This window comes from Rhodnius prolixus, unplaced genomic scaffold (assembly GCF_049639745.1).
Source record: "Rhodnius prolixus isolate KJV_2025 unplaced genomic scaffold, Rpr scaffold_8, whole genome shotgun sequence".
In the NCBI taxonomy this organism is placed as follows: Eukaryota; Metazoa; Arthropoda; class Insecta; order Hemiptera; family Reduviidae; genus Rhodnius; species Rhodnius prolixus.
In genome coordinates this window covers 976,090-1,811,943 of record NW_027411593.1, presented here as the reverse complement: position 1 = coordinate 1,811,943, position 835,854 = coordinate 976,090, and the positions used below count along the sequence as shown (strand labels likewise).

Sequence of the window (835,854 nt, the reverse complement as noted above, 5' to 3'; positions counted from 1 at the left end):
AAATGTGCCGCCTCACACGGCACAATTCTCAAGGTGGTCCCAGACACTTCCTCCTAATTTCCAGAAACTTATCCATTTCTTACAGTAGGTAAATTTAAAATTATTTGTGATATAGCCGTGGCAACACTGATAGATGTGTGTAGAGAGGGGATGATAGTTTTTGATGGGGTGAGTAGTCTTTATGTAAACACCTTGTGCTTTATGTGAACGTTAATGTATTTTTCAGTGAATAAACCTAACCTATGTTTAACTTGTGTTTGATTCAACCCTTAAGAAAAGAAATGAATCTATAAATTTTTCTCCTTTACATTACTAACATTATCATTTTCTAAAACCTTATATCATACTAAAATGACCTAACCATGCCTCATAATAGCTCTAAAACCAAAAATGAATCAACTAAAAGTTAAGACTTGATCATTTAATAGCCCGAACTTGGCAGACCATCAAAACTTTCATGAAACAACTAGTTAGTGATGTACCACGCATTTCTGAAATCAGTTGCAATCTTTACAGCCTGAAAACGCTTCGTCGAAGAACCATTGCTGCAGGTAACTAACTATACATTACCACCCATTCTTCAAGGATTACTATCACAAAAGCTCATCTTGATAAAAAAAAAAAGAATTTTATTCTCTTTTGCTGGCGACCCGAATTCTTTTTACCTTCTATTCCCCAGACAATCGCCGTCGACTTGTGCTCGATTTCCACGTCGATGGAGGTCAGTAAAAAAAATCAGTGAAGTGTTAATTCCGTTTCAAGGAGTTTGATTGTTAACTTTCCGTCAGTCTCTAACCGAAACATAGTTTCCACTTCCTGCGATTTTTCATATTTCGTGCACATTTTCTAAAAACTTGTACTTCCGTTAAAACGTCATTGTTGAAAAGTTGTCATGTTCGTGATGCTTCCGCTGAAGCATAAAGAATAAAGAGAAAGTCAGCCCGAGGTGAATTTCCATGAACAAGGCGGATATTTATGTAAATATTTCCGCCTAATGATTTCCCAGTTGGGAGTGGCATTTAAAATAAGAAATGAGCGGATACTAAATTTCGCTTGAGCGTGGCCATTTTTTCCGCTACACGACTACTTGATATGGGCATAAAAAGCAAGGGTTTGGCAGATGAGAGAATGATCTTCGACGGGTTGTACCAGATTTTTTGTTAGGAGATCCTTTGAAGGATGTCGTCCCCTTTTTTTACTCGGCCCGATTATAAATCCTGTGTAGGACATGGGTCAGCCCTTCTGCCTTTCCTAAAATTCCTATCTCATATTTATTTTAAAAGGAAACCTACCTCGATGATTTTTTTTTTTTGTAGGGGTGTGCCCACCGACTGCCTCAGTCATTAGGGGCTTTTTAATGAGAAATTTTATAGTGATTAATTTTAAACATAATTTATTCTATCATAATATTAATATTTTAATTACTACAATTTTACTTCCCTAATTACGGACCGTCTTTTTATGACTGCTCGGTTTTGCCTCCATCTGATGAAATATTTTTTATTGGCTTGCAATCAAGAACCTGCTAAGAACTATCCACTTTGTTTGATTGGCCAAGAACTTGTCTAAGAATGGGAGGTTAACTTGGCCAGTCATTTGGAGAGAATGGAAGATTAAAGAATCCCAAAGAGATCTTTTCCTAAACTGTGGACGCTCAAAGAACCGAAGGAAGACCACAGGATACAGGATTATTAAATTATGTCGAAGAATATGTTGAGGTCTACGAGAGCTAAAAGATGATTTAACGCTTGTCCCCGGCAGGGTGAAATGGGTAGATGTCAAGAAGAGGAATACTGTAAACGGATCCAGTAGGGAAAAAACGTACTTCTTGTGAAAATTTTTCTTCGAAAATTAGACATTATCGCTTTGTCTTACTCCTAGAGAGAGGTAGTCAAAATATATTTTCGGGGTAAACACAATTTCAATTTCTCTTATCTATTGTTACCATTACAGTAACTGGAGGGGCAAAAAATTGAATTTGGGGCGCTCTGTGATCAACAATGATGTGTGCTCGTTGGATAATGGACGGCGCCCCAAGGAAGGCCGAAAGTGTGGTTGCTGAAAGGACTGTGGAGGCGGTAAAAGAAAAGGCATTGCAGCCCCGAGCAAGATTAATGACTGCATATAGCTCTGCGTAAACAGCATTCCCTGACGAGCTGCTTGTATCTGGTGAAGGGCGTACAGTTGTTTATTACGTTCCAAGACCATTGACTGCATGAGTTCTGGGCTCAGAAAGATCCATCACGTTATTACATTATAATTAATGGCGGGTTATAGAATTGGTCACTCCCACAACTTACACTTATTCAATTCTAATTTGAGTTTCGAAGATTTTTTTACTGTTCAAAGAGATTCACAATATTCATTGCTTAGAGTTGTGCGAACTGATCTTCGTGAGGGTGAGGTGGACTAGTCAATTCTTCAGGGTTCTAGGCGCCCCTGTGGGTATCCTAGTCTACACGAACTAGAGACATACACTGACATTCTAAACACTCACTAATACAAGTAGTACTGACCAGGATTGTTGATGTGTGCCGCAACTCAAACTCTAAATTCCACATCAAAGACCACATCTATCTGCACAACTGGAAGCTGGGAGGGGGGAAATGAAGTGCACCCACACCAAAACTGAGCTCCGCTACAGTCTGGACTGGAGTCGCAGTCAGCATGTTTCGGAAGGAGGTTATGGCTCCTCGAACGTGCTGGAAGATAGTATTCCCGTTTGCTCATTGCTTCCTGATTTGCTCAAATCAAGAGATGCGCTAGTTAGCAATATGAGTAGCAGAGCAAATAGTATGAGAAGTTTAAATTTAATTAAATTGTTGGATCCATTTTCAAGAAAATCTGGAAAACTCCCTTGCAGAAAAGCCGCATTTTCACGCCAGTGAACAAACAAAAAAAAATACATTTTTATTTTCCGACAAGGAATATAAATATTTTGTTGACACTATTTAATAAAATATTACCAGGCAGAGGTTGTGTCAGCTGATGACGGACTTTAGTGGCCTATAACCTGGTTTAGCTCGCCGCAGATAAGAAAGTAAACAGTCAGAAAGGTGGTTTAAGAGATGTGTATGTATACATATATTTATGTATTGTTTGTATGGTTAGTGTGAGTAAAGAAGGTTAAAGGGTATGGGGCAGAGTCCGTGCCACACGCCACCAGAACGACTTGGGCTACTAATTTTTTTTTTTTTTTACTTGCCGCCGCGGAAAGTGGCGGGCGGTAATACCAGGAGCTTGGCAGTGAGGGCAGGAGTTTGCGCGGCGGCTAGTGGTGCGGCCTAGCGGCCTTCTCACACTTCAGTACTTCTTGAGCGCTCAACTCGCGCGGTCTATTAATTAAAACAAAAAACAAAAATCAACGATTAAATCAATTTCACGGAGAATTTTTTTTTTTTCATTTTTATAAATTTTTTTAAATAATTTTTTTTGGGGGGAGGGGAGATTCCTGAAGGACCTTCTGCGGCTCAAGATGCCTCCTCCTTTTGCTGTAGTTTCTGCGTTGGCTGCTTTGCTAGCCACTTCTGTTCAAGGTATGTCAGATTTTTTTTGTTGGTTTTGTTTTGTAAATCAAAATTTAATCATAATTATTTTTTGGCATAAATAAAAATTATCGAACAAATTTAACATTGTTTCCTTCATTTATTTTTATTTGAAACAACCTAGGAATTGTACGAATAGAATAAATAATGCTGATTCTTTGCTCTTGGAGGCTGACCGATTCTTCTAGGTGACCTAGTACAGCAGAAAAGCGCCATCTATAACCAGTTTTCCTTCCACTAGGAAAATAAAATTATCTCGGAAAACTCAAAAGATAAATGTTTCCAGAAGGAACTTCCGGCCACGCCATTTTCTCCCAATTTCTGAATTTCCAATATACATTTAATCACTTAAATGATAAGAACCGAGAAACGTAATTAAAATGGCACTTCGTAGCAAGACTTTTCGAAATTTGATAATAACTGTGGGGGGCCGATCCGATTCTCTTTTGCCACAATTTTGTTTACTGACATTTGTGCAAAAATAATTCTCTGAACCAAAAAATGTATTCAACAAAGAGATATGTACTTCTGCTTTGCCCATTTTCTTCGTCGGATTTTACTTCCAACTTGAATTCTTGGTGGCAATATACTGTGCACTTTCAATGACGCTTTACAGAAAAGTGTGATCTTCTTCCAAAACTATTTTAAGATGCATTTTCTTGGATATATTTCAGACAAGTTTTACTATCGCTTCATGGTCTTCTCCTCTAATACTAATTGCCATTATTGTTACAATTTTCCGAAGATCTTTGCTGATTCTAAACTCTTCTCAGCTTCTTATAAGATGATAATGGTATCCCCTTCATACGAGTTACAATGACAATTCTCGAAGTTTTTCTTCTGACTTAACCAACTTCTCTAGATTGCCAACATCTCTCATGAAAAAATCAGTTTTCACAAAACAAAGCGTTATGACTACAAAGTCCATTCCAAAAATACGCCCTACCTGTCACGGCATAACCATTTCATTAACTCCTAGTTAATATAATTGTCAGGTGATTGGAGTGCAATTTTGTACGAAAATGACCCTAAAAACCTCGCCCTTTGCCCTGCTGAAGCCCTAGAGAATTTTAAGCGGGAAAATTGTTCAAATCACCGTTCTTTACAGGGTGATTTATATTTTAGGTTTGAAGCAAATTTTAAGAGGGTTTTTTTCGGCGAGGGGATAATATAAAAGAAGTCGTTGAAAATATGTTTAGATGGGCAGTGCTAGATCTTTTTGACTTTAGGCGTTCTACGCATGTTTATGGCATCTCTGATCAATTTCGGACTTTTGTCCACCATTAGAGGTAATCAGTTTGGCGTAGAGATTTTCGACTTCACTTCCGTCTCTTGCTGACTCTCAGTTGCAGTTTTCTCCTTAACCCCACTAAGGTTCCGTGAGAATCTGTTTCAAACCAAAAGGCGAAGCTTGGGAAACCTTTTGAGTAAATCATTCTCTTCCTAGGAAATTAAAGAATTATTCAAAAAATTAAAGAAGCTGTTCTGTACAATTCTAAAAATTGAAACACCTTTTAAGAACCAAACCTTTCTAGTTGGTCGCTTGGTCTTGAACCGAGAGTATAGACTAAGTCACGAGCCCAGATGTTCTAGAATTCTATCGTTCATAAATTGATTTTAGTAATATTTATTCAAGTTATAATAGGTTGATTTTTTTTTTTTCAACTATAACAGATGTAGAAATAGTTCGTGCCGTAAATGAGGATACTAGAGCAGTTGCCCAGGCTTCTGTGAGCCTGACGTTTTCGACTTTGATTAACAGCGTTTTTCTAGTCACAGATCCACCCTTTTCAGGCTCCTCCTCAAGTGCGCTGCTCTAGGTATCGTGACTGAGTCTAGGAAGCTATTAGTAACGGAAACTGGCGTGACCTCACGGGGGATTTAGTGACGTGAGAGGATAGCGCTCTGCAAATTACAGTAATTTGTTTTTTTTCTTGGCGGAGTGAAAACATTTTCAGGGAACAATCAATGTGTGTGGACGGGAGAGAGAAGGATCGACAAAAAGATATTTCAGTAAAAAGGAATTAAGGATAACCCGAAATAAGGAACCTGGACTTATTGCTGTTCTAAAGCTACTAACTTAAAAATTATTGAAATGTTTTTGGGACTAAGTGAGATTGATTTTTCATCAGAAATATCTTCTTGTAAGTCTCAAAAAGTGAGTTACGTTTGTAAGTGTGAGAAGTTTAGAGCGAAAGCTTAAATAGTGGAGCTTAAATTTGGCAATAGCGTGTTATCCAATTTAAAATTTCTGAAATTTCCAAGATTTTCGACATCACACACATGGGACAGTCTGACTTAATATCTACGTATTCAAACTTGGGTAATTGAAAATCACAGGCAGCTGAAATTTGTTAACAAGAGTGTTACTAATTAACTGAATTTGGTTTTTTTGTAACTTTTGGAAAACTTTTTTAAACATGGCTCCTACTATATTCTCTGGCATAAACTTCGTATTTGCTATATTGATAGATTTATTTTAATATTTTTCAAGAAAAATGTGTTTTCAAGGCATTTTGTAGAGGTAAGATGGTATGTTTAAAAGTGTCATGTCCAGTTTTACAATCTGTATAGTGTTTTAAAATTAGGAGGTTAAGTTAGAACCTTAATAATCTCTTACAGTAGGAGAAATTGTGAGATAAATACTGGCTAGACAAAAAAAATCTTAACAAAAAATAAATAAGCCATGATTTAGCGTGTTAATTTAGATTAAATTAGAATTTAGTTGGTAATTTAGAATAAAGTTCTTGTTTATCTAGAATGTCGACAAATTTACAGCTGGCTTGTAGCCGCGGTCGGGTGCATGTAACCTGCCGCACTGTCAACTTCACTACCGCCGATTAAACGTACGATATTATTACTGTAACGTGTCTGGCGTTGTTTCTTAATCGATCTCTAGTCGGTAACTTTGTAAGCACCATCTCTTGTAGCCTAATTCTTTCTCTTATTTCTTCTTAAGTGGAAGTTAAAAGATTCCAGTCGAATTTCGTAATTTAAACTCTCTGGGAAATGGAAGAATATTAGTGTTGGATGAAACTACTAAATATGGATACAATACCCTATTACAGGTTTGGTATCAAAAAAGCTTTACAATCGCTCTGAATATCTTTTAGACGTTTTTCATTATACACTAACGTAAACAGCATCTATTTTTATACACCCATAACCTTCCATGACTTTCAACTTTTCTAGCCTACTGAATCCAACCAACATGAACATCCTTTCTTTTGATTAGGGCCAGTCCTTGTAGGGGAGATTCTTCTGGAACCTGAAGAGGTAGTCGATATGTGGGCAACTAATTGGTCTCAGCGAACGCACAGGCAAAAATTGAGCTCATCATCAAACCCATACTCATTCTTACACTTATAACTTCTGCCTTTTTTCATACGTCTACCTTTATGCGCCTGACACCTCAGTGAGTCACAATGAATCTCTTTTTAGGCCGCGCTGGATATATTCCACTTCATTTCTGTATCTACAATCTACGTAAGGCTTTGTAAAAATGCCAAGTTTTAGTAATAATTATCTACTTTATTTCTATTTACTGCAGAGTGTGAGGAATCATATTTTCTTTGAAACAATCTACTAGAATAGACTGTGTGGTCTAAGAGTTGAATAGACTTGTCTTCATTCGTCTTCTTAATGATTTATGTAACCATTTTCGCTGGTATTTAGCTCATTTAATCTTGGTCTACAATGGCGACTCAGTAATTAAATTGTTTCAGTGTGTATATACGACGTATATGCTCGTATATGCTACATACACATGCTCACTTGTTTATTCTCTGTTGCTCACAATCTTTATTTATTTTATTTAATATATATATTTTTTTTATATATATATGTATAAACCCCATTGAACTGTCCACTTTACAGATTGCCCTACACAGTTAGAGGTGTAACTCTAGATTTCAGAATAATTCACAGCCCTTTGTTAAAAGCTTCAAGGGCTTTGTTTGCTTTGAAATTGATTAAATAAATGTTTTAAAGTAAAGACAAAAACTTTTTACCTTTATTTTTTACACTTCAAAGTAAATTGAGTTTAAAAAAAAACTACCGACTGAAAGAATTCCAGCTTATCGCCTACATTTTGCGAATTTTATTTTTTTCCATTCATTTACTAACAGTGAAATGATGTACTGGGACCTTGTAAAATGTTTAAATTCATTTTTTTTAAATGATTTACTTTATGAAGACCCTTGAGTTCGAAAAAAAAGTCATTTCAAACATTTCTGAGAAACTTTTATTTTAAAGTAATCTTGTAAACCAACTGATACGGAGGTTGCAGTAACCTGTTCCCCCCAGATCTTCTATGGATGGGTAGTTGCAGGAAGAAAGGGGAATCTAGACCGGCGCCTCTCAGATCAGGTGTCACATGAATCTCTTCTCAGGTATACCAAAACTGGTCCCAAATTAAACGTGTTCTGAGGAGGGTGTGCTCCCTCCAAACCTATTAACCTTCTAGGGTCTCTAGGGATCAGCTAGCCGGAATATTACGCTAAATCATTCCTTGGGGCTCTTCCACACTTCTTCCAGGGTGGGAAAATACCGGCCTTTAACGTCAGGAGAGCCGGAGATTTAAAACCACACTCCCTAAGGCTATGAAACCTATCCCCAAAAGACAATACATCCTTCTGCTCCGCATTATATTTACAAATGTCAAATGCCCTACAAGGCCAAATTTTTAACTAGGGAATACAACTTTACTACTCTGAGCAGATTCCCGGCACCAAGAGGCTTCGATTCCGAAGTGACTCGCATCAGTACTGGTAGCATGACGCCTGATTTCATATTTCTATTTCCTTATCCAAACCTCTGCCACAGATGTATCAAGAAATATTTCCCTATTTCCTACCCCGCAGTGAGTTGGAAGTTTTAGGAGAAATAAGGATCACCCGTTCACAATTACCTATCGACTCTCACACCGACTCTTTTAGCTTGCACCTAGGGATGTCTTTACAGTACAAAGTACAGTTTCATAAACGGTATAACGTTGATGATAAGAATGAAATAGTTCTACAGAATTCTGAACTAGAATAAAATGCGCCAAAACATTGTGATTAGTTAGAGAAAAACCGCGGGAAAAGCCACACTTCCTCTTCCTAACTAGTGAGAAAATGAACTAGAGCTTGTGACATTTTCTCCGGAACTTGAGCTCTAATTAACCTCATTAAATGAATAATCGACCGTAAAGTGCTAGATCTAGTAAGCACTTCAATTATGCGTACATACTTTGCAGATATAATAATTCTGCGTCGTGGACTTTAACCAAGCAAAGTAGACTACACAAACTAATATACTAACTTTCTGTTTAACTTTTTAGGCTTTCAACGGAAATCGATTCATGTTTGCCAACTACTATTCATGTGGTTTAGCTATAAATTCAATACGCTCAGATTAATAATATTCTGCTTTATTTCACTTGAAAAAAAAGAAAGAAAATTTACGTCATTTTCCAAAATATAACCAGAATATTACCTTCACCATGAATAAATCTGATGAGCACACTCTCATGACTCTCTCTTGCCGCTGTTTTGGCCAACGCAAAAGTGATTGGTAGCATTGTTGCGTATCTAGTAAAAAAATGTATTTTGATTGGTTCTTTTCATAACAACCAAAAATGTTGTCCAAGCGCGAGATCTGTTGGGGGGGGGGGGTTCACAGACCTGCCCAGTCCTGCAAGAACAGGAAGTTACGACGTAATAAAGCTGTTCTAAAACTTTTTTTAGTTCTACTTTATTTTTTTTAAAAGTTAAGTTTTTACTTTAAAATATGTCCAAATTATGTGACATCCTTTAAATTCTCCGTAAAAACATTCATTCATTTCATCCCAAGTAATGTCTTTCTTCCCCGTTTTCATCTAGAATTTACACTTTTTCACTTTTAATTCTCTTTGAGAATAAAACTTAAAAAAAAAAAAAGTTCTTTGAAACTTTGTAAAGTACATTTTAACTGGCGCATATTTCATCCCGAAGTTATTAAATTTTTTAATATAATTTTTGACTTTTTTAAAACTTTTTTTAAATTTTTTAGCTTCTCATTTTATTAACTTCAATACTAGGGCTTTCCAGCTTGGTTATTCAAGCTCGGTTATGGTAAAGTATTTTTGTTTTTTTGCAGACGATGAAGAAGTTCAGTTGTAGGGAGAAGCTTTTGAAAATGGCTTCCCTTAAGTTCGAAAAAAAGCACCCCTGCAGTCTGGACTGCTATACGCACACAATTCCTCAAATAACAGAATCTCCTGAAAGTTCTAAATTGGTATCCCGAATTTTTTGTTTGTTTCATTTGGCCCTTCCAAGCTTAAAACACCCCCTGTTTTGGTGATTGGAAAAGAAAACTCTCTCTAGAGAAACTGGGAGAATGTTACCAGCTGTGAGAGAAGTCACCAAAGACAGGGGACTAGTAGAGTGGAGTTCAGAGAGGAGGAATGGCATCAGGGAGTAAGCCAGGATGAGGGAACCATCCTGAACGAACCAGCTCCAGACAATGGGAGAGCTTCCTCCTCTGCGCTTACAGAACCAGGACAACCACTCACTTTGCTCATTCCCGGGGGCCTTTGCGAGTTATCTGGGCGAATTGTTCTTAAAGCTTGTATCTACATGACTCCTTTGGACTGAAGCGCCCTCATAATGCGTTATTTTTGAAAATTGGTTTCAGGAATTTCCCCATATCTGTTACTTGAAACATTTTTTCCAGAAAAATTTGTTTAAGCAAAAATTCCAAGTTGAGGGGAAAAAACTATCAGTGACCTTGAAGTGCGTCTGTACAGAGCTTTGCTCCTCCTCGGCTATTCATTCTGATAGCTGTCGAAAGGTTTCTCATCTGAACTTGAGCTTAACTTTTAAGCCTATTTTTCTCTTTTGGTCTGAAATTTCTTCTCAGAGAATATTGTTTGTTTTTAAATTCTGTGGGAGCGGAAACGTCACGATTCTTTACGGATGTGATATCGACTCCGGCTGACGGACTAGTCCAAGCCGTAAAATACGTTATTACCATTTGTATTCTTTTACTAAGAGCAATAATTTTTTTTTTTTTTTTTGGCGCATCAACAGCTGAGGTTATTAGCGCCCGGAGCTTTTTCCAGTGCACTGCCGGCCTCCGGACAGTGTTCTCTCGTTACAGACAACACTGTCCATCACCGGACAGTGAGCTGTAAAGAAGCTCCTAGGAAGAGAAAATCTAAGGGTCAGCTGCTGGATTCGAACCCGGGACCTCCGCGTGGGAGTCCAGTATATTATTATTATTATTATTATTACTACTATTACTATTATTATTACTACTACTCAGATGGACAGCAGTCCTGCTCCCAGATGTCAGAAGTTGGGTCGGTAGGGGTTTTGGTGAGGTGGACTACTACCTCACCCAGCTCCTCAGCGGACACGGTTACTTCCGGGAGTTTCTCCGGAAGATGGGGAAGCGGTCAGAGGGAAATTTTCCCCACTGCACAGGAATGAGAGACGACGCTCATCACACATTTTTGAAGTGTGAAAGATGGGGTGTTGCCAGAAGGAATTTTGGAAGGAAGAGTGGGCCAATGGGTTCCCGAGCGCTTCCAAAGCATAATGCTCCCTGGCAGGGCGCAGTGGAATGCTGTGGCGATTTTCACAAGGGTAGTTCTAACCCTAAGAAGGAGAGATTTGGACGGAGAGGAGGTTAACCCCCTAGTGGGTGAGGAACAGGAGTCTTAGCCTGATGTAATGCTGCACAAGCGAATACGGGCTAGACTTAGCGGAGAGGAAGGAGGTGTTTTAGGCCGCTTAAGTGGGAGCCGGATTCGAATCCGGGACCTACGCGTGGGAATCCAATACGCTAACCGCATAGCTTACCTTACTATTATAATTGTGATTATTACAAATGTGGTGAAGAAAAGTCGTATGAATGTTCATAATAGATTTTGAGTTGTGAAAGAGGGTGCTTACTAATGAAGGATCCAACCTACGGGATGCAGCATCCTCGATTCTCGCAGTTGCTTTCCCCGTTATCATATCCTTACAGTAAGTACCGTTCTCATTTAGAATTAATCCAAGTATTCTTCTTCAAAATGGATGCAAAAATACTCCATTGTTGCCATTATCCAACCGAGTTAATGATTAATTAAAGATGGTGGCCCCCTCCACCACCGCCTAGTTTATCTAACGTATTAAAATTATTATTTTTCGTTTTCTCATCGCTTCGTCTACTTTTCTTTGCTTAAACTTTTGTAATTAAAATTTAATTTGTACGAGGCGATTAAAGACTTATCTTTTTTAAGAAATTTAACGGAAAAATAAACAAAGGAAATATAATTCTGTTTACCAACTTTGCGTGGACTTAGACTTTACATTTTATAGTTGTTAAAAATATAATCCTAGGATTATTACGAATTTTAACTAATTATAAACTTAAACATGGATGAAGTTGTAAACTCAGTAAACTATCTTTTAAGTTTGGTGATGAAAAACTAAATTATTCATAAAACTCCTAGCGTACTTAGCGTTTGGACTGCCTTAAATAGTGCGGCAGCTTAGACCAAAGGGAATTTTCTTTCTGGTGGATTCTCTCCTTCCCTCTCTGGCTGTGTGTGTGTCCATTATATCCAGTAAGCCAGAAGCCGCACGTCTAGTGAAGGCACCATTTCTATCGATTACAGTTGAATAATTGAAGAACTAGAGTAAGGCGTCACGGTAGCCGAGCGGTTAAGAGACTAGACCCGCAATGCTAATATGTATTGTTGTTTGGTGGGTTCGATTCCCCCGGTCTTAGGCCTTGGATTTTATTTAATGGTTAATATCAGAAATTTACAGTAAAGTATGTTTGCTAGTCGCTTCCGTCCTCGACACCTAATTGGTAGTTGGACGTAAAGCCCGCCTGAAAAAATAGGCAAAAAAAAAACTAGAGAAGGGGAAGACTGGGGTGCATGAAGAGTGCTTGTTGCTTGGTTCAGGCAATAGCATAACTACCAGATATTATATATCCGGGTATCCCCATGAGGGAAATATTGACCATCCCCAATTGGGGGATATTGACTTACAGGCAAAGCTAAAAGATAATATGCAAGTTGAGAAGGACTTCACGATTATGGAAAAAGGATGATCTATCTTTCACCTAAGATCATGGAAATCTACACTTTTCTTCTAAATCTGTTGCCTCCCGGTTGATCTTGTTGCTTCTACCACTTTCATCAAGAAGTGAGGATCAAACTCCGCCCATAGGATGTCTCCAACTCGTAACTGTCCGTGGCGTGTCACAACTTTGCTGAATATAATCTTAAAATACATTATGATCTTAAAAATTTGAATGAGATTATGGAATGGATATTGAGATCGTTAATCCCAACTAATTGTGGACATCAAAGGCATCCTCAATATCGTGCCGACATTCACGACTTATGGAAGTCTTACTCGGCCAGAAGTCTTTACAGTCTGGGCAAAACTAGAGTCGGCTCATACAGTCCTTTGATCATGGTCCCGTCGCAGGCTAATTCATATAAGGCGCCATAGTCAAATGTATTGTGATTTACTGGGTTCTATTCCTGGGTCCTTGGATTTTATTTAATGGTTATTAAGAAAATAGTGATAAAGCATGTTCGCTAGCCGCCTCCGTCCACGGTACCTAATTTGGTAGTTAAACGTAAAGCCTGCCTGGAAAAAATAGGCAATTCCTTTAAGTGAATGGGTTCTTTGTTTATTATTATGTTGTTCTGGTGCTCAATTCCCTCTGTGACTGTATCTTTACTTCCTGTTTCTCATAGAGCTTTTGCGAAGTTTGTCGCTTTCATACAACTTCCTTTTTTGCAGTTCGCACGAGATACAGACTTTATTATTCCATAGCTCTAATCCGTAACTTATTCTTGAATGGATTAGCGCGAAATAAGCTCTTCTACTGAGAGCTTTCCTTCATCTCTCAGTTTTCTGGGTAGGTATACTGGAGATAGTTTAAAGTTTATAGTTTAAAGATAGTTCAAAGATTAATTGCTATTCGTATAATTAAAGGTTATAGAACTATTTCCTATGAAGCGGCTTGTGTTATAGCTAATGTAGCTCCTATTTACCTCAAAGCAAAAGAGAGGGTTGCTTTATATGAAAGAAACATTGCTTGTTTTAACATGGAGGAAACACATTTTGAGAATGTGGAGTTAGAGCGTCCTGTGCCCATCAGGGACTGGCTTCATCCAGGTCTGGTCTCTTTAGGAACATCTCAGGAGGTGTGCCCAACATACAATGTCTACACTGATGGAAGCAAGTTTGAGGGAGGTGTAGGTTGTGCTTTCGTAGTGTACAACGGGCAGGGTGACATTGTACATCAGGAGAAATTTAGGCTGGCCAAATTTTGCTCTAATAATCAGACTGAGTTGCTTGCGATTCAGCGGGCTTTGATCTGGTTGGAACAAAGATATGAACAACTTGAGCGACGTTCTTCTGTGCTGAATTCGGACAGTCGGGTCTCTCTGCTAAGTATTAATAATGCTAATAGGAGGGAGCCATTGTTATAGTGTATCAGGGGATCTGTTTATGCTTTATCTGCTGATGGATGGAATATAGCCTTTCTTTGGGTCAAGACACATTGTGGAGTTGAAGGGAATGAGCGTGCAGATATGTTGGCGAAGGAAGTTGCATTAAGCACACTTCCTGTATCTTACGCCAGAGCTCCTGTATCTTATCTCAGGGAAATTTGCAGGCAAGCAGTGTATGCTGGATGGGAGGAAAGATGGTACAATACAGCGAACGGAAGCGTTACAAAGCAGTATTTCCCTCATATTGTTGACCGGCAACGTGCAGTCAATTTACCATTGGGATACATGCTCACTCAAGTTCTGAGCGAGCATGGAAAACATCGAGCTTATCTATATAGATTTTGTTTGGCTGATAGTGGGCTTTGTTCTTGTGCGGAAGAGGTTGAACAGACATGGGACCATTTGATATACCACTGCCAAGAACATGGAAGAGAAAGAAGTCAGCTGATGCGATATGCGCTTTCAACAGGATCAAGATGGCCGCTACAAAAGCAGAAACTGATATCGAAACAATATGTATGCCAGTTTGTCCAATTCATTAATAAAATCAAATTAAACAACTTAGATTAATGTATTATTGTGTATATGAGAGACAGTGTATATGGGAGACAGTGTATACGAGTATAGACAGTTTGATGAATTGAAATAATTCTTCAATGTTTATTTATTTATTCATTTATTTTCTTTTTTGGTATCTGCTAGTACTATATGTTATGCAAATGTAAATCTGGTGATTATGTGATCTTTAATACTAAGTGATAGTAATATATACATGTAATATGTAAATGGAGCATGTAGAAAAAAAACAAAAAACGAGATAGTGTATTGTTCAGAGAGTCAAGATGAGATTTCCACAAGAACTGTTATCCCTAGAAAGAGAGCCGAGTCATTGGTGCCCTCTTTCTTTACAGATGCTTAATAATATTTTCTTTGCTTTCCTCGCATTTAGAATGAGCTTATTTTTCTTTAGTTCTACCATTGCGGAGACGTGGCAATTTGGCTTAAAACCGCGTGATTTTGAGCATTGGATCTTCCATGATTCCTGATGTCAATAAAGCTGCAAGCTGCTGCTACATGTATGGGTAAATTACGGGGAGGGGTGTTATTTTAAAGGAGCTTTACAGGTTCTCCGCGAATTCCTGAAGGAGCAGCTGGTTTTGAAAGGAGAACCTAAAGTTTTGCTAGAAAAGAATTGTTAGAAGCCCTGATAGATCATTGTTTGTTCACGATCACCAGCAACCACCAGAGTATCATCGTGGTTATGCAGCGTCCAAGATGGCTGACTGATTTAAAAAAAAAAAACCTACCATAGCCAACATGATTAGTTATTTTGCTGTGTTTAAAGTTGCGCTTGGTAGAATTTTTCAACATTGAACAGTAGCTTCTAAATTATTAAGGACAATCATCATTAAAACGGACTTAAGTACAAAACTTTTAAGCCTCTTTTTTTTCTCCTTCCACAGCCTCCCAGTTCGAATCCTTAACTAGCTGCTAGTGTTGGGTAGAGTGGGATAAATTTCCAGGTTATGGGAAAAGTTGGGTGAGCAGCAAGGTAATGTGTGGTTGAAAAACAATCTGGGTCTGGAAAAAAGTTTAGATTTTTCAAATTTAAATCCACTTTCTTATTACCAATTTTACTTAATTATAATTTTAATTATATTGTAATACGAATCCAGTATTTTGTAAGCTGATTTACCCATGACTGGTTATAAACCTTAATTTATTCACGTTAAAAAGGCGCCACAGTAGCCGAGCGGTTAAGAGAATTGACCCGCAATGCTAAGATGTATTGTTGGTTTAGTAGGTTCGATTCCCGGTCTTAGGCCTTGGATTTTATTTAATGGTTAATATGAGAAACTTACAGTAAAGTATGTTTGCTAGTCGCCTCCGTCCACGACACCTAATTTGGTAGTTGAACGTAAAGCCCCGCCTGAAAAATAGGCGATTACTTTACTTTTACTTTTTTACTTATTCACGTTAAAATATTTAAACAATTTCTGCGTACTAACACTCGACTTCCCTACACTTCCGTAGTTACGCTACTAATTCCATCTTCCTTCCTGTCACAAACTTCTCCTTATTACTGAATATTACTGGATTTTTAAGAACATCTGGAACAGGAAGCTGATACTTTATAAGTCAATTGAGCAGGATTTCCTTGTAACTTCTTCACTTTGCCACCAAAAGATACCTCAACAGAAAGAATCAATATTTTGAGATTTTGTGGATCTAAATGCGCTCATTTCACTAATGCGGTGAAAAATTGAACTAAAGTAAGATCGTATGCGCGTCACAGCAGAATTTTTAGTCGATAAGTTTATTGTCCATTGAACGATGAGCAAGAGACATTTTTGTGGAAATATATATATAAGACAAATTCTATACAAAAGTCTTGTTGAAGAGAAAGTAGAAGGTAAGGTTAAACATTGTCATACAACTTTATCAACACCGGAAGAATGTTGTTATTCGTTTCCTTTTTCTACCTCGTGAATCGTTAAATTCCTTGCCTTTTACATTTTTGACGATTTTCACTATTCGTATAATATTTCGTAAAGTTTTTTTATGAAAAATATCTTAACTCTTTTTATAATCTATAAAAACTTTATTGTTATAGATTTGCTCCTCCATCTGCAGCAGGCCTCATAAAATTTTACTCGGCAATAAATAAATTTTCATTTTGTTCTAATTGGTGGTCGTTGTAATTATGGCCGTATTTAATTGGCTAATTCCACGAAACACTCAAATTATTGGAGTAAGGTAAATTATGTTTAATTTGATAAAGTTTATCCAATCTACATTTTCAAAAATATTATTTATTTACCATATTTCATGCGTTTTAATTATTTAAAAAAAAAAAAAAACTAAGCAAAATCTTTACAGCAAAATTCTCATTAAATTAATTTATAAAGCACAGCTGATATAATTAGAAATAACCTAACCTAACCAGCTGAGTATTGGAGCTACAATGGCGTCGGGATATCATTGCTGATAACCAAGCGCCTGATTGGTTGAAATCATTGACGTGGCACAAACTGATTGGCTGTTAAGTTAGCGAATGAAATTGTCATTTTTAATACTTGCCAACAGTATGCTTATTATAAAACTGCAAATGAAGCTGCCCGGATTGATGGCAAACGCATCAAGAGGGAATGTTTTGCACATTCAGAATTTTTCGCTAGACATTTTATTCTTTATAAACAATGAAGACACTGACTGTTAGACTTCAATGTTATTGTATATGACTCATAGACATTAGGGCAGGCGTTCTTAATCTATTTTGTTGCACAGACGGTACAGTAAACAGCTACATAACCTCTCGTCATAAACATATGTTTATGACATTTATTTTATGTTTATGTCATAAACATAAAATAAAATTACTATTTGTTTACCCTCCGGCGGGGCTCCTGTCCACCTGTCCTCTTCAACAGCAATCCTCTTCCTTGTACAGATCTAGCTACCTTGGGCTCTACATAGAACAAACGACTCACGTGGAACCCACACACTAGACTTAAAAGACAAGCAATGGACGAAACGTGCGAAACTGCTTTGCAGACTACTCGGAACGACGCTCCCAAATTACCTATTGAACTCAAACGCTTAACATACAGTACTATTCTCAAACCTATGTGGACTTAGGGACTAGAGCTGACTGGGGTTCAGCCAAACCTACAAACATACGGACTATACAGACATTTCAATCAAAACTACTTCGACAGATAGCTGACGCTCCTTTCTACGGTGACTAACCTCACTCTTCACAACGACCTCAACATTCCCTTCATAGACCAACTCGCCAAGACTAAATATCAAAAATACCATACTGCTCTCTCCACTTGCTCTAATCCTCTTGTACTGTCTCTCGCTTCCTCTGACATTCCTAACTATACTCCTCGCCGACTGAATCGCCAGTGGCCCCGCGACTTCCTTGAGGTCTGATGAACTAAATCTCTCCTCTCTCCCACTCATATTCTCCTCTTCACATTCCCCGCTGGGTAGCTTCTCTCCTCCTGCTCTTCCCGCACCAGTTCATCTCATTCACCTCCTATTTACTTATTGCATATATTTATACAGATTGTAAATTACAAAATAAATTAAAAAAAAAAATGTTTACCTGCTTAATCGAATCGATTTTCTTTTTTCATTCGAAGAATACATCTCTTTTGTATGCATTTTCAGAGAAATTTTTGTATTATGAGTTAAATTTTTTATTTAATCATACATTTTCTTGATTATAAATTGCTCCCAGTTGCTTTTTACCTTCTAAGTTTAGTTAACTTAAAGTTGACAAAATTATTGTTACAGGAGTACGAAAAAGTAGAAACTGTGTAATGGTGGCCAACCATAAAAGATAGAGTTAATTAATTTCAGGTAATTAACTACCTGGCTGGTGAAATGTTGGTAATAACAGACAAAAGCGCAAATATAATCACTTTAAAGGCAAGAATTAGAAATTATATATATATATGTATGTATGTACTTGGGATAAAAAAAAACACAGAGCGCCTCTGATATATAGGCTCCCAATTATAATCATGGCAGCTCCTGCTCACTAACTCAGCTGGATAACACATGGCAGTCCCTTTGAAATGGGAAAATTAGCATTCAGGAGATGTGTGGCTCGGCGTGGTAACGAGATGTAGTAGTCCGCCGCCAGTGACGAACTGAATTTCCGCTTGGATATGTTCGTCTATTTCCTCCAGCTCCAGAGCTCTCTCTCGGTTTCCAAGTTTTTTTGTAATTTATTTACCCCCTCCCCAGGTCGCCCCATTACTGACAAAAATTATTACGAGAGTGCCAAATTTTCGGAGTTGTTATCTTTTACTTCAAATTTACTATCCGATTGATTAATGGGAGAATTTTTATACGGTTAGCTAACTTTTGGGCTTTGAGAAGTTCGAAACACATATAAGGAAATCAGGCTTGGCTGTATTGGTTTCAAAAGCAATAGGGCTTTTAATGCAGGAAAAGGGAATTGATCTAGGCAAGTGCTTCGTAAACTTTTTGCGACCCTTCTTAAAGTTACAAATTTCTTGCTGACCTCTTTATAACCTAAAACCTAATGTTTGGGCTTTAAGTCGATTTAAGGTTAAAAAATAAATTAGTAAATACAAGAACTAACAATGCTTCCTCAGAGATTGTTGGATATTCTCTTTTTTAACTCCAATCCAAAAAGTTGCTAAACTTTACTTGGGAAATTCAAGTTTAAGACTTCAGCATCAGCAGAAAGTTCTGCCAATTCTTCGTGTGCCATTTAGTGATAAATGTTGCACTTGATCCACATTTCTCTCAGGAATGGTTTCAATACCCAATCAAACTGATTAGATACAATATCTGAGTGAAAATATTTTTGAAATTGATTTTCTAAGTGGTCCAAATGATCTGTACTTCCTGAAGACAGCTTAAACTTAAATTATTATCAATAATAAAGTCACTGATGCTGTTAAACATTTCATAGGTGTTGCTCTTTATTTTAGTTTCTCAAATGAATAATTTTTTTATGAATGCTTTAACTTTATTCATCAAATAATAGAATGTGAATAGGAGAATGTTAGTATTTTCTCCATGAAAAGACAACTTACTTCATTTATCTTCTCAAAAAATATTATTGTAGTGCAAATTTTTATTGCATAAACTAATTCTTTAAGAAATACCTACGGAGGAAAAAATAGTAAAAAAATTCTTAATTTAATTGAACTAATTGACATTAAAAATCCTAATGGCGGAACGAACAAGGGTCTAGTGGGCGTGTATACTGGGCCAATAGAACCGTGGGTAGGTGGGAGTAAACCACGCTCAATTACACGCCCACATACCACTTCCAAGTTCCACCATTAAGACTTTACGTATAGGCTACTTTTTTTCATATCAAAAATGTACTCTAGAATTTTTTTTCACTATTTTTTCCTCCATAGGCCTTTATTAAAGAATAAAATTATGCAAAAACAAAAAATAATTTATTTTAAAAGATTTATATTACGTTTCACCATCAACTACGGTTTATGAATGATTGCTGAATATGTTTTGAATATGAGAAGCACTGCTCTAGGCCAACAGAAGCTTTCTGCTTCTCGAATCTGTGTGTCAATAGGGCACCAGTACAAGACTGGTAAGAGAAGACCTGTAAGTTTGCTTACGTCAAGCTGTAAGTTACTTCTTTGATCACCAAAAGCTTAAGAGTCTGCGCAGATTAGCGTAGCATATATTTTTACAGGCTCCAGTTTGTAATGATGTTGTAACATTAATTCTTTACCCAAGTAAGTTGTAAAAGTAATGCGTGTTGAATTTTACATTAAACTAGAATGGCACTCTATACTGCCTTTTTTTTCGTACACTCCTCCCCTTTTCACCATGAAATTTTCCGAAGAAAGTTTTCCAAAGAAAAAAGCGCCATGTTTGAAGAAAATCATTACAGCCTTATTTCGTTAAATCAATTTTTAAATGAAACTTGAAAATCAATTCTTTTGAGGTAAGTTTGGTAGATCTAATTTGAACGATAGCTGTTTTGTCACGTTTCCTGTGCCACCTATATACGATTTTTCCTTTTTTAAGTTGAGCTTTTCATACACAACACATACACACTAATTCGTAAAAGCCACCGTTTCCAACTTAGAGGACTTTAAAACTTATTTCCTTAGAAACATCTAAGTGGGAAAACCTGCAGAATCTCAAATTCTCTTTGTAAGAGATTTGAGCTAATGAAAACCCATAATTTTAGGAATAAATTATGAAGTATCTAAGTGTGACAGGCATGGTCTTGAGAGTTCTGGAATATCCTTATTTCCAGATATTGCTTACTGTTTATTCTTAGGTTATATGATTGCAGATATAATTTTGATAAATATATTTATCCAAACTTAATGAAATGGAATTTAAATTTTTAAATAAAACAAAATTAAAGAAGAGAGAATAATGTTGCTCTAACAAGAAGCCAGAATGAAGCAGCACGTACTGTATGGATTTCTGGCATCCCTCTTTTACATTGTATTTTATTTTATTTTTTTGTTATTGAAGAGAAATTTGTGATAAAAACGTGATCCAAATTTTTAATGAAGCAAAGGGAGAAAAGCTCAGTTTTTCCGTTCACAAGATTTCCCAATCAAAAAATTGTCACGCACTCTATTATTATTACATTTATTATAATATTTAAATGATCTCTTAGCAAGAATTTTAGAGATTAGAAATGAAGCTGTCAAATAAGACACTTTTTCAGAGATATTTATTGAAATGAATTTCAACGAAGCCAACGTAAGTCAACTTACGTTCAAATCTATTTCATGGCTACAAAATAAAAAGCCGATGTCAAATGCATTAAAGCGAAATGTAAAATCTGATAAAAGGTAAAGTCGCACTTCCGGCAAAGTTTTGTCCAGAAAAAAAGATGATTTTTGGTGGAATGATCACAAATGAACATTATGTTATTTATTTAGTTTGGAACTCTCAAAAGATGAATAATAATACACAAAATAACATTATCATCTTTTGGGAAATAGAATTACTTCTCGATTGATGTGATAAAATTTATTGTAGCATTTAATTTTATAAGAAGGAAGTCCTCAATCAAATCAAAACAGTTCAGAAATTTTAATTTTAATCCCCCCCCCCCCCACGATTTGTAGACAAAAGTCTGCCTTATATCTGAGACAAATAGCAATGTTTTAGTGATAACAGTTATTGAGATATAGAAGGTTAAAGTTTGGTGGTTTTTAAAATGGTTCCAATTTCAAACCTCTATATCTCTGTTTTGTAATGTACCGATTTTAAAGAATTCTTGACCAAATTGTAGAGAAAAGTTTGCTCTGTAACTGATATTAATTGCAATGTTTCAGTGATAATAGTTAATGAGATATGGAAGGTTATATTTTAGTGTTTTTGTAACTAGTCGAAATTTCAACCCTGTTTTTCTCTCTTTCTACTGTAAAGATTTTAATGATTTTTATACCAAATTGTAGAGAATAAACAGCTCTATAATTGACATTAATCGCATAGTTTTAGTAGCAATAGTTAACGAGATATGGAAGGTTATAGTTTGTGGGTTTTGCAACTAGTTGAAATTTCAAACAGCTTTTTCTCCCTTTCTACAGTACAGATTTTAATGAGTTTTCTACCGATTTGTAGAGAATAAACAGCTCTATAATTGACATTAATCGCATAGTTTTAGTAGCAATAGTTAACGAGAAATAGAAGGTTAAATTTTGGTGGTTTTGCAACTAGTCGAAATTTCAACCCTGTTTTTCTCTCTTTCTACTGTAAAGATTTTAATGATTATTACACCAAATTGTAGAGAATAGACAGCTCTATAATTGACATTAATCGCATAGTTTTAGTAGCAATAGTTAACGAGATATGGAAGGTTATAGTTTGTGGGTTTTGCAACTAGTTGAAATTTCAACCCTGTTTTTCTCTCTTTCTACTGTAAAGATTTTAATGATTATTACACCAAATTGTAGAGAATAGACAGCTCTATAATTGACATTAATCGCATAGTTTTAGTAGCAATAGTTAACGAGATATGGAAGGTTATAGTTTGTGGGTTTTGCAACTAGTTGAAATTTCAACCCTGTTTTTCTCTCTTTCTACTGTAAAGATTTTAATGATTATTACACCAAATTATAGAGAATACATAGCTCTATAACTGACATAAATCGCATAGTTTTAGTAGTAATAGTTAACGTGGTTGTCGTTCTTGACGCTGAATGCAGTTGAGGAGAGACGGTTGCCTCAATAAAGTAAAGGCTTCTCTAAAACTACTTATTTTAATTTTTATTTTAATTTTAGCCCGATTTTGATAACGTTTGTCAGGAATTTAGGGTTTTTTCTAGATGACATTTAATTGATCTCTTGCTCTTAGAAGGCATGTACTACAAACGTTCAAATTATCGACGCTTTAACCGAGTTACCTCAATGAATTGACCATCGATACGAAATCGTTTGTTGATACAGTTTTTGTGGATCTTGACGTCTACAACATCAAGAAGGGATTTTGCCCCACTTAAGGGTAAGGCCTCTTTTAAAATACGAGCATTATCTATAATCTTCGCCCGATTTTGATTAAATTTGCAGTAAAAAGTTGTTCGAGCTTTACTGCGTTACATAAAAAGAGCCATTTTACTATTACAGTTATTAAAGGAAAGTATTGCAATGGTGCTTATTTGATGCATTCTTGAAAAATTAGCTAAGATTATGGAAACGAAATTTATGTTATTGGATCTAAATTAAATCATAAATTTAAGGAATTTACAAATACAGACTCTACAAAATTTGGAGAACCAAATGTCTTGGAAATTAATGCTATGATGACCTATGAAAGTCTATCTAACAGAAATCAATATCTAAGGTTACATTAGCTAACCTAACCAAGTGGAAGATGGTATCTGTATTCTCTCAAAATTTTCGTAGATTTGTTTTCTTTGTGCAAACAATCACAATCATCGTCATCTCATTGGTTAATAGTAATGGTGCGTAGCAGTTTCCTCGTTGGGGAAACTTCACATTGGAAGCTGTAAGTCGTTGGAGAAACAAATACATATTTCTATTTAAACAGATTCTGTACCAAAGTCTGTTTTTTTTGTCAAAATTTGGTTTGTATAATTTATAGATTCTTTTGAGCCGTCATAACCCCTTCCCAACCTGTGGTGTCTTTTTTATGTCGATTTGCATCTGAATCTGATGGAATTTTTTTTACAAGTTTCGATAGATCGCATTCTAAACTAAGTAATGCCTACTTTTTCAGGCGGACTTTTCGTCCAACTACCAAATTAGGTACATCGCGTTCTACGTCACTACCAACATAACTAATTCTTACTAATTTTACAAAGAAACCGTTCAGAACACTCACACATTAGACGAATGCCTACCTGGAGGGGAAAAAAAATTAACATTAATTTTAGACCTTTATCTAGTTAACGTTCTAAGTTTAGACGGAAAACCGAGAAATTTAAGAACAAAAAACTGTTCGAGAAACACGCATTTTCTTCCGCTTATACAATTTCCTCCTACTTGAAGTAAATTAAAGAAGACGCGTTGCCAAACGTTTCATTCTGGTTAATTACATTACATGTGATGAGATCGTACACTTTGCTGCACTAGCACTTTAGTGTAGTCTATCGTAGTAACTACTTCCTTTAAACGAGTTTTCCTTAAAAATAATACTAATAAAAGTTACATATTACATTTTATGTAATTAGTATTCGAAGAGTTTAAAATCATATTTTAAAACAGTTCATAATCAAATTAGCATAATCGTACTTCCGGCGATGTATGACCCCTAATCTAGCAACCCGTTTTCGAACTCTGAGGACCTCAAGCCAAGCTATTTCCGATGATCTGGTGAGAACCCCCAAATACTTCCACTTATACTGTTACAGTAAGAAGAATATGTAAAAGTACCCTCAGTTGGGGGCTGACGGCAACGTGACACTGCCTGAATGATAGGTTATAGTCTGGGAAGATTTAGCGTCACTTTAGAGTGTTTACGTTACGTTAGAGTGTTTTCATAGTGTTTAACGACGGTGACATATAAACTGGTAATTTAATTTGTAAGACGGTTTTTGAAACAGATTTTATTATTCTGAAAAGAATAATAAAATCTGTTTCAAGAACCGTCTTACAAATATTTACACCAAGTTGGCCGACTTTTATGCAAAGTTGTTTAAAATTGATGATCAAAATTAGGATGTTCATAAAATATTATTTGATAGCATATCATTTATTCCCATTTGGAGAATGTTTGTTAGATAAGTCCTTTATCCTGTGGCTGATAAGCGGGATCGATTGATATTAAGAAATTAATGCACCGTGTAATTACCAGGACTGCAGTTATCATTACCTTTAATTGCCTAATACTAGGTTTACCTCTCTGCAATACTAGGTTTGGAACAGCCATTCAAACCGAGATGTTTTTATACTGAATACCTTTTGTAGTAGGGGGAATTCATTGTTTTAAAATCAGCATTTCAGAACATTTTGATGGACTTCTGTACCTCAAGGATCTTTAAAGATCTTCAAGAATCTTGGTGTCCCTTCGGGCATACCAGCCTAACATGAAGAACAGCTGTCAATCACTCCCTACACCCAAAGCCTGCTGAGATAGCCTGCACCTAGTTAACGAAAACTCTAACTCGGTTTAATCATGGTATCATGTGATCAGTGCTGAAGGAGTGACTAAGACAAGTGATTAAGGTCCATCAAGGGAAGAAGCGCTTCCTTGAAATGAGTAGTCTTTCTTGTCTTACATGAACTTAAGGCTTACCCTAGAATGCTTGCGAACTTACCAAGTGAGACCCAGTGATGTCATATGGTACAACAAGTGGATGCGTTACCTTGGGGATCAGGACATAATCCTTGTTTCTGCAATATAACAGGTTGAGAGGGGAGGGATTGGCTGTGTGTTTAGCATACTGGATTCCCACGCGGAGGTCCCGGGTTCGAATCCAGCTGCTGATCCTTAGATTTTCTCTTCCTAGGAGCTTCTTACAGCTCACTGTCCCCGGTGATGGACAGTGTTGTCTGTGACGAGAGAACACTGTCCCCGGAGGCCGGCAGTGCACTGGGCGCTAATAACCACAGCTGTTGATGCGCCAAAAAAAAAAAATAAAATAAAATAAAATAAAAAGTCAAAGGACGACTTACCCTATTTTTTGAGAGGAGAGTGATGTTTAGGTACCAGGCAGTGGTTATTCATATCTTTCGGCATCCCTCGCTTCCTGGGGGACATCCCTAGAGAGCCTGAATGGTAACCATAGAGAGGAGGTAACCTTGCAGCTTCCAGCTTCCCTATTTGGGCTTTTAAATATATGAATATCTAGAAAGATCACAAGAGCGTGTTATTTCTGCCTTCCTGATTCAGCACTTCCTAGAAAGCCTCGGAAGCCTGGTTGCTTTAATTTATCCCATTACACCAAACTTGCTGTTCAACCGTGGGTTTCTTTAAAGGGCCATCTAGTTACCAGGTTTTTTTTAGAGAGAAAATCTAGGGGGGGGTCCAAGAACTGGCAGTACTTGCGTACTAGACCCCTCGCGGAAATTTCTTGCTAATATTTGCTAAAATCTGACTTTGCTGGCCAATGAGAGTTGCAATTAGAAACTTAATTTGACTAAATATTGACGGCAAAGCTTATTCCCTTCACTTGGTCCAGGCTACGTAACATTGTCAGCCGATAATTAACTGTCTGGACCACCTGTTGCAGGAATGCCCTACTTTACCCGAGTGCAGACTGCAGTTCTTAGATCCGTTATATTGATGGAGTGAGTAGATCCTCCATGAGTTTAGAGAGTTTAACAGTAACATTCCATTGTTATTGAACATTTGAATAACATATCCAGAGATTTGCAAACTGTCTACTCAACTGGAAGTGACTTCATCGAGACGGCATTAACAATAACAACAAGTTAGCTTCGAGGTACATTCAGTTTCTGTCAGTTTGTCTGTCTTTGGGTGACGCTTTTTTTTTTTTTAAGTAACTTTGTCTGTCTGTTAGCTATTATCAGCCTCTTAACCTGTTCAATTTAGCTGTTTACTTCTCTCTGTTTTACGCTGTTTTATCTTATTCTTATTGTCTACTTCCTTTTTCTTGCACATTGTGTGTTAGGCTCAACAGTTTGATTTGAAACCTTTTCTCGACGTGTACATCAGTATTGATTTCATTGGATTTTGGGGAATGCTGTGAGGTCAGCTTCCTGCCTCAGTAAAATTGTAAATACTAACTACCTTATCAGTATGAATACTAATTTATGAGGCTAACTTTTTACATGCGGTCTGACAAAGTCGTGAACTAAACATGGTTTCCGAACTAGAAAAAGCTTGGTGGCCCGGCAAAAGTAAACTTTTCCATTTGTGTGTTCCTGTATGAAGTGGGTAATGGTGCAGATTATTTAAAATACATGACAACAGCTCTGGAGCAACATTAGGACAACAAGAGAGGTTGCATTTACTCATAGGAGTGCATTTTAAACACAGGGCGGGTAAATGTTATCCAGTGTTTGGGGAACAGCTTGTACATCCTGTTTTTGGTGTCCTTCACACTTTGTACTCAATTCAGTATTCACTGGCTCTTCCAGAATGACCCCGTCGGAAAACTAGGAATAGATTTTTGAATATATTGTAAAGTTTTTTGTCTTTTTACTAAAAACTTTACTTACAACTAATGACTGCCATTAGTTAATTTAATAAGTGTGGGCTTGATAAGAATAATAAAACTCGCTAAACTTATAAGTAGTAACCTGATTTATTAACACATTTACTAGCAACTATCGCTATTCATTACAGTTACCATTTACAACAGTCACAACAGTTTACTGTTACTTACACACTACGTAACACCACAAAACTGTTCCACGACTGACCCCTGGTCCGCACTGCACCGAATTGCGCTAGACTCAACCGCACTAACACATCTCGACTCACTAACTGACTAACCGCCAAACTGGCTAACTCTGAAGCACTCCGCAACACTGACTCTCTCAAACTCTGTGTCTAACTCACCGGCCCATCGACTAACCAGCTAACAGCCCAACTGGCTAACTCTGCAGAACTCCGACTCAACTCTGACTCTCTCCAACTCTGTCTTTTTTTTCACTCCAACTGCGACTCCCCACTCCAACTTCGACTGTCTCACTCCCACCTGCGACTGTCTTACCCCCACTTTCACTGGGGCCGCTCCTTTAGCTTTTACACAGTGGTGGACCGTTATAGACTTTGGTCAGCCAACTACCAGAACCATCCTTAGGCCTTTCTTCTCTGGCTCAAGTCAACTTCGTTACAATATCATCATTTTCTCTTGTTCCCAAAAACAGGAAGTCTTCAAATCGTTTATAATTGTTAATTTGTGTTTTTACCGGAAATACTGCGTACTTTAACTTCCGCTTTATATTTGAAATCAAAGAATCTTTTGGCGCGTGTAGTTTTGTAAACAGAATTACTCGAAATCAAGAAGTTGTGCAAAGCTCTACTTGCAAATAAAAGCAAAGCTTTTTCAGGTCTTGCATATCCAATTCCATTGTCAGAACGTACTCAAGATCATGTAAAAGTATTAAAGGTTAGAAAAGAAAATTGCGGTGGTAAAAAAAAAAACAAGTTCGAACGTTTATAACGATCCTACGATGAACATCGTTGGGTTTAACTGCTTCGTGGCCAATTTCGTACGAGAGGAGAAAGAGCAATATTGTCTTCGACGGAATATTCCGATTGGACATTAAGTGCTCCAATAACCGAGCGGAAGGCGTAGTTTCCATTAAGAGTTTGGACTGGATCCAAGACGCTAGAAACTGTTTTTCACTAAACGTTACTCTTGACACTTTTCCCAGGGCAATTGTGGGGAAATCATACAGTTCATCTCCCCCGCCGCATTGTGAAAATATCTGCAAGACTATAAAGCTGTGAGTGGTGAGACTAGAATGGTTGTAGTTATCTTGATGAGACTACAGTCACACGCATCAAAATAGCTTGATTGCATTCAGAGCGGAAGTGCTCATTTAATGAGGTTTGATGTTCGAAAGAAAAATTAAAATATTTTCGAGTGAATGATAATCAGACAGGATTTTGTTTTAAAGTTTAAAATTATTTGTTTTTCTAAAGAGTAAAAATCATTTTACGAATTTAGAATAAATACGTAGTTATAACAGGAGGCTGTTTACTGTTTGGCCGTGGAAACTACGTGAGAAAAGTTTGCTAAATTCGATCACTTCAGCGCACAAAGTTTATGGAAACTTCGGTAACAGCATTACGCACTCATATTCATGGAGTTTTTCATTATCTTAGAAACCTCTGTCATGTTCACATGGAACTTTCTTCAGACTTGGTATTTTTTATTTTTTAACCTTCTGTTTTAGCTAGTAAATGAGAAAGTTTGGCAATGTTATTTCTTCATGGTGATTTAATAATCTTTATAAGTGAACCTCGACTAGAAATATGTATAACTTTAGGCAATAAGATTCACAAAGCTTGTAGGTCTAATTGCTAGTACCTTATGAATAAGGACCATGGCTTCCCACCAGTCATTCTCTCGTCATGGCGTAAACGAGCTAAGTGTTAGAGACTTTTCTTTCCTGAAGAGACACACAGCGGAATACCTGGCAGAGATGTATGCTCACCTATCAGTTGGGAGCAAGTAGTTTCCACTTGGAGCACTAAGTCGCCTGACTTGACCAACAGTGTCTAGCAAGATGGACTTGTATGACGTATGCTGGCCTTAAGTAGCTGACCCCTCTAGCTCCAAGGGCTGTAAATAGAAGGAAAGTACCCCTCCAATCAACCGTCTGTCTTTGCTACTCGGCCCGACTGCATGCCCTAACCCAGGAGTTGGCAACCAATTTTAAGTCGAGAGCCATTTCTCCTTAAATAATTTTAATAAATTTTACCAAGAGCCGCAAGGATGATAGTGTAAACAACTCTGTAGATCATTTGTATTAACAAATTATTATTTTATGATATTCAATAACATTTAAATGTTTTAAAACTGTCCGGTAGGACAGTGGTAAAAGGGTTAATCATCAAAAACTGCACGAAAAAGCGTAACGGTAAAAAACACCCAACTTTGACAATTTAGCTATTTATTTTCACATATTGCAAAGTAAATAAACGAATAAACCTATATTTGAATGAAAATGGCGGCAGTCCTATATATTACGTACTGTATTTTAATATAATTCTATTCAATTTCAAACCTATCACATTTAACATTCTTTTTGGAAAAGCATCTTTACTTTAATAAATGAAATTTCCATTTATTTCAATAAAATTGGAATATACAATTTATTTTGGACAGGCTGAAGAGCCACAAAATTTGGATAAAAGAGCCGCATGCGGCTTGCTAGCCGCGGGTTGCCGACCCCTGCCCTAACGCAATGCAGAATGCCTGGCGGACCTCCTATGAGACTTTTCATATCAGGCCCAAAAAATTTAGGAAGCCATCATTCCAGATTTGAAACCTAGTCCATGAAACTTCTTCCTGAAAATAAAGAGCGAAGCCTGAAGCTAGTTATTGCCCGCCAATGCCTAACTGAACAGCTCCCAAGAGGTCTCAGGAGAAATCAGAAGACGGCAGTTTAGAATAACCACTTCCCGATGCTAAAACTCCCTTCTTTAAACGCCATCCCTGCACTAATACGACCTCTAAGAGCATTTAGGGGTATTCTAGTCAGCTGACTAGCCACCTAGTTAATCCGAGGGAGCTTCTAGAGAGAAAGAGGAGAGTTAGGGGATATCAGGATGGCCACTTCCGTCCAAATCGTATCCGCGCTTTTTTGGATAACGCTTCCTCCGTACACCTTTTAGGTGGCTCAAGGCATAGATTTATTTATGGTTTCGAATTCCCGGATGTGTCAGAGCTCTGTTTGTTCGTAGAAAGCTCTGGTGTTACCTTAATTACGCTACCATACTGTTAGTTCCTCTAAAGTACAATTTTGTGGTGCTGAGCTTACATACTCGTCTTATTAAAACTCGAGAGTTTGCAGGAAATTCTTCTACTCCCGGAAGTGCCTCGTTACTAGATGGATCTTTAACTTTTTTGAGATTACCTCTCGAAAATAAAGGCAATTTTGGAGTAATACGTAGTTTTATATCTCGATAATGTTAATATGATTTACAAATCGAAGTTTGAGAAGTGTAGGTCAGAACGTCGATAGTTGTTACAAGTGGAAGTCGTGAGAGTGGCCACATCAGAGATATTTCCTTTTTAAATAAGAAAATAAATAAAAATTACAGATTAAGGAAACAACTCTTGCGTAATTCCAAAATAATTTCTCTTACTAAATGAAATAAGACGGAACTTTGACATCAAATTAAAATTTCCTACCTAAAATGAGAATTATACTTTTATGATATTAGATTTCCGGCGGTGGACAGTGGAATTAAGTTCTGTGATCTCGTTAAGAAGTTGGAACATTTTTGGCAGAGCTTGTGCTCTCTTTCTTCTTGCCAAATTAAAGTTTGATTCTTCCAGAAATCCTGCCGAGAAGTAAATTACGAGATCGTAGATCTAATTTATTTAAGTCAAATTGGCAAATTATGTCCTAAAAAAACAAAATGAATTTTAATTTAGATATTTTAATTATTAAGAAGAGATCGTTTTTTCTTTTGCTTATTCTGGTTTCCGTCAGTTACTTGAGATCTTCCTAGTTGTTGATTTAAAGGAAAAACTGAGGGAAAACGGACATGACTTTTTCTTCTGCATTTTTAAAGTTCAATCTTACACATTTTCTGCTTAATTTGGAACAGGTTGTTTTTTTTCTTTTTGACCTGAATACATCTTTAAATTTGCTATCATATGGAGGCAATCCAAATAACCTAATGATAACAAAATCGGGGGATACAGTTTGGCATTATAGTTTCGAAATCTATCGTCTACATCCAAAATTAAATTAGACCACTGGATAGCTAAAGGATCAAAGAATTCATTACGATAAGCGAGAACTGTGACGCATCGCGCGCGCGGTGGAGGGGGAAGCGCCGCCATTTTGACATCATTTTGCTGCGTATCGAGACTTGCAACTTTGTACAACTTTTGACTCGGAGAAGATACGATGTTCGTTTAAGTTTTAATAGTCAGTAGTCGTCACAATCTATTGATTGTATATAAAACATTAGTGTAAAATAGTGAAAGTGAATATAATAAGGTGTTAGAATAAAAAAATATTATCAAAAATATATAATGTCGGCCTATACGCGTCGAAAAGCCAAAACCAAATACAGAGATCGTACACGGTTGGAAAGGGCTTCTCAAGAACAATCGAATGGTAATAATAAAACACCATATTACCCGAGTCAAGCTGTGCCTAGGAACGTAAAAGAATGAATACGGCCGAGCGGATCAACGACGGTGTCCAGTACATCTGCAGCTGGGGCGGTTGAAATTATGCAAGTGAATGATGATATCGCTTCTACATCGATAACGGACTGTATAGGCATAGATTGTGTTCGATGGTCGATTTGTTTCATTGATTTCATCCTAAACACATTAATAAAAATATTTTATATAAAAAATATAACCCGTTATATAAACGTATTTACATAGAACACACGGCCGGGTCCATGACACAGCCACAGTTTTTTTTTTTTGTCGTTTAGGCGCATCGCCATCCTTGGTTATTAGCGCCTCATCAATTAAGAGGAAGCGACAATTAGGGGTTTGGTGAAAAAGCAATCAGCCGGAAATACTTCTTGACTCAATCAATTTATCAGTGGTTTTTTGTTTTTGTTTCTGTGAGTTTTCCCTTCACTGTTACAACAGGAAATGGCCCTGATGTTAGGTTTGGAGCTCTTTGCCGGCAGTATCCGTTTTGTGGTCTTCTAAGTCAGAAAGAAGTTTTTTTTCAATTGGTCTTGTGTATGTGTGTCTATCGGTCTGTTTTTGTTCGTTGTCTGTTTAGCCAGCTTAACTCAAACACGAAAAAAATCACCGGAAGGTCAAAAATTAATTCTTTCCCATTGATGCCAACAGAGGAAGCCATAATAAGGTTTTGGTCCAGATCGACCAACCGGAAATACCACTTTACCGTATACATTTTTCAGCACTTTTTAAAGATTGACTCGACAAAGGCTTCTACAGTATCACTTAAGCTTCGTTTAGCGATCAAAAAACGACCACAACTTAAAAAAAAACGGAAATTTCATTAAGAGTACTTCCGAGATTCTCTCTAAAGCGTCGTTTTTCTCTATCAAACATCCGGTCTCTTTTTTAGTATTAGAATGTTAAATTGAGTTTAAAGAAAATTCCACTACCGGAAGTACGCCCTTTATTCGATGGATTCTACACTTTGGCTATTTCCGTAAACTTCATAATGATTCAAGAATATGCTAATCTGTAATCTTGTATTTCAGTGTTACGTATGTTGATAAGAATTGAATTATGGACTCATGTATTGGGTGTGTGCAAAAACTTCGTGGGTTCGAAGCCTTGAGAATGGTAGATACAGGAAATCCTGTGAGTGTTTCTTAATTGTTTACTCTTTCTTCTTATAGGGAAGAATTGTAATCGTGCGGATTCAATTTCCAAAAAAGAAATTGTCTGTTTGTGTGTGTATCGATACTCTCGATACACATTGTGTATCCGGAAAATCCTGGAAAGTTTAAATTTGATATTTCGTTCAGGTGTCATCAGGCGGAAGGATGTATTCAAAATTGCTAATTCAGTTTAGAAATTACCGTCTGTCGAAATAAATTTAACATTAAATTTGTCTGTAGATTTTATTAGAAAAAGGATCGGAAAAGATAAGTGCAATTTTAGTTAAGAAATTTAATATAGCCAGTGAAGGATTAATAAAGTTGGTAACAGTGGCGTTAACAGACAATATAAAGATCAGCTGGAGTGGGCAGCAGCAGCAGGTAGACAGATCGACCCAGTTTTATTTCCGGTCCGATCGGAATGAGCTGGGGATATTGCAGGAATTGTAATGAAGCCGCCTGAATTTGGTATTGTGGCCCCCCCAATACTGAACACTTCCATTATCGCTAATCGTGATCACGTTTTATTGTGGATAGTTTATCCGGAACATTTTTTATAATGTGTGGCCCTGAACAAGAGCATCATACAAATAACGGCGAATGAAATCCAGGAAGTGTAAACAAGAGAAATTATTTTTACATTCACACCTCAGCCAATCATTTCAACCTTTTCCAAAGCCTGGTTGGCCAATCAGAAACTACCACTCTCTTAGATGTTACGTTATAGAAATCAAAGGATTTTTTCCCGCCGTTGATAAACTGCTTTACTCATTCATTCATTCATTGCATTCAGCTCTTTTTGATTCATTCACTATCTCAAAAAAACAAAAAATCTTGAATGAACTCGCTGCAACTACCTTAATTAAATTTTTCTAGAAAATTTGCCATTTATACTGCAATGACGTGTGCTTTCAAAATTACATAAGTTTTATTTATATAAAAAAAAGGTACGTTGAAGAAATTGTGACGTCACCGCTCCCCTAGAACCCCTTTAACATCAGTATTCTCTGGGAAAATGTGCACATCAAAGAGATAGATACTGGAGTACTTCATGACCAAGTTACTCTGTGGCCAATGCCATCATTATCTGAGAGATATCTGTACAACTTTCGGTCAATTGAAATTTTAATTCGTTATTTTTTAACTTGCGCAATGTTTAAAGAAGTAAATCGTAAAAAGCAGTATTTTGTAAAAAAAACCCTGCGCCATTATGGATGATATTTATCTCAAGAAAAATTGTTAATAAAAATGAAGAATTTGGACAATAAGGGATGTGCAATGTGCTGGCAGTAATTCTCCATATTGATTACGACTTTTAGTAAGACGTGGTAGTAGAGATCGCAGGCCCCACAGACCAAAGCCAACGTGTCCAACTAGGAGATATATTGCTGTAAGGTTGCGTATTTGGAATTGTAGAGTGTGTATGTTAGTATATGCTGCTGGAAATGAAGGTACTTCTGGGGTGAACTAGTGATACTTTCTGGGTAGGTTTAGTGAACCCATTTAGGGTAGGAGACACTAGGTGCTTTCTGGTAATACTTGGACTGAATGTTGCTCAAAATGAGCACCAGAGAGTGCGCGAGAGTATTTAAGATTTCAAATGATGTCATCACTGTAATTGTAGACAAAATGACATCAAACTTGCTGTAAGCTTCTTTACTCCTTGCATTTAGGGCAGTTTTGTAGGTGCAAGCTCCTGTAGCTTGAAAATTGATAGAAAAAAAAGTCTGCTACCCAGATGAAATTGGATATAACCTGGTTTTAAGAGCTTTCTTGTCACAAAGTGAGTGCTGCGAACTACCTACATTGCTAAGTTTACATTCCACTTTATGCATTTCTCTTGAAAGATAATGGAAAATCCATTCACAGACTCCGGAGTTGCCTCAATACTCCATCACATGTTCTCAGAGAAAGAACGGATACACAGCGTTCATTTCTTAACCAGAAGGATGGCAAAACGGGAAGACTCTTACTGTTTTTTAGATCATGCTGAAGAAATTAGAAGAAGGTTAAAAAGATAGCCGAAAAAAAGCGTTGTTTTTGGCGCGACTTGGTTACTACTTAGTGAGGTGGCAGGGGAGAAGATGGCGCCGGGTCAGACTTAGGCCCTGAAGGGTTGGGGAGGCTGGAGCAAAGGAGAGTAAACACAATATAAGGATAAAAAAAAAAATCAATTCGACAAAATTAAAATCTGGTTACTGTATTATATATATATATATATCGTCTAGCTAAAAACCGCGGGAGATGGGTGCTCCCAATCAATGCAGGAACAGGCCCCTTCACTTTTCCAATTTCCTGTTTCCACTGGATTTTCATATAATTTAAGATTTCTTTTTCTTTTTGTTTCTTGTGCGTACACTTTTTTTTTTTTTTAAAGATAAGGAATAGTTTTTCCTGGTGACTTTCCTGATCCATTTTCTCCAGTTAATAGGATTAGTTCCAGGGAATTTTCCTGTAAATATAATAAATTTCTAGTGAAAATATTTTTGAATAAACTTTTTTAACATAAAAGTCACGAAAATTACTTTGTGATCAGGCTAAATTGTTTTGGGTTAATGTGAAACATCTAAAGGGCAAAACAAAACCAAAACATTTGGTGATCTTAAACACTTTTCAAAATAAAAATTTATTATTTTCTAAGGTGTCACTGTAGCCGAGCGGTTAAGATACTAGACCCGCAATGCTAATATGTATTGCTGGTTAGTGGGTTCGATTCCCGGTTCCCAGATCTTGTATTTTATTTAATAGTTAATAAAAGAAATTTACAGTAAAGTACAGTTAGCTAGTCGCCTCCGTCCACGACACCTAATTTGGTAGTTGGACGTGAAGCCCACCTGAAAAAATAGGCAATTACTTAAATCTTTTTCTAAAGAGCAGCTCACTCATCAAAACAATACTCGTATCTATACACCCATACACACATAATCGGGGAATTAGTGTTGGTTAGCAATTGGCTTTATGATTCTGGAATGTTGAATTATTGTAGTGATGGTCGAACGCCATTCGACAGGAAATTAGGCAACGCAATCACATTTCTTATCTCCGGACGCTTGCCACTGCAATGAGAACTTGAAACAACCGGTCGGCCAGTTGCATTTCGAGCTGGTCGTTTCACATAAATGTAGATCAACGCTCTCCTCAGAATTATTGCAATTGATTGTGAATTGATATTTAAAATTTATATTTTTCTAGTATTTTAATGGTTAATTAACTTTAATTTTGTTTCTGTTCCAGGTAGGTCCGATCTCTTGCTTGAAAGTATTCTCCTAGAAATATCGATTACCTGAATTTATTATTGTAAGTACTCGTTTGAGCTTATGTTTTGGTGATTACCTCTTTCACAATCAGCTGTAATAATAGTGAAATAAGTAGAATCCTGTATAATTAATTGAGGATGCAAAGTCGGATTGTTGTAATGCGGCATATTTGTGTATGCACTTCCTTTTTGGAGTTGAAGAGTAAATATTGAATAAACAACGGTGGAAATAGCTTTTAAGACTAAAATTAGCACACAAAGGCAAGAATTAAGATGATGTCTGAGGCCTAACTAACATGAATAGAAAGGAGGCTGTTGAGAACGCAGATAATATATTTAGTGGAAGAATGTTCTCAAATCAACAACACATAGCTGTGAAGTGAACAATGATTATATGAATAGGGTTGGTTGGCAGCGGCCGGGCGTGATGCTGGGATGAGGCCACGCCTCTCTCTCGACCCTCGGCTACATGTAGGTCGGCTTCAGTCGGCTTTGTATAATAATGGGGCCCAGAGGCTCTGGAATGAGGCTGGAGATATAGCCCGGACAAATAACTGACTTATTGTCTAGCTTTTTATCACCATCACCAGAAGAAGAGTAGCCCACAAAGTGACACACTTCGGCCAATCGCACATGCCTCAGCGTTCTTTTCATCTCATTTTCTCTCATCCTGGACTTTTACAGGAAGTGCAGGCATTCATGTAGGATTAACACAATCCCTAATTCATTTTTTTTTGTCTCAGCTTTCTCTCTGGAAAATGATTACTTTTCCACTTTCACTTATTAAAAGAAAATATTGAGATCGTATCAAATTTCCCGAAATTCACTTTCCACAGGAAATAATTATTTTTATTTCCGCTAAACACGCAAAAAGAAATATTTTCTATTGAATAGCAGTTCTGCTGCCAATATTGTTAAAATTTTAAATAGGAAGAAAAGTTCAGTTAATCGGAAAAACGATTTTGCAAAATCGGGTTCTGAGTTTTAAACATTTTTCCGGAAATGACGCCAGCGATATTAACTAGTGAAAAAAAAAAGTGATTAGGTTCGCAATGTCAGAATACATTCGTCACAGCTGACGTGTTTTTTTTTTTCATTTTGACGTGAATACGTCTTTAAATTTGCTATCATATGGAGGCAATCCAAAAAAACTAATGATAACAAAATCGGGGGATACAGTTTGGCGTTATAGTTTCGAATCTATCGTCAACATCCAAAATTAAATTAGACCACTGGATAGCTAAAGGATCAAAGAATTTATTACGATAAGCGAGGGCTGTGACGCATCGCGCGCGCGGTGGAGGGGGAAGCGCCGCCATTTTGAGATCATTTTGCTGCGTATCGAGATTTGCAATGAGTATAACTTTTGACTCGGAGAAGCTACGATGTTCGTTTAAGTTTTAATCGTCAGCTGTCGTCTCAATCTATCGATTGTGTATAAAACATTAGTGTAAAATAGTGACAGTGAATATAATAAGGTGTTAGAATAAAAAAATATTATCAAAAATATATAATGTCGGCCTACACGCGTCGAAAAGCCAAAACGAAATACAGAGATCATATACAGTTGGAAAGGGCTTCTCAAGAACAATCGAATGGTAATAATAATACACCATATGACCGAGTCAAGCTGTGCCTAGGAACGTAAAAGAATGAATGCGGCCGAGCGGATCAACGACGGTGTCAGTACATCTGCAGCTGGGGCGGTTGAAATTATGCAAGAGGATGATGAAATCGCTTCTACATCGACAGCGGACTGTATAGGCATAGACTGTGTTCGTTCGTCGATTATGAAGTCACATTGTTTCATCCTAAATACATAAATAAAAATATTTTATATAAAAAATATAACCCGTTACGTGAACGTATTCACGTACGTCTCACGGCCGTGTCCATGACACAGCCACACATTAATTTTAACTGATTTCGGATTTTCAACCATCTTCAGAGGTTAATCTATCGATTTGCTGAAAAGAATTTAATTTTGGTTTTGAAACGCTACTCTCACAACATCCCGTATTATGTACATTATATATTTACAGGTCTTTTTAGATCTGGGAAGGTTTAGGGATACGCAACACTCTAAAGTCTCATCTCAGCGCAGTGTACGGTTATACAAACAGAGTCAATTTAGTAAGTAGTAAAGACATTTCCAAAGTTCACTAAGAGAAACTCGTTTGATTTCCATTGTATATTTTTCGTGTGTAATTCTGAAATTTTCCGCTCAAAGCTCTGGAGTATAAGCAGACCTAAATTGCTTCATGCAAACTAAAAAACGAAATACGGTAAAGCCAAAATGTGACAGTGGCCTTGTAAGACCTTTTTGGTGACATCATTTATGTCTATCTTACAGCCGAGTCCTTTGATCCAGTATATAAATATGGCTAATTAGGGTATCTCAGGTATCCTTCTGGTCCAGCTATCGCCCCCTGTACTTTCAATTAAATCTTTGAAGCCTTGTAATTAGTTACACCTCATTTATTTTCTTAATTACATTTCTCATTTCATGCTTGTTTGCCCATTTTAATTACAGGAATAAATATCTATGTGCGTACTACTTCCTTTTACGATCGGAAGTATTGCGATCGATATTGAGTCATTGCAGGAAGTCTCTGTTTTGTGGTCGCCTCAATCCAAAAAGATGAAACTTGGGTCGTATCCGACTGAAACTTAGCGGACCAAACATTTAGAGTTCGAAGAAAATTTGTTCGAACCTTGAGAATCATTGTGAGAAAAAGTCGTGTGGGTGAACAGATCAGATTTTTTAATTTGTATGAGTTTTGAGTATGAATATAGAAGAACACCTTTGTGTAAGTATTTTACTCAAAAGGAATAAAGAAATCTAATCAAATGAGGACTTTTTGGTTAAAATATGAGTAACTAATTCTATAATTGCGGGAATTATTACCATTGCAGGTACATTAATGGAGACGTAGTTGAATTTTACCTGTATATGGATGTGAAATTAGTCTCAAAACTTTGTGACGTAATATCTCGCTTCCTTCTATTCAGAACTCAATGAAATTTTGCCCAATTAAAAACTACTTCCAACTCTGCAACTAAGAGAAATATCAACTTTGCAGATAGAATAGTGGCAGAGAGATGTTGAATTTTAACTATGTATGGAGTTAGACTGTGACGCAATACCTCCGCTTCCTGCTATTCAGAATTCTAAGAAATTTTCTCGAACGAACTTCCTGAATAAGGACACTCTAACGACTTCTTCTTACCGCTTTATTGCTTACGTGATTAATTTCTTTGAGACCTGTGATTTTTACTAAAAAGTAAATATTACTAAATATGGGCACTTTAAAAGTACCATTTTCTAAGAAAACTCACCGTAATTTGAACTTCCGGCCAACCTGTTGATTCCAAATTTGGAATTCCGGGGCACCGGTGTCCACAATTAGAAATTCGCACGACTCAAATACCCAATTAAAGTATTATAAATGAAGATTTTCTTTTAAGAACTTAACAGAATTTGTATTGTGATCCATTACATTGAGATCACACGACACTTAGTTGAGCTAGTTAGCGAGCGTAGATTGGTTAAAAATATGGAACCCGGGATTCCTCATCATCTCTATAACTCGCACGCTCCACTTCCCCAACATCTCCCCAAAAAAATGCTGCCAGTTTCCAATATTAATTGAAAGCATGACCTTCTTCAGCTTTGTCAAAAATCCACTCAGTAGTTACCAGTATAGACGGGCGGGAAATGGTCCACTAGATGAAACAGGGATGACAACAGAAGAATAATAATTGAAGAGCCTGTTTCCTGTTTATTTAAATTAATGTCCGTTTCATTCAAGGTGCCTAAATATATCCCAGAGTTTGCTGCCCTCAAAATTGGTACCAAAAATGTGAATAATGAATGTGATGTGGATTCCCCAAAAGCTCTGCTATCCTGTCGATATTCGGGATCTTCACTATGGGCACCAGTTGTGATAGGGAACAAAACAAATTTTGCATCTAATCTTTACTATGATAATTTTATGAATACATACAAATCATAAATAGTAAATTATCTTTTAATACTACGCAATAACCGTATGTTTTATGAGCTACAAAATATGGCTTACCAAATTAAAAATTAAAGATAAAATTCTTGGAAGGTACTGATTGCTGTGATGCTGGTAACCAAGCAGCCGAAAAGAGAAGAGGGATAAACCTTCCAGGTGACAGAACGCCTCTCCCCTCCGGGCTACCCTTCTCTCCCCACAAGAGAGAGGACAATCCTGCCCTTAATTCTATATGACAACCTTTTGGAATATAATAGCGGCCCTCCATAGCGAATAATTTGAAAAATAATATTTCATTTTGCGAGGAGATTATTGATTATGGGAAATGCACTGACGCACAAACATAATTATTTTTTTTATGATTTTTAAGGCGCGTCACATCTAAGGTTATTGGCGCCCGGAGCTTTTTTTTCAGTACACTGCCGGCCTCCGGACAGTATTCACTCGTTACAGACAACACTGTCCATCACCGGGAACAGTGAGCTGTAAGAAGCTCCCAGGAAGAGAAAATCTAAGAGGTCAGCAGCTGGATTCGAACCCGGGACCTCCGCGTGGGAGTCCAGTACGCTAACCGCATAGTTAATCCGTTCCCTCACAAATATAATGTTACCAGAATATGTTTTATTATTTCTAAAACTAAACTCTAAACTTTATTTTCAATAAACCAGTATTAAATACCATTACTGTTGGTATGAGCCGCATGTTGTTTCGCCTGCCAGTTGGTTAATTAGTCTTTCACTTTAAATAAATTTCAATGAAACATTTAATTGCCAATAAAATTAAAACAATTAATAAACTAACGAATGGAGAAAATCTATAATTTATATTTATTATAGTAATAAAATATTACTAAATTACATATATTGAAAATTAATAGAAGTTTGAACGTACCTTTAATTTTTCTTACAGAACTAGTAAAAGGAAATATTGCAATCATATCAAATAGTTAATATGGTCTTTTGACGAAATATCCATCCGTGTTTGAGTTGTTTGTGTAGGAGTGTAAACACAAAATCGCAAAACGCTAGATTTTATACTTTTTTTTCTTTGGCCTCTCATTGGGCTAGAACTCGGAAAATAGGTAAATTCTTCCCCAAGCGGAAAGGTTTTCCCATAAAAAAAGAAAAGATTTTCTTAAAAATGGCGTTAATCGTTTCCTTTTACATTTCGACAGGAAAATTCTATTATCAGCACTTCTGGGAAACAAAAATTAGTTGGCTTCCATGTAATCTACTATGTTAGTACAATATAAGGTTCTCTCTTTTATACATTGTAAAGGAATTAATACTCTTGAGTCTGGGGAAAATTCCTAAATCAAAAGTATCACTTTTTGATTGGATTTTTCAGATTTTCTAGGAAACTGGTTCCATGGATTTCCTCTAAATTTCACTTTCTGGATCAACGCACACACACAATACACTATGGTTTTATGGCTGCTTGGTTTTCCAGCAATCGTATTCCAGGAAAATTCTTTTAAGGGCATTTCTTCGTGATGGGAGATAGTTTTCAGCTAGAGGGCCATATCAGAGCTTATCCTCCAGGTACCGAAATAGGAATCGAGAATCTTAGGAGGGCGGCACCCTTTTTGCTATTTATATATTTTTACGAATAAAAGAAAATTTGGCAGAAATACTGAGCTGAGATCCCCCCACCCCCCATTACACTAAATCCGCCACAATCATTGAAGGCGCCAAAACATGGTGAGCAATACCTAAAAATATTCTGGTTTGTATTATTATATTGTAAGGATACCTGGAGTGAAGCTCAGGGTAGAAACTCAATTTCCAGTATACGTCATGATGCAGTCCTCTCTGATCCAGAATAAGGAACATTTGACAGGATAAAACCTTCCCACCCAACCAGGGATCTAGTCTTCATTTCCACCAAAAATACAAGTCCTATAAATATTATTTAGAGAGTAAAGTAAAGTAATGCCTATTTTTTCAGGCAGGCTTCACGTCCAATTACTGCTTTACTAGATGTCGTGGACGGAGGCGATTAGCTAACTATACTTTACTGTAAATTTCTTTTATTAACCATTAAATAAAATCCAAGGCCTAAGACTGGGGAATCGAACCCACTAACCAACAATACATCTTAGCATTGCGGGTCTAGCCTATAACCTCCTAACATACTTTACTGTAAATTTCTTTTATTAACCATTAGATAAAATCCAATACCTAGAGCTCGGGAATCGAACCCACTAAACCAACAATACATCGTAGCTTTGCGGGTCTAGTATCTTAACCGCTCGGCTACCGTGGCGCCTATATAGAAAGTGCCATTATCTTAGATTTTCTCAATTTCTCGTACTACTGATAGTTAGCAGAAGGATTGTAATTTTGGATTTCTATTTTTCACCGGAAATATATGTTTTGAGGAAGCCAGAGTCAGAAAAAGGTTTTCTTTTTTCTTTTTACAAAATGGTCTGTTTGTGGGAGTCGGTGTCTCAAAAAGGAAGGAAGTGTAATCACAGGAAGTTCCAAATTAGTCGTAATGAAAATATCTTTTATTATCAAGAAATTCAATTAAACAAATTCAAATACAAATGCATTGATTGAGAGAATACTTCTTGTCGTTAGACACAATCTATCAGAGTTTATTATATATATACCTGCTGAGTACGCATGCGTCAAATTTGGTAATTCGCTTATATGCCAATAGAGAACACCACAATCTTTTTTTTTTTTTACAAGATTGGTGAACCGGAATTATGAGTTTAAAAACAGTTTTAAAATATTTTAAAAGATTTCCTAAAAAAAAAAAACGGCTTCTAAGACTTTCTTTAAACTTCCGGTAGCGATTAAGAGCAGCTAAATCTACACCTTCTATTTGAAAGTGGGTGCCATTCTCCTGGAAAGGACGTCCTTATCTCTTGGATACTTTTAAGGACAATTAGATCGAGTTGGGAGAAAATTCCTCAGCCGGAAGTAGCCCTTTATTCCATGGATAGAGTTCACTTTCCCGGAAATGGCTCCTAGGCTATTCTGTAAACTTCCTATTGGTTGGGTTAGGCCGCTCTATAAAGTTATATTCCAGTGTACGGTTTGACAAACTGGAATATTATTAACTGTTAAATATCGCTCAAATATTCCCGGTATTTGAAGAATATTAATTAGAATCTAGAACCTGGTGGATAACAGTAAGTCGTGAAGTCGTGTGAGTCTTCTCTCCAGAGTGTCAATTGCAAAAAAAGGTCGAATTAGGTCAACTGTAACGAAAAGTTCCCTTTTTGTATTATTGCATTAAAAAAGGGCATCCATTTTTATCCATTCGCTTGAATTTCCCATTATTCCCTGATTTTTTTCCTCATTGTTCTTCATGAACATTAATGAATTATTCATCCGGCAGTAAAATCGTTAATTTATAATTTTATCGATTAATTTTTTAATTACACAATTTATTTTAAACCCAACAATATATCATATTTTCTACTTTGCAAATTTCAGCATTATTCAATAAACGTGTGACTTTTTTTTCTCGTTTATTAAAGAGGATGTACCTGCAATCGAGCTTCCGACGGAACTACCCAAAATTACAAATGAAATTCACACAATAAATGTATGCAATGTGTACAAATGTTCTGAAGATCTTTTAGAAGACGTTGACACGAATTGGATGAGAATTAAAAAAAAAGACATTAAAGATGCACTTCCGGTTGACAGACTGTGCAACAGCTGATTGCTGAATCTAGCTGAAGAAATTAAAACCAAATTACGAATTTCACCTATTTTTTTTGTTTTGTGGGTTTCCGTTTTCTGAGTTAGCTCGGCGTCATTTCCGTACTCACACGTACATAAGGCCACCAAAAAATCACACTAGATTCATACTCTGTGTGAGTGTTTCCATTGAAAATTCAAAATTGATGATCGATACGTCGGCGGGGGTGGGGGTAAGATACGACCAAAATGGGTTTATGTTGGTCGTTAGATGAGGCATTTACTAACTACAAGACACTGTACTTTACAACTTCCCTTTACTTGGACAGAACTTGGTACTTACTCCAGACACTTCCTGGCGGAAGTTTGTACGATCACTGGTGACGATTTGTCATCTTCAACTAATTAAAACTACTACATCTCTTAAGCAATCTCCGTATTTATATTCCTGTCCACGAAACCTAATGGTAGTTGGACGTTAAGCCCCGCCTGGAAAAATGGGCGATTACTTTAACCGCAATTATACTTTGAGCTCCTGTGTGCCAGTAGTTGGCCGGCACCATCTTGCCAGTAGTTGGGCGGCACCATCTTGCCAGTAGTTGGGCCACGCCATCTTGCCAGTAGTTGGGCCGCGCCATCTTGCCGGTAGTTGGGCCGCGCCATCTTGCCAGTAGTTGGGCGGCACCATCTTGCCAGTAGTTGGGCGGTACCATCTTCTTGCCAGTAGTTGGGCGGTACCATCTTGCCAGTAGTTGGGCCGCGCCATCTTGCCAGTAGTTGGGCCGCGCCATCTTGCCAGTAGTTGGGCGGTACCATCTTGCCAGTTGGACCACCTCTAGCCTGAAGTTTTGGCAGTTGTTCTTACAACTAATCAAGACCCACGCTTTTTAGATAACTTAGAACTGTTCGGCTAGAGCTTTCACTTTGGCACCTTATTTAAAATTTATTGTTGTTACGTCATTGGGTATTTGTTAATGTCGTCATTGTTAAATGCATTAAATGAATTTAGAAGATGCACTAAATGTTGGTTAAACAAGAAGTTTTCAAATTAGTTGATCGTTAATTCTAATGCTATGGGTCAAATTTTAGGAAACTCCACTTTGACTATCAATGATATCTATTTTTATAAAATAACTTTTTCCACAGTTGGATTACATTAATATTTCGGCGCAGTTATATAAATTTAAAGAGCCCTGGATAGTTATTTAAGTCCCTTCAAATCCCTACCTAACTTGGAATCAGATTTTGCGAGAGAATCGGCTTACTTCCTGCACCCTTCATAGTCTGTCCAAATGTTTTTCTTTCTTTTTATTTCATTACATGTATACTCAACTAAATTCTGAACGTAGCATCTGTTACTCTTTATGTATGTATATTATTTATCGTTAAAGTCTACACTGACACACACACAAATCAATATCGGTTGGAAAACTCTGTACAGTTTTCTTTCTCGAAAGGATTTTACAAGAATAAGTGGAAAAGTCTTGAGTGAAGGCTAATGAACATTTAGGGTGCTGTGTTACCAACACAAATTTTCCTAAAAATTAAAAATCTTTACTAAATATTATTTTTATGTTGGTACCAAGTACCACAATAGCAAGTACGTCATTTGGGTCAACTTGGCCTGTGGTATAGTTTTCTTTAGACGGCTTTTTAGTCGGAATCTGTCTGCATTTTATTGAATTGGATAAACTCGACTATCGTCACAAAAATTCTTAGTTTTGGATCGGCTTATTGTCAATGGAAATCCATCCGAAGTTGGAAGAGGATTGTGATGGCCATTCTTCCTTAACCAGGGAAGAAATTTAGGAAAGATTTTAACGGCTCCCTCATTCACAGCATCCGGAATCCAATACAGAGATTTGATTATTATATGCTCGACAAATTCGCGTTCTCCGCACGGCAACGACAACTAATCTAAAAGCTCCAAGTTGTACCACTAAATGTATACATTGAATTATACATTTTATCAAGAATTTAATGTGAGAAATCTTTTGTGCAAGAGTGATGCTGCGTTTGATAATTGCTGAAACCCAAATTGACAAAATCAGATTATTGATAACAATACAAACTTTTATTTTAGCCAACGAATTTCATTTGATTATTAATGGAATTTATGTATCATTAATTACTAATAAAGTGTAAAATTAATTGAAGTAATTGTTTTCTCCCATTAATTTAACGATTGGGTAAATTTAACGACTAATGAGGTGCTTTATTACAGCAATTAGAACATTATTAAACTCCAAATTAGTTGCACATAAATGCAACAATGTTCATGTTACTACATGAACCCTACTGTTTACAGATCTTCTCTTTAGGTTTTACTAGATTACGCATTCATTCATTAATAATCCTATGAAGATAAATATTTCATTTAACAATGAAAACATCCCAGAACCAATGGTCTACGTCACTCATTACAATTTTAAATCGTTACAAATTATGTTTGTTACAATCTAATCTCTCCTCAGTTACTTTATTTTATTGTTCTTACAAAAAAATGTTTACGATTTATTAAACATTTTAAATAAAGCAGTAGTACGTAACTGCCTATTTTTTCAGGTGAGCTTTACGTCCAACTACCAATTAGGTGTCGTGGACGGAGGCGACTAGCAAACATACTTTACTGTAAATTTCTTTTATTAACTATTAAATAAAATCCAAGACCTAGACACCGGGAATCGAACCCACTAAACCAACAATACATATTAGCTTTGCGGGTCTAGTATCTTAAACGCTCGGCTATCGTGGCGCCTACGTTTACAACGGAGCTGTGAGTATAGATGATAGCAGAGATGATAACTGATAGAGTAAAATATAATCGCTGATTAGTGTGCACAACGGAGCTGTGATACATCCAACATGTCCGAGAAGTGAAGAAGAGTTTTTATGTTCAGCAGCAACAAAAAAGTATATTTTAAAGAAAAAACGCTTTAGAAAATATCATGTACATCCCATAAATAAAAAACGAAGTACTTTGGGCGAATTTCACTATTTATATAAGGAACTTAGAAATTATCCGGATCGTTTTTTTGAATATGTGAGGATGGGTCCACCCACATTCGACTATATTTTAGAAAAAATAAGGTCAAAATTAAGAAAACTTTGGAAAAATTGTCATGGAAATCCTATAACCATAGAAGAAAAACTAGTGATTACTCTTAGGTTAGTAATGATTTTATCGAAAAACAAACAAATAAATACACATGAAAATAAATGTAAGCACGATTTAAAAAACAAAATATCGTTTAAAAGTAAATAATAAAATAATAACCAAAAATAATGAGTAATGACAGCACTAATTAATTTTTCGTCGTCCATTTTGAAGCTCCGATACTGGAGTTCAGCTAGCAGAAAAATGAAAAATTCATTTCTATCATCTATGCTCGTTTATAGCAGCGCGTATGAATCACTAGTCGAAGCTTCGTTGTGCACGCTCACATAAGAATGTACTAGGTTATTCTATAAGCGCTGATGCATCACTGCTATCATCTCCGCTATCATCTATGCTCAAAGCTCCGTTGTGAACGTACAGTTTAAATAAACTTACATATTCAACATTTATTCTTCCTCTTTTATGCATATGATAAAAGATTTTTTTTATGCATGGAAGTCAAATTCTCTACACCAAACTGATGAGTCAACAACCTCTGATGATGGAAGAAGATCTAAAACCTTTTAGAAATACGCAAAATATGCGTGCTGTGACGGATATAGAAAAATAATATCCGTCAAGGTCAGTACCATAACTCAATACCAGGCGGTAAAACTGTTCAATTCAGTGAAATGATACTCTAAAAGATGTATCATGTATGGCCTAAAATGTATAACTGACTTTTTTTCAGCGGTTTCAGGAAAGATTCTTTTCAAGGGCGTTCGAAAGGCATGGTTGCACCAGGTGTCCAAGTTGGACGAGCCTAAATCGTTTATTTCCGCTGAAAACTTAAAATTGATGCTCTACCAGATGAGTGAAGCGGAAGCAGAAACATTTTTAGAATAAAAAATTCTCAATATAGTTTTTGTCAAGCTGACATCCACTCGGCCCCCATTTGCTCATATCCCGAAAATTTAAAATCTAGATATATGTATAGGGTTGGATGCGATAAAGCTGGAGTTCTAGTGTACTGTATAAGCTGAGCAATAACTGGGCTGGACATCCGGTCTTTATTATATTGTGTTTGTGACGTATTCCAGCGAGATATTGAGAATTTTATACTAGCTCGTATACTATAAAAAGTTTTTTTTGTTTTTTTCAAAGGCTGTGTTTATAACAGCGGCATATTTTGTAAAGGCCTTTTTATTCGCTGGATTAAACTGGCCACAGGAAGTGGTTTTTACACCTCACTTCCTGCACCAAGAACTTCCTATAATCATGAACTGTAAGTAAATCGTTTTTGAGACAGAAATCATTTTATAATTATTGCTTAATCGATCGATTTGTACACAACATGAGGGTTTCATTTCTTCAGTTTCCGGAAAGAATAATCATTCGAGTGCCTAAAGTTAAAGACACAAAATAATTTATTAAAAAGGGAAATACAGTTTCCTCCCACTAGTACTTCTGTGTCTTTGTAGACAGTGAGCAGCCTCTTAAAATATCTGTTAATCAATGTCCTTCAAATCCCAATGAACATCTTCTTTCATTGGTGCATCTTTCTAACATACGAGGTCAGTAAATTAAGTAATGAGACTGATTTTTTTAAAAAAATTTTATTGAAAAAGAATTACAATTCTATATTTTCACCTTCAAAATAACTTCCTTCTGAAGCCACACAGCGCTGGAGACGTTTCTTCCACTCATTTATAGCAGTGCTCGAACTCCGATACGGGAACAGCCGTTTGAATGTTTTCGACTGTCCCAAAAATGAGTTCCCTTGAGGTGATTTTTGCAACTTCGGGAAGAGAAAAAAGTCACAAGGACTCAAGTCAGGCGCTATAAGGAGGCTGAGGAGCCACAGGAATGTTTTTACTGGGCCAAAAACTCTGGTTTATTGAAATTGCTGTGTGACAAGGAGCATTATCGTAATGCAACACCCACTTGTTCTTGATGTTTGGTCTCACACGAATGATGACCCTTTTTCGAAGTTTTTCAAGAACCTCTCGGTAAAAGTGTTGATTGACCGTTTGACCTTGAGGTAGAAACTCTTTGTGGACGATTCCTCCGTGGATATCGAAAAAACAAATCAGCATGCATTTGATCTTCGACTTCGACATCCTTGCTTTTTCCTTGGGCCTTGTCACACAGGTGCCGAACAGGTTTCAGACCCCCGGCGCCCTTTTGAGCAGAACAAGTCTTGTGTGAGAAAACCTGGCAGCTTATGGAGTGTAGTTTTACTTGAGACTCAGATCGAGTCACGCCAAATCTCCTAGGAGGCAACCTACAACTCCTACAACGGAGAGCATTGCCCTCAAGTTTCCAGAGTCTCTGGATTTAGGAAACCAATCTGAGCCAATAGAATATTCCTATGTCTTCAGGATCCCTCTCTTGAGACTGGCCATCCACTTTCGAGGAGGCTGAAAACTCGTTAAGATCAGTTTTGGGAGTTCCTCTTACATGCCCCTTCAGAATCAGCGCTAGAATAATTCCAGAGATGCCCGCCACTTCTTCTGTGAGATCACAAAGACCTAGTGTTATCATAACAGTTCTAAAACTAACAAAATTTCAAATCAATGCTATCAATACTGTTGGGAAAGCGAGTGAAATTACAAATTCAATAAAAACTTCTTTTTTCTCTCTCTCTCTCAAAAGGAAATTGATGGATGTAGGGAATAATTCTTGAAAAAGGAATTTCCCTTTTTTCCCCCCGAATCCCTGCTATCGGTTCCATTAATATGTCAACATTTCTAATGAAAAAGTACATAACAGTGGAATCAATCAAAGGTGATTATTCAAATCAGAACGTGGTTGAATCAAATTGAATACCGCAGAGAGGATGGTGTTCTCTCTTTTACACGTTCCTTTCCATTCATTTAATTGCTCTGCGTGGATAAATAATGAAAAGCGTTTGAATGTAAATTTTCACCTCCAGGACTTCCTGGTCTGGAAAATTAATGCTTGGGTTGCTTTCCGTTACAACCGCTTCCTTTTTTTCTTGTCCCTCACTTTTTTATTCTTATTTTTTATCCCCTTTTTTGGGGGGGAAATATTTCCCGAGTTTTGAATAAGAAAAGTTTTCCCTTTTCATTTATATTTGAGCACAGAGCGCAGAACTATAATTCAATAATCGATAAAATCAATCGATACTTTTATACCTTTTTCCAATTATTTTTGGAGGGAGGCTGTTCTTGAAAATCGGTCTTTTTTAGCCCATTTAGTTATTTAAGAACAGATGAATAGACTTTTTCAGAATTAAGAGAAAGATACGCTTCGGAGCTCGGCTTCATTCCAGTTCGGCTAGCCATGGTATGAGTGAGGGACTTCGCCAATAAGTTGTGGTCGCGGCTCGAATACCTGGATTATTTTCTGCTATTCACTCTGAAAATAATCAGCTGAGGACCACAAAAAAAAAAAATTCTAGTAAAAATTCCATGTTGAAAATTTAGCAGAACTTAGAGGAATGTAAAAAAAAAAAAAGTAAAGTAATTGCCTATTTTTTAAGGCGGAGCTTAACGTCCAACTACTACAAATTAGGTGTCATGAACGGAGGCGACTAGCAAACATATTTTACTGTAAATTTCTTTTTATTAACCATTAAATAAAATCCAAGGCCTAGAGACCGGGAATCGATTCCACTAAACCAACAATACATCTTAGCTTTGCGGGTCTAGCCTAAAACTGCCCAAACGTACTTTACTGTAAATTACTTTTATTAACCATTAAATAAAATCCAAGGCCTACACCGGGGCAATCGAACCCACTAAACCAACAATACATCTAAGCTTTGCGGGTCTAGCCTATAACCGCTAAACATACTTTACTATAAATTTCTCATATTAACCATTAAATAAAATCCAAGGCCAAGAGACCGGGAATCGAACCAACTAACCAACAATACATATTAGCTTTGCGGGTCTAGCCTCTTAACCGCTCAGCTACCGTGGCGCCTTTAGAAGAATGTATTCAACATAGTAATTAATCTTTTACAAATTTTAATAATATATTTACAAAACTAGAGAAATGTATACAATTTCTCCTTAAGCTGTATGATATGACTTCATTTACGTTGCCATTTTATGTCGTGCCTTAATCTTGATGTAAGTTCTATATTATTTACTTAGGGGCATTTAGCATGGCTGATCTAGTTCTCTAATGTTTTATTTACTTAATTGTTCCTCTCAAGCCATTTATTTACAAGGGTTTACAAGGCCACACCCATTAATTATGGTAGCGTTCTAGAATAAAATAGTTGTACGAATTGTTTTCATTAACATGAAATTTGTAAATATTTTAATAATGACGTAATCTGGGAAACTCTGTTGTAAACACTCGCAGGAATTCCTCTTACCAAACAGGAAGTAGTTAAATTTTATTGAAACTAGAAATTTGTCGGGGAACAGTCACTAAAAACTATGGCACTGTGTTGCTAGATCCGAACAAATGCACAATTGTTCATTAGGAAATCTTTCTGTCGTGGAAGAACATCTTCCATTTCATTGCTGAATGCCCTCTGAAAGGATGTAGAAGGGCAGCTTTTAATACAGAGAGGTTAGATTTTAATTGTTTTTAAAATTGGCCGGAATTGGCAGAATTCGTTTATTTTTACTGTAAATGCCTTGAATTATATGAAACTTTAATTGATGAATTTAATTTTTAGTTTTTAGTTAATTGTTGGTTAGGTTTAGTGTTTTTGTTTAATAATAAATAGAAGGGGCATTTTATTATTTTACATATAATAAGGGTTTTGTTTTCTTAGAAGTTATCTGATCGTCTTTTGTTTGTTTCGTTGTTTTCTATTGTTTACATAGATGTATGTATGTAGTTAGGTTATAGTTTATTTTGTTAATTAATTTCTTCTAATTTATGCAAAACGTTAATTTTTTTTTGTTTTGTTTTTAAGTTTCATCAGAGTATTCTAAAAGGTTAAAACAATTCTGCAGACGGACACCGGCCCATGTTTTTGTAATATCAGATGTATTCGTAAATATTTATTGATTACTACTTAAATAAAAGCAATTATTATTATTAATAAGTTTTAATAAAATTGTTACTTTCGTTTTGACGTGAATAGGTCTTTAAATTTGCTATCATATGGAGGCAATCCAAAAAACCTAATGATAACAAAATCAGGGGATACAGTTTGGGCATTATAGTTTCAAATCTATCGTCTACATCCAAAATTAAATTAGACCACTGGAAAGCTAAAGGATCAAAGAATTCAGTACGATAAGCGAGGACTGTGGAGGGGGAAGCGCCGCCATTTTGACATCATTTTGCTTCGTATCGAGATTTGCAACTTTGTATAACTTTTGACTCGGAAGAGCTACGATGTTTGTTTAAGTTTTAATCGTCAGCTGTCGTCACAATCTATCGATTGCATATAAAACATTAGTGTAAAATAGTGACAGTGAATAAAATAAGGTGTTAGAATAAAAAAATATTATCAAAAATATATAATGTCAGCCTATACGCGTCGAAAAGCCAAAACCAAATACAGAGATCGTACACGGTTGGAAAGGGCTTCTTAAGAACAATCGTATGGTAATAATAATACACCATTCGACCGAGTTAAGCTGTGCCGTTGGGAACATAAAAGAATGAATGCGGCCGAGCGGATCAATGACGGTGTCAGTACATCTGCAGCTGGGGCGGTTGAAATTATGCAAGTGGATGATGAAATCGCTTCTACATCGACAGCGGACTGTATAGGCATAGATTGTGTTCAATCGTCGATTTGTTTCCTTGATTTCATCCTAAATACATAAATAAAAATATTTTATATAAAAAATGTAACCCGTTACCGTAAACGTATTCACTTACAACACACGGCCGTGTCCATAGTTACAGCCAGATGTTAATTTTTTTTTGATAAATTATCTTCCCTATTTTTAAGTGCTCCAGACAGATACACACACACACTAGTAGCGGGGAGTAGACTAGCCACTTCTTCAGGGATCTTGTCGTCCCTGCGGGCATTCCAGTCCTAACAACAAATTGCATTTAACTTTGTCACTCCGAACATTCATAAAACACTTTCTGGGCCAGCAGAGATATTTCAATTTAAAGCAACTATTTGGGTTCAGGGTACCCACAGCCAAACTCCAGCTCATCACCACACAGTTTACAGACGCCAAAACCAGTTTTTTTTTGTTTATAGCCACTTCCTTCCTAATCTAATCCCCTCCCACACAATCCTCGAATTCAGAGGACCTCCCCCGCCCAAAAGTGTGTACTTCCTGTGAAATTTTAAAGTAATACGAAACAGCTGTTGCAATAATTCCTCTGTAGAAGGGATAAGAGAAATTGAACACAGAAAATAATTCAAGGTCTTACCATTACTCTGCCATAAAACTGAGTCTAAACGTACAAAATATTTGTGTGTAAGTGAGTCGTATATTATAATTATAATCACACGCAATACTAAACTGATTTTTAAATCTGATAAATAACATTTTATTAGAGGTATTTTCCCTCTTTATTGCCACCATAATTATCGTAATTTAAAGGAAATGAAAATTAAACTTCAATATTTTCATTTAAGTGGTTTACCAATAAAATTACAAAAAAAATAATTAGTTGATTTTTATCAATACTTTCTTTGTTTTATAACTTTTTAACGAATTACTCCAATTATACGATATTTTCTTGGGGGAAAAAAAGGGAACATTTTGTTCAATTAAAACTTGGAAGAAGGATTTCAATTTTGGATCCTGTTATTGTTTCGATGTTATTGTTTCTTCAATGTTATTGTTTCGATGTTATTGTTTCAACAATGTTATTGTTTTAGACAAAATGGAATGCATTTTTTGGAGGCGTATTTATAACCGCTTTTTTTATTGGCTTCCATTTTATTTATTTCCTTTATTTTTGCTTGAATTTTCGGCCATCTTTAGTGGCTAAAGTTTCTAACTGAGAACTAATTATTTATTTCCGTCATAAAGATTGAATTTTATTAAAATTTGAGTCATTTATTTTGAAATGTAGATAAATGTTTGGTATTTGAGTGGCTACCCTGTAGAGGGTGTATGAGAAGGGAGGACCGTTAGGGGTGGCAAGAGGGTTGCAAGGTAGTATGTGACATTCTTTCACTTTATGTGTGACACTCTTTATGTTATGTTATGTTTTAAGTGTGTTATGCCTTATGCCAAGTGAATAAACTATACATATGTTAATTTATGTTTAATTTCAACCCTTTAGTATTATGTAGTATGTTTTGTTTTATGTGTGTTATGCCTTATGTCAAGTGAATAAACTATACTTATGTTAATTTATGTTTAATTTCAACCCTTAAGTATTATGTAGTATGTTTTGTTTTATGTGTGTTATGCCTTATGTCAAGTGAATAAACTATACTTATGTTAATTTATGTTTAATTTCAACCCTTAAGTATTATGTAGTATGTTTTGTTTTATGTGTGTTATGCCTTATGTCAAGTGAATAAACTATACTTATGTTAATTTATGTTTAATTTCAACCCTTAAGTATTATGTAGTATGTTTTGTTTTATGTGTGTTATGCCTTATGCCAAGTGAATAAACTATACATATGTTAATTTATGTTTAATTTCAACCCTTTAGTATTATGTAGTATGTTTTGTTTTATGTGTGTTATGCCTTATGTCAAGTGAATAAACTATACATATGTTAATTTATGTTTAATTTCAACCCTTTAGTATTAAGTATACATAATTATTATTGTTTGTGTTTAGTTTTGTTTTCTCTCATTTTTTTTAATTTACAGAAATAATGTTTTACCTATTACCCAAGATGTCTTTTTGACCTTGCCGTTTAGATATTTCATTTCATGCAGTTGTAAAGTGCCGGCAACTTTTGTGATCCATGAATATTATTAGGCCTCCTTTGTCGGCACTTCTCTGGCGTTAGTTGTTTCTTTGAAGTTTGAAGCTTTTGAATTTCACAATTTTTGTTTGATTCTTTTTTGATATTGTTATTTGAAAGATTTTTCCACTAATTTATTGTTTTTATATATTTTAAACAGGTTATAGACATGTAAGAGACCGAAAAATTTTCCGTCTAAAAACACTATCCTTTTTCTTGAGCAAGTGACCCACGGAAAAAGGTTTGATCTTCCAATTTAAGAGCCTTCACTCCGGACACCATTTTCCCTCTAATCCATTAATCATAACCGTTTTCTCTCTTCACAATCGTCCTAGACACCACAATTTGGTGTCGTAAAACCCGTCTGGAAAAATATTGGCGCTCTTCACCTTTTTCTTTTCCATTCTCCCCATAATTCCCTCCGTTAATCAGGAGGATCCTCTTCAATTTCCTGTTACATTAAGATGGAATAATTGTTCTTTGTTAAAATTGTTTCTTGACTTAGCCATTTCTTAGAAGTACGAATAATGATTTATTGTAAGAAAAATCAGGAAAGATTAAAGTGAGAGAATAATTGAATTAGAGAGAGAGAGTGAGATATATATGGACAACGAGTTATTTTCATCCGCGTTAGTTATTAAGGTTCCGGTGTTATTGTTCTGTCGAACAAGGTGAAAATAACTTCGTTACAGTTAGAGATCTTCACAACTCCCTCCCTTGCCACCCGAACAGAGCGCCAAGTATACTTCAGACGAGGCATTGTTGAGTGATATTTTAACTAATGAAGAACGGAACAATGTGATTGTAAGTTCGCAACAAAACAAGCTTATATAAGCTGCAGAGAAAATGGTCCTGTTTGAGATAATAGTAGTTAACAAAGCTCATTATCTTTCTGACAACTTCCATATTTAGAACATCTTTAGAAAAAAGGTGTCTTTCAAAGATGATCACGTGGTCTTATTGTGGTCGCTCCTTGGCTTGGTCCACAAGTTTTCCTCAGCTGCTTCTTTGTTTTGGGGGGTGGGGAGGGAAATTCATTGGCAAAAGTGGTATTTCCGGAAGAGGAACTTCGTTTAAACACTTTTAAGCGCTAGAACCGTACATTGCCCGGAAATGACAGTTTAGACGGAAGTCTACCCAAGCTCCCTCTTTCCCGGAACTGCCCTTTCTACAAAAAATGTTACTAATTAAAATTATAGGCACTTTCGCTAGATTAGTACCCCCCCAAATCGTAATTTCCTGCCTCTTGGTACGTCCTTGGAAGTTACTCCAGAACACAGCAGTGCAGGACCTCCTTGTCATCCTTAAGCTCTTCCTAAAGATTCCAGTTGTCTGTTCTAGAAAGCGGTTAGCTACCTTAGGGATTCTTTAAACATTCTCTTCATTTTGAGTGCAAAATACTAGATTTTCTTGTGCACAATCTTCATTTTGAATTCCAGAACCTGAACATTTTGAAGTTTTTACTGGTATTTTCTTCTAAGTAAATTTATTGTGAACAAAATGTTGAAATCTTAACTGCTATGATTATCCAGTAATACTGAATTTGGTGGGAGCTTTAAGGTCTTGTTTGGGGTTCTTCTTTCTCGGCGCTACAGTTCTGAAAGGACCAGGGTCTCCTCAATCAAGGCTCTCCACTAAGCTCTATCCAAGAGCTTTCAATCTCCACCTTCGCACACCTATTTTCCTCAAATCCCCTTCGACGTCATCAAGCCATACATTGAGGTTCTCAGGTTCTAAATTCAGTGAGGGTTCTCTGTGTAGATGTTAATCATGTAGAAAGAGTCACGGATACTCCGCAGACTACAGGATGGATACCTTTGGTCATTTGTCTCCATAAAATGGGACTCAGACTACTGCACAGGATGTTGGGGAATTAGGTTTCAGATTTTACAGGAATTAAAACAGAATCTGCGGTGAAGGCTTCCTCTCCCTCTCAAGGTATCAAGAAGTTCTGAATTTCTGTTGAAGTACGCTGATTTATTTTTCAAAAAAACACTGATAGATCGCGTCGGCTTTGCTGAGACCAAAATATTCTGGTTTTACTGGTGTTATGGACGAGTCAGTCGGAAAATATACAAGGTAGTGTTACTCAGCCAATAATAATGTTGAAATATTGAAGATTTGTGGCAGTTCCGTCTACACTAATGTGTGAGAACTTATTGTCAGTTACGTTGGCAATTAGTCTAATCGTCTGTATTAATTAATAACTAATAATCCTTCCAGCCAAAACTCACCTTAATTATAAATAAAAATAAAAACATTAAATCTCCATTTTGTCAAACAAAACTTTTGTTGTGGACTATTATTGGGTGATTTCAATTAAAAGCGCCCCCCAAGGAAATTCGTACCTCTGTCCTTTTACGTACTTGCGTCCAAAGTCATCCGGATTCCATTCTTCTTCGACCACTTTTACTAATTACATTTCTCTAATTAATTATTCTCTCTTGGCCAGATTCTCCTCCTCACTTTGTCCTCTTGCCCGCCTTCTTATCCCGGGTCCGAGTGTGTCTTCTAATTCGCCCCAGTTTCACTCACATTCCTATTGCTCTGTGATATTGTTTCTCACCGCAAAAAAAGCAAAAAAGCGAAGAGTGAAAACAAATGAGAGTGCGTTAATGAAATTAGGTTTGGTACCAAAACAACACTGAAACGCTCTTACTTCCTCTTACGTCACTAGGCTTCGATTTTCAGTTTTCCACCAAGAAAAACACCCGTTTCGAGGTCTGCTGGGTTTGAAAATACAGTTTTCCACTCTGGTTGTGGGAATATGTGTGTGTAGGTAAGTGGAAACTCAAAAATGAGAAAATCCATAAGTTCAGATGTGATATTTCACTCAGGTGCCATCAGAGAACGTAAGAATTAGGTTTTTGTGAAAATCGATCAGCCGGAAGTACCTCAATTTTTTATTTTTTGAGAAAAAATAGGCGTTCACTATTTCCTTTCATCTTAGTGTGCTGCAGCTCTACAGCTTTCCTTTGATCCTAGTGAGCTGCAGCTCAACAGCTTTCCTTTGAGGGTACTTCTTGGAAAAAGTTTGAGTAGATTCCCTCCAAACTATTATTGTGTGTGTTGTGTGTGAGTGTTTTGTGAACGTTCCTGGCCCAGTTACTTTTCTACTGTTATGGAGGATTACAATTACGGGATGTAATAACGAAATTTCGTGGTTTTTTTTTGCAATTTTCTAGGAAATATCTCCTAGATTTTTTGTTGTTTTTCGCGATTTAGCTGACATCTTTTTAGTACTAATTGAAGGCTCAAGAAAATTGAATTATAAAATGCGGCAAAAATAAGTCATGTGGGTGTTTGCTTGAAATTTCTTGCAACTTTCCTTCCAAAAATACTTTGGATATTTCTCTATTTTTAGCAATAACTTATAACTGCTCAATTGTAGTAGAATGAAATGTGTGTCTAATAGTAACTTTGAAGTTAATAAACAACTTAATAAAGCGCTCTAGTATGAACAGAGTGGTATAGATAGGTGTTGCTAAAGTCAATTAAATGGAAATGCACTCACTTGTATTTCACTTAATTCAAGCCAGACGTGATGCAGCTGGCTCTGCAGTTGACTTGCATAATTTAAATATGGCGTAGCAAAGAGTAGTTTCCTCTCACGTTAAAAAGTATATATGGCAACAATTTTTCCCAATGTTAAAAATGAAGAGGTTTCCTTTTTTTGCCATTAGGTGCTCATAAAAGAACTCCTGAGTAGACTACAAATTTTATTGCCAAAATTGTTGCTACTAAAATTTACGTACGGTAAGATTTTGGCGCCATTATTTGAGGTTACCTTTGCCCGGGCAAACTGCAGAACCCACCGCTCGCATTCTTAGCGGGAAAGTTTATGCCGATAAAAATGAATAACTACAAATATTAAGTAGCATTAATAAATGCATAGCAATCTGTGCTAGTTGACTTCCAAGCAAAATGTGGCTATGGACCAGGATGTAGTACTCAGTATATTAAATCTATGTTAAGATAAAATTGTATTTTCATAATAAAAGAAAAAAAGATTGTCCAAATATGGAAATTGCGGAATATTTATTTATCTCTTAGGTACATACCTTGTATTTACACAACTATTTTTTTTGTAAGTTTTTCTTTATATTTGCACAAAAAACAAAAATAAGGAGAAGGGGAAGAAAATTTAAGTTTTTTCTGTATAAAGATTCATCTCTTGAAATGAATTCGAAAACTGTACATCGTAGATAGAGCATTGTTTTTTTTGTTTGAATATTTTAAGAGATTCATCACAGCTGATTGCTCGAGATGAACCAGACATTGTGTGTAAATAAATTATTAAACAAATCATCAATATTATATCTGTTGAATTTTTTAAAGCTTTCAATTGGGCAAAATGACATCATTATCTTATAGAAAATTTAATTGGTGGAATTAGATTCATTACTGGTTTAATTCTCTAGAAATTAAAGCGATTTTTATAATATCAAAAAATTGATGACCCATACAAATTAATAAATTATCCGATATTGGGGACCATGGTTTTTCAAGATCTTTTTTTTTGAGGTGGGGGCAAACGATTTGTCACTTCCTTTCCTATGGCTTCCAAAGGACATTCTGGATCAACTACATACAGGCGCCACGGTGGCCGAGCGGTTAAGAGACTAGACCCGCAATGCTAAGATGTATTGTTGGTTTAGTGGGTTCGATTCCCCTGGTCTAGGCCTTGGATTTTATTTAGTGGTTAATAAAAGAAGTTTACAGTAAAGTATGTTTGGCTAGTCGCCTCCGTCCACGACACCTAATTAGGTAGTTGGAAGTAAAGCCGGCCTATAAAGATAGGCAATTACTTATTTTTGTTGTTTACTTTACACTCAGACGCACGCTCGTACGTTGAATTATTCACGGAAAATAAAATTCAATTTTTTCATCTTTAGGAAAATTGAAAACCTACTGAAAATGCGCAGATAGCTACAGTTCCTCTTGTATGTTAGTAGAGAAATCCATCACTAAATGTCACGTCTTGAAATTAATTCACTCTAAGACAAACGTTTGCTTGATGAACTAGTAAAACAACTGAGGAAACTGTTTTGAGTTCTCTTAGTGAGCAAACTGCGAGCAAATTGAAGAAATAACATATTCAATGTACTGCGAGCATAGAACTGTCTACGCCAGCTCGCTTGTTTATTTACAACGGCACAAACAGTCTGACGACAGGCAACCTAACCTTCTCCTAAATAACCTTCACCTAATTAGTTATTTACATGCATTGAAGTTTTAAAAACTTTTTCTATTTTTTTTGGGTGAATTCATTTGTTTGGTTAAAAACGCTGTTTAAAATAAAATGCGGCTTTTATTAAACAGGAATCAGTTTGGGAAAGAAACATGTCTTTTCTTGTCTCTATTCCTTAAACGCTTGGCTTCTTAAAGTCTTTTTTCGGCACCCCTATAAAAGACAGAAAACTGCTGCACACAGTTAGGAGTGTCTCAGCTACTTCCAGTACTAAGTAATTGCCAATTTTTTCAGGCGGGGATTAACGTCCAACTACCAAATTAGGAGTAGTGGACGGAGGCGACTAGCAAACATACTTTACTAAATCCAAGTATTTAAATAAAATCCAAGACCTAGACCGGGAATCGAACCCACTAAACCAACAATACATCTTAGCATTGTGGGTATAGTCTCTTAACCGCTCGGCTACCGTGGCGCCTACTTCCAGTGCTATGCAGATTCTTTTGCAGAAAATCATGTTGATCGTCTGCAAGAAAGGGGTGACTTTAGGAGGGGTTCATGCTATTTTCTTTGTGTTACATCAGACTCGCTCCACTATCCCTGGGAACCTTCAGCATTACGATATCTTAAGATGTTGGGTACTGGATTCTCCATTGCCACGAACTCCGTCGTATCCAGAAATTCATTAAATCGTGGCACCCTTTTAACTTTCTATACTACTGAGGGGAAGTTTAGCATCCGTGTAAAAACAGGAAACGCCGAAAATATCAGTTACGAGCATTCCTGAATCCAAAAAAGTGGATTTTAGACAATGGTCTGTGTGTACAAGTGTGTGATACTAGCTCAAAACGGCTGCTCTTGTATTAATCTGTGGAGGGTCAAAGTTTCCCTACCGGAAGTAGCCATTAAGCATTTATTACGATCATAGCGGCAGTGCAATTCACAAAAAAAAGATACCACAACCAGTAAAGATTTACACTAAACCCTGTGTGTTAGTGTTTTAGAATGGCCCAGGTTCGTTAGAGGGTACAAAACTAATAGTGTATTCCAATCGGGCGTGAGAACTAGGAAGTAACTGTTTGGTTACTTTGGAAACCACAACAAGTGCCACTCTGCACCCAAAGTGGCTACACTTTGCTAACTTCCAGGAACTTTCAGCCGCGGTTGGAGTTCTAGGGCGGAGCAACTGTTCAGTTGGAGATATTGTTTTGGACACGCTAAGATCGTTATTTTATTGATTTTATCAGCAGAAGCTGTGGTGTAATTCACCTTCTCACACCACCTTCCATTTAATCTCATTTTCACTTCCTCTTGGTCCGGAAATACGAATTCATGAGGTGCTCTGAGTGTAATAAAAGGGTTTTTACAGAATGGCCACTAAAGATCGAAGAAAATAAAACAATCGACAATCAACTTTTGGACGAAATTAGGCAATCAGAAGTGCCATTTTTTGGGGGGGACAGATTTTCCGTGGTTTTTCTTGAAAACGGTTTCAACAGTTTTCTTTAATAATGTTAGTAGCAAACACCTGTAACTATTGTTAGAAAAATTTGAAAAAAACCTGGACTTGTTGGAAATGGGAGGAGTCAAGACTTCCCACAGGTGCCATTAGAGATTTACCTCCTTAACTCTGGTTTAAATCAATAAGAATTAAATACGCAATCAAAAACTTCCCAATTTAAAGGAAATCAGAAGTTCACTTAAATACAGAATTTCCGTTTTTTTTTGCAATTTTCACTTCCTGCTGCTTCTCTTAAGAAAAAATATAACAATGTGGTACTTTTACTAAGCATTTGGACTTTTCACAGGAAAAGTACGATTGGCGGTCTCTTAAGATTGACTAATTGGCGGTCTTTTGAGATGGACTAAGATTGGCGGTCTCTTGTCATTGACTAAGTTGGCGGTTTCTTAAGATTGACTAAGATTGGCGGTTTTGCGGTTTAAGGATTTGTTCCGCAAGGCTAAGATAATAGCCTATAAAACAATAATCAGACCCATTCTCACATACGCCAGCGAAACCTGGGTGCTCAGCAAAGAAAGTGAAAAGATACTCGGGGTTTGGGAAAGAAAAATATTAAGAAAGATATTTGGCCCGGTGTGAGAATGGCGACTGGAAAATCAGAAAGAACCACGAATTGATGGAATAGTTTGGAGAACCAAACATAGTCGCCCAAATAAAGAAGGGGTGTTTGAGATGGTTGGGATACGTGGAAAGGATGCCTGCGGGAAGGGTGCCCCGAAAACTATTAAATGAAAACCCAGGAGGCAGAAGAATTCGAGAGCGCCCTAGACTTAGATGGCTGGATGATGTGGAGGAAGACCTTCGTCGGGCTGGAGTTAGAAGATGTCGCCTTAAGGCCGCAGACCGGAGCGGATGGGGGCAGCTTGTTGAGGAGGTCCAGGTCCTACTTTAAGGACTGTTGCACCAGATAGTGAGTGAGTAAGTAAGATTGGCGGTCTCTTAAGATTGACTAAAAGTTATTCGAGAAACAACTCGATGTGAGGGCGGGAACATCAGGGAACTGGAATTTTTCTATTTTTGAGCAACACTATTCATACGAATCACTTTTTTGAGTCTTTTAGGGGCTTCAAAACGGATATTTCCGGTGGGAACGCGGCATCGGAAGCTTGTCACGATCGCAATACTTCCACTAAATTAAGAATAAGAGAATGAACTTAACTGAAATTAATTAATATATTACCCAGAAGTTTTAGTAAATTTCTCTTTGGCAAATAAAATTACACGTAGGAGTGCTTTGTAAAGGAAGTGTATCGTTGAATCTGAGCTAAGAAGGGGTTTGGAGGAGAGAGAGGAGAGCGTGAAAAGGCGTTATCTAAAAGGGGTTATCTAATTTCTGTAGGTTTGGCTTTACCTCGAGAATAACTGCTTAATTAATTAAACAAAGAGGGGAGGATGTTCCGGCGACAAAGCAACCAAAACACAGACAGAGAACTTACTAAAGGATTTAAGTAGCAGGGAATGAAGCTGCTAATAAATGGGCTGAAAAAAAAATCAGCTTTTAGAGTTTGTACATTTTCGATTATGTATAACTTAATTCTCTACAAAGTTCTGCATGTACATAGATAGCATGTTTCTACTTACCATTAGTTTTACAGTAAAGTTTAGCTCTGAATGATAATGTTGTGTGCATACACACACGACTTCCTTATTGCTTTTAAAAGCTTTCGATATCGAATAGATCTCCTTGATGTTATACTTGTTCAGTTTAATAAAGTCGCTGAAAACTACTCAAATCTATTCAGTAGCATCTATTCAGGTCAATCAGAATTTTTTTTCGATTCGAAATCTTTTGAAGTTGCGGCTTTTTGAAGTCTCGATTCTGTATGAGGGAAGCTTGCTCCCACGTAAGAAGGCGGCCCTCTTCTTAAACTGTTATTAAATAATAACCCTGTAAATCTTCCCCATATTTTAATAAAATTTAACGGGAAGAAAAAGTGGCAGGGGAATTATTGTGATCGTCCTATATTCACAGTTTGATCTCTCTTTGCCCTATTTAGGGAGAAGTACTGTAAAAGTAATTTTATTTTTATAATACGACAAAGTACCTCAGGGTTTAATTTTTAATATGAAGTTGCTATTTACCTAAAAATAAATACCTTCAACTTTTATTCGATACATTTTACCTAGAAATTTTTTTTTGAGGAAAAATCAAGGAGGCACCCAGTGGTGTCTCACTCCATTATCATGAAAATATAAATATATTGCTGTCACGACAAGAATATATGATGGCGAGCCATCTTCTTGCAGGCTTACCTATTTACAAAAACTCACAGTTTAAAGAGTTAAATATAATAAACGACAAAACACAAAACAGCAAGGTAAACAAAACAGCAAGTATTCAGTTCGCAAATTCAGTTATTTAGAAACGTTCAAAAAAACACATGTTTTAATTGAAATTTCATAACAGCTGATATTATTCAAGTAATTTTACTGCATTAAATTTTCATTAATATTGTTTAGAATTAATTAAATGTCACAGACCCTTTATGCTGGCCATTTTCAAACTAATAAATCAGTAAATATTAGCATACAATTTAATTTACTTTCATTCTAATAGCAGGTATTAAACTATAATTCATTAAATCTTAAAAAATCATTAGATAACAGCCCTATGCAAAGAAACAAGCAAAATGGGTGGGCAACTATAGGTGAAACATGACCTTCTTTTACCTACTTCCCAAGGAAATACCCATTATTCCCATTTTCCTGTTTACCCTTACATTATTAATGTAGAAAACAAGGCATTAAGCGAGAAAAACATTTTATTTTTAATGTTTTTACTGAGAAATTTTTTCATTGCATAATTAAGATACTTCATTAAATTATCTACGGAGGAAAAATTAGTAAAAAAAATTAAACTTTTATTTTTCATAGAAATAATTAGCAATTAAGAATTGGCCATTCACAGTGAAGAATGGTAGTGTGAAAAGTAGGCTGATTGAAGTGCCTATCAGAAGCGAGAACAGTTTATTACACCACGCCTACCTAACTATATAAGTCAAACCACGCCTATCCACCCATATACACCACGCCCTCTTTGGGCCTTTATAAAATGGTAAATTTGAATTTTCCAATGAAAGTATTAGCCAATTTTATTTAATTTAGGAATTTTTTGCTGCAGAAAAATACGAGAACACAAATTAAACACAGTCAATAACAAATAAAGTACATATAAATGTGTAAATAGGGTTTTTTTTTAAATTTAGGTTAGATCTCTATGGGGTGCGAGGAATATCGAGTACTCCACCCCAACATTAGTTGGTTAGGTTAGAAGAAAATAGGAGTTAGGCCAACCGTTAGGTTTGTATCGATCAGATTGACTAGGTTAGGCTGTGTAGTAAAGTGTCTATTCTACAGTATAGTTTAGGTGCAAAGGACCCTTGTTGTTGCGCACCTTACAAAAACCCCAAAACAAACAAATAAATATCTACTTGTAATAAACATTTTTAAAATACAATTTAATATAGTCCCTTTAATTGAGTACTTGTAAAGAGGTTTTATAACCAAATAATTAGTAAAATCAATAAAAAAAATTCGTTAATGTCTGTTGGTATTTGCATTTTTTTTATCTTTTTAATAATTAACATTATAATTATTTTTTCATTAGCGTTTTCTAAAAACCAATTCTTGAATAGTTCAGTACAATCAATGAAAGCTAAATGGGTTTCAATCAATCTGAGCTAGAGGATCTAGGATCTAGGATATCTAATAAATTATAATAAATTTGAAACTTTTTTGAAGTTTTTAAATAGCTGAAATTACGAACTGAAGTATGAATGAAATGTTGATTTGTGTACCTTTTATCGTTTATACCTAACTTTTTAAACTGTAAGTTTTTTGTTAAGGAGATATTTGTATGTAATCAGGACAAACATTCAGTGGCTGTATATTGTAGGTAAATCTCGAACATAATTACAAATAGCAAGCATTGCTATCAACAGTTTACACATATTGTATTTACTTTAGATTTCAAAGTTAATGAAGTTTCTAAAGCCAAGTGTGTTCACAGTCAACAGCTTTCTCATTCAGAAAGAGAGAGAGAGCATGAGAGGGCGCAAGGGAGATTGCTACCTTATGTATGGATTCTTAAGATACACGTATTGTATGGGTGTTGGTCTAATGGTGAAGAGAGTGGCTTCGTATGTAGGAGATCGCCGGTTCGAATCCCACGTATGTCTACTTTTTATTTGTTAGAAAAAAAAATTGTTTATTGTAAAGTATGAGCTTCTTCAGCACCCGCCCTCGACACCTAATTGGTAGTTGGACGTTAAGCCCCGCCTGAAAATTAATATTCCTGCAGGAATCTATTAAAAAAATGGCATTATCCTTAGTGAAAAGTGTCAATATTTGAAAAAAAAAAGTTGGAAAACCCAAAACGTTTGATTCCCGTGAAAAACCCATAATCGAATGTCTCTGCTGTTAAAAAAAAAAAAAAAAAAAAAAAACATAATCTGTAAATTGTGATTTGAAATATTGCCACCAGTTGGCCGGCCATACTTGGAAAAGCGATGGAAACTGATTAGATACTTAATCCTCTTAGCAGAGGATTAACGACTGCCTCGATATCGTTTTCCATCGATTAGTGCAAACAAGCTACAGGTAAAGGTTAATGTAGCATTTATTCAATTTTCATTGCTCAATCGCTGAGTCGATTGCTGATCGACTTGTAGCATACCTTCTAGACATTTTCATCTGGGTTTCCAATTTTTGAGTTCCGCTCTAGTTGAGAAGAGCAAAACTGTGCAAAATTGTGCCGTCTCACTTCTTCAATGTTGAAATTGAAGGTACAATCTCTTTCAACCATCTTTGCATGAATTTCCCTTATCGATAAGCTGTCCCTTATCGATAAGCATGCTTATGGCGTCACAACAACATTCCAGCTTTATTCATTTCAAACGCGCAATTCGTTCCTCTGCCAAAAATCGTAAATTGAAACTATTACCCAGATCAAGTTAACCGATGACGTAAATATTGCGTAACGTTTACGAACATGATAGGAAACCAAATTACATTGACAGCAACGCCATCTCTGAGTGAAGTCGCTGACTTGTTTACCGTAGTAACATACTTTTTGCTGAAAAACAGTTTCCTCTTTGTACTAAGGATGATAAGTGTATTTCCGATAGAAGCTCAATTAGTAAATACTACTAACTAGAGGGGGAAGCAATAGTTGCTAATAGAAAGCGATACAATGCTGTATTTTCATGTACTGTAACATCCAACTCGTTCCTAATTTCACTGCAGTAACCTGACCCTAACCAATGTTTCAATATAGGTGCTTTACACGCAATACTTTTAAATATACATATATATTTTTATTGTTATTATTATTATTATTTTCACTAACCGCAGTGAAAGTATTCTAATTGCGGCTAGATTTTTAAACTGTGAATATTTCGTAGAAAACAAACAAATACTTGAGTAGAAAAAGTGCTTTCAAGTTTTGCTAAATGTTAAGGGGCGGGGCACCTTCGCTCCAGACTAATGATCTAAAATCCGTAACTAGCTACCGAAGAAATATTGCAGTACTGTAATTTGTGATACCTATTTTGTTTTCCGCTAATGAACATCTTGTGGTCTTCTGTGTATATTAGAAGTGTTTTTTTTGAGAAACCACTTAAGGTATGGTTACATTTCAGAGTTTTAAAACATAAACATGACCGTGGTAGCTCCTTTGTAGGTTCTGTCGGAAGGAGGGAGGAAAGGGAACTGCGCGTGTTGTGTCAGTGTGAGGGGCTCTTGTCCTGGCTAAGGATATTACTCCTCGGCGAGGAAAAACCAAGGCCTGAGGAGTTTTCCCCATGGAGCCGCTCTCCAGAATTAAGAGTCTGATTAAAAGGACGGGTCTGGAGGAGCGGAGCTCTAGAGTGAGGCGAGCCGCATGGGGTTGCGGATCTTAGAATCCGTCCTAGCTCGCTTCTTTTATTACCATGTGATCGGTTTCGGTCTTCACCCATCAGAAAAGGTAGATTAATTAGTATTGTATCGCCTTCCGTACTACACTTCCTGGTTGAAAATCCATAACCGAGTTAAGGATACAACCAACCTAAACGCTAAGATCAGAGACGGTATCCAGCACTACCTTTAGTTCATTTTGAACTAAGTAGGACTCACATTTTCGGTGTTTAAAGACCATTTGAACCCTAAGAATAGCAGCAAGAGATGGTCGTGTGTCCACTCAAGATTGCTTTTAGTAATGATTCTATGTTTAAAAAAAATGAAAAAATTACTTTTTGCCGCCGGCCCCTCCCAAAAATATTCAACGAATAATTACAGTGTTATAACGATGTATTAGGGGAGTGATCATAGGTTATAGTGGAATCCAATAAAGGCACATAGCAGCCACTCGTGGGTGTGCTCGCGTGGGAATGCGTGGGCTCCAGCTCGGTGGGTCCTTCTGCCAATAAGGAGATCTCTCAAACACCTCTTGAGATGTCACATTGCCAGCCGGCTCGTGAAAGTCTAATATCAATGTAATAATGTGAAAACCATTTCTGGTTAGTCCATCATTACAGGATGTTATACATCCGGCTCTTCATATTCTTACTTATTGCGTATTTTAATCCTTTAATGTATTTGTCACTTAGTTACTAATTATTAATTTGGAGTGTTATTTGTCACGTAAAAATGCTTTCTGAACGTCAGAACTTAATTAAACATGCCCTACATTTTAAAGAAAATTTTGGAATTATATCTTTTATTTAAATAACTCAGTTTTTACTTTTAACAGTAACTTATTAAATTAATTTATTCTTTTGAGACGAACAAAATATTTATATTTACAATTAAAATAATTCATTAATTGCAGCTGATATAGTAGGAAAATCTAACATTGTTATCAGCTGAGTAATGGAGTTACTATGGCGACCTGATCATATTGCGATAATACTGTCTGTGTTAGGTTTGATCTACTGCCTGAGGTTGAAATCCTTGGAATGGTGCAAATTGATTGGCCTTTGCAAACTGCTTGCTGATTGCCAAATATCTCCATGTCTCAACCCTGCCGCAGCAACGCTGTAGAACAGGATGTGCAAAGTCCTGCACAGAGATTCCGAATTGCATAACCCCCACCCGAAGGAATGTTTTCTGAACCTACCGTGTCCAGTAGGAGAGCCAGTCGCCTGATTAATCCAGTTCCTACCCAATCTCAGCGCTGATACTGCACAGATCGAACATGAGTTTGTTACTGTATCTGATTCCTTCTAGAAATACCTTCCAAGATTTATCCCGGGATCGGGAACAGAGCCCTTGACAAGCCAATGAAAAGATTGGATGCTCCATTCCTGGCCAGCAGATTAGCAAATCCTCTGATGCCAGCTTGACCCGGTAACCACTCAAGAACGGCCTGATTGGACTGGGAAAGTGCCGCCTCAGAAACTTCCTGCGTTTCCAAACAAGAGATGAGGCTGGCTGTTCGAGAAAATGGGTATCTCCTTACCTTTTAGGTCCCTAGCACACGTCTTAGTCGCTAAACATTCAATGAACATTCAATTAGATTTTTCTCCAAAGAGTCCAGCTGCCTTATCAAAATCCATCTGTAATCCTGATGGATCCTTTTGGTGCATTTTGTAGCCCATTCAGTCCTTGGTTCTCCCAGTGGGGATGGGAGCTCAAAGCAGGACTCAGGTCAATCCCTGGCTTTTCCAGGGATTCACATGCCTGCCGCCCTTTTTTGAAAACAAGATTTCTTTGCCACTTCTCTCTCATTATAATTTCTTGATAAAAGAAGAAAAGTTTGCCCTGATTTGTGCTACACCTTGGAAGTGATAAATTTGGGAGACATTATTAAACTGATATCTCAAAAAAAAAAAACCTTGAGGTTTAAGGTTGCACCTCTTTGCGCCCAGAGTGTACTTAATACAACTACTCACTATTACGTGTAAGTAATTTATAACGCAGATAGTGGAAACTAGTGGCTACAATAAAGCTAGCAGTATTTTGCCAGGAGTTCTACTCTGGAGTGGAAGAATGGCCATCGAGATAGAAGAGCCGTAGAGAGGTGTTTGTGAGTGAGTAGGTGGCAAGACGAACCGCAGACTCTGGGAGCTTGGGTCCAGGAAGCTGAGATACATTCTCTAGTTATTGTGCTTACAGTTTTAGACTGAGCCTTCACTAAGCGCCTAAAGTTACGTCGGTCTTTCTGCCTATTAGAGCCATAAAGAATGTACTTTGGGATTTTATCTTCTGGTTTTCTTGTACAAAAAAAAATCTGGTGTGACCATTCACAGCCTACGACTCATAAAGATTCTTCAAATCCCAAAAGATTTATTTCTTAGAAACATTACACTCTGTAAGACAGTACATTAGACGCGAATGATACAGGGAAATCTAACCTAAACCTGCCCAAGAACGGCCCTAAATTGAATTTCACTGGGCAAGTGATTAATGTGTAACTTGTAGATCTATTTGTAGGCGAAGTTTACAGGAACGGTTCACGGAAAATCCCTCGAGCGAAGGAGGACTTCCGGTTTAGATATTTTTCTTCAAATTTTGGCAAAACATTTATCATTCGTCAATATATATCGCTAGGCGATAAGAAATGGTTCTTTAGAAAAGACGTCACCCAGGCCCTTGTCCGGAAACACCCATAATCGATTTCTTCTGCTCCAACGGTTCTCCTTTAAACCACGTTTATTACACTCATTGCACCCGAATGCGTCAAACATATGTGCAGCGAGTATGAAAGGTTAGATAAAAAAAAAAAAGAAAAAACTCTGTAGCTGTTTTAAAGGAAATCTCAAAAAGGTGAAAGAACCCAGTAAAGTAGCACTTCCGGGAGAGGGATTTTGACGGCCATGGTGCAGACTCCAAAGTTACAACTTCCTGAGATTGCAGTTTTCAGGGATATTTGGTTTTACCCTCTCTTTCTCACGCGCGTGCACTAAGAGATAATAAGGAAGAAAGTGATCTAAAAACCGCTTTGTCTGTCTCAGGGTATCTGAAAGCGGCTATTTCCGGTTGAAAGTTGACGCTCAAGGTTTCCTCTCACCATGAAAACAAGGAGAAAGTACAAAGCTGAAAAAACCCTGATGCAAACTCACAAACCAATTTCTCTTACAACTGTAATTGCCAATGTTTTATTTCCTCTTACTCATAGTGAGAGAATTTATATCCTTCAGCCGGAAGTAGTTGCTGAATGTTTGCGATCAATTTTTTGCACGAAACAGAGCGGTTTCCTTTCAACTATTCTAATTATACTCATTGCCCAATTACAGAGTTGGGCAAAAATTTAATCAATTAAAAAACAATTGAATTAAACCGAGATTTAATTTTAATCATGATTAAAATTAAAAAATTTAATCGACCAAAATTAGTTGATTAAAATTAAATTCACTTTTAATTTAATCGGAATTTAATCAATTAAAATTTTTAATCATAACTAAAACTTAAGATTAAAATTAAAATTAAATAATCATAATTTTAATTGATTGAATTAAATTCCAAATTTAGTTTTAATCACTTTGGACGATTAAATTTTTTAATTTAATCAAAATTTGAGAGATTAAATTTTTAAAACCAAACATTGCCAATGGTTAAACCAGAATCGGACCAATGCATCTTTATTCCGCCTAGCTGGTGCCTCTTCTCTATCAATATTATCACTTTTCCCAAACTTGGCACCTTCATTCTACCAGTCTGGTGTCTCATCTATACCATGTTGGTGACTCTCAAGACTTATATAGGACCACCGTACACTCACATTTCACCATGTTTACCACTCACTAGACTTTATATCTCCTAAAATTATAGATCTGTGCACAAAATAACTGTAGTTAGCAATTGAGAAAAACAAAGTGTATAAGAGAAAAAAATTCCATACGAATACGTGGTTCACAGTGGAAGATATAGAACGGCCATAATTTTACAGAATTCCATGACCCAAAAAATTTTAAACCCATTATATCTGCTACATTTATAGATCTGTGCACAAAATAACTATAGTTTTTAATTGAGAAAAACAAAGTGTATAAGAGAAAATAATTCCATACCAATACGTGGTTCACAGTGGGAGATATAGAACGGCCATAATTTTACAGAATTCCATGACCCAAAAAATTTTCAACCCATTATATCTGCTACATTTATAGATCTGTGCACAAAATAACTATAGTTTTTAATTGAGAAAAACAAAGTGTATAAGAGAAAAAAATTCCATACCAATACGTGGTTCACAGTGGGAGATATAGAACGTCCATAATTTTACAGAATTCCATGACCCAAAAAATTTTCAACCCATTATATCTGCTACATTTATAGATCTGTGCACAAAATAACTATAGTTTTTAATTGAGAAAAACAAAGTGTATAAGAGAAAATAATTCCATACCAATACGTGGTTCACAGTGGGAGATATAGAACGGCCATAATTTTACAGAATTCCATGACCCAAAAAATTTTCAACCCATTATATCTGCTACATTTATAGATCTGTGCACAAAATAACTATAGTTTTTAATTGAGAAAAACAAAGTGTAAAAGAGAAAATAATTCCATACCAATACGTGGTTCACAGTGGGAGATATAGAACGGCCATAATTTTACAGAATTCCATGACCCAAAAAATTTTCAACCCATTATATCTGCTACATTTATAGATCTGTGCACAAAATAACTATAGTTTTTAATTGAGAAAAACAAAGTGTATAAGAGAAAATAATTCCATACCAATACGTGGTTCACAGTGGGAGATATAGAACGGCCATAATTTTACAGAATTCCATGACCCAAAAAATTTTCAACCCATTATATCTGCTACATTTATAGATCTGTGCACAAAATAACTATAGTTTTTAATTGAGAAAAACAAAGTGTATAAGAGAAAAAAATTCCATACCAATACGTGGTTCACAGTGGGAGATATAGAACGGCCATAATTTTACAGAATTTCATGACCCAAAAAATTTTCAACCCATTATATCTGCTACATTTATAGATCTGTGCACAAAATAACTATAGTTTTTAATTGAGAAAAACAAAGTGTATAAGAGAAAATAATTCCATACCAATACGTGGTTCACAGTGGGAGATATAGAACGGCCATAATTTTACAGAATTCCATGACCCAAAAAATTTTCAACCCATTATATCTGCTACATTTATAGATCTGTGCACAAAATAACTATAGTTTTTAATTGAGAAAAACAAAGTGTATAAGAGAAAATAATTCCATACCAATACGTGGTTCACAGTGGGAGATATAGAACGGCCATAATTTTACAGAATTCCATGACCCAAAAAATTTTCAACCCATTATATCTGCTACATTTATAGATCTGTGCACAAAATAACTATAGTTTTTAATTGAGAAAAACAAAGTGTATAAGAGAAAAAAATTCCATACCAATACGTGGTTCACAGTGGGAGATATAGAACGGCCATAATTTTACAGAATTTCATGACCCAAAAAATTTTCAACCCATTATATCTGCTACATTTATAGATCTGTGCACAAAATAACTATAGTTTTTAATTGAGAAAAACAAAGTGTATAAGAGAAAAAAATTCCATACCAATACGTGGTTCACAGTGGGAGATATAGAACGGCCATAATTTTACAGAATTCCATGACCCAAAAAATTTTCAACCCATTATATCTGCTACATTTATAGATCTGTGCACAAAATAACTATAGTTTTTAATTGAGAAAAACAAAGTGTATAAGAGAAAAAAATTTCATGTCAATACGTGGTTCACAGTGGGAGATATAGAACGGCCATAATTTTACAGAATTTCATGACCCAAAAAATTTTCAACCCTTCATATCTGCTACATTTATAGTTCTGTACACAAAATAACTATAGTTTTTAATTGAGAAAGACAAAGTGTATAAGAGAAAAAAATTCCGTAATACTTTGTGGTTCACAGTGGGAGATATAGAACGGTCATAATTTTACAGAATTTCATGACCCAAAAAATTTTCAACCCTTTATATCTGCTACATTTATAGATCTGTGCACAAAATAACTATAGTTTTTAATTGAGAAAAACAAAGTGTATAAGAGAAAATAATTCCATATCAATACGTGGTTCACAGTGGGAGATATAGAACACTAACATTAAATAATTTGAAATTCGGTATTTAGCAAGAACTTAAAATTAAATTCAAATTAAAAAAATGGAACAATTTTTTGTTTTCGTATTTTTTCTAAGTTTCTGAATTTCCAGACATTTAAAATTGAAATTTCGCGGAACACTTGGACCATATTCGCGGAACACCGGTTAAGAACCACTGGTCTAGAGACTCGTGAATAAGTCCAAGTCTACCAAAATTAACCGAAAAGTATTTATTGAAGACGCTTAGAAAAAGAACCTCGCCAAAACGTGGTTCGAACCATTGGTTGAAAAGCCATAAAAGTTGGTGATTAAATTAGTTTGATTAACGATTGAAATTGAACTAATTCGGTGATTAAAATTAAAGTTCAATTTAATTCTCAGATTTAATCATATTTTTTTTAGTTTGATTAAATTAGTTTGATTAACGATTAAATCTGAAATTTAATAGATTAAATAATTGTCATATGATTACAATTACGATTAAATTCGCCGATTAAATTCTGATTAAAATTAAAAATAAATTCAATCAATTAAAAAATTTAATCAATTAAATTTAGAATTTAAATATTCGGTGTCACTAAATGTACGATATAAAATTATTTATTAGAAATTGATATTATTAAGAGAAAAGAAAAAAAAAACGCATCGGTTGATGAACATAGAGGAGTATGGAAGAAGAAAGGGAAGAGAAGAGAAAGGAGGGAGATAGCAGGAGAGATGTAGGAGGGAAGAAAGGATGATAAGGATAAGGGAGAGGGAATGAGGAGGAATTCGAAAGGAAAGGGATAAAGAATGTGGAGAGAAAAGGAAGATTTTGTAAAGACCGAAAGCGGATGGATTGGATTGATAAGTCGCGGAGATCTGAGGGTAGAGAGAGAGACTAGAAAAGGAATGAAAAGCGACGAAGCGAATTTGGGAGGAATGGAACTAGAGGATTAGGGAAAGAGACGAGGGAAATGGACAGCAGAGGGAAAAAAAGGCAGAGGAGATAGTTGTGAAGAGGAATTAAGAAGTTGAGGTTGGGGATCGAGGATTAAGATTGGAGAGCGCAAAGAGGAAAGTAAATGAGGAAGGAAAACAAGGATTTAGCAAATGAAAGAAAAGTAGAAAGAGTAAGAAGAGAGACGTTTGGACGTTTGGTAGTGGGTGTGGGCAAAAAGAGACAGAAACGAGGAAGCCTGTGGGGAAATGAGGGGTTTGATAAGAAGAGAGAGACGATGAAGAGAGGATAATGCGAGAGGGCGATGAAGAGAAAGGAAGGAGGGAGAAAGAGAGGGAATGATGTGAAACAGATTGAGAAGAGTAGGGAGAAAAATGGTGAGAATAAATGGGAGAAGGCGGGGCGGGTATGGGAAAGAAAGAAAGAAAAAGGTTCGAGCAGGTTGGAACATGAACTCAAGGAGTGTTCAAAGGAGTAGGTATGGTAGAGAGGAGAGTGGCAGGACAGAGAGAAATAACAGATTAGGGGGAGAAGTAAGAGAATGGGAGAGGGAGGTAAAGCGGTGTAAGGCGGAAGAGAGTAGATAAAGTAGCGAAGGATAGGTGGTAAAGGAATAATATAATCCTTATGTTTAGGACTAGGCCAGCTTCTCAATACGTATTCCTGTTTTTAAAAAGATCCGCTAGCACCGCGGTGAACAATATCGGCACTTCCTAAAAGGCGTACCTTAACAGTATGCCGATTGATCTCAAACATTCTCTTCAATCGTCACAACTTTCTTTTGATAATACGTTCCACAAACTGACAAATCTCGGACATAAAAAAACTGGCCAGACAATAACTGTAATCTATTTCCAATTTTAAATAAGTGCTCTCAACCGCAACCTGAAAAGTAATCGAGAAAATAATAGTATTTAAATTCATTTGTAAGTAAGACCATGTGGTCGATGGGTTATTTGTAATTTATTCTCACTCTGTGAATATATTGTGTCATTTAAAAATTAATTAATCCAGAAAAAAAAGAAAATCACGAGCTAAGGAATAAATGATGAAGGTTTATTATGGATTACGCCGTCAGTCCATCTGTTATTTACAGGAAATATTGATTTCTGTTTTCGATTACTTTATAGGTTTATGAAAATATTATCGACGCTGATAGCGAAGCAACGTGGTTAGCGGGCTGAGACCTGAAGCTCGATTGTATCGCGGTACGAGGATCGATTCTCAGCTAGCCTGGAATTTTATCTGAAAGAATTTTTGTTTTCTTTACTCTCTTACAAGAGATTCTAAGTATTAAGTATAATAATTAAGTCCACCACTTTTCGGGAACTAATTCCAAGTGTCCAGAAAATCTAATTAATAAATCTTTGGCTAAGGAAATTCAAGCGAGTGTTCAGGCCAGATTTCATCATTCTACTCATCTTTATCTACATTTATTTTCAACATTCTGCAAAGAAAATAAAATTAAGGGCGCTTGCCGGAGTGGGGGAGCAGCCTCTAGAGTCCCATATAAGTTTAATGTACGGTCCTACCTCTCATATATTTCTAAAAAGCATCAAGTACTTTGCTTATATTTTGAGTCCCAAGAAAATTCTTGCACCAAAAGCGCCATTTTATTCAATGGATTTTTCTACTTTTCAGAGATTTTCTTGGAAATGGCTTTCTCAAATTCCTCATCTATGTTTCAGTCACTAAGTTACATGACTTTTCATTTTGATGCAGGTCATATAGTTGTGGCTAGTTTTTAAATAAACTACATTTTCGTATCTTTTGATTTTATTAGCCGTCGCAACGCTGAAGTTTATTGTATATCACTGACTCAGCAAGTGTAGTTACAGTTCAGCCAACATAAGTGAAGTGAAAATCTCTACACCAAAGTGATTATTCTACCTCTGGTGGTGGATGTAAATCCGAAACCGATCAGGTGCTACAATAAACATGGGGGCTATGACTACGGTGACCATACGTCCTTTATTTCACTGCTCTGTCCTCTAACTTTATTTATTTTCTAAATTAGGCCTTTTTTTCCCTTTATTTTGTAAAGTCGACGCAAAGTTTGAAAAATAAAAGAAATTGTTTAATAATATATTAAGCAAGATAGTTTCGAGTACGCGCGCCATCACGACCAGTGTTGTCTTCATGTCGTGCATTGCTAAGTAGAGTGTGCGGTAGTGCAGTGTCGCCAACCGAACGGCCCAACTGAAAATACCAGGGGATTGACAACACTCTTATGGCGATTTTGTGAACTGCCTAGTTGGTGGATTCGGTACCGCTCGTGAGCATTCGTCGCCACTTGTCGGCAATCATCGGGGGACTCGTGCATCTGACATTTTTATTGTTTTGTAAAATTTTAATGTACTATTTAAAAATGCACTATTTTTCGTAATCAATGTTAAAAAACTTATGAATTTCATTACGTATTTTTTTTTTTTTTTTTTCTGCGATATGCCCTTAATTTTTCCTCCCCAAAAAATATGGTCACCGTAGCTATGACAGATAAAATCAATGACATTGATCTAGCATTGCCAACCTAACCACATTTTCAACACTTTTTCCGGTACTTTGAAGATCTCATGAGCTATACAGGGTGTTCATTTTAAGACGGCTCAAATGCAGTTCATGCTTAAACGGTTGTTCTGAGCGAAAAATGGTAGAAGAAAAATTTGTTGCCTGTCCCCTCTAGTTTCAGAATATGTGACTTGATTTTAGATTCCTGCCCGCATACGCGGATGACGCGCGACCATAAGTGAGGGCTCGCAGTTGACCCCTATTTTCATATACACAGTTTTAAAGAGGATAAAAAGTTATTAAAGAAACCGGAAACCGCAATTCGATATCTTCAAAATTAAAGGTGCTAGGTCATTTCAAAATCTAGTATTTTTAATCATATTTCATTTTTTTTAACTTGTTATCAAAGAGAAAGAAGAGCACGCGATAGGTCATTTTTATGTATTTTTTCATCCCCTTTCTACTAAAAATATTGCCAAGGCTGTAAAGCTAGTATTTTTCTTAATATCGGGAAATAAGTCGTTTTCCGAGTGATTTTTCTAAGAAAAATCAAATGTTAAGAGCTTTAGATGTTCTCAAACTTACCCAAAATGGCTAAAAAATAATTTCACATCTGTTACAAACAAGAAGGTTTAATAATTATTTGGTAATTTTGGGAGAGTTGCGTTTAATTACCAAAAAAATTGGAAACCTCCTGCCACATATTTAAGAGATCAATATCTTTCATGTAAAGGATCAAATTTATTCCTTAATTTACCAAATAATGCACTTTACTTAACTTGTGAAGCATGTACTGTGCCTTCAAAGGTGCCTCTTCAGATACAGAGAGCAGTTGATAACCTCCTGGCTAACCTGGCTTGCGAGTCTGGAGAATTATGGTTAAAATGAAATATGGTTAAAAATACCAGATTTTTGAAATGGCCTAGCACCTTTAATTTTAAAAATATCGAATTGTGGTTTCCGGTTTCTTTCATTCCTTTTTATACTCTTTTAAACTGCGTATATGAAAATGGGGGTCAACTGCAAACCCTCACTTTTGGTCGCACGTCAGCCGCGTATGCGGGCAGGAATTTAAAATCAAGTCACATATTCTGAAACTAGAGGTGAGGACAACAAATTTTTCCTCTATCATTTTTCGCTCAGAACAACCGTTTAAGCATGAAATGCATTTGAGCCGTCTTAAAATGAACACCCTGTATATCCATTGAAAGCTCATAATAAAATTAAAAGTGACTCTCACGAAGATGAGAGGAAACTAGTAACTGTAGAGAGATTTGAGCATTTTACAATTTTTAAATAAAACTGAGATACAATCATTTTCCAATTTCGTTCAGTCGTGATGTTTTATCTGTGACAGTTTTATTAGGAAAAACTTTCACTATTGCCCCATTGGAACCCTGGTTTTTCATTAAAGTTCAAACTGTCTTTGAGCTTGCTGAACAAACAGCAATCAACACTAACTTAAAGTTTGGTGAAATGTTCATGTTGGTATTTTACTTTTTTTTTTTTGCTCCATCGTTGGTTGGTATAACTGCTTAGAACTGAAGGCAGTAATCCAGCTGGAGATTGAGCTTTTAATATTTTACCAAAATTTTCTAGTTCATATTCACACAAATCTGGTGTGAACTACTCACAGGACTTTCATTAATATGGCGCTGATGCTGTGCGTTACACTTTAGAGGCCTTCAAATTGATTTACCTGGAAAATTGTTTCAAATGAAAACTATAGCTCTTATCTTAGAGCAAGTGGTGTAGTAAGATTAAAGAAAACACTGGAAACACAGTAACAGAAGCCACTGTCTGGAGAATCTGTAGTCGAACCAGATGAAATAACACTCTACACTCTACACACACTAACTGTATCTCAGTGACTGTCAGTGCTGGGCGCTTTTCTTATTTTATTTAATACATTATTTTATTATGCGCTGGTGTAAGGCACTTAAAACTCTGGATGAAATTGATTCACTACAGTTGCTTAAGTAAACAGTTGGTAAGGTGTGTGCGTTAACCAGCAAAAAGTGTTACATCTGGGGCGTGGCTGGTACACGGAAGATGGATGTTAGTGACTCCGCCTACAGCAAGCACGACCTATCCCGCGTTAAAGATAAGCACAACATTAGAACATTACAATTTCCTCGTTAAGCTGGATAAATGTGCTCCTAGAATTTATTTTATTGTAGCCAGATTTAAGGCAGGTTAAGCTTTCTTCTGAGTGGGGGAATATAAAGAAGCTGGATGAGAAGTGATCCAATCCAATGGGGAACGTCTCCCCATCCTGCCGCTAACACTCTTTATTTAAACATGGAGTCTTTATCCGCGGCGGAGTCTGCCTCTAGTCTAGTCAGGCCGGATTTCCTTCATAACCTCGGGAGGGGGTAATTTAACGGAAATTTGTATCTGGGATTGGTCAGCGTTACTACGTAAATAACAATCGTAGGGAATTTATGTATATGCCATCGTTTAGATTTTGGTTTTCCGATCCATCAGCCAACACCCCTCAGACGATTTTTTTTTTCACTTCCTCTTGCTATTGGTAAGTAGAAGTATTGTGATCGTGACGAATTTCCATAATTAACTTTCCACTGGAAAAGTGAAGAAAAGAACAGGAAGTCTCTATCATGAACAAGAAGGAAAACATCGTCTTCCATCAATTTTCTTTAAACCTACCGGAGTTTTTTTTTTTTAACCATAAAATAAAATCCAAGACCTAGACCGGAAATAGGGTCCAATACCACAGCGCAACTTATTTTGGCGGGCTCCTCGCCTCTAACCACTCGGCTACCGTATCACAGTATTTCGTATATTATTTCCTAAATTTCTATTGATGTTCAGAAATCGTTCCAAAAATATTATGCAAAAGTACCATCAGAGGGTGCTGACGACAACGCGACACAACCTGAATTTTAGGTTACAGCCTGGGAAGGTTCAGCGTCACTTCAGTGTTTACGTTACGTAGAGTTGCTTTCGTAGTGTTTAGTGACGGTAACATATAAACTAGTAATTTAATTATTCTTTACAGGTATTTTATTGTTTTAATTATTTATGTATTTATGTTTTGTCTTTACAGAATAATAAAAACTGTTCCAAAAACTATCTTACAATCAAATTGCTAGTTTATATGTCACCGTCGTTAAACACTATAAAAACACTCTATGCAACGTAAACACTCTGAAGTGACGCTGAACCTTCCCAGACTATAACCTAACATTCAGGTTGTGTCGCGTTGTCGTCAGCACCCTCTGATGGCACCTTTACATATACAGGGTGACCAAAGTTATATGCTCCACCCACTTTTTTTTTTAACGGCGGGAAATTTCGAAAAAATAAAAAACAAGTATTTAATCATTTTTAGTCTAGTTTATTTTCAGTGATTGACCCATTTTTTTAAACCCTTGTATCTCGAGATACAGCATCCAACTTTTGTTTTTCAAATGGAACGTTATATTTTTTGTTACATATTTATGTAGTATTTGAGCTCCTAAAAACAAAAACAAAAATTTTTTGAAATCGGTTAGGTTTTTCAAAAGTTATGGTAATTTAAAATATGAAAAACAAATTTCAGTTTACTGTCAAAATTACGTTATTTTTTTTTTAAAGAATCTGTTCAAACTGGGCACAACCAACGGATAGGCAAGCCAAAACTCTGGACTCCCACGCTTTGCTTGTAGGAGCACTTATGGTAACGAAGTCAAGATCTAGGCAGGCTAGAGTTATTCGACGTATCAGATCATCGACTGAAGCCACGGGATTAAGGATACTGTACACTTTATTTTTTAGATATCCCCACAAAAAATAGTCCATTGGGGTTAAGTCAAGAGATCGAGGTGGCCATTTGATGGGACAATGAGTCCCTAAGCACTTTTCATGGAAATTTCTGTCCAGGTAACCTCGAACCACTCTCGCATTATGTGCCGGGCAACCATCTTGTTAAAAATACATATCTATCCGACGTTGTAGAGGAACATCTTCAAGCAGAACTGGCAAAATGTCTCTTAAAAAAAAGTTGGATACCTTTCACCAGTTAAGTTCTCTCTGTAGAAGTATGGGCCGATTAGTTGATTTCCTAAAACTCCACACCAAACGTTTGTAGAAAAAATAACCTGAACTTCGAATAACTCTAGCCTGCCTAGATCTTGACTTCGCCACCATAAGTGCTGCTACAAGCAAAGCGTGGGAGTCCAGAGTTTTGGCTTGCCTATCCGTTGATTGTGCCCAGTTTGAACAGATTCTTTTTAAAAAAATAACGTAATTTTGACAATAAACTGAAATTTGTTTTACATATTTTAAATTCCCATAACTTTTGAAAAACCTAACCGATTTCAAAAAATTTTTTTTTGTTTTTTTAGAAGCTCAAATACTACATAAATATGCAACAAAAAAATATAACGTTCCATTTGAAAAACAAAAGTTGGATGCTGTATCCCGAGATACAGGGGTTTAAAAAAATGGGTCAATCACTGAAAATAAACTAGACTAAAAATGATTAAATACGTGTTTTTTATTTTTTCGAAATTTCCCGCCGTTAAAAAAAAAAGTGGGTGGAGCATATAACTTTGGTCACCCTGTATATTAGGATGCATTTTGAAATATTCACTGATTGTAAGTAGCGTGAGACAGGAAGCGGAAGAAGTCCAATTCTCTGCACCCAACTGTATTACCAGCCTCTGATCATGGGTGAAAATCCGAAACCGGTCAGAAATATAAAAAAAATATGCCCAATTATGTGATGTACACAAAAAACAGCGATGTTTTTGCCAGAACAACGAACACAAAAATATATCTTCAACTGGTTGACGCTTGTCTTAGTTGTTTTAAAATATTTGTTTTTATCAATTTAATTGAATTCGGATATTTGTTTATGTTTTTTAAACATTTGAATTGTTTTGTTCTGTTGGTCGCTTCAGTATTTTAAAAGGCCATAATTGTTTACTGTTTTTATTGTTGTTTTATATTATTTTGTTTTCCATTCATTTTTTAATTATTATTTTAGTCCAACGTTTAAATATTTTGCTCCTGTAGTAAAGTCAATATTTGTTAAATCTTTTTAAAGTCGCCGCGTTATGAAACTTAACTTTAACTTTAATTTACTTTCTTATTTTTTTTGTCCTCTTTTATTTATCATTTTATTTTGGTTTTAGTTTTGCCATTTATTGATTATTTTTGCAAGCAAAATTTTGCAACATTTTTTTTATGAATCTGTATGCATTACACAGGTATGATGGCATCACAAATAGGTATCACAGTATGCACAAATGACTGATTGTTTTTATAGTCTTGAGCCTTTTTTTCCAGTTAAGAATAGAAGAGTAAAAAGGACTAAAATATTTTTAGACTCAGGGGGTGGGGCCTGAAATCGATTATTTCCGGCGGAAACTCGATATAGCAAAGCTGTCAGATTGCTTCCTCTTACCTGGCACAGTAAGGAAATATAAAAATAATACTTCGTATAAAATATACGAGCAGAATATTTTTAAAAGTTCTGACAGGATGTGAAATGGACCCCCTAGGGATACAGGACTTCCTGTGGAACTTCAGAAATATTAGTGACATGACGGTAATTTGGCACAACAATGGCCTGTATTAAAGAAAGAAATATTCCATATTTATTTAGTTTTATTGGCTGAATTTGGACGTACCAAAAACTCTCTGTTTTGAATTCAGAGTAGTATTCCTGTTCCTCATTATGCAGCATCCAACAGAGCCTTGGAATAGCACTATCTTCTTGAAGGTCCCAGAGACTTTACTATCCGTTCCTCTGCTCTCGGGGTGCGAAAATTTCCAAAACTCAAACAGGTTACAATTGCCAGTTACCTTTTCTTCCTGATTCAGTCTGCACAAGATTTCTGGGTTGATAAGTCCTAACCTCTGGGATTTCCCAGCCACTATCTAACCTCTCTCAGCACTGATTCTAATCTTCTGTATACAGGAACTGGAAAAGTGAAAGAACAGTGGTCATCCTGTGCTTAGAAGTTTCTTCCGCTTATCGTGTAGCACGTAAAGCCATAAATTATGGCCGGAACTGAAAGATTTCTACTGCTTTACGAAGTAAATTTGCCGCAAAAAATCGCTTAGCATAACAGCTCCCCCAGGTTAGCCAACCGAAACGTTGGCACCAGAATTTCCCGGAGCTAGTACTAAAGAATCTAGAATGCACTAAAGGCACTGTACAAAGCAATAAAGCTTTGCCACCAAACGCGCTCAGATTCAATATTTTAAAGTCTAGCTTACGCTACCTACCCATCTTATCTTCGGGCCTTATAAATTATTAAAATAAATCTTCCTTCGTTGAACTTTCAAGCAGTGGAGGATGCAGGTTTGAGAAGTTATAAAAGTCAGCAGCAAAGGAGAAAGATAAAGTAATTTATTTAAAGGAATTACTTTAAGAATTTCTTTCCTTTAAGGATACATTTTCCAAGAATATCTTATATGTTCAGCGAAAAAATAAAATGAAATATATAACTTCATTTTCCACTTACCTTTTCTGCTGGTCTGAGCAATTATTGGAATTGTGCAGATTTTTGTAATTGAGATTTCGCCCGAAATGTAAGTACTGAGCTTCCTCTAAGTAGGGAATTCCAAAAAAAAAATGGAAAACTGCAGAACTTTCTAATTGGAATGTAAAAAAAAGTAATGCTAACACAAGGAAAGTTGACCAGCAATGGCGGTTCTAGCTTCTTTTTAGACCAAAATGGCCGTCCAGAACAACCATCTTTTCCTGGCCACGCCCACTATAACCAATCAGCAACTTAGATTACTTCTAATGACACTCCCCTAATCGCCTCCATCTACTTGAAGTTGTACCGATTAAACTACTAGGTGAATTCAAAGACGATTTTTTTTAAGCCACACCTCTTTATACCCGCCCACTTTTCAAAAGTTAATTAATCGGCGAATTAGTTGACATCTTAATTAATTTAATAATAAAAAAAAAAGCTTGTAGAATGAATTTTTTAATTAGTGTTCACCCTTAGGCTGGAAACAAAGTGGAGCGGCGAGCAAAGCGGCGAAAACAAACACTCACTATAGATAGCGTTGCTCTATCTTCGCTTTGCTGTCCACTATGCGCGGTCCCATATTATGTTAACTTGTGTTTGTTTTCGCCGCCTTTGTTCAGCCGGAACATTCAAAAAATATTGTAATGGCACTTCAAGGATTTGACACTTTATTGACATTTACTCGACAACGAATTTCTTAAAATTAGTAAAACATGCGGTTTCTAAAACAACTTTTATTTGAATTTTATGAGTAAGTTAATTCGTTTTAGGCCCCGCCCGGTGGGAGTGCTGAAGAAAGGTAAAGGGAACATTTTTAAGGTCATTGGAGCACTTCCAGGTCTAATGGCGCCTGGAATCTAAATCTACGAATCCCAGCAAGCTGGTTCCTATTCGCTCCTCACAGGACTAATTCCCTTTTTTCGTTATTTCAGTATTATTTACACTTTTATTTACCACTTACTGATAGTAAATTGATTCCAAGTTTTGATAAAATACATCATTCTAAATCCTGAGGGATAAGTCATGTGAGTGTCCAGTCAAGAGTATTCCTTATTCAGTGGAACTCCAGTTTCTGTTGTTAACTCTATTTGGACAGCTAGCACGATGGCGGTATTTCCTTAGCAAAAGAAAGGAGAAGCTAGATGTATGGAGACGCTAGATGTATGAAGACGCTAGAAATAAGTGATAAAGAAGATAAACAGATGAAATTTAAATTAGTATAAATAAACGAAGGACGAATACAATTTAAAAAAAAAAAAATAATAATTTGAAATGAATCTAAATATTACATCTTGAAGATTGATATACCAATAGATAATATTAAATGGTTGAAGTAACAATTTATTAAATTAGATCTTCCAAGGCGGACACTTTGTGACGCTGGCTGTCACTCCATCTCTCCTTTATTTTCTTTTCTCCTCAATTAGAATTTCCCATTTAATATTAATGTTAAAAAAGACTTTTCATATATTTCGAATACAATTTTCTTTTTTTTATTTTCTTCTTCTTCTTTTAAATGTAATTTATCATTATTCTAATATCTTGGGAAAAAGTCATGGAAGTTTACAGACTCTAGTTTCATTATCGATTTATTTTAGTTTCATTATCGATTTATTTTAGTTTCATTATCGATTTATTTTAGTTTCATTATCGATTTATTTTAGTTTCATTATCGATTTATTTTAGTTTCACTATCGATTTATTTTAGTTTCATTATCGATTTATTTTAGTTTCATTATCGATATCTTTTAGTTTCACTACCGATATCTCTTAGTTTCACTACCGATATCTTTTAGTTTTTCTATCGATATCGTTTAGTTTCAAAAAGAAAAGTGTTTTAGACCACTAAAAAGAGATCTAACGTTTCGTTAGTAAAGCGAAAATATGGATGACTTAAATATTGCATTTGCCTAAAATAAATGAAAATCTAAATCTTATGTAAGCGTTACTTTAGGATCAAATAAGCCTATTAGATAGATAAATAAATACTGTATTTTATGTATTTACATATTACAGGGGGTTCTGTTTGTGATTTCATTAACAATCTGGTTAGCGTTCAGTAAACAAATAAAATTATTCTTTCAACTACAAAAATAAATTATACATAAATAAATAATATATAATGACAAAAAAGTTAAATATTAATATAAAATAAGAATGGAGTTCACCGTCTCTCTACAAACAATTCTTAAGAGTAAGTCTTGCAGCAAAAAAATAAGACAAAGTAAGACGAAGAGACCATGACTGAATGGACGCCCACGAGAAGTGCAGCTATTGAATTCTGGAATCAGGGCAACATTTGTCCTTATGGGTTTTTGGAGATCCACCACCCAGTTTAAGGTTCAATCCTCAGAACGTGCATGACGACTTGGCCGTCCAGAATTTTCCTTGCTCCCCCTCTCCAATGGCATCATCCTTAAGACACAATCCTAAGGTGCCCCCTTAGTTATACCAAAAAAACAACAAAAATGGAGTAGCTGCCTCAATCTTAGCTGCAGGAGACATAAACGTATTTTAGATTTGACCCTAAGATTGAAACTGCAGATGTTGGGTAGTACTTAAGAAGTTTTGTCCCTTAGAATGATAATCAACTCTGTAAAAGTAGTGTATGTTTTACTGTAGCTGTTCCATTATAACGCGATGTAGACTAGGGGTCTTAAGATCGATTTCTTTATTGTATTAAGTTAATAAATTACATTCTTAGTAGGGCAATAAGTAAACATTAGAAACAAGAACATGACTGGCAGCGTTGTAATAGCCACGTGATCGATACTGGACACAATACCTCTCCAGGACATTCGACATCTTCCACTCTTCGAAGAAAAATTCAATTAACTAGTTGGCTGGAGTTGGAGCAACTTTTCCAGCGCATTAGGACCATCATGGTGATCCATAAAGTGGCAAGACTTTAATAAATACTTCAAGTGTGACTCAGACTTCAACTAGCTTAACTAGAAAGACGTGACTTTATCACATTGGCCGCTCCTTCTACTTCCGCAATGTTCGGGAGTCTATTAGAGCCAATTTCCTCCTACTTCTTCCTCTTGGGTTAGTAACATTGAGGCTCTTGTAAGATCCCGGCTGCTTTATTAAATCATTCTGCCAAAGATGGGGTTCTACTTTCCTCCATTGTCGCTACTCCCGTCTGTCCTAATTACTTCTTCGGAGATACTAAACATCAAAATCGAGGGCTACTTCTGGGACATTGACTACGGCCATTTTCTAGCCCACCTCGGATTAAGAATCTTGGTCTCGTTATACCAGCTTCTACGAGTAGAGTTTAACCATTATCTTTGCTCAGCTGTGCTCGGGAAGATAGTCAGTTTTAGCCATTGATTCCCCATTCTTCCTAGAATCTGTCCAGAGAAAATCAGATTGTTTACCGGTATTTTGGGGAACATACCCCCTCTTAAAAATTTTAGCAGAGGACTTTTGGGGACAAAGGCATAGTGATCACAATTTTCCAAACCCTTCTCTTCTTGGAGCTTCCGTCAAGAGCCTAAATAGTTACAACAGGAGTTTAAGAAGATGTATCCCTAGAGGTAAATTTTGTTTTGGGGGCATTTCTGGGGGAGAAAATTGGGGTTTTCTCTTAAGTGCCATTTCAGTGTCAAGGGTCACGAATTTTATCAAATTGTGGAAATAAATAATGACCCCGAAATGGAGAATTTAAAGGAAATGTTAGAATCTTTATGACTGCAGTAAATTGTAGTGGTGAGAGTGTGAATTTCTCACGATAATTTCTATATACGTATTTTGAAACCAAAACTGTAGAACCTTCTCAAGACAGAAACCTTTCTAAGACCTACAACGTGTGAATATTCACATCCTGCCTCCTCTCCTGACTTTACTGCAAAAAAAACTTGTTCCTGTGACTCCTCCAGAAAGGAGCCCTGTCGTTGTAGTTGGCAGTGGATCCTAAACGTCCCTGGCGTAATCCTTAATGAACTTTTGCATCATATTGATTCAGATGATTCTGTAATGAATCAAAGCAATCATCACGTTTTATGTAAAAGTTTACGTTGATATTAGCGGCCGTACACTTAGGAGTGGAATGCTTAGTACAGATACGGGATTGGCAGGGAGGAAAAGGCAAAGTCTAGTAGGAAGAATTCAGAGCACGAAATAGCAGTAAGGGTGGTTAGCAGCAAGGGGTTAGCTTTACTTCTAGGGCCAGCGTCTTAAACTTTCGAGTGCAAGGGAGTGTGTACAGCCCTTGTATTAGTTGGTTCTTCCTTACAAACTTTACCTCCATCCCTGGCACGTCACACTAACCCCCTTACAGCGTAGCCCGGTCCAATAAGTGGCCGTTAGATATAAGGGCTCGGCCAGGTGGCCCTTGTAACAGGAAACTTCTTGTCTCAAGTGACCATCACGATTCCCCCCCTACATCCGCCTCTTTCGGCCTTCCGCCCTCTGTTCCAGTCTGAAAATGGATATATCAGTCGAACAATAAAAATACAGCGTACCCCGTTCTTTTTGATTCTATACAAATATTAGATATTGTATTTGCGTGTATGTGTAGTATTCTCCTATTCATAAAAATGTAAATTATCTCTTTGGAACATTCGTTCTGATTTCGTTCCACTGTTACTGACTTCCTGTCACTGATTTTTACCTGTCACAGCACGCACATTTCCCCCCCACTCCGATCCAATTTTGAACTTTCATTCATCATCAGCGGTTGATTTATCAGTAGTTTTAGCGATTGAGAATTATTTGCTATCTGCGTGAGGGAGATTACACCGTCTTTATATTTGATAGAATATACGGTAATGCTACACTAACTGCGAAAAGCTTCTATAAAACTGAATAATATCATAAAAAATACTCTTTTAATTAATGGATTCATCGGATTGCAAAATGATAACATTTTCCGATTATCAAAACGTAAAGACTTGGGGCGGGGGTTGTCTTGGTGAGGTGTTTTGGGCTCGGTGTTGTTCAAACCGTTGTTCAGAATCCTCTTTTCCTCATAAGACACGATTCGATTCAACTATCCTCCTTCCTCTAGATTTTTCCACCAATCCATCCACAATAGCAGCAATGCTAACGTCTAATTGTGATTCCTATAGCATCACCCGAATAAATCGATGTGTAATCTTCGAGAACAAAATCGTGAGTCCGACATTTCTGAAACCAACCGTTGCTCATTAGCCTTTTTGGTGCTAGCATTAGTTTCTTTTCCAGCCGTCTCACCAGCGCCTTGACCTAGTTAGGACTTAGATCCTGGCTAAGTTGCAATAGTTCTGGAAAAAGTAGTAGAGCAAACCTTTACAAAAAAGTCGAAAGTTTACTGTAAGTCCATCAACAACACGGTATTAAGTAAATATTTCATCGGGAAACTCACTTTTCCATCCCTCAGGACTTTCCTTCCAACTTAATAAATATGAACGCTTCCTTAGAATTCTTTATTTGAAAAAAATGCTGTTGACGGAGGGCAATTTTTTTTCTCTTTCATTTTCGACAGAAGAGAGACTATTAAATACTGGCTAGAAAGGATTTGAATCAATAAGCTAGAATAGACAGCTTTGTGTAAAAGCTTTTTGCCGAGGGAGACTGGACTAGACCGGAAGAGCTTTTTGACTATTTATTGGCCAACTGGGGCGAGGTGGTGGACATCCCATTTGATCAGATCAGAACTCTCTATCTCTGTGGTGTGCCGGACCGGCCAAATTCTTTCACTTCCGGTCTCAAAACCCTCTAGCATTAATCATCATCTGTTCTCATTGTTATTCGTTGGTGTTTTTTTTTTGTAAATACAAAACTTTGATGGGATTACTTTCAAATCATCACTGGTCCATTTTACTAAACTTTGAGGAAATGGAGTATGCGGTTCATCCCACATTCAGTTCGAGCCAGAGATTGGAACTGATTAAAAATAAAATTTAATCATAAATTAAATTTGATAATTTTTTTTAAATCGGCGAAATTAATCGCACTTTTATTCATATGGCAACTAATTAGTGAATTGAATGAACACATAATTTGTTTTGTAGGTACAAAACATGTTACAAAAGGAGTTGTTTTTATCTTTATTATTTTCTAATACAATAATAAATAGAGTCGCTTATGAACAACAACAAAAGGCGCCACGGTAGCCGAGCGGTTAAGAGACTAGACCCACAATGCTAAGATGTATTGTTGGTTTAGTGGGTTCGATTCCCGGACTACGCCTTGTATTTTATTTAATTGTTAATAGATAGATAGATAAATATTCTGTATTTATGAAAACATATTACAGTGAGTGGTACAAAATAAACGAAAAAAAATAATTCACTGGTGCATAACTGAATACAATTTTCTTCTACTTACCAATCAAAACAAGTAAACACAAATTTTCTGAATTTTAAAACAGATGAAAAATAATTATAAACGTTATTAAGTTGTTGACAGTTTGCAACATCTAATATATCTGCTACATCACTATTTATTACATTTATATTTTTAAACAAAGATTTTCTATAATTGTTATAAGAAGGGCAATATTTTAAGATATGAGCGAGCGTTTCCTTTGCATTTAGATTACAAGTTTGACAATTAATTGTTGTATCTATGACATACTGTTCTCCATTTAAATATATTCTAATTAGATTTATATTACTTAGCCTAAGCTGAATTAATAATCTTTGCTGTTTTATGTTTGAATTACCAATAAAATAAAAAGGAACACAGTCTGTTTGTACAAAAAATCTAAAATCTGGGTTATATTTTGAATTATACACTCTCTCCAGATCCAGGGATTTTAAGTGGTTCGACCATTTCTCTAAAATGTCTTTTTTACACTGTCGGAGCAGATCCGAACTACTAAATCTTACGTCATAATAACCAATTGTATGCAATACTTTGGCAAGATAAGAAAACCAGTGTTTTTGTATTGTATTGTCTTGCTTATATACTTCGAAAAGGCAAATCTTTGGTAGCTCGGAAGAAGACATAGCGAGTACTTTAATCCACCAGTTAAGAGTACGCTCCAGTATTACCACGCGAATATCTTTGCACCCAGTTTCACTTCTAATAAAATGATTAGGGGTGTTTAATGGTAGGTGAAATAGACCTTTAAAAAACGAAACTTGAAGTTTCTCCGGTACTTTCAAATAGTTGATGGACCAAAGTTCAGAAGCATACAGAAGTGTAGCAGCTGAGATTGACTCAAATAATCTAATTTTAGACTCCCATGTATTTGATTTGGCCTTAATTAAAATTTCCCGAACCTTCGCTAGAGCTTTATTACCCTTAGTAAAGAAGTACTTGGAAGCACACTTAAATGCTCCTGTACATGTAAAAGGAACTCCAAGATAATTATATGTATTAGTGTATTCAATAATTCTATTGTCATAAAAAAGTGGAGGATAAAACTTTGCTTTCGGGGAAGCACGAAAAATAACGATTTGTGTTTTGTCGGTATTTAGCTGCAGCTGATTAAGAGCACAATAATCATGAAGGGTAGTTAATTTAATTTGAGCATCCTCATGGGAATCTGCAAACAGAACAAGGTCATCTGCAAACATAAGACAGAGTATACTCGATTCATCACCGACTTTAGATCCAGATAACCCTCTTTCTTCGAAGAATTTTACAAAATCTGACAGAAATAAGGAAAATAAAGAGGGGGATAGGGATTCACCCTGCAACACTCCCCTACTTATCCTACAAGATGCACTGTTCAATCTATTATTTACTCTCAGTTGAAAATTTGATTCGGCATAGAAATTTTTAATCAACCTAATAAATTTACCGCTAACACCGATTGCATTCAATTTATTCCAGAGGAGATCATGATTAATGCTATCAAAAGCTTTATGAAGGTCAATGAAGATTGCAAAAAGGGGTTTCTTATAAACTCGGGTATGAAGCGATATTAAGACGGACAAAGAAAACAAGTTATACATCGTGGAGCGACCCTTTCTGAATCCAGATTGCTCTTTAGGTATTATACTATTGAGTTCGCACCAGGTAGTAAGCCTTGCAAGCAAAATTGATGTAAAGAGTTTAGCAATTGTATTAACAAGAGCAATGGACCGATAGTTATTAGGATCACAAATGTCGCCTTTTTTAAATAAAAGAACAAGAATAATACTAGCCCACTGTTGCGGAATTTTTTCAGCTAAAAATATTAAGTTAAACAAATTTAAAACATAGTGTTCCCATTCAGGGCTAAGGTTTTTAAAGACTTCATAAACTAGACCATCATTACCAGGACTTTTATTATTACTACTAGAGGCAATAGCAAATTGGAGTTCTTCTAAGGTTATTGCTGAATCAAGCAACTGGCAGCCAACATTACAATAATCAGTATGTACATAGTCAATGCTTGGGTATAACACTTGAAAATAATTTAACCAATCTTTAATTTCAATAGGAATAGCAGGTGCTCGTCTAGGTGAAAGAGTCTTTACTGCTGCCCAAAATTGTTTAGAATTCTTAACCTGGCAAAAGTCCGCAGTTAGCTGTTTGTAGTAGTTTTCTTTTTTATCTTTTATTAATTGAAAATACTGTCTTTTGTGTTTGGAATACAAGAAAAAAGATTCTTCGTTATATTTTGTAGTTCTTAAATTTTTATATAATTGCTTTAGTTTTTTATTATTAAGCTTACAGTCAGAATCAAACCAAGGTTTTGGTTTACTATAGTTAACATATGATAACTCTTTACAAACTCTAAACATTTCACAATCCCTAGCCACCTGCTGCAAAGTCAACAAAAAGTTAATATATAAATTATCCGGATCAGAGCTATTATAGTAAATATTATCATAGGCTTGCAAACAATACTTGAAATGATCAACTTTGTTGGGATCCCATTTTATCATTGAATAATCTTTATAATGTACCGAAATTCCTGAAAATATTACACTAGCAGAAGGTACGTCTAGTTTCAAATATAATGCCTTATGTTGTGAATAATCAAAACAATCAATTACTTCTAAATCATTTATTAATTTTAAGGCCGAATCATTCACCCAGACCATATCAATTAGACTTTTCCCCACTGTGGAAATATAGGTAAAATGAGCCGGTCTATCAGATTTTGTTCTACCATTACATACTTCAAAATTTAGACTATCCATCATTTCTAAAAGCAAAGTACCTCTTTTATTCAGGTTATTATCATAAGAAAATCTGGGCCACTCTAGTTTGGTTTCAAAAAACACTTGCTCGTCCGAGTAATCTAAATTTCCTACCCTTGCATTAAAATCACCCATAATAACAAACAACGTTTCGGAAGGAAGAGTTTCTTTAAGAAAATCAATTTTCTCTCGAAAGATAGTGCTACAAGAGTCCACATTCACAGTGGGTCCCCAATACAAACAACCTAACACCAAAGTATTGCATTCCACAATTAATTTTACTATTAAAAACCACTCATTTGATTCAATAAGTGAAATTTTAGGCTCATATAATTTTTTATAAAATAGCATTAGTCCACCACACGCTCTTCCATATTTCGAGACTTTTGTAGCTTTTACTTTGAAATGAGAAAAATCTTTGAGAAAAACAGGTATATTTAACAGATCAGCATCCGAAAACCAAGTTTCTACAAAACAGAATACTTCGATTTTTGAGAATAATTGTGCAGTTTTATGATTTAGATATAAATTATTTAAATTAGTAAAGCCAGAGATATTACAGAAAATAATACTGAATTCTTTATTTACTTTTATATTTTGCTTACTACTATGATTAGATGGAGTTTGTTGATCCAGTTCTTTGGTGGAAACGAAAATTGTCGAGTTTCTTCAAAGTTTCTCGCTTGACTTTCTTGCAGGATTGATTGTCTTCTTTGGAAGACTTAGAAGTTTCGGGATAACATTCCGAAATTAAACGTTCAGCCTCTTCCAGAGAATAGTTTTGTCCTTTTAATTTAATATAGTTACGGCTTATTATACAAGTTGGTTCGTATTTTTTCAAGCTCTGCAAACATTGGTAAAGCTTTCTTCTATACTCCCTCTCCTCACGAGTCCGATCCGGTGCAATTTGTATTTTGTTCCTATTAAATTCAGTCCTTTTTTTCCATAAATCCGACATAAATTTATTGCTTGTCAACGAGAGACATATGGGTCTCGGATTCTTCCCCCTACCAATACGGTAACAGTTATTAATTACTAAATCAGGTAAATCAAATGCAACTTCGTTGCAGACTTTTTTGACTACATTCAAAGTGTCCACAACATGTTCATCTTTTTCCTCCGGAACTCCATAAATTATGACATTATTTTTTTTTTGCTTCCTTTTTCAAGAACTCTATTTCAGCTTGCTGACGCTTTATAATCTTATCCTGTTCAAAAGTTTTAACTTTAAAGTTTCGAATTTCTACATACAAGTCATTGATAGTTGTTTGCAATTTATCAAATTTTTCCACCAGAGATCTATTTTCCTGAGTTCCTTGCTTAATAGCGTCCATAATATCCTCAAGCGATAAAGACATTTTAATATGGAAAAAATTAAATATAAGCAAAACTTTTAACCAATAAGTAGAGCAAGTTAAAAGTTCGATAAACAAACTAGGCAAAACAACCTTTGTTTACTATTCAATACTATATTGATATAAATATAGATTAAGATACCTGAGTAGAATAGTGGGGGACACCAAGTATACGCCTACTTTCCAACAGCACAAAATTTTCTAATAAAATTCTTATTAAATGTATAATCTTCTTTTATTAATAACTCGATAACTATTAATATAATGAAATCAAAACTTCCACAAATATCAGGTTCTAATTATACTTCACGTGTTTCACAAAAATAAAGTTCATAAAACTTATGCTGACCACAATAAAAACTTCGTTATAAGACAGAGCTCAAAGTAACGACGTTGCCTCTTCGCTTACTCGTACCAAACTCCTCGCTTACTCGCTTCGGCGGTACATATACTAAAATTGTTAATATGAGAAATTTACAGTAAAGTATGTTTGCTAGTCGCCTTCGTCCACGGCACCTAATTGGTAGTTAGACGTAAAGCCCGCCTGAAAAAAATAGGCGATTACTTTACTTTAAATAAACAACAACAACAACACATACAAATGTGATGCAAATGAATATAAAAAGAGAGAAAGGAAAATACAAACAAAAGTAACTATTTACTGTACAATTAAATAAAAGTAAACATTACTCATTTAACAGAAAAGACCGTATCATTTATTTTCAACATAATTGTATGTTATACTCTGTAAATATTTCTATGAGAGAAATCGATAGCTAATCTTTCTCTTTCTCTGGCTATATTATTGTTGCCATTGTTCAAACTTTGCTTATAAATGCTGTATATTAATTAATTAGTGAACTAAATTTCAAATTTAATCGTTAATAAAACTAAACATTTATGATTAAATCTGAGAATTTAATTGAATTTTAATTTCAATCGTTAATCAAATTGATTTAATCACTCATGCATAACTTTTCAACTAATGGAACTAACGGTTCAGACCACGTTTTGGCGAGACCATCTTTCTCAGTATTTCTTTTTTTGATTAATTTTCTCATACTTCCGACTTCACAAGCACACCATTCACTAAACCAAGATAGGTCAGCCCTTACTCTAACATTTGTCGGTGTTGATCGGAGTCACTGGACCTACCATAGGACCATTTTCTAAACTTCCATTTAGTTATTGTAAGGTTTTTCAAGTATTTAACTACCAAACTTTCAAGAAAAAAGAAAAGCAATTCACGAGAATGGCAATTTTAAAGAAAGACTTTTTCTATAATTTACTTTGAATAAGATCAAACGGATTCATATGAAGTTGATTTAATAGCGAACTTAAGCTTTGAAAAATTTTCGAAAACGATCTTAACTTAATAAAAAATTTCTTGAAATTTGAGAATGATTTTTTTTTTCAAATAATTTGTTAGCATTTTTTCTGAATATCTACGTAAGATTAATATTATTTCTAAAATAACAATAAAGATTTAGAAAAATAAGTGAAAGATATTGAAGCATTATTGTTAATATACGCTTTGACCCAGCCTTTAACTGGTTTCCATTGAAAGGGGCGTGATTACACGATAGGTGGGCGTGATTACACTAGAGGTGGGCCTGACACGCCCACAGTCTGCTACCTTAATGCATTGTGGTTGGCCACTACTTTAAACCTAATAATTTCAATGAAATAATTAATTTAAATTTTTTTTCCCAACATTTCTCCCATAGGTATTTGATAAACTATCGATTTAAGCAATAAAAAACATCACCCTTTAAAAATATGATAAATAATATTTCTTTTGGAATAATACTTCATGTTTTAGATAGTTATCTTTAACAGAACCAAAAAAACTTCAGAATTTTTATTGTTTAATCGTGAAATAGATAAAAGAGGAAATAGGCATATTGTAGACTTGAAAGCCGCCATTAAATTGGAGGTAAGCTTACTTTATACTCCAGCCGGTGGAGAACTCTAGTGGCAATTTCTGTAAACTTAAATGCAGTTTCTACACTCATATTTAACCATGTTGGTGACTCACTAGACTTATATAGGATTATCTTACACTCAGTTTTAACCATGTAGGTGACTCACTAGACTTATATAGGACTATCTAAAACTCAAATTTAACTTAATTTTTATCTCATTACATGTAACCTATTTATGTATTAGTCTATAATTTTGTCTATCTATCTATTACACATCTCCATATTAGTGAAGTTAGTAATTTGAGCTTCTTTTTCACCTTTACTATTCCACTCAGGGTGGAACCTCGTTTTGTAGGACGTTCCTGGATTAGAAAGATCTCACATAAGTTCTACATTACTCAGTTAATTTGTGAGCAATTGTTTTGGTCTAATTACTCCTCCCTAATACTATTTATTATGACCATTTGTTTTACAGATTTCAATGACAAAAATCAAGGTGCCCCCCACCAAACAATTGCTCCAGCGATACGCCAGTAGAGACATTATCAGAACTTATTCCAAAAACCGGATTGCAATAACCCTCAAGCAGTCTCCTCAACAATATATTGAGATGTGGACAAAGAGAGTCAACCTCACATTTTTTTTTTGGAGGAGGGGATCTTATTTCAAAAGTTTTTCAAGAGAAAACTTGAAATCTAAAAGCACCAGGATAGCAGAACTTCCTGTTAAAAACGATGAGAGATAGTTGAAGTTAGATGTTACTAAAAATCAATATCTACTCCTGAGATCTCAATGCAAAGAATGTCTGGTGAGCTTGAACATAAAATATATCGAACGATTCCCTCTTATTGTAGCTAGAGAAAGTTTTGGTTCTCAAGTTGTAACAAATACTAGATAAATAATAGGTGCGACCCAGACGAGAGCTAAACACTGAACTGTGACAAACTAGCTGAACTTTGCGGTCTAAATAGCGTCAGTGAGTCAATTAGTGGTCCAGAAGTTTGATAGCTGGCTCTTTGTTTCAATCTAGCTGAGGATCTGTGGCCGATGTGAGGGTACTGGTACAAACCGCTGGTGTTTTATTCTAAATTGTTTTTAAAAACTACTTGAATTCAATTTGTTCGGATTGTTGAATTCCAACTTTTAATTGACTGAGTCTGGCAAGTTAGTTTCTGTTTCATAATCTTTAAAATGGCTTTTAGATATTCTAAAAGTAGGAATGACGCCCTTAAAAGAAGTCTATTATGTGGGGAATCAAGAAATGCTCCTTGATTTTTGATTGTTAAAAAAGAAAAATAAATACTCAAAATTATAAGTGTTGGAACCGTACCTTGTAATTATACTAGAGGCGCTACAGTAGCCGAGCGGTTAAGAGACTAAACCCGCAAAGCTAAGATGTATTGTTGGTTTAGTGGGTTCGATTCCCGGTGTCAAGGCCTTGGATTTTATTTAATGGTTAATAAAAGAAATTTACAGTAAAGTATGTTTACTAGTCGCCTCAGTACACGACACCTAATTGGTAGTTGGACGTTAAGCCCCGCCTGAAAAAATAGGCGATTACTTTACTTATACTTAAGGGTTACTACTCTACTCTTCCTCTTTCAAAAGTGCTTTAAATAGAATTTACGGGAAAATCTCAAAAAAAAAGAAAAAGTGAAAACTCCACTTTGTGAAGCGGCACTTCCGGTGGTGGGATTTTGGTCGCTTTCAGTGAAGATCTACAAAAGCACCCGAACGGAATGTAAAGCTCTAACTTGTGGCAGTTTCTTTTTATTTAGGTACACACAATCACCATTTTGAGAGAGACCATTTCGTAAGTTTGGAGTTAATTTTAAAGGTGACATGCGGACACTTTTTCTGCTTCGGTCAAAAATCTAAATCGAAACTTTGCGTAGTACAGTTAGAAGAAGTAGAAATAGAAGAATAATAAACTGAAGAGTAGTTACTTCCGATTCAGTCTAGAACCTCATTCTGGCTTCCCCTGGCGGCTCAATAAAATTCAATTTTTTTTCGATTATTACGTGCGGTATTCACACGTAAAAACCACTGTTTTCGCGAGCTCATTAAAACGTCATTCCAGAGAAAAATCTGCTCGATTACACTGGATTCTCTTACTCTAGTAGGAGAAAGGTAAAAGGTTTTCTCCTTAAATACAAACTCGTAGGAAGGACTGACTGTGGATCGTGCCACAACTACCGATGTGGTTAGTTAGGGCCCCTCAGGCATTGGTAGGGCCCCTCACTTACTGCAGCGAAGGGCTAACTGAGTACTCAGGGCGGTCGAGATGTTAGTGTGGCCCAGCTTTACTGACACAATCTCTGATTAAGAATGGACGTCACCTAATTGTTAGAGAGTTAAACTCTCAAATTTTATTAGCCAATTGCTACCAAATTGTGGCCAGTCATAATGGACGTGAGCACTGATAAGTTGATAGGCTGTCTAAATTAGGCCGACCCTGTTGGGTAGACCAGAAATTAGATTGAAGTCTAAGAGAGATAGATCTCTTTCTAAAATCTTGCTAATCAGCTCACAAAATGTATAAAATTATTAATTGCAATGGGGCCGAACTAATTTATACGAAGACAATTTAAAAGAGAAAAATTTGGTGTGGATGCAGAATGAAGTTGCCGTCTTCTTGTAATAAATGGTAACGTCATGAAAAACGCCATGAAATGTAGATATACAGGGTGTTCATTTTAAGACGGTTCAAATGCATTTCATGCTTAAACGGTTGATCTGAGCGAAAAATGGTAGAGGAAAAATTTGTTGCCCGTTACCTCTAGTTTCAGAATATGTGACTTGATTTTAGATTCCTGCCCGCATTCGCGGCTGACGCGCGACCAAAAGTGAGGGTTTGCAGTTGACCCACATTTTCATATACGCAGTTTTAGAGAGGATAAAAAGTTATTAAAGAAACCGGAAACCGTAATTTGATATCTTCAAAATTAAAGGTGCTAGGCCATTTCAAAATCTGGTATTTATTAATCATATTTCAATTTTTTAACTTGTTATCAAAGAGAAAGAAGTCATTTTAATGTATTTTTCATCCCCTTTCTATTAAAAATATTGTCAAGACAGTAAAACTAGTAATTTTCTTAATATTGGGAAATAAGTCGTTTTCCGAGTGATTTTTCTAAGAAAAATCAAATGTTAAGAGCTTTAGATGTTCTCAAGCATACACAAAATGGCTAAAAATTAATTTTACATCTGTTACAAACAAGAAGGTTTAATAATTATTTGGTAATTTAGGGAGAGTTGCGTTTAATTACCAAAAAAATTGGAAACCTCCTGCCACATATTGTATTTAAGTGATCAATATCTTTCATGTAAAGAATCAAACTTATTCCTTAATTTATCAAATAATGCACTTTACTCAACTTGTGAAGCATGTACTGTGCCTTCAAAGGTGCCTCCTCAGGTACAGAGAGCAGTTGATAACCTCATGGCTAACCTGTCTTGCGAGTCTTTTCTCGATTTTCTTTTAACTTCCAACATAACTTTTCTACCGAAATGCCTATCACTTTTATTTGAAACATTTTCCTAGTGGTTTTCCGAGAAAATTAACTTTAGAGCGATGCTCCAGTTTTCTTTAATTTACGATTTCACCACTTACGTACATAACACTGTGAAAGAAATACAGTGTTACCAATATAAAAATAAGTGCAACTTCAGTGAAGTACAGCTCTCTGAAAATTGATTATTTTTTTCTCGTAAATCAGCTGTATCAATAGTTAAAATTGACCTTGACCGTATCAACTGCTAATATTTGGAACATTATTTTTGACTTACAAACAGACAATGTGAGATTCGAGTCCATTTTATAAAAACTACTGTTTCTGGACTAAGAGGGCATCAGAACTGATATTTTGAAGAGAAAATTTGAAATTAAAAATGTGGTCGACTGCAATAATATCTCTTGCTAATAGAAAATAATCTCAGACATTAGAAATCAACCGCTGATGACAGCATTGAGGCCGAACAGAGGTTGGATGGTGCAAACCATCAATAAAATTACTGGCTCTCTGACAACAAAAGCTTGCTCAATCCTACTTTAAAAAAGTGTTCTGTAATTTCAATGATTTGTAAGGCAGTTGAAAAAAAAGGAAGAAAATATTGGGTTTTATTCTGTCGTTGAATTGTATCAAATTAATTTGCTTAGAACGTAGTGTATACACAATTTGTGACAGGGTTGTTGTATAAATTATTATATTTCAATATTGTCAATAGTATAAATGATTGATATTAATTTACCAAAATTCAGTACAACCAAGCAAAAAGCAACTTACTAAATATTTATTCTGACATTCTATAAGGAATTCATTAATTGAGGCAATCGATCCTAACTTCGATATAAACAAAACCGTCCGTCTGGGACCGATAAACAAACATTACTCCCCATATTTATTGACTGAGTTATTTGTCTTGGTTCTTATAAAACTAGATATAATCAGAATCTAAACTTACTAACTCTAACTGTGCTTGCCAACTAACAGATGTTTGGTCCAATCTAGTGATAACTAGGTCACCCTAGTATGGAATTATCTTAGGCACATATGTGTGTATCTTCAAGAGCAAAATTAAGCTTTTCAGTGAACAATCTGAGCGGAATGTTTGCTTAATTTTATTGGAACGATTCACCTGAACTGAATCTAAATCAAATTTCTCATTGGTTAGAGAGATGGTGGTGAAGTAATGTTTACAATTACTCTCTACTTGGTAGCGTAGCAGCAGGTTGTAGCTCTAGCGAGGATTTCTTCTTGATGAGGTCTACACTACTTTGTCTTCTTGTAGCTGCTGAAATGGAACTGTTTTGATGATTAATCGCCCAGATATTCAGAGCTCTTCCTTCTCCTCCACCTGCAAGCAATAATCAGTCCAGCCCCTGGCTTGAGAATAGGGGATAACTAGATCAGGACAAGCAGCTTATTAATGACTTGACTTTACCCTTAATTCGAAATTGGTTTCGACCTCAGTGGGCATGTAATAAAGGTTACAGGTAACTTTGTGCTATCTAGTATCTACATGCTGTACCTGAACTGATACAGAACGACAGTTCTTACAATTTTAAGAAATACCCTCTGCTTTTAGAGTAACAAGGAGTAGAGTGAACACCATTTCCTGGTTCATCATGGCCGTCATCCCGATTTTCACCAAAATAAACATATACTTGGAAATAGATAACTAATTAGAAGGGTTGACTAATCCAACGTCCTGGCGAAGCAGCAGCACTCCTATTCGACCATCGCTTCACAAGTTATCAGCTATCTATGGAGAGCGACAGAGATGTAATGAAACTAACCTTTACAGAGAAGAACGGAAATAAAGAAAAAAAAAACAAACTAATATCACGAATGAATAATTAATAATTCAACACTTTAAAACCTTAAGCAACCGCTCGAAATTCACGCCACGTCTTTCACAATTATGGCACATCATTAAGCCTCATTTATCCTTAAGTATTCGTAATTATGTCTATAATTGAGTTAGCTCAGTATGTGTATTTATATAAGCTAATTCTAGTTAATGAGATAAATATCTCGTTTTCTGCCCGATACATTTTTACGAAATTTTACTCAGTTACAGACAATAGTAGTCTCCATAAACAGATAAAAAATGAACAAAATCTATCGTGTAGTTTTTGAGATATTTGAAGTAAAATAACAGATTCCATATGTATAACTTAAATAAAATAAGTAGAACAAAAACTAAATTTAACCCTAAATATCTCGTTTTCTGCTCGATAGATTTTTACGAAATTTCATACAATTATAGACAATAATAGTCTCCATATACAGGTAAAATATAAACCAAATCTATCGAGTAGTTTTTGAGATATTTGAAGTTAAAGTTTTCACATAATAGAACATAAACAAATTTAAACCTAAATATCTCGTTTTCAGATCGATAGATTCTTACGAAATTTTATACAAATATAGACAATAGATGTCTCCATATACAGGTAAAATATAAACAAAATCTATCGACTAATTTTGGAGATATTTGAAGTTAAAATTTTCCCTTTGTAGAACAGAAACAAACTTTAACCATAAATATCTCGTTCTCTGATCGATAGATTATTACGAAATTTCATACAATTATAGACAATAGTAGTCTCCATATACAGGTAAAATGTAAACAAAATCTATCAAGTAGTTTTTGAGATATTTGAAGTTTGCACTTTATAGTACAGAAACAAATTTTAACCCTAAATATCTTGTTTTCTGATCGATAGATTTTTACGACATTTAATACAATTATAGACAATAGTAGTCTCCATACACAGGTAAAATATAAACAATATCTTTCGAATAGTTTTTGAGATATTTGTAGTTAATGTTTGCACTTTAAAGAATAGAAACAAACTTTAACTCTAAATATACCGTTTTCTGATCGATAGATTTTTACTAAATTTCATACAATTATAGACAATAGTAGTCTCCATATACAGGTAAAATATAAACCAAATCTATCGAGTAGTTTTTGAGATATTTGAAGTTATAAATTTTCACAATATAGAACACAAACAAATTTAAACCTAAATATCTCGTTTTCTGATCGATAGATTCTTACGACATTTAATACAATTATAGATAATAGTAGTCTCCATATACAGGTAAAATATAAACAAAATCTATCGACTAATTTTGGAGATATTTGAAGTTAAAATTTTCCCTTTGTAGAACAGAAACAAACTTTAACCATAAATATCTCGTTTTCTGATCGATAGATTATTACGAAATTTCATACAATTATAGACAATAGTAGTCTCCATATACACGTAAAATATTAACAAAATCTATCAAGTAGTTTTTGAGATATTTGAAGTTTGCACTTTACAGTACAGAAACAAATTTTAACCCTAAATATCTTGTTTTCTGATCGATAGATTTTTACGACATTTATTACAATTATAGACAATAGTAGTCTCCATAAACAGATAAAATATGAACAAAAACGACCGAGTAGTTTTTGAGATACTTGAAGTTTGCACTTTACAGTACAGAAACAAATTTTAACCCTAAATATCTTGTTTTCTGATCGATAGATTTTTTCGACATTTAATACAATTATAGATAATAGTAGTCTCCATAATCAGGTAAAATAGAAACAAAATCTATCCAGTAGTTTTTGAGATATTTGAAGTTAAAATTTTCACATTATAGAACACAAACAAATTTAACCCATAATATCTCGTTTTCTGCCCGATAGATTTTTACGAAATTTTACTCAGTTACAGACAATAGTAGTCTCCATAAACAGATAAAAAATGAACAAAATCTATCGTGTAGTTTTTGAGATATTTGAAGTAAAATAACAGATTCTATATGTATAACTTAAATAAAATAAGTAGAACAGAAACTAAATTTAACCATAAAAATCTCGTTTTCTGCTCGATAGATTTTTACGAAATTTCATACAATTATAGACAATAATAGTCTCCATATACAGGTAAAATATAAACCAAATCTATCAAGTAGTTTCTGAGATATTTGAAGTTAAAGTTTTCACATAATAGAACACAAACAAATTTAAACCTAAATATCTCGTTTTCAGATCGATAGATTCTTACGAAATTTTATACAAATATAGACATTAGATGTCTCCATATACAGGTAAAATATAAACAAAATCTATCGACTAATTTTGGAGATATTTGAAGTTAAAATTTTCCCTTTGTAGAACAGAAACAAATTTTAACCATAAATATCTCGTTCTCTGATCGATAGATTATTACGAAATTTCATACAATTATAGACAATAGTAGTCTCCATATACAGGTAAAATGTAAACAAAATCTATCTAGTAGTTTTTGAGATATTTGAAGTTTGCACTTTACAGTACAGAAACAAATTTTAACCCTAAATATCTTGTTTTCTGATCGATAGATTTTTACGACATTTAATACAATTATAGACAATAGTAGTCTCCATAAACAGATAAAATATGAACAAAAACGACCGAGTAGTTTTTGAGATATTTGAAGTTTGCACTTTAAAGTACAGAAACAAATTTTAACCCTAAATATCTTGTTTTCTGATCGATAGATTTTTACGACATTTAATACAATTATAGACAATAGTAGTCTCCATACAAAGGTAAAATATAAACAATATCTTTCGAATAGTTTTTGAGATATTTGTAGTTAATGTTTGCACTTTACAGAATAGAAACAAACTTTAACTCTAAATATACCGTTTTCTGATCGATAGATTTTTACTAAATTTCATACAATTATAGACAATAGTAGTCTCCATATACAGGTAAAATATAAACCAAATCTATCGAGTAGTTTTTGAGATATTTGAAGTTATAAATTTTCACAATATAGAACACAAACAAATTTAAACCTAAATATCTCGTTTTCTGATCGATAGATTCTTACGACATTTAATACAATTATAGATAATAGTAGTCTCCATATACAGGTAAAATATAAACAAAATCTATCGACTAATTTTGGAGATATTTGAAGTTAAAATTTTTTCTTTGTAGAACAGAAACAAACTTTAACCATAAATATCTCGTTTTCTGATCGATAGATTATTACGAAATTTCATACAATTATAGACAATAGTAGTCTCCATATACACGTAAAATATTAACAAAATCTATCAAGTAGTTTTTGAGATATTTGAAGTTTGCACTTTACAGTACAGAAACAAATTTTAACCCTAAATATCTTGTTTTCTGATCGATAGATTTTTACGACATTTATTACAATTATAGACAATAGTAGTCTCCATAATCAGGTAAAATAGAAACAAAATCTATCCAGTAGTTTTTGAGATATTTGAAGTTAAAATTTTCACATTATAGAACACAAACAAATTTAACCCATAATATCTCGTTTTCTGCCCGATAGATTTTCACGAAATTTTACTCAGTTACAGACAATAGTAGTCTCCATAAACAGATAAAAAATGAACAAAAACGACCGAGTAGTTTTTGAGATATTTGAAGTTTGCACATTACAGTACAAAAACAAATTTTAACCCTAAATATCTTGTTTTCTGATGGATAGATTTTTACGACATTTCATACAATTATAGACAATAATAGTCTCCATATACAGGTAAAATATAAACCAAATCTATCGAGTAGTTTCTGAGATATTTGAAGTTAAAGTTTTCACATAATAGAACACAAACAAATTTAAACCTAAATATCTCGTTTTCAGATCGATAGATTCTTACGAAATTTTATACAAATATAGACATTAGATGTCTCCATATACAGGTAAAATATAAACAAAATCTATCGACTAATTTTGGAGATATTTGAAGTTAAAATTTTCCCTTTGTAGAACAGAAACAAATTTTAACCATAAATATCTCGTTCTCTGATCGATAGATTATTACGAAATTTCATACAATTATAGACAATAGTAGTCTCCATATACAGGTAAAATGTAAACAAAATCTATCTAGTAGTTTTTGAGATATTTGAAGTTTGCACTTTACAGTACAGAAACAAATTTTAACCCTAAATATCTTGTTTTCTGATCGATAGATTTTTACGACATTTAATACAATTATAGACAATAGTAGTCTCCATAAACAGATAAAATATGAACAAAAACGACCGAGTAGTTTTTGAGATATTTAAAGTTTGCACTTTAAAGTACAGAAACAAATTTTAACCCTAAATATCTTGTTTTCTGATCGATAGATTTTTACGACATTTAATACAATTATAGACAATAGTAGTCTCCATACAAAGGTAAAATATAAACAATATCTTTCGAATAGTTTTTGAGATATTTGTAGTTAATGTTTGCACTTTACAGAATAGAAACAAACTTTAACTCTAAATATACCGTTTTCTGATCGATAGATTTTTACTAAATTTCATACAATTATAGACAATAGTAGTCTCCATATACAGGTAAAATATAAACCAAATCTATCGAGTAGTTTTTGAGATATTTGAAGTTATAAATTTTCACAATATAGAACACAAACAAATTTAAACCTAAATATCTCGTTTTCTGATCGATAGATTCTTACGACATTTAATACAATTATAGATAATAGTAGTCTCCATATACAGGTAAAATATAAACAAAATCTATCGACTAATTTTGGAGATATTTGAAGTTAAAATTTTTTCTTTGTAGAACAGAAACAAACTTTAACCATAAATATCTCGTTTTCTGATCGATAGATTATTACGAAATTTCATACAATTATAGACAATAGTAGTCTCCATATACACGTAAAATATTAACAAAATCTATCAAGTAGTTTTTGAGATATTTGAAGTTTGCACTTTACAGTACAGAAACAAATTTTAACCCTAAATATCTTGTTTTCTGATCGATAGATTTTTACGACATTTATTACAATTATAGACAATAGTAGTCTCCATAATCAGGTAAAATAGAAACAAAATCTATCCAGTAGTTTTTGAGATATTTGAAGTTAAAATTTTCACATTATAGAACACAAACAAATTTAACCCATAATATCTCGTTTTCTGCCCGATAGATTTTCACGAAATTTTACTCAGTTACAGACAATAGTAGTCTCCATAAACAGATAAAAAATGAACAAAAACGACCGAGTAGTTTTTGAGATATTTGAAGTTTGCACATTACAGTACAGAAACAAATTTTAACCCTAAATATCTTGTTTTCTGATGGATAGATTTTTACGACATTTAATACGATTATAGATAATAGTAGTCTCCATATACAGGTAAAATATAAACAATATCTATCGAATAGTTTTTGAGATATTTGTAGTTAATGTTTGCACTTTACAGAATAGAAACAAACTTTAACTCTAAATATACCGTTTTCTAATCGATAGATTTTTACGAACATTCATACAATTATAGACAATAGTAGTCTCCATATACAGGTAAAATATAAACCAAATCTATCGAGTAGTTTTTGAGATATTTGAAGTTATAAATTTTCACAATATAGAACACAAACAAATTTAAACCTAAATATCTCGTTTTCTGATCGATAGATTCTTACGACATTTAATACAATTATAGATAATAGTAGTCTCCATATACAGGTAAAATATAAACAAAATCTATCGACTAATTTTGGAGATATTTGAAGTTAAAATTTTTTCTTTGTAGAACAGAAACAAACTTTAACCATAAATATCTCGTTTTCTGATCGATAGATTATTACGAAATTTCATACAATTATAGACAATAGTAGTCTCCATATACACGTAAAATATTAACAAAATCTATCAAGTAGTTTTTGAGATATTTGAAGTTTGCACTTTACAGTACAGAAACAAATTTTAACCCTAAATATCTTGTTTTCTGATCGATAGATTTTTACGACATTTATTACAATTATAGACAATAGTAGTCTCCATAAACAGATAAAATATGAACAAAAACGACCGAGTAGTTTTTGAGATATTTGAAGTTTGCACTTTACAGTACAGAAACAAATTTTAACCCTAAATATCTTGTTTTCTGATCGATAGATTTTTACGACATTTAATACAATTATAGATAATAGTAGTCTCCATAATCAGGTAAAATAGAAACAAAATCTATCCAGTAGTTTTTGAGATATTTGAAGTTAAAATTTTCACATTATAGAACACAAACAAATTTAACCCATAATATCTCGTTTTCTGCCCGATAGATTTTCACGAAATTTTACTCAGTTACAGACAATAGTAGTCTCCATAAACAGATAAAAAATGAACAAAAACGACCGAGTAGTTTTTGAGATATTTGAAGTTTGCACATTACAGTACAGAAACAAATTTTAACCCTAAATATCTTGTTTTCTGATGGATAGATTTTTACGACATTTAATACGATTATAGATAATAGTAGTCTCCATATACAGGTAAAATATAAACAATATCTATCGACTAGTTTTTGAGATATTTGAAGTTAATGTTTGCACTTTACAGAATAGAAACAAACTTTAACTCTAAATATACCGTTTTCTGATCGATAGATTTTTACGAAATTTCATACAATTATAGACAATAGTAGTCTCCATATACAGGTAAAATATAAACCAAATCTATCGAGTAGATTTGAGATATTTAAAGTTATAAATTTTCACAATATAGAACAGAAACCAACTTTAACCCATAATATCTCGCTTTCTGCTCGATAGATTTTTACTAAATTTCACACAGTTATAGACAATAGTAGCATCCATAAACAGGTAAAATATAAACAAAATCTATAGAGTAGTTTTTGAGATATTTGTAGTTATAAATTTTCACTTTATAGAACAGAAACAAACTTTAACCATAAATATCTCGTTTTCTGATCGATAGATTATTACGAAATTTCATACAATTATAGACAATAGTAGTCTCCATATACACGTAAAATATTAACAAAATCTATCAAGTAGTTTTTGAGATATTTGTAGTTAATGTTTGCACTTTACAGAATAGAAACAAACTTTAACTTTAAAAATCTCGTTTTCAGCTCGATAGATTTTTACGAAATTTCATACAATTATAGACAATAGTAGTCTCCATAATCAGGTAAAATGTAAACAAAATCTATCGACTAGTTTTTGAGATATTTGAAGTTAAAAGTTTTCACATTATAGAACACAAACAAATTTAACCCTAAATATCTCGTTTTGTGATCGATAGATTTTTACGACATTTAATACAATTATAGATAATAGTAGTCTCCATATACAGGTAAAATATAAACAAAATCTATCGACTAGTTTTTGAGATATTTGAAGTTAAAGTTTTCACATTATAGAACACAAACAAATTTATCCCATAATATCTCGTTTTCTGCTTGATAGATTTTTACGAAATTTCACACATTTATAGACAATAGTAGTCTCCATAATCAGGTAAAATATAAACAAAATCTATCGAGTAGTTTTTGAGATATTTGAAGTTAATGTTTTCACATTATAGAACACAAACAAATTTAACCCTAAATATCTCGTTTTCTGATCGATAGATTCTTACGAAATTTTATACAAATACAGACAATAGATGTCTCCATATACAGGTAAAATATAAACAAAATCTATCGAGTAGTTTTTGAGATATTTGAAGTTAATGTTTTCACATTATAGAACACAAACAAATTTAACCCATAATATCTTGTTTTCTGATCGATAGATTCATACGAAATTTTATACAAATACAGACAATAGATGTCTCCATATACAGGTAAAATATAAACAAAATCTATCGAGTAGTTTTTGAGATATTTGAAGTTAAAGTTTTCACATTATAGAACACAAACAAATTTAACCCATAATATCTCGTTTTCTGCTCGATAGATTTTTACGAAATTTCACACAGTTATAGACAATAGTAGTCTCCATAATCAGGTAAAATATAAACAAAATCTATCGAGTAGTTTTTGAGATATTTGAAGTTAAAGTTTTCACATTATAGAACACAAACAAATTTAACCCATAATATCTCGTTTTCTGCTCGATAGATTTTTACGAAATTTCACACAGTTATAGACAATAGTAGTCTCCATAATCAGGTAAAATATAAACAAAATCTATCGAGTAATTTTTGAGATATTTGAAGTTAAAGTTTTCCCTTTGTAGAACACAAACAAATTTTAACCATAAATATCTCGTTTTACAAAGTAATATTTTTGCATTACATGGTTGGTGTGTCTTCTGTCTTATCTGTTCATGGACCTGAAGATGATCTAGTCCCTAGGTTGAATGTGTCACGACTGAAATGGCAAGTATTTTTTCATCCTATTTAGATTATAATGTAGTAGTGGTTATGTTTGATGGATTACAGTTTAAGGAACTTTTTTAGTGGTTTCCTTATATTATATGAGTCTAACTTTTCTACCATCTGATGTACAGATTTGTGACGCCTAAAATTCCTTTCTTCATAAAATTCCGAATTAATTAGTATGTAAATCTATCTTCGCATTTGTTGCTACTTTTTTTGCACTAAAGGTTACATGAAGAGGAACAAGAACTAAAACCATTTCTGATAATGTTAAAATTCAATTTTAATAAATTTTATCTCGGTATCTGTTAGATTTGGGTGGTTATAAAAGCGTTATGGTTAAAAAGGAGTGTTTGCCCTATATTATAAAGAAAATTGGCGAGTTTTTTTTTTTTGTTTTTTTTAAAGAAAATGTGGAAATAATTGGCAATGTTGTGTGTTTTTCAATGTTAAGCTTTTTCGGGCGCTTTTTGATCATCAACCCTTTCTTATACAGCTGTCTTTATTTTAATACTTTTACATATGTCTTGATCTTTTCTAGTGTAATTCTTTCTAATCCAGTTTTGAGGATCCTTCGTTTTAAAGTGGAATTTGTGAAATATATATATAGCTCTAGAAATTAAATTCTAATAACAATTACACTTGATTTGACATTTTTGGGGTGATAAAAAGACGATGTTAAAACTCTGTCAAATAACTTTAAGTAAAAATATGAAGTTTTAAGGTGACCTTGAGAGCTCTGCTGGAATCCTCTTGAAGTCACATTCTAAAAGCTCGTAAATTGAACTCCTGCTGTTTAATAAATCGTTGAACTCGGTGTTGACCGGTCGCGCACGAGTAGCTTACTTACATGTCTCTTTGCGAGTTAAAGGACCTTTTTTTTTTTTTGCCAAAAAGCAGTCCAAATAAGAATAAACATTTACTCAGCGGAGTTCTAAGAGGCGGCAAAATTAGACCTAGGCCAATGAGATGAGATAGAGGAAAAGACTGAAAGACTGACTGGGTCCATAATGGCCACAATAAGATTCAGTTTGGGGATTTAAGCCACACAAGAGAAGAAATAGTGGAAAACAGGCTATTCTGTCAGGGGTATGTATTTGGATTATGATAGAGCGGCCATGGGGAGGGCTACTAGACTCAAGTTAAAGCAAATAGAGGACGCTGGAGTCATGCAGACAGGATAGCGAGAGTCCTGCCAGCAGAAGCCGGGGTAAGGCAGCCCACGATCAAGATGAATTGTATTTCCAATTATGTAACAGCAAGCTTTCTTCTTTCTCTAGATTCTACTGGCTTAATATTTAAGCTGCGTGTTTCTTTTTATGAAATCATCCGAGTAATGTACATTTTCCAGTGTTTTGATAATACAATATTCTCTCTGTCTGTGTTCTTTTGTATTCTGTGTAACTGTTAATAAAAATAATAGGCCGTATGAGCAATCTAATGTAGAAGTAAGAGCGCATTAGGAAAGAAGATGGAGTTAGGCCGCATATAGGGGCCTATTTACTCTTCCGTCGGTGCGATAAGACTACGAGCGCTGTGAAATAGGCCACACTAACCAGAACTCTGTCTACTTCCGCTAGCGAGAGTTCAACACGTTTTCAATTGTCTTAAATCATTCGCCCAGATGAGCGGATCTGACGGTGAATGCCAGAGAATATGGTGAGTCAGCCAGAAAAGTAGGAGTTTGATGGTTCGTAAACAGACTGTGGTAATGTTCACGCTCCCCTCAGTCTAGAGTGGCATAAAGAGAAAATGGCTTCCGTCTATTGTTTCCCGCACATATGTACAATGTTACTTCTTTTCTTTTTTTTTAATATCAATTTTCCGAACAAAGCGATATCTGCCTTTTACTGCATTTTTTTTCTCCATTAACTTTTTCCCCTGAAGAAAAAGGAAGTATATAGGGAACTTGGCGTATTTTCCAAATTAAATTTTCTCCGCGTGGTATCAGCGCACCCAGAAGAACTTCAATAAAATCAATATTCCTTTTTTTAAAAAAAAACAAGTGTGCCTTCTGGCTCACAATCGAGTAAAAGTTATGTGCTTCGCTGTTCCGCTGTACTGAAACATGTGCTACAGCGACAATACCATTAAAAATCTAGTGGGAACCCTCTCCTCAATTCCTCTTTGTGTAATTTTCAAAGAAACAATTTTTAAAACATCGATAAAGATGCAAAATTTATCTACTAAAATGGCACTTTCGATCGATCGATTTTCTTCAGAATTTGAAGTTTTACTTAGATATTGAAAAATGAACGAGTTAGAACCCCTGAGAATTGTAGCAAGTCATGTATGTTCATGCCACCTTATTTACTGATCACGAACTCTGCTATAGTAACACTCCAGATAAAATTTTTAATAGATTTGATCAGACATTACATAAAAGAACTAAAGAAATATTTTGGAGAAGATTTTGATTATAGACTCCATCGGAACTTCTCGGCTAAGTTCCCTATCTGGAAGCTAATCATTTATTTGGCCTTGTTATCGATAGAGCGCTAAGAGATTTACTTTGTGTGTGTTGTTAACAACACGCGAACAGGTTCCACAAACTTCGGCAACAAACTAAGCTAACAACGTCTACCACATAAGGTGTTCTCTAACTCAGTCCAAAGCGTAATAATGTATTATAACGCTAGGTCCTTTTAATACCTTCGGTCATATTAACAACGTAAACAACAACTATGCTAACAATAAATTTACTTGAAGTTACTCTGATGACATCAAAGTTAAAACCTAAGTTAGTAAGTCATAATTAGTGACGTAAATAGAAGTAGACTATTTTTTTTTTTTTTTTTGTAGAAATAAGCGGAAGTATCTGCTTTGAGGGCTCTCGAGAGCGGAAAAGAGGTTTTTTTTAACCTCATACTTTATGATAAACAATTTTTTTTCTAACAAATAGAAAGTAGTTATACGCGCTATACGAACTGGAGATCTCCCACTTACAAAGCCACGCTCTTGACCACTAGACCAACTAGTTTGATTATTATAGATTAATAGATATTACAATCAATTTAAGTTAAATGGTGTGCTTCTTGAACAAATAATTTGTAAATATTTTCTTAAGCTTGCAAATATTTTGCCAGTATAAGGGTCTGTGACATGTAATAAATTCTAAAAAAATAATAATGAAAAGTTAGAACAGTAAAATTACTTAAATGATGCGAATTAAGCATGAATGAAATGTTGTGTACCAGCTGATTTGTGTAACTTTTTGTAGGTAAATTTAAAATTATTTTTTGATATATAGCCGTGGCAACACTGATAAGGGTGTGTAGAGAGGGGATGATAGTTTTTGATGGGTTTGAGAGTCTTTGCGTGAACAGCTGGTGCTTTATGTTAGTGTTCATGTATTTTTAAGTGAATAAACCTAACCTATTTTTAACTTGTGTTTAATTCAATCATTTAAGATAAAGTAATAAATCTATAATTTTTTCTCTTTAAATTTTGTCGTTTAATCAACCCTTATATTAATTTTTTAAATGGTAAGTTTTTGTTAAGTAGGTCTCTAAGTTTAAAGTGAAAATCAAGAACGTTGTAAATTAAGAAAAAGAAAGGCATTAATTATTAATGACTATGAAGGGCAAACCCATTTAATAATTTAGTATTTAAGAAAATGTATTTCAATTAAGGAAAAGAATAGTCCAGATAAAGATTCTAATTAGATCCATTAAAAATGGATCTCGGTTTAATTTTTAATTAGTAAGTGAATCTCTCTGTTTTTTTTTTGTGAAACAAAAAATAAGATTGAAGTTTGACACCCACACGAATTCCTGTTACTAAAATCCCTTCCTTCAGTCCCTTTTACATCATCTTTGAACTGGAGAATTTGGGAAACTCACGGCAAACATTACTCAGTTTTATCACATTAATATTTCTCTGAAAAGTTCCCATTTCGGGACTTTGGAATTGGTAAGTTTTTTAATTTCGTTTTTCATTTTTATTTTTAGTCCAATTTCTTGGTCATGTCATTTACAAAATGTGTTTGATTTTAATATAAACTGATTGAAATTTAAACAATGAACAATAGAATCTATTCACAGCACTGAATTAAACTCACTTCATTGAATTCCTTTATGCAATAGAAACAATTGGTTTGTACAATGTTATTAAACATAGTTCTGGGTTTTTTAAATTCCAAATGTCCAATATATGTATATCTGCTGCTGAGGCTTCAATTAAAAATTCTAGTAGAAGCAACATTTGGATTTAATTCTGTTCCCTTTAACCTCGTCGCACGTTAAATGTTATATAGTCAATGTTTCTCATGTTTACCGGAACTTATTTCCGGACTTCTGAGACCTTACTTTCTGTTTGCCGCAGAGCCATCTTACAGACTGGTGAAGATAGCTAACTGCTGAAATAGTGCTAGTTCTGCTTTCTTAAATCATTTTTTTTCAGCACCGCTTTTCAGCAACTGCTATTTTCTGCAGTCATGCTAAGCCCCTCAACTCTGTTTCTATAGCTCATTCAAGAATGAAATAACGCAAAAGCACGCTATTCGTAGTACTTTACAGGAAACTCATCACCTAAGTTTTCTCAGAAGAGAGTTCATTTGTCTTGGAGTCAATATTCAACTTCCAGGGTATCTCACTTCCAATGGAACTCCCAGAAACAGTGTCGCTCCTTCTTTATGTATAGCTGAAGGTTACATTCTTGGTTATTTCTTCGTTCAGTGTCAGTTAGTTTTTCCTAACCATTCTTTCCAGCGTAAAATATTTTTATTGTTTTTAATACTGTAACGGACGTTACTGTTTTAAGAGATGCAATGAATTAACAAGTTAGAAGTAAGCTAGAACAAAAATTTAAAGTAGTAAAGTACCACTTCCAGATGTTTTATCGCGAAGCTTAATTTTGAGCCGTATTGCTAACCAAATGCACGCATTCAGAGCAACTATTTTGTAAACATCCGGTGGAAACACAATCAAAGAGAGAGATCTACATGATCGCAGTACTTCCTTTAACAAAAGAAAGTTTGAAAAAGATCCCAAGTGAATAAATGAAAATTTTTCCGAATTATAAGGAATGCCAAAAAGAGAAAAGTCGTAAATAGTTTTCCAAACAGAGTTTTTAATACTTTTCTGCATTTTAAATTAAGGAAATACCAAAAGAAAAATTCAAAATGAAACGCAGGGAAAAGTATTAAGAAGGTTTTTTGCTGTAAATGCAGAGGAGAAGTTGTAACCAAGACCGGAAACTTAGCAGGTATGGTTGGGGCCAGCTATCTTGTAAACGAGGGGCGAAATAACAGGTAATAAGGTGTCCAGCCTGCAGTACCTTAATACCATCCAGTTTTACAAGATAGGTCCAGGCACCAACTTCAAGAATAACTAATTAAAAGGTGTTCTGTTTTATCTGTTTATGTTTTAACCAGAAGAAAACTTTCGTCTTCTTCTGGATAAAGTTTGGGGAAATTGCTATCAACCTCATTTTTCTTTTTTCCAAATTAAATTTTCTCACTCCGTGGAAACTTAGATCAGTATCTTGACAGCAATCCCAACGACTAGATTTGGATTTTTCCTTTAAAACTTCTAACAGTAATGCACTATGCTAAGAGTTACAGCATGTTCCTGCTGACCAAAACATTTACTTCCGGGAAAAATCAAGAAAACGAGAATTCCAGGAATCACCTAAGAGATGAAATCTAAAGATTGAGATAAAGGTTTTATCTCGCTTCCTCTGTACTTTAACAATAACAGGTTGGGCGATATTTGAACCAGCAACTACCACAAAGAAGCAATTAATGGGCGAAATTGGAACCATCAATCAACCATACTGTATGTCAGGAATGTCAAACTGGTGGCCCCCCGAGGTAATTTTTTGTGGCCCACTTTGTGCTGAAATGAAATGAAAATAGAAAAAATGGTTATGAAGAAAGTAGCGCTTAGAGGAGTCGAGGCGCTGGCACGTTTCTTCAGTTCATCGTTTACTTTTTTCAAAGTTTCTATAAAACTTAACCAAGTTCTTCAGCAATTATCTTCAAACTAAACAAGTGCATGGAGGTGTTGTAAATCTTCCTTATATCGTTTCCAGCCCCTCGTGGCAGCATATCTACTACAATCTTCTTATGGAATAGAGTAGATGATACTACGTTCAACCATTTATTAATGTCAAGCAGGTGCCATGATTGCAATGGCACTTCCTATCTATGAGGCAATATTAGAATAGTTAGCGTTTATTCAGATTTACATGAAGTTATTTCCATTTTGGTAAGTTTTCTTTTTTCAAAAATTTTTCTATGAAAGAAGCCCACACCCAATCAGAGGTGATGAAAAAGCTTTTCCTGCTGCGTTAGTCGATTGTTAGTTGCCCGCATTTTGGAAAAATTAAACTGTGTTTTTAGCTTGAGCTATTTTATGGCTGTGATAGAACTATGAACAAACGAAGCGAGATGCTGCGACTCCAAATTATTGATCATGTTTGATCTATTCTTGAGTCTCCTTTAGCCAGAAACTGAGCTGGTACGTTGCGGCATACCCTACAAAGCCCAGAATACCGTTGTAATGTCTCTTGCTTACCACCATTTGTCTGTGACATAAGCTTTTTTTAGAAGAGTGACGCAAAACGGCATGGATATCTTTATTTCTTTTTAATCGCTTTGATTTGTTTTTTAAGCTGATACAAAGCTTAAGCACAACGTAAAAGAGGTTGTTAATAAGAAACTGTTGTTAAGCATGGTAAAGTGAACAAAGCAGAATTGGTAAAGTGGCCAAAGTGCGGTTAGGGATTAACTAAAAGAAACGCCCAGACTGCTGTTATCCCTAAACCAAACTGTATTAAAGCTCTTGTTTATCCAACAATATCAACAGCTAAGCCAACAGAAGAATAATAACAAAAGCTCTGAGTTGGTTTCTCTTTCACTTTGCTCCCGTGGATGGTGGATATAGTGCGAACAAATAGCTAGCTGATTCACTAGACACTCTGCACCGTGGACAAGGAGGCTGTGTGGACCCTAGAAAACAAAACTCAATTTTATTGTATCAGTGATTGGTATAATTAAAAAATCTCCGCAGATTATTTACTAATAAATTCAAAATAAAAATCACATTTCAACAGACAGGTGAAGGTTTAAGCATATTAAGAATTGGTTTCGCATCAATGCTGTAAGATATTTTTTAGAAGTTTCCTTTTCCTCAGAATTCTTCTCAAAGCAGATAGACGAAGAAAAAGTACCAACCAAAGTAACGGGCATAGCTACGTTTAATGGGCACTGAGGTGTTCTTTAAAGTAAACATCATCCCTCGATATCATCTTACTCCAATCATCAAAGTAATTTCCCAGATCATTCTTCACATGTTGACGATCTTTGATCCTTGGTTAATGAAGACTCTATATTCAAACTTTGGCACGATCGCAACACCTTCTCTCAGCAGAAATGAGAGGACCTAAAAAGAGATGGTTTTAAAGTGGTCGTTTTGTGAGTAATAATAATAATATGTTTATTGATTCGAAAAATATTACTGTGAAATGAAACATGAGAACAAAACACAAATAATAAATGGAATTCATTTCGTCTGCATGAGTTGCAATTAAAATGATTAAATTTTAACCATAAAATTATTAAAGTTTAAACAAAAAAGGAGAGGGGAAAATAAGTTTGAACCAAGAATTTTATAATTAATTAATTGATTTTATTATTTATTTATTTTCTTTATTTTGGTGTATTGCACAAGAATAAACGTTACAATATAGTTGCATTTATTCAATAAGCTATATTAATTCATTTTGTATAAAAAAAAAGCTCTACTGTAGCTGTGTCATGGACACGGCCGTGTGTTGTACGTGAATACGTTTACGTAACGGGTTATATTTTTTTACATAAAATATTTTTATTTATGTATTTTGGATGAAATCAAGGAAACAAATAATTACTGTGTTACAATATAGCTTTATTAATTATAGGTCTGTGATACGAAAAGTACGACACAAATGGCGTACAAGATACATCGAGATTTCTGGTAAACGTTAAATCAATATAGGTATTACCTAACGTTGTTGGAGAAATTTCAATATAAGTCAAATTGAACTCACTGAGCATGAAGTCGGACAATGAGCGGTTTTGTAAGACATCAACATTAAAGTCTCCCAACTACGTTCATAATTTGTGTAGTAAGATCAGGCTCGTAATCGGGTATAATTTTAGAGATGTTTTTGGAATATTTTAACAACGATCGTAACATAAAGAGTTTAATTTCTGCTAACGCTCTGCCCGGATGGATATGCACACCCCCCGAGTACGAATTTTGAAGATGCCATTGGCCTTTTCCGGTTACTAGACAGACATCATTTCCAAATTTCCGAAATGTCAATGTTAACTCAATGACAATCAGTGAAGCTATTGATGTTGCGATATATGGCGACTCCACCGGCTTTGCGACTTTTACCATTCGATTGTTCTTGAGAAGCACTTTCCAACCGTAAACGATCTCTGTATTTGGTTTTAGCTTTTCGACGCGTATAGGCCCGTCATTATATATTTTTGATAATATTTTTTTATTCTAACACCTTTATTTTATTCACTGCCACTATTTTACACTAATGTTTTATATACAATCGATAGATTGTGACGACAGCTGACGATTAAAACTTAAACGAACTTCCTAGCTTCTCCGAGACAAAAGTTATACTAATTGCAAATCTAGATACGCAGCAAAATGATCTCAAAATGGCGGCGCTTCCCCCTCCACCGCGCGCGATGCGTTTAAAAGGAATAAAAAATTAAATTTTGTCAAATGAAATTTCTAAAAATAGAATAATCTTTTTTGTCTAAAACATAAATTTTTAATCAAAATAATTTTCCTTTTAAAAACCTTAAAAAAAGTTAATTCTTGTTACAGCCAAGTTCTATACGTGGATATGTCTCTTAAAAATGAACTTAATTTATTACAATTTTTACCATTTAGGTATTCACAAAGTTCTACCACTGTGAGTAACTTTTCTATTAAAATATTTAAGTCTATAAGAAGACAAAATAGGGCAGACTACGATAAAGTGCATAATATTCTCAATACCTTGCAAATTGCACATAGAGCAAAGCTGACACTTGTCACTATGTTTATGTTTTAAATTTAGAGCTTCGCATCTGGCCTTTAAAATGAGTTTCGCATCACAAAATGAGTTTGTTTGTGCTGTTATAATTACAGTCATAGCTTTCAACTTTGAATAAAACCTATGATGTACAGCGTGCTTTACCTGAAGCACTTAATTTGTAATTTTTTTTTTTTTCTATTTTAGAAATTAGAAACTATTTAAACTTGACTGCCCAGCCTCCAAACAGTTAGATTCAAGATTAAGAGATTACTTTCGCGGCTATTATTCTAGGCAATCTACATTCTGGCAACTGAAATAACTTCAAAACTTAATTGAAATGTAACTTCAAAGTGTAGATAAACATACTAGACATACCAATCTCTAAATTTAGCACATACTTAGGCGTATTGGAAGGTGTAGAGAATAATTTTTGAAGCAAAAACCTCAGAAGTTTTTCTACAGTTTCAAATTTGGTTAAATCCCCAGACCTGGGCTGCATAGCACATAACGGCTCTGGAAGTGGCATAAAAAAATCGTGAACTTAGAGTCTAGAGAAGTATGTTGGAGCTTGACAGTATCCCGTTTTTGGAGAGCTCTGAGTAATTAATTTCACTAGAACCCTGAGGAAGTACATTTAGGGAATTTGGGAAAGGTGTTGTTTCCTTGGCTATCAGCTCTTCCCCTAGGATGAAACTGAAGGAAGTCCAGAACCGGTTAGTGCTTGCTACGACGGGTAAAGTCAACTAAGTCAGCACTGCGGACCTAAGTCGTAGGTAGAATAGCTGGCCTAATCACGTAGTGGTAAAACATGGCACCAGTTGAGGAACAGGAAGATGCCCTGTTATTTATTGTTACTTGAGCAACGGAAGTGAATGTGCTATCCGTTTTCTACATTTTTTGCTTACACAAATGTACATTTAAGGGCTCAAGTTAAATACAAAGAAGTCAACAATTGGGTCAACGGAAATTCTAAAACCCACGCAGATAGACAGGAGTGGGAGAGTTCTAACATTAGGCTAGGGCAATAAAACTTGAACATGTTATTTCCGTTGGGCAATGCTATTATAAAGCATTGCTCCACAAGTATAGCTATTTGCATAATTACATTAGACACTATGTATGCATTCTCGGTACATGTTTGATAGTAAATATGGCTACGAACAGACCGACACAACGTCAGTGTCATTCAATAACGCCATTCAATGTCGTCATTAGACTCTTGAACGATTCAATGGTTCAGTCAATCGCGCTAACAACACAATGTCTACCTAACCTAAACAATAATATTTAGAGTAAACAGAAAAATAAGCCTTTAGTGAAACATTCACATGATTTGGCACATTTCTTCAAACCTGGTATTTTTACTAAGTTGATTTTAAGGTATTTAAACGGTGCTGCACGTGCTGTGTCAGTGCGAGGGGCTTGCCTGGCTAAGGATGTTGCTAATTTAGGATTGCTTTGGAATTTTTTAAAAGTCCTTACCTTTGTGAATATGAAGCAATATCTTACGTCTTGGCAATGCTTCTGTTCAGGGGGGATAGACTGTAGATTGGTATCAGTCTCAACCAGATTTTCCAGAAAGCTCTTGTACCGCCTCGACTCCGATGGAATCGTGAGCAAGCACCAGGAGTAGATTTGGCAAAAGCCGCAGGAATTACTTGTTCCAGGTTGTTTGGTACTTTTCTCTATAAAACCACAGAATACGTTAACTCTATTAAGTTGTCTCTCCAGATTTACCGGAAGATTTCGTAGCAGAAGATAATATTGAAGACGACAGCTCTTCTGTTCTTGTGGTCCCTTCATTTCCAACGGTATTAGGCGTTGGACTTGCTCAACCAATCGTCTATCTTCTTCTGACGAGAAACCATATAATTTTAATGGTTCTATTAATGAACTATACGAAGCTGTTTCAGATAAATCTCTCGTTCTATCGCCTTGCCTATTATTGGATTCAACAATAAACTAGCAATTTAAATTAGACCATTATTCCATTGAGCAAACTAGATGTAACGCAAAACCTAGGTGCAATATACTGTACATAGTACACGTTTGGTTGGAGACTTTTATCTCCCAGGACATAATGGGTAATTTAGTGAAGCGATATTGCAGCTGAATGGTGCAATATTGGAGAAGCTGCGCTAGAATATGACGTTCATTGTTCTGCTTGCAGGTGGGGGGGTTAATGTAATTTCCAATAATCTCCGGAGAAATTGACACTTGAAGCTATTAAATATTAATCACGAGCTTAATAGTTTTAGTAATTATAACTAATTGCTTCCCATTATCCACTTTTTTGCATCATGTCTTCCTTTTCTATTCTCTTACTCCATAGCAAAGAGGAAGTAGAGCGACCGAGTCACCGGAAATATCTAAAGAAAACTTTGTGTGAACTTTCCCACGGTTTTGTTTTGTTTTTTGCAGTTCTCAACTATCTTAGTTAATTGTCACCAACGAGCATTTGGTTATTTTGGCCAAAGAAATTACCTCCTCGGTTTTTGTACGACCATCGAGCGTAATGTAGCCGAAAATAATTGCAGTAAAGAATGCTATTCACCTGAAAGAGTTGCTGAAACCGCTCTGGGCGGCGTAAAGTACAAAGTCAAACTGCTGCCCCTTATCTGCCACCACCCTTTAACAATAAACAGAGCCATTCCCTACTCTGTACAGGGCCAGCGGGAGTGGGGGCAAGATTTCCACGAAAACAGCTTTCACTTGAATTTCCCCTCCCCCCTTTTCCACTTCTTCCCAGTTTACGTCACAATCACAATCAACAAAATTTACCCAGAACTCTACCGGAAATTACTTGAGAAATTTTCAGCTTAATGTTCCCCTATTTTTCTGTTTCATTTACCCTCGTAACATCAGCGTCCTATTGCCCGCACTTCCGCTCTTGCAGCTTCCTTTTAAAATATGAAGTTACGGTTAAAAAAGAATTTATTTATTTTCTCTCTTATTACTTCGTTATTTTATTTTCAACTTCCCTCCTTACTTTTGCTTTCCATTGGTAAAATAAAAAAATACTTTCGCTGTAATGGCCCTTCAACAATTTGGTCCATTTTAGAGATAATGGAATAAGTTTTGGAAGTCAGAGTTCGAAAATTGATTAAGTTGATTATAATTAGGAGTTAGATGGGGGACTGAATTTTCAAATTAGTTGTAAATCGGCTGATCAAAAGTGCCTCTTTACCGAGTAGCATTTTCTGTATTTTAAGATCGCTATTTTTGGTAAAAGGTCTTTCGACCTTTCGTCCCTCATAAACCAAACATCGAATTTGATCTTTCCGCTAGTTTTTGTTGTTGAGTTACGCTGGACACACACGCAGGGTGGGAGGAAGCGCATAAAGCTGGAATTGAACAAAGGAAGTAATAAAATTAATGGGAAATGTTAAAAAGTAGAGTATTAAAATTGTTTGAAGGTGGTTGGAAGAGCGCCATGTGGTCCAGAGAAGCTGTCGATTACTACCATTACTGGAGATGATGTGTGGGGCAATAATGTACCAACTTACAGACAGAGGACCATTTTGCCAGCCACTGTGAAGACAAAGCGCCCAATCACAGCGCACGGAACAATCAAAATAATATCGTACTACCAGGTTGAATAGCCGATAAAGCGTGCCCGCATGGAATAGAAGTGCCGGGACACTTTTATTCTCTCTTCCAGGTTATTCGCCCATACACTCCCACTTTATGTATTCCATCCTTGGGTTACTTTCTTTCTCTTATGGCCCTATTTCATACAGTTTTATTTTATTTTGGACACAGCCTCTGTTGTATTATTTTATGCTTGTATTCTCATTTTTTTCCCCTCGTAATAAAACAGACGTCTTGCTAAAACTTGTTAGAGCATGAAGTAAATTTGTAATAAAACTCGTGATACGTAACCATTGGCTGGAAGCTGTCCCAAGATTGCTCGTCATTTCCGTATCCATGATATCTATCTCGTGGACTTGATTTTAGAGTTAGGTTACTTTGCGATTACTTACTGTATTGTAGGAGGAAAACAGTCTTTGGGAATCCAGAATTTGGAAGTCGATAAGTGCCAGAAGTTCTTGTTCCGGTCCAAGATGAGTGCCCTTATTTTAACCTTGCCTTGTGAGATCCTTAGCATTGGCAAGTCCATCGTAGGATGGCTCGGTATTACTTGGAACATCCGCCGAGATTTATACAGATCTTTGTAGCAGTCCCCTTACCCATCTCAGGCAAAAGAAGTAGACATCTTCAGACCCTTGCTACCTCTCTCTTCGTGTCACCTAAATAGAGAAAGCAGCTTTGAGCGTAGTGCTACTTGGTGGTTAGGTCTCGCCTTTGGAAAGTAAAATTAGTAGACGTACTGGAAAAGCTGTCAAAAGAGTTTCACTTAAGTCACAAATTCAAAAGATAAGTTTTTCTTAAAAGAAAAAAAAAAAAGAAGAAAGTTCTCTATAAATCCAGGCGAGACGTCTTTGTTTTTGTGACAATTTCAAGCACAGCTTTCCCAGCGGAAAGAAGAAAGACAGCAAATGAATTCAAGCAAACTTTAAAGCTCTATTTTCTTTCAACAAATAATCCTTTTCATGCGTGTTCACAATTTTCATTTCATTTTATTACTTTTTCTTGTTAAGAAAAACCTAACCAACTCTAAGAGGACTAACTGGACTTTTACAAAATGATGAAGCAACGCTGTCGGGTAACCACTGGTGATACGATGCGACTTTATGTAACAAGTGTGAACACTGTTAATGAAGAACAAGGCGTTGTAGTTCGTTCTTACCAGTTAAGGAACTGATATTCTTAATATCGTTTTTTAACTTCCTCAATAAGGGAGTTTGAAAATAAGCTGGAAAGGAGGGGGCAATTAATTGAAATAATATGGGAGAGCTGTAAAATTGAATAAAATAAAGGATAAAGGGTGGATCTGGAGTGGTGGACGCCTCCAACACTTGGGAATACCTTCATCAGATTAAACAGATACAATAAGATTTTATTTACAACTTGCCTTACATACCAGGCGGATCTGGATCCAAAACACAATGTCTGAACTAAATGAACTAAGTTTTGACTTACTTAGACTAATTAACATTAACATTAACAAATTAAAATAAACACAAATTGACTTTGGACAAAAGACAAGACAAGAACGTTATTGGTCAAGCCGAACGACACTTATCTAAGCTTGTAATGGCGGACAGACAGCAGACGTACAGCATGATGCATTGTCAGATGTTCTTGTGAGAAGCTCGAGGGCAACTGGCTCAAACACCCAGGCTGACAAGCTGGAGCCCCCACTCCTTCCTCTTCTCCAGTTCTGCCAACTGTAGACGGGCGGCGCGACCAGTGCCAACTGTCAAATTATAAGCGAGGGGTGCCGCACATCTTTTCGAGGATCTAACAGAGTTTGTGGTGAAATATACTTTACTTTTGTATTACCTATAAAATATAATTTGTTGTTTTTTTTGTTCGTTTGCTGTTTGCTGTATTAGAGAGGAGCTTCGAGATCAATTAGGCGTGTAGGCCGTTAGAGAATAGAGGCGCTTAGACATTTATTTTTTTAAAAATCGTTTAGAACATGTTGCGGATCGTTTCATGAACAAAAACATCAAGAAAACGTTCCAAAAACGATCGCCATGCTGCAAAGCTTGTGAATGAAAGCTAATGTACACGACCTTAATGCAACAGTTAGTTTATCAATCAAATAAAGCGACGTTTTAATTGGGGGTATCATTTGTCCTACTGCTTAATTATTCTCTCCTTAACACCCTGTCCCTAGAAATAGACCTTCGTCAATCTCCTAGAGGGATTAAAGCCTCGCCCTTATCGCCCTTTTTTAGTTCAATTAAAATGTTTACACTTTAGAATGAAGTTATTTTTAAAGCGGAAAATCTTTCATGAAAATTCAAGGATATCAACTTTTCCGTTGCAAATGATTTTGTCTATTATCACTTCCTCATACTTGTAGTAGTAGAGACTTCCGCCAAGGTTACGTCACATGGTGTTTTCACGAAAATATTCCTTTTTAAGGTCTCCATATTTGACCTTAGGTTTTAACCACCAAAATTAGGTTTCTGGAAAATGTTTAGCGTATGCGCAGTGTTGACTAATCCAGGAACTTGACGATAACTTAGCGATGGAAATTCTGAACCGGAAGTAACATATTACTGATTTTCTCAACAACTACTCTGACAATTTCCTTCAAATTTGGCATTCTTATTGTATAAACATAGTTGTACAGCATTCCTTTAAAATATTTTTTCGATTAAGTTTACTACATTTGAGCAGGATTAAATGATTTGCAAAAATTCCGTATTTGAAAGAAAAAAGGCAATACCGGATGTGATTTTTTTTGAAAATCAATTGAACTGAACTTTTCAAATTGATTACAATAAAAAGTGTTTTAGGTCATCAATTTTTAATGTGACGCTTTTATTACGAATATTATTTCAGGTAGGGTTTTTTGGACTTGCCTGCAAAGGGCTACTGTTAGAGATTTCACTGTTTAATCAATTATATATGTAAAAGTGCCATCAGAAAGGGCTGCCGCCAACGTCACACAGCCTGAAGGTTAGGTTATAGTCTAGGAAGGTTTAGCGTCATTTTAGAGTGTTTACGTTACAGTTTTTCAGTGTTTAACGACGGTGAAATATAGCTAGTAATTTAATTATTCTTTACAGGTATTATATAGTTCTAATTATTTATGTATGTATGTATTAATGTTTTGTATTAATTTATTTATAAAATTATATTCTTTACAGAATAATAAAATGTGTTTTTGAAAACCGTCTCAAATATATTGTTTAGTAAATTACGAGTGTTGCTCAAATTGCAAGGGCTGGCTGAAATTTGGCAGAATAAATGATCTGGAATGATGTCCATATTGGATTGATCTCCACACTTTCGAAGCCATGGTATATCGAAATGAAGTGACTCTAAAATCGTGCCACGCGAGGTCTGAAAATCAAAATAAATGCTGCATCCTGTTTGGAGATCCCATCCTTTCTAGCGAATGCCACAGGGGTACCACGCTAATTTGAAAATTTCACAATTTCAAAAAAAATTCACAGGGAAACAAATTAAAGTAAGTAACTACGTAGTTCACTAATTTTGTATAAGTAATGTGTTAAGTTTGGCCCAGTTTTTTATGTTAGGTTAACCTAATTAATGGTACTAATTAGGTGTATGAACAAAGTTCTAGAATGTTCCCTGTTTAAACTAGTTTATATTGATGTTATATGTTTGACGTAAAAAGTGTTGGCCCGGATGTTAAAATATTTATCAGCCCCGGTAACTATTTAGTATTCCGCACATGTAAAACTTACAAACACACGTACATAACTCAGCGAACTCGCATACATAAAGAACTCACTTCTCTAATTTAGACATGAATTGTATTTCTACACAAAATATTTTGCAACTTTAGATTATCTTGTTGGCCAAACACTGAAATAGTAGGTAATTGTAAAAAATTTATTGTATAAAAAAAAGAAGTCCCTGATGTAAAAGGAAGTCATTATTTTTTGGGGAGAAAACTTAGCCCACGTTTTTCTCTGTTAAATCTTTTTTATCTTCTTAGTAGAAGAGTTCGAAGATCTACGAGTCCCGGACAAAATCCAAACCTGAATCAAGTTAGCCCGAACAAATCAGACCCAAATGGGCAGACCAAGGTCTCGTGTAAGAGTTATCATCAGCACCAAAGTAAACCGCTTTGAGTATCCGATGCTCGCAGACCAAATAATGGTGGTGGAAAAGAAGAAAAAGAGTTTAACAGAATTAGAGTATGAGAGACGATCTCCTGCTGTCCACGGTTTGAGATTCGGTGACGGCAGTAAAGTGCCTCAAGGTGAGAGTTCCTCTCAGAATCCAGAAATGAATTGATCCTCTTTACTTGACAAATTTCAGAATCAATTTTCTACTAATTGTTTACTTTGTATTTAATGATTCGAAATGGATATTAAAAGGCAGTGGAATTTTAAAGATCACTTCGTGGAAGACCCTGAGACAATAAAATGAAAGGAAATTTAATAAACGAGTCGCCGCAATGTTCATGCCAGATTTCTATTTCCTTTGTCAATCTTTTGTTTGAATTTTCCTCCCATAAAAGAATATTTATTGCATATAAATTGCATTAGAAAAGCGTATTTTCCTTTAAGGTTGAGTAATTACAGGTTGAGGTATACCCGGGCCAATTCATCTCTATTCTAGGATCGTGGCTGCCATCCTAAGAGCCCCAGACTGGTGGAGGTGGAATACGCGCTCGGGTGGGGCTCCTACAACAGTCTAGTTCACCTCCAATTTACATTTCCTTCTACCAGAAGATACTGTTCAAATATAAGGCGCCCAGGGGTACAATAAATGTACTTCTCTGTCACATTTGCAACTTAATTTCTGTTCAACCAAACCTTCTGTATATATTTCTATAGTTAACGGTGAATGGTTATCGGGGAAAAATATGTGAACAGCTTCTGGACTCTGTTTGGGATGAAAGCTGCAAGAACTAGCAGCAGTCCACGGAGGAGACCATTTTCTTTCTTTCTTTTTTCCATTTAGAACCTCGGAAAATGATTCGCTGAATGCAACAGATTATTTGAGACTTATAAGCGAGTGGCCAATGTTGTACAAAAGGGGCTATCCTTTCAAAGAGTTTACGGTACGTTATTAGTGGGCAGAGCGATGTCTCAGGCTTATTGATGCAAAGTCGGTTTTTCAGCATAACATCAAATATTTGAAGAAACTAAAAAGCATGCAATGATAAAGAGTGTCACAGCTGAGTATGCCCGGATAGTTAGTGGGAACACGGTTTTCCCGAAGAGAATAGTTACTAAACAGAGTGTGCTACACACAGGTGGAGTCTCTCGGCACTATCTTTGGGGTAATTTACGTACTAGATGGATACCTACGAGTAATTTCACAGACTGAAATGAAAAACAAAGTAAGATACCGCTGGGTTGTAAGCAGGTAGAACTCTAGAGCAAAGAGATGTGTGTTTGAAGTGGTAGGCCGTAATACCTTGGGATACCCTTATCACAAGCGCTATAACCTCCAGGCTTATGGGTCCTAGTTTGGCGGCTAGTAAATAGGAATGGACCAGTGGAGTCTGCAAGTAGGCCCTGCAGCTACCCCCGTCCCAATCTCACTGAATCTTCCAGCTGCCGTCTCCCACTACATTGCAGTTTCCTCTCTCCTTGCCACGACCTTCATTCTCCCTCTCTGAACTCTCTTTGCTGCCTCACTCCTGCGTTTCACAGCTTCATCTCGGCTGGACAACCATTCCAAATAGTAGGCCAGACTAACAGCCATATTTTCCGTACCCACCTCCCATGTATAATCGTATTTCTCCGACATAATAAATATCCATCCCAGCCTCCCAGCTACATCTCTGACTCCATTCCTGCTCCATGCCTTTACACTCAGTCGAGCAGATAATAAATAAACTTTTGCCCTGTTTCACCTGGTAATTCCCAAGTAGATATTATTTATCTAACTTCTTCTTTTTTTTTAAGCCAAAAAACATATGATTTGAAATACTAACAAGACTTGCTCAAGTTTGTCTTCAAACTGGGAGTTTTTACTGAAGGAAATTGGGATTAACGCAGACTCACTCCAGAACTTACTTTCAGTAAATAATTCATGAAAAGAAAACAGAGATCCTAAGACCTTACTGAGAATTCAACAAATCACCTCCAGTATACCAGACCGTTGATGAAGAGCAATCGTATAGATTGTAGATGTTGTGGTTTATAATGTTACTGATTCAAGAGGATATGAAGCAATACACCTCCAATTAGTCTGAAGATCATTTTGGAAAAACGAGATTCCTCGAAAACCTACATCCTTTTATAACAAATTTTCTTGAGGAGAAAAGTTAGAAGTTTCAAAAATTTAATAACAATAATCAATATTTTGGATTTCAGGTAATTGGTTTTTGTAAAAATCACGTGGAATTGAAAAAAATGTGATATTCTAACTTCTGGTCATGTCAAATTTGAAACGGAAGGAGAGGAAACTGTTACAATCTGTTCTATAGCGTTGCAATCGATGTTTAACGTTATGAGACCTCTTAGTAATTGGGAGTTTGCGAGGGATAACAAGAAATAATGAGCAGCGGGAAAATCCTGGATCTTGTATGAAAGAGAGTCTTTACAAGGAGTTCGTGCAATAAGCATCTTTAGGCTGCAGTGCCTTGGGGGAATCCGCCCCCAAGTTCCGATCCAATTTAGTTGCATTCACTAGCATAAAGTGGAAGTTATGAGTTACCGAGCACGAGGAGCCCTTTTCACCTCAGAGTTCCTCTAAAATGACGTCATGATAAAATGTTTTAAATGAAAGAGATAACAAGAGTTTTAAGCAATTAAATTCAACAATTTCAACTCCCCACGTCTCTCTCTCAATTAGGATGATTTCAATTAAACTTTTCATTCATAAAAAGTGCTGAATCTTTTTTTATGAATTGTTTTATTTCAAATGAATTAGACAAAAACATTTAATAGTTAAATAAAAGTTACCATTCAAAGAATATTCAAATCTTTTGATTTTTATGAATGAATCAAATCATTAATTGGTAGAGAATTCAATTAAACAGAACCAATATTCATTAACACTAAATAAACAGCCTCCATTTTGGTGTGTAATTGAACTGATAATAGTTCAATTGTAAAAGGTCACTTGAATTGTGCGCATAAATACAAATCAAACGTGATTTTATCGGCAAATCAACAGGTTTAAACAGGAAATAGTTATTAATATGGCATTTGGATAAAATACTGGTAATTTTTTTACTCACTACCAACGCTTTACTCACGTTTCTACCGATATTTGGTCACCATTGAATCGTTATCGTTCCCATTGATTTTCTTCACCACGTTTCCCATTAAACTTGGCACTCTGATTGTATTCATGCTGATCTGAAACATTTATCTGTGAAATTAATCTGGGAAGCTGCCATTAAGAGTACTGGAGATGAGGGCGGGAGGGTTACGGTTCTCCCTGAGTACCATTTTTGGATATCAATATTGAGTTTCAGTTTTCTGAAAATTCCTCTGGAATCTCTTCAGCTGATCTTCTTGAATTTGACGCTCATATGAGCGGCGGATCGGCTGCAGACTTCTCTAATGTGCCAACTCACTAAACAGCTGTACAGTGTTACCCCTAACGTAATATTTTCCAGACTGCTGAAACTAACCTCAATATTGAGATCAACAATACAAATATTCACTTTGGGCATTTTGAGTTGGTTAATCCACATACAGAAAGGCAAAAAATTGGACGATCGGAGCTTAAAAAAAAAAGTTTCATGAGACAGCTGACTCCTTAAGCATAGCAGAAGAAAGAGTAAATCCTAGATTAAAATTTGAAAAAGCTTCCTAAAAAAGATGGGTCAAAGGCCACCAAAGTTGGGTCAAAGACCGCCACAGTTGGGTGAAAGGCCACCAAAGATGGGTCAAAGGCCACCAAAGATAGGTCAAAGCCCACCAAAGATGGGTGAAAGGCCACCAAAGATGTGACAAAGGCCACCAAAGTGTGTGTGTGTGTGTGAGTGTGAGTGTGTGTGTATTTATCCACCATAACTGGAAAATGAAAAATCGCAGAAACTTCAAATTTTGAATTTGGCTTTGGTACAACGGAGGATGCCCCAATAAGGATTTGGTTAAAATCGTTTTACTGGAAATATTTCGCTTTACTGAATTAATGTGTTTTCTTTTTTGTTTAGAATTTGGCCATGATTGGCCTCAAAGTGTCTCTTTAAGTGCTGAATCAGAATTTGGAGAATAGTTGTAAAAGAAAAGAAAGATAGTTGACGTGTTCTGCCAGACTTGTCTTTCGTTAAATTCCAGGTTTCCACCGAATGTTAGCGGAGATGGGGGAGAAGAAACCAGGGAAATAAGGAATAAAGAGTTTTTATGCCAAAACTGGGATTGGAATAGTTAAACTATTGATTGGTAGCGTGAATAAATAACAGCAGAAGCCGGCTCGTCCCCTCCTCTTCACAAGGCAAGTTATCTTGCCAGTACTCAAGCGTACCTATTCGCTTTGGTAACAATGGCTGCCAACAGAATGGCATTCAATCAAAGGTGATGTAAGACACTTAAAGCAGCTTTTCAAACTTTAAATGTGACTTTTATGGAGCGCCATCAAAGTGCAAAGTTAAGCCTAAGTTATTCAGAGAAATTGTTTTATTTTTATACACTTTTTCTTACTGGAAGTAAAGTAACGCCTTTACCTTTTACAGGCGGGCTTTTAGGTCCAACTACCAAATTAGGGTGTCGTAGAAATGCAGGCGACTACAAAAGTTTTTCATATTAAAAATTACATAAAAATGCATGGCCCAGACCGGGAATCGAACCCAGCACCAACAATACGAATATTAGGTTTGCGTACCTCGCCTCTAAACCACTCGGCTATTGTGACACCTTGGACTTTACAAGTATGTTTGGCTTATCTACCATGTTGATTGGAAACGTTTTTTTGATCTGAGGAAGCAGTGACGTCAAGCCTCCTTAAAAAGTATCATTTTATGCCTTTTATAGCCACGCTTGTCGAACTGCGAGCATGTGCTGATGGCTAAGTCAACACGCAGCCTTAGTTTAAACATTTGTGCCTGGTTTAATCCTAGAGAGCTAAGGGGAAATCTTATTAATGGATTTTAGTGCAAATTGTCTCTTTTTAGAAAAACATTTTAGTCTTGGAATCAATCAGGAAGTTAAGCCACTTGGGCAGGTGAATACTGGAAACATTGGAAAACAGTTTCCTTTAGTGAAGCAGTTAATTAGCCACCGACCAATGTTTAGGCTTGAAACTTAGGCTCACAGGAATCAGGAAAAGCAAAACGCCCAAAATGTTTTCCACCATTATAAGTCGTTCTTGGAAATATTTATCACAACGATAAGAGGGAGCAGATGCTCCTCAACATTATACGAGAAAGCAGGAAAATTGGCTCGGAAAACTTTCTCCTTTAATTTCCTCTCCAAAATTAAAACGGGAAATTATATAAAGAAGATGTGCAGTATTAGGAACAACAAGCTTTTCTTTTGATAAAAGTAATAGGAAAATAATAATAATACGAAATACTCTCTTGTAAAAAGCAACATGACATCTGACTGGCAATCTCAACAATCTATTTTTATACTCATTTTTTGGGTAGATTGATTTCAGTTAACTAACAGCCGCTCTCACAGAATTCTTTAAAATTATTCCCTACGTCATATCCACTTAGGCATGTCAAAATTCCCACTCCTCTCTCTATGTTATTCTTTGTAAGAAAACTTCTTCCGGTCGTGTGGTTTTTCCTTAAGTTGGTGGTCTCCTGTTTACGACAGATTGGTCTGTTTCTTGGCATAACTCAACAATTGGAATGTGCAGAAAAGTTAAATTTTTCATTGGTAGTTGGAAATTAAGCCCCGCCTTAATAAATAGGCGTTCGACCCTCGAAAAAGGCGTTCGGGGCCTCCCCGCGTATAATTTGACAGTTGGCTCTGGTCGTCTACAGTTGGCAGAACTGGAGAAGAGAAAGGAGAGGGGGCTGCAGCTTGTGCCTGGGAGTTTCGAGCCAGTTGCCCGGGGGCTTCTCACCTTGATTCTATGAAGGAGTTCAGCGACAGTTAACTCGTGGTCAGGACTTAATAGCCAGGCTCCCAGCCATCTGGCGTGTCTTAAAGAAGAAAACAAAATGGGGAACTTTATTTCGTATTGTGTTAGATCAGGTGCCAGTGTCAATTAGTGTTGAACAAGTCAGTCTGTGTTGCAAATTGTAAAACAAACGAAAAGAACTGTAAGTCTTATCAATTATATTTTAGGTCTAGACCAGTATTTGTATCTTTTGATGTTCTTGTTTTGATTGTAAAATAAAATTATTTTGTTCATCTCTGTGGTATTCTGAGTGTTGGTGGCGTCCCACACCCTTTCCTTTATTTTATGTTATTTGTGTTACTTGCTCTCCCAAATTGTACTTCTGCTAAGTTTTATCAATACGGTTAGAAGAAATCGCAGTTTTCATTGAAAAATACAAAAAGAAAAATTTTTGCAGCGACGCCAACTTATATTTCCGCGTAGCAGACAATAATTAAATGTTTTATTGATTTAAGACAGCACCTCAGAGATATTGAGTGTACCCCGCGTAAATGTTGTAATTAAAATACAATACTTCTATTATATATAGTGGGATTACAAGAAAAGGAATTGCTTAGCACCGTGGGAAATTCAATTTGATGGATCGCGTGGGAAGAGAAGGGGAAAGCGGCTATTCAGACTCCAGTGATTAAAGTCCAAAAGGAGCTGATAAGTTCCTTCTGTTTCCCTCTGGAGAACTTGCTCTGAAGTTGTCTCTTATTGCGCTATTCATCCGGTACAAGTTAGACAACAAAGTTTGTCCAGACACTGATCGATTGGAAAATTCTAGCCTTTTTTGTTTTATTGAAGAACAATTTTTAGAATTAAAAATCCCCACCAGTTACTATCATTATCTTTTCAATGGTCTTATATTCCCTACATTATTAAAACATCATGAAGTTTTATCGCTATCAATGATTTTTTATTTTTGCTATCCAATGTACGTCATATTTCTTGGTCACTGATCTGCCAAACAGCAGCCCTCTTTGCCATTTTAGAAAGAAAAAACAAACAATTTTATAAAAATGGCTTCCATACTTTTCGGTAAACTTGGTATGAACATTTCAAACACATAGAAACTTTTTCTAATATTTTTTTCTGGAACCAAAATACTCTTGAGGCAGTTCTTGAAGCACCGGAAGACTTCTTTTGGAAGTTGCATTACAGCGTAATGTAAGGTTTAACAAACTATAATTGTGAGAAATAATTTGGATCAAATATTGCGAGCTTATTACCTATTTTATTGAAATTTAAATGAGACAGATATTAAATGTGGCAGTCAGATATTAAATTTAGATTATTGTTATATTAATTATGCAAATCGGAGATCATCTCTTTAATTGAAAACGAAACTTTAAATATATCTATTAATAGAATGTTCTACTTGTTTCAAGTTTCACGCTCAAGTTGTGAGGAAAAACCTGACGGATGAAATTTCTTCAGGAAAACTTGATGGAAAATTTACACGTCAAAAACAGTACTTCCTCACTTCCTGTGCATTTCTGCCAGGAAATGGGGAAATATTTTTGTCTTTAATATTTTATATATTCGAAGGTATTTTTTGAATTCAAATTTTCTTTTTACTGTTCTAAGACTAGTAATATGGGAGCGGTTGCGATATGAGGTATTTTAGGAGGCCAGTACAAGATTGTCCTAGCTCCATCTGCAGACTCCAACCCTAAACATCAATGTATCCGCTAAGAAGCGCTTACCTATCTGTACCAACTCATCATCATTAATTTGAAGAATATTTTTACCAATAAATCAAAATACTTTAAATAATATGTAAAAGTGCCATCAGAGGGTGCTGACAACGCCACACAGCCTGAATGTTAGGTTACAGTCTGGGAAGGTTTAGCGTCACTTTAGAGTGTTTACCTTACATAGAGTGTTTTCATGGTGTTTAACGATGGTGACATTATAAACTAGTAATTTAATTTGTAAGACAGTTTTTGAAACAGAATTTATCATTCTTCACAGAATAATAGAATCTGTTTCAAAAACCGTCTTACAAATATTTCTATCAGATTCATTTAGGATCATGGTCACCGCGACGTTGCCAGCTATGAGGAGATTGACACAGTAGCTGGGGAAGAGCGATGTAGGCTCTTATCACCAGAAAAGGGAAGGAAATAGAGACGGAGTTCTCGCGTCGTCACTGATAATGTGCTATAAGGGAGATGAAAAGCAATGTCAACAGATTTGGGCTCCTCTTTCTGAAAAGGTGTTACTGTGCCGCCTCCAAGTTGGTAATACAAGACTGACACACGGACATCTGATGATACGTCCTTCCCTCCTCTCAACTTGCCAATCAGGCTGGTCATATTTACCATCAAGGACAGTTTTCACTGGCTGCTTGACTTACGCATTCACTCAAGATTTCATACTGAATCCCCTAAAATTGATTGGCGCCTTTTGTGGTCAATCTATTGAATCAGTCAGCTCGCCTTGCCTACCAAAATAAAACCACTAGGCAAGCTATCGATAATCAGGACCCATGGTAACACAAACTGTTGGAAATTGGAACTGCGAATTTCCCTTTATAGTTATCAGATATTCATTCATAGAACACCTGAAAATGTATCCGAGGAACAATCGATAAATTGAAAATTTGATACGATAGCGAGACATCCCCTTAAGCGATTAGAACTTTAAATTGAGCGTGTATAATTTTGGAGGTGTAGCGAGGAAATTAAACAAAGATATCCAGTTGACAGAACAAAGAGTTAGCAGCAACAGGTCTCCGTCGGTGGTATTGAAGAAATGATATCTGTGAGAATGTTGCGCTGCCGACACAGCTGGAAGCCCACTTTCTTACCAATTACCGCCCTTCGCCTTCTCGTTCCAGAACTTGAAGATCTCCTAACAACTGGTATCGCCAAACAGTACACTACTACAATAATTATTGCAGATCTACAATTTCAATTGATGAAATGAAGTTTTCAATTACTATTCCAAACTTTAGATAGGTTTTATGACCTTTTTAACAAAATAAGGGCAATTTTCCAGAAAATAGGAACTCTTACAGGGTTTCCAGGTAAGGCAATGGTTACTCTCCAGTCAAGCATCTATTTACTAACTCCAGTTGGACACATCACTCACCCTCTAATATTAGAAATTGCTCATGCCATGTTAGAGTTGCCCATGCCATAGCAGTCCGCCTGTGTTTCTGAAAGGCTTGGGTGTGCAGGTATGGTCAGAATAATACATTGTCGGAAATCGCAGAATGTTTAAATATTACGATCGATTTCACAGCTAACCAAGAGCTGTTTTAGCCAACTAGTAGTTCCAGTTTTACTGAAGCAAATTTACACACTATTCACGCATCCAGTGCCTGCATAATATAGAAGCGTTAGAATTGTACACCAATTCCGAGAATCGAGCTGACCAGACCTGCATACTGTTGAAGTTAGCTGCCAGCGTTTTAGTATACTTTTTTAGTTTAAAGAAAATATAATTACGTAATCTGACGTAGGAAATTGTTCTATTGTAGTACAAACCATATTTGTTATTTATATACGTGTATATTGAAATTTTCAGTTTGGTAAATTTACAAAAATATCTATAGATTTTAATATTGAATATGTAGCTCTGAATAATTCACAGGATTTTTTGTTTGTTTCAAATGTTCATTACAGCTGATCATTACGCTCTCACGTTATCAATGTTTTTTTTTTTAAATTAATGTTCTATTAGAAATATTTGTGAAGCCGGAATCTAAGGCTTTCTATTAGGTTTTAAAAGGTTATAGAAATACAAAAAACTATTGATATGCATTAGAGGCGCCACGATAGCCGAGCGGCTAAGAGACTAGACCCGCAAAGCTAAGATTTATTGCTGGTTAGTGGGTTCGATTCCCAGTGTCTAGGCCTTGGATTTTATTTAATGGTTTAATAAAAGAAATTTACAGTAAAGTATGTTTGCTAGTCGCCTCCGTCCACGACACCTAATTGGTAGTTGGACGGTTAAGCCTGTCTGAAATAATAGGCAATTACTTTACTAAAACTATTGATATTTGTAATTAATATGAAAATGAAAACTTGCTAATTAAGGATATCTAACAGCGCTGTGTAGAACAACAATTGAACAAAGTATCTTGGAAAGAGAAAAGCCCACTTCAACATTGTTTTGTTTCTTTAACAATTAAAACTCTAAATTAATAAATGAATTAATTAGGCGACTAAGTTCAATATGTAGTTAATTATAAAGGAAATTGTAACTACTTTTTCTTTTTGTTGCAGGTAAGAATTTACTTAGATGAGTCAATTTGTTGGCCCTAATTAGGGTTCACTTAAGAGGTAAGAATTTTTACAAATTTCAGCTTTTTTTTGCCAAAAATAGGTTCACTTATTTTCCTGAAGAATGACTCTTTCATAGAGTCTTTCTTAACTATAGATTGCAGAACATAAGCCTTTTTTACTAACATTCATTTTTATATGTACTTTAAAACTATTTATTAGCTATAAAGATTACTTTCACTTTTTAACTAGCAGCCATAGCAATCCGTTGGAAGAGAGCGTACAGGGAGGGAGTACAGGGCACTTCAGTGGAAAGCTGAGCTTTGTGGGCCGCCCTCTAAGTGTTCGGCGCTTCAAGCTTATCTTTGCACTTCAAAAAAATCCCCAAAGAAATCAATGCTTCAAATGTTCAATTTTATTAGTGAAACTCTTTTACGGTATTTTTGAAATATAAATAAGAGACTATAATTGCGTGTTTATAGTTTAAAAATGTATATGTATTTTACTTGCATGCTTTTAACTAGCCGCCATTGCATTACGATAAAAAAGGTTATGGGCGTGGTTGCCATGAAAGTTCCATCTTCTGATTGGCTGGTTCATCCGCCCATATTTTACGCCTCCACCTCTGCGTTCTGATTGGTTGATTATTCAACATTAATTATTTCATAGAAGAATATAGTTCAGAATTTTTTTACTAATTTCCCCCCCCCCCCGTAGGTATTTGATAAATTATCTAATTATGCAATAAAATTTCTACATGAAAATATCTGCTCTAATGTGATAATATCTGTAGTTTAGCTTATTTAAGGGAATAAAAGAAAATTAAGTAGTTTTTGCAGGATTTTAAAGAAAAAGAAGCAAAAAACCAAAATCTAGTTAGATGTGAATTAGAAGTCCAACATGTTGTGCTGTTAATATGGCGGAGAGCCTTTAATAAAAACTGATCTCCTAAACATGGAATAAAGTTGTACTTTATGCGGCGATTGGGTAGTTCAATGCTGGATAATATATTGAATCAATAATGATCGATTCGGATGGTAACTATTGGGTAACATGCTGAAATCTACATAAGACGGATATCTATCCTTGAATTTTTATTTTAATCGTTATACTAAAATACTATACATTTTAGGGAAATGTTGGCGTCGCCTTCTGTATGAGATTTCATCTCGATGTATTGTTCAGAATTGGTTAGAATTAAATATTGCTCAAATATTTGGAGTTGGAAAAAACAAATTTGTTATTTAGAACTTCGAGGATAGAAGCAAAAGAAAGTCAGTGTTTAGTTTAAATAATTATTTACATTGAAATAATGTATTTTATTTAAACAAAATGAAATAATTCATTTCATGCTCTAGAATATAATATAAACAGTAAATGAAGACATAAAAAAAAGGAGCGCTAATTTACATGAACTATTCAGATGGCTGTGTAAATGTGGGACAAGAATTATGTTATTGTCTACAAAATATACCCAGGGCATTAACCAGCTACCCCTCACACTCGCAGCTCGCTCTGTGTGCCTCAGCACAAGGAGTGGATATTCCTTTTTTCCTGGCTAAAACTTGGGACAACAATTCCTGGCAGAGTTCCTTCCAAGAAACTACCACTGGCTTAAGATAGTTCACCGCCGTCTCCACCATTTTAAAATTATCTTTACGCTAAATATTTAATTAAAATATTTTATGGGAACAACGTCCGGCCCAAATTAGTTTCACTCATCAAGTGTACATTTTGTAATTGAGTGAACCTCTCGTAAAAGTCGTGTTGTAATGCTGACTAAAATTTACACAACTTTATTTAATTAGAGTTTCTTTGAAGCTTAAAATTTGTGTACTTAAAAGCTTGTTTTCTTAAATATTTTCAAAACAACAGATATCTATTCATTGGCATACGGGCAGTCCATTTCCTCAAATTCACAATTTTTGTTTTTGTTATTTATTAATCCTTATAAATATTTGTAAAACGGTTTTTAAAACAGATTTTATTATTCTGTAAAGAATACAATTTTATAAATAAATTACAAATAAATACAATATAATAGATAAATAATTGGAACAATATAATACCTGTAAAGAATAATTAAATTACTAGTAATATGTTACCGTTACTGAACACTATAAAAACACTCTAACGAACTACGTATGTAAATGTAAACACTCAAAAATGACGCTAAACCTTCTTAGGGTACGTTTACAACGGAGCTGTGAGTATAGATGATAGCAGAGATGATAACTGATAGAGTAATATATAATCGCTGATTAGTGTGCACAACAGAGCTGTGATACATGCAACATGTCCGAGAAGTGAAGAAGAGTTTTTATGTTCAGCAGCAACAAAATGGTATATTTTAAAGAAATAACGCTTTAGAAAATATCATGTACATCCCATAAATAAAAAAACGAAGTACTTTGGGCGAATTTCACTATTTATATAAGGAACTTAGAAATTATCCGGATCGTTTTTTTGAATATGTGAGGCTGGGTCCACCCACATTCGACTATATTTTAGAAATAAGGTCAAAATTAAGAAAACGTAGGAAAAATTGTCATGGAAATCCTATAACTATAGAAGAAAAACTAGTGATTACTCTTAGGTTAGTAATGATTTTATTGAAAAAAAAAAAACAAATAAATACACATGAAAATAAATGTAAGCACGATTTAAAAAACAAAATATTGTTTAAAAGTAAATAATAAAATAATAATAAAAAATAATGAGTAAAGACAGCACTAAATAATTTTTCGACGTCCATTTTGAAGCTCCGATACTGGAGTTCAGCTAGCAGAAAAATGAAAAATTCATTTCTATCATCTATGCTCGTTTATAGCAGCGCGTATGAATCACTAGTCGAAGCTTCGTTGTGCACGCTCACATAAGAATGTACTAGGTTATTCTATAAGCGCTGATGCATCACTGCTATCATCTCCGCTATCATCTATGCTCACAGCTCCGTTGTGAACGTACCCTTAGACTGTAACCTAACATTCAGGTTGTGTAGAGTTGTGGTCAGCACTCTCTGATGGCATCTTTACATACACATTTAATTCATATGAATGGATGCGTGGTGGAGGCAGCTTTTTGCTATAATGCAATGATTTTCTAATTTTAAATTTAAGAAATCTGGCACCGGGGATTGCTTGCCAAACTCAAGAGCATCCTACCAACTACATATTTTCTCATCCTTCAATCTTACCTTACTGGACGCTTATTTAGTGTCGTCTGTGGAAATTCCTGCTCTCCTTGTTACCCAGTTCGAGCAGGTGTTCCCCAGGGAAGTGTCCTTGGGCCTGTACTCTACACCATATACACTGCTGATATTCTTATCAATCCTCGTACCTTCCTTTTTACTTATGCCGATGATACGGCCATCCTCTCTCCTCATAAAGACCCGGTCCTTGCCTACCGCTTCCTCCAATCCCATATAGAATCTCTTGAGCCTTGGCTAAAGAAATGGAGAATTAAAATTAATGAAAATAAATGTAATTACATTACATTCTCCCTAAGGCGAACTATCCTTCCACCCGTTTACCTAAACCTCACTCCTCTTCCCACAACAGATTGTGTTAAGTATCTAGGACTCTTCATGGACAAACGCCTAACCTGGAATCCACATACTAGACTCAAACGGAAAGAACTGAACAGACGATACAAACTTCTCTCTAGACTTCTTGACAAGCGATCTAAACTCTCTCTACAGAATAAACGACTTATCTATACTATGATACTAAAACCTGCCTGGACTTACGGAATGGAACTTTGGGGCTCAGCCAAAGCTTCCAATATCTACAGAATCCAATCCTTCCAGTCAAAAACTCTCCGTAGAATCGCTAATGCTCCTTACTTTGTTTCCAATCATACCTTGCACCGAGATTTCCTTGTTCCCTATGTTTCTGAAGCTGTAAGATCCCGTTACTTTAAATTCCACACATCAATCACCTCACATCCCAATCCTCTAGTAGCTCAACTTACCACTCTACCAGGAAATCCTCCCAGGCGGTTGAAGCGCAGGTGGACACGCGATCTTCTAAATGAAGTAAGAGCCAATGTACAATAGTGAAGTGTACCACTTTGGGAGTTTCACCAATGGGTGAATTCTCCCCTCATGTATTCATGTAACTATTCCATTATCATGTTGTATCAGCTTCACTTGATGCAGAATTAATCTGCAGTTGTGAAAATAAATAAATTAAAAAAAAAAAAAATTAAGAAAGAAAATTAATTAAATTTATTATAGCAAAGTGCGAGCTTCCGCCCCCGTCCACGACACCCAGCTGGTAAAGCCACGCCTGCCAAAAAGTAGGCGATTACTTTAAATTTAATTAAAACACAATTATAAATTTAAATTAAAAATATTTGTATTAATATTTATTAATTCAAAAATTCAGGATTGGTAATTTGTCCTCTCTCCTGTGGTAGTACGAGCATAATAGCGGATAATGCCATTGGTAGAATTTTTCTCCTTTATTGATTGAAAACAGCTGAAAGTTCTGCTGCACATGTGACATAATTACACGGACTGTACGCTCTGAAAATATAAATTAGTCCCGTCAAAAACAGCAAATATGGCCGAGTCTAGATTAAATATATTTTGATACTTACTTTTTCAAAACTTAATATATAATTAATGTAAGAATTCTTAATTAGGATTTATAAATAATTGAAGCGAATATATTTTAATGAGATACAGTTAATTGCTTTGTAATTAATAAATCCGTATTATCATGGAGAGGGGGGGGGGCATTATGTATGAATTACTGTGATATTTAATCAGCACATTCAGGGTTTTTGAATGCTCATACATCTAGACATTATTGCTGCTGTCTTAAGCTCTTTGCTCATTTCGCTCAGTTATACGATTTTGTATTTTGTATAAACTCGTATTTTGTATAAACACATATGTAGATATGCGTTTGGTGTATTTGTGTGTGATTTCTTAATTTTCCTTTATTGAGATCTTTACAACTACCCAGAAATAAATGCAACAAGTGAAACAGATGGTTTGTAAAAGTCCAGAAATGAGTGTGCTGATAGGCTAAAGGACAACAAGCGCACTGAACGACGTGAACGTGAACGACGGCCATCCAGCGACAGTAATATGCCATTTTAGCAAGGAGGTTTTACGACTGTTACCATAGACAGACGACGCTTCATTTGCAGCTGGTTAGTGAGGCCATCATGGAGGATTAGTTGGGAAAGTGGAGGTTTAGAGGGCTTGAAAGTATAGTTGGGAATGGAATTTCAGGTAACGGGATTTGGCGATGACAGAGACGAATCGAATTTTAAGGTCATTGTGTATGGGTGCAGAGGAGGTCTCCAGGAGTTGGTGGTAGGTGACTGCTGGGCAGAAGGCAGGCGAAGGAGTTCATTAGGGGCTATTCGCCAAAGCTGACTGCAGAATTAATCCGTCAAGGCCGTGGGGCTATAAGGATGATTGTAGGCCTATTAACCGGCCTGCTGCAGGCTCAGAAAACACATGGCATCGCACGGGCCTGGCGGATGATAGCCTTTGTAGGTTCTGTCAGGAGGAGGAGGAAACGGCACTGCAAGTGTTGTGTCAGTGTGAGGGGCTTGTCTGGCTAAGGTTGTTACTTCTCCGGGAGGAAAAACCAAGGCCTGTGAGAGCTTTACCTTAGGGGCCGCTATCCAGAATTTAAGAGTCTGATTAAACGGAGGGGGCTGGAGAGTGAGCTCTTGAGATGGGGTCGCGGTGGCGTAGGCCTTTAAGGTCATTTATTCAAGGTCATAATCTAAGGTCATTGTTCATAGTTAAACTGTATGGAAGGGAGAGGGTTTTTCGGGTTAGTGTGAAGATGTGTGTTGGTTAATTCTGCACTTACGTACTCCAGGGGTTCTGGGATATTGAGATGCGTTTGAAGATGACGAGTTGCCAATTGACAGGCGATAAAATGACCGTATCGTCCGTCAGTGATGTGGGCAGTATTTGGATGCAGTGGGGAGGTCAGCAGTATAAGTTGTACAGAAGAGGGTAAGCAAGAAGACTCCCTCGTGGAAGACCGGCAAGGATAGAAACTATGGGAGAAAACGAAGTATCCTGTACAATCATAAAATGGTGATCAGCCAGGTATGATTACAGGATGAGGTACTAAGTTGAGGAAAGCATGCCCGTTTTCTAGTATCGCTGACCACAGTCACAAAGCGCGCAGACCAGTTTGGAAAAACCACCTTTTTCCGGTCTCAGGGGACCTTTAAACGGATGTTTCAGATGCAATCTCAAAACTGAAAATCTAACGATCGCGAGTTCTTTTAGTAAGTGTAAGAGAAAGAATAGAATTGAAAATAAAAGAAAAAGAAAATGTCGAAAAGAAACGAAACAACTTTGTCCTTTTCTTTTTTGTACGTCCATCTGTATAAATGTGGGGAAACTGCGCAGAATTGGTTCTAGAGAATCCTTGCTAAGAGCATTTTGGGACTTCCCACAAAGCCAATATTCTTTAACTAATGGTCAACCCCAGACCCCCACAGCTGAGGATTATAGTGGTAAAGTATATAATTGTTAAATGCGCTGTAAGAATTTAGTGTGTAAACTTAAATCCATATCAATTTGTTTTTACTTCTAATCTAATTAATAAATTCAAGACCATAAACAGTACAATTACGAACCGTTTACTGTTAACAATGAAACACGACTTTTGTTAACAATGAAACCATCGTGAATTTTATTATGATGGCAATAAATTGGTAACCATAGCAACTTGTCTTAATGGCGGAAATTTTACGCCGCTGACAAAAGTGTTTTATTATCTATCCGCGGTTGTGACTATATAAATTAAAACAGCAAGTTTACCATCGGCCATTGCAATTTTTGTTGCTAAACTGTTATTGTTTCTACAATGTATGAGCCGCACTCTGAATTTTATGACTTGTTATTTTTTACAATTAAATATTGCCCAAGTATTCTTACTATTACCCAAAAGTCGTGTTATTGTTAACAGTAAACGAGAGTATTCAAACACCAGATGGTGCTTACTGTACAAAGAAACTATTGTGATCACGTCAGTTTTTCTAATACGAGTTTTCACCGGAAATGATACCTATTTTTTTTTTGGCGCATCAACAGCTGAGGTCATTAGCGCACGGAGCTTTTTCCAGTGCACTGCCGGCCTCCGGACAGTGTTCTCTCGTTACAGATAACACTGTCCATCACCGGACAGTGAGCTGTAAGAAGCTCCTAGGAAGAGAAAATCTAAGGGTCAGCTGCTGGATTCGAACCCGGGACCTCCGCGTGGGAGTCCAGTATGCTAACCTCATAAATGATACCTATTATTATCATGCACTGTGATAACTCTTCAACCGGAAGTAGTCCATTTTTCCTTTTTTCGTTCTGAGATGAGAGCTGAAAATAACTGCTGTGATTTTACTTTTCACTTCGTATTTACATTTTATTCTTGTAAAACTATTTTTTTCTGCAACCATGTAGGAATGTTCTCATTACTCAATTAAAATCGGCTGTGTAATTCAACTTTACCTCACTAGTGGGGAAAAATTCCCATTAGTGTCACTTTCCTCACAAGTGAGTGGAAAAACTCTATTGTGCTTCCTTGATATAAGAAGTTTTGTTATTAAATATTTTCTGTAAAACTTTAATAAGCTTATTTAACGTAACTAAATAATTAAAAAACGAATATTAAAAATAAAATAAAAATTGAAAGGAATATAGAAATAAAAATAATACTTTAATAAATAATTAGATATTTTTAATTATAACAGTTAAAAAGGTTATAGTGTTACCTTATAGAAATTTAAAATGGATTCTAGTGATTCCTGTTAAGGTTTTTTTTTATAGTTAATAATCCTAATGGTTGCAGAAAATAATATTTAACTCGAGTGTAAAGTATTTTCCTCACACTCGGCAATTTGCACTTGCACTCGCCTCGCTTCGCTCGCTCGTGCGTGCGAACCCTGTCTCGTGTGAGGAAAAGTACTACTTTCCACACTGGTTAAATAAATAACTATTACATTTAAAGGGCCACTTTTAGCAATAGTTTCGAAGATCATTGAGAGCAATACTTGCTCGAGCCAGAGCTCGAGAATGAGTTCAGCTTTTTTCACGATAGAATTTGTTCCAGAATTTAATTCACCACGTTGTTATTTTACGAGGGAAGAAAAAAACAAATTGTAGAATTACAATGTCCCTTGTCCTTCTATCTTCCTTGTATTCCTCGATTTGTAAACTAAAGAAAGCCTGTGTCGGCAAATCATGAAACTTCTTTTATAAACTTATTATTAAATTCTTGCGGAACAGCGTATCAAGAGAGAAGTAGCCGTGGCCCCCCGTGAATATCTTTATTTCATTCCCTCTATACATCTGTTTCTTTTGTTTTGGAAACTTTTTGAATTATTTTACTAGATTTTTGTTTGTTTTGTGTTCTTCTTTCGTAAAAAGTTTATTGTCAATATTGAGTACGAATTGTTAAAACTTGCGACGAATAAGCGAAGGGGGGAGTTCAACAAAGAAAAGAATGAATTTCAGCTGACAGAAGGGGGCCGCCGCTCTGAATAATTCGGTTTCTATTTTGTTTCTTACGTTTTATTTAATAAAATATTTATGAATTTTAAAATATGAAAATTTGAGTAATTTAAATATGCGGCTAGCTTTTATTGATAAGAATAAACGGATTGGTTGCAGACCGAAGTTACTTTTTTGGTCGGTAGTCTGCGCCACTGCCACCTAAATATGATTATTGAGGTTATATTGATATTATTGAGGCACCAAGGTTAGTTAATCATTTCTGCTTTTTTTTCACCCAATAGCAATCAAAATTGAGTCTAATTTTGGAGAGTTATTTTTTTCGAACGATCATGTTCTTTTTTGAGATCTTCTATTAATGAAAAAGTTCAAAAGTTCGAAAAATCTCAAATTGCTCAATCTCAAACGATTAAAAAAAAAATTCCGAAACCTGAATTACCATTTTAATGAAGCTAAATTTTATTTTTGCAGTTTTCTCAAAAATATTACATTTCTTTAACTTTTGAGTAACGTATTAATATAAGGCTAAAACATAAGAGGGCAATTCGCTAAAATGTATGCAACAAAAATACACAAAATTAAAAAAATAGTTATTTATTTAACAAGTGTGGAAAGTAGTACTTTTCCTCACACGAGGCAGGGTTTGCGAGCGAAGCGAGGCGAGTGCAAGTGCAAATTGCCGAGTGTGAGGAAAATACTTTACACTCGAGTTAAATATTATATTTTTTCTGCAACCATTAGGATTATTAACTATAAAAAAAAACCTTAACAGGAATCACTAGAATCCATTTTAAATTTCTATAAGGTAACACTATAACCTTTTTAACTGTTATAATTAAAAATATCTAATTATTTATTAAAGTATTATTTTTATTTCTATATTCCTTTCAATTTTTATTTTATTTTTTAATATTCGTTTTTTAATTATTTAGTTACGTTAAATAAGCTTATTAAAGTTTTACAGAAAATATTTAATAACAAAACTTCTTATATCAAGGAAGCACAATAAAGTTTTTCCACTCACTAGTGAGGAAAGTGACACTAATGGGAATTTTTCCCCACTAGTGAGGTAAAGTTGAGCATTACACAGCTGATTTTAATTGAGTAATGAGAACATTCCTACATGATTGAAGAAAAAAGTTATTTGCGTACCCTTTTTGAGCAAATCCTCCCCTCCCCCAATAAAAGTGACGCAGTAAAGTGGAAGTTCCGGTTTGCTGAAAAGGTTATCATTACCGGAACTCCTTGGCGATACTACTAAAAAAAAAAAAGGTCACAGTTTTGACTTAGTAAGGTAGGATGGCGTTTCACATATTTGAGAAAAGTCAGATGTGTACATCTGAACACGACTTTTGTTTACCAAAATTCACGTAATGAAAGTGCCTTGATGATGGGGGGAGTGGTACCAAGTTGGGGGGATGATGCTGCAGTGTGCGTTCAGTCGAATATTTCTTTTTTACAATAATCATTTGATGCTGTATACAAGATTTAAAAAAAAATTGAGAACTTATTTCTAACGTTTTGGACAGGCTTACTTTTGGCCAAGAAATATAAATGGATTGCAGTTATACAGTTAGTAATGGGGTCTTAAAGAACAGGAAGGCATAGTGACCAGTTCTTTAATTCTGGGTCTTTTTCTCTGGTACGACTTCATTTCCTCGATTCTTGGCGAAACCACAGATTTTCAACTTATACCGCGAGTATTCATTGGACCTCAAATCGTCTACTTCCGGTTTAAACTTAGAGAATTAACACGACGGTAAGACAACCTCTAACTGAAGAGGAAGTGATAAGGCACAAATAATACGACATAAATGCATTTTAAAACGCCTAATTTCAGTCTTCGAAATGTCTCCTATTTAGAGATATCTATAAGCTAAGTGCTGCGATATCCCCATCAAGGAGATTAACTTTTATTGGCTTTAGACGCACTGACAGACCGATACTCTAATTTCATGGGGTATTGATCAAAGCCGCTGGGTCAAGAGAGAGTTGATGCGGTCATTAAATGATTCAAGTCAATTTGGCTATAAAGGAAACCAGTTTAATCCTAATCTTTGAATCGGATTAAACGAAGGCATGAGTATGGCAGGGAGAGGGGTGGTGGTGGTGGTGAGCTCAATGCTTCTGGCCAAATGGATTACAATAATACGATCACAATGGCTTTGGAATTTTGCTGTACACGTATTGGATTTGTTGGCGAACAGTATATTGTTTGAGTGGTTAATATTGTTGAAGAGATAAGACCATTCAGCTGTCTGAAATAGCACGTTAGAGAGCGGCCAATCCCTGCTCTCTACTGAATTTCCATTAGAAAATTTTTTCTTAGGTAAATTAAAGAGCGAGTATTGAAAATTTCAAAAAAAACAAAAAAAAAATTCTAGATTCAGGACGAGGGATTTTCATATTTTTACGAGGCTTTACCATTCCCATGGCAGCAGCCATTCCCAAGAAGCCCCTGAAACAGCATCCAGGATGCGATTTAGGGATATGTACCTACCTGTTGCTATCGCACTCCTTCCCATAACACCCTGGAGTCCAGCGGAGTGAACAACAAAGAGGATAAACACTCCCTCGAGCCTGTCTAATTCTAAAAATGACACTCCAAATCATGAATCAGAGGAAGGATGATAACTTCCCAGTTTCGAGCTCTCCCACCAGCGGCCTCTGAAAGAGTTCTAGCAAGGAAGGATGCAAAAATAGCGGTTTTTACAAGGCTTGCTCATCCATTCCGGATTGGTTCCCGATCTGCGAGCTCAGAAGAGTTTCGAGTGTGGTCTTCAAAACAACATCCATTTCCGTAACACAATTCATAGTTGAAAATCTGCGCGAAAACGATTCTTCCTTTATCGAACGGCCAATGAAAGTCAAAATGTACAAATCATTACAATTAACGTACGAGTATTGTTTTGGTTTCGCTTTAATAGAGCGAAAATGGTGAGAGATGAAAAGAGAGGCAAAGTGAAACATTATTTATTATTAAACAACGTTTTCCGTACCTAGTGAGAGAAAGTAAAAGTAGCACAAGTGAGAAATATATTTGAGTTGAAATGAAAATTCTAGAAAAGTCCTTGATGAGAAAGAGATTAAGAGAGACAAAACTAACAGAAGCTGGTTAACCGCAAGGCTTTTCCAAACTTTTCTTCCATTTAATTAAATTGTTAACTTACATTGAGTGGTATATTTCCCCTTATATAAATAAATAAAATATTTCCCTTGTAAAAACGGAAGAAGCCTCAGGCAGCTGCTTTCGTCCATGTCTTCCTGTTTAATGTCACCAGATCGAGCCATGCAAACATCTCCAGTGCAGCATCCAATAAGTTTGATTGATTGTGATTCGCGGTCTCATTGATTGCGGTGGATTCATAGGAACTTAATAAGCAACCGGAAGAGGCTGTGCGGAAGAGCCTCTGTACAGACAGGTCTATGCTGCAACAGTGCTGAATAAGATCCAGGACCGTTCACTAAGTGGTGCTGTAGAGGGAAGCGTGCCCTTATTCAAATTTTCCTTGAAAAACGTTCGCAATACAAGTTGTTCACTAACATAGTGGTTATGAAGCATGGCTTTCTAAGTGTCCCAGTTCGAATTCCGCATGTAGCTACTTTTGTTCTGTTAGGTAAATATTTGACTAGTAAAGTATGTGCTCCCAACCACCGTCCATGACACCCAATTGGTAACGCCCCAGGTTAAGCCCCACCTGAAAAGAAATAGGCGATTACTTTACTTTATTTAACATGGATACGATGTGTACCTAAAGTGTGATGTGAATCATTAGAGCCTTCATTCAGCAATAACTCCAAGCGGAAGGACTAAAGTTGGGTCTCAATCCAAAGTTTCAGTTCGCTTCCTCTCTGTCACGCACATTTTCAGACGCAAGGAACCGAATACTCGAAATCGGGAATTTGATTTTGGTCCCAAAGAAAGAGAAAGGAATGGAAAAACATGATTTTCCCATATACTTATGTATTTATAAATGAATTATATAATTTTATGCGCCGGAAAATAGCAAACAAAGGAAATTCATTGTAACTGTGATAACTAAATACTTTTCAAGTTATAATAACTATATTTTATATTTAGAATTCTGATTATACATTTGTTGTTGATTATTTTATCTCCAGTTTCTGTGCGATAATCTCTTTATTATGAATTAACGCTTTATTAGCTGTATTCTCTATTTGAGGTGATTATAACTTTTGATTTAATTTAAGAGGATTATTTAGAATTCAATGCATTGATTTTGCTTTCAATTTCTTATCTTATTATATATTCTCTCAGTTAAACAACTTTTATCAAAATCCGTTTTTTCCGACAGCCTGAATTCCCTATTTGCTATTGGGGGAAATTTAGATGGTGAAAATGTGTTTATTATTAAAGAGAAACAGGCTCCTGTTGCGGTGCCCGCCAACTCTCCAGAGGCTGCTGCTACCGCATTCTCTTTTCCATTCTGGACTTTCTGGACCGTCAGGAGGCTGCCAATCTCTTTTAGATCCAATGTAAAGAAAGTGATCACCTCTCTACTATTCATCCTGGCTTAATGTTGCTTCCAAGAATGTAGAAAGTTAAGGTCGAATTTTACGAATATAGTAAAAGTAAAGTAATTGCCTATTTTTTCAGGCGGGGCTTAACGTCAAACTACCAAATTAGGTATCGTGGACGGAGCCGACTAGCAAACTTACTTTGCTGTAAATTTCTTTTATTAACCATTAAATAAAATCCAAGGCCTAGAGACCTGGCATCGAACCCACTAACCAACAATACATATTAGCTTTGCGGGTCTAGTCTCCTAACCGCTCGGCTACAGTGGCGTCCAAATTATAGTAATATCAGAGAACTGTTTGAAACAACGCTAATTCCAAGTTTTTAAACAAACTCACGTCACAGTAATTCATTTCTAGTTCATTCAATTAATACTTAATATTTGACGTCAACGTCTAAATAAATTAAAGCGACAATAGTTTACACACTGTGGCTTTCTTTCATAATTCCAGAAATAAGCACCCGCTGCAAGCATGCGCCTCCATTATCAGCGTTTAGACTCCTCTTATCACCGCAGACTCTCTTCATTTTATTTGGTCGAGACTTAACAGTAAATCTTGCTAGCTTGTTATTTATTAAATTGTGAACAAAACCGAGGTAATAACAGCGTCGGTATTGTAATAAATTCATCTTCTTTAATTAAAGCTTAGCGAGTATGTACTCCAGGGAGATATCTTCCACTATCGTACACACACCTGCACGGTTTGGTATGGCCGAAGTCTGGTAAACTGGGTCGACCGAGTTAGCGAGATATGTTCCATATTTACTGTAAATTTAGTATTTACTCTGTTCTACTTACTGATTCGCTTTTGTTTATTGAAACCTTAAGCTAGAACTGAGCATAATGCGGCTATTCCTTGAAATGCATTGATGAAAGGACTCACTATGATCTGGATAAAATTGTGAATATTAAGTTTCCAGCGGGACTACACATTCTGAGGCTCCCTGAATGGTAGCTTGGTTACCTTATATGGGTAGACTGAGCCGTACTACCAGATTGTTATACTATAAAACTTCTCCCTATAGTCATCTCTGAATCATGGTAACATCACAGTTACTACCACTTTTCCCTCACAACTTCCGTAAGTGAAGAAAGTTGGAGGTTCGGTCAAAAATATAGTTTACCTTTCCTATTAACTTAAACACTTAAAATAATTTAATAAGAATATTTTTCAATTCCTACAAGTAAAAACGTGATAAAACCGTGCTTTATTCTTAAGCAGCACTTTATTTAGTGGTATACCTATCGTTGAAACCCCTAAAATATCTTAGGGAAATTTCGAGTTTCTAGTCCTTACGTCTTACGCATCTTACAAAGTTTTAATGAAAATCGCGATAAAACTAAAAAAAAAATCACTTCCGAAAAATGACACATCCTTTTGACGGCCTCCCTTATATTCTGAAGCGACATTTCTATCAAAGCGGAATACCAAAATTGAGTCCAAAAGCTATTAATTTTCTTTAAGCTGAGCTTAATTTGCTGCAGGACTGCAATCTCAGTAACGTATTCTACGCACAGAATTTGATTTAACGCATGAACTGTGCGTATATATGCTATCAATTCCGTTCCCCTCTAAAGAGTTTGTGAACGAGAATAGTTTCTCGCTTCAAGTACTACCTCAATGATTAAAGTCGAGCTCAAGATTTCTTTATTTCTTACGATTATAAGCGATGCTCGTGAGTAAAATCAAAATCATCACAACTTTACAATGGTATTAATGTAATGAGGACTCACTGTGTATTGTTTGTTCCATTGTAATGGTCGAGTACTCGAAACTAAAGTTAGATTGAAATAAAGTACTAACTGGGTGATTCAATGATTGCAATCGTTTTACAAGATAACGAATGTCCGTCCATCAATTTTCACGTTTAAATCACACTGAAAACACATGTGTTCAAAGGGAAAGCTTCGACACTACAGTGCACTTAGTTAAGCTGAGGATTTGATTATCGGTATAGAGGAATACAGAGGATATGGTTTTAGGGTTTATTCCTTTCATGATGCCGCCATTTAAACACACACTCACACCAAACCGTCACCACTTTCAATTTACTAATATTCCGCCAATTAAAGTAGAAATATTGATTACACAGGAACAAAGCTGTTGTAGATAGTGTACGCTGTAAATGATGTAGCGGTGTACCAACCTAACACATCATTTCCGTAATATTAATGAAAACGGTAATTAATTTACCACTTTGCTATGGTTAATATTGGAGTCAGAGTAACCGCGAGCTCATTTTGTTGTCTCTTTACTTAACAGATACTGCTTTTAGCTTTACTATAGTCGGTTCCTGTCTGCCTAATTGGCGCTCATCCAGGCTGAGGAATCCAGTCTAGTCAGTCTCTCCATTAGGCGACAGTTTTCACCCTTAGAGAAAACCAGCCAAATGTGATTTGTAATTGTAATATGATTTAGGAAGCTGTGAAGAATGAGGCCAGAGCGTCCTATTCCCTTATAGGGTGAACGTGGAAGTCCAGATCTTGTTCTTATTCCCTGCTACGCTGCCGTTCCACACGTGCACTAACCCTTTTCTGAATTCTCTCAAATTTCCATCCTATTTTTGTGATTTAAGGAGGATTTGGAGGGATAGGATACCCTGAAAGTTACCAAATAATTTTGAATCCAAATAATTTCAAATATCTTTTCGTGCAAATTCTAAGCTAAAAATGAAAATGGTCGACTGTCACCATAAAAGAAATGTTTACGTTTAAGAACGGATATTTCTTAATTACGTTACATACAGACAAAATGTTGGGACAAAAAGAAAGTAATTAAAGTTGTTAAATGAGAAGAAGCAAACGAACTATCCTAATTAGCATATCAAAGGTACTATTCCCTAAATGAAAATACAGAAATGTAAAGGAGATGTCCACAGCAGACCTCAGACGGGAAAACTAAGTGACCCTTTATTTCGAATTAAAAAAAAACAGGTTTGAACCCAACATGACTTCCGGCTTCAGTATTCTCACATCCTCCTAGTTCTAACTAACAGAATTTTCTTCAAATTGCGAATTACAGAATCATAATTAATTCTTAATTATCTATCTCTTTAGATCATTGGTATCAAAAATTGTAAGGAATACAATTTTTTTAAAACAAAATTCGAACTCCAAAATACTTGACCAAAAACAATCCGGCGTCAACTCCCACACACGGATTTCTCCTATTCGAGGAGCTTCCTTACAGGAGCTAACTACATACCAGGATATCAGAAATGGCTCAAAATGAATTTTCCCTGTAAACGTAAAACTTAACTATAAACTTTGTTTTGTCGTACAAGTTTAAGCAAGTAATCTTAGAAGACTTAAAATAATCTTAGAACAATGAAAAACAAAATCCAATCAATGAAATTCTACTTAAGGTTTCGTAATTTTCAACAAAATTGGAATTTCAGCTTGACATTTAACAAAAAAAAAATTAAGCAGAACCGTATAACTTACTTAAATGGTACTTTAAAGTGAAGAATACCAGCAGTTGCCTAAATCGCATGGCCTTAGACAAGTTTCTGAAAGAAACTGTTGGGCGCCACAATCAGGACACAGTGGTTAAAGAAAATTGTGGGAGCCATCTTTGGGAAAAGCTCCAAACTAGTGTGCAGGGTTCTTCTGGTTCTCCACTCACAAGAGAATCGAAAAAAAACACTTTTCCAGAGACCCTGAGGTTCTCAAAGCGGGTGAATACTCTGAATCAATTTAATCGAAATGTGGCCAGGTTAGAGATAAACTATGGTTTTACAAAACCTTGTACTTCCACATTGTCCAACGCACATTTCTATTTCTAATTTTCTATTTCCAAGACAACAAATTGTCTCTCTGGCGAAGACTAATCGAATTTATCGCCTTCAAACGTGTGCTGAGTAACACACCTAGGGTTACCACTGTCATGTGATTTGAAAGGACTCTGTTATACAGACGTACGTGACCAGACTGGATTTTCTAGGTCGAAATGACCCTGACGCTGTAAAAGGGATAGAAAAATATGACAACCCAAAGATATAACAGAATTAGAATGGACAGGGCGTTGTCCTAAGCCCTAAACATGCTCCCTAATTAAATAGAACTTAGGCTAAGCTCCTACTTGTGTATATAATTAACTAAGCGCTACAAAATTTGCTGAAAATTTCCGGTAGTTGCTTTAAAAAATACTTTAATACCAGTCGCTGGATTACACTTTTCAGCCAAGCTGTTTTTGATATTAGTGGTGACACCGAAATCGATATTAATCTCCTTTGTTCCAATAAAATGTTACAAACAGAAATATCTATCTGACGTAATGGATACTAGAAATAGTCGCGCGGAAGATCAATCTTTACCTCTTGGTTACGAATACGGGAAGAGCTTCCTTGCCGTCAGGTACTTCATTTCCGCACAAATACCAAAGGGAATGGATATCGCCTTTGGCTCAGTTCGCGCCGCACTGCTGATTGCAGCATCACCTACCGGACTGGTCACGCTATTCATTAACTGGTCACTAACCATCGTCAAGTCCAAGCAAATCCGATACGCCACTGGTCTTGCATGTCACAAAAATTTACATCTTCCTCGGCTATCTGCAGATGGTTCTTTTTAGATCTAGATTAGATTCCACAATGTTTGGACAGAAAGCCTTCGCTAACGAAACTCAGTGGTTATATAAATGGCACCCATCTTGTCCAGCATGATCATCTGGGGACTTCTGAAGTCTGGCGAGAGGTTCTCCTTCCAAATCTTGTAATAAGTGCAGAGCCGTTTCATCTTCTTTCAGACAGAACCCACAGTAGCTGTCTTCCGCTAGGACCATACAATGCTTGTATCTAAAGGATTCAGGACCAGCTGCTCTGGATTCTTCCCAAGCCATGCGATCCGCCATCTAATTGCTCCTGTAACCCAAAGCCGGATACCCAGGCAAGAAATACACAACTTTGGCTAACAATGCTCGTCAGCATTCCTTTACTGTCCCGTACCATCCAGAGTTTTGTGCAACTTCTTGTTACTTGAGCTAATTTTGTTCTTCTTTCTACCTGCGACTTTTTTTAAAAGATCTTGAAGCCATTGTAACCATTGGGCGAGATCGCTTATCTTCTCCATAACATTAAATATATTTTATAAGAATATTTTTTTATTATTATTGATCTCCGCTATTCCGGAACCTAACTTCTGGTAGATAAAGATCTAGTGTGGACACTCGCACGACTTCCTCTGCAAATTCTCTGTAAACTCCGAAGAAAAGAAAAAAAAAAGTAGTTTTTTTTTGCGCCGCTTTCACGCCATAAGATGTGTGGAATGGGCTTTCTTTCGCAGCGGTGAACTGTGCACAGAGAACATACCCGGCGGACTGTGTAGACACGGCCTCCCATTGTTGTTGCTGTTGTTTAGTATGGACGTTGCCGCCTCATTCTGTATGAATAGTATAACCTCTGCCGCCCCATTAACTCCATTAACAACTCCTCTAGTTCACATAAAACCACCCCACTGGTGTTATACCAAAAACTTCGCATAAAACAACGAATAATGGTATAAATAGAATAATACTTTATTTCAAAGCGCAAAAAAAATATTAATAATAATAAAAAATAATAAAATACTTTCCAAGCAATAAATGCCCTGTATTGACCTCAAGTTTTATTAACTAAAACTAACTGTTATTTAGTAAAAATAACTGTTAATGATATTCAATTGACTTTTAATAAATACGAACTATACAACATTCAAATTCTACTTCACTCTGATTCGAAATCTTACAGACTCTCTAGATGTTGTTAGATAAAGAAATATTCTGCAACCAAAGACTGGAGTTTATGGAAAAATTCGTTTAAAAAAATAGAAGTTTCCCTCAGGAGTCTGTCTGTAGGCTGGACGTTACTTATAATTTAAGAAGTACTTACGAGCCACTAACAACGGAACTTGTGTTATTCTCCAAGGAAGCGTTGGCCTGGCAACTCGAAATCGTTAAGCTCTGGAGTTCAGACGCTTGGAGAAAGGTCAACAATACTGGAAGATTATGTTCATGATTTAGAAATATAAGACCTGGGTTTAACCTTTACCATCAAATTTTTCAAAAAAAATTGTTGCAAAATAGCATAAAATATAAATTAAATGCTTCATCTGACAAACTGGTTTTTGTTACACCTAGAAATGGTTGCAAAGCGTAAAAATATTTTTATTAAACTTAACTTTTTTAATAAAAGCTAAACAACTTTATTTTAAAACTTATTAACAACTAATTTACGGCTGTGAATAAAGACCAAACTATTTTCATCTAAAGTTAGAAATTCCAAACTAAAAACCAAAATTATCTAATTGTAAAATCAGACCACTTCCTCTTACAACCGTTCGCGAAGCTCGAACTTGAAACTTTTTTTTAAACTTCAAAATTTGAAAACCATATTCTTAATAAGATTAACCGGAACTGCTATTATTCTTGAAACGATTTCTTCAATCTGCCCCTCCTCATCAGTCGAATTATTCCAATAGAAGTAGTCGATCTACGTGTGGTGAAAATCGTAGAATTCATTTCCTGTAATGATCTCAAACCGATTGGGTGAAGACTATACTTCCGGCAGTGAGATCTCCTTCAACTCCCCCCTCACCTCTGTAATGTATTAGGAACAATACCGTAAACGGCACTTAAGAGAAAAGCCAAACTACCATCTTTCCCCAAAAGGGTCTTTAGACGAATTTCCTCAGCGGGGGGGAAAAAAACAAAGTTCAAGAAAAATCACCGGAACCATTTTCCTTGAAAAATCTCAAAGAACTGGAAAATACGTACATTAAAGAGGAAGTCTCAAAACAGGAGGGTCAGTTATGACGTCACCCTGCCTTTCGCCGAAAATAAAAGAGAATGTACCTTTCTCTTTACGATGCGATATCTGTCGTAAAGCTAGCAATGTAAATATGTAACAATAAGTACGATCTATGGGAATATGTATGAGGTCTGTAAATTAAGTAATGAGACTGATTTTTTTTTATTCAAAAAGAATTACAATTCTATATTGTCACCTTCAAAATAACTTTCTTCTGAAGCCACACAGCGCTGGAGACGTTTCTTCCACTCCTCATAGCAGTGCTCGAACTCCGATACTGGAATAGCCTTCAGCTGGTCGGTTACAGCCGTTTGAATGTTTTCGATTGTCCCAAAATGAGTTCCCTTGAGGTGATTTTTGCAACTTCGGGAAGAGAAAAAAGGTCACAAGGACTCAACTCAGGTGAATAAGGAGGCTGAGAAGCCACAGGAATCTTTTTACTGGCCAAAAACTCTGGTTTATTGAAATTGCTGTGTGACAAGGAGCATTATCATGATGCACAACACCCACTTGTTCTTGATGTTTGGTCTCACACGAATGATGACCCTTTTTCGAAGTTTTTCAAAAACCTCTCGGTAAAAGTGTTGATTGACCGTTTGACCTTGAGGTAGAAACTCTTTGTGGACGATTCCTCCGTGTATATTGAAAAAACAAATCAGCATGCATTTGATCTTCGACTTCGCCATCCTTGCTTTTTTGGGCCTTGGAGAGGTTGAAGTGTGCCTGCCATTCCATGCTTTGGCGCTTGGTTTCTGGGTATTACTGAAACACCCAAGACTCGTCACCAGTAATGACACGTTCCAGAAAATGGGGGCCATTTTTTGAAGGGAACTCATTTTGGGACAGTCGGAAAACATTCAAACGGCTATAACCGTCCAGCTGAAGGCTATTCCAATATCGGAGTTCGAGCACTGCTATGAGGAGTGGAAGAAACGTTTCCAGCGCTGTGTGGCTTCAGAAGGAAGTTATTTTGAAGGTGACAATATAGAATTGTAATTCTTTTTTAATAATTTTTTTTTAAAAAATCAGTCTCATTACTTAATTTACAGACCTCGTATTATCTAAGATTATTGGTATCTCTGCGATACTCAATGTAAACTATAATTAGTATATATGGACATGCAATTATGAATATAATGATTAGTTTAAGTCATTCATCGATAATTAGTAGTAAACTATTAGTAGTATTGTACGTTAATAAATAGAAGTTAGCCTGTATATAAATGTTCTCAGTTTGTGGGTAACATCAATAAAAGCTTTTTTTGTGATTCTGCTAGTCACGATTCTTTGTCTCTTAATGGAACCCAATCGAAATGTCAAGTTTGTAACTACGTTTGATTTCCCATTTATGAGATATTTTTATGGCCAATCTCAAATCTCAAAATACTGTAGAAAAAATCCATTTATTAATAAAGTATTTCTCTCAGTTCAGAACTCGTAAATGAACCCCTCCAAGATTTCTGAATAGTGAAGCATACTGAAACACATACTGAAAAGTTTTTCCCTAAAATTCGATAAATAGATTTCTCTCTGAAGTGATAAGATATAAACGTTGGGAGTTTGAGGATGGTAGGAACAGGACATCGTGTGAGTTACAGAATGATATTTCCCTTTGAGTTGCTTTCTCAACACTAAGATGAGAAAAGTTTTATTTTTCCTCCTGCGCGAACAGCTGGGCACATTTAAAATTAAAATCTTGCTCCTCCTCTACTTCTTGCAGGGGGCCACGCACGGGTGAGGTAACTGAAGTAGTTAAACGCTTTACAGCAATGATTTAAAGTCCAGCAACTTTATTAGAGAGGGAAGAAGCGACCGTAACTCTTCAGCCAGGAATAAACAGTCGCCTCTGCTACTACTGATGCTGCTGATGCTGCTTTTACTGTTCAACTCGGATGATAATTTCGTTAAACTTCTCCGTGCATATTTACTTTGGAGTCTGTGTAATTCTTTGCGAGCGAAAAAGAAGAAGGAGTGGAACAAAATATCTCTTTTTTGTCCCCCTTCAACAAGAAATGAGATTTCCAAAGTTCCTGAAGGAAAAAAAAAAAATATCTGGGAAAAATAACATGGTATTAACACTAAACCAATAATTCAAGTTGTAAAAAAAGAATTCTTAACAAAATTTAAAAGTTAAATTCTTGAAAAATATTCCAAAATAAATTTTAAGAGAACCGGATAACGAGGGTCTGAATATATTTAAATTTGTCAAAAAAATAAGTTTTTATAAAATTATGTGTATAATATTCAAGTAGGGAAGGGGACTATGTTAGCTATGCGCTTAGTGTATTGGATTTCCACGCAGAGGTCCCAGGATCGAATCCAGCTGCTGGCCCTTAAATTTTCTCTTTCTAGAAGCTTCTTACAGCTCACTGTCCAGTGATGGACAATGTAACGAGAGAACACTGTTCGGAGGCCGGCAATGCACTGAAAAAAGCTCCGGGCGGCAATAACCTCAGATATTGACGCGCCTTAAATCATTAAAAAAACCGGAACACATGTGTACACCGGAAACATATTAAATTTGAAATTGTAGGAAGTCTGGATTTATAGACCAATCAAGGCGCCACTGTAGCCGAGCGGTTAGAGGCGAGACCTGCGAAGCTAATATGTAGGGTAAAGTCGGGTGAGATGGCCAATCGGGAAAGATGGCCAACAGCCGAAATTTAACCGAAATGTCGTTCGGCGGCGCTGCGTGACCTCTCAAGTGATGAACATTCATGTCTGACTACAGTGAGCTTATTTTGGTCTGCGTCAAAGCGTTATTAATTAACTCAGAGAATAAAAACATTATCGTCTCAACAAAAACTTTTATGATAGTTACATAATGCGTGCTGCAGCGAATGTATGTCGAAATGTTAGTGTCGTTTTTTACATATTAGGAAAGTACAATATACATTAATGAATCCTAACTTCTAAAACTGTCAAAAAGTACGCGTTGAGTTATGTTTAACATGTTGGCCATCTCTCTCTAGCATTCGGGACAGATGGCCATCAAACAGTAGGGATAGATGGCCAATTATTTTTACTTTACAATTGTGGTACTGGGTTCGATTCCCGGTCTGTAGGCCTTGGATTTTATTTAATGGTTAATAAAAAGAAATTTACAGTAAAGTATGTTTGCTAGTCGCCTCCGTCCACCGACACCTAATTGGTAGTTGGACGTTAAGCCCCGTCTAAAAATATAGACGATTACTTTATTTTTTACTAGACCAATCATTGCTACCATTTAAATCCATTATTTTATAAATCATAAAATATTCCTAAATCTTATACAAAAATTTGCTAAAACCATTATCGGGAGTCTGGCGCAGAAATAGTGTGCCAAACTCTTCTAACTTTGGAAAAAGATTTCATTAAACATAATATCTTAAAGGTCCTCTCCTCTCTGCGTAGATTGCAATGAGGTGGAGGAGGATTTCAGGACAATATAATAATGATATGTCCACGTTATGTCCAGTAGAAAGGAAACGAATGTTTCAGGACTTATACAGGTGTTTAGATACGAAGACATAATATTCTCCACCAACATCTATGTGCTTAAGTCTATAGCAGAGCTAGCAAAGAAATATGATTGTATTTAAAAGTTGTAGCCGATTAGAATGAATGCAAGAAAATGATTAGAGAAGGATTACGGTGATTTTAATTTCGGTTAAGCTATAAGGAAGGCAGGAATATAGAGTACTGATCCAACCATTAGTTGTAAGTTTGTATGTAAATAGTTGTATATAGTAGAGGGATGAATGTGTGAAGCGAATGTATTTATAAGTAAGAATGGAGAGTGAGTGATATTCTAGTGACAAGCACCTAGACGATGATGGCTGTATGGCGGAAGCCAATGCCAAAAAAAAAAAAAATATATATATATCCTTAACAACCAGGACGCAGAATCACCAGACTTCAATTTGGGTCTTTGCTGAGCGCCGCGTGGAATAGGGCAGCCACGGTTAGAAATGGCAGCGTGGGATTTTCCGCATGCGGAATTTATCCATACGATCCGCAAAAAATTCCAGAACATGCTTATACCATTTCTTACAATATGAAAGAAAATTTGAATGCCACTCAAGAAGTTAACGCACCTCTGTCAATAGCTTCAACAAGCAGCAGCGGTGCCATCACTTCTTTTGAAGAAATTAGTCCTATCCCCAGATTTCAGAAACCCAAGCAAACTCGAAAAAAGAAACAAACTGCTGAAGTCCTTACGACGGTGGAGAAACGGGAGGCATTGAGAAGAAAGGCCGACAAAAAAAAAAAGGAGGGGAAAATACAGCAGAAAAAGAAAAGGAAGGACAGTTCATCTTCAGCATCCTCCGCTCCCGATAATTTGGTAATGACCAGTGGTGAGAGTGACATTGAAGAGGAGGACGATGATTTTTGCATTGAGTGTAAAGGATATTTTTATGATAGGAAGGGCCCAAAATGCGATTGGTTTCAATGCATAACATGCAAGAGATGGCTACATGAAATTTGCAGCAAAGACAATTTGCATTGCAAAAAATGTTAAAAATTAAACAAAAAAGGTCTTTTGTTCGGTGTTCCTTCCCCTCAGTGTTTAATGAGAATATTTTGCTGTTTACCTGACATTAAACTTGTAATTTTTTCTTTCTCAATTTATATCTTAAGATATTGTTGCATCTTCCCCCGCATCAACTGGCATCTTCCCCAAATGATGGAGGAAGATGCCAGTTTTGCCAAATTTCATTCAAATGCATTTTTATCGGTTTTGCATTTAATTAAATATACTAATATATATATGTAATTAAAGAATAAAAAACAACCTGGACGTTGATACATTTGGTGTTGTTTTTCGATAACCCAGTTTCCTACAAAACGGAAATAAGTGTTAAGTGTGGCATCTTCCCCCCACTTACCTTATATAATTTAGTTGCAGTTTAGTTCAGTGTGGCTACAAAATAGAATAAAAAACAAAAATTATAAATTGTCTAATCATAGCCGCCATTGTTTGCTTAAGAATTGTGTAGCGTTTATTTTCGTGAAAAAACTCCCTTACTACAGGAACTTAATAAAAACAGCGGAAGATACGCGCTAGAAAAAAATAAACTAAAAACAAATATGTTTAGATTCTACGGTTTACGATAAGTTCAGAACGTCCAGCGGATAGGCTTACAAAGTAAGTACGTTGGGGCTGGATAATAATAAAAAAAGTTTAGTTATTGACTTTGTGAACGAACCGGAGTCCCACTAGAGTGTAATAAAACCGTTTTATTTCTCACTATATACTATGGATACAGTAGAACTATATTTATAGTTTTTCACTTGTAATGAAAATAAAAAATAGTTCTCTATAATCTGTTCAAATATTTACTTTACTTTTTATTAAAGTAAAGATTCCAGTTAATTTTATTAATTTTTGTTATGATTTTATTTAATATTTTAGCAATATAAGTAATTGCATATTGAGTTATGCTTAAACATTATACTCGTACAACAATAATGATATTACTATCTGTTATTATTATAATGTGTGACCTACCAAAAGTCTTGACTCCTAATTTATAATAAGCTTCTCAAAGGAGCAAAGCTTATAAAGCTGAGAGGAAATAAGCTGCTATTAGTCTAATAAGCTCTCTGGAAGTGTGTGTAAGCTTTCGAGTAGACGCTTACAGTTCCAATTTGAAAGTGACCCAATAGTTAAAAATCTGAAATAGTGGGAGCACTATTGTTTATATTCCCTTAAACCTTAGTGTGTAAAGTATGGCCACACTGCCCGGATAAGTTAACTTTAGAATACGGAGAAAACCAGGGAATGGCTAATTTTCAAAGAAATGTAATTACTTAAACAGTGGTGACAGTCATGTTTATACCGGATTTTAAAACATTTTTTTTTCTCGTACTAACTTCTATGGCCGATTTCCTTTGAAAACTCAATAAATATTTAGGCATTTCCGGTTAATTACGATTTATTTTAAACATGCGTGTAGATAACATTTCTCAGTAAGGGATTAATGAATGTAAGTGAAAATGAATAGCAGGAGGTTATGTTCGTTTTGGCGGAGAGGAGAATTAATAATTTCCTAGAATTTCCACATGATGAAATGATTATCTCTGTGGTTGGAAAAGAGAGGTATCGATATATGGTAATAATCGATAACCACTTCATTCTTTTAAGCTAAATATAGCTGTTAATTGCACTGTAATTTTTTTCTCTCTCGATTTTATTCCCCAATTGCTATTTTAACTGTTAATAAATTCTAATGGAGGGGGCTCCAAAAAAGTTATTTATTAACATTTTGTTGGTTTAAAAGAAAGAAGAAAATTTTGCGTAAACAAAATTCACAGGACTTTTCGCGCCTCAAGTTTGCGTAATTAAATTATTTTAAAGGAAGGAGATTTTTTTTTTTTGTCAAAAAGGCGAGTACGGTGGCAACACTGTTCTGTGCAGTAAAATGATATTGATGAAGGAAACCTAAATGAGGTTCTAAAATCAGTTTTTCTTTTCAGTGAAAGTTTCAAGTGTAACAGCTGATCAAAGGTTACAGTCCAGTTTATTTTTGAAAGGAAAACTCATAAATCGATTCTGGTGGTGGCTTTTCAAGTGGCTAATATTTTCCAAAAGCTGTCAAGTGGCACTTAGTCATCAAGTTTAGTTGGAGAGGAGAACATAATTGAAGTCAAATTCTCTGACTGAGTAAACTGATTAATCAACCGGAAGTGCACCTGATTCTCTTCAGAAAATACTTCCGGAAGACCGAATGGATTTTGATTTGTAATTCTTTGCTCTTAAATACTGCTCAGGTGTTAAAACCGTACATTGTACGGAAGAATTCAGGGAAAAACTCACAGAATTGACGAAAGCACAAAGCCTATCTCATTATATTGTACTCGTAAGTTAATTAGGGACTAAATATTTAAATTAAATTCCAAATAGGACAAACATTGGTTGAGCGGAAGTGTCTCTCTATTGGGTAAATTTTCCGCACAAATTCTTAGTTTCAAGGAATTTTCATGAGGCAAATTATTGTTAGGGAAATTCACGCGTTATCATTCATTTTTTATTTGTGACTTTTCTAACGATCAGCGAACTGTTTGAACGGAAAGTATAACTTCTTCCCAACTAAGAAACTCTACTTAAATCAAGTTACTAGGAAAAGTTCTAGGAAAACTAAGTAGTGCGCATGGAAAGTTCAAAGAAAACTCTGTTAATTAGAACAGTTAGCGGGAAAATACCACAGGATGGAGAGAAATCTTTTTAATGAACTCCAGTAATCTCAAGGTCGATTTATTTACCTTAAATTTGGTATTTGACTAACAAATTAAACAAAAAATTAAGAGGAAGTAATATTTTAAGGTCAGCCTGAGCCTCTGGCAGGAAGCTAGGCTTCTTGGTAGACAAACAAGACCGAGTATCTAATACGGAAATGGCTCCATGTTTAGTTCATGTCCAATTTTCTAATAACCAATATCTGCCACTTCCTAATTAGTTGGTCTACTTCCTGGAAAACATCAATTGCAACGCGTCCATATCCTGCCAGTAATGATATTGGATCTGTGTTCACTTCCTGTATTGATGATAGCTCACGTAATGTGTTCGCTGGTGAACGCAATTGTAAACAAATCTGATGTCGGACACACGCCTGACTTCCTCCATCGTAAGTTTCTAACTTATTGTCATTCTTTGAACTTGGGGCGGGTGTTGGTCTAGTGGTCAAAAGCTTGGCTTTGTATGTAGGAGATCGCCGGTTCGAATCCCGCGTATGACTACTTTTTATTTGTTAGAAAAAATTGTTTATAGCAAAGTATGAGCTTCCTTCCCCCGTCCACGACACCTAATTGGTAGTTGGACGTTAAGCCCCGCCTTAATAAGTAGGCGTTTACTTTATTCTTGGAACTCTGAATTTGTTAACATAATTTTGATGATTACTGAAATAGTAAAGTTTTTTAGTAAAGTATATTACACTAAATTACTTTAGCGCATGTACAATTTTTGGCCTCTAATACCTAATTACTTTGTAAAATTCAACTAATTTCCTAAAATGGTGGTTACTACGGCTGAAACTTAAACCGCGTTAGAGATCGCGAAGTTGAAGATTTATTGTTGATAATGGGTCCATGGATTGCACTTAATGGTAATATTGAGACATTTCTAGTTCCATAGACGACGCCGTCCACGATCCTGATGTTGATGGACTCAAAGCCCGCCTGTAATGGGCATTCCTTCTTTACATGTCATAATAATGTTAGAGAAATTCTTTTCTGTATTTTGAGCAATATAATATTTTTAAGAGATGAGACTATCTGGAGTAGAATAATATCAAATAACTAAGACATGAAAGGAAAGAGCAAAAAATACAATTGAAAATAAAGTGGAGATGGAACACAAGAGAAGAAAACAGAGTCCACAGCTAGATAAATAAATAAAAATAACAAAACTGATATAAAAAAAGAGTTCATTTTTTATTTATTGGCCAGGGTGGGGGTTTGCAGAGAAGAGTCACGCCATCTCTGGGTAGATTCCTCTGTCATGTTCCTTTCAAGTTACAAAGAGTTAGTCACTTAATGACTTCAAATAATATTCTTTATTTAAATAATACTAAACTTTTTTTTTTTTATCTGCAATCATTTAATAATAGGCCTACACTAAACCAAATTTAGTATAGTAAGTAAAGTAAAGTAATTGCCTATTTTTTCAGGCAGGCTTTACGTCCATCTACCAAATTAGGTATCGTGGACGAAGGCGACTAGCAAACATACTTTACTGTAAATTTCTTTTATTAACCATTAAATAAAATCCAAGGCCTAGGACACCGGGAATCGAACCCACTAAACCAACAATACATCTTAGTATTGCGGGTTTAGTATCTTAACCGCTCGGCTACCGTGGCACTTTCTATCACTGCTGTAGATACGGCGATTATTTATTCGATTTCAGCTTCACATTAAACTCAAAATAGTCTGGTGTGCACACTCACATGACTCTTTACGTCATTAAATTTCCTTTAAACTTGGAGAGTTAGTTGAGTTCTGTTATTAAATTATGTTAACCTCAATAAAATAAATCACTTCATAGAACCTCTTTAACATCAATATTTCCGTTGTAAAACTTCCGTACTAGAGTAATAGACAGGTCTATCCTAAGTTGTACTGAAGAAAACTTTAGGTGACTTGCCTAGAAAAAGACACAAAACTTGGAAAAGCCATTCTGGACAGTTGAACTTCTGATGGATCTAAATTCTTCCATCTTGGAATTTTGATTAGACATTTTGTTAGCGACAAATTGTTTCTTTTTTCCGGTATTCAACTAAAAAAAAAACTGAAAAAAAAAATACATTTATTTGTGAATATTTCACAGGAGATGGAAGCGTACTTTTGGCCCCTTTGTTAAAGTTCCACGGAAAATATTTTCAATAAAATCGCTGACTGAAACATCATTTTTCCAGGTCGCAGATTTTTGGCAAATTTAAAAGTTTTTACGGCAGATTTAATTTCTATATTTAAAGGAAATTCAAGCCATTTTCGCTCTCTCTCAATAGCTTTAATTGTATTTTCCTGGTAAATTTCCTGCATAAAAAAACTGAAAAGTTGACTCAGTAAAGTGGAGCTTGCAGTTGATTGATTTCCAGCTGAACTTTATGATTTAATTCCCTGGTGAAAGGTCCTAAACCAAATGTCAAATTTGAATGATCTACCACATTATGATTCTAAATTATGATAACCGCAGTTGCACCGTGTAAAGAAGCACCTTCAACGATTTCGGTGGATCTCAAACCATATTTCCGGAAACAACTCAGTTACGAAAATAAAGACGATTACTATACTTCCTGTTATGAAGATAAGAGGAAGTAGCACTAGCTCGAACAATATTATTTGGAAATTTAATTGCACAATTTGAACTTTGTTTGTAAGTATGTTGTTGATTTAATTAGGAAGATCTTTAATGGTGAAAGAAATCTTGATCAAGTCTCTTCCTGTCCAGTCTCTTTCCTAAGTCTATCGCTCCGGTCCAGTCTTTCTACTAAGTCTATCGCTCTGGTCCAGTCTCTCTCCTAAGCCTATCGCTCCGGCCCACTCTCTCTCCTAAGCCTATCACACGTTCCAGTCTTTCTACTAAGTCCACAATCCCATCTCACTCTCCAGTCTATCCCTAATTAAGAGGGGAAAAAATAGAAATCATTCCAGTTTAATTATTATAGAGGATGTTAAGCGATAAATCTGATAATCAGGTAATGCAGATTGGAAACGATAACAATGGTGGCTAATCATAAAGTTTCGTTGGAGTTTGGAGACGAGGGGGGCGCGGCGCACAAGTTGTACTTAGTTTGTGCTTTGGTTCTCATACTAATTGTAGCGGAGTTGTGCAAACAAATCTGACAGACCAGCGAAATTAACGGCTGGCTTTCTTGCGCTAGCTCTGGTTCTATCATTTCTGGTTAATTTCTGGCGAAATTGGATCATTTTATTCTTTTTCTGATAGCTCAGCTCTAACTTCCGTTCTAGTGGTTTGGAGCTTTCCCTCCCTTATAAAATTTCATGATTTTTAGGCAGACATTGATTTAGAGCTAGATTTGCTGAAATTGGTTGCAAATTATTTCTCTTTAGAGTGAAATAATGCAAATCATGCAGTCTAAATTGAGTTGACTTTTTACTGTACAATTGTGAGATGAGTTACACGTATTTGTCTCAGGAAATTAAGTTTTGGTTCTATTTTTAGGCAGGATCAATTCCTGAGAACGGAAGCTCAGATTTACTAAATATAGGTTTTCGATTTTCGAGATATTTCCTGCGTACAGACCCTCACACTTACACTGAGAAGTGAGGAGCTCCTACTTGGAAGAAAAAGAAAACACAAAAATCTAAACGCAGGCGGCTGGATTCGAATCCCTAATTATTTTAAATCTTCCAAAAATATATTTAATTAAAAATAAAATTAAAAAAAAAGTACTCTCGATAACAGTATGAAGGTTGCAATTGATTTCTCCAAGTTTTTCCAGCTAGTTACCACTTAGACCGGCTGGCAGATGGCCAACGCGCTGTGTTCTCCTTGTTCTCAAGAAAACGGAACGGGGCTAGTTCCAGTGATCTATCGCCAGGTTCTGTAAAGAAACCATGTTTTCAAGATGTTTCCCCCCTAAGAGCGATGTGTTTCAGAAAAGTCCAACTTGAAACAAGCTTCATTCGTGTAACCGAGGAATTACTTCCTGTATTGTTCTCCAAAAATGGCTGCAATGTAGTTTATTCTTTTCTGGGTTACAAGATTCTGATCCAGAACTTCACGCACATCTCTGTAATGAAATGAAATTGAAAACTTTTTATACGAATAGATCGTTGAATACTACTAAATATAATCAGAAATGTGACGCTTTCTATTCAAGTAATTACGTATACATAGTTAATCCCTAATTATATTGCAAAGGAAATAAAACAGGAAATTACTCTTGAATGGCCCTTTAAAGCGAAGCTAACTCCACATCCGCCGGAACTGCCACAGGATTGTTCTTGGTCTTAAAACAATTTAGCAAAATGGAGCTTCCGGTTGTCGTATTTTGTCGACAACTTATTGTTGATCCCATGACTCACTTAGTCGAAATAGCAAATTTGAAGTTTCCATGATATTTGATCTTTTGAGTTATGCTAACTACAAGCACACTTGTTTGGATTATGGAGTTCTGGATTAAATTACTGGAGAAAACTGAAAATGGAGTATCTCCATGATTGTAACCTCTCTCGGTGCTGGAGAAAATTGAAATTTGAAAATGTTAGTGAAATTTGAAATCTGAAAAAAATTTATTAGTTCAAAAACTTGAAAATAGTTGAAACCAAATTGTTTGTCTGTTTGTGAATGAGTATGTTTAGGGTGTTATTGTGGAGTAAAAGATAAAAGGAAAAGCCTTCCTGGTGAATATAAAGGAAGTTTGCCTGCTACGAGTACCGCGCACACTTTGCTTAAGAGTAACTTTTTCACCCTTCCGGTAGAATATGTCACCAACAGCCGGGTTACTAAAACTGGAAACTGTCACAAAGAAGTCAGCCGACTTAAACGGGAGTTTTTGGTTGTTTCATTAGTTAGGTTAAAAGAAAATTACTCTGTTTAATTTGGATGAATTTGTCGAAATTTTAAAGAAACGTAAATGAACCTGTTACTGTAAAGAAGTTAATGGTCCACGATATTACGAGCATTAATCTTTAGATTCTGCAGCTTGTTTATGTACTTATTTCGTCCATCTAGATCAGCGTTTTCCAACCTTTTTTAGTTCGCGTGCCACTTTCGTAAAATGATTTTATTTCGTGAAATTTGTTTTTCCGAGTGTTTTATTTTATTTATTTGAATAGAGATAAAATGTATCTGTTAGAAAGGAGTTCCAAGTTCATGTTCACTTTATTAACTTTGTAAACTGTAAGATCTTAGTTTTAAAACTTTTTTTAAATAATTAAAAATAGCGTACATATTTTTCTCTTCAAATTACTAATTAATTTACAAAGTTCTTCTTTAGGATCATTATATTTGTGCCTAAATCTTCTAAATTAATATATTTCAAGCATTCAACTACCTGTAAGTACCAATTAAATTTAATGTTGCCTGGATAGAGCTTACTCATTGAAATCAGTCTCTTTAAGCAGATTTTTACATAGTTATCATTTAAGTTCTGTCACATGATAATTCTATTAAATTTTCTTTATCTTTTATTGGATAATGATGTAGCTTTTCCTAAATTTTCTTTATAGAAGGGGTTTGATATCCAATTATAATTTGTGTTTTCGGGTTTTGGGAAAATACTCCATGAAAGGCAATTTTAATCCTTGATAAATGTGCTATTTATATTTTCTCGTATATCTTGCGGCAGACCAACCTTATTACGGTACCTATTAACAACTTTACTGTATAATATTATTAATTAAAATAATGTTTATGTATTATCGGAAAAAAACGTTTCTCTGGTATTTTTATGATTTAACTTTCAATTCTGCCGCTATTATAGATTATTTTTCGCATACTACCAACCAGCAACTCGCGTACCACAGGTTGGGAATCGCTGGTGTAGATGCTGAAGCAGCGCTAACTAAAAGTGAAATCGAATGGGAAGTTATTCTAGATCAGAGGGGCAGATCGATGTTGGTTTCAGAAAAGAATGGTAATGCATCCTAAGATAAATGGGGAGGTTTTTTGTCGTCATGGCGGCCATCATGCGACATTGATAGTGCTTCCTTCACTGAGCGGAAGCCCCAGCCATTCTTCATAATATTTCTCTATTTTTAATAATTGGCAAAATTAATACTTGGTATTTTCATTGATCAAACATTGAACCTTATTGTAGTAATTATTATATGATTACAAATTAATTATTATAATGTAAAGTGATCTTTACGCTCAACACAAAAGGCCCCTCCTTACAAGGAGTTATCACTTTTCCCAAGCTCTAAATAGGTTATAACAATAGGAGACTTACTTGGAACCAAGAAAATGCCGTGATTATAACTTTTTGTAAGGAATTACACGGTAAATAAGCAAACAGAAAATTCAGTGTTTGAGAAAATTAGTTATAATTGCTTGTGCTACTAAATGGGAGCTATGAAAATGCATTTTGTTCGGCAACGAAAAGGACACTGTGAGGCGCCACGGTAGCCGAGCAGTTAAGATACTAGACCCGCAAAGCTAATATGTATTGCTGGTTTAGTGGGTTCGATTCCCTGTCTCATGGCCTTGTATTTTATTTAATGGTTAATAAAAGAAATTTACCAGTAAGGTATGTTTGCTAGTCGCCTCCGGCCACGGCACCTAATTTGGTAGCTGGACGTAAAGCCTGCCTGAAAAAATAGGCGATTAATTTACTTTACTTTAAAGAACACTGTGCAAAGAAAACACCAAGTATTACCATTATTTTACGTGTTAAATTTTATCTTTACAGACAGGAATATCCTGTTTCCTCACTAATTAATTTCTTATTCTATTAACACATGAATTTAATGAACTGTAAAATATTGATTTTTGGATACTAAAAGCTCTGCTCGCATTATATTCATACTCATACTTGAGTACAATTTATGGCAAGCGACAACTCAGAGATGTGCAGGACAACTGAATGCTCATCGAAATTCGAAGTTCAGAAAGTTAACTTACTTTTTTTGTATCTTTTAATTTTCCACAGTAAGAGAAAGTCGTGTGAGTGTGCACATCTTTGATTTGTAATGTAATTTGGGGACTTCGAAACTTATATTTTCTAGTGAAGGTTTACTTCCGTTTAAAACAGGAAGAAAATCAGTAGGTGAAAGTAGGACAAAGTTAAGGGGTAGTGGAGTACACATTTAAAAAATTTAAAATTCAAATTAACAAGTTCTGCAAAATTGATGTCCTTCTTATAAGGGCATAAAGGGTGTATTTACGGCGCTTATGTTAAATAAGGGATTCTATCCCTTCTTTTTTTTTAATATAAAAATAATAATAATAAATTTAATAATAATCCACTTAACTAAATTATTTACCTAAGCCGCCGGCTAAATTATTTTTATCCACAAAATATGGAGTTGATATAAATTAATTTAGATTGTGGCGGGAAAAAACACACATTGAGAGCTCTAGACCAAACAGCTTTTACATTTTAAAGTTGAGCTTCACTTTTTAGCTTAAGCTCTTCAACCCTGGCCCTCTAAAGCTGCCCTGACAGGAATAGAGGGAGGGAGGGACTCTACGTCGTCTCAACTCCTACTTCCTGGCACTTTTAGCTAAGTCAACATTTGCTTGATGCTGGAGAATCGCTTCCAGCTTCACTCTCTTCTTTACCGCTTCAAGGTGTCCACGTGTATTTAATAAATTTTGATAAGTTTTTCAGCTGTTAGTTATTTCATAGTAGTTTGTTTATAAATGTTCTCTTGCTGCTTGAAAATTGTAACTTAATTTGAAAAGAAAAACAAAAATCTGACATCAACATTTACAACTTCCTTTTAATAGAATTTCTTCAGAATTCAAAGTTACTGAATACTGGCAGACACTGGTACCTCAAAGATCTATTGTGTCACCCACTTTGGTGATGTCATGCGAGTCTCTAAGCGCCTGTCCAGTTCCAGAAGTTGGATAAAACCCTGAATCTGTGTGAGGGTTTAAGGAAGGGTATGTTCTTCTCTATTGTATTCAGTAAGGGGAGATGTATTGATGTTTCCTCAGTCTCCTCACCGATTCTGATCTAAACCTAACATCTTCAGAGTGTGCTCTGAGATGTCTCATGAGGAAACTAGTCAGTCTGAGGAATTTATCGTTATTCAGAGACCGAGACAGACTTCAGATCTGTTACGGTTATAGTTCCCTTGACAGATCTTCGCCTGTCCCAGTCCAGAATAGCTGATCCAATGTCTGCCTCTGTAAGGATCTTCTCCCCACGAAAGTAACGATCTCCACAAAAAGGGGTTTGGGCTCGTTGCTCTGTTAGCGCCTTGGCCACCTCATTTTTCACCACGCTGACATGGTACCCACTGTGTTATCTCTGCCCAGTTCAAATTAAGTTTGCTGAGTCTTTACCGGACTAACTTAAAGAGTCCCGTCACTTTTGAGGTTTTCAAGCTTCGCTGAAAACTTATCAAAAATAATATGTCCTCAACTGATTATAGGTTTCATGAAAAACTGGAAAATTTGTTGCGAATACTCACATGACATTCTACGTCACACTACTAATCCCCAATTGAATAATTTAAGGCTTTCGTGAAACTTGAAATTTGGTCCAAAAGAGCTGCAGATGGTGCAGATACTCTGGCCAGAATCCAGGACAACGCTACTGAGATCAATTTGCAGTTCTTTGCCTAGTAAAGGACACCCGAAGACCGTTCTTGAAAATTCCTACATCGAGAATCGAATTTGTATCTCTCTAAACGATAGCCACTGCTACCCCTTCGCGACACAAACCAGTCTCGAAAATAAAGATAGAAGCGCCTAAATTTTCAAATCCCGAACATTCCAGTTGCAAAAAAAACGCGTAAAGATAATCGTTATGACATTTTGAATCATTAAAGCTTGCATTTACAGTAAAACACTTAACTGAATATGGATGTCCATATTCTAATTAACCAATGCAGGAATCACAATGCACTCTGGCATTCCAGAATTGGATCAGTTCCAAATTGCTGGTATTTTCCCTTTATACATGGTCTGCACACCGCGAAGAGCGGATAACGGGCAATCAACTCTGGAATAGGAGCAAATTCCATTTCTATAAACTGCAGTCTAGCAGAACTGGAAGATGTAAAAAACAGGTGGGGACACCTAGTTGGAACCAATTGACCCAAATCGAGGTAAGTGTACTACAAAGCTGTCTCATCTTACAACTGGGACTTAAATATCGACCCATTCTAGGACAAGATAACTGTAGTACTGTGGATAATGTAGCCTTCAGAATTGCATTAAAAAATACTTACCTATAATTTTTGTTTTTCTTCCTCTTTCGCAGAACCAAATTTTGGATGCTGTTCGAAACTACGCCTGGTGCTCGAATACTAGCATGACTTTCGTTTATCACTATTCTGTAGTTAATAAATTTTTTAATGTATTGTGTTTCACAAAAATGTGAAAAAATCACTGAGCAAAAAGGGTACTTCCGTTTAAGGATTCAGGACTTCAGGATTTTTATTCAAACGCTAAATTTCAGTAATACATTTAGCTCCTCTGAACAGTAAGTGAAAGGGCATCGAGCATTAACCTAGAAACAGTACTTTAGAAGGATGCTCTACCGAAAGTACTGTTAATCGAATTTACTAGAAAAATGTTTCACATGAAAGAGGTAGATTTATGTGTTTGCAATCACTGTGTGCAATGTTAAAAAAAAATCTTAGAATTCATTTGAGAGAAAAAAAAAACTTGAAATAGCGACCTCTAGTGGCTATTCAGCGAAATATAAAGTTTGAATTTTAGGCGCCACGATAGCCGAGCGGTTAAGAGACGAGACCCGCAATGCTAAGATGTATTGTTGGTTTAGTGGGTTCGATTCCCGGTCTTAGGCCTTGGATTTTTTTTATTTAAAGGTTAATAAAAGTAATTTACAGTAAAGTATGTTTGGGCAGTTTTAGGATAGACCCGCAATGCTAAGATGTATGGCTGGTTTAGTGGGTTCGATTCTCCCAATCTAGGCCTTGGATTTTATTTAATGGTTAATAAAAGAAATTTACAGTAAAGTATGTTTGCTAGTCGCCTCCGTCTGCGGCACCTGATTGGCAGTTGGACGTGAAGCCCCGCCTGAAAAAAAAAATAATAATAAAATTTGAATTTTCACAAAAACGTGACGAATTCGTGAAATCAACTTTTTTTTTACTGATAAGACTACAATACTTCCGGTCTAAATAGATGCACGATTCCAATACTTTCTTTCTAAGAGTTAAACGAAATCTTCATTAATTCATTTTAAATATTCATCCTCCATCACCCTGTAATTAATTATAGAACGGTACTTTTATGTTGGTACGCATGTTACGAGTGAAGTGTATGCAAATTCATTCCAACCAATGAAATTTACATAGTATCAGCCAAGTTTAAACCCCTAGTAATTTTGGTGTTCCCTTATCTGGGTCAAGCGGGTTGAATTGTTCCTTTGGATTGAACGTGGTTGAATTCATTGGCAAATTATAGTGAAATTTTATTAAATAAAAGCAAATCTCAAAGTTAATTCAAGCGAATTAAATTCAGGAAAGCCTTTTTTCTCACCGTTCACAGCTGTAATTGACTATTTTTCAAGTTATTTTCGGCCATCTTACATTTTTTTTTAGCAAAATTAATAATTTGGAAGAATATTAAGTAAAAGGTGGTAAAATGGTAGAGTAGACAGGAAAGGACATGTAAGATTGCCAAGCAACCTATTCTACCCTTTAAAATCAGTTACAGATCACTTTTGAACGCCATATTTAGAGAAATCAGCTGATTGGCTTTAGAAGTGGAAAAAAATCCGTTAAGACATTGGCGCCCTGTTCAGCAATATGTCAAGCAGTCTGTCCTTCCTAGGGTGCGTTCCACTAAGCGATCACAACGATCACGCTCACAACCGCGGTTTTACCCGTTACAATCGAAAACCCAAGTGGAATGGACGATGGGGGCGTTTTAACCGTTCATGTAAACATTACAAATGGCGACCTCGAATATAAGTCAGAAGCTTGAAGAGGTTGATTTTTTAATTTTAACCCCGTTTATAAGCAGTTATAATAAACTTTATTAATTATTGGTAAAGTTGACTTATATTAAAAATATATATATAATTCAATATTTATATTACATTTTCGTGGAGTATTTATAAAATTTACGTTTAAATAAAATTAAAATGTCTTTTGTGGCAACAGTTGGTTATTTATTAATAATGCTTTAGAAAGTTCTTCATCTAGTTCCGACGAAGAGTGGAATGCAATTTTACAAAATCGCAATAGTGAAAAGCGAAAACTTAGGCCACGTATTATTCAACTATCAAAGTGTAATTGATCGCTATTCAGTGATTTAGTATGTAAAGGGATAAGTAATTTTTCATTTTATTATTTATTTTTTGGAGACTTTCGAGAAATACATTCTATTATTTACATGAGATATTACTTTCATTTACTACATGATATAATTTTTTCGGTCGCCATCTTTGCTTTTAAAAATAAGGCGCCAAATTTCTGAACGCCCACTTCGACCCAGCTCTTAAGGTGGGGGGCGTTATGAGCTTCGCGTGAGCGAAAATAATGACGTCATTAGTGACGTTTTCGGTACGACCACTACTTTCCGCGGTCGTCATGTGGAACGGCTGAAGGTATATTTTGATCGTTGTGAGCGCTTAGTGGAACGCACCCCAAAGAGCACACAGTCCGGTGATGATCTATTTATCTGTAGCGAGAAACTGGATAATGTTTGTAAGAACTAAATATGTTTCTGTAGTTGAGAATTCGAAGAAAATTTCGAAACAAGATCATTGACCAAGATAAAGTCAAGAGTGTGTCCTGTTTTTATTGATATCAGTGAATTATTGACATATTTATTCGGAGGTTAGCAGTGAGAAGCCTCCTTGAGTCTATAAAATGATATGTATCCCATGAAAATAAAAATTCGGGGTCCCCCCTTTGTATAAATCACAACTCCAACTTTAGGATTCCCAAACATTTACCCCACAAAATATACAATACAATATACAACCATTTTTCCTTCTCTGTTTGTATTATTGTTACAACAATAGTCACTGTTTATTAACGTTTTAAGTAACGGCTCTCACTTCCTCAGCAACAATAGTGTACATGTGTAAGTTACTTGCACTACACCAATGGTTCCCAACCTTTTTTGTCGCCCCGTACCCCTTAAAAAATTTCACTTGAACCTCACACCCCCTGAAATTTATATTTTGCTCAAGGATAAATAAAACACATGGAGTATAAAAGAAAGAAAGTATACTTTACAAAAAATAATAATAATAATGTCACAAAACAGGTTCAACACTGTGGCTACAATTTCTTTAATATTTTAGAATCACAATTATGCCCCAAAGTTATAAAAATCAGCTGATATGGCAGCCGGTAAATTAAAATTAACATTCAACTCAAGAATAAATTAAAGTCAAAAATGTAATTACAAATGACGAACCAAAGACATGATTGTAAAAGTAAACAGAGAGGTAACCATCTTACAGGTTATTCTACTTAACACGTAGTATTTAAGTACTGCTCACATCAAAATAACAACCCCAGATGTGAACTATTCTCATAAAATGAAAACGAATGAGATGTTTTCGATTTTCTAACAAGCTCAATAAATATCTTTATAATGAGAAATAAAAATACCAAAAATATTTTGAACAATAATAATATCCAATTATTTACCTTGTCATTCTCGCGTCCCCTGAAATATCGTTCGGAAATAAGATAAATATATACATCAAATAACAAATAAAATCAACGATTAATAAAAATAAATTCTATGTGTTGGAAGTGTCGCTTTACTTCCTCCTAGTAACAGGAAGTAATCTTTTTCGCGTATTTATCGAGATATTTTTTTAAAAATATTTATCGAAAGTTTAAGTTTGATTTAGCAGTTAAGCTGTGATTCGGCGGTAACCTTTTGGAGGGAATCAACCAATTGGAAGGGCCACTCTACTGTTCCAATTCAGATAGGCAATTTAGGTTTCGAGCACTTCAAACAGTTAAAGGGACTCACAGTTTTTTAACAACTACTGCGTTTAAAATTAGAAAGAAATGTTAAAGTGCAATTTAAAGATATAAGCAGTGTAAAACTAATCAGTACAAGCCCTGAGATGACCTAGATCCCAGTTTGAAAGCTTGGCAATAATAAGTAAAGAATATTACTGAAATCTACAATAATTTCTCTTCCATCTTGAATAAATCTATCGTTCACAAAAAGTAAAAAAGTTGATCAAGGAAGGAGATTTAATCACGTAAAACGGTACTAACAGACTTCCGGTCTGTTTGTACACCAGATTTTGTGCTGCCAAAACGGAACTCTTTTCCAACACTTTTAATTAATTACATTCCCCTAATACTCTGGTAAGAGATGATGACAGTCACTCTGCAGCATCAAGTGAAAGGCTTAACGTCAAATATCCTACCATCATCTTCTTAGGATGGTTCTTCATGGGAAAATGATTGCTGTTAAAGTTCTTTATAAGATTAACATATTTGAGGAGTTGGTGAAAAACCAAGTCTTCTGCTATTTAGGAGGTGCCATTCTTTATTCCAGTTAGTGGCTCCAGCAGTTATCGTTAAAATCGTGACGCTACGTTCATTGCAAGTCAGCGTAACTTACGATTCCACTAGCTGCGTAGTTTCATTGCATTTCAAAATCATACGAAATTTTCTAAATTTTATAGAAAAGCGCTCTTGTAGATATTTTTTCCACGGAAACAGATTTTCCCCGTTTTTAGCTTTACTAGAAAGGGGAAGCATTGTAATCGTGCTGATTTTCAATTTCGAACATTGACCGGAAAGATCCGCATCGAAGTTCCTCAATCAGGAAATGTATTTAATTTGATTTTGGACGTAACTTTTTCTGCCGGAATTTGGATCCAACGTGGTTGTGGGGGAGCTATGACATCACGCTTCCTTCAATCGTGTATTTAGTGTATACTCAAAACTGCTTTTGACGAGAATACATCTTTAAATTTATTATCATATGGAGGCAATCCAAAAAACCTAATGATAACAAAATCGGGGGATACAGTTTGGCATTATAGTTTCGAATCTATCGTCTACATCCAAAATTAAATTAGATCACTAGATAGCTAAAGGATCAAAGAATTCATTATGATAAGCGAGGACTGTGACGCATCGCGCGCGGTGGAGGGGAAAGCGCCGCCATTTTGAGATAATTTTGCTGCGTATCGAGATTTGCAATTAGTATAAACTTTTGACTTGGAGAAGCTACGATGTTCGTTTAAGTTTTAATCGTCAGCTGTCGTCACAATCTATCGATTGTATATAAAAAATTTGTATGAAATAGTGACAGTGAATATAATAAGGTGTTAGAATTAAAAAATATATAATGTCGGCCTATACGCGTCGAAAAGCCAAAACCAAATACAGAGATCGTATACGGTTGGAAAGGACTTCTCAAGAACAATCGAATGGTAATAAGACACCATATGCCGAGTAAAGCTGTGCCTTGAACGTAAAAGAATGATTGCGGCCGAGCGGATCAACGACGGTGTCAGTACATCTGCAGCTGGGGCGGTTGAAATTATGCAATTGTGTGATGAAATCGCTTCTACATCGACAACGGACTGTATCGCACCAATGTAGGGTTCTAAATGAGTTTAATTTCATCAACGTCGATAAATAATGACAAATTTGATTTCATCCTAAATACATGAATAAAAATATTTTATATAAAAAATATAACCCGTTACATAAACGTATTCACGTACAACTCACGGCCCGGTCCATGACACAGCCACAGTTTTTTTCTTTACAAATTCATAGATTCAAAGTAATTGAATAACGAGTAATCTGATTTAAAATGAAGTCACTAGACTGTTCACGCCTGGTATTGTTTGACGATGATTCCCCAGTCATTAAAGATGGCTGCCCAATGATGAGCATCCGGAAATAGTTTTTTAACCTTTACAGCACCCTATACCATTTATCCACAATATTTAGAGCTTTCATGTGTGCACCGAGTGTTGAAACAAGGCGCTTGGATTCCCAATCCGTTGGACAGAGTGTGGGGGAGACGGGTTACCCAATCGCGTCGTTTCCAACAAAATGTCCACTCAGAGGCGCCATTAAACGTCGGCTACTAATTCCGGTGACACTCTCTCTCCGCCAATAGGTGTAGAGTCAAGGCTATCCAACTCTAAAAACATGGCTGCTCAATTAATCGAAGCGCGAAGCGGGTCTTATCACACACTTCAGTAAATATGTTATCCAAATGAATGGATGATCTCACGCTGTGGGCGGATTAACATGTTAATTATGGACTGTCCAGGGTGACCGCTACTGTTTAGTATTCCTTTGATTGGTCAATGTTTATGTAAATTTATGCAATGGAATGTGGTATTACTCTGTGGAAAACCTAAAGGGAAAAAATACCGAGTTTTCCTAATTTTTATTCCAAGTTTGGTGGCCACTTTTCTAATCTGAAGATTCTTTGACAGAGCAAGTACTGCCCACTGTGTAATTCAACTTTATGGCCAAAATATAGTTTCGACCATTACCAATCCTCTATTTCATAAATATGTCAATAATTCACTGATATCAATAAAAACTGCTGAGGTCACACTCTTGACTATATCTTGATCAATGATCTTGTTTCGAAATTTTCTTCGAAATCTCAACTACAGAAACATATTTAGTTCTTACAAACATTATCCAGTTTCATTGTGTAAATACGAGGGTCGTTTGAAAAGTCCGTGCAAAAATAAAAACTACTTAATTTTTTGGGGTAAACCTTTTTTATTTTTCAACATAGTCTCCTTTTAGGCTTATACACTTCGTCCAACGCTGCTCTAGTTTGTTGATCCCTTCCGAATAATAGGATTTGTCCAAGTCTGAAAAATAGCCATTCGTTTCTGCAATCACCTCCTCGTTTGAATAAAATCTTTTTCCCGCCAGCCATTTCTTCATATTGGGGAACAAATAGTAGTCCGAGGGAGCCAAGTCTGGAGAATAGGGGGGATGTGAAACGAGTTGGAACCCTATTTCCATTACTTTTTGCGACCACAACTGCTGAGGTGTGAGCTGGTGCGTTGTCGTGATGGAAAAGGACTTTTTTGTGGGCCAATCGTGGGCGTTTTTCTTGCAGCTCGGTTTTCAAACGGTCCAATAACGATGAATAATATGCACCTGTAATAGTTTTACCCTTTTCCAGATAGTCGATGAGGATTATTCCTTGCGAATCCCAAAAGACAGTCGCCATAATCTTTCCGGCCGAAGGAACGGTCTTCGCCTTTTTTGGCGCAGATTCCCCCTTGGTAACCCATTGTTTAGATTGTTCTTTGGTCTCAGGAGTGTAGTGATGTATCCATGTTTCATCCACAGTGACGAAACGACGCTTAAAGTCCTGCGGCTTCTTCTGGAACAGCTGCAAACCGTCCTTGCAACACTTCACACGATTTCGTTTTTGGTCAAGCGTGAGAAAATCACTCGACTTCCTCGATTCAAACGAATGCCAAACACAAAGAAATAGACCGATCTGGCTGAAACTTGGTGTGTGTTCTTCCAAGAGATGCTACTAACTAAACATAACCTCGATACGCGCCAGTAGTGCTATCTCTCTGACTTTGCACGGACTTTTCAAACGACCCTCGTAAGGCATGTGTTTTAAAGGAGTTTCGAGACAATTGGAGAATATCTTGGAAAAGTGGAAAATGCTGTTCACCTAATTTTCCTGGAGAAATAGTTGATAAAAGTTACAGACTAGCAGCGAAAAAACTGCTGAGCGTTTGAGTACTCAAAGTCCCAGATTGGAGGAAAATCTTTTCAGCAAATTGATACTTTCAGTTGAGCAGTGTTGCTTGCTAAGTTACTGACAAGTTCCATCTTAAGCGAGTGGAACGCCATCACTCGGAATTAGTGGCTTTTCTGAAGTGACGCATGCTTGGAAGGCGATTTGACTTGCTCGGAAAGCCTGCGTAGTGAAGGGTAACAGACACTCTCTTTGGCAGGGCTATGTTTAGAATTTAGGGAATGGTTTTTTGAGCCCTAGGAATTCTAAAGAATGTCTGGGAAGTAACTACGCTTGAAGGAGTGCAAACTCTCCTTAGAACACGCCAAATTTCCTGTTATCCTGAATTTTCTGAGTCTTTTCTTGGCTCAAGATGTTCAGGCACTTTGGTAAAGTACTTGGTTATCGCAGCCCCCGATATTCCAACTATCATTGAACACCATCAGTCCCAGCAGTACATGAGTCCCCACGGCTTATCCCAATGAACTCATTTCGGGTCTATTTAAATGACATGAATTTGGCCCTACTACGTAGATCATCCTGTTGGGTTATGCTAAATACATTTGTTGAATATTCTATCATCCTCTTTGAGAATTTACATTAGTTTAGTATAATGAACGGGTAATCAAAGGGAATGTTAAAGGAGTATCCTACAGTCTTGTAGATAAATGCATCAGTCAATAATGTTCTTGTAGCAGAAGATTTAGGATCACTGTTGCCAACATTTTAAAATTTTTATTACTTTTACCATTCGAATGTTCACCGGAAATCTTTCAGAAATAAGAGAAACTATAATTTACCGATCTAAATCATCTAACCGGAAGTAATACTCCGCAGAAGGTAATTACCAGTCAGATGTATTAATCGCATTCTCATATACAACCAAATGAAATCTTTTTATGGATACATTAACTGCTTATTTTCGATTGGTGTTACTGTTTTTAACCCCATGGACCAACTGCCTTTTTTTATGAACACAAGACGCGAAGAATCAAACAATTACGATCGGTTGCTTTTCCAGTATCGATTATGAATACTATTTCTAAACTCGAATGCTATTTTCTAAATCGATTTTTAATTAATGGCGAAGTTATCGAGTAAATTTTAACTTTGAAAATTTTACTAAGAAAAATAATGTGAGTTATTTATATTTAAAAATAAAATCACAATCTAAGGGCCGTTCTAGGATAGAGTAATTATCTAATCATGTTAACTTCATATTCGTCTGGCGCGTTCACATTAAATAATGAGGTTCGCCCTGGATTTAGCAACAGAACTTTAACTTTGATCTTCCGCCTCTGTGCTTCTGTTTTTGTTGATGTTAGCAGCATGTTGGGAAGTTGGCAACTTAGTACTTTATCTCCACCAAATCACAGTATTGAGTGTCGACAGATAAGAAGTCTGGTGATTGTTCAAGCACATACTACTAGGGAGCTCAGCCATATCAGCTTACTTACTTCGCTGCCATAGCGGGGGCACATCAAGCTGAATTCCTCTTTAAAAATTCTTATCTCTTTCCAAGTACGCGTGAGTAATGAAACTTAAATAATGGCCGATGATACTTGGTTGCGTAAAGATAGCGCTACTGTTTCACCTAATCGATTACAAGTTTCTAGATTTTCTCCTAACTTTGGATGTTTGGTTACTAAAAGCTGGTTTGTTCGATACGATAAGAGCCTTAATATTAGAAAAGTAGATTAAGGCACAGCCTTTCATCTAAAAATTAAATTGTTAAGTAAAGGAAACTTTTGTCTTTGATTTCAGAACGGTACTCACTTAAAGAACACGCCCCCTATTCTTCGCTACTGTAACTACAAAACAAGTGTTAGGCCTAAATTCACAAAAACACTTTGCGACCTCTAAAGTATCCAGAACTCGAAAAAAAAACGTTTCCACAGCAGATCACTTCCGGCAGGCTGATATTCTCTCGCAGACGGACGGGCTGTCAAAACGCAAATCGGTCAGACCAAGAATCGTAAAAACCATATTTTTGGGGGCTCAGGTGACCGACCTCAAAGCGGATTTCCTGTAAAAAAAAAAACACAAAAAACCTGATATCGAAAATTTGTCACGAACATACTTTTCTTACCCCGTAATGGGAGCGGTGAGTGATCGTGAACATGGAAAGATCGCACAGTAAATTGCATTTCCGGTTGAATGATTTTTTTTGCCTTTTTTTTTGGCATTGACTTCCGCCATACAGCCAGCATCGTCTAGGTGCTTATCACTACAATATCTCTCACTCTCCATTCTTACTTATAAATACATTCCCTTCACACATTCATCCCTCTACTATATACAACTATTTACATACAAACTTACAGTTGTATCAGCACTCTATATTCCTGTCATCCTTATAGCTTAACCGAAATTAAAATCACGTAATCCTTCTCTAATCATTTTCCTGCATTCATTCTAATCGGTTATAACTTTTAAATACATTCATATTTCATTGCTAGCTCTGCTATAGATTTAAGCACGTAGATGTTGCTGGAGAATATCATGTCTTCGTAGCGAAATGGTGCATCTAAATTACCTGTATAAGTCGTCAAACATTCGTTTCCTTTCTACCACCTAACGTGGACATTATTATACGTTTGAAATCCTCCTCCTCATTGCAATCTACGCAAAGAGGAGACAGGACCTTTTGTTGATCCTGTGAAGATACGATCTGCACACCGCGTGGTTCGCTCTCAGCCTGCTTATTGTCGTAACAACCCATTTATTAGTGATAGTTCCCTTAAACCATCAAGTTTGAGCTGCCTTCGTCGTTCTGAAGTTGCGTTATTCTCCCTTGCATTAACTACCTGACACACACCTCCTCCAATAAATAACTGAGATTAGATGAATAAGAATATTAAGTACTGGTTTAAGTTCTACCAAACTTTCTCATTCATAATTTATTGCCGAATGTTGCTGTTAAAGTCCGGAAGTTGTGGGTATGATTTATTTTTTGCAAAGAAATTCTATTCTAAATTCGCAGCAGCTAATTACTGCGGGGTTTCCTATAATTTAAGGGAATAAGTTTGCCTTGAAAGATTGCTGTAACTTTCTTTTCGAGTTTGTGGCTTTTTTGTTGTTCTTGTTGTGGCCGCGGGGGAGAGCTCAGACAGGGGATGAGATGGCCTCAAGTGGGCCCACCAAGTTTTTACTTCTTCCGGCTCACAATTATGTGCAGCTTAGCGGAAGGTAACAATAATTCCGACACAAATTTTCTTTTTCAGGAAAAAGTTTTAATAAAGGATAAATTAAATGCTAATTACTCGTAAAGACGTCGAGATTTAGTCGTATTTTAATCGTGGAGATTTTGAGATTTCCCCGTAAATATCGACTGAATCGATCTTTCAGTATTTTGAGATGCCCTGTGTACCACTCGCATCATTATGTACGGACGTGTCCCTTGAGTCTCGCTACAGAGAGTTTAATGTGTTGCTAGAATCGAATTTGATGAATATTCTTCAACCGGAAGTCCTTTTTTTTAAAAAATTAATCGATTGTTCACTTTCTTAAAATTGGCTAAATGGCATTTCCGTAAATTTTGCCTTATGTACACAATTTGCATTTACTTTTCTTTTATCAACTTATTGAATTTTTCCTCTATTGATGTTTTCCAAACAAATAAGCCACGCCACTCTCGGTGGCATTGATATTATGTGCACATTGTGCAGCAATTTTTGCGTATTTAACACCATTGTGCAACCGGCGGTCTCTCTTTTAAACATAATCCTTTCATTTCGCATCCCACAAACAACTGTTGTGTCCAAAACCATTTTCTATATTTCTCTAAAAACTCTTTTATTAGGATCGGCTTCTTTTTTTTTATCTTTTATATCTAAAAAAAAAAACAACCTTTTAATTTCGGCATCCTGCTTATTGTAAGGACTCGATCGTGCGCACCGAAAATTAGCCAATCGTAAAAACGTACAATTTAGCATAAACAGTTTTAAGTTTGCCCGATATTGTACAAGTCTTCCATTTTTGAAGGCTCCATAAACACCTCTTGTTATCCAATTAGTCTATTGAGGGTCTTAGACTAGTCTTATTTCTGAATTGTTAGAGTGGAAGATTTGTATGCAGGCTGATCGTCTGACGGATCTTACGACATGTTGTTAAGACTCGGATTAGGATCCAGAATACGTTCACGCCGCTGAAAGTTTAAGCATACAATAATTAAGTACAAACTATCACGATTAACGTTATTGGAAACGATACGGAAACAAACTTCAAATCAAAAATGTCAAGGACTAAGGTTGATCGTACAAAAGCGCAAGTAGTTTCACTTGAAAAAGCTGTGTTTGTTATGACCTGTGGCCTCAGTGTGATAGGTTAGAAGTATATTAGTTTGGAGCAAAGGAGTGGATTTAATTTGATATTTCTACGAACAAAAAATAAAGAACTGCATTCTGCTTTGCAACCATTATTACCGCCAGAATGCATCAGCGTTCCTGCAAGGCAATTTAACGCCAGAGAATGTCGATCCTTTACAAACAACTTGCGCTAGATAATCTTCAGATCGTCTTATTTATCGACACAAGTCCAACAGTCCTTGTTAAAATAAATGGTAAAGTCTACGTATTTGTGTGTCCCGTAAGAGACAGTGGGAGGCGCCCATAAAGTTTCCCCATTTCTTCACACAGAGAATCATGTATGTGTTCTCAGCCACACTTTCCCATATTTTCCGAGCGCCTGCACATACATTTTTGATGCGTACTCAATTTCCTGAAAATATGTTCATTTCCAACACAAGCTGCTCTACGAATAAATATTAGCACATTTAGATAATATATGAGCGAAGAAAAAATTGGATGTATAATCAAGAGATCAGAAGGAGAATGTATCCAGCCGAGTTAGACTTACCGAGGCTCCTACTAGCCGCAGTCAAGATCTCTGGGTCTCATCTATTCTGCCCCCCACTCTGCTTTATCTAATACCCTGTTCTAGCAGCGTTTTCATCTCCCTACCCACTGTCGCCATCTTCTGCTGCCTTAGTTTAAAGGTAACTTCAACTTTAAAATGAAAAAGATTTTTAAAAATATGGCGCATATTTCATACGATTTACTATTTTCATATAATTTTTCTCGCTCCCAATTTTATAATACATTTTTTTCTAGCAAATAAAAGTGGTTGATATAAGCAGTTACACCAAGAAAAAAATCTAATTATTAACTCTAAATTTTATTCTTCTCAGGAGCGGAATATACCCGTCTGGAACCGACAGATTAACAACTGCACCATTACTCTTTGCTTGAGAGGCAACCTAATCTTAGTTCAACTGGCAGCTAACAATAAGCCAGCAGCTTTTAGAAATAGTCACAGGGTAGGACAGTGCTACAAGAGATCTTGGTAACAGCTTGGTCTCTTAGAAGTGTCCATGCCTGAGTGGAAGGACATGCTGTATACAAAAGGACATACAAATGTGCGGTCTGCCCCTAGCGTTAGCAAAAACTGGATAGAACAACCTCTGGGATTTAGCAAGCCTCAAAAGAGGGACAGTCCACAGTCCCGTTAGTAGGCATTCAGAAACTCAGGCTATTCGAGAATCAAGTTTATGGTGGCCTACGAAACGGAGTCTGGTTTCCATCTCAGCTACCGTTAATTAGTTCCATATCTCCAAATCTTGCTGTAGTAAAGCCTCTATAGACAGGTATCTTCATCAAAAGCACCATTACACCATTCTCAATTAACTCCTTGAGGATGGACGTTAACCTTTACAGCAACTCTAAAAACCTTAATCTTTTAATCTTCACATCAGTTTTTCAGAGAATTGATATAACATTTTTATAACAAATTTAACTCGCAACCACCATACGCCCAACCAGTTGCGAATAAAATGATAAGAAAAAAAAGGTTTTGAAAATAATCTTTCTAGAAGATGGAAGAAGTAAATGGGAAGAAGAAAAATGATTAGACGCGCGGTAGAGGAGACAGAGCAGTATGTCGGTGAAGATAACAAGCTTGGCCCGCCAAAACTCCCGCCCACGACTCACGCTACCGCGCTGAAAATGGCACTGCCACCCAGATATTTACGCTACGTTTATCAACCAATTTAAAATGTTATATATATGTATATAAAAAGTCAATCCCTTTTAAACAAAAAACAAAAATCCCTTAAATATACCTACTGGCAGAAGCACGCTTTAACAAACCACATTTGTTACTTAATTTTATTCTACTTAGCTTTTTGTAAAAAAGGAAGTAATTCAAACTTTAAGATTTTCCAAATTTAACCTTTCACTGGAAATACATGATTATGGATCTCTCCCCATAATTTGGAAACGAAATCTTGCTGCTGGTCCAGCCGGCAATCTTTCTTGATCCTCCCCCAAGTAAATAACAGTTTGGCTGGCTATCAGCCGAAAGGTTAACTTCTTAAATCAATCAAATAAAAAATGTATTTGAAACTGTTCGAGGGCAGAGTGGCAACACTGGCGTTCACCCCCCACTCTTTGAAGAAGTAATCGAGAGCTCGAGGTGGAGAGTGTGTTTCGAGACAGAGCGCGGTAAACGTCGTGTTCAGATAACCTTATTATAACCTCGTTAAACGTTAATTTTTCTCACTATAAACGAACTCTTGAACCTTAACTATTTTTTAGTTTATGTTAAACGTCCACTCTTTCTCATTAAAAGAACTTTTGAGTCTTAATAAATTAAACTATCTTTTGGTGTGTTTAAACGGAACTATTGACTTATGATTATAATAGTTTGTGCGTAAACGAATATTACTTAAACGAACTCTTTCTCCTTGTTTCTCATTAGAATGTATGCTTGTTCATAAACAATAAAATTTGGTGTATTAGGCGTGTTACGATTTTATACTTGTTGAAATAATTGTGTCCATGCAATCATTCAGCAGAAACTGTGATTGTCTTTTTTCACATTCTCAGAATTAGATCTAAAAGAAGTGATTTTGGAAGTATTCCTAAAAAGTAGAAAACTAAAATAAAAGGCGATCTTGTCTAATTTACAAAAATCATTACGATTTCCCGTTTTGACCTCCACTGCGTCCAAGAAAGTGGTTTTTACTGATTGGTCTCCCCATCTCTCTGGTGAGTGTCTGGAATGAGTTGTAACTCAGAAATTATTTATTTAGTCATTTCCAGGAAACTTCATTTAAGTAGGAGTACCCAAAGAAGAGGAAGTTAAGTAGTCCTCTAAAGTTCCATTTTTAGTAAATAGGGTGAAAAAATAATTGCCATTTCAGTCGTGATACATTTATTCTGCCGAGCTTTCGACCTAGGGACTAGATCATCTTCAGGTCCATGAACAGATAAGACAGAAGACACACCAACCCTGTAATATAAAATTATTACTTTGTAAACTAGCCCTGAAGATGGTCCTAGTCCCTAGGTCGAAAGCTCGGCAGAATAAATGTATCACGACTAAAATGGCAATTATTTTTTCACCCTATTGAAACTATGAATCAGTCACCAAAAATAATGAACAACAATTTCTAGTAAACTTATAATTATAACTTTCTGTATAAATATTCATTACCATCAGATGTGAATGGCAAAGTTATGAGTTGGAAAAGCGGTTGTGTTAACGGATGTGCGATCCGAACCAGAACGGTTTTCAATTTATTGAAATTAAGTAGAAGGGACTTCAAACTGGAAGTGTGTTTGTTAAGCTGTTCAATTGGTGTGAAATTATCTATTTGAGAGCAGTGAAGCAAGCAAATATGTGTTTACATGCAAATTCCAAATACAGTCGACTCTCGATAAATCAAAATCCAAGGGACTACAAGATAAATTCGAATTATCGAGACTTCGAATTATCAACAAGTTTGAATTATCAAGAAGGGGGGAAAAAATTCGAATTATTAAGAGTTTTTATTATGTATATATGTATGTACATAGGTATATTGAAAATACTTGTGAGCTTACCTAAATTTTACACATTTATAGCCTCAAGTAAAAAAGTAAAAATAATGAAAACGAGAAAAAAGAACAAAAAAAATGACATATGTATTAACATTTCAATAAATAATAATATACATATGTACCTAATTAAAAAAATGAAGAACAGTTTTTTGTTACAATGTGGCTTGACTTAGTCAAGTGACTTAGAATTGTAGAAAGCGTTGATGGTGGAATATTGAAAGTTTTGGCGATATCTTCTTTTTTCGAACCACTTTTCACGGCCGCGATACTGTTTTCTTTGTCGGACACAGTAAGGGAGACGTACTTTTCATCGTGACAAACTAAGAAAGAGAATTGGAAAGTTAAACTGGGCTAAAAGAAGGGAAACATTACGCAGGAAATGAACAATAAGCAGAAAATGAGAAGTAAACATTACTGGGGAAAATTCGAATTATAAAGAGGTTGAAGCGGCCTCGTTCGAATTATAGAGCGTTCTCACCCCCTGTTGTTAAGAAAAGGATTTCGAGTTATCGAGCGTATCGAAATACACTGCATTTTTTCGATTTACCGAAGTTAGCAGCTGTAGAGTTCGAATTATCGAAAAATTCGAATTATCGAGAGTCGACTGTATCTAGAAAAATTTATCTGTGTAAATGGAGGTTAAAAAGGTCGTGTGAGCGTCCAAAACAGATATTTTAATGGATTTTATACGTGTTGTTGCATGATGCACAATGTTGTTTCCATAAATTTTCACCATAAATTCACTAGTGCAAGTAGATGTTCGTTCACATGGGGGAATACTTGGACACATTTATACGAGAACGAAGCGGAAGTGTGCAAGCGGTGAGGGGAAGATATAAGGAAAGTAGAGAAGATGGGGTGTGATGCTGTTGGATGGAGTAGAGAGTAGTTTGGTAGTTTCAAGAACAAGCTTCAACGTTGTAGAGGCAGTTGTAGAGGGTGTCTCTTGTAGAAGATCCTAGGTAAGAAGAGGTGGTTGAGCTGCCGCTGGTGTTAATGTATTGTGATGTAGAGGCAGTGGTGGCGGGCATAGAGGAAGCTAGAGGTGAATTCGGGCTCTCTGTTGTTAGAACCTGAGCAAGACCAGCTCCACGCGTCCTCCGCTCCTTCAACGCCATGGACTAATTAACGAGCTAGACTGGAGGCAGAGAAAAGGGCTGTTGCCAGTAATCACCAAGTTGGGCCGTTCTGTTCTCTTACCGCCGCCAACAAATGATAAACGGGCCTAAGACTTAACGCTATGTAAAACCTCTTCCAAACAATCTAGGCGGCCCCCCTCTCCTTTATTTACCACTCATTCTGAAGGCTTATTTAATAATAATAAGGGCTTATTATTCCTTGGGAGAAATCTCCAGCAAGAAAAAGTAAAAATTAAAATTGACATAGCCTGTAATCATGGAAAAACCATGGAAAATAGCGTTTAGTAATTAATTATTGCCATTATATTGTGTCAATAAATTGTACCAATGTGTATGAAGTTAACTCCTTTGCCAAGTGCCGTCGGCAGATGTCATCTTGTTTGTCAAGTGCAAACAACATTAGAACACCATGTGTTTGAACTTCTAGTCTGTCAACAGCTCGTTTGTATTCGAATCAAGCCACCAGATCTTTACATCATGCTCAAATAAGCTTGCATCGATAGATGAAATCGAGTTTACATTCGAACTCGCTCTCTTTACCACATTCCATGTTAGAGTAAGAACTTTATCTACCACATTTGGGTGAAATTCATAATCTTTTGCTGTGAACTTCCCAAATTATTGATTAATTTTAAATTAATTCCATCCTCTTTCTGGCCGATGCTCCGCTGGAGAAGCTAGGTAGTTAGGAGGTATCAGACTGGGTAGGATAATTCACCTAGAATTGTTTGCCGTTTGTTTGGAGGGGGCCGAGCTTTCTTCACCTTATTTAGGAAGAGCTTTTAGGGTGAAGGGATTGGTAGAGAATAGTGTTAAGGGGTAATCGTGTCAGTTTTAGCCACTCTTGTCTTCACCGGTAAGCTGGCTGGCTGTAATTCCAAATAACGCCTTGGAGCGATTTATCGTTTACATAGAGCACTGCCCATCATCGGGACAGTGAGATGTAAGTAGCTCGTAGGAAGAGCAAAAATCTAAGGACCATCCGCTGGATTCGAACCTGTAATCTCCGCGTTGGAATCGTGCTCATCGTTATTATTCTTCAATTCCAGAAGATAGCCTCTTTTCTACAGATATTAAGCCCAATGAATTTTCACTTATATGTGCCTCCCCATAGTGGAGAGAGTTAATAAAAAAAAAAATACTAAAAAACAAAAAGGCCATGTTTGAGAGAAAAAAACAAACCTTTCTTTTTTACCGGCATATAACCTTCCCCCAACAAGAGGTATACAAACATTTGCGGCAATGAAGAGCTCATTTATCATCGGCACCTTCATTTATCCAAGCAAAAAAGCAGCACCTCCTACCGCTTCTGTACTCCAAGTTTATATACTTGGTTCTATTCTCATTTCTTTTGTTTTTTAGGTAATAAGTTACGTTTGAAAACAGTTAGTATGTTTTGTTTATATCTATATATATACACTCTACTGTGAGTACATCCAAAAATATAACTCAATCCTTCATCCAATCCATTCGTACATCTCTCCTGGTTGTTTTACAACCATACCATTAGTTTAACATTTTAATCTTGCCATGCTTTTAACCTTTAACCGGTATGGTCAATTTTTGTGGGTGAAGTAGTATGTTCGGAACTAGATAAATTTTAGTGTAGAGATTTTGACTTCATTTACGCGACCGTCTCGCATAAAATCAAAAATATATCCTTTATATTTGAAAAAGAAACCCATTTTTACGAATATTTCTGTAATGAGAGAAAATCCAATTGGTTAAAAATCAATTTTATTGAATCATGACTAGCTCGAAACAACATGATGTCTCAAATCCATCAATTGGATACAACGAAAAATAAATTCATTAAAGTTAACGTCAATGGAAAATTTGATTAAATTTTTAGAAGGTTACAATTTTCTTAAAAAAGGATCAGCATTCTGTTAGGTATTTTGGTCTTTGTTAATTTACAATGTGGCTGCCTGGATGATAGAGGATTTGTGGATTTAAATATGGATTAAATTGAAATTGTTTTTATAATAAATTCCACTTTATCAAGTTCTAAACTAGCTTAAAGGATAAGTCCCAGAAGTGGCAAACTAAGCTGAAAACATCCATCTAACTATTCCGACATCTGCTCTAAGAAACTTGTCCAGGAAGTGAGCAGATTCCCAACATCCAGACTTGACCCAGTTTTTGGGGGATAAACGGGCGACACAAAACTTGAAAAGCATTCTTTAACTTGCTTATCCTTGAGAGCAGTTTTAAATGCAATTAATAGAAACTTTCGCTTGTTTCCGGTGATTGTAACTAACTTCCTCCACATGACTTGTACAGTCTGTGCTAGAATTCCAAACATTCTCTCATCTAGCTTCCTGTCCCTTCTTCTATTTTGATTCCCCCAGACTAAAGGGCCTTGTTAGTGAAATTTGAATATGAATCAAATTCTATAATTAGTTTTCTTCCTTAGACCTTTATTTTATTAAATTCCGAACGTTTCGAACCGTACCATCATCAATAGTCTGTACAATTGTATGTATATATTTGACCGAACCTTAAAATTTGAACCAAGTATTGGTTTAAGGTCGTTAAGAAATTTCTTCGCCTGTACAATACTTATGGATATGAAAGGTCTAACCAAATTTCCTGGTTATACAAATATTAGTCCCCCGGAAATGCGTCAGTAAAAGGCGGCATTTTCGGCATTCATTTACTAGGCAGCTGCCAAATGACGGGTTTCCTCTAAACTTGGTCATAACTTTAGACTTGCTTTTTTTTTTACTTTAGATGAAAACTTTTTCTAAAGGAGTTCTGAGAGAACGTCATCTTTCTCACAACTGACGCTCTGTAATAGCGTATATCTTATTTAAGGGCAAAGTCTTAGATTTAGATTAGATTTACACGGCGGGACGGGACCCATGCCCCACGGCACTGCAGCCACTGCAGAGGCCTATTGTGCCTTTCCTAAAGTCTAGTAGGTGAAACTAGAGGTTCAAGGCTTTCCCTACCTGTTCCTTCTGCGCTACAATCTCCTCTGGTCTCAAAGTCCCAAAGATATCTGTAGCGCAGTCCCTCGATTGCAAAGCAATGGAATAGCAGGTGAGAGGCCGTTTCTTCCTCTTCCTGGCACAATCTGCACATCGGTTCCCCGAGCTAATAAGCCCCCACCTTGTACAGGTGCTTCCTGAACCTTCCGTGCCCTGTGAATAGGCCTGTAATCAGAGTGATCTGATTCCTGCCCAAACCTTTGAGTCACTTTGGTTCTTTGTTTGCACAACAAGGGCATAACCCTCTTGCTGTGTTTGACCCCAGGAAGCATCACCCAGTACTTTTCATGTTCTCTCCAGATCCCAGTCTCTGAGAGCCTCACGAACTGCACCCCTAGTGATCCCCAGGACTGGTTCCAATGAAGGGAATATTCCCCACAATACCCCAGTCTTAGTTTGATGAAAATTAAATAACATGAATGGAGTTAAGAGTCAGTCCTGTGAGTGGTGTAGTACAGCTTTTTGATTGAGTCCTTCAATTCCGGTAAAAACTAAAAATAATTTAAAACGGAACTGGCACAGTTTGGTACAAATTCCACATTATAGTACTTCCTGTACGGGAAGTAACAGAAAACAAAACTACATAACCAAACACCTCAATTATTACTTATTAAAAAGAAATTTGAAATGGAAAAGCCAAACTCTATCTACCAATTATATTTGATTACAGAAGAGACAAACTGCCTGCTAGATCGATAAAACGCTCTTCTTTTATTTTTTGTTCTCTTTGTTCTTTGTTCTTTGTTTTTTTTTCCATAACTTTTATTTATTGGAGCGGAAAATTCTGGAATCATTTTGGCATTTTAAGGGAGGTTTTGTTATACTTCTTTGTTATACTACTTTTATCCTACTAAATGCAAGAGGTTGGGGGAGAAATCTTTTCTAAATATTTCAACCAATTACTCTGATTGTTAATTTTAATTAAACTTTTTCATACTCCTCTTTAGAAAAAGCGATTGCAATTGTGCCTGAATTTGATTTTGAGTTATTAAAGTCTCAGTTTAATACTTTAGCATCAGCAGAAAGTTCTTAAAATTCTTCCGGTGTCTTTAGAGATAAATGTTGCACTTGATCTTTAATTAAGTTGATCTAATATTTAAGTTGACTTCAATACTCAATCAAACTAATTAGATTCAGCATCTCAATTTATTATATTATATTTATTATTACATAAACTGATTCTTTAAGAAATACCTACGGAGTAAAAAATAGTAAAAAAATTCTTAACTATTGTTTTAGTAGACAAAAATGGTATTAAAAATCCTAATGGTGGATCGAACTCGGGTCTAGTGGGCGTGTATACTGGCCAATAGAACCTTAGGTAGGTGGGAGTAAGCTACGCTCATTTACACGCCCACATACCACTTCTACGTTCCACCATTACAACTTTATAAGCTCTTTTTTCTTATCAAAAATGTACTCTAGAATTTTTTCACTATTTTTTCCTCCATAGGTATTTGATAAAGAATGAAATTATGCAAAAATAATAATAAATTATTTTAAAGATTTATTTTACGTTTCACCATCAACTACGGTTAATGAATGATTGCAGAATATGTTTTATTTCAATTATGATGTGCTCAATTTTGATTTAATTGAAGAATTTTTTCGGAATAAAACAGATAAATTAAATACTAAATTAATTTTTGTAGTGAAAATTTTTATTGCATATACTGATTCTTTAAGAAATACCTACGGAGTAAAAAATAGTAAAAAAATTCTTAACTATTGTTTTAGTAGACAAAAATGGTATTAAAAATTCTAATGGCGGATCGAACTCGGGTCTAGTGGGCGTGTATACTGGCCAATAGAACCTTAGGTAGGTGGGAGTAAGCTACGCTCATTTACACGCCCACATACCACTTCTACGTTCCACCATTACAACTTTTTAAGCTCTTTTTTCATATCAAAAATGTACTCTAGAATTTTTTCACTATTTTTTCCTCCATAGGTATTTGATAAAGAATGAAATTATGCAAAAATAATAATAAATTATTTTAAAGATTTATTTTACGTTTCACCATCAACTACGGTTAATGAATGATTGCAGAATATGTTTTATTTCAATTATGATGTGCTCAATTTTGATTTAATTGAAGAATTTTTTCGGAATAAAACAGATAAATTAAATACTAAATTAATTTTTGTAGTGAAAATTTTTATTGCATATACTGATTCTTTAAGAAATACCTACGGAGTAAAAAATAGTAAAAAAATTCTTAACTATTGTTTTAGTAGACAAAAATGGTATTAAAAATTCTAATGGCGGATCGAACTCGGGTCTAGTGGGCGTGTATACTGGCCAATAGAACCTTAGGTAGGTGGGAGTAAGCTACGCTCATTTACACGCCCACATACCACTTCTACGTTCCACCATTACAACTTTATAAGCTCTTTTTTCTTATCAAAAATGTACTCTAGAATTTTTTCACTATTTTTTCCTCCATAGGTATTTGATAAAGAATGAAATTATGCAAAAACAATAATAAATTATTTTAAAGATTTATTTTACGTTTCATCATCAACTACGGTTAATGAATGATTGCAGAATATGTTTTATTTCAATTATGATGTGCTCAATTTTGATTTAATTGAAGAATTTTTTCGGAATAAAACAGATAAATTAAATATTAAATTAATTTTTGTAGTGAAAATTTTTATTGCATAAATTGATTCTTTAAGAAATACCTACGGAGTAAAAAATAGTAAAAAAATTCTTAACTATTGTTTTAGTAGACAAAAATGGTATTAAAAATTCTAATGGCGGATCGAACTCGGGTCTAGTGGGCGTGTATACTGGCCAATAGAACCTTAGGTAGGTGGGAGTAAGCTACGCTCATTTACACGCCCACATACCACTTCTACGTTCCACCATTACAACTTTATAAGCTCTTTTTTCTTATCAAAAATGTACTCTAGAATTTTTTCACTATTTTTTCCTCCATAGGTATTTGATAAAGAATGAAATTATGCAAAAACAATAATAAATTATTTTAAAGATTTATTTTACGTTTCATCATCAACTACGGTTAATGAATGATTGCAGAATATGTTTTATTTCAATTATGATGTGCTCAATTTTGATTTAATTGAAGAATTTTTTCGGAATAAAACAGATAAATTAAATATGAAATTAATTTTTGTAGTGAAAATTTTTATTGCATATACTGATTCTTTAAGAAATACCTACGGAGTAAAAAATAGTAAAAAAATTCTTAACTATTGTTTTAGTAGACAAAAATGGTATTAAAAATCCTAATGGCGGATCGAACACGGGTCTAGTGGGCGTGTATACTGGCCAATAGAACCTTAGGTAGGTGGGAGTAAGCTACGCTCATTTTCACGCCCACATACCACTTCTACGTTCCACCATTACAACTTTATAAGCTCTTTTTTCATATCAAAAATGTACTCTAGAATTTTTTCACTATTTTTTCCTCCATAGGTATTTGATAAAGAATGAAATTATGCAAAAACAATAATAAATTATTTTAAAGATTTATTTTACGTTTCATCATCAACTACGGTTAATGAATGATTGCAGAATATGTTTTATTTCAATTATGATGTGCTCAATTTTGATTTAATTGAAGAATTTTTTCGGAATAAAACAGATAAATTAAATATGAAATTAATTTTTGTAGTGAAAATTTTTATTGCATATACTGATTCTTTAAGAAATACCTACGGAGTAAAAAATAGTAAAAAAATTCTTAACTATTGTTTTAGTAGACAAAAATGGTATTAAAAATCCTAATGGCGGATCGAACACGGGTCTAGTGGGCGTGTATACTGGCCAATAGAACCTTAGGTAGGTGGGAGTAAGCTACGCTCATTTTCACGCCCACATACCACTTCTACGTTCCACCATTACAACTTTATAAGCTCTTTTTTCATATCAAAAATGTACTCTAGAATTTTTTCACTATTTTTTCCTCCATAGGTATTTGATAAAGAATGAAATTATGCAAAAACAATAATAAATTATTTTAAAGATTTATTTTACGTTTCATCATCAACTACGGTTAATGAATGATTGCAGAATATGTTTTATTTCAATTATGATGTGCTCAATTTTGATTTAATTGAAGAATTTTTTCGGAATAAAACAGATAAATTAAATATGAAATTAATTTTTGTAGTGAAAATTTTTATTGCATATACTGATTCTTTAAGAAATACCTACGGAGTAAAAAATAGTAAAAAAATTCTTAACTATTGTTTTAGTAGACAAAAATGGTATTAAAAATCCTAATGGCGGATCGAACACGGGTCTAGTGGGCGTGTATACTGGCCAATAGAACCTTAGGTAGGTGGGAGTAAGCTACGCTCATTTTCACGCCCACATACCACTTCTACGTTCCACCATTACAACTTTATAAGCTCTTTTTTCATATCAAAAATGTACTCTAGAATTTTTTCACTATTTTTTCCTCCATAGGTATTTGATAAAGAATGAAATTATGCAAAAACAATAATAAATTATTTTAAAGATTATTTTACGTTTCACCATCAACTACGGTTAATGAATGATTGCAGAATATGTTTTATTTCAATTATGATGTGCTCAATTTTGATTTAATTGAAGAATTTTTTCGGAATAAAACAGATAAATTAAATATTAAATTAATTTTTGTAGTGAAAATTTTTATTGCATATACTGATTCTTTAAGAAATACCTACGGAGTAAAAAATAGTAAAAAAATTCCTAACTATTGTTTTAGTAGACAAAAATGGTATTAAAAATCCTAATGGCGGATCGAACTCGGGTCTAGTGGGCGTGTATACTGGCCAATAGAACCTTAGGTAGGTGGGAGCAAGCCACGCTCAATTACACGCCCACATACCACTTCCAAGTTCCACCATTAAGACTTTTTAGGCCTTCAATTCTTATCAAAAATGTACTCTAGAATTTTTTCACTATTTTTTCCTCCATAGGTATTTATTAAAGAATGAAATTATGCAAAAATAAGAATGATTTATTTTAAAGATTTATTTTACGTTTCACCATCAACTACGGTTAATGAATGATTGCAGAATATGTTTTATTTCAATTATGATGTGCTCAATTTTGATTTAATTGAAGAATTTTTTCGGAATAAAACAGATAAATTAAATATTAAATTAATTTTTGTAGTGAAAATTTTTATTGCATATACTGATTCTTTAAGAAATACCTACGGAGTAAAAAATAGTAAAAAAATTCCTAACTATTGTTTTAGTAGACAAAAATGGTATTAAAAATCCTAATGGCGGATCGTCAAGGGTCTAGTGGGCGTGTATTCTGGCCAATAGAACCGTAGGAAGGTGGGGACTAGACCACGCTCAATTACACGCCCACATTCCACTTCCAAGTTCCACCATTAAGACTTTTTAGGCCTTCAATTCTTATCAAAAATGTACTCTAGAATTTTTTCACTATTTTTTCCTCCATAGGTATTTGATAAAGAATGAAATTATGCAAAAACAATAATAAATTATTTTAAAGATTTATTTTACGGTCCACCATCAACTACGGTTAATGAATGATTGCAGAATATGTTTTATTTCAATTATGATGTGCTCAATTTTGATTTGATTGAGGAATTTTTTCGGGATAAAACAGATAAATTAAATATTAAATTAATTTTTGTAATGAAAATTTTCACAATAAATCAATTGTATTGTTAGAATAAGAGATAGCGGAATACTTTAGAGGTAGGAGGTATACATTAGAATGCTTTATGAGGTTAATAAGGATGCAGGTGTCCTTAGCATTTGGTGAATCAAAACAACTATAAACTTCCAAACTAGTTTTTATTATTTTATTATATTTTATTACTTGTTTAAGTTTGCTGATTTATTTAAGTTATTAAACTTCTTACTGAGAAGATTTCTTTTTATTTAATCTTCTTTGCTTTTTGTAAATTAAGTAACGATTTCCAGTTTAAAATATTCTTATTTTAATTTACTTCCTTTGCAAATAACAAAGTTAAAATGTAATTTAATATACGAACACAATTCTCCAGACAGATACATTATTTCATTGTCTGAATGCTTTATTTTACTATTCAGTCTTGTTTTTATATAATTTCTCTTATATTTTTTACAAATTACTTTCTGTACTATACATGCATTTAGCATAACGTGTTGAAATTAAAAAAAGAAATAATAGCGGACGAAAGGGAAGGGATTAGCTATGAGGTTAGCATACTGGACTCCCACGCGGAGGTCCCGGGTTCGAATCCAGTTGCTGACTTTTAGATTTTCTCTTCCTAGGAGCTTCTTACAGCTCACTGTCCGGTGATGTACAGTGTAGTCTTTAACGAGAGAACACTGTCCGGAGGCCGGCAGGGCACTGAAAAAAACTCCGGGCGCCAATAACCTTAGATGTTGACGCGCCTTAAATCATTAAAAAAAAAAAAAAATTAGCGGACGAAATAATAGTCGCATCTAGTCATCCACTTTCGTTTCTGATCTAACCTAATCTTCAGACCGTTAATGGCTCTGGCTCTCCCGTTTGAATGGTCCAAATTAGGCTCTACTAAATTCCAAAGCAAGTTGCGTTACTACAATCAACTTTGTAACACCAAACTTCTTACGATTCTTTCTTATGAAGGGATCCACCAAGAGCTGAAAGTACCCCCCTATAAAAGACTTCCTAGACAGAGCAGCTCTCAGTTTTGTAAAGTAACCGCGAACTGGGGGGCTTCACCATTGTGACTCCATCACAAATCTGACCGATAACGACTAAACCCAAAACAACCACAAGACTTAAAAAATTAGCTATGGACACATTATTAACTTAATTACTCTTAAAAATAAGCTGCAGCACAAAGAAAGATGTTCTTCATTTTCTTGAATGAAATAGTTGAAATTAGGTGAACGGAAGAAGTCCTAATTTCTTCGGTGATTTTCTGGAATAGGACTCCATCCGGCTTACAAAGTTTGGCAAAGTGGTAGATATATCTTGTCTTTGTGACTTTTGTAACAGCCTAGTTTCTAGTGAGCTTCCGACCCAAGTAGAGTGGTATTTCCGTTTCAGCAATGTGGATAGCTTCTTGTTAGTTGAAAGGTGTTACAGAAAGTTATTTAGAATAATAACCAACCCTCTTAAGATTGTTAGAAAGAAATGATATAGCTTACATTAGTGCCGTAGTGCCAGTTTTAACTGTATTCTCTAGAATAATATTCCACACCCTAAATACATTATGTATTAACGTGCGACATAATGTAAGCTCCCGCTATCGCCTGAAGTTCATATACTTAATGGCGACTACATTAGACTTAGGCGGTACTAACATTACATTCATTAACATATTTAATTCCAGTTTCACCCAGAAGCTTGTGTTAATATTTCTTTAAATTGAGGATTCATTGGTCAATTATTATTATCGTACCGGATGTCTAGTGTGACGTACTAACATACATGACTTCTCTAACAGCAGTTTCCGGAATGAAATAATTTAATGTGAAAAAATGTCTAAAAATTTATTCAGGAAACTTCACTTCCGCTGAATCCAGTTTTTTTAAATGTGGAGTTTTTACTTAAATAATCAATTCCTATTAATATTACTCAAGTGCCTAACCTCCCCTTCAAGGGCCTTCCTAAATATTTTGAAACAAGCTCCTCTAAACAGGATTCTAGGGGTAACACCTACTCCCACAACAGGCTCTCAAAGTGGAACAGGAAGTGGACAGGGAGAACCATTTCCTGGGGGCAATTCTTGCCGCCCCCGTTACGCTCCCGTGGTGTTCTGCCGTGTTCGATGTTGTGTTCTGCTATTGTCTTGTTATTCTCTTGTGTTCTCCTACAAGGAACGAGGAATGTATTTCTTAAACAAGCCGCAAGGGACATCGACACTTGATCAGGGGTAATACAGGGCGGGATCCCAAATGACCTCCCCTATCTTCGGGAACATTTACCTGGCGACAGGAGACTAAACTTTAGAACCTAGTCCCTGGTACCACTTCCAAGGCCTTGGAAGTAAGACAGAAACTTGCGCTGGGTTCTCCAAATTTCCCGTTTAACCCTATTTTGTGCTTTCTAGAGCAGGCACCAGGCTACGAAAAGTGCCCAGTTACACCTAAATGGAAACTTAATTTCAAAAAGTCACTATTGCCATGTTCTTTTACAAAAGAGTTTGAGCAAAATAAAAGCCTAGGGCACCACCCCGTTTACCATTTCTGCCAATATTCCTGTCACACAGCTGTAGAGTTCTAACTTTCAACAAGGGTGGCAGCCCTGCTCTCAGGCTGTCCTTTTTCCGCCCTTTGTTACCTTCCATTTCACTCCCATTCACTTTCAAATGAAGAACTCTTAGCCCCCGCCCGCGTCCACTCTTCACAAAAAAGTGCTCCATATCCTTGTTGTGAAGGGTCCTTGCTTCATTTTCCTTCGCCGTCGTTTCATTTGACTAATTTAATACCTCCTTTACTTCCTTTATTTTTTTGGGGATATTTTATGGATTGTTCGTAGTAAAGGAACTTTTGTATTAGTAAAATTATGAATACCTCACAATGCACTTATAATCACTTTTAAAACTGCATATTGCACCGGAAAGCAGCTGCAGAAAGCTTTAAAAAGAATTATCAAAATAAAAGTTATTGATCTAGTTATAGATCTGTGTGTGTAGACAGGAAGTTTGGAGACAATCACAGGAATGATTTTCGAAAAAATGAAAAGTAAAAAATCCACTCATTAATTTGGTACTTCCGGCAGTAGACTTTCCTTCAAACTCGGAATATAGCGGTGCGTCTGTCAGTCTGTCCATTCAGATATATAAAGGGCCGTAGGTCAATCTGAAGGGGTTTTTAAAGAGGGAACCCTCTCTCTTCTCTTTCAGCAGGCTCTCACCCCGAACTGTCCTGCATAAACCGGAAGGGTGCTTGTGTGAAGAGTGGGAGAAGCAAATCGTTGGCCCTGTTTTCCGAGAAGTTCAGCAAAGTGGGTTATTTCCGGTTGAGCAACAATTTAGATCGCTAAGCTACAGGCGGAACTAAATTGTGAAATTCAAATTTTCAGTTTTCCTGAGATATTTTCCAAACATGAACACCCGCGCAGAGAACAGATATTCCCGGTGTTAGCTGCATTTCCAAAGTTCAGCGAGGGAGTCCGCAATGTTTTCCCAACTCAGTAACAGAGAAAGTGAAAGTTGTTTGGTGATGAAAATTTAATTTCCAGCGAGGGTTTATCAGAATGCTAGTTGTTACTGCGGTAGTTATGTAAATAACTTTACAACATGCGTGTACAATGCTGGTCGATACAGGTAGGTGTTGAGTAAAGTGGCTTTTCCATGCCAGCTAACTAATTATAATGCAGTTTACTGCACGTAGAAGTGTTAACACCAGAAGTGCATAAAACTATCTCTCCACTATTTTCCCTAGAATGAGGTGAAAAGTGAGAGCGTTCAAGTGGAAATGGTTTTTGGGACTCCCCAGGTTTCCCGGGCATATAAATTTAGATCTGAAACTGAGATTGTGCCCGGCCTGCTCTGGGATAGAAGGTAGTTCTGGGATCCTCGCACGCTAGTCTTACATACTCAGTGTAGCCCGTCTGATCCTGTTCTCCAGCGATAGTGGGCTTCACCCTTGGGTTTAACTAACGCCCCCTTCCAATGTTCCCTGTTCAGTATCACCTTCGCAATTTCATCAATACTATTTCCTTCAACAGTCAGTAAACTCTATTTCCTGTTATTACATCCGGTTGATCATTCTATGTTGCATAGTCATTAAGTTACTTTTTCCTGCGAACCAATTACATATTTCAATTATTTCAACATAACACTACCTCTCTTTACATTATTGTCGCACAGGCATCCTTACAAAGAAAGCTGGTGTTGTGAACATTCACATTAAGATCTTTACGTGATTGCAATTTTCGTTAACTCAATTTGTAGATTTTAAGATGTAGTTGACCTCCAATACTATGTGTTTTGGTAACTTGAGGCTCCAATCTTGGCTTTCTGAGCCAGATGTAGTGTTTGGAAGGCATTGCAAAGATTAGCGCGTGAAATTCGCGGTTCAACTGGCCGCAATAGGTTGTAGAGGAAATATGATTAGGGCGCTAATGATCATAGCAATCGATGCGCCCCCTCCAAATAAATAAATAACTGTTATTTGTGCGAGTAGTGCAGAAAGTGATTCTTTCATTTGCCCGAGTGCGGAATATTGCGTCACGAGCGGAAGACGAGTCTTGTAGCCGCACGACTAAGAAAACTCTTCCGCTCTAGTTAGATCCACTATTTTTTCCTGCGGTCAAAAAAATAAGAAGAATTAAACCAAATATTCGCAAGACTGGTACGGAAATAAGCGCTAAGTTTTCACTGTAATAACGAAACTTGTCGTCACAGCTCCCCCAGAACAGTTTTCTGGGAAATTACTTTAAAATCATTACCCCTATATGTGTAATAATGTGTGTACCCAAAGTTTGAAAGACCATCAGTGTAAGTAGTTTCGAAAATACTCGCTAACGATTGGAAAAGAAAACGATAAAAATCGATAAATCGATAAAAATTTGGCTGAACCTGTATTCGAAATAAAGGATTTCCATGTTTCTGGTCTAGGCAGACTCGGGTCTGTTGCCGTGTTAGTTGTACTTCAGAGTAGCCTAGAGTGTGGCTTTGCATAGTAAAGGTATTCTCTCTCTCTCCATTGGGGAATAATAAACATCAAAGGGAAGGGATTAGTTCAGGGGCTTAGCGTCCACTGAATTCCAATGCGGAGATCAAGAGTTCGAATCTAGCTGCTGACCTTTAGATTTTCTCTTTCTAGGAACTTCTTACAGCTGACTGTCCACTGATGGACAGTGTTGTCTGTAACGACAGAACGCTGCCAAGGTCGGCGATGCACGGAAAAAGGCTCCGGGCGCTGATGACCTTAATTATCAACGCTAAATACTATAATGCATGCTAGTGATGTAAGTGACTCGATGAAGCTGCTTTTGGGGGAAAAATCGATTCAGTAAAGTAGTTGTTCGATCCCTGAATGCGTATGTTCGGCCACCGCATGTAAAATTGTCAGTTAGAGCTGGACGCGCGCTGTCTAATTCCAGTTGGCAAGACTGTAAAAGGAGATGGAGAGGGGGACTCCAGCGTGTGTCGGGATTTGGGCCAGTTCGTCCTTGAGCTTCATGATCAAGTCGCCATTATTGGAACAAGTCGTCAGCCATTACTGTGGAACTGTCCTACTGCGTCTGTGGCGCGTGTGTTATTTTTTGAACAAGTGCACTCGGTAATTTTTCTGTCTTGGTCATGACCATGTGTTTATTATTATGTCAATGTCATAAAAGTTTTGTATTCTTGTAAGTAAATTATATTTATTTAGATCGAAATCTTAAGGTATTTTGAGTGTTGGTGGCGTCCCCCACCCTTCTGATACATCCTTTCTCTTATCGCATATTTTCCTCCTACGAGGTCTGTAAATTAAGTAATGAGACTGATTTTTTTAAAAAAATTTTATTCAAAATAAATTACAATTCTAAATTCAAAAAATAACTTCCTTCCGAAGTCACACAGCGCTGGAGACGTTTCTTCCACTCCTCATAGCAGTGCTCGAACTCCGATACTGGAATAGCCTTCAGCCGTTTGAATGTTTTCGACTGTCCCAAAATGAGTTCCCTTGAGGTGATTTTTCAACTTCGAGAAGAGAAAAAAGTACGCAGAGGCTGGCGAATTACCGCTCGCTTATAGAATAGAATTACTGTCCGATCGATATGTCTTAAAAAAATTAGCCACGAACCGAATAATTTATAACAAAATAAGCCAATTAAATACCGAAGTCCTCACTCACAAATATTGGACAAAAAAGAAAGGCCCCATTTACACAGAAAGTTTTATTAGAATCTCTACCTTTAGAGATAAGGTATATTCTAATAATAAGTTAGATGTGTACAACTTAAAATACGAACATTTATTGAGCGAATTAAGTGTTAACACTTCCTTCGACTTGATAAAGGTACCGGAAAAGAGGAGAACCGCGGCCTTCGAAGATTACATTTCTTCCCATTATCCGGGCTCATATCGTTTATTTACAGATGGGTCCAAAATCAATAATAAAGTCGGAAGTGCTGTGTATGATCCGGTTCGGAACTATTTTACGATAATTAAATTAGAAGATGAGGCATCCATCTATACAGCGGAGCTAATTGCTATTTTAACGGCTTTAAAATATATTTATTCGTTGTCGGAGAAAAAATATACCATTATTAGTGACAGCCAGAGTGCGTTGTGTAAATTATCACATATACACAACCAGTCTGCAGGAATGAATCACATTATCGCAGAGATTGTAGAAACTATTGCCATTTTTAAAGAGAAGGGAGTCTGCATTAATTTTTTGTGGGTAAGGGGTCATTGTGGTATAAAAGAGAATGAAATTGTTGATACACTTGCAAAGGAAGCCACCAATAGTGGGGAAATGGCTAATTATAAATTACCACACACCGATATCAAGGGTATAATTGCAAAAGCAGCACTACAAAAATGGCAGACAGATTACAATAATGGTGATAAAGGTAGATTCTATAAAACTATGGCAGATCAGTTACCTAGACACCCATGGTTTAAGGGAACTGTCACTAATAAATGGGTTGTTACGACAATAAGCAGGCTGAGAGCGAACCACGCGGTGTGCGGATCGTATCTATACAGGATCAACAAAAGGTCCTCTCTCCTCTTTGCGTAGATTGCAATGAGGAGGAGGATTTCAAACATGTAATAATGATATGTCCACGTTATGTGGTAGAAAGGAAACGCATGTTTGACGATATATACAGGTATTTAGATGCACCATTTCGCTACGAAGACATTATATTCTCCACCAACATTTATGTGCTTAAGTCGATAGCAGAGCTAGCAATGAAATATGAATGTATTTAAAAGCTATAGCCGAATTAGAATGAATGGAAGAAAATGCTTAGAGAAGGATTACGTGATTTTAATTTTGGTTAAGCTCGTAGAAGGATAATAGGAGCACAGAGTGCTGCTCCATCCATTAGCAGTAGTTTATGTAAATAGCGGTATATAGTAGAATGATGAATGTGTGAAGCGAATGTATCTATAAGTAAGAATGGAGAGTGAGTGATATTCTAGTGATAAGCACCTAGACGATGCTGGCTGTATGGCGGAAGCCAATGCCAAAAAATAAAAATAAAAAAAAAAAAAAGAGAAAAAAGTCACAAGGACTCAAGTCAGGCGAATAAGGAGGCTGAGGAGCCACAGGAATGTTTTTACTGGCCAAAAACTCTGGTTTATTGAAAAATTACTGTGTGACAAGGAGCATTATCGTGATGCACAACACCCACTTGTTCTTGATGTTTGGTCTCACACGAATGACCCTTTTTCGAAGTTTCGTCCACAAAGAGTTTCTACCTCAAGGTCAAACGGTCTCAATCAACACTTTTACCGAGAGGTTCTTGAAAAACTTCGAACTCGATTTTGGGAGAGTCGAAAACATTCAAACGGCTGTAACCGGCCAGCTGAAGGCTATTCCAGTATCGGAGTTCTAGCACTGCTAAGAGGAGTGGAAGAAACGTCTCCAGCGCTGTTTGGCTTCAGAAGGAAGTTATTTTGAAGGTGACAATATAGAATTGTAATTCTTTTTGAATAAAAAAAATTTTAAAAAATCAGTCTCATTACTTAATTTACAGACCTCGTATTCCGGAATTTATAATTGTCCTTTGTCAATATTTTTCAGTAGTGTCACTTCAAATATCGAATTTGATTTTTGCAAAATGAGTTATGCTCCATCTAACTCACCCACAATCACAATCATCACAATCTCATTAATAAAATCTCCTTTTTTTTTTTTTTTGTATTCAGGTGACATCAAGACAAACATGTAAATACAAGCTCAAATTTTGCTGTAAAAATTCGATATTGAAAAAAATCGACCCGGTTGTAATACTTCAATTGCAAAGTAGAAGAAGAAAGAAAAAAAGTCAAATAAAATAAAAGAAGAAGCTAAAATCACCAAAAAGAGATAAAAATATTCACAAAATTTTGGACTCTAGTCACAAATTATTTCTCTATTTATTTGGCACCCAATGTTGACTTGATGGCACACATACAAACGCGTGAAAAAATAACTTCCTTTATAAATATTTTTTTCTTCAATAACATCGAATAAAACATCGAATCTCCAGCCTTTTTGATATTTATGTGCGTTCGTTGAGTAAATCCTTTACTTTCATTGAATGTCTAAACTAAGCCATTACAAAGTCTAACTATAGATGGGCGGCGAAATAAAAATAAAAAATAAAAAAAGAAATAGATATATTATACAATTTTCATGACCCATTTTGGTCCAGCTTAGATAGAAAGAGGATTTACTAGGTACGGCTGGCTTTATACTGTACGGGGTCAACCCACTCTTTCGTCTCAGGGAATATTTCTGTGATTCTCTATCCAGCCAAGTACTTATTTCTTATTTTTCTCAGATAAAATAAATCATTTCCCCCCCCCCAAGACGTTCAATAGATTTCTCTATTGCTCTAAGGCAGAGGAAAATCAAGGATCAGCTGTAGGATGAGCTTTTTCTTCAGCTGCAATTTTACCATACTCTGATAATTTTCATTTTATTATTCTCTTTTACACCTCTAGGGAGAAAATGTATTCCACTCGGGAACATATTCTATTCAGAGTTGTCACCGGGAAAGCCCATTTTGAAGCGCACTGAGAATGTAAAAATGGTCCATTACTCTCTCTGTACAGGAAAATTCCCGATTGATCAAATTTGGTTCAGCAACCACAAATGGGACTTAACAATATACTTACAAATATACATTATCGGATTGGTTATTATAATAATTTAAATTCACTTTTAAATGATTTAAATAAAAAACAGATATGGAATGTTTACCATTTTATAATTTTTGTGCTTAAATTTAGGGCGCTACTTTCCTAGTTAGTTGGTAATTATAACTTTAGTAAATATGTTTTACTTTATTTTAAGAGTTTTGTTTCTGTTCAGTTTAAGCATTTGTTAAAATTTATTTTAAGATTATTTTATTTTTTTCTCATTGATATAAAACTATATTTTCTTTTCTCTCATTTTTTGTTATCTTCATCGAATAGTGTCTTTTTTAGTTGTGTTTTTCTTTGAATTTTTATATAATGTATTTAGTTTGTATATTGCAATTCCCTCACTCCCTTACTGTATGTACATTCATGTATTAAACAGTCAATAAATAAAAAAAAAATATACAGGGTGTTCATTTTAAGACGGCTCAAATGCATTTCATGCTTAAACGGTTGTTCTGAGCTGAAAATGGTAGAGGAAAAATTTGTTGCCCATCACCTCTAGTTTCAGAATATGTGACTTGATTTTAGATTCCTTCCCGCATACGCGGCTGACGCGCGACCATAAGTGAGGGTTCGCAGTTGACCCTCCCATTTTCATATACACCGTTTTAAAGAGTATAAAAAGTAATGAAAGAAACGGGAAACCGCAATTCGATATCTTCAAAATTAAAGGTGCTAGGCCATTTCAAAATCTGGTATTTTTAATCATATTTCAATTTTTTTTAGAAGGTTTTAGGTTTGAGAAGGGATTAGCTATGAGGTTAGCATACTGGACTCCCACGCGGAGGTCCCGGTTTCGAATCCAGCAGCTGACCCTTAGATTTTCTCTTCCTAGGAGCTTCTTACAGCTCACTGTCCGGTGATGGACAGTGTTGTCTGTAACGAGAGAACACTGTCCGGAGGCCGGCAGTGCACTGGAAAAAGCTCCGGGCGCTAATGACCTCAGCTGTTGATGCGCCAAAAAAAAAAAAAAAAAAATTAACTTGTTATCAAAGAGAAAAAAGAGCACGCGATAGGTCATTTTTATGTATTTTTTCATCCCCTTTTTACTAAAAATATTGCCAAGGCAGTAAAACTAGTAATTTTCTTAATATTGGGAAATAAGTCGTTTTCCGAGTGATTTTTCTAAGAAAAATCAAATGTTAAGAGCTTTAGATGTGCTCAAGCATACACAAAATGGCTAAAAATTAATTTTACATCTGTTACAAACAAGAAGGTTCAATAATTATTTGGTAATTTAGGGAGAGTTGCGTTTAATTACCAAAAAAAAATTGGAAACCTCCTGCCACAAATTTAAGTGATCAATATCTTCCATGTAAAGGATCAAAGTTATTCCTTAATTTATCAAATAATGCACTTTACTCAACTTGTGAAGCATGTACTGTGCCTCATAAGGTGCCTCCTCTGGCTCGCAAGCCTGGTTAGCCAGGAGGTTATCAACTGCTCTCTGTGTCTGATCTGGCACCTTTAAAGGCACAAGCACATGCTTCACAAGTTGAGTAAATCGAATTGCGGTTTCCGGTTTCTTTCATTACTTTTTATACTCTTTAAAAAGGGGTATATGAAAATGGGGGTCAACTGCGAACCCTCACTTTTGGTCGCGCGTTTGATGTAGAGATTTCGACTTCACTTAGATTTCCCTTTCACACTGTACTTGCTGACTGTGTAAATAAGGTTATACATGTAGTGTATATTATTCAACGTGTTATTGATTTTCTTTAAATCTAGATGGCTGTGGTTCGTTACTTTAATATCATATTCTTCCGAGCCAAATTATCTCAAATGTATTGCCTCATTATCTTCTTAATATTTATGAAAAGAAAATGTGCTAGCGAAGACAAAAAAGGTTGCTAGAAAATCGATCGATCGAATTTCCTGTTTATTATTTCCTGAACTGTCTGTTCACCCATAGAATATGAATGTGAATTAAGTATGCAATATTTAAAGGACCCTTTTAATCGGAAGTTAATATCACTTTAGTAAGGAAGTGTGCTCGAGTGAGGAAGGGGTGTATTTCTTAAGAACTTGTACACAGAGACTAGCCGGACCTTAAAAAAACGGATGTTTCCTTTCAAAACAAAGAGCTCTAATATCTTCATGATTACAAACCTCACTTCCTTCTTACAAAGAAGAGGAAACAAAATCTATTATAACAAACGTTGAACAATTAATTGCGTACTTTTTGTAGAAAATATTTCAACCAGTTGCTGGATAATAACTTTGTCACAAGAATTTCCAACTGAAAGGTGTGTGGCGTTTCGCAAGAGGTTTAGAAATGATGGCGGATGTGGAAATTAAATTAGCTGCAGGAAAAACAACAATCATCCGGCCGTACAAACAGTCAGTTGTTTGCTCTGCTTCCCACTTAGAGGCATTCGGGGGGGGGGGCGCTTCTGCTGTTTTATCCACAAATAGTTGTACTAAAATATCCAGGAAATTAGATTTCAAATTCGTGCCCTGAGCGTTTCCTTTCTTTTCAACGGAAATAAAGAAAAGAGGCAAAACAAAAGAAAAAAGTTCTTTCATTTAGAATACAATCACTTTCTTAACGAGATTTTGTTTGTCCGGGGATATGTACAAAAAAAAAAAAAAATAGGTTAATCTTTTTTCTAGCCCTTAAAATAAACATGATTTGGGCAGTGATAATCATTAAGCGATCACTTAAGGCTCTGTGAGTCATGAAAGGACTCGAAGAAGTGAAAGGGCGCCGCGGAGTAAGAGGGCGCTAATCCGAGGGCTGATATTTGCAGAGCTAGTTACCAATCCATTGTGATGAGATTATAAGGGAAGAATTATAATCCAGCAAAAAAAGTCTTAATTTGCTTATCCATTCTGCTGTTTCTGATTGTCAGGTCCTGGAAGTTAATTCAGGACTGCCTGGGCATTCTGGACAATATTGGGTACATATTTCCAAAAATGGTTTCATGAGTGAACAATTTCCTGTATTTCTGCCAAGAAATTGAAAAATATCATTTTTATTACACTGATGCGCTGCAGTTTAAGACCATGATGCTTACGGTGACCATTATTTTTGTATCAAAAAACAGGACAAGGAGCAAAAATAAAACCTATAAAAAATATGAATACGTTTATTTACACGAGATCGGTTTTTACAATGACCATATAATATGGTATAGGTTAGTTTAGTTATTAGTTTTTACATGACGTTTAGCGATCGATGTTTACACTAGTCGATTAATCTACTCTATCGGTAAAACAGGTTGTGCTTTACGCTAAAGGTTCGTCCAAAGTTAATGTACACAGAAAAATTTTTTCTAAACGATTATTTGCGAACTTAATTATTATACATTTATACTATATTTTTATATTCAAAAATTAAATTTGAGTATAATTTAAATTTCATTGAAAAACAGGACAAATAAATAAAAAAACAGGACATTTATGCTTAAAAATAAAAATAAAAAAGGACAGCGTCTTAAAAAACAGTACTGTCCTGCCAAAAACAGTACTGTCCTGCCAAAAACAGTACGAATGGTCACCGTAATTGATGCTGGTAAGTTCTACATTCGGAGAAGTTTTACTAACGTAATATTAAAGATTGTGACACTGTCCCAGATCGTAGAATAACCATTGCTGATCTTGTCGTAGACGTTGCTGCCGTTATCATTCCTTCAAAATGGTAACAGCTGGTGAACTGTCACCCAAAACCAAAAGAATTGTGTCTTTTATCAGTGCTCTCTCTCTCTCGCAAGTTTTTTTTTATTGTTTGTTTTTGAGATAACCGACGATGATCTGAGAGTTGTTCCGTGCGTTTGACATAGGCCTCAAGATTTATAGCGGTTGTTCGTGCCAACCCTGACGGGGCCTACAATCAACATATCTCGGCTTTCCGCTAAGCATATCAGCACACCCTGTCTCAAATGTCAGTAGACATGCAGCCTTAAATTCATTCTATGTCTGTCTTACTTTGGAATAAAACTCGTATTGCTGGATAGATTAAGGCAATGCTGTACTGATTATCGATTATTGATTTTTGTTTTACGATTAATTAAGAAAATAATGAAGTTTCTGGCCTGCTTCTTGTTCCTAGTACACTCGGACTTGGGCATCACACAGAAGTGTTCGCTGCATTGTGTTTCTACATTCACAAGGTTTTGGTGTGCCCTTAAAACCAGGAATCGGTAACTTACAAATCCGGAAGCGTTTGAATCTCTATATAGAAACTAGTTTTGCAAAAAACAGTAAAAAAATGCAGAAAATGTGTTTGTTCTAAAGCTACTACGTCGGTGGCACCTAAATATTAAAGTTGAACTTCCGCTTTTTTGCTATTTTAAGTTATGCGTAACATATACGAGTATACACACCCAGACAAATTAAAGGTACCTAAAGAAGGTTATTTCCTTTGAAAGTTCATAATCGGAAACTAGCTCGATTGCTTCTATTTTCTCTTACTTAGTACAGTAAGAAAATGTAAGCAATCGATTTTTTTATTTATTTCAAGGAAAAACCAGAAAGGAGAAAAGAAAAGGCGTAATTAGATTTTCCAAGGGGCGACAAACTAAAAGGAAACTGGTAGGAAATCTTCTTAGGAAAAACTAATCTCATTCAACGACAGCTTCCATATTTAAACTTAGATCTACTTACTGCAGCCAGGCAAGTATTTATAGTTCTCCTTTAACTTGGGAGTCCCACAAGAATTTTAAGTTGAGCTTTAAATATTTATATTTCTATAAATACTTTACAATGTCCATATTTATCCATCAGTACCAAGCTGTATTATACGTATATCTTAGTATTCATTATTGGGTAATGTAGAAAAATAGGGCGAACTGCAAACCTTCATATATTCTGCTAAATTTTGCAAAACTTACATGAACTCAATTGCTACAGTCTGCAACACTTCTAGATAAAAGGTAGTCTAGCCATTTCCATCTTTAATTTTTCACACCAAGTCTTCACAAAACAAAGTAAAAATACAGATTTGACAGGTTTCTGGTTAGTGGAAATCTGTCTTGGACACTACTTTCATTTTCCGCAGTTTCCCTTTTTGTAGAAACTTAGAATTTGACCGGAAATCGTACGAATTCATTAAAACTAAAGTGAGATTTTCGTCACAGTTTTTCCCAGACCCCCTTTGATGACAGTATTCTCTGTAATTAAAGAAAAATCGGCCACTGTTGTTAACAGGAAAACCTGTTGTATTTGGCGTTTTCAAATGATAGAAATGATTTACAAAGATCTGATTGGAATCAGAATTAGGGATTGTTGGGCATTCTAATCGTTAACCTCTCCAGTTCCTCAAAACTAAATCTAACCAATCGTTACTCCTGAGCCGCTGAAAAGTTTCCACCCACCCCTCTGGAATGGAAAGGTTCGGTTTTGATTGTTGAGAAAGTTAGGAAAAGTTAGACTAAAATCAGATACTATCTGGGAGTAATAACGGGGGCGGTTATGAGGGCTGGAGCCGCCGAGAAGTTCGGTCTGGACACGTGGCCGCTCTAAATGTATACAGTAACCTCCTCGGACATCACGATACACTGCCGTTTGTTTACTCGCTTTCAGATTTATTGTTTATTAGTTTTTCACAAACAATTTTAGTTCAAATTTAGCTCTATATTGAAATTTGATCATTAATTCCACAGCTGAACTAAATACGAGGAGAATATTATATTGAAGTTGGACGCAATTAATAATTATTACAATTTACCTGTTTTAGGCCAGATTGTCCATTCAAGTTTTATTCCTTTTATATTCTGAACTACAAACTAATAATAAAGAATTCTGAGCTGATCAGCTGATCACGTTCGTCTGAGAGCAGTGTCTTTTATGGAATGGGTTGAGCTGGTTAAAAATCGATCGTCTTGCTGCACTGTCTACGCGCGGTATTAAGTTGTAATGAGGTTTGTAATTATAAAGGTGGCTGGCCCAGCTAAAGTCTCCGTATAACTATAATTAGGCAGCGTAAGATGATGTCATTATGGATTTATGAGGTGTAGAGAGCCCAGGAATGGGCGCAAAAAGGCAAACAGCCATAAAACAGGTATTAAAACACCAGCTGTGCAGCAGTCAGCACAGTACAACGCAGTGTTGCCCAGTATTACAACGCAGTGTTGCGCACAGCTTTATTCTCTCAGCCAGATTTCCCTTTTGTCCCATTATAGTTCTTTAATGCTTATAATCAAACGATATGTTTATTACTGACATTCTTTTATTTATTTTAATTTACTTTTTTCTCTTTGCTTTAGAATCAACCTAATTGGAACATTTGAATGTAAGTCCTTTCTTCCTCTTCACTTGCTTTCTCAGTATGCTTTTAATGTTCATCCTATTTTGGTCTTCTTTTGTATTTTGTCTAGCAGGAAGCAGGCATTGAAACAACTTTTTTAATTGCTAAACATTTTGCAAGGATGTGTGCCCTCATCAGTGACTCTATTATGAGCAGATTTGGAGAGGAAGTTGTTACCTTCTCCAATCTTGAGTTTCTCCTTTATTGCTGGGCCTAAGTCAGTGTCGTAAAGAAGAAATTATAAGTTTTTTTTGGGGGGGGGGAACCAGCTTTCTAAATTTGTATACCCTGTCGATGTAAAAGGGACCTCGCCTCGATCTCAAATTCAGAGGATGTCCAAGCAAATATTTCCCGTGAAACTAAATTTTTCCCAATTTGACCGATTTCGCTGAACATTCCCATCGGCTGGAGGAATCCCAAGTATAAAATAAAGCAATTTATCAAATTGAAAAAGGAGACAGTTTTTTTAATATTATTTTTCTCATAATATTAACTGGGTTCATAGTCGTAATCATCTGATACATAATGTAAGGTTAACCATAAATGCTGAAATGATTTATTGCTATTTAGGCAGAAGCTTGTTTGCAGTTATTTATTTACGGGCCAGTTGGGGGTAGAGTTCAGACTGGCAATGTTGTTCCTTGTTTACCTGAAAGGCCGGTGTAGGTCGGTCTTGGATAAATCGAATTCCAGAAGTTCTATGTAGCAGCCGCCAGCAGACACAGGATACCCCTCATGGTCTTCCTCTCTGCCCATGTCGCAGACACACCGGCACACATTGGGGGCTTCATACCTGGTTGGGCTTAGAAATTTATTGAAGATTACTCCGGCTAGAAGTTTCTAAAAGGGAAATTGACTTGGCAACTTCCGTTTTTTCTTTTTTCGTGAAAGAAACAAAATCTGGTGCGGACCCTCTTATGACAATCTCTTTTTGAAATTCTCATGCTCTAACTTGTACTAAATCTCTTCTAATTTGGAGCTTCAAATCTGATTGAGTTCTTACACGTATTACATACTTTGTAAAGCGGTACATTACAATGAGATGACGTTACAGGAGGAGGTTTATCTGTCCCTAGAACTTCCTTAATCCCTTCATCTACTTGGGTAAAGTCAAGGAGCTTTTTTGCTCCTCAGATGCACCTCTCTAATTTAAAGAAATGTCAACACCTATGGATATTAGCGCCCGGGGTATTTTGCAGAGCGTGCCAGTCTCCGGACTGTGATCTCCCATTACAGTCTCTCCATAGCCTCCAGACTGTGAGCTTCATATCAACCTCACACATTCACTCTCACAAACAAACTCGCCCACACCCTGCCTCATCTACAGTCCAATCATTCAACTAGGACAGCTTTGGGCCTCGCGGATTGGCCAGCCACTTCCAGCGAGAGATCTCTTTCCCATAGGCCTACTAGGAATGGAGGCCTTCAGCTTGTTGCGTCTCTGTTCGTGTTTTCTCGTGCAAAACTTACGCATACTCTCCCCTAGACTGTGAGGCACTAGCCCCATTGCAGGTAAAACGAGGGGCTGGCTATCGGTCCATCTATAATCTTTTTTTTTTTTTTTGTTATTCGCGCGGGTCAGGTTGGCTGCTTCCGGTACAATTCTAGGCACTTACTACTCCCTTCCACCGTTTCTTGAAAGTAATTTATCTGTAGCTGAGTAACGAAAATCATACGTGGTACTCCATGTCCACTTTTACTTGGTGGACATTGTTCAGGGGATTAGAGTATATTGTACGCCTTACGGCTAAGCCCCCTTCGGGTTCCAGGTTTGTTTGGTTCGTAAATGGAATAGCTAAATACCTGGATTTGCATTAAACAGTTCAAAGACACTAACCCAATTAGCCGACTTTGCTTACTTTGCTTGACCAGGACTGTCACTGGCGCTCCATAACTCTGTTACTAATATTCACCATTCGGCAAACCGGATATAGGCCAAAAAGAGGGTGGTAATAATTCAGTTTTAATTAAACTAGTTGCCCATCATCTCTCCAATAAAGTCTGGGGTTGGAAATGTAACGAATTTATTGCGTTTTGCCAGCCACAAGAAACGGAGGATGCCAGCTCAACTATCATTCGCTCTTTCAGTTGGTTGGATTTGTGGCGAATCAATTTATTGTGTCTCAATTTTCAAATATTTGAGTTTAACCGGATATACATAAAATAGGCGCGAAAACTCACACGATCTTCACTTACTACATATTTATGTATGCATACATATTTCATATTCACTTTGATACTTTAGACTATTCTGCTCTGAACTTACCTAAAAACTGTTTTTATAGATAGCGTTTCAAATACGTGAGAGAGAGCCTGATAATTATAATCTACATCGCATCTTCTACGACGGTCATTAGCGCTGCTGACTAGATATAATTCTAGTATTAAAAATTAATTCATATTTACCTAAACTGTATGCCAGCAGACATTGTGGCTTTCCTATATTAATAGGATTTATTTAAATGAATTTTTAGTCGAGATTCTCCGGCGATTGGAAGGAGGCCAAACAATATTTTCTGTAATTTCCATTGTTCTCTCGCATAAATCTTTTGAAATTAAAAAAAACAAAAAATCTTTTTTGTTTAATCATCATCTATTTAATATTAATTTTGTTAATAAATGAAATAAATGGTTTAGATTAATGCAGATACTAAATGGATTTTTAATGGAATTAAATTTTGGTTCAGTTTTTATTTAAATCTGAATTGTGGGGGGGCTGAATTGTGAGTTGGCATCAAGCAATGTAAAGAGATTCACTAACCACTTTAACCAACCAAAACATGCGACGTTTTAGCGAAATTAACACTTCCTAAAAAGGACTTCAAAAATCAATGTCTTTTGGAATATTTACTGAAACTGTCCCTTCAAAGAATTTTATTAGAGAAATAATTCTTATAAAATAGAGCTTTAAGTTAGTTTAATTAAGCTTAATTGATTTCAGTAAAAATCATTAATAGCCATTTTCGAGAAAAATGAGAAAATAAGGAATTGCTGTTCATTTTTTTTTTTTTTTGGTGACTGATTCATAGTTTCAATACGATAAAACTAGCTCGAGATGGTGTTCCTTAGGGCAGTGTCCTAGGTCCTCTACTCCTTATATACAGCAGACATACCTCAATTATCCAAATACCATTCTTTCTACCTTTACTGGCGTTACTCCAATCTTATCTCCTCATTACGATCCTCATATCGCTACACGAACTCTACAAACACACACATCAACCACTTACAGGACTGGCTTTTCAAATGAAGTATCAAAACCAACGTTACGAAGTCAAAGTTTTGTAGTATTTACTTTCAGACGGAAAATCCTACCTCCTATCATCTTGAACCAAACTCCTGCACCAACTGTGGACAAAGAACGCTACCTTAGACTGTACCTAGACAAACGGTTGACATGGAATCCCCCCCCCATACTAGACTGGTAAAGACAAAAATCTAACCAACGCTACAAAACTTCTCGCCAGACTACTCTTGACAAACGTTCGAAACTTAACCTACATAACAAAAGACTCTTGTATCTACTGTTACTGCGACCCATTTGGTCATAAGGCGTCGAAGTATGGGGGGATCGACTAAGCGTTCCAACTAACTACGCCTCCAGGTATTACAGTCCAAAAATACTTGGAAAACTTCTTAACGCTCCGTTCTATGTATCTAACCTCACTATCCATAACGACCTCAAAATCCCTTTCATTACAGATCTTGCTAACACTCGTTTCTTCAAATTTCATTCCTCTCTACAGCAGCTCATCCTAACCCTCTCATAGAACACCTATCTTCCTCCACATTACTAGGTAATCCTCTAAGAAGATTGAAGAGAAGATGGCCTCGTGATCTACTCTTATCGTGAGAGCAGTGTAGCAAAGCCCGTTACTGGAGTGACACCACTCGGTGCCTTCTCCACTCGTGATTTTCTTTTACCATATTTGCTTGTTGCAACAACTGTTGCAGTGGTAAATTCCAATAAAAGATTAAAAAAAAAAAAATAGGATGAAAAAAATAATTTTCATTTCAGTCGTGATACATTTATTCTGCCGAGCTTTCGACTCAGTCCATGAACAGACAAGACATAATACACATCAACCCTGTAATGTAAAAATATTACTTTGTAAACTAGCCCTGAAGAAGACCTAGTCCCTAGGTCGAAAGCTCGGCAGAATATATGTATCACGACTGAAATGGCAATTATTTTTTTCATCCTATTGAAAATAAGGAACATTATCTCCTCACAGGTCTTTCTCTTACTGCTGTTCTTAAGGTTGGAACTCATATAGAAAACGTGGAAGGTCCACAATGCTGGGTGAGTTCATCCGTCGCAACACGCTTCCGGCAGGTTTCGAAACTTAATCCATCATCAGAGGGAGACTAAACAGTTTGGTGTAGAAACTTCGACTTCACTTGCGTTACCCACTCGAACTACGCTCGCTGACTGTCAGCAAGTCAAGTTAGGCGAGTCAGTCAGTTAAGCTTAATTTAATGTGAGAAGTGAAGTCGAAATGGAAGTCGAAATGAGAGAGAAAGAGAGAGGGGTACGTAAAATGTGGCAGAATTAGTGGTCAACGTCCATTATTCGACCCAGTTTGGTCTAGATGTTGAATTTATTAGTTACAGTAATGTGTGGATCGTCCAAAATACTGAAACATGTGCATAACACCAAGTTGTATGTCCAAGTTTGAAGATGGGGGAAGTAGGTAGTTAGTGGAGGCAAAGGAAGGGAGTTTTGGGAAAGTTTGAGCATGTGGACTAGCTGGAAGCTAGTTTTGGTGGTGGTGTTTGGAATCACCCTCTAGTGTATAGAATTACTGGATAGCAGCTTCGTACTCCCGGGAGCACGGTAAATGGTGATTGCACTCCAAGTTAGCCAGGCTATTCTTGTCTAGGAGTCTAGCAATATCGTTTTCATGCATCCCTATAAACAATTATCTATAACCACTCTTGTGTCTGTCTGTCACATAACTCGCAAATTGCATTATGAATTTTACATTTTTAGTACTTCTCTAACTATAGATGATTTTTTAAAAACGACAGAGAAAATGAAAACAAAAAATGATTTCCAAAGAATTTTAGAAAACTAATCGTCTAAAAAAAAATTTGGAAATAAAATTGTAAATTATTTAAATTAGTTAGAAGAAAAACTGAAAGATTTCAAAGAAAATCGAGAAAGTGGCTCAGAAAACTGTAGAAAATCCACTTAGAACATCGGTATTTCGGTACGGGAATTTCCTTTAAATTTGAAATTTTGACCTATTGTACGAGTGTCGTTAATTCGGCGTAGCACATCCGGTACCCCTGATCGATTTCGAACTATCCGCCATCACCATAGATAGGTTAATCAGTTTGAGATTGTGGCTCACTCTTATACTCAAAGTAGTCCTGAGGACCTCGCTGAGCAGAGGCTTCATTCGGATTATCCATTTGTTTGGGAATTTCTAGAAAATAGCACCAGGGATTTTCCGTAAACTTCCGGTATCAGTTACTCGTAAGAATTTATAGGTTAGTAAGACTTTGTCTACTGATATATAGACCAACGGCGGCACCCTCAGGCCAAGTAAGTGGACTTACTGCGAATGGGCAGAAGAGGTTTTTTTCAGTCCAGTGAAGACAGCCCTTCTAGGGGAAAGTTACTCCAAAATCAAACTCCGGCTCTCCAGGTCTGGGAATTGGGCGCAGGGTTGACGGCTCGCCCCGGAAAACTACCTTGTTATGAAACCAAAAGAAGTAGAGCAATGGACCGATTAAAGGCAAAAGACCAGGTCTAAGGCTTTGGATAGGGACGATTGGGGTCAAATTCTTCTGGAGGTCAAGGCCCGACCCGGGCTGTAGCACCAGGGAAGTAAGTAAGTAAGACTTTGTCTAGGAAAATTAGTTTTTCTTAGAATTTCCTTGAGAAAGAGGTGGGGGTATGCCTTCCCCCACCAATTTATTAGGAATGGCTAAGACTGTTCCAATTATGCTGTGTTAGAATCTTTAAAGGTTAAGATTTATAATAAGAAGATGTGCAAGTTTATACAATAGATATGGCTTTTCTACTAACTGCGCTGATAATATTGACGTAGATATGTAAATGAAGTGTTCAATATCTAAAATATAAATAAACCCGGATGAAGATTGTTGTGCGGACGTTGTTTCAGTTCCAGCCACCGTGAATTGGCCGCACTCCAAAAGCTCCCAAGGTCGTTCTTGCTGCAGGTTTTCAGATTTCAGGTCTCATTCAGCCCCATAACTTCCTCTGCAGAGTTATTCTCCATCTTCCCCTCTATTTCAGCCATTATACTTTCCATTATTTATTCTGTATATTTTCACCACTTGTTTTTTTGCCGATAATTTATTTTATAAAAATATGTAAATAAATTTAGCACTTAGGTATATACAAATAAGAATGGCTTGCAACTAAAAATGTTTGTAAAATAATTAAAACAAAAAATAGCCACGTTTACAGTAGTTGGTATTTATGAGTTATACACTAAATTGTCTTGCCAATAAGCTGTATTTAAAAAATAATTTGAGCATGAAAAATTGATTCATAAATTGGAGACTGATGGCCAACTGCAGAATAGCTACAATAAAAAAGCTGAGGAACATGCCTAGTAACCTCTGGAGTATAACAGGTTCGAACGCTTGGTACGTCTCTTTCTCATTTATGAGAATAAATAATTTACTAGCCATACTGAGGCACCTCGATAGCCGAGCGGTTAAGATACTAGACCCGCAAAGCTAATATGTATTGTTGGTTAGCGGGTTCGATTCCCGGTCTCTTGGCCTTGGATTTTATTTAATGGTTAATATGAGAAATTTATAGTAAAGTATGTTTGCTAGTCGCCTCCGTCCACGACACCTAATTGAGTAGTTGGACGTAAAATAGGCCTGAAAAAATAGGCATTACTTTACTTTACTTACTAGCCAAAAAGAAATCGGCTTTACATATTATTGAGGCACTTTTATCTTGAGATTTGAATCGTACTAAGCCTGATACCCTGCAACTGCTTGAAGCAAACATCTTCTCAGAACAGAAGACGTACGATTTTTCTTTTCTGTTCAATTAAGAGTCAATGATTACTGCAGTTCCTACCTCCGGGCGATAGGGGAGAGTAGTGCTTGTGTCTCCGCTACTAGCTTCCCTAATTTCTGGAGCTTTCCATCCCTGCACCGCTTCGTCCCTGGCAAGTGTCTGTACCAGATTCTGTGAACATCGCAGGTGGAACCCACGTTCAGCTAAACGTCTATTTGCTTGTACACCGTCTAGCAATCTCGACCGTTTCTTTACCAAGACCTGCAGCCCGGAATGTTATTATTTTGAACGGTTGCTCAGTTCTTTAAAATACTTCTTCTTTATGCTCCCAAGTTATTCTTCTTTTTCCCCAAAGTCGTTTCCTAGTAACTTGCATCTCTGTGGCTTGTTTTTAACATCCCAGATATTACTTATTCTACTCACATGACCGTATCATCAAAGCTATCATCCCACAATCGTTAAAAGAGGAGCCTCACTTTTTGAGCCCTCGTAACCTGTACTTCCTGGTTCTATCCTCTACCCTACTCAAAAACTTCATTTCTATAACCTGAAGGCGACGTTGAGAATGGAAGCGAAAATTTGAGCTATAAATTTTCATTTTTCTCTCCTTGGCCACTTATCTTTTCCTCCAATCAGGTTTTGCTTATAGTGGGGAAAATCTACTCTCCAGCGAGCACCCATGCATAATTAATTGCTTCGTTTAGTTTCCGGTCCCCACTCATTGCCGCTGCCACGTACATAAAACAAGGAAGCTTTTGCCCTCCAATGGAGGTGGAGATCGCGATCTAGCTAGCCTTAAACTGTTGCAACGTTTCTTAGCGCCGGAGTACACAAACTGGCTCTCTGAAGCTGACGAATTCTAGGATTGCAGTGTCGTTGGTAATTAAGTACATTGGTATTTCCCCAATATTACTTCTAAGTTCTCTGAGTTTGCACTCACAGTTGTTGCACTCAGATGGGGACAGCGAAGTTGTCGCGTCTTGCAAGATAGTGCATTCAATTTCCAGAATGTATGAGCTAGTAATAAAATTCAAGACGATTTACAGCCACTAACCGGTGGTTGCACATGAAGTAGCTAGCGTAAAAGATAGGCATAACTCTATTAGACTTCCTCCTGCGCGATACGGTAGATTTCCCAGGGAAGCTATATGTAAATATATATATAGGGACACATTTTTTATATCACATAAAAAATGAAATGTATTTGGGAATGTAAATTAAGTATTACTTTGGAATATACGACAAGTTGTGCTTGACTGCTGTGTCCCCTTCCTGTACGGCTAACTTTATCTTCCGGACCTCAGGACTTACTTCTTTATGAGACTTCATCTCCTGTTTCTAACCTCCACTTCACTAAACGTGGAACTTCTTCTTGAAGTCAAATTAATGTTCATGATCTTGTGTTCTTTTTCAATTACAAAATTGTGCAACGACAAAAAGAAAACAGCGTATTATTGTTACAGTGATGCATACATATCAGGTACGAGTATCAGCACTCTAACATAGACAATTGGTATCTTCTTAACGAAGGGCGGTTGTTGGTGTAGAGGTTATGAAACGTGGTTTTATAAGTGAGAGATCCCTTGTTAAAATCACGCGTCTAGTTACTTTTTTTTATTTGTCAGAAAAGATTTACTTTCCGGCCCTGGCCAAGACGCCTAACTTGATAGTTGGACATTAAGCCCCGGCTGAAAAAGTAGAAGTTCACTTTACTTCTTTTATCTACTTACTATACAGTATCTACTAATTATTACAGTAATTATTATCAGCCTTGATAATCTAATAATATTAATATTAATAATAATAATAAGAAGAAGAAGAAGAAGAAGAAGAAGAAGAAGAAGAAGAAATACACACTTTATGTTTATATACGTATTGACAATGCTACATTGTATTATTAGACTATGTACTCATGCAGTGTATATTTATAGATATGTCGACATCCGATCATATTGACGAAGTTCATACCAGCAACTGTCAGTGTGACACATGTATGCCCAACTCTCAGATGAAGGATCCAGCGATTCTGGAAGCTCTGGAACCGCCGGTCAAACGTATGAAAACATCACCCAAACGCAAAATATCAATGAAACCAATATGGACACTGATACGAACATACATCCGCCTTCAGCTTCTGACGCATCTTCAAATGCCAGCACTATTAAAGAGCATTTCATTAAAGGTATTGAACAATTATCCAACACTTCAGACTCTATGGAACCAGATGTTGGAGATTTATTCATCCAATACCAATCTGGATTCCACAGATGCTCAAAATTACTTTTCCGACGAACCAGACGATTCATCGTTCATGATGTCTGGTTCCCTGGACGAGCTCAACCTTTTGACGCAATGTGTGACAACATCGTTACAGCATTACTTAGGTTCATCCGACCAGATGGATTCTGGTACTGCTTTAAACACAACTCCGAGACCCCACACATCCACTTCGTCCATGACTGTGCCTACTCCAACAAAAGCTGTCGATGCGGACCGATCGCTTCAATTCAACACCAATATAAATGAGGGCGCAAACAACACTATAACAGACGAGTCATCAGACGAGGAAGCTTCGAACGTCTATCCCATTACATCAGGAATTTACAACATTATACAACGTTGGAAGGGCGCCAACGGCTCGCAACGTCGGTCGATGGCCACGCCTGGGTCGAGTCTTGTACAAATACGAATTATGCCGTACCAACAAGCGAAAACGATGGATCCAACACAACGCTACAAATGTACGAAGAAATATGCGCAGGTAGTTCTAAATCCTCTCCAACATACTCCTCAAATCCGCTTACTACGTCAGTTGTTTCGAGAAATGGAAAAAGTAACCGACACGGGATCTGGTCTCGAAAGCAATATGCCATTGCGGCGATTTTCCGGTGGTTACAAAGCCATGTAATCGTTCCTGATCATGATGTAACTTCCTCTAATATTTGGTTAGACAGCGAATATCGGTTTATTACAGAGCGTGATCCTGTATTTCAAAATGCACTCAAAATTCATCGCACCACATTATCTACCAAAACACTAATAGATCTAATGGAATATATTGACTCTGTTCAATATATTCAATATTATTCACATCCACATACATTATTATCCATTACAGACTCAGCTACATTCATATATACCATTCTAACACTTCAAATGTCCACTCACGATACTGCTATGTTTCTATCTTTTTTATTTTCTTTGTTAAAACATGAATCCCAGAAATGCAATTGCTTATTAATTAGTGGTCCTCCTAGTGTTGGTAAAACCTGGTTTGCTAACATTGTAGGAAAATTAATGATTAATACAGGATATATAGGCAACAGTAATCGATTTTCTCAATTTCCTTTTCAAGATTGCCCACGTCGTAATTTACTAATATTTGATGAACCAAATGTTGAGCCAATGGCCTTAGAAAACTTTAAGTTATTATTTGCTGGTACACCAACACCAGCAAATATTAAATACGAATCCCAAAATCTCATTAATCGTACTCCTGTCATTGTTACCTGTAACCGAGATCCATTTCCTAAAACTCCTGAATTTCAAACGCGCATTCGTAGGTTTTATTGGACCCATCGTATCGATAACAATATTAAACAATTAACAGCTGAAATACATCCATTAGGTTTATTTCAGTTGTAAACAAATACATCAACTGCCACTACACCACCTAATGCAGATGATGATATTATTGATTATGACTTTGGCTCCGATTATACATATATGCATGCCAATTTAGAGGAAGACCATACACAAACAGCGACAGATGTTATTAATAATTTTAATTTAGATTTATTATAAAATATATAAATACATACTGTATCATAATGATCAAATAAATGGATATGTGTATATATATGACTTTAATTTAAACTTGGTGCAAACCCTAAAGTACTATTATTGTACATCATTCCAATACCAAATGGTTTACTACCAAATGGAGTTCTATTAGGACCATATAAAGAATTATGAACATATTCCTGATGATAATCGGTAAGTAACTCAATTCTGGTTTTTACCTCCCATGTAGCACAAGCAGTAACATATTCCTGTAATTCCTTATCTGGAGCATTACTTTGAATTGGTAAAATACCAATATGTAATGATGGTTGAGCATGACCTGAATTTGGAGGTGTATGATCTAATATGGTTACAGAATGACATTGCTCAACACATTCCTTTATATAATTATCATAACTATTCTCTGTACGTTTAATACTATTTAATTTATTTATTCTTGTAATAGTAAATGCCTCTTTATCTACTTTTCCTTTATATAATGAAATATCCTCACCACCCATAATACATTCATGATGCGCAGCATCATCAATATCTATCTGCGTTTGCTTAGCCTTTAATACATTTGTTTTAATATCATAATGATAATGAACAACAGGAATATCTATATGATCTAAATAATTATACATTTTTAAATGCTTATTTAATTCAGGCCAACCAGCAGATACTTGTTTATTTTTATCAGTATCTTTATATGGCTGCAAAATACCAGCATATAATTTTAATGCACGAGAAATACCCATACACGTTGGAATAGACACGTCATAATTATCATCATACATATGATGTCCCCATAAACGTTCACTAATATCATGCGACCTACTGAACGACACGACCCGATCTCCTTGAACTTTTAAGAGAAACGGCGTAAACAAGTTATATAACCAACGACGACCTACACCCTATGCTATAGTACCGTAAATCAATGCTTCGCAGATTGGTACAGCACAGGTACACAAGAAGAAGGAAAGGGATTAGCTATGCGGTTAGCGTATTGGATTCCCACGCAGAGGTCCCGGGTTCGAATCCAGCTGCTGACCCTTAGATTTTCTCTTCCTAGGAGCTTCTTACGGCTCACTGTCTGTAACGACAGAACACTGTTCGGAGGCCAGCAGTGCACTGAAAAAAGCTCAGGGCGCCAATAACCTGAGATGTTGACGCGCCTTAAATCATTAAAATAATAATAATAACCTTTATTACCAACAAAATTAAATGTAAACAAGTAGGTACTTAAATCTTAATTTTTAAATTGAGAATTTGAATAAATATTTATTTCTATGAATATATATACATAGAAGTAATTATTATAATGCATAATACATTTTAACCTTCATAACAAGTGTGGAACGAGAAAGGTTAAGTGAGTAAGCTAAGAACGCAGGGAAAAAAGAATTTTAATTTTTAGTGTTCACAAATCTATTTGGATAAGAAGAAATTAATTAAAATATTTTAAACTAATGAAACCAACAACTAAACGAAAAAGAATTCGCCTGAATTTAAAGTTTAAACTCAAATAAATAACTTTTAGAAGAGTTCTTGCAAACCAAAATAAACAAAATTAAAATTAAGATAACAAAAAATGAAAAAAGTATTGTACATATTGGTAAATAGGCCAATCTTAGGGCAATATAATAGTTATACTTATTATTTTATAAGCGGCCCGATGCTGGCTTAAAATGAATTTCCAAAATGGCCTACAAGTTCAGTTTGGTTGGTCACCCCCTTGGATTAGAGATAGTAAATATTGTTATTTATCTACATATTTCTCTGCTTACCGTGTATATAGTAACAATAAACTGCTCTCTACAATTCTATTCGTTAACTCTAACCAATTTTATTAACAATATTCACCATATCCAATTTAATACACTACATATATAACTTGAAATAACAAAAACCACCATTGAATTCAATGATTCAATAGAAATGGTACTAATTTTCATTGGTTTAGACTAAAGTTTTATTATTACTAGTTAAAATAGCAAATATCATAGAGGCGATGTGAACACCAACGGGGTCACGCCTCCAGACTCCAATCGATTATTATCTTGCGATAATTGTGAGATGAAAAGAAAATCATGTAGCACGAATATTTCCTTAGTCAATAGTTAAGAGGAAAAAATTAACGTGTGGCTGTGTCATGGACACGGCCGTGTGTTGTACGTGAATACGTTTACGTAGCGGGTTATATTTGGTATATAAAATATTTTTATTTATGTATTTAGGATGAAACAATGTGTCTTCATAATCGAACACAACCTATGGTCTATACAGTCCGTTGTCGATGTAGAAGCGATTTCATCATCCACTTGCATAATTTCAACCGTCCCAGCTGCAGATGTACTGGACACCCTCGCTGATCCGCTCGGCCGCATTCATTCTTTTACGTTCCCGGCACAGCTTGACTCGGTCATATGGTGTTTTATTATTACCATTCGATTGTACTTGAGAAGCCCTTTCCAACCGTATACAATCTCTGTATTTGGTTTTGGCTTTTCGACGTGTAAAGGCTGACATTATATATTTTTGATAATATTTTTTTATTCTAACACCTTATTATATTCAATGTCACTATTTTACACTAATGTTTTATATACAATCAATAGATTGTGACGACAGCTGACTATTAAAACTTAAACGAACATCGTATCTTCTCCGAGTCAAAAGTTATACTAATTGCAAATCTCGATACGCAGCAAAATGATCTCAAAATGACGGCGCTTCCCCCTCCACCATGCGCGATGCGTCACAGTCCTCGCTTATCGTAATGAATTCTTTGATCCTTTAGCTATCCAGTGGTCTAATTTAATTTTGGATGTAGACGATAGATTCGAAACTATAACGCCAAACTGTATCCCCCGATTTTGTTGTCATTAGGTTTTTTGGATTGCCTCCATATGATAGCAAATTTAAAGACGTATTCACGTCAAAAACAACATATTATGTTGGAAAATTTTGACAAAAGAAGTAATCCTTAAAGTAGAAAATCTGGTTAATTTATTGTTTATTTTTCCTAAACATGGATAGCGTACACCTCTACTCCACTCTTCTTTTGGTTTATTTTAAACCTTTCGCTGCGGTCAAGAATCGAGCGTAAGGCGAGCACAGTAAACATTACTGGACCATTTTTTCCCATTTGCTATTTTAAACATGCATGCAAGTTCGTTTAAATTAATTAATATACGACCCTAGCACTGGAACTCTTCTCTAGATTAAAAATAATTAAATTATTATAGAGGGGAAAAAAATTCAACTGTAAAATATACGTATGAAATTAATATAAGATTCACATACCGTTTTAGGATTCTGTTTATTAAAATAAGGAGAACTTTGGCTTTTATTATTTTTGTTTTTATATTTTAGATATTTGGAGGGAACTGGTCGCTGTGTTAAAGTGCGAGTTGTACCATTACCCTGTAATGTTGCAGGGGCTAAGGGTGCCCCTTGCGTAATCCCTTGGGTACGGGTTTAATTTGAAAAATTTTCCAGGTAGGGCAATTTTCTCGGGGGGAGTGGGGTCTCGAGGAAAGCCATGATTAGAACAGTTTACTGTTTCACAAAAAAAAAAAAAAACTTCATAAATAAAGTTAAGCATTTTTAAGCATTTTAGGAATTACACTCTAACCTCTACTCTCGAAGTGTAACGATCGAGTTAAATTTTCTATTTCCAACTTTTTACTAGAAATATCCGTTTTGAGTAGTAATGAAAAAGTAATGTAATGAAAAATAGGAGCTCTTCCATTTTATTAAGAGCAAAAGAGGGCGTGGTGTGACGTACACGGAGGTAGGCGTGGTTTGATAAACAGTTCTCACTTCTGATTGGCTCTTCAACCAGCCTACTTTCACACTTTCCATTCTTCACTGTGAATGGCCAATACTTTATTGTTAATTATTTCTATGAAAAATATAACTTTAATTTTTTTTACTAATTTTTCCTCCGTAGGTATTTGATGAAGAATCTAATTATGCAATAAAAAAATTTTCTCAGTAAAAACATGAAAAATAAAAGATTTTTCTTGCTTATTGCCTTGTTTTCTACACTAATAATGTAAGGGTAAACAGGGAAATTGGGAATAATGGGTATTTCCTTGGGAAGTAGGTAAAAGAAAATTGTGGGTCACGTTTCACCTATAGTTACTCACCATTTTGTTTGTTTCTTTGCATATGGCTGTTACTTGAGTTAAGATTTTTAAAGATACCTTCTCAAGTCAGTAAGGTAAATGATGTGCTGCACTCTGCTGAACAAATATTTTGTAGATGAAAATGGCCAGCATAAGGGTCTGTCGACATCTAATTAATTCTAAACAATATTAATGAAAATTTAATGCAGTAAAATTACTTAAATGATATCAGCTGTTATAAAATTTTAATTTAAATCACCTGTTTCTAAATGGCTGAAATTACATGAAATTCCATCTCGAACGACACCTCAAAGATGAAAATCGGCCCTGGCGTTTAGGCACTACGTTGTTTACAAAAAATGTAATTTTACCATTCGTTCTACCATTCCCCTGCCGTGACAGTTTTGGCAAGGAGGAGGTCTTTCACTTTCACCTGAAATATTTTCCCAAGAAAAGTAACTTTAAGGAAATCCTGGGGCTTAAGGGATGTTTCTTGAAAGCGATATTTCACTGAATTGTACGTCACTACTCCGCACACTTAATATTCCTGACGATTAACTAACTAAATGGACTAAAATTCCGAGTATGGATATCAGAAAGGATTTGTGTTTTACTCTACGGCATTCAGAAATCGCTCCAGTTTGGCGCGAAACGTAGTTACGAGGTATAAAGACTTGCGAGGGTGGGACACAATACGAGTGATGAGTTACTCAGGTAGATGTTTGTTAATTTAAATTTAATGGACAGCAGGTGATCAAACCTGTGATTGGTTGATGAGCTGAAGTCAATTAATCAGTAAACCAGTAAATCCGGCCTAAAATTACGTTGCCACTGCATAATTTATGGAACAGTCTCTCCAGTACTGCTGATAGAATATTAATTACCTACCTCAGAGGACACAGGACGAAAACTTAAGGGAACAAACTCCAGCGGGCTCACTCACTCGGGTTTCACTTCCAGTAAATATTACAAGAGCTAGTGAATGAATGACCTACTGGATAATGAATTAGATCTGAAGAGTTCTAGTTTATTGAAGAAAATAATTTTCCATTAGTACTATATCTACTTTCCAGGAAATAGGAAAAATTAAGCAGAAGCCAGGTCACTGATGTGAAAATAGTATTTCGTAAATTAGTCTGGAATACTCCTTCTCCTTAAAAGGAAGTCCCTAAATATGCACTCCCAAACTGCAAGATCTCTGCTCCATCCTCCTTATTCCCTACTCTAAATAAATAAATAAAATGTCCTATTTGTTTACATCATGTTAAAGGATAATAAAAAGCGTTTTCCGAATGGGTTTTCCTGCGCAGAGTAGGGAGCAGAGGACATTTTCCTCCCTTTATAGGGGAGAACACACGAGTAAGAGTTGATTTATAGTTAAGAGCCATGCAGCCTCCTCTCTGTGCTGGAGCTTCAATGTCCGCCCTTTATGAGACACTGCCTCATAACGCCTCACCAGCAGAATACCAACTTCAATAATATTACAGCCTTCTACTATCTATGAAATGCCTTCCAACAGGAAGTATTGCTTTCGCGGCAGCTTTTCCCAAATAGACTTTTCACCGGAAGTGCATGATTCAAGATCCCTTGAAGAAGAAAATTTTTTGCAATATGTTGAGTAAATTAAGGTTTTCAGATATCATCTTGCTATAATTAGAAAATAGAAGAAAATTTTATTCTATTGCAATAATTCCTCTACAAACTTTTGAGCAAGGAATTTTCCTAAAAGCAGATCCGCTTGAACTTGGTTATCGTAAAATCTCTAAAAGTAATTTTTAAAAAACAGAAAATATTAGCTGAAAGGAAATTTGATTAGGGTTAAAGGGAGAGAAATTGTTAATTCGATTTATATTCTATGTTTTGTGTTCACACGAGAGCCAATGGAAAGTCCTCAGTGGATGCTTTGCGGCATCCGGTGTCCTTGTGGCGTAAATCAAGTTCGCAATGAATAATGGCCGTGTACCTATTGATTTTCCAGATTTTGTACCGAACCAAATAATCCGTTTACTCAACATTAAATCAACCAATCTTCAGTGTTGCCAACCATTAGTTAATACAATCTATTGTTAATACAATTCATTTGAAAACGTCCAAAATTACGTTGTTTTTTTTCAGTGGTTCATTTTGTATTTTGAGTCCTCTAGTCGCTTCTTAGAAAACTGCAGAGAAAAAGGAAGTCAGTGCGGTCGCACTTCCGATGAATTGATATTCTACTTATAAATATTATACATTAGAAGCGTACAATGTACCAAAACGGAACTGTTAGTGAAAATTCTTTGGAAGAGGTCAAATAAAATAAAACTAAAGGAAAGGGAATGGTGGGGACGCCACCGACACTCAGAATACCTTAAATTGATTGAGACAAATACAATAAAATTTTATATATTTACCAAGTAAGTTACAAATTATACAAGGTCCTAGAGGCTAAATAATATATCATGGTCATGACCAGAGTAGACTGTAGAGGCACCAAATCTCACTAGACACATGCTGACGCGCCACAAGACAAAAGATGGCTGAACTACAGTCAAGACTGATACACGTATACGTCCCCAAGCTCTCCTGAGAAGCCCAAGGGCAACTGGCTCGAACTCCCAGGCACAAGCTGGAGCCCCCTCTCCTTCCACTGCACCAGTTCTGCCAACTGGGCCATAATGCGCTATTAGCGCCAACACACAAATTCTAGGCAGGGGGCCCGCACATCTTTTCGAGGATCGAACAGTTAGATTAAATTCCTTCCTCTCTTTGAGTTACGTTTAAAAATTACTTGCAAGAAAATTACCTAAAAGGTGTTTCCAAGTTTCGAGAAAACTGTAGGGACTATTTTCCAAATAAATTAGAAAAACTAAACAAAGGAATCCCCTCTAAAACTGTCCTTTGAAAAAAAAAAAAAAATCGATTCTATAAAGTGACCTTTTCACTTAATCGAGTTTTTAAAAAAGGTTTTCGGTTTTATGAAGTTTGTTTTTGATGGTAGGAGACCAATTTATGTAATTCGCTCATTTTCTTGTATATCTAGTAAACATCTAAACTCTATTTCCTTCTTAATACTGAGAAATAGAAATTCTGCACGATTAGTGCGTACTTTCAACTTACTAAAGTAAGTTAGTTATTAGTTAAAGTAGATTGTAGCGAAGATAAAAACACCTTTACATAAAACAGTGAACATGTGGCAAGCTGGTGACTTTTACTAATTATATCTTCGTCGGACACTGTTTTAATTGGCTAGTTAAAACCTCTGAGTAAGCTAGCTACATGAATCTGTTGAACCAAACCAAAGAGACTTTACTGTAGCCTCTTGCTTGTTATAAACTACATTCAGGACTTACATCATAATTAATGTAACTGGTGAAAACGGGGGTAAATAAAGAACTGGGTGTTCTTCCAAGACTGGAGAGGAGGCAACTCGCTAATCAAAGAATATCCAAAATATATAGAGTCAAGAAGATTCTAGATTTAGAGTGGGTGCTAAAGATTAAGGTTATATACTTGTAAGGGACGGAATTGTGGGTTTGGTGAATTGTAATTATATTTTCTTTTAGAATTAAATTGTTATACATAGAGGACGTAACACGATACCTATAATGTAGTCTTAGAATGCATAGTCAGGAAGTTACTAGGAGCATTGTTCGCGCTGCCGACGGAATGGTGGGGGCCTAGAGAGTGGTGTGTGTGTGTGTAGGGTGTGTCTATGTGGGTCTGTGTGAGAGGTAGTATGACAGAAAAGAAGAAAAGAAAAAACAGAACAGTGAGTGTGACCGAAAGGAGTGGCTGGAGCTGAGTGCGAAAAACCCTGACGAAGACGAGAAGATTTTTGGCGAGGAATGGGCAAGCTGCAGGTGTTGGCGGCGGGTAAGCCAAATCTGTCTTAAGGTCTTTGGGGTGCCACTCTCTGGTCCCGGTAGGCAGGGCGACGGGCGGTAAGGGGGAACTCCTGTTTCAGTAGTTGTTTTTATCCTTTTTAGTTAATTTACATATTTGCAATTTACGTGTATTATTAGTTAATTTAATAATTATTAGTCAAGGGTTTTTATGTAAGATAATAAAGTTTTAAAGCGTCGACCAGGTGTTCTTTTTTTCTAATTGAAACCCCTAAAGTCTGGGAGGAGGGTTGAAGCGTTACATACTTTTTACCAAAACAGCCAAGTGGTTATTTCCTGAGCCGGTGATTGGTTATTCAATTTTGCTTATGGATGACGTATTGAAATTTAAATTTTAGTAGAGAAGCTATAAATACATGCAGGATGGTGCATTCAGTAAAATTTCGACAATTTTGCATTTACTGATGGCAAATATATGAATAATGTAATAGTATAGTATATACGTATATCATATATATAAATAATGAATGTATGACACTCTATGAATGCATGGAAATCTCCAGAATAGCCGATATCCAGCAGGATCTCGTTGTCACAGGATACACTCTCCAATCAAGGGTTCTCCTTCAAATGCGGGGTGAAAATTCACTCGAATAACGTTTGCTATTGTCGGGTTGACAGGTATTCCTCAAAAATGGAAAATCGATGGTTACACGAACCTGGTATGTATTCTGATTTGGTACCATTGACGGCTTCAGATACTGAGGTTTTGGCCGTAGTTTATCTTTATTGAAAGATGGCTTCATCTATTAAACTTCATTAACTACTTATCCTCATAAATACTTACCATTTTCGTCTGAAAGATTGTACATTAAAAATTCTTTTTTTCGAAGAGGTCAAAGGGTACTGTCATTCTAAAGTGCGCCTTCAGAACGAAAACATTCTAGGGTTTCAAATTTGAAGTAAACCGGATATCCGGAGAAGCGACTTTAAAAAGGAGGTATCACTTTTTTTTTTTATCTCGAATGTGGCACAATCGATAATATTAATTAAACTATTATTGCTTTTTATTTATGTATTACACAATCACCTTTATTTATAACAATATTTTGGGACAAATTATTTTCATGTTTTTTAAGGTAATAAAAAATTATTTTGTAACATACTTTTGACTTCGACAGTGGCGCAGTTGGTAGGCCGTATATCTATCTAGTGTGACTTCCATTTTGGTTACCTATTTAAAGTTATGACCGGCCCAATCGATACCTAGATAACTAAATACGCCTTTTGAATTCAGTATTAGTGCAAAGCGAGAAAGTCACGATTAGAATTGTACATATCCGGTGTAAACATTCCCAAAACTTCCTATATAAAACAATTCACTTCCCGATTAATCGTGTTGGTCATCATTGAACTTATTAAATTTCCTTTACAGTCCAGAACGATATTATAAGAAGAAGGTTAACCTAAAAATTGTTTATGTTGTCATAAAATGTCTGTTGTAGGCAATAATATCGCATGACCGGTATTTCTAGGGCTTCAGCATGTTCACTGGGTCAAAACCTTTATACCACGTTCGAATGAATCACTTTAGAAATTTTAAAGTCGCACTTCCGATTTATTTTTTCTCTCGGAACTTTGGTTAGACATTTCATAATCAAATATTATTCAAGTGTTAGAACCGTAGAGTGTCTAAAATAGCACTTTAGAGGACAGCCTTCCCTAAGAACACCATGTAAATAAAGTTGCCCGCAAGGATGTATAAAATAAAACATTAATTTGTAATATTAATGATAATCAGGGCATGATGCACACAGCATGATTAGCTATGCAGCAGCATGAGTGAACCATTACACAAGCAACTCGTCCTATCTTAATGCCCTTTTACAAATGATTAAGTGATCGCGAGTTCATACATAATTAATGTGCCAGCCCGCGGATTGCATTGGGAATTATAAAAGGGTGCGGTTTATCCTATAAGGCCGTTTGTGACATTAACCGCCCCAACTATACTGTAATTTCTTTGTCTCTACAAAAAAGGCCAATCTAGTTCCAACTAGCTATTAATGAATTATCATATTGCGGTTACAATCCTGAACTGCACAATTCCATTCTTTGTTTTTTTACCCAGGTATCCTCGTCTCTCATTTCCACCATGCTAGGTATTGCTGCTATCTAGTCAAATGCAGTGCTGCCAACTCTTTATTTAAAATATTTTGTTTTTCCCTAAAGTGCTATTTCAGCGTTCATTGTGCACTTTTCACCTATTAAATATTAATAAACTTAATATATATTAAGTAAATATAAAACCAAAATATTCATGTTCAAGAAACGCTCCATTTTATGTCTCTAACCTGGACTATACATGGTGACCTTAACATTCCTTTTATCGCACAAGTCGCTGAAAACACGATACAGAAAACTCTACTTCAGCCTGCAATCTCATATAAATCTAGCTCCAAAATCTTTCTTCAAGAACTCTTCCTGATAACCCGGACAAGACGCCTTAAGAGACAGTGGGCCTTGGGATCGAGTGGACTAATAGTCTAATGTTTTGGAGTGTTACCACTGCGGTAACTTCTCCACTCGTTTGCTTCATTTGTTACTCTATTATCATTGTTACTTCTAGAGCCAACGCTCTGATTGTAGCACCTTATGAACGCAGAAAAGAAGTTCAAGCAGATTGGCTGACCGGAAATGCATTTTATTGTTATTAGATGTATTTTAACCTTTTTTTTTTTTTTGAAGGGATTAGCTATGTGGTTAGCATACTAGACTCCCACGCGGAGGTCCCGGGTTCGAATCCAGCTGCTGACCCTTAGATTTTCTCTTCCTAGGAGCTTCTTACAGCTCACTGTCCAGTGATGGGCAGTGTTGTCTGTAACGAGAGAATACTGTCAGGAGGCCGGTAGTGCACTAAAAAAAGCTCCGGGCGCCAATAACCTTAGATGTTGACGCGCCTTAAATCATAAAAAAAAACCCTCTTTTTTTATATAATACTCGTATATAAATATTGAAGTGAACTAATTGTTTAAAGAATACATTAAAATCGATTTTAATTTCTATTTAAAGATTTCGTTAGCTAAGATCGATCTCTAATCTTTATGTTGGTGATCGATCACACTTTCATTAATTAGTTCTTTTGTTCACATAAACACAGTGATTACTGGTTATTTTTTCAAACTTAGGGGACCGTGAAACTTACACTTCTGGAGTGTACCCAATATTGAGAATTTAAGATAGCAATAGTTTTTCTTACTAAGAGAAAATAAGAAGGAAAACAAATAAGTCCATTTAACTCCATTGTGTATCGCAGAAACCTTTCTTCCGGTGGAAAGGGCGTTGCAATTTATTTCTGATACAAACAGCTTCATCGCCTCAATCCATCTTCTCAGCTTACACTATCGGTGCTGGATAAATGGCAACGCAGTACAGGTGACATCGATACCTGTCAGCCACGGCTGCATTGATTAATACCTAACGGCGGATTGAACTTTCTACTTGTGGGCAAAGTTAGAAAGAAAAAAAAGTGTGCTGCCATCTTTCCTCGCCTAGGAGGAAGTGGTTACTATGAATTTCCGCCGGGAAAGTACATTTTGAGGTCCAAAAATATAAGTGATTTCTACAAATTATATCTTACCTGTCAACCACTAAATCGGTTTTCTTCGGATATTCTACATTACTGGATCATTTCTTTGACGAAATTTTCTACCTTTATTTCTCAATAAAATTTTGGAAATACAGATACCTGAGTGCGGAAACATGGGTTCCACAAATTGGTGCCACAAATATTGGCGTCCCATTGGCTGATCTGATTCTGTTGTACAAGTAAATGTTACCCTGACTAACTCAAAGAATATTTCCGTGAAGAATGAACTTCACTGTTGCTAGGTGCCACTTTGAACCCCCAGTTGATGGTCCTTAATTGACAAATAAACTAAATTTGATCAGTTGCCTCGAATCTGAACAATCATCGAGTTACAGTTGTAGGGTTCAGGGAAATGAAGATGAAACAATCTCTTTTATTTGTACAATTAGTTAGTAAGACATACATAAATAAATATGAAAGAAAAACTTTATTCTCCCACACGGTACCTAAAGGATAGTCGCTGGTCCGTCTGTCGTCTATCCTGATCAGCGTTGACAGTGGGCACTGAGTGACGCACACCTTACAATCGACCTCGCCCGGGCTCTGGCCATAACTAGCTGGTCACTCGTTTGAGCCTGGCCAGTCCTGCCCCACTCCAAGTACGCCCCACTCTGCGGCCCTCCTCTGGTCCGCCTTGTCTGTCGGCTCTCTAAACAGTCAAAGACAAAATTTGAAGGTACATCTTGAAAGATGGTCACTGGTAAGAAAAGTATGGGGAGCCGAAAACGTGATCACTGTTGCCTGGACAGAGAGAGTTGATGTGCTAGGTGCTAACAACCTTTCTGTAGTTAAAGGGGAACTTCTCCAAGCTGGGGCAGATCATTGCAAATATATTTATTACAAATAAATAAAAAGAACGCTGGAGTATTAAATTTCAAGCATTGATGCAACTTAACACAAAGATTTTAGCCCCACACCGTCCAAATGCACGCAAAAGTCAATTTTTCTGTATTTTCCATTTCTTAAATGAATACGATAAAGAAAACAGAACACAAAAAGCTGTTTTCCAAGCACTGAACAACAGGCGTATTCAATTATTCTTTGATGGAGTTCAAAATTAGTATAATAGACTCTTGAGAGATGGCAGAAGAAAGGAAATAAGTGAAGTGAGAAGGAGGAGCAAAAGGCCTCCCTGAAGGAGCAAAGAGCCTTGAAGAGCAGCTATCTGAGACAGGGGTTATCACTGGATCGGACGTTGGCCTTACGTTCGATTGTCTGCAGAAAGGACTTTAATCGCCTTGATATCTTAAGAACCACCCTGTCTCTTACTTCCGCTACCCTAACTACGTCATCCACCTTCTTCAACAGAATCTTTGTCGCCGTCCTAATTGAATCCCTAACCTAATTCAACTTACAACACTTGTTTAGCGTTTCCACACGCTTTAAATTCTTATTACATCCGTTTACCCCTCGTAAGAGGAAGTTTTTGTAATCACGTAGTTTCCGATTTTCTGTATTCACTGGAAATGTTCATTTTCTTGAGTAGGAATGTGTGTTTTTTTTGTTTAATGTCTAGGTGTGTGAACTTACAAGGAAAACTCATTGGAATCTCGAAACTTAATCCTTTGATAGCCAATCAGAGCTGGTGGTGACTTAGCAAAGCATATCCATTGACTGGAAGCGCCATTTTGTAGATTTGGTTTTCTTCCCGATTTTCAAGACTTTCCCGGAAACTCACCCTCGGCTTTTCATCCAACTTTTCTGCATTTTAATGAGCGCTCATTCTCAAATCGCTTTCATTTCCTGCGCTAAATACAACTTCCTTTTAAAAGCCACACTTCCTAAAAAAAAAAGAAAAAAATAGAAAATAATTTTTAAGATTAATCCATAATTGTAACAAGAGGAAATGGTGTGTCCCTTAAAATGGATTACTTTCCCTCCAAATTGGATTTTCTTTACAATTTTTCCCGTTTAATTGGAACTATTTTGTGAAAACCTGACTTAAAAAAAATGATAGAATAAAAAGTCTGAAAAAATCTAAGACGACCATTAGAACTGGAGACTATTGAGGCTTTTCACCAGCTGGACAAAGTAAATAATGGCTGGAATTTTCTAAAAAAAACGCTGTAAATTTAACATTATTTGACAAGTTAAATGTCACAGTTAATTAGCTCCCTGTTTTAGAACTTCTCTAATTGAAATTTACAACTTCAAAAGGGAACATTTACCAACTTTTGTATTTACTTTTTATCTTTTTCTAACTTTCTATTTGAACGTTTAAGTTAGTATAATGTACACTCATTTCTAAATTACACAAGTGTTTGTCAATGCGAGTAAATTTGTTAGAATTTACATTGAAGTTTGTTAGTAGAAAGATGAATTTCATTAAGATGAAAGTGGGATGGAATTAGATTGAATTTGTACGTAGATGTGTTAAGGTAGACGTCTTTTTATATGTTTAGAGTTAAGTTACTAGTGTGGCGAATATATTTCTTCTTTTAAAAGTTTATTTTACCTATGTTCATGCGGAAAATTGATCCTAATTTTATTTTGGGTTATGTGGCTAGACGTCCCAGTGGACACAAGGTGTCCTCTGGGACGTTAGTATGTACGTACTACACTAGGTGGCAATCAAGATCTACCTAATTAGAAAGTGTACTTACTTTAGGCGATCCTTTCAGGGGTTAGGCAGCCCCCTAATAAGCTCGTCCCTTCACTTTGGGCTGCCAATGAGATGTGCTCAAACGGAAGAAGAAAGGTCCCTATAATCGAAAATGGAACACTTTTCGCACATCTGCTGAATCATTCTTCAATTATATGAAATCAGACTTTAATCTCTAGATTCAAAGTAAATCTGAGGCCAAGTGGTGGCTATAGAAGTTTTTTAACCTTACTTTACACAGAAATATAACCTCACTGGACCCCCCCCTATCCCACACAAAAAATATAAACATTGCTGATGCAAACACTTACAAGATATGAATATACTATTATCATATAATTTACAAGTTCTCTAATGGCAACCTACAGAATTATGCGACATTACTGGAAATGGCTCGTTAAAACGACGAGTACAAATTTAACTAGTTGAAGTCTTATTAAAGCGTTGAACAAGTAAGTGAGGAGGTTATAAACTGTAACCTGTACAGTGACGACATCTCGTATTAAATATCTCTTTAAATTATTATTGTTACCTAACTGTAACAATGTAAACAAAATCAATTAATTATTGATTATTCAATCAACTTGGGTTCATTTAACCATATATATTGTATAGTGCAATAATACTTCGAGTGTGGCGAAAAAAAAAAAATACTTCGAGTGTTAATGATTATTTACCATTCTAGGAGGGGGCACCCCTTAGACTTTTTCTCCTTGAATATTTAATACTAAATTTAACCAGCTGAGCTATTGAATTTATATTTTTAATTTCTCTTAATGTACCAGATAAAGGAAAGTATTGGGATGTATCGAAAATAGAGTCTTCCAGGAAGTCTCTTCTTTGAGTCCTCTGGATCCAAAAAAAAGTATCTTTTACAAATTGTTCCCTCTTCCTGTTTCGCTCTCTGTGCAATGTTTGGTAACAATGAAATTCAGAAAATTCACTTCCGTTTTAATCGACGTAAACAGTTTTTTCTGCAGTAAGACCGCATACTTAGCGGTAATTACTTGAACTTCTGTCCCTCCCCACCTTGCTTATTAGCCCATACCTCTCATTCCTTCGGAGGAATTCACTTTTTCAAGGACACGTAGAGTGGACGCAATTTCTCTGAGAATTCGACAATTCACTCGCGATTTTCTCTTCGAGATAGAGGAAAAAACATTTCTCATACATTCACCGTGTGATTTGGTTCGTTGGCCACAAATTTGAGTCAAACAATAAAGGCTTCTTAACTCCTCCTTCAAAAAAAAAAAGAAAAAAAAAAGCCACCATGACAGCATAACTCACTGGCCCGATCGATGACTCATCGATCCAATCGATAAAAGCGTCGTCACACAGTAAACTTGATCGTGAAAAACACACCCTCATTGAAGCGTATTGAAGATTCAGCGTATCACATTGTGGTGGTGGAAGTTACTAGTTCTTGCTCATTGTTCTTCTGCTAGTGGGATTATAGAATAGTTTCCGTTATATAAACAGTTCCAAGCATATTGCATATGGCGTTTAAATTGCTATACATTACAGCTGAATGGATAATATAAACATGTATTCAATTAATTTTGTGTTGGCTACACTGTATTATGCTAAGTAAACGCTAGAATGTACTATATAAGTTGGCCTTTATAGAAATACAATAGAAATAACTAACCCATTTATTTAAATAAATACACGGTCCAGGGTCCTGCAAACAAAACAAAGAAAAGCTGTTGGTTACTTAGTAGGTTTATGGTATGAACTATGCTCTATTATGTTGTTATCTAGGACTAGATAAAAGAGTACCCAGGGATGCATGCAGAACCATGCCTAGATCTTGGGGTTTATTACGCAAGGTATTGTAGTGAGCAAATACCTTTTTTCTGTACTCGTTAAATAATGGACCCATTATTCACACTTCATACAACGAGCGCACATTCTGATTGAAGCATTCACAAATTTGTTTGAATTCATTTGCAGTTTGGGTAAAAACGGAAGTTTCCCAGCTTGGAAAGATTAAAAAAGCAACAATGAGAGGAAGTCTGGAGTCCGTTGGAAATGAGCTTCCCTTGATTAAAAACAGTAATTATCTAGAGAGTAGAGAGCTGGCAGAGAATTGGAGAAAATTTTTGCTCTTACATTCGTGAGAAGAGAAAGTCCTGTGAGGGACTTTCAGAGCTTTCTTTTTCCCCTCTGAAAAGCGCTTTGAATAAAAGCTATTGTCCTATCTAAATAACAGATGCCACAGCCAGACGGTAATTGATCTGTTGGGAAGTAGAACGTTTTTAATTTTATTTCCGCCCAGTTTGGAGGTTGAAGTGTGCTCTGGTTAGAGTGGCGATATATTTCATTTATCTTTTAGGAAAAGTGGGACGAGTGAAGTGGATTTTGCGGCTAAGTGAGTTGAGGCCGAGATTCTATCCACGTTTAAAGCTCAGCGGCGAGATTTATCACTTTGGTAACCTGGACTGGGGAGTTTACCATTGTGTGCAAGATTGGACCACAGTCTCACCTCACACTGGCAGCCGCTTTCAAATTGTATCTCACACATACATATGCACGCCACTCTGTCTCTGATGGCATGGCTCGACATAGTCCGATATATGATTGTTTGTCACCTTACTATTCCGGAGTCATCATGATTGAAGATGGTTGCAGTCAACCGACAACATCATTAATTAACCTTTAAACATGTTAACTCCATGATAAATGTGCCATTCGCTTTATAATATACAATTTATGTGGGCGGGGTTTCATTCATATAGTTTGCAGATTAGTTGTTGACATGGGGCAGGTAACTCTGTAAAGCATCACTTCCGTTTTATTCAATTAATTTTTCTCTTCCTGTTAGGTGAGAAAGGTACTGAGATCATGCCAGATTTTAGATATCGATTTTTTTTCACCTGAAATAACCGCTTTGAGATCCCTTGAAAAGAATTTGAAGAATCGGAAATAGACTCGGTGTGTTTACAAAACATCTCAAAAACTAATAATTACGCGGACTAAAACTTGAATGCAACACTGATAATATAGTCTTCCAAACACAAAATGGCTGCAACGCTTTTCTTTCAACTAAGCAGTTTGAGTGTAATGTACGGTCTTGTGTTTTATATTTTATAAAAGAGGATTAAATTTTGTAGGCGCGCGAAGACGCCTATAAACCAAGAAGCGGAAAACGCGAGAGTTTTATAGAGGATAATCTCTAGTGTCCTTAGAGGTGCGTAAGCCCCACCACCTCGACAAGGTTGGACACCAAGTGGGGTCAGGCCTGAAGGGCCAGGACCATAAAGAGGGCACAAACCAAAGACACCGAGATAACCCTGCAGTTGAAGATGGAGAAAAACTGTTGCTGAAGAGAAGAGTAGTAATGTAAAGGATACAGGAAGGCGGTTGTTGCTCCTTCTTCTTGCCGATGACGAGATGCACTGTAGCCTGAAAAGAAGAGAAGTGAAAACACAATGAAGGTTACAAGATGCGAGGCTACAGACGTTTGGCGGGAACCAAAACGCGGGAAAAGCATGGCGCGAAAATTTAAAAATAGGGGCGCCGAGAAATGCTGAGTTCGACTGAACAAATTTGTTGGTAAAATACCGAATTCGGAGATAAGTTGAAGTTTAAACAAAATAAGTTTACGTCGGCTTCTCTTCACTTAAAATCTTTACTGCCTGAATTGGCAAGAAAGAAAACAATTTGGAATAAGTTTTTTTCCTTTTTGTTTTTGAATTAACAAAGGTTAGAACTCTGGGTATTGTAGTAAGATAAAAGTCGTGTGAGTATTTAAGTCGTCTACAATACCTTTAATTTTGAATGGGGGATTTTTCGGTGATGAGATCAGGTTCAAGCTCTTCAAAACAGAGCTTTGAACTTGAGAGCTTCAAGTCAAGGAAAAGAGGAGGAAGCTTTGGTTTTGTTCAAGGGTTTGAGTTGATGTTCTTTTGGGCCCCTGAGGAGCGCTTTGGGTTGGTTTGGAGTCACGCCCACACCACATTATTAAGTGAGAGAGAGTCGGCAGATTGTCTTCCCGCGTCTCTAGCATTTTGTACAACAACAGGGTGCAATTTACTATAGATGTTGAGATTCATAAAATATAATTCTGGCAATTCAAATGTTTTTGTGGTGCCATACACATCTTATCTGGGGTGGCTGTAATAATTTGCGGGTAGTACCTGGTCATTTGACTTTGCAAATTGTTCTTTCTTTCCTGTAGTGGGTAGTGGGTTTTGTAATTCAGGGTTGGCGTGTTTATGGCTTAGAGAGAGCGCGTGCGGGTGAAAGCGCAGGCTAAGATACAAAGGAAGCCCTGGAAGTCATGGTATGGAGAGCACCAGGGAGGGACGAAAGCCACGCCAACCCCACTTCCTCCATCTACCTACTCCAGCGAGATGATCAATGGCGACTATTAGATATTGGCTATATGGAGGTCGATTCTTCCAGCTTTAGTGATGTATCGTCCCAGATTTATCTACATCGCCGTGTCCCAGCTTCACCTTTTACCAGGACCCAATATGTAGTAAAGTCGGCCTAGTCCTGGAAGTTGGGGCCTGGTAAATAACCTTGCGTATCCTCCCTCCGCGTCTTCACGCAGCCAGCAGACTGGTAGGAATATTGAAATATACCTGCCTGAAGCTAGACATGTAACCCACCCAGACTTTATATGTCTGGAACGTCGTCCTGTGTTTACACTGACTATCTCCTGGGTACCCACACCTTACCCACAGGCTTCTAGCCTGCCTGCTCACTCCTTGCTCTAGCTTCTAACTCGTCACTCTTCTTCTAGATCATATATTTCCCGCGGAGCGCATCTTTTTATTGCATTTTATTTCATTATCTTTTTCCCATAAAACACAGACTCCATTCTCCAGCTTCTTATCTTAACCTCCCTCATCCCTCCTTCTACGTAGACGGCCATACTTTGGTTTTTACTTTCTCCTCCACCTTGAAAGAGAAAAATATTTTAATCTGACTGATTTTTACGATTTTCAGTTCGAAAAAGTGACTTTTACAATTTAAAGGGAAGACTGATTATTGAAAAATTTCATTCATAATATTCATCGTATTTCTTTCATCGCCAATCAGCTGTCAACCTAAAAACTAGGATATCTTCAGAGTTGCGGAACATATGGAAACAGATTACAAGTATAAGAATAATAGGTTCCACAACCCTGAAGATATCCTTGCAGCCAGGATGAAAGCTGATTGGCGATAAAAGAAAAAAAAAATTTACCGTCTCATTTTGTCTCTTCTTTGAAGAGATGATATTAGTTATTTAAGAGCTTAAAACGAAACGTCATAATTTTCAAAAAAAATTGAAATCTCTGAATCTTACGTTGTTATTGGTGATTGTATTAGTTTCTTTAAATGTTAACTTTCTTTCCAGTTTTAGTAAGAAGTAAGTTTAACGGCAGCAGTCCTTAATTGGAGGCAGTGATTGCAAGCTGCTGGAACAAACATCAAACAATCCAGGGTTCTTCAGTCTCACGCAAGAATTACGTGGGCTGAGACAATGTCGCTCCAGTCAGGAAAATTTTATTGAAACATTCACTATCATTATTTTCATTTTCTATTGTCTTTAAATAGATAAGCTGAAATTGAAATTCCATGTAAAATAGTGTTAGGCGCCATAATAGCCGAGCGGGTAGAGGCGAGACCCGCAATGCTAAGATGTATTGTTGGTTTAGTGGGTTCGATTCCCGGTCTCAGGCCTTGGATTTTATTTAATGGTTAATAAAAGAAATTTACAGTAAAGAATGTTTGCTAGTCGCCTCCGTCCACGACACCTAATTTGGTAGTTGGACGTTAAGCCCCGCCTGAAAAATAAGCAATTACTTCACTTAGTAAATGTGTTCAAATGAAAGATTGTTTTTAAAAAAGTTAAAAATTAAAAAAATTGAATCAGAAAGAGGCTAATTTGGTTAAGAAAACAATTAGTTAATGGCCAAAATGGAAGAGCTTCCGTTTTAGCGACTAAAATCGAACAGAAATGAACAGTGGTTTAAATTGAAAAGGAAATCGCCTTGCAGTCCCGAAGAGCGACCTACAAACTACCACTACCTCAGGAAGTAAAACCACTTCTTTCATGAAGAGGTCGAGATTAAAGCTGCAGCCAGTAATTGTGGCTTTTTAGCATGCTGACTTCTTTCCGCTTGGAAAATATGCTGCAAATCTCTTCATTGCGTTCTGTGGAGGGTTCTTCTTCTTCTTTCTTTTCATCAGCATCAGTTTCATCTGCAGCCCTGCGGCTGAATACAACTCTGAGGATTCCACTTTTCTTATGTTCAGTTCGGCTTTTCCTGCACTCTAGACTCACATCTGGTTTTTGCACGTTCTAATTTCCTCTACATTATTTCTTTAGAATTAGATAACAATAGGCGTAAAGAAACTTTGGAATGTATACTTCTTTTATAGAGATAAAACTTTATAATGGCACTTCTTGCCACTGCCTACCACGCCATTTCCGTTCCAGGCTGATCCAATTAAAGCGTTCCCTTCTTCTTCTTCCGTGGATTTCTTTTAAAATTATTTCTCCTGCTCTTCATTCCTTCTTATGTATTGCCTTTACCGCTCTTTCTCTTGTCATTAGTAATTACTGTATTGTTGCTAGCTCTATTGTTTCTATTGAACTCTTATTTCCTTCTCCATTCAAAAACTTACTTCATTATTTAAAAAAAAAATAAAATAAAAAAGACGATTAAAAATAAAAATGGCGTCGACTTTCTAAGTGATAAAATAATTATTTGACAGTACTATTGTTCCAAAAACTGAACCATCAACCTGATTTCGAGACGTTTCATTGTTTTTGAAAGACGATAGTCAATTTTCATTAAACTTTCAAGACACTGGTGAGTTGAAGTATTGTTTACGAGTAGCTATCTTCGGATCGCAGAAGAAACCGCTCCTCCAAGTATACTTAACTCAAAAAATCTCGTTTTCTGCTCGATAGATTTTTACTAAATTTTACACAATTATAGACAATAGTAGTCTTCATATACAGTTTAAAATATAAACAAAATCTATTGAGTAGTTTTCGAGATATTTGAAGTTAAATATTTCACTGTTTTAAACAGAAACAAATTTTAACTCAACAAATCTCGTTTTCTGTTCGATAGATTTTTACTAAAATTTACACAATTATAGACAATAGTAGTCTTCATATACAGTTTAAAATATAAACAAAATCTATTGAGTAGTTTTCGAGATATTTGAAGTTAAATATTTCACTGTTTTAAACAGAAACAAATTTTAACTCAACAAATCTCGTTTTCTGTTCGATAGATTTTTACTAAAATTTACACAATTATAGACAATAGTAGTCTTCATATACAGTTTAAAATATAAACAAAATCTATTGAGTAGTTTTCGAGATATTTGAAGTTAAATATTTCACTGTTTTAAACAGAAACAAATTTTAACTCAACAAATCTCGTTTTCTGTTCGATAGATTTTTACTAAAATTTACACAATTATAGACAATAGTAGTCTCCATATACAGGTAAAATATAAACAAAATCTATCGAGTAGTTTTCGAGATATTTGAAGTTAAAAATTTTTAGTTTATAGAACCGAAACAAATTTTAACTCAACAAATCTCGTTTTCTGTTCGATAGATTTTTACTAAAATTTACACAATTATAGACAATAGTAGTCTCCATATACAGGTAAAATATAAACAAAATCTATCGAGTAGTTTTCGAGATATTTGAAGTTAAAAATTTTTAGTTTATTGTACGGAAACAAACTTTAACTCAAAAAATCTCGTTTTCTGTTCGATAGATTTTCTTCTCGACTGAGGGTCATGGCAGAAACAAAATGAAAGTCAAATTTTCTACCCTAATCTGATGTATGTACCACGATATGGATGAAAATCAAAATCTGGTGAGAACTGGAGGGTGGACGATTCGTGCTAAGGCGGAGGAAGTAACGATATTATCCAGCTCTGCCGAGCCCAACCACATTTTCCGAACGATTGAGAAACTTTTTTCAATTTAATATTCATTTTCTCACTACACCAGCTGGTGTCATTACTCTTATTAAGTCATAAGTCACTCTGTTTGGGAGATATCCTGGAGAAACGAGCTGTACAAAAAGGCTTAAAGTCAGGTGACTAAGTCAGCTCAGAATCCAGGCTTAAGAACCGACGATAAATATAGGGTCAAGATTGCTAAGTGGCGTGCGGTTTTGTAGAGGCTTAAGGGAGACCTTCACTTCCTTTCTAAACACAACCTGTCGTCAAGCACCAGGATAAAGGATGAGACCCTGTAAGAGAGAGAATTTGGATCGATTCCCTTGTTTGCAAGTCATTGGGGGTAACTAAGCGTTTTCCAACTATTCTCCACCAATGACATTGAACCTTTGCGGAAAATCACTAAACTAAAGGCAGTAATCACTTGACCATTTCTTAGAATATTTGAAGTGTAAAATTGTATCGATCAAACTACATCGATCGAAGAACAATTGAAGCCCACTTTAAGATACTCGACATGATTGTTGACTTAATGATCGCAAATGATGATCATGTTATCCTGTAATTGCGAAATTATAATGGACCCTTAGTTGGCGCCCTAATTTGCATCTTTTTTGTTATATCAACATCCTGTTTATAATAATTTTCTTATAAATATTAATGACTGCTAACTGCTTGTTTATTATCGTCATTAAAGAGTTATTTTGGACCAATTGAACTGGCAAGGAAGTGTTCAGTCGCCGGGAAAACACTTCATTTAATTAATGCTGTTCTATTAAAACTCTTCGAAGATGTTCCTTTTTATACTTTCACTTTCTGTCCTTGAGTCAAGAGAAGGTATAATCGATAGATTATCGATTTGGAGGTTTCAAGGGAAATATCCTTCTAGCTTTCCCTTAAAAACGAAAAACTGTTTTCCTGACAAATTGGTTTCTCTCACGTCGTTATTTCCCCCTTTGTTGCCTATCGTAATTCAAAAATCCCCAAAAGATGTTTTATTTCTATTAGATGTCAATAGAGATTATTTTGGTAATATCGGTCAACTGAAGGAATCACTTTTCGACAACATTTGTTGCTTTTTAAGATTGTCTCGCTCGACTTTCTGCAAAGATTTTCTTTAAAATTGGCGCACCAATTGTGTCGATGTAAGATCGATAATATTTATTAGTAACATTATTTCCGGGTAAATTCTAATAAGAGCACTTCCGGCAAAGAGGATAGGTAGGATTGCCTCTAAAGTTCTACTGTTTAGAAATGTACTCATGTGTCGCATTTGAAAGGGGGGGTGTTAGCGGAAACCGAGTTTGAAGGGAGTTGCTCAACCGGAAGTGACTCTGTGCTCAATGGATTATCCACTTCCTTCATAATGGCTGTTACGCTTTTTACGCGCACATAGAAATACTACTTTTTCTATTATCATTTTTCTGGCGAATTTCGTTGGGGTAGGGCTATTCTGTAAGGTTACATTTCAGTATAATGTAAGGTTACAACAAACTGTACAATGTTGCTCATATGTTCGTAAATTAAAGCAAAATTTGTGGGTTCGAACTTTGTGAATAGTGGTAAGAGAAAGCCGAGGGTTCAAACCAGAGTTAAAGGATGTATAGATTTCCTGTTTACCAGAAATACGATAATTAGACTTTACGAATTGGTTAGTCTGTTTGAAATATTCTCAGGAATTACTCTTGCAAGTAATAAGCACCGTAATTGCTTCAATTTGCTGCCAAACTGGCTGGCCACAATTTATATAACATATATGTTAAGTTGGGCCTCTCAATTAAGTTCTGTCAGAGAATAACATATCGGTATGCTAACTTGGTGCTGTAACTATTTGAGTCTGGAGCTGTTGAAGAGGCCATGGACATCTGGATTGATTGGATCGCTACAAGTACTCTCAATCAAAGTTCCAATCCATTTCTGGCTACAATACTCTGTCCAAAAGTGACAACTGTTCGCCGCAGTAATGGCCTGTTTCATTCAGCTGTAGATTGTTCTCCTCTCTCTCTCTCTTGTTTATCTATTCTCTTTCTCCTCTTTGTTATCCTTCATCATCGTTCGTAATCTGGTGTGTACACACATCATTTCCTTTTACCTCAATTTATTACATGGTTATATTTCCTTCAAACTAAGAATTTATACTAACAAGATAATTAATTTATTGATGTTAACTGTAATAATAAAAAACACTAATAACAAAGTGTGCTCCCCTAGATCCCTAATAATTTCATTATTCCCTTAGAAGAAGTTTCATACTCAAGTGTTAAGGGCGAGTGTTGGTCTAGTGGTCAACAGCGTGGCTTTGCGTGTAGGAGATTGCCAGTTCGAATCCCGCGTATGACTACTTTTTATTTGTTAGAAAAAATTATTTACAGTAAAGTATGAGCTTCCTTCCCCGTCCACGACACCTAATTGGTAGTTGGACGTTAAGCCCCGCCTGAAAAAATAGGCGATTACTTTACTTACTACTTTTTTTCTACTCAAGTGATAGGCCTAACACATGTTATATTCAAGTCAATGAAAAACCAGTTACTGCTAGGAAAACATTAGGGAAACCTCAAGTACAGTCTCATTTCCGGCGACATTCTTCCAACTATGTGAAAGCAGTGTGTGTACACACCTTATGTTTGAACCAGAAAATCGAAATTTTTTGCAAAAAAACTGAAAACAACATTCAGAAGGTAGCACATCCGGTAGACTGATACGTCTTCAAATAAACAATATGCTAATATATTTTATGGTGGTGAACCTGTACAATTCACTAAAGTAGCTCATTATATGGAAACCTAAACTCACCCATTTCCCCGGAAAGCCTTTAAATGATTTTTCTTGGAAAAACATTTTCTATTTAATGAACTGCACATTACGGTAGGACAGTTGTATAAGGGTTGATCGTCAAAAAGTGCACGAAAAAGCATATCGTTGAAAAATACCCAATTTTGACAATTTTATTATTTTTTCCTACAAAAGATGAAATTCCCAAATTGTCTTTATAATATAGGGCAAATCCTCCTTTATAAGTGCATGCAATTTGTGGTCAAAGTTCAAGGAAATCATTGGAGACCATTTCCTAAAAATTAATTTCCGTTTCGGACGACGAAAAGCTAAAAAAAAAATATATATTCCGAGAAAACGCGTTTCCTGCAAATTTTACCAGATCAGATTATTTCCTGTGGCCAGTAGTATTGGAGAGTAAAAAATGGATGACAAGTCATTTATTTGGCTAGTGGCTGTATCCGGTGTATAGACAGAGTTTGATATGTCCCGCAATTCGATGCGTACTTCTTTATTAAGTTAATGACTGGACATATATAACGAAGTCTTCCAGGACAGCCTGGACACCCAATGTAGGGCTCATCGTGTCGCCAAGCAACCCTTCACACTTCGTTAGGCTCTTATTAATTAACCGCTAACAATTACCGGTGTCCATTTACCTGTTCTCCGGAAATATATTTTCACAAAGAAAAAGCATAGGCCTTCTCCAACTTTTATTTATAGACCTATTTTTGGATTACCTGCAAAATCTCACATCGTGATGTTCAGAAATCTATTGAAATTTGTACAATTAAAGACCTATTTCAACTCTACAATTTAGCATAACTTCAGCATATAATGTACAATAGTTTCGTAGATATTGGTGGTTGAAATTTAGTAGCATTACAGTCCACTGAAATTTCAACCTTCAATACCTTACATCGTAATATACAGAAATCTATGGAAATTTGTACTATTAAAGACCTATTTCAACTCTACAATTTAGCATAACTTCAGCATATAATGTACAATAGTTTCGTAGATATTGGTGGTTGAAATTTAGTAGCATTACAGTCCACTGAAATTTCAACCTTCAATACCTTACATCGTAATGTACAGAAATCTATGGAAATTTGTACTATTAAAAACCTATTTCAACTCTACAATTTAGCATAACTTCAGCATATAATGTACAATAGTTTCGTAGATATTGGTGGTTGAAATTTAGTAGCATTACAGTCCACTGAAATTTCAACTGCAATACCTTACATCGTAATATACAGAAATCTATGGAAATTTGTACTATTAAAGACCTATTTCAACTCTACAATTTAGCATAACTTCAGCATATAATGTACAATAGTTTCGTAGATATTGGTGGTTGAAATTTAGTAGCATTACAGTCCACTGAAATTTCAACTGCAATACCTTACATCGTAATATACAGAAATCTATGGAAATTTGTACTATTAAAGACCTATTTCAACTCTACAATTTAGCATAACTTCAGCATATAATGTACAATAGTTTCGTAGATATTGGTGGTTGAAATTTAGTAGCATTACAGTCCACTGAAATTTCAACTGCAATACCTTACATCGTAATATACAGAAATCTATGGAAATTTGTACTATTAAAGACCTATTTCAACTCTACAATTTAGCATAACTTCAGCATATAATGTACAATAGTTTCGTAGATATTGGTGGTTGAAATTTAGTAGCATTACAGTCCACTGAAATTTCAACTGCAATACCTTACATCGTAATATACAGAAATCTATGGAAATTTGTACTATTAAAGACCTATTTCAACTCTACAATTTAGCATAACTTCAGCATATAATGTACAATAGTTTCGTAGATATTGGTGGTTGAAATTTAGTAGCATTACAGTCCACTGAAATTTCAACTGCAATACCTTACATCGTAATATACAGAAATCTATGGAAATTTGTACTATTAAAGACCTATTTCAACTCTACAATTTAGCATAACTTCAGCATATAATGTACAATAGTTTCGTAGATATTGGTGGTTGAAATTTCAACCTTCAATATCTTACATCGTAATGTACAGAAATCTATGGAAATTTGTACAATTAAAGACCTATTTCAACTCTACAATTTAGCATAACTTCAGCATATAATGTACAATAGTTTTGTAGATATTGGTGGTGGAAATTTAGTAGCATTACAGTCCACTGAAATTTCAACGTGCAATACCTTACATCGTAATGTACAGAAATCTATGGAAATTTGTACAATTAAAGACCTATCTCAACTCTACAATTTAGCATAACTTCAGCATATAATGTACAATAGTTTCGTGGATATTGGTGGTTGAAATTTCAACCTTCAATATCTTACATCGTAATGTACAGAAATCTATGGAAATTTGTACAATTAGATACCTAAATCTTTTACAATTTGTCACAAGTACCTAGTGATGGCAGAATGTATGAATTTTATTTGAAAACTATGCAAGGAGTTTCTTTATCTTCTAGTTTTGGGACACACTTATTCGACTTTGGTCGCTAGCATTCATAGCCACTATTCGTTGACCTTATCATGGTCGAATGGTCGAACATTTTGCGATGTTCATTTAGGTTTATGAATTAGTTAAACATCGGTTAGCTATGGCAAATGGTTAATTTGGTAATTTATATTCATACTAATACATGAATATATTGTTGATTTTATAGTCGTTCCCATCTTTGATATTATATTTAATGTAGAAAGCAGTTTATATCGGATATTGTTTATATGTGTAATATGTATGTGTATAAATTACGATATGTCAGCTTGTTCTATCTTATCCGCCGCTTTGTTCATCAGTCTAAACAATTAAATTATATCCACTGTCTCATTAGGGCGTACAAGTTAGCACAGATGATGCGCATGCTCAGTATGTAGTACCTGTCTCATTGTGGAACATCTCTCATGGTTTGTACGTGAAATGTGAAACCCAGTAAACTGCACCGTTCACAATACTGAATAAAATGGAAAGAATGATGTTCAAGTTAGGGGTAAAAATCAAGAACTGTAACTTTCCCGGAAATCGTCGCCTGATGAACCCATTATTTCTTTGAGGAAGTTCAGATTCGAATAACTTTTTTATTTTTAAAAAGATGTTTTCTTTTTGAGCACTAAAACTGCCTTCTGATTGGTCTAACATCACGATGCTGTTAATAATTTCACGCAATAGCAATGAATATTTTTAACTGAAACTACCCTTCCGGAAATTAAAGTAAATGCCTTACTTAAAAGCTAATAATATTATAAGAAGCATCTAGCCAATAATGTGTCCAAAGTGCGGAAGATTAGCGTAACTCCACAAGCCTACCTTTTCATTTCTTTTCAAGTTTCAATTGTCTTTAGATTTAGTGACAGGTTTCGAGAATAGCTACTTCACATTCTGATTTCCTAAACTCCATTTTGGGCGGGTTCATTGTCCAGGTAAAATATTTATCTTTTTCACTTACTATCCAGAACATTTCTCAAGAGTTTTTTCACCTGCTAGATCCGGAATTGAAGGGCCTACCATTTTTCCGTATCTGTTCTACCTTTTTTTCAATTTAATCAATAAAAATAATCTCTCATAAAATCCAGAAAACGATAACCTTTACGGCAGACTGAATCCACATTGCCATCTTTTTTTTTGGTACACATACGCCAGCATCCATATTGTGGGCCCCACATGATTCATTCTCAGTGATAAAAACAATCTGCGCACCCAGTGTAAGTTAGATTCTTTTTAATGATTTTTGGGAATATCGAGGTGCGGTCTTAAATAAAAACAACTTTTTTGCTGTATACCAACGTTTCGGTAATATTTACTACCTTCTTCAGGGTATTATAAAAAAAATGTTTGTGAAGTTTAATGTAGAGCTACGAGTATACCATCATAACTGTTTTTTTACTTAAACAGAAACTTTTTTTTTATAATACCCTGAAGAAGGTAGTAAATATTACCGAAACGTTGGTATAAAGCAAAAAAGTTGTTTTTATTTAAGACCGCACCTCGATATTCACCTAAAATCATCTATCAACAACGGTCGAGAAAAACCAATACCATCATTCTTTTTAATACTGTGCAAAAATTAGTTTACTTATTATATACTTATGGTTAAGATTCAGCGGATGCTGTACCGATCTTGCTTCGAGAATTCTGTTAAGAATTCATCGATGTTCGCATCTGTAGATGCAGTTTTTGGTCGTCCTGAGCAGCAGTAAGATCACTTAAACTTCAACCAAATAAAAAGTTAAGTACTCCACAGATCGAGTTGGCCTTGATGTACCAACTTAATCGTGAAACGTCTACCAACATATTAAAACAAATCTAATTGATAGCCGCGCCACCTTGGTGCAAGTCCGAGAACTACTTCTCGTATGGTTGGCTAAACATCCAGCTGATTAAAATCAAGCATGCTAAAACTTTTTCTGTAAAACTTATTACAGCTTTCTAAAGCACTTCCGAGCGAGTTTCAGCTTAGGAGCTTCGGAGCCTTATCTTCCGAACAATAAATTAGGATTTGAAGCTGAATGAATATTCTTCAGTAAAGTTCTAAGCCACTCCAGCATCAGTTTCTTGAAACGCCTGCATGGTTCTAACTTCCGATGCTTGCATAGTACTAACTTGCATTCCGGAAGCTGTACCTTCAGATTTATGATTTATGTAGGTACTCACGTAACAATAGGATGAAAAAATAATTGCCATTTCAGTCGAGTAAAATTTATTCTGCCGAGCTTTCGACCTAGGGACTAGGTCATCTTCAGGGCTGTGGAACATATTTACAGTTTGTTAACAATGATTCTATTAAAATGAATATGTATAATGTAACGAAATTTACAAAAATTATTTACCTAGTTTAGAAACTAATACTATTACATTTCAGGGTTGGTGTGTCTTCTGTCTTGTCTGTTCATGGACTGAGTGTGATCGGTCTATGTGTAATATGTGTTAGGTTGTGTGGAAGTCAGTGTTGCCAATTGTCACAAGTATTTTGTAGTAAGTTTGCGTATATGCTGTTTAACTCACGTAACCTTGAACTATTGTAGTTAGAGGAAGAATTGTATTCATGTTATTTTTAATTTAAATTTTTACCGTAAATGCACATTACGAGGGCTTCCGTGAACGAAACATTAGTTTAATCACAGTAATAAACAGTGCTGTGGTAAGGTTATGAAAGTTTACTCTGATCAGTGAAAGAACGAATCAAACAATTGACCGAAAATTTACGACAATGATAATAATCTTTGGCTTTATTCAAGGCCAACTATACTTTTAGTACAAATACTATATTTTTTAAAAAAATTATAAGTCCATAAGCGCGGAGAGAGAAGTGGTGTTTGTGATGACGTCAGGTTTTGTTTGGTTGGCCCCCCCACCACTATAATGTGGTTCAATTTGTTTATTTAGTGAGGGAGGCCCCTTCCACTATGCCCAGGCTGTAGAGATCTACACCCTTTTGTGCGTACAGACTTCCTGCAGAAATAGATGAGTTATACCAGTACACAGGTGCAAGAGTTCTTCGCTTTAGCCCACAAGGTTGGGCTTGATTTATTAACGCTGATATTCTCCAGTTCTGAAGACTTTTGCACACCAACTTCTTACTTTGGGTATAAAACACAAAATATTGAAACTATTCAAGTAACACATGTCTGTGTCTGTGTGTGTGTTTTATACAAGTGTGTAAAAAGTGAGTATGAGTAAAAATGTATTTGTTGGTTCCTTACAGGTTTCTCATCCCGTTTGACCTACTTTGGTCCACACATTTATAAAGATTAAGGGTGAAACTAATATAGAATGGGCAAGGTCAACCCTTCTGAAAGAAGGAAAATGGAAAAATTAGCTGTTTTATGTGACGTATGCGCGATAACAACGTTTTCCGAACTGAGGGGGGCTCCCCAATAGTTGCAGTGCCAAGAAATATATTTTTTAAAGTAAAAACAAGCCACAAAAGTATAAATATTACGTAAATGCCTTATTAGGCCAAAATATAAACAAGGGATTTTAAGAGTTAAGGGAAGTAGAAGGCGAACTTTGTGAAATCATAGATAAATCATATAACTTCCGGGTGAATCATAGATATAGAAATATAGATTAAACTAAAAATAGACGTTTTTTTTATTCATAAACTTATTAAGTTGTATGTAATAATAAGTGTTATTATTGTACAGGAAATAAGTGTATAGCATCTATATAGGGAATGTCAGAGTAAATGTTAGACTGGAATACCCGCAGGGCACCAACCTAAATTATATTTCCTGGAAATTTCCTATAGGAACTGGCCTGGAATCAGAACTTCCTGTCAAGTACCATTTAAATGTTCAAGACCTTGATTGCATTGATAAGAGCTGACAATCTGTAAGTTGTGCGGATTATTTTTAACCATAAATTTTTCTTCCATGCTATGGAGTGTTCCGAACAGCGGAAATGCCTCACGTGTATGATGTATTTTAGGTGTTCATTTCTAGGCAATCAATAACTCTAATAGATTATTATAAAGTTTTTTTTAGAGCACTTTGAGATCGAACAGTAAATCACTAACCCCTTGAAGATTGGGTTCTTCCTAAAATTTTGTGTTACTGTGTAAGTAAAGTAATCGCCTATTTTTTTCAGGCGGGGCTTAACGTCCAACTACCAATTAGGTGTCAGTGGTCGGAGGCGACTAGCAAACATACTTTACTGTAAATTTCTTTTATTAACCTCATTAAATAAAATCCAAGGCCTAAGACCGGGGAATCGAACCCACTAGACCAACAATACATCTTAGCATTGCGGGTCTAGTCTCTTAACGCCTAACATACTTTACTGTAAATTTCTTTTATTAACCATTAAATAAAATCCAAGGCCTAAGCCCGGGGAATCGAACCCACTAGACCAACAATACATCTTAGCTTTGCGGGTCTAGTCTCTTACCGCCTAACATACTTTACTGTAAATTTCTTTTATTAACCATTAAATAAAATCCAAGGCCTAAGCCCGGGGAATCGAACCCACTAGACCAACAATACATCTTAGCTTTGCGGGTCTAGTCTCTTACCGCCTAACATACTTTACTATAAATTTCTTTTATTAACCATTAAATAAAATCCAAGGCCTAAGCCCGGGGAATCGAACCCACTAGACCAACAATACATCTTAGCTTTGCGGGTCTAGTCTCTTACCGCCTAACATACTTTACTATAAATTTCTTTTATTAACCATTAAATAAAATCCAAGGCCTAAGCCCGGGGAATCGAACCCACTAGACCAACAATACATCTTAGCTTTGCGGGTCTAGTCTCTTAACGCCTAACATACTTTACTATAAATTTCTTTTATTAACCATTAAATAAAATCCAAGGCCTAAGCCCGGGGAATCGAACCCACTAGACCAACAATACATCTTAGCTTTGCGGGTCTAGTCTCTTACCGCCTAACATACTTTACTATAAATTTCTTTTATTAACCATTAAATAAAATCCAAGGCCTAAGCCCGGGGAATCGAACCCACTAGACCAACAATACATCTTAGCTTTGCGGGTCTAGTCTCTTACCGCCTAACATACTTTACTATAAATTTCTTTTATTAACCATTAAATAAAATCCAAGGCCTAAGCCCGGGGAATCGAACCCACTAGACCAACAATACATCTTAGCTTTGCGGGTCTAGTCTCTTACCGCCTAACATACTTTACTATAAATTTCTTTTATTAACCATTAAATAAAATCCAAGGCCTAAGCCCGGGGAATCGAACCCACTAGACCAACAATACATCTTAGCTTTGCGGGTCTAGTCTCTTACCGCCTAACATACTTTACTATAAATTTCTTTTATTAACCATTAAATAAAATCCAAGGCCTAAGCCCGGGGAATCGAACCCACTAGACCAACAATACATCTTAGCTTTGCGGGTCTAGTCTCTTACCGCCTAAGATACTTTACTATAAATTTCTTTTATTAACCATTAAATAAAATCCAAGGCCTAAGCCCGGGGAATCGAACCCACTAAACCAACAATACATCTTAGCTTTGCAGGTCTAGCCTATCTAACTGCCTAACATACTTTACTGTAAATTTCTTTTATTAACCATTAAATAAAATCCAAGGCCTAGACCGGGGGAATCGAACGCAGTACCACAATACATTGGTGTCACTGTGATATGCAGTTTAAAGTCCTAGTTATACTTTGAAATTCGAAGTTCGAAAAAGAGTTAGAACCTCAAGAATTTCAGTAAGAGGTGTAAGTGGACACTCTTTTCCGGCTGACGGATTACCAAGCTAGTATACGCTTTTGTTTTGTTTTCAATTCTAAAGTTTGTTATTATTTTCAATAAAGTGTCTTATTGTTATTATTATTATTAAGTGGGCACTCTATATTCTTTTTAGTAGGAAATTAACGAGTGAGTTTTAGAATAAGTTAGTTGCTTTATTCTCTAATGCCTTCTTACTCATTCCGGAACTTACCGAACTTCTAGCAGTAGTGAGTATTCACTGACGTTGAAGAGAAAACCATTCGTTATAATGTTTGCTAAGAACGTTGTTTATAAACTAGAAACTATGAATGGTACACAATTGTTTGTTTTATTTTATTCAATATTACAAACTTCCGCTCTGCGTGGGTGTAATACGGTGTACAAACACGTTTTCATTAACAATAAGTACAGTTTCCGTTCCTCACGGAGGCGAAATTCACTTTAGAGTTGAACTAGTTTCGCCATTTTACAACTGAGAAATGTATACAAAGTTGAAAAACAGAATCCAGCATTTTCTCACTGATTATTAAATAAATTCTTTTTTGATTCTTGTTTTCCCAGTTAAGTGGTTTCTAGAAACGGGATTAGCTCTCAATGGATTATTCCCACGCGGAGATTCTAGGTTCGAATCCAGCTGCCGAACTCTTAGCTAGAAGCTTCTGACAGCTCAATGTCAGCCTAAAGGGCGGGAAATGCTTGTGATATAATTCTTGATTCTATTTTCACCACCCACCCCGCAAGAAAACATTTCTGCGGAAAATTTCACTACGTCAGTGCGCAGTATAAGAGGAAGTCCAATGGGTAAGCACCAGAGTATTTCTTTGCCCCACCATTGCCTTGGCAACAGCTTGTCACCTCCATCACGATTTTCTTCTAGAAGGCCTTGGAGCTACAACTACCATTTTCCATCCACATCATTTCTTATCTTCTGCTTCATTGGTTTACCACAAACTAGGAATCCTTTCGTATACGTTTAACTGTCCTTTAAACGCGGCGATAAGGAAGCAGGGCACTATTAAATGTATGCATATTATAGAAACGTTATTTTCTAAGAAGGGACAAATTTATGCTTGTAACATTACTTCTCAAAAATTTAAATAAAAGCCAGTTATACAGCTAACTTTTCTCTATAATTCGGTTAAGAATTCATTAAAATCTGAACAATACGAAGAGAGATATAACCAATTAAATTTTGAACGAATTGGTAAACCTCCAAAATTTAACCTTTACATATCTCATTACCTATTATAGCTGTAGCATTGCAATCTTTTCCCTGCTTTAAAGCAAACAGTAGAAAGGGAGAAAAAAAGGTTTGAAATTTCAACTAGTTGCAAAACCACCAAATTTTAACCTTCTATATCTCGTTAACTATTGCTACTAAAACAATGCAATTTATGTCAGTTATAGAGCTGTGTATTCTCTACAATTTGGTATAAAACCCATTAAAATCTGTACAGTAGAAAGGGAGAAAAAAGGGTTTGAAATTTCAAGTAGTTGCAAAACCACCAAATTTTAACCTTCTATATCTCGTTAACTATTGCTACTAAAACAATGCGATTTATGTCAATTATAGAGCTGTGTATTCTCTACAATTCGGTATAAAATCCATTAAAATCTGTACAGTAGAAAGGGAGAAAAAAGGGTTTGAAATTTTAAGTAGTTGCAAAACCACCAAATTTTAACCTTCTATATCTCGTTAACTATTGCTACTAAAACAATGCGATTTATGTCAATTATAGAGCTGTGTATTCTCTACAATTCGGTATAAAATCCATTAAAATCTGTACAGTAGAAAGGGAGAAAAAAAGGTTTGAATTTTCAACTAGTTGCAAAACCACCAAATATAACCTTCTATATCTCGTTAACTATTGCTACTAAAACTACGCGATTCATGTCAATTATAGAGCTGTTCATTCTCTACAATTTGGTATAAAACTCATTAAAATCTGTACAGTAGAAAGGGAGAAAAAAAGGTTTGAAATTTCAACTAGTTGCAAAACCACCATAATTTAACCTTCTATTTCTCGTTAACTATTGCTAGCTAGAAGATTAGGTTTTACTGTTTTCTAGACGTGGCGATACGGATGCAAGGTACCATTAAATGTATGCACAAATAGAAACGATGGCTTTCTAGGATGGCACAGCTTTATTCCTGAATGTCTGGGAAAATAAGTTGAAGTGCATCTGTGCTTTAGTTTCATTCGATTTCCGTTGCCGTCCTGTCTGACTCTAATGGGATTATTTGACTCTCTAAAGAGCTATTTCAGTGTGTAAATTCCGTTCTGAATTAAATCTGAAAACAATATTTCTAACTTTAAACGGAGCTTTGGTATTGATTGAGTCACTTTGACTAAAAATCACTTTTCTGACTCGTGGAGCTTAAAACTGTATTTCATTAACATCTCTGCACGATTGCAATACTTCTTCTTACGTGTTAAAGAGGAAGTGAAAAATTACCCAGGTTCATAAGGTTAATATCAATCAATGATTAGATTTTAGGAAAATATTTCTTATAAATTTCTTAGTTGAAGTCACTTTTTGGAACGCGTGAAGTAGCAGCTGGCTTCATGTTAGAGATAAGTGAAGCCGCGGTAAGATAGGCCCGTTCGGCAATAGGGTGTTACTTGACAGTAGCGCCATTTATCACACTTCCTAGACAAGGTTATAAATACTGAAATGCCGGCACAGTTCAGTCTTTCCACGCCCATAAAAGGCTATAATGTTTCTGACTTTTGAATTTTTGCGCCCTTATTTTTGGTTTTTCCTATTTTTTAAAGAACTGATTTGAACACTCAGACGGATTCTTTTAATACGCTAACCCGGACATTTCTTTACCAACTTGGAAGATTTGAGTCACATCCTTAGCAACACTATTAACCGCTGTAACCGTACACTGCAATAAAATGTAACTTTACAAATTTCCCTCGATAAATGATAATAGAAAATTTTATGTGTAATTCTACGAGCATGCAATATCCAGAGAGAGTTTATGAGATGTACACAAAGATTTGTTCTAGAAAATTTTTTCCAGGTTGAAGTAGTTGTTTGATCCTCGAAAGGATGTGCGGCCCCCCCCCGGCTAATAGCGCATTATTGCCCAGTTGGCAGAACTGGTGAAGAGGAAGGAGTGGGGGCTCCAGCTTGTGCCTGGGAGTTCGAGCCAGTTGCCCGGGGGCTTCTCATGGGGAAAGTCGCTCTTTGGGCTACTCAACGGAACTGCAGTCTGTGTCACCTTGTATGTCAGTTGCCGCCAAGTCCAGCCATGATCAAGATGTCTTCCTGCTACACCGGTGTAGGTCCCCTGTCGTGTGTCTCCTTAAAGACCTTATTATAAATATTTAATGGCCATTAACGTCGCGAAGTCTATGTCTATTGTGTCAAGGTGTGAATTAATGTTGTAATAGCGAAGGAACATAAATTGTAATAAGAAGCCAAGCACGTGCTAATTGTAATTGTATGTCTCGTAAGGTACCAAATTGTAAGTCCTTTTAATATATATTTTGTATGGTCTAGACCACATTATGTGTGTTTTTGTACAGCTGAATTATCTAAAAATATATGATCATTTTCTATCCAATCTCTGTTAGTATTCTGAGTGTTGGTGGCGTCCCCCACCCTTCCCAACCTTATTATTAATTTGATGATCAACCCTTATACAACTGTCCTACCGGACAGTTTTAATTAGCCGTAATTCTCAATTTCGTCTGCACTCCCAATCTCTTTCCTTTTAATATCTTTTTATCTCTCTAATTGCCCCCCTTCTTCCAGTATTTTTCAGGTGTAGAGCAACGTGATGAGTACACTGAGTAAAGAAGGTTCGAAGTGAAGCATTTTCCATTAAATCACAAAAAGAAAAGTGAAAAATCTTTTCTGTAGTGTGATACGGTTGGCATTGTGATCGCTAAGTTACCACCCGGTATCCAGAAGAACATTTTTCTAGACTCGGGAGTCTCAAAACGGATATTGCCAGCATAACTCTGAGGAATTTGGCTTGATCGCGATTTCCTTCCTTCTCTAGAGAGATAAAAGTAAAAATACAACAAATAATCATATAAAAAAATCATTATTTATGATTACCGATATCCAGATAACTGTTAAAAATTTAGATAAATAAGGCCATGTTTTCTATCCATTGAGCGCCATTAAATATAGATGAAGGTTGATTTCAGTCTTGCCAGAGCCCTACAGGGCTGGACAGACGTGCCCAGTAGTGGTGGCCGCCGTTTAATATCTGCATAATTTAGCCCTGCCCATTTCGGGTGGCTCTTAGCTTGTGAATTACATCTTTTGCTATTTTCTGCACGATTCATGTTTGTGGGCATACAGCCATTTTATCCCAATCAATTGCCCAATTTAATGCGATTTAATTTCATTATTCCCGCTAAAAACGACGAGCTGCTTCGTATTTTTTTTTTTTTTTTTTTTTTTAATGACTGAATTCCATCTTTTTATTACCGAACTCTACTATCTCTATAATTCTTCACTTTTATCAAGGTTTTATCAGACTAGTGAAGATTATGGCCAATAAAATCTATTACAATGATATTGCGAAAAGAAGATTTAAACAAATGGTTTTTGAGAGACAAAAAAAAAGAAAAATCCTCCATTAAAGTTTTTATTATCTTCTTCCAACTGTGAACTCTACTGAATCTCTACAGCATCACTGACATTATCTTAATCTTTTTCGTAAAACGCTCTTTGAACTTAATTAAAATTCTGCTCGATCGGTTCTTATTAAATCTTTTGTTTGTCCAATAGGATTTGTAGCATCAGAAGTTTTAGTTATTTTTAGAATATTATAAAAAAGAGATCACAACATTTATTGTGTTCTGAAATGTGTAATAATAATAATAAGGGGATGGGCGCTAATGACCATAGTCGTCAATGCGCCAAAAAATAAAAAAAAATAAGGTAAGGGATTAGCTATGAGGTTAGCCTACTGGACTCCAACGCGGAGGTCCCGGGTTCGAATCCAGCAGCTGACCCTTAGATTTTCTCTTCCTAGGAGCTTCTTGGAGCTCACTGTCCGGTTGTCTGTAACGAGAGAACACTGTCCGGAGGCCGGCAGTGCACTGAAAAAAGCTCCGGGCGCCAATAACCTTAGAAGTTGACGCGCCTTAAATCATTAAAAAAAACAATAATAATAATTGTAACAGTACAAAAAACAAAATAACCAAATACGAGTAGTTAAATACAACCAAAATCACAAATACAGAAAAACAGAAATAAAGATTCTGAAGCTGTTAATATCACTTGTGTTTACTACTTGACTTTAATCAAAAAGAAATCCTTATATTTCCGGCGATTTACTCGAAACAGAAAATGATTTGAGTTAGAGGAAGTAGCTTAGTGTAATATTTGATCAAGTAATGTCCAATCTATTACTCCGAGTAGAATACAAGTACACCGGAAGTGCTGTAAGCTTCTTTATTCTCATTTCCTATACAATTCTAGGAAGTTGCCAAGGGATTCATTTGATCGTGTGTTAGGTCCTAGTTTAGATTAAAAATTCGTCTCAGCCAAACTTTTACTCCGGATTCTGAGCAAAGAGAAAATTTAATTACTAATTCTGCTGTAAGCAGTGATCACTTTCGACTATTTTATTAAAGTCGAAAGAAATACTGAACAATATGAACACAAAGTGTAATTTTAATTGTTTTGTTCATGTGACGAATGGTAGTGCAGATAGATCTACGTCATGACTCACGAGAGAGCTATCTGCAGGGAGTTGTATGTACTAGCCATGACCAAGATGAATAAAATACGAATGTATTCTAGTTCGTTCGGGTATCATGGTAATTGCTATGGTGAATTATTTAATTAACCGTTATAAAATGTTATAAAAAAGTTAATTAGTGAAGTTCGGAAGATTTTAAGAAAAAACTTAACGGAGTTTAGTAATTAAACTTGCTTGAAACTTTAAAGATCGTACGTATGTCTCAGTACTTTACTAAGTTACAGATTTCCAGAATCCCTTAAAATCCGTGTTCTACGGGGGGGAGGGAAGTTGAACCTGAAAAAATAGGTCCTCCTTTATGGCTCAGAATTTATGAGGCCTAGAGCAGTGATGGGCCAAATCCCAGTGAAAGCTTCAATCCTGCCCTTCAAATATTTTATAATAATAATTATAAAATAACAATTACAACTTCATATATTTGTGAGCAGTAATGGAACTTAGAAAAAGCCGTGTCCATTTTCGATTTCTTTGAACACCCAGGCGCTGTCAGACATCGTTTCGTAGAAGACCACTTTTTCTTACCAAAATTGGGACGAATCCAATATTTTTTTTTAACGTAAGAAGAAGTATAAATATTTTAAGCATGAGTGAAGCTGGAAAGGGACGACGTAATAAGACAGAAGTTGCTGTATACGGAAAAAACTCAGACGTAGAGAAGAAAACCTTTTATCGTTGAATTCATGAATATGGAGCGTTGAAATCGTCTGAAAAGAAAACACCAAACCCGCATTTCTCTCTGCCCATATTTATGCAAATTAGGACGTCTGTTTTAGGAATACACTAAACATAAACGAAAGAAAATCATTGGAACTTTTCCTTTTTCCTTTTTAGAAAAAGAAAACTATTTTCCAGCAATAAAACCCAGTTTGCAGTGTATTCGGTGCACTTTGTTTGGCTGCTAGAGAAAGATCATCATCCTCTTTGCTGTTTTAGAAAGACCCAAATTTTCTAAATTGTGTTTCCACCAGAAGAACATGTTTGAGGTCAAGAAAAGTTGTTCGGAAAATTGACCAAACGAGATTATTTTCCGTACATTTGGTTATTACGTTCTCTCTTACCAGGTGACAGGAAGTATTGAGATCGTACAAAATTTTTTGATCTCAAGTTTTCACCGTTTAGAGCTTCCTCAAGTCCTGGAAAATAAAGTAAAGTGATCGCCTATTTTTTCAGGCGGGGCTTAACGTCCAACTACCAATTAGGTGTCGTGGACGGAGGCAACTAATAAACGTACTTTACTATTTCTCATTTAACCATTAAATAAAATCCAAGGCCAAGAGACCGGGGAATCGAACCCAGTACCACAATGCATATTCGCTTTGCAGGTCTCACGCCTCTTAACCCGCTCGGCTACCGTGAAGTCCTGGAAAGTGGTTAATGTGTGTATGTACCAAAAAAAATCACTCAAAACTTCAAAATGGCAGTGAGCTCAAAAACTTTATATCTTGTAATTTTCTATCTTTTCTTAGCCGATTTCATGGAGGATGAAAACAGGGAAAAAAAGAAGTCACCCAAAACCTGGGCCAACAGAAGATCGGCTAGAACCGAGCCACAGATTTGTTCATTAATGAAGCACACCAATTGCTGATGCAAAGAAAGATCTCCTGCTTGCCTTAATCTCTCGTCCCAGATGGTAAGATTTCTAAAAATACAAAAAATATCCCATAATCAGCCAGTAAACCTGATATCTTTTCTTTATTTTATTAACTTTTTGAGCTGGGAAGGGTACAAAATAGGTCAACGATATCTTAATTCTGACAGGTCTTATCTCGGTGGAAATCAGTGCTTAAGGTTTTAACAGATGGAGACAAAATTAGGGCTTTAACTAATTATTGTAATTAGCAACTTTAATCACATAATTAATTAATAAAATGGACTTTACAACTGGAGAAAACTTTATTTTAATTCGGATTTTTTATTTATTTTTTTAAATTTTCAACATCACCCACCATGTAGGATTTGTCTTAGGAGACCACTCTGTCCAGAAGAATCAATTAAATTAAAGTTATCAACTTGAGTGGCAAGGTAGCAGTGTGTTCCAAAAAAAAGTGTCCTCCTGAAAACAGCAAGTTTTCTTTCCAGGCGGCCTGGAATTTGGGTCATTTTATTAAAAGCGCTTTTCTTACAGTTCTTCCTGATGAGATGAGGAAGCTGCAAATGATTAAGGGAAAATCCTCGGGAAAGCTTTTCAATTAACATAATTTTCATCGCTTTCTTTTTTAATTTGCCTTAACAGGCTCACTTTTAGTCCTGAATTTCTATATGCTTTTTCCTTGTGGAAATAAGTGGTTAGTAATACAATAATTTTTAAGGAAAAATCTGGCATTGCATACTCACACGACTATTCTAAAAGTTCAAACTTTTTTCCTCAGCGAACGTTTGAGTTATATCTAATTCTTACCAATTTAGAAGAAATCCGCTCTGTCTTTCTCCAAACTAATTCCAGCATTTCCTCAAACTGGTTTTGGTGATAACACTCTTCGAGAACTACAGTTATTTGAAACATTTTCTCGTGATAATTTGAATTAGGACCCTTCTAGGTGAGGGTGGATGGTTATTTAGATTTCTCTTTAAATTGATAATGCTGTTTCACATCTTCTTTCCAGCTTAAGAATATCAGGAAAAGCACTGGAAGCTTCTTATTACCTTCTTTAAACCCTTTGATAAAAACAAATCTAAAAGTTTAAAGATCAAACGTGAGCTGAGGAATCTGCTGTTAAGTTACAAAGTGATGGTCCTGAAAGATCGTTAATAAAGATTCTTGAAAATGATTCTCCTAAATACTACTTTCATTACATTCTGGTTGAACTTTAACATTAATTTGCAACATTTTTCTTGGCAGTTCTGGCGTTTGGGCAAGGAGTGCCTTTCCAATTCGATGCAAGGCTTTAGAAATAGTACTCTGAAAGTTGTAGTTAAGATAAAGTCGTGTGATTTTTTCTCATTTTTTAATTGGGTTATCTTTGATTAAAAAAAACAGACATTACGACACTCAAGGGACCACAAAACATATATTCTGGTGTAAACTCCAAGTCAATAATCTGCCAGATTACCCTCTAACCGCGGGTGGTGAGGGTGGAGAAAGTTATTAAATAATGCTTACCTATTTAATATTAAACTATGGAGGAAAACGTAGGAGGCTGTGCAAATAAAGGAAGGGAAGATAAAGTGTTTATGCTAAGTAGGTCAAGTAGGCCGTGGACTTCTCGCCATTTCACTGGAACACTTACAAACCGCTTTCTGCTTCTTTCTTCTTATTTCTTAAATCTGATTTACCCTTATACTGCAAGAGAAAGTAGTATAGACGCAATTTGTTCAAATGGGTATTGCACCTGAACTCCATACAAGAGTATGGACTAAATTAAGGAGCAATCCTTGTTGTAAGCGGTAGGTGTTGCGTGTTTAAAACGCTAAAATTAAAAACTCAGAAAATTTCGAAACTGACATTGTCCAGATGCTCGTCAGATGATGAGTTTTCTTTGACAAAATCCAGTACGGAGAACAAAGTTGGTTGGGACTTGGCGAAAGAGGCTTGCAACGCTGCAACTTCTTGATACTAATAAAATTTAAATTTAAGTGCAAAAGGGGTGGTGGACGCCACCAACACTCAGAATACCCAGACTAAAACAGACAAAATATTTTTCTAATTTTAAAGCTTAAATACACAAATACAAACAAAAACCAAGTTTTAAATTTAAGTCCAACACAATGTACTTTCACAACAGACGCTTTACCACATTAATGGCTGACAACAACATAACCCACCGAGCCAAGACGCACTCAGGACGAGCTGGATGCCCCCTCCTCTAACTTTTCCAGTTCTGCCAACTGGCGCGCACTGCTACAAATTTAGATCTTTAAGCGGGGGGGGGGCGAACAGGCAGAATACCCTTGAAGGTATTCAAAGTTTATTTATTACATTTAGAATCGGTACTAAACAAAATAGTGTTGCCTTCAAATATAGTCATGTACACTGCAGAAAGGAAGCAAGGCATCGTAGTTATCCCGAAACTTCGGCAATATTAAGGAGTGACCTGTGAAATGTAGGATTGGCAGGGATCCTTTAAAATTTCAAGTTTGAAATTCCTAGTTTGAAGGATTTCTCAACACTTTACTGAATCGACTTTTGTTTTACGGTTTTTAGAGTTCTTAGGACTGGCTTCGACTATTTCCGCTATAGATTACGTAAAAGTAGATCAATTAATTTTATTTCAATCATTTGTTTTTCCTGAGGAAAATTCATTTTTGTGCATTTCTGGGGGGGGGGGAATAGGGCGGGAAAGTGCACCACTCAAAGGTTTCCAATTCAGTGTACATTTCACAAACTGTGCAATGTAAGTAACAATAAAATATGTTTCTAAATGCGTAGTTGGATGATAATTGCAGTTACAGTCGTGTTCGTGTTCGTGTTCCAGACTTTTTATTCCAAGGAGAGAACCAGTGAGTGCCGACGCATGCTCAATTAAGTCCAGCTGGAGAACCTTACACTGTGACTAACAAACTTTTATAGCATAAATTTTTGTGAAGTAGTTCGTTGGTCAATATTCAGGATGCGCCATTTTGCATTCAACAATAATAAAAAATAATAAATATTAATATGATTCAAGTTATTCAATCGTTTGTAGAATGTATTCCTTTTTATGTGCATTCATATTCCTTTTTTTCAAATAACGAGTGACATTTTCATCTATGCAATGAGTTAATAAATATTAAACAATTTTGGTTACATTTCATGTTTTCTAAATCAGTTGGATAGACAGCAGACTCAGGTAGTCCCCGGGTAGAGGCGGCACTATCATGTCTATGTCGGCATATTGGAAGCACCATCCATATTCATGCTGGCTTGTTGCGAACTGCCGCCATACATGCACATCAATGCTATACTTTTCTCTTGAAATAGACGTTAAAAGTCTTTTTTCTTTAATTGTGATTCCTGTGCCTTCAAGATTAAAATGTGTTTTTTTTTTTTTCTTTAATAACGCAATTTAGTACAGATATTTGCACATTTGTCAGTCTGTATTGCTCTTAATAAATTCTCATCCTTGAGTCTCTCTCATTCTCCCCGATTTCTTATATTTAATTCTTACCAAGAATATTAAAAGTTTGTGTAAAGCTGTACTTGGCAGTGACAGAAACTTTTTGAAGAAAGCCTCACCTTTCTACCCCCTCCACCAAGAAGTACCCTCAAACCAATTCCGCCAGAAAATATTTCCATTAATAAATATAGTTGAATAAATACGTAATGTTCACACGGAAATAAGAGAAAATTTGTAAAACACGTGAAAAAATCCATTCGATAAAATGCTACATCCAGCTGAGGGATTTCCTGTAAACCCTGACTTTTAAACATTTACCCCTCATAAGTGTTAGGACCTGAGAGAGGACGCTTATGCAACCCCCCCCCCCCTTTATCGAATTTCCCTGTAAATCAGCATGAATACGATGAGTACAGAAAGGTTGTAAGCTTGGAAATAGTTTGGTAATGATATGCGCGTAAGTTTTCTGCGGCCACATCTTCAGATTTGCTGTCTACGTAAATCATATTCATTGTATCTAAATAAATCAGTATCATAGCCTATTAATTGTATTTAGTGCCTTAGCTTCATTGTTTCATTGACATTAATCTAAGTGTTATTGTTCCTAACTCGATGATACCTTTCGTATCATCTAAAATCAATAATACAATACCCTTTTATAATCACAAGAGTTCCTCTTACTAGATCTAAAAGAGAGTAATGATCGATTTAGTAAAATACTTTATAATTTACTGTTGATCGGCAAAAACCCGGAAGGAAGAGAGAAATCGTGACAAATTGATTTAATAATTTGATTGGTGACCTTTTACATTGTCGATAACTTGCGTGAAAAATATTAACCTTTTGCACCTTTAGGCCAAAGGCAAAGCACATAATCTTTCTCTTCTTTAGGCCATTTCATGTGTTTACTGTTACTTCCTGTTTCACTTTTCTTGGTCTTAGAAAGAGGAAGTTATACGATCGTGTCCAGTTTTCCACGGAAATTTAGTGTTTGAGGGTTTCCTGTGTAAAAAAAACTGTGGTATTTTATAAAGACCTCTCTCTCATTGTAGTTCGAACCATTACGCAAATTCGAGGCTCTTAACGTGAATCCAAGTGAGTTTATGGTTTTTTTGTTTGACCCCGAAAAGTGCTCAAACGATTTTCTTTGACCTTGGCACCATTTTTTCCGGTAAATTTGATTTGTGTACATACACTTAATTGGTAGAATTCCCATTAAATTGCCTCGTTAGTGTAATTTATGGTTCCACCAGTTGAATAATATTAATGAGAATGAGGTCCTTAAATTCAATGCTTGGAGAAAATGACTTGACCAGTAGGGCAAATTCCAGCGGAAGAGTTTTCTAGTTTTCCGCGATTTTCTTGAATACCTGTTTAGCTATTTTATTTCAAAATAATATTAATTACTTAATTAAGAGAGTTAAATAATTCTGATGAGAATTAATATGTTGCAAAGATTCCGAGTTTGCCGAAAATCGCTTAAATCTCACGAGCGATTTCTCTTAAGATCAAGAACAATCGCTGGTAGCTGGCAGCGTCAGATCTATTACTTCTACTTCCTTTTAAGAGGAAGTATTTTGTATTTGACTAATTCACCGGAAATGCACGTTTTGATGTTTTTAGAAAATTATATGTGTCGAATGATAGAGATCGTTCTGGGACAGTTCCTCATTCCAGATTTGTGTGTGTTTGCATAAGTTGATAAAGGTGTATAAAGACGAGTTCCTATCTCTTACAACAGGAGCGAGGCGCTTGCAGATAGATAGCGCCATTGCGACAAGAGGGTGAAAAGTAGCATGTTATACTTTGCTGGAAAAATCTCCTTCAGTTTATAAGATGTATCACCCTCATTTATATCAGAAGAATGTGGCTTGCATTATCTGCTGGAAATCTCCAGCACGAGACGCGGCTATGCTGCTTTCTTCTCCAGATGATCACCTCCAGTTAGTTCCTCCTGTACAGGGGTGTTTCACCTTTACAATGAACTGAGATTACCGCTGCTAGCTCTCCTTGCATCCTTCTCACTATTCTCTTGCACGTATCCAAGTTAGTTTAGGTTGGTCGTGTTTTCACACCCTGGTTCAACTTGCTCGACCTACTTTGACATCACGTAAATATAGATGGTAGGGATTGCAGTTACATTGTGTAGATTTCTGATTAGTTATACTTAACAGGTAGTGCCATCAGTCTTATCACCTCCTCAGAGTTCCCCAAAGGGATATCGATTCTTAACGTTCTTGCGCTGGAGAAAAGTTTCTGGAAAAATAAAAACCGTTAACAGCAAATTGAATGCAACCACTTTTTGTCCTTCAACATTATTTGTACCATCAGAAGTATCTTTGTGTTTAAACACTGCAACTATGCAATAAACCGCTCGCATAACTTGCAATGCAGCCTCTGTTTTAAAATCTTTCACGTTGAGTAAGAATCCCCCTCATCAGACTCACAAGACAAGACGCTGCTAACTGCACTACCTGGGAAACATTCCACACTAACACTACAAAACCAAAATACTGAATAACTACGTTCTATCTGGACTTACAGAGCTGTACTAAGACGTTCAAGTTTCTGCCACATCCTGGATTTCCAATCCTGGGTCTCCTCCGCTGGAATACAGACCCTCCCTGTTATGTCTCCAATCTCACCCACCATAATAGCCCCAATATCCCTTTCCATGCCGATCTGGTTTCCTCTAGAGGTAGGAAATTCCACTCCATCCTTTCCACCCATGCCAATCCCCCAGATATCCTCACGATCAGCTAGGACTCTACCCCAAAATTCTGACTGATCTCTGAAGTGACTTTTTAGTCACTGTTGTCAGATAATAATGAGAAGTCGGAGTACCCACAAACCAGAGGTTTCTTACAAATGAGGATGAGAATAAATATTTATTCACAAACACACACACCCACAGTAATTGCGTCAGAACTTCATGGCTCCCTAATTTAGTAAGTTTTAATTAATTGAACACTATTTCCTGGCTAATTATTACTATTAATTTTCCCAAATAGAGGAAAGAGGGAAACTTTTTAATAACGTAAGTGAGTTGTAATTACTTATTCCTGGGTAATGTGAGAATTTAACAAGGAGATATAGTCATTGAGGTGGGAATGTTATTAAAAATTGTTAATGACCTCATATGCCTAATTAGGTGACTCGGATTTCCTACTTTTTACTGATTTCCTTTCCGGCTGTTAATCCAACAAGATCCTATCCTCCTCAATAGCAGTTTTTCCTCTACCCCCGTCTCATGACTTCCAGGTTTGCAAGCCATTTGCGAGGTAGTTTTTTTTACATCAACGAGGGGTAATCCTAATATAAGGAAATTAATTTTCCGCTTACTGTGGACCCAACAGTTTTCTCTCCTGCTGCTGGGTTTCCTTAACCGGACCCAGGTTTTTAATAGTTGGGAAATTGTATGTTCAGAGTTTATTCATTGGCTATGATAAATAATTATAATATCCACAAATACATTAATCCACTCATCTACGTAACCATAAGGCCGGCTAACTTGAAATTTTCCACTTGCGTTCAAGGTGCTCGCTAAGAACCGGTTTTTGGAAAATTCTATTTCCAACTAGAGAAACCTAACAAATGTTTTCCAAAAGATAAAAAAGCCCAGATCACGATGATGTTGCCTAGAAAATGGATGTTTGACAATTATTCTACGCAGTGAATATTTCAGCAATAATTTCAGCTTATTGTAACAGTGGCAATGCTTATCAGCTAGCATAGCTACCGTTCGTTGCCAGCTTATCCTCTCCGCTTACCACGGAATACTACTAATTACAATGCATACCGCAGCAAGCACGCCCATTCAGCTTGTATTTACTGAATGTTCAGCAATACCAGGACTTCTCTGTCAGGTAATCATAAAAAAACGTTTGTTTCTTATCAGTTTGTAACGAAATAGTTTCTGTTTTTTTAAAATTCCTGATGCCCAAAATTCTTGCAAAATAAATTCCTATTGTTGCAACATTCGGTTGCAATTCTCCCTCCTTTATCCCTGTAAACACATCCAAAATACAATAGAAATAGTTCGGTAGACACATATATTTTCAGGCGGGGCTTAACGTCCAACTACCAATTAGGTGTCGTGGACGGAGGCGACTAGCAAACATACTTTACTGTAAATTTCTCATATTAACCATTAAATAAAATCCAAGGCCAAGACACCGGGAATCGAACCCACTAACCAACAATACATATTAGCTTCGCAGGTCTCGCCTTTAACCTCTCGGCTACCGTGGCGCCCTAGTCACTTATATATAAAAAGAAAATTACCTACTCATATAAATTTAGACACCTCCTCCCACAGTTAAGTTTTTAGAACAGTTTTTGTTTAAAATTTATAGCTTTTCCTTTTTGTAAAGTTTGTAGGTTTTTCCCTCGTAGAGGGGAAAAAAAAAAAATCTTTAAGTAGAAAACTCTTTATTGAAGAGCTTGGCCAAGTTTTTACTTAATAAACTGCTTTTCTTTTTTTTTTTAACTTTCCAGAATTAAGTGATCTAGAAGTTTTTCTTTTAGATTTAAAATAGATAAATAGCAGACAATTTTTCAATAAAAAATAAACGCAAGTTTTATGAACGCCATCAACTTTGGTCAAATTAAATTTGATTTTGATTTATTGAGGAAATTAAAATTCTGTTAATTATTTTTGAATACCTCAATTCATCCATTTTCTAACGCTTTTTTTGATTAATGCACTTTTTCTGTGGACGAATGCATTTAACCAAGTTTAAACTTTATAGTAGCAACTTTACATTAATGACGTAACCTTAAGCCTTCTTTGGGAAATTCAAGTTAGGCGAGTGGAACTTTTCACCCGCACACAGGTTTTTCAATGGTTTTGTATTAATTACTTATTGATTCAAGCATTAGTGTGAAGGGGGTCTGCACTGATGGGATGACTCGTGTTTCCCAACTTGGGGCTAAGAATCTTAAACTTTGTCTAATAAATTAGATTAAAATAGCGCCCCCATTATCAACTAGCACTTGGGGGAGTGAAAGCGAGGGGGAGAAGTGGAAAAGTTACAGTTTTCCTTAATTTTCTTTTTTAATTTAACAGGATTTCCCTTCATTTTCGTCCATTCTTGTTTAAGTATTGTACTTGTTTCGAAGTGGCCGCGACCTCCATTGTTCTGTTGGGCTGCAGTGGTGCCGGCGACATCAGCTCGCTTACCTGAGAAGGTCCTAGAGACTGAACATCCTCCTCCAACAACAAATAACTACTCAGATAACCCTGGAACAACTGACTTACATTCTGGAATCAGAATTCGGAATCGGCAATGTCCAGCGATCTTGTTTTTACACATACTGAGAGAAAACCTCAGATCTTATCCTATTTTTATTTACGCAGTACTCAGGATCTGCGAGCTCACTCCAGAGTTTAGCTCGTTCTGTAGGAGTTTGTCACTTACCCCAACGATGAGTTTAGACCCCATAAACTGTTTTTATTTGCTTTCTCTTACCTCCAGTTAAAAGAAGTATTGCATTCTTGTTCAGAGTTCAGGAGACTGGCGACTTGACTAAGAGGTTTTAGTCAAAATAGGTGTCATATTGATTATCGTAATATGCGATAGGATTACATTGACTCCCAATGGAAACTATTGTTTTTAGAAGCGGGTGAGGGAAACCTTACATTTGACTCTCCTCTGATACCCAATTGTACAGTTTGAGCACCTACATAGTAGTGCTAAGCATTCAACGTGTTGCCAAAATGGCCATTTTGAATGTGAGAATTTCAACTGAGAGAATTGAGACTCAGAGAAAACCATTTCTCTTTAACAGGAAATTCACAATTTTGAGTAGTTTTTCACCGGAAATGACAGTTATAAGTCTGTCCGAGTCCGCAAAGTGGTCTGTAGAGGTCTCTAACTCAAGAACCAAAAATTACAGCTTCCTCAAACTTTGGGTGTTCCACGAGCCACGGAAGTTAATAGTGAAAAACACTTTTTCCGGAATTACACCGGTTTTTTTAAAAATAGTTTTTCAAAGTTTTGACTAAAATGTATTCTACGTCATCTTTAATTTATTAAAGTCATTGCTACATCTAGGATGTACAACTTTTGTTGGGACCATTTTCTCAGAAATATTCCATTAAGACTGTCTCTAACGTACCATTCAAGTATTTATGTACTTTACTGGCACTTATAAATTTTTAAGAAGCATTAACTTCCATTGTTAAATTAACCAGTTCAAGGGAAAACTCTAGAACCGGTAGTAGCACTTTACCAGATGAATTTCCCACTCTGTTCCAATTTTCACGAAATAGGCTCCTATCTATTAGGTCTATCACTTTTCTTCCAATCGTTTATCTATGAAAAAATTCTTTTTTATCAGTTCTATTGCAGCGGACGGACGAACGCTAGATTGTTATTCCAGTTATATGTTGCATATTTACAGACTATATTAGGTGAGATGTCAAATATGATTCTAAATTAGGAGTTTGGCGGGAATGATTCATTTCGAAGTTTTAGGTAATTTTAGGTAGTTTTGAAAGTGTATGTGTCAGTGTGAGTCGTCATCAGATTGTAAGTGTTCCGCTTTATTGTATGTAAGACGGTTTTTGAAACAGATTTTATTATTCAGTAAAGAATACAATTTTATACAATAAATTAATACAAAACATTACAAAGAAATATAATATGATACATAAATAATTAAAACAATATAATACCTGTAAAGAATAATTAAATTACTATTTATCACCATCACTGAACACTATTAAAACACTCTAACGAACTATGTAAATGTAAACACTCCAAAGTAATGCTAAACCTTCCTAGACTGTAACCTAACATTCAGGTTGTGTAGAGTTCTCGTCAGCACCCTCTGATGGTACTTTTACATGTATACGTTTGGTTCCTCATTAATGTAATTCATTACCAATTGAATCAGATTTTGGAACCAAATTTCTAAAAATAAATTACTTCTTTTCAATGGAAAATAATTCTTTGAAAAGAGTGTTGTTAAAAAAAAAAATAACTAATTAATTTAGAGTGAGAAAATTACGAATTAACTTGTTACATGAGCAAGTGTTTGAGTTGCTTATGTCATTGTTCAGGTCTCAAGAGAAGTAGTTATGCCATATTTATTGCCTCTGCTAGTATTTGATGTCAAATTACTGTTTATTAGAATTCACTAATTAAAACTACCACAGATTTATATATGGTTGAATAGGATATCCGATATTCATCTGTGTTTGTCAAGTTTATCGCTTATCCCCCGCAGTGTTTTTGTATTCCGGCATGCCACTGTAGGAACGTCCGGTCAAATAGAACGTTTCATTTCCCACTTCCTGATTCCCGCAAATGCAAACTATTCACTTAATTAAAATGGTACTATAAAGGGAAGCTAGACGTTATAACTAACTCGCTGGAAAGTCCGCTGAATTCTAGTGGTCTGAGATACTATCATCGCGTAATTTCAGTCGCAGAAAAAGACGCGATTTAATTAAACTTCCCTTGGAAGTTGTCGATACAAAAGAACGGAAATTTGGTTTTTACTTACGAGTGATGTGTGTGTGTGTGTTTTTTAAAAGTTAATACTAGAAGTATCGATTGTAAATCGAAAACAAAAAAAATCGCGGAAACTGGCCATTTGATTCTTCGCTCAGGTACCACTAGAAGATGCTACAATAACGATTTGGTCAAAACCATTGGTCCGGAAGCCATATTTGTTTCCATTTTATTATTTTTCCTCCATCTATATTATACTCGTATACGATATATACGGTCTAGTTCCACGCTGTACATTACTTGTTTGATGTTTCATGAATATACTTTTTCTGTATTATTAAATAAAGTAATATTATTATAGATATCTCGTGTATTTCTTAGCGAAACTGAAATTGGTTTGTTTCTGTTCTGTTACTTCAAAAAAAAAAAAAAATGTATCTAAAAATGATACATTAAAAATAAATAAATAAAAGTAAAAAGTAAAATAACTAAAATTACTTTTCTGAGTAAGAGAATCCAAAAATGGAATCTACATTTATAAATAAATTATTTAGCATTTTTGTTTCATTGAATATTTTAATACTTATAAGTAAATCCTGCATCTTCTGACAAGACTTTGTGAAAGCTTTTCATAAAGAGAATGCTGAGGCTCGAAGAGAAACAGGGAAAAAAAGAGAAATCGTTTCTCCTGAACTTCTGCCTCGTCGAATTCGACTCACTTAGGTCAGACCTTTCCTGAAACACTCATTGATTAAAACCCTCCAATAATGTGTGGACGAACGTGAGGGCTAACGATGAGTTTAGTGGAAGATTTATTTAAACCAAACTTCAAAAATATTCACAGTGCTTCAAGGTCAAACAGATTTGCGCCTCCATGTTAGTGACTTTAAGTATAATACTTTGGCCAAACCACTTCTTCCCTTAAGAAATGGTCTTTTTTTTAAAGAATGTCGGCCATATTTTAGGGCAGTCTGTATGAAGCCCTAAGAGAGGCATTAGCCAATAAAAAGGTGTTTGATGTGGCACCGCACGATTGGCAAATTGGTGGGGATTCAGGCTTCACCAAATATCCATGTGTCCAAGTCCTGCCAAGAGAAGCTCTATTTGTGAACACGGCTTTTAATCTCCCCACGCAAATGCCGGAAGTCAGACCATTTCTCTTCCAGCTTTCTTTCAATCCGAGCAGTGTGGTCCGATACCCGATAAAGAAGGCTGTTAGGGATACCTCTCCCAGATGCGCTGTCAGCCTCCTCGTAGCCGGAAATCCGGTATGAACAAACCACTCAAATTTCTTTCAATTGAACTCTCCAAGTTTTAATTGTAAATGTGTTTACTAATGTTAATTATTTCAAATATAGGCCAACAATCGGGCTGCCTTAGCATAAATCTTTTTGAGGAACTTAATGATAGGCCATTTGAGCTGCTCTAAATCGTATTTGAGAAAAGATACTTTTCTAATCTTCAGCCTGAACTAAATTTATCGATTGAAATTAAGCTAAAAACAGCTTGAGAACTTCATTTTCCGATATCTTATCTGCTCCTCAGGTGTAAGAACGTTAGCCTGAGCCCATTTAACAATCCTGCGACCACTCACACCACAACCCAAGTCCTCTGGTGAAGTTATAGGAACAGCTTAGGCAAATACTCTGCTGAATCTCGCAACCTAATTGATGTGCTTCAACAGTTTTGAACGTAAAGACTTCAACAATAATAATCGTTCTAACACGAAGATTAGTAAATTTCTTTTTTATAATAATCCAACTTACATATACTCAAGTCTGCATATCATCGCATCAATCGCTGATCAAATGAGCAGAAATTGGAGAAAGAAAGCGGCCATTTAAGTATAAAATCCCCTTTAATGTTGTTCATAGTTAGTATTAAAAAAGAAGTGATTCTCTAGGGTTGCTTAAAAATATAAACATTGCGGCTAAAGATCTAAAGAGAGAAGTAGACAAAGGAGCCGACTGAACCCATTGTGTAGACCCATTTCATACACTATACACTCACATTATAAATTCTAAACTCCTTGGCAGACATCAGACTTTCTTCTTTGGGCAAAGGAAATTTTTCGCTTATCAAAATAATTGAGTAAAAGAAAATAATTCCAAAAAATGTACATCTCCATTTTATTTGAGAGGGTATAAAGATAAAGGAAACTTGTTTTTCCTGAGAATAAAAATTCTCTAATAAGTAAAATGGGAATTTATGTTTTTCACTGGGAAAACAGATATGAACTCGGGGAAAATCAAATTAAGTTGACACAGTCTTTAATTAACTTAATATCATTTTTCTTCAGGCTTATTTAATTAGTGGAACACGGATTACAAAGCTGCTCCCTTCACCTCGTTCTTGTGAACACTTCTAATTGAGACACTTTGAAGGCACTAGAAACTTCACAATGGCAATCGGTCTTTGTGAGTTCCTTTGCGCCCACGGCGACTCACGTTGTTCCACAATTTTCTACCTTCAAAGCGTTCGTGGATTTTTATTTTGTGGTGGTGACTGATTTCCCACAACTATAATTGTAATCGGATGCTCCTATTTTATATTAATAATGAACTTAAGTGGATGTGTTCATCTACGGATCGATAATCCATAACTCACGAGCTGCTAAAGAAACTTGTAGTTACTCTTTGTGCGAACTAACTGCGTCATCCTTAAATTCTGCAGTATGTTGTTAAATAACGCTATCGTCTCCAAAACAATTGAAAATAATTCGGTCTTGAACATTATTGTATTTAAAACTAATGATTTATTGTATTAAAAAATAGCAATTCAAGTTTAATAAATGTAAATGAAGCCAAATTAAATCAATACTGGTTCAAACTGGTTCTAACTGGTTTTAACTAGTTCTATCTGCTTTTAACTGGTTCTAACTTACAAATTTTCTTTAAACACCGATTTCCTTAGAACATACGCTAATTCACACCTCCTCCCTGATTGGCTTGTAGTACGCAGAAAATATTGCGTAGAGGAAAGCCTGCTACTCTCCAAAAACGGCTCCAAAATGAAATTATTGTAGATTTATGAATATTATTATGTAAACACGAAGTTTAGTGAAAACTATAGGCGCTGTTTTTTAAAGAAAATGAAGAAAAGAAAAATCGACCCAGTAAAGCGTAGTTCCGGTGAGTCAATGGTCACCAAGTTCTTATTGCGGCGTCCCCCCCGATAGTCCAATCTAAAATATTTCTTAGAAATTATTCTCGTTTTCAACCATTAATCTTGTTTTCTATAAAAAAAAAAAAACCCATGGGTTAATAACATATTTTTCCTACCACGTGAGCAAGGCTTTTTTGCTTGATGTTTGGCATGTTTTTGGCATAATGCCATACAGTGACTTGCATTAGCCAGTATGTTTATCGTTGCAAATGATTCTTAGATAACAATTTATTGTGAGCAAATCAATTATTGAAGTTAATGATATTGTGGATGGGGTAAACGGACCCCAGTAGATGGGGGATTCATTGACACTCACATTAGTCACAAACTCCACCTATAGCCACTAGAATGCTCTAAAGATGTACTGAATCATGTGCTTCAAAGTCACTATTTTATGCCACATTATTGTGGGTGGCAATAATCTGTTTTACTTCCGAGAAAATGTTGTTTCCTCTAGAGATTTAAGCAGCCTCTTGTTAGCTTTGGCTGACCTCTCTATTAAATCAACAACCCTATAACGGCCTACTTTACTTCAACTTAATCCAATAGAGTGTATTCTACACCGGCTACAATTGGAAGCAACTTTTGGCTGGGCATATTTCATAGAGGGTTTACAACCCGTTTCACAACTTTCTCGTCTAAGCCGCAACTTAATAGGCTATTAACCACTTGTTCTTCTTCACCGTTAATACTGTGGAGGTAAACTTCCAACCAGAAATCAGAGCTCTTTGCAGGAGGTAACACTTGATGTGTCTGTAAAGTTGGTCCTTTGCCATTTGAAGATTTTCTCTTACAAGATATTTGGTTCTCCTGCTTGGAAACTCCTTTTATGAATAGGCTATCAGGAGACGGTGTCACAAGGTAATCCTCAATCTTAAACCTCTCCTTTCTCCTTGAAGTGCAAGGAAGCCATCCTCAGATCAGCCATCCTTGTAAGATAGTGGTGCGAATGGGGCGCTAGGGAGTCCTATCTATGGTTTCGAGTCCAGGCACCCAGGAAAACCTAAACGTTTAAAGACCATTGGTCCTTTAATTGCAATAGTTGCCATAAAAGTGCAGCGACAGAGAATATTCTGCTAGATTTATCTTCTTTTTTTTTATATTTTATTTTTAATTGTCTCACATTCCAGCCCTTTATACAAATCTCTGATTTGCATTTCGCTTAGTTACATCCATTAATAGACAAACGGTCCACTCTCCAATTTAAATGTAAAACTGGCTTTACTCTTTTATCTCAACAATTCCATCGGTTTCCTGTTTTTATTTGTAGTTGTCCCGCTCTTTTTTTTTCTATTTCCTCTTGATTAAAAGGAAAGTGCAAATAAAATGGCTGCTGACGTGTCGTGTTTTCAATATTTGATTATCATTTTGAAAGAATATCAGAATTTTTTTTATATACCATTTGACGTCACCAGTCTGACTGAGCTGAGTTGTGCCGCCTGCGGCCATATTTCTTGTTCACTTTTATTACCGACAACCGGCGGAACTCTGATCTTGTTAGCTTTCTGACGGAAGTGAACAGCTACAGATCATTGCCAGCCGGAATCCTTTTCTTTCCTCTTATTTCTTTAGGGAGCAAGAAAATGGAGTTTTCTCTTAATCTCAATTAGCAGGATCTACAGCGAACTATTCTAGTTTCTAAAATTGAACTTTCCCGGAAATACACATTTCCCTTGGGCCCCCCCAAAAAAAACAGAAATCTTCAAAATGAAAGTGATTTTTCAGTTTACAATATTCTTAAAAATGACGTTCTAAAGAACTCTCAAGGAGAAATTCGCAGCATCTAACAAAGATGGAGAACATGGACTACTTGAAGAGTCGCTCAACATCAAGGTTCCTTAGGCTCCTCTAGATCGCAAAAGCACTTATGCTTCCTGTGCAGTGGCTTATGTGGGACCTGGGACACTTCGAAAATCGATTGACTTTAAGATAGTGGTCTTAATAATATCAGAATTTCGGCATACTAGATCGAATCCTATATGGGTCAAATGTATGGGAAAGGCGACCCAACCTAGAGAACCGTAAAATCTGTACAAGAAGCCAAACGTAATCACCATCGTTTACCTGGAATGGCTATGGTTGGCGGCAGGGCCAATGCGGGCAAAATGGGTGGATCTGAAATGTTGAAAGAAGAGTAAAAGAGCGACCGTTTGGAACGAGGTGAGTAGACTGGTCCGAAGTTGGGATAGCTAGGATGGTATGGAGGAAGATGTGGTTAGGCAGCTGAGAGCAGACTGGCGGAAGTGGTTCGAGGTGATGGTGGTAATGGTGCGACAGGATGAAGAGGAAAAAAACAGACTGTTACATCCGGCTGAGGGTAGAAATGTTAGCAACTCTCAATAGACGGAGTTGAATGGTTGATATCGCATATAAACCCCCCCCCAAACTTATGTGTGCCGACCTTTTTGTGCTGCTTGTTTTAATCTGTGTTCGCGCCCCTACAAAAACACAACCTTCCTCGACTGCGTTCAACCATTAACATTGCTGAAGGTGGCGGGGGTGAATTGAACGCTTGTAATGCTAATTGCTGGATCTGCGAGAGGCAGTAATGCTGCGTTCCTATCTGTATCCAATATTTGCCCAAATATTTTTTCAGCTTCATTCTATTCAGATGTAATTTTTTTCTACATTTTGTTTTCTTTTAATTTCAGACATATATTTTCATCCGCAAAATAACAAAAACCAGTTTCTATTTGGCGGAAGTTATTTAAGTTTCTTCTTCTTGATCTTCTTCAAAGAAAGGAGCCCCTAGCCACAACAAAAGTTAGTCGGGTAGAGATACGGACTGGAGTGTAGGGAGGGGCTGAAAACAATCTCAAGGCCAACAACTTCCATTTTCTCACTTCCTCTGCCTGTAGGTACTATAATCCAGCTGGTCTGCCATTTTGAGTTTTCGCCGGAAGTCTTCGCTTTGAGGTCCCGTGAGTTCGAAAAACTTTTCTTACGAATTGTTCTATGTGCGTTTCTAACCTCCGAAATAAAAAAAAAAATCACACAAAGGTAAATTTGGTACTTTCTTTAGGTATTCACAGAAGATGCCACAATAAGATTTTGGTCGATATCGGTTTACCGGAAGGACCACTTTACTAAATCGTTTTTTTTTAGTTTCTCGAAAACGGATCTAACCAATGATTTATAAAATGTATACATCTCCCCTTCAAAAAAACTTACAGTTTAAAAAGTTAAGTATAAGGAATGATTAAAGGACAAAAGGGTCACAAATCAGCTGGTACTTTACTAATTATTTGGTTATAAAACCTCTTTACAAGTATCCAATTAAAGGGACTAAATTAAATTGTAATTTAAAAATAAATTATTAATACAAGTAGTTATTTGTTATTTTCTGTGAGTAATTTGTACTCTCGTAATCTTCTGAAGCAATAAAAAACATTGCTAATTTAAATTAAATTAGCTAATACTTTCGTTTATCAAAAGTAAGAGAAAGTAGTAAAATGAAAAATATAGCGCTGCCATAACTTTGTGTAGGGGCGTGTCTAGTGTACGTATGGGCGTGGTGTGACGTACCTAGTGTAGGGCGTGGTTAACTGAACACTTCTCCCTCACTGATTGGCTCATCATTCAAGCTACTTTTCACACTTCCATTCTTCACTGTGAATGGCCAATACTTTATTGTTAATTATTTCTATGAAAAATATAACTTTAATTTTTTTACTAATTTTTCCTCCGTAGGTATTTGATGAAGAATCTAATTATGCAATAAAAAATTTTCTCCATAAAAACTTGAAAAATAAAAGATTTTTCTTGCTTATTGCCTTGTTTTCTACACTAATAATGTAAGGGTAAACAGGGAAATTGGGAATAATGGGTATTTCCTTGGGAAGTAGGTAAAAGAAGGTCATGTTTCACCTATAGTTACCCACCATTTTGTTTGTTTCTTTGCATAGGGCTGTTATCTAATGATTTTTAAAGATTTAATGATTAACATTTGATACAGTCAATCTAAGTTAAATAGGTGCTACAATTTACTGAACATTTTGTATTTGAAAATGACTCATACGTTTTTCGGGAGACTTCTTAACAAATATTTCTAACTTCCCCAGGGATACTTATCTTAGGGCCGTTCTCGGGGAGGGGTTAGGCTAGCTTTTCTTGAATTGTTGCATTTTACTGCAATTTATGGTCAGAAACTGTTTGGATTTTTCATCAAACGTGTTGCACTAACGTAGAGTACTTTTTCAGAACTGTACTATGTTTAATTCTGATCCAATTCAAACTGAATAATAATAAATAGATATTATATAATATGTAACTCAAGTTTAATGGGATTTATTCCTTGATGCTCAATTTGAGTTGTAATTTAATGTAGAGCAGGCTCCCATGCATGTAAGTTTACATTATAGGATTTTTGACAGCGTCCTTAGTTTCTCCTTGTGAGCAGGGATTGCGACGGAGCACAGCCTGTACAGGATAAAGCCTCCACACAGTGTTGCCAGTGTTGTCAACTGTAGCAAAGAAGACTGCGTTAAATTGGATTTCCAGGTCTGCAAGATACGTACTACTGGGAATACCAACTCCATTATATGTTTACATTTTACTTTAGGTCGCTGACTGCAACAGGAAGTGATGTGATGGTGTCAACATTTTGGAAATTGAGTATTTTTTTTCTTTACCGGAAATATTAATTTAGAGAACTCTTTTGATCGTAAAAAGTTACAATCAACTTCAAAAAATTGTTGGCCACTGACCGCGTCGTTTAAAATGCATTAAACTATTTATTTATTCTGTTTAACGTTTCAACAATCTTTAAATACGAGTCTTCAGTAATTTATAACCAGAATATCTTCTAATAAAACAAGGAACTTGACATTTTGGTGATTTTATGTGGAACTGGGGAACTGTTATGTGGAAAAGAAAAGACCTAGAATACAAAGGGAGTTAGGAATACCTAGCTTGGGTTCGAAGAAGAGTTAAGTGTTGTTTCAAGTGTTGGAGGATGTAGAAGGCGGATTGACTTTTGGGGATAATCAGATAGTAGTGGATGTGGATTTATTCTGTAAGGATTTAGTTCGATAAAGATGTGTTGTAAGGATAAATGGATTGTTAGGATGGAAAAAATGGCGTAAAAAAAGGAGCTCGTTCATTACAAATACATTTTTGTATTGTTGCAGTTTGAAGTATTTCCTTCCGATGAAATGCACGAACTTAGAATAAAATCCGTCGGGTAAAAATGCCACTTAACCGAATTAGTCTTGAGGTTTCCGGCCAAGTTCAAAGTTACAAGAAAATTTCATAACGGAAAGTCTGATGGCTTTTCACAAAGATTTATTATTTTCATTTATTTAACATTGTAAACTACATCAACCTCCAAAATGTTATTTCGTTTTTACTGGCAAAAAAATATTCATACATGCTTTTTAATCCGATGATTGGAAAATGGAGAAGCGCACTTCGTTCACCATTAATCAATGTGATAACCATGTTTACTACAACATGGCGGAGCTACGGCATGCGGGACGTGGAGGCGGAATAAACAGGATGTCATAACTTTAAGTGAATGTTAAATTATTTCTGTTCCGGCGTGGGTTAGATCACACACACACACTCACTCACACAATATGTACATGGTTGTGGGTTAATTCCTAGTTTGACCCAATTCTATCAAGAAACCCAGATGGATGAGCTGGAGAAACGTTCAAGATTTATGTCCTAGCAACTTAAATAAGAAAATCATTAACACCATTATTTAGAAAACAAGACGAGCCTTTCATGGTCTTCTTGTCTCCGTTATTCTCATTTTCTCTGGTCTAAGAGAAAGTTTAGTCTCCTCTTGTTCAACATTCTCCTGGAATGGATGCTACATTCTTGAGGTCTTCAACTCCGAAAATAATTCGATAACCATAGGTTTTCTCTTTCTTGACGCTCTTCTAAGATTCCCTTCAAAAGGGCATTTCGGCGCAGTTTGTGCAACCCTATCACCCTTTTATTCCAAATTTGAAGATTATTCTTTAACCGGAACTTCCAAATTCTTCACTGCAAACCTTTTGAGTTTTTCCGCGAGGAAGGCTGCTACGCTATTCTTCAAATTCCCATCTTGCTTTTCACACAAACACATCTGTAACTTTTACTGTAGTCATTTTCCTATACAAATTAGTATTAGGCAGTTCTTGGAATTAGGTTTTTCCGGAAATGTTACGAGAACACCAGCAAAGTCTTGAAAGTGTTCACTCGAAGTTTAATTCAAAATTTTGACCAACAGGAAGACGGCCAAAACACCTCCTAGTACTTCTTAAAGTATTATTTATTGAATACCTGCAAACTACACTGAATATTATATTCAGCCCAAGCGTAATGGCTTGGTGGAGGCTGTTGCCGTAAATTATATAAAGTTGCGAGAGATGCAGCATCAATCAGCCGCTGATGGATTCACCCCAATAAAACCAGTTATAAAATAAATAAAGCCCCTTCAGAGGTACTTACATTTTCAAAATGGCCGCTCGCTGTACGGTTTAATGTGATGCTGGAGTGTTTCAGCCGAGTACTAACTCAAATTGCCTCCCACCGTTCACTGCTGCCATTCACTCCCCTCTCCGTTTTTCCTGAGAGTTTTTCCTGAAATAGAGAACCTCTAAGTCGGTTTTTTCCAATGAATAACCACTATCGAAATCCTTACCAATTAGTTGGTACACTAATGGGAAACTCAAGAAACGGGTACCAGATTATACCACTTCCGATGAACCTACTCACTGTTACTGATGATTCTTATGTTAAGAAATTTGTTTCAACATTCCATTCTTATAAATATTATATAAAAGTAAAGTAAAGTAAATGCCTATTTTTTCAGGCAGGCTTAACGCCCAACTACCAATTAGGTGTCGTGGACGGAGGCGACTAGCAAACATAAAATTCTTTTTATTAACCATTAAATAAAATCCAACCCAGTACCACAATACATATTAGCTTCGCAGGTCTCAATATTATATATAAATATTATATATATTAGAACCGTACAAAATACTGTAACCCACTTTAGAGGAGTCATCTGCTTCTTAAGATCGGTTTAAAAAAAACAAAAAAAAAACATAAAAATTATCATTGCAAAATGTTCAAGTCCTACCCATCTACATGTTTACGAAAAAAAAAGTTATACATTTATGGTGTAGATGTACTCTAGAGTACAGTGGAACTTTAGAGGTATGCCCTTAGGTGGGAAAATGTTTCAGTTAAGGGTAAATCTGACTTCCTGCGATTTTAAATAAAACTGAACGAGACATTGAGACGGACCTACAAACTGAACGAGACATTGAGACAGACATACAAACTGAACAAGACATTGAGACGGACATACAAACTGAAGGACACACTCTCACACAAAATTTGGTCGTAACATCATACTTCCTCCCCCCACCCCACAACACAAAGGTCCCCCAAAAGATATTATATTTCCGGTGAAAACAAAATACCCACGATTCGAGTACTTCCTTTTACGTGGATGTAAAGAAAGAAAAAAAAAGGTGAAAATCGTTGATTTCAAGAAATGAATTCGTCACAGAAATAGAGTTACGTAAATAAATTACAAAAAATATATATATATACTACAAGCAGAACATGTCTGTTTGAAAATATATCAGATTCAGAGAATAGAAAAAGTTGCGAGTTTTTTTGCCACAGCGCCGCCATTCGCTGCCCATTTACATACATATGTACATACATAATGTGTTCTTTTATCATTTCCATTCCATTCCAAGCAGGAAATACATATCAAAGAAAAGTACGGAAATGTAAAGGAATCTGAATTCTGATTCCATATCAATTCTCTGAAACAAATCCTTGTTGCCAACTGCCAAGTTTGAATAATTTATCTTTTTTTCTCTCTTTTTACGACACACATGAGACTTCCAGCTCTAAATTTAGTCTTATTTATTTGCAAATATAGATCGGGAAAATAAATCATTAAAAAGAAAAAAGAAAAGAAAAGAAAATCTAAACACAAATACAATTTTCTTTTTTCTGCTCAGTCAAACTTCTAGCTGAGCTCTCATCAAATATGTAAATTTTATAAGAATTTAAATTTGTTGGTCACAAATTATTTGTTTATATCGAGGAACTGGCGGCTAAATGTGCCCTGACCAATAATATTTTCTGAAAGAAGCTTTTGTTTTTTTAGTCTTTTATAAACATCTGAATTTGCTGAAAGCTTGGATTGGGGGGAGGGAAGGAAATCTGAAAATTTCGTTTCTTGCAGTTATGCAACATACCGCCACTTACGCAGACCCTCTCGTAACCGACAAATCAGACATAAGAACACTCTCATTCCGTGGTCCTAACCCACGTTAAGTACTTAGGGCTAACTTTATGACAACAAACTGACTTTCACTACTCCACGTACAGGAGACAAAGTAAACGTAGGCAAACTGGACTACACGACTATTATTTCCTCTTTTCTCCAAGTGACTCCAAAATGACTGGTGGCCAACAAACTCCTCCTCAACAAAGTAGTCATTACGTTGATGTTACCTAATACGCCTGCTTCGCCTGGAGCCTGGACTTGTAGTAAGTAACATCAAGAAACTCCAGGGACAACGCAGAACAAATTTCTGAGACTCGCAATAGATTCTCCATGATGCACTAGAATTGACTCACTCCACGGAGACTGCGCTCATTACCCCCTGGTACACTCCTTTATCCAAAATCGTCTGCTGGAACTCCTTTCCATCCTAGAGAGCCATCCCAATCCACTATGCCGCGACATAGCCTTCTACAGATCCTGCTATCTCCCTACAAGCACAAAAGTATCTCAAACCCCTTTCCATGCTAGACTGTCATCCTAATCCACTCTGCCACGACATAGCCTCCTACAGATCCTGCTATCTCCCTACAGGCACAAAAGAATCTCAAACTCCTTTCCATCCTAGACTGTTTATCCTAATTCACTATGCCGCGACATAGCCTCCTACAGATCCTTCTACAACATTCAGACACAGAAGACTAAAACATATCCTACTCTAACTCTCTACACTAGCTGCAGGTTTTTCCTCTCCTTTTTTTCCTGCATTACCAATCCTCCTCACCTAACTTTTCTCTTTCTTCACTAGTTAAGAAGGTTAAAATGTATGATACATTACATTTACACTTATGTAATTATTTTATGTATATATTTATTGTAATAAATATTTATTCAATTCAATTCATACTTCCACGTATTTTGCTTTCAAATCTTAGGCTACTTCAGTAGATCTTTATCAATTAAAGCTGGAGCTGGAATAGATAGAAAGGAAGTAATTAACAGGAAGTTGAAATGAAAGTGATAAAATTTGGTTTGTTTAAGGAGTAAAATGATAAAACAAAAAATTAAAAACTTTTTAATTTAGTTAGCAGAGAGTGACATTTAGAAAGGCTGTAAATCAGGATGCTCCGGGTCATTTCCATCTCAGAACACTTTTCCTTCCAAAAGTTCTCTCCGCTTTTTTCTTAAAGGAAACAAAGCTTTTACTACAAGTTCCAGCCGGAACTGTGTCTGCAGCGAACAGGCCAGAGGGCAACTTCCGCTGCTCTCCAGCCACACACCAGATTTCTCTCTAATTTCACCTTTTCCTTTTTCTTTTGTGCGCAGTTGTGGCCATTTCTTCCTAACTTAACATTAACCGCACTTCTAGCTACACAAAATCTTCCTTCTTAGAAAAATCACCTCTATTTCCATTTATTGTGAACTACGCAAGGACCCTAGTGGGACATCTAGTCCACCCTGAACTGGTAGCCAATCTCTTTATAATTTTGTCAAAAAAGGATCGTGTGAAATAACATGAATTTTACTCTTACAACTACATTATTTGTATATTCTTTTTTTAGTGCAACAATTTAGTTACAGAAATAAATTTAGTTGAGACCTGAAATTACGAGTAAATGCAATTCTCATCCATGTTTTTAAGACGCTCATCCTGAGACTATAAAAAAACTAATTATAATAATGTGAACAAAATTTAAGACTCAATAAAAAAGACGACTGGTAAAACAGCTGGTAAAAGCAAAGTGTAACCTCTACATCAGGGAACCCCAAACTTTTTACACAGGGGGCCAGTTCACTGTCCCTCAGACCGTTGGAGGGCCGGACTATAAAACAATTTCGAGTAAAAAAACGGGAACAAATAGAATATTTCAAATAAAGAACAAGTAAATTTAAATCACCAAACTGCCCCAGTATTTCTGTGGGAACTATGGACCTGCTTTTGGCTAATGAGATGGTCCAATGTCCGGTTTAGTTATAGTGCTTTGCCTTTCTTCCAACTTCTGGCTGTTATTTTACTCTGTTTTCGGAGCCAAGACGCGTGCATTTCGCGCGACATCGGAAGTAGTACTGTACATGAGCGACGCAAGGCTTTGCGGCACCGCCTCAATATAGTGCTCCTCCTCTCACTGGCCACCAATGAAATAGATGTCCCTTCCGGAAGTACGGCAAGGGCCGCATGTGGCCCGCGGGCCGTAGTTTGGGGACCCCTGGCTCTACTTGGACCATACTCCTTTCATTCAGCTAAACATCTCGTCATATCAGAGACACTGATGAAGGCGCACATCCGCGCCGAAACGTACAAAGAATAAAAGAACACACTTTACTATTAACATTTTTTCTGTTCTAACAAATGAAAATTATCTAGAAAAGAGCCAATCATGAACAGTTGTCCACCTTTATGAAGATTTTTGTTTTTTTTTTGTAGTTGTTAAAAGAAAATTAATATAAAAATATTGATCTATTTTATATAATAAATTACATAAATAGAGAGAAAAGGTCTTTCCGCTAAGAAAAGCTGTTAAATTGAAAAGCTCGCCTCCACCCACGAAAGCCTTGGCGACATTAACTCAAGACAATTAGCCTTTGTTCGACAGCCCTACCTGGAGCTAATTTGCACTTCCGACAGCTCGTCATAATGGCATTATAATTATTATATATGAATAATCAATAAATCTAAAAATTTTCTTTACAATAAGTTTTGTTATAACAATCACTTTGGAGAAGTGATTAAATCAATGTTGATAAAAAATAGTAACGATGAAAATGTAGAAAATAAAATAAAAATCGATTATTAAATTAATAAAATCGATATTGTTGTCGATATTGTGGGCACTGTCACGTCAAAATTTCCTTTAAATTTCAAACATTTGAGTTGCATTTAATTGTTGTCATTTTTTTAAGAAAGAAATCCACCCACTCTTAATTGAATCTTCGGATAGAATGTTTCTTCCAGCTGTCTGGAGGGTCTGAAGTGAGAAACCTTGGACCATATTCTCCCCGCCTCAATACTGACAGCTGTAAATATTCTTTGTCGAATATTGGACGTGCAATTTGTCGGAAATATGTTTTTAAACTAGAGATAAAACAAACACCCCCAACAGATTGTTGTACTATTTTATTCTGTTTGAAGTAGGAACAAAACCCAAAGCTGCTGACCATGACTGAACAAACACGAGTGACGTTTTAAACATTTGTACTGACATCACTTGCTTCTGCTACCCTACATTCTATAGGTTTTTTGAAGGAACTGTATGCTGCGATAAATGTCATTAATTTCATTTTGTATCTATTCCGTATTTTGTAGATTCTTCTAAGAGTAATTTCTTTAGTTTTCTTTTAATATAATTATTATTTCTCAAACTACAAAGACATAAATATTGGTATTGGTGAAAGAAATATTAAATTTCAGTTGAGTTTTACGATTAGGTCTGTATCAGGTAGACTGCTCTGTTTTCTTGAAGCGACTTCTTGAAGCTTCTTAGAACAACCAGAAAACCATTTTCCTAGAAAAGTTTGATTCAAATAAAAACCATCGTAATGGACGGAAAACTTCTTTTCAAGACAATCGCACTGTAACTCCTTTTGCGTCGTCGATTATCTATTGGCTTTTGAAGACCACTAGTCTTCTCTTTCCTTTGCCTTTTTCAGGAAAGTGCATACGTGAGGTTTCTGTCTCCTGAGCGAGTGATTGCCCCAATCCTGGGGGATCCTCTTCAATCTAGGTGGTTAACAGGATTGATGAAGTATTACACCCTTCCTAAAATACGACCAACATCCTTCCTTGGGGGGGCCATCTAAAGGGGCTGCTGCTGAGAAAAATCCCTGGAAGAGCCTTCTGAAGTGGCCTTCCTTAGAAGATCTGTGAAATTCTCTCAAAGTTAGATTAGGGAATGGCCGACTCTCCCCTATATTTAAGGTTTTGTGGAGAATATCTGAAAGCTATCTGGTGTAGCAGCAGAATACATCCTTCAGAATACTTAGAGCTGAAGTGGAGGAGTTAGCTGACTCAGATCAAGGAGCCGCCGGCTCTCACGTGTCTTCGCTTGTCTAGAAAAGTTGCTTGGCCGGTTTGTGTGAAAAACAAAAATGTTTGATCTAATTTCTTTGGGGCCCTCATTTGCTGTAATAAGAAGCGGGAGAAGAAAGAAGGAAGGAAGATGGAAAAATGAAGAGCCAGGAAAGTCATTAATGACAACTGATCATACTTCCGTTGTAGCTCCGCTGGGATGCTGCAATAAATGAAAGCAGCCCAAGAGTCGTGGAAATAGAAAAAAGAGTTATTATTTTTAGCAAACAGTATGGGGTGTTTTATGTGGCAGACTCATTACGGGCGCAGACTCCAGGAGTGGTTTCCGCTCCAGTGTTAGCGTCTGTCGACAGTAAAACATGCACTCATCAGCTCTGCTAGCCAAGAAGGCAACAAAAACCCATTTCAGCGGTTTTACAACATTTCTCCCGCTTAAACGCTTCCTTTACATTCGTCTTAATAAAATTTGGTGGGAAAAAACAAATTGTAGCGTTTCTCTTTAACTTCTTACTTACTTCCACTTCGAGACAAATTTCCAAAGCTGAGCCGTTCACCGGAAATGGCGGGACAGAGGAAATGCAATGGGACGCTGAATAAAGAAATAAAGCTGCTGGGACCACTCACACGACTTACTGCTCATTTTCGAAACATATTACGACTTACTAACATTATATATTTTGAAAAAACGAACATTCCACAGAAATGGCTTCTTTCCATCTTACGAAGGTGCCTCAATCCATCTTCTAATCTTTCTTGGACTTCCTCCCTCTCAAGCGTTCTCCAGAAATTGTCTGGAGTGTATCTTCCAGCGTGTAATCAATATGTCTAGTTTAAAGCAGCTAGTTTCTCCAGTAAATCCAAAAAAAAGGACTGTGTGAAATGCTACTTCCGGCTGAGAGATTTTCATCCCAAAATGACCAGAAGAAACAATGCAGCAGAAACGTTCAAATCGTCAAAATGGGAATCGTTCCTGGCTTCACTGATGCACATTTACTCGCGGACTATTGAACTCCGTAGTTGAGTCTTCAACTATGAGAACGATCTTTACAATTTCCTTAATGAATATTTTAATTTAAAAAAAAAAAAAAAAAAAACATCTAACTCTATTGAGGCAAACACGTAGTTGATTAATTCGATGTCCATTTCGTTGGAGTTAGGAGAGATTCCAATCAAGTATTTCCAGAATAAAAACTTCACATCCAGAATTTGAGATGAGTTATTACTTCTTCTTAGAAAGGCCAAGAGAAAGTGATATAAAAATAAAGATATGAAACAAAGATTGATTACGAAAGAAAGATGTACTCGATGATTTAGACGAGGGCAACTCGTGACTTAATCTTTTTTCTCCTATATTATTTACCGATGACAAGCAATATCGTAGCTTTTTACAAAATAAGAAATAAAAAAAACATAGAAGAGGTGTAAAGTGTCTGCTGCAGGTGTAATGGACTTAGGCTAGGCCGTTAGAGGCCATACTACTACAGCCAGCCTGTTTGTCATTCAGTATGAGAATGCATTTGAATAGCAATTCATCATGATCATTCGAGATTACGCGACCGCCATCTTTCGCACGCATGCGCCATAAAGCACCCGCGCTACGCATTCCACAGCCACCTTGAGTGCTCCGAACACATGCTGCTTTTACAAATTAGACTAGCGATCTTGGAACATCCCTCTGCAGCTTGTTTAAACTTTTTTTTTCAACCCATGGATTGACACATGGGTACTTGACCTGATGGTCCCATGGATTGACAACTGATGGTTACTTTGGAACAGGTTTCTTGGACAAGCTTTTGAAGGTTCTAGATCAAAAATTGCCTTTCGGGGTAAATAGGTTGCTCAAAAATAGCAATTTATTGTGAAGCCTAACCTCTGCCTTCCGCCGAAACTGCCTAAAATGAATTTCCCCTAATAATAATAATTTTTTTTTTTAATAAGTGAGGAAAACCCTCATAAAGGTACCGATGCGATCGGTTATGTGGGATTCCTACCCACTAAAAAACCTCACTTCCTCGATTTCCTTGATGGACCCAGCCCGGGACCGTTTATCACATTACTTCAGGCTGGACCAGGAACACTATACCCTCCGTCATTTTTCCCTCATTTTAGCTGAAGTGTTCCTCTTCAGCTTTCTTCTTTTTTTAAAAATATCGCAGACGGTCTTGCCCACCTTAGTCCAGTTGGACTTCGCGGCTAACATTTTGCCCACGATATTCTCTGGGGTAATGCTCCCTATCTCCAACTCCAGTTCCATTCTTTCTTGGTCCCTTCTCTTACACTCGAAAAATGTGTGCCGTGCATCGTCCTGAACTTCCTTACAATACACACAGCAAGGACTCTCTACTTTTCTCATGGTGTTCAGATACTTTCTGAAGCAGCCATGACCTGTTAGAAACTGAGTCAAGTAGAAATTTACTTGACCATGTTTCCTATCATACCATCCTTCAATCCTGGGAATCAACACAATAATAATAATAATAAAATAATAATAGTAATAATAATAATAGCAGGGAAGGGATTAGCTATGCGTTTAGCGTACTGGTCTCCCACGCGGAGGTTCCGTGTTCGAATCCAGCTGCTGACCCTTAGATTTTCTCTTCCGAGGAGCTTCTTACAGCTCACCTTCCGATGATGGACAGTGTTGTCTGTAACGAGAGAATATACTGTCCGGAGGCCGGCAGTGCACTGAAAAAACCTCCGGGCGCCAATAACCTTAGATGTTGACGCGCCTTAAATAATAATAAAATAATAATAATCCGTCTTTATTCAAAAATAAGATACAAAATAAATGTAAAACAAAATACACGTTCCTGTAGACATACCTCACTGGTCCATGACCGTCGGAGGCAGAATTTCACCTAATACTCTTATTCAAATTAATGACGCACGCAGTTCAGAGAAAAGTCATAGAAGCAGCCATCTTGGAGAAAATCTTGGCAGCAATCGAGTGACGTGATACGTACTTCCGCTTAGAAGAAGTTGAGTTTATAGGCTGCCCAGTTACCCACTTCCCCAATAACCTTCTTGAGTTATTGAATCCTCCAAAGGCCCATTTAATACTAAGTAACAAAGTGTTGGGATCGTCTATTCAGCAAGGCTTAGTGATTGCTCTGTGACCGGTGTCCAGGCTCAAAGGTGTTGTATCGTTTCCTAGCGGTCGCTAGCAGCTTGACGTCGTGGTGGTGATGAGAATTGCTCACCTGTGCTTGCATTATTGTGCTGCTGCTATTGTGCCTATTGTGCTTGCATTATTCCAATTTGCCTATTGTTTCATCGTCCCTTCTCTTTCTAAAAAAGAAAACTCCGTTTTCCGCGCCCCCCCTCCACAGATATATTTCTATTGATGAAGTTTCTGACATGAGAGGACTTTGCTGTATCTTTTGACGGTGAGAAAAAGTTAAAAAAATAAAACCCTCTCCAGACCGGAAATAAAGCCAGTGTTTATCTGTAAGCTCTGCAGGACTTCCGTTTCCTGTTGACGCATAGTTCCTTTCTTTTTGGCGCTAACTAAATCTCTTTGATAAAACATTTTTTCATTCTAAAAAGAAAAAAGCGTTAAATATTTTTATTTTTCCATAAACAGCAGCAATGTTAAATGTTTTTTGCGCTTAACATTGAAATTAAATTGCTTTTGTTGTGTTCATTAAAAACATGGTATTTTATCATGCCCATCACGTATTCATGTTTGTGAGTACAACCAACTAAAATACTTCAGTTTTCTACCTTTTAGATAATGAATTAAGTATGTACGTCATACTTATGAATTGATTCGACTGGCAGTGTTTTCTGTAACAAGGAAACACCGTCTGGAGGTTGGTAGTAGTGACTCAGGGCGGCATTGGCCTCAGTTGTTGACGAATGGAGGAGGTTGCCTCAAAGTCGTCCAGTTTGTTAGTGGTGGCAATCGGGGAAACCGCTGTTTCCTGAGGCAGTGCATCAAACAGAGGACCAACCCTGTGAATAGGTTTAGTCGTTCAAAATCTTCCCTTCTATCAATGGCCACCAGATTGTTTCAGCGAAAAGATCTCTTCTGGATGCAGGGTCCATTACATCTTGTAAGCGTTGAAACGTTGTTAGACAGGAGACCATAAAAGACTGTTTCCTTCACTTGCTGGCATAATCGGAATTGGGGGCTTCAGGGTTATAGCTTGCAAAAGGTGCTTTCTGAAAGCTCCAGTAACTAATCTGATCTGGTCTGTTCAGTTCTGGTTTTACTCATGCGAGGCATTGTCTTCTTTCTTCTTGATCACTGCCAGGGAAGGTTCTGGACTCTGCAAGATGGGGCAGCTACACCAGCTTCTGGACAGTCGATCGGCCGCATCATGCTAACATGTTCCTGGAGCCCTGGAAGTTACGCCAGAATAGCCTCATAACATTCCCTCTCAACAGCTGACAAAACGTTACGTGCAGCCTGCCTGTCCGTCCAAAAATGGTCATCCTTTATCTTAACCACTACTCATGCTGGAACCGCTGCCTGGAATAACGTGTAATAAGTTCTTTTAATGAATATCTGTATACTTTTCTCATATATCGTGGCTTTACACCATTGGTTGCCATCTTGGAAACATCTGTATACCAAAAGTACGTTTTGGTCTGCGAGAATTCCTATATTTTTTTTGTCCATTCAATTCTCGAACAGATTGTTAGTTGTGGATACACGAGAGCACTAAATCCCTGGACACGAGCTATTGAAGTGAAAGACCGTTTTTAAAAAAAGGTATTTTCCTTTAAGTGAAACTATTTCTTGATTGGAAATGGTCGACTAGATTGGATACTAAAGAACGTCCGGGTCTAATTTTTGTAAGCGCCATCTTCACATATCTTTCCAGCCAGTAAATACAATCTAAGTTAAGACGGAATTACCTTGCTGGACACGTTGCTATCATTTATCTTTGGAGACAAAATGCCCGTCTTGTGTTAACATTTATATAGCATGCCAAGTTCTCCAGTTCATTCCAGAGACCAGAGACCTTGTAATCTTTAACAAACAAAACACTGTCGTGCTCACTTACAACATCCACGTCTTTCCCACACTACTATTTCCAAAATGCTAACTTGGCCTTGCTGTACAAACTACGAATTTCCAAGACCTATTACATTCTTAATAATGTGCAGTTTGTAAAGCCATAGGTTAAAGTGAAAATGGCCTTTGGCTCTTTAGAGAGGGGGAATTCCTTTTTCTTCTCCTCTCAGTTTTCCCACTTCAGTGTTTTCCAGGAAACTTTTGGCAATACACGTTCATGTAAACCGCACTGAAATTTAAAGAAAACTGCCCTGGAAAGTTGCAAGAAAATCTTCATGAAAGAGCTTTTACCGGTTGAAGTATTTTGAAATTTAAGTTTCATCAGATCGCCTAAAGTTCCTAATTCAAATTTGAGTATTCTACTGATTTTTTGAAATTAGAGAGTTAGGAGATCTCAAAATGATCATTTCCGGTTTACACACGGTATTGGAAACTTAACACGATCGCCTTAATTCCACTAATTAATTGTAAGACACATTTATTGTTTCAAATGAAGTGTAAGACCCAAGTAAATTTAGTGCGATTACTGTGAGAGATAGTTTTGAAGCCAGATCACTTTTAGTTACGCTGAGTTGAGGAAATTCACAAATATCCAAGAGTGCATGCTAGCAGTTACGAGGTGGAAGAGATATGAGAAAATATATAACCTTTTATTATTGAAGTTTGACGTGTAATAGTTGCTCTATCCGTCCAGATATATCCGTTTTTGAAAATGCTAAATGAGAAAAATAGGACCAGTTAATGTGCGGTAGAGTGCTGGGGATATCGCCGAATATGCTCCTTTTGCTCCCTCCAGAGGGACCCTGAGCGCCAACATGTGTCGTATTATACAGCTGGCGGAGTTTCCTCCTTCCCCTTTTATACATACATACATTTTTATAATATTTTCCTCTTGTATACCTCTCCTGGTCCTGAGATCCGTAGTTCACATGTCGTATCCACCCCCCAGGGTGGAGGTGTGAGATTCAGTGTGGCGGCCGCCGCGGGAGACGCATATTAAACAAGAACACTACCAGAGGGATGTCGACTTCCATATATTACCCAGCAGATCTTGCTTCTTGGTTTAGTAACCACTGACGGTTCTCTTTTAAGATGTTCAGCTTTATCTAAGCTAGCTGACTCTTCGAATGTCATGCACTTTGTGGCTTTCAACTTCCTACAGCCACAAAGTCTTTTTTTGGTTTGCTGATTTTATCAGATCCGATTGGCATCTTACTATGAATACAATCCGAAGTGTGAAGCTGGCACAAATCTTAAGTAACCTCAAACAATCCTTAACGACTCCTCCACTGTTCACCTAAAGTTGGGTCTTCTCCGTTTTCTGGCTCCTTTTGGTCTTCTTAACTGCCTGCGCCTGGTTATTCTCACTTTCTCAATCATTTCCGCATGTAGTCTGTGTTGTTACGATCCTTACAGTCACCTCCAGCAATCGTACAGATCGTAACAGTGGCTAACATCATTTATGGGGCCTTCTTTACTGCCTGCGCCTGGTTATTCTCACTTTCTCAATCATTTCCGCATGTAGTCTGTGTTGTTACGATCCGTACTGTCACCTCCAGCAATCGTACAGATCGTAACTAACTTCATTTATGGGGCCCGAGTATTTGCTGTTAGCACTTCTCTTTCCCGTATCCCTAGCTTCCATTCATTTTGGTTTTTGCAGGACCCGCGATTCGTTGTCTTGTGTAACCACCTGGTCTTATTATCGGTCTTCTAACAGGATAATTCTTGGTGCCCAGAACGTTTTGTAAAGAGCACAGTCATCTACTATCCGCCTCAAGGATTCTCCTTTTTTTGTATCTTTCTTGTAAATTCTATTAGTAAAGGTTCCAGAGAAATTCGTTTTAGGGCGTCCCGGAGGAAGAATATAAGGTCGGTTCGCTCTAAAGGGTCATTTCACTGTAATTTGCAGTTTCAGTTGGGATTCTTTGAGCTGGAATCTGGAAGACGGGTAGTAGGAGAAAAGTCACCTGAGTGAACAGACCAGATTACTGAAATTACTCCCACCTAGGAGAGAGAAACATTTTAATGCAAATATTTGCAAAACAAAGGGTGCTGCCCAAATAGATCGGGTTGCTAGACACACAGCGTACCAATCAGTCAATCAAGATATATAGACAAAGTGGAAAAAAAGAAGAAAGAAGTCAACACCAATACTACACCATTGAGAGATCCTCAATTCGTCAGGCAAGAAAAAAACGAAAACAAAGTGAGTTGTAAGCAATATGGTAATTTACAAGATATATGAGGATTATTAATAGATGGGTATTAACCAGAACGTTAACCACCCGTGAGTCTGGTTAACCAGTTACCAGATTCCACACATACCATAAAATAATGTTTGCATATTCTCTTAATAGCTTGTTTATTCTAGATATGCGATTTAGTTACTTATTTAGTTGACAATTCATTAACTAAATATTTCCTCCTTTCCCTAACTTCCCTTTTCACAGTTTCACTTTGGGTTCTTGCAGATTTTCAATTTTGAATTTTCAAAAAGAAAATATGTCCGCCCTGAGGTCTCTTGAAAATCAGGGATAAGTATGCGAAAAATTTAGTCAGCATAATTTGAAAATGAAAAACTCGTGGCGTCAGAGGTTTTGACAATTTGCGATTGGACAGAAACTGGTTACCGGATGTACCACTTTATCGATTTTTCGATTAAAATTTTCTTTGAAATAACTCAAAAGATTTCCTTTGGCGAATTCCTTGGAAATGCTTACAGTCACAAATTGTATTTCTCTGAAAAGTACTTAAAGAAGATCTGGAGGAGAAGTTGGTTAAGCTTAAGCGCCCCTGAAGGAGCTTTTTTGGACCTTACTTCCGGTATAGTTACATTATTAGGAACTAAATATGTAAACCATGTACCCTTTTACAACTTCGCAGATTATTGTTCGAGCCGTTTTTGAGAAAACCTCTTCTGAAAAAAAAAGTGTTACTTTCCGGTCTGGCTGATTTTGTCGCTAAGCTTACTGTCAACTTAACCATCAAGCTTAAACTTCGTACCAGTTCCGCACACTCAACAGACAGACACAAGGACTTCCACGCACAGACTTCCTGTTAAAAACTAATTAATCGTCCTCTTGTGACCTCAAATCTAGTCTTACCATGGACCCCCCTCTATAATTTTTCGAAATCTCCATCGACCCCCCCATAAAAGTAATTTTCAGTTAATTAAAATAAAACTATCTATTAGGTACTGTGTTTGTACATTTATTTTATGATTTTTAAACATTTATTAAAGCAATTTTACATTGTGTAACAATAGTTTTACGAAAGATATCTTAATGTTGAAATTTAAATACCTTAATATTTATTAAATAATAAGTAAAGTAACTACAGTATTGCTTCTTAATTAACGGAGTTGTGTGTGCCTGGTGTTTCTTTGCAAGGTTCCCTGTATTGGGTTCGAAATTGTTTTTCCTTTGACCCCCCCCGGCTCAGATCGACCCCTACTATTGTTACATAGACCCCCAGGGGTCAATACAGACCACTTTGGTGACCTCTGCTCTAGAAACAAACATCTGCACGATTGCAATACTTCTTCTTAAGCGATTAATAACAGAAAATAATGAATGTTGATCCATTAGCACGTCGGCAAAATGTCGGTAAATCATCTTTGATTACATTTGAAAGATGTTCATTTTGCATGTTAAAGAGCAATTTGAAACACACAGAGGATGTTGGCAAACCTGCTGACTACTGCTGAAGGGGCAGGCGAGATTAAGGAATAGCTTTGTTATAGAACCCAGTTTGATACAATATAAATAGGGGTTCAAAATTAACTTTTTGCCCCTTCCGTGCAGAATTCAAAAAGTACTGTTTAGAAAGTGATCTATGAGGGGGTGTAATGTACTTCTAAAAAGAAAAGTCGCACGGTTTTTCCCAAAATGGTGGCAACGATTTTTCGTAAACTCTGCAGGTGCACTGTATGCATGCGGAACTATTACATTCATTCGGGCAAACATCTTTGTTTTAAAGCGAGATTTTCAAAGTGACGTTAATTGGAGCCATCCCCTCTCTATTCCAATAGAAGTAGAAATAAAGTGATAGAAGTTAAATAAAATTCATTTTTATCATGATTTTAAGCTATTTTATAATAAATCTTGATAACAATAGCGCCAAGATGGAAGAGACGTTGTCCTGGAACCGTAAAAGAGGACTAAGCTCGATAGGATGGGCTTGGCAAGTAGAGTAAGCCAGCAGTTAAGGATTGCCTATAAATCTGCGACTGTTAAACTTTCAAAGCAGGATTTGCCAGGAAATGGACCACCTCTTCTCCAATGGAGTTTCTATCTAAGGATGGGCCACCTAAGAAAAAAAAAATAAGGAATCTGTTTGAAAGTTTATTTTGGTCGTTTAGTTAGCTGTTTAACTGCCTTGGGTAAGTAAGATCTCTGCTGGCTCATTTATCTAGCCTGGTTATTCCAGTTTTAGAAATCTGGGTAGAACACTCACACGACTTGTTGTGTCCTTAAAACCTCCTGAACCTTCCTAGGGTTATTACTGAATTCTCACTAATACGTAAGGGTGGAAAAGCAGACGTGCACAGAATTAGCCCTTTGGAGGAAACTCGGCACTAACTTCTCCCTTAAAACCCTCCGGAAAAAGTTGCAAACAGAAATTTACAGCCCGCTTAAAGAGTAGACAGCATCAAAGACATCACTTGCACTGCTAACCGAAACAATAACGGAAAACCATTAAGATGCCATCCGGTAACAGCATTTGCTTCAAACATGGCAATTTCGTCAGCTCAGTACACTTTTAATGTTATTATAACTGATACAGGAATGGCACTTTAAGGAGATGCGGAAGTGACCCCAACTTCCGGAAGAATGAAATTTCCAGGAACAATGTTTCAAATAAAAGATTTATTTAAAGAGGTTTTATGTAGATATACAACCTGCATGTATGGTTTTCCAATCCTCGCTGAACATCGTATCAAAAATTGCATGAACACTTATCTTTTTTCTGGAAGGGCAGTTCTGGGAACAGACTTTAGTCTTCCCTCTTTCCTTAATGATGAAGTAAAATGCCTCCACTTGCAATACATCGTGTTACAAAGTACATCATAGTGGGCAGTATTATAAGTTTTCAAAAATTTTCTAAATTCGCAGGAAATGTAAGAGATCGAACCGTAAAAAAATTTTGAAAGCTCCCACATCATTAAATTCTAAAATTCAGGTGAATTGTATTATGCAAAATAGCAGAATGTGGAAATGGAAGGGGAACTTTGAGAACAGCTGTGAAAGAAAAGTCGTGAGAGTTACATTAGGTGGAGAAATTGTTCGGGCACTTCAGTGGAAAGCTGAGCTTTGTGGGCCGCCCTCTAAGTGTTCGGCACTTCAAGCTTAACTTTGCACTTCATAAAAATCCCCCAAGAAATCAACGCTCCAAATATTCAATTTTATTAGTGAAACTCTTTTATGACATTTTTGAAAGATAAGTAAGAGACTACAATTGCGTTTTTATAGTTTAAGAACATATTTTGTAATTGCATGTTTTTAACTAGCCGCCATTGCAATCCGATAAAAAAGGTTATGGGCGTGGTCATCATTTAGGTTCCATCTTCTAATTGGCTGGTTCATCCGCCCATATTTTACACCTCCACCTCTGCGTTCTGATTGGTTGATTATTCAACATTAATTATTTTATAGAAGAATATAGTTTAGAATTTTTTTTCTAATTTTCCCCCAGTAGGTATTTGATAAATTATCTAATTATGCAATAAAAAATTCTACAAGAAAATATCTATTAAAATCTTATTTTATTTATTGGTTTAGCTTATTTTTGATTAAAGAAAAAAGAAAATTGGGTAGATTTGTTAGATTTTAAGGAATATAAAAGGAAATACCAAAATATTCTTTGATTTCAGGAGAAGTAAGTCCGCCCTGCCAACATTTTCGAATAAGCAGGTATTTGAAGCGGCGATAGAATAGGATAGTTCAATGTTTGATAATATCCATTCTCTTTAAGGACAATTTCGACAGTTACCTTCCAGGGAAATACCCTCAATTCTTCAACACAGTAAGACCTGATTTTCAGATATTTTGAGCTTCATCTTCTCACATCCTGAACAATCAGAGATCAATGGGGGTAGTCTCTTCCTCCTTCTAAACTCTGCACAGAAGGTTTGATTGTGATTGTTGCAGAGATGTGAAAGCTCAATGTCCAGCAAGATGTCCATTAATGGCACCAGCAACTTATTAACTGTCTAAACCGCATCGAGAATCCAACAGCAGGAGTGAACCATAACTCCGGAAAGCGGAAATGGTAATATTTGCTGCTCGTAACAGGAAGATGAAAATGAAGAAACTATAATGTTTTAAAACAAGCCAAGGGATATCTTGTTAACTTTTCGATGGAAGACTGCATTTGTTTCATTTCAATTGTTTTCGTTCAAGAAGAACATCTCAAAAGGTGTTTTCCAAGCGGTGGAAATAGAGAAAAATCCTTACATAAATGACAGATAATTCAGATGAATGAAAAAGAAAACCGTTCAAGGAATCCTCCGTAACGTTACAAGGTACTCTGGGATCATTTAAAAGAAGCTGGAGAGAAGGTTATTGTAAGGTTTGCCAAGAAAAAGAGAATCATGATAGGGGCTACTTTTTTTTTTTTTACTTCCATCAATATTCTGAAGGGCGACATTGATGGAAAACCAGCAACAAAGTTCATGTCAACTGTCAATGTGAAAATGGTGTTTCCTAGCTTTCTCCAGGAGGGTTGATCTTGACATCTGCGCCTTCTCTAACCTGCAGCATCCAGCTCTTTGGCTCACCTGTCCATTTCCTGTATCCCTGTCAATTCTCTTTCACTCTCATTACCGCCACCAAGTCTGCAATCTTCTTAGTCCCCATTCTTAGGGCGATGGGAATGTTTTCTTCATTCTAATTTGAGATTAAGAGCTTACCTTCATTTAATTAAGAATAAATTTACTTAACCATCAGCGACCGGCGTGGATACTTCATACTGTGTCGTACATAACTACGATTTGGCACCAATACTTCAAACCCAGACTCCTACTTTGTGTGTTTCTATGGTGATCAGGCCGATCACTTTGGTTTAAATGGTTTTCTCTCCCTGCAACTCTACATAGTACAGTTTTGCTGGTTAACTTCAGTAAGAATTCAATATGTTTCAAAACTTTGGCATTTAATGAATATTAGTTAGAACCTGGGATATTGTATGTGTTCACAGTATTACCAGATCATTTAGTGTGAATAGTAAGAGGCTTGATGTTTGTAAACAGGTCATAATTTTGTTCTGCAGCATTTCTACTTTCTCTTGTTGAAAAAAATAAATAGCCAATAAATAAAGAGTGCGGGAGATGTAGGGAGCGAGGGAGAGGTGGAAAACTGGCGGTAGTTAGCGGTGGGTTTGGTGGCCGTGAAACGGTCCATTGGTGATACAGTGCTGCACTCTACCGTGTTTATACTCGGCAGGAAATTCCGATACTAAAACACAGTACGATAATATTTATGGGCCGACAAGAATACCAACATTATCATACTGCGCCGATAATGTTTTTGCACATATTACACACCGGACATAGGCTACTTAATTTAACATTAAAATATTTCAAAACGCCCAGATAGATAGCAGGTATACTCGTATTGTAGTAAAACTCGGACGGAAGTACATTGTTGCCAAAAACAATACATTTTCACCGTAAACAGAGAGGCCCAACTTCTTTTCCTAATTTTCTGAAAGAAGAGAAAACATTGTTGTTTTTAGTTGTTTTTTGTCTTCTCTGCTCCTCAACAAAAGCAGTGCACCGGATATGCAAGTATTAAGTTCCTGAGAATGCTAAAGAGAACCGGAACTGCAATGTTTTTTTTCTTGAGAATGTGAAATAAGCTCTAACAAACAGAGATGGGCGTCTTTAAGTTGGCCAGTAAAAAATGTTAAACCTAAGTACAACCAATTGCGATCATTAGAAATATGCAGGAAATCTAGAAAAGTCTAAAATAACTTAGTCAGCAACAAAAGGGTAAGAATATCAGTTTACACTTTTACTTCAAATTCCAGACTCATTTCAGTATAGCAGCTGTTAAAAAACAAAATAATAATACCAAAATTTTGTGAACAAAACATTGTGAGTGCCTCATTTTGGGAAGTTTTCTTTTTAGACCATGATTTGAGGTGATTTATTTTCCACAAGTAATGGAAATCGAAAAACAAAATGGTTGTTTTTGTATCCACAGAACTTAAAACTGAAACAAGCCTAAAGTTAAAATTATTTTTTGGTTTTAGTGTCAACTTGTGACAAAAAAAAAGCTAAACTCGCCATTTTACAGAATTTTGGAATTTTCTGGGGGGAAAAAAAAACGGACCTTATTTGTTCAATATCCAGGGGAAATTCATTCAAGAGCAGTTTTTGGAAAAAGTTTGGAAGGGAGAGTTTCCTCTGTAATGTACTATTTCGGTATAAAGTACCGACGTACTATTTATGGATTACTAAGCAGGCGTATAATAATAATAATTGCGTTTATTTAAAAAATAATCAATAAATATTTACAAATTCATATTACAAACTCATCTACATGAACATGTGTCCGTCTGCTGAGTTGTTTTAGCAAAAAAAATTCTATGATTAAACTTAAAAACAAAAACAAAAAATTTAACCTTTTACATAAATATTTTTAAAAAATTTATATACAAAATAAATGATAGCCTATGTACGTACATACATATATACAATAGAGTACAACAAAACAAACAAAAGAATATAACTTCTAACAAAACATAACCCTCATTAGTATTATGTAAAATAATAAAATGCCTTCTAGTTATTTAAAACATAACAAATTAACTAAAAATTAAATTCGTCAAAATTAATGTTTTTCTATACTTTAATGCATTTACGGCAAAAATAGACGTCTTCCACGACATCAATGAGCAAATGTGCACCCGTTCGGATCTAGTTACAGAGCAGTTCAATCCCAATAATCACTTTCATCAAAATGGACGTAAAATACGCATATTACTGTCATTTATCTAATGGTTACTTGCGAGTTGTACATCTAATCGCTTATATACCTTATAAAAACTCGCTTGGTCCCTTTTTGGAAATTAAAGAATCTAAGCAGGCTTATACAGGGTGAACCAGTAAGTATTGTCCATAGGCCTACTGTGTGTAGTACATCTAAAGTGGAGTTCAATGACGTATTGGCCAACTTCATATTTTCCTCTGTTCTTGAGTGATGTCACTTTAATTTTTTTTTCTAAAATCATTACTTTTTTGCAATAAAAATGTTATTACTATTATTTAATGTTATTAAATGTTAAAAATGTTATTAGTAATGATTTTGGGGAAAAAAATAAAGTGACGTCACTCAAGAACGGTGGCAAATATGAAGTTGGCCAATACGTCATTGAACTCCACTTTAGATGTACTACACACAGTAGGCCTATGGACAATACTTACTGGTTCACCCTGTATATGTGACTAAAATTCTAATTTTGCGGAAAAATTCCAACTGGGAATCCATTTCACTGTTAACTCACTTTCCATAATTGTGATGTTAATGAGCTGCTGGAAGTTAAGTCAAAGGGGATGGGGAGAAAGAAAAGCTTCCTGAGGGATTCATTCCCACCAAGGTCTGAGCTGTTCCAGTCAATTATCTTGTTTGCATGAATTAGTTATTCTTATTCCTGGTCTTTCTGCTAGATTCTAGATTCTTATAGATCAAAAAAGAAAAAAGATTCTTTGCAATTTAGACTGTATGACCATGAAGTGTACGGTCTGTATAATACAGCGAAAAAACATAGGCAGTTGAAAATTGTCAGGATGTCAGGTTGCCATCAGACCCCCACGCTTTTTGGCGAAAATCCACGTACCGGCAATGCCAGTTTACTGACTAGAGTGTTCAGTATTTTTGAGATTTACTCGCAAACGACTAGTGCTGCACGAGAAACGAGACAAATCTCGGTCTCGGTACCGAGACCGAGACATGATATATATCTCGTCGAGAAATCTCGGTCTCGTCTCGGTTTTTCAAATATTAATTTTTAGCTACAAAATTATAAAATTGTGTTCTTTATTAATAAATAATCATTACGGGTATTGAATTAATTATTAAAAGATACGATTTTATCTTTCTCGCACCGCTCGGCTACCTTCGAATTACCTAATTTTTACATAAATTCACTAAATTTACTATTCATTCATTCAATTTCATAAATTTCACTATTAATAATCTAATACTTTGAACTTGGATATTATTTGAATTATATTTTAGAATTAGTGAATTTGAAAAAAAAGACTATCTACGCATCTAAAAGTTTTTTAGCTGTTTGTTTCGAAAATGGTATTTTTAAGAAACACACGAGTCGAAATACTTGTAAAAATGGTTTCAAGAAAATTTAATTACTGAAACTGCAGTAAGACTATGTCGTGGGAGGGAAGACTATGAAAATGTGGGGGCTGAATAAAACTCTAGTTTGTAACAATTTATTTTTTTAAAGGCGCCTGAAAATAAAGTAGAAAAGAAATCTTAGCAGAATGTGGGTGGCGCCTCCTGGTGGGTCATTGTTTATCCATAAACCCACAAAACTGGGTTTAGAGGACACAGCCGTGCTCTATCCTGGGTTATTCCCTTATTAAAGAACCATATACTCTCTCACTTGGGTTATGAAAAAAGGAACGCTTTACGGGCTCTTCGCCTACAATCACATTCAGACACAGACACACCCAGACCTAGCGAATGTAATTGGATATCCTTGATGTATTTTCTATGACGTCATGGCTACTTTATGAATAAACAATGAAATGTAAAAAAAAAATTCTTTTGCCTACCTTTTCTCAACTTCCTTTCTGCGATTATTGCGGAAATAGATCCTAAATCTACTTTAGAGATAGCATGATCTATTAACTAAGCCGGATGTGACTGCAGTTAATTACACTCCAGCTATAAACTGGAGATCTTCTCCTTTGCTGTGACGTTACATCCTGTACAAGAACTCGAACTCTTTTAATAATTCTGATTTCTCCAGATCACTCAACTTCATAAGGTATAGCCTACCTTGGGGTTATTGCTCTTTGAGATGGTCATTTAGGAAAGCGCCTTTCTTGGACCACCATCTTTCTAGATCAGCGTTTAGCGCTCTCAGTTCTACTACAATAAAGAGCTCTTTTCTTTATTACTGGTCTATGCGGATTGAAAATTACAACTAGCTTCTTCATCGAACTGACATATTCATGGTCTCCGGAGGCTGTCGATTGCTGTGATCAGCGGAGGAAACAATATTGCAATGAAGGCAATAAGAGTAGAAAGATAACTGCTAGGTAATGGTTTATTTTGATGGTAAAGAATGTTTCGTCAAAATAAAGAACGTTTGCCAGGACCTCGGGTTGGTGTTCTTTCGCTAATGGCAACAATGGTCAATCAGTAGTTAATCAGCTGGTAAAGGCTCGCATGACTTGAATCAGGGATCCCTGCGCGGAAGTCCAGTGCACTAATCACTTAGCTTTCCTCACAAAGTTCTTTTAAAGATAAATTACTGCATTTTTACTTTAGCAGCTTCCTTGTTAAGCTAGTTGCAGATAAATGCCAAGTAAAACTTTATTTTAATTTTTATATTTTCTGTTACTTCTGTACTAACTTCCGTTGAGAAGTGCTAGAACCAAAAGCGATGTAAAGAATCGAAGTTGGTTGATGATACGATTAGCATAATGGCGAATCCAATTTGTTTCGATAACAATTAAACTCAGATATACTATAATGGCATGCACTGTAACAACAATATTCTTCCTCTAGCTGGGAATGGTTTGGTTAACCACAGCTGTCAGTGGAACACTCTCTTCTGGCGTCTATGCCGATGGGTGTAATTTGGAATGTTTGCCGTACCATTAAATAGAGCGAGCATCCGGGACGGTCAGTTGTGGTGGGTTCACTGTGGATACCTTCGTCAAAATCGTTTTAGGTTTCCACAGTATTTTGGTGAAAATCTGTAGCAAATTAACTAGTCTGATATAGATAGGGGGACCACTATTAAAAGTTTATACTCTTCTAATTTGGGTTCTTGAACCCTTCGTATTCCTGGATTTCACCAATTGTTTACTGAGTACATTCTCCGAGCTAATTTTGGCTAGTAATCCTTGATATCGGTTTGGAAATATCTTGCCACTAATATTAGAACTTATTTGTGATTTTTCATTCCATTCTCGACCTTCTATTATTTTCGAAGCTTCCTTTAGTTGCCAAAATCTGCAAACATGTTTCCTATTTAAAGGAAAATAGTTAAATACAAAATTTTCAACTGCACGTGAAAAAAAAACTAAGAAAAACAACCCGAAAAATATTGAAAAAAGGGGGTTAAGGAATGGCGGATGCCACCAACACTCAGAATACTTTACACAAAAGTATAAAATAAATATAATAAAATTTTATTGGCAACTTGACTTACATACAAGACGGATCATGATCCAAAAACACATTGACACTGAACTAAATGAAACTAACAGAGTTTCTGACTTACTTAGACTACTTAACATTAACAAAATGATTTCGCACAAGACAAGACAGAAAGTTAAGTGCAACGTTGCTGGTCAAGCCGACCGACGCTTAGACTAACTTGTAATGGCGGACACACGCACAAAGTGAGAGGTATATGACGCGACGTATAGTCAAAAAGTCCAAGGACAACTGGCTGGAACTCCCAGCACAAGCTAGAGCCCCCACTCCTTCTTCTTCACCAGTTCTGCCAACTGTAGACGGGCGACAAGAGACAACTGTCAAATTATAAGCGGGGGGGGGGGCCCAAACACTTTTCGGGCATCGAACACAACCAATCACCAAATATTTTTCATAAATCAACTATTCGTGACAAAAAAAAAATAATGGCGTCACCTACATGAAAATTTTGTGACAGACTATTTCTGCAAATGTCCTTGGAAAGTAGTCTAGTTTTCTTTTGCTATTCCGGCTGAGACTGTGTGGGAAACTTGCAGATTTTCAGATTTCTTCCGAAAATTCATGTTTTGTGGTCCTTTGAATTCGTGTGATAATTATTGTAACAAAAAGAAGACTCTCAGAGAAGACTGAGTTTTTTTTTTTGTTTTTTTAACAATTCAAAGCTTAAAGAAAACTAATTAGAAGCTTGAAAGTTATTGTAAGCGAACGTCCTCTGAACGTTCAGCTAGATATTTGTTTTTAGAAAAACGCCGGCTCGGTTCTGGACGTTTAAAGCTTTATAGAGCCAGATTCTGTTTTAATTTCAGATAAGTGATAAGATATCGGTGTCATTGTTCCGCTAAAATATGCGCCATTGTCCTGCGGGTCTGTTCGAGCGGAAGCTAGTGCATTTGCATAGTGGTAGATTAGGGTCCATCCTGGCCAGTTTATCTACCGCATTATCCCCGGACCATCCTCTTCTTCCACCAGCTAGCTGATAAATTTCTCTACAAATAAAGCCTTACTATTTACACTCGGGTCAAAATCTCCACCACTCTCTCTCACACAAAGGAGAATTATGGACGTGCCAACCATTTTGGAAATAGTGTTATTATTGGAGTTAGATGGTTTTCTTAATTACAAAAAAAAGGTTCAAATCAGTCGGCTTGAGGTTTTGACCAAAATATTAGAAAACTAACCACATTATTTAGGCTAAGTTGCTGATAAGTAGATCTACTGAGAGAATAACGCCCAGTTAATAATAAACTCAGGCGCCACGGTAGCCGAGCGGTTAGAAGGCGAGACCTGCGAGGCTAATATGTATTGTGGTACTGGGTTCGATTCCCGGTCTTAGGCCTTGGATTTTATTTAATAAAATTTAATATTTAATATTTACAGTTATGTTTGCTAATCGCCTCCGTCCATGACACCTAATTGGTAGTTGACGTACAGCCCGCCTAAAAAATAATTACTTACTTACTAATAACAACTCACACGACTTACTACCATTTCCAAGATTCTGACTTACATAAATGCTATTCGAATTGCTCACATCTAAAACCTCTGTAATTCATAACGACATTATCCAATCTTTCAACATGCATACCTCAATGACATAGACGGTTAAGTGTTGCTAGTTGATGAATTTATTCCAACGCCAATTATTATTTTATCTAAAAAGAGGAGTTTTAAATGCATAAAATGTGCTCTTCACCTACGTAGCATAATTCCCATTACTTTGCCCATCGCCAATAAACTTCATTTTATTTCTCCTTAACAAAAACTTACAGTTTAAAAAGTTAAGTATAAGGGTTGATTAAATGCCAAAAGGTCTCCATATACAGGTAAAATATTAACAAAATCTATCGAGTAGTTATCGAGATATTTGAAGTTAAAGATTTCACTCTTTTAAACGAAACCAAAATTTAACTCTAAATATCTCGTTTCCTGCTCGACAGATTTTTACTAAATTTTATACAATTATAGACAATAGATGTCCCCATATACAGGTAAAATATTAGCAACATCTATCGAGTAGTTTTCGAGATATTTGAAGTTAAACATTTCACTGTTTTAAACGAAACCAAACTTTAACTCTAAATACCTCGTTTCCTGCCCGACAGATTTTTACTAAATTTTATATAATTATAGACAAAAGATGTCTCCATATAAAGGTAAAATAGAGGCAAAATCTATCGAGTAGTTTTCGAGATATTTGAAAATAAAGATTTCTCTGTTTTAAACGAAACCAAACTTTAACTCTAAATATCTCCTTTCCTGTCCGACAGATTTTTACTAAATTTTACATAATTATAGACAATAGATGTCTCCATATACAAATAAAATATAAACAAAATCTAACGAGTAGTTTTAGAGATATTTGAAGTTAAAAATTTCACTGTTTTAAACGAAACCAAATATTACCTCTAAATATTTCGATTCCTCCTTAAATGATTTTTACTAAGTTTTATACAATTGTAGACAATAGATGTCTCCATATACAGGTAAAATATTAACAAAATCTATCGAGTAGTTTTCGAGATATTTGAAATTAAATTTTCACTGTTTTAAACGAATCCAAACTTTAACTCTAAATATCTGGTTTCCTGCACGATAGATTTTTACTAAATTTTATACAATTATAGACAAAAGATGTCTCCATATACAGGTAAAATATAAACAAAAGCTATCTAGTAGTTTACGAGATATTTGAAGTTAAATATTTCACTGTTTTAAATGAAACCAAACTTTAACTCTAAATATCTCGTTTCCCGCCCGACAGATTTTTAGTAAATTTTATACAATTATAGACAATAGATGTCCCCATATACAGGTAAAATATTAACAAAATCAATCGAGTAGTTTCCGAGATATTTGAAGTTAAAGATTCCACTATTTTAGACGAAACCAAACTTTAACTCTAAATACCTCGCTTCCTGCACTACAGATTTTTACTAAATTTTATATAATTATAGACAAAAGAGGTCTCCATATAAAGGTGAAATATAAGCAAAATCTATCGAGTAGTTTTCGAGATATTTGAAGTTAAAGATTTCTCTGTTTTAAACGAAACCAAATTTTAACTCTAAATATCTCGTTTCCCTCCCAACAGATCTTTACTAAATTTTATACAATTATAGGCAATAGATGTCTCCATATACAGGTAAAATATTAACAAAATCCATCGAGTAGTTTTCGAGATATTTGAAGTTAAACATTTCACTGTTTAAAAAAGAAACCAAACTTTAACTCTAAATATCTCGTTTCCTGCTCGACAGATTTTAACTAAATTTTATACAATTATAGACAATAGATGTCTCCATATACAGGTAGAATATTAACAAAATCCATCGAGTAGTTTTCGAGATATTTGAAGTTAAACATTTCACTGTTTAAAAAAGAAACCAAACTTTAACTCTAAATATCTCGTTTCCTGCTCGACAGATTTTAACTAAATTTTATACAATTATAGACAATAGATGTCTCCATATACAGGTAAAATATTAGCAACATCTATCGAGTAGTTTTCGAGATATTTGAAGTTAAAGATTTCACTGTTTTAAACGAAACCAAACTTTAACTCAAAATATCTCGTTTCCTCTTCGACAGATTTTTACTAAATTTTATACAATTATAGACAATAGATGTCCCCATATACAGGTAAAATATTAACAAAATCAATCGAGTAGTTTCCGAGATATTTGAAGTTAAAGATTCCACTATTTTAGACGAAACCAAACTTTAACTCTAAATACCTCGCTTCCTGCACTACAGATTTTTACTAAATTTTATATAATTATAGATAATAGATGTCTCCATATACAGGTAAAATATTAACAAAATCCATCGAGTAGTTTTCGAGATATTTGAAGTTAAACATTTCACTGTTTAAAAAAGAAACCAAACTTTAACTCTAAATATCTCGTTTCCTCTTCGACAGATTTTTACTAAATTTTATACAATTATAGACAATAGATGTCCCCATATACAGGTAAAATATTAACAAAATCAATCGAGTAGTTTCCGAGATATTTGAAGTTAAAGATTCCACTATTTTAGACGAAACCAAACTTTAACTCTAAATACCTCGCTTCCTGCACTACAGATCTTTACTAAATTTTATACAATTATAGGCAATAGATGTCTCCATATACAGGTAAAATATTAACAAAATCCATCGAGTAGTTTTCGAGATATTTGAAGTTAAACATTTCACTGTTTAAAAAAGAAACCAAACTTTAACTCTAAATATCTCGTTTCCTGCTCGACAGATTTTTACTAAATTTTATACAATTATAGATAATAGATGTCTCCATATACAGGTAGAATATTAACAAAATCCATCGAGTAGTTTTCGAGATATTTGAAGTTAAACATTTCACTGTTTAAAAAAGAAACCAAACTTTAACTCTAAATATCTCGTTTCCTGCTCGACAGATTTTAACTAAATTTTATACAATTATAGACAACAGATGTCTCCATATACAGGTAAAATATTAGCAACATCTATCGAGTAGTTTTCGAGATATTTGAAGTTAAAGATTTCACTGTTTTAAACGAAACCAAACTTTAACTCAAAATATCTCGTTTCCTCTTCGACAGATTTTTACTAAATTTTATACAATTATAGACAATAGATGTCCCCATATACAGGTAAAATATTAACAAAATCAATCGAGTAGTTTCCGAGATATTTGAAGTTAAAGATTCCACTATTTTAGACGAAACCAAACTTTAACTCTAAATACCTCGCTTCCTGCACTACAGATTTTTACTAAATTTTATATAATTATAGACAAAAGAGGTCTCCATATAAAGGTGAAATATAAGCAAAATCTATCGAGTAGTTTTCGAGATATTTGAAGTTAAAGATTTCTCTGTTTTAAACGAAACCAAATTTTAACTCTAAATATCTCGTTTCCCTCCCAACAGATCTTTACTAAATTTTATACAATTATAGGCAATAGATGTCTCCATATACAGGTAAAATATTAACAAAATCCATCGAGTAGTTTTCGAGATATTTGAAGTTAAACATTTCACTGTTTAAAAAAGAAACCAAACTTTAACTCTAAATATCTCGTTTCCTGCTCGACAGATTTTAACTAAATTTTATACAATTATAGACAATAGATGTCTCCATATACAGGTAGAATATTAACAAAATCCATCGAGTAGTTTTCGAGATATTTGAAGTTAAACATTTCACTGTTTAAAAAAGAAACCAAACTTTAACTCTAAATATCTCGTTTCCTGCTCGACAGATTTTAACTAAATTTTATACAATTATAGACAATAGATGTCTCCATATACAGGTAAAATATTAGCAACATCTATCGAGTAGTTTTCGAGATATTTGAAGTTAAAGATTTCACTGTTTTAAACGAAACCAAACTTTAACTCAAAATATCTCGTTTCCTCTTCGACAGATTTTTACTAAATTTTATACAATTATAGACAATAGATGTCCCCATATACAGGTAAAATATTAACAAAATCAATCGAGTAGTTTCCGAGATATTTGAAGTTAAAGATTCCACTATTTTAGACGAAACCAAACTTTAACTCTAAATACCTCGCTTCCTGCACTACAGATTTTTACTAAATTTTATATAATTATAGATAATAGATGTCTCCATATACAGGTAAAATATTAACAAAATCCATCGAGTAGTTTTCGAGATATTTGAAGTTAAACATTTCACTGTTTAAAAAAGAAACCAAACTTTAACTCTAAATATCTCGTTTCCTCTTCGACAGATTTTTACTAAATTTTATACAATTATAGACAATAGATGTCCCCATATACAGGTAAAATATTAACAAAATCAATCGAGTAGTTTCCGAGATATTTGAAGTTAAAGATTCCACTATTTTAGACGAAACCAAACTTTAACTCTAAATACCTCGCTTCCTGCACTACAGATCTTTACTAAATTTTATACAATTATAGGCAATAGATGTCTCCATATACAGGTAAAATATTAACAAAATCCATCGAGTAGTTTTCGAGATATTTGAAGTTAAACATTTCACTGTTTAAAAAAGAAACCAAACTTTAACTCTAAATATCTCGTTTCCTGCTCGACAGATTTTTACTAAATTTTATACAATTATAGATAATAGATGTCTCCATATACAGGTAGAATATTAACAAAATCCATCGAGTAGTTTTCGAGATATTTGAAGTTAAACATTTCACTGTTTAAAAAAGAAACCAAACTTTAACTCTAAATATCTCGTTTCCTGCTCGACAGATTTTAACTAAATTTTATACAATTATAGACAACAGATGTCTCCATATACAGGTAAAATATTAGCAACATCTATCGAGTAGTTTTCGAGATATTTGAAGTTAAAGATTTCACTGTTTTAAACGAAACCAAACTTTAACTCAAAATATCTCGTTTCCTCTTCGACAGATTTTTACTAAATTTTATACAATTATAGACAATAGATGTCCCCATATACAGGTAAAATATTAACAAAATCAATCGAGTAGTTTCCGAGATATTTGAAGTTAAAGATTCCACTATTTTAGACGAAACCAAACTTTAACTCTAAATACCTCGCTTCCTGCACTACAGATTTTTACTAAATTTTATATAATTATAGACAAAAGAGGTCTCCATATAAAGGTGAAATATAAGCAAAATCTATCGAGTAGTTTTCGAGATATTTGAAGTTAAAGATTTCTCTGTTTTAAACGAAACCAAATTTTAACTCTAAATATCTCGTTTCCCTCCCAACAGATCTTTACTAAATTTTATACAATTATAGGCAATAGATGTCTCCATATACAGGTGAAATATTAACAAAATCTATCGAGTAGTTTTCGAGATATTTGAAGTTAAAGATTTCTCTGTTTTAAACGAAACGAAATTTTAACTCTAAATATCTCGTTTCCCGCCCGACAGATTTTTACTAAATTTTACACAATTACAGATAATAGATGTCTCCATATACAGGTAAAATATCAACAAAATCCATCGAGTAGTTTCCGAGATATTTGAAGTTAAAGATTCCACTATTTTAAACGAAACCAAACTTTAACTCTAAATACCTCACTTCCTGCACTACAGATTTTTACTAAATTTTATATAATTATAGACAAAAGAGGTCTCCATATAAAGGTGAAATATAAGCAAAATCTATCGAGTAGTTTTCGAGATATTTGAAGTTGAAGATTTCTCTGTTTTAAACGAAACCAAATTTTAACTCTAAATATCTCGTTTCCCTCCCAACAGATTTTTACTAAATTTTATACAATTATAGGCAATAGATGTCTCCATATACAGGTGAAATATTAACAAAATCTATCGAGTAGTTTTCGAGATATTTGAAGTTAAAGATTTCTCTGTTTTAAACGAAACGAAATTATAACTCTAAATATCTCGTTTCCCGCCCGACAGATTTTTACTAAATTTTATACAATTACAGATAATAGATGTCTCCATATACAGGTAAAATATTAACAAAATCCATCGAGTAGTTTTCGAGATATTTGAAGTTAAACATTTCACTGTTTAAAAAAGAAACCAAACTTTAACTCTAAATATCTCGTTTCCTGCTCGACAGATTTTAACTAAATTTTATACAATTATAGACAATAGATGTCTCCATATACAGGTTAAATATTAACAAAATCAATCTAGTAGTTTCCGAGATATTTGAAGTTAAAGATTCCACTGTTTTAAACGAAACCAAACTTTAACTCAAAATACCTCGTTTCCTGCACTACAGATTTTTACTAAATTTTATATAATTATAGACAAAAGATGTCTCCATATAAAGGTAAAATATAAGCAAAATCTATCGAGTAGTTTTCGAGATATTTGAAGTTAAAGATTTCTCTGTTTTAAACGAAACCAAATTTTAATTCTAAATATCTCGTTTCCCTCCCAACAGATTTTTACTAAATTTTATACAATTATAGGCAATAGATGTCTCCATATACAGGTGAAATATTAACAAAATCTTTCGAGTAGTTATCGAGATATTTGACGTTAAATATTTCACTGTTTTAAACGAAACCAAACTTTAACTCTATATATCTCCTTTCCTGCCCGACAGATTTTTACTAAATTTTATACAATTTTAGACAATAGACGTCTCCATATACAGGTAAAATACTAACAAAATCTATTGAGTAGATTCCGAGATATTTGAAGTTAAAGATTTCACTGTTTTAAACGAAACCAAACTTTAACTCTAAATATCTCGTTTCCCTTCCGACAGATTTTTACTAAATTTTACACAATTATAGACAATAGATGTCTCCATATACAGGTAAAATATAAACAAAATCTATTGAGTAGTTTTCGAGATATTTAAGGTTAAACATTTCTCTGTTTTAAACGAAACCAAATTTTAACTCTAAATATCTCGTTTCCCGCCAGACAGATTTTTACTAAATTTTATGCAATTATAGATAATAGATGTCTCCATATACAGGTGAAATATTAACAAAATCTATCGAGTAGTTATCGAGATATTTGAAGTTAAAGATTTCACTGTTTTAAACGAAGCCAAACATTAACTCTAAATATCTCGTTTCCTGCTCGACAGATTTTTACTAAATTTTATACAATTATAGACAATAGATGTCTCCATATACAGGTAAAATATAAACAAAATGTATCGAGTAGTTTTCGAGATATTTGAAGTTAAATATTTCACTGTTTTAAACGAAACGAAATTTTAACTCTAAATATCTCGTTTCCCATCCGACAGATTTTTACTAAATTTTACACAATTATAGACAATAGATGTCTCCATATTCCGGTAAAATACTAACAACATCTATCGAGTTGTTTTCGAGATATTTGAAGTTAAAGATTTCACTGTTTTAAACGAAACCAAACTTTAACTCTAAATATCTCGTTTCCTGCTCGACAGATTTTTACTAAATTTTATACAATTATAGATAATAGATGACTCCATATACAGGCAAAATATTAACAAAATCCATCGAGTAGTTTTCAAGATATTTGAAGTTAAACATTTCACTGTTTAAAAAGGAAACCAAAATTTAACTCTAAATATCTCATTTCCTGCTCGACAGATTTTAACTATGTTTTATACAATCTTAGACAATAGATGTCTCCATATACAGGTAAAATACTAACAACATCTATCAAGTAGTTTTCGATATATTTGAAGTTAAAAATTTCACTGTTTTAAACGAAACCACTTTAACTCTAAATATCTCGTTTCCTGCTCGACAGATTTTTACTAAATTTTATACAATTATAGATAATAGATTACTCCATATACAGGCAAAATATTAACAAAATCCATTGAGTAGTTTTCGAGATATTTGAAGTTAAACATTTCACTGTTTAAAAAGGAAACCGAACTTTAACTCTAAATATCTCGTTTCCAGCTCGACAGATTTTTACTAAATTTTACATAATTATAGACAATAGATGTCTCCATATACAAATAAAATATAAACAAAATCTAACGAGTAGTTTTAGAGATATTTGAAGTTAAAAATTTCACTGTTTTAAACGAAACCAAATATTACCTCTAAATATTTCGATTCCTCCTTAAATGATTTTTACTAAGTTTTATACAATTGTAGACAATAGATGTCTCCATATACAGGTAAAATATTAACAAAATCTATCGAGTAGTTTTCGAGATATTTGAAGTTAAAAATTTTAGAAATAGATAAGAGAAACCAAACTTTAATGCTAAATTTCTCGTTTCCAGCCCGACAGATTTTTACTAAATTTTATTCAGTTATAGACAAAAAATGTCTCCATATACAGGTAAAATATAAACATAATTTATTGAGTAGTTTTCGAGATATTAGAAGTTAAAGATTTCACTGTTTTAAACTAAACCAAACTTTAACTCTGAATATCTCGTTTCCTGCACGACAGATTTTTACTACATTTTATACAATTATAGACTTATAGACAAAAGATGTCTCCGTATACAGGTAAAATATAAACAAATTCTATCGAGTAGTTTTCCAGATATTTGAAGTTAAAGATTCCACTCTTTTAAAGGAAACGAAATTTTAACTGTAAATATCTCGTTTCCTGCGCGACAGAATTTTACTACATTTTATACAATTATAGACAAAAGAGGTCTCCATATACTGGTAAAATATAAACCAAATCCATCGAGTAGTTTTCCAGATATTTGAAGTTAAAAATTCCACTCTTTTAAAGGAAACGAAATTTTAACTGTAAATATCTCGTTTCCTGCGCGACAGAATTTTACTACATTTTATACAATTATAGACAAAAGATGTCTCCATATACTGGTAAAATATAAACCAAATCCATCGAGTAGTTTTCCAGATATTTGAAGTTAAAGATTCCACTCTTTTAAAGGAAACGACATTTTAACTGTAAATATCTCGTTTCCTGCGCGACAGAATTTTACTACATTTCATACAATTATAGACAAAAGATGTCTCCATATACTGGTAAAATATAAACCAAATCCATCGAGTAGTTTTCCAGATATTTGAAGTTAAAGATTCCACTCTTTTAAAGGAAACGAAATTTTAACTGTAAATATCTCGTTTCCTGCGCGACAGAATTTTACTACATTTTATACAATTATAGACAAAAGATGTCTCCATATACTGGTAAAATATAAACCAAATCCATCGAGTAGTTTTCCAGATATTTGAAGTTAAAGATTCCACTCTTTTAAAGGAAACGAAATTTTAACTGTAAATATCTCGTTTCCTGCGCGACAGAATTTTACTACATTTTATACAATTATAGACAAAAGAGGTTTCCATATACTGGTAAAATATAAACCAAATCCATCGAGTAGTTTTCCAGATATTTGAAGTTAAAGATTCCACTCTTTTAAAGGAAACGAAATTTTAACTGTAAATATCTCGTTTCCTGCGCGACAGAATTTTACTACATTTTATACAATTATAGACAAAAGAGGTCTCCATATACTGGTAAAATATAAACCAAATCCATCGAGTAGTTTTCCAGATATTTGAAGTTAAAGATTCCACTCTTTTAAAGGAAACGAAATTTTAACTGTAAATATCTCGTTTCCTGCGCAAAAGAATTTTACTACATTTTATACAATTATAGACAAAAGAGGTCTCCATATACTGGTAAAATATAAACCAAATCCATCGAGTAGTTTTCCAGATATTTGAAGTTAAAGATTCCACTCTTTTAAAGGAAACGAAATTTTAACTGTAAATATCTCGTTTCCTGCGCGACAGAATTTTACTATATTTTATACAATTATAGACAAAAGAGGTCTCCATATACTGGTAAAATATAAACCAAATCCATCGAGTAGTTTTCCAGATATTTGAAGTTAAAGATTCCACTCTTTTAAAGGATACGAAATTTTAACTGTAAATATCTCGTTTCCTGCGCGACAGAATTTTACTACATTTCATACAATTATAGACAAAAGATGTCTCCATATACTGGTAAAATATAAACCAAATCCATCGAGTAGTTTTCCAGACATTTGAAGTTAAGGATTCCACTCTTTTAATGGAAACGAAATTTTAACTGTAAATATCTCGTTTCCTGCGCGACAGAATTTTACTACATTTTATACAATTATAGACAAAAGATGTCTCCATATACTGGTAAAATATAAACCAAATCCATCGAGTAGTTTTCCAGATATTTGAAGTTAAAGATTCCACTCTTTTAAAGGAAACGAAATTTTAACTGTAAATATCTCGTTTCCTGCGCGACAGAATTTTACTACATTTCATACAATTATAGACAAAAGATGTTTCCATATACTGGTAAAATATAAACCAAATCCATCGAGTAGTTTTCCAGATATTTGAAGTTAAAGATTCCACTCTTTTATAGGAAACGAAATTTTAACTGTAAATATCTCGTTTCCTGCGCGACAGAATTTTACTACATTTTATACAATTATAGACAAAAGAGGTCTCCATATACTGGTAAAATATAAACCAAATCCATCGAGTAGTTTTCCAGATATTTGAAGTTAAAGATTCCACTCTTTTAAAGGAAACGAAATTTTAACTGTAAATATCTCGTTTCCTGCGCGACAGAATTTTACTACATTTCATACAATTATAGACAAAAGATGTCTCCATATACTGGTAAAATATAAACCAAATCCATCGAGTAGTTTTCCAGATATTTGAAGTTAAAGATTCCACTCTTTTAAAGGAAACGAAATTTTAACTGTAAATATCTCGTTTCCTGCGCGACAGAATTTTACTACATTTTATACAATTATAGACAAAACATGTCTCCATATACTGGTAAAATATAAACCAAATCCATCGAGTAGTTTTCCAGATATTTGAAGTTAAAGATTCCACTCTTTTAAAGGAAACGAAATTTTAACTGTAAATATCTCGTTTCCTGCGCGACAGAATTTTACTACATTTTATACAATTATAGACAAAAGAGGTCTCCATATACTGGTAAAATATAAACCAAATCCATCGAGTAGTTTTCCAGATATTTGAAGTTAAATATTCCACTCTTTTAAAGGAAACGAAATTTTAACTGTAAATATCTCGTTTCCTGCACTACAGATTTTTACTAAATTTTATATAATTATAGACAAAAGAGGTCTCCATATAAAGGTGAAATATAAGCAAAATCTATCGAGTAGTTTTCGAGATATTTGAAGTTGAAGATTTCTCTGTTTTAAACGAAACCAAATTTTAACTCTAAATATCTCGTTTCCCTCCCAACAGATTTTTACTAAATTTTATACAATTATAGGCAATAGATGTCTCCATATACAGGTGAAATATTAACAAAATCTATTGAGTAGTTTTCGAGATATTTGAAGTTAAAGATTTCTCTGTTTTAAACGAAACGAAATTATAACTCTAAATATCTCGTTTCCCGCCCGACAGATTTTTACTAAATTTTATACAATTACAGATAATAGATGTCTCCATATACAGGTAAAATATTAACAAAATCCATCGAGTAGTTTTCGAGATATTTGAAGTTAAACATTTCATTGTTTAAAAAAGAAACCAAACTTTAACTCTAAATATCTCGTTTCCTGCTCGACAGATATTAACTAAATTTTATACAATTATAGACAATAGATGTCTCCATATACAGGTTAAATATTAACAAAATCAATCTAGTAGTTTCCGAGATATTTGAAGTTAAAGATTCCACTGTTTTAAACGAAACCAAACTTTAACTCAAAATACCTCGTTTCCTGCACTTCAGATTTTTACTAAATTTTATATAATTATAGACAAAAGATGTCTCCATATAAAGGTAAAATATAAGCAAAATCTATTGAGTAGTTTTCGAGATATTTGAAGTTAAAGATTTCACTGTTTTAAACGAAGCCAAACATTAACTCTAAATATCTCGTTTCATGCTCGACAGATTTTTACTAAATTTTATACAATTTTAGACAATAGATGTCTCCATATACAGGTAAAATACTAACAAAATCTATTGAGTAGTTTCCGAGATATTTGAAGTTAAAGATTTCACTGTTTTAAACGAAACCAAACTTTAACTCTAAATATCTCGTTTCCCTTCCGACAGATTTTTACTAAATTTTACACAATTATAGACAATAGATGTCTCCATATACAGGTAAAATATAAACAAAATCTATTGAGTAGTTTTCGAGATATTTAAGGTTAAACATTTCTCTGTTTTAAAAGAAACCAAATTTTAACTCTAAATATCTCGTTTCCCGCCAGACAGATTTTTACTAAATTTTATGCAATTATAGATAATAAATGTCTCCATATACAGGTGAAATATTAACAATATCTATCGAGTAGTTATCGAGATATTTGAAGTTAAAGATTTCACTGTTTTAAACGAAGCCAAACATTAACTCTAAATATCTCGTTTCCTGCTCGACAGATTTTTACTAAATTTTATACAATTATAGACAATAGATGTCTCCATATACAGGTAAAATATAAACAAAATGTATCGAGTAGTTTTCGAGATATTTGAAGTTAAATATTTCACTGTTTTAAACGAAACGAAATTTTAACTCTAAATATCTCGTTTCCCATCCGACAGATTTTTACTAAATTTTACACAATTATAGACAATAGATGTCTCCATATACAGGTAAAATATAAACAAAATCTATCGAGTAGTTTTCGAGATATTTGAAGTTAAACATTTCTCTGTTTTAAACGAAACCAAATTTTAACTCTAAATATCTCGTTTCCCTTCCGACAGATTTTTACTAAATTTTACACAATTATAGACAATAGATGTCTCCATATACAGGTAAAATACTAACAACATCTATCGAGTAGTTTTCGAGATATTTGAAGTTAAAGATTTCACTGTTTTAAACGAAACCAAACTTTAACTCTAAATATCTCGTTTCCTGCTCGACAGATTTTTACTAAATTTTATACAATTATAGATAATAGATGACTCCATATACAGGCAAAATATTAACAAAATCCATCGAGTAGTTTTCAAGATATTTGAAGTTAAACATTTCACTGTTTAAAAAGGAAACCAAAATTTAACTCTAAATATCTCATTTCCTGCTCGACAGATTTTAACTATGTTTGATACAATTTTAGACAATAGATGTCTCCATATACAGGTAAAATACTAACAACATCTATCAAGTAGTTTTCGAGATATTTGAAGTTAAAAATTTCACTGTTTTAAACGAAACCACTTTAACTCTAAATATCTCGTTTCCTGCTCGACAGATTTTTACTAAATTTTATACAATTATAGATAATAGATTACTCCATATACAGGCAAAATATTAACAAAATCCATTGAGTAGTTTTCGAGATATTTGAAGTTAAACATTTCACTGTTTAAAAAGGAAACCAAACTTTAACTCTAAATATCTCGTTTCCAGCTCGACAGATTTTTACTAAATTTTATACAATTATAGATAATAGATGCCTCCCTATACATGCAAAATATTAACAAAATCCATCGAGTAGTTTTCGAGATATTTGAAGTTAAACATTTCACTGTTTAGAAAGGAAACCAAACTTTAACTCCAAATATCTCGTTTCCTGCTCGGCAGATTTTAACTAACTTTTATACAGTTATAGACAAAAGATGTCTCCATATACAGGTAAAATGTAAACAATATCTATCGAGAGGTTTTCGAGATATTTGAAGTTAAAAATTTTAGAAATAGATAAGAGAAACCAAACTTTAACGCTAAATTTCTCGTTTCCAGCCCGACAGATTTTTACTAAATTTTATTCAGTTATAGACAAAAAATGTCTCCATATACAGGTAAAATATAAACATAATTTATTGAGTAGTTTTCGAGATATTTGAAGTTAAAGATTTCACTGTTTTAAACGAAACCAAACTTTAACTCTGAATATCTCGTTTCCTGCACGACAGATTTTTACTACATTTTATACAATTATAGACAAAAGATGTCTCCGTATACAGGTAAAATATAAACAAATTCTATGGAGTAGTTTTCGAGATATTTGCAGTTAAATATTTCACTGTTTTAAACGAGACCTTAGTTTAACTCTAAATATCTCGTTTCCTGCTCGACAGATTTTTACTAAATTTTATACAGTTATAGACAAAAGATGTCTCCGTATACAGGTAAAATATAAACAAATTCTATGGAGTAGTTTTCGAGATATTTGAAGTTAAACATTTCACTGTTTATAAAGGAAACCAAACTTTAACTCTAAATATCTCGTTTCCTGCTCGGCAGATTTTAACTAACTTTTATACAGTTATAGACAAAAGATGTCTCCATATACAGGTAAAATGTAAACAATATCTATCGAGAGGTTTTCGAGATATTTGAAGTTAAAAATTTTAGAAATAGATAAGAGAAACCAAACTTTAACGCTAAATTTCTCGTTTCCAGCACGACAGATTTTTACTAAATTTTATTCAGTTATAGACAAAAAATGTCTCCATATACAGGTAAAATATAAACATAATCTAATGAGTAGTTTTCGAGATATTTGAAGTTAAAGATTTCACTGTTTTAAACGAAACCAAACTTTAACTCTGAATATCTCGTTTCCTGCACGACAGATTTTTACTACATTTTATACAATTATAGACTTATAGACAAAAGATGTCTCCGTATACAGGTAAAATATAAACAAATTCTATCGAGTAGTTTTCGAGATATTTGCAGTTAAAGATTTCACTGTTTTAAACGAGACCTTAGTTTAACTCTAAATATCTCGTTTCCTGCTCGACAGATTTTTACTAAATTTTATACAATTATAGACAAAAGATGTCTCCATATACAGGTAAAATGTAAACAACATCTATTGAGAGGTTTTCGAGATATTTGAAGTTAAAAATTTTAGAAATAGATAAGAGAAACCAAACTTTAACGCTAATTTTCTCGTTTCCAGCACGACAGAATTTTACTACAGAAATTTACCATATACTGGTAAAATATAAACCAAATCCATCGAGTAGTTTTCCAGATATTTGAAGTTAAAGATTCCACTCTTTTAAAGGAAACGAAATTTTAACTGTAAATATCTCGTTTCCTGCGCGACAGAATTTTACTACATTTTATACAATTATAGACAAAAGAGGTCTCCATATACTGGTAAAATATAAACCAAATCCATCGAGTAGTTTTCCAGATATTTGAAGTTAAAGATTCCACTCTTTTAAAGGAAACGAAATTTTAACTGTAAATATCTCGTTTCCTGCGCGACAGAATTTTACTACATTTTATACAATTATAGACAAAAGAGGTCTCCATATACTGGTAAAATATAAACCAAATCCATCGTGTAGTTTTCCAGATATTTGAAGTTAAAGATTCCACTCTTTTAAAGGATACGAAATTTTAACTGTAAATATCTCGTTTCCTGCGCGACAGAATTTTACTACATTTCATACAATTATAGACAAAAGATGTCTCCATATACTGGTAAAATATAAACCAAATCCATCGAGTAGTTTTCCAGATATTTGAAGTTAAAGATTCCACTCTTTTAATGCAAACGAAATTTTAACTGTAAATATCTCGTTTCCTGCGCGACAGAATTTTACTACATTTTATACAATTATAGACAAAAGATGTCTCCATATACTGGTAAAATATAAACCAAATCCATCGAGTAGTTTTCCAGATATTTGAAGTTGAAGATTCCACTCTTTTAAAGGAAACGAAATTTTAACTGTAAATATCTCGTTTCCTGCGCGACAGAATTTTACTACATTTCATACAATTATAGACAAAAGATGTCTCCATATACTGGTAAAATATAAACCAAATCCATCGAGTAGTTTTCCAGATATTTGAAGTTAAAGATTCCACTCTTTTATAGGAAACGAAATTTTAACTGTAAATATCTCGTTTCCTGCGCGACAGAATTTTACTACATTTTATACAATTATAGACAAAAGAGGTCTCCATATACTGGTAAAATATAAACCAAATCCATCGAGTAGTTTTCCAGATATTTGAAGTTACAGATTCCACTCTTTTAAAGGAAACGAAATTTTAACTGTAAATATCTCGTTTCCTGCGCGACAGAATTTTACTACATTTTTTACAATTATAGACAAAAGATGTCTCCATATACTGGTAAAATATAAACCAAATCCATCGAGTAGTTTTCCAGATATTTGAAGTTAAAGATTCCACTCTTTTAAAGGAAACGAAATTTTAACTGTAAATATCTCGTTTCCTGCGCGACAGAATTTTACTACATTTCATACAATTATAGACAAAAGATGTCTCCATATACTGGTAAAATATAAACCAAATCCATCGAGTAGTTTTCCAGATATTTGAAGTTAAAGATTCCACTCTTTTAAAGGAAACGAAATTTTAACTGTAAATATCTCGTTTCCTGCACGACAGAATTTTACTACATTTTATACAATTATAGACAAAAGATGTCTCCATATACTGGTAAAATATAAACCAAATCCATCGAGTAGTTTTCCAGATATTTGAAGTTAAAGATTCCACTCTTTTAAAGGAAACGAAATTTTAACTGTAAATATCTCGTTTCCTGCGCGACAGAATTTTACTACATTTTATACAATTATAGACAAAAGAGGTCTCCATATACTGGTAAAATGTAAACCAAATCCATCGAGTAGTTTTCCAGATATTTGAAGTTAAAGATTCCACTCTTTTAAAGGAAACGAAATTTTAACTGTAAATATCTCGTTTCCTGCGCGACAGAATTTTACTACATTTTATACAATTATAGACAAAAGATGTCTCCATATACTGGTAAAATTTAAACCAAATCCATCGAGTAGTTTTCCAGATATTTGAAGTTAAAGATTCCACTCTTTTAAAGGAAACGAAATTTTAACTGTAAATATCTCGTTTCCTGCGCGACAGAATTTTACTACATTTTATACAATTATAGACAAAAGAGGTCTCCATATACTGGTAAAATATAAACCAAATCCATCGAGTAGTTTTCCAGATATTTGAAGTTAAAGATTCCACTCTTTTAAAGGAAACGAAATTTTAACTGTAAATATCTCGTTTCCTGCGCGACAGAATTTTACTACATTTTATACAATTATAGACAAAAGAGGTCTCCATATACTGGTAAAATATAAACCAAATCCATCGAGTAGTTTTCCAGATATTTGAAGTTAAAGATTCCACTCTTTTAAAGGAAACGAAATTTTAACTGTAAATATCTCGTTTCCTGCGCGACAGAATTTTACTACATTTTATACAATTATAGACAAAAGAGGTCTCCATATACTGGTAAAATATAAACCAAATCCATCGAGTAGTTTTCCAGATATTTGAAGTTAAAGATTCCACTCTTTTAAAGGAAACGAAATTTTAACTGTAAATATCACGTTACCTGCGCTACAGAATTTTACTACATTTTATACAATTATAGACAAAAGATGTCTCCATATACTGGTAAAATATAAACCAAATCCATCGAGTAGTTTTCCAGATATTTGAAGTTAAAGATTCCACTCTTTTAAAGGAAACGAAATTTTAACTGTAAATATCTCGTTTCCTGCGCGACAGAATTTTACTACATTTTATACAATTATAGACAAAAGATGTCTCCATATACTGGTAAAATATAAACCAAATCCATCGAGTAGTTTTCCAGATATTTGAAGTTAAAGATTCCACTCTTTTAAAGGAAACGAAATTTTAACTGTAAATATCTCGTTTCCTGCGCGACAGAATTTTACTACATTTCATACAATTATAGACAAAAGATGTCTCCATATACTGGTAAAATATAAACCAAATCCATCGAGTAGTTTTCCAGATATTTGAAGTTAAAGATTCCACTCTTTAAAAGGAAACGAAATTTTAACTGTAAATATCTCGTTTCTTGCGCGACAGAATTTTACTACATTTCATACAATTATAGACAAAAGATGTCTCCATATACTGGTAAAATATAAACCAAATCCATCGAGTAGTTTTCCAGATATTTGAAGTTAAAGATTCCACTCTTTTAAAGGAAACGAAATTTTAACTGTAAATATCTCGTTTCCTGCGCGACAGAATTTTACTACATTTTATACAATTATAGACAAAAGAGGTCTCCATATACTGGTAAAATATAAACCAAATCCATCGAGTAGTTTTCCAGATATTTGAAGTTAAAGATTCCACTCTTTTAAAGGAAACGAAATTTTAACTGTAAATATCTCGTTTCCTGCGCGACAGAATTTTACTACATTTTATACAATTATAGACAAAAGATGTCTCCATATACTGGTAAAATATAAACCAAATCCATCGAGTAGTTTTCCAGATATTTGAAGTTAAAGATTCCACTCTTTTAAAGGAAACGAAATTTTAACTGTAAATATCTCGTTTCCTGCGCGACAGAATTTTAGTACATTTCATACAATTATAGACAAAAGATGTCTCCATATACTGGTAAAATATAAACCAAATCCATCGAGTAGTTTTCCAGATATTTGAAGTTAAAGATTCCACTCTTTTAAAGGAAACGAAATTTTAACTGTAAATATCTCGTTTCCTGCACGACAGAATTTTACTACATTTTATACAATTATAGACAAAAGATGTCTCCATATACTGGTAAAATATAAACCAAATCCATCGAGTAGTTTTCCAGATATTTGAAGTTAAAGATTCCACTCTTTTAAAGGAAACGAAATTTTAACTGTAAATATCTCGTTTCCTGCGCGACAGAATTTTACTACATTTTACACAATTATAGACAAAAGAGGTCTCCATATACTGGTAAAATATAAACCAAATCCATCGAGTAGTTTTCCAGATATTTGAAGTTAAAGATTCCACTCTTTTAAAGGAAACGAAATTTTAACTGTAAATATCTCGTTTCCTGCGCGACAGAATTTTACTACATTTTATACAATTATAGACAAAAGATGTCTCCATATACTGGTAAAATATAAACCAAATCCATCGAGTAGTTTTCCAGATATTTGAAGTTAAAGATTCCACTCTTTTAAAGGAAACGAAATTTTAACTGTAAATATCTCGTTTCCTGCGCGACAGAATTTTACTACATTTCATACAATTATAGACAAAAGATGTCTCCATATACTGGTAAAATATAAACCAAATCCATCGAGTAGTTTTCCAGATATTTGAAGTTAAAGATTCCACTCTTTTAAAGGAAACGAAATTTTAACTGTAAATATCTCGTTTCCTGCGCGACAGAATTTTACTACATTTTATACAATTATAGACAAAAGAGGTCTCCATATACTGGTAAAATATAAACCAAATCCATCGAGTAGTTTTCCAGATATTTGAAGTTAAAGATTCCACTCTTTTAAAGGAAACGAAATTTTAACTGTAAATATCTCGTTTCCTGCGCGACAGAATTTTACTACATTTTATACAATTATAGACAAAAGAGGTCTCCATATACTGGTAAAATATAAACCAAATCCATCGAGTAGTTTTCCAGATATTTGAAGTTAAAGATTCCACTCTTTTAAAGGAAACGAAATTTTAACTGTAAATATCTCGTTTCCTGCACGACAGAATTTTACTACATTTTATACAATTATAGACAAAAGATGTCTCCATATACTGGTAAAATATAAACCAAATCCATCGAGTAGTTTTCCAGATATTTGAAGTTAAAGATTCCACTCTTTTAAAGGAAACGAAATTTTAACTGTAAATATCTCGTTACCTGCGCTACAGAATTTTACTACATTTTATACAATTATAAACAAAAGATGTCTCCATATACTGGTAAAATATAAACCAAATCCATCGAGTAGTTTTCCAGATATTTGAAGTTAAAGATTCCACTCTTTTAAAGGAAACGAAATTTTAACTGTAAATATCTCGTTTCCTGCGCGACAGAATTTTACTACATTTTATACAATTATAGACAAAAGATGTCTCCATATACTGGTAAAATATAAACCAAATCCATCGAGTAGTTTTCCAGATATTTGAAGTTAAAGATTCCACTCTTTTAAAGGAAACGAAATTTTAACTGTAAATATCTCGTTTCCTGCGCGACAGAATTTTACTACATTTTATACAATTATAGACAAAAGAGGTCTCCATATACTGGTAAAATATAAACCAAATCCATCGAGTAGTTTTCCAGATATTTGAAGTTAAAGATTCCACTCTTTTAAAAGAAACGAAATTTTAACTGTAAATATCTCGTTTCCTGCGCGACAGAATTTTACTACATTTTATACAATTATAGACAAAAGATGTCTCCATATACTGGTAAAATATAAACCAAATCCATCGAGTAGTTTTCCAGATATTTGAAGTTAAAGATTCCACTCTTTTAAAGGAAACGAAATTTTAACTGTAAATATCTCGTTTCCTGCGCGACAGAATTTTACTACATTTCATACAATTATAGACAAAAGATGTCTCCATATACTGGTAAAATATAAACCAAATCCATCGAGTAGTTTTCCAGATATTTGAAGTTAAAGATTCCACTCTTTTAAAGGAAACGAAATTTTAACTGTAAATATCTCGTTTCCTGCGCGACAGAATTTTACTACATTTTATACAATTATAGACAAAAGAGGTCTCCATATACTGGTAAAATATAAACCAAATCCATCGAGTAGTTTTCCAGATATTTGAAGTTAAAGATTCCACTCTTTTAAAGGAAACGAAATTTTAACTGTAAATATCTCGTTTCCTGCGCGACAGAATTTTACTACATTTTATACAATTATAGACAAAAGAGGTCTCCATATACTGGTAAAATATAAACCAAATCCATCGAGTAGTTTTCCAGATATTTGAAGTTAAAGATTCCACTCTTTTAAAGGAAACGAAATTTTAACTGTAAATATCTCGTTTCCTGCACGACAGAATTTTACTACATTTTATACAATTATAGACAAAAGATGTCTCCATATACTGGTAAAATATAAACCAAATCCATCGAGTAGTTTTCCAGATATTTGAAGTTAAAGATTCCACTCTTTTAAAGGAAACGAAATTTTAACTGTAAATATCTCGTTACCTGCGCTACAGAATTTTACTACATTTTATACAATTATAGACAAAAGATGTCTCCATATACTGGTAAAATATAAACCAAATCCATCGAGTAGTTTTCCAGATATTTGAAGTTAAAGATTCCACTCTTTTAAAGGAAACGAAATTTTAACTGTAAATATCTCGTTTCCTGCGCGACAGAATTTTACTACATTTTATACAATTATAGACAAAAGATGTCTCCATATACTGGTAAAATATAAACCAAATCCATCGAGTAGTTTTCCAGATATTTGAAGTTAAAGATTCCACTCTTTTAAAGGAAACGAAATTTTAACTGTAAATATCTCGTTTCCTGCGCGACAGAATTTTACTACATTTCATACAATTATAGACAAAAGATGTCTCCATATACTGGTAAAATATAAACCAAATCCATCGAGTAGTTTTCCAGATATTTGAAGTTAAAGATTCTACTCTTTAAAAGGAAACGAAATTTTAACTGTAAATATCTCGTTTCTTGCGCGACAGAATTTTACTACATTTCATACAATTATAGACAAAAGATGTCTCCATATACTGGTAAAATATAAACCAAATCCATCGAGTAGTTTTCCAGATATTTGAAGTTAAAGATTCCACTCTTTTAAAGGAAACGAAATTTTAACTGTAAATATCTCGTTTCTTGCGCGACAGAATTTTACTACATTTTATACAATTATAGACAAAAGAGGTCTCCATATACTGGTAAAATATAAACCAAATCCATCGAGTAGTTTCCCAGATATTTGAAGTTAAAGATTCCACTCTTTTAAAGGAAACGAAATTTTAACTGTAAATATCTCGTTTCCTGCGCGACAGAATTTTACTACATTTTATACAATTATAGACAAAAGAGGTCTCCATATACTGGTAAAATATAAACCAAATCCATCGAGTAGTTTTCCAGATATTTGAAGTTAAAGATTCCACTCTTTTAAAGGAAACGAAATTTTAACTGTAAATATCTCGTTTCCTGCGCGACAGAATTTTACTACATTTTATACAATTATAGACAAAAGAGGTCTCCATAAACTGGTAAAATATAAACCAAATCCATCGAGTAGTTTTCCAGATATTTGAAGTTAAAGATTCCACTCTTTTAAAGGAAACGAAATTTTAACTGTAAATATCTCGTTTCCTGCGCGACAGAATTTTACTACATTTTATACAATTATAGACAAAAGAGGTCTCCATATACTGGTAAAATATAAACCAAATCCATCGAGTAGTTTTCCAGATATTTGAAGTTAAAGATTCCACTCTTTTAAAGGAAACGAAATTTTAACTGTAAATATCTCGTTTCCTGCGCGACAGAATTTTACTACATTTTATACAATTATAGACAAAAGAGGTCTCCATATACTGGTAAAATATAAACCAAATCCATCGAGTAGTTTCCCAGATATTTGAAGTTAAAGATTCCACTCTTTTAAAGGAAACGAAATTTTAACTGTAAATAGCTCGTTTCCTGCGCGACAGAATTTTACTACATTTTATACAATTATAGACAAAAGAGGTCTCCATATACTGGTAAAATATAAACCAAATCCATCGAGTAGTTTTCCAGATATTTGAAGTTAAAGATTCCACTCTTTTAAAGGAAACGAAATTTTAACTGTAAATATCTCGTTTCCTGCGCGACAGAATTTTACTACATTTTATACAATTATAGACAAAAGATGTCTCCATATACTGGTAAAATATAAACCAAATCCATCGAGTAGTTTTCCAGATATTTGAAGTTAAAGATTCCACTCTTTTAAAGGAAACGAAATTTTAACTGTAAATATCTCGTTTCCTGCGCGACAGAATTTTACTACATTTTATACAATTATAGACAAAAGAGGTCTCCATATACTGGTAAAATATAAACCAAATCCATCGAGTAGTTTTCCAGATATTTGAAGTTAAAGATTCCACTCTTTTAAAGGATACGAAATTTTAACTGTAAATATCTCGTTTCCTGCGCGACAGAATTTTACTACATTTCATACAATTATAGACAAAAGATGTCTCCATATACTGGTAAAATATAAACCAAATCCATCGAGTAGTTTTCCAGATATTTGAAGTTAATGATTCCACTCTTTTAATGGAAACGAAATTTTAACTGTAAATATCTCGTTTCCTGCGCGACAGAATTTTACTACATTTTATACAATTATAGACAAAAGATGTCTCCATATACTGGTAAAATGTAAACCAAATCCATCGAGTAGTTTTCCAGATATTTGAAGTTAAAGATTCCACTCTTTTAAAGGAAACGAAATTTTAACTGTAAATATCTCGTTTCCTGCGCGACAGAATTTTACTACATTTCATACAATTATAGACAAAAGATGTCTCCATATACTGGTAAAATATAAACCAAATCCATCGAGTAGTTTTCCAGATATTTGAAGTTAAAGATTCCACTCTTTTAAAGGAAACGAAATTTTAACTGTAAATATCTCGTTTCCTGCGCGACAGAATTTTACTACATTTTATACAATTATAGACAAAAGAGGTCTCCATATACTGGTAAAATATAAACCAAATCCATCGAGTAGTTTTCCAGATATTTGAAGTTAAAGATTCCACTCTTTTAAAGGAAACGAAATTTTAACTGTAAATATCTCGTTTCCTGCGCGACAGAATTTTACTACATTTTATACAATTATAGACAAAAGATGTCTCCATATACTGGTAAAATATAAACCAAATCCATCGAGTAGTTTTCCAGATATTTGAAGTTAAAGATTCCACTCTTTTAAAGGAAACGAAATTTTAATTGTAAATATCTCGTTTCCTGCGCGACAGAATTTTACTACATTTTATACAATTATAGACAAAAGAGGTCTCCATATACTGGTAAAATATAAACCAAATCCATCGAGTAGTTTTCCAGATATTTGAAGTTAAAGATTCCACTCTTTTAAAGGAAACGAAATTTTAACTGTAAATATCTCGTTTCCTGCACGACAGAATTTTACTACATTTTATACAATTATAGACAAAAGATGTCTCCATATACTGGTAAAATATAAACCAAATCCATCGAGTAGTTTTCCAGATATTTGAAGTTAAAGATTCCACTCTTTTAAAGGAAACGAAATTTTAACTGTAAATATCTCGTTACCTGCGCTACAGAATTTTACTACATTTTATACAATTATAGACAAAAGATGTCTCCATATACTGGTAAAATATAAACCAAATCCATCGAGTAGTTTTCCAGATATTTGAAGTTAAAGATTCCACTCTTTTAAAGGAAACGAAATTTTAACTGTAAATATCTCGTTTCCTGCGCGACAGAATTTTACTACATTTTATACAATTATAGACAAAAGATGTCTCCATATACTGGTAAAATATAAACCAAATCCATCGAGTAGTTTTCCAGATATTTGAAGTTAAAGATTCCACTCTTTTAAAGGAAACGAAATTTTAACTGTAAATATCTCGTTTCCTGCGCGACAGAATTTTACTACATTTCATACAATTATAGACAAAAGATGTCTCCATATACTGGTAAAATATAAACCAAATCCATCGAGTAGTTTTCCAGATATTTGAAGTTAAAGATTCCACTCTTTAAAAGGAAACGAAATTTTAACTGTAAATATCTCGTTTCTTGCGCGACAGAATTTTACTACATTTCATACAATTATAGACAAAAGATGTCTCCATATACTGGTAAAATATAAACCAAATCCATCGAGTAGTTTTCCAGATATTTGAAGTTAAAGATTCCACTCTTTTAAAGGAAACGAAATTTTAACTGTAAATATCTCGTTTCTTGCGCGACAGAATTTTACTACATTTTATACAATTATAGACAAAAGAGGTCTCCATATACTGGTAAAATATAAACCAAATCCATCGAGTAGTTTCCCAGATATTTGAAGTTAAAGATTCCACTCTTTTAAAGGAAACGAAATTTTAACTGTAAATATCTCGTTTCCTGCGCGACAGAATTTTACTACATTTTATACAATTATAGACAAAAGAGGTCTCCATATACTGGTAAAATATAAACCAAATCCATCGAGTAGTTTTCCAGATATTTGAAGTTAAAGATTCCACTCTTTTAAAGGAAACGAAATTTTAACTGTAAATATCTCGTTTCCTGCGCGACAGAATTTTACTACATTTTATACAATTATAGACAAAAGAGGTCTCCATAAACTGGTAAAATATAAACCAAATCCATCGAGTAGTTTTCCAGATATTTGAAGTTAAAGATTCCACTCTTTTAAAGGAAACGAAATTTTAACTGTAAATATCTCGTTTCCTGCGCGACAGAATTTTACTACATTTTATACAATTATAGACAAAAGAGGTCTCCATATACTGGTAAAATATAAACCAAATCCATCGAGTAGTTTTCCAGATATTTGAAGTTAAAGATTCCACTCTTTTAAAGGAAACGAAATTTTAACTGTAAATATCTCGTTTCCTGCGCGACAGAATTTTACTACATTTTATACAATTATAGACAAAAGAGGTCTCCATATACTGGTAAAATATAAACCAAATCCATCGAGTAGTTTCCCAGATATTTGAAGTTAAAGATTCCACTCTTTTAAAGGAAACGAAATTTTAACTGTAAATAGCTCGTTTCCTGCGCGACAGAATTTTACTACATTTTATACAATTATAGACAAAAGAGGTCTCCATATACTGGTAAAATATAAACCAAATCCATCGAGTAGTTTTCCAGATATTTGAAGTTAAAGATTCCACTCTTTTAAAGGAAACGAAATTTTAACTGTAAATATCTCGTTTCCTGCGCGACAGAATTTTACTACATTTTATACAATTATAGACAAAAGATGTCTCCATATACTGGTAAAATATAAACCAAATCCATCGAGTAGTTTTCCAGATATTTGAAGTTAAAGATTCCACTCTTTTAAAGGAAACGAAATTTTAACTGTAAATATCTCGTTTCCTGCGCGACAGAATTTTACTACATTTTATACAATTATAGACAAAAGAGGTCTCCATATACTGGTAAAATATAAACCAAATCCATCGAGTAGTTTTCCAGATATTTGAAGTTAAAGATTCCACTCTTTTAAAGGATACGAAATTTTAACTGTAAATATCTCGTTTCCTGCGCGACAGAATTTTACTACATTTCATACAATTATAGACAAAAGATGTCTCCATATACTGGTAAAATATAAACCAAATCCATCGAGTAGTTTTCCAGATATTTGAAGTTAATGATTCCACTCTTTTAATGGAAACGAAATTTTAACTGTAAATATCTCGTTTCCTGCGCGACAGAATTTTACTACATTTTATACAATTATAGACAAAAGATGTCTCCATATACTGGTAAAATGTAAACCAAATCCATCGAGTAGTTTTCCAGATATTTGAAGTTAAAGATTCCACTCTTTTAAAGGAAACGAAATTTTAACTGTAAATATCTCGTTTCCTGCGCGACAGAATTTTACTACATTTCATACAATTATAGACAAAAGATGTCTCCATATACTGGTAAAATATAAACCAAATCCATCGAGTAGTTTTCCAGATATTTGAAGTTAAAGATTCCACTCTTTTAAAGGAAACGAAATTTTAACTGTAAATATCTCGTTTCCTGCGCGACAGAATTTTACTACATTTTATACAATTATAGACAAAAGAGGTCTCCATATACTGGTAAAATATAAACCAAATCCATCGAGTAGTTTTCCAGATATTTGAAGTTAAAGATTCCACTCTTTTAAAGGAAACGAAATTTTAACTGTAAATATCTCGTTTCCTGCGCGACAGAATTTTACTACATTTTATACAATTATAGACAAAAGATGTCTCCATATACTGGTAAAATATAAACCAAATCCATCGAGTAGTTTTCCAGATATTTGAAGTTAAAGATTCCACTCTTTTAAAGGAAACGAAATTTTAATTGTAAATATCTCGTTTCCTGCGCGACAGAATTTTACTACATTTTATACAATTATAGACAAAAGATGTCTCCATATACTGGTAAAATATAAACCAAATCCATCGAGTAGTTTTCCAGATATTTGAAGTTAAAGATTCCACTCTTTTAAAGGAAACGAAATTATAACTGTAAATATCTCGTTTCCTGCGCGACAGAATTTTACTACATTTTATACAATTATAGACAAAAGAGGTCTCCATATACTGGTAAAATATAAACCAAATCCATCGAGTAGTTTTCCAGATATTTGAAGTTAAAGATTCCACTCTTTTAAAGGAAACGAAATTTTAACTGTAAATATCTCGTTACCTGCGCGACAGAATTTTACTACATTTTATACAATTATAGACAAAAGAGGTCTCCATATACTGGTAAAATATAAACCAAATCCATCGAGTAGTTTTCCAGATATTTGAAGTTAAAGATTCCACTCTTTTAAAGGAAACGAAATTTTAACTGTAAATATCTCGTTTCCTGCGCGACAGAATTTTACTACATTTCATACAATTATAGACAAAAGATGTCTCCATATACTGGTAAAATATAAACCAAATCCATCGAGTAGTTTTCCAGATATTTGAAGTTAAAGATTCCACTCTTTTAAAGGAAACGAAATTTTAACTGTAAATATCTCGTTTCCTGCGCGACAGAATTTTACTACATTTTATACAATTATAGACAAAAGATGTCTCCATATACTGGTAAAATATAAACCAAATCCATCGAGTAGTTTTCCAGATATTTGAAGTTAAAGATTCCACTCTTTTAAAGGAAACGAAATTTTAACTGTAAATATCTCGTTTCCTGCGCGACAGAATTTTACTACATTTTATACAATTATAGACAAAAGAGGTCTCCATATACTGGTAAAATATAAACCAAATCCATCGAGTAGTTTTCCAGATATTTGAAGTTAAAGATTCCACTCTTTTAAAGAAAACGAAATTTTAACTGTAAATATCTCGTTTCCTGCGCGACAGAATTTTACTACATTTCATACAATTATAGACAAAAGATGTCTCCATATACTGGTAAAATATAAACCAAATCCATCGAGTAGTTTTCCAGATATTTGAAGTTAAAGATTCCACTCTTTTAAAGGAAACGAAATTTTAACTGTAAATATCTCGTTTCTTGCGCGACAGAATTTTACTACATTTCATACAATTATAGACAAAAGATGTCTCCATATACTGGTAAAATATAAACCAAATCCATCCAGTAGTTTTCCAGATATTTGAAGTTAAAGATTCCACTCTTTTAAAGGAAACGAAATTTTAACTGTAAATATCTCGTTTCCTGCGCGACAGAATTTTACTACATTTTATACAATTATAGACAAAAGATGTCTCCATATACTGGTAAAATATAAACCAAATCCATCGAGTAGTTTTCCAGATATTTGAAGTTAAAGATTCCACTCTTTTAAAGGAAACGAAATTTTAACTGTAAATATCTCGTTTCCTGCGCGACAGAATTTTACTACATTTTATACAATTATAGACAAAAGAGGTCTCCATAAACTGGTAAAATATAAACCAAATCCATCGAGTAGTTTTCCAGATATTTGAAGTTAAAGATTCCACTCTTTTAAAGGAAAGAAATTTTAACTGTAAATATCTCGTTTCCTGCGCGACAGAATTTTACTACATTTCATACAATTATAGACAAAAGATGTCTCCATATACTGGTAAAATATAAACCAAATCCATCGAGTAGTTTTCCAGATATTTGAAGTTAAAGATTCCACTCTTTTAAAGGAAACGAAATTTTAACTGTAAATATCTCGTTTCCTGCGCGACAGAATTTTACTACATTTTATACAATTATAGACAAAAGAGGTCTCCATATACTGGTAAAATATAAACCAAATCCATCGAGTAGTTTTCCAGATATTTGAAGTTAAAGATTCCACTCTTTTAAAGGAAACGAAATTTTAACTGTAAATATCTCGTTTCCTGCGCGACAGAATTTTACTACATTTCATACCATTATAGACAAAAGATGTCTCCATATACTGGTAAAATATAAACCAAATCCATCGAGTAGTTTTCCAGATATTTGAAGTTAAAGATTCCACTCTTTTAAAGGAAACGAAATTTTAACTGTAAATATCTCGTTTCCTGCGCGACAGAATTTTACTACATTTTATACAATTATAGACAAAAGATGTCTCCATATACTGGTAAAATATAAACCAAATCCATCGAGTAGTTTTCCAGATATTTGAAGTTAAAGATTCCACTCTTTTAAAGGAAACGAAATTTTAACTGTAAATATCTCGTTTCCTGCGCGACAGAATTTTACTACATTTCATACAATTATAGACAAAAGATGTCTCCATATACTGGTAAAATATAAACCAAATCCATCGAGTAGTTTTCCAGATATTTGAAGTTAAAGATTCCACTCTTTTAAAGGAAACGAAATTTTAACTGTAAATATCTCGTTTCCTGCGCGACAGAATTTTACTACATTTTATACAATTATAGACAAAAGAGGTCTCCATATACTGGTAAAATATAAACCAAATCCATCGAGTAGTTTTCCAGATATTTGAAGTTAATGATTCCACTCTTTTAAAGGAAACGAAATTTTAACTGTAAATATCTCGTTTCCTGCGCGACAGAATTTTACTACATTTCATACAATTATAGACAAAAGATGTCTCCATATACTGGTAAAATATAAACCAAATCCATCGAGTAGTTTTCCAGATATTTGAAGTTAAAAATTCCACTCTTTTAAAGGAAACGAAATTTTAACTGTAAATATCTCGTTTCCTGCGCGACAGAATTTTACTACATTTTATACAATTATAGACAAAAGAGGTCTCCATATACTGGTAAAATATAAACCAAATCCATCGAGTAGTTTTCCAGATTTTTGAAGTTAAAGATTCCACTCTTTTAAAGGAAACGAAATTTTAACTGTAAATATCTCGTTTCCTGCGCGACAGAATTTTACTACATTTTATGCAATTATAGACAAAAGAGGTCTCCATATACTGGTAAAATATAAACCAAATCCATCGAGTAGTTTTCTAGATATTTGAAGTTAAAGATTCCACTCTTTTAAAGGAAACGAACATTTTAACTGTAAATATCTCGTTTCCTGCGCGACAGAATTTTACTACATTTTATACAATTATAGACAATAGATGTCTCCATATACAGGTAAAATATTAACAAAATCCATCGAGTAGTTTTCCAGATATTTGAAGTTAAAGATTCCACTCTTTTAAAGGAAACGAAATTTTAACTGTAAATATCTCGTTTCCTGCCTGACAGAATTTTACTACATTTTATACAATTATAGACAAAAGATGTCTCCATATACTGGTAAAATATAAACCAAATCCATCGAGTAGTTTTCCAGATATTTGAAGTTAAAGATTCCACTCTTTTAAAGGAAACGAACATTTTAACTGTAAATATCTCGTTTCCTGCGCGACAGAATTTTACTACATTTTATGCAATTATAGACAAAAGAGGTCTCCATATACTGGTAAAATATAAACCAAATCCATCGAGTAGTTTTCCAGATATTTGAAGTTAAAGATTCCACTCTTTTAAAGGAAACGAACATTTTAACTGTAAATATCTCGTTTCCTGCGCGACAGAATTTTACTACATTTTATGCAATTATAGACAAAAGATGTCTCCATATACTGGTAAAATATAAACCAAATCCATCGAGTAGTTTTCCAGATATTTGAAGTTAAAGATTCCACTCTTTTAAAGGAAACGAACATTTTAACTGTAAATATCTCGTTTCCTGCGCGACAGAATTTTACTACATTTTATACAATTATAGACAAAAGATGTCTCCATATACTGGTAAAATATAAACCAAATCCATCGAGTAGTTTTCCAGATATTTGAAGTTAAAGATTCCACTCTTTTAAAGGAAACGAACATTTTAACTGTAAATATCTCGTTTCCTGCGCGACAGAATTTTACTACATTTTATGCAATTATAGACAAAAGAGGTCTCCATATACTGGTAAAATATAAACCAAATCCATCGAGTAGTTTTCCAGATATTTGAAGTTAAAGATTCCACTCTTTTAAAGGAAACGAACATTTTAACTGTAAATATCTCGTTTCCTGCGCGACAGAATTTTACTACATTTTATGCAATTATAGACAAAAGAGGTCTCCATATACTGGTAAAATATAAACCAAATCCATCGAGTAGTTTTCCACATATTTGAAGTTAAAGATTCCACTCTTTTAAAGGAAACGAACATTTTAACTGTAAATATCTCGTTTCCTGCGCGACAGAATTTTACTACATTTTATACAATTATAGACAATAGATGTCTCCATATACTGGTAAAATATAAACCAAATCCATCGAGTAGTTTTCCAGATATTTGAAGTTAAAGATTCCACTCTTTTAAAGGAAACGAACATTTTAACTGTAAATATCTCGTTTCCTGCGCGACAGAATTTTACTACATTTTATGCAATTATAGACAAAAGAGGTCTCCATATACTGGTAAAATATAAACCAAATCCATCGAGTAGTTTTCTAGATATTTGAAGTTAAAGATTCCACTCTTTTAAAGGAAACGAACATTTTAACTGTAAATATCTCGTTTCCTGCGCGACAGAATTTTACTACATTTTATACAATTATAGACAATAGATGTCTCCATATACAGGTAAAATATTAACAAAATCCATCGAGTAGTTTTCCAGATATTTGAAGTTAAAGATTCCACTCTTTTAAAGGAAACGAACATTTTAACTGTAAATATCTCGTTTCCTGCGCGACAGAATTTTACTACATTTTATGCAATTATAGACAAAAGATGTCTCCATATACTGGTAAAATATAAACCAAATCCATCGAGTAGTTTTCCAGATATTTGAAGTTAAAGATTCCACTCTTTTAAAGGAAACGAACATTTTAACTGTAAATATCTCGTTTCCTGCGCGACAGAATTTTACTACATTTTATGCAATTATAGACAAAAGATGTCTCCATATACTGGTAAAATATAAACCAAATCCATCGAGTAGTTTTCCAGATATTTGAAGTTAAAGATTCCACTCTTTTAAAGGAAACGAAATTTTAACTGTAAATATCTCGTTTCCTGCGCGACAGAATTTTACTACATTTTATACAATTATAGACAAAAGAGGTCTCCATATACTGGTAAAATATAAACCAAATCCATCGAGTAGTTTTCCAGATATTTGAAGTTAAAGATTCCACTCTTTTAAAGGATACGAAATTTTAACTGTAAATATCTCGTTTCCTGCGCGACAGAATTTTACTACATTTCATACAATTATAGACAAAAGATGTCTCCATATACTGGTAAAATATAAACCAAATCCATCGAGTAGTTTTCCAGATATTTGAAGTTAATGATTCCACTCTTTTAATGGAAACGAAATTTTAACTGTAAATATCTCGTTTCCTGCGCGACAGAATTTTACTACATTTTATACAATTATAGACAAAAGATGTCTCCATATACTGGTAAAATGTAAACCAAATCCATCGAGTAGTTTTCCAGATATTTGAAGTTAAAGATTCCACTCTTTTAAAGGAAACGAAATTTTAACTGTAAATATCTCGTTTCCTGCGCGACAGAATTTTACTACATTTCATACAATTATAGACAAAAGATGTCTCCATATACTGGTAAAATATAAACCAAATCCATCGAGTAGTTTTCCAGATATTTGAAGTTAAAGATTCCACTCTTTTAAAGGAAACGAAATTTTAACTGTAAATATCTCGTTTCCTGCGCGACAGAATTTTACTACATTTTATACAATTATAGACAAAAGAGGTCTCCATATACTGGTAAAATATAAACCAAATCCATCGAGTAGTTTTCCAGATATTTGAAGTTAAAGATTCCACTCTTTTAAAGGAAACGAAATTTTAACTGTAAATATCTCGTTTCCTGCGCGACAGAATTTTACTACATTTTATACAATTATAGACAAAAGATGTCTCCATATACTGGTAAAATATAAACCAAATCCATCGAGTAGTTTTCCAGATATTTGAAGTTAAAGATTCCACTCTTTTAAAGGAAACGAAATTTTAATTGTAAATATCTCGTTTCCTGCGCGACAGAATTTTACTACATTTTATACAATTATAGACAAAAGATGTCTCCATATACTGGTAAAATATAAACCAAATCCATCGAGTAGTTTTCCAGATATTTGAAGTTAAAGATTCCACTCTTTTAAAGGAAACGAAATTATAACTGTAAATATCTCGTTTCCTGCGCGACAGAATTTTACTACATTTTATACAATTATAGACAAAAGAGGTCTCCATATACTGGTAAAATATAAACCAAATCCATCGAGTAGTTTTCCAGATATTTGAAGTTAAAGATTCCACTCTTTTAAAGGAAACGAAATTTTAACTGTAAATATCTCGTTACCTGCGCGACAGAATTTTACTACATTTTATACAATTATAGACAAAAGAGGTCTCCATATACTGGTAAAATATAAACCAAATCCATCGAGTAGTTTTCCAGATATTTGAAGTTAAAGATTCCACTCTTTTAAAGGAAACGAAATTTTAACTGTAAATATCTCGTTTCCTGCGCGACAGAATTTTACTACATTTCATACAATTATAGACAAAAGATGTCTCCATATACTGGTAAAATATAAACCAAATCCATCGAGTAGTTTTCCAGATATTTGAAGTTAAAGATTCCACTCTTTTAAAGGAAACGAAATTTTAACTGTAAATATCTCGTTTCCTGCGCGACAGAATTTTACTACATTTTATACAATTATAGACAAAAGATGTCTCCATATACTGGTAAAATATAAACCAAATCCATCGAGTAGTTTTCCAGATATTTGAAGTTAAAGATTCCACTCTTTTAAAGGAAACGAAATTTTAACTGTAAATATCTCGTTTCCTGCGCGACAGAATTTTACTACATTTTATACAATTATAGACAAAAGAGGTCTCCATATACTGGTAAAATATAAACCAAATCCATCGAGTAGTTTTCCAGATATTTGAAGTTAAAGATTCCACTCTTTTAAAGAAAACGAAATTTTAACTGTAAATATCTCGTTTCCTGCGCGACAGAATTTTACTACATTTCATACAATTATAGACAAAAGATGTCTCCATATACTGGTAAAATATAAACCAAATCCATCGAGTAGTTTTCCAGATATTTGAAGTTAAAGATTCCACTCTTTTAAAGGAAACGAAATTTTAACTGTAAATATCTCGTTTCTTGCGCGACAGAATTTTACTACATTTCATACAATTATAGACAAAAGATGTCTCCATATACTGGTAAAATATAAACCAAATCCATCCAGTAGTTTTCCAGATATTTGAAGTTAAAGATTCCACTCTTTTAAAGGAAACGAAATTTTAACTGTAAATATCTCGTTTCCTGCGCGACAGAATTTTACTACATTTTATACAATTATAGACAAAAGATGTCTCCATATACTGGTAAAATATAAACCAAATCCATCGAGTAGTTTTCCAGATATTTGAAGTTAAAGATTCCACTCTTTTAAAGGAAACGAAATTTTAACTGTAAATATCTCGTTTCCTGCGCGACAGAATTTTACTACATTTTATACAATTATAGACAAAAGAGGTCTCCATAAACTGGTAAAATATAAACCAAATCCATCGAGTAGTTTTCCAGATATTTGAAGTTAAAGATTCCACTCTTTTAAAGGAAAGAAATTTTAACTGTAAATATCTCGTTTCCTGCGCGACAGAATTTTACTACATTTCATACAATTATAGACAAAAGATGTCTCCATATACTGGTAAAATATAAACCAAATCCATCGAGTAGTTTTCCAGATATTTGAAGTTAAAGATTCCACTCTTTTAAAGGAAACGAAATTTTAACTGTAAATATCTCGTTTCCTGCGCGACAGAATTTTACTACATTTTATACAATTATAGACAAAAGAGGTCTCCATATACTGGTAAAATATAAACCAAATCCATCGAGTAGTTTTCCAGATATTTGAAGTTAAAGATTCCACTCTTTTAAAGGAAACGAAATTTTAACTGTAAATATCTCGTTTCCTGCGCGACAGAATTTTACTACATTTCATACCATTATAGACAAAAGATGTCTCCATATACTGGTAAAATATAAACCAAATCCATCGAGTAGTTTTCCAGATATTTGAAGTTAAAGATTCCACTCTTTTAAAGGAAACGAAATTTTAACTGTAAATATCTCGTTTCCTGCGCGACAGAATTTTACTACATTTTATACAATTATAGACAAAAGATGTCTCCATATACTGGTAAAATATAAACCAAATCCATCGAGTAGTTTTCCAGATATTTGAAGTTAAAGATTCCACTCTTTTAAAGGAAACGAAATTTTAACTGTAAATATCTCGTTTCCTGCGCGACAGAATTTTACTACATTTCATACAATTATAGACAAAAGATGTCTCCATATACTGGTAAAATATAAACCAAATCCATCGAGTAGTTTTCCAGATATTTGAAGTTAAAGATTCCACTCTTTTAAAGGAAACGAAATTTTAACTGTAAATATCTCGTTTCCTGCGCGACAGAATTTTACTACATTTTATACAATTATAGACAAAAGAGGTCTCCATATACTGGTAAAATATAAACCAAATCCATCGAGTAGTTTTCCAGATATTTGAAGTTAATGATTCCACTCTTTTAAAGGAAACGAAATTTTAACTGTAAATATCTCGTTTCCTGCGCGACAGAATTTTACTACATTTCATACAATTATAGACAAAAGATGTCTCCATATACTGGTAAAATATAAACCAAATCCATCGAGTAGTTTTCCAGATATTTGAAGTTAAAAATTCCACTCTTTTAAAGGAAACGAAATTTTAACTGTAAATATCTCGTTTCCTGCGCGACAGAATTTTACTACATTTTATACAATTATAGACAAAAGAGGTCTCCATATACTGGTAAAATATAAACCAAATCCATCGAGTAGTTTTCCAGATTTTTGAAGTTAAAGATTCCACTCTTTTAAAGGAAACGAAATTTTAACTGTAAATATCTCGTTTCCTGCGCGACAGAATTTTACTACATTTTATGCAATTATAGACAAAAGAGGTCTCCATATACTGGTAAAATATAAACCAAATCCATCGAGTAGTTTTCTAGATATTTGAAGTTAAAGATTCCACTCTTTTAAAGGAAACGAACATTTTAACTGTAAATATCTCGTTTCCTGCGCGACAGAATTTTACTACATTTTATACAATTATAGACAATAGATGTCTCCATATACAGGTAAAATATTAACAAAATCCATCGAGTAGTTTTCCAGATATTTGAAGTTAAAGATTCCACTCTTTTAAAGGAAACGAAATTTTAACTGTAAATATCTCGTTTCCTGCCTGACAGAATTTTACTACATTTTATACAATTATAGACAAAAGATGTCTCCATATACTGGTAAAATATAAACCAAATCCATCGAGTAGTTTTCCAGATATTTGAAGTTAAAGATTCCACTCTTTTAAAGGAAACGAACATTTTAACTGTAAATATCTCGTTTCCTGCGCGACAGAATTTTACTACATTTTATGCAATTATAGACAAAAGAGGTCTCCATATACTGGTAAAATATAAACCAAATCCATCGAGTAGTTTTCCAGATATTTGAAGTTAAAGATTCCACTCTTTTAAAGGAAACGAACATTTTAACTGTAAATATCTCGTTTCCTGCGCGACAGAATTTTACTACATTTTATGCAATTATAGACAAAAGATGTCTCCATATACTGGTAAAATATAAACCAAATCCATCGAGTAGTTTTCCAGATATTTGAAGTTAAAGATTCCACTCTTTTAAAGGAAACGAACATTTTAACTGTAAATATCTCGTTTCCTGCGCGACAGAATTTTACTACATTTTATACAATTATAGACAAAAGATGTCTCCATATACTGGTAAAATATAAACCAAATCCATCGAGTAGTTTTCCAGATATTTGAAGTTAAAGATTCCACTCTTTTAAAGGAAACGAACATTTTAACTGTAAATATCTCGTTTCCTGCGCGACAGAATTTTACTACATTTTATGCAATTATAGACAAAAGAGGTCTCCATATACTGGTAAAATATAAACCAAATCCATCGAGTAGTTTTCCAGATATTTGAAGTTAAAGATTCCACTCTTTTAAAGGAAACGAACATTTTAACTGTAAATATCTCGTTTCCTGCGCGACAGAATTTTACTACATTTTATGCAATTATAGACAAAAGAGGTCTCCATATACTGGTAAAATATAAACCAAATCCATCGAGTAGTTTTCCACATATTTGAAGTTAAAGATTCCACTCTTTTAAAGGAAACGAACATTTTAACTGTAAATATCTCGTTTCCTGCGCGACAGAATTTTACTACATTTTATACAATTATAGACAATAGATGTCTCCATATACTGGTAAAATATAAACCAAATCCATCGAGTAGTTTTCCAGATATTTGAAGTTAAAGATTCCACTCTTTTAAAGGAAACGAACATTTTAACTGTAAATATCTCGTTTCCTGCGCGACAGAATTTTACTACATTTTATGCAATTATAGACAAAAGAGGTCTCCATATACTGGTAAAATATAAACCAAATCCATCGAGTAGTTTTCTAGATATTTGAAGTTAAAGATTCCACTCTTTTAAAGGAAACGAACATTTTAACTGTAAATATCTCGTTTCCTGCGCGACAGAATTTTACTACATTTTATACAATTATAGACAATAGATGTCTCCATATACAGGTAAAATATTAACAAAATCCATCGAGTAGTTTTCCAGATATTTGAAGTTAAAGATTCCACTCTTTTAAAGGAAACGAACATTTTAACTGTAAATATCTCGTTTCCTGCGCGACAGAATTTTACTACATTTTATGCAATTATAGACAAAAGATGTCTCCATATACTGGTAAAATATAAACCAAATCCATCGAGTAGTTTTCCAGATATTTGAAGTTAAAGATTCCACTCTTTTAAAGGAAACGAACATTTTAACTGTAAATATCTCGTTTCCTGCGCGACAGAATTTTACTACATTTTATGCAATTATAGACAAAAGATGTCTCCATATACTGGTAAAATATAAACCAAATCCATCGAGTAGTTTTCCAGATATTTGAAGTTAAAGATTCCACTCTTTTAAAGGAAACGAACATTTTAACTGTAAATATCTCGTTTCCTGCGCGACAGAATTTTACTACATTTTATGCAATTATAGACAAAAGAGGTCTCCATATACTGGTAAAATATAAACCAAATCCATCGAGTAGTTTTCTAGATATTTGAAGTTAAAGATTCCACTCTTTTAAAGGAAACGAACATTTTAACTGTAAATATCTCGTTTCCTGCGCGACAGAATTTTACTACATTTTATACAATTATAGACAATAGATGTCTCCATATACAGGTAAAATATTAACAAAATCCATCGAGTAGTTTTCCAGATATTTGAAGTTAAAGATTCCACTCTTTTAAAGGAAACGAAATTTTAACTGTAAATATCTCGTTTCCTGCGCGACAGAATTTTACTACATTTTATACAATTATAGACAATAGATGTCTCCATATACAGGTAAAATATTAACAAAATCCATCGAGTAGTTTTCCAGATATTTGAAGTTAAAGATTCCACTCTTTTAAAGGAAACGAAATTTTAACTGTAAATATCTCGTTTCCTGCGTGACAGAATTTTACTACATTTTATACAATTATAGACAAAAGATGTCTCCATATACTGGTAAAATATAAACCAAATCCATCGAGTAGTTTTCCAGATATTTGAAGTTAAAGATTCCACTCTTTTAAAGGAAACGAACATTTTAACTGTAAATATCTCGTTTCCTGCGCGACAGAATTTTACTACATTTTATACAATTATAGACAAAAGATGTCTCCATATACAGGTAAAATGTAAACAACATCTATCGAGAGGTTTTCCAGATATTTGAAGTTAAAGATTCCACTGTTTTAAACGAAACGAAATTTTAACTGTAAATATCTCGTTTCCTGCGCGACAGAATTTTACTACATTTTATGCAATTATAGACAAAAGAGGTCTCCATATACTGGTAAAATATAAACCAAATCCATCGAGTAGTTTTCCAGATATTTGAAGTTAAAGATTCCACTCTTTTAAAGGAAACGAAATTTTAACTGTAAATATCTCGTTTCCTGCGCGACAGAATTTTACTACATTTTATACAATTATAGACAATAGATGTCTCCATATACAGGTAAAATATTAACAAAATCCATCGAGTAGTTTTCCAGATATTTGAAGTTAAAGATTCCACTCTTTTAAAGGAAACGAAATTTTAACTGTAAATATCTCGTTTCCTGCGCGACAGAATTTTACTACATTTTATACAATTACAGACAATAGATGTCTCCATATACAGGTAAAATATTAACAAAATCCATCGAGTAGTTTTCCAGATATTTGAAGTTAAAGATTCCACTCTTTTAAAGGAAACGAAATTTTAACTGTAAATATCTCGTTTCCTGCGTGACAGAATTTTACTACATTTTATACAATTATAGACAAAAGATGTCTCCATATACTGGTAAAATATAAACCAAATCCATCGAGTAGTTTTCCAGATATTTGAAGTTAAAGATTCCACTCTTTTAAAGGAAACGAAATTTTAACTGTAAATATCTCGTTTCTTGCGCGACAGAATTTTACTACATTTCATACAATTATAGACAAAAGATGTCTCCATATACTGGTAAAATATAAACCAAATCCATCCAGTAGTTTTCCAGATATTTGAAGTTAAAGATTCCACTCTTTTAAAGGAAACGAAATTTTAACTGTAAATATCTCGTTTCCTGCGCGACAGAATTTTACTACATTTTATACAATTATAGACAAAAGATGTCTCCATATACTGGTAAAATATAAACCAAATCCATCGAGTAGTTTTCCAGATATTTGAAGTTAAAGATTCCACTCTTTTAAAGGAAACGAAATTTTAACTGTAAATATCTCGTTTCCTGCGCGACAGAATTTTACTACATTTTATACAATTATAGACAAAAGAGGTCTCCATAAACTGGTAAAATATAAACCAAATCCATCGAGTAGTTTTCCAGATATTTGAAGTTAAAGATTCCACTCTTTTAAAGGAAAGAAATTTTAACTGTAAATATCTCGTTTCCTGCGCGACAGAATTTTACTACATTTCATACAATTATAGACAAAAGATGTCTCCATATACTGGTAAAATATAAACCAAATCCATCGAGTAGTTTTCCAGATATTTGAAGTTAAAGATTCCACTCTTTTAAAGGAAACGAAATTTTAACTGTAAATATCTCGTTTCCTGCGCGACAGAATTTTACTACATTTTATACAATTATAGACAAAAGAGGTCTCCATATACTGGTAAAATATAAACCAAATCCATCGAGTAGTTTTCCAGATATTTGAAGTTAAAGATTCCACTCTTTTAAAGGAAACGAAATTTTAACTGTAAATATCTCGTTTCCTGCGCGACAGAATTTTACTACATTTTATACAATTATAGACAAAAGATGTCTCCATATACTGGTAAAATATAAACCAAATCCATCGAGTAGTTTTCCAGATATTTGAAGTTAAAGATTCCACTCTTTTAAAGGAAACGAAATTTTAACTGTAAATATCTCGTTTCCTGCGCGACAGAATTTTACTACATTTCATACAATTATAGACAAAAGATGTCTCCATATACTGGTAAAATATAAACCAAATCCATCGAGTAGTTTTCCACATATTTGAAGTTAAAGATTCCACTCTTTTAAAGGAAACGAAATTTTAACTGTAAATATCTCGTTTCCTGCGCGACAGAATTTTACTACATTTTATACAATTATAGACAAAAGAGGTCTCCATATACTGGTAAAATATAAACCAAATCCATCGAGTAGTTTTCCAGATATTTGAAGTTAATGATTCCACTCTTTTAAAGGAAACGAAATTTTAACTGTAAATATCTCGTTTCCTGCGCGACAGAATTTTACTACATTTCATACAATTATAGACAAAAGATGTCTCCATATACTGGTAAAATATAAACCAAATCCATCGAGTAGTTTTCCAGATATTTGAAGTTAAAAATTCTACTCTTTTAAAGGAAACGAAATTTTAACTGTAAATATCTCGTTTCCTGCGCGACAGAATTTTACTACATTTTATACAATTATAGACAAAAGAGGTCTCCATATACTGGTAAAATATAAACCAAATCCATCGAGTAGTTTTCCAGATTTTTGAAGTTAAAGATTCCACTCTTTTAAAGGAAACGAAATTTTAACTGTAAATATCTCGTTTCCTGCGCGACAGAATTTTACTACATTTTATGCAATTATAGACAAAAGAGGTCTCCATATACTGGTAAAATATAAACCAAATCCATCGAGTAGTTTTCTAGATATTTGAAGTTAAAGATTCCACTCTTTTAAAGGAAACGAACATTTTAACTGTAAATATCTCGTTTCCTGCGCGACAGAATTTTACTACATTTTATACAATTATAGACAATAGATGTCTCCATATACAGGTAAAATATTAACAAAATCCATCGAGTAGTTTTCCAGATATTTGAAGTTAAAGATTCCACTCTTTTAAAGGAAACGAAATTTTAACTGTAAATATCTCGTTTCCTGCGTGACAGAATTTTACTACATTTTATACAATTATAGACAAAAGATGTCTCCATATACTGGTAAAATATAAACCAAATCCATCGAGTAGTTTTCCAGATATTTGAAGTTAAAGATTCCACTCTTTTAAAGGAAACGAAATTTTAACTGTAAATATCTCGTTTCCTGCGCGACAGAATTTTACTACATTTTATACAATTATAGACAAAAGATGTCTCCATATACTGGTAAAATATAAACCAAATCCATCGAGTAGTTTTCCAGATATTTGAAGTTAAAGATTCCACTCTTTTAAAGGAAACGAAATTTTAACTGTAAATATCTCGTTTCCTGCGCGACAGAATTTTACTACATTTTATACAATTATAGACAAAAGAGGTCTCCATATACTGGTAAAATATAAACCAAATCCATCGAGTAGTTTTCCAGATATTTGAAGTTAAAGATTCCACTCTTTTAAAGGAAACGAAATTTTAACTGTAAATATCTCGTTTCCTGCGCGACAGAATTTTACTACATTTTATACAATTATAGACAAAAGATGTCTCCATATACAGGTAAAATGTAAACAACATCTATCGAGAGGTTTTCCAGATATTTGAAGTTAAAGATTCCACTGTTTTAAACGAAACGAAATTTTAACTGTAAATATCTCGTTTCCTGCGCGACAGAATTTTACTACATTTTATACAGTTATAGACAAAAGATGTCTCCATATACTGGTAAAATATAAACCAAATCCATCGAGTAGTTTTCCAGATATTTGAAGTTAAAGATTCCACTCTTTTAAAGGAAACGAAATTTTAACTGTAAATATCTCGTTTCCTGCGCGACAGAATTTTACTACATTTTATACAATTATAGAGAAAAGATGTCTCCATATACTGGTAAAATATAAACCAAATCCATCGAGTAGTTTTCCAGATATTTGAAGTTAAAGATTCCACTCTTTTAAAGGAAACGAAATTTTAACTGTAAATATCTCGTTTCCTGCGCGACAGAATTTTACTACATTTTATACAATTATAGACAAAAGATGTCTCCATATACTGGTAAAATATAAACCAAATCCATCGAGTAGTTTTCCAGATATTTGAAGTTAAAGATTCCACTCTTTTAAAGGAAACGAAATTTTAACTGTAAATATCTCGTTTCCTGCGCGAAAGAATTTTACTACATTTTATACAATTATAGACAATAGATGTCTCCATATACAGGTAAAATATTAACAAAATCCATCGAGTAGTTTTCCAGATATTTGAAGTTAAAGATTCCACTCTTTTAAAGGAAACGAAATTTTAACTGTAAATATCTCGTTTCCTGCGCGACAGAATTTTACTACATTTTATACAATTATAGACAAAAGATGTCTCCATATACTGGTAAAATATAAACCAAATCCATCGAGTAGTTTTCCAGATATTTGAAGTTAAAGATTCCACTCTTTTAAAGGAAACGAAATTTTAACTGTAAATATCTCGTTTCCTGCGCGACAGAATTTTACTACATTTTATACAATTATAGACAAAAGATGTCTCCATATACTGGTAAAATATAAACCAAATCCATCGAGTAGTTTTCCAGATATTTGAAGTTAAAGATTCCACTCTTTTAAAGGAAACGAAATTTTAACTGTAAATATCTCGTTTCCTGCGCGACAGAATTTTACTACATTTTATACAATTATAGACAATAGATGTCTCCATATACAGGTAAAATATTAACAAAATCCATCGAGTAGTTTTCCAGATATTTAAAGTTAAAGATTCCACTCTTTTAAAGGAAACGAAATTTTAACTGTAAATATCTCGTTTCCTGCGCGACAGAATTTTACTACATTTTATACAATTATAGACAAAAGATGTCTCCATATACTGGTAAAATATAAACCAAATCCATCCAGTAGTTTTCCAGATATTTGAAGTTAAAGATTCCACTCTTTTAAAGGAAACGAAATTTTAACTGTAAATATCTCGTTTCCTGCGCGACAGAATTTTACTACATTTTATACAATTATAGACAAAAGATGTCTCCATATACTGGTAAAATATAAACCAAATCCATCGAGTAGTTTTCCAGATATTTGAAGTTAAAGATTCCACTCTTTTAAAGGAAACGAAATTTTAACTGTAAATATCTCGTTTCCTGCGCGACAGAATTTTACTACATTTTATACAATTATAGACAATAGATGTCTCCATATACAGGTAAAATATTAACAAAATCCATCGAGTAGTTTTCCAGATATTTGAAGTTAAAGATTCCACTCTTTTAAAGGAAACGAAATTTTAACTGTAAATATCTCGTTTCCTGCGCGACAGAATTTTACTACATTTTATACAATTATAGACAAAAGATGTCTCCATATACTGGTAAAATATAAACCAAATCCATCGAGTAGTTTTCCAGATATTTGAAGTTAAAGATTCCACTCTTTTAAAGGAAACGAAATTTTAACTGTAAATATCTCGTTTCCTGCGCGACAGAATTTTACTACATTTTATACAATTATAGACAAAAGATGTCTCCATATACTGGTAAAATATAAACCAAATCCATCCAGTAGTTTTCCAGATATTTGAAGTTAAAGATTCCACTCTTTTAAAGGAAACGAAATTTTAACTGTAAATATCTCGTTTCCTGCGCGACAGAATTTTACTACATTTTATACAATTATAGACAAAAGATGTCTCCATATACTGGTAAAATATAAACCAAATCCATCGAGTAGTTTTCCAGATATTTGAAGTTAAAGATTCCACTCTTTTAAAGGAAACGAAATTTTAACTGTAAATATCTCGTTTCCTGCGCGACAGAATTTTACTACATTTTATACAATTATAGACAATAGATGTCTCCATATACAGGTAAAATATTAACAAAATCCATCGAGTAGTTTTCCAGATATTTGAAGTTAAAGATTCCACTCTTTTAAAGGAAACGAAATTTTAACTGTAAATATCTCGTTTCCTGCGCGACAGAATTTTACTACATTTTATACAATTATAGACAAAAGATGTCTCCATATACTGGTAAAATATAAACCAAATCCATCGAGTAGTTTTCCAGATATTTGAAGTTAAAGATTCCACTCTTTTAAAGGAAACGAAATTTTAACTGTAAATATCTCGTTTCCTGCGCGATAGAATTTTACTACATTTTATACAATTATAGACAATAGATGTCTCCATATACTGGTAAAATATAAACCAAATCCATCGAGTAGTTTTCCAGATATTTGAAGTTAAAGATTCCACTCTTTTAAAGGAAACGAAATTTTAACTGTAAATATCTCGTTTCCTGCGCGACTGAATTTTACTACATTTTGTACAATTATAGACAAAAGATGTCTCCATATACTGGTAAAATATAAACCAAATCCATCGAGTAGTTTTCCAGATATTTGAAGTTAAAGATTCCACTCTTTTAAAGGAAACGAAATTTTAACTGTAAATATCTCGTTTCCTGCGCGACAGAATTTTACTACATTTTATACAATTATAGACAATAGATGTCTCCATATACAGGTAAAATATTAACAAAATCCATCGAGTAGTTTTCCAGATATTTGAAGTTAAAGATTCCACTCTTTTAAAGGAAACGAAATTTTAACTGTAAATATCTCGTTTCCTGCGCGACAGAATTTTACTACATTTTATACAATTATAGACAAAAGATGTCTCCATATACTGGTAAAATATAAACCAAATCCATCGAGTAGTTTTCCAGATATTTGAAGTTAAAGATTCCACTCTTTTAAAGGAAACGAAATTTTAACTGTAAATATCTCGTTTCCTGCGCGACAGAATTTTACTACATTTTATACAATTATAGACAAAAGATGTCTCCATATACTGGTAAAATATAAACCAAATCCATCGAGTAGTTTTCCAGATATTTGAAGTTAAAGATTCCACTCTTTTAAAGGAAACGAAATTGTAACTGTAAATATCTCGTTTCCTGCGCGACAGAATTTTACTACATTTTATACAATTATAGACAAAAGATGTCTCCATATACTGGTAAAATATAAACCAAATCCATCGAGTAGTTTTCCAGATATTTGAAGTTAAATATTCCACTCTTTTAAAGGAAACGAAATTTTAACTGTAAATATCTAGTTTCCTGCGCGACAGAATTTTACTACATTTTATACAATTATAGACAAAAGATGTCTCCATATACTGGTAAAATATAAACCAAATCCATCGAGTAGTTTTCCAGATATTTGAAGTTAAAGATTCCACTCTTTTAAAGGAAACGAAATTTTAACTGTAAATATCTCGTTTCCTGCGCGACAGAATTTTACTACATTTAATACAATTATAGACAAAAGAGGTCTCCATATACTGGTAAAATATAAACCAAATCCATCGAGTAGTTTTCCAGATATTTGAAGTTAAAGATTCCACTCTTTTAAAGGAAACGAAATTTTAACTGTAAATATCTCGTTTCCTGCGCGACAGAATTTTACTACATTTTATACAATTATAGACAAAAGAGGTCTCCATATACTGGTAAAATATAAACCAAATCCATCGAGTAGTTTTCCAGATATTTGAAGTTAAAGATTCCACTCTTTTAAAGGAAACGAAATTTTAACTGTAAATATCTCGTTTCCTGCGCGACAGAATTTTACTACATTTTATACAATTATAGACAAAAGATGTCACCATATACTGGTAAAATATAAACCAAATCCATCGAGTAGTTTTCCAGATATTTGAAGTTAAATATTCCACTCTTTTAAAGGAAACGAAATTTTAACTGTAAATATCTCGTTTCCTGCGCGACAGAATTTTACTACATTTTATACAATTATAGACAATAGATGTCTCCATATACAGGTAAAATATTAACAATATCCATCGAGTAGTTTTCCAGATATTTGAAGTTAAAGATTCCACTCTTTTAAAGGAAACGAAATTTTAACTGTAAATATCTCGTTTCCTGCGCGACAGAATTTTACTACATTTTATACAATTATAGACAAAAGATGTCTCCATATACTGGTAAAATATAAACCAAATCCATCGAGTAGTTTTCCAGATATTTGAAGTTAAAAATTCCACTGTTTTAAAGGAAACGAAATTTTAACTGTAAATATCTCGTTTCCTGCGCGACAGAATTTTACTACATTTTATACAATTATAGACAAAAGATGTCTCCATTTACTGGTAAAATATAAACCAAATCCATCGAGTAGTTTTCCAGATATTTGAAGTTAAAGATTCCACTGTTTTAAAGGAAACGAAATTTTAACTGTAAATATCTCGTTTCCTGCGCGACAGAATTTTACTACATTTTATACAATTATAGACAAAAGATGTCTCCATATACTGGTAAAATATAAACCAAATCCATCGAGTAGTTTTCCAGATATTTGAAGTTAAAGATTCCACTCTTTTAAAGGAAACGAAATTTTAACTGTAAATATCTCGTTTCCTGCGCGACAGAATTTTACTACATTTTATACAATTATAGACAAAAGATGTCTCCATATACTGGTAAAATATAAACCAAATCCATCGAGTAGTTTTCCAGATATTTGAAGTTAAAGATTCCACTCTTTTAAAGGAAACGAAATTTTAACTGTAAATATCTCGTTTCCTGCGCGACAGAATTTTACTACATTTTATACAATTATAGACAAAAGATGTCTCCATATACTGGTAAAATATAAACCAAATCCATCGAGTAGTTTTCCAGATATTTGAAGTTAAAGATTCCACTCTTTTAAAGGAAACGAAATTTTAACTGTAAATATCTCGTTTCCTGCGCGACAGAATTTTACTACATTTTATACAATTATAGACAATAGATGTCTCCATATACAGGTAAAATATTAACAAAATCCATCGAGTAGTTTTCTAGATATTTGAAGTTAAAGATTCCACTCTTTTAAAGGAAACGAAATTTTAACTGTAAATATCTCGTTTCCTGCGCGACAGAATTTTACTACATTTTACACAATTATAGACAAAAGATGTCTCCATATACTGGTAAAATATAAACCAAATCCATCGAGTAGTTTTCCAGATATTTGAAGTTAAAGATTCCACTCTTTTAAAGGAAACGAAATTTTAACTGTAAATATCTCGTTTCCTGCGCGACAGAATTTTACTACATTTTATACAATTATAGACATAAGATGTCTCCATATACTGGTAAAATATAAACCAAATCCATCGAGTAGTTTTCCAGATATTTGAAGTTAAAGATTCCACTCTTTTAAAGGAAACGAAATTTTAACTGTAAATATCTCGTTTCCTGCGCGACAGAATTTTACTACATATTATACAATTATAGACAAAAGATGTCTCCATATACTGGTAAAATATAAACCAAATCCATCGAGTAGTTTTCCAGATATTTGAAGTTAAAGATTCCACTCTTTTAAAGGAAACGAAATTTTAACTGTAAATATCTCGTTTCCTGCGCGACAGAATTTTACTACATTTTATACAATTATAGACAATAGATGTCTCCATATACAGGTAAAATATTAACAAAATCCATCGAGTAGTTTTCCAGATATTTGAAGTTAAAGATTCCACTCTTTTAAAGGAAACGAAATTTTAACTGTAAATATCTCGTTTCCTGCGCGACAGAATTTTACTACATTTTATACAATTATAGACAAAAGATGTCTCCATATACTGGTAAAATATAAACCAAATCCATCGAGTAGTTTTCCAGATATTTGAAGTTAAAGATTCCACTCTTTTAAAGGAAACGAAATTTTAACTGTAAATATCTCGTATCCTGTGCGACAGAATTTTACTACATTTTATACAATTATAGACAAAAGATGTCTCCATATACTGGTAAAATATAAACCAAATCCATCGAGTAGTTTTCCAGATATTTGAAGTTAAAGATTCCACTCTTTTAAAGGAAACGAAAATTTAACTGTAAATATCTCGTTTCCTGCGCGACAGAATTTTACTACATTTTATACAATTATAGACAAAAGATGTCTCCATATACTGGTAAAATATAAACCAAATCCATCGAGTAGTTTTCCAGATATTTGAAGTTAAAGATTCCACTCTTTTAAAGGAAACGAAATTTTAACTGTAAATATCTCGTTTCCTGCGCGACAGAATTTTACTACATTTTATACAATTATAGACAAAAGATGTCTCCATATACTGGTAAAATATAAACCAAATCCATCGAGTAGTTTTCCAGATATTTGAAGTTAAAGATTCCACTCTTTTAAAGGAAACGAAATTTTAACTGTAAATATCTCGTTTCCTGCGCGACAGAATTTTACTACATTTTATACAATTATAGACAAAAGATGTCTCCATATACTGGTAAAATATAAACCAAATCCATCGAGTAGTTTTCCAGATATTTGAAGTTAAAGATTCCACTCTTTTAAAGGAAACGAAATTTTAACTGTAAATATCTCGTTTCCTGCGCGACAGAATTTTACTACATTTTATACAATTATAGACAAAAGATGTCTCCATATACTGGTAAAATATAAACCAAATCCATCGAGTAGTTTTCCAGATATTTGAAGTTAAAGATTCCACTCTTTTAAAGGAAACGAAATTTTAACTTTAAATATCTCGTTTCCTGCGCGACAGAATTTTACTACATTTTATACAATTATAGACAAAAGATGTCTCCATATACTGGTAAAATATAAACCAAATCCATCGAGTAGTTTTCCAGATATTTGAAGTTAAAGATTCCACTCTTTTAAAGGAAACGAAATTTTAACTGTAAATATCTCGTTTCCTGCGCGACAGAATTTTACTACATTTTATACAATTATAGACAAAAGATGTCTCCATATACTGGTAAAATATAAACCAAATCCATCGAGTAGTTTTCCAGATATTTGAAGTTAAAGATTCCACTCTTTTAAAGGAAACGAAATTTTAACTGTAAATATCTCGTTTCCTGCGCGACAGAATTTTACTACATTTTATACAATTATAGACAATAGATGTCTCCATATACAGGTAAAATATTAACAAAATCCATCGAGTAGTTTTCCAGATATTTGAAGTTAAAGATTCCACTGTTTTAAAGGAAACGAAATTTTAACTGTAAATATCTCGTTTCCTGCGCGACAGAATTTTACTACATTTTATACAATTATAGACAAAAGATGTCTCCATATACTGGTAAAATATAAACCAAATCCATCGAGTAGTTTTCCAGATATTTGAAGTTAAAGATTCCACTCTTTTAAAGGAAACGAAATTTTAACTGTAAATATCTCGTTTCCTGCGCGACAGAATTTTACTACATTTTATACAATTATAGACAAAAGATGTCTCCATATACTGGTAAAATATAAACCAAATCCATCGAGTAGTTTTCCAGATATTTGAAGTTAAAGATTCCACTCTTTTAAAGGAATCGAAATTTTAACTGTAAATATCTCGTTTCCTGCGCGACAGTATTTTACTACATTTTATACAATTATAGACAAAAGATGTCTCCATATACTGGTAAAATATAAACCAAATCCATCGAGTAGTTTTCCAGATATTTGAAGTTAAAGATTCCACTCTTTTAAAGGAAACGAAATTTTAACTGTAAATATCTCGTTTCCTGCGCGACAGAATTTTACTACATTTTATGCAATTATAGACAATAGATGTCTCCATATACAGGTAAAATATTAAAAAAATCCATCGAGTAGTTTTCCAGATATTTGAAGTTAAAGATTCCACTCTTTTAAAGGAAACGAAATTTTAACTGTAAATATCTCGTTTCCTGCGCGACAGAATTTTACTACATTTTATACAATTATAGACAAAAGATGTCTCCATATACTGGTAAAATATAAACCAAATCCATCGAGTAGTTTTCCAGATATTTGAAGTTAAAGATTCCACTCTTTTAAAGGAAACGAAATTTTAACTGTAAATATCTCGTTTCCTGCGCGACAGAATTTTACTACATTTTATACAATTATAGACAATAGATGTCTCCATATACAGGTAAAATATTAACAAAATCCATCGTGTAGTTTTCCAGATATTTGAAGTTAAAGATTCCACTCTTTTAAAGGAAACGAAATTTTAACTGTAAATATCTCGTTTCCTGCGCGACAGAATTTTACTACATTTTATACAATTATAGACAAAAGATGTCTCCATATACTGGTAAAATATAAACCAAATCCATCGAGTAGTTTTCCAGATATTTGAAGTTAAAGATTCCACTCTTTTAAAGGAAACGAAATTTTAACTGTAAATATCTCGTTTCCTGCGCGACAGAATTTTGCTACATTTTATACAATTATAGACAAAAGATGTCTCCATATACTGGTAAAATATAAACCAAATCCATCGAGTAGTTTTCCAGATATTTGAAGTTAAAGATTCCACTCTTTTAAAGGAAACGAAATTTTAACTGTAAATATCTCGTTTCCTGCGCGACAGAATTTTACTACATTTTATACAATTATAGACAAAAGATGTCTCCATATACTGGTAAAATATAAACCAAATCCATCGAGTAGTTTTCCAGATATTTGAAGTTAAAGATTCCACTCTTTTAAAGGAAACGAAATTTTAACTGTAAATATCTCGTTTCCTGCGCGACAGAATTTTACTACATTTTATACAATTATAGACAAAAGATGTCTCCATATACTGGTAAAATATAAACCAAATCCATCGAGTAGTTTTCCAGATATTTGAAGTTAAAGATTCCACTCTTTTAAAGGAAACGAAATTTTAACTGTAAATATCTCGTTTCCTGCGCGACAGAATTTTACTACATTTTATACAATTATAGACAAAAGAGGTCTCCATATACTGGTAAAATATAAACCAAATCCATCGAGTAGTTTTCCAGATATTTGAAGTTAAAGATTCCACTCTTTTAAAGGAAACGAAATTTTAACTGTAAATATCTCGTTTCCTGCGCGACAGAATTTTACTACATTTTATACAATTATAGACAATAGATGTCTCCATATACAGGTAAAATATTAACAAAATCCATCGAGTAGTTTTCCAGATATTTGAAGTTAAAGATTCCACTCTTTTAAAGGAAACGAAATTTTAACTGTAAATATCTCGTTTCCTGCGCGACAGAATTTTACTACATTTTATACAATTATAGACAAAAGATGTCTCCATATACTGGTAAAATATAAACCAAATCCATCGAGTAGTTTTCCAGATATTTGAAGTTAAAGATTCCACTCTTTTAAAGGAAACGAAATTTTAACTGTAAATATCTCGTTTCCTGCGCGACAGAATTTTACTACATTTTATACAATTATAGACAATAGATGTCTCCATATACAGGTAAAATATTAACAAAATCCATTGAGTAGTTTTCTAGATATTTGAAGTTAAAGATTCCACTCTTTTAAAGGAAACGAAATTTTAACTGTAAATATCTCGTTTCCTGCGCGACAGAATTTTACTACATTTTATACAATTATAGACAATAGATGTCTCCATATACAGGTAAAATATTAACAAAATCCATCGAGTAGTTTTCTAGATATTTGAAGTTAAAGATTCCACTCTTTTAAAGGAAACGAAATTTTAACTGTAAATATCTCGTTTCCTGCGCGACAGAATTTTACTACATTTTATACAATTATAGACAAAAGATGTCTCCATATACTGGTAAAATATAAACCAAATCCATCGAGTAGTTTTCCAGATATTTGAAATTAAAGATTCCACTCTTTTAAAGGAAACGAAAATTTAACTGTAAATATCTCGTTTCCTGCGCGACAGAATTTTACTACATTTTATACAATTATAGACAAAAGATGTCTCCATATACTGGTAAAATATAAACCAAATCCATCGAGTAGTTTTCCAAATATTTGAAGTTAAAGATTCCACTCTTTTAAAGGAAACGAAATTTTAACTGTAAATATCTCGTTTCCTGCGCGACAGAATTTTACTACATTTTATACAATTATAGACAATAGATGTCTCCATATACAGGTAAAATATTAACAAAATCCATCGAGTAGTTTTCCAGATATTTGAAGTTAAAGATTCCACTCTTTTAAAGGAAACGAAATTTTAACTGTAAATATCTCGTTTCCTGCGCGACAGAATTTTACTACATTTTATACAATTATAGACAAAAGATGTCTCCATATACTGGTAAAATATAAACCAAATCCATCGAGTAGTTTTCCAGATATTTGAAGTTAAAGATTCCACTCTTTTAAAGGAAACGAAATTTTAACTGTAAATATCTCGTTTCCTGCGCGACAGAATTTTACTACATTTTATACAATTATAGACAAAAGATGTCTCCATATACTGGTAAAATATAAACCAAATCCATCGAGTAGTTTTCCAGATATTTGAAGTTAAAGATTCCACACTTTTAAAGGAAACGAAATTTTAACTGTAAATATCTCGTTTCCTGCGCGACAGAATTTTACTACATTTTATACAATTATAGACAAAAGATGTCTCCATATACAGGTAAAATGTAAACAACATCTATCGAGAGGTTTTCGAGATATTTGAAGTTAAAAATTTTAGAAATAGATAAGAGAAACCAAACTTTAACGCTAATTTTCTCGTTTCCAGCACGACAGATTTTTACTACATTTTATACAATTACAGACAAAAGATGTCTCCATATACTGGTAAAATATAAACATAATCCATCGAGTAGTTTTCCAGATATTTGAAGTTAAAGATTCCACTCTTTTAAACGAAACCAAACTTTAACTCTGAATATCTCGTTTCCTGCACGACAGATTTTTACTACATTTTATACAATTATAGACAAAAGATGTCTCCGTATACAGGTAAAATATAAACAAATTCTATCGAGTAGTTTTCGAGATATTTGCAGTTAAAGATTCCACTCTTTTAAACGAAACCAAACTTTAACTCTGAATATCTCGTTTCCTGCACGACAGATTTTTACTACATTTTATACAATTATAGACAAAAGATGTCTCCGTATACTGGTAAAATATAAACAAATTCTATCGAGTAGTTTTCGAGATCTTTGCAGTTAAATATTTCACTGTTTTAAACGAGACCTTAGTTTAACTCTAAATATCTCGTTTCCTGCTCCACAGATTTTTACTAAATTTTATACAATTATAGACAAAAGATGTCTCCATATACAGGTAAAATATAAACCAAATCCATCGAGTGGTTTTCCAGATATTTGCAGTTAAAGATTCCACTCTTTTAAACGAAACCAAACTTTAACTCTGAATATCTCGTTTCCTGCACGACAGAATTTTACTACATTTTATACAATTATAGACAAAAGATGTCTCCGTATACAGGTAAAATATAAACAAATTCTATCGAGTAGTTTTCGAGATATTTGCAGTTAAATATTTCACTGTTTTAAACGAGACCTTAGTTTAACACTAAATATCTCGTTTCCTGCTCCACAGATTTTTACTAAATTTTATACAATTATAGACAAAAGATGTCTCCATATACAGGTAAAATATAAACCAAATCCATCGAGTGGTTTTCCAGATATTTGAAGTTAAAGATTCCACTCTTTTAAACAAAACCAAACTTTAACTCTAAATATCTCGTTTCCTGCACGACAGAATTTTACTACATTTTATACAATTATAGACAAAAAATGTCTCCATATATAGGTAAAATATAAACAAATTCTATCGAGTAGTTTTCGAGATATTTGCAGTTAAATATTTCACTGTTTTAAACGAGACCTTAGTTTAACTCTAAATATCTCGTTTCCTGCTCCACAGATTTTTACTAAATTTTATACAATTATAGACAAAAGATGTCTCCATATACAGGTAAAATATAAACCAAATCCATCGAGTGGTTTTCCAGATATTTGAAGTTAAAGATTCCACTCTTTTAAACGAAACCAAACTTTAACTCTGAATATCTCGTTTCCTGCACGACAGAATTTTACTACATTTTATACAATTATAGACAAAAGATGTCTCCGTATACAGGTAAAATATAAACAAATTCTATCGAGTAGTTTTCGAGATATTTGCAGTTAAATATTTCACTGTTTTAAACGAGACCTTAGTTTAACTCTAAATATCTCGTTTCCTGCTCCACAGATTTTTACTAAATTTTATACAATTATAGACAAAAGATGTCTCCATATACAGGTAAAATGTAAACAACATCTATCGAGAGGTTTTCGAGATATTTGAAGTTAAAAATTTTAGAAATAGATAAGAGAAACCAAACTTTAACGCTAATTTTCTCGTTTCCAGCACGACAGATTTTTACTACATTTTATACAATTATAGACAAAAGATGTCTCCATATACTGGTAAAATATAAACCAAATCCATCGAGTAGTTTTCCAGATATTTGTAGTTAAAGATTTCACTGTTTTAAACGAGACCTTAGTTTAACTCTAAATATCTCGTTTCCAGCACGACAGATTTTTACTAAATTTTATACAATTACAGACAAAAGATGTCTCCATATACAGGTAAAATGTAAACAACATCTATCGAGAGGTTTTCGAGATATTTGAAGTTAAAAATTTTAGAAATAGATAAGAGAAACCAAACTTTAACGCTAATTTTCTCGTTTCCAGCACGACAGATTTTTACTACATTTTATACAATTATAGACAAAAGATGTCTCCATATACTGGTAAAATATAAACCAAATCCATCGAGCAGTTTTCCAGATATTTGAAGTTAAAGATTTCACTGTTTTAAACGAGACCTTAGTTTAACTCTAAATATCTCGTTTCCAGCACGACAGATTTTTACTAAATTTTATACAATTATAGACAAAAGATGTCTCCATATACAGGTAAAATGTAAACAACATCTATCGAGAGGTTTTCGAGATATTTGAAGTTAAAAATTTTAGAAATAGATAAGAGAAATCAAACTTTAACGCTAATTTTCTCGTTTCCAGCACGACAGATTTTTACTACATTTTATACAATTATAGACAAAAGATGTCTCCATATACTGGTAAAATATAAACATAATCCATCGAGTAGTTTTCCAGATATTTGAAGTTAAACATTTCACTGTTTTAAACGAGACCTTAGTTTAACTCTAAATATCTCGTTTCCTGCACGACAGATTTTTACTAAATTTTATACAATTATAGACAAAAGATGTCTCCATATACAGGTAAAATGTAAACAACATCTATCGAGAGGTTTTCGAGATATTTGAAGTTAAAAATTTTAGAATTAGATAAGAGAAACCAAACTTTAACGCTAATTTTCTCGTTTCCAGCACGACAGATTTTTACTACATTTTATACAATTATAGACAAAAGATGTCTCCATATACTGGTAAAATATAAACCAAATCCATCGAGTAGTTTTCCAGATATTTGTAGTTAAAGATTTCACTGTTTTAAACGAGACCTTAGTTTAACTCTAAATATCTCGTTTCCAGCACGACAGATTTTTACTAAATTTTATACAATTACAGACAAAAGATGTCTCCATATACAGGTAAAATGTAAACAACATCTATCGAGAGGTTTTCGAGATATTTGAAGTTAAAAATTTTAGAAATAGATAAGAGAAACCAAACTTTAACGCTAATTTTCTCGTTTCCAGCACGACAGATTTTTACTACATTTTATACAATTATAGACAAAAGATGTCTCCATATACTGGTAAAATATAAACCAAATCCATCGAGTAGTTTTCCAGATATTTGAAGTTAAAGATTTCACTGTTTTAAACGAGACCTTAGTTTAACTCTAAATATCTCGTTTCCAGCACGACAGATTTTTACTAAATTTTATACAATTATAGACAAAAGATGTCTCCATATACAGGTAAAATGTAAACAACATCTATCGAGAGGTTTTCGAGATATTTGAAGTTAAAAATTTTAGAAATAGATAAGAGAAACCAAACTTTAACGCTAATTTTCTCGTTTCCAGCACGACAGATTTTTACTACATTTTATACAATTACAGACAAAAGATGTCTCCATATACTGGTAAAATATAAACATAATCCATCGAGTAGTTTTCCAGATATTTGAAGTTAAAGATTCCACTCTTTTAAAGGAAACCAAAAAATGATTATAGTGGCGGTCCCCAAACCATTTTCAATTACATTTTTTTTGAGAAAGCGTTTTTGTTCATTTTCGGCAACTTTTTTCACAAAATCTATTTAATCTAGGTTGTTGCAAAAAAATTGAAGTCATAAAGGAGGATTTGCCCTATATTATAGAGAAAATTTGGGAATCTTATCTTTTATAAAAAAAGAGAAGAAAAATTGTCAAAGTTGGGTGTTTTTCAACGTTACGCTTTCCCGTGCACCTTTTGATGATCAACCCTTATACAACTGTCCCACCGGACAGTTTTAATCAAAAGATTGCAAAGTATATTCAATTTACAGTTTCTCGAATCGCTAAGAGCAATTGGGATGATAAACTGTCGCATAATAGGTTAGATTAGATTAAATTACGCTCCATGGTTTCTCCTTTCGCTGGTTATTATAAATAATTGTGGTTATATTTTATAAAACATTCACAGACAGACAAAATAGTCGTTACTCATAATGTAGTAGTCGTTATTCATAATGTAATTATGAATAACAATAGGTACCTGGTTAATGTCACACATTATGGCAATATAATTTTGTTGTTTGTTTACATTAAATATTGTATTATTGAATTTTACCACAACGTTCTGCCTCCATATTGATTGTGACGTCAAACATTTATATGTGTACTACCCTCTTCGGCTTCTAACTGTCTAGTTAGGTTTTAATTTAATGTCGTCCATTATTATGGAAATTTCACTTCATTTTCTCTTGCTACTAAAATATTAGTTAGTGGCTCATAATAACAATAATTATTTTTGATTGATAAACCTTTTTGTTTGATGTACTCTCTTGCCAACTGTATAATGATAATAGAACTAAATACGAAAATAAATATCAACATTTTTATAAAAATCTGTTGACCTTGAGTATTCTTTAAAGTTTGCAGAATATTAATCAGTTAGAACTTTGAACTTAGTTAACTTAGTTAGAACTTAGTACTCGTAGTAAGAGGAATTTGTGTGTGTATTCTGCAAGCTGATTTTTTAAACATTCAATTGTTTCAACAACAACAACAACTAAGTTCCTGGACATTAAACGGTCTAATAAAGTACTTTAAGTATAAAGTAAGTAACAACCTTCAACGCAGTTTGTTGTATTAAATAGATGATGGTCACAGATCAATGTACGAGTATAAATTATAATTTGCCCTAATTTACTGAAATAACTGGTTTACCGAAATGTGTTTCTAATTAAAGCCGGTACATTGTTGCTGATTAGGATATGACTGCGAACTGTAATTTAAATTAAAGTTAAATTTAGGGTTGCCAACTCTATAAAGTTCCAAAAAAGGACACCACTAAAAAAATTAGGTACATTCAGGGTCGTCGACAGGATTTTTGGGGCCCAGGAATGTATATCATTCGTTTTCCTTTATTTTTGTTAGGTGTACATGCAGAGACTGCGGGCTCCGGGCCCCGGGCAAAAGTCCCCTCTCCCCCATCTGTAATCTGGCCTGGGTACTTTTATATCTTAGATACTTACTTCATGAAAAGTTCATCGTTACATCAATAACCTGTTCGACCTATTCAGTTCAGTTAGAACAGAAAAACACCACACGCCAAATGAAGAAGTCTCGGAAGTCAGAACTTAAATCAAAAAATACAATAAAATAAGTTAGATTTGTGAGAGCAATATCAGAAAAAAAGGACAAAAAGCGTCCTTTCCTAATTTAAGAAAGAACAAGGACAACCAGGTGTTAAAAAAGGACTTATCTCTGTATTTATAGCAGAAAACGAATTCAGAACGATTTCAGTCTGTGCTTACTTATTTAATATATACATGTGGGTGCTTATGTAAAGTACAGCTAGCTCCATCTTTGACTAACCATTCTCTCTTTGTTTTCAGTACCTTTTCCTGTTACTCTGAAGATGAAGAGTTCTTTAAGTTGTGTTCTAGGGTTTTGTATCATATCAAGACAATTACTTTGTTCATCAGCAAAAATTCTGATTTGTAAACTGACACGACATTATTTTTTAGTTTCGAGCAGCTGATCTTATACAAACTATTAAAATCGAATATCTGCACAAATCGCAGCACTTAAGCTTACCGAAAGAGTGAATAGTGATGCTGTGAATTACGCATGCGCACACTTTGATCCAGTCTCTCGCTCACTCTCCATCCAGTATCTCTTTCTATTTATTCAGTTTCCAATTTCTTTTCATGTTCCTCTGAAGATGAATAAAGAATGAAATCGTCCTGCAGTTCTATTTCAATAACCTACTTCTAGCCTTTCACTTCTAGTCCAATTAGATGGCGTACAATAACTCTACTGTGAAACCCACTCTTGCAGCAGTTTCCGTGGTTAAATTTTCTTCAAAATGAGACTTTTTACTGAAATGATGGCTTCAGAGGAAGGTACGAATCCCAAAACACAAGACTCCAGTGAATACCTCCCACTTACTTCCACCATGAACGCAAATTAATGATCCAGACCAGCATGAAATATAATTCAGTTAATATTGAATCAGAATACAAAGTTTGAGCCAATTCTATATATAAAAGGGCGAGGGAAACGCAGCAGATCTTAGTTAATAAGAGAAGAAAACTGCTACAAACCAGTCTGCAGTTGACAGTTATATTGTGGCGCCTTCGGAGAGACAATTCCGCCCCCAACCTTGGCTCTGTCTCGAGACTACGTCAAACGGCCAAATGGTTCCAGTTTGTTCAATTTACAATCTCATTGTCTCAATGATAAAATCATGTTTAAATAATTCTAAATTAATCGCCTTAAAACAGTGTTTTGTATAACTCTAACCCTCCGAAGAGGAAGTCATACAATCTTTAGTTTTTACCAGGAATACAAGTTTCGCATAACTTCCTGTTAGGCTCCCAAGACTTGGTCTGTTCAAAAATATTTTTTTTTTAAATAAGAAAACTTTTCTTTTATTTTCCATGGGGCCCAATTTTTCCTAAAACAAATTTTCACTAAGAGGAACAGGAAGTAAAGAAAAACTCAGCTTTTATGATTTGCCGTCATTCGTGGATTCAAACTTCGGGATTATTACCCACAAAAGAACACTTTTTCGCTCAACCAATTTTCTTCAAATTGGTAATTTTCCATTTCCTTTTGAATTTCTATTTGTAGTATAAAGTAATAAGACTGTAAATTATGCTTAAATGACACTTAACGGCTACTCTTACGCGGAACGGTAATTCTTCGAGCAGAAATGTGGTAAGTAGACGTTACAGGTCTACTTGACAGAAGTGAACGTGTGAAGCTTGAGGAACATTCATTGTGGTTTCAGTATCAGTTGCGTCCACACTCGAACTCAGAGGAACTCAAACAGATAGTTCCAGGGAAAATCAATATCATCAATCAATAGCAGCGGGAGAAATTAAAAGAAAAGATAAAACTCTAATTAGTTCTCTCAAAAAACTGCTCGGTTATTGGCGTTGAAGCTCCTGTGGCATTGAAAGAGTTCTTCGTTTGGCTTATTTTGTGTTTAGTCTGATAGCAGTCAACTGTAATCCCTTTTTCTACTAAACTGTTCAAAAAAGTTTCTGATAAAACCAACACTTCTAAGATTTAGAGAAGGAGGGTGTTGGCCAGGGATAAGGGAAACTTTGATTCAAAACCGAGAGAGAGAGAGAGAGCGCCAGCAAGCTCGAGCTGTGGACTGAGAGCAAGCTTTATCAGGGAGAAAAAGCAAGTTTGGGGCAACTTTTCCAACAAAGTTGCTTGAAAGTCTTATTGCGGCCAGGTGCGCAATCCCAACCAATCGGTCATTGTTAAAGTTTAAAGAAAAAGAAAAAAGATTTACCCCAATCCCTTGAGCCAATATGTGCGATTTACCAGCAGAAAGTATCTTTCTAATTAATATTCTACTTTGTGCTGCCACAAATGGTGGCACAGATGTTCCAAAGTTAGTACATTGTTTTATTTGTTTTAATGGGAAACGAATTGGGAAGCACTTACGATCGTAAGAAAAACTTCCGGTAAGAAATTGTGTATAGAGGAAGTAAATAACCGTAAGAAGGGAAGTTTACCTTCAGTTTCCTGTACACCTCTTGGGGGGGGGGGACGGTAAGAATAACCCCCGCTCACAGGAAATCAAGGGAAGAACTCCGAATTGGCTTCCAGTTCGTCGGATCAGAGGTGCTATACTGGTGGCAATTTCTTCGGATTTACAGAAATACAAAAAAAAATAGTTGTTATGAAGAAAATAGCGCTTAGGGGAGATCCAGGCAATATCGTATCCACCTTTCCCTTTAACCCTTTAACTATTGAAGACGAGAATACACGTGTCCCCCTAGTTCCTGCGACCTTTAGAAGTGATTTGTCTGCCACTTTCAGTGTTACTAATGTAAACTGATCCCAATAGCAAAAATATTAAAAAGAGTATTGTTGGTTGTATATTATGGATCATACGTGGCAAATTATGTGATATGGCCTGCACATGAATCTTGCCTGTTTTCACCAAATGGATCGTGTTTTTTTTTAAATTGAGTTTCATACTTCCGGTCTTGCCTATTTCTTTTATTGCTGCTCCTTTTCTGGTGAGTATTGGTTTATCCGCGTTTCATCCATCGTAATCATTCGGCGAAAAAAATCTATTGATTTCTTTCTATAATCTTAGAATCGTATCTATAATTGTTAATGAAAAATTTACCGTACACTTCCGTCTGATCTGCCTATTATAACTTCATTCTCCAACCGCCCTAATACGGTACTGTAAACCGCCTTGATTTTGTGGCTATCAACGCCAACTGTAGCCGTGGACACAAAACTTTCATCTTGCCCTAGTAAGCTAAGGTCTTTTACTTTGGTCTCCATTAATTTCTAGGTGAATTTTTATTTTAGCAGGATGTTGTGTTTACTGCGTCACTTTTATATTATATTTGAGTGAACTATGATGACACTGAAGCTATGAACTTCCTGCAAAGTCTAACTTTCAAATATAATTTAATGACGTAAACTGCGCTAAGAGAAAGTTGTGTGAGTGTTCACATCAGAGTTACTGTTCGATAACTTATTGAATTGAACTAGTGAATGCCTACTTTTTATGGAACGATTTCATTCTTTTTGAATAAAACCAATCAAATTATACAGTTTCTGTTAATTTTGTAACAGTTTTATTAGTAACCTTTCCCTGTTTTCCCAAATCTCTATGGTGAATACTTATTTGGAAATATAGTAATCGTACAACTGCTACTGCTAAGCCCTACAATTGTGGTTGCTTATACGTAGTACGTCATTTGAAATCAAAAATAATCAATCATGTAAATTTTATAAAGGGTCGAAAGATCGATGGATTTCTAAGAGAACTAATCGATAGAAAGGCTGTAGCTAGAACTATTTTCCAAGCAATTTTTTTTATTCTGGACTATTTGAATGTAAAGTAGGTAGAGTTAATTTAGCTATTACTAGTAATAGTCTAATGGGGTGATCTATTTTGTGTGGACATTCTTAGAAAAAGGAAACCTTATTAATTCTTCTTATTTAGAGGAAGTGGTACGATCGTTTCAAATTTCCTACATCCGGTTATATCCGTTTTGAGGTCCGGTCAATTCCAAATTGTTCGATTTGAGTGAATAATTTATTTGAATGTGCTGAAGGTAAAGAATAAAATCGATTCAAGTTAATTGACAAAAGCTTATTAGTTATCCAAATCGTTGCCCTGATTGGTAGTGCAACCGTCTGACTGCTTGCTTACTTACTTACTAGAGTAATTTATTGCGGGCCAAACCGTTACTTGTTTAAATAAACAAGCCCAGTAAAATGTATTATTTGTCGAAAATTAAGTCGATTTGGCTGTACAATTAGAATTTTAATAACTGGGGTAAACAAAAGTTGAATGAACCAACTTATTAATCGGATAATTAGATTCACCACTTCCGTTTATTTCTCAGTCTCAAGAGATACTTCCAAATTGATTGTAGTAATGAAGTTGATGAGTCCAGTGTGAAGAGAGCTCGAGGACAGCAAGGGTCCAACCCTGAATTTAAATTAAGCCTCCAACTAGATTTGACTGTGGCACATGGAGACTGGCTGGAACAGGTCCTTCAAGTAGGGCAGGGGAGGCCAATGTACCTCTGGAAGGCCAAAAACTCAATTATAGTAACTCTCAGATAAACTGTTGCCAACTATTTACAATGCTAGTCTTACGTCTGTTCAATGTATAGAATCTATTATTACAATTTGAACAATTTTGAAATAGATTGCATTATTCTTCTTTAAAATTGACATCAATGAGTCTGCGTAATATTGATTATTGTGTTCAGTTGGAGTATTGAACAGTTCGAACATTCAATAAATTGATCTAGTTACAGGAAGTATTGCATTTCCTGTATAATTGCATTTTGAGTCTTTCCGGAAATATCCGTTTTGTATTCTCCTCATTACCAAAAAGTGGTCTATTACAAGTTAGACTACGTGGGCGTGTCAGTCTATTTGTTCATCTGGACAGCGTTACTTAAAAGAAAAAAGATCCTTAACGTTCAAATTGCCGCAATAAGACGCGAAAATCAGCTTTTCCACACAATCAGCAGACAGGAAGTGCTGTTTAACTGAAACAATTCAGCTTTAAACCTGGATTACTAAATATTAGTGGTTCTGTTAAGTTCTCTTTAAATATTTTCCCAGCAAACACCATTTAAGCTCAAATTGAGGAAAGTTGGTGGGCAGTTTTCCTCTAAATTTCCATTTCAGTGTAGTGTACGGTGACATCATCTTCGCCTATATTATACTAGTTGGAAATATGTCAAATTAAATTCCAAATTTGAATTAATTCAGCTGATCATAAGTATGCCACTTTAAAATATCTTTAAACTTTAGTATAGATCTTCATTACGCACATGTATTTTATAGTGGCATCTTCAGAGTCATTCAGAGGTTGCTTTAGTGTATGAAAGATTGTATAAAGGAGAAGAGCCTGTTTATATCTTAGGCAAAACTCCAAACAGTAAACTATTGTGACCTGAGAAGAGTCAGTATGTTAGAGTCTGTTGTTACGCATGAGCTTGTTACTTAGGATCAGCATGTATTGTAAAGTCTAGGTAGATGTGTACTGTTATTTAAATACATATATATATATATATATATATATATATATATATATATATATATTATAATATCTTTAAAAAAGAGATAAAAGAAAAATATAAAGCTCTCTGTAAAACAAAGTCTATATTATACTCGAACTTGTATTAATTAAGTCTTGGCTGTGTACACTCCATATAGACATGGCAGCCTACTCATTTCTCAAATCCCTTTAATTCCACTCTCTGCTTCCTTTTCTTTCTACATCTTCCATTTTCAATTTTCTTCCTGACGTCAGATTAAAGCATTACGCAAGCTCTTTAAAAAGGTGCTATCCTATTCTCTTGCTTAACGAGATTCTCCTTTTCCAAAGGCAGCACTATCTTCCCTTTTACGTCCCGGGCAGCTGTTGGAAAAGTTTCTAGTTGTTTATATAAACAGGATACAACATAGTACATTTTTACTCTGTCCTCTGTAATAGAGCTGCACCTAAGTTTGAAGAGAAGGATTGTTTACGTTTGTTTTGTGGATTTTAAACGGGCATTCGACTCTGTTAAACATCATCTTCTTTGGTCTAAATTGTTTTTAATGGGTCCAAAGCTTATCAGAATTCTAAAAAAATCTGAATGGTAATGCTATTTTAAATGTGAGTGTAGAATCTAATTGATCCTCTGATATTTTAATGACTGAAGGGGGTTTTGCAAGCGGAAATCCTCTCACCGTTCCTGTTTATTCTATTTCTGTCAGATTTCCTCAAACTTCCTCAAGGAAAGGGCGGGAGTTGATCAGAATTGAATGAATTCTTTACCGCATTGTAGAGAAAAGTTAGCTTTATAAATGGTTTCAATTGCAATGTTTTAGTGATAATAGTTATTGAGATATGGAAGGACAAATTTTAATGGTTTACTAATACGTTCAAATTTCAAACTTTTATATCTTACTTCGTATTTTTCATATTTTAGTGAATTCTTTACCGAATTGTAAAATACAGTTAGCACACAGTGAGATGTAGATTAAAGACTGTTATTTTAGTTGAATTTCATAACTTTAGATTTGACAGGAAGTAGATGTAAAAAAATCCACTACGATCTAAAAATAATCTGTTTGGCGCCTCTTAATTTCTTTACGCGTTTTTTTAAATTGTAAATAGAGTATTATTATTTTTAGTTTTACTATCGTAGTATAACTATTAGAATTGCCTGGTGTTAGGGAGGCTTTGTCTTCATACGAGTAACGAGAGAAATTAAATAAAAACCAATTAAAATCTCCCAGAAGGCTAACGTTAAATCTGGAACTTTTCTCTTGAAATGTAAAAGGAAACAAGGGCAAAAATTGGGTGAACGAATGTATATCAACGGAAGAAGCACCCTAAAAGTAATGTTCTGAGGAGATTCTGTGAAAGTTTGACAAGCTGGTTAGTTACAAACGCTTTAGGAGGTCTTCCTGACAGGAAAACACCTGCAGGAATTGTGCGGAAGGTGATAAAATGAAGTTTCTCTTGTTCACTTAACGTTCTAGCTGATATCCGGATCTGTCAGCCAGCTGGAGTGATGTGCGAGAGGAAGGTAAATGTTATTGTGCCCCTCACATTTATTGTGCATTCATTTAATCATGTATTCTGTGAATTTAATCATGTATTCTGTGAACTCCTCTGTAACGGTTTCTACAAACTTAAATACAGATAATAATAATAAAAAAAAAATAAAAAAAAACATTTATTGTGCATTCAGTTTTTTTTCTTTTCTTCAGAACATCATCATCATCTTACTACTGAGAGAAAGAAAAAGTGTTTTTAGCAAATTATCTCAGTCGTCTGTAACCAAACCGCACAGTTCAAAAACGAAAAATCACATTAAAAAAAGTTTAGCAATTAAAATACGATTTGCTATTGGGCGAAATGGTTATGAAGGGGGGTTTTTTTTGGTAGAAGATCCCCGGTTCAATTCCCGCGTGTAGCCAAGTTTAATTTTTATCGAAATAAATGTTACCATAAAGTACGAGTGCGCTCCCTGACTGCATCACCTAAAATTAGTTGGACGTTTAAGCTCTACCTGAAATTACAGGCAATTACTTTATCTTACAATTATCAGATTTTAGTGGACACTTTTATTCAAATATTTCTTCTTTTTTCTTACATAATTCTTAATCTTCTCTCAACTTGTTATGCAACATTTTTTCTTTCTCAATGAGAATTTCTTCATGGACATTTTCGACGGAACAATAATGGATACTTGTTTCTCATCCTGATGATATACACGTTTCCACTTACAATAGCCAATTAGAATTAAGGGCCAATTAAGCTTTTATTTCAAACATATTTCTCTCGTATTTGAGGTTATTTTTGAGAATTTTATAGGAAAACAGCCCTTTACTTAGAATTGGACCGGATGTTGCCTCATACTCCTTAGAGAATGATCCATTTTCTAGGTAATATTATATCCAAAAACTAACAACCTAGAATGATACTGCATTTTTGCCAAGCTAGTCATCTGAGAATGGACTGAATTTTCGTGCAAACAGGAAAAAAGAAAAAGTAAATAAATAGAGGTTACTAAAAAATGCATTTTAAACTTTTAAGTATTTACAGCTCCTTTAACTTAGATTTCTGTCACAGAGGTGCTGCTGCTATACGGCTTTGCCATGAAATAAAATGTAAAAGTAGCCACGGGGATTGTAGAAGAGTTTTAATTGGTGGATATTTCCAAGATATATTTCAATCTCACTAATGATATCCACTGACAGATAATAATAAACAAAATGGCGACACCATATTGTTGAAAATTGAAATTCTTTCGATTTTTGTGATTAAATTTACAACAGCTGTGATTCCCGAGGAGTTGTGACCATTTGAGTTAAAGAAAATCGTGAAGCATTTAGTAATTATTTAATCATCGCTTTCTTGAAAATGGTTGAGAATAGGACATTGGTTTTTATGACTTTTTCTGTCGCAAATAAGCTATAGAACGATCTCGTTTTTTCCGTAACCATTAAGAGAAGAGTCTGAATGATTCAGCCATTGCTGAATCTGTTGAGGTGTGCTGCAACAACTCTGGCACAAGGATCTGAATGAAAAAGTGAAACAACTGCAGAGGGGGGGGGAACAAGTGATAAAATCACAATATTGAACAATGTTTACAAGCAATTAGTAAGTTAATAAACCTCATAAAAGCTGGTTATTACTAATTTGGGTGATTTTAGTGCACAGCCATTTGTATTGGTTTATTTATAACTAGGTGCAAATTGAGTGCTCACAACTGGGAAGTTCTAGATCTTAATTAGAACTTTATTAAGCACGTACCGCCTCTAAATTGACAGAACTGGAGTTCTCTACGTCATTCGTGCACAAATAATATAGAGCTTTTAGATACTATCTTAAATTTATAAGCAAAGCTCCAAGTGACCTCAAATTAATATTCTACATAAGAGTAAAGCAATTAATAATACTTGAACTCCAAATCTGTCAACCAGGATTACATGTTTTTTGTTTATTTCCTTTTCTTAAGAGGAAGTATTGTTATTGGCGCCCTTTTCAGAACACTGCCGGCCTCCGGACAGTGGTTCTCTCGTTACTGAAACACTGTCCTTCTCCGAACAGTGTGTGAGCTGTAAGCAGCTCCTAGGAAGAGAAAATCTAAGGGCCAGCAGCTGGATTTGAACCCGGGACCTCCAATACGCTAACCACAAAGCTAATCCCCTCCCTAAGAGGGAAGTATTGTGATCAGAGTGGAATTTTGATCCGGAAATGTCCACTTTTGTGGACTCTGATGTCTCAAAAAATATTTTTCAATAAAATGATTCACGTTTTTCAGAACTACGTATACATATCGAAGACGTGACCTCTAGGCAAGATAGAAAGGTCCTACTGATAAGATAATTTTTCCTTTCAAAACTTAATTTGCCCTTGTATCAGCTGATTAGTACGCATGAAATAAAAATAATATAAAGTCAGTTTTTCCCTGTAGTGCGCTACTGTTGTAGTGACAGCGCCCTCTTCGCAGTTATATAGCCAGGAATGAATCTGCCAGGGGTTGCTAATTACTCCTGTATATCTGGAGATCCAAGCGTCCTTAAAGAAAAACAGTTACCTTGCTTTACGACAGATGAGGCTATACTTGTAAGCTGCCACTTTTATATTTCTGCCACTACGCTGAGGGAGGTTCTGTGAACATAAAATTATTTAGAGTTTTTTATTTGTTATTTTCAGGGCAGTCAGTTGTTGGTGCATTTAAATATTTAATAATTACCAACAAGTAACAACTCTCTCTTAGATTATGTTCTTTAATTTACATTTTGTTTAATGAAATTTATATTTACAATGTTATTTAATTTATTTTCTCTTAATCATTAAAGTTATCATTTGGAAACGTTAAACTTTTTAACAAATAAGTAAAATCTATTATTTTATAAACTTACTTTATCGTAACATTTTATAAAAAGTTGCTGTTTAAAAAATATTTAAACACAATGCATAAAACGGCAGGCTAGCACATTTAGCTGGTAACCTATAAATAAATACCTAAATCATTTTGGTAATAACTGTACAGAATAACAAAAAAAATTGTTATTCTATTGATATTAAAACTGTCCGGTAGGACAGTTGTATAAGGGTTGATCATCAAAAACTGCACGAAAAAGCGTAACGTTGAAAAACACCCAACTTTGACAATTTTTTTCTCTTTTTCTATAAAAGATAAAATTCCCAAATTTTCTTTAAATCTTACTCCAAACCCTCCTTTATAACTGTAATTTTTTTGCAACAGCCTAGATTTGATAGATATTGAGAAAAAAGATGCTGAAAATGAGCAAAAACGGCATTTTCAAAAATTGTTCTTGTTCTTGTTCTTGTTCTTGTTCTTCTTCTTCTTCTTCTTCTTGTTGTTGTTGTTACCTTTTTTGTAAACAACGTAGCGCCTAAACGCGTGAACCGATTTTCATGAATGAGGTGTCATTCTAGTCGGAATGTTATGTAGATGTGCCTTTTGGGGGTCTCGATGCTGCACATCGAATGGGAGAGGAGTTAGCCCCCTTTATGTAAGGCCCCCTCCAAAATTATTATCATTAATTACTCTGTAAATCTTAGCCCGATTTTGATAAAATTTGGTAGGATGACAGGGTTAGGGCTCCCCTACGTAACATTAAAGCGACGATCTGCTCTTACACTTGTTAAGGGGAAGTATAGCAATCGTTGCAAATTATCGAAACGTGAACCGATTTTCATGAATAAAGTGTCATTCGAATCGAAATTTTGTACAGATTTGCACTTTAAAAGTCTCGACGCTGTGCCTCATAAGGAGGGGAGTTTGCCCCACCCAAGTAAGGCCCTTTCTAAAACTATTATTACCAATATTTCTATAACGGTTAGTCCGATTTTGATAAAATTTAGTAAGAAGAAGTGGTTAAAGCTCCTCTACGTGGCTGTGAAGTGCCATCATGCTCTTACACCTACTAAGAGGAAGTATTGCAATCATTAAAATTTTCAATGAGTGAACCGATTTTCATCAATGAATTGTAGTTCGATTCAAAATCTTTGCCTCTTTGCCTTTTAGGGAGAAGTACTGTAATCGCAGTTTATTTTTCTTACTCCTCTTAAAGGGAAGTACTGAAATCGCAGTTTAATTTTGCTATTTACGTACAAATTACCTTCCTATTTTATTCAAAACGCTTTCCCAAAAAAATTGTTATTGAGAATGGCTTGGGGACCGCAACTATAATCATTCTTTAAAAAGATCTGTCCAGTGGTAGTGACTCCGACTTAACACCTTTTCAGGTTATAATGATAAAATTAAATTTATTATTCCCAATTTTAATAAAATCTGTAAAGCAGATATGTAACTTTGCAAAACATACAAAAAAGAAAATCTGTCCAAAAGGTACAAAAATCTCTTTAACAAAAACTTACAGTTTAAAATGTTAAGTATAAGGGTTGATTAAACGCCAAAAGGTACACAAATCAGCTAGTACCCAACATTTCATTAATACTTCATTGATATTATTTTAAGTAATTTTACTACATTAATTTTCATTAATATTTTTTTGAATTTATTAGATGTTTCACAGACCCTTATGCTGGCCAGTTCATTCATTTTCTTTTTCTTTTCTTTTATGATTTAAGTCGCGTCAACAACTTCAACAATCTGCGGTTATTGGCGCTCGCAGCTTTTTTCAGTGCACTGCCGGCCTCCGGACAGTGTTCTCTCGTTACAGACAACTCTGTCCATCACCCGGACAGTGAGCTGTAAGAAGCTCTTAGAAAGAGAAAATCTAAGGGTCAGCAGCTGGATTCGAACCCGGAACCTCCACGTGGGAATCCAATATGCTAACCGCATAGCTAATCCCTTCCCTTTGTTCATTCATAATATTTTATTTTTTTGTTATAATTATGATAAAATGTATATTATATTTTCGTAATTAAATAGGTACTTTATTTTAGCTTTATTCCAAATTATTTTTCTGATTTATCTTTATTATGCTCTTTATTCTGAGAAGTCACATATATGTATGTACAAGCACGTTAAAGTAAAAAAAGACAAAGGCAGAGTCGGCTACTATTTAAATTTGAATCACGGATTTAAAACAATATTTCAGTCTAGAATTCATCTTTCCGAAGTATTTGTGAACACAAATAACGCGTAGGTAATATCAAGTAAATTATTCAGCAATAATTATTCATTTCTCAATTGTAATTTAATTTAGTCCCTCTAATTTTACTTATAGTAAAATACTGGAATAATTATGTTAGCTGTCATAAAAATATGCATATCTTATTTATCTTATTACAGTCAATCTAAGTTAAATGGTGTTCTACTTGATCTTTATTATGCTCTTTATTCTGAGAAGTCACATATATGTATGTACAAGCACGTTAAAGTAAAAAAAGACAAAGGCAGAGTCGGCTACTATTTAAATTTGAATCACGGATTTAAAACAATATTTCAGTCTAGAATTCATCTTTCCGAAGTATTTGTGAACACAAATAACGCGTAGGTAATATCAAGTAAATTATTCAGCAATAATTATTCATTTCTCAATTGTAATTTAATTTAGTCCCTCTAATTTTACTTATAGTAAAATACTGGAATAATTATGTTAGCTGTCATAAAAATATGCATATCTTATTTATCTTATTACAGTCAATCTAAGTTAAATGGTGTTCTACTTGAACAAATATTTTGTAGATTAAAATGGCCAGCATAAGGGTCTGTGAAACATCTAATAAATTCAAAAAAATATTAATGAAAATTAATGTAGTAAAATTACTTAAAATAATATCAATGAAGTATTAATGAAATGTTGGGTACTAGCTGATTTGTGTACCTTTTGGCGTTTAATCAACCCTTATACTTAACATTTTAAACTGTAAGTTTTTGTTAAAGAGTATAATTCTGTATTGTTTTACGCTTTAAATAGCCGTTCGAGATTGATAATTGGTCACGCAATTTCGATGTAATGTCTCGATTACTAAAGCTAATAATTCGGCTCCGCTTCCACGCAATCTCCAGCGCTATCTATCCGCAGCCGTCCAGATAGTGATTTCTTGCGTGTTTGGTTAGTTCAAGTGGTGCTCCAATCTAGTGATATTATTATTGATTCGATCAGTATGTTCTTGTAGTTTTTGTCCGTTAAATTACAATATTTTTAGAAACTTTATTAGCATGTTTTCTTTTTGCCCTAGTAAAAAAGAAAGTATTACGATTCTACCAATATCGATTCGAAGTTATCGCCGGCAATATCCATGTTTAGTCTCTCAAGTCTGGAAAAAAAATGGTCTCTAGAGATTGGCCTGTGAAAGAGGTGCCAATAGGCCGCTCCCTCCATGTATCGAATACACCTTGTAGTTCAGTGAACATCACAAAACAAACAAAATCGTCTTAAAGGAAGAAAGAATATTGCCGATTTCAGCCATTTTTTTTTATTTTTTGCCGAGCTTTCATCAACCTATGGTCTTGATCATCTTCAGGGCTTATGATATTTTAACAATTGTTATATTTTTTACATTGTTACATCTGTAGGTAAATTTAAATGTATTTGGTGTAGTAGTAAGGTGACCAATCGTCCTCCTTTAGGGAGGAAAGTCCTCCTTTTGTAGGTTCTGTCCTCCCTCAAAAAATGTCCTCCTACCTGTCCTCCTTTTCGATATTTGTCCTCCTTTTTGATATGTTAATCTCTGTATTCAGAAATTGTGTTGAGTTTTTATCGAAAGAAATGCCTGATATTAAAATCGATGACGATTGTCTGTTTGAAGAAATTAGAAGACTGAATATATATTTAAATTCTGATAAATTAGAACATTGGGAAAATCAACATGTTGAAATTGATAAAAGATGGGTGGAAATATTTAACCATTTCAAAAATGAACACATTCCCTATGAAAATTTTAGTAATTCCTGTTGAATTTACGTTGTGCTGCCCTGGAACAAATGCAGCAATTCAAAGAGTTTTGATTTTTGGCTAAGTGAGAAATCAAGATTGAATGTTGATACTCTAGCTGCAGCACTTACTGTAAAGTTCAATATGAAGGATATTTCTTGCTCCGGAATTTCCAATATACTGTTAAAAAATGATATATTGACAAAAAATATCCATTCAATGGAAAAATACTCGTTTAATTAAATAATTATGGTAAGCATAATTTGTAAATTATTGAATTAATAAAATGTTTCACTTATTTACGTTGTACTTTTTTCTTAAATTTTTTTGTTCTCCTTTTCATTTTAAAAAAATTGGTCACCTTAATAGTAGTGGCAACACTGTTGAGGGTGAGTGTGAGAGGGGATGATTGTTTGGGTTGGTAAGAGTGTTTAGGTAGCAAGTGACTCTCTTTATGTAAGGTTATGTTGCTTTATGTTTGCGTTTATGTATTATGTTATGTGTTAAGTGAATAAACCTAACTTATGTTTAATTGTGTTTATTTCAACCCTTTAAGAAAAGTATTTAAACGTATAATTTTGTTTTTCTCTGATTTTTACACATCTAAGGTTTATGTATATGTGTCCTCTGTCTTAACTGTTTAGGTACTATAATAACCTTACATGTAACAATGTAATAAATATTACAATTGTTAATATTATAAGCTCTGAAGATGATCTAGACCTACATAGGTTGATGAAAGCTTGGATTGAACTTTTCGATTAATGAATCGGATAAGGATTAAAAAATAAAATAAATCAATAAAACGATGAACAAAATCATCATCGTCTAATTTTCAAAAATTAATTTATTGCATTATTTATAAATTAATTATTTGTAGATTGCAGTGAGGTGATTATGTAAATGGCATACTCAACGTGCACAACAATCGTCTGGAGACGAGATGAGAGACATCAGTCATTGCTGACATTCTCCAGAGTCTGGCTTGATCACTTAAGGAGATCACAGAGCATTTCCGTTTTGAGCGGAATGGTGGGTTTTTGGGGGTGGGAATTGAGAGACAGGGGGTAGATTAGGTTGGATTCGGGTGGGAGATAAGGAAGAGCGGATTTTTTAAATTTTCTTTCGCATTGGATGAACACGAATATAGACCAATTTGTAGAAAACCCCTTCTTTTATAGGATCATTTCTAGAGAAAATAGAAAATCTGCACGCTCACAATGATTTCTCCTAAGGGAGGGCTAGAGAGGGGGAGTTAGTTGGTCCTAGTTTCCTTGTTTGCACACAGAGTGCATACAGAGCGGCGTGGCTGTCATCGTGAGAATGAAGGCCCAGCAGCAATGCGTACATCTTTCATTGTGAGCAGCATTACTCTGGGGTCCAGGAACGTGCTCGGAATGCGCACAAACTGAGTTAAGACTCGGAGGGTTCCACTGAGGGCACTATCGCCTGACTATTCAAGCCTCCAGCATTCCACTTCCTCTCTTTGAACATGTGGGTCATGCAGCACTTGAGACCAGCATTGTCTGGCTGGCTCTGCTATCTATGACAGGCGCAAGTTCTAGGTCAGTTAACAGATAAAATCAAAGTGTTTCCCATTTAGACAAATGAAGTTCTCGTAATGTTGGTACCGTCATTGACCAACCATGTCCTACCGGAGGTAAAGTTGTTTGATTAAATAGAAAATCAATTGATTCTGTGTTAATCGATCATTCTTCGATTACGACATGATCCCAATAAGTAAGAGGAAGTAAGAAAATTTCCATTTTTCCTTTAATTTCTTTTCCGTTAAAGAAAAGTTTCAAATTTAGAGTTTTCCCCGGAAGTATCTCTTTTGAGTTTCCTAAGTGGATGTTACAAATTGGTCTCTCTCTATAAATGTAATCAACCTTTTTCGACAAATTACAGAAAGTACCACAATTTGTTAGTTCACTAGGGGAACCACCAGGAGACGTTGTACAATACTTTACTCTGTCGTAGATTTGACTTTTGTTGTTTTGTTTCTTTTAGTGCCTCCAAACTTTGTGAGGCGGTAAAACACACACATAGATCTAGGGCTTTATTTTTAAGATTTTAACCGGAAACTCTATTAAAAGGCAGAAAGCATGGCAGACTTAACTCGATCCTTAAGGAAGGTTAGATATGTTGATAGAATTCCAAGGTTAAAGAGAAACCTACAACCCTGAAACTTCCCTCTGAAGGATAATTTGAGTGTAATGTCCGGTTTTGAGTGCTACAAATTGTGAAGGAAATTCGAATTTATTCCCCGACCGGAAGTTACCGAGCGGATTATTCAATATTTTGAAGATTTTCTCATAGGTGGCTCCAACTTTTAACCATTAAACTTTGCATCCTCATTGTACTGGTGTTGGTTCCGGTAAAATTCGATTAATGGATTTCTTTTTTGAGGGGGGATGGGTGTTCTTCCCTCTAAAGTACCATTCAGTGTAAAGTACACTTTTAAAATAAGTAAAATGTTAGTAAGAAGTAGAAAAAAAGTTTCCAAAATTTGGAGTTTGAACCTAAAGAATTTATAAGAGAAGATCCGTGTATTCAGTCCTGTTTTGAGGAAGGGGAATTTTCGAAAATGACCAATCAAAAGAAAGGAAGAGATTAAAATAAACTTAAAACTAAAATAAAAACAGTAACTAACATAAGGTGAACATCGCGTGACATGAATTTTTTGTCAGACTAATTGTTCTTTATTCAAGGAGGTTCCTAGAAGTATTTAATGATAATACGTTCCTGCAGGAATTAGACCAAGCAGATGTTCGTCATAATCGTGTTACTAGAGTGAATCCCAGATATACCATTTTAATATTGTATTCGCTTTTCCTGGAATCGTTCACCAAGAATCGATCATTTCGTTAAAAAAGTTTGTTCTTTTGTACCAGAGTTAAAGGTTTGTTTGTTCATTAGATTAATTTCTCTTCCTTTGATGAAGTACCTTGAAAATGATTTGTCTGTCTGAGCGTAATCCGCGCTAGTGAATTCAAAAATGGTTCAAGATCATTCACCGTAAGTGCTGTTAGCTTAAAATGATTTCAGTTTATATAATATAGATTGTACTATGTGTCATTTCTGCAGGACATATCATTTACGGGCACTTATCGAAATGGAGGTGATGTTACTTGCCTTTAAACGGCCATTTTTAGGGTCATGTACTTTTAAATTGTGTTAAAAGGGGTTCTTACCATTTTTAGAAATTTTCTAAGAAACACTTTTCTGTTGGTTTCTTTTAAAAAACTTTGTCCATTAACTGCTCATAATGCCATAAGTTGGAAATTCCTTTTTTCTGCAACCATGTAGGAATGTTCTCATTACTCAATTAAAATCAGCTGTGTAATGCCCAACTTTACCTCACTAGTGAGGAAAAATTCCCATTAGTGTCACTTTCCTCATTGGTGAGTGAAAAAACTTTATTGTGCTTCCTTGATATAAGAAGTTTTGTTATTAAATATTTTCTGTAAAACTTTAATAAGCTTATTTAAATTTATTTTATCTAAATAATTAAAAAACGAATATTAAAAAAATAAAATAAAAATTGAAAGGAATATAGAAATAAAAATAATATTTTAATAAATAAATAGATATTTTTAATTATAACAGTTAAAAAGGTTATAGTGTTACCTTATAGAAATTTAAAATGGATTCTAGTGATTCCTGTTTAGTTTTTTTTTAGTTAATAACCCTAATGGTTGAAGAAAAAATATAATATTTAACTCGAGTGTAAAGTATTTTCCTCACACTCGGCAATTTGCACTTGCACTCGCCTCGCTTCGCTCGCTCGTGCTTGCAAACCCTGCCTCGTGTGAGGAAAAGTACTACTTTCCACACTTGTTAAATAAATAACTATTAAAGAAACATTAATTACCTATTGGGTTTTTAGTCAATTTCCGGGAATGGTACACAGTAGTAACATCTGTGAAATCCTTGTCAGAATTAAATGCGTCCCTAAAATACAGATTTTGGAGAAAATGCTGGAAATTCACTGCAGTGCTTCATTAAGTTATTAAAATTAAATTCTCCAGTATTTAATTGCATGTACTCGTATTTAATAAAAAGAGAAATAAATTTTGTGTTCTGTTCAAAAAAATTTAAGCAGCAAAATTGCCGAATTACTTTAGGTATTTGGGTACTCAAGGTTGATGTCATTAGCCAAATACTCAAGTCAAATGAGTTGTTTCAGTAAAATGCTCCAATAAAATTTTGCGGTTTTGCCTAAACTTTGGCGTAAAAACACTGACTAACCCATTTTCCTCTGTAGCGGCTACTGCACGGAGACCTTCTTGTATTGAATCTTGGGTTGAATTAATGGAATCAATTCCGGTTTTGAGTGCTACGAACGGATTAACAGTTCACAGCTGTTGAACTACTTAAATTCATTACGGATGTTGGCTTGTACTCAGGGGAATTAAAATCAATATTAACTCGTGCCCAATGAGATGAGAACACCTAGCCAGACTATGCCAGCATCCCGCCAGCAATCTAGTTCAACTACTCGGACCTGGTCTGCACTTGGATCTTGTCCAGTAAAACTCGAATGAACTACGTTAACTTTCCTCCTTCACATACTCGAAGTTCAATGTCATTGTCTTCGAACTTGAAAGGTTTTGCAACACACAGAATTCTCGAAACAACCACCTGTGAACACTTACACGACTACTCTCTCCTTACAACTCCTATGATTCGAACTCTTCAAACTTTTTTCTTCGAATTTAATTCTTAACAAAAACTGCAGTTTGTTCAATAACAGTACCCAAAAATGTAACCTCTGTGAACTACCCGAAATGAATTTTTCTAGAAATGGTGAAGAATAGTTCTCGCCGTGTGTGTCACTTCCGGTCAACCGTTTTTTCTCTTATTTAGAAAATTAGATCCACATTTGATTCAAATAATTATAGTACAGGTGAAAAGGTGGTACAATAAACAGTAATGGCTCTGTGAAGGTGAGCTTTACCATTATCTTTCCAAGAAGTGCTCTGTTTTCTCGGAAAATGATTCTAATTATAGTAACAGATACAATTGGTACCGAGAAAAACTGAAAAATTGGGAAAAACATTCAGTAAAATGGAAAAATTGTCAGTTGATTGATTTGAACCATAACCTTTCATGACATCTGGTGGTACCTAAGGGAAATAATTGTTTTTGTGATTTCTAAGTTTTGACCTGCGGTTGATAGATATGTGTATAGATATATAAACCAATCTGTAACATTTATTTCATACTCAAGGGTCCTAAAAAGAAATTTTTTACCAAATCGGGCCTCCTTAAATCTGTATTAAATGAATGTGAAATCCAAATTCCAAATTAAATCGATCGATAGTCAAGGCCGCTGTACTGAATCGATTATTCGAGTTTGTAAGTATAATATTCAAGGATTCAAGGGCACTATAAATTTTTTTTGTAAAATTCTAAGTTTTGAGTAAATTTAATTATCTTAATTACCTAGTGCAATAAAAAGGTGGAGTTAGTGTTTACACATGATTTTATATCTATACAAGTTTAAATTTGGCTATTTTAGAAGACCGTGACGTGGTATTGAAGAGAAATGTTTGAAAAGGGGTTGAACATGTGCTAATTGAAATTGAAAAGTCACTATCAGAGTTGCCAACTTTCACCACCCAGGCTTACCTGTGGCCGGAAGGGCTGACTGCTCAGGATCCGGTCCCTTTGGTGATTAACTTTGAAATGAACACCTCTTTGCAAAGTTAAACCCATGTGACATACTATGTACACAAGGCAAACTGTACTGTGCAAGTTGCGGGAAAAACCCCTTTTGATGCTTTGTGGAAATATGTTTTCCCCTTGACCTGAACGGACTTTCCCAGCCATTTTACTTCCACTTTTCAGTGTTGCCAACCAAATCTAGCTGTGGTGAAACCATGTATCTGTATTATTTTATCACTGGATCTTTTCTATATGTGCACCTATTTATTTAGAGCATACTACAAGCTTAGATTAGGTCTGTTTGGGGAGCCAAAATGGCTTATTCCGCCAAACCCTGGTTGGTCAAGAAGAAGGAAAAACTCCTCGATTAAACAATGTCGATGGTCGTTTTCTTGCGAACTATCTCCTGTGGTCACTAAGCACCATAGGTCTTTTAGCGCAGAATGAAGATTGAGTCGCATTCACTAAGAATTGTAAGAAGCTCCGGCAGCCACTCTGAGTACAAGGATCTTTTCGCTTATATTAAAGGACTCCAGAGGAGTGACGCTCGCAGCAGCCGGAAGTCTTATTGTCAGCGTCAGAGAGCTTGCTCTCCTCCAGAATCCCTTCCCACACATAGGTCTCAATTTAATCATCAACCCAGTTTAGAAACCTGCCTCCAAAAAGTATTTAGTTGTTTCTCCTCTAAAACTGTGGTGCGATATAAACCTGTTCGTAGTTGCTAATGTCTTTCCTTATATTCTGCCTCGGGACAATCAAATACCCACTCTGCCCGCAAGAATAATCCCTGAACTAAAAATATCTCTAATCCCCAAACAGGAAACCCAATGTTACCTAAAAACAATTAAAGGCAAGCTTCTTGCACAAGTTACTACGTAATATATGAACATATCAGCGCTGATTATTTCCGGAACCCACACAAATTTAACCTCCTTCAATTCCCAAACAGTTTCCGTTTTCCCTAACAATTCATGTCGTCATACAGATATAAAGCGATTTGCAAACTCCCAATACATTTTGGCTAAATGGTTAATCTGATTTTGTTTAATTAATTAATTGATCTAATGTATGGAATTCTATCTTTAGCTGGCCCGATATTCTACTAACCTGGAACGTGACATCACGTATGGTGGAATTAATGGAATTATGAACAATCAGGGAGCATGCACAATTTCACCAGATACATGAATCATCTAATCTATACCCTTTAAGGGGAAGGAACCCTTCTGCTTCTGTCTAAGGATAGGTTCTGCCTTCATAAGGAATAAGAAGAAATCTGAAAAGAAATTAACACCACTTTTGGCTTATTAAGAAAACTGTAATCGAAGAGTTTTCTTCAAACATGGAATGTTTATATTCTCTTGCACATTTTAGCGGAAGTAACGTTTTTAGGCGCAGATTTTAAAATTTAAATTATTACAGAAACTATTTATTTAATGAGTGATCGAAGTTTAAGGAAACCAAAAAAAAAAACAAAAAAAAACGAGAAAAACAGACAAAAAGCCTTCAGGCATTTCCGGTTTGACCATCCTCTTCGAATTGAGGGTTTCACAAATACATTGAACTCCTACTTAATGTTGTAGAAATAATAATAACGCACATCACGTACTTAAGGACTAAAGCTTAACCAATCTCCGGAAATGCCTTAAAATGAATTTTCTTGGTCAAATGTTTCAAAGGAAATAGATCGAATATAACAAGTATAATCACTCTGAATTGGAGCCATTTTTTGAGGAAATCTACTAAGTGAAAGGGTACTTCCGGTTGAAGAGTCCCCATTCGACAGGAAGATGTAGAAGGGTGTTCCCTGGATGCACTACTTACAGACCATTTTCTAAAGATTTCTCATTTGGACTCGGAGGACATCAGATCGTGTACTTACTAATCGAAAACTTTGTATAAAAAAAAAAAAAAAACTTAAACTCGAACTTTTATTAAAATTAAGAAAAAGTAGAAAAGAGATCTAGAGCATTCATTAACAGATTAAAGCTAAACATCTCTCTACAGTGTGTTCATCTTTCTTAAATTAGTGTTTCTTTTATCGCTCGCTAATGAATGTGAAAAATGTTTTATTAAAAACTTAATTAAGAATAAAAAAAGGAAAGCAATTAGAATCTCAAGATTAATGAGGACCTCTTTGCAATTTAATTCGAGGTTTTTTCTTATTGTACTTTTGGCAACCGATGAAGCTGTCATTGATTTTAGTTCAGATTAAGCTACTATTGAACATCCGGTCGATGCGCCGCCCTCCCTCCGCTAAAAGAAATTGGATATCTGAGGTGAACACTCATCAGACTGCCTCTTAGCAAAATTCAACGTAATTCTGTTGAAACTTAGTGTTTTAGACACTTTTACTCGTCCATCTTTCTTCGAATTTGGCATTCCATTTATGTACTTAACTTCTACGAACGTTATACAAGAAGTGTGACCACAAATATTTTAGAGGGAAGCCGAACACCCACTTCCCGCCCACAGCACTTCCTTATGTAGCAGGTCTCTTTGAAGAATTTGCTACACATTGAGCAAATAAGCCAAGTTAAAAGCAAGCATTTTGGTTTTTCAATCATCGTCAGAGGATAATTAATTAGTTGATAGTAGGAAATTTGACTTTAACTAAGTTTCCGTTTTAAAAAGATTCAGTCTGCCAGTGTGTGACTTCCTATAAATGAAAATCTGAAAAAGGTCTTTTCCAAAATTTACCATTTCTCCTATTTATCTAAACCTCTACATCAGAAATTAGCCGACCTACAGTTATTATCCAACTCTGGCCTTAGAAATAGAATGTTACATAGTTAGATTAGACTAGGGCGGCCTTAAGGCCTACGCCACTGCGACCCCTTTGGATCTATTGTGGCTCCCCTCACTCTAAAGCTCACCCTCCAGACCTGTCCTTTTAATCAGACTCTTAATGCTGGCGAGCGGCTCCTGGTGTAAAGCTCACAGGCCTTGGTATTTCCTCCCCGAGAAGTAACATCCTTAGCCATACGTGTCCCTCCTCGTGCCGTTTCCTCCTCTTCCTGACAGAACCTACATACAGAGGCTATCATCTGCCAGGCCCATGCGATGCATGTGTTTTCTGAGCCTGCAGTGGCCAGTTAATAGGCCTACAATCATCCTTACAGCCCCAGGGATTAATTGTGTAGTCAGACATGTTAGTACAGTTAAACAGCATAGAAATCCGTACTCTAGAAATAGAGATATTTCAAGTCACATTTTATTGATAAGAAAGGTGAGAAAATCTTATCTTCCTGAATCTTATATCTCTCTCTCTCTCTATTAGAATGTTCATATTTCTATCAATTGTGTAGATAGTAATAATCTATTATTTTGTATTAAATTACATTGAATTCTGTGAAATATGATCAATGTGGTAGCCTCTTGTTCATCACGAACTGTACAGTAAAGGTAACTGACATGAGTTCCATTGCTTAGAGATATCTTGTGAAAACCACATCAAGGGATCTGAAAGATGACCGTGGAAGGCATCCTCCTTCAAAGCATCCTGAAAGCGTCATTTTGATTGCATTGTCAATGCAGGAAAGTCAACGACGAGGATGAATTATAATGTCTACGTGTTAAATCTTAAACAACGATATTTGAAATGATCTCAATGCTTGGAAAATAGATATAAATAAATATTTATTGTACAAAGCAATCGAAATTCTGATATTGATAATAAGGAAGCTGATGTGCCTTAAAAGCGGGCAATCCGCGGATTGAAATCTTATGTTTGACAAAATCTCGCCTGGCTTACGCACCCGCTGGGACAATTTGTGCCCAACAGACTTAAACTGATCATTCACACCAGGTAGATTTCTGCTTTAAAATGGGAAAATATGGTAGAGGGAAATATTTGGATGCCTTTTTCTAACATCTTATTCACTTTTCTTACAGATCTAGAAAAACTAGACCACAAAAATATATGACCATCCAACCATGAAGATTTAATAAGGGAAAAGATACGCTTTAGAGAATGATATCTGTATGGAACAAAGAGAAGAAAGTGGTTCTCGAAATAAATGAAGGTGGCTGTGAGTAGATCATTTATTGGAGTAGCAGCACTTCTTTTGCTTAGAGAAGGAGGGTGGAAAGGAACAGTCATAACAGGAGCACGATAGAGTACGAATTGTAGAGCGACCTTGTCCACAAGACTGTTGATCTAAAATTCAGAACAGAAAAATGGCAGAACAGGGAAGAAGCTGTAGAAATGAAACAGCTCCTTATTGAGCCATGAGCTGAGAGGGGAGGAAGGGAAAGGCGGGGGGGCAAAATGATATTAGGGAGCAGAAACTGAAACTTAAGAAGAATTGGAGTTAACTTGTAGAGCGCGCCCTTGCCCGCCAGATGATCAAACTTCTAATGGCACTTAGTTGCCAGTAAGGTAATGGCTGTACTCTAACTGTCCCAGGAACACTGCTACTTCCAAGGACAACCGCTCCCTCTAACTTACTGTCTCTCTCTCTCTCTCTCTCTCTCCTCCACTTTCTGGAACTCCCAATTTAACAACAAAGTACAGTGTAATCTTCTCCTGCGTACTCTGTACACATTAACCATCCGAGAGAAGAGCTCCTTTTACAACCTTCTGGCCAATTGTTCCTCTACCTTTCCAGAAAATCATCTTTCATCTTTTGAAACTTGCCTGGAATTTCAAATGAATGTATTTACGATGGTAAGTTGGATAGTTCTCGTTTTGACTGTGAAGGGCTGGGTTTTTTTTCTTCAAAAATGATTTTTTGGTTTGTTTAACGAATAGATTCCATCCCTGAAATGTGATTATTGAAGATGTCCGGAGTATCTATAGAGTGGATTGTATGGTAAGTTACTAAAGAGATGGATGGTTGTTCTTGCAAGAAGTTAGAGCCGTGGAGGATGGGTGGATTGTCCAAATATTAACCTGGAATATCTCTAGGGGCTGACCTGACCGGATCTACCGCAATCCTTGTACCGGAAATGTCACTGTACTGGCTCCAAGGGTTATTACTTTTTTTAATTTTCAACCATGTACACATGATGTTCTTCAACTTTTTTTCAGGAAAGGGGGCGAGAAGGTCTTTCCCTGAAATTCCATTTCAGTTTAATGGCTGAAATTGTAATAAAAAAGGTTTGGCGAGGCCCCCCTCATCCCTCGAGTGTTTGAGTTCATCACAGAACAGAATCGGTAAATTGTACGCGTGTTCGTACACCTTTTAGTTGTTTAATATTTTGTAGCGCTCTGTCCTTCCTGCGTCCACTGTAATCTGTCTTTTTCAATTTTAATAAAAATGAAGTAAAACTCTTTGCGACAGACCACACCATATTGCGAAACAATACCATCATAGTGACAAGCCAGTGGTAGTACATAGTAGATTTGGTAAACCCCATTGGAACTTGCGCACGGTGTGAATACAAAGTGATGTCGGTTTACATACATGCTACACACATTTACATAGCAATTCACAAGTCAACAACAACTTTGACATAGAATTTCCAGCGCGTCTCAATTATTCAACCGCCTCTTCATTCCAACCAGGAACGGCAGACATTCCATTCAAACTGTAATCAGTTCACCAAACTAAATATACATTTTGCCATATTTGAAAGTAAACTTTTACATTTAACTTGTAGTATGAGGTTAATGGTTGATTTAAACAGAATCAAAATTAATTGTACAATTCTCAATTGATGAACCAGCTATGTTCTATTTTAGAAAACAACAATTATTGAACGTAAACTGCTCTATTAGAAAAATATTATCTGAGATCTTTACCCGGCTTTCTTGGTCCAGTAATGTATTCTGGAGATTCTTATCTGCAAACTCGCAATTTTTTTGGATTCAATGCGGCCATCGTAGCTCTATTTACCATCACTACTCATTTAGTAAATAAATGAGAGCTTACAGTTGCTGCTGGGATAAATCATGCTCCAGACCAACTGGAGAAGATGAAGGACGAACTGGAGGCGACGACTCTGGTCCTTCGGTGGACAAGCTCCTAAATACAGCTTCGGCAAACCATGGACCGCTATTACCAGTCGATTCTGGGTGGTAAATCCACAGGGGTGCAAAGAGAATAAAGTGGATGAGCCAGAGTTGCTGGTCTAATTCAAGGTGGGTTACCCGCGATAAGCCTACACAGAATAACCACAGTTATTCAGGTGGAGCTAGTTTAGAGCTAGATGGTTCAGCCTGTTCAGACCAAATGCAACATCTTCTAGTACAGCCGGGCATTGTTACAGGCTATCAGATGGTATAAATAGTAGTCAAGGCTTGTTCAGGACTTCCAGGAGTTTCTGGTGATAATTAGTTGCCATAAAAATTAGGCTGGATGCCCGGGTGGTCAGGATATAGAGCACTGGTAGACAGTTAAGTTACATCAGGAAGAAAAAGAAACAGTACTGTAGGTATTCTTGTTCTTACAGCGATCAAAATCAAAAATCTTTACGATTGCTATCCTTCCCTGGCGAGGAGCAAGAGGAAGTAAACAGAGTATTTTCATTGAATTACTATTTCCGGTTGAGCGATTTCGTTAAATTAAGGTCTGGTCCCCTGGTACTCAACTGTAATATAAAGTTTGAGCATGATTGCTGTTTGGTACTCTGTTCACGTAGTCACGCTCACTTGGTACGCCACATGGGACACAAATATGTAATTCCGTTTATACTCCATTTCCAAAAAATTTGTTACAAAACTTAATACTAGAATCTAACCAGAATCTTAGCGTTTTTGGATGCTTTACTTTAATTAGTAGTAAAAGTATTATGTTGATTGGTTGATCACAGTTGAACCGTTTTGTGCCTGTAATTACTCTTTGGCACCACTAAGGTTCTTTGAAAAGAAACGATTGGCTGCAACGATTCGCCTAGAAGAAAGCAAAACGCAAACAAAAATGAGCGTAGATTTCTGCACGTTGCCAACTCAGAATTTCAACTATGTAGATATTGGATTCGCCGTAACATTCTAAACGTAGATTGTAAACCTACAAAAAATTACGCTCAAATCACCAACCCCCCTTAGAGGGAAGTCCCAAAACCCTATCCCTCGTTTCGCTCTTTTAAAATCAGTATCCCAAAAAACTGATGAGCTTGCAAGAAGTCGTTAGTGCATTTAGTTTAAAGTGTACAGTTCGATTGGTTTTTGAGACAATCTCTGGAAAACTGAAAAAGTAATCCGTTAAACTCTTCATTTATTCCTGAAACTCGGAATTTAAGCAAGTTATTTGAATTTAGCGTTTTAAAAGTGCTAGGACTATTCATGTCCCTAAAATGGAACTTTAGAGCAAAGTAAAATCATATAATAAAGATAATATATCCATGTTATGTTGTAGAAAGGAAACGAATGTTTGATGACATATACAGGTATTTAGATGCATCATTTCGCTACGAAGACATAATATTCTCCACCAACAACTATGTGCTTAAATCTGTAGCAGAGCCTAGCAAAGAAATACGGAGTGTATTTAAAAGTTATAGCCGATTAGAATGAATGCAAGAAAATGATTAGAGAAGGATTACGTGATTTTAATTTCGGTTAAGCTATAAGGATGGCAGGAATATAGGAGTACTGATCCATCCATTAGCTGTAGACTATGTAAATCGTAGTTGTATGTAGTAGAGGGATGAATGTGTGAAGCGAATGTATTTATAAGTAAGAATGAAGAGTGAGTGATATTCTTGTGATAAGCATCTAGACGATGCTGGCTGTATAGATAGACGATGCTGGCTGTATAGACAGACGATGCTGGCTGTATAGATAGACGATGCTGGCTGTATAGATAGACGATGCTGGCTGTATAGATAGACGATGCTGGCTGTATAGATAGACGATGCTGGCTGTATAGATAGACGATGCTGGCTGTATAGATAGACGATGCTGGCTGTATAGATAGACGATGCTGGCTGTATAGATAGACGATGCTGGCTGTATAGATAGACGATGCTGGCTGTATAGATAGACGATGCTGGCTGTATAGATAGACGATGCTGGCTGTATAGATAGACGATGCTGGCTGTATAGATAGACGATGCTGGCTGTATAGATGCTGGCTGTATAGATAGACGATGCTGGCTGTATAGATAGACGATGCTGGCTGTATAGATAGACGATGCTGGCTGTATAGATAGACGATGCTGGCTGTATAGATAGACGATGCTGGCTGTATAGATAGACGATGCTGGCTGTATGGCGGAAGCCAATGCCAAAAAAAAGGCAAATAAAAAAAAAATATTTCTCACCCATAAATGCATTTCATCAAATTTGTTATGGGAAAAACGTTTCTTCACGAACGTTGTGCATCTACGATCTACGAGTGAAATCAGTGTGCAATTCTTAATGAAAATCGTAGCTGCATTTTCCAAAAGTCCTACTTTAAAAAAAAAAAGTGAAAGTAATTTCATGTAAAAGAACTTAAACCGCTAAGTCTCTGTCAAGTCCCCAGGGAATGTCCAATAGAAATTTCAAGTTTCAGTATCCAGCGATTTCTTGATTTCCAGCAAGATTGTGTTTCCAAAAATCAATTTTTTGGGGGACTCTGAGGACCTAAGAATGTGTATTCCTTGGGAAACCCTTACTTGGACAATTTGGCATCTCAAAACTTGTGTTGTTATAAACAGTAAGAGAAAGTAATATTTATCTTGGGTTATTTACTTTGTCGGCAGGAAGTTGAAGATGTTACGCCGAAGTTTGGATTGAGGAAGTTGTTATATATTGTGTAAAGTTTAATTGTTTAAAGTAGTTATAGTGATGGAATTAAAGGAGTTGTTACTAAAGTTGGATTAGTTTGTTTAAGGGGAAGAGTGTACGGGGATTAGAGTGGTTTGCGTGAGAGCTGGATATTGGTAAAGAGAGCAATTATATCTCTATGTGTGCGACAACGAGACCAGAGCAATCTCTTTGGCGGCAGCATGTTGGGCCATGCACACTCGTGTAGATATTATCTAGCCGGCAATTACCACTAATCCCAGCCAATAAATTAAAGCAGAGCCCCCCCCTAGATGTAATCATGGTCCATCCAGTCTCCAACTGTCTAACGTCATTACCACCTCTGGTAACTGGGCACCTAACCGCACTAAACTGCACATTATATTATACACTGCGCCAAAGCAATCGCTGTGCTTCGCCTAATCTGTGTGTATCGTTTTGGCGAGACTTTCAATGACCATTCTATTCCTAGAGCACATGTATATATGATTTTTAATTTCAATAGAGCTACCCTACCGAGATGATAAATCTCGAGAGATTATCGTGTTGCTTTCTTTGCGGCTGGTTAGTCCACTCCAGTTGACTGCCTTAGATCGAAAGAAAGCGGTTTTTTTTTCGACAAAAGTCAGAGAGGAAGTTTAGCGATCGTGTAAAAAATTTATTTTCCACCGGAAATACATGTTTGTGACTGTTGAAAACAAAAGCGAAAGCAGTGTGTGTCACATAACAAACGATTTTTTCAGCTTTTGGAGCTCTCCACTTCAAAGCACCCAATGATTACCTTTTTTAAACTTTGTGCCACCAATTATCCACGTTAATGCCCACGACTTAATTGAAAAACATTTTCCGGGGAAAATTGGTATTTTGTGAGGTTCCGGAAGTCCCAACTCTAGCACCCAATACTGCAGTAAATTCTATTTTTGGACTAATAATTTTAATGGAGTACAGTCTGGTAATCTAAATATTTTTTTGTACATAAACAGGATGAAAGAATGGTCCAGACCTGCCTTTACGTTTTCACCACAAAACTTGGGCACCATAATGGTCTTATTGTCGCTTAAGTCGTTTTGTAATTACACGCAAGATGTGGAAGAGATTCAGACACGGAAATTTTGCACGAAATATTGAAACATCATTGAAGATAAATTACAAGAGATTCTGTTGAAGATAAGGGTGACCGGAAACCGGGACGATTAAGATCCAGTAAACTGGAAATAAATCAGTTCTTTGTCTTGAATCGGTAGAGCATTAGCCGAACAGCCAGCACGATAAGGAAGTACAAGTGGTGGAGCTGAGACAAATTGTTTTACCTTCCGCTTGGACGGATGGTATTGTTCCCAGACCAATCGGACGCCAATAAATTCTATCCCTAGTATCAATCTGAGACAGTGCTTAAAGTCTGGCTGACTTGATCTCCAAATAAGTGCTTATTTCCAGCTATTTACTTAGCAAAGTCACATTAAATTGTTACCAAATACTTGGCCCAATTTATAGAGAAGAACAATTCAAAAAGCATAAAAATAATTAATCGGTTATCAACACTGTTCTCGCTTAAGTCGTTCCATAATTACTGCAAAGGTGTGTGAGAGATTTATTCTCGGAAATTGGCACGAAATATTGAAACATAACTGAAGATAATCACAAGAGATTCTGTGGAAGATAAGGGTGCCGGTAACCTGGACCTATTATTATTGTAAAGTGCAACTTGTGGTAACCCACCAGAGCAGTGCGTAATAAAACGGAAGCGAGTTATGCGAACCTGTAAGACGACTTAAAACCTTCGACAAAGTATCCGAACATCATTCATCAACAGTTTGCAGAAAAGCTACTTGATAAAAGATCATAGATAAGTTCAATGAGTTCTCGGCTAACTCAAAAGCAAGGCAACCACCGGAAAGTTCACAGGAAGAGTTCTTCCATGAAAAATGATGAACCTCAAGTGACCATGAAAACATTTTTGGGCTAAAAATGGTGACGCCACCATTTAGATTTCCCCGGTTATTTGACGTCATCACAGTACTTTCCCCACCCGTACAGCAAGCGGAAGTGAAAAAAAAGAAAATCCTGTTTCTTGTCCAATTAATTAACTCTGAAAGCACAAAAAGTCCAGGTGAGTTCCTTTTAGAATTGTGAAAGGCTTGAAGATAAACTGAATTAAAGCTGAGCTTCAAACCTGTTGCGGCACCTGCACCTGAGCGATATTATTCTGCTTACTAATTAAATAAGCTCGCCGTACACCTGCTCATTCCCCAACCCCCACTGGCTTCTTTAATTTAAATTTTAAATTTTCGTTCACCTACAATTAATGTCCGCCAGCCAGAGCTGGACATCAGTAGATATGAATCCATTTTGCTATCTCAGGAAATTAAAATTCAATAAAACTTCCGTTTTTCCATTCAAGAAAAATGGATGTGAAACATTCACACGTTTTTCTCTTATCACAATTCAAGTGATAAAACTTTTCATGAAAATATTTTGAGCCGAAAAAAAGCGCTAAAAAACACAAAATTTATTCAGTCAAGACGCACTTCGGCTAAACCAATTGTATTCATCTTGGAACGGAAACAAATTACTCTTTAGAAGGAGCTGCATTAAGGAGAATGTACGCCAGGAGAATTCCAAGTTTAAGGAAAAATGTTGAAGGAAATCTCCAAATATGGCCAATAAAATGGCACTACAGGAGTCTGATTTGTTGTTTGCAGCTTTTTATTTGGGTACCATAGTGTTCCGGAAACTGAAATATCAAATTAGAAATTTCCCTGATTTCCAATAAAACAGACTCACGCGTGCTCAAAGCAAGATATTTCCTGTGACAAATTAAAAAAAATCGGAAGTCTATGCTATCACAATATCTTCACTCAATAACAGGTAGTTCTCTTCACGCTAATTCTCCAGGATGGTCGACAAATTTTCTATCATATATTAATTCTTATTCATATTAAGGCGCCACGGGTTAAGAGGCGAGACCTGCAAAGCTAATATGCATTGTGGTACTGGGTTCGATTCCCGGTCTTGGCCTTGGATTTTATTTAATGGTTAAATGAGAAATAGTAAAGTACGTATGCTGGTCGCCTCCTTCCACGACACCTAATTGGTAGTTGGACGTTAAGCCCCGCCTGAAAAAATAGGCAATTACTTTACTTTACTTTTACTTTTCTTATTCATATTATGTACAATAATTTTGGGAAAACCTAATAAATTTTACATTTGATATTTTCCTCTGTTGCAGGTAGTTTGCTGTTCTAGCCAATGAAAATTAATTTCTGAAGTTATCTCTGACAGGTAATTATGTAACATTATTATTTACTGCATAAATACATTCGAAAAGCAGTTAACTAAGAATATACGAGCTCAAGTGATGAAAACTTTAATTTTACAGCATCTCTTTACTTTCCACCTCGCGAATCCTGAAATCTGTTTGTTTTCTGCCAGAAGACGGTGTATTAATTATGTAAAAGTATTTTTAAATTACGTTAATTATTATGCTGAGATGTAATTTTTTTTTTAAATTAATGGAAAACAAATAATAATGTTTTAGCTTTGTAAAGCTTCTTTAACGTCCATTTTGCTTTGCAAGCCAATTGTTTGCTAATCTCTTATCTCAGTTCTTAGTAACTTCCAAAAAAAATACCAACTCCGTTTGGTTAAGCTCGATTTGAGGTCCCAGATACAATTTAATCCAACTGGTATGAAAATGATTCTGTCATTGACTTCCAGTTAGACCAGTGGTGGGCAAACTTTTTTAATGGGGGGCCACAAAGTTTAAGAAATTCTAGAGGAGGGCCAGAATTATAGAAAAAATGCATTTTGTGTTAAAGCTTTTAATCATAATATTATAAAAACATTACAGCATTACACACTTGTGTAACTACGCGGCTAGTTTAGCTTCACCTATAGGTTATGCATCTATTATCTACTTTAGATTCTACTTCTCGACCGTCAAAACGTAATTATAGCGGGCCATATACTATCCATGTCGATGGACCCTCGGCGGGCCGGATTAAATACTTTCGCGGGCCGGAGTTGGCCCGCGGGCCGTACTTTGCCCATCACTGAGTTAGACACTAATCCCTCGCATCCTTCATGTTTAAGGAATGGTTCTTTTTAATTGAGGAAAACCATAGTTTCCAGGGAAGCAGTAATTATAACTTCCTGTTGTCCCAATGCAACTCGTTCTTCATAAAGAGTGTTTCTTATTTGCCCATCTTTAATATTTCCTTCCTTTTATTTTAATATTTTTAAGAGAAATTGTTGAGAAAATATTGACCCTAGGCAGTCCAGTTTCATGAGAGAATAAACGGACTGAAAAGTCATAGGAAGTCATAAAATGAGTAGTCATTCTGCGCAGTTCCTACGAATAAAATGGCGGCTCTAGGTTCTTACGCACTTCCGCAATTTACGTAATAAAATTTTCGTGAAACTGTACTGTTAGAAGCTGCGACCGGATGCATGACGTAACACCTCCCTCAGAAATACACTTAAATCCATAATTTCTGAAAAAAAAAAGTAGACATAACGTCACTGGGCGACAAAATATTGTGTTCTAGCCTGTGTCGTAATGTGTGTTCGTCTTGGATCTAGTATAATCATAGGGGAATCTTATCTTTGGAACTCGTTAATCAGTTCGAATTGATAAGAGTGGGATAAAATCGTAACATAATCATGATTAGCAGGAAGTAAAATTTTCAATCTCCTAAACGCCGCTTGATAGAAGAAATCTTTTCCATTTTCAACGATGAATCGTGCGGTGACAGAAGCGCATTCAAGTAACTGGCAAAGGAGAAAAGCAAATCTGTTTACTAACCTTAGTAGGTTTTACAGTATTATAACCTCATATGTAAATAACTGGCATGTACATATGTCTAGATTTTTATTTGTACTTTTTTCTTTTTTTTTCCAATCTGTTCTATTTGATTGAATCGACGCTGGCAGTCGAAAATAATAAATATATTACATATTCCCACAAATTCTTCATTAAAAATAGATCAGAAGTCCGTGAGAATTCATGGCGAAACGACAACCTCTGATCTATATGTATTATTCATACTAGAGATCAATATTCAATACGATTATATTGGTTACTATGGTAACTCTAGCAATTGTTTGTTTCTGATAAATATTTGATTGATTATTTAAAATAAATTGCAAGCTGCCATATTTTGTGACTGATTCAACTTTTACCAAATATAGTTTACGTTCGTGTAGATAGTTTGTATCTTGGGTAGGCACCGGAAATAGCCATAGTTATCAGTTATCACTATTTAGGAAGTGAGTGTGTAATGTTACAATACGAGGGTCGTTTGAAAAGTCCGTGCAAAAATAAAAACTACTTAATTTTTTGGGGTAAACCTTTTTTATTTTTCAACATAGTCTCCTTTTAGGCTTATACACTTCGTCCAACGCTGCTCTAGTTTGTTGATCCCTTCCGAATAATAGGATTTGTCCAAGTCTGAAAAATAGCCATTCGTTTCTGCAATCACCTCCTCGTTTGAATAAAATCTTTTTCCCGCCAGCCATTTCTTCATATTGGGGAACAAATAGTAGTCCGAGGGAGCCAAGTTTGGAGAATAGGGGGGATGTGAAACGAGTTGGAACCCTATTTCCATTAATTTTGCGAACACAACTGCTGAGGTGTGAGCTGGTGCGTTGTCGTGATGGAAAAGGACTTTTTTGTGGGCCAATCGTGGGCGTTTTTCTTGCAGCTCGGTTTTCAAACGGTCCAATAACGATGAATAATATGCACCTGTAATATTTTTACCCTTTTCCAGATAGTCGATGAGGATTATTCCTTGCGAATCCCAAAAGACAGTCGCCATAATCTTTCCGGCCGAAGGAACGGTCTTCGCCTTTTTTGGCGCAGATTCCCCCTTGGTAACCCATTGTTTAGATTGTTCTTTGGTCTCAGGAGTGTAGTGATGTATCCATGTTTCATCCACAGTGACGAAACGACGCTTAAAGTCCTGCGGATTCTTCTGGAACAGCTGCAAACCGTCCTTGCAACACTTCACACGATTTCGTTTTTGGTCAAGCGTGAGCAATCGCGGCACCCATCTTGCGGATAGCTTTGTCATGTCCAAATGTTGATGCAAAATATTATGTACCCGTTCATTCGAGATGCCCACAGCACTAGCAATCTCACGCACCTTCACTCTTCTGTCATCCATCACCATATCATGGATTTTATCAATGATTTCTGGAGTAGTAACCTCAACAGGGCGTCCAGAACGTTCAGCGTCACTTGTGCCCATATGGCCACTCCGAAAATTTTAAACTGTTCTAATCGAAGGTGCAGAGTCACCATAATGTTTATCAAGCTTCTCTTTAGTCTCCTGAGGCGTTTTGCCTTTCATAAAGTAGTGCTTAATCAACACACGAAATTCTTTTTCGTCCATTTTTTGAAAATCACTCGACTTCCTCGATTCAAACGAATGCCAAACACAAAGAAATAGACCGATCTGGCTGAAACTTGGTGTGTTTTCTTCCAAGAGATGCTACTAACTAAACATAATCTCGATACGCGCCAGTGGTGCTATCTCTCTGACTTTGCACGGACTTTTCAAACGACCCTCGTACATTCCTTCCTTCCTCTTTGGCACTGCAGAGGCCTTAAAAGTTCTTGACTGCCTCAAGTACGCTATTCCTCCCACTTCTTTGGCCACAATCTCTATCCTCTAATTCCCAGCATCTTTTTATGATTTGTGAATATGGATAAAGCCGTCTAAAGTCAGGCAGGATAAGAAGTTGGACATTCGCTAGGTATTTTAGTTTTACTACGATGGATAGAGAGCTAGACAGAACTGAGGATATCTGGAGCAAGCGGCGTTTTAATCTCCTGGAGGGTATGCTTGTGATGCTGTGATCTCAAAAGCGTGTATCCTTCACATATATTTATTTTTATTTATTTATTTATTGCCTGAACATATAAAAATACAAAAGGCACGTCAAAATCAAATGTTCATAATACAAATAGTAAACATAATAGTAAATTTATTAAATGACTGTGATATAATATAGGGTAAAGTAGGGTGAGATGGCCACCATTTTATTTGGAGGGTGCCTGCAAATTTTTGGTAAGGGCTAGGCTTACTTTATTATTATTTTTGGAAACCTCATACGCTCACAAACATAAGACAAGGAAAACATTTCAGAAAAAATGCTAAGGGAAACATTTTTTTATTCTTACAAACAAAAAATAGCAGTTGGCCATCTATCCCCACTGGGTTGGGTGAGTTGGCCAGTGCAATTAGGGAGAGATGGCCACATGCTGTAAATGAAATTGCGCTAGTAAAACGTGAAAATAACAGAAAACAATGAATGGTTACTTAATATTTTACTTATTCTTCTTCTTTTTAAATGCGCTTTTACTACAATTTTGGCAAGCGTATGCAAAAGAAGAGCAATTTTCGTGGAACCACTTCCGGCATATTATGCATTCCAACCAATCTTTTTTTCCTGGTCTTGTTGTAGCTTTCCCCATATCCTGTACATTCAGTTTCATCGATTTCTAAAATGGCATCACTTTCCTCTTCAAATTCGATTCCTGTTTCGTCCTCTTCATCGGAACTTAGGGAAGGTGAGCGTTTTCTTTTTCGGACAATCCTTTCTTTCAGAATTGTCTCTTTGGGGATGGTATTTCTTGTTGGTTAAGATTTCATTGCTACTCTGTTTTTCACAACAGCAATGTGCTCGGGTGAAGTTAATAAAGTGGCAACAGACTTGGCTCGTTTTCTTGCAGAGACGATATTCTGGGTGTGGGGTTAATACGATCTCAATTTTTTTTCAGTATAATTTCCGCGGTTAGTGTTCTGTCTTTTATGCTGAAATGGCATTTTTCTGCAGTGAATTGGAAACTGAGCCAAACTATAACAGAAAAAAAGTAAAAATAATTGGCCATATATCCCTACTGTTTGATGGCCATCTGTCCCGAATGCTAGAGAGAGATGGCTAACAAGATAAACATAACTCAACGCGTACTTTTTGACAGTTTTAGAAGTTAGGATCCATTAATGTATATTGTACGTACCTCATATGTAGAAAACATTAAAATTTCGATACACACATTACCTGCAGCACGCAGTATGTAACTATCATAAAATTTTTTGATGAGACGATAATGTTTTTATTCTCTGAGTTAATTAATAACGCTTTGACGCAGACCAAAATGAACTCACTGTAGTCAGACATGAAGGTTCATCACTTGAGAGGTCACGCAGCGCCGCCGAACGATATTTCGGTTAAATTTCGGCTGTTGGCCATCTCTCCCGATTGGCCATCTCACCCGACTTTACCCTATACGAACTGAACCGACACTGAACTTTACCCTGACCATAATACTGTTCACTTCAGTTCGAAATCTCCAGGTCGCCCAGTTTATCTCAGTAAATTCTCTTACACTATAAAAACAGTTGGTTATTACACATTTTTTTTAAATTATCTAAAATTTTTTAATTTCCAACTGTGGTATTTTGTTAAACATTCTTATAGAAGCAAGATTCGGAAGTAAATCCGATTTCTTTGAACTTGTCGCAGGTAAGTAAACATTTCCCTTGCTTCTTATGTTAGGAGACGTCCATAAATGACGTAACGCTAAAAATCTCCTTTTTTCACCCCCTGCCACCCTGTGTCACACTGAGTCACATCTTGGTTCCCCCCCCCTAAAAAAAAGAAATCTAATTCCTTCTTACTTCCTGCTGCAATTTCAGACAATTTTCTTGAATCTCTTTTTCCATAATTTCCTTCAAATCTACAGAACTTTTTGACTTCTTTTTTAATTCATTCCATTTTTCTTTTACTTTGTTCGGCAGATATTTTCCTTGTATTGAAGGATATGCTACTCTTACAGCTTTGTAAAAACGTTGATAAAGATTTTCTGACATTTTATAATATAAATTGCCGATCTTATTGTCAACAAACGGTAGGAATCAATCGCGATAATTTTAGTTCAACGAATTCACTACGGGCAGCCATAAAAACCAATGCAAAACAACAGTAGCGCTCTTGTATACTCGTATACCGACATATCGATAACCCAGTCGATGAAAACGAAAATCATATGGTACACAAAACGCGCGCTATTCAAAAAAAAAAAAAGGAAATGAAAAAGTGATTTAAAAAAGCGTGACGCTGATTCTATCCCCCCTAACCCCCTCTTGTCACAAAGTGTCACAATTTTTCTACCCCTCCCTTCATAGTGGCGTTACGTCATTTATGAATGCCCCCTTATATTGGTGCTGATTTCCTCTGGTTACTGCCCCTTTACTTCCTTTTTGCCTCAGAGCCAGCCTACAGATATGCAGAGAAGGCAGAGTCATTATCTGCAATTGTTGAAAAAGCGGTCTTCCGCTTTCGGAAGTTCTTTTTTGCAGCATCGTTTTTACTGTTTGTTTTTTTTGCAGTCTGAAAATTAAACCTGCATCCGGTGTAGATCCCCATAGCTCTGTAGCATCCTTGAGTGGAATAGAGCGAAATATGCTAATCTCAGTACTTCTAAAGAAGTACCATTACTTTTATTTGGATAACTTTAGTAAGAAAATTCATTTTTAGGGCAATTCTAAGGAGGAGAGGAGCTTCTTTCTGTCGTTTCTGACTAAAGTTTCGTAAACTGTCTAATATTAACGAGAGTTTAAAAGTTTCAAAATCCGGAATTAGAAAAGAAGTTAGAACCATGAAGAATCGCAGTTAGAGAAAGACGTGCTTCATAGCCAGATTTCCCTCTCACTCTAAATGAACTTAATTATTCTATCGGATGCTGAGTCATAAATATTTTTAAAAAAGAAAAACCCTCTCAAGTTCTAATTACGCGTCATAAATAAATAGAGCCGGAGTAAATTAACTCTCCATTTGGAGCAATCCACTCTTTTAGAAATGAGATCGTTGACTCTGGTAGAACCTGGCAGAGCGCCCAAAACCCATGAGTTACTAAGTGGTCAAACATCTGCAGCAAAGAACATTGGCAAGTTTTTGGTTTTTTTGGTCTCTTTAAAAATTGTAAAATTTATCTCATTTCGAGTTTATTTTTTAAGTCAATCTCTCTCTTTTTCTGTATTACTTAACTAGTTTTCATTTCATTCTCGTTACCATGGTTGTTACAGGAAGTGGTGTACAGATTTCCGGTTTGGGGTTTACACTGGAAATTCCGGTTTTGTTGAGTTACGATAAAATTTTTTTTTTTTGACGTGAATACGAGGGTCGTTTGAAAAGTCCGTGCAAAGTCAGAGAGATAGCACCACTGGCGCGTATCGAGATTATGTTTAGTTAGTAGCATCTGTTGGAAGAACACACACCAAGTTTCAGCCAGATCGGTCTATTTCTTTGTGTTTGGCATTCGTTTGAATCGAGGAAGTCGAGTGATTTTCAAAAAATGGACGAAAAAGAATTTCGTGTGTTGATTAAACACTACTTTATGAAAGGCAAAACGCCTCAGGAGACTAAAGAGAAGCTTGATAAACATTATGGTGACTCTGCACCTTCGATTAGAACAGTTTAAAATTTTCGGAGTGGCCATATGGGCACAAGTGACGCTGAACGTTCTGGACGCCCTGTTGAGGTTACTACTCCAGAAATCATTGATAAAATCCATGATATGGTGATGGATGACAGAAGAGTGAAGGTGCGTGAGATTGCTAGTGCTGTGGGCATCTCGAATGAACGGGTACATAATATTTTGCATCAACATTTGGACATGACAAAGCTATCCGCAAGATGGGCGCCGCGATTGCTCACGCTTGACCAAAAACGAAATCGTGTGAAGTGTTGCAAGGACGGTTTGCAGCTGTTCCAGAAGAATCCGCAGGACTTTAAGCGTCGTTTCGTCACTGTGGATGAAACATGGATACATCACTACACTCCTGAGACCAAAGAACAATCTAAACAATGGGTTACCAAGGGGGAATCTGCGCCAAAAAAGGCGAAGACGGTTCCTTCGGCCGGAAAGATTATGGCGACTGTCTTTTGGGATTCGCAAGGAATAATCCTCATCGACTATCTGGAAAAGGGTAAAACTATTACAGGTGCGTATTATTCATCGTTATTGGACCGTTTGAAAACCGCGCTGCAAGAAAAACGCCCACGATTGGCCCACAAAAAAGTCCTTTTCCATCACGACAACGCACTAGCTCACACCTCAGCAGTTGTGGTCGCAAAATTAATGGAAATAGGGTTCCAACTCGTTTCACATCCCCCCCCTATTCTCCAGACTTGGCTTCCTCGGACTACTATTTGTTCCCCAATATGAAGAAATGGCTGGCGGGAAAAAGATTTTATTCAAACGAGGAGGTGATTGCAGAAACGAATGGCTATTTTTCAGACTTGGACAAATCCTATTATTCGGAAGGGATCAACAAACTAGAGCAGCGTTGGACGAAGTGTATAAGCCTAAAAGGAGACTATGTTGAAAAATAAAAAAGGTTTACCCCAAAAAATTAAGAAGTTTTTATTTTTGCACGGACTTTTCAAACGACCCTCGTACGTCTTTAAATTCAATCCAAAAAACCTAATGATAACAAAATCGGGGGATAAAGTTTGGCATTATAGTTTCGAATCTATCGTCTACATCCAAAATTAAATTAGACCACTGGATAGCTAAAGGATCAAAGAATAATAATAATAATAAGTCTTTGTTAAAAGGTTTTAGATAATTATAAACTTTGAAATACAAATACAAAAAGACAGACAGACAGACATATTTGTAATGGTTGAGGAGAGAGTTGTTGGTTGTGGATGTTGTTGGATAAATAACACCGGTATCGACTTTGGTATAAGACTTTGTATATTTATATGACTGACTGCCAAGGACTGTATACTTTACACTACAAGAACCGAACAGACTGACTGACGTGGCTAAACGATGTGTACAATTGAAGTGTAAGACTTTGAACCGAATCTTCGAACTGAATCTCGAACTGAATATCTCGAACTGAATTTCCTCTTTTGACTTTCCTCTTGTTCTTATATACCTTCGCCGAGCCTCCCCTCTCTGTGTGCCAAGGGGGCTCTGTGTGCCAAGGGGGCTGACTCTCTCCCTCTGGCTAGAGTGGATGAGTGGTGGGGTTTCACTACCCCTACGCTAGAGTGGATGAGTTGTGAGGGTTCACTACCCCTACATATTCATGGTCCTTAGTCCGTCTGAAGAGTCTTCAAACACCAAAAATATTTATAATCAGCAACTCACGCTTCAAAAAATACTTTATATAAATAAATAAATAAATAAATCAATAAATAAATAAAAAATAGTACTTCTTGCTAAAGAGAAAAAACTATAAAAAGCACAAAAGAAAGAGTTACAATAAAGCATGTACTCCATAATGCAATAATTTAAAGAACAATAATAACAAAGGGGTGAGAAATAAACATAAATAAAAAACTTATAAAAGGTCACCTTGAATAAACTAAATAAATGAAAAACAAATAAAACCATGAAGTTTGTACTTAATCGATATTAAATATTTTAAATATAATAATAATTACTGTAAATTTAGAAATTATTTAATAGTTAAACTCCTCATATTGGCAAGCTTCTTTGCAAAATTTGATCAGGCTTAGCCACTCCTTCCCATCCAAATATTCAATAAATTCATCAAAATTTAGACTGCTTTTCTAAAAAGTCGTGTCTGTGCTGCTACAGGTGGAAACATCGTGTCTGTATAAAAAGCTTCTTTATTGTGTAAACGTAATTTCCGTGGCTGAAAATATGCATAATCGTTTCTAACCTAGTGACTAATATTGTTGGAAAATTAAAAGAAAATTTAACCAACAGTTTTTGTTTCACAAGCAAATATTTTCTTTTTCAAAAGGATCAAAGAATTCATTACAATAAGCGAGAACTTGTGATGCATCGCCATTTTGAGATCATTTTGCTGCGTATCGAGATTTGCAATGAGTATAACTTTTGACTCGGAGAGGCCACGATGTTCGTTTAAGTTTTAATTGTCAGCTAAAACCGGAAGAGAGGTGGGAAAAAGTTGGTTTTGTGGCGGGGGTTTTTGTTTCGGGAATGCCCCAATGATTTTCTTAGGATTGGCGTAGGCGTGATGTAGAATCACAGTATATTTAATGTCTATTTAGATATTTAAATTAGGATTAAATATATCGCTAACGTTCAAAATTTTAAATGAAATTGGCATTTCGCCACTTTTTTAAAAGATTTTTTAAGTATTTTGATATTTTTTCCAATTCCATTTATGTGAACACTGTAGTAATATCGAAGTCAACTTGCGTCGATTACTCATCGTGTCGTTGACACCTCGTAAATGGATTAAGAACTTAAAATTATTTAAAAAAAAATATATCAAGTTGACAGCAATAAAATTTAATAGAACAATAGATTTACTGAAAAGCTGAAAGAGAAAGAGAGAGCTTTTCATCATCTCCAGGCGACAAGAAACCTGGGGGGGGGGGGGGATGAACAAGCTACACTAATAATCCTGACTTACAGAGCTTGCAGCGGATTAGAATCAAAGCGTTTTAAAGACTTTGCAGTTTTCCTTTATTTTGTGTTTGTGTTGTCTCCCTGTATACTTCGTGCTTCTTTAATCCATTACAGGAAGTTAGTCTGTAAGTACCCGCAATCTGTATTAAAGGATAAAAGTAAATTCTCATTCAGTTTATATTAAGTACTTTTATATTAAGTACAAATCCAAACTTTTCGAACAATAGCATATTTCACATTTTAAATCGTGTTAAGCACATTTTTTTTTTCACCGCAATTATTAACTTATAATTTTCGATACAGAAGGAAGGGATTAGCTATGCGGTTAGCGTACTGGGCTCCCACGCGGAGGTCCCCGGTTCGAATCCAGCTGCTGACCCTTAGATTTTCTCTTCCTAGAAGCTTCTTACAGCTCACTGTCCGGTGATGGACAGTGTTGTCTGTAACGAGAGAACACTGTCCGGAGGCTGGCAGTGCACTGAAAAAAGTTCTGGGCGCCAATAACCTCAGATGTTGACGCGCCTTAAATCATTAAAAAAAAAAAAATCGATATCTTGAACGTCCTTTTCTCTATCTCTCTCACTCCACTAAACCGGAAATATCCGTTATGAGGTTTTTTGGGCAAGAAAAGTTATAGTTTACGAGTTTGAACATGTGTGAGGACGCATGCACCTGACTCTTATTGAAGTGTTGTTAATGATTATCTTAAGATGGCCGCTTCTCTTACTGCTGGGGGGCTTATTCCCCATTGGGCGTAAGACAGCTAACATGGAGCGATATCTCTTTCGTACTACTGTTGTTGATTTCCGGTACTTCTCTTGCTGCAGTAGCGGAGCTAATTCTCTTAAAAGTGTAAGAGAACCAGGATGTTTCGGGTGTAAGGATTACGGGAGCCAGTTATTTTTAAGGGAGTCAATTCTTTCGGCGGTGAAATCTTGAAGATAAATTCACTTTTTCCCATGAGAGCCGTAAAAGCCGCTATATCCCGATTCCTACTTCGAAAACTTCTAGAATCACTTCCAAACCTCTTCATCAAAGATGATCACTTTTTTTCTTGAAGACATATTCCCTTTTAATGGCCCTTTAAATGGTATTATCTCCTGAAAGTAGTTCCTAGTGCCGGCCGTACACAAATCCCCGTTAAGTTTAGCGTAATAACTCAGTTCTAATCAGATAGGCCAGCTGGTTGACGGTGGGTTGTTTGCAAGTCACGCAAATTCTGCCAGGGATAGGCTGTAAATCATAAAACCGTGTCTAAAGCGGGTGGTATCGCCTTGCTGGAACGCTATCTTCTTCTTCTTCTCTAGCAGTAAGAAGTTTGCAAATCTTATTTTACTTGTTGCATGGACATGACTTTATCACAGTGAAAAACGGCTCAATTAAAATGATGAAACATTTTATACTCTTCTGGTGTAATGGTGGAGAGTTCACGTCCTAAAGGTCACTCAGCACAGGTCATCATTAAATCCCCATTTTAATTATGGATTAGCTATTATGATCTTAATTTGCATGGCCATGTTATGACAGCGAGATAGCTGGGTGTGTCCAACTCAAAGCTAATTAAGATCATGCTTCTTGTAAATGGACGAAGAAGTTCTTGGGAAGCTGTTGGACGATTCTTGATTTCTTTTTTTAAATGTTGACAGTTTCTTAGATAGCGTCACCCAATAGCTGTTCTCAGGTCTTGTTGAAAAACCGTTTCTAACTTGTAATATTCTCCAAGCAAGCAAGGGAGTATAAAGGAGCCGAGAACAGGAGCCTTGTGGGTCCATATATCAGCTTCAGCACGGCAGATACAATCACTAGCAGGAAATTAAGTAACGCCCGGGCCTAGTGACAACGGCCGTACCCCCATAGGTCCAACATATCATCGTTTCGCCTACTCATCTTCTACTGCGCTACTATATTCTACCTCTTCAGTCAAGCCTCACTTTCTCTCTATCATCAATTACCATTACTTTGGTAATTTTGGAAGTGGGGAAAAAAAATTGTCAACATTTGTAGTTGTAAAATTGCCTATTAAAATCTAATTTTAATCTACATTTTGCTACAACTCTTAACCAAACTGGTGACGTGGAGCAATCTCATTGGTGTTTAAAGTGTCCCATAATACCTGAATGTTCTACCATGTTCTGGATTGGCCTCAGTAACCTCGCTATTTATTGTTTTATATTAAAAGTTCACCTAACCGTACTTCTGAATGAACGGCAGATCTCAATAATAGTAATAATAATAATAACAATAATAATAATAACAATAATAATAACAATAACAACAATAATAATAATAGTAATAATTGTTAAGGAAAATAAATATTATTTTGTTATTTCGGCAAGTCTTGATTGTTGGTACAATTGGAAGAGTGGGGGTTGATGAATGTAGAGGGAGAAGCTTTGGCGCGCTTCTTATGTCTAAGGCTGGAAACATAGTGGAGCGGCGAGCAAAGCGGCGATGATAGCGAAGAGCGAAATCAAACACAAGTAAACATATGGGACCGCGCATAGTGGCGAGCAAAGCGAAGATAGAGCAACTCTATCTATTTCTAGTTTTTGTTTTTGCCGCTGTGCTCTTCGCTATCATCGCCGCTTTGCTCGCCGCTCCACTATGTTTCCAGCCTTAGTCTTTGCTGATTGTGTATTAGCGTTTTAGGTCTTAACCTACACACTTATGTAATATTTTTAAATGTGTTCACTTTGTCTATGATTATAATATATTATGTTTCTCGTTTACTGTGTTGTTCGTTCGTTTGTACTGTTATTATTTTTCCCCCTTTAACCATAACAATAATATTAATAATAATTTCTGTATTTATGGAATATGACATATTAGAGGGAGTCAGCTTCTTATTTTTTACATTCCTAGTACAAATAAATTAAATAAAATAAAACTAAGAATAAATAGGTAAATAAGTGAATTGATATCTTCGTCAGAAAAACCCAAATTACCCATATTTAGTCTACAGTAGAAATCTCCCAAAATTATTTAAAAAAATCATTATTTTCCAATTTCCTCACCAGGGTGCTCTGCATTGATGGGCGGGCAGTAAATCTCTCTCTCGTAAACATTTTCAATTCTTTTAATTTTGTTAAAATAATCTATCACGTAAAATATTGCAACTCAACTAAATCAGATAAGGAGAAATCCTAAATGTATTTTTAATTAATAAATATCAATCAAAGTTGACATCATCCTCCCAGCTATAGGTTCGTCCTCCGGCATATTTCTCCACTTTCATAAAATACAATCGATCATTCAAAAAAAAATTATTATTATTTTTTGATTAATTTTCCAATTGCAAAAAAAATATTCAATGTAAATATCTCGATAAGAGCCTGGAGCATTCTCTCACCTTTTATCGATCTCTTGCAGTCGCTATTACCACCAGGGGAAGGGAGGAAACCCAACGTTATCCGAAACATCAAAAGGTCCGCCGCCACCTAAAGGGCGTTTGGGTTTATTGATAAGTAGAGATATTGTGTGCATAATATATTTATACAGAGGCGGGAGATGGTCCTATCTAACAAAAAGATTTATGGTTTTTTTTAAGGACATTAATACTGCATATCATGGATAAACTTTGCAGTAATGGGATTTCAACTAAAATTTTAACTTCCTTACCAGCTTTTTAAAATATAACTGATTCGATGTGCGAATAGAACTAATGAGTTTAACTAAGTTGTCAACTAAGTATGTATACTTTAGTCCAATGTTATTCTGCTTACCAACTTGATGATGAGCTTCTTAATGGCATTTACTTCGATAGATTGGTCTATGCTTTTAGGCAGCTTGGTAATTACTATGAGCAATGTGCGGGTTGGATATCAATTTAAAGAAATCAGAATTATAACCTAAAGCTGGGAATTCTACTAACAAGGAAAGATAGGTTTAGGTTGTGATTCCTCTAAGGTCGATTGTCTCCTTCACAGGACAGATCAGTAAGCCTTACCTTTCTTCATTCCAACATAAATTTCACGAGTATGAGAACTCCCAACTTCCTGGATATCACACTATCTGGAACAAACACGGATTGTACAAAAAGCCCACGACCAGCGCACTACCACATACAACAGTTCCCACTACTGACAGCTGACAGGCCGTCTGAAAAAGCCCACCTCTTACAGCTAGCAACAAGAGCAAAAACTCAACACCATTCCTGTAATACAAATAACCGTTTCACCAACATTAACCAAGTAGTTATAAAATTTCCGTTTATTATTATTATTATTATTTATGGCTGATCGATTCATCCCTCAGGAAAGAGAAATTACTAGTTAATTTATTCGCAATCTTCAATTGTTTCTGCCAAGCTTTCGGCACGGTTCAGGGAGTTCTGTTCCCCAATTAACATTGTTCATTGGATTTAATTCCGTATTTAAACTATTCTTTAACTTGTTTTTACAGATTGTAGCTGGTATTAAAACCTGTATGTTAACCATTAAGGTTAAAGTTCATTTTTTTTTAAAACCAGCTACCAAGGGGAAGAAGAATAGTCGGAATGACTAGTCAATGAGAACAATACAGACTGAATGGCAGTTAACTATGCGCTTTAAATATGGGTGCCTGAGCGCCATTACTTTCTATAGAAGATAAATGGACGCAGAGAGAGACGATTGGTGGGTAAATAACAGTGTGGGTATGTTAGAGGGGGGTATAGATTTAGTTGAGGCGACTGGTTCAATTGGTGTTCTTTCATTCTTCACAGGATTCAGGCCAATGGTTAGTGCCTATATTCTTCAGGAAGTGATTTGCAATTGTTGCTAACTTTTTGGTGTTACAATTATCAAAGTTTTAATTAAAAATTTAAATCTAACGTCCTAAAAACTCCCTTGAAAGTTTACAGCAAATTAACAAAAAAAAAGCGGAAACTAGGAGGCTGAAGAATTTCCAGGGTGAAAACCCTATGGAAATGGTTCGGGATTCTCCCTGAAGAATTTCCACGATGAAAACACTACGGAAATGGTTCGGGATACTTCCATAACTTGACTATTCAGAACAAAACACTGTTTAGCAGCGAAACCATTCAGGAACGATGATTGTCTACATATGATGTGCGGAGCAGGACTTATAAAAAAAAGGAAGCAATCGTTTGAAACCGGACTATCCCCAAGTCAAACTAAACCCAGTGACTTGGTAATACGGACATCAAGAACCTTGGGGGGGCGGCCGTGTTCTTCAGGCGCTTCTAAATATCAGTGACTTTTGCCAATCCATCCGGTGTGATGTTGACAGTCCGAACTGTATGTGTGTTCGCGCTATAGTAAATAAAATAAAATTTAATGCCCCAGTTTCCATAAAATTTACATAAAATGATATAAATTTCTAGCAAAATGTATTCTTCTGTTGTATTTGTGAATATAAATATTCAGCAGGGACCAGAGTTGTCCGAAGAATAGTTTGGCAGACTCTCGGCAGGCTACACTTCCGTTAATTAATTCCAGCGAGCTTCTTTTTTTTTATGCCCACGATTTATCTCAAGAGTCGATTTATCTCAGCTTCGTTTTACTACTTTTTTTGTTTACGTAAATCTCAGAGATACCGCTAGCAAAAACAAGAAGGTAAATTACTGTTATACTGTTACTATTTATTTATTTAGTTTCTTCTTTAATTTAGTCACCATAACATCCAATGGCCATTGGTACACCGGTAGCTTATTTTCTCATTGCAGTACCTGCTCAGGATAGCGTTCTCTCGTTAATAAGGTTGGGCAGCCATCTGTAAATTATATTCATTAATGTTTATACTTGTCCGTGTGTAGTTGTACGGGGACATCAACAAATTACTACAGAAGGTTGTTATAAATATCCTAACTACATACAGGGAAGAGTGTACGCAATTCACTCCAGTATTTTATTCGACCCATTCTATGTCTGGGTATATTTGTATGTATTTCATTTCAAGCGCCTCCCCAAACCAACCTGTTAAATATTCAATTCCGATACTGAGAGCCGAAACGTTGCGCCCCCCTAACAAACCCAAATAGATTGAGCCGCGGGGGGAGGGGGGCAGTTGACACTCCCGCCCGCTGTCGCTTGTATCAAAAACAGGAACTGTAATCAAATCAGGTTTGCTTTTTTAGCCTCAGTTTCCCATTAAATAGAATGTTTTTCATACACATTTGAAGGGATATTTTTAATTATTTTGTTACCACCCCTTGCTCCAGTAATCTACAGATTTTTTTGATTTTGATCTTCTACCGGAAATATCTGTTTGAGGCCTCCTGGGGGGAGGGGCCGGAAGTGGTCTCACGAGTCGGCCTCTCTCTGGCAGTTTGTCTGCCCGCTGGGATCAATGTTCCAGCTTCCCTGCAGTTCTCTAATTTTGAGTCTGGAATGTGGGAAAGTCCCGCAAAGCATTTTCTCCAGGATACTCCAGGAAATGTTCCCAACTCCGGAAACACAGCACTAGCTCTTACTAAGAAGAGAAATTAATAAATTAAAATAGTTCAATTCTGTAAATTTTTCCTTAAGAATATAATTTAATGCACTTTGTCTCCAATTAATGACCTAATAAGTTTCCAGTTTGGCTCAACTTGGGCAGATAGCAGCAGTGGACAGTGTGGGGGGGAAGTGTCAAAAGGCGCCACACATGGTGTGAACTATGAGGCCAGCTGTAGACGCCAAACTAATGATATAGTGGTTGAGTTTATGAATTTGTCAGCGCACTCTGTTGGCGGTAATATAAGCCACGTGCTGTTCGCCATGTTTCTCCAAAATACCCACACTAGCTAACTCACCCAAGAGAATAGTTTGGAATTTTCTAGTAACAACTATTTAGTTGGTCGGTACAATTGTCCTTTCTCTGCATGTAATAAACGCCGCATAGAATCTTTTAAAGTTCTGGCAAATAATTATTTAATCATAGTAAACTCATTTTCTACATACTTGCAATTTCATATTTTAAAGTCCATTACAATGCAGGGACTCCAGATCCTTATTCCTTTCCAGAACTGTCCCAAAATTAAATTTTATTAAATTATCCCCCTCACAGGACTTCCCTTATTTTAATTTCCAGAGAAATGTTTCAGATAAAATTCCAGATCTTCATTTACACAATTATTGTTTTATGTTTAAAGAAAATTATTTTGCGCAGCCATTTCCGTGTAAATCCTCCTCCTGAAAAACTGAATCTCAGTAAAGTGTCACTACCGGTTGAATAGTGGAATCTCAGTGGTATGTCAAACTTATAATTTCCACGATTTTCCGTTTTGGCTCAGCACACAGACTCAGGGTCCTCAGTACCAATATTTTCCGGTGAGTGCACCATTTGGAAAGTTTGACAGATCACAATACTTGCCTCTTTCAATGACAATGAAAGCATATTTTTAGCTAAGAGAAGTTGCAAGCAAAGCTACTTGTTACTGATCGTTTCAACGGCCGGTAGTTACTGCAAGCAATCAAGCATACACCCTGGATGATGTCAAAAGGGCTTGCACGCATGCTCTGAAGGATGTTTCGGTTGGTGACTTCCAGGGAGCGTACGAAGCGTGGAAACGTCGCCTGCAGAAGTGTGTTCATGCTCAAGGAGCGTATTTTGAAGACTACTAAAGTTTTGTAGCGATATCTCTAATAAATTATTTTTTGAGGACTTATTCTCATTACTTAAAATACACACCCTGTACGTATATGCTGCTACTCCGTCTTTTAATAATATTCTAACTTGGCGAACTTAGTTTTTATTTGAAGTCTACATTATTTGAATGATATACATGAAGCTATAACACAGTTATTTGAAACATTTTAAAAGAAAACTTCATGTTCGTAAGCAGAGGGGAATGAACAGCTTGATAATATTTATGAGCACGAACGGTCTGACCATATTTCCAAATTGGAAAACCAGATTTGCGACAATACAGAATGGTTTATCAGAAACTTTCCAGCCAAATAAAAGGGCTTTCCTTTATTGCAGTAAAGCAAGTGAACGTGTATTATGCTGAAGAAAACTTCATTGTTTCAGCACAAGTTCTAAATATCAAGACAAATTTAATCTTAAGAATAAGTCTGATTTAAGATCCATTTGAAAGTAAATAGAAAACACAAGCGTCTGATATTTTTTTTTTCTCCTGTGGGAGATTTGCAGGTAGAGGGAGGATTGTAGAAGGAATTTGCGGGGATTACAGCGAGCTTGCAAGTTCTGTGGTACTTTGATCTGGGACACTGGTCCCGGGTGTGGGGGCGCTCTCTGCCCAATAATCCACCTTCAAACACTCTACCCCAGTTCAGCTCCCCTCTCACTAACTTCTTATATTTATAGTCCCCATTTCCTGCAATCTAAACTGTTTCAGCAAAGAAAAAAAGGGAATATTGTTCCCTTCCTTACTTTCCTCTCTGTTAAATTTATGTACGCTAAAATGTCGGCCAACTTATTTAAAAATTTTCCTGGATAGTGGTCTGCGAGAATGGAACAGAAAATGCAATTGGATGTGTATTCTAGGAGTTCGCTAAGCGTTCAATAATGCCTCTGGGATCGATTTCAATCGAATACTAAAATTTTAACCGACTAACTTTTTAATAGAAAAATCAAAGTTTCAAGAAATTACGTCATTAGTGAGAGGAAGACTAAAACACAGTAATCCTAACACAGGAAGTGACCTGTTCTTAATCTAAGTTACATCTATATCTAAAACTATTCTGACTTGCTATCCTTATAAATAAACATTTAAAAGACATAAATACCATCTAACTCCACATTTGTATATTTACACTTTTTTAAAGCAATCGATGGTAAACGATTTCTCATATGTTCAGCAATAATAAGATGTTTGATTGATTGACTTCATGTAAGAGTATAATTGACAATCGGACAGCTGCACGAACCATACCATTTCACATTCACTCCACGTTGTAGCCACGCGTGACGTGTATTACTCACACTGTCAAACATTCTGTGGCTATAATTATGCCGGGCCCCCACCCCCACAGTGACCGGAATAGATTGATTCATGATTCAAACAATTCTTGTATCTCTGCAGTAAACCAGTAAGTATTGCAATAATGTCCGACTTTTTTACTAGTGCGGTTTTTATGAACGGAATGAACAAAGTCTTAAGTACTGTTTTTTTGGCGCCATGAACCTTTTCCAGTGTTCAGTGCTAACTTTAGAATGGTAATCTCTTGTTTACAGACAGCACTGTCCCTCTCCGAACAGTGCAATTAGAGTGGGAGTAAGGGCAGGAAACTGGATTTAAATCCGAGAACTCTGTGTGTCCATGGAGTGGCCTAACCACTCAGCTAATCCTTTCCCTAGAATCCAAAATTAAATTTTAAGTTGTTAAAGGATTAAGAAGTTAATATATTATCTCATTTATAAATATATAGAATTAAATTGGCGATGAATTTAAACATTGAGTTGTTATTCCTAATTAATATCTGTAAAACTTGGGAATGAGATTTGATAAAACCTTGGGCAGTTATAGAAGGCTGGTGAAAAGTTTTGTTCCAGAAAGAGGCACCGATGGCACCGCCTGATTTATTATATGGCAGCCTAACAGGCGCACAGAAACGAATTCAATTAACTTGGACAACTTTATCAGTGTCCATTTGGAAAATTCATTCTATATTTCCTACTTTAGACGGGATTTAAAGGAATTCGGTTTTGGTTTTTTTAAAAAAAAAAGTTTGAATAAGACTCACATGACTTCCTCTTACGTAAGTAATCTTGCTTTTATTCTAAACCATTTTTAATCATCTGGTCTATTTCTGCTTCTGTTTACGACGACAATTCTACAGTGACTCATCCTGGATCGTTGCTTAACTTTGTGCTTTGCGTTCTCAAGTGCGTTCAAACATTCGATCCTAGTATCCACCATCATCTTACCCTCGTGGCGTCTGACTAGCTAGCAGAGCGGATGTCAGGATTGGGACCACAACTCTGACACCTCCTAATCTCACTGGAAGGTGACCAAAAGAGAGCCCGTCTGGAGAAGATGTTTGTGGTGTAGAAGGGAGCTTAACTTCCCTAACCCCTGCTATCCTGATGCCACACATTGAAGACCATTCTGCACACTACTAATGGGGTCTACTTCCTGGAAGGCTAACGGTAATGATTTCACTTTTATAGGCAAAGGATACAGCGTCATTTCACTGTGTATATTACCAGACAGGTTCAAACCTGTTTCTTATTGTAGATATACGTATTTAAAAACAGATTTTAAATTGAATATTTGAAAACGACTGCATTAAAAATAATCCCCTTCGTTGGAAAATTGATTCAATCCTTTATTGAGGTTCTAACTCGCGTTTATTTTTGTGGATTTCCATTTAAATAAATGTACTAATACCGTGTAAATGTGCATGATTAGGGTAGATAAATATTTGGAATAACTAGAAAAGGGAGGCTGTATTTAAATTAAATTCATATTTACATACAATGCCGACGGCTATTTATTTTATTTCTAGATGTGTTTAGCAACAATAACAACAGCCACATGCGAATACTCTCAGCGACTTCCCTGTGGTAACCTCGATTGGGCTGACCTACTTATTAGCCTCTTCCATCCATTGGTCACAACCCATGGTGGCCTGAGACTCACCTTCTTTCTGGAGAAATACCAACAGAAGGAGTTGAAGACTTCAGTTCTAGTATTATCACTCGCCACGACTTTTACTGCTGCTGTTTACGTAATTAAAGATTCTTGAAACTTTGCATTTATACTGTAAAGATAGTTGACCTAAAAAGTTTACAACATGATGGCAATAATAAAATGATTTTGTAGCAGCGTAACGTCACACAGTTCTTACTTACCTTACGCTAAGTTCTCGAAAGATAGTTTTAAAAGTTTTCTTTTAAATTTAATTTTTCGATTTTATGGACCTCAGAACGGATGTTCCCTATGAAAAATCAAATTCCAAAATCTGCAGATTACAATAATTTCTCGTACATGTGGAGCAAGCGAAAATAAAGAATCAATAAATGGGGAAAAAACCCATCATTTTTGGAGTTGTTAGAATAAGGTCTGTCATGAGAGTTTTCCGCTCTGAAGAAAAGCCAGAAAATTGCAAAGGGTTCAGAAGGAGGAGAAGAAAGCAGTAAGCGGTAGTAAAGGGGTCATTAGAGGTGATGGTCTGGATGAACAGTAATTGCCGCCGGAAGTGGTAAAGTGTGCTTTGCTCACGGTCCGGTCTTTACCTCCATTGACTTTATACACCATAACGTCATAAATATCTGGCGAGTCCCGTTGGTTTTAGATACCTTGGGTTCTATCAAATCTATTAATGTCATTTCCGGTAAATTCATAAATAATTTTATATGTCTACGCTGCATTCGTTTGGAATTGAACTTCCTCAGCATCTTATATCTGTAAGGGGAGAAGGCATTGAAGTACTCAGAAAACATCTCCACAGGATTTCCTAGAACAGGTTGTTCCAGACCATGACAGGAAAAGAGGAATCGTCTTATACTCTATCAGAGTTTTAATCTCAAGTTTGGTAGCTGGGGTACTTCCAAAGGAGAAAGTTCGCAAAAACGATCGGTTGGCGTCAGCATTTTGTAATAAAGCCTATTTTTTGTACTAGAGATGTGAGTCGTCACAATAACTATCTTTTCTAAACAGAATAGAGATTAACTTTAATGGAGTCCCAGTGCAGCCAGTGTCTGTCAGGAAGAGCAGCAATCGGCGGTCTGTTTGAGGGTGTGGCAGTCGCTGGACTTTGGCACTCTGATCAGAGCAAATCCTATCCATAAAAATGACTAGTGGATAAAAACCTAAACCACGTAAAATGGCTATACTGATAGACCATTCTTGACGGGTACAGTAAGCCCCTTTGGCTACAAAACCATGGGGTACAGCACCAATTCTTCCAATCTTAGGCAATTTATTGGAGATTCCCGCTCTTTAACACGTTCTCTGGCATTTTTGAATGAGTCAGGGATGATTTAATGACTTGAATGCACCCACTCTGGGCGGCAGCCTCTTCCCTAACGGCTATCTCGTCTTTAGATGAGATGAGAGCAATTTCATTATCTAAGATTGAAGACTAATGTTGTCCTCTCAGTGATTCTGTTTGTATGATTGTAGATACTGGTGAGCGTATTTTACAGTAAATTCTATAAAAATGGTAAAGATTTCCAAAATATAATTTAATTCTATTCTAGTCGGTCCATAAAATTGATAAGAATGGTAAATTATGTACATTAAACAGGCCATTACAGTTACGTGTACAGTCTAACCTTATCATAAACTTGAACCTTATCTTTAACCTCACTTTCTGTTATAAAATAATGGTTATCCCTCCTAAAGTTACATTGATACCAGATTTATATTATTTTAATATTTCTGATTTTTAGAAGTTCTCTCTTTCACTTAATTTCCGTAATTATCCACCGGAAAGTAAAAAGAAATTCAATTTGATGTCTCGCTTTGGTATCAGACGCCGCAATTATACTTCCTGTGTATACCTTAAATCGAAAATCGATTCCCGTACTGTCTTCTTACGATTAGTAAAAGAAAGTAAAAATGCCAATTAGATTTTTAAGATTAGGGAATTAGAGAAGGTCAATTGGTCTCCATCCTTCTTGGTATCTTTGCTAACAAAGTCCAACTAGTTTTGTAAGTCGCTGGCTGTTAGTGGATAGTTGTCCGGGTGCCAAATGTACTCGAGTGAGTTGGACCCAATCAAAAGTTCGGCAGTGAAGAGATACTACTGGCCTTGGCAGCCAAACAGCGCATCACTTTCTTAACTGGTCTTCTTTACTTTAAATTACTTTAATTCAAACAATAGAAGAACTGTAAGACTTCTTATCTTTGGACCAAGCTAATCAACATCCGACTCACGCAGAAACAAATCTGGCTAGAACACTTACTACTCATCTCAAGGTTCTTATATTTTTTTAAAACTCTGAATTTTGTTTGTATTCAGAATTACTGTTATATTATTATACCAAATGATACTTCTAAACTAAATAATAATACTTAACAAATTCTTTATTTAAAAGATGAAACAAATAAACAATACAAATTGGTTACATAAGTACTCAAAACAATACAAAAACCTTCTCTAACCTTTCCATACCTGTTGTTCCCGCCATAATACTAACTAACCCTACACGATTTTTAAAAACGTTACATTACTCTAGAATGATACTAGACAATGAAAAAGAATACATGGCACAGAATTACAAAAAAAAAAAAAAAAAATCTATACAAATTATTGATGTCCTAGTTCTAGGTTCTACTCGAATCTGTATATAGTAGTTACATGATATTGAGAGGGAAATCGTAAAAAAAGCTCAAATTAGGAGTGAAAAACTCCCCTCAGTAAACTACCACATCCGGTAGGGAATTTCCATCAAAATGAAAACATCAACACATTTAACCCTCCAAAGTAATTACTGACACAGGATGTACATTTCTCTGAAATGGAACTACAGTGGAAAGCCACGCCCACTTCCGGAGGAATAGCCCTTAATCTAATAATCCAAGGAAATAGTTGTAGACTGTTATGTGTGAAAACTGCGTAGCAAAATTTAGGGAAATTTCAAAAACCCAAAGAATTAGGTGAAGCAGTATTTCCGGTTGTTTGTTAAGCACGTGTTTACGAGCCCTTATTTATTGCAACGCTGATTCTAGTCAATCGATCTTCTTAACCACATTTTACCAACCCGATGATTTATTAAATCAAGTGTCTCCAGTTTGTCCATAGATTGTCCAGTTTTCAAGTTAAGAAAGGGGTTAAGAAAAGTAAATGTTATAAACGGCAGTGAGCCGAGTACAAAGAGCCTGTAGCCTACTTGTTATACAGTGAGCATTGCCTAGTCTGTGAGAGAGCAGAAAGCAAAGGCTATCAACTGAGACTAATTCAACGTTTTACTTCTTTTGATCTCGCTTTTCTTGATTGGGAAACTCTCTTAGTATTCCTAAGGCTTTGTCAGTACCACTTACTTCTCAACGACCGACTAACAAACATTCTAGAAGAGTAACTCTCCATCCGTTTCCTCTCTCTCTAGACTTCATCCACTTCGTGGAGTAACGATCTTTACATTAACTCCTCCTCGCAAGAGGTAATATTGTTTACCTGGAAATTTTCTCTTTTGAGTTTGCACTCCGGAGTACACCCAGTTTCTGAGCACCCTGAGTTCCATTTAGTGTAGCCACCATCAGTCTAGAAGTAGATATTCACCCTTAACTCGAAAATGGAATATCCTACAGTTTATAAATTTGATTTTCCACCATGGGAACTTTTGGCTAAGATCAGCTGTTTAAATAAATCAATTTTTCAGGGTTTTTTTGTGAATTTCTTTCGGAAGAATGGCTCCAATAATTCTCTTAGGACGAAATATCGATACATATCGATAACTTTATTTTTTTATTGTGATTGTAAAATATGAAGGAAAATTTTATTTTTTGTAAGGATTTATTTATTCAATTTAATGATTTAACATTCTGCTTAATTATATTAATCTATTATTTTTACTCCATTTAAAGATATTAAGAAAACGAAATTATTATTTGTTTTGACCTAGTTTTTCTATAATTATTTTGTGTTCTGTTAAATTCAATAATATGTATAAAAAAGATATCTTTTTATGAGCTCCTGCTTTAATAAAATCTTGTATTTTGAAAAAGCAAATAAATTCTATTCTAATCGATAACTTATCGAAATATTTTTTAATATTAAATATTAAATTAGGGGCACCTCTGGGAGAAGTATCGATAAGTGTCTCTATAAGATATCATTTCAATGTCTCTATTGCCTTAACGCTTTTTAATACTAAGAATCTAATACTGGACCAAATTACAAAATTTGTAATTGATCGATTGGAAGTGCCACTCTACAGAATCGATTTATAATTATTACTTGTAAGTTTAGTAAAGTAATTTGATCACGCCAAATTTAGTTATTATCCGACTTGCTGCTATAAGATTTCTAAACTAGTTTTAAAAAGATCGCAAATGAATGATCTTGATTTCCTGTTTGAGGTAGAGCTGGCCGGAAGTCTCTGTTGAGATGACTGGACTAACCGAGCGCTCTGCGTACCTGATTCCTGATCCAATCACTCCAACCACAGACCATTAGAACCTTACTTTGTCCTGTAGTGGCATATTAGAGGATCGACTAACAAAGCATAAAAATCTGTTTTTTCAGCAAAATAAAACTCAAATGAAGTTGCTAATTAGGGAAGTAATTATAATACGAATTTTTCAAGGAGAAAATGATATAAATTGAGCTCTTCCCCCCCCTCACTCACAGTCTAGTAAGAGAAAGAATTAGGATATTAGATGACTTAGGAAGTGAGGACTGTTAGGTTAATTACAATGTTCGTGATATGGCGTTCTATGTCACTAAACTTTTTAATTGAAAATAATGAGTTTGTTAAAGTTTGTTAGGCTAGCGTCCTAATTTTGCGGAATATGAAAGAATTAATTAGCTGACGGAGTGAACACAGCTTCCAGCGCTAAGATTGATTGCTTACTTCTAGTATAGGAAATTTAAATTATTCTTAAAGTGCATTCAACTCATCTTGATCCATCATTTAATATTTCCCGGATACTAAGATATGAGATTATTTACTTTATAATAATCTCAGAGTGAATAAAATATCTCGAAAAATTGAGAACGGCCGGAAGCTTAAACTTACCCATCACTTCCGCTGACTACTTGAACTTGACATTTTCATTGGTTACTTATTTTTCTAATTAGTGAATAAATGCAGATAGAGGTAGTAGTGTATGACTTTTTCTCCAGCGCTAAAATGGAGGGAAGGCTGGACATTATTTTGTGGGAAGAACAAGTGTCAGAGCCTTGTGAAATGGCAGAATGGAGGAGGATCAGTTTGTCTTCATTAGGCGAGGTAATTATGTAACCGACCTGACAGCTGGCACATCCCGTGAAGTACAGGCGCCACTGTTGCTCATTAAGGTAGAATATGCCGGTGTGCGCCGACTGTACCACCATCTTAACCATTCGGCTACATCCATCAACTGAGGTGGGGGAACTCAGCCCTCAAATTTGTGGCACTGATCATTTCTAGTATTTGTTTTTTTGTCAGGGTGATGCTGCATTATCGCTGTATTTATGGACCAGTTTAATAGCTAGTTTCAATATCAAATGATAATCATTATGATCATGAAGAAGCCTCCAAAATTGGCTTCATTTTTTTTTTGGTTTAATTCCAAAATGGCCACATTCTCCTGACAAGCAAGGTAGGAAATGAAAAGGTATTTTACTTAATCTTCCAGAGGGTCGGACCAACTGCCATTAGTATCTGTAGCAGTGGTCTAACTGCGCCTCATTACGTGACACACAGATGGGTCTAATTCTTACCTTCTTGACCAGTCATTCTTCTTACGTCCCAGCTTCTCTCTGTCCAAATATATATCGCTACAATTGTTTTTTTTTTTATTTTCTTGAAACCTTTTATTTATTCTCTTTTTCCCTTCTTAAGAGTGAGTAATTACAATCATTCATTCTACGTCCTTTCAGTTCAGTTCAACTCAAAAGCATTAAGTTGCAGTTATTTCAGATTTGATAGTTCGTTTGGGGAGGACATGGAAAGACCGTTTTGACCCAAAACAGCGCAACCGGAAGATTTGCTGTTTTACTTACAACGATTTTCTTCATTTTTTTGGCGAAGTTTTCATTAACGACTGAACCATTTCCTTTTATTTACTTATTTTCACACAGATTGCATTTCTATAGATCCATAGCTTTTACTTAAAATTCAGTAACCGCCACGGTAGCCGAGCGGTTAGAGGCGAGACATGCAAAGCTAATATGTATTGTGGTACTGGGTTCGATTCCCGGTCTTTAGGCCTTGAATTTTTATTTAATGGTTAATATTAAAAATTTACAGTAAAGTATGTTTGCTAATCGCCTCCGTCCATGACACCTAATTTGGTCTTTGGATGTACAGCCTGCCTGAAAAAAAAAGAGAAGCAATTACTTTACTTTTTACTTAAAATACAGTCCCAGAAAACCAAAACTGAGGGCACTTCTGGGGAAAGTTGAGCTTCCGTTAGAAATGCCCTTTTAGGTGACCTAAGGATATTAATTTAGAAAATAAATGCCCTAAACTTATACCTGCTGAAGTTTAAGCTTCTTTAAAGTGCACTAGATTAAAAGTAAAAAAAAGTTAAGGATCAGAATACCAGGATAAATATAGTTGGCAGTGGTAGGTAACTTTGCTATGGACCGGACTTATCTAATTCTAGAAGTATCTCCAAAAAAAAAATATGCATCACTTTCGGTGAAACCAGTCAATATATCTGTGATATCCAAATCAGAAGATTCCAGATTAGAATTTCCGGTGATTACTCAATATGCTGAAGAATTTACTCCAATTACAGCAAGTAAGAAAAATAAAAGAAGCTAATTTAAATTTGCTTCATGTTTAATTACGCTTGAAATGCTTCCAAAACTAAGCAAGGAGGCCTGACATCTCCGGACCAATGACTCTACTGGAGTGGCGCTCCATTGTCTTGCAGGCCTAGTTCCCTTTGTTGGATCATTTTCTCCAGTAGACCCTCATCTCACAGACCCTTATAAAGTTTGTGCGCACTCCTTTCCACTTCTTTATGATCTGACTTGTATTGGATCTCATGGACCAAGAGAAGGTATTTACCAATGGCTGGAATTTCATTCCCGTTCTACTGAAAGTTTCCAGCTCTCTCTCTGCCAGCTTTTTCTTTTACTTCTTTTCTTATCAAAGCTTTTCTTTCCACCAAACTATTCAAGCTTTTCCGTTCTTTTATTTATTTTTCTACTCTTCCTTGTTTTTCATTGAAAAAGTTGAGATCATTTTAGAAAAGAATTTGTAATCTACCGAGAATTAAATATCGTTTGAAATTCAGATTTGGAAGAATCTACATTATTATTTGATTGGTGGGGAGGACGAAGCCCTAGGTATACAAGGTTGTCCCTCTGAGAGCAACCTATCCACCTCCATACTTGCCGAAACCCCCCTCCAAAACCTGGCATCCGGAAAAGAAAACCATAATTGCTTGAAGATACTTCCTCTATTCTTCTGGAACATTTCCGCACCCATTTTTTTAGGTCAAGACTCAAGAATTTGCGTGCTCTCAGAGTTACCTGACTACCCTAGCAGATCTAAATTCCGTCAGAAGTCAAGTTAGTTAGCCGCTTATCTGAAGTACAACAAAGGGAAGAAGAGTTGATCTCAGTAAGGAAGACAGTTCGCCATTCACCAAGAGACACTGCTAACTACTCTTCTGTCTCAAAACAGACGTCTACACCAGAATAGACACCAGAGCCATCCATGTAAATAAGAATCGTATTGGTCTGATATCATAGCCACCTCGCCCTTGAAAGTAACCTAAACTAACGCAGAAGTAAATAAGTATGTTTGTCGCACTGTCAGAAGTAAGACCTGTGATTGTAATATTGGTCATCATCTCACGATAGAAGATAGATGGACCATAAAACTTATCTTGTGCAGCCTGTTTAACTCTGTAACAACTTGCATGGTAAGGTTTTCACCTCAATCAAAGGAAGTTGGAATTTCCATAACAACAGTTGGCGCAGGTGGCCGTCAAAAATCGAATAGCTGTCCACCTGAAAGACACGCCTCTTAACCACCGCCGCATCTAGATTTTGAAACCGAAGAATATATCCATACTCCTTAGGAAGATTGTAAAGGTAGAACGTTGAGAATAGTAGTTAGAGACTGTGAGGTGACGGTTCAATCTAGGATGTTTGGTAGTCTTTATCTGCTTTAAAGTCGAACCGCTACCTGGCGGAAAGTTTTGGTAAACATCAAGTGACATCTACTAGGTGAAATTCACAGAATACAAGAGTGCTGATACTTGAGATGGTGGTAAGGGAATAACTCGGTTGGCTTTAGAGCATTACAGTAGATAAGTAAAAGAATGAGTTGGCGTTGTAAAGACGGCGAAGGATCTAGAGTCACAGTTTGGCACAAAGAGTTTAGTAGGCCCTTGAAAGGGTGGTGATATTTGGGGGTCGAAGGAGAGGTGGCTGGTAAGTTGGAGCAAAGTTTTGGAGCTGTCCCTCTGCGCCTTGCGGCCCGTACAAGTTGCCCCACTTTAGCCCCAGTAACAGGGAGCTTTCACTACATTGCCTAACACAGTCGCAGCCTTCACTCCGCCAGGCGTCCTCACTTCCTCACACTCCTTCCCTGTTATCCCCTACTAGACAACATCCCCAGCCCTACTCCTCCCACCTTAATGAGAAAATATAGCAATCTAAAGGAGTTCGCAAGTTTCTCCAGAGCTTTGTTCTACACATTATTGAGAACCCTTCGTCCCGCAAGGACTACAATTTTACACACTCTTTCAACTAAATAAACTATAGGTTATCGCATAAACTTCTTTGTGTTTTATAAACTTTCGCTTTTCGTTGTTAACTGAGAAGAATTTTTAACGCTCAAATTTTGAAATTAAGGGTTCAAAGGAAATATTACTCATCAGTATTTTCGCTTACATTACTAGTAATGTGAAGCTACTTCCTTCCGGCTGAGGGCTATCTTTCAGCGGGGGTGACAATATGAAGGAAGTTTAAACTTTCTTTGCAGTTATGTTCAAATACATCATTTTAACTGCAAGCTCCTCAAGAATTGAACTTCCGGCAAGAAAAAAAATCGGTATAAAACATTTGTCACGATCGCATGCTTCCCTTTTAATAGTTAGAGAAGGTGAAAATCTGGTATGAATATGTGTACATCATTCTCGTATTGAAAGAAGGATAATTCTAGTTCAGCATTCATTAGAAACTAATCCGAAACTTTTGAAGGCAGCTGGAGATCACAGCTCCCCACAGAATTCCCAAATTCGCGGACAAAAAGATTTAATCCAAAGTGATGGGGGAAATTTCAAATAAAAGTCAAGAGACTCTCCAGGAAATTACAGAAAATCAAAAAAGCCGTCCAGTACAATCACGGTGAATTGATAATTGAATTGACCTGAAATTTTCATAATACCCTATGTATGATATTTTTGCTTAAAAAATGAGTAGAACCGTTCACTGTACTGATGTACAAACGGAAAGTCAGAGGAGCGCTTACCTTCACCGCTTGTTAAGGACTTCCGCTTAAATTTGGGGGGGGGATGTTTTAAAAATAACAATCCTGCAAATGTAGTGATTCTGCAAAGATTAAAGAAATTGGGAAAATCTATCCATTAAAATGGCTGATTCTATCCAAAAGATTAGATCGGACACTCAAGTTGCCGCCTAAATCAAATATCAGATTTGAATTTTCTGCAAATTTCCCGTTTTAAGTTAAGCCACAAACTGACTGAATCTCAGAGATAATTTATAATAACCACTTTTTCGAACTCTAGTGCAAGCAAAGTTTGTATTTCCGGTGGCAACAACACTTTCTTCAATATCAACTGGTTCCGGTAGGATTAATTTAAAGTGTACACAATTTAGGCCCGAAGGTTGGGTAATATGATAGAATGGTGACACCCATTTCAAGAACCCACCATGAAATAGTTCCTTTGTCAAGTTTGAAGTTATGGCGCCAACTTCGACTACATTGCAATCATAACCACATTGCAACAGCCAATCTGATATAGCCTCACTAACTGTAGCTATTCTATGATAATAGATACTCTAATAGAGAGATCATTTTGTAATGAACAGTCTCGTTTAGATTGTACTTTGATCTAAACACGATTTCTACATTATACAATACGCAACCTTATGCAGTTTCAGTTTAGAACAAACCGAACGACTTGATCTTTTTGTAAACATTTACCTGCATGTTTACACATGCTCTTAGAATGCGAATAAGTCGTTACAAATGTGTGAGTGGCCAGCTCATCTCAAAAATGGAAAATAGCTGCGGTCAAATTTACAATTTGGTTCCGGTACGAACTATCCACCGGAATTTGCAGACAGATATACCCAGACCAATTTCTTTATGAATAGGGAGACATCAAAAATTATTATTTCTGATGAAAACTTGGCGGAAGTAGGAACAGAAAACCACTATTTGCGTTTCCGTTTTCACATATCAAATACTACTGTTTTTCTTTATCAATTTAAGGTATTGTATTTGGAAACTAGAGCAAGTTGAATTTCATTGATTTGGTAGCTGTTACAAGAAATTAAATAGATCTGTGTTAGATTGGGTTAGGGAAATTGAAAATGCACCAAAAGGGTTTTTAGAGCTTTCCCAAGAATTACAGTAATTCTCTTATCATCTCTGTTAAGTGCCCGCCTAGAATGGGCTTCTTAGTAATTCACGGATATTTAATTAAGTACCTGGGTCGGTACTCTCACTTACAAGATCGGGGCGTTTTATCCATGAATGCTTAAATTCTTTTTATAAAGTATTAATTTTTTGACGAAATTATTGAGTACTTATTCATTTTGCAAAAAAAGAATTTCTTTCAGAAAACAATTTCAAGTTTTTCATGAAAAGTTAATCCGGCATATTAATATTACAACATGGCGGACTATATTTTCCTGACCTATATCTCAGCAGATATGGATTTTTCCCTTCTTTTTCCCCTTAATTCAGACAAATTTATCTCATTTTTCCACACTTCAGTCAGTTAACGTCAAATATTATCACATTAGAGCAGATATTTTTATGTAGAAATTTTATTGCATAATTAGATAATTTATCAAATACCTACGGGGGAAAAATTTGTAAAAAAAATTCTAAACTATATTTTTCTATAAAATAATTAATGTTGAATAATCAACCAATCAGAACGCAGAGGTGGAGGTATAAAATATGGGCGGATGAATTGGCCAATCAGAAATTTTAATGGCGACCACGCCCTCTTCTATCGGAGTGCAATGTGCGTTAGTTGAAATGCGTAAACATTATAATGCTTATTACTACTGAAGTTTATAAATAGTTTTAAACAATAAGAACACCATTAGACCTATTTTTGTCTGGGGAAATGATTTCTAGGGCATTTTTATGAATTGCAGTATTAAGGTGTTTTGTGTACAAATTCTAGCCCTTAAAGGTTAGGAACCGCCAAGAGAACTTCGAGGTGTAAGTCTTGAGAGTATTCTGTGCAAGTTTTGAATTTGGTGGCAGGAAATAAATAAAATTATTACATCTGCCATTCATAAAAGGTTGGTGGATACAGAAGAATCACGAGATCCGAAGAGGTTACAGGTTTGGCACGAAATTCAATTTGTGCGATAACAGAGTGTAAGCACAATAAATTAGACAGGTCTTACAGGTAGAGAGGCCCTCCATTAGGACCCAGTAAACACACAATCACTCATGACGTAAGAGGATCACAAGGAATACAAAGCTCATTCATCTATATGATATAAAGTTCAAGATTAGGTAGCTTTCCTTTTTTATAACCACCTCTTGAAAGTTGTAAATCATGCTAAGTCTGGCCACAACATGGAGTAAATAGACTTTTTGCTGAACATTGCCACTCACAAGACTTCTTCTTTCGAAAATCTCTTTCAACTATAGAACGTTCTAGAGACTGATTTTTGCCCTTGCCGTTTCCATCGATACTCCAGTGCCAGTACCAGTTTTTGAGGTCTCAGGAAATCTCAAAACGGATATTTGCGGTGAAAGCTGGAAATAGAAATGTGGCCACGAATTCAATACTTCCTCTTAGCTTCTATAGTAAAAGGAAGCGACAATGTTTATCGCGGCGCATGCCTGTTAAGTAGCAAGAGTTTTCGCATAATTTAAGGAAAGTTGCTGATGAAAAGAAGTTCTGTCGGTGGTCGTTGGTGACCGAAGTGCTGTGGCTCTCAGTTAAATGTTTAAAAAAAAAAAAGAGAGCTACTCCAACTCCTACTTCATATTGTTGCGTAAGCAAAGTTTCTACTTAAGCTCCTGGGGCTTTATTCCCCATAGCCTCTCTGTGGTCACATGAAGTCCACAATAGAGGCACAGCTTTACTGCAAAAACTCTTAGTGTAAATGTTTGTCCATTACTTTTTGTTGTCATGGCGTATAAAAAAAACGGGTGACTGCTCCTGCAGTAACAATTATAATTACCCCCTGCTTAAGTAATTATATTTACATGACAAAACTAAATCTGGTGTGAATTTCTCGAACTACTGCTCTTCTGTTCTAGCTCACTAATTTTCTTCGAACTTTTGGGTTCACATTTGATTCTTTTCACTTTAGAAGGAATCTACCCTTCATCGAATTGCTTCAAAAAAAAAAAAAATAAATAAGTTAAAAGTTGTAGATTTATTTGTAATCACTGTACAAAGTATAACTAAAATCGGAGGAGCCGTTAGCGAGAAATATCTTTAAATACTGAAAAGTTTATTGAAGTTAAGTGGTACTTCCGGACGACTGATTTTGGCGAAAACCTTATGGTAACCTCCTTTTGTTGGCAGCCAAGCTAAATATCAAATTAGAACTTCCTATGATATTCGTTACCATGGATACAGACTCGTCCACCCAGCAAGAAGTAATTAATCTTGTCTGGTGCCAAAACAACAGTGAATAAATTACTTACTCCTCTTCGTTTATCCATTCCTTGTCGAGGGCGTGCTCTTCATCTTTCCCTTCCAGGAAAGCATTGTGTAGACTTAAGGAAAGTCTACCCCTGGGCATCTCCCTCGATATGACCTATCGGAAACTGATTTCACAGAAGTAAAGCTGGTTTTTTTAGCCTATTCTCTTATAACATAGACCAGTGATTCTTAACCTTTTTTTTGTCGCGACACAGTTTTAACAATTTCAAAATTTGGCGGTACACTAACAATAAGATAAGTTTAAAAGTATTTTATATATCCATTACATAACCAAACTGTGTAAAATAGTTTGTTTATTTTCAATATAAAATAAAATAATTTAATAAAAAAAAGTTATAATTTTTATTGTATGCATTTCTAAAATTGGGCGGCACACTTCAAAACTTTCGCGGCACGCAAAAGTGCCGCGATACTGTGTTTGAAAATCACTGACATGGATATTCTCTCTTCTCATTCAAACGTGACTGTGATATTATCGTAGTTTCAACTAGAACTGGCTAACGATTTGGGCATGGGTTCATCAGTTTTTTGAGTATCAAGAACTGAATTCTTCAATCCAAAAGATTTTCCAACACCCAGTACATTTCGCCAACTAACTGTAGTTGACCCAAAGTACGTATGAGTACAGAATGTTGTTCTGGGCAGAGAGTAGCAACTTAGTGCCACAGATGGACCTTACATACTTTGGCTGACAGGACCAACGGCATGGTTCCCCTAGAATTAGTTATTTCTTTAGTCGTATTATACGGGTTAAAAGTTTGAAATTCCCCGCATTACTCCCGGGTCGACCGCATGCTTGCTGTAAATTGTGTCCCAGCATGCCAGAGGACCTCCAGCGCACACATTTGCTGAATCTGCTCGGTTGCAATATAGGAGAGTGTAGTACAGTTACCTCCCCGACTGATCTACTATGGCTGAATCTAATTAGAGTGCTTAACCTGCAGCAGTTATTTTCACCCAGGGGTGCCCCCTCACTCCAGCATTTAATTAAATAGTTCCATTCCAGTAAAATTTAAAAAATCTGATCTGAACACCACCTTCTTTGTCTAAATTCTCAATGCTCTTATTCATATATTTCTTCCACACTCCGAATTTAAAAAATATTTAATAATTATCAGGGTTATTAATTAGATTACAAAACTGCTCATTACTCCAAAAATGATATTTAGAGGGAACCTATCTCCATCCGTCCACCGATTGATCTTTAAAGAGTTGAGATAGAAAAATTATTCTGTAAAATTGATTGATCTATAATTACGTAATGTTGAACCTAGATTAGGGAATTTCTTTCGAAAAGAGAAAAATTCTTCTAATGGGACTTCCGGCTAAGGAATTTCCTTCAAATTTTGAGTTTTTATTTAATATTTCATAAAATAAAAGACAGGAAACGATCCGTTGCACTGAAATGGTTCTTAAGAACAGATCCTATTACCTTCCTTTTCCGCCAGAAGTGTCATTAATCTGATTTACCTAGCAAGAAGTTGCAAATAAAAATTGTAGGTCAACATGAGCACAATGAGTATGTAATGAGTAAACAGTGAGTTAAAGAAAGCTAATGAGTCAATTTCGAGAAAATCTAAAATTAGTTATTAAAAATAAACCATTTAAGTCTAAATTTTAGACGAAATATAAACCTTCAGCTTTCTGCTATTTTAAGGGGGCGATATTTTGTTCAGACAAATTCGTACCATTTTCTGAAAAACCGGTATTTCAGACCCAAGGCACTTTGGATATTCCCAGTGTAAACTCAACTTCGAAAATCTGAAATGATTGCGATGTTTTCTCTATCGAATTGTAGAGAGGAAGTCAAAATGTAGCCCACAGAAGACGGAAGTTAGTTAAGTGGCTAATAAATTATTGGTTTAGCAGAATTCCTTTCAATTAGAACCGTAATGACTGCCTGTAGAAGGAAGTGACGCGTGGAGGGTGTCACAATAGTTTTATGCGATGGTTACTTGGCATCACAACAAAAAAGATAAGTGCTTTTACAGGCGCCGCTGACGGGGTTTACGGCTTCAGATAATACTCTCACAATGGCGCTAATAAAAATCCGATGTATATCTTTATGGCCCTATCACATTACATGTGAAGAACAAATTGTGTACAGCGAAGATTGTATCGGCAAGATCACTATTTAGTTGCGTGTTTATACCTACTTAGCGTTTAATATTGCCTGTCGTCTTCAATAAACCTGTTCTATCCATTGCGGGCTTCATAATGTGGGTCTAGTACTCCCTTATTTCAGCTAAATTCTTCGAAGAGACGCTCTCGTAGCTTGAAGGTTGGGGCTCGATCAAGTGATCCCTCATATCAATAATCCTTGATTTGGCTGTTTGGGTTCGCGTAGTCCACATACTCGTACTCTGACTATGCAGGAGTTCAATGTTGAGAGCATTAAGTTTAGTTTTTTGAGTCATGTTATTTGGAACCAAAGTCAATAAACAGTTCGGTTAAGATACATATACATAAAGTATGTGAGGTTGGGATACTTCCTTTTTGAAAACACCGCGTTTTTGCGGCATAAAGATTAAACAGACAAAAATGAGACTCAAGGGTAACGGTTCTATTATTATTGTCCATAAAGAAAAAATATATCAAAAAAGGAGTAATTTTTTCACCCCACCTCTTCACTAATATTCAATAATAATATTTACATATATATATACAGGCACAAATATTCTAGAATAGATATTTGCATATTTTGTAATAATAATAGGTGTAGCATGTTACATTTAGAAAGGATATTTCCAATTAAAAGTTGTTTTGATGGCGTAATTAGAGGAAGAATTGGTTATTGATCGGAAACGAATAAAGCCGGCTAAATATTTTCTTGATGAAGATGACTAATACCACCAACTCTTACAAAAAGCGAATTCCGGTAAAAATTGTTGGAACCAGAGTTGGGCACTGATTAAAAAAACAATTAAATTCTAAATTTAATTGATTAAATTTATTTTTAATTTTAATCAGAATTTAATAGGCGAATTTAATCGTAATTTTAATCATATGACAATTATTTAATCAATTAAATTTCAGATTTAATCGTTAATCAAACTAATTTAATCAAACTAAAAAAATTATGATTAAATCTGAGAATTAAATTGAACTTTAATTTTAATCACCGAATTAGTTCAATTTCAATCGTTAATCAAACTAATTTAATCATCCACTTTTATGGCTTTTCAACCAACGGTTCGAACCACGTTTTGGCAAGGCCCTTTTTCTGAGCGTCTTCAATAAATACATTTCGGTTAATTTTTGTAGACTTGGACTTCTTCAGGAGTCTCCAGACGTATATAGGACCACCTTACACTCACAAGACTTAGATAGGACCACCGTACACTCACATTTAACCATGTTTACCACTCACTAGACTTAGATAGGACCACCTTACTCCCACATTTAACCATGCTTACCACTCACTAGACTTAGATAGGAACACCTTACACTCACATTTAACCATGCTTACCACTCACTAGACTTAGATAGGAACACCTTACACTCACATTTAACCATGTTTACCACTCACTAGACTTATATAGGAACACCTTACTCCCACATTTAACCATGCTTACTACTCACTAGACTTAGATAGGACCACCTTGCACTCACATTTAACCTAGTTGGCAACTCACTAGACTTATATAGGACCACCTTATGCTCACATTTACCACTGACTAGACTTATATATGGTCTACCGGAAAGTTCTGCCCGTTTTTGGAATAAAACAAAATACAAATTTTTCTTGCCGTCAATAAACTTTAGGTAGGTAGGTAGGTAAAGTCTTTTATTCAGATTCAAAACTCAAATACATTTTCAAAAATAATAAAAAATAAAAATACACTAACTAACCAATTTAGAAAAACTAAAAATACATCTTATATAATTTTATTACAAATCCGAATAGAAGACTTACGCAAGGTCAAGGACCATCAGCGGAGGCTATGTTGTGAGTTATACATATTTATATCAAGAATCTATTAAAATAAATAAACATGGACTTAAATACATAGAACAAAATAAACTGTAAAAACAGCGTTAGTTCAACTTTTCAACGTTAAATAAAAATTATTCATTTATGAATTAGCAATTTTTACGCTTCTAAAGTACCACGCTGCTTTACAATATTTCAGTAGAACATCCCAGCATTTTCCATTTAAATACGTTGTTAAATCATCTTCTGAAATACAATTTTTTTTTAAATGTTTTACTCTAATTTCCTTGTATGCTGGGCAGCGCGCAATAAAATGCATTACATTTTCTACTTCTATCATATCGCATAAAGTACTCAGCTGTGCAGTTAAATCATTATTATACCTTTTGTAATTTAAATTAATTAAATCACCTCTTAGCTTAATAATCCAACTAATATTATCTGTTTTAAAGTTGTCGTTAACATATGCTACATTCGAATCTAAATTATAATTTAGCTTTTTATATATAACTGTAAATTGCGAATTTTGGGCTCTAGTTATGCATTGAACATTGTGTTTATTACTTATTTGGGCTCTGAGTATACTTAGTTCACTTTTCCAGTTGGCAAAATTGTCGTAATTAACATTAACTATTGCACCGTGTTCGTTATTGATATTACATAATTCTTTATACCAGTAAGCTTTTCTCTTAATAGCCTCCATTGCTAGTATCTTTGGGTATCTAGTGTCTGGCATTTCAAGAACTTTAATCAAATAATTGTGATGCAACTGTAAGGTGTGCGTAAACATTGGGGCCACTTTCGTTTCCAAGCTAATAATATAGTTCGGGGTATTTCGCGGCAATCTCAATAGCTTCTTAATAAAGAAAGTTAGCAATTGTTCTACTTGTTTATACGATTTACCCCTCCAAACTTGTGCCCCGTAGCACATAATGGCTCGACTGACCGCATAAAACATTTCCATTTTTGCCGTAAAAGGAACTTCATTATTAGCTATAAAAAACTTCCAGACAGAATTTAACCCCGTTTTCGCATTTAGTAATCTACCATCCAAAAATTTACCTAGACTTAGTTGCGGAGTCAGATTAACGCCGAGATATTTATACGAATTCACTATATCTATCTTTTCATCGCCAAATAGCCATTTCTCTCTCCTGGACGGTTTACCGCCATTTCTACACACCATTATTTTGGATTTTGTCAAGTTAATTTTAAGGTTCCAATTCTGACAGTATTTTTTAGAACATTAATGTTATATTGTAATTCAGTCGGATCTGAACTAATCAGTGCCAAGTCATCCGCAAAAGCCAGTAACTTAATTCTTGTTCCATTTATATTAATTCCACCTAATAGATCTTCATCAATATCGTTTATAAAAAGAGTAAATAATAATGGACTTAATAATGCACCCTGTTTTACACCCATAGTTGTTTGAAATACATCAGAATAAGCATTTTTACACCACACTGTCGCCTCAGTATTTTCATGCAGCTCCCTTATTAACTGTATTATCTTAGTTGAGATTCCAATTTCATGTAATTTATAGATCAAAGCGTGCCTGTCTATCCGATCAAATGCCATGGACAAATCTACAAAAAAAATATAAACTTTCTGTCTTTTCTGCATCAGCTTTATACTAATTATACTAGAAAGGGTAAAAATGTGGTCTAAAGTAGAATATCCATGCCGGAAACCTGCTTGGAATTCCTTCAAAATCTTATTCTGCTCTATCCAGCATGACACAGTATTCTCAAATGCAATACCCCTATAATTTGAGACAGCGTTAATATCTCCGCTTTTGTGTAGGGGGAATATAATTGATTTTTTGAAATCAACCGGCACATAACCAACTTCGAAAATATCGTTATAAAACTCTAAAAGAATTTCATAGAAATTCTCTGAAGCAAATTTGTAAAATTCGTAAGGGATTTTATCAACACCCGGCGCTTTATTATTTTTTGAATTTTTCAACACAATTTTCAATTCGGACAGAGTAAAAGGTTTTCCAAAAATGCATTTTTAATAAATGGTGGTGCATAAGACAAACGAGCAGAGAGTAAAGGTGGGTTATATAGATTACTGAAATGGTCAATCCACTCAGCCATCTGTACATCCCCTCCAATTGTAAAACTCTTATTTTTAAAATTGTTTACCAAACTCCAAAAACTTTTAGTATCATTAATTGATTTGCTAAGTTCTCATAGTAATTTTTTCTTTTCTTTATGCAAACCTCTTTATAATCACTATTATATTTTTTGAATAAAACCTTACTTTCTTCACTATTTGTTTTCCTGAATATTTTTAGATGTTTAAAGGATAAATTTCGCAATTTTTTACAGTCGTCATACCATTTTTTATTTTTCCGCCCCTTATAACTCCCTACACTAGTTGATTTTTCCATAACTGCGGAATCTTTATTAAATTATAAATGTGACATAACTTAAAATCATTAAACTTAACTTTACAAATTTCACTATTTCTCCCTAACTTCCTCTGGTAACTGTCTTTATTTTGAATTTTCCAATTTATTTTGACTCTGGTCAGAGTTGGGCAAAAATTTAATCAATTAAAAAACAATTGAATTAAACCCAGATTTAATTTTAATCATGATTAAAATTAAATAATTTAATCGGCCAAAATTAGTTGATTAAAATTAAATTCACTTTTCAATTAAAACTAAATTTGGAATTTAATTTAATCAATTAAAATTTTTAATCATAACTAAAAATTAAGATTAAAATTAAATAATCATAATTTTAATTGATTGAATTAAATTCCAAATTTAGTTTTAATCACTTTGGACGATTAAATTTTTTAATTTAATCAAAATATGAGAGATTAAATTTTTAAAACCAAACATTGCCAACGGCTAAACCAGAATCGGACCAATGCATCTTTATTCCGCCTAGCTGGTGCCTCTTCTCTATCAATATTATCACTTTTCCCAAACTTGGCACCTTCATTCTACCAGTCTGGTGTCTCATCTATACCATGTTGGTGACTCTCAAGACTTACATAGGACCACCTTACACTCTCATTTAACCATGTTTACCACTCATTATACTTAGATAGGACCACCTTACACTCACATTTAACCAAGTTTACCATTCACTATACTTAGATAGGACTACCTTACATTTAACCTAGTTGGCGACTCAATAGACTTATGAACAGGGTGACCAGAGTTATGTGTTCCACCCACTTTTTTTTAAACGGCGGGAAATTTCAAAAAAATAAAAAACACGTATTCAATCAAATCTAGTTTTTTTCAGTAATTGATTTTTTAAACCCCAATTTCCCCAGATACAGTATCTAAGTTTTTTTTCAAATGGAACAAACCAGATCTAGGCAGGCTAGAGCTATTCGATATTCCAGATCTTCGATTGAAGCCAAGGGATTAAGGTTACTGTACACTTTATTTTTTAGATATCCCCTCTGAAAATAGTCTATTGGGGTTAAATCCGTAGTTCGAGGTCAAAATCGAGCTCTTCTTGAACCGGATGATAACTGGGGATGAAAAAAAGATTACCTACGAAAACATCGTAAGGAAAAGGACATATTGTGAACCCGGAAACCCTAGCCCTTCCACCTGTAAACCTAATTTCACTCTGAATAAGAGAATGTTGTGTATATGATGGGACATTCGAGGACCTACACATTATGAGCTTTTAAAACCGAACGAAAAGCTAAATTCGGAGAAGTATTGTTAGCAAATGCATAATTTAAAGACAGCAGTCCAAGAAAAAGGCCGGCGATGTTCAATAGAAAGAACATCATACTGCATCATGATAATGCCAGGCCAAATGCTGCTTTAAAGACTCGTCTAAAAATTGCAGAACAAGGCTGGAAAATTCTGTCGCATCCACCATATTCCCCGAACTTAGCACCCTCCGACTATCACTTGTTATTGTCCTTACAAAATTTGTTGAAGGGCGAAACATTTAAAAATGAAGTAGATATAAACAAGTACTGGTTCAATTTCTCGCATCAAAAAATAATACATTTTTCAAAAATGAAATACATAAATTGCGCTCTCGCTGGCGAGTAATCATTAATAAAAATGGCAATTATATTATTTAATAAAGTTTATTTATAAAGTTTATTGGTAAGAAAAATTTGTATTTTGTTTTATTCCAAAAACGGACAGAACTTTCCAGTAGACCGTATATAAGACTAGTGAGTGGTAAACATGGTTAAATGTGCTTGTAAGGTAGCCCTATATAAGTCTAGTGAGTCGCCAACACGGTAAAATGTTAGTGCAAGGTGGTCCTATCTAAGTCTAGTTAGTGGTAAACATGGTTAAATGTGAGTGCAAGGTGGTCCTATATACGTCTAGAGCAGTGTTCTTAAACGGTGTTCCGCGGAACACTGGTGATCCGCGAATATAGTCCAAGTGTTCCGCGAAATTTCAATTTTAAATGTATTGAAATTTAGAAACTTAGGAAAGATACAAAAACAAAAAATTGCTCCTTTTTTTTAAATTTGAATTTAATTTTAAGTTCTTGCTAAATACCGAATTTCAAATTAAGTAATGTTAGTGTTCCGCGAGAAAAATATATACATATAATTGTGTTCCGCATCTATGAAAAGGTTAAGAACCACTGATATAAAGGGTTGAAAATTTTCTGGGATCATGAAATTCTGTAAAATTATGGCCGTTCTATATCTCCACTGTAAACCACGAATTGATATGGAATTTCGTTCTCTTGTACACTTTGTTTTTCTCAATTATAAACTATAGTTATTTTGTGCACAGATCTAAAAAGCTAGAAGATATAAAGGGTTGAAAATTTTATGGGTCATGAAATTCTGTAAAATTATGACCGTTCTATATCTCCCACTGTAAACCACGTATTCGTATGGAATTTTGTTCTCTTGTACACATTGTTTTTCTCAATTATAAACTATAGTTATTTTGGGCACAGATCTAAAAAGGTAGAAGACATAAAGGGTTGAAAATTTTTTGGGTCATGAAATTCTGTAAAATTATGGCCGTTCTAAATCTCCCACTGTGAACCACGGATTCGTATGAAATTTTGTTCTCTTATACACTTTGTTTTTCTCAATTATAAACTATAGTTATTTTGTGCACAGATATAAAAAGATAGAAGATATAAAGGATTGAAAATTTTTTGGGTCATGAAATTCTGTAAAATTATGGCCGTTCTAAATCTCCCACTGTGAACAACGTATTGATATGGAATTTTGTTCTCTTGTACACTTTGTTTTTCTCAATTATAAACTATAGTTATTTTGTGCACAGATCTAAAAAGGTAGAAGATATAAAGGGTTGAAAATTTTATGGGTCATGAAATTCTGTAAAATTATGGCCGTTCTATATCACCCACTGTGAACCACGTATTGGAATGGACTTTTGTTCTCTTGTACACTTTGTTTTTCTCAATTATAAACTATAGTTAATTTGTGCACAGATCTATAAATCTAGAAGATATAAAGGGTTGAACATTTTTTGGGTCATGAAATTATGTAAAATTATGGCCGTTCTAAATCTCCCACTGTGAACCACGTATTCGTATGGACTTTTGTTCTCTTGTACACTTTGTTTTTCTCAATTATAAACTATAGTTAATTTGTGCACAGATCTATAAATGTAGAAGATATAAAGGGTTGAAAATTTTTTGGGTCATGAAATTATGTAAAATTATTGCTGTTCTATATCTCCCACTGTGAACCACGTATTGATATAGAATTTTGTTCTCTTCTACACTTTGTTTTTCTCAATTATAAACTATAGTTATTTTGGGCACAGATCTAAAAAGGTATAAGATATAATGTGTTGAAAATTTTTTGGGTCATGAAATTCTATAAAATTATGGCTGTTCTATATCTCCCACTGTGAACCACGTATTGATATGGAATTTTGTTCTCTTGTACACTTTGTTTTCCTCAAATATAAACTATAGTTATTTTGGGCACAGATCTAAAAAGGTAGAAGATATAAAGGGTTGAAAATTTTTTGGGTCATGAAATTACGTAAAATTATGGCCGTTTTAATCTCCCACTGTGAACCACGTATTCGTATGGACTTTTGATCTCTTGTACAATTTGTTTTTCTCAATTATAAACTATAGTTATTTTGGGCACAGATCTAAAAAGCTAGAAGATATAAAGGGTTGTAAATTTTATGGGTCATGAAATTCTGTAAAATTATGGCCGTTCTATATCTCCCACTGTGAACCACGTATTGATATGGAATTTTGTTCTCTTGTACACTTTGTTTTTCTCAATTATAAACTATAGTCATTTTGTGCACAGATCTAAAAAGGTAGAAGATATAAAGGTTTTAAAATTTTTTGGGTCAAGAAATTCTGTAAAATTATGGCCGATCTATATCACCCACTATGAACCACGTATTGGAATGGACTTTTGTTCTCTTGTACACTTTGTTTTTCTCAATTATAAACTATGGTTAATTTGTGCACAGATCTATAAATCTAGAAGATATAAAGGGTTGAACATTTTTTGGGTCATGAAATTATGTAAAATTATGGCCGTTCTAAATCTCCCACTGTGAACCACGTATTCGTATAGACTTTTGTTCTCTTGTACACTTTGTTTTTCTCAATTATAAACTATAGTTAATTTGTGCACAGATCTATAAATGTAGAAGATATAAAGGGTTGAAAATTTTTTGGGTCATGAAATTATGTAAAATTATTGCTGTTCTATATCTCCCACTGTGAACCACGTATTGATATGGAATTTTGTTCTCTTGTACACTTTGTTTTTCTCAATTATAAACTATAGTTATTTTGGGCACAGATCTAAAAAGGTATAAGATATAATGTGTTGAAAATTTTTTGGGTCATGAGATTTTGTAAAATCATGGCCGTTCTATATCTCCCACTGTGAACCACGTAATGATATGGAATTTTGTTCTCTTGTACACTTTGTTTTTCTCAATTATAAACTATAGCTATTTTGTGCACAGATCTATAAATGTAGAAGATATAAAAGGTTGAAAATTGTTTGGGTCATGAAATTCTGTAAAATTATGGCCGTTCTAAATCTCCCACTGTGAACAACGTATTGATATGGAATTTTGTTCTCTTGTACACTTTGTTTTTCTCAATTATAAACTATAGTTATTTTGTGCACAGATCTAAAAAGGTAGAAGATATAAAGGGTTGAAAATTTTATGGGTCATGAAATTTTGTAAAATCATGGCCGTTCTATATCTCCCACTGTGAACCACGTAATGATATGGAATTTTGTTCTCTTGTACACTTTGTTTTTCTCAATTATAAACTATAGTTAATTTGTGCACAGATCTATAAATCTAGAAGATATAAAGGGTTGAACATTTTTTGGGTCATGAAATTATGTAAAATTATGGCCGTTCTAAATCTCCCACTGTGAACCACGTATTCGTATGGACTTTTGTTCTCTTGTACACTTTGTTTTTCTCAATTATAAACTATAGTTAATTTGTGCACAGATCTATAAATGTAGAAGATATAAAGGGTTGAAAATTTTTTGGGTCATGAAATTATGTAAAATTATTGCTGTTCTATATCTCCCACTGTGAACCATGTATTGATATAGAATTTTGTTCTCTTCTACACTTTGTTTTTCTCAATTATAAACTATAGTTATTTTGGGCACAGATCTAAAAAGGTATAAGATATAATGTGTTGAAAATTTTTTGGGTCATGAAATTCTATAAAATTATGGCTGTTCTATATCTCCCACTGTGAACCACGTATTGATATGGAATTTTGTTCTCTTGTACACTTTGTTTTCCTCAAATATAAACTATAGTTATTTTGGGCACAGATCTAAAAAGGTAGAAGATATAAAGGGTTGAAAATTTTTTGGGTCATGAAATTACGTAAAATTATGGCCGTTTTAATCTCCCACTGTGAACCACGTATTCGTATGGACTTTTGATCTCTTGTACAATTTGTTTTTCTCAATTATAAACTATAGTTATTTTGGGCACAGATCTAAAAAGCTAGAAGATATAAAGGGTTGTAAATTTTATGGGTCATGAAATTCTGTAAAATTATGGCCGTTCTATATCTCCCACTGTGAACCACGTATTGATATGGAATTTTGTTCTCTTGTACACTTTGTTTTTCTCAATTATAAACTATAGTCATTTTGTGCACAGATCTAAAAAGGTAGAAGATATAAAGGTTTTAAAATTTTTTGGGTCAAGAAATTCTGTAAAATTATGGCCGATCTATATCACCCACTATGAACCACGTATTGGAATGGACTTTTGTTCTCTTGTACACTTTGTTTTTCTCAATTATAAACTATGGTTAATTTGTGCACAGATCTATAAATCTAGAAGATATAAAGGGTTGAACATTTTTTGGGTCATGAAATTATGTAAAATTATGGCCGTTCTAAATCTCCCACTGTGAACCACGTATTCGTATGGACTTTTGTTCTCTTGTACACTTTGTTTTTCTCAATTATAAACTATAGTTAATTTGTGCACAGATCTATAAATGTAGAAGATATAAAGGGTTGAAAATTTTTTGGGTCATGAAATTATGTAAAATTATTGCTGTTCTATATCTCCCACTGTGAACCACGTATTGATATGGAATTTTGTTCTCTTGTACACTTTGTTTTTCTCAATTATAAACTATAGTTATTTTGGGCACAGATCTAAAAAGGTATAAGATATAATGTGTTGAAAATTTTTTGGGTCATGAAATTCTGTAAAATTATGGCTGTTCTATATCTCCCACTGTGAACCACGTATTGATATGGAATTTTGTTCTCTTGTACACTTTGCTTTCCTCAAATATAAACTATAGTTTTTTTGGGCACAGATCTAAAAAGGTAGAAGATATAAAGGGTTGAAAATTTTTTGGGTCATGAAATTACGTAAAATTATGGCCGTTTTAATCTCCCACTGTGAACCACGTATTCGTATGGACTTTTGATCTCTTGTACAATTTGTTTTTCTCAATTATAAACTATAGTTATTTTGGGCACAGATATATAAATGTAGAAGATATAAATGGTTGAAAATTTTTTGGGTCATGAAATTCTGTAAAATTATGGCCGTTCTATATCTCCAACTGTGAACCACGTATTGTAATGGACTTTTGTTCTCTTGTACACTTTGTTTTTTAAACTATAGTTAATTTGTGCCCAGATCTATAAATGTAGAAGATATGAAGGGTTGAAAATTTTTTGGGTCATGAAATTATGTAAAATTATGGCCGTTCTAAATCTCCCACTGTGAACCACGTATTCGTAGGGACTTTTATTCTCGTGTACACTTTGTTTTTCTCAATTATAAACTATAGTTAATTTGTGCACAGATCTATAAATGTAGAAGATATAAAGGGTTGAAAATTTTTTGGGTCATGAAATTCTGTAAAATTTTGACCGTTCTATATCTCCCACTGTAAACCACGTATTCGTATGGAATTTTGTTCTCTTGTACACATTGTTTTTCTCAATTATAAACTATAGTTATTTTGGGCACAGATCTAAAAAGGTAGAAGACATAAAGGGTTGAAAATTTTTTGGGTCATGGAATTCTGTAAAATTATGGCTGTTCTATATCTCCCACTGTGAACCACGTATTGATATGGAATTTTGTTCTCTTGTACACTTTGTTTTTCTTAATTATAAACTATAATTATTTTGGGCACAGATCTAAAAAGGTAGAAGATATAAAGAGTTGAAAATATTTTGGGTCATGAAATTCTGTAAAATCATGGCCGTTCTATATCTCCCACTGTGAACCACGTAATGATATGGAATTTTGTTCTCTTGTACACTTTGTTTTTCTCAATTATAAACTATAGCTATTTTGTGCACAGATCTATAAATGTAGAAGATATAAAAGGTTGAAAATTGTTTGGGTCATGAAATTCTGTAAAATTATGGCCGTTCTATATCTCCAACTGTGAACCACGTATTGTAATGGACTTTTGTTCTCTTGTACACTTTGTTTTTCTCAATTATAAACTATAGCTATTTTGTGCACAGATCTATAAATGTAGAAGATATAAAAGGTTGAAAATTGTTTGGGTCATGAGATTTTGTAAAATCATGGCCGTTCTATATCTCCCACTGTGAACCACGTAATGATATGGAATTTTGTTCTCTTGTACACTTTGTTTTTCTCAATTATAAACTATAGCTATTTTGTGCACAGATCTATAAATGTAGAAGATATAAAAGGTTGAAAATTGTTTGGGTCATGAAATTCTGTAAATTTATGGCCGTTCTATATCTCCAACTGTGAACCACGTATTGTAATGGACTTTTGTTCTCTTGTACACTTTGTTTTTCTCAATTATAAACTATAACTATTTTGTGCACAGATCTATAAATGTAGAAGATATAAAAGGTTGAAAATTGTTTGGGTCATGAAATTATGTAAAATTATGGCCGTTCTAAATCTCCCACTGTGAACCACGTATTCGTATGGACTTTTGTTCTCTTGTACACTTTGTTTTTCTCAATTATAAACTATAGTTAATTTGTGCAAAGATCTATAAATGTAGACGACATAAAGGGTTGAAAATTTTTTGGGTCATGAAATTATGTAAAATTATGGCCGTTCTAAATCTCCCACTGTGAACCACGTATTGATTGATTATAAACTATAGTTATTTTGTGCACAGATCTATAAATGTAGAAGATATAAAGCAGTGGTTCTTAACCGATGTTCCGCGAATATGGTCCATGTGTTCCACGAAATTTCCATTTTAAATGTATTGGAATTTAGAAACTTAGGATAGATACGTAAACAAAAAATTGTTCCTTTTTTTTTTTAATTTGAATTTAATTTTAAGTTCTTGCTAAATACCGAATTTCATATTATTTAATGTTAGTGTTCCGCGAGAAAAATATATACATATAATTGTGTTCTGCGTCTATGAAAAGGTTAAGAACCACTGGTCTAGAGACTCGTGAAGGAGTCCAAGTCTACAAAAATTAACCGAAATGTATTTATTGAAGACGCTCAGAAAATAGGCCTCGCCAAAACGTGGTTCGAACCATTGGTTGAAAAGCCATAAAAGTGGATGATTAAATTAGTTTGATTAACGATTGAAATTGAACTAATTCGGTGATTAAAATTAAAGTTCAATTTAATTCTCAGATTTAATCATAATTTTTTTAGTTTGATTAAATTAGTTTGATTAACGATTAAATCTGAAATTTAATTGATTAAATAATTGTCATATGATTAAAATTAAGATTAAATTCGCTGATTAAATTCTGATTAAAATTAAAAATAAATTTAATCAATTAAAAAATTTAATCAATTAAATTTGTAATTTAATTGTTTTTTTAATCATTGCCCAACTCTGACTCTGGTAGGAACCAAGTGACTAGGAACATATTAGCACTTTCTTACTTTTTCTAAAACTCGATCAGAATATTTATTTACATTGATCTAATGCAATTAATCACTTCTAAAGTAGAGAAACAAGGAAGTCTGCAGGAGGTAAAGTGACCAGCTGTGACAACACTGCTTTTCTAAAAATTTCCCCAGAGACATAGCCCTCTTTTCATTATACTGTCTAAAGTTTCCTTTCTATATTTATGTATGGTAGATTTTATATTTACAAAAACTTGAATATTTTTAAGTGATTCCCTTGCATTCCTTAGAAAGTCATTCTAGTTAATGCGAGACCCAACATGATAATATATAATTTTGGAAAGTAATGTAGGTTGCCTGAGATTCGATATTATAGATAAAATGCTCTTGATAATGGGTTCCCAACCTGGTGTGCGAGACGATATTCCGAGAAAAGTCCTGGTAAATAATAGGATATTATTATTATTCAAATATTTTTCATATTTTTATTTTTTTGGGGGGGGGGGGGTTTGTAAGGTTTTTATTTCTCTTGCATATATTTCAAGGAAATTATTATTTTTTGTAAATTATTCTTGCTTTGTTATATACTGCATGTGTTTGGTTTTTTTTTTATGATATTTATCCTTGAGCAAAATTTAAATTTCAGGGGGTGTGAGGTTCAAGTGATATTTCTTTACGGAGTACTGGGCGACAAAAAGGTTGGTACCACTGCTCTAGATCGATTTCAATCTCTTTACCGGTTATACATACAAAGTGATGTACATACAAATTTTCATCATCCACCATTCTTACGCAAACTGTCAATTTACAGAAATATCATAATTAAAGACCCAATAGAAAAGGAGATGTGTACTTAATTTGAACCGCAACATCTCCCCACCTAATGTTTACAGCTGTTTGAAATTATGCTCTATGAAAGAAAACTAACCTCAAAAATTCAGAAAGTGTCAACAGTAAATATTCAGTGATAGCGTGCTGCTGTTGGATGTTGAAATTTAAGAATATCAAAATTCGGTACTTTTCCGTTAGCCGGGCGCAAGCGAAAAACAGTTTTGGGAAAAGCGGTTTTCTTTACAATTCATTAATATTTGTTTATAGTTGAACTTGTTTTGCTTACTATTAATTAATATTTGTTTATAGTTGAACGTTTTCGACTTTTATTCCGTTGACTTGGCTCGGTTTGGTTCACAATTAGCGACATTTGCGCCCGGCTAACGGAAAAGTACCGAAAATTCACTAAAACTTTCGGGACGTCAGATCTCGGTTCCTATTGTCTAGAACTGTGTAACATTCGGCCCAATAATAGATTATTTCTTCTTACTTACCATAATTGTGATAAATTTCAACATCAAAGAACCTGTGAGAAGGTGATAAAAGATGTTTAAATTTAAACATATTAATTACTTTAAATTTTAACGATGTTATTAAAGGAGATTGAACTATGTAAATTGTGTTGTACAGAGAATGTCGGTTTCTCATTGGAGTTTATTTTTAAAGGGAGGAAGTTATTTTTCATTACCGAAGAGGAAGGTTCATTTTTTTTTTTTGTTCCTTACGAGCCTAAATCTCAGCGGAGTCTCTAAGGGTGAGTTGAGTTATGAAAATGTTTGTTTACGGAATCTTTGTTCTTTTTTTTCTTGCCCTATAGTGATGTATGGGACCCTAAAGGTTTGTCCATCTTAGGAAAGAAAAGCTTGCCCTGTCAGTTGTGTTCATATTCTAATAAATGGATGTTCTACTGGGCGAAGTAACTGCCATTCGCAGGAAATAAAGGATAATAAAGTAGTGACTCAAGCAAATCCCAAAATGGTCATCCTGCAGCCAACAACTGCGTCCCATCAAGGGTAAAGACTTGTTACGTACAGCAGCCCCGCTTATACATATTACATCGTTATGTATTTATGTAATATAATCAAGGATTGCCAGTTTATTACTGAGTCAAGAATAATGACATCTATTCCGACCTCGTTAAACGCACGGTTAGCTTTCACGCTCTCGCAAATTCAGCTATTTTACATAACCTCTTTATATTGCTGTAAAAAAAAGAAGCTAAGATGTGAATGAATCTCGAAGCCTTCTCTTTTTAGTGTCCTCTAAGTACAAACTCAAACTTTGTTTTTAACTCCGAATTTCTAAGTATATTCACTTCTCTTATAGAAGAAGCTTTAAAATTAAACCACAGTTTAGGGTTGGCACGAAGATTCTCTTGGTAGGTTCTGGCGTTTTTTAAAATGCAGAAGAGAGAGATGCGGTTCAACTTCTCCAAGTAACCTTTATAGCTTACTTAGATTTGTTGGAATTCATGTTTATTTTTCCATTCAAGCGGAAATCACACAATATGTGCAGTACATATGCAAGTCAAGTATATTCCCTTCTTGTCATCTAACAAAGTTAAGATATCCAATTATTACCGGAAATTACATTTTATGTTTCCGGAGTCAATTTTTTTTTTCTGAAATGTTTGTTTAGGGTGAACAAAATATCTGAGATGTTGAAAATAAACATGGAATTTACAACATTCCATTTGGGTTTGCCGCTTCCCACCATGAAACCCTAATTTAACTTAGCCATTAAAATCCTTCATCTGGTAACACTTCTTTACTGAATGGAATTTTTTTTTTTAGAGAGATTTTAGCTGCAATGGCTTCATCGTTGGGGGAAACAAAATATTATTCAAAAAATGTATGAAAAGGGTACTTCTGGAAAACGAGTGGGGAGACATCTTGTAAAAGTCCATTTTAGTAATTATACACGGAAACGCACCCCACTTACAGTATTGAAAAGGTTAGATCGTGTTGCTAAAATTCCTGTGAGATGGAAACCCCTCAGTGGCCAGTACCAAAGTACTAAACGCTTTTTCTCCACTTTTCTGAGTTTTTCTTTATATTTCTTTAGTACTTACTTTGCTTACACGTAGATCTTAATGCTTTATGTGTACTGCTTGTTACAGGAAGATTCGTTTTAGCGACCTCTTTTTACGGTGCAATGTTATTGTAGTAAGAATTTAATAAGTTTTCTATTTTCTGAGTTTGGAGAAAGTGAATGAGTCAGAAGGTGGAGGATTGGGACTAAAGGAAGCCGTGTCTGTGTTCACTCAGGTTTCGTCTGAATTGTTTTCCAAAATATAGTGGGAAAGCATGTCCGATTCTTAAAGCGTCTACAATTTGACTTCTTCAACGGACTGAATCACTGCGATAGTGAGCACCGACGTTATGTGGAACGATACACAGTCATCTTAGTCTGGTCAACCCTGTTACCTGAGGAATTTTCTCCTAATAGCCGAGAACAGCTCCTACCACCGCACCGAAGATCTTTTATTAAATAAAAAAGGAAGCTGTGAATAACTCCGCGATACAGACAACCAGCTCACACAAAGTCTAGAGTAAGATGGCTGCTTGCTGGCCCCACTGCACAGATGGAGTAAGATTTTAATAAAATTTGGTACACTTGCCGCCACACAGGCCAACCCAGATTATTAGCACATTTATATGGTACAGGTTATACTGGATAAGGAATGCCCTTACAGATTACATATTTTTGGGTTTTTCATTAAAATTCTATTTTAGGGAAAGGCAAAAAAAAAAATAAAAAATAAACGTGACGCTAAGGAATCCACAGCCTCCAGTATTTCTTAAAACATTTTTTGTTCTTGAGAAATTCAATTTTGTATTTAGTGAAGGGACAGAATGTAAGTGATGTAACAAAAAACCCGCTTACTTACCTTATACGTCCTAGGAGGAGTGGGTTCTGCCCGCAGGTTTAGGGACACCCCTCCCTAAGAACATCCAAAGCCTTTGGCGAGAAAATTTCAAAAAATGTTAAAAATTAAAAAACTTTCATTAAAGTGGCATTTCCTGTTAAGCGATTTTGACCGGAACTTTCACATGATGGTGACCAAAATAAGTATCTAGTTAGACTTGCTGCAGACCAAATTCTATAAAGTACTTTTTCAGACTCAAGGGACTTGGGATATTGACGGTGAAAGCACGTCATCGAAACTTCAGATTCGATCGTGATTCTTAACGTACTATAATTAGAGAGATTAAGCGGAAAGAAAATCATTTATCGAGATTAAAATTGGAAGCAAACAGTAGAGTATAGTTTGAGCTGATGTAACTGGAACACTGAACCAAAGGAGATTTAATAAATCCTAAGAATTACGGAGGCTGTGTACTGTTGGCGTTTAATAAGAGCTCCGGAATGGCGCTAGTGTCAAATAAAGTGGCCAGGTCATCTATTAGGGAGCGGCTTTTGTTGGCGGTTAGCCGATCCTCTCAGACGGTATAAATTAAAGGACTCATCGCGCTTGGCTGCAGATAAATCTTGCACACCACCGCCTGCTAATGTAAACTCTAACTTACTTCCGTCCTTCCGCCCAACTCAACAAAAATGTTTATTTATTTTCAACCAGAATTAATTCCTTCCATTTTTTTTTAATCCAATCAAGTTTTATTTAATCGAAAACTCTGCTTTGAAAACTCACAGGACATTTTCTTGATACAATTTCAAGCTTCTCTCTTATTATTTTCTTCAAGCTACGTTCAGTCAAGCTTTTAAGACCGTACATTATTCCAAAATTATATTAAATACGGAAACCTCCCTCATCCTTCTAAATGCCCGTCAACGAATTTTTCTATAGAAGTGTTTCAAATTAACTTTGTAGTTCTACTCATGTGTAATGTAAATACGAGTTTCAAACACTTGTGATATTTCCGGATAAGGCACTCTCTCCAAACTCGTTATTTTGACAACTCATTTAACCCAACTTACTAATATATTAAGAAGGAATGACGGTGCATTAAACTGAACAGGTAGTTTAGAGGGAAACCTACCATTTTGCACAAGTCTACTTCATTGAATTTGCCATGAAAAATGTTTTACACAAAAACAATAAGTATACCAAGTTAAAAGAAAATCCATGCGATTATTTTCTAAAAAAAATCTCAGTAAAGAGGAAAATATATTTTGTGTAGTGGCACTACTTACGGTTAAGAGATTTTCATAGCTTATTGAGATACAGGAAGAAGTGTTGCAATTGTAACAATTTTTTAAAATATGTTTTCATTGTTGCTGATGAAAATAAGATGTATTTTTATTTTGTTGAAACTAAAATGGAGATATTATCTTAAGGTCGAGATGAAAGCAAACATATGTTTATACTCTTCATTAAAGTAGGAGTAGAACTTATGAATGTTTTACACGGTGAACGCTCTGAAAAGTCGCCGCTGGTGAGTATTAGTATTTTGGTCTGTTCGTCTGTAATCTGCAAAACTCGAAAACCGAAAAATAACTGAAAGTTTAAATTTGATAAAAGGGTTTACACGGTGTCCCGTAACCTTTGGGCAAAGTAAAAAACTGGGGTAGCGCCACTTTAGGTTTCTAATATGCAGCTTGAATGACTCTTCAAATATTGATTAATGCTAACTTTTTCTGATAATTGCAGGGTTTTTTTTTAACTGCTGTCTTATTACTTCGATTTTCTCATTACACCTACTGATCGTTTTAGTCTGCAACGAGACCCATTGATTATGACTAGTAGCGGTCCCAATCATGCCATTAATTGCCCTTGCGTAAATCATAATATAATTTTAATTCGATATTTTATTTGTTAATCGATTGTGTATTAAATATTATTAATAACCTAAAATACATCAACTCTGGCTGTGTTACAGGTCCGGCTCACAGCAGACCTTGCCTTAACGTGAAAGCCACTAAAGGTAGGACTAATTTATTTTTCTTCTATTTTTATTTTTTTCTTACTGCTTCTGTTTTCCTGTTCTTTTCTATTATTTCCTCAAAAATAGTGCAATACAGAATGCGGATGCTGTATATAAGAAAAACATGTTTACTGTGTTCTTTCTTTGGTAGCAAATCTAAACGAATTATCAAACTGGAACTTTTTTTGAGTTCAGTTAATCTAGTCACCTCTACGTCCAAACTCGTGCTTCCTCCTATCTGACCATGGTTAACTGAGGAATCATGTACATTGCAACGCTTCCAACATGGGGTTCTCTGAAGAGCCTAAGTAGTTATCAGGTTACTAAAGGGGAGAATACACCCCTTCAGAATATTGCAATTGATAGGAGGAGAGAGTCATTCTGTTTTGCAGACCGATACCAGATAAACACTATTATGTTCAAAATATTTCTATAACGTTTCAAGCGAATCCCTACGGAAAAGAGAATAAGTTAGTGTGAACTTTTTTAATTATGTGTATGACCAATCATTAAGTATTTTCAAAAAACGCTATTTGCAAATATTGCTGCGATTGCTAATTCTTTCTCATTCCTAGAAGTAAGAGAAAGAATTAAGCCATCCGTGTAATCCGTTAATGGATGAATTTTTTGTATAAGTACTCCCAGAGGTGTCTTTTCAATCCAAGTGCATTTCGGTGTTAGCCACTGCTAGGTCTAGTTTATGGTCACAGCTCTGCCCAACTGCCAAAGTTTCTATCAGCAACTTTTTGCTATTTCCAGCCAAATATTAATTTTTACCATATAATAATTTTCACAGTGTTCATTATGAGCATCTTTAAATTTCTGTAATATAAATGAACTATAGGGGGGGGATAAGCTTTTGCTGAAAATGCCAAAGCTAACATAATATGTTCTCGCACACTCATTGGAAGAAACATTCAAAGTACAGTTCCAAAAGGAAACGAACATGGTTTGTAGGTTGTATAAGGCTTTTGTAGAGGTAAACAGTTCCATTAATTTGTTATTTAAGACAAATAGAACTTTATATCTGAACGCGGTTAATTACGGATGTTAACAAAAAAATGTTTAAGAGCAAGCGATATCATTCAAATACTTAATTCGGTTTACGTTTGTTTTATAACTATAAAATTACGTAATTTGCGATTAGGAGCGCTAAAACCAGATTTAAAAATAATAAATAAATATGCTAAAAAATTAGAAAAAAAAGAAGCAATTTGAAAACTTTTGAGTAAATGGCTGGTGTAGTATAATGCTTGAGAATGTGGGCTTTACTCTCAAGTTTACTGTATAATTGATTGACTATATAGTGCGTTGGCTGGAGTCCAGGCGAATGTGGGTCGCTCGCTCCAGAAGGACCTTAATCACCACTTAGCCGAGCCGCTTCCTAGCTTCCGCTCTCTAATTGTTAGTGGTCGGGTCTTCTACAGCCGCTCTCGGCACAGTTCAAGTGTTGTAGACAACTGGCTACAATAAACTCTAAAGACAAACCGTTCCACCTCCGTTTCAGTGTTTGGTGGAATAGATACTCCTCTGCCTCATACATCCACCCTACTTTCTGAGCGTGTGTGCACATCTCCTTGGCACATATCGAGATACCCTGGCGTCCTCATTCTGAAACTATTTACTGGTTACATCTAGGTCGCCTAAAATACATTGTGCAGTCTCTTTCTCTCCATACTTTCTCAACCACTAGAAAGAGAAAACAAAAGCTACAAACATTTTATTTTAAACAAACATCTGAGACGTTAAAAAATAAATTGCTATTTTTTCTCACACTAACTAGCCTTGCCATGTGTTGCAGCATAATTAGTAATTTTAAATAGCGAATGTTTTTTAAACGTTCGGACGTTTAGCGTCCTAAAATGAAGAAACAACTCTTTTCTCCAGAAGGAAGAAAGAATATCGCCAATTTCAGTTATTATTCTTTTATTTTAGATTATTTATTATCCTCTGGCATCTTGTGACCTTGAGGCAATAACATACGAAAACGACAGGTGGAAACATTGTAGAAAAGGACGGAACTAGCTGGAGTTGGCACAATGGCTGGGCCTCTTTGGCTACAGTATCCAGGAAACAAACTCATACCAAATTTAATCTCCTCTTTCTACTCACGATATCGCCCCAGTCTGTTTACACTAAAAACAGCAAGTTGTTTCATTAATGTTATGCTATTTTCCAGGTGGAAACGATCTATCAGGCGTTGACGACCGTAGAGACTGGAGCGTCAAGACTAAATCTGGTATAACATTCATGACTAGAAACTCCAGCATGGTTACCGTGCAAGCGGGGACTAAAGCTATAGTACCGTGTACGGTACGCAATCTGTGTGACGGCACTGTAAGTTATTACTGTCTATGAGAAAGTTAGAAATTGAAAAATATTATTGAAGACCTCGGGTGGAGGAAAGAAAGTTGATACAAAAATTTAGATTTGGACGTAGGAAGTGAAAATGCACTCAATGACTCACTGGTTGAGACATACAATGGAATTTTCCTTAAACATTAAGATTAAACATAAAATAAGAGAAATAATTATTAAGGAAGTTGTAGGTCTGGTATAATTCTTCCCACTGTGTAAAATAATATTGTATTTGACAGGTATCCTGGATCAAGCGGGATGAGTACCAGCTGCTGACTGTGGGATTGGCTACGTACGCAGGGGATGACCGCTTCCTGTCCGTACATCCCTTTAATTCAGATGTAAGTGACACTCAACATTTTCATTAAGTTTTAATTAAAAAACTGAACCTCTTTTCCCACTACCAGCATTTTTCCGTTTAGAAATCCAAAGTTAATTTCGGAACCTTTCATTAGCATGCTGTGAGCAGAGTAGTCGAGAGATGGAAAGTCCTATCCAAACTGTTAGACTAGACTTTGAGAGAGCGACATCAAACAGCAGCTTTTTTTCTCTGGAGTTATCATGGCCAAGTCTCACCGAAGGCTTGCACTTGACCTTCGACATGACGTATTTTAGGCCTAAATTGGTTTGAAATCTTCTCCCTTGGAATATTGATTTTAGTTCGATTCGGGAGTTGCCCATGACGTCATGCTCCCTTCAACTGTGAACATGTCTCTAACATTGAAGGCAACCATCGAATCATTAGTTTTAAAGAAAATTTAATTACATAAATTGTGGAAAGAGAAAGTCTTATGTATGTTCACAGTCGATTTTTTTCTTTCTTTGTATCGATACGTATTTGCAATTCATTGAGTTTGTTATTAATTATTATTTTTGTTTTCATTGCAGGACTGGTCTTTGCAGATAAAATTTGTACAACTGAGAGATGCAGGACTGTATGAATGCCAGGTGACTTCCCATCCACCGTCTAGCATTTTTATACATTTGAAAGTTGTAGGTAAGTGTGGGTTGATTTAAATAATAGTTTCGGATATTTTTACGGGGGCCTTACAAAGAATATACTTTTCGAAGAAAGTCGTGTGAGTACCTCACCTGAGTTTTCATGAAAATGGTGCCAATATTTTGTAGGAACTTAGTTTAATCGGGATCCTTGGAACACGCAGAGGAACTAAAGAGCGGTGCCGATAGATAGTGCGCCTAAATGATGTTGCAAGACTGTCTAACTAAACCACGATGATAAGTTGGAAGAATATCAGTCCTCCGGAAGCAAGACTGGGATTTTTCGAGTTTGCTGCAAATTATCAAGTTTTTTCTCAAAGTTGGGGGAAAAAAAGAAAAAGAAAATAATATTTTATTTAGATGATTTCTTAGTGAAAGAGGGGTTCCTTTGTGGAGAGCGCACTGCTCGGTGCTCTTTGAAGTACCCTCACATTCCGATTCGGGTCACTTTGCTGTACGGCATATCCCAGCGGATATTACCTTGCCCCTGCCCTAATATTTTGTCCAAGTTACCGCCACTTTTAGATGTTTGCCACCTCTTTCTAAAACAAATAAAAAAAATAGTTCTCACTCAATTTAATAACAAATATGAAAATTATTTCGCATACGCTACAAAACAAGGCCAAACAGCTGGTTCTTCGCTTAATCTGACATTGGGAACTAAAACTTGCTTTGTCACATTTGTTTAAAAAGCTAAGGTTATGCTTGGGAAAGCTGTTTTCCAAAAATAACCATTTCATTTGCCAATGATATGCCACCATTTCAACATCAAACCAACTATCTACTTTTACACAGATACTAATGTAACCGTAATGAAAGTTTACAATCAGCCGTCAATATTTGCTGTCTCTAGTTAGTTATTAATTCCGCCAGCGTTCGATTGGTCAACTCGCTTTTAATAATTATTAGCATGGAGAACTGAACTGAAAGTTCATTGAAAACTGCAGTGAACTCATGGCGATAGCTTTATTACTTGGACATCAATACTATACCTTCTTCTATTGGTTTCAATTGTGTTTTTTTTACCTTTTAATTTGTTTTTTTTACTCAGTCAAGCTTAAAATTTAATCCTAGTATTTTGGAGTATTTTTTTTTTTAATATTCCTTGACCAGAAAATAATTTTGTGCATTTTTCCGTGAGCTCTGACCGTGCTACCTTCTCTCTGTCGTCCATTTCCTCCCTCCCTCCCTTCAGAGTACCGAAATTTCATTTAATTGTTCGCAGAGGTGTATCCTCCCTTTACCCCAAGGCTGAACTTACCCAAAATACTTAAAAATTTTTACTTTACTTTTGAGAGGAGAATCATACAATTTTCATAAAAATAGGTTTTGTCAAATGAAAACAGTTGAGTGTTCCATTTGATTGTTTAAATAATATTTGTTTTTTTTTACTGTTCAGAGGCGCGAGCTGAGATCATCGGTCCTGGTGAAAAGTATGCCAAAGTTGGCAGCAGCGTTGAATTGAATTGCATCCTGAAATCAAGTCCAGCTGCACCAGAATTTGTATTTTGGTATTTCAATGATCGCATGGTAAATTATGATCGTGATCGTGGGCTGAACATCACCTCCGATCTGCCAGCGAAGAAATCTACACTCACCATCCTGAAAGCCACCAGAGAACACTCGGGCAACTATTCCTGTGTGGCCAGCAATTCCTATCCAGCTTCTACGGTCCTGCATATATTGAATGGTAAGAGTTATTATTATCAATCGTGTACGCGAGGTCTTATGGGACCATGTGGGGGCAACCCCAATGTAAGTGAGTGAGTATAGTTAAGTATGTTGGAAGGTCGGTATACCTGGAGTAGCCGAAAGGAAGCCCTTTGTTGTCCTATTTGAGAACGTTAGCCTCGAAGTACATGCATATCCTCACTTGATTTTATAACCTTCCCCCAACCTTTTATCAAATCATTTATCCAGTTTAAAGTTCATAAAAGTTCCAACGTTCAGGATCCAAGAATTAGGGTCCTCAACTAGTTAGCTCCAGCCAACGAACGAAAAGCTAGGGGCTGAAAACTACAATGTTTATAAGTAAAGCAATAATTGTCCTGAAGAGAGCAGCCGCCTACTTCTGAGATCTGTTGACCTTCGTACAAACTAAACGATTAGCGCAATTTGAGAACAATTTGGTTATTTCAAGAAAATTCCATTCACTAGTTGCCACTCTATTTAAGTTAGAAATTGTACAATCGAAAGATCTGCTTTATTTTCAAATTGAGTAAAAATTCCTTCGAAAAATGAATACTTCTTACTAATTTTAACCAAAATCTATACAATTCTGAGTCATGGAGGCTTGCTTTGTATTCATTGAGAATCGCCACTGCTCTTACAGCTCACTGTTAGAAGTGATAGAGCACTGCCCTAAAAGCCGGCTCTTGATTGAAAAAGATTCTTGACGGCACAGCAATTAAATCTAAAATACACATGTATACATATATAGAGTAAAAGAAAGAGTAAGTTTACCTGTCTGCTTTTGATATTAACATGGTGTGTGTGTCTGCATTACAGATGAGAAGCCGGCTGCAATGCAAACAAGTGGAATCTGCACCAACAATCTGACAATGGATCATGTGTACTGTATGACAGCTGCACTGTTATTTCTGTTATTGTTCTGCCGCCAGTGGCAATAATTCAAAATGGAAATATTTTTCCCACTAAATATAACAAATTTCAATGTAAACATGTCATGAAAGCAAAACAAGTGACTTTTTATTTGTATTGTACACTATTCAATTCTAACTGTGATATTTCTATATTATAAATATTCCTGATGTATACATGTTATATAGATATAAACTAAATTCACCCTACTTCCTTTTATAGCGAACCTAGAAGTTTTATTAATGTAGGTAATCATTTATTTTTTTAAGAGATCATAATAATGTATAAACAGGGTTGAGCCAAATAATTATGAGGCAAATGGTTAAAGTAAAAGAAGTATTGCCACACTAGTGTCCCCCCCCGTGTCCAATTTTCGAAATTTGGTACTCACTGAAATAAATAAATTTTACCGGCAGAATAAGACAAATTTGCACTTATCTAATGCCTAGTTATTCTATAAAATTCTACAGATTTCTTAAAATGAGAGTTACTTTTATGAGGCCCCTTTAATGAATGTATAATTTGTTGTTTAAGGCGCGTCAACATCTGAGGTCATTGGCGCCCGGAGTTTTTTTTTTGTTTTTTTTTTGAAGAATTCTCTCCAAATAATTTGTTTATCTGTTTTGAATTAATAATTTTGTTTTTGCAGTTTCATAGCAAGCCTATAATCATGAAGATGTCGAAAACAACTGCAAAGATCGGCCTTTCACTTTTCTACAATCTGCTTGTATTTGATTTTTTTTTCCTATGAAAATTCATTTTGGTTTCCCAATAAACTTTAATTAGAAATTACTGTCTTACAAATTTATTATTTGAAGAAAATCTATGAATTACTTGAGAATTATAGTAAATGAAGTCTTGTTAGTTTTCTTTTTAAATTTTTTTCATTTGTTGGAATTTAAGAATTTTCTGACTCTTTGAAAGTTTTTTCACCAAACTTGGGGCGAGATGGATTGAGGCAATGAATTAATTGCCTTAGCACGGCCATTGTGATCCGCCTTAATTCCTTTCACTCTTACTGCAGCTGGTCTTGAGCCTGGGACCTCTAACAACTACGGATTCTAGTGCCCCATGCCTCTGGAGCTGTCCCGTTCCCTTATTATTACGATCTCTTGATGAACTATTTCTTCATGGTATTTATTGCAAAATAAGTGTTTAACTGGTAGGAATTAGATAAAGTGTTAGTAATCATTGTCACAACCATATTTAATGAAACCAATAATTATTTAAGAAAAAAAAAAACAGGTAACCTAATTTGCCCAAATTAGCTCATTTTCTAAACAGCCTTTAAACATAAAACATAAATAATAACTTACTGTAAAGATACGATTACTTCTTGTTATAGACAAGCCCATTTCATTGTATATAGCATTTGAATTTAGGTAATTTAAAACAACTCAAAATACCCTTGTAAGATTTATCCTTAAGCAACAATAAAATTTTATGTAAATATATTAATTTTAAACAAAAAAAAATGTAAATAAAAAAATATACATAGGTAGGTATATTCATTGTAAATGAATAATAATTCCCAGCTTTGGGATGTAAATACTTATACATACATCACAATCTTTATGTAAATTCAAAATATTGGTGACAGTATTCTTCTTAGATGTTTATGAAATTAACAAAAAAGAATTGGTAACGAACGTAATTGTTTAAGTAAGAATAAAACATTAAAAGTTTTAAAACTCAAAAATTTGTAATTAATTCTTGTTAATAAAGAAAAATGAGTAATAATGCTTGTTATTTGTGTAATCTTACATATATGCTTGAGCATATTGTTGTATATAAAAATGTGATAATATATATATATATCCTTAACAAAAACTTACAGTTTTAAAAGTTAAGTATAAGGGTTGATTAAACGCCAAAAGGTACACAAATCAGCAGTTCCCAACATTTCATTAATACTTCATTGATATAATTTAAGTAATTTTACTGCATTAACTTTTCCTTCACATTTTTTAGAATTTATTAGATGTCACAGACCCTTATGCTGGCCATTTTCGTCTACAAAATATTTACTCAAGTAGCACACCATTTAACTTAGATTGACTGTAATATCTATTTATCTATAATAATCAAACTATTAATCACAGGTGAAAAAGAAAACGTTATAAAAAATATAAAAAAAATAAGAGGCTAAAAAATTCATAAACTTTTTTTACATCAATAATTTTATGTATTTATTTTTATTTTTAAATAAAAATCATTGGTTTAAGTTCATTCTTCGATTAAAGTAATTGTTATTTTATGTTGTAGTCAAACGTTTGTAATAATAAGTAATAAATAATCTGGCTTTATCGCAAATAATATAGTTTTCTTCAATTACATTCTCAATCTAGGTGTTCTTCCCACAATGTTATATATATGTAATATAAAATAAAGAAAATAAAGATATGCATATTTTTAGGACAGCTAATTATTCCAGTATTTTACCATAAGTAAAATTAGGGGGACTAAATTAAATTACAATTGAGAAATGAGTAAATATTGTTGAATAATCTACTTGTTATTAAATGTATGTTATTTGTGCTCACGAATATTTCGGTAAGGCGAATTTAAGACTGAAATATTGTTTTGAATCCTCCGTGATTGAAATTTAAAAAGTGGCCGACTCTAACTTTGTTTTTTTCTACTTTAACATGCATGTATATGTGACTACTCAGAATAATTCATCACTCATTTTATCATAATTATAATAAAAAAATGTTATGAATGAACTGGCCAGCATAAGGGTCTGTGACATCTAATAAATTCTAAAAAATGTGAAGGAAAAGTTAATGCAGTAAAATTACTTAAATTATATCAATGAAGTATTAATGAAATGTTGGGAACTGCTGATTTGTGTACCTTTTGGCGTTTAATCAACCCTTATACTTAACTTTTAAAACTGTAAGTTTTTGTTAAGGAGATTTTTGTACCTTTTGGATAGATTTTCCTTTTTGTCTATTTGCAAAGTTACGTCTGCTTTACAGATTTTTTAAAATTTGGAATAAGCTATTCTATCATTATAACCTGATAAGGTGTTAAATCGGAACCGTAACTACCACTGGAGAGATCTTTTTAAAGAATGATTATAGTTACGGTCCCCAAACCATCCTCAATAACCATTTTTTTGAGAAAGCGTTTTGAATAAAATAGGAAGGTATTTGTACGTAAATAGCAAAATTAAACTGCGATTTCAGTACTTCCTTTTAAGAGGAGCAAGAAAAATAAACTGCGATTACAGTACTTCTCCCTAAAAGGCAAAGATTTTGAATCGAACTACAATTCATTGATGAAAATCGGTTCACTCATTGAAAATTTTAACGATTGCAATACTTCCTCTTAGTAGGTGTAAGAGCATGATGGCACTTCACAGCCACGTAGAGGAGCTTTAACCACTTCTTCTTACTAAATTTTATCAAAATCGGACTAACCGTTATAGAAATATTGGTAATAATAGTTTTAGAAAGGGCCTTACTTGGGTGGGGCAAACTCCCCTCCTTATGAGGCACAGCGTCGAGACTTTTAAAGTGCAAATCTGTACAAAATTTCGATTCGAATGACACTTTATTCATGAAAATCGGTTTACGTTTCGATAATTTGAAACGATTGCTATACTTCCCCTTAACAAGTGTAAGAGCAGATCGTCGCTTTAATGTTAGGTAGGGGAGCCCAAACCCTGTCATCCTACCAAATTTTATCAAAATCGGGCTAAGATTTACAGAGTAATTAATGATAATAATTTTGGAGGGGGCCTTACATAAAAGGGGCTAACTCCTCTCCCATTCCATGTACAGCGTCGCGACCCCCAAAAGGCACATCTACATAAAATTCCGAATCGAATGACATCTCATTCATGAAAATCGGTTCACGCGTTTAGGCGCTACGTTGTTTACAAAAAAGGTAACAACAACAAGAAGAACAAGAAGAACAAGAACAAGAACATTTTTTGAAAATGCCGTTTTTGCTCATTTTGAGCATCTTTTTTCTCAATATCTATCAAATCTAGCTTGTTGGAAAAAAATTACAGTCATAAAGGAGGATTTGCCCTATATTTTAAAGAAAATTTGGGAATTTTATCTTTTATAGAAAAAGAGAAAAAAATTGTCAAAGTTGGGTGTTTTTAAACCTAACGCTTTTTCGTGCAGTTTTTGATGATCAACCCTTATACAACTGTCCTACCGGACAGTTTTAATATATAATAAAATGGCTACTAATGTTATTATAAATTATACATTTATGAATTATATATTTGTTTCAATTCAAGCGTTGTTATTGATCTCAATTATTGTCCTATTTCAAGATTCAATTTTCTTTTTTTAAGAAATACCCATTTATAGATTTCGAGTCCAAGTAGGATGTGAAACCATGAGCACTAACAAATCTGGTGTGGTGAATACCCACAACCCTTACCCTTACTCAATTTTCTAACGCTCTAATTATCTTCAAACTCAAAACGAATGTTTCTGATGAAAACTCAATATTGAACAAACTGCGCATTACGTTCTCTCAATTGATACTAGAAAATAAACAAATAAATAAAAACAGACTACTTCTTCAGTTGTTACCATTTGGAGGGTCTAGTCGCAGAGTTAATATTACGGTCCAGAATAAGGAAGGAAAAGAACAGTAATAGAGAAGAACTTGATCTTTCTGCGCGAGATTCAGATGGATGAAGGTTCTACTGTTCGTCAAGCCACGCCAACCAGTAAATTAGAGTGCTCCTTCAACAAAAAGGACCATCCCAACATATGTACTTCAGTAACACTACAGTAGAGGCGCTAATGACCGAGGCAGTCGATGCGCCAAAAAAATACCGTAGAAAACCAGTCAAATGGACTGGCTGACAGTAAGCATAGAAAAGTTATTAATTACGACCACAATGCTTAAAAATTGTCCATGAACCTAAGAAATTGATTCAATAATTCTTATCAATTATTTCCTAGAAACAAAATGTTACTTCTTTTTATTCTAGCTCTGCTTTCCTCCTTTAAGCTATGCAAAATTGTGAGCTGTGATTTTGAGCGAACGGAACTCCCATTCACCTCTTGACTTGGTTAGGTTAACGGAGGAAGATCTTAGGCTAAAAAAAATGTTCTCAAATTCAGTTTCTTTGAAAAACTTTTTGATTTATGAACTATGAATTTTTAGGAAAAACTAAAAAAAAAAGATCTTTCACATTTCTTTTTATTTTCTTTAAGTCATTAAATTTAAAAATCAAAAACAAATATAGATTTTTAAATATTTATCTAAGGAATACAAATACATCTTAAAAAGTAGTGAGGAAAAGTATAACATTTATATATATACCATAATAATGCTGCTATTTACAATTACCTTCCAACCCGTGACAGTTCAAGAAACTTAAAACCAAAATTAAAGGAAAAAATATTAAAATAGTCGTCAAACTGTTTGACTTAATTAATGAATAGATTAACGTAAAATCACCTTTTTAAAACTGCACAATGAACAACATTAACAAGAAAGTGGTAGAATCTGAGAAAGCAAAACAATACATTTATTTATTATTTTAAATCATAGGTCAGGAAATGTGACCAAAATAAAAACCTTCTTAGGACAAAACGGATCGATCGATCCTGTGAAAACTCGATTTTGGGAATTTGGCAATGTCGCAATACTATTCTTACCAGTAAGAAAATAAAGAGAAAAAAAACTTGTTTGAACACATTCGTCTACCGAGTCAACTCTAAGGTGACGAGAGGAGCCTATCTTTAGGATCGTAGGATCCTCGCTGTGGCAGGTTGTTCCAATGTGTTCACTATTTCTGTTAGCAGGTTAAATGACAATGAAGCTGCGAACAATCTCAGGGAGATTTAAATACAGCCTTGCTACCCTTCCAACTCGCCAATGACTACCAAATCACAGGCTTCATGAGTTTCTGGATACCCAGCGACTATGAGACTTTGAAGTATAATATATTCTGCTGAAGGTTCTGTGTTCTGCAAAATGATAAAAATGGCAACGACCGAGGCGATTAAAGTTACTTTGTATTAAGTTTTTCTAGTGAAACTTTTTTGAAGGTTTAGTAGGTTTTGAATTTACCGCACAGTTCTTACAATCATATTACAAAAATAAATTTTTCATCGATGCCAGTCTAATAAACTTAAAAACTATATTTTTTTAATGAATATTTCTTTTAAACATTTATTACAACACAATTTTACTAGAAAAGTTCTATTTTGTATTTTTCATAATGTTATAATTATTATTCTTATTTTTACAATACTATGATTAGAATCATGCATTTATAATAATGATTACATTAAATTTTTACAGGTAATTACCAGCAATAAAATCAGAATTTATGATATGGGAAAGTAAATATTAGAGAGCCTTTTACATTACTGCTATTATTATTGGCTGGTTTGTCCACAAAGTTACTGCAGAATATGAATTCGTGAAATGTAGTTGATATATCTAATAGATTCTTAAATGAGAGCGGTTACGTTCAAAATAGTTTTAAAAGTGTGTTTTCATTGGACTACAGAAAAAAAAAAAAAAATCATGTTGATTTTATTTCGATTAATATACGATATATTTGAGCCAAGTTACAACGATAAGTTTTTGAAATTCACGAATAGAAACCAAATAACATTGTGGAGAGACAACCTAATAATTCTATTTAAAAAAGTATCCGGTGTGGCCAATCTCCTGTATATTTCTAGAACAAACCACTGATTACATTATTACTGAAATAAAGTGCACACCAATGATAATACTTTCAATAAATTGACTAGGTGGTTATCTTTTGTTCATAATTATTACTAGAATATGTGGATCAGTTAAAAGTCGTGTTCGATCATTGAAATATCGATAAATCTTATGTTATCAAGTTTATATATTAAAAAAACACACTTTGGTCTACAATGAACAAGTTATTTTTTATGAATTTATTTATTTAATCAATTTATTTATTTCATTTACTTTTTCTACTCCAATATAAAATTTATGAAAGTTGGTGAAGAGAGAAGAGAATACATTATTTTTATAAACTTATTTATCATTCTTACATTTTCTTTTTATATTTATTGTTAAGTATATGAACACTGTTCGATTCATTGTCCGAATCATCAATAACCTCTTGTACCTCATCTTCCTCATCTTCTTCGTCCTCCTCTTCATCATCGTCGTCGTCGTTTAAAACAATTTTTTCATCATCTTCCTGGCCATCGTCAACTTCAGTTATTATAATTTCCTTTTTCCTTTTCCTGGGCGGTTCCTCTTCACCATCACTTTCTTCAATGCTGAAATCAGACAAGAATAGTTGTTTAATATGTCCCACACTTGCACCAATTAAAATAAATTTGGCCTGAACACTCACACGACTTTTTCTTACTCCAATCTTAGAGTTATCCCAATTCTTATTTAATAGCAGTATCGATACCACTCTTGCTTACCATTCAGTATTTGGGTACTCAATACAGTACTGGGGTATTGCAACTTTTTGTATTACGGTATTGGTTGAATTAAAAATTAAATAGTAAATCAGCGATCTAAAATGGAATCCTCGTAAGCGAATGTCAATCTTAAAATCATCTGGAAAGTGACTACCACCGACTTTCTGAACTCAAGCACATACAAAATTGCCAAATTTAATCGAGAACATTTAAATTATTCCTTAAAAAAGCCACAAAAGATCATGAATTTTATCCAAAACTGCCTAAAAACTATTCAATTATTGAAACACATCACTCACTTCTGATCTAAGACCGTTAAAAAAATGTATTACCTTAAATAAAATTCTTTTACGTACGTGAAAATTCTATCTATGAAAATGGATTTTTCGGCTCGTAATTTTAGGCCCCTCACTAAGTGCTGCATCAGAACAACAGTACACGTTTTAAACAAATTGAATCATTCATCAATCATTGAATCATTATTTGAAAAATATTTGCGGAAAGTCCAAAATGAGCAGGTGTTTGGAAGGTGAACGGTACGACTGAAAGTAGGACTTCCTTCACTATATACGTCCTAATAAAGGGCCATTATTTTATAAGTAAAGTACATATGTATAATATTCTTGTTTTTATTAATCCAATTACACTTGGCACTCGTTGTTAATAAAAATAATAATAATAATAATGTAAAATTGGAACCCAAAATTTTAAATTTAATTGGTTGTGGTATAATTTGGTATGCCTTCCAGAGCTGAATGCTGATTACTTTAGCTCCATGAATATGAATTCAGAAGCTGCCTTAACTAATTCAATTATAATGCGAAAACCGACAAAATCAGTGTAAAGGATTGTAGACTGTATACACTGGAGTAACGAACCTAATATGGCTTTATATGTACATAGCTCATTCATATTTTGTCAATATGAAGCAGCCTTTCATCATTATCTAGTACACAATAAATAGAAATTTTTAGCTCACACATCTCACATACAAAACCAATTTAATACATCTGATTCTCTTATGGTCAAATTTCATCAGAATCGAATCGCTAAACTCAATCAATCGGATCGATGATGCCAGCACACGTATTTCTGAGCCGCTGGTTTTGTATCGTTACAGCTCAGAAACAAGCTGCTGCCTTTTTTTTGCTTGGCGCATTTAGTGTAACGGGCTCGTTCCGCAACTATTCATTCCCTCAGCTGCCCTTCGCTACAGTTTCCTGACTTTTCCTTTAAGCGATGATTTGACAATTCTTGCAGCAGTACTCTGGGAAAAATGGCATGTTTAGTTGCTCAAATCCGCGTCAATTAGTTCGCTTCGAAAAGACCGCCATGTCTAAGCATCCTTTTTTTAACAACAGGTATATTTTGAAACAATACTATCTTCCTCGCTTTTTGTAAATTTCTCCCTGGTGTCTGTGTGAATTCAGCTCTAGTGACGTTCACTGGAGTTACTTGAGGTTTCTTCTACCTGTTCAAGTGCTAAAGATATGGACTCTCTTCTACTTCCTCATTGAAGCTGCATAGCTGAAAAAGAGCTGAAACCGTTCACATTTGCGTTAGCATTTCTATTGGCTGACCCCGCAAATCCACCTGCATAAATGTTGGCCATTTCGAGAAGCCTCAGTCTCTAGTGCTGAACTTAGGGTTCAGATCTAAATTGGCCACGACGAGTTCGGTTTTTGGAATGGTATCCTTGCCAGAGATCCTTGCCTAATCTTCTGATTAAGTAGAACAGCCAAAAAGATAGTTGTCTTCATGTTGATTACTATAAAATAATACTCTTGAAGGAAGCGTGACGTCAAAGCTTCTACAGAAACTCCTCCAAAATACTTCCAGAGGGAAAAGATTCCAAACAAAGCGATAGACCTGACATTCGTTATTAGACAAAGTTCAAAAAAAAATCTTTGGCGAATGCATAGAAAATTTTTAATAAGAAAATTTCACTTAGCAAAAAATTGCAGTAAGAAAAAGTCATGTGAAGATTTCTCCCCATAACTGAGCCCTTGCGTTGCCTCAAAGCACTTACATCAAGGATGACCAGAGAAAAAGAGAGTCTACAGTTTTTACATCTAAGAGGAAGTAAACAAGCGTGTCAAATTGTCTAAATCGAGATTACACAGAAAATAATCGATTTTGACTATCAAAATTAGTGAACCGGAAGTTCAACTTAATGAGGCGATTTTTCACCATATAGTATATTTTTACATAGTCTAATTATTTACTTAATTCACATTCAATCGCTTCCGACTTAATTTCTTAAAGCTAAATTTATTTTCCGCGGTGATTTCTCGAGGGAAGTGTTAATTTAATATTTCCTCTAGAAGTAAACCTTCGGAATTAATTTACTCTTTGACCCCACCTACATTTACAAAACCAAAAACATCAATAAAATTGCTAGAATTGCAAGTTTGAGCAAAACTGGACTTTGCAGAACAGGTACATGAAGATTTTGGAATTAATGATGATGATTTCCTATTTCTGGAAAAAATTACTTCTGGTGTTAAAATTGTGCAGAATTCAGCGGCAACAGAGGACCCTAGTTTATGTGACTATTGTGGGAGAAATTAAACAGCTTTTGCTGTCAGCTTGAGAGAAATCTATGAAATTTATGAAGTATTTATACGGGGCACAATTTTTCGTTTAGTTTAAAAAAAATAAACTTAATTTTTAAGTTGTAAGGAGGAAGGGAAAGTTGTACATGCGAAAAATGTATTTCTATACCGATCTAGTACAATTTGTCAAGAAACCTATTCTTTTAAAAAAACAAAAAACTTACGGTATTGAATTTTTAAAATCTATTAATTACACTTAAATAAAATCCAAAATTATCGGGAAAAGGGATAAACAAAAACTTTATTAAGAGAACAAAAAAAGTTATTTCTTAATTAAAAATAATTCTTTCTTACAAATCTATTTACTTACTTGTTCAAAAATTCTTTAGATTCAATATTTGCGCCCATACCTGAAATCAACAGGGTTCAAACTAAAGTACCAGTCCCAAAAGATAATGACTCAGATCAAAAGATTGAAAAAGAAGATATTTTATTTAAATAAGGAAAATAAAAAAAAATACACTCGGGTGCAAAAATAGAAGAGGAACACCCTGGATTATTTCAGATATCGCCATTCTAGGGCCAGCCTCGATACTCCAAGAATAGAATTCGGGCAAGGAGGATGCTAACTACTCACTAGAACTCCAAACCTTCGTGCCTCTCTCAGCAACTACTTCGTCATGTTTCTCTATAGTTGCTCTGTCCAATTGTGGCAACTGAACACAAGTCACGTGGCGCTGGATGAGAAGTCCAAGTCCTCTCAAACTAACTTCATTTACTCTTCTTCAGTTCTCCTGAAGGTTCAACTTACTGCAAATATCCTAGGAATTACAGTTTCCTTCTTCATTTTGGTGATAGGATGCTAATTAGGAGGTTAGTTCTTATAATTAGGTAATCTAGTCAATAGTGACGAACCCAGCAGTTCTAGCGAAACAACTTCGCAATCTTACTAGTAAAAGGGTTCTCCGGGTACAATAACCGCGAACCAATTTCCTCTAGGTACTGTTATGCCTAGGAATGTCACAAATATTCCCTAGGGCTGCAGTATCACAAACACCCTTGGAACAGTACCACCCACGGTCTGGGCACTACCAATTGTTAAAAATTCAGAGCAAATTTAGAAAAAGTTTAGAGACATTTATTGTTCATTTCAAAGAAAACTAAAAACAAAGAGATAATGGCGTACATCATATTTGGCAAGACTATCGTACACAGTTCAGCTCATAAAGAGATTTATTGTTCTCATTTCTCTACTCCACACCGCAAAGACAAAATTAAAGTTTGTCGAAATAGTTGATAATTTGACTTATGAAGTGAAAAGTGGGGGGGAAAAACTCGAAGTAGTTCTTAACTAAATATCTCAAATAACTGAGGTGTTCTGGATTTCTCTTTCTCTTTTTACACAGAGTGTTTAACTTTTAAGTATACATTAAACTGACTGATTTAATAAATAAATTTTAAAACAAAATGAACGCACTATGATGAAGAATTATCTTTTAAATAAACCATTTAAAAATAAACAATCTTAGATAGCAAAACCATCAATCCTTGGACAGATACAATTAATAATTGAAACGAAGTATAGAATATGTAAACATTAACACAAAGAAATAATTAATTACGATTGCATGAATTATTAGTATTAAACAAAGTAATCATGTAACAAATAAAATTAATCTAAATTGGTTCCAACTACTTCTAGCATTAAAGGTTATCTCTGAGGACATTTAGTACAAACAAATTCAGTTAATACTACTCCTCTAGTGGAGAAACGAATAAAAAAATTGGTGTGAAGGTTCACATGACTTTTTCACACCGCAATTTGAGTAATTATATTTTCTTGGAACTTAACATTCTTATTAAAATAAAAATAAAAAAACTGACTTGAACAATGCAGATGTCCCCGTTGGTGAAATACTTTTTGGAAGAAACATGAGAAAATACTCTCCCAGAATCTCACTAACGTTTTCCTCGTGAAAAAGTTTCTCAATCCGCAGTAACAGAGGTTAAGCCGAGATTATAATGAAACTCATTAACTTTTGACTGTCAATGTAGAAAATTACAGTAATAAAAGTGGAGTAAGTGGGCCTTTAGAAAAAGGGTTGAACATAACTTCACACTCCCTTAGAAACAAAGATTAAATAAATTTACCTGGAAAAGATGCCTCCAAAAAAAAGGTAACAAGGTAAAGGTAAAAGGGAATATCCACATTTGTGAGTGACACAAGCTTTAAGAAAGTTTTACCAATCAAAATTCAAGAATGGTTTTTGTATGGATGTTTGTGGATGGAGAGCTACAGTAAATTGTATATTTTTTGTAGATAGAATCTAGGCTTTAGTAAGTGGCCCAAGAAGGTCGCAACATATAGGAATCAGTGTTTTAAATCATATTAAGAAAACATTTTATTCTTTGATGAAGCAACTCATCTTCACCAAAACAGCAATAAGTCCTTTATTCCGAATACTGGTCGCAGTCTCTCCTGTAGTTTAGCGCAGAGCCTCCAACCCATTGCTTTGACTGCAGCTTCCTTTCTGGCGTATTGCGGTAGATCCACTTCTCATTTTTGATAATGAATTGGAGCACAGAATCAATTGGATACTTTTTAAAATAGTTTTAAATAGTGAAATTCTTTTTGTATGTTTCGTATCAGCATTTAACAAATAGAAACTCTTGAAATGCCTGCAGTTTAAAACTTCCACATTTAATTTTAACTGCTGATCGTTCATTACCTTCTAGTCATTAGCAATTGCAGTTTTCGACCGTCTTTCTCGTGATTCATCTTTTAGACAAGTGTTATCATGTGTATATTCATTGAATTTTTGTTAATTTCATCACCGTTGAAAATGAAGGAGCAATCTTTTCAAATCTTCATCAACTTTCGTTTAATTTCTGAAGCAAAAACCGTCCAACACGATGATTAAATAATGTCAAATTTCAATCTAGTTTATCCATTTCAACGAAGTACAAAATACCTACTTCTTTAAACAAACAGCCGACTAAAGGAAACTTTCAACGATTCAAGGTGACCACTGAGGTATCATTTTAATGTTTCTTCTCTAATTGATATAATTTTTTTCCAAATTGAAGTCATTAATTAGTAAATTAATAAAGTAAAATAAGCTACGAATGTTTCTGAAAGGTATACTTTTCACACTGTTAGTGTTTTATTTTTTAGCGTTAATTTACAATTATATAAAAATATTAAACCCTGATTCCACCGAACTGTAAGTTAATAATCTTAGTGTAAAAAAACTATCGTGTGGATTAGTAAAACATTATTCGGATTAACGTGCACACGATGTGTGATCAAACTGTTTACCTTGCTGCGATTTTACTAGCTGTGGATGATGGTTGGTGATGTGGATTTGGCAGACCACATGTAGCCCTTCGACTGCTTCTACCAGCATATCTTTATAGCAAACAACATACAGAAGAATGTGTAAACCAAAACAAAGTTTCTTACTGCCTCTCTTATTATATTCTCAAACATATAGGATACAATGTGTGAAGATTCACTCAACTTTCTCATAAAGTAATGCAGGCTACTGCGTCTTTCCAGAAGAGTATAAATAATTAGAAGGGAGAATATCCCAATAACCCTTCTCTGCCACTACAGTTTGGGGAGGTTTTCTTTAGAATACCTGGAGGGCAGGAGTTAACACCAAGAAGGGGTTACCCCTAACTGTCAGCTCTCATTGAACCCTATAACTTCACTAGTGAAGCTAATTAGTGATTTCAATACCTGAGAGTACTGTACGGTGATTGGCCTCACCTGGTACTCCAAAGTGGACGAGATCAAATATTAAGAAAATTTAAAAAAAAAATAACCTTGGAAAAACCGTCCTGTACGCAATAGTGGATTGCCCCAACTCGATACTTTACTTATGCTCATAAACAATTGGTGTAAGTACATGGAGGGCGAGCACGCCAGGCGTCTGTGCTGTGTAACATGTTGAAGCGGCTCTTTTGAGGAAAGCATTCCCCCTCCCCTTTCCAACTAACCCGCGCAAAATAAATTTTCCTTCAAAAATGGATCAAATAAAAGAGGTACAGAAATTAGTTCGCTTCAAAATAATAAATATATTTCTACTTTTGCTTTACTGATAATTATAAGAGAAACTAATGCGTTCTTCAAGATTTTACATTTTTCGTTCCCAAAGGAAATATCTGATTTGAGGTGCCCAGAATCAAAAGACTTTTTTTTTAAAAAAAACTAATCATTGTACATTTGTGTTGGTCAGCAAAGATGAAAAACCGGAAATCGCAAAATGTGCAAATTAAATATTTTGAATCGCAATAGCTATCATCATGAGATCTGATAAAACTCAACCTTCCGGAAATGTCATTTACAGCATCATTTTCTAGTATTTTTGAGGATTACCCTTTACTTCGCCTCGCAACGATTTTTTTTTTTTTCAAACTTGGTATGCTGCACTCAAGTTTATCTTTAGTTGAAACGTTTTTACAGAAAACTACGAATCAAAGCGGTTCTGGGAGAGAGGTGGGGTTAGCTTCCCTCTAAGAATAATGGGTGGCCGCCACTTCATTGATGCTAATAAATATTGAAGGCAAAATTCCAAATCTGAAGTTTTTACGGAAGTGCCATTTTATTGAATAAATTTAGTAGTTTATTACCGATTCCTATGTTTTAAGAACTATTATTCATAAATTTCAAAAACTGAATCTAGTGTGCGTTTTCACCAGATTTTTGAGAATACAGAGCGGGAAATGAGCACCCACAGAATACTCCGCCGCAAAATGTAATAAAAAAATTAAGATTTCTAATATTATTAATAAAATATTTCATATAATAAATTGAATATTATTTATTTTTTTAAAAAAGACAACTCTATTTTATTTTGAAATTTACAAATATTGAGCTCTAATTATCTTGATCTTCATACTTTTTCACTCCTTTTTTTGTTTTTGTTTTCTTAGAACGTTGTTTTTTATGCAAATTTCCAGTGCGCAACAGGCTGAAAATGTAACAAAAGTAATTCTTTTCTATCTGTCTCTAAATTTTAAGTATTAGATATTGTGTTAGGTTTTTTTGGTGATTGTGAATGTTTTCATCGACAGAGCGAAGACAATTGGCCTAAACTGCCAGCTGCATACTTTGCGAAAGGATATGAAACTAAGTTCTATTATGCTATTGCTAACATCACATGTTTGTAGAACCGTACATTACTTTAAAATGGCACTTTAGAATGAAACTTACCTTTAGCCCTCCTAGAATGGACTAGAAAACTTGTTGAAATAAAAGCTATAAGATCTACGCCTATGTAATTCTATAGTTTTTAAGCAAATTATAAACATATAACAATGGTCTTTTCTGAAAAGTAGCATTTCCTTCAAATTTGGAAAATTATTTCAAAACATTCGTTACTGATTGCAAAGGCAGCGGAACTGTGGACTGATCAGAGTCCTGGAGAAAACCCATCACGAAAATTTGATATGTTGTGTAAACGACAAAAGGGCAGACCCTCTCTTACATGACTTTTCTCTTATACCAAGAGAATTGTCTTTTACATGATAACAGTTTCATCATCTTCAGCTTTTAGTGAGAGTTTTTAGAAAGAGCAAAACTGTCGTTGCGAACAACAAGGATCTAAGCAGACCTCGGTTGTTCAAGATAACCAATGGCCCAGTGCACATCCGTAAGCCTTAAAATCACTTAAGTTCCTCTCTATTTAGCTTTACACCGTGGTCGTTTCAACACACTACACCACCACTTCACTCGTGCAATAGCAGAGGGTATGATTTCCTCAGTGAAACAGAACTGCAATAACTACCATCGACCGGAATATCCAGGAACCCTAAGACACACGAGATAAAGTTCTCACAATTTCGCAAACAAGTTTGGATATGTCCTTTTTACTGTACTACATACATCTTACATTGATTATACTTAAATGAATTCATGAATGAATGCTTTTAATGCAAGACTACTCATCAACTTTATAAAATTTCTTCTACTAATTGAAAACTATAAACTAACTGTGGAAGGTAACTCAAACCAATCAACAAATTAACGACAGAAAACATGTAGCACGCTAAATTAATGGATTTCAAAATAAAATCCATTATGCCACTATGATCCAATGTTAAGATTAAATTTTACTCTCATATGATAAATAGCATCCAAAAATTAGTATTTCAATACATTTCGACGTTTCTTCAGCGCGCTATTGGCCTGCGAGTAGTGTTCTCTAAGACAACACTATTAACCACAGGGCAGTAAGAACCTCTTAGTAAGAGAAAATCCAAGGACCGGCAGCTGTATTCGAACACGGGATCTCCGCATGGGAATCCAGGGCGCTAACCACTGAGCTAATTCCTCCTCTCTCATCAATTAATGATTTTATATTAAATTAAGATTACTCACATTATTTCCAATGTCACTGGTTTTAAAACTTACAGATCATGGAAATGGCCGCTGAATGACGTAATCTGATAAATTACAAGAAATTGGAGAATGGAACTTAAAAAACATTAAAAAGCTGAAGATTGCGGCAATGAAAAGCAGATTTGAAGGTGGAAGATAGAAAATAATACAACCGGAAAATATGTAGAAAAGCTGTGACATAGATACTGCTAATTTACTTCATAGGCACAGATTTCATTAATTTCCAGGAATTAGAAAAGTCAAAGAAAATAAAATAAATGGAAAAAGAAGACGCATTACAGACACATTCACTTAAGCAACACATACTTGCCCACAGTCTTGAATCATTAAATAGAAATGAAACGACCAATAATCCATTCCAGAAATTTATAATATATACATACAAAACCTAAACTGATAAGTACCTCTGTGGTGGTTGCGGTGGATGGGCAACTGTAGAAGGAAGGGCAAGCTGTTGTCCGGTAGGATTACCTTGATGTCTACGTCTGTTAGATCCTGAACTTCCGTATCCTATTGCAGCGTGAGAGTTCCTGCCGGGCATTACTTGTCTAGCTCTTGATTCCCATTCTTTGTTGAAATCATCAGCTTCCTCTGGACAATGATTACAAAATTTAACTTTAATAAAGGCGTTAATATTGATTTAATTTAATTAAGTACAGAAATGTAAGGTTCTAATGTTATTTCTGTTTCAACACTTTTTTCAGGATATTACGTTGATGGTGCAGATGGTACTGAATGGTTGTTTACGAAATTGTAGCTTGTAATTGCTAGCGAAGTATTACTAATTCAGGCATCAAGAACCTACAACACCAAAATTTTTTCGGGCCCTTTACAACTTTCGTTTGTTGGGCTTCTAAATACTTACAACTAGAAACATTGTGCGAAATGTAAGGTACGCTGTCTGTACACAACTTCCGTCTTAAGAATTAAATTTCAATTGTATGATCTAATATTTACGTAAAATGGGAGGTTTATTACAATATGACAATTAATTGGAAATTAAAACAACTTTGGTCAAACTTGCGGCGAATAAATGTCTCGTGCCACACGAACTGCACTATGTTTAAGAGTCATTACCTAAAGATAGTTACAGCCACTCCCTAAAAACAACCATTACCTTCGTCCATATTGATAAATTCTTCATTTTCTTCTCTTTCGCCAGAATATACGTTCTGCTCCCTCTCGATTATATGTCCTCTATCATAAACATGTCGTCCAATTGACATTTTCTTAACTCCCGTCCTGGAATCTGCCACAGTTTTCTTAGTTTCTCTGATTCCACCAGGACCTTGCCTCACCGACTGGCTGGCTTGGTAAACCTTGAAAAGAAAAAAGGTATATAGTGAAGTCTCTATCCACAAGCGAACGCCAGTTCCTCCTTCAAAGCTAAAGAGTAGGTTAAAGAAGGATGTTATTCCTTTCTTATTATTGTATTACAAATGATAAATATACAATTAGTTCGCACTACGACTTTAAAGCAATATGTTGGGTCGCGCGGCACAAAAGTTGAGAAAGGCTGCGATAGAGCTACGCTTGATAAAGGGGTACAGCTATCGGCCATTTCGTTTCCTTCTAAGCCATCAAAATAAGATGACTTCATTTCCCTATACAGGTTGGTGAATTTGCCAAGGCATTTCTAAACTATTTCAAGCTGATAACGTACAAATAAGCTGTTACTAACTCCTGATTCAGAACATGAGATTAAACCGGACGCTTCTTCCTACTGCAAGAATTCCCGCTGGGATTGAAATCGAAAAATCTGCCCACAGGTTTCTCAAGGCCTAACAACCCAGGCTGCCCCTTGTTGTAGTTTTTATTAACTATAGATTACAAAAATTAATGTAAAATTTATTTACTTGTGGTCTACCATCAGGTCCTTGGGTCATTGTCATTACTGTGCTCATTGCTGATACATGTGAACCAGTGCCGGTAGATCCCATCGGGTCTAGAATTGATGGGAATCCTCCGGAGAGCATCATTGCAACTGGAGACTGTAAATGACGGCCACCGGTGAATGGTAATAAATCACCACCTAAAGGACCGCCAATTCCAAGCATGCCACCACTTCTACCACCATTTCCGCCAAACATCATGTCACTAAATGGGTCTCTGAAGAAACTGCTCATCAAATTGTTCATGCGACGGACATGTCCGCTGAAACAAAACCAAAAAACGTATGAGAAAACAGTTTTTTTGTGTATTTATTAATTTGAGAAATCAAACAAAACAAAATAAACAAAAAGTCGGGCATGAAAACCCACAAAACTTATTTCCATTCTCAAGGTTTTAACTCATAAAATTCAAAATAAGTATTCAAAATATTTGACTCATTTCATTCTTACCGACATTATTTTCATTTGACCAAAACCTTATTGTGGCACTATCTTGAGTAGAATATTAAGAATAATCTTTCTTCGATTTTTGAATTTTGAGATACGTTGGTTACAGTCACACACAAAACAATTTGAAAAAAACACTATTTCGTCCTCAGGGAACCACAAAACGGACCTTACTGTGAAATTCTAAAATCTGCTTTCAAATATTTGAAGATATCGACACTTTCTTTTAGCAGGATAAGAACACGATCTGGTATGAAACAAATCTGGTCTCCGCATTACATTAAAACATTTGGGGAACGCAGTTTACCTAAACTTCTGATTAAGCTCAAATATGTCTTCACCATTTACCCTCAAGTTTCATGATTTGGTCATACATAAAATTGGTAAAACTATTACAATATGAGAAAATTGATTAACAAAATTTTGTCCGTGAAGTCTTAGTTTGTATTTTTGACTACTTTTGAAGGTGTAGAGCAGTGGTTCTTAACCGGTGTTCCGCGAATATAGTCCAAGTTTCCGCGAAATTTCAATTTTAAATGTATTGAAAATTAGAAACTTAAGAAAGATACGAAAACAAAAAATCGTTCCTTTTTTTTAAATTTGAATTTTCTACTACCAAAGCTGGACTACCTTTTTAAGTCATAGTCTTTTACAACATTTGTTATTTGTAGCAACGTACTTTTATGTTCATTATTTGATTAATTTCATTTTCAGAATTTATTTTTTAAAACTATGTAATAATTTATCCTTTTTAATTTTAATTAATACATACATCTTTTTTGAAAATTATATTCGATTTTTTATTATTCATTAATTTTAAGTTCTTGCTAAATACCTAATTTCAAATTTTTTAATGTTAGTATTCCGCGAGAAAAATATATACATAATTGTGTTCCGCGTCTTTGAAAAGTTTAAGAACCACTGGTGTAGAGTTTAAACAAATTTGAATTCTTCGCTTCATGTTAGAAAGTTTATAGCAAAATTAAAAGTTTGAGATGTTTTTGAATTGTAGAACTTGTCTCAGTAAAATTTTGATTAAACTGAACATTTTCCCTGTTTCTATTTTTAAGAAGAATTAAGATGTGAATTAAGAGTGAAATCTAAGATATAAATAAAAGATAAGCAATAACCACTAATGTTGTTCTCGGACTTAACGTCGTACTTCTTTCTAACTGTAATTTAAACGTGTTACACAATCGCATAACATAAAAAATTGGTGTGAAACACTCATGACATTCTTTTATGCCACCTCTCACAACTGTTCGATATAATGCAGCTTTTCAGTAATTTTTGTATAACAGCGACAATGCAGAGGTGATGAAATCGCAGCCCAAATAATCCCCTCCGCGGAGACCTCAAAATTAATTTTCAAGAAAAAAGTTTTATGATAAGTCCTAGAATGAATATTCTAGTGTTCTGGGGAAAAAAAAACCTTCAGGATCTTGGAATTTTAGCCAATCATTTGATCACCGACGATGTTACTAAGTACCGTAAACTAAAATAGTTGTACGTATAACTACGTACAAACTAAGTGTATCAAGTATAAAGAAAATCTACAATAAAATGGTGAAAAATCCTCTTCACCTTTCCAAAATAATACTTTCACTAATTTACAACATTACTCATCATTCATGTAATTGTAAGTGTAAATATAATTCAAAATTAATTATTACCTACGCTTTTTGTGTGAACTCATTTTTTGTAAGATTAATAAAAAATAAATAAATAGATAAATCACATAATCAATATCAGGATAAATTTAAACCACATGATTGGGTATAAATCCTGAATAACTTTTTATCACATTAACTCACCATGTGACAAAACCACTAATAAAAAGAATGTGGCAGGTTGCAATTTCACTTAAATAAATGAATAAATAAAGTAAAAGTTATTTTTTATAAAAAATGTTTAGGAGTTTAAGTTTTAAATTTCAACAGTTTTAATTCTTAGTTTAACTAATAGATTAAAAAATTAAAAATAAATTAATAACTGCACATTCCCTCAATTACATAAAGATCTGGTGATAAAAATTAAATTCTTAATAGAATATTAACAGAGTTACAGCATCTCACATCAAAACTTATAAACACATGAAATTTTCGTTTTTGATAGGGTGGTTCACACACATCAATTTATTGTAAAAACTACATACTCTAGAGACCTACTCTAGAGCGATGGAGGTCAGTCACTGTAGGTTTTGTTTGACTAAGGAAGAAATATCTCTCTACATCATCTGATATTGCAAGGGGCGAGACTCTTATCATTGGGCGTTGATCTAAGCGAAGCCGTCTCCCAGGCGACTTTGGAGTTGCTGGGAGCATTCGGTTTGCAAATGTGCTTAGGGTCATCGGTTAGCTTAGGGAGATGTTACAATAAATCCCTAACACCATTTAATAAACCCCTAAGGGTCGCTTGGTGTCTGGCGCATTCCCCCTATTTAATATTCTAACGACCTGAAAACTAAAATACCCTTCCAAGAGAATTAAACTTCCGGTTGTGTGGTTTTCTTCAAAATTCCAAATTTTCGCCTAGCATTTAATTCTCAATAATAATGTTGAGTAATAGCTAGAATGACACTTCAGAGAGTTCCAACATATCCCTTTTTCCAAATTTACCTGAGCTTTTGCGGGAAAAAGTTTAAAAGCAGAAATTAAAGCGCCTAAAAAAAGATCCTTTATAATTTAAAATAATCATCCCCAGCGATTTGGGGCTGGGGAGGAAATCGCAAAAATAATCTTAAGCTTTGCGAGGTCTTAATGCTCCAAACAATGTGTCAAAAACTTAATGGTGGATAACTTTTTGTAAACATTGGTTCACTGAATTTATATGAATGGAAATCCGGAACAATGAAGAAAAAAAATAATAAGATCGCTAGGACGGATGAATCATAGTATTGTCCAGCTGTACGGATCCATCCATTTCTTTAACAGTGTTCGTTCTATCCAACTGGAAACTGAGTTTCTTTATTGTAGCAACTTGAGACTTTTTTAAACAATACTGTATTGCTGCTTGTATTCATTTCACAAATAGTAAAAATCTTCAGCCTCGTTAGGGACGCCATTACATACATAAGGTAGTGAAAGTTGGAAAAGAGGATTCTTCAGAAGCCATTTTTTAAAAAAACTAAATCTGTTTAATCTTTTTTAAACAAACAATCCGGAATATTTCTTAAAATCGGGACTATGTCACTTTAATTGTACTCAAGTTCAAAGTCTATTTCATAAATTAAAAAAGACTAATCAATAACACGATATCTATAGGGTTACAAACAAGCAACATTGTAAAAGTAAAAAAGGCGATTAAAAAATTGCAAATGTGCATATATACTTATTAAACAATTAAAAAAAAAAATACTATTTTTCTGACAAGCTTAAGTTTAAAGCTTAAGCTTGATTAAATTCAAACAACTAATTATTACGGTAACAACTTACAGCATAAATGGACTTAAAAAATTTCAAGTTACTTAGCAAATAAAATGGCACAGATGAGGGGGGGAATTCATGGATTTTTATGTGTACTAATTCATTATTTATAATGTAGAATTATAAAACAAAAATAAAATAAATATAACGTGTACATCCAATAAAAGATATATATGATTAGTTTTTGGCTACAAGCTTCATACTTCTAGAATATTTTGCACAGAATATCATTGGCAAAATTTCAAAGCATATTTTTACTATAACATTATAAGTATGTTTCAAAAGGTAGAAAACTCATGGACTTTTTAAAAAATAGATGGAAATTGGCGAACCGTTTAAGTTAAATAGAACATATATGAATGTATCCATTTCTCCAGCCATTGAATGCATTGGCTTGTGTTATTTTTTTAACGAAAAAAATATTTTTGAATATCTTTAATATTAGAAATAATACAAAAAATATTTATCTTTACTTAATAATCATTATAGCTTAGACATCTTGAAAAAAGAAATATATAACAGACCCAATCTCAAAATAATCTTGTAAAATTTTTCTTCAGAGAGCAAGACTTCATTATAACGAAATTAAATAAATGGAACTTATTAATCCAATAAAAAAAAATCTGTAGCAACTTAAAACTTATTAAAGAACGCAAATCATGAAGAAAAAAAAATATACAAACATGAAAATAATTTTTGAAAAGAAAAGCAATAATAGCTTACCCCATAAACGGGTCATCATCTAAATCTCCCATCAATCCAAAAAGTGACATTTTTAACGGAGTTAAAAAAAAATAGTATTTAATCAGAATAGGGTAACAAAGTCAATATGGTATTCAGCGAGTTGACGAAAACAAGACTCCTATCCTATCGACATCTGCAGGTCAGCTCCAGAATTGACAAGACCTCACGAAAAACTAGATTAAAAAAAGTTCTAAAATAATCTAGAATAAAATATAGGTCATTTTATCGGTTTAAAAAAATTGTCCCCAAAATTATTAACATTTCTTAAAACTATTAAATTAATAATATTTTGGAGTAATAATTATAGTGTATTTTAACCCCTAATTAACTGATATACAGACGCTTATGACATTCTGAAGTATTTGTTTGCACAGCTGTGTCCAGCCAAGGCTATATCGCGGTTATAGGAACTAGGAACGATTTGCTATAAAACATTTTGGTGTGTGGAATGTGGAAATACATAAAGAAGAATTGAAGGTTGCCTCAATACTCAGTTTTCTAAAGGTTGTGTGCAAGGATTTAAGCATGTTAAAGGTACTTTTATATCATAATATATCATTATTAATCTTAATTAACCCAGTGTAGTAAAAATCGACCAAACAACAATGTTGCAATATACTCGATTAGGAAGGACAGTACAGATATTATTTATTACAATTAAACAACATTCTGTAGTATCAAATCATTCTTTAAAACAAGATTTTCCAAGCAATGAACTCATATTAAGTGAACAAAATAGAAATGAATGTATTAAAAAGATGAAATATATGAAAGTTCCTGAGAGAGAACTAACTGAAGAAAATAAAAAAAGAGCGGCTGTATTGATTCCATTGTGCCAGGTGAATGATGAACTATCACTTTTGTATACATTACGTAAAGCAGATCTTAAAAGGCATAGAGGACAAGTGTCTTTTCCAGGTGGTATGGAAGATACGACAGACATGTCTTTAGAATTTACAGCACTTAGAGAAACAGAAGAAGAGCTTGGCATTCGCAAAAATGATATACATCTTTGGGGGTCTAGTTGGATTTATGTTGGTAAAGAATTCTCTGTACTGCCAGTAGTTGGATATCTCGGTCAAGTTGACATACAGAAACTTAATCCAAATCCTGATGAAGTGGAAGTAGTATTTACTCTACCATTAAAACATTTCTGTGATCCAAAGAACTGTAGATCAACTCAATTCCGGTATCGTGGTCAAAGTTACATTATGCCAGCATATATTAATGATGAATACAGAGTTTGGGGTTTAACTGCTCTAATCACTCACATGTTTTTATTGTCACTTCTACCAAATAATTATAAACATAAATTAAATTTTATAAAATCAGTGGTGTCTATGAAACGATGATTGATCTCAACTGTGTCATTCAAGGAAAAAAGTAATAAATAAAATTGTTTGAAGAACTTCTTTTTTAATATACATTACTGTTGTGGAAATTGTAACGTGTAGATTATATTTTAGTAGTAAATTACAGGCTGTGCAGATAATTCTTAGTTTACTTGTTGCTAGTCTTTTGATTTTATTTTCTTAAACTCTGATTAAAAAGCACTGACAATCTTGAGTTAGTTTTCATTAAAAGAAAAAAAAAGCAAAGTTTTTTATCCAACCATCTTCCCTTCCTATTTCCCGAATAAGATGTATGTACTAGTTACACATCTATTTCTGTCATTTTCTGCTTGTCTGGAATATTGAGGTATCCTTTGTTTTTTAGATATAATACTAAATTTTACTTCAGTAACACATTATGTGTCTTCTGTTTTTAGATTATAAGCCTATGGGTGAATTAGGTCAATTGTTTACTGCACTAGACACCCATGCAGAGATTTCAGGTTCGAATCCAGCAGTTTATCAGCTCTTTCTAGGAGCCTCTTACTGCTCACTATCTAGTAATGGTCATTGCCGTCTGTAATGAGATGCTCTGAAAAAGGTTCTGGGCACCAATCACTCACTTAACAACAAAAATTAGCCTTTACTCATTCCAAAGTTAAGTAATACATCGTTCATGTGCTGACAATGGCACACATGCCATTGCTGCATACTGCGGAAAGTAGTTAAAGATGGTACTGGAGAAAATTTGAGAACTTCTGAAAAAAATATATATATATATATATCTATGCGTATAATCAGCATACCTAAAAAACGAAATTATCGCTTGTGATTTTTCATTATCAAAAAGAAATCCGTAATACGTTTTAAGTCAGAATCGAACCACCTTTACTAAAACTTTTTTAGTTTTTGATATTTTCTACAGATGGTATGCATGAGAACTTCATATATTATTTTATTCTGTTAGAAATACAATACTTTCCCGGGTAACTTCATTTTAGAGGAATGAATTTCTGGAAAATATTGAATAATATTGTACACCGTAGTAAATGAATGAATTGATCAGGAAGAATTGGAACAACAGGTAAATCTTTTTATATTACTTGAAAGAATTTAAATAAAGAAAATGAACAACTTTTGGTAAAGTTTCTAGTTCCAGACGTCTATTATTGTTGCAACTATTATATTTAAAGGTAGACATTAGAAGCTTAGACTCGAACATTTTCTCAGAAAAAGCTTATATTGTCCCTAGAAACGAAGCTTAACTAAGTAAATAGCAGTTTTTTTTTTTTTTTTATCTAAACATCGTGTAAAGTATTTTTTATACTATCTAATCTTTGTAAAATTGATATTTGATCTTTGATGACCTTACAATTAACTGTAAATTTATTGCTTTAGTTATAAATTGATACTGTTTTATGAATGCGAAGAATAAATTTCACTTGGAAGCATAGAGCATTGATGAAATTCTTTGCTTAAAAAGTAAACAAAATTTACAAGTTAAATCATTTAATCAGTAAAAATTTGGTCTTGAGCACATGTTGATAAATTGTAGGAGAGATGCTGATAATTAAGCAAGCTGTTTCTTAACAATATTTCACTGAGCCTGTTATACATTTATAGAACAACTCCAATATTTAAATTACTGTTCAGTCTATCAGCTTGCTGCTTAAATTGGCAATAAAAATCATTATTCATGCCGTAAATGGCTCCATTTTTACGTTAAATATGAACAGCTCATGCCAAAAGAAACTGCTGTAGAAAGGCTGCAAGATTGCAATATTTCCTATTATACAAAGGTCAGAAAAATAACAAATAAAAAGTTCGTTTGATGGTGTTGAAGCAAATGTTTTCCAAAATTAGTTACGAATTCGAATTCCAAATCGTAGTTGGCAAAAATACAAAACTTGTGTTGTTCTTTTTAGAACTAATTAATGATAGTTATGTAGCCACATTGAGATATGTAGACTTGATTAAACTTTCTTTTACATTAAGAGATTTTATTTTAAGTAAAATATTTTCTTTACACGACACACTCCAGTAATAATCGCTAATGAAATGGTTAGATCATTTTTTTTTTTAATCTGCATACAGACCTCTGGCTACTACCAAACGACCCCAGAGGTTAATAAACCGTAAAGGAAGCTTATCGTACATGTACATATCTACCCCGGAACCCCTTGATATTAATTTAAAAAAATATGTATACGAATTATCTGGTGAATAGAGATTACCTATAAAAAGTCATTGTATGTATATCTGACGCAATCGTTATACTTTTTATTAGAACTCAAAGTAATAAGATTGCACATAAAATAGAGTATTTCTACAAAATAGTTTTTTTGGCACTAGAAATAAAACCCATTCTTATTGTTACTTAGCATGATATTCATTGTTTTAATCAATAATTAACCTTAATTGTTTTTAGATTAACAATTTTTTCCTACGATGGTATCTATAGTAATTCACAAGTACGTTTTTTCCAGTCGTTGAAAACAATTCCACAAAAATAAAAAATAAATAAAAAAAATTGATTTTTCTTAAGAAGAGCGTAATGTTATTCAGTATTGAAGTTTATTCATATTAATGGGAAGAAGTGTTCACAAGTGGTTAGCAGGAAAGTCGCATTGCTAGGTGTGCCTTCTCAGCCAAAACCTGAGAATCTGAAGCGGCAATAATACTAAACGGAATACAGAATTTAAATGATCTGTGACTTTATTTTTAAGAAATTCTGTTAACGTTTCCCAGTAGTTAATCAATTCAAAAGTCGTACTTACTCTGCCTCTGCACAGACAACTTTAGTGACTGTCAAGTTAGTCGCGAGAACATTCTCAGGCGCACAGGGCAACTGAGAAGACTTAAGAAGACGCTAATTATCTAATACTTCAATCGTCTTAAATATAAAATCGTTGAAAAAAAATAAAACGATAAAAAATTATCGTTGAATCGTCTTAAATAAAAAAAAGAAAAAGAATACGTATTATTTTGAAGTTTGCACTTACAAAAAAATGGCATTATGCTGTTATTTGCATTCAAAATTTTTCTAATTTTTACTAAGCACTAATTTTATGACTTGAATTCTTTCAGAATTAGTAGGGATTAGTTACCACAATGGTAACTTACAATTTTTGGCACTTGGTAAATTAAATAATTAGTTAATTTAATATAATTTGTGTGCTTTTTAAATTCAAATATTACTTATCAGTGTAACCAACAATCAGCATTTTATAACTTATACAAAAGGTTACGTAAATGAAGGATAGTTATTCTATTAACACAAATAAATAATTTTTTATGTTTTATTTTAATGTTTAAAGTTTTATTACTTAAGAAAAGAGAATATTGATGGTTAAATGGAAGAAAATATATTAATGAAAATAAATCAATATGGCTGCCATATGTCAGGAACATTAGGGCTTGGTATTTATTTTAATGTCAGGAGAGAATTTGTCGGGAGTACTGTAGCTTAGAAGCGTCTAAACAAGTGGAAATATATTTCATTTCATGTAATTATTATGCCTATTTAATTGTGAATGTGTGTTTCGTAACATTATTCTGTATTTTCTTTTTATTGTCATCACTGAAAAACTTAACCATTCAGAATTTCAACAAACGCAGATAAGCTTTCCAGTCTATAAGGAGACTTTAATATTAAGGTATTTTACTTAATTACAGATGGTACAAAAACTTTTCATAATGGAAGACGATGAAGATTTGGAAGCTCTGAGATTGGCTGCTTTGCAAACGATTCGCCCAAGAAAATCTATTCGAAGACCTATTGCTTCAGTTACAGCTCATAGACAACTTGAGAAGGTAAACGGCATTTACTTGAACAATTAATAACCTAAGTTTGTTTTAAATTTTGAGTTTATAATATTTTTTCGATTGTTTTACATCTCTATTGATCTTTTCTATTCATTGTAATAATGATTTTTGTCATTTTATTTTAGCAATCATTCTTTCGTCTTACATCAAATCCAAACCTAATTGCCATTGTACCCACCGATCCTAGAAATGATGTGGAGGTTCCTGAATCAAGTCCTGTTAGAAATGGAATAGATGGAAGTGGAGATAGTAACAGAACAGTCAGAACACAGTTGAATGTCAAGGAAGGTGGAAAATCAAAAGAAGAAAAACTCCAGGAAAAGGAAAAATGTGAGTCCGTTCAATAAATTCTGTTTTATCGATTTATAAGTTGAAAAAAATGCAATGCAATTTCAACTACTTAATCGTTCTCTATCGTTAATCTAATTTTCACTGTTACTCAGATTAATTGCATTCATAACTTAATCGGTGATTATGTTTGTAGTATGGTTACGAGTGTAAAATATAAACCACTCCTAAACTCATGTAGAATGATACAGTTATTGGTGGATACGTTTTGCTGTAAAATTTATTTCGGTACTTTTCCGGGCACAAGCGAAAAACAGTTTTGGGTAAAAGTGTTTTCTTTACAATTCATTAATATTTGTTTATAGTTGAACTTGTTTTGCTTAATATTAATTAATATTTGTTTATAGTTGAACGCTTTCGACTTTTATTCCGTTGACTTGGCTCGCGTTTGGTTCACAATAATTGGCGACATTTGCGCCCGGCTAACGGAAAAGTACCCATCATTTCTTATTAGATTTTCCGATTTCTTCTAATATGCCATTCTAGAAAACTTTTATTTGCAAAGAATTAATCTAATTGCAGTTAATTAATTGTGTGATTCTTATGTTTGATTCTTGTTTGTTTGTTTTTAGCTTTGAGGGTTCGGTTCAAAAGCAATACTTCAGTAGAAGTGGCCGAAAACAAAGATGGTGAAGAAGATAAAAGTAGTAATAACACCACAGTAAATACACAAAGCAGTTCAGATTCCAATAAGAATTCAGATTGTGATCAAACAGAAAATATTAATTTTGATGAAGATGAGCTGGATTTTGAAGGGGATACGGTAACATTGCACGATGATGACGACAGTCTCGACAGGTTGATGGATGAAATGGAACAAGAATTCAGCCAAGGAACTTTGTCTGCTACAAATAATAAGTCAAATCAAAATAAATCAAAACAGAACAAAACAGTAACCAAATCTAATGAAGCAAACTCTAATGCGACTGATGTTGGCAAATCTGGTTCAGCTAGTAAATCTTCATCCTTAAAACAGAGGTTTTTTTTTTTAAATACTTTTTTATTTTTCGTAGCAACAAATTTGTGATAAAATTATTTATTTTATTTTATTTCTTTTAAATAGGTTCTGGGTTTAATAGTTGTAGTATAAGTGCAAAGATAGAAGTATAAAGTATAAGTATAGAAAAGTTTAGATTGAATTATTGAAACATTGATTATTCTAAATCATTTTGGCTGTTGAGTTAGTGACGAACAAGGTCATTATTTTGCCATTGAAAGTTGGTAAATTGCAATTTTTCACCAACTTTGCGTGTTAGAGTGACATAATTGCCGCTGTTGGAGAAGGTCGGATGAGTCTGTTTAATATAATTTTTTTTCTGCAAACTATATCTCTCAATTAATGTTGTTCAGCTCCAGCACAAGATCTCAGACACCCAGTGGGCAGAGTTCGAGAAAGAGTTCTTCACCAGTGACTTCGCCCCGAATCCAATCACCCCCATTAAGGAAGAGACTCTCTCCATCGTCACCACCGCCGCCCAGAAGACGTTCACCATCACCATCGCGACAAAAAAGACGGCGATCTTCGCATACTCCTCCGCGCAGATTCTCCAGATCACCTGCAAGCAGTAGGAGCAATGTTTCCACCAAATATGGCGCCAGATCGCGATCTCCCTTCTCTAATAAGCGCGGTGGTCAGTGTAATTTCAATTATTTTAAGAACATAGTAAAAAATATTTATTTTAATGAATAATTATTAATTTGTAAAACAAAAAACGAGTTATTTGTAACTTTGCTCAGTAGGAAGAAGAATGTCCGAGTCTCCTCGAAGACGCAATTCGCCGTCCTCCCTTGGTCACAAAGGAACCTATCGAAATAACGGTTCGCCCTCAAGAAGAAAATCCCCATTAACTACAAATTTAAAACGCAGATCTACCTCACCAAGCTGTGGACGCCACAGGAGATCTCCTAAAAGATCACCAGACAGGTCTATAGTCCAAACTCACCCTCCAGAATCAAAACCACGTTGGAAATCTCATCATAAAAAAGTTATCTCTCAACATAAACGGGAATTCAGGTACCTGCTCTATTAATTTAACTTTTTATAATAACGATTGCTTCAAATTATATATAATGTTAACCTGATGCTTTGTGAACAACACGTTTTAAATTAAACATAATAATTAATATTTTGCATTACGATTTTCATCGATCATCAGGAATCAATCGATTTGTGCCATACAGTTTATCTTCATTATATTTAAAACTTCGGTCTCGTCACTTCAGCATCTGACTAAAAAAGCTTTTTCATTAAAGAAAAATGCCCGTCAGAGTATAAAATCTTTCCATGTTTTGCATACATTGTAACTTTAACTAAGTATTGAATCTTAATTTTCAGTTCAAGAAATTCTAAAGTTTCAAGACACACATCACCGAGTCAAAGAGTTGCCGATGAAAACAAACCACACAGAAATGATAAAAAATCCACCACCAGCCGGATTGTAGAAAATATAAATGAAAAGAAGCAGAAGGAGTGTAGTAAACCAGAGGAATCGTCCTTGGATCCTAAATTTGAAGCGAGAAGAAGGAAATTTGAATCAAGTGTATTCATAACTCCAGGCAATAAGAAAATCTGTCTAAAGAGTTCCAGTGATGATAATTCTTTGAAAAAAATTGAAAAGAAAACAGAAAACTATAAAGAAGAATGTTTGGAGATTAGACACAGTGAGGAGGAAGACAGTCCGCAGAGGTGTTCTCCGACAGATTCACACAATAGGAAATCTTACTCGCAGGAGACTGTAGGGCGGCGAGTAACAACTGTGAACAAAGAGACGAGCCCTTTGATGAGTTCTAATAAAAAGAAGAGTGTCATCCTTAAAGAATGTGGTGAGTAAAGGTATCTCTATTAATATTATAAATTCTAGTCTTCATCTTATTCCTTACGAGAGATCTGGGCTCTACAAGGAGTTGATAAACTTAAGATAATAAGAAGGGACTTATTTATGAATTATAAAGTTCTTTATCGCAGGGATTGAAGTAACATAGCGCCCCTGACATCAATTTCCACTCTTTGTTAAGAAGTAGAGCGGGATTACTTTTCATAAACAAAAATTCGTTTAATTTAAAACATGTCCTTGATGTTTGACCTAAACAAACGGTAATTCTACTCTCATTTTCGGCTCCATATTTTCGAGTTTTTTAAGTTTCGAAGTTGAGCTATTTTATGAGGTCTGTTGTCGAAAAAACATTAAGAAGAAGTGGGGAAGCCATCAGTTATTCCCTTGAATACTACCATCAGATTTCCTTATTATAATAATTGCTTTTATTTTACTTAACATATACAATTAAGATTGTTTCTTATTTTTAGGGCAACCTCAGCGAGTGAGAATAGACCGCGCTTCGCTAACAATAACCACAGAAAATCGACCAAAATCCAACAATCATTCGGTTATTAAATTAAGCGAAGATAAATGTGTAAGTTGTCCAGATCCTGACATACAATACATAAACTCCGGAAATGGTGCTGACGATGGTGGAGAAAATATTAAGGAAGATGTAGTAGAAATAAAGAAAGTTATTAAAAAGAAAAAAAAAAATAAAGAGTTAAAAAGAAAAAGGGAAATTTTGTTAGGTGAGGTTAGTGGTGAGAAAGTACGAGAAAAGCGTAGGGAAGGCAAAAAGGAAGAATTGACGATGATTGCAAGTAAACATGGCAACAATATCAACAAGCCAAGTCTTGATCTACGAGCCGAGCTCAGTAGGAGACGGGCAGAAAGGCTTAAAGGGGTAAATTTACTTATCTGTTATATTATAACTAAAAAACTAATATTGTAATGACAATTATCAACCAACATTTCTTACAAAGCATAAAGTTCAGCAGCAAATCTCAGAAACTCGATCTTTCCTTGAAATTAATCAAAAAGTAATGAGCCAAAAATTTGCTTGTTGAATGACCCTAGGTGACAATAAGGTTTCCTCCGGAATTGCAATCTTAATGAAAGATTTTTTTTTCTTTTATTGAGTAAAGCCGCCAACGATTATCGTTACACTTCTTATGCTCGTTGCATAGATGTAGATCTGTAATGTTTAATGTTTGTCTAGTGACTTTTTCGTCCATAGGAGAAGAAATATTTTCAGTTTTAGTCTTATTTTTCATTTATTTTTGCTCATTGTATTAGAGTCAACTATTAACCTTGTCAGTTTTCATTCAATAAATTTTAAAGTTCAGTTTTATTAATTATGTAAGCGAAACTAATGCAGAATTGTTAATTAATCATGACTTAGCTCCTGGGTCAAAAGCTGGCAAAAGTAAAAAAACAGATTGAAATTGACAATATTTCTCTTCCTCTGATCTAAAACTTTTACTTGAAACATTTTTCCTAAAAAAATTCGATTAATGATTTTTATTGGAGAAATTAAGTATCTTTAAGAATACGAAAAACTTTATATTTCGATTTGGTTCTTCAAAGGGACCCGACTGTAACTTAGTTATCAAATTCCTCAATCAGAAGTTCACTTTACTAAATGGATTTTTAGCTTTTTTGAGATTTTAAAGATCGATTTTCTTTAATTGAACACTTATTTGATTATTTTTACACATCGTGTTTGGTACACCTGGACATACTTATATCAAAGACATTTACAAGTTTTTCTTTTACATTTTTATTAAAGATGACCATTTTCAGGTGACTAATCCAATGGCTAGAATAATCCAGTCGGCCTTCGAAGATGTTGTAGCAAAGTAAGTGCCATTTTTATTTTCTTTATTACTATGTGTCTAAAGTATAAAATAATTCGAATTATTGAGTTGACGCCTAAATTCGTACCGCTTTTTCCTCTGTAGAAAACTAATTGATCAAATTCGCTCACCAATTGATTATATTGTTGAGCTATCGATTTGTAAGGTCTAGAATTCATTTGCTCGTAAAAAAATTCTTTACAAGGATTTTCTGAAGATCATTCGCACCAGTCGCCTAGTTCTTTAGTCTCAGAATAAAAAAGTTGATGGTTGGAAGGGCAAAATCTGGGAAATAGTATTTTGGGAGAAGAATTTCCCAGTGTTATCTCCAATGGCTTATTTATGCATGTTTGCACCACATCTGGGGACATTGTCACGTCGGATTTGACGATTTGGACATTTGTGTTGAATTGCCTCCTCCACATTGGGAGTTGCTTGCAATACAGTGCAGTGATAAGGTCTAATGCTTCTGCTGCCAAACCGAATGTTACCATCCATTATTCTTCCATGTCCTAAAAGACTTCCATCATAATCTGAGATAGAAGGCCTTGTCTTGGTGGTGACTTTAGTGTTCTATATGGATTTAAACAAACTATGCCACTATTTTTTCATCTGTAACAAGTCAAGCGAAAAACATGTTTATGATGACGAACGATTTTCCGTTAATTTCATGGCAACAGTTGGATATCGATTTCCACTGATTTAGGTGCAAATATGCCGAGTGTTCTCTCATGCTGAGCACTCCTTGATAAACTCGGACGGGAAGATGTCGGATCTGGACTTCATTTGTACTTGACTTATGACAACTTTCATCTGCTTTAACATCGAATCAAAAACAGAAAAAGATAATCCTAAAATAGAATAGTACGAATTTATCCGCCAAACAGATGAATTGCTTCAATTTTACCATTTTTTAATTAGAGCTCTTTTGATTTTGTTTACAGTAGAAAGAAATTTGATTCAAAGAGTACAATCCCAGACAAAGAGTCAGACACACCTTCAACTTCCGGTTAGTCCTTTAAATTTATATAATTAGCTTTATTTCTTCCTTCCTTCTTCAATTTATAAGTTCGCCATAGAAATGAGGTTTATCTCATTAGCAACAACAAAAAGTTGATGTAAACCTGCGTTTTTCAACCTAAAAATTGGCAAATTATGGTTCGCAATAGTAAGTATTTTCTACATTCGGCGGATCTGACTTTTGGCTGCAAAAATATTACTTTTCTATTTATTATTTTTATTTACGCTGAGTGCAATGTAAATCTCTACCCCTACACGATGCAGTCACCACTATAAATCCGACACATCTCACCTGTATATTTTTTTAAGGCAGTTTATTCGTAACTATTGTTAGTAGCTTTAATATATATATATTATATATAATCAAGGGAAATATATGTCACGTGGTAATAAATGTAGAAGATTGTAATTTGGTTTTTTGTATCATATTTTATTTTGTAATTTTTTATTTCAGGTTTGAAGTTTTTTTTATAATTTTTAACTTATCGTTTTTGTTATAGGTTTAATTTATAAATCGAAGGGTAGCAGAAGAGTTCATGTGCTTGAGGACTCTTCGGCAACTTCCACTTCTTCATATAAAAGTAAGTACTAGTAAGCTTTCCATATTTTATTTACTATAAATGACGCATTCTGTGTATGATATTTTGATCAGATGTGAGATTAAAGACTATTAGCTGAATCCAAGGTGATCTAAAAGATCTATTGTGGCTCCCTAAGTGACAATCTTACTAATCGAAATTGCACTGTATATATGGACAAATATTTGTGTCCAGAGGTTTTACAGTTAGTTCTTAAACATCTTCGAATTCGGATAATGCTCTCTAATTAAAATTAAAAGGATTTCAAGAACATTTTGCAATATTTGATTTGTGATTGATTACTACATATTCTGTTCGTAGTCAGTAAACATTTCTAATTATGTAGAGATAGACGAAGATCTATCTGATGAGCAACGTGGCTATTCTGAGGAGGAAGAGTTGGAGGACGAGGAAGCCAGTGGTGGAGTTGATGTTGATGACGAAGATGACAACAGGAAGTTCAGTGTCACGTCAACAACTCATAGAAATACAAGCTTGAGGACTACTTCAGTTGGCAGTGGTAGGAGCATCCTTCGTAGGAGTCAGGTAATAGATCAACCATTACAGAAATACAGGCATGTACTCCTACGCCTCTTCGCATCACTGAATAAGATCTTAGTATTTCAAGCAAGTTTTCGAATTAAAAATCCTATTAGACAACAAATACTTTTTTTGAATACTTGCGTTTTAGATCCATAATTCTGGCGTATTCATTCATTGACATTTCCATTTCAACATAGCTGTTTCTTTTCTTCAATCTTTCCGATTTTTGATTTTCATACATTTTCAGCGACTGATTTTATAGGTAAAAATTTAATTATATGAGTCCCACCTCTTTTTTTCAGTACTAGGAGGGCACAAATTGGGATTAGAGCCTTTATAGGCACAGTTCCGTTGCGTTTTTGAAGTCCTAGTAGCAATGAAAAAGAATTCAAGAACGTTTTTTGAAGAAAGTTTGGAAAGACACCTTTCCTCAAGGACCCGACTCTTCCTTTGGTAGAGGCTAAACTACAGATACGTAGGGTGTTCCGTTTTATTGAACCCAACTCAAAATAACCGTAACAATTGTCAGTTTAAATTTAAACCGATTCTCGCTGCTTGAAATGCAATGATTGAGTTTTAAACCTATTGCACAGCGCAAAACCCTAATAAAATAAAGTAGCATTAAATAGTAAAGTACAGATATTTCAATTCACTTCTCTTCAACCACATTTATAGTTATAAAATGTAACATTTTTTAGCATTAAAACAAACACTCATGATGAAATAACCACTCTCAATCGGACAGATTGAACATTTTTATTATTTTATAAAAGAAAATGAAATTCCTAAAAACCTCAAAAACCAGTTTACTAAAAATGTATGAATGTCCGGATTATTTAATCGGTTAGAATTTAGGAGTTCAAGCTGGGAACATCAAACAAAATTATAAGTATATCTTATTCCATTTTTGGTTTTCTTTCGCAGCATACAGGTTAACCTCTTTTGTATGGCATCCATTTTGTAGTTTTTTACATGTTAATAATTTTCTTTGCAAAAAAATTATCCCATTTATTTATTTATTTTTGTAACATAGATTTTATTCATATATTGATTGTGAGCTTTTGGGAATTGATGCATTGTAGACAAAAACCATTACAGAATAACGTATTACGAAGAGGTTTTCTGACAAAATAATTTGGTTATTAAAAATTTTAAAATATAGTAGTTCTGGCGTCTTATCTCCTGGAGAGTAGCTCTTCCAAAATGGCGATTAAACCTGAAGAATATTACTGTGAAGAATGTGTGCTAAGTTGCTCCAGCTGAGAATACTAGCGCTAGATATCGTACATGCAATATACTGTTCCATATGTTAACCCTTTAGAAAATGGGTTCGGAATGAGTTTTGAGCCTAAATAGTGCACGTTTTAGTAAGCGAAAGCCTTGTAAGAAATAGCAAGAGTATGAAGCGCTGTGTACAAAGGAAAAAGTTTAAATAGTCGATTACAAGCAGTAATATCAGCTCTAACGACCATAGCTCAGCAGAAATCAGACTTGACTACACAAACAAAGGAAGTGGAAAGGGAGAGGCTGAAGAGAGATTAGTCACAGTGTTGTATAACTGTGCTTACCGACTCAGTTAGAGTACGAGATAAGATATTGGATAGCTTATCAAAAGTACCATGAGCAATGGGACCATCTCCTGCAGCTGCCGTTTCGGATTTGTTTCAAGAGTTACAATTTTGATTTTTTAAGAAGGAATTTATTCTTTAGAATGTTACCAACTTCAGTTATTATTTTTTATTTTTTCCAAGATTTTGACCTAAGGGGCTATTTCATCTTCAGGGCTTATACTGTTGTCAGTTATATATTTTTTTTAACATTGTTTTAAGATTGGTGTATCTTCTGACCTATCTACTTATGCGATTTTTCTCCTGCTTTTGGCCTAGGGTTTCCGTCCGTAATCGTGCGAATTGACCTATCTTTTTTGGGGGGGCTGAATTTGCAATGCCATAAAATGAAAGCTCCAAAAGACTACATCTTGATGACATAACCGGATTCTCAATTTTTCTTCGAATTTAAAAAGTTGTTAGTGTTGTTATGGAAAAAGTTAGTTGCTGTAACAGCGAAAAAACGGAAACGTCTACAATAGCTAATTCAATTGGAAAGCGTACAAAAAAACAAAGGCATAAACATTGCTTTACTTGCCCAGGTTAGGGTTAACAGCTTTAATAACTACATGATTTCTTCCTTTATTTGTATTGGAAGCTAGCGAGAAAAGGCGTTCGGTAAAGCATATGTATTTCTTTTCTCGTTCTCGAGACCAATATGACCCGGTTTTGTAGTTGCTAAACTTTCGTGACGAAATGATCTTGCGATACTTACCTTTCACTGTTCTTTTTTTATGTGTGTGCGTGTCTGTGTGTGTGCTTTCGTTACATGAAGTTCCTATTAATTGCATTAAAAAAACAGTTATCTAAATTTTATTTACAAATTTGACCTGTAATTTTTCTTTTTTCTTAGACTGTCTGTGATATTTATGTGTGATGTTATTATAATATGTAAATTTATTTATTTTTGAAATGAAATCAGTGTAATTTTATCATTATTTATTTCATTTTATTTATTTTCTCTGCACAAAACGTACTAGTTTTTTTTTTTAAATTTTGTATTTCATTTATGAAGCGATAGGTGCTCAGTAAAAATTATTGCTCCTACTAATTTTTGCAATCTTACCATGAGTTACCTGTATTGACGAATTTTGCTTCACCATTATTTGTTACTGATGAAAGAATAAAGTTTGTAGTTCATTCTTTGGATAAATGTTCATCTTTCTTTATTGTTTTTATTTTTTTTTAAGTAGTCACTTGCAGTAAATTCTACGTGCTACTAAAGATTTCTTTAAAAAAATTAATAATTGTATTTATTTTTCCCTTTTTTTTTTTTTTTAGAAGAAACAGAGTTTTATAAATAAAGGTTGATTTGTTGGTAGATTTTTTTATTTTCCAACAATTATGTGTCAATTAAGTGGCGTTTAGATATTTTTACTCACTCCAACTCCCAGTAAGACTAAAGCTTTCTTTCTTCCTTGAGTTAACTCTCATTTGTTTGCTCTTATTGAAGAGTCCGTCAACGGTACCCTGAATAGCAGTTGTGAACGTAAAAGTCTTAAAAACTTATCTTTTATTTTAGCAGTATTAATTGTCATTCAAGTGGATTTTCTCTTTTAAGAAAAAAGTTGATTTAATCTCATTGATTATATTAAAAATAAAGGTGAAACAGTTCCTCTAAAATTGTTGAAAATCTAAAACCGAAATTAATAAAACTAAGCAAAAAAAGAAGCAAATCGATAACTGACATTACGGTTCCATAATTTGGTTACCATCGATTATTTTAGTTTTCAACCCAATTCTGGTGTACACAAAGTACAGTTTAAAACTCGTAATTCCTTTAACTGCAGCCTATTAGTCGACTCCTTGTTTGTTTTTTTTTTTATAAAGAAAATCTGATTGCAGAAGTATCAGCTCTAGAAATCACTCTGTTAATCTCAAAATGGAGTAGGATTTGTTTTTGTTTTGATTTTTTTTATTTTGGTGGGGAATAGGTATGAATTAGCGAGTGCTTCTTGTCTTAGAGCACATATTCAACTCTGACCATCTTATTTATAAAGATGTGTTAAAGCCATTCCCTAATGATTAGTCTTCTTAAATAACATTTATTTCTGTACTAAATTAATGGAAGTTGTAACGTTTTGTTAACAAAATCCGTGTACATAAATGTTAGATTATTCTAAGTGAAGAACTTGTTAATTTTTTTTTGTATGTATTAAACCTCTACCACACTATTATGTGTTTAAATAAATGTTACTTAGTAAAGTTTTACAGTAATGACTGTAATTAATGAATTAGTATGTGGTAAAAACGTTTATGTGAAACAATTACTGAACTTAAGCTGTTTAAAATTGTGGTATGGTTTCGTTTATCGTTGCAGTTTCACATTTTTTTTTTCCTTAAAAGGTTGACCAATCAATGCTTACAGTTTGTCATCCATATTCAAGCTTCATCTCCATATTTATTTAAACTGTGCTTAAAATTTAGTGTGTGATGAAGCTTAATAATGGAAATCAAATTCTATAACACTAATGATGGCTAAAAGTTCGAATGCTATGGTATTAACTTGAGGGCAGATATGTTAGACGCAATCTAGAGCTAGTGCAATTAAATTACACCTGATTTTTAGCTAGATATTGTTGTTTTAATTTTTTTCCAAATTACCGGTTCTAATTATAATTATTTTTTATTATTCATTAAATTCTATGTTCTGTTGACGTTTATAGAATTTAATATACATTAATAATATATTTGTTTCTTGGTCAATTTTATTGACGGTAAAGGAGCATGGTCAGTTTCCTTCTAAATTGGCTGATCGATCTTTTTGGTCATCTGTGAATTTTAAAATGGCCCAGGCCCGGGACTGGATTTTCTTCATCCTTGGTCGGTTGCTATTGTTTTTCTTTATTGGCTTTTTAAGCACTGAAGGGCCCAGGGACCGCTAAGGTTTCCCTCCTCACTGACCAGTAATAATAGTAATAAATACTTTCACGGATAAAATCAAAGATAATAGTTCAAAGTAGGCTTTTATTATCAGAAAAAGGATCTATAGCGAAAACTTTTAAGTACAATGAATATCAAATGCTCAGCGAGTTGACCCAATAGTATTTCTATTCACTCTGAAGATGATTTCCCAAATTAAATTGAAACGCTAAGTAGCAGTCTCATTAATTGTTGGATAATATAATTCATCATTAATATCAACAATTGATGCCTTTTATGTGAAAAATTGTTACAGTTTGGAATAAATACTTTTACTTTATTTTATTTTGTTATTGCCCAATCGGAATATTATCATATGTATAAATATAAATAGTAACCTTGAAGTTTAAAAAATTATCATCATTAGTATCTCTTAAAAGTGCATTCGTTATGTATGTTTAGGCTTGCTTTACATTTCAATTATTTACTTATTATTTATAACGTCATTTTTACAGCTAGTTAATTAATTTTGTATTAAGTATATGTTTCTTTTTTTATTTTTACGCATACAATTTTAGTTTATATGTTCATTTTTTTAGCTTTTGTTCAAGACTAAATTAGTCTATTAAGAATGATTATAATCCGCTGACGTATTTTTGATTGCCAGCTGCAAGGAGTTTGGATTGATTCATTTGCTTACTGGTGCTAATCTTAGCGAATTGATTTGTAAGTTCTAGAATTTTCTCTGACGAAAACATCCTCGTATTAAAACATCCTGAAGATTAGCAAACATTTAGGAAATAAATCACTCGTCATACCTGGCAGCTGGTTGATCCACCGGCAAGATCTTTGCGTTTTTTTTTCCAACATTGCGATCCTTTTTTGTATTATTAATTCATTGTCACTTTTTTTTCTTTATCAATTTTCGAATTCTAAGAAGTATAAGAGTTGTAAAAGCTAGCTGAAGCGCTATTTTGTAGATCTATTGAGTTGATCTAGGTTTCGGGCACTACTATTAGTGGCCTTCAACATGTGAGCTGCACAGGGAATTAAAGAGTTGAATACTTTCCAACTGTATCAAAGAGACGTGTACTCCACAGCCTCTTAAACCCCTATGAAGCTTATGATGAAGCGTTAGTAATGGCGTGTAGAAATGTAGAGCAACATTCAAGGATTGTTTGAAAAGAGTTTCTCTGGCCATTTTTGGACATAGCATGTAAGGGGGAAACTTCTTAGTACAAACCCACAAATACCTTACCCTTTACACTTTGACCCTTCCTGTGATGACTAGCAAGTTAATATAGCTGACAGAGCCATTGGTTCACCAGAAATGTGAGTGAATGTGAGTTCCTAAATGTGCAATTTCATACAATTTTGAAATATATTGCTGTGCTGTACTTTTGCTAAGCAGCAAAAAATCCAGTTATTTTTTTCAACTTCTGCTCATATTTACTCAATATCTTCCATTGAAATAGTGTGTGTGTGTGTGTGATTCTAGAATTGTGAAGCCTGGGAGTAATTGATGTATTTTTAATCGTTCCCTGATTGACATTCTTGTTCGTCATTGTTCCTGATGGGATCCCAATCAAAATGTGTTAAAAGTTATGTTTGTCGTTTTGCTTGTTTACACCATTTATCAACATGTTCTGTTAATAATCTTCTTATTTTTACGCGGTTATAATCATTCTTCAATTATTTTCCTTTATTTGGTTAAAATAAAATACATTTTATTGTAAACCTAAGAGAAAATTATATAAAAAATTATAATAATTCAAATTAATTACCATTTTTAAATATATTCAGGTTTAAATAATCAGGCTACCATCAGATGAAGAAAAAAAGAGAGAAAGTAAAATCACAAACAAAAAAACAAATAATTTGCTGGGGAATCAATTATTAAAATATACAAAAAATAATTATAGAAATTATAATTATAAAAAATATATAAGCAAGTTTTGCAAGAATAGTTAAAACTAAATTGTGGAAAACTACAAGAAAAACAAACAAAAGGCAGAATGTTTAATTGTATTTTGTAAATATTGATAAATATTCAGTTTAATTTATGTTAAATAAGAATTTTCATTGTATAACCTATAGCTTGGAAAAACATAATTGTGATAGGAAACAATTTTCTGTTAAAAACAAAATCATTTTCTTTCCATCTTTCTTGTGCCCAACCTTATAAATTCAAAAAACTACAACAAAATCTTCCAATAATTTCTGTTAACAAGAAACAGTTCCAACAACCTCCGCCTAAACAACTTACTTCTCAGTTTTTGAAAAACAAAACAAAAAAAGATTTGTCGTTTATCAGTGAGTGCGGGGTTCTACTCTTCTTATTTGCCTGCTTGAATTTTTTTTGCTCAAACTTAAGAGTTCTCCCAAAAAATGAATTAAGAAATTCATGAAAAAACGACAGGAATCTTAAACTATTGGGTTTTTTCTTTCCTAAATGATATTGTTTAATGGAACGTAACATTTTTTTTTTTTATAATTATACAAAATGTAATCGTAATTTATCTATGTACTAAATGAAAGACATGGGGTGGTGTTTATTTTAATTTTAAATATCCCTTATGCTTTCTATAAAATTTAAGATTTTTTTTTTTCATATTTTATATTTTTATTCAGGTGCCCACTTTTATAAAATTTTAAAGAAAACTTTTTATTGTTGGATTAATGTTTTAAAATCATTTTTAGAATTAAAAAAAAATATAAATAAATGCAAGTTAATTTTTTTTTTCTAATGAAATATTTTTTTTTCTTTTTTAGAATTGCTATTTTTATTTTCTAATAAATTTTAGCATAAATTATTTATAAAAGTTCCTTAACTTCTAATTAGTAGAAAAATCCTTCAGAGTTTATTTTCAAATTTATTATTTTATATTATTTTTTTGCTTCCCAATAATTCATCTAGTCAGTTGTAATAAGACATTTTTGGTTTAGTTTTCTAAGTAATTTTCTCTCTTTTCCCTTCAACGTGAATTTACAGGTTTTTCCTACTTTGCTCCTTTACCTCTCAACTCCACTTTTTCATTCACTTTATTTTACTTACTTTCATTATTAATATTTTTATTTTTTCTTGTACAATATGTATATAATAAAATTTTGATGTGTTAATTATTGTTTGATTATCTTTTAAGTTTCAATTATGTTAAAACAAAAAATCAGTATATTTTTTTTTTTTCAAAATTGTTAATGTAAATAATTGTTTGTTGAAAAAAGGAAATAATTTGTAAAATATAATTTTAAAAAATATATAAAAAGCAATGTATATGTAAATATATATAAATAAGGTGAACTTTTATTGAACGTGTACTTTATTATGTGTACTTTTTACAATTTATTGCCCTCCTTCATTTTTAATTTGTAAAATTACTGTGATATTAGAAAAAAAAGAAAGAAAATAAAGTTCAGATTTTTTTTATTTGAGTACATTTTTCCTCCTTACTCTTACCTTACCACTTCTTCTTAAAAGATAGTCAACAAAAGTGCATAGATTTCTAATAAAGACGCATGAAGGTTTGATATATGACTTATGTACGAGTTCAAATTTATAGAGCAAAGATGTATATGTATATATAATTTTCTTTTTTTTATTTCTTATTCTACTTAAAAAACTTTATATCTTTTATTAATCTTAGCGTAACGATGAAACAAAAGTGCAATAGACCTAAAAATAGTACAGACATAAAAGAAAATTGGGTGCTGTAACATTAATAAATTAGATTTACAAATAGAATCGGTGTCTGTATCAAATATTTCTTACTTTTAATTTTTTTCCGTTACATATTTACTTAAAAAAATTCTAAAAGAGTTGCAGAAATAAGCTCATAGTATACTAAAAAAAACTAATTTGGTAAACACTTCTTAATCTAGGTTCTTCTAATACAGCGGTTCCCAACCTGGGGTACGCAATAAAAAAGTTATTATGGCGGAAGATATAAAAATTATACAGATATATTATTAATGAGAAAAAATTATATAATAAATGATTCCTACAACTTAATTACAAAATTATTATAATAAAACTGAATATCATATAAATTGACAAGAATTAAGTACTCATTCGATACTGCAGTATTTTTTCGATACCAAGATAATATCGAATGATTCGATACCGATATTCAGATTGTTTTGCTGTTAATTTAAAGTTACAATACGTAAAATCAAGAATACCAATATTTATTTTTTTATTTATATATATAATATATATATTAGGGGTTCACACTAAGGAAACAATCAAGTAATGGGGTACACTAATGAAAAAAGATTGGGAACCACTGCTTTAATAAAAAAAAAAAAAAATTACAATAATGACTTTTCATTTCACATCTTGCTTAACACATTCAATACTGCAATAATTATTTAGCAGCTTGTATTACGTTGAAGTATGAATATGAGGAATTTAATACCTGAAATGTGAGAAAGAAAAGTACTTTATCTAAATAAATTAAATTATTCCATTTTTGTTGTTGTTTTTTTTAGCTGTATTGTGGTATGTGAGAATGTTATGAAGGGATTAAGGCCCCCTTGACTTAAAAACCTGAGGAGACACTTCTAGGTGAAGCGTAAAAACTGGATATCTAATGCATCTTTCCGTTTTTTTTTATTTTGATTTTTTAAGGCAACTCTAAATTTTGATTTTTGACAGAAAATTTTTCATTTGTTCCATTCCGTTCTTAACAAGAAAGGAGAGACTGCTGGTATCTTGGTGCCATTGGTTGTCTGGCCAGCCACTCAGAATCAATATTCTAATTGTCAATGAACTTATTACAATTTTTCATTACTTCTATCTGTGGCTTTACGAATATTATAAGAATGCAAATTGCTATAAATAATTGAGTAAAATGCAATAACTAAGAAATCATACTATCGCAAAATTAGTTACGTTCTATTAATATGTTTAAAATATTAATAAATGAAAAAATACCCTAAATAACATTTGAATTTAATCACCCAATTTTAAAACCAATGCTTCGTAAATTAATAAAATTATATTGTACTTTGTTTTTTACTTCATAAAATCTGTATTCAAATCCTATAATGCGGCTCTGCCTTAATGACGTTAGCAAAAGTTAATTGCTTGTACGTCACTACATTGGCTCTTTTAATATTATACAATTTTTTTATTAACTGGAAAACCGCTATTTTATAATATACTAACAGTTCCGAATGTATCCATAGAGGCATGTGCAAATCCACCAAGAGACAACTTTAACGGCTTCAGGCATCGTGCTTGCAGCATCAACAAATGGTGTTTTATAGCCATCATGTCATCATAACATAATGTGAAGTACAAAGTGTCCCTGAGACCTTCGCTCTGCAACAATCAGGATTCTTTTTACTGTAATTTAACTTAAACCCAATTAAACATTAACTAATCTTCTAGAAAATGCTGGAAAGTATCTTAAACTTACTAGATGTTCTACAGTATTCTAATCTGAACTAATCAATGTGAAGATAATCAGGTATTCTTCTGACTATGCTCAAATTTCTTAAATAGTTTTAACTGTTTCAGTTGGTACTTTCAGCTATTTTTTATAAGTCGTTTTATCCATCTCTTACTTCTAGTAAGAAGGAAGCATTGTAATCGCTGATTTTCAATTTTTAGTTTCTATTGTAAAATTTTCGTTTTCCGTAAGGAAAAGTGCGTTGGTTTGAGATCCTGTGGGTATATGCGTTTAAACATAAACCCCCCCCAAATTACAGAAATTTCAAATTTAATGTTTACATTTTGGGGTTGCTTCGGTGAGCTCTTAGTCAAAAAGGTCAACCAAAAAGTACCACATCATACTGGACCAATTTTTTAATTTTTTTTTGAGATTTTCTTAAAAACGGCTCCTATTAAACTTGGAATACTCATTGCACCATTGTGTTTCTACAACTTTTCAATTATTGTTGTTTCGTTAGTTTAGGTCATCTGAGCTCATTGGCACCCAAAGCTTTTTCACCAGATAGTTTCAAGGGAGAGAAAATCTAAGGGCTAGCAGTTGATTTTCGCTTTGGAAATTGCCACTTCGATTAAGGGCACTTCTGCGTGAAGAGAGATTACACTTTTCTCATGCCATTTAGGAATAATTTAAGTGTAAATGTGATGCTGAAATTTTGGGTTTAAAGAATATTCCTCAAACAAAATACCTACGTATTTGCTGAAAGAATTTTTCACTTCCCTAAGATTTTTTCAGAAACGTCTTCTATAATTTTCTCTAAATCGTAGGCGCGTTATGTAAACATAGATCTATAACTTTTCTAGTAAATTTATTTTTAGGCCCGTTCTGGGTACGCATTTCCTACAAGTGTCTTTTCAAATAATGTATAAAATAATAAATGAAACAACCAAAAATTGAGTAATATTCTATTTTTGTAACAATAGGCACTTTATTGAGCAGAATTTAGTGAAGGAAATTCCTCTTTCAATCACTGTTTTGTGCATTAGAATAATAAATATTGAGATAGCATAATTACCAAATCCTGGAGCTTCTGTCCATACCAGCTGAATATGTAAATATGAAGTACTTCGTTCAACAATAAGAATATGAATGTAAATTTAGAACTCGGTTCCAAATCACCCTTAAAGTAAGATCTGTTATTACTAATAGATATATACACATATAACGATTAAATATTACAGTAACATATTACATAAAAAGTCTCATTCGAACACCCACCGAACTTTCTCCAACTTAATTATGAAAATTTTCTGCTAAAACTAAATTTAATGAAAATGGACAGTTGTATAAGGGTTGATCGTCAAAAAGAGCAAAACACCCAGATTTGACCATTTTTTTTTTTCTCTTTACCTAAAAAAGATAAAATTTCTAAAATCCTCCTTTATAACTGTAATTTTTCGCAACGACCCAGATATAATATATTTTGAGAAACAGGTTGCTGAAAATAAGTAAAAACGGGATTTACAAGTAAGCGGGTATTTATACGTAAATAAGTAAATTTATAAGTAAATAAGTAAACGGGAAGAATAAGTAATAAGGAAAAAAAAAAAAAAAACACGTAAACAACGTAGCGCCTACACGCGCGAACCGATTTTCATGAAAGATGTGTCTTTCGATTCGGAATTTCATGAAGATGTGCATTTTGGGGGTGACCTTCACATCATTCTTCTTAGTGTTTAGAAAAAGGGAGGTCTATAACTAGTACTAATTACAATTTTCCCATGGTTATAGAAATAGGTAATGAGATATAGAAGGTTAAATTTTAAGGGATTTCAATATCCTTCAAATTTCAAACCTTCATATCTCTTCTTCTCTCAGTACTTTTTTCATTGCTGCTTGCGGAGTGTACGCTCTTTCTTTACAGACAACATTTTCCATCATCGGTCAGTGAGCTGTGACCCGGGTTTTTGGAATCGTAATCCAGGGTCTAACTACTGGGCTAATCTCGTTCATTGTTCAAGTTTACAGTTTTATTTTATTCGGGAAATTTTTGTGGGCGTTTTTAGTAAATTGGGAATTTTGAAGATAGACTAGATTTCCTAGAAACAGAACACTTACCTCTGCTAGTAGTATTGCACATAGACAGATCACGAAGGTACTGGTCAAGAATGTGAACATGAGGATAAAAGTGTACATGTAGTCGAACAGGTTGAATACCCTGGAAACAAAAGTAAAAGTAATCTATACATTTCTAGCAAACTCAAGGTAATGTATATTTCAAATTTTGTTTCATAAATATCAGGGGATGAACTAAATAGCTTTTCTATTAAATTGCTAATTTGTTGAAGTATCAAACTCACTCTGATATTGCTTCATGATGTTTAATACAATGTGTAAGACACAGTCTTAGATATTGAAACTGAATTTTGCCTTTCTTTTCATCCCTGTGAAATTTAGTACGTTTCATGAGCATGTCAGCTCGCGCAGAAATATTTGTCAGCAATACTGCTACAACTTTGAGCTCGCAAATTATTTCTTCAGCAACAATTAGAAATATCAATGTGTTTGTAAGGACGATTAGAGAGGTGGAGAACATCACATAGTAGCTCATTGTCGAGGCGAACAGTCGAGCAGGCCAAGGTTTACAGTCGAATGGATACCAATGAGGAATCGGTAACCACCTAGCGAAAACAAAAGAATTATATTTGTCCCAAAAACAATAGGGAATCAAATGTAGTTTTAACAATTAAAGGGAGCCGATACTTAGAATTTTTCTTTTAAAATTTATTACTTAATACACGTTGTGCTTAAACATTATAATATGTCTTATTTAAATAACATTATTATTTGTATTTTTTAATCTGTGTGAACATCTACATTACATTCTCTTACCGCAGTTAACGTAATTTACACAAATTTGCATACTAGCTATCTCAACCTTACATACTCGTACTGCAAGGCGTTTCCATAGATTTGGGCACATCTCCGCCTAATCTACTTTCTTCTTTACCTGTAAATATTTGCTTATCTCTAAGATATCATTCTAGTGTTGGGACTGTACAATATACTGAAAGGCTCTGTAGAGCTTAACTCTAGGATCCCGTCTTTAATTTCGTTTTATGTTCCAAATAAAATTATTGAGTATAAAGAAAATCACAGATTTATTACTATTGTTCGCCGAAAAAATTACTATTTTCCGGAACTATCACCAAAAAAATTCGAAAAACTGAATGGTATTAAAATTGCAACCACTTACCTATTTATACCATCATCATTTTTTGGATTTTCGTATTTACCGCTTAAATAGTTAATCACTGGCCTAACCACTGCCATAGCTATGTTAGCAATAGCTATTAGAATGCAGACAGATCGGGTTAACACGTTTTTCCTGCGGTCTTTTTTTTGTTTTAAGTCTTCAATCACAGCAAAAGAGTGTTCATCAATTGTATCTTCATAGTCATGGAGTCCACGGTCTAAAATCCTAAGAAAGGAATAGACAAGATATTAGTGCTGCACCCTGGCTAAAATTTTCTGTTTCCTAATATTTTCATCCTCCATTCCTTAATCACCCTTTTTCAAAAGTGTTTCATGACGACAATCAAGGCTGGAACTGGTTCCAAAGTTCGGAAACGCACAGAATGGAATCGACCTTACCATCTAACCAACTTGTCTTCATTTCTTCTACCACAGTATGTCTGATACCGAGATGTGCTTTACATTTGCTCCTTTGTGCAAGACTTGATAGTCTTCAACAACTTCCCTCATCAATTTGGAGCTTAATCTGATCCTCTCAACCATCAAGGAAAGATTCCCACCTCTTTAATTCTCCAGCAATGAACATTCAATGACATTCCAAGCGTGAATATCCATAGCCTTCCTCTAACAGCCACAGGATTCCCTTTCTGCAAACCGGATCTTGCTCCGATAGACCAGTCTGCTTCTCCCTAGAGCCAACAGTATAGCAGACTGCGCCAAACTAGCCTTCATTAGATCTTTGATGATGTGCCTCCCAAAACAACTAAAGCTAATTTTTCTAAAATCTTTTAAGTAATCAAAAGATGCATACTAATTTTATCATGAAAAATTAATTATTTATTTTGAAACATTAGTTAAAATACCAAAACAGTTTTTCCACTTCCTTTCCATGCAAGCATCTTTGAATCGTACCGCTAAAGGCAATCGATAGCAAAATAAAAAAGTGGATCGATTCAACACATTCCACTATGTTTTCTCCATAAGTGATTATGAATGTTACAAAGAAGAAGGATCCATGAGCTCCAGAAGCCAGAAAATAGAAAATAGGTATTGGCCAGAAAACTGGATAAAGTCCACTCCAAATCTGCAACAATATGGCGGCTCAATGATGTAATTAAATTCGTTTTTTTAATATTTTTAATTTTTAGGAATTGGAGCAGTGCCGTAACAGACACTTTCTGTGATTCTAAAGATTCGCTCTACAGATAAAAAAAAAGCTTTATTTCTCGGATCTCTTTTTAAACGAAAATGGGTAGGGTGTAGTCGGTATGAAAAAAAGGATATTCTTTAAGAAAGGATAGAGTGGATGTTCTAGCGAAAAAAGTCATCCATTCAATTATTCCTGTTCTCAGTTTAGGAAATTTTAAAAGTGATTTGAGAAAAAGTAATAGTAAAAACGTTTGATTAAGAAAAAAAAAAGAAGAAGAAGGAAACCAGAGGTTCACATGAAGCTGTCACCTCAACAAGACATGATTTGCAGAAGTTCTGTTTCTACAAAGGGAAGAGGGAAATTTTCATAAACAACACAACTAGAACTTCACGAATCCAGGTGCCAAGGTTGCCGAGTGGTAAGAGGCGCGGTCCGCAAAGCTAAAAAATATTGTAGCACTGTGTTGGATTCCCGATAGTGGCCTTGGATTTTATTTAATTTGATAATGTTCTAATGAAAACTGACACTCTAACTCTCTTAAAGAATGAAAATTGCTTTCCGTCAGAATTATAAAAGTTTTCATTTAAAATAATAATGGCCTTAAAACTAATAACTTACCTGAAACTGTCCGTAGTTATCCCAAAAGAATTTACAGTTTCTTAGGTCATCGTTCACCCCTCTGGCCTTCTATAAAACATTTAATTTTAATGCAAATTAAATGCTGAAGAGTGGTTAAAGAACAGTTTTGTTAATTTTATTGCTGAAGTTATATAATGTGAAGAAATTATATGAAGTTGCAAAGGAAAGCAACGGAAATTAGCTGTACTTTTTCTTGATTGATGCATTTGATACTGTCAGACATGGACTGGACACTATAAGCCAAGAGTTTCGGAAGTTCTAAAAAGTCTCTTGTAGAAAATAAATTTGATCTCAGGTGGTATCAAAATGGAAGACGCTACAGTACAAATTACGTTTAAAATTAAGTCTTTAAAAGGTGAAGTTTTACAAAATAAGAAACTGCACTTGTGAATACATAGATTTAGCAAGCAAAAGTATCTGGGCCTTTCTTTTAAAGAGAGTTGATAGATTGCCAATGCCACAAGATTTCTTTAACTCACTCAGTTGACAAGAGTGATGCCAACGTGATGAAGTTAACTATATTAGCCTCACTGAAAACAGACCGAGCTGAATGTCCTTAAACAATATGTCTTTCTTTTCATTACTTGCTCACTTCAAACAACCTCTTTAACAAAGCTAACTCCATCTTATCTATAGGGAGTAAACATTGAAAAGCGTGAAGGCAATATTAGGAACTGCGCTAAAAATTTTCGGCTATGTTTCATGCTCCGTTACAATAACGAAAAGTTGGGACAGCATTCCAAAATTTAACTTCAGCCCGCTAGCTCTCTTTGGTTTCAGAAGCGCAATTCCAACTGTGGCTTAACTGTAGAAACGAAGTTGATTAAGTCATTTAGATACAGATTAAAGTAATTTATTATTCATCAGGATGAGGCAGTCCCTTCATCAGAAAACATTTGATAAATGGACAAATTGCAAATTGTAGAATAATATATTTTGGTCACTTGACACTATCAATTCCAAATATATTCGATGTATTAGCCCAAAAAATTATTTGAAAGATTCTATAAAGTAATTATTTAGTAATATTACATAAATAAATTTTGAATAAACATAGTTTACCATAAATTAAAAAAACTTACAAGAGTTGATAAGGCTTTTCGTAATGTTTGCCACATATTCTATATTGGCAAGGTAGATTAGGTCTTGCTTTACCAATCTTGCTCTACCAAATCGGCTAGCAATAAATATTTCTAGCCAATATCAGGCTCACAATCTTTTTTAGTTTATTATTCATCAGCAGAATTATCGTTTCTTTTCTTATGATTTAAATATTGGTTTCAAGTATTGTTTGGTTTTTTTCTTACTATTGGAAAGATTACAAAATTTTATTTTTTGATGAATTCATGTTCTGTCCATTCTATCCATTATTTAATATCGAATTCAAACAAATATTTCCACCATTGTAAATACAAAAAAAAAATCGTAATATATTATTAATCATTATTGACAACACATACATATGTACCGGTTCTAAACACTCATAAAACGTTTTACTAAATTTGGTGAAATTGAAATAAAAGTTTATACCTGGAGCAAATGTAGTAAAAGCCAAATTCCAATTTGATCTTGTGAGTGCTAGTAATTTGAATCTCGTATAATTCAACTGCTGCAGTAACGTAAAATAGATACGACTTTAAAAAAAAAAAAAAAAACTAAGAAAGTTCTTACTTCTCTCATTAATGTGAAACAAATATTAATTTTTAACACTCAAAGTGCAGCCACTGATATTTTGACTTCGAATTTTACATTACTTTCAAATAGCTGAGATTCTATTGCAATTACTAAAAATCTTTATCTAGCTAGAACATTTAGGAACCACCAACTAGCAAATTATTTGTCCATCTAAGTCTGGGAATTAGGTTTAGAATTATAATTTAAAAAACAATTTCTAATACAATTATATTTGAAATACAATGAAAAAATCTGTCCAAACTACGGGAACAATTGCTATAAAAACGAATCGTTTTAGTTGTTTCTTATGTACAGATTTCGTTAAAGAAATGATAATTAATAAAATCGACATATTACACCATGCGATTACAAAATAAAATAATACAAAGATTATATTTGCATACAAATATTGAATTTGTATTAATTACATTATCTATATATATAAAAATGAATGTGTGTCTGTTTGTTTGTTTGTACTCGATAGATTCAAAAACCATACATCCAATCGCCGTAAAAATTTGGGAAATTATTAGGTATATCCCCGGGAAGGTTTTTGCAAAGTTTTTTTAAAATCATAGTTGGGGTTCTAGGTGCTCCCGAACAAATATTTTAAAAATATCAAAATAACATTTAATTAGTAATATTTGTTAAAAGTGTAACCATGAAAAACAGTTTTTTGCAATTATTAATACGAGAATAAATTATACCGAAGGTGGTGGAAAATCCATTAAACTAAAAGAACTCAACAATACTATTGATGTTGATAATCGTTGGGTAGTACCATATTCTCCATTACTACTAAAAACGTATAACGCACACATAAATGCTGAGTACTGCAATTCAGTGAAAGCGATAATATATTTGCAAATATGTGAACAAAGGAAGCGATATGGCAGTGTTTGGAGTGGAAAATACAAATGCATCTAACGATGAAGTCACCCAATATCAACTGGGACGCTACATAAGTAGCAATGAGGCCGTATGGCGTATTTTATCATTTTCTATTCATGAGCGATATCCAACGGTTGTTCATTTAGCAGAAAATGGACATCGTGTGTACTTTACATCAGAAAATGTACCTGCGAGAGCAATGTCACCATCTCCAACAACATTAACTGAATTTTTCACATTATGTAGAAATGCTACCTTTGCAAGGACACTACTGTACTCTGAAGTAGGGATAATTTTATTGTTAATTTTCATTTCGATGTATTATATACATTTGATCATTAATAAATTATGTTTGAGGTATCAAAACTGCCTTTTTGTTAAACACAGCAACGTGTGAACGGGTACAGCTAGTAATTTATAAATTACACATATTACATATTGTACACAACTGGAATTTTAAATCTTTTTAATTATTACTAACATTTTAGATAATAAAATTCCACCTAAATGACTTTTTATAGGAAAGCTGCGCCCACTTGTCCTGAGAATCTCTAATTAAAGTTAATGATCGGCATTTTTATATTATATCACAATATTAGTTGATATAATACCAGGAGGTATTTTCGAAAAACTTAGAAACGTCTATTATCTGTGTAGTAAAGTAGTGCTTTTGGTCGTGAAATTATCTTTTAACCGGCACCACATTGTCTTACCTTTATAATAATAAGTTATATACCAGAACCGTATATTAGGCTGAAATGAAAAGTTGGAGGAATGATCACCAAATGACACCTTATTCAATTAGTGCTTTAATCAAATTTTCTTGAAAAAAAATGTCAGAAATGACTTGAGTGCAATAAGTAAAAACAATTTAAAAAAAATAAAAAAAAGAGTTCTTTTGAGATTGCCACAAAAAAAAAAAGATTATCCAATTAAATGGTATTAAACAGTCGCGGAATTTCCCTCCAACTCAAAATCATAACACATTTAACCCCTCAATTTTTTATTCGAGTATAATACTGCATAAAGTAGTTCAGAAAGAAATGGTATTTTGAAAAGTTTTTCTAATTGAAACTAAATTAAACAGACTGAAAAAGTGTTGCATTACACTTTTATTCATTTTAAACACATACTACAATAAATGATCTTTCAATAGAACATCACGACTGAGTGCTTCTCCCCCGCTCCCATAAAAATATTTTCAGGAATAGATTTTTTAGGATAGAATATCTCAGGTTTAAAGAGATAAGGATCCTTGTGCGTATGATCCAATTTGCTGGGGCAATTACCTTCAGTCCAGCCCCAGAAATGGATGCCCTTATTTCCTGGAAAATATAGTGTACATTGAAACATTTGTGTATAATATCCTAAAATATAAGACAATGCATTTCATTAAACTCATACAAATAGCGCACATTTCGCACTTTATTACACACATTCCAGGGCTTTGGTTGAACCGAATCTGAAAATTTGTTGTGAAAGAACATACAAAAATCTAAAAAAAGAAAAAAAAAACGTATTTCTTCTTTAAGATATATTAACCAGTTTTACTCAAATTATTATTATTATTTTTTTAACCAATTTATTATCTCATTTTGAACATCTTTGTTTTAAAAAAAAGTATTTTGGATCAAAAATATGTAATTTATTGAGAAAAAGGTTTAATCTTATGGGAAAGAGCACCAACTTACTGTGGAGGACGATGTTATGATTGCCACCTATTGCAATTGTTTCAACATGACAGAAATCTTTTAACATTGTTGGTTTCCAATCATATTCTGGAAGATGTGGAACCATTGAAATCTGTCCGTACTGATTTCTCCCCCATGTGAGGATTTGGCCATTATCTGAAAATTAAAGAGTTGGATTAAATTAAAAAGATAAGTCTATAAGACGATAATAAATCGATAAATAAGCAGGTTCCCTTAGACTGACTTGGCTCCAAGAATATAAACCACCAATTTCTTGAGACTAAGGGCTGAAGAAGAAACATCTTGCATAGAAAATACACGCAGATTGTTAAACAAGTGACTGAACTTTTATCTACACCAAGATATTTGTAACGGAAGTCCAGATTTTTATTTAAAAAAAATTGTGAACATGACTTTCTCTTACTACCATCTCGAAGTCCTAACTCATAAATTTGCTTCAGACTCCGGAAGTTTGAGTCCTCACATTCCATTCTTAATAATATCATACAGATGATAAGCCAGTACAATAAACAGTAATGGCACTTTAGAGAAAAGCCTGATCACCCCACTCTCCCAGAAGTGCCCCATAATAGAATTTTCCTGGAAAAGCGGTTGCAATTGCAGATCTGCTCGATACACAACAGCAGTACAAGTTTAAAGAAGTTGTTGGAGCAGATTTCGAAGAAATCCTTTTTCAATAAAATGGATATTTCCTGTTGGCCATTTTTAGCCTAAATTTAAATGTCGCATTCTCTGTTGGTAGCCCCAAAGAAATATGAAATTTCAAGTTTTATTTTTGGGTTATGGTGAATACAGACTGAGGTAAATTCAAGGAACCGCAAAACTGTTATACCCTGTAAAAACTCTGCAGATTACACCTTTTCTTACTATAGTAAGAGAAAATCATAATTAATATATTGAATGACTTACTAGCGTACATCACACTGTGATGTCTACCGCACTGCAATTTTACTTGTTTTATTTGAAGATCATACTCAGTTGGTACCTCTTTAGGCCGCAGCACGACTGGATAATTTCTTGGCTTAATGCCAGTCTGTCCAAAAGTATTCATCCCCCAGCCGAAGAGATCTCCTTTTCTAGTGAGGGCAATGGTGTGCGACTGCCCACAAGCAACCGCTTCTACAGCAGGTAGCTTCACTGAAATAAATTTCTAGTTATTAAGTATAGAAATGGCTGCCTTGTTGACCTTCAGGCCATAATAATTTCTTAACAGCAACCGATAAATTCTAAAACAAGCCGATGTGAACACACTCTTGACATTCTATTGCAGCAATATTTCCTTTGAAAAGTTTGAAAACAAAGATGGTAAGTCTAACTTATGTGGCGACTGATTCAATAAAACTTTGGGGACTGCTTAAAAAACTCAATAAAGCTTTCCTCTTCAGCTTTTAATCGTAAAATAACTGAAACCTCATTTACACAGGAGAGCTCTCTTAACTTCATCTCCCTCTAAGACTTCTGTTTAGCAAAGTATTTTGGGAAAATGTAACATAGTAATAATATAGACCTAGAAATGAGGATACACTTAAAGTTTAGAGAAAATCATTAAATGAAAATTAAAATGAAAAGCTACTTCGTAGAGAAATCCTTTAATCACCCAAGTATCTGCTTGTTGTATTCTTATTGTTACGCTCAGAAAAAATATCCACCCATGTGTAATAATGGTTACTTTCCTTCCTGCTCCAGCCCCGGAGTGTGGGTTCGGAGAAGGGGCCACTTTTCACTCGTGAGTTTGTTGCAATTATCCAGTTTTCAGCGTGAGACGTTTGGTACTTACAAACTAGATGTAAACTGAATGTTAGAAAACACTTGATCTTGTTAAGAGAAATTTTTTAGTATTAGATCTACTGGACAAGATGAAATATGTGCTGTTCTATATTGTTCAAGTACAGATTATATCATCATTATTTCAATTATAGTTTTGAGTGCCCAGTAAATGACAGATGAGAGAATACTTCGAACCAAGGCTTCTGAGGAATTGCAGTGATTTCTAGAAAGTGCTAAATACAGCTCCGTACCAGTTGTCCTAAAAACTACCATAAAAGAAAATAATTCTACCTGCAGCTGGTTTACAATTTCTAGTAAATTTTCTGCCTATTTCTCCATACTTATGTGCCCCACAAGTAAGTAACTTCCTATATCCTCGGGTAATAATGGCTACATGGTTTCCGCCTGCAGACACATGTAAAGCATTTCTACAAATCACTTTAGGCTCACTGGAACACACCATCTATGATAAAAAATGGAATTGCATGAAATGCACATATTTGAAAAGATTATTGAACACATCAAATAATAAATAAGGTAAGTCGTGCCTACGTGGTTTTACCGTACTTAAGTTTAACCACCACCAATTATACACTAATATGCATGTTAAGTATATATGTCATTTATGACCAGTAGAAACATTTTGAATTAAACTAACTTCAAAAGGTGGAGATCCAAGTTGGCCACTAGAGTTGGATCCCCATCCGATGCAATATCCCTCAGACGTGATAGCGTAGGCATTCTCATTTCTCGCAGACAGTTCAACAACCGCGTATCTTGATAAATTTTTCAACTTGGTTGGAAAGGGCACATAGAGTGGCAGATTGCCCAGTTGGCCACAATTGTTCAATCCACAGCCGTAAACTTCTCCGTTATCAAATAAGAAATAAGTCTGATCTCTACCACCGACGATTGACTTTAAGGTATTGGCCTTGAAAAAGTCTTTCTCAAACGGTCTCACTTGTAAAGGTGTTAATACTTCCGTAGAACTTCTATAGCCAGCACATAATTGGCCGCCCAAATTTGAACCCTGTACCCAAATATACCATGATTCACACTTTAAAAGTTTTCTTTTTTTTTACGAGAAACACATTTATGTTAAAACTCACCCAACTGTAGATGCGCATTTTTCAGAAACAATGTATACAGACACGTATATCTATGAATACAAAATATTTTATTGCATAAACATGTGATAATACCAAATCGTATGCAGTAACAACTTCCCCTGTATCATCTGGGTTTAAATAAACTATTGCTGCGACCACTCCCACGGCTCTCCCACACCGCAGTTCTAACTCGAGTGTACTTCGAACTCAGCAAATTTCAGATTGATTTACTTCTTAGTAACACTATACTGTCGAGTAAATCAGTACATTAGAGTGAGTGAAATTACACTTAAAGCTGACTCCATTAGCCCCAGAATTGCCTAAAGATTTGATCTAGATTCTAGCAATATTCTAAGGAATAATTGTGAGGATTCGAACTTCTGCATGGTGTGCGGAAAAAAAACACTTTCTCCTGCAAAAGATTTATAGATTAATTGATGGAAACTTAAGTTGGAAAAATTTTGGCTATTTAAATACTATGTATATTAAATACTATGCTGGTGGAGAAGACATACATATGTATGGGTAAATTGCCGTAAAAACTTTGCTAAAATGCAGACATAAACAGTCTTACCTTTTTTTTTATTTGCCGTATGAATTGTCCGATGATCTAACTGAAAAATTATATTCTACCTAGCTTTAGAAAAAGTACATATATGGTAATTTTATAAAAAAGTTTTTGTATATCTTAAATTTAGAAATATAGTTTGAATTTGCCGGCATACAAGGCGAGCTCAAAGCGCTCTTATGCTTGTTTGGTTCTTTGAAACATCAAGAAGAGAAGGTTAAAGGTTGTAATGTGGTTATGTTTAATTATGCATTCTAATCTAATATAAATGTGAAGTTATAGTTTGGGTTTTTAATTTTGATAAAATTAAACGTATTAATTCATTGTCCGCTAGAAATTGTGTCCAATGGAAATGGAACATTCTTCAGATATGACAACAATAGATTCCTACTTTACAACTTCTTCGACATCACCTTGTTTAGGTAGGTCATTATTGTCAAATTAGCCGGTCTCTTTAGGTATTTGTACCCCTAATACCTTTTAATAAATAAATACATATTAGTTATAACTCCACAAATTTAATTATAATTCTCTATAAGTCAACTTCATATACACATTTGATTTCTTGTAACTAATTTTGTGCTTTTGGCACGCAAAGTGCATTTGATTCTTCTTATTTTCCTACAGAATTATTATCTTCAATTATTTAATAAGCATATTTCTAATTACTTTATCTATTACAAAACTGTTTAAAATGCTTTGCAAAGCTACCGCTCTTTTTTAGGCGAAAAATAAATGCATGGTGCCTTTAATCAGGCTTACTTTAATAGCTCTATAGATATAGAAGATTGTAACTTTCTTTGAAATTCCTTATTGTATTAATTCATGTTTCTCATTAATAAATCTTTTTACAGTTTCCTTTGAGTATGGTTCTCTTGTAAAAAATGAAGCTTCAAATCTGCGTTGTAATATGTACAAGGATAAAAAAGAATCTATCGAGCAAATGTTAGTAGTGTCAAAAGGAAATCAGTGTTATAAAGGAAAACTGAATTCTAATGCTCTGTGCCAAACTCTACTTCTAGTACGAAATAAAAGAACAAATAAGGTAAATTACAAAAACAGTTTAGTCTTGGGTTCTTTGTTTCTAACAAAGGGAGCAGGAATATATTGATGCCTCATTCTCCAGTTTTAGGAAAGTGCCGCGTAGGCAAAAGATTTTTTTTCTTTATTTCCTTATTTAAGGTTAGTTTCAATTTTAAGATTTGTTCGTTAATTTCGGTTTATATATATATAAAAAATACTGAATGCAGGTTAAATGCCTTACTATAAGCAGGTTTAATGCCTTACTATATGCTGGATGAAAACAGCTCGTTCACAACAAGTTCTTGCATAAGCTGCTGGAACAATTTAGATGAATAAGATCGCAGTGTTTACGAAAAAAAACTTCAATAATATTTTTATCAAACTTGTCTTACAATAGTACTTTTATCAAAGTACTTCCAAGCGGAGAAAATGATTATTTCATTTGAAACATTTTTTGTGGAAAGATTGATCTTAGGGCTTCTGAGGGAACATATATTATCTCTAAAGTTGAATCATACTACCCGGGTTTGCTAGTGCTTCTGTCGGACAGTAAAACAAGCCACATCCGCTCCTTATTCGTCAGTGGGGAGAAAAAGTAAACACTGTCATAGTAACGAAATCCAGTCCCAGACCTAAGATCTCAGCTGTCCGATCAAATCAAGCATCCACCTTAAAGGAAAACACATCCGCTTTCTTCCTGAAAGTAGGTCAGTTAAGAAGAACTGATTCATCGTTAGCACATTTGTAAAATTATTGAAATTATTAATAAGAAGTAGAGAAAGTAGTGATCGGAGATTTGTTTTTCTTTTTTTTCAGGCAAGGATATTCTCAGCATATTCCTGTCTTCTTCAAAACGCATTAAAAGAGAGGAATCAGCAGAAATCTATTGACTCTACTTCTGAGAAAAGCGATTATGTAAACGATTTAAATATGGTATTTGGTTCCAGAAAGGCTAAAAGATATTCAGAACTCAGTATGCGTATGAAAATTACCAACAGTATTTCTCAAGATGAAGCAAAGCAAATTCTTGCAGGTACTTTCTTATTCATGAGTTTATAAATTTTGTAGTTGAAATTATCATCTACAATTATCGTCTAATCTTAAATTGAGGAGAGTGGAATGTTGGCGGTGGGTACTGTATGAAGGAGAAATTTAAATTTGGACGCAACAGATTAGCAGTCTGAAAGTAGTGCAGGATGTTTCGAACAACATTTGAAATTGGCAGTCGGTAAATCCGTTCTATTTAGTTGAATAAAGCCTTAAGGTTGCCAGAAGTATCCCGTCAAGTTTTCGAGCCTTCAATTACAATTTCATGCCCAATTAAAAGTTATATCTAGAAATATTTTTTAACTCTCTGCTTCTTCATTCTGTTACAGAGATGAAAGGTCAAGCAAAGGATATAATAGATTTGAAGGCATCTTCTGAAGATGCTGTACTACAATTATTACCTCCTTGCAATCGAGACGCAACTAGTCCAGAGGATGTGTATAAAGCTGAAGATATATTAAGTGAAATGGAAATGAATTCATTAGATAAAGCTGTCTCTTTATTAAATGATGAAAATGAAAAGTAAGACAATTTTATTTTGACCATTTCTTTATGTTTAAGAAAGAAAATTCTAGATTCTTAAAAGCAGTAACTTTATTTTGTTATTTTTAGGAAATCAGAATTTTTGCAAGCGCATTATAATCAAATAGATGCTGAAGAAAATACAGATAAATTAAAGTTATTAATCTACGCCGACAGTTTATTAAGATTCGTTAATATGGGAGCTATTGAAATTAAAAATAAAAATTGCTTGCGTAATATTTGCCCTTCTAGCAGAGTTATTGGTACAAAAATATTGAATGATTTCACAGTGCTAACCGGAAACACAAGGTACTTAGTTTTATTAGCTTGCTTTTTTTAGGACTTTTTTTTTTTTACTTCTAAGATCAAAAATTCACACCTGAGTTTAGCACGTGGAAGCATTTTGCAGCTTATCACCAGAAATCTTTCAACTAACTCTTTTCTTCGAAAGTTGTAGATTTTCTCAGAATCGAGCAAGCTTGAACCAGTGTCTAGCAAATTGTTTGAAATTTTTACGATGATGCGAACTTAAAACTGTGCCCCTATATTCCTCATAAAATATCTTTGGATTACAATTGTTTGCCTCCTTTTTTTAATGAATAATTTCTTATATATAATATCTGTTGATTTATTTTGATTACAGAAATCGCCCTGTATCTTATAAAGATAAAGCTGTTTGTTACCTCATGGTTTTAATACTTCTTGCTTGCAATTATAAACTGAATTTAGAGCTTATTTCTTCATTATTGAAAGGTTACCATCAGAAGAAGTAAGTACAGTTATATTTCATGTGAGTGACTTTACAGGAACTTGGTTGCCTGCCTACAACCTTCCCAAAAGCGCTTGTCTGGGGTAGCGTAGGCGAGGAAAGAGTTAAGACGCGAATTTGAAGAAATGTGAAGTAAGATGTATTTATATGTATAGAAACAAACGAATTAATGCGTATTGTATTCATTTTTATGCGGCTAATATTAAGTCTTAAGTTTAAAAAAAAAAAAAAATCGCAATTCAAGAAAATTCTAAGGATTTTTTAGAATTGGGTTTACATTTATATTCGGAAATTTCTAAATTCCTCGGTTACATAATTGACTACGCATAATCTACTTGCACCAGTATCATGTCAGTTATAGTGCTGAATACTCAATCTTTATTTTAGCATTGGAAAAAAGCTTAACCCTTGTTAACTTTTTTCAGGGTGTGTTTGTAATTCATCCAAAGGATTTTTTTTTTGTTACCACAGGAGAAGTATTATAACTATTTATTTTTTTTAATTTGCAGACTTCTGCAGCTTTGCAAAACTGTTGGATTGGTAGCCTCGACCGAAGGAAAGCAGAAAGTGTATATGTTGAAAGTGCCACTTCCAAAACTTCCGGCACTACCATTCAAGAAAAAGCAACCGTTCTGAAATGTAATATATTTTTATTTTTGTTTTTAATATTAAATAATGATAAAGTTCTATTATTATTTCTTGTTAACCTTCACTCTTAATCTGGTAAGCCAGTAAAATGGTGGTTGTGGTTAATATAAACCAATACATTAGAGCTGGTTTTTATTTATAAAAATCTTGAAATACAATAGACAATTATACTGTTTTTTTTTAAAGAAAATCAATGTGGAAATTTTAAAATAGCGACCGATTTACATATTAATAATGTCGTATATATAGCCAACCAATTGATCAACAGTCATTCCGGTAAACAAAAAAGCACTATATTTACGGACAGCTTGATTAACAACTTTTTGAACATCACCTTTTGTTACATTTATAATTGTTGGAAGGGCTATATTTATGAATTGATTTAAAACTTCAGTGACATCCTTATCGCCTCCTAAATTTTCAAAATCCATCTGAAATTTTTTAAGAGTATTACATTATTGTGGTGTAAAATATATATTTATATAAATAAAATGAACTGTTACTTAATCAAAATAAAATTTTTCAATTTCTTGGCAAAAATATCTCTTCACAAAAGTATTTGGATTTTGAAAGAGCTGAACATTGCGAGTTGATTTCAGTTGACGACAATTTATAGAAAACGTTGTATTAATTAAATAAGTACTTACAGTTATATTTCTTACAATATAATTCAAGTCAAAGTATTCCATTTGCAATGTTTTTTCCAATGTTAGGTTGAACTTGCAACCAACTTCAATGCTAATATCTTTGGCATTTCCGCTGAAAAAAGTAGTTACTATTAAAATATTATTTTTGAAACAATACTAATTTCTAATGTTCGAGGGAAGGCGAAATCTGATCTTTACCTCCTCGAGGTTTCCCGCAGACAATCTCTCCAAGGAGATTTTCTTGGTTTTCCTTAGAGCCTTAGAGCTTACAAGGTATATGTATAAAGAAAATTTTTCCTAAAACATCCTAAATTACTAATTCTGCTCATTGGCATCAGGAAAAGACTTGGTGCACTTTCTGGGTCTTCCTAAGAGTAAGGTAAGGCTAGCTTAGCTGAAAGAATACCACAACCGGTATTAAGATAGTCCTCAATCGTATACCTATTAGAACAGCTAGAGAGGATGATGGCGGAAGGAGAGCATTTGGTGCTCGGTAGTGGGTACTTCTCTTTGCCAATTCGGTGCTTCCCCTCAGAATTCTTTATAAAGTCTGGTAGTCAAAAGCTAAAGTTAAAGGAAAATATTCTTCCTTGCCTGCGGGCCTTAAGGGAGAAGTGTTTTGCCAGGTGGGTTTGGGACTCCCCTCTTTTTAGTGTTTTCTTAACAGTCTGAGTGCCTATATCTTTCCAAAAGATCATTGAAGAAAGGGTAGATTTAGCACCAGGAAATGATTATCTCTACCGACTCCCTAGTATTTTCTTGGTTTCCCTTGAACCTTAGAGCTTACAAGGTATAGGTGTATAAAGCAAATTTATCCTAAAACATCCTAAATTACTAATTCTGCTCATTGGCATCAGGGAAAGACTTCGTGCAGGTTCCTGGGTCTTCCTTGGAGAACCTAGTTATTGTAAATAATTTCAAGAGAGCATGATCGACAAATATTCAAGATAAATACGATAAAATTAAACTTAAATTTGCCTAAGTTTTATCATGGTTACCTGAATTTCCCGCCTCCTATCACGTGGAACATTTCATTTTCAGCATCTAATCCATAATTTCCTATAACATTAAGTTCTTTATATTTAAGTACCAACTGGAAGGTGAGCGTTTGCATGTCTGCATGTGCTTCAGAAACAACGTAAGAACTAGGATCTGTTAAATGTACATCAGATACATTGCCAGCCACATTTAAATTTCCTTCTCTGAAAAAATTAATAAACACTTTAATTGAAGGAGGAAAGATTGAAAAGTAAAAGAAAAGAGTGAAATGATCGCCTATTTTATATTAGTACCTATGAATTAGAGGTAATTAGGTGACAAGAATTTCCTTACAAACAAACAAAACTGAAAGAAATCTTATAAAGTAAAACTAGTCAGAGAATATCGTGTGTTTAAATATATGTATATATATATATTTTAATTCATATAATTACGTTGTTGAAGAGTTGATAGATATTTTCTGTTCATTAATAGTTATTTCATTTCCTATCGCTTGTTTTAATTTTTCAAACAATTCTCTGATCGTGTCATCTGTGATTGTCTTATTGTCTTCTCGAACAGCCACAAACACTTCATTATCTGGAAAATAGAAGCATCCTTTTAATTTGAGATCAAAAAAATAATCGAGTTAAATTTTTTAGGCAATTATTACTCCTTATATAAGTTTTTGGACTATCTATGTTAGGTAGAATTGAGTTGGTGGATCAGGAATAGAAGAGAATTAATGAAAAAATTACTCTTTAAGAAGTTCCTTTAAGAGAAAGGCGATTACCGTTTCAAGGTTGTGGTTTAGAACGTGAAAAACGATCCCCAAGATGAATATTTTCTTCTTCAAGAGGGTCTCCTCAGTCTTGCCGAGTAATAAGGAGGACTTCTTAAGCATACTTCACAATCATATTTTTAGTATCGTAAATATGTCACTACTGATAGTGACAGTAGTTTTGTACACTTTTTTTTATTTTTTTCTCCCTTAATGACAATGATAAATTCCGTCCAGTCATTGTACATAAATACATAGCATTCAGACGTATATATCAAGAGATCTTTTTATGAATATGGCGAGTAAAAATGATACTGTCCAGAAATTCATTATAATTCATGATGCACGATCACTGCGTACAGTGACATACTACCACTTGTGCTTTACATCGAAGCTTTATACGTAAGTTTTCTAATAATTAAATATTAGAATTGGAAAAAATTTATCAATACACGAACCAGAGCTAATCTTAAGAATGATTGATTGAATATAAGAATGTTGATGTGGAGTTGAGGACTTCAATCTAGTTAATACTGAAATGTTGCACAATAAATGACGTGGCTAATATTTTGCTGTTTCAAATTCCTATCTATCAGACAGAAGAGCCATCTTCATCTAAATGATTGATTAAATAATTGTTATTAAGAAAGCAAGGTGGTGGGAGGATAAATGCATTAAAACTTATAGCAAATTCAATACTTTTTTAAATTTTCACTTAAAATACACATTAATGAGGTTCTTTAAGATGGCTTTAAAGGAAATTCTCACATGAAATTTATCACACAAATATGCTGTCTTAATTGTAGATGATGTGGACCCATTTCAAGGATAATCGCCAAAATATAATAAGTATTATATTAATTGGTGTTAATTATTTTTAGGGGGGCTTAGACATAGTCACTTAAGTGACAGACAAGTCCCGTGGTCAACGGCCATCTGAGGACCAGTTTGGTCATGGAATATTTGCGCCCAATTATTTCAACAAAGGAAATTGCATTTAATGAATTTTTGTCTATTTGGAATTCCCACAGAAAAAAAAAAGTTTTGAGATTTCTTAGGGGAAGAAATTGTTCTCAAAAGTTAAAGTTTCAAAATGGCCTGTGTAAACCTTTTAGTTCGCAGACGGAAATTAGCAGAAAGCTCTAATTTTACATTACTCCACTCAGTAACAATACTTCTCGGGCATTTTTAATATTTTCCCGATAAAAGACAACGAGTTCTTTTACTTAACTCTTCCAATGCACTTATTTAAACGTCAAGAAGATTCGATTTGGCACACTTCTGGGGCAGGCACGCTTTCCTCTAAAATAACATTTCGGCGTTAAGTACACTTTTAACATTTATTTACTAACAAACAAAATATATCGAGTAGTTTTCGAGATATTTGAAGGTAAAGATTTCACTGTTTTAATTATAACCAAATATTAACTCAAAATATCTTGTTTCATGCTCGACTGATATTTACTAAATTTTATAAAATTATAGACAATAGATGTCTCCGTATACAGGTAAAATATAAACAACATTTATCGAGTAGTTTTATAGATATTTGAAGGTAAATATTTCACTGTTTCAAACGAAACCAAACTTTAACTCTAAATATCTCATTTCCTGCTCGACAGATTTTTACTAAATTTTATACAATTATAGACAATAGTACTGTCCATATACAGGTAAAATATAAACAAAATCTATCATGTAGTTTTCGAGATATTTGAAGCTAAAGATTTCACTGTTTCAAACGAAACCAAAATTAACTCTAAATATCTCGTTCCCTGCTCGACAGATTTTTACTTAATTTTATACAGTGATAGAAAAACAATGTCTCCATATACACGTAAAATATAAACAAAATCTATCGAGTAGTTTTCGAGATAATTGAAGGTAATTATTTCAATGTTTTAAACGAAACATAACTTTTACTCCAAATATCTCGTTTTCTGCTTGACAGATTTTTACTACATTTCACACAATTATAGACAATAGATGTTTCCATATACAGGTAAAATATAAACAAAATCTATCGAGTAGTTTTCTAGATATTTAAAGTTGAAGATTTCAATGTTTTAAACGAAACCAAAATTTAACTCCAATTATCTCGTTTCCTGCTCGACAGATTTTTAATAAATTTTATACAATTATAGCAATAGATGTGTCCATATACAGGTAAAATATAAACAAAATCTATCGAGTAGTTTTCGAGATATTTGAAGGTAGTAGTTTTCGAGATATTTCACTGTTTCAAACGAAACCAAATTTTTACTCTAAATATCTCGTTCCCTGCTCGACAGATTTATACAATTATAGACAATAGATGTCTCCACATTCCGGTAAAATATAAACAAAATCTATCGAGTAGTTTTTGTGATATTTGAAGGTAAAGATTTCACTGTTTTAAACGAAACCAAATTTTAACTCTAAATATCTCGTTTCCAGCTCGACAGATTTTTACTACATTTCACACAATTATAGACAAAAGATGTCTCCATATACAGGAAAAATATAAACAACATTTATCGAGTAGTTTTCTAGATATTTGAAGGTAAATATTTCACTGTTTCAAACGAAACCATACTTTAACTCTAAATATCTCGTTTCCTGCTCGACAGATTTTTACTACATTTCACACAATTATAGACAAATGATGTCTCCATATACAGGTAAACTATAAACAATATCTATCGAGTAGTTTTCGAGATATTTAAAGTTGAAGATTTCAATGTTTCAAACGAAACCAAACTTTAACTCTAAATATCTCGTTTCCTGCATGACAGATTTTTAATAAATTTTATACAATTACAGACAAAATTGTCTCCATATACAGGTAAAATATAAACAAAATCTATCGAGTAGTTTTCTAGATATTTGAAGGTAAAGATTTCACTGTTTCAAACGTAACCAAACTTTAACTCTAAATATCTCGTTTCCTGCTCGACAGATTTTTTCTACATTTCACACAATTATAGACAAAAGATGTCTCCAAATACAGGTAAAATATAAACAAAATCTAATAAATAGTTTTCGAGATATTTGAAGGTAAAATTTTCACTGTTTTAAACAAAACCAAACTTTAACTCTAAATATCTTGTTTCCTGCTCGACAGATTTTTACTAACTTTTATGCAATTATAGACATAAGAGGTCTTTGTATACAGGTGAAATATAAACAAAATCTATCGAAAAGTTTTCGAGATATTTGTAGTTAAAAATTTCACTCTTTTAAACGAAACCAAACTTTAACTCTAAATATCTCGTTTCCTGCTCGACCGATTTTTTCTACATTTCACACAATTATAGACAAAAGATGTCTCCAAATACAGGTAAAATATAAACAAAATCTAATAAATAGTTTTCGAGATATTTGAGGGTAAAATTTTCACTGTTTTAAACAAAACCAAACTTTATCTCTAAATATCTTGTTTCCTGCTCGACAGATTTTTACTAACTTTTATGCAATTATAGACATAAGAGGTCTTTGTATACAGGTAAACTATAAACAATATCTATCGAGTAGTTTTCGAGATATTTAAAGTTGAAGATTTCAATGTTTCAAACGAAACCAAACTTTAACTCTAAATATCTCGTTTCCTGCATGACAGATTTTTAATAAATTTTATACAATTACAGACAAAATTGTCTCCATATACAGGTAAAATATAAACAAAATCTATCGAGTAGTTTTCTAGATATTTGAAGGTAAAGATTTCACTGTTTCAAACGTAACCAAACTTTAACTCTAAATATCTCGTTTCCTGCTCGACAGATTTTTTCTACATTTCACACAATTATAGACAAAAGATGTCTCCAAATACAGGTAAAATATAAACAAAATCTAATAAATAGTTTTCGAGATATTTGAAGGTAAAATTTTCACTGTTTTAAACAAAACCAAACTTTAACTCTAAATATCTTGTTTCCTGCTCGACAGATTTTTACTAACTTTTATGCAATTATAGACATAAGAGGTCTTTGTATACAGGTGAAATATAAACAAAATCTATCGAAAAGTTTTCGAGATATTTGTAGTTAAAAATTTCACTCTTTTAAACGAAACCAAACTTTAACTCTAAATATCTCGTTTCCTGCTCGACCGATTTTTTCTACATTTCACACAATTATAGACAAAAGATGTCTCCAAATACAGGTAAAATATAAACAAAATCTAATAAATACTTTTCGAGATATTTGAAGGTAAAATTTTCACTGTTTTAAACAAAACCAAACTTTATCTCTAAATATCTTGTTTCCTGCTCGACAGATTTTTACTAACTTTTATGCAATTATAGACATAAGAGGTCTTTGTATACAGGTGAAATATAAACAAAATCTATCGAATAGTTTTCGAGATATTTGTAGTTAAAAATTTCACTCTTTTAAACGAAACCAAACTTTAACTCTAAATATCTCGTTTCCTGCATGACAGATTTTTAATAAATTTTATACAATTACAGACAAAATTGTCTCCATATACAGGTAAAATATAAAAAAAATCTATCGAATAGTTTCCGAGATATTTGAAGGTGAATATTTCACTGTTTCAAACTAAACCAAACTTTAACTCTAAATATCTCGTTTTCTGCTCGACAGATTTTTAATAAATTTTATACAATTACAGACAAAATTGTCTCCATATACAGGTGAAATATAAAAAAAATCTATCGAATAGTTTCCGAGATATTTGAAGGTGAATATTTCACTGTTTCAAACTAAACCAAACTTTAACTCTAAATATCTCGTTTTCTGCTCGACAGATTTTTAATAAATTTTATACAATTACAGACAAAAGTTGTCTCCATATACAGGTGAAATATAAACAAAATCTATCGAATAGTTTTCGAGATATTTGTAGTTAAAAATTTCACTCTTTTAAACGAAACCAAACTTTAACTCTAAATATCTCGTTTCCTGCATGACAGATTTTTAATAAATTTTATACAATTACAGACAAAATTGTCTCCATATACAGGTGAAATATAAAAAAAATCTATCGAATAGTTTCCGAGATATTTGAAGGTGAATATTTCACTGTTTCAAACTAAACCAAACTTTAACTCTAAATATCTCGTTTTCTGCTCGACAGATTTTTAATAAATTTTATACAATTACAGACAAAAGTTGTCTCCATATACAGGTAAAATATAAACAAAATCTATCGTGTAGTTTTCTAGATATTTGAAGGTAAAGATTTCACTGTTTCAAACGAAACCAAACTTTAACTCTAAATATCTCGTTTCCTGCTCGACAGATTTTTACTAAATTTTATACAATTATAGACAATAGATGTCTCCATATTCCGGTAAAATATAAACAAAATCTATCGAGTAGTTTTTGTGATATTTGAAGGTAAAGATTTCACTGTTTTAAACGAAACCAAACTTTAACTCTAAATATCTCGTTTCCTGCTAGACAGATTTTTTCTACATTTCACACAATTATAGACAAAAGATGTCTCCATATACAGGTAAAATATAAACAAAATCTAATAAATAGTTTTCGAAATATTTGATGGTAAAATTTTCACTGTTTTAAACAAAACCAAACTTTAACTCTAAATATCTTGTTTCCTGCTCGACAGATTTTTACTAACATTTATGCAATTATAGACATAAGAGGTCTTTGTATACAGGTGAAATATAAACAAAATCTATCGAATAGTTTTCGAGATATTTGTAGTTAAAAATTACACTCTTTTAAACGAAACCAAACTTTAACTCTAAATATCTCGTTTCCTGCATGACAGATTTTTAATAAATTTTATACAATTACAGACAAAATTGTCTCCATATACAGGTAAAATATAAACAAAATCTATCGAGTAGTTTTCTAGATATTTGAAGGTAAAGATTTCACTGTTTCAAACGTAACCAAACTTTAACTCTAAATATCTCGTTTCCTGCTCGACAGATTTTTTCTACATTTCACACAATTATAGACAAAAGATGTCTCCAAATACAGGTAAAATATAAACAAAATCTAATAAATAGTTTTCGAGATATTTGAAGGTAAAATTTTCACTGTTTTAAACAAAACCAAACTTTAACTCTAAATATCTTGTTTCCTGCTCGACAGATTTTTACTAACTTTTATGCAATTATAGACATAAGAGGTCTTTGTATACAGGTGAAATATAAACAAAATCTATCGAATAGTTTTCGAGATATTTGTAGTTAAAAATTTCACTCTTTTAAACGAAACCAAACTTTAACTCTAAATATCTCGTTTCCTGCATGACAGATTTTTAATAAATTTTATACAATTACAGACAAAATTGTCTCCATATACAGGTAAAATATAAACAAAATCTATAGAGTAGTTTTCTAGATATTTGAAGGTAATGATTTCACTGTTTCAAACGTAACCAACTTTAACTCTAAATATCTCGTTTCCTGCTCGTCAGATTTTTACTAAATTTTATACAATTATAGACAATAGATGTCTCCATATTCCGGTAAAATATAAACAAAATCTATCTAGTAGTTTTTGTGATATTTAAAGGTAAAGATTTCACTGTTTTAAACGAAACCAAAGTTTAACTCTAAATATCTCGTTTCCTGCTCGACAGATTTTTACTACATTTCACACAATTATAGACAAAAGATGTCTCCATATACAGGTAAAATATAAATAACATTTATCGAGTAGTTTTCTAGATATTTGAAGGTAAATATTTCACTGTTTCAAACGAAACCAAACTTTAACTCTAAATATCTCGTTTCCTGCTCGACAGATTTTTACTAAATTTTATACAATTATAGACAATAGATGTCTCCATATTCCGGTAAAATATAAACAAAATCTATCGAGTAGTTTTTGTGATATTTGAAGGTAAAGATTTCACTGTTTTAAACGAAACCAAACTTTAACTCTAAATATTTCGTTTCCTGCTCGACAGATTTTTTCTACATTTCACACAATTATAGACAAAAGATGTCTCTATATACAGGTAAAATATAAACAATATCTATCGAGTAGTTTTCGAGATATTTAAAGTTGAATATTTCAATGTTTCAAACAAAACCAAACTTTAACTCTAAATATCTCATTTCCTGCTCGACAGATTTTTACTAAATTTTATACAATTATAGACAATAGATGTCTTCATATTCAGGTAATATATAAACAATATCTATCGAGTAGTTTTCAAGATATTTGAATGTAAAATTTTCACTGTTTTAAACGAAACCATATTTCACTCTAAATATCTCGTTTCCTGCATGACAGATTTTTAATAAATTTTATACAATTACAGACAAAAGATGTCTCCATAAACAGGTAAAATATAAACAACATTTATCGAGTAGTTTTCTAGATATTTGAAGGTAAATATTTCACTGTTTCAAACGAAACCAAACTTTAACTCTAAATATCTCGTTTCCTGCTCGACAGATTTTTACTAAATTTTATGCAATTATAGACATAAGAAGTCTTTGTATACAGGTGAAATATAAACAAAATCTATCGAATAGTTTCCGAGATATTTGAAGGTAAATATTTCACTGTTTCAAACTAAACCAAACTTTAACTCTAAATATCTCGTTTTCTGCTCGACAGATTTTTAATAAATTTTATACAATTACAGACAAAAGTTGTCTCCATATTCCGGTAAAATATAAACAAAATCTATCGAGTAGTTTTTGTGATATTTGAAGGTAAAGATTTTACTGTTTTAAACGAAACCAAACTTTAACTCTAAATATCTCGTTTCCTGCTCGACAGATTTTTTCTACATTTCACACAATTATAGACAAAAGATGTCTCCATATACAGGTAAAATATAAATACCATTTATCGAGTAGTTTTCTAGATATTTGAAGGTAAATATTTCACTGTTTCAAACGAAACCAAACTTTAACTCTAAATATCTCGTTTCCTGCATGACAGATTTTTAATAAATTTTATACAATTACAGACAAAAGATGTCTCCATATACAGGTAAAATATAAACAACATTTATCGAGTAGTTTTCTAGATATTTGAAGGTAAATATTTCACTGTTTCAAACGAAACCAAACTTTAACTCTAAATATCTCGTTTCCTGTTTGACAGATTTTTACTAAATTTTATACAATTATAGACAATAGATGTCTCCATATTCCGGTAAAATATAAACAAAATCTATCGAGTAGTTTTTGTGATATTTGAAGGTAAAGATTTTACTGTTTTAAACGAAACCAAACTTTAACTCTAAATATCTCGTTTCCTGCTCGACAGATTTTTTCTACATTTCACACAATTATAGACAAAAGATGTCTCCATATACAGGTAAAATATAAATACCATTTATCGAGTAGTTTTCTAGATATTTGAAGGTAAATATTTCACTGTTTCAAACGAAACCAAACTTTAACTCTAAATATCTCGTTTCCTGCATGACAGATTTTTAATAAATTTTATACAATTACAGACAAAAGATGTCTCCATATACAGGTAAAATATAAACAACATTTATCGAGTAGTTTTCTAGATATTTGAAGGTAAATATTTCACTGTTTCAAACGAAACCAAACTTTAACTCTAAATATCTCGTTTCCTGCTTGACAGATTTTTACTAAATTTTATACAATTATAGACAATAGATGTCTCCATATTCCGGTAAAATATAAACAAAATCTATCGAGTAGTTTTTGTGATATTTGAAGGTAAAGATTTCACTGTTTTAAACGAAACCAAACTTTAACTCAAAATATTTCGTTTCCTGCTCGACAGATTTTTTCTACATTTCACACAATTACAGACAAAAGATGTCTCCATATACAGGTAAAATATAAACAACATTTATCAAGTAGTTTTCTAGATATTTAAAGTTGAATATTTCAATGTTTCAAACGAAACCAAACTTTAACTCTAAATATCTCGTTTCCTGCTCGACAGATTTTTACTAAATTTTATACAATTATAGACAATAGATGTCTTCATATTCAGGTAATATATAAACAATATCTATCGAGTAGTTTTCAAGATATTTGAATGTAAAATTTTCACTGTTTTTAACGAAACCATATTTAACTCTAAATATCTCGTTTCCTGCATGGCAGATTTTTAATAAATTTTATACAATTACAGACAAAAGATGTCTCCATATACAGGTAAAATATAAACAACATTTATCGAGTAGTTTTCTAGATATTTGAAGGTAAATATTTCACTGTTTCAAACGAAACCAAACTTTAACTCTAAATATCTCGTTTCCTGCTCGACAGATTTTTACTAAATTTTATACAATTATAGACAATAGATGTCTCCATATTCCGGTAAAATATAAACAAAATCTATCGAGTAGTTTTTGTGATATTTGAAGGTAAAGATTTTACTGTTTTAAACGAAACCAAACTTTAACTCTAAATATCTCGTTTCCTGCTCGACAGATTTTTTCTACATTTCACACAATTATAGACAAAAGATGTCTCCATATACAGGTAAAATATAAATACCATTTATCGAGTAGTTTTCTAGATATTTGAAGGTAAATATTTCACTGTTTCAAACGAAACCAAACTTTAACTCTAAATATCTCGTTTCCTGCATGACAGATTTTTAATAAATTTTATACAATTACAGACAAAAGATGTCTCCATATACAGGTAAAATATAAACAACATTTATCGAGTAGTTTTCTAGATATTTGAAGGTAAATATTTCACTGTTTCAAACGAAACCAAACTTTAACTCTAAATATCTCGTTTCCTGCTTGACAGATTTTTACTAAATTTTATACAATTATAGACAATAGATGTCTCCATATTCCGGTAAAATATAAACAAAATCTATCGAGTAGTTTTTGTGATATTTGAAGGTAAAGATTTCACTGTTTTAAACGAAACCAAACTTTAACTCTAAATATTTCGTTTCCTGCTCGACAGATTTTTTCTACATTTCACACAATTATAGACAAAAGATGTCTCCATATACAGGTAAAATATAAACAATATCTATGGAGTAGTTTTCGAGATATTTAAAGTTGAATATTTCAATGTTTCAAACGAAACCAAACTTTAACTCTAAATATCTCGTTTCCTGCTCGACAGATTTTTACTAAATTTTATACTATTATAGACAATAGATGTCTTCATATTCAGGTAATATATAAACAATATCTAGCGAGGGAAGGGATTAGCTATGTGGTTAGCATACTGGACTCCCACGCGGAGGTCCCGGGTTCGAATCCAGCAGCTGACCCTTAGATTTTCTCTTCCTAGGAGCTTCTTACAGCTCACTGTCCGGTGATGGACAGTGTTGTCTGTAACGAGAGAACACTGTCCGGAGGCCGGCAGTGCACTGGAAAAAGCTCCGGGCGCTAATGACCTCAGCTGTTGATGCGCCAAAAAAAAAAAAAAAAAAAAAAAAAAAAAAATATCTATCGAGTAGTTTTCAAGATATTTGAATGTAAAATTTTCACTGTTTTTAACGAAACCATATTTAACTCTAAATATCTCGTTTCCTGCATGACAGATTTTTAATAAATTTTATACAATTACAGACAAAAGATGTCTCCATATACAGGTAAAATATAAACAACATTTATCGAGTAGTTTTCTAGATATTTGAAGGTAAATATTTCACTGTTTCAAACGAAACCAAACTTTAACTCTAAATATCTCGTTTCCTGCTCGACAGATTTTTATTAAATTTTATGCAATTATAGACATAAGAAGTCTTTGTATACAGGTGAAATATAAACAAAATCTATCGAATAGTTTCCGAGATATTTGAAGGTAAATATTTCACTGTTTCAAACTAAACCAAACTTTAACTCTAAATATCTCGTTTTCTGCTCGACAGATTTTTAATAAATTTTATACAATTACAGACAAAAGTTGTCTCCATATACAGGTAAAATATAAACAAAATCTATCGAGTAGTTTTCTAGATATTTGAAGGTAAAGATTTCACTGTTTCAAACGAAACCAAACTTTAACTCTAAATATCTCGTTTCCTGCTCGACAGATTTTTTCTACATTTCACACAATTATAGACAAAAGATGTCTCCATATACAGGTAAAATATAAATACCATTTATCGAGTAGTTTTCTAGATATTTGAAGGTAAATATTTCACTGTTTCAAACGAAACCAAACTTTAACTCTAAATATCTCGTTTCCTGCTCGACAGATTTTTACTACATTTCACACAATTATAGACATAAGTAGTATTTGTATACAGGTTAAATATAAACAAAATCTATCGAATAGTTTCCGAGATATTTGAAGGTAAATATTTCACTGTTTCAAACTAAACCAAACTTTGTCTCTAAATATCTCGTTTTCTGCTCGACAGATTTTCACTAAATTATGTACAATTATAGGCAAAAATGGTCTCCAAATACAGGTAAAATATAAACAAAATCTAATAAATAGTTTTCGAGATATTTGAAGGTAAAATTTTCACTGTTTTTAACAAAACCATATTTAACTCTAAATATCTCGTTTCCTGCATGACAGATTTTTAATAAATTTTATACAATTACAGACAAAAGATGTCTCCATATACAGGTAAAATATAAACAACATTTATCGAGTAGTTTTCTAGATATTTGAAGGTAAATATTTCACTGTTTCAAACGAAACCAAACTTTAACTCTAAATATCTCGTTTCCTGCTCGACAGATTTTTACTAAATTTTATGCAATTATAGACATAAGAAGTCTTTGTATACAGGTAAAATATAAACAAAATCTATCGAGTAGTTTTCTAGATATTTGAAGGTAAAGATTTCACTGTTTCAAACATAACCAAACTTTAACTCTAAATATCTCGTTTCCTGCTCGTCAGATTTTTACTAAATTTTATACAATTATAGACAATAGATGTCTCCATATTCCGGTAAAATATAAACAAAATCTATCTAGTAGTTTTTGTGATATTTGAAGGTAAAGATTTCACTGTTTTAAACGAAACCAAACTTTAACTCTAAATATCTCGTTTTCTGCTCGACAGATTTTTACTACATTTCACACAATTATAGACAAAAGATGTCTCCATATACAGGTAAAATATAAATAACATTTATCGAGTAGTTTTCTAGATATTTGAAGGTAAATATTTCACTGTTTCAAACGAAACCAAACTTTAACTCTAAATATCTCGTTTCCTGCTCGACAGATTTTTACTAAATTTTATACAATTATAGACAATAGATGTCTTCATATTCAGGTAATATATAAACAATATCTATCGAGTAGTTTTCAAGATATTTGAATGTAAAATTTCCACTATTTCAAACGAAACCAAACTTTATCTCTAAATATCTCGTTCCCTGCTCGACAGATTTTTACTAAATTTTATTCAATTATAGACATAAGTAGTATTTGTATACAGGTTAAATATAAACAAAATCTATCTAGTAGTTTTTGTGATATTTGAAGGTAAAGATTTTACTGTTTTAAACGAAACCAAACTTTAACTCTAAATATCTCGTTTCCTGCTCGACAGATTTTTTCTACATTTCACACAATTATAGACAAAAGATGTCTCCATATACAGGTAAAATATAAATACCATTTATCGAGTAGTTTTCTAGATATTTGAAGGTAAATATTTCACTGTTTCAAACGAAACCAAACTTTAACTCTAAATATCTCGTTTCCTGCATGACAGATTTTTAATAAATTTTATACAATTACAGACAAAAGATGTCTCCATATACAGGTAAAATATAAACAACATTTATCGAGTAGTTTTCTAGATATTTGAAGGTAAATATTTCACTGTTTCAAACGAAACCAAACTTTAACTCTAAATATCTCGTTTCCTGTTTGACAGATTTTTACTAAATTTTATACAATTATAGACAATAGATGTCTCCATATTCCGGTAAAATATAAACAAAATCTATCGAGTAGTTTTTGTGATATTTGAAGGTAAAGATTTTACTGTTTTAAACGAAACCAAACTTTAACTCTAAATATCTCGTTTCCTGCTCGACAGATTTTTTCTACATTTCACACAATTATAGACAAAAGATGTCTCCATATACAGGTAAAATATAAATACCATTTATCGAGTAGTTTTCTAGATATTTGAAGGTAAATATTTCACTGTTTCAAACGAAACCAAACTTTAACTCTAAATATCTCGTTTCCTGCATGACAGATTTTTAATAAATTTTATACAATTACAGACAAAAGATGTCTCCATATACAGGTAAAATATAAACAACATTTATCGAGTAGTTTTCTAGATATTTGAAGGTAAATATTTCACTGTTTCAAACGAAACCAAACTTTAACTCTAAATATCTCGTTTCCTGCTTGACAGATTTTTACTAAATTTTATACAATTATAGACAATAGATGTCTCCATATTCCGGTAAAATATAAACAAAATCTATCGAGTAGTTTTTGTGATATTTGAAGGTAAAGATTTCACTGTTTTAAACGAAACCAAACTTTAACTCTAAATATTTCGTTTCCTGCTCGACAGATTTTTTCTACATTTCACACAATTACAGACAAAAGATGTCTCCATATACAGGTAAAATATAAACAACATTTATCAAGTAGTTTTCTAGATATTTAAAGTTGAATATTTCAATGTTTCAAACGAAACCAAACTTTAACTCTAAATATCTCGTTTCCTGCTCGACAGATTTTTACTAAATTTTATACAATTATAGACAATAGATGTCTTCATATTCAGGTAATATATAAACAATATCTATCGAGTAGTTTTCAAGATATTTGAATGTAAAATTTTCACTGTTTTTAACGAAACCATATTTAACTCTAAATATCTCGTTTCCTGCATGGCAGATTTTTAATAAATTTTATACAATTACAGACAAAAGATGTCTCCATATACAGGTAAAATATAAACAACATTTATCGAGTAGTTTTCTAGATATTTGAAGGTAAATATTTCACTGTTTCAAACGAAACCAAACTTTAACTCTAAATATCTCGTTTCCTGCTCGACAGATTTTTACTAAATTTTATACAATTATAGACAATAGATGTCTCCATATTCCGGTAAAATATAAACAAAATCTATCGAGTAGTTTTTGTGATATTTGAAGGTAAAGATTTTACTGTTTTAAACGAAACCAAACTTTAACTCTAAATATCTCGTTTCCTGCTCGACAGATTTTTTCTACATTTCACACAATTATAGACAAAAGATGTCTCCATATACAGGTAAAATATAAATACCATTTATCGAGTAGTTTTCTAGATATTTGAAGGTAAATATTTCACTGTTTCAAACGAAACCAAACTTTAACTCTAAATATCTCGTTTCCTGCATGACAGATTTTTAATAAATTTTATACAATTACAGACAAAAGATGTCTCCATATACAGGTAAAATATAAACAACATTTATCGAGTAGTTTTCTAGATATTTGAAGGTAAATATTTCACTGTTTCAAACGAAACCAAACTTTAACTCTAAATATCTCGTTTCCTGCTTGACAGATTTTTACTAAATTTTATACAATTATAGACAATAGATGTCTCCATATTCCGGTAAAATATAAACAAAATCTATCGAGTAGTTTTTGTGATATTTGAAGGTAAAGATTTCACTGTTTTAAACGAAACCAAACTTTAACTCTAAATATTTCGTTTCCTGCTCGACAGATTTTTTCTACATTTCACACAATTATAGACAAAAGATGTCTCCATATACAGGTAAAATATAAACAATATCTATCGAGTAGTTTTCGAGATATTTAAAGTTGAATATTTCAATGTTTCAAACGAAACCAAACTTTAACTCTAAATATCTCGTTTCCTGCTCGACAGATTTTTACTAAATTTTATACTATTATAGACAATAGATGTCTTCATATTCAGGTAATATATAAACAATATCTAGCGAGGGAAGGGATTAGCTATGTGGTTAGCATACTGGACTCCCACGCGGAGGTCCCGGGTTCGAATCCAGCAGCTGACCCTTAGATTTTCTCTTCCTAGGAGCTTCTTACAGCTCACTGTCCGGTGATGGACAGTGTTGTCTGTAACGAGAGAACACTGTCCGGAGGCCGGCAGTGCACTGGAAAAAGCTCCGGGCGCTAATGACCTCAGCTGTTGATGCGCCAAAAAAAAAAAAAAAAAAAAAAAAAAAAAAAATATCTATCGAGTAGTTTTCAAGATATTTGAATGTAAAATTTTCACTGTTTTTAACGAAACCATATTTAACTCTAAATATCTCGTTTCCTGCATGACAGATTTTTAATAAATTTTATACAATTACAGACAAAAGATGTCTCCATATACAGGTAAAATATAAACAACATTTATCGAGTAGTTTTCTAGATATTTGAAGGTAAATATTTCACTGTTTCAAACGAAACCAAACTTTAACTCTAAATATCTCGTTTCCTGCTCGACAGATTTTTATTAAATTTTATGCAATTATAGACATAAGAAGTCTTTGTATACAGGTGAAATATAAACAAAATCTATCGAATAGTTTCCGAGATATTTGAAGGTAAATATTTCACTGTTTCAAACTAAACCAAACTTTAACTCTAAATATCTCGTTTTCTGCTCGACAGATTTTTAATAAATTTTATACAATTACAGACAAAAGTTGTCTCCATATACAGGTAAAATATAAACAAAATCTATCGAGTAGTTTTCTAGATATTTGAAGGTAAAGATTTCACTGTTTCAAACGAAACCAAACTTTAACTCTAAATATCTCGTTTCCTGCTCGACAGATTTTTTCTACATTTCACACAATTATAGACAAAAGATGTCTCCATATACAGGTAAAATATAAATACCATTTATCGAGTAGTTTTCTAGATATTTGAAGGTAAATATTTCACTGTTTCAAACGAAACCAAACTTTAACTCTAAATATCTCGTTTCCTGCTCGACAGATTTTTACTACATTTCACACAATTATAGACATAAGTAGTATTTGTATACAGGTTAAATATAAACAAAATCTATCGAATAGTTTCCGAGATATTTGAAGGTAAATATTTCACTGTTTCAAACTAAACCAAACTTTGTCTCTAAATATCTCGTTTTCTGCTCGACAGATTTTCACTAAATTATGTACAATTATAGGCAAAAATGGTCTCCAAATACAGGTAAAATATAAACAAAATCTAATAAATAGTTTTCGAGATATTTGAAGGTAAAATTTTCACTGTTTTTAACAAAACCATATTTAACTCTAAATATCTCGTTTCCTGCATGACAGATTTTTAATAAATTTTATACAATTACAGACAAAAGATGTCTCCATATACAGGTAAAATATAAACAACATTTATCGAGTAGTTTTCTAGATATTTGAAGGTAAATATTTCACTGTTTCAAACGAAACCAAACTTTAACTCTAAATATCTCGTTTCCTGCTCGACAGATTTTTACTAAATTTTATGCAATTATAGACATAAGAAGTCTTTGTATACAGGTAAAATATAAACAAAATCTATCGAGTAGTTTTCTAGATATTTGAAGGTAAACATTTCACTGTTTCAAACATAACCAAACTTTAACTCTAAATATCTCGTTTCCTGCTCGTCAGATTTTTACTAAATTTTATACAATTATAGACAATAGATGTCTCCATATTCCGGTAAAATATAAACAAAATCTATCTAGTAGTTTTTGTGATATTTGAAGGTAAAGATTTCACTGTTTTAAACGAAACCAACCTTTAACTCTAAATATCTCGTTTTCTGCTCGACAGATTTTTACTACATTTCACACAATTATAGACAAAAGATGTCTCCATATACAGGTAAAATATAAATAACATTTATCGAGTAGTTTTCTAGATATTTGAAGGTAAATATTTCACTGTTTCAAACGAAACCAAACTTTAACTCTAAATATCTCGTTTCCTGCTCGACAGATTTTTACTAAATTTTATACAATTATAGACAATAGATGTCTTCATATTCAGGTAATATATAAACAATATCTATCGAGTAGTTTTCAAGATATTTGAATGTAAAATTTTCACTATTTCAAACGAAACCAAACTTTATCTCTAAATATCTCGTTCCCTGCTCGACAGATTTTTACTAAATTTTATTCAATTATAGACATAAGTAGTATTTGTATACAGGTTAAATATAAACAAAATCTATCTAGTAGTTTTTGTGATATTTGAAGGTAAAGATTTCACTGTTTTAAACAAAACCAAACTTTAACTCTAAATATCTCGTTTCCTGCTCGACAGATTTTTACTACATTTCACACAATTATAGACAAAAGATGTCTCCATATACAGGTAAAATATAAATAACATTTATCGAGTAGTTTTCTAGATATTTGAAGGTAAATATTTCACTGTTTCAAACGAAACCAAACTTTAACTCTAAATATCTCGTTTCCTGCTCGACAGATTTTTATTAAATTTTATACAATTATAGACAATAGATGTCTCCATATTCTGGTTAAATATAAACAAAATCTATCGAGTAGTTTTTGTGATATTTGAAGGTAAATATTTCACTGTTTCAAACGAAACCAAACTCTAAATATCTCGTTTCCTGCTCGACAGATTTTTACTAAATTTTATACAATTATAGACAATAGATGTCTCCATATTCTGGTTAAATATAAACAAAATCTATCGAGTAGTTTTTGTGATATTTGAAGGTAAAGATTTCACTGTTTTAAACGAACCCAAACTTTAACTCTAAATATCTCGTTTCCTGCTCGACAGATTTTTACTACATTTCACACAATTATAGACAAAAGATGTCTCCATATACAGGTAAAATATAAACAACATTTATCGAGTAGTTTTCTAGATATTTGAAGGTAAATATTTCACTGTTTTAAACGAAACCAAACTTTAACTCTAAATAACTCGTTTCCTGCTCGACAGATTTTTACTACATTTCGCACAATTATAGACAAATGATGTCTCCATATACAGGTAAACTATAAACAATATCTATCGAGTAGTTTTCGAGATATTTAAAGTTGAAGATTTCAATGTTTCAAACGAAACCAAACTTTAACTCTAAATATCTCGTTTCCTGCTCGACTGGTTTTCACTAAATTATGTACAATTATAGGCAAAAGTGGTTTCCATATACAGGTAAAATATAAACAAAATCTATCGAGTAGTTTTCGAGATATTTGAAGGTAAAGATTTCACTGTTTTAAACGAAACCAAACTTTAACTCTAAATATCTCGTTTCCTGCTTGACAGATTTTCGCAAAACGCCGGAAGGTAGTTTAATCAACCCTTATACTTAATATTTTGAGCGTAATGTTTTTGTTAAGGAGCTTTTATTACCTGTTAGGTAGATTTTTCTTGTTGTCCATTTTGCAAAGTTACATTTCTGCTTTACAGATTTTTTTAAAATTTGGAATAAGGTATTCTATCATTATAGGCTGATAAGGTGTTAAGTTGGATTCGTAACTACCACTGGTGAGATCTTTTTAAAGAATGATTATAGTTACTGTGCTCAAACCATCCTCAATAACATTTTTTAGAGAAAGCGTTTCGAATGAAATAGCAAGGTATTTGTTCGTAAAAAATAAAATTAAAATGCGATTTCAGTACTTCCTTTTTAGAGGAGTAAGAAAAATTAAGTACGAGTAAGTACTTCTCTGTAAAAGGCAAAGTGGCAAAGATTTTTAATCGAACGACAATTCATTGATGTAAATAGGTTCACACAGTGATAATTTTAACGATTGCAGTACTTCCTCTTATTAGGAGTAAGAGCATGATGGCATTTCATAGCCACTTATAATAGCTTTTACCGTTTCTTCGTTCTAGAGTTTATCAAAATCGGACTTTGGGTTATAGAAATATTGGTAATACTAGCTTTAGAAAGGTGTTGGGCGAACTCCCCTCCTTATGAGGCACAGCTTCGAGATTTTTAAATTGCAAATCTGTAGAAAATTTCGATCCGAATGACACTTCATTCATGAAAATCGGTTCAGGTGTCGATAATTTGAAACGATTACTGTACTACCCCTTAACAATTGTAAGAGCTGCTTTAATGTTACATAGGGAAGTCTTATCATTTTCATTCTGCCCAAATTTTATCAAAATTGGGCCAAGATTTACAGAGTAATTTGTAATAATAATTTTGGAGGGGGCCTTACATAAAAAGGGCTAACTGCGGTCCCATTCTACGTACAACGTCGAGACCCCCAAAATGCACATCTATATAAGATTCCAAAACGAATTCATGAAAATCGGTTTAAGCGTTTAGGCGCTATGCAGTTTACAATAAAGGTAACAAGAACAAGAACATTTTTTGAAAAAGTCGTTTTTGCTCATTTTCGGCAACTTTTTTCTCGAAACCTATAAGATCTGGGTTGTTGCAAAAAAAATTACAGTTATAAAGGAGGGTTTGCTCTTTATTGCAAAGAAATTGTGGGAATTTTTAGCTTTTATAGAAAAAGAGAAAAAAATTGTCAAAGTTGGGTGTTGTTCAACGTTACGCTTGTTCGTGCAGTTTTTGACGATCAACCGGACAGTTTTAATAAGTACATGAATATTCCTCTTTTGAAGTAATTTATTATTTATAACCTCAAGCAAACGTGCGTGTATACTAACCAGATTTTTTTTGTTTACCCAAATCTGGGTTGGACACACTCTCTCTCTCTCTCTCTCTCGCTAAAATTTTCATGTTAATAATTTATACATTTCCTTCAAACTCCAAAATTTTTTAAAGATATTTTCTGTCTAAGATTACACAGCTTGTAAACTGGTACGATGAGAGGAATGACATTTTAGAAGAAAGCCTACCCATCCCAAAAACACCCCTAAATAGAAAATAAAATTATTACATCTAAGCGTGTTTGTGATATACATATGTTATATACGAATACTAAGTTTATACAACTGAAAATGTTAAAAACTGCAAAAATTAAAAAATAAACGAAATTAATATTAACCAAATTATAGCTTACACTTAAAAGCTTATACCAACCTAATTGTTTTTCCAAAGGTGTACTTTGACATGCTACAACGTACAAATAGAATAGAGCCCACCAGAACGATTTTGTCATTTTTAAATTGGTTTCTTTCAGCACTGCTAGAAAGACGAAAACTGACAAATACTCGTATCAGGGATTTCAATTTACTGAATACCTTTTATCAGATAAGATAAAATGAAAAGTGATGCTTATAGTATTGCAGTTATCAATTGTCATTCTGAATTGTATTCCTTTTAGACACATTTTTAATTAATATAGCATTGTTTAATTATTACTTGAGATTTTTTTTTTTTAAATATTTATGGAATTCTTTCATTAACTAACTAGAAGATCGTAGATTTCTTAAATCTACTAATAACGATGCTCTAGGATAAGATTTACGCCTAGAAGGGGAGTGGACTAGCACTTCTTTAGAAATATTAACATCTTATTATTAGCATTATCCTAGGAACACTCAGTAGAAATAGAAATAGAAAAAAAAATTATTATTCTGGGACAATTGTCCCCTAAGAATAAATACAGGAACAAATAGAGGCCTTAACAGTTTGGCCTGTGTTTAAAAGAAAATAAATAAATAAATAAGTATTGACAAAAGGTGAAATTAAAAATAACAGCAGAAATTAAGGAAATAAATTAAAACAATTAGAATTTCGGAGGAAGCTGAATAGAAAGGAGATAACTGAATAGACGGGATTTAAAGATAGATAGGGTAGGAGCATGGCGGACAGATGAAGGCAAGGAGTTCCAGAAAGAGGTAGCACCTATTAGGAAGGACTTGTCAAAGGATGAGGTACGGTGAGAGGGAATATAGAGATCAGATGAGCGAGATCTAGTGTTACGGGAATGGATGGAGGATTTAAACTTAAGGAGTTGAAAAATATAGGAAGGCCTTTGAGACTGGATTACTTGAAAAAGGAAAGAAGCCAAAAAATATTGGCGGCGATAGAGAGGAAAAAGCCACTTCAACTCATCGTAGCAGTGCGAAATGCGAGAGTCTCTGGAAATGATGAAAATAAATCTTATGAAGCAGTTCATGAGGCGCTTGAGCTTAGCTTCAATATCACCAGAAAGACCGCCATACACTAAACAACCATAGTCGAAATGGGGGAATATAAGAGAGGAAACTAGGAGTTGCCGGGTCTTAATTGGAAAAAGGTGACGGGAACTATTAAACTGCTTAAGGATATGGATGGAACGACGAGAGATTTGGGAAACATGGTTTTTCCAGGATAGGTTTTGATCAGAAGTGATACCAAGGTTTTTCACAGTACTGAGTCTCTTAACACTCCAAGACTTGCAAAGATGAGTAAACCGTTTAGGTTTAATGAACTTACACACAAACTCCAGCTCAGGTCAATTCAAGATATAAGCCCAAATTCACCCATTCGATTTGTTCTAAAAATCAACGTGGAAATTCTAGCACCTCATAACATGCATTACTTTAGAAAACTCAATGATACGATTACCATCAATACTTGCTTGTAAACATTCATAACAAGTAATACAAAACTTATTATTATTATTTTTTTTATATTATATTCAATGTGCCTCGTAATAAATAAAATTGCGCTGAGCACTTTGCGCCATTGCTAGTCCGTTCTTACTTTTCGATTTGATAGACTGTTCATACTTCATTAGATGTTTCGTTCATGAACTGCAAACCATATAAGGGCAGTCCAGTGACTTAATAAGCAACTGAATGGTCTCTGCTTGATGAGGCCGCAATTATCTCAGGCTACTCGGTCTGGTAAGCAGCACTTCGCCAGACATTGCAGCTAGTTTGCTTCCACTTTTATGCGGTTCCTTGGGGCATTCAGCATGCCAACAATCCAGAACCATTGCGCTTCTGGCTGTGGTTAGGTTTAATCTGTGTAACAATGATACACATTATAATTCTTTGCTAATTGCATTGCATCAAGTAATTTATTTCTCAATTACTTAATGAGACGTTGCTCTAAGTTTCGAGAAAATATAATTAATTATAAAAAGAAGAAAGAATATTGTCAAATTCAGTCGCATCTTTTTCAAGCTTTCGACCTAAGAACTGTCATCTTCAGGGCTGTGGAACATATTTTGTAGTATCAGAACTATAATTAATATAACAGTAACAGAATCATAATTAATATAACATCAACAGAATCAAAATTATAATAACATTTTGCTCTTCGCAATAAGATAAAGTGTTATCAAACTTCTTTTAAACTGAATTTATAGTTTTTAAGTGTACTTCCTTGTTTCAAATAAAATTTCTGGTATTTACAATGGCTTTTATTGTTAATGCGAAGCCCAATTTTCCTGTAGTTGGGAGAACTAAATAACCACTAACTTTTTTTGAGCTACAAAAGTTAAAGTGCCCGCTATATTAATTCAAAAATGGTTTCAAGGTTTCATAACGTATTCATGTAATAAGTAAAATTTGTTTGGGTAAAATAGACAGCGGATAGGCGCCGAAATATCTGTGTTTCCTGCTTTTTGGAAGCCCCTCACAAAGTCAAAGACTAATTAAAATTAAATATGTAGATGTGTTAACTCCGCTTTCTGGGGGGCCAATCTAATCCAATTTCATATTCAATTTGTTGCGTAAGATTTAGTTTTATTTCATTGCATCTTACAAAAGTCGTGAATTAATTTATGGTTACTTTTTTGAGTTATCGATGGATAAAAAAAAATCCTCGTAAATGTTAAAAAGGCGCAACGAATGGTTGTTTGGAAGTATTGTTTTTTTTTTTCATTTCTCTCACAATTTTGGAAAACACTGGTTAATGAAATGAAGGGAGAGGTTGCAGTTACTGTTACCGCATGGTACGTTGTGCTTAGGTATCTGTTGTGTACAACTACTACAGCACACAAAGAGCCTTAAATTGTTGGTGTATAGAATTTTTAATTTTTTTGTAATTTATAGCAAAACCATCATGGTGAAGGAACTTTATCGAGAGACGGCGGTTGCACGAAAAATGTAAGACTATCAGTGTTTTTAAATATTTGTAAGGAAAATATTCGTTAGGAATACAAACTGAACCTGCAATTAAAAGAAGGATTTAACTCCACGGAAACTCATTTTTAGAGAAAAAAACATGTTTGGTCTGCCCGCTTTTGATTTGATTCCAACTTATTTTCCATAGACTTTACTTTAGAATTGTTAGAAACTCTTTATGGCAACTTTCGGAATTAGCTTTTGCTGCTCAAAAAAGTTGGTGGATTTATTTCCTTTTTCAGAACTAATTTAAAAATTTGTTTGCATTAAATTTAAATATTTGTGTAGTTCTCATGTCAGTTTTGGAATGGATAGTCCACATCAAATGCAACAGCAAGCTCATCTCCATGTTGTTGCCAAAAACCTGTACTCGCAAGACACGCAGAGGACGCCTGTAAGGCATGGAGTTTTAGACAGACGAATGGTATGCATTTTTATTTCCTACAAAAATATTATATAATTTTTATATCCAAGCTGTTATGATGATAATCCATTAGCTGTTTCTCTAGCACCCTTGGAATTAGAAACAATTTTATGGAGAAATTTCGTGAAATATTAAATAATGAAATAAATAGCCACATTCCCCTTCTACTAATGAGAGTAAGACCTCGGTTTATACAAAGTTTTTTGTTGCACTCTCGGGTAGAACTACTTCCATAACCTGGCCATTTACCAGGTAAATTACTTTATTGATTCTTTTTTCTTAAAGTGTGTTCATTTATTTAGGGGACTAATCAGAAAGATGCCAATTGTGAAACATGTGGTAAAGGACTGAATGATTGTATTGGACATTATGGCTATATTGACTTACAGCTACCAGTATTTCATATTGGATATTTTCGATGTGTAATTAATATTTTGCAAACCATTTGTAAGGTAAAGCTACTCAATATCCTTTCTTGTAGAGATTAGATTAGAAAGTTGAGGGACTATTATCTGACAAGTTTCATCTTCTCCTGTAACATTTCTCGTAGGAGAATTGTTAGAATTGAGAGAATGGATAGTTTTCGCAGTCATTTAAGTCTGAATCAATTCAAGTCATTTAAGTCTGAACCAATATTATTCTTCTGTTTTTAGAATCCATTATGTGCAAGAGTGTTATTACCAGAAAAAGAAAGGCATCAATATTATGTGAAGTTAAGAAATTCTAATTTATCATATTTAGTTAGGAAATCATTAAGGAAACAAATCCAGACAAGGTGTAAGAAAATAAACGTGTGCCCACATTGTGGTGATATTAATGGTTTCATTAAGAAGTCCGGTCTGTTAAAAATTACACATGAAAAATATCGCTTCAAAAAACCAGATCCTATACTCTTGAATGAATTAGGTGAGCTTTAGTACAAATCTTGAATAATATTGTCCAAAATGTGGACACTTTATTGTATAATATCAATATTTCATATTTTCTGTCAATTTATTTTGCAGCCGAGCTGTCGAAAGGCACCGAATATAACAAAGAACTTACTAACGTTAAAAATGGATACATTCTCAATCCTCAGGAGGTAAGCATTCGTTTCTTATTGTTGTTATAATGACCTCAGGGCTCAGAGGATCTAATTTCGAATTCACCTGGCTCCAATAGATTTTTATCTTGCTAGGAATCACAACAGCTCGTTGTGCGGTGTTTAGTGTTGCTTGTAGCAAGTGTACTTAAGCTATCTAGTTCACAAACAATTGCTAATCCTGTTCTAAATTTCTTGTGCCCTTTACTTTTTCATTTGAAGAGATGTGCGTAAAGAGGGGGAGAATATTCTTTAAACTTTTCGCTTCAAATAGTCACGAAATCCATAACGATATAATCTTTTACTATTACGTGGGGTTAAAGAATTTATTACGCGATTTTCTAAGAAAGAATCCCTTTTCATTGATTGATAAAATGAATTTTTCTCCATTTCAGGTGTTATCTCTTCTAGAAGCAATTCCAAGCAGAGATATTCCATTGCTTGTCATGAATAGCAACTTATCCAGGCCTTCCGATCTAATTCTTACAAGAATACCAGTACCTCCACTTTGTATCCGCCCTTCTGTTATATCTGACATTAAATCTGGAACGTAAGCACATACTTTTTAGTCTTTCTTAACTGGCACTTATGTCAATTCAATTTATTGTTGTACTCATTCCTTTGGAATATTTTTTGAATAGAAATGAAGATGATTTAACTATGAAATTATCGGAAATCGTATTTATAAACGATGTTATTATGAAACACAAACTGTCTGGAGCCAAAGCACAAATGATTGCTGAAGATTGGGAATTTTTACAACTGCACTGCGCTCTTTACATAAATAGTGAGACTTCGGGTATACCACTTAATATGCAGGTATTTCACATGATGCTATTATTTGTTTATTTTTGGACGTATTGAATGAACGCTCATTAGGCTGCATCGACTCATTTTAACGCTTGGCGACTAATTTTCCGTTGAATCTGTAGACAATCCCTCTAATTTATTTCCAATAGAGCTTTCTTAGAATACGTCCCATCGTAGAGTTGATTTTTCTCCTCTTACAATCTATGCAGCACAGCTACATGCAGTTACTACACAGTAACTCGCAGTTTCTAATCTACATGTTGAACAGACATAATGTCATAGGGTTTAACTAAAGTCTGTGTATTTTCTCTTCCATTTAGTGATTTTGCTTTGAAGTACGTAGCTGATGGGTGAGCAATCTATGCTGTCCATTCTTACTCTCTTAATAATCAACAGGAAAAAAGGCAAAGAAACTAAATTGGCGTTTCTGTTATTTAATAGTAAAATATTTAAATTGCAAAGAATTTTTCTACAACCTTATTAGAGATTCGATAGATATAACTGCTTTACGATACACCGTCAGCCCTTTACTTATTTTTTACCACCGTTATGCTTAATCAAAGTTCAAAAACTTTTGAACTACTACTGGGCCGTACATACCTCGTATGGAAGCAACCGTCCTTATTTTCACTTTCCTCGTTTACTTCAACTGCCTTTTCCAGTTCATTAAGTAACTAAGTTTTATTCTCGGAAATGTTTCTTCGTTCTGTCTCATCATGAATTGAACTAGCTATATGTGCCGGTCTACGCGACTACTCAGCCTAATTTCTTTAATTTATTTACTCGGAAAAAGTAAATACAACCTTTAACCAAAATGTTGTTTTTATTTTTCATACAGCCTAAAAAATCTAGTAGAGGTTTAGTTCAGAGATTAAAAGGAAAGCAAGGTCGTTTTAGAGGAAATCTTTCTGGAAAAAGAGTAGATTTTTCTGCTAGAACAGTAATTTCTCCAGATCCAAACCTTCGGATAGAAGAGGTAAATTTAAATAATATTTTGAAGCAAAAATAAATTTTAAAATATGTTTGTAATTTTTTCCATATAGATTCATTATTTTATAAAATGTAATAATATTATTGTAAAAATTTGTATGAAATTGGTTTTATTTTAAGGTTGGAGTACCTGTTCATGTTGCAAAAATACTAACATTTCCTGAGCGAGTACACAGTGCAAATAAATCGTTGATGCGCCAGTTAGTATGTAATGGTCCGGATATTCATCCAGGTGCTAATTTTGTACAGCAGGAAGGGGAAAGTTACAAAAAATTTTTAAGATATGGAAATCGTGCAAAAATTGCTCAGGAACTTAAGGTCAGTGGATTTTCAAGTTTAGCAGTCTTCTCTAATTGACTTTTCGTGGCTGTTAATAATTTTTTGATGTAGAGAGAATGAGATGCAAACATTAATGAACTAAGAATATTTCACTTTCTAGAAAGTTCAGAACAGTTTCAAAATTTCAATGATTAAATAGCTAGGTTCCGTTATTACGTGTACTGAAGTTATAGAAACAAGATTTCATTTAAAACATGCACCTTTAAGCACGGCCAAGATATTTTCATCTCGTCCTTGTACTAGTTATTGTGGTTATAGCTTTAAAATTAGTTTTAAACTCCTAACTTTCTCCCACGTTTCGGAAAGAAACTCTTCACTTTGGCCGGTATTGTTGATTTATGTTTACTTGTCAACGATCTCGATCACAAGAGTACATGTTTAAGGGATTATGAAAATCCATTTAACATATTACGCCAGTTCAGGAAGATTAAGGAACCAATGATTTATGGATCATTTTAATACCAGCCTATCTTTTCAGAAATTATTTATCATTTGTAAAACTTACAGTTTCTTCAATTCCTTTTTTTCCCTTTCAACCATCAGATACTTGGAAATGCTGTAAACTCTTCACGCTGTTTTTTTTTTTTTGTTAATGTAGAAATTAATTTTTAATTTTTCTTCTAGTAACATTATTAATAATGACGTTTCTTAAATTCAGGAAGGTGACATTGTGGAAAGACATTTAAGAGACGGTGACATAGTTCTCTTTAATAGGCAGCCCAGTTTACACAAATTAAGTATAATGTCTCACAGGGTCAGAGTATTAGAGCATAGGACATTTAGGTATTGATTTTTTCGTCAAATATTTATCTAATTATTGACCTAAAATAAACATAAATAATAATTTCAATTAATGGTATTTGGGTAGTTATGTTTTCAGAACAACAGATTGCCCTTTTCATTTTTCTAATCTATGGTATTATTAGAAAAGTTTTAATTTAAAAAAGATAATTGAAAGACAAATGAAATAAAGGATAATTAAATGTATACCATACAATGTAATTTAGGAAGGGAAACATCAAATGATGAATAAAGTGGGATGTTTGGCCATTGTTACAGAACAAACTTCAATGGTTGAAGGAACCCAAAATGAATAACTTTTCGTAAAAGTTCGTCACTTATGGGTTTATGGGAATATGGTTATGGGTTTTGACAAACCATTAAAGTTTCTTATGGAAACCTAAAATTGTTTTTAATTGTTTATTATACTTCAAAATTGTTAAATTAGTACAAAATAATGTAGAATTTGAGAATTATCGCCATTCTATGAAAACGTCTCTAGAAATGATATAAAGGCCGGTGTTAAAAGATAATTCATAGTGTATAAAAGGTTTATTTTATATGCACCTATTAAAGTTCGCAAAAAATAGGTTTTTGGTACCTTTAAGATAGTAGAAAAACATTAATGTAATTTGTTTACAGATTTAATGAATGTGCGTGTACTCCTTATAACGCTGACTTCGATGGAGACGAAATGAATCTACACTTACCACAAACTGAAGAGGCTAAAGCAGAGGCGCTTATTTTAATGGGGGTACGGAGTTTATTTATTCGTTTTAGAATTTGCACCAGATTTTAACCTTACTTTACTAAACTATTCATTCCACCACCCTTACAATGGGGCTTTAAATACAAATTTAATCCCATTTTCGCTTTTTAAGAATCGCGCTGATTTAAGACTTTATTGCCTTGTTTATGGTCTTAGATTTTGGCGCCTTCTTCGTTTGGCACTTGGTCAGTCTGCCCCTTAATCTGGCACATTTGGCACGGATAAAACTAATAGAGTTTGTTGTTTACGTTTATCAAGAATCAGATTTTTCACGAGAAAAGTTTCTTGTGTTTAATTTTAATTTGTATGCAAAAATCACGATATGACCACTCGCACAGCTTTCTTTAAATGAAAGTCTTTTTCAAGGTTTTAATCATTTCCTTCAAACTATTGTACTTTTTTTTCCACCAACATTTACTTCTCACTAGCATTAAACAGTTTGTGAATATGATTACAGAATAAATCAAACCTGGTCACGCCGAGGAATGGTGAATTATTGATCGCAGCTACCCAGGATTTTATCACAGGTGCCTATTTACTCACTAAAAAAAATGTATTTTTCACACATCGAGAAGCATGTCGTTTAGCGGCAACCTTGCTATCAGGAAGTGATGTAAACTTGAAGATTGATTTACCACCTCCAGCTATAATGAAAGTAATAAATAATACATATTTCTAAGTTATCTCTCTGAGTAAAATTTGTACACTAGCATCTAGACCTAGTAATTGTTTTTAATATTTGATTTGTGCTAACAACAGCCACATAGGCTGTGGACAGGTAAACAGATATTTAGCCTCCTCATCAAGCCTAACAAGAAATGCCCAATTCTTGCCAATCTTAGAACCAAAGGAAGAGCGTATACGTCTGACGAAGAAATGTGTATTAATGATTCATGTAAGATTTTTGTGAACTTATCAATCCTTATAATTTCATTTCTGTGACTTACTTACTATTTAATAATTACATTGATAAACAATTTTATTTTCAGTTATCAATATCAGAAATTCTGAATTATTAGCTGGTGTTATGGACAAATCTACACTTGGTTCTGGTGGCAAAGCAAATATTTTTTATGTTCTTCTAAGAGATTGGGGGGAAGAAGCCGCAACTACAGCTATGTGGAGATTAAGTAAGTTAGCAGTTGTGGCTCATCAGTTGGATCAGGATTTTGTTCGACTTCGTAACCTGGTTTCAAGTTACTCGACTATTTGATTCCCTTATGAATTCCTGTCAATTTTTTTATTTTAAGCATTTTCTCAGAAAATTTTTTTCTTTCAAAGAATTCTCAGTGAAATGGAGTCTATTAACTTTCTTCTACTACTTCTACTTCTTTGTCTTCTACTTTGCAGAATAGTTTTTTTATTTTAATTTAAGTTTTCTCAAAAAAAGGCTCTAACAATTTTCAATAAATTGTGTGTTCTAACTTCTTTTGTATTTATCACTTTCATTTTAAATATTTTATGAAACAAAATTTTCGTTTGTCTTGAGGGCGATGTAGATATGTAGTTATATCTTGGAACTCCTCTGTATTTGTCAATGGTGCTTAAGACGGTAGATTATTATTTTTTTTTTTTTTATTTCTCAGAATAGGTCCTGCTTCTCACGAGAAAATAAGCAGCCAAAGAGGCTCTTTGTAATACCAATGGGGTGTATTGTGCAATTAGTCACATTTCTTAAAATTCAAAATTTGAAAGTGGTAAAACGTTTTTTACACTTCTCTGATTTTCTTTTTCCTAATGCTGTTGAAAAGAAGGAAGTATTATGTATTTATATCGATAGGTACTGTTCTTTATTTTCAGGCAGAATGACTTCAGCATTTCTCATGAACCGTGGATTTTCTATTGGAATTGGCGATGTCACACCTGGCGAAGGATTACTTCATTTAAAGCATCAACTTCTTCAAGATGGGTAATTATATAATTCACTTAGTTTTGAATTCAACGTCAGTGTAAATTAATTATGTAATTTTTTATTTTAGTTACCAAAAATGTGATGAATATATCAAGAGCCAAGAGTCTGGTAAATTGCAGTGTCAAGCTGGCTGTACTGCTGAAGAAACTCTAGAAGCAATAATTTTAAAAGAACTTTCAGTAATTCGAGATCGTGCTGGCAAAGCATGCGTTAAGGAGCTAGATCCATCAAACAGTCCGCTTATAATGGCGCTTAGTGGTTCTAAAGGTAAATATGTTTATTGATTATAAAATGATAATATAATTTATTACGTCCTTGTATTAATAACACTGCTTTTATCAGAGGAAGTGAATTCCAGGAAAATATTATTTATGGTACTTTTGGGAGATTGGTTAGACTTTGCTCCGAAACATTATTTTAGTTAATGTATGGTTGTGTACATAGTAGCGATCTTCTTCAATATTGATCTTCATTACAATATCAAAATGCTCTGGGTAGCTGGGAATATTAATTTCAAAATGTAGCATAAAGAGTTGTGAGTGTGAAAGAAACGCTCTGACAGTAAATGATTCAAACAGGGTCGAGTCAAGATTGGAAAAAATACAATATATGGTCAAATCCATGAAAATGGCGAAGGAAAATAAGGATAAGTGAAGGTCAAAAATGTGGTCAATTTTCTAAGTATTGAATGTATTGAAGGGCTAGAGCATATCGAACAAATGCATTACGATAGGTACTTAAGAAAAATTTGACTCAGCAACCTGACTAATTTACCAAAAAGAAGAAAGCAGAGTAAGTGACAGCTGCAAGATATATAAAATTACATTTCTAAAAGTCAAACGCAGAATTAAAGTCTATGGAGATCAATCTTAGGGAGATGAAGGCCAATTCGGGCCGAATAGCAATTAAAGAAAGTAAGTTTAGTGGTAAACAGAAGGTCTGTAAGGTAGGATATCAGCGAAAGCACTGGCATTTTGTTTGAGTTAATTGGTTCTTGGCAACTCAAGCTAAGGATAACTGGAAACAACTGGGTTAGACCTTTGCTCAGTAATGAGTCTGATTTTAGTTATTGCTTTTGGAGTTTTATTTTATTATTATTTCTAATTTTCAGGTTCCTTTATCAACATATCACAGATGATAGCCTGCGTAGGCCAGCAAGCTATTAGTGGAAAACGAGTGCCGAATGGTTTTGAGGATAGAGCCTTACCTCATTTTGAAAGGCATTGTAAGTTTTCAATTATTTTAAATAAATCATCCCGACTTTCAAATATTCCCTGAAATTTATTTACATATTTATTTTTGTAATACATAAAGTTTATCTGTTTCAGCTAAGATACCGGCTGCAAAAGGTTTTGTAGAAAATAGTTTCTATTCGGGTCTTACTCCTACAGAATTTTTTTTTCACACCATGGGTGGTAGAGAAGGTCTAGTAGATACTGCTGTGAAGACAGCTGAAACTGGTTATATGCAAAGAAGGTTGGTTAAGGTATGTTCTTGGTCACAATTTAATATTTATTTTATTAGATTGCTATTAAACAATAATGATTTATGCTACTAATATCAAATAAAATCAATTTTAAGTCACTAGAAGATTTATGCCTTCATTATGATATGACTGTCCGAAATTCAAACGGTGACATTATTCAATTTCTCTACGGAGGGGATGGATTGGATCCAACTTACATGGAAGGTAATTATTTTTTAATTTTTTGTGTGTGTGTGTATCGATGGTAATACTTGATTCAGAAATCGTCCTGCTTATTCAGGAAATGGTTGCCCCGTGGAACTTCAAAGAGTCTGGGACAACATAAAGGCTAATTACCCTTTTAGAAATGAAAAACCTTTGAGTGCTACTGACATCGTTGAAGGTGCTGATGTTCTATTAAAATCAGCCGAATTTGAATGTTGCAGTGAAGAATTCAAAGAACAGTTAAGGTAAGTCATACAGAAGACTTTGCATTTTCGGCTGCTTTACTTCTACGAACATTACAAAATATTACCATAGCTACCAGTTTATTCAACATGCTTTCAATTCCTCTTTCGAGTTTCACCCCTCAAATAATGGAGCTAAGAATCGAAACAAAGTAGAAATCTGAATGAGTGTGATCATTTTATTGTGATAATATGTTACTATCTGTTTTTATTTCAGGCAATTTGTGGAAAAACAGTCGGAGAAACTAGCAGGCGTGCAAAGCACATGGCAGGTCACCTGTCCGATTTTGTTTGAACTTGAAAGAATCACTTTGTCGCAGTTGATTCATTTCTTTCAAGCATGCAGAGACAAATATTTAAATTCAAAAATTGAACCAGGTACTTTTTTTTATCTAAAACGGAAATAAAACATTTTTTTCTTTATTTTTATAACTTATTTGTCAATAAAGGAACTGCAGTCGGTGCTTTAGCTGCTCAAAGTATTGGCGAACCTGGTACTCAGATGACTTTAAAAACATTCCATTTTGCTGGTGTTGCTTCAATGAATATTACCCAAGGTGTTCCGAGGTAAAATTCTTTGACATATTTATTGCAGTTAACATTTCCAATGTATGTACTTACAATCATCTCAAAGAATTACATTTAATTAGACTTGTGGCAGGGTCCCCAGGCGCTGCAGCCAAGGTTATTGTACTTACCCTCTTGAAATTCCAGTTATAATCTTTGGTATATTTTCCATCAGCCGTTTTCGCGTATTTTCATTTTTTTTTTTTGTCTCAAGTGCGACAGATTCGCATTTTAAACCAGCAATTACAACCAATCAGGGCTTGAGTTTCTGATTTCTCCTCCAATCACTGTCTGCACCTGTGTTGGAAGAAAAAAACTGGTGGGAAACACTCTCGAATCTCGAAGTTGTGGTAGATATTCTTCGGATTATCTGCAAACATGGAATGTTAGTCACTTATTCAATTTGCAGAAACTACGTTACCTTACAGAAAGGCACTTTATTAAAAGTGGCAGAACCGTGCATTTCTCTAAAATGGTACTTTACGGATAACTTAACCCTCTAGTATCCCATACGTTGCTATGTCCTTTCTTGTTTTCCTAACTGGGTCACTTGATCGCTGGATCGCTGGGTTGAGGGCAAAGAGCCCTCCAAAACTGCTCAAACACGACTAGAAGCCCAATATAAAATAGCAGTCTGAGTCTGCTTTATGAAGATTTTATCTCATCGTAACAAAAATGGAAGGAAAAACTTGTTCTTGGATTTAGTAGCTATTCCCAGTCAATTTTAGTGATTTAACTTTTGGTATCAATATTGCAGAATAAAAGAAATTATAAATGCAAGTAAATCCATCAGTACACCAATAATAACGGCTCACTTGGAAAATGATACAGATCCAGAATTTGCTAGACTTGTTAAGGGTAGAATAGAAAAAACGACACTTGGAGAGGTATATATTCATTTTTATTTAATACAATGTGTTGTATTTTTACAATGAAAATTAAATTATTTCTAAGAATTCAGTTCTTTTGTTTATATTTTAAATCGCTTTCTTAGGTCACTGAATTCATAGAGGAAGTTTTTGTACCTTATGATTGTTTTCTTTTAATAAAATTGGACACAGACCGAATACGTTTGCTGAAATTAGAAGTAGACGCTGATAGTGTGAAATATAGGTGAGAGCTAATTATAAGTTAAGTAAGATGACGAAAAAAAGCCAAAAATAGAGAATAATGGCACTCTCCCTTGAAGGTGGTCCAGGTCCTACTAAAGGACTGTAGCAGCGCAATAATAATTATGTCCAAACAGAAAATTCATGATTTTTTAATACTTTGTTAAATCTTAATTCTTTTTGTGTTTAGTATCTGCTTATCAAAGTTAAAAATAAAACCTCAGCAAATAACAGTTCAGTCGTCATCAATTATTACAATCAAACCATTTCCTGGTAAAGAGAGTTTGGATAGTACTTTGAGAATTTTAAAGGAAAATTTACCACATGTAGTAATTAAGGTAGAAATTAAAGTTATTATAAATGTTAACATATTTTTAAAGGTATTCTTACAGGTGTAACAGAAATATTGTTTTAGGGCGTTCCTCTTGTAAATAGGGCAGTTATTCATGAGGAGGATGTGGGAGGAGTCAGTAAGTACAAACTGTTGGTAGAAGGAGATAATCTGCGAGATGTGATGGCAACTAGAGGTGTGAAAGGAATCAAATGTACCTCGAATAACACCTATCAAGTGTTCACAACTCTTGGTATTGAAGCTGCTAGGTTTGTGCAATAGATGTTGTATTATTAAATTTAAAATTTAGGCCTGGATTACGGATGAACACCGGATGGGTGACAAAATCTCCTTATTAAATTAAAAAAAACAGGGATTACTAAACATATTCATATTTACTTTTAAAGTAAAGAAACATGTAAAAACATCTGGAGGGAATATTACCTCGAGATTCTCGACTACCGATCACAAGGTACTAACCAAGCGTTTCTAAATCTTTTTACCCCACGATCTAACATATTCCATTGAAGTCGTACTTTGTGTTTTCGTTTATTTTTTATTTATAATAATAAAAAAAGTATCGTATCAGCATAAGATTGTATTTACTCGGATAAACTTGATAGTATTTGAATTGGGCAAATAATTTATGTTAAAAGTTAAATTTCATTAGTAAATCAAATTATTGAAAAGTATTTAAATTAAGAACTTACAATAATACAAGATAAATATTTAATGATTTTGTTCTTGATGCTTATTTTCAGTTAATTTGTGCTTCAATAGTTAAAGTTGATTTCATTGTTAAGCTAACATTGGGCAATCCAAATTGTTCAATATTAAACTTAGTTTTTAGTGTAAATTTTAGTGTTAATGATTTTCTTGAACAATTTCCAGGGCAACTATAATGTCTGAAATAAAACTTGTAATGGAAAACCATGGTATGTCAATCGATCACCGTCATCCGATGCTAGTAGCTGATTTAATGACAAGCAGAGGTGAAGTATTGGGTATTACTAGGCATGGTCTTGCGAAAATGAAAGAATCTGTGCTCAACTTGGCTTCTGTAAGTATTTTTAATCGAAAAGTATATACTTTAACTAGGTATTGTAATATAAACCAGAAATTCCCATCTACCCTCTCTGCCACCCGTCAAAATTGTTGATGATTAATCTAGTTTGCCTATAATAAAAAAGTCGTGTGTCCAATATTGCCAGTAAAAACAAGTGTTTTAGGTTGGCGTAGTACACAGCTTTCTACGTCACTAACCTAAATAAACGACAATAAAAATAGCTGCAAATTTGTGCTCTGTACATATAGAAAGTGTGATTTTCTTTGTTCGAATTAAATTAGAGTTTTTTAATGGATTTTTATTTTCCAGCAAAATAAAACGAAACTTTATTTTCTTCTGTGTCTAAGTAGTGGTTCAAAGTTGGGGACCACTTTTATAAATCCTGGATAATTTATTGAACTGATAATTACAAAAATTTATTTTTCAGTTTGAAAAAACTGCAGATCACTTGTTTGATGCAGCATATTTTGGGCAAACTGATGCCATAACCGGAGTATCTGAGTCTATAATTATGGGCATACCAATGGCTATTGGAACTGGCACTTTTAAACTTCTTCACAAATATCCTTTAAAGATTTTAATTTTTATTTACATTTATGTATTTCGGACAATTTTTTTTTTTTTTTTGATATAATTTAAAGTTTTAAATCAAGATATTATCCGAACAAGAATTCAATTTAACATTCTTTTTACTTACTTTTAGAAAGAGGAGTGCAGTGATCGAGTCAAATTTTTTAAATTTATTTTCACCGGAACTACTATTTTGAGTCTCCGGAAACATACACCCCACGCAATGTTTTGCTCCATATTCACCTTTATGTAAACAGAAAATCTCAATATTGAACGAAACTTGATATTTCGTTCGTCCTAAGATTTTGAACGAATCTACAAACTGAAGTTGATTCTTAACACTTGCAATTTTAAGCTTTACTACAATTTTATTATAAATAATGGCCCCATTTCATGTGCTGCCTCATCACCTATATAATATTAATTGATAAAATATGTAGCAATAATTCCAAATTTGAAGAAAATTGGTGGACAGAACTACTACTTTTTTCATGTAAATGGTTCTAATGGTTTTCTTTAAATATTTATGCACACTATTAATAATCAAACAGACTATTAATAACAAAGAATTTTATTTAAAAATTGTAGTACATTTTAACTTTTCCATACTCTTCACTCCATTCACGAAATCACTCTTATCTATGAAACTAGTGCATCTGCTGTGTTCCATTACAACTTAAAACTTAGTCCGGCCATACTTACTCTACAGCTTTATTTCTTTTGTTATTTATAATTTCTTTAACAGAATCATTTACGACAGAGAATGAGAAGACCTTCGAGAAGAGGCCCCTACTCTTTGAAGATCCCATCTTTCATACAAATACTTTGAAAGAAAAAAAGTAAAATACAATTGTAAAAAAACAAAAAATTATTATAATTTGTTATTTATTACAAACTCTGTAAATAAACTTTTTTTATTCTATAAATTGATTCTTTGTCTGCGAATAAGCTTGATAGTTGGTGAACATGTTACGCTGTTTGCCCTAGTGAAGGGACTTAAATACAATCCCATCCTATGTAACTTCCTAGATGTCCTCAATGTTTTGATCGCCTTACACTCGGAGTAAATAATAATCTTGCCGTAAAAAATTTATTAGTACCGTAAGGAATATAGTCTTTATCTTAGAACAGGTTCTTGGCATCTGGCTACAGATACCGGCTACAGTTGTTAGATATGTTCTACAGTTTTAATACCATCTGCACAAAATCATTCAAATCAGGTGGTCTTGAATCGACACGGTTCAGATAGGTTTAACAAAAGTAAATGCTAAGTCTATTTAAAAAAAAATTATTTAATTTTATAAGAAATTAACTTTGGTAACCTGCTTTTGCGTAGAATTTCATATCCCATGTAAGGAATCAATACTTTTGGGATATTGATTGTACCATCTTTATTCTGGTATGTTTCAAGGATTGCTATTAAAAGCCTTGGTACAGCACATGCTGTACCATTTACTGTATGTACAAAATTACCATCATCACATTTAATGCTCAGTCTTCTAGACTGATAATCTGTACAGTTACTAGTACTAGATATTTCTCCCCAGTGCTCTTTGCCAGGCATGTAGCATTCTATATCAAATTTACGATATGCTTGTGCGCCGAGTTCACATTCCGGCATGTCCAAAACTCGCAGTTGCAATCCAAGATCAGAAAAAAGTGTTTCCTCAATTTGAAGAAATTCATTCAACATCCTATCAGATTCATTGCTGGTTGTTACTCCAAACATTTCTACCTTGGTAAATTGATGAACTCTGCAATGAGTTAAAATAATTTATTTTAAAATATAAAACACACATTCCGTAATAAATTTATGTAACACATACATAAAACATTTATATTATTCTAAAATAATGTTGCATATATTAAAGAAGGAAATTTTAATTCTGAACTTAGGATTAAAGCGAAATACGGTTTCCGAACAATTAAGTTCTATTAAAGTAACAATAAACGAGAACTTTCCCACAGCTAGGATGAGAAGAAATACTGGACCTTTCAAGTCTTATCTCAGATGGAGTATTAGGCAAAGAGAAACATTCTTAAAATTGAATTACTGGGAAGCTGAAATGTGTTAGCATTAGAGGAGAGGTAATCACTAGGAATGAAATTATCAGGAAGTACACATCGACATAAGTTTAATCGGGAGACAATAATTCTAGCCAATTGCCTGAATGATTTCTAAAGCTAAGTTCGCTCATTATCAGTTCATACTTCGGAGAGTGACCTTTCAAGACTGAGACTGTTGAAGATTTGACAGGCAGAAGTGGTCCGAAGTCGAAGTTTAAGTAAAATAGGCTGCGCCTTCTGACTTGTATCCTCAGGATATTGTGGACTCTGAGGCCCCTGAAAATACTGAATCTAGATCTCAGCACCATCTATTAATTCTAAAGGGAGATGGAGAAAATGCCAGTAAACCACCTGATGGACTGCGGTATTACCACATCGAAAGTTTATATGCCCGAGTAGTTTTTAGGTGTACTCTCCCAAATTCTGATATTCTCAGGTATTCTAGGAAGTTTTGAAATGCGAGCGATATGTTGGGTAGACAGCCAACATATAGGGAAGGAGTGGTTAGATACTTCCATATACGCTCCTTCTGCCCTTTTCCTAGGAGCTGCTTCTTATATCTCTTAGTCTGTTGATTGGTTGGGTGTTGTCTATAACAAGAAAAGGCACCAGTGCACTGAACAAGGCTCCGAGTGCCAATGATTTAAAAGCTGGTGCACCTGAACTTAAATAGAAATTTGGGTGCGCACTGAACCCTAAGAAAGGATTAAAGAAAATTTTTCAGCTAAAAGTTAAGACAAAAATTAAATATTTTACTCGGATACCTATATAAACCTTTTTCCACAGAAATCTTTGATGTTTCTGCGCGAAAACATCGGCTTACTGCTGCTAATTTCAGTGGAAGTACAGATTTGCTGAAGGTTTTTCCTTGAAGATAATGAGCTATGCCCATTTCAGCAGTTCCAGACAAGCAAGTATCTGAACCGTAAAGTCTATCTAGTTGATAAACCTGTAAAATTTCAAAAAGAAGTAGCCAGTCTTTAAATGGTTTAGCAAAAAATTGCACAAATATATGGTTTTAATATTTAACTCAAATATATTTTTTGCTTCATTGTGGTCTATACGAGATTAAGTCCATCTTGGAAATATAACTGACCACTGTTCAAGCTAAAACTTTATAACAGTATGTAACTTATTTGACTTCTCGCCTTTAAATGGCCCAACAGCAAGGCATGAAATTTAAAAAAGAAAATAAATAAAAAATATATTTACAAAAAAAAAAAATTAATTACTTGAGTCCGTTCACCTCTGGTTTCCATCCCACAGCTTTCAATCGTAGTTCTGGGCAACAGATCTGGCACAGACACTAACCTGTATTTACGTTCTAAAAGATTTTTCAAAGTATATTGAATCAAAGCTTCTTCAAGAGCTGAAAGCCCATCTGTCAAAAAATAGCTCCGAGGACCAGTCAAGTTCGTTAAATATTCATTTTTAAGTAAGTTCAATTTTTTAACTAAAACCTCAAATGTTAATGGTTTAAATGGCCATTCACGAGAACTAGAAACACTTTTAACAATTTTAGGAACATCTTTTAGAGCTCTTAGGGAGGGATGTGACCTGTTAGGAATTTTCGATGCTTCGCTGATTAACTCTTGCTCAATTTGATTGCGTTTCTCCAGAAATTTACATTGGAGCAGTTCATTATACAATTCTATCACCTTATCTATATTACCGGTTGCTTTCCTGATTTGCATAGAACGTTTAATATCAACAGTATTTTCAGATGAGCAAAGGTAAGTGAAATCTAAATCAGATTGCACAGGACGATTGTTTTCCACGAAATTTTTGTAGGGAAGTTCTGATAAGAATTTACATTGACTTAAAAAGAGATTTCTGAATGGGTAATTAAATTTGTAGTTTATAATTTTGAACATGTTACACTAAAAACTGCGAACGTAATGGCTTTAAACGTTAAATTTCTTTTTAATGCAGTCTGCATTGATACTTCACGTTCATTTGAAATAACAATTCAAACCAAACTATACAATTTATTCAAGAATTTGTTTTAAAGACAACAACTTCATTTTCAACCATTTAATCGTCTACAACTGTCGTATCCATGCAAGTACATTATGCATATATCAATACTATCAAGTATCAAGAGGTAGGTTAAAGTATGGTTTCAGTTTCGACTGGTCTCAAGATTCAAACCAAATAAATAAATATTGTTGTTTTTCTAGCCATCTTATTGAAGATTTTTTAAAAATAATAAGAGTTGAAAAATGTTGTATTAATTACTTTAAAAATCAAGATTAAATTTAATGAAATTGTACAACTTTATATAAATATCCAATCTTGCGTTGCAAAACAACAAAATCATAAAAATGTGTACAATATTCAACAACTTAGTAAAAAATTATTTTTGAATTTGGAAGGAACAAATCTCGTAATGGGAAATATAACCAAATCGATTCTTTTATTGTTTTATTTCGATATCTTTTACTAAGCGCTTTTTTGTGTAGAAGTTAACGCGTAGGTTATAATTTCTTCATAATGTTTAGGTTTTAAATCTTGCGGGAAACATAAGTTAGATATGTAAATAGTGGTTAATTTCTTTTATAGTGGCGCAATTGTGAGTAATGACTTTTTTTATTAAATAATTTTTGTCTTGAATTTTTAAAATAAATAGTTTTAATAATATGTCTGAGGAAACCGGTCAGCAGGTCAATAAATATTTTGCAAATGTAAAATATAAAATCACTGGGAATGTTTCTGAAGAAGTTCTTACAGTTTTGAAAGAAGGTGGAGCAGATGGTTCTAATTATTTTTCTGATTTTCTTACACATCTTATTGTTGGTGATGATCCCGCCGAAAGTGATATATCTGATGCCAAAGATTTGTATGAAATTCCTGCAGTTTTCACTGAATGGGTTTTATTGTCGAAAAAATGTGGAAAAATGTTACCGATTAAATCATTTGTTGTTGGTGAAGAGAGAATTTTCTCTGGTGTTAATGCTTGTTTTTCAGAAATTAGCAAAGAAGATTGTACAGCTTTATGGGGAATGATTACTTTTAATGGAGGAAATTGTAGTCTGACTTTGAACAGTAAAACAACTCATTTAATAGTCGGTAAAGCAGGTGGTGCGAAGTATAATTATCTTATGAGTAAAGAAGATTCAATCCAACAGATTGTTACGCCAGATTGGGTAGTAGATTCTTTGACATTAAAATGTCGTATTCAAGAAACTTCCTATCATCCAAGGTTATTAATAGTACCTCAAATAGAAAGGAAAGTAAGTGAATTATCCGGTGCCTTTTCTACCGCCCATATTACAGGCTTTGCAGATGATGATAATGTGCAAAAAGAAGATGTTGCTGCACCTAAGTGCAGTAATGAACTTTTAGAGAAACTAAAACAACGAATGCCCTGGAATCAACAAACCACAACTTCAGCGAGCTCCACAACAACTAGTTTGAACTATATTAATTCGTTAAATGTAGAGAAGGATGAAAATAAAATCCCTGTAACTGTAACAACTTTACAACAGGTAACCACGCCTAATTTGAGTCTAATTCAATCAAAGACTCAAGCTTTGCCACAGCCGGTTCAGCAACAAACCCAAAATCAACAGAAAACGCAATTAATCTTACAGCAGCAACCAAGGCAGCAACCTCTTCAATGGCGCCAGCAAGCTAACGTGCAGCAACTCATTTTACATCCACAATTACAGACCCATCAACAGTTGCAACAGCAACCACAACAGACTGGGTTGATACAGCAACAAGTTATAACCCAGCAACATCCAGCTTTGGTGCAACAAACTGCGTTAGGACAACAGCAATCAACTTTAACGCAACAAACTTTGGTTCAAACTCAACAGGGTGGTATTGGTTTAACACAACAAATTATTTCACAACCTCAACAGCAGCAAATTCTTAGTCAACAGACTTTACACAGTCAACAGCCTCAAAGTATTGGCCAGCAACAAATATTAACCCAACAACAACCGCCGATGTTGTTATCTCCACAGAGTCAGCATGATAATTCCCAATTTATTTCCGGCCAGCCTCAGATCATTCAAGGTAGGCCCCAACAAATTGTTCACCAACAGACCAAACAAGTGGTGCAACAGCAACAGTTCATAGTGCGTGAAGGTCCTCCACAACTTGTTCAACAACAGCAGTACGCTGAGGCTAAGCCCACTACGCAGTTCGCTTGGCAACAACAATATAGCCAAACTAGGCAACAGATTATAAGTACTCCACAACCCCAGGTGCAACAAAGACAGATTACTTGGATGCAACAACCTCAACCTCAGGGTGGAACCAGACAGTTAATTCAAATGGACGCTCAGACTCATGCCCAGTTACAACAGATGGACCCCCAGCAGCGGGCATCATTCTTACAGCGTTTGCAGAAACAAAGACAGTTGGTTTTACAAAGACAGTTGCAGCAGCAAAACAGAGGCATTCTTGAGCAGAGTCAAGTACAGTTCGGCGTTGTAAGGACTGGCCAGCCTCAGCAAGGACAAGCAGCCGTCATTCGGGGGCAGATACCTCCTGGAGTAAATCCACAACAACTACAATGGCTGCAACAGCAAAGGCAAAACCAAATTGTGTTACAACAAAGTAGGCCTCAAGTGTTAGTCCAACAGCAGTCCCAGACAGGCACTGTGGTAGGAGGAAGTGCTGGAATCATTAGAACACCAGGACCTTCACCGCAAGCAGTTCAACATCAACGTCTCCCAGTTAACGTAGTTTCTCAGCCTAATGCTCAACAGAGTACACAAGCTTGGCAGGCCGATACAAATACAATATCACCCGTGGCGCAGGGAACTGTTGCTCAAACCCAACAACAACAGCAGCAGCAACAACAACAACAACAAATTTTGACGCTGCGACAACAGCAATTGCATTTGCAAAGAATACAACAGATTCAAATGCAACAAAAACAGCAACAGTCTCCAGCCGGAAGTGCACAACGCTTGCCGCATTATGCCAGTCAGGTTGGAATAAGTACAAATACTAATCAAGCTAACGTCTTATTGCAGCAACAGCACACGGTAGAGCAGGCCGATCCAACCACTACCCATGATTTGTTTGGTGTACCAAACAATGCCCAGGGCCAACCGCAACCAGGTTTAGTAGTAAACGCTAAAACGAAAACAGCCTTAGTCAACATGTTGAGCCATAAGTTGCAGGGAGGAGTAACAGGGGGTACGGTAGTTGCTGGGGATGGAAGTGCTTCCGGGCAGCTGAGAATGATGACGGCACAACATCAGTCTCAGTTACCACCACCACCCCCTCCTCAATCCTTCCAGCGTGCCACTCTGACTACTGCGACGAGTAATACAACTAATCTTGTGAGAGGCAACGAAAGTACTCCCGGACCTGCAACAGTAGGTATGGCTAAACCAGCTGCATATGCCCAAACGGCGGCCAGGGTCGCTGCAGTGCTGGCAAAGAGCGCCTCAGGCACGCCACCTGCCAGCCATCATCAAAGGCCACAGTTCTACGGCCATAATCCAAATTTAAAATTACCACCAGACATGTTTCTATTAGGATGTGTATTTCTTATCATGGAATACGATAGAAATGGATTTGATGTTACAATGTGGCGTCGTATTATTTTAGAAAATGGAGGCGAAACAGAGCTGTCCTATTCATTAAGAGTAACTCACATATTATGTCAAACTCAGAAACACCCTCTAGTGCAACAAGGGATAAGAGATGGCAAACGTTGTGTTACCGCTGAGTGGCTTAGTGATATTATGATAAAACAACAAGTTTTACCACCTTGGCTAGCGTTACATTTTCCTACACCATTTAGTGATGAAAAACCCTGTAGAAACCTAATTATTAGTCATTCTGGATTTGAAGGTGAGGAAAGAATCAGAGTTAAGAAGATGATAGAAGCAGTTGGAGCAAAAATGACTAGCTATTACACCTCACACAATAATATTCTTGTTTGCCGTAGGCCTGAAGGCGAAAAGTATAGGAAGGCTAGAGAATGGAGTAGATCAGTTGTTAATGTTCAGTGGCTTAATGAAGTCCTTTTTGGCCATTATTCCTGTCTCCAGCATCCTGACAGCCAAAAGTATCAACAGTTCAACATTGGAAATCCTTTTCGCATAGATTACACATTAGTGCCGCATTTAATGGGTGCTTGGAAAGTCCCTATACAAGTCACACAGGAATGTTACGAGCGAGCTAAGTCAAGTGGTATTGTAGGGCCGAAAAGAAAACGTCCAAGAGTTGCTAGTCCTACATTGGGAATAGGCTCTTTTGAACAAGATAATATATTTCCAATCGAGAGTACTTTGCCTCCCATTGGCATTCCTAAAGCTGTGGTTATATTTTCTGGAGCCTCTACAAACAATGATGATGATAAAAAAGTTTTGCATTTGGGAGGCATAATGGCTAAAAATTGTCGCGAAGCTACTCATTTAGTTATGTATAAAATGCAACGTTCTTTAAAATTACTCTGTTGTCTATCAACTTGTAAATATATTGTCGATCTTAAGTGGCTGATTGATAGTTTCAATAGTAATCAGTTTCTAGATGAAAAATCTTATCTCCTTGAGGACAATGAATTTGAAACGAAGTATAACTGCAATATACAGAAAATATTGGCCAATCCAGATAGATGCCGATTGTTTAGTGGTAAAACATTCTACATAACTCCAGGTGTCATACCATCTCGTTCAGCTTTAATAGAAATGATCCAATGCGCTGGTGGAACAGTTGAAAAGCAAAGAAAATCACTAAAACAAATTCAAGAATTAGAGCCTACCTGCTATATTATTATAACGGTTAACAATGATTTTCATTTGGTCAGTGACATAATTAGAGCTAATATTGGTGTATACAGTGCTGAATTTGTTATGACGGCAATATTAACACAAAAATTACCTTTTGAAACAGCATTCAAACGTAATAGTGTAAAAAACAAAGTATGATTTCTTTTTTTTAATGTGGAATTAGTTCACATAGATAGTGCATATTTTTATGTATTTTAGTACCTGAAAAAATATTTGTTTTAATTTGCCTTAATAGTCAATCATGCAGTTTGGCATTACAGTCGTTTGCCGTACATGCAATAAAAAGCCTTTGTCAATTTTCTTTAGTTTAGAAAATGTAAATAATAATAGTAAGAAAAAACATATCTCTAGGCAGATTTGACTACCAAATTTAATGGAGTTTTGAAAATATGTATATTTTGATAATATTTTTTAACCAATAGATTTTGTGTGATGTAAAACAAGTAAAATAAAATTTATTATATTGAATATATAACTAACGTAACCAGAGTATTTCTGATTTACCCCTTGTTTTTTTTCCTCTCCGGAATGTTAAATGTTAATTGCCAATTTGTGTCTTTTTCAATTTAGTCTTCTTCTAAAACAGTTTCAGGTAATGTAAAACAATGTGTACGTGTATTATGTATAAATCTGAGGTTGTCCCAGAATGAGTTAACTTTGAGACAGTAAAGATAGTTGTTTAAAATCAGAGGAGAGTTATATCTCAATTTATTCTCTTTCTCGGTAAAAGAGAATGATGTGGTTCCATGTTAAAAGTTTCAACACTCACCAGTTTATTTTATGGCAGATTGGCGCACTTCTATCGAAGAGTCGAAATACACAACCATAGAACTGAGTTCTCCGAATAAGCTGATTGTTAAATTTGCAGAGCTGTGCGAGGAAATATGGCGATATAAGCTATTGGTGAAAACCTTATTGAAGAGTTTAATTAATAATTTTCCTTCCATTTGTCGATTTATGTTAGTGATATCTATTTTTGTTTATTTTTCGCTGATTTTTAATAATTTATCTATTATTTCGTAGTATTTAAAGATGATTTATCATCGATTTCCAGCAGAAGAATATCCAAGCTGTGAATTTCTGTTACAATTGTATTCTTTAAAAAAAATTAATAATAAAGTGATATTAATTAAGAGAAGAAACTTCTACGCCTACATTACTTTCCCAGGAGTTCCAGACTTTTAAGTCTAATTAAAGAGACAGACATGAGGGGTCTCTAATTGAATGCTTCATTTTCCAAATCGATTAACTCCATAAAACGAAAAATGAGAAACTAGTATATATTGTTTTTTTTTAAATTCCTGTTGTAATAATTCAAATAAAAAAAAAAAATTCAAATAAATGATGTAGACTGTATTACTGCAGATGTATCTTTTATCTAACGTCATATTAAAAGTATAAGATGGAATATATAATTATATTTCTGCGGAAATTTGAATGCAACTGATTAATCTCTTTCTTTGTGATGGGCGACAATAACCAGTTTACCGTTATTGTCTCGTATTACATCGTTGCATTAAAAAGCCAAGTATATATGTATATAAGAAGTCGTCAATTGCGTTATATAAAGTGATTTAACTAAAATATTACAATTTACTTTAGAGTATCAGATTGGCTTCTAAAATAAATTATTCAAATTCATTATTCAATGGCTAAAAAATTTTCGTCATTTAGTAGTGTTAATACTTATTATCAGCGAAATTTGTTTTGATTATTATACAGTTAGTCAATAAAGTGTTCAGACATTAAAAATTAATAAAATTCAGAAAGTGGAGTAAATTGTTTCGGCAAGTGAAGCCTTCCATTGACTGGCGCTGCAATAGATCTCGGTTGGCTGTGGCAGTGGTACTCTGTCGCAGTCTATTTTCTTTCTCTTTCACCAGAAATTGTAAAAAAAAAATTATAGCATAGGAGTTGTGAAATTAAGTTTTTATATTTTCTTCGGAGCCGAAGACTTAGAACATTTGTGAAAAAACGTCATTATTAGAATTAAGATGGTTGAACTGCAGTGCAGGTAATCGAGATATTGCATTTTAATTTTAATAAGGATATAAATCGACTAGTGAGGAAGGAAAATTTTTGGTTATAAGTTAACAACAAGGAGGGATTGTTCAAATTACAAGTTTCAACTAGTCCATATTAGTAACTGTGCTAATTTTGTTTACCGAAAGAGCTCTGTAAGCTTATTTAGTGGTTGGTGGTTATCACTTAAATGGCAAAGAGAAAAGGGTTGATCAATCTACACCATTTAGTATAAACACATGAAAGTAAGTAGCCAAAATTGTGTTTATGTATTAGGTTTGTGAATTTGTGGTTTTTTAATTTTTGTAGTTTATTTCAGCGCAATTGTACGACAGGAGCTTTCGAAATGTGATTGTATTTATTTTAAAAAAATACAGCTTACAGGACTTACTTTTAATAAATCTACGATACTATTTTGCTAGTATGCCATTAAAAACAAAGTAGATTTTGAAATTTGAAAGATCAAATTAAAGATCTTTTTATTGATTATTAGTTCAAAGATACAGCTAACTGAGATTCATCAACTTTGTTTAAAATGAGTCCAGTCAAAAAACATTTAGACGTTTTAAAAAAATACTTTGGCCACAATGAATTTAGGCCAATGCAATGGGAGATAATTTCATCTATTATTCAGGTTCAGAGCAGTACTAAGTTAACAAATTTAATGTTTTATTAAATTTATCTAATTTTTATTTGTATTATTATTTTAAGGATAAAAGAGATAATTGTGTAGTCATGGCCACTGGTTATGGAAAAAGTTTATGTTATCAGTTTCCACCAGTATTCTGCAATGGTCTAGCTATTGTTGTATCGCCACTAATTTCCTTAATGCAAGATCAAGTGTCATCACTAAAGGTACTGGATTTTTTTTTTTTTTCTACAAGAGGTTTAATTAGTAAATACATAACTTTTCTTAAAAATATCTGCGGGAGTATTGTTTTGGATGGGTAATAAAGAAGTTTCCATTCACTTCTTTTATGTGAATTGCCAACCTTAAAACTTCAAGGAGAATTAAATGTTTGCCAAAATTCTAAGTTCGAGGAAAATCAGTTTTCCCAAGCTATTATTTTTCTTTTCTCGAAAACCACATCAAATTGAAATATTCACACATACAAAGTGAGAATGTTTTGTTTAAAATGTTTTATTTGTTTGGTTTTAGTTTTACAACATTCCAGCATGTTTCCTTGGCAGTGCTCAGAAACAACAACAGACAGTGATCAATGATATATTGCATGACAAATATAGATTAGCGTACATTACTCCAGAATTATGTTCCTCTGAATATGGACAATTATTTCTTGATAATCTTTCTAAAAGTGATGTTAATGTAGTTTTAATTGCTATTGATGAAGCTCACTGTGTTAGCCAGTGGGGAATGGATTTTAGAACATCATACAGGTAATTATTGTGACCTTTTTAATTATCTATAACGTCAAAGTAAGTTTACTAATCTATGAAGGAACAGATTAAATCCATAAAAAACTTATTTTTTATCTTGCAAAGTATGATTTGTTTGTTTCGTGAAAGAAGATCATAATATAAGATGTAACATATTGTTTGATCGTCTTATCAAAATCGTGCTAAAGACTAAACAATGCGTCAGCTGACAAGCTTCGCACACCCCAACTGCTATCAGAGAATGCAGCTTTAAAAATTAAGTGCGCTATCCACTCTCTCTCTCTAGACATGTCTCCTAGTGGTCTAGCTTCATCATAGTAAACAGTCTCTAGATAATGGTGTAGACAAAGTGACGATAGTAATGATCTTAAAGCAGCAAGAAATTTCGTTCTGTTCCATAAACACTGGTGGCGCATTGAAATCTTTGCGAGAGGTTATATTGGAAATTACAGTTTTTCTTTTTCAGAAATTTGGTTCATAATTCTGGTAGATGTCTAATTGAACATCTGTCATATTCGAAGTGAATGTATTATTTCAAAATTTTGTCGGGTCACAATGTTTCTCTAGAGAGAATAAAAGGGACCAAAGATGACTACTTAAAATTGATATTAATCTCAATTTATCCGAATGTTTTTAAGTAAAAGTTACGCATATAATAAAAAGTATAGTACAACTTATTTTTATCTATTTTGATCTTGGTCCTGTTGAATGAATATATCTTACTTATAATTTTTTGAATTTTATCTGTTAACGCTTCTCATTTCTTATGTACTTTATGGTACAGAAATCTTGGAAAGTTGCGAACATATTTTCCGGAAGTTCCGTTCCTAACATTGACAGCTACTGCCACACCCACAGTAAGAGATGATATCCGATCATCGTTAAAATTAATGTAAGTATAGAAGAGTTAATACTAAATTAACGTTTTTTTTATCAATTGAAATTTAATTATTTGAAAAAGTATTAATAATTTTGTTAAATTTTAGAAATCCTCTAATGGTATGTACAAGTTTTGATAGACCAAATTTATTTCTTTCGGCATCCATAAAAGGAACTGATATTTTAAAGGATATAAAGGACCTTTTTTTGAAATTTAATATAAATTCTACAGGTTCTTCAATAATTTATTGTGCGACCAAAAAATCGGCTGACAATATTTACGGACTTTTAAAAGGTAGTTTTAAATATCCGTATTACTTTAAATAAAAAGCATCGTGCAATATTTATATATTTACACTTATGATACTTATACCACAATACATATAATTCATGTTTAGTAGTTCTAAATGAAAACATTAACCCCCGGTTCACTCATTCGGTTTTTGCGCTGCTTGTGCAAAGTGAGGCGCCGCATTTATGTTTTTAGTTATATTTCAAATGGGGCGTTCCTTGTAGCTATCTACGTCCATCAAGCCGCTGTTTTTGTAAGCGGTGACAAGCGATTCCGTACTTTTAGTACCTTATTTTCTATTGATATAGATGTGAATTTTATAGGAATATTATTCCGTTAAGGATATTCTCGTGCTGGATTTCATAGTTCTAAAAATCATGAACAAATCTTGCTCATATTCACTAATGTGCTTGGATTGGGCATCTGCCAAATGAGGAGTCGAGTACTGTGGGGGTTGGGTGAAAGTTTTAATTTAGTATTAACATTTTACAACAAATAAACAGTTGTTACTCGAAGGGAAATCTCCTTTAGCACTAAAATCAACTTAATTACTGATTATCACAGTCGTTAGATAATGTTGCTTACCATCTATGTAAATAAAGAAGCCATTATTTATAAAAAATCCTAAATAAAAAAGTAAACTATTCAAGAACTAGTTAAGTAGCAGTCTTGCACACGAAACTTCTCAACCAAACGCCATTTTTATTATAGGTTCTGGTATGAAGTGTACAATATATCACGCAGATCTCAGTTTATCTGAGAGAACACAAGCACAAAAAGATTTTGCTGATGATAAAGCTTCAATTATGGTCGCAACCGTAGCTTTTGGAATGGGCATCAATAAGCCAGGTAATAATGTGTTTTTATTTTATTATAGTATTTTTTATTTTTATTTTTTTGTAGCGTACATTTCATTGTTCCATTGTTTTGTTCACATTCTCATGTTACAGATGTGCGAGTAATAATACACGTTGGGGCGCCGAAAGATATTGAAAGTTATTACCAAGAGATTGGCAGAGCTGGAAGAGATGGTTTTCCATCTTATTGTCATGTCCTCTACAATCAGGCAGACTTCAGCTTAAATAAGTAAGCAGTCTTACTACATGAGGGGAAGTGAGTTATCCAATTTTTCAGGGATTGAATGATTTTATTTGCTAACTTTCTGGGGAGGTTCCGTGGATATGTCCAAACGAAATATAATGTTTGACTATCCAGTTTTTGTTTTTTTAAAATATATTTTCTCTCACTGTGCTGTAGTAAGAGAAGGAAGTCGTAATCGTACAAATTTATGATTTTGAGTTTAAACCGGAAATTCCAATTTCTGGTCGTTTCGGGAAACTTCGTCATCTGAGAGAGATTAGGACTGGCATGAGGTTATATTTATTTTAGAAACAAACATATGGTAAGAATTAAATATGACTCAAATATTAGAAGTTTGAAGTTAGAACGACGAGAATAGTAGTGAGGAAAAGTGGTTTGTGCGTTCATTCAGAGATTTTGGAAGTTCGGGAATTTATATAAACATATGTACCACTCAGGGCATCTCGATACTTGTGTTTACTGTGAAAATTCAAATAGAAAATTTGTCAAGATGGCGATGTTACTAAAGATGGCAAGATAGTTGGAAGGCGAAAAGGCCATCAGCTTTCTTACACTGTATTTCCTTGTATTACAATGCGTGAAACATTATTTGCAGGCGTCTTATAAGTCATTTGCATGGCAAATTTCGGGAGCATAAGGAAGAGATGTGCCGAGTAATGGAACGATACTTGCAATCTGCGGAATGCCGAAGAAAGATAATTATCTCTCATTTTGATTCTAAATGCGAATTGGAGCCAAACATTAGATGTTGTGATAATTGTACGGTGATGTAAGAATTTCTTGATTATTTTTGCTTGCAATTTGAAGTAAATTATTTTTCTTTGATTACGTATTCATTTTGTCACTTAATGAAATAAGAAATAGTTGTAATTTTTGAAATAGAAGAAGAAATCCTACCGCCAACGCTTCTTTTGACACAGCATCTATTTTGGCAGAAGATGCTTTACTCTTTTTAAAGACTGTGAACGAGCTGAAAGGACGATACGGCGTTACACTGGTTATTTTAGTTTTGAGAGCCTCAACTAATAAAAGAGTGCCTAAATACTGTTACAATTCTGTTTTTTATGGCGCTGGTAGGGCCAAATCGGAACGATGGTGGAAATGTTTAGGTATGATTAATTGTTTTCTGACAACATTCAATCTTACTATTTTTCATTCCTGTTATAGCTCTAATAAAATGAAGTATTTGCCAAGGTAGAGATTCTCTATTTTCACGGAAATACTTGGCATTTGTGCGTGAGTGGAGACTGGATGTAATTACTAAATAACAGGAATTTAAGAACAGCTTTTGAGATTATCCTGAAAATGACAGCAACTATTTATTCAATTGTAATATACATATATCTAGAACTGTACACAACGTCAGCATTACGGGATCATCCCATTTTTGTGTCAGGCAGCTCATTCTGAGTTAGCCTATTGGCCATCTCATTTTCTGGAATACCCGCATTTTCCAGTTATTCCCAGCAGCGACAACACAGTTTTTATTGGCTAATTCTGCCAGAGGAATTTAACACTTCCTCATTGATGGTTCCATTAACGGCTATACAAGAGCTAATATTTCTTGCTGCTTGGGAATTTTTTAGGAATACAGAGCTGTGCACCAAGTACTCTTTAAATGTTGGCAGGCAGATCCACAGTTGCTGCTTTATCCGTCAAAGTTTTTACGTTTCTCTTCTATCGCTTCGAATAACAGAACAGTGACACCTGCATTTCTTACTTCATATCCAACCATATATTTATGTAACGATTCCGCTTACTTCCACTTAAAAGTGGAAAGTTAAAATCTTAAAACCAAAAAGCATGAATTTATACATTAGCCTAATCAATGTCCAGGTTTTAATGAGTATTATTTTATTGCTTAGAACTTGTAATGAGCTTTGAGCATTAAATATCGATCATGTTCACTTTAAGTCATGCGACTTAGATTCACCATCTACTTTTTAGCTGGATTATTGATTCGAGAATGGCTTTTAGAAGAATATGCCGCAAATAACTTCAATAAAGATCAATTTCCTGTCAAATGTATTCGTGTTTCAAGCAAGGGACAACAATATTTATTGGAGTTAGTTTTTTGTTTTTTTTTGAATATTTGTAAATATGAGTGAAGATAATTTTCATAAATTAAAAAATATGGTGTTATTAAAAGAAATATTTTTTTTTTTTAAGGGGTGGATCAAAAAGTATAGTAAAATTGGAACCTACACAAGAAATGATACCGTTAATCAAACAATTAGAACCAAGGTATTGTTGTTTACTATTTTTAAAGAGAAAATGCCTTCCAATTTACTAAAAATACTAAACTTTCGTTTAGTAACTCAGGTCATTGTAACTGGCTTAGTAGTTGTGAAAAAAATATGATAATCTTGCACGTCTTCTTACCTTTACATTTTACAAAGTTAGATTTTCCTGAAATTTAGAATTTTTACTAGAAAGTAGTTCTCGCCAGTGTTAAACATGTTCAGTTTAATAGAATTGGTTTCAAAAGTGGCTCTTCGGATCAATAAACTTTTTTCAAAGTTTGGGATTTTTTTAACTTATATAATCTTTTTTTAATTAATAAATTTTGTATCATGCACAAAGAGAGAAATAATGAGAGACTGAAACACACCAATTTCATCCTGCAGGGACCTCAAAACGGTAAAACCTCATAATCACGATTTGCAGAATTATAGAACTTCTCAGAGGGAATAAGAAAAGAGATTGGTGCAACGTTGTGCGCAAGAAAATGGTTTAAACTATGTTCCTTTATGGTTATTAAATTTTATAAGAACTTGTCCAAAGCCACTTTGGGACCTTAACTGTAAACGGAGAGTAAATTTGTAGGTTGAGTTAGTGATGCCTTTAGGTACCTACGTTAAACCCCCAAATAGTCATAGTAAATGTTCCCAAACTTTTGGACCTGCTGCCTATCTTAAATACTTATTTTTTTTTTTTTTATGTATAAAGGACAAGTTGGCCTATTGTAAAGCTCTGCCTGTTGTAATTGTCTACAAAAAATTAGCAGTTCTGAGGGGTTAATTTTGGGGGTACATGTCTCTTTAATTGCCGTTTCGGTGAGATGTTTTTGAACTAAACAAAATGATAGAGAAAATTGAAAGTGTTGATATTCAGGGTTTAAAGAGTTTAAAATTTGATAATTGGTAGTAGCAGAAAGTTCCATCAGTTCTCAACACTTTTTTTGTTTGCTTTTGTTACTTTTCTAATAATGTATTTTGTAAATTCAGCTGCAATTTTTATATTTACTTGTTCCTGAATATGCTCTGAAACGTAATTCTGAAAAACAAATTAAATATATTCTATGAATTTATTTTAGGTCAAATAGTTCTGGTTGGATTTCAATTGGTAGCAAAACTAATTTAGAGTACTCTAACTCACCAGAAGCAGAAATTCGTAAAAAGACGCTAGAGGTATGTTATTAATAGTTAAATAGAAACCATTTAAGTTTTCTTTTTCTTCTTCTTTTAAATAAATTTTCAATCATTTCTTTAGGAAATTGTTTATTGTGAGTTGATTGAATTTAGAAAGTCAGTCGCTGCTGAGTTAAACTGTATGCCCTACATAGTACTCAGTAACAGGACTATACAATATTTAGCTCAAATCAGGCCAACTACTTTGAAGGAGATGTCTTTCAGTAAGTAAAAAATGAGTGCGTTCGTATAAAACAGTTTGTAATGTGAATAATAATTTTTTACGTTTGATGTTTTCTTGGCTTGTAATGTTGTTATTTCAATGCTTACAGTTGAAGGGATATCGGACACAAAGTTAGAAAAATTTGGTGAAAAATGTATTGAATGTATCAAAGGAAGTATCGCTTTGTACGAAAAAAATGAAGTACCTTTGTAAGTTTATAAATCTATTTGCAATGTATTTTTGTTGTTTTTAAATTAATTATTGTAACCAATTTAAACATCTTGATGCTCTTGACTTGTAAAAAAAATATTTCTATTTGGTCAGAGATTCCTTAAAAATACTTCTCACTCCACTTACCAACAATTCCTACATTTCTTTCTCTCGAGTTAAAATTCTGTACAACATTAAAATAATCATACCTTGAAGTTTTTCTATCCAATCCCCTAATAAATTTATCAAATTCTATACGAAACTCATAAGACTCTTACCCAAAAGAGAGTCTAAACTTTCATCTACTAACTTAAAAAACTGAGTCTAGTGCGATTACAAAGCAAGTCCACAATTTTGACCATTCATTCCTTCAACTTCATGAATCCATCCTTACTAAATAATAACTTTCATATTAATTCAATTTTTTTTACTACTATTTTTGTTCATTGGATGCACCTGCATCCTTTCATTAATCCCTTTCTCCCACATAATTCTCACAGAATCGTATATCCATTAACAACTTTTCATTTTTTATTTTTAACTGCAACGCCTGGAGAGGTGTCGAATGTTCTAGGTAATAATTATTCTGTTGCAAACAAAATGTGTTTTTTTTGTCCCTGTTAACTTAGACAAACAAAAGGTTTCTGTACCAACGATCAAATATCCAATTAATCTAAATTCTTTTAAGAAAGGTATTAATCACATTCATCACTAACATAACCTTGTTTCTTGTCATTCCTATTCATACTTCTAATCAATTTTTTTTAAGCATTGTAATTGTATTTTTTAATTTGAAACTATAATTTTTAATGTAATTTTGGATTTTCAGTTTGTTTCCCCAATCTACGACTGGCGTTAAGCGTTTTGTGCCAAAAGTGCTCAGGTAATTAATTATAAAGCCTTTTCATTTGTTTAAAATTTCTTATGACTTTTTATAATTGAAAATTAAAATGAAATTCGCTTTAAATATTTTAAAAATTAAAAATTCTAGTTTGGTTTAATTTGTACTTTTTGGCGAATCAATAGCTGCGACCATCAGAGCCAGATAATGTTTAATATTATGGTTATTAAATAATCTCTTTCCTTCTTGAATTATTTACGAAAACAATTACCTGATTGCCTAGAAAAAATGCTATCTCATAACTTTCTGGAATTGTTAAGTGAAGTTCGTTTTTATTTCATTCGTATGTACTAGTTACTATTCAGAATTTTTTAAAATAAATACATCACCATTCAGTGCAAAGTAAATATGTAAAGCTTGTTTATTTTCTTGAACTAAATATCAAATGTTTCCTATTATCTGTAAGATTCTAAAGGCAGAATACTTTTTTGCCGACGGTAAACTCTTCCGCAATAATTTGCTGCTACAAAGTTATTATTAAAAACAAACAGCGCGAATCATTAGGTTTTTTTTTCAAACCTGGTTTAACAATTTTTTAAAAATAATTATCGTGAATAATTAATTCTTTAATTTTACAGTTACAAATCGAATGATAACGATTCAACAAGCAGCAGCAGGGCCTGCGAAACTATTAATAATACTAGCCACAATGAAGGCAACAATAGTTTGATTCGTAAAGAAAAATCACAAGATCTTTCTACAGAAGATGCTAGAATCGTAGAAATGGCCATAGATAAACCTGACAGTTTGCAGAAACAGATTGCCGAAACTCATCAACAATTTAGTGACAACGAAACAGAATCTTCTTCTCTGGACACTATATTGATGTTATCCGAAGACGATGAATTTTTTTCACCTATTGAAGAAGATCATTTAAGAATAAGTCCTTTGACCGGGTCATCCGCAAGTGATGTTTACTTTACTGCTCGAGAAAGTGACACCGCATCGGACATCACGCTGCGTTCCAATTTGATTTCTAATTCTATCAGAGAGGTTACTGACATTAAGAATTCAGCAGAAAATACAGACAATTCTTGCCCATTGGATACTGAAAATCTTTCACCTTGTAAAAGGATTAAATTTGATTCTCTCATAGAAAAACAATTATCTCCGAAGAGAGATTGTGGTAAGAAGAGTGGGTTAGAACACCCGATCAGTATTAGCGTAGCTGCAAAATTAGAATCCCTTAGAAATAAGAAAAATATTATGAAAAAGAAGATAAAACTTTAGTTTTACCAAGTGTTTGTATTTCTTCTGTAAAAAAGTCCTGATTGTAATTAAATTTGTGTACATGGGATAATTTTTTTTAAGTTAAGTTTATCACATTCTTTTAAAAGCAAAACATTGATTATCAGTAAAAATTATTGATTTTTCTGTATTCTTTTGTCAAATCATGTAATTGACTAAGTAGTAGAAGCTAGAAATAGATTATGAGAGTTACTTCTCTGATTGGGGAGTCCAACCATTACCAGTGGACACACGAGTTTCTTTATTTGGATTTCAATTTTTACCGGAAATATACATTTTAAGCCCAAAAAATGGGTTTTTACAAATTGATCTCTTATGAGTGCATACTTGTACATTAAGTACCTTTCTTGCTCATTTATTTAGGAATATTTGAAAAAGGGCCACTCTTGGCGAGAGAGGGTGGTTTTGGGCTTTCCATAAAATTGCCTTTTCATTGAATTTAATTAACTTATTATCTATTGAATATTAATAAAGATTTAATGTGCAGCAAAAATTGGCTGACCAATTTAAAAAAAAAGAAATGAAATAGGGGGAAAATCGGGTAAATAGAAATTTTTCAGTTTTTTTACAATTTTTCTCTAAAATATTTCCATAATTACCTTTAAAACTTGTTTACAGATAACACGCTTAAAGGAATTTCTTTATTTTTGCATTATTATTATTATTATTATTATTATTTTTTTTTTCATGTTTAACCAATTCGTGTTTCTTAAAGAAAAAAATTCTAGTTACTAGGAAAAGGTCTAAGAAATAAAGATTATGAAGGTTGTGTCATGTAAGCAGGCAACACTTATTTTTATCAACAAATTTTTATTAACAATTTTTTCATTGTACTCTTACAAAAAAATAGATTTTTTTAAAAATTCATATAAAAATGTCTTTTTAATTATTCCTTAAAATTAATGAAGGTAGTTTGTTGTTTTGTTTTATCTATGCATTTTGAATTGATCTTTTGAAACGTAACATGCTTATTTCTTTTAATCTATTTGGTTCTGCATCTGGAACATGCTTGAAGCCTAATGCACAAAAAAGGAAATACAAAATTTATTTGTTATTACATCCTCACCCACTGATTGCCTCCAACATTTGGAGACAGTGAGAAATGGACCAAAATTCGAAAATATGAGTTTAAAATGATAATTATAAATTAATTTGATAATTTTCGAATTCTTCGTTTTCTTTAGAGTTATTTGAGCAATGTCTTTTTATGTATGTACACATTTTATAACATTTTTAAAAATATTAAAATTTTTAACTTGACAGTAAAAATCTATTCTCACTCTATATTGTATCTTTTTTTCTGTACAAATTGGTCTTTTCTGATCTACGCTAGTAGGAACATTTTTTTCTTTAATTTTAATAATGCAGCGAATTATTAACAATATTTTCTACTAATGATAAACTAACTATCTACTATTTATTGTTTTCTTTAATACCTGGATTTAGATAGCATGTCAAGTTTAATTAACATGAAGATGAACCGAATAATATAATGATAAAGGTATCTTATTTCTGAATATCTTGATGCTTTCGTCTGTTATAGTGTCCATTTAAAGTTGTCTTTCCACTCCGCTCCAATTTTAAGATTTAACGGTAAAAGACACATATAATTTATCGGATAAAGAAAGGCACGTCCTTATTTAAAGTGAAGTCTGTTTTTAAACTGCCACTAAAGAAAACTGGGAAACGCGGCAGTGAAAGGCTTTTTATGGGAGAGGGATAATAATGCATTGCGTCGCTTAATATTTATTGTGCCCTCCTTACTGTTTAAAGCGGGCAGGGCGATTGAATTTTCATGTCATACATAACAGAGACCGTTATCTCTGAGGGTTATCCACTGAAATGAAATGGTAAATGTTAATAAACACAACAATTCATGAAGATAGATGTTTCATAATTTTATATTTGGTTTCGAAATTATCTAAAAATTATGTCGATATCAACTTGAAGGGGATGATTGTTTGTCATACCTCACTTGTGTGAGAGCTAAATTTCCTACGAAGTCCCTGAGTCAAAACATGAGTTGATGCATTGGCATTCATTTGCTCGGAAAACAGAGACATTTTAGTTAGGAGGAAAATTCTTGTCAAAAAAAAAAGAGGAAAATTGCTTCTTCAGAAAACACAGAAAAATCATTAATGTCGTAATTTGCGACACTCATCTGAGACACTTTCTATAAAAATAAAAGTCAGGGTATCTGTGACCATTAAATCGTGTTTTCGTAAGACCTTCTACTGCAGCGATGTTATTAGAAAATAGCTGATCACCTTCCTGAATAGCGTCCTATAAATAATATTTCTTTATGCATTTATAAATTAATTTAATGTATTTGTCATATAGAAGTGTGATGAGAACTCAAAATGTTCCAGCTACTAGCTATATACATTTGGACACTGGCACTAATGACTCACTATCAGAAACATTTAGAACAATGGTGGTCATGAAGAAAAAGCAGGGAAAAATGTCAAACGTTTTTTAGTCGCTTCATGTACATATTTTTCCTGATTTTAATACGGATTTTAAAGAGAAAGTAAAACGCGCCAGGTATTTTCTTTTTATTTCAAGATACTCTGAGAATTTTGACTGGCAGCATTTCTTCACTGGCTGCTACATCATTTTTATTTTCATTATCTTCTTGAACTTTATGAGATTCTAATTGTCTACTAGTTCGGTAAATTAGAAAACCTAAAATTATTGTCAGTATTAAGAAACCCCACATTAAAGCTACTTGCATTCTTCTGACGGTGAAGGTGGCGTGATAGATAATGTTGAATAAGTCGGGTGGCATTTTCTCAGCAGACTAAAACAATTCAAGAAATAAGATAATTAAATATTTTTTGTTTTTGAAACAGTTTAAAAGCATTTAAAAAATAGGGACACTCACAACTTGTAGCCACACTATTGGAAGTATTAATTTGTCAGAAAATTCTTTAAGTAGCACCATATTCTTGGCCTTGTTTATCTGGATATTTAGCTGCAAACGGGATACTGTGCCCAATGTAAAGCCTAAAAGCTAAAATCAAATTTTGTTACACATATCATTGCAATTATTATTATTACTATTACATATACCAAGTAAGAGTTTCCTTAAATCCGTGAAGATATCGATAACCTTTCAAAAAATTAGCTTTGTTTATATTAATTAATTTGAATTTTTAAACGTTGAAAATATCTCCACATTCTGTGCATTGAGTGGTTACTCCATACTAACATAACTGACTACTAACTTTCTAATACAGCTATTTCTGTATGAAGAGATATTCAATGGATGCAGGCAGCATCGTAAGCAAAAAGAAATTATGAAAGATAACTTATAAAAAGTATTATATGGAATATGAAAAATATTATTTGGAAACTAAGAGATAAAATACAATTTACAATTAAGGCTACAGAAAATAAGCATTTGTTTGAAAATTCGAACACAAATAAGAAAATGATAAGAATTAATAAACTTATTTAGTATGAACAAGATCGATGAACTAATAGATTTTTCTAAGTTTTTCAGGAAAGGCTGGAGAAATTTGGTAATGCAGTTGGAAAGTTAAAAAAAGAATCAAAGCTACCTTTTTCGTAAAAAGTTTGAATTTAAAATTATGCTCTAGTTTGTCCGGAGTGAATTAATCTTAATTATGAGCATCTGCTATTTTCTTCAACTTTAAAGCACATATTGCACATGTGCACTTTTTGAAGGGCCAAATACTGTGAACAGTTCAGTGTGGAAATTTAGACAATTCTTCCTGTAAATATATATGTAGGTTAAATCTTACCCTTTGAACATCAATATAAAATTCGTGTTTCTCTGGGTTTGGATGAAGTCCTTCAAATGGTTCACTCAGCAATGGATCTCCTCTTAGGAAATGTGGATAAGACATCATTATAGGAACACCTAAAAAAATTAAGACATGCAACATTCTTATCACATTTTGCTTAAATCAAATTTTTATTGTGAAAATTTAATCGTTCAATTACGCACCCATTGCGCAGGGAGAAATATCAAAGACTCCAACCGGAGCACATCCAGATTCAGTACAAAAACATGAACCAGTGGTGTTATAGGCGTTTGGTGCTAGACGAAATCTCATTGCCATAACCCCTTCTTGAAACTGAAATTAATTAAATTTTGGTTTTGAATCACTTGCTAAATGCATTTTATTTATTTATTGTTTTTGTGGTATTTGCTAAATACATGATTCCTAGGTAAATAGATTCGAGAATTTTATTGGGATTCCACTGTCGGATATTGGGGTCGGCTGTTAGGAGAAGAAACCCATGTTGCATACTTTGTCCAGAATCTCACCTAAGTCATCTCGGTCTAATTAAGTATACAGTCTGGATGACGTGCTTCAACTAAATGATAACATTATAGAGAACTCTGGGCCTCGATAGCGTATGCTTTCTGGACACTTGTAGATTTTGACATATCAAACCCTCTCCAATATTTACGTAGACACTAGTAGCCATTATCTATTTTTAGAGCTTTGATTTCCAATAATAATAATAGGATTTAAAATGTAATAAAATTAATAATAATTTGTAAAAAAATGTAATAAAATATTAACAATGCTAAACAATGAATTGGAGATATTAGATTTGTTAACCATTTATCTTGTTTTCTCTTATCAGGAGAAACTTATCCAAGATAACTCCCCTCTATTGTGAACTAATACTAAATGTCTTAGATTTTTTTTTTTTTTTAATATCCAATTCAACAGCAATTAATTACTTTGGATGAAGAAAAAACAAAACAGATAAACAGCAATTATAGAAAGCAATTTACATCAACTTCCTTATCATAGACGAACGGCACCCGCCGACACATATCTTTGTGAAACAGATACAAGGTTGCTGATTCATTGATGGTATGTCTTGGGAAGAAAGCCCCATCACTGCCGTCAATCCGATTACATTCATCGTCATTCCAGGCGTCCAGCTTGTCCAGTCCATTGATCTCTGTGACTATGCCGATTCGTCCAACATCATTTGTGCCCGTTCTCACCGTTGTGGTTTCGTCCGTAGAGGCTGCCCTCTAAAGAAAAAAAAATTAAATTTAAATTGATTAAAATAAATTTTCTTTATTATCTTCGCAAGATAAAATAATTAAAAAAAGCCAAACAGTTTAAAAAAAGAAGAAAATTAGAAAGATTAGAAAACCTAAATAAACAAATTCATTTAGAAAGTTATATTAAGATTAGACACTCGTCATTGAGAACATGGCCTAATTAAATTGAACTTTGCACGATGTTTTATTTAAAAATATTCATTATAAGACATTTAACAAAGCTGATGCTCCTCAAGGATGCTTCTGTGCACCAAACTGTTGATATTCCCGTCTCGTCTTTTACGCTAAATTCTACTTCGCTGATGACACTGCTATTCTCTGGCCACACAATTTCATACTCCACTCAGAACCTTCAAAAATGAAAATCTCCTCGAAAGCTAGTTAAAAAATTAATGAAATAAAATGCCTAACTTTTACTCTAAGAAGGTCTACATTACGTAGGGTTATTCGTCTACAAACGACTCACACGGAATCCCAACACACGACTTAACTGACAAAAACAAACGATTTTAACTGTCACCAAAATTACCGCTGCAGTACAAATGATTGATCCATTTAACGATAATGAAATCCATCCGTACCTTATTAAACTAAATTTCGATAGTTTGACAAGATTGCTATACATCATGAGAGATATGTAAGTAGTAGGTAAATCCTAAATGTAAGAGAAAGTAAAAATAATAAAATGGTAACACCTAATCTAAAATCCTAAGTTGAGTTTAGACAGTCATACTTATAAAATACGCCTAACTGCAGCAATCCCCGCTCTACAGCCATTGCATTTTAGGAAGCTCAATAAGATTCGAGTGTCACCTTTATGTTAAAGCTATTGGACTATTTTACTTTAATTAAGTGAAGTTGAGAAAAAAAAATTAAATTTAAGTTAGAATTTAAAGATCGCAATATTCTATTCTATAACTTTGCCAAGAACAAGAAGGACTCTTCTTTACATGATAAATTTCCTTACCTGCGCTAAAATTCCAAATTTCTCAAATGGTAAAGGCTGTTGCAGGATCTTCGCTAAATTGGTGAAAACTTTGACCAGTTTATCATCGTAGCCAAAGAAAAATTCATGGGCTTTTACTTTAATCATTGCATGAGAATATTTCAGGACGCTTTTCAAGGTAATCGAAAGGGTTAGTTGGCTCCAGGTGTTTAAATTCCTACTCGCTGATATGAGACTCTAAAACAGAAAGACTTTATAACGCAAAGTTTATTGCAAAAATAAATAAATAAGTTGAAAAATAAAATCAGATGTCAACTGAGGCCAGGCAATCTGTACCTTTATTTAAGTATCATCAAAGACTAACTAACTGAATTTCAAGTAGGAATGAAAAAATACATGTTTATTATTATAAAAAAAGTTACTATTGAAGGAACCGAACGTCACAGATCCCATGGAACCTCACTAAAATCAATCAATATTCCCTGATTCCAGCAAATATTTTGGCCAAGTTGACAAAAAATTCTTGGGCAACTGCTATCTAGAAAATCACAGAAAAATTTTTGATAATCGCACTTTCGGTGGATTGATATTCTTCCTTTAACTTTATTGGGAAATTTCATACTAATAAATATATACATATAGTTATAAGGTTAGTGCTCAATTCTGAACAAATACTTTAGTGGAGAGCTTAACTTCGCATTTAAGAATTCCACTTAGTAAAGGTTTTCTTCAAAACGTATCTACTAAAAGAATTAGATAAATAAAATGCCGTGAAAAATAAACATGTTTTTCTTCTTACAAATAATAATAACAATAAATAAAATACACAACAATTTAACAATCAAAAACATTATTAATGTTTAAAGATAAAGTATTACATTACGCTAATCTCTACTTCTAACCCTAAAATGATTTGCCTGTGAAAATGTTTTTAATAAAAGTTATCCTTGAGCTAATTATTTATGTAAGTATCTACTCACAATTAACGCCATGTTTGGTACGATGAGCGTGTCGTTTTGGGAACCGTTAGAGTGTTCTGGTTCAAATTGGTGTTTTCTGGTGTCACCATAAGTTATGGTCCCATCGTCATTAAATGTGATGTTCTTCTTTTCCAGGGTCTCCCTGAAACAACGGACTATAAAAAGCTTGAAATGCAGTTCTTGATATTGTTGAATTAATTTACAAAAAAAAAAAAAAAAAAAAATTGAAAAAACTTAATTGTTATAGAAAAATTCACAAGATACCTAGTTTCAAATTGTACCTATATTGAAAAAAAAAATACGATAAACATACAATGGTTTTTTCTCCTTTTTCACTTTTCTATAAACTAAAACCAGATAAGAGGTAGTTGAAGCTACAGAGTTGACAATCTTATCAACAATTGTTCCGTAAACGCTGAACTAATAACTAGCGCAAGAAGTCTTCAGGTACTCAGCTGCGTGACAGGATATATGATTGATTCTAGATTATTCAAAATACTTATACATAAATGTTTAAAGATAGCAATTCTAGCGCCTACGGATTCTTGGATCCATCAAAAGCCGGATATCAGATTTGGACTTTTCATCCAAGTATTCCTTGCCTGGTTAGTAAGATCTTACTTGTTGAGACCTTCAGATAGCAATGAAATACCCAACCAATTCACATTATAAATAGAACTCCACTCAACCAAAATCACATAATAGGAAATTCTACGGCTAAAAAAAACTGGGAACTCCTTGAAGAACCAACTTATTCTTTTCACCGAATTGCCTGAAACCATTACTTGCTGTGATGAAAGATATAAAAGCAGTGTGTTCGCTTGCTGCCTGGGAAGGAACTCTTCCTGAGGATGGCGATTACTGGAGAAACAACATGGTGTGAACACTCACTCGAATTTATTGACATGTAATGCTGACAGTTCTATAATATTAATTGCAATTAATGAATTCCTAAAATTCTGAGTTCCAAGGAAATCTAACATATAATTTATAACGTACCATTTATAATTTTTTAATTTTAAACAAATCTTTTCTTCGATTACTGAAGGGATCTTATGCATGGTACAACTGTACCATCACTCAAAAAAGCCTAGTAAAAATGGAATGGTGAAGGAGGTGCCAAAAGAAGGCTAGAATAAACAATAATGATGTAATCTGACAGGAGATGTAACTTGCACAAAAGACTGGAGAAAAAGAAATTAAGATGGTATGGTCATTTAAGAGAAATGACCTCTTCTGAGACAAGACGGGAAACGGTTAGGAAGGGCTGACCATCAGAAAGATGGAGGATGGTATTAGAGAGCCGATGGAAGCCAGGGGAGATCTTGATTGGATTTGATGGTAAGTTGGAAGTGAGTAGAAGCATTTAAAATAACCAAAATAAATTGGAATTATGATTACATACAATGAGTGAATACCTGTAACAATAAGGTCCAACTTCTTGTAGTTTCAGCTTATTGTGATGTTTGGCTTTGTACTCCTCTATGTTTGTATAGTTGAAGACAAAAATGCAGATGAGTGGCTTGACTGGAGGTTTCTTCCAAGCATAGTACACATCTGATCCCTCCCTCAGGGTCATTTGCTAGATAAAAAAATTCTTCAATTTTTATCCTTAATTATACTTAAATAAAAAAATAAAATCTAAAATTTCATTTTAGGAGAAACATTTCCTCCTAAAACATTTAGAGATTCAAGCATCCTGGTTATTTCCCAGAAGTAATATGCAGATGATACTACCGTATAATTAAGTGAACTGGCACTTTAGAAAGAAACCAATCAACCCCTCCTTTATAAACTGCCTTTAATGGAATTTTTTGAGAAGTCTAAAAAAGACGTGCATAAAGACGAAGAGTAAAAAAGTTGATGGGTTGAGTGGGAGTTGAGGGAGAGCTAATTACCGTCAGGTCCATTAAGAATGCTCAAACCAAATATAAGGTTTGTGTTTCCAGCGAGTTGACGTTTTTTGGGATAGAGAATCATACACACGGACCATTTTTGGCTAATAGTTACAAAACTTCCAGGAATCCAAAATCATTATCCCAGAAAGTATCTTCCAAAGTGACCAGTCTCATTTAATGAGTATATCTGTAATTTGCGAAGTTTAGATGGTTGGAACCGTTTTGGGAACAATCTATCGTCGCCAAAACTTAAAATATTAAGTTTGGCATTGCTGGCCTCACCGTAATTGCGAACTTTCCAAAGGTTTCTTTAAGTTCTTTACGATTTTCTCCAGAACTACTTCAGCTAATTCCTTTGTGCATTAAGTTCTCTGTGGTCTGTAACTTCTGTTAAGAACTTGTTTCTGTATAAGTTCACTTTAGGATAATAAAGGTAAGTAAAGCTTGCCATTACAATGAATGGTAGTAAGTAATGCGGTAGAATGGCCACTCAAACAGAGACCTGTACCTTTTGATTGAAATACTCTTCTTGGTAATTAATGTTTTGAGGATTCAGCTTCCTTTTAAAGTTGTTCAATATATTGAACTTACAATAAGTCAACCAATATTCAGTAAAAACACCAAATTTGAAGGAAACATTGAACATTGCAATAAGTCAATGAATGCTAACCTCTTATGTTTAAAATATTAATAATGTGAATGTCCTGAAAAGCAAGCAAGATAAATCACTGTATTGACTAAACAATAGTGCGAGATAAACGTATTTAGAATTATCTTTCGCAAACAGAATTTATCTTTACAAGTGTTTTTAACTTAGTTTTGATGGTCTGATTTGGAAAGAAATAAAATATTAAAACGCATGTTTTTCTCTACATTTCGAACTCTTCTACATAATAAATCAACTTAAGCAATCACTTTCTTCTTAACAAGAATCTAAGGGATAGAACTTTTATACCATGAGCAAACTAAGTTTTAAGAATATCGTTTGAACCCTAATAAAAAGTTGTTGACATCAATAACTAGCATTAACTTCTTTATGTATATTTGTTATTTTTAATTGCGACGACAGTACAGTTCTATTGTTACAGTTGTTTGCAGCGTAATACAGCTTTAATTGTTGATTCAACCGCTTAATCTCTTTCTGTACATTGTCACTGTCTTCAACAATAGCGTAAAGGAGAAGGTATAGTAATTGTTCTGAGTTTTTGCCGGAAATATCCGTTGAGAGACCTGCAAAGTGGTTTTAACAACTTCATCTCTGTGAGTGCGTGGGTATTTCGGTTGGTAGCAACAAAGGACGCCACAGTAATGTTTTGGTCAAATCGGTCCAGAGAATGTATTATTTTACTGAATGCATTTTTATTATTTTAAGGAAAACAGCTCTTCTTTCTCTTTAAACTCGTAGTAGAAGTTGTATTTATGCAACACCATGACTTTCATTTGAAACTTTTTTTCGGGAATTCTTCTGGCGAGAGAGTTGGTCTTTCTCAAATTTCCATACTCTTAGTTTGTAATTTTCTAGTTGACCACTGAGATTCAGATGAACTAATATCTAAATTATGATATTAGGAACATCACACTGAAAATTCCTCAATGTATATTGACTTTAGTGGAATTCTAGAGAAAGCTTGAAGCTTCATTCAACAGTTCCACTTTATTGTAGTGACCATGTACAGTAGTAGAGTCATCTACTTTTACAGCAAACATTCGAAATGAAAAAAAAAAATGTAAAATTGAGGAAAGTTGTGTGTTCACTTCGGATTTTTTGTAACTTGATTTAAAAATATCATGAAGGCATATCATATTCCAATATTTTTGGAACCCAATTGGGGTAGAACGTTTCACCTTCCAACTATTGCAACCTCCTCTTACCAGGTTCAGAGAGAGTAATTAATGCTGAACTCTAGAATACACCACTTTAAACACATGGAATTAGTAACTACTCTTAATTATGGAATTAAAAATAGTTATTCTAGCGATAAAAATCAAGATAATTATCTGGTGCGAATGATTCCAAAGCGAAATATAATAGTTGAAAAGTGGTTAACTTACGTTAATAATTTCTTCAACGTAGAGGTCTGTAAACCACATGATGCCGGTCCCGGCGAGAAATACAGTGAACAGGATTGACAGAACTGAAACAACTAAAGCAATACACAAACTTCATGATGATGCTAGCTGAAAGGCGGTCTCTATTTTGCACAGCGGACAAATAAAATGCTTTTCTTTAAAATTAATCCCTAGGTTTAATGATTATATGAATCTGCTGTAACACTCAACGACTGTCACTTACTACTTATTCTAAGGTTATAACTCATAAATTTTCCTGTAATTCCAATGTAATGGTCATTTTTTTCATACTTACCAACATCATAAAATTTTTAAACCGTACATTTCCCTGTAAGATAAGGAAGGCTACCCAACTACCTTTCCAGGGAACATCTCTAAACAAATTCATTTGGTTTGATTCAATCAAAACTTACGTAAGTGAATGTAATGTATGCACAAGTACACACAAAATGCTGGAACCATTTAGAGGAGAAAATATCATAAAATGAAATACTCCATTAAGAAAGAGGAATTTTAAGAACATTTATTTAAACATGGGATGTTAGCATCACACCCTTAATGAGCCAGAACCAGGACTAATAGAACTTTGTTCTTTGGATGGAATCTACCCCTCTCTCAGAAGTCAAATTTTAAGAGTCAATTTTTTCAAATAAAAGTCGTAAATTGATGTTTCTAATTTCAATCAAGTTTGAACGAAAACGGTGTCGCTTCTACAAAACTCTAAAAAACAAAAATCTTTTTCTGAAAATGACATTTTCGGTCTAACAATTTTTTTTTTTTTCAAATTGGAATGTTTTGCTTTTTTCGTACACCAATAATGGATGTATATGCACACACACCATTTTGAAAAACCAGTTTTCTATACTCAGGGAACTTCAATACGAAAATTTCAAATCGAAGGCTAGCACGATAAGTTGTTACAAATTGTTAGAAGGTATTGACTTCAGTAGAGAAAGAGAACGTAAAAAATATATTTTAAGATATTTTGCAAACTTCAATGATTGGCTGGCGCCACAAAGAATTAATTTTCTTAAATGTTCAACGTTTTGGGCACCTCTGTTGCCTTTCTTCAGTAACTGGTTTGTGGTACTTGGAAGATACAGGTTTAATAAAGACAGATATTTACATTATATTTTAGATTTTGTGGGGCAGCTAAAAACTTGTAAAAAATTATTACTCCTAACCCTAAAATAAATGTAATACCAACTTTGGGCTATAGTAGTAGCCGAAAATGGAATGGTGAAAATCAATCACTCATTACTATCCAATCTAATTGCTACAAAAAGCTGGTTTGTCACTTTTTTTGTTATAAAAATGTAATACAAAATTGTTATGAGCAGTTTGAGGGAACGGCGTTCAGGGCTTTCTCCTTCTTACAACCGGAGATTACCTCAGTGGCTGACGGTCTGGATCCCCACATGGACATTTCAGGTTCAAATCCAGTCGCCTGTGCTTAGATTTCCTGTTCTTCACCTAAAATTTCCTTAAAACTCACCCCCCGGTAGCCGAGAGAGAGGCTACGGGCGCCAATGACCTCAGACATGTGTCTTTAATTTAAAAAAAAAATCAGATGTACATCAGGCATTCGAGGGAGATAAAGCTGGTCTATTTCAGTAGACGAGTTATGAATGCTTGGTCAGTTCAAGTGGATCTGAACACTTCAGAATAATTCCACTTAATTAATATATGTAATCCAGCATAAATTTTATTGGCAACTGAAGTATTTGATTTGTGATTTTAAGTATTTTCAAAATTAAGTTTTTAACGTACATGTTTCGAGAGTCTAGAGCTGCAACACACCACTTCCTCTTTAAATTATTTTTAGGACTGTTAAGTTATATGTATACAAAAAAAATATTGAAACAAAAGATCCTCGGCGTAAAACTGTTATTCCATCATCGAATAAAGAAACTTACTTAATTCTCACTAAGATTATGGAATGCGCTAAACGTACATTGTACTGAAAAGAGACTTAAGAAGATGAGAGCTTACCTCACCACTTCTCCAAGCTGCCCTAAAATTCATTATCTTTTTATTTCGTTAAAATGCAAGTTATGATCTAGGTAGCCGTGCAGTATAAAACAATGTAGGAACAGTGTATGTAAAGGAATATATGAATGGACAAGAAAGAAGAAGAATGTTTGAAGAGTCGGTTATTGTTGTTATAAAAATAATTTTATTGCGCATTTAATAATTTATCATATTCTTGTGATAAATAAGAACAAAATGATAAATACTGTGTATTTGTACGCGATGACGTAGAACAAGTATAATGTTAAAAAAAGTTTACAATATTGTGCTTAATTTTATTAAATATTTATCTTTATAAGTCTATTTTCTTGATAACTATTTATGACTAATGAAGCTAGGTGCAATCAACTTTCATTCATAAACTCTATTTTTTCAAAATGGGACCCCTTTTGCCCATATTTATAGGAAATGTCCACCCAACAATTTAAGGTTTACTGGTTGAACAAGAGAAGATCAATCTGATTTATGGTACTAGATGTCATAAAGGGATGTTTACAAAAAATATTGAACCAAACGATCCTCGACGTAAAATCATGATAGAATTTCTTTCTCGGCAGTAACGGTACCCTTGGAACTGGACCCCGGTTCTAATTACTTATAATAACCAACAGTTTTACATAAATAACGTCGTCGACTATCCACTCAATACAAAAACTACCAGTCACTTTATTTATTCGATGACAAATTTGATAGTATATTCGGGAGAGATTGCCGTCATTAACTCATTGGATCAACATTAAGTAATTCATTAAAGAAGAAGTAATTCTAGAATTTCAAGACATTGTTGATCCTGGAATCGGCAAACTTCCTAACCTAACCAAGAAGTAGAAAGAAGCCTTCGACAAGACGTTATTCCCTTGGCTACAGTTTTTAACGCGATTTTAGAAAAAGTATTAAGTGATCTAGGAAGGAAAAGTAAAGACATAAAAATTAATGAAAGAAGGGATGATCATTTTTCTTAGTTTTAAAATAGACAAGCCGGCTACTGACAATGTCGTTGTAACCCGAGCGTAATAAAATTCTCAAGCGAGAAATTTCAAAGAAATATGAACATTTGAGACATTCTAGTGGAGTAGCTTCATTAATATTCTGCTAACATTACTGCAAAGAATAGTTTTAATTCTTTCTACAAATTATTATATATAATAATTCAATTGAAGTAAGTTTTTCTAATAATTTCAGTGCCATATCCAAATCCAGATAATCTTCGAGAAGTTCATCGTCTTCCTTCACCTTCTAACACTGGTACAATTGGAAAAAAAAATAGGTTACAGAATATTTTCTCAATTTAAACAGTAGGGCTTTTGATTCAAATAATAATTACCGAATAAGCGGAGGGCCCCAAGAAGTGTGAGGTTTAGGGCGATTGCCCAACATCACGTGTCCAGTTTCAGCTACTTACGATTTATTGTTTTTGCGAGATATTATTTTCACACATCAAGTTTATGTGACTTGTGCGAAAGTGACTATTTTCTTGCGAAAGCGGAAGATTGCAATTCGAACCGAAGACGAGTCTTGCAACCGCAAGAATTAGAAATCTCACTTCCGCATTAGTCACACAAATAACTATTTGGAGTTTGTTATTTGTCTGAACTCTAGCGCAAAATCGAAAAATCACATTTCGTTCAAACATTATATTTCGTTAGATGATTCTCTTTTCTAACTATCCGGTGTAGCCTATAACGAGGGAACATTGCCCAATGATGAACGGATCTTAAATTTACAAAAAAAAAAAAAGAAGAAATTATATTTCGTGGAACCTGATCCGGAAGTTCCAATATTCGAGCTTCTTAAAATACTTGTTTTGTGATTTTACAAGAATGACTACAACGATGTCCCATATACTTAACATACTTATTGCACGCATGCAGATCTACAGCTTTGTATAATTATTTTTTTTTTCCAAGATTGTTGTTTTAAGGCCGGTTATAACTGGTTCAGGGGGCCTGGGCAGAGTTGTTTCTAAATTGCAATCTTTTATTGTAACACACGGTATTTTCCCGTGACATAACCGAAGTGTGATTTAGATGAATTGCCAAAACTCCTAGTGTGAAGAAAAATGGTGGGACCAGAATTTCCAGAATATTTGTTTTCATTTTCAAGTTATTTTGTGAAAAACCACTTAAGCTAATTTTTTTAAACTAAAAACTCTTGACAATTGTTTCCTTCAACAGCTGACTTGAGAAGAGAAATTGGGATTAGCATTTCTTGGTCTAGCGAGTCTATCCATTTCTGAATTACGTATTTTGTAAAACCATGTATAAAATGTTAATTAGTATCAAAGATGCAGCTAAAATTTTGAGTTTGTGCAAAATCCGAAAAAAATTCATTAACTCACAATTCGTGTGAGTGTCCAAAACTATTGTATGCAACACACTCACTTATAATCCTACAATTATTCATTGATTTCCTTTTTGCCTTTTTCTTCTTAGTCGATCGCAGACAAGAGAAGAAATCCCACATCTTATCGAACAGCGTACTCTTGTTGAGATTTGACTGCGCACTGCATGCGGAAGATCGCCGTCCACAAGGTTGCACTTCACTTCCGTTCGCCACAGAACGCGTTGGCATGTTAACTGCCCAAATATCTGACGAACACTGGTCGTATTAAAATTCACTTGCTATCTATCTGGCTTGTTTTGACGTACTAGGGTCAAGGAGTATTGTTCTATTGATAACAGAATTTAATTGTATAAAATGTATATATAAATTATAAAATTTTATATTTTGCATAATTGAAACAGTGCTGTACCATTATCTCTAATAATAATAATTATAAGTATTCATTTCTGCAATTAACGCCTAAATATAAAAAATAAATACAAATTTATACAGTCGTATTAAGACTGGAGGACCAGAACCGTCCGGGGGAACTATCTCTTAGGAACTTATTTTTATTTATTAAGACAGACTGTGATAATTCTGCATTATTTTTTTTTCTTGAATTATTTACTTTGAATTCCTCAATTGTATTCTATTGTAGAATGCCCTCATTGTCACTGCTGCATTTAATACGAAAATAATTGTTTATTTTTCGAAATTTTTTGTGAAATAAAATCTTTTAATTAACTCCTTTTTCAAATGTTCTAGTCGTGTACACTTGACTTAGTTAAAGATGTGCCCACTAGAGGGTAACAAAAGATATACATATGTAGATATAGAGATATAGAAAGGTTATTGTAGGCACTTCACTAGAGCGCAGATCCAACAAATGTAACCTTAAATTTCAAGGAGTAATTTGAATAAATTAAAAGAAGTTAGTTTACTTTTTAATTTAATTATTGAGATTTTCCTTATTTTGTCCGTTGATTGGTGACTCATAAGTTTTGTTTACCCAACAATATTTCAATTTTACTTACGGTAGCACACGCAATCGGTTTAGTGTAACACTTAACTAGGCGTAAGCACCAACGGACAACAGAGATGTACAAAGAGCAGAAGTAAGTATTTAGGACTGGATGCGTCACTAGAAACATCCGAATGTGCTTTAATCTGCAGTCAGCGATATCAATTTAAGTACAGGACATCAGAAGAACCAATTGCAAAATCAAATTTTTGCAGAATTACTAGCCCTGGAACTTGTAAATATTTCTTTGTCCTGTTGATCAGGTAAAATATGAAGATAAGGAGACTATTTTGTGAGCCTATTGTTGAAAAGGATTTAAGTGATGAATTTGGATAGATTTCACAAATATTTATTTTGTAAGAATTTAAAGTAAGTAGATTACATCGTCTTTGATTACTAATTTTTAATAAATTAAAAAAAAAAAAAAACTGAGGCTGTGTCATGGACCCGGCCGTGTGTTGTACGTAGATACGTTTACGGAACGGGTTATATCTTTTATAATATAATAATAATATATTATTATTAAGCAGCGGTAAGTGTTTTTCTTTTGTTAGCTTCAATGAGCGCAGAAACCGTAGACGATCAGACACATCACACTTATGTCCGAATGGATTGTTGACAAACGTCGTAGTGAAGCGTGCACTAGCTGTTGCCCAATGTGCCTTCATAATCGACGATCGAACACAATCTATGCCTATACAATCCGTTGTCGATGTAGAAGCGATTTCATCATCCACTTGCATAATCCAGCTGCAGATGTTCTGACACCGTCGTTGATCCGCTCGGCCGCATTCATTCTTTTACGTTCCCGGCACAGCTTGACTCGGTCATATGGTCTTTTATTATTACCATTCGATTGTTCTTGAGAAGCCCTTTCCAACCGTATACGATCTCGGTATTTGGTTTTGTCTTTTCGATGCGTATAGGCCGACATTATATATTTTTGATAATTTTTTTTTATTCTAACATCTTATTATATTCACTGTCACTATTTTACACTAATGTTTTGTATACAATCGATAGATTGTGACGACAGCTGACGATTAAAACTTAAACGAACATCGTAGCTTCTCCGAGTCAAAAGTTATACTAATTGCAAATCTCGATACGCAGCAAAATGATCTCAAAATGGCGGCGCTTCCCCCTCCACCGCGCGCGATGCGTCACAGTCCTCGCTTATCGTAATGAATTCTTTGATCCTTTAGCTATCCAGTGGTCTAATTTAATTTTGGATGTAGACGATAGATTCGAAACTATAACGCCAAACTGTATCCCCCAATTTTGTTATCATTAGTTTTTTTGGATTGCCTCCATATGATAGCAAATTTAAAGACGTATTCACGTCAAAATGAAAAATTCCAGAGACAACAAAAAATTCTGATCATATGTCATAAACGCATTAAGAAGAGAAAATCAGAATGCAGGCAGAGTTCGCATCTAACTGTGAGTTACTTCCAAACAAATAAAGGATAGGCATTCAAATCCTCTCATTATTTTTAAAAATTCGAACTAAAAAAAATATCTATACGGTAATACTTAAAATTTTAAACAAAAATATTCACTTTCTTAAAAAAGAAGAAAATCTATAAAGAATTGTACCTGGTTAACTGAATTCATTAGAAACCATAACTTAGTAAATTCAATATTTCGTTTTCAAATAAATGGTCAAATAAATTAATATTTTATCCCAAAGTCTTTATTATTATAATTATTGCCACCACTATTACCACCACTAAGTTTATTTTGATTTTTATGATTATTTATTTATTTTTTGGCATGACTTTCAAATAGCATAGTCGCTTTCCTCTGGATTCACAAACCGGAAAATAATAATTATTTTTTTTTAGTTGATATATTAATTCGTTTTGATATTCCGTAACTTGTGATCTTGATTGAAGGATTCCATCTGAGAAGGTGCAACCAGCTAACTAGAGAGATCTCAGAATGTTGATGAGGATCTGCAAATTAAGAGATTGGAATATGGCAATTAACTACAATGGAAAGAAATAATCCAAGAAATCAGATATATCCGTGAAAGATACAGTGATTTCTCGACAATCAAAACTGAATTTTGATTCTGCATCGGCAACTCAACGAACTAAACGATAAATATGAATGATGGCGCGTCTACGAGCGATATCCGGTAAAATCTTAATTTTGGAAATTTGACACGATCGCGCAGTTAAAAGCTGAAATGAAGACAGGCTGATTTACGATATCTCTTGATTGATATGATTTACTCTTATGTTTAAAAATTGGGCCTGGGAAATGTAGCATTGAGGTTGTGCGCGGGTGCAATAACCAAATTAACCTACTCAGCATTTTACTTGCACTTAGACCTTAGAACAACCATTGAAAATTTTAAATTGAGTTTTTTCGCTGGAAATACATGATTTCCGGTCTCGTTAAGTTTGAAAGAAATATCTGATAAAATCTTTCGACCATTCTCTTCAATACTTCCAATTGCCTGCTGTTAACTGTAAGATGAGGTAAAACAAATCAGAAAGCACTATTGTTAATAATAAACTTGAAAAATACATAAGTGTTCACTCACGCATCGCTCTGTCGCTCACTTATCGCCGAAGAAAGAGATCTGCAGCGTTTCAATCTGGCCTGAAGTTTATGTAGTTCACTTAATTCCTCATCAAAACGATAATTTTGACGCTCAATTTTTTGAATAAAACAGTCCAATTTCCTTAAAATTCTAATTTTAACATAATAATGTTTATTCCAATCCAAGTTCATTAAAACACTTTTCAAATAATCAAATACTTGAATCTGACGGATTAAAAATATTTTAGTTTCATTCACTATCTTGCGTGTTTTGTTGTAGAAGATTTTATCTTCTACTTTAGATACAAACAGCTGCTTGGTTATGGTACGGATAACCTTTATAAGGTTCCTTACACCGTCCAGATAATAATCTAACATCTCGGCCTGCAAGCAAAGCACCAAATTTTCAACTACAATAATTTTTATATTTTCAGGCAAGGCGGTGCTTTTTATCATTAGTAACGGTGTCAAAATGGAGCTTAAAAAAGTATCCCAATCTCCTTGCACTCAGAAATGCCCTTAATCGAATTTTTATGGAAAAATATTACCAATATTTTTATGGAAAGAGGTATGTAGATCTTCATGGTGCACTCAGACGTAAAAATTTAAAGAAGTTCGTAGAACATTTTCTATAACACCTCAAAGAAATGCAACTTCCTTTACAAAAGTTGCTGAAACCAGTGTCTATTTTGAACGTTATTATGAACATTAATTCCAAATTAGTGGGGCTCTAACTTCTGATTGAACGTCTTTCAAATACAATCATTACTTGTGACAATAGTTTATTCTTTTTTGATCAGGGTATTTTGATGTAAAATGAAACAGACAATTTTGCTTCTCATTGACGAACTTGAGACTATTTCATCTACGGAACCTTACGTGATGAAATAACTCACCCAGGTATGTAGAGAAGTTCTAGGGAGAACTGCGGGTGATGGCAGTTAGAATTCCTCTCCTTGATATCATTACATCATTCTCCTTCAATGCTTTCCTTAAATTATGAGATTTTGGGACGATTCTGTATACGGCGTATCTCCTCCAGCCTCTGGTATCAGGATTTCTAGGTAAGCCCGAGAATGAGTAGGAGCGAGTTATAAACACTCCCTGGTTAATAGAACTTTTTGCCCTCCGCTCCAAGAAACTGTGTACCTTTCGTACCCATGTAGACTTTCTGGGAACGTTAAAGAATTTTCTTCGAGAGGACGTGTGATGCTTCGGAAACGTTGTACTCGAAACAGTGCTTTCCATTTTTCTTCCTAATACCAGAAGATTGGACTGAGCTACAGTTTATCTATGGGTTTGCTTAACCCAAGAGGTTGAAAATCAACTATCTCTATAGACGCTTATTGTATGAGTGATGGAGTGATAGTGTAGTTTGGCTAGGGTATCCGCAGGGCGCCAAGAGCTCTGCAAAGATATCAAACATGAGACGAATGGAGGTTAATTAATGTGAACAATCCAATTGTGAAGAAACATTGAAATTTGTAGTTATAGAAAGTTGTATGTTCGTCCGTGTTTGGGTTCAATTTTGATAAATATTTAGTACCTTTCAAAATCTTCTGCACAACTGTAAACAAGCAAAAAAAAAAAAAAAAAATTTTAAAATGCCGCTAAGAATCGCGAATCATAACATTAAAATAATGGTTTTTAGTTTTTATTGCGTCAAGTAATTTGCTGCAGGAACTATTGTTGTTCTTAAGAACAATACTTCATCCATTTAGTTACAACAATTCTTACGAATTGTTAATCGTGAAGTCTGTTGGTTTTAGGGCGACATAAATAAGCCCTTTTCCTGAGTTGTCATAACTGTTTTGTGGCGGTGAAAATGTTTTTGTGCCTTTATCAACCTAAAGAATTAATCTAAATAATTGTTTACCTTTATTTTTCCTTTGTTCTTATTAATCGAGTTCACTTTCTTGGATAAAACAACAAGTGCGGGTAAATATTTTGGGTCCCAATTATTCTCTCTTACAAGTTTTTTGACTTTATGCAGTTTCTTATTTAACACATTAACTTCTTCATCTGAAGCTCCAACTATATTCTTAATTTCCTTACGCGCTAAGTAAGCAAGCTGTTCTTTCTTAAGTGGGGAAAAAAATTAGTAACGAAAATAATAATAAAAAAGAAAAGATAAGATAAATATCTAAGTTATAAAGATGTGAAGACAGATAATTTACAGACAGATAATTAAAAAACAGACTTTGAGTTTATAATAAAGATCTCATCTGATCTCGTGCCGGGTACTCCCGATTTGACACCGCTAGATGTTTTCTTATAGAGAGTATTAAAAAAATAAGTTTTATGCGCTCCAATGACATCAGATGAGGGGAAGAATATCTGAGGTCTGCAGAGCCATTCTACCAGACCAGATACAGAGGCCATTTGAGAATGTAGATGTGCTTGCGAGCCAGAGGAGGCACCTTTGAAGACACAGTACATGCTGCACTAGATTAGGGCGATAAATAAGTTCTCGCCTTATTCATTAGCTCTTCACAACCTGTTAATTTGAAAAGTTTATTGTGTAGTTCAAGAAAATCTGTGATTTATTCACATATTTAGAATATTTTTTAATTAACAAAAGAATAACACACAGATCTAAACTCGTTAAACGAAAATTCTTTCTTTCGAAATTAGTACCTAACACTCATATACCATTTTCTTCTTTTTATTTTATTTTATTATAATGTAAATTTTATATTTTTGAATACGCTTCTTAATTAATTAATTATTAAATTACACGTTTGCAAAAGATGTTACTGGATTTGATGTTTTTGATCAATTATATTCTTATGGTATGTGAATTCCTTTCATAATGCCGACGCAGTTTTGACCCCTATTTTTTGCAATTAATCAGATTTCTGCTTCAATTTTTAAAATAACCACTATTCATGATATAACTTTCGAAAGGTGTTTGTATGTTGATGTTTTTCATGAGGAGTGTACGTTTTAAACTTACATAATTTTTTTTAAAAAATAAAGCAGAAATGAGATTTCTACTATAATGCTGTTTCTTATGTTTGGGCCACTTAGTGAAACACTTGATATTATTATTTTGAAATATAAATTAGCTTATTTGAAAGAAAATTTAACCTTCTTTCTAATGAGCTTATTGAAATCGCTTTAGCTTTAGTAGTTTGAGAAATATAGGCAACTGTTTGCTAAAAAGTAGTTGTACCTTGAAAAAAACATAAAATTAAAAATATCTATAAAACGGAGCAGAATCGAGCCATAGTTTACATAGATTTTTTTGTTGCAAATGATGCCCAGAATCACCTCCCGAAATTTTGTCCATTTCTTCGAGGTGTACAGGGTGTACACCCTGTATAACAGACTAAATATTCAGACTATAACAGATTTCAAAAAAGTACTCGCGATTTGTCAACACAACGAAAGTGTTTTGGCTATACTAGAACCTTCAGTTAGAAGAAATTTGCGCTAGATGTCCGAATGAGTCTCAGCTACAGTGAGCAGAAACTGCGAACTTAGACGCTATTTGCGCTCTGTTGAAAATTCCATGTTCGACGATGATTCAAGTTTAATTAATTTTTCTCGTTAGAAAGTGTGTATATAGTAAAGGATATTCGAATCAATATCAAAAATTTTTTTGACTGCTCAGACGAATTGACATTACATTGAAATCGCCTATTTCTTTAGAAAAACTCCTATAAAAGAGTGGTGCAAACAACTACTACGCCATGATATGACAAATAAATGAATAGTGATTACCTTAAACTGAAGGTAGGCCAAATAGACGGAAATCTCGGCGATAGAAGGTTTCTTCTTTGTCTGTTTCCTCAGTTCCCGCTGGGCAAACTTGATGAACGCTATTACTTCTTTATTCCTGAACGATTCTTCCTTTAATTTGGCTTTCTCTTCGTACATATCATCCCAGAAATAAATGCATTTCTTCATTTTCTCCAAATATGACGCTTCATTGCAAGGTGAAGCAAAGGTGTTTTTGTTTGTATACTCCGGTTCCTCCAATGACTCGATTGATTTTTCCTTATTTAATTCCTTCGTTTTGTTTTTATTTATTTTAAACGTGTCCCAACCTTCTTTCTTATTAACCTCATCCTTGCCTACCAAGTCTATTTTGCTGCCTAACCATTGTCTTTCCATGCACTTCAAGAATTTCAGTTTTTTTATCTGTTCCTCTCGGTTTGGTTCTTCCTTTGTGCACATTCTCTTCATCTCCTTCAAAAAATTAACTTTACTCAACAGTTCTATTTCGTCCAAATCTCTCTCCCATTCCATCTGAAATTCCAAACGATTCCAATTTTGTTTTTCTTCTATGTCCAACATTTCTGGGTCCTTCAAGGTATCTGGCTTTTCCTTTCTCTTCGAATGAATTACTTTAACTTGATCTTTTATATCATCGGTATCTGAATCTTTTCCTTCCAAATTTGCCTGTGTGCTCTTTTTTATTTCTACATTTTGTTTTTTCAAATCTGTTTTAGCATTCCTTATCATCCACATCCACCATTCCATGTCCACCTTTTTTCTGTTTTCCCTTCTTTTCCTTTTATGTAACTTCTCTGGACGAAGTCTACCTCCTTCAGGAACCCTCTTTGTAAGAAGCCTCAAGTGTTTGGAAATAAATCTTTTTTCTTTCCTCTTAAAACCATTCATTTCAAGTATTTCTTGTTTTCTTTCCTTTTTGCGTTTTTTCTTTTTCTTTAGGTACTCTTCAAAAATACACTTTAGAAAGCCGGTGAACTTAACCTTCTTATTAGGTTTAAAAGACTCCGCTTCTTCTATCGGTTTCTCTTTTTTTTGGTCTGAAACTCTACTTTTCAAATTTTCGTCTGTCGTAATTTTTCTAATACTCATCAGTTTCTGTTTCTGTTTCGATGAAGTATTGAGTTCTGATTGATTGGTTTCGAGGAAAGATTTTTCCGAAGGAAAGAACTCGTCCAATAAAGTTTTTAACTCAACCGAAGGCTCTGAAGGAGGTTGTTCACTTATAGTACCTTTCATTTCAGGGAGATACCTTCTTTTACTTCTTAAGGACGGCTGTTTAAGAAGCCTGTTATAGTCAGCAACCTTATAAACTTTAAATTCTTTAGGTAGCTTAATGATGGGTTCTTGTTCTTGCTTTTCGACAATAATTTGTGCTGTTTGTTCATTTTGGGGTTTTCGCTTTTTTTTTTTAACATCTTTTACTTTAATCTTTTGGACGATCTTTCGTTTTTCCTCTTCATCGCTTGATTTTGAAGATGACAAGCTTGAAAGTTTCATTTTATTTCTTTCAATTTCTACTTCCGGATTTATGGTCTTTGTCTTTAGTAAGTCATACCTTTTAAATAAACTTTTTTTTTGGTGAAGGATTCCACGGAATATAGGCTTGGATAATAAACTGTGCAACTTGCCGTGATGGTTCGTTTTTTTGTACAATGGTTTGGAGAAGTCCTGGTTGTTTATCAGAATCTCCCTCAAGATCTTTTTTAATTGTATAGTTTTTGATTTACTGAGCTTTATTTTACGGAGTTCCTTTTTGAAATTTTGACATTTCTCCTCCAAATCTCTGTACGGTTGCAACTTAGCGCCTCCTTTCTTGGACATTGTTTATTTGTTTGAATAACAACCAAGGAGGAGATATTGTTCACATTTCTTATTGAGATATATGTAGGCCTAATGACAGTTTGCAAAATAATTTCAATTAATTTCTGTTCTATGTTTTAGTCTTACCTAGATCCCTTTTTTGATTGGAAACGTCTGGAAAACACAAAATTATAAACGATAATATATTTTATAAAATTATTTATTACTAAATTGCGTCAATACAAGACGCCTTTTTTTTTACTAGAATTTTAAATAGGGGTCTTAAAATGGATGTCTAAATTCGTTCAAGAAATTTTCAATTTAAATATTTACTATATATATGTTTAAAAAATTGTGGAATGAAAACTCAAACTACTTTTTTCTCAGAGTTCTAACCGAAAAATTGTCTTTAAAATCCATAAGTTTTAATCTTTTTAATTCTTAATATCAATAAACACTTGGTAAAAAAGAACATCGCAATAGTTTAAGGTAACCTATCCAAACTCCTGCCTAAAGACTACCAAATGAACTTAGCTAGAAGTATGCTTTTTCAGATTTAGGTGTATGTAACGAACCTCTTTATTTCTGCAGTCTACATAAAATCATTGCAGACAAAAATCTAACCACAAATCTGAGTTGGTAGAATTTCTGAGTGAGGGGTGGCGGCTCGCTTCCTTCAGTATTATCATTTTATTGTAAAAGCCTGTACTATTTTAAAGTAATAGTTCTTTTTTAAATTATTTCTAAGTTTCAAGAAAATCAATTAGTAAGAGAAAGTAATTTTACACTTCAAATCATTTTTGACTTTCATGCCCAACATAATTTTTTTTATCAATTTAACAAATATTTAGTAAAAAAATTCGTTCATAATTTACTTTTCTAATTAACATTTTATGTGGCAACTCCTACCTATTCGCTTTCGAAAAGAAAAAGATTATTTACTATAATTTTTTTTTAAATTGAAAATAATGAACACATTGTTAAAACTGCAATTTACCTGGTTAAAACTCTGAGCATCAATGATTAAACAGATTATTAAAATAAACAATGTGAATAAATAATAATCGATAATTTAATTAGTAATTCAAGTAGGTGTAAGCAATTACCAATTTGCATGACTTACTGATTTGTATACAATATTTTATAACAATATGTATATACCAGCGTTTTATTAGTATTTTTAATTTGAATTTTAAAAAGTAATCAACATTGGTATAATTTGTATAAGTAGGCTCCTATTGCATTTCTATTGGAAACAATTTATGGTTGCTTAGCAAGAGGCACTCAAACTCCTTATAAATTCCAGATGTGATTTCGGTGAATTCCCGAGTGTAAAGTACACATGCAATAGATGAAATTTTATTAATAGAATAAAGGCTATAATAACTTCCACTGTGATAAAATTGTCGCAATAAATTAATTTTTCTTTCATTGTTGTAATGATTGCTTATTAATTTTATTTTTTCCACACTTGGTGGAGGTGAGGGTTTTTCAATTTTAAGGAAAAAGGAAATTTCATAAGACTACATTTGATACGTCATTCTTAACAAATATCTGGTGGCCGATTTATAAACTACAGCTAGAGCTTGTCTAAAAGCTTCATTTTGGGAATTACTTTAAACTACATATGTACGTATAATAGTTGTTCTAAGTGAATGCTTTTGCTTAATAGAAAATTTAAAAACCACTCAGTTTGCTAATTTAAAAAAACTACGTTGTCGCGGATAATAAATTCCGCTGTAATACACATAATTGAGAAACATCTTTCACTTTCTATTACAGATGGCAAGAAAAATGAAGTTATTTTTTAGTACAGATTTTCGCTTTAACTTGAGACTGAATGTGAAGATAATACACTATCATTTCGTTTATTTATTGTTTTCTGATAAGGAATACTAATTAATAATGTTATTTTTTCAATTCACTAAGGTATTTAGCGTCATGAATGTTAACTGGGTGGCTGAGAAGGTTTTTGCCGACAGTTTGTGTTTGTTCATTTGTATATGAAAAAGTACTGTTTATATTATGTAGTGACTAAATTTTAGTATAGTATATATATATTTTTTTAAGAGTCTCTTGGGCAAGATGTACAGTTTTCACCTCTCCTTTCAAATTAATTGACTCTGGCCTTCTACGCCGGAAATCTTAAGTCACATACCGTAGCTTCTATGGTCGATTCATCGGGCTCTAAATAAAACTAATTTTAACGAATATATCTCTCAAATATAGTAAACTGAATTATCAGCAAAGCCTTTCTCAATCTGCGGAGGGCATAGAGAGAAGAAAACAAATATAAAAGGATATTTCTCAGTCAAAGTAAAAAAAAAAGAAAAAATCTTTGCAAGAATAAATATATTATTTGATTACATATGTTTTTGAGATATTTTGTTCCCATTTAACTTTCTTTTTTTTATTGGAAGATACACAAGTTGTACATAAAAGGAATAATCATATAACTAATAATTAGTGAACCTGTTATACCAACTTCATAAAAAATTATTGGATACATCAGTGCACAATACTAAATTAATTAAAAATACCAATAACAATGAACTTATTCTATCAATATATTTACCTGGTAGAATAAAAAAATAATTTATATTTTTTAAACTATTATTATTATTAATGCAACTTTAAGAGAGCTGTTTAAATTTTCGAAATTATACACTTCATTTAAATTTGTTTTTTGAAAGACATTCATGGTGCTGAGAAAGAAAGAATGAATCTAATCACTACTTAAATTGTACATTAATTTTTTTTTATCTTTACCTTCAATCAAATCAACGTTATAACAAAATTTACCAGTTATACTGTACTGTTTGTTTTGTTTACCGTGGAACAATTTCTGTCTGTGTATTATTTATAAACAAAATTCTGTAAACATCATTTATTAAAGTGCAATCTGCTGCAATCACTCAAATTAATACTGAGTTTTAAAAAATTCAGAAATCGAGATACTCTTGTATTCAAATGATTTTCACTTATTACAGTTGGCGTATTTGTAAGAAATGTATCAACGGCAATTCTTAACTGCATCACTTTTTAAAGTATATACAATTCATCTTTAGCTCTTTCTCCTTTAGTCTCTTTTAGCTGAGGTTAGTAACTTTTAACGTTTAAGACTCAGACTAGAATTCTAACAACAAAGTGTAAATAAAATTGGAATGCAAATTAAATTAACCAAAAAAAGTAAAATAAAAAAATAATGAACAAATAAATTGGAATAACGTTTTGCGTATCACAACGTCAATACACAATTAACCTGGAAAAAGTAAAAAAAAATTATCAGTATTAAAATTTATTTATTTTTTTAATGCGCCAAAGTTTAAACCTTTCAATTTTTTGATTATCCTGAAGTTATAAACTTATAAAGGGAATTTCTTTACTAAAAGAAGAAAGGGTAAAAAATTATGTGCTGAGATTTCACAAACTGGTAATGTTTAGTGTTAAGACTAATTGTAACAGCCCATTAGCACGATGAAACCTTTCAAAAAATACATCATACAGTCTACCAGTAAGGATGGTGACTGAAGATAAAACGAGGGCCTTTTCGCTCCTAGATTATTCATTGTTTTAGGCGAAGGATTATAATTTATGTATTTGTGACTACAATATACTATGAAAAAAAAAAAATTATTTTCAAAAAAAGATCGCCCAATTTACTTAATTCTATTAACGATAACGATTTTAAAATATTCAATATGTGCTACCAATAAATTAATAAAAAGTATATAAAAAAATCTTTACTATATTATAATAACAATGGTTATATTAAACTAGACCACAATAAAAATCTTTCTCTCTAGATTTCTGTTCTATAATTATTATATTTTATTGTGATATTATCCACAACCTCAAATTAATATTTGGAATAAGACGGAAATTGAACTACAAAGTTGCGGCGAGGCCTCGTTGTAACGCCATTTTCTGTAACGCTTTTATCTCTGTGTCGGCTTGTCTATCCTGTTAACATTGATTAAAAAGAAATTAGTTTATCTGATTGCTAGGTAATTTTAATTTTGAATTTTGTAAACTAGGCACACAGTGTGATAAATAATGTAGTGACATTGCAGTAATCAATACAATCAAGGCCACATAATAGCCTTTTTAAACTGGAAGATCTGCTCTTCATGTTCATTTCAAAGTAATAGTGGATGTTGCGATCACATAGATTTTCGACCTCTAATCGTCAGTAGTCACCTCAGATTCGCTGATGATTTAGTATTGTTTGCCAATACGTGCGAAGATTTAGGAAAAATGCTGATAGAACTAGAGGTAGCTAGCAGGACTAGTTATTAACCTTGACAAAACTGTTTTATTTACAAATCCCAATAATAAAACTAAAGATATTTCTCTAGACAATGTCAAACTAAAGTGGGCTAAAGAAACAGTTTATTTGGGGCAACTAATTAGTTTTGATGACAGGACCAGCAAAGAAGTAGAAAGACGAATTACGCTTGCCTGGAAAAAATACTGGTCATTGAAATACTTAGTAAAAAATTGAAATATTAATATAAAACAAAGAAGTCAAGTTTTAGAACGATGCATAATGCCCTGCCTTCTGTATGGTGCCGAAACATGGTCTTGCACAAAACTAAAACTAAATAGGCTTCAGACTACTCAAAGAGCTATGGAGAGGAGTATGCTAGGAGTTAGTCGGAAGGATAAAGTCAAGAGCACATTTATGAGAGAGCAAACTGGTTTGATGGATATTATAAGAAAGGTGAAGATGGCAAAGTGGAAATGGGCAGGAAAGCTGATGAGAGTGAAAGATGGTCGTTGGACAAATTGAATTACTAACTGGTCTCTGGAATTCAGGAAAAGAAGGGTCGGCAGACAAAAGAAGAGATGGGCGGATGACATCTTAAAACATGCTGGACCATCATGGACTAGGAAGGCGAAAGATCCAAGGATTGTGGAGTTTAATGGGAGAGGCCTATGCTCAGTAGTGGGCCTGGTTTCAAGAATTACTCAATATTATATTATTATTTCTTTTTGAAAAGTTATTATTTTATTTGATTTATTAATAACATGTATTATATATATATAAAAATGTACTATTCTGAAACCAAATAAATGGCTTTATTATTATTATTATTATTATTATTTTTTTTTTTTTTTTTTTTTTTTTTTTTTTTTTTGGCGCATCAACAGCTGAGGTCATTAGCGCCCGGAGCTTTTTCCAGTGCACTGCCGGCCTCCGGACAGTGTTCTCTCGTTACAGACAACACTGTCCATCACCGGACAGTGAGCTGTAAGAAGCTCCTAGGAAGAGAAAATCTAAGGGTCAGCTTCGCAAAAATCTTGTAAACAATCATCGATGTAAATTACCAAGGGTGTTCCATTCGCCTTTGATAAATTCCAGTCTTTTGCCATCTACATAATAGGTAAAAATTCGGATTAAAAAAAAAAGTCTTAGGTGTTCCATGAACTTTAAGACCCATGAAGTATGGTACAGTATGATTCAATTCCTTGTTAAAATTAAATGCCTATTTATTATCTCAGAACATAAAGTAATCAGTTCCAATCATTGCTTGTTTTCGACATCAAAATAGTTTGTGGGATTGGCAAATATTAAAGGCAAAAAAAAAAATTAAATATTCTAACCTCTCTAGAAAGAATTTCAACTTTATCTGAAGCCTCCAGCCACTTCATGAATGCTGGAAAATCTTGCATCTTTAAATAGGCTTTCGCTAAAAGTAATCTATTCTCCTTCCAAGGTGTAACCGACAATTCATCAGCTTTTGTTAAAGACTCAGCTGCTTCTGGATAAGTGGCGTACGGTACTTCACCGAACAATGTACCGGCTACTTTGCGTTCTACCCAAGTAAGACTAGCAACCTGTAGCAGATGCTTGGTTTTTAATTAACTGACATAAATATTAAATAGTTACAAAAGTTTCAGGACTGATTTTTGTTAAACTCAAAACATTTCGAAGCAATTTAAAGTCATAGAAATCAATTTATCTGGGTTAGAAAAGTAGACAACCTCGTTTTCACGCGTTTGTATTCAACACACTTTCCTCAAGCCTGAAAAATAAAATTAATTGTTGTCCACACTGCAATTTACATGCATTTTTTTTCGAACCTTAAGAATTATATTAAAAAGCAAGATAACTTTCGTAAAACAACCGGAAATGGAGAAGACATACAATTATGCAACGTTACTTAAATGATCAAGCGATTCTGTAAAATTTTAACCACGTACGCAATCTATGAAATTTTACTGAAATACTTAAGTCATTTTTCTGGTTCGTCATTAGAATTGTGGGTTTGTGTTTAAGATTAGGAAATAATGACAAACCAAGTAAAAATGTATTATTATATTAATTAGATCAATTATTTTTTAAATTTATTAGCACCCAGAATCTTGATCGAAGTATCAGTTAAAGTAGATAGTTTTCCACTTGGTTGACTGTTTTAACATCTCTTGACAACTTTTGATGCGCGAACCTTACTCAAAAAATCTTCCAAGACACGTCATTTCTTCCTCATATGCCATTTTTCAGTATATTCCAAACTCTCCACAACCTTTGAAAAGACTGAACAGCTAGACGATTTGAAATGAAAATTTGCCGAAAAAAGACAATAAAATCCAGGTATCAACAAACGGATAACGGAAGGTTATTAGTAAAGTTTTGAGTTTTTTAATAGCGTCTAGGGAACATTAAAACTATTACTCACCACACAATACAAAATGTCCCGGAACATTTTCGAATTTACATGCCTTTCACAAAGTGATATCTACAATTAGAAAATTCGTCCAATTCAACTTACCTCATATTTAAATCTTCCAAGAAGGTGATGTAAGGTAGGATCATCGGGTTTCAAATTTAATGCTTCCTCAACATGCTTCCTAAACTCTATTCCATCTTTTAGTTTATCCTTTGTTCCTTGAAACTGAGATCTTCCACCGATACAGATTGCATACCACTTATGGGCATCTGAAGATCGTGGATTAAGTTCTAAACAATGCGTAGCACATTCCAAACCTAAAAAAAATGAATTAATAAAATAAAATCAGAACGGCGCTAACGAACAGTTCAGCGACATTATGTTCCACGAAATTAAGGTGGCAATGGCATTCCTATTCTGAAGATCCTATATGCTTTTAGGATAAATAATAATAAAAATAATAATAATTTGTTTTTTTAGAAGGTTGGATTTACATAAAGCAATATTATGGACCTATGCTCATTTCTCTGCGTTGATCCACTCTTGGGCTGACCTCGAGTTCCAATTAGGAAGTGTCAGGAAAGGCAGAAGAACTGTTTCTGGGGCAGAAAGGTTACAGGCATGTCCCAGAGTGACTGTAGCCTTTTTTTCTGCAAGCTAATTCTCGCACACAAATACTGTCGGCCGTGACAGAGGCTCTGTAAAGGCAAGCAGTCAGGACTGGTAAAGCTGTAAGTCTAATTGTATATGCAGACCAGAACCAGCACTAAGAAAAGACAAAGCTAAATTGCTGTAGGATCAAACAAGATTTAAGATGGCTGAAAAAACTTCACAGAAGGAGGTGGTGTGATATTTCCACCTGTGTAATAACTGACAGCGATATGTTGCTGAAATTCCGAGTTAGAAAAAAAATCGCTTGATCGGAAGTTTAGATCTGATGAACGATTACTTTTTTAGTTTCCGTGAATTGTCTGAGTTTATTTGGGAGCTGAACTTCCTTCAAAAGTTCTTTTATATAACGAATCTATGCCGAACACAAAATTAGTAAAATATTCGAAGTTTAAAAAACTTTGAAGATGGTAAAAAGAAAAATTATTGTCTTTGGGAAGCAATTTACTTTTGTTTTGACATACCTTTGGCTATATAATCCTGTTGCCTGTTAGAATCGCCTTCTGACTCCATGACAATAGCCATATTATGGTAGGCTTTCGCTAATCGCCATAGTATTTCTGGATTTTCTGGTTCCTGAAATATTAAATTAAAATAGCACAATAATCCCACTGTGAAATCTAGTGCAGTCGCTCTATGCCCGGCATCTCTAAACCGGAATACGAGAAATAGCAAGGTGTTATTCTGTACTCTTGTAGAACCTTATGGGGAACCCTACTAGATGATAATGAATACAGTTCTGCTAGATCTGATTGTAAATTAAATACATACGAATTTGTTTATACCAACTTTTAAAGATTAAAGCGTTGACTTTTGGCGGCAGGTGTAGAAATAAATATATAAATAAATTAACAACAATCATACCTGCTCAACCATATCCATTAGAAGTCCTAAAACTTTAGTTTTGCCTCCGGGAGAACCATTAAATAAGTCATCAATGTCTTTGTATCTAGACAGTTCTTCATCCACCACATCATTTTCTTCTTTGGTTGTTAAACTTGACAACGAAGTATAAATATTATTTTGGTTAAGTTCACAAAGAGGGATAAATAATTTTAAAGTAAAAAGTAAAGTAATGCAAATTGTTACCGGGCAGGTGACGTGGACAGGGGCAACTATCAATCTTATTTCAATATCAAGTTCTCATATTAAACAAAATTGAAAATCCAAAGCCATGACCGGGAATAGAACCCAGTAACGCACTACATCTTAGCTTTGCGGGACCTCGCCTATTATCGCTCGGCTAAGATGGCGTCTTTATTAAAACTGTCCGGTAGGACATTTGTATAAGACTTGATCATCAAAAAGTGCACGAATATATAAAGAAACAAATCACCTCACATCCTCAGTATCCGAGAGATCGAAAAATTCATCATCAAATTCATCTTCAACACTAATCGTTTCATTTTCACCATCGTTCAATGAACTAGGAGTTCTTTCGCGTACACTTCTAATAATTCTTCTAGCTCTTCTTTGGGCATCTCTGAAATTCAATAAAAGATTCAATACCGTTATTTCATTTCAAAGATTTTCAACTAAACAATGTATATTGTGCAGATTCTAATTAAAGCTTAGATATTATTGAAGACGGGAATGTAGCCAAAGGCAGATCTAGATCAATGAACGAGTACTGTGAGGCCACCCTCAAACTTAACATGATTGCTACTATTTATTATTGAAGCTTCATTTGTTTTCATTAATATTAAAAAATGTAAATTTTAAAATATTTAGCACAATCTCGACAATTCAAATTTATTACAATACTTTGTAGAAACCATTCTTGTATTGCATGTGCAAAGTTTTACGCCACTCTTGGAGATGCTAGGGAATTTAATGCTGAAGCAATGAGCATGCAGCAAACATCTGCTTAAAACAAGGGCAGCAAACTATATACAGTTTGTTTTTAAACAGCTTACTGTTAATTTATAGGTCTTTACTGTACTAAAACTAGACAATAAGTACAAGTGTAAAATGTCAGCTTGTAACATAAGGACCAAAATATAACCAAATATATAAAAATCAAATATAAAATCATAGGCAACACAATCAGTATCAAAGATAGAAAAGTTGAACTTATAAATGTAAGAATAATATAAAGAGGAACACTTATATTAAATAAATCAACAGAAACCAAGGTAGGTCTAAACTTCCAAGGGAAGGATTCCAACTCCTTCAAAAAATAATTAACCCGGAAACTTTTACAGTTCAATATTATTTCTTGATTGATACATATATTTCTTTGTTATTTCCATTTTAATTTGAAATATAAGTTTTTTGATATTCAAATCTCAGTAGATTTGGCTTAGCAGACAGTACACTGCAATGGAGGAAAAGAAAAAGCAGATAACAATTATCCTGCAAGCTTCCCTATCCAACACACAATAAAAAAATATGTTTTACACAAATTTAAAGTTACAACTTCGATGATGCACGATTTTCTATTCAAGATGTAAAATCTGTCACAAGTAAGAGGCATAAAACAATATCTTTAAGGGTAACAAAGAATAATTCATTTGTCTAGAATAATTTAAAAACTTTCATATTCGAAAAAAGAATGTTGCAATTATAATATTCATCTACAGTAATTTCAATTACGTACTCTTGTGTGAATTAGAAAAATAATACAGTATGATACCTGATTTCTTCCAACTCGCGCCGCAACTGCGACACACACATGCCCAATTCTGTTACATCCTGCTGTAAAATTAATCTTCTCTTCTCCTTAAACAAATGTTCGTACAGAAACAACCCTGTAGCTCCTATAACCACACCAGCACCCACGGCGACTGCAAGCAGCCCCTGAGATCTCAAGAAATTACCATTCATGACCGTTCACCTGTTTTGGAAAAGCATAAAATTATGCAGTACACAAAGAATAGCCAGTAGATATTGTTGCGGTTGGCCTAAAGAAATCATGTTAAAAATAGAAAACTATTGTAAGCATTCCATATGGCAAAACTTAAATAGGAAGAACATTGGTTGTAATGAGAAAATTTTCTATTTCCTAATATGTCACAATGTTTTACAAGAATCTGTTGAAAATTATTTCCACCATAACAAAAAAAATCACATCAAAATTACTTACAAGTAAACAACTTAAATAAAAAAGATGATGATACTTTCATAATGTTTACTCAAGCAATCAACTAAAACAAGTCGGTATCAACTTCAAATTCATCATATTCTTAAAATATCACTTAAGCAACCTTTCTAATTAATTTATGAGCTGCAGCTAACGAGCTGTAAGCAGAATCTTCGACTATATTAGCTACCACTAGATCAAATTCACTTGTGATAGCAAACCTGCAGTACTATAACCTACACAAGTATTGCTTATCAGTGTGAGAAGTTCGGCCAAAATGTCTGTGGAATTCGTTGTTACTCTTTCGTTCCTGCTGTTCTTATAGTTTTTTTTAATTATCCACTAAAAATTTGTTTCAATCTCGCTAAAGGTATGTATGTATGAGGGAATAAATAATAACAATAAGTACAATTTAATTTCTCATTTTAATATTAGACACATAGTTCTCAGCAAGATTTTTGTTTCTATTTATTTGATATTTTGATGAAATGAATAAATATAATGAAACAAATTGAGCACATTGATACTTCGAAACGAGCCCAATGAATGTTCTTTTACAAATTTTCTTCTGTTTCTATAATCTAAGATTATTATGATATTAGTTCTATTCGATAAACTAGTCATCTGATCTCAGTTCTCTTTCACCTTTATATTGATGCTACATTAAGAAAGTAAATTTGTTTAATAAACATAATATTTACATTGTCCTGGTTGGTGTTTCTTTAAAAATATTGGAGTGAAATGACCAATCGTTAATCTTGTTTCTGCTTTTCAATCTCCTGCCATTAAACCAAATTTTCCTTGTTTAACCTCCTCCCCCACAATAGTTAGGGTAGCTGTTTCATCTTTGCAACTGGTAAATGGACTGTTACTTTATTCTAGATTTGCAAAAAAAAGTTGATGATTTATTGTTGGTAACAATCAATCATTTGTCTAATGCTATGTGCTAGTTTACATTAATTAGCAATTTTTAAGCTGCCAAACATATTCTTAATGGAGTTTACAAATAAAAATATTCTTTGTTGCAGTAAGTAATCGCTCACGTTAGGTGCTGACGGTTTTGGCAGTTTCGGATCAGCCTTGTTCTAAAATTTGAAATGTGTGGTGCACATAATATACAGTTGACCCACTGGGCACCAAACCAAACAGGTAAACTTCCTTATTTTTACCTTATTAATGTTCTTTTTTGAAAAAATAATTTTGGTGTGAACACTCACGACTTCAGTCTTTAAGTTTCCATCAACTTGCAGTTTGAACTAAATGTTTATCATAAAAACAATTTTTTAACGAAAGCAATGGGTCTCATCTGAGCAGATTGTACAGTAAAGCTAATAAGAGTGATTCTTGCTCGAGCGATTTTCCATGGAATTTTTACCACATAATTCTCAGTTAATATTACATAGACGATTGCATCGTGCAATTCAGGAAAATTGAATTTTTCAGACATGCAAATTTTAAACAAAACTGCAGCCTTTTATTCGAGTGGTAATCATTTCTCAAATTTAAAGAAATCTGTGACAATAAACTAGAAAAACCTCAAGAAATCGTATTTTCGGCCGTGCCATTATCTTCAAAGTCGGAAACCGAGCAACCGTTTAATACTTATCTATGATATAAAAGTGCTCACTCTAGTCTAGAGGAAAGCCAGCCGTCTCTCCGAGAAGTTTCCTTCTTCGAATTTTCCTGGAAAAAATATTTAAATAAAGTTTTAAATCTACAAGTATTCCAAGGAAAGAAAGTCTTCCCTCCAAAAAAAGTAAAGAGACTTTTTCTGGTTTAGTGAATTTTATTTCTACGTTACTTCCAGCTAAGCTCAAAATCGGTACGAACACCTTACTTTCTTTACTAGAGTAAGAGAAAGTAAAAATATTTCTTAATTCGAATATATTATCGAAATGAATTTAGTGAAAAGTAAACTAATTAAATGTGTTGAGTACCATTGTCCTACATTTTGGTATTGCCAAAAAACAGGCTAACCTAGTTAACGAGCAACCTGTACACACACCTTCACACGCTATAAAACCTCTTGCTGTTTTTTCTGCGGCAAGTGTTGACATTGGATAGACTTATTAAAATGATTGATGCGTTCTGTAGATGTTCAGTCAGTTACTCTCAGTGACAGCTTTATTTAACAGTTTTCGTGACGATTTTCATTTATGGTTTTATAGGAAACTTCCGTATTGAGTTAAAAAAAAATTTGGTACACTAAATACTGCATATTGCACATCCCCGAATTTATTTGAAACATTGTAGCATTTTGTAAAACCTAAGTAGCGAACCTATTTTGGTTACTTCCTTCATTGATTCTGGGCTTTCTTCTAATAAATTATTCTTTTTTCTTACAGTAGGGGTGGAAAAAAGAGGGTTAAACTTCTTAAGTGTGGATCCGTATTTTTAATGTTGTTATAATTTACCTCCGTTGCTACTTGGCTTTCTCCTAACGAAAATACCCCAAGTACTCCATTTATTGAACTCGTTCATGTTACTCGTTGTAAGATCAGTGTTTTTCCTGCACTGTAGCGTGCGCTCATACTGAAGTTTAGGCTAGCAAACTACTGAAGTTTAGGAAGACCCTTTTTTTGTACAAATTTTTAGCGAATTTTTTGATATTAGTTTCAACTAATTACCTTACATGTGTATCTGTCATTCTTTCAATTGACTCATTTCCGCCTGGAAACTTGATTTAAGTGGGGTTTCTGGGGTTCTCTTTTAAACTGCCAAACTTTTCGGTCGGGTTTTGGAAGAAGTTAAGACGACCCGTTTTTTCCAACAGTTTCTCTTTTATTATCATGAATTTATAGCATTGAAACCTTCTTTTTTAGGTAAATTATTAATTTAAGAAATTCAATAACGTAAATTAAGATCAGAGAAAGTAGTGTTTCTATTTTGATTTTTCTTTTTCTGCAATTACGACCTTCTAATAAGTTTTCAAGTGTAGCCAAAACAACTTCTGTGTTGAATATATCTAATAAACTTTTGACGATAGTTATGACCCAATTTTGTAATTTAGAACAGATTGCACAGTTTATAATTTAGGAACCATTTTGAATAAATAAAATATGTAATTATATTCCCTGTAATTCAAAAAGTTGAGAAATAAATAAATTCCTATAAGTTTTAACAAATAAATAAATACAAGTAACCTTTACGTCAATTGGGATTAATTTACACAAAATGGACTAAATTAGTGATTTAAATAACATGCTAGTTTTAGGCTTCATCTCGTGTGGTGCAAGTATTTTTAGACTGGTTTGAAATGGTTTTCAAAAAATAAATAAATCTGTATTCTGACACACCAAAACTGGATTTACTATTATATTATAAATGACGTTATGGTGTGTGGTACAGTTGGTTCTTCCGCAGGTAGTAGGTTGACTGAATTCTCATAGTAATATTAAAGTTTAGATTCTCCAGATTTTGTGCCATCTTTCCCCCATACTCAACCTAGATATTCAAGAAGACTCCAATAAAGACAAGAATCTGGTAGGATTCTAGTATGGTACATTCCTCTTCAACAATATATGTAGTACATAATTAACTTATGGAGGAAAGTTCACTACACATTCCGCATCGAGGGAAACTTACTGCGAGTTGCGCCATGCACCTCATGGGCCGCGTTCTCGGCTCAGTCATTCCGGTGCCAAGCATCCTTCGACCAGGGTCCGTATCAGTGGTAACTAGAGTTTGCCAGGGTGTTTGCGCAAATAATTGTACACATTACCTTTATAGGTTATATGTATATTGTGTAACTATTGGGTTGTCAGTATTGAGTGCTCTCTGTGTTTCTAGGATGGGATGTCCATGAGGATAGCGTCATCCGAGGATGTAGTTGATCTTCTCCCCTACAGTTATCTTTGCAGATAATTTGGAGAAAGTATATCCAGCGAATTCAAAAGCTCTGAAATGTTCTCTTTAACCCCTTAATAGAATTGAGATTGATCCGTGGCGATGTTTCCAGCTCTGTTACCATAGGTGCCTTCAGTCGAGTTTCCCTGGAAAATGCTTCCTATAAAAGTTCTAGATCCAGATAAGTGCAGTTAGGTGCACCTAGTTTAAGAAATCAAATTTTCAAATTCTGTGATTTTTCATTTAAACTACGTTTTCGTTCTCGAGAACGTCAAAAATGATTATTTCCGGTCTGCAAGATTTAACTCTCTAGCCAAACTGTTTCATCTTTCTCTCGCAGTAAGAGGAAGTAATGGGAACAGTTTTGGCCAACAGACCAGACAAGACGCTATCATAGTGAAGCAAGTATAGTATTGCAAGTGGTGGGGTCGACTCTTATAGCGGGCCGGCGGCTGTTCATACTGCGAGAGTTATTAAAGCTGCCCACAGAGTTCGTTACAGCTTTGCCCAGTGATTTTAATTTTGTTTTTTCTATTTTTGTTATCGAAGTGTAACTTTGTGTTGTTCATCGAACTGCAACGGGGAGAAAAATAATATTTTGTGTTTGTACAGTTTTTATTAATTTTATTCTTTAAGAAATTGTGATTCTGTTCATACAATTATTCTAGCCTTGGAATAAGTATGAAGTGGTAAGTGCTAAATATTTAATTTAAATATTACTATATATTTTTTTTTTAATTGAAGATACGAGATTGTTTGCTTGCTTTTCTTGAGGTAAACTGTTGTTAGTTCATTCTAGTTAATAAATGTAGGAAACGAACATTTTCCAAACAATATTTATTAATTTCTGGTATTCGCTTGCTTCTAGTAAGGAGGAAGTATCGTGATCGAATCAAATCCTCGTGTGGAAATGCACATTCTAAGATCTACTGAGTCTAAAAAGAAATGTTTTTAAGAAAACTTTCTGTGAATTTTGAAGAAAATACCTTGAAAGCTGCGCACGGATGTTGTACCATTAGGAGATTCGAATGTCTCTAGATCTCAGCCGGAAGTTTCAACTGAATAGGTGTTTCACTTTTTTTTGGGAGATTTTCTCTTTAGTGACACGAACGATTTTCCTTTGAACTTTGGTCTACGTCTTTTATTTCAGAGGTTGGGAAAAGTCTGCATCCGTAAGTACCATTTCAATACGGTGAACTCTACCTCTTTTGGGCAAATGAGAAGAAGTACTGTTAAAAATCGTAATCATGGAAAAAGATCCTCAGCCGGAAGTATCACCATTATTGGATGATTTTTTCTCTTTTTGGAAATTTCCCCAAAAATAGATTCTTCGATTTTCTCCAAATTTGAAACTTCATTACATTGCACAGATCTAAAACTTTAATTTGAGATGCTGAGTAGATCAGAAGATGCAGAGCATTTTTTTATAAAGTTCCATTCTAAGTATTTTCTGTTACTAATAATAAGGATTAGGTATGTTTTTAAGGTGCTGACTTAAAGGAGAATCGCTTATTCAAAAGTATTTATCTCATGATAGATTTTGCTTTGATTTCCTGTTCAGACCAAGGCCTGTGATGGTGAGTTCCCGGTGGAAACTCAAAATATTCCTTTACCAGGAGGATTAAGGAGGAAATAAGGAACCGAGTTTGAAGGAAATTATTTGGCCGGATGTGTGAATGCGTTTGGTTTTAGTTTCCTTACATCCTTACTCAAAGATCGGTTTCTTTTGTTTTAAACCCGTTAAGTTTTATTGAAAGAGCAATTCCAAGCTCTGAGCAGAAAAGATGCCATGCGTTTCTTAAAAATAACGTTTTATTGTGAAGTACCCACATGTTGACCGCGACTTATAGAGAGTATAGAGTCGTATGTTTGAAGGAAGTGTGTTAGTAAGGGCTTTGAGGATTTTCAGTAAGAGGAAGTGGTGTGGATACTACGTGGTTAGGCTAGTGAGACTAAGCGCTGCAGGATATGTGTTGGGAGTGTCTCTGGACGGATTACGGAGCATTTCAGGAATGGTAATACACAGAAATCTAGCCTTATGTTGCACAACTTGGGGCGTTATTTTTATAATATTCCGCCATCTCTGGTGAGGAATGCGGCCCAAGTACATCTGAATTACTTCCAAAACTAAGTAACGTTCCCTAACCAAATATGGCTTTGATGGTAACAGGGCAGGAGGGAAGTGACTGCTGTAATTTCTCCAAGCTCAGGATCTTCCTTACATTGTAGGTAGCGAGATCTAGCCTAGAATTGGACTAGCTAACTCTCTGGTTATTTAAGGCGTGCCACCTAAGGAATCTCTTGGGTTCTAATAGATAATGAGATGCGATTAGTAATGCTATAATTGGAAATAAAGAGTCATGTGAGATGTTTATTTGCACAAAGTGTTTGCATTGCATGCCATTGCACCTTAATCGACTCATTAACGCTGTGCACGTGTTAGCCAGTAAAATCACCGCTATATCGCTACTAGAACTGGTTGAAGCAAACATGTGTTCACAGTGAACGGGTTTATCAGTCACATGCTGCCAATACTCCCCATTGTTGTTGGCAACACTGCCAGCCACTTTCTATCTTTTTTTTCCTTTTTATTTTTTAAACAGACATGTGAAAACGACTTTCTCTTCCGGTAATTCTTACAGTAAGTAAAATAAGATAATGCCTATTATATCTGGCATGCTTTACGTCCAACTACCAATTTAAGTGTCGTTAATTAATTAGAAAGGAGGCGAATAGCGAGTGTACTTTACTATAAATAAAAACCAAGATTTAGACTTGAATCGAACCGAGTACCGCCGAGTAAGCATTGCAGGCCTCGTCTCTAAGTGCTCGGCTATTAAGATGCCTATAATTTCTACAATAGTAAGTGAAAACGTTTCTTCGAATTGTCTGTAAGCTTGAAATATTTGGCAGTAACAATATGAAAGCGGTAAAAGTGTAGAATATTTTGACATTGCGCTGTCAAGAAAGAGAGATCCCAAATTTATCTCCCAGATGTGCCTTCATCGAACTTGCCCGTAAATATGTTACAAATAGTAGAAGTTACACTTTACTACGTACAATCAGCAAATTAAGCTAAAGAAAATCGTAGATGCTTTAACTAGAAAGTTCTAAATACTGAGGAACTTAAATGAGTGAAGTGAGACTTGCGGTGAAACGTTTTTAATAACTCTATATTGTGGCATCTTCTATTGGCACTAAGTTAAAGATCAAAGTTCTGCGATTATGAGCCATGGTGGATTCTCACACTTCAATCTGGGAAAACTACTTTCTCGGCCCTTAAGAGACATCAAAACATTAAATGGGGATACCGTAGAAAGTAGAATAACATAAGTAGAGCGTTGGGCTCCCTAGTAGAAAATTCCATTTAGTTATAGGAATGAGATGGTAATCCTTCTGCCAACCTATGTCTTACGTTTCTAGTTGCTAAGTCTATTCAAAATGTAAAAAAATTAATATTTGCAGTAGTACAAAGTGGTATAGAATTATATACTCCAGTTATTTGGGTGTAAAAAAAGTCGAAAGATAATAATATATAGGCAGAGCGGTAATTATACAATGCCAGCTCGGTCCCAGGAAATTAGATTACACCGTCCCATCCTTGAATATCTGCCTAGCTTGCCCGCACTGGCACTGTTTCCACCCTTCCATCTCATTACTAAATACATATTTATATTTTCCTAATATACCATTGATTTCTTTACCGAATTGTAGACAAAAGAAAGCTATATGACTGATGTAAGTCGAATTGTTTTAGTGATACTAGATAGAGAAATATTGAAGGTTAAACTTATGGTGTTTTGAATTCCCTCAAATTTCAAACCTTTGTATCTCTCTTTGTATTGTTCAGAATTCTATGATTTATTTACCGAATTTTAGAGAAAAGTAAGCTCTATGATGTAAGTCGCATTGTTTTAGTGATACTAGATAAATAAATATAGAAGTTTAAACTTTAGGGGATTTGAATTCCTTCAAATTTTAAACCTTTATATCTCTCTTTGTATTGTTCGGAATTCTACGATTTCTTTACCGAATTTTAGAGAAAAGTATGCTCTATGATTTATATAAGTCGCATTGTTTTAGTGATACTAGATAAATAAATATAGAAGTTTAAACTTTAGGGGTTTTGAATTCCCTCAAATTTCAAACCTATATATCTCTCTTTGTATTGTTCAGAATGCTACGATTTCATTACCGAATTGTAGAGAAAAGTAAGCTCTATGACTGATGTAGGTCACATTGATTTAGTGATAATAGATAAAGAAATATAGAAGGTTAAACTTTAGTGGTTTTGAATTCCTTCAAATTACAAACCATTATATCTCTCTTTGTATTGTTCAGAATGCTACGATTTCTTTACCGAATTGTAGAGAAAAGTAAGCTCTAAGACTGATGTAGCTCACATTGTTATAGTGATAATAGATAAAGAAATATAGAAGGTTAAACTTTAGTGGTTTTAAATTCCTTCAAATTTCAAACCTTTATATCTCTCTTTGTATTGTTCAGAATGCTACGATTTCTTTACCGAATTGTAGAGAAAAGTAAGCTCTATGACTGATGTAGGTCACATTGTTTTAGTGATAATAGATAAAGAAATATAGAAGGTTAAACTTTAGTGGTTTTGAATTCTATCAAATTTTAAACCTTTATATCTCTCTTTGTATTGTTCAGAATGCTACGATTTCTTTACCGAATTGTAGAGAAAAGTAAGCTCTATGACTGATGTAGGTCACATTGTTTTAGTGATAATAGATAAAGAAATATAGAAGGTTAAACATTAGTGGTTTTGAATTCCATCAAATTTTAAACCTTTATATCGCTCTTTGTATTGTTTAGAATGCTACGATTTCTTTACCGAATTGTAGAGAAAAGTAAGCTCTATGACTGATGTAGGTCACATTTTTTTAGTGATAATAAATAAAGAAATATAGAAGGTTAAACTTTAGTGGTTTTGAATTTCTTCAAATTTCAAACCTTTATATCTCGGTTTGTGTTGTTCAGAATTCTATGTTTTCTTTACGGAATTGTAGAGAAAAGTAAGCTCTATGAGTGATGTAGGTCACATTGTTTTAGTGATAATAGATAAATAAATATAGAAGTTTAAACTTTAGGGGTTTTGAATTCCCTCAAATTTCAAACCTATATATCTCTCTTTGTATTGTTCAGAATGCTACGATTTCATTACCGAATTGTAGAGAAAAGTAAGCTCTATGACTGATGTAGGTCACATTGATTTAGTGATAATAGATAAAGAAATATAGAAGGTTAAACTTTAGTGGTTTTGAATTCCTTCAAATTACAAACCATTATATCTCTCTTTGTATTGTTCAGAATGCTACGATTTCTTTACCGAATTGTAGAGAAAAGTAAGCTCTAAGACTGATGTAGCTCACATTGTTATAGTGATAATAGATAAAGAAATATAGAAGGTTAAACTTTAGTGGTTTTAAATTCCTTCAAATTTCAAACCTTTATATCTCTCTTTGTATTGTTCAGAATGCTACGATTTCTTTACCGAATTGTAGAGAAAAGTAAGCTCTATGACTGATGTAGGTCACATTGTTTTAGTGATAATAGATAAAGAAATATAGAAGGTTAAACTTTAGTGGTTTTGAATTCTATCAAATTTTAAACCTTTATATCTCTCTTTGTATTGTTCAGAATGCTACGATTTCTTTACCGAATTGTAGAGAAAAGAAGCTCTATGACTGATGTAGGTCACATTGTTTTAGTGATAATAGATAAAGAAATATAGAAGGTTAAACATTAGTGGTTTTGAATTCCATCAAATTTTAAACCTTTATATCGCTCTTTGTATTGTTTAGAATGCTACGATTTCTTTACCGAATTGTAGAGAAAAGTAAGCTCTATGACTGATGTAGGTCACATTGTTTTAGTGATAATAAATAAAGAAATATAGAAGGTTAAACTTTAGTGGTTTTGAATTTCTTCAAATTTCAAACCTTTATATCTCGGTTTGTGTTGTTCAGAATTCCATGTTTTCTTTACGGAATTGTAGAGAAAAGTAAGCTCTATGAGTGATGTAGGTCACATTGTTTTGGTGATAATAGATAAAGAAATATAGAAGGTTAAACTTTAGTGGTTTTGAATCCCTTCAAATTTCAAACCTTTATATCTCTCTTTGTATTTTTCAGAATGCTACGATTTCTTTACCGAATTGTAGAGAAAAGTAAGCTCTATGACTGATGTAGGTCACATTGTTTTAGTGATAATAGATAAAGAAATATAGAAGGTTGAACATTAGTGGTTTTGAATTTCTTCAAATTTCAGACCTTTATATCTCTCTTTGTATTGTTCAGAATGCTACGATTTCTTTACTGAATTGTAGAGAAATGTAAGCTCTATGATTGATTTAGGTCACATTGTTTTAGTGATAATAGATAAAGAAATATAGAAGGTTAAACTTTAGTGGTTTTGAATTCCATCAAATTTTAAACCTTTATATCTCTCTTTGTATTGTTCAGAATGCTACGATTTCTTTACCGAATTGTAGAGAAAAGTAAGCTCTATGACTGATGTAGGTCACATTGTTTTAGTGATAATAGATAAAGAAATATAGAAGGTTAAACTTTAGTGGTTTTGAATTCCATCAAATTTTAAAACTTTATATCTCTCTTTGTTTTGTTCAAAATGCAAAGATTTCTTTACCGAATTGTAGAGAAAAGTAAGCTCTATGACTGATGTAGGTCACATTGTTTTAGTGATAATAGATAAAGAAATATAGAAGGTTAAACTTTAGTGGTTTTGAATTTCTTCAAATTTCAAACCTTTATCTCTCTCTTTGTATTGTTTAGAATGCTACGATTTCTTTACCGAATTGTAGAGAAAAGTGAGCTCTATGACTGATGTAGGTCACATTGTTTTAGTGATAATAGATAATGAAATATAGAAGGTTAAACTTTAGTGGTTTTGAATTCCATCAAATTTTAAAACTTTATATCTCTCTTTGTTTTGTTCAAAATGCTACGATTTCTTTACCGAATTGTAGAGAAAAGTAAGCTCTATGACTGATGTAGGTCACATTGTTTTAGTGATAATAGATAAAGAAATATAGAAGGTTAAACTTTAGGGGTTTTGAATTTCTTCAAATTTCAAACCTTTATATCTCGGTTTGTGTTGTTCAGAATTCTATGTTTTCTTTACGGAATTGTAGAGAAAAGTAAGCTCTATGACTGATGTAGGTCACATTGTTTTAGTGATAATAGATAAAGAAATATAGAAGGTTAAACTTTAGTGGTTTTGAATTCCATCAAATTTCAAACCTTTATATCTCTCTTTGTATTGTTCAGAATGCTACGATTTCTTTACCGAATTGTAGAGAAAAGTAAGCTCTATGACTGATGTAGGTCACATTGTTTTAGTGATAATAGATAAAGAAATATAGAAGGTTAAACTTTAGTGGTTTTGAATTCCATCAAATTTTAAAACTTTATATCTCTCTTTGTTTTGTTCAAAATGCTACGATTTCTTTACCGAATTGTAGAGAAAAGTAAGCTCTATGACTGATGTAGGTCACATTGTTTTAGTGATAATAGATAAAGAAATATAGAAGGTTAAACTTTAGTGGTTTTGAATTTCTTCAAATTTTAAACCTTTATATCTCTCTTTGTATTGTTCAGAATGCTACAATTTCTTTACCGAATTGTAGAGAAAAGTATGCTCTATGACTGATGTAGGTCACATTGTTTTAGTGATAATAGATAAAGAAATATAGAAGGTTAAACTTTAGGGGTTTTGAATTCCTTCAAATTTCAAACCTTTATATCTCTCTTTTTATTGTTCAGAATGCTACGATTTCATTACCGAATCGTAAAGAAAAGTATGCTTTATGACTGATGTAGGTCACATTGTTTTAGTGATAATAGATAAAGAAATATAGAAGGTTAAACTTTAGTGGTTTTGAATTCCATCAAATTTTAAACCTTTATATCTCTCTTTGTATTGTTCAGAATGCTACGATTTCTTCACCGAATTGTAGAGAAAAGTAAGCTCTATGACTGATGTAGGACACATTGTTTTAGTGATAATAGATAAAGAAATAGAGAAGGTTAAACTTTAGTGGTTTTGAATTCCTTCAAATTTCAAACCTTTATATCTCTCTTTGTATTGTTCAGAATGCTACGATTTCTTTACCGAATTGTAGAGAAAAGTAAGCTCTATGACTGATGTAGGTCACATTGTTTTAGTGATAATAGATAAAGAAATATAGAAGGTTAAACTTTAGTGGTTTTGAATTCCATCAAATTTCAAACCTTTATATCTCTCTTTGTATTGTTCAGAATGCTACGATTTCTTTACCGAATTGTAGAGAAAAGTAAGCTCTATGACTGATGTAGGTCACATTGTTTTAGTGATAATAGATAAAGAAATATAGAAGGTTAAACTTTAGTGGTTTTGAATTCCATCAAATTTTAAAACTTTATATCTCTCTTTGTTTTGTTCAAAATGCTACGATTTCTTTACCGAATTGTAGAGAAAAGTAAGCTCTATGACTGATGTAGGTCACATTGTTTTAGTGACAATAGATAAAGAAATATAGAAGGTTAAACTTTAGTGGTTTTGAATTTCTTCAAATTTTAAACCTTTATATCTCTCTTTGTATTGTTCAGAATGCTACAATTTCTTTACCGAATTGTAGAGAAAAGTATGCTCTATGACTGATGTAGGTCACATTGTTTTAGTGATAATAGATAAAGAAATATAGAAGGTTAAACTTTAGGGGTTTTGAATTCCTTCAAATTTCAAACCTTTATATCTCTCTTTTTATTGTTCAGAATGCTACGATTTCATTACCGAATCGTAGAGAAAAGTATGCTTTATGACTGATGTAGGTCACATTGTTTTAGTGATAATAGATAAAGAAATATAGAAGGTTAAACTTTAGTGGTTTTGAATTCCATCAAATTTTAAACCTTTATATCTCTCTTTGTATTGTTCAGAATGCTACGATTTCTTTACCGAATTGTAGAGAAAAGTAAGCTCTATGACTGATGTAGGTCACATTGTTTTAGTGATAATAGATAAAGAAATATAGAAGGTTAAACTTTAGTGGTTTTGAATTCCATCAAATTTTAAACCTTTATATCTCTCTTTGTATTGTTTAGAATGCTACGATTTCTTTACCGAATTGTAGAGAAAAGTAAGCTCTATGACTGATGTAGGTCACATTGTTTTAGTGATAATAGATAAAGAAATATAGAAGGTTAAACTTTAGTGGTTTTGAATTCCATCAAATTTTAAAACATTATATCTCTCTTTGTATTGTTCAGAATGCTACAATTTCTTTACCGAATTGTAGAGAAAAGTATGCTCTATGAGTGATGTAGGTCACATTGTTTTAGTGATAATAGATAAAGAAATATAGAAGGTTAAACTTTAGGGGTTTTGAATTTCTTCAAATTTTAAACCTTTATATCTCTCTTTGTATTGTTCAGAATGCTACGATTTCTTTACCGAATTGTAGAGAAAAGTAAGCTCTATGACTGATGTAGGTCACATTGTTTTAGTGATAATAGATAAAAAAAATATAGAAGGTTAAACTTTAGTGGTTTTGAATTCCATCAAATTTTAAACCTTTATATCTCTCTTTGTATTGTTTAGAATGCTACGATTTCTTTACCGAATTGTAGAGAAAAGTAAGCTCTATGACTGATGTAGGTCACATTGTTTTAGTGATAATAGATAAAGAAATATAGAAGGTTAAACTTTAGTGGTTTTGAATTCCATCAAATTTTAAAACTTTATATCTCTCTTTGTATTGTTCAGAATGCTACAATTTCTTTACCGAATTGTAGAGAAAAGTATGCTCTATGAGTGATGTAGGTCACATTGTTTTAGTGATAATAGATAAAGAAATATAGAAGGTTAAACTTTAGGGGTTTTGAATTTCTTCAAATTTTAAACCTTTATATCTCTCTTTGTATTGTTCAGAATGCCACGATTTCTTTACCGAATCGAAGTGAAAAGTAAGCTCTATGACTGATGTAGGTCACATTGTTTTAGTGATAATAGATAAAGAAATATAGAAGGTTAAACTTTAGTGGTTTTGAATTCTATCATATTTTAAACCTTTATATCTCTCTTTGTATTGTTCAGAATGCTACGATTTCTTCACCGAATTGTAGAGAAAAGTAAGCTCTATGACTGATGTAGGACACATTGTTTTAGTGATAATAGATAAAGAAATAGAGAAGGTTAAACTTTAGTGGTTTTGAATTCCTTCAAATTTCAAACCTTTATATCTCTCTTTGTATTGTTCAGAATGCTACGATTTCTTTACCGAATTGTAGAGAAAAGTAAGCTCTATGACTGATGTAGGTCACATTGTTTTAGTGATAATTTATAAAGAAATGTAGAAGGTTAAACTTTTGTGGTTTTGAATTCCATCAAATTTTAAACCTTTATATCTCTCTTTTATTGTTCAGAATGCTACGATTTCTTTACCGAATTGTAGAGAAAAGTAAGCTCTATGACTGATGTAGGTCACATTGTTTTAGTGATTCTAGATTAATAAATATAGAAGGTTGAACTTTAGGGGTTTTGAATTCGTTCAAATTTTAAACCTTTATATCTCTCTTTGTATTGATCAGAATGCTACGATTCCTTTACCGAATTGTAGAGAAAAGTAAGCTCTATGACTGATGTAGGTCACATTGTTTTAGTGATAATAGATAAAGAAATATAGAAGGTTAAACTTTAGTGGTTTTGAATTCGGTCAAATTTCAAACCTTTATATCTCTCTTTGTATTGTTCAGAATGCTACGATTTCTTTACCGAATTGTAGAGAAAAGTAAGCTCTATGACTGATGTAGGTCACATTGTTTTAGTGATTCTAGATTAATAAATATAGAAGGTTGAACTTTAGGTGTTTTGAATTCCTTCAAATTTCAAACCTTTATATCTCTCTTTGTATTGTTCAGAATTCTATGTTTTCTTTACGGAATTGTAGAGAAAAGTGAGCTCTATGACTGATATAAGTCCCATTGTTTTAGTGATAATCTATAAAGAAATATAGAAGGTTAAACTTTTGTGGTTTTGAATTCCATCAAATTTTAAACCTTTATATCTCTCTTTTATTGTTCAGAATTCTATTATTTCTTTACCGAATTGTAGAGAAAAGTAAGCTCTATGACTGATGTAGGACACATTGTTTTAGTGATAATAGATAAAGAAATATAGAAGGTTAAACTTTAGTGGTTTTGAATTCCTTCAAATTTCAAACCTTTATATCTCTCTTTGTATTGTTCAGAATGCTACGATTTCTTTACCGAATTGTAGAGAAAAGTAAGCTCTATGACTGATGTAGGTCACATTGTTTTAGTGATAATAGATAAAGAAATATAGAAGGTTAAACTTTAGTGGTTTTGAATTCGTTCAAATTTCAAACCTTTATATCTCTCTTTGTATTGTTCAGAATGCTACGATTTCTTTACCGAATTGTAGAGAAAAGTAAGCTCTATGACTGATGTAGGTCACATTGTTTTAGTGATTCTAGATTAATAAATATAGAAGGTTGAACTTTAGGTGTTTTGAATTCCTTCAAATTTCAAACCTTTATATCTCTCTTTGTATTGTTCAGAATTCTATGTTTTCTTTACGGAATTGTAGAGAAATGTGAGCTCTATGACTGATATAAGTCCCATTGTTTTAGTGATAATTTATAAAGAAATATAGAAGGTTAAACTTTTGTGGTTTTGAATTCCATCAAATTTTAAACCTTTATATCTCTCTTTTATTGTTCAGAATGCTACGATTTCTTTACCGAATTGTAGAGAAAAGTAAGCTCTATGACTGATGTAGGTCACATTTTTTTAGTGATAATAAATAAAGAAATATAGAAGGTTAAACTTTAGTGGTTTTGAATTTCTTCAAATTTCAAACCTTTATATCTCGGTTTGTGTTGTTCAGAATTCTATGTTTTCTTTACGGAATTGTAGAGAAAAGTAAGCTCTATGAGTGATGTAGGTCACATTGTTTTAGTGATAATAGATAAATAAATATAGAAGTTTAAACTTTAGGGGTTTTGAATTCCCTCAAATTTCAAACCTATATATCTCTCTTTGTATTGTTCAGAATGCTACGATTTCATTACCGAATTGTAGAGAAAAGTAAGCTCTATGACTGATGTAGGTCACATTGATTTAGTGATAATAGATAAAGAAATATAGAAGGTTAAACTTTAGTGGTTTTGAATTCCTTCAAATTACAAACCATTATATCTCTCTTTGTATTGTTCAGAATGCTACGATTTCTTTACCGAATTGTAGAGAAAAGTAAGCTCTAAGACTGATGTAGCTCACATTGTTATAGTGATAATAGATAAAGAAATATAGAAGGTTAAACTTTAGTGGTTTTAAATTCCTTCAAATTTCAAACCTTTATATCTCTCTTTGTATTGTTCAGAATGCTACGATTTCTTTACCGAATTGTAGAGAAAAGTAAGCTCTATGACTGATGTAGGTCACATTGTTTTAGTGATAATAGATAAAGAAATATAGAAGGTTAAACTTTAGTGGTTTTGAATTCTATCAAATTTTAAACCTTTATATCTCTCTTTGTATTGTTCAGAATGCTACGATTTCTTTACCGAATTGTAGAGAAAAGTAAGCTCTATGACTGATGTAGGTCACATTGTTTTAGTGATAATAGATAAAGAAATATAGAAGGTTAAACATTAGTGGTTTTGAATTCCATCAAATTTTAAACCTTTATATCGCTCTTTGTATTGTTTAGAATGCTACGATTTCTTTACCGAATTGTAGAGAAAAGTAAGCTCTATGACTGATGTAGGTCACATTGTTTTAGTGATAATAAATAAAGAAATATAGAAGGTTAAACTTTAGTGGTTTTGAATTTCTTCAAATTTCAAACCTTTATATCTCGGTTTGTGTTGTTCAGAATTCCATGTTTTCTTTACGGAATTGTAGAGAAAAGTAAGCTCTATGAGTGATGTAGGTCACATTGTTTTAGTGATAATAGATAAAGAAATATAGAAGGTAAAACTTTAGTGGTTTTGAATCCCTTCAAATTTCAAACCTTTATATCTCTCTTTGTATTTTTCAGAATGCTACGATTTCTTTACCGAATTGTAGAGAAAAGTAAGCTCTATGACTGATGTAGGTCACATTGTTTTAGTGATAATAGATAAAGAAATATAGAAGGTTGAACATTAGTGGTTTTGAATTTCTTCAAATTTCAGACCTTTATATCTCTCTTTGTATTGTTCAGAATGCTACGATTTCTTTACTGAATTGTAGAGAAATGTAAGCTCTATGATTGATTTAGGTCACATTGTTTTAGTGATAATAGATAAAGAAATATAGAAGGTTAAACTTTAGTGGTTTTGAATTCCATCAAATTTTAAAACTTTATATCTCTCTTTGTTTTGTTCAAAATGCTAAGATTTCTTTACCGAATTGTAGAGAAAAGTAAGCTCTATGACTGATGTAGGTCACATTGTTTTAGTGATAATAGATAAAGAAATATAGAAGGTTAAACTTTAGTGGTTTTGAATTCCATCAAATTTCAAACCTTTATATCTCTCTTTGTATTGTTCAGAATGCTACGATTTCTTTACCGAATTGTAGAGAAAAGTAAGCTCTATGACTGATGTAGGTCACATTGTTTTAGTGATAATAGATAAAGAAATATAGAAGGTTAAACTTTAGTGGTTTTGAATTCCATCAAATTTTAAAACTTTATATCTCTCTTTGTTTTGTTCAAAATGCTACGATTTCTTTACCGAATTGTAGAGAAAAGTAAGCTCTATGACTGATGTAGGTCACATTGTTTTAGTGACAATAGATAAAGAAATATAGAAGGTTAAACTTTAGTGGTTTTGAATTTCTTCAAATTTTAAACCTTTATATCTCTCTTTGTATTGTTCAGAATGCTACAATTTCTTTACCGAATTGTAGAGAAAAGTATGCTCTATGACTGATGTAGGTCACATTGTTTTAGTGATAATAGATAAAGAAATATAGAAGGTTAAACTTTAGGGGTTTTGAATTCCTTCAAATTTCAAACCTTTATATCTCTCTTTTTATTGTTCAGAATGCTACGATTTCATTACCGAATCGTAGAGAAAAGTATGCTTTATGACTGATGTAGGTCACATTGTTTTAGTGATAATAGATAAAGAAATATAGAAGGTTAAACTTTAGTGGTTTTGAATTCCATCAAATTTTAAACCTTTATATCTCTCTTTGTATTGTTCAGAATGCTACGATTTCTTTACCGAATTGTAGAGAAAAGTAAGCTCTATGACTGATGTAGGTCACATTGTTTTAGTGATAATAGATAAAGAAATATAGAAGGTTAAACTTTAGTGGTTTTGAATTCCATCAAATTTTAAACCTTTATATCTCTCTTTGTATTGTTTAGAATGCTACGATTTCTTTACCGAATTGTAGAGAAAAGTAAGCTCTATGACTGATGTAGGTCACATTGTTTTAGTGATAATAGATAAAGAAATATAGAAGGTTAAACTTTAGTGGTTTTGAATTCCATCAAATTTTAAAACATTATATCTCTCTTTGTATTGTTCAGAATGCTACAATTTCTTTACCGAATTGTAGAGAAAAGTATGCTCTATGAGTGATGTAGGTCACATTGTTTTAGTGATAATAGATAAAGAAATATAGAAGGTTAAACTTTAGGGGTTTTGAATTTCTTCAAATTTTAAACCTTTATATCTCTCTTTGTATTGTTCAGAATGCTACGATTTCTTTACCGAATTGTAGAGAAAAGTAAGCTCTATGACTGATGTAGGTCACATTGTTTTAGTGATAATAGATAAAAAAAATATAGAAGGTTAAACTTTAGTGGTTTTGAATTCCATCAAATTTTAAACCTTTATATCTCTCTTTGTATTGTTTAGAATGCTACGATTTCTTTACCGAATTGTAGAGAAAAGTAAGCTCTATGACTGATGTAGGTCACATTGTTTTAGTGATAATAGATAAAGAAATATAGAAGGTTAAACTTTAGTGGTTTTGAATTCCATCAAATTTTAAAACTTTATATCTCTCTTTGTATTGTTCAGAATGCTACAATTTCTTTACCGAATTGTAGAGAAAAGTATGCTCTATGAGTGATGTAGGTCACATTGTTTTAGTGATAATAGATAAAGAAATATAGAAGGTTAAACTTTAGGGGTTTTGAATTTCTTCAAATTTTAAACCTTTATATCTCTCTTTGTATTGTTCAGAATGCCACGATTTCTTTACCGAATCGAAGTGAAAAGTAAGCTCTATGACTGATGTAGGTCACATTGTTTTAGTGATAATAGATAAAGAAATATAGAAGGTTAAACTTTAGTGGTTTTGAATTCTATCATATTTTAAACCTTTATATCTCTCTTTGTATTGTTCAGAATGCTACGATTTCTTCACCGAATTGTAGAGAAAAGTAAGCTCTATGACTGATGTAGGACACATTGTTTTAGTGATAATAGATAAAGAAATAGAGAAGGTTAAACTTTAGTGGTTTTGAATTCCTTCAAATTTCAAACCTTTATATCTCTCTTTGTATTGTTCAGAATGCTACGATTTCTTTACCGAATTGTAGAGAAAAGTAAGCTCTATGACTGATGTAGGTCACATTGTTTTAGTGATAATTTATAAAGAAATGTAGAAGGTTAAACTTTTGTGGTTTTGAATTCCATCAAATTTTAAACCTTTATATCTCTCTTTTATTGTTCAGAATGCTACGATTTCTTTACCGAATTGTAGAGAAAAGTAAGCTCTATGACTGATGTAGGTCACATTGTTTTAGTGATTCTAGATTAATAAATATAGAAGGTTGAACTTTAGGGGTTTTGAATTCGTTCAAATTTTAAACCTTTATATCTCTCTTTGTATTGATCAGAATGCTACGATTCCTTTACCGAATTGTAGAGAAAAGTAAGCTCTATGACTGATGTAGGTCACATTGTTTTAGTGATAATAGATAAAGAAATATAGAAGGTTAAACTTTAGTGGTTTTGAATTCGGTCAAATTTCAAACCTTTATATCTCTCTTTGTATTGTTCAGAATGCTACGATTTCTTTACCGAATTGTAGAGAAAAGTAAGCTCTATGACTGATGTAGGTCACATTGTTTTAGTGATTCTAGATTAATAAATATAGAAGGTTGAACTTTAGGTGTTTTGAATTCCTTCAAATTTCAAACCTTTATATCTCTCTTTGTATTGTTCAGAATTCTATGTTTTCTTTACGGAATTGTAGAGAAAAGTGAGCTCTATGACTGATATAAGTCCCATTGTTTTAGTGATAATCTATAAAGAAATATAGAAGGTTAAACTTTTGTGGTTTTGAATTCCATCAAATTTTAAACCTTTATATCTCTCTTTTATTGTTCAGAATTCTATTATTTCTTTACCGAATTGTAGAGAAAAGTAAGCTCTATGACTGATGTAGGACACATTGTTTTAGTGATAATAGATAAAGAAATATAGAAGGTTAAACTTTAGTGGTTTTGAATTCCTTCAAATTTCAAACCTTTATATCTCTCTTTGTATTGTTCAGAATGCTACGATTTCTTTACCGAATTGTAGAGAAAAGTAAGCTCTATGACTGATGTAGGTCACATTGTTTTAGTGATAATAGATAAAGAAATATAGAAGGTTAAACTTTAGTGGTTTTGAATTCGTTCAAATTTCAAACCTTTATATCTCTCTTTGTATTGTTCAGAATGCTACGATTTCTTTACCGAATTGTAGAGAAAAGTAAGCTCTATGACTGATGTAGGTCACATTGTTTTAGTGATTCTAGATTAATAAATATAGAAGGTTGAACTTTAGGTGTTTTGAATTCCTTCAAATTTCAAACCTTTATATCTCTCTTTGTATTGTTCAGAATTCTATGTTTTCTTTACGGAATTGTAGAGAAATGTGAGCTCTATGACTGATATAAGTCCCATTGTTTTAGTGATAATTTATAAAGAAATATAGAAGGTTAAACTTTTGTGGTTTTGAATTCCATCAAATTTTAAACCTTTATATCTCTCTTTTATTGTTCAGAATGCTACGATTTCTTTACCGAATTGTAGAGAAAAGTAAGCTCTATGACTGATGTAGGTCACATTTTTTTAGTGATAATAAATAAAGAAATATAGAAGGTTAAACTTTAGTGGTTTTGAATTTCTTCAAATTTCAAACCTTTATATCTCGGTTTGTGTTGTTCAGAATTCTATGTTTTCTTTACGGAATTGTAGAGAAAAGTAAGCTCTATGAGTGATGTAGGTCACATTGTTTTAGTGATAATAGATAAATAAATATAGAAGTTTAAACTTTAGGGGTTTTGAATTCCCTCAAATTTCAAACCTATATATCTCTCTTTGTATTGTTCAGAATGCTACGATTTCATTACCGAATTGTAGAGAAAAGTAAGCTCTATGACTGATGTAGGTCACATTGATTTAGTGATAATAGATAAAGAAATATAGAAGGTTAAACTTTAGTGGTTTTGAATTCCTTCAAATTACAAACCATTATATCTCTCTTTGTATTGTTCAGAATGCTACGATTTCTTTACCGAATTGTAGAGAAAAGTAAGCTCTAAGACTGATGTAGCTCACATTGTTATAGTGATAATAGATAAAGAAATATAGAAGGTTAAACTTTAGTGGTTTTAAATTCCTTCAAATTTCAAACCTTTATATCTCTCTTTGTATTGTTCAGAATGCTACGATTTCTTTACCGAATTGTAGAGAAAAGTAAGCTCTATGACTGATGTAGGTCACATTGTTTTAGTGATAATAGATAAAGAAATATAGAAGGTTAAACTTTAGTGGTTTTGAATTCTATCAAATTTTAAACCTTTATATCTCTCTTTGTATTGTTCAGAATGCTACGATTTCTTTACCGAATTGTAGAGAAAAGTAAGCTCTATGACTGATGTAGGTCACATTGTTTTAGTGATAATAGATAAAGAAATATAGAAGGTTAAACATTAGTGGTTTTGAATTCCATCAAATTTTAAACCTTTATATCGCTCTTTGTATTGTTTAGAATGCTACGATTTCTTTACCGAATTGTAGAGAAAAGTAAGCTCTATGACTGATGTAGGTCACATTGTTTTAGTGATAATAAATAAAGAAATATAGAAGGTTAAACTTTAGTGGTTTTGAATTTCTTCAAATTTCAAACCTTTATATCTCGGTTTGTGTTGTTCAGAATTCCATGTTTTCTTTACGGAATTGTAGAGAAAAGTAAGCTCTATGAGTGATGTAGGTCACATTGTTTTAGTGATAATAGATAAAGAAATATAGAAGGTTAAACTTTAGTGGTTTTGAATCCCTTCAAATTTCAAACCTTTATATCTCTCTTTGTATTTTTCAGAATGCTACGATTTCTTTACCGAATTGTAGAGAAAAGTAAGCTCTATGACTGATGTAGGTCACATTGTTTTAGTGATAATAGATAAAGAAATATAGAAGGTTGAACATTAGTGGTTTTGAATTTCTTCAAATTTCAGACCTTTATATCTCTCTTTGTATTGTTCAGAATGCTACGATTTCTTTACTGAATTGTAGAGAAATGTAAGCTCTATGATTGATTTAGGTCACATTGTTTTAGTGATAATAGATAAAGAAATATAGAAGGTTAAACTTTAGTGGTTTTGAATTCCATCAAATTTTAAAACTTTATATCTCTCTTTGTTTTGTTCAAAATGCTAAGATTTCTTTACCGAATTGTAGAGAAAAGTAAGCTCTATGACTGATGTAGGTCACATTGTTTTAGTGATAATAGATAAAGAAATATAGAAGGTTAAACTTTAGTGGTTTTGAATTTCTTCAAATTTCAAACCTTTATCTCTCTCTTTGTATTGTTTAGAATGCTACGATTTCTTTACCGAATTGTAGAGAAAAGTGAGCTCTATGACTGATGTAGGTCACATTGTTTTAGTGATAATAGATAATGAAATATAGAAGGTTAAACTTTAGTGGTTTTGAATTCCGTCAAATTTTAAAACTTTATATCTCTCTTTGTTTTGTTCAAAATGCTACGATTTCTTTACCGAATTGTAGAGAAAAGTAAGCTCTATGACTGATGTAGGTCACATTGTTTTAGTGATAATAGATAAAGAAATATAGAAGGTTAAACTTTAGGGGTTTTGAATTTCTTCAAATTTCAAACCTTTATATCTCGGTTTGTGTTGTTCAGAATTCTATGTTTTCTTTACGGAATTGTAGAGAAAAGTAAGCTCTATGACTGATGTAGGTCACATTGTTTTAGTGATAATAGATAAAGAAATATAGAAGGTTAAACTTTAGTGGTTTTGAATTCCATCAAATTTCAAACCTTTATATCTCTCTTTGTATTGTTCAGAATGCTACGATTTCTTTACCGAATTGTAGAGAAAAGTAAGCTCTATGACTGATGTAGGTCACATTGTTTTAGTGATAATAGATAAAGAAATATAGAAGGTTAAACTTTAGTGGTTTTGAATTCCATCAAATTTTAAAACTTTATATCTCTCTTTGTTTTGTTCAAAATGCTACGATTTCTTTACCGAATTGTAGAGAAAAGTAAGCTCTATGACTGATGTAGGTCACATTGTTTTAGTGATAATAGATAAAGAAATATAGAAGGTTAAACTTTAGTGGTTTTGAATTTCTTCAAATTTTAAACCTTTATATCTCTCTTTGTATTGTTCAGAATGCTACAATTTCTTTACCGAATTGTAGAGAAAAGTATGCTCTATGACTGATGTAGGTCACATTGTTTTAGTGATAATAGATAAAGAAATATAGAAGGTTAAACTTTAGGGGTTTTGAATTCCTTCAAATTTCAAACCTTTATATCTCTCTTTTTATTGTTCAGAATGCTACGATTTCATTACCGAATCGTAGAGAAAAGTATGCTTTATGACTGATGTAGGTCACATTGTTTTAGTGATAATAGATAAAGAAATATAGAAGGTTAAACTTTAGTGGTTTTGAATTCCATCAAATTTTAAACCTTTATATCTCTCTTTGTATTGTTCAGAATGCTACGATTTCTTCACCGAATTGTAGAGAAAAGTAAGCTCTATGACTGATGTAGGACACATTGTTTTAGTGATAATAGATAAAGAAATAGAGAAGGTTAAACTTTAGTGGTTTTGAATTCCTTCAAATTTCAAACCTTTATATCTCTCTTTGTATTGTTCAGAATGCTACGATTTCTTTACCGAATTGTAGAGAAAAGTAAGCTCTATGAATGATGTAGGTCACATTGTTTTAGTGATAATAGATAAAGAAATATAGAAGGTTAAACTTTAGTGGTTTTGAATTCCATCAAATTTCAAACCTTTATATCTCTCTTTGTATTGTTCAGAATGCTACGATTTCTTTACCGAATTGTAGAGAAAAGTAAGCTCTATGACTGATGTAGGTCACATTGTTTTAGTGATAATAGATAAAGAAATAAAGAAGGTTAAACTTTAGTGGTTTTGAATTCCATCAAATTTTAAAACTTTATATCTCTCTTTGTTTTGTTCAAAATGCTACGATTTCTTTACCGAATTGTAGAGAAAAGTAAGCTCTATGACTGATGTAGGTCACATTGTTTTAGTGACAATAGATAAAGAAATATAGAAGGTTAAACTTTAGTGGTTTTGAATTTCTTCAAATTTTAAACCTTTATATCTCTCTTTGTATTGTTCAGAATGCTACAATTTCTTTACCGAATTGTAGAGAAAAGTATGCTCTATGACTGATGTAGGTCACATTGTTTTAGTGATAATAGATAAAGAAATATAGAAGGTTAAACTTTAGGGGTTTTGAATTCCTTCAAATTTCAAACCTTTATATCTCTCTTTTTATTGTTCAGAATGCTACGATTTCATTACCGAATCGTAGAGAAAAGTATGCTTTATGACTGATGTAGGTCACATTGTTTTAGTGATAATAGATAAAGAAATATAGAAGGTTAAACTTTAGTGGTTTTGAATTCCATCAAATTTTAAACCTTTATATCTCTCTTTGTATTGTTCAGAATGCTACGATTTCTTTACCGAATTGTAGAGAAAAGTAAGTTCTATGACTGATGTAGGTCACATTGTTTTAGTGATAATAGATAAAGAAATATAGAAGGTTAAACTTTAGTGGTTTTGAATTCCATCAAATTTTAAACCTTTATATCTCTCTTTGTATTGTTTAGAATGCTACGATTTCTTTACCGAATTGTAGAGAAAAGTAAGCTCTATGACTGATGTAGGTCACATTGTTTTAGTGATAATAGATAAAGAAATATAGAAGGTTAAACTTTAGTGGTTTTGAATTCCATCAAATTTTAAAACTTTATATCTCTCTTTGTATTGTTCAGAATGCTACAATTTCTTTACCGAATTGTAGAGAAAAGTATGCTCTATGAGTGATGTAGGTCACATTGTTTTAGTGATAATAGATAAAGAAATATAGAAGGTTAAACTTTAGGGGTTTTGAATTTCTTCAAATTTTAAACCTTTATATCTCTCTTTGTATTGTTCAGAATGCTACGATTTCTTTACCGAATTGTAGAGAAAAGTAAGCTCTATGACTGATGTAGGTCACATTGTTTTAGTGATAATAGATAAAAAAAATATAGAAGGTTAAACTTTAGTGGTTTTGAATTCCATCAAATTTTAAACCTTTATATCTCTCTTTGTATTGTTTAGAATGCTACGATTTCTTTACCGAATTGTAGAGAAAAGTAAGCTCTATGACTGATGTAGGTCACATTGTTTTAGTGATAATAGATAAAGAAATATAGAAGGTTAAACTTTAGTGGTTTTGAATTCCATCAAATTTTAAAACTTTATATCTCTCTTTGTATTGTTCAGAATGCTACAATTTCTTTACCGAATTGTAGAGAAAAGTATGCTCTATGAGTGATGTAGGTCACATTGTTTTAGTGATAATAGATAAAGAAATATAGAAGGTTAAACTTTAGGGGTTTTGAATTTCTTCAAATTTTAAACCTTTATATCTCTCTTTGTATTGTTCAGAATGCCACGATTTCTTTACCGAATCGAAGAGAAAAGTAAGCTCTATGACTGATGTAGGTCACATTGTTTTAGTGATAATAGATAAAGAAATATAGAAGGTTAAACTTTAGTGGTTTTGAATTCTATCATATTTTAAACCTTTATATCTCTCTTTGTATTGTTCAGAATGCTACGATTTCTTCACCGAATTGTAGAGAAAAGTAAGCTCTATGACTGATGTAGGACACATTGTTTTAGTGATAATAGATAAAGAAATAGAGAAGGTTAAACTTTAGTGGTTTTGAATTCCTTCAAATTTCAAACCTTTATATCTCTCTTTGTATTGTTCAGAATGCTACGATTTCTTTACCGAATTGTAGAGAAAAGTAAGCTCTATGACTGATGTAGGTCACATTGTTTTAGTGATAATAGATAAAGAAATATAGAAGGTTAAACTTTAGTGGTTTTGAATTCGTTCAAATTTCAAACCTTTATATCTCTCTTTGTATTGTTCAGAATGCTACGATTTCTTTACCGAATTGTAGAGAAAAGTAAGCTCTATGACTGATGTAGGTCACATTGTTTTAGTGATTCTAGATTAATAAATATAGAAGGTTGAACTTTAGGTGTTTTGAATTCCTTCAAATTTCAAACCTTTATATCTCTCTTTGTATTGTTCAGAATTCTATGTTTTCTTTACGGAATTGTAGAGAAAAGTGAGCTCTATGACTGATATAAGTCCCATTGTTTTAGTGATAATTTATAAAGAAATGTAGAAGGTTAAACTTTTGTGGTTTTGAATTCCATCAAATTTTAAACCTTTATATATCTCTTTTATTGTTCAGAATGCTACGATTTCTTTACCGAATTGTAGAGAAAAGTAAGCTCTATGACTGATGTAGGTCACATTGTTTTAGTGATTCTAGATTAATAAATATAGAAGGTTGAACTTTAGGTGTTTTGAATTCCTTCAAATTTCAAACCTTTATATCTCTCTTTGTATTGTTCAGAATTCTATGTTTTCTTTACGGAATTGTAGAGAAAAGTGAGCTCTATGACTGATATAAGTCCCATTGTTTTAGTGATAATCTATAAAGAAATATAGAAGGTTAAACTTTTGTGGTTTTGAATTCCATCAAATTTTAAACCTTTATATCTCTCTTTTATTGTTCAGAATTCTATTATTTCTTTACCGAATTGTAGAGAAAAGTAAGCTCTATGACTGATGTAGGACACATTGTTTTAGTGATAATAGATAAAGAAATATAGAAGGTTAAACTTTAGTGGTTTTGAATTCCTTCAAATTTCAAACCTTTATATCTCTCTTTGTATTGTTCAGAATGCTACGATTTCTTTACCGAATTGTAGAGAAAAGTAAGCTCTATGACTGATGTAGGTCACATTGTTTTAGTGATAATAGATAAAGAAATATAGAAGGTTAAACTTTAGTGGTTTTGAATTCGTTCAAATTTCAAACCTTTATATCTCTCTTTGTATTGTTCAGAATGCTACGATTTCTTTACCGAATTGTAGAGAAAAGTAAGCTCTATGACTGATGTAGGTCACATTGTTTTAGTGATTCTAGATTAATAAATATAGAAGGTTGAACTTTAGGTGTTTTGAATTCCTTCAAATTTCAAACCTTTATATCTCTCTTTGTATTGTTCAGAATTCTATGTTTTCTTTACGGAATTGTAGAGAAATGTGAGCTCTATGACTGATATAAGTCCCATTGTTTTAGTGATAATTTATAAAGAAATATAGAAGGTTAAACTTTTGTGGTTTTGAATTCCATCAAATTTTAAACCTTTATATCTCTCTTTTATTGTTCAGAATGCTACGATTTCTTTACCGAATTGTAGAGAAAAGTAAGCTCTATGACTGATGTAGGTCACATTGTTTTAGTGATTCTAGATTAATAAATATAGAAGGTTGAACTTTAAGGGTTTGGAATTCGTTCAAATTTTAAACCTTTATATCTCTCTTTGTATTGATCAGAATGCTACGATTTCTTTACCGAATTGTAGAGAAAAGTAAGCTCTATGACTGATGTAGGTCACATTGTTTTAGTGATAATAGATAAAGAAATATAGAAGGTTAAACTTTAGTGGTTTTGAATTCGGTCAAATTTCCAACCTTTATATCTCTCTTTGTATTGTTCAGAATGCTACGATTTCTTTACCGAATTGTAGAGAAAAGTAAGCTCTATGACTGATGTAGGTCACATTGTTTTAGTGATTCTAGATTAATAAATATAGAAGGTTGAACTTTAGGTGTTTTGAATTCCTTCAAATTTCAAACCTTTATATCTCTCTTTGTATTGTTCAGAATTCTATGTTTTCTTTACGGAATTGTAGAGAAAAGTGAGCTCTATGACTGATATAAGTCCCATTGTTTTAGTGATAATCTATAAAGAAATATAGAAGGTTAAACTTTTGTGGTTTTGAATTCCATCAAATTTTAAACCTTTATATCTCTCTTTTATTGTTCAGAATTCTATTATTTCTTTACCGATTTGTAGAGAAAAGTAAGCTCTATGACTGATGTAGGACACATTGTTTTAGTGATAATAGATAAAGAAATATAGAAGGTTAAACTTTAGTGGTTTTGAATTCCTTCAAATTTCAAACCTTTATATCTCTCTTTGTATTGTTCAGAATGCTACGATTTCTTTACCGAATTGTAGAGAAAAGTAAGCTCTATGACTGATGTAGGTCACATTGTTTTAGTGATAATAGATAAAGAAATATAGAAGGTTAAACTTTAGTGGTTTTGAATTCGTTCAAATTTCAAACCTTTATATCTCTCTTTGTATTGTTCAGAATGCTACGATTTCTTTACCGAATTGTAGAGAAAAGTAAGCTCTATGACTGATGTAGGTCACATTGTTTTAGTGATTCTAGATTAATAAATATAGAAGGTTGAACTTTAGGTGTTTTGAATTCCTTCAAATTTCAAACCTTTATATCTCTCTTTGTATTGTTCAGAATTCTATGTTTTCTTTACGGAATTGTAGAGAAATGTGAGCTCTATGACTGATATAAGTCCCATTGTTTTAGTGATAATTTATAAAGAAATATAGAAGGTTAAACTTTTGTGGTTTTGAATTCCATCAAATTTTAAACCTTTATATCTCTCTTTTATTGTTCAGAATGCTACGATTTCTTTACCGAATTGTAGAGAAAAGTAAGCTCTATGACTGATGTAGGTCACATTGTTTTAGTGATTCTAGATTAATAAATATAGAAGGTTGAACTTTAAGGGTTTGGAATTCGTTCAAATTTTAAACCTTTATATCTCTCTTTGTATTGATCAGAATGCTACGATTTCTTTACCGAATTGTAGAGAAAAGTAAGCTCTATGACTGATGTAGGTCACATTGTTTTAGTGATAATAGATAAAGAAATATAGAAGGTTAAACTTTAGTGGTTTTGAATTCGGTCAAATTTCCAACCTTTATATCTCTCTTTGTATTGTTCAGAATGCTACGATTTCTTTACCGAATTGTAGAGAAAAGTAAGCTCTATGACTGATGTAGGTCACATTGTTTTAGTGATTCTAGATTAATAAATATAGAAGGTTGAACTTTAGGTGTTTTGAATTCCTTCAAATTTCAAACCTTTATATCTCTCTTTGTATTGTTCAGAATTCTATGTTTTCTTTACGGAATTGTAGAGAAAAGTGAGCTCTATGACTGATATAAGTCCCATTGTTTTAGTGATAATCTATAAAGAAATATAGAAGGTTAAACTTTTGTGGTTTTGAATTCCATCAAATTTTAAACCTTTATATCTCTCTTTTATTGTTCAGAATTCTATTATTTCTTTACCGATTTGTAGAGAAAAGTAAGCTCTATGACTGATATAGGTTGCATTATTTCAGTGATACTAGATAAAGAAATATAGAAGGTTAAACTTTAGTGGTTTTGAATTCCATCAAATTTTAAACCTTTATATCTCTCTTTGTATTGTTCAGAATGCTACGATTTCTTTACCGAATTGTAGAGAAAAGTAAGCTCTATGACTGATGTAGGTCACATTGTTTTAGTGATTCTAGATAAATAAATATAGAAGGTTGAACTTTAGGGGTTTTGAATTCCTTCAAATTTCAAACCTTTATATCTCTTTTTGTATTGTTCAGAATTCTATGTTTTCTTTACGGAATTGTAGAGAAAAGTGAGCTCTATGACTGATATAAGTCTCATTGTTTTAGTGATAATTTATAAAGAAATATAGAAGGTTAAACTTGTAGTTTGTTTAGTTTATCTTGGTAGAGGTTTTTAATTTATTTCGGTGTGGTTGTGAATCTTGAACTTGATGGAGTTGGTTAGTGGTGTATCCGCTTTATATAGCAAATTTGTGATAGCTGATTAAATGTATTGCGTCACAGTTTCTTTGCTTTTAATCGGTTAAAGGTTAGTGACGCCCACTTTGACGGTCCTTCACCTTTCACAGAGCACCACCTACTATACTTTAGGTTTTTTTTTATATTTATTTTTTACCTTTTTCACAAGGAATTTAAGTTCGACTTAATTTTATATTTGCGGTTGGAGTTATTTATGTATAAGGATGCTGGTGTGAACGCTCGCGCGACTTGCTATGCTTTTTACCTTTCTTACTATTTTGCTTGCAATTTTAGTTGCTATTTACCAGCTGTTTTGGCTAAAACCCTTCATTTCACTGAAGGACCTTACAGAGAAACAGTCCATTTCTGTCCTCCGCAGAGTGGTTATTATTTAGATGAATGTTTCTTGACGTCTTTGCCGTGAGTCCAATTTAAAGAAAGTTATAGCATCAGTTTCCGGTAATATTGTCTAAAAGAAGAGAGAAATTCCTTTGGTAACTTCTTTCCGTCGTGTGCGCACTAAATCGAGACAGTTTCCAAATAATAACTCTTTTTGGACCCGGAGTCATTAGACTAGTTCGTTTGCCAATCAGTTTCGAACTGCCTTCGCTAAGAAATTAAAGGTTTCTTGTGCAACATTTCGCTTAGAGTTCTCCACTAACACTTTCAGATATTTTAAGAAAATTTGTGCATTTCTGGTGTGTAACTTAATGTCAAAATCTTTTTCTTTATTCTGTGCTTAGCGCACAATGCTGTGATTTACTTCTCGGCAGTGACGAATATTTTTGCTCAAATAGAATCACTTATAGAAAACTGATGAACAACTTATTTGATACTATTAGTATAGCTTTGGATAACCTGTCAACAGTAAGTTTTTGAAACAGTTTGTAGGTTACATTTTAAATAACCTGACAGTGTTTACCATAAGGTCTTTGTTTTTTATTTACTTTATTAGTAAACAAACAGCGTTAACTGTAAATACTCCGTATCTGAAGAAGACTTGTAACTTAGGGCGCTTTGAGAATTTTGGCAATGGATAGAATAATATGCAAATGGATAGGGAATTAGATTGGTTAATGGGGCTGGTACTTAAAGAAGTGCAGACACTGATCTAGGCTAACAGCATGAGCCTAGACAGAGGTCACCGCGAGAATGAAAGTAATGACAGTTGCGAGCGGTACCAGTATGTGGTAGGGGTTCGGAGGAGGTCAGGGCACGTGTCTGGCCGGCTCGCCTCAGTCTACCCTGGCGCTCGCAAGGGGCAGCTCTACTAACTGTCTCCTATAGTGTACTTATCAAGCATCTCGATTCTGATCTTCCTTGCGGGCCAAACATTTTTCTTTTTTCTTTTAATCGGACCGGTGTTTATTCCACTATACAACAGTCAGACGGCAATATTTTCTCCATTATTTGTTATCTCTGATTAGTGATACAGATTGTTTCTTTTTAAATTTCGCAATAATTATGTGCAGATGTCCGATGGTACATTTCAGTTGACCGTGGGGATGTTTAAAGGTAGGCTATTTCTAATTTTCTTATTACAGCAGGTTTTCTTTATTGCGCATTGTTATCCTCCCTTTTGTGGACTTCCTTATCCACCGGAAGGGGATTGTTCAGATGGGTCTTAAACGGAAATACAGATTTGGTGAGTCTTACAAGAAAAAAAGTGATTATGCATTTGTCAGATGTCGCTAGGTTTTTGAAGTTGCGTTATTTTAATGAGTACATTCTTCTGTAGTAAGGGTATCTGGAAATGCTTGTTGGATTACTGCAATCCTGGAACATCGGAACTTTTTAGTGGCTAATTAGGACTCGGAAGTGCTCGAACACAGAACAGCGTTGAAGTTAACCAGGTTCCACCATCTTGTTAAGTTTTTGTGAGGTTGTGGTAAATTTTGAAGAGTTATTTGTTGATGAAATCTATTTTCGTAAGTTTCGAACACCATTGATGTCCTTCATCTGGAGTTTGTTTAGAATTAGGAGGGATGTATACTTTCAATCGTACAAACTGTGTATTTATGTGAGATATTCAAAAATATCTAAGGGAAGGTTTGGTAGAAAGTCTAAAGGAGCGTAGGTCTTCCTTGCCTTTCTACAGTTCGTTCTCCTAAAGATGCTCCAGATGAAGGACACCAATGGTGTTCGTAACTTTACAGAAGTAAAGATATTATTTGGTCACCAATCTCAGTGCCTTTTTCTGATCATGGCCGATCTTTAAGCCATTAACATTTCTCTTATACAAACATAAAATTATGTATATTTTAAAAACATTTATTGGATATCTTTGACAATATTTGACGTAACAGGAAGGTTTATTGTATTCCTGACCGCTTTAGGACTTCCTTCCATCTTCAGAGGAGATGAATTAGTTTTGTTGGAGATTGGACTTCACCATCTCGCACTCTACTTGCTGACTGTCGGCCTCGATCGCTATACTTTCTTTCAATTCTCAAAAAGGAAACTAGATATTTGTGATTATGGTAGCAAATTTTGGTCTATATCCTGAACGTAGTATCTTTATATCCTTAAGGAAAAACAATGCCGAGATCAGAGCTTCTCCCAGAAAGCATTCTAAGACACGCTAGGGAAAAGTGACGATCAGAATTTAATTAGAACAGTTGAGCCGAAAGGAGTTTCACCGGAAGAGAGATGGGACTAAAAATTAATTAATCTCAGGAAGTCCAAGTTAATAAAGATTACTTGCAAATTCTTCTGCAGTTATTATCCTCTGCTAAAATGAACGATTTGAATAAATTATACAACGAGATAATTTGAATCCATTTTTACCCCCTCTTATCACTTTTGTGTGTGTGGTTGTGAGAGAAAAGGAGGGCGCAGGAGAGAGGGAAGTCACTCAATCCCAATTTCCCCTCCATTTAGCAGAGCAACAAGCAATACTGATCGTAGAGATACTTGACGAAGTGTCTATCCATTGGAGATTCATCCCAACTAGAAATGTACATATTTGAATTAGATGGTCCCTTGACCTATAGCACTTCAGAGAACTGTCAGAATTTTGGGGTAGAGTCCTAGCTGATCGTGGGGATATCTGGGGATTGGCATGGATGGAAAGGCTGGAGTGGAATTTTCCTACCTCTAGAGGAAACCAGATCGGCAAGAAAAGGGATATTGGGGTTATTATGGTGGGTGAGATTGGAGACATAACAGGGAGAGTCTGTATTCCAGCGGAGGAGACACAGGATTGGAAATCCAAGATGTGGCAGAAACTTGAACGTCATAGTTCAGCTCTGTAAGTCCAGATAGGTCATAATCAGTGTTTCTGTTTTGTAGCGATAGTGTGGTTGTTTCCCAAGTGAGTGCAGTTTGCAGCGTCTTGCCTTGTGAGTTTGAGGGGATTCCATTTGAATTGATGGTCTAGTTTTGATCGTTGGACCTCACATAGAACTGGAATTTAGTTGAAGTGGATAGGGGAACATAGTACACCGTTCCTTAAAGTAGAGAAGAGGAAGCTGCTCTTGGTTCAGTTTCCTGTAATCTTCAAATTATGCAACCAAGCTTTGAGAGCCGTTAGGTGATATTGTCGGACTCTTGATAGTTTCTCTATTGGCTGCTTCTTAATAACTAATCAATTTGGATAGTTTTAACCATTTATTGTTTTATCTCCTTAACAAAAACTTACAGTTTAAAATGTTAAGTATAAGGGTTGATTAAACGCCAAAAGGTACACAAATCAGCAAGTACCCAACATTTCATTCAAGCTTAGTTGATATAATTTAAGTAATTTTGCTGCATTAACTTTTCCTTCACATTTTTTAGAATTTATTAGATGTCACAGACCCTTATGCTGGCCAGTTCGTTCATAATATTATTTTGTTATAATTATGATAAAATGTATATTATATCCGTTTTTAAATAGGTACTTTATTTTAACTCTATTCCGAATTATTCTTCGGATTTAGCTTTAATTTGCTTTTTATTCTGAGATGTCACATATATATGCAAAAGTAGAAAAAGACAAAGTTAGAGTCGGCTACTATTTAAATTTAAATCACGGATTTAAAAGAATATTTCAGTGTTGAATTCGTTTTACCGAAATATTCGTGAGCACAAATAACACACAGTTAATAACAAGTAGATTATTCAACAATAATGATTCATTTCTCAATTGTAATTTAATTTAGACCCCCTAATTTTACTTATAGTAAAATACTGGAATAATTAGATGTCCTAAACGTATGCATATCTCATTTATTTTATATTACATAACATATATTTAACATTGTGAGAAGAACAGCTACATTGAGAGTGTGATTGAAGAAAACTATATTATTTGCGATAAAGCCAGATAATTATTACCTATTATTATAAACGTTTGACTACTACATAAAATAACAATTACTTTAATCGAAGAATGAACTTAAACAGACGATTTTTATTAAAAATAAAATAATCGAAATCATTGATGTATGTTGGTGTAAGCATTTTTTTAAAAAAGTTTTTGAATTTTGTAGCCTCGTAATTTTTTTAATTTTTTATAACGTTTTCTTTTTAACCTGTAATTAATAGTTTGATTATTATAGATTAATAGATATTAAAGTCAATCTACAGTGCTACTTGAACAAATATTTTGTAGATGAAAATGGCCAGCATAAGGGTCTGTGACATCTAATAAATTCTAAAAAATGTGAAGGAAAAGTTAATGCATCAAAATTACTTAAATTATATCAACTAAGCTTGAATGAAATGTTGGGTACTTGCTGATTTGTGTACCTTTTGGCGTTTAATCAACCCTTATACTTAACATTTTAAACTGTAAGTTTTTGTTAAGGAGATTTTTGTACCTTTTGGATAGATTTTCATTTTTGTCTATTTTGCTAAGTTACATATCTGCTTTACTGTTTTTTTTTAAATTTGGAATAAGCAATTCTATCATTATAACCTGATAAGGTGTTAAGTAGGAACCGTAACTACCACTGGAGAGATCTTTTTAAAGAATGATTATAGTTGCGGTCCCCAAACCATCCTCAATAACAATTTTTTTGAGAAAGCCTTTTTATATAAAATAGGAAGGTATTTGTACGTAAAAAGCAAATTTAAACTGCGATTTCAGACCTTCCTTTTAAGAGGAGCAAGAAAAATAAACTGCGATTACAGTACTTCTCCCTAAAAGGCAAAGAGGCAAAGATTTTGAATCGAACGATAATTCATTACTTAATGTATAATGTAAATAGGTTCACCCATTGATAATTTTAACGATTGCAGTACTTCCTCTTAGTAGGTGTAAGAGCATGATGGCACTTCACAGCCATATAGAGTAGCTTTAATCACTTCTTCGTGCTAAATTTTATCAAAATCGGACAAAGCGTTATAGAAATATTGGTAATAATAGTTTTAGAAACGGCCTTACTTGGGTGGGGCAAACTCCCCTCCATATGAGGCATAGCGTCGAGACTTTTAAAGTGCAAATCTGTACAAAATTTCGATTCGAATGACACTTCATTCATGAAAATCGGTTCACTTGTCGATAATTTGAAACGATTGCTATACTTCCCCTTAACTAGTGTAAGAGCAGATCGTCGCTTTAATGTTACGTAGGGAAGCCCTAACCCCATCATCCTACCAAATTTTATCAAAATCGGGCTAAGATTTACAGAGTAATTAGTAATAATAATTTTTAAGGGGGCCTTACATAAAGGGGGCTAACACCTCTCCCATTCGGTGTACAGCGTCGAGACCCCCAAAAGGCACATCTACATAACATTCCGAATCGAATGACACCTCATTCATGAAAATCGGTTCACGCGTTTAGGCGCTACGTAGTTTACAAAAAAGGTAACAACAACAACAAGAAGAACAAGAACAACAACAATTTCTGAAAATGCCGTTTTTGCTCATTTTCGGCAACTTTTTTCTCGAAATCTATTAGGTCTGGGTGGTTGCAAAAAAATTACAGTCATAAAGGTGGGTTTGCCCTATAATTTAAAGAAAATTTGGGAATTTTATCTTTTATAGAAAAAGAGAAAATATTGTCAAAGTTGGGTGTTTTTCAACGTTACGCTTTTTCGTGCAGTTTTTGACGATCAACCCTTATACAACTGTCCTACCGGACAGTTTTAATTATTTCCATTTCTTTCACGGAACTGAAGAGGGAAATTTATGGAACAGCAATATGCCACCGGAACACACTGTGAGAACTACCGCCCTAAAATGCCAATTGAGTGAAAATTTATCGCAAACATGTGTAGTTTGATCACTATATCCGGTGCCGGAATCACCACTTCACAGAAGGAACTTTCAGTGTGGTCCCTTATAATCTGAAGAATTTGATCAGTTAATATCTTAAGAGTTTTTCCTTTTGCTGGCGACTGAGGACCGTTATCACATGTTTGTATTTATTTCTGGGGAGGAGAAGTAAATAAAGTTTATTATTTAAGGAGCCAATAGTAGAGGGGGTGAAGGAGGGAATAGCGCGCGGGGTGAGTGACCGGGCTATAAATACGGTCACAGCTTGGCGACCGCTGGCACAGGTGACATACTGATGCTGCCCCCAGCCAGGCCGGTGATGCTCTGCTCCAGAGATTAATCGATCTAACATCCAATTAAAATCTAACTTTTCGAAATCATATTTCTGCTAGCAGATAATAGTCTATTTATTCTAGTAGCTGGATTTCCAAGTAACTTGCATTTGCAAGTTTATTTACAGTTACTGGGCAAGTTAAACTAACAACAGTGTTTCGCAAACAATCAATTGGTCAATTTTGACTTTTATCTTGAAAACAGTTTAGACAATTTGTTTTCCTAATTGCACATGTGTGTATCTATGATCTCATTTGAACAATTTTCTCAGAAAGATCCAATTAAGAGCACTTTGAGGGCAACCTTCCATCTCAAAAACCAGAAATGGAATCAACTCCTGTATAGCATTGTTACGTATATACAGAATACCAAGTCGACTGACCGGAGCTACTTAACTAAGTTTTTAGCAATTTGTACTTCCTTTCATTCCTCGGTGGGAGAAAGCATTACGATCAAGTAGGTTTTGGTTTACCTATGGAAGTGTCAGTTTGGACGTCCGCTGAGTAAGAAAACTTGATTTTACAAAATGTCTGTATGTTTGTGCAACTCCAAAATGCGGATGTTGAAACTTGTTGTTTCCCTTAGGTTGCAGCATGAAAAGCGACATTACGATTTTGGTGAAAATCGGAAGTATCAGTGTACTGATCCGACTTGTTTTTGTTTTTGCTGCTCCCTTTAGTTGAGTATGTAGCAGACTGACTGGGTATTGTCTACGCCCACAAATAACATTGTGATTGAGGAATACCATTTCTTATGAAATTAACTTTATTAATATTTTTTGGTCGATTGGAATTCTTTTCACGTTATATTTTTAATGATCGACTATTTCAGTGGCATTGAATGACTCCATCAGACTGCGTGTCCTGGCAACTTAGCAGCCTCACTTGACTACAGTCTTATCTACAGTTTTGAATCAGCCTCTTCTCGAAAACGACTTCTACGATTCTTAAAACTTGATTTGTTAATTGTGCTTATGAAGCTGTATATCATTTTTTTGTTTAAAGGAAATTCAAATCCGATTACTTTTAGGGAAGGGGAAGGGTTAAGCTTCCCTCTGGCCTGCTTCTGTTCATTGGACGGTCTTAACACTTGTGGGTCCGAAAATTCTTAATTTGGTAATAAGTGGGCTGTCCGCAAGTAACTCTGTATCGATTAGTATCGATAATTGAGATAATTAATGGTATCGATTTAATTGCGTAAGTTGTTAATAAGAGAATGAGTGTATTTCTTTAGATGGTTGAAAGATTACAGCTGTTGAAAAGCACCCTGATGTTGTTCTGCAACAAACCAACATCCTAATGTAAGTTATGCTGGCAAAGAAATATTTTCAAGGTGGCAGTTTAGTAAATAGTATTTAACTGAAGGTCAGCATGTTCATAATTCCGTCAGTATTGAAATTTATCTGAAAGAGCTGGCAAAATTACTGCCGATTATTTATTTTTTATAAAAAATCTTATATTTTGGTAAACTAAAGATTGGGTAGAAAACATAAATAGCAATAAAAATCAAAATAAATAATACAAATACAACTAGGAAATGAAATTTACCGGAAATTATTGGCTTGGAAAGTTGTGTTGGCTCAGCAGGCAAATTATAGAACTAGTAAATAGATGTATATAAATAGTTGGGCAGAGGGCAGCAGTATGTCAGTCGGACATAAATATATCAGCTGACCATGTTGTGATCGGCATGATCATCACAATCCAAGCATATCGCGACATGGTCGCCAGCATTAATCCATAACGCTACGGAACAGCTACGATTTTAAGAAAGATCTGGTCCGTAAAGCATATTTCAAGGCTTGTAATTTAAGCAAGTTTAGCTTGTTTTATTAGTAACTTAGTAATTTATTTATTTACTGTAAAGTAAAGTAGTGCCTATTGTCACTTGCGGGCTTTATGTCTAACTGTCAAAATGGACGGAGGCGACTCTACAAATAAACATTACTATAAATGCTCATATTTAAACATTAAATAAAATCCAAGGCTTAGAGACCGGGAATCGAACCCACTAAACCAACAATACATCTTAGCTGTGCGGGTCTAGTATCTTAACCGCTCGGCTACCGTGGAACATTATTTATTTATTATTATTTAATTCATAAATCCTTAGTTCTGTGATAATTTGGATCGTACTTGCCTAGTGCTGCACGAGACCGAGACCGAGACGAGACTTTATGCAGTCTCGATCTCGGTCGCTCAAGTCTCGGTCTCGGTCTCGTCGAGATATCTCGGTCTCGGTTTTTTGAATTTTTGTTTAAGTATTAAAAGCAGTTTGCTATTAATAATCTTTTCAAAAAATGTTATTATTTTCTAATAATTATTTTAATTTATATATTGGTAATGAAAATGTGTGTAAAAGAAGACAACTACTTACACTTCAATGCATCATATATTACTATTACTGTTATATATCTTTGTATAATTTCAAAAAGATGTTAAAAACGCGCCATATGAAAGACCCAAATAACATATCTGCCTGCTATAACAAGTCGATTCGTGAAATAAAAAATACACCTCCCAACAAACTTCCCGCTCCATTAGTTATGGCTGTTGGTGAAGATAAAGAATCTGATGATTCACCTTTTGACGACGACGACGACTGCATCAATATTTTTGCACCATTTGCTCAAAAATCAGCAAATATCACCGAAGCATGGAAGACAGAAATAATTAATTATACCAAATTAGACCAAGCACCAGTAGACGTTGACATTTTAGAATGGTGGAAAACACTTGAGAATTCCTTCAAAAATTTGTCTAGAATGGCAAAAGATGTTTTTAGTATCTGTGCAACTTCAGTGCTTCTTTTATGTATCAATGCTTGGGCAAAGTGTATCTTAAAAACGAAAATTTGTGGCAATATTTTTTAGGTGCATAGATAGTCTTTTTTTTCAAATTCATTAATTCACTAATTCTAAAATATAATTCAAATAATATCTAAGTTCAAAGTATTAGATTATTAATAGTGAAATTTATGAAATTGAATGAATGAATGATATGAATAGTGAAATTTAGTGAATTTATGTAAAAATTATGTAATTCGAAGGGGGCCGCCACGGTAGCCGAGCGGTGCGAGACCTGCGAAGCTAATGTGTATTGTGGTACTGGGTTCGATTCCCGGTCTTAGGCCTTGGATTTTATTTAATGGTTAATATGAGAAATTTACAGTAAAGTATGTTTGCTAGTCGCCTCCGTCCGCGACACCTAATTGGTAGTTGGACGTAAAGCCCCGCCTGAAAAAATAGGCGATTACTTTACTTTGCTTACTTTACTTATGTAATTCGAAGTCAAATAGATGTAGTAATATTGAACATATATAATAAAATCGTATCTTTTAATAATTAATTCAATATCCGTAATGATTATTTATTAATAAAGAACACAATTTTATAATTTTGTAGCTAAAAATTAATATTTGAAAAACCGAGACGAGACCGAGATTTCTCGACAAGATATAATATCATGTCTCGATCTCGGTCTCGGTTGCTCAAGTCTCGTCTCGGTCTCGGTACCGAGACCGAGATTTGTCTCGTTTCTCGTGCAGCACTATACTTGCCATATTGATGAAGACTTTAAATTGCTAGTACATAATGACCATTCATTTTACTGTTTTTTTTTTATTGTACAATATCATCATGACAGATCATTAAGCAGGTGTACTGAGCAACCAGGTATGGTTTGGCAGCATCTTTATTTTTGCAACCTGTAGAAACTAAAGTTGAAATCTCTCCTCTTTTCACCTTGAATACGGTGTTGCAGTTTTCCTCAGACGTACAGGAAATCTGTTTGAACACTCACGAGACTTCCTCTTGCTAATCAAGATTCCAGGTTCTAATTTGATAAACTTTTTTTAAACCGGAAACATCAAAACAAATGTAGTTACTAACTATTACTCAGTTTTCAGAACTGTGTACTATACTTCAACATCGGACAGTGAGCTTGTAAGAAACTTCAAGATGAAGAAAAATCTAAGGGCTAACAGCTAGATTCGAACCCGTGATCTCCGCGTTGCCCTTATCCGAGTTTTCGTGGAAAAATGTTTCAAATATATTTAGTAGACTTATTGGTATAATTATTGTAACAAGTTTAGAGGAACTCGTTGGAGCCATTTTCCAGAAAATTGCAAAATCCACACACACAAAGACCATTTCCTAAAATAAACAACCTTCCTTACTCAGCGGACGTTAAAACAACGTTTAAAAATTAAAATCTCGATGCGAAAAGTTGATCTTGATTCTAATGCTCTCCTCACCGAAGAGAAAATGGCGACTGTTTTCCATTTCATGCGATTAACAGTTAATTTCGTTTTTAATAAATGCAGTCAAATTTCTTATGTTTTTTTCTTTCGTTTCCTCCAACATTTTACCAAAAAGCATCGCATAATAAGTTAATAATAACTTGAATTGTATTAGTTTTTGTTGAAATTTTTTATTGCATATTCAGATAATTTATCAAATACCTACGGGGGGAAAATTAGTAAAATAATTCGAAGCTATATTCTTCTATGAAATAATGAGTGTTTAATAATTAACCAATTAGGATGCAGAGAAAAACGTGTGAAATGTGGGGGTTTGGACTAGCCAATGATAGAGCTGAGATTCTAACGCTGACCACGCCCCACAATGAAATCACGCCCACACAGTGTAAACCATGTTATTAATGATAATTATGTTTTCAAGTAATTTTTCTTAAATTATTAAATCATTTGTTAGTATAATTTTATGAAAGAAAGAGAAATATGGATTCTTTTTTAATTTTTATGAGCAGCATCGTCACTAGTCGAGTTTACTATTCTCTGGGAAGGATTTAGGCACTGTTTTCCGTATTATTGATTCAAACTTTGGCACTTGAATGCAAAAAAAAAAAAAAAAAAAAAAGAAACAAATCTGGTAAGAATACTCCATGACTTCATCTTAATTTAACCGGCAAACATTTCTTTAAAGGTTATATAATTTTATTATATTCTCAACCCTTGCACAGACTCTCCATAATTTAATAGAAATAACTTTTTGTGTACTCGAAATGTTTATTTCCGATGAAAGAAGTAAGTTTAGAAAAGTGGATTCGGTCGCTGTTCTTCCACTTTATAGAAGCAAGAGAAATAATAGCTCGTTAAAAAAATAGCTCCTGTTAGAAAAATAGCTCCTGTTAAAAAAAAGTAGCTCCTGTTAGAAAAATAGCTCCTGTTAGAAAAATAGCTCCTGTTAGAAAAATAGCTCCTGTTAAAAAAAGTAGCTCCTGTTAGAAAAATAGCTGGATATTTTTGTTGTGGTTAATTATTTTAATTTAAATAGATTTAAAATATTAATAATGAATTACAAACTAAACAGTTGGCGATCCTTTCTAAAATAAGTTAAGACAGTTTCTTTGTTAATAAAAAAAAAGGAAAAGTTGAGCTTGCAGTTGATTTCACTTAAAGATCTACGGGAGAGATTTAGCGACCGGCCTCAGCTTCTGGTCCATTAGAAAGTTGTTCTATGATTCCACCATTTTTGTAACAAGTCTACTCTCTGTTTCAGCTGATAGGTGAGAAAAAGTACGGTTTAACGTTTTGATCTCTTTAACCTTTACTGGCAAATAATATATTAGAGAAGGTTTTTTTGAAGCTAAATGTGTTTCTAAATTGAATGAACTACTTGCGGTAAGTTAGTGAGAGATATTCAGATCACGCTGTTCATGACACCGGCTTTGTACTGACAGTAGCGTGTCACGGTCATCAGTTGAGGGCGGTAGGAGTTGATACCAGGAAGTCTGGATGGTTGTAAATCTTGGTGATGGAATGCGCATGCCTTGACATTCCCAAAATATCTCAAGTGTGCCATAAGCGGCTGACTGACCTTCCTGCACCTTGTATTTGCGATATCGGATCAATATTTCTTCAGATGGTTCTCTCGTGCATATTCAGTTTTCTCCTAGAAATATCTACAATCTAGGTACAAGGGAACGGGCATTGGTTGGTTTTGGCTTGATTCCATAATATCCGCTCCTACATCTTACCGTACAACTAATTGCAACAGCTGTTCGTTCCATTGTGCCCGGATAGAGCCACACCTTTCTAATTTAAATTAGATTCCGCTCCTACAGATAATTTGATTTGTTATCATCTCTTCTTTCTAAGACAATACTCAGGGTGGATTCCCTCTGTAGGAAACTTTAATTTTATATTTTACAAACTGAAAGTAAGACCCTCAAACAAGCGTGCTGGTCAATTTTGTTCACGATTTCTCTGTTTTCTTTACCAGCTTTCCCTGCTACTTTTCCACTGTACCCGTTTGGTACAAGAAAATTAATTTCAAGTGTCAATGCAGTCATTGTTATTAGTGAAATCACCATTTTGAATCAGACAGGCTTTTAGTTATTAAACTGCTGAGAACAGCCGGTTTTATCTTGTAATTAAAAAAAAAAATGCTTTCTACTTTTTATTAGTTGATGCCCAGTTGTTTTATTATCGTATGAATTCTCTGCGATTTTTTTCATTTCATTTCATCTGAATTCAACTAAGAAAAAGATTATCGAAAAATGGTTGAGGAAATTCCACCAAACCTTGAGAAATCTGGATTGATATTCAGCTTTTCCAGACGATGAAGAGGAGAGAGTTCGTCGTACAGTTTGGGAAAAGGAAGGAATTCCACATGGCGATTTAATTATTCTGGCAATCAACTTAGAGAATCGATCCTTTCCCGATATATTGAAGTTCGCGTCAGATAAAGAAACCAATTTTCTACACACAATTTAAATTACAATTTGGGATATTTGTCTTTTTCTAGCATAAAGGAGTATACAAAGGTTTCTATGATCTAATTTGAACATCATGTAAAATAATAATTGATTTTTTCAGTTATGAAAAGTGTTATGAAAGAATAATGAATGTTTTAGTACATATATTTTATGTGCAACGTTCATAATGGTGATGATTTCCGGTTATGCAAGTCCCTTCATCGTGGCCGCCCTAGGATTATAGAAAATATATGATTTAAAACCTTGAGAATGGTCTTAAGAGAGGAGGAAGTGGTACGAGTGACCACAGCTGAGTTGATTTAAAGGTTTAGGATCATTGATTGCAATGTACTATTTATAGTGTCCCTGGGGAATACAGAGAGTGATATTAGTGGCCTGAGTCCAGGGAATGGCACGGAGAATGGAGTCCGGAAAGGTCGTCCGCGGGCTGCATTCCACCCGCCACGCAGACAGTGCAATGACTCTGCTCTCTAGGTAACCGGGTCACTTGGCGCACTTTCTTCCGTTTTCAACTCTTTACTTCCTCTTTGCACATGTTCACTTTTTCAATTCTGGCTTTTCACACGGAATATAACTAATTCAATGTTTCCTTTAGGTACCATTATTAGACATGAAACGGTGGACAAAGCTAACGACCGGAAATGCATTTTTTTAAAGTTTCCTTTGAGGGATTTTCTCTTAAACAACTCAAATGAGTTTTCTACAACTTGGACACTGCTCATAATGACTATTATTTGACACATTTTCCAGGAAACTCTAAACGGGATTCTTTAGTAGGGAGTAAGTTTAAGCTGTTCTAAGTCTAACTTCATTCTAACATCTATACAATCGATGGGACTGGAACGTCTAATCAAAGCTTGAAAGATTGTCAATTCACTGAAAGTAAGTGGGCCCAGATGTTCTTTTTTGAGTTTTCTGCACTTTTTTAGACTTTCCAGGGAGTTCCTTTCAAACTAGGGCGCTACTAACTCAGGATGGTCTCTCTGTCCGAAATTACTCATGAAAAAAAAACTGATGCTGAAACGACTCTCTTCCTTCGCCACAATCATTTTATCGTGAAATTGTATAATATTGAAGTAACTTTGTAATTTAATTACTTGAGAGAGGATTGATTCGAGATTGCTTTAGCGGTTGATTGCTGCAATTTAATTACTTACAAATTCATGAGAGAGGATTGATTCGAGATTGCTTTAGCGGTTGATTGCTGCAATTTAATTACTTAGAAATTCATGAGAGAGGATTGATTCGAGATTGCTTTAGCGGTTGATTGCATTAGTAATAATATTAATAAGGGAGGGGAGGGATTAGCTATGCGGTTAGCGTACTGGACTCCCACGCAGAGGTCCCGGGTTCGAATCCAGCTGCTGACCCTTAGATTTTCTCTTCCTAGAAGCTTCTTACAGCTGACTGTCCGGTGATGCGACAGTGTTGTCTGTAACGAGAGAACACTGTCCGGAGGCCGGCAGTGCACTGGATAAAGCTCCGGGCGCCAATAACCTTAGATGTTGACGCGCCTTAAATCATTAAAAAATAAAATAAAATAATAGGTAATAATAATAATAGTTTTATTTGAATTAAGAAAACAAAATACATATATAGGTACATTCTTTCTATAAACATCAATGACATGGTACATTACCGTCTGTCAGTCTCGTTTAAGCAAAAAATTATAAACTTGAAGATAAATATTTAGTGGAAGAGAAGTGAAGAAAAAGAAAACTATATTTACATAAGAATACTAGGCTCTAGTGTCACTCTGCTATTTGGTAATAATAGTTAGAGTAGGAGAACAAAATAGAATATTGTATGAACTTAATACGAGGGTCGTTTGAAAAGTCCGTGCAAAGTCAGAGAGATAGCACCACTGGCGCGTATCGAGGTTATGTTTAGTTAGTAGCATCTCTTGGAAGAACACACACCAAGTTTCAGCCAGATCGGTCTATTTCTTTGTGTTTGGCATTCGTTTGAATCGAGGAAGTCGAGTGATTTTCAAAAAATGGACGAAAAAGAATTTCGTGTGTTGATTAAACACTACTTTATGAAAGGCAAAACGCCTCAGGAGACTAAAGAGAAGCTAGATAAACATTATGGTGACTCTGCACCTTCGATTAGAACAGTATGTAAGTGGTTTCAAAATTTTCGGAGTGGCCATATGGGCACAAGTGACGCTGAACGTTCTGGACGCCCTGTTGAGGTTACTACTCCAAAAATCATTGATAAAATCCATGATATGGTGATGGATGACAGAAGAGTGAAGGTGCGTGAGATTGCTAGTGCTGTGGGCATCTCGAATGAACGGGTACATAATATTTTGCATCAACATTTGGACATGACAAAGCTATCCGCAAGATGGGTGCCGCGATTGCTCACGCTTGACCAAAAACGAAATCGTGTGAAGTGTTGCAAGGACGGTTTGCAGCTGTTCCAGAAGAATCCGCAGGACTTTAAGCGTCGTTTCGTCACTGTGGATGAAACATGGATACATCACTACACTCCTAAGACCAAAGTACAATCTAAACAATGGGTTACCAAGGGGAAATCTGCGCCAAAAAAGGCGAAGACCGTTCCTTCGGCCGGAAAGATTATGGCGACTGTCTTTTGGGATTCGCAAGGAATAATCCTCATCGACTATCTGGAAAAGGGTAAAACTATTACAGGTGCATATTATTCATCGTTATTGGACCGTTTGAAAACCGAGCTGCAAGAAAAACGCCCACGATTGGCCCACAAAAAAGTCCTTTTCCATCACGACAACGCACCAGCTCACACCTCAGCAGTTGTGGTCGCAAAATTAATGGAAATAGGGTTCCAACTCGTTTCACATCCCCCCTATTCTCCAGACTTGGCTCCCCCGGACTACTATTTGTTCCCCAATATGAAGAAATGGCCGGCGGGAAAAAGATTTTATTCAAACGAGGAGGTGATTGCAGAAACGAATGGCTATTTTTCAGACTTGGACAAATCCTATTATTCGGAAGGGATCAACAAACTAGAGCAGCGTTGGACGAAGTGTATAAGCCTAAAAGGGGACTATGTTGAAAAATAAAAAAGGTTTACCCCAAAAAATTAAGTAGTTTTTATTTTTGCACGGACTTTTCAAACGACCCTCGTAGTTGAATTCATTAACTAAATATCACCCCTACAACGCAGAGCACATTTAACAAAATTAATTGTAGCTCTCCAATTAGTAGCAATTAGTAAGCATAGAACTTCTTCTTTATTAAGCACGCGCTTATTAAAGTATCGGATCCTGAACTCTCTCATAATGGGGCTGATTGCATTAGTATTCGCAAAAAAAAAGTAATATTGGATTTATCTGATTGTAACTATCATGGAGATTGCTAAATTGCAAGAGTAACTGCGTCTTTCAAGTGAACGTCACATGGACAAGGCCGCGCAGGCTATGTTACAGAGAATACAAATATTTCTTATATAACTTATTTTGAATCGTAACCTGTTTCTGCGTTCTTTAAATAAGTCGCTGAAGGTCGATCTAGGTATGATTACAGTTCTGCTCCAGCCAATGATGTTCTATTTTAATTCACTGTCAGAGAGTGTTTTGATCAAATTTATCATTATGTTGATTGATTGGCGTGGTCACTTTTTGGCTACTTTCCTGTTAGCTTTAAGTGAGGTTTGTCTGTGTGATACTTGGATGAAAAGATCGTCTCTTTGATGGCAACTGAAGAAATGTTCAGCCTTCCGTAAGGGGAAAAAAGGATTGTAAAATCGGTTGGGCGGAAGTGCCATCTTACTGCGGAAACTTTGTGGTTTTAGCCGGGATTTTCACCAAAACATTTTGATTGACAAGATAAACAAGATGATTTCATTAGATAAAGTTGCGGTAAGGGAAATGCGCCTAGTGAGGGGCAAATTTTGGGAAATCGAAAATTAGAGTGAGAGAGTGTGAGAGAAAGCAGATTTTAGAGGGGGGGGCAAGTTGAAAGCGCCGATGGATTGACGATAGTGAATACAGCAGCTCGCCAAGGTTCGGCCACCTTTCTGCGAACGGGCTCTGCTACAAATATAAATTAATTGCGCGAGGCAAGATTTGGCGAAGCAGCTTATTTATACGTAATTTATGCATATTACGTTATTCTTGACCTATTAACGGGCACCTTGCTGAACTGCAAGCAGCGCTGCAGGTGGTTCTCTGTGGAGGTGCTTTCATTTGAGAAACACACCGTTTTTGCAAATAATCGAAACAGATTTGGCGCGGTTGTAACGCTTTTGACAATGAAAGAAATCAATTAAGGCAATTTAGCTTATACTTGAGCGCAGCAAAAAACAAAACTGAAACTTTATGTAGACTTGGACAATTAGCAGTACCAGACTTTGGGTGCTATAACCTCAGCCTTTTATAATACTTAGGTATTAGATGATATGAGAGAAGATTGCAGGCTGTCTAAATTCCCCAGTATTGCGCAATAGATCTAGTTCGATCGGATTTAAGTTTTTCCAATTTAAGTTTACCTTCATACACACACACAGAGAGAGACCAGTTTAGTTTCTATTTCTGTCTACTTTTTCCCCATCACTTATTCCTGAAGCAAAGAGCTTTTTGTTTATTAGGTAATAAATTATTGGACGTTTTCCGCAGTTATTGTGAGCCTCCACTTCTGAAACACACAAATCTACAATTTTTTTGACCTTGACTTTTTTGGGGCTTTAAATGAAGAAAAAAAAAGTTGCACTTCACAAGCTGTGTTAGAAGAGGATATCAGCGAGTTAGAAGCTTGAGAAAGTCATGTGAGTGTGCTCCCCAGATCCTTTCTCTGGCTGCTTGGTCGGGACGACTTTGGGATTCTATTTGGGACAGCTGACCCGATGACTCTCACTAAAGGAGTCCTCAGTAATGATCACTAGTTCAACATCTGCATACATAAAATGATCAAACTGACCCTCGAATCTAAATACCTACTCTAAATCTAGATTCCCCTGTGACGTCCTGACAGGAGGAGTGTAATTACATTAGTAATCTAGGACTGACCTAATTCAGCCCCTTACCGCTCCACCTTCCAGGTGTCTCACTAGAATCTGCACCTTTTTTTCTCTTTTCTCGTACGTGCCAGAAATAAAACCGTCTCTTCAATGTGTTTCTAATTTCTTTCTGGCGGTAATAGAATATCTTGATTGTTTTAAACATAACTATTATTATAGAATAATGAACTACTTTAATTTCTTGTCGCATTACACGGTTTGCTTTGGGAGCAGCAAATACTATTCTTAGACAATACTATTTTTAATTTTCTTTAGCTATTTCTATAGCTTTAATCGTAATTATTATCATTTTCTTACTATAATTATCGAGTTTGCAACGTTTTCGAATAGTTTTCCGAATTGGAAAAACAATTCTTCTTTTTCCCAGACAGATCCTTAATAAAATTTTACTGAATTTTGAATTTTGTGTGGGCAATTTCTCCACAGACAGAGGACAGAAGACACACAAACTGTCAAGGCAAACACGCATGATGTTAATTACATATTTAAGAACATAATGATCCTGACCACAGTCGCGGTTGGTCGTAAGATTGCCATTAATACAATTAAAACAAAAACACAATTATGACTGAAATTGGCAATAAATCTTTCTTTTCTTTGGAATCAATTTGTTTATCTTCGTTATATTAATGTTGAAAGAATATTATATTGGCACGCCATGTGGATATTCTGTTGTAAAGTGGTGTCTTACATGTGGGTACCTTGTAAACGTTGCAACGTCTTAAGCCGTAGTCTGTTAGGTGCCAGTTTGTTCAGATAAGAGGCGCTTCTATAGCCATGCATCTTTTACTGAAAACAAGGAACTAAATCGTATCCTCGTAGCGTATCGTCATTGCGTTGCGTAAGATATTTAATGATACGGAGATACAGATTGCCACGATAGGGGACGTTGTTAAGGAAACCAACTATGGTCCAGAGCGAAAACTAGCGGATGTCACAATACTGTTCTCACTACAATTGATAGAATAACCACATTGTCGGTCACAGGTCACGTATGAGCTCAAAGTGAAAGATGTCACCTTTCTAAAGCACTGATGGGCAACAGAGAGACTACGATTTAGCCACGTGTATTTTTGCTACAGAGACCAAGGTCAGTTCTCCCAAACAAAGAACAGAGTACTAACTCACCGAAAGTGATCGTTTAGATTTACTCTCTACGATTAACTATTTTTAGAACTTGATTATTGGTGCAGTAAATTAGATTTCGGCTGGCAGTAAGATATTTCAAAACTTTTATTTTCAGTTTTTGATGAGAATTTTTTGTAATCTTGCTCAATTTTATTTTAATATGTAACCGGAAGTAACCATTTTGAGATCTTGAGTCAAATCAAAATCAATTTTTACTAATTGAAGAATCACATTGTTAGGAGAATTTTCGCTAAGATTGTCAAGAAAACGGCTGCGACAATTTTCTTTGGACTTTTTCTCCCAATTGGGGAAGATCTAGATCTTTCTTAGGACACATTTTCCCATAAAATTCTATTTAATGCATTTTGAGAGAGAGAGAGAGAGAGAGAGAGAGAGAGAGAGAGAGTGAGCGAGAGCGCGAGAGAGAGAGCGCGAGAAAGAGAGAGCGCGAGAAAGAGTGAAAGAGAGCGAGAGAGAGAAAGCGAGAGAGAGAAAGCGAGAGAGAGAGCGTGAGAGCTAGTGAGCGCAAGAGAGAGTGAAAGAGAGCGTAAGAGAGCGAGAGAGAGAGCGAGAGAGAGTGAGCGCAAGAGAGAGTGAAAGAGAGCGAGTGAGAGTGAGCGCGAGAGAGAGAGAGTGAGAGAGAGAGAGAGAGAGTGAGAAAGGCCGCTCGAATTCATTTCAATTAACAACTCATTTGATTGTAACCCAAAATTTTAATCAAACGTAGTTTCTTCCTTGACTGTTTTAATTTGTAATTAATTATTCATAAAGTTGAAAAACTAATGAAATTGTGAAGACAAATAAAATATAGAAAAACAAAGATGGCGTGCCACAAAGAGGAGAAACAGCGTGACGTGTTTATTACTTGAAGGTCATAAAGAATTCGTGATCAGCTGTCTTCAGGACACGCCAGGTTAACCACAACAACCTCAGGTTCGTGACCCAACCTGACTTCCGCGGCTCCAGTAAATTGTAACTTGCTTCCTATGTGTTAATAATTGGTTTCTTTCTCTTACTGTCAGAAAAAAGGAAGTGACGCTGCGGTAGCGTCACATTGCGCAACCATGAGCTTCGCTCGAAATGACCGCTTTAACACAATGTGTCGATCTTGAGACCGGAGAAAGTGATCGCAAAAACGGCTAATAATGGGAATCCTGGTCCTTGGTAAATCAACAACTCTCTTCTTGTCTGTGAACTAAGGCTTCGTTTTGATTTGTATGAGAGGTTACGGAAATTGCTTTCAACAGATTTGTGTAACTCGTCGAAAGAAACTAATTCTTCTGTTTTCACGTCGATGTTGTTTGACGGTATTTCTCAGAGACTGGTGAAATCTTCCGGAGTATTGGGTATAACTCTAGTGAACATCAGTTCTTGAGGGCGTTTCGAGAAAAAGAAAGGTCGGCGGCTCTCTACTCTTTATTGGTCCGAAGTGTAGTTGGGCGTGACTCTGAACATAGGTTTGTCGGCTTCCAGGAACCCACCAGTTCCAACAAACATGGGTCCAAAAAACTACAAATCATTTATCCAAAAATCGGGTGGCGTCGACGGGTTTTCGGCAATCTAAAAGATTGGTTAGGGTTCTAGACAGGGCTGACAATAATTTCATTTTTGTTGTTTGATTACTGTAGCCCTTGCAGGGAATCCAGGTTTAAGAAGTCACCACTGCATAACAGGGCTCCCGCCAGATATTTCCATGGAGTTTGTCTTTGTAAAAATAATTACTGGAAGTGAAGGCTTTGCCAACGTTTCTCCTGCACGAGGCTGAACCTAACATATCACTTGATAAATTCTCTAACCAAGGTTCATTGACTTGTTTGTCTCTTTAAATGCTTTCATGTATTTATACATCTTCACAGTTAAATTTGTTCTACGATATATTTATTCGTTGTCCTCCATATTTACAGTATCTATAAATAAAACTGTTAATTTAATGTTCTAGACGGCAGGATCTTCACTTCCGGATTTCTAGTAGGGTAGTAAACTTGTTAAGGAAATAGTGCGTAATGAGTGCACTAGGTTATAACTTCCGTAGTTCTACATTCCGTAGTAGAGAAGGTTCTTCAGTACTATGTATGTACTGTCACAATGTCAGACACAAAGAACACAGGATCTTGCGTAAAAACGGTGTAAATCTCCACACCAGCCAGCTTGCCCTTCATTACATCAATCAGTAAGAAAAGAATGGAAAAATTTAATGTATTTCCGTCACTAAATTTCAAAATTGTAAGCTAAGAGAAAAGAAACAATCTCGCAACGTTCTGACGGAGGTGGTAAATCCTAAAACTTGTCTTAAGGGTACAGCTGGATTGCCGTTCTATCCCAAAGAAGAAAAATTCGGCACTGGCCGAAAAGTAAATCTTCTTTAGCCAATCTGAAGCCCCACTGTAACCATTCTGTATCTGCAGTGCACATTTACCCGTCAATAAAATTTGGTTTGCTCAGATAATTGGTCAATTGCAGTTTGTAAAAGAAGTCCTTGAGTTCATGCCAGAATATTTTTATTCTGACCCGTCAAGATTTTGGAAGGATCGATAAAATCAGTTTCGAAACAGGCTTAGATTAGAGCAGAACATTCACTCCAAGCAATAGTGGCACAGTGAGCGGAACTAGTGTTGGTCCTGTAGGAGACTAGGCCCTTCTAGTTTGCTCACCTCTGGCAGTTTCGAAGCGCAACTATCTCATAATTAGTTTTAATTTTAGCGACAACAGTTACCAAATAGATTGGGAAAGGATTTTAAGGTCACAACTATTTCAACTGATTTCATTTATTTATAGTTGTGCTAAAAGAAAAAAATATTAGTTTGACAATTCCATCATTTTAGGATAAGGTTATTAAAGAATGTACGTATGTATGATAAAGGTGAGTTTTTAAAACATGAGAGAGACCTTGAATATTGGCCAAATTACCTGTCATTAAGGGAAGAGCAAACAATGTAATAATAACTAGGAGAGACCGTGTGGGGAACTGTGTGATTGCAGAGCACGGCTGTACTACTGTCTATGTGAATCAGATTTTCAAATTGGGTGGTTACCAATATCTGCCACATTTTTACTGCTTTTCCCATATTAATTCCGAGGCTTTCCATTTTCATTCAGTAGCTTTCTATAGCTCGAGTCCACTGCTGCCAATCGATCTATCACGTCGAATCCAAACCTAAAAAGAATATCCCAGTCAACAGGAACTTAATTAACCTGTACATTAGCAAAAATGAGAATCGTCTGGATGATTCAAAGATCTTCGCTAATGTTGGGCAGGAATCTGTATTAAGGGTAGAAGGGCCGAAGCGGAAGCTCCTGCTTGGCAGAACTTCGGCATCACTGCCACTTACCATATACCTGGACGATGTGAAAAGCTTCCTAAAGTGTGGCGCCAAAGCTTACGCTCTTTGAAAAGAAAAATACTTTGCTCACTTGGAATAAATTTTCCACCATTTCCCAGACCCTAATGGTTTAGTTAGTACTTTAGGTACATATTACATTTCTAGAGAGGGAGAGAGAATCCGCGCCGTATTTCCCACAGGAATATCAGGAACAGAATAACCTTACCTTGACCTTGCCATTGTTGGAGGCAATCTTTACCGTTGACTAATATAAGTTTGCTTGAGCAGCTAGCGCTATTACGACCGTTTCGCCATAATGATCTTGCCTTGTATTTATAAATCACACTCATGTTCCCTTAACTAATTCTAACGTCAACTTTAAATAAATTAGACATTTTATTATATTCTCTATTCACTTTAGCTTCTAGTGAGCGGAAGTACTGAAATCGTGTCATTCTTTTCACCGGAAATGCATGCTTGCCAAATATCTGAGAACATATGACTCAGTCATTACTTTCTCTCGCTGGGCAAGGCCTTGAAATCGTGCAGAGTTATTAGTTTTGGAATTTCACCGATATGGTCGGTTGTAGGGTCCCCTGAAATGCTTCTGAAGTGGCTTTGAGCCTTGTTTGGAGTTCTCTGAGTGATTGGTCAACTTTGGTTTACCAGAGGGATGACCATGTTTGGGTTGCGTTGACTTTGGGCCGTTTGTCTTGTTTTTCCTTTATTGATTCTATTACATTAAAAACCTCTCTCTCAAATTCAGGATATCTCAAAACGCAAAAAACAAAAACCCTGATGCTGTGCTATTAAGATCTGCTAGAGTAAGTCACGAAGAAGTGTGAATGTTTCACCCAGCAGAGTGTGCTGTAAATCGTATTGTGCAGCCCGATCTGAATGCAGAGTGTGCTGTTTGGAAGGAACCAAACCTGGCCGCAGTTAAATGGCCACAGCCCTCTGGCGCTTATTTTAGATATTTTGCCAGTTTTTCATGCTACAGCTGCTGTTTATAAAAAAAAACAGTCAAAATAATCTTGAGGGACATCTTAATTTTAGACAGATATTATAAACCTACATTACATAACACAGAGAGGCAGCTTAATCTTTCACATCAATTTAGTAGAAATAAACAAATTAAAGAATAATAATTCAATTAAAAAAAATGATAGACCGACATTTATGTAAATGTAATTGCTAAGTTTAATGACCAGCATTGGAACAATTAATCATAAAAATGCAATCAAAGTCTTTGAGCCACGGTGGATTCACCCAAACACCAACTTGTAAAAAAACTACTTTTTGTAAAGCAGGAAACCACAATGCGAATATTTCCGGTTTGAAATCAAAATTGAAAGCTGTTTGATCGACGTTTAATGGACGTCCGTAAAAATATATTAAAGGAAACCGTTTATATTTAAAAATATAGACTTCTTACTAAAATAAGGGGATAAATAGATTTATATACAAAGTTGTGTTTATAAAAGCTGGTAGTAAAAGTTGAAATAGAAATCTTGGTTGTGATTGCCCCCCTCTCACATCGGCACAGCCTCCTTAATCGCCATCACATTAATGTAACTTCATTTACCTTCAAAGTTCTTGCACTTAATGGCCAATAACTTCTTCTTTTCTTCCTTCCCCCCCCCCCCTCTCCCACTGTTCTTCAAAGTTCTGCTTCTCGATCAGCAGACAGTCCTGTATCCGACGCTAACTTATTTATAGATTGTTTTTATTGAGTTATCTATTCAACAACAATCTATTTCTGGCCCTGTCAGTCTCTTTAAGTCATTTTAGTCAATTTGCTTCTGTTAAATGTTGTATCTATTCTCTCATTATTGTTATGAAAATGTAATATAAATCTACATTACATAACACAGAGAGGCAAAGAAATTACGAAATAATAATTCAATTTAAATTACTTTAAATGAGAATAGTTTTGGATCAGATCGCTGAAATCAACATTTTAACCAAACTATTTTAACTATCCTGGAGTTATATTGAGTTTATGCTATTCCTAATTTATAGATTACCTTATAGATTATTTTTCTTGGTGACTGAGTCATTCTTCTAAGAGGGAAGAAAATTGGAATTGTTTTTTGTCATTCGCCCTAGAGATTAGGACATCATCAGGGCTGTTGCTGATTGGTTAACGTTGCCCAATGGTTTCGATTACCTTTTTAAATTTTACAATAATATTTTTTTAAATAAATGGGTTTGGTTTAATACTGGATATTACTTAAAGTTTATCTGTGTAATGGGAGTTTGAATTTTACGATTACCGAAACAGTCACAACTTTAGAAACTGTCAGAAGTTAATCTTGGACAAATTCATTGAGTTTGTTCGCCTTAACAGTAGGAAACAAACAGGTTTCAGCAAAAATTCGTCATCCGGAAGTAGTAATTTAGGTCGAAATAGCTTTTTTTTACGATTTCCTGGAAATCCAATAGTACATCATTTTTGGAAAAGATTTTTCCGGCAAATGCATTCGTTGCGCGGGTGAGTGAGAAGACTAGTACAGATAGCGGTTGGAAAACTCATATCCTAGAGCTTTTTCTTTTTCAACAGCCAGAGGAAATCAGAAAAAAATGAGGAAAAGCTGATTGTAGTGGGAGGAGTTCTTGCGGCACAATAAAGACGCCGCCTACACGCTCTCTATTTCAGTGAGAGGTCACTGCGGTGACAGACCTGGCAGCCCCAAGATGCTGTTGAATGAAGTCGCTTGGAGAAGTGCCCAGCTATCGCTAAACTCCAACAAGGAAAAGCGATTAATTGTTTTTAAGACTAAAGAGAAGTAATTTTACTTCCTTTTTAGGCTTTCAATTTTGGGGAAGTGTTGCTATGGTAGCGAACTTACTAAATTGGAGATTATTCGAGAATATCTGCTTTAAGTTTTGAAATCCTTTCAACACCATTTTCGATTTAACATTTTCACCAGAAATTTGAGGGTTATCCAATCAGAGCAGTTGTTTTTACGAAGTGTTCAGTGTGTAAACGACTTTTATCCAATAAAAGAAAAATCATCTCAAAGTTTACGTTAAGTTTGGGCCATCTTCGCAGGGCAATTCATAACTTTATGGGGGACATCTGCAACGTCATTTCGGCCTTACCATATTGGGATTCCAAATTGGAAGAAAAGTGCAAAACGTAACCACTCTCAGAGATGGTTGATTTAGGCAACTATTTGAGTTTAATGAATTTAAGAAAGGAGCACTTTCGGTAGGCGGTGTCCTCCAATGGAACCTAGAAGAATCATCAAATGTTGATCTTACTGCGAATTATGCTGATCACATATTGAACCACTACTTCGTCTTCATTGAACCTCAAAATTTGTATTTTCGATGAAACCTACATGCCCGTAGATAGTAAATTTGGATCGACTTCCGGTTAACAAGTTGGGATTTGGTCAGGGAGATCACTAGATTAACCTGTCTATTTATAGTTGAGGCTAGAAAGTGCTAACAGCTGAATGGACTGCGAGTATGCAGCGCGAGGTGCAGTCCACAACCACTTGGATAGTTAATTTTTAGGTCGGCGGCGTAAACATGGCATCTTCCACATCCTCACAGGTGTTGGTTGGCTCGGTCGCCAGTTAGGTCAAGGCAAATACGCTCTCTAATATAGAAACTGGTGTAAGTGAAATAGTACTTACTATGTACAGTCTAGAATAACACTATTGGAGCAACTATTTTAGTCTAGTATATAAGATTTCATTTCTGTACCCATTCTTATTTATTTCCTCTGGCCTTTAACCTTGAAGAGTTTGGACTTCGTACCAATTACCCTGAAAAACATTTGCTTAGAAAAATATATATTCTAGCGAACGTGTAGAGTTGTATGTGTGTAAAATGTACATACGAGGATTAGAGAGAATCTCGGAAAAAGGGGAAAAAATCACAGAAATGCTGATTTTTCCAACATTTCTCGAGGTTTTTTCATTAAGGGCAGTTCTGGAAACTGGTGAGAGAACACTTTAAATGGCATTTAAGGGCAATCTGCGGTGTACCAAACTGCATAATGTTATCTTAAATGATTCATGGCCGTAATAATCGCCACAAGATCGTTACGAATGGAACGTTCCTTAGTAAAAGAATGTTATCTTTACTACAGTCGTCCCAGTTTCCAGCGGTTACGTTTATTTTGATATCGATCGGCCAGGACGAAAGTCCGTTAGCTCCCTAATGTGTATGGGCCAGTGCAGAGACGTATCGTTTGTCTCTTTATCAAGATGAATGACACTCCCGGCGTCTCTCGGCTTCCATAGACATTTCCAAGATCTCTGTTTCTCTCTCTATTCATTCTACTGTCTCTCTCTTATTACTGGAAACAGGAAGTATGGTGATGTCATGCGAATTGGGGAAGGTTTGGAGGTGCCAAGACTTTGGAAGTAGATACTCGTATTTAGCCAACGATAAGAACCGATGGCTTGGTGGCGAACCGTTCAGTCACCCCAAGATCCATTCCTTGTTTTATGCAGTAATTGGTAACGTTCTCCATAAACACCTGGAATGAACTTCTCGCCTCTTCTACCTTTCTTATCGACAGAACGTTATCAAGTAAAGAAACACCCTGCGGACCTATCGCTAGTGGTGGCCACAACTAGTCGCCATTCGCTACGTTCTCTGTTTTATCATTATCTTCTGCTTAAACATTACCATCATTCATTTCAGTCAGTCATCATGAGACTGATGACCCCCAGCATGAATCAGAATGTTGCAGAAAAGCTCATCTAACCCATACGTTAACTGTACTTATTAAAATGCCTTTGGAAGTTAGCTATGTTTTCAGTTTGTCTGGAATGAGATGTTTTATTAACTACCACACACTCACTGGCTGTGTTAAAATTCGGCATTTTTTAAACAGATATTTCAGCGCATGATGTCACATCCTCATTATTTACTCTAGCCAGATGATTTACGTGTAGTTTAACTTGTGTCTGGCCAGCATTGTGATAATTCTTAATCTAAACTGCCGGGTGCAAAATATTTACACTATGACTTTTAGCAAAAAAGCAGAGTGCGGCAGTGAGCTGTGTTAACATGTTACTGTAAGTAACCTTGAGAATACTAGTAAGAGGAAGTCATGTGAGTGAGTCACAGCTGATTTATGTGGCTGCTGTTACTGATGCAGGCTGTGGTAGGATGAAGGGATCTATGAAATTGGTGGCAGGAAGTTAATTTAATTTCGTTTCTTTTACAATAAAGGTAAGTGCAGTCCGTGTCTAACGAGCCAGCTGGCGCCTATCGATCTACGTCTCGCTGTATGGTCTGTTCGTGCCACAGTTTCTTTTTTTATTATTTAACAGAATATCGATTAATTTGGATTTAAATATTATTAAAATTTCGCATTGGTTTGTTAAATGAAAGATTGTAATGAGCTTCCTCTATAGAGACTGTTTGAAGAGGGCGCTACCCTCTCCCTTTACGATCAGAATCAGCGATCAGGTGCACCTCCCCTCCAGTCTCAAGGTCATTCCAAGACTCTCTCTCCTGCAATTGCAGATGACAAATTATTTAAACATTCAGTTCTCTTGAAATGAATAAGTAAGTAATGTAGACACAGCTGGTTGGTTGTCTAGCAGATTATTTATTGCATTAAATCACTAATCAGAGCAAGTATTGAGATCGTGAGTTTTGGTCAAACTTAGTGAACCGGAAGTAACCCTTTTCCCGAAAATGGCACCTATGACTTTCTTTAAATTTCTAATTATTTTGTTTACGTTTTTTAAAAAATAAATTTCCGGTGTTGGTGAGTAAAAGAAACTGCTCTCTAAATTGTAATTACTGGAATTGCAAACTGTTACTTTGATCCACCAGATCAGAGCGAGCTGTAATTGAGAGTGTAATTGAGCTGAAACCAGTGGTCCAGTCCACTAATTCAGGCCCTCGTGTCGTCCTCAGATTACCCATCCCAAAATTACTTTTATAGTAATCGATTATTTTGTTCTAATGACTAATTACAATCTCTGGCCGTAACATTTTTGATAGCCTTCTAAATTGTACGTATACTTCCCAATGCCTCTAAAATTAAAAAATCTTGTGTTTAACGCACCCAACTTCCTCTGGCCACAATCGTTCCGGTTCTAACTTATACATTTCTGTGTAAAAACGTTCATTTCACGGAAATAACAACTTTTGTGCGGACTCGTCTCCATCTCAGGCCAATACTAAAACGAATTTTCCTAGAAGAAAAAAATCAAAATTTATAGGGCTTTTCCGATGTTTTTCCAGATGAAAATCTCAGAAATTTGTAAAGCCCAATCAGTAAAAAGGTACTTTGGGTTCAGTAATCTTCTTCAAACATGGAATTCGGCGACCTCTTTTTACAACAGCTGTATGAATGTAAGTAAGTCTGTAAATTATATCTTAAAGGTGCTTTAGAGACACCCCTGACTCCCAGGTGAGCCACATTTTTACTGGAAAAGAAGTTTTAAATAAAAATTTTAGTCCTTCTAAGTATAATAGTTGAAGGAAGTTTAGAGACAAATCTAAGAAAGTTATTCGTGTTTAAGTTAAAGCGCACCGCAAAGTACGGTTCCGATTTCAGTCAAAAGTATAATTTATTAAAGTACTAATTACGATCATGGTTTTCCAGAAAGACCAGGCCAGTCCCACTGCTAACACAAGTTACAAGATTAGTATTACTGATATATGAAAAAATATATCTCTCGAGAAAATCTATTTTCGATAAATACGACGCGATTACAGTACTGCCTCTTATCAGCAGTAAAGAAGCTTTACTGGAAGAAGGACGAGGGGTAAGAGAAACTAGTAACTGAGTAAAGATTGATAATAGCCCCCTTTGTAATGTAATGTGGATACAGCATCCTAGGTTATAGATAAAGGATTTTCCTTCCTTTCAGTGGAGAGCGGTTGGGGAGATATTGGGGAAATATTACGTCATCGAGGTAGAAGTCCTTGGGGGCAGTGATTTTCCGCTCACTGGAGGAAACTACAAAGGGTTTATTTATAAGGGTTTCCTTCTTTGTTATTAGTAGACGGGATTATACCAAGTCTTGTAGTTTGTTTTTCTTGAAGTATTATTCTTAGTGATTAAGGAATTACATTTTAAATCCATGATGGTGGATTGGAAAGCAAAACTTTTGTCTTGTAATTCGTTTATTTCGGATATTGAATTAATTATTAAAAGATACGATTTTATTATATATGTTCAATATTACTACATCTATTTGACTTCGAATTACATAAGTAAAGTAAGCAAAGTAAAGTAATCGCCTATTTTTTCAGGCGGGGCTTAACGTCCAACTACCATTTACTAGGTGTCGTGGACGGAGGCGACTAGCAAACGTACTTTACTATTTCTCATTTAATCATTAAATAAAATCCAAGGCTAAGACCGGGAATCGAACCCAGTACCACAATGCATATTAGCTTTGCAGGTCTCGCCTTTTAACCGCTCGGCTTTCGTGGCGCCTAACAACAACACCACTATTTAATCGCTAATCACTGGTTGGCGGTTGTCCTTTATCATAAGCCCGTTATAAAATATATATAACCATAATATTACTTTGAAATGAGATAAATATTATAATTACTCACTTGGGGCGGGTGTTGGTCTAGTGGTCAAGAGCGTGGCTTTGTAAGTGGGAGATCCCTAGTACGAATCCCGCGTATGATTACTTTTTATTTGTTGGAAAAAATTGTTTATAGTAAAGTATGAAGGCTTCCGTCCACGACAACTAATTGTTAGTTGGAGGTTAAGGTCTGTCTGAAAACATAGGCGAATACTTTACTTTTACTTCGCTCATTCATGATATTTTATTACTCCTATGAGTCTCTATTATTATTTAATGTCTAGTGTCAGTTCTGTTAAAAAAACAAACACCCTCAGCGGGGCTAAAGGCTACATTGCCAAATAGACGGATATCGTCGTCTACAAAAATAGAATTCTTATTTATTTACTTCACGTTATATATTTATAAGATACAGCTTCAGATCTCTTTCCTGTTTATTATGCTATCTGAATATCTTATATACTAACAGTTAATATTAAAACAAGATTTGTTTGTCTCTGAAGATCAGTAGGGTGAAATGTTTAGTTCCCGTAACACCCACCAGATTGTGACTGTAATTGGACTGCGATTAATTTTGTGTCCTCTGCTTGCTGATTGGGTTGATTTTGCTGCTGACGCTGCCTATGGACATTTATTAAAACTGTCCGGTAGGACAGTTGTATAAGGATTGATCGTCAAAAAGTGCACGAAAAAGCGTAACGTTGAAAAACACCCAACTTTGACAATTTTTTTCTCTTTTTCAATAAAAGATAAAATTCCCAAATTTTCTTTAAAATATAGGGCAAACCCTCCTTTATAACTGTAATTTTTTTACAACCCCCCAGACCTAATTGATTTCGAGAAAAAAGTTGCCGAAAATGAGCAAAAACGGCATTTTCAGAAATTGTTGTTGTTGTTCTTCTTCTTCTTCTTCTTCTTCTTCTTCTTCTTGTTGTTGTTGTTACCTTTTTTGTAAACTGCGTAGCGCCTAAACGCACGAACCGATTTTCATGAATGAGGTGTTATTCGGTTCGGACTTTTATGTAGATGTGCCTTTTGGGGGTCTCGACGCTGTACACCGAATGGGAGAGGAGTTAGCCCCTTTTATGTAAGGCCCCCTTCAAAATTATTATTACTAATTACTCTGTAAATCTTAGCCCGATTTTGATAAAATTTGGTAGGGTGATAGAGTTAGGGCTCCCCTACGTAACATTAAAGCGGCGATTTGCTCTTACACTAGTTAAGGGGAAGTATAGCAATCGTTTCAAATTATCGACAAGTGAACTGATTTTCATGAATGAAGTGTCATTCGAATCGAAATTTTGTACAGATTTGCACTTTAAAAGTCTCGTCGCTATGCCTCATATGGAGGGGAGTTTGCCCCACCCAAGTAAGGCCGTTTCTAAAACTATTATTACCAATATTTCTATAACGCTTTGTCCGATTTTGATAAAATTTAGCACGAAGAAGTGATTAAAGCTCCTCTACATGGCTGTGAAGTGCCATCATGCTCTTACACCTACTAAGAGGAAGTACTGAAATCGTTAAAATTATCAATGGGTGAACCTATTAATGAATTGTCGTTCGATTCAAAATCTTTGCCTCTTTGCCTTTTAGGAAGAAGTACTGTAATCGCCCGTTTATTTTTCTTACTCCTCTTAAAAGGAAGGTCTGAAATCGCAGTTTAAATTTGCTTTTTACGTACAAATACCTTCCTATTTTATATAAAAAGGCTTTCTCAAAAAAATTGTTATTGAGGATGGTTTGGGGACCGCAACTATAATCATTCTTTAAAAAGATCTCTCCAGTGGTAGTTACGGTTCCTACTTAACACCTTATCAGGTTATAATGATAGAATTGCTTATTCCAAATTTAAAAAAAAACAGTAAAGCAGATATGTAACTTTGCAAAATAGACAAAAAGAAAAATCTATCCAAAAGGTACAAAAATCTCCTTAACAAAAACTTACAGTTTAAAAAGTTAAGTATAAGGGTTGATTAAACGCCAAAAGGTACAGAAATCAGCAAGTACCCATCATTTAATTTATACTTCATTGATATGATTTAAGTAATTTTACTGCATTAACTTTTCCTTCACATTTTTAGAATTCATTAGATGTCACAGACCCTTATGCTGGCCATTTTCATCTACAAAAAATTTGTTCAAGTAGCACTGTAGATTGACTGTAATATCTATTAATCTATAATAATCAAACTATTAATTACAGGTTAAAAAGAAAACGTTATAAAAAATAAAAAAAATTACGAGGCTAAAAAATTTAAAAACTTTTTTAAAAAAATGCTTACACCAACATACATCAATGATTTCGATTATTTTATTTTTAATAAAAATCGTCTGTTTAAGTTTATTCTTCGATTAAAGTAATTGTTATTTTATGTAGTAGTCAAACGTTTATAATAATAGGTAATAATTATCTGGCTTTATCGCAAATAATATAGTTTTCTTCAATCACACTCTCAATGTAGCTGTTCTTCTCACAATGTTATATATATGTTATGTAATATAAAATAAATAAGTATTGCATACTTTTAGGACAGCTAATTATTCCAGTATTTTACTGTAAGTAAAATTAAATTACAATTGAGAAATGAATAATTGTTGTTGAATAATCTACTTGTTATTAACTGTGTGTTATTTGTGCTCACGAATATTTCGGTAAGACGAATTCAAGTCTGAAATATTGTTTTAAATCCTCCGTGATTCAAATTTAAACAGTAGCCGACTCTAACTTTGTCTTTTTCTACTTTAACATGCATGTATAAGATGTGACAACTTCAGAATAAAGGGCATATTAAAGATAAATCAGAAGAATAATTTGGAATAGAGTTAAAATAAAGTACCTATTTAAAAACGAAGATATAATATACATTTTATCATAATTATAACCAAATAATATTATGAACGAACTGGCCAGCATAAGGGTCTGTGACATCTAATGAATTCTAAAAATGTGAAGGAAAAGTTAATGCAGTAAAATTACTTAAATCATATCAATGAAGTATAAATGAAATGATGGGTACTTGCTGATTTCTGTACCTTTTGGCGTTTAATCAACCCTTATACTTAACTTTTTAAACTGTAAGTTTTTGTTAAGGAGTATTCAAAAATGGAGTTAGTACTTCATTTGTCAACAAGTTCGATCTTATATGCTACGATCTAGAATAAAGCAGAATAAACGTTCTTCTAGTTTATGTTGAATTATTTAGATCGATTTAGGGGATCAAGTGTAGTCTAGCAAAACGTCAAAAAACTTAGTTCTTTTTGGTGGATCATATAATCAGCTTAATTTTCATTAAGTTGTGGCGGAGTTAAAATTAATGTTTATTACTTCAGGCGGGCTTTACGTCCAACTGCCTAATTAGGTGTCGTAACAAACATACTTTACTATAAATTCCTTTTATTAACCATTAAATAAAAACCAAGGCCTCCAGACCGGGAATCGAACCCAGTAGCGTTAGCTGCGCCTCTTACCGCTCGACACCGTGTTGGTGTGGACTTCGAGAAAAAGTTAAAAATCCGTTCAATATTGTGATACTTCTGAGGGACCAAATCTTATAATAGTGGCACCCCTGAGCGAAATATCAGATTTCAACTTTCTGCAAGTCTTCGTTTTGGAGTTGCGGTTATCGTATTTACATTAAAGGCAGAAACACAAACGAATAGGAAAACTAAGTTTTTCTTTCACTGGAAATCTCGAATCTGATATTTCCGTTAAAAAATCTGTAAGATCATAAAATACTTTCTCTGACTAGTAGAAAGAAAAAAATAACTTTTTTGCCCTATTGGTGGGGGGGGGGGTGAGAGATCGACGCCTCAGGCTCCGCAACAGGTCCAGACATGCATGGAGAAAAATTAGTAATTGTGAACTACCATTTTGGGTATTTAGAGAGCTCTTGTTAACTCCATTTCCAAAAATATTTTCGGCGAATACTCTATTTAGAAATTTGGACCAACAATCTCTTTAGATCAAAGAAAATTAAAAAAAAAAGTTGGTTGTCTGTAGCGACTGGATGCCATAAAGCAGGCGATATCTTAGATCGTTGGTAATTATTAGAATTTAAATAGGTTAAGTGGCACCTTTGCCAAATATAGATACACGTTTCTACAAAGCTTTAAGAGACGCTGGGATACGAAAGTTGGATGATTCTGTAGCCGGCAATGAACCCATATTAGTCACGCTTGTGAGTTTCTTAAACTGGTATTAAAACTAATTGGGTGCAATGGCGGATTTAGCATTTGAAAGGCTCTTTTCTATGGCCGTACCAAATTTTTTTTCGGTATAAATGGGGAAACCTGATTGGAGGATGGTTATTAGCGAAATTGTCTTGTCTACTACAGTGTGCATTGTAAGTGCAGTATCGCTCTCTAGGTTTCGGGTTTCGGGTTTCGGCTTTATTAATTTCGATCGCACTATCCCATCTTGGTTAGGTTAGCTCATGTTTAAATGGAAAATTGCTTGAATATCATCCCTCTTAAAGCTAACATTAAAGCAGATACGTGTATATAGTAAATTAGGAATATAAAATGGCGTTAAAGTCGTACACCATACTGCAACTGTATGGTACGAATTCATGGTAATCCCTAGAACGTGGTTTTCACTGCGGTCCCAGTAAGTAAATTGCACGGTATCACGGTAGAAAGCAGGCGGTCGTAGAGCTGGTAACATATTTTATTTGCGACCTTCCAGTTGGGTATTTGTGACCCAGACAAGTTGCAACTTTTATGAAGAAGACAGAATTTATTTTGTTTAACAGAAATTTGGCCCTGTATTTACTATCATTTATGCATAGATATTGGTGGAAGGTGGACCAGTCACCTAGTTTCTGTACTAGTAAGAGATAGTTTTACTGTAGGGTCATATTTTCAACATTTAATTGAACATTGAAAATGCTAGATTTAAGGACCCTTTTCTAGTACGAATACTGTGTTTGACAAATTGGTCAGATTGGGTCTGTCTAAATGAGCTTATCTAAAAACTGGAAAACGCTTATACATAAGTCTAGAAACTTTAAATTCTGCATTTGGTTTAGTGCCGCCTGCAGCTGAAAATAAGCTTTTCATCGAAATAGTATGCATCAACCAGGGGTGTCTCTTTACAGCATCGATTTTAGCCCTAATTAATAAAACATTTAACTAGGAATATTCGATTAGGGTCGTTCTGGGAAAAAGGTTATGAGGCATATCCAACCAGAAGTGTGACAATATAAATTGCATTTTCGATTTTACTTGAATTTTCTGTACGGTCGCCATTTCGTTTTCCATTTAATGTTGCACATTAAATGTCAATAGGCCTTGAAACTTTCTTTTATGGAATATTGATTATATTGAGGTTCTAGGGGAGCTGTGACATGACAAAGTAAAGTAAGAAATAAATCACGCTTTTTTTTAGCAGTTTCGTATTATTACGATATAGTGCATGTATAATTTTTAAGGCAACGATTTTTTTAAGTACAATTTCTAAGTTTTATGGAAATTCAATTACATTATTTACGGTAAGAGTAAATCTTGTAAACATCACATTTTCAATTCTTAATCCTAGTCAACAATAACTAGGTTTTAGAAATCTGAGTCTCTAACTGGGTTAAATGAATTCTTTTGTGTAAAAGAAGAAACAATGCAAATTAATTCATCTAAAATGTTATAGCATTGCAGTGAATGCACTGCTGCAACGGTTATGGTTGGCGAGTTACACACGTGACTGCGCCACTGTGCAACCTACCCGCCGTGTCAGGTTACTTTGCCTGTGTCATTTCTCCCACCACTTTTCTCTTTAGTCTGTCATCTTTCGTACAGTTTGCGAGATTTTGTGCAAAAGTTTCCTTAAGTTAATCTTTTATTTTTCTTTAATTTATGTAGATAACGTGCGGTTTGGTAATTGCACAACTTATAATTTTATACGGCTAAACCATCATGGCGACCAATGTCGTACAATATGGCTGTATTATTGACCCTAAACTTTAAAAGTAAGATTTAGTGATTTATATATTTGGCCAATAAAAGGGATCACTTCATTTGTGATAACTGTTTGAAGAGGAGCAGAGGAAAATGGATACTGTTTACTTAGTATGTAATTGTTCGTAATTTTTTACAATTTTTAATCTGTTCAAACAAACATCGGGTATTTTCTTTATTACACATGCTCAACTGTTCATTTTATCTTAAAAGTTATAAATATCTTCTGCGGGTTTGGCCTTTATATTCTAAATTAATGTGCCCTTTTTGATCTTGAATAGTGCATGCTCTTCTTTCTATTTATTTATTTTTTTAAATGCCGCATAATTGGCAGTAGGTGTCGAAATATTGCAGGGGGTGTATTGAGCGGTCCACTAGGGGTGTGGTGATTGGCCTTGAGTTAACTGCTCCTTTAGACACCCTATGACTCATCGCTGGAATTTGTAAATATATTTGAAAGAAAAGAAAATTCCATATAATTAAAAAGATATTGACGAAAACATGTTTAGTCAAGTTCAATGTAAAACATCCCTTGCATCTTGGCAATTTTCATCAGAAACATGCAGTCGATATAATCCCAGTTACAGACCTCACATTTTTATTACTTATAGGGTTGCTTTATATTATAGCTATTAAACGTCTCTTGAACTCTTGTTTAACTATTTTAATCACATAATAGGCCTAATTTTTCTGTTGTGTTTATTTATAAACAAAGATCTGTTTTATCTATTTGTTCTTGTAAAATGGTTAAATTACAAAGTACATGCATGTACTATGTAGTGTACTTACTGTCAGTTCGAAGGTGGAAAAAAAGGATAACCCCTTTGTTATTTTATTTTTTTTTTTATTTTTTTTTTTTTTTGCGCATCAACAGCTGAGGTCATTAGCGCCCGGAGCTTTTTTCAGTGCACTGCCGGCCTCCGGACAGTGTTCTCTCGTTACAGACAACACTGTCCATCACCGGACAGTGAGCTGTAAGAAGCTCCTAGGAAGAGAAAATCTAAGGGTCAGCAGCTGGATTCGAACCCGGGACCTCCGCGTGGGAGTCCAGTATGCTAACCTCATAGCTAATCCCTTCCCTCCTTTGTTATTATTATTATTATTATTATTATTTTGTTTTTTATTTGTTGTGATATGTGTACGTACATAAATTTTATATTTCAATTTGAAACTACAACTTTTCCTTTTTTTTTCTTTTGCTTCTGAAAACCCAAATTTACTTGCCGATTGGCCCTTAGACGAGCTAGTTGCAACACCCTGTGCTGCTGACATTATTAGAGAATCTTAACCATTTCCAGAGACGTTGTCTTCTTAAACATCCAGCCGGTATTATTAGCCTTTAAGCCCTACGAAATTCTGTAATGGCATTGTTTGACTAATTGAGAACAGTTTGTCATGGTGTCTGGGCATTCTGATCAAAAGTAAATCGTAAATAAGACGACAGCCAACAACAGATCCAAGCAGTCACTTTGCTATTCAAAATGCTTCGCAGTTGTACAGCGAACAAATTGTGCTCGCTCGAATAGTCGTAGCATTGTGGATGAAAACAGGCCAGAAACGGGCAAAGTTCATTATTAGCCGTTCGCTCGTTCGTAGATTTCCTGACAAGCTTCTGCAGACTTTCAGAAGAAGAAAAACTCATGCTTTTAATCTTTACTTTTCTTCGAGGAAGTCCCTCTCCTCCAAACTCTTAAATCTTATCAAACAACAATGCAGAGCGGAACTCCATCTTGAGGTTGCCACTAGAAGTTTTTGGAGTCGCATTGGAATAGGCTTACAGGTCCTTCCCCTAAACTTATTTTCAATTTTTAGAGTAGTGGTTTATGTCAGAATGCTGTCAGCAGATAATTTCTTGATTCTATGCTGATTAGTAGAGTTAATCCTTTTAATCTTGCTGTAATTTCGTTATAATTACACTTATAAAGTACATCATTGTAAATAAATATTATCGTAGTGAGTTTCCCAAAGCACCCGTCCCCTTGATGAACCATTGCGGAGCCAAATGACCTCAAGAGTTGATTCACCTTAACTAAAATAATAATAATATTAATAAAAGGGGACGGATTAGCTAAGTGGTTAGCGTACTGAGTACTCAGGTGAGATCCTGGTTTGAATCCTTTCAGCTGGCCCATATACTCGTATTTCTCTTGGGCGATTCTTACAGCTCACTATCTTGTGTGAACAGTATTATCTGTAACATTCCGGAGGTCGTTCAGAGCACTGAAAAAAGCTCCGGGTGCAAATGTTGAGTCGCCTTAAATTAAAAATAAACTTTGTTGGCCAAAAAATTAAACCTTAATACAGTGAAATGAATTATTCAATAATAACATAAAATTATTCAATTATTTATTCCTTTTTGTTTAGTTTTATTTAAAATTGAAATAAAAATAATGAGTACTACTAATCGTAAATGTGGTTAGGTTCTCAGAGCTGTAATAATATGTAATATAAGGCCGCGTCCGATAAAATCAAAGAAACTTATTGTAAATATGAACTCTATTATAATATACTACATATCAGGACAACTCTAATTTTTGATACCAGTCACATTAATGAGCGCAGCCTTACAACATATTTTTTCATTTTTCTCAAAGAAGTGCAAATGTTTATGGCCGCAATTCTCAAATAGGATGCCGTTAAGTATTTTCTGAAAACAACGTTAGATTTCTAAAAATGTTTTGACCGTGGCATGTTGAAAATCTTTTATCACCCAAGTCTCTCGTGCATACGTTTTTATTATCATCGGTTTTATTATAGTTTTGTAGGACCATCGTATCATTAACCCGACGAGCTTTCATCAAAGCAAAAAACTCACTTTCAACCACTCTTCTAGTGGTTCTGCTCAATTTGAAACTTAGTTGTCATGATTGCTACCAGAAGTCCATTATAAGCAATTATAGATTATTTAGACTTAGATTGCATAAGTTCACAATATCTTCTTGTATTTTATTTTAATATCTTTAGTTATTAAACGTAGTTTTCTAGATGTGCTCTTGTGTTCTGGTAACGCGCCAGCTAGTACACATTCAAATTTCCAAACACTTCTGCTCTATTTGATTGCCCTTTTTTGCTTATTTCATTAATATTTTATGTCAATAAGAGTGTAGGATAAAATATTGAGAACAAGTAAATGTCACCTACATGGAATGCATTGGCATACGAGTTTTGAGTCTATGAATATAACGAGTCCTATTCTGGGAATTCCGAGGTGTCGATAGATTTACTTAACAGAACAGTGAGAGCCCAGCAGAAAATTTTGCTTCCTTGACTGGACGTACGAGGTGTTGACAATAGGACATCGAATGAAGTCGTGTTATGCCTCTCCTCGATGAATGGCTGCTCTAAGGAGTTGATTAACGATGGCACTCTCACAGTCTTCTCGACAGGAATTGGTGGTACTTTTGGAGCAGTCTCATACTGGTCTATTTGTCTCAATTTCTTCTTTTCTCCTATTAACACAGTATACCATGTGGTCTTATCATTTATAAAAGATAAGGAGGATTTGCTAATATTCGAAGTTTGAAGAAAATGACAGAAGTGAGAATCTCCCATTTATTTTTTAGTTTTCCGCCATTTTCTCCAAAACTATTTTATCCAACCTGTTAAACTGAGAAATCTAAATACTCGTGTGAAGACTTATCACATCACCAACTTCAAATATTAATCGAGAAAATTGATTTTGGTACTTGGGGGGAGAGTATTTGGGAATCTCTTTATAAAATTAAGTTCTCTATTTTGTTGGCAGGAATTATAATGACAATATTTCGGAGGAGTATGGGTATCTGGTAGATGAGTCGACGGACCAAAACAACAACATCAGGATGACCAGTGAAGACCTCCTACAGCCAGGGCATGTTGTCAAAGAAAGATGGAAAGTGGTAAGTACATATTTTTTATAAATAAATATATTTTTAAATAAAGTCTAGTTTATCATACGATTAAAATGTCACTCATAAAATCCTTGACGCAAGGTTATTTATAAATTTGAATATACATCAGCTGTTTGTTACTGGTCCAACTCTCACTTGCAAGTTTAAATTATTTTCAACACAATACTTTTTCTTAATGAAAAATCCAAAATTAGAATTTGCAAATATGGGTGGTTAAGTTACTGCGTTATTGAATAAAAATGAGTGCAGACTCATATCTCAATGATTTGGAATCTATAACAGACAGACTAAGGTCAAAGCCTTCAATTTTATTTTTTCTTAAGGCTGAGTGGTACTTCCCCATGATTCCATACTAAAGTGTAAGAGTTTTATGGTTTTGCTGGCATGACCTGTATGGACTCACTAGCTTCCAACGTCTCTATTCATCGAACCAATGCATTTGAAGGCTTTCATTCTCTCTTCCAAGAGTTTCTTCACTCTCTTTCGAATTAATTAAACGTTCCCTTAACGTTTCTTAAAAAAAAAAATAAATCTCAGAGGGACTTATTGCAATAAAGGTGATAGGATGGAACTTAAGTAGGCACAAATTTTTATAGCTATGTCCCGTAAATTTTCTTAATTTTTTCGAGGAATTCTTTGATTTGTTCAATTGCATACTGTAATTCAGTTAATGGTATTAATAAGGTTGATAAATACAGCGTAAATAACTAAATTAAACTTTTATTTCATTTTAAAAGGTACCTAACCTAACCTATTTCTTACCCCTCCCACTGACTGAAACTAGCTTGTGACTTGTTTTTTTTTTATGTTGCAGGTGAAGAAAATTGGGGGAGGTGGATTTGGGGAAATCTATGAAGGTTTAGACCTTGTTACAAAGGAACAAGTAGCGCTTAAAGTAGAATCAGCAAGACAGCCGAAACAGGTGCTCAAAATGGAAGTGGCTGTCCTTAAAAAGCTTCAAGGTACTTTACTATTTTCAGTTATTGAGCTTGGAATTCAAACATAGTCTAAAAATTTATTTTGTCCTAATGTATTAACTATAATTTCATTCTGCACTTTTGTTTTTCAGGTAGAGAACATGTTTGCAGATTCATTGGATGTGGTCGTAACGATAGATTCAACTACGTAGTAATGCAGCTGCAGGGCAAAAACCTGGCCGAGCTGCGAAGGGCTCAGCCGAGGGGCGCCTTCTCTCTCTCCACCACTCTTAGGCTAGGGCTACAGATACTTAAAGCAATAGACTCCATCCATGAAGTGGGATTCCTACACAGGGATATTAAACCTGTAAGTGTAATTATAATACATGGGCAAGGTGAAAATTCGTGGGATGCCAGCGAATAGAGAGTGTTTATTCATTCAATTGACATCACAATTGCACCGAATGGATATTCTCAATAATAACTAACAATGGATTAAAACAAAAAATATATAATAAACTTATTTACTTGCTTTGTTCATCACACTGTTTCAATAAGATTCAAATTTTCGATCAGAGTGCACTGCCGTGCATCATATTCTCAGATCATCCAATTTCCACTTACTATTATTTATTGTTGCTTGCACCAACCAAACTTTTACATTTTGAAATGTAATTTTTAACAATTACATATTGTTGATATGCTCTGTTAGTTTTACCACTCGATAGTTTACATTTTAAAAGCTATCCATTCTATGGTTGCAGTCAAACTTCTCCATAGGGCGACTGCCCAACAACTGTAGGAAGGTATACATGCTGGACTTTGGCCTAGCAAGGCAGTACACGACTGCTACAGGTGAAGTTAGGGCACCTAGAGCTGCTGCAGGTTTCAGGGGCACAGTTCGATATGCATCAATCAACGCACACAAAAATAAAGTAAGCTTATATTTCTTATTGATAGATCTATTCATTAGGGAAGATATTTAAAACTGCTTTAATTTTTCAATTTGTAGGAAATGGGCCGCCATGATGATCTATGGTCCTTATTCTATATGTTAGCGGAATTTGTTAATGGCCAGTTACCATGGAGAAAGATGAAAGACAAGGAACAGGTAGGACTGATGAAGGAGAAATACGATCATAGGCTATTATTGAAACATTTACCTTCTGACCTCAGGCTGTTCCTAGAACACATACAGGTAATAACAGCCATATTTTAAAAATAAAAATTGTTATTCCCAGCTAGTAACCTCTTTCTCTGTTATTCCAGGGTCTTGAATATAATGACAAACCGGATTATGCTATGCTATGTGGACTGTTTGAGAGGTGTATGAAACGACGTGGTGTAAAAGAAACTGATCCCTACGATTGGGAACGTCCTGCAATTCAGCCGACTCCAGCCGGTTGGTCGGCCACATCGACAACCTCTCCAGCCGTGGCAGCTCCAGTGATAGCGACCGCACCACAGACTGACAATCATACTACCCAACATCTTGACAATGATCAAGAGAATATCGAACCGGACAATAGAAAAGAAATAGAGGTAAATTGGAGAAGTGGGTCGAATTAAATCTCGCCTGCGTTCATTTAATACACGAAACATTATTGATGCACTTTATTGCGTAGTTTACATGACTGTAAGTGAAAAATCGCCCAAATATTTTAAACAATTTTTCGACAAAAAATTAGTCAGGTGATCCACTTAATTGGCACATATTATTTTCATCCAAATTGCAGTTCATTTTTCGAAGATAATTACATTTAGAAGAAGATAAGCCGATTTGTTCCAAAACTGCTACTGTTTCCATTAAATTAATTTTAGGATTAATGATTTATCAGTATTGGCAGAAACTAGTGGGTAATTCTACACCTTCGAAATATCATTGTTATTAGATTTAAAATAATGTGCATCATGGCAAACATCCTCTTCATCTGTAATGTGAAGACTTCATTAATTCAATTCCCAATAAAATAGAATTGCCATGGAATCAAGTACCTTAAAGTCGAGTACCAACTTATTGCAAGTCTGAGTACAATAATTAATGCAGTTCTTTTGGTCAGTTTTTTTTATGAACTGTTCTAATTAAATGCCTTCTTTTATGTGTCATGCAGGCAGTTGGTGAATACGATGGAATCGGACTGAAAGGTCGAAGAGCCGTCTCAGGTAGCGTGGTAACTAATAGAGATAAACACCACATCTCTATAGATCGGAACTGTAACGCAACTACACCAGCGGACAGTACTCCGGCTTTAGGTACTATATATCTGCAATTTACACTCTTTTTTAATTTTTTTTTTTAAATTTTTTCATTGTCGATATATAAACATTCTGACCCGAACTTGAACCATCTAAAATTATTAGAAATCCGAAGAAATGTTTTAAATATGGGCTGTAATGTTGAAGGGAAAATAGCCTAAAGCCTAAACTGTTACTATTCCGCAAAAGTCCATGCAAAAATTATGGACCTAATCTCGTAATATCTCAAAAAATCTAGCAAAAGATGAATACTTGTCCTAATATGTAATTTCATTCATTTGTTGAAACCGTAACCAATGTCAACCAATTCAGTTACAGGTTCACCAAAAAAGACTCGAAGAGCTGTTTCTATGCCCGGCACACCACAGGGTGTTCAACAGTCCGACAAAGATCGAGAGAGAGATCGTGATAAAGATAAAGAGAAAGGTGTTGACTTTGAAGGTGATGCAGTTATGGTGTCTGCCAGAAGTCAAAGTGATAGACGAGCTCATTCCGCCAATCAGAATCAAAGAAAATCTGGTATGTTAGAGATATTTATGAAGAAGAAACATCAATTATTTCAAAGTTCGCAGGCGTTCTACAAACTGTTGATATCTATCTAAGAGACAACTTGCACTTCCCTGAACCCTCCCAAAAGACCTTTTTCTGGGGACAATTTCAAAACAAATTGATTGTTCTTCAGGGTCTGTAACAAAGGAATTATAAAATAAAAAATAAAGTCGTTTGACCCATTTTGAGAAAATCTGCCAAAACTATTTGAGAAAATAGTTTTGGTTTTTGTAACTTTTCGTTTTTAAGTCATTCTGTTAATACCTACCCACAGAGTAAGAGAACGTGCTAATCGTTTTTCGTTTTAGTAGAAATTCCTAAATATGATTTTCATGGAAAATGTCGAATTTCGAAATGTGGCACGAACTTACTGGGAGTAAGTGATAGCGATATTTTTTTTTCTTTGACCAAGGCCGAAAAACACTTCTCATTATAATTCTGATGTTTAGAAACAAGTGTTCTAAACATCGAAATTCGTTAATTTCTGATTGGACAAATGAATTTAATAAAGAGTCATTCCTTCTCTTCTGAGTAAATTTTCATTAAATAATCTAATTATTCTATTCTATTGTAAAAATGGACATCTTTGATATTTCAATGTTAATTTAATTATTTTGCAGCTGATGCGACACTTGGTCGTTTGAGAGTGAGCGCAGTGGAAAGAAAGGCGAAAGCACAAACAGTGTCACTCAGTCACGAACCTCCTCAAGACATGGCTACTGCAACCACCACAATTGGCGGCGGAATAGGCGGCGGAGGCGAATCACCTAGAGCCAGGGATCCAGTAACGGAATTGGACGCCTCAGTCTACTCTGTGGCCACTAAAACCGGTCAGTATCTACTTTATGGACATTTGTAGACCTCTGCCTGTAGAATCTATACATTTTAAATTATCTGATTTATCCTAGAAATATTGATTTTCGCATCCCATTGATCGTATAGGAAATATTAATCTATTCTTTTCCGACTACAGTAAAAATGTGTTTCCGAGTGAGAGAGTGCCCTTAAGCTTCCGGCCAAAGAATTTAATCCTCATTTCTCTCAAAAAACCGAAAGAACTGATCAGTTTTGCCCAAGAGAGGTAGAAATAACCATCATCCTTTTCCTCATATTCTACAGTTACAATCCCATACGCATGCGTAGTGTCTACATATGCTTTGGGTAAACTTCGAAATTAGTGATGACCAAAATTTAATTGACAAGTAACTATAATAATTTAGATACCACTGACCAATAAAATGTTTTTCCGACGTACTTAGAAAGAAAATATATGACTGTTCTGCGATAAGGAAAGTTAAATTTTTTCTTTGTAAGATACTTTCCATGTTAACCTATTTAATTTGTTAACAAATACATATGAGCGTGATTACCAAAATTTTTATCTTTAAGATATCTTTGTGAACGGCGAGAGATTGCTTAATTAGAACGTAGGTGATGTTCACATGACATGAAAAGTGAATTAAAGTACGAGCAAAGAAGATGCAAACTGAGTGAAAATAGGAAAACAAACGTCTAGAAACTGTAAAGAAAAGCTAAGGATTTAAGCAAGGACGTTACAAGTCTCCAAGACTTTTTAAAGGTTTCTTAGGTGGAGACAATTGGAACAGGGAGTAATTGTGTATGTTGAATAAAGATAATTGTATCTGGTTGCGGATATCCGAGAATATCGCCGAGGAGAAAGAGGATTGGTAATTCATGATGAAAAGGATAAATAAAGAGTACTGTAAATGGGTATTAACATGATCGCGACGGAGTATGTGGTGTTACTGAAGAAGGTCTCAGATGGAAAAAGTATCCAAGGATCAATTTATTCTCGAAAGTGACAGATTAAACAAATATGACCATCTCATGGCAAATAAAAGGCAAATAAAACCATCTCAGATGTGGGAAAAAAAATAAAAATGGTAACATCATGTGCTATGGAGCATAACAGGATTAAGAAAAATTAAAAGGAAGTGGGAAGGAGTTAGCTCTGTGTTTGGAGCCTGATTCCAGCATACAGGCCCATTTTCTGCTTGTCTAGGGGAGCTCTCACAGCTCATTGTCCGATGGTCAGTAGTGTTCGTGAAACGTCTCTAGCATGGATTTGTCTAGAGATAGATTTCTAGAAGGAAAACAAAATTAGAAAAGAAGAGAAATGTCAGGATAATGAAAGACAACATTATATTGGTCTAAAAATAAAGTATGGCTACCTAACAGCCTTTATTCAAATCGTACAGTCAGGCCTCTTCAGTTCAAGTTCATGTCTTTGTCTTGAACGATCCAATATCCACAAACCACGCTACATTTGCCTTCATTAACATGTAAGGATTATCATCACCTTTAATTACCTTTAATTAAGACTTTCTGGAGTTAGGCGTGGAAACCCCGTCTATGATCACAAAATGAAGCTAACACTGACTAACACTGTAAGATGTAAGTTTTTAGGAGACTGCGGATCCATCCAACACCAGCTTTTGTGACTGGAAATTACTTATTACTCTTAATCACCTTTGTTTAGAAGCTTTTTCTACTAGAAATGATTAAATTAATAGTAGGATTTAAAATATGAAAACTATAATACTGTTGATGTGGATGCTCTTGGTACAGGTCCGTGTGGGAACTCTGATCACGACCCGGTCAGTCTCCTCACTAGTCCTTCCTTCAAACAGAGAAATAAATTATCTCTTAGCCGATCCAGCTTAGTCGGGAGAGCATTAAACAAATTGGGTGTGTGCAAAATGAGTTTTATTTTTTTTTTTTTAAATATTTTTCATAGAACTTCTTTAATTTTTATAAAGAGCACGTTTCATTATTGCTTAACATTTATAAAATGATAAAAAAAGTAAAGAAAAAAATCACCACCTTAAACTTGGAAAACTGAGCTTTGCTTTTCACTTAGATTATGGCCACTTACACACTTGAATATTTACTGACTTAAATTGAAAATAATTCCCATTGATTCAAGTTGCACTTTGCTTGGAATGTACTAACTATAGTCGTGGACAAGCTACTTGCTCCTGTCATAAATATTGTTGAAATACTACTGAAAATAAGAGCTTTAACAAGAACATTTAATATGAAATTTAAAATTCTTGTAGATTAGAACTTTCTGATAAACAAAACAATTTCTAAAACATTCATTACTGAATCATTATTCATTGAAATTCATTATTGCGCTTTAAGTTATTTGGGCCAGTCTTAGGTAGAATCTCGCATTAAACGCTATTTTATATGTTGCAATGTATTTAATGATTGCTTTTCCTATATAGACCGTGACGTATATAAAGTTAGCACTTTTTTATTATTTTTTTTAAATAATTTCTTTTGAACTTGGAATTTATGTGTGATAGGATCGTCTGTTGAGCTAAAATGGCACCTTAGAGGGATGTCCATCCATCCTCTCTCTCCAAAGTGCCCTTTATTGAGAAATCATAGCTCAATGACGTCTTCTGTGCTAACTGAAGCTCGGAACGGGAATCTTTTCTGAAAAAGTGGAGGGCTCGCTGTTTCCCTTGATTAATACAAAGAGTATGGAGAGTTATAAGATTCTTAAGCAGTTTATTTGCTTCCTCTGTAAAGAGCTATAAAGGTTTTGTTTTTTTTAACCTTACTCCATGTTACTTAATCAATGGAAGATTCTTTCTGACTTCAACTCATAACTTCTGCAAAATAGTGAAAAGTGTGACAAATAAATTTAAAAAAACTCACAAAGTAACAAAGTAATTTTGGATCAAGCTATTGAATCAGTATTTATGACAGGATTTGGTAATAAGCTTTTTGATTTCTGTGAAAATAGTTCCAACCTAATCATATTTATATATGTATATTTGTTTGCCATATTATTTCAGCGGGAGTTACTGGTCCAGACGTAGCAGTACGCAGCAGTCGTCGAAGAGTTGGTTCTTCGCGTCCTCTTGGGCCGACCGGCAAGGCTAATCGTGACCTGTCCGTGACCCAGTTTGCACTGATCGACGATGACAACCTCTCAGCCACTCAGCAAGTCACTAAAGGAGGTGGCGGTAATCAGACAATTCCTTCTTCTTACTCACAAGTAGTTCTTTCTTTTTTGGGGTTCAGTTGATGAACACTGTGACGTTGAAGGCCGACCAACAGGTAGTAGGCGGTGATGCACGCAATGTCCTTCCAACTGGTAGGTACCAAGGGAGGTTGCATTTGGGCTCCGTTACACTGTTGCATGTCAAGTGGTACCTCCTTTTATAGTCCCTTCTAACTTAGATTACAGCAAATTGGAAGTTTTTTGTTTTTTTATTAAAAACAGTCAATTTTCAACAAGTATTAAATATTAAGACATTACAAAGGAACTATTTGAAGCATGACTCTTTATAAAATGATTTCAAAAAGAATGAACCCAAAATTTGGAAAATTATTAGGTAAGTTGACAATTTATGTGAAGTTGCTGCATGCTAATTAAAGTGAACCTAGAGGGCCAAAAGTACAATCGCCGAAGTAAGGTAAAAAGCTGCAAGCTGAAAGTAAATAAATTATTAGTATTTTTAGCTGCATCAAACTGACGTCTGTTTCTACATTTGCATTGGTCTTCTTTCGCTTGGTCAGGTCTGCTACTCCATTGCTCTGTATAGGAAAAGCTCTCCCGGTTATTACCTGCTCTAAACTTCTTTTTCCCTTCTTCCCTTGCAAGATTCTTTCTCTACTCTTTTCCAGTATCTCTGAAAATTTTTGTGGATAGATTTTCCTCTAAAATGTCGTTTCTACGTAAAGGAGGACCTTCCACTTATAAACTGTAATTTGTTGCTGAAATTTCAAATTTTTAAATTTGTTAACCAGAATTGCCTCGTCACTAATTGAATTTTTCACGTGAATTATTTTTAGAATACGTAACATACCCTTAGATCTACAATTTTTTGTATGAAAATTCATTTTAAGGTCTGTCTCTGCTTCGGTTTGAACGTAGGCTCTAATGACAGCTTTACTAAATGTGTAATGTTTGCAAAATTAAATTGATTCAAGTATTCGGAGTTCGAAGAAAATGTGAGTCAGAACTTTTGACAATAATATTTGCGTTTTTTTATGGTATAAAGAATGAATCCTTTTTCTGTATTTCAACTTATTGAAAGTTGGCTGTACCTATTTCGAGGTTTAATTTGGTTTGTTATTCTTTAATTAAGTTACCAGTTGAAACGATTTGCTCCTTCTTGTTAAGTATGTTCACTGTTTATATCTAAATTAAATTAAAAATGTAAGGAACTGAATTCTAGTTATCTTTAGAATAGGGGCGATAATTATTACTTAACCTTCCCTAACTCTTGGTTCTTTTTTGTTTCTCTTTCTTTATTTAATTTTTCGAATATTTTTAATTGTTTTACTCAATCTGTTGGTTTTTCTAACAAAAAAATTAGAATTAAACATCTCTGTTTTCGAAGTAAATAATGTGTACATAATTATTTATACGTATATAACATAATTTCATATCCGGTTGAATTATTGTAGACTCCCATTTTCGAGTTAGCATGGTGTGATTTTTGTTTGTTTGTTTTATTTTTAATTAAAAGGTTTTTTTTTTTGTAAAAAATGAATTTGAAACATTATATTTTATTTATTTGCCAGCCACACTAGGCGGATCCGAGGTCTGCACATAATCTTATTTTATTGTGATACCTACATGAAAAGTCTTCTTTTTGTAAGGTTTTTACTATCACGAATACAAACCTAGAATGGGCGAAACCATCAACTAGCATCACAATTCTTACGCTCAGGTTTTCTATAAGTCGCCGGCCTTTCCAAGACATCCATTTGCCGAAACTAGTTCTATCTTTCTGCTCAGCAACAGAAAATATTTGAAAGTCCTTGCCTAATTTCATTATTTATTAACTATGATAGCCTGTGAAAAAAAAAAACACTCTTCAGTTCCTTTATCCAACAATTTCAATTTCTACTCGCAAATTTGCTACAAGAAGAATTGTAAGTTTTCTTCTGAAAAGAACCATTGAGCATCCTTTAAGATTAATCTGTTTTCTCTCCTGTTTTTAAGGTTTTCTAAACATAGTTCTTCAGTTTCTTTCATGATTTCAAATATTCTTGAATCTCTATGGATGATAGTTAGATGGTGTAACTTTGAAAATTTATTTTCAACTTCTTTCATTTATCTCTGGTATATGCCTTGCCTAGCCATCTTATTCTTAGATTTTTGATGGACTATTAAAAGTTTATTTAACAAACTAGAACTGTATGAAGCAAAATTACATTGTTGAGGATTTTAGTGCGCATAGAAGTTTGTATTTCTGTTTCTACAGTGTACTTCATAAAATCTGAGTTGGATTTTAAGACGGGATTTATTTATAATAATCCTAATCAAGAAGAGGTTCGTAATAAATAAATCATTTAGATTAAAAAAAAAAAAAAAAAAAAATTACTTCCAATTTGCCAGAATTTTAAGCTTAGAAAGTTCTATAAGAGTTGATCTTCCAATTTAAGATAACTTGGAGAAAAAAAAAAATGAAAATTCATATTATTTTAGCTTAAATCCTTAACCATGCAGCCTCCTTCACTTCCAACAGTCATCAAGATGCCGCGTCTTGGAGTAGGCCGTCTTTAGTTAGATGTACCATCTTAGTAATTTTATCGAATATAAATAATATGGTTTTATTAAAAATAAAGCAAACAAACAAAAAAACTTGGTTATTTTGTTTCTAGGCTTGACATTGGTTTCCCAATGGAAGTCTCAGTTTGACGACTCAGAAGAAACTACCGACAACGAATGGAAAGGCGAGAATATGCCTAGTCCGGAACATAAACTGGCACTTGCAAATTCTGTAAGATTTTTATTATGATAGACGTTAATTAATTTGTTTTTTGTAAGAAACTTCTGTCTGGAATTTTAAAAATTGTTTTCATAAAGTTTTAAAACAAGAAAGACGTTTTTTTTCTGTATAATTCTTACCCTTTGTACCGTAAGAGGAAGTATGCAATCGCGTGAGTTTTATGGGAACTGGGTTGAAGGGAAACTCTTCTAAGAGTTTCTTTAAACTTGGTGTTTTGACTGCATACCTCTGAACATCTAACTTTATTTGTTTTTGAGATTTTCTCTAATTAAAAATTAATGTTTGGCTCATTCTCTTTTCCAAGACTCAGTCTACGTTTTATTTTACAGCAGCCACAACTTACAGCTGTAGATGGAGTAAGTCATGCTAGTAATGCAGCTGAGAAAAAGCAAACTCCGACGACACAAGTTGTCCATCATCCCTCACAAAGCGCACAACAGGATGGTCATCTGTCGAAAATTAGTGAAGACTCGACTAGGCATAGTTGTATTAAAAATGTTCAAGTACAGGTTAATATTTTTTAGAATATTCGTCTTCGCTGAAAGTTGAACCAACTGCAGTAACTCTAGAAGATATTCTGTTACCTGATTTAGCAGAGTAAAAAAAATGCTCCAACTATTCATGAACTGTTTTTTATCTTTCAGCATTCAAATAATTCTGGAAACAATAATGCTAATTTAGTTAATCAACCTCAGATACAACCACCGGAAGTTAAAATTGATAGGAAAACTAAACACTGTTTAAACATAGCTGGAATAGAAAATTTTCCTCATTTACAACCAATGCTACCTAGAGCTTGGAGCGTCCCACAAATTGGCCTTAATATTAGGTAAATATTTCCTCTCTCAAAACCAGATTTGTCTTTTTTTTCCATAGCCACTATTTTCATAATAATAATAAAAAAAATCTTATCGTTTAGTAGTTTAGATAGGCTTTCATTGTTGTTGGAAGCCAATTAGAAGGTAATGTTTCTTTTTTTGCATTCTAGGAGCGGACTAGAACCACCTCTTATACAGCAAGCAGCGTTTGATGACGTACTTTACTCTGTAGATGTAATGAGAAATGTTGCTTCCCGTAGTACACAACCTAGAAACGTTAGAAGAAAACGAAGCTTACCAGTGAGTTCTATATCATCATTGGTTGTTAATGTTAAGTTATATATTGAATAATTGAAAAAGTGGTTTTTAACATGGAAGTTTTTGACGTGAAGAAAAATATTTAAGCAATCGTCCTGGAATGTTAATTTTTAGACTGCCAGTTGACTTTTTTAAAAATTGGTTGTAATTAAAACACCAGCATACGTATCAGGGTGATCCGAAGAGTATTTTTAAAGAAAACTAAAAAGGATTAAATGGAAATAGTGGTTTTAATATCACCCACATATTACACTTATTGGAAATCGTCTAATGAAGGATCAACATATGTTTGAATAAGATTAAATTATCTAATCTAGAAATCTTATTCAAATGTCATCAATAATAGATTTTTATAAGTAAAATTGATGAATATATATGTGTACACTAAACTGTACAGGCTATGGCGTTGAACAGCGTAAAAGTACAAGAAAACGGCGTGATAAAGAAGGAAGGTGATAAACAGAAGTCATCAGTAGATAAAGAAGAATCATCACTTGTCACCGCGAAAACGACTGCTGATGATGGTTAGTTAGTTCAGAATTTTTTGTAACTCGTTTAATTTTCATAAGATTTAGGTCAGACTTGTTTAGAGTGGTAAAACCGTTCTTTATTTAGAGTGTTATCTCTAAGAATATCTACAGTATTCTCTTACTAGTAAGAGGAAGTACCGCGATCGTGTAAAGCAGAAATAGTCAACCTGGTTCCTAACGCCTGCTCCATAGTATATGGTAGGGGTTTGGTCCGATTTCAACAGTGGTGGACAGTAAACCTGTAGTTGTTTATTAAAATGCCTGCATTAAATCCAAATATGTGGAAAATTATTTTTCAATTTATTGAAAACTCTCCGTAGCTCATACCTTGTAGAATCAGACTTTAGTGCTGTTATCACATCACCAGAGAAACCGTTCGAATATTCCCGAATGAGATAACATCTGTAGGTTCTTTACTTTCCTGCATCAAGGTTTTATTTAAGGGAATTTAGATTTTTTAAAAAAATGTATTACCTGTAAAGATATAAAGTTGACAATAGGTATAAAATATATCAGATTAAATATCAAACATCCGGAAGTCCAAATTGCGCTGACTTGATTGCTTAGTTTTTAACGATTATTTGTTAACTTAGTATTAATTTTCATTTTTTTTGCGAGAATGTTCTTTTTTCAGGTTCATCAGGAAGTTAAAGTCAGGCTTTACTTCTAAAATACCTTAATCATTTCCTTACCTATTAGATTTTTTTTAGATCAAAGTATTAAAAGTTTTTTTAAAAAAAATTCTATAAATGGTCAGGCTTCCGCTTTTGTTTTGAACTTTTTTCAAACATAATTAATTTTTAAAAATAGTTTTTTTTTTTTTAAAGATAATTGGAAATATACATTATTCTCAAAAATGTTGTAGTTTTACACTAGTTTTGTTTTTTATGTTTTTTCAGAAGATATAGAAATTCAACCTGTATCTGGGCGTTTAGAAATTAGAGTGGTAGATAGATCCAACGATGTATCACCGCAAACCGCTCAAATGACTCGAGAAACTAGGCGATCAGAGCTCAAAGGTATCTGATCTCAGTTTATGAACTCAACATAGTGTTGTCATAAATACTACTACAATATGAAATAAGTTATCAAACTCAAACGTATTGCTAAAAGACAAATTTTATTTAATTTAGAATTAGATATTCAAAATGCCTTTATTCAAAGTGTTATAAAGCAAGTGGGATAGTTTTATTATTTGTTTTTATTCACAATATTCAAAAGGTAAATTTTGTTTGATATTGCTCTTCGGGGTAGTTTCTTTACGGTCGGACCTTAGGTATAAACCGAGAAAGCTATGGATGAACATTTGTGCCAGTATTTATGACAGCACTAGTTTATTTTTTGAATATTTTGTACAGTGTAGTATTGAATTTGTTGACGTCAAACTATAGGAAGAGGCGGCGTTAGCCCTGTCAGCACGGGCAGAGAAGAAACGACATCTCTGTACTATGATGCAACAGAAGAATCAAGCAGAGATAAGCACAATCTTTCTCCAGTAAAGGAGGTGGACAGCAGGTACATGAATTATTCTTCCCATATTAATCAATAGTTTTTCTTTTCCCTTGGAAAATCTTAAATACTAACTCTTAAATGCAAGAAAGGGACAGAAAATAAAGAGGAAACCCTGTCATCTTTCTGCCTCCTTCCACCATCATCCTTATGTTTTTTTTTTAAATGGTTTTTCTTTGAAATGTGAAAAGTGTGAGGAGTGTGTTTTTCCATTTTCTTTTTCTTGGTTTTTTGTTCTCCACATAACATTTTTGTTTCTTCAGGCATAAGTCCGTCGGTAAGGGGAGTAAAATACCAGTGCCAGTGGTCGGCAAGAGTCCTCGGTGTAGTCTTACAGATGCAATACTTTTAGACTCAAGGTAGTTGGTGATTTAATCAAACATTGTGCACGGTTATAAACAAAATATACCTTGTAAACTCTCAGCTCTCCCAATCAGCGGTCCTTCATCTTCATTCTCTTAATTCATTTTACATATGATATTTCTGAAATATAATATATATATTTATATACCGGATTGATTACTATCAGATAATTGACTTCAATTCTTCCATATTCGAGAGTTTTATCAAGTGGGCTTTTTATGAAGATAGTTTTTTTCATCTTTATTAAAAGTATTATTTTTAGGCAGTGACATTAAAATTGCATGTGCGCCATTTTTTATTATTCACATTTTGCATGCTTAAAAGTCGCCTATTTTTATTTTACGTGCAGTAAATATAAATATATTTTATAATTTCTCTCTTTTTTTTGTACACATTTAAATAAATAGCCTTAAGGCTTTGTGTAAATTATCTTTCCAGTGAAATAAGAAAATAATGCATGTTTCATCCCGCAAAAAGATAGCTTAAATGCAATTCTTATAGATTAAGCAGTAAGCTAAATGAGAGGGCGCTAGGAGTTATAAAAGTTATTTATGGCTAAGAACACGGGATCTTTTACATTGCACGGGATCACGATGAAGTTTGGTGACTGAGAAATTGAAAATCTGGTAAACACAAAGTAATAGAAAGGTAATAAAAAGGATGCGAAAGGTTTTTGATAAATGGTGTGATATGAGTTTTGGGAGAATGATGATTTGCAGCGATGAGGATACACGTCATCGTTTTAGAGATGTTTGGTCTGTGAGCAGAGATGTGCATGTTAGTTTGAGTGTGGGTGTTGTATTAAGATAAATATTTCATTGGACACGGTTCTGTCTTGAAATTCAGCATGTTTGTGCTATTTAGTGTCCAGTATATTGATTTAGAGCAAGGGTATATTTAGCTACGTAAATAACTTCAAGAGTTCGCGGACCGCGTACATCTCCAACTAAGTACCTTAAAATTGTGCTCTATATTATAATTTTAAATTTAAGTTGACGAGGTGTTTATTAAAAGAAAACGCCGATTGTAAAAGCAAAGCAAACATGATGAGCTGAGAATGAACTTCTATGCAACAAGATGGAAATTTGCCACATTTTTTATTCTAGATTCTGACTAGCTGAAAATACTTATGCGGCTTTTTAGGGGATACCTCTCCATTCCTGCCCTCGGTTCTGTTGGAGAGGTGATTTTAAGCCCAGCTTGCGATCTACAAGGCAAATGACCAGCTTTAACAGTTAACAGTGGTTAAATTCCAAGTTGTAGAACTTTATTGTTGATTTTTCCTAAGATTTTTGGACAAATTTTACCTGAGTTTTTCTCGACACCTGAATGTTAATTACGTTATTATGAAGATCAATAACTTCGAAAAAGATCTAGTGCAGAGGGCTGTCTGGGTTTTTACAAACCATTTAATGTGAGGAGAAATTAAATTGGTTTCTGAAAGTCGCAGTTGGAATTAAAAGTGTAGAAGTTATAATTTAAAGGAAGAAGTTAAATTTAGAATTATAGTGTGAGCATATTTTCGCTCTCAAGATATCTGTTTTACAAACATTACCAGGTTAAGAGCTTAAGACGATTTTAGGAGTTATTACTCCCTCAATAAGATTTTGAATTTTTTTACAATTTAGTGAAACAGAATTTCGATAATAGTAATTGCATTCAAGCTATGATAGGCGGACAGTTTTATCTAGTAGTTTTATGTAGTTTTTGCATTATTTGCTTGTAGCATTTATCTTATTGTGTTTAAACAATAAAAGAAAAATTACAATTTTTTTTTTTTTACACAACACTCATTTTTTCATTAAATTTTATCATCAGTTATATAAAGAAAATCATTATTAATAGAGATGAAATTTTGGTTTACATTTTGTGAAAATATATGTCCATCTCCGGATAGGTATACAAACGTAGAAGGAAGTGGTGAAGTCGTGGGCCGGTTAGGATGGCCGGCGCCCAGCGCTGGTGAAGAAAACGGCGGCGCAGCAGGACACGATCTCCGGCGAAGCGCGACAGCGCCGCACTGTAAGCTGGAAGAGGAGAAACAGTTAACGCCTGGTCTAAGAAGACGGCGCAACGTTGAGAAATACGTCACAGACCAGTCTCAACTACAGTTGAGATTTAACAGGCCCCGTAGGTTTTATGACGCCGGTGGCGGGGCTGTGGTCGGTATAGTACCAAGGTAATTATTATGCATTTATTTAGATTCTCAATCTCCAAAGAGGTTTCTCATTTCAGGCTAATAAAAATGTTAAGCAAAAAAAAAAGAAGGTTTGCCTAATTTCTTCTGGTGAGGAATGAAAATAGTGGCAGGAAGTTATATTTTCGATAAAATTGTGTAAATAGCTTTCTTTACAAATGTAAACATCTGCAGACTTGATCTATCGTTCTTCACTTCAGTGATTCTTTATAGGGGCAGTTTTGTGGCTTTCATTGTAAACTAGCTATGATACAAATAAACACAAATAGGAGTAGTTTTTACATATTTTTTAGATATTGAAGTCGCATTTTGTCTTTCAAGGACATCTCTCAGACTCTCTTTTATGTGAAGTGTTTGGTAGAAGAGGAAACATCTATTTCTCTAACGACCAATACTTTTGGGTTGTGAGCAAGTTTTGTTCGGAATCTTTGGGCGGAGAAAAAGCAAGATTAAATTCCATAGATTTGGTTAGAAAACCTATATCACCTAATGCTCTGATGAAAGGCTCCTGCTATTCAGATGTTGTCCTGGGCTCAGGTTATCGTCTTATCGTCAATTTATCTTTCTCTTTCACTCGCTGGCTGTTCCTCAAGCGGATGGGAAAGTTTAAGCTAGGCAACTTATTTTACTAGTTATTATATCACCAATTATGTTTTGATTTTTATTGCTTAGGAATGCATGGCATAATTGTTGTTTTCTGACCCAATATGGACTACTCATTTTTTGATCTTTAGTAGTCATAAATTTCGATTGTCGTCGTCAAACATCATTTCTCCTGAGCGAAGAGCAGCCTGGAAATTTATTGAGTTGACTGCATTGATCAGCAGTTGAACTTTTCCTCGGATCTTTAAGCCTTAAAGGAAACTTTCTCGATATAGATATAATTGTTGTACTTAGAGAACTTAGTATAAAAACTGACCTCTTTTATTTTATAATTAAATCTTCATATACAAATCAATAAAACAGCGTGGGGAAAAAGTACACCACTCAGAAGAATGTAGGCTGGAAATCTAAGTAGTAAAAGCTATGATGGAGGGAATGACAAATAAAGAAGTTAATAATGCATATCGTCACTATAGCCGACAAATCATACTCGATGGGACTTCGAAATTGATGACCTATGACATCCTTTGGTACCTCATCCCAGGCTTACTGAAGCTGCTTATTGATTGTGAGGAAAATTGATTGATGGATCTCTTGTATCAAGATCTTTATATTCGATTCACTGAAAGAATGTTATCGGCTCCCCCAAACGAAGCTCGCTTTGATGAAAGGAGATAACTGTTTTATGCATATCGACAATCATCTCCTTTCAAGCTCTGTTAGCTGCGTGTAGAGCACTTCTTGGAATAGCAAAAGTTCAGTGCTGTACTTTAACGCATCAAATTCTAAACGGCTTATTGATTTTTTTTATTGAATAAAGCCTTCGAACAAACTTAATTTGAATAAACTTTTTTAAGTTATGTCTTCTTCCCCTCCATCATTTACTATTTTGGTTAAATTTCCGTTAACTCTGAATGTTTCATGCCTGTAAATTTGGGCGGTGCTTTTTCTTGACTCATAATTTAAATTTAAGATACACTCTAAATGTTTACAATAAAGAATCGTATTCATTGTCATTCGTTCAAAAACTGATTCAGTATTCATTGAAATTGCCTTTTTTATTGTTTAAAGTCATATATTTTCATTTTCATGTAACTTAGCAAAATTCAGATTATCGCTATTTCAACCACACAATTTACAACACCACGATTTTAAGTTAATAATGCTTAAAAATAAATAAAAGTCTTCTTTTAATATTAAAATAGTTAATTGCTTTATTGTGATATTTATTAACATGTAGATTCTTTGCATACTAACTTTTTTTTTAAGTTTAAATGTAAACATTTTGAAATAGGACAGTAATATTTAAATTTTAAAGCTTGAAAGTTTTTTAACCCATTTCTCTGTATTAAGCTTGTCACGAAATGAATTGTGACTGGGAAATTAATCTTAATAAGAACTGTAAGTTCGGTGAAGGTAAGCTTAGACATTGTTGGGTAAAGAATTCTGGGGCCAGTTATACTTACATGAAAACCGTATCTAATCTTTATGACGGTGGCACTTTAAGCACTGTACGAAGAGCAAGCATTATACAATCTGCAGTGATTGTGAAGCTGGGAACACATTCCCCACAGTCTGTACCTGGATCGTTCTTCGTGACCACATCTGGAAATCAAATTGATGTTGAAATAACTCTCTATAAGTTCATGTTCAACAAAATTACTGCAGTGGAATAACAATTAAATGAGAAAATATTCTGTCGATATTTTCATTGCTCTCAGTATAATTGAAAAAATAATACTGAAAGTCGGCATAGGTTATAGATTTTTTTAGAAGAACTTAAATCTCATTGGAGGAAATATTTTAAAAGTCAATAAAATTTAGGGAAACCAATACAGCCTTAGTTAGGCTTGCATCTAGTTTTTTGATTAGGTTTTCCTAGTCAGAACACAGATTTTATAGACGTAGAATTTTGGGACATCTTTTGTCATGTCGGACATCCATACATTACAACATGTGGCGCAACATTGTGTTTTACGTTCCCTGTTTGAATCGGCAATAAGCTTTCGGACTTCGTTTTTCCGTCGTAAATATCTTGCAAGTGGGGTGTGAAGTGAGCTCTGCCTTATTCTTTTAGCTAAACAAACATTTACAAAGGATGTTGCATTGTACTGAAGCTTCTAGGAGCCTACTCTATTAGGATTTATTACCTAATTGACCCACATGTCCTAGAGTCCACTGCAATAATGCTCAGAAACTTGTTCTTCAAGTTGTAGAATCCTGGAGATTAACACTCTCCAGCACTTATATTGATTTATTGGAATGACTTCTGTTCATTTGAAAGGGAATTAAGGATTACCAAACCCTTAGACGAGCTTTTATGTGTTTATATTTATCACGAAGCAAGCTGAGAACGTTTTTTTTTTTTTAGAATCTATAGGTTTATTCTTCTTCTGTTGCACATATTTTATAATAGTTCCATTAACTTCGCCTAATTTGTATTGACATTTAATACAGAGAAAAGGACAGTTTGTTAACCAGTTATAATTTAGGGTGCGAGGTATACCTACTCACCTCCTGTCATTTCCACCGGGCGAGGAGAACAGCGAACGGGACTCTGACTCGTCCGGACATGCTGGACTACACGGTATACCTCCGAGACCTCCACTCCCAGATGGCCTTCCTCCAGAGAACAATGCAAGGTGATTTTTTATCTCCTTTCCACACAATCCTTTGGTTCCTTCGTCTCTTTTATATTATTATAATTTTTTTTAAAAATTATTATTTGCATTGATATTTTATTCGTAAGTCTTTAGTAGCAGCCTGATCCTAGTGCCTAGAGTGTAGTTTGTTCCTAAATCTTATTATATAATGTAGTAATGGATTTGTGTGTATGGCTGATATGTTTGACCTTCAAAGCAAAAAATTATTGGTTCCGTTTACTTCAACAATTACAGTACACATATCCCTCGTTGCACCTTAACATCTCTTCCTAACAATGTCATTCCAAATCAAGTTATTCAAACCGTAAGCCCTGAGTTCAAGAATCAATTGATCGGAAACAGTGACAAAAACCGGCTTTCTGTTGGCAATATTTTAAGTGTACAAGACCTCATCTGTTCTCTGTTGTTCAGAACGTCAGGTCAATTTAGTTGGAGTGTTAGTTATTGGAGTGTCCAGTAGCTCGCGTGACTGGACCTAGGTTGAGGATCAAACTAGCGATAAGGCCCATCCCTACTAACGCAGCATTCACTCATAGCCTTTTTTTATAAGGCGCCAAATTATACCACCCTCTGGAAATTTAGACGCACTGCCATCACCAAAAAGAGTGCTGAGAGTTACTCCATAGAAGAGAAAAATCTAGGGCAGGCTTCTGGCCTTGGACCACTGAGATAACTCCTTCCCATATTATTTTTATGTTTTAATTTCAGTACTGAGTCTATTTAAAAACAGCTACGGTAGGTAATGATGTAACTTCATTTAAATGGTAGGGTAGTCCAAAACTAATCAGGAATGAATGATTTTTTAATATTTTTAACAGTAATGTGGTCTGAGACGAATGGATGAAGTGAAATAGATCTTTTGCGCAATGCCTAGACCAGAGCAGTCACTACACTCCAACATCCCGCTCCTGTTAACTCCTGCATAAACACCTTAGGTTCGCGCATGAGCATGAATTATTATTTAATTATCTATTTTAATAATGTTAGTGTTATTATTATTAAAGAAACAATCACGATTAAATATTACAAAATATTCCCACTTTTCAGTACTAAAATCTCATATAACGGAATTAATGAATTATTTTCTCGTTCAGTTAGTATGCGATCTTGTCAAAGATGTCGAATCATAATATTCTTCTAGGGAGCTTTCTGTGAAGGTCCGCTCAAGTCCACGTAATGAGAGAAACCTACACCGGACCAGCTGATGTCTCTCAAGACTAGCCCCTTATGCCATTCTGCCTTCTATCCTTTGGGGCTCAATCTAAACCCAAATATCAACACATCACCTATGCTTGCAGGTTCTACGAATATTGTGTGTGAGCTTAGGGTGTTATTACAAATACAAGTTTGTGTTAGGCTGGCTTACCCGCAAGGACGCTAAGATCTCTGGAGAAGTGTCTATCCGCTGCTCCATTACTCTGTTCTTAACGTGGCTGTATGTAGAACTCAAGTGCTAAGGTATGTCTTAGATGCTTTTCTGTAGCATATCCATATAAGCGACATTGGTGAAGTATTCGATTGCATGTCGTGGATCAAAATACAGGTAGCGCTATTTTTTGTGTTATAGTTTATTCCTATTAAATAACTGATGATATTTTTATAAAATTGTTTCATGTTTGTTTTCTATTTTACATTTTTTTTAACCAAATTTAAAAAATGTATATAAAGTCCTTATTTTCAATTATATCTAAATTAATTCATTGAATAACTTTATTCGGTAGGTTCATCGTACGGAAGATTCCCATAGTGAAGTATAAGAGTATTCATTCAATATATGTTTTTAAATCAATATTATCCAGCAAGCTTATTTTTTATTGTATTTTTTGTAATTATTAAATGCACTGTATTTCTAGTTATTATTTTTCTTCCAGTTTATTGCATTGGCTCATTTATTGCAGTTTCACGGTTGAAGCACGTCGCATGTGTTTAAACAAACATTATCTATCTCCTTGGACATTAATTCTTTATCGTTGACACTAGATATGGTATTTGTAGTCATAATTGCGTAAAATTTGTGCGATTTCTGTTAATTGCTTCCATTTATTTATTGCTTGCTTGCTCTGAAGTGTTGGTTGCTGCTCTGAAGTATTGGTTGCTGCGAAAATGTTTAAGAGCTGCAATAAGGATTTTTCATTTAATTCGCATCACAAATGTGTTCTGAACTTCGGGAATTGTTCGTTAGTTCTGTCGTTTCAAGAAGGAATTAGCGTTAAAACCTCTGGCAAATTAAGTTGTCTCAGTTTTCTTTCCATCTGTTCCATTGTCCCTTCCGGACTTTTCGTATTTTTTTTTTTCCTCTTGTTTACCCCTAAGGTGCATTCAATGATTTTTTTTGCACTTTTGAAGTTAGTTTACTTGTAAATCTCCATTGATGATATATTTTGTTATTTTTTTACCGGAAGTGAGGTAGTGTCATATGTAGGTTCTACCATTTTATATTACAGTAAAATGGAGTAAGTAATCGCCAATTTTTTCAGGTGGTGCTTAATTTCCAGCTACCAATTAGCTGTGTTCGGGGACGGCCAGAAATACATACTTTACTGTTAACTTTTTATATTATATCAACTAGGACTTAATGAGCTGTTAAAATTTTGAGTTTGAATAAAACAGCTTCTTTAAGGGTAGAATTCGCTCAATATGGTTTCCGCGACTTCTCTCCAATCAACTGAACTTTAAGTTCTTCAGTATACTAAATTCTCAGGGTCGGGTGATGGAGTAGCGACTGTGATGCATCGGTTAGCCAGTGGGAGTAGTTGCTTTTTATCTGTTAGACAATTTTTTTTTACAGTATAGTGTACACTTCCGCCTTCATCTTTGATATCTAATTGGTAGTTGGACGTTAAACGCGGCCTGAAAAAATTTGTGGTTACTTTACTTAATGAATTATTTTTGCGCCATTTCTGTGGATACCACTGAACCGCGCAAATTGTTGCTATGAATTTAATATGCAGCTAAATGCCGAGCTGGATCTGTAGAAGTATTATGTTAAACCACAGTTCCGCAACTAGTGAACCCTGGTGCTCAAGTGAGCCATCTCTTAGAAGGGAGTGCCGTGATTCTTTTGAAATTGGTAATTTATTTTTCAACGTATGAAAACAGAAGAGTCTTCGGCGTGACTTACTTTACTTGTCTGATGTCGAGTTCACCACCTGACCGACTTAACAATTGTTCGTTGAGGAGGCTTAAAAATTTTGCCCCTATATTTACGCTGTTTCCTAAATTTTTGGAAATGCATTTTCTATGGTCTGCTATACGGATAATTCATGATATTTGGTGTGCGGTGGAAAAGGAACCCACACGTAAAGAATTAGAATTGGTGACGAAGCAGTGTAAATATTTCGCACCCAATTTCCTACCCGGAAATTAATATTACTGCTATTTCTAAGATGCAGTCCTTAAAAAAGCTAAAATTGAACAACCTATTTGAAATTGGATATAATTAGTTTAACTGCAGTCTTAATCGTCTTGCGTCTTCTGTGTTGGTAAAATATCGAGACGTGTTTGGATGGGTTTTTAATTGCATGGATCTTGGTTGTAAAAAATGTCTTTTTCTTTGCAACCCATTTCCGGTGAATATTCATCTTCATAAATAATCGGCCACACTCACAGTGCAAGGGCAGGAAGGAACTTTACCCCGCAACACTGTCCTCCGTGCATTTTATTGTGAATGTGATTATTTAAATTTTTGTAAACAGGTGTCGAAGATTTCATCCAGTTGCCGCGGCAACCGAAGGCGCTGCCAGGGAGTGATGCCAGTTGTTGCACTTCCAAAAATCTAGGATTATTATTTTTGAGTAACCATCTTATTTTATAAATATTTTGGTTCGTTAGTTTTTTACAATTTCACGTCTTCTCCTATATTATTATCATTGTCTCCGTAATTTGTTAGCCTAATTTTCTCTAACAAACATAATCAGTTGAGTTTAAAGGTCATTAAAACTCACTAGCTTAATTAATTTAATGTATGTATATTGTCCAAATATAATAATGAAATAGTTATGACATTATTAATACAAATAATTAAAATTATTAATGTTATAGTTATTTTTTAACCAATTTTCGTCTTAGTGTTTATTTTTTTAATTCATAAATTTATTTAATAAATGTGATAACTTTACTTATCTGTGTAAACATAAACAAAAAAAGAAAAAAGTATAATTTTTAATACTTTATTAATTTATTTTAAATTTTATTTTCTACAGAGTTTTTCCTCTTTATTATAAATATATCCAGGTTGTATTGGCTATAGGCGAGGAGATGGTTGCGCACCTCTTCAAAGAAAACTAATAACTTTAATGCCCTCAACTATGTTTTTTAAATGTCTCTTAATTTCCGGCTTCCCTCAGCTATTAGTAAATTTAATTAAACTATTAAAAAAAAAAAAAAAAAATTCCGTAGAATGATGTAATTTTGCCTGTTATTATAATACAAGGGATGACATCATTTAAGAGCTTAAAATAAAATAAAAATTCATAATTTTCTACGAATAAACCAGAAAATGTATTCACAAAATGAAATAAATGAGAGAAGAGGTATAAATTTGAAGAGCATGAAAGCTATTGATGCTTGAAAAAAAAGAGAGATTGCGACGAAGTTATTTTTTATTTAAGCTCTCAAATGAGAGGCAAAATATATCAGCGAAAATTAATGTTCTATAGGTCAGTGTAATTAAATTTATAATTCTACAATCTACCCACGAGACATTAGTCACTTTTATTATAAACAAAAAAAAGCTGCCAAGTAATAAAGAATAAGAAAAACGGCCGCTTTCTCGAAAATGGGAATCAGACCACGGTTTGTATGAACTTTTGTTGACGCAGAAACTTCCTGCTTTAGTATGGTCAATTCAACCTGGCACATCCTTTATTTATATAATAAAATTATTATTATTATTAAAAAGATTAAAAAAAGTTTATTATTTCGTTATTAATTTATTATTTATGGTTTTTATGGGAAATATGCAGGAGGTTAGATTTAGATCGATAAAACTTAAATTATTGAAGTTGAACGCTATGAGTTTAAGAGTTCGGCTAACGCAGACACTGTGTTGACTAAAGAGAGGTATTTAGCCGCTGTGGAGAGCTATGACCCTGACGATCTTTACGAAACCAGTTTCTTGTAATGGTGCATCTTTACTGAATCTCAACTTCTAAATTAATGTAGAGAACATTGTTGATTGTTTTGTTTTTATATACGAGTATATAATCGTACATACATTTTCTAATCTAAGGGTCCATTCAACTTTGCTTGCTGACGCTAAACGTAGTGAAAAAGAATTTTTGTTTCGATTTATTGTTATTCTCATTTTTTATCGATTTGCCTTTTAACACTTTATTCTTTCTTCAAATAGTCCCGTATTTACCCAAATAGTCCCGTATTTACCCAAATAGTCCCGTATTTACTCAAATATAGGTTGACCTCTCGCTTTCAAATGTAATTGGCCATAGTTTCTTTTTAAACAAAATAAAAGTTGCCTACCCATTTGTCATGTATTCGAAATATACTCTGCACTTACTGTTAAAGTAAAAGAAATATAAGTCCTGGACTTTGTAAATGGGAAAATTAAAAACTTTAATTATTATTGATATAAACTGAAATAAGGTCCCCCATCACGAATGTGGAAACAAAAATAAACTACGAAATAATTGAAAAGCCCGGTCGAGTCCAAATTTAAGTCGACCCCGATTGTGGAAGAAAATTAAGGAAAAAACCTCTACTTAAATTCTGGCAAATACATTAATTTGCCATATTTGGTCTTAGATAATATTAGTTTAAATAATCCTCCAACGAAATAGAGGATCGACCTTAATCGATTTCAACAGTTCTAGGGAGAGCAGGTTGACAACAGTCCTGGGGTAACCGCTCCCTGCTGCTGTGATAACATCCAATAACTTTTCGCAAGGAATCACTTCCTAGATATTCTGAGCACCACCTTCCTTAGATTTTAAGTGAAACTAAGAACCAATGTTTCCCTCCAACAGAGATTATGTCCTCGTTCTAATTGGTCAGAGCTGTAAGTGTTGTCAGGGCTGTGATGCCACAGAGTGCCAAGATTTCTGAAAAATGTGACTGGTCTAGTTCCTGGTATCAAAGTAGAGAAATGCCATTTAGAAATAAAAAGTGACGACATTGAGGGTAATTTGAACTGCTTGTCTACTTTCTTATTTATCATGAATACCAGCTAGGTTGTCATTCTTATCTAAAACTTAAGTTCCTGCAAAAATTTCCCATTACTGATTTTATTTGTATATATAAAGAAACAGGAAGGTTATGTACGTCGTAATAATTTTATGTTCTTTTTTGAATATTTTAATTTAATTTTTAACTTTAACACCCCCCTCCCAAAAAGAAGTGCTTTCCTACCGCTATTGTTTATTATTTGTCCAAAGTATAAGGTATTAATTTTCATCGAGCTGTATAAATTTTAATAAAATTAATGACAAAGAGATAATTAAACCAATACTTGAATCTCGTAGATATCTGTGAAGTGGGCAGGCTCAATTTTTATTGTGATTGTAATTAATAACAAGAAAAAGAGAAATAAAGAAACGTTTTTTCTAGAAACAAAATTCATAATCAGCTGTGATTGTACAAGAATTTAGTTTTTTTATTCTTCTTTTTGAATTATTTGTTTGTTTCTCTAAAAATGTATCCTCCATTATTGCGAAGTTTAAGGATTAATTATACTAAAATAATTTATTAAATTAGGCCCTCTCCTCTATACGAATAGAATTAAACGTCTAAAAAGTTAATACCAAAATAAGTCGCAAAATACGTGCCACATTAAAACCACATTTTAGTCATCAATAAATGATAAGCGCTTTTTTTTTCCCCCTTTAAAAATCTCGTCAGTGGAGTCCCCTGCAATATTCCACGTGAATTTTCTCATTTTAGACCAAAATTAGACTTCATCGCCTCATTTTTATACAAAAGCAATTGACATAACTCAGAATATACATTTTTAAAATCTTTATAGAGGAAACGGTTTTATTTAAAAATTTATACAATTTGGCTAATCTCCCCTCCTCCCAAAAAGCTGTACTAACTTTTTGGACAGCCTAAATTCTTTTTTCTCTGATCGTTATAGTTTCTTTTAATAAAAAAAAAAGTTCACTCACTTTTAAGGAAAAAATTAAGAAAAGTAAAACTTAGGAAAGAAAGACAACCAAAATTAAAAATTAATAAAAACTAGAAAAATTTGTTTTGTAGATAAAGAAGCGTGTGCAACATAAAATACTCTAGTCATCGCTGTAGTTTTTACAAAGTCGAGAAAAAATAAAATTACAATGAAGAAATAAAAAACAAGTTTAGTAAATAAAAAAATTAACATTAATTACGGCAATGTTTTTTTGAAAAAAATTGAAAGTAAAAAAAAAATAAGTGTGAATTTTAAAGATGTAATATTTATTACACAAATATTATAAATATAAATATATATATATAATTAGTAGATGGTCAAATAAATAAAATGGACTTTGTTTACCAAAGATAAATTTTTTCGTATATCTGTTCATCGAAATTTTGTTTTTTCGTCTCTTTTAATTTTTTATTTGTATTGAAATTATAAAAATACAGAGAAAATATTTGTAAAAAGTAAATATTATAATAATAAATAGGTGTTCTAAATAATTTGTTCAGTTATTTTTTGTTTCTCTTTCTTTCTCTCTCACTCTTTTTGTAAATATTCTTTGTACAATATTACAAATTGGGAGCTTTCAAAACAAAACTAACATGTCCAACTTAGATCAACTTTATAAAGGTTAGGTTATGTCTGTTTTCAAATTTAAATGACATCCAAACAAAATTAGTAAAACTATTTTCAAAAAATTAAATCGCAAAGAATATTAATATCTATTCAGTAAATGGCACATTTATTCAACAGATTTTTTCAAATTGGAAATTTCGATTACATATTTCACTCTTATTGAATTTGTGTAGGTTTCATTGCTGTTCATTTTTTTTACTGAATAAGCACATTAAAAGGTATTCTTAATTAATGGAATTTCCCTGGAAGAAGGTTATAATAAAAGTTATTAATGTTGGAGTGTGCAATGATGCCAACTTAAAACGTAGAACTAATTTTGTAGAAAATCATTAAAAACGTAAAATCCTCTCTATAATGACTTCCGATTGGCAGATTTTAATCGATACCTTACTGTATACTTCCCTACTGGTACCAAAACCAAATATCAAATTTCAGCTTTCTATTATTTAGTACAAAACAAAGTTAGAGATCCTGGGGAAACTTGTCTTTGTTTTAACTGTGGACTGATTTTGCAAAACTAAAATAAGGTGGAGCTGAAATGAAAATAAAGGTTTCTTTCTTTCTCTTCTTTAAAGGAAGTCAAATTAAAAGAGAATTAATTCAGAATTGACTAATTAAAGGCATTTATTGATTGACACTTTATCAGTAAGATATATAGAAGTCATTTGCAAGACTTTATTTTATTAAATGTTATAAGTCGAGTTGAACATACTTTCGTAGTGGAACTGAATTAAAATATTTCATATTTTTCTAAAATTTGATTCATAGCTTCCTTACGAGGCAAAGTAGATCTAACTTCTGCCCAACGAGAAATGAATTTGAAGTTTTAAGTTAAAGGACATTGTACTCATGAGCACCCAAGTTGCGTGAGCTTTTTTGAACCGTACATTGCATTGGTGCATCTGTTGTGATGTTTAAATCGCCTTTACAAAGTTGTCTGCGTTCGACATTTTGTGACCCTTTTTTTTGATTGGAGAATTTTATTGTAACACCCTCTTTAAAAAATTCCGAGAATGGATAAACTCCAGAAAAAAAAAATGTTAAAGAAAATTACTACAATTTTTAAATAACTGAAATAATAGAAGCATATAGGAATAGTGTTGTTATTTTTAAATATGTTTATTGAGTTTTGAGATTTTTTTTTTCTTTTTTAATTTAAGGTATTTAAGAGAGAAACCTAAAGGTGAAGAATTATAATGATTAAATAAACGAAAACTGTGCCATGTGTAAAAAAAAAAGGTTGAATTATTTTTTCTCTCAGATTATATTTATTTATTTTTTATTTTTAAAAGTTCCAAAAATCTTCTTTTTTTTTAATATATGCCTGATAATTAGTTTTAAAAACGATTTTGATCACTGGTTGTGCTATATGGGAAATACCATAATAGACTATTCATGCCTATTTACTAATGACCTATTTATTTTAAACAAAAAATAAAGTTAAGAGAACAAGTAGAGTAAGTGTATTAATAAAAATGCTTTTTCTATTTAAGAACAACAAGATATATTTATAAAGATGTAAATTCTGTCTTAAAAAAAAAACGGGGAAAAAATAAACAAGCCAATATTTCAAGAGACAGAAAAAAAAGAAATTTATAATACAAATGAACATTCATTAGTCAATTTTGTAATATAGGGCTCATAGATTTCTTGTAAATGCTATTTTTTTTTTTTTTCTTAATCTAAGAAGAAAAGGAGATTTTCGTTAGTCATTTATTAAATTTTTTCAAAGTTGTGCTTTTTTTAAAAAAATAGCGTTCCTTAGAATGTTAAAAACTACTCTGCTTTCATTATTATTGTAAAATTCTTCACAAAGTTTGAAAATTTTTGAGGAGTAGATTTACTTATTTTCTCCTTAATTCTCTCGAAAAATTACGACAAAAATACACACTGAAAACACACGAATTAGTAAAACTAATTAAATGTGATATAAATAAAAATAAAAGAACAAAGAATGATAAGAAAAATTTTGATTTTTACGATTTATAAATCTTGTTTTTGCTTGAAAAATCTTGAAGTGAACTAAGGAAGAGTCAACGGAGCATAAAGAAAAATAATTTAGTATGAAATCCTCCCTAAAAGTGGAAAAAAAACCCAAGAATTTTGTAGATTTGTTTGTATTTCATGAAAATGAGCCTTATTCTTTTCAAAGTTGTGATATTTTTATGTTAGTGAGCGCGAACGAACAGAGAGAAAGATTACAAAAAAAAAAACACTCGTGAACTGCAGTAAAAATAAATTAACAAATAAATGATACAAAAAAAAAAATTGAAAAACAAGAAGAATGTGAGTTGAATGAACGTAAATATGTATATTTCGCAATTAAACAGTGAAGAAAAACAAAATCGTTCATTTTGTTTGTTTTTTAATTTTCTCAATACCTTTATATCGCCTAGATTGCCAACGACCTCTTTTGGTAAGGGTCACACAGTTTATGTAAATTAAACAGTATCTTTCAAATAATTATCAGTGTTATAAGTAACTAACACACCATCTTAGAAGTGGCAAAGGCAACTTTTCATCAGTTTATAGATTTGACTGAAATGACTGAAATTTCAGCCGTCAGTATTCTATTCAATACTGAATTTCGAAAAATGAATAAGCGTGAAACACTTCTGGAATTACTTCGTATTCAGTGTCTTCAAGTTGGTCAAAATAAAAAATTAATATACATACATAAAATCGACCTTGTCTTTTATAATTGTGATAGTTTCTGCAAAAGAAGTCGTATTTTTTTCTGTCATTTATCTAAAAATTTCCAGTATTTTTTTTTTGTTCCTTTGAGTCGGAATACATGATTCCAAGTTGTATCTTGAATTTCAAAGATCTGATTTGCATTCATTATTTTCATGCTGAACGCTGTTAAAGGAACTTGGCTCAGTACTACGTGAATGAATTTAATTTCAATAAATATATTTTACTACTTGTTGAACATTATACTTTATAGTAAGTTAGAACATGTTTGAATACTTAATTTAGACTGCAGAAATGATCATTTATTAATGGCAGAATGAAATTTGTTTAAAGGATAATCTTGTAGAATAATTAATATTTAATGCATTTTACCCAGCCAAAGGTGAGGTAATACTAGGAAAACTAATGGTTGCAAAAGAAAAAGAAAATTAACCAAGAATGACAGAATATCATTATAATATTTCTAAGGAACTACACTCACTAATTACACAACAAGAAGATAGACTATTGTCAAAACATTTGAATAACATAAAATTCTTTTTGCATTAAAACCGCAATAGTATGGCTGATTACTATCTTCTGCGTTGAGTATGAATTCGTAAAAAAGTTCAAGCCTCCCTAAATTGAGCCTGCGTTTGTCAGTTTAGGCTACTATCAGCGAGTGGACGCCGGTACCTCTGAAATTGTTCCTTGACAACCATCCGTGCAAACGCAAAATGCTAATTTTTGACTAATGAGGGTCATGGTTACTTTTAGTTATAGCTGCACAAGTTATTAATTCCTTTGTCCGCTTAGTCTGATTGAGACAAAAGATGCTAACATATAATTAACCCTTCACGGCTCCCGATTCAGTTCAGTCAAGGTATAATTGTAGTAAACAAGATAAATCTAATCATCTACCAGAAATCTAATGGTTGTCAAAGTTGACGTAAAGAACGAAAGTTTTTCTATTTGTTTTAAGTTTGTTTTTTTTTTAATGTGACGTCAAGCTCGCAGATTGCTCGCACACTTATTAACCAAACCTTAAAGTAATCTATTATTCCGTTGGACAGGTTGCAATTGTGAATTTTAATCCGTCCTTGGATATCTGATATGAGTGAGGCATTTTCCTTGTATAAACTCCCAAGAACGTAGATATAAACATTTTCGATCGCCTTGAACTTATTCTCTGAATGCTTCGGTGTTTTCCACAAATTTTTTTTTGTTTAACTTAATGAGTAGGAAATATATTTAAAAAGTTCGTTTTTTACTATTTTCTTACTCACATGTTTCGATAGAGGAAAATTTTATTTATTAATTTATTTATTTACTGTTCCTGAAAACATAGCAGCTTGTACTGTACCTGCAACCTGAAGTCTAGAACGTAAAACCTCCCCTCTTTGCGAGGTCCACGGTTTTACCCTCCTTATCCTCTATTCGCAAGGTCCAAGTTAAACATCTATCTCCTTCAAATGCTTATCCGCTTCCCCTTACGTTACCCCACCTAGTCATGAGATCATAGGAAGAAACTTGAGTAGAATTAACCTTAAAGTCAGTAAATTTTGAATTTTTAAGAAGAAATTTTTAACTTGTCTCGGAAGTTTATAAATGCCATTAGTTTACAGCGGCTGTTAAATGTTGGTTACCTTAAACTTGATTAACATATCGTCATTAAAGAGGCCCTAACTTGAAAATATTTATGTTTATATCTCACGCTCCTCCCAGATTCTCTGTAAAACTACAGTTTAGTGCAGCTTGCACTAAATATACGTTAAGTGATAAACAAAGAACAATAAAATTTAGTTATTATTTAAAAAACTAATGATCAAATAACCAAGGTTTTTTTTTCACTAGAGTGAATATTCTAAGAAGTTCATAAATATGCAAATTCATATTGAGTATTTATGCATTTGTTTAGATGATTAAGAAATAAGAAGGCTTCAGGTTCAAAGTAATAGGCGTGCGGCTCTGCGCTAAGTTGTAATGATCATGTCATTCTCTGACGAATCTTATCCAAATCGATTTATCAGTCATTAAACAGAAGACTAGTATGAGGAAAACTTACTTTAAAAAATTTAGCTAGATGGAAATAATGCGTACATAATGTACCTTAAGAGATGATTGCTTCAATTAGTTTTATGGCACTTACCATTCATTAGTGATAGTTGATTATTTCAACAGGTTTTCCTTATTGTAGAGCGTAAAAATAGTTTACTACCTTCTATTAAGTGGTATAATTTTGGCAGGACATTTTGAATTATACTAAAGTTACGTGAATAAACGGGCTCTAATTCATTTAAACAGATTTTTACTTTTTTTAAGATTCAAATACTCGAAATCGAGTTTTGGTCGAAAATTCAAGTAGTGAACCCGTTGAGGGTAAATGATAAAAAATGTTTTTTTTTTTTTGTAAACGTATGTAAACCAAATGTTTTAAAACGTAGCAGAAACTCTTAACTCCGCGATGAAATATCTAATATAGTTTTAAAATTCCGCACTTGTAGTAAGAGGAAGGAAACAAATTCTTACTAGATTTTTGTTGTTGTTATAACCACCGATTCGACACGAATGATTCACCTTATTAGTGGCTCATTTATGATGTGCAAGTTCTTCTTGTGAAGGTGAGTTATTCTCAGTGGGACTCACCGTCACATTACCATGAATAATTTCTTAATAATTCATAATTTCTTTTTTTTTTGCCACTCTAAATGAGAAATATTGCGATTTTGTTCAATTTCAATTTCGACTTTTCGCTGGAAATGTTTTATGAGTTCTCGAGGTCCAAATAAGAGGTTTTTACAAATTGGCTTGAATGCTTACATGTGTCTGAGAAGTGTATATTTTTGTGAAAAACGGAAAATCGCAGAAATTGAAATTTATAGGTTTAGGCGCCTCCAGTGGACCCAACAATCAGCTTTATGGCAGAAAACCAAAGCCAACGCAAAAGTGCCAATTTACGGCAAATATTTCTCTGTTTTTTTTAGATTTTCTCGAAAGGGCAACCAACATTTTCTTTAAAATTCGTGTACTTACTTCTTATAAGAAGTTTAAAATTTTTATTTGAACAAATTTCCCGGAAAAAAAATCAATTTTGGGCACTTCTGGGCGAGGAAAAGGTTTGGCTTTTCTCTAACGGGCCATTTGAGTGTAATGTACGGGCCTATCACCAATATAAATATAATCAGGATTAAAGAGTAAGCAAAATTCTAAATTTAAAAAAAATTTGCTTAGTTCTATTTTCCTAATAGATTTTTTTTAATGCTGTCTTTAAAGTTAACATGTACAACATTGATGAATTCATTAACTTTTTAGTAAAAATAGTTTCGAAAAAAATTTCATCTCTTATGAAAGTCCTGTGAGTGGATCGCAAAACATTTAGAAAATTCGATTAAGAGCAGTTGGTGAAGTAAGAGGCGCAACTCGAATGAGCTCCTAGTAGTCTGTTTTGAATCCAAACGATGCTATACCCTTGAACTGCACAATTAACGGGAATAAGTATCCCTCCCTCGGACAGCTACATAAATGATAACTGCTTACTTACTGTTTGTGAATTTTTCTTCCATTAATACTATTACTTTCTTAGTCGACTGGCATTCTAGGAAAAGGGCTCCATCGATTTCCTTTTTACTTAGTCCACACATTGTACTCTAGTTGGTGTATAACTTTGAACTGTAACAGTTTTCGATGAAAATTCGATAAGGGCACTGTTGGAAGAGCGAGTGGTTAGACTTTTATCTAAAGTGCCTCTTCAATTCTTGTAGCATTTTTCACTTTTACGAGATTTTTACGAAAATATTTTCGATTATTTGTAAACTTTGTTTACTAGTTGTATCCATGGTGATCGATAACTTTTATTTCAAACATTATCCAAGGACAATTCGATTAAGGCACTTGTTAAGTGTTTGGAGTTTGGTAGTCTCTGCTCTTAAGTATAATTCAGTACAATGTACAATCCTGTTCTGGTATAATATAAGAATGCAGATAAATGCGTGGCTAAAATTCCGTATTACGAACTAAAAATTAAATGTGGTTTAGTATTTCATGTTTGATAAAGGGAATAAATTAGAATTTCGATAATCTTTGTAACAGAAAGACACATCTGATTTTTGTATTCTTACTTTCTCTTATCCCATTTAAGCGAGACATTGGCAATCCCGCAGATTTCAGAGGAAAATTGTATTTATAAATATGTCTGCGAGCATTATCCACCATAACTCTTAAACTGAAAATCGAAGAGAGTTCACAATAAGATGCCCTCGAAAGACTCCAAAATGAGCTATTTACTGAATTCAACCGAATAAAAGTGCTACTTTGCAGAAGGGATTTTTAAGAATTTTCGTTCACCACGAAATCGGTTACGACGATTTTTTTTAAACTCGAAATACTAATACTAATCGATTAGGCTTTAATGTGTACCTTTAATGTTTGACGTAGAAAGAAAATTGCGCACAGACACTATGTTTGGATTAACACGATGAAAACATTGACGACGCAAGATTCAGTACAGTGCAAGTCAAGATCGAGTGCTGACGGCTAGAATGTACTAAATAGAAACTGTCACCATGGCCTCTTTCGGTGATAAACAGTCTGTAACGAAAGAACTGTTCGGAGTATGGAAGTGCACTGAGAAGTTTCCGGAAGTCATTGACCTTAAATTAGGAAACAAATTGTACTTCCTCTAAACTAATCTTCCACAATGTATATTTATGTTGCGGTTTTTTTTGATTCTCACGCAGATTTTATTTATTTCCTATAAAAACAAGAATTCCTTCGCCGGAGAGGAAAAAAATATTTTTGATGTTAAAAATAGATGGAAAAATCAAAAAAGGTTGTAGGTTAGGATATTTGCGAATGTCTTTTCCTGTTACTGTGTAGGGTGTGTGTGTGGGGATTTCTTTTCCTGCTTGGTTTTGGAGGCGACGTCACCAAGGAGTGGGAGAATAAGACCGAAGTCACATTGCTAAGGTAAATACACCATCTAGGACGGTGCCTTGTTTCAAATCACACTTGAAATGCCTATCGAAGAGGAAGTGTCTAACCTACTGTGGACCAAGGATGCACTGTACCTCTGTCTGGACGAGGCCACCAAGAGTTCGGCTGACAGCAACTGCTCTACTGCACATGTAAAGGTCAGTCAATGTTTCTGCATACTGAGTTTGGTCTGTCTCTATTTTTCTCTTTTAAAGAAATTTTCTATTTATTTTAAGGAAATTTTACTTCTCAAACTAGAATGTTAATTCCCACTAACATCGTTCACTAGACAGTACAGTAAGAGAATGTAAGGCGATTGAGTCGAATTTTCCGTGTCAAGTTATCAAAGAAAATCTCCTTTTGAGGTCCTCTGAGTTCGAATAAGTGATTATTTACTGTCTTTGAATGTGTTCAATAGCAAATAAATCTCAGGAAGTCGCAAATTCCGCTTCGTACTTGTTACTCGCATTTTACTCGGGTCTTAACTCTTATTTAGAACATTTACCTCGAAAATTCTATTGAAGGGCACTTCTGGAGAAAGGGAGTTGGGAAAGCTTCTTCTCGACAACATGGCCACCTCTATCCCAATGAACATTTGCTCCGAATTGGGGTGTCAAGGAATGCTACTTGATTTATTGTGCATACTCGTAATGCGGAACTCCACCTTACTTGCCCGGCTTTAACTCAGCACAAAGATGCCGCAAAACTACATCCTTACTTCGCCAAGGCAAATATAAAGCGAAATGGCTTGCTTAATCGCCTGAGTAGCAGCCAGATTCTATTTGATACCACTTAAGGTAACTTTTGGTCACAATCGAACAACCAAACCAAAAACGTTGATTTTGCAATGTTTCTACTACTTTTTGGAAACGACCCCGATTTACTTGGTATCCTGAAGACTTCTAGAAAAGCCTGGTGAAACTTCACATTAGGTAGAGTGTGGTGAATATGGTATGTACTTCTTACATAACATTATTAACGACTGCTTCAATTCGATGAGAATGAAGTGACCGCAAGTGTTTTCTGTTCCCACAAATTTCAAGAGAACTATTGTCAAGTTTTAAAACTTATAATACTGATCACTAACTTCAAAGCTTCAATTTGGGGCAGCTCTTAATAAGGGGGTAAGCTTCCTTCTAAACTGGAGTTCCAGTGGTTTTTAAGCATTGCTATTGGGTATTACTAGTGAGAGTAAATATGTGGCGGAAATTCAGAGTTTGAAGATAAAGCTTGACCGGAAGTGCAACACTCATGAAGGCATTCTCTTTAGGAGTCGTTTGAGTCACATGAGCCATACTACTCTTACTCAGATAGCGCCTCTCTCGGTCTTTGAAATTCTATTGATCCAAGTTGTTTTAAGTGGTGTCTGGGACTTTTTTCTTTTTTGAAAATCTGTATTTAAGCCAAATATATCTTTGTGACATGCTAAACGAATGCAATGCACTTTATTGCAGCCGATCCATATTACAAAAAAAGGCAAGCGGATCAAAGCTGATGAGGATTACAGAGCTTCGAGTCCGGCGTTTCTCCGATATTTCCTTCTGAGACTGAAGAATGCCAAGAAACAGGAGAGTGTCTTCAGATGTTGCGGTAAGAGTTGCTTTCTATAGCGTTTGTGTTCAGCGACATCTCAGAATCTAAATTAGACAAACACTTGACCTTGTTTCACCCCATCCAGTTCTCAGAAGACCCTCAAACACTCGCATCTATAGCAGACGATTTCTCTTTACCATTTTTACATGTATTAGCAAGGGACTTCAGGGGTGTACACGCAAGGAAATGCATGGAAAAATAAATGTTTCCAATAACGTGCAATAAGAAGTGTGCTTGCAATGCGAGCTGTGCGATTCACCACGTCACTCTACTTTACAAGAAACATACTAGCACTAAGTCAAGGTTAAATGGCTTAACTCTCCTAAAACTGTACACAAACATAATTCCATCTGTTGTCTGCATTTTAAACGTAATCGTTTATACTAAAAATTGGATTAAGCCTGGATTAGATTGAATTCCCCGGAGGCATTCTGCCTGTGGCACTCTCCCTTAGTTGGAGCATACCTCCATTAGAGTGAAGAGTTTGGAAATTCATGATCTTTAAGACATGTCAAAAAGATTTTTTACAAACAAAATAGTAATAGCAAAATTAGTTTATGATGACATTCAGGAATACCTTTCGATTGACTCACTTGAAAACAAATAAATCACACGCTTGCATAAAAACTCCCGATCAGGGAACTTGTCAGTTACATCCCAAGGGGTTTCCCAGTTACACACGAAGACATCCCTGGCTGCTTAGAGTTCGCGAAGAATTAAGGAATGCAGAGACAGTGGGTTTTACCCACAGCCAATCAGACTCCAGTGCACTACACACCCACATACTCCTTCATTCCTTTATGTCTCTTGCTTTCCTCATTCCCCTACTCTTACTGTACCCATTAAGATTATTTATGGCCTTATTCGCTTTCTCTTACAAATAATACTAAGTATTGAAAGCGTTCAGAGTTTCGATTTGGAACTCTGTAAGGTGTGTGATTAACTTACCTCAAATGCGAAAAATCGCCAAAAGTTTTAGTTAGATATTTGGATTTGTCGCCACTGGACCCGACAATGTTGACTTTTGGACAAAGTTAACTAATCAGAAGTGCAGTCTCTTGAGAATTTTTCGAAAATGGTCCCAAAAAATTTTCTTTACGATTTGTTCAATTGATTATCTGTTTGTATAAAAAGTATTGGAAACGTAAACAATTTTCAGTATCGTGTTTTGAAAACTATTGATACAAAATATTGGTTCTGGGGAACTGGCCTGCCTGTTTATAAGCATAAATGATCTAAAAACTGTACTAACACAAACTTTCTATGTGCTGAATTTGTTTACCCAACGGGACTTGATTGAAATTTAGAAATGAAGTTCCCTCAACTGGAAGTTCTATCTTAAGAATTCGTTTTCAATTAAAAAAAAATGTCTCGAAAACAGCTTTAACTAAGTTTTTAAATGCGCTCATAATGCATACCATTGCTGTCATGTAGATTAGATCTTTTATTGGAAACGTTTTGCAAGGAAAATTCAATTTAATGTGTCATCATATTGTTAAATACGGTTCTGAACTGCATAATGTAGTAAGAATTAAAAAATGTTTCCCAAATTCTGATTTTAAAGAAAATGGAAGAGTTAAAACCTTGAGAAAGTCGAGTGCAAAGTTGACTTTTTTGGTCTGTAAACAAATTTTTGTTGTTAACTGTGTATTTGACACTGCAACAGAACATAAGAATTATAAATTATTTTATTATTATTTTTTAATTATATTTTTAGGTTTCTATGTGACATCTGTATTCACCATTTTGAGCTTCATTGGATTGGCGATGTTGTTTGGGAGTGACTTGTTTGAAACTGGAATACAAAAGGTACCTAAATGAAGTGTTTAAATATTTCTTTCGACACTAGCATTGGTTTAGTAATTTCAATTAAGAATTTGTGACTAAATATTATTGTTTGTTTAAGATTATTACCCTGTCCGAGAATGGGTCTATTTATAATTTATGGTTGGATCCAAAATTAGATATACTTGTACAACTTCATCCATTTAATTATACCAATATTGAGGCAGTGTTAGCTGGTAAAGAAAAGCCAAAAATTAAAGAACTCGGCCCCTATGTTTTCAGGTAAATTTTCTATTTATTAACTGGAAATCTGTGGAATAATTTTTTCTTTTAATTTTCAAAAGGCTCACATTTAAAAAACATTAAGGGGAGGTTCCTCTTTTTAAAGAAATTCACCCCTATGAATTAAGGGGCCAACAATATTGCCAGCCAACAATATTGCTTAACTTATAATAATAATTAGATATTTTCCTCTTGGGCAATTTGTGGATATAGTTACTAATTGGCTACCGTGATCTACCACTGATTTGAATTCGAGTTCCGTTGGTACGCTTCAATTACTTTGCCAACGAAAATTTTTTAAGGAATTACTTTAATCCTTTCTACAGTAGGCATGTGTTTGTCCCAAATTGTTGGTACATGATTAATCACTCTTACTGATTGATTACAAATCAGTTTGAAGATGGAAAGGCCAATTAAAAGTTGGAAATAAGTTTGAATTCTGTTGGAAGAGTTATCTTTCTCTGCGCATGTTCCGTAAAAAAACCATGCAGAGATTGTGAAGGTACAAAGCTATTGTTTTCTTTCTTACAAATTAAAAGATGATTTGCTGTGAGTTAAAAAAAAATTAATTAGCAAATCCTTTGTTTTAAAGAAATAAATTTGCTGAATTGAATTTAACAGAGAAATGTGAAATGAAACTTGATGATCTAATTTTTTATTTGATATTAATTAGTGCGCAAAAAGTAAATTCATGGTGCGGTTAACATTTGGCATCCCAGACTAATTCCAGAAGAAAAAACTAAGGTTAGAGAAAATTTAATAGTTGGGGAAGTCGTGGATTCAAACCTGACTTTTAAACAAACAAATAGTAAACAAATTTTTGTTGTTGTGGACTGTGAAGTCTCAGCTATCTCCTTCTTGATACCATCGTAGATTCGGAATGCAAGCTAATGATTGGCCACAGAGAATCGTGTTGCTTAAGAATGCTAGACGTTGACTTTTAAGTAATTAACAGAAATGAATAAATAAATACTTCAAAGATTAAGACAAGTTTTATCAATAATCATTAAATTCGTTTCAGGCAGAGGATAACTAAAGCAAACGTGGAATTCCATGGCAGAGAGACATTAACCTACTCTGAGAACATTACCAACGAGTTCTTGAGTGATCTCACAAATGGTAATCTGGAAGATGACACCATTATCACGCCAAATGTAGTCATTTTTGTAAGTACATAATCTACTATTAGGCAATTTATTGATTGTAGTAAACATACTCCGGTTTATTTATTTTTTTTAAAAACAGTAATCAAACTTGCAATCGACAAGTTTTCTTCAACAATGTAAACATTGGTTGGCCATATGTGTAAACATTACTGAATGAACTTTCCAGATTTTCCTTAAATTCTTATTCTCAATGCACAGATATTTAGGGGCTAGATCTCATATTTGAAATATTCTTTCAGAGATGGTTACTTTAGACAAGTGATCCCTAACATTTAAATAATCCCAACGTTAAAAAAAAATTATTTCTCAGGGAAGATGAAGAAAATAATAATAATTTTTCCAACAGTTTGTGGCTGATTTGCAAATACAGTAAACAAAAATTAATCTAATTGTACAATTCTAATTATAAATGAATGATGTTAAGTTTTGTAGTTAATTTTTTTTTTTTAAGATAATGTCCATAACTCAGAACCATGGAAATTGAAATAAGAAGAAGTGTGAACGTGTTCTTATCAGATCATTCTGCCAAAAGATTGGCAATATCTCTTAAAAATAATTAATTAAATTATCTAATAGAATTCTTGTTGATTTCAGGCTGCCATAAAGCAAGCTAGGAAAATGAACATGCTGTCACAGTTCACTTTGTCCGCGGTCTTGTCCCGCTTAAAGACCAAACCGTTCATAAAGATATCCGCCCGTGAATTTCTTTATGGCTACGATGACGACTTATCTTCCATCCTAAGAAAGTTCGTCAATTTTGTAGACCACGAATCTCTGCCATCTTTTGGTTTTTTAGCATCAGTAAGTTATAGCTTCCGACTATTTATTTGTTTCTCGAAACTGGATTTATTGAATCTCTATCTAATAAACTATAACTTTCAGAGAGATGGTCTGATGTCCGATAGACTGACTATAGGAACTGGTGTACCAAATCTTAATAATCTGGGCATGATCCAGGAATACGATGGGTACAAAGACCTAGAAGAAGGTTATGGAGAAGACTGCGACAATGCCAGTTCTTCAGATGGTTTTCTTTTTCCGGCTGAATTGATAGAAACCAGTGAAACACTTCATATTTACAGGAAATTTGTTTGCAGAAGTATACCGATGGAATTTCACAAACAAATCTTTGTAAGCATTCACTGAGCCATTATTATTATCAATATTTGTTTCTTTCAATTTCTATTATTGTAAGATTTTTTAAACTGCGATATATCGTAACTCTGGCGAGGTTCGAGGTAGGGCCTTGAAAAGCAGTGTTTTAGTTAAAAAAATGTTTTGTTATTTTTCTATGTAGTCCTCTTTTTAGTTCCCTGCACTTTCGAACGTTTTTCCAAACAATATAGATGTCATCGTTAAAGTGCAATCTTAAAGTTGTATAAAATAAGGCTGCTTTTAGCCCTACATTTGTCTTAATCCTAACACATAGATGGTGAACTCGATGAACATAATAATCTCTCAGTCCTGAGAAGTTGATCCGGTGCATAACTCTGCTGAATACCTACTCTTTATTTGTAAGCTGCTCTCGCAAAAGGGATCAGATCTCCGGAGAGGAGCCTTTCCTTACCAGCACTTAACCTTCTCGTTTCCTTCCATGCCAACATGCCCCAGAACTCTGACTTTGCTGTCCAGGTAGTTCGTTCTACAAGGCATTCCTAAACCACCCTCGAACTGATAACCCAGGAGTCCAGTGCTTCAATGACAGCCTGACTGCAATCGTATGATCACGCCAGTTCCTGTCGAGTTCAAATTGAACACATCCTTCCCATTATGTGAATTCCACCTTGGAAGATACTGGGAAATTCACCAGGGTAATTTGAGCTCGTGGTTCTTGGCCCAAACTTCCCATTTCCTTTGATCTACATCCATTTATTCACCAGCATCTTCTTTACTTTTAGAGAAAATTCACTGATTTATTTTGTTTTTGGATGAGAACAGTTTGATTTTCTTCTTGATTTATTAACTTCATTAAGTTGGTTTAGTTTTTTTTTTTTTACTAACTAAGCGCTGAAAAAGCTCAACGCGCCTTAATTTAAATAAATAAAATAAAATTAGAAAGTGCTTAGTTAGGCACCACGCGTCCTAATTTCTTTACACAATCTAAGATGTCCTAAAATTTGCTATAAACTGTTTAAGACTCAGCAAGGATTTCCTGCCAAGAGATATTTACTTCCACGGAATATTTTTACTTCTGGAGATATTAATCCTGCTAATAAATGCTACTGCGAAGAATCTTGCCTACCGTCAGGAGTTGTTAGCGTTGCACCTTGCTACTATGGTAAGTTTGGAATCAATTGAAAATTAGTAGTAGAGACATTTTATTTTAATATATTTTGTGTAAATACTTGTATTTACTTGGGAACTTTAAGGAAATGTAAAATTCCTGAACACCTCGTCGTGATTGGTTAAATAAGTCAGGCTTTGGATTTGAATCAAGTACTTGATCAGAACCGATTCCATTTACTCGTTCATTTTACTGTGAAGGCTTGGATGTCGGTCAGCAGTGTTTGTCTACTATAAACAGGCATTTATCTGACATTAGAATAGAGTATAAAAGCTATGGGACTAACTGCGAATACTCACCTCATCCAAAAAGGGCTTAAAAATCCAAGTATTTTTTATTTATGAAGTGAACTTTACCTGTTTGAAAACAAGCCAACAAGTTTGCTAAAACAAGCCAAACAATAAAAAATAGTGGGTTATGCCGAGACAGTATGCTCTTCCCATGTCAGAAAGGGTTTATGAAAACGATATGCTCTGCATTATGGTGCTACTCGAAGAAGTGGTGAATTTCGAGTTGGTTTCTGATGGACGAGAATTTGAACTCTTTTGAACAGACTTGTATTACTGTCGAAGTAGAAAGCTGAAGTAAGACCAGACCACTCGTTTCAGTATTATTCCTTTCTTGTTTATAACAATTTGGTTTACGAATATTGTGTTCTGGCGACAACCACGTATTTTGCTTTATCCTAATTTATTCCTTGTCTATTTTCCTCCTCAAGTTTCAGTTGAAATTGTGTAGTGGTAATGATGCATTTTTTTCCTCAGATGCGCCATTGGTGCTTTCGCAGCCACACTTTCTAAATGGTGACCAAATTTTACTGGACAACGTAATCGGACTTAAGCCGGATGCTGCAAAACATACTTCTTACATAGACATACATGTAAGTCTTGGTACTTATATTTATACCATTGGTACTTATACCATTGCCTACTTATTCTCTTCTTAACCTCTAAGGGTGCAATTTAAATGTCAGTTTTGTTAATAAGTTTAGTTTTGTAAATTTAGCCAAGTTTGATTTCAAGGTTTGCTACTGTAAGATTCACTATTAATTTACATTTCCCCAACAGAAAGTGGGTGTTCCCGTGGGAGGCGCAGCACGAATACAGTTAAATGTAGTGGTAAAGAAATCTCGGTATGTATCCCATCTGAAAGGACTGACAGAAGGCATGGTACTTCCAATTGGCTGGGCCAATCTGGTAAGAATCCTATTTTGAACATTCAACATACATTGTACTCATGAACTTTCACTTGGATTCCCAGGAAAATTCGATTTGGGACACTTCGAGACAAGGAATTAATAACGTTCCCCCTAAAGTTCTATTTCCAGAGCAGAAGTTGTAACGTACACAACTCTTTAATTCCCTAGAAGCTCCTGTTGAAAGACATGGTACGAGTCTTTCCTTAAAATTTATTAACATCCTTTCGCTTATAACATTTTTACTTCTTAGAGTTTTTGGTTTGCTCCAAAAATGAACGTTCAAAATTATAGAAAGTTCAAATATGTCATACCTTTTACTTACTAGATCGGAAGCTCACTCCTCTGTATTGAATGGATAACTCCATTGTGATATTTGTGAAAGTAAAATAAGTCGCTTTCTGAAAATCGCTTCACACGAAGTGAGAATCTCTTCTTTTTAGCTTTGGATAACTGTCTGCTCAGATAAAGGCCTTCGCGTATGTTTCAAAAAGTTTCATAACATTGCTCTCAAGGAGAGGTTCCAAGATGTCACAAAGTCCTTTTAAAAACTGAACGGTCTTGCGGCAAGAAAAAGTGGTGTCAGTGTTCAGACAAGATTTTTTTTGTTTTTAATTAAACATTCTCCTAAAGGTTAAAACCCAAATTCTGTTTTGCCTTGTTCATGAGTAATTACTCGAGAGCTTGTGTAATTATACTAGTATATTTTCAACTGTTTTATCGTTTTTATTTCTTTTCGTTTTCAGCAAATTGCTAATCTGAGTGGGATGCCCGAGAAACTTGTCTACCACGTTTCTTTCACCGCACCTCTTATCAAGATTGGGCTGCAGCTTACATTTTCTGCTTTATTCCTAATGTTCCTAACTAGATTATTTGTATATATGTTTCTTAGGTTGTAAACAATTAGAGCTAGGCAATAAAAAAAATTTATTTATTGAACAAAAAATTGTCCACTTTTCCATTTGATAATCCTTTTTGTCTGTCGCCCCAAGAGAGAGACAAAATAAGGGCGGTGATAATGTGAAGATTTTGTTTCATAGGCTTACTTCACTCTCTGGAAAAAGTAGTTTTTTATTGACCAAGTGCTTGTTAAATATAATTACAAAAATTTAGCTTCTATCTGTCACAAAGCAGATGCTCATTCATAGTATTTAGTTTTTAGCCGTATTTTTGGCCACAATGGCTGATTAATAAGAAATAATGAGTTTCAAAAGAATGAGAGAATTAAGTTTTGGCATTTGGGCAACATTGAAGCATTATTTTTATAAACGACGTATAGTAATAGCTGCAGCTTCACAAATTTTGTAAAGAATGAGAGGTCAATGGATTGTGAATCCTTGCTGCACAGTACTGATTACAACATTACAGGAAAAGGAGATATGGCCTTGAAAGTAAGACAAGGTCAGGGTGACCACGGGCGCTTGACCCAACAGTATGAAGAGAAGCAGGTCCTCCAACAAGCACTTGTAGACTTGCAGTCGGGTTAGGCGTATCCGTCTGTACGAACAAGCTTAGTTTGTAACAGAGAATAAGGTAGTGATGAAAATCGGTTGACCGAAATTAACGCTTATTGAACCAAATTAATAGTTTTTTAAAAAAATTCTCGAAAACTGCTTCTACGATTATCTTTAAACTCTGGCTGCTGATTGCTTACACACACAGGTTCCAAATAAACTGTTATTTGAGACCTTCTCCAGAGAATTGGATCAAGCCACTTTTGTGAGGAAGTGGTTAGCTTACCTATAAAGTGCCGTTACTGTTTCTTGTGATGATGGCTTGCCGCCAGAATAGTATTCATAACAATCAAAAAGTTTGACCGGAAGAACCAGTTACCCAATAGATTTTTCCATGCTTTAATTTCCTCTAAACTTTGTATAGTGCTTACAAACTCATAAATCCACAAACTTTTACTGGAAAATGTTTTCTGTAAATTCCATTAATGGAACTTCTGTGAGAAGGAATTGGAACACTTCTTCTAAAGTGATAAGAATGAAATAGGACTCAAACTTTCGGAGTTTAGAGAATATTTTGAGAATAATAGTGAGAGAAAGTCTTGCGAGTAGCCATATCAGATTTTTTGGTGAAATTATCAAATATTCATTCCCGCGAATTTTGCGTACTTTGTACACTTGTATCAACTCTGCTAGAAAATGAAAATTAATGAGTAATTATTTTAGGTGTAATCTGATTGGGTCGTCATTATTCAAATATTGGATTGTTGCCTCTTGAAGGTTATAAAAAAGATTATAGAATAATTAGTTCCAGATCTCGATTTACAATCCTTCAATGAGCAGCTTCCTAACGAGTGATCCATGGACAACAATGCTTACCACAATTCAGATAACTAATCCATCGAAATTATTTAAATTATATATATATATAGAGAGAGAGAGAGAGCTACAAAATATTTGGTAATTGACAGCTTGGTTGACTTCTTGAATTTTAAATGGCATGGAAAACTGAAGGATTCTTATTGGTTCTCACAAACTATAGAAGCATTGAGACAAGGGAGAACAACAGCGGCGCTATGTTATTGCCAAGTTTGTTTTGTGGGTGTTTGAAACAAAATAATTATTCCTTTTAAATTATCATAATCTACGGATGCTTGCACAAAGAGTGGGATGAATATAAATTAATATATATGTACATATGTTTAAAAAGCAATTAAATGAATTGCCCAATAAAAAATGGGATAGGGAAAATGTGCAATATATTTCCATTGAATTCACACATGTATCTATCTAGTATTTCACATTTATAAAGGTGTTGTAAAATATGATTTCACCTTTTTTTTTTTCTAAAATATGTCTTATGTGAAGAAAAAAAAATTGTATTTTTGCTATCCAGCTGTCTATCCAATTTAGGAAGGCTCTGTGGAAACTGACTGAATGGCTGCCAAGATAGTGATTACTCCATCATAATTCAGTTCTTATACGTGATGAATAAAGATGTTACTTTCATACAAAAACGAAATGTTTAGTTTGTGGTTTCAATTAAATAATATTAAAAAAAATACTAGAAATTTCTGGTGTATAATAATTATGTAATAGATATTTTCGAAAATGGTTTCAATCACTTCCTTTAAGTTCGTACTCACTCTAACTTCATAAAGATGGATAAACTTTAAAGATTATTTCTAACAATTTTGAAGGTTATCAGGGTAAGAGTGAAGTTAAGTTCTTCTCTAAGGTGCCATTTTGGTGTAATGTTTCTGCCAATTTATAAAACATTTATTTATATTTGAAATGGCCAAATATTGTTGGGCTGAAACAAATACAATTAAATTATCTACTCAAATAAATAGAAATGGACTCTAAAAATATAGAAGTGAAATATGCTTAGACATAAAAAATAAAAACTTACTAGAATTTAAAAAACCAAAATTGTAAAATTTATGTCTAACGAGAAGAAAGTGGCGAAGTTAATCACTTTTAGTTAGTAGCCTCTTGAATTTGGTTTCAGTTATGTTGTCTAGGTCCACATTATCAGGTGGTATTTGCCAAATATCTAATCCTGTTTATAGGAGAAAGATAATGTGATTCGGATGATGTCATAGTAATCTGTTACGACGAAGAAATGGAGTGGACATTGAAATTGAAGAACGTTGAAATATATTTCTGAATATTTCTTAATTGGAAGTGCGTACGAATTTTAATTGTCAGGTGCGGTTATCACTAGGTACTCTTGGATAACATTGATTTAATTAATGTGGTCCGAGGAAGATATGACACCATGTTTCCTCTACAGCAACGTAAGCCGTTATATTCTGAAGCCTTTTTTAATACGAATTCCAAGGTAAACAAATTTAATTACTTAGACTGCAGCAAGATTTAGGCGTTTGATTATTTTTACACCAACATTGTTTGGTATGACGTATGCAGGATCAGTTTGTGCGTACATCCTTTTTGGTGATCTATCGTTCAGCAAGGCTATATGCAAATTATTTTACATTACTTTGTTAATTATTTTAAAGGGTGGGAGCAGATTAGAGCAGATCTTTGCAAAGTGTGCAGCCTCTAGTCAGATTCACCATGGCTGCAGAGGAGACCAAACTGGAGCCGAAGAAGTTCGGCGAATTGGCTGTCCCTGGAGAGGACTCTTCAGATCAACTTCATCTGGAAACTCAGGTAAATCCGCTTATTTTTTTTTTTTTTTTGCTATGTTAGAGCAATTTTCTAACTCAGGGTTCGAACTCTACTATTTTCTTCGTACTTAAAAACTAGGATAATAATTTTTAATGCAATACATGCCGAGTTTGCAAGGGCGTATTGAAAAACGTCTCGAGGGGAAAATTTCTGCAGTCCCTCTCTACCCTCCAACGAATTTTACAAAACAAATGTATCAAAATCTGTAAAATTTACAGTTATATGTAAATTTGAGTTTATGGAAAATCGTAGAAGCCGTTTTGAGAAAGTCTCGAAAATTCTTTCATTATGTGGTAGTTCTGAATGAAGCAACACTCAAGGGTCACTCAAAAGGGATGCTGAACTGTCCATTACACTCAGAAGATTGAAGATTGTAGTGGAAAAATCTTCCAAACAAATGTAGATCTCTAGGTCTGCAATGACTGAATTTAACTTAAAGAACATCTTTTAAGCTATTTTCGTGGAAATCTAAAAAAAGGGAAAAAATCTCATCTGCAAATTGCTATTTCGAGTTGAGAGAAGTTACCAAACACAAATGGAATTTCCAGGTTTCAACGTTTTCGGTGTTGCAGCTAGCAATTTTCATACTTAGATACCGTTTTTCTGACTATGGGCACCTCTGAAACAAGTATGAAACCAAATTGATAAACCTAATACTCGTCAAGTCCCAAAAAAATCCTTCCACTAGAGAATTTAACACATTGAGTTTTTTCACTTTTGAGTTAAGGTGCTTTTGCGTACTTCCCAAACGGAAAGACCAGTTTTTCGCACTCAAGGGACCTCAAAACCAATATTTCCTTTGGAAAATCCAAATGGAAAACATGCACCATTACCTACTGCTCTTGCGAAGAAGAATGTGATATGTTTAAGTGAAAACTACTTTTTGCTTTGAGATTTAACGTTTGAACTGAATTTTTGTGGCTATGGCTTAACAGCTAATGCCAAAAAAAAAAAAAAAAAAAAAAAACTGAATTAACTTATGGGGCTAGTTTTGTGAAATGGTCAAGGGAGTGGACATGGAAGTTCTCAAATTGAATCTCGTGGAAAACTAAGTTTTTATTTATTTGAAAATGTTAATTATAAAGTATGAACCCCATCGTCAAGAACTAATTGTGGAACAATATAAGCGATTACGTTGTTTTCCAGCCTCTTAATCAAAATGGAGAACGGAAATTTGAAGGGAGAAGTGATAGTAAATATTTAGGCAAAACTTTGGAAAATTTGCATGACATCTTCAAGTTTCAAGCACGGAGGAGCAAGGAAAATAAATACAAGTCTTGTGGTGAGCAAATTTTGTACAGTTTTTTAAGTTATTATGTCTGTAGAGTGCTTAGAGATGTTAGTTATTATATGCGATATGGGCGATCGGGGTAAGTCCAAGATTGTGGTTTGTAGAGAGGGATGGACACACCAAGAAAGGGTGAAACTGGCATTACAGAAGCAGCAACGATTTGGGATGCATCTCTCCCCCCATAGAATCCCTAGACGAGAAGGGTTTATTCTGTACGCCCACAAAACTATCCCCACACACATAAAAGTACAAAAATACCGAAAAATAATAAAATATACATTACTTACATACAAATATAATTAGTACTTAGCATATAGCATGTAAAAGTATATATACATGTGTATCACTTTTCACCATCGGAACTCGTTATATCAGATGTGGAGGCTTTTACAGTGAGAAGCCAACTTTCGGCACTATTAGTTCAGTGTTTTTGATACAAAATTATTTTCTCAATGTTTTAATTTATGTTGCTTTCCAAGAATGTTTCTTATCACTTACTGTATATATATATTTCTATTTTACAGGAATTTACTTAACAATAATCTTATTAGTGTTAAGCTTTGCCTGTACTGTCTTTATGGTTGGCACCAACTGGTTTGACACAACATTGGAGAAGGTAAGAACACGAGGAAGGTAGTCCTTTAAAAATACGACATGGCTGCGGTTTGTCAGTAGCGTAAACAATACTTCGAAAACAAAAAATCTGGTGTGATTCACAATAATTCTCAAAGTTGTATCGCAAATTTTCTTCTAAATGTTAAACATTTGAATCATATGGAGTTCTTAACACTTTAGAACGGATCTACCCACCCTTATCTCCGGAGCATTCAGTGGAAAATCTTAGGGGTTTCCTTTGAGGTAACTGATCGTAAGACGAGAAACAAGGTTTGGATAGCTATGAATCTACGGTGGATCAAATCCGGGACCGATTTTTTGTCCTAGACTCAGCTTATATGGTATTATTTTTGGGATTTCTATAAAACCCAGAAGGGCTTCTGTAGCACAGCAACCATCATACAAATAATTTTTATGCCGACTTACCTACCTACCAATTTATTTAATTAAAAATAATTTTCATCTCAAGGATTCAGCTTGAAGTTGGTTTAAAGTAGGAAACAGCAGAACTTTTCTTGGCAACAGTTAATAAGTGAAAAATATGTCTACTTTTTTAATAACAATATACGTATTACAGATAATTACACTTTCCAATGGGACGTTCATCTACAATTTGTGGCAAGACTCCGATGTCGAGGTAGTAGTCAGGGTATATCCATTTAACTATACCAATGTGGAAGCCGTTCTCGCAGGTATGGAGAAACCAGTTCTGAAGGAAGTTGGTCCTTATGTATTCAAGTGAGTTTTCTTCCCTTCTCGCAAAATATGAAAGTATTGCTATATCATTTTATTGTTATTATTATTATTATTACTATTATTATTATTATTCATAGCTGGAGAATCTTAGTTGGAATGTCATTCCGTTGAACTACCCTTCAATCTATAATATACCCTAAAGAATGTATTACACACATTATATCAAACTACACCTCTACAAACCGTGTGAAAATACAACTTTATTCGTTTTATTCAATTTCATTCGAATGAAAACAATATTATTGTTATCTCTAAATTGGGATTACATATATAGACGTTAAACTGAATTTTGCCTTGGGGAAAATATCCCTAGATAGACCGTGTAATTGATAATAATTTATAGTAATAAATAGTGCAAAATAAATTTGAATCTCAACTACTATCTAGACACTCACCCGCTACCCTACCTATTCCTCCCTACCAAACCATACCCTACCCAACTCTCTTCGTATTGTGCATGAAATAAATAACATTTATCCACTACTGTTGATACAACCATGCGAACATTTAAATAAGTAAAGTAATGTCTATTTTTCAGGAGGGCTTTACAGATTAGGAATATTCTTATGTCAGTTGATTACTTGTTGCAGGCAGAACATATCCAAGTGGAATATAAATTTCCATGGCATGGAAAGAATAACTTATTCAGAAAACGTTAGCACCGTTTTTCTGCCTGAAGAATCCAAAGGAACCTTGGCAGATGTAATCTACACGCCGAATGTCTTGGTTATTGTAAGTTTAGAAGTTAGAAACTAAATGGTGATTCGTAGACTAGACGAAAAATTATTAGATAGTGTAGCAAATGCTTGTGTAGATTAGTCCTGCTCGAATGACTGTGGCTATAGAGAGTGGACTAGTCTCTTTAGGCATCTAGACCTCTGCACTTTGACGATTTTCCGAATTTTCATTTGACGAAATGAATATAATTTTGGTTTTAGGCTTCAGTTAACATCGTTAAGGAGCTTAACATGTACACCCAGCTGACTTTCTCTGCAACGCTTAAGTCTTTTAAAGTTCAGCCTTTTTGGAAACTATCAATACATGAATGCATATTTGGATACGAGGAAAAAATTAAAATTTTGTCGGACATTGTTACGCTGCTGGACCAAGAGATAGCACCAACCACCGGTTTATTATCCAATGTAACTTTTCAAATTATTTGATTCTCTCCCTTGTGTGAATCAAATAAAATTTTCCATTATTTCATAATTTCATTTTAGAGAATGGGTCTTCTCCCGGATGAGATTACGATAGGTACGGGAGTTCCTGATTTGGCGAAGAGAGGCATAATACAGCAGTATAATGGTAAAGAAACAGTGGGAGCTTGGGAAGGAGATGAGTGCAACAATATAACTTCATCGGACGGAATCCTACTTCCGGCGGAGACTGTTAGATCTGGAGAGACACTTTACTTCTTCAGAAGAATACTCTGCCGAAGATTTCCTTTTACGTATGAGAATTATACCACGGTAAGTGTCAGAGTGCGCTGCTCAGCAGCGGAGGCGGCTGTTGAAGAAGTCTAGGCCCCCCTGGATATACACAACTTTTCTTAATATTATTTACTAACAACTTACACTTTTTCTTCAAACTGAGCTTTGTAAAACCATAAATTCTCTAAAATTAGAGGGAGCTTACTCTTGACTCAAGACCGAAACGAATTTTAATAGAAAAATAATTCATATAAAAGGAACTAAGGAAGACTAAAAAGTGAACAGCCTCCTCATTAATGGGTACTTCAGATTGGGGAATGTTTTCCAAAATTACACTTTTCGAAATATTTAATCCTATCGATATAAATATGTGATTGTGCCGGACATTATAACTTCTTGTTGAGGGCTTTTGAGTGAGTACTTTCCGCATGTCTTATAAAGAGCCAAAGTCCTTTAGAAATGTTTGGGAAAGTTTTTTTTTTATCACAGGAAAACTCAAAATAAGTATTCGGTAAAAACTCGATGTCGAAAAGTTCACTAGATTGCAGTACCTCCTCTTTACTCATTAGAGAAATTAAACTAATTCGATGTCATTCACATTATTTCTCTTGCACAATTTTCTTGATCAAATTTTCTTAAAATTTGATTTTGGGGAAGAATACGTGAAAAACACAAAATTCAGTAAGGTGCCACGGTATCCGAGCGGTTAGAGGCGAGACCTGTAAAGATAATGTGTATTGTGGTACTGGGTTCGATTCACGGTCCTAGGCCTTGGATTTTATTTAATGGTTAATAAAAGAAATTTGCAGTAAAGTATGTTTGCTAGTCGCCTCCGTTCACGACATCTAATTATACTTGGACGTAAAGCTCGTCTGAAAAAATAGGCAATTACTTTACTTTACTGCAAATGTTGAAAAACGTTTCTTTGCACATGTTTACTTTCATTTACTTGTTAAATTTTCAGCACTTAAATCACATAAAGGTAATGAGACTATATTTGGAATTTTATGAAACATTTTACCCTTCTAATTGGTTTTTTCTTCAGCAAAATTTAAAACAGTCGTCCTGGTTGGTCGCAACATAGTCTTAGAGAACCTGTAAAGATTTTTCCTATGATGCAGACTTTCCGACTTCCTTAAGATGCTGTGAAGAGTGGCGAACCGGTCCGAATATGAAACTTTCTATTCTTTTGCTTCTTATAAGACAGGGACGATATTTAACTTCTCATTAGATACTTCATTCATATTCCTCTCTGTAATTGTTCTGTTATCTATTGTTTCAGACGGCTCAGGGTTATCCAGTCAAGAGATACAGAATGCTGGATCATATTTTCTCCTATGGCAGGAATTTTTCGCACAATTATTGTTACTGCCGTGGTAGAGTTTGCCCGCCTTCGGGTATTTTCTATCCCTCACCTTGCTATTATGGTACTTAAATAAAATCTTGATAATTATTAGTTTTTAAAAAAATTGTAGTTTTCATTGTGAGAATATTGCTTCATTATTGCTCAGATTCACCGATATTTTTTTCCAAACCTCACTTCATGGACGGAGATGGTGTCCTTTTGGAAGATGTGAAAGGATTGAATCCAGATCCGGAGAAGCATACTTCCTCTGTTGATGTTCATGTAAGTTTACAAGGATTCGTACGCCTAGTACTTTTGGAAATACCAGCCACCCCACCAATGAGTGAAATTAAATAAATCAGATGTGAACACTCACTCGACTATCTCTTTCCGCAGTTTAGGTTATTAACTTTTCTTGAAACTCACAATTTGTACTAAAATACTTAAGAATTAAACAAAAGGGTACTGGAGAAGGAGTCAGACATCACAAGAAGTCCAGTAAACTTGACGTTCCCTGTGGAGAAGTTTCAAACCAATGTGATGGCTTTATGTCCTAGTTCAATGAAAATTCATTCGTAAGAGAGGTTCTGCCTAGTTCACTTCTGGTTAGCGATATTGTTCCGAATCGGAATTTTGGTTAGGTATAGCTTAATCATAAATATTATACAGTATACAATTTGCAGAAGTGTCACTTTGCAGGATACCTTGGCTTTTTATGACTCCATCATAAAAAAGCTGTCAAAATAAAGTTCCTGAAAAAATAAAATAAATTGAAAGAAACTACGTTCAAAGTACTAATTTACACGAAATTTCTGAATGAGTTCTTCTGTTATTTATCTAGAACAAGGAAGTTACACACTAGTGATTGCACTTCAAGGAAGTTACACTAGTGTGCTATTTGACTCACCTAGTACATAACACTGCGGAAGTAGCTATAAATATAGTTAGTTATGTACATTAGCATTTCTATGCACCATTTACACAAACAAAAAAGTGATTTGGAAGTCAACTCGAGAAGAAACTAAAAATGAAAAGATTCTGCTGTAGAGTTAGTAATGCTAGTTCGGTAACTTGGCCAAGGCATTACTTTTCTTCTGTTTAAAGAGTAATTTTATGAAATTGCGGCTAGCTTTACTGGAAACCATGGCGCATTTGTTAGGGACCACTGGGCTAGACTGAGAGAATGGCTCATAACAAATGATACAATGTGCTTTGTTGGTTTCAAACAGTTTTAATTGAAACTTGTTAAATTTTTATTACATTTGAGTGATTCCTTCCGAAAATGACAAATGTTGCAGGATGTTGGAGTAGTAGTAGGTGCTGTATTGAATCTGCAAGTGGGCGTCACCATGCATAAGGCACGCTTTGTGACCCCTTTCAACAGAATGAAGGATGGAATGGCGCTGCCTATTGGATGGATTTCTATCGTGAGTGTATTCCAGTGCGAGTATTTACATCATGATGAGTGTCGTCTCCTTTCGAATATTAATGGGTTATTCATTTTTTGGCCTAGTAATAAAACTATTTTGCACTTAAATGCTGAATCTAACAAGAATATTCACTAAGCAGATGGAAAATTTGACTTTATTTAACCCTACATCGAATTTTTTAGTTGGCAGTTCGACATAGTTTATGTAAAAAGTAACATTACTTATTTGCTGCTATCCATAATTACTGGCCGCTTCTAGATTTTGAAGCCGTTGGGAGGTATTTCTGTAAGTTCGGAAACTTCGGCATTATCTTCCACTTTTATTTTAGTTTTTCCACTCTCTCACCCTTTGATAAATATCTCTATTCTTGAATCATCTACATCATGTCAATTGCATAATTTACAATTATTCTTCAACTCCTACCGACGTAAGTGATCTTAAAGCGGAACTCGATTTTTTTTTACTGTTTGGAAGAAACGAACCAGATAATCAACCTGGCTCAAAACACAGTACATTTTAGTCAATTATAAAATTATCGTCACAAAATAACTCAGCCTAATCGTTGGAAGTCATCAAATATTTAGGCTAACTAATTAAAGGCACTCTAACAATAAATACTGAAACATTTACATTCTAAGTAAACATTTATGGGAATTCCCGATTTTAGAGCCAATCTGACACCGAAGTAATTAAACAACTCTTCCAGGTTTTCAAGGGAAGCTCTAAGAAAAGAAGTGGAAGCCGGTGTTAAGGGATTACCGCTCCCTCGGGACCAACTCAACCCAGATGTTCGATGATGATGGTTTCCCCAAATTAAAGGATCTGACACTCCAGAGAGAGAAAGTCTGGAGTCCGTGGCAGGGGATACAAAAGTCTTGTACATATTTTTCACATTTCCTTTATAAAAATTAAAGGATACCTCCTTCTGTTCCAGGGTTCCACAAATTTGACTGGAGAGGCCAACTCGTTGATCTACCATCTGACGTACACTGCGCCAATGCTCAAACTCTCTTTGCAATGTGGATTTCCTCTTTTATTTCTATTGTTGCTCACTAGCTTATTTTTCTATTTTAGTAACTGTTCTGCAGTTAGATCAACCATATGTAGAAGTATATATTCATGTAGATAAGAATAGTTTATGCAATTAATAAAGATAATTAACAAATAATAAAGTAAATTAACGTTTTTTTATCCTTTTTTTTTGGCACATCGACTGCATTAGACATTAGAACCCCCCTAGTTTTTATTTTCATTATTATTTTTTTGGGACCTAAAGTACGGGGGTCTACCGAGCATTCAAATATCTCCTACTTCCAATATTGCCGGCTATTCCAATATCGTTCGTAATTCCTTGCCGACTGACTAATGTTTGAGGCCACGTTTAAGGTTTTCGACTTGATTATACAAAAATAAATAAGTTATGCAATAATCTTTAAGTAAATAAAGCTAAAGTAAAAGCTAACTTTAGAGGCAGGCACTAATGCTGTTTGCAGCCAAACAGCTGACGAAATCAAATAATAAACTTTGTACCTTGTTGCTATACGCAGCAACAAGCGTTAATTAGTATTAAGAGAATAATCAGTGATTACTGGACCAGTTCTTGTGCCCTGCATATCGTAAATAGTGGTCCAGTTTTCGTAACAATACGTAATTAGTAGTCTGGCCTCGTACATCGTGTTGTTAACCAGTTTTGGTACCATATAAATCAGAGCGTTAGTCTAGTATTCGTTTGAAGTACCACTATTATTAGTCGAACACATGTACTATGCACCCAGTATGTTATATAATACACATAACATTGTTGAGAACAGAATTATAGTTTTCGTACCAAATACACAAACAAGAATAAAAACTGAATGCGGCAGTAGAGTGCATTTTCATCAAAGGCACACGTCTAGTACGTGCACACTTCCAGTGCCCTGCAGGCGCAAAGCCACGTCTAGAGGCAGGCAAGAAACGCAATAGCAGTGCAAACTGCCTGGCCGACAGGTTCCAGCCTTGCTGGCAGCAATCCGGTATTACCTCCCCTGTATTTAATGTTTATTTAACAATAATTATTCCCAACACTTATACAATTATGAGATGTTCCTAGTACTCGCTTCGGCGGTACATATACTAAAAATAGGAGATGTTCCTACTTAAATACTGTTTAATTTTACATTCTAATTTATTGCATTATAATTTGTTTCATTTTATAAACTAATAAAGTGGTAATTTCAGTCACTTTTCTCTCTTGTCCTCATTGGGCATATTTCTCTTTCATTCGGGGGCGGAAGGAGCTCCACAAGGAGCTCTATCACGCCCCAACAGCTAACGTTCTCTTTTGTCTCCTACAAACAATTCATAATATTCCGATCGCCTAATAGATTTAATTAAATCTCGCCACTGAAAATTTCATTTTCTCTCATTTGATCCTTTGACCCACTAATAAGTCAGTTCTCTGACTCTTTCTGACAACCACATTCCTAAGACCGTCTGAGGCATCGTTTGCCGCATGATATTGTTGGCAATGGAAGACAAGAATTATTTATTGTGCAAAGTCGCCACTGACTCCTTTTTCTACATGTCAGCTTATTTACTTGTCCCAGGAGCTTTACTGTCCTGCAGTAGTAAATTTCAAATAAATATTTTTTTTCGATTTTATTTCAAACTAGGAGTTTTTCGTCATAAATTTTTGTAGTTAAACGTATCTAAACTTTGACCAGCTGTACATACAAAATTGTTTCTTAGGTTTTTATAATGGTTAAAACATAATTATTTCATAATTATATGCAACCCTAATACAAAATAATTTTATTTTTTGGTAAATATTAATTTTATTTTTAGGAATACGATTTGCTTTGTATTAAATATCCAGCAAGTGTAGATATCTAGTGTAGATTTTTCTAAATAAATTGTTTTATGTTTTGTAGGTGCTACTTACTTACTGGCAGAGTTGGGCACTGATTAAAAAAAAAATAAATTCTAAATTTAATTGATTAAATTTTTTAATTGATTGAATCTATTTTTAATTTTAATCAGAATTTAATCGGCGAATTTAATCGTAATTTTAATCATATGACAATTATTTAATCAATTAAATTTCAGATTTAATCGTTAATCAAACTAATTTAATCAAACTAAAAAAATTATGATTAAATCTGAGAATTAAATTGAACTTTAATTTTAATCACCGAATTAGTTCAATTTCAATCGCTAATCAAACTAATTTAATCATCCACTTTTATGGCTTTTCAACCAATGGTTCGAACCACGTTATGGCGAGGTTCTTTTTCTGAGCGTCTTCAATAAATACATTTCGGTTAATTTTTGTAGACTTGGACTTCTTCATGAGTCTCTAGACCAATGGTACTTAACCTTTTCATAGACGCGGAACACAATTATATGTATATAATTTTCTCGCAGAATACAAACATTAAATAATTTGAAATTCGGTATTTAGCAAGAACTTAAAATTAAAAAAAAATAACAATTTTTTGTTTTCGTAGCTTTCCTAAGTTTCTAAATTTCAATACATTTAAAATTGAAATTTCGCGGAACACTTGGACCATATTCGCGGAACACCGGTTAAGAACAACTGCTGCTTTATATCTTCTAAAATTATAGATCTGTGCACAAAAAAACTATAGTTTATAATTGAGAAAAACAAAGTGTATAACAGAACAAAATTCCATATCAATACGTGGTTCACAGTGAGAAATATAGAACGGCCACAATTTTACAGAATTTCATGACCCAAAAAATTTTCATCCCTTTATATCTTCTACCTTTTTAGATCTGTGCACAAAATAACTATAATTTATAATTGAGAAAAACAAAGTGTACAAGAGAACAAAATTCCATACCAATACGTGGTTTACAGTGAGAAATATAAAACGGCCACAATTTTACAGAATTTTATGACCCAAAAAATTTTCAACCCTTTATATCATCTAAAATTATAGACCTGTGCACAAAAAAACTATAGTTTATAATTGACAAAAACAAAGTGTATAACAGACCAAAATTCCATATCAATACGTGGTTCACAGTGAGAGATATAGAACGGCCACAATTTTACAGAATTTCATGACCCAAAAAATTTTCAACCCTTCATATCTTCTACCTTTTTAGCTCTGTGCACAAAATAACTATAGTTTATAATTGAGAAAAACAAAGTGTACAAGAGAACAAAATTCCATACCAATACGTGGTTCACAGTGGGAAATATAAAACGGCCACAATTTTACAGAATTTCATGACCCAAAAAATTTTCAACCCTTTATATCTTCTAAATATATAGATCTGTGCACAAAATAATTATAGATTATAATTGAGAAAAACAAAGTGTACAAGAGAACAAAATTTCATACGAATACGTGGTTCACGGTGGGAGATATAGAACGGCCATAATTTTACAGAATTTCATGACCCAAAACGTTTTCAACACTTTTTATCTTCTACCTTTTTAGATCTGTGCACAAAATAACTATAGTTTATAATTGAGAAAAACAAAGTGTATAAGAGAACAAAATTCCATATCAATACGTGGTTCACAGTGAGAGATATAGAAGGGCAACAATTTTACAGAAATTCATGACCCAAAAAATTTTCAACCCTTTATATCTTCTACCTTTTTAGATCTGTGCACAAAATAACTATAGTTTATAATTGAGAAAAACAAAGTGTACAAGAGAACAAAATTTCATACGAATACGTGGTTCACGGTGGGAGATATAGAACGGCCACAATTTTACAGAATTTTATGACCCAAAAAATTTTCAACCCTTTATATCATCTAAAATTATAGACCTGTGCACAAAAAAACTATAGTTTATAATTGACAAAAACAAAGTGTATAACAGACCAAAATTCCATATCAATACGTGGTTCACAGTGAGAGATATAGAACGGCCACAATTTTACAGAATTTCATGACCCAAAAAATTTTCAACCCTTTATATCTTCTACCTTTTTACCTCTGTGCACAAAATAACTATAGTTTATAATTGAGAAAAACAAAGTGTACAAGAGAACAAAATTCCATACCAATACGTGGTTCACAGTGGGAAATATAAAACGGCCACAATTTTACAGAATTTCATGACCCAAAAAATTTTCAACCCTTTATATCTTCTAAATATATAGATCTGTGCACAAAATAATTATAGATTATAATTGAGAAAAACAAAGTGTACAAGAGAACAAAATTTCATACGAATACGTGGTTCACGGTGGGAGATATAGAACGGCCATAATTTTACAGAATTTCATGACCCAAAACGTTTTCAACACTTTTTATCTTCTACCTTTTTAGATCTGTGCACAAAATAACTATAGTTTATAATTGAGAAAAACAAAGTGTATAAGAGAACAAAATTCCATATCAATACGTGGTTCACAGTGAGAGATATAGAAGGGCAACAATTTTACAGAAATTCATGACCCAAAAAATTTTCAACCCTTTATATCTTCTACCTTTTTAGATCTGTGCACAAAATAACTATAGTTTATAATTGAGAAAAACAAAGTGTACAAGAGAACAAAATTTCATACGAATACGTGGTTCACGGTGGGAGATATAGAACGGCCACAATTTTACAGAATTTTATGACCCAAAAAATTTTCAACCCTTTATATCATCTAAAATTATAGACCTGTGCACAAAAAAACTATAGTTTATAAGTGACAAAAACAAAGTGTATAACAGACCAAAATTCCATATCAATACGTGGTTCACAGTGAGAGATATAGAACGGCCACAATTTTACAGAATTTCATGACCCAAAAAATTTTCAACCCTTTATATCTTCTACCTTTTTACCTCTGTGCACAAAATAACTATAGTTTATAATTGAGAAAAACAAAGTGTACAAGAGAACAAAATTCCATACCAATACGTGGTTCACAGTGGGAAATATAAAACGGCCACAATTTTACAGAATTTCATGACCCAAAAAATTTTCAACCCTTTATATCTTCTAAATATATAGATCTGTGCACAAAATAATTATAGATTATAATTGAGAAAAACAAAGTGTACAAGAGAACAAAATTTCATACGAATACGTGGTTCACGGTGGGAGATATAGAACGGCCATAATTTTACAGAATTTCATGACCCAAAACGTTTTCAACACTTTTTATCTTCTACCTTTTTAGATCTGTGCACAAAATAACTATAGTTTATAATTGAGAAAAACAAAGTGTATAAGAGAACAAAATTCCATACCAATACGTGGTTCACAGTGGGAAATATAAAACGGCCACAATTTTACAGAATTTCATGACCCAAAAAATTTTCAACCCTTTATATCTTCTAAATATATAGATCTGTGCACAAAATAATTATAGATTATAATTGAGAAAAACAAAGTGTACAAGAGAACAAAATTTCATACGAATACGTGGTTCACGGTGGGAGATATAGAACGGCCATAATTTTACAGAATTTCATGACCCAAAACGTTTTCAACACTTTTTATCTTCTACCTTTTTAGATCTGTGCACAAAATAACTATAGTTTATAATTGAGAAAAACAAAGTGTATAAGAGAACAAAATTCCATATCAATACGTGGTTCACAGTGAGAGATATAGAAGGGCAACAATTTTACAGAAATTCATGACCCAAAAAATTTTCAACCCTTTATATCTTCTACCTTTTTAGATCTGTGCACAAAATAACTATAGTTTATAATTGAGAAAAACAAAGTGTACAAGAGAACAAAATTTCATACGAATACGTGGTTCACGGTGGGAGATATAGAACGGCCACAATTTTACAGAATTTTATGACCCAAAAAATTTTCAACCCTTTATATCATCTAAAATTATAGACCTGTGCACAAAAAAACTATAGTTTATAATTGACAAAAACAAAGTGTATAACAGACCAAAATTCCATATCATTACGTGGTTCACAGTGAGAGATATAGAACGGCCACAATTTTACAGAATTTCATGACCCAAAAAATTTTCAACCCTTTATATCTTCTACCTTTTTACCTCTGTGCACAAAATAACTATAGTTTATAATTGAGAAAAACAAAGTGTACAAGAGAACAAAATTCCATACCAATACGTGGTTCACAGTGGGAAATATAAAACGGCCACAATTTTACAGAATTTCATGACCCAAAAAATTTTCAACCCTTTATATCTTCTAAATATATAGATCTGTGCACAAAATAATTATAGATTATAATTGAGAAAAACAAAGTGTACAAGAGAACAAAATTTCATACGAATACGTGGTTCACGGTGGGAGATATAGAACGGCCATAATTTTACAGAATTTCATGACCCAAAACGTTTTCAACACTTTTTATCTTCTACCTTTTTAGATCTGTGCACAAAATAACTATAGTTTATAATTGAGAAAAACAAAGTGTATAAGAGAACAAAATTCCATATCAATACGTGGTACACAGTGAGAGATATAGAAGGGCAACAATTTTACAGAAATTCATGACCCAAAAAATTTTCAACCCTTTATATCTTCTACCTTTTTAGATCTGTGCACAAAATAACTATAGTTTATAATTGAGAAAAACAAAGTGTACAAGAGAACAAAATTTCATACGAATACGTGGTTCACGGTGGGAGATATAGAACGGCCACAATTTTACAGAATTTTATGACCCAAAAAATTTTCAACCCTTTATATCATCTAAAATTATAGACCTGTGCACAAAAAAACTATAGTTTATAATTGACAAAAACAAAGTGTATAACAGACCAAAATTCCATATCAATACGTGGTTCACAGTGAGAGATATAGAACGGCCACAATTTTACAGAATTTCATGACCCAAAAAATTTTCAACCCTTTATATCTTCTACCTTTTTAGATCTGTGCACAAAATAACTATAGTTTATAATTGAGAAAAACAAAGTGTACAAGAGAACAAAATTTCATACGAATACGTGGTTCACGGTGGGAGATATAGAACGGCCACAATTTTACAGAATTTTATGACCCAAAAAATTTTCAACCCTTTATATCATCTAAAATTATAGACCTGTGCACAAAAAAACTATAGTTTATAATTGACAAAAACAAAGTGTATAACAGACCAAAATTCCATATCAATACGTGGTTCACAGTGAGAGATATAGAACGGCCACAATTTTACAGAATTTCATGACCCAAAAAATTTTCAACCCTTTATATCTTCTACCTTTTTAGCTCTGTGCACAAAATAACTATAGTTTATAATTGAGAAAAACAAAGTGTACAAGAGAACAAAATTCCATACCAATACGTGGTTTACAGTGGGAAATATAAAACGGCCACAATTTTACAGAATTTTATGACCCAAAAAATTTTCAACCCTTTATATCATCTAAAATTATAGACCTGTGCACAAAAAAACTATAGTTTATAATTGACAAAAACAAAGTGTGTAACAGACCAAAATTCCATATCAATACGTGGTTCACAGTGAGAGATATAGAACGGCCACAATTTTACAGAATTTCATGACCCAAAAAATTTTCAACCCTTTATATCTTCTACCTTTTTAGCTCTGTGCACAAAATAACTATAGTTTATAATTGAGAAAAACAAAGAGTACAAGAGAACAAAATTCCATACCAATACGTGGTTCACAGTGGGAAATATAAAACGGCCACAATTTTACAGAATTTCATGACCCAAAAAATTTTCAACCCTTTATATCTTCTAAAATTATAGATCTGTGCACAAAATAATTATAGATTATAATTGAGAAAAACAAAGTGTACAAGAGAACAAAATTTCATACGAATACGTGGTTCACGGTGGGAGATATAGAACGGCCATAATTTTACAGAATTTCATGACCCAAAACGTTTTCAACACTTTTTATCTTCTACCTTTTTAGATCTGTGCACAAAATAACTATAGTTTATAATTGAGAAAAACAAAGTGTATAAGAGAACAAAATTCCATATCAATACGTGGTTCACAGTGTGAGATATAGAAGGGCAACAATTTTACAGAAATTCATGACCCAAAAAATTTTCAACCCTTTATATCTTCTACCTTTTTAGATCTGTGCACAAAATAACTATAGTTTATAATTAAGAAAAACAAAGTGTACAAGAGAACAAAATTTCATACGAATACGTAGTTCACGGTGGGAGATATAGAACGGCCACAATTTTACAGAATTTTATGACCCAAAAAATTTTCAACCCTTTATATCATCTAAAATTATAGATCTGTGCACAAAAAAACTATAGTTTATAATTGACAAAAACAAAGTGTATAACAGACCAAATTTCCATATCAATACGTGGTTCACAGTGAGAGATATAGAACGGCCACAATTTTACAGAATTTCATGACCCAAAAAATTTTCAACCCTTTATATCTTCTACCTTTTTAGATCTGTGCACAAAATAACTATAGTTTATAATTGAGAAAAACAAAGTGTACAAGAGAACAAAATTCCATACCAATACGTGGTTTACAGTGGGAAATATAAAACGGCCACAATTTTACAGAATTTTATGACCCAAAAAATTTTCAACCCTTTATATCATCTAAAATTATAGACCTGTGCACAAAAAAACTATAGTTTATAATTGACAAAAACAAAGTGTATAACAGACCAAAATTCCATATCAATACGTGGTTCACAGTGAGAGATATAGAACGGCCACAATTTTACAGAATTTCATGACCCAAAAAATTTTCAACCCTTTATATCTTCTACCTTTTTAGATCTATGCACAAAATAACTATAGTTTATAATTGAGAAAAACAAAGTGTACAAGAGAACAAAATTCCATACCAATACGTGGTTCACAGTGGGAGATATAAAACGGCCACAATTTTACAGAATTTTATGACCCAAAATATATTCAACCCTTTATATCTTCTAAAATTATAGATCTGTGCACAAAATAACTATAGATTATAATTGAGAAAAACAAAGTGTACAAGAGAACAAAATTCCATATCAATACGTGGTTCACAGTGAGAGATATAGAACGGCAACAATTTTACAGAATTTCATGACCCAAAAATTTTTCAACCAATTATATCTTCTACCTTTTTAGATCTGTGCACAAATTAACTATAGTTTATAAGTAAGAAAAACAAAGTGTACAAGAGAACAAAATTTCATACGAATACGTGGTTCACGGTGGGAGATATAGAACGGCCATAATTTTACAGAATTTCATGACCCAAAACGTTTTCAGCACTTTATATCTTCTACCTTTTTAGATCTGTGCACAAAATAACTGTAGTTTATAATTGAGAAAAACAAAGTGCACAAGAGAACAAAATTCCACATCAATACGTGGTTCACAGTGAGAGATATAGAACGGCCACAATTTTACAGAATTTCATGACCCACAAAATTTTCAACCCTTTATATCTTCTACCTTTTTAGATCTGTGCACAAAATAACTATAGTTTATTATTCAAAAAAACAAAGTGTACAAGAGAACAAAATTCCATACCAATACGCTGTTCACAGTGGGAGATATAGAACGGCAACAATTTACAGAATTTCATGACCCAAAAAATATTCAACCCTCTATATCTTCTACCTTTTTAGATCTGTGCACAAAATAACTATAGTTTATAATTGAGAAAAAGAAAGTGTATAACAGAATAAAATCCTATATCAATACGTGGTTCACAGTGAGAGATATAGAACGGCCATAATTTTACAGAATTTCATGACCCAAAACGTTTTCAGCACTTTATATCTTCTACCTTTTTAGATCTGTGCACAAAATAACTGTAGTTTATAATTGAGAAAAACAAAGTGCACAAGAGAACAAAATTCCATATCAATACGTGGTTCACAGTGAGAGATATAGAACGGCCACAATTTTACAGAATTTCATGACCCAAAAAATTTTCAACCCTTTATATCTTCTACCTTTTTAGATCTGTGCACAAAATAACTATAGTTTATAATTGAGAAAAACAAAGTGTATAAGAGAACAAAATTCCATATCAATACGTGGTTCACAGTGAGAGATATAGAAGGGCAACAATTTTACAGAAATTCATGACCCAAAAAATTTTCAACCCTTTATATCTTCTACCTTTTTAGATCTGTGCACAAAATAACTATAGTTTATAATTGAGAAAAACAAAGTGTACAAGAGAACAAAATTTCATACGAATACGTGGTTCACGGTGGGAGATATAGAACGGCCACAATTTTACAGAATTTTATGACCCAAAAATTTTTCAACCAATTATATCTTCTACCTTTTTAGATCTGTGCACAAATTAACTATAGTTTATAAGTAAGAAAAACAAAGTGTACAAGAGAACAAAATTTCATACGAATACGTGGTTCACGGTGGGAGATATAGAACGGCCATAATTTTACAGAATTTCATGACCCAAAACGTTTTCAGCACTTTATATCTTCTACCTTTTTAGATCTGTGCACAAAATAACTGTAGTTTATAATTGAGAAAAACAAAGTGCACAAGAGAACAAAATTCCACATCAATACGTGGTTCACAGTGAGAGATATAGAACGGCCACAATTTTACAGAATTTCATGACCCACAAAATTTTCAACCCTTTATATCTTCTACCTTTTTAGATCTGTGCACAAAATAACTATAGTTTATTATTCAAAAAAACAAAGTGTACAAGAGAACAAAATTCCATACCAATACGCTGTTCACAGTGGGAGATATAGAACGGCAACAATTTACAGAATTTCATGACCCAAAAAATATTCAACCCTCTATATCTTCTACCTTTTTAGATCTGTGCACAAAATAACTATAGTTTATAATTGAGAAAAAGAAAGTGTATAACAGAATAAAATCCTATATCAATACGTGGTTCACAGTGAGAGATATAGAACGGCCATAATTTTACAGAATTTCATGACCCAAAACGTTTTCAGCACTTTATATCTTCTACCTTTTTAGATCTGTGCACAAAATAACTGTAGTTTATAATTGAGAAAAACAAAGTGCACAAGAGAACAAAATTCCATATCAATACGTGGTTCACAGTGAGAGATATAGAACGGCCACAATTTTACAGAATTTCATGACCCAAAAAATTTTCAACCCTTTATATCTTCTACCTTTTTAGATCTGTGCACAAAATAACTATAATTTATAATTGAGAAAAACAAAGTGTACAAGAGAACAAAATTTCATACGAATACGTGGTTCACGGTGGGAGATATAGAACGGCCACAATTTTACAGAATTTTATGACCCAAAAAATTTTCAACCCTTTATATCATCTAAAATTATAGACCTGTGCACAAAAAAACTATAGTTTATAATTGACAAAAACAAAGTGTATAACAGACCAAAATTCCATATCAATACGTGGTTCACAGTGAGAGATATAGAAAGGGCACAATTTTACAGAATTTCATGACCCAAAAAATTTTCAACCCTTTATATCTTCTACCTTTTTAGCTCTGTGCACAAAATAACTATAGTTTATAATTGAGAAAAACAAAGTGTACAAGAGAACAAAATTCCATACCAATACGTGGTTTACAGTGGGAAATATAAAACGGCCACAATTTTACAGAATTTTATGACCCAAAAAATTTTCAACCCTTTATATCATCTAATATTATAGACCTGTGCACAAAAAAACTATAGTTTATAATTGACAAAAACAAAGTGTATAACAGACAAAAATTCCATATCAATACGTGGTTCACAGTGAGTGATATAGAACGGCCACAATTTTACAGAATTTCATGACCCAAAAAATTTTCAACCCTTTATATCTTCTACCTTTTTAGCTCTGTGCACAAAATAACTATAGTTTATAATTGAGAAAAACAAAGAGTACATAAGAACAAAATTCCATACCAATACGTGGTTCACAGTGGGAAATATAAAACGGCCATAATTTTACAGAATTTCATGACCCAAAACGTTTTCAACACTTTTTATCTTCTACCTTTTTAGATCTGTGCACAAAATAACTATAGTTTATAATTGAGAAAAACAAAGTGTATAAGAGAACAAAATTCCATATCAATACGTGGTTCACAGTGTGAGATATAGAAGGGCAACAATTTTACAGAAATTCATGACCCAAAAAATTTTCAACCCTTTATATCATCTAAAATTATAGACCTGTGCACAAAATAACTATAGTTTATAATTGAGAAAAACAAAGTGTACAAGAGAACAAAATTTCATACGAATACGTGGTTCACGGTGGGAGATATAGAACGGCCACAATTTTACAGAATTTTATGACCCAAAAAATTTTCAACCCTTTATATCTTCTACCTTTTTAGATCTGTGCACAAAATAACTGTAGTTTATAATTGAGAAAAACAAAGTGCACAAGAGAACAAAATTCCATATCAATACGTGGTTCACAGTGAGAGATATAGAACGGCCACAATTTTACAGAAATTCATGACCCAAAAAATTTTCAACCCTTTATATCTTCTACCTTTTTAGATCTGTGCACAAAATAACTATAGTTTATAATTGAGAAAAACAAAGTGTACAAGAGAACAAAATTTCATACGAATACGTGGTTCACGGTGGGAGATATAGAACGGCCACAATTTTACAGAATTTTATGACCCAAAAATTTTTCAACCAATTATATCTTCTACCTTTTTAGATCTGTGCACAAATTAACTATAGTTTATAAGTAAGAAAAACAAAGTGTACAAGAGAACAAAATTTCATACGAATACGTGGTTCACGGTGGGAGATATAGAACGGCCATAATTTTACAGAATTTCATGACCCAAAACGTTTTCAGCACTTTATATCTTCTACCTTTTTAGATCTGTGCACAAAATAACTGTAGTTTATAATTGAGAAAAACAAAGTGCACAAGAGAACAAAATTCCACATCAATACGTGGTTCACAGTGAGAGATATAGAACGGCCACAATTTTACAGAATTTCATGACCCACAAAATTTTCAACCCTTTATATCTTCTACCTTTTTAGATCTGTGCACAAAATAACTATAGTTTATTATTCAAAAAAACAAAGTGTACAAGAGAACAAAATTCCATACCAATACGCTGTTCACAGTGGGAGATATAGAACGGCAACAATTTACAGAATTTCATGACCCAAAAAATATTCAACCCTCTATATCTTCTACCTTTTTAGATCTGTGCACAAAATAACTATAGTTTATAATTGAGAAAAAGAAAGTGTATAACAGAATAAAATCCTATATCAATACGTGGTTCACAGTGAGAGATATAGAACGGCCATAATTTTACAGAATTTCATGACCCAAAACGTTTTCAGCACTTTATATCTTCTACCTTTTTAGATCTGTGCACAAAATAACTGTAGTTTATAATTGAGAAAAACAAAGTGCACAAGAGAACAAAATTCCATATCAATACGTGGTTCACAGTGAGAGATATAGAACGGCCACAATTTTACAGAATTTCATGACCCAAAAAATTTTCAACCCTTTATATCTTCTACCTTTTTAGATCTGTGCACAAAATAACTATAATTTATAATTGAGAAAAACAAAGTGTACAAGAGAACAAAATTTCATACGAATACGTGGTTCACGGTGGGAGATATAGAACCGCCACAATTTTACAGAATTTTATGACCCAAAAAATTTTCAACCCTTTATATCATCTAAAATTATAGACCTGTGCACAAAAAAACTATAGTTTATAATTGACAAAAACAAAGTGTATAACAGACCAAAATTCCATATCAATACGTGGTTCACAGTGAGAGATATAGAAAGGGCACAATTTTACAGAATTTCATGACCCAAAAAATTTTCAACCCTTTATATCTTCTACCTTTTTAGCTCTGTGCACAAAATAACTATAGTTTATAATTGAGAAAAACAAAGTGTACAAGAGAACAAAATTCCATACCAATACGTGGTTTACAGTGGGAAATATAAAACGGCCACAATTTTACAGAATTTTATGACCCAAAAAATTTTCAACCCTTTATATCATCTAAAATTATAGACCTGTGCACAAAAAAACTATAGTTTATAATTGACAAAAACAAAGTGTATAACAGACAAAAATTCCATATCAATACGTGGTTCACAGTGAGTGATATAGAACGGCCACAATTTTACAGAATTTCATGACCCAAAAAATTTTCAACCCTTTATATCTTCTACCTTTTTAGCTCTGTGCACAAAATAACTATAGTTTATAATTGAGAAAAACAAAGAGTACATAAGAACAAAATTCCATACCAATACGTGGTTCACAGTGGGAAATATAAAACGGCCATAATTTTACAGAATTTCATGACCCAAAACGTTTTCAACACTTTTTATCTTCTACCTTTTTAGATCTGTGCACAAAATAACTATAGTTTATAATTGAGAAAAACAAAGTGTATAAGAGAACAAAATTCCATATCAATACGTGGTTCACAGTGTGAGATATAGAAGGGCAACAATTTTACAGAAATTCATGACCCAAAAAATTTTCAACCCTTTATATCATCTAAAATTATAGACCTGTGCACAAAATAACTATAGTTTATAATTGAGAAAAACAAAGTGTACAAGAGAACAAAATTTCATACGAATACGTGGTTCACGGTGGGAGATATAGAACGGCCACAATTTTACAGAATTTTATGACCCAAAAAATTTTCAACCCTTTATATCTTCTACCTTTTTAGATCTGTGCACAAAATAACTGTAGTTTATAATTGAGAAAAACAAAGTGCACAAGAGAACAAAATTCCATATCAATACGTGGTTCACAGTGAGAGATATAGAACGGCCACAATTTTACAGAATTTCATGACCCAAAAAATTTTCAACCCTTTATATCTTCTACCTTTTTAGATCTGTGCACAAAATAACTATAGTTTATAATTGAGAAAAACAAAGTGTACAAGAGAACAAAATTCCATACCAATACGTGGTTTACAGTGGGAAATATAAAACGGCCACAATTTTACAGAATTTTATGACCCAAAAAATTTTCAACCCTTTATATCATCTAAAATTATAGACCTGTGCACAAAAAAACTATAGTTTATAATTGACAAAAACAAAGTGTATAACAGACCAAAATTCCATTTCAATACGTGGTTCACAGTGAGAGATATAGAACGGCCACAATTTTACAGAATTTCATGACCCAAAAAATTTTCAACCCTTTATATCTTCTACCTTTTTAGATCTGTGCATAAAATAACTATAGTTTATAATTCAGAAAAACAAAGTGTACAAGAGAACAAAATTCCATACCAATACGTGGTTCACAGTGGGAGATATAAAACGGCCACAATTTTACAGAATTTTATGACCTAAAATATATTCAACCCTTTATATCTTCTAAAATTATAGATCTGTGCAAAAAATAACTATAGATTATAATTGAGAAAAACAAAGTGTACAAGAGAACAAAATTCCATATCAATACGTGGTTCACAGTGAGAGATATAGAACGGCCACAATTTTACAGAATTTCATGACTCAAAAAATTTTCAACCCTTTAAATCTACCACCTTTTTAGATCTGTGCACAAAATAACAATAGTTTATAATTGAAAAAAACAAAGCGTATAAGAGAACAAAATTCCATATCAATACGTGGTTCACAGTGAGAGATATAGAACGGCAACAATTTTACAGAATTTCATGACCCAAAAATTTTTCAACCAATTATATCTTCTACCTTTTTAGATCTGTGCACAAATTAACTATAGTTTATAAGTAAGAAAAACAAAGTGTACAAGAGAACAAAATTCCATACCAATACGTTGTTCACAGTGGGAGATATAAAACGGCCACAATTTTACAGAATTTCATGACCCAAAAAATTTTCAACCCTTTATATCTTCTAAAATTATAGATCTGTGCACAAAATAATTATAGATTATAATTGAGAAAAACAAAGTGTACAAGAGAACAAAATTTCATACGAATACGTGGTTCACGGTGGGAGATATAGAACGGCCATAATTTTACTGAATTTCATGACCCAAAACGTTTTCAACACTTTTTATCTTCTACCTTTTTAGATCTGTGCACAAAATAACTATAGTTTATAATTGAGAAAAACAAAGTGTATAAGAGAACAAAATTCCATATCAATACGTGGTTCACAGTGAGAGATATAGAACGGCAACAATTTTACAGAATTTCATGACCCAAAAAATTTTCAACCCTTTATATCTTCTACCTTTTTAGATCTGAGCACAAAATAACTATAGTTTATAATTGAGAAAAACAAAGTGTACAAGAGAACAAAATTTCATACGAATACGTGCTTCACGGTGGGAGATATAGAACGGCCATAATTTTACAGAATTTCATGACCCAAAACGTTTTCAGCACTTTATATCTTCTACCTTTTTAGATCTGTGCACAAAATAACTGTAGTTTATAATTGAGAAAAACAAAGTGCACAAGAGAACAAAATTCCATATCAATACGTGGTTCACAGTGAGAGATATAGAACGGCCACAATTTTACAGAATTTCATGACCCAAAAAATTTTCAACCCTTTATATCTTCTACCTTTTTAGATCTGTGCACAAAATAACTATAGTTTATAATTCAGAAAAACAAAGTGTACAAGAGAACAAAATTTCATACGAATACGTGGTTCACGGTGGGAGATATAGAACAGCCATAATTTTACAGAATTTCATGACCCAAAACGTTTTCAACACTTTTTATCTTCTACCTTTTTAGATCTGTGCACAATATAACTATAGTTTATAATTGAGAAAAACAAAGTGTATAAGAGAGCAAAATTCCATATCAATACGTGGTTCACATTGAGAGATATAGAACGGCAACAATTTTACAGAATTTCATGACCCAAAAAATTTTCAACCCTTTATATCTTCTAAAATTATAGATCTGTGCACAAAATAACTATAGTTTATAATTGAGAAAAACAAAGTGTACAAGAGAACAAAATTCCATACTAATACGTGGTTCACAGTGGGAGATATAAAACGGCCACAATTTTACAGAATTTCATGACCCAAAAAATTTTCAACTCTTTATATCTTCTAAAATTATAGATCTGTGCACAAAATAACTATAGATTATAATTGAGAAAAACAAAGTGTACAAGAGAACAAAATTTCATAAGAATACGTGGTTCACGGTGGGAGATATAGAACGGCCATAATTTTACAGAATTTCATGACCCATAACGTTTTCAGCACTTTATATCTTCTACCTTTTTAGATCTGTGCACAAAATAACTATAGTTTATAATTGAGAAAAACAAAGTGCCCAAGAGAACAAAATTCCATATCAATACGTGGTTCACAGTGAGAGATATAGAACGGCCACAATTTTACAGAATTTTATGACCCAAAAAATTTTCAACCCTTTATATCTTCTACCTTTTTAGATCTGTGCACAAAATAACTATAGTTTATAATTCAGAAAAACAAAGTGTACCAGAGAACAAAATTCCATACCAATACGTTGTTCACAGTGGGAGATATAGAACGGCAACAATTTACAGAATTTCATGACCCAAAAAATATTCAACCCTCTATATCTTCTACCTTTTTAGATCTGTGCACAAAATAACTATAGTTTATAATTGAGAAAAACATAGTGTATAACAGAACAAAATCCTATATCAATACGTGGTTCACAGTGAGAGATATAGAATGGCAACAATTTACAGAATTTCATGACCCAAAAAATATTCTACCCTCTATATCTTCTACCTTTATAGATCTGTGCACAAAATAACTATAGTTTATAATTGAGAAAAACAAAGTGTATAAAAGAACAAAATCCCATATCAATACGTGGTTCACAGTAAGAGATATAGAACTGCCACAATTTTACAGAATTTCATGACCTAAAAAATTTTCAACCCTTTATATCTTCTACCTTTTAAGATCTGTGCACAAAATAACTATAGTTTATAATTGAGAAAAACAAAGTGCACAAGAGAACAAAATTCCATATCAATACGTGGTTCACAGTGAGAGATATAGAATGGCAACAATTTACAGAATTTCATGACTCAAAAATTTTTCAACAAATTATATCTTCTACCTTTTTAGATCTGTGCACAAATTAACTATAGTTTATAAGTAAGAAAAACAAAGTGTACAAGAGAACAAAATTTCATACGAATACGTGGTTCACGGTGGGAGATATAGAACGGCCATAATTTTACAGAATTTCATGACCCAAAACGTTTTCAGCACTTTATATCTTCTACCTTTTTAGATCTGTGCACAAAATAACTGTAGTTTATAATTGAGAAAAACAAAGTGCACAAGAGAACAAAATTCCATATCAATACGTGGTTCACAGTGAGAGATATAGAACGGCCACAATTTTACAGAATTTCATGACCCCAAAAATTTTCAACCCTTTATATCTTCTACCTTTTTAGCTCTGTGCACAAAATAACTATAGTTTATAATTGAGAAAAACAAAGTGTACAAGAGAACAAAATTCCATACCAATACGTGGTTTACAGTGGGAAATATAAAACGGCCACAATTTTACAGAATTTTATGACCCAAAAAATTTTCAACCCTTTATATCATCTAAAATTATAGACCTGTGCACAAAAAAACTATAGTTTATAATTGACAAAAACAAAGTGTGTAACAGACCAAAATTCCATATCAATACGTGGTTCACAGTGAGAGATATAGAACGGCCACAATTTTACAGAATTTCATGACCCAAAAAATTTTCAACCCTTTATATCTTCTACCTTTTTAGCTCTGTGCACAAAATAACTATAATTTATAATTGAGAAAAACAAAGTGTACAAGAGAACAAAATTTCATACGAATACGTGGTTCACGGTGGGAGATATAGAACGGCCACAATTTTACAGAATTTTATGACCCAAAAAATTTTCAACCCTTTATATCATCTAAAATTATAGACCTGTGCACAAAAAAACTATAGTTTATAATTGACAAAAACAAAGTGTATAACAGACCAAAATTCCATATCAATACGTGGTTCACAGTGAGAGATATAGAAAGGGCACAATTTTACAGAATTTCATGACCCAAAAAATTTTCAACCCTTTATATCTTCTACCTTTTTAGCTCTGTGCACAAAATAACTATAGTTTATAATTGAGAAAAACAAAGTGTACAAGAGAACAAAATTCCATACCAATACGTGGTTTACAGTGGGAAATATAAAACGGCCACAATTTTACAGAATTTTATGACCCAAAAAATTTTCAACCCTTTATATCATCTAAAATTATAGACCTGTGCACAAAAAAACTATAGTTTATAATTGACAAAAACAAAGTGTATAACAGACAAAAATTCCATATCAATACGTGGTTCACAGTGAGTGATATAGAACGGCCACAATTTTACAGAATTTCATGACCCAAAAAATTTTCAACCCTTTATATCTTCTACCTTTTTAGCTCTGTGCACAAAATAACTATAGTTTATAATTGAGAAAAACAAAGAGTACATAAGAACAAAATTCCATACCAATACGTGGTTCACAGTGGGAAATATAAAACGGCCATAATTTTACAGAATTTCATGACCCAAAACGTTTTCAACACTTTTTATCTTCTACCTTTTTAGATCTGTGCACAAAATAACTATAGTTTATAATTGAGAAAAACAAAGTGTATAAGAGAACAAAATTCCATATCAATACGTGGTTCACAGTGTGAGATATAGAAGGGCAACAATTTTACAGAAATTCATGACCCAAAAAATTTTCAACCCTTTATATCATCTAAAATTATAGACCTGTGCACAAAATAACTATAGTTTATAATTGAGAAAAACAAAGTGTACAAGAGAAAAAAATTTCATACGAATACGTGGTTCACGGTGGGAGATATAGAACGGCCACAATTTTACAGAATTTTATGACCCAAAAAATTTTCAACCCTTTATATCTTCTACCTTTTTAGATCTGTGCACAAAATAACTGTAGTTTATAATTGAGAAAAACAAAGTGCACAAGAGAACAAAATTCCATATCAATACGTGGTTCACAGTGAGAGATATAGAACGGCCACAATTTTACAGAATTTCATGACCCAAAAAATTTTCAACCCTTTATATCTTCTACCTTTTTAGATCTGTGCACAAAATAACTATAGTTTATAATTGAGAAAAACAAAGTGTACAAGAGAACAAAATTCCATACCAATACGTGGTTTACAGTGGGAAATATAAAACGGCCACAATTTTACAGAATTTTATGACCCAAAAAATTTTCAACCCTTTATATCATCTAAAATTATAGACCTGTGCACAAAAAAACTATAGTTTATAATTGACAAAAACAAAGTGTATAACAGACCAAAATTCCATTTCAATACGTGGTTCACAGTGAGAGATATAGAACGGCCACAATTTTACAGAATTTCATGACCCAAAAAATTTTCAACCCTTTATATCTTCTACCTTTTTAGATCTGTGCATAAAATAACTATAGTTTATAATTCAGAAAAACAAAGTGTACAAGAGAACAAAATTCCATACCAATACGTGGTTCACAGTGGGAGATATAAAACGGCCACAATTTTACAGAATTTTATGACCTAAAATATATTCAACCCTTTATATCTTCTAAAATTATAGATCTGTGCAAAAAATAACTATAGATTATAATTGAGAAAAACAAAGTGTACAAGAGAACAAAATTCCATATCAATACGTGGTTCACAGTGAGAGATATAGAACGGCCACAATTTTACAGAATTTCATGACTCAAAAAATTTTCAACCCTTTAAATCTACCACCTTTTTAGATCTGTGCACAAAATAACAATAGTTTATAATTGAAAAAAACAAAGCGTATAAGAGAACAAAATTCCATATCAATACGTGGTTCACAGTGAGAGATATAGAACGGCAACAATTTTACAGAATTTCATGACCCAAAAATTTTTCAACCAATTATATCTTCTACCTTTTTAGATCTGTGCACAAATTAACTATAGTTTATAAGTAAGAAAAACAAAGTGTACAAGAGAACAAAATTCCATACCAATACGTTGTTCACAGTGGGAGATATAAAACGGCCACAATTTTACAGAATTTCATGACCCAAAAAATTTTCAACCCTTTATATCTTCTAAAATTATAGATCTGTGCACAAAATAATTATAGATTATAATTGAGAAAAACAAAGTGTACAAGAGAACAAAATTTCATACGAATACGTGGTTCACGGTGGGAGATATAGAACGGCCATAATTTTACTGAATTTCATGACCCAAAACGTTTTCAACACTTTTTATCTTCTACCTTTTTAGATCTGTGCACAAAATAACTATAGTTTATAATTGAGAAAAACAAAGTGTATAAGAGAACAAAATTCCATATCAATACGTGGTTCACAGTGAGAGATATAGAACGGCAACAATTTTACAGAATTTCATGACCCAAAAAATTTTCAACCCTTTATATCTTCTACCTTTTTAGATCTGAGCACAAAATAACTATAGTTTATAATTGAGAAAAACAAAGTGTACAAGAGAACAAAATTTCATACGAATACGTGCTTCACGGTGGGAGATATAGAACGGCCATAATTTTACAGAATTTCATGACCCAAAACGTTTTCAGCACTTTATATCTTCTACCTTTTTAGATCTGTGCACAAAATAACTGTAGTTTATAATTGAGAAAAACAAAGTGCACAAGAGAACAAAATTCCATATCAATACGTGGTTCACAGTGAGAGATATAGAACGGCCACAATTTTACAGAATTTCATGACCCAAAAAATTTTCAACCCTTTATATCTTCTACCTTTTTAGATCTGTGCACAAAATAACTATAGTTTATAATTCAGAAAAACAAAGTGTACAAGAGAACAAAATTTCATACGAATACGTGGTTCACGGTGGGAGATATAGAACAGCCATAATTTTACAGAATTTCATGACCCAAAACGTTTTCAACACTTTTTATCTTCTACCTTTTTAGATCTGTGCACAATATAACTATAGTTTATAATTGAGAAAAACAAAGTGTATAAGAGAGCAAAATTCCATATCAATACGTGGTTCACATTGAGAGATATAGAACGGCAACAATTTTACAGAATTTCATGACCCAAAAAATTTTCAACCCTTTATATCTTCTAAAATTATAGATCTGTGCACAAAATAACTATAGTTTATAATTGAGAAAAACAAAGTGTACAAGAGAACAAAATTCCATACTAATACGTGGTTCACAGTGGGAGATATAAAACGGCCACAATTTTACAGAATTTCATGACCCAAAAAATTTTCAACTCTTTATATCTTCTAAAATTATAGATCTGTGCACAAAATAACTATAGATTATAATTGAGAAAAACAAAGTGTACAAGAGAACAAAATTTCATAAGAATACGTGGTTCACGGTGGGAGATATAGAACGGCCATAATTTTACAGAATTTCATGACCCATAACGTTTTCAGCACTTTATATCTTCTACCTTTTTAGATCTGTGCACAAAATAACTATAGTTTATAATTGAGAAAAACAAAGTGCCCAAGAGAACAAAATTCCATATCAATACGTGGTTCACAGTGAGAGATATAGAACGGCCACAATTTTACAGAATTTTATGACCCAAAAAATTTTCAACCCTTTATATCTTCTACCTTTTTAGATCTGTGCACAAAATAACTATAGTTTATAATTCAGAAAAACAAAGTGTACCAGAGAACAAAATTCCATACCAATACGTTGTTCACAGTGGGAGATATAGAACGGCAACAATTTACAGAATTTCATGACCCAAAAAATATTCAACCCTCTATATCTTCTACCTTTTTAGATCTGTGCACAAAATAACTATAGTTTATAATTGAGAAAAACATAGTGTATAACAGAACAAAATCCTATATCAATACGTGGTTCACAGTGAGAGATATAGAATGGCAACAATTTACAGAATTTCATGACCCAATAAATATTCTACCCTCTATATCTTCTACCTTTATAGATCTGTGCACAAAATAACTATAGTTTATAATTGAGAAAAACAAAGTGTATAAAAGAACAAAATCCCATATCAATACGTGGTTCACAGTAAGAGATATAGAACTGCCACAATTTTACAGAATTTCATGACCTAAAAAATTTTCAACCCTTTATATCTTCTACCTTTTAAGATCTGTGCACAAAATAACTATAGTTTATAATTGAGAAAAACAAAGTGCACAAGAGAACAAAATTCCATATCAATACGTGGTTCACAGTGAGAGATATAGAATGGCAACAATTTACAGAATTTCATGACTCAAAAAATTTTCAACCCTTTAAATCTACCACCTTTTTAGATCTGTGCACAAAATAACAATAGTTTATAATTGAAAAAAACAAAGCGTATAAGAGAACAAAATTCCATATCAATACGTGGTTCACAGTGAGAGATATAGAACGGCAACAATTTTACAGAATTTCATGACCCAAAAATTTTTCAACAAATTATATCTTCTACCTTTTTAGATCTGTGCACAAATTAACTATAGTTTATAAGTAAGAAAAACAAAGTGTACAAGAGAACAAAATTTCATACGAATACGTGGTTCACGGTGGGAGATATAGAACGGCCATAATTTTACAGAATTTCATGACCCAAAACGTTTTCAGCACTTTATATCTTCTACCTTTTTAGATCTGTGCACAAAATAACTGTAGTTTATAATTGAGAAAAACAAAGTGCACAAGAGAACAAAATTCCATATCAATACGTGGTTCACAAAGAGTGATATAGAACCGCCACAATTTTACAGAATTTCATGACCCCAAAAATTTTCAACCCTTTATATCTTCTACCTTTTTAGCTCTGTGCACAAAATAACTATAGTTTATAATTGAGAAAAACAAAGTGTACAAGAGAACAAAATTCCATACCAATACGTGGTTTACAGTGGGAAATATAAAACGGCCACAATTTTACAGAATTTTATGACCCAATAAATTTTCAACCCTTTATATCATCTAAAATTATAGACCTGTGCACAAAAAAACTATAGTTTATAATTGACAAAAACAAAGTGTGTAACAGACCAAAATTCCATATCAATACGTGGTTCACAGTGAGAGATATAGAACGGCCACAATTTTACAGAATTTCATGACCCAAAAAATTTTCAACCCTTTATATCTTCTACCTTTTTAGCTCTGTGCACAAAATAACTATAGTTTATAATTGAGAAAAACAAAGAGTACAAGAGAACAAAATTCCATAGCAATACGTGGTTCACAGTGGGAAATATAAAACGGCCACAATTTTACAGAATTTCATGACCCAAAAAATTTTCAACCCTTTATATCTTCTAAAATTATAGATCTGTGCACAAAATAATTATAGATTATAATTGAGAAAAACAAAGTGTACAAGAGAACAAAATTTCATACGAATACGTGGTTCACGGTGGGAGATATAGAACGGCCATAATTTTACAGAATTTCATGACCCAAAACGTTTTCAACACTTTTTATCTTCTACCTTTTTAGATCTGTGCACAAAATAACTATAGTTTATAATTGAGAAAAACAAAGTGTATAAGAGAACAAAATTCCATATCAATACGTGGTTCACAGTGTGAGATATAGAAGGGCAACAATTTTACAGAAATTCATGACCCAAAAAATTTTCAACCCTTTATATCTTCTACCTTTTTAGATCTGTGCACAAAATAACTATAGTTTATAATTAAGAAAAACAAAGTGTACAAAAGAACAAAATTTCATATGAATACGTAGTTCACGGTGGGAGATATAGAACGGCCACAATTTTACAGAATTTTATGACCCAAAAAATTTTCAACCCTTTATATCATCTAAAATTATAGATCTGTGCACAAAAAAACTATAGTTTATAATTGACAAAAACAAAGTGTATAACAGACCAAAATTCCATATCAATACGTGGTTCACAGTGAGAGATATAGAACGGCCACAATTTTACAGAATTTCATGACCCAAAAAATTTTCAACCCTTTATATCTTCTACCTTTTTAGATCTGTGCACAAAATAACTATAGTTTATAATTGAGAAAAACAAAGTGTACAAGAGAACAAAATTCCATACCAATACGTGGTTCACAGTGGGAGATATAAAACGGCCACAATTTTACAGAATTTTATGACCCAAAATATATTCAACCCTTTATATCTTCTAAAATTATAGATCTGTGCACAAAATAACTATAGATTATAATTGAGAAAAACAAAGCGTATAAGAGAACAAAATTCCATATCAATACGTGGTTCACAGTGAGAGATATAGAACGGCAACAATTTTACAGAATTTCATGACCCAAAAATTTTTCAACCAATTATATCTTCTACCTTTTTAGATCTGTGCACAAATTAACTATAGTTTATAAGTAAGAAAAACAAAGTGTACAAGAGAACAAAATTTCATACGAATACGTGGTTCACGGTGGGAGATATAGAACGGCCATAATTTTACAGAATTTCATGACCCAAAACGTTTTCAGCACTTTATATCTTCTACCTTTTTAGATCTGTGCACAAAATAACTGTAGTTTATAATTGAGAAAAACAAAGTGCACAAGAGAACAAAATTCCACATCAATACGTGGTTCACAGTGAGAGATATAGAACGGCCACAATTTTACAGAATTTCATGACCCACAAAATTTTCAACCCTTTATATCTTCTACCTTTTTAGATCTGTGCACAAAATAACTATAGTTTATTATTCAAAAAAACAAAGTGTACAAGAGAACAAAATTCCATACCAATACGCTGTTCGCAGTGGGAGATATAGAACGGCAACAATTTACAGAATTTCATGACCCAAAAAATATTCAACCCTCTATATCTTCTACCTTTTTAGATCTGTGCACAAAATAACTATAGTTTATAATTGAGAAAAAGAAAGTGTATAACAGAATAAAATCCTATATCAATACGTGGTTCACAGTGAGAGATATAGAACGGCCATAATTTTACAGAATTTCATGACCCAAAACGTTTTCAGCACTTTATATCTTCTACCTTTTTAGATCTGTGCACAAAATAACTGTAGTTTATAATTGAGAAAAACAAAGTGCACAAGAGAACAAAATTCCATATCAATACGTGGTTCACAGTGAGAGATATAGAACGGCCACAATTTTACAGAATTTCATGACCCAAAAAATTTTCAACCCTTTATATCTTCTACCTTTTTAGATCTGTGCACAAAATAACTATAGTTTATAATTGAGAAAAACAAAGTGTATAAGAGAACAAAATTCCATATCAATACGTGGTTCACAGTGAGAGATATAGAAGGGCAACAATTTTACAGAAATTCATGACCCAAAAAATTTTCAACCCTTTATATCTTCTACCTTTTTAGATCTGTGCACAAAATAACTATAGTTTATAATTGAGAAAAACAAAGTGTACAAGAGAACAAAATTTCATACGAATACGTGGTTCACGGTGGGAGATATAGAACGGCCACAATTTTACAGAATTTTATGACCCAAAAATTTTTCAACCAATTATATCTTCTACCTTTTTAGATCTGTGCACAAATTAACTATAGTTTATAAGTAAGAAAAACAAAGTGTACAAGAGAACAAAATTTCATACGAATACGTGGTTCACGGTGGGAGATATAGAACGGCCATAATTTTACAGAATTTCATGACCCAAAACGTTTTCAGCACTTTATATCTTCTACCTTTTTAGATCTGTGCACAAAATAACTGTAGTTTATAATTGAGAAAAACAAAGTGCACAAGAGAACAAAATTCCACATCAATACGTGGTTCACAGTGAGAGATATAGAACGGCCACAATTTTACAGAATTTCATGACCCACAAAATTTTCAACCCTTTATATCTTCTACCTTTTTAGATCTGTGCACAAAATAACTATAGTTTATTATTCAAAAAAACAAAGTGTACAAGAGAACAAAATTCCATACCAATACGCTGTTCACAGTGGGAGATATAGAACGGCAACAATTTACAGAATTTCATGACCCAAAAAATATTCAACCCTCTATATCTTCTACCTTTTTAGATCTGTGCACAAAATAACTATAGTTTATAATTGAGAAAAAGAAAGTGTATAACAGAATAAAATCCTATATCAATACGTGGTTCACAGTGAGAGATATAGAACGGCCATAATTTTACAGAATTTCATGACCCAAAACGTTTTCAGCACTTTATATCTTCTACCTTTTTAGATCTGTGCACAAAATAACTGTAGTTTATAATTGAGAAAAACAAAGTGCACAAGAGAACAAAATTCCATATCAATACGTGGTTCACAGTGAGAGATATAGAACGGCCACAATTTTACAGAATTTCATGACCCAAAAAATTTTCAACCCTTTATATCTTCTACCTTTTTAGATCTGTGCACAAAATAACTATAGTTTATAATTGAGAAAAACAAAGTGTATAAGAGAACAAAATTCCATATCAATACGTGGTTCACAGTGAGAGATATAGAAGGGCAACAATTTTACAGAAATTCATGACCCAAAAAATTTTCAACCCTTTATATCTTCTACCTTTTTAGATCTGTGCACAAAATAACTATAGTTTATAATTGAGAAAAACAAAGTGTACAAGAGAACAAAATTTCATACGAATACGTGGTTCACGGTGGGAGATATAGAACGGCCACAATTTTACAGAATTTTATGACCCAAAAAATTTTCAACCCTTTATATCATCTAAAATTATAGACCTGTGCACAAAAAAACTATAGTTTATAATTGACAAAAACAAAGTGTATAACAGACCAAAATTCCATATCAATACGTGGTTCACAGTGAGAGATATAGAACGGCCACAATTTTACAGAATTTCATGACCCAAAAAATTTTCAACCCTTTATATCTTCTACCTTTTTAGATCTGTGCACAAAATAACTATAATTTATAATTGAGAAAAACAAAGTGTACAAGAGAACAAAATTTCATACGAATACGTGGTTCACGGTGGGAGATATAGAACGGCCACAATTTTACAGAATTTTATGACCCAAAAAATTTTCAACCCTTTATATCATCTAAAATTATAGACCTGTGCACAAAAAAACTATAGTTCATAATTGACAAAAACAAAGTGTATAACAGACCAAAATTCCATATCAATACGTGGTTCACAGTGAGAGATATAGAACGGCCACAATTTTACAGAATTTCATGACCCAAAAAATTTTCAACCCTTTATATCTTCTACCTTTTTAGCTCTGTGCACAAAATAACTATAGTTTATAATTGAGAAAAACAAAGTGTACAAGAGAACAAAATTCCATACCAATACGTGGTTTACAGTGGGAAATATAAAACGGCCACAATTTTACAGAATTTTATGACCCAAAAAATTTTCAACCCTTTATATCATCTAAAATTATAGACCTGTGCACAAAAAAACTATAGTTTATAATTGACAAAAACAAAGTGTATAACAGACAAAAATTCCATATCAATACGTGGTTCACAGTGAGTGATATAGAACGGCCACAATTTTACAGAATTTCATGACCCAAAAAATTTTCAACCCTTTATATCTTCTACCTTTTTAGCTCTGTGCAGAAAATAACTATAGTTTATAATTGAGAAAAACAAAGAGTACATAAGAACAAAATTCCATACCAATACGTGGTTCACAGTGGGAAATATAAAACGGCCATAATTTTACAGAATTTCATGACCCAAAACGTTTTCAACACTTTTTATCTTCTACCTTTTTAGATCTGTGCACAAAATAACTATAGTTTATAATTGAGAAAAACAAAGTGTATAAGAGAACAAAATTCCATATCAATACGTGGTTCACAGTGTGAGATATAGAAGGGCAACAATTTTACAGAAATTCATGACCCAAAAAATTTTCAACCCTTTATATCATCTAAAATTATAGACCTGTGCACAAAATAACTATAGTTTATAATTGAGAAAAACAAAGTGTACAAGAGAACAAAATTTCATACGAATACGTGGTTCACGGTGGGAGATATAGAACGGCCACAATTTTACAGAATTTTATGACCCAAAAAATTTTCAACCCTTTATATCTTCTACCTTTTTAGATCTGTGCACAAAATAACTGTAGTTTATAATTGAGAAAAACAAAGTGCACAAGAGAACAAAATTCCATATCAATACGTGGTTCACAGTGAGAGATATAGAACGGCCACAATTTTACAGAATTTCATGACCCAAAAAATTTTCAACCCTTTATATCTTCTACCTTTTTAGATCTGTGCACAAAATAACTATAGTTTATAATTGAGAAAAACAAAGTGTACAAGAGAACAAAATTCCATACCAATACGTGGTTTACAGTGGGAAATATAAAACGGCCACAATTTTACAGAATTTTATGACCCAAAAAATTTTCAACCCTTTATATCATCTAAAATTATAGACCTGTGCACAAAAAAACTATAGTTTATAATTGACAAAAACAAAGTGTATAACAGACCAAAATTCCATTTCAATACGTGGTTCACAGTGAGAGATATAGAACGGCCACAATTTTACAGAATTTCATGACCCAAAAAATTTTCAACCCTTTATATCTTCTACCTTTTTAGATCTGTGCATAAAATAACTATAGTTTATAATTCAGAAAAACAAAGTGTACAAGAGAACAAAATTCCATACCAATACGTGGTTCACAGTGGGAGATATAAAACGGCCACAATTTTACAGAATTTTATGACCTAAAATATATTCAACCCTTTATATCTTCTAAAATTATAGATCTGTGCAAAAAATAACTATAGATTATAATTGAGAAAAACAAAGTGTACAAGAGAACAAAATTCCATATCAATACGTGGTTCACAGTGAGAGATATAGAACGGCCACAATTTTACAGAATTTCATGACTCAAAAAATTTTCAACCCTTTAAATCTACCACCTTTTTAGATCTGTGCACAAAATAACAATAGTTTATAATTGAAAAAAACAAAGCGTATAAGAGAACAAAATTCCATATCAATACGTGGTTCACAGTGAGAGATATAGAACGGCAACAATTTTACAGAATTTCATGACCCAAAAATTTTTCAACCAATTATATCTTCTACCTTTTTAGATCTGTGCACAAATTAACTATAGTTTATAAGTAAGAAAAACAAAGTGTACAAGAGAACAAAATTCCATACCAATACGTTGTTCACAGTGGGAGATATAAAACGGCCACAATTTTACAGAATTTCATGACCCAAAAAATTTTCAACCCTTTATATCTTCTAAAATTATAGATCTGTGCACAAAATAATTATAGATTATAATTGAGAAAAACAAAGTGTACAAGAGAACAAAATTTCATACGAATACGTGGTTCACGGTGGGAGATATAGAACGGCCATAATTTTACTGAATTTCATGACCCAAAACGTTTTCAACACTTTTTATCTTCTACCTTTTTAGATCTGTGCACAAAATAACTATAGTTTATAATTGAGAAAAACAAAGTGTATAAGAGAACAAAATTCCATATCAATACGTGGTTCACAGTGAGAGATATAGAACGGCAACAATTTTACAGAATTTCATGACCCAAAAAATTTTCAACCCTTTATATCTTCTACCTTTTTAGATCTGAGCACAAAATAACTATAGTTTATAATTGAGAAAAACAAAGTGTACAAGAGAACAAAATTTCATACGAATACGTGCTTCACGGTGGGAGATATAGAACGGCCATAATTTTACAGAATTTCATGACCCAAAACGTTTTCAGCACTTTATATCTTCTACCTTTTTAGATCTGTGCACAAAATAACTGTAGTTTATAATTGAGAAAAACAAAGTGCACAAGAGAACAAAATTCCATATCAATACGTGGTTCACAGTGAGAGATATAGAACGGCCACAATTTTACAGAATTTCATGACCCAAAAAATTTTCAACCCTTTATATCTTCTACCTTTTTAGATCTGTGCACAAAATAACTATAGTTTATAATTCAGAAAAACAAAGTGTACAAGAGAACAAAATTTCATACGAATACGTGGTTCACGGTGGGAGATATAGAACAGCCATAATTTTACAGAATTTCATGACCCAAAACGTTTTCAACACTTTTTATCTTCTACCTTTTTAGATCTGTGCACAATATAACTATAGTTTATAATTGAGAAAAACAAAGTGTATAAGAGAGCAAAATTCCATATCAATACGTGGTTCACATTGAGAGATATAGAACGGCAACAATTTTACAGAATTTCATGACCCAAAAAATTTTCAACCCTTTATATCTTCTAAAATTATAGATCTGTGCACAAAATAACTATAGTTTATAATTGAGAAAAACAAAGTGTACAAGAGAACAAAATTCCATACTAATACGTGGTTCACAGTGGGAGATATAAAACGGCCACAATTTTACAGAATTTCATGACCCAAAAAATTTTCAACTCTTTATATCTTCTAAAATTATAGATCTGTGCACAAAATAACTATAGATTATAATTGAGAAAAACAAAGTGTACAAGAGAACAAAATTTCATAAGAATACGTGGTTCACGGTGGGAGATATAGAACGGCCATAATTTTACAGAATTTCATGACCCATAACGTTTTCAGCACTTTATATCTTCTACCTTTTTAGATCTGTGCACAAAATAACTATAGTTTATAATTGAGAAAAACAAAGTGCCCAAGAGAACAAAATTCCATATCAATACGTGGTTCACAGTGAGAGATATAGAACGGCCACAATTTTACAGAATTTTATGACCCAAAAAATTTTCAACCCTTTATATCTTCTACCTTTTTAGATCTGTGCACAAAATAACTATAGTTTATAATTCAGAAAAACAAAGTGTACCAGAGAACAAAATTCCATACCAATACGTTGTTCACAGTGGGAGATATAGAACGGCAACAATTTACAGAATTTCATGACCCAAAAAATATTCAACCCTCTATATCTTCTACCTTTTTAGATCTGTGCACAAAATAACTATAGTTTATAATTGAGAAAAACATAGTGTATAACAGAACAAAATCCTATATCAATACGTGGTTCACAGTGAGAGATATAGAATGGCAACAATTTACAGAATTTCATGACCCAAAAAATATTCTACCCTCTATATCTTCTACCTTTATAGATCTGTGCACAAAATAACTATAGTTTATAATTGAGAAAAACAAAGTGTATAAAAGAACAAAATCCCATATCAATACGTGGTTCACAGTAAGAGATATAGAACTGCCACAATTTTACAGAATTTCATGACCTAAAAAATTTTCAACCCTTTATATCTTCTACCTTTTAAGATCTGTGCACAAAATAACTATAGTTTATAATTGAGAAAAACAAAGTGCACAAGAGAACAAAATTCCATATCAATACGTGGTTCACAGTGGGAGATATAAAACGGCCACAATTTTACAGAATTTAATGACCCAAAAAATTTTCAACCCTTTATATCTTCTACCTTTTTAGATCTGTGCACAAAATAATTATAGATTCTAATTGAGAAAAACAAAGTGTACAAGAGAACAAAATTTCATACGAATACGTGGTTCACGGTGGGAGATATAGAACGGCCATAATTTTACAGAATTTCATGACCCAAAACGTTTTCAACACTTTTTATCTTCTACCTTTTTAGATCTGTGCACAAAATAACTATAGTTTATAATTGAGAAAAACAAAGTGTATAAGAGAACAAAATTCCATATCAATACGTGGTTCACAGTGAGAGATATAGAACGGCAACAGTTTTACAGAATTTCATGACCCAAAAAATTTTCAACCCTTTATATCTTCTAAAATTATAGATCTGTGCACAAAATAACTATAGTTTATAATTGAGAAAAAGAAAGTGTACAAGAGAACAAAATTCCATACTAATACGTGGTTCACAGTGGGAGATATAAAACGGCCACAATTTTACAAAATTTCATGACCCAAAACGTTTTCAACACTTTATATCTTCTAAAATTATAGATCTGTGCACAAAATAACTATAGATTATAATTGAGAAAAACAAAGTGTACAAGAGAACAAAATTTCATACGAATACGTGGTTCACGGTGGGAGATATAGAACGGCCATAATTTTACAGAATTTCATGACCCAAAACGTTATCAACACTTTATATCTTCTACCTTTTTAGATCAGTGCACAAAATAACTTTAGTTTATAATTGAGAAAAACAAAGTGTATAAGAGAACAAAATTCCATATCAATACGTGGTTCACAGTGAGAGATATAGAACGGCAACAATTTTACAGAATTTCATGACCCAAAAAATTTTCAACCCATTATATCTTCTATCTTTTTAGATCTGTGCACAAATTAACTATAGTTTATAAGTAAGAAAAACAATGTGTACAAGAGAACAAAATTCCATACCAATACGTTGTTCACTGTGGGAGATATAGAACGGCAACAATTTTACAGAATTTCATGACTCAAAAAATTTTCAACCCTTTATATCTTCTACATTTTTAGATCTGTGCATAAAATAACTATAGTTTATAATTGAGAAAAACAAAGTGTACAAGAGAACAAAATTCCATACTAATAAGTGGTTCACAGTAGGAGATATAAAACGGCCACAATTTTACAGAATTTCATGACCCAAAAAATTTTCAACCCTTTATATCTACTAAAATTATAGATCTGTGCACAAAATAATTATAGATTATAATTGAGAAAAACAAAGTGTACAAGAGAACAAAATTCCATATCAATACGTGGTTCACAGTGGGAGATATAAAACGGCCACAATTTTACAGAATTTCATGACCCAAAACGTTTTCAACACTTTTTATCTTCTACCTTTTAAGAGCTGTGCACAAAATAACTATAGTTTATAATTGAGAAAAACAAAGTGCACAAGAGAACAAAATTTCATAAGAATACGTGGTTCACGGTGGGAGATATAGAACGGCCATAATTTTACAGAATTTCATGACCCATAACGTTTTCAGCACTTTATATCTTCTACCTTTTTAGATCTGTGCACAAAATAACTATAGTTTATAATTGAGAAAAACAAAGTGCCCAAGAGAACAAAATTCCATATCAATACGTGGTTCACAGTGAGAGATATAGAACGGCCACAATTTTACAGAATTTTATGACCCAAAAAATTTTCAACCCTTTATATCTTCTACCTTTTTAGATCTGTGCACAAAATAACTATAGTTTATAATTCAGAAAAACAAAGTGTACCAGAGAACAAAATTCCATACCAATACGTTGTTCACAGTGGGAGATATAGAACGGCAACAATTTACAGAATTTCATGACCCAAAAAATATTCAACCCTCTATATCTTCTACCTTTTTAGATCTGTGCACAAAATAACTATAGTTTATAATTGAGAAAAACATAGTGTATAACAGAACAAAATTCCATATCAATACGTGGTTCACAGTGGGAGATATAAAACGGCCACAATTTTACAGAATTTAATGACCCAAAAAATTTTCAACCCTTTATATCTTCTACCTTTTTAGATCTGTGCACAAAATAATTATAGATTCTAATTGAGAAAAACAAAGTGTACAAGAGAACAAAATTTCATACGAATACGTGGTTCACGGTGGGAGATATAGAACGGCCATAATTTTACAGAATTTCATGACCCAAAACGTTTTCAACACTTTTTATCTTCTACCTTTTTAGATCTGTGCACAAAATAACTATAGTTTATAATTGAGAAAAACAAAGTGTATAAGAGAACAAAATTCCATATCAATACGTGGTTCACAGTGAGAGATATAGAACGGCAACAGTTTTACAGAATTTCATGACCCAAAAAATTTTCAACCCTTTATATCTTCTAAAATTATAGATCTGTGCACAAAATAACTATAGTTTATAATTGAGAAAAAGAAAGTGTACAAGAGAACAAAATTCCATACTAATACGTGGTTCACAGTGGGAGATATAAAACGGCCACAATTTTACAAAATTTCATGACCCAAAACGTTTTCAACACTTTATATCTTCTAAAATTATAGATCTGTGCACAAAATAACTATAGATTATAATTGAGAAAAACAAAGTGTACAAGAGAACAAAATTTCATACGAATACGTGGTTCACGGTGGGAGATATAGAACGGCCATAATTTTACAGAATTTCATGACCCAAAACGTTATCAACACTTTATATCTTCTACCTTTTTAGATCAGTGCACAAAATAACTTTAGTTTATAATTGAGAAAAACAAAGTGTATAAGAGAACAAAATTCCATATCAATACGTGGTTCACAGTGAGAGATATAGAACGGCAACAATTTTACAGAATTTCATGACCCAAAAAATTTTCAACCCATTATATCTTCTATCTTTTTAGATCTGTGCACAAATTAACTATAGTTTATAAGTAAGAAAAACAATGTGTACAAGAGAACAAAATTCCATACCAATACGTTGTTCACTGTGGGAGATATAGAACGGCAACAATTTTACAGAATTTCATGACTCAAAAAATTTTCAACCCTTTATATCTTCTACATTTTTAGATCTGTGCATAAAATAACTATAGTTTATAATTGAGAAAAACAAAGTGTACAAGAGAACAAAATTCCATACTAATACGTGGTTCACAGTAGGAGATATAAAACGGCCACAATTTTACAGAATTTCATGACCCAAAAAATTTTCAACCCTTTATATCTACTAAAATTATAGATCTGTGCACAAAATAATTATAGATTATAATTGAGAAAAACAAAGTGTACAAGAGAACAAAATTCCATATCAATACGTGGTTCACAGTGGGAGATATAAAACGGCCACAATTTTACAGAATTTCATGACCCAAAACGTTTTCAACACTTTTTATCTTCTACCTTTTAAGATCTGTGCACAAAATAACTATAGTTTATAATTGAGAAAAACAAAGTGCACAAGAGAACAAAATTCCATATTAATACGTGGTTCACAGTGGGAGATATAAAACGGCCACAATTTTACAGAATTTCATGACCCATAAAATTTTCAACCCTTTATATCTTCTACCTTTTTAGATCTGTGCACAAAATAACTATAGTTTATAATTGAGAAAAACAAAGTGTACAAGAGAACAAAATTCCATACCAATACGTTGTTCACTGTGGGAGATATAGAACGGCAACAATTTTAAAGAATTTCATGACTCAAAAAATTTTCAACCCTTTATATCTTCTACATTTTTAGATCTGTGCATAAAATAACTATAGTTTATAATTGAAAAAAACAAAGTGTACAAGAGAACAAAATTCCATATCAATACGTGGTTCACAGTGAGAGATATAGAACGGCCACAATTTTACAGAATTTCATGACTCAAAAAATTTTCAACCCTTTAAATCTACCACCTTTTTAGATCTGTGCACAAAATAACAATAGTTTATAATTGAAAAAAACAAAGCGTATAAGAGAACAAAATTCCATATCAATACGTGGTTCACAGTGAGAGATATAGAACGGCAACAATTTTACAGAATTTCATGACCCAAAAATTTTTCAACCAATTATATCTTCTACCTTTTTAGATCTGTGCACAAATTAACTATAGTTTATAAGTAAGAAAAACAAAGTGTACAAGAGAACAAAATTCCATACCAATACGTTGTTCACAGTGGGAGATATAAAACGGCAACAATTTTACAGAATTTCATGACCCAAAAAATTTTCAACCCTTTATATCTTCTACCTTTTTAGATCTGAGCACAAAATAACTATAGTTTATAATTGAGAAAAACAAAGTGTACAAGAGAACAAAATTTCATACGAATACGTGCTTCACGGTGGGAGATATAGAACGGCCATAATTTTACAGAATTTCATGACCCAAAACGTTTTCAGCACTTTATATCTTCTACCTTTTTAGATCTGTGCACAAAATAACTGTAGTTTATAATTGAGAAAAACAAAGTGCACAAGAGAACAAAATTCCATATCAATACGTGGTTCACAGTGAGAGATATAGAACGGCCACAATTTTACAGAATTTCATGACCCAAAAAATTTTCAACCCTTTATATCTTCTACCTTTTTAGATCTGTGCACAAAATAACTATAGTTTATAATTCAGAAAAACAAAGTGTACAAGAGAACAAAATTTCATACGAATACGTGGTTCACGGTGGGAGATATAGAACAGCCATAATTTTACAGAATTTCATGACCCAAAACGTTTTCAACACTTTTTATCTTCTACCTTTTTAGATCTGTGCACAAAATAACTATAGTTTATAATTGAGAAAAACAAAGTGTATAAGAGAGCAAAATTCCATATCAATACGTGGTTCACAGTGAGAGATATAGAACGGCAACAATTTTACAGAATTCCATGACCCAAAAAATTTTCAACCCTTTATATCTTCTAAAATTATAGATCTGTGCACAAAATAACTATAGTTTATAATTGAGAAAAACAAAGTGTACAAGAGAACAAAATTCCATACTAATACGTGGTTCACAGTGGGAGATATAAAACGGCCACAATTTTACAGAATTTCATGACCCAAAAAATTTTCAACTCTTTATATCTTCTAAAATTATAGATCTGTGCACAAAATAACTATAGATTATAATTGAGAAAAACAAAGTGTACAAGAGAACAAAATTTCATAAGAATACGTGGTTCACGGTGGGAAATATAGAACGGCCATAATTTTACAGAATTTCATGACCCATAACGTTTTCAGCACTTTATATCTTCTACCTTTTTAGATCTGTGCACAAAATAACTATAGTTTATAATTGAGAAAAACAAAGTGCCCAAGAGAACAAAATTCCATATCAATACGTGGTTCACAGTGAGAGATATAGAACGGCCACAATTTTACAGAATTTTATGACCCAAAAAATTTTCAACCCTTTATATCTTCTACCTTTTTAGATCTGTGCACAAAATAACTATAGTTTATAATTCAGAAAAACAAAGTGTACCAGAGAACAAAATTCCATACCAATACGTTGTTCACAGTGGGAGATATAGAACGACAACAATTTACAGAATTTCATGACCCAAAAAATATTCAACCCTCTATATCTTCTACCTTTTTAGATCTGTGCACAAAATAACTATAGTTTATAATTGAGAAAAACATAGTGTATAACAGAACAAAATCCTATATCAATACGTGGTTCACAGTGAGAGATATAGAATGGCAACAATTTACAGAATTTCATGACCCAAAAAATATTCTACCCTCTATATCTTCTACCTTTATAGATCTGTGCACAAAATAACTATAGTTTATAATTGAGAAAAACAAAGTGTATAAAAGAACAAAATCCCATATCAATACGTGGTTCACAGTAAGAGATATAGAACTGCCACAATTTTACAGAATTTCATGACCTAAAAAATTTTCAACCCTTTATATCTTCTACCTTTTAAGATCTGTGCACAAAATAACTATAGTTTATAATTGAGAAAAACAATGTGCACAAGAGAACAAAATTCCATATCAATACGTGGTTCACAGTGGGAGATATAAAACGGCCACAATTTTACAGAATTTAATGACCCAAAAAATTTTCAACCCTTTATATCTTCTACCTTTTTAGATCTGTGCACAAAATAATTATAGATTCTAATTGAGAAAAACAAAGTGTACAAGAGAACAAAATTTCATACGAATACGTGGTTCACGGTGGGAGATATAGAACGGCCATAATTTTACAGAATTTCATGACCCAAAACGTTTTCAACACTTTTTATCTTCTACCTTTTTAGATCTGTGCACAAAATAACTATAGTTTATAATTGAGAAAAACAAAGTGTATAAGAGAACAAAATTCCATATCAATACGTGGTTCACAGTGAGAGATATAGAACGGCAACAGTTTTACAGAATTTTATGACCCAAAAAATTTTCAACCCTTTATATCTTCTAAAATTATAGATCTGTGCACAAAATAACTATAGTTTATAATTGAGAAAAAGAAAGTGTACAAGAGAACAAAATTCCATACTAATACGTGGTTCACAGTGGGAGATATAAAACGGCCACAATTTTACAAAATTTCATGACCCAAAACGTTTTCAACACTTTATATCTTCTAAAATTATAGATCTGTGCACAAAATAACTATAGATTATAATTGAGAAAAACAAAGTGTACAAGAGAACAAAATTTCATACGAATACGTGGTTCACGGTGGGAGATATAGAACGGCCATAATTTTACAGAATTTCATGACCCAAAACGTTATCAACACTTTATATCTTCTACCTTTTTAGATCAGTGCACAAAATAACTTTAGTTTATAATTGAGAAAAACAAAGTGTATAAGAGAACAAAATTCCATATCAATACGTGGTTCACAGTGAGAGATATAGAACGGCAACAATTTTACAGAATTTCATGACCCAAAAAATTTTCAACCCATTATATCTTCTATCTTTTTAGATCTGTGCACAAATTAACTATAGTTTATAAGTAAGAAAAACAATGTGTACAAGAGAACAAAATTCCATACCAATACGTTGTTCACTGTGGGAGATATAGAACGGCAACAATTTTACAGAATTTCATGACTCAAAAAATTTTCAACCCTTTATATCTTCTACATTTTTAGATCTGTGCATAAAATAACTATAGTTTATAATTGAGAAAAACAAAGTGTACAAGAGAACAAAATTCCATACTAATACGTGGTTCACAGTGGGAGATATAAAACGGCCACAATTTTACAGAATTTCATGACCCAAAAAATTTTCAACCCTTTATATCTACTAAAATTATAGATCTGTGCACAAAATAATTATAGATTATAATTGAGAAAAACAAAGTGTACAAGAGAACAAAATTCCATATCAATACGTGGTTCACAGTGGGAGATATAAAACGGCCACAATTTTACAGAATTTCATGACCCAAAACGTTTTCAACACTTTTTATCTTCTACCTTTTAAGATCTGTGCACAAAATAACTATAGTTTATAATTGAGAAAAACAAAGTGCACAAGAGAACAAAATTCCATATTAATACGTGGTTCACAGTGGGAGATATAAAACGGCCACAATTTTACAGAATTTCATGACCCATAAAATTTTCAACCCTTTATATCTTCTACCTTTTTAGATCTGTGCACAAAATAACTATAGTTTATAATTGAGAAAAACAAAGTGTACAAGAGAACAAAATTCCATACCAATACGTTGTTCACTGTGGGAGATATAGAACGGCAACAATTTTAAAGAATTTCATGACTCAAAAAATTTTCAACCCTTTATATCTTCTACATTTTTAGATCTGTGCATAAAATAACTATAGTTTATAATTGAGAAAAACAAAGTGTACAAGAGAACAAAATTCCATACTAATACGTGGTTCACAGTGGGAGATATAAAACGGCCATAATTTTACAGAATTTCATGACCCAAAAAATTTTCAACTCTTTATATCTTCTAAAATTATAGATCTGTGCACAAAATAATTATAGATTATAATTGAGAAAAACAAAGTGTACAAGAGAACAAAATTCCATACTAATACGTGGTTCACAGTAGGAGATATAAAACGGCCACAATTTTACAGAATTTCATGACCCAAAAAAATTTCAACACTTTTTATATTCTACCTTTTTAGATCTGTGCACAAAATAACTATAGTTTATAATTGAGAAAAACAAAGTGTATAAGAGAACAAAATTCCATATCAATACGTGGTTCACGGTGGGAGATATAGAACGGCCATAATTTTACAGAATTCCATGACCCAAAACGTTTTCAGCACTTTATATCTTCTACCTTTTTAGATCTGTGCACAAAATAACTATAGTTTATAATTGAGAAAAACAAAGTGCACAAGAGAACAAAATTCCATATTAATACGTGGTTCACAGTGAGAGATATAGAACGGCCACAATTTTACAGAATTTCATGACCCAAAAAATTATCAACCCTTTATATCTTCTACCTTTTTAGATCTGTGCACAAAATAACTATAGTTTATAATTCAGAAAAACAAAGTGTACATGAGAACAAAATTCCATACCAATACGTTGTTCACAGTGGGAGATATAGAACGGCAACAATTTACAGAATTTCATGACCCAAAAAATATTCATCCCTCTATATCTTCTACCTTTATAGATCTGTGCACAAAATAACTATAGTTTATAATTGAGAAAAACAAAGTGTACAAGAGAACAAAATTCCATACTAATACGTGGTTCACGGTCGGAGATATAGAACGGCCATAATTTTACAGAATTTCATGACCCAAAACGTTTTCAGCACTTTATATCTTCTACCTTTTTAGATTTGTGCACAAAATAACTATAGTTTATAATTGAGAAAAACATTGTGTATAATAGAACAAAATCCCATATCAATACGTGGTTCACAGTGAGAGATATAGAACGGCAACAATTTTACAGAATTTCATGACCCAAAAAATTTTCAACCCTTTATATCTTCTAAAATTATAGATCTGTGCACAAAATAACTATAGTTTATAATTCAGAAAAACAAAGTGTACAAGACAACAAAATTCCATACCAATACGTGGTTCACAGTGAGAGATATAGAATGGCAACAATTTACAGAATTTCATGACCCAAAAAATATTCTACCCTCTATATCTTCTACCTTTATAGATCTGTGCACAAAATAACTATAGTTTATAATTGAGAAAAACAAAGTGTATAAAAGAACAAAATCCCATATCAATACGTGGTTCACAGTAAGAGATATAGAACTGCCACAATTTTACAGAATTTCAGGACCTAAAAAATTTTCAACCCTTTATATCTTCTACCTTTTAAGATCTGTGCACAAAATAACTATAGTTTATAATTGAGAAAAACAAAGTGCACAAGAGAACAAAATTCCATATCAATACGTGGTTCACAGTGGCAGATATAAAACGGCCACAATTTTACAGAATTTAATGACCCAAAAAATTTTCAACCCTTTATATCTTCTACCTTTTTAGATCTGTGCACAAAATAATTATAGATTCTAATTGAGAAAAACAAAGTGTACAAGAGAACAAAATTTCATACGAATACGTGGTTCACGGTGGGAGATATAGAACGGCCATAATTTTACAGAATTTCATGACCCAAAACGTTTTCAACACTTTTTATCTTCTACCTTTTTAGATCTGTGCACAAAATAACTATAGTTTATAATTGAGAAAAACAAAGTGTATAAGAGAACAAAATTCCATATCAATACGTGGTTCACAGTGAGAGATATAGAACGGCAACAATTTTACAAAATTTCATGACCCAAAACGTTTTCAACACTTTATATCTTCTAAAATTATAGATCTGTGCACAAAATAACTATAGATTATAATTGAGAAAAACAAAGTGTACAAGAGAACAAAATTTCATACGAATACGTGGTTCACGGTGGGAGATATAGAACGGCCATAATTTTACAGAATTTCATGACCCAAAACGTTATCAACACTTTATATCTTCTACCTTTTTAGATCAGTGCACAAAATAACTTTAGTTTATAATTGAGAAAAACAAAGTGTATAAGAGAACAAAATTCCATATCAATACGTGGTTCACAGTGAGAGATATAGAACGGCAACAATTTTACAGAATTTCATGACCCAAAAAATTTTCAACCCATTATATCTTCTATCTTTTTAGATCTGTGCACAAATTAACTATAGTTTATAAGTAAGAAAAACAATGTGTACAAGAGAACAAAATTCCATACCAATACGTTGTTCACTGTGGGAGATATAGAACGGCAACAATTTTACAGAATTTCATGACTCAAAAAATTTTCAACCCTTTATATCTTCTACATTTTTAGATCTGTGCATAAAATAACTATAGTTTATAATTGAGAAAAACAAAGTGTACAAGAGAACAAAATTCCATACTAATACGTGGTTCACAGTGGGAGATATAAAACGGCCACAATTTTACAGAATTTCATGACCCAAAAAATTTTCAACCCTTTATATCTACTAAAATTATAGATCTGTGCACAAAATAATTATAGATTATAATTGAGAAAAACAAAGTGTACAAGAGAACAAAATTCCATATCAATACGTGGTTCACAGTGGGAGATATAAAACGGCCACAATTTTACAGAATTTCATGACCCAAAACGTTTTCAACACTTTTTATCTTCTACCTTTTAAGATCTGTGCACAAAATAACTATAGTTTATAATTGAGAAAAACAAAGTGTACAAGAGAACAAAATTCCATACCAATACGTTGTTCACTGTGGGAGATATAGAACGGCAACAATTTTAAAGAATTTCATGACTCAAAAAATTTTCAACCCTTTATATCTTCTACATTTTTAGATCTGTGCATAAAATAACTATAGTTTATAATTGAGAAAAACAAAGTGTACAAGAGAACAAAATTCCATACTAATACGTGGTTCACAGTGGGAGATATAAAACGGCCATAATTTTACAGAATTTCATGACCCAAAAAATTTTCAACTCTTTATATCTTCTAAAATTATAGATCTGTGCACAAAATAATTATAGATTATAATTGAGAAAAACAAAGTGTACAAGAGAACAAAATTCCATACTAATACGTGGTTCACAGTAGGAGATATAAAACGGCCACAATTTTACAGAATTTCATGACCCAAAAAAATTTCAACACTTTTTATATTCTACCTTTTTAGATCTGTGCACAAAATAACTATAGTTTATAATTGAGAAAAACAAAGTGTATAAGAGAACAAAATTCCATATCAATACGTGGTTCACGGTGGGAGATATAGAACGGCCATAATTTTACAGAATTCCATGACCCAAAACGTTTTCAGCACTTTATATCTTCTACCTTTTTAGATCTGTGCACAAAATAACTATAGTTTATAATTGAGAAAAACAAAGTGCACAAGAGAACAAAATTCCATATTAATACGTGGTTCACAGTGAGAGATATAGAACGGCCACAATTTTACAGAATTTCATGACCCAAAAAATTTTCAACCCTTTATATGTTCTACCTTTTTAGATCTGTGCACAAAATAACTATAGTTTATAATTGAGAAAAACAAAGTGTACAAGAGAACAAAATTCCATACCAATACGTTGTTCACGGTGGGAGATATAGAACGGCCATATGTTTACAGAATTTCATGACCCAAAACGTTTTCAGCACTTTAAATCTTCTACCTTTTTAGATTTGTATACAAAATAACTATAGTTTATAATTGAGAAAAACAAAGTGCACAAGAGAACAAAATTCCATATTAATACGTGGTTCACAGTGAGAGATATAGAACGGCCACAATTTTACAGAATTTCATGACCCAAAAAATTATCAACCCTTTATATCTTCTACCTTTTTAGATCTGTGCACAAAATAACTATAGTTTATAATTCAGAAAAACAAAGTGTACATGAGAACAAAATTCCATACCAATACGTTGTTCACAGTGGGAGATATAGAACGGCAACAATTTACAGAATTTCATGACCCAAAAAATATTCATCCCTCTATATCTTCTACCTTTATAGATCTGTGCACAAAATAACTATAGTTTATAATTGAGAAAAACAAAGTGTACAAGAGAACAAAATTCCATACTAATACGTGGTTCACGGTCGGAGATATAGAACGGCCATAATTTTACAGAATTTCATGACCCAAAACGTTTTCAGCACTTTATATCTTCTACCTTTTTAGATTTGTGCACAAAATAACTATAGTTTATAATTGAGAAAAACAATGTGTATAACAGAACAAAATCCCATATCAATACGTGGTTCACATTGAGAGATATAGAACGGCAACAATTTTACAGAATTTCATGACCCAAAAAATTTTCAACCCTTTATATCTTCTAAAATTATAGATCTGTGCACAAAATAACTATAGTTTATAATTCAGAAAAACAAAGTGTACAAGACAACAAAATTCCATACCAATACGTGGTTCACAGTGGGAGATATAAAACGGCCACAATTTTACAGAATTTTATGACCCAAAAAATTTTCAACCCTTTATATCTTCTATAATTATAGATCTGTGCACAAAATAACTATAGTTTATAATTCAGAAAAACAAAGTGTACAATAGAAAAAAATTCCATACTAATACGTTGTTCACAGTGGGAGATATAGAACGGCAACAATTTACAGAATTTCATGACCCAAAAAATTTTCAACCCTCTATATCTTCTACCTTTATAGATCTGTGCACAAAATAACTATAGTTTATAATTGTGAAAAGCAAAGTGCACAAGAGAACAAAATTTCATATCAATACGTGGTTCACGGTGAGAGATATAGAACGGCAACTATTTTACAGAATTTCATGACCCAAAAAATTTTCAACCTTTTATATCTTCTACCTTTTTAGATCTGTGCACAAAATAACTAAATATAGAACGACCAAAATATTACAGAATTTCAAGACCCAAAAAATTTTCAACCCTTTATATCTTCTACATTTTTAGATTTTTGCACAAAATAACAATAGGTTATAATTGAGAAAAACAAAGTGTATAAGAGAACAAAATTTCATACGAATACGTGGTTCACGGTGGGAGATATAGAACGGCTACAATTTTACAGAATTTCATGACCCAAAAAATTTTCAACCTTTTATATCTTCTACCTTTTTAGATCTGTGCACAAAATAACTAGTTTATAATTCAGAAAAACAAAGTGTATAACAGAACAAAATTTCATACGAATACGTGGTTCACGGTGGGAGATATAGAACGGCCATAATTTTACAGAATTCCATGACCCAAAACGTTTTCAACCCTTTATATCTTCTACCTTTTAAGATCTGTGCACAAATAACTATAGTTTATAATTGAGAATAACAAAGTGCACAAGAGAACAAAATTCCATATCAATACGTGGTTCACAGTGAGAGATATAGAACGCCAACAATTTTACAGAATTTCATGACCCATAAAATTTTCAACCCTTTATATCTTCTACCTTTTTAGATCTGTGCACAAAATAACTATAGTTTATAATTGAGAAAAACAAAGTGTATAAGAGAACAAAATTCCATATCAATACGTGGTTCACAGTGAGAGATATAAAACGGCCACAATTTTACAGAATTTTATGACCCAACAAATTTTCAACCCTTTATATCTTCTAAAATTATAGATCTGTGCACAAAATAACTATAGATTATAATTGAGAAAAACAAAGTGTACAAGAGAACAAAATTTCATACGAATACGTGGTTCACGGTTGGAGATATAGAACGGCCATAATTTTACAGAATTTCATGACCCAAAAAAATTTCAACACTTTTTATATTCTACCTTTTTAGATCTGTGCACAAAATAACTATAGTTTATAATTGAGAAAAACAAAGTGTATAAGAGAACAAAATTCCATATCAATACGTGGTTCACGGTGGGAGATATAGAACGGCCATAATTTTACAGAATTCCATGACCCAAAACGTTTTCAGCACTTTATATCTTCTACCTTTTTAGATCTGTGCACAAAATAACTATAGTTTATAATTGAGAAAAACAAAGTGCACAAGAGAACAAAATTCCATATTAATACGTTGTTCACAGTGAGAGATATAGAACGGCCACAATTTTACAGAATTTCATGACCCAAAAAATTTTCAACCCTTTATATGTTCTACCTTTTTAGATCTGTGCACAAAATAACTATAGTTTATAATTGAGAAAAACAAAGTGTACAAGAGAACAAAATTCCATACCAATACGTTGTTCACGGTGGGAGATATAGAACGGCCATATTTTTACAGAATTTCATGACCCAAAACGTTTTCAGCACTTTAAATCTTCTACCTTTTTAGATTTGTATACAAAATAACTATAGTTTATAATTGAGAAAAACAAAGTGCACAAGAGAACAAAATTCCATATTAATACGTGGTTCACAGTGAGAGATATAGAACGGCCACAATTTTACAGAATTTCATGACCCAAAAAATTATCAACCCTTTATATCTTCTACCTTTTTAGATCTGTGCACAAAATAACTATAGTTTATAATTCAGAAAAACAAAGTGTACATGAGAACAAAATTCCATACCAATACGTTGTTCACAGTGGGAGATATAGAACGGCAACAATTTACAGAATTTCATGACCCAAAAAATATTCATCCCTCTATCTCTTCTACCTTTATAGATCTGTGCACAAAATAACTATAGTTTATAATTGAGAAAAACAAAGTGTACAAGAGAACAAAATTCCATACTAATACGTGGTTCACGGTCGGAGATATAGAACGGCCATAATTTTACAGAATTTCATGACCCAAAACGTTTTCAGCACTTTATATCTTCTACCTTTTTAGATTTGTGCACAAAATAACTATAGTTTATAATTGATAAGAACAAAGTGTATAACAGAACAAAATCCCATATCAATACGTGGTTCACAGTGAGAGATATAGAACTGCCACAATTTTACAGAATTTCATGACCCAAAAAATTTTCAACCCTTTATATCTTCTACCTTTTTAGATCTGTGCACAAAATAACTGTAGTTTATAATTGAGAAAAACAAAGTGTACAATAGAACCAAATTCCATACCAATACGTGGTTCACAGTGAGAGATATAGAATGGCAACAATTTTACAGAATTTCATGACCCAAAAAATATTCAACCCTTTATATCTTCTATCTTTTTAGATCTGTGCACAAAATAACTATAGATTATAATTGAGAAAAACAAAGTGTATAAGAGAACAAAATTCCATATCAATACGTGGTTCACGGTGGGAGATATAGAACGTCCATAATTTTACAGAATTTCATGACCCAAAACGTTTTCAACACTTTATATCTTCTACCTTTTTAGATCTGTGAAGAAACTAACTATAGCTTATAATTGAGATAAACAAAGTGTATAAGAGAACAAAATTCCATATCAATACGTGGTTCCCAGTGGGAAATATAGTACGGCCATAATTTTACAGAATTTCATGACCCAAAAAATTTTCAACCCTTTATATCTTCTACCTTTTTAGATCTGTGAACAATATAACTATAGTTTATAATTGATAAAAACAAAGTGTACAAGAGTAGAAAATTCCGTACGAATACGTGGTTCATAGTGGGTGATATAGAACGGCCATAATTTTATAGAATTTCATGACCCGAAAAATTTAAAAGTGGTAAAAATGGTTAAATGTGAGAGTAAGGTGGTCCTATCTAAGTCTAATGTGGCGCTAACATGGTTAATTGTGAGTGTAAGTTGGTCCTATCTAAGTATAGTGAGTGGTAAACATGGTTAAATGTGAGTGTAAGGTGGTCCTATCTAAGTATAGTGAGTGGTAAACATGGTTAAATGTGAGTGAAAGGTGGTCTAATCTAAGTCTAGTGAGTTGCCAACTTGGTTAAATGTGAGTGTAAGGTGGTCCTATCTAAGTCTAGTGAGTTGCCAACTTGGTTAAATGTGAGTGTAAGTTGGTCCTATCTAAGTCTAGTGAGTGGTAAACATGGTTAAATGTGAGTGTAAGGTGGTCCTATCTAAGTCTAGTGAGTGGTAAACATGGTTAAATGAGAGTGTAAGGTGTTCCTATGTAAGTCTTGAGTGTCACCAACATGGTATAGATGAGACACCAGACTGGTAGAATGAAGGTGCCAAGTTTGGGAAAGGTGATAATATTGATAGAGAAGAGGCACCAGCTAGGCGGAATAAAGATGCATTGGTCCGATTCTGGTTTAACCATTGGCAATGTTTGGTTTTAAATATTTAATCTCTCATATTTTGATTAAATTAAAAAGTTTAATCGTCCAAAGTGATTAAAACTTTTTTTTTTTTTTTTTTTAAATCTTTTATTGCAATTTACCACTGCAACAGTTGTTGCAACAAGCAAATACGGTGAAAGGGAAAAGAAATAACGGGAAATCATGATTGGAGAAGGCACCCAGTGGTGCCACTCCAGTAACGTGCTTAAGATAAGAGAAGATCACGAGGCCATCTTCTCTTCAATCTCCTTAGAGGATTACCTGGTAATGTGGAGGAAGATAGGTGATCTATGAGAGGGTTAGGATAAGCTGCTGTAGAGGAATGAAATTTGAAGAAACGAGTGTTAGCAAGATCTGTAATGAAAGGAATTTTGAGGTCATTATGGATAGTGAGGTTAGATACATAGAACGGAGCGTTAAGAAGTTTTCGAAGTATTTTTGACTGTAATGTCTGGAGGCGTAGTGAGTTGGAACGCTTAGTCGATCCCCATACTTCGATGCCGTATGACCAAATGGGTCGCAGTAACATTAGATATAAGAGTCTTTTGTTATGTAGGTTAAGTTTCGAACGTTTGTCAAGTAGTCTGGCGAGAAGTTTGTAGCGTTGGTTAGCTTCTTGTCTTTTCGGTCTAGTATGGGGATTCCATGTCAACCGTTTGTCTAGGTGCAGTCCAAGGTAACGTACTTTGTCCACAGCTGGTATAGGAGTTTGGTTCAAGATGACAGGAGGTAGGATTTTCCGTCTGAGAGTAAATACTATAAACTTAGACTTCGTAACGTTGGTTTTGATTCTCCATTTGAAAAGCCAGTCCTGTAAGTGGTTGATGTGTGTTTGTAGAGTTCGTGTAGCGATAAGAGGATCGGAATGTGGAGATAAGATAGCAGTATCGTCAGCAAAGGTGGAGAGGATAGTATTTGGATGTTGAGGTATGTCTGCTGTATACAAGGAGTAAAGAATAGGACCTAGGACACTGCCCTGAGTGATTAAAACTAAATTTGGAATTTAATTCAATCAATTAAAATTCTGATTATTTAATTTTAATTTTAATCTTAATTTTTAGTTATGATTAAACTCACACAACCATTCTCACAAGAAGAGGGGAGGAATGAGTAACAGTTACTTAGGTTAGACAGTTATTTATTGTATATTAACTTTACTTTAAATTGTCCAACGGACAAACATATAAACCGTAAGTTCTAAGTTCGAATTAACTCCTAATAAAATTCTCATCATAAAAATACAGCGTAAATTAAATGAAATATTTTTACAATATAAATAACGTAACATCAAATGATACTACGAATACAAATATAACAACTAAGTTAATGCCTGAACCTTGGTGAGTGGTTAGAGGTATACTGAGGACTTGACTAGCAAGTAAGCTCACCTCACGCCAATTTTAGTTTATTCCACGAACTCCGTGGTCTTATCTAGACAACAGCTACCCTCCTTCGAGCCCCTGTCTCTCTTCCCAACAACCTTACACAATCTCGCCTATCCACGAGATACTCATAACTTTACACCGACCTCTGTACTCTACCAGTCCATTCTACACACTTCTTTTATTATTATTGGCTACTCTAATCAAACTACACAATATTTTACAATGGAATATTACAACGAAAAAACAGTATTAAAAAAAACTTTTTCTGACTCAGAGGACGTGAAAACAGATATTTCCGGCGATTTGAAGGTAATTAAACAAGAACCTTCCAAATAAAGAGATAATTATTCCATAACTCGATCAGTGAGCAGCTTGTTACGCAGATGTGAGCAGCATTATCATATTTCTTTCTTTTTCTTTAATTAACACATTAACAACTCTAACGATATTGAGATTATATCTGAACTAGCTCGCTTCACTAACATAATTCTATTAAATAAGTATTTCGTCTGGCGTCAGGACTGGATACCAGAGACATAGACTTCATGTGCGCCCTGCACAAAATAATTCAAAGAGAAAAACTGTTAATGCAAATGCTAGCAAGTGATAGGTTCGCTTAAATTTTTGTACTGCTGCACCCCCTCCCTATACTTCGTGAAATTCATTCGCTTCTTCAGAATTAGATTGTTTATGAAAACATCTGAACTTTACCTATTCCTCTATTAGACCTGTAGCGCTTTTCTCAGCATATTGCTCATAGAGGTTCTAATCTTGTTTGTTTACATCGGGAGTGGCCAAAACGTGGGCCATGTGCCAAATGTGGCGCATTGGATGATTAAAACTGGCGCAAGCAAGTTCCAAGCTTATCTCAGTTCCAAAAAATGTGGCCGAGTTATCACAGACTCTTTGCAAATAAAGCACCGTCATGATGCGATCACCTTCTCGTACTGGAAATCATTTTTGGCTATTATAGATTGGTGCTTCATTAAATTAATTTAACTGCGTGATAGTTATTCCTTTTCCTTCTTAAGAGAAGCAGATTCTATTCTTATCTCTATTTATCAACCGATCGTTAACTATGAACGAAAGATGGCATAAAAAGTTTTCGAGTTATGTGGCGCAATTGAACTCGTCTTTAAAAGAATTGACACTTGGTAAGCAAAAGTGGCCACCCCTGATTTACAGGTTAGTGTAATCTAGAAGTTACAACTTTTATAAGTCCTGAAGTAATGAATAAATTTCACAAAATGTTGCTCTTAGGCAAAAACAAGACTTGGAGTTTCACTTTAGTGTAATGAATGTACGGTAGGTTATGACGAATGGTAGGTACTTTGTCCTGAAAAAAAATTGATGTTAATTCCTTGTGAACTTTAGTAAGAGAAATGACAATTATTCGCACTAAATATGTTTTAGTATTTGCTATTTGGAATTTTTTTGTTAATCAGAAAAAGTACTTACGAGTTTATTTTTCATTAAGTTAAATTTAATGCTGCGTTTATTTCGCGCCCCCCCCCACTCACAAAGTACTTATCGCATTTTTTAAAGGAAATTCGATCAGGAAAATTCAAATTTGGAACAAATCTCATTAAAATGGTAATTAATGCGAAGAGTTGGTCTTGACCACTGATTCATTAAATTGCTTCTTTTATTTATTTTTATCATTATTATTTTTTGTGTAGTAACTACTAATGAGTAGTGAGACTGGAATTACGCTTGGAAGGGTTAAATATATATATTTTTTTTATTATTCAAATGTCCTTAGTAGAAATAAGAAGCGTCCAAGTATTCATTGCAACAAGGCTATATGCAAATGCTTTTTCAGCTACTTATTATTTATCCGAAGTGTGGGAGCACCAGAGAAGTGCATCTTCTGTTGGAGAAGATAACTGAGCAGTCGTTATTCAGGAACCACCATGACTGCAGAGGAGGCATTACTGGAGCCGAAGAAAGGCGGGCAGATTATTGCTACAAAAGACCCCTCAGATCGGCCGCTCTTTGAACTCCAGGTAGATCCAATCGCCACATTTAGAGCTAATTCCTAACAGCCTCAAAGCACCTCTAGCCAGTAGTTTTTCAATTCACCTGATGGTGTCAGAAAAGATTACATTTTACATAATTCATGCATTATAGTTAAACAATTTCTTTATCGTGATTGACATTAAATTGGTAATTAGTTGGTTGTACAGTTCGTGTTTAACCTTTTAGATTAACTGCTGATGTTTCGTTGTGATTATTTGGGTTGACTGCTGATTGTTGAAAAATCTGTGAATCTTTTTGCTATGAAGTCATTTCCTGTAGTTTTCTTTTGTGTGTCGTTGATTTCATTACTTTTGTGTTGGGGAAATCGAGAGAATGGTGGTTCTCAGCACTGAGTAAAAAGAGTTCGGAAGTGTTTTTGTTAACTGTATGTAAGAGGAGTGGTTGTAACAGAATTTAGATTTAAACAATTCACCAAAAATATCTGCTTTGAGGATCCCTGAGTGAGAGGAAGTGGTTGGTCTGTGCGTGTGTCCACCGTAACTCAAAAACAGTTTAAATTGAGTACAGGTCAACGAGGATGCCACTTCAAAATCGCTCAACCGGAAGCTTTTTTAACCAAATTTTCAGTTTTTTTAGATTTTCTCGAAAATTGCTCCGATTTACTTTAAACCAGTGTCTAGTAGCTGCAAAAAAATAAATCAACTTTAAACTAAACGATGTGTCAAATTTGATTAAGGGCACTTATGAGAGAGGAGTTAGTTGATTCTTCCTAAAGTGATGAGAATTTAATATACAATGAATTTAACATTCGGAGTTATTCTGAGAACTTAGAGAATTGCAGCAAGAGAGATAACTGCTCTGAAAATGGGTTAACCTTCAAGGTTGAGCTTTAGTTGATGGTAGCTCTCTCTGTGAGGCTTTTCTACAAAAAATCATTTTTTCGCACTCACGGGACCTCAAAACGGATATTTCGGTTAACGACTTGAAATCACACTTCAGGGTACCTGATTTTATCCAACCTTTGGCAGCAAAACAAAACTAGAATTTGAACTTCCTACGATTTTACGATTTATTTTTTGATTTAGTTGATCACACACGTGCTAACCTGACAGCCAGAATTATGTTCAGACAGATAAAAAACTTTTGTTTGCTTAATTAGGATTCCTCAAAACGTCTATTTGCGGTGAAAACTTGAAATCTAAAATCTGCACTAATACATAACCTTCTCTTAATAGCAGCAAGCGAAGGTATAATAGTTGTTGAGACCACAGACAGACGTTGGACTGAATTTGATTTACTTTCTAGCAACTTAATCAAAATGGAGTTGGAAAATTCGCGGGGAGAAGTGACAATAAATATTTAGACGACGCTTTGGACAATTTGCACACTATTTTAAAGGACCGAGCAAATAAAAAGAAGAAGAATAAATTTAAATACTGTGGTGAGTAATGTATACTTCCAAAGTCTCATTAGATACAGTATCTATAGATTTACCATCCTTTTAAACTAATTTTTTTAAATGTTAAGAGGCCTGTCGCCCTGCGATTCAGTTTGTATAACCTCTCTTTAGGCTCTGACAAAAAGGTCTGTAATGCTTCATTTTCCGTTTGTAAATAATTCCCCGAGATTTCCCCCACTAACAATTTCAAGGTTCGAGCGATTTTCTTCAAACTTCGGATTTCAGAAATACAAACATCATTAATACAAACTGCAATGGTTAGCCAAACAGCCCAAATTTTCTTTAAATTTCAACGATTCGGATGCCTCTGGTGTCCTTCTTCAGCAACTGAGTTGTGAAGCTAGGGAAGATGAAACGTTTCTCACTATGAAAACGCCCAAACACCACATTGAAATGACTTTTTTGAGATATCCGCTATCTCAGATCGTCAAAGCGTGAAATATCTCAAACAAGAAAAATCCCTAATAGCTATCACTAATATGAAATTTAATTAGTCAGTGAGGCGCCACGGTAGCCGAGCGGTTAGCGGCGAGACCTGCAAAGCTAATAATGCGTTGTGGTACTGGGTACGATTCCCAATCATAGGCCTTGAATTTTATTTAATGGTTAATAAAAGAAAATAACAGTAAAGTATGTTTACTAGTCGCCTCCGTCCACGTCACCTAAATGGTAGTTGGACGCTAAGCCCCGCCTGAAAAAATAGGCGATTACTTTACTTTTTTTAATTAGTCAGTGACACTAAATCATTTGTCAATGTGTTAATTTATATTGCTGTCCAGAAATGTGTTTTAACTCTCACTGAATATATTTCTATTTTACAGGAATTTACTTTACAATAATCTCGTTAGTGTTAAGCTTCATCTGCGCTGTCTTCATGATTGGCACCAACTGGTTTGACACAACGATACAGAAGGTGAGACATAAAAGTTAGGTTGTTGCCCTTTCATGCACCATTTTTATTTCGCTATAGACCTACTGCAAACAAAACTATCTTGGATGGGGGTGAAGTGACGCGTATCATTCCTAACAGTTTTCTGGCTGATGCCCTCCTTCAAGGCCCCATAACCATGAGTTAACTTTTGTGAAACCCATTAATATTTTATAGCTGTTTGTGAAGTATGAATTTTCACGACTACTTTTGTCACTAATTGCTATGTAAATTGTAAAACACAAATATTCACAATCCTCCCTTATTACAACTGAACCAAATGCAGGTAAAAACATAAATGAAATGAAATTTCTAAATCCAATAAAAAATTAAAAGTTGTTATCAAGAAGTTATCAGATCGTAGAAATAAAGCTGTGATAAAAAAATATGTTCGAGTATTAAAAAAGCCACGAGCTGCAGAGAGACTCAAATAAACAACTAATTATAGATTAAGGAACAAAATATAACTTCATCTCTCTTAGAAGGGGTAAATTTTTCCTCTGTCGGCGTGAATATGTAATAGACTAGAACTGGAAGTGAGTGCCCGCAGATGCAGTTGTTTTATGAAGCTTGTCACAGTGTGAGGCCGACTAGAAGTGATAACATGTTACATATGTATATTTAACAATTGAAGTTCAAGTTTGTTACTGATAGTGATTCTGGTTAAGTCAAGTAACTCGTCATGTTACTACAGGATAAGTTTTGTGGGTTGCAGTGGTATAAAGATGTGCCTGATGCGAAATTTGACGCAAGCGAGATTTACAACAGTACTTTCTTTCACGCAAGAACTACATAAACTTACCGTTGATGATTTGCCCTACGATATTTCCTAACCAATAATCAAATGTCTTGCGAACGTCCATAACATCATCCAACAGGATATTTTAATGGTTGAAGCGGAAAATTGTGGAATGGTGTGAAAAAGATGAAATTTCAAATTTGTTTTTTAACCTTTAAGGTGGTCCAATTGGAGGTTAGGTTTGTTAGTGGTGACGACTTACGTAGTTTCAAGTTTTCTTAAATTGCAATAATAATTTTTTTATTTCAGTTTTCATTTGTGACGATAACCATACATGTTTGCAGATAATTACCATTTCCAATGGAACGTTCATCTACAGGTTGTGGCGATACACTGACGTCCAGCTCATTGTCAGTATATATATATTCAACTACACTAATGTGGAAGCAGTTCTCGCAGGAAAAGAAAAACCAGTTCTGAAAGAACTTGGCCCTTACGTTTTCAAGTAATTTTTTCTCTCATACATTTCATTTATAATCACTTTCTGTATGATTCTGGTTAGAGTGGTTCCTCATTCACAGAAACGATCTTACCAAGTGAGCCTAAAAAATCTAAGGCCTAAAATACGAATTAAACCTGTTCTATTGAGGTTAATTTCAAGGTTTCATAATTTTTTCTGACACATTCCTGTTAGAATAGAAAATCCATTTGAATTCTGCAAAACGTTCAACAATTTAAAATTATAATCAGGTATTTCTAGATGTATCTCTTTGCAAAACGCTATCAAAGCGGAAGCCTTCCTAGTGTAAGCTTTAAAATGTTTATAACTAATATGACTTAAAGCTAAATATTGTGAATAAGTAAGCTCCATTCGGTATTAATAGGTCAAGTCTTTAACCATGTTCCAAACAGATGGTGTTTAACGATGGGTAAAGAAATGACCAAGAAGTGGTAAAATTTATTTTAAGAAAATCTATGTGACTCGAGCTCGACTTTCTTTAACTACAATTTTCGAGTAAGAACATTTTAGTACATTCAAATTGACCTGGTTGGAGTGCCATAGGTAAATAGCTGGAAATAAGCCGGAGGGGAAAGCCGCCCTGTATTATATAGAGCCTTGTTGCTTAGGCAGTTTACTTTTAATAAATTTAGAAGTGAATATACCTGGAAATAAACTTGAATTTCTAATGTGCAATGAATCTTTTTATTTATTTAATTTATAAAAATTTATTTATTTATTTTCTACTTTTCATTATGAAACCGAAAACTGGTTTTTAGCTTTTCTATTTATTTATCTGCTTTTAGTTTTTTATCATTTTAATTTTTAAGGTTTACTTGGTTTCAGGTTCTTTGTATTTGAACTAGTTATTTCCTTGTAATTATCATGGGTCATATTTTATATTTGGAAAAGATTTGTGGGTACACATAATTACTGATACTGTATTTCTTGACTGATCGCAGGCAGAACATATCCAAGTGGAATGTACATTTTCATGACATTGAAAGGATTACCTATTCAGAAAATATTAGCACCGCTTTTCTGCCTGAAGAATCCAATGGATCCTTGGAAGATGTTTTCTGTTCGCCGAATTCATTGGTCATTGTAAGTGAAGATACGTTAGTGATTTTGTTGATGAAAGATTAGAAAAGATTAATTCTTATTAGCGATCGTAATATCAAGATTTGTTGGAATTGTGAAAAAATCAAAATCGGCAAAATGCTCCTGTGACTTTTCTTTGCTGATTTTCCCGCTTTTTGGCGATTTCCCCCAAATATGCTCATTGCCCAAATAGATTTATAACTTTTGTTTCAATCATTTTCCCAGAAATTGCTTCATAAGGAAGTTGAACCCAACAAACCAACAATACATCTTAGCTTTACAGGTCTCGCCTCTAGCCGCTCGGCTACCGTGACGCCCTAGTGATAATAATACGAAAGTGGAAAAGAGGAAATGAAGGCACCACAAATATCAGTATATCCGTCATATGAGTATGTGGGCAGAAATCACTGTGAATGTAATAACTGAGGACAATGGAAAATAAGAACTAGCAAATTTAAAACAACAAAATAATTTGGCGAAAGAGGAAATTGAGAACATACCTAGACTTTGTCCACTGATTGTTCGAATTTACTGGGAGAAGAGAAATTGGAAGAACTTGAAATTGAAATCAACAATATTCAGTAGGATATTACAAGTTTGATGGAGGTAAAAATGGAACGAAAGAACAGTGAGAGGTTTATGCATTCTGCTGCTCATAACATCAACAAGAAGTGGGCTTTTTAGTATCAAACGTGGACAAGAACTCGATTCTAGAGTTTAATGAGACAAATAGCAGAGTATTCATTTTGATATTGAGAAAATTAAATTAATCACAATAGTTGGATCACATGTACCACAGCAGAAGCTGAAGGAAAAACCAAGTTCTGTGTTGATCTGGCACTAGTGCATGTTGGAAGTTTCAAAAGAAAGAACTGTAGCATATATAGTGATTAGGGATTTTAACGGTCGCGTTGAGAAGAAAGGATATTGGGTAATTTTCTTCTGGAAGAAGGTACCTGCCTTATGGATTTCTCTTTAGTCAGCTACTGATTGTAGGCATCTCTTTGTTTAATAGGAATTTGAAAAGTATATGGGCGTGAAAACCATCAAAAGGGCACAATTTTGAGGTTTATTGTTTTTGTCATTCAACCACACATTGAATGTCTGGGAAGTATAAGAGGGAATGAATGTTTATTGCAGAACAATAAATTGAACATTTTCAAAGCAAAGTAGAAAGAACTAGAAAATGAAATTATGAAATTCAAACTATTGTGCCAAGCAAATACATCGTATAGTAGCATCGAGTTTTACTGATAGAGCGAATTGTCTGATCAAGTTTGATAGAATTCAGGAAAGGTGTGATTCTTTCTAGAATGACGGAAATGTTAATATATATGACGTTTGTGGTGCCTTCATTTCCTCTTATCCACTTTCTTTATTATTACCACTAAAATTTGATGCCACAGCTCTTGAAATAGTCTAAATTTTATTTAAAACAGAATTATGGGTCATGTTAAGTTAACAGCATTAGACTGTTGCATATTAATATGAAAGAAGGTCTCCGGAAGTCATATCGAGTAGTTTATATGGCAACTAATTAGTTGAGCCAATAAGAAAAGAGTTATCTATATAGAAATAAAATAGATTGCCTTCCTGGAAGATGAAGTAACACGCTATCTCTAACAACACTCTTGTAAGATTGTTCAAACAATGAGGAAATTACGCATTTGCAACTATATCTATATCTATATAATTGTTTCGGATTAATTTAGATAAACATTTTCAAACTTGATTAATCTGGCAACAGTGAGTAAAGTAACGGAATGTGTGCTTGGAGCCTAAGAGTCGCTGTAACATTGGGAATGTAGTCGCTGCCATTAGGCTACTGGGGAGCCACATTAGATCCATATGGGTCTCGGTGGCGTAGGCCTTAAGGTCGCCCTTCGAGAATCTAATCTACTAGGCTACTGTCTGGAAATACAGATTGTTGTTTCCATGACTTGATGAATGAATTTTCCTTCTTATTCTTCAAGTTCTGTATCAACTGCGGCTACTCAAATCCTAGATAAGACTGGTAGAACCTCTAAATCACCTTTAAACTAGCACGTACCAAAATTTTGGTTTCAGGCTTTAATTAACAGCATTAAAGATTCGAGCGTGTTCATTCAACTGATTGTCGCTACAATGCTTAAATCTTTTGATGCTGAACCTTTTTGGAAATTATCAGTTCGAGAATTTATCTATGGTTACGATGAGAAAGTGAAAGTTTTTTCAAACATAATAGCGACACTGGATCAAGAAGAAACACCGTCCACCGGCTTTCTTGCAAACGTAATCGCATTTCTTCTCTTCTGCTTTAATTATTTGATAAAGTACCTTGGTATGTGAAAAAAATAACTTCATTTTAGAGAATAGGTCTTCTCCCGGATGAGATTACTATAGGTACGGGAGTTCCTGATCTGGGGAAGAGAGGCATAATACAGAAGTATAATGGTAAAGAAACAATGGAAGCTTGGGAAGGAGATGAGTGCAACAATATAACTTCATCGGATGGAATTCTACTTCCGGCGGAGACTGTTAGATCTGGAAAGACACTTTACTTCTTCAGAAGAGACTTCTGCCGAAGGCTTCCATTAGATTTCGAGAAATATACTATGGTAAGTTGAACGTCGTAAGTATTGAATAAATATAGATTTTCAATTTTGTATTTGTCAATCTAAATATCCGTTTTGAGGTTCTCTGAATATCAGTTTTTTTCTTTTTGGCGCGTTGACTTCCTTGGTCATTAGCGCCTGAAACAGTGGTGTTTACAAACTGACCAGTGTGGCAGTGAGGCTGTCTGAGGAGTAGGGCTTGAACATGACTTAAAACGAAAAAACTATTGGCTGTTTCGGCACCTATCAAGGGAATCGCCATGGAATAAATGTTTAATAAATGTTACAGATGTACACTTTACTATCAGTATATCATGTTTAAATATTATTGTTGCAGCCGTTTTAGTTAAATTCAGAATTTGTGATAGCCCCTTTTTTTTTATCAGTTTTATACAAGTGCCCTTTATTCTATCTTCATTTTCTTTTTTGAGAAAAATGATACTTATTAAGTTACAACTACAACTAAGAGGTTCTATAGATCGTAATCTTGTAAATATCAAATCAAGTTTTAAAAAATCAGAGCCTCAAAAAAGAAGATGATAAACAAGGCCACAGGTTCTCCATCTCTGATGTTTAGTTTGTTTTTGTCTGCCTCGAACGCCAAGCTGGAAGTATTGAATTGGTCGCCAGCCAATCGGCACGCCATTGCTACAGTTCCTATTTGTGCTTGTACAACTAAACTGTACGGACTTTATTATTTAGAAAGCAAAAAATTCAGGTAACGCCACTTGTTGCACTTTGTTCTGTTATCTATTGTTTCAGATGGCTCAGGGTTATCCAGTCAAGAGATACAAACTGCCGGATCATATGTTCTCCTATGGTAGGAATTTTTCGCACAATTATTGTTACTGCCGTGGTGGAGTTTGCCCGCCTTCGGGTATTTTCTATCCCTCACCTTGCTATTATGGTACTTAAATAAAATCTTGATAATTATTAGTTTTCTCTTAAGTCGTAATTTTCATTATGAGAATATTGATTCATTATTGTTCAGATGGACCGTTTTTCATTTCCAAACCACACTTCATGGACGGAGAAAGATTCCTGCTGGACGATGTGGTAGGGCTTAATCCAGATCCGGAAAAGCATAGTTCTTATGCTGATGTTCATGTAAGTTATCTACTTCCGCCACTTTCGCTTACTCTCAACGTTCTTACTTAGACATATCATTCAAACAAAATATTTATATTTAATTCTTTGCCAACGTCTATACGTACAGAGTAAAATAATATTGGAACTTCACAGAGAACTCCATAGTACAACGTATGTAAGTAAGTATATATGTATGTAAATAATAAATATTCATGAATAATTATCGCGTTTGATAGATCGTAATGTTCGCCTTAACCTAGAAATATCTGTGTTCAATATAATTTGGGAATCTCACCAATTAAGGCGACCAACAGTCCCCGAAACGTCAAGAAATAATAAAGAAATTGCTCTCCAACAAAACTGATAAAAATGTCTTATTAATAAGTATTAAATTTGACTGAATAATGTTTCGATTTGATTCATTCCTCAATATTGTTGTTTGCTCTAATGATTAATTAATTTTTAATTAAAGAGAACAATTTAAATTTTAATTTTTGTTAGACTTTTTTTCTTTCAATCTACTTTCTTGTACGAGTACGAGATGTTCGTAAAGTACAAGTACAAAATACTTGTGACAAGTAGTCACTCACAAGTATCACAAAATTATCACCTGAAGTCTAGATCCATGAATTTAGTGAAATTGTTTTCTACTGTGTTGTCACAGTTGTGATGATCCAACAAGATAATGCCAATCAGGATGAAAATCTTTTTAATAGGTTTTACATCAAAAGATGAACAGGTCATTCAGGTAGCATTTCTTTAATATGTAATATTTTTACAGGAATTAGGAGTAGTTTTGGGTGCTACACTGAAATTGCAGTTAGGCATCACCTTGCACAAAGCTCGCTACGTGAAAGCCTTGCATAAACTGAAAGAAGGATTGGCGCTGCCCATTGCGTGGGTGCACCTGGTGAGTCTGTCACATTGTTCACTCGTCAGTTTGCTTGAGGAGAAGATTGCATTCAAGTGCACAGTCTGTGCCAAGCAGCACCTCAGACTTCTGAAGTAGTCAACAAGTTCGCCTAAATGAGGAGCATTTTCATTTTCAAATCTGGCAATGTCACTCACACGACTTTCCCTTTCCTTTTTCTTAAGGAACAAACTTATTTTCTTCGAACTCGCAACGTTTGAACCATATCGTACTATATACTCTAACTAACTGCGAACATATCGTATGGGGCATCCACTAATTCCCAGATTGTGTAGCTATATGTCTAGAAGCCCTCAAAATAATATGTTTAGTTTATAAAACCCTTAATTACCCCTAAAATGCCTCTGGGCCCTACCACAACTCCTAATCCTCAACCCTTCTCCAAGAATAAAACAAAGTTCACAAGAGTAATTATTGAAGTGATAAGCGGGACCATTTTTGAAGAAATCTCAATGTATAAGTTCCATTGGAAAAGATTTTCTTAGGAAAACGGGAACGTCGTTAGAGGGCAAAGATGGTTAAAAAAAAAAGCTGAATCACTGGAGTGATTGGTCGAACTGATTGGACGTGAAGTTTAATAAATGCGCGGCCATTATCTTCTCCAGGGCGAAACCCTTGCCTCTTACACTCTGAGAGATTCTGGCCCAAATTTATGGGGTTTGCGTTTAGGCAATTCGAGGATTCTAAAACCCTCAAATTTCGTAGATTACTGCCTTGCCAGGTCTTATGTTTGCCAATTAAATTTTTAGTACATATTGTTCATTCAAGAATTGAAATTGCAAGAGTAAGTCGGTAAGTGTTGCGCAGATTTATTCATTCGACCGCCTTGAAAAATTAAAGGATACCTCCTTCTGTTCCAGGGTTCCACAAATTTGACTGGAGAGGCCAACTCGTTGATCTACCATCTGACGTACACTGCGCCAATGCTCAAACTCTCTTTGCAGTGCGGATTTCCTCTTTTATTTCTATTGTTGCTCACTAGATTATTTTTCTATTTTAGTAACTGTTCTGCAGTTAGATCAACCATATGTAGAAGTATATATTCATGTAGATAAGATTAGTTTATGCAATTAATAAAGATAAATAAAAAAGTAAATTATTATTTATCCTAAAAAATTGAGGAATTATTGGGCATCAGCTGATATTTTCTAGGTGTAACAAGTGAGTACATTAGAATTTATTAAACTTTTCCTACTCTAGGAAGAGTCCTCTACTTCCCCCTCTCCCAAATCTGACGTGAACTCTTGGTCAAAGAACAGGCAAAGTTATAGCACACAGTACGCATGACGAGCATTCTAAGTTCAAAGGTGATATTTTTTAAGAAAATAGCGACAAAAACTAAGAAGTAAGTAAAGCACCACTTTTGATTACTCATCAATATCAAATAGAACCTACTGTGATTTTACCTTTCTTAATGATTATGCTGTATACTCATTTTCTCAAACAAAAACGATTCGTCGAACCACTTGTACTTACTCAAGGCACCTCGATGTTTATTTACGCAAAAACCCACCTGCAATAACGTCTGCGCTAACCCCTTCATCAATTTAGCCGAAGAAAGAAAACTTGACAACATAAGGGCCAACTTCCTTCAGAACTGGTTTCTCCATACCTGCGAGAATGAAATGAATTTGAGATGAAATTAATACTTAATATTAGTATAATAAAATTTGTTGATTTTCACAATTGATTAATTTATTGCCGTTTGTGGGAAGAAAGTTGGCGTTGGGGGAGATTTTTAGATTTTGAATTTTCATCGGGAAAAAAGGTTACTAGAGGGTGTGTGTGTGTGTGTGTGTGCGTGAAAACAAACTAACTTAAAAATTGAAATTTACAGGAAGCTGTTGCGTTCGATTGGGGCTGTCCAGAGGTTTTTCACTGTCTGCGGTTTGTTTATTTACATCAACTATCTCTGCATTTTTCTGTTATGAGTGTTAAGGGGTTGGATTATGTACGGGTCTTTAGACGGGGATACCCACAGAGACGTCATGATCTCTGAAAGAGAGCATAATCTACTATCCCACGGGTTTATATTGATGTCACCAACTCCCGTAAGACTTTTGCTCTCTCGTCTGGGCCCGACCGTAAAAAAGTTCTTTTATTTTTAAACCTCTTTCTAGGATTATTACTTGGTATTTCTTATTCCTTGTAAAGAACATGATAAAGTTTCTCCTCTTGCATCTCGAATCTATCCTAGAAAGTAATACTGGATTTATCTTACCAACTATATTCTAATTTCTGTATGTGTGCTGAGACAGTTTTTATGCCACCGCTCTCTGCAGTTCATTCTATGTAATCACTTCATATTTTCTACTTTGACGAACAGATCCGACGATGCCAAGATTTCCAAATGATTCTACTGCTTGTGTATCTGAGGGTGTTTTAATTTGGTACGTTCCTGAAGTGAATAAACTCTAGAAACGGTGGCATTGAACAAAGATGGTTAATAATCTGCCGTTTCTGCTCTGTTGCTTTATTAGCATAATTGCATTAACTTTGGAGGAGGAAAATACAGCGATTGTAAGATCTTTACCGAAAATGTTTAAGAAACAATTTCCTGAATAATTTCTGGTCCGGTTGTGTAAGAAAGAACAATATTTTTGGTCAATGATACGCTCCGCGGGACACAAGAACATCATGAAAAATGTAATAAATAAAAGTGAATCTAAATCTCTGTTATTATTATGTAATTAAAGTCAGTTATCATTACAAATACATATTTTAACTATTCTTTATTCTTATAACTTCTATTTGCTTTACTTCCCCAACAAATATTTCCTTACAAATATCTTTACATTTTTAGGGTAAGTAGTCCAAAATTTAAATTTGAAATAATTAGTAATCATTTTTCGTTTGCTTTAAAAAGTACACTTGTACTTTGCATGCATATTTGGCCGAATCTGCCTTTTTTTAAAAATTTTGGTGTGATAGATACATATAACTATAATTTTTCTGGAACTTTTATTTGAAACACTTTCCTAGGAAAATTTTATTGGAGGCACTTTTGGGTAAAAGAGGTGGCTAGACTTACCTCTAAAGTGCCACTGTTCTGTCTGGCCATTTATATAGTACTAATAAGGCTAATATTTGGGACTGAATTTCTAAATTTAAAGAAAATTTATTGCCTGGATTTATCCGCAAACAGCAAATGATTTTATTTAAACTTTGCGTAGTGATTACTAACCCATAAATATAAAACTTTTACAAGGCAAAATTTTCCCTAAAATTAAGTGAACTTTGAGAATAGTTTAAGAACTAGTCGTGTGAGGTTCTTAGATAGAGTATTTTTTCCAGGTATTTATCTATAATAGAATAGACTGAAAGACGAATAGTTTTATGAAATGTTCATAGAGTGCTCTGCCTTCTCTGTTCCAAAACGGCGTCAATAAGGGCCCATAGAAGCATGTCACAAATATTATTTGACCAACACTAATACTGGATGATTGAAAGTTCAAAAAACCGATAATGAGGGCAGAGAAGAATTTCTGTTATTTCAGGGCTCTAGGTTCTATTCTTACATTTTCTGTAAACTCGCAATACCGAATCTTATTTCATTGTAAAGATTTTGTTTTAGTTTCAGAGCGCACAATTTAAAATTTTATAACTCAAGTAATACTCGTTAATTGAAAGAAACAAGCACCATCAGACCCTTTGTCTTTACTCACTTTTGCCAACGGACCCAAGTCGATTTATCCCATCTCTGTAAAAATGATCTCAGCATTCAAGGAACTAGAAAAATGCCCTTTTTGCCTGTCCTCAGAGATGCATAAAGTTTACTAGATCCTTGAAAAGGTGATAATCAGTTTGCGGGAGAAATGAAAGTTTCGTGGAAAAAATATTCTCTAAAACAATCTTATCTAGAAAAATTATCGATCTATGTATATTTGCAATGAGCTAACGAACTATTAAACTACTGAGAAAAGTAAAAATAAAATTAAAATGAAAAATCGATTCATTAGATTGGCCTTTACTGTTGGATGCTTGTGTTCAAAAACGATTTACCGAATCTCAAGGATGGAAACATCCGTTATTAGATTCTGCTGGCTCATACAAAAATGGTAAAAACTTTATTTTTTACTCAGGCGAAATCTTGACGGATATTTTTAGTGAAATCTCAAAATGAAATCTGCTCGGTCGCCATACTTTTGCCGACTAGTAAATAGCAAGGGATGTTATTGTAGTTGTAGGGCAGTTAGTGATCACCAAGAGCAGCATCTGTGCTGCTTTCCAATAGTGTAGTGAAACAGTTGTACAGGAGTTGATCGTTAAAAGCTGCCCAAAAAATCTCTGGTTAAAAATACAATTTTAACAATTTAGTAATAGAAATTATTTATTTTATACATAAATTCGGAGTTAGCTTCTTAAGAAGTGCAGTGATTGTGTGTTCACAGGAGATTTGTGCATGCAAGTCAACCTATTCAAGCTGAAATTTCAGAAAATTCAGAAAAGACATTGTGGAAACGCTGTCACTGATTAAATAAAATGGGCGGAACAATCCATTTATATAATAATAATAATAATAATATCATGCAAAGTAAAACCATTTTACATGAATTAAAACGTTTAAAAATTGTGGCCAAAAGTACGAGTATAGCCTATTCTGAGTTTTAACTGTTTCCCATGCGATATGGCCTTGTTTTGAGTTGTTTTTAACTTCCATTCAATTTAAGTTTGTTCAGGGAGTTTGAAGTCACGCTAGTTTTATAATAGTGCCCAGTATGGGGGAAGGGTTGTCATCATGGCTGGAAGCTAAATAGTAATCAAATATCTACCAGTCGAACTTGATTACAACTTAGAAAGTAATGGCTGCGTGGAGGGGGCCAGTATAATTCCAACTGCTGTAAAGAATCTGGTGCAATTTATTCATGATTCCCTTGTATTTCTGCTCTAATATGCTGCCAGTGTTAGTGTAAATCTGAGGCAGTTCATCCTAAATTAATTAAAAACTTGCTACAAACTTTTATTCTTAAAGCAACTTGTAACAAATTTAAGTAATTATTCAAATTAGTCAAAGTTTCCGTTGGATGTAAAGAAGGAATATCTCCAAAATCTATCTGGGCAAAGTAGTGCATTAAGTAAGGATGGGATTATGGAAGTTGTAGGGTGACGATTGTCTAGGATATTTGGCTGCTCACCCAGAGGTTGTTGACCAGACGACAACCACACAAGGAAATTGATAAATGAACACAATGTACTTGGAAGATGAAGTTTATTTCGACTGGTTGGACACCTCGAGGTTCATCTCGCAAGATTTGCTAGTAGAGGTGGGATTAAGACAGATTCCCGCTGTCCCTGTTTTCTCCAATCTGATTCTGGACTTGGCGATGAGAAAGATATAAAAATCGAGGAGGAAATGTGTACAATAGACTCATATGCTTTTTCCTGACCCTGATTAACAAGGCGGGGCTTACGGCTGCCAAAGTCAGCTTGCTCGGATTGGAGTTTGGACGATAAGGCTCAGTTTATGGTGAGTCGAGAAGTTAGAAACTGGAGTCTTCTTAGACTTCCAAAGTAAATATAGGTGAGTTTCGAGTAAGCGAACATGAGCAGGTAAAATTATTGATTAACATCGCCCCGTCTCTCTTTACTATCTGACGATGACCTTTCCAAAATAGAGATTTAATCACAAAAGAACTTTTCGTTTACAGTTTAGTTTTCTGTTTTAAATAAAAGATTCGAGTGGGTATTTGGCGGAGACTGTTTGATGTGCGAGATACGAGTTGCGGACTGTTGTCGAGTTCAATTGAGCGGACCTCCGCGTTGCTCTTCGTCCTCTCTGCTCACAACACCGTTCACTTTGCTCTACGATATTGTTTTTTAATATCCGACAAGAAATTGCTTTTCACATTCAATTCATTTTAACTGGGCGAAAAAAAAAATCAGTAAAATGAAAATTTAAATGGAATTTACCATTTTAAATGAAAAATTGCATTTCAATTTGAGAAGGTTAAAATAAACAAAACTAATCTGGTTTAATTACTCACAGGACTTTCACTTACGGCATTTCTCACAATCTTAATTAAAATTTTTAACCAAAGTTTTACGCACTCAAATTTGTGCCCTCAAATAAAAGTTAAATTTAATTAAAATTTCGTATCTTTCAACCCAGTATAATTCCATAAAACAATGACTTTGATGTAATTGAACATCTTTTTCATCATTGATTCATTTAGACATTCTAGTAAACTAAACAAAGGGATAAAATTTAAATTTTATTAGCGCGACTGGAGCACAGAAGTGGTTGCAGCAATATTATAACCTGACAAAGTAAAGGGAATTGCTTTAGTAACCAAAGTTGGCTTTCCCAACTCGTAAAAACACGAAAAATCCCGTTTTAATTCGCTAAATGAACATTCGTCAAGTTTCTTTAGCTATTACCAAAGATAATTATGTTTTGTTTTATTACATTATCTTTAATGGAGAGTATTGTGACGGAGCACAATTGCAAACTTGAGTTGCAAACCTGAAAGATTCGAGGCCCTGTGAGATGTGTTTAATAATTGGTCAGTGTCTGGGATTTTGTCAGCATAATTCGATAAACGGGCAATTCCTAAAAAGTTCAAATATTATTCCTGGTTCAGTGTAGATCAAATCCTTTTTTTTACAAATATTTACTAAGTAAAATTCATTGAAGGGCATTTTAAAGGGGGGGGGGGTGAACGCAAATTTTTTTCTAAAGTGCCATTTAAGTACAATGAATGGCGGTATCATTATGTAATATTTATGGGAATTAAGTAAGTAACAAATTTTGCAAATCTGAAGATAATTCTTGGCACAGAATGGCACCTTTACAGAATATTTTAATGCGATTTCAAAAATTGTTCTAATAAAATTTCTTTAAATACTACACTGTATAAAAACAGATGTATTACTTTTACCAGAAAGTTCATTAAGTGGAATTCTTAGAGAGGGAAGAAGTTACGCCTCTCAATCACGCACCCATCTGCAACCTATTCAAGCTCACGCGGCCGACTAGAAGTCTTAGCTTAAACACAATTAAATTTCGCAATCGGCGTATATAGGAACTACTTTGAGCGTCCATATAGGTTTTCTTCTATTCTACATAAATATTATTGGCTACGAATTGGAAATTATTTGTGTTACACTTTACTATTCAATGTGGCTATAGCAAACAACCCCACCTCTTGTCTTGCTACACAAACTACTTGATTATCATATCAGGAATACATAGAAGGGGAAGCTTTAGGAGAGGAATGGAGCACGCTCCGACACTGATAAAGAACTGCTATCGGCGGGAGAATAGCGAATCATACGAGCGTAAACTGTTTACCGAGTCCCCGGGCTGTCTGGCTCAGAGGTTACCGCCGGGTTGAGACACACTTTGTTCAGTTACTTTCTTTCCTTCCTCAATTCTAATTCACTTCTTTTCTTTCTGGTTTAGAATAATTATGAGTGCATTTCTATCTTCCTAGACCTGCCAGAATATCACTCCCTCACCAATAAAAACACAGTGATAACTGTACTGGATACAGTACAAAAAATGGTGCTCTTACACTTTCATTCAATGATCTAGATTTCACTTTCTTTCACTTCTGGAACATATTTTGTTAACATTTTTGATTCTCCTTTACATTAGAAGTATGTAACTGGAAATATAATGTAGAAAAAAGGTTTATTTTCGTAATTTTTACGATTTAAATTTTTATTGCATTATTCGATAGTTTATCAAATACCTATGGGGGAAAAATGAGTAAAAAAAATTTAAATAGTGTTTTTCCTAGAAATAATGAACAAAAAGAATTGGTTAATCTCATTGGCTAACGGGATGTGTGTAGTAGGCGGAGTGTAGCTGATGACGTAGGGACAGCATGAGCCACTCCCTCACCAATAAAAAGGCAGTTATCAAGTACAAAAAATGGTGCTCTTACAGTTTCATTCAATGATCTAGATTTCACTTTCTTTCACTTCTGGAAGATATTTCGTTAATATTTTTGATTCTACTTTACATTAGAAGTATGTAACTGGAAATATAATGTAGAAAAAAGGTTTATTTTCGTAATTTTTACGATTTAAATTTTTATTGCATTATTCGATAGTTTATCGAATACCTATGGGGGAAAAATGAGTAAAAAAAATTTAAATAGTGTTTTTCCTAGAAATAATGAACAAAAAGAATTGGTTAATCTCATTGGCTAACGGGATGTGTGTAGTAGGCGGAGTGTAGCTGATGACGTAGGGACAGCATGAGCTGTCTACATTGAGTTGTTGTACTGTACACGTCGCTCTATGTTTTCTTAATTATAATTGTGTGTTCTAGACGTCTGTTTTGTTTGAAAAGTTAACAGTGTTTAATGTGTTGTTTTGTCGACATTTATACAAAGTTTCAAGCTGATTGCACGGCTAATTATCATAATATCAGTTAAAATATTTTAACATTTTATTAAGAAAAAGAACTGCGTTTGGATAGATCGTTATAATACATAGGTGGTGGGGAGTGCTGCACTGTCTGTTTGGTGAGTGACTATCTATTTACATGAACTGTGAACTGTGAATAGCTGTGTATTAACTTTATTTCGTCTGTCTGAATATAAAAATTATTAAATATAAATTACGTAATTTTAAAATTAATTTATGCCTAACAGCTTAAAAAATTACTTTAGCCCTAAAGAGACTAAGCTACCTGGTAGGCCGCTGAAAAGGAGTTTAAGCTCTCCTGAAAATATAAATAAAGCCATTAAAAAACATCAGAGCCTATTTGAAGAACCAAATATGGGCACTCCAAAAAAAGGTAGTGATGAAATAGGTAAGATGTCTATGGATAAGGTAATGGCTTCTTTTAGTGCTTTATTAGACTCTAAAAATTATGCGACTAAGAGCGACTTAACACTAATAGAAGAAACAATAAAAGTGGTTAAAGAGGAAAATGTTCTCATGAAAAAGGAAATAGAAATTTTAAAAGTAAAAGATGCTAGAGGAGAATCTCAGCTAAATAATTTGGAAAATTATGTTAAACGTAAAAACCTAATTTTTAGAGGGTTAGATGTAAAAAATGATAGCGATTATAAGAATCAAGTTAGCTTATTCTGTCAAGAAGTTTTAGGAATAGAGGAGAGAAAATTGGATTTAATTGAGGCACATCCTATTGGCCGTAAAACTGAGAAAAATAATGTTATTATAGCTTATTTCTCAACTTATTTGGCTACAGTTTCAATTCTTAAGAGAACAAGCCGTCTGAAAGGGACTCTTTTTGTTGTTCACCGAGATTATTCATATGGAACTAGAATGAGGAGAGCAAAATTGTCTGTGATTAAAAAGGAGGTGCAACGGTTAAATAATAATTTGAAAGTCTCTCTATTAGGTGATCGTATGGCCATAGAACGTCATATTTTCGATTGGGATGATACGAAAGGCTTATTATACAATAATTGTGAAGATGGCGTGAAGAAGCTAATGGATATTTTTCATTTGGACTTAAAATCAACAGTTTTGAGAATGACGTCTAAACCAGATCAGCGTGATGCAAATCTGAGAGGTGTTGCTGAGGCCATGGAAACGAGAAGTTGAGATAAGTCCGTCTGTCAGAAAGGTATTTTAACTGAAAAATTTGAGTTGCTTAAAATTGTATATTACAATATTAATGGATTGAAAAGTAAAAGAAAAGATTTTGATTTTTTAAATTATATTAGCGAATTTGATATTTTTTTGTTATCAGAAACACATGTTTTAAAGGAGGAAATTGTTTTATTTAAAAATTGTTTTTCACTGTTTGAATTATTTTGGGTTCCCGCTTATAAAAATAATTTATTTGGAAGAGGTATTAAGGGATTTCTTTTTGGTTGTAAACATGGAAGCCTCAAGTTTAAAGATATTTGTTTTTTGACTTTTGAAAATATTTTTGTAATTAAAATTTTAGTTAATAATAAGTTGTTACATATTCTTCCAGTTTATCTCAATTCCGGAAATTGGGAATGCGAATTTAATAATATAAACCAATTGTTAAATCAGAAAGATTATTCCTCTCTTATATTTATGGGTGATTGTAATGCAAGGGTAGGGGAGCAACAAATCATTCCAGAGGAAATATTTTGCAATTCTCCAGAACTTGTTAAAGCAGACTGTAGTACGGTTAGGAAATCCAAAGATGTAAAATTGGATGCCAGGGGTAAAAAATTAATAGAATTTTTTGATTTATATAATTTAGTAATACTTAACGGTCGTACCCCAGGTGATATGTTAGGAGAATTCACCTACATTAGTTCAAATGGTTGTTCGGTAATAGATTTGTGCTCAGTTACATCTGATTTGATTCCTAGAATAGAGAATTTTCAAGTAGGCAAGCAACTATTTTCGGATCATTTACCGATTGTTTTGCACATATATTGTAATGAGATTTGTAATGATGATGATGTATTACCTCTTTTGCCAAAATTGCAATGGAATAATAACATGAAGTGTGGCTTCGAGGAAAAACTGAAGAGGCAACTAGAAACATTTGATATATCTTCTGTGAATGTTTTAACCCTTACAGATTACTTAATTCACTGCATTTGGGAATGTGTGCCAAGTAGAATAGTTAAGCAAAAAAATAAATTATTGAATTTTCAAGCTCGTAACGGGTGGTTTGACGGGGACTGTTTGAAGGCCAGGTGTAGATCCTTTAGTGTGCTTAAGTTGTTTAGAAAAACGAATTCTACAATTGTGAAGGCTGCTTATTTAAGAGAAAATAGATTATACAAAGCCTTATGTAAGAAAAAAGAAATCGACTTTTTTAAAACTACGGGTGATCAGATTAGTTCAGTTCAAGATAGTAGACAATTTTGGAAATTAGTGAATAGATGTAAAAATAAAGCGCATTTGTGTAGTAATAAGATAGTCCCCAGTGTCTGGCGCAATTATTTTATCAGTTTGTATAGTCCAGGCTGGGACGCTTCACCGATACTATGGGTGGAACCATCAGTAGTAGATCCTAGTCTTGACTGTACTTTTAAGGAGGAAGAACTTTCATTGGTACTGAGTCAGGCTAAAGATAATAAAGCACCTGGAACAGATAGAGTGCCAAGCGAATTTTTGAAAAATTCACCCAAAATATTCCAAGATTACCTGTTATATGCATTTAATGAATTCTATAATCGTGGTATAGTCCCAACGAGTTTTGTTGAGTCCATTGTTTTCCCAATTTTTAAAAAAGGAGATTTGGGGTCTCCTAGCAACTACAGAGGGATTAGTTTCTTAAATTCGGTCTGTAAGATTTATACTGCTCTCTTGCTTTTAAGGTTAAATGCATGGGTTGAAAGTAGAAATTTGTGGAAGGGAATTAATCAAGCCGGTTTTAGAAAAGGCCATTCTGCTATCGATCATGTTTTCTCGCTTGTTAATATTATTCACCTAAAATGGAAACAGCGAAAGAAAAAGGTATATGCTCTGTTTGTCGACTTTAAGGCGGCTTTCGACAGTGTGGACCGCAATGCCCTTTTATATAAATTGTACACTCTGGGTCTTTCTAGCAAGTTTGTTAATGCCATAAAAAGCTTATATTGCAAAACGGAGGCATCTGTATGGTGTAACGGAGGTCTCTCCCCAAGTTTTGTTACAGAGATGGGAGTTAGACAGGGTTGCTTGTTAAGCCCACTACTTTTCGCTTTATACATACTTGATTTGCCCGAATATGTTGGTGGAGGACTTATGGTTGGTCAGACTAAAGTAAATATCTTAATGTATGCTGATGATATCGTTCTGCTGGCAGAAGACGCTAAAGTTCTTCAAGTGATGATTCAGCGATTGGGTAAATATGCTGATTATTGGAATCTCCGTATTAATCTTGAAAAGACCAAGATTGTCATTTTTAGGAAATGTGGTCAGAGGAACTGTGCGGGTGAAAAGTGGTCATATAAAGGAGAGCCAATTGAGGTTGTAAGAAGTTACAATTATTTGGGTATTAACTTGAACTCGACATTAAATTTTAAACTGCATATAAAAGAGAAATTAATCGTGGGAAGACGCTGTGTTGGAAGTGTATGGTATAATTTTATTAAAAATAATCGGATCAGTTTACCCGCCAAGTATAAGATTTTCGATGCTGTAATTCGATCTGTCTGTTGTTATGGATGTCAAGTTTGGGGTTATGAACTATTCGAAGATGCGGAAAAACTGCAAAGATTTTTTATAAAAAGATTATTTAATCTACCGAGAAACTGTCCAACATATTTCTTGCATTTGGAAACGGGAAGGGGTACTCTCTTCGGTTTTGCCTTGAAGCTGCATTTCTCATATGTTTTAAACGTTTTGCTTAATCATTCGAAGGATCGATTAACGTACCTAGTTGCAATGCAAGTAGTAAAGAATAAGGTTTCTTGGTTTCAAAGTTGGTTGCAGTTGGCAGAGAGGTTTAATATATTATTGGATAGCTACCCTAGCGATATATGGAAACAACAAACAAACAATTTATTGTCTGCAGTTATGCAAAACGAGAAAGAGGAATTTCTGTTTCTTGCCAAACATGCACAGTATCATGAACAGTTTAAATTTCTGCAGTTTAATATTTCTTACATGAGTGAAAAATTAAGCTTGGAATATAAAATATTGTTATTTAAAATACGGGGAGAAATGCTTAATCTAAATTATAAGCCTTGGCTTACTGGAACTAATTTTACATGCTCATTGTGTAATTTAAATAAAATTGAAAGTACATTCCATTTTATTGCCGAATGCCCAATTTTCAATGATTATAGATTCCGTTATTTCAATAAAAGTTCCTTATCCGAACAAGAGTTTGTCTCCTTAATAAATGGGAGTAATTGGTTGAATTTAGCATTGTACACAAAATATGCATTAATGTATAGAAGCATGCTTGTGGCTGAATTCAATTACTAAGTTTAATTATAATACTAATAATAAAGAATCAAGTTGTGTAATATTTTAAGATAGCACTTTATTTTATTGTTATAATAATATACTTATTTTTATTTATTTATCAGGTTTATAGGTTAATTTTGAATACATATAAAGTGTAGACTCTGACAGACGGTTTAAGACCATGTCATATAGATGTCTGAAATATAATTTTGTATAGTTGTATTTATTTTGTAATAAAGCATCGTTCATTCATTCATTCATTCATTCATTCACTGATAAAGAACTGCTATCGGCGGGAGAATAGCGAATCATACGAGCGTAAACTGTTTACCGAGTCCCCGGGCTGTCTGGCTCAGAGGTTACCGCCGGGTTGAGACACACTTTGTTCAGTTACTTTCTTTCCTTCCTCAATTCTAATTCACTTCTTTTCTTTCTGGTTTAGAATAATTATGAGTGCATTTCTATCTTCCTAGACCTGCCAGAATATCACTCCCTCACCAATAAAAACACAGTGATAACTGTACTGGATACAGTACAAAAAATGGTGCTCTTACACTTTCATTCAATGATCTAGATTTCACTTTCTTTCACTTCTGGAAGATATTTTGTTAATATTTTTGATTCTCCTTTACATTAGAAGTATGTAACTGGAAATATAATGTAGAAAAAAGGTTTATTTTCGTAATTTTTACGATTTAAATTTTTATTGCATTATTCGATAGTTTATCGAATACCTATGGGGGAAAAATGAGTAAAAAAAATTTAAATAGTGTTTTTCCTAGAAATAATGAACAAAAAGAATTGGTTAATCTCATTGGCTAACGGGATGTGTGTAGTAGGCGGAGTGTAGCTGATGACGTAGGGACAGCATGAGCCACTCCCTCACCAATAAAAACGCAGTTACCAAGTAGAAAAAATGGTGCTCTTACAGTTTCATTCAATGATCTAGATTTCACTTTCTTTCACTTCTGGAAGATATTTCGTTAATATTTTTGATTCTACTTTACATTAGAAGTATGTAACTGGAAATATAATGTAGAAAAAAGGTTTATTTTAGTAATTTTTACGATTTAAATTTTTATTGCATTATTCGATAGTTTATCGAATACCTATGGGGGAAAAATGAGTAAAAAAAATTTAAATAGTGTTTTTCCTAGAAATAATGAACAAAAAGAATTGGTTAATCTCATTGGCTAACGGGATGTGTGTAGTAGGCGGAGTTTAGCTGATGACGTAGGGACAGCATGAGCCACTCCCTCACCAATAAAAACGCAGTTATCAAGTAGAAAAAATGGTGCTCTTACAGTTTCATTCAATGATCTAGATTTCACTTTCTTTCACTTCTGGAAGATATTTCGTTAATATTTTTGATTCTACTTTACATTAGAAGTATGTAACTGGAAATATAATGTAGAAAAAAGGTTTATTTTCGTAATTTTTACGATTTAAATTTTTATTGCATTATTCGATAGTTTATCGAATACCTATGGGGGAAAAATGAGTAAAAAAAATTTAAATAGTGTTTTTCCTAGAAATAATGAACAAAAAGAATTGGTTAATCTCATTGGCTAACGGGATGTGTGTAGTAGGCGGAGTGTAGCTGATGACGTAGGGACAGCATGAGCCACTCCCTCACCAATAAAAACGCAGTTATCAAGTACAAAAAATGGTGCTCTTACAGTTTCATTCAATGATCTAGATTTCACTTTCTTTCACTTCTGGAAGATATTTCGTTAATATTTTTGATTATGCAGTACATTAGAAGTATGTAACTGGAAATATAATGTAGAAAAAAGGTTTATTTTCGTAATTTTTACGATTTAAATTTTTATTGCATTATTCGATAGTTTATCGAATACCTATGGGGGAAAAATGAGTAAAAAAAATTTAAATAGTGTTTTTCCTAGAAATAATGAACAAAAAGAATTGGTTAATCTCATTGGCTAACGGGATGTGTGTAGTAGGCGGAGTGTAGCTGATGACGTAGGGACAGCATGAGCCACTCCCTCACCAATAAAAACGCAGTTATCAAGTACAAAAAATGGTGCTCTTACAGTTTCATTCAATGATCTAGATTTCACTTTCTTTCACTTCTGGAAGATATTTCGTTAATATTTTTGATTATGCAGTACATTAGAAGTATGTAACTGGAAATATAATGTAGAAAAAAGGTTTATTTTCGTAATTTTTACGATTTAAATTTTTATTGCATTATTCGATAGTTTATCGAATACCTATGGGGGAAAAATGAGTAAAAAAAATTTAAATAGTGTTTTTCCTAGAAATAATGAACAAAAAGAATTGGTTAATCTCATTGGCTAACGGGATGTGTGTAGTAGGCGTAGTGTAGCTGATGACGTAGGGACAGCATGAGCCACTCCCTCACCAATAAAAACGCAGTTATCAAGTACAAAAAATGGTGCTCTTACAGTTTCATTCAATAATCTAGATTTCACTTTCTTTCACTTCTGGAACATATTTTGTTAACATTTTTGATTCTCCTTTACATTAGAAGTATGTAACTGGAAATATAATGTAGAAAAAAGTTTTATTTTCGTAATTTTTACGATTTAAATTTTTATTGCATTATTCGATAGTTTATCGAATACCTATGGGGGAAAAATGAGTAAAAAAAATTTAAATAGTGTTTTTCCTAGAAATAATGAACAAAAAGAATTGGTTAATCTCATTGGCTAACGGGATGTGTGTAGTAGGCGGTGTGTAGCTGATGACGTAGGGACAGCATGAGCCACTCCCTCACCAATAAAAACGCAGTTATCAAGTACAAAAAATGGTGCTCTTATAGTTTCATTCAATAATCTAGATTTCACTTTCTTTCACTTCTGGAACATATTTTGTTAACATTTTTGATTCTCCTTTACATTAGAAGTATGTAACTGGAAATATAATGTAGGAAAAATGTTTATTTTCGTAATTTTTACGATTTAAATTTTTATTGCATTATTCGATAGTTTATCGAATACCTATGGGGGAAAAATGAGTAAAAAAAATTTAAATAGTGTTTTTCCTAGAAATAATGAACAAAAAGAATTGGTTAATCTCATTGGCTAACGGGATGGGTGTAGTAGGCGGAGTGTAGCTGATGACGTAGGGACAGCATGAGCCACTCCCTCACCAATAAAAACGCAGTTATCAAGTACAAAAAATGGTGCTCTTACAGTTTCATTCAATGATCTAGATTTCACTTTCTTTCACTTCTGGAAGATATTTCGTTAATATTTTTGATTCTACTTTACATTAGAAGTATGTAACTGGAAATGTAATGTAGAAAAAAGGTTTATTTTCGTAATTTTTACGATTTAAATTTTTATTGCATTATTCGATAGTTTATCGAATACCTATGGGGGAAAAATGAGTAAAAAAAATTTAAATAGTGTTTTTCCTAGAAATAATGAACAAAAAGAATTGGTTAATCTCATTGGCTAACGGGATGTGTGTAGTAGGCGGAGTGTAGCTGATGACGTAGGGACAGCATGAGCCACTCCCTCACCAATAAAAACGCAGTTATCAAGTACAAAAAATGGTGCTCTTACAGTTTCATTCAATGATCTAGATTTCACTTTCTTTCACTTCTGGAAGATATTTCGTTAATATTTTTGATTATGCAGTACATTAGAAGTATGTAACTGGAAATATAATGTAGAAAAAAGGTTTATTTTCGTAATTTTTACGATTTAAATTTTTATTGCATTATTCGATAGTTTATCGAATACCTATGGGGGAAAAATGAGTAAAAAAAATTTAAATAGTGTTTTTCCTAGAAATAATGAACAAAAAGAATTGGTTAATCTCATTGGCTAACGGGATGTGTGTAGTAGGCGGAGTGTAGCTGATGACGTAGGGACAGCATGAGCCACTCCCTCACCAATAAAAACGCAGTTATCAAGTACAAAAAATGGTGCTCTTACAGTTTCATTCAATGATCTAGATTTCACTTTCTTTCACTTCTGGAAGATATTTCGTTAATATTTTTGATTATGCAGTACATTAGAAGTATGTAACTGGAAATATAATGTAGAAAAAAGGTTTATTTTCGTAATTTTTACGATTTAAATTTTTATTGCATTATTCGATAGTTTATCGAATACCTATGGGGGAAAAATGAGTAAAAAAAATTTAAATAGTGTTTTTCCTAGAAATAATGAACAAAAAGAATTGGTTAATCTCATTGGCTAACGGGATGTGTGTAGTAGGCGTAGTGTAGCTGATGACGTAGGGACAGCATGAGCCACTCCCTCACCAATAAAAACGCAGTTATCAAGTACAAAAAATGGTGCTCTTACAGTTTCATTCAATAATCTAGATTTCACTTTCTTTCACTTCTGGAACATATTTTGTTAACATTTTTGATTCTCCTTTACATTAGAAGTATGTAACTGGAAATATAATGTAGAAAAAAGTTTTATTTTCGTAATTTTTACGATTTAAATTTTTATTGCATTATTCGATAGTTTATCGAATACCTATGGGGGAAAAATGAGTAAAAAAAATTTAAATAGTGTTTTTCCTAGAAATAATGAACAAAAAGAATTGGTTAATCTCATTGGCTAACGGGATGTGTGTAGTAGGCGGTGTGTAGCTGATGACGTAGGGACAGCATGAGCCACTCCCTCACCAATAAAAACGCAGTTATCAAGTACAAAAAATGGTGCTCTTATAGTTTCATTCAATAATCTAGATTTCACTTTCTTTCACTTCTGGAACATATTTTGTTAACATTTTTGATTCTCCTTTACATTAGAAGTATGTAACTGGAAATATAATGTAGGAAAAATGTTTATTTTCGTAATTTTTACGATTTAAATTTTTATTGCATTATTCGATAGTTTATCGAATACCTATGGGGGAAAAATGAGTAAAAAAAATTTAAATAGTGTTTTTCCTAGAAATAATGAACAAAAAGAATTGGTTAATCTCATTGGATAACGGGATGGGTGTAGTAGGCGGAGTGTAGCTGATGACGTAGGGACAGCATGAGCCACTCCCTCACCAATAAAAACGCAGTTATCAAGTACAAAAAATGGTGCTCTTATAGTTTCATTCAATAATCTAGATTTCACTTTCTTTCACTTCTGGAACATATTTTGTTAACATTTTTGATTCTCCTTTACATTAGAAGTATGTAACTGGAAATATAATGTAGGAAAAATGTTTATTTTCGTAATTTTTACGATTTAAATTTTTATTGCATTATTCGATAGTTTATCGAATACCTATGGGGGAAAAATGAGTAAAAAAAATTTAAATAGTGTTTTTCCTAGAAATAATGAACAAAAAGAATTGGTTAATCTCATTGGATAACGGGATGGGTGTAGTAGGCGGTGTGTAGCTGATGACGTAGGGACAGCATGAGCCACTCCCTCACCAATAAAAACGCAGTTATCAAGTACAAAAAATGGTGCTCTTACAGTTTCATTCAATGATCTAGATTTCACTTTCTTTCACTTCTGGAAGATATTTCGTTAATATTTTTGATTATGCAGTACATTAGAAGTATGTAACTGGAAATATAATGTAGAAAAAAGGTTTATTTTCGTAATTTTTACGATTTAAATTTTTATTGCATTATTCGATAGTTTATCGAATACCTATGGGGGAAAAATGAGTAAAAAAAATTTAAATAGTGTTTTTCCTAGAAATAATGAACAAAAAGAATTGGTTAATCTCATTGGCTAACGGGATGTGTGTAGTAGGCGGAGTGTAGCTGATGACGTAGGGACAGCATGAGCCACTCCCTCACCAATAAAAACGCAGTTATCAAGTACAAAAAATGGTGCTCTTACAGTTTCATTCAATGATCTAGATTTCACTTTCTTTCACTTCTGGAAGATATTTCGTTAATATTTTTGATTATGCAGTACATTAGAAGTATGTAACTGGAAATATAATGTAGAAAAAAGGTTTATTTTCGTAATTTTTACGATTTAAATTTTTATTGCATTATTCGATAGTTTATCGAATACCTATGGGGGAAAAATGAGTAAAAAAAATTTAAATAGTGTTTTTCCTAGAAATAATGAACAAAAAGAATTGGTTAATCTCATTGGCTAACGGGATGTGTGTAGTAGGCGTAGTGTAGCTGATGACGTAGGGACAGCATGAGCCACTCCCTCACCAATAAAAACGCAGTTATCAAGTACAAAAAATGGTGCTCTTACAGTTTCATTCAATAATCTAGATTTCACTTTCTTTCACTTCTGGAACATATTTTGTTAACATTTTTGATTCTCCTTTACATTAGAAGTATGTAACTGGAAATATAATGTAGAAAAAAGTTTTATTTTCGTAATTTTTACGATTTAAATTTTTATTGCATTATTCGATAGTTTATCGAATACCTATGGGGGAAAAATGAGTAAAAAAAATTTAAATAGTGTTTTTCCTAGAAATAATGAACAAAAAGAATTGGTTAATCTCATTGGCTAACGGGATGTGTGTAGTAGGCGGTGTGTAGCTGATGACGTAGGGACAGCATGAGCCACTCCCTCACCAATAAAAACGCAGTTATCAAGTACAAAAAATGGTGCTCTTATAGTTTCATTCAATAATCTAGATTTCACTTTCTTTCACTTCTGGAACATATTTTGTTAACATTTTTGATTCTCCTTTACATTAGAAGTATGTAACTGGAAATATAATGTAGGAAAAATGTTTATTTTCGTAATTTTTACGATTTAAATTTTTATTGCATTATTCGATAGTTTATCGAATACCTATGGGGGAAAAATGAGTAAAAAAAATTTAAATAGTGTTTTTCCTAGAAATAATGAACAAAAAGAATTGGTTAATCTCATTGGATAACGGGATGGGTGTAGTAGGCGGAGTGTAGCTGATGACGTAGGGACAGCATGAGCCACTCCCTCACCAATAAAAACGCAGTTATCAAGTACAAAAAATGGTGCTCTTATAGTTTCATTCAATAATCTAGATTTCACTTTCTTTCACTTCTGGAACATATTTTGTTAACATTTTTGATTCTCCTTTACATTAGAAGTATGTAACTGGAAATATAATGTAGGAAAAATGTTTATTTTCGTAATTTTTACGATTTAAATTTTTATTGCATTATTCGATAGTTTATCGAATACCTATGGGGGAAAAATGAGTAAAAAAAATTTAAATAGTGTTTTTCCTAGAAATAATGAACAAAAAGAATTGGTTAATCTCATTGGATAACGGGATGGGTGTAGTAGGCGGTGTGTAGCTGATGACGTAGGGACAGCATGAGCCACTCCCTCACCAATAAAAACGCAGTTATCAAGTACAAAAAATGGTGCTCTTACAGTTTCATTCAATGATCTAGATTTCACTTTCTTTCACTTCTGGAAGATATTTCGTTAATATTTTTGATTATGCAGTACATTAGAAGTATGTAACTGGAAATATAATGTAGAAAAAAGGTTTATTTTCGTAATTTTTACGATTTAAATTTTTATTGCATTATTCGATAGTTTATCGAATACCTATGGGGGAAAAATGAGTAAAAAAAATTTAAATAGTGTTTTTCCTAGAAATAATGAACAAAAAGAATTGGTTAATCTCATTGGCTAACGGGATGGGTGTAGTAGGCGGAGTGTAGCTGATGACGTAGGGACAGCATGAGCCACTCCCTCACCAATAAAAACGCAGTTATCAAGTACAAAAAATGGTGCTCTTATAGTTTCATTCAATAATCTAGATTTCACTTTCTTTCACTTCTGGAACATATTTTGTTAACATTTTTGATTCTCCTTTACATTAGAAGTATGTAACTGGAAATATAATGTAGGAAAAATGTTTATTTTCGTAATTTTTACGATTTAAATTTTTATTGCATTATTCGATAGTTTATCGAATACCTATGGGGGAAAAATGAGTAAAAAAAATTTAAATAGTGTTTTTCCTAGAAATAATGAACAAAAAGAATTGGTTAATCTCATTTGATAACGGGATGGGTGTAGTAGGCGGAGTGTAGCTGATGACGTAGGGACAGCATGAGCCACTCCCTCACCAATAAAAACGCAGTTATCAAGTACAAAAAATGGTGCTCTTATAGTTTCATTCAATAATCTAGATTTCACTTTCTTTCACTTCTGGAACATATTTTGTTAACATTTTTGATTCTCCTTTACATTAGAAGTATGTAACTGGAAATATAATGTAGGAAAAATGTTTATTTTCGTAATTTTTACGATTTAAATTTTTATTGCATTATTCGATAGTTTATCGAATACCTATGGGGGAAAAATGAGTAAAAAAAATTTAAATAGTGTTTTTCCTAGAAATAATGAACAAAAAGAATTGGTTAATCTCATTGGATAACGGGATGGGTGTAGTAGGCGGAGTGTAGCTGATGACGTAGGGACAGCATGAGCCACTCCCTCACCAATAAAAACGCAGTTATCAAGTACAAAAAATGGTGCTCTTATAGTTTCATTCAATAATCTAGATTTCACTTTCTTTCACTTCTGGAACATATTTTGTTAACATTTTTGATTCTCCTTTACATTAGAAGTATGTAACTGGAAATATAATGTAGGAAAAATGTTTATTTTCGTAATTTTTACGATTTAAATTTTTATTGCATTATTCGATAGTTTATCGAATACCTATGGGGGAAAAATGAGTAAAAAAAATTTAAATAGTGTTTTTCCTAGAAATAATGAACAAAAAGAATTGGTTAATCTCATTGGATAACGGGATGGGTGTAGTAGGCGGTGTGTAGCTGATGACGTAGGGACAGCATGAGCCACTCCCTCACCAATAAAAACGCAGTTATCAAGTAGAAAAAATGGTGCTCTTACAGTTTCATTCAATGATCTAGATTTCACTTTCTTTCACTTCTGGAAGATATTTCGTTAATATTTTTGATTATGCAGTACATTAGAAGTATGTAACTGGAAATATAATGTAGAAAAAAGGTTTATTTTCGTAATTTTTACGATTTAAATTTTTATTGCATTATTCGATAGTTTATCGAATACCTATGGGGGAAAAATGAGTAAAAAAAATTTAAATAGTGTTTTTCCTAGAAATAATGAACAAAAAGAATTGGTTAATCTCATTGGCTAACGGGATGGGTGTAGTAGGCGGAGTGTAGCTGATGACGTAGGGACAGCATGAGCCACTCCCTCACCAATAAAAACGCAGTTATCAAGTACAAAAAATGGTGCTCTTATAGTTTCATTCAATAATCTAGATTTCACTTTCTTTCACTTCTGGAACATATTTTGTTAACATTTTTGATTCTCCTTTACATTAGAAGTATGTAACTGGAAATATAATGTAGAAAAAAGGTTTATTTTCGTAATTTTTACGATTTAAATTTTTATTGCATTATTCGATAGTTTATCGAATACCTATGGGGGAAAAATGAGTAAAAAAAATTTAAATAGTGTTTTTCCTAGAAATAATGAACAAAAAGAATTGGTTAATCTCATTGGCTAACGGGATGTGTGTAGTAGGCGGAGTGTAGCTGATGACGTAGGGACAGCATGAGCCACTCCCTCACCAATAAAAACGCAGTTATCAAGTAGAAAAAATGGTGCTCTTACAGTTTCATTCAATGATCTAGATTTCACTTTCTTTCACTTCTGGAAGATATTTCGTTAATATTTTTGATTCTACTTTACATTAGAAGTATGTAACTGGAAATATAATGTAGAAAAAAGGTTTATTTTCGTAATTTTTACGATTTAAATTTTTATTGCATTATTCGATAGTTTATCGAATACCTATGGGGGAAAAATGAGTAAAAAAAATTTAAATAGTGTTTTTCCTAGAAATAATGAACAAAAAGAATTGGTTAATCTCATTGGCGAACGGGATGTGTGTAGTAGGCGGAGTGTAGCTGATGACGTAGGGACAGCATGAGCCACTCCCTCACCAATAAAAACGCAGTTATCAAGTAGAAAAAATGGTGCTCTTACAGTTTCATTCAATGATCTAGATTTCACTTTCTTTCACTTCTGGAAGATATTTCGTTAATATTTTTGATTCTACTTTACATTAGAAGTATGTAACTGGAAATATAATGTAGAAAAAAGGTTTATTTTCGTAATTTTTACGATTTAAATTTTTATTGCATTATTCGATAGTTTATCGAATACCTATGGGGGAAAAATGAGTAAAAAAAATTTAAATAGTGTTTTTCCTAGAAATAATGAACAAAAAGAATTGGTTAATCTCATTGGCTAACGGGATGGGTGTAGTAGGCGGAGTGTAGCTGATGACGTAGGGACAGCATGAGCCACTCCCTCACCAATAAAAACGCAGTTATCAAGTAGAAAAAATGGTGCTCTTACAGTTTCATTCAATGATCTAGATTTCACTTTCTTTCACTTCTGGAAGATATTTCGTTAATATTTTTGATTCTACTTTACATTAGAAGTATGTAACTGGAAATATAATGTAGAAAAAAGGTTTATTTTCGTAATTTTTACGATTTAAATTTTTATTGCATTATTCGATAGTTTATCGAATACCTATGGGGGAAAAATGAGTAAAAAAAATTTAAATAGTGTTTTTCCTAGAAATAATGAACAAAAAGAATTGGTTAATCTCATTGGCTAACGGGATGGGTGTAGTAGGCGGAGTGTAGCTGATGACGTAGGGACAGCATGAGCCACTCCCTCACCAATAAAAACGCAGTTATCAAGTACAAAAAATGGTGCTCTTATAGTTTCATTCAATAATCTAGATTTCACTTTCTTTCACTTCTGGAACATATTTTGTTAACATTTTTGATTCTCCTTTACATTAGAAGTATGTAACTGGAAATATAATGTAGAAAAAAGGTTTATTTTCGTAATTTTTACGATTTAAATTTTTATTGCATTATTCGATAGTTTATCGAATACCTATGGGGGAAAAATGAGTAAAAAAAATTTAAATAGTGTTTTTCCTAGAAATAATGAACAAAAAGAATTGGTTAATCTCATTGGCTAACGGGATGGGTGTAGTAGGCGGAGTGTAGCTGATGACGTAGGGACAGCATGAGCCACTCCCTCACCAATAAAAACGCAGTTATCAAGTACAAAAAATGGTGCTCTTATAGTTTCATTCAATAATCTAGATTTCACTTTCTTTCACTTCTGGAACATATTTTGTTAACATTTTTGATTCTCCTTTACATTAGAAGTATGTAACTGGAAATATAATGTAGAAAAAAGGTTTATTTTCGTAATTTTTACGATTTAAATTTTTATTGCATTATTCGATAGTTTATCGAATACCTATGGGGGAAAAATGAGTAAAAAAAATTTAAATAGTGTTTTTCCTAGAAATAATGAACAAAAAGAATTGGTTAATCTCATTGGCTAACGGGATGGGTGTAGTAGGCGGTTTCAAAAAATTTCATTTTGAATCGTTTACTTAATTTTTTTTATTCATTTTTTGCAAGATGAAGCATATACACAAATGGTGCAACCTTTCCCAATACACTGTTAGTATGTTCTCTTAGTGTTAGAATCACCCACTAGGTGTGCTCTAGGCAATCTAAAAGAACGTTTGGTGACTAGTGAAGGAATGGTCTTTCACTTGCTGACGCTTAATGAGTGGTAGTATTTGGGATCGTGTCAAACTCTCGGAGTTGACAATTACTGGATGTTGACTGAAGCTGAGCTTTCTGCATGAACCGTTAGTACAAATTTTACCGTTGTTACTCCATCTATGCTAAGTTTGTGTTCATCTGTAAAAAATGATGTTTAGCAGAACCCTTGAATTGCTAAGAGATAATTTTAAATTCGTATGTAAATAATTTTTTTACATTTTATTATAGCTTTCTTGTATCTTTTTCAGTCAATCTAGAGTGTTATACGTATAGTTTAATCATAATGAATGGGCTTCTATTATTTACAGTTTTGTTTACATTTTTACCATACATTTACCTTCTTTAATTCTCTACTCCAAGTTTATGTATTAAAATGTTTGTTACTTTGAAATTATAATTAAGTTGAATGTCCAATGTTCTTTTTTAGAAACGTTTTTAGTCAAGTTTGTAGAAACTTTCGTTATGCATTTATACTTTCATTCGTCACACCGGACATGAAATTAGTCTGCTTGAACTTTACAATTAACAATTACCTTTCCATTGTAACAATTATAATTTATATATTTCTTACAACTTGACGCTAGGAAGAGAAAGTAAAATTTTTAGTGAGAATGTTCCAGTCTCAGTCAGTAGAGAAAACTGGAGATCAACATCTGGTGATTAATAATGTTTTAATTAGAAATAATAAAATATGTTATTATAAATTATGATAAATGAAGGAGTTCTTTGTTATGAGTGAAGGTATTAATGTGGCAGAAGAGCATATTAATTAAACAGCGAACAGACTGTTGTCACCTCATCTTCCTGAGTCGTTCTGCTTTGCTCGCAGGGCTGCTCTCATCCTGCTACAGCTCTCTTCTCTATTATTTCTGCAGCTGCTCTTAGGCTATAAATTTGGTTAAAGGAAATTCTTAACCGAATTACTGTCGGATGACTGTTCGACGTCTCAGCAGACATACCCAACTCGGCCTTTTCAAATAATAATACGATCCGGGGGGAGGCCCCCTCCTCTTGCTAACCTCCTTAATGCACTTATCATCTCTCTGAATTGTTAGAAAGCAAATTGTCATCTTTCACTAGGTCAGCATCCTTTACCCAATAGTTTTCTTTGCAGCATGATCTTCCTCGGGAATCAGTTGTATAGCAGATTTCATGCCACAATCAAACATGTGGACAACATGAGGATGCCTCCTTTCCTTCTTAATATCCTACAGACGTTTTTTAACAAAACTGTACTTTTTTTATGCATTGGTACTTTCATCCGGCACACCGGACATGAAATAAGTATACCTGAAGAATCACGTTTCCATTGTTACAATTATAATATACTTAGTTCTAGTCGAAAAACCTTTCGCCTTTTTACAAGGTCAAGTTTCCTTAGATTTTCCATTTTCTGCTCCTGGACTCAAAGGACCAACGAAACTTCAGCAAACTAGCAATTACAAGCAGTCTGACTGGGTTTAATAAGCGTCATCTTTCCTCCTGAAATAGTCAGCGTAGTGACACACCTACTGTAACACACCCTGTGGAAATGTTTTCTCATCTACTACACCTGGAGGCAGACTTACAGCCAAATCGGGCTTCGAGTGATACCTTCACCACCATCTTTCCACAGAATTCACTTTGCGGGATTATTCCTAGAGAAAGTATTGATGTTCAGATCTACGTATTATACGGTGGCTACGGATTGTAGAGAATTGAAATTAGCATTGACCTAATTTTCATTAACGTTATATTTTTGGTTGAGAAATATTCTTTTAATTAAAGTTTTTGTGTTCTGTCTGAGTAACCTAATAACAAACAAACTAACTCAATACTTCTTCTGATCGAGGGTTTGGAGAAAGAATAAAATTTTACGCGATCACAAGACTTCCCATTAATCTGAATGAGAGAAGATCTGCCAAATTAAATGTTAGAATTCACATAAGATGTTTAGCTGTGACATTACTTGTCTTGGATTAGTGGACGCCAAGGGACTGACGGAGATAAAATTGGTTGGGAAGTGTGGGGGTTGCCCTATTATCAGTAAGATATTTGGACTACTGTCCAAACGGGTACTAAGTGGAGTTTTGAAGCCCTGAGGGCGCATAAGGGCGCTTCCAGTGCGGCAGACCGGACACTGTACTTCCCTAACGAGCCACACAACTAAGTAACTTACATTATCTGAAGGGATATTCGGAGATAAGAAGATGGTCGACCTAAATTGTACTTCTCCTTCCATGGAACAGTCCCTTTGCCCTGCAGTAGCTGGAATTCCCGTCGGTAAACATCCTCTACTGAAGCTGGTAATGTTACCTCTTTCATTTCTCTTCTCTAAATGATTAAGATAAAGTTTTATCGAGTTTTAGCCATCGATAATGTTCTTGTTCTATGCTAATGAACTCTCTAACATACACATACTTCTGACTACTTATTAAGTCTTGTCTGTAGTAGTACATTGGTAATCTGTGTGCAGAAAGTTTGTCTGTCTAATTAATGCTAACACCTTCTGAATTGAAGGAACAGTGGCGTCTTGATCTTCCAAAGATGATTTTTTCATAACTGGTGTTAAGTAGAAGGTTGGCAAGTACCTAGAAGTCATTCTTAAATTAATAACCGAGAATCCACTTCTGTAGAATCCTAAGGTTAAAAGATCAATACAGCCTAATGTTACTCAATTTGTCTCTCCATTTCGTGATTGAACACAAGGCTAAGTGTGCCAATATTAGTGATTTAGAAACCTAGATTCTTCTTTCGTTCTCTATTAGTCACTTAGAGCACTTACTTCTTAGTACTGTTAGCCAGTGAGCTCTAGACCCTGAGATGATCGTCTTGGAGAGTGTTCTGGGGTAGTGTGGGTGGATAGATAATAGTATAAGTGGTTTTAAATGGGTGGAAATAGATTCGTGGTGGTGGCAATTGATTAATTGGTAATTAAAAGGTATTTCTAGGTCAATGTGGAGGATAATGCTAGAAACATAAGAAGAAGCGTTGGCAAAGGACCTCAGACTGGAGAGATTGGATGTGTGGGATGCAACTTTACAGAGGGACCTTTTTTTTTCTCGTCTTGGGTACTTTTCTAGCCAGTCACCTAAGGAATTATTCTCGTGGACATGTGTTAGGCCTGTCTTTAACTCTGACGGACCTTAACTTCAACAGTAATAACAGTAATATGTTATTTTCCCGAACATGCACCAAATTGAAGTCAACTGCCTTTTAGAAAGAATTCCAAGATTCAAGAACATTTAATCACGCAAATTGTAGTAAGGGCAAGCCGTTAAACTGGATAAGCTTTGGATAGAGTTCTTGAGTAGAGAAGATTGTGTTGCGAGAGATGGTATTGAGAGACCAGCATCTCTTCGGCGGGCAGGAACTGCCATTGGGCGGTGAGTGCTAGACTAAAATTTTAGCCCGTTTAGGATGAGACCTAAATCTTGACTTGGCGGCGAGTGAAAACTTTCGGAAAGAATAGAGAGCTGGATATGTGAAATACGTACCCGAGGTTGTATGTAGGTATTTGTATGTGATTTCCAGTGTGGCAACGTTGCCGAGTGACAACAAGCTCTTCTCGCACATGGAATCAATGTGAGGAAGTACTATTGAGTTAACACTGGTTTCGTTGCGTCACAAGCGCTACATTTTGATACTCATGGAGAGCTCTCCCCTCGCACTTGGCTGCAATGTTATCCATTTTATTCTTACTTCCGTACAAATGTAACGCTCACCGATAGAGTGCGCTAGTTTAAATTAAATAAACTCAGAAAACGGAAGTTAGTTTCTGCAAAATCTTTTATTAACTCATTTCTTAGATTTGAAATATTAATTCTAGCGTGTTCTGGGGAATTGTGACGTCACCTTTCCTACATGACATTTTACGAGCGTTTATTAAATAACATTTATTAATATTAATCAGACATCTATTAAGTAAAAACTCCAAGATTCAGGATAATATAAATTTGAGAACTACAGAAGAGAAACTAAATATAGTAGTAGAGCATAACAAATTGTTCATTGTTTTTTTTGCTCTGATGGGCTCATTTTTTAAAAACACAAATTTTCCTTTTTAGAGTTTCTCAAAATTGCAAGGTATTATTTTTTTCTTTTTTTGAAACTTCCAATTCAGAAGATTTGACTCGATCGCGATGCATCCTTTTTGTCTAGAAGAGAGAGGCGTGAATTACTCAAAAAGAATTATTCTCAAAGCAATGCTGAGCTAAAGTTTACTGTCGTAAAAGTTTATAGTTTGGAGTAAAACCAATTAAAATCGCCCATGACAATCAAGGTTCATATTTCAGTATTAGAGAGAAAGGGATTGCACTAGGGAGGCCAAACAAAGGGGGCCGCAAAAGTTTAGTTTTGCGGCTTGAGGCCGGCATGAAGCTTGTCGTTTACTGCTCCTGCGGTAAACCGCGGCCACGCCAATCTAAAACAATACGAATGCCCGCGAGTTCCCACATAAACTATTTTCTTTCAATTATAATAATTATTTCAAACTATTAACATAAAATTTTTATATTTAAACTGTTACTCAAATACTGTTTCCTCAAATGAAAATAATTACCACAATCATCATATTTTCATTGAAAGGTTATCACCAAATTAAAAACTCGTAGTAAACAAAGATTGAAATTTCTATCGATTGTATATATCGATAGATTCTATCGATTACAATGAGATTGTAATATTCTAGTAATGAACATAATATTAACCCTTAGATTTTCTCTTCCTAGGAGCTTCTTACAGCTCACTGTCCGGTGATGGACAGTGTTATCTGTAACGAGAGAACACTGTCCGGAGGCCGGCAGTGCACTGGAAAAAGCTCCGGGCGCTAATGACCTCAGCTGTTGATGCGCAAAAAAAAACAAAAAACAAAAAAAAACAACATAATATTATAGAGTTCTGAGGAAAAGAGACTTGTGACTCATCCACTCACATTCTGAGTGTAATGGAAGGCCGTCCAATGCCAAGCTCCTTTATCCCCCCACTATTGCACCACTGTGACTCAGCCACTCAAATTCTGAGTGTAATGGAAGGTCGTCCAATTTCAAGCTCCTTTATCCCCTCTACTATTGCACCACTGTGACTCAGCCACTCAAATTCTGAGTGTAATGGAAGGTCGTCCAATTTCAAGCTCCTTTATCCCCTCCACTATTGCACCTGATTGGCGGAAATTTCTTTTTATTGTCGAGTTGGAAATTTGCTTTTATTAACCAATAATATTATTTTGAAGAATACGTGGTTGTACACACATTCTAAATTTGAGTTGAATTTGCCATCGTCCAATTTGGAATCCTTTGTCCTATTTCCTATTGCACTTTCATATTTTAAATTTCTCCCTATTGTAGGGGTACTGATCCGCTTTTTTTTTTTAGGATACTGAACCTTAGAATACATGATGTTTTGACTCACGCTTTGAGATTAACGTGATAATCCATCTCCTACTATATCATCTCTCAGGGTATATCTAAATCTGAAGATAATGTTAGTTCTTTAGTTTTCAACACATATTTTGGGGATGGGTCTCTTTTGGCTTTATTTTGAAGGTTCAATTTAGGATTGGCTTTATTATAAAAATATTTTTTCATAACATGATTGGAACATACGAATTTATATGATCGAAGTAAATCAGTCGAGCGGAAGTAACGTCTCTCCTAATAGAAGTTTCAGTCTTGTTTTGCTATTGAAATTGAAACTGTAAGTGGCGTTGCAATGGAATGATATTTCCGTTCACTTTAGTATCACCCATTCCCATATCTGGAGTGCCCTTATGGGCTAGTAAAGTGCTTTTTTGTGTGGGTTGTTGGTCAAACTAAGCAAAAAAAAGAATTATTTTTTCTACCAAATTGGGATAATTATAAATTGTGGATAGTAGTTGCGGTAAGTGAAAATAGTATCAGAGTTCACTCCAGACTCTCTATGTTCTGGGAAATTCAAATTAAACCTTTTCTTCAAGGATGGTAATAATAAAATAAAGTTTTGTGTTTTGTTTTATTGTCAACAATTGTAGTTAGTGAGGAGGAAGTTAGTTGAGGAACGCTCACAAACGGATGTGTTAAATGAATTGAGTGTGACTTGACGGCAAAGCAAGGAAAGAGGGCGTCGAAACACAATTACAAGGTGGAAGGTAAAGTCCGGACAGAAGTACACAAGAGTTAGTGCACACTCCGTGGAGAGTAGCGACTTGAACTCGAAGTTGGAGCATTCAGGACACGTAGTCCTGGCCGGCTTGAGGAGGGGAGACAGGACTCCCGCAACATTCGGCTGGCTACGCCACTGCCTTCTGTCCCCGCCTCCAATCACACGTACACACACCAAGATACTCCTCTGCTGCTTGCCTCCCAGCTCTCTTCTACATTCAGACTAACTCCTTGGTAACCCTTCACATAAAATATGGGCACCTTAACTCGGCGACTTACTTATGTGCTGGGTGCTTCCACTAAGTATGATTACACCATATCTCCAAGCTGCTTGTCATTCACCCAGATCATATTGGAAAATCATTCGCTCCCATCCATTTTACAGATAATTATTGCTTTTATTATCTGTGAAAATAAATTATCTGGACACATTTTCCATGGCAGTAACAATAATTAGGGGGGCTGTGAAAATGAGAAATAATCTGGTATACCTACACAGTGGCACTTAAGAAAATATTTTTGTGAATTCTCGATATTGGCTGCCTCGATTATCTCTTAATTTCATTTTAGATTTCATAATGTATCGATAACTTTTATTTCCAAATTTTGAACTAAGTTCTTTCCCAGAGAGTTCCAAAGTGCCTGTTCGATCCTCGAAGGGATGTGCGGCTCCCCGGCCTAGAATTTATCTTTTAGCACAACATTGTCCAGTTGGCAGCACTGGAGAAGACAACGGAGAGGGGGCTCCAGCGTGTGCCTGGGAGCTCGAGCCAGTTGCCCTTTGGGCTTCTCAACTGGTCACTACGTAAGAAGTGTAAGTCTTTGTTCTTTTCTGCTGTCCGCCTGCCAAGATGGCGTTCTAAGCGTGGGTCGGCCTGACCTGTGTTGTGTGAATCAACTGTCTATATGTCACATTTTATACAGAATCAAGTTGTGCACATACCAAGTGTTAATATTGTGCCAATTAAGTTTGATTAATCTAAGTAAGTGAAAACATTGTCAATTTATTTTAAGTAAGTCATTATGTCCTGGATCATGATCCTCCCAATCTGTCATGCAAGTTCAAAATAAAAGTTTATTGTGTCTGTTTAATTTGTCAGGGTATTCTGAGTGTCGGTGGCGTCCCCACCTTTCCCATTCCTTTAGTTTTATTTCAGAGTCATAGAATTTTTCGTCCCATTTCGGTAAACTGGAAGGTTTTACAAACTGAGTATGGTTAGTAAGAGGTGTATATGTTTTACGATTAATGTTTTTTTTTGTGCAAATTGCGTTGCAATTATTAGAACTTGACTAACAGAAAGAAATTTGTATGCGTCCGCACACATTGTATTAAACCCAAGCAACGAATTCTAAATAGAATCTGATTATTTCTAGCTACTCTCCAGTTAAGCCGATTTTTTCGGCCATTTAGATTCACACTATTTTGTCGTCTACTATTAATCTGTGATATTATCAGGCTGGCAGAGTTAAGAAACATTGATTGCTATCTTTCTATTGAGGATTCTTTATTTGCAAATATGTTCGATTATATTGAACCTTGTAACTTCCTCTCACAGCTGATAAGAAGTTTTGTTAGCGTGAAAAATTTTCAGCGGTGAGCTTCCGTCGGATTTGAGGTCCACACTTCCGGAGAAGTAGTTTAAACGAAAATCGGCAGAAAGCTTATACTTCATGTTCCATTTAGGCCAGGAACCAAATGTCCCAATGACAGCAAGTAATGCTAAACCAAATGAACTTTCCCAGATTTAGAGTCGCCCCTCCCCCCCAAAAAAAAATTTCCACGATTTTCTTTAAATTTCCAAATTCGAAAGCGCACATGTTAAACCACAACATTATCGGTAACATTTATCCTGGAAAACAAGAACAGTTCCGAGAGGTTAGAGTCCCTACTACAGGGCAACGCCCTATAATATAACACGAAATATGTAAATAAAGTTTCCAAAATATTTTTAAACTCTATTTACATTCTTCTTACACGTCATTTTTCAGGAAACTCTAAATTAAGCGGTTTTCTTAGGAAATGGTGAAGGTGAAGTTGAATTTTTTCCTAGTGAATGCTCCAGTATAATGTACCAATCTTATTCTCTAGTATATTTATGAGTTGGAAGTGGCTATTCACACGAAATTCAATAGAATTAATTTTATTAATCCACTGTGAAGTGTCTATCTAGGGCGACAATTTTGAAAAGTTAAATTTTTTTGTACTTCAGGAAGTTATAATACACAAGTTATGTTCTAGTGAGAGAATTGTGCTCAATCATAATATTAAATAAAGGAAAGAATGTCTGTGGTAGCTTTGAGTGCAATGATTGAATCGGCTGTAATAGTCGGCAGGGACCATTAGCGGAGGCTGTAAGGATTGAGAATGAAGGCAACGGAATTGCTATTACAGTGACAGCAGACCGGAACGGCTGCCAGCCCCTTCAAGACTTGTAGGAAGTAGAGGTCTCTGCTGGAGGGAGCAGGAACTACTACTCCACCAGAGTAGCTTGCAACAGAGTAACAAGGCAACTTTGCGCTAATATTGGACGAGCGGCGGGGCATTCCGCTGTTGGTATTAACGCCAGTTACTGGGCTAAGTTAGTTAGCGCAACTGTGTTAACGAGCAGTTGGCCGCATGTCGCCGCTTCCAACTCTACGTTCTTCTGCGTTTGTGCGTCCGCTCACATCACCCTCTATCCACAAACAGTTGATCGTCTGACGTGTTCTCTGTCCAGAACTTAATGTAAACGCTATGAAGTTCTCTTAAACTCAATAAGCGCAGTCTTTAAATTGAAGTTCCGTCCTTTACCAATTGGTTGGATATAAACACTAGACCAGGTTACTTTCTGATTTCCACTTCGCACAATGCTGCATTCACCTTCGCAATATCGCATTCACCCAATCGTTCATCTTCTCTTCATCACCAGGAATACTTGTCTTCATACAAACTGGCCTGTCCCATTTTAGTAAGCCTGTGAAATAAGTCCCCGCCATTCGAGTGGCTAAATTAAAAAGCTATTTTTGGATTAATTTTGTTTTCTATTTTTTTTTCATTAAAAAAATGTTTTCCATCAAAATCTTCTTTCGTATTTAGAAAATCTTCGCTAACCTCCCCAATCCTTTGCGGCCTGTTTTTTGCGTCAATCCCTAAACCTAAAACTACTAAAGAAGAGCTTAATTTCGTGCAGCTTTTCAAAACGGGTTTTTCATCGACGAACTGCTCAGTGTAGCCAACCTAACTCAAAAACCAAAAATCGTAGAAATTCCAAATTGGATATTTAGTTTAGTTAACAACAGAAGACGCTACAATAAAGTTTTGCTCAAAATCGGTCTACTCAAAGTTTCCCTCTTTCCTGAGTAGATTTTCCAGTTTTTTTAAAAATGAATTTCTCAAAAATGATCATACAATTTTCTTCAAATCTACTTCAACTGGGAAAATTTGTCCCCAAAATTCGATTTAGGATAGTTCTGAGAGGAGGGGTAAGTAGACTCTTCCAAAAAAGACAGGAAATTAATATGAATCAAATTTCCGGAGCTTAAAGAAAAGTTGTGAGTCCGAACTTTAATCAAAGTAGTAAGAGGAAGTCGTGTGAGTGGTCACAGCAGATTGTTTTAGTTTTGCTCTCAGATCGATTGGTAAGAAATCAATTTTTCAGATTCAGAGGACCTTATGTTCTCAGTTTTTAAATCGTAAAATAGAAAATCTTGTCAATACCCAATTTCCATTCTCACTTGAAGTAAGAAAAAAATAGAAGAGAAAACTAATTTTCTTCAGGCCTACTACCTCTTTTATAAGATGGCAAGAAAAAGTGAAAATATGGCGGTCTTAAGAGAAG

General features: G+C 34.0%; 19 protein-coding genes and 1 long non-coding RNA gene across 59 annotated transcripts; 12 read left to right on the top strand and 8 right to left on the bottom strand.

The window, feature by feature from the left end:
* The first annotated feature begins 3,308 nt into the window (after positions 1–3,308).
* Positions 3,309–463,411, top strand: LOC141450676 (zwei Ig domain protein zig-8-like). Of its 7 annotated transcripts, XM_074121321.1 has the most exons (8): positions 231,787–231,918; positions 399,183–399,235; positions 453,710–453,754; positions 455,934–456,091; positions 456,352–456,453; positions 457,001–457,109; positions 458,511–458,801; positions 459,620–463,411. In XM_074121321.1, exons 4-8 carry the CDS (start codon positions 456,005–456,007, stop codon positions 459,739–459,741), a joined length of 711 nt encoding a protein of 236 aa, XP_073977422.1. In that variant the 5' UTR covers positions 231,787–231,918; positions 399,183–399,235; positions 453,710–453,754; positions 455,934–456,004; the 3' UTR covers positions 459,742–463,411. The 7 variants fall into 7 exon arrangements, with proteins under 7 accessions (XP_073977416.1, XP_073977417.1, XP_073977422.1 ...); XM_074121315.1 differs by lacking the exons at positions 231,787–231,918; positions 399,183–399,235 and adding an exon at positions 3,309–3,536; XM_074121319.1 differs by lacking the exon at positions 453,710–453,754 and having other exon boundaries at positions 231,792–231,918.
* A 1,463-nt stretch (positions 463,412–464,874) lies between these two features.
* Positions 464,875–482,750, bottom strand: Mlf (myeloid leukemia factor). 4 transcript variants are annotated; one of them, XM_074121313.1, is made up of 7 exons: positions 482,570–482,749; positions 477,939–478,236; positions 477,200–477,401; positions 476,487–476,673; positions 472,996–473,085; positions 470,047–470,086; positions 464,875–466,968 (listed from the first exon to the last, which is right to left on the bottom strand). In XM_074121313.1, exons 1-6 carry the CDS (start codon positions 482,617–482,619, stop codon positions 470,068–470,070), a joined length of 846 nt encoding a protein of 281 aa, XP_073977414.1. In that variant the 5' UTR covers positions 482,620–482,749; the 3' UTR covers positions 464,875–466,968; positions 470,047–470,067. The 4 variants fall into 4 exon arrangements, with proteins under 4 accessions (XP_073977414.1, XP_073977411.1, XP_073977412.1 ...); XM_074121310.1 differs by lacking the exon at positions 470,047–470,086 and having other exon boundaries at positions 482,570–482,750; XM_074121311.1 differs by lacking the exons at positions 470,047–470,086; positions 482,570–482,749 and adding an exon at positions 480,095–480,246.
* Positions 482,751–482,950: 200 nt separating this feature from the next.
* Positions 482,951–485,687, top strand: LOC141450678 (mitochondrial coenzyme A diphosphatase NUDT8). Its single transcript, XM_074121323.1, has one exon. It carries the CDS (start codon positions 483,196–483,198, stop codon positions 483,940–483,942), a length of 747 nt encoding a protein of 248 aa, XP_073977424.1. The 5' UTR covers positions 482,951–483,195; the 3' UTR covers positions 483,943–485,687.
* A 1,588-nt stretch (positions 485,688–487,275) lies between these two features.
* LOC141450671 (uncharacterized) lies at positions 487,276–501,331 on the top strand. Of its 3 annotated transcripts, XM_074121305.1 has the most exons (13): positions 487,276–487,427; positions 487,597–487,734; positions 487,872–488,076; positions 488,667–489,072; positions 489,445–489,725; positions 489,832–490,108; positions 490,430–490,917; positions 491,399–491,817; positions 492,717–492,772; positions 493,714–493,778; positions 494,290–494,370; positions 494,714–494,913; positions 501,183–501,331. In XM_074121305.1, exons 2-13 carry the CDS (start codon positions 487,597–487,599, stop codon positions 501,186–501,188), a joined length of 2,622 nt encoding a protein of 873 aa, XP_073977406.1. In that variant the 5' UTR covers positions 487,276–487,427; the 3' UTR covers positions 501,189–501,331. The 3 variants fall into 3 exon arrangements, with proteins under 3 accessions (XP_073977406.1, XP_073977405.1, XP_073977404.1); XM_074121304.1 differs by lacking the exon at positions 501,183–501,331 and having other exon boundaries at positions 489,835–490,108; positions 494,714–500,234; XM_074121303.1 differs by lacking the exon at positions 501,183–501,331 and having other exon boundaries at positions 494,714–500,234.
* A 1,455-nt stretch (positions 501,332–502,786) lies between these two features.
* On the bottom strand, positions 502,787–511,794 carry LOC141450672 (uncharacterized). Its single transcript, XM_074121306.1, has 9 exons — positions 510,899–511,794; positions 509,796–509,864; positions 508,891–509,111; positions 508,029–508,253; positions 507,133–507,453; positions 506,891–506,990; positions 505,848–505,952; positions 504,547–504,702; positions 502,787–503,794 (listed from the first exon to the last, which is right to left on the bottom strand). Exons 1-9 carry the CDS (start codon positions 510,932–510,934, stop codon positions 503,744–503,746), a joined length of 1,284 nt encoding a protein of 427 aa, XP_073977407.1. The 5' UTR covers positions 510,935–511,794; the 3' UTR covers positions 502,787–503,743.
* A 1,497-nt stretch (positions 511,795–513,291) lies between these two features.
* Positions 513,292–517,690, bottom strand: LOC141450674 (secretion-regulating guanine nucleotide exchange factor-like). The gene is made up of 7 exons (XM_074121309.1): positions 517,544–517,690; positions 516,970–517,381; positions 516,519–516,890; positions 516,152–516,323; positions 515,003–515,230; positions 514,073–514,228; positions 513,292–513,706 (listed from the first exon to the last, which is right to left on the bottom strand). Exons 2-7 carry the CDS (start codon positions 516,985–516,987, stop codon positions 513,531–513,533), a joined length of 1,122 nt encoding a protein of 373 aa, XP_073977410.1. The 5' UTR covers positions 516,988–517,381; positions 517,544–517,690; the 3' UTR covers positions 513,292–513,530.
* Positions 517,691–517,746: 56 nt separating this feature from the next.
* Positions 517,747–521,587, top strand: Polr1E (RNA polymerase I subunit E). The gene is made up of 7 exons (XM_074121308.1): positions 517,747–517,959; positions 518,392–518,582; positions 519,377–519,593; positions 519,937–520,129; positions 520,220–520,438; positions 520,773–520,898; positions 521,408–521,587. The coding sequence occupies exons 1-7, from the start codon at positions 517,884–517,886 to the stop codon at positions 521,532–521,534; spliced, it is 1,149 nt and encodes a 382-aa protein (XP_073977409.1). The 5' UTR covers positions 517,747–517,883; the 3' UTR covers positions 521,535–521,587.
* A 78-nt stretch (positions 521,588–521,665) lies between these two features.
* On the bottom strand, positions 521,666–543,955 carry LOC141450677 (uncharacterized). Its single transcript, XM_074121322.1, has 5 exons — positions 543,815–543,955; positions 523,627–523,771; positions 523,192–523,395; positions 522,194–522,305; positions 521,666–521,977 (listed from the first exon to the last, which is right to left on the bottom strand). The coding sequence occupies exons 1-5, from the start codon at positions 543,891–543,893 to the stop codon at positions 521,768–521,770; spliced, it is 750 nt and encodes a 249-aa protein (XP_073977423.1). The 5' UTR covers positions 543,894–543,955; the 3' UTR covers positions 521,666–521,767.
* A 2,643-nt stretch (positions 543,956–546,598) lies between these two features.
* On the top strand, positions 546,599–560,401 carry Polr3A (RNA polymerase III subunit A). The gene is made up of 29 exons (XM_074121300.1): positions 546,599–546,777; positions 547,084–547,219; positions 547,522–547,671; positions 547,873–548,125; positions 548,224–548,300; positions 548,696–548,850; positions 548,942–549,119; positions 549,949–550,086; positions 550,221–550,418; positions 551,098–551,222; positions 551,862–551,973; positions 552,446–552,643; positions 552,748–552,883; positions 552,978–553,118; positions 553,789–553,897; positions 553,968–554,167; positions 555,012–555,125; positions 555,229–555,386; positions 555,482–555,590; positions 555,667–555,835; positions 556,050–556,210; positions 556,282–556,399; positions 557,157–557,286; positions 557,394–557,512; positions 557,699–557,846; positions 557,924–558,108; positions 558,731–558,899; positions 559,333–559,466; positions 560,231–560,401. The coding sequence occupies exons 1-29, from the start codon at positions 546,734–546,736 to the stop codon at positions 560,316–560,318; spliced, it is 4,152 nt and encodes a 1,383-aa protein (XP_073977401.1). The 5' UTR covers positions 546,599–546,733; the 3' UTR covers positions 560,319–560,401.
* Positions 560,402–560,751: 350 nt separating this feature from the next.
* SerRS-m (Seryl-tRNA synthetase, mitochondrial) lies at positions 560,752–563,635 on the bottom strand. Its single transcript, XM_074121301.1, has 3 exons — positions 562,775–563,635; positions 562,307–562,491; positions 560,752–561,229 (listed from the first exon to the last, which is right to left on the bottom strand). The coding sequence occupies exons 1-3, from the start codon at positions 563,414–563,416 to the stop codon at positions 560,764–560,766; spliced, it is 1,293 nt and encodes a 430-aa protein (XP_073977402.1). The 5' UTR covers positions 563,417–563,635; the 3' UTR covers positions 560,752–560,763.
* A 394-nt stretch (positions 563,636–564,029) lies between these two features.
* Positions 564,030–568,575, top strand: LOC141450668 (uncharacterized). The gene has a single exon (XM_074121299.1). It carries the CDS (start codon positions 564,182–564,184, stop codon positions 568,439–568,441), a length of 4,260 nt encoding a protein of 1,419 aa, XP_073977400.1. The 5' UTR covers positions 564,030–564,181; the 3' UTR covers positions 568,442–568,575.
* A 1,563-nt stretch (positions 568,576–570,138) lies between these two features.
* Positions 570,139–580,862, top strand: LOC141450662 (ATP-dependent DNA helicase RecQ-like). 3 transcript variants are annotated; one of them, XM_074121286.1, is made up of 17 exons: positions 570,139–570,570; positions 570,645–570,959; positions 571,037–571,180; positions 571,485–571,723; positions 572,508–572,615; positions 572,710–572,897; positions 573,606–573,743; positions 573,845–573,980; positions 574,591–574,764; positions 574,878–575,104; positions 575,943–576,060; positions 576,165–576,239; positions 577,312–577,405; positions 577,488–577,629; positions 577,738–577,837; positions 578,668–578,721; positions 579,318–580,862. In XM_074121286.1, the coding sequence occupies exons 2-17, from the start codon at positions 570,861–570,863 to the stop codon at positions 579,967–579,969; spliced, it is 2,688 nt and encodes an 895-aa protein (XP_073977387.1). In that variant the 5' UTR covers positions 570,139–570,570; positions 570,645–570,860; the 3' UTR covers positions 579,970–580,862. The 3 variants fall into 3 exon arrangements, with proteins under 3 accessions (XP_073977387.1, XP_073977388.1, XP_073977389.1); XM_074121287.1 differs by having other exon boundaries at positions 570,635–570,959; XM_074121288.1 differs by lacking the exon at positions 570,645–570,959.
* On the bottom strand, positions 580,778–595,589 carry LOC141450664 (platelet glycoprotein 4-like). Of its 3 annotated transcripts, none has more exons than XM_074121293.1 (10): positions 595,353–595,589; positions 590,923–591,014; positions 588,391–588,554; positions 586,973–587,114; positions 586,014–586,229; positions 584,765–585,013; positions 583,961–584,090; positions 583,755–583,873; positions 582,872–583,000; positions 580,778–582,787 (listed from the first exon to the last, which is right to left on the bottom strand). In XM_074121293.1, the coding sequence occupies exons 1-10, from the start codon at positions 595,540–595,542 to the stop codon at positions 582,548–582,550; spliced, it is 1,671 nt and encodes a 556-aa protein (XP_073977394.1). In that variant the 5' UTR covers positions 595,543–595,589; the 3' UTR covers positions 580,778–582,547. The 3 variants fall into 3 exon arrangements, with proteins under 3 accessions (XP_073977394.1, XP_073977396.1, XP_073977395.1); XM_074121295.1 differs by lacking the exon at positions 595,353–595,589 and adding an exon at positions 592,933–592,978; XM_074121294.1 differs by lacking the exon at positions 595,353–595,589 and adding an exon at positions 591,354–592,655.
* A 2,401-nt stretch (positions 595,590–597,990) lies between these two features.
* LOC141450663 (uncharacterized) lies at positions 597,991–605,672 on the bottom strand. 5 transcript variants are annotated; one of them, XR_012456224.1, is made up of 6 exons: positions 605,535–605,672; positions 602,597–604,585; positions 600,747–600,950; positions 598,872–599,254; positions 598,633–598,794; positions 597,991–598,275 (listed from the first exon to the last, which is right to left on the bottom strand). XR_012456224.1 is itself a non-coding variant. In XM_074121289.1 (5 exons), exons 2-5 carry the CDS (start codon positions 604,430–604,432, stop codon positions 598,257–598,259), a joined length of 2,442 nt encoding a protein of 813 aa, XP_073977390.1. In that variant the 5' UTR covers positions 604,433–604,585; positions 605,535–605,672; the 3' UTR covers positions 597,991–598,256. The 5 variants fall into 5 exon arrangements, 3 of the variants coding, with proteins under 3 accessions (XP_073977390.1, XP_073977391.1, XP_073977392.1); XM_074121289.1 differs by lacking the exon at positions 598,633–598,794; XR_012456225.1 differs by lacking the exons at positions 597,991–598,275; positions 598,633–598,794 and adding an exon at positions 599,767–600,437 and having other exon boundaries at positions 599,118–599,254.
* Positions 605,673–605,684: 12 nt separating this feature from the next.
* LOC141450667 (uncharacterized) lies at positions 605,685–607,632 on the top strand. Its single transcript, XR_012456226.1, has 2 exons — positions 605,685–606,040; positions 606,194–607,632. It is a non-coding gene; the product is annotated as an uncharacterized lncRNA (long non-coding RNA).
* Positions 606,747–615,048, bottom strand: LOC141450666 (regulator of microtubule dynamics protein 1-like). Its single transcript, XM_074121297.1, has 8 exons — positions 614,840–615,048; positions 614,390–614,590; positions 613,091–613,237; positions 612,619–612,751; positions 612,219–612,330; positions 611,188–611,402; positions 610,019–610,252; positions 606,747–608,374 (listed from the first exon to the last, which is right to left on the bottom strand). Exons 2-8 carry the CDS (start codon positions 614,578–614,580, stop codon positions 608,300–608,302), a joined length of 1,107 nt encoding a protein of 368 aa, XP_073977398.1. The 5' UTR covers positions 614,581–614,590; positions 614,840–615,048; the 3' UTR covers positions 606,747–608,299.
* A 23-nt stretch (positions 615,049–615,071) lies between these two features.
* Positions 615,072–720,166, top strand: Asator (tau-tubulin kinase asator). Of its 17 annotated transcripts, XM_074121273.1 has the most exons (24): positions 615,072–615,206; positions 615,865–615,985; positions 684,950–685,082; positions 685,909–686,056; positions 686,164–686,378; positions 686,776–686,946; positions 687,024–687,209; positions 687,281–687,553; positions 688,123–688,264; positions 688,580–688,786; positions 689,437–689,646; positions 691,406–691,525; positions 692,647–692,817; positions 695,471–695,589; positions 695,928–696,107; positions 696,243–696,427; positions 696,587–696,716; positions 697,132–697,258; positions 698,164–698,283; positions 698,656–698,779; positions 699,037–699,132; positions 701,034–701,315; positions 704,394–704,578; positions 708,295–708,989. In XM_074121273.1, the coding sequence occupies exons 3-24, from the start codon at positions 685,026–685,028 to the stop codon at positions 708,411–708,413; spliced, it is 3,567 nt and encodes a 1,188-aa protein (XP_073977374.1). In that variant the 5' UTR covers positions 615,072–615,206; positions 615,865–615,985; positions 684,950–685,025; the 3' UTR covers positions 708,414–708,989. The 17 variants fall into 17 exon arrangements, with proteins under 17 accessions (XP_073977374.1, XP_073977370.1, XP_073977371.1 ...); XM_074121269.1 differs by lacking the exons at positions 615,072–615,206; positions 615,865–615,985; positions 708,295–708,989 and adding exons at positions 619,180–619,371; positions 719,913–720,166; XM_074121270.1 differs by lacking the exons at positions 615,072–615,206; positions 615,865–615,985; positions 708,295–708,989 and adding exons at positions 619,180–619,371; positions 705,898–708,277.
* LOC141450665 (scavenger receptor class B member 1-like) lies at positions 720,032–729,271 on the top strand. Its single transcript, XM_074121296.1, has 11 exons — positions 720,032–720,166; positions 721,463–721,598; positions 723,319–723,410; positions 723,508–723,668; positions 724,690–724,834; positions 725,429–725,635; positions 725,717–725,965; positions 726,971–727,112; positions 727,883–727,998; positions 728,186–728,314; positions 729,060–729,271. The coding sequence occupies exons 1-11, from the start codon at positions 720,050–720,052 to the stop codon at positions 729,210–729,212; spliced, it is 1,647 nt and encodes a 548-aa protein (XP_073977397.1). The 5' UTR covers positions 720,032–720,049; the 3' UTR covers positions 729,213–729,271.
* A 2,716-nt stretch (positions 729,272–731,987) lies between these two features.
* On the top strand, positions 731,988–740,494 carry LOC141450658 (scavenger receptor class B member 1-like). Of its 4 annotated transcripts, none has more exons than XM_074121264.1 (12): positions 731,988–732,108; positions 732,287–732,440; positions 733,605–733,740; positions 734,274–734,365; positions 734,942–735,102; positions 735,711–735,852; positions 736,059–736,262; positions 736,341–736,589; positions 737,833–737,977; positions 738,062–738,177; positions 739,194–739,322; positions 740,260–740,494. In XM_074121264.1, the coding sequence occupies exons 2-12, from the start codon at positions 732,345–732,347 to the stop codon at positions 740,452–740,454; spliced, it is 1,665 nt and encodes a 554-aa protein (XP_073977365.1). In that variant the 5' UTR covers positions 731,988–732,108; positions 732,287–732,344; the 3' UTR covers positions 740,455–740,494. The 4 variants fall into 4 exon arrangements, with proteins under 4 accessions (XP_073977365.1, XP_073977366.1, XP_073977368.1 ...); XM_074121265.1 differs by having other exon boundaries at positions 740,032–740,397; XM_074121267.1 differs by lacking the exon at positions 739,194–739,322 and having other exon boundaries at positions 740,032–740,397.
* Positions 740,495–790,530: 50,036 nt separating this feature from the next.
* On the top strand, positions 790,531–802,639 carry LOC141450657 (scavenger receptor class B member 1-like). Of its 2 annotated transcripts, XM_074121262.1 has the most exons (11): positions 790,531–792,242; positions 793,522–793,657; positions 794,497–794,588; positions 795,687–795,847; positions 796,804–796,945; positions 799,010–799,213; positions 799,291–799,539; positions 800,299–800,443; positions 800,528–800,643; positions 801,407–801,535; positions 802,417–802,639. In XM_074121262.1, the coding sequence occupies exons 1-11, from the start codon at positions 792,150–792,152 to the stop codon at positions 802,609–802,611; spliced, it is 1,662 nt and encodes a 553-aa protein (XP_073977363.1). In that variant the 5' UTR covers positions 790,531–792,149; the 3' UTR covers positions 802,612–802,639. The 2 variants fall into 2 exon arrangements, with proteins under 2 accessions (XP_073977363.1, XP_073977364.1); XM_074121263.1 differs by lacking the exons at positions 790,531–792,242; positions 793,522–793,657; positions 794,497–794,588 and adding an exon at positions 794,643–795,576.
* The last annotated feature ends 33,215 nt before the right edge of the window (positions 802,640–835,854 follow it).

Bases quoted from the DNA above. Each gene is read 5' to 3' on its own strand.
- LOC141450674 (XM_074121309.1), bottom strand. The intron at 515,231-516,151 runs GTAGAATTATTT...AATTTATTTCAG, and splicing joins AAATTGTAAACCAGCTGCAG to TGAAGCTACCTGCTGTAGAA. The intron at 514,229-515,002 runs GTAAGTCATTCA...TTTAATTTTCAG, and splicing joins TCACAGTGTGATGTACGCTA to ATAATGGCCAAATCCTCACA.
- LOC141450668 (XM_074121299.1), top strand. From the start codon at position 564,182: ATGTCTGAGGAAACCGGTCAGCAGGTCAATAAATATTTTGCAAATGTA.
- LOC141450677 (XM_074121322.1), bottom strand. From the start codon at position 543,893: ATGACAAAATCGTTCTGGTGGGCTCTATTCTATTTGTACGTTGTAGCA. The intron at 523,772-543,814 runs GTTGGTATAAGC...TCTATTTTCCAG, and splicing joins ACCTTTGGAAAAACAATTAG to ATAATGAAGTGTTTGTGGCT. The intron at 523,396-523,626 runs GTAATTATATGA...TAATTTTTTCAG, and splicing joins TCTATCAACTCTTCAACAAC to AGAAGGAAATTTAAATGTGG.
- LOC141450672 (XM_074121306.1), bottom strand. From the start codon at position 510,934: ATGTGGCAAACATTACGAAAAGCCTTATCAACTCTT. The intron at 508,254-508,890 runs GTATTTTAACTA...TTCCTTTCTTAG, and splicing joins GAAGTGGAAAAACTGTTTTG to GATTTTAGACCGTGGACTCC. The intron at 506,991-507,132 runs GTGAGTTTGATA...TTTTGTTTCCAG, and splicing joins CATCATGAAGCAATATCAGA to GGTATTCAACCTGTTCGACT.
- SerRS-m (XM_074121301.1), bottom strand. From the start codon at position 563,416: ATGTTCAAAATTATAAACTACAAATTTAATTACCCATTCAGAAATCTC. The intron at 562,492-562,774 runs GTAATTAATTTT...GAAATTTTACAG, and splicing joins CCAGAGGTGAACGGACTCAA to GTTTATCAACTAGATAGACT. The intron at 561,230-562,306 runs GTATCCGAGTAA...AACTCATTGCAG, and splicing joins GTGGAAAAAGGTTTATATAG to AGTTCATCAATTTACCAAGG.
- Polr1E (XM_074121308.1), top strand. From the start codon at position 517,884: ATGGAAATGGAACATTCTTCAGATATGACAACAATAGATTCCTACTTT. The intron at 520,439-520,772 runs GTACTTAGTTTT...TTTTGATTACAG, and splicing joins GTGCTAACCGGAAACACAAG to AAATCGCCCTGTATCTTATA. The intron at 520,899-521,407 runs GTAAGTACAGTT...TTTAATTTGCAG, and splicing joins AAAGGTTACCATCAGAAGAA to ACTTCTGCAGCTTTGCAAAA.
- LOC141450665 (XM_074121296.1), top strand. From the start codon at position 720,050: ATGCCTATCGAAGAGGAAGTGTCTAACCTACTGTGGACCAAGGATGCA. The intron at 723,669-724,689 runs GTAAATTTTCTA...AATTCGTTTCAG, and splicing joins CTCGGCCCCTATGTTTTCAG to GCAGAGGATAACTAAAGCAA. The intron at 725,636-725,716 runs GTAAGTTATAGC...TATAACTTTCAG, and splicing joins CTTTTGGTTTTTTAGCATCA to AGAGATGGTCTGATGTCCGA.
- Mlf (XM_074121310.1), bottom strand. From the start codon at position 482,619: ATGTCACTTTTTGGATTGATGGGAGATTTAGATGATGACCCGTTTATG. The intron at 478,237-482,569 runs GTAAGCTATTAT...GTTTTGTTTCAG, and splicing joins GATGATGACCCGTTTATGGG to CGGACATGTCCGTCGCATGA. The intron at 466,969-472,995 runs GTAAACAGTTTG...GTCTGATTTCAG, and splicing joins GCTAGTAAAATCGCAGCAAG to CATTGAAGAAAGTGATGGTG.
- LOC141450657 (XM_074121262.1), top strand. From the start codon at position 792,150: ATGACTGCAGAGGAGGCATTACTGGAGCCGAAGAAAGGCGGGCAGATT. The intron at 796,946-799,009 runs GTAAGTGAAGAT...TTTTGGTTTCAG, and splicing joins CGCCGAATTCATTGGTCATT to GCTTTAATTAACAGCATTAA. The intron at 800,444-800,527 runs GTACTTAAATAA...ATTATTGTTCAG, and splicing joins TCCCTCACCTTGCTATTATG to ATGGACCGTTTTTCATTTCC.
- LOC141450676 (XM_074121314.1), top strand. From the start codon at position 449,502: ATGTCGGTTTCTCATTGGAGTTTATTTTTAAAGGGAGGAAGTTATTTT. The intron at 449,623-453,709 runs GTGAGTTGAGTT...GCTGTGTTACAG, and splicing joins TCTCAGCGGAGTCTCTAAGG to GTCCGGCTCACAGCAGACCT. The intron at 456,092-456,351 runs GTAAGTTATTAC...TGTATTTGACAG, and splicing joins GCAATCTGTGTGACGGCACT to GTATCCTGGATCAAGCGGGA.
- LOC141450663 (XM_074121289.1), bottom strand. From the start codon at position 604,432: ATGTCCAAGAAAGGAGGCGCTAAGTTGCAACCGTACAGAGATTTGGAG. The intron at 600,951-602,596 runs GTAATCACTATT...TCCCCACTTAAG, and splicing joins TGGCCTACCTTCAGTTTAAG to AAAGAACAGCTTGCTTACTT. The intron at 599,255-600,746 runs GTAAACAATTAT...CTTTGCTTGCAG, and splicing joins AGAACAAAGGAAAAATAAAG to GCCGAGATGTTAGATTATTA.
- LOC141450666 (XM_074121297.1), bottom strand. From the start codon at position 614,580: ATGAATGGTAATTTCTTGAGATCTCAGGGGCTGCTTGCAGTCGCCGTG. The intron at 612,331-612,618 runs GTATGATTGTTG...TTAATATTTCAG, and splicing joins TAATGGATATGGTTGAGCAG to GAACCAGAAAATCCAGAAAT. The intron at 610,253-611,187 runs GTAAGTTGAATT...CATCTGCTACAG, and splicing joins TTGGAAGATTTAAATATGAG to GTTGCTAGTCTTACTTGGGT.
- Asator (XM_074121268.1), top strand. The intron at 698,284-698,655 runs GTATCTGATCTC...GTCAAACTATAG, and splicing joins TAGGCGATCAGAGCTCAAAG to GAAGAGGCGGCGTTAGCCCT. The intron at 704,579-708,294 runs GTGATTTTTTAT...TTTTGTAAACAG, and splicing joins CCTCCAGAGAACAATGCAAG to GTGTCGAAGATTTCATCCAG.
- LOC141450662 (XM_074121286.1), top strand. From the start codon at position 570,861: ATGAGTCCAGTCAAAAAACATTTAGACGTTTTAAAAAAATACTTTGGC. The intron at 572,898-573,605 runs GTAGTTTTAAAT...TTTTTATTATAG, and splicing joins TATTTACGGACTTTTAAAAG to GTTCTGGTATGAAGTGTACA. The intron at 575,105-575,942 runs GTATGATTAATT...TCTACTTTTTAG, and splicing joins ACGATGGTGGAAATGTTTAG to CTGGATTATTGATTCGAGAA.
- LOC141450658 (XM_074121264.1), top strand. From the start codon at position 732,345: ATGGCTGCAGAGGAGACCAAACTGGAGCCGAAGAAGTTCGGCGAATTG. The intron at 736,590-737,832 runs GTAAGTGTCAGA...CTATTGTTTCAG, and splicing joins CGTATGAGAATTATACCACG to ACGGCTCAGGGTTATCCAGT. The intron at 739,323-740,259 runs GTGAGTGTATTC...CTTCTGTTCCAG, and splicing joins CTATTGGATGGATTTCTATC to GGTTCCACAAATTTGACTGG.
- LOC141450678 (XM_074121323.1), top strand. From the start codon at position 483,196: ATGTTGCAATATACTCGATTAGGAAGGACAGTACAGATATTATTTATT.
- Polr3A (XM_074121300.1), top strand. From the start codon at position 546,734: ATGGTGAAGGAACTTTATCGAGAGACGGCGGTTGCACGAAAAAT. The intron at 546,778-547,083 runs GTAAGACTATCA...ATATTTGTGTAG, and splicing joins ACGGCGGTTGCACGAAAAAT to TTCTCATGTCAGTTTTGGAA. The intron at 552,884-552,977 runs GTAAGATTTTTG...TTTTATTTTCAG, and splicing joins AATGTGTATTAATGATTCAT to TTATCAATATCAGAAATTCT.
- LOC141450671 (XM_074121303.1), top strand. From the start codon at position 487,597: ATGGTACAAAAACTTTTCATAATGGAAGACGATGAAGATTTGGAAGCT. The intron at 490,109-490,429 runs GTACCTGCTCTA...CTTAATTTTCAG, and splicing joins CAACATAAACGGGAATTCAG to TTCAAGAAATTCTAAAGTTT. The intron at 490,918-491,398 runs GTGAGTAAAGGT...TCTTATTTTTAG, and splicing joins TGTCATCCTTAAAGAATGTG to GGCAACCTCAGCGAGTGAGA.
- LOC141450664 (XM_074121293.1), bottom strand. From the start codon at position 595,542: ATGCCAACGCGTTCTGTGGCGAACGGAAGTGAAGTGCAACCTTGTGGA. The intron at 586,230-586,972 runs GTGAGTAGATAC...TTTCTGTTTTAG, and splicing joins TACCAAACATGGCGTTAATT to AGTCTCATATCAGCGAGTAG. The intron at 585,014-586,013 runs GTAAGGAAATTT...TTTTTTCTTTAG, and splicing joins AATTTGGAATTTTAGCGCAG to AGGGCAGCCTCTACGGACGA.